The sequence below is a fragment of the Lissotriton vulgaris genome, chromosome 5 (assembly GCF_964263255.1).
Source record: "Lissotriton vulgaris chromosome 5, aLisVul1.2, whole genome shotgun sequence".
Lineage (NCBI taxonomy): Eukaryota > Metazoa > Chordata > Amphibia > Caudata > Salamandridae > Lissotriton > Lissotriton vulgaris.
Genome location: NC_141693.1, coordinates 1,699,983,389 through 1,701,136,821, shown reverse-complemented (window position 1 = coordinate 1,701,136,821; position 1,153,433 = coordinate 1,699,983,389). Strand labels below are relative to the sequence as shown.

Below are 1,153,433 nucleotides of genomic sequence, written 5' to 3'. Positions count from 1 at the left end.
CATAAAAACAGCCCTCCGCCTATCAGAAACTCTGCAGGTTGAAATCCAACAAACAGAAGCCCAGTTCAAAGCCACGATAACTGGGTATAAGAAAAAGTTGGACGAAATTAATAGAGACCTCGTAGAGTACAAAGACAATCTGATGCAGGCCAAACTGACGAAATTTCAGAAAGATCTAAAAAAATTTAAATTTGAAAATGTTTACCCCTACTCTGATCCTAATTATAGTGCACCGAAAAAGGACACTAACAAATCTGATGACTCAGATAGCCACTCTTCGAGTGGGAGCACTACGAGCAATCAAAGCCCCAAACAAAAAGGACGTAGAGGAGGGAGGGGCAGATTTAATTATCCAACACAACAACCAAGATGGCAGAATTATGGTCATCCAAACAACGGTCCCCCACCTCTATTCTACCAACAACCCCAGTTCCCGATGATGAACTGGAACCCTTACATGCAACCTCTTTTTCCCCAAAATCACCCACCTATGCCTTTTTTAGGGAGAGGCGGGCGGGGACGGGGACGGAGCAGAGGCAACACACAAGTGACCTGGGAGGACGAAGACGCAGTGGGGAAACACACTCGCAGCCGAACAGCAACAGCCAGCACAAGCGCGGTTTAAGTCTTGTGACAAACCTTTCAAAGAAAATTCTAACGTCAGAAGAGACTAAAGTCCTTGAGAAGGGTTTGGGTTTTGTCCCTACCTCACATCCGGACAAATTTTGACTCCATTGCGAGCTCGCCCAATTTTTTAGAAAACTCAAACTTAAGGCGTTTTTTGAGTCAAAAGAACAGTCTGAAACTAATGAACAAGAGTTTGACACTAAATTCAGACCTAAATCTACTTTCATGCCACCACCGCATACAATACCCGCAGCAATCACTACTTTTGAACAGGCTGTCACTAAAGATCTGGAAACCTTTGAAAATCCTAAACGGTTCAACAATTTCTCAGCAGCAGAACATAAAGCCCTTGAGAACTTAAAGAATGACAAAGATATTTCTATAAAACCAGCCGACAAGGGCGGCGGGATTGTCATCCAGGACATTGCAGATTATGATAAAGTATGCCTGACACTTCTGAATGACAGAACCAACTACACTCCTCTTACTACAGACCCAACTGCTGAAATGAAAGCACGAATAGCAACGTTTGTACGAGAGGCAGAGCTAAACGAGCATATTTCTCCTCACGAGGGGGCATACCTTATGGCAGGGGGTCCAACTATCCCGTATTTTTATACACTGCCAAAAACACACAAGAATGTATTGCCGCCAACAGGTCGCCCCATCGTATCTGGTATTGGCTCCGTGCTGGAACCCCTATCCACTTTCTGCGACCATTACCTAAAACCTATAGTGCAGAAATCTAGCACTTATTTGAAGGACACAAAAAGCCTTCTCAGGCTATTGAATGACATCTCTTTCGCACCAGACTCTGTCATCTTGGTCACTATGGACATAGAGAGTCTGTACACCAGTATCCCCCAGGAAGAAACACTACGGGTACTGGCACAAGCACTTGACACAATTAGCTGGGAATATACCACACCAAAGGCTTTCATTCTACAATGTGCTAGGATGGCGCTCAGAGAAAACTACTTTGAATACAAGGGACAACTGTACCTCCAATGCACAGGGACCTCAATGGGCAGCACCTTCGCTCCCAGCGTAGCGGGGTTGTACGTCTATGATTTTGAAACCAAGCACATCCTGCCTGCATCCAACCCCTTTGCCTCCTCCATAGGTTTATGGAGGAGGTACATTGATGACATTCTCATACTTTGGACCGGTACTGAAAATAGTCTCATTGAGTTCCTGAGCTGGGTCAATACCCTTGACCCCTATTTAAAATTCACTCACAACCACAGTAAAGAATCAATTGTCTTCTTGGATGTAGTGATAAGGATTGAGGGAACATCTCTCACTACTGTGACCCATCATAAACCCACGGCAAGGAACAATCTTCTGCAATTCAGCAGCTTCCACCCTAGGCCACTGCGTGAAAACCTGCCCTACTGTTGGACTCCTGCCCAACCCACACACTGCAGGAACGAGGAATAGTCCAGTCCACTTCCCCAGCTCACCAACCACTCACTGAATGACACATATGAGTAAGCTGCTGACCCAGAAAAGAGGGTGGAAATCAAAAGGTAACCAAACCTTCCACCCTTGTAACGTGCTTTAAAAGGAACACCCTTCTCCTTCTTCTGCACCTGCATAAAAGGGAAACACAATGTACACCCTACTGTAATTATTCAGTCCCCAATCCTACCTCTGATACATAAGACCATTATCCAATAATAACCATTGCACATACACTTACCAGAAGCGTGAGCAGGATTAGCTTCAAGGAGTTGTCAGTCATAAGAAACTGTTAACCTAAGATAACCTCTCTTAGGCGTCTTACACATTAGACTGAACGTTTTAGTCTGGGTGTGTGGTTTGGTCAAATTAGGGAAATACAGGGTAAAAAAACACACCAACCTTTTCAGGCATGTAAAAAACCCCTGTCTACTTGTTCTTTGGAATGGGGCTAGATAACTGCGAGGACGCGTTGTCTCATCCGCTCTGTCTTACTCGGGAGAGAAAACAAACCCAGCCGGGTTTCTCTCGCGGAATGGACGAAAACGTCACTTCCGCGTATAACGATGCGGACGGCTTGCGCTCTAGCAACAAAGTATCGCGTCTCCGCGCTCGTACAACCGTGAAATTCCCCGCGTCTCCGACACAGGAGAGCAGCGAAACTGGCAACCAACCAACAGGAGCCCCTGAATGGTGGCGTAAGTCGCACCAAACGGTCAAAGAATACAAAAAGGGGGGGGGGGGCGGGAACTACACCTAAAGGACACTAACTGACTTCTAACTAAAAGGGGAACTACCAAAGGAGAGGGGCGGGCAGGTAAGGGAGATACTACAAACAAGGCACTAAGACAAGGAATTAAGCAAGGATAGGGGAATAAGTTGAAATAAACTGGGAAATCTCCAAGTCTTTACACGAGCCCGTGAAAAGACAGCATCAGTCAACAGGAAACACAGGAGCCAGGATGCAGGAACCCACAGGTAGCAATAACAAGCATTGACATAAGGGTAGGACTCCTTTTTATACTACCGGTGTGTCATGTGATGGTTTTTGGACATGGTCAGCAAAAGAGGACTGGGGACCAGATCCTAACAGTACCCCCCCCGATAATCCTCCCCACAGGTCGTGGTTTCCGGGGATGCTGTCTATGGAATAATCTCACCAGCCGAGGCGCATGTACACCTCCAGCTGGCTCCCACGTCCTATCCTCCGGAGCATACCCCTTCCAATCTACCAGGTAATACAACCTACCCCTTCTCCGCCTTGAATCAAGAATGGCCTGTACCTCAAACTCCTCTTCGCCATCCACTAATAAGGGGGCAGGAGGGGGCAGGACCTGATCTGAGGGAACAAAGGGCTTCAGCAATGAGGTGTGAAACACAGGATGGATCTTATAGTCCGAGGGCAGTAACAGCTTCATCGCCACAGGGTTGACTACCTGACTCACGGGGAAGGGGCCTACATACCGGGGCTGTAATTTACGTGATCCCGGTAGCTTCAGATTACGTGAAGCCAACCATACTTGATCGCCCACCTTAAAATCAGGGGCCGGAACTCTATGGCGGTCTGCCTGAACCTTCATTGCCGCCTTGGCTTCCTGTAAGCTGCCCCTAGCCACCTCCCAGATGTCCCCCAAACGTTTACATACTTCATCAATGGCTGGCATATGCCCAGTGGGTTGGATGGCTAGGGCTTTAGGATGGTATCCCATAGAGCAATAGAATGGTGTCATGCCCAAGGCCGAGTGTATACTGTTATTATAAGCGAATTCCGCTATAGGCAATGCCATCACCCAATCACACGAGAGGGACGTAGTCAAGCACCTCAAAAACTGTTCCATGGTCTGGTTGGTGCGTTCTGTCTGCCCATCTGACTGGGGATGGTACGCAGATGACAAACGTATGTCCATCTTAAGCACCAGACAGAGCTCCTTCCAGAAATGAGACACAAACTGCGCCCCCCTGTCTGAGATGACTGCTGTGGGTAACCCATGCAACCTCACTATCGAAACCATGAACTCCCATGCCATCTCCTTCGCTGTGGGAATGTTTCGGAGTGGTATAAAGTGAGCCATTTTGGTAAACAAGTCTACGACCACAAAGATAACAGTGAAGCCGGAAACCAAGGGAAGGTCCGTAACAAAATCCATGCTGATAGTATGCCATGGGGAAGGGGGTACTGCCAACGGCTGCAAAAGGCCCGAGGGCTTACTATGTGAGGGCTTATTGATGGCACAAACAGGGCAGGCTGTCACATAATTCTGGATATCCTGTGCCACCGTATCCCACCAAAACCACCTCAGGCACAACTCCTTTGTCTTCCCAATTCCTGGGTGCGCAACTAAAGAGGACGAATGACACCATTCTACCACCTTATGTCTCAACTCGGGTGGAACAAACAACCTATCCCCCTGATATAACAACCCCTCTCTGACCACCACCTGAGACAGTTGTAACCACGGGGCCAAATCCATATTGCGCAACAGTTCTTTTATCCTAGAAGCAAATTCTTCCACCGAAGCTACTCCCACAACCCTTCTACCATCAAGCATAGGTCTATTTTCCTTCCCTGCTTTCACTTCCTCCGGGTCGACATGAATCCGGGACAAGGCGTCTGATTTAATCTGCTGAGCGGCAGGTCTGTAGGTGATAATGAAATCATATTCGTTAAAAAACAAGACCCATCGCATTTGTCTTGGTGTCAAGGCCCGGGCTGATCTAAAAAACTCCAGATTCTTGTGATCTGTATAGATGGTGATGGTGTGACGGGCCCCCCACAGATAGTGACGCCATTCCTCAAAAGACAATTTCACTGCCAAAAGTTCGCGCTCTGCTACTGTATAATTACGTTCGGCCGGCAACAATGTTTTTGAGAAATAAGCGATAGGGTGCATATCTCCTGTGCCCCCCTCCTTCTGGGACAAAACTCCACCGACTGCACTCGCGGAAGCATCCGTTTCTACAAAGAAGGGAAACGCAGGATCAGGATGAGCCAGTACTGGAGCGGTCGTAAAGGTCTCCAACAGTAGGGCGTGGCTTGGTAAGCCACGATGGTGGCGGTGTTCTGCTGAGGCTCCGCGATCGGGCTCGCATCCTGCCCATTTCCAGGGATCGCCGTGAGCCTCAGCCAAAGCAACGGCAACTGACAGACGCGGCAGCACCGGGGGCTTCACCCGAAGGAGTCGTGACCGCTGCTGAAGTGCGGTATCGACAGGAAGAAGCTTTGTCTGTCGGGGCGAGGAGCCGGACCGCAAGATGGCGGCCGCGCCCCCGGCCACCTAGACCCTGAGTGTCCGCACCCCCGCAGCCGGTCCGGAGACCCCGGGGACCGCGCACACATCGAGGCGGCGGAACTCCTACCAGGTCGGCGTCCCTGATTTTTGAAGGCTTGTGCGACACGGGACTCGCCGAGACGACTGCGCATCGGTGCACAAGATGGTGGACGCCAGCCCGGAGCCTCGCCCCACCTACACCTCTGCCCGACTGGTTGCCGGTCTGGCCGCTGGGCACTGAAGGACGCCAGCCAGCGCTCCACCGTCGCGGCGCCCGGATCCTACTGCAGCGGAGCAGCTCCTGACGAGCGGTGAGTGCCGGCTCCCCCCCTCCCCCCCGGGGGCCCCCACCACTACCTCCACAGCGACCTCCGGACCCTCCCTGAGACCCCCAGCGGTCATCCCACATCCACGCCATGGGCCGGGGACCGAGGCTGCATTGACCCCCCTGGCGCAGCGGACAGCACTACCACTCGAGCTGCCTGACCTCGGCATGGCGCCCGGAGAGGCCTAGGAGCCTCGCCCCACCTGCATCTCTGCCCGACTGGTTGCCGGTCCGGCCGCTGGACACTGAGGGACGCCAGCCAGCGCACCACCGTCGCGGCGCCCGGATCCCTCTGCAACGGAGCGGCGCCTGTCGAGCGGTGAGTGCCGGCTTCCCCCCCTCCCCCCTGGGGACCTCCACCACTGCCTCCACAGCGACCTCCGGGGCCCCCCCTGAGACCCCCAGCGGTCATCCCACATCCACGCCACGGGCTGCATTGACCCCCCTGGCGCAGCGGACAGCACTGCTACTCGAGTTGCCTGACCTTGGCATGGCGCCCGGAGAGGCCTAGGCGCCGAGCCTGGCCCGGGCTTCCCTACAGCAGCGACGGTGGTAACCCGCCCTCCGGGACACGGCGGAGTCACACCGCAACAGGAGCAGCACCTCACCACCACGGTCCCACGGGAACACACTTTACCTCGACCCCCGCCACGGACTGTTCACGGCTTTGGGGGAAGGGGTGTGCAGCTGGCCCCATACCACGTCCATAGCCTGCTGCCTTGGACCCGCGCAGGCCCTGCCACCGAACCGGGGGACCCCGAGCGAACCCCGGGGGCTCTGACTGCCACAAGAGCCTGCTTGCTCGACCCCCATAGGAGTGACCCTCGACCCAACTACCCGTGGCCCCCGGACCCCGAGACGCCGCGGTGCCCTCTCCTACAGCCCAATGGGGAAACCAAGGGGCACGCAGGTGACCGCCGTCCCTGAAACGGCCATCGAGAACATGCCGCACACAAGGACATGGACTCAGGCGAACACGCCGACCGCGGATCCCACGCTATCAGCGAAACTGGATCAGGTGCTGGCGGCTATCGAAATGTCCCGGCTCTCTATGGAGGAACGTCTAGGCACCCTGACGACGGACATCAACCTAATACGCGACGATCACCGCAAACTGGTGGACAGAGTGAAGGAAGGAGAGCGGAACGTGGCGGCGCTTCAGCCCACGGTGAAGACGCAAGAAGCAGACATGAAGGAAGTCTTGCGCCGAGTGGCGGCCCTCGAGGAGCGCACCGTTGATTTGGAAGGGCGCTCAAGACGTTGCAACATCCGCGTCCTGGGTCTGCCGGAGGGTATTGAGAACTCGGACCCGCTGACCTATATGGAATCATGGACCAGGTCGTTTACCCCCGAATCGGAGCGGTCAGCGTTCTTCTCCATCGAAAGGGCACATAGGGTCCCAGCCCGGAAACCCAAACCGGGCCTGCCCCCACGCCCTATGCTGGCCAAGTTCCTGCATTTCCGAGACCGAGATGCGGTGCTCCGCGCGGCCCGGATGGCGGGCCCCTTGCAAGTGGAAGACCAGCAGGTCATGGTGTTCCCAGACTACGCCCGCGAGATACAACAGCAACGCTCGACCTATCTGGAAGTTAAGAGGCGTCTCCGTGAAAATGGTCTTCAGTACTCCCTTCTGTTCCCGGCCCGCCTCAAGGTGCTTCATAACGGGAAATCCATATTTTTCACCACGGCGGAGGAAGCGCAGGACTGGGCGGAATTCCACTGTCCGCTGATCCCTAAGCCCGGTCCCCAGCGGAGACAAAACAATGACTCACGACGTACTAGAAGGCGAGGCATGAACCGCACCCGAACAGACAACTCCAAGAGTCAAGCGTCCTCACCCTCGGGCTCACCCGATCTCACGCAAATTATGCAGGAGCGACGGGATGCCCTACGGGCAGTGACTGAACTACACACTTCTCCTCCAGCGTCGGACCTGGAACACCAACCACACCTGTTCACCCCCGAGAAGGACCGGGACAGTGATGGCACAATGTCAGGATTTGGTCCGATTTCATCTCCCCTCCTTGCGGTGCACACCACGGACGCCACCCATGCAGGTCAACCAGGCACCTCTTCAGGATGAACAATCGGACGATTGCTGTATCCTCTTTTCCTATTGGCTGTTGATCACGCTATGCGTAGACTGCGCGCCGAAGAGGCATAGTTAGTTGGCTGTACATACACACGCGCGAATGCCATTTCTCCTACAACAGCCCGATTTGCGAACAGCCCAGCAGTAACGCACGCTACCACCCCCACAGACTTTTGTTATATTTCTCCCCTAGTGGGACACTAGTTTGGATATGCCACCTCCGGTGATATATCCCCGGCATTGGGACTGTTCCCCATTTTTGGTTCTACACGTTGTAGCCCCCGTTAGACCCTCCCCCACACATATGGCAGCATGGCGCGCAGGAGCACATACGAGACACAGGCCCACACGGTCCTTGGGAGGTACAAGGGTTCCCCACTCGCAAGCACGAAACCACAGCAATGGCGACTCCACAGTCAGATGTTAACGTTCTCACGCTGAACGTACGGGGCCTCCACACACCCAGCAAACGCTATTCTGTCTACTCTTACATTAAACGCATGTCAGCTTGCATAGCACTGTTACAAGAGACACACACCAACGCTACCGAACTGGCCCGATTACAGGCCAAATGGCGGGGGACCTTTTGCGCCACGACTTACTCAGCATTCGCTCGTGGCGCCTTAGTGTGGGTTAGGCCAGGCACCCCTTTTCGGACACTTAGACGGGTGGTTGACAGGGAGGGCAGATACGCATTGTTGGAGGGAATCTTAGACGGGCAAGGGGTCCTCCTGGGCAGCATTTACGCCCCTAACACCGAACAAGATAAATTCTGGGATCACCTCACAGTCGTCCTGGCCCAATTCACTGCCATCCCATGGATTTTGGGAGGTGATTACAATTGCACGCTGAACCCCGCTCTAGACAGATCACACCCCCCTCCCACAGGCTCCCCAACCCCCCGACAGGCGGAACTCTTCAGGGCCTGGACCACACACTGGGCACTCACCGACGCATGGCGACACTTACACCCGCTGGCCCGTGTCTATTCGTTCCACTCGATTCCACACAACCTTCGGGTCCGTTTGGACAGGTTCTTATGCTCCGCACTTATCCTCCCAAGGGTCACGTCCTCGGACTATCTGGGTCGGATCCTCTCGGACCACGATGCTCACATCTTACGCCTGACCTGGCGCCCCCCACGCCCGCCGGTCCCCACCTGGCGCCTCCCTAAGGACTGCTTGTCAGACCAAGTCTTCAGGGACACGCACAAAACCAGTATCCAGGATTACTTCCTACACAACGCGGGTACGGCATCATCGGCGTTAATGGAGTGGGATGCATTCAAAGTGGTGGCGCGGGGGGAATGCATACAACAAATCGCGGGGGTTCGTCGCACACTAGAACAGACACTCCTCACGTCGGAACGGCGTCTGGCTACGCTTACAAAACAAACCGATGACTCGGAAGAGAGCGTCGCGCTCACGGCCGAGGCGAAATCGATATACCAGGCTGCTTGCGCCGATCTCCGGAAGTATAATTTTCGCGCCTATGCCTCCAGAGTACACAAAGAACGGGACAAAACGGGGGCACTGCTTGCCTGGATGGCACGACAGGACACCGAGACCAAGCCGATTACGGATATTATCAATCCGGACGGCATATTGGTGCGATCCCAGGCCGAGATTCTCCTAGCGTTCCAACGCCATTACGCACAGGTATACGAGGCCCCAACCCGCTACGCTCCATCGTGCGTGGATTGCTTCCTCGATTCGCTGACGCTGCCCACGATATCGGACGCTGACAAGCGCACGCTTGACGCCAAAATAACACCCTCGGATGTCACTCAGGCATTACGGGCCCTTTCCCGGAATAAAGCCCCGGGACTCGACGGCTTCCCACTGGAGTACTATTCGGCGTTCTCTACCCTGTTGGCTCCCCGAATGGCTCGGATGTTCGCAGCGGCTCTCCATCTGGGAGTGCTTCCTCAGTCACTACGGGAATCCGTTATCGTGACCTTCCCCAAACCTCACAGGGACCCGCTCCAGCTGGGGTCATATCGTCCTATCACGCTCCTCTCGGCGGACTGCAAGGTCCTCGGGAAGATCCTGGCCGACAGGTACACCCAGGTCATACGCCCACTGGTCCACCCTGACCAATGTGGGTTCGTACCGGGCAGGAACACCTCACAGAACATCCGCCGGGTCTTCCATGTACAGGATCAGGTTCGGGACAGATTCCCGCGCGCCGCTTGCCTGATCATGGACTTGGAAAAGGCGTTTGACACTCTCACCTGGCCGTACCTATTCGCGATCCTGAGTCGTCTCAACGTCGGCCCGACACTCATGGCATACACTCGCCTCCTATACACCGACCTAACCTCGCGAGTGCGGATTGGGAAACACATATCCTCTGCATTCGAGGTTCGCCGAGGCACGCGACAGGGATGCCCCCTATCACCCCTTTTATTCGCCCTGGCCGTCGAACCGCTGGCGGTTAGACTGCGTCAGGAGGGAACCCACTGGGGCATCCCGCTTGCGGACGATACGCATTGCGTCTCCCTGTACGCAGATGACCTCCTGATATATGTCCGAGATATAGAGGCAGATCTAACCCCCATAGGGATGGCGCTGACAGAGTTTGCGGACGCCTCAGGACTCCAGGTGAACTGGGACAAGTCCACGGTCTACCCATTCCACCCGCACTTACCGCCCCGAGACGTCGAGCTGGGAACCCGCAAGCTCTCGTGGTCCGCGGAGGCCCCTCGGTACCTCGGTGTCCGCCTGTACCACTCACCGGTGGACATCTTTGACGGCAACCACCGAAAGGTGCTTGCTAACCTACGCCCGACTGTAGCCTTCTGGAACAAGCTCCCGTTAGCCCCGATAGGACGGATAGCCCTGGCAAAAATGGTGATGCTCCCCCGACTTCTTTATCACTTCACAAACCTGCCGGTGGTACCGCCCAGATCTTTCTTTCGGGACCTCAACTCTCTGCTAGGCACCCTTATCTGGGGCACGAATCGACACAGAGTGGCCTTGAAAACCCTCCAACTCCCCACAACACAAGGCGGACTTGGAGCTCCTTCCTTCGAGTCCTACTTCCTGGCGGCACAGCTCCAATGGTTATCATATTGGACAGCGGACCGCTACACCCTGGAGACCACTACCCCGACCGGCAGAGTACCGACCCCGGAGCTCATCCGTCTCCTTCTCCCGGGCACCAAACCCAGACGGACATACCCCCGACAAGTCACGATAGCGCGCCAATGTATGATGCGGATCCACCGGATGGCCCCTAGTAGGACCCCATATTCCCCACTGCTGCCGCTGGTGGGCTGCCCCAGACAAGACTCCTATTTCTCGGCGCCAATGTTAGCTGAGTGGACCCGTTGCACTATCATGGATATGGAGTCGCTCTTCGAGGAAGGACAACTGAAGCCAATCACTCAGCTAGCTGCAGAATACGACCTCCCCCCAGGTCAATTCCTCAGGCACCGACAGCTGCTTGAGGGATTCCGTCCCCACCATAATCTTAGAGCAGGGGAACCAGAAGCGCACCCAGTAGTGCACACCATCCTACACATGGGAGTGGGTCGCCACCTGATCACCTGGTTGTATAAATCAATCCAGGAACTCTCACACGCCCCCCTGGCGGCCCTGCGGGCCACATGGGAGGAGGACATCGGTCGCGCACTACATGACTCGGAGTGGACCAAGGCGCTCGAGGCCCCGAAACGCGTCTCCAGAAATGCCAGATTTAAAAACATCCAATACTACATACTACACAGGGCATACCTCACGCCGGCGCGCCTACAACGGTTTTACCCATCCACACAATTCCTATGCCCCAGATGTCGATCCCCCGATGCAGATTTCCGTCACATGTTCTGGGACTGCCCCGGCCTACACTCCCTATGGAAAACTGTGCACGACACACTGGCGGATCTCACAGGCCTCACAACACTAGCTTCCTGGGAATCCAGCTCACTGGGCATCCTACACATCCCTAAACAGGAACCTGTACACAGGCGGTTCGTGTCCCTGGCGCTGCTGCTGGCAAACAGATGCATAGCTATGCATTGGCGATCCCCGGAAGGTCCCCCTATAGCAGCCTGGACAGGAGCAGTTTGTAAGTGGGCGGCAGCGGAGGAAGACGCCCTTAGGGAGGAAGAGGCCAAGGGCGCGCGTAAACATCCCATTTCCATGGAATGGGCCATGCTCCTACACAGCTTCCGGCAGTCCCTGCGCACAGACGACCCACCTACGCCCCCCCCCTCACCCCCACTCCCTCTCCCGAATGAACATATAGCTCCTGTCCAAAGCCCTGTCCCCACACTGTAATCCCATTGGGCTCTAACATGGAATGCCCCCGCTCTCTGACTACACTGCCCTGATATAGACGTTCTTTGAGGGAACCCTTCGTCTCCCGACATCCGACACCTGCTCCTCTTCTACCGTGCACCCGCTAACGCCCATATGCTCCCCTCCCCAGTTGTGTTTCCCCAGTTATCAGCAATATAATCATAAGAACTGTACAGACACTGACACTACGCCACCAAGGCGGGCATTCATGTATCCTCTAGTATCCACCCTTCTCCCCTATGGAGCACGATAATAGGATCCCAGCCTGAGACTGTATCAAGCCGATCTGTACTGTTTCACAGAAGAAATGTCATAAATTCATAAGTTTGCTCACAGAAAAGTTGCGCGCATGGCTGACCGTGGCTGAATGTTGAAGCCGCGCCAGCAGTTGATTCTCTATGTACCCAAGTATTATGATGCAACAATAAAAACACATTTAAAAAAAAAAAAAAAAAAAAGGTCTCCAACAGTAACCGAAAAGCACCCTGTGCCTCCGGGGACCACTCAAAGAAAACCCCCTTTCTCAACAGGCGGGTCATTGATGCCACAATATCCGTAAAAGTGAGTGATGAAACGCCGGTAGAAATTGGCGAACCCCAAAAGTACCAGTATGTGCTTCACCGTAGTTGGCACTGGCCAAGATAAAATAGCCTGTATCTTTTTGGGGTCCATTCGTATCCCTTCAGCGGATATGAGGAATCCCAAAAACTCTACCTCCTTCGCATCAAACTGACATTTTTCAAGTTTGGCATATAGCCGATGTTCCCGCAGCTTCTGCAACACTTGTTGCACGTGAGTGTGATGGTCTACTCCGGTCTCTGAGAAGATAAGGATGTCATCCAAGTAAACTATCACTGTCTTATCCAGATGTTCGCTCAAGACCTCATTAATGAAATACTGGAACGCCGCCGGCGCGTTACACAAGCCGAACGGCATCACACAGTATTCAAACAACCCATGTTTAGTTTTAAAAGCCGTCTTCCACTCATCACCGGGCCGCACCCTGATCAGATGGTACGCTCCACGCAAGTCCAATTTAGTGAACACCGGTGCCTTGCGGAGCTGATCCTGCAACACGGGGATGAGAGCAAGAGGGTACCTGTTCTTAATAGTGGCCTTATTCAATGTCCGGTAGTCCACACACACCCTCCGAGTGCCTTCCTTCTTAGGAATAAAAAAGATTGCTGAAGAGACAGGAGATGAAGAGGGACGGATAAAACCTAGTTCCAACATCTCATCCAGATATTCTTTGAGATGTTTTTCCTCGGGTTCAGACAGAGCATAAACTCTACTACAAGGCAAAGGAACCCCTTCCACTAGGTCTATCCTACAGTCAAAAGACCGGTGTGGTGGCAAACTCTGAGCACAACCCTTATCAAACACATCGGCGTATTCCACATACTGTCTTGGAACTCCGTTCTCTTCCATGGCTGCACAATACAATGGAGGGACCTTCCCACTGGCCTCGCTATAGCAATGCTTCAGGCAATAATGCGAATCAAGAGTGACAAGCCGTCGCACCCAATCAATCCTAGGATTGTGTTCTTGGAGCCAAGGCACCCCTAGCACCAAGCCAAAGGAAGGCGCGTCTATCAGATCGAATACCACGCACTCTGAATGACCATTATCACATAACAAGCGGAGCGGCATGGTTTGTCTAGTGATACACCCTGATGACAACTCAGTTCCGTCTATGGCTCTGACCGGCTCTGGCTGTTTCTTATACTGACAAGGCACACCTAGTTTCTCTGCTAGGGAGATGTCAATAAAATTGCCAGTGGCCCCCGAATACCAATAACACAGAAACAGGCACCCTTTGATAATCTGCCAATAGAAGCTGTGCCGAAATCACAAAATGTCTGGGCGCCATGTCCACTGCCCCCAACACCTCATATTGACCTCTGCTATGCACAGATAGGAGTGGTCTTTCCACCTGTACATATGCCACCTTTTTGTCATAACCTGCCCTAGATGGTTTAACGGGACACTCTCTTGCAAAATGTAAATGTAAATGTAAATGTAAATGTAAATGTAAATGTAAGGTGTTTTGTAGCGCGCTCAATTACTACCGGAGTATCCTGGCGCGAATGACCGCTGGGGAACCCGTCCTGGCTTTCCCTGTGAGATGATCCCATGCTGGGTATCTCCAAGGTGAAGCCAGGCATCCCCGGCGTCTGTGGGGGGCCGTTGTAGAGATGAGGCAAGCTTAATGCCCAGAGTTACCGAGTGTGATCACTGCCCAAAGTGGGCACCGAGGCGAGAATTATCAGTCCGCTGACCCTGGTCCTCAACCCTGCCGCGTCGGGAATCGAACCCTGGTCCCGGGCCGTTCTCAGCCTTCGGGTCTGCCGCCTCTAACCAGTGAGCCACACCTCTCTACGTGACCTCCCTGTCCGCAATAGAGACATAAGTTCTGATCTCTACGTCTCTTTCTTTCTTCAGGGGTAAGGGGCCCCCTGACCCCTCCTATTTCCATTGGTTCAGGTTTGGCTTCACCGGGTTGCTGTTTCACTTCGGTCTTTATGAAGTTCCCTCGGGACACCTGGAAACGACCACGATCACCACGTCGCTCTGATAGCCTATGGTTCAATTTAACCACTAAGTCTATAAAAGCGGCGCACTCTTCCGGGGGATCCACTACTTGTGACACCACGTCCTTCAGATCATCATTAAGACCCTGATAGAATAAGGAGGTCCGCTTATCGGCTGGCCAATGTGTCTCTGCAATCAATCGATTAAAAGACGCTATATAGGTCAGAAGATCCTGTCGACCCTGTCGCAGCTTCAGTAATTCCGAGTCACTAGCTTGCATGAACGCATGTTTGGCAAACAACCCCCTCATCAATTCTTTGAAAGCATTGTAATCCCTCAAAACCTGGTCGTTCCCTTCCACTAATGGGATAGCCCACTGGGCAGCAGTACCAGCCAGATATGAAAGAGTAAAGGCTACCTTCGCAGCATCATCGGGAAACGCACCAGGCCTACACATAAAGTGTAACTGACACTGGTTCATAAACATCCCGTATTTCCCACTGTCCCCATAGAACCGTTCAGGTGGAGCCAGAGGAACAGGAACAGGGGAGTTGACGGTAATAGCCACAGGTGTACTTCATCCAGGATTACTCTGTCCTGCCCCCCCATACTGGAAAGTAGCCGGATGTATAACGGGATTTTGAGCTCTGGGTTGTGCCTGTGCCTGCGCCCTTACCGCAACCAGCTCTTGTCTCAACCCTACGTTCTCCTGTCTCAATTCCTGTACTTGCGCCTGTAACGCAGCAAGGGCCCCCATTATATCATTCATGGAGGGTGCTTCCGCGCCCGCCATGGCCCCTCCTCCTTCTACGTCCATCCAAGTTCGGGCAGTGTATTATAACGTGGGCTTGTTATTCTGTTGGACTCCTGCCCAACCCACACACTGCAGGAACGAGGAATAGTCCAGTCCACTTCCCCGGCTCACCAACCACTCACTGAATGACACATATGAGTAAGCTGCTGACCCAGAAAAGAGGGTGGAAATCAAAAGGTAACCAAACCTTCCACCCTTGTAACGTGCTTTAAAAGGAACACCCTTCTCCTTCTTCTGCACCTGCATAAAAGGGAAACACAATGTACACCCTACTGTAATTATTCAGTCCCCAATCCTACCTCTGATACATAAGACCATTATCCAATAATAACCATTGCACATACACTTACCAGAAGCGTGAGCAGGATTAGCTTCAAGGAGTTGTCAGTCATAAGAAACTGTTAACCTAAGATAACCTCTCCTAGGCGTCTTACACATTAGACTGAACGTTTTAGTCTGGGTGTGTGGTTTGGTCAAATTAGGGAAATACAGGGTAAAAAAACACACCAACCTTTTCAGGCATGTAAAAAACCCCTGTCTACTTGTTCTTTGGAATGGGGCTAGATAACTGCGAGGACGCGTTGACTCATCCGCTCTGTCTTACTCGGGAGAGAAAACAAACCCAGCCGGGTTTCTCTCGCGGAATGGACGAAAACGTCACTTCCGCGTATAACGATGCGGACGGCTTGCGCTCTAGCAACAAAGTATCGCGTCTCCGCGCTCGTACAACCGTGAAATTCCCCGCGTCTCCGACACAGGAGAGCAGCGAAACTGGCAACCAACCAACAGGAGCCCCTGAATGGTGGCGTAAGTCGCACCAAACGGTCAAAGAATACAAAAAGGGGGGGGGGGCGGGAACTACACCTAAAGGACACTAACTGACTTCTAACTAAAAGGGGAACTAGCAAAGGAGAGGGGCGGGCAGGTAAGGGAGATACTACAAACAAGGCACTAAGACAAGGAATTAAGCAAGGATAGGGGAATAAGTTGAAATAAACTGGGAAATCTCCAAGTCTTTACACGAGCCTGTGAAAAGACAGCAGCAGTCAACAGGAAACACAGGAGCCAGGATGCAGGAACCCACAGGTAGCAATAACAAGCATTGACATAAGGGTAGGACTCCTTTTTATACTACCGGTGTGTCATGTGATGGTTTTTGGACATGGTCAGCAAAAGAGGACTGGGGACCAGATCCTAACACCTACGGGCAGTACTTGCGCTTGAGAAGAAACTGCAGCAGCACTACTGACTACAAAACACAGGCAAAGGACCTAACGGTCAAATTGAGGCAAAGAGGCTACCCTCAAGGAATTCTCAACAAAGGCCAGACCAGGGCCCGGAATCAACCTCGGGATGCCCTTCTCGAAGAAAATGTGAAAACAGACACTGATGCACCATTAACATGTGTGACCACCTATAGCACGCTCTCAGACAATGTCAAAAAATCTATAAATAAGAACTGGAGAATCATCACCAGTAGTCTGGGCAATTGGGAAAAAACGCTTTTTTTCCTTTAAAAAGGGCAGGAGTCTTAAGGATGCCCTGGTTCATACAAGACCTTTATCATACTCGTCACCACTCACCAGATCTGTCACTGAACCATGGCACCTACCCCCTATCACTGGACATTTTCCATGTACTGATTGCAGTGTCTGTCATCTGACCACCCACACCAAACAGTTAAATCTGGAACCGGGCAAAGTATGGATCCAAAAATCACATACTAATTGCAACTCCACCAATGTAATATATCTGATTACCTGCCCGTGCGCTAAGAGATATGTGGGCATGACAACCCGGAAAGTCAAGACACGCATTGGTGAACATCGCAGCAATGTTCGCTGCAAAAAAGTAACCACTAAACTCAGTGAACATTTTCTGCAGGCACATCATACCCCCAATGACATGGCCTGGACAGTGATCGAACAGGTCAATAATCCCAGGAACAGAGAGAACATCCTGTTTGAAAAAGAGCAGGGCTGGGTCTGTAGACTCAATACACCCATCCTGGGTTTAAATGACCAAATGCCTTGGGCCAGTGTTCTGAAACATTAATAATGATCAATGAAAGGTGTTTATGACCAGAAGCACCTTAAAGCTGCTTACCTATGTGAAAATAGTATGCCTCATCTCTACTACGATAGAGATTATTAATCTTTGAATCTGAAAATATTCCTGGTATAATACTATCATATTGATCCTGACAAAATTGTTAACTTCTATATTGTTTAAATTATCCACCAGACATGGCTTTTGATTGCCAAATAAGACCTGTCTTGCAATTCAAAAACGGACTCCGTTTTAAACCCGTTTTCTTATGTGCAGTCTTTCAGGCTTGCTTGTCAAGCCTCGCTCTCAATATGCATTAAACAAACCCTGCCTCAAGCTTTGCGCGCGCATGCGCGCGGAGCTTGTATTCCAAGCCTCGCTTTCGATTCACCACATCGAGCCTACCGCTCGGGTGAATACAGAGCTTGCTGTTCAAGCCTCACTACAAATCCAGCGTCTCCGATTGGCGGACGCCCAGCGCCTCCCCCTCTTAGCGCTCGGCTTGCCCCTCGTTCAGGATCCACGAGATCCAGCGGGGGACAGCTAGGTGCCGAGTGGGTGCTGAGCGTTGCGGGCGTAAGACGACCTTTTTGGACATCTCCTTAAGATAAGTTTGTGTGTGTGAGACCCTGCCAGGTCCCTAATACTCTCCGTTCTGTTGTTTGTTTTTCCCTTACCTCAATAGGGTGTGCCATTGTCGCTCCCACCCCCCCTGAATCTATGGGGCGTGGTTCACTTGAAGTACAAGTGAGAATTGTTTAACTTGTATATTTGATTACTTTGCGTGCTTAACTAGTACTCAATATCCACGGCCAGCAGGGCTACGAGTATTTCCTACGTAGCTCTGTTTTTTGCGCTACACCTCGGGGAGTAATTCTCCGCCGCCCTACTATAGGTAGTGTTATTATTACGGGCAGCCGCCTGGCTTCCCACACGGATGGACTTAGCACTGCAAGCCTCCATTTAAATCGCCTCACCAATTGTGCAACGCCCTGTGCCAGATTACACTTTTTTGGCTCTAGTTGAGGCCCATCACTCTGGTTTATGGGCACAACTACTCTTCTGCATCGCCATCCATCTCGGCCACGGCCATTGATAGGTTTGTCAGCACGTATCACGATACAATATGAGTTGAATGGCCATATAACTTGATCAATAATGATTGATTTTTCTGTTTATATGTTTTGTGTGTTTTTGTCTGTCTGTTTATTATTTGTTTACAGACTTCTAGGCTCCTCGCAACAGAGGTAAATCCCCTAGCCTTTTGGTTTGTATATTTAACGCACCATTTTTACACATAGTGCTATTTTTAACTTTCACAGCTTTTGGCAGGGTGGGCCTTAGCGCGCCCACACCTGTTGAGGCAACACTCGCATACTGGTCCTGATGAAAGCCCTGTAAATTCATACACTTAAGGGGCAGAAACATGTTGACCTTCCCCTAACAGGGAAACAACTGTATTTCTTTTGGTTAGTTTCCCTGCACATAGTCAATTCAATTTTAATATGTCGGGTTGACCAGCTAATAAATGATTTTTTGGAACAACCTTAGACATTTTTAATCACACTTAACTTTTTTCACCCTTCACTCTCACAAAACCTGCTCCGCAGTCTCCTGGCGTCGCAGCACACTGGGGAGGTACTCGATCTCCCTAGTGGACCCGATGATGAAGCATGTCACCACTAGGGTGAGTGAGGGTTTCCTGAAAAAATCAAGTATTTTTTCTTGAAAATTGGTCCAGTCCTTTGACCAAGTACATCTGGCCTCATACTTCACGTGTTATACTCACCTCTTTAACGCCACACAGACGGACACTCTTCTTTTGTTTATTTACCTATTGACTGGGGACTAAGAGTGCCCTTGAACCCTTTCTCTCCCTTTGTTGATCGATATCTAGCTGCACACAGCAGTGAGATTTTTTTATTCCCTTTTCAATATATATTCCTCATAGATACAGCATCTTGTATCTATTGAAAGAAACTAAAAATGGCAACAGCAAACCTGGGACTAACATACACTACGGAGGAAATAGACGAATTACTGGCAGATCCAAACATATTTGCAGACCCAGCCATAGCCCAAGCAGTGTCACACACAGCTGAATGGGAACAACTGACAGAACTCAAGCGGGACAGAATAAGAACCATACTCCATGGCAAAATACTTAAACAATACCTCACATCTAACTCAGCCCCAAAAGGGTTGTTGGTCACTAATGCTCCAAGGATATTTTTAAATGACGCCACATTCAGAAAGGATTGGGCCATGATTGCATGGCATTGCACAAGAGATTGGCTAGTGCTGATCATAAAAACAGCCCTCCGCCTATCAGAAACTCTGCAGGTTGAAATCCAACAAACAGAAGCCCAGTTCAAAGCCACGATAACTGGGTATAAGAAAAAGTTGGACGAAATTAATAGAGACCTCATAGAGTACAAAGACAATCTGATGCAGGCCAAACTGACGAAATTTCAGAAAGATCTAAAAAAATTTACATTTGAAAATGTTTACCCCTACTCTGATCCTAATTATAGTGCACCGAAAAAGGACACTAACAAATCTGATGACTCAGATAGCCACTCTTCGAGTGGGAGCACTACGAGCAATCAAAGCCCCAAATAAAAAGGACGTAGAGGAGGGAGGGGCAGATTTAATTATCCAACACAACAACCAAGATGGCAGAATTATGGTCATCCAAACAACGGTCCCCCACCTCTATTCTACCAACAACCCCAGTTCCAGATGATGAACTGGAACCCTTACATGCAACCTCTTTTTCCCCAAAATTACCCACCTATGCCTTTTTTAGGGAGAGGCGGGCGGGGACGGGGACGGAGCAGAGGCAACACACAAGTGACCTGGGAGGACGAAGACGCAGTGGGGAAACACACTCGCAGCCGAACAGCAACAGCCAGCACGAGCGCGGTTTAAGTCTTGTGACAAACCTTTCAAAGAAAATTCTAACGTCAGAAGAGACTAAAGTCCTTGAGAAGGGTTTGGGTTTTGTCCCTACCTCACGTCCGGACAAATTTCGACTCCATTGCGAGCTCGCCCAATTTTTTAGAAAACTCAAACTTAAGGCGTTTTTTGAGTCAAAAGAACAGTCTGAAACTAATGAACAAGAGTTTGACACTAAATTCAGACCTAAATCTACTTTCATGCCACCACCGCATACAATACCCGCAGCAATCACTACTTTTGAACAGGCTGTCACTAAAGATCTGGAAACCTTTGAAAATCCTAAACGGTTCAACAATTTCTCAGCAGCAGAACATAAAGCCCTTGAGAACTTAAAGAATGACAAAGATATTACTATAAAACCAGCCGACAAGGGCGGCGGGATTGTCATCCAGGACACTGCGGATTATGATAAAGTATGCCTGACACTTCTGAATGACAGAACCAACTACACTCCTCTTACTACAGACCCAACTGCTGAAATGAAAGCACAAATAGCCACGTTTGTATGAGAAAAGGGGGTGGTGATGAACAGAGTGTCTGAGTTAAACAGACCACTCTTACCCAGTCCAAAGATCAGGGCTTGATCCATCACCGTTATTTATCTCACTGCCCCATCCCAGCTCAGAACCTGGCTATATGCAAATCAGTCTGTCCCTGGCCCAGTGCATCATGGGAACAGGGCAGACTAAACTACCAAGCCAATTCTTCACCAGAAAGGAGACAAGCTACCGGGGACCGGTTTCTGGCATTTCAGCCTTCTTCGGCCCGGCTTGCTTGAATCCTGATGGAGCAGTGAGAAAGGGACTCATGTCTGAGTATACCCTGCCACACCTATAGTGGCCAAAAACGATTTAGAAAAGGGGGTGGTGATGAACAGAGTGTCTGAGTTAAACAGACCACTCTTACCCAGTCCAAAGATCAGGGCTTGATCCATCACCGTTATTTATCTCACTGCCCCATCCCAGCTCAGAACCTGGCTATATGCAAATCAGTCTGTCCCTGGCCCAGTGCATCATGGGAACAGGGCAGACTAAACTGGCTTTTGTAGTTTGGTTTGCCCTGTTCCCGTCATGCACTGGGACAGGAACAGACTAATTTGCATACAGCCAGGTTCTGAAACTGGGATGGTGCAGTGAGCTAAAAAACGGTGTTGGATCTAGCCCTGATCTCTTGACTGGGTGAGAGCTTTCTGCTTAATTCAGAGACTCTGTCCCTCACCACCCCTTGTTGTAAATACGTTTGTATGAGAGGCAGAGCTAAACGAGCATATTTCTCCTCACGAGGCGGCATACCTTATGGCAGGGGGTCCAACTATCCCGTATTTTTATACACTGCCAAAAACACACAAGAATGTATTGCCGCCACCAGGTCGCCCCATCGTATCTGGTATTGGCTCCATGCTGGAACCCCTATCCACTTTCTGCGACCATTACCTAAAACCTATAGTGCAGAAATCTAGCACTTATTTGAAGGACACAAAAAGCCTTCTCTGGCTATTGAATGACATCTCTTTCGCACCAGACTCTGTCATCTTGGTCACTATGGACATAGAGAGTCTGTACACCAGTATCCCCCAGGAAGAAACACTACGGGTACTGGCACAAGCACTTGACACAATTAGCTGGGAATATACCACACCAAAGGCTTTCATTCTACAATGTGCTAGGATGGCGCTCAGAGAAAACTACTTTGAATACAAGGGACAACTGTACCTCCAATGCACAGGGACCTCAATGGGCAGCACCTTCGCTCCCAGCGTAGCGGGGTTGTACGTCTATGATTTTGAAACCAAGCACATCCTGCCTGCATCCAACCCCTTTGCCTCCTCCATAGGTTTATGGAGGAGGTACATTGATGACATTCTCATACTTTGGACCGGTACTGAAAATAGTCTCAGTGAGTTCCTGAGCTGGGTCAATACCCTTGACCCCTATTTAAAATTCACTCACAACCACAGTAAAGAATCAATTGTCTTCTTGGATGTAGTGATAAGGATTGAGGGAACATCTCTCACTACTGTGACCCATCATAAACCCACGGCAAGGAACAATCTTCTGCAATTCAGCAGCTTCCACCCTAGGCCACTGCGTGAAAACCTGCCCTACGGGCAGTACTTGCGCTTGAGAAGAAACTGCAGCAGCACTACTGACTACAAAAGACAGGCAAAGGACCTAACGGTCAAATTGAGGCAAAGAGGCTACCCTCAAGGAATTCTCAACAAAGGCCAGACCAGGGCCCGGAATCAACCTCGGGATGCCCTTCTCGAAGAAAATGTGAAAACAGACACTGATGCACCATTAACATGTGTGACCACCTATAGCACGCTCTCAGACAATGTCAAAAAATCTATAAATAAGAACTGGAGAATCATCACCAGTAGTATGGGCAATTGGGAAAAACCGCTTTTTTTCCTTTAAAAAGGGCAGGAGTCTTAAGGATGCCCTGGTTCATACAAGACCTTTATCATACTCGTCACCACTCACCAGATCTGTCACTGAACCATGGCACCTACCCCCTATCACTGGACATTTTCCATGTACTGATTGCAGTGTCTGTCATCTGACCACCCACACCAAACAGTTAAATCTGGAACCGGGCAAAGTATGGATCCAAAAATCTCATACTAATTGCAACTCCACCAATGTAATATATCTGATTACCTGCCCGTGCGCTAAGAGATATGCGGGCATGACAACCCGGAAAGTCAAGACACGCATTGGTGAACATCGTAGCAATGTTTGCTGCAAAAAAGTAACCACTAAACTCAGTGAACATTTTCTGCAGGCACATCATACCCCCAATGACATGGCCTGGACAGTGATCGAACAGGTCAATAATCCCAGGAACAGAGAGAACATCCTGTTTGAAAAAGAGCAGCGCTGGGTCTATAGACTCAATACACACATCCTGGGTTTAAATGACCAAATACCTTGGGCCAGTGTTCTGAAACAGTAATAATGATCAATGAAAGGTGTTTATGACCAGAAGCACCTAAAGCTGCTTACCTATGTGAAAATAGTATGCCTCATCTCTACTACGATAGAGATTATTAATCTTTGAATCTGAAAATATTCCTGGTATAATACTATCATATTGATCCTGACAAAATTGTTAACTTCTATATTGTTTAAATTATCCACCAGACATGGGTTTTGATTGCCAAATAAGACCTGTCTTGCAATTCAAAAACGGACTCCGTTTTAAACCCGTTTTCTTATGTGCAGTCTTTCAGGCTTGCTTGTCAAGCCTCGCTCTCAATATGCATTAAACAAACCCTCCCTCGAGCTTTGCGCGCGCATGCGCGCGGAGCTTGTATTCCAAGCCTCGCTTTCGATTCACCACATCGAACCTACCGCTCGGGTGAATACAGAGCTTGCTGTTCAAGCCTCACTACAAATCCAGCGTCTCCGATTGGCGGATGCCCAGCGCCTCCCCCTCTTAGCGCCCGGCTTGCCCCTCGCTCAGGATCCACGAGATCCAGCGGGGGACAGCTAGGTGCCGAGTGGGTGCTGAGCGTTGCGGGCGTAAGACGACCTTTTTGGACATCTCCTTAAGATAAGTTTGTGTGTGTGAGACCCTGCCAGGTCCCTAATACTCTCCGTTCTGTTGTTTGTTTTTCCCTTACCTCAATAGGGTGTGCCATTGTCGCTCCCACCCCCCCCTGAATCTATGGGGCGTGGTTCACTTTAAGTACAAGTGAGAATTGTTTAACTTGTATATTTGATTACTTTGCGTGCTTAACTAGTACTCAATATCCACGGCCAGCAGGGCTACGAGTATTTCCTACGTAACTCTGTTTTTTGCGCTACACCTCGGGGAGTAATTCTCCGCCGCCCTACTATAGGTAGTGTTATTATTACGGGCAGCCGCCTGGCTTCCCACACGGATGGACTTAGCACTGCAAGCCTCCATTTAAATCGCCTCACCAATTGTGCAACGCCCTGTGCCAGATTACACTTATTTGGCTCTAGTTGAGGCCCATCACTCTGGTTTTTGGGCACAACTACTCTTCTGCATCGTCATCCATCTCGGCCACGGCCATTGATAGGTTTGTCAGCACGTATCACGCCACAATATGAGTTGAATGGCCATATAACTTGATCAATAATGATTGATTTTTCTGTTTACATGTTTTGTGTGTTTTTGTCTGTCTGTTTATTATTTGTTTACAGACTTCTAGGCTCCTCGCAACAGAGGTAAATCCCCTAGCCTTTTGGTTTGTATTTTTAACGCACCATTTTTACACATAGTGCTATTTTTAACTTTCACAGCCTTTGGCAGGGTGGGCCTTAGCGCGCCCACACCTGTTGAGGCAACACTCGCATACTGGTCCTAATGAAAGCCCTGTAAATTCATACACTTAAAGGGCAGAAACATGTTGACCTTCCCCTAACAGGGAAACACCTGTATTTCTTTTGGTTAGTTCCCCTGCACATAGTCAATTCAATTTTAATATGTCGGGTTGACCAGCTAATAAATGATTTTTTGGAACAACCTTAGACATTTTTAATCACACTTAACTTTTTTCACCCTTCACTCTCACAAAACCTGCTCTGCAGTCTCCTGGCGTCGCAGCACACTGGGGAGGTACTCGATCTCCCTAGTGGACCCGATGATGAAGCATGTCACCACTAGGGTGAGTGAGGGTTTCCTGAAAAAATCAAGTATTTTTTCTTGAAAATTGGTCCAGTCCTTTGACCAAGTACATCTGGCCTCATACTTCACGTGCTATACTCACCTCTTTAACGCCACACAGACGGACACTCTTCTTTTGTTTATTTACCTATTGACTGGGGACTAAGAGTGCCCTTGAACCCTTTCTCTCCCTTTGTTGATCGATTCGTAGTGAGCACAACTGGTCTTCTCTAACATTTAGAAGTATATTTACTAAGATTTTACACGACACTGACACAAATCGATACAAAATCTCTTTTTCCTAATTTCCTTTCCAGCGCAATACTTGTTTTGCACCGGAAATTCACTTAAAAGTAACACAAAGCAGCGCATTGCACTGCTTTGCATAACCTAGCACCAACTAGGCATTCCATGGATGGTGCATGAGTGTTCCCATACAACCACCCATTGATTTTGACTCAAACCCCTATCTACTCCAAAACATTGGCCACGATTTGCATAAAAGATAACACCCATTTCAAATAGGCGCTATAAAGGAGAAATGCTTTTATGTTTCCTTTCTCTTCTGACTTTGCCTGTGTGCGTCACTGTTCAGCATAAACATAAGGTGGGTAAAGTTTTAAGATTAGTCTGAGCATTGTATTTTATACTGGAAGGGCATCCTTCCGGTACAAAGCCTTTGCTAGACTCACGCAGACACCCTAACACAATGGCGCACAGGTGTGTGTGTGTGGCACTTAGCAGCACATTTCTGTGCCAGCGCTAGGAAGAGGGGAGGAGAGAGGCATATCTCTGTAAATATGGCCCCTCCTGCTCACTCATACTCATGCAATTCAGCACAGCATTTTTGGCTACTGCCCTGCTTTGCATGAGAACTACGAACCTCTGGGTTATTAATTTGCTTCTACTGTTTTAAGTATAGACTTAAAATGATGTGGGTCCAAAATGCTGCTGATTTAAATTTCAAAACATGGGAAAGTCTCACAGATCACACAGGGTCTTATGTAGCAATTCAGGGATTCATATGTGCCGGGATGTGACTTGTGCATACATGCGTGTGCCCCTGTTTATTGTCTGTGTACATGAATGCTCATCTAAAGCATGACATTTTGAAAATTATGTCTATCCTCCAATAGCCTTCTGTCACTCAAACGCCATGATGAGAAAGGCTCATTTGTCCTACGAAATATCAAGTGTAAGTTACTTATTCAGGCCCAATATTTTTACTTTCATTCTGTTACTTGCAGTCTGTAATCACAATGGGAAAACATATTTGAAGTGCCAGAATGCAAAGGAACATAATAAGACATGATGAGTTGCTCACGCTGACATGGGGCAGCTGCATACCTGTCTGACATCCCCCTTTGTCGATCTGCTACACTTTGAAGTGTGACGGTGCCTCACCAGGTGCTCCCATTATATATCCTAATGTGCGCTATGCTGCACATCACACGGTTGCCCCATAGTGCAATGGATTATCAACCCCATGCACAGTGCCTCAAGCAGTGTTTCAGTGATGTTTATCACCCAGAGTGCCCTGAGGAGCATCACTAAGTCTCGTCGTAAGGATTTTGGGGCCCGAGCCAAGACTCATTTTGAGAACCTCTGTTTTTAACAACTTTGAATTGTATTACCCATTTTCTGCTAAATGAAGCCTCCATGATGCAAACCCAAGTATCAGAAATGGAGTTCACACACAAACAGTTCAAATATGTTTTTTCAGGGCCTCCAAAAACCCTTAAGATGCCACTCGGAAAAGAGAGAAAAAGTCAGAGGTAGAGGTAGGCAGAGAGGAGAGAGGTTGAGATAAGGAAATAGAAGTTTGTTAGCCCGAGAAAATGCAATTTCCTAGGGGCCATTGGAAGGTGGGAGACATGAGCAATTACCCACTCTGCCCATGCTTTAAAACGACTCTAGCATCAACCAGTGTACTCCAATGATGCACATCACCCGATGTTTCACCAACGCTCCCTGCTCCACCTCAGCCACCCTGATGCATACCATCCTGTGCTCCACCTATGTAAATTGTCCTGTGGTCCCCTGAAGCACATCTTTATTGTGACCATTGTTCTGTGGATGTTCCATTTTGTGAAAAAGGGTGTCTATAAGTGTGTTTTGTGCACAATCTGTGTGTGAAACTATTGACTTTGGCAATGCCTAATATTCTCATGGAACAGGGCTCAGTGTATTAGGCATGAGAACGCATCATGTTCCACCCCATATTAAATGCACCTGTACCGTTCCAATAACCATGTCAGGGCGGACACATCTAGTGTACTTGGGTTCAGTTTCAACCAGTTGCGTGTTTCTTCTGTTCATGTGTTTCATCTGTTCATTGATGGCTTGCATACAGAAAACAAGCTTGATTTATTTATAGATCATAAATTAATTTAGCTGCAGATTAATTTCAGTTCCGCCTGTGTGAGTGAAATAGGTCAATGCCAAGGGCTGGCTGAGCCTAATGAAGGAACGCGGGATAACAATAAGAGGAAGCAGTAACTAGGCCGAACCCCATGTGATTCCCACTCTTGGCATAGTTAATTATATATTTGTCTCTGAGCGGGGGATGCTGTACCGATTTAGAGTTTGGACAGTGGATTTCCTGCTCTAACAAAGTGGCAGAGGAAAACCCTTCAAATTGAAATTACTCCACCATTGTAGCCCACCATAATGGCAGGATCTGCCTGCCATGGAAAGAGTGCTTTGTTGAAGAACAATGGTTAAAAATTCAACAAATATGGGGACGATGACAGTGTACCCCTGGTGCTGGGAAATATTGTAAGTGCCTATCTAATTGGCTACCTAAAATGCTAGGGGGGGTTTCCCAGCATGTCAATGACACTGTAATAACCATTCTTTGAACGTCTGCCACAGTTTGGTTGACATGATTTTCACTGAGGTAACTCCACCGGACGTCGAGGCGGCTCAGCCACCGTAGATCTGGTGGTTGATCGAGCACCATTTCTGGAAGGCTTCTCTCTGCAGAAGATGGCAGCGAGAGAGGGAGGATTCCTCGGGGGCGATGTCTGCCTGTGAGTTGACCTACCCTAAATTGTGGGCATCTGCTTCTGGAGGAGTGAAGGGATATTCTACCTTTTTTTTTAGAGAATTTTTCATTACCGTCATCCTCTTTAAATGGCTGTTTGTTTGAGGAAATATTTTATTTAAATGAATCCTGCGCCCGTCATACAAATGTGGTAGGCCCCACGACTCTCTCTCTGATGTAGTGAGGCAGAGACTCTAAACTACTGCATCTTACAGTTTTTTGCATGGATGCAGCCTTTCGAATTTAAGAACCCCAATCTTCTGCCCAGTAATTTAATATTACACAAAGGCAAACAGAAAAATAAACAGTTTTTGAGGGCATGGCCTATGCGAGTTATGAAGGATACGTGTCTACCTGACGCACCCGTCGTACACGTGGTCATTGCGTCAGGCAGACGGCAGACGTGACGTGCAGCGTCACCTGCCCCTGCGCAGGTCACTGACGCTGTCAGTCTCTGTTTTGAGGCCATGCGTGGGCTGCAGTGCAGCACCAGCACACGCATGTGACTTCTCTTCGGTAGGAGGTATCCCTGAGAGATGCCCGCAGTGAACCCACGTCTGCCTATCCGACCGCCTTCCTCCGGCTCCCTTCCTCCCAGCCCTCATGGGAGCCTGGCTTTGTAGGCCACAGAGAGCAGCAGGACAGAGAGCGGATGGAGAGAGTGATAGGAAGAGAGAGGCAGGGACAGAGTGGTACAGAGGGGTTGACTATAGAGACACATGAATCGGAGTATACAGGTGTAGGGTGAGATGAAAAGAAATAGAAGGGAAAGAGAGCGGAAGAGCTGCAGTTGTAGTACTATAAAGAAGGGTAAAAACAGACAGAACAGAGAGGTGAAGCAAAAGAGTGATAAATATAGGCAGAGGCACAGATAAGAAAGGATAAAGCGAAGTGGTGCAAGAGGAGGTGAGTAGGTGGATAGGCTAAAGAGAGAGCGAGAGAAAATGAAATGGAAATATGGGGAGAGGTAAGGAGCAAAGCGAAAAAGAAGTGGGCGATATGAATAGTCAGTGGCGCATGAACAATTTTCAGAGTGGGGGAGATCTCATCAGTGTTAAGTCACTGAAGTCAAAGGGTTAGTGAATAATCTAAGCCTCACTTAAAGAACAAGTGTAGCAAACGAGACACGCCTATTCGGCAGGAGTAGTAAGGGTATAGTATGTGTCCGGTGGTGCATTTTTGGAGCACACTGTTGCAAATATTTAGCTAAAGCTGGTGTGGTAGTGCATTGTCATTTACAGAAAGCATATTTTCAATGGAAATGGCTGCTAAATCTACACTGACAGTTTCACTCAAAAAAACTATAAAGCTCTCAAATGACAATGTATGACAAGCATTTGCAATGTAATAGGTCTCGCATTGACACCAGTTTGTTCTATTGACATTGTAAATAACAATGCCTTATAGTTTTGTTTTAATTTTTAAAACAAATAAATGGCATTGTTATTCATAATGCCAATAGCTTAAACTCTCGTAAATATGCATTGCATTTATGATAAAAGGCATTGTCATTTACATTGCCAATTGCTTAAACTTGGGTAAATGCCAGACCTATTGCATTGCAAATTGGCTTGGCAGAGGCTTTGTATAATAAACTACATCTCCTTTAGTAAGCATAATGAACATGGGAATGGCAGTTTAGTGGGAGAGTGTGGAAAGGAGAGTGATAATAACAGAGAGACAAAAATGAGCAGATAAAGAGTGTGAAGGGTAGAAAAAAATGAATTGTAATCCAAATCTGGATCGACGATATCAAAGCTCTAAATTGCTCCCTCTCGACCTCTAATTCTGTTAAATCCCTAGGCATCAGCATCGACCAGAATCTCAATCTGATCCCCCACATTAAAAACACAGCCAAATGTGCTCTTTTCACCCTTCACCACCTCAAGAAAATCAAACCTTTCATTCCAGCCGATGATTTCAAAATTGTTGTCCAATCGCTTGTCCTCTCCAGGATTGACTATGGTAACGCCACGCTTACCGGCACTTCTAAAACCCATCTTGCACCGATTAAATCTGTTCTCAATCTAGCTGCACGACTTATCTCTGACTGCAAAAGATTTGACCACATATCCCCCGTCCTCAAAAATCTTAACTGGCTCCCAATTGAAGGAAGATCCGCTTACAAAACCGCTTGTATCACCCACAAAGCTTTTCACCAAAACACCCCCTCCTACCTTGCAACCAAACTAAAAAAAGCAGGTTGCTCCAGGTCCCTGAGAAGCACCAACTCCCTCCTCTTGATCCCACCCAGACTAAAATGTCAAAAAACCCAATCACGCGCATTCTCTGGCAATGCTCTTACCATTTGGAACTCTCTCCCCAAGGACCTTCGCTGCATCCCCTCTTACTCCCTTTTCAAAAGTGAACTCAAAGCACTTCTCCACAACAAATATTGGGGCATATAACAATACTGTCTCTGAGCTTGTCCACTCTTCTCTCCTCTCTTATCCCCCCTTCCATTCTGAATGCAACTTCATATCCCTTTTTAACTGTTTTCGCCTCTGTGTAACTTTACCTTCCTTTTATTCCCCCCTTTTTAAAAGATGTATTGCAATACTGTATCACGTTGCTAATTTTGCACCTATTGTTATCCTGTATTTTGTTGTTCTACATCTGTTGTAAAGCGCTCTGATACTCCAGGGTCCAGCAGCGCTATATAAAACCCTTGAAATAAATAAATAAATAAATAAATAAGAGAGAGCGAAAGTGGGAGGTACAGATGAGAGAGATAAGAGGTGAAGGAAGATTAAGGTGAAGGTATGAGAGAAAAGCGGGTGGTAGAACGGACCGCTGTGAGAAACGGGTGTGGGGGCAGAGAGGGTAAATATGGGTATAAGAGAGAGAGAAAAATGGACGTGATGCTACTCTGCATGCTGGTACATATGCTTTCCGTTTGGCACTGTCCAAGGTAAAGGGCAGCCGTGGGCAGATTTAGTGCAATACCTTGCGACAGGGACCATGATCCGAGGATTCGGCAAGCGTGTGCACGTTCCACGGGCGCGGGTGCTTGCAGAACAGGCCGTCAGGTGCCGCAGCGGGAAGACGTGCATGGCCGCCTCTGCACCGCGAACAATGCAGCTTGTGTGGGGGACCGAAGGCAGCCGCCGTGTTACATCACATGCTGTGCTCGATTCTCGGTACAGTGGTGCATTTGTATGGGAGCCCTGCCACTCTAAGCTACGCCTTCAAGGGAAGAAACACCATGAAGTCGTTGGTTGCTTTAGAGCCACAAACGTTGTTTTGTGTCAATGGTAAAATAAAAGTGTCACTACATATATCTTTAGGAGTAACTTGTATCAGTTAGAAGTCCGATGGGCGCATTATGAGTAAAGTGGATACAATTCTTACAGTAAGGTGCGAATATCTGAAAACTGAAGCCATATTTGGCCTGGCAACTTCAAGTTAATTTCACAATGAAAACTGAACACAGTCACACACGCGTTGCTCAAGCATATAAGGCCTAAAAATTAATAGATGCCGCGAGAGATTAAAAAAACACCCGACAGGTATATTTATGAAAATATAGCATGGTCTTTCTTCAACTGTGAAGAGACAGGCGTGTGCAGGGGATGATTTCAAATTCCGAATATTTGTCGATTCCACAGAAATACCAGCCTTCGATTGAAGGTAAGTTTAGGACCATAGTACGAAGGCGGCTGTGGAGGAAGGGGGCACGGTGCCTATCGAGGTGCACCCGAGCAGCGGCCGATGCCACCCCATGAGTGATCTCCGACAGCACGGGCAGAGTCCCTTTGTGCTCCTTTGCCCGGCTGGCCGGGCCCGAGAGGTGCTGCTGGCAGTGGCAGAGGGAGCTTACTGTCGGGGAATGTATGCCAGAGGGGCTGGAGTGAAGAAAAATAAGTTCAATAGTTCAATTCAAGGTCTCTGCACCCGAAGAGGGCAGGTTCAATGTAAAATGATGTCCGCCCAGCAGACTGTGGTGAGGAGCCCTTGAGTCTCCCAGATCTTACAGATATTAAACTTCAGAGATGGCACCTTGGCAGCACAGTGTTGTCAGGAAGGAAAGCACACTTTTACATTTACAGATTATAGTAGCGCCTCCTGCATTTACTATGGCACCACAGCACTTGCCTGGATCTGGGAATTGTTTGGTTATATCATTTAAAGAGTCTAGTTTAGTGATCGATTTTATAGTGCTGCACGGTGCCTTAAATGGAGCTGCGCTAGTCTGGGTGGAGGGAAGCACTGGGAAGAGTCTTTATGGGCGGGGCGTGAAGTGCAGCGGGATGCAAAGTGTGGCCTACACCTGGCACACCATGCCCACTACTCCCTACTCCCGGTTTTAATCAGAAGCCAGTCTGTACAAGTGAGTTCACAAGAGTTTCACATGAGGTTGCGTGTATCCAACCCTCCAGGCCCCTTCTTTTTGTATAAGTTGCAATGAGAAACAATTCTTTTTCAAGCAACAGTGGTCCACTGTTGCTTGAAAAATAATTGACTCCCAAGGTCCCTTGCTGACTTGTTTGGATGCCCTTGTTGTTTTCAGATGCAATGAGAAACAAAGCAATGCCTACCGCCTAGGCACGCTGCCATAAAAGAAACTACTCGTAAAAGAATACACAAAAATTGTACAATGCTCTATAATCCGGGGCATTTGTAAAGCCGGACTGGAAACCGAAACCAGTGCAGGCAAAAATTTTCAACCTGGCCCCACGCTCTAAGGGTCTAGAGCTACACCAGGGCCATGGGGAGGGGCTTGGTAGTGGGATGGCCTTGGAACCAGCCTCTTAACCCGCAGGTCACCGGGGACAATGCAGAGTGGCATGTCCCGCCCGACCCTTTACATACCACAAACTCCTCGAAGTGTGTACATGCTCTTGTTAATAGGTCTGTTGTGTTATACTCTGACATCACCAGGAGACCCCTCTGACATCACAGGCCCTCCGGCAGATGCAGCGCCTTAAGCATCTTCTGGAGTACAATGTCGCTTGACTCCTCTATACGTCAAGAAGGGTGCGTGGGCTCTGCTTACTACTGTGAAGTCTCTTGTGTTTCTGCCAGGACACTTCACAGCCATTAGCTGATAAGGAAGTGTTTAATGAGACATTTGCTTTGTTTTTCTAGAGCTCTGCGCCTGGGTTCCAGGGAAGAGGCCTCCTCCTGCCCCCCACCATAAGTCACTCCTGGCAACTGTGTTTTAAGGTTCGAGTACATGCTTTGTGTTGACATTACTGCTTTGGTTTGTTGTTCGTTATTTTTGCTGTCCAAGCTCCCTGAGAATCTCTTTGTGTGAGCGGTTCAGGTCCATCCTTCAGACACTTAACAGCTCGTTGTTTCCTGCAATTTCTGAAGCAAGAATTGTGTCCTATTCTTGGAATTCCCCTTTCATCTTAAATATTAGCTCCGAGTTTGGCACGTGGTGCATCTGCTCTGTTCAAATTTAAAGTGCTCCAACACTACTGTTAGTGCAGCACAGTTATATAACTAGCGATGAACTAATTAGAAACAGATCTTAAGATAAGAAATTGCTTCACGACAGCCGTGAAGCAGACAATCCAGTCCGGATGGCCCGGACAAAAAGGGGAAAGGGCAGCAACCAAAAAGGCTTGTTTCTAATTGGAGGCCAGCGTTTTACATAAACAATGACGTCAGCCAATGAAATTGAGGGATGGTGCTTCAAGTCCCCTTCTGAAATCGCCTTGATCACAAGAGGTCTCGCAGAGCGAGCAGCGCGTTGCGCTGTAACGATACGCGAGATCTAAAAAACAGGTTTCAACAAATAGTCATTTGCCCATCACAAAGCGAAGTGTATCGATTGATCCTGTTAAAATCTTTGTTTCCATCACACTTCAGAATCAAAAATGTGCCTCGTTTGTGCTTTCCTTGGTGCTGATATATTTTGAAATATTTGTACAGTTTATTTACAGGTATTTGAAAGCCTGAGAGTTGATCTGTGCCTATACAACTTTGCAAATGTGACAAAAATGAAACTGTAAGGGCATCTTTATTGGTCATTCACTTTCTGAACTCTGGCATGGTTATTTTGGGGATACAACGCCAGTGGCAGCTGCTATGGAACATACGTGTTGAAGCAGCAGGGAGGGAGAGAAAAAAAGAAAAAAATCACTTACCTGCCGGCCGCTCCTTTGTCCTCTTCTATTCCTTTCGACTCCCGGCAGAAAATCGGCTCCCAGACTCCCCTAAGCTCAATCACAACGCTGCTGTCATGCAGGTAATAGTTTTACCAGTATGACAGCAACGCCGTGATAGGTCTGAGCAGCCTGGTGTGCCACTCAGACAGTGCCTGGGACTGTTCTTCACCCGGCTGTGCAACACAGCCGGGTGGAGAAATGCTAAATGTGCATGGCGGTTTGGCCTAAGAAGGTGCCCGTCACTCCTCCTCCTTGTTCCGTGACGACAGCCCAGCCCCGCACCTGCGCTAAACTGGATCGGTATTGAAAAATAAAATGATAATAACCTTGTGTTATTATAATTTTCTTTACTTTTTTACTTTTTGCACTGCAAGGATGTAAAAATAAAGGGTGTAAAAAGGGAATGAATGAACGGAAAGGAAGAAAGCCAGAGACAGCAAGAAGTGCAAGATACGTTCCATTCTGTTCTCAGGTCTGATTCACAATACAAAGCCCTTTGCCCAGTGTACACAGTATTGGTGTGTATGTGGGTTTATGTATGCTATGCATCTGTGTATGTGAGTGAGGGTTCCTACAATGCAAAATGAAAAGTGACTGACTTCCCAAACTTTGGGAGAATGAATGAGAGAGGGCTATTTCTACTATCAGGTCTTTTTTCCAGCAGACACCATTTAATACCAATAAAGGTGAAACTAGGCCTCCTAAGCCTATTGACTAAGTTTGGGGTGTCTGGATCAAAACCAGAATTTCAGGGTAACCACAGACTAAGTAAATGATGAGGGATGTGACTTGAAGGTTCAGTTAAGTTACAGTGTAAATGCAACACAAAAAGAAACACAAAGAGATGATGGACAAAATGTTGAACATTGTCAAACATTCACCACCAGCCACAGACCTGGGTATAATCTATTGTTATTTTCTCCCCACGCAATTCCAGTTTGGACCCAGCCATATGCAAAACCGCCTTGACTCTGGTCTATGTAGAAACAGTCTAGCCCGAACTGCCAGGCCAGGTCCTCCCTGGAGAGGGAAACAAGCATCCTCGGACCGGTTTTGGGGATCACCATTCATCAGCCAGGCTAGCTGATACTGAAGGGACTCAGACAGGAATCTGATGGTCAGGGGCACTGAGGTTAGGAGCTCACTAAGGAAAAGAGCACATGCAAGGAGCAAGTGGGAACTTGTTTGACTTCTAGGTTTGGCACACTGCGAGGAAGCCCCAATTGTTGTTCGGGGCACCTCCAGCACTACCAAGGCCATTAAGGTTGGTGTGTGTTCAATTCCAGCTAGTGGCTAGTGAGCACTGGGAAAGACCACTGTGTGGGGAGTGCACAAAGGTTGACCAAAGAAACTTGGGCACGGGTAGGGAATGTGCTCAAAATGAATAATCACCATTCAACTCACCTGCAGGTTGATTTTGGGCAGCCCTCATGAAAAGCATAGGGGGTTCTTAGAAGAGGGGTCCCTCAAAAATATACAGGGGAACATCAAGGAAATATGATACAGTGGTGGGTATAGGACATCTTCACACTTGTGAAATAAAGATCATTTTTGTGCATTCCCATTTTTGTACACCATGCTGCGGTGTACAATTATATACGCGGTATACTGAATTTTTTTCTCCCAAATTGCTACTTAACAATAAATGAAATGGTTTACTCTAGGCTTTATGCACAAATAATATTCCATGTAAAGCGCAGGTTACATATATTCTTCGCAGTTTTACAAAAGTGCACATTCTAAATGCTTTCGTGAATTTAAAAGTAGAAACACACCCAAACCAACATTAAGTTCCCCCTAAAATAATGCCAAGGGTCACCACCAAAACTGAAAATGGGATCCCACCATTGGCTGCCTCTGAACATGTTGAAAAGTCCTCACACCCATGTGTACACTATCAGAACTGATGCACCCGACACTGGAACGGTGGTCCAGAGTGTACCTGGGATCATTCAACTGAGAAAAAGAAGAGTGTTTTTTCTCACAACAGCAGGGAACGACGATGGCATTGCTATTGTTGTCTCCAGATGAAATCGCTGGGAAACAAGGTTAGAGGTTCTCAGGCCAAGGTTCACCTTTGGTGAGCAGCCAAGCCTGGAATAGAAAATCAAAGCTCTTTGTAGAAAGAGTACCACAGCCATCAACACACAGATTGTTTTAATGTGGTTGCCGCAGAGAGTAGCCATCTTGAACCAGTACCTGAGCCTTTGGTTTTCCCCGTTGTGATATACTCCATCTTGCGGGCAGCCCGAATGATGATACTTTAATCATACCCTATAATCCCATAGCCTCATAGACATTCTTGTAGCGTGCCTATTCATCAAGAGGAGCCCCTTGGTGTTTTGCTCTAAAACCAGATCTATACTCTCCGCAAATCTATAGAACTGTGTTTGAGACTCTTGACAGCTTTCACTATGAGAGCTTCGAGTATCAGGCCCATGAGTATCATGTGTGTAAATACCTGGAATGTGATAGCCTTACGTGTGAGAGCCTTGATGTGAGCACTTTTAAGTGTGAGAGAGCTGAGTGTGAGAGTGTTGAGTCTGAAAGCCTTGAGTGTAAGCGCCTTAAGCAGGAGAGCCTTGTTTGTGTGTGAGCCTGGAGTATAAGAGTATTGAACCTAAGAGCATTGTATAGGAGAGCCTCAAGAATAATATCCTAGGGCAGGGGTCTCCAAAGTCGGTCCTGGAGGGCCGGATCCATGCCAGATTTTGAACATATCCCCATTAGCATAAATGTAGTTATCTTAAAAATCTGGCATGGATCCGGCCCTCCAGGACCGACTTTAGAGAACCCTGTCCTAGGGCCTCATTTACACACTGCACTTTGTAGTAGGTTTTGTACTTGTATGTATATGCGTGGAGTTCTCCATCCCGACTGCTGAGTCTCTGCACATGTAAATATAGTATGTAGGAAGTCATAAATGTAGGATGGGCACAGTGGAGTGGGTGGGGAAAGAGCCAGACTTACTACTTAAGCGGGTTGGATTAGGGAGGAGTAAGAGGGGTTTGGGGAAAGCCAGCAAGATGTTTAGGGAGGGACATCATCCACCCACACAAGAGTAAACCAACTGCATTATTTGGAGGCAGGGACATGTAACTTATACGTTTGTAATTCTTTTACACTCAGGGTTTGTGAATATCAAAAGTAGCAATCTTACTAAAAAGTGTAAGCTTTCTTAGTCACAGAGCATCGAGTCAGAAAGCTTTGAGTCAGAAATCCTTAAGTGTGAAAGCCTTGAGAGTGAAAGCCTTGAGAGTGAGAGCCTTGTGTATGAGAGCCATGATGAGAGTTAGAGCCATCGGCATGAAAATCATGAGAACCTCATGCATGAGACCATCAAGGATGAGCACTTTCAGAGCATGAGCTTTGCACCATTCTCATAGATACTGTGGATGTTGTGTCAGATAGTTTTGTCTGTATGAGCTTTGAGTTTTAGAGATATGTGTGTGAGAGAGATATTGTGGGAACCAACACTATTTCTAAATATGTTGCATGATCCAGTATCATTTCTATAGGAATTTTTTTCAATCAACATCCCTAAGTGTAATGGAAAGTCTATTCTGCAGAATGGCTCAGTGAGTTCAAAGTTCTCTGTTGGAAAAGGTGGTAAACTATAGGTCACCAATTAATTTCCCACAAGTCGGTAACATCAGCATCATAAATAAAGTAATCATACCATATCTTGTTCACATGGCATTGGTGCATTACCAGACCTCTATGAGTAAAGGAATCCCTGCATTACCAGGTGAGTGTCAGTAAGGACTCACCTGCATTACTACCTCAGTGCCAATAAGGATACTTCTCTTCTGCATTGTCAGACCCCTATCAGTAGGGAAACTCATGAAATACAAGGTCAAGGCCAGTAAGGACACTCGTGCAATACCACACTGCTGTCAGTAGAGTACTCCTTTTATTAACAGGTCGGGGTGAGTAAGGACACTTTTGCATTAACAGGCCAGTGACATCAGTGGAGCCCCTACATTACCAGATGAATCAACTGAGTGATATGTCTCGGTACCCAGACCATGCTATCACACCAGCCTGAGTCCCCTGAGTGATGTCTTCATGAACCAAACCATAGAATTAATCCTCAGTTTAAATGTACATTTAGAAATTCGTGATCCCTTGTACAGTCATTAATTTTTTATATGCTGAAAGAAGTAATTTTAACTAATGTAAATTAATTAATCTGCAAGCTCTTTTTTCTTGTTAATTTTTCCCAAAGAACTATGTTAACTACAAAAATAATTGTTATAAATTGTATCAAAATGCACGCTAATGTTGATAGCTGCTCGATGACGTCATGGCTTTCTGCGTGGTTTCACCATGGCCTTGTGCACACCATTATAACAAAAAATAAAAACGGATAAATATGTGGATACCTGCGTAAACTTAGAGTAAGTGCAGGGCCCTTTAGTCTTAGGCTAGTGGGATGTTAGAGATAGGATACTCTAGAAAGATTGCTGTGTTAGCTCAAGTTGAGGATACTGCTTAGTCAGGTTACTCTAGAGAGATTGTTATGTCAGCTCAAGCTGGGGAAATTGTTTCTTCTGGTTACTCTCGATTAGACACTAAGTGGACTCATACCAGGGATATTGCTTGGATCATGTTACTCTAGCTAGTTCACTTAGTTGGCTCAGGTTGAGAATATTGCTTGGCCAAGTTACCCTAGATAAATCACTGAGTTGACTCAGACCCGGGATATTGCTTGGCCAGGTTATTCTCGATAGATCACTGAGTTGGCTCGGGTTGGGGACATTACTTGGCCTGGTTATCCTAGATAAATCGCAGAGTTGCTCAGACCTGGGATATTGCTTTGCCAGGTTATTCTAGATAGATCACTGAGTTGGGTCAAACTGGAGATATTGCTTGGTCCTGTTACTCTAGATAGTCCACTGAGTTGGATCAAGTTGCTGATATGACTTGGTCTGGCTACTTTGGATATATCGCCGAGCTGCTCAGACCAGGTTTTTTGTTTGGTTACGTTATTCTTGATAGACCACTGAGTTGGCTCGGGCAAAGGATATTGCTTGGTCTGGTTACTCTACTGCGGATATATTAAAAAATAACATATTTGTATAGGTCATTTGCTACTATTTAACATTGTGTGTTAGAAGACGTTGGACATCCTGCAGCCTTTCCTTACGCACTCCCTGCACCCGGTAAGATTGTCACTTGGCTCACATTCCAGACTTCTCTCACCTAGCAGTTAGAGAGAGGAGAAGTAAACAGCAAGCTCCGGTTTAAAAGCATAACCAGCAATTTGTCAATAGACTTTGCCTGACATTTGCTCTCTGTTTTTGAAGAAACAGCAACTACAAGTTCATAAAAACAAAGTTGCTAATTCTCCTCTTTTAATTTTCATTCTCCTCGTGGCCTCCTCCAATGTTATTTTGGGGTGCTGCAGCACCTCCCTCACTCCTAGGACCGGCAGCGGAGGCCCATGCACTTCGTCATCGGTCCTCTCTGATGTCAAAGGTCACCTACCTTCAGCCGATTGGCTCTATTTTGGCATCCTCTTGCTCCTGGTGGCGTGCTTTAGCCACTGGCAGCACTTTCTTTCACCTTCCTGGTCTCAAGGAGGGGGTATTCAGCAGAGAGCTGTCTTCACTGGCTCCTGCGCCAGCCTCTCGCCTGGCTCTCCTCCTGGGCCTCTCCTTTCCTTGCGCAGAGGCCGAGGCTTGGGCTCCCTGGTCCTGGTCTCCCCTCCTGGTGCAATTCAGGGATCTGGGACAGTCAGGGGGTTCTTCCTTCCAATGCCCATGGCGCCAGGCTCCAGCACCAGTCTTCCTCAGCAGACCACACTCCAGAGAGCTCTTCTTCCTGTGCAAGACCTTTTAAAAGAATTTGGAGACGGCTGGCAGGGGGCTCCGCTGACCTATCCTGCAGTGACACCTCACCTCTCTGCCCCTGCTCCCTCCTTTCTGCCTAGGCCACTGGGATTGTTCAAAATGGCATCATCCAGGGGTCTCATGCCACATGGTCTCTGAGAAGCCCCCTTCCCCCCTTGCTGCCTTCTCTCCAGAGCTGCTTGGTTCCTGGTACCAGGTGACAGCTGCTGATGGATAACCTGCAGCTCCACCCACCTTCTCTCTCTTTTGGAGAGGAGACCTTCGCCCTTGGAATGCTTGCCGTGAAGGGCTAGGCCTCTGATGCTTCAGTTTGGGGAGGAAGGTCATTAATCCAGCCCGGCAGGGCCAGACCCAGCCATGCCCCGGTTATGAACTGAGTCAGAGGAATATGACATTTCTGGATGACCCATAAGCAGAACATATATGGTTTTGGACTCAGCAGAATACTTATCTTCACAAAAGTTACAGTGTCCTTTAGTGCATGTCTGGAATTTGTAGGCCTTAGGGAAGTGAAACTACCCTATGTGATCCCCATCTTCATAGGAGAATAATGGAGTGGTCCTTCAGTGAAAACTGTCAAGCACACTGACCAGGGCCGGACTGGGAACTGAAAGCAGCCCTGGCAAATTTTTCCAGACCAGCCCCCGTCCGGTGCGTAGCGAGCCAGCCCCCGTCCGGCGCGTAGCAAGAGAGCGAGCTCAGCGAGCGAGCCCGACGGCCACTAGGGAGGTTTCAAAAACAACAGACCAAAATGGTGAATTTTACAGCACATTTTTCATTACATATTCAAATTGTATCAACTTTCAAAGCACAGTGAACAGTAGATGATGACCTTAAGGAACATCAGGTTACCCACCCAGTCATATGTATCCATAGGCATTCTTTCAGAGAGCACCAAAAATAGACACAAGTAGTGAATCAGAGAGAACAAAGTAAAAGTGAGACAAACCCCCACATGTTGTGTAGCTAGCAAGCGCCGTGAGCAACCACTAGGAGGGGGTTGGGGGGTTGAACTTCTCTTCTGAAAGAGAAGAGTTTCTGGGACAGCCAGCGGACTGTGTGAGAATTTAACCAATGCTGGCTGAAAAAGTCTCTTGCTCCAATTTACAGACTAAAGATGAATCGAATGAGTGTACAAGATCCACACGCGGGCAAAACTGACCTCTCCTTTGCTAACCTGTCTAAAAAGATGCATAGTCAGCTAATGAACTCTCAGTGGTATGAGGTACCTCCAGTGCCTGTGTGGGGATGGGCAAGAATGTCGTGTATACAGGCTGGGGAGAGAGGGTCGGAAACACACATTCAATCTAGGGGTCTATAAGGAAGCAACGTGAAATAATGGCCCGATTGGCAATGTCAATTACTGGAGACACATAACCATTGGGGTCTGTATGAGCAACGGCCCTGTCTTAAAGTAATGCAGGAGCCCTATTGACTTGTACAATTAAAATAGAAATAACTGCTGAAAATGTCACAATCCTGGGCAGTTTCCACGCCCTTGCATTTTATGAACTCCTCTTATGTTAGCAAAGGTGATCTGGGCTATGACATCACATGGGCCACTGGAATTATTCATGTGGAGAGGGTAAAATTATGCAGCCGTAATGTCATGGCTGGTGATGGTGTGCAGACTCTTGCCTAGCCAGCAGCAGAGGTAAATCTTCCTGTTGCTGTAGTGAGTGTCTCCAAGTTCAAATTGTAACAACTGAACATTGATTGGACGAATTCCAACGTACCCTGTCTCTTAGCCCAGGATGGCTAGTCAAGTCGGAAACAGACCTCGGATTACAATATTGATTACATGGCCCTTCTCAAGGAAATCCCTATCATAACAGATGCCATTTCGCAGTTAAGATAACAGTGAAAAAGAGAGAGGGGAGTAACTTTCCCAAGCTCACACGGTTTGTAAAGGATAGATAGGGATTTTAACTTCTGCTGCTGTCTCTGGGTTTATTCCCTTAATCGACAGACTTCACCTCCCATTTTTAAAAATCAGTTTAAGACTGAGCACAAAATTGCGTGATTCCTGTCTCTCACTGAATCAGTAACATTTTTTGCTACTCTGTTTTTTATTGTATATCTATATGGCACATACATGCATAAGTACATTTCCATGTCAATAATATAAAACTTTGTTACTGGAGTGCTTCTGATTACAGTAGGTAAAGGCAGCGTGGCGCTTTGATGATATTCAGAGAACACTCTGTTTCTGTTTTACCCTTTTAAATTAAACTGATGGATGATCAGATCATCATGTGTTGTTTCTTTTTACAATATCACCCTGATTACAATCAACACATTTTCCAACCCCTGCCACACTCTCAATGAATCCTGCGGAAGACATGGGAGTGGCGTTTTTACCATGCGCCAGTGATTACTGAATAGAAGTCTGGGCGAGTGAGTGAGAGCAGGGAGCCATCTTTACTTCAACCACTCACCTGCAGCCTGCAAAACTCCAAAATAAGACTCCACCTTCCCTTGTAAATACCACTTCTGATCTAAGATGCTGTCTTCAGAGTGTCATACTAGGGTCTACCGCCAGAGGCCGCTCTTTCCCCCAGTGTTAACTACTTGTCACCTTCCACCTCTAAGATGGGGCTCACTAAAATAACTCACTTGAAGGGACCATTCTGCCTCTCGGGTACCTCCAGTGTTCCAGAGCGGATGGAGTCCTCCATGGCCATCACTTCCGGGAATGTAGACCCAGGAGCAGGGATAGGAGCGTCTCAGGATGAACCCTCAGGCGTCCAGGTAACAGCGCACCAGCAAATCACCACTTCCAAGTAGAATTACCTTCATTCAAGTGCCCGTTTTCCATGTTCACTACTCCAAATTTAGTGTTTAGAACTCAGACAGGCAGCAGCTGTGTAACGCTGGAGGGGACGTTTTTAGTGATGCATGGTCCAGAGGAATGCTGGGACTTGTAGTCTTTTCTACCATCGATTGTAGCTCCACAGGGGACTTATGTCAATGTCCTGCATCAGGGTGGCTTTCTGGCTCAGCAGCTCTGCTCAGTCATTCTCTGCCACTCATGATTGTGTCCAAGGAGGGAAGTCCAAAGCCGCCCTATTGTTGTACCACAGCTCCCAAGTTTTCCAGATCCGTGCATGACTAATTAGTGCAGTCGAGTTTTTCCATCAATCTCTGGCAACTGCAGTCTTATTAAACCTAATATAAAAACAAGACTACAAGTCCCAGAATTCTATGACAAATGTGGGGCTGGACGAACTAGTTCACCCATGACCTTTGAAACTTCTAATCTACGATCTAGATTTCTTAATTTGTAGCCCGCAGCACTCTGCAGGCTGTGACCCCAAAACCCAGACATTAACTCGCCCTACAAGCCAGCCTGTAATTTGCTGTGCTATTTGACTAGTATGGTTCCAAGTTCTCAGGCAGAGGCTGGGGTCAAGGTGGTGATGGAGGAAAAATGTGCAATCAAGATTTCTGAATTAATATACAAATATCAGCAGATGCAAATTATTACTGAGTGTTGTTATAAATCTGAAAGAAAATGTACAAGGATATTGCTGTTTTCGGGGGAATTGAGTCAGCGTGTCATTTGCCGGAGCCGCTCCAGGCACTTGGCACATTATTAACAATACTTGGACTCGGAGGCGCTTTGTGAAGCGGGGTATTCTCAATAATCCCCGGCGTGGCGCGCGGGCTTCTGTAAGATCTTAAGAGTTTACTTTTTTGTTGCTCAAATGGGTGCAATACTAATTTCGGATATTTATATGTTGCTGTCGTCAAGCGAAAAAAACGTCAGTCACTCATAATTACTGATCTTATGAAAATGTCACGCACATAGCAATCTGAAACCTTGGCAGCTATGGGCAGGCTCTAGCTGACGCTCCGAGAGGCCTCATGTGACATACAGAGCTATGCTGTGCATATACGGTCAGTGGTAGGTAACTTAACACTGACCATATATGCACAGCACAGCTCTGTATGTTACACACTGTGTGGTAACGCGGTCGGATTGGAATCACTCAGGCCTGGTCCCTCGGTCCAGATCACCACCACCTCTGCGCGACGCCCAGCCCGCCAACTTCAGTGTTTGTGATAGTGAATACATTAAAAAAAGTCAATGAGTGATTAATAATGAATCTAATGATGATTAAAAGTGATTGTCGGTACGGGGGCCAGGGCGGAAGAAATACACTTACTCAGTCTCACTCACGGACCACGGTCACGGGTCGGGCCGGCTCCTGCTGTTGGTGGCACTGGCAGACACAGGAGGACAGGAGGGCTACTTCCAGGGGCGGGCGGGCAGCGGCCTAGCCACCACAGTACAATAATTAAATTATGGTGGCCGCTCCGTTCCTCTCCTGGCTGGCTCTCGTCACTCGTTTTGCTGATGATGGCTGCAACCTGTAGGGCACACTGACTGTGCGCAGGTTTCATTGCCCACTATGCAATGCGCATGCGCATGCGGGAACATCAGTTGCACCCTAGGCGGCGGCACGCAGAAGCACCGGAGGAGGCAGGGCTTGACTGCGCGCTGCGCATAGGCACCTCCCTCCTCCCTCCTGAAACGCTTCCACCTTTTTTTACGTTGCACTTCAGTGTGCAAACACACCGCCGGTCAATCAGGTATGTTGTTGCTGCTGTAGTATGGGCGGCGCGGCAGGCCTGCTGAACTTGGAGATGGAGTCTAAGACTGAGTGAATAGTAGACTAGAGTCTCCCTCAATCTCAGACAAGACGACACACACGCACGTGTGTGACACTGACACAGACACACACTGACGCTGTGACGGTCAGGTCGGACCGAAAATCGGCCCCTCACTCAAAACCGGCCCCCTGATCCAAAACCAGCCCCACCCCCCTCCAGCCTACCGGGGGATTGCCCGGTGCCCAAAAGCACCAGTCCGGCCCTGACACTGACTTTCCCTTACATGTTTCCTCCCATTGTATAAAGCCTATTCCAGGTCACCACCCAGCTCTGCATAATTCCTGCCACACCATTCTATCTGTACCTGCTCCTGGGCTTCGCACGCCAGGAATCTCCCCAGCGCAGCCCCTACACTCGTGCACACGGATGTACACATGTGTCTGCAAGTAACCATACCAATGCCCCTAACTCCGGCTGCAACGCAGCGGCCTACTCTCACCAGGGGGACACCGGTAAAATCCACATGCAGTCTCTTTCATCATGAGTTCACTGTGAGTGAGTCCCAACTTATGAGGCTCGCCAACAGTAAAAGCTCAACAATCAGGTGTTCAAAAAGCAAAAAATCAGAGCAGCTCAGATGGTCAGAACCACCTTCTAACAAAGATAGATCTCTGAGTTGGCTCAGGCTAGGATATTGCTAGGCCAGTTATTCAAGATAGATCACTGAGTTGGCTCAAGCATAGATATTGCCTGACCAGATATTCAAGATAGATCACTGAGTTGGCTCAGGCTAGGATATTGCTAGGCCAGTTATTCAAGATAGATCACTGAGTTGGCTCAGGCTAGGATATTGCTAGGCCAGTTATTCAAGATAGATCACTGAGTTGGCTCAAGCATAGATATTGCCTGACCAGATATTCATGATAGATCACTGAGTTGGCTCAGGCTAGGGACCTTGCTTGGTCAGGTTACTCTTGGTGGACCACTAGTTGGCACAGACTGGGCATTGTGCGTGTTCGGATTACTCGAGATAGATCCCCAAGTTGGCTCAAACTAGAGATGTTGCTTAGCCAGGTTACTCTAGATAGTTCACTCAAGAGACTTCATGGTTTATTTAGGCTGAATTAATTGTAAGTAGGGCTTCTGTGAGAGAGCACTGGCTTACGATGGATTACTGGCTCGGTGGGGTTAATAGCCTTGATTTTTTTATGTTTAAATAGTTTTGTATGTTACTCTGGACTGCTACTACTTTAGAATTAAAATAGAAAAAATCTCAGATGCCCCATTTGTTATTGATGGTTCGTTTGTTCATACTCTGTAACATCTAGATCAGCACACAGCCTTGTGGTTGACACCTTTGTCTAGATAACGGTTTACTTACACCTGGTGCCGGAACAGTTTCATTGATTAATTTCAGCCCCTTCATATTAGTCACATGTGAGAAACGGTTGAATCTTTGAAGTATCTTTCTTCTGACAATAACTCTCAGAATTTGTCAACGGAGCTATATTCACTACAGCGACACACTATGCTTGTAATATTGGTCATGTGTCTAGACATGGTTACCAAGAGCAATGAACCTTCTATTGAGTGTGGTAATATGTGCATTGAATGTTGAACTGACTTTTTTGCCATATGAGTATTGTAGAGGATGTTTTGACTGTGGAGCAAAGTTTATACCATGTGATTGTCTTTTTTTCCCAACATGGGCACACTGATAAAATGACACATGACAGAGGGCAACAGGAACAGAAGAGGCAAGGCTCGAACCCCTACTAGCCACATCTCAGCGGCAGCGGCACAACGGCAGAGCTGCTGGGGGAGAGAGCAGGTCCCTGACCAGAGGTCAGAGGTTGTGCTTCTCTACTCTACACTACTCTACTCTCTAATCTAATTTGCCTTTCTGCTCTACGGCACTGCACTTTAAGCCACTCTAAACCACTGCAGTCTATGCCACGTTACTCTACTTTGCAACACTGCACTTTATACCACTGCACTCTGTGCTACTGTACTGTACGCCACGGCACTCTACCCCACTGCACTCTGACCCACTCTACTCTGCACCACTCTACTCTACGCCGCTGCACTTTATGTCAAACCACTTTATGCCGCTCCACACAGTGCCACCCTATGCCCCTCCACCCCACTTCACTCCACAGAATGTCACTTTACTCTATGTGGCATCACTCTACACCACTTGACTCTACGCTACTCCAAGCCAATCCACTCCAGGCAACTGGACGCAACTTACTCTGTTTCAGTCTAAGCCATGCCACTCCACTCTACTCTACTCAATGCTACTCCACTCAACGCCACTCTACGACAGTCCACTCTACTCTATGCAGTCCATTCTACTCCATGCCACTCCACTATATTCCACATTATGCCACTCCATTCTACTTCACTCCACTCTATGCTACTCTACTCCACTCTGCCACTCCACTATACTCCACTTAACTGGATATCCCTGTGTATGTAGACATTTGTAATTTGATTATATGTATGTATCTAGATATGTGTATTTCTTTGTACAAATATGTATGATATCCATGGTTTTTAAAATATATAGATATTCTTTAGGTCTGCTTAAGAAATGTATATATTGCTTATGGATATATATATATATAATTACATGCTTAACATGTTTATAGGTCACTGCATAGCTTTTATGTAAGTTATTTTATTAGATGCTATGGATCTCTGTCTTTATCTAGCACAATATGTTCATTTTGTCATAACTATTTTATCTACAAGTGCTTCACTATAAAAATATTGAGGGAGAGATAAATTTTTTTTTAAAAATGAGTTATAAAAATACACAAATAAATTAGCTTCAAGTACAGTCACACTTGAAATTCTGGGTTTATACAACAAAACTTTAAATCTCAACATATTATCTTCCTTTTACATGTATACCCTTTCTATGCAGTCATGTATCTATATATTTATTACTTTACTCCTACTATCGAAAGATAACAAAACGAAAAACATTGACTCTCTTCAATGCACTACTCTGTCTCACCCTATACTTACATATCCTCAACCTCCACTCTCTGACTCATCCCAAACCCCATTATGCTACTATGATCACCAAAATAACTCTTTATAGACTCTTACCTTTTCTATCCCTTCTTTGCTCACCCCAAACCTCAGTTTACTACTAGGATCTCCAAAACAACTATTTCAAAATTTGCCCCTCATGTATCCCTCCTTTAACTCAACCTAAACCTCTTTTTACTTCTATGATCTCCCTAATCCCTTTCTAGAGACTTTTCCCTCCTCCGTCTCTCCTTTTAGTTATCCCAAACCTCTTCTTACTACTATGATCTTCCAAATAACACTTTCTAGACTCTTCCCTCTTCCATCCCTCTAGACTCCCATGTCCACCACTCAAATGAACTCATAGTTCCCTATACTAATCCACCACTAATCCTTTTGGGTTCCAGATTAGCGTGCTACTCGGCGAAAAGTGCTTTGACGCCTTGTCAGGGGTAGTAAGCACTATATAAATATAATTACAATTACTCCACTTCACAACACTCTACAACCCTCCACTTCACTCTACGTATTGCTACAACACTCTCCTCTACCACACGCTACTCTCTGCCACTAATAGCCACTCAACTGCACTTTACTCCACTCTACAGCTCTACACTCCACGCCACTCCCCTCTACGCCCATCTACTCCACTCCACTCTATGCCACTCCACTCTACAGTACTCTACTCCACTCTGTACCCTTCTACACTACTCAATGGCAAGACACTCTATCCCCTCTATGTCCCTCCACACTACGCCCCTCCACTCTGAGCCACACTATGTCATACCACTTTACACCATCCCACTCCAAGACACTCCACTCCACGATACCCTATGCAACTCTACGCCACTCCACTCCTCTCCAGTTTACGCCACGCCACACCACGCCACGCCACTCTGCACTATGCCACAAACTGCTGTTGGGCAACATTGCTTGTTATTACTTGGCAAATGGAGACTGTCACAGAGAATTGAGTAGGTTTATAATGTGTTACAGGTAGGCGGGCATACCTCTCGTTACAAATAAAAGATGACACTTTTCTAATCCGGAAGAAACTTTAATGACTGTGGAAATCTTTATTCAAATTCCTAAAAATACAAAAGGAACATTGCTATTCTTACTAAACATTGAACTAGGAGTACATTTTCCAAATGAATCACAAGCCAGATTTAAAATACATATGAAGGGTCCTAACCCTGTAGCACTGTGATTTAAACCTCTGTTAATCTTGTAGGAAGAAAGCGAAGAGGTAAGTAATGAGAGAAAAGAGGTAAGTAAGTCATTTTTAACAAAACATATACCTCCAACTGTGAATTTGACAGTCACTTTTTTAAATTCATTGAATGTGTAGCTAGGATGAAAGGTCCCAAACCTATTTATGAACCAAAAGCTAAGGGACATGCATCAGAGAAGTTACCGGTAATATACGCAACTGTTAATACTCACACATATTTTGCATGCACTTGTTATTACCTTAGTTGTCGAGTAGCAGCACACCTGAAGCCTTAATTAGGGCAATGAGTCTACTTTGTGGTGATTAATGAATTTTATGAGTTCCATCTAACACAAAAGTGTAATAACAGAACCTAATATAACCACCCGAGGTCAAGAAGAGTATTACTAGTAAGGCTTGTTATTTATAACTGACTAATTAAAAACAAACTGCATGAAAACAGCTTATTACCATGATCAGTAATAGTTCTGGCCACAATTTGAAGCACAAGGATGGTACCATTGGACTGGAGAAAGTTAGGAGAGTGATTGGTGGTTTGAAGTCAGAAAAGTATTAGGGCAGTTTGGCACACAGGAGAACTGACAAAAAAATTGACTTATAGACTGCTTTCTTTTTGGCAAGATATGAGATAACCTTAATTCACAGGCTCAGTGAACCAGTCAATTATGAGTTTAAGTCATAACAGATCTAGAAAGACCACAACCGTGCACCTGCCAGTCTCCAAAGTCCTTCATGTTTAGGCCTCTCTTACAGACTATTGTCAAAAGACTTCTTGTGAATGATACCAATACTTACAGTGGGCTTCAGGTCAGTTAGTTGCTTATGGTTGGTTGGCTTTCTCACCTATCTCATTTGCTTGCTTCTTATTCAATGTATTTCCTCCCTTTTCTTGAGTTTGCTCCTCGCCTGAAGTATAGCGGTTTAACAGTGTTTCTGATTGGGTGAGTAGAATACTTCCAATACTTTCAGTCAGGAAGCTGCTTTTTTCTTTATCTTTTAGCACTCCATGTGAGTGGAGCTGATTTACAAGTTTTCTTGCTTTCGCCCTGTGTGCTGCTTCCTCCTCATATCCCCACCCGGTACAGTTCTTGTGTTTCTCCTCCTGGCTCGTCGCTGCTTTTTCTGACCCTACCCGTCCCACGTTGCTTTTTGTTTTTGCCTTTTTAGGTCTCGCCTATGCAGCGCATACGCTGCATAGGCAAATAGACCTTTTCCGATCGCCATGGCTTTTCAGCCAAACGCGTGCACGCGTTCCATTGCCTTCAATGGCAATTCGTGCATGTGAGGCGATTTACTTGCTGGAGCGAGCGCCGCTATATGGTAGCAATTATCGCTCCCGCAAGTAAATCGCGCAGGCCCCCCCACCTCCTCCCTGCTTCTAGCGCAAGTGCACACACAACTACAGGGCTTGTTTATTTATTTTTTACTTTATGAGCAAGGCGCGAGTGCGGCCAATGCTTGTTGAAACTGGCCCGACGTCTGAGTACTTCTTGTTGAAGGAATGATGCTTTCCAGATTTCTCCACTTTGCTTTCATATTTTTTCCTCTGGGCAACTTTCAGTTAAGCAGCTGACGAAATTAGTTTCACAGCGCCATGTGAAATTCATCAACGGATGAGAGCTTGGCACTGTCTCTGCTGCAGGAGCGGGCGCTGTGTCTGCAGGGCACAGCCGAATTTTGTGTGCTCGTTTTGCTGTGCGTGAGCTCAGTATCTGGCATCACCTCATAGCAGGGACGCTGGATCTCTGGACGACAAGATGACAAGGTGAGTGAGACTCGTTTTTGCGAAAAGAGAGCCTTGCTTATGGCACACTTTATTTTAAGATCTTTTGCCACAACTGCTCACTATCCCTTTTACTTACGAAAGGAAATAATTTCCAATTGCATTGTGACATATTCTTTTTTGCATTAGGGTCCGCAGGGCAGAACGTCACTTCATTGACACCACTGTCGCAGATGCACTGGGTGACGATGCGTCATGGTTTCTGTTTCACGGAGTAGGGGTGCTTCATGTGCTGCAGCCCCCACAGATCACCTGGAGAGAAACCAGAAGAAGGGGAAACACAGAGGCCTTTGAAACTGAGGTCTCCTGCAGACTTTGGTGTGTGTACAAAAAAAAATCAAAAGAAAGGCGACTTTTAAAAATCACTTCTTAGGACGTAGGTATCAATGGGCCCGCAGGTGCAGGGACACCAAAGCCCAGGGTTGTAAATGGGCCACTGCACCCCAATTATGGATATTGTTTACTATCCGACGAGAATAGCCGGTCCCATATTACATAAAACATATTCACAATATTATTTCAAAAAGGAGCGAGACTTTCATTAGCTTTTCTAAGCATGAATTTGTATTTTGGTGACCCCCAAAAAGAAAAAAGTAAGAGAAAATGTAACGTTCCATCATTCAACCATTTTCATCTTGCATTCCTCTCATACATACCAACTATCACACTACACATAGAAATTCACAGAAAGACCACATCTGAACAAGTGTCCTACTGCACTATTCCTGTTTGTCTTGTATCGGTGCATTCCATAGTTTTAACACAAACATAAGTCCATCACTTTGGTTTTAAATAATCATTTTCTTGGCTTGGTTCTTAGGTAGAGCTCACAGATGTGTGTCGCTGGCCTACGCATGTTTAGGTAAAAACAGGATGTTATCACCTTCTTCAGGGCTAATAACGTATTATTCCATCTTTAAAATTGTCGGGGGGTTTCTATATGTCTTGCAAAAAGCAGACGGCTTTTCTTGGTCTTCCAGAATACGGAGATGTCCACGCCACAGTGAACTGAGATTTGGAAAGCAGCTTTGGCTTAGATGACCTTTCACTCTTAGTTCACCAAGGAAATGTTCGCATTGCATTTAGTACTCTTGGCCAAATTATTTATAAAAGCCAAAAATGAAGGAATGTTAAACTAGTGTGAGGGACCTGGCAGAAGCGTTCTCCGCCGCCTCTTCCCACCATGATTACTATTCAGTAAGGGACCTGGGGTTATAAAGAACGCTGACCCCTTCCTTAAACTTTAGTTATGAGTAGTACAAAAAGCCACAATGTTCCAAAAGAAACTACTCAAAAGAACCCTATGGTAATAAACCCAGATAGCCATGCAGTGGTAGGAGCACAGGTCGACTCCTGACTCGACTACAACAATACACTGATTGCTAGTTTCCCTTACACCGGCTCACGGGGTTATAAAAAGCTCCAAGTGCTACTAACCCTCTATTATTTGGGCTAATACACCAATCTGTGGCAGCCAAGCTAAACAATCTACACTGGACTTCGTGCATGAGAGGAAAAAATTCAACATGCTCTGCCAGATCATCATGTCCCTGGATGGTTCTGTCCCCAAATATCTCTGGGGCAAGATAAAACTTGCACTGGTATAGACAGAGGTCTGGAGTTTGTATAAAATGGCATACAAACATAGGGGTGGGCTCACGTGTGTTTGCATGCATTTAGCCTATTAAAGCATGAACTATTTTTGAGAAAAGAACACAATTAAAAATCTCAATCTAGGCAGCAAGTGTAGTGTGAAGTAAAGCCCCTGTATAGGAGTATGTTGTCCTACGTGCTTAATGGTTGGCGTCTGCCACCTTGAAACAGTACTGTAAAATAAGAACAAAATAGCGGCAGTGTTAACATGAATGTGCGCGCATGCGAGGTAAGGAATCAAGTTGAGGCGACCTTGGTATTTTTGGCAATGCTTGTGTTCTGCATTTCCATATGACCTAGGCATACCTGAGGTGATGGAACCAATCCTTGTGCAAAAATGTCTTGACCGATGGGCGTGTGTCCTACTTGCGCTCAACCCAGCCCATTCATCCTGTCACAAGCGTGCACAAAAAATGCCCACTAATAATTTCCACAAAGTCATTTCGACCTGTAACAATTTTCCGTAGGCTATAATTTTGTCTCTTTCATTTCAAAGTGTATTAAAAAAAATGGAGAAAAAAATTGATCACAAGTGCATGGAAGTTTTTGACAGCATTTTACTCCAAAACTTCAATGACTGGCATTCATTGCCTCCTCGTAAGTATTCCCTGACACCAGTTACGAAGTGAGCCAGAGTAACTGTGGGGGCAAGGAAGACAATACTTGGAGTAACAAAGATTACCGATAAGTAACCGGGGCATTACACAGATACTCATATTTCTAATTTGAGACACTATCAGCCATATTCATGAACCTGAATTGCGCTCGCAAATAGCCAGATTCTGAGAATCTGGCCGTTTGCGAGTGCGTTTTTTGCATTTGGGATTCATCATCCCAAATGCAAAAATCGCTATTACCGAAATCGCATATTTGCGAGGAATTGGATTTAAGGAATCTCTAATAGAGATTCCTTAAATCCAATTCATCACCCATTTTGAAATTGCGAATTCGCAATATTTGCTCGCAATTTACCACAAAATCTGACTTTGTGGTAAATTGCGAAAAAAGAGTAAAAAGCACTTTAGTGCATTTTTTTCTTTTGCATGTTACACACACACATGTCCTCTGGACATGTGTGTGCGCAACACCTGTTCAAATGTGCGTTTGAGGGGTGCTACAGGGTGTCCTTTGGACACCCCTGGCACCCTTCAAATCGCAATCTTATTTGCGATTAGCAAATTGCTAATCGCAAATAAGGAATACTCCCCATTCATTCCTATGGGCCTTTTGGCCCATAGGAATGAATGGGGAGTTTTTCCTTATTTGCGATTAGCAATTTGCTAATCGCAAATAAGGAATCAGTAGGAATCGCAATAATTTTTGCTAATCCTACATGAATCCCGTTTTGCGAGTCCTTAATAGCGAATCGCTATAATTCGCTATTAGGGCCTCGCAAAACGGGAGATTGATGAATATGGCTGTATCTTCTGCCAGGCATAAGAAAGTAATAGTTATGTTTGTGTCTAATACTGTTGCATTTGCATTAGCTGCAGTCCAATCCAGCAGCAGTGTTGTTATAACATCACTGTATCCAACGTTGGATGGAAGATTGGCTAGGAGCTCAGGTAGCTCTCAATCAGGTTGAAGGTACAAATATATCATTTTGATTCAGTGAATTATGCATTACAAAGCAAGTATGGCTTCCAACAAACAACCCCAACTAAGGATACGGTGTACAGAAACAGACTCCGGTAGAAAAAGGATGGCTAATTTACTCCCTATAAAGATGATTTTAACTCCTAACACCGAAATAAGGGCGGAAACAGCTACCACTTCAAGGCATTTGTGGACAACTGATGTATGTGTGTATTTTTTCTATCATTCGACCCTAGTCAAAAGGCTGCAGAGCGCTGTACAATGTTAAAGGCGAGCATACAGTCAATGAGTAATTAGAGACCTAGCTGGGTTCTGCGAGCAGCAGTGTCCTTACTGAATCATGATTTAGCGTTCTTTAAATAGATACATCTTCAATCTTTCCCACCTCCATGCTACTTCAAGTCTCACGCATCACATATGAAAATAACAAACTCGCCTGAGAATAATCTGTCGCACCAAATCAGCTGATTCACCTGCAGTGTTGTCATTCTTTGAATCTCAGCCATGCTTACTGACGGAAGCACCAAAATGAAGCTACATATCACTTCAGAACTAATGTTTAAGCCCTCATAGTCTTGCATATGGTTGGATGGACCACCTACATTCCGCACCTGACCACCCCTCCATAAAGGCATCCTACATGCAGTAGCACGTCTCATCCAGGGCTGGAAGATGGATGACTACAACACCTTAATCCTGATGGAACTCCACTGGCTCCCTTTGCTGGCTCCCACCATCTTCAAAACCGACTGCATCATTTACAAGCCATCATGGCCACTTTCCATGCATATCTGCTAATAAGCCCCTCATCTCTAGTGGCTCTCAACACTTCTATTCCTAGATCTATCTTATTTATCCTGTATGAAATCATTGGACTACACTGTTCCTAAAAGGTATCTTAAAAGTCATACTAACACACAGCCAAGGTACCATCAGACTGTAGGCAAAGAAGATTTAAAATGATGGCAACAAGCCTTCTCATCTACACACCCAGAATGTGGAACAACAAACCTGAATCCCTCAGGGCTGCCCCAATCCCTTTTCCAATTTCCCAGGGATGCATTTCATGCTAAGAAAATAGCGCTATATGTAAAAGACCACGAAGAGCAGCAGACATCTATTCTTGATACATTGGTTATCCCTGTGCTCCTGCATTGGGATTGTGTTCCTCGTTATTCAAAATTATGCAAACAGGTGTAATTGCATAATTTTCAGTAATTCCACATCAAAAGAAAAAATGGAAAGTTACTGAAACCATCACTCTGAGTACTCAGGCCTAATTAAAATTTCACCCAGGAGATATATATATATATATATATATATATATATATATATATATATATATATATATATATATACATATATACATATATATATATATATATATATATATATATATATATATATATATATATATATATATATATATATATATATATACAGCATACCAGAAAGTTCCCACAAACGGGACGTTTTGAACTACGGGAAGCACGACGACTCACAAGAGTATCACTGAAGCACTTCCGATACCAGGGGGCCTTGCGAGTGGCCACGCCCACTGGGGCAGGTATCAGTGAAGTAAGACAGGTGCTTTAAAAACAGTCTACGCATACCTGCAGTTACCAAGCCCACGATTAAGTGCAGCAAGCGCGAAATGCGTCGGGCAAACTTTTGAATTTTGCTGTGGCCTTCCTGTTATTGACTCTTGCGGCAATTTCCAGAATGAATTGAAAAGCCATACTTGCCTGAGTGGACCCTTCCGTTTGTGGGAACTTTGTGGTATGAGATATATATATATAAATACATATGGGTACTTGTTACCCGAAACGCGTCCGAAACGCGTCTGACGGTGGTGGCAATTGAAATAAAGACCTGCTGAACCACATACTACTACGGAGTCCGTTTCCTGTTTTTTCCGTGACGAGCCCAGCTGGGAGCGCTGAAAGGAGGGCGGGAGATTTTAAAAAGGATATATATATATATATATATATATATATATATATATATATATATATATATATATATATATATATATATATATATATATATATATATATAAAGTGTTGTCTTTTAAATTCTTCAAAACAACACAACGTGGCCACAAAAACCCTTCAGCTTGATTTCTTTAATGCAAAGTAATTCTACACATTTAGGAGCGTCCGCTCCTTGTTCATATATATATTTCTCTAAAAAGGTGCGTGGTCTGCACCTGGTGGATTTTGGATGGATCAGGCAAGGAAAGGATATATATATCTGCCAGATCGCAGCGATTGACCACCAAGAGCAAACAACAGCATCTTCTTCCCTAGGAACAAAGAGGAAGCCCCATGAACATCATGACAGACAATGCACACTACCTTGAATGAAATACATTGTTACTTAGCTACCAAAGATGTTGTGAAATAGAATCAAACTTTTTGAGGTTAAGTGCTAATCTGGTGTCGGTATTTTGAATCAACTAGAGTTAATTTAGAAGGTATTCAGAAGAACCAAGGAGTGAATTCCCATTGTAACGGCAGGATACAGTCAAACTTGTCACATCTGTCAACCTGCTCTCATGCACTAGGGCCAGGAGAGTTTTCTGTAGGATCCAAAGGTTGAAAAAACATGAGGATAATACATTGTGTCCTTGGTTATAAGTAGAAGCATATCATCAGATTCAAATCCCAGGTTCTGTACATAGTTTGCAAAAAGAGGGAAGAGGCCCAGAGTCAAAGCCTTTGTCAAAGGGCCTGGGGAGAGAAATTTTTCAAATAGCTTAAAAGTATGGTCTATATTCTACCAGAGGTTAATTTAAATGTGTCTGGGCCATCCATCTTGGCAAAAACCTCAACAGCGTGATCACTGCACCACACCTTCACTCCCCTCAAGCGCAACACAAAAGCAAGAGCCTGACCACAGGCCAGCTGATACACAGATGAACGCAGGCTGACAAAATGCCCCTGCGAGCAACTAGAGTACAAATGGGGAACAAGTCAAGATACTGCAGATAAAGATATCTTCAAATCAGCCCTAAGATGCTACAACCAGCAGATATGGAACACCAAGCGCACAGCTCGTGTAGATCGCCTCGATGCCACCACTAATAGCAGCAAGGAAATCTTTGCCATCATCTTAGATTTCACCACGCCTCCTGCCGCCTCCAACAACATCACCTCCTCACAAGACCTTTGCAACAAGCTCTCAGTATTCCTCTTAAATAAATCAACTACATATAGCCCAATCTCAACAATTAATCTGACACAATTATCACTGCAACTCAACTTACCATGACAGCCGATGAATGAATCCTGACCTCGTTGCCTGCCATCACCACTGTCAAAACAGCTGCTACCATGAAGACCATTCACTTACAGGCTACATCTGACCCCTGCCCCCATCTCTCCTTCACCAAAGGACTCCTACCAATTAGTGAAGTAAGAATACCCATCCTCAATGCCTTCATCACCTCAGCCACATTCCCGGACACCTGGAACCATGCCACTGTCATGCTCCTGTTCAAGAAACCATCAGCTGACCCAGCCACACTTTCTATTTACAGACCCATTTCCATCCAACCATACCCGGTAACAGTGTTAGAGAAACTAATCAACTGATGCCTCATCAACCACCTCAGTAACCACCAGCTCCTTGATGCCATGCAGCCTAAATTCAGGCCCAACCACATTACAGAAACGGCACACATTGCCACCTCAGATGATAACCGCATGATGCTTGCTAGAGGAGACATGGCAACCCTCATTCTCCAGGACCTCTCTGCAGCATTTGACATGGTCTCACACCCCATCCTCATCAGGCACTTGTATGAGATTGGCAGCCAAGGACCTGATCTCCGCTGGAACTGCTCTTTCTTAATAGATAGAACACAAGCTCAGCCTGACTCTATACTCCCTGGAAGCCCGCAAACTCAGCTGCGTAGTTCCTCAAGGTTCATAGTTCAGCCCCACCCTCGTCAACATATATATAATCCCTCCAGTCAATGTCATCCACACACATGACATCAGCATCCTCTCCTACGCAAACGATTCAGCTCATACTCTCCCTCTCAGACAAGACCCGAAACACAAGAAACAACTTTACTGTCTGCATGACCAAAGTCACTAACTGGGTGAAAGCCAACTGTTTCAGGCTCAATCCTGACAAGACAGAAGTAGGGATCGTCTGCAAAAACATGTCACCATGGGACTCCAACTGGTGGCTGGCCGAACTCGAATCCACACCCAGAATTCACGCCAGGAGCCTCGGAATAACTGCAAACTGGACAAGTCAATGCCGTCACTACATCCTGCTTACACACCCTGAAGATGCTGTGGAAGACCTTCAAATGGCTCCCAAGCAAACAGTCACTCATGTTGGGCTATGGGAACTCCCTCTATGATGGGATAATTAAGCAACTTACAAGAAGACTACAGACCATCCAGAACTTGGCAGCCAGATTCACCCTCAACCACCTCCCAAACGGAACTCACATTGCACCACACCCCAGGGTACTACACTGGCTCCCAATACACACAGGTGCTCAAGTCAAACTCCTCCCACACACATTCAGGGTACTACACAACTCAGGCTCCACCTCCCTGAAACGTTGCATCTCCCTCCACCAACATCCACACGCCTCCACTCCACAGGATTCCTACTTGCAACTATCCCTGCATACACAGAACCCGATCAGGAAGACGAGTGTCCTCTTACATCGCTCCTAAAGCATGTCATGACCTCCCTCTCTACATCAGAACCTCCTCCTCTCTTCTTGAACTCCACAAGAAGCTGAAGACTTGGCTTTTCAATTAACCAGCGTACCATAGATAGGGCTAGGCGCACACACCTACTAAGCATCAGGACACCCTCGCGGGTGATAGTGAAATACATATAACCAGTAGCAGATGGTGTTTGTGACAAGTGGTGGGGGGTGAGATACGGCATAGGGGCCGCGAAGGGAGGAAGGTAAACTAAAAAAATAACACTAATAAACAAAACCTTACCTTCAGCTGGCCACGTCTTACGTCGCACTCCTCTGCTCGTCTTCTTCAGGCGCAGGCTCTAAACCTGCCCTGCGGCCAATCCTGAAGCAGCTCATGTGCATAAGAGCAGCTTTAGGATTGGCTTGAGCACCCTTGATCAGCTCTCCAGGACAGACTGGGAGTCTGTGCCTGCTCTCTGTAAAACCAGCAAGGCAGCTGGGGTTAAAGAGAGCTTCACTGCGCATGAAGGTTTGGCCGTCCTGAGACGGCAGGACAAACCGCCACGCGTAGTGAAGGGAGTGCAGTACCATGCCCCTCAGTGCTGTCACCCCCAGGCCCCAGACTAAGTCATCCCATGACGTGTATGGGTGCCTAGGCTGTAGCCTCAGTGCGTCACATGTGACGCAGTCACAGTGGCACGAAAACGCGTGTGTTGGCTGCCAGGACACTATTTGATTTGGTGAGCAGAGTTAAGCTCGGGATTTATTGTGGCAGTGTGTGTGCGGCGGCCGGTTCGGGTCAGCTCATTCGGGCACTTTCAGCTGCCACCTGACTGCCCAACTTCATCCTGATGAATGTATGTGAATGGCAGTTGGGCTGCTATGGAAGCCAAGATGCTCAGTGGAATGTAAAAAATACCAACATGCTACGGTGCCTCCCCGGACTGCACATCATGGTTATGTGCAGGGCCCCAGCAGTGGCAGGTGCACACACGTGGCAGTAGGTGATAGGTTAAAGAGTAGGCCCTCCAGTGCTCCAGCGGCCAGGGCCTGCCCAAAATCATCTTTTAAACTGGTGTTTCACTTTAGTACATATTGTAACTGCATTGGATCTGCGAACAAGTCTACATTTTGACAATAATACATTTTCCAAATCAACACCTGCGCTTTTTATCTCTAGGGATTTTGATGTTATGAGCATTCTTACCATTTACTGGCGTGCCTTCCTGTGATGTCATCAATGCCATCACTTCCTATGATGTCATCAATATGCAAATTAGTTCTCATGCATAGGAATGTTGACACCTTGAGCGCTCTGCTGCTGGTTGTTTTTGTACTGAGCTGCTTTGTCTCAGCCCCCCTCCCCCAAAAGGCATTTCCCAAGTTTGTTCAGTACAAGAAGTACATTTGTAAGCAATAACTGTATGCAGGAGTAGCCGGACTAGAGCAATGACGTCATCTCCTGCGTGGTGAAACCCACCAGGCTCCACTGCATTGAACAACTGGGTGTGCCTCGTCTCTGCAGAGCACGTGACCCGGAATTCGGGAAGGAATAGGGGAACTGTCAGCTAGAATGTGTCACAATCTATAGCATTTGCCGCCAGCCTCTTGCCACCATGGCAAGGCCTCGTTTCCAGGAGGAGGGGTCTTGTGACACTAACTGTGGAGCGGCTGGGAAGTCATGTGGCGCAATCCGGCAATGACGTCATGGTTTCAGTGTCTCATACGTCACTGCCCGTCCTTCACTTTCGCAGATATGAAGGTTCTATGTACTGTTTTATTCGACGATGCCTGTGTTGGCGTCTTATATAAACTTCGGTCGAGCTCATCTTACTCCTTCTGTACCTGCAGCTTTCTATATCACACCCATCGGTACAGACCCTCGCTCTAGAACAGGGAGAGAACCTTCCTCCTGCTTGTACCTGCGCATCACGGATATGACGCGTAGGACAAGGACACCCCCACCTTCTATACCTGAATATCAGTTATCACCCCGTGAACAGGGGGCACTCAAATCGTGTGTAGCTGCGCAATTCAGTTCGGGTAAATGTATTCATGATTAATAACAATCTTTATAAAATAAAAAACGTGCTAAAATTAAAAGTAATAAAACACCGACGTTTTAGTAACTTGTTAAGATGTGGTTCACTGTTGACCACCTAGAGTCAGGTACACTCTATCCATCAATCATGAATCACAACCTATTGAATTCTGATGTATTAATGCCTTTACCTCTAACAAGACCCAAGCAAACAACTCCCAGAATGCATTGGTGTTTAGTGCTACAAGAATGAGCACCTGGGGTTTGGATGCCACTGCCAAGAACCCTTTGTGTGGAAAGCAGTGAGGGCTGGAGGCTCTGGTGCGAGTCTAGGCCCAGGCCCCTGTACCTGGGACTAGCGGTAAACAAGAGTAAAGAGTGTTGCTTAAAGCCAAACCCTACTTTGAACTACACAAACACTGCAAAAACAGCAGCGTTCTGGCTGCCCCACCTCTGAAAATCTGAAAAAAATCCCCCCACGACAGTGATGAACTGGAAGGTAAACTAAAGTATGTAAAACATTGAAGGAAGGAATGCTTGACTTAATCTCAGCCAACGGAAATTACTCCAGGCCACACCCCAATCCGTTGTTATTTTGCCACCCATGCCACCTCAGTTTTGCCCTGCTTCAATGGGAACAGTCCAGCCTGAACTGAAAGACCAGGTCTCCTCCCTGAACCGGAACACAAGCAACCCAGAAGTGGTTTTGCGATAGCTAGGGTCCATCAGCCAGGTATAGATTGGTTCCAGTGAGTCAGAGTGCATGGGTCCCACGTCTGGGCATAGCCATCTCATTTAGGCAACACGCTAAAGTTTGCAAAAAAGGGATGGATGGTATGCGTGAATTAAACTCGGCCACTGGCAGAACTGGGAGGTAAAAGCAGCCCTGGAAAATGGGTTCACACCAGCCACCTAGTGTACCAGTTGCATGTAGGGGCACTGACCTTCTTCAAGAGTACTGTGGAGGGGTCCATTTATACAATCATACTATGGAATATCGAGCATAGAAATATTGTGGTATCAGAATATCACGGACTGAATAGTGAGAGACAAAATATTGAAATATAAGTGCTAACAGAAGAAGTATAGGTTTGCTATTCTTAAATCGACATCTATGCACCTTTTCCAATGAACCCACATCACTCCGCACCTCTGGAAGCTCCGCTGGCCCTCTGTACAGAGAGATGCCAATTTAAGCCTCAGACTCATGCACACAAGGCTCTGCAAGCCAAGGACCCGCCTACATTAACCAGCTCCTGAACTTCAACCAACCAATGAGAAGACCATGCTCTGGCTCCCTTTCACTTGCCCATACTCCCCGCATCTCAAGAAGCAGAAGTGGAGAAAGTTCCTTCTCCCACATCTCAGCAAAGACCTGGAACAGCCTCCCCACGCACCTCTGGACGATCATCTCACTTCTGAAATTACAAAATTACGAATGGCCCTTAAGACCTGGCTGTTCGAATAAGCCTTCGAAGCCTGCAAGCACCTGGATACCATATAAGGTGATTAGTCATCCTCTATAAATCCTGATTGATGCACCTTGAAGATATATATGGGGAGTTAGGTATAGAAAATCTAGACTTACCTTTCAATATTTCGACGATGATGTTCAGCATAGGGTTTTTTTCCATTCTGCTGTGGTGGGGATGCATTTCAGCACTGATTACTTTGTCTTCACTTTTGGAAGAAAAGATTTTGCTGCAACACAAGCTCTTATTAACCTGTTAACCGCAGCGTAAATTCCGCCGCAGTGCGGGTGATTTCTTGGGCGGGCGGGGCCGCGTCGGCCAAAGGACGTGCGCAGCTCTACGGAGGTAGTGCTCAAGACGGGCGTTGGCTGACGGCAGCAGTAAACGGGTTAAAGGTGATATTGTTTACAGCATGGCTTGGTGATGGTTTTGTGCATCAAATCTTAATGAAATGTTTATTATACATTGTTTAAATGTTTTTTTTTACTATTTTGTCACTGCACGTAGTTTTGCTGATGGGCTTTCTTCTAAATTAATAGTTACCCCTGATGAAGAGCTATTTGCCTGAAATGCATTGGGTGTACATTATTATGGCTACTTAGGATGAAAACATGCATTTCGGCATGCTGGAAAAAAGAATGGATGGACATTTCTTATGCACGTTAAAATTGGAAGCATGCTGCCTCTGTAGAACTTTGTAACCACTCATGAAACTGGAATACATTTTGATGACTTTATATTACTTGGTTTAATTTCCACTTATATTCAATTCAACTGATGTTACAGGATGTGCGTCTGAAAATGTGGGGTGCTCATTGTGCACCAGGGGCCGTATTATAGAAAGTGCCCCGGGGGCACAATGAGCATTTGCGCCAGCTTTGTGCACCTCTGGGGAACTCTGGTATTACAGAAGGGGCACCTGTGCAGACCTTTCTATAGTACCGATAGCGCTGGTGCACTTAAAGCGCCAGCACAATCGGTGTGACCCATGCAAATGAGTGAATCCCTTTGCCTCTGCACCAGCGCCCTATTACAGACGCGGGCACAGAGGCAAAGAAGCCCTCAGGAGACGCACTGACGGTGCGCCACCTAAAAGGTGGTGAACTGTCAGTATGCACCCTGATGGTAGCCCTCTGGCGGGGGAACGGGGATCCCATGGGCCACACCAAACGTCCCCTTGCAGGATCTCTAATACCCTTCAAGAGTGCAGGCAGGTTGCCTCCTACACTGTGAATACACAGAGTGGCTTTAAATCTGCTGTTCCATTTTTCACCTGAATGCACTGCGCTGCCCCGCGGAAGCGCGAGTTTGTGACTGCCCTGGGGGCAGCATATTCATCGTAATAGGGCACATTTTCATTGTTCACGCCGAGCACATCTTTTAAAAGGTGCACCTGGCGTAAACAATGAAGATGCACTTATGATTCTGAAAGGAAATCCCACGACAGGAGAAGGTGTGTCCTGGGTACATAGAGTCTGTTTGTGACCCAATGCATTACAAATGACTTCCTGGTATACTGTGGCCACATGGATCCCTGTCACCGGGACACCTTGGCGTTAGATACTTAAGCTTTGCACTGGTGCTCCCAAGGTGCAATACATTCAAAGAACTGCATCGGGCGACCTAGCAATATAAAAGCCCAGAGGTGCAGCACATACCTGAGCAGTGTGACATGAGTGTCAGTGCAACCTTTAGTAAGCCTTGGACCTTGTTTCCAGATCTGCGCCATGCTGTTAGAAATCTTTGTCTTCAGATTTGTTAATCCAACTGGGACAAGTGGAGCAGCCCCAGACTATCAACCTTAAAATGTGTTAGGCTGGCAAATGAATGCCTAGGACTGGCAACCAGATGTTCTGGCAACGTGGAGTGAGGAGGCAAACCGATTTCGTTCTGAAACAATGTGGTATGGTGTACACATGGCTCATGCATAAGCATGGGCGGAAAATCAGTTCCGCTCGCGGATTTTGCGGATTTTCTGTAAATTCGCAATCCGCGAACTCTCGCGAATTTACCGAAAATCCGCAAATTCGCACGCAGCAGATTTTTTTTCTTGGTGATACAATATTGCTGCGTGCGGCGTTCACTTACCGTCATTCAGCGTTTGCCGAGTTGTTTTTCTCGATATTTTGCGAGTGCTGCACCATTTTGGATCTTGCTGCGGGATCCCGCTGGATTTGGCGACGCATCGCGAGAGTTCGCAATTAAGAACATATAGGTGCGGCGGGCAGCAACAATCTCGCACTCGCGAAATTACAAAATTTGCAATTCTGCACAAGAAATCCACTAGCAAGCAGCATAGACCTTCTGAAAATGATGATTTTTATCAGAATAACTCCTCAGGTTGACATTTGCCTGCACTTTTTTGAATTTGAGGCCTTTTGACTTTCTTTGGATCACTTTTGTATTAGAAATCTACTTTCACAAGTAAGTTTGTTCGGGGCATTACAGTTGCTGTTCTGCAGAAAAACGAGTTTTGCAAAACTGAAAGCACTCAGCAGGTGCAAAAGTTCACTCATCATTAGTAGCCATTCCCTGTAATACTTCCTGAGGGGCCCCTCCAGAGTTCAGTTGCCTATGTTTGTTTTGGGGCATTACAGTTGCTGTTCTGCAGAAAAACGAGTTTTGCAAAACTGAAAGCACTCAGCAGGTGCAAAAGTTCAAACTCATCATTAGTAACCATTCCCTGTAGTGCTTCCTGACTGGGGCCCCTCCAGAGTTCAGTTGCTAGTTGCAACAATTCTATGACCCTGCTTTGAACCTCTCAGCAGGCTCATAGAATCGCTACAAGTAGGCCACAAAGGTCCTGGAAAAAAAATTGTGCTGCAACAGAAAGCAAATTACAGATAAGGAAGCAGGTGCCAGACTGGAATTTTAAAACAGTGACACATTAATAAATCAACCCCAAATTAATTCATGTCAGTTGAAGCAGGGCAGGTGTGCTTGCTTTACCCCCCCATAATCTAATGAACCAGAGGGTGGCATTGATGTACCAGAGGGTAGCATGGGTGAAACAGGGTGGCAGTGGTGAAACAGAGGGTGCTGTGAACCTGTGATGATGAACCAGACGTAGAAACAACATAGTCGCGACCGTTGCAAGCCGACAAGTTCACAATTGCGAACTGGTACAAAACCCTCGCAAACTGGCAGAAACCCTTGCGAACACAAAAAAAAAATTCGCGAGAATTCGCGGATTTTGCGGATTGCTCGTTCGCAAATACGCAAATTGGCGAACGCCAGATTCGCAATATTCGCCCATGCTTACTCATGCACTGCAGCTTATTCATGCTAAATAGAAGTAAGTAATGTGTGTTCCAGGATTTTCTCCCATGGGCTTCTGTCCCAACAAGTATATGCCCATTGTGCTCCATGATGGTATCTCCCGCGTGTGCTGCTCTCTTGCATGTGTGCTTCACCTCACTAGACTTACCTGTCCACTGTGTTGCTCTCTCTCTCATGTGCTTCTTTCCAAACCTGCTTTCTTGAGCTATCCCCAGGTGCGGCCTTTACACTCCTTCCTCAAGAGGTTTTTTTTTTTAATTCTATCCTTCTGCCTACTGCTGGTTGCTTCCCCCAACCCGATTCTCCACTGCCCATCCACCTCCAAATATTGTATATATTTGTTCTCCGGGTCAGGAAGCACATTGGTGCTTGCCCGTCAACCTTAAAAAAACGCTTTTGCGCAAGTTCAATTACTTTCCATTTTGGACCGGTGAATTATAAAAAAAAAGACACCAGGGTCATTTTGTAGGCACATGCATGCATAGTGATGCATACATATATGCCAGGCACATGCATACGTCATAACGCAGTAGTGTATACTTTATCACGCAAGCGTGTGTATACAGTATCACACATGAGTAGTGTGATTAAGAAATAATGTAGCCATATCATTGCACAATGTTTTCTTATATTTTGTTTGCTGCTGCACAGCATCGCCAAAGAGCATTAGCAAAATCAATAGGTCCAAAAGGCAAGACCTACTGGCTTTGACAAATCTTATCACAGATTTTTAACACCGTCTGGCAATTATGTTATCTTTTTAATATCAGTTTAACACATAAAATCCGCACTACGCAACTGAAAGGTGGCAGTTACCTTTTGCTAAGGATATTCTGCGGCAACATTTGTGGTAGCGTTTTAGTAACTTTTGATCTGTTTGAACTAGAAACAATGTGTTTTGTTAAAATCTGCAAATCATGAAGCAGGTGTTGGATTATTATTGTATAATTCTGGTGCTCCTAGCTAAAGGTCAGGACTACACAAGGGGACTCCTGATGACAACAGGATTTCATACTTCTTGCTCTTCAAAGCTGCCCAGCTGCCTTACGGAGGGGTCACTCTTGTGGGAAGTTGCTGCATACAGTGGGTGTTTGTGCGTTGTCATAGTGGCGTAGCAAGCAAGCTATGGGCCAGCATGGAGCAAGGTAAACAAGTCCCAACCACACCTGGTATGGAATGACAGCCGTACTCTGCACCACAATGGAAAAGTCAACATAATGGCCAGTGGTTTCCCCAAAAAGGAGGTTCAGTAGTGTAGTTAATTTGGGCAGGTGGTCAAGGCGGGTCCCACCAGCACTAATTGTTTGAGGACCCGCACTTATTTTTCCTCATCAGACTTTGACCCAGAGCAACAGAAAAAACTCAGAAAAAGAGTAAAGAGGAGAATGTGAAAGATGAAAAACGGTGACAAAAAAGCATGGTTGAAAAAAAACCTGCAAGACTGAGATAAAGGGGCATGGAGTCTCTGGTGGTCGCTCAAAGAGGTGTGAGGTGAAAACAAGACTATGCTGCCTTGGTGTTTAATACACCTGACATTCGAGCAAAACTTTGGGCCCCGGCATTTATTGTTTTTTACAAACTAAGTACTGTAGCAGCATGCTACATTTACATATAGTTATCGAGGGTATCCCACTCAAGGTTATGTACATGAACGTCCCTGCGATGTTTCGGAATATGCCCAAAGTGCCCACTAGTTTAGAAATGCTTGTTGATTTGTGGAAAAGTTGATCTTGTATCGGATTACGCTCTTATTATGAAAAGCCATTTTAAACAAATATCTTCTAAGAGCAGCGTGTATCTCTGAGACCTGATGCCACTGCACCAGTTTCACCATTTATAGCTAGTTCTGAGGTGACATCATTACTTTGGCCTGTAGGCCCTTCCTTGCACCAAGATATCAAGTGGCAGGAATTGTTCCTGTATTTTAGCCTCTCTGTCACCCTAGGTGTTGGGAATCTGTCTCCTGGAAGATGGTCCAGCTGGCAGTATCCTGGTATGCATTTTCGAACTTATGCCACTTGATTGTGAAGGGGAATTTCAATGTATTTGTTTACTGATGGGTTTACGTTTTTACTGTTTTGTAGGCTGCCACAAGAGGTTGCCTTGTGCACAGCTGTTAAAATTAAGCAGTTCACAGGCTTATTGAGACAGACAGAGAGAGGTGAGCCCTTAAATTATACATGTATATCACCTAATACCATTTTCTGCATATATGTGAGCACTCCAGATGTTAGCAGGTAAGAGAAACGAGCCTCATAAAAACAAAGTAATTTACATAGGATGGCAGGCGGGAAACTGTCTGGAGCGCTCACGGTACACCTGACAAAGGTAATTTTTAGGGGTATTTATACTAATTGTGTGCTGCCACCAGGTGGCTCCAAAAGGCTCCTGACTTGTCCATGTTCATGAAACTGCCATTTCGAGCTGGCAAAATAAATCTTCTGACAAGTCTAAACCTCCCTTTTCATACATATAAATCACCCCTATGGTAGATGATAAACAGCCAATAGGGCAGAGAACATTGTATTTAAAAAGTTGGACATGTACTTTTAGGTTTTACATGTCTTGATAGTGAAAAACTCCTAAATTTGATTTTCACTACTGTGAGGCCTACCTTGCCCATAGGATAATATTTGGTTACCTTATTACATTTAATAAATGATAACTTGTGATTGGGAAAAGGTATAAATAGCCTATTTCAACTCAAATGAATTGTAATTTAAAAACCTCGTCAATGGTAAAGTCCGATTTTAGATTACAATTTTGAAACACACCACTTTTAGTAAGTTGCCATTTTCCTGCCCTAAACTTTCTGCGGCCTTCTAGAAGTTTTCAGCTACCTGGGCCTGTTAATTACTCCCCCATTAGGAATGTGTATTTAGCCTGGACAGTGAATAATAGGACCTGGGTGTAGCTGGGAGAGGACCATCCTGCCAGAATGGGAGAGGTGGAGCTGTTCCCTGCCCCACTTCCATTTCAAAGGAGCTGCCTCAGCACACTCGCAATGAAATTGACACACTGCATTGAAAAATCAGGTTGCTGTTGTGTGGGAAGGAACACCTTCCTTCACAAAAACAACCCTTATGCCAACCTTGGGTAGGCGTAAGCTTTTGAGGCATTCCCAGGTTTGCAGCATGTTGTAAATCTGGCAATGTGTCAAGTTCATGGGTGTTACGTGGGAATACACACTGTAACGCCCATGGTGCGCTTCCCCATCACAGTGTAGGGCAACACAGCCACTTGCTCTGTGTTGTCTCGCATCATATCTACAAGGCCATGAAAAGCCATGCATGGTGGCTTTATGTGGCTTCTTCGATATGGGTAAGCGCAGCGCGCTGCTGGGACAACATAAATGTGACGTTCGCATAGCACACTGGGTTTGTAAATAGGCCCCCTTGGGATCTGGACAGGGAGGAAGGAAATTCCAGAACCATTGGTTTTGGGAAACTCCAGAAGTTTCTTTGACTTCAAAGCTGGCAGCAGGAATAAATAGTGTACCCTCAGACCAACTCTTCAGTACACTCCTGGACCTGTGGAAGACTACAGAAGGTCTGCCTTGTACTCCAGAGTGCTGTCCTGCTGCGTGAGGCCTGCACTGCTGCTTGAAGTACCATCTCCTTGAGCCCAGGACTACCAGAGTATTTCCAAGGGTCAGTTGACTGACCTCCTATTCTGAGCTACAGGGACACTACAAGCTCCACAGGCCTCCCTGCAACAGCCTTCTGACCTGCTACAACTGGCCCTGCATGTACCTGTAACTGTACCTGCCTGAGCCCTGCTAGCCTCTGCTGTAATGAGTTCCTGATCCCCAAGAGTTGCCTACCCGGATCTTGGACCATTGGCTGACATCAGTTGAGCTCCTTTTGTGAATTCTTGAACTTTTAAACTCTGCGCACCAGACTTTGAGAGGGTAATATTTTCAGGGGAACTGACCTGGTCTCTGTATCTGGCCTGCTCTCCATTGCAGTCGGCTTGAACTTGTGACTTTGTCCTGGTCTAGCACGGTTAAACCTTTACAATTGTATATCTATGGTTCTACTGATTGGAGTTTTGTCATGTTAGTCGCATTATATTTATTAAATTGTACTCTATTTTTCTAAGTTGGTTTAGGATTTTTCTTGTGTTGTTTATTGTGCTTTGTTACTGTTTGTGTGCTGCAGAAATATTTAACACAGCACCTGCCTCTAAGTTAAGCCTAACTGCTTTTATGCCTAACTACCAGTGGGTTGAGCACAGGTTAATTTTATGACTTTGTGGTTTACCCTACCAAGGATTGTGGCTGTTGTTTGGTAAGGGGTTTCACCCTTACTAGTACGATCATCAGTAATGCAAGCAATAATATTTAGGATGCTTCAATAGTAATGATGTTGTAACAGTAGTCGCATTACTAATAGTCACACTGTTCTACCAGTAAAAGTGATAATCGTAGTACTGCTATAAGTAATAATAGTAGTGGTGATGATACTGTTCGTACCATGAATACTTTAAGCAATAGTAGTCCTTACATTAAATAATACAATTATAAGTACTTGCATTACTAATAACACCTATCACTAGTAAAAATAATAGTACTATATATGAATGATAAGCTGTTTGTTTCATTGATAGTTTAAAGCCAAAAAACACCCAAATGTTTTTGAATGCATCTTTTTGTAAGTCATCTGATACCATCTAAACAGGACTGTAAGCATGTGATTGGGATGTTTATGTCTTTTTTGCAGAAAGTGTGAAGAGTTGTTACCCACCCTGTGTCTGAGTTGGAGCAGGGATGTCTCCTGCGTGATAAATAGGCATTCAACCCTGCCCTGAGTGCCCGACTGCATGTCAAAGTGGTATCCTCATTATTTGTTGGTCCTGCACCTTGCTATTTTAGTGTGTGTGTGTGTGTGTGCAGAGGTCTAGGCCTGTCCCTGGTAATGCATGGTACTGTGATCTGGAGGGGTGTGCAAAGTGTGCCCTCCTACAGGCATGTGCTACTGTCCATGCCCTAGATAAGTCATATATGCCCACATGCATCATGGAGAAATGCATTCGCAAAAACGGTGCGAATCGCAATTTTCGGCCGTTTGCGAATGCAATTCTCAAATTTGGGATGCATCATGCTTTTCGCAATTTTAGGCATCGCAACCATGTGGTGATTTCTAAAATTGCATTCAATGCCTTTTTAAAGAGGTTGGTACATGTGTGTCTGTCTAGAGCACAGTTACTTAAGCTGTAGTGAATCTGCTCCCAAAAACAATGACCTATTAGGTTATGGAAATTTCGCAATAGATGGAAAACTAAAGAACCAGTACAGGTGCTGATATGGAATGTCACCTAAGTGACAATGGTGTCAGAACTTGCATATTCACTCACTCATCTTTCTACACATTCCTTTCTGTGAGTTAATCCCCCACTCTGGAGATCTGTCTTATACCTATATTACACTCACGTCAAGTGTACATAATCCTTGAGTTGTGAAAGTTCGTTCTACCCTGTCCCGCTGGATCTGGGGTGCTGGAAATTGAAGACTGCACTTACACTTTGGTGAGAGAGCGAAGCTTGCTTTGCCACTGCCATGCTGTCCCTAGTCTTAGAGGCAGCAAAGCTTGCATTGCAATTATGAAAAGGCAGTAACCATTGCCATTGAGCATATAGCTCCTTTGAAAATCTTTAAGACCCGCCCGACGAAAAATCAGGAGGTGTGGTTCTCAGAGGATTTAAGGTCCATGAAACGGAGTACTAGGAAATTAGAGAAAATCTGGCGTACATCCCATCTGGAGTCAGATAAAGGGAAGTATCAGACGGCGCTAAATTCATATCATAAAGCTATCCGAACTGCCCGCAAACAACATATTTCCTCACAATTAGAGGCGGTAGGAAATGCGCCAAGGACACTCTACCAGATACTGAACTCCTTCTTGAAGCCGGCAGCATGTGAGAGTGTTGACACTTCATCTCAACAACTTTGTGACGATACTGCCAGCTTCCTCACGAATAAGATCGATACCATCTATGAAAAGATTCATGCCTCAATAGCATCCACTGGACATGTTATCTTTCCCACTGTGGTCCCAGCTAGTAAAAAGGTCCTCGCCCCCACCTTCACTAATTTTCCTAACATCACTGTGGATGAAGTGGAGGGACTTATTACAACTATAAAAAGTGGGAGTCCCATGGATCAGCTTCCATCGAGAGTGATGATCTCAGTGAGGAGCATATTGGCACCAGAAATCCAAAGTTTGGTCAACCTCTCTTTGGACACAGGCTGTGTCCCTTTAGAGTGGAAGAGAGCTCAAGTGCGACCCATCCGCAAGAATACCGCCACTGCGTGGGCTGACATGACCAATTTGAGACCCATTTCCCTCTTGCCATTCTTGGGAAAGCTCATAGAAAAGCATGTCAACAAGCACTTGTCCAATCACCTGGAACACACTGGTGCACTTGATCCATCTCAGTCGGGCTTTAGACCAAAATACAGTACGGAAACAGCATTGCTGTCAATTACCGATGATCTACGCATGCTCCAGGACAAAGGAACATCAGCTGTCCTGGTGCTGCTAGATCTATCGGCAGCTTTTGATACCATCTCTCATGAAATTTTGGTTGAGCGCCTGACTGAGACTGGACTAGGGGGCACGGCACTGGCTTGGCTAAAGAGCTTTCTTCTGGATCGAACCCAATGTGTCACCATGGGAGACTTTCGATCCAAGGAGACCAGGATTACTAAGGGGGTGCCACAGGGCTCTTGTTTGAGCCCCACATTATTCAACATCTATGTGGCGCCCCTGGCGAACATCCTGAGAGCCTTTGGCTTTTGCCCAGTGTCATATGCTGACGATACTCAGCTGCTCTTTCCCTTTGACCATCTAACTCCAGAGGTATTACACTCTTTCTCTGAGGGGATGAGAGCAGTTTCCCAATGGATGTCTTTGAACAAGTTGCAGTGCAACGTCTCAAAGACAGAGGTTATGCTCTTTGGTGAGGCTAAAATCTGCTGGGCGCCTGACTGGTGGCCTTTAGACCTAGGCCCAGTCCCTGAGCCTAAGCAGATAGTTAAGAACTTAGGGGTCCGTCTGGAACAAGAACTCAGCCTGAAGCAGCATGTTACCAACATTGTGGGGTCCTGCTTTCGAACTATAGGGCTACTACGCCGAGTTTTTCCACTGCTTCCAGACACTATTAGAAAGACCCTGGTCCAGGCGCTGGTTATCAGTCGTCTCGACTATTGTAATGGCCTCCTGTTGTCAGCTAATGAGGAGGATCTGGACAGGTTGCAGGTTGTGCAGAACACTGCAGCTAGGCTGGTGGTAAATGCTCCTCCCAGAACACCATCAAAACCTCTTCTTGCCAGGCTTCATTGGCTCTCCATCCGGCAGAGAGTCACCTTTAAGATCTGTTGCACGGTACATAAAGGTCTTCATGGTTTGGGTCCCTCTTATCTCGCAGACAAGTTTGTGCCGTATGTCCCTTCCCGTGCTCTACGGTCCAGTGATCAATTGCTTCTTGTGGTTCCTAGGATCAAGCGGGCAAGGCAAGGGGGTAAGGCTCTGTCGGTAAGGGGACCGAAGATTTGGAATGGCCTCCCCCTCCAGCTTAGGCAGCTTGAAAATCATCTGGCCTTCAGGAAAAAGTTGAAGACGTTTCTGTTTCAGGTCTAGCTTTACAGGTTTCAGAATTGGATTACAGTTATATAACTTGTTCCCTGGTAGGTTTGGCAGTCATAAAGCGCGGAGATACTCCCCTGGGAGTCTATTCAAGCGCTCTATAAACACGCAAAATAAATAAAAATAAAATAAATTGCTGCTGCCTGATGTGTACCTGTCCTGTGATGGGTAAAGATTGTGCTGGTCTACTCTACCTGTACCTATGCTCTGAAGGAGGGTAGCTTGTACTGTTTCTGTCCAGGGTGTATCTATTGTATGAAGCCGAGTGTTTCTTTGCTGTTGCCCCAAACGGGTATTTTGAATACACTTGAATAACATACCCAGGCCAGTCAGAAGCTTTTCTTGAACCCAGGGCAAAACTAGTTGTGGGGCCCTGAATCAGAGACCCTGGTTTTGATTCCAGCTTGAACAAATTGTGTGGCCCTGGGCAATTACTTTTCTACACTCTGTTTCTTTCCGTGATGTTCACATTGAAGAGCACCTTCAAATAATTCAGTTCAAGATGTGCACTGTACTAAAAGCTCTCTTTTATATAGTTTAAAAGTCTGTAACGTTGGCTGTCTATAATGGCCTTTCATAGGAGGCACAAGGCAACTAAGTTGCCTTATGTGTCACAAAAAAATAATTCATCAGGGAAGAAGAGGGAAATAATCTTTTATCCATCCAGGATCCAAATTGCACAATGTGTCATCAGGAAACCTGGTTTAGAACAAGTGTCCAGGTTCGACCAAAGAGTAGTACCTAGGCTTTTACCTTTTTTCACTGTGCCTCCTCTCCATGTTCACCGCATTTGAGAGCACCTTGAAATAGTTCAGGGTGCACTCTGTACAACAATCTCTCTTGTGTATTGTTCAATGGACCATGATGTTGCTATTTCTATAACAAAAACATAAAGGCTTATAAAGAAGAAAAAAGAGTGACTTGCATCTTGAGGCTTTCATAAAATTGGCACTGAAGAGAGGGTGTGGTTGTCTAATTTTAATAAGGCAGCTCAGTGCAGTGATATATAATACAATGCTAACTTGAAAGTACCCAAAATAATGTTTTTTTATATGTAAAAGTTAGAAATGGCAGTCCGTGACACTTGCAGCAGAGCAGGCAGTCCAGGCTGACCTAAAAGCTGTTCTCGTCAGCTTACATGCTGCTGATGCTTTTTCAGCCAGTCTACAACAAAGATGGGGCATAGAGAATTTTTGGACCTGGTTGTCACTGCCTCACTTCCACTGCCCTGTTGGTGCTGCTAGCAAGATAGGAGATGCTTTGGTGTAGGGCACATAGTACGCAGTCTCAAGCCCTATGCACTCTTCTCTGTCCATACTCAGTCAACTGAGAGTGTGCCTTGACATTGTCTGTTTCACAGCGCAGGCTGCAATTACAGTGTCTCGGCCTCTGAAACATGCTGCACATTCTGTCAGCATCACCAACAGCATGTTTCATGACCTTTCCAATGAGTGGGACGTGAGGATATTTTCCCTATTGCCCCCAACTCCATCTGAGGCCGATATCAGGGACTATTTCACATTTGATGTTAGATACCTATATTTCAGGGACAGACGACTAAGCCCAAATGGACAATATTCAAGCACTGCAACATGTTGATAAAAAAGATGAGTAGGAGGGGAGGAGCTACGCTATCAAACAAGATGGCTGCTTAGGCTCCCGGCTCCGCCGACCTCTGTATCCTGCCAGATGATCCTGTCGATAATCCTGATTTTGCGCCCGACCTCCGTGTAGATGAACTGATGCACACTCCGATGGTGCAACCCCTGAAAACTTAATCGGCTTGCTAGACGGAGTTGCGTCGAGTTGAAGTTTGCGGCCTAGTCCAGCAGGAGACCCGGGGCCTCGAGTTTTGACCCAGCCGGGTTGCAGTTGAACAACATCGGCCGTGAGAATCAAGCAGGGTTCGGTCTATCGCAGTGGAGGTCTTTTTTGCCCGAATTTGACAGCGGTCATTCTGATTGACTAACATAGAGGGAGGAGTGACGTGGCACGACAGTGGCTGTGGGTGGAGGTCCCTGTCCCGCGGACCCGGTTTGCCACCGCCGGGATTCAGTGGGTCGGGGTCTTCGCTCGCAGCACCGGAGTGCAGATTGCTGCCGCAGAAACCGATCAGTCACCCTCCGACGCCATCCGTTCCGCTCCTGTCTGTTCCCCCGGAGAAACCGGGCTCTCTGGGGGAAGTGAATATGGTCGGTACTGAGCGATGAGAAATGGACCGGATAGAGCGTGAGCCGTCGCTGAAGACAGTATTGGCAGCCATCGGGGCATTTCATTTACATATGGATGCCCTGGTTCACAAAATGATTACGGGCCTCTTTGAGACGGGGTGTGTGGAACTGGACCCTGCTCCACTGCAGGAAATGCAACCAGCTACGATTTACATGACAACCATTTTGATTTTGGACGAGGACCCCGTGCGACAAGAGGCGCCGAAGCCCTTGGTCAGTACTCTGGAGAATCATGAACCCAGTGTTTCCAACTTATTGCTACGCCTACCATCATTGCTGACTTTGGGAGAATCGATTGGCGTTCCCTTCCCGGAGACTCCATTGTGTGATTGTTTTTGGACTTCAGTTTCATCCTTTCCCTCTTTGGTGACTATACGATTGTGGAGAAAACAACATTGGGACTATCCGTCCATGAGGGAGCGTTTCTGTGCGGATGGGGTTCTTGAGTACTTACTGACTTTGATTTGTTTTGGACTGAATTTTTTCAGACTCTTTTTGCACTTTGATTCTCCTGTAGACGGAGTGGTCCTACCGGGAGGGGTTTGCACGATGGTTCGGAAGGGCCAAGGCTGAGATCGATTGACCGGAGTTGGTACTATGACCTTAACTCCTTCGACGCTCATGACGAGCTCAGCTCGTCATGATGTACACCTCCATACACTCATGACGAGCTGAGCTCGTCATGAACAATGGGAATTATCAAAGATCAGCACAGGAGGAAAATAACACTAGTATGGATGGTGTTAATGGATGTGGGATTTGTAACTGTTGGACTCATGGGAGGCTGGGCGGTGTATCACAGCTCCCCCTAATTAACTTTTTCTGTGATCTCAGATAAAGTTGTATTTTCATCATAGGGGGTGCTTGTCTCTGACGGGGTGGAAGGGGACCGGGAGCCTATACGGAAATGCCCTCCCCCATTTTTTCTCTTTTCTACTTTTAGAACTTAGTTAGGGCGACAGGCACACTGCTAGTTGGGGTTAGGCGATAGCCATATGCAGGGGTACAGGGTGGGGGGATGGGTTTATTGTTTTAGTTCTGTTTTTTGTTCTTATGGTTTTCTTTTTCCTCAATCTTTTCTTTAGTCTCTCCCTTATTAGTAATAATGGTGAAATATCCTGATTTTGTTTCAATTCCAGTGTCTGGTTGCCATGTTTCTTCTACTATTCTGATTTCATGGGTGGCCGGACTCTGAGGGCCTGCACTTAGTTGTTTGTTGATTGTAATGCTGCAAATCCTGCTTTGTACTCACTAGCGCAGGAGTCTCAGCGATTCTTCTGTTGTTCCACGTCTATCCTGTCATTGTACCTGTCCATCCTATTATTATGTATGAATGTATGGCACCGGATATGTCTATTTTTTTTCCTTGTTTTTAAAATAATAAAAAGATTTATAAAAAAAAAAAAAGATGCGTAGGGTCCATTGCTCATCCCTCTTGTTTTCAATTGTGTGGTAGGGAGACACCAGTAAAAATATTTTGGATCACCCACATAAAATTTTAATACAATTCTAACAGTTTAACAAAGGGAGAACATAAATACCGAAATAAGTGACATGACCTCATCCAAACTAGAGAACCCATAACTGGGAAACAGTACAAACAGTGAACAGTAGTACTTGTGAATGCTTCACATTGCAAGATAGGGAATCCACTGATGAAGCATTTTATTCTAGGTAGGATAGCATTAATCATCCCATATGAGTATATTAATGTATAGAAATTCCATTAGAGGTTTGGCTGTTCCTTGCAGGAGTTTTGTACCTCTTCTATGTTTATGTCTGTTTATTGAAATCATACAACAGTCCTTTAATGCCTCTCACTCACTCTTTAGTGTGTTCGCTACCTGTGTTGTACCTGTCCTGTAGGTGTCAGAGGATGGTGTGATGGTCTTTTTGCCACTGCCAACTGATACTTTGTGTTAGGATAGGCTGTGCTGCGGAAAGCCATGTTGTAATTTTGTGTTGCGAGACTCTGTATAAAACTTCCCACTACACACAAGATAAATCAATCTACATTGCTAATGCTTGTGAGTGAAAGAGATAACCCTCACAAAATATGTGAGTAGAGTTTACTTTTGGTTTTACGAGTCAAACAAGCATTTTTATGTCAGCCTAGACAGCACTTGCGATGTCGCTTTGCGACCTGTTGTAAATGCTGTGTGCCGTTCCAACTCCACCCATTGCTTGGTATTGCTTTTCATTTGTCTATGTCAATTTCCTTTAAAAATAATTGCTTGCTAATGGTCAGCCCGGCTTATTAGTCCCTCCTCTTTCTCTTCCATTACTCCCACGCAGCAGGGACTAAGTACTGTCACAAAAAGCTATGGTTCTTTATTTGTTCTTTGGGGACAATTTTTTTTTTAGTTTCCTGCTCTGTTACTGTTTTCCTGTGTTCAGCTTTGGTGCCACAGCTGCTTGGATTTAATTATAGCATTTTTCCCTCCCACCTCCTTCTAATGCCACAGTTATGTTATTGTTGCGTCCTGCACTTTGTCTCCCGCTCCATTGGTTGTATTTTATCAACATTTTTACTGTTTTTGATGTTGATCGTCAGTTGGGCTTTTTGGGTAGCATTTTGGCTTGTTTTGGTCTTCTTTTTAAGGGGATTGGCCTTGTTTTTGTATTTCATGGCTGCTGAAGGCCTTTTGATGCATTCGAAGTGAACACCTCCTCCCTCACCTAACCCAGCCCCCTTTCTGTTACATTTTCTCACGAGCCTCCTATTCCTGTGCTGAGACCTTTCAATCTTATTAGCAAGCCGCACATTTGAGTTTGTCAGCAGCTCGTCACCAGGATACCACGCACACACACCTCTTGGTTTTGTTTGTATTTTTTTGTTTCACGAGGCTACTGTGTCCTGTTTTTGCCTTTCTCCTTCTGCCCGCTGTATTATGGTGGCGGAGCTGTCCTCTCCCCCACCAGTCTCGGCTGAAGAGCAGGAGCCCCCAAAGCTGGCCGAGCTGCTGCAGGTGCAGCCCAGGACTGGCCATTGCGGGCAACGGGCAATCCCCCGGTGCGCCGCAAGGGTGGGGGACGGTTTTGGGTACCTGGGGCCGTTTTTGTTACAGGGGCGTTTTTGCTGAAAAAAACGGCCCTGTAACAAAATCGGCCGAAAACGGGCCCTGGCAAAGAGAGTGGTCGCACCCCCAACCGTGCTGGGGAGGGGGGGGGGGGGGGGTTAGGGGCAGGCCAAGCACTTTGCCAGGGCCGGTTTTGGTTCCCAGTCCAGCCCTGTGCAGGTGATGCGCATGGTCTCGCAGCTCGATTTATGATCGCAAACTGGGCAGCGAAACGGGATTAGTCAGACAAGGCAGGATCAGTCCGTCACGGGTATTTAGTCCTGCTGTGTAGATGGTGTGCATAAATTTGCAAAGTGCGTACCAGGATAAAAAAATACTTAATGGCAACACACTGTTTTTCATTCCAAATAGCATTGCACTTTCCACCTCATTCTCTCCAGCTCTCTCGTTCCTACACTCTTGGTTTAATCTTGCCTTAGACGCTTGACATTTGTGTGACTTTAGGCGCTGACATTTCAGCTGGAGTTTGCTCTCTTGGAGTGGCTGTGTGCACGTACACTCTTGAATGCTGCATCCATGCTTGTGCAGAGGCCCCCTTCCGATGGGGCTACTAAATGTGGGCACAAATTATGCACCCACTTATTTCCATCCAAAACAGGATGTGCGCCCTCCAGTCCCCATGGTGTCTCAGACACTAATCAAGCTTGCAGGCTCTTAAATGACACTTTGAACATTTAGGGCCCATACACTCTTGGAGTGTGAATCGAATGTGCATGTCATCGATACACTAGACACTTTATGTGCTGTGCGCAAACGACTGCCATCATTTATGCCACTTGGGGGAGAGTACATGTCCCTGTGTTGTATTCTGGATTCTGCCACTCCTCGCTGCAACTGATTTGAGAGAATGCTTTTGCAGACTAAGAACCTATTTGAAGGGTGCCCAGATTTTCCTGTGTATAGCCCCCACCCCACTATGCATGTCGCTGGCAGTTGTGTTTGTATATCTGGGTCACCCCGCATGAAATAACAAACAGAAAGACAAAAGGTACAAGGGATGGAGCTCTGGTTGTCTGGTACGGTTGTGGGGGTTGGGTGCTGGCCTCCTGAATACTTGCACCTCATGCACTCGTTGCTGATATCAGGAGGCGCAAGTCCCATTTCCAGATTTCCCTTAGGGCAAATCAGTTTACTTGCACTTGAACTTTCAGTTCAACAGTCAAGCGGCCTCAGAAATGGGATTGCCAAACCTTCAATTCCACACATCATGCCACAAAATTCAACAACACACCACGTAATTAAATGCCCCTATCTACCACGCCACCACAAAAAATACCATTTCACACAATTACACTCTATGTCACACAATCCCACTCAAAACACAAAAGATGATGGACGGAATGTTGCACAATGGCAAAACATTCACCCCAGTCTCAGATCTGGGTTTAATCTATCGTTATTTTGCTCACCAAGCCACCCCAGTTCAGACATGGCCATATGCAAATCAGTCTTGACCCTTTGCCTCATGGGAACAGTCCAACCCGAACTGCCAAGCCATGTCTTTCCTGAACCGGAATCAAGCATCCTAGGACCGGTTTCTGGCTATCAGCCGTCTTCAGCCAGGATAGCTTGACTCCAGTAGCTTAGTGAGCAGGGGACCCACATCTGGGCATACCCTTCCCACATAGGGTGAACAGCAAAACACAAAAGATGATGGACGGAATGTTGCACAATGGCAAAATATTCACCCCCAGTCACAGATCTGGGTTTAATCCATCGGTATTTTGCTCACCAAGCCACCCCAGTTTAGACATGTCCATATGTAAATCAGTCTTGACCCTGTGCCTCATGGGAACAGTCCAGCCTGAACTGCCAAGCCATGTCTTTCCTGAACCGGAATCAAGCATCCTAGGACCAGTTTCTGGCTATCAGCTGTCTTCAGCCAGGATAGCTTGACTCCAGTGGCTTAGTGAGCAAGGGACCGACGTCTGGGCATACCCTTCCCACATAGGGTGAACAGCAAAACACAAAAGATGATGGACGGAATGTTGCACAATGGCAAAAATTCACTCCCAGTCACAGATCTGGGTTTAATCCATCGTTATTTTGCTCACCAAGCCACCCCAGTTCAGACATGGCCATATGCAAATCAGTCTTGACCCTGTGCCTCATGGGAACAGTCCAGCCCGAACTGCCAAGCCATGTCTTTCCTGAACCGGAATTAAGCATCCTAGGACCGGTTTCTGGCTGTCAGCTGTCTTCAGCCAGGATAGCTTGACTCCAGTGGCTTAGTAAGCAAGGGACCCACGTCTGGGCATACCCTTCCCACATAGGGTGAACAGCAAAACACAAAAGATGATGGACTGAATGTTGCACAATGGCAAAACATTCACCCCCAGTCACAGATCTGGGTTTAATCCATCGTTATTTTGCTCACCAAGCCACCCAAGTTCAGACATGGCCATATGCAAATAAGTCATGACCCTGTGACTCATGGAAACAGTCCAGCCCGAACTGCAAGCCATTTCTTTCCTGGACTGGAATCAAGCATCCTAGGACCGGTTTCTGGCTATCAGCCGTGTTCAGCCAGGATAGCTTGACTCCAGTGGCTTAGTGAGCAAGGGACCCACGTCTGGGCATACCCTTTCCACATAGGGTGAACAGCAAAACACAAAAGATGATGGACGGGATGTTGCACAATGGCAATGTCTGAACTGAGGTGGTGTGGAGTGCAAAAAAACGATGGATTTAGGCCCAGATCTCTGTACTGGGGTGAATGTATGACATTGTTCTGCATTCTGTCCATCAACTGTTGTTTTTGCACACAATCCCACTCCACATAATTCCAGTGAACTCAATACCACATAACTACTATCCACATATTTCTACTTCACACCATGCCACATAATTCTACTACACAAATCTACACCACACAATTCCACAACAATTCCAATCCAACTCACATAATTTTACTTCACACCACATACATCCACTCCACTCCAAATAAAGAAAAGGGGTAAAAGACATTATCATTTGCAACTTCAATAGTTCAAACTCTCAAAAATATTAGACTTGTTGCATTGCAAAATCTTGTTATAAGTAGAGTAGGGAAGTTTTTACAATTTTAAAACATAGTGGCTCCTTGTCTTGTACAGCACATCTTACCAACTTCAGCATTTTGGCTAGCAACACTTTGCAAGCTTGAGTTTAGAGTCCAGAATCAAACTGTTAAAAGCAAATCTACAAGCCCCACAGTGCCACAATCAGCTGGCTAAAAAAGTGCATAACGGTAGAATCCAAAATATAATGTTGTGCCTGGATTTCTGCCTTTATTTTGTAAACAGTCAAAGGTTAAATAACCCAGAGGGTGAGAGGGTAGAAATACCTTTCAGATGCAAAATCGAGCAACTCCTGTAAAAGGGGTTACCATTAACTCTTCTTGGAAAACCTGCATTTAAAAAGACTTATTTACCAGACAGAGAGAGCACTAGTAGTTAATCCAGTCTATGACACATGGAAAGGAAAAGTAATGACCTGTCAACCCTCTTCTCGTCCCCATCATTCGGGTTTGTGTGATTTAGGGGTCACTTACACCACCACTGTGATGCGCCCTGCATTAATGACATGCAGCCCATGCTGTAGGTTCTGCCCGCGAGAGCCGCCAGTGGAAGTAATAGAAATGTGACACCATGTGGTGTTGTATAGCCAGGTCCCATCGAGTGGTCTTGTGTCAAATGTTATGATATTGTTATGCTCCTATATTATGTAAATTTGGTATCTTGTAGTATGTTATCTTTTAGGTTAGATTCTTTCAATGTGTGAGTTACAAAGTTGATCATCCATCGGTGCGGCCTTCATGAAGAGACATAGGGCTGTATGACGGAAGTGCCCTGGGGACGCAACATGCGTTAGCTGCTGCTTTGTGTGCCCCTGGACACTTTAGTATTACAGTAGGGGCCACAGATGCTTGTGCAGCCCTTTCTGTACTACAGATAGGGTTGGCGCACATATAGCTCCAGTGCTATCACAAGAGGATGTTCCTTCATTTGCATGATATTGTGGCCCCATGCAAATGAGGGAATCCCTTTGCCTCGACACCCACGCCATAATATAGATGAGGGCGCAGAGGCAAAGAAGGTGTCAGGAGGCAAACGGACAGCGCGCCCCCTGATGGCAGCCCTCTGGAGGGAGGAAATGGGTTCTATGGAACCCCAGACATCCCCTTTTCAGGTAGGTGCAGTCACCCACTACACCTGCCTGCAAGGGGACCTCTCCCCCCTCATAAAGGTTCAGGCAGGTTGCTTCAAAGCTGTTCTGTTTTTCACTTGAATGCACTGCCCTCTGGGCAGTGCAAGTTCACCGCTGTTCCCAGAGCAGTGCATTCGATGTAATAGGGTGCAATTTTTATTTGTATTATTTTTATTTATTTTAGGAGTTTTATATAGCGCTGACCAGACCCAAGGGTATCGGAGCGCTTTACAGCATTGTTTCAAGGTAATTAAGCATATTGGAAAATCGCCAGCAAAAAGAAAAGATCGTTCGATAATGCAAGCGTGCTAAGGCTTATGGAAGCGGTGGACGAGTTCGGAGGAAGCCTTGTTGAATGCTAATTTCGGTTGACCTGGGAGGATCAGCAGACCAGGGGTCCCGGGTCTTCAAGGCGGAGTGGAAGAGTCCTGAGGTAGCCTTGTTGAATGCTGAGTGGAGGTGGACCGAGGATCGTGAGGCCGCTTAATCATGTGCAAGGATTCGCAGAGGCCAGCCCCCATCGGGGGCATCAGAGGCCGGTGCCATAACGGCAGCCGAGCTCCCCTACACCTACACCAAAACAGGTTTCGGTGCGAAAAGCGCGCTGAAAGTAACACCCCGCCCTGTAGCCACGGCGGCGCCTACCCCCCCGGCCAATGGGCCCATGCAATATTCAAATTGCCCAATGGGGGGTTAGCGCGCGAAACACGGCCACCTTCGTTGGGGGGGGATAGAAGCTTGCTGCCCCCGGGACGACTCCTATCTTAGGAGCGGAGAGAGCAGCACGAGGAGAAGAATCGTTGAAGAATCGTCGACCAGGACTAGGACCGAAGTATCGTACCAGGACCATGCTGCAGGAGGAGGGGTCGACGGCCGCGCCGCCAACTGGACCCAGGACCGAGCGTCGCACTAGAGGGGCTTGGAAAGCGGCGTCATCTGGCCGGGAGAGGAGACAAACGGACCCAGGACAGAGCGTCAGGATCACCCAGGTGACTTTGGAGGGGCTCGGAAATCGGCATCATCGGGCCGGTGGTGGAGCCAAGCCGAGTGCAAGGATAGTCTTGAGGCGGACTGAGGAGGAAGAGAGCAGAGTCTAGTCAGATAACACCGGCCTCAGGGGAAGCCTGGCTATCCATTTTGGAGGGCGCGATTCAGCAGGAGGATTTTAAGGTGTTTTTTGAATTTTGTGAAGGAAGGGATAGTTCTAATATCTGCTGGGATGGAGTTCCAAATTTTGGGTGCGGTTCCGGCAAATGATTTTGCAGCTGTTTTGTGTTTGCGTGTTTTCAAGGGAATGAGCTCCAGGAGCAAACAGGGAAACTGCACCCTATTCATAATACTGCCCCATGAAAGCAGGGGAGGAGGGTACAGCAAAATCCTGCAATAAAATGGAAAAGGGATGAACAGAGAACTATTAAAAAATAAAGCACTGAAATGGAGTACTTGAAACAGGGTACATTCTCTCATCTCTCTTCGAATAGACAGCCAGGGCCTACTCAGTACAGGCCGAGTTGCAGTGCAAGTGAGATTTTGCAATCTGGGGCCTCCTTTTCTAGGAACATGACCCACAAGGCGATTTGTGGCAGTTTAGTTGTCTGTGGCAGCCATCTTGTGCAGCCGCCTTTATGTATCTGGGACTTACACGGGGCCATGAAAAAGGCCTACTGTTTGGTGTGCTTTAAGGATTTGCACCTTCCAAAATATGACTTTAAAGCAAAAACATAAATAAAAGTCTAAACTTGTCAGGTACTTTACTAGTGTACTTCTTTGGTCAATACAATTATACAATTAGGCTGAAAATCAAAGTTAAAGGTTAGTTTAATGCTAAAAGAACAATTTGAGAGGTGACTTTTTTAACGTGGCCTTATGGGGCACTGCCCTCATCACTTTTTCAGAGTGAGCAAGGGACCCACGTCTAGCCAACCCTACAGCACTTATGGCATTTCAAATAACAGAAAGCGATGAAGGGAAATGCATGAATTAATCAGAACCATTGGTAGTCACTGTGGGCTCATTCTGGGCCCTTCCCACTGCTTAGGCCATTCTGTGTTGTTACCTCAGGGGCAGAATGGCAGGTTCTGACTATTAAAAAGGACAATAACTTTAACTCAATCGGGCCAGATCAGCCAGTGGCATGAAAGGCCCCGAGGCTGGCTCGTCTCTGGTCTGGGGCCATCTTCACTGCAGGTGATACATTCCTCCTTGCTCCTCATTGGGCTTCTCTAAAGGTGCATGCGTTTTGCTGGATTGTGCAGGACACCTTCTGCCTGCAGCTCCTGCCTCCCAGTCAGGTTGTAAACAAGCACTGGCCCTCAGAGGCCCTTGTTTACAGTGTGCAGGTCTGCACGAGGCACAGCCTATGGACCCCACAGGCTGCTGGGGGCCTCCAATTCTGCACATGTGATGCTCAGACAGGGTGCTGCCTTCGGGGCAGCGGGACTGAGCGCATGGTAAGGGGGGGGGGGGGGGCATTGCTGGCTTTGTCAAGGTAACCCTGTGATCCCATTAAGAGCAGGGGTGTCGCTATCTCTCGTGTAGCATTGCAGTGGAGCCCAGGGGTTCAAGGGCTCACTGCACCCCAATTAGCGTTTGTTTTGCTGCAAAACAAGGGCGGAGGGTCAGTGTTCCTGCTTCCATTAGGATCCATGGAACCCTTGCTTCACTGCTCTGTAAGAGGCCAGCAAATGAAGGGTCACGTGGAGACGACAGCTCTGAACAGTGCTGTTTTTAAATGATTCTTGAAGTGTTCCAGGCAGGTAAGTGAAACGCTCAGCTAAAGTTGGAACATGTTTAAAAGGATACCTCCGTGCATCTCTGGGGCATCCTGCTCAGAGGTTATATTTTACCAGTATCCCTCAGCCAGCCAAGGGTGGCTCTCGGACGCCCTCTTCCAACACACTGGACCCTGGCCTGCTTTTAATCCTGCGCTCGGTCTAGCGCCCTGAGGCTGCTCACGCTGCATGGGAGCGCTCCACACTGAGTCTATGCATATGAATAAATCCATAGCATTGATCGCGAGCCGCCTGCACTGGGGTGTTATGAGCGTCACGGGTTCGCGGCTGGCAGTGTCCCAGTTTTGCAGCTTCTGCCACTGGCAGGCTGAATGACGTGTTCCTCGTGGCACGTGCGCCGGCACGCGCTACAGGGGACGCTCAGGTCGTGCAATTGCAAACCACGCTAGGAGAGCATATGACAATAAAACCTTACGATGACTATGGAGAAAGAGGGCGAGAGGCATCGAGTGCGCTGAGTTTTGTTATGCTTTTTGCGTTGCTCTCTAATTAGGTTTGCGCTCTACTAATATCTATACATCTATGTTACACTACGCCACGTTATGTTCAGATGTGTTAAATTATCCATTGACACGGCTACGACTGGCTTTGTGAGTAAGTCCCATCGAGGCTAGTCTCACACACCTGCAAAGCGCCAGGAGGCCCTGACAGGTGATAACGCGCTATAAAAATACTCATAACATTGCATGTAGTAAGGGATGGATTGCTATAGTATGATGAGGTATGCTATGGTACACTGTGCTGATGGTCAGGAAAGAATATAGCACTTTACATCGCATGCGTTACACAGCGCATGTGATTACAATGCGCTCGTTACAACGACCGTGTTGTTACATCGCAGTACCATTACAATGCAAGTTGTTACAACGACCTGCTCTAGCGGGCGCGCTGGACTTAGGAATAGTATAATTTACTATTCGAACTCCAGTGTGTGCAACAGTAGGGAAGGTGTTAGAATAGTGACTTATACTATTCCTTAGTTTAGAGCGCCCCCTGGAGCAAGTCTTTGTAACGACTTAGGTTGTAATGGTACTGCGATGTAACTATGCGGTCGTTGTTACAACCGCGTTGTAATCGCATGCATTGTAACGCATGCAATGAGATGGCTGTTTTCCGTCAGGAAACGCTGTGTTGAGCTATGTGTGAACAGTATTTTACTTCGTGAGATACCCATTTACGGCACGGTTTGTTATGGAATGTTAAGGTATGATTTGCTATGCTACGGTATACTACATAAAGTATGTTTCCAAATGTTATGTCATAGTGTTTTTATAAACCTCTATGCTAGTTTAGGACACAGTATTTTGTGGTTTGGGATGGAAGGTTATAGAATATCAAATAATGTTATGGTGTGATATACCGTAGTATGATATGGAATGTTGGGCAAAAGGATGGAAGGCGTGTTAGTTTATGGTCTAGTTTTGTATAGGATGGATTGTTATAGAATGGTAAAGTATTTTAAGCTATGGTACTATACTAAATATGTTATGGAATGTTATGTTGTATTCCTGTGATTTATGCTATCCTAAAATAAGGTATGTTGTGATCTATTTTGTACTAGGTTAAGAAATATTATGTTGTGTCATGTATGTGTTGTATACTAATCTGTGGTATGATGTGTAATGTTATGTAACGTTAATGTATGTTATGCTGTAGTATTCTGCAGTAAGTATGTTTTGGAATGTTGAGTTTGGGTGTGTATGTATGGTATTCTAGTTCATGGTATAGTATTTTATGGATGGGATTGTTATGGAATGTTAATAATCTAGTACACCAAAAGGGGGCTTTTGGGTTAGTTCAAATCTTAATTCCCCATATTTTTCTGGCACAGTGCAGACAATGTGCAAGGGATCAGGGTGGGGATCCATCCCTCCCCTTCCTTAAAGTAACCCTATACCTGGTCTTCCTGTGAAGCACGGCTTGGAGGTGAGGCCTCAGTAATCGAGGCCACCTCCTCAGTATGGGGCCATCTAGTGACTCATCACATACATTGCTAGATATATGTACTGATCACCCTATGAAGCCGCTGTGCCCTCTTTCTATTGGTGACGTCATATCGCTGTTCACAGATCCCTTCAATTGGGAGCCACCTCCTGGGCATGGAAAAGGCTCTTGTACAACCCACCTCTAAAAACGTCCTCTTTGGACACTTGGACCCGTGTGGTTGTACACCCATCTCGCTGCTGCCCTTTCAGCTCAAACTAATAAAGCAAGTGGGGATGGGCTGCAGTGAGCACAATACAGAAGAGACCAGTGTGCTGGATGTCTACTGGATAGGGTTTAAGTCAGAAGAGGAACTATACTCATTGTACCCTCTGTTTCAGAGCCCTATTGGACGTTTGTTGTCGTGATACCGCTGTAGCACTGATATTACTGGATTTATCGGCGGCCTTTGATACAGTTGACCACGGCCTCCTTCTCGAAAGACTCCAGAGGGCAGGAGTTAGGGGGAATGTAACGGATGGGTGCAAATTATTCCTTCACAAAGGATTCACCAAGTAACCCGAAGTGATCCTTCGCCGGAAGCGCGCCCAAAATCTGGAACTCAATCCCAGCAGATATCAGAACTATTGCGTCCTTCACAAAATTAAAAAACACCTAAAAGTTTTCTTCCTCAATCGATCCCTCCCGAAGCGATAACCGCCGCCTCAACGTAAATCTCTACTCGTCGTTGCTCCCTGACATAAAACCACAAAGACCTACCTTCTACCTGCTCCCTGACCACCTCCTAATCCTCCCCCCCAAGGGTTTATCCCAAGACAAAGTGCACTAATCGAGGTTTTCTCAGGTCACGCGTACTACCTCAATACTGCACGGCAAACTTGGACTTCCCTATCCTATATCTATAACTCTGCTCTCTAACCTCCTCCAGTTCCTCCGTCTCATCCTTAAAGGTTCACCCCAAGACAAAGTGCACTAATCGAGACTAATCTTAGGACTCACGTACTACCTCAATACTGCACAGCACACTTGGACTTCCTAACCAATATGTATAACAAGATAACAGGCTCTATTATATTACTCCTGCGAATAACTGCTGTAAAGCGCTCCGATGCTCTCGGGTCCGACCAGACCTATATAAACTCTTTAAATAAATAAAATAAATAAACCCTCCATATCGGTGAGATGCTCTAGAATTGTCTGGGGGAGTCTATCAGATCCATTCTTCCCCCATTCTTTTTCAACCGAAACATGCTGTGTATGCTAAAGTTCCCCATTCAGTGTTAGCTTCCTGTTAAATGTATACCAGCAATGGTCAGCTCCTGCTCAAAGTGACGAGCATGCCCATACATGTAGTCAGTAACAGTGGACTGAGGGCGGCATCTCTCACTATCTGCCTCTTGCTACTTCTCTGAAGATTGTCAACAAATAGTCTGACACTGAAACCCTCAAAGACAGAGCATCTACACACCAATCATGATTCACCGCTATCGGGCTCAACTTCATGGCCTAAATCAATGGGACTTAACACCATCCCAGCGAAAACTGTGAAAAACCAACACTCTTCTCAGATACTCAGCTGTCTAACATAGCTTTCTCTTGTTTTGTACTTTGCAAGTTTTGAGGCACATATTACACTTTTTTAAACCATGTCTGCATTATGCAGCCTCAGAAGGGTTATGAATAGAATGCAGCTTGCTCAGAATGCTTCAGAAAAAAATATTTCTGGACCCTATGTAAATTGCACTGCTTTCCAGTGCGGAAACAGGCTCTGTTCAGGTCCATGACTTTTGTCTAGAAGGCCCTGGCGGGAAGAACTCTGAATTTTTTAGCAGTAAAATGATAAACATTACACGGAGATTCAAGCTCCCAGGTCTCATGGAAACTGTTTTGGCAGGCTGATGTCTTAAATAGTCGAAGAGTTGAAGCAGCACTATTTTACCACCATAGACAACAGTAAATAGTTGCTTGTCACAGCAATGCTCCATGAATGTGCTGCTTTTGGCCAGAAATTTAACTGCATTGGTTGACATCTATGAAGTAATTACAAAGTATTACAGAGCAGGACAGCACACAATTATGTATCAAAAGCAAAAGAACAGCACAATAAAAAATAGCAATGTGCAACACAATAAAATTGACCACAACATCCAAAATACAAGACAACTACAAAAAAATGCAATACTGCAGCACAAAACTGCAGCCACTTAAAAAACAACACATCAATACCAAAAAAAATGGTACCTAGCAAATTTACACAAATATTCTTGTAACATGTCACCACCTTCACGACTCTGCTTTATAAGACTATGGGAAAAGGTTTTTGCAGTAAACATTGCCTTATTTTTCACCAAGGCATGTGATAAATAGTGTCATGTAAAAATATTTTGTAATACTGCCCACGATTGGTTAAACCCTTGACTATCCTACCCTTTCGCCAAACATTAAGAAACTGGCCTTCTTGGGTTCCGAAAGCAGTTACAAACCTCTCTTATCAACCAATAGCGGCTGATGGATGCATGTTAGAATGTGATTTCTACCACTAAGAAACCTTTTTGGACTTGCACTCTCGAAACCACATTTCACCTGCCAGCCCTCAAATGGCTTCCCATTGAAGAGCGGGCCAGATGCAAAACCTCCCGCACTACACACATAACACTGCATTCCTCCGATCAGCCAGCCTTGCCCTCGCCTCCGCCCCACGAGTTCGGAAATCCACCGTCGGAGGAAGATCCTCCTCCTACCTGGCAGCCAAGACATGGAACTCCCTCCCCACTCACCTACGGCTGACCCAGGACCATCTCTCCTTCAGGAAACAACTCAAGACCTGTCTGTTCGAACAACAGCGACCCCCCCCCCCACCCAGCGCCTTGAGACCCTCACGGGTGAGTAGCGCGCAATGCAAATTTTGGTGATTGATTGATTTATTGATTGATTCCTCTTCACCCTCTTAGCTAGACAAGAAACTGACAATCTCTCGAGCAAATAGAGGTTCCAGAAATGCCCAATCCCTACTCCTGGACCACTCCCCCCCCTTCAGTCGAGAATGATACATGAGCCAGTCTTTATCTGGAAGTGCCACTAGAATCTGAAAATCTCTGCATCCCTTCGTCTAACCACCTACCTAACAACCTCCAAAAAGTCAAGTCAAGTCAAGTCAGAGAATTTATATAGCGCGCTACATACCCAGAGGGTCTCAAGGCGCTTGAGGAGGGGTGGGGAATTACTTGTCGAATATCCACGTTTTAAGTTGCTTTCTGAATGCTAGGTGGTTCAGGGTAAGGCGAAGGTAAGTGGGAAGCGAGTTCCAGGTTTTAGCTGCCAGGTAGGAGAAGGATCTACCTCCCATGGTGGTTTTGTTGATGCGAGGTACAGTGGCAAGGGCTTGGTTGGATGATCGTAGCTGGCAGGAGGGGGTGTAGAAGGACAGTCGTGTGTTGAGGCATTCTGGTCCGATTTCGTAGAGTGCTTTGTGTGCGTGGGTTAGGAGCCGGAAAGTGATCCTCTTATTGACGGGAAGCCAGTGGAGGTTTTTCAGGTGGCTAGAGATATGTTCTTTACGCGGGATGTCTAATATGAGCCTGGCTGAGGCGTTTTGGATTCGTTGGAGTTTTTTCTGGAGTTTAGCAGTAGTACCGGCGTAGAGGGTGTTTCCATAGTCCAGTCGGCTCGTGACCAGAGCGTGGGTTGTAACTCCTCCCATTTGACAGACATCTTGGTTAATTCACCCTTGACCGGACTTAAGTGCTTTCTACACTGCGCCCTAATCTGACTTCATGCAATTTTAATAATAATAATAATAATAACTGTGTATGTCCTCTGCCCAACTGTTGTAGCTTTCTCTTGTGGTAACATTTGTACGTATCCACTGAACTCCTCCCATTTGACAGACATCTTGGTTAATTCACCCTTGACCGGACTTAAGTGCTTTCTACACTGCGCCCTGATCTGACTTCATGCAATTTTAATACCAATAATAATAATAACTGTGTATGTCCTCTGCCCAACTGTTGTAGCTTTCTCTTGTGGTAACATTTGTACGTATCCACTGATGTAAACGTCCGAGTTTAACTACTATTACTGAAACTCGATGTAACCCTGCATCTTGTGTATTGAAAAGCTCTTTGATGCCTTTAGGCCATGTTCGCACTATATAAAACTGCAAATAAATAATAAAATATAACATAACATATGGCATATTGTGCTATTGTATAGTAAATTAAATATTTTTGGAATGTTATTTTGTAATGTGTTTTGAATGATATTCTAGTTTTGCTATGGTATAGAAAACCAAAGGGCAGATTTACGAGCCCCGTGCGTCGCGGTGGCGTCACTTTTGTGATGCAGCGGTGGAGTAAACCATGCGCCACGTTGCGCCCTATTTACAACGTGACGCATCTAGGGAGATGTGCCACGTAGTAAAGCGCTGCGCCACATGAAACCTGCGTCAGGTTCCATGTGGGCGTTCCGGAGCAGGGTGGGCGTTCCATTGCAGGAACGCCTCGGAAAAGTGCCTGAGTGAAATCTACAAGATTTCACTCAGTCACTTTTCCTACGCTTCTGCATCAAAACCTTGAGCCTGCTTGAAGTAGATGTACGGCTTGACGCACCATGTTGAGGATAGGCCAGGTTGGAACAGTGCTGGAGTTGTGTCGTGGCCACAACACAACTCCAGCACTGCTCCAACCTTACACCGGCAGATGCGACACGCATCTGTTTATCCTTGCACCATGATGCGCCGCATTAAATGCGGCGCATCTGTGGTGGCGCAAGGGTAAACTTGCGTCACGCATCTTTCCTGGTGCATCCCTGCTGATTTGCAGGGATGCGCCAGGAAATGTAAATCTGCCTCCAAGTTTCTTAAGGAAAGTTGTTTTGTGCTATGTATGTATTGGTATGTATATATGGCATTTTAGTTTATCGCATAGCATTTAGTGGTACGGATTTCTATGGAATATAGTGGTATGTTTTGTTATGGTTTACTATTGTATATATGGAATGGAATGTTATTTCAAATGTGTAGGGGATGATATTCTGGCTTATAGTTTAGTAATATAGTATAGTATTGCATGGGAGGAATGTTATGGTAACCGAGTGCTTTACAAAAACAAACTGTGATAAATATTGTAAGGTGTGGGAAGATCATTGTATTATATGTCATGTGATGTCACCTATTCTCCACACAATAAGAATCTACCTTTCTCGAGGTGCGATCAGATCAAGAGAAGAGTAGTGTGTGGGGTGAGGGGGGGTACTTAGTGGCGCAAACAGAAGTATAGGAAGATATTAGTGTGTTGATTTTCTAACGACAAATTTCAAACATATACAGATAAATGAAGTATATTTAAAATGATAACAAGCACATATTTATCCAGAAATGCAGGAATGAGAAGGCTATATTTCAGCGCCTCCTCTAGGCAGCAGAAAATGCACAATGATTACTCCCTACCCTCCCCCCCTTCCCCCCTTCCCGGTCACAGATTGTGGTGAGGGCCCCGCAGGCTTCAATCGCATACAGATATTTATAGCCTCGGGTCTGAATGGGGCCTCTCTAAAGTGTGGCCCCCACTGCAGAACGTGGTCAGAGCCCCCTATGTTTCAGTAGCACGTATATAAAATACAACTTGGGTTGAAAGCTTCCTCTGAAGTGTGACCCCCCGCCCTCCCCCTTACAAATCTTGGTGAGGGTCCCTGGGACTTCAGTAACTTACAGATATTCCAGACTTTGGGCTGAATGGGGCCCCTACAGTGTGGAGGGCTCCCTGCTCCACAAGGGCTGCAGAGGCCAGCGTTACACCCTGCGTCTAGGCGCTACTTGGTCGAGAAAGAAGCAGTATCATGTTTAAAAAAGTGCAATTTAACTTTGTTCATATGATGTGACAAAGAAGAGGGAGGGGGGATAGAATCGGGTGAGAGTGAGGAGTGAAGAAAAGCAGGGTGAAGGGGAGAGAGAGGGTTAGAGGGGAGGCTGTCAGACGGAAGAGAGTAAGAGAAGCAGAGAAAGCGAGTGGTTGAGAGAAAACAAAATTACAGATACTGACAGTGACAGAGGTGAATGAGAGCGACACAGAGAGGCAACGAGTGGTGAGTGAAAGAAATATAGTAAAAGAAGACAAGTTTTTAATGAAAAGTAACAATATGTATCCTTTTATATAATTGTTGAACCATGTCAAAATTAGGTGTATTTATAAAAGTAATGACATTTTTTATACGCTTTAGGGACATTGGGGGGGATTTGTAATGATTTTAATTAATCAAACATAAACTTACTACATATAGTAAAAGATAGAGGTGAAGAGAAAGAAAGTGTAAAAGAGCCACGTGGGAGAGAGAGAGAAAAGAGTAAAGTGACAAAGCAGAGACATGAGAAAAACAGAGAGGGTGAGGGAGAACAGGATACAGTGGAAAAGGTGGAAAAAGAGAGCAAGAGAGAAAGGCAGAAAGAGAAAAAGTGGGGTGTGAGCATAATGAGAGAGAAAGGGTGGGGGAGAGGAAGCGAAAGAAGGAGTGAGAGTAAAGGAGGGAAGAGAGAGGCTTTTTGGAAAGTGTATAGTGCATAGTCTCTAAGGCTATGTAAGCGCTACAAACATGAGCACAGCAGCAAAAACAGATTCAAGATCTATGATCTGGGACACCCTGTGTATTTGTATACCATACTGGGGCGCTGCCATGGGTGACTCCACAGTTAGTGCTACATCAGTGCCATTGGAAGCACACGCCCCTACGAGGCACCCCACACTTGCGCCTCCATTGTCCAGACTGCAGTCAACTCAGTGCAATCTACCTTTGCACCTGGGAGAAGCCATATTTGTGGGTGCAGTGTACCCCAGCCTTGTCACCCAGCCGAGGGCTTCTGGTGGTGTAAAGAACTGTGAGAGTATAATATTAAATTTATATCAATTAATCTATCTATCTATCTATCTATCTATCTATCTATCTATCTATCTATCTATTTATCTATCTACATATACATATATTTAGACAAAAAAAGAGAGAGAGAGAGAGGGATGCTGAAACAAATATGCCTCACTTACCAGTGCTTGGTTGAAGCGCTCCTCCAGCTCACTGGCGGGCGGCACAGGAAGTTTCACCGGGGTGGCCTGCTTTGGGGGCAGTGCAGCCACGGGCTGAGCCTTCACCTCCTTCCCCTGCAAGAGGTCCATCGCACCAGCGGCGTTCCCCATCTTGGATCCTGTGACCCGCTTTAGCGCCCCAAAATCCAGATTTAAACTTTGGTATTTTTTTTACGTGAAAGAAAAAAATTCAGTGTCCAGAGCAGCACAGGGAGGGTTTGAGGATGGTATCCTCAGTGGGCGGGAGAACAAAATGATCACTGAATGGCGCTTTGGTACACCCCAACTTCACCGTCTGTGCTAGGTCGGCACAAAGTGCCACCAGTGTAAGGACGGATGCAGCACTATGTGTCCTTAGGGCTCCATCACCAGTCTGTGCAGGAACTCGTCCGACCGCGCAATCGCACTCCCCTTCGAAAGACGACGTGGGATCTCCTGCTGCACCTGTGCCTGTCCCACCGACGCAGATCCGGAAACAAGGCCCCAGTCGCACAGCACTCTGTATACCACATGCAACTTTTTTTTCTCTCTCTCTTCACTTTTTTTCGGATATGAAGCAAGCCGAGCTGAAGCTGAAACCACAGAAGGGGAAGTTGCAGCAGTTACAGCCGGGCTTGCAACCTCCCTAGCTGGATCGAGTTTGTATACCAGCTGTAACATTTAAGGCAGGCAACCGAAAATATCTATCTATCTATATATATACATATATATATACATATATATATTATTCTAAGGCTTTCATTTCCTTCTGCCATGGGGTGGGACGCTGGAGCTTCCTCTCCCCGCCCTGCGGCTGCACCCAGTGCCTGTCCCTGCTGTGGGGCCAGGGAGCGGTGCCTGGACCCCCTGAGGCGGTGGCCATGGCCCTGGGAGGGCTTGGGTTGCGGCCGTCAGGCACCTGCAGGACACAGCATCTCCCGAGAGCAGCGGCGGCGGCGGCAGGACCAGCAGAGTAGGATGGAGCCAGGGAGGGATGCAGGCGGCAGGCGGCTCCTGGGTCCCTGCGCCTCCAGCTTCCGGCACTGCCCTTCCTCGCTCCAAGGTGCATGGGACAACGGATGCACTAGCGACGGCGCTGCCCGTCCTGATGGGACTGCAGTTCACCAGTGACAAAAGGTGTCAAATAGACTCTGTGGAGCTCCGGGTTTTAACTGAACCGCTATAGATCAGATCCTGTGGCTGCATGTTTGAACTGGTTTCTGGCATCCAGTGTCATCAGTTTGTTTTATTTTTGTTAAACCACAAGGACACCCCATGGTTCTCTTCTACAGGACATAAAACGTCCAAGATCCCACATGTCGCAAAGGAACCCACCAGGAACCATATACAACCGGCCAATGGGGAATTGCATCAGGAGAAAAATCAACATTTAAACAGCTGCCCTCGCAGAGCACACTTTAAAAACGGAATCTGAATTTCCGTGGGCGCTGAGAGGAGAGGTTATTTGGTAAACTTATTTTGTATCTTTAGCAACATCTTTTCGGTAGGTCTGTAAAATAGTATCACTTTCGAATATTTTATTCTCCCTTAAATAAAAATAAAACTCGTCAAAGAGAGTGTATCAATGTATACCTTAGTAACGCTCAGCCGTGGCTTCGGATTGTACCGCCCACTTCAATTTAAAATAAAGCCGGTTGACGAAGGAACTGACAGGATTCGAACCCGCGACCTTCACGTTACCCACCATCTACGCAGCAAGCACTTTAACCTCCCAAGCAGCGATCAGCCGTCTCGTTATTCCAAAACTCCGCATTTCATGAAACCCGGGGTCTTGTTAAGCTGCTCTCAAAAACTGAACACCTGAATTTGCACTTACAGAATATTCTTGGAAATATCACTTTTCAACAGTGTGACGTTTAAACGCACAAACGTGTGCCAAGAACAATAGGCGCACCCTCTCGGCGCTGCGGCTGCACAACAACACTAGACGACCAGGGGGTACGTTCTGTAAGAATAGAGGCCGACAGCTTGTGTGTTTCAGTGGTCACGCCCGACGAGCGGCTACTACTGTCATCAGACGTCACTAGCCCTTGAGGAGAGACGATAGGCGACTGCACGACCTCGAGTTGTGTAAGCGTCTGAACAGACACTGGACAATAACACGATTGGGCACGTATTTTGACATTAACCAATTATTGTATGGAAGATTAATACCCGTTTGGTGCCCGTCTAAAAGGAAATATATATTTGCTGTCAAATGTCTGCTCTCCTAACCCTTTTCAATGGTACTCCTTTTATCTAGTTCGAAAGGCAGAAGCGTTGAGTCGGAGCTGCCGGATTCGAAGTTGTAACAGGCTAAACACAGGTCATCGCATCTGTGGTGCAAACCATACTGGGTGTTGTTTTGGTGTTGAAACAGGTGATCTAACCACTCTTCGTGGTTACTCAGAGGTCTGCACAGAATCTATAGTTGTGTTTCAACCGAAACGTGGTTCTTTTTGAGCTAAAACAGGTGTTCCTACTAGCCAGGGCACAAGTCCTAAAAAACAGAAGTGGGGGCACTAACCTAGTTAGGCAGTATGCAAGTGACATCATGGCGCGCGACATCATGGTGCGTGACATCACACAAGGCATCACAAGAATTGACATCATAGAAAGTGATATCACAAGCCAGGACTTTACAGGAAGTGGCATCAGATCTGAAACCCTCACATATATGTTTAGCAGGTCTATCATGTGTACGTTAGAGCGCATTGAGAGCATAATAGCACAGTGAGCTATGGAAGATGATATGTGACCTCTACACCTTGCAATCCCCATGTTTTATGCAACATATCCTGTACATTCATATTTTATTGCCTTCTCAGGTGTAGTAAGCTCTATATAAATGCAATTTGCTCTGTGTAAATACTGGGAAAGACCAACACACCTGACATTCTTACAGTGAATGCATATCTCCTAACAGGGACTGAACAAAGTGAAAAGCTGCCTCTCTTAAGTGTGAAGTGCTAACAAGGTGTTAGCCTTTATTTCCCCTCTGCTTCATTTGCATCAGGTGTGAGACTCCTGACTGCTCCCAGCCAAGAGACTCGAACAAAAGGAGGCCTGATTATTTTTTTTAAACATATTTTATTGCCTTTTGTACACATCATTACTCATGGAAGCCCAACATTACATTCATATATCCATTAACGTGTACCTTTGCCTTGTATCACATACATTTTGTCTGTATGATTGATCCGTTCGCTTGACAACATATGAAGTGTAATTCTAAGAACACTGGCCATCATGTATTTGTACAAGAACTTCCCTCCTTCCCCAACTTTCCCCAACTACCCCCCACTCTCCACCACACAGCTGTATCCAAGGGTAGGTATTATGCTACATCCTTCTGAGTTTCACTATTAACATATGTCTTATATAGCAGTTGTGCGTGGGCCCTCCCTGTCAATCTTGCGTACCTTAACCATTATGGGCCCCTCTCCCCTGGTGCTTGTTCTTCTCCTCTTCCTGTTTCTGCCTCCCGGGGCTCACTTGCCTAGATGGTCCCGTGGGGTGGTGGATTCAGATCCTTGATCAGTATTTTTCATTTCCTCCATTAACACCTTCGAATCTTGTGCTCTCTCAACCCTGGCAATACCTCTTCTCGCACTTCTGAGCAGGATTCTGCCCTCGCAGCTTGCCCATTTCTCCATCTCTTGCTTCCATCTGTGGATGCTGAGGCCATCCGGTGCTTTCCATTTGCTGTTTATTTCTCGCTCCACTACTATAAATGCTAGGTCTTGAAACTTATCAGTAACTTTAGTCTTAGCTGTGTGAGGGAACATGTTTAGTAAGACGTGTTCTGGCGTGCATGGTACTATCCGCTCTGTAATTTGCAGCGTTTCCCCTGTCACTACCTGCCAGTAACTTGCTAAAGATGGGCAATTCCATATCATGTGCATGAAATTTGCCCTATTTTCTCTGCATCGCGGGCATTCCGCATCTTCCCTGTGGAAGAACCGATTGATTCTACCCGGGGTGATGTATGCCCTGTGTAGCATGTAGAAGCCAACCAGGCTGAATCTCGCTTTACAAGAGACTTTGGTGGCCCTTTGTAGTATGTTTTCCCAATCTTTCTCCTCTAATGGTCTGCCCAGGTCTTCCACCCATTTATTCCGTAGCTCCTCCAGCGGTTCCGTAGAGTTTGCTCTGATGGCCCTGTATGAGCATGTGACAGCCTTTATGGTACCGCTCTGCCAGCCTATGTATTCCCAGGTGGCATGAGTCGGTGGTTCTGTCATCTCCGTCCCCCAATGTCTTCACATTGCCCCCGTAACTGCTCTACAGAGCAAGAAGTGTCCCTGCGGGATATCCCAATCTGTGCTGAATTCCTCAAAAGTGAGTAATGCCCCTTCTCTGTACAGGTCTCCAATTTTGGTAACCCCTGCTTGTTCCCACTCCTCTACCCTCCTCCATTGTCCCCCATGCAGGAGCACCTTGAGCAGTGCAAGCGACAGCTCCGGCGAGTACGGGCGTTTTTGTCTTTTGCAGACACCTACCCCAACAACGCCGGATCACCCTGTGTTCATTGGTGTGGACATGTTGCGGCCTAATTGTTCCCATCAGGGTGCCAAACACGTCTGCCCTCTCCAGGGTAAAGGGAGGCTTCCCTCTCTCTTGTGCCAAGCTTCCCACCACCCACTGTGTGAACCTCTGTAGTTACCCTGCTAGGTAATATGTCTCCTTCTCTGGGACTGCTAGGCCTCCCTCCATCTGCGCCCTTTTTAACCGCATCGCTGCGGCGGTTATTTTTCCGCTGTGCGGCTTTTTTCTAAAAGCCGCGTTACATGACGAGCTCAGCTCGTTATCCGCACATGACCATCGTGGCTGATGACGAGCTGAGCTCGTCATCAGCAGCGAAGGGGTTAATGTGAATAGAGCCACCCTCCTTCTGCTCGAGCCCCATATAAAAGCTGAGATGCACGGATCCAGCTCTCGGAACCTTGCTCCCGGTATCCACACTGGAAGTGTGGTAAAATAGTACAACAGCATGGGGAGAGCCACCATTTTTAGCAAAGGAATCGTTTCGGCCACCGCCAGAGGGAGTCCCCCCCATATTGACCTTTAGTGATTCTAACACTTCTCCCACATTGCCCTCCTATATGTCCAATATGGGGTGGAAGATCTTCACTCCCAGGTATCTGAAGAACTGGGGTTCCCACTGCAGTTCCCCCATCGCTTCAGGAGGCGGAGTGCCCACCGTCACTGGAAACAACCGAGATTTCTGCCAATTGACATCAAGTCCACTCCGGATAGTGTGCCAAACTCTTCCAGTATGGTCCTAGCCCCTCTCAGATCCTACAAAAGGAGGCCTGATGACCCCTTAAATTTGGCCTTTGTTATGGGCCCAGCTGGAGTCTTAAATAGGAAAGCCCCGTCCCGCCTGTAAGTTGTTGCTTGTTGCAGATGGAAAGCAGACAAGGTGCAGGCGCTGCTTAAAGTGTCCCGTGTTTAGAAATTACAGCAGGAAAAGTTCAACACATTATTTAGTGGGGCCCAAAATCTTGGCAGGGAGACCGCCGTCCACCCTGTGAAAATATTGGGTGGACGCCGTCCACCCGTGTGTACTCCAGACTTGTGCCTTGCTATTAGCCTCTCACTCGTACTGCTTTTATCTACATCGAAGGGTGAAGGGCTGAGTCGGCCCTGCTGAGTTTCGAAGCTATGACATATGACCTAATAGTTATTCACAGAGCTCCAAAGCTGTGGTTCGATCAAGCGGAGTCATCTCTCTGTGCTAAAATGCATTCATCACCCCCTGTTCAGTGGTACAACTCCTTGTATCTACCTGGAAAGGAAAAACGAATGAGTAGGCCTTGGCGAGTTTCAAATCTGGTGCCCTACATGCAGGGCACAAGTCCTATAAAAAGAAGTGGGTGGGACTGACCAAGTTAGACACTATGCAAGTGACATCACGATGCGTGCCATCTCAGCGCATGACGTCACGATGTAGCTCTATAAAAGAAATAAAATAGTGCTATTTAAATTATTTGTGTAAATACTATGACAGACCACACATCTGACAGTCTTACAACAGTGTCTGCACTGATATACAGGGACTGAACAAAGGCAAATGCCTCTCATAAGTACCTGTGAAGAGATTGCAAGCTGTGGGCCTTTGTTTCCCTCTGTGGCATTTACCTCTAAGTGTCAGGTTCCAGGCCGCCTCCAGTCAAGTTATTTAAAATAAAAAAAGAAGGCCTTATGGCCCCTTAACTTCGGCCTCACTGGAGGTGAAAAATCCCCTTCGCTCCCTACACGTTGCTGCTGGAAATGGAAAGCAGACAACGCGCAGGCGCTGCTGAACGTGTCCCAGTGTCTTACACTGGGACAGGTTCAACATATTTTTGTGGGGCCCAACTTCTTGGCAGGGGGGATGACATCCACCCTGTGAAAATAGTGAGTGTACCCCTGACTCGTGCCCTGCCTACATGTTACACCCATGGTCTCAGTAACTGAGGTTCAACCCTCTGAGCTATCTCACCGGCTTTACTGCTGGTTTACCAGGCTGACAAGACCAGGCAGCCTCCGTGAATGCTCAGTAAGTAACTCAGATTTGAGAGGAGAGGTCGATAACCCACTTCCGAACCCTCCAATAGGGTGTGCAGGCTAGGGGGGACACCTCAAGCCCCTCCCCTCCCAAGTCTGAAGGGCACAATGAGAAGCCAAGCTGAGCCCCGCCCCCAGTGCAGCAATAATCAATACCTGCCGTAAATGGACACAAATATTCATGACACTAAAGTGCTTTAGAGAGGAAACACTCACAGTAAGTGCAGCCAGCAAACCTCATGACCAGATATGAGATGGGATCTGTTAATTTGTTTGTGGAGGTTGGTATAGTGCTACGTGTAGGCTTGCGGTTACTTCGAGTGGTGTGCGTGGCTGTCCCCATGCTGCACTATGTGGCCTCACTTGGGCCTCAAACCAGGCACTTGTTTGTCCAGGGGAAAGATTTTCAATACATTAGCACATCAATTGTATCAATAATTGGTATGCATTAAGCGTTTACCACAACAATTTAGCTGTTTCGAAGCGCTGTTAAAAAAAGGTGTAATGATCACCCACCTTAATTAAAGTCATCTTATCGACCTTAGAAGAATAACATACCGAGGTATCATTCCAAGGACTCAAGCATGTGTACTCCAGGTTACATCAGATGTTAGAAGTGCCAGCAAATAGCTCGCTGAGCCTTCTTGAAGACTATTTCTGGATCAATCAATCAGGAAATGAAGAAGAATTTTCCAAACTGCAGGCAAGGCATCATTTTTCACTTGAGTGCCTCCCTGACAGCCTATTAAAAAAGTACATTTTAGGTATTTTTTCTAGTGCTACATACTGGTAGCACCATGGGGTAGCGGCCTCCCTTCTTCTCAAGGAAGTGCCAATCCTGGGTGCAATAGTAACGCTTTCTTCTTCTCTAAGCAGTCAAAAGCTGTATTTAGAGCTGTATCTTGCCATATCTGGGATGGCTGCCACAATTCGATACCCTGGCAATGCAGACCATACACCCACTTAAATAACCCAACAAAGGCTTTACAAAATGGCAGCTGAGGCACAAGTGGCCACACAAGTCACTGTCACATGCAGTACTCAATTGTCCTCATATGTCATCAGCGGTGCACAAGATAAACTGGAGATCAGCCATCAAAATCTACTCTTCGAGACAGCACAATGTTGTCTCACACCTGCAACATTCCAAGCACTCTTCTTGGTCACTTCAACGTATGTGGTTGCCTCCAAGCTATATGTAAAGGACACAGCTCCTTCTGACGATTGCGAAAGCAAGAATGCACACTGGTCCGTTGTTATTTTTAACAGTTCCTTTATTGATCATTCCCGTACAGTAAAACTTGCTTGTAGCCAACACGTTTCATTCATTTAGAACTTCTTCAGGGCTACTAATAGACACATCTATGAACAATTTATTACAAATCATATCCATTAAAATCTTTTATATACCACAGTCAACATCTCTATAAAGATGCTTACACAAAAATACAATCTGAATTCACACATCAATTGGAGAATTTACAATCGCCAAAAAAGGATTTCAAAGTTCTTCATATATTATCATATGTATTACACCATATGTTCTTATCACACAATAATTTCTTCAATACACAAAAACGAGTTCTTGTTTTGGTTTTCATATTTTGTTACCACTCAAAAAAAGCCGATGAAGAACCATTTCATAATACTTCAATTTAAAAGCAACCCGTTATTATTAAACCAATGTCTTAGCGCAAAAGAGCAAAAGGGTTAATTGAAAACGCAAGAGAACTAATGTCATAGAATATTAAAAAAATATAACTTAAAAGTACCTTATTAAGTATTCAAAAAAATCCCAGCCTTCCATCATTATTTATGTAGGAGATTTGTTTATACAACGAGCATCAAGAAAAACTATTGTCCAAATATTTCACACCCTCTTAAACCAAAGTCACCAGAACCAACAAAATATATAAATGAATAAATACTGCAAGGACCTAATTGAAACGGTGTGTCGAGAAGATACTCTATTCAAAACCCAAACCTTTATACAGTATACCAAGAGATTCAAAAAAATTAAACTGCATGACAGTTAAGCCAATTAGATTAGATTTTCTTAATCATTCCGAATGTTATGTTATATTTATCAGTAACAGGAGCTATATAAAAATCGAAAATAATATTTTCAGTATTGTTAATGAAGCTATGGTGAACATTGGACACTTTATGATAAAAGCGTCCAACAAGGAAGCAAATAATGTTATACATCGGTGCTATATAACAATACTATATTACGAAGAATTTCCCCTCGTGGTCCATATTGTGCAGAAGTGTATTTTTAACTTGACCGAGCATGCCAGACAAGCTAGATTCAATTGAAATATGACTTTGTCCATGTTTAATGATACGCTTGTCTATGGCGGGATTTATTTAACACAGGAGTTATTTTGATAAACCTAAGAACGGCATAGGACAGTGTATCTCAGAAGAGCACATCGTGATGTCAATGAGCGCCATATTATTATGGGCTTCTTCTTATGGTCCGTGTCTTACCCCACAGACATTGGTCAAGGATATCATTTTTGTAGACAAACTTCTGTAGAGATTTTAACTTTTGTATATTAAAGATTTTAATGGATATGATTAAGATAAAATTTTCATACATATGCATATTTGTAGCCATGAAAAAGTTCTAAATGAATGAAACGCATTAGCCAGAAGCAAGTTTTACTATAAGGAAATGATCAATAAAGGAATTGTTAAAAATAACAAAGGACCATCGTGTATTCGTCAAAGGGAACTGTGTCCTATACATATAATACAGAGTCAACCACTCGTACATTGGAGTGACTAAGAAGAATGCTGAGTTAACTTGGAATTTTCAACTTAAAAACCCGCTTTAAAATGTGTTGTGACACTGGGGCATATGTGTCAAGCCCTTTTCCCGCTTGCAAATGGCAGATTCTTAGAATCGGCCCGTTTGCGAATGGGAAAAGGTCTTTAGGGATGTATCATCCCAAAAGGGCATAGCAAATTAAAGAATCACAAAATTTGTGATTCTCTGTTTTGTGATTGCATTTAAGGAATCGCAAATTGCGATTCCTTAAATGCAATGTATGAAGCACAGAAAAAGTGTGATTTGGCCTTAAGAAATCGCAAATTACCACCAACTTCAGCCAAGGAATTGCAAAATATTAGAATTTTTTTATTACATCACGTTTTGCAATTCTTTAAAAATCGCTATTTGAGAATCGCAATAATGTTATTTGATACATATGCCCCACTGTCTTTTCTGTTCTGTTTCAGTTATCTAATCTATAGTGCCATGGCACTCACAAGCTATTTGCTTTGAGAATGCTTCTAAAGCATTTTTAAAAAGAGGACAATTAAAACATTCAAAGTACTGGAAGAAAACCAAACTCAATATTAAATTCACCTCTCCCAATTTCACACCAGGAACTGAATAGGACGTCAAAAGCCTATTGGTCATAGTACAGTTTAAAAATAACACAGAGCACTAGTTGCAGGTACATAAGAATATGTTGAACATAAGAGCTGACTAGGAAGTGGAACAATTGACCCAGCCATTTGGCGCTTTTAAGTGGCCTGGAAGATGTATGGTCCTCTGGGAGAAGAGACATCTTTCAGTGTCATTCTTTAGCCTTAAACGCTGGTTGAGCGGGTGCAGCAGCCTGGCCCTCACCAAGCACCACAAATGCTGCCTTTGTGTGCCAAGGCCGGGACTATCATGTGGAAGGCAGGAAAAAAAGAAAACCAACCGTATAAAGTCTGTTTATGAGTCAAATCTGGCAACAATATATACTTTGGGAGCAGGAGGGAGGTGTCCTTCTGCTTTGCTGAGAGAGTCAATCAATCAATCAATCAATCACAGCATTTATAGCGCACTACTCACCCGGAGGGTCTCAAGGCGCTAAGGGGGGGGGGTCCGCTACTGATCGAACTGCCAGGTCTTGAGCTGCTTCCTGAAGGCGAGGTGGTCCTGGATCAGGCGGAGGTACATACATGCGTAAGACTCTTCAAAATTCAAAACAGTGTATTTTTTATAATCATTTAAGTTTAGTATTTCAAATGTATACCATTGTATTGAGTTGCATTTGTTAGAAGTGGCAGATACAAGCCATGAACTTGGGATTGTTGGCAGAGTGGTGGTGGGGCAATGATTGTTTCTATTAGTGAACTAAGAGGAAAGATGTCCTTTGTCCCCTACACATGGCCTGAGGTGTTACTATAGATAGACTAACATTATAGTATTTTGCTTTTGCGCCACACAACCCAAAGTGATGTATTTCAAGATGCCCTCGTGTGATGATGAGGGAAAAGGAAGCACTGTGAAAAAAGTAAGTGCATAGGATCACACAATGTGTTGAAGGGGAAGCCGGGCTTTTACAAACGAGCTGGGGGTGGGGTTTAGGAAGCCACAGAGTGCAAGGGGTGGGGAATGTGGAGAGAAGTGGCAAATATAGACGATGACAAGAAAAGCATGCACTTCCAAGGAGTGCTTAATGAAAAATAAATAGTTGTTTAATGTGAGCTGTGGAAGGATGCAAGTCATCCAATCAAGAAGACGATAAAAACAACTATATACCAACGACTGGACAAACACATGAAGAGGATGGAAACCAATCAAATAAGCAGCAAGCAAATGAGATTGACAAGAAAGCTAACAGATTATAAGCAATGGATTTACCCAAGCCCTCTCTAAGCAGGCCCGGACTGGCACTATAGGGCACCGGTCATTTTCCTGTGGGGCTGGCAGGGTGGCGGCCAGTTTCACTACTGGTGGGGGTTGGTTTTCTTGCTGAGGTCCAGCTGAACACATTGCCTTACTGCATCGTTTATAAATAAACAATGCAAAACTAATGGCTTTAAAGCATACTTCAAAACCATTTATTTTTGCATTTCAGCGGTTCCTGTCTCCCGCAGAGTCACCTCCAGCAGCGCTGACAGTCAGGGCTTTGGGGGCATGAAGAGGTCTGCTTCTGCTTTGCTCAGAGGGTCCAGTACATACATGCTCAAAACTCCTCAAAATTCAAAACAGTGTATTTTTTATAACCATTTCAGTTTCGTATATTAAATGGATTCCATTGTATTGAGTTGCAATTGTTAGAAGTGGCAGATTCAAGCCACGAACTTGGTATTGTTGGCAGAGTGGTGTTATGTTATGTTATGTTATACTTTATTTTTATAGCGCACGGCTACTCCAACGGAGTGTCCCGGCGCTTTGTTTGGCAACTCAGAAAAGAGAAACATAGCAGAAGAAAGATTTCCAGACTAACACAATAACATAACTAAAGAGTAAAAAGCCAGGTTTTTAGATTTTTCCTAAAGGACAACAGATTCGAAGTGCTTCGTAGAGCCAGTGGCAAGGTATTCCAAAGCTGGGGCGCCCTCACACTAAAGGAGCGCCCCCCCACACGGGCCTTCCTGACCCGGGGAACCACCGCAAGAGACAGAGACTCCGAACGGAGAGCTCTAGTTGGACGATAAAAGGCAAGTCTGCGCTGAAGGTATTTAGCTCCCGAGCCAAAGAGCGCCTTATGGGCCAGCGTCAGTGCCTTAAAAACTATCTGCTTTCGGATAGGCAGCCAGTGAAGTGACTGTAGCAGGTCGGACACTCTGTCTCGCCTGCGGAGGCCAAAAATGGCACGCGCCGCCGAATTCTGCACAACCTGAAGCCGCTGCACAAGATAATCTGGGAGACCCAAGTAGAGAGCGTTGGCATAGTCTAATCTTGAGCCAATCAGAGCTTGCACCGTGATCTTCCTATGCCCTTCAGTGAACAAAGGGGGGAACATTCGCAGCATCTTTAAGATTCCGAAACATGTGCCCGAGAGGCCCAGAATCTGAGATTTCATTGTCAGATTGTTATCGATCTTAACACCCAGGTTTTTTGCCACCTGGGATGCCTGAGCTGGAGGAAACATATCGTTCGGCCACCATGCCTGCCAATCTGGGTCTAAGGTACAGCCAAAGAACAGCACCTCTGACTTGTCGGAGTTGCATTTAAGGCTGTTCTGCCGAAACCAATTAAAGACCGCACCGAGACAGTCCCGAATGCTCTCTCCATCGAAGTCCTCCCCTTTCCTGCACGTGAAGAGAAGCTGGGTGTCATCGGCGTAGGAAACGATCTGGGCCCCGAAAGACTCCGCCAGTGCCGCCAAAGGGTTAAAAAGATGTTAAAAAGAGTCGGGCTCAGCACAGAGCCCTGCGGAACTCCGACTCCCAAAGACGGCATCTCAGCGGAGCTGGGGGGGACCCAGACCATTTGTCGACGGCCCGCTAGAAAAGATGTAAACCAGCTGAACACCGTCCCCCTCAGACCGGTGTTATAAAGTCTGGCGAGTAGCCCCTCATGGGCGACGGTGTCGAAAGCCGCCGACAGATCGAGCATTACAAGCAACCTCCAGAGTCCAGAACCTCCTTGATGGCCTCAGACACTTCTAAAAGCGCAGTCTCGGTGCTCACATTGGGCCGAAAGCCAGATTGTGAAGGGTGCAGCAAATTATTTGTCTCCAGAAAGGCGGAAAGCACGCTATGTATGTGCTTTTCCGTAATTTTAGCTAACGCTGGAAGAAGCGAGATAGGCCTATAATTAGCCAACACCTCGGAGTCAGAGCCCGGCTTTTTGAGGAGGGGGATCACCATGGTCTGCTTCCATGCCTGTGGGACCAACCCCTCCCTCAAGGAGCGGTTCAAGAGTGGGTTGACCAGCGGGTTAACCACCTCCGCCATCCTTGCCAAAAATTTGGCTGGACAAGGGTCTAAAGGTGACCCAGATTTAAGGTTGGTCAAAAGTGCCAGAGAAGTGGCAGGGGAGATGGGCAGGAAGACATACAAAGCAGGATCCGATAAGGGAGATGCAACTATCCCATCACCACTGCTGAGCTGAACTTCAACTGGCCTCCCCTGAAAGTAATCCTGAATCAGTCTAATCTTGTCTGTGAAAAATTTTGCAAGGTCACAGGCCCATGACTCAGAGGGAGCAGTTTGAGAAGGGTTAGATCTAGGAGTTATGAACTCCCTCACAACAGTGAAAATCTCCTTACAGGAGTTAGAGACTGCCTCAATCCTCCTAGATAAATAATCCTTTTTCTCGCGAAGAATATCACGATGATAGGACTTAATAGCAGTCCTGTACGCAAGTTTAGCCATCAGATCATACTGGAAACGCCAGGCCCTCTCCGCCACCTTACACTGGCGGCGGGAGGCAAGCAATGCTTCCGTAAACCACGGAGCCGAGACCCGCTTAGAGGTGGCCCTAGACGCCAACACAGGGGCAAGGTCATTCAGCCTATCAGTCAACCACAACTGTAAGGAGTCTACATCCTGCTCCAGGTCACCTGAAAGGGGACACGGATGGTCCAGAAAAGCCTGAGCTAACATCTCAGGAGTCACACGATGGAGTGCTCTGGAAACAGGTCCCTGTGTTCTAGGCTCAATGTTGGACAGTTTCTCCCTGCCCCGTATGCAGAACCTGGCCAGCCTGTGGTCGGACCAGAGCACCGGGACTAGCTCTATGTCCTCAAGTGTGGCCGTGGAAAAGACCTGATCCAGTGTGTGACCCTTGTCGTGTGTGGGGCCAGAAAGAAAAGGCACCAGACCAAGGGGGGCCGTGATGTCAAATAGCTTATTCACATCTGGATCCACGTCCTCATCCATATAGAAGTTGAAATCTCCTGCCAACACACAGTGCTCCACCCTCAACGCCAGGCCTGCCACAACTGCATGAAGATCCTCAAAGAAAGATCCCGTCGGACCAGGGGGTCTATATACCAGCAACCCTGTAAGGGCTTGATGGGAAGCCAGAGTGATGGAAAAAGCCAAAGACTCGGAACCAATAATGGTTTCAGTCGGAATGATAGAGCAAGCAGCCTGCTTATTCACAACAAGAGCCACCCCCTCCTCTCCCCTTCAGTCTATCTTTACGAAAGATGTTATAGTCTGGTGGAATAGCTGCCAAGATGTCCGGATTGGATGAGTCACCCAACCACGTTTCTGTTAGCATTAAACATAGTGGTTGTTCCGTAACAAGGAGGTCATAGATCTCCAAGGAGTGTTTGCCGACAGATCTGGTGTTAAGAAGTAGGCAGAGATGTTTTGTTCTAACCTCTTCTTTCTGTAGTGAAAGAACGGGAGCGTAGGTGGGTATCCAGCCACAGCCCGGGCATCGCCTCTTACCTCTACAACGAGCGGGGAAAACACTACGACAGGCGACTGAGACCTTATGCAAGGAGCGAAGTTCCAGTGAAGAGTAGTAAATCATCCTCCAGACAGTTACGGAGGACCCAGAGAGAGCTGACCCGGCCGCCACTCCGTCGCCTCCGGGACACTGACGGCGCAGACGGGCAGGACTCTGGCAAGACTCAGGTGTGGGGGCATGATTTATTCTATGAATGAACTAAGAGGAAAGCTGTCTTGTGTGCCCTATACATGGCCTGGGGGTTTACTATAGATGGGCTAACATGATAGTACTTTGCTTTAGCGCAGCACACACCCCAAAGTGATGTATTTCAAGATGCTCTCCTATGATGATGAAGAAAAAGGAGGCACTGTGAAAAAAGTGATAATACAAAAGCTCACAGGGTATGGGGTAAAGATGACTGCAACTATCCCCTAATTGGGTTACAGTTATATATTCAGGTGCCAGGGACCAGAGACACAATACCCTTACGTCCCCTATGGAACACTCCACAAAAACAATGATTTACACACAATGATCCGGCACTCCACTCAGTAACGAATACATTTATAACAAACAGATTTTCAGAGACAGATCGGCAGGTCGTTGTGTACTTTCTTTATTCAATGTTCTTTTCTTTCTTTAAAAATTATGACATGGAGTAGTCAACGCGTTTCGTCCTTACGGACTTGTTCAGGGCCAAATTATTCTTGTTATATCCTTTTCCAGTCTCTACTTTGCATTTCTATCATACGATAAGTCGTCGTAGAACATACAACGTTTCGAACATTTCCAATAACTCCCTCAATAGGAATGATGTGATGATTAAATCCAGTGCGCTATAGTGGTGAGCTCTAAAGTATCATCCATCAGTAGTATAGGTATAGTATTTATTCCTATCCAGATTTGTGAGGTAACACCATTTCGGTCCTAGGCTAGGAACGTCTCGGCCTAGAGCTCACCACTATAGCACACTGGATTTAATCATCACATCATTCATATTGAGGGAGTCATTAGAAATGTTCAAATCGTTATATATGGATATAACAAGAATAATTTGGCCCTGAAGAAGTCCGTAAGGACGAAATGCGTTGGCTACTCCAGTTCATAATTTTTAAAGAAAGAAAAGAACATTGAATAAAGAAGTTACACAACAACCTGCTGATCTATCTGTTTGTTATAAAAGTATGCATTACTGAGTGTAGTGTCGGATCATTTTGTGTAAATCACTGTGAAAAAAGTAATTGCCTAGGATCACACAATGTGTTGAAGTGGAAGCCGGGCTTGATGCAAGGTCTTTGTTCCAATTATCCACTACATGGTTATGATCTTTCTCTCTCCCATTTTAGATCAAAGGCGAATGCTTTGTGTTAAAATCTTTTAGGTGCTAAATTCCTTCAGGCTAACCATGTTTCACAAGGACTGGTGGTGGTAGTGTTTGGGAGGGTGATATTTCAATGCAGAACCTGCAATGAAACCAGAGCACCCACCCTTGATCAGTACATTGAGATCATTAGACCCATTTCGCTAAGTCTTTATTCATGGTCATCCATTCTTGAATAAATTGATCCATGCACTCATGGCCATCCAACTTTTCATTAATTGAGGCTCCAGCCTTGTCTACAGTCTCTATTCATACACTGAATGATTGAACAATGGTCAATAATCAAAATTGTGTTCTAAAATGCACCATATTTGCAATTCCTTTCAAATATATCTTGTGGATGAACGGACCTCCTCCCCCCAATCCTCTTTGCGTGGTCAGTTTTGTTTGCTGTGCTCGCTCCATATAGTATGAGGGGTTGGTCTGACAAAAATTTCCAGGGCTGCCCTTGGTGCCCAGTCTATTGGATTGCACACAATGGGGCAGATGTACAACCCCTTGCGCCACTTTTGCATCACTTTTAACTGGGGAAAAGTGACTCAAAAGTGGTGCAAGGGGCTTGTAAATCTGCCCCTTTATGTCTTCGACAACAGGTGAACTCTAAAAATGGAAACGTCCTACAGTAGCCAGACCCATACACACAAGATACTACAATGATCTCCCAAAACTGAAAGAAGGCCAAACCAGTTCTGTCACTCTGGCATTTTACGGGGGTCTGCTCATTTAGCCGGATGGGCTGCCGACTGACGTGACCCAACAATGAGAGCCCTCCCAGCACCATTCTAGTTGCGGTCTTCCACAACGTGCTGCCACTTGATAGCATGAAGGCAAGGAGGGAAACAGGAGAGAATAGTGATGTGATGGTCCTTCGGTGGTTCTCAGACACCATTGGAACCTCATGTGATCTGGTGCAAGGCGCTAGTGTGAGGGTCGACCCTTAACATATCAGAGCTGAGGGTGACGGAGAGCCAGCAGGGTTTGAGCAGTCAGCCTTAGCAGTCCCTTCAGCAGCATTATTAAATGTGGTCACCAAAGTATTCAGGCCTGGATGAAGATGGCTTCGTGAACGAGTCAGAGCATCAGTTGATTGCTTTTCTCATCAGCAGCCAATGGAGGGACCTGAGCAGCGCAGAGTTATGGTCAGAGCTCGTTATGCTGAAGACGAGGCAGCTGGGTGTTGGGGAACCTGCTGCGGTTTCTTCAGTCTATGAGTTTGCAGAGCGGTATGCATGTTAATGCAATCGTCCAGTCGTGACATGACCACTACAGGCACGACTGCTATGGCATCAGCAGGAGCGGAGGTGACCCTTCGATAGAGGACAGTTGACGTACCCACGGTGTTGTCTTGTGGTCCAAAGGACAGGTTCAAGTTAAAAGACACCCATGCTGAATACCTCCCTGCTCCTGCGTGATGGGGAGGGTCAAATGGGAGGAGGCATGGCGCACATGGGCCAAGGGACTTAGCCTTGGGGGTGGAGGTCTTTGGGGTGGTACAGTGTATTCTGTAGTAAATAGTTGGGTGCAGGTGCTTTCAGTCGGGTACACTTTCACTCTCTTGTCTCTGCCTTAAAACGTGGTTAGTTTGAAACTATTGTGATTTAAGTACCCCTAACAAGCCTCACTTCTCTCTCTTTCCACTGCCTCTTAAGCCCCCCTCATGTCCTGCTTCTCATGTTATATTTATTGCTGGGAAATCTGAAGCTTAAACCCCTCCTCAAATCTTACTGACCCAGCTCCGCCCCTGGGCCACGTGGGGGGTTCTCCGTGTTCTAACTGTTGGTAGAGCTCAATGGTGTCAGCTAGGCCCAAATCTGAAGAAAGTAGTCCACGGCCAGACGATGCCCCCCCTTTCCTGCATGTGGCTTGAAGTGAAGCTGGGTGTGGTCGGCATACACGTGGCCGCCATAGTTGTAGTTCTGTTATGTGAAGATAATTTTTTTGTAACGTCGCCATTCCTCCTTAAGCAGATGAAAAATAAACACATAAATATAGGAAACAATATATCATATTTCCTAAAATGCTAAAGTTCTAATATTTGAATGATATTAGTTAAGATAAAAAGGCTATTTTGTTCGTCTATGAATTATTGTTCTATAGTTTTTATTCAGTCGTATTTTTTCCAAACGTCTTCTTCTGAGTACATGGTAGGGGTCTCAGGGGGCAGAATAGTCTCCAGGGTAAAGAGGTAGACTATGCGTGGCCTCCAGGCGCTGTAGCACTTGGGTGAGTGTGCAGACTTCTTGGGCCCAGCGCATGCAATCATGCCCTAAGCCACTTCGGACTGAAATGGCTTATGCCATGTGTGAAATACCCAGCCAGTATTTTTTCATTCCTTCTCTCTTCATTTGAGTTCAGTTTAAATCAAAAAGTAAAGTGTTCAGTTTCAAAATGAAAAGTGTTGGGAGTGAAAAAGACTTGGGGGCATATTTACAATAAAAGTGACTCAGCGCATTCCACAAGCCATTTGGCTGCACTGCGTCACTTTCAAAGCACAGGGATGCGACATATTTACAACAATATGTCGCATCTCTGTGCTTTTCCCTGTGCTGGTGCACAAACAGCTGCCATGCGCCGGCGCAGGCACTCTTCTCCCATGGTGCAAGGATGCCTGCGTCGTGGCGAGATTGTTTTTGTGCAGGAAGGGGCACCTTCCTGCAAAAAAACAATCACTACAGGCATCCTCTTTCCATTCCTACTGTAGAATGCAGCACGCATTGAAAGAGGAAAAAACGAGGAGAAATTAAAACATTTCTCCTCGTTGCGCCTCCCTACGCCTCCCCTGGGGAGGCGTAGCATTCACACGCATTTCCAGATTTATGATTTCTTGTAAATCTGGAAATATCTCTCGTTCCATGGGTGTTCCGTGGGAACACCCACAGCAACACCCATGGAAATCCCCTTTCACGCAAACTGTTGTGTGTAAAGTGCCTATATTTACAAGGACAGGAAAAGCCACGCAGGGTGGCTTTTCCTGTCCTTGTAAATATGGAGCAGTAAAATGCGCCACCTTTAGGTCACAAACAGTGACGTACTGGTGGCGCAGGTGGCTTGTAAATCTGCCCCAAAGAGTGTGAGAACTTCTCACTCTGTTTGGAGACAGCCTTTATTGTCGGCTTCCCGGGTGACCCCCGTGGCCCATTGGTGACAGGGTGGTTACTCACTCCACAGACATTGTTCAAAGTCCTGGATTTTTAACGCACAAATCATTGTTGTCAGGATCGTTTGCCCAATTAGTTAGACTGAAGCACAAACAAAGGACTACAACATCCAGAATGCAATAGGGTGTGAACGAAAACTCAGGAGTGTAACAAAGTCTGTACGCTGAAGACGTGGAACGAGGTGGCCATGAGAACTGAGATGTCTAGCTCACTGAAGCCTGGTGCAACGGAGCGATGGCAGGTGTTGTATGGGGTCACGGGTTTACTACTGCGATAGATTAGCGGAAACGACGCAGCGCCATGGAGTCAAGGTCAGGAATCGTTGGCAGCGCTGTGTGCCTGAGAGCGTGCATCATGTACCATGCTTTGACCGACATTTGTGCATTTTATATTCATGAGCTCTTGAATTCAGAACGCTCACCCTATTTTTAGGAGATTCCTTTTCCCTGTAGACCTTCAGAGAGTTTTACGTCCGACTCGTTGCGAGCCAGAGAAATAGAAGCAATATGAGGACAGTATCTGTAGGTTTATGGGTGAGGATATGCTGCCCTCTGCTGGGTTGATTGGGTGAGACATCGTGATGAAAAGCACACATTCTTCACCGGCACAGGCGGTCTTTGTTTGACTAATTTTGGAGCCCCTCACTCGGAGAGTTGACTTCTCAACAAGATGTCTTGTTTTCCATCCCACCAGAACAGATCACCGAAGGTGAACGTGTCCTTGGCAGTGATGATTATTACTGCCCCGGTTACTTACCGGTAATCTTCATTACTCCGAGTCCATGTCTTCCTCGCCACAGTAATTACCCATGAGCCTCCGGCTCCACACAGAACTCCAAGTATAAAAAAATCGCTCTAGTCTCCCTCTCCCTCCTCCAAGGTGGCCCCCAGTGGCTCCAGCCAATCCTATAAAGGGATACAGATACAGCCAATCGACCTGAGAAACCAAGCCGCAGACATGAAGCCACCACCAGGGCCGGGAGGGAAGGGAAACTATACTGTGGCGAGGAAGACATGGACTCGGAGTAATGAAGATTACCGGTAAGTAACCGGGGCATTACCTCCTCGTCCAGTCTTCCTCGCCACAGTAATTACCCATGAGCCGATACCAAAGCAATCAGCTTCATGCAAGGAAAACACTCCACAGAAATCATGTAGAGAACATATTCAAGCACAAGAGGTACAAATATTCCACAGAAATATACACCTCAAGGAATCCCAGCCGACAGTACAGAGGAGGCAAAGGAAACAGAAACCACACCCCAAGCTGAAGGCGACAACGGGACCTGAAAGTATGCGGGAACGACCAATAGGCCGCCCGGCAAACATCCTCCATGGACACCCCCTCAAAAGCGGCCCACGATACAGAAACAGATCCGGTGGACCGACCCTGAACAGTAAGAGGGGGAAGAACAGAAACAGAACCGAAGCCAACCGTATGGCCTCCATAATCCAATGACTGACAGTGGACAGGGAGGGCTTCAGGCCCTGACGAGACAAACCAAAAATTGACAAACAAAAAGTCAACCTTACCTAGGCAATGAGTGCATGAGAAATAAACCAACAATGCACGATGCACATCCAACAGGCGGAGAAGGTAATCCGCAGCCGAGGAAGGATCAGGACAAAGAAATGGAAGAACCACTTCAGCAGAACGGTGAAAATAAGAATCCACCCCAGGAATAAACGTAGGATGAGGGCGCAAGACTGCACGATCAGAAAAATTGACCAAAATGGAGCAGACCGTAGGAAGGCACCCAGCACACCAATACGCCTGGCAGAAGCAATAGCCACAAGAAACACCACATTGAGTGCCAAGAATGTCAGGCCCACCGACACCAAAGGCTCGAAGGAGCCGACAGCAAGGAACGCAATACCAGAGTAAGGTCCCAAGGAGGAGAACACAAGAAAGGACGGGGACGTGGCAAAGAAACGACTGAAAAAGCCGAGCCATCAAAGGAGAAAATCGAACCAAAGGCAGGACATGAAATGCCCGAATGGCGGCCCAATGAGCCCTGAGAGTGAAACGGTCAAGCCCAAAAGGAAACCATGAAGTAAAATTTCAGAATCCGATCAGGTTCCAAGGAAGCCAACGACAGCCTGTGACACACACATCAAGAGGCAAAGAAATCCCAATGCTTAGCGTAGGACTTAAGAGTAGAAGGCCTCCGACATAGCTGAATGACGCCAGCCACAGACATAGAACAACCTCCATGCCTCAGAGAATCCCACACAAGAGCCAGGCCCTCAGACCCATGGAACGTAACACAGGTAGAGGAAGAAGAGGACCCAACAGAGGGTAAGGCACAAATGGTAAGGCCCACCCTGGAGACACAACCAATTCCAACAGTAGGGGATATCAAGTGCGACGGATCCAACCCGGAGCAATCAGAAGCATAAAGTATCCCTTCCTCTTGATCTCTAGCAAGACCGCCGGAAACAGGGGAACAGGGGGAAAGGCATACAACAGGCCCCTTGGCTGAAGGAACGACAGAGCGTCCACCAACCAAGCATCCTCACAAGGCATAATCGTGCAAAAGCAGCGGATGCAGGCAACAGCCCGGGAAGCAAAGAGGACCACAATCGGAGACCCAAACAACCTCCGCCACCCCATGAACCTCAAATGTGTGAGGGACAAAGACTCCATGGAAGGAAACACCATGTCAGAAAATCCGCCACAGTGGTCGCCGGACCCGGCAGGTAAATGGCAGATAGGGACGCCAGGTTCACCTCCGCCCAACAACAAAACAGACGGCTGAGGCAACTGAGGGAACGAACCCTGCATCCCCCTTGACGGTCTACATAAGACCTCACCACCCGACTGTCCGTCTGGACATGCACATGGAGACCCCGAAGAAGATCCTATAATCCAGCAGATCAAAAAGGACGGCCTTCAGCACCACGCAGTTGGAGGAACACAACAACACCGACAGAGGCCAAACCCCCAGAGTCGCCGAATCCCCCAGAGTAGCACCCCAACCCAGCAGGCGGGCATCGGTAGTGACCATGCGGGTGGGAATAATCAGAAAGGGGCGGCCCCCGGACAGATGACCCTCGTCCAACCACCAACTCGGGACCACCCGAACATCCACTGACATAGGAACCAAAACACCCATATCGAGGGAACAGGGGTCCTAATGCGACCCAATGTGGGAACACCACCGGGTACATGTGGAGGCGAGCCCATGGCATCGTCAATAAAGAGGCCGACATCACACCTTGAACCCTCAACCACAGGTGTACAGGACGAGAATGCTCCAACAACAGGGGACTAACAGCCGACAACAGGGACAGGATCCGGGGAGGGGGTAGGAACACCATCCCCAAATGAGTCATGAACAGAACCCCAACGAAAGTCAATCCCCGTGTAGGAACCAGGAAGGTTTCCGGCACAATCACGAGGAAACCGTGATGCCCCAGGACATGGAACACACTCCGGACATGAAACTCTGCCATAGAAAGAGAAGAAGCAGAAATGAAAGTGTCGTCCAGATAAGGAACATACACTAATGCCCTCCCCATGCAAGAGTCCAACAAGAGGAGCCAGAACCATAGCAAAGGTCCCGGGAGAAGAGCAGAAACCAAAAGGCAATACCAGGAACCGGTAATGACGACCCAGGACGCAAACCGGAGAAACAGCTAATAGACGGGATGAAACAGGCACATGCATACAAGCATCTCTCAAGACCAAAGACGCCAGGAAACACCCTGAGACACCAGAGGAAGGATCAACTGTAGTGAAACCATATCGAAATACAGGCGCGGGATGAAAGCCTCGACCCACATCAGGTCCATCACAGGACGAAGATCCCCGGTGCGTTTGGACATAAGAATATAGGATGGAATACACGCCCAACCTCAACAGACCGCCGGGCACAGTAATCACCGCATGACTGGTCATCAGGAACACAAATGCCTTCCAAAGCGCCAACCGCCTTAGAGGGTCTCTGGGACAAGGCGCGGACCTGAAACAGCCTGGGGGAGTCCGGTTAAACCCAAGAAGTACACCCTCTGAAACCACTCGAAGAACCCATTGGACTGACACAGTCTCTTGCCAAGAGCCCATGAATCAAGTGAGGCGACCCCCAACCGGACCAACACCAGGAGCGATCCAGTTATGACTAGTAAGCCCAGCACGGCCCCTCTTAGAACGACCAAAAGCATGCTGGGAATCAAAGGCACGGAAGCAACCAGTACGCTCAGGAGCAATGAGCTTACGGCCCAACTCAGTATTAATCACCATGTCATTCAAAGGAGGACCAAGCAAAATAACACCCGAAAAAGGGATCATCACCTGGAGACACCACTGCGCAGCATCAGCCTTCCAGGAACGAATCTACAACTGACGCCAGGTAGCGACAGAAGACCCAGCTGCCGAAACCGCCCGCCCCCAATGAATCAAAGGAAACATCAGCCATCAGGCGTACATGCCGCTCCAGCAATTCCAGATCAGAAGAAGCAACCTCCCCCTGAACCAACATACAGCCACAGATTGAAAATCCATTAGCAAAGACTGGATCGAGCAAGATGAACAGGCAGCAGCCCTGACAGAAAAATTCACAGCTGCAAAAGTGCGCATCACCGCACTATCCACATTACGGTCAACCGGGACAGCAGAAGAAACCACCGAAACAACAGTCCCCTGAGAAGACATGCAGACCATCAAGGAATCAACGAGGAGGGGCAGTACACAGCAAACTCCAGCAGGGTTTTCCCTTACACAAAAAACACGGAAAGGAACCCTTGTCCACAACCATCCACACAAACTCCAGAACCCCCAAAACTGAAGAATGAAGGGGCAATGATCCAGGCTCAGGGCGCTGATACGGATAGAATAAATCATCAGCAAAAGGTGACACAGAATCAGGAAAACACCAAATGCTTGGTAATGTGCCCAAGGACCAACGCCAGAACGGCCCCTTGTACAAAGCGTCATCAACTCAGGCCCACTCCACAGCAGGAACCGGCCCCTGACACTGTAAAGCAGCAGCTACAGCAAAGTTAAACATGCGCTGCGACAACTTCATAAAGGGAATCGCCATCCCAGAAGTAGAACTCACTGAGAAGGAGCTAGGATCAGGCACGTCAGAAGCATCACGCCCTATGTCCACTCGAACAAACACAGGCATACGTGAAAACTACACGGCCGGTAAAAAAGGACCCTAGGTCGCTAGGCAACCGTCCCAATCACCATAACACACGCCCCCTAATAGAAGAAGAGCGCATGCAAACCAGCGCGCTTCGCCTACAGCCAAAACACACGTCTGAGCACATCACGCCCATCGACAGGCAACAACACACAGACGCGTCATAAAGCAAGCGGAGGGGAAGAGGAGCCACTGGCCCCGAACATCACCGCACCCGGCCGCGCCAAGTTAGCTCAGCATGACGCGCAGCCGGGAAAGAGCAGTCCCGAAAACGGTCCCGCTCAGTAGGACCACAGGAGCCCTTACATAGCTCGAGGTCCAAAGCGACCGAGCACAAACAAACAAACACCCCCAAGGTCCGCTACAGCAGGACACGGAGCGCGGAGGCAAACGAATGGGGAATAAAAGCATGTAAAAACACAAAATGAAACATATTGATGCAAGAAACAATAAAAACGACATCACATCCCCCACCGAAAACCCAATGCCAAAAAGGGGCTGCTCAAGCAAGACCCCAGCCTTCAATAAACAACAACAATCACTCACCTGACCAGCAGGGAACACAGCACTCGGAGAAGTGCAGAAAAAAAGAACAGGTCGATTGGCTGTATCTGTATCCCTTTATAGGATTGGCTGGAGCCACTGGGGGCCATCTTGGAGGAGGGAGAGGGAGACTAGAGCGATTTTTTTATACTTGGAGTTCTGTGTGGAGCCGGAGGCTCATGGGTAATTACTGTGGCGAGGAAGACTGGACGAGGAGGTAATGAATGGTTATGTACTAAACTATAAACATCCGGTTGTTTTGGACGAAAATGTCGTCTACATCCTGATGTGTATTATTAGGAGTTTTTTTTGCCTCAACAGCCAACAAATATGCAGGTGCACTGAATACACTCTGGCATGGAAGGCGACCCAGAGCAAACCTCTGTGGCTTACCATGTGGCCCTCCTTTACTGAGTCTGACCACCATCAGGTCAGCGGGTTTTTGTGGACTGACAGTGGAGGCAGCCAGAGACATTTTAAGGCACGGGCAAAGTGGGCTCTGGCCCAGGGCCCCAGCATTTCAGAGGGGCCCTAATAGAGCCAGCTCTGTTCTGCAGAGAGTTTTGCCCGTATGACCTTTTATAATTCTTAAACAGATTGGGGCAGATTTACAATAACTGGCGCATCCCCAAGGATGCGCCAGTTATTGTGCACCGCAGCTGCGCCACCCATGGTGCGCCGCATTTACAATGCGGCGCACCATGGGGCAAAAATGGCACAGATGCGTGACGCATCTGTGCCGTAAAGGCGGCGCATTGCTGGAGTTGCGTCGCAATCGCGCCGCAGCTCCAGCAAGGCTCTGGGGTGCCCTATCTGTCCAATGCTGTGTCAAGCCTTACGCCTGCTTCAAGCAGGCACAGGGTTTTGATGCAGCATTGGCCTAAACGTGACTGAGTTAAATCTTGTAGATTTCACTCAGCCACTTTTAGGAGGCGTTCCTGCTCAGGAACGCCCCCCCCTGTGCCGGAACGCCTCCTTATGGCGCAGGGCTTTACAACATGACTCATCTCCCAGATGCGTCACGTTGTAAATAGCCCGCACCATGGCGCATCTTTTGCGCCACCTCTGCAACATAAAAGTGACACAACGGCGGCGTAAAAGAGGCGCAAGGGGCTTGTAAATCTGCCCCATTGTTTTTATTGCCATTCTCCTTTATTTTTTAATGTGGATGATGTGTGAGAGTCAGTTACATACATTTTTATAGACAAATGTGTTTATGTTTTAAGAAAAATCAATTAAAAAAGTTTATTTTAGATCAAAACAGGGCCTTACATATGCGAAATGGGAGGGGGTCACAGAGATTATTAGCATTAATATTTGTGAGCTGCTACTGTTACAATATTTGTTTTAAGTTTAAGAGCTTTATTAAAGAGTTTAAAGACATGGGTACAATATATGTCAATGCATCTAAAACAGTAAGCATTAAATAGGCAACTTGAATATATAATTTGGCCGAATATTAATACAATAAAACTAAGATAAGGAAAAGGTATGCCAAAAGGGAAAAGTAGTAAGAAAATATGTACCTGAAAATCAAATAGCATTTTACATTTTTATGTTTAGGGGGGAGGAAGGGATAAAAACAAAATAAAAAAAGGGGAATAAAGAGAAAATAGCAAAAATAGGAAAGATAAAAAGGCAGTGAAGAAGGAAAAGTAAAGAGAGAACATGAAAATGAGAAGAAGAGAAAAGAAATTAGAGATGTATTAATAATTATATCATTCATTATAGTAAAACATAAATCATCAAATAAATATTGATTACCAATGTGAAGTAATGACTGTACAATTAGTATAATATGAGACAATAAATGAAACTAAGAGAAAAGTAGAATACTCATGGTGGTTGAAAAACAAAGGAAGTGTCTTGATTACGCAATGCCAACGCCGATAAGTGATTAGTAAGTGGAGACCAGAAGGCTTCTTTACGAATAAGTTGTTGAGAGGTTTTGGCAGAAGCGCGCTCCAGTCTGTGATGATAACATAGAAGGTTCCACCAGGCAGAAAAGGAAACTTTGGAGGCATCTTTCCAATTAGAAGTAATCACCTGAAAAGCAATCGCTATTAACAAGTCCACAAATATGCCTAGGTTACGTGATCCAAACCACACTACAGTGCTACTTCCCAAAAAAATGGAGAATATATCAAAAGGAAAATCAATGTTACATATAGAGGAAATTGATTCACATACCTTTGTCCAAAATCGAGCAATATTAGGGCAAAGGAAAAAGGAGTGCCAGAAGGAACTGGCGGTAGAAGGGCATACCCAACAATTCCGGAATAGATTGTAATTATTTTTATTTATATTTTATTTATTTATATTTAATTTTATAGAGCGCACAGCTACCCTGAGGTTTCCCGGCGCTAAACCAATAAGGAGAATGTACAGTAGCAGAACTAAAGATCAAAAAGCCACGTTTTGACATCCCCTCTGAATTTTAGATAGTTGGATTCCATCCGAATGGATAGAGGAAGAGAATTCCACAGGGATGGGGCCAGAAAAGCAAAAGATCGACCTCCCATTCTGGCTCTCTTCGTCCTGGGGATCAGGAGTTTATGTTGGCTAGATGAACGAAGAGTGCGGGAAGGAAGGTACGGATGAATAAGAGATTTCAAATACTGGGGGGCTTTGCCAGTGTTAATTTTTTGTACAAAACAAAGAGCCTTGAATTTGCATCGATTGTCAATGTTTAGCCAGTGAAGACTATGACGGTGCAAGGAAGTGGAAGATTTGTAGGGTAGGTTACATAGGAGACGGACTGCCATGTTCTGAACCGTTTGTAGTTTCCGAATGACCTCTTTGCCCGCACCCAGAAAGAGAACATTGCCATAGTCGAGGCGAGATGTTATTAGCGCCTGGACTACGGTTTTCTGGGTTTCAAGAGGAAGCATCCAGGTGATTTTCCTCAACCATTTGAGGATGGTTGTACAAATGGAGGAGACTCTCACGGCATGTTGTCTCATGGACAGCTGATCATCGAATATTATTCCCAGGTTACGAGCAGTTTTCGAAGGGTTGGGAGAAGTGCCCATTTGAACAGGCCAGTGGGAGGGTCCCCATAAGGCAGGATTGTTGCCAAATAGGAGGAGTTCCGTTTTCCCTCCATTCAGTTTTAACTTATTATTGTACATCCAAGAGGCAATATTATTAAGTCCGTGACAGAGGGACGATGTAGTGGAAAGATGACTGGTGGAGAGGGAAAAAATAATCTGTGTGTCATCTGCATATGAGAATATAGAGAGCCCTGCCTGCTCTGCAATATCCGCTAAGGGTCGAACATATAAATTAAAGAGAAGGGGGCTTAGGATGGAGCCTTGTGGGACACCATATGCAGATGTATGAATTTTTGACATCGAGGTAGCCGAATAGACTTGAAATGTCCGATCGGACAAAAAACTAATGAGCCATTCAAGGGCAGAGTGAGAGATGCCAGATGTTTTTAAAGTGTTAATCAGAATGGGATGGGAGACCGTATCAAAGGCGGCACTTAAATCTAATAGAATAAGTGCCAATTATACTTGGAGATTGATTGATAAGGGAGTTAAAAATAATCTATGATAAAAAAAATAAAGGGTCTGAGTGGTACTGGAATTACATGAGGTGTGATGTATGCGTGCCCATATGGAACTGTGTTACAATATTGAAAACTCAAGTTCACCAAACTACAGGCTTTGCTTTCTGCTATAGGCCTGGGAACCTTGTGGGATGTCTCTGATCCTAGTCTCTTGCCTTGCAGAGAAACCATAAAGACTCGTTATTGGAACTGGATCACAAAGTTAACTGCCTCCCAAATCTCTGCTGTCTCTGCTGTCTGCCTAACTTTAGAGTACTTGGAGTTTAAATGGCTAGGCATATATGTACAGTATATGGAGGTAATTTCGATTCCACAATACAGGAATTTCTATATACAATTTAGATTCGGCTGCATCCCTGTGAATTATTTCACAGCATGCTGGCAGCAATCAACTGAGGTCACGCAGCATTATCCGGGATACCCCGGGTCGCTTGAGATGGTTAAACACATGCTCTTTGTGTGCCCTTTATACATTATTCCAAGATCTAATTGGCTAGCACCTGTCTGAAAGCTAATGGGAACCCGCTGCCATCAAGAAGCATTTCATATTTTAAAAAACAGATTCCAGACCATTAATAGTCTGCGCACTGGCAAAATTCCTAGGGAAAATGTGGATGATTAGGTGCCATGCACTAAAGAAGAGATAAAGCACTGATCCTTAGTGCTATCTGTGACTATTTTTAACTTGTTTTTATCAACTCTTGTATTCTGTACATCCTTCTGTTTTTATTGCTTTTAGTTTTGTAGTTACTCAGAGAACGTTATTGGTCTGTCTGCAGTTAAACTAGGAATGAATTGTTGCTACATTTGCTGTACTGTACAATTTGCACTCTTTAGCATTTGCACTTTTTGTGTTATCCCGAAATTATTGTTTTAAACACCCACATTAAGATGCTGTTTTTAATTTAAATTTGATATCCAATCTTGCTCAAAATTGTACTCTTGCTACGTTGGTAATATGTGAACCTTCTGTATTGCTAGCACTTGCACTTGCACTTTTATGGTCGCAATGACCGAATAAAGTATTTCTTTGAAAACTCAAGTCACTATCCCCGAATATTAGCCTCTGCCTGTGCATTTTCAGTGACCTGCCCAGAGAGGGCATGAAAGAGCTGAAATTGGATCATAACTTCAAAGCTTCACACAAAATACGTTTGGCCCAGGGCCCCCAAAATCCTTAAGATGTCCCTGGAGGCAGCAATAGATTACAATGGCAAGACAAGCCTTTTTACCTGTCACGTGCCATGGAAACTTCCCCACTCTCTTAATCTGAGCTGTCGGTGCCCTGCACCTGGGCACTTTCCTCCATCCATGTGTAAGGTGTATGGAGCAGGTTTGATTACAACTGTGCAGTCCTGTATCTGTATAGTGTATGTGCTGTGCATAACTGTGGCACTCCAGCAATCCAGTTTGATTTCCTTTATACCAGCAGTAACTAAGATGGCGGAGGGAGATAACCTGCCAAACACCAATGATAATTGCAGCCCCCCACACCATCACACCCCTAGCATTTTAAGGTCCGTTGAGGTGGACAAGACTCGACTCCAGGGTGCAGAGGACAGAGACAGCGGGTCCCTCTGTAGTGTGAGGGCAGCTGTTGTCCCTTCCTAAGGAATTCTTCCCCAGAGATGCTTCTCCAAACAGGCTGCATGGGCGCTGAGTGAGGGAGCCTCTCCCCTTCTTTACACTGTGGGTTTCCACTGACACTGTATGACAATGGCTGTGGTATGACTAGTCTGGGAGGTGTACACAGACATCATAAATTGCCTGAAGCCAGCCCCTGAGCTGGACCCGCAGTGTGGGCAACGTCTTCAAACTTGGCAAAGCATGGGGCAGAAATCACCAGTCTATGGATCAGCATCTCTCTGCAATCAGCGCCCTGGTGCCACACTAGAAGAGACCAAGAAAGGCCTTTGTGCTGCAGTGTTGAAGTCACTGACTGCCACTGCCAGGTTCAAGAACAGGAACTTGGAAGTTCTACATTCTGCCAAGGACAGCTTTTTGTAAGGTCGCCTTGAAGGGAGGAGCCCACGGACTGCTGAGGATGGGTGCTGGAGGTGCCTTTGCATGAGGAGAAGGATGCCTAGAAGAAGAGGGCTGCTAGTAGCTGCAGAGGGAAAACGAACATTGGACTACTGTAGCACAGGGAAGGAGCTGGACTGCCGGGCGTGATTCCTTCTGGGAATGGCTCTCAAGCTAACTCGTAATCAGGCCCATTTTTTTTTTATTTATTTAACTTATAAGGCGCACAGCTACCCGCAGTGGGTTTCCCGGCGCCAAGGGACAGAATAAAAGAGGGAAGAGAGAGCAACCATAAATCATTGCCAAAAGAGCCAAGTTTTGAGTCCTTTGCGGAAACGAGAAAGATTAGTTTCAGTTTTTAAAACAGCGGGCAGGGCATTCCAGAACTTAGGACCAAAGTGGAAAATGAGCGGCTGCCCATCTTCACCAACCTAAATCTAGGAATCACAAAATCACCTTTACCAGAAGATCTAAGGGAACGAGTAGGATGATAGGTTTGAATAAGTTCTTGTAAGTATATAGGGGCCGTGCCTTATTTAATCTTAAATATGTAGCAGAGAGCCTTAAACTTAATTCGACTGGCAATCCTAAGCCAGTGACTATCATTAAGTGATTGAGAGATGGAGGCTCTCCGTGGAACATGACATAGGAGTTGTGCAGCTGCATTCTGCACAACCTGAAGTTTTTTAAAAGTTTCTTGATCAGCTCCTAAATAAAGGACGTTACCATAGTCCAGGCAGGAAACAACTAACGCCTGGACCACCATCCTCTGTGTAGAGACAGGAAGCATCCAGAGGATTTTGTGGAGCCATCTTAAAATAGCAAAGCAGATAGAAGACACCTTTACAACCTGCTGCCGCATAGTAAGATTCTCATCAATGAGAAATCCGAGGTTGCGAAACTGGGCAACAGGTTTGGGAGTGAAGCCCATTTCTTTAGGCCAGTGTTGAGGGCCCCATAAATCTCTCCCTTTGCCCAGGAGGACAACCTCGGTCTGATCTCCATTAAGTTTTTGAAAATTACTGCGCATCCACTCAGAGACCTTAAGAACTGAGATGTTGCCATCTTCCATATTAGAAAGGGAAAAAATAATTTGCGTATCGTCAGCTGATGCGGGAAGCCCTCAGGCCCTGGTACTCCTGGATCTATCTGCCGCGTTCGACACGGTGGATCACAACATCCTTCTCCACCGTGTCGAACAGGCTGGCATTCAGGGCCTCGCTCTTGGGTGGGTGGAGTCATTTCTTACCGGCAGAACCCAAGCCATTCGTTTGGGATCATTCCCTGCGTCCAAAACCCCCATCACCTGTGGTGTCCCCCAAGGTTCCTCCCTTTCCCCTTTATTATTTAATCTGTACCTCCGCCCCCTCATCCACTCACTTCAAAGTTGGGACGCTACAGTTTTCAACAATGCGGACGATCTGCAGATCGTCCTCCCGCTTCATTCTCCACATGCTGTCAATAACTTTCACTCAATTATGACCCACATTCAGCAGTGGATGAATCACAACCAACTAAAACTTAATCCTGGGAAGACTGAGCTCCTTCTCCCTGGCTCCAGTGCTGCTTACTGGGGTCCGCAGTTCTGGCCCATTGAGCTTGGCCCCCCTCCTGCTCCGGCCAAGACGGTGAAGAGCCTTGGAGTGACAATCGACGCCGAGCTTTCGCTTAAAGCCCAAGTAGGTGCCACGATCTCTTCGTGTATGTTCCAGCTTCGAAAGATCCGGAAGATCAGGTACCTACTACCACATGCGGCACTGGCCCAGGTTGTCATGTCCCTCCCTGGTTCTTTCCCGCCTGGACTTTTCTAACTCCCTTTATCACGGACTCCCATGTTCTCTTGTGGGCCGTCTCCAGGTCATGCAGAACCAGGCAGCCCGCCTTATTTACAAAGTCCCAAAATGGCAGTCTGCGAAGCCCTTGCTTCATAAGCTCCATTGGCTGCCAGTAGAACGGAGGGCGGCCTTTAAGCTGGGCTGTCTTACGTTCAAATTCCTCCACTGCACTAGTCCAGCCTTTCTTAATTCACTGATCACTCCGTATCAACCTGCACGTAACCTCCGGTCAGCTCATCATCACCTACTTGTCACTCCCAAAGTCAAAACCAGCAAGGTTGGGGGCCGTCGCTTTGCCCACCTCGCACCTAAATTCTGGAATTCTCTTCCAATGGCCATTAAATCCAATGGTTCCCTACTCCAATTCAGGAAGCTCTTAAAAACTTTTCTGTTCTCCAGAACCGGTTAGTTTCTGCCTTGGGACTCTGCTTTTGTTCTGTCAGTTAGCGCCAAGAAACCTCTGGTGTTAGTGCGCTTAAAAAGTTTCATTTAACATAACATAACGTACGAGAATGAAGTAAGGCCAGCTTCCTCCACAATAGTGGCCAGGGGTCTAACGTAAATATTAAATAATAAAGGACTCAGGATAGACCCGTGGGGTACACCGTAAGCTGAAGAGCAAATTTTGGAAGAGGCTTTCGCAGAAAAGACCTGGAAAGTGAGGCTACTTAAAAAGGAAGCCACCCAAGCCAAAGCAGGACCCTCAACTCCCAGAAACCGAAGTGATGCGAGAAGGATGGAATGTGACACCGTATTGAAGGCCGCACTCAAATCAAGTAATATGAGTGCAGATGTTTCTCCGTGATCAATACAGTGACGCAATCTCTCGGTAACTCCTAAAAGCGTTGTTTCAGTGGAGTGATTTGCCCTAAAGCCTGATGGAGACGGATGTAAGAAGCCCGATCTTTCCACATAATGGGTAAGCTGTGTGTTAATATGCCTTTCTAAAATCTTGGAAAGAATGGGCAATGGGGAAATAGGCCTGTAATTTGATAAATTGGAAGGGTCAGCTCCGGCCTTCTTTAACACCTTGGCTGCTAAGGGTTTTCCCCTCCTGTGCTGAGCCTCGTCGAACCCCATTGTTCATGACAAGGCACAGCTCCACTGTGCCTCATGACGAGCTGAGCTCGTCATGAGCATGGAAGGGGTTAAGAGAGGAATAATCATTGCATGTTTCCACTCCAGTGGGACCAAAGCCTCTCTCAAAGAAGAGTTAAGAAGCTCCCTCAGAACACAAAGGGAGTCCAGACCAAGTTGTTTCAGAATCTTAATGGGCAGAGGGTCGCGCGGGGAGCCCGATTTAATACTTTCCAGACAGAGAGCAAAGGATGTATCGTCAAAGGGTAACCAAGCAGCAAGTTTAGTTACGGAGCTAGGCATGCTATTATGGGTGGGTTCGGGAAGCAGAGTAGATTCCCCAGGAGGAACAGGTGAACCCAGGGAGTCATAGATAAGCTTGACCTTTGCTATAAAGAATTCCGCAATTGAGTCGCATTGTGCCTCATCTAAAATCGGGGGAGTAGGGATAGTATCAGAGCCTGTCAGCTTTTTTACCACTGAAGCATACAGGAACAATTTTGGGCATGTGTGACAGTGTTGGCGATATAGGTGGCTCTTGCCAATTTACACTGTTTATGGTATTCTCTAAGGGCGCCTTTGTAGTCCACTTTACAGGCAGGCGAATAAGAGCGCCTCCATTTCCTCTCAAGGGCCTTACATTTAGACTTCATAGCCTTTAGGTTTTCTGAAAACCACGGCACTGGGGGACAGTGAGGCAAAGAGTATTTAGGCACTAGAGAAAGAAGAGTATTGACAGCAACATTACGCCAGTTCGAAACAGCCAAATCAAACAAGGGTAATGACAAACTGGTGTCCGGCAAATTCTTAGATAGGAGAGCGTTAAGATCTTCAACGTCGAGTTTACCCCAACGCCGGAAGCTCTCATCTGTGTCTCCACCGCCTTTATTGACAACCTCTAGGGATGTCAAAAGAAATTGGACTGCAAAGTGGTCAGACTACTTCAAGGGAAGAGCAGAAAGACTACAATTAAATGGGAGGTTGGAAAGAATGGGATCTAATAAGTGCCCTGCCGTGTGTGTAGGTCCTGAGTTGCGTAGAAGAATATTAAGGGCTTCTAAGTCAGCTAAAAAAGATTTACTGATATTACACTGCGGGTCGTCTAAATGCAGATTAAGGTCACCAAGAATGGTGAAGCTAGCAGCTTTTAACAGAAGGGGGGCAATGGCATCAGAAAAGGAAAATGGCCCATGAACTAGGATTTCCAGGGGGACGGTATTTCAAGAGGCCAGACAAAGTCATCTGAGGATTAACTGCAAGTTTAAACTGAGCGGCCTCGCTCAGTTGAGGCCCATAAAGGCATCAACAGGCTGCTAAGATAAAGGTACTGATTGTATGTCTACTGTAAAGAGCTACCCGAGTGATGTTACTATGTCTTTTTTACCTTTCACCCGCCATCTTTTTCACCTGCACCAATAACCTGGGTTGGCAGAGTTAATGCTTTGAAAATGTAGGTATATGTAATTCCAGCACATAATTTAAAGCTTTATTTGTAGGAACTGGTGTGCAAAATCAGTATAATTTACTTTAATGAAATTTCCCAGAAATAAGGGGGCAGATTTACAAGAATCCTGCGCCACCAGTACATCACTTTTTCTGACGTACTGGTGGCGTATTTCACTGCTCCATATTTATAAGGGGAGGAAAAACTACCCTTCGTGTCCTTTCCTGGTCTTGTAAATATGGCCCCTTCACACCCAGCACATTGTGTGAAAGGGGCGTTCCATGGGGGTTCCCACACGACACCCATGGAACCAGACACATTTCCATATTTACAAGGAATCGTAAATCTGGAAATGTGTTTGAATGCTACGCCTCCCCACGGGTGGCGTAGGGAGGCGCAACGAGGAGATATGTTTTCATTTCTCCTCGTTTCTTCTTCTTTCAATGCGTGCTGCACTCTACAGCATCCATTTAAAGAGGAAAATGCCTGTAGTGATTGTTTTCGTGCAGGAAGGTGCCCCTTCCTGCACATGAACAATCTCTCCATGACGCAGGCATCCTTGCACCATGGTGCAAGGGTGCCTGCGCCAGCGCATGGCAGCTGTTTGTGCGCCAGCGCAGGGGAGAGCACAGGAATATGACATATCATTGTAAATATGTCACATTCTTGTGCTCTGAAAGTGACTTAGGGGCTCATTAGGATTGTGGTTTTTCCGCATCCTCGGGCCGTCGGAAGCCACCGCTGGCCCAGAGGATGCGGAAAAACCGCAGCGAACTGACCAAAGACCCACCGCCACTTTAGGATGGCTGGTGGGTCCTGGTTTCCGTCCGCAGCTTTTCCGTCGCGGTTGGCTTACAACCGCCGCGGAAAAGCTCTAATCTGGTGACGGTGTCTCTCAGACACCGTCAGGCAGATTAGGATGGGATGTAAAACATGCTTTTCCGCGGCGGCTTTTCCGCCGTGGAAAAGCATGTGTAACTTCACTGCGGGGGCCCGTTGCGTGCCCCCTAGGTGAAGGGGGGTGAGGGGTGCACATGGGGGGTACCTATGGTACCCTCCTGCATTTATATGCAGAAAGCGGCAGGCACCGTGAGGTGCCTGCCTCTTTCTTCATGCAAATGCAATGACTCCATTTTTAACATTGCCGCGGGTGCAGCTTGAAGCCGCACCCGCCGCAATGTTAAAAATAGAGGATGTGACCGCCAGGGTGGCGGTCACATCGTAATCGCACAGGAGGGGACTCCGCAGCCCATGCGGACGTCCCCTCCTCCTCAGTGATCGCGGATGGACGCAAGTCCGTCCGCGATCATAATCGGCCCCTAAGTGCGGTGCAGCCAAATGGCTTGCGGAATGCACTAAGTCACTTTCTCGTAAATCTGCCCCGAAGAGAGAGAGGGAGAGAGAGAGAGAGAGAGAGTGTGTGTGTGTGTGTGTATGTGTGTGTGTGTATATATATACACACACACAGACACATATTCATGCATATAGTTAGTTATATAGGTAATATGTACATACTCACAAATGAATTTGATTATATCTAAAATTACTTTGCCATTTAAAGTTTAGCACTCTAAACAAAATAGCTTTCATCTTCCACATGCCTAAACCTTACGTCCATGTTTCTTTAGACTGTGCAAGTGGGTATTTCTGGTGGTCAAGTGAGACTAGCATGGCATGTCAGGGAGGGTGCCATTAAGGACTCCACACTGGAGGTCTGGCAGTGGAGGTCACGTGAGTCTTCACGTCTTTTACGTGGCTTAACGTCACCTTGTAAATAAGGCCCCCTTTCACACTATGCTTAGCGTGAAAGGGGTGGGCATTGCAGTGGGTGTTTCACCGCAACACCCATTGATTTTGATGCGGACCCTATGTACAAGGGCAGCGTACATAGGAGGCAGCCCCAAAATTAAGAACAGGAAAAGCTTGGTCTTAATTTGGCGAAGTGAGAAATGCATTATTTCTCCTCGTTTTTGATTTTTCCATGTGTGCTGCTTGTGCAGCACACATGGAAAAAGCAAACTGCCATGGATTGTTTATGTGAACTGTTGTTGCAAGATCCCTCTTCCTGTATATAAACAATCTGTAAAAAAAATTAATTGTGAGACTTTTATGTGTGCTGCATGAAGCAGAACCCACAACAGTGCCAAAATGGCATTTTAGGATTGTTTATGTGCAGGAAGGAACACCTTCCTACACATAAACAATCCTCCCCTGCATGCAGACATCCTTGCACTATGGTGCAAGGGTGCCTGCATTGGTGCTACTCTGCTAAGTGTAGCGCCAGCGCAGGGGGAAACGCAAGCCTTCACTAAATTGTTGTAAATATCGTGCAGCCTTGCATTTCAGAAGTGGCGGAGTGTGGATTTAACCCTCCGCTGCTGGTGACGGAACCGCTCCGTCACCAGCCGCGGTCGCGTTGTGCTGATGATGGAGCGGTTCCGTCACGGCCCGCTCGGCACACCTGCGTGGCGCGGATTCCGCGCCTGAGCTGAGCGTTCCATTAAGGAGGCGAAGGGGTTAAGCCATGATGGGTAACGCCTCACTCCGCCACTTCACTTGTGCATATCCCCCACTGTTAGGTCGGAGTCCCATTGTTCCCTATGGGAGCTTGTGTTCCGCCCAACAACCGGCCGTAACACAGGTTCCTATGAGGAAATGGGGAGTTTGCAGAAAACCCTGCACCCTGTTGCAGCCAGGCACCCCACGGTGCCTGCCACACAGTGCAGGGTTTTACAGGGGGGTCACTTAGGTACCACCCCGGCCATCAGCAGTAGGCCGCAGGCCCTATGGGGCCCTGCTAGGGGCCCTCAAATTCACAGGCTGACACGGAAAGGCTGTTAAAAATCAACATTGTAATGCCGGGGGCGGAAATGATGTCCATAGGGATGTACAATGTGGTTCCGACCAACAGGAATACTCTGCGAGTCACTCGGAACTGATTTGGAATAACCGCGCAGTTTGTATTGTTTTGTATTGTAGCAGCATTTATAAAGCACACTGTAACACTACGGGCATCCTGGCGCTAAGATACGAGTAAAATGCTAGCGGGTACACTGTGATACTGAACCGGCTGATTATGCCCTAGGGAAGAGCCAGGTCTTAACTCTCTTCTGAAACAGCAGTAGATCCTGTATTTGCCTCAATTCCAGAGGAAGACTATTCCAGAGGTGGGCAGTTGCCACTCCGAACGCTCTTCCCCCCCATTGTAATCCTCTTAGTCCTCGGGATGACTGCGGACATCGTAATCTGACACTTGTAATGTAAACCGAACGAGTCAGTCGGAAGGGCTCCGATGCGGTTGAGGAGATCTGACTTTCTGGAGGAGGCTTTCCGCCTGACATCGTAATAAGCCCACACGAAGGGTTGAACTTTTTGAGAACAGGGCCCTCACAACTATTTGGACTTTAGAAGAACAGGTTCTGGGAGACCGAGCACGGAAATTGATTGGAATGGGAGCAGTAATTTGAAATGATGCACTTGTGCGTAGCTGTGCAGTGTATTCTTGGTAAAGATCTTTCATTCACTACCAGTCATTGGGTTGACAGTAATGAAGAAATTATCTTATGCCAAGTGTAAGGATGAACCCGTATGGAGTTTGTTCACTGTAACAGCGAGGAGACCCTGGTAGGCTACATTGTAGTAGTCGGTGTCTTAGATTTCCTTTACATCGATGATCATAATTTGGTGGCATGGAAGCAATGGCCCGATGTTGCTATGAACATAGTAAAAACATTCTCAGTCACACTTTTAATTTTCTGGTTAAATGTTAACTCACAGTAGAAGATTATCTGTAGCTTTCGACTAAAGCTTGAGAGTTTCATAACGATGATGGCAGTCAATGAAACAGGACCTCAAACCTAGCAGAGCAGTACTTACTTTTACCCCATTAAGGCACAGCCAAAGATGATCCAATCGCGCCTGAAAGTGAGAGAGTCCATGTAAGTAAAATACCACCATATACCATATCAAGGGCCCCAGAGAGTGTTCAAGCAACATCAAGGGAGCAGGTTCTTCCATAATGTTTAACAGCATGACTTTGCCCCAGAAGGAAGTTTAAAGCCGGACCGGAAGTCAATGGTTGCTTGTTTCAATGTAGCTGCAAGCTGGAAATTGGCCACCATTTCATGAATGTGCACTGTGGCTGAGTGAGGAGGGACAAGTTAGATTCTGGGCGCAAACATACAAATGATGAGAAAGCTACACAATGGAGCGTAGGATTCCTTAAATCCAAATATATAAAAAAAGGAGACTGGGCAAATCGCGAAAAGATTTTGTAAGTCACACAGAAATGTGGATTTCAAGCTCTGCATACAAGAAGTATTTACAATTTTGCAGTTACACAGTGCCACACTCAGTACATAAAACCTCGCGTGGACCCCATTTACTTTAGAAAAATGGCGGATAACAGGAGACGTACAGGCTGTCAATAAAACTGGAAGTGGCCTTGATCAGCTTTTTAGGTCGAGCAGACCTACCCTCAATGCGTGAGCATTGATGGTGTCTGCTTGAGACCTAATGTGGCCCGTATTTGGGAATGTGGACACGAGAGGGTGCACGAGCGCAGATTTGCTCAGATTTGACCTCGTGAGCGCGCACGTCACCGTGCCCCTCTCGTGCCTTACATTCCCGTGCTCACACAGCCAGCCCCCACACCCCTGCACACAGGCACACGTACACGCAGGCACACACACAGGTACAACACACGCAGGCACATACAAGCGCACCCGCCCCCACCGCCCCCCCCCACCCCCCGCCGCCCCTGCCTACATACACACACACTCCCAACACCGCTCACCGGGCACACGCATGGCTTCCATCATTGGGGGGGGCGGGCCCCGGCAATGTGCCCCGAGGCCCCCCCTCACCGGGTCTGCTATACTCTTCCCCGTCCCACAGCCTCACAGCACTCCAAGACTGCAGGCGCCGCCACTGTCACGAGCCACAGGGAACGCCGACGTGCACGCTCACGGCGTCACGCTCTTGCCCTCTCGCGTCTCTTCTGCGCTCCAGGCAGACGTGCGCCAAATACAGGAAAACAACAGAACCTCAACTGCGTGCTCAACAGTTTTATTTATTTCATTTACGTACTTGTTCTTCAAGTGAAAAGCATTGCAATAAACTAGCCCCAGCCGTGGTGGTCACTTCCAGCCAGTCCTGTTTTTCCAGTGAACACTAAACATAACAGTATTTACAATGAGAAACGTGAAAGTAGTAATCCCACGAGCTGAGTGCTCCTGGCTGGTCAAAAAGCACTGACGAAACGATACACTGAAGGGAGTGTTACTGCCCTGGAAAAGCCCTCTGCTGAGCAGAGGTGGAGACGACATGGGTGATGTGGCGTCTCAGGTGCCATTTCGAGCATTTACACCCTCACCCAAGCTTTGCAGCGTAGAAGTTCGGCATGCTTTTTGTAGGATTACCACGCCGCACAAGTTTAACCGTGTAAGGAATTACACCCAGTAAAACAACTGTGTTTTGTTGCTCACCCTCTTCAGCTTTTGCAAAGAGGTGTAAAATGTGACCGGAAAATTACCCGTAATACAAAAAAAAACATGCAGTAAAGTGTTTGGCAATCCCAGCACCCTCGTGTTATTCCACATTCTGGGGCTCACACTCATCCTGACGTTAAAGGGTGTGCTGGTACCTGCCGGAACCGATAATGCTGAACCCGTTATTGCTGCCTCATTTTACCGGCCAACTCGGAATAGGGCCCTTGGTAGTGACACAGCATTATTCTGCAAACAACTCTACTGCACAGGTTTTCAAAGCACCAGGCAAATCATATTCTGCTATTTGTTTGCTCCCTGTCCCCTATCAACAAGGACATTTTTGACCCCCTGTGGCCTCTTGCAGTGCCTTGATTAGGCACCTGCCTACTAATATACACTGAAAACAGTGACTCTTCACACATGCCCCACACTGGGAATCCCCCCTCCCCACCCCCCTTCTTTTTAGCGCCAGAATAGCCCCCTGGACGAGGCACATGCTTTACAAGTCCAGTTAACATAACATACCATAATATAAACAGCATGTGCCTGTGTACATTTGTGGGTGATAAAGTGCACGAACACTGTGGAAACTGGACTGGCGACGGGGGTTCCCCCTCCCGTGGAGCCTGCCACTCTCTTCCCCGGCACTTTGTATGAACTAAGCTTCCTTGAGTGAAGTCCTGTTCCAGCACATATTTCAGTTTCATATCGTGACCCATATTCACTGAAATAATAAACATCTCTATTCAATCTCTCTCTCTCTCTCTCTCTCTCTCTCTCTCTCTCCATCCTGTCCTCAGAGGAGTTTATGTATTTAATGATTTCCTACTCATAGCAGCCAAGTGCATTCTTGCTAGCCAAGAGCACGTTATATTCTTGGACTAGAGGTTTCATTTTTTTTTAACATGTAAGTCACGTAAATACAACACATGTTGCATTACAAATGCTATACGTGTCACATTTGCGAAAGTTATAACTATTGGTATTGTAAATAACAAAGCTATTAATTTCGTTATTTTAAAAAACAAAACATAAATAAAAAATTTGTCATTTACAATACCAATAGCTCAAACTTTCCTAATGCGAGACCTATTGCATTGCAAATGCTTGTTATATTAGGGAACGAAATATATCTCTACATGAAACAAGCCGAAAATATCAAATGATTGCATCGCCAGCTGCAATGCAAATGTGAAATGTTTGACCTGAAAGAAATGACAACAGGCATCCCTCGTGGCCTGGAAAGGCAGGCTCTAGAATGATCTTGGAAGAATACCATCAATTAATAAATCAAGCAGGTATTTTGTTAAACAGGGCACACAAAAAGGAATCAGGGCAGATGTGTTCTATAATTCATGAAAAGATTAAAACCTTATGCTAATGAAAGCAGTTAAAATTCCTACCCTAGACAAAGAGGTCGGGAAGTTAATACATGTAAGGACAAGCAATGAGACTGAAACACATTGCAGAAACAAGCATTGGCACATTGTTTTGGTTTGTAACTGAAAGCACCTTTTCAATCACTGATTAATTTAGGCAGTTTATAAGTCATCGTACATGCACTCTGTCACTCATCCATGCACCTGTTTGTACATTCACCTACACACTGACCCATTCTTGCATTTGCCCACTTATCCATCAGCAACAAAAAGACACACAAACTCCACAAACATATGCAAGCTAAACAAAAAGGATAATGGTAGGAAAAAAAGAAAACATGCTGCTAACTAAACTTAACGAGCATATACTTGCAAGAAGGCAACCACCTTGCAGAGGTACTGTAATGCACCCCCCACTAATCTGCAAAGATGCTCACTGCCTTTTCCATCTATGCATCCAGTATATGGAACAACTTCCCCATATTCATCAGGTCTGCACCCACACTGCCCCAATTTACGAAGGCGTGGGAGACACACTTGGTTAAAGAACACTACACCAAAGTGCAGCAACAGTACACTTCTACTCCAGGTATCCAGCTACCTCTCCTATCTGTTGTTGACAGTGGACTTACCATTAACCCTGTACAGAGCTACGCTACCTTTTAGCTTCACTTGCGCTATACAAATACCACATACATACACACCTACATAGTGTGTTGTTGTTCCAACATACTTGCCATATTTGGAAAGAATGTGTTGGCCATCTTAGAGTAGTAAACACAATGATATATTATGCACATTCCAAAATGGTCACTCAGTAAGCATCAAACTAAGTGGCCATATTCAAATGCTCAGGTGTTTCGAGTCTCATTGTTGTACTTATCCAAGATGGCCAACTTTATGCTTGTAAACATAGTGGCAATCTGGCCATTTTGGAACTATAAACCAATGATACACTATGGAAAATACCATTTTATTATGGATTGCACAGAATGTGGTACACTGCAAATTAAACTAGCAGCAAACAAGCAGCACTGTAGGACAGTCTTGGGAGGTGCAGGATACACTAAAAAAAGAGATGTTGAGGAATGAAAGGGGCCCTGTAAAAGGGAAAAATGGAAAAGTAAATAACTGGCTTATCACCTTAGGGACAAAAGTGCAAAATGTTATCACTTGCAGAGCAATTGAGCGAATGGAAGAAATGAGCAAACCTATTGTCCCCTCAGTATGCTGCTGCCAAAAGAATGTTTATTTTTATGTTTTTATTTTTAAATCTTTTTAGTGATGACAACGTAAACATAATACCAATCTGATCATATTTCTGTAAACAGAGCATAATTTGATTAGGACGCATATCATATTTCCAACCCACCTCTGTCTAACCCATTTCTGGCATAAGGATCTGGGGTGCTCTGCTGAATCTGTGGCAGGGGGCATAAGACGGGTCGATTGCTGTGGTTCACAGAAATTTCCCCTGTATTAGTTCCATTTGTCCCATATTTGTGTCCACTTCTTCAGACAACCTCTTGATTCATATACTGTTCTTTCTACCAACATACACCAGTCTAGGTCTTTCTTCCATGTCATACGTGTTGGCACTTCTTGTGAGCCCCATAGTCTGGCTATATTTCATTTAGCTTATGATTCCTATGCATGGGTCACCTCGATTGAGCACATGGTGCGTACTGTTTTGGGCCATGCCCCCGTGAGCCTATGCCTGCTTCCCCCAAGTGCCCCTAAGCATATGTGCTTGGCGCGTGACCCCCACTCGCTCCGCGACTCAGTGTTTTGTGCCGAGATTCAAACTGTGATAGAGAACTATTTTGAACTTAATGCCGGCTCCGTGGATTCGCCTTCCACACTTTGGGAGGGTTTCACGGTGGTGGTTCGGGGCGAATGTATCTCAAAACAGTCAGGAGTTTGCGATCTATCTGTGGCACACTCGAGAGCCTTGAGGGGGAGATTAGGGCCCTCGACTCTCTGCACTCTTCTGACCCCCTCCCCGACACTCTTGTTCAGCTCCGGGGTAAACTCTCTGAATTCGAACAGGAAGCCGACAGGGAACTCTCCTTTCTGGGTAGAGAGGTAAGGGTGCGCCACTACGGCGAGAGTGACCACCCTGGCAAGACCTTAGCCAATCTACTGCAGCGGCCTTATGCTGCCTTCTACATTACGGTGCTGCAGGATGGTGGTCCTGAGCTCACTACCTCTCCCACCGAGATCATTTCGCGTATCACCGCTTTTTACACTCAACTTTACACCACTGCGATTGCACCGCCACATGATCTCTTGGATCAATACTTCTACACCCTTCAGCTCTTCTGGCTGGGTAATAGTCACTGGGAATACCTTGACTAGCCCTTCTCCAGGGAAGAAATCCTTGCCACCATTAATAGTCTGTCCGGGGATAAGAACCCCAGCTCAGACGGTTTGCCTGCTTCTTTCTATAAAACATTTGCGCCCCTCCTTGTCCCTCATCTTGCCACTATGTATAAAGACTCCTTTGAGTCTGGCCACTTCACTCCGCGAGGCCCTACTGACCCTTCTCTTGAAACCAGACAAATCCCCTGAAGTTCTGGACTCCTATCGCCCTTTATCCCTCATCAATACTGACAATAAGATCTTCACCAAGCTATTGGCCTCCTGCCTCTCATGCCCCTAATCGCTCGCCCGGATCAGTCCGGCTTTATACCTGGGTGCGCAACAGCGCATAATCTCTGCACGATCTTCGCTGTACTTTATCAGATCAACCCCGCCCTACCAGCCTTGGCGGCTCTTTCAGACGCCACCAAGGCCTTCAACACTCTCGAATGGCCCTTCCTTTTTTACCTACTGCCTCGTCTCGGCTTTAGCCTGGTTTTTCTGTACAAAGTCCATCTCCTTTATACCCCCCCGTGGCTCTCCTTTGAATCAAGGGTCAACTTTCAGAACCCATTTGCGTCTCGATGGGAACCAGGCAGGGGTGCCCACTCTCGCCTATTCTTTTTGCTGTGGCCATGGAGCCCCTTGCAGCCCGGCTTCGGCAGCATCACACTCAGAGGGGCCTGGATTTGCGGCCCGTGCTCTTGTCTCCATGTATGCGGATGATGTTACTCTCTATGTCGGTCATCCTCAGGAGAACCTCCGCCCCATGATCTGTGAGGTGGTGCATTTCAGGGGTCTATCCGGCATTCAGGTTAATTGGAGTAAGTCCATTCTCTTCTCCTTGACGGACGCCACGGTCTTCTTCACTCCAGACTACCCTTTCATGTGGACATCAGGACCCATCAGATGTTTGGGCGTTTGGCTCAGTAGGGATGTGGATGAACTTTGGAAAGCCAATTTTGGTTGAGCAGTCGGCTGGCTTGAGACCAAAATACCCTTATGGCGGTGCCTACCTCTGTCCTTGGCAGGGCGCATTGCCATCGCTAAGATGGTAGTGCTCCCGAAATTCTCATATTTATTTCTGAATGCCCCGGTTCCTCTTACAGCTCACTTCTTTTGTACTCTCCTTTCCCTCTTCCTCTCCCTCGTCTGGGCAGGAAGTCATCCTAGGATAGCATATGATATCCTCTTGCTCCCCCTTTTGTGTGGTGGGAAGGGAGCCCCGGATTTTAAACTATACGCCTTTAGTGCCCAAGCCAGCTTCCTCCACTTCTAGGGGCATAAGACGCTTTTTCAGCCTCACGTGGCGGTCGAAGCCGACTTGGCATCTCCCCTGCCCCTACAGACTGCCGTCTTAGCCCCTGCCAAGCCACCACATGGAGAAATTGACACAGTGGAGACAGTCATTGGAAATACTCTGGCTCGAACGTGCTCTCTGCCGGTGCCATGCCCATAGCATATCACCCGGCGTTCCCCTCGCTGCACACGGCTGGAATGGCGAAACGCGCAGCTGACATGGGATTGAACACCTTATCTGACCTCTACTCCAACTGTAGGTTTGTTTTGCTACAGGCCGACTCAGGCCCAATGAATACACTGCTTTTTTTACCAGCTCCGGGCATCTTGTCGGAATTTACACCCTATGCTCCCGCAGCCCCCTTTCCATGTCTGCCCTTGATCTGACATACCCCTCCTCCTCTCCCCGCAAATTGGTCTCTCAGCTATATGCCACCACCCTAGCAGCCTCTTCAATATCTGCTGATCGCGCCAGCTTGGCCTGGAGGGAGGACCTGGGCAATGATCTTCCACAGGAGGACTGGCTGTACTGCTGGAAGCAGACTAAACGCTTATCTCCCAAATACCGCCTGCACCTCATACATTTTAAATATTAGCACCGGCTGTATCGCACCTGTTGGACTTGGCCCTTCTGGCAGGTTCACCCCTAATCTTTTTGCTTTTAATCTGTGATCTGTGTTAATGATTTTCTGGTCCCTGCGCACTTTTTCCCTGTGTCCCAGAGTAAAGTGCGTGCATGTAGTTAGGCTGGCCTGCTCTCCCATAGGAATGCATGGGAATGTCTGTGTCCCTGGTAGTTCCTGATGCGAGGGGAGTGCAGACTCGAATTTGGTATGTGCGAGCTCGTGAGAATGAATGCTTCGCAATGATGTATGTGGCATGAGTGTGTCCTGTGTAGAAATGCCACTTCTAGGACTTGGCATATTAATGTAAAATATGCCTGGCGTGTGATTGGCTGGAGCTGGCTGGTGAGCCTGGCTCCAGGAAGGCTGGATGGGTCTGCCTGGTGGTGAGTGTGAGATTAGCATGTTGATGGCTGGGGAGGAGTGCACCTGGTCCCTGATGGGGCTGGACTTTCCCCACACAATGCTGGCTCCACCCCCTGTAGTGCGACTGATGACCCTAGCCCTGCCAGTGAATGAAAGGGGTGGTTGAGCCATCAAGGGTACACCAAAACCAGCTGCAACTGGTTTCTCCCCCACCCTGCACCTACACACAAAGGATTTTACTGTATAAAAATGGGGCTGTGTCCCCACAGAAGTTGTTCTCTTCCAGGATCTTGCCAGAGGGGGCTGCTACTGTTGCTGGGGCCAGGAGGACCGCCACTTGGCTTGTCTCCGTGCCTGGAGACCCAGTGTGCTGGCTCTGGGCCCAGCCTTGCCCCCCCCCTGCCTGCCTAAAAGACTTTGTGCTGGACTTTGTGCTTGGGGAGCGCTCTCCCTTGTCCCCAGCGCTGGGAGCGCTTTATTTTGTGCCTCTTAGCGCTGTGAGCGCTTTTTTCCTGCCTGCCTAGCGCTGAGAGCTCTTCTCTTTGTCCTCTAGCGCTTGGGAGTGCTCCGATTGTCCAGCCGGTGCCCACCCGGCATTTGCCGAATTTGCTGCGCTCGTTATTTGATTTACGAGTGCCCACATCGATTGATTACTATTTCAAAAGCCGGTGCCCACCCGGCATTGCCCTGTTCTTATATTTTAATTTATCACGAGGGAGCCCACTCCTCGGATAGCGAGACCCTGCCTGCCTGCAACGAGCCGCCGCGCTGCCTGCGGCGACCCAGAAGTGTTGGGCCGACCGGCCACTTGCAGCGCGGCCCCCAGGTGGCCACCCGGAAGTCCCGCCCTCAGCGCCGCAGCAAGACGAAAGGAGAGCGCTGCCCAGGAGAAGCCAGTGAGTGGGGCCGGGAGAGCGAGTGGAGGGAGGAGGGCGTCGGGGCACATTGCCCGCCCCTCCCCTCCGGTTGTGTTAGAGCCCCGAGAGGCTCGCAGGGCGCCTAGTGGTTTCGAGCCCAGAGAGGCTCGTGGGGCTTTGGCCGTTGCCTCTGAGTCCCCCGTGAGGGACTCCAACAAACCCCGCAGGTTTGATTAGGAGCCCCGAGGCTCCTGGGAGCATTTTCAAGGTACCGAGCCTGAGAGGCTCCGTGGCATTTGTTTGAGCCCCGAGGCTCTTGCGGGCATTGTAGCATTTAGAGTTCCCCGAGAGGGACTCCATCGACACCCGCATTGTTAATTAGGTGCCACGAGTTTCCAGGGCCCCAGTTTGCTTAGAGAGACCAGCGAGGCTCGAGTGCCAGTTGATTTATTCGGAGCCCTGAGAGGCTCTTGGGGACACGAGTGGGGTCAGAAGCCCCGAGGCTCCCACACAGTACTTTTCTCACCTGTGTTCTTGAGCCCACGTGGCTCCAAAGTTGCCCATCAGTATTTACAACTGTCCAGCACTTAGTGGGCAGTTGCTACGTTTAGGCTTTGTGTTCTGTGCTGCCTGCGCAGCCTTCCCTGACAATTTGGACTCAGGGCATTTCAGCCCTTGCGAGGCCAGTTGGCCTGAGGGACAAGTTCTAGTGTTGTGCTACATGCACCCTGCGCATTGTGATTTACTTGCTTATTTGATTCCTGCGCAAATGTTCTACCTGCAACTCTGAATGTGTTTTAATGCCTCATGTGCAATGTGTTTATGTTTTATCCCCTTTGCTAAAAGTGACCTGCTTAGAGGATTGTTGATGTCCCATTACCTTTGCTAAAAGTGACCTGCTTAGGTATTTTATGTTCTATCCCCTTTGCTAAAAGTGACCTGCTTAGAGGATTGTTTATGTTATTACCTTTGCTAAAAGTGACCTGCTTAGGTGATTGTTTATGTTTTATCACCTTTGCTAAAAGTGACCTGCTTAGAGGATTGTTTATGTTATTACCTTTGCTAAACGTGACCTGCTTAGGTGATGGTTTTCCTTCTATAGGTCCTGATGATAAGGTCCTAGTTCCCTGCATGATTTTCCTACAGTGTTTAGGGTTGCGTAGGAGGTATTTTCCCTTTACCAGTGATTACTGGTTGTGTGCTACATTTACTATTTTGGTGCTATAGTCATTATATGTTTATGTGCTAAGTGTTATACCTACAAGTATTATTTCTAACAAGTGCCTACCCCTGACAGTGGTCCATGTGGCCCTGTCCTGTACATAATCCCTTGTAAATTCTGCCCGTGCCTGTTGGCACATTGTAAAGTGTGTGTGTTATCTAATGTGTTTTTGCTATAATACAAAGGCTATTTTTATATATAACCTTGTGTGGAGTTTCCTTCGTGGTGGGCCTTGGGTGTTGTTGCTGGGTGCGCGCGAAAACGCTTTACACATCGCCTCTGAGATTAGCCTTGCTGCTCGCGCCACGTTACCTAGAGGGTGAGCAGGGGTTATCTTGGTGTGTAACTCCCTTGCCCTGACCTTAGACCTGGTGGTCCCTGACTGACTTTGGCGTGAGCCTTGGGCAGCCGGGCACCCCTGCTCAGCTATTTAGAATGGGTCTGGTCCCTAGTGACAGATGCCTCCGGTGTTCGTCTCCCGTGGCTGACTTCTGGCATCTTGCTAGGCTGTGCCCTCTGGTTTCTACATATGTGATGTATGCTCTATCATTACAGAGAGCACCCCTTCACCTGTCCTGCCAAATCCCAAGACCTGCCTGCTCGGTCTGGTGAGGCACTGCCCTGACGCCACTGACCGACTCACGGCCATGCTGCCAGTTCTCGTGCGTCGCAGAGTTGCTAAACATTGGGGCCGGAGGCCCGCACCCAAGGCGGATGCCTGGCTCGAGTATGCTGCATGATGTGAGACGCTCCTATCAGAATTCTGGGAACTGACGCCCGTTATAGCTCGGCCAAGCGACATCTGGACCCCCTTTGTTTCATACCTTCTCTCCCGGAGCCCCTCTCCCTTTCAGAGCTCTCCCGCCCTACTCACCGGCACTCCGCCCGCGGAGGGCGCCGGTGCTTGTCCATAGGTCCTCCTCCCCCCTGTCTGCTGCCACCCTCCCACACTCTTTACGCCTATATTCCGCCCCATTTGATATTCCATTTCCTAGCTACCCTCTCCTGCTCCACACCTTGTCATATGGTCCTACATTTCATCTAGTGCCGTTACTGTCTTCCTGACTCTATGATGTTTATGACTAATGTGATGTTTCTAATTGCGCCTGTCATTTGCTGCACTGTTATTTGTTTACTTTGTAACCGGAGGTGCATGATTTTCAATAAAGGTTTTTGAAAAATCAAAAATAAATAAAGAAATATTTCATTTCGTGACTATCATACCCAATGTCGCCCAAGTCTGTTCTTTACTGCTTAGGTCAATGCGTTCCCAGATATTTAGGGGGCACAGCCCTGTCTTTTTCTTAATCCCTGTTTTCAGAACCTCTCCCATGCGCTGTCACTGCTAACCAATAGCGTTGGATGTGGATGCATTCCCAAATGATGTGAATAAAATGTACCCTCCCGTCCACATTTTCTTACACAGCCAGGATCCTGTCTATATCCCATTTTTACAAGCGCCGGACCCGACAAGTACACTCTATGCAGAACCTTGAGAAGTCTTGTCTTGATGAAATCCCTACTTCCTGGAGGGATTCCAGAGCCTCCAGCCAGTCCTCATCCTCCATGCCCTTACCATCTAAGTCCCAATATTCCCGCAATCACAAGATGGGGTCAGGCATGTTGTTAATTAACTTCTGGTAAGACAGTGACATGGCTTTCCTGGGCATGTTTCTGTCGAGGATTCTGTCCTCCAACAGGGTGGATTCTGCGAGGGATTCTTTTGGGATGACTGCCAGTAGTGTGTGTGGTATTTGTAAGTACCTTAAGTATTCCGTATGTGCAAGTTTAAACTCGTTTTGCAGCTGGGTAAAGGGGGCAACTTCTCCCCTTTTCCACAGGTCTCCCACCCTCGAGATTCCAATTAAGTTCAATTTGTCAAAGCCCTTGGTATTTCTCAGAGTGCCGAATCTATCTGAGTTCCACAGCAGGCTCATCTGTGTTATTGTCCCTGTCCCTCCCAAGCTCTTGTTTGCAGTATGCCTTATTCGGAAAGCATGATCAGTAGGGCCTGTCAGTTGTAACTTTTTGGTTTGGTATTTAGCGCTTTCACATAACTGGAAGAAGTCATCGGTCCATGTTGTACCCAGGGTCATTACGGGGACTGTATTTACCCCAGTTAATGGCCACCAGGTGTTCTGCCCAATAATATCTACGCACATCCGGCAGTCCAATGCCACCATCGTACCATCCATTTATTAACGTATGCGATATACGTGGGAGCTTCCCCTCCCACAGCAGCTCTCTCTGTTCCCTCTCAATAGCTTTGAAATAATCAGAGTGAATCGGATTCTGCAAGTTTTGGAGTATATACAGGAAACGCCGCAGGGACATAATTTTAAATAATGCAGCTCATCCCAGTAGGACAGAGGGAGAGACTTCCAATGCTTGATGTCGCTTTTAAGTCGCTGGAGTCGGGGCAAAAGGTTATGTTCGTAATCTTGCGCTGGGGCTTTAGTGACTTAGATCCTTAAGAATTTGAACCCCATCTGTGCCTCCTCGACAGGAAAATTTTGAGGTAGTGAAAGGAAACCCCCCTATGCACATATATGACCAATTTGCCGCAATTTATAGTATATCCGGAATATTTCCCAAAATTGGTAAATATGTGGAGTGGTCTGTTCAGTAGGGCTTTTGGTGAGGCCAGATACAGCAGTACATCATCGGCATATAATGAAATGTGATCTTCCGAGTCCCCCAACCATCATAGCCCTCTGATAATCGGATCCTTCCAAAACCACCATGCCAGCGGCTCAAGCATTAAAGAAAAGAGGAGTGGCGAAAGGGACAACCCTGCCGAGTTCCCCTCTCGCGAGTGATGACCGGTGATTTCTGGTTGTCTACCACTACCTGTGCAAGTGGCTCGGTATATAGAAGCTGAACCCAACTTAAAAACTCGGTGCCAAATCCCAATCTTTTGAGGACCGCGTACATGTAGGGCCATTCAATAGTATCAAACGCCATGGTGGCATCTAAGGACACCACCACTGCATCTGCTCTAAAATTGTCTGTTCTACACAGAACAACTGTGTAGACACCGAAGGTTCAGTGAGGTATTTCTGGCAGGCATGAAGCCCAATTGATCCGGGTGCACAAGTTTGGTGACAACCCGGAGCAGTTGGATGGCCAATAATTTTGCCAACATCTTGATGTTGGCATTAAGTAATGATATTGGCCTAGAGGGGGAACATTTATTTTTCGGCTTCCCTCTCTTGTGGATAACTATGATAGTGGCAGGTCTTTGATCAGCAGGAAGCTTTCCCTGATCGTGAGTTTCAGGGAACATTTTGGTAAGATGAGGCGCTATTTATCCTGGGGCAAGTTTCTACAGTTCGATGGGCAGGCCATTGGGGCCCATTGCCTTCCCTCCTTTTAGGTCTCTTAAGACTCTCTCAACCTCCCTGGCGGTAAGCTCACATTCTAGTGTCTCAAATTCGTCCGGTCATAGCGTTGGTTTTGGTTTTTGCCGATAACAGGGACTTTGACTCTTCCTCTATATAAGTCATGTGGGACCTATAGATATTCTTTTTTTTTTTTTTTTTTAATTTTTGAAAACCTTTATTGTGCATAGTAAGCATACAAATACGGGCCTACAACCATACAGGCCGGCCTCGAAAGCAATCTGTAGCACAAAAAGTAAGGATAGGCCATCTCAGCGGTCCCTAAAAAACCAAACGAGAAGTGTCCAAGGCATGAGAAATAAACAGGACCGCTAGGCTGAGGAGAAGTGAGGTTAATTTTTAAAAGTTTTGTAGATAAGAAGGATCAGATGCATTCGATCCACCGAGAGCAATTGGCAGGCAACGAACCTGCGAGTTAGCAACAAAACGAGGAAGAGACATGATATGCGGCAAAGAATAATAATCGTCAGAATAGTTGCACAATAAACAGTACATATTGGCCATCGCCCGCCCACGGACTCAGTACACCCAAATCCACTAAAACGACAGTATCAACAGCGGATAGAATAGGTATCACTACCCCAAGGCACCTGAGAACCCAGAGGGAAAGGAAGAAAAAGGAAGAAAGAGGAGATAATAAAAATGAGGCCCATAGAAACTGAAACTGAAACAAAATCCCTACCCCCCACCCCCCACCCTGCACGTATGCCGAGGCTACGGCCGACCCCCCCCCTAGCAACGTGCCTGTCGCCCACAAACCGAACCCGAAATTTAGAACAGAGAAGGGAAGAAAAGAAAAGCAAGAAAAAAGAGAAAAGAAACGTGTTACACATAAGACCGGAGGAGGGCCATCGGATATTTCCAAGACTACCATCACATATCACTCCGGCCGCCCGATCCCAAACCCCGCGACCAATACAATACCAATCTTCACTATCTCCGGCAACCCATCAGTGTCCCAGCAGTGCAAGCAAAAAACAGTCCGAGCATATGAAGAGACAACCTCATCCCTGCCCTCTGCGATGCGAAGCAGCGACATAGTCCAGCCTCACGGTAGACACCTTGGGGGAGGCGAGCGAGCGAAGTGACCACATCCGAGCGGGGGGGTGTCCATCAAAGTACATCCAACACACAGCCGTGTTGAGAACCACAGTACAGGAGGATGTAGCGCCCCTTAGTGAACCACCAGGATCGGCAAGCCAAGCCAGTAGAAACCATTCCAGGATAGATGAGCAAGTAGTGTCAATAACCCCGCGAGGAGTCGCCAAACGTGGCACCCGGGCATCGTTCCTCAGCCACATTGCATCTCCAGAAATTTCAAACCTCCTCAAAGGAGTAACAGCTAGCACTTCAGCAGTAGTAGGGTCTCGCACCCCAGGTGTAGCAATAGCAACCGGAGAGGAGGGAAGGAGAGTAGAAGCCGGGTGTGGCATAGTGTCCTGCTCCCAGAGGCGTTCAAGCAAGGATGTAGGCGATAGAATCCCATCCAGCCGATCCCCCAATTCGCGGCCAGCAATATCAAAAGCTGCTCTTAAGTTACATAGGGCTACCAGGATGTCACCAAGCAGTACTGGTTTATCAGGGAGAGAGGACGCAGTATTTCCACTGGGCAAATGGTCGCAGTACTGACCCGGGGTGTAGCCGCCATCCCCCTCCACATTCAGCTGGTCCCTTCGCCGATATATACCATGGCAGCGCCCATCCGAGGGGACAGGGGGGGCAGACTCCATGGTCACTCAGTGCCGATGCAGTGTGGGCAGACGTCCGCGATTTCAGAAGCAGCCCGGGAGCCGCCGTCACGGGAGAGAAAGGCAAGCTGCAAAGATGGCGGTCGGCACCACTCGCCAAGGAACAAAGTAGCAAGGAAGCCGTCCCCGGCTAAGGATTAAATACAATGTTGCCTTCGCGGCGGCGGCGCCCAAAGCCAGCAAAGCGATAGAGCAGGATCCAGGGGGCAAGACGCGCTTGCCACATGTAGTCGGTCGATTCCGATCTGCCAGGAATGGCGGCCGTCGTTGTGGACAGAGCCGGTCAGCGAGAGAACAAAGACTCGGCTCAGCCTCGCAGCGTCAGGAGGAGGCAGAGGCGTCTCAGCACTTTCACAGCCGGGATCGAGCAGAGGAGCACATCGGCAGGTCCGGGTTCGCCTCCCGTTTCCGCTACCGCCACTCGTGTGTAGGATGAAATGCAGGATGAGGCGGAAAACGGGAGGAAGGCGAGAGGGTCGGCGGAGCCGAGAGATCAGGCGGCCATCATGGTTTCGAGCTAGGCTCCTCCTCCCTATAGATATTCTTAAAGTGTCCCGCGAACTCATCTGCAATTCCCTGGGGGTCTCTTTATCTGTCCTCCGGATTCAACGGCCAGTTCGACAACTAGTCTGTTGGCTTGTTCTCTATGATCCAAAGAGGCTAGTAATTTCCCTGCTTTATCCCCAACTTCATAGATTCTACAAAGTGTTGCTATGTGTTGGGCCTGAGCCGCCTCCATGGATAGGCCTTTATACATTTTCCTTTCGATGTTAAGCAAATGCTTGTCATCCTCAGACCTTTCTTTTCCTGTCTTTTTTTCCAACTCCATGATGTCAGTTTCTAACCTGGTTAACTGCGCATTGTTCTCTTTCTGGGTTCCTGCGATCAGAGAAATCGCTTGTTCCCTGGCCAGTGTTTTAAGTGCCTCCTAGACTGTCAATGCGGAGTCCACCAAGCCCTAATTTTCCTGGAAGTACTGTTCTATTGCAAGAATCATTTTAGACCTAAAAGCAGGCGTTTTCAGATGCCAGGGATGTTTAGGAGCAATTCTTCCTGCTTCTGCTTCCCTACCCCTAATTAGGGCCCAGACCGGAGAATGGTCCCAGATGCCCCTTGCCAGGTGGCGCACTTCTTTCACTTGTCCCATCTGGACTGCCGGCACTATGATATAATCAATTCTTGAGAGTGAGTTGTGGGCTCCAGAATGAAAAGTGAATTGTCTCTCGGTAGGGTTCAGTCTGCGTCAGGCATCAGTAAGCCCCATGGCTCCCTAATACCTGTGGACTTGAGTTCGGGAGGGAATGTCTCCCTCTGGAGGATCTATCAAGCTGAGGCTATCGAATTAAAGTTGCCTCCTATCACTAGCCTCCCTACTGGGAAGGCGAGGAGTAGCTCTCCCAGGTCTTTAAGCGCCAAGGCGTGAAGGCTGGTGGGATATATACTATTGCTAATGTGAGTTCATTTCCCTTCCAGTTCCCTGTGGCTGCTACGTATCTACCTTGATTGCCAGTCCAGATCTGGTCTATGTGCATCAGAAATGTCTTCCTTGTAAGGATTCAGACTCCCCGGGAGCTGGAGGTGAATGCTGAATGGGCAACTAGTTTGCATCCCCACCTTGTCAAGGCCCCACAAGTGTTTCCTACTAGGTGTGTCTCCTGCAGGAGGACTACATCTGGCACGTTGTTTTATGTACTGGAGTACTAACCCCCTTTTGAGCTTGTCACTCAAACCATTTACGTTCCAGGACAGCAGTTTAATTCCCTTTTCGTTAGACAGATTTATTATCATCTACTTCTTTGGATCTGGACAACCTATGAGCTCGGGCAGAGACAGCATTTATCTTGCACCGTGCAGGGAAACCCTCTGGGGGGGCGACGTGCACCTGCCGTTGCGTGTCGGTGTGTGAACTCGATGTAACCACTGCTGCTCTGTATTACTGTCATCTATACTACTACTAAAACGAAACAAACTGTCCCTATCCCCAACTATGCAGAGTGCCTGTCTCCCAATTGAACTTAAGATAAAAGTGGTAGGGGGGGCATGCTTCGCGCCCTGGCCATGCGCTACAGTAACATAGTAAATAACATGTTCATGTAATGATTAGTAATCAACATTACAAGACACTTATCCCATGTTAGGATAATCTGGAGGCATAATCCTTCACTGTATCAAATTAAGTACTGTTACTTCGCTTGCATAGTCAGTTATGTGCCATTGTTTGCCTGGGGTTTCTCAATTGAGATCCTTGTTGTCCGTTGGTTGTCCTTGTGACTGCTCTTGTCCAGTGCGCGGTCTGGGGGATTTCTCCCATTTTGATTGCATGCCTTTCTTGTTAGTGGGTCTCTGCCCCTTGATCCAGTCTTGCACCGATTCTGGAGTATCAAAAAAACATATTTTACCTTCCGCCTACAGTTTGGCGGGAAACAACATTGAGTATTTCAGGCCATTTTCTCTGAGTCGGGCTTTGGTGCCTTGGAACGATCATCTTAGCTTCTGCACATTCATGGTGTTGTCCGGGAAAAAGGTCAAAACAGTATTTTCGAATTTAGTCGGTGGAGCCATGTGGGCGGACTGCAGGACCACGTCCCGATCCCTGAAGTTGAAGAGTCTCCCCAGCAGCAGTCTTTGGGGGGCCCCCGGTCTTGGCCTTCCTCCTGGAACTCTGTGGGCCCTTTCCACTGAGAAGAAGCTGGAAAGATTTTTGGGTTGGAGTTTTTTGGAATGAGGTCCTCCACGAAGAGGTCAGGGGTGAGTCCCTCTGCTCATTCTGGTACACCAATAATTGTAATTTTGTTTCGGCGAGACTTGCCTTCATAATCGTCAAGTTTGCTTTCTAGTGCTTTGCTTACTTCCTGCAGTTGTTTGATCTGTTGTTGCATCATTTTGGATTCCCGACTGAAAGTGGTTGTGGTAGTTTCCATTGTTTTGACCCGGTCATTCATTTTATGGAGTTCCACTCGGATGAGCGTGACTTCGGAAGTTATAGTGTCCATTCCATTCTCGAGTGATGTGCCCACTCCATTGATGACTTTCATTGAGGGATCGTCGGTCTCTGGTTGCAGTTCTATTTTTCCCTCTGCTCCAGGCTGTTCCTCCGAGTTCGAGTTTTTGGACATAGCAAAGCAATCAACCTTAGTTTGGTGAGTGTTTTTGTTGCCTCTATTTCCAGACATTGTTGGATGCGGCCCTGAAGAGTGGAAGGCAAAAGAAAGAAGCCTTGTCTTCCGACATGGCACCCCGGTCCCCCCAGGCTACTGCTCATTGTCAGCCTATGGAGCGCAATCGCTGCGCACCCCTTGCAGCTTTTCGGTGGTTCGCCTACGGAGTGGGAGGGACCACTGTTGTCGCGAGGCTGAGGTAAGTTTATTGTCCGTCTATGGTGTCTGCCCACAGGAAGCAGCAGCAAGCAGGTCCCACCGCTAGTTCACTGCGAGGATGGGGGGAGATCGGTTCCCCTGCGGGAGAGGCCCTACAGGCCACCACTCAGCCACCAGGCTTATGGCCGTGGGTGTAGGGCTTTTGGTTGCTCTCCTCAGTGGCCGTTTACTGTATGTTCTTGATACTGGCAAGTCTGGGGATGGCTGTCCATGTGGACACTGGCGTAACGAAAATTGAGGGGGCCTCCCTACAAGGTATGTAGAGGGGCCCCCTCTGGGCTCAATTTGGAGCTCTCCGGACAGAGTGCAGTGCCGAGGGGGCCCCCTGGAGCTTTGGGCCCCCGCACCGCGTGGGCTGCGGGGGCCTGTGTTATGCCTTTGCATGTGGAGTGATGCAAGAGAGCATCCATTCGCCTGATCTGGTTCTGCGTTTGCGTAGGATGTGTACAAGTAAGAGTCCTATGGAGCAGAGGTGTCTGGGTAGTTGGTGGAAGGAGGTGCATCTGTTCAGGTAGGTAAGGCCTTGGTTGTTTAGTGCCTAAGTTGTGTAGCGCCTTGCATGAGTGTGTGAGGAGTCTGAAATAAGCATGTTTGTTTATCGGGAGCTAGTGGAGCTCCCAGAGGTGTGGTGTGATGTGAGTTCTGGGTGGGAGGTTGAGCATGAGTCTAGCTGATGAGTTCTGAATGGTTTGTAGTCTTCTGGTGAGTTGCTTGGTGATCCTGGCATATAGGGTGTTCCTGTAGTCCAATTTGATGGTGACTAGGGCGTGAGTGATGGATTTTCTAATGTTGCACTGGAGCCTTTTGAAGATCTTCCTCAGCATCTTTAGGGTGTGGAGGCAGGATACAGTGATGTGTTGACTTTTCTGGTCATGCCCAGTTTGCTGTTGATTATTCTGAGGTTCCTGACATGGATGCTAGGTATGGGTCTGAGTTTGGCCGGATACTATTTGAAGTCCCAGGGTGAAGTGTTCTTGCTGAAGATCACTACTTTTGCCTGGTCAGTGATGACCATGAGACCTTGTCGGTGATGACCAAGAGACAGTTAGCTTTCATCCAGTTAGCGACTTCAGCATTCAGACAATTAACTTGTTTCTTTTGTTGGTGGTCTTGTCCAAGAGGAAGAGTTGCTTGTTGTGGACATAGGAGAGGATTTTAATGTTGTGTGCGTGGATGCATTGGTGAGAGCGATCATGCATGCGTTGAAGAGTGTGAAGCTGAGTGATACATCTTAAGGAACTCCACAGATAAGTTTGCATGTTTCCGAGAATCAGGGAGCAAGGCTAACAGCGCATGTCCTATCCGTTAAGAATGAGCAGATCTAGCAGAAAATAGATCCTCGGATGCTAACCTCATGCTGGCACTGATGAGGATAGGATGTGAGACTATGTCAAGTGCTGCAGAGAGGTTCAGGTGAATGACGGCTGCTGTGCCTCTTCCATCAATGATCCTGCGGATGTCATCTACAGTGGTGATGAGTTCTATTTCTGTACTGTGGTTGGGCCTGAATCTGGACTGTGTAGGGTCAAAGAGCTGGTGGTTGCTGAGGTGACTGGTGAGGCATCCATTGTTTAGCTCTTCTAAGACTTTTTCCAGATATGGTAGGAGGGAGATAGGTCCGTATAGGGAATGCATGGCTGGGTCAGAGGATGGTTTCTTGAGCAGGCGCTTGACGTGGCATGTTTCCAAGTATCAGAGAAGGTGCCTGAGACAATGGAGGCATTCTGAATGGGTGTTAGTGCTTCGCTGATTGGTAGTAGTCTTTTGGTGAAGGTATGTCAGGGGCAAGGGTCAGATGAGGCCCCTGAGTGGATGCACTTAGTTGTAGCAATTTTGATGGTGGTTACGGTGGGCCACGAGGTCAGAGTTTGTCCTTTAGCCAAGATGGTAAATTGAGTTAGGCAGTGATGGGGTCCGGTTAAAGGTCCACGTTGATGCATAAGTAAGGGACTGTAACCTTTTGGTTATCAAGGAGGGACGAAGCCAAAGCTTAGGGGTTGAAACAAGTCTTTTTATTGGGCAAAATAGGTGAAGGACTGTTTGTTCACAATCACATCTATATGGTCTTCCTTCTTCGAGGGGTTCTTCCTCTTGGCCGTTCGGGTTACTCTTCCACCTCGCCCGTAAGAAAACAAATGTGGCTGTTATTGCACAGCTCAATAACTCCAATTTATATGGGAAGGGGATGTGAGGAGAACTTTAGTGTCTAGGGTAGCTACCACCAGCAATACAGACACAGCGTACTTAAGCCGAAAGGTGCAGTGATGTTGTGCTAAAAGAGTATACGGTGCCCCGACACGTTCCTCCCTCCTACCCGGTTCCTCCCCGCTTAAAAGACAGTAAGGTACGCAAACGTTCCCGTACCTGGCTTAGCCACGCATCTTCCTGCGCGTGGCTGGGCGGTGAGTGGTACCGGTGGCCTCCTGGCTTCTCCTGTTCGGCAGTCTTCAGGATGGTCTCTCGTTCCTCCGGAACACAGCTTCCGACCTCCGATTCTCCTTGCTGCGAGCCTTCGAAGTCTGCTTCCTCCTTCTTCGGATCCTCGCTGTCGAAGACTCCTCTCTCGTTCCCTCCTGTCTCGTCCCCCGGGTTCGGTTCCACTTGGCGTCTTCCTCCTCTCAAAGCCGAGTCGTCTCTGGACATGAACACCCTGGCGTCTTCCGGGTCCGCCTTTCTTTCCGCAGAGACCAGTCCTGATAGGCCCACAAACTGTTGTGTCATAGGGGCGGAGTTGGCCTCGTGTAGTCCAGGCAATCGTTAAAGGGGCCATACCAGTCCTGTTGGCAAGATGGAAAGTCCGTTACGGGGCTTGACAGAGGGGAGGTCTCGACCCGCTGACACATCCCACCCCCCTGGCTTTTCCCATTCGGGGGAAAGAGGGTAACGTGAAAAGTAGTCTGCATTTGTGTGATTGGACTCTTTCCTATGACATACTTCGAAGTCGTAAGGCTGCAGAGAAAGGAACCAGCGCAGTATGCAATCGTTCCGGCCTTTGTTCTGTTGTAGCCATGTCAAGGGGGCATGATCGGTAATCAATGTGAAATGGCGGCCTTCTAAATAATATCGGAGTTTCTCAATGCTCCATTTAACCGCTAGGCATTCCTTTTCTATTGTTGGGTATGCTGCCTCTCGGGGTTACAATTTTCTACTCAAGTACAAGATGGGCCTTTCCCTACCCTCTTTATCTAGCTGGGACAACACTGCGCAAAGTCCCACCCCTGAGGCATTTGTTTGCAAGAAAAGGGGTTTGTTAAAGTCGGGGGTTACCAACACAGGTGCTGAAGAGAGGACGTTCTTAAGGCTTTGGAATGCAGCTTTGGCCTGAGGAGAGGGATTTTTGAAGTGCACTGAGGTAGCGGTCTTCTTCAGAAGGTCAGTTAGGGGGCGTAGACTGATGCAAAGTGTGGAATAAAACGGCGGTAGTAGCCGATAAGACCAAGAAACGCCCGCAGATCTCTTCTGGTTGTTGGGAAAGTTTGGGACTGTATTGCTCTCACTTTTTCTTGTTGTGGGTATAAATGACCACTTCCCAGGATGTACCCTAGATATTTGACCTGGATAAACGCTATTCTCGACTTTTTCCAGTTGATGTGCAGTCCTGCTTTTTCTAACGCTGCTTGGATCAGCTCAAGGTGACGAAATGGGTCTCCCAGTCGGGGCTGTGTATGACTATGTCATCTAAATAAGCGGCCGCGAACTGGGTATAGGGAGCCAGAAGAGTGTCCATGAGGCATTGAAATGTCGCGGGAGCTCCATGTAAACCGAATGGTATTACGGTGAAGTGGAACAACCCGTCTGGTGTTGTGAAAGCGGTTTTTTCCTGATCTTGAGGGGAAAGAGGTACTTGCCAATAACCCTTGGTGAGATCGATAGTTATAATATATACTGAGCCTCACCAAGGCGTTCAATCATTTCATCGACCCTCGGTAACAGGTACCCATCCTGTTTTGACACTTTGTTCACAGCTCGGAAGTTGCTGCAGAACCTCATACTTCCATCAGGTTTTGGCACCAGAACCACTGGGGACGACCAGTTACTTTTAGAGGGTACTATAATACCGGCTTCTAGCATTTTATCCACCTCGGTTTTTAGCAACAACCTTCTTGCCTCTGGGACCCGATATGGTTTTTGTTTTATAACGACTCCTGCAGGGGTGTGAATGTGGTGGAAGGCCAATGTCGTTCTACCTGGCTGATCAGAAAATATGGACTGATGCTTCAAAAGTCCGTCCATTACCTCCTTCTTTTGTGTTTCCAAAAGATCGGGACTCAAAACCACTTGGTCTATGGTATGTGGAGATGCCATGGTTAGGGAAACTGACACAGGGGTTCGGGGAGGGGGACCTAACCATTTCTTCAGTATGTTGATGTGGTATATTTGGGTTCGGGAGGGTGACATTTTCAACGCATAAGTGGTTCTGCCTATCTTTCTCACTACTGGAAAAGGGCCTTGCCACTCCTTACGGAGTTTGTGGGTAGAAGTGGGAAGGAGAACAAGTGCCCAATCGCCGATGTTCAATTCTCCCCATTTTTTCCTTTATCATAAAAGGTTTTCTGTTTTGCCTGTGCTTTCTCAAGGGTATCATAGGACAGCGTCCTTAGTTTATGCAGCCGGTTTTTTAACTCTTGGGAATAGTCCATTAGCTCTTGTTCATCCTGTGCTCCTTCCCTCTCCTAACTGTCTTTAGTGATCTCTAGCAGCATGTGGGGTTTCCTTCCAAACAAAAGCTCGAAGGGGGAAGCTCCTAAACTACTCTGATATTGGCTTCGTAGCACAAAGAGGGCCAATGGTAGTAATTGATACCACTGCTTCCCATCTCCTGTGAATAGTTTTTTTAGAGTGGTCTTTATTAGGCCGTTATAGCGTTCAACCAATCCGTCGGTTTGCGGGTGGTAAACCGACATGCGCAGGTGTTTTACATTCAGAAGGGCGCAGACCTGTTTCATTAGACGGGAAACGAATGGTGTTCCCTGGTCAGTTAGAAGATCTTTGGGAACCCCATTCTGGAAAAGAGTTCTATCAATTTCTGAGAAATGCCGTTGGTCGTGGCCGCCCTCAGGGGAAACGCCTCAGGATAGCGGGTGGCGTAGTCCACGACAACCATTACATATTGGTAACCTCTATGTGACTTGGGTAGGGGTCCTATTATATCTACTTCTATTCTCTAGAAAGGTTTTCCAATGATAGGAAGAGGTACAAGGGGAACCTTTGGTGGTAGGTAGGGGTTGCGTTTTTGACATATTTGACATTCCTGGCAATACTTCTTTACTTGAGCATATACTCCAGGCCAGTAAAAATGTTAAATCATGGAATTAGTTGTCTTTTCCGCCTCAGAGTGACCAGCCAATAAGTGGGCATGGGCATAAAACATGACTTGGTCACGAAACTCTATTGGTACAAGCAACTGAGGAGTAGCTTGGTTATGGCCTAACCTGTACAAGAGTCCATTCTTTTCGACAAAACAGGGATAGGTTAGTTGACCCTGCCCTTCATTTCCCTTGGCATTCTGCCAGGCCGAAGCCAAAGAAGCGTCATTCAACTGGGCAGCCCTAAAATTGGAGTCGGTAGCCCAGGGTTCTTCAGTTAGTAGCCCAGGTGTACTATTCTTTATAGTGCTGCATTTGTGTAAGGCCTCTGACATAAGAGTAGAGAAACACTTATTGTCTGTTCCTATAATAAGGGGTTCAGGTAATTCAGGGAGCACCCCTACTTCACTTGAACTTGGGTCCCTATTTCTGTAAAGATATTCACCCTAGCTAGGGGATATGTCTGTATGTCTCCATGCACACACTTTATCCTAACAGTGCGATTCAACAAGACAGAGGAATCAGACAGGGAACTTTCCTTAACTACAGAATGGCGACATCCTTTTAGGCAGGGGCCCCAATCTTCCAAAACAGACACCCCGAATCCAACAATGCACACATTTTCTGGTTCTCAATGAGGACACTTACATAAAAGGTTGGTCCTGTTTCCTGTGCGTACAGGATGGCTTGTGGAGCATATCCCACCTCCATCGGCTCTTCTTCTTTCTCTTTCTTTTTACGGCAGTTTCTAGCAATATGGCCCCACTCACCACATTCGTAGCATTGAGGACCTGTCAAAACCGGAGGTTCAGGTTTTATTGCTCTGGGTTTGAAGGGCGGGGGGGTCGATTTGGGCCTTTAACTGGTTTCTTATCAGTTCTTGCTGGGATTTCACTACTGTTGGGTTTCTCTGCTTCTCGGAAGGTAGGACGAGTTTGGGCTCGGGCATGTGAGTTGGCCATTTCAATGGCATGCTCCAGTGTTAGCCCTGCATGTTGTCTAAGCCATCTCTGTGTCCGATAGGGTAATGCCTCCAGGAACTGTTCTAAATATATTTTGTTCATTACATCGTCCATGTTGCCATCTTGTGGTTTCAAACACCGGTCAGCTGCATCGTTTAATTTGTAAAAGAGCGTTTTTGGTGAGTCGTTTGGTTGTCCTCTTTCTTGTCTGAACCTTATTCTATGGCTCTCATCGTCGACCCCTAGCCTGTCTAAGACTATTTGTTTCACATGCCCGTAAGCAGCAGTGCCATCCTTATTGGCAAGTTGATAAGCGGCCTGGGCTTCCCCTGTCAAAAGGGGTGCCAAATAGAAAGGCCACCTCTCCCCTGGCCAGGCACTAGCTCTGGCAGCTCTTTCAAAGTTCAAGAAAAACGAGACGGAATCATCACCGGCCACATATTTCTGTAGGGGTACCACTACCGGTGTTGTCCTAGGGTAACGAGGAGTTGGGTTTGACCTTCTGCCAGTTTAGTAATATGATCCCCTTGCTGTTGTATGGCGGCGGTGAACGTAGCCCTATCATTTTCTGCCTGTTCGTTAGATCGTCCAATAGCCCATTCCAGTTTGGCCTGTCCCTCGGTCATCTGGGTTAATAAGGCCTCCATCTTGGCAGATGAATAGCTCCTATCTGGCTCGCCACTTGTAACCTTTTGGTTATCAAGAAGGGACAAAGCCAAAGCTTAGGGGTTGAAACAAGTCTTTTTATTGGGCAAAATAGGTGAAGGACTGTTTGTTCACAATCACATCTATATGGTCTTCCTTATTCGAGGGGTTCTTCCTCTTGGCCGTTCGGGTTACTCCTCCACCTCGCCCGTAAGAAAACAAAGAAAACAAACGTGGCTGTTAGTGCACAGCTCAATAACTCCAATTGATATGGGAAGGGGATGTGAGGAGAACTTTTGTGTCTAGGGTAGCTACCACCAGCAATACAGACACAGCATACTTAAGCCGAAAGGTGCAGTGATGTTGTGCTAAAAGAGTACACGGTGCCCTGACACGTTCCTCCCTCCTACCCGGTTCCTCCCCGCTTAAAAGAAAGTAAGGTACGGAAACGTTCCCGTACCTGGCTTAGCCGCATGTCTTCCTGCGCGTGGCTGGGCGGTGAGTGGTACCGGTGGCCTCCTGGCTTCTCCTGTTCGGCAGTCTTCAGGGTGGTCTCTCGTTCCTCCGGAACACAGCTTCCGACCTCCGATTCTCCTTGCTGCGAGCCTTCGAAGTCTGCTTCCTCCTTCTTCGGATCCTCGCTGTCGAAGACTCCACTCTCGTTCCCTCCTGTCTCGTCCTCCGGGTTCGGTTCCACTTGGCGTCTTCCTCCTCTCCACGCTGAGTCGTCTCTGGCCACGAACACCCTGGCGTCTTCCGGGTCCACCTTTCTTTCCGCAGAGACTGGTCCTGATAGGCCCACAAACTGTTGTGTTATAGGGGCGGAATTGGGCCCGATGTAGTCCAGGCAATCGTTAAAGGGGCCATACCAGTCCTGTTGGCAAGATGGAAAGTCCGTTACGGGGCTTGACAGAGGGGAGATCTCGACCCGCTGAAAGGGACTTTCTTACAGAAGAATTTGGAGAGCTTTTTGCAAAAGTCTTGTGAAGGTGTGATGGTGCTGGAGGCAGCAGGAAGCTCAGTAAAATCTTTTATGATGAAGATTTCCTTGCTGCTGTGAGTGCCGGCATCAATGCAATCTGAAAGAGCTGTGTGTTTGGTGTTCCGTATTTGCTGCTGGTAGCATCTAAGGGCTGACATATTTGGCAAAACAACGAACAACCAAATAACATAACATGAATTCTCAAAGTGTAAATTTCTATCCCAAGAGTTTATCACAAGGACTAACCAACAGTAAAACCTTGTTTACTCAGTAATCCGTTAGATTCTATGCAATAAAATAACTGTCAGCAAGTTTTAACACAGTACAATGGCAAACAACCCTGAAAGGCCTTTGGGCTTTATAAATGTGAGTTTCATGGCACATTAGTCAGGCCTACTGACTTTGAAGCAACTTTTCATAATAAATACACAAGGCATATAGCTGTAATCATTGGCTTGTCACCATAACCAATTCAGTCCTGTAGTAGTCCAGCCGGGTCTGGTGGTTTAGTGGACTAATGCATCCACTTTAGGTACCTGTGTTTTACCTCATGGTCACAGGTTCAAATCCTGGCGGGTCCACTTAGCCTTTCATCCTTCTGAGGTCAATAAAATGAGTACCAGTGAATTGGGTAACATGTTATTCATTGTCAAGATACCCTTCTGGGTGAATGTGTGCTTTACAAATACACATGTAATGTTATTTAGCAGAATATTTCCACAAGTCCAAAGTGCAATAGAGGCGCCCTTTTTCAATGGAAGCACACACTTTCTATTGACTCAGAGTCTGTAACCAAGGAAATCTACTTTTAGGTGGAGCCAAAGCCCCTCTCTTAGTAGGGCTGCTTAAATCTTTTTTTCTGTTGATCCCATAAGCGCTGCCGAAAGTTGCACTGTCAAGCTAGACGTAAAAACAGAATTTGAAAAGCAGCATTAAAGGCTATTGAGGAGAGAAATTTAAAAACATTCTTGGACTGATTCCCAAACTGCATTTTTAAGTAAGTTTACACTTTTAAGTACATTTACTACTTTTCAGTACACACAAACTGCACCTTTGTAGTAAGCGTAGCACTACACATGGCCAACCACAGGTACTACAACATCCTCCCATAGAAAATAATAGAGGTAGGGATTTAAAATAAAACTCTATAGAAAATAACGTTAAATTAAATTATTTAAAATAGGCAAAAATATAATTAAATATAACAATGTTTAAAAAATATATTAAAATAGTAGATACTTAAAATTTCATTTTAAATACTGCACATGGTCAACTACTGGAAATGGCAACAACCTTCTATAGAAATAGGGACTTGAAATAAAACCCCATAGGAAATAATGTTACATCAAATTAAATTATTTATAATAAAACATTAAGATTAAAATAAATTAATGTTTAAAATATATAAAAATAGTACATATTTCTTATTTAAAAATTAAATAATCATAATTACTCCATGGATGTTCTAAGTTTCTGCCTCTCTGCAGGTCAGGTTACAGTCACTGCTGCTCAACTCTCGTTTTAAAGGGAGCCATATATTTCCTGACTCTCCTATGATATTTGCGTCTGCCAATGCGGACGCCTGTCAAGTAGGCCTCTATTTTTTTTTTATATATAAAAACAGTACATATTTATTATTTTAAATTGTACTATTTTTATATATTTTGAAACATTAGTTTATATTTATTTATATTTTTCACTATTTTAAATTAGTTATTTTTTAACTGAACATAATTTCTTATGGGGTTTTATTTTCGGTCCCTACCTCCATTATTGTTTTTGGGAGGCTGTTGCAGTATGGCTAAGTGTAGTGCTGAACTTACACTTCTGTACTAATGTGCACTTTTGTAGTAACTTACTACAAACGTGCAGTTTGTGAATACTAAAAAGTAGTAAACTTTTTTTATAGTTTAAAAAAAAATGTATTTATCACATTTTCAGCAACAGCAAACAAGGACAGCAGAACAATAGGCAGACTGACAGTCTCTCATTGCGACATTAGTAAATCAGAATGAATGAGTACAGGCCATACACATTGACTTACATAGCTCATACATAACTTGTAAATATGCTCTTAACGGTTCCCAAATGTCTTGAGGGCGAGACGTGGATGGCATCAGTCTACACCGTCAGTTGTTCCTGGCAAATTATGAGGTCTCCCAGCCATTCCTTGAACTTGGGTGACCTTCCTCTCCCCCACTTACAGGCCCCCCTGTGTTTAGCTAGGAGTAAGCCTAGTGATATATATTTCCTTAGGGATGCCTTTAGATCTTTGGGTTACCCTAACAGTGTGGTGAGCGCGCGGGGTATTGGTTATGTGTATCCCTGCGATCTGACTGAGAGTCCCAGTCACCTTGGTCCAGTATGCCAGGACCGGGCGCATTCCCACACCAAAGGTAAAAAGTCGATTCCCTCCCTCTCGCATCTATCACAATTGTCATTCTCCCGAATTCTGAATCTACATTATCGTGCCGAGTGCAATAAAGGCGGTGGAGGAACTTGAAATGTATTATCCGCAATCTACTACTGGCCGAAATTCTCCCCATCTGCGGTCAACAATACGTCCATTGATCATCAGTGATAGGATCGCCCAAGTCATTCTCCACGTAGACCCCGCATCGGGGGCGCTGTGTAGGCAATTTATTTGGGTGGTTCGGTACAGCATGGATACTACATGTTTTGGGGAGGTCTGTTGCAGTAAGACATAAAAGTAGTAAACTTACTCAAAAGTGTAAACTTTCTCAAAGGTCTAGGTTACCTTTGAGAGTTGTAGGCAAGGGTTGCAAGCCTGTTACTTAGTACTGTTCCAAACATAACTACAGAAGTGTGGGAAAGGCACTTCACTGGCCTGCAAAAGCACCAACAAGACCTTGAGGTAACACTGAAGCACAGCAGGCAAATATATTCAAAGAAAATGAAAAAGTGGGAAAGCTAGTTCTGTGCAGGTTGTAAAAAATGTTGCTTATATCTAGGGCTCCCGATTTTATGATATTGATTTTTTTAACATTTCCGTCTGTATTTATCCATATTTATTTTTTACTCAACTTATTGGTATTATCCATATTTATTTTGTGTTTTGCGAATACATGAAGTTATAAAATGGTATATTTCCACATTTATTTAACCTATCAACATGCACTCATACTTTGCTGCTTGTCGTTTTTTTGCAAATTAAGCAGCCAAATATAGCAAAACAGTACACCTTCTTGTAAATTTGAGCATTATAATACAAATATATATTACCATAAACCTGCATTTAGGAAAATCTCAACCTATTTTTAACTTCCCATGCTGCCTATCTGCTCAGCTGTTGTCCTAGAAATCACGAAAAACAGCATGGAGAGACACCCACAAAAAGCACACTTTTCTGCTTTAAAAAAATAAATACAAATAGGGAACACTTTGTTTTCTGTCTGTAATTATCTATCCAAATCCGTAAAACCGGGAGCCTTACTTATATCCGATATCTGCGCGTGCCCCAGCTCCTCTCTCCCCCAGTATTTCCAGTTCTGATTAGTCTTTCACCAACGTCGTAATGGTGCCATAGTCACTAGTGCAAGCAAGGGATGGCTAGTAAAATGCAGATATAGGTTAAGAGCCCAAAAGGCTCCTGGCCGCGGTGAAAATGGTCCAGAGAAGCCAAAATGATGGCTCTTTCCACAAAGGAAACAGACACTTATCGGGTCTGTTATGGATGTATCTGCCAATTCAGATCCATCTGAGTTATTTAACGAGATTATACTTAAGTGGCTCGTAGGCAGGGCTTATAAAAAAAGGACCCATTTCATCTGCACATTAGGTTCAGACCCCCCAGGATATAGCGGCATGGATTAGCAAATTTAGCGGCACAAAAATGGAAATTTAGCGGCACAAATATGGAAATTTAGCGTCAATTTTGCGGCATTTTATGTGGCCATTTTTCCTACAACAAACACAGATATCTTAGTTTTTTTAGTTATTTAACAACATGAAGCTATGTATATTTGGTTTCTTTACAATGTAGACACTTTGGGGCAGATTTACAAGCCCCTTGCGCTGCTTTTACGCCGCCGTTGCATCACTTTTGTGAAGCAGCGGCGGCGCAAAAGATGCACCATGGTGCGGGGTATTTACTACGTGACGCATCTCCCAGATGCGTCGCGTTGCAAAGCCCTGCGCCAGAAGAGGTGTACCATTGCAGGTCAGTTTGTGTCTTGCAATAGCCTTAGAGATTGGTGCCACTGTACCTGCTGCACTAATGATGGCTATACCTATCGCCCCTTTTATTAGTAAGCATGTTAAATAGTACAGTGTATTTTGAACACGACCTGATATCCCACCGGATGCCCGTTCTACAGACCTAACCACTAGAGAAAGAGCAGTCAAAACCACCAAGTGGTCATTTGTTAAACAGTAGCGAACTGCATGTTGGTACTTGTAGTTTCGTTGCAAAATGTCAGCCTGCAAATCGTCTCTTAATTTAAGAGTTACAAAGCGTAGGGGATCCCCATTGGTCCCTGCTTTAATTGCGAAGGAGTTCACGTCGAATTCCCAGGCCTGGTCCCTTGTGTGTAATGAGTGACCGCAACCATAGATGAAGTGTATCAGAGACTGTCGTGACTGCGCACTTGGGACGGGCGCTACCGGACTGCTGTATCTCATTTTACACACAGTGAGAGTTGGATTTGCCCTTACATGTACTTTGTTGATAGTCTGCATAGTTTGACGTGGTTGTACATTTACTCCCGTTTTGTTCCGTTTAAATATATGAAATGTGTAAGAGTGCATTGGCATGGAACGTTACATGGATGTCATAACAAGGGAGTAGCCAGAACATTAAAATACCCCCACCCCACTATGAGCTAAACTCTGATGACACAAACAAGCAAAGGAAATGAGGCTGAACTGCCCCAGAAGAGTTCCAATGTCTCTCTTACATCCAAGCATCTATTCATTCATCCTTTCACTCTTCCATACACTCACTGATATCCACCACTTCACTTTTACATTTTGTCATGCATACAATCTTTCATCCATTATTCAGTCCTTCACCATCAATCCATTACCCCATGCACCCTTTTACCCATTTACACACCCATGCATCATTTCACTCGTTCAGCCACATATCCTGTCACCCACCAACACACCCTTTCACATATCCACCCTTTAAGCAATTCTTTCACCTACCCACATCTCCTTTCACCCATCCCTTTCAACACCGAGGCATTTTTTTCACCCATTCATGTATCTTTTCACCCAAGCGCCCTTTCACCCCCACACATCCTTTCACCAATCCACCTTTTCACCCATCCTTTCATCACCCACGCATCCTTTCACCCATCCTAACAAGTAACCATCCTTTCAGCCATCCACCCTTTCAGCCAGTCTGTCACCCTTCTATTTACCTACCCACACATTCCTTCACTCATCCACTTTTTCACCCATCTTTTATGTAGTCCCACATCCATTTAATCCAATGACCCACCCATCCTTTCTCCCACCTTTGCATCCTTTAACTCATCCTTACACCCACCTATGCATCCCTTCATGCAACCACCCATTCACCCATCTCTTCACCCATCCTTTCACCAAACCTTTTATCCACCCAGACATTATTTTACTAATCCAATCATCCATCATTTCATCCACCTTTGCATTGTTTCACCCATTAAAGCAGACATTACCTTTAACCACCTACTAATCCTTTTGCCCATCCATTCATCCTTTCACCCACCAACACATATTATCATCCATCCACCTTTTCACCCATCCTGTCACCACCCACGCATCCTTTAACCCATCCTAACATGCACCCAGTCTTTCACCCATATTTTCACCTACCTATTGCTTGGATCCAGTAACAGAGTGTGCACAGGACCCACATTGGGCTTACCCATCCCACTTCAGGCAACACACTGAAGTATACAAAGAAAGTGATGGATGAAATGCTTGAATTGATCTCAGCCATTGGTAATTACTCTGGGCCACACCCCAATCCATCATTCTGCACACCATGTAACCTCAGTTTGGACCCAGCCATATGCAAACCAGTGAGGACCCTGCTCCAAATGGAAACTTGTTGGTTTGCTTTTAACGCCCTTCTCTTTAGAGATAATCGAAAAATACCCTTCTAATACTATACCTGCTTACTTCACAGGAAGTATCAAAGAATGAATCAACTCAAATGTTGCCTCAATCATGAATGGTCTTCTCTCCTTTCTCTCCACTCTGCTAGTCAGCCTGGATGATGTACGTCCTTTAAAAGAAAAACGCTTCTACCCAAAGTTGAGAAAATATCCCTGGTTCTCCTGCGCTTGTTATTTTAAACTTGAATCTCATCAATCTGTGAAATAATGGAGAAACTCCTACAGTATCAACCTTAACTCTATCTATCTTACCAAATGTACATTGGCCAAAACTCTGTGCTTCAGTTAACGAATTGCACAAGTTTGAAATGTTGTTAATGAACTTTTTCTCACAATTAATGAGGTACTTTCGTCCATTGCTGTCACAAGGGTAATTTCTTCATCTGCAACACTTTGGAACAAGCTTGCTTTGTTCTTTGCCAACAAGATTTCTTCTATCAAGAATTTAATTGTAGTAGATTTCATTTCCACTCCACTTTTGGTTGAGTCCACGGTCCAGCCTGGCTTAAGTATTCTTTAACTTTCCATCTTTTTCTTGTTGATAAAGTCTCTCTTATGGGGTTAATGAGAAATAGTTGTCCCTCAGGTGCTCTAATAGACCTTGTCCAGTGGTGTGGTTGGTGGTCTCAGCATTTTACTCAGTGATGAGCTTTTGACTACTTTCAATGGCTCTCTTGCCTCAGGCATTATTCCAGAAAAGTCGAAAACTACTATCATCAAACCTATATTAAAAAAAGCCATCACTAGATCCAGTGGATCTACATAATTTTAGAACTATATATCTGGTTCCATACTTATCCAAACTGCTGGAACAAATGGTCTTCATTCAATTATAAAAGCACATAGAGACTAATGACTTACTGTAACCCCATCAAACCAGCTTCACTGGGTAGGATCACCGTATTAGTGATATTTACAGTAGTGGATGGCCTCCTTAGACTGGTAGACAAAAGGAGAGCTACAGAACTGGTCTTATTAGACCTAATCGGCTGAATTTGCAACCATTGACATTAACATCTTTGCCGCCAGACTACAAGTATCGAGGTATCTCGGTGACAATTCAACAGTGGCTGATATCATATTTCATTGAGTGCCATCAAATTGTTGCCATCGCCCAAATAGGTCAGAAGTTACCAAAAGTATTGGACGGTGATGTCCCTAAGGGAGTCATTCTATCTTCCTGTTACTGATTATCTATCTATCTTGGCCTCTGACCTAGTTATTGTCTGAGTTGGGCACTGAATAGAGCATATATGCAGATGACACCAAATTATTCTTTGGTTCCTCAAAATTGGTCCACATTGTATTGCTGTAGACAACAGACTCCAAATAGTACATTTGTGTATGTCCTAGAACTGCCTTCAACTCATTCCATCAAAAATGGAGTTATTAATGTGCCCTAAGAATATTTCTTCCAAAGACTGCCTAATCTGAGAAGTGGGCCCACGGCAGACTCCAGATTCCTCAACAACAATAGCGGAATTAGAGGGAAAAAATATTATAAAAGTTGATCACTAACAAATTGGACCCTCTGTTTAAAGCCAGCAAGATAACTTGGAAATGGGCGGAATTTAAGTCTGGCCATACAAGTTTCCTCTCAAAACTTGTGGAGGCTAAGGTTGAAACACTCCTTTGCTTCTGAAGATGGGAAAGCACTAGTGTGAAAAAGACATGTATACATTTAAATAAAATGGATCTGTAACCCAGGTTTCTTGAAGAAAGAGAACTTGAAAATTGCTACTAACGCAATAACGGAATACAAGTTGGAATTTACTATTGTAGACAGACCCCTGCCACGTCCCAGGACAATAACTGCAGACAGATGATGTCCACAAGCAACAGAACTAGTTTCCCGGACTGTTTCTGCATTATTTGACGGGTGTGGTGGGACTCCTGCAGATTTTTGTGTAATATGCATAACGGCAGCAGCCATGCCGCAACCAGTTTTATTCTGTCACTCTAGTTCACTAAAGCCCTCTAAATGTGAGAAAATGTTGCTAGTGGGAACTAAATATTGGTTCGAAATCACCTAACTGTGTCTTCTGTTATCTAGGGTCTTCAAATAGTGGAGATGTTCAGATTTCTAGAAAAGCCCCAGAGGGACCCGATGAATCACAGACTTATCAAACCCGTTATGTTTAAATTGATCAAATAAAGATCCCACCACTTGCTCAGATTTAAAATCTACCACATACATTCCCTATTACAGTCCTTCGACCCATTCCCCATGTAGGAGGCTCTTCACACCATATTAATCACTGAATTAAGAAAAAACTTGCATTCCCTGTACATTCTCCAAAGCAATGGATGATTCAATTTTTCAGCTCACAATAAACCTCCAACTGAGAGTGCCAAATTGGGGGAGAGGGGCATTTTTTTTAGAACAATGAGAAATGGGGAAGGCCTTTGGGGGATAGATGTAAAGTGATAGCGTGCTCGGGAGAGTTAATGAAGTTACTGAAGTTCGAAGATTCAGCTGTAATGGGCGCCGGTCAACACGAGGGAGACTTGTGTGGATAAACCACAGACACTGTACCCTCCACTGCAAATTAGGAGGAGACGAAGAGGGCATGCCCTGCCCGCCAGTCTCGGAGTTTTGTAATATGTTGTCAGTGCAGTGTACATTTTAAGTCACCATCACTTTACGCACCTTTCACGTTTTGTGTGAGCACCAGGACTAGCTCCTTAACGTTGGATAACGCTCTGTTTATGATGTTAATAAATGTGATGTCACCCTTGCTACCTTGTGTCCCTTCATACATTGTTTTTCCAGTTTTGCTGTTTCGCTCGTTCCACTACTAAACCTAGATGTAAGGAATACTTTCAAAAATAGTAGCCCTGCTACACGAGGACCTTTTTGGCCTCACCAAGACTGCAGTTTTTTAAACTATTGCCCGCCAGTCTGAGCATCACTTATCCGTGTAGGTATAAAAGGGATCGTAAGCAAAAATGATGACACAGAAGTAACGGATCCAATAGATAGATATCAGGACAACAGGCCTTCCCAGACATGTTACAGAGTCCGCCAGTTGTGAACGAGATGCCTCCACTTCACCGATCATTGATGAGTGACTCAATGGCTACTCATAGAGATTCTTCCACCGACTTCTGGCAGCTAGCGACAGCGCCTAATAGTGCCTGCTTAACAACATTGAGTTCTCAGGCGGATGCTCCCCCTTTCCAACAAATGCAGTCACTGGAGGCCTTTTCCATGGGGTAATGGCAACTTTTACTTGGGATTATTAGCAACTGGGTTCTTTTTTTAAGCTGGCGGTAAGTCATTTGGGAGAACTTCCTCAGATGGGTCTGAAGTAATGATCAAGTTTTCTGTGAACTCACAAGGCTTAGAGGATAAGCCTATTAAATTAAGATTGCCTTCTTTGAACATTCTCTGAGATTGATGCAATGTATCTCTTAACTAATGTATAATACAATTTTTATGTAATAAGGTTTTAGGCTTCTTTATTTATTGAGCTTGTAAAGCGCGACAGCTACCCACAGGGGTTTCCCGGCGCTAGAAGAGACAGAAAGCAATGAAGCACAGAAAGAGGGAAGGTTAGTGGTTGTAGAGCCAGTTTTGATGGTTTTACGAAAACGACCATAACAGTTCTCGGAGCAAATGTCAGAAGGGAGGGAGTTCCGAAGTCTAGGCCCTAAAAGCGAGAAAGACCTACCCCCCATTCTAGACAGTCTGTACTTGGGCACACAGAATAGGTTTTGCGAGGAGGAACGGAGGGAACGAGAAGGGGAATAGGTTTTGACAAGAGATTGCAAGTAACTGGGAGCATTCCCAGCCTTGATATTGTGCATGAAGCTCAAGGCTTTGAATTTCACTCGGCTCTCAACTTTAAGCCAATGAAGGTCTCGGGAACGTTCTGTGATGTGGTCAGTTTTATGACAGCGACAAAGTAAACGTGCAGCAGCATTTTGTAGATCGTATCTAATGTATTTTGGTTTATCTTCTAAAATGCAATGTATTTTAACTTTGAGTTTATATTTTTGCCAATACGTTGCTTTATGGCTGTAAAGATTCATTCATTGATGGACTGCTTAATCTGGCCATCAATAATGGGCCCTCAGCCTGCTCTGATAACCATGGATCATTACCCTGGAATGTCCCTGGATTCCAAACTATCTTGAGTCCCTTAAGCATCTAAAATTCACAGTATCTGTTTTTTTATTTAAATACTATTAGAAATATTATTTCATTCATAAATTTAAAAAAAATCCGCATTCCAGTAATAAATGCACTTGTACAATCCTGCTTAAACTATGGGACTGCTATTCTCTTAGCTGCCCTGCCCCCTGACATATCTTTAAAACAACTTCAGCTTGTTGAAAATGACGAAGCTTAGCCGAGCCATATGTTCCCAAAATGTCAATACATCTCTCCTCTGCTGAAACAATTACATTGGCTACCAGTGTATGGTCATTGCGCATAAAAACGTTATAGCTCATCACCATACTTTATTGCTAGTTAATTTTGTTGGTATGACAACTTCTTTACATTTTCGATAAAATCATCAAGTCCAATTTGCAGTACCTACAACTAGAATGACCACATTTGTGACCGCACCTTTCTTAGCGCTGTGGAAAGGAAATGGGCCTCCTTGCTTTTATTTCTCACCTCGGAGTCTTTTGCCACTGTTTTCACGAAAGACGTAAACTTTTTTTGTTCCCTAAATAATTCCAGAAGCTTGATCAAGTATAGGGTTCTTTCAGCACCAAGAAACTAATGATGTACGTTGCTACACAAATAACATTGTCACGACTAGCAGTCACTTGCCCTTGTATAATAACCTAAAAGTGTTGCATGGAGACGGTGATGAGGAAAGCATTCAAGTTTACACCTCATGTGATAACAGATCTTTCACATTTTTGAAATGCAATATTGCCCAGAGCACTCCAGAGGTCTTATGGTTCTGTATAGTAAAAGCAGAGCCTTTTATTGTAGAATATTTAAATGGTCAAAGTCAATGGAGATTCCTGGAAAAACAATTCTTTTTTCAGTATTATTACCTCTCGTACATCCAAAAGCTCTTATTAAAAAAATGTCTTACATATGACACCCACACTAAAATGTAACGTTTACACTCTTTTTATTTTGCATTGAAGGTAAAGAGGAATCTTTCCTTGCATCACAGATTAAAAATTCCAGAAAACATTCTGGAAGCGTACCATTTATTTAAAAACATATACAGTATATCACACTAAAAATAAAATTCATTAGTTACGAAAAAGCAAGGAACTTGTTATATAAAACAATTTCTATATATAGACAATTTATTACAGTACATTCAATAATCACAGTATGTTATAAAAACCCAACATTCCCCTTTCTTACAGTAGCATCCAATATTCTAACTACACATTATATTTATCCAATAGCCTTCCAATGTTTATCTACAGGGAACTACAGTATCCAAAACTTTTTTTGTATATCTGTTCTTCCCTGGGGCTTTATTTGGATTCTGTTTTTCAATGCGTCGACGCGTTTCGGTGTTATACCATTGATTTAGTAACACCTTCTTCAGGACAGAACAATTCAAATGGGTCACAGTTTCCAATTTAGGTATCCTTTCTGTGTATATAAAGAAATCAATATCAGTAAAGATAAAGATGTTAGATGTTTTCATCACTGACATTGTTGGTCTAAAAAAAATTTTGGGGTACATCCTAATGCATCTTGTTCTTTTTTTCTTCTTCCTAAGTTGCATATGATCTTTTTTATGCATCCACAAATTCTCTTATGATACATACAACACTTGCAGATTACCTTATTTTTCATTCCTATGTTTAACAAAGCTTACATTTCCCTCTGTTACATTTTAGTGTTGGTCCATTCACCTCACACACCCACTATGTATTACCATCACTCATACTTTTCCACTTACTCGTATTTTTCTGGAAAGAGGGGAATACTATCCCGGCCCGAGATTGACATTTTTCTCCCTATGGCCTTTGTCTCAGATATTCACTTTCTGATTAAAGTATTAACCTGGGTAGACAATTTAACGTATTCAGAGGTTTCCTTATTTCATTTCCAACCATTTATCCAGTTTACATTATCCACATTAGATTTACTTTAGGATTAAATATGTGGGGTCCAGGTTGATATTCCGGTCTCACTTTTTTGTCGATCCAGTAGTTTTTTGTTCAATGGTAAACCTAAGTATATAGGAACACGCATTTAGATGTCTTTCCTAGGTCTTATGTTTTTTACTGTATGTCTCTTGTGTCTCTGTTTTGATTTACCTTAGAGTAAGGCACATACACCAGATTAGATTTCCTATTTTGGTAGTTTTTTCTTCTTTAGATGGAAGCTGTAGCCTTCTTTATATCCGCTACCAGAATCTATTAGGAATTTATTAAAAATATCCCAGTTATTACCACCGTCCTCCCAAGTTATGAGGTTATTAATTTTTAAGTGAATACAATTCTTACCTTTGTATATTAAAAGTCTTATATAACGAGGGATATTGAAGTCAGACGATGTTGCCGATTTCACAGCCCCAGATGATTTGAGCTGGATAAGCCCTGTTGATTAATATTCAATTTAGTCACATCGAAGGTATCATCTTTGTTTCGCATGTTTTATCATATTTCTAGAGAGCGCTGTTTATTCATCGCCCTTACTGTTGTTTATTTAGAAGCGCCTTTCACCCCACTATCATTTCCCCCTTTGCTTAGTGTAAAATTCGACTGCGTGTCGTTACCAGAGCCTATAGCACATTTATGCGTAGAAGTTACTAAGAATTCATTTCTGAGTACCCTTCCCCTTAGAGGCATTCCATTATTCTTCCACTTTACTTTTGATGTATCGTATTTGCTTATATTATAGTTGCTGGCAATACTTATTGTTTATCCCCTCCATCGTAACCATTCTTTTTCCTTCTTTAAATATGATGAGTGCATCAACCATTACACTGCTACCCTATAAATTTGGGTTCAGAAATCGGAGGCATGGGGAAGTCAGGGATATAATAGCTCTTAACCTGCAACCCGTTGATTTAGTTTAAAAATCGGCTGTTTCGGGTAAGCAGTGTAAGCGTAAGCAGTGAAAGAAGCAGTAGCTTTCCCCTCAGCTATTAGGGTTCAAGATTTGGCTCCATAATAAAGCAGTATGCACAAGGAACGTGGGGTTAGCCCTCCCTTATCAAAGTTCCTCAATGCTACGTTGGGTCCACCCACCGGGTACACTAACCTGGTATATCGTGGGTCCGTGCTTCTGCCTTGTTTTTTCTTTCTGCTACAGCTGTCTACTCATTTATATCGGGTAACTGCTAATACTTGATCACTTCAGCTGTTTGGACTTACGAGCATATGCACATGCGCATAGCCTTCCTTAAACTTGTTTCCTAGCGCCGCCATGATGGAATGGGGTCTATGTGCCGATTTTATCGCTGTATTGGATCTAATAGAATTTATCTTGCTGAATATTATGCAGGTTTTTAGGTATCTTGTTTCGTTCAACATATACCTATATATTTATTTGTATCTTATAAGAGGGTCTATGTTTCGTTCTTATCCCACTATCCGATTTGATAACATTTGTCTTGTTAAATATTGTCAAATTCTTTATGTTTTGGGTATCTTATTTCACTCATCGTCTTTCTCTATATTAGTCTATATCCTTTGGAAGGCGGGATATCTACCACTGTTTGAGCTCACGCGCACATCCATAAATGTGTAGCTTTCCTTAGTCGTGTTTCCTAGTTCCGCCATCTTTTAAAGGGGTAGAGTTCGATTTTGTCCCTACATTCAATCTAATGTGATTTCACCCACTCAACATTATAACACTCTTCGTGTTTCAACAATAATAAAACTGGTGAAAAGAATATTTAAATGGTACAACTTTATCTGCATATATCAAAGACGCCCAACGCGTGTTTCGGCTTTCAACAACTTTTTCAAGGCTGAACAATATCCAGGTGAATGAAGTGAATCGGCCCACAAGGTTCCAAAAAACGTTGACAACCTGTCAGAACAACTCTATTTGGTGCATAATACTTTTGCCTACAACTAAGCCTTGGTAAGCCTGTTTCTTTCACCAAATTGTAGCGAGCACAGCTAATATGAAACCGAGTGCACACCACAACAACGGACCTTGATAAGTTCAACTTAGTACCACAAGCGCAGGGTTTGTTTCCAGAACGCATTCGTCCTGAGGCGAGTGCGCGTTTGGGAAACAAAATCTAACCGTGTGGGACTTGGTCTCTTTTACATGTAGTAAAATGTCTGTAGGAGCCACATGGAGCTTCAAGATTGATGGGGGAACATGCGAAGTGGGTCAAAAGCTGTTGCATGTAGATTATTCCTTTGCTTTGGTTCTTCCTCCTAAGAATGGCATCTAAAAAGGATGACCCTAGTCACAAATGTACATTTTATGTTTACATTTTTCACCAGTTTTGAATGCCATAGGTCATGGACTGTTTGACTCATCCTAGACTGTTGCAATGTCAAGTGCAGACTTAGATTCCTGCCCCATGCATTGAGGTTGTTGTGAATATGCAAATTGCCTTTCACCTGCATATATCATCGCTACAAACCTCAACTAGCATTTTCAATGCAATAGGTCTTGCAATTGTGAGATTTTAAGCTATTGGCATTGTAAATGATAATGCCTTTTATTTACGTCTTTTTCAAAGCAACACATATATAAGGCATTGTAATTTCTAATGCTACTAGCTCAAACTTTCGCTGCACCCATTTCTTTAGACGCTGCTCCCATATTCTGGTTACAGTGAGCAGCGTCTAAAGAAAGAGGTGCTGCCAACATTAAAGTGAAAGCGCGTATGGGGCACTTTTACACAAAGGGGCAGATTTACAATAACTGGCGCATCCCTGCATATCAGCAGGGATGCGTCAGTTATTGTGCGCCATGCCTCCGCCACCATGGGTGTGCAGCATTTACAATGCATCGCACATGGGGTAAAAACCGCACAGATGCGTGACACATCTGTACTGTAAACGCGGCGCATTGCTGGAGTTGCGTCACAAGTGCAAAAAGTACAGACGTAATGGGAAGTTACCATCCCTGTGTCGGCGGCAGGGTAGGTCAATTCGGCAGCAACGTGAGACACACTATTAGGACCCAATCGGTGTCCTTCAGTACCGCCTGCTACTGTTGCAAGTAATTCTTGCAGACAGTATAGGTTAATAACCAAAGAACTGGGTATGTAGAATTCACTTACCTTTTTAGTGTAGATAGTGTTTCTTCGATCCTGAGGAAGTGTCCAGATCTTAATGACATTAGAGACACGAAACATGTCGATCACCTAAGAGCAGGGCATACACCACTAGACACATTGCGACTAGTATTTGCCCCACTCCACCTTTTAATTTAGATAGTTTACCTACAGAATAAGTTGTTGGTTAGGACTAACTGACCTATTTTAAACTCACTATCTCCCTACATCTACACACACTAGGGCTCCTTACCCCCATTGCACCCACAGGCAGGAACAAAAGATCCCAGACAAAGAGCCCCGGTTCCGGGTGCCCGTCAGGTATTGCAGCACGACCTGACGAGGGGCAGGCTCAAATGATGAAGCATGACACCTAGCTTGCTAGGTGTGTGAGAGCCCTAGTTCCAACAATGAGAACTCCCTCTCTTAAACATACACAGTAGTGGTCTCCAGTGATCCACTCATCTCTACCGGTTCCAGCCCCCATCGACTGTCCACCATAGAGGAACTCCGTACTCACTTTGTACACAAGTACAATTGCAGACACAGCGTTACCAAGGAGGGACTACTAAGCCTATTCATGAATGAAACGACAGTAACAGGAGCCAATTTAAAGAATGGGCGGGAAATGGGCGGAGATTCTATGCCGTACCTCAATACAGGATGCCTCACAGAGCAGCTTATGCACTGCTCAGGCTCGACCTAAAATGGATATGTATAGAGCTAATGCAGGAAATGTAACGGTTCACTTGCTTGCAAATAACTATGTTCTGGTTGCCTAAACCTAACACTCACTGCTAAAGTGATTAGTGACAATTGATAGAGTCTGCTCTGACCACTTCTTTATTACGAAATGTGGAATAAATAGAAGATAAAGTACACAGGAACTTAGAGATGGTGTGGCTCTACGGTTACCCTAGGCTGCAGATCTCCCTCTCCCTGTTCTAGTGCCAGCAAGGAATCAAGCATTTGTAATGCAATAGGTCTCACATTAATTACATTTTGAGGCATTGGTGTTGCAAATAGCAATGTTTCTTTATGTATGTTTGTAATTAACCACTGGCAGGGATCCCGAGAAAAAATAGGCAAAGCAAAAACATTCCAGACAAAGTAAACGTCTGCATTTTATGGGTTCCTAAGAGGCGAGAGGGAAGGGGGAGGGGAGGGGAGAGTGGAAGGAAACAGAGGAAGAGTGATGGGTCAGGTGGGGAGACCGTGAAGGGGCAGCTAGAAAGAAAAAAGAGAACAAAGAGTGCTAAAAACTGTAGCGATGTGTATTTAAGTTAAGTGTGCTACAGAGTTGTTGTTTTTTTAACAGCATGGATGCCACACAACCCATTAATGTTAAGGTTCAGGCAGGTAGGATGATGATGCAGTCCTGTGATGTTGAAAAGCACACTGACAGCTTATTGTTGTAGATCAGGGGTGGCCTTAGGCATGTGCAAGCTGTGCACCTGCACAGGGCCACCAAACCCTAGGGGCCACCACGCCAATATACATCCTTAATAGAGAGAACAAAGAGTGCTAAAAACTGTAGCGATGTGTATTTAAGTTAAGTGTGCTACAGAGTTTTTTTTTTAACAGCATGGATGCCACACAACCCATTAATGTTAAGGTGCAGGCAGGTAGGATGATGATGCAGTCCTGTGATGTTGAAAAGCATACTGACAGCTTATTGTTGTAGATCAGGGGTGGCCTTAGGCATGTGCAAGCTGTGCACCTGCACAGGGCCACCAAACCCTAGGGGCCACCACGCCAATATACATCCTTAATATAATAATCCTTTGAGGATGGATACATATTTGTGTGGTGGCCCCTGGCAGGGATTTGGCGGCCTCCGGCTCGGTTCCACTTCCAAACACCCTGATCCCCCCTTCCCCTCTTCACTGGCCTCCGCGCTCTGCCCCGCCCGGACCCCCTCTTCCAGGGCCCCCTACCTACGCTCCCTGCCCAGGGCCACCATGAGCCTAGAGCCGCCCCTGTGTAGATGGTATCCCGGTACAGTGGGGGAGTTGGGGGAAGATGAATTTTTAGCTATGCTAGGCGGTAGTGTTTTGGTCTCAATGGAAGTGTGTGAATCTTCAAATGAGATAAAGAAGATATCAATCTCAAAAGCCGTTAACTGCAGGTCACAGCACAGGGAGCCAAGCACCAGTTGAAGGCCACGCTATTTGTCATCGGTGAAAACGGACATTAAAGTTGGTCTAGGCAGAATTGTAAACGGTTTACCTATTTTCAGCCATCATTGAACTCAATTTAGATTTTTCACTAATTCGGTTTATTTCTAAAACACAATGGCACCAGAGATCCATCTTCATTTGAGTTTGATAACTATTTCTCCACTTTCAAAAGCCTTAGCAGCAAAACATTAATCACTATAACAGCCATCAACTTCTAGAATGTTACTGAATCAGGCATGTGCATTGCAGTGGGATATACGAAAGGGATGTGCTGTTAGGATGCATAATCAATTAAACACGTACAGATCTAGGTCCATTTTGTTGTATGTAAAAGAACACACCAGCAAAACAATGAATCTAGCCCTGGTCGAACTACATCCAATTCACAGAGGCCGTTACTTTTTCTACAGTCACAAGACTAATAAAAAAGAAACAATGCCATGAGACTCAGGGCATTAGAGAAAGGCGGGCCGGCATTGGCCCGCCGCAAGTATGGCTGGGCATCGGCTTCCCCCCCCCCACCAGCTCTCCGTGGTGGGGCACGCCCCGTCGCGTCACTATGACGCGGCCGGCGCACCTCATCGTGGATTGGACACAGGGCTCCCCAGTGACCCAGAAGCGGTTGAATCGCTTCCGGGTCACTGGGGAGAAAAGGTGGCTTTCCCCCCCCACCAGCTCTCCGTGGTGGGGCACGCCCAGCCGCGTCACTATGACGCAGCCGGCGCACCTCATCGTGGATTGGACACAGGGCTCCCCAGTGACCCGGAAGCAGTTGAATCGCTTCCGGGTCACTGGGGAGCAAAGGTCAGGCCGGTTAGAACCAGCCTGGCCAGTAGGGGGTTTAAAAGGCCGGAGAGCGTGGGAGTCTGCCTCTTTGACCCCGCGTTCCACGGTCTGGCCCCGCCTCTAGGAGGCTGTAATTCTCTTTCTTTTCTCTTTTGCTTTAGGAGATCGTGTTGCGGCCGGTTTGGATATCATTGGGGCATCGGCCTTGGGAGCGACTCATTTTGGCATTTTTTCCCTACAGCTTTGAATCCCTGTGGTAGCATTAAGAAAATCAATGGTCCCGTAGCTGTATTTCCTTGTTTCCCCTGTAGGTTGTCCAGTGGAGAGAAGAGGAGGTGGAGATTGGGCCCGCATCGGTTGAAGTGGCGTTCAATATCCGGTAGCGAGGATTAGTGGATCGCACATCGGAGGGGCGAGGCAGCGTCAGGCCACCTTTTTTCAGGAGATCGGTTTTTGCGAGTAACGCTCACGCTGCTCGAAGGTACCGCGGGGGTGCTGGAGAAAGTGGAAAGGAATATCGGGACCTTTGTTGGTTAAGGCGGGAGCACCTGGGCACAATTCTTTACCCACAATACTTTTCCAGAGGAGATCGGTTGCGAGTTGCGCTCACTCTGCTTTCAGGTACCGCAGTGGGGGGGGGGGGGGCCCAGAGAAATATCAGGCCTTTGTTTTCGCAAGGGGGGAGCATCTTGCTATTGTTTACCCGCAACTTAATAGAAACATTTAAAACACATCGGGGCGGTGCAGTTGTCCTTAGCCCAAGGTGTTCACTGGAGATTAATAATAGAGCACATTGGGGCTGTTAATTTGTCCTTATTGGTCGGATAATATCAGAAGCACACAGTCTCATGGCAAATATGGGGGCGTAGGGTGGAAAGATTATGACATGAATTTCAGGAAGGCCAAAGCAGATGACCCATCACTTTCCTGGGACCGAGTCAACACACTCTCATGGTTGGACCAGTTTGAGCCAGGGCAGCCGGGTAACACAGTCCAACATTCAAACAGAGATCACACATTTCAAACGTCACAGCCCTTTCAGCCGCCCCAAACCATGGCCACGGGCCCCTAGTCCAGGGTCAGGAGGCGGATGGAAAGGGACATGTTGGGATTTTAATAGACGGACATGCACCAGGGCCCAAGGCACTTGTAAATTCAGACATGCATGTTCTGTCTGCAACAACCCTTCTCACCCAGAAAGCAATTGTCTCAAGAAAGCAGGCTATAGGGAAAAGAAGAAACAAGATTGAGTAGGGGATACAAATGGTAACACATTTACCTGTTGATGTTATGGTTATGACTCCTTGGTTCAATGGGTATCCATATCATTCCACAGCTAGGACTTTACAAGAAGGGTTTCTGTATGGTTTCAGGATTCCTTCATTGGATTACATAGGGACACCCGAGTGTAAAAATCAGCTTTCTTTAAGGACCAATCCTGGGATAGCAGCTTCAATAATTGAAACAGAACTACGCTTGGGCAGAATAGCGGGTCCTTTTGACCACATCCCTGTGCACAATTGTGTTTGCTTGCCCCTTGGAGTGGTCCCAAAGAAGGGGGAGTTCCGGGTGATTCACAATCTGTCAGCCCCCAGAGACAAGTCATTAAATGACGCCATCAATGAGGAAACCTGTAGTGTGAAAAATGCCTCTTTTGACCAGGCAGTGGATATGCTAAGGCTTCTGGCCCCGGGGCCTTGCTAGCCAAATTTGATATTGAGTCTCCTTTCGGCTACTCCCTGTACACCCTCTGGATCACCACCTTCTAGGCTTTATATTTCGTGACAAATTCTACATGGATATGTGCATGCCCATGGGATGCTCTGTTTCCTGCGCTTACTTTGAAAAATTCAGTTCATTTTTGGAATGGGTTTTTAGACAGGCGACAGGGCACCAATATGTCATGCATTATCTGGATGACTTTCTGTTTTTGGGCTCGGCGCGCTCCTGGGAGTGTGCTTGGGCATTGCAGGAAATTTGCGTGCCCATGCATGCCTTCGGGGTTCCTCTGGCACCAGGGAAAACCATGGGTCCAGCGACCACAATAGAATGTTTAGGCATTGAATTGGACTCAGTACAGGGGTGTTTCCGGTTACCCCAGGAAAAATTTGCAAAATTTAGAGCAGCACTGCAGCAATGCTTGGCAAAGGACAAAGTAACCTTACATCAGTTACAACAAACTGTGGGTCAGTTGAATTTTGCACTGAGAGTCATTCTGATGGCACGCCCATTCTCCCGCTCCATCTCACAGGCCATAGCTGGTTTCCAGGAACACCATCACACAAGATTGCCGTCTAAGGTTCACCAGGATATGCATATTTGGGTCGCATTTCTGGAGGGTTTCAACTGCAGGGTAGTGTGGCCCGGTCCTCCCACTACTTCGGCAGAGTTAGGTTAATGGACTGGTGCTGCAGGCAGTTTGGGATTTTGTGCCACACTTGGGAACGAATGGGTGGCACAACATTGGCCGGCTTGGTGGGTGGAGAATGGTGTGACACCCAACATTGGTTTTCTGGAACTCTTCCCCATCTGGGTGGCACTGACTGTTTGGCCTCATCATCTGCTTAATCAATCTCTGATTTTTGGGTCAGACAACATGACGGTAGTAGACTGCATCAACCAACAGGCTGCACAGTGTAAAATGATCCTCCGCTTGTTGAAAGAAATAGTGCTGTTGTGTATGAAACTGAACATACAGTTTAAGGCTAAACATGTCCCAGGGGTATTGAATAATGCTGCTGACACACTCTCTCGCTTCAAGATGCAGGTTTTCAGGGAATACCTACCCTCTGCAGAGGCAACACCAACACTCTTCCTGGAAGTACTCTGGCAGATTGGTACACCCAGGTACAGAACCTCGTGGCAGCTAGCCTAGCTCCCAAGACCAGGAAAGCTTATGATGGGGCGTTTTTCTCTTACTGCATTTTTCTGGGGCAGGATTGGGTTGACAGCTGGCATGAGTCAGGGGCATTCCCCGGTATTTAGACACTTTGAATAAGGAAGGGTTCTCTGCGGCAACTGCCAGGCGACATGCAGCAGCAATTTCTTTCTTCGCACAAATTAAGGGCACCAGGGACCCCACAAATAGTTTCATTGTGAGAAAGGCACTGAAGGGATGGTGGCGCCTCCAGGGAGCTGCTCCTGACACAAGACGCCCGATTGGGATAGAGCTGCTGACATCACTGCTAGCAGCCCTTGGGGGCATTTGCAGCTCAACAAGGGAAGCATTGCCTTTCAGAGCCACTTTTTCACTTGCCTTTTATGGAGAATTTAGGGTAGGGGAGCTGGTGGCGCGCAATAAGCAGGATGTGGAAGGTGGGCTCCAGCTGAAGCATGCAAGGATACAAGGTGACACTTAACTAATAACCATTAAAAAATCCAAAACTAACCAAGAAGTCTGTGGTGAAGAAATAGTACTTCACCGCGCACAGGATAATCCTTGCTGCCCAGTGATGCAGCTAGACTCTTTCCTCCAAAAGAGGAATAGTGCGATGGGGGAGCATTACTAATGCATGCTGACGGTACCCCTCTTACCAGATTCCAATTTTAAATGGTATTGGACATGGCAATAGACATGACAGGCTTGGATCCAAAGTGCTTTGGGACACATTCATTCAGAATAGGGACTGCCACAGAAGCAACAGCTCGAGGTTTGCACAGCGAGAGTGTGAAGAAAATTGGGAGGTGGTCTTCCAATTGTCATAAGCGCTATGTGCGGCTACACATGCTGTGACTGTGGCATTTCATCTGGTACTGATGCCTGTCCTATCTTCTGCTTACATTTCAGTTTCTCAAACCTGTCACGCAGGGGAAAAACTGGCAGCGGTGCACCAACAGCAAGATACTTCACAATGGCGGGCACATCCACAGGACACAGGAGCACATGTCGTTTGGGTCATTGGTCATTCATATGGCGTATGAAATCAGTTTTTCTTTCAGGTAATTACAGACATAGAGCTGAGCAGGATGGTTTCACTGTATCTTTCCATGGTAAACAGGGTCTCTGCCTCAGTCAGTTCAGGGCCTTTGTTACAGATCTATTGAGTAGACACAGTCCTCCACCCAGGATAGTTATCTTACATTTGGGTGGGAACAACTGGGTGAATCTGGGTAGAAGAGGCTTGATGAAGGACATAATCTCGGAAGTGGGCTGGTTAGCTAAGACATGCCAGGGCTGCACCATAGTTTGGTCTCAGATGGTACCCAGATTTAAATGGAGGGGGGGGGGGAGATTCTATGAAAGCGTTGAATCACTCAGTAAGGAGGATCAACAATAAAATAGGGAAATTGTTCAGGTCTCCTCAGCTACAAACAATTGCACAAGGGTGTCAGGGGGGAGCCGTGCTTCTTTAAAGACGGGGTCCACCTGACTAGGTTAGGTAATAAAATCCTGATGGAAAATATAATGGTTTGGCTAGTGAGTTTTAAGGGCAGGGCATGACCTTTCAGTGTAGGAGGGTAGGGGGGGGGCTGTTAACTATGCTGGCCTGTGGCGGTAAGGTCATGATTGGTGATCAGTAAATTTAAGGTCCTTAGAGGGCGGCGCCATTCTTGAATGGGGTCGTCCAAGGGGAGGGACAAGTGGTCTCTCCTAGAACTCCAGGGGTGGTACAGCCAGTTGGCTGGATGGCTGCGGGGGAAGTGGGAGTCATTTATTTTTAGGCAGGTTGGCCACCCCGCACGTGCACAATGATGTCAGTAAACGGCACAGAGATGCAAGGGCCCCCTTTAATGGAGTTAATAGAGCGTACGGGGGATTGGAGGGGGGGTTGTATCCTCACGGTAAACGGGCCTTCTGCGCATGCTCATTCCTACTGAAGGGCGTTGTTAATTGATAAGGACCTGACACCAGTTAGCGACCTTGCTGTAGACCTAAATAGGATACGAAGAAAAGTAATTCATGTATGATTATGGTTCATATGTTAGATTCGGATAGGAAATACTTTGTACTAGAAGTATGTTAAGGTTAGCCATCTGATATCTGTATATATTAATTGTAATCAAATGTCATGCAACGTTTTCTGCCTAAATGTTTAAATATTGTTTACTTCAATTTTATTTGATATTATGTTTTAATAAATACGGCCGGGGTTGTACGACCCCCACTTCCAAAGAAATCTCTCATGTCCATTTTTAACAAATGTTGGTTGAACACAAGGGGGTGGGGGATATTTCCGGTAGTCCCTGGCCATGGAGAAAGGCGGGCCTATGTTGGCCCCGCCGCAAGTATGGCGGGGCACCGCACCCCCCCCCCCCCCGGCTCTCCATGTTGGGGCACGCCCCGTCGTCGCGTCACTATGACATGGCGGGCGCGCCTCATCGTGAATTGGACACAGGGCTCCCCAGTGACCCAGAAGCGATTGAATCGCTTCCGGGTTGCTGGGGAGCAAAGGTCAGGCCGGTTAGAGCCAGCCTGGGCAGTATGGGATTGAAAAGGCCGAGGAACGCAGGAGTCTGCCTCTTTGACCCAGCGCTCCACGGTCTGCCCCCCCCCCAGCCTCTAGGAGGCTGTCATTCTCTTTCCCCACCCACCATGCCCTAAAGCAGATATTGGTATTGGGTTTATGAAGATTGTTTCATATGTTTTTTCCCAATGTATGTGGATGACCGGTGTATCGTACGATTATTTTGTTCCTTAGAACTTTATCCCCATTACAGGTCATCAATCGTCGTATTTATTACTATTCCTTGGTCAGGCGGTAAGGTCATGACTGGTGAGCAGTAAATTTAAGGTCCTTAGAGGGCGGCACCATTCTTGAATGGAGTCGCCCAAGGGGAGGGACAAGTGGTCTCTCCTAGAACTCCAGGGGCGGTACAGCCGGTTGGCTGGATGGGTGCCGGGAGAGTCAGGCTTTCATTAGGCTGGTTGGCCACCCCACACGTGCAAAATGACGCCAGTAAACGGCGCAGAGATGCAAGGGCCCCCTTTAATGGAGTTAATAGAGCTTACCGGGGGGGGGGGGGAATCCCCTCACGGTAAACAGCCCTCTGCACATGCGCACTCCTACTGGGGCGTGGTTAATTGATAACACCAGTTAGCGACCTTGCCGTAGGCCCAAATAGGATACGTAGAAAAGTAATAAGTGTATGATTATGGTTCATATGTTAGATTCTGATAGGAAATACCTTGTACTAGAAGTATGTTAAGGTTAGCCATCTGATATCTGTATATATTAATTGTATTCAAATGTCATGCAACGTTTTCTGTGTAAATATTGTTTATTCTAATTTTATTTGATTTTATGTTTTAATAATACAGCCGGGGGTTGTACGACCCCCACCTCCAAAGAAATCCCTCTCATGCCCATTTTTAATAAATGTTGGTTAAACACAAGGGGGGGGGGGTATTTCCGGTAGTTCCTGGCCAAGATAGATTCACCCTCACCGCAACATCAATTCACGCAATTAACAGCCAGTCAGGGGATTTAGCAAGTACCTATCGCTTGGCTGACTGCATAATCACATAAATAAAAAGAATCCACACAAAGATGTTATTGGGGTGGCCCCTACGATGGTGGTGAGCACACAGTGTTCTTTAAATACCCCTCACACATCAAAAGGACCCTTGGTGTCATGCTTCTTCATTGGGGTCTTCGCACCCCTCTACGGGATGCGGCATGCTACTAACCGACGATTACGTGGGAGCTCTTTTATTTTGAGCTATGTGTGGTGTGTGTAGGGGGTTGTATGATAAGTGAGCAGTTAGAACAGGTGAAAAGGTGAATATTAAAAAGTATCTGGCACATGAGGTCTAATAACTTTAATGGGCCTCTATTTTTGTTTATGTAATTCTGTTCGGGGAGACCGAATCCACTGCATCTCTCCTCTCCCTTTTTGTTATATTGACTGCATAATCAAGCATCCGTCTAGGTTAACAGTTACCAAAAAGTCAGCCAGAGCAGATTCATTGTGCAAAGTACAATCACCTTGGCTTAAATGTTGTTTCATTCAGTCCGCGGCAAACAGGTCTGTCTGCTCCTATAAATCAGAGAGTGCAGAAGAAAGTATGACTTTCAGTTTTGCTGCAGTTACTGTTATTTATGATTTTGTTCCACTGCATTCAATGACTAAAAATAATTTGTTAAGAATCGACTACGAATGAGTGAGTGCTCCAAATTGAATTTAGCACTATTTTAACTCCGGTATGAAATCACAGCGGAAGCCAAGAACACACTCTTCTTACCAAAACAGTACAGTCTAAAGCAAGTTCTCCCCCTAATTGGAGCAGCGTTATTGTGTGTGATGAGTCTGACTGAGTTAATCGGCGCACCGCGCCGGCACCACAGCCAATTGCCATATTCATTGTTTCTTCTAGGCAACACAGCAGGCAGCTGCCGGGCAGAGTGCAGAGACACAGGCAGCAGCACGAACGTCGGAGCAGTACAGAGCCAGTGCAAAGACGCCGATGGGTGACACGGAATGAGGGTGGCAAAATGCGTGACAATGCATTTCAGTGCGGTGATGCGGTACACTGCACTGAAATGCGTGAGCGTCACGGCAGTTGCGTGATACTTGACAGGACTAGTTCTATGGAAACTGTCAGTCCGAAAGAGATTTTAAACCAGCTGAAGTAGTGCACGTCCGGAAAATAAAGGTGCACAGGCGCTATTGTTACCACGAGGTGCGCTGCCAAAATAAAGCAGCTGAAGCAGCGCACGTCGTACTTGCACATAAGGGAACTCATTAAAGAAAGGAGTGCTCAGAGACTTTAAAAAACGTACCGTGTAACAACCAAAGTAATGGGGCCAGTCGCTATGGGAGGTTACATCTGAAGACAAGGCGGTACCAAGGAGGGACTAACAAGCCTACTAAGGAATCAGAAGCCAGCATTTATAAAGGACAATAACACAAGCCAATGACCAATGTGGACAGAGAGGGGGCAGGGCTTCCCCTTCATACTACAGGGCAACAAGTCTCGCAGAGCAGTGCATGCGCACTGACTCACGCTTGACATAAAAATAGAACTAGTTAATGGTGGTTTAATCTTATTCAACAGCTGTATGGGAGGAGCATCATCGAGAGCCCTAATCAAAGCATATGCACTTGCAAATTGATTGCCACTGTCCATATGGGACATAAGTGTGTGACAGTGGAATAGCAGCTAAATCATCCGTCTTTGGAAATTCATTTGTCTTAAAACTCATGGTAGATGGTCAACCTCCTCATCTGAAATGGGTCAAGTGGAGCTGGAAAGTATATTTATGAGCTATAGGATTGTATATGCCTTCCTAATGGAGAAACTTAAAATAAATTGTTTCCATCAATGACAAAAATCCTAGGAGGAAATCTCTCAAAAGGGCACACGCTTAAGAACCCAGTGTAGTCTTTTATCTAAAGAATTGCCATGAACACAATAATAAGTTCTCCAGAACCACCATTAAAAGCAGTTTTGAATTATGTTCCGGATTGTAAGCATAAATCTGGTGCACATGAGCTAGAATTCATAGAGGACTATCCTGTGTTAAAAAGGAGGTTCTGAAAACTTTGCAAAACTAAAAGAAAAGCGAACATTAATACAAGATTGGTATAGTTTGTGGTTATGGACTTCCAATCTTCCAATGTAAAAATGTGATTACAAGAGGCATGGGCTTAAAAGACTGAGGATATTTGGTCCCTTCTATCCAAGTATGATACATGAATGTAGAGCGTTTTAACATGGTGTTTACTACACATTTGATTCTATAATGCAGTATCTTTATGACATTTAATTATATTTACTTAAAGAGAGAAAAATAAAATATTTTGCTTATGAATGTAAATTCAGATTTACATTCACAAGCAAAAATACTGAAAATTAAACTTATTTTTTCAGTTTGAGTATATATAATAGTGATATAATACATGGTATTCTGTAATCTCTGTATAAACACCTGTCTTCAATTTCTTTAGAATTTGCAACTTGTGACACACCTAGTCGCTGCATATAAAGCAACAATGCCACAACTCAACTCTAATAATTTACTGCAGTCGAGCTCTGATGTCACATTCTCTGCTGTCAGAGCCAGCAGCCAGGTGAAGGGCAGGTTAGGCCACAGAGCAGCTATTTAAAGCAATGAAAATGAAATATTGCCTTTGTGTCTTCTGCTTATTTTTTCTAGTTTACAGTGACGTCTTCTGCTTATTTTTTCTAGCTTACAGTGACGTCTTCTGCTTATTTTTTCTAGCTTACAGTGACTAGCAGATTAAACAATTATTTTTCGCATTCCTTCGATCATTATAGAAAAGTTAAAATCTTGTTGCATGTTTCTGCACATTCTCAGCTACTACAGCTTTTTTTTTGTAAAAAGACGTATAGAACAGTTTCTAATAACTTTTTTCAACAAACATTTAACAAGTTTTTGATGCTTTTAATTTTGCACTATAGTTTAGATTTTATTCTTCTTGTTGGAAAACAAGCAATCTCTTTCATATGAAAGAGCTACGCACCAAGGTTTTCAGTGGTTTATGGGCAATGTGATGGCATGACCATGTATTATATGGGATTAAGTACCCCCTACCATACATAAGGATATTGTAAGTCACCTTGGGGTGGCATAACTTTATAAAGGAACCCAGCTTTCTGCCTCATTCCTCAATATGGTTATGGAACTCCTCTGTGACTTGCAATATTCTTATATTGTACAGCAGGGTGTACTTTACTCCTTATATAATTGGTTCAAATACTTAAGGAACCTTAAGGAGAGTTTAGGACTCTAGACCATAGGTCTTAAAACTGTGGGGCATGCCACCGGGGGGGGGGGGGGGGGGGGGGGACAGCATCCCTTCAGGGGGGGGGGGGGGGCACGCACTTCACCCCACCACTTCACCTTCCATTGTTGCTTCCAGGCACGAGTCGTGTGTCTCAGCCCTGGCTGCTGCAGCTCCAGCTGCTGGGGGCTTTGTTGAGAGTGTTTGGAGTTGCAGGTCAGAGGCTAGAGGCGCAACAGTTGGGTGGGGGGGATAATTCTTCCAGCAATAGGAAGAGTAGACATGCAGGGGCTCTAAGAAGGAGTGAAAAAAGAAAGCCTTGTTAACGCGAAATGGTCTTTTAAAGAACTGGTAAGTACTCGGGTGCGGCTGGCAGCTCCAAACCGGTCTGTGTGTGTGCCCGGGAAACTGTCTCATCCCGGGCTGACACACATGACGAAGTCCTTTGAGCCGTATGGGCGTTGAACACCTGATGTGAAGGCATTTGTATCCCCAGGTCTTAGTCAGAAGCTCCTTTATGGGAGGCACCCTTATCTCGTCAAAATACACCACTGGGCCCAGCAGCTACCTCATCCCTCTGGTCTTCACAACTGAAACTTGTCAAAAGAGTATGCCTTTGTTCCAGATTTCTCTTATCTCTGATCCACACTTTGCGGACCTTCCGGCAACCACAGAGGGTGTCCGAACTGCGACCCTTTGTAAGTCGAAACTTGTCAGACAGGATGTCCTGTTTGATTTTTAAGGCCTTTGACATGGCTGCCACCACCGATTCAGATACTGTCAATTCTCACGATGATGATAAAATCTGTGTCTATAACATATCTCACTGTTGTGTCCTGCCTCTAGTACCCATGCTCTTCAACCAGGTCTGCGTGGAGGTGAGTGACAAAGGGGGGACTACAAATTATCAGTGTTTAGCAATGCAATCAGACTCCACGACTCTAGCTGCTGTTGAAACTTGCAGGGAGGGCAGAGATTAAAATGGGACTGCTCACAGGGGAGACTGCCCACTGGAGCTCTCTTCGAGCCATGTGACGTCTAAAACCGGAAGCATGGCAACACCTGGCCGTACTCCACATAATCATGGATTTTTCAATTGTGTCAGAAATCATGTTTTGTGGAACTTCTTTTTCTGATATCTTGTTTAGGGTCAAGAATGTGGCAAAACAGCCAGAGCTGATGACTGTAAACCAGGTTCAATTCTTGATGTCTACTCAACATCCTGTGATTCTGGGCAAATCACTTAATTTCCCTGTGCTTACAAAAATGAATGTGTGCGTGTGTAATGTATAAGATGCTCCTGTAAAGCGCTCCAATACCTTTGGGTCATGTTGGCACTATATAAAACTGCAAAAAAGATATTAGAAAATGTTGTGAGCACTCCCATTTCCAGGCACTGCTCAACACTGGCAGTAGAGCTCAATCTAAGTATGGCAGTAGCAAGAATCCATCCACACATTGTCTCTGTGGAGAAAAACATGCACTCCCACACCTGTGTTTTGGGAGTGTTTTTGCTAATCTATCCAAATGTTGTGTTTTATGTGAAAAATAAAGCATCAATGTAATTTTTTGTGCCAATTTATTTCTTGGAGACTTTTCATTTGAACTTTAGAATAAGCACATGCACTACTAAAACTTCAGTTTACTAAACACTCTGACTTTATTTAATATTATTTGCCCTATACAAAGTGGGCTCTGCAGGAGGGAATAGCCATCAATGATGTAGAGTACCAGCTTCCAGAGAACATTGTTGTCAGGTGGTAGTGGTGGTGGGGCTCGACGTGTAAAAAAGTTTAGATGGGGGGCTCAGCCGACAAAAGTTTGAACAACTCTGCCAAAGAAGGTGAAAAATAGTCAGTCTTAGCCTGTCATGCGTCTGCCTCAATTACCACTAGGGTAGTGAATTTAGACACAACTGTGTTACAACGGAATAGAATTTTGAGCACCAGTCCTAATTGAAAGCTACTTTGGCAAATGGAAGACCAAGCTGATCGATGTGTATGGGATTGCAAAAAGAGCCCACTACAGATACGACTTCACATAATATGTATTGGCCCATAGCATGGAACTATAAAGAAAAATGGATTTTAAATATTTATATAGTCAAAGAAATCCAGAACATTTGGGGCAGTTGACTCCTGCTCTATATACTCCTGCTCTATATATACACATATGAAAAAAGGAAATACCATAATTAATCTATTTCGAATATATTAGGAATTTTTCTTGCAAGGAAAATTAAGGAAATGTCTCTAGTTCCATTCCTAAGTGTATTCTAGAGCCAGAAGGAATGAGGGGGAAAGAAAGGCACAAAAGCACTAAGAAGATTTCTACCAACACCAAAATCTGCATGTACAGATAATGAATGGGAATTTTTGCCCCGTTAAAATTCAGCAGATTAGATTTACTGAAACTATGGGGAGAAAACTGCTGGAATGCATTTTTAGCCAGCAAACTTTTTTTTAAATTTCTTTAATGGCATTTTGAACATTAAAACAATCAACCCCAACATAGTCGCCCGTTACTTCCAGTCTCAGCACAATCTAGCTATTTGTGAATTATGAGAAAATATCTGTACAAGAAAAAATCCTCGCATTTCCAGTGCTATTAAACAAAACATAATATACATTGTACAACCAGTTAACATTTGGCATTAGTTTTAGAGATTAGACACCATTACACCTGGCATTTTTCCAAGGTATGGCCCATTTGGGCTTTCCAGTGTAAACCTGAATCATTTTGCAACAGCGAAACACCTGGGTAAGCTCGTTATTCACCCTTAGGCATGACCACTAGTCGACAGGTGCCCCTAAGGGGTCTGCTTCCTCCTGTTGGCGTGTGCGTGCCCACTCCAAAAAAAGTTCCCATATGTTTATTTATTTATTTATAGTGTTTTGTATAGCGCGGACAAGACCCGTGGGTATCAGAGCGCTTAACATAGAAAGTACATTACAGATTGACATTATAATAGCAATTATAACAACAAACAGATATGAGGTAGAAGGCGATATGTCCCTTGGCCTGGATGCCGATGGGATCAGCTCCCAAAAGTGGACAGTTGTGAGTGGTTCAATTTAACATCCTGAATCCATTTGTTCATGAAGGGAGCCACCCTCCTCCCCCAGAGCATAGCTACCCTCCGCTTCGCAAACAGCAATAACATAGCACATAGCTTTCGGGTCCAGATTGGTGTGTTTTTGACATATGCCAAAAGACCCAATAGGGGATCCGGATCACCAGGAGTGCCAATGATCTGGTGTCTAGTGGTAAAGATTGTAGACCAAAATGTGGCTAACCTAGGACAACTCCATGCCATGTGCAGGAGTGTGGCTGGGGCAAAGCCACATATCCAGCAGCCGTCATCTGCCAGATCCCCATGCGGTGAAGTAGGAGAAGGGGTCCAATAAAATCTATGGAGAAATTTAAAATGAATCAAGAGTAGCTTGTAATTGGGGGACAAGGCTGTTAGTTGATTGCAACAAAATGCCCTCTGTTCCTCAGTTAGCAGAGTTTGCAGTTCTGCATTCCACGCCTGGAAGGCCTTAGGCGACTACAAGGGGGTGGCATTCTGCATTTTATTGTAGATCATCGTGATGAGTCTATGAAGGGAGTCAGTCTTGAGCACGTTTTCAAGGGCAAGCAATGTGAGAGGAGGGTTGGGGAATGTGTCATGTAGTGCTCAACACGTGGCTCCAATTTTGGGGTTGAAAAATAATTCTAAGGAAGATATTTTGTGTTCCTCCACGGGTACGGATGGAGCTCTGAACACCTCTACTGGGTAGAGGTCCGCGAAGGTTCGTATTCCCCTTCTTCTGTGCCAGTGCTCTGCTTGTACCCTCCCCATTGTGGGTAATATAGGGTTGTGTGCCAGGGGAATGGACAGGGCATATAGAATTTTTAACTGCACTCTTTCCTGTAGTTTATCCCATACCCACCTCAATGTTTCAACCGTGTCAATGTCTCCGCAAGGCCGTTGGCAGGTCTGATATAGAGCCACCTGGAGGGTAAACGGAGCCACAACATCCATCTCCACTGCTATGCGCAGCTGAAAAGGGGTTGGGTGGGCCCAAAAATGTAAAAACTCTGCCTGTGCACTGAGAGGTACAGTTGGATGTCCGGGCATCCATACCACCCTGGGACAGTGGTAAGGTAAAAAGTTCCCATGAGATCCTTGCCTATCGGCCAGCCCAGACCATGGAGATTAATAAGGATCATATGGAATTAAAGGTTTGCTTAAGAGGAACCAGGATATTGACAAACAGATACAGCAGTTTCGGCCGTACCACCATCTTAACAATGGCTATTCTCCCAGCCAGAGACAGAAGGAGACCAGCCCATTAGTGACCTTATCTTCCAACCATGACACTGTAAGCCCATCATTCATGTCCCAGATTTTCTTTATGTTTCTGCTGAGCCAAACTCCGAGATATTTTACTGGGCTATCGGCCCACTTTAATGGGTAGTCGAGAGGAAAGGGCGTAGTAGCTTCAGTCAGGGTAAATATGGTGGACTTCGTCTAGTTTATAGAGACTCCAGATAGACCACCAAATTTAATCAATTCACGGAATATAGGATCTGTATTAGTCTCTGGACTGCAAATGTATAGGGTAACATCATCAGCATATAAGGAAATTAGGAGGCCCCTCGAGCTAAATCCTAAGCCGCTAGCGGTGGGATGTTGCCTGATTCGAGCTGCCAGTGGCTCCATTGTGATCGCGAAGAGCAGGGGAGACAACGGGCATCCCTGCCTGGTGCCCCCACGAGATAGTGAACTGTTCCGATTGCATTCCGTTCACTTTGATCCTAGAGGAGGGCCTCGTTTAGAGAAGACACACAAGACTGAGAAAAAGGGGACTGAACCCCATTCTCTCCAGGTCCGCAAAGATATAGAACCACTCAATGTGTCAAACACTTTTGTAGCGTCAAGGAAAATCGTGATGGCCTTCAAGTAGGGATGGAGATAATGCACAACAGAAAAAAATGTGCTAAGGTTGTGAGATGTAGAGCGCCTGGGGATAAAACCTGATTGGTCTGGGCAGGCGATCAGTGGGCAAAGAGGCTGCAGTCGATTGGCAACCAGTTTTGCCAGATTTTAACATCCACATTTATCAGCGAAAGTGGTTGGTAAGAGTCAAGCTCGTCTTTGGGTTTCCACGGTTTAAGCGGGGTAATTATAATAGCCTCCCGCTTTGAGGGCTGTAGGATCCCATTGGTCTGAGCCTCTTCGTAAAGCGTTATGAGGTGTGGGGCCAGTTCCTCGGTATACGCTTTATAAAAAGCCATGGTCAGCCCGTCGGATGCCGGAGCCTTATCCGCTGGAAGGCTCCTAATTACCTGGATCACATCCTCCACTGCAAAGTACTCCCTATGTCCCTGTCCGAGCCAGAGCAGCTCCAGAGAGTGGCTTGAGATTGTCCTGCGCAGAGCCATGGGCTTTCGTGTATAGTGTGGCATAAAACTGAAAACGTATTCAATATTTCTTGCGGGCCTCTGTTCACTTGAGGAGTGTAACCCCTAACCACAGTAATGTAAGCAGTTGAGCGTGGGGCACAAAGCATTGTCACTAGGGTTCTCCCAGGTGGGTCCTCTTCCCCGTACCTCCTGGCTTGTGTGTATTTGCCAAGGAACTTCACTTCACTCTGGGCCTCTTCTTCAAACTCTGACAACTTCTTTAATGTTGCCACAAGAGTGGGATCATTAGTGGTATAAAATTGTGTTTGTCTCCTTATTCCGTTTCTACGAGGACTCCAGAGTGCCCCATATGATCTTCAGCAGCCCCACCTGCTGAGCTATACGTTGACCACTAATTACCACCTTAAACGCCTCCCACAGGGAGGACTGGGTTGATACAGAGCCAGTATTAAGAGCGAAGTAATCCATTATGTCCCCTCTAATCTTTTCCCTAAAGGCCTCATCCAATAGTGCATTAGGGGGGAAGCCGCCAGGTGAACATTTTGGTGGGGGAACCTGGCAGCACAAGGCATAGTAGGCTTGGTGTGTGGTCCGACAAGGAACTTGGGAGGGGAGATACTGCACATGTCCATGTCGCCACATCCCTCGACACCAACCAATAATCCAGCCTTGACCAGGCCTTGTGGACTTTTGCTATGCATGTACCTTCCCATACTCTGTGGTGGCGATGGTGCCATATGTCCACTAAATTGCCATCCAATATGATGGCATTTAGTGCAGGCACGTTTTAGGATGAAGGGATTGGGACTGCCGTTTCCTGTCCAATATGTCATCTAGTATAGCATTAAAATCTCCACCCCCGATTATGGTGTCACACTCAGTCGCCCTCACTCTGGCCCATATACCCTGGAAGAAAGCTGGGCTATCCATATTTGGCCCATAGGCTGCCCAATAGCCATCCGGGTCCCGCCCAGGGTGCCCAGTAATAGAATTTACCTGCCCTCTGGGTCTGCGTGGTATTCACTCTCCTTTTAGTCTAGTCCCGCCTCACCAGCACTGCCACACCACAGGAGTAATTAGAATATATGGATCAGTAGACATGTCACCATCGTCTATGTTGCAGCTTAGTGGATGGTGTGGTGTTCAGGTCAGGCTCTTGCAACAGGCACACATCAATCTGATGCCTTACAAGGTAGGAGTGGACCAGGATTGTCCTTCTATTATCATTTAAACCTCGAATGTTCCAGGTTAGAAAACTGAAGACTCATATCAAATTCGTTTTGAACCTATGCAGTTCCAGGAAATGGGCCCCTAAGCACCATTCCTCCTAAAACAATTTGGTGCAATGGTATAGTGCGTTTTGACTGGATGCCAACCATTTGTATATATTGAGTATTGAAGGAATCTGGACCTATATGCACAAGCAAGGTATTCTAGACTGTGAATCAGTAAGCTGTCTAACAACAAAACATACACCCCCCCCCCCTCCACCCCACACCCACTCCAACCCTCCCAAACAGGTTGTGAGAAATCCTCCCACGCCAACATTTATGAATAATAGTTATACCCCAATTAGAGCCAACCAACAAACGGTAAATCTCCCTGGGGGCGCGGTGTCACCAGCATACACCCCCGCCAAGAGTAAAGCAGAGGGTCAATTCAGTGTAAAATAACAAATCGCACAGTTCCTCTGACAGACCGCTGCAAACATTGCGTTAACTAAATGTCCAACCACAACAGTAAGAACAGTGCTGTACCTGGCTGAATTTAGAAAGGAATGATCACATTTAAAGACCTAGATAGACCCTGCCCAAGCTAATCATTGTCACTCAGCCTGTCACCAGATGTCTCCTTGGCACTCAGACCTTGCACCTGCATTTTCTTCCCCTCAACATGTTTAGCAAACTTTATTGCGGATTTGGGGTCCGTACAAAAATGTGGCGTGCCCTCATGGGACACCTTGAGCTTGACTGGATACAACAGTGAGTAAGGTATCTTGGCCTTTAGCTAAAATCTTTTTGCAGGCAGGAATTCCTGGCGTGCCGCCAGCACTGCCGGCATGAAATCAGGGTGGAAAGAAATTGTTTTTTCTTGATGGGTAATGGTCCCTCTGTCCCCGGCCTCCCATAGAACAAGGTCTAAGTCCTGAAAATTCAGAATTCGGGCCAAGATTGGCCAAGGTGTGGCACCAACCAGAGGTTTGGGACCCAGGGTGCGGTGGGCCCCCTGACCGCGAACACCGCAGACAGGTCAGGATTGATAAGTTCATGAAGCAGGTCAGCAACGTAGCTCTCCATTTTAGATATTGCCAAGGTCTCCAGAATTGCCGTGATCCATAGGTTGTTCCAGCATGAACGTGCCTCCAAATCCTCGTTTTTTGAACAGAACAAACCCATGTACTTTATCCATGTACAGGAGCTGTTCTTTAGTTTCGACCTGAAACTCATGGAAGTCTGAGTTGCCATTTTCCAGCACATCCAGACGGGTCTCATGCGCTCCCACCTGCTTTTTAACGGTGTCTAGTTGAGACGTAAGGACATCCAACTTAGTGTCTATGGTGCGGAGGATGGAAGTCAAAATTGATTAGACCTCTAAATAAGATAGGAAACAGTAGAATATATGTTACTGCACATGTACCCATTGCATTGTACTACTACTACCATCTTGCATAAAAAAACGAATAAATAGAAGCCATATTGAAAGCACCACACAGTTATATGTGTATGTATATGTTATATGTGAAATGTATATGCAACAATATAATTGTGCACAGTTGGTAATGTCTGCATTTAAAGTGAACAAAAACAAATAAAAGCTATTTGGGAAAAGAAAGAGGACTGTAAATAAAAAGTATCGGACAGAGGTATGTGCAATTAGGCAATATTGGAGGTGATAAACTGGGCATGGGTAGTACTTTATAACTGCATGCGTGTGATGAGGATTAGTGTCCCCCCCCCCCCCCCCGAAATTTCGCTCTAGTTGCACCTCTGCTCCTCTGTGCTTATATACAGCAGTGTTAATTATTGAGGCAGGATCAATGTCGCCATGACATTAAATGATACTATATAGGTTGTGCAAGCTTGCCTGAACTAATCTCAGGAAGCTGTTCTTTGCTCCAATATATGCCGGAATTGGCTGCAATAACTTTGAATGTTAGCTCCTTCTCCACCTCCAAATGCTTGCAGGTTATCCAACTGCCTATACTACCCTCAACTTTGCAACGATCTTCAACCATCTTGCACAGTGCTTAGAAGTTCAAAATTGTGTTGCAGTGCAAATCATACATCATGTTACCCCCTTACAGCCTTGCCAGATTACAAAAAACCCCACAAAAAAACGTCTTCTAGGGCTGTAAGGAAATAATTTAAACAGACTTCATGGACAGCAAAATCCACCCATTCTGCAAATGTACCTGCCTAATTTTGAGACCCAGTACTTACATGCTCTCCAGCATTCCCCTTTGCCTTATCAGTTCTACTGATTCTGCATCTGTCACAGGTTGTCTTAATCGAATACACTGCATTAGTGATCAAAACCTCTTGAAGGAGAAGTCATGCGAATTTTGTATGAAAAATCATTCATAATGTTGCTTCGAAGCCATCCCCTCTTGTCTCCTATCATGGCCTTCATCTTTAAGAGTTCTCCCACGCTAAAAAATAATTGGAATTCCCACCCACTCGTCCTCTCTAAACATGTTACACTTATGAAATACTCACAGATATAATAGAATAACTTGTAAAGAAAATATCATCCTAAACTATTTCTCACTATATGACCTGATGTTCCCGGTTTACACATCATAAAGAATATTGCAAGGCATTGAGGAGTTCTGTTAATTCACAGAGCTATGCGGCCACTGGCCAAGTTCGTTTTTAAAATCATGAAACTCCAAGGTGACTTGTAATATCTTTTTAACATACTACAGTGTATTTTATTCCTTAAAATGCATGATCAAACATCACCCTTCCCACAAACCGCTTAAATCCTTGGTTTCTTGCTTCTTCACATGAAAGAAATAGTATGAAGAATAAAAGTGGAATCTGTAGTGCAAAATAAAATACACCTATAAGCAACTAGTAATTTGTTACAAATCAATTTAATCAGATTAAAAAAAAGGAAAAGAAAGCTAATGCTCAAATGAGAATCTGCGTGCAGTGGGTTTCTTTGCCTTAATGCACAGTAAGCAAAAATATACGCCTGCTGCCATAAATCCCTCCTTTCTGCTGATCACTGTTCATTTTGGAAAAACAAACCATGAGATTTGAAAGGTAGTTCCTGTTTTTGTTGTTTAAACTTCAGCTGCAATGATGTTCCCTGACCTGCCTTTTTACTTTGGCTGCTGGCAGCAGTCCTAATGATGTCACAACTCAACCGTCATAACTTATTACAGTTGAACAGCTATGTCATTTTCTTAATGTAAGTGACTAAATAAAATCACGTGACTGTAATAAGGAAATTAGAAACTGGGTTTTATACCGGGAATTAAGCTGCTGGTGTATTGTAACCGCATGGATAGCTAAAGATCAACTTCCAATGTAAGACTTCTAACATGTGCCTCATACCAATGATATGGAAGGGTAAACGTACCTTCAAGGGATTTTGTTTGTACTAGTTTAAAGCTAAAAGCTTAAAATAATGTTTAGTGACCTGTCACAATTTAGGCCAAGGGTACAGAATAAATAACAATGTTACAAGAAGTACATGTCATAGAGATCAATCAGAAAACTTCTTTGAAACATTTGGTTCCGCCTTTTATTTCTTTGTAGGCGCCTTGATGCCTTCGGGCAAAGTTGCGCGTTTATACGTTTTATTTCATTCATTCAAACATTTGTCTACGCTTTAGTGCCAACACCGCCATGCGCTCCCCCCGCTTGTACAATACACACTTACAATTCCCACCCAAAGGAAACTCAGGAGACATTTGTGGGAAAGAACTGCTGCAGGTTTATTTCATACAACACAGGTATGACGTTATGGTGGGTCATCTTACGGGCGATCCAAAGCAGGCAGCCCCTCACTGTCCCACATGCCTAAGGAGCCATCTTGCACTGCGAGTCGATGCTCTGACGGTGCAGCACATTACCATTTCATTATACTCCCGCCCCCCCTGTCAGGGCGGAGCGGTGTGGCACACCCCCGGTCGGTTCAGGCCCCCCGACCGCCCGAAGGACTAACAGGGCACCGTTGCGGTTTCCCGGAACCTCCTTTGGCTCCTGGTCCTTGGCTCAGGCACCCTTACTGTGCCAGGCAGAGGTACCCTTACAGTACCCTTCTGCCGCAGAGGTACCCTTACTGTCCGTCTGCTTCCAGATCGTCCTGTAACTCCGCCTGCAACACAAAACCAGACCATTACACATTCTAAAACTTCGCTCCGCCGCTCTAGCTGCTGGGTCAGGGTTCAGGGTGGGAACAGAGCAGAGCCGCGGGAGAATCCAGGAAGGAGGGAGGGAGAGAGGCAGAGCTATGGCTGCAGCGTTATAAGTACTGGGGGGTGCCCCTCCTCCCCAGGTGAGCCCTCCCCTTTGGCCCGTGAGAGGTGGACGCAGGGAGGGGTGCCGATAGGTAGGCTCGCTAGCCGGGTCGGACTAAAGCGCTGCCCCGCCCAAGCTCCCCTTCGGGTCACGCGGTCAGCGGCATAGTGCCCTCACCGCCATGCGCTCTCCCCGCTTGTACAATACACACTTACAATTCCCACCCAAAGGAAACTCAGGAGACATATTTGTGGGAAAGAACTGCTGCAGGTTTATTGCATACAACACAGGTATGACATTATGGTGGGTCATCTTACGGGCGATCCAAAGCAGGTAGCCCCTCGCTGTCCCGCATGCCTAAGGAGCCATCTTGCACGGCGAGTCGATGCTCTGATGGTGCAGCACATTACCATTTTGTTATACTCCCGCCCCCCCTGTCAGGGCGGAGCGGTGTGGCACACCCCCGGTCAGTTCAGGCCCCCCCGACCGCCCAAAGGACTAACGGGGTGCCGTCGCGGTTTCCCGGAACTTCCTTCGGCTCCTGGTCCCTGGCTCAGGCACCCTTACTGTGCCAGGCAGAGGTACCTTCACTGTACCCGTCTGCCGCAGAGGTACCCTTACTGTCCGTCTGCTTCCAGATCGCCCTGTACTCCGCCACAGCTCTGGAGGAGGCCCCCGTCGATGACAGAGCCCCCCCCCCCCCCCACCCATCATGCTACTTGCAACTTGCCGCTGTCAGAGCCTCTTGTATGTCTAGGAGGAAAACATCCATACCCAACCCGGACAAGTGCACCCAGTCTCTCGTAATACCCTTCGGTTCTGTCTTGTATGAGTGCATGCCTAATGAACCCCAGGCCCCTCTTTTCCATAAACTTCTGCATGGACCCGTTGACCCTCCTGCGGGACTGCTCTATTGCAACCAGCGATCTAGCACCCCTCCACACTTTGCGAGGGACAACGTCTGACCAAAATAGCTCCGTGGCCCCCCAGCTTGTTGGTTACATCCTTCTGCATGGCCTGAATCAGGGCCCTTCTCCCCAGCGTGATCAGATCATTCCCTCCCAGGTGAATAATGAGGATATTAGGAGGACCACCCCTTCCCACCAGGCATTGCTCTAGCTTGTACTTCAGGTGACCCCATTTTATCCCAGGAACACCCAACCACAGAATTTGTGTCCTCGCGAAAACCAAGTTCCATTTCTTGGTTGTTGCCATTGTTCCAACCTGGGAACATAGGAATGGCCCATCACCCAAACGCAACAGTCAGCTGTAAAGAAAAAAAGACAATGTTCAAACAACAACTAAAAAAGGGGGGGGGGGGACTAGACACCGTCATGTTAACACTTGGTTTATTAGTGCACACTGCACACTCCACCTGAAAGACGTGATGACACATATATACAGCGACTCGTTCACCGATAGTCGTAGCATTCAATTACACATGATACAGATTACTAGCCACTTTGTACAACAGAACGCCCCAGCAACTCTCCTAAGGGCGGATGTAGCGCTGGTAGCAAGAGGATGACCACCTTCCTACCCTTTTGACTCCCTCCTCACCCAACCCGGCTCTGAATGCAGTCGTTACTGCCCCAATCCTGAACAAGTGGCTGGAGAATTTTTGCCCTGCCCCTGACAAACCTGCCTTGGCCAAGGCTGTGCCCATTACGCGTTCCAGCTGGAACCTGGTTAGGGGCGTTCCATCGGCATGGATGAGGAAGTGCCCTCCCAAAAGTGGCCTGATCCTCAAGTATTCCCTGACCGTAGCAACCGGGCAATACCTGGGGTCCTCCAACACCTGTAGTACTATTGTCACACCGTTCCCGGCCTGGTCCGTCTTGGATTTCCGAACCCTCAGCACCAGGGAGTCCCTTGCACAGACATCCAGCATATCCAAAGCTCTCCCAGATCGATCTGACTTGGATTTAGCCACTAACTCGCTTGCTCTAAAGGTGCCAATGAACGCCAAGCAGAGGGCTGTTGAAAAAAGCTGGGCTTCAAATGCTGAATTGGTCACTATCGGCAAAGTTTCTATCATGCGCTGCAATGCGGGAAATCCGATCCCTACCCTCGTCGGCGGACCTGACCTCCTCTCGGGCCCACCCCTTGAGTGCTGCCCTAATCCTGAATGCACCTGTGGGGTCCTCGGCCCCGCTAAGCTTGATGTCATGTTTGAAAGCCGCCAGGTGGCCGCACACCCACGAATGCGCCTTGCCCGCCTCTTTGGCCCACACGACAAAAGCCTCAACCTGTTCTATGTGACTTAAAGCAGAAGCTCCCAAGGACAGTATTACTGTTCTGAAAGTGGTCAGCTGGGCCGCATATCTTCTCCGGGTGGCCTGTGCCAAGGAACGTTGGCCCATCATCTTCAAACGCTCCCCCACCGAAAGAGTCACCACAGCTGCGCCGGGAATGGTGTCATCGCTGCCCTTGCCCGCGGCCAGGCCTCTAGGAAACGGAGCCACTGAAAGCGAGAGAGAGCGTCAGCTGCCACATTCTTCACACCTTCAATATGCCTTGCCCTGAACTCAGTGTTACTCTGCAAACCCGCCCTGGCCAACTCCCTGAGCAGACTCAGAACCAGGGGGCAGTTGGCTGACATCCCATTGATGGCCTGGACTACGGCCAGGTTATCCGACCAAAAGACTACTTTCCTGTTGCCCAGTCCACCCGGCCACAGGTGCAGTGCCGCCACTATGGGGAAGAGTTCCAGTACTGTTATGTTTGCGGTCACCCGTTTCTTGCGCCAGGCATTTGGCCATTGCATGGCACACCACTCTTCACCAAAGATCACCCCAAAACCTTCCCTACCAGATGCATCTGAAAACAAGCAAAGTTCCTGGCTGCTCTCCCATGGTGCCCTCCAGATCACAGTGCCATCAAAGTTCATCAAAAATGCATCCCAGATCTGTAGATCTGCTCTCAGCCCAGGACCCAGGCGCACTAGGTGATGCTTCTTTCCAATGTTAGCCGTAGCCTTTGCTAGCCTGCGTGAGAAAACCTTGCCTGCTGGTATGACTCGTGCTGCAAAGTTCAACTTGCCCAAAAGGCTCTGCACAACCTCCAATGTTGCCTTGTCCCTGCCGATAAGTGACCTAATGTCCTGCCTCAATTCGCTAACCTTGTCAGCTGGGAGCCTAGATTCCCCTTTGATGGTATCCAGTTCGATGCCCAGGAAAGTGAGTATTTGTGCCGGCCCCTCTGTCTTGCCCGGAGCCAGGGGCACACCCAAATGGCCTGCCAGTACTTCAAAGGCCCGCAAACCTTCTGCGCACTCCTGAGTACCCTCCCTGCCAAAGAATAGGAAATCATCCAGATAGTGTGTAACTTGGGAAATGCCATGCTTGCTGGTGAAGACCCACTGGAGGAAAGAACTGAACGCCTCGAAATAGGCATATGAGACAGCGCAACCCATTGGCATGCAGTGGTCAAAAAAGAATTCGCCATCCCACTTGAAGCCTAACAAGTGTTGACTAGCTGGATGGACGGGCAGAAGGCGGAACGCCGATTCTATGTCAGCCTTGGCCAGCCACGCCCCCTTGCCCATTCTCCTAATCATATCAATGGCCATATCCAGTGAACAATAAGACACGGAACAAGCCCCCTCCTCCAGCCAATGGTTGACAGAGTTGCCCTCCAGGTAAGATAGGTGGTGAATCAGGCGGTATGCCCCGGGCTGCTATTTTGGCACAACTCCCAGTGGTGACACTAAAGAATTCTCCAGGGGGGGGGGGGAGCAGGAAATGGGCCCGCCACCCTCCCCAGATCAACTTCCTTCTTAATCTTCGCTAACAATCTGAAGTAGGTCCCTGGCTGATTTAAGGTTCAAAGCGTCCCTGCAACCCAGTGGCCCTATGTAAGGTATCCTGAAGCCATCCACAAAACCCTCAGCCAACAACGCTTGCTCCTTCAAAAGCGGGTACAATCTGACTAAAGGAAGAACATTCTGCAACACGATGGGGGAGGGGCCCTTGCCACCCAATGCCCTACTGGCGTGCTCCGTCTGGTCTCTGTGCCCGGGGGGGGGGGGTGGGGGGGAGAGGGGGGGGGGTGTTCTGGCCATTGGTACAAGTGATGGGCACCACATTTGCTACAGTTGTGGGCAAACTTACAAGCTCTGCCCCAGGTGCATGTTCCCCATTGAACAGTCTGCACGTTCCAGAGTTGAAACGTCTCGGTCCGGACCCCTGGCCCCTCCCCCGACCCCACGAAAGGGCTGCTGGAAGGGACGCCCCGGGAACTGTTCCCATTTCTTGGTGTCTAACTCACCCTGCGCCTTGTACGTGTGTCTCTCTGACCGCTACCTGTCCTGCACATGTGTTTGATCCAGAGCTGGATATCTTTATGGTCCCACCCTAAGTCAGGGCAGCTGGCCATCGTTTTCCTAAAATCCTGATCATACCAGAAGCAACCCATCCCCCAGACTCCCTTGCTTCCTGTTGGATGGTGTTGGCGTATTCCATCAATGCCTCACTGAGATGGGTCCTTCTGCACGATCACTGCCGCTAAGATGTTAAAAGCCTCAGTCCAATTCTCGATTGTGTTCTCTGGCCAACGCTGGTACCTAACTTTTTTCTCATCATCTTTCCCCCCCATCCTCCTAGTGTCTGCACCCGCGGTGTCATGCATCAGTGTCAAAATATCAATGTACTCCCTCCTCCAGATCCCTTCCCCCTTCCTATCCAACACCGGCCGGTTGTACCGTTTCCACCTGAGCTGAGGCGCCCCCCCCCCCCGGGCCAGGTCGTGCTAATCCTGCTGAACCACCCGTGCCGCTGGCTGTGCTTGTTGCAGCACCCCCTACCGCACTAGCCGGGGCGGGCGCCGACCCCATGGCAGGCGCCAGGACGACATTCTGAGAGGTGGCCAGGGTGACAGGCGGCGCAGCTGGTGCCGGTACTGCGACTGCAGGAACCTGCAAGCTAGCTACTGCAGGCCCAGGACCGTGTGACCCCGCAGTAGTTCCTTGTTGAGCCCACACTTGCACCACTGGATCAGAGCTTGTAGGAGCGGGAGGGGGTGCCATACCTTTCTGCACTGCCGCCACATCATCTAAACGTCTTTGGAAGAGTGCCATTAATCCCAACATTTCGTCCATGGCCTTACCCACCATTTGGGCCAAGTCTGTTAGGCCCGCGGCCGTCTCATGCACCACGGTAGGTGTCAGTCAATTCGGCGGGCCTCGCCGCAGGGGGCGGCGGAGTCGACCGGTGTTCCTTTCGCGATGGCTCGGCCAGGAATTCCTTGCGTGTGTGCTTTCGCTTCCGAGTGGACCTTCGCGTCGCTTCACCTGAGGGACCCGCCGGGTCCTCTGGGGTGGGGGCACTAGTTCGCCCAGCGTCCTCCTGCCTACGCGCCTCGATGAAGCCCTGGGCCCATGCTGGCCCCTTTGCCTGTGCCACTGCCAAAAATTCTGCCCACAGCCCTTCTTGCGGTAGCGCGGCGCCACGAGTGTCCATCACGGTGGCTTCTACCCTTGCGGGTTCCTACAGGTGAGAAAACACGTGAGGTTGCGCTACTCCTTGCTGAGCCTACTGCTAACCCTAATTTGCTGCATACTCCATTACTTACAACCAACACCCTTCTGCGGAACCCACATCCATGTAATTACCTGCTGATATACTTGTTAATTGTACCGCGGCTGCCAGTCCTTCCAAAGTGTCCCCGGGCGCGACCTGAAAGAACACCGAATTCTTTTTTGTGTTCACTGCATTTGTGCTTTATCTGTTTCTGCAGCTTCTCCATGTGAACAGCATTCGTTTTATGCTGGTTTTGCTGTTGTGAATGATAGTTCGTGTATTTAACTGAATACAAAACACTACATAATGTGGCGCAGATATGCTACAGCCTGCATACCGTACTTTATGCCTCTTGACAAGATCTCCCTTTCTCGCAGGAACATTAACAGTGTCATTGTTCATAAACCTTTAAAATGTGTTGTTAACACTCATGCGTTTCGTGCGAGTGTTCCCGTCGTTTTAATATGCTTGTAATTGCGAGCCACGTGATCTGTAACATAGGAAATAGGTGCACGTTTTTTTAATAAGTTACACCCCATGGCGCTATGAAAAAGGAACTGGACTCAGAAATCAGGGAAGCGGCTCTGGAGCCCTCGCAACCGGCAATAGAAGCCCCTTGTGCCCGCACCATCGTGCACGGCAGGCCCGCGGCCACACCACACCCCAGAAAGCAGGACACAGTGAAGTCGCCCTCAGGTGAGGCGGGGACCGGAAATGCGCCGGCACCCGTGGCCTCTGACGCGGCCACTCTGAAATTGGCACCAACCAGTCCCTTCGGAACAGTCAGCCTTTGTAAGGCTAATTGTACAATTTCACGAAGTCAGCCTTTGCAAAGGTAAATTTATCTTTTATTATTGCCAACGGCCATTGCCTGCGCGTTGTGTAGAGGGTGTGTGGCGAAGATGGGCACAGGGCAAAGACGGCTGTACCAGCGTGTTAAGCAGGCAGCTCGAGACGCACAGTACACGTGTGCGCTTGTTCAAGCCCTATCAGCTGTAGAAAGGTACACGTATGCAAGCCCGACCAGCTATTAAAACGGACGTTGCGTCAGTTCGGCGGCCATCTTTTGGGATCATTCCTATTCAGGATTATTAGCAGCACGCCAATCACTACCAGCACGTCAGGAAGAGAATCTTATAACTGTCACCAATTCCTTCCCACTATTTCAGCGACTGGCACACTTCGTCCTTGGTAAAACCCTGTTCAAAGTCCGTGGGGAGTACTTATATCATTGGACAGACAGCGCACGTTACAACCTACACAGGAGACGGACCGATCTGCTCGAGCCGCGCGCTAACATTGATTGGCACGGATAGTAAGCCTTAGTTCTTTGCAGCTATCGCACCGGTTCCTAAAAAGTCCCTGATAAAATAAATGCCGGGTAGAGGACCGCTGTGCCTTACCAGGAAAGAGAGGGTTTCATTTCAGAAAAGCAGGACACAGACAGCAGATACCCGACTTTCTCCGAGAAAGAAGTCATCGCATTTTACACGGAAAGCCACCGTGATAGATAGATATCTGGTTGCTGAAGAACCGAGCCCCGGGCCTGGTATCCGAAGGGCCTAAAACAAAGGACTGGTGATGGCGGCCGAAATTTGGCGCCAACCCGGTTACCTTGGTGATCGAACGTCGGTAAATTAGGTGCGACCTGTTAGATTGACAAAATCGCGGCGAGATTGCCCAAGGGGGAGTAATTCAACATTTCGTGGCGCCTTCAGTGATGGGAATAAGGTCCTATCCTATACTGGAGGGTGCGCCGCGCTACGGGGCGCTGGAAAGGCCCAGTTCGGGATCCCTCTTGCCGCCAATTTGTCCCTCCCCGCACCAGCGGGACAATAGAACCCGCCTCCCTTGCCGACCGCGGGTAAGTCTCTCCCATCTCCTACGCGACCCGGGCGACCCACTGGGCCCTTCACCCCACTCTCCCGAGCCCGTGCACCACCAATAGCCCACACTGAACCCTGCCGTTTCCCGCGCAGGCCTGAAGGGACTAACCCGATCCCTCACGCAATGGTTTTTAAAGGTTCGCCGCGGCACTGCGAGCTCGCTCCCCCCACACACCCTGCGATTGTCCGCCCTGCACATAGCCCCGCCACCACTAACCCCTCCCGTGGCCGATACCACTGGGCCCCGTACAACCTGGTCATGCCCAGGGACAAGGCCGGGGGGAGGCAAGTTGGAAGCACATACCTCGCGTAGGAACGACGATCAGACGCGAGACGACACTGGAACAGAGCAGAGCCGCGGGAGAATCCAGGAAGGAGAGAGAGCGGCCGAGCTATGGCTGCAGTGTTACAAGTACTGGGGGGGCGCCCCTCCTCCCCAGGTGAGCCCTCCCCTTTGGCCCGTGAGAGGTGGACGCAGGGAGGGGCGCCGATAGGTAGGCTCGCTAGCCGGGTGGGACTAAAGCGCTGCCCCGCCCAAGCTCCCCTGCGGGTCACGCAGTCAGCGGCATTCTTCCTGGTTTGATTTTTTGACCAATTGTAACAAGGAAGAAAAGCGTAGACAAATGTTTCAAAGAAGTGTTCTGATTGATCTCTAGGACATGTACTTCTTGTAACATTGTTATTTATTCCGTACCCTTTTTAAAATTTCTATAAAGTATTAAATACAAATTTTTCATATACACCCGCTCCACTTGTTCCTTTCCATTTTGATCACGTACTGTGACGAATCTATACTGAATGAGTAATTGTTGTTGCACTGTTGCACTATGGACCTAAATTGTGAAAGGTCACTAAACATTATTTTAAGCTTTTAGCTTTAAACTAGTACAAACAAAATCCCTTGAAGGTACGTTTACCCTTCCATATCCTTTCCCCGAACCCTCAAGGGTTGCTCGTATTTCTGCTATCATATCAAGGATAGTAAGGATGTCAGTGGTTATACTGAAAATTAAACCCGGCTATGTCCCTTCTAATGGAAAAACCTAAACTACAGAAATGAATAAGAAATACCTTGTAGCTGACTATAGTGAAACAGTTTTCTCCCTTTTATAGATGTATACCTTTGCAGCAATGAAGGACATACTAGGCTGCCATGTGCCTTCAGGAATTACACCCGTCTTATTAGTCTTGCAGTCCTCATTCCTGGAACTCTATCAAAATTAAACAAATTACCTATGTGGAACTGGATGGGGGCGGAGAAAATAACATTGGCCTCTCAGTGGAAGAAGAGTCATCCACAGATAGTCTCAAGTGCAACTGTTCTACGGAGCATCATGGTCATAGAGAGGCTTTCCCGAGTTCTGGTGGTCTGTCAAGTCCAATGCTGTCCTACTTACCAGATGGTTTTCAAAACCTTTCCGGTCCACACAGCTTCCGAGCACGGAACCAGTTTTGCCTTTCGATTGTCAACATGAATGTAATTTTCAGAGACACTTAAGGTCTTTCCTTTACATTCCTTCCCCAGATGCATTAGAGCAGTGGCCTAGTTCTCAACACTATAGTGCCTTCGAAGGCTGGTGACCTTGAGGAATGCTTGGTTTTATAGAAGGATACTGTGGTTTGCGGGGGGGGGGGGATTTGTTTCAAGGTAGAGATGGGAGAGAGGCTTGGAGCTTGATAACTGGTGGTGATCAGGACTCATTTGTTGAAACCATACTGTCTATGGGAAGCCTAGGTATAGGAATAGTCGTCACCCTACATTGCTGCGTTTGAAAACGCAATAAAAAGGAAACAAAGCACCAGACAATTTCAGGATGTCAGGTCATAGAACAGCTGTAAAGGGTTTTCTTAGAAAGCCCAGGTTTTCAGATGCAATGGTGGCTTCCGTCTGGGAGTTACAAAAACAAAGCGGTGTAAGTGTGCTCCTTTAAATGTGCCCTAAGCAAGACCAGCTACAGAGGAACTCGTTATATCCTGCCTATGTACTAATGTTTCCCCTATGTTACCTAGCTCCTAACTCATTGTGAGTGGAATGTTCGTGCGATGGAGTTGAATGGAATGTTTGGGTGCCTGTGTGGTGAGAGTTGAAGATGGGCTGAGCTGCAGGCAGGCTGCTCTTGGTGGGGCTGCTTTACAAGGATACCAACCTGTAACTAAGATCTAAAAGAAACTACAAAGATAATCCTCAGCTGCGTCTGGTACATCACAACAGAACTGGCAGATAATAAATGAGGAAAGGAAGCAAAATACTTTTGAGTAAAGGAATGAACTGTGAGGCTGGCCTATCGGTAACTGGGCACCGCAGTCCAAGTTCTTAGACTTTAAAAACAGCAAAACCTCTATTCTGCATGCACCACTCTAGGTTTCACGTCAATGCTGCAGAGAGGAGTAGGAGCGGTGCAACTGATATCTGATGCGTTTATAAAGCTGGCTCCATGAGACTATTGCAATAGGCTTCTGTTCACAGGGTATCCCTTTCTCACTTACACTACATCTCTGGGGGAACTGGAGTTAGGTGGGGATGAAGAGACTGGGAGCTAATCAGGCAGACTACAAACACCTGGTGGAACATGCAGGTTGGATGTAGGTTCACAGTTGGGAGGTGGGGGGGCAACTGCATTTAATGATCCAACATTACCGGCAACCCTTTCAAATAAACACCAAACTCGTGCTTAGAAAAGAGATATGTAATGGTCTATTTAGGCACAAAGTAACTATTATTTATTGACAAGCTAAATTTAAATATTTTAAGTGCAGAACAATCCAACCCCCATTTGTTTCCCGTTCCACTTCAAGAGGTGCTCAGAAAGGCAGTGTATCACACAATTGAGCAGAACAGAAAAACCCCCAGCAATCCAACACCCTCCACAGATCTAGAGTGCATTTCCAATCAGGTTCCGCAGGCCTGGATGAGAAGGCAAATGTTCTTGCATCCCACCCTCAAGGTCTCAAAGTGTCAAAGAATTCAATCTGCTGCCGGTGCCAGATGAGAAAGGTCCTTCCTTCACCCAGGATTGATTAATAACCATACTTCACATCCGGCCAGCACGAAGGTAAGAAGTTCCCACAAACAAATCTCTCTTCAAGTGCTAACACATCCAAGATCCGTATCTAGACGCCAACATCTGGTCACATCGCTATTCACTCATCCGCCCACCTTGGTGAATCAAGCTGCCTTTCTCCTACAACACGACTTCTGCAGCCTCTACCTGTGGCGAACTGCGTGCAGGGCAGAGACGGTCAGTTTGGCACAGATCTCAGCCTCCCCCATGTCGTTCAAAGCCTTGCAAGAGTATTGTCCAGAGTCTTCTTGGGCGACATCAGAAATGATCAGGGAGCAGCTGCCAGTCTCATCATACTCTATGCGGTATCGGACACACTCTTGGATGGGGATGCCATTCCGGAACCAGATGACTTCGGGGTCAGGATAACCTGTACACGTACCAACAATTGTGGATGATAAAAGGGCAAAGTTAAAGAAGCAGCACAAGGGAGGGAGGGAACAGGACAGTTAATTCAACAGTTGTTCAGCTCCAAAACATGTAATTTCACATATAATACAGACTTTCAAGCTTTTCTGTTGAAATTGGGGTGAGAAACAGAATTCTTCTAGAATAGAATTCGAGGTGTTATTTAACCGGACTGTTAAGTGATCTTAACAAGGTATAATTAATACCACTTCCTAGTTGGGCTTGAAGCCTCCTCATGGAAATTACCCCTCTCTTTCCCTTGTACCTTGTAAGTAAAAGACGTTCACCGCAGCCTTTGCAGTGCAAATACCACCAGTCTGGATTCAAGCCTGGGAAGCAATTGTTTGTAAACTGTAAGGAAAATGTTATTTACCCTGTAAGCATCTGTTCCTAAAGTGTAATGCTGTAGATCCACATGCTCTCCGTACTGCTGCACTAATGTTGGGCTCAGATGCTCGTACGTTAGTTTTTCTTCGAAAAAGTCTTTCGTGTTACGAGATGTAGTGACTCAGTTCTTAGTTAGCAATACACATCGACTCTATCTTAGATGTTTTCTGTGCAGGTGGAGAGTAGTATGGAGTGTGAGGGAACACTATGACGTACATGTGTATTGCATGACGAGGCTAATAACTTAGGACAGGATGTCCATGCATTCCTGGGAGAGGCCCATGTAACCAAATTTTAAGACCTCAGGAGCCAGATCACAAGATTGAGTTGCTTGCAATCTGGGTGCCTGTCTGACCTTGGTTCCTGGTGAGAAGGTCCAGCCTGATGGGAAGTATCCCATGGGGGCTGACCAACTTCTCTAGTAATGCTGAATATTGGGGCTGCCTGGCCCTGGTGGGGGCTACCAGGATAAGAGTTTGGGAAGTTTTTCACATCTTCAGCTCCTCCAGTGAAAGGAGCGGGAAAGGCAGAAAAGCGTTAGGCAAATATCCCTGACCTGTTGATCCATCCATAGTGCATTGCCCATGGACTGATGGTGTGGATTCTTTGAAGCGATGTTTGGGAATTTTGCGTTTTTGGGGATGACAAACTGGTCTACTTTGAGAGTACCCCCAATGTTGGTGTACGACCTGCAGGGGCAGTTCCCACATGTGGATAGGTTGCTGCGTCCTGTTTATTGGGTCGGCTAGGTAATTTATCACCCCAGAAGGAACTCTGCCATCAAGTAAATGTGATGAATGTAGTGATGAAGAGCCAAATGCCAGATTAAGCCAGCAGAGAAAGGGAGAGCGAGTGAGTAACCCCCCCCCCCCCGCTTCAGAAGGTAAAATATATTGCAGTCATGTTGTCTGTCCTGATCAGGACAATATTGCCTTGAATAAGCAGTAGGGAAGCTCTGAGGGGGAAGGCTGACTGACAGAAGCTAATTATTATTGATGTGGTGACTTGGCTGTTGTGGAGTCCACAGACCCTGCACTGCAAGAGGTCGAGGTGAGCTTCCCACCTCGCTTGGGAGACATCCATGGTAATGTTAACTTGTGGAATGTCGGTTAGGAAAAGCCTGCACCGCATCAGTTTGTTGCTGTTCCATCACTGCAGAGAGCGATGTACGCTGGAAACATGTGTAGCAGGGCTTGCACAAGACCATCATGCCCAACAGGTGCATTAAAGTTCTTACTATGAGGAGATGTTATGGCTGAAAATTAGGTGCAAGCTGGCCAACAGCTGCAACCCTTTAAGGGCTTGGACATCCTTTGACAGTGATGGAATTTAGCCCTGCTCCCAAAAAGGGTTGAAGGTGGGACTTGGCTACGTTTATGGTAAACCGAAGACTATGGTGCAGTGAGCTAGTCACATGTGTGCAGTAGGCTCTGCAGCCTGTTTGCCCTCTTGATCAGCCAATTATCGAGATAAGGAGAAGTGGCATCCATGTTGTCCCCTAAGTGGGCGGCTACTAGTCACTAGGTGAAGACCCTTGGGGCAGTGGTGATACCAAAGGGCAGTACATTGAACTGATAATGCTGACCACTTATCATGAAAAGCAGGCAGCATCAGTGGGCCAGATGGGTGGGAGTGTGGAAGTAGGCATCCTTGAGGTCTAATGCCACCATGTTGTTGCCTTGCTAGAGTAGAACTATCACATCTTGCAGAGTCGCCATATGGAAATGTTCAGAGAACATTATATGTGGTGGGGCTTGAGGTCCAGAATGGGTCTGAGACTGCCATCTTTTTGGGGATAAGGAAATAACGTGAGTAAACCCCTGTACCCTGTTGGTGGGCAGGCACTAGCTTGACGGTGCCCTTCTGAAGGAGCGCTTTGACCTCTTCTTTTAGCAGGCATTGTGTTTTCTGCTGTGAAGGTGCCCGCAGGAGGAGGGGGGAATGTTGGGTGGTGGTGAGATTAATTCTAGGCAATAGCAGTGTTGAACTATGCCCACACCCATGTGTGATTTCCAACCAGCCAAGAAGGAAATCCTGCCTTCTCCATAACATGAGTGGGGTGAACCCTGTGCTAGGGCAGGTGAGTGGTGGGGGTGGAGAAATGGGAAGGGGAGGAGAAGGGGTAGATGTAGGTGTAGGTGGACGAGGGGGCTGGTGTCGCTAAAGTAAAGTCTCTGTTGGCTTTGGAGGCAGTTTGGTAGAGATCTTGCCTGCCTGAGGATAGATGACCAGGTGAGCACCCAGCACTTGGAGGATGGGTTGCTCTGACCCCATGGAGCTTCCTATTGAGTGTGTTTTCAGTGCGGAGTGAATTCTCTGAGCAGACTGCTTGACGTTGATAATGGTTTTAATGCCGAAGCAGGCTTCGGTGCGGGTGTCTAAGGCCCGCTGAGCTTCTACGGTTTACGTAGAATCTTTGGGTTTGAAGGACACAACGGTTCAGCGTATGAACAGGGGCGTAACAAACGCCCCCGCAGCCCCCGCATTGCGGGGGGGCCTCACTCTCTACAGTTAATGAAGGGGGCCCCCAGGGGGCCCGGCCCCCTCAGCTCTTCTGAGGGCTGTGAGAGAGGCCTGCTGAAGCAAGCCTCTCTCCCTCTGTGTCTGAAGCAGGTGCAGCCTGCTCCGTTCCCCTCACCCCCTCCCTCTGACTAAAGAGAAACAAAGTATCAACATTGTTTCTCTTCAGTCAGAGCCGGAGGCAGGCCCGGGACAAGGACGACGGGGCCCCAGAGACAGCAGTCCACTGCTCCTCTGAGGCAGCACAGAGCCGGCCCCCCACTCGATAAGCAAAGCCCACCCCACAAGAGAAAAGACAGGGACACAGAGGGGGTGGCGGCCCCACCCCACAAGAGAAGAGAAGAGACAAGGACAAGGATTGGGAGGGGACCCGGCCCACCCCACAAGAGAAGAGAAGAGACAGGGACAAGATGGGGTGGGTGCCCCATCCCACAAGAGAAGAGACAGGGACAGGCCCCCACCGAGAAGAGACAGGGACAAGGATTGGGTGGGGGCCCCATCCCACAAGAGAAGAGACAGGGACAAGGATGGGGTGGGGGCCCCATCCCACAAGAGAAGAGACAGGGACAGGCCCCCACCGAGAAGAGACAGGGACAAGGATTGGGTGGGGGCCCAACCCCACAAGAGAAGAGAAGAGACAGGGACAAGGATGGGGTGGGTGCCCCATCCCACAAGAGAAGAGACAGGGACAGGCCCCACCCGAGAAGAGACAGGGACAAGGATTGGGTGGGGGCCCCACCCCACAAGAGAAGAGAAAAGACAGGGACAAGGATGGGGTGGGGGCCCCATCCACAAGAGAAGAGACAGGGACAGGCCCCACCCGAGAAGAGACAGGGACAAAGATAGGCTGGGGGCCCCAGAGACAGCACTCTTCACTTCCCCTCCGAGGCAGCTCAGAGCCCGGCCCTAACGCTCTCCTCTCCATAAGCAAAGCCCACCCCACAAGAGAAGAGAAGAGACAGGGACAAGGATGGGGTGGGGGCCTCAGAGAGCAAGAGCAGGAGACAGCACAGAGCAGTGCTCGGGACCCTGACAAGGATGGGAGTGGGGGCCCCCAAAGAGAGCATTCTCCAGGGCAAAGCTCACATGAGAAGGGACGAGGCAGCAAAATGGTGCCCTCAGGTAAGCCCTCTTGTTAGAACACACCATGGGCATGCGCAGGAGGAGAGGAGGGGGGCCGAGAAGGGTGCAAGGCAGAGGGGGAAAAGGGTGCAAGGCAGAGGGGGAGAAGGATGCAAGGTAGAGAAGGGTGCAAGGCGGAGGGGAGAAGGGTGTAAGGCAGAGGGGAGAAGGGTGCAAGGCAGAGGGGAGAAGGGTGCAAGGCAGAGGGGAGAAGGGTGCAAGGTGGAGGGGAGAAGGGTGCAAGGTAGAGAAGGGTGCAAGGCGGAGGGGGAGAAGGGTGCAGGGTAGAGGGGAGAAGGGTGCAAGGCGGAGGGGAGAAGGGTGCAAGGCGGAGGGGAGAAGGGTGCAAGGCGGAGGGGAGAAGGGTGCAAGGCGGAGGGGAGAAGGGTGCAAGGCGGAGGGGAGAAGGGTGCAAGGCGGAGGGGAGAAGGGTGCAAGGAAGAGAGGAGAAGGGTGCAAGGTAGAGAAGGGTGCAAGGCGGAGGGGGAGAAGGGTGCAGGGTAGAGGGGAGAAGGGTGCAAGGCAGAGGGGAGAAGGGTGCAAGGCAGAGGGGAGAAGGGTGCAAGGAAGAGAGGAGAAGGGTGCAAGGTAGAGAAGGGTGCAAGGCGGAGGGGGAGAAGGGTGCAAGGCGGAGGGGGAGAAGGGTGCAAGGCGGAGGGGGAGAAGGGTGCAAGGTGGAGGGGGAGAAGGGTGCAAGGTGGAGGGGGAGAAGGGTGCAAGGCAGAGGGGAGAAGGGTGCAAGGCAGAGGGGAGAAGGGTGCAAGGCAGAGGGGAGAAGGGTGCAAGGTAGAGAAGGGTGCAAGGCGGAGGGGGAGAAGAGTGCATGGCAGAGGGGAGAAGGGTGCAAGGCAGAGGGGAGAAGGGTGCAAGGAAGAGAGGAGAAGGGCGCAAGGTAGAGAAGGGTGCAAGGCGGAGGGGGAGACGGGTGCAAGGCAGAGGGGAGACGGGTGCAAGGCAGAGGGGAGACGGGTGCAAGGAAGAGGGGAGAAGGGTGCAAGGAAGAGGGGAGAAGGGTGCAAGGCAAAGGGGAGAAGGGTGCAAGGCAAAGGGGAGAAGGGTGCAAGGCAAAGGGGAGAAGGGTGCAAGGCAAAGGGGAGAAGGGTGCAAGGCGGAGGGGAGAAGGGTGCAAGGCAGAGGGGAGAAGGGTGCAAGGCAGAGGGGAGAAGGGTGCAAGGCAGAGGGGAGAAGGGTGCAAGGCAGAGGGGAGAAGGGTGCAAGGCAGAGGGGAGAAGGGTGCAAGGCAGAGGGGAGAAGGGTGCAAGGCAGAGGGGAGAAGGGTGCAAGGCAGAGGGGAGAAGGGTGCAAGGCAGAGGGGAGAAGGGTGCAAGGCAGAGAGGAGAAGGGTGCAAGGCAGAGAGGAGAAGGGTGCAAGGAAGAGAAGGGTGCAAGGTAGAGGGGGAGAAGGGTGCATGGCAGAGGGGAGAAGGGTGCAAGGAAGAGAGGAGAAGGGTGCAAGGAAGAGAGGAGAAGGGTGCAAGGCGGAGGGGAAGAAGGGTGCAAGGCAGAGGGGAGAAGGGTGCAAGGCAGAGGGGAGAAGGGTGCAATGCAAAGGGGAGAAGGGTGCAAGGCAAAGGGGAGAAGGGTGCAAGGCAAAGGGGAGAAGGGTGCAAGACAGAGGGGAGAAGGGTGCAAGGCAGAGAGGAGAAGGGTGCAAGGCGGAGGGGGAGAAGGGTGCAAGGCAGAGAGGAGAAGGGTGCAAGGTAGAGAAGGGTGCAAGGCGGAGGGGGAGAAGGGTGCAAGGTGGAGGGGGAGAAGGGTGCAAGGCAGAGGGGAGAAGGGTGCAAGGCAGAGGGAGAATGGTGCAAGGTAGAAAAGGCTTCAAGGTGGAGGTGGACTAGGGTACAAGGGGAGGGGGAGAAGGATACAAGGGGAGGGGGAGAAGGATACAAGGGGAGGGGGGAAAGGTGCAAGAGGGAGGGCAAGAAGGGTGCAAGGCAGAGGAGAGAAGGGTGCAAGGGGGATGGTGATGAAGTTAAAAATGTGCCCCCACTGGAAACATTTCTGCGGACACCCATGGAACGCACACTACTTTGTGAGGGAGAGTGGGAGAGAGTGGAGAGAGAGAGAGAGAGAGTGGAGAGAAACAGTGCAGAGAAACAGTGGAGAGAGAGAGTGGCTAGAGAGAGAGAGAGAGAGACAGTGGAGAGAGAGTAGACAGTGGAGAGAGAGTGGAGATAGACAGTGGAGAGAAAGAGAGTGGAGAGAGTGGAGAGAGCATGGAGAGACTGGAGAGAGTGGAGAAAGAGAGTGGAGAGAGAGAGAGAGTGGAGAGAAAGATAGAGTGGAGAGAAAGATAGAGTGGAGAGAAAGATAGAGTGGAGAGAAAGATAGAGTGGAGAGAGAGACAGTGGAGAGAGAGACAGTGGAGAGAGCGAGTGGAGGGAGCGAGTGGAGAGAGCGAGTGGAGCGAGTGGAGAGAGCGAGTGGAGAGAGTGGAGAGAGCGAGTGGAGAGAGCGAGTGGAGAGAGCGAGTGGAGAGAGCGAGTGGAGAGAGCGAGTGGAGAGAGCGAGTGGAGAGAGCGAGTGGAGAGAGCGAGTGGAGAGAGCGAGTGGAGAGAGCGAGTGGAGAGAGCGAGTGGAGAGAGCGAGTGGAGAGAGCGTGGAGAGAGCGAGAGAGTGGAGAGAGAGTGGAGAGAGAGAGAGTGGAGAGAGAGAGTGGAGAGAGAGAGTGGAGAGAGTGGAGAGTGGAGAGTGGAGAGAGAGAGAGAGTGGAGAGAGAGAGTGGAGAGAGAGAGAGAGAGAGAGAGAGAGAGTGGAGAGTAGAGAGAGACAGTGGAGAGAGAGAGAGACAGTGGAGAGAGAGAGAGACAGTGGAGGGAGAGACAGTGGAGGGAGAGACAGTGGAGGGAGAGACAGTGGAGGGAGAGACAGTGGAGGGAGAGACAGTGGAGGGAGAGACAGTGGAGGGAGAGACAGTGGAGGGAGAGACAGTGGAGGGAGACAGCAGAGAGAGAGTGGGTGGAGAGAGAGTGAGTGGAGAGAGAGTGAGTGGAGAGAGTGAGTGGAGAGAGTGAGTGGAGAGAAAGTAGAGAGAGAGAAGGGGGAGAGGGTGGAGAGAGAGGGAGTAGAGGGAGACAGTGGAAGGAGACAGTGGAGGGAGACAGTGGAGGGAGACAGTGGAGGGAGACAGTGGAGAGAGAGATAGTGAGAGTGGAGAGAGAAAGTGGAGAGAGAGACAGAAGAGAGACCGTGGAGAGAGAGACAGTAGAGATAGAGTGGACAGAGTTGAGAGAGAGAATGGAGAGAGAGTAGAGACTGACTGACTGAGAAACTGACAGAGAGAGAGTGACTGACTGACAGAGAGAGAGAGAGACTGATTGAGAGTGAGACTGACTGACTGACAGAGACTGACTAAGGTAGAGAGAAACTGACTGAGAAAGAGAGACTGAGAGAGAGAGGCAGAGACTGACTGACAGAGAGATAGGCTGATTGACTGTGAGAGAGACTGACTGACAGAGAGACTGACAGAGAGAGAATGACTTGGAGAGAGACTGACTGAGAGACTGACTGAGAGAGAGACTGACTGAGTGAGAGAGTCTGACTGACAGAGACTGACTGACAGAGCGAGAGAGAGACTGACTGACTGGGGTAAAGAGAGAATGACTGACTGAGAGAGACTGACTGACTGGGAGAGAGAGAGAGACTGGCTGACAGAGAGAGACTGGCTGACAGAGAGAGACTGGCTGACAGAGAGAGACTGACTGACTGGGAGAGAGAGAGACTGGCTGACAGAGAGAGATTGACTGACAGAGAGGGAGACTGGCTGACAAAGACTGACAGAGAGAGAAAGAGACTGAGAGACTGACAGAGAAAGAGAGACTGACTAACAGAGAGAGAGAGAGACTGACATAGAGAGAGAAACTGGCTGATTGAGAGAGACTGACAGAGAGAGAGACTGACAGAGAGAGAGACTGACTGACAGAGAGAGAGAGAGACTGACTAAGAGAGACTGACTGAGAGAGACTGACTGAGAGAGACTGACTGAGAGAGACTGACTGAGAGAGACTGACTCCGAGAGACTGACAGAGAGACTGACAGAGAGACTGACAGAGAGACTGACAGAGAGACTGACAGAGAGACTGACAGAGAGACTGACAGAGAGAGACTGACAGAGAGAGACTGACTGACAGACAGATAGAGAGCGAGAGACTGACTGACTGACTGAGAGAGACTGACTGAGAGAGACTGAATGACAGAGAGTGATAGACTGACTGACAGAGAAAGAGACTGACTGACAGAGAGGGACTGACTGACAGACTGACAGAGAGAGACAGAGAGAGAGAGAGAGAGAGAGACTGACTGACTGAGAGTGACTGACTAAGAGGGACTGAATGACAGAGAGAGGTAGACTGACTGACTGAAAGAGAGATACTGACTGACAGAGAGAGAGAGACTGTGATGGAATTGGGGTCAAAGTGTGTATGAAGCTATGCAATGCCTCTTAAGATTGCTATTGTCTAATAAAAATAAAAATGTATTATCAAAATGTGCTCCTTGTAGTTATATCTGCTTTTGAAATACTGCATTGTCGCTTTGTCCAATGTTTTAAAACAGAAACGGGAAGGAGCAGTGAATGCACTTTTGTCAAAACTAAACGATGAGTGGGCCCAATGTTGTATATCATGACAGGAGTCTGCATCAGGAAACCCACCTAAAATTGGGCAAACTTCCCCGGCCTACTGATGGCAGGGACCCTGTAATGAATGGACCACCACCTATGACAGCCTGCTGGCAGACTAAGCCCAACCTTTAACTCCACCATCCAGTGTTACTATTAACGGCTGCATTGGTGACAGTGGCGTAACAATCGCCCGCATCCCCTGCAGTATGGCGGGTCGCTGGCCTGAGAGCTCTAGACAGGCATGGAGGATGGGAGGGGGGCCCCCTCCATCTAGTTTGCAGGGGGGCCCCCTCATGTTTCGTTACGCCACTGCGTATGAAGGGAGCATTGTCAACTCTGCAGGATTGGGTGAATGTTGATCATAGCCCGGGGGCAGTGGTGGTCTGTGTGGCTCAACGCCTGACCCCACCTAGGGCACCTGGGTCCTGCTCTTCTTCCTTGTTGGAGTCAGAGGAAAAGGCCACTTCTGGGCTGGGAGACTAATTCATAAGCTCTGCCTCTGAGGTGCTGGCTTCTTTTACCTTGAAAAAGTGTTCCCCGAAGACATTGGAGTGTCGTCCAACTCCTGCCTCTGCACTCTGATGGGCCCCCTCAGCTCATGTAAGTACAAAAGGGTCTTCTTAGAATGGAAGGTGAGGCAGGTCTGACATGTGGTGTCGTCGTGGTCAGTGGAGAGGCAGAGACTGCAGACCTGGTGGTGGTTGGTCCACAGAAATCTGGAGCTGCACTGAGGCCAGTACTGGAAGGGTGTCCTTTCCATCACTGATGATGCATTCTTGGCTATGAATTCCTCGAGGCAAGGGGCACAAAACCCCTACATAGGTTTGAAGCCCAACGATGAGGCGTTGAAAATGGTTGGTGTCTGCTGAATGTCGCACTGAAGAAAACAGTCAAAGTGAATTTCTAACTGTGTTCCTGGGTTCAAAAAGCAACCAAATGAGCCCAAAGGAAAGCGCTACAAGTGCCATACACGGAGCCCCATCAGTACCCATCCAACCCGATGGCGTGAATAAACAACTTAACATGGGGCCGATGGCCATGCACATTGCCAGCTTAGGAAGGATTGACTACAGCTCATCATTCGAAACAAGTCTTCAAAGGAAAACAACTTGTAAACATCCAAGCCCAACACTAAATAGCAGGAGTATGCAGAGCATGTGTATCTATAGCAACACAATGCTACAAACATGCGTTTAAAAACACCTGCAATTGACGTGGCACAGACATCAAAGGGCAATGCAGTAGACTTTACCAGTAGAAGGACTTCAAGGAAAAACATTTAGCGTAAATTGCAGGTGGAGTTTAGGGTATCTTCTCCCATAAATTAATAAAAGTCACATAAGGTCGTAAGTCTATGTGCCAGTGTGAAGGGACAAACTGCAATAAGGGGACCCAACACAGCATGCCACACAGACCAATGACAAGAACCGCAATATTAAAAAATTAAAAATTAATATAAAGTGCAGTCTTATTAGCACAGGCAAGTGTGCAGCACACACACGCAGAAGAGATCAGCACTTCACCCTTCACTCCAGGTTTGGTGCTTTAATTCCTGCTCCCTTAAGATGGCCAACTTGATCTTTAAGGTAACAAACTTCCCCCAGCCCCAGGGGAGCCTCCATAGTCCCCCTCAAGGACTGGAGTGAGCATGCCCCTATGAAGACACTGGCAGCACAACACCTGCACAGGGATACCCAGGCTAGCATTCAAAGATGGACGTATATGTCTGGAGGAGTGCATGAAGTTGTGGTTTGAGATGTCCCTGAACACGGCAGTTACAGACATTCTTTTGAATCAGCAGCATGGATGTGTCAGAGGTTCTCTCATTTGCATGGCACCACACCCAATCCAAATGAAGATAAGTTATCTTAGGATGCACACTGTCTAGAAGCTGGGACACAATTGGTATTACAGATAGGTCTTCAAGGTACCAAAGGAAGCAACCCTCCAGCCCACCTGTAGAGGGGTTGCAAAGCTAGCAGCCTGGCCCGAACGGGTGCTAATTACGCATGTGGTGCCTGCTCTTTCTGGTTACCACCAGGTCACTGACCTTTCAGACTTTTAGTCGAATCTCCCAATTTCAGTCATGGTTGATCTTGCTCTGCTTGATCTTCCGAGGAGATGACTTACCTTCAATGTGGCACTGCAGGCAGGCACTGCTGCCCTCCACCTCGGCCTGGTCCTTCAGCGGTTTCGAGAAGCTGGGCGGCCGCTGGATCTGCTGGTGAAGGAAGCTGAAGACCTCACTGTCTTGGGGACTCAATCCGAAATCTACTGGGCAGAAGAAGAAGCGGTGAATGTGGAGGAGATTGAAGCAAAGCAAAGGGAGAGAGAACAAGGAGGGAGGAAGGCAGGATGGACATGGGAACAGCGACGTAGGAAGAGGGTGCGGGCAGACCAGAGGGGGGTGACAAAATGGCAAAATGTGTTTTTAAAATGAAAATAGATGGGGGGAGGGGGGGCTCGCAACACTTCCTGAAAAAATATTTAACACAAGTTTAATAACTTCGTCTGACAATTAACCTCAACAATATAACAATACGTATTGAAACTTTTAAGTTCAGTCAACAAACGCAACGAAACGCGGCTGAACTCGACGCTGTGTAGTGGAAAGCATATGGATAAGGAAGGGAAGTGGGTGTTTCTTCACGCCGAAGACCCGAAAATAACACTTGCAACTATAAGTATCTTATTTTTCCTTCTTTTAATAATTTCAATTCGGTGGGGGGAGGTGGGGGCGGGGGCGGCGGGGAACAAGAATTTTTCCGCACCGGGTACCACCCGACCTTGCTTCCCCACTGCACGGGAAAGGCTGCATATGATGCTACAGCGTGCATCTATCCAAATAACTGCAATCTGCACAGAAACTGAAGGTTAAGGAGGACAGCTGGGCCCATGCAGTCTCCCACTTGGTCTTCACTGAGGACCGTACTACGACTCCAGGTCTTTCTTTGAGACAAACAGACCGCCCATTTGCTTAGACTGCCACCAATAAGTTTTTTCTTGAGAGGTGTTTCGTCTGCATTAAAAATATGTGGCTCACTGAAAGGCCTTTACAAAATGAAAGAAAAAATAATTGAATAAACTGGGGTTACTTCTTGAAAACTTGCTAACGTACGCATTCTGAAAACATGAGTTGGAAATTCAACTCAGAGGGCAAACCCTTTAGGTTGCGTTACAATGAGACCTTCGTGAAATTTCAATTACAGTGGCATCATTTTCGGCATCCTGTGTTACACTTTTTATGCAGATCATTTTTGTAAAATTACACCATTACTCTACTTGGCTTAATGCTGCTGGGGTAAAAATGTTACTGTGGGAGCACCACATCAACGCTAAATGGACAGAATGCAATTGGCTGTTTATTCAGCAACTGCGATTTTTGTACCTTTTCTTTTTTAGAATAAAGTGTGTCCTCGCGTCCAAGATGCAGTACGCATTTCACATTAAAATGTAGCTCAAAACGCCAGATTTGGGTTGCGCATAATTTCTTATTATTTTTAGCTTTGTGCTAATAGCTGGAGGTAAAATATAACCAGGTGTGCAAGTGGCTGAGGCGCACTTTGTTATATTGTTTGAAAAACATTTCTGATTTTAAGTATTAACGAAATACAATAGTGCAAGAAGAATATGATGAAGTAAGCTTCGGGGTAGAAAAAATGGGCCAAGTTGTTTTTTCAGGATTTCTGTTAAATAACACTTATGGAAGGTATTCTCTTATTTTGGTGTAAAGAACCCCAGCCATTTGACATTTTGTTAATTTGTTTGATCAGCAGAATGAGAGAATCGCCATCTTTTTTCTTTATGCCAATTTTACTGAAACATGGCAAGATGTATTTTTGCAGGAGAAATTCTACAGAGGCGTAAGCAACCAGACACATGCGATATATAATTTTTTGATTTCTTAGAATCCACAATTATCAATTTCACCCAATTTAAGTTCTGCACACCCATAGTTAAAACTATGTAAAGAGCGCTAGAGAAAGCAAGGAATAAGCTAAATAAGTCTGCGTTATATTTATAGATTAATGGCCATGGGTAATCAAGTTCTGTTTTCTTCCAATTTAGTTTCCAATGGTGGCCGGCAGGGGTGCAAACCTAAGATAGGATAATTGATTAGAACACTGAAGGAGGCAAGCCTATGTACATCAAAGCCCTAAGCGGGCCACCGGGCGCTGATCTTGTGAGACATCGAGAGAATAATATTTTGATGGTATGCGGTGTGGAGTCTGGAAATGATGTCTGCACCTGAAGCCTTGGCAGATAATACAAAGAAGAGGAGAAGGACTTTGTAGAGAAATAAGTATGGGACTTTGCAAAGTGCAAGCCCTTGAGATGGCGTGGACGTAGCTGCTGAACTGCACTTTGGCTTGGCATTTTTTCTTTTTTTGTGCTGCAAGCCTAGCGGACAGTCAGGTGCAACTAAAATCATGGGGAGAACTGGGAACCAAATGGGCAATCAGAAATCTCAGAATCTCATTGGCAATCAGAAATCACAAAATTAACCTAGAACAAGATGGGCAATCAGAAATTTCAGGGGCAATCAGAAATCACAAAATTAGCCTAGCATCACAGTGGCAATAGGGAACCACATGAGCAATTGAAAATCTCAGAATCTCATGGTTATTAAAAACTAAGAAGCGCGGAAATCAAGGTTGATCAGAAATCTCCGACTTCTGTGACTATTATCCACGAGATGTTATTACTACTTGTGAATACAAAGTGTCCAGTCGTAAATTACGTTGGAAAAGTATGTACTCCCCCCCCCCCCCCCTCCCTCCCTGCAAGTCCATGGCTAACAAAACAGAGACCAGTTCCCTGAATGCTTTGCGCGTGGAGTGGTCTACTCTTACACATGATGCGCACACACAAGGAGTATGAGAGGAATTACCATCTGGATGCGGGGAATCAGGGGAGGTAACTTTATTATCTTGCTTGTTGCTCAACAGAGCCATCCTTTTCAGTGCTAAGACAGCTTTGCCAGTCTTCTATAAAGATACAAAAAAAAAAAAAAAAAAAGAGAGGTTAGTGACTTTTACGACAATCATGGGAAGCAGGAGGTAGGAAAGAGGGCCCAGATGCTGATTAATAAGGAGGCAGTTTCTGTGCCAGACAACTAGATGGCAATAAATGTTTTTTTTATTCAGTTCATAGCATATATCACGAAAAAGAAAGTACACAAATCAGACAATATTCAATGTAATGTGAATTGAAAGAATTAAAAGAAAAGTGGGCAGTGCAAATAAGATGGTTAAACAATAATTGAACAACAGACACAATAGCACAGACATTAATCAAAAAACAAGCACTCCATATGCTGCATCATGGGCTGCCAAATCTTAATCCCTAGTTGTTTTTTCTTCAATGATTTAATACGGTAAAGATTAAATTCTAAGTGGAAAACATAAAATTTTGCACGCCACATTTCATACGATGGGGCCTCAGGTTTCAACCACATAGTAGCAATACATAATCGAGCGACTGACATGGCCATAAAAAAAAAGAAAAAAAAAAGTCTATATGGACAGTAAGAGTGGCAAGTGTCTCTCTCTTTACACAACCCAAATAATAACATCTCTCTGGATATCTTAACCTGAACACTGGTTGCTGGAGACAGGAATTGCTCAATAGAGGAAAAAAAAGGTCCAAACACAATACAATCAAAAAATATATGTACAATGTCCGCCTCCGCAGTTTGGAGCCTGAAGCATTGGCCATCGTAATTAGCACCCCACTTCATCATTTTAACTGGTGTGTGGTATAGATTAAACACAGTTTTATAATGTTGGGTCCCTAAGTTAGCAGTCAATATAACTTTGCTAGCCATGTCAATTGATTCTTGAACAAACATGCCAGAACTACCTCACCTAGTACTCCATTTCAAATCTTGAACCTCTATATCATCACCCTGCATGGCCAACAAGATATACAATGTACTAATCTTGACCAGTTTAGTCAATGCTTCAAGAAGGTCATTAGTTACTATAGAAGTAATACTGCGGTGCTTAAAAATAAAATCCCGTAGCTGTAAATATTTTAAAAAATCATTCTGGGAAATTGCATATTTATCAGTTAGCTCTGCAAATGAAACAATAACCCCAGCATTAAAAACATCCTCTAGAGAGCAGATCCCTTTGTCCCCCCATGTCCTCATCTTAGTGTCCCAGAATATTGAAGGAAATAGTTCTATGGAGTCAAAAAGGATAATAGTTAATTAAATAGTTAATTCGATTAGAGGAAATAATTCTTACATCCATCTCCACCCTTTGAATGCAGCGGATACCATTGTAAATCTTGTTCTTTTATAATAACTTAGTTCCAGAAATCTAAGCAAAACTTGGCGAGACTGGGATCCCAATAACATCAAGTAAATATTCAGGGTTTCAAAAAGCAGAGTCTAAATAATAAAAAGCAAAATTCGGCACACCCCATCCTCCTCTTGACAATGGTAACGTCATTTATTTGGAAGCCCGACGGGCCTTCTTCCAGCCTCAAATAAATCTATCCGCAACAGATTGTAACTGCATTAATTGTGCACGTGTCAACTCCAGCGGTACCGTCCGAAAATAATAAAGCACCCTAGGTAATATACACATCTTCAAAACATTTCGTCACCCTACCATCGATAAGTGGAGACATTCCACCTTTTCCAGCTGTCTCTTAACAGATCCTATTATATCCGCCCAGTTTACAGTTACTATCTCCTGAAGAGACATCCTGATTTTAATCCCCAGATATCTAGCCTCATGCGTCACTCGTTGTTCATCTGGGCAGAGTCCTGCGGTACAAACGACCTGTGTTTTAGAAATATTTAATTTATATCCAGAAGATTTCCCGAACTCTTGAGTCAAATACTCTATTTCACGTAATGCTTGTTCAGGATCAGATGTTACCACCGCTATGTCATCAGCATAAGCTAAGACACGCACTGGATGATTATCCACAGCCATTGATTGTATACCCTGTGTAGTTTCAAGCATTCGCATCAATGGTTCAATGTAAATAGAAAATAATAACATTGAGCATGGGCATCCTTGCCTTGTGCCCCGAGTTATGTAAACAAAGGTTGATTCTTGCCCCATCTCACAAATCTTAGCTCTAGGTCGCTTATACATAAGTCTGTAAAGCAAGCAAGAACTGGGACCCAAATCTCATTTTACACATTACAGACCAAAGAAATGCCCATGCTACAAGGTCAAAAGCTTTTTCCGCGTCTAAAAATATTATACCGATGTTTTTATGATATACAGAGGCATAGTCCAGAACCGCTATAACCCTATTATTTTTATTTTATTTTATTGAATTTATATTGCGCTCAGCTACCCGCAATGGGTTTCCCGGCGCCAGGGACAGACTGAAGAAAGAAAAACAAGCAGGTGCAGAAGAAAAGATCATGAGCAGGGAAATCAGAACAGAAAACTCTTCAGCTTTTTACGAAAAGCCAGAAGATTAGTTTCTGTTTTTAAAGCCAGCGGGAGAGCATTCCACATCTTAGGTCCAAGATATGCAAATGAGCGGCCTCCCATTTTTGCCAGTCGGATTCTTGGAATCAAAAGATTGCCATTGTTAGATGACCTTAAAGAACGACCAGGTAGATAAGGCTGGGCAAGGTTATGAAGGTAAGTAGGGGCAGAACCCTGACGGATCTTGAACAGAAAACACAAAGTTTTAAAAGTCACGATCTGGAATTCTCAGCCAGTGCAGGTCACGCAAAGCTTGTGTTGCGGACGTTCTCCGTGGAACATTGCGCAAGAGACGGGCAGCTGAGTTCTGTACCACTTGGAGTTTAATTGTTGCTTTATCCGCTCCAAGATAAAGCACATTGCCATAGTCGATGCGAGACATCACAAGGGCCTGGACGACAGTTCTTCGAGTGGACTCAGGTAGCATCCATAAGATCTTCTGCAGCCAACGTAAGACTGCAGCGACCTTGGTTACCTGCTGCCTCATTGAAAGTTTATCGTCAATCAGGAAACCAAGGTTACGAGCAACAGGCACAGGGGTAGGCAGAGGTCCCATATCACAGGGCCAGTGTCTAGAGCCCCACAGATCTTTGTGCTTGCCTAGTATGATAACCTCGGTCTTATCTCCGTTGAGCTTCAGCAGGTGGTCTTGCATCCAAGCTGCAACGCGAGATAGGCCAACTTTAAGGGCAGAGACTTCCTGAACCCTGCTGCTAGAAAGAGAAAACACAATCTGCGTGTCGTCTGCATAAGAATATATAGACAGACCGGCGTCCTCTACGATGGAAGCAAGAGGTCTGATGTAAATATTAAACAGCAGTGGGCTTAATATAGACCCTTGAGGGCCACCGTAGGCTGAAGAATGAATCGCAGATTCAGCTTTGTTTGAGAAAACCTGAAAGGTGCGCTCATTGAGAAATGAGGCCACCCAGGCAAGCGCAGATCCATCAATACCAAGGGAGCGGAGGGACTCCAAGAGAGTGGAATGAGACACGGTATCGAAAGCAGCGCTTAAATCAAGAAGAATAAGCGCAAAGGTCTCACCGCTATCGATACCGTGTCGGAGTCGCTCGGTCACCCCAAGGAGTGCGGATTCGGTGGAATAATTAGCGCGAAAGCCTGATTGGGATGGATGGAGATATCCTACGTTTTCAACAAACTCATTGAGCTGGCTGTTAACGTGGCGTTCCAATATTTTGGAGCAGGCTGGCAGCAGGGATATAGGCCTAAAGTTGGCAAGATTTGTGATGTCAGCACCAGATTTTTTGAGCAAAGGAACAACCATAGCATGTTTCCATTCCTGTGCCACCCGAGATTCGGTAAGAGAGATGTTTAATAGCCTCATTAGGAATCTCCGTGGTTCAAGGTCTAGTTGTTTTAGTATCTTCATGGGGACTGGGTCCCGAGGGGAACCTGACCTGATACTATTTAGACAAGACAGGAAGGAAGAGTCATCAAATGGTAGCCAGTTGTGGATAAACACAGTGGGAGTGAAAGAAACATTGCAAGAAGAACTAGATTGAAGGAAATCAGTTGGCGGTGTAAATGGTTAACAGTACTTCGACTGGGGAAGGAACCCATGTTGATGAGATACTAATGATGGAATCGGAGCAGCTATAAAAGTGACTAACATATCATCCTTGATAATAGGAAAAAGCATTCGAAAGATCTCAAGAGGAAGTTTATCCGGCCCAGCTGCTTTCCCAAGCGCCAAGTTATCAAGTACTGTCTGTAATTCTAACAGATATTGGGGCCTCTAGTTCCTCTCCCACAGGGAGCCCCACCTTAGGTAGATCAAATTGTAACAAGTATTGCTCAATCTGGTCGTGACATACAGAATCCTGGGTATATAATTCTTTATAATATAACTGGAATATCTCCATTATACATTCTATAGCCTCAACCAAACAGCCCTGATAGTTCTCCAATGCCTCAATTAGTTAGCTTGCTTGCCGACCGCAAAGTCTTTGGGCTAAACATCTACCAGTTGTTTCACCATACTCTCATCTCTGTTTTTTGGATTTTATACTGAATCGCTATTTCCTGGCTCCAAAACCTGTTAATCTTCGCTTTACAACAAGCCACCTTAGTCTGGGCAGTTAGGCTGTCCCGATGTGTTCTGATCGCTAAGATAAGCTCATGTTCAGCCGCTTTCAAATCTAAAAGTAAATTTTCTATTAGAGCTTTCAGTTTCCGCTGTTGAGCCCAGCCGTAGCTACAGGTTTCACCCCTTATCCCAGCCTTAAAACAATCCCAATCCATTGGTTGGGTAGCAGTGCCACTATTATGCAAAAAAAAAAAATGCTTGGCCCATAATTGAATATGGCATATGTATTCCTCATCAGTTATCAGTTTTTACTAAATGTAAATGTGAGTTGTTCCCGCATGATATTAAAAGGAGGCAGGTCAATAACTACAGGGACATGGTCCGACATAATCCCTGGCATTAACTGCATTTTAGCTCCAATAGTTAGGGATCTATGTAAAAAAAAATATAATCTAATCGACAAATTTAGTATGTGGAGAGGAAAAAAACGTATACCCTGGATCACCCTGATTCAACAAAGGCCACCCATCCACAAGGCCATGTTGAAGCAATATTTGACGCAGTGCTCTAAATACTTTCGGCTTACGGCCTCTATAATCAATAAATTGGGGATCCCAAGTACAAGATTCCCCATGTATATTAAAATCCCCTAGCAATAGCAGAGGTGTCCCCCACATTGCGAGCTCTATGTTTAGTAACTCCAAAGTCTCTGCTTCATCTAGAAGAGATCTAGAAACAGTACATACTGTAGTCTTAATGCCGCCTATAATACATTCTGCTATTGCCCACCGTCCAAAGTGTCCGCCCTCACTTTACCAGTACCGATGATCGTTCGTCGCCCCAGAATTGTCACCCCTCAAATCATTGTAGATTGTTTAGATGCCGCTAGCAGTGTATATCCCAACCCAGTCAATATCTTGTGATTTGCCCAGGGTATATGTGTTTCCTGAAGACAAGTAATATCAGAGTTGATTATCCGCAGTTCTTCGATCATGCGCTTCCGCTTAAGTACATTGTTCAACCCACATACATTGAATGAACATATACGAAGAGTATTATTAACCATTACCACCAACAAGCCGCTGGTCATCAATGTACGAAAAAAGAAAAAGTTATTTCTGTATCATTACAGCACATGCTATGAACTGACATTTTGCCCTTTTCACCCTTAACACAGTGACCCCCCCAACCCATTGACCCAGTGTCCCACTACATCCCTCTCCCACCCCAGAGAAGCCCACCCCAAAAGTGTCCCTCCCCCTTGAATAAGGCAGTAGGGCCCATCGCCCTCGTGATGGATTGTGAGAGACTCTGTGCTCGGCTGATCCCGTAGTCACACATTATATACATTAAGAATCAAATCCAGAAAACACAATATAAGTGCATAGTAGTGAAATAATACATATCCTATTAAAAAAACAACAGCAAATGAATCTATGCACTACATCATTAACCCAAAGAATGAAGATTCTCTTTAGCAGAGCCCTCAGAAGTGAAGAAACAAGTTTTCCCCTTATGGACTGTCTTTAAAGTTGCTAGTTGTAGTAAGAAAACCTGTAAGCCCTTGATTTGAAACTGTGCAATTACCTGGCGTAGCTGCCAGCGCTTCTCAACCGTAGAATGGCAGTAGTCAGGGCATACGAAAAATTGAATACCTTTACCAGATCTCTTTTTCTCTGGTCTAGCAAGGTCATAATACCGGTCTCGCAAAAAAAGTTATTCAGAGAAATCAATATGGCTCGAGGGTGTTTCACAGCTTGGCCACTCCTGGCTGGTCATTGGCGAAATGGAAATCGGTGCGCACGTTGAATTTCTCGAGTCCAGTTCAATTCTTTGACCTCAGGAAGTGCTTCCTCGAACAACTCAGCAACAAATCTACAAATGTCTTGCCGCTCGAGCCCTTCTGGGACCCCAAAAATGCGTAAATTGTTGCGCCGCAATCGATTCTCTAAATCAGCAAGCTTGTCATGTACATCTAAACTCATGTGCCTTTATATCTACAATTTCTTCCTTTTGAATTGTCATTTGTCTTCTAATGAGGAAATACGACCCTCAGCTTCCGCCATTCTATCAGTAAAGTCATTGCAAGTTTTGTCTAGGCGTCGAACAGTATTTTGTAATTTCCGGCAAGCTGTATGGGTTTTTAGATGCTCTGCTCGGGCCTCCAACGTATGTTCTGATATAGATCTGTAGATTTCCTCGAGCGATACTGGACTAGAAATCTCCACTTACTTGATCAGATAAGTTCAATCTCTCCAGCTGTGGTTACCCACCTGAAAGGTCCAATCGGATATTTCTGTGGCAGGCACCGCATTTCAACATCTTTCTTCCGAACTGTATCTACTACATCCGATATAGCGCCAGAGATGTTTTCAATTGGATTACAGACCTTCATAATAGGAGTGATATCCCCGGATACTTCTTCATGAAGTGAGAATTCTTCCTCCAAATCGCCATCTGAGTCAGTCTCATCTGAATGTTCAGAGACAGTAAAACTCACTGTCTTCACTGCTCACTGGGTCTGTTAAATCTTCAGAGTTAGCCACATTGGTCGCATTATATTCATCCCCAGCACCAACTGCCTTATCTCCCACCACAGCCTGCGGTGCTTGAGAGGCGTGTATTTGAACTGACAAGCCAGCAGGTACTCTGGCCACAATACTGTCTTCATCATGGGCACCCATGTCAATAGAATACATCCATAGATCTATCCTCAGAAGTCACAGCTTTTTTCCCCAGCGACGGGTTGAAACATTTGCGTAATCTTAGGGGTGCCCTGCCCATTGGTTCCAGAGTCTTTGCTGCCTGAGTCTTGAGATAGTTTAGCAGCAAGGCCAGCTCGCATTCTCACCAGGCGTTCCCCAGTAGCTCTTGTTTTCCCACCACACGCAGTTTTAGGTGCCAAAGCCGCCCATCGCTGCAAAATTATAGAGCTGTAGAAGCCACAATTGATATAATTTATATTCATGTTAGTCGTTAAATTCACACAAGTTCACAGCCCTGCTCAGCTCAGGTGGGGCACAAGAAAGTGAGTGCAAAAAAAAAATAAAAAAAAAAATATTGCTAACCTGTCTCTCTGATGCTTTTAACTAGACACCGCTGGTCAAATCAGTTCCATTTCAGTTCTAGGAAAAAGTCTTTATTTTATATTTTTTGCCTACAGGGGGCTCCTACATATTAATTTAAGGAAACTAATATTTCTCTAGGTCTTACTGTGTTCTCCGGAGAAAAGTTCCAAGCAGCTCCACTGACCTCCAAGTAGCAAAGCAAAGCACGGCGCGGGACACCCAGAAGCTTCTTCTCTTCCCCAGTCTTTTCCTGCAGTCCGTGTAACTATATTACACCCAGTGCAAAGAACACTTCCAGATGCCATCAACGCTGAAATTATGTCTGCAGGCAAGTCGATCAGTTCATAGCAGCCATTACAGATCCAGCGTACAGTGTTCAAAGCTCCCCGCACAGCAGCTACACTCTGAAGCGCCCCGCCGCACAATTTTTCCAGCGATCTTGCCGTTGCTCCCTCCGCACTTAGTCATGGCAACTCCCGGCAGCTCTCAAGACACCCAAAACGAGCACTGGCAGCGGAAAAAAGTTCCAGAGATGACAAACGGAAACCGAAACAGCGCGAATCCCGCTGGTGGTCTCTGCATCCACAAACGCCGGACAGCCGAGAAGAGCCTCTCACACAAACGTCTGCGCTGCAGACGCCATCTTTCCCCAAAGTACTTTTTAAAAAAAATATTTGAACAGGTGCTGCAGATCACATCTGGGCAAAATAGAAGAAGCATCCAGAGGGCCACGCATTAAGTGTTGGCCCCTGGCCTCATACTAACTTCTAACAAGCCTGGGTGTAGGGATTCTTTAAATTAGTGTGTAAAAAAACAGGACAGCAGAGGGGATAAGCAGTGAGGTTAGCAGGATTTCATACAACGATGCAAATGTTCAGTGAGTCACAAGTGGAGGTAGGAAACGGCATCCTACCCAACAGTGGCCCTGAAAATGCAATACTCTAGTTGGGTGGTCCAATGGTGGTTTAGCCACAGGGGTGTTCAAGGGCGCAGCCCTATCAGCCGAGCAGGGAAGGAAATGGAGGAGATAGCAGATAGTTCTTCAGCACTATGTACCACTGCAGTGTCTGCCAGGGTAGGTATGAGAAGCTTTTTCATCCAATGCTCTGACAGCAGTTGAGCAAGTTCCAATACCCCCGCCTCCTTCATCGGATGACTGTCCCTCTCTGCCCAATGGCCTCCCCTCTTCTCTGCTTCTGTTTGCTACTTGTGACCTCAAACAAACCATCTGCAAGAGATAGAGGACTCCCGAACCCTAGGAAAGGATTGCAGCATCTGGTGTGGTCAGGGCTTACAGTCTGCTCTTCATCCCGTGCACCGCCACCCACACCCCACATTATGTACAACAGGGAAGTACAGTGATTGGTGCTGCTGTACGGTTTTTAGGTATGTGATCCTATCTGGGGGAAATAGGGAGCTGGCAGGGGCCCTGAAATAAAACAAACTATGGCTCTTTGATATTAAGGTGGTGTACTCTGGACGTAATGGGGAATATGGCGTATTGCACTGTTCCTGACAAGATGGTGGTTCATTTGGAAAATGATGGCGATACATGTGCATATAATGCAGAAAGTGCCTATAATGGGCATTAGTTCTCGCAAGTACTTGATGCAAAATGATAGGCTAATATTTATGGACTAACCTCATCTATTTACAAAAAATGCAAGCTGCCGTTTGGCAATAAACAATGTACTTGACAAGCTAATAATTTGAGGAACTGAGCGTATTTACCAAAAAAGGCATGCTAGTGTATATATTTCCTGAAAATGACAAACTGGTGTTTGTGGGAAAAAAAGTTTGAGACAAAATAAAAAGCTGAAATTGAAACCAAAATGCAAGCTGAAGATCACTATTTCATAGTGTCACAATATACAACTGAGAATCTACCTGAAAGGGAGCGGGTGGATATATAACAGTAAGTGTTAGGTAGAAGTCGCAAAAGATTCTCTACGTTTTAAGAAACGATGGTAGGTCATCTCGAATTGCATTCCCAGATTATTTAAACTGCCTGGCAAAAAATAGAGTTAAAAAAATACATAATATTGCCTGAGTATTAACCTCTCGAGATCCATGCAGAGGATCAAGCTAGTTTTGCATACAGTGAGTGTGGCCTTCAAACTGCCTGTAAAATTGACGTCTTTTTAGCGAGTTTAACTGAAGATTGTATTACACAATGTAGACCAATTTCAAACAACATTCCTAGTCGAAGAATCCCACGAAACCTCCCATGAGAAACTTAGTCCTGCTCACTTTATTCTCGGTTATTCAGGGTGTCTATGTACAGCCACCACTTTTACAATTCACCATCTGCAAATGGATAACCATGTTGGGCATAGAGTTATGGACAGAGCATCATCTTACGAACGGGGAACCATCAAGAAAAGAAAACAACGACCACCTGGAATCCTAAAATGCAAGCTGCACACTAGAATGTGCCTGAAAACTGTTAATACAACCTCCGCTATGGTCACATGTGCACTCGATTTGAAGAGGCCCGTGTGTCAGATCAATATCGTCCTCAGCACAACTCTACTGAAATAGTGACAGCAAGCTGTAAATCAGAACAACAAGAGGCTCAAGTAAGTTCAAGCCATCATAGAAGGCAAAATATTATAATCCAACCTGAATATTTGGGCTGGGGCTCCCACTGGACTGAGGACTCCCGATTATTAGGAGCAGGTGCTCACAATGGACCAAGTTCCCCTGACTATTAGAGTTGGCACTCCCACTGAACTAAGGTCATCTGACCTCCTACTCAAACAGAACCTTCATAGGGTCCAGCTCAGACATGACCAGTCCAGGGTGCTGCCTGCTTGGGCCCCGAAAGCACCCAGGTCCAGAAAACCTGTCTCTCCACCTCCAAACCTTAAGTCACTCACCACTACAGTTGATACCCGTTACTGGCTCTAGGGGACAATCATGCCAGGGAACACAAGCCCTCTGACACACACACACAGGCTAAGACCAGCTGCTGCTTTGCTCTGTGGAATTAATCACTATTGGGAACAGCATACATGCTGAGCTCGAGGATTTTCACAGCCAACTTACCGGACTCTAGAGTATTATCACTCCTGCGTACAGTACCATATTGGGATTTAAGGGATTACAGCTCCTGTCGGCACACACCTTCAATACAGATCACCAGTAAATCAACTAGGCAGATTCTAGGCCCAGAAACAAGTCCCCTCCAAATCCACAGGAAGAAGACAGTAACCCCTGAGACATTATTTCACTATTCCGATGCCAGCAGCACTCAGATGAACTCACTCCAGGCTCTGCACGATCTGAAGTCTCGCATCTATATCTGATAACCACCTCACCTGAACCTGAAGCCCTCATACCAAAACCCTGGCTGCCAATCAAGCTACATCCACATCAAATCCAATCACCCACAACTAAATCTCTCAACTTACCCAATAAAAACCCAGTGACTGTAAGAGCTCAGTCCAAACTGTAGTCAGCCACAATGTAGCTTAAAAGGAGAAAAATGTAGATTAAGGGTAGGCGCAAGCTCATGCTAGCTAGATTTCTAGATCACCCCACCCCCTCAGCGCCCCACATTCAACCCACTATGATGCTCTACAGCTGAAGCACTGATTTTGCACAAACAGCCTCCACAGCTCTATTCACCTCTCTACCGCAACACGAGCTCCACCCCCAATACTAGCTCACCTAAAGAACCCCCTATGACCCTTCAACCATGTCCCCCATAAACCCACCACCTTCTAGCAGCAGGCTCCACCTCTGGGATACATCATCACAACAACAGGACAGAAAGCCAACAGGGAAAGCTTGTTGCTGTTCAATGCAAGGTTAATGTACAAGAAAGAACTCTTAATATATTTGACCTACTGTCAAAAGCAATACTGGGCCAGACTTTTGTCACAGAAAAGTGACTTCGTAAGGATTGTGCACCCACATGCCATGAGATCATTCCACCGGAATGCAGCATCATTAACAAACTTTATCTGCAAGATTGCAGGAGGCCTAAGAATCATCCATAAAAAAAGTCTAATATCACATCAAAAAGGTCAACCTGAGCGATTGCAAATCCTTGCTGGTAAAAGGTCATCCCACTCGGACTTTCACCTGTTCCTTCCTCTTGATCGATAGACCATCTGCAGCACTTGAAGAACAGACAAAAAGTTCTAAAAAGGGGCTTTTAGCCCACCTATTACTTACCGTTCGTTAGCATCATTATCACTCCTCTATGGTGCCTTCCAATTCACAGGCATCACTTCCTTTTCTTTCAGTGAAGCATGGACCAAGCACAGACTCATTGATCTTAAGAGTCGGTCCGCTACTGATGCTGCGATCGAGGTACTATTTTTCATTCGTTTCTTTACAGGCATTTTTATATAGTGCAAACATGACCCTAAAGTATTGGAGCGCTTTACATGAGCACCAGTTACATTACACAAGTTCATATTTTTTTTTTTTACATGGGAGATCCCTTGTAGGCTTCATATTTTTTTTTTTTACATGGGAGATCCCTTGTAGGCTTCTCTTCTCCACGCTGTGTCTCACCCTGAAGCACCGTGCGCTTCTCTGCACCTCAGTGCTACACGTCCGTGTTTGCTGTTTTTTTTACCCCCCCCACAACCACCTACCTCCCTGAGCCCATACTGCTCGCTACCCTGTGTGCTTTTCTGCACCCATACGCATTCCTGGCTCATCTGTGTGCTTCTCCTTGCTGGCAGCATTGCTTTAATCCCTTACCTGATCCTCCTGCTTTCCAGTAAAAGCATGGTCATAAAAACCCAACAAAGATTTCTGGAAACGTACCCTCACTTCGAGGTTTCTTTGCACTATGCAGCAGATGTTGCTTTTCACTGAAGTAATGATACTAATTTTATCGACTCCAGGAGGGGCCTGGCCAAGCACGCCATTTCCAGCATTTTGCTGTGGGGCACTAAAGGTGGTCTGCCCTACTTCTGTAGTGGCCATGGCTGGACTGGGAACCAAAACCGGCCCACGCAAAGAGCTGAGCCAGCCCTGGGTGGGGTTATAAAGCTTTGTGATGCTTTTTTTGTTAGGGGCAGTTACCATCCCCAGTAACAAAAACACCCCCCAGAGATTTAACACCAGCCCCCACCCTGGCGGCCCACTGAGGAAAATCAGAGGGCCCACTACAGCCAGTCGGCCCTGGTAGTGGCTTCCCTGGGTCAGAAACAGTTGTTACAGATCGTGGCCATCTTTGTCGTAAATACTCCTAGATAATTTCCTCGAGCTAATGCAATAAAAGCATAATACAATTGCCCTGTGCTTTGAGAGGGGCGTTGTGGAACATTCTTGGATTTCCTATCAAGGAATGCATCAAATTCTTGGTGGAGCGGTTTAGTATGTGAACCTGGAGTCCCCGAGAGCAGTCATGGTTTGGTTTCTTTCATGACCCCCCTGCCTTGGGATCTGCGCCACTCTTGCATGCTCCCTCCAGTGTCTGGACCATTGGATAATAGTAAGTAAGTAAAATTTGCTTCATTCGATTTGTTTAAAACCATAAAAGCATACAATTTAAAAATACAATCATAGTTTAACAAACATACATTTTAAAAAGCAACAAATTCTCAGTAGGTTAAACAGAATTAGCTAACCCTGTGATTATAATTGATCTAAATAGATTACAAGGAATGCACCAGCCTAATATTGACAGTTCTTATGTAACGTGAAAGGGTGAAATTGAGGAAAGTTGCTATACTTAAAACTGCTTTGCGGTCGATTAAAGGGAGGGATACTAAGATCATTTGGTGAGCAAAATCTGTAACCCAGCTTACTGTTGTTATCGACGGTTTGTTTCCGGAAGGGGGTATATGATTCACTTGGGTAAAAATCGCTTAAAAAAAAAAATCGGCTTCAAATTGCTTTGCTTGATTCAGCGCATTGTTGTGTGTGATATCCCCCGGCGCCCTGCTCTGCCCTCCCCTCCATTTTGACCCTGTTGTTGTGTTCCCTTGAGCCCGCCACGCCTCCCAGCTGAGCCGCCCTCGCCCCTCCCCCTCCACTATCCATATATGACAGTAGTTCATGCGCGCAGCGTTCACGCGCAGCGACCGCGCCCAATCCGCGCCGAAGGTGCGCCAAAGGTAAGCCCGTCTACGCCCGTCCGCGCCTGGACCGCGCCCAGTGCCAGACCCCCTGCCCCTCGCGCTGCCCAGCCCTCCCGCATCACCTACAATGCCGCCACCCTCCTAGCCCTCAACCCCGGTCGCGCCCCCAACTGCGCCCAAGCAGCTCCTGGACACACCCATGGACCTTTCTCCTGCTACTCCTGCAAATTCAGCGGCACCGACAACATCTCCGCTACGACCACACCACAGATTCCCGACCCCAACCACCTACAATGCATCCTTCTCAACACCCGCTCGGTCCACAGACACGCCATTGACCTATGGAATCTACTAGACACCATCTCTCCAGACGTCGCCTTCCTAACAGAAACTTGGATGAACGCCTCCTCCGCCCCTGACATCACCATTGCCATCCCTGAAGATTATAAGATCACTCGCAAAGACCGTACCGGCCACACAGGAGGAGGAATCGCTATCGTCCATAAGAAATCAATCCGCATCTCAACCAGCTCTGACGCCAACCTCGCCAACTCCGAACACCTTCACTTCCAAATCCACATCGACCCCAAGACCACACTCAGAGGCACTCTCCTCTACAGACCACCAGGACCCCGCGCTAAATTCAGTGAAGACATCACGGACTTCATCACTCCACACGCACTCCCCTCCAAAGATTACATCCTTCTGGGAGACCTCAACTTTCACCTTGAAAAGGACAACGACCGCAACACCACCACCCTCTTGGACAACCTCGGACTTAAACAACTGGTCACTTCCCCCACCCACATAGCAGGTCATACTCTCGACCCTATCTTCACCTCCAGCAACCACGTCTCCTTCAGCCACACCTCGGCTCTCCTTTGGACCGACCACAGCTGCGTCCACTTCACCTACAACAAGCCAAAACCCAACAACCACCCCCAACCAACTCTGCAAAGAAACTGGAACAAAATCACCATCGACCAGATCTCCTCATCGCTCCTTCTAAACACCCCAACCCACTCCTCGGACCCAAACCTAGCTGCCGCCAACTTCACCCTATGGTTATCCAACACCGCCGACACCTTAGCACCACTAAAAAAACGTCAAAGCAAACCCGGCAACAAGGCCTCATGGTTCAACGATGATCTTAAGAAGTCCAAGAAACTCTGCCGCTCCCTTGAAAAGGCCTGGAAAAAAGACCCAACCACCAGCACCAAGGACGCCTTCAAAAACGCCACCCGCACTCACCACCAACTAATCAGAAAGGCCAAGAAAACAGCATTCAAGGATCGACTTGACAACAACGCCCACAACAGCAAGGAACTTTTCAACATCGTCAAGGAATTTTCCAATCCCTCGGCCAACTCCAACGACATCACCCCCTCTCAAGCCCTCTGCGACTCCCTAGCCTCATTCTTCCACAACAAGATTGCTGACATCCACAACAGCTTCGACAACCAAACCGGAAACCAACCATCCCAACCATGTGCTGAACACTCCCCCCCCCGCGAACACCCTTAACGACTGGAAGCCAATCTCCACTGAGGACACCATCCGCCTGATGAACTCCATCCACTCAGGATCCCCCACAGACCCATGTCCTCACCACATCTTCAACAAAGCAGACTCCGTCATAGCACCGCACCTCCGGGACGTCATCAACTGCTCCTTCAATTCCGCCACCTTCCCGGAAGACTGGAAACACGCTGAACTCACCGCCCTTCTGAAAAAACCCACAGCGGACCCCACCGAACTCAAAAATTACCGCCCCATTTCGCTCCTTCCATTCCCGGCCAAAGTAATCGAGAAAGCTGTCAACAACCAGCTCGCCGCTTTCCTCAAAGCCAACAAATCCCTCGACTCCTCACAATCTGGCTTCCGAGCAAAACACAGCACTGAGACCGCCCTCATCGCAGCAACTGACGACATTCGAACTCTAATGGACAATGGAGACACAGTCGCCCTCATCCTCCTCGACCTCTCTGCAGCATTCGACACAGTCTGCCACAGCACCCTTTTACAACGCCTCAGTAACATCGGAATACAAGGAAAAGCACTTGAATGGATCACCTCGTTCCTCACCGGAAGAACCCAGAGAGTCCGCCTTCCACCATTCAAGTCCGAGGCCTCTGAAGTCATCTGTGGCGTACCACAAGGATCTTCACTCAGCCCCACCCTCTTCAACATATACATGAGCCCCCTCGCGACCATCGCCCGCCAACACAACCTCAACATAATCTCTTACGCGGATGACACTCAACTAATCCTTTCTCTCACCAAGGACCCCAGCACCGCCAAAACTAACCTACACGAAGGAATGAAAAAAGTTGCTGAATGGATGAAACACAGCCGTCTGAAACTGAACTCAGATAAAACAGAAGTCCTCATCCTAGGTACATCCCCCTCTGCTTGGGACGACTCTTGGTGGCCGGAAGCCCTTGGAATAGCACCCATCCCGACATACCACGCACGGAACCTAGGCGTCATCCTTGATTCCTCACTTTCGATGAACAGACAAGTCAGCGCCGTATCCTCATCCTGCTTCAACATTCTTCGCATGCTCAAAAAAACATTTCGCTGGATCCCCACCGAAACCAGGAAAACGGTCACCCATGCTTTGGTCACGAGCCGACTGGACTACGGAAACACCCTATACGCAGGTACTACCGCTAAACTCCAGAAGAAACTCCAACGAATCCAAAACGCCTCAGCCAGGATCATATTAGACATCCCGCGCAACGAACACATCTCTGGTCACCTGAAAGACCTCCACTGGCTACCCGTCAACAAGAGAATCACTTTCCGACTTCTGACCCACGCACACAAGGCACTCTACGACATCGGACCAGAATGCCTCAACTCACGACTGTCCTTCTACACCCCCTCCCGCCAACTACGTTCTTCCAGCCAAGCCCTCGCCACCGTACCTCGCATCAACAAGACCACCATGGGAGGCAGATCCTTCTCATACCTGGCTGCTAAAACATGGAACTCACTCCCCACTTACCTTCGCCTTACCCAGAACCACCTAGCATTCAGAAAGCAACTTAAAACGTGGATATTTGACAAGTAATCCTCCTCCCCTTCCTAAGCGCCTTGAGACCCTCTGGGTATGTAGTGCGCTATATAAATTCTTTGACTTGACTTGACTTGTGTAGGTCCCAAGTTGTTATAGGACCATCACCTTCTTGGGGCTGCCATGACTGGAGATAGGGAACAACTTGTCTGCTCCTAAATCTAATTAGAACCAGGTCGCCACAGATATCTTTTCGAAGGGGACCCAACCAACCCACTCTCCCCACGCCGACTATCCTGCCATCAAGGTTATGGGGTAAGGGTCTATTTTTCGATAGCCAAAACTTAACTTTGTTTAGCAGGTCGGTGGTTCTCTCAGGTTTTCCATGTTTCAGTGGAGGAACCCCGGAGAGGATGGACACAAATGGAGCGGCCTCTGGGGAAATATTAATACGAGGAGTCTTAATACATTTTAATCTGGGCTCGACATTGCGATCTATGGCAGGTATGGGTGGTGCCTTAGGGACAAGTGGGAACACAGTAGTAGGGAATGTTACTTGTGTTGGAGGAACTGTGCTTTGCTTAGTTTGTTTGGGCGAATTGAGAAGACCAGCCTGAGGCGAACACTTAGATGTTACAGTGTGGGAAGATTGTGCTAGATTGAGTTTAACAATTTCCTCAATCCCCGTCAGTCTATCCTCCAGGGTGTTAATTTTTTCGATCAGGGGATGGATAATAGTTTTAAGCAGTCGTTCGATCATGGCCAGTAAAGCCAATTGGGACGAGGATGCTGAATCATCTAGTTTATTGCCCACCTCTGGAGTTAACGGAGCAGTGATAACAGGCGGGTTTATACCTGGGGACACATTTAGCAATTTTGATGTTTTTGTTTGGGCCCACTTTCTCCTACCCAGTCATGTTTCCTTTTAACAGATGTGACCTTAACGGGAGTTATACTTTGGGCATTTGCTTTTATGGGTGTAGGTGGAGGCCCCTGTATACTAACACTGCGGGCTAGCGGGCTAGTGTTTGTTACCGGATGGGGTGATGTAACAAAGGTGTACCTGATATTGCACATACTATTTAATTTGTCTAGCCAGGGGGGATTAGGCGCTGTATTAGTTGTTTTGGAAGGGGGTTCCATGCTAGTAGGGGTAAATTTAAGCTAAGCTGTAAAAATAAATAAATAAAAAATAAATAATTGTCAATAGCGTGCCCGTCTTATATCTTAAGGCATAGGTGCAACCAAGGGGATATATTATGTAACTACTCCCTTAGGGGTCTAGATAACTGTTTCTAGCCAGATGTAATAGTCAGTGGGATAGTCAATCAGAGGCTTTACCTCCTCCTTGAAGGACAAGCGGGGTGGCCCGTCCCGACCTCCTCTGGCCTCTGAGGGCCACAGAGGGCCCGCCCTTTGCCCGGGCTTAGCTCCGCGCGCTTCCGCGCAGCTAGTAGCTGTCGCACTTATGGTATCGTCTAAAGGCGGGCAGTGGGCGGGGCTGACAGGGTGCGCGCAGACCAGCTGTCAAAGGTCAGGCAGGGACTCCTGGGAGAGCGAGTCCCTGCGGCGCTACACACCTGTGCTGGATGACAAGCCTCTCCGCCCACACGCTGAGCAGGTCCCACGGCAGTGGCTCCAGGCACCAACCCTGTCCTCGCAGCGGCACCCGCGAAGCGGGTGCGGCAAGTTGTGGCGGAATTCTGGCAAACAAATACGTCCCACGAAGGTCTCCTCCCAAGGGCTCCCACTTGTTGTAGGGTAAGAAGCCGATTTTAAGCAGTGTGCCGGGCAGTGGGCGGGGCTGACAGGGTGCGCGCAGACCAGCTGTCAAAGGTCAGGCAGGGACTCCTGGGAGAGCGAGTCCCTGCGGCGCTACACACCTGTGCTGGATGACAAGCCTCTCCGCCCACACGCTCAGCAGGTCCCACGGCAGTGGCTCCAGGCACCAACCCTGTCCTCGCAGCGGCACCCGCGAAGCGGGTGCGGCAAGTTGTGGCGGAATTCTGGCAAACAAATACGTCCCACGAAGGTCTCCTCCCAAGGGCTCCCACTTGTTGTAGGGTAAGAAGCCGATTTTAAGCAGTGTGCCGGGCAGTGGGCGGGGCTGACAGGGTGGATAATAAAGGGGAGGGGATGAGGTGAAAAGGCAGGCAGGGCCCCTCCAGAGGCTCCAATTTGTACTATAAAGGAGAAGTTTGGGGTTTGTCTGCACTGATGATTATGGATGGGGGGGGGGGGGATGTGAGAGTGCGGAAGGAATGCGTTGTATGGTGTGCTGGGAACACTAAGCGATGGGGCAGCCTGAGAGAGAAGAAGTTAGATCAGAGGAAAAGGCCTTTGTTAAAAAGCATTGGCAAGCCAATACGTCTGGCCAATGCAAGAGCGATTGGCTTGGTCAGTGTTTTATTTAGCCAATTTTTACAGTAGTAACACTACAGTGGAGCATGGCTGATAGTAAAGGAAAACAAGCATTGGCAACGCCAATATCACCATCTATGGAAGGGCTATTGGCTTTGCCAATACGTTTTAGTCATGCTGTATACCAGCATGGCTAAAAGTTAGTGGGGTAAAGGAGAGTGGTGTGGAGTTAAGTGATGTGGCGTAAAAGTGGCATGGAGTGTTGTGGAGTGGGGTAGAGTGGCACAGAATGTCAAGGAGTGGTGTAGAACAGTGTGAAGTGGCGTAGAGGGTGTGGCTCAGAGTGGAGTAGAGTGTTGTAGAGCAGAGTAGAGTTTGTGGAGTAAAGTGCCGTAGAGCAAAGTAGGTTGGCATAGAATGGAGTAGTGTAGGAGAGTACGGTTTTATATAGCGTGAACGCCACCCAAAGGTATAGTAGTGTCAGTTCCATTACACAACTGCACATTCATCATTCTTCAGTCATCATGGATTAAGTGATTTGCCCAGAATCACAGACGTTGAGCTCATGCAGAATTTCGAACCTGGTTTCCCAGTTTCAATGTCTGCAGCTCTGGCCTTAATGCTACATCCTCTCCCCAGGCATATAAAGAGCAAAAGTGACATTGTGTAATGTAACTGACTCATAAAGCACGCCAGTACCTTCAGCTTCAGGTCAAGTTCGCACTCTAAAAAAGTTCATACTCTGCTGAGTGAACATCACAAGGCTCTGTTTTGCCACCTAGCTATAATCCACAAAAGGTATAATTCCTTGGTCTCCCATCACCCTGACAGTGGAACAGCAGCCATTTGATGGCAAAGTACACTGTGCTTTGTGGGTTGGTTCACTATCTATAGCACTGGACACTATCTACAACCACCTCCCCACAGTTGCCTAGCTTGGGTGCTATCTCAGGGTGCTATCGAACAAGTTACTTACCTTCAGTAACACATTATCTGGTAGAGACAATATCTAGCGGCAGATTCCCTACCTTTGATTTTCCCAGGCATCAGACTCGATCCGGAAACTTACCCGCTAGTCAGTTCACTTCGTGGCTCTGTGCTTCTGATGTGGAGAAAATGAAAAGCAACTGATGCCTCGTGCCTGGTGGCACCTACATAGGTGACTGTGACATCACAACAACGACATCACGCAAAGCCAAAAGGAGCCATCCGATGGCGCGCAGGGGTACTGCTCATGCAAAAAGTTTCAAGATATAGTCTGACGCCTGAGAAATTCAAAGATAAGGAATCTGCAGCCAGAAGGCTCTATCGGATTTACGTCACCATGTTTTCAGCCAAATACCTGGACACCTCAAATCCCACATTTGCTTTCTGTACCAAATTAAGGGACAGCCAGTACCTATTATGAAATGCCCATGGGTTTCTTTGTGCACTGAGGCGTTCTCAATGCACGGTCCGTGGATCAGTTGTAACAGGAGTAGGCAGTTTACAACGCATGCCATTACAACACTGTCATTACAACAACCGCACTGGTACATCACATACTATTACAGCGCAAGTCATTACAACGACTTGCTGTGGGGGGGAGGGTGTTGAGTTTTTACAGGGTTACGCCCAAGTAAAAACTACCCGGTCTAGGTCAGTAGTACGGTACGTTTATAGGTGGTCGGAGTAGTTAAAACATTCAAATAAACATCAAACAGGTGAACATAACACAAATAGATAGATCACCATGAGGTCAATTCCAAAATAGAAGTTGTTTAATTCTCTTTCAAGCCGCATTAGATGCAATTGTAAATCAAAGCATTAAATGGCTAATTGTGCCCAGAGGGTGCTATGGATTTCTGGTTATTGTAGATTCCAAGTTAATTGTATTATTTACTTACCTTCTATTAAAGACCTTTTTCTTTTCTTACTGTAAAGTATGGACAGGAAATTCCATTTATTGGCTTTTAAATACTGTAGCTCTCTGCACTCAGACACCTCTCCGCTCCTGGAGTGAGCCTTTGCCACTCAACTCCGCTATCTTGCGAGAGCCAAGTGCTAAAACGGAGCATTGGTCCTTCTCAATTGAAGCGCAACAGCACTGTGCCACTGGGTCACCAGTAACAAACTACATTATTGCACCCTGAACTCCAAATACTGAGGACCCCAACTCACCTGCCACTTCTGCCGAGCTAAGAACTTCTTGATCTTCTCCTTGGATAGAGTTTTCTTGTTTCCCTGTTCAGTCTCCTGCAGCCAGGGGTGATGCAGAGCCTGATCAGCGGTCAGGCGAGACCTGCCGGAAAAAATGACAAATCATAGTTTATCAATGATTTATATTTCTGAAATCACAGGGACCATTTGTACCACAATGCACAGAACCCTATGTTGGGATAAGGCTACAAATTAGCTGACATCCTGGGGAAAAAGTAGCCATTTCCCATCCATCATGTCTGTAATCTTGTATGAATTTCCAATATTTCCAGGGCCTTCGATCATATCCTTTTCGGTGGTCAATCTTTGATGGCTCAGCTTTGTCAACTATTTGTGATACTTTATCTTTTTATTAGAGTTTTCAAAAATAGCATAGAATTCTTCACACGGTCCATGGTTCCCACTTTCTTTCAAATATTGCATCCAATACAGCTCTATGAATACTAATATCATAGATTAAATCATTGGTGATTCCTCCCCTTCATAGCCCGAGAGAAAACGTGGCCACGAATTAAAGAATTTAATGAGTAAGGGGGCATTTTGTTGAATTGTAGGTGTTCTTGAAAGCATTGTATAGTGTACATTGAGGAAACCCAAATGTAGTAGTCACTTTTACAAAACATGCTGTAAACATCTGAATCTACTAAAAGCATGCACTGGGCAATACTTTAAGAGATACAGATTTCTCACTAGAGATCTTATTGCATTCAAGAAGAGAAACCAAGCCTAAATGTTTGGAGTAGTTTGGTCTTCCTTGGGTGACAAGAATCTTGGCATTTATAGAGCATTTATTAATGTTGACCAGGGTAGGTCAGTACTGCTCAAAGTATGTCAATCCCAAGTGCCACTGTGCTCAAGCAGGTAGGGTGTAGTCTTTGATTTCAAATGCCCGGAGATAAAGTTAACAGGGTGGACAATGGGAAACTCAAGCACTGTAACACATCACAAACATCATGAGATAAACGTTCCTATAGCTAACGAGGACACAATCCTTACATAAATGCCGAAACATAAGAATAGATTTGTGACAGAAATGCGTACTCTGGTAAAGATTGCCATTGGAGTGTAGATAAAGAATTATTTCCTCTTCACTGCATAAAGGCCAGGTATGGTCCCACTTATGACAGAGTTGGTGAAGAACACACACATAAACACCGGATTGTTCCGTTCAAGCAGGCAGTAGATTACAGATGGTTGGGCAGAGAGGGCAGACAAGTGATGGGTTTTTAGGCAGAGAAGGCAGATAAATGAAGAACTGAGCTGTGTTCAATATTTTGAGGACCCATTATCTATGGTACACATTTCAAGAAGTGGACTAAAAAAAACTTGTGTATCGACCACCTCATGGAAAAAAGACGGTTAGAGGAGGTGAAAAAAAAGACTGTCTTTGCCCACCAGGCGATCATAACTGGAGAGAAACTGCAGCCATATTTATCTCTATACATGTCCAACCATGAACGTTTCCTTTTAACCCGGTTTAGACTCAACATTGTTTTTAGGTTACTATCTTTCCCTGAGATGAATTGTTGGCTGAAAGACTTGTGTCCCTGTCCATGTGATGATGTGTCCCTGCAATCCGACATTCACATTTTATTTTTTTGTAAATTTTATATTTATTATCGCAGAAAACTTATCATCCCAATTCTTAAAGATTTAAATGTATATAGATGCCGCCTAGCGTTTTTAGAGTTTCAAAAAATGGAAACTGTTTTTATGGTAGCGTCACTCTCCGAAATTTTTAAATTGGTTTTTAACTGTCGTAAAACCCTCCGTATGAATTAATTCTTATGATGTATTTATGTCTTAATATGTCTTTTTGCTGTGATTTTAAATAATGGTCATCCTACCCATTGTAAACTGTATTTTACATGCTACTTTCATGGTTATTCTTTGTTTTTAACCGAATAAAGTACTTTTGAACTTGAACTTTAACTTGAATCACTGCTCCTTAGAGGTGGCAGGCAAATGGCCGATTGGTGGGCAGCGAAGCAGACAAAAGACAGATTGCTGTTTGGAGAAGATACGTAAATACCGGATGGTTGGAGAGATGCTGCTGGGAGAAGGCAAACTAATGTCTGATTGTGGTATAATGAGGTATATAAATAACTGAATGCTTTACTGAGAAGGCAGCCATAACTAAATACTGCATACAAAGAGCAGGTAAATAATGAATTCTGCTTGGAGAAGGCAGACAAATAGTTGATTGGTGGGCTGAGAAGGTAGGAGGTGTACTTTGCTCATCTGTTGTATATGTACGAGCCCTACCTCATGCTCTTCTTCAGGAGTTTGATGATTAAATCCTTAGCTCGGTCGGAGATTTCCTCAAAGGTCTCCTCATCGAACTCCCACTGGGCTGCAGTGACGTTGCTCAGAGTCTCCATGTCGTTGTTCCCCTGGAATGGAGAGTCCCCACTTAACCTGAAATGGGCGAGAAGGTGGTGGGAAAAAATGGACACAGGAATAAACTCAAACAATAAAGTAACTCATCAAGTATTTAGTTAGGTGATGAAACAATATTTATTTTCCGGTACACGAGTGCCTGTGAAAGGCTATGGAATCAGGGGCAGAGTTGCTTCTCAAATATGATCAACTATGTCTAGCACCATCAGCCTTTCAAAGACACCAGAAATATCCCAGTTGCATGTAGGCCAGTCTGTCTCTGCACACAACCTTCACACTTTGGTCAAGTTAGCAAAACGTATTAACAAACTTCATACCATATGACCTACTGGATGCAAAATCATCCAATTTCCTTAGCATAAATTACATTACACATTGGCGGTTAAACTTGCAGAACAGTTTGTAGATGCCATGTTTGATAAGGAGGAGAAGGCTAGGGTGGCACACTTCATTACACCAAGAAACTTTATTCCAAGTCACAGTGACCCTCATGAGACACTGACTGTCTCAGGGGTGGAGGAACAGTTTTAGGAGGAAAAGGACATGCTAAAGTTCAGCATGAGAGAATGCAAGCATGAATGCTGCACAGTTATTTTCGGTTTCTGTTGGGCTGCTCATCTGAAAAAATACAGAATAGGTCGAGATGATTCTTCAATAGGGGCAACCCAGAACAGCATGTCTCAGGGAGCAAAATCCAGGGGTATACAGAGCGCTAAAATTGTGGACTGATATATGGCTGCAGTATATGTGTGGCAAAGATCCATAGATAGGCAGTACACATTACGTTTGAAAATTAGGAGTAGAAGTGAGTTTTGCAGCACTTCTCATAAAGACAAACACAGAAAGTCAGTTTTGCGTTTTTGTAACAAGTCACAGATCACTCCAAACTCCAGAATTTCGAGAAATAACGATTTTTAGACTCTTCTGTTCAATGGTAGGCCATCAAGTATATTCTTGTGGTCATGTAGTAGGAAACCCAATGGCAAATGTTTACTTATGATCAAATCTGGTTTCCAAAGAGGATACATTGGGTATCTTGTGTAATTGTGATTGTGTTACAACCCCCACTGAATCTAAGAACAAAGTTGAACCCTCTGCCTCCAAGCTCTCGGAGGCAAGCCTCGAAGTCTGTTGACTCACCAGGGAAGAGCTCTCAACACAACTACACCAATACGGTCAGAATGGAGAGGAGAGGTTACATCTAACTGAGTTCTGACTTGTACATCAAACCTTGCACTTTAAAACGTTCCATGCTTATTCTAGCCCCACTCTGGAATTGAAACTAACCTTTCAGAATCAGAGTGGTGCATGCGCACAGTCACTTACAAGATGTAGCAGATGACACCGATGCTCCACATGTCTGTTGTGAAGCCAATGGGCTCAAAGGCAATCACTTCCGGGGCTATGAACTCTGGGGTGCCCTGCATCACCTTCACCTGTGTTCCATGGCCTGCGTAGTGGAGAGAAGAGCCCATACTTTAGCAACCAGGAGCAGTTAAACATACACATTGTTACACACTCCTTCAAACAACTGGTACTTCACTGCAAGGCAGGTTCTCGCTGCTACCGGTTGTACGGTGCCAAATAAATTTTATTTTTTCTATTTAATCTTTCTAGTAAGCTGTGGGTTCTGTCTCTTGCTAGTACCAGATCCTTGCATTGCTCATTGCCCTTCCTAAACTAGAGAAGTTTCTGCACCCAAGGGCCCACATGGAATCTTCGGGCCATCCGAGGGCAGATCCTTAGACATGTGGCACCACCTGGACGCCCAATCACAAAGAGCTGTGAAGGTCACTACACACATGGAATTAGACTACAGGCTACAATGAGCGCATCACGGTCGGGTCTGAGACCCGCAAGCCAATCAAACGCTCCCAGGAAAACAACCAATCAGTACTGGCTAACACCCAGGGCCTCTTTATTGCAGAGGGAAAGTTTAAAGCCTTTAGAAGGGCTACGGAGAAACATTAGAAGGTGAATGATTAATGAAAACTATCAAACATTAAAGCATTAAGTGGGTGAATTATTGCAATTGTCAAACACAAGAACAGCCTATTTAAGAGCAGTACTTTTCCTGTTTGCACGTTCCCAAAGAATTGCAGTGACGCAGAGACATCATAACAATGAGAACAGCTCAGTTTTGACCACAATGCAATGGCAGCTTGACTTTTGAAGTATCTGTGTACGTTGAGTTTGTGGACTTTGCCACCCTATCATTACGTCCTAAACCTTCAAATGCCCTCTTTAATTCTCCAAAGTATCTTAAGTTGATTTAATTCTTTAAGGACACTACAAAGCGATTTACAAGTCATGTCTGTTGCATGCAACTATGTGGCAACCCACCCCAGAAGATCAGAAAGAAGGGAAACCTCAGCGATAAGGTGAAAACATTTGCACATACCAGACCAGAGAGTGAAATGAGAGAGGACAGGATAGTATTCCTTTGCAGGAAAACAGCTGCACAGAGTGAAATGAGGTTCCAAAATAGTCCTTGCCGAGCGGCGAGCAGCCATCAGCTGATTATGGAGATGGAGCAGGGGCTTTTGGGAGCCAAGGTTGAGTGTAAATCTATAGGTTTGGCTTTCAGGTCAAAGAGTAGGTTCATTATTAACACCATACCCCTCACAAAAGGATGAAGATCTTTCCCACACCATTTGAAACGTTACCGCTTATAGTAAACAATCACACATTAAAATAACTAATCCAAATTAATTGTAATGTGTAGGCTCTACAGATACACTATAGGCCTCGTTGATGAGACATATCTAAGGACAGTCTAAAGCCGGGCAGTTTTCCTTCTTTTTCGTTTATGCATTCCCTGCATGTGGGCATGGCTTTATTTCTATTATGGAAATTAAATATGCGGCTTTGAACTACGACTACCATTGACAGTAGTAATAGTGTGGGCTTCCAGGTCTACTGAAGCACGCCCAACTTGTTTTCTGAATTAAGTATAACTGTAGCCTCCCTCAGAGATAACAGAACTCTGAGATTACCCAAGCCCTTGAGCCCCCGGTAAACTGTGAAAACACCCCAATGGGCAGCTGTCCCTCGAAATCTCAGGGCAGGTAAGAGTCTCTCACCTGTAAGGCTTTTATCAACTCTTTTCCTGCCTCCCAGTTTAAGGGTTCTTGTCCTATTGGTGAGGTTTCCAGACAGCCCTAATACATGTGTGTGCTTTCACCCAAGCATGCAGTAAATTAGAGATTGAATGTCAGCAGGCACCTTTTCAAAAGGGAATGAACATAGGAGGGCAAACAGAGGTTGGTGTGGGTTACAAGAAATGTGCATAAAAGGACTAAATTAGAGAGGAGAAGAGGAAGTAAACTCACATAGCATGCGCGCCAGTCCGAAGTCGATGATTTTGATCTTGTTGCCAGTGCGGTTCACACAGACTATGTTCTCAGGTTTCAGGTCCAAATGCACAATGTTCTGGCTATGCATGTACTGCACACCTTCCAGGATCTGGCGCATGTACTGCACACATGTTGGCTCTGTGTGCTCAAACGCGTCATCAACAATGCGCTCAAACAGCTCCCCACCTGCAATGCTTTCAGCAAATGGGAAAAGAGACAAGTGGGCGAGTTAGGATGAGCGACACTAGACAGGCAGCATTTCAACTCTCACCTTTAAGGAGGCTTGGGTGGCAGACATGGGTCTTAAGACAGGTCATGGGAAACAGCAGGCATTACTGACCAGCTCTGAAGTCACAAAGGATATGCCAGTACATTGGGACAGAAATATCCCTCAGTGTATCTAGGGCGATCAGTAGCTGCGCACTCAGCCACCTTGAAATCAGGATATGGTAGTGATACGTGGCCTGCTTTGTATTCTCATGAAAAATTACTACCATTATGTTTTTTTTTAAAATACCTGCGTGACGAACACTAAATTTTAAAATGTTCAGAGTCTGGTCTTTGTGCCTGTTTTGTGCAGAGAATTTACTATATCTGCAAAATTGAGGTCAGTCAAGACATTCCGAAACGTACAGCAAGCGAAGCATACTACGGCGTCCATGATACTCAAAGCATCAGGATGGAAAAAGCATTGAAATACGCTAATATGTATAACATTAGAGGAGTTAAATGCTTTGACAATAGTAATGTTGTACGGGATCCAAGGAATACGAGATGAATCAGAAACCGTGTTTGGCCTTAGAATGTAAAGGCCAAGAATATGGATTACAGTCTCAGGATATGGGGTTTAGGAGAAATGGAATCGGAGGGCAGGGCTGAGCTCGACACCAAATCAGGCCTTGCAAAAATATACAATCTACCCCACACCTCAATGCAAGAGGCAGTGACTAAGAGGCATAGAGGCATAGAGGCATTGGTTTGCCATGCTACCCCACCCTGCTCTGTTCCCTAAACTAAAGCCTATCAGCAAAAAGTCAGAGTAGAGAGTTGGCCAGTCCAACCCAGTCAGGGGCTGAAATGTCTATGTTACAGACATTCTGAGGGTATCCGAGGATGAAGCACTCACTATTCCAGCACCATCACCATCTCGGTGCGAGCCTGGTAGGCGGCCACGCACTGGGCCAGCTTGGGGTGATGCAGCTTGTTCATGAGTTCCACCTCCTTGCGGGCGCTCTCCCTCTCCTTGGCCAACCTGGTCTTGTAGAATTTCCCTGCCAGGATCTTGCCCGTCGCCTTCTCCTGGAGCCGGTAAACCTGCCCAAACTTCCCACTGTAAAACGAGAACATGCAGAGGAAAGCTGAAGACATGCATAACTGTTAAAAGACAGTCCTAAAAGAGATGCGAGATAAAGAGAAAGACCAAGTCGACTGCAGGAAAGAGGAGGAGAGACTGAGAAATAGATGAGTGAGAGAAACATAGAAAAGCAATGAACTGCAAGAGAAATCGAGGATCGAGAAAGGATGGTAGGAAATAGAGTTGGAGTGTAAGAGAGACTAGACAATGAATGGTCCAGAGGAAGGACAAATACTAGATAGAAGCAAGGTGCCATGCGGGAAATGGAACCACCAACATGCTATTGTCAATTAAATTTAAGAGGAGTCGCATCAGTCTTTGCCCAATATGGGACTAGCTGTATCACAGTCATAGCAATTGCAACCTAACCAATGTTCATATTGGCCGGTTGGCCTCTGCATTCACTAATCCAAAGGATGTGTGCTCTTATACAGTGCTGGGCTTACACTCCTAGTCTCTCCAGCTGGTCGTAAAGGTCCTTCACCTTCTCAGTGGTGTTGATGACAACTTGCTGATACTCAAAGGTCTCGTCGCTGCTTGCATCTGGAGAAGAAAAAATAAATGTCTCTGCTTTAGAACAGCTGCTACATTTGTCGGAATGGCTCAATGACTTGTCCAACTATCTCTCAGCCCCATTAACACAAACCTTCCGGCCCGTCAAGGCATTTTAAAGTAAGCCTACAGATGCATCTAGATATGCCCACAGACACGTCAGGGGTATGCCCACAGACAAGACCAGAAAATACCTCAGACACATCCAGGCATGCCACGGACCCCATCCAGGCACGCCCTGCGAGCCCCATCTGACCCCATCCAGGCACGCCAATCACAACCATCAAGGCAAGCACCCCATCAAGGCAAGCACCCCAGGCTAATCAAGGCAAGCACCTCAGGCCCATCAGGGCAAGCACCTCAGGCCCATCAAGGCAAGCACCTCAGGCCCATCAAGGCAAGCACCTCAGGCCCATCAAGGCAAGCACCTCAGGCCCATCAAGGCAAGCACCTCAGGCCCATCAAGGCAAGCACCTCAGGCCCATCAAGGCAAGCACCTCAGGCCCATCAAGGCAAGCACCTCAGGCCCATCAAGGCAAGCACCTCCGATAAGGCATGGCATATCAAGCGACTCAGACTTTTCGCATGAGAACTCACATTCATCAGAATAGCCGGATGACTAGTCATAGAAACACTCAGATCTGACAAAACAATGCCCAAAGAGATGCTATTGAATCAGTCAAAAATTCCTTCACTCAGAAGATCAGTTTTAATTAAACCAACACAACTTTAAGAGAACACTTGAATAGATCAGTAAAGCCACGAACTCTTCAGAGAAGTACTGAGGATTACTTATTCACCCGTGTAAAAGTAGGGCATGCTTTCTTGATACGTTATTTGTTTACTATCCAAATTGCAACAACATTTCCTTACTGGCGATGTGCAAAGAGGCACAGTAGTCAGAAACAAAGTCAGTCCAGGGCAAACATATGGAGTGAAAGTAAGCCATGGTGAACTTGTCACACGCAGGCCTCTCAAAGAATAAATAAAAGAAGCAAAATCGAAATTTACCATAGCCAAGTGATGAAGGCTAAAAACTGTGGCCTATAGTACTCCACAAAAGAACATGTAAAAGAAGATACTAGCTGCCCACCCTTAGCCTCCTGCATGGGGACCCAGATAGGAGATCCCGAGTCTTGGCTTCAACTTCAGTTCTCTTCTCCGATCCCCTAGCTTAGTTTCTCGACCTAGACTTGCTCATGGGGTAGTGGTGCCAACTCCCTGCCTGGTGAGGTTCTCATTGCCGAGCAGCTTTCAGATCACACACCGCCCTGAGCCCTCGGTCTCAACAGTCCGTGTAATTGTAAGACTTCTGCTTTGGAATGAGCAGCCTTCGCTCCAGGATACGTCAAATGAAAGGCTTGTTCAAAAGCTCCTGTCATTTCATCCACATGGATCCTTCATTAAACGGGACTCCGTACCGCATCGTGCAACAACTGCCTCTGGTTCGGCCTGTGTACATTGACAATTGCATTAATTGCGTGTTTCACTGCTTTCTGTGATCTGTGACCGAGCTCAGCCGGATGTGCTGCACCGGAGGCTGCTGCACCCATCCTTTCTGCACCAGAAGTAGCCCTGCAGGGGATCTGTGCTTTCATCTTCTTTAAATTGACAACAGTCAATGGGCAGTAGAGGCTCAGGGTCCAGGAGTCTCCAGGGAACAAGACCAACATCTGCTTTCCATGCTGACACTGATTACTGGCTCCCATGCCGACTTCAAATACAAGGTCATATGCACACCAATCACTAACTCCCATGCAGGCACCAACCCACCGAGCCCCCATGCAGGCACCAACCCACCGGGCCCCATGCAGGCACCAACCCACCGGGCCCCATGCAGGCACCAACCCACCGGGCCCCATGCAGGCACCAACCCACCGGGCCCCATGCAGGCACCAACCCACCGGGCCCCATGCAGGCACCAACCCACCGGGCCCCATGCAGGCACCAACCCACCGGGCCCCATGCAGGCACCAAGCACCAGGTCCCATGCAGGCACCAAGCACCAGGTCCCATGCAGGCACCAAGCACCAGGTCCCATGCAGGCACCAAGCACCAGGTCCCATGCAGGCACCAAGCACCAGGTCCCATGCAGGTACCAAGCACCAGGTCCCATGCAGGTACCAAGCACCAGGTCCCATGCAGGTACCAACCACCAGGTCCCATGCAGGTACCAACCACCAGGTCCCATGCAGGTACCAACCACCAGGTCCCATGCAGGTACCAACCACCAGGTCCCATGCAGGTACCAACCACCAGGTCCCATGCAGGTACCAACCACCAGGTCCCATGCAGGTACCAACCACCAGGTCCCATGCAGGTACCAACCACCAGGTCCCATGCAGGTACCAACCACCAGGTCCCATGCAGGTACCAACCACCAGGTCCCATGCAGGTACCAACCACCAGGTCCCATGCAGGTACCAACCACCAGGTCCCATGCAGGTACCAACCACCAGGTCCCATGCAGGTACCAACCACCAGGTCCCATGCAGGTACCAACCACCAGGTCCCATGCAGGTACCAACCACCAGGTCCCATGCAGGTACCAACCACCAGGTCCCATGCAGGTACCAACCACCAGGTCCCATGCAGGTACCAACCACCAGGTCCCATGCAGGTACCAACCACCAGGTCCCATGCAGGTACCAACCACCAGGTCCCATGCAGGTACCAACCACCAGGTCCCATGCAGGTACCAACCACCAGGTCCCATGCAGGTACCAACCACCAGGTCCCATGCAGGTACCAACCACCAGGTCCCATGCAGGTACCAACCACCAGGTCCCATGCAGGCACCCAGCACTAGCTCCTATGCTGGTACCAACCACCAGGTCCCATGTAGACACCAAGCACTGGCTCCTATGCTGGTAACAACCCCCAGGTCCCATACAGACACCAATCACTAGCTCTTATGCTGGTACCACCAACCAGGTCCCATGCAGACACCAAGCACTAGCTATTATGCTGGTACCACCAACCAGGTCCCATGAAGACCCGGATCACTCGCTTCCATGGCGACTTCAAACACAAGGTCATATTGACACCAAGCACTAGGTCCCATGCCGACACCAAGCACTAGTTCCTATGCTGGTACCAACCACCAGGTCCCATCTAGACACCAAGCACTAGGTCCCATGCAGACATCAAGCTTTAGGTCCTATGCCAACACAAAGCATCATATCCTATGCTGGTACCAACCATGCGACACATGCAGACACCAATCACTTAGCCATGTGTAAACATCAAACTGTGGGTTCTGTGCAGACATCGGGCACTTAGTCCCCAATAATGTCCAGTAGGTTCAACTAGGATACCCAGCTGTGTATGCCGAAGCCCAGTACTGCATGTAATCTGAAACAATTCCTTACATGTTTCTTTGCTTACTTACCCAGTATTCCAGGACCTACAAGGAGCTAAGTAAAGAGCCTTCCGCTACCCTTACCATTATGAATACTGTACAGAAAGGATAACAGTCAGCGATGCTATGGAGATCCACTGTGTTAAGAGTGTTCTTTTCGAATCAAAGCACTTTTTTCTCCTCTTTGACCACTCCTTCCCTACCACTCACTCCTCTGCAGACTTAAAACAAGCATTGGAAAAGCCAATAGGTCTCGCCTTTGGGACCTTGTAAGTGTTTAGTTATCCAGAACAATATCTTTGGTGCAACAATATCAAGTGTTGCATGGCTAAACACTTATAAGGTCCCAAAGGCGAGACCTATAGGCTATGCCAATACTTGCTTTGAGTGAGTGGCTCGTGCAGGTATGGCACTGTGAGGTAGAGATGCTGCGAGTGCTTTTACAGGAGCCCCTGTGACATTGCGCCTCTTCAAAAAAAAAAAAAAAAACTTGGGTCTAGTGTAATACTTCTAGCCCCTATTCCCATCTTCTCGCACCCACTGCATCCTTAAATGTCCCATGTACAGTCGGGATTGACACTCCTATTACCCCAGTCCTCCAGTGACACTTTACCCATCACGGGTGGTGCTGGTGGACATGGTGTTGGTGGATGTGGTGGAGGTCGTGGTGCTGATGGTGGACGTGATGGTGCTGGAGGTTGTGGTGCTGGAGGTTGTGATGCTGGTGCTGGAGGTTGTGGTGCTGGAGGTTGTGATGCTGGTGTTGGACGGGATGCTGGTGTTGGACGGGATGCTGGTGTTGGACGGGATGCTGGTGGTGGACGGGATGCTGGTGGTGGACATGATGGTGGTGGTGGACATGATGGTGGTGGTGGACATGATGGTGGTGGTGGACATGATGGTGGTCGACGACTATTGGGTAGGAAGGTGCTGGCAGAATGCGGAAGGAGAGGAGGATCTCAAAGGGGGCGCATGGGAGAGCAAAAAGAAGCCGAATATTTGAAACAAAAACGGCGAGTAGGTAGAACACGAAACAGATTTAACGGGGTGGTCCCTTCATATAGCGCATGTGAATGTTCCTTAGCACCCCGTTTTTAGTAAACAGGGGGACCATGGGGAGATTGATTAATCCTGCATGATGATCGCGTGTGGAAGCTGAAGTTACAACATTTAGTAATCTAAATGTCATCAAATTAGGTACAAGGCTACATCTCACTGGAGGTGAGGGAAGACCACGGCTTTCACTTTTCAAGCACTAGTGCTTGTGACGTCATCCACCTTGCGGGAGCGAGCATCGGCATGGCCACGGTAATTACAAAAAGTGGGCCGCTGCTCGCTCCCGCAAGGTGGATGCCGCCACAAGCACGAGTGAGTGCTTGAAAAGTGAAGACCGATTGCCAAAGGCCCCTTTCCTAGAATCACGCATGGGCGCTGCTTAGGCAAGACCTAAATAGGCCTCCGTTAACTCCTTCAATATAGATCTCAAAATAGGGGTCCAGGCAGACATGGAGTCAGAGACCTGCTGTTTGAAGGGGAGTGTATTCATGGAGTCTGAAGGTTTCACCTCCTCTGGCCTGCATAGCCAACATAAAAGCATCACTGGGAACAGTGCCAGCAGACCGCATATTGCGCTAACACACACTTCTCTCTTTCTATGTGTAGGTGCTGAGGAGCAGACGGGTTCTCCGTGGCACGTTTCACGCTGCGTGCTTGCGTCACTAGTACAGAATTAGTCACTGCCTGGAATGTGTAATTGCTTTTCTGTAGCTAGGCCGCAGAAGTCCTTTCTGAAGGTGTCAAAACTATCAGACAAATATGGCAATAACTGGATAGACAACACATTTGGTTCATGTTTTGCTGATAATTATGTATTTGTTTATAACTCATAAAGTCACTGTTCAGTTTTCTGATATTTGCTTTTATGGCTGGTCTGCAAGATTTAGCCGTACTGTGCCCATACAATTAGGCTTGAGCACAATGGAATTATGCAAGCGACGCACAAAATGCACGACTTTTTAGATAGAATTTCAAAATATGCAATTTCGTTTCACTTTCTTTAATCAAGTGCACACGTTGCGTTAAAAAAAGTGTCACACAATACCAGCGGGAGATTAGTGCGCACAGAAAAGGTGTCGCCCAGAGACATTTGCTTCTCAAAGCCACCCTTTTTCCGACATCCTATAGACTTTTAGTTTAGGTGCTCATGCGTTCAACAAACATGGAATATATATTCATGGCAGTATATTAATAATAATAATAATAATATTTCAGATGATAATTAAAAAATCTTTAGCAAGTAGTTGCTACAGAGTGTTTCTTCAGAAATTAGCAGTGACCCAGTGTTCCAACAAAGTCGATAGGACAATTTTCTTGAACAGCTCTTTGGCTTGATTTTGGCGACCAAGGCAGACATTTTTTATGCAAAAGTTTCTATGTAAATCTGCAAAGTACTTTTACTGTCAAAAATGCAATACTTTGTATGGTCGCCCCCAAAGTTTTGGACAGATGCCGCTAGTTTTCTGACTCCGAGAGTGCAGAGAGGCCTGCTAACCAGACCTCAGTGCCAATGCGCGGACCCTTAAATGTGTCTGTTTAATTTTTTTTATATACAACTGGTACAAGCTAATTTAGTTCCAAGTCCCTTGTATACGGTACTAGGGGTACCCAGGGCATGTAAGCTAGCTTGTCCCCTTGTGGACTGCAGCACTTATTGTGCCTCCCTGAGTGGGATAAGGTAAAATGTGACTCCCAGTTTACCACTGCAGACTGCCAAGGGCAGTTAAAGGCTGCTAACTCGACTTTGCCATTTTAATCAATGCCAAAGTCCAAACTCTCCTTTTCAATATGTGTAAGTTGTCCCCCCTGACCCCCAATGAGCACAGCTGGCCTATCGAGTCCTAAAGCAGGGTGGAGCATATTAAAGAAGTAGTACATGTGTTTAACATGGTTGGCTAGTAAACACCTGCAATTGTTGTTTTCTCTATGAGAGAGGCTGGTAATACCGTTGGTAAGTAAATAGTTACATGCCGACAACTCAACCATGCTAACTTCTGAATAGGGCTACCAAAGTTGGTACTACAAGGCATCAGACTCCTCGTTACATTATTCCGGACTTGATGCCCAATTTGAAATCAAGGTAACTTGTTGCCAAATGCAACTTTTAGAAAGTTGCCACTCTGCTGCCCGGTTTTCCAGTGGCCATTTGCTGAGGCTGACCACAAGACACCTTTCTGCCTACCTGGGAGATGTGTCAATGGCTCCCAGGACAGGTAACAATAGAGGCCTGCCACTGGAGGAGATAACTTCTCCTGGCTGGAAGCTACATAGGGAATCAGACCAAAGGACAAGCTTCAAACATGAACCCACCTTTGAAGGACAAATGGTGATTGCAATAGAGAAGGTCTGCTCTTTTGTTAGGGTAGACCGCTTGGCATCGGGGACGGCGGGGGGAAAAACAGGTAAACTTTTTTCGATGACCGTACAGTCCATAGGTAACCACACCTCTAGGGCATGCTACCAAAGCTCCACACTCCAAGAGCTGTCCTGACATCTTGTGAGTGGGCAGAATAAAGATAGCAAGATGCCACACTTCTAAGAAGGTTGACATCAGGAAGGAGGGAACCAGGTAGCCCATTGGTGAATGGCATGATCTCCCCCGAGAGCACTTACGAGGCATAAAATGGGCACCCCTAGCAACAAGAACTCAGATCTCATTCAACTGGAGAAGAGGACCAAAGAAGGACTGCCCTGCAGACCCTTGAACCAGCAAAGAATAGGCTGCACCAAAGTTGTAATGAACCTGCTGTTCATTGGGCTAGCAAAGGAAAGGACTGTGCCTGCTGCTGGTGAGTTGGTAGCCTAGCTACCAGGATCATCGCTCCTAGTTGCAAGTGCAGCCCAGGAGATCAAAACCGGACATTCAAAAAGTTGTATCTGTATCTTCTGGACCAGGGCGGGTCTTCAGAGTGCACAGAAGGAGAGTTAACAGCAAAAGAATGAAACCGCTGATTCCGCTGTACTGGGTGACCGTACTTCTGCTGACCCAGAGAGGACTTCGAGGGACATGCACCCCTGTAGCCAGAATCACCTCTCCAGGACCATGAACTGAGGAGTAGCCCCAGAAAGACCCCATTGACTGTACAGTATCTTTGATCATCTTCAGCATCCCTTGCACCAGGACCACTCCATTGAAGTCAATTAATTGCAAGGAGCTACTGATGCTGGAACTGGACTGCTTTTCCTGGCAAGATAATGATTTCTTTAGACCAGGTTGGACACCTTGACTGGCTCCCTGCCAGAGTTGGTACACCAAACTAACTAAGTAACTGCTTCCCATCTTAAAGTTATTTTTGAAAAGGTGTTAGTGTCAAATTTGACAATGCTGGTTCACAGTTATAAAACAAGTTCTGAAGTATTGTTTCTGTAAAATTTACAGATCTGGAACCCTCAGGGTTTGCTATCCATAAATTCATAAAAGCATTATATGTTTATAAATTAGTGTCAGATTTCGAGAGTGGAGTTTCTTTCCTCTTCAATAGTTATGATGATGTTTAAGTGCTTTACAGGTGTTTCTTTGTGAAAGCCTGACTACGCAGTGCCAAAAGGTACCCATGGTTGAGCTAAAAGATGCAATAATATTGCGATATTCAGAGTTCTGTATCTTGGAAGTTGTTTTTTTTAACCACTGCAAGGTGCGAAACTCTGAATGGTTTGCTTCTTTCCCTGCACATTTCTACACGTTTACAGGTCAAAAACGGTACAGGGTAAAGCCTTGCATAGTGCAGCAACTATCAAAGATCTTGGAATCCCAATTAAGGCACATTTCTGCTTGCACCTAAATCGGGATTCTGACAGGACTCAAAAAGAGGCCTATTTGCAGGTGTCACATTGGCAGATTTCTTCATTTGGGCTGACGAAAGGGATCTCCTGCCTGAACGCCCGACCACACTCTGGATAGGTTGATCGACCACAGAAGTCTGGAGAGGAGCGAATGGGGGATTTTGTTCTTCGACTTCCACTGGCAGGAATACTACCAGCTCAGGCCTTTGTGACATACGTACTTACACGATATGGCCTGATGCTCGTTAGAGCTCCGACCAACGCTTTAATGTACACGTGCCAGTAAAGCACCGGACAAACTCCATTACACTGAAACGCACACTCAAAGCAATGGCTGGTGGACTGTCGCCGTTCCAAGAGTTCCCTCAGCCACTCAGTCAATGCTCCTTCTCCCTGAAAATGAATCCATCTGGTGAGAAATGAAACTCACAAATCGAGGATTGTGGGTATTGGATTGCCATCTTCTCTAGAAGTATTGGGTGCATGTCGTGGAGCGAACTTGAAGCAAGACACATGATACGACGGGTTGGTACCAGCCTCGTCACAGAGGTCTAGTCAGCCTCACTCATGTAGTAGGGGTAGCCAAGGCATTCCAACAACATTATGTCTCAGATTTGCATGGTGCCGTCCTAGCTGGAACTTGGCGATTGCTTGGATATAAAAGGATCTCCTCTATCTTATAAGTCCTCTGAAGAAATACAACTTCATGGAACAAATCCTCGTCAAAACCGGCCTGCGTGCCCCTTGAAATACAGACATGATATCCAAAAACACAGTGCGACACTTCTCCGTTCACAGCAGCATCGGAAGAATTTATTGTTTAAATCTGGGATACACAAAGGAGAGTGAGAGTTGATGAAAGATTGGGAGGATCTACAGCCATCACAGTATGATGGGGAATATGAAAGGCGGATGAGTGGCATTCTCCTGTATGCATCACTAGGGGGCTACCAAGCATCTCTCCTATAGGGGCTGACGCGGGAGCTCTGTTGACTTTTTACCAATACAGGAATTACTGGAGGATCTGCATAGAATCTGATCCATAGACATGCCAGTGTGTAGTTCCATGTCATTCAATCCAACATGTAACAGAATTTTAACACTTCCAATTCTAAAACTTACCTTTTGCACATTTATTGGCAATTTACTCTAATTCATATACTTTTTACCATTTTCCTTGAAGAAGTAAAAAATGCTCATAAAATGCACATTTTTAGATAACCTATATAAACCCCTATGCCAAGAGACGTTATGGTGGCGTGCATGTAATCAAGTCCACAATCAAAATGTTTTATTTTTATCCTTTACACACACCTATATACAAAATTATAATCTGAAAAATACACATATTATTTACTAGTATGCTAATAGGACATCCACATTATCCTCATGCATACATTCACATCCTGTATATATGACTTTATGTACAGTCCATTATGCATTCATTCAGGCCATTGAAACAATTTAACATAAGTTCAACTTCTAGGTTTAGAAGATATGTATGCCACTACATGCAAGTCATTTCTATTAGAGTTCATTTTCATAGCCAGGTTTTTCTCCAGTCATGACCTCCCATTCTCCCCCTAGCACCTTCATTGACATTGGCCACACAACCACTGTGCTCATTATGGCAATCCCTGCCAAGGGCTCACCTTCTTCTAGAGACATTTTTATGACTGCAGACTCCTCCCCAGGATCACTGGCCCCGTGGGCGTTAACAGCGCGGACCCTGAACTGGTACTCCTGGTTGGGCTTTAGGCCACCCTTAACACGGTAGGAGGTGCTGAGGCAGGAATCAGTCAGCGTGCACCACGTCACCTCACCCACTCCTTTCACCTCCACCACATAACTCTGTATGGCACTTCCTCCGTCGTAACAGGGGCCAGACCACGAGAGTGTGAGAGAGTCCGCAAGCAGGGCAGACGCATAAGGCTTTCCCGCTGGTGGTTGGGGCCGGTCTGCAAAGAATAAAAAAAGAAAAAAAAAATTAGAGATAGAACCTGGTCGTACAACATACATATCTTTCCTTAGACAGATTGCCACTCCATTTCATCAGGAATTAATAACATACAACAACTTCACCCAACATGTCACATGAACAGAACACACCACCCAGCCTTTGTCAACCTAGTGACCTCTACGGCAGTGCACAGACACTGCAAGAAGAGTACATTACACCACAACAAAATCCAAACAGCAGAGATAGACAAGGCCATGTCTGTCCAGCCTGGGTGTACAAAACACCTAGTGCTGAGGGGAAGGTTGCACTACCACTATGCCTATTTCATCTATCGGGAGTACTCCGTCCAGAGTCAACAACTCCAGAAGGATAAAGATAGATTGCGTACAGTAGAGCAACAAGGAACTAAAATGGTCCTTGGCTAAGGAACGCACGTATGTATATGCTATAGAAATGAAGGGATAAAGCGATGATCAAGACACTCCTAACATGAACAAGCATATTCCAACCAACCAGAAAATCTAGCTACCTTGGGAGTTCATTCTACAGCACCAGATGACGAAAGGAATAAACAAATGTATTTGTAAGACAATGGATGTCTGTACGAACCCCCCTAATAAGGGAGGGTAGAGGCAAAAAAAGTAACAAATACAAAAGAAAGCAAGACTCAGCAACTGGTAGAAATTATATGAAAAAGGCAACAATTAAGCATGGGAGAATATAAGGTCAGTGAGGAGACTAAAGAGCTTGACACACATTTTTCTAAGTTGCCATTAGTCACACCATAAAAGGCCACAACACCATGGAGTGTCCAAGATCAGACAAAACTCCTCTAAAAATACCCTATGGAAGCAAAGATTCAGCACCTTTCAAAAAAATAAATTGAAGAAAAAAAAAAAAAAGAAGAAAAAAAAAAAGAGTAGAACTTGGACTTAAAAAAACTCAGAATTTGTTTCCTCTCAACAATCTGCACCTAGTCAATACACAACCCACATTGAATAGATATTAATTTGTATTTATTTCGAAATGTATTACCTCTCCTCAATATTTGCATTGAGTTCACAAAGATTTTGGATCACCATTCACTCTTTCCTGAACCAGTTTTTAATTTTGGCACCATTAGGGCAGTTTTAGGTCAAAATCTAATCGGGGTCACACTGTTTCATTACTAGTTTTACACCAGATCTATGCTTCTTTTTCAGGTGCTTTGTGCTCCAGACCATATTTCTGGGCCATCAGTCGGGATTATCCCACCCCTTCATAGGATCCTCACCAGTCATCAGGATTATCCCACCCCTTCATAGGATCATCACCAGTCATCAGGAGTATCCCACCCCTTCATAGGATTCTCACCAGTCATCAGGATTATCCCACCCCTTCATAGGATCCTCACCAGTGCTCAGGATTATCCCACCCCTTAATAGGATCCTCACCAGTGACGGACAAGCTGATTTGATGCTGGATACTTCCTGTCCGGTCTCGCACATAGAGAGTGTAACAGCCAGAGTCGTCGGCTTGCACTTCCCGAATTACAAGCTTGCTTCCTGTGTCAGTTGTTTCCACTGAGGTTTTGGCACCATCGGAGATCTTTTAGGAAACAAAGTTAATATTTCCTGCGTCAAAGCACTTAACTTCCAGTCAGCAGCAGCATCCCAAAACAAAGGATTCCACCCAGAACCAATCTCTTTCTGTACTAATTCTTGTACACTTGGAACCCTTTCCTCTTTGTATCCAAGTCAATTTTCTGTACCAGTCTATCACAACAAGCACTGGCAGCCTTGGATTTGGAGACCTACAACTCCCTATGACTGCGGCAGGTAGGGTGTAACAATACATCAATAAACATCTTCATTCCAACTAGAGACTTTAAAACTTCCTTATTTGCTATTCAGCCAAATTTAGGACACAATTGTAATCCTTCAGAACATATGCAAATAGAAAAACTAAGGGGTAGGAAATCTGCTGTAGGTTTAGGTTATAAAATTCCAAACTTGGATGATACCTCAATCCCCGCTTATGGTCATTACTGCTAATCTTATGAGCAGATGCTCAAACACTATATGCCTCGTCATTAACCTTTTCGCCGCAGTGGACATTCCGCCGGGGTGCAGCTGAATGCGACGCATGCGCAGTTTAAACGGCCCCTGGCCGTCCGATGCACACGCCCACCGTGACCGTCCGACGCATCGAAAAGGCTAATGATGCTAGTACACCACGGAGATGTAAGCCTTTCTTCAAGCCATTGGGCATCTATGCTACCGAAAGGGCCGCATTCAAGGATATTGATTTGCCAAAATAAAAAAGGAGGCAGAAGCTCAATCACAGCACATGGCTGACACCCCCTCACCCCCACTCCTCCCCAACACAACCTTAGCCCTCAAGAACATTCTGTTTGCTGCTGAGGTGGTCATAGGAACGTCTTAGAGCCGTATTTAATCCCAGTCAAGCCCAGCTTAATGACCGCCAAGGACAAAGGAAGCAAAGACAGTGCCATGGAAACTAAAGGTCAGGCAGGGTGTAGCAGGAGATATCACTACCTATGAATGACTAACATCAATAAACTTCATGTATGCTATGAATATTTACTCAGATATTTACTAGCAAACTTTCTACAAGTCATCAATATCACCTAGAGGAGATACCTCTATCCTATGAGACCTGGACATTAACCCTAGTGGCAAGCGCCCTTAAATCTCTCACTATGGAGAGCTGCGATTAAAACCAGGGTTTGCACCCTGCCATCAGCAACACAAGCACTTGGGATAAACACCAGCAAACTTCATCAAACACCTATACCAGCACATCACATTAGAACTAAAACTGATGAGCCTTCTGTACCATCACTGATATAAAGGCTCAGAACGAGGATCATCTACACAACTGTACATGCACATAATGGATACAAGAAGGCTGCTACAACCCCTGTACCTGTGGCACTGATCATGGAACCATATTCTGAAGAACCGTGCCCTCCGTAGTCTCCTGGACCTGTGAGCACCGGACAGGGCTCAGTTTTTTTTCTAGGAGCAATAGAAAGAAAGAGGCAGCTGCCACTCCCCTGCTGTTCTGGCAATGCCCATGCAAGCCAAGACTCAATGCTTTCAGATGAGGAACATCTTTGGCTTCTAATTATTGTGCTGCACAGACCCTGAAACCTGGGGCAGGGGCAATATTTAGGGTTTGCTTAACATGTTTATATGTCACTGCATAGTATGTATACAAGTTATTTGATCAGGTGCTGTTTTATTCATCCATCACAAAAGGTCAATATTATGGTGCCTATTTTATCGACTGGTGCTTAGATATTGAAATATTCAGGAAAACATCAAATGAATAATACATTTTCTTCACTTATAGCAACACTTGAAAGTCTGAGTTTGTACAAAATATTAAATCTCCATATATTATCTTCCTTATACATGTATACCCTTTCTATGTTGCTATGTATCTATATATTTATTATTTTACTCCTACTGTAGAAGAGGAGAGGAAGAAAAAAACACCTTTGACTCTCTCCAATGCACCACACGGTCACACCCTATACCTCTCTTAATATATCCTCTATCTTCACTCTCCGACACATTCCAAACCTCATTCTGCTACTATGATCCCCAAAATAAACCTTTAGACTCCCACCCCCTGCTCCCCCCACCACCCAACCTTCCCTGGTTCATCCAAAACCAAATATTACTTCTACGATCTCCTAATCAAACCTTTCAAAATGTTTCCCTCATGTATCCCTCCTTTGACCCATCCCAATTTTCATTTTACTACTATGAATCCCCAAATACCGTTCTAGAGACTCTTCCCTCCTTTACCCTATTCCAATCAAACTAACAGACTTGCGCTTCCATGGCTAAAATGAACACATATTTCCCTATACTAATCCACTACTAAACCTTTTTGGTTTAGTAGTAGCGTGCTACTTGCTGAAAAGCATTTGGACATCTCATCAGAGTTAGTAAATGCTATATAACTACAATTACAATTTCTTCCACATGGATGCAATGTATAGGATACAAAAAGTAACCACACAGTTCTAATGGCCACGGTTTTATTTATCAGGAGCTTTTAAGACACCATCAATGCCCCACACCGCACCAGAAGACTTTTATTCCAATTTTCCAATCATTTCTAGCCATAAGTAGTGCACAAATGTCCTGCATAAAAGACGATGACAGTAAAGAGAGTGCTAAAATGGTAAAAGGGCAGAAGAAACATTACAATGCAAATAGATTTAGGTGCCTTACTGAGTAATATAATGCGCACAAATATGTAGTGCTGGCAGGGCCAGAGTTTAGCGCTGGTGGCACAAGGTGCAACAATGTTTGTTGGTGCCCCCAATGACCACCTTCGCTACGGATTCCTTCACTACCACCCTTTAACAGTGCCCTCAAGTCGCTATAACCACTCTTGCAGATGCAATTAATGAGCTTTATAGCATCACACATACCAGTGTAGGGTGTCAGGACACACTATTACACAGAGACAATCAATCATACGTGTGTAAATCAGCATATAGGAAACGTTACAAAAGCCAGAGGACTACAAGGTGTCCTACACACTGGCAGGCAGTATAGTTTAGGAGTGGTTGATCTGGAGGAACAAACTCTGAATTTAAAATGTAACAATGGTTGGGGGTTCTCTTTGATAATAAGAATCGATTTCCACCCAAATGAACCCTTTTTGCAACATTAGGATAATGAAAGACTGAGGGAGTAACCATAACGCTCTGATCTATACCTTGCCGCTTGCATGAGGCTCATGATGACAGTTAATTGCTCAATGTTCTACATTAGGATTTTAACTTATAAACTGCAAGTAACAAAAGGATCTCTCCGACAAAAGCAGCAACCTACTGGCCAATTTAATTATATACACTCTGTGATCTGCATGGTACACATTATTAGCAACAGGCATATCAACCCTCTGCGCTACCTTTGGATGAGTCAAAACTTCCACTAGACAACACTCAGATCTCTCTCCAAGACTAACATTAATCACTGGAGTTATCCTGCCATTTTAATTGTTTCTAGAAAATTGCTGGAGGCAAGGAATGCAGCAGCAGGTGCTTTTAAAACCACAATGTAGGGTGCCCCCACCTGAAGTCAGGGCCTGGTGCGGTGCACCGGTCGCACCACCTAGATTCGGCCCTGAGTGCTGAGGTTAGATTCATGGTTCAGATGGAGGGTTGCACTGACCACAGGCATAGGAGGCCCTGGCTGAAACAGCGTGATGAGCATTCATGGCTGTGTGCCCAATCAGGCGATGAAAAAGGGCCTAACAAGTAGAATAGATTTAACATGGGTTTTTCGAATTGCTTAACCTCCATTACTGTGGTAGTCTAGCACTGGGTTCTTTAATAAAAGATAAAAAAATAAAATAAAAAAGTACTGTTCGGAGCTGCTTCAAAAACCAATAGCTTTTAACAGTTTTGAAAACAAATAGAAAATCAGATCCCCCATGATTTCAGACAAATTACCTCAGACCGCTTTTTGTTGTGGAGGTTGCTGTGTATCTTACTTATCTGTTACCACTAGACCTGGGCGGTAAATTCCGTTCTGCTTGCGAAATGAAGAGAACGCAAAATTGCCCAAAATTCTGCGTTCCGCGACTCCGCAAAATTTTTTGCTTGTTTGCGTTCTCAAAGTGCGTGTTCGCAAGATATTTTCCCCCGATCCCGCAAACAACGATTACAAACAGGAAAAAAGCATTGCGAACAAGCAATTCCGCGTGTTCGCGGAATTGCTGCGTGATTTACCGTTTCGCGGTTATTTGCGTAACGCAATTACGCAAATTCCGCCCACCCCTAGTTACCACATACTAGCCCAGCTCATCAGTAATACGAGTCAGCACGTGTGCACACGTGCTATGTTTCACAGGAAGGGTCCTCGCGGATAGTGTGTTTGCCACGTGCTGACGCAGACTGCCCATTCTGCACTGCCCTCGGTGAAACAAGGTACTTTATATTCCTCGCTTGCATACATTCACAGGGAGCTTGGAGAAGCCGAAGAACTCCTCCCATGGACAACATGGACTAAACCAAGGTTCCCAAATTAGGGAACACACTGCCTATCCATATTGAGAGTTTGAATTCCTATGCAGTGTTCCGTAAGGAACTAACAACCTGGCTCTTATATGAACTGTAATGGAGGTTTGGCCCTCCTATCCTAGAAATTTTTACTGGTGCTAGTGCTTAGATGCCTTTGGCTTAATGCGCTTTATAAATCCAAATACAAAGGCAATCTCTCAATTTGCATATAAGCCAGTAACAGTCGCTGCTTCTCCACCTACAACCCTCTTAAATCGTGCAGAATCCAACAGCGCCAAGGGATGGGCGTCTTATGAAGTGGTAGGTCCAGCCCTTATGACTGCCCTCTCCAGGAGACCAGATGGGTCAGTCGGAACTATGATCTAAAGTTTTAGAGAGGGAAAAATGTCCCCTAACCTGGTTGCTGTACATTGATACATTCTAAAGCATCACCGATATTTCCAGAAATTAGTGGGAGGTGTGACGGTATTACATCACCTCTCTATTTCCAAAACTTTTACTGGGGTCTCTGGCATCCTTATGCAACCAAAAGACACTTTTGGAAAAGTCTGTTTGCCGGATATCATCTAAGCATGACAGAAATTGCTGTCTTGAAAGATAATGCAAGCTCAACCACGACCTCCACATTTAACAGGATATTTTGAATCGTCCCTGAGGCACAGGTCTGGGGCATCATTAGGGCAACTGGACGAATGACCATTGACCAGGTAAAGGAGAAGAACCACGTCTCACCTGCTTTTTCTGCTTCACCCAAGAGGCGGCGATGGGGGGGCTACCAAGAATCTCACAGAACAGCTCAGCCTGGTCTCCGGCTTTCACCTCCACACTGGTTAAGGGATCTAACAACTTCAGACTGTCCCCTGCAAAGACACCAAATAAAATAATTCCATTCTCATTGCTTCTACAATAGAGCAACAGCAACTTCTATGAGAGGCAAACATGGCTGTACCGGGGAGGGATGGATGAGAGAAAGATTGAAATTGAAAAGTATTAGTAAGATGTCAGCACTATGATATTGAAAACTGAACGTGGTAAGGTCATCCTGGCTTTTCAGAGGGAAAGAGCTCACAAAAAAAGTAACGTTTTCAGCATCCAGTGCACCTGGAGATCGAGGATTCATAAAATTCCAGAGAGTGAAGGATTACACTGAAGAACAAGTTACTTACCTTCTGTAAAGATCTTTCTGGTAAAGACTATCTGCCCCGCCTTTTGAATATTTCCAGGCATCATACTGGATCTGAAAACTTTTCAGCATTATCTCTGCATGCGGAAGGTGGCGCTGTGCAGCTCTGTACTGACATTGTTCCTCTCCGGAAGGGATGTGCGGGCCTATATAGGCTCAAAATCCCATGCACTGACGCCAGTTGCTTTCAAGACTGTCCGTTCCTTCAGACGTGGAGCCCCAAAAGCAATCAGTAGATCAGTGTGCATATTCCTAGACTTGGGATCTTTTTAGTAAAGGAGAGAGTCCAATCACAGAGTAGGGAGGATGGAAGCATTGGTGGGGAATCTGCAGCTAGATAGAGTCTCTACCAGACAGATTACTAAGGTAAGTAAAGAATAGTTTCTTACCGGTCGGTGTTTTGCAGCTTGAAGATCTTTCTGGATTCACTATGCTGCGCATTATTCCGCGGTCTAGTGGTTGGGTCAGAATCGTAATATATATATTTTTTTTCGTAGCCCAGGTGGGAGTAGACGTCCCACCATTTGGTGTCCTTCCTGTGACAATGTAATACATTCACCCCAGTACAGAGATCTGGGCCTAAATCAAGCACAAAAAAAAATTATGGATTTAGGCCTAGATCTCTGTACTGGGGTGAATGTATGACATTGTTCTGCATTCTGGCCATCAATAGTTTTTTGCATTTGTCACCCCGAGTGGGACCGGTATGCTCAGACGAGAGTCCCGTGCTCTCCACACCACTGGAGTCAAGCTATCCTGGTTGAAGACGGCTGATAGCCAGAAACCGGTCCTAGGATGCTTGATTCCGGTCCAGGGAAGACATGGCTTGGCAGTTCGGGCTGGACTGTTCCCATGAGGCACAGGGTCAAGGCTGATTTGCATATGGCCATGTCTGAACTGGGGTGGTGTGGTGAGCAAAAAAACATGGATTTAGGCCCAGATCTCTGTACTGGGGTGAATGTATGACATTGTTCTGCATTCTGTCCATCAACTGTTTGTCCATAGTCTTTGTAGCGGTTTGTTATGTTTGTGGCGGCTGGGTGGAAGATAAGCGTTGGTTTTTGAATATATGTTAAAGCACTTTCTGTCCTACTTGTGCTGCCTTGTCCATTTGTATATCCACGCAGTAGTGCTTAGTGAACGTGTGCACTGAAGCCCATGTTGCCGCCAGGCATATGTCTTGAATGGGTGTGTTAGCCAGGAAGGCTATTGTTGCTCCCTTTTTCCTTGTAGAGTGGGCTTGTGCCCCTTCTAGTAGTTCTTGACCTGCCCGCTTGTGGCAGAATTGTTTAGCTTGTGCGATCCATCATGCGATGGTGCCCTTGGTTACTGGTCTTCCCAGGAAACTGCTTGCGAAGGACACAAATAACTGCTTTATTTTCCTGTGCTCCTTAGTTCTTTCCTTGTAATGCATTACGGCCCTTCTAGCGTCCAGAGTGTGCAGTGCTCTCTCCGCCCTTGTGGATGGTTTCTGAAAGAAGCTTGGTATCTGTATTGTTTGGTTCATGTGAAACCTTGACACCACCTTTGGCATAAAGTGTGGATCCGTTCTCATTACCACCCTGTAATTGAGAATTTGAATGTAGGGTTCCTGTATTGTCAGCGCTTGTAGCTCGCTTACCCTGCGTAGCGAGGTGATTGCTACTAGAAAGGCTGTCTTCATTGTGAGCATTTGTAGTGAGGCCTTATGGATGGGTTCAAAAGGCGCTTTCATAAACTCAGAACTAAATTAAGGTTCCATGCCAGTGGCGGCGATCCTTCTAGCCCCTTCCAGGAATCTCTTTACTACTTGGGATGTAAAGAAGCTCTTTCCAGTCTCACCTCTTGTATAGGCTACTATCGCTGCTAGGTGTACTCTCAGCGAGGTAGAGCTTAGGTTTGTTTTTAGCAGGTGTGTTAAATATTTTAGCACAGTTGATTCCTTCGTCCTTTTCTTGTGTAGTCCTTTCCTTATGCACCATTGCGTGAATCTTTTCCATTTCGCCACATAGCACCTCCGTGTGGTAGGTCTCCTTGCCTCCCGTAGGACCCACAGTGTGCTCTCTGGGAGTTTTAGGTGTGCAAACTCCAAGTCTTCAGGAGCCATGCAGCTAGGCAGAGGCTCTCTGGCTCTGAATGAACTACCTCCCCATTTTGCACGGAGAGCAAGTCTTTTCTTTTTGCGAACTTGTGAGGTGGTCCCTGCAAAATTTCCACTATTTGTGAGAACCAGGACTGCCTGGCCCACTGTGGTGCCACCAGAATCAGTGTCATGTTGCTGGTTCTGCATTTGCGCGGGGGGGGTGGGAGCATAGGCAAATGTTTTCGCCCAGCTTATCCATAGGGCATTCCCCTGGGATTGTTCCCCTGGTTGCGAAGTATTGGCATTTTGCATTCTGGTGTGTTGCAAATAGGTCTATTTTTGGTGTCCCCCACTTCTTGAATAGCTTTTGCGTTTCCGGTGCATTGAGCTCCCACTCGTGGGATGCTGATGTCTGTCTGCTGAGCCGGTCTGCCTCCACGTTGTCCTTTCCTGGTAGGTGTATTGCCAGGAGGTCTATTTCTAGTGGGATGGCCCATCTCCAGATCTCCTGCGCTAGGTTGGATAGTGCAACGGATTGTGTTCCTCCCTGTTTGTTGATGTAGAACATTGTTGTTGTGTTGTCAGTTTGTATCACTCTGCGTGTACAGTTGTTTCTAAAAGGCTTTTAGGGCAAGGAACATGATCTTTAGCTCCAGGTAGTTAATGTGCCTGATCGCATCTGTTGGAGTCCACAGACCCCTCACCTTGAGCTGGTTCAGGTGTGCTCCCCATCCCCTCTGGAATGCATCTGTGGTGATGGTCAATGTTGGGTTTGGTGGTGTTAAAGGCCTCCCCCTGGTTATGTTCATCTTGTTCCACCACGCTATCTCCTCTTGCTCTGCGAGCATTACAACCACTAGATCTTCCCAACTCCCTGTAGCTTGTGACCATTGTTGTTGGAGCCATTCCTGGAATGGTCTCATGTGGAGTCGTATGTTGGAGACTAGGTGTATGCAGGACGCCATCATCCCCACGATCTTGCTCGCGGTCAGAGCGCGCCCCTTCTGGTATTGGCGTGTCTCCTTCAGCAGGGCAAGTGTTCTCTTGTCGCTGGGGAACACCTTGCTCTGTATGGCGTTGATCTGTGCGCCTAGGAAGATCTTCACATGTTCCGATTCCATTGAGGATTTCCCCCAGTGTATTGAGAATCTCAGTTCAGTCAGCGTCTGTGTGACCCGCTGTGCATGTAGTGAACATGGTTTGTACGAGCTTGCCTTCATTAACCAGTCGTCGAGGTAGGGGTATACAGGAATCCCTTCCCTTCGTAGGTGCGATGCTACTGCTGCGAGGCATTTGGTGAAGTCCCTTGGTGCACATTTTAGTCCCAAGGCCAGGGCTGTGAACTGGTAGTGCGCTTTGTCGATGGCAAATCTCAGTAGATGTTTGTGTTGTCTGTTCATGGGAGTGTGTAGGTAGGTATCTTTGAGGTCTATGGTGGACATAAAGTCTCGTTCCCTTATCTGAGGAATAACCTCTTGTAGGGATGTCAGCTTGAACTTTTGAGTTTGAATGTATTTGTTTAGGAACCGTGGATCCAGGATGGGTCTTAACGTTTCGTCCACCTTTGGTACGAGGAAGTAGTTTGAGTACACTCCCTTGTTTCTTTCTTTGAATGCTACTGTTTCTATTGCCTCCTTGTGGAGGAGTTCTTGTGCTTCCTGTTGGAGTAGCACAAGTTCTTTTGCTGAGCGCGCCTTTCCTTTTGTTCTCCTGTTTGGAGGCTTCTTTACCAGTTCTATACAGTATCCGCACTGTATGATGTGTAGTATCCATTTGTCTGTTATTTTCTTCCACACCTGGAAGAAGTGTTTTAGTCTGCCTCCTATTGGTGTTACAGGTTTGTTGATCCCTAATTTGAGTGCGTGTAAAACCTTTTTGCTTATTTTGTTGTGCCCCTCCCCTAGAGGTGTTGTGTGGGTGGGCACCTTTGGTGGAGCGGAGTCACTTTGAGGTGGGTTGCTGGCCCCCTCTTTTTGTTTGTCCTCGTCCATTCGGCCTCCAGCGAAAGGACTGGCCCCTGGGCTGGTATGGTCAGGTTTGCTGCTGCTGACCCTGCTGCACTTGGTTGTTGCCCTGGTAGTTCTGCTGGAATGTCTGATGTGACGTTCCCAGCTGGTTTCCCCTTCTTCCGTTTGGTCTCCGTGTCGGGGTGCCCCTTCTCATTCCTCTGAACTTCAATGCCCCCATGGACCTTGCAGTTTCATTTTCCTTCTTGAGCTGCTTCAGTTTCTCATCTACTGGCACTCCGAACAGTGTTTCTCCATTGAAGGGTGTGTTCAGAATATTATTCTGGATTTCTGGCTTGAAACCAGAGATCCTCAGCCAGGCATGCCTTCTTTCTGTTACCCCAATCATCAGGAGTCTGCTGGATGGGTCTGCTGCATCCAGGGCTGATTTGAGGCATGAGTTTGCTATGTTCTTGCCTTCCTCCACCCGGTGTGTTGCTCTCTGTTGGTATGTTCAGGAAGGTGTTTGAGTAGCTGTCCAACCTCCTCCCAATGCTGGTACGTATGCCTGTTGAGTAGGGCATTAGAGTTGGCAATGTGCCAGTGGATTTCTGCATTCCTCTCTACTTTTCCTTTAGTGAGGTCTATCCTCTTACTTTCCTTATCTGGATGTGGGCCTGAGTTTGTGGGAATGTTGGCCCTCTTTCTGGCTGTTGCTGCAATGATGGAGTCAGCCGTGAATGATCCCTGTATATATGGTGGGTCCTTAGAGGAAGGTTTATACTTCTTCTCTGTCCTAGGTGTGACAGACCTGCAGTTTGCAATATTGTGGATGCCAATGTCATCTGGCGGCGAAGGCCTCAAAGGATACGTTTTTACGGCCTCTTACGGGCTTTCAGCATAGAGTTCCTGCCAATCCAGGTCCTGCGCCACCAAGGATGCCGACCCCAAACTTGTTTGCTGGTCTTCCTCACCTTCTCCCTCATAATAGCCTAGGCCCTCTTCCTCTTGGTGTTCCTGGGGCTCCCGAGTTTTTGGCGGCTCTTCAGCGTCAAACTCCTTTGTCCTCGACGATAGTCGTCGGCTTCGACGGGATGGTGAACCTTATCATCAGTTAGTCGAATTCCTTTTTCCTTTGCAGGATACTGTCCATTTCGGCCTCGAGCCTTCCTTTTTTTCTCTCCATCCCGGCGGCCTGTTCGGCGTCAAGGGTTTCAGCCGATCTCTGCGATGTCGAAGTTGCCTTCGGGTCCTTTTCCTTCAGTGTTGATGGCGCCTTTTCGGGGACATGCTTTGGAGACCTAGGCTTGTCTTGGGGTTTCGCCAACTAGGAGTCCTTTTCGAAGGATCCGCTGGGCTGTTTGTCCCTGGATACAGCTGCGTCGGTCAAATGTTTTGGCGCCAGTGCTCCATTCAAGGACTTTGACTCTGTTTTTTGAGATTCTGTTGGGGTCTTAGGGGTCGACGTCTTTTACCTCCTTTGTGTTTCGTATCGGTCTCTACGACCGTGTAGTCATCAGGTCCCTCGGCGATGTTGTCCTCTTCCCCATTGGAGAGACCAAAGTCCCGGAGCGACGGAGGTTGACCATGGCCTTGCATGTTGTAGTTGGCTCTCCTCCGTCTTTCTCTTATCTTGAGTGTCTTCGGGGTAAAAGCTGAGCAGGCGTTGCAATCCTTGCTCTCGTGATCGACCGGCAGGCAGAGGTTGCAGACCGGATGCTGGTCCTTCTGTGCGTATTTGTGGTGGTAATTATGGCAGAATTTAAAGGGTGTTTTGTCCATTCCTGCGCTCAAAGGGCCCCCTGTATGCACATTCTCCGTTGGACGTCGAAGTTTGATATTCTCCTCCTCCTTTGTCATCCCGGTTCAGTGGTCTTGATTGCGAGATGTATTCTCCAACTTTTTCAGTGGTTTTCTGTCTTTTTCTTCTCCTTTTCTCCAAAAACTCTGGAACCTCTCTGTGACGATCCAGACCCAACAGCGGAAAAAAGAATCTGAAGATGGCGCCCAAAGGTGGGAGCTACCGTAGGAAGTGTGCAGACATCACAGGAAGGACACCAACTGGGCCAGGGACAGACTGATTTGCATATAGCCAGGTTCTGAACTGGGATGGTGCAGTGAGATAAATAACGGTGATGGATCAAGCCCTGATCTTTTGACTGGGTAAGAGTGGTCTGCTTAATTCAGACACTCTGTTCATCACCACCCCCTTTTCTGAATCGTTTGTGGCAGGGTATACTCAGACATGAGTCCCTTTCTCACTGCACCATCAGGATTCAAGCAAGCCGGGCTGACGACGGCTGAAATGCCAGAAACCGGTCCCCGGTAGCTTGTCTCCTTTCTGGTGAAGAATTGGCTTGGTAGTTTAGTCTGCCCTGTTCCCATGATGCACTGGGCCAGGGACAGACTGATTTGCATATAGCCAGGTTCTGAACTGGGATGGTGCAGTGAGATAAATAACGGTGATGGATCAAGCCCTGATCTTTGGACTGGGTAAGAGTGGTCTGCTTAATTCAGACACTCTGTTCATCACCACCCCCTTTTCTGAATCATTGATGTATGGTATGACTGGCAACCCTGACCTCGGAAGGTGTGCTGCCACCACCATTACTTCAGTGGCATAACAAAACTTGAGGGGGCCCCCCTGCAAAGTAGATGGGGCCTATGTTACGCCACTGCATCACTTTCATGAACATTCGAGGGGGACTGGGGAGACTATGGGGGAGCAGAGCGAACTGAAAATGTTCCTCTCATATCATGAACCACCGGTAGCGCCAATGGACCAGCAGGGCAGGAATATGGGAAGAAGCGTGCTGCAGGTTCAAAGCACCATCCAGTCTCTGGGGCTGAGAGCATACAAGACCAGGCCCAAGGTGAGAATTTTGAATTTCTCCAATTGGAAGAAGATATTATGCAGGTGCAGATCAGATTCTTAGGTGATCCAGGCATACTGGGAGATGAAAATACATTTTCTTTATCCTTCCACTGAGTCTAACTTCTAAGCATAGGTCAAAAAGTTGCAATTCAAAGGCAAGACAAAATAAACAACATTGGCACAGCTAAGAGGTCACACCATTGCCTAAGCCAGAGGTCTTCAATCTGTGGGGCGCGACCCCCAGGGGGGTCGTGGAGTCCTGGGAAGGGGGTCGCAGATTATGCCAGAGTGCAGTTCCTGGCGTCGGGCTGATCGAGGGTGCTCAAGGCGGAGGCCGCCTAATTCACACCGAGGTGTGAAAAACATCAAAGCCTCGTTAACAAGTAAAGGTCTTTTAAAGACCTGTGATAGTACTCTGATGTGCCTTTGTGTGTGTCCAAGCTGTTTCAGCCAGGCTGACATACAGGAGCTGGGGGGGGGGGGGGGGGAGGGGAGGAGGCTGTAGCCCTTTGAGTTCAATGGACTTAGCTGTGGGTTTATTTTTACTTTTAACGTTTTATATAGCGCTAGTTTAACCCGTAGGTATCGGAGCGCTTTACAAATACACAGTAAACAGCAGAAGGACAGCAGAAGGACATTACAATCATATCATTGGTTCAAGTCCCACGAGCCCTCATACCTGGCGCATGGTGAGATGTTTTCACAGCCGGCTGCCAACCCCCCCCCCCCCCCCAACACCCCCAAGCAGGGAGTCACAGAGATGCCCTCCCATGAGAGAGGAAGACGAAGCAGAGAGATACTGACCCCCCATGAGAGAGGCACAGACAAGGTGGGTGAATGAATGATGGGTGGATGGATGAAAGGGTGGACGGATAAAGGATGTATGGATGGATGAAAGGGTGGATGGCTGTATGGATGGACGGACGGATGAAAGGATGGACGGATGTGTGAAAAGGTGGGTGGATGAATGATGAGTGGATGGATGTAAAGATGAAAGGGTGGATGGATGGATGAAGGATGGCTGGATGGATGTGTGAAAAGGTGGGTGGATGGATGGAAGGATGAAAGGGTAGATGGATGAGGGATGGATGGATAAAAGGTTGCATGGATGAATGATGGATGGATTTGTGAAAAGGTGGGTGGATGAGTGATGGGTGAATGGATGGAGGTACGGGTGGATGGATGAAGGATGGATGGAAGGATGGAAGGATGAAAGTGGATGGAAGGATGGAAGTATGGATGAAAGGGTGGATGGATATATGGATGGAATAAAGAAAGGGTGGATGGATTAATGAAAGGTTGGATGGATGAAGGATGGATGTATGGATGGAAGGATGAAAGGGTGGATGGATGAAGGATGGATGTATGGATGGATGGATAAAAGGTTGCATGGATGAATGATGGATGGATGTGTGAAAAGGTGGGTGGAAGAATGATGGGTGGATGGATGGACGGGTGGATAGGTAAAGGATGGATGTATGGATGGAAGGATGAAAGGGTGGATGGATGAAGGATGGATGGATGTGTGGGTGGATGAATGATGGATGGATGGATGTGATGAGGTCTAACAGGCGCATTTATGGTTGTCGATAGTTGTTTATGATGAGGAGTACCAGTTTCTAGAATCTTTTGTCGGAAGGGGGTCCTTACGCCTAAAAAGGTTTTACAAGGGGGTCTCAACATCAAAAAGTTTGAAGACCTCTGGCCTAAGCTATTAGATTTGTCAATGTCTTTATGCAATATTGTAGATCAGCTTGGCTGTGCAGCACGGCCAGGGTAAAATTAGAAAAAAGTTCTATGACACCATAGTGATTTTCTTCTAACTTTACTTTTAGCCATGTTGCACAACCACGCTGCTGCACAGCAAAGCTAAAAGACATTGGCAAAGCCAATTGTTTTCATATAGGCAAGACCCATTGGCTTTGACGATCCTTGTGGACTGGGTGTTTTTAACCATGCTATTCTTTTGTGCAGTCAATGCCCTCAAAATGATTGCGTGGCCATTGCAACGAGTAGAGCATAAAGAGTTTTTGCATCACACAGTACTTTCAATAAGTCTGCTTTTCTGGCCAGAGAGAGTTACAGTTTTTTTTTCCACAAACAGCAAATCGCCAAAAGTGATACTGCTATGTAAAAAATCATCCATGTGCGATCAAACTATCCTGACACATAAACCTTGCAATTTGTTTTAAAAGTGAATGCCTTGGTGGGAGAGGTACCTTACACCACAAAATTACAATCAGTCCTCATTTTATATTGTCAAAAAAGATGAAAAACTAAAGTATATAGGTCTGTTGGACCTGGCTCTTTTGTAGGGTTCTCCCCTAAATGTTTTACCATCTCCCTGTTTTTCTGACCCTCTTTTTTTGATTTTAGGACTCTGGGCACTTTGAATGGTTAACATCTGTATGGCATATTTAATTTACTTGCAAGTCACTTGTATCCCAAATACCCAGTGCCTGTAAATTAAATGCTACCAGTGGGCCTGCAGCACTGCTTGCGCCACCCACAGAAGTAGCCTTTCAAACTTGTCTCACGCCTGCTACTGCAGGATCTGCATGAACAGTTTACTACCACATTAACTTAGCACTTAGTGTTACTTGCTAATGCTTAAACTACCCTTTTTCTACATATAGGTCACCCGCAAGCCCTAGGTAGCCCTATGGGCAGGGTGCGGTGTACGTAAATGGTTGGACATGTGCCTATATTGTGTAGAATGTCCTAGTAGCGACAAACAGCCTATTTGGTTTCTCACTGCTGCGAGGCCTACTCCTCTCAAAGGCTATAATTGGGAATTCTCTTATGAGTACTTAAGTGGTAATTACTTATCTGAAAGGAGTAGCGTTGCCATGTCTGGTATGTTTGAAATAGTGGTGATAAATTCTGCTTACTGGTGTAGGTGGAGTGTAGGTGGATTTACATTACTATTTTAGAAACGTCACTTTTAGAAAGTGGGCATTTCTCTGTGCTTAGTACTCTGCTTTGCAGCCTCACTCCAATCCACATCTGGGCCTGGTTGAGAACTACGCTTTATGCATACATTCCAGACAGCCATCATACAGGAAGTGTTGGGTGTAACAGGGTTGCATCTGCATTAATCTGCAAACTGATAGTCTGCCTGGGCTGGCAGAGAGGGAGGCAGGGTGCACTTACATTTGTATAGGCGGTGTCCTGTCCTCACACTCCGGGGCGGATTTACCCCATACTGTACGTCTGGAGCCAGGGCTGGGTTGAAAGATGGATTTGTGCACTTCTAGGGGGTTCTTTTGAAGTGGCCTTTAGATCTAAAACATTTCAGATTAATGATTTTAGACATTGCATGTGACTTGTAACCAGACGCTGCTGGCTCTACATTCTGCACATTGCCAGAAGGAACTGCTGTGCTACCAGAAGGGACCAACACTTTACTAACCGCTTTGCTGTGTTGGCCTGCTGCTTGCTGTATGCTGAGCTGCAAGAAGGACTGCTACTTTGCAACCTGTTTCTATGTGCTGGCCTGCTGCCTTGCAGCTTTTGTGCCCCGCAGTGCTCTCCATGGGCTGGTTGACTTGTCTCCTGTTTTGCAATCTCAGGGCCCATCAAAGATTGTACTTCAAGCACCTCTGCCATGAGACTCTGCCCTTTAGTCATGCAGCAGTGTGCTGACGAAGCAGCCGGGATATATTGCTCCTCATACGGCAGGCAGGTGTGAAGCACTGGGATCTCGCTAGCGCGTGTTGAGCACTTTTTTGTGCACTGGAGTTGCATGTGCCCTAGCGCAGATAACATGGCCAGCGCATGTTCAGTGCATTCACCCGTCTCCAGATCAAACCTGGCACAGCTCGAGGATCCGTTCTGCGTGGGTATTTATGCAGCAGCACCAAGGAAAGTCGGCCAGCATGGACTGTTGTAGGAGAGAACATAAGCGTGTCCACAAGCAGCGCTTCACCAGTGATTTCACCGGTGGAGAAGTGTGGCTCACTGGTTAGAGCAGGCAGACCCTGAAGCAGAGGTCAGACCCGGGACCAGGGTTCGATTCCCGACGCGGCAGGGTGTTGAGCTCAAATGTCCACGGACTCGATAATTCTCGCTTCGGTGCCTGACCTAATCATGGGTTCACACTATGCAACTCTGGGCATTAAGCTTGCTTAATCTCCACAACGGCCCCCTGCGGCGGGATGCCTGGCTTTCACCTTGGGGATGCCCTGTAGGGGCTATCTCACAGGGAAAAACCAGGACGGGTTCCCAAGGCAAGCGCGGAGATACCCCTTCGGGGGTCGATTCTGGCGCTATATAAGAAATGCAATAATAATAATAAATAATAATTTGTGCGCCGGCATAGCTGCAGCCTTTTCCAATAGGACTGGCTGTCCTGAGGTATTTCTTTTTGCCGCATGTTGGCAGAGCTGCACAGGCCAGTGAGAAGCTACCCATTGGCGGGGTTCCCGGAGCGTTGAGCACCTGGGGTTGCCCGCAGCCACCCCTTGTGTTGGTGGCAGCTGCAGAGGAGGGTACCGTATAGGGGGCGGCTGCACCACAGGTTCTGGGCAGACCCCTGCTGCTATTTCTGCATGCGAGGGACACAGCGAGGCCTACCTAATGAATTTTTAAGTGTGTATGCCCCACGACCCCCTTATCTTAGACATACCCTGGGTAAACTTGCTGGGATTTTTGATAGCACAACGCGGGGAAGAAGGGTGGGGGGGGGGGGGGGGGGGGGCAGTGACAGAAGTCCCGAATTTGACACCTGTACAGTTACCACATTCCAGGTAGTAGGAGCGCTGATACTTCTGGCCCAACACTTTGTTTTTTGTGCCACATTACCGTATATATATAGTGTATAACAGAAGCAGAGGAGCGCTATGCTCTTTAATGTTATGGTGATATGTATGGCACTGCATGCGTTATGGTCTCGTATTCTACTCCATCTTATGCTCAGATATTGAGGTATGCCATTTTACCTTGCAGTGACAGGATAAAGAGTACTATTTCAGGGACTGCATAATATGCACAGTATCTTTCATGACGCCAGCAAAGTATAATCTTTGTTTCGTTTTCACATATTGCACTCATTGTGATGTTTGACCAATGCCTGTTTGGCAAAGTAATTATTGGTTTATGTAGTTTTGGTCTGGTGTTATACACCATATAGTCTTTTTTTTATATAATACAGTGTGGAGTCTTTTTTGTACAAATGCTTTTCACTCTGCCTCTGGGATAAGCCTGACTGTTCTTGCCAAGCTAGGTGATCATAGGTTATCTTTGGTGTGTAACTTACTTCCCTGACTAAAGTAACAAGTTCTGTCTGGCTTAGGTGCATACCCTAGCCAACCAGAAATCCCATTTCTAACATTGATGATCAGCGGTGAGGATAGGACATGCGTTTGCGCGATACCGGAGTGACTTGTTGAACTACACCTCTGCACTTCGACAATTACTTGTTTTGTGACTTGCTGGCTTCCCTCATATTGGTCATTTTATTTTTAACTCCGGCTGCATCTCTTACACCTGTGACTCTTGTTGTATTACACCATTAATAGCTGGCTAAAATGAAGTCAACCTTTAATCTCGATGAACTGATATGCTACACAGTGGAGGAGTTAAAAGGTTCCTGCAGTGAGTGGAGGTTAGAAGCGGATGAGGAAGCCACATGAACAAACCTTAACCATACCCTGCTTATGTCTTTACAGGCATACTTGGAAAAGGTTATCTTTGGTGTGTAACTTACTTGCCCTAACTAGAGTGGTGGATTCCTCCTGGCTTAGGTGCATGCCATAGTCAACCAGAAATCCCATTTCTAGCAATGTCCACACCACCTTTCATAATTGGCACTCGAAGGACACAAATATAAAACACTGCATTTATGAAACGAACGCACTCTGAAAACAGAGCACAACAGTAACCATCTCTTCTGGTTCGTAAAATGTGTTTGACGGTTCAAAACTGCATAAGATTGTTAAGAAATCCATGCACTCTAATGAAGGGGCCGTATGAAAAATGTACTACCATGCCCACTTAAAGCCCTATAGGGCTGCTCTTACTGTAGTCGGCGTTCTCGGTTCCTAAAAAAAAATTAAGTGGAACCTTTCTTTTGTTGAGTTGATGCCAATGTGTTAATCCTGCAGAACCCAACAAATGGAATAAAAGCTAAACAAATGTCATTGTTTGTAGTGCTAGATCCCCTAATCCTTTACAAGCCAAATACAAACAAGGGTGGGTTGGGTAGCGATGAAACAGGGACCGGGCGGGAATGAGAGGCAAAAGAAGCATCCTGGACCAGCGTCAGGTGGAAGGCAAAAGAAGCAATGTTGATGGGGATATGGGAAGCGGACTGCCTGAAACAAGCACTCATATTTGAACCTATGCTCATGTAAAGGTCTCCAATACCTTTGGGTTGGATTCAGGCTATATTTAAATGCAAAAAAAAAAAATAATGCCTAGTGATGTGATACTACGCTGTGTGGTCTTCCAGCTAAAGCTGTCCCTTTCCAACATTCACTTTTCTACCAAACAGACCACCTTATAGGAGATAAAATACGAGAACAAGGCGCAACCAACAGGATCACGCTAGTGCATTTGTGCCTTCTCATGCGCGTGAGGAGATCTTGCCGTACCGTGATATTTGAACAAAAAACAAGATTTCCAGTTTGAGATTGCATTGAATTCTCCGGGGTCAGCGATAGATGCTAATCAGAAGTGAGAAATTCATCATAGGCATGTTAGTTGCTATAAATTCAAATGTTCGATAAACACTGAAACCATATGGCAGTATCTGCCTCTCCAGATTCCTTTCTGAATGTCACCTCGCTCTGTTAGCCTTCATGTCTCGGTGAACAAAGCCCTAGCTGGCAGCACCAGAGGAACAGTTTACTGCACTCTGGTTATTTCACCCTCTGAGGATCCTCAGTACAGGAGAATGAACATGTTTGCCTAAGGATGCGGTTTAACAGAACTCCATAGCACATCAATTTAATAATTCTTATATTTGGAATCATAAGTTGTATCCATAAAAGCACAGGTCAAATAAATAAATTATAAAAAATACTTTAAAATCTATAAAAAAAAAATATCTATAGCGCTTCATTAGTATGACTAAAAGGATCCAGGGCAACCACCACAAGTAGAAAAAACCCAAAACAAATGCTATTCTTTTCAGCAGTGGAGTTCCTAATCCCTTAACAGAAGTAGAAATCAAACATTAATGAAGATGAATCAGGGATGGGGGTGAGTCGAGGTGTAGAAGAAATGGACAGGGGCAGGGGGCGGGAGTAAAAATGAAGCAACATGGACGGGGTCTGGTGGCAGGTCATTATTGGTTGCATGAGGTTAAAAAAAGCAACATGGACGCCGGCAAGAGGCAGCCTAAAAAACAAGGCCTCATATGAAGTGCTTGGACACAGAAAAGTAGCTCCAAAAACTGGAGCAGTGGATGAACACAAGTAGTTGGTCCCTGCTCCTGGGGAGGGCCAAACACATGAAGAAGACATAACACCCACATGCAGTAACATGAGATTGATGCTGGAGCTAACCAATGGTAAACCATGGGTGGGCTGGAAGCCCACTGAATGTAAACAAAACATCTTGGCTAGATATTTGAGCAGACCTTTAAGGGGGAGGGGGGGGGGGGGGAACTACCTTTCACATGATGTTCCGAAGAAATCTGAACTATGGTGGCCTAAGGGGGAATGGAATGTCATTGTGCTCACAGCCTACTGACTGAAGTGGATAGATGTGCTACTAAAATAGAACTGCTTGATGTCTTTTCTTTGGCAATTCGTTAGTACGACTACTGAAAAACCACCGTAGAGTGAAAACAAGAAAAGATTCGAGCGTAAATCTACAATAGATTCAAAGTTGAAACGCTTTTGGCTCCTGCATTTACTCATAGATAAAGATAAATAAAGCACTGCAAGCAGATATAAGCACATATTTTTCAGAGGAAGTACAACTTTGGAATATCCCTAGTGTGGAAACTACAAAATGTAAATTATGTAAAGGTCTACATCTGCCAGCCCACACCCAGTCCTCCTGTAATGTGGCACCAGGGTTTTGACATCTCAAGGTAGATGGGATTCAAAGATCTGGCAAGCGAGTACATCATACATAATAGGCAAAGTAATTCTAGCTGCTATGCTTACCAGATTTCAGTGCTCGCCGTTTTGGAGTGACAGAATCTACAGTGGAAAAAAAGCATTTAGCGGAAAATTAATTATCATAGTGACTCTATAAAGTGATTACAAAGTCTTGTCACTAAGCAAGCAACCCCTGCCGGTTCCAATTTAATTGTGCATCTCTTCTAAATCTTTATCAGGCCCACTACCTCTGTTACTTTCTTTTCAGGTTGCTACCTTTGGTATTTTTCTGCCTAATAACAGACATTATTATTTACAGTTTTGATATTTACCTTTTTTTTTAGTACATTCTTTAATATTCCTTTTTCCCCCACCCCCAATTTCCATCCCTTTTTTTGTCAAACCTGCGACTCCCAAGACCTGCCCCTTTTGCACTCCCTCACTCTACGAGGGGTAGGAAGGAGAGGGTGAAAGACATCTGTGCAGACTCTTTCCCACTTGCCACTGCCCTCAGACACCCCCCCCCCCCCAGCCAATCATCATGTATTGTTACTGCGGGATGGTATTTACCGAACAGTCTGTAAATACAGATGGTACAATTGCACTACTTACCCGTTACACAGTGTGTGCATGATCCGGATTTTCAAGCTTTTGACTGGGATATATTGCACCAAGTGCATGCATTTTCCCCCAATTACTAGGGCTGCAAACTAAGATTGCTCTTTTTGCTCGTAGGGTTTGCACCAGGTATTAAGTAGGCAAATCGTACAACAAAACACCCACAGTGAAGTTTGCACCCAAATGGAGTTTCACGGTTCACCCCCTGAGATTTCCCCAACCCACTAAAAGTCCACCCTCAAGTAAAAGTGTCTATTTATCATAGATGTGGCCCATTTATTATTTGTAAACCTTTTCTCTCGCCCTCTTCCCACAGTGTTTTGCACAGACTGTAAGGACACCCAGAACGTACAGGTGACTGTTTGCACTTGTTGTGTGTTCGTAGGGTGTTACTGTGTTCACATGGTGCAGTAGCTTTTATTTGTATTAATTGGTCCTGAAGAAAGCAATGACAAAATGAGTCGTTGAATTGCTGAAACTAGTCGACCACACTGTCCTGAGACTGTCCACATAATTGGACAGTCAGCAGGCGCTCTGTTTTTAACATTGGTACGGTAAGCACAATTAGAATAAATCCTTGCTTGGTGCTTATTCTTAACCAATTTTAAACTCACTCCTTTTGGCTTTTTTTTCCCTCACACCTTCTTTTGCACTGCACACCCCAGTCCCATCTTGTCTACCACTCACCTACATCGAGTGGTACACCACACTGTCGTCTCTTCACTCTACAGAGGATACCCCCTACCACCGGGTTGACCTCCTAGGAGAGTACCGAATATCTGACGGGTGGTACGGATAAAATCCCAAATGATGAAGGGCGGATCCGAATGGTGACTGATGGGTATTTGTCCTCGTCCACGGAGAGCTCTCGTTGACATTACCTGGTTGTAAGGGTGAGTTCTGGTCTGGTTTCTTGTATATGGGCACACTTACCTGAGACCCTCTGGTACCTTTGTTGTATATTGGTTCTGTTGGGGATAGTACCCAGAGCTTGGTCTTTAAATCTCCCCTAGGTCCCCCTCCACCGTTTTGTGTTTGTTATTTATCATAGATACCTTAATAACTTTTGATCTCGCAAGTCTGTGTGCAGATGTGATACCAGCAGGAATGGTTGCTAATAGCCGCCCTGTTTCCGCCCCCACCGCCACAAAAAAACATCCTTATACATTCCTATCACAGCAAAAAACTGAGAATTACAATTAATTCCCATAAAAGTGTAATTAAGAGTCAGATAGTGAAGTGACAGAAATAAACTTTAAATGTTCCATTTCCAAGAAAATATGACGTTTCATAAATACAGTTAAAATATATTTTAGTAGTGGGTTGGTTTATTTTCTTACTACTGTGAGGCAACTGCAGCACTAGATTCATGTGTAACTGCAGGACACTGCTTTTAAAACCAGACTAGGCTTCTGATAAAATATGCCTCATTGGCTTGAAAATAGGAAAGCTTGCTATTTACAATGCTACAAAACGGCAAAACGTGTAATATCAAGCTCTAAATAAAAAAATATTTCATATATATTTGTTTAATGAAAAATAACGGTTTCAGTTGAAATTAAAATGATAGTAGATGTAGAGTGCAACAAGTAAACAAGCAATGTCAAAGCCGGTAGGTCTCGACCTTCAATGGCATTACTTGACCTTTTGGCTTGGTCTAGGACTTTTTGCTAATGTAGAAGACAGGGCCGGCTTTAGCGCTGGTGGCGCCCTGTGCGACAGGGTTTGTTGGCGCCCCCCAAAGAACACCTCCGTCAGGGATTCCATCACTACCACCCTACAACAGTGCACCTCAAGTAGTCATTACTACTTTCTCATGGATTCAATAAATTAGTTTTATAGCACCACTCATACCAGTGTAGGGTGTCAGAGCATTTTACAACACACATATTACACAGCGACAATCAACCCAGTGCCATAGCAAGCCTTTTGGCCCCCCCATGGAGGTCACTGCGTTTTCTGCCCAGTGGCAGCCAAGTGTAGAGTGTGTCGGAGGGCGTTGCTACCCCTATGTGGCAGGTAAGAGCAGGAGAGACCGCCGCCACCAAAACTAATGCCACCTGGAGTGGACCACCCCTTGCTATGCCACTGAATCAATGATACATGTGTAAATCAGTATTGTAAACATTACATAAGACAGGGGACTGCAATATAAGCCATGTTATCCATACTTGTAGGCAATATAGTTTAAGACTGCTTGGTCTAGAGAAAGACAAAATTAGAATAAAACACTGAACACCGTGGTTGGGGGTTCTCTTTAATAATAAGAATTTATTTCTGCCCCAATTAACCCATTTTGCAACATTAGGATAATAAAAGACTGGGGATAAAATCGTAACGCTCTAACCTATACCATGCAGTTTTCATGCAGCTCTTTGACGACAGTTAATGGCTCATTTTTCTAAATTAGGATTTTAACTTAAAAACAGCAAGTAAGAGTAGGCTCTCTCGGATAAAAGCAGTAGACGTATTTACAGGATATGCTTTTTTTGATGTGCATGGTGTACGTTCTTTGCAGCAGGCACATTAACCCTCTGTGCTACCTTACGATGAATCAAAACTTCCACAAGTGAAAGCTCCGATCTCTTTCTCCAGAAAAAACATGTATCACTGGAGTTATCGTGACATGTTTATTGTTGCCAGAAAATTGCTTGAAGCAAAGAATGCGGCAGCAAGTGCATTTAAAACTATAATATATGTGGCACTGCCACAGAGCCAGCCCTGCCTACAACTTACTGTGTTTCAATTCACAAAATGAAAGTGAGGTAAGCTATCTCTAGCAATAAAGGCGGCAAGAAGACATACTGGTGGTGCCAGTAGAGAGGAGCTTGGCTATATGTGCCTACATCAATTACATGAAATTTCCAAATGTTAACGCGAAACCTTTTATTTTATTTTTGACTCATAAGCAAAACAAATGTTTACTTTTACAGCAGCTCGTGGGTGCATGAGGGTTAAAGTGTGCCTCCTGGTCTATTTAACACGGTCTTATGTTTCTAGGAAGATAAGCGTCCTGGATAAGAAGGCTCGATGTTCAACAGTGCAAGCTTTTGGGCAATGCGACTGGCGCCGATTTCAGAGCCCAAATGGCGCCCCCTGACCTTGGCCCCGCTCGCACCACCCAAAAGCCGGCACTGGTATGTGCATGGGGAAAAAAGCTAGATTGCAGAAATGGCACCAGGCCCAAACAAACACGAATGGCATAGTGTAAACATGTAAATGTAATGACACGGAAGCCATATTTTCAAATTTATTTTGCCATTCTAGACGGCAGATGCGAACCTTTGAAGAGTAAATGAAAAGAAAAAAAAATATGCATGAAGGTGCAAAGATAGAGGAGTGGCCTAGTACCAAATGGCAGCAACTGAACCCCCCCCCCCCCCCGAAAAACATATACCTTTAAAAAAGAAAATGAACAAATGTGAGGGGTGGAGGAGCGGGTTGGTGGATGGGTGCGAGTCAGCGCCGCGGCAGGGGAATGGGGTCAGAGGCGCAATGGAGGAGTTGGGTTTTAAAAAAACATAGCACTGGGTGGGAAAAGCAATGGACACGTTTGGGATAAAAAGTTAGGAGCTTTACAGAGTGTGGGAGAAAGAAACATGGGACAAAGCTGCACATGGAGAGAGCAGAAATAAAAATAAAACGTGCACTTACACGGAGTGCTGAGAACAAAAGAAACCAGCAATAGCAAAGCCGAAAAGACTCGCCTACAAAAGCGCTGCTGGCTTCGGCAATATATTTTGCAGACCATAAAGCAGAGACACAAATAGCAAAAAAACAACCAACACACTGACCTGTCCGAACAGCCTGTGGGACACTGCCGGATTGCTCTATAGGTCAGCCTACCATGAGGAGCAGTGCGGCAGTGACCAGTGCTATGTGACTCAGTGATGCAGTGTGAACCAAAGAGTCAGGCAGCAAGAACGCTGGGCTAAATGTAGATATCAGCAGTAGTTTCAGCAGCGAGAATCCTCTTCATCGTTCAATGTGCGTTTGTACCAGTTCACTGGTCAATGAATTAACATTCTGTGATTAAAACTTTATTCGACAAGGTTAATTATTTCTCTAGCCACGGCCTGTCTCATTCACAAACACTTCAGTGCAATCGAATATTCTCCCTGTGCGTGACAGGTCACATGAGCTAGAGTGTACCACTGCAGAAATCACCTATAGGATCTATATGAAGAGGGGAAGATGAATGAATGAATGAATGAAAATACATTTGTACAGCGCGATTGCTGCCCTGAGGCGTCCAAGCGCTAGGGAACCAGAAGGGTGTAATGAGGCTGTCAGAGATTAGGAGGAAGATGGGGGGCTGAGATGATTACGGGGATTTGAATAAATGGGTTTTTAGTTGCTTGCGGAAAGAGGCAAGGTTCGGGTTAGATCTCAGGTGAAGGGGAAGGGTGTTCCAGATCTTTGAGGCGTTGAGGGTGAACATTCTTCCACCTGCTCTAGATCTCTTGATTCTGGGGATTGTTGCCATGAAGGCCTGGCTGGAACGTAGTTCACGGCCAGGGTGGTATTGGCTGACTAGGCTGCGCAAGAGTTTTGGGCCCGAGTCCCAGAAGGCCTGATGGGCAATGCACATTGCCTTAAAGGTCACTCTTTTTCGCACTGGTAGCCAATGAAGGCTGGTCAATGCCTCTTTGACTGAGGTTCTACGTGGAATTTGCAGTAGGGTGCGGGCCGCACAGTTCTGCACCAGTTGCAACCTATTTAAAGAGTACTCTGGGGCTCCCAGGTAAAGGACGTTGTTTGAGTCCAGGCGTGATTGTATTAAGCCCTGGATAGCTGTTTGTTTGGCCTCCCTTGGGAGCAGGGGTAGGACCTTCTTCAATGTACGAAGGAGTCCAAAGCAGGTGGCAGAGAGCTTTGTGGCCTGGGTGTTAAAAGTGAGGTTCCTGTCCAGACACACCCCTAGGCTTTTGATGTTATCTTTTGGAGCCGGTGGGGGGCCTAGACAGGTGGGCCATAATGACTTGAAGAGGGTCGGGTCGGCCGGGCCTAGCAACATAAGCTCTGTCTTGTCCCCATTCAACTTCAATGAGGACAGCGTCATCCAGGACTTCACCTCCTCCAGGCATTTGGTTAGACCCCCCGATGGAGAATGTTGGTCTTCCTGCGCTAAGGAGACCACCAGCTGTGTGTCGTCCGCATAGGAAATGATCTTAACTCCATACGGACGAACTACCTCAGCCAGTGGCCTCATATAGATATTAAAAAGCGCAGGGCTTAAAGAGGAGCCCTGGGGGACTCCACACTTCATCGGTATGCTGGAGGAGACGGCTTGTCCGTCAAACACCTGGAATGACCTGTCACTCAGGAAGGATTTTATCCAGAGCCAGGCCTTGTCCACAATGCCGACGTTTGCTATACGGTTCAGTAAGGTGTTATGACTGACCGTATCAAACGCCGCACTGAGATCAAGGAGGACCACTGCCACTGATCCTCCTTGATCGATGATTTTTCTGGACTCCTCGACCACCATAAGGAGGGCGGACTCTGTTCCATGCTTAGGCCTGAATCCTGTCTGTGTAGGGTCTAACAGCAGATTGCTTTCCAGGTAGTTGACCAGTTGGAGATTGATGTGTTTCTCCGCGATTTTACTGACCCAGGGGAGCAGTGAGATCGGGCGGTAGTTGGCAAAGTCCGAGGGGTCCAGATGAGGCTTCTTTATTAATGCTCGGACCATCGCCTTTTTCCAGGCAGGAGGAACCGAGGCAGAGTTAATGGACGCATTCACTAGATTCTTGATGATGGGTAGAATCGTCTGGGATGCGAGTAACATTGTCTCTGGGGGAGCCGGGTCTGTTGGTGAGCCGGATTTCACTTTCCGAGCTATGGATTCGGCTGCTTCTAGGTCCATACAGGTGAAGCGGTCAATCCCAGATGTGCGAAACGTGGGTGGGTCAAGGAAGCAAGTTAGAGCTTGCTGCACCCCAGACCATGGTCACATATTTTAGGCAATACAGTCATGCTGAACATTAACAGTGAATACATCCCACGTGGAGAAGTCGTGGGGGGGGGGGGGAGATGCCTGCTGCTGCCACACGCACCCAATAATTGCATTTTTACCTCGATAGTTCACCTGTTTCTTTTAAAACCGAGTACTCGCCTCCCCGAGACTACCCAAATGTCAGCACGAAGGTGTTAACAGGCAGAGTTGTGGATGCTTCTAGGCGAAGGGGGAGGGGGGGGGGGGCGCCCAAGGGGTGTCCTTTTATTTATTTATTTCATTATTCTGTGGAGATACTTCCCTACCTGGCTAGTGAGTGACTGCCACTTTGAAGGGAGTTTGGCGAGGGGCGTTCATGAATAAATGCTATATTTAAATGTTAATTGTCGTATACTTGTAAAGCGCACAGCTGCCCCAGCAAAGGGGCGTCCCGGCGCTGTATACCGCTGGGGAACCCATCCTGGCTTTCCCTGTGAGATGGTCCCTCCTTGGCATCTCCAAGGTGAAGACAAGCATTCCCGGCGCTGATGGGGCCATTAGTAGAGATTAAGCAAGCTATTGCCCAGAGTTGCTGAGTGGGACCCATGGTTGGAGTAGGCACCGAGGCGAGAATTATCGAGTCCACTGACCATGGCCCAAGACCCTGCCGCGTCAGGAATCGAACCCTGGTCCCGGGTCAACCTCTGCTTCCGGGTCTGCCACCTCTAACCAGTGAGCCACACCACTAACAATAGATAAGTCGTCGCTAGAGGACAGAGTGTACCTTTGACTGAAGACAGATGTAAGGTAGTGCTTGCAGGAGCGTGTATATTTGAATGAAAAATAGTTTTATGTGTAGAAACCCCTCTGAAGCCCGTTATGTAAAACCCTTAAAGATCATTTATAGGAGATGAACTGCAATAACGAATGATAAACGAGTATTCCCCCTGATGAATTTATTTTCAACCAGGTTAACGCAGACCACGAAGCAGACTCCAATGGAGTAGGATCGCCCCACACAAAGTGTAGCATCATTCATAGGTTTATTACATCATAATATGTAAAGCCTGACAAGGGTCATACTTCAGCAACTCAAAGTACCAGAAAATTGGGGTTTTGATTGGATGTTAAATTATTATTTTCTTAATGTTGCTTATAAAGTTATATAGGACAATGGTAATCATACAATAACTAGCAAATCAGTACCCTGAGACACTTGTGAGCAATACACGCTATAGAGTGGTCAGTAGCGGTAGTAAATGTAGCATTGTATAGGGAGAAATTGTCAAATGACAATGATGTGGGGTAAAAAAGTGAGGTCCTAGCAAATACAAAAAACCCAAAGGAAAAGGGGATTGGTTAAACATGATTAACCACTTCCGGATTTCCTCTTCTCAGTACCAATTAATATCCCCAAGGTTCTTCATAACTTGTGTCGGACATCAAAAGTATCCCAGGATAGTGCCATTACATGCTATAAATATAGAATGAAAACAGGTTCATTTTAATTGAAATGCCTGCCTGAACGTGGACCTTTACGGAGTGACATACCCTATGTTGTACTGCATCAGAAACCAACTTTTCACACCAACTCCTCGGATTAAGTTGTCACTTGTCGACCAAAGCTACTACTAAATAGATAAGGGAGGTCTTTGCTAACCTCTGCAAGCAGTAGCACCCAGGCCCAGCATAGTGAAGAGCCCGGACAGAAGAGAGCATGGATACTGGCCACTGCTAGCCACCTGCTCTAGGGCCTGGGGAACTGATGAAGCCCTAAACTAAACCATCTCCTTGTCCTTTAAAAATAAGTGTCATTGACACTATGTGCCTAATTTGTAAAAGAATGAGTGCTGGCGCCCAAAGCTTTGTTTAGTAGCCTGCGGCCAACGCTATTAAATGTCAATGTGCTGAATACCACGGCTATGTAGTCTTGAACCTACCACCAGTCACTCCCTTTCCCTTTTTTTTCATTTCAAAGTATTTTATTAATTTTTTTATAAACAAATACATTAGCATTTCTGTTACGGGGTTTAGAAAAACTTAGCTTGTGTTTCAGTAAAAGAGGTACTTTGGTATACATGTTTATGTAATCCCCTCTACATTAACTTGCTGGGAAATGAGGCAAAGGATGATAGAAAGAGAGAATAGGAAAGAAAGGGTGGAGAGGATATAAGAGGTTCTATAGCAGTGAGCCTAATTATTTCCCTCGTGCAGGTTGCGTTTTTCTCCCTTTGTGGCGTTTTTCCATCTTGTTACTCCTCCTTTCCCCTTTAGGTACCTTTCTCTCTTGCGCTGGGTAAATGTGCGATCAACAAAAATAAATGTTGGTCGCCAAAAACGAGTACTTTGGGCCCCACCTGCTCAAAATTAGCACTGTCGACACTCACGTTACTGAAGTTTGCTATCACTTTTAGAAGAGGACAAACTGCTCACTTCCTATCTGGATTGCAAGCTGTGACTCTGCAGTAGGTCACTCAACCCACTTAGTTAGGATCAGGGCCACTGAATGCATGTGGCATGGGAAGACCAAATTATGCAGCAGGGTCTAAATTAGAATAGAAAATTATACGACCTAATGCTGCACATTTTTGGTATGGTATTTTATAAGTGTCATTTTTTCACATTACCACTGTATGGTCAAAGGTGTCAACTCATTAGTAACAGTTAAACATCCAAATACAGTAATAAGTGACTGAAAGATTCAATCATCCTTTGCAAAGGGTCTTCCACTGCGCAACAACATTGGTCGCCACAATTTGAGTAACTTTTGTTAAGAATCAGCTAGACATTTTTTGCAGATTATGTGACAAATCAGGCAAATCCAGAATTATGCGGAAAAGGCCACGGCCACAGACCACATTGTAGAGACCCTAGCTATGATAACGGTGGTGGTAGCTCTTGTCTACGTCTTGAGTATGCAGCTCCATCATTTTTGGATCTACTGCAAGTTTTATGCCAAGAAGCATTATTCCCAGGGTGCCTTTTATAACAAAGCTTTCAGCCCAGACTCAAGGTACTGGAAAGTGTTAAAGTGTGTACCTTTAAACAAAACCGAAAAAAAAACAGCTCCGTTACGTCAATAGCTAGAAACAAAAGCTCAGGTGAGAGCAGTGATGCGAAGCGGAGTACTGCAAACAGATTCTTTTAAAGAAGCCCTGCAAGACCCTGCCAATGAAAGGTAAATAAACTCGAGGCTCTCGACCCGCCAGGTCTACTGACGTCATTCAGGTGAGAGCGTGGCCTAAGCAGTGCTGAAAATGCCAAGTGCAACTTTTTTTGCAGTTTGTTCTTTATTTTTAGACCTGAACTGCATGTCAGGCTTCCAAGCGCTGCAGTGACTGGTACTATTGCGCAGCTCGGTGTGTTGGCAGTATAATGATGAAGAGTAGAGCCAACCCAGCAACGATCCAAAGCTATGGCTGTGTGCAGATGACTACAGTGGGTGCTTATTTGGCTGAACTACCTTATCTTCCTGTAGGATCAAGAAATACAATAAGAAAAGTGAGGCACCGTCGACGAAATGCCAGGTGTTTACCACACGAAAATAGTACATTTGGTTTGATTAATTCCATCGGGAAAGATTAGGGGAAAAAAAAAAAATAGGTAAAAAGTTATAATCTTAGTAACACCAATTCAGCATTTACGCCTTAAAAGATTAATTAAATGAGTCAGGGACGTCAAGCTCATGCAAATCCTGGGCAGCCTGGGTAGACCCGCATTGTGACATCACAAGGATGTGTGTGTATAATAAACCCTGAGTGCCGCATCTTTGGTGGAAATATATATATATTAGTGTATGAGTTTTAACAAATTAAGGTTGATTTACTTCTCCAGCTTGGTCCGAGCTGGAGGAGTAAATAAACCTTAATTTGTTAAAACTCAAACCCTGAGTGCCGCATCTCTGGTGGAAATATTGTGAATTGGGCCAGGATCCAGCCCTTATGCAGAGCACCCACAGTCGAGCGCACGGAGTTGAAGGGTCACTTTGGTGGGAGAATATATATATATATATATATATATATATATATATATATATATATACATATACACACACACATATATACACACACACACACACACACGCATCATGGCGACAGGGTGGTAGCACAATAAAATCCACTTTTAATCGACTTGGGTCTGCACTTGCGATAGGAGGATCGAGGCAAGCGTGCTGTAATATACACAAATACACACTCTTGTTCCTTTCCTCCAAAAGAGACATTGTAGGGAAGTCAGAAATGATACAAGAAGCTCGTTGTTAGTTGACGAAGTTTATTTGATGCTCACGCCTTAAGATCCCAGCTTGTAATGAGGAAAACAGATGACAGCCATAACTGTCTACATTCTACTTGTTTAAACCATAACAAGGTTCCCACAACACGAGCTTGCCACGAGCAGCCAGACACACCTGAACGCTCGTGACAGCTCGTGTAAGCAAATGTGCGTTCCCAACACACCTTCCCCCCTTAAAAAAAAAAAAAGGAAAGGAAAAAAAAAACAAAAAAAAACCAAGAATCAATTCATAACAAAGTCATTAAACCGAACAGGTAAACGATGAGAGCGAGTAGCTCTGGTATTGTCAGGATTACATTCAGCTTGAGAGCATTTTGCATTGTCACCTTGTCTCCCGACATCATAAAAAACATTACTGTCCGAATCATCCACAAATTGACACGGCCCATTAAACAAAGAAACCCTGCTAAAATTCCATACAGAGCCTCCATCGACCCTGACTGCATTTCTAAAAACTTCAATGACCTTCCTAGGATTTGACCAAACCGGAAAACCCTTACTCACACCCTCTTTTTTTTTTATTCGAACTGAATCACCCACCTTGATAGGACGACTAGACGAAGAACCATTCCTTTTGACCATGTCACGTTTCATTCTATCCTTATACGACTGAACCCTGTGTTGAACAGCATCAAAATCAACATTTGAGCAATTTTCAAAACCAGCTAAATTCTTTTTTAGCCACCAAGGGACTAACTTAGTGCTGGGCTTCCTTCCTCTTAAAAGCTCAAAAGGAGAAACCAGGGTAACGGAATTTGGTGAAGTCCTATAAGCTAAAAGCATAGATTGCAAAGCGTTCCTCCAATTCAGATTACCCTTGATAGAAAGTTGTATGGCTTCTTTGATCACACGGTTGAAGCGTTCAACCTGGCCATTTGCTTCAGGATGGAAAACTGCAATTTTCCTGTGAACAATACCACATTTAACAAAAAAAAGTTCAATCTCCTTACTCACAAACTGCGGACCATTGTCAGTCACAATTTCCTGTGGAATCCCCTCTCTGCAAAAAATCTCATCTAAAAATTCTATCACCTGACACGAAGTAACTTCTCTAACCATTCTGACCTCAGGCCATTTTGAAAAGTAATCTATAAGTACAATTCCATAAGCCTCCTGTTTAGGTAGACAACTGAAAGGCCCAATGATGTCTAACCCCAGTTTCCGCCAGGGGCCTAAAGGTAAATCAATTGGACATGGCTCAGGACGAAGAGCGACCGCAGTTTTATCACTGTTAGAACAATAGGGACAACACCGTACAAAATGGTCTACACACGAGTCAATACCTGGCCACCAGAAAGACTCCTTTAAACGCCTTCTGGTAAAGGATATCCCCAAATGTCCCTCATGAGCGATTTCAAGAAGGGAATTCCTGATCTGAAAGGGTGGGACAATCTTATCACTCCGAAGAATCAAACCATTTTCTACAGCAAGTTCTTCTTGAACTTTAAAAAAACCCATCAAACTTCCGGACAGCTTCCTCTGTTCCGGCCAACCATGCACCAAATACTTCTTGACGCTGCACAACTCCAAATCTTTATCCATCTCATCCATCCAGACATCCTCTTGCAAAGAAAACCGATCACCATAAACAGAATTAACATCTTGAAAAGTGAAAGCGACTTCACACTCCTCTTCATTGATTACTTCCGGAACACTAGTATCAGAAATCAGTCTGGACATACAATCTGCATGAACATTCGCCTTCCCTTGAACATATTCAATAGTGTACTGAAAAGATTGCAACCTAGAAGCTAATCTAGCGAGACGTGCCGACATAGTTCTCCCTCCACCTGGGGCCATGAGATACACCAAGGGCTTGTGGTCAGTCTTTATCAAAAATTTAGTACCCCACAAGAAAGGTCTGAAATGTTCTGCTCCCCAAACACATGCCAGCAACTCTCTTTCTATGACAGAATAATTCTTTTCTGCATCCCGCAAAGCTCTAGATGCATAGGCCACAACCCATTCTTTCTCACAATCTTTCTGCAGCAGTACTCCACCCAAACCGGAAGAACTAGCATCCACCATAATGATGCATTTCACGCCAACCACAAAAGGTTTGAGACACGGAGCATTTACGATAAACCCTTTTAAAGATTGAAAAGCATGTGTCATTTCATCAGTCCAAACAAACTTAGCGTTTTTCTTCAAAAGACACCTGAACGGGTCAACTCTTACTGAAAAATTTGGGATAAACTTAGCGTAAAACTCAATGAGGCCTAAAAAAGCCACGAGTTGCTCTTTTGACGTAGGTACAGGAGCATTCGTGATGCTCTTAACGTGATTCTTCTTTGGTTTGATTCCCATTCCACTAATGGTATGCCCTAGATATTCCACCTCCTTTTGCCTAAATTTGCATTTGTCAAGGCGAAGTGTGAGGCCCTTCTCCGCTAACGCAGCAATCACACACCTTAGGTTATTGTCATGCTCAAAATCATCTTTCCCATGCACTAAAATGTCATCCTGGAATGCTATGGCACCACTCAAACCCTCCAAAGTATCCCTCATTAGTCTCTGGAACACGGAGGCAGCACTTGCCAGTCCAAAAGGCATACGACAAAACCTGTATAAACCTTCAGGTGTGATAAAGGCAGTAATGTTTTTGGACTCCTCAGCAAGTACAACCTGATGGTAAGCACTGGCTAGGTCAACACAGGAGAAAACCTGTGCACCAGCCAGCGTCAAGACCATCTCATGGAGGTTGGGTAGGGGATGCGAATCTACCCAAATTGCGCCATTTACACTGCGGAGGTCAATGCATAATCTAAGTTCTCCATTGGACTTAACCGAAATAACAATCGGAGAAACCCAAGGTGACGACTCAACAGGTTCAATAATGTTTTTCTCACATAGATCTCTTAGCATATCTTTAAGTTTAACTCTATAGGATAAAGGAACATTCCTCACTCTATGTCTTACAGGAATGGCATTCTCACATAATTTGATGACATGTTCAAAACCTTTATACCGACCTAAGGTACCACTGAAAACAGTAGGGAAAGATTTACGTAAATCCTCAACAAGTAGTGAGCTGTCCCCAACAACACTTGACACATTCAATGGTTGCACAACATACACAGGAGGATCAGCCCTAGGATCAATCTTCATCCCCAATTGGTATTGGTGTGGCCAGCTCAACAACGACAACCCAGATCTTGACACATAAACTTTTCCTGAAATGTGTCGGTCAGAAAATTGTATATTTGCTATAAAGTAACCAATAAGGTCAATTTTATGACCAGTGTAACCACCAGGGGATACATCCGAATCGAGTAACTTCTTGTCAGGAAATTTATCTTTGAAAACATTTAAAGAAATTAAGGTGTACCATGCACATGAGTCTACGAATATCTCCAAACTCACTTCATCGATATTTATAATACAAGATGGAAATTTGGTGCAATCACCATCTTCACATACATTGATAACAGTATTAATTTGAAATGTTTCTTCATCACCCGATTGAAATTCTTCACAACACTCATGTACACAATTCATTTTCCCTGGTGGTGATCTACAACATTTTGTGAAGTGACCCTTCTTGTAGCACTTTGAACAAGTTTTCCCTAAAGCAGGACAGTTCTTATGGTCTGCTAAATGTCCGTCACTTCCACATCTAAAACACAATAGTTTTGAGGTTTTCCTTTCATATTTCTGATTCCTAAATTTGTTGTCATTTCTGGAATGAAATTCATTTCTCTGCGAAAAACTTTTCTTAAACTTGTCCACGTCTTTAGACACGCTAAAAACATCACTTTTATCATTGCCCCTGATCTCCTTGACAAATTTCTCTGAGTGTTCTATAGATTTCGCAATATCTATAGCATTATTAAGAGACATATCAGAGGTTGTCCAAAGACGTTCTTGCACTTTTTTGTTATTGGTTCTCATCAAGATTTGATCCCTTAGTACCTGCTCATAAGATATGTGTTCAAAATCACACGTAACAGCCAAGGATCTTAACGCTGATACAAAATCCTCTACAGGTTCATCTGCACGTTGCTTCCGAGAATAGAATATAAACCTCTCCATGACAATATTCTTTTTTTTCCGTATCTTAAGCACAACTGTTGTGAAGCATACTCGTACACGTTGATATTCCCCGGATTTACAAGATCAGGTAATGTTTTAAATTCTTTTAAGGCTATACCACCCAAACAATGTTTTAATAGTGATAGCTTCCTTTCTGGTTCACACTCCCCTTCTTCTAATACATCAACATAGGCCAAGAAAACAGGTTCCCAGATCTCCCAAGCCATTGGTGGTTCACCAGGAGAGGACAGAAAGGAAGGGGGAGGTACAATACCAGACATGGTAATTTAATTATTAAACAAGCTATGTATGAGTCGAAAGAGAAGATAAAACAAAAATAAATAAATAAATATATATTATAACAGTATGTACTTGACAGTCAACTTTAAAATCACTGTAAATATTTAAAGCACACACTAATTGCATGTGACTAAAACCTTCTAATGGCAAACAGAAAGAAGACCAAATGTATCTTCAATTTCCGCAGGTGATTGAAAGATGATCGTAGTTGCGATCTTCACCGTAAATCCAGATTGAAAACGCGGTGAGTAAAGTGTAAATTGCGAAGAAATCGTCTCTATCGCTCTTGCGTTGCGCGATGACAGAGACCGGCAGGATAGTCACTTAGCAACGTTGCGCGATCACTTAGCAACGTTGCGCGATGACGTAGGACGTCGCGTTGATCAGCGCTGTTTAGAAGACATGCGCGAACCCTTGCACACGTAAGCAGGCAGTGCTCGCGAGTAACAAAGACGCCACAGTTAAATAAGTAAGAAAAACCTTAATTCCTTTTTTCTTTTGAAACGAGTCTTCCGCTTCCCTTGAACAGCATAAATCCAAGGTAGACGTGTGAAATCCTGAAAGCGCTAGACAATTTCGGTGAAAATCCAGGATAAGAAGAAAATAGTAATCTTTTTTTTTTTTTAATCCCTCTCTTAGAGTCCTCTTAACGTAGGTAGTGAAGCTCCCGCTCGTCGCCGGTGTAGGGAAGTCAGAAATGATACAAGAAGCTCGTTGTTAGTTGACGAAGTTTATTTGATGCTCACGCCTTAAGATCCCAGCTTGTAATGAGGAAAACAGATGACAGCCATAACTGTCTACATTCTACTTGTTTAAACCATAACAAGGTTCCCACAACACGAGCTTGCCACGAGCAGCCAGACACACCTGAACGCTCGTGACAGCTCGTGTAAGCAAATGTGCGTTCCCAACAGACATTAAGACTTTATTTGGCGCCAAGATCCGTGGTTTGGCACTTACTGCCTTCATCAATCTTGCTCAGTTCTCAAACTCGCCATGTTGAAGGCGCCTTATGAGCTCATCCCCTTCCATAAAAAATGGAGAAAATACTTGTAGTTCCTAGTACCAAACCAGGTCCATTCATAATACACATAATTCATAATAAAATATCCATGATTTCACTGCACGTATTTCGAATGTTTTTTTAAAAATATGACTCTAGCTGCAATCAACAAGGAAAATTCCTAGTGGAGAAATACATTGCGCTGGTCTTTTTCAAAGTGTTCTTTCTGTCCTACTTAATCCTCTGCTGATGCGGAGCCCTGATCCGGTATCCACAGACGCCACAATCCAGAACAGGCTTCACTCAGGAAACTAGCAGAGCACGCTACGAGAGCTCGTCCGCTCTCAGCGACCGCTGCTGCTCCCGCCTCGTCCAGTCCTCCATGAGGTCTTCTGGTCCTGGGGCTTGCCGGCCGTAATTCTTCCAAAACAGCACGGTTTGCCCGCGAACAAATAACCACAAGTGGTGCATAGAGGAGCACTCCTGCAAAGTGCTCATTAAAAAACACTTTCTGCCAAAAAAAAAAAAAAGACGGTGCACTCAGCTGGTAGGACATTCAGGCTTTATTAGGCACTATCAAGAGACGTCCTTCAGCACTTACTGCCTTTATCAATCTTTATATATAAACAATGAAATTAGTTTGTGATGCTGATAGTTGCACACAACTGGTTGTGTTTTATACAGTTTTTACTATTTAACGTAGGGAAGCTACGTTTTTACCTTTGCAATGATTTGGAATATTTATACTTTAAAACATTTTAGATATTTATATGTTTTATTATTATTCTCAATTGCAAAGGTTTTTGTGCTAAATGCTTGTGCAATATTTGGGTGCAATTCCAATGATGAAATTATGGTATTGTATTAATTCCCGAATGCGTCATTTAGACATAAGTAATGGAATTTACATAGTATTTCCTTTATGTCTATGCTTGCGATGGTACTGTGCACTTTAAATTGGGTGGTACGCCTCCATGACGTTGTCATGTGATCAAGGCCTCGTCAGGCCGAAACGCGTCATGGCGGTGTGGTGTTGGGTTAAAAAATAAAAAATACGCAACATCTACCGAGTTTGCCTCGTCTTCTTTACGGTACTAATTGCTGCTGAGACGACAACGTACTGTATATATATATTCACTGAAAAAAAACAAAGGTTGCAGGGAAGTTCTAGTTAGGCTTACATTTACCCGAGCTAACTTACGTCCCCGCAATGCATTGCTTATCACCCCACATATTACATCACTCATAACATGGTCAATAATTATCAGTACATTGTATGGGCGAGAGTTGTAGCCCCTTTAGAGCACGAGTTATAGTGACTTTAGATAACTATAAGTTGGTGAATTTCTGTTTTTTTGGGTTAAAAGCAGTATGTTTTAATGGTCATATTCGCTTAACTTTAACATCCCTAAACCTCTGTTTTTTTGAGCAAATTTCCATGTTTTTTAAATGTAAACTAAGATGTGCATCACCGGTGCAGTGTTTGGATTGGACGCAGGGCCTGACCTCTAGACTAAGCCCCCCTTCTGGTACCAAACCCTCCACTGATGTCCAACCCTACCTCACAGAGCATTTGCCTGTGCACTGCTTGCGGTTGGGCACATGGCGTGGTCTTTGGCCAAGTCATATATCCACCTCCCTTCTGGTGCTCAGCGTCCCATGGCAAAGTGCCAAAGCCAGGCCTTGTGCTCAAAATCCAGTGGGCGCGCACTACTGGCTATGATGTTACAATGTAAAGGTGGTCATTCTACGGAAGGAAGAACTGCTGACTTTGTTGAAGGATCAGAACACCAAAATATATAAAAGTGGGCCTATAGGTTTTATAAAGGGGGTCAACATATTTACATATATAAAACAGACCTATTATGTTTGACAAAAAATGTCACCAGTCAAAAACAATGAACATTGAAAAAACTTCCCCTCACGTTGAACACAAATGGACAAAAAGTGCCCAATTTCAGTAAGCCAGACTAAATGTGGCAATGTGTTATTTTGTTCTAACATACGCAATCTTCCACATTGTGAATGCAAACTCATCTTTTAACTCATAGCTTGGTTTTAGTGGCAGTGCTGATGTCCAGTTGGCAGTAATGGCCTGTACATCAAAAGAAGCTAGGGACTGGCAGGGACACGGTTACACCCTAGGAAACCGAAAAAGCGCAGTAACAGGGAAAGTCATAGGGTAACCAAAGAGCGACAGAGCGGCCAGCAATCTGCAGAGTTGCTGAGTTCTGAGACACGGAGGGCGAGGTGAGGGCTGTTGTCTGGGCAAGTACAGATCTAGGACTTCTCTGAAATACTGGTAGAGAGATACCCCTTTCCAAGCTGGAAATGAGAGCAAACAGGGATGCAAATTCACTGGCATAATGGTAGTGGCTGAGACATGGATACACGCGGTCCTTACTGTCTAAAGGAAGGAAGGGGCATGGGGCTTCTCTGGTGGACAGAAAGAAGGGTTGGGCGTATGGTGTCCTTTCCAATGTACAAATGAGTGCGAACAGGGAGACTGAACTCCCTGAGCTGGACAGGAATGTCAATGGCCTTTTGCAGGCAGCGAAGCGACAGGTCTGTGGGCACCGCAATACAAACATTGAGACAAGGAGTGGACAGAAGCACAAACAGATGTTGTTCACTGTGGGGGCAATGGAGTTTGAGCTTACTTCGAGAAGTGGAAGAGTAAGCCAGGGCTCTTTCCTTGGGAGGAAGATACAGCCTGATTCATCAAGCCGAAATCGGCTCGCAAAGGGCCATATTTTGAGAATCTGGCCCTTTGCGAGCTCTATTTTTGCATTTGGGATTCATCATCCCAAATGCAAAAATCGGTAATAGCGATGTCGCAATTTTGCGAGGAATTACATTTAAGGAATCTCTATTTGAGATTCCTTAAATGCAATTCATCATCCATTAAAAAATTGCGAATTCGCAATTTCGGCCCGCTATTTACCGCGAGGTCAAACCTCGTGGTAAATAGCGAAAACTTTAAAAAATGCTTTTAAAAGCATTTTTCTAAGTTGCATGTTGCGCACACACGTCCTTTGGACATGTGTGTGGACATGTGTGTGCGCAACACCTGTTTCTATTTGCATTTAAGGGGTGCTACAGGGTGTCCTTTGGACACCCCTGGCACCCTTTAAATCGCTATCTTATTTGCGATTAGCAATTTGCTAATCGCAAATAAGGATTGTGTAGGAATCGCAAATCTTTTTGCGATTCCTACATGAATCCAGTTTTGAGAGTCTGTAATAGCGATTCATAAGGAATCGCTATTATAGACTCGCAAAACGGGTCTATGATGAATCAGGCTGATAGTCTGCATAAACTCTAGATAAAATAAACTCACATTTTTTTAGACTAGTAAAGGAAAAATTGAAAATACATCCACTACATTATGCAGTAGAGATATGCATTCCTCCCATGGCTTTCTAAGCAATACAGAGCCTTCCCATAACTCGCTAACAAATTATGTAACCTGGGAACCTTGGAGGCAAGCAAAGGCTGTTGATATCGAAACCTTCAATGTTTCCAGGGACAAGGTTCATTTTTGTTAGCTTTAGGAAATCAGAAGTTAGTGAAAGAAAAGAAACAAGCATTGATACTTACCTGCCCTCCATTCTGAGGACCCGATTGACTACTACATTGTTGTGCAACTGTGAACTCAAGCTTTACCATGCTACTCCCATATATGTAAGGTTTGTTAACGGTTGTCAGAGCACCATTTCGGAAGACTGGTGGCGCTAGAGAGCACAGAACAGAGAGCATCGAGTTGCAGAGTTCAGCGGAGCGGAGTCAAACGGCAGCGGCAGAGGCAGCGGTGGCGCCGGCAAAACGGAATGGGGTAACGGCAAGGCAGCAGAATCAGAATCATAGACCTTTAACCCATCGCTCCTTAGCCCCTACCCCCCCCCCCCCCCCCCCCATCAAGCTGCCCGGTGCTACCCCTCAGGTACGCTCAGTAGACGAAACTGAAACACCGGTGTACCGTAACGCTGGACTGAGATTGTGCTGCAGACCGGCTACTGAGGCTGGGAAACACAGAGGCCCTCTGAGTGACATCTGAGCCGAGCGGACTGTGTGCTACAACGGAATCGGAGCAGGGCCCCAGAGTGCCTAGCATAGGTGGCCCCTGTCCACACAAAGGATTGTACCGGTGAGAGAGGACTCGACTGGAAATTATCGGCAGAGGAGAGCAGAGGCCTGGCGAGAGACGCAGCGAGTGTGCTGATAGCACTGTACTCGCAGTATTTCGAGGCGGCTCCTGCAGAGAATGGACGCCAAATCAGCTACAGATGGGTTGCGGTGTAGAGCTGCGGGGGGAAGAAGCCTCGGAGGCTAGAGTGCGCAGAGGGCTCCTGCACAGTAATTGCGCAGCTATTGTAATTCCTACATTGCTCTAACTACCCGCCCTTGCCCCCGCTACCTCCCTGACGGCAGCTGTCCATCATCTATAGGGCAGACAGGCTTGGGAGGGTGAGCGCAACAAGGGTGAACGGGAAGCAGAGACGTGTAGGAAAGTTGAGCGGCCACCATTGGGAGGTCATACCTCCCCCACATTTTCCCCATGATAAACTTTGATATCGGAGAGGCCAGCCCAGGATTGCTATTGAAAGTCAAAAGAAGAAGATATCGGGGGCTAGAGGGATATCCACTGGTGGAACGCAGGTTGTATGCAGGCGTGAGCTCAGAGATACACGCTGTGAAAACGCCGCTGCAAATCGAAGTACACCGTATCAGACGGGTGGTGGCAGATCGTAAGTGGGTTGAATGCGGGCGTGAGTGCTGCGAAAAAGCGCTGTGATAACAACGCCGCTGCAACTCCCAGGCCTCAAGTTTACAACACCAGGGGGATTGCAAAACAAAGAAAAAAAAAACGGGGTAAAAACAGCTGTAGTTGTGGCGGAGGGTAGGGGTTCAGGTTGAAAGCTTTAACCCCCGGAGCCTTTGAGCCCTCAACCCCTTGAGGTCCTGAAATACCTCTGAGGCACCTCAGAAGCACCCATCAGTCACCATAACGTCATAACAGCCTTTCACCAACCCAACCACCAGTTCGCACACTGCAAACCCTGAAAGCAAATCTAATCCCGACACAGCTTTGGGCACTGAAGGGTATCATAGCACTTTCCAAACCTATTATCAAAGAATTAAATCAAGCGCTTTTTGTCTCCTATTAAACTGCTAGTACTTTTTAAGCATCAGCTCTAAACCTAACTGAATTGAGCACCTTGCCCTCACTAAGGTCTGGGATAAGAAAAAGAAAAAAAGGGCAGTGTTGAAATTGCAGGAAAATATAAAGGAACTACGCGCTCTGGCAAAGTGAGAACGTCTGGATTAACTGTTAGACGTACAAAGAAAATACAGCAACCAAAAGTTGTAAAAAAGGTCAAAGCAAATATTGAAGGAGCAAATCAAACTTTAATTTCCCCAATAGCCAGAATGTTCGCGAAATCAGGAAAAATCCCAGATAAGTTTGAATTCCTGAAAGATCCAGCTGGTGCTCTTATCACTATGCAAAGGGATATGGAAAATGGCAAACTACAAACTCCAATAAAGCCAACGAGTACTGAGAAATACAGTGGGCAAGTTATGCAAAGAACCCCTCAAAACGGAGATTCTAACATACAAAAGAAGGATCACGAATTCCAAATTACAGACCAGGATATGTTAAATGTAACCTTTCCTCCTGATATAAAATAATATGATAAACCAATAGAACTAGAGGATTTAGAAGTATTGGATAAACAAGATATACTAACTAAAAGTAGCATGATTGAATCAAAGTTATCAGTAATTCCTATAGCAATAAATGTGGAAATTATGAAAAAACCTCAGTCATCACTTGATGAAAATAGGACCAAACTAACTAGTACACAAAGTTACAATGCTGGGAATGCTAAAAAAGAAGAAAGTGAAATGCTTAGAATATGTCAAGGTAATAAAACAATTGAAGATGTGCTCCCAAAAGCAAACACCTTCCTTACAACAAATTGTGCACCTCCAACTGAACAACTAAACAGAAGGGCAACCCAATGCAATCTAAAAGGAATAAAAAACGCAGATATTGGAATAAATTGGGATATTTTCTATCAAACATCGACACTAACATTAGAAGCGTTAAAAAATCAATCCAATAAGATGGACATTCAGATTGATCTCCTTACAATGATGGCAAATGCAGTTGCAGGGATAGATAATAAACTTGCACAGCTCAATAGTCTGATAGTCAGAGCCAAAAATGACAAACAAAAAATGGACATTGAATGTATCTGCACCCCACTTATGGATAATCTAGTAGCAATACCAGAGGTTTTGCATACTATAATAGAAGACACTAAAAAGGCTATTAAAAAAAGAAAATGGCCAGGAAGATAACACAAGAAAATATAAATGCGAAAAGACAGACAGCTAAAAAGGAGAAAAAGAGCTCTATGGCAACTGCTGATAATGAAGAAATATCAACATTGATTAAGTCCCAGAAAAAAGCAAATGTACAGGATGATAGAGATGTGGCAATAGAAATACAAGTAATGGATCAAACACATGATGAACCAACTAGTACTGTAACAAGGGTAGAGTATGAATGTAAAGAACAGGAATCAAATGGTTATATTATGTCAAAAACGACAAAGAAAAAAACTACGTAAAGCAAGGAAAAATAAAAAAGCTAACAACTATGCGTATGAAGATTCTACAGAAACTGATGATACAACAAAAAAACATGGATTGCAACGAGAAAATTCAAAAGAAGAAGAAAAAAACCCTCCAAAAACTAAGAATGAGACAAAAAAATTATTCCAAATATTCGTACAAGAACCATTACTGGAACAAGCATCTAATAAAGATGCTCAAATAAGACTAAAAAATGTGGAGAAAAAAAACTGATTGCTATAACCAATTCACCACTGGTTACAGAACAAATAAGGGAAAAAGATGAAGTCCAGGAGGACAATTCGAAATTCTATAATATGAACGGAATAAGTGACAGTATGCCATTAAAAGTAACAATAAAAGCATGCCAGCAACAAAATCAACAACACAATGGGAATACAGAAACGTGTTTTAAAACCAACGTGAATGATGCAGCAAGAAGGATTATACAAAGAACAGTAGAGCCTAAAACCAAATTACCGTACTGGGATCATCTTGTAATTGAAAATCGGGAAGGAGAAAAACGAATTACACATAGAACAAACCACACTCTGGAGGTACCTTGTAAAGAAAACCTATTAACAACGGAGGAAGTACAGCTTATATTTAAACCTGAATATGAATCCAGAGGTAGATCTGACATACTGAATAGAGGGAACATCCTTAGACTATTTAAATCAATTCCAGCATTAGACAACATTAAGAACGACAATATTAATTCCATTGAATTTATTGCAGATAAGGATAGTACTCATGAATTGACATTGATCACATTAAAATATAGGTTAATAGCAGAGAAAATATTAAAAGAGTTTACAACATTTAAATCCTGGGGAATACTCATCACTAAGCAGGCACCGAAAGTCTATCCTACTCCATTTATTAATGAGATAAATCATGTCCAAATAGAAAAAAAAATACCAAACAAAAGGGAACAGTGCTAAGGAATCCATTAACACACCAAGAGTGGCATCACCATCTACCACAATTGAAACCACTTCAGGAATAAATGAAAAATGGATTGCACAGGCTCTTCATAGCAATGTAGATCAAAGGAATAACATTACAATCCCCCAAACAAAAATAACCGAGAGGACAATGTGTTCATGGAACATAAATGGAGTAGGGACAAAGCTCTCCAATGCACATATAAGTTCTATACCCTTCCCATGTCACATTTTATTCCTCCAGGAAACCTGGGAGAAACACCCTTTTATAATGGAGGGTTTTGTAGGATACTATGAAAATGCAAACAAAATTCATAAGTATGGTCGTCCAAGTGGGGGGCTAGCAACCTTTATTTCCAGTAGCATACAGGCTGATCATGAGCAACTTGTATCTAATAGTAAAAAACATTCTTATAGTCAAATTGAATTATAAGACAACTGAGCTAAAGAAGAGGTCATTAAATATGATCAATGTATATATCCATCTAACAAAAACAAGTAGAGCAACTATATGTGCAACTCTAAACAGTATGTTGTTAGAACATATGCTGGAGAATCCATTAGTGGACTATGTGATGACTGGGGATTTTAACCTTAACTTATTAGTACCATTCATAAGGGTTGATGTTTCACAAACACAAGACCTTCAGTGGTTAATCCCTCAACAGCAGCACCTAGGTGTCATGACTAACCAGGCACGAAACAAAATTGCTGTAATATTCATTAAGGATATAGAAGCACTGGGATTGCGAATCCTGAATGGCCGATTTAAAGAGGATACTCCCCCAGCATATACGTATAGCTCACATAATGCAAGCACTAGGATTGATTATACAATGGTATCACTCCATATATTTCAAAATATAAACTCATATAGGTTAGTTAAAGTTGGAGATAGTGACCATTGCCAGCAGATAATAACCACCAATATTAGAAGCAACATTAACCTACCATACTGTGTCGGGGTATACTGGAACGATAAATTATAAAAAACTTATCTGGACCAATCTGAATAAGGATAGGATGAATGAACAAATCTAGAACATTATAGAGAGTTGCTTCAATGAAAATCCAATGGAAACAGCAGTTGAACAGTGGGTGGAATCTATATCTATACTACTATTATAAAGAGAGAGCTGAAACCTTTGAGGTGGATAAACTCAAGAAGTACAGCACCAAGCACAACACCCAATACAGCATTGGAAAGGGGAGTTGCAGCAGATGGACATAGGCAATACAGGTGGCCACCATATACATTAGAAACGTCAAAGAACCTTAGGGGTAAAGTAGTCCCTTGTGGGCGTGGAAATTGGCGTGTTGGGGGCGTGTTCGTGGGCGTGTCAAACTACACACATTTTACTTTGTGGCCGTAACCGTTGTCAGAGGGGCGTGGGCGTGTCAAACCACACACTCAGAGGGCCGCGGGCGTGTCAGGGGGGCATGGTCATAGCCTTGTCAAAGTACACACATACTTTGTGAGAGGGGCCTACCACCACAGCGTTCTCAGAGGGCCGTGCCACAAATTTTATAACAAAAAAATGGCCGCGTCATTCAGTAGTGCGCGTTTCCATTCACGACCTATAATCACTTCTCACACTACCGTATAGAAGACACAAGGTGTGCCGCATTCATGCACATTGCCATTCAGGCGGTGTTAATAACATATGTTGCGAAGAAACCTTTGTGGGCATAAGCAACCGATCTCAACAGGGGATAAACGCAGACGTCTCAAAATGCACACGCCCACACCTCTCAGAATGCACACGCCCACACACAACAACGCTGAACAGCACGCACACTTCACGACGTGCACGAACGCTAATCTCACTGTGATGAGATTAGCGTTCGTGCACGTCGTGAGATGTGTGTGCCCTTCAGTGTTGTGTGTGGGCGTGTGCATTCTAAGACGCCTGCTGCATTGGAAAGCGGTGGGGTAGCGTTCGCTAAGGTTTGCCGTCCTTCAGGTAAATCTTTTTTTTATACCTGGACAACGTCGGGACGGGCTGCTATACTAATATAATAAAGAGAGAGCCCAAACCTTTGAGGCGGGTAATCTCAGGAACCACAGCACCACTCACAACATCCAATACAGCGTTGGAAAGGGCATTTGCAGCAGAAGGACTTAGGCTATGCAGACGCCCACCATATACATTTAAAAGGTAAAAGAACCATGCCAGCAAAGTAGTCCCTTGTGGGAGTGTCTGCGTGTGCTGGGGGCGTGACAAATGCTGGGGGCGTGTGGTACGTGCCACCCTTCATGCCATGTCTCATATCTTGTGCTAATCCCACCCTGCTCCCTTTAAATACACCTGCACCCCATAATCACAACCCACCCTTACTCCTTAAAATACCCCAACACCCTTAAACACTAACCCATCTTAACCCTATAAATATACCCTGTACCCCAAAACCCAAACCTATCCCTAAACCCTAAAAATATCCCTAAACCCTAAAAATACCCCTGTACCCCAAAACCCAAACCTACCCCTGAACCCTATAAATACCCCTGTACCTCAAAACCCAAACCTACCCCATAACCCTAAAAATACCCCTGTGCCCTAAATCCCAAACCTACCCCTGAACCCTAAAAATACCACTGTACCCCAAAAACCAAACCTACCCCTGAACCCTAAAATACTCCTGTACCCCAAAACTCAAACTTAGCCCTGAATCCTTAAAATACCCCTGTACCCCAAAACACAAACCTACCCCTGAACCCTAAAAATACCCCTGTACCCCAAAACCTAGCCCTGAAACTACAAATAACCCTGTACCCCAAAACCCAAACCTACCACCCCTGAACCCTACAATATCCCTGTACCCCATTAGTAAGGCCGAACAAATTGGTAGTTTCAACTTTAACTGAGCAACAATGGGTTACATTTCTAGGAAAACCTCTAAATCGCAATGGAGCAACATCAAACATCACGAAAACACAACTAACTATTATTCCTAGTGATGAAATGCAAGAACAATTTGCAATACAAAAAGACCAACTAGCAAAACTAATAAAGAAGCAGAAAAATGGGGCACCAGGTCCCAACGGGATACCGTTTGCCCTTTATAAAGAAAACCCAGACTTATGGTCGTGCTACTTGGTAAAGGTATTTAAAGAAGTCATAGAGACAGGTAATATCCCCGAGTCCTGGCGAGGATCCTTAATCTCCCAAATATACAAGAAAGGAAATTGGGCGCTTGCAGAAAACTATAGACTGATCACCCTCCAAGACACAGATGCCAAGCTGTTTGCTGGAGTACTACTAATTAAACTAAATGAATGGGTAATAGAAAACAAGATCTTGCCATTGAATCAAACTGGTTTTATTAAGGGGCTTGGAACAATGACAAATATTATAGCGTTATTAATAATTGAAAAGTCACTCAGAGTTAAACAGCCCTTGTATCTATGTTTTGTAGATTTTAAATCTGCTTTTGACTGTTCAAAGAAATTTATTGTGGAAAAAAACTCTTGGAAAAAGATATTCCAATTGAACTATTAAGATTGATTAATTGTTATACAGTCAAACCTGGGTAAGAGTAAGGATGGGGGATGGCCAATCATTAACAAAGGAGATTCCAGCACTAGAAGGGCTAAAACAGGGATGTGTGTTGTCCCCCCTCCTTTTTAATTTATTCTTGGGAGATCTATCAGGAAATCTGGACGAACTGAATGCACATCCCCCGAAACTATGGGGCAAACTGATATCTAACCTACTGTATGCAGATGACGCCATCCTTTTAAGTCATACTAAAATTGGCCTTCAGCGTTTAATTAACCGAACAATCTTGTATGCTAATGAAAATGGAATGGAAATAAATGAAACTAAAACAAAAATCATGGTTGTCACTAGGAACATAAAGCGGAGACAAAAAAATAAATGGTATATGGAAAACACCCAACTGGAACAAGTAGAAGTGTACAGGTATTTGGGTGTATTATTTGACCAGAAGGGAAATGACCATCTGCAAAAACTGGACATACAAAGAAAAGATAAATCTCTAACTGCAGCATTCAAGGTAGCACAGAAATCGCTTGGAAATCTAACCTATCGGCCGCTTTTGAAAATTATAGGGGATAAATTGCTCCCAACCATAACATACGGTAGTGAGGCATTAATGGGGATGGATGCGGAAATAATAAACAAGGTACTTTCCAAAACATATAAATCTTTTATCTTCCAAATAATGCTTCACCAGCACAAATTAGATTGGAATTCGGTCTAAATAATCAATATTTTGCAAGAAAAGGCCAATTTATCAAAACGTGGTATAGGATAAAAAACGACCATGATAATCATATCTCCGCTACTTTGGCAAGAAATAAATAAGAATATGAAGTCATTTGCATGGAAGTATCTTAATGAGGCAATAGAAGAGTTTGCACTCATGCCAACTTGGAATAATATGATAAGCAATGGATCGTTTAAAAAAAAATAGTAAATCGAAAAACAAATCACCTATCACTTGTGAATGACAAAGATACGCTGGCAAAAAGAAAGCATTCATGGTCAGTAATAAATGGATATCAAAAAAAGAAGATACAAGAATACTTGGAGATACCCTGGTCAGAAAAATGTAAACAATGTCTCGTAAGAGCAAGATTTGGAATTCTAGCGGGCCTTAGTCACGTCCCTCCGTGGAAAAAAACTAATAGTAGCACATTGTGTAGACTTTGTAAAAGTGGTGAAGAGAATATTGTCCACCTCTTATGTATCTGTCCTGGACTCAGTTATGAAAGATACACACTACTTAAATTGCAATTTAATATACGTGGAATAAGGACATGCAGGCAGGCACTGAAAAACTGTCTTCATTCAAATGATATAATCATGAACGCTGCCTTTGTAAGGTTCTTAAAGATAGTAATTATAAAACTGGGTGAATAAATAAGAAAAAATGACTTTAATGAAATTTTAACGAACTTTGAAGGATATAATTGCTTTTATTGTATCATTATTAGGCATATGTTTTTGTACTGGAAATATTTTAAGATTTTAAATAATCAAACAATAAAGAATTTTACTTACCATATATGTAAGGAATGCTCTTTTCCTACAATTGTACCCTGCCTACCCTAAATGTGAAGCGCTCGGATACCCTCTATTTTCATGTTTGCGCTATAGAAAACTTTATAAATAAATAAAAATAAATTGATAAATTGGTTTCACCTATGTGATTAATTATAAGCTGTTTCTGTTGTAAGTTGTAGCTTACCGAGTAGTTGTACAATATGAGTTACAGAAAGTCTGTTAAAGTGTTCTGACGTGTTTATATGCAAAAGAGGCAATATATTGGGCTGTTACTAGGTCCATTGAACAGGTAGGTAATGGCAAAATTTTGAGAAATTCAATGAAAGAGGGAAATAGAACTAATTGATGCAATAGCAATATTGGGTTTAGAGGAGTTCTGATAACTTTTGTCCCCAGTGCCACTGCACCTGCTGCCCCACTTAAATTATGATCCCCTTGCCTGAAAGATAATTGCACTTGTGACTTCCCGTTTAGTGGTAAAATATTGCAATATTAGTTGTTTAGTGGAGTGCGTACAGCTTTTGGTCCTGGTGCTACTGCGCCTGCTGCACCATTCAAATCATGACCCTCTTGTCTGCAAGGGAACTCCACTTGTGGTTGCCCGTTTAGGACTAAAATATAGCATATTAGGTGTTTAGTGGGGGGCTGGAGCTGTTGGTTCCAGGGCCACTGCACCGGTTGCACTATTGAAATCATGGCCCTAGCGCTTGCTTGACAACTGCACTTGTGACTGCCTGTTTTGTAGTAAAACATAGAAATTTCAGGTGTTTAGAAAGGTGCCGAGAGCTTTTGCTCCTCGTCACACTACACCTCCTGCACCATTGAAATCTTGACTGTAATCTGCTAGATAACTGCACTGATGTTTAGTTTAAATGTTAGCAATAATTTGGCTTTCGTGGGGTCCCTAGAGCTTTTGGCCCCTGTGCCACTGCACCTGCTGCACTATTCAAATCAAGTCCCTTTTAACTGCAAGGTAGCTGCAATTGTGACTGCTTGTTTAGTAATGAAATATAGCATAGCTTTTATATTAACTTTATTTTTAACATTCAATGTTTATTACAACATTTAGAAATTGACCATAATGACCAAATAGATGAAGTTAAGAAAATGTTTTTAAATAATCAGATAGGGTACTGGTGCAGTAATAGGAAATGCCAAATGTTCTACAGCTAAAGCATCTGCTTCACAGAACTAAGTAATAAAAAGCAAGCATTTCAGCATACCGTAGGAACCTGTCCGCCCTTTCCGTGAATAGATCTTATCTTGACAGTGAATGGGACCTAAACAGTGTGAACAGCTTTGGTAGAAGTATCCTAAATGTGTGCAGCCAAGGGAAGTTAACAAAAAAAGCTCCACACAAAAGTGATTGAACACAGTAATTAGATTACGTGAACTAATAAGATATACTAAATACAAAAGATTTCACAAGCACAGCGCAAGCAAAACCTAAAAACAGACGTTACTGAGAATGGGTCACCAGGTGAAATACTAAGAGTTAAGGGAGAGGAAAAGGGTAAAGAGGCAAGAAAAACTAGGATGAAAGCACATGTAATTAACAGGGCAGTGAAATATTGGACCAGAATGGAGGACAACGAAAGAGAGAGAGAGAGCCAAAGAAACGGCTACACTATGTATGAAATAGTGAAAGAGGAAAATACGGAGTTGGTGTATTCACAAAAAATGAAAAAGTGAAAGAGTCAGAGAAAGGGGATAAGGAGGAAGAAAAAAAACGAAAGAGAGCAAATGAGAAGAAAGATGGAGTGAAAGGGAAAGAGTAAAAGCCAGGTGAGGGGGTAATGAACGAGAGAGAGCTAGATACAACACTGCATCAGGGGTAACAAGTGCGATATAAATACAAGCCTTTTTCCCCCTCTATCCTTCCGCTATCTTTCTGAATCCAAATAACTCACTAACCTATCCACCACTCAAATGACTTTCCTATTGGACTATACTAATTCAACCCTAATCCTTTGGGGGTTCCGGAGTAGCATGCTACCTGCTGAAAAAGCGCTTAGATGCCTCATCAGGTGTAGTAAGAGCTATATAAATGCCATTAAAATACCATACACTATATAGAAAAATCAAAACTGGAAGGAGAGTGAGAAAAGGAAAAAAAATGCTTGAGAAGCAGAGAGAAAGAGGCAACAAAAGGTTGGCTAAGTTAATAGGCAATGTTGTTCTGGCTATGTGGACAGTGAGACTGTGCAGCTTCAAGGACACTCAGTGGTGATGGGAATAACTAGAGGATATGTCCTATGGGCTATCTGGACTAGTGTACCGGCGACATAGCATGTGAAGTGATATAAAGGCCACTCCCCCTGCCTAGATTCCACTGACATGGCTGAATTCAGGGCCCTGTGAAAAGAATCCACTAGGCGTGTTTGAAGTATATCCCCGGTGAGCACCTGCAGCAAGAAGTCGGATACTAGGTGGCAATGAAGACACATCCTAAGCCAAGTGTGTGTTTGACATGGCTATATGATGTGACCAGTCTGTACTGTGAGAAAGGGGTATCCATCAAAGAATATGGAATAAGGTCAAGCAGACTCTAGTTCAGGGTAAGGCTTTAGTACATACCCTGAATTCACTACCTCTTTCCCAATATCTGCGGGGAATAACATTTATGGTTGCATTATACCATGCCCTCCGTCCACTAATTCTCACCTATTGCCTGCTAGGCACACCCTGCACCCACTATGTCTGCCCCAGGTACCTGCTGTTGGCTCCATAGAATTTTCAGTGCTCCGTCCATCTTCTTGTGTTTGCTTTGTTCACCCTAAGTGTGCCGGGTATGCCCAGATGTGGGTTGCTTGCTCACTTTGCCACTGGATTCAAGCTAGCATGGCTGATGAGGGGTGTTACCCTGAAACCGGTCCAGGATGCTTGTTTCTGGTCCAGTGAGGACCTGGCCTGGCAGTTCAGGCTGGACTGTTCCCATGAGGCACAGGGTCAAGACTGATTTGCATATGGCTGGGTCTGAACTGGGGTGGTTAAGTGAGCTAAAGAACGATGATGGATTCAACCCAGATCTGTGACTGGGGGTGAGTGTCTGAAAAGTTTAAGTGCTTCGTCCATCATCCCCTTGTATTTGCCAGGAACATGCTGGACAGGGCTAAAGGCCATGGTGTACGAGTATGAAAAAGCTTTATTTGATTTTAAAAATACATAAAATCATAAAAGCAACAGATTCAATTTAGTACATACAATAGTTCATATAATACATTAAAAATGATTAAAAGGAACAATTAAATTTAGAGAATATTTAAGCTTTTCCGTTTTTTTAATACACTTTTTTAAAAACCTGTCATTACGGCCACAGTGTATACATCATTGAGTGATAAAAGAAACAGTAGGGCCGGCCTGCATTGTCTCCATGTTCCATACTTTTTTTAAGTGGTTTAATCCACCTCAACCTTTCTTCAACATAAAATTTACAAAAACAGGTAGCATGCAAGGTTGACTGAACTGACATATTGTCACACGGACAACTGCATAGCTTCCTGTCCCAGTTATTCATGTTTGGGAAAGTTATTAAACGAAAAAAAGATGTTAAACCTAAATCTTGTCAATAAATATAAATCAAAACCATTTAAGCACCATTTTAAATAAGGTTGAATAGAATATGTCACTAGCGTGACTTGATGATGAGACACAGATTTCTTAACCAGTTCTACTCCTGCCCTTAGAGTTTCCATATGGTTCCAACAAAGCAGCTTCAAGTCCTTCCTGGTAATATTGCACTGCGATTCAGGTGTATGATAAAACTCAGGTCTCCCTAAATCATTAGCAAACTTGCAAATATAGGTCAACCAGGGGATTCTAGTTGCCCAATCTAGGCTCATACAGTCAATAACAATGTCCCTATTCAGGCTAAGATCGGGTGAGGTCCATACTCTGTGCCACAACAATAGCGGTTGCATGCTAATGAGGTCACTAATGTACCGAATGCCCAACTCTGCAGAGGCCATGGTGGTTAACAGAGATGTAACTAAGTAACATTATAATGTAACTCATAATAAATTTTCCTAAAAATCTTCATCCCGATGAAAACCCCGCAGTAAGGTGCGAGCCAGCCTACAATACTGGGGTCGAAACATCAACATACCATTTGTTTGTCCAACCCAAATGCAACAGATCATTTTATGTTGTGTTAAATTTATTGGGATAGGAATGCGTAATTGTGTAGAGATGCTCTGATGGCAATGTGAATATGCCCATGTGATGTCAATTTTCAAATGTATATGTGACCACATGTGATTTCTTTTGAAACGTCCTTTATATCCACACCACCCTCACCAACACTGTACCGCTTTCACCTGTCTCTTTCCCACGCCCTCCCCTACTTGGGCAACTATACAAGTCTGTAATTTTGATAAATGCACATGTAACTAGTCTACAACTAAGGATGTGAATAAAAACATTACTCAAGCTATAGAGTGTTAATAGTTTGATTTTTCCTTTGAATTCCTGTCTCTGTGCTCAAGAGATTTTGCAACTGGGACCCCTTTAAATGCAACACGGACTACCCAGGTCCCAGCGCCGTTGGGTTAACCCTCATTCTGTAACGTCCACAGTTAAGACATGGCCTTTAGCCACCTCCATCTGAATTCTGGAAAATCAGATAGCCCACAATATTCAGGCAGTGAATGTTTCAAATGTTTCAAAGCAATCTAGCCCCCGATTAGAACATTTTTAAATGTACATTGTGGTTCAAGAACCAGTATTTGAGGCTGCTTATCCTGCAACACACATTCAGTAATTTATTTTTCTGACCAGAAGCAGGTCCCCCTCTTTACGATGAGTCTGTGTCACTCAGTCAGGTTTGGATATATGTGCTCGCACAATTACCTTCCTGGATATGGGTTTCCAGTTGTGGGTTTGATTTGATTACATCAGGAGTTGTACTACAAAAAGTGCCCTGGAGGCACAACAGAGGTGTGCGTCCACTTCACCATGTTGGTATTATAGAAGAGGATGTAGAGGTTTTGCGACCCAACTTATAAAAGCCCACGAAGGGGGCGTCCCTTTATTTGCTGGGGATAAGGCCCCATAGAAGTGAGGAAATTTTCCTTTGCACCAGCGCCAAAGACATGGGACAACGGCAAAGGAGCAGGTGGGGGGGGGACCAGCGCTCACAGACTGCGCCACATTCAAGTGGCACCCAGTCAGTCGTCCCTTCCCCAATGCGCCACTTGAGAAGCGGGAAAAGGCAGTCCCAGGGAACCCTAGCATGGTCCTGTACCTTGCTGCAGTCACTCACTGCAGCCGCCTGCAGTGGGGCATCTGACCCTCTCTGAAATACAGGCTGGGTTGCCGTCTGCGCAAAGAAAGGCGGACTGGTGGCTACAGCCAGTCCAACTTTTAGTGATGTCCCCACTTCAGGCGTACATTTGCGGCTGCACCGAGGACAATAAATGTATTGTAATAAGGCGCACCATCTCGAGCTGCACTGGGTGGACTGAGTTAAAGGTGGGCTTTGGTGCAAATTGGGACGATGCGCCCTATGTGTATTATCAGCCCAGATGCACTTCAGTTCGTAAAAGTGTTTTGAAGTAGTGGAAAGACTTCCAAACACTATGAATAACTACCTAGTTTGGGATGCCTAGTCACTGTAGCATGTGGCCTAACCCGCTCACACTGCCCACGACTCCCAGGCTCTTCACACTGCCCAGCAACACACTCCTGTACCCCAAGCTCATTATGCCACCTATAGCTCTGTCCCAAGCTCCTCACACCGCTCCTATACTCAAAGCTCCTCATACTGCCCGGTTTCCCAGCTCCTCGCGCTGTAGCGACATTGTGAGGCCTGGGCAAAGTGGAAAATAGCCCAGGTCCCCTTCCTTCCAAGTGCTCCGTGGAAAAGTAAACTTTCCCTTTATTTAGCTCACTTCTATCTATTTTCATATCTTAACCTGTCTTCTCTGTCTATCTCGACCTCTGAGTTTTTCTCTTTGTCCAGTGGCTTCTTAAGTTGTTTTTGGGGCACTGTAAAGACATATTGCAACTGTTTTTGTGTGATCCCGTTTCTGAAAGTTTGGCATCATGATAACTTCACTTAGAAGACAGGTAATAAAATATAAAGTTCTTACGAACTGGGGGGGGGGGTTAGGTTGCAGAATATGTATTGCCCAGGAATCAAAAATCCTCAAGATGACGCGGTCTATGCCCTCGTTTCTCAAGGTCCCCGCAGTATGGCTTCTTGTAGTCTCATCTCTGCCTAGTCAGTGGGCAGACTCCAGCACACGGGCAGGTCAAGTAAACTCACTTTCCCTACAGTCCCCTCTTCCCCACCCCGAAAACACCCGTACCCTAGACTACTACTCTACACATCTTTCTTCATGGCAGGAAATCCGGTTTCTCTCCATTAGAAAACTGTGTCGCCTCCTCAGTGCCACGGCAGAGGCCTTCATTAACCAAGGCCCACTCCTCTCATTCAACCCGAAAGGAAGCGTCTGTAATGTAAATGTAAATGTTTTTGTACTTGTATAGCGCACAAGCTACCCAACAAGGGTCTCCCGGCGCTTGTACTCATACCGCTGAGGAACCCTTCCTGGTTTCCTTGTGAAGTGTCCACTCCTGGACACCCCCATGGTGAAACCAGGCATCCCCAGCGCTGTTGGGGGCCGTTGTGGACATTAAGCAAGCTATTGCCCAGAGTTGCAGCGTGGGGCCCATGATTAGAATAGGCACCGAGGCGAGAATATCAGGGCAGAGGAATTTATGAGACCGAGACCCGCCGAGGCAGGAATTGAACCCTGGTCCCAGTCCTGAGCTCTGCATCAGGGTCTGCCGCTCTAACCATTTGAGCCACACGGTCACGCAGCCCACCGAGTCTCTCGTATGGTCAGTTTAGTCCAACACTGTCCAAGGTCATGAGGAAGCTTCTGGAGGGACGGCACAAGTCACCGAGTGTCTCCTCAGTGGCCAGAAGCCATGCACAGGCGCTATGCACGACGGACGGAGCCTGCTTTAAGTATCTGGCCCGGTCTCGATGTGACCTGCAGTGGGCCTGGATGGGCCTTCCTCAGAAACGTCAAACAGCCAATTCTAGAATCCACTTCCAGCCCGAGTCTTTTTAACTACCTGTTTTATTAGACAGTTAATTTATACATGCGGCACATATGTCTACAAGAACGTACACACATTTCCAGAAACTCAAAAAAATATGAAGATAATTAAAGTGCACGCGTAACTTCATAAAGGAGTCGGCCCCGATTCACGAGGGGCTTCCGCAGTCGTGGCGGGACCTCCTTAGTGCAGATAGCCTGCCCCTTGGTGCGGTGCAGGGGCCCCTTGTGAGCCGGGCCCTTGGCTTCTGAGGATGCGGGAGCCAGGAGCCCCCAAATGATTCAACAATCACAATTCTTATTTTTCCGTACATAACAAACGGTGCGCTGACCTCGCCGATATATAGCTCTCTGCTTTACAGGAAGTAGTGTATCATTTATAAGGCGCCTACTGTCCTATGCATAACGTTTCTAACCGCCTGTCTTTGTGGCACAGATTACGGCTACGTCAACCATCTGACTGATTTAGCCCCCTCCCCCCCCCCCCCCCTCCCCCCCTCCCCTTCTCCTATTTCTCTTGAATGGAAGGTTCAAGGCCATTTTAGACACAAAGAGAATAGGATTAAATCAGGCTCAATCCAAAGCAGCAGAGAGTTTACAAAGTCAATGCGCCAAAATCACAAGGCTGGTCTGCCCACCTGCTGCATCGGACTCCGGGCGCGGCGCCAGCAGCATCTCTCGACGGCATCTGGGCAGGGAGGGTACACGACCAGAAGAGACTGCTCCGAGCACCGCCTCCCCCGCTGCGCGAGAGGCCTCGGCGAGGTGGGCCTTACCGAGGCGGCACCCCACCTCACTGCACGGATGCCAAGCCTCCTTTACATCCTAGCAGACACCCCTGGACACCTGTGCCCGGTGCCATCAGCCGGGGCCCAAGTCAAGCTCTGCTGCCCCCCACCCGTGGCAGCGCGCGGAGCGCCACCGCGGAACTACGAGTCCAGGGGGAGTTCAGTCTACTATGAGATAGTAAACAAGCGTCGTCCTACTCCCGCCCGGCAGAGCCCTCGGGCCTTCCATGCCACCTGCACTCGGAGGGATCCCCGTGGGCGCGAAGGAGGCCGCTCGCTGCGCTCCCAATTACAGCTTTCGACGATTACCGAGCACGGGAGCCCAAGAGCCGCGGCTGCCTGGGAGGCAGAGTCTGCGCCTCCTCTGGGGACCTCGTTATACGCCAGAGGCAGCAGAGGCCACACCGGTGCGTCTACAATACAATAGAAGACAACACCGGTGCACGCCTATACACAGGCACGCCCCGCCAGCAGGGCAGGCTGCCTCAGCCGCTGCTCCGGTCCACCGAACAATGGGACGACTGGGGCACACCTGCTTGGACAGGTGTGACACTCGCTGCAGCGAGGGAGTGTGCACTCAGCAGCAGCGGCCAAGGACAAGCCGGTGGTAATCGTGGTGTGCACACAGGCAGTAGGGTCATGCTCACCAGTAGAGTGACCACCTCACTCCATGTCATCACTGACAGTTTACAGCCCTCAACTTTCACGGGACAACCAAATGCATTCTGGATGGTGTAGTCCTGGTCTGCATACACTGAACAAATCAGACTAACGCACCAGAAAAAATAGAGCCAGCAAGCGCAATACTGGTGCTCCAGCCATAACTGGCACCGCTCAGGAGGAGGTCATGTAGTCTTAGCCTGTGCCTCGCACTAAAGAAACTACCTGGACACACCTGTGAAATTCACCGCCAGCAAAGAGTGTGAACTCACAGAGACAATGGAAGCATGCTTGCCCAGGGCCAGACTGGGATCCCAAATCGGCCCGGGGTTGTGTGCGGCCGAGCTGTTTGCCAGGGCCGGTTTCGGACGATTTTGTTACAGGGGCCGATATTGCAGCTATGCTGCCAGAGTGGCCATGTAACAAAAATGCCCTCCCAGGGCCCAAAACCGGCCCCACTCTGGCAGACCACCAGGTAAAGGCCTGGTGCCTGCTACGTCCAGTCTGGCCCTGCACCAGCCCTGGCAATTATGTCTGACTGGCTTGGGGGGTGGGGGCGGGAGCAGTGATGCTGGCGGGAAAACTGCTGCTGTGCTTTTGTTACAAGGGGCTGATTTTGCAGCACTGCTGCAAAACCGGTCCCCAGTAACAAGCATTTGCAATGCAATATGTCTCGCATTAGGAAAGTTTGAGCTATTGGTATTGTAAATAACACATGTATTTATGTGTTGGTTTTAAAAATAGCGAAATTAATAGCTTTGTCATGTACAATGCCAATAGTTATAACTTTCGCAAATGTGACACCTATAGCATTTGTAATGCAATATGTGTTGTATTTAAGTGACTTGCATGTATTGCTATTACAAATAACAATGGCTTTTAATTTTTTTAAAATATTTAATACTTAAGTGTTGTAATCTATAATGGCAATAGCTTAAACTTTTATAAATAACGTTTGTGAAGATTATGTTCAGTGTATTTTATTTTGACGAAAATCCAAGAACAGAAGTAAAATATTAACATCTTTTTGTGACATTTGTAATAAAGCTTGAAACATTGAGAGAACATATTTGAACCAGTGATGCTGTGGTGGCGCCGAGTGATCCTGTGGTGGTGGCGCTGAGTGATCCTGTGGTGGTGGCGCTTTTCAAAGATAACCCCTGTCATATACAGCTCAGCAACACTAAATATACATCAGGCTATTTGTCCTGTCTGTACACATTCTTATTCCAAACGTTAGTGATGGTTACTGCTAGCTGGATGACCCCAATGTTTGTACCTCAATTTCTTCTTTTCCAGTTTAAAGGACTGGTCAACTGTGTTGTGTGATATTTTGTGAATTGTTAAGTATTAAGTATTTGCTCCATTTGTCAATTGTCTAAAATGATGTGTTTATTGTGGTTTTGTTTATTCCCAGCACTTATTGTTCTCGTTTGTGACATTAAATGTCTATCTTGTGTGCTTTAAAAATTAATGAATAAAGAGAAGGTGGATTGTATACACCATAACTACTTTAGTTATCGAGGTAGCTACTGTCTTATGAAAAGTAGTAATTGTAAATGTTCGTCCAAACATTTCTCTTGTTCCCATTCTAAATGTGGCCCTGTTTGGGTGTAGATATTGCCCAACCCCATGTTGTTTAAAAAAATATTCGGAGGTCAGACTGAATTTGTGGTAAGGGGAATAGATCATAAACTGTGTGGACAGAGCGAAATCAGTATAATGTAATATATATATATATATATATATATATATATATATATATATATATATAAATAAATAAATAAATAAATAAATAAATAAAAGTACCGAGGTCAGAGATAGAGAATGAAACAGCAAGGTAAGAGTGTCTGTGTAGGGACAAAGAAATAAATATGCGACAAAGACAGAGCTAGTTAGTGTTTGAGGAGAGCAATGGAATAGAAAGAAACCCAGAAGGAGGAGAAATGTTGACAGAGAAGAGAAGATAAAAAAAAAAGGAGAGAAAATAAGAAATGGTGTGCGTTTGTGGTTGAGAGAGAGGGGAAGCGTGAGTGAAGGTAGGTAAGTAAAGTAACTTTACTTAAAAGAAGAGACGGAAAGAAAGATTTTGCACTCGGCCTACAGGGCAGGTGTCAAACAGGCCACATCACAGGACCATTACATACCCAGTCTCCAGCAGCAGAGGAAAAGCATCTGCCTCGACACCGATGCAACCTATCCAATGAACCAAACTCTTCTCTGCAGTAGGGCGGCAGGAGGTCCGTAAGGAACATGAAGTACTCCAGTGACCAGTGAGGCCAACACAGAGGCGCGTCCGCTGTATTCTCTGCCCCATTAGAGTGGGCAACTTTCCTTGAAGGCTAATAAGAAATGTTTGTGGGGATTGGGCAGTAAGACGCAAGTCCCCTGGAACAGTGCTGAGGGGTACGGTAGTGTGGCAGACTTTGCGACTTAGGGCAATGACCTTTGCTATGGAGAGTAACCTCCACTCCAACACCGGCAAGTCCTTAGAATATACAACCCAAGTCAACTGACCCAACTGCTCATGGATGCATGGTGTGGAAAATGGAGTAGGAGAGTCTCAGTGGAGAGCCTGCCCCCTCAATTGTGACCCCAGACTGACCTTCAGATCAGAAAGCAAACAAATTACCTAGCTGCTCGTTGCCGCTTTCATGACCCTTGGGAGGGTCAGAATTAGAGGCACATTGGATGCAAGCCCAATTTCTTGCTTATGTAAGAGTTTGTAAAGTGCATTATATTACCCACAGTGCTTTATACAGAAACATAGAAGTGCAGGTACTCACTATTCAGAATACCTATTTGCTCTTGAAACCTGCACGTACTCTCCCGTTAAACGTATTGTAGCAGTGGTAAGAAGTGTAGATACTCTCCCTTTCAAATTTAATTTAAGAAGAGCAGGTACTCCAAACCTACCAGCTTAAAGCACTGGAAGTACTGTAAATGTAAGCTTTTGGGAATCCTTTCAATAGGTTTAAAAACATTTTTTTTTTAAAAACTCTTTATTCAAGACTGATTAATACAGTGTATCACAATTACAAATTAGCATAAGCAACCATCATTCACTTTTTCCATTTTCATCCCAACCATAAACCTTGTCGGCTGTCCAATTATCATCAGCCCGGCATTTAGCAGGAAAGACATGCTAAATAGACAAGAAAATAAAAGAACAGTGGAATCCAATCATTCCTACGTCGAGGATCTGCGGCAGCATGCCGAGCGGTCCCTACTGTAGATCGGATCAACAGGATCTCTACGTCACCGCCATAGATAACAAGGTAAAGACTTAAATACTCCCCCCCCCCCCCCTCAATCCCTCCCTTTCTCCCTCCCCCCGACTCCTGGTCACAATGAAAATTCCTGTGGGGTGCTTCCAGATATCCAACGTAAGTACCAAGACCATAGTGTTAGTAATATAAGTGGTCCGTTCGCAGCCCTGGGCTTCACCTCATACCACCAACCCTTCTCTGTGCCCTGTGTCGACATTACACCCCATCCCCTTGTGTCAGCATAAGATCCACCCCCTCTAGGTCCATCAGCATAACCTCCCATTCCTGTGCTATAGGATATTTCCGTTGGCCTTTCTCCTCCTCTCCCCTGAAAACTGACCCCTCTGCCAGGCCCCATTTCACAAGGTCCGACTGCCACACGGCCGTTCTGAGTGGGCTGGGGGATTTCCATCTCATTGTCAGTGCTCGAACCGCTAGTAGTAAGGCCAGGTCTAAAAATTTTAACTTGGCTGTTGGGAGTTAGATACGCTCTGTGCAGCACCATTACTTGTATGAATCTAAAATTTACCATTCCTTGATACTAGTCTAGGATGCTCGCTGATGATTTGCCATGCCTTATCTGTCAGTGCTGTGCCTGTGTCCTGTACCCATGTGTCCCTAAGCGCATTAGGTGGAATTGCAGCATGTTCCCTGATCCCTGCATATAAACAGCACACTAGATGCCCCCCTGCTCCCATATAGTATAATAAGTGAACCAATTCGTGTTGCGTGGGTTGGAACCGTTGTGGTGCCCAGGTTCTCCGAATGTAGTGCGATACTGAGGCGTGCAATAAATATAATCTAGAGGGAGCTCCTGTGGCTTGTAGAAAGGCTTCATGATCCAATAGAGTCCCATCTCCAAATAGTGCACCCACCTCCTCTACTCCAGTTTCCGCCCAAGGGCGCAATGTATGCCGTGTTATCCTACCCTGCGGTGTTGGGATGCCCAGTAAGAGGATGTTCGCCGCAAATGGCGCCGCCGGTGAGGTATATGCTAGCGCCCTTCTCCAGCACATCAGGGCCGTGCGTAGGAGCGGATGGCAATCCGGAGGTATCCTACTTTTCGGCAACAGGGAGTGCAGCTCTCCTCGCACCAGTCACTCTGGCATGTAATTAATCTCAGAGATTCCTGCCGGATACCCAGTAAGATAGCCACTGCAGTTGGCTGGCATAATAGGAACTGCGAAAATCAGGACCTCCCAGGCCTCCCTGTCTAGTCCCCAGTTGGAGCTTAAGAAGGCCAATGCGTCTTCGGCCTGCACCTCAGATAAGGCTGATCAATATGGTGTTAAGCGTGTTAAACACCTGTTGGGGTATGAGAACGGGCAGGTTCACGAAATAATATAACAGGCGGGGGAGCATAACCATCTTAGAGATTGCGACTCTGCCCATAACGGACAGGGGTAGGGAGGTCCAGAAACGCACAAAACTCCGAATTCGTGTGATGGGGCTCTTAAGATTACCATCCAGTTGGTCCTCTGGCGATCTATATACTTGTATCTCGAGGTACTTGAAGGTGGTCTGGGCCACCGGTATATGATGCCATCCAAAACGTATGGAGGCCGGATGCAGCGCATCTCTAAAATAGAAGTCATTCGATTTTTCCAGGTTAATGGCCATTCCAGACACCCCTTCAAAACCTCTAAAAATGTCATGGAGGAGAGTGTGGTCTGCCTCCAGGTCGCTAAAGTACAATAAAATATAATCTGCATATATAGATATTAAATTATGTGTGCCTCTAATCAGGATGCCCATCTGATCCTCCTGGGCCTGAAGAGCTATGGTCAGGGGCTCCAAAGCGAGGATGAATAGAAGCGGGGAAAGGGGACAGCCCTGTCTGGTGCCTCTATACACCGGGTAACTGTCTGACACATCTGCCCGTACGCGCCCTAGCCGAGGGGCCAGTGTATAACAGTCTAATCCACTGCAGCAAGGAGTCCGGGAGGCTCCAAAGCGAGGATGAATAGAAGCGGGGAAAGGGGACAGCCCTGTCTGGTGCCTCTATACACCGGGTAACTGTGACACATATCTGCCCGTACGCGCCCTAGCCGAGGGGCCAGTGTATAACAGTCTAATCCACTGCAGCAAGGAGTCCGGGAAGCCAAATCGTTCCAGGACTGCAAACAAAAGTCAATGACAGGGAATCAAATGCCTGTTTCAGATCCAGTGCTATACAGCCTGCCCGGGGTTATTCCCGTGACGTAGTTGTCATAAGGGCATGTAGCCGCCGCGTGTCCAGGGACGTGCTTCGACCCGGGAGGAACCCACATTGGTCTCGATGCACCAGAGTAGTAAGGTGGGGCTGCATACGCAAGGCTATGGCCTTACTAAGAATTTTATACTCCGTGGAGAGCATAGACAGGGGTCTGTAGTTTGTCATGTCCGCGTTGTCCCTGCCAGGCTTGGGTATCTATGTGACCAGGGCTTGCATCGTCGATGTAGGGAGACGGCCTTCCTCAAACGCCACCCTGTACACCTTTTTCAGGACCGGTGCTAGGGTGTCTATGTACACCGAGTAAAACTCCACCGGGAGCCCATCAAGGCCTGGTGTCTTATTGCGGTTGAGAGATCGAATGGCAACACGTATTTCCTGTTGCGTTGTGGGCCCCTCCAGCTCCCTCCGCACGTTGTCAGTCAGCACCAGGAAGGGAAGACCCTGCAGAAACGCAGATATATTGTCCGGGTCCTCAGGATCAAAGGGGGCATACAATGCGCTCAAGTGGTTGTGGAAGGCTTTGCTAATCTCGGATTGTGAACGAACCAGGTTGCCCGACCTATCAAGTATCCTCGTTATCACCGGGGGTCCAGTTGGTCCCGAATCACGCGGGCCAGTAGGGCGCCAGATCTGTCCGCCTCAGCATGCTGACAGCGTAGGTAGTCTTTGTAATCTATGGTCCTCAGAATTTCCAGTGCTAGTCTTTGTAATCTATGGTCCTCAGAGTTTCCAGTGCTTCTGCATGTTCAATGTTACCTAACTGCAACTCCCCTTTCTTCCCAGGGTCCACACTCGCCTCTCTTTCCAGTCTCTTTTAACGATCCTCTACCACAAAGTTTTTGGTGGATTTCCTGTCTGGCTCCTACTAATTGACCTATAGTGGCGCCCGCACTACAGCCTTCATGGTGTCCCATACCACTAAATTGGAAGAAGCAGTGTCACAGTTTTCTACAAAGTATTTAGTCAGTGTCAGATAGCTTTGCCTGGAAGGGGCCATCCTCCAAGAAGAGCGGGTTGAGCCTCCAGGTGGGGACAGGGGTGGGCTCCCTAACCCAGAGGAGGCTGAGCGTCAAAGGTCTGTGGTCTGAGAACGTTTGGGCCAAATACTCTGGGTTATCGATCGTGGAAACTAGGGATCGTGAACACACGAACCGGTCGATTCTAGTATGTAGCTTGTGCAAGGGGGGGAATAATATGGAGTATTCCCTATGGGTCGGGTACAATTCACGCCATGCGCCAGCCAGTCCCCAACCCTCCACCCATGCCATGAACACCTCAGACAGTCAGGAGGCTCCAGCCATTTGGAGGGGAGGCTGTGATCTATTTAAACCCAGGTCCAATACCATATTCAAGTCCCTGCCCAACACCCAGGGCATACCTGCACAATCTGAAAGTGCTAGACCTACGGTATGTAAAAACTTATCTTGATTGAAGTTAGGGGCATAAATACTGCCCAACACTATCAATTTGCCATCCAAGGTTCCCTTTACTAGGATATATCGCCCCTGAACATCTACTTTCCTCAATCTCCTCAAATGGTGTCCCATGTCTGATCCAGATGGTCGCCCCCCCTAGAGAAAGCAGAGTATGTTGTGGAATAAATAGTACCCCTGCACTTTTTCCATAATTCCTGAGCCTCTGAAGTTGTGAGATGGGACTCTTGGAGGAATGCCACCTGTGTATGGTGTCTAAGCAAGAAGGAGTGTACCCGGTGTCGGTTTTTGTATTGCCCCAAGCCCGCGCACATTCCAGGTAGTGAATCCATATGTCCCCGCAGTGTTAGCCATGATCATCTGTGAGAATATGCAGAAGGATCAGTAGATCCATAGCTCGATCCCATGTGTCAAATGACCAGGAGACTTTATATCCCAAACTCCCTTACCAGAACAGAACGAACATGGCGCAGCAAGAGAACATTGCCGGGCCCAACATGGTAACAATAAACAAATAAGTCCAAGCACTAGTGCATACGCCATTGGGGGGTGGCCAAGCACTATTTTGGTCATCTAATCGGTCGCACCGGGTGCCGCTGGCTCAACGGCGTACCGCCCTGGGGGCACAATTGTAGAATCATACCTAAATAGAGCCCTGACTGCAGATGTCTTCACGGGATGAATCAAGGGACCCACTGAATCCACATCCAATCAGGGATCACACACTCCACCCACCAGTCTGTCTCTGCCAGGCAAGGAGGGCATCTGACTCCCACATTATAAACAGATAAGAAACATATATCCCATCACCCCCCCCCCCTCAAACTCCACCTAGCAGGGGGGAGCAGTCAAAGCAATAAACAGTAAACACAATGTAAAGGATACCAGGAATTGCAGTCCAGCCAGTCTGCTCCAAGCGGCGCCTGCTACTTCAATTGTCCAGCATGTCATCCGCCACTCGGGGTGTGACCGTAGGGAACAGGACCACACTGATCAGAGTCTGATTGGCTCGTGCTGTCGTCCGAATCCGTTGCGATCTTTCCCACATCTTCTCGGAACATGCCCACCATCGCCAAGGCACCCTGCTGGTCTTCCCTCTGTTGCTCCCACGATGGGCCACGTCGACCTGCTCTCCTCTCTGACCTCGGAGATCATCCTTCTGCATGTTCCGACCCTCCCCTAGATCTGCCAGCTGCTGTTTCCTGGGTTCCGTCCTGACTCCCAGCTATACCCATCACCTCCAACCATTCCTCGTCGTCGGCGCGGCTCTCAAAGAAGTGAGTTTTACCCGCCATGTACAATCTTTAGTCAGACGGGGAAAAGTAGTGCATATTTCAGCTTGGCCGTTTGTAACCTTTTCTTCACTGCCATTTAAGAGGAGCGCTGTTTTTGAACCACGTTGGTATAGTCCGGGTACAGTGATACTCTGTGGTTCTCGTATTGGCTAGGAGAATTCTCTCTGGCCTTCTGCAGTAAAAAGTCTCTGTCCCGATAGTTAAGTATCCTCACAATCAGAGGGCGGGGTGGGCGGCCTGGCCGCGGCCGACCGGTCGGGATCCAATGCGCTCGTTCTATGCAGAAGTATGGCGATAAACCCTCTGCAGCGACATTGTCCTGGAACAATTGCTCCATGAAATCCGCTGCTCGGGCCCCCCGCAGCGCTCCGGAAGGCCTATGACGCAGACATTTGCTGTGATTACGGCCCACCGCATCCTCCACGCAATCCACGAGGGAGGCCACCTGCCGCTGCAAATGTTGGATAGAGGAGGAGTGGTCGGACACCGTCTGCGTTAGATCGGCGATGGAGTCCCTGGTCTTTAACCTTGTCCACCAGTTTAGCGTGGTCCGCTTTCAATAAGGACAAGTTTGTGGTGAGGGTCCCCCAGCTGCTGTTCCATTGCCATCCTGGACTCTCTTATTTCCTGCAGGATCAAGTCCAGCTTGTCAGGCTGCTGCCCTTCAGTGCAGCTCAGCGCAGATACACCAGGCATAGTTCTTCCACCTGAGAAGGAATTGTAGTAATATTAACGACTACAAGGAACAGGCTAAGGAGCTAACAGACAAACTAACACAAAGAGGGTCTCCCAAAGGAGTACTGAAAAAAGGCCAAATCAGAGCACGAAATCAACCCCGAGAGGCACTACTAGAGGACAATATAAGGACAACCACGGAAACACCACTCACGTGTGTAACCACCTACAGCACCCTTTCAGACACAGTGAAAAAATCCATCAACAAAAATTGGAGAACTATCAGCAGCAATTTCAGTAACTGGGAAAAACCCCTTTTTTCATTTAAGAAAGGCTGGAGTATTAAAGATGCTTTGGTGCATACAAGACCACTCACAGCCCCCAGTGCAAACACAGCAATCAGGTCTATCACTGATGCTTGGCACCTACCCCCAGTTACGGGTCATTTTCCATGCACAGACTGCAGTGTCTGTCATCTGACCACTCATTCCAAAGAACTCAATTTGGAACCGGGAAAAGTGTGGACACAAAAATCCCACACAAACTGCAACTCAACAAACGTGATTTATTTGATCACCTGCCCCTGCGCGAAACGTTACGTGGGGATGACCACCAGAAAAGTTAAGACACGCATCGGGGAACACCGTAGCAACATTCGATGCAAAAAAATCACTACAAAACTCAGCGAGCACTTCCTGCAAGCCAATCATACTCCGAATGACTTGACCTGGACAGTGATCGAACAGGTCAACTGTGTAAAAAACAAAGAAAACATATTGTTTGAAAAAGAACAGCGCTGTGTCTATCGACTCAGCACACATATTAATGGACTAAATGACCAAATTCCGTGGACCAGCGTCCTAAAACATTAAAACTATCCTGAGTTCTCTTATGCCTTCCTACCTTGAATGCAAATACCACAATCATACGTGTTGAGTGATTTATTCACACCAGCGCTGCTATTAAGATTCATTCATTAACATATTCCCATGTTATCATCCTGTATCAGTTATTCTGATCAAGGTTCCCATACTTATGCTGTTCATTTTATGTCTCCATCTATACTGAGTATCATATGCTGGACATAGCGCTTTCCCACATGGTACTAACACCACCCACTCCAAAATCCAGGTTTGCGTCTCATTATAGCTTGAGTTGCAAGCCTCGTTGTCATCAGAGGCTATCTCTCACGTGATCCCGTGAGCACCTAGTCAACATCCCGGGGAGGAGTATACAAAGGCGGACCCCGCCCTTCCCAGGACCGAGGCTTGCGTCTCAATGCAAGCCTCGCTTTCACGACCTCTCGCGAGACCACGCGAGCACCTCTCTTCGTCCCTCATAGGCTTAACGGCTTTGGGTTCCAAGCCTCGCTTTCATCTAAGGCGTCCGATTGGCCCGCGCGCAGCCACCGCCCCATAAACACCTCGTTCGCCCGTCGCAATGGATCCACGAGATCCAGCGAGGGTGCAGCTAGGTGCTGAGCGTTGCGGGCGTAAGAGACCTTACTTTGGAGACATCATTCTAACCAGATAAGTTGTATGAATGGGACTCTGCCAGTTCTAAAAACCTCCTTTGTGTGTATCTGTTTCCCCCTTATTTACAGGGTGTGCCATTGTCGCTCCCACCCCCCTCCTGTGTTCTATGGGGCGTGGATCTATTTCCTTACAAGTGAGGACATTTTTCCTATACCTTGTACCTAGTGTTGTGTGCTTGGGTAATTTATATACCACGGCCAGCAGTGTCACGGCGCTTTGCACCGGAACACTGCTCCAACGTTGTTTTCCTTCGGGGTCCATTCCCTGACACCCCACCATAGGTAGTATGATATTTCTTGTACTTCCTCACAAATAGACTTAGACATGACAAGTCTGCCTGTTTAACCACTGTTGCTACACCACACATATGCAACAGTCCGCGCTGAATAGATTTAATCAGCGTTAGTTGAGGCCCCTCCACTTCGGATTTCGGCATGACCTCAACTACGCAACCCAGGCATACCGGCCACGGCCCTTGATAGGTATGCAAGCACGTGTCATGCCACAAAGTCACTCTTTATGGCCACTGTACATATGCACAAATCATTGATTTGATATCTATGTGTTTATGTTTGTATTTGTCTGTTTGTCATTTTCCTTCCTACAGACTCCTAGGTTCCTCGCAAAAGAGGTAAAACCCCACTACTTATGAGTTTGTTTTTCTTTCTTTTGCACCATTTTTACACATAGTGCTATTTTTAACTTTCACGACCATTGGCAGGGCGGGCCTTAGCGCGCCCCTCCTGTCATTGGCACACTCGCTTACCGGTCCTGATGAAAGCCCAGTAAAGTAACACATAAACGGGCAGAAACATGTTGACCTTCTCCACAGGGTAAACACCAGTATAAAGTAATTGGCTAGTTTCCCTTCACATATCTTGTTTTTAACATGTCAGGTTGACCAGTGAATAAAGTTTTTTTGGTACAACCTCTGACATTTTTAAACCTCAGCATTTTTTCACACTTCATCTTCACACAAAAACCTGCTCCGCAGTCTCCTGGCGTCGCAGCACACCGGGGAGGTACTCGATCTCTCCCGGTGGACCCGATGATGAAGCATGTCACCACTAGGGTGAGTGAGGGTTTCCTGAAAAAACAGTGTATTTTTTCTTGAAATTGGTCTTACCACCGGACCACTTACAACTGGCCTCAGACTTCACGTGCGACACCCACCTCCTTTATATACTTTACCTTTATGGTCACTCTTCCTTTGATTACCTATAGTTCTTCCACCTCCCGCGGTCTTGCCGTTACGCGCATTCGCGGAGTCGGCAATCCACTCCGTTCCCTTCGCGCACCATGATGGTCCGTGGTCGTGGGCAGGCCGCACTCCGCAAGGCACAGGGCTGGGGGGGTGGGGCTCCGCTGGCCGGGGCCCAACACAGGGGGTCGGCTCAGTTCGGGAGGTTAGTCTTCAACCCCCTTCGAGGTAGTGCCTCATCGCAGTATACTTGCGCAATCCTTCCAGGCCTCACCCCTTCACCCTTCAATCGTCACCAGATGGCCCCCCCCAGCCAGCGAGGGGATCCCAGGGTGTAAGCGGGGCAGCCCCACACGCTCTCCACCAGGGCTTTAACAACCCTGCCGCCCTCTCCAGAGTGAGGGGGGGGGGGGGGAGATAGTAAGTGTGGCGATCGGAGGCCTTCGGTTTTCCGCCCTGCAGGGTCTTCAATTCTCAATGGCCCCCGCTGTACAGGAGGGGGGGCCTTCACAGGAACTTCACAAACCCCCCCCTGCGCTCCGACGGCCGGCCTCAATGGGGTCACATGCAGCACCGACTCACCACCGTTCTTGGGCTTTCTCCGGGTCCGGCCAGGCCCAAGCTACTCAGCAGGACCCCCGGCAGGTTCTCTGCCTCTCACCACCAGGCCGGATAGTCACCTGTTGCCAGGCGATGTCCTCCGGTATGCTCCCAAGGTCGTGGCTCTCCGTTCCGGGTTCAAGGGGTGCTGCCCGGGCACTTCCGGCGCCGTGCGTCCCAACCCCTCCGGTCTCCACTCACTCTAGTCCCCGGCTTCGGCCCACCCACGCTGCGGCAGGCCCAGGTCACCTCCGGTAGCCGCGTAGGAGACTCGAGCGGTCTAGTAGCCGGTCACGGGGTCGCCACAGTATTCCGGCGATATTCCCACCGCAGTCCGGGATCGTGCAGGCTCTCCAGGACAGGATCAGGCCCCCAGGCGGACCCGGAGCACTAGCAGCAACCGACCACAATCATGGCTGGCTAGCTCCCCCATTTTCGATATGTTAACTGTTAACTAAATGTTTCATAAATTACGGTTGTTTCTTTTAAATCGAATACTGCCGAATATTCAAACCACATAGTGCACACATGTCCAACGATCTGAATAGCACACGATTGCAGTAAGCACATTATCGGGGGGAGAGAGAAAGCAAATACTACAAATGAGTGGGGGACCACAAAATGGAGAAAGTGGAATGAGGGTTGCATATGACAGAGTATTCATAGAGAAGGAGGCGAAAAGCAACAAAAAGATAGGAGTGAGAAAGCGTTGAGGAATGGGAAAAGATGAACAATTAAGAAGTGTGATAAAGTGGACGCAAGTAGTAAACAAAAATGTGCAAAGAGGCAAAACCTCATACAGAATAAACAGATTAGAGACTGTAGCAACAAGTCTTCTCGGCTCAATGCTGTTTGGGAGGTGGGAGGGGAAGTAGGAGAGGGGGGGAGAGATCGGGATGAAAGTGCTAGCGGCCGCATGCTGACAAATGGTGACCTGCAGAGTGTGTGAATGAGAAGAGCGGTCGTGGGAAGTGGGAGGGGAAGTAGAAGAGTGGTGGTGTCCGATGTGCACGCAGGGGGCGGGGGAGCGGCAGCCTTTGAAGTGTGATACGAGGCACAGGCAAATGGTGGTGTGTGAGCGGCTTCCTTTCAAGTGATGGGGCGTCGGGGCAGCAAATGAGCGTGCGCCTGTCGCACATGCACTGGCGATAAACCGCATTCCAAAGCCCTCTTGGTAGGATTTTCTGTTGCCCCTCTATATCTCTCGCCAACAATGCGCAAGCGCATTGGCAAGTGAGACCTAAAAACGGCCCTGCTGGTCCATAACCTGCCCCCACCCATCTCGACCCCCCGAGTAAACGCCTGGTGCCCGCTGCAGCCCGTCCGGCCCTGTGCTCTCCACAGCTATAATGTGCATGGGCGATTGGCATACAATAGGTTTATGTGTTATATTTAATGGCCATCTAAATAACCATCCAGAGATACGTTACATAACAGTAACTGTGACGTGGGTTGAATTAAATACCAGAGTAATAGTAGTAATAACAACAACAACAACAACAATAATAATAATATTCCTATTTGTAAAGCGCAAACATATCACCCCTTGAGGATCGAAGACGCTGGGGGCGGACAGGAAAATTAAGTGAGCTATTGCCCAGAGTCACATGGTGCTGAGATGCCGATCGAACAGTGAGCCCGTGCTCCAGAGTCTGCAATGCATTAGCTCAGTGCCTCCCAAATGTTCTGGAACCAAGACCCAATTTTTAGAAAAAAAACTTTCAAGATCCACCTAGCTTTAATCAACATAAGAATGGCGATTTTTCAATGTAACTGAAAATGGTTTGGTAGTGCGCTGTCATTTGCAGACAGCACGACATTTTGGGACATAGTTTTACGAGTTAAACTAGATCACACAAATGATAATGTGCACACAAAGATAATGTATGGAAATCTGATTTCAGTGAATATGTATTTGGATCAAAACACTTTACTTGATGAGGCACCGCTATTATAATCTTAGTTTCCGTCACACTTCAGAATTTACAAAAAAAGTGCTTCATTTTTGCTTCCTTAACTGCAGAATGTGTACAGTTCATTTACAGGTATTTACATTTTGTTGTGTGTTACAAAAAAACACAACCTACAGCCTTCCCTTTCTTACCCTCTGTACCCCAGCAAGATGATCACATAATTCACTTAACTTTATCTGACTTTAAAGTGAACCGTCTGTAAACCTAAATTCCCATGATGAAAAACAAAAGAAAAAAAACAGCAATTTGTCAGAATGCATAGCCTGACATTTGACCCCTATCTTTGAAGGTCAGCAAACGTAACAAGCTAAAAACAGAATAAAGGCATCTTTATTCATTGCTTGAAATTTTGCGACCCATCAAAAAGAAAACGGCTGGCTTCCCACCAGTGCGTCACCCATAACCCACAGTTTGGGGAACGCTACAGTAGCTGAAAGCCCAAGAGTAGAATATACTGTTCCACTGGTGAGGAGTCATCTAGTAAATCATAGTTAGTTAAAATGTGTCCAGTTGGTTAGCGTGCATGGCGCGCGTGGTTCACAAGCTGGCTGTTGGGACAGTATTCAGTGACGCTGGAGGTCACTCGGCTCTGATTTAGCAGCTACCAGTAGCTGCCCCCTTTCTTAACAGGTGGTGAGGCGGGGTGAGTATAGTAAATACAATAAAAAAAAAATTTGAAAAAAAATTACCTGCTGCTGCGCTGCCGGCCGTAAATTCGGGGCGCTTCTGCTTGGAGTCCTTGACACTGCGCAGGCTCCTACACGCTAATAAAGACGCTGCTCCTACGATAGCAGCACTGTGATTGGCTTGAGCAGGCTTGTTTAATGCTTGCTCGGGTCATAGGAGCCCATGCCTCTTCTCCACCCAGCTGTACAACTCAGCTCGGTGGAGAGGGATCAAAGTGCATGAGGGGTTGGACGGCCTTAGACAGCAGCCAAACAGTCATGTGCTCTTTGTCTGCAGCCTGGCACTCAGTGGGACATGGGAGGGGGAGTTGGGGGGGGGGGGGGGGGGGGGGGAGGAGAGAGAGAGAAAGGGGTGTGGTGCTCCTCCACCAAAGCAGTGGAGCCGATGAGGCAGCTACAGCAAATCTCTTAAAAATTCTTCAGGTTTGTGTGTGAGGAGCACTTTCAGTCCAGCTTTCCCTTAATTTTTGGAATTTATAGCCCTCATTATCCCATCATAAAAGTAGGGATTATCTATACGATATTGCAAAGTAAAACTCGGGGCTGGGAAGGCTGATCATGCATGGACTGGAGAGCTATGAAAGCAGGGCTAGATTGTCCATTATACAATCAGGCAGTTCCGTCTGGAGCCATTGGGTCAGGCAGAGGGCCACAGCTGGCAGCTCTGTCACTTTCTCGTACTCCCCCAGATGCTTACAGGAGCCAGTGCTTAGTAAGAAAGGTCGTTGAAACAGAGAATGATGAAAGGGGGAAGGGAGTGTGGCTGATTGGAACAGTTTTGCCAGGCTGCTTGTGGTTCCCAGCTGGGCTCTGTCTGAAAGTACAGAGTCTCTGACAACAGACAGATGAACAATTTGATAGACTAACACCGGCAGAAAGGATGGATTTAGGCCCAGATCTCTGTACTGGGGTGAATGTAAGACATTGTTCTGCATTCTGTCCATCAATTGTTTTTTGGCATTGGTCACCCAGAGTGGGACGGGTACACCTAGACATGGATCCCGTGCTCTCCATGCCATTAGAGTCAAGGTATCCTGGCTGATTAGGGGTGAAACCCCAAAAAACGTCCTAGGATTATAGTTTCCAGTCCAGGGATGACCTGGCTTGGCAGTTCAGGCTGGACTGTTCCCATGGGGGATCAGGGTCAAGACTGATTTGCATATGGCTGGGTCCAAACTGGAATGGCATGTGGAGCAAAAAAGGATGGATTTAGGCCCAGATATCTTTACTGTGGTGAATGTATGACATTGGTTGGCATTCTGTCCATCCGTTTTTTTTTTAAATGAAAAAAACAAACAAAAACGCATTAGCAAAGCCAATAGGTCTTCACTTTGAAACGCAGTGGCATATCTTTTCACTTTGGCAATGCTTGATACTCCGCATGATTCGCGATAAGAGAATAGAAAAGCACTGGCAAATTCAATAGGTCTGGATTATTTTAAATGAAGGCCTCCTTTGTTGTTACGGCTGACCGTAGGAAGACAATATAACGTGGGAAGGTATTTGATCCTAGAACTTGCACAAGGCTTTTCATGCTTTTTTCTGTGCTATACCTTTCTGGACAAACCGGAAAGTAAGCTTTTTTGTAACATGTTTACTTTGAAGGCATCGTAGATCATCAATAAGTAGACTAAAACTGCAAAACCAAAATTTCGGTGTTAAAAATAGAATGCAGTTGTAATAAAACCAGGTTATAAAATTAAAGAAGCAAAGGTTGTTTATCCTGAAAACTTCTTTACAATTAAGAGGATACCCGTTCCAATTCTGGACTAAAGCCCTTCTGCTTTAGTTTAAGAATTGTGGGCGTATAATTCTAAGAGACAAGTATTAAAAAATCCGTGCATATCAACTTGTATTGTTATGTAACTCTTCATACCTCATTTCAACCATTTCCTAGTGCTTTAACTAGCAGTATTGGTGTTACACAAATTATGGTTCTTAATGTTGCAAAGGAGTTCATTCGTCAGTAACGTCCTGCCTGCCTGTGCTTTTACCCGACTGATTGCCAGAGACTAGTTCCTTTGGTCAGGGCTTCTTGCTTCCCAGAAACCGCTCATCTGCTCTCTGGGTAAACTGCTGGTTAAGGGACTTTCTTCCAAGTTAAGTGTCAAAGCTACTTTGGTTTCTGATTTCTTTTGCAGACCTCATCAGTGCTTGCGTAAACTTCTTTGAAGTGCTTTAAACTAATTGGCACAATAAACGTACATCTCTGCTGAACACTATGTAATCTGCTTAAGAAGGTAGCATACATATAAAGGGAATTGGGCAGGCAGGTACCTTTTGGAATACAGTGGATAGACCCTTGATGGTTATTTTCGAGTTCAATACTAAAATATTGTTTTAGAGGTTGAAAAACTGCCACTTAAGTGAATACATAAGACTTGAGGAATTCCCAATATGGGTCCATTTTGAAACCGATCTAAGTGTTTTCACTAAGATGGTTCACTTTTCTAAACTTGTTAATTAATTAACGTTTTTGTGTGCTTGTAAAGCAGGTTGAAAAAGCCAATGGCGATACTCATACTTGTTTACGGAAAATGCATAAAATATTCTGGGCTTATGCTAGTGCATCGAGCAAATCAGGTAATAGCAGTTCAACACATGGTTGGTGACAGTGGCAGTCGTTTCTTCCCGAACCTCTTTCTATTCCGCATAATTAGTCGGGACACTGGAGGAGAAACAATGGGAGAGCAGAAAAGTGCTTCCTGTACTGTAAATTATTCTTGCTCTGTGCACTTTATCAGCAAACTAAGAGCAGCTTGAAAAGGGCAGGGTGAAAATTGCCACCAGAAGGCTCGTACAGAATCAATATTTTGCTTTGACCCCTAAATTGATACTTAACAATGGTCCAGAGACACTGAACAAGAGATGGAAAAACACTTCAGAGGCTGCACTTTGTGTGGATAAGAGTGTGTATGATAAACAGCCAGGGTTACAAGGCTGCTAAAAAAATCTGGGAACAAAGGATAGGATGGTACCTAAAAGTGCTGGGATGAGCTGAGGTAGACAGGAGGTGGTGGGAAAAGTTGACAGATGCGGATATGGCTTCAACCAGAGCATAAAAGCTGCCCTCATCGCTGCCACAGATTCCACCCGCATGACTCTGGTCAGAAGAGACACTGTGGCACTCATCCTCCTGGACCTCACCACAGCAGTTGACAGTCTCCCAACCCATTCTCACCCAATGCCTTCACAATATCGCAATCCAAGGATACGTACTCCGATGGATCTGCTTCTTCCTGTCAGTCAGCCAGGCACCGTTCCCCTCGGATGCTTGCAACCTCATCTGCGGAGTTCTGCAAGGATCCTCCCGGAGCCCAAGCCTCTTCAAAACGTACATGATCCCTCTAGCCAGCATCATTCGCTCTCACAATCCTCTGCAACGCCAACGAAATACAATTCATTCTCTCCCTCTTCGAGAAGACGTCCAGTACCAGGATGTGAGTAAAGAGGATTTCTGCAGGTTCCCCTGCCCCCACTTTTTGTCCCTAATTGTACTAATAGATGCCAGTTTTCCAACTCATAGTGCACTGAGTCTTGCTAACCAGATCTCAGTGCCAGGGGTTTTAACTCATTACAAGGTGTATATTGAATTGGCTACCCCAATTGGCTCAAGCGGACTTGCTTATAAGCCCCTAGTATATGGTACCAAGAGTACTCCAGGCACATTAAACAGTGTCTGAACTCTGACCCGGACCCTCAACCGTGGCATCAACCTGGACAGCAAACTCACCATGAAATGCCAGATCAATGCGGTCACCTCGATCTGCTTCCACACCCTTTGCATGCTCCAAAAGATCTTCAGGTGGCTCCCAGTCAACACCAGGAAAACCATCACTCAAACCCTAGTCACTAGCCGGCTCGACTAAGGCAATGCGCACTATACAGGAATCAGCACCCAACCCCTGAAAACACTCCAGACGCTACAGAACTCATCTGCCAGACTCAACCTCGACCTTCTCCAATGGACCCATATCGCCACCCATCTCAGGAACATCCACTGGCTCCCCATCCAGAAAAGGTGCCAATTCAAGATGCTGACACGCCTGCAATGCCCTGCAGGACCAAGGACATGCATTCTTCAACCACCACCTGAACTTCCACCAACCCTCCAGACATCTGCACTCCGCCTCGTTCGCCCTCAATCACACTCCCTGCATCTGTCAAAGGTACAGTGGAGGAAGCTACATTTCCCACCCATTTACCTCTGAACATCATCCTCTCTCCTGGAATTCAAAAAGGGACTCAACATCTACCTTTCCCACTGATTGCAATAAGAACCTAGCACCTGGATCCCCTCGCGGGTGATTAGCTGTGCTCTACAAATCAGACTTGATTGATTGAGTGAACCAACTTAAGGATGCAATATTGATTGCGTTACCCTGTGTGTGACAGAGTACAAAATGGCTTCCAGCCTGCCACTTCAGCCTGGAAGAGCAGTTTAAAAACTGCTAGTTCGATTCTGCCACTTAAACTAATGGCAAAGTCCTCCTTTCTCTTAACAATCTATATAAATCTCCCCCAAGGAACGCCTATGGATCCCTAAGGAAGGAAGAGAGTTGTATATTAAAAAGGAGGACAAATACTTTTAATAATATGTCCTAACAGTAAGGATGTCACTTGATGTGGAAAAGATTAGTAGCCCCACTGGCTAGCACAGAGTTACCAACTGACCTCTCAGCCCGGCTAACTTCTGAGGAGGACTACCAAAATGTTTACTTAAAGGAATCAAATCAATCATGGTATTAAACTAAACAGAAGTCGAATTGAAGGTCACTTTTAAGGAAAGGTAACTTTTAGAAAGTTGCCCCACTGTTGCCCAGTTTATCCAGTGGCTTCCCACAGTTGCTGGCCACAGGACAGCCTTATTCCTTCTGGGGAGTAGCATGAATGACTCACAAGCTCAGGAGCAGTAGTAGCCTGCTACAGAGGGATGTGTTACCTCCCCCTTGCTGGAAGTCACTCAGGGTGCTGGCCCAAAAGGTGAGCTTCAAAGTTAAAGCCCCTTTTGGTGGGAAAATGGCAATCACACTCCTCAGGGGCTGCCCTTTCTTCAGGTAGACAGGATGACGGCAGGAACAGAAAGAGGAGATCTGTGCCTAAACTGGTTTTCCCGTGTGCATGTCGCCCACAGGTAGGCAAACATCTTGGGTGGGCTACCAAGCTTGTATCAAAGGAAGGGTTAAGACATCTTGAGAGTGAGCAGAATAGTGCACTCTGGGATTGCTAGATGCCACATGTAGCAGAAGTCCTCACATGGCAGGAGGGTACTAGTAGCCTATTGGCTAGTGTGTTGGCTAGTGACTGCCTCTTCCCATCAGAGCACTTTCGGAGCTTAAATATAGCACCACTAGCACCCTGAACCTCACCGAAACTAGAGGAAGGACCGAAGGACTGCCCTGCTGACCCCCGGACCTGGTAAGAAAGGTTGCACAGTCTGCTCAACTGCATCTGCCACACCTTTGGCTAGCAAAGAGAGGACTGTGCCTGTGGCTCCTGGAAAAGTCGCTCCGGAGTCCGAAGCCAATGAAGGGTTTCCAAGGGTCAGTCAGCTAACCCCTTGGTACCAACACCAGGGCCATCAAAGCTGATTATGTCCACTATGGCAAGTCAGTAACCACATTCTTCCTATCACCACTGAGAAACCCAAGAGGTTGCTATTCGATGGCCAAAGGTTGCACAGATTCTGTGCTGTACGAGTCCATACTGGTCTCCAAAGACAGGCACCAGTCATCATGAAAGGATACTGCTGGACCTGCTCTGTACAGAGATCAGTAGCCCAGTCACAGCTTGCCTTCTACTGTTTCAAAGAGATTTAGAGGGACACCAATCCCCTGTGGCCAAAGTTGCCCCATATTATCTATGGACCTAGGAATGACTACAAGGACACTTCTGTTTACTGCAGAGCACAGCATCCAAAGCATCTGTTAGCATCCCCAGCATCAGGCCCACTCCTTTGATGTTGATGGTGTTCTTGATGTAAAGTGTGGAACTGGACTTGAGACTGCTTTAGTGACCAGGTAACTGGTCAAATGCTCCTTAGTGGCCCCCCTGACTTTCTTCGCATCAGATTTGGTTGCCTCACTCGGGCAGGATTTCAAACTTTTCAAAAGTTTCTAAACTTTATGGTTAACGGTGCTTTGGACTTAAAATCTGAGAGTTACATTTTATTAAAACAATCTATATCTCCAGAATTGAACAGGGACAAGAACAATAATATCATGTAACAAAAATATTGTCTCCCTATACCAATACTGGGAAATACAAAAATACAATTTTAAAAATATTGTTTAATACTAATATTGCATTAATATGTTAATTGTGTATATATATATATATATATATATATATATATATATATATATATATATATATATATATCCATCCAAACAAAAAAGATCACGCGGCACTCTTCTTGGCAGTAGATTATGATTTATTGCACAGGTCTCTCGCAAAAACTCCTACGCGTTTCGAACAAACGTTCTTGGTCACGGCAATGTTCTACAAAAGTCCTTTTTCAATTTCCACATTTTATATCCTCACCCACGATTTACAGGATGATGCATTATGGGCCTTGCAGTTTTAGTGAATTACTTCATATTTTAGAATTATTTCAAATCATTTCGAATTTGGGCATCAATGTGGGGGAAACCTTTTAACAAAAATGATACCTTACATGATACATATACTCCTTGAGTAGGATGTTAATTACGTGTTTTCCTTTGACAAGGATTTCATTTGTGCTTTTGTTAGGCACAATTGTTTTTATAGGGTATCTTGTTAATAGCTGTTATTTTTGTTATTACTAGGGCTGAGTGCCCTGTACCCCACATTTTTACCCAACTCAAATGAAATCACATTAAATGTGGAAATTGAAAAAGGACTTTTGTAGAACACTGCCGTGACCAAGAACGTTTGTTCGAAACGCGTAGGAGTTTTTGCAAGAGATCTGTGCAATAAATCATAATCTACTGCCAAGAAGAGTGCTGCGTGATCTTTTTTGTTTGGAAATAAACTGAGACACGCTCCCGGTCTTAAACGCGGGCACCGACATAAGAAGTTCCCTCTGCGACGGGAACATTTGAGACGAATATACACACATACACACATACACACATACACACATACACACATACACACATACATACACACATACATACACACCCATAATCATACACACATATACATATACATACACACACACACACACACACACACACACACACACATACCGCAAAGCCCGCTCCTCGCACAATTTCATCTGACTTGAGAGGAAAAACGAGTGTAGACCCAGATTAGACTTGTGTAATATAAGAGAAGGTATAGTATAATTGTTGATCAAGGTCATTGATGGTTTTTAACACTTTGGCTGCTAGAGGTTTTCCCCTCCTGTGCTGGAAAGTAAGATTTATCATTGTTCATGACAAGGTCAGCTCGTCATAAGCACAGCTCCACTGTGCCTCATGACGAGCTGAGCTCGTCATGAGCAGGGAAGGGGTAAATATTTGGAAGTAAACCAATATCGCATGATGAAATGTCGGATGAATAACCACTCAACCGCCAAAATTAGTTTGTTCGAGTGTACAAATAAATCCGTATGAGGATTAAACCCCCCACGAGTGCTGGTCATTTTGCTGGAGCAGCGAGATATATATATCTCACCAGGACTGTCATTGTGGTTGCCAGCGTGCTCCTGAACGCTGACAGTGCTCGTTAAAAGCCCCGTGCAATTTCTTAATCCAGCTCACCTCTTAAAAACTCATTAAGAAAACAGCACAACAACAATGGTTAAGGTGCTAACTATGTTTTTATGGCAGAGGCTATCAACTCGTTTCAGCAAACACCTTGTTCATGATAGCGGCCTACATTTAGTTCATTTGTTTTAAACTAATTACATTCAACATCAAAACAGACATCAACAGACTACTAATTAGTTCATGCTGGATCCTCCATCATGTTAGACCGGACTATAGTGTATGAAATATAGAAAACATTATTAGGTTTTGTAGAATAATACATCACAAGAGGCTATCATGCGTCACATTTCCAATTTAAAAATAAATCAGACTAGAGTTCAGTGGCTGAGAGTGCAGTGATGCAGAGTAGACTGGCAGAGTGTAGTAGAGTGGCACAGAGTGCATTGGAGTGGTGCAGAGTATAGTGTCAGAGCAGTGGCATAGAAAGTGCAGTGGGGTAGAGTGTTGCACAGTAGAGCATAGTGGTTTTGAGTATAGTGGTGTAGAGTGCACTAGCATTGAGTGCAGTGGCGTGGTGCAGAGTAGAGTGCTGCAGAGTAGATTGCAGGTGCATAGAATCCAGTGGTGTAGACTAAAGTGGAATGGCGTTGAGTGGAGTTATGCTGACTGCAGTGGCATACATTGTTTCAAAGTGGAATGCTGCATGGTAGAGTGCAGTGGCTAAGAGTGCATTTACATAGAGTAGAGTGACCGAGTGCAGTGGTGCAGAGTAGATTAGAGTGGCCTAGAGTGGATTGGCATATAGTACACTGTTGCTGGGTAGTACAGAGTAGAGTGCATTGATGTAGAGTGCAGTGGCATAGAGTATAGCAGAGAGGTGCAGAGTGGAGTGATACAGAGTAGAGTTCAGCGACGCAGTGTGAAGTGGCATAGTGTGGAGTGGTGAAGAGTAGAGTAAAGAGGTGTGGTGCAGAGTGGGGGCAGGCAAAGGGGAGTATGCATGATATGTAGCACACTGCCATTACAGACAACACATCGTCTATTGAAATAACCATTACATTTGCAGAAGGAGTTTTACTGATAAACATATACAGCGAGCAAACGACAATGTGTGGAAATGTCTTCACCTGGTGTATTGATTTCTTTTGATTGTATTAAAATATTTGCTTTCAACACATTTCAGAATGCCCAAAAGATAGACTACATTTGTACTTTCCTAAATATGATACATCTGCATAGTTCATTTACAGAGAATTACATTTTGTTGTATGCTAGAAAAAATAATCACATTGCACATTCTTCCTCGAGCACACACACAGTAGCCAACATGACTGTCACATGAATGTTTTCACTTTAAAGTCAGAGAATGATGGGCATTGCCATGTAAGCAGAGTCACAACATATCCTGTCACTCTGGGGATCGCCCACCGCCCCTACCCACACTGGATGGTTGCCTATATTGTGGTTCACGCTAGGCATGGAGCGTATCCAGGCCACACTGACGCACACCACAGACTCCTTTCAGAAGACTTGGCAGCCACTTTTATCCTTACTGTCCAAAGAATTTCATGAAATCACTTGCCCCAAATATCTTCGCATTCTGCGGCTTACAGGGCCCCCGCAGGATCCTCCGTGAGCTCGAACACCCTGCAACACACAGCTCTAACCGTGTCATACCGCAGGTCCCTAGTGGAAGGCATACTGGTCGGGGTGGAGGGAGGGAAAGGACGTTGGGAAGAGGGAGGGGGGTTTGGTTCTTCTTGTTTTGGTCGGTTGACCCCTTCACACGGCACCTCAGTTACAGCACTGGCAATACATGTCTCCGTTGGCATATTGTTTTTACTTCCTTGATGATGTTTAGAGAAGACGTGCCTGTCTGTCTCGCTCGCCATATATGCCTGCTTCTTGATTGCTGTATTGAAATGCCCTTTTTCGCTTTTGAAACCAATAAAACAGATTTGAAATTAAAGTCAGAGAATGAAAAGTAAGCAGCACACTCCCTGGGAGATAGAGCCTTACATTTGACCTCTGTCTTTGAATGCACAGCAAATGGGGGCATGATGAGAACAAGATTTTAAGGCATGTTTACAGAAATTGAACACTGGTGGAAGGATACAGTAAATAGAGTATGGGCCCTGGAATGGACGACCTCAAGCTGGATCGCCTAAAACACAAAGCCAGCAAATAAAATGCAAGCAAATGTGACTTACCAACCACAAAGCCAATGGTAAGAAATTGGCGGAATGCATTCTGAGGGAATCTTCCGAAGTTGCCAAGAAGTTTTTAGCAACTTCCACCTAAAAACAGACATCAACCTACCATCTCAAACTCAACCATACTAAAACTGAATTCCTTTTGTCTCCAAGGAAATTCAATCTTCCTGGCCATGAATGGATGGAACCATGTGCACTTGATTGCAAATTGGCCTTCATAGAGATTGCTAAATCTCTAGGATACGTCCTGGATAGTGGACTTGCGCTTCAGAATTAAATAGCTGCTGCAGCACAGAATGCCTGGATCCAACTAAAGCTTCTTTGAGGCATCAGACATTTCACACCAGAACCGAGTTAAAGGCTGTAGTCCAGTTGTTGGTGCTCACTAGATAGGGGTATGGGGATTCTCTTCTTCTCTTTGGTCTAGCAAAAAGTCTGCTTGGTTCGCCCTCTGAGCATTTCTACACGGTACGGCACGGTTACTCCGAATATTTTATTCCGCGGACTTTCAGACCTCGCATACCATCACTCTGCATTTTTTCACAACGCATGTGCATTTACCACGCATGCCTTTACAACGAATTACGTTGTAAAGGCATGTATGGTAAATGCACATGCGTTGTGAAATAAAATAGACTTCAAGAAGATGGAACCAGGAGGAGTGTGGAACCACAACGACGAGAGAGGTGAGGGGGGTTTGGGTTAATTTTTTTGGGGAGGGGAGTCATGCTGGGGTAGTGATTATGTATGTAGAGTTGTGGTGGTTGTGTAGGGTCGTGCTGGGGGTAGGGTTATAGGGTTTAGGGTAGTCTGGTAGTGTAAGGTCATGCAGCGGTAGTGTTTTAGGGTTTATGGAAGTGTTGTAGTGTTTGTGTAGTGTAGGGTCATGCTGGGGGTAGTGTTTTAGGGTTTAGGAAAGTGTTGTAGTGTTTGTGTACTGTAGGGTCATGCTGGGGATAGTGTTTTAGGGTAGTGTAGGGTCATGCAGGGGTAGTGTGTTTTAGGGTAGTGTCTGTAGTGTAGGGTCATGCAGGGGTAGTGTTTTAGGGTTTAGGGAAGTGTTTTAGTGTTTGTGTACTGTAGGGTCATGCTGGGGCTAGTGTTTTAGGGTAGTGTCATGCAGGGGTAGTGTTTTAGGGTTTAGGGAAGTGTTTTAGTGTTTGTGTACTGTAGGGTCATGCTGGGGATAGTGTTTTAGGGTAGTGTCTATAGTGTAGTGTCATGCAGGGGTAGTGTTTTAGGGTAGTGTTGTAGTGTGTGTAGTGTAGGGTCATGCAGGGGGTAGTGTTTTAGGGTTTAGAGTCGTGTTTGTGTAGTGTAGGGTAGTGTATGTGTAGTGTTTTAGGTTTAGGGTTGTGTAGTGTAGGGTAGTGTTTTAGGGTTAAGGGTCGTGTTAGTGTAGTGTAGGTGTAGTGTAGGGTAGTGTTTTAGGGGTTAGGGTGGTGTGGTGTAGTATAGGGTAGTGTTTTAGGGTGTATGGTAGTGTAGTGTATGTGTAATGTAGGGTAGTGTTTTAGGGTTTAGGGTGGTGTTGGTGTAGTGTTTGTGTAGTGTAGGTAGTGTTTTAGGGTTTAGGGTAGTGTTAGTGTAGGGTAAGGTAGTGTAGGGTAAGGTAGTGTAGGTTAGTGTTTATTACAGGGTACTCACTTTCCTTTAAAACTTTTACAATGAGTATACCTTTAACATGCATGCCTTTGCGTTGTAAAGGCATGCGTGGTAAAGGCATATTTGTTGTAAAAGTTTGCATTGTGTTAATTTGCGGAGTGATAGTATTTGCAAAATCATTTTTGCAGAGTGATGGTATGCGGGGTATTTGTATGCCGAAAAACGTCATTCGTTCTACACGCAGTGGCTCGTTTTATCTCAGACCACAGGATATTTGACCACTTCACTCCCATTGTGCTGGTCCTTCATTGGCTTCCCATTGAAGCCAGAGTGCAATTCAAAACTGCTTGCACCACACACAAAGCCCAAGTAATTCTTCTCAATTATACTGGACCGGAAAACTGAAAACCTCTGGCGTTCACTGTTTGAGAAACGCTGATGCCCTTCTACAGCTTCCCACATTCAAGCAAGAACTCTATATGAGCCAGTCAGTCATTCTGTGGAAGCAGGACAGGGAATTGAAACCCCCGGCCTCCAGCCCTTACCAGGACCCCATGTCATGCCTCCTTTAACAAGCATTTGCAATGAAATAGGTCTCTTATTTCCATGATTTTAAGCTATTAGCATTGTAAATGACAATGCCTTTTATTTAGGTTTTAAAAACCAAAACATGAATAAAAGGCATTGTCATTTACAATGCCAATAGCTCAACCTCGTGTATATGCGAGACCTATTGCATTGCCAATGCTGGTTTTAAGCTTGGTTTACTTTTCCCTCATGCGGTAAGCAGCCTGTTGAGCTCTGACTACAACCTCCATGGCAGAGACAGGTGCCATACCACGGGGCTGGCTCAGCTGTTCATACCTCCAAGGAGGATACTTTGATTGTTACTGAGTTACAATGGTGCCCGGTCTGAGAGGCGAGAAAGCATGCGCTCTGTAAAGTCCCACTGAAAGCCTTTGATGTATAAAATGAGCGTCATCAGCTTTGTACGGACAGCTGTCATTGGTTTAGGATGCTTTCAACATTTTATCTGCAGAGCTAACACAGGGAATGTGGAGGCATCAATGATGTGGAAAAGTCAACAACTATCCCGATGTGGCAGAAAAAAAACAATGCCTACAGACAGATCAGCATATGTACAGCTGGTAGATGAAAAAGAATGCAAGCGTACAACAGCTGGGACACAGACTGTAAAATATATTTATAAACGACCTTTGCAGAACCAGAAGGAGGAACAGATACATACTAGTAATGACAAGATAAGGTACAATTTATATTCTGAATAAATATTTGTCTTTTGTTAGAAATGCAATTAAATACAGTTACAAGAGGAGCAACAACAAAAAACGCAGCCTTAAAAGTGAAAGCAACCGTGAATTGGAAACATGATCCTCCAGAACCAATGGCAGTTCGGGCTAGACTGTTCCCATGAGGCACAGGGTCAAGACTGATTTGCATATGGCTGGGTCTAAACTGTGGTGGCATGGTGAGCAAAAGAATGATGGATTTAACCTAGATCTCTTGACTGGGGGTGAATGTTTTAATTTGGTCTGCATTCCGTCCATCAATTGTGTGTCTTTTGCTTCCTCCACAACCAATGGCACCCTGCGCGCCAATGCTAGCTCCCGCAAGGTAGATGCCTAGCATGCATGAGCTGCTGAAAAGTGCAGACCGATTCCTAAAGGTCTTTTCCTAGCGCAACGCACGCTCGCTGCCTAGGCAAGACCTAAAAAAGTAACTAAAAGTCTGTCTTCTTGAAGGATATTTTGGCTAAAACTGTGCTTGCCCAAACAATTATCTCCTTGGTCTAGATCCCCCTCATTATTATAGTTTTGCATGGTGCCTTTATATAGTTAATCTTGGCGATTGTTCAAGCCTGTTCTATTGTGAAGCACTCTAATGCCCCTGCCCCTTGGGCCATGTTTGCAATATATAAAACAGCAAAATTAACATACCAACAATGGTAGAACACACCAAACAGCGGTTGTAAGGTAGTCAACAGCAACAGTTGTAGTACAGGTTAATTGCAACACGTGTACAGATATACTGGAAAAGACGGGAATATACATCTCGACTCTGGACACTCGGTGGGTCAGAGGGCACACACATCACTCTTTCTTCCAAGCCTACGTAACAGCCACTTGCCAACCACACTTCACCCAACAATTCATTAGAGGTGGAACTTACCAACAACTCTTCTTAACTTTAACTACACTCCAGCACCACTGACAAAGGGTGCCAAAATATCGAATCTCCCATCGGCGACCGTGAGCCCTGCAGCCACACTGGCATGGACTAGATTTAGCTCGGAGGCCCCCAGCCTCCCCCAAAGTGGAACCACAACACCAGTTACTGGCGCAATCATGAATCCGTTTTAAAACACTGAGCCTCACAAGGGAACATGTCCCTAAAAAAGCTTCAATAGATAACCCCACCTGCGCACTGAAATAGTCCTTCAAAAACCGGCCCCACAGCCCTTGACTCACTGCAGCCCAGTCACACACGCGACAGTAGCATTTACTTTTGGAGGGAAACTTAAACTCACCTTTTCGGAATCCCACCTGCACACACTCCCCCCAAACAGAAAGCGCCTTGAGGTAATTTGTTCAGTTCTGGTAGGCACCCTAGGTCCATACATCCATTACCTGGAAGCTCACCTTCGCTTTTTTTTGTGCATATTTTATAAAGCGCGAACTCGACCCGAAGGTATTGGAGCGCTTTACATGAGCACCGATTTGCATTAAACATTCAGGCACGGGGAAATTAAGTGATTTGCCCAAAATCACAGGATGTGGACGCTTGACCCTTGAGGCTCGAACCCTGGTTTCCAGCACCAGCGTCGACCACTTCTGGAGCAACTTCAGAATTCGAGGGGGGGGGGGGGGGGGGCAAATGAGAGTAGGTTTGGGGAAACCCACATGACCCGTTAAGCCTAGAGCAGAGTCAGACCGATACTTAGGACCGAACCGGTCTCCTGTCCGTCAGAAATCCTGGTGTCTCTATGTCCGCCTCTACAGAGACAGACGCTGCAGGCAGCGCTACACGCCGGACCAGGGATTCCATTGTAGAAAATAGTGCCGGTGGTCAAAGCTCTGCTCGGAGGGACTAATACAAATCGGCGCCGGATACCAAGTGTAGAACTTAATTCGTGCCTCTTTAACCCACAACCCATTTATCCGTGCCGGTCACTGCTTTCCTCCTACTAAGTACCCTTTTCCTGCTTTCTCTTTATCCCGGCTTTCCCGTGAGTGTGCCTCTCTCCTTCTCGTGGTGCTTAGCTGAAGGAGAAATACGTTCAGGTGACCCCCACTAGCAACCACCGGCTCAAATTAAGCACTGGAAACCCACCAACTGCCCTCCAGAGTCCCCACCCTACCCGGCCACCCCACAGCTGTACGTCTCACTCCAGTCACAGGTACTCCCTCGCTCGCACTGACCTGCTCCACCCCCTCCTGGGTACCGGCCGGTTCCAGTCTCCACAGCTCACCTCTGCTTTGATGCTTTTTTCATTCGCCGAGGTGCAGCTGATTGGCTCCGCCTGGGGTTGCCCGGTTACCACAGGTAACCCTGGTTTCACCGGTCTCGTGCTCCAAAATCCCCTCCTGGCAGTGCAAGTGCAGCCAGTTGTAAACAACGCAAAGACTTAGCCCATCACTTCCTGTGTCACGCCGGTGGGATAAAGTCCAGCTGGTAAATACTAATCTGACAGACTCGGACACAGCTGTGCCAACATTATCAGCGGCGAGCATAATCCATAAGCACCAGAGAGCAGCAAAACTCCCATCCCTCTTCAGAGCAGCAGAGGGACGAAAAGAACAAACCCCTCTAGAAAAGCACGTCGCACCTTAAACTGTACTGCAAACTTGCTACTGTTTCGTAGCAAACAATATCGGCATACACATCAAATAAAATAAACAAGATGGCAGCAAAATCTGTTTAAGGTGACACTACGAATCGAAAAGAAAGGAATCTAAGCCCCGTATCGTAAAAGAGAAGCTGACAGAACCCTTGTCAAAAGTGAGGAATCCAGCTAGACTCGGCATCTTACCCTCGCGTTGCTTTCTGGTACGTGTAGTTCTGAATTGGTTAATATGTATGCTAGGCCTCGAGTATCGGAAAGCACCTCTACGTTGCTCTTCGGTGTAAAATCATGTACAGTTTGGGCCTCGGACGGATCTATTTTAACCACCATTTAAAAATCCCGGGTGCTGCTAATGGGGATTTGGTTCATAGTACAGGAAGCCCTGTAGCAGGCTGGGTATCTGCTCCGCCGGTGTCACGCCTCAGCCGACACCTGTCGACACCGGCCGCCAGGCTTAAGTAACCTGTACCACAAGGGGCTGCCATGCACGTGTCTGCGCCATCACGCACACAGGGTTAAAGCTCGCAGAGTTTACCCAGCCACACAGCTGTGATTCAATAACGGCCGCTCTCACGGGCGCCCGTGCCCGGAGTCGGCAAACAACGGGCGAGAGAAGGAAATATTTCTTTCACCTCTCGTGTGTCAGGAAACCTACGCTTCTGTAACTACTATAGAGCAAGAGTGCGCGTGTGACACAAGACAGTGCTGCTGCCTGTGTATTATGTGTGTTAGGAACACGTGTTTGTAGGTCTTGCCCCCCAGACAACACAAGCCCTGTCTCTGTTGCAAAGATGTACTTCCAGCTTCCAGTCGGCTTAGAGCCCGCCCATTGGTTAACTCACCATGTGTTGGTTTTTTTGTCACTGTCTTTTCCTTGCTTGTTGCTCATTGGCCTGTGTGGGCCTCACTTCCCAGTTTTGGCTGTCTGTAGGCAGAAGTCTGTTGTGGACCGCCGCCCTTCAAGTGGGATGAAAAGGGGGGGGGGGTCTCTAAAAAGGGCGAGGCCTAAGTAACTAAAGGTGTGGCTTTAAGCAGGTGAACTATACTCTTGTGCTTTACTAACATCCTGCCCGACATTTAGGTCCTTCTGTGAGTTTTCAGTTATTGCATCCAGACATATCACACAACAATAACAACAAACATATGGCTAAAACGAGCCAAACCTCTAGGCTTTGTGAGTGCTTGTTAGCAGTTCACTGGAAATGAGTGACAATGATTTAGTTGTAAATAATTAGTATTGGTATTTATAAATTGTACATACATGACCCTCACTCTCTGAACACTGGAGAGAGGCCAAGGATTGAATGTGAATGTAATCTGAACACTGTCAAGGCCCACCGACTCACACCTGCCTTCAGCCTGAGGTCCAAAGCTCTCAACACTGCCCCACTGTGAACACTCTCCAACAACCAGAACTCACCCGACACCTAAATGTGACTCAGCTCACATGGACCATACAAGCACTGGAAAAGCCAATAGCTCAGCCTTCTAGAGCCAAGACCTCTAGGCTTTGCTAACACGTAGTTAAGTCAATTGCTATCCCAATCTAAAATTCAATTACAGGAAGAATTTTTACAAATGTTAACTAATTTAAAGTCTCCACTTATGCAAAATATGCAATGTATTTCAAGTGGCATATTGATAAAAACATTGGTAAAGCCAATAGGCTCAAAGGAAAGACCTATTGGTTTTGCAAGGCTCGTTTTTCCACTGAAGTACACAATGGCTGAGTACCTTTCAGGTGGACTGGCATACAGGGACTGGAAGACGCCCTATAGAGAGTGAAAGGCAAGCATACAGTCAACAAGTGATAAGAGAGGTAGCTGGATTCTGGGAGCAGAAGTGGACTATCACTGTAAGTACATACTTACCTCACACATAACACCCAACAGAACACGTTCGACAAAGCATCTCACATGCATACAAACACCACAGACATGCCCTTGAGTCGGTTATCACAATGCCACCAACAACACTCAATACCAAGCAATAAAGCCATCAGCCAGACCTTATTTTATTTATTTATTTCGGACAATTGGTATAGCGCACAACTCACTCCCGGAGGAGTATCTCAGTGCCGCGCTGCTCCTGAGAAGGATAGATATTCTAAAACAGCCAAGTTTTTAACATCTTAAAGGTATTGAAATCTCGGCAGGAATGAAAATGAGGAGGAGGTTTATTCCAGTGATATGTGGCTACATAAGAGAAAGATCTGCACACACATCCAACGCATATCAGGTATGACGTGTAGACAGCTGTCACTGAACTTCCAATCGAGTAGGTCACCTTACAATACATATGAGACGAATCAGAAATGCCAATCTAGAGAACAGTGTGCAGTATAATCAGGATAAGCAACGGACGCCAGTGTACAAGCACACTCACATACATGCATGCATGCAACACTACTGCAAGCTTCCCTCACACACAGATCTCTGCAAGCATAAGCAGCAGCATGGTGTGCTTCCCTCACTCACGATGGTGGAGGAGGACGTGTCCTCGGGCGTACAAGCTTCCCTCAAATACACATTGCAGGTATAACCCAGGCTGCAGTAGTGCATGCTTTCCTCACTCTCACAGCACATGTGCAGTACAGGGAGAAGGAGTGCACGTTTCACAAACAAGTGCACCATGGACCGTCACAGGACAAGGTTTCTTCACACACAGCAAAATCAGCCGCAGTGTAATTTCCCTCACATGTCCAACAGAGGCACAGTACGGGTTACTGTATTTAAGCAAAATAGGCACAAAGTTCCCCGAAAGGCTGAGATGGATGTGTGTGATAGTGTAAAAAAAAACGGGTTACTGTATTGCCAGCTTCCCTCATACACAACCCACACTTACCTGAGAGACCACCAGCACAGGGACCGGATAGCGCAGAGGACTAAGTGCCATGATGGTGGGGAGGGGGAACACGCACAGGGGTCCGGGAGATTGAGGTGCAGATTCTCTTAGCATTTGGACTTGCATGGCTGAGCTTAAAATGGAATACATGGCCTGGTGCGATTTGCTCTGTATTAATAAAAATATGTGTGGAATTCCCCTTCAGCACAAGGGACATGCAACAACACATATGCTGCCTTGCAGCACTTGACACATGGAGGCGGGGGCATGTTACGTTTCTGATGTATATGCCTGGGGGCCTATTAAACTATTTGATAATACTCTTGAGTGCTACAGTTAGAATGATTGTGTCATCTTAACTTCAGTCAGCGTTTGCTATCGCCACATAAACCTTTTGAAAAAGAATATGTTTAAACAAGAAATGATCACTGAGTTAATCACTCATGGGCCGCAGAGCAGTCTTTGGGTTTGAACGTATTTTATTTTACTTTATTTTATGTATTGTTCTAATAGAGCCTCCCTCAGGCTTCTTTGGAGGAGGAGTGGGTAGGGAAGGTGAAAAGCGTCAAGGAAGGGAGGACTTGCAAACGTTATGGCTCCTCAGAGTCAAGACATCAGCTGAGGTGAGGTACCTAGGCTTGTTAGAACATGGGGAGGTTTCAGTTCTCTACTGAGCTTTCCTGGTCTTCATCAGGCCGCAGGAGCATGGTGATGAGTTCCACAGGGTAAAGCACAGAGCTTGTAGGTTTCTATCTTCAAAAGGTTCTTATCATACCAACAGGGACAGAGTATGCCTAGAGTCGTCAACCAGAAGTTTCTAGATAGCTGGACCTGAGGACAGAATATGCAACGATAGCCAACCTGAGGCTTCTGGATGGCTGGCACGGCACACTGGATGGGGACAGAGATCCATGGGTAGCCAGCCTGAGGCTTGTGGATGGCTGGCACAGCACACTGGATGGGGACAGAGACACAGGGTAGCCTACCTGAGGCTTCTGGATGGCTGGCAAGGCACACTGATGGAGATAGAGACACAGGATAGCCCATCTGAGACTTCTGGATGGCTGGCACAACACACTGATGGGGACAGAGACACAGGGTAGCCTACCTGAGGCTTCTGGATGGCTGGCACAACACTCTGGATGGGGACATAGTATGCAAGTGATAATGCCTAGTACAGGACAATGAAGACCGTAGTCAGTGACACTGCCAAGCCCTCTTGACCGCCACAGGTAATAGCTTGTACATGTTTATTTTGGTGAGTTCTGCTAGCCAAAATAGAGCTTAAGTATTGGAATATTATTCCACTAATCACACAGGTAGAAGAGAGTTGGGGGGCATTTGATTTTATGATCAGCGGAGCAAATTGCATGCCCAAAGCACATTGTTGTATTTCATCCAAGCAGGGATGTAAACAATTCTTCTCGTACATTCTAATTGTGATCTGCATTGATATCTCTCACCCAATACACCATCAAGCAACATTACAAATGCCGTCTTAAAAGTGAATTGGGCAAAAACAGGGATTCCTGTCCAAATCGTAAACACATGTGGTATTGGTATATATGTTCCAAGATCCAGAACCTCCAGGTCAAACCTGGAAGAATTTGCCCCCCAAAAAGTGCAAGGAATTCGAAAATGCTATGCGGAAATCGGTCTAATAACACTGACTTCAGTTATTCTCTATTAGATAGGGACTCCATTGAGGACAACTGATAATTCCCCAGTAATTCCGCAAGATAGGCACCCTAGTTCTTTATGATTAATCTGAACCTTCAGTTTTGATAGTGCCAAGGGGACTGGCTGCATTGGTCACATTCAGGGAGTTTGCACTTGATCTGTGTCATTAGTGAATTGAGTGTAGGGATGTGCGATCGCTGGCGCTTGAGAAGGATGGTTGTCTTAGATGACCAGGGCAAAAGGAATCCATTGTCATAGAGTGGATTGCACGGTTAAAAAGCTGCCATCGGTGAGTCAGGATTTCCTCGTAGAAACAAATTGACTGGCTTTGAGGAAGCTCAGGCACAGTGCACATCAATAATTTGCCCACTTTGTCCCCATAATTTAACAATCCATTATCTAACAAATAGTACATCAGAACATATTGGATTTTATTCCATTGATGTGAAAAATGTCCTGTAAAATACTTTAGCGCTTTCTTGGGTGCAAACACAACCGTCCTTCCTCCTCCAACCCTTAACCCATGTACTTTAGTTCGATTTATGGCCGACTCAATAATAAGTAATATATAAATAGTTGCCTTTGATGTGAGATGATCTAAATATTAGGGATAAGAGAACAGAAGAGATCAGCTTCTTAAACAATCTTTGTATTCCTTAATTTGTGTTTTATTGTATAGCAGATACGACTGGATGTTTGGAAATGCTTGTGTTATTTTTCAAAAGTAGGCAAAGGTATTGACTCAAATATACATTAGTTTGCAGTGCCATGAACACCAAGAAGCTAGATTTGAACATATGCTTCATATATGTACATGGATATGGTATGTGTATGTTTATAGGCACAATTGGTGCAATAAGCATAGCAACATTTGCACGTCAAGTTCTATTAGAAAATTGCTTTTTTCATGTATGTTCTTTTGTCGTCAAAAGACCTATTGACAGATCATATTGCTTATAAATGGACCACATTGCTCGTACTTCTGATTTCAAGCCATGTGTATAGATGCAAAAGGGAATCCAGCACACCTCAAATGGTGTCTGGTGTACTAGGTACATTAGGATTGACACAAAGCCAATATAAAGCAGGCCTTTACCTGGACTGGTGGATGCACTGACAGGGGAAGGGAGGTACATCGAAGAGTCGTCTTCAGAAACGCCATCGGAGGCATGCTCTGGAGTGTGGATCTCTTCTGGTACAGTCGTGGTGTGCTCTGCTGCTTCAGTACGACAATCTGTACCTGCTGGAGCTATCGTGGTGGTGGCATTGACCATTGATTCTCTTTCTGTCGCTGAAACATAGAAGAAGCATCACATTTAGGCAGTCTTTTAGAGTGGAAAGCGAGTAACCCATAATCCTATGCTGGTAATCCTTGAGATATAGAAATAATTAGCAGACACCTGACATCATCAGCATCTTCACAATGGCACGTTGTATCCACCCAATCGCCTCATTCTAATCTTACCACTTTATTAATGTCTGTGTTGTCAATTTCTTTGGGGGAGAGTTTGTAACAATACCCTGTCGCTGATACTGGCTCTGTGACTCTACCCCTTGCCTCTGGTCTGTTAGCCTGTCACAATATGTGAATTCCTTCTCTTCCATTTGTTGCCCTTCTGTCCAGCCATCAGAAATTGTCTGTCTGGTGAACAGGCATGCATGTCTAACGCAACCTTCAAAGGTGACTCGTGAAGCACTGATGAATCTTACGGAGTGCTGCCACTTCTTATCCATTTAAACTAGGGTTGGTAGCTTCTGTGATTGGTAACGGTCTACAAAACAAGGTTCAGATTTGTTACAGGGTCCACAAATCCCACAAAGCATTTATAAGTTGAGAAGGGTAGGATTTTGTTGACACACACCCCAGAGATTTTTTTATATTTCAGGAGATAAAGGAGCTAATTGGGTTGACTGGACGAAAAATCAACTGCTTTGTTGCAGGAAAACTCAGCAGTGAGGAACAAATTCACATGGTTGTTTTGCCACCAAGGGGGCTATTCACAAACTGAACTGTGTAGTACATTTAGTAGCACTACAGTAGTGCTTCCTACTAAGGCACTACAAAATGGCACTCACAAATATACGTGCGGAGGTCACTGCCTCCACCTCTCCTATCTGTTATGTGCAAAGATCTCCACCCGACTGCGGAGATTTCTGCACACGTACGCATACGTTTCAGTAGTAAATTTTGGAAATTGATAGATAAATATGAGAAAATGAAGAAATATTTTACAATTAAAATAAATTGGAGCAAAGAGAAAAAAAAAGTAAACAATGGGTACATAGATATTCGTTATTAATGATTCCAGAATTATAATAGGGCAGAGTTATGGTTGGGGTATGGGCGGATTCACAGTGGGGGAAAGTTGTTTGAAGGTCTAGAGTTGTCAATATAAGGATAGTAAAAGTTAGAGTTTTCTTTAGTTAAAGGTTAAGGCTCTGATTACGCTTAGATTTGGGAAATGCTTGGCATTACAGCTAATTTTGTTCTTGTGCTTATGTTCTAAGTTAGGGTTATTATGTGTAGGGATATGCCACTGGTTAGCATGAGGTTAGTGTTGTTATAGGTGAGGATACCATGAGTCTTTTGTCAGGCAGTTTGTTTATTCAAGTATTGTTCGTAATAGTTTTATATGCCTGTCAATATAAGGTACAATGTATTTTTCTTTGTAGGCCTTGATTCTGAGTTGATAATTTTTCCTATCCATGCGCAAACTCCTATTTGCATGGGGGTTATAGTTTGATGAAATTAATTGCATCTGGTAATTACCTGGTGCATTAAATACCTCAATCTTTGTTAAATATTGGTAGGTCATACCTGGTAGAAATTGACAAGGAAAAAGTGTACAGTATTTAAATTAGGATTTCCAAAACAGAGACAAACAAGGGCTTTACCCAGAGTTGTGGAAGCACGGAATGGGGAAGAGTGGTAATTTGAGACATCACTTTTCGCAATACTATTATCTGCATCGTCTGGGGAGTGGACCCCTTCCTGCACCGTTGGGGTGTTGCTTGTTGATTCACTGTCTGTCGGTGAAAGAAAGAAGTAGTAACATATTTATGCAGAGCCTTTAGGATTTGAAAGCAAAATCATTAAGGCCCTGATTCTGATGCAGTTAAGAAGGCCTCCTAATGGCATTTGCTCCGTCCAAATCGGATGGGGAACGTGTCTTTCTAACTGAGGGCCTGATTACGATGTGGTTAGGAAAGCATTCCCACCTAGGGCTCGATTATGATGCGGTTAGGAACATAGACTCCCATTGAAGTAAAAGGGAGTCCAACCAAATCATATCTGGATGCATCCAGATGCATCGTACTCGGTCAGTCGGACAATCCCGATCCGATTTGGTTGGAAACCATTCCCAAACCCATTCGGTCGGGAGGCTGTCCAAACCGCATCAGAATAGGGCCTTTAGAGTCCATCACACAGACCTTTTATAGCATATGATAGCAGAAGAATCCAGTCTTATCCACCCAATTCTATCCTTAACACACAGAACAAGATATCTCTTCAGCTTTACCATTGCTTGTTCAATTCAATTATGATAGGATTCCAGAATTTCATTAAAGCAAATAGATTAGCTTATGTTTGACTACAGTAGTATTGAGATGTAGGTCTTGAGTTTTACATCTGTATTGAGTCCTAGCTCTTGAGCCTTTTAGGTATTGAGATTTACATTTCCCTTATCTCAGATTGTAAATATGTCTATGTTCATGTTTTTCATGTTTTCTATCCCTGCCCAAACTCCTGTTTGCAAGGGGTTAGAGTTGGATGGAATGAACTGCACCAGGTAATTATCAGGTGCTTTAAATACCTCAATCTTTGTTAAATATCGGTAGGTCAAACCTGCTAGAAATTAACAGGGAAAAAGTGTACAGAATTTAATTTAAGATTTACAAAAAGAGATAAACAATGGCTTTACCCAGAGTTGTGGAAGCACTGAATGGGGAAGAGCGATAAATTGAGGCATCACTTTTGGCAATACCACCATCTGTATCGTCTGCAGAGTGGACCTCTTCTGGCACTGTTGGGGTGTGTTCTGTTATTTTTTTAGGGTACAATGTACCCGCTGTAGTTTTCTTCAAGACAAAAGCATTGCGTGTTGATCCACTGTCTGTTGCTGAAAGAAGGAAGAAGTAACATTTGTATGCAGGGTCCTTTGCATTGGAAAGCAAAATCATTTGGTGTTCATCAGACAGACCATTTAAAGAATATGATAGAAGAAAAATCCAGTCATATCCACCCAATTTACCCAATTCTATCCTTAACACACAGATCAAGATATCTCTCCAGCTTTACCATTGCACGTACAATACAATTATGATTGGATTCCAGAATGTCATTAAAGCCAAATATATTAGCTTCTGTTTGACTACAGCAGTATTGCGTTTTAGGTCTTGCGTTTTACATTTCTCTTATCTGAAATTGTAAATATGTCTACTGTTCAAGCTTGACTACACAGGTGGGTAATCAGATAAGACAGGATGTTTCAGCGAAGTTGACACTTAGGAGTTTTGGGAATTAGGAGGGAACAAAATGGATCCAGAGGTCAGACATGCATGGAGACTCGCTGAGGATATGAATGAAGACTCAATGAACTGAAGGCTTAATCTGTGCCTGACCTGGTAGCGAGAAGCACTCACAACTGCTTGTGGAGGGTTGACGTCACAGACAGGACAGACAAGAGGATGAAGACTAAAGTGATGCTTGAGTGTGATGGACAGAGACTAAAGACTGTCAGGAGATTGAACACAGCGTGTAGTTGACTATATCATAAAAGTGAGATAGAATGATATCCAAGACATAGCTGCATGCTGCCCTGAGTGTATGAAGTGTTAGTTTTGATCAACAACTCCTAATCACCATAGCAGCATGAACAAAACAATACAAAGGGTAACCAATAATATGCTGGTGATGTCATTAACTACTGCAGATCAACATTTCATATATTTACAACAAGCTCTTGCTTGCCCTTCAGCCCCAATAGGAGACATTTTTCCTGTTTCATTTTTCATGAGATATTTGGAGGTTCACAGATATACAACGTCAAAGTTTCTTTCATGCTGTGGGAAAGTTTGAGCAGGAGAAATAGCAGTGGTCATGAGTGTATTTTGTAGCATTTATTTTATCCTTCTGAAATCAACACATTTTCAACTTTAAACCTGTGGCATTCTAATCCTGACTTTGGCATGTGACTAAAATCCCTTCATTTCCTTTATCTGAAATTGCAAATATGTCTACTTTACAGGTTGCACCATATAAACGTTCAGTATTCTGTTCAGTACTGCCCCAATTATATGTTGCTATCCCCTCTTCACCATGTTCTGCTATTTTATAATCTGCATTTGGCAAGATCCAGAATGCACAGCACTGTCTTACGTATCGCATCACATGCTGACACGACATGGCAGGCTTTGGTGTTAAGTGGCAAAATACAATGCATTTGTAAAGTGGGGACCTGTTTATGACCAGTGACATAATTCAGGACAGCTTTGCGGTGGTCTATCTCTTTGTTTCAAAATGTTGTGGGTGCACTGCTTGCACAAATAATTCATATGCTGTATTACGTCCTAGAGTGACAATGACTGACTCCGACACTCCGGGCGTGGTACCTTGCACTTTGACCTCTCCCCGAGTAAAAGTTCCCTTTTCCAGCCCTGTGGAGGGACTCTACAATGACAGCAGTAAAGGGAACAGCTCTGTCTGTCTAATAATTACTCCAGAAGAGACTAATGAAAATTCGGATTAGAATCCAAGAGTGCTGGCTGGATCTTTCATTTCAGTGGTGCAGGGTCCAAAGCCTTTGGTTTTTGGAATGGTTCCACAAAAGGAGGTTCAGATTTCTTACTGGACCATGAGATGCGATGCCACTAACTTTAGACTTAGATTCTTCTCTGATGTTTGGGTCTTTGATGCTAGAATAGGTTGTTTCTACGCTCTGAAGCTCTGTCATTCTTCAGGAAACAAGGAATGGACTGAGAATGACAAGTTAATATTCTAGTCAACCATCTGTGGAGTCAAAAAGAGATGGCTTGGCCGAAACATTAGTAGCATTTTCTAAGAAAAAACTCAGGAGTGGGGAGCACATTCATGCAGTCATTCTGATACTGGCTGGTAAAACTAGACTGGTGAGTAGTATTTTTATTTCTTTTATTGGGCATATTTACAAAAAATATACTAGCCAATTATCAGGACCCCACAAATGCTGTACATTTCCTGTAAATTGAACCCCTCTACACCCACCTGCAGTTTTCAAAAGCTCGAGAGTATACAGGCGTCCCTGCTCAGATGGAACGATGTCCGTGGTCGCCACAAATGGACAGGCACGGGGTACTTCACCTTAACTTGAGGGCCAGACAGGGTGCTCATCAGAGGTGAATAGAAGGCTGTGACGGGGTGGAAATGCCGGCAGAGGGGGTTTTAGGAACCAGAGCACATTGTAGTGTTCAGAAAGATTGTCTGACCGAGAACGGAGCACACAGATGTCACTGTACAAATGTAAAGAGGGCAAACATAATATCATGAATGCAAGTTTGTATAGATAGGTGTAGGTTTACTATTCCACATTTACGTACCTTGAAGATACATATGTCATTAAGAGACCCATATGTGAAGTTTAGTAGAGTGAATGTCTACTTACCTACATATGCTCTTCTCCTCGTAATACTTGTGTACAACAATATTTTGTACTCTATATGATGGTAGTATATCTTTAGGGTTCAGGAAGATTTGCAGAAGAACTGAGAGTGAAAGAAGGGAATAATATCTCCTCAATACAAGAGAACCTAACTGGGGTGGAAATGTCACAGTCCGGGCACGCTGGAGGCTGCAGACAAGATATAGGCTTGGGTGCAAAGGCTTGGGGTGAAAGTCTGAGTCAGGCTGCTCAGCTTGGAAGGTTGGTCGACAGGAAACGATGGTCACAGAAGAGTGAGACACGAGACCGGCTCTGGATGATGGACGAACCACAGCATGGAGAGGAGAGAGGTGAAGGACTCTGGCAGAAGTTCAGGAGGTTCTTTAGTTATCTCTTTACAGTGTCTCAAGGGCCAGGACATAGCAAAGAGACAACTGATAGGGTGGAAGGTGTGAATGTAAGGCAAGGGGCTGAGGCAAAGATTAGAGTCGACGCAGCGCCGTGATTATAACATCAACGCCTTTCCTCAGTGTGTGCGGTGGTTGATGTGATGCCAGATCCTGTTTGTTCTGAGTATGGTATACAGGCGATGTAAATATGGCATGTAACAGAATGCTTCCATGTCTTTCTCAAACCATTTTCAATTCATTAACACTATTTGTATCTGTGTCTTTGCTAAATATCTTTCCCTTACTTTTCCGCTCCTCTACCCTCCACTGTAGTATTCCTATTCCTCCTCCTCTTCGGCCCTGAAAGATCTTGTGGCTTGGACCATCAACTAATGGCCACCTACTCCCAACCACAATCTGTCTTTATTCTTCTACCGATGGGTTAACCTACCTCACCAGGATACAGCTCAGCTTGGGCCTTATCAATGGTCAATAGAGCCCATTCTGAGCAGGAGGACCCCAGCGTTCAAAGGGTCTCCCGTGCCTCCAGTGCCTTTGCATATCTGTGAAGTGGCCTCACAGCGCCCTCACTAGCTACAGTGATGGGTGTCAGCGAGCCCTACAGACACTTCTCTTCTTTGGCAGCCCAGATAAGCGTTGCTGAATATAAAGTACATACCAATTATTTTCAAAGGTTTGCATAGAAAAACCACCACTTCGGGGTTGCAGAGTCTATTCATAAAACATATAAAAGTACAAAATAAATACAATTCCTCTCTGAAAGTCTGAGTACTCATAGTTTCTGCGATCTGGGTGGATGTCCTCAAAGAAGTACTCAGACACAGCTGTCTGCATGGCGTGTGAAAGGTCGCGGCTAATTTCCCCTTTGAGATAGCAAATTGGAAGAGGAGGACTGGCCTACAAGGGAGTTGGGGGGTTCAAGAGGCCAGTATATCCGAGGGGTATTCCACCAGAATATTGAATCAAAAATGTTATGCGGCCAAAATATTGAGGACTAAAATATCGTGAAGGTAATTATATGTAGGTAAGTAAAGGTTTACTATACTAAACTTCACATAAGTGTACCTTGAGAATGTATGTATATTCGAGATACATAACTGCAGTGGCGGCCACCATAAACAAAGGGTGGTGAGGCGGGTTGGGTCGCTCGGAGGGGAATACAATATTAAAAAATATATAAAACTTACCTTTTGCCGCCGGCCGCCTCAAGCGTCTCATCGCAGCGCCTCTCCTCTTCCTGCCTGCTGGTCCCAACAGTCCCTGGGACAGACTCCCTGCCCAATCCCCCCAATAAAGAGCTGCGAGGGGATTGGTCTGAGCAGGCAGGAAACACACCCTGCTCAGACCAGGGAGTCTGTGGGGTTTCTCCAGCCCGGCTGCTCAATGCAACTGGGCTGGAGAAAAATTAAGTGTGCATGCATGTTTTGGTCAGCCTGAGACGGCTGGCCAAAACACATATGCACACTTAGGGAGTGGAGTGCACGTGGAACTTCTCCCTCCTCCCGTGCTTAAGCCCCGCCCCTCCCAATACCGCTGGCTCAGAGTTGGCAAATATGAAATAAAACAATGCAAGAACATCGTTTTATTTTACAATTGCTGGCTCTGAGCCAGGCAGTGTGCCACGCTTCTCTGCCATTACGGAGGAGTCACCACTGCGTAACTGTAGCATTTAGATTAGTAAACCTATACATGCTTCTATGCAGGACCACTGGAATTAAGTGATTCTGCGGTACAGTGTTTTCCGCTTAATTATGGATTAGCCCGATGTGCCACATACTCCAGTATCTGCAACTTTTAACAAAAAAATTGTATTTATTAATGAAAAAATGACTATAAACACAGCAAAACATTGCTGTGCACTGGAAGGCCCTTCATAAACATTGACTGGTCACATTGCAGTTCCTATAGCAAAATAGTGGCATAATACTATCACAAAATGTGCTGCATTAAGCTGCATAATTTGCCTTTGCTTACTGCATAAACTAGTCTACCCTGCCACATAATTTGGTAATTCCATGCCACATAATTCCAGTGGCCCTGCTTATATGTACTTACCTTCATGATATTTTGTCCACAATTTTTAGGCCTAGATACTTTGGCCTTGCAATATTTTTGTGTTCGATATTCATATTCTAACATACAAACTTTGAGAGGCAGCTAGGACAGAGTTAATCACAAGACAGGCTGCCTCACAAGATAGTTGTTACAGAGCATAGCACTTAAATGATAGTCGTTTTACTCTTCCCCAATCCTAGTAGTCTTTCATTGTGACTGGTATGCATGGAAATCTCCCAGTTTCCCCAGAAGTCAGTTAATCTCTGAGTTTAAAAGGCAAAACATACCCTTAGTGAAGGTGTTCTGTGAAGGGCCATCTTTCTTGGGGACACATGCATGGCTGCCATTTTGAAGATGAATGTCATCAAGTGACGTCGGGGTTCGTGCTTTAATTTCCTGAAGGTCATCCTTGGGTGCTGCAGTGGTTTCTAATAAAAGTACATGCTGTTTCTTTGCTCTACCTAAAGATAATAAAAACAGAAACAAGAACAATACCATCACCCATTTACAGTAAATCATTTAGTCCATTCAGGGCATCTTTAAATGCAGGGGAAGCAACATAAACCAAAATATATGAGACAGAAAGTGAATGATCTCAGTAGATGTATTCTGTATAAGTTTTAGGACTGCCAGCTTTTGAGCCTCATAAGTATTATTAAACTTAAACATATAGATGATCAGTTCCTTTTGCATGAACTTCCACATGCACCTCACTTTACTAGTGACTAGCTGACTGCCATGGGAGTAATCTACTCCTATAGTTTTAGGCATTTACTCATTTAGATCTCAAATAAAGTGAAATAACATCCAACATCGTGGATTGGAATTTTAAGGCATATTCTCTAAAAAGGTTAACTGAAGTTCTGCTCGTTGATTGTTTTTATCTATTAACGGTATTATTTTATTTCCAAAGAACATTAACACAAAAATGGTGTATTGGGTCTGTAACTAGCAATGGTCCGAGCTAACACAACAAATAATCAAGTACCACCATTTGATTGTGTGACAATTATAGTTAGGGCAACTGGAATCATGTGGTTCTACAGCTGTGGTGTCTTCCACATAATTATGGATTTGCCACATAATCTAGCAGCTGCTGCATAATCTGCTGATTCAAAAACAAAATAGTTTTAAGTTCAATCACATAAAAAGTTTACAATAATAATGTGGCGGAATGTGTCCTACCACAGTCAATCGACTACACACACACACGCACACACACATGCACGCACGCACGCACACGCACACACACACACGCACACACACACGTAAAAAGTGTTCCACGACACAACAGTGCCTATGACTATTAATGAAGAACCCCTGAGGGAGATCTACAAGTGCGTTTTTTTATACTTTGTGTTTTTCCCCTCTAACTAGGACCCTTTTAAGGAAACACTTAGCAGGTTTCATATCTATTATTCTCTGCAGAGAGGCACCATGGCTACTCAAGTAATCAAGAAGGGGGCTCAACAGACCATCTCTGCATCCAGGCCCTGACAGTTTCAGGATCGGCCTCCAGCAGCAGTTCTAAAATGCTGCTTAGTCTCAACCTGAGGTTTCAAGCGCTGCTTAAACCAACTTTATTCAGTACAACAGAGGGCGTAGTCTAGTGTTGATGCCCTCCTGTCTGGTTCAAGTCTAGCTCAGTATCAGAAAAGCATGGTTATAGAGCCGAGGAAGCTGCCTATCTGAATATGTTGTTACCGGAATGTCGGATGAAGGGTCGTCAGCGTCGTCTGACGAGCACAGACTGGCTTGCCTTTCGTGCACCACCAATGCACCCAATGTACGCACCTTATGAACAGCTGCATCGCCCCTGTGTGGAAGTACCAGTCTGCGGAATATGGAAGCCGCTAATCCACTCACTCTCCTTGCCCCTAGTAGCACCCGCCCCATGTGACACCCAAAACTAAGACACCAGATAACAGAAAAGAGCTGTAGAAAGAGGTAGGGAAATGAAAGAGGGACTGAGGAATCAGTGGCTAGATGAGGACAAAGACAATTTCAAAGGTCTATAACAATAAAACAACAAAAATCAAACCAATACCAAGGTAACTTCACCAAGGTCCCTTAAAGTCAAAGTAAGGAAGCCAACTTGTACGGCAGATAGCAATGCCAATTTGACAAAAGATTAGTTATCAAAAATAGTAACAGACAAATTAGAAGCCATCACACCTCTGTTATCAGTAGACCAATATTATTCCCATCACTGTATCCCAAATCATCTTAAGAAAATAAGGAACTTATTTGAGAGGGCATGTAAGCAAGGATGTGAGACAAATAACAATTTGGAGGAGCAGAGACAGGCTTGGAATGACTGGACCAAACCAATGCAACTACTGCTGCCCCCACTGCAGCCATCATACAGCACAGAAAAGGCAATGCTGGAGTCAGCTGACAGTGACTGGGTTCCAGTTGCACTAACCAGGCACTGATGGGGGGGGAGCCCCTTACTATTGCAAATCTGCCACAGAAAGAATTGCTACCGAAGGAAGCCCAAACTGATGAAGTCCCAGTGAATAATTGGAGCCGGTGGTTTTAGGTGCTCAGCACCGGCACTTAATCATCAACACCCGTGCTTTCATGAGCACCAGTTAAGGATACATTCATTTATGGGGAGATTAAGTGATTTGCCCAAAAGCACAGGATGTTGAGACAACATTGAAACCTGGTTCCCCAGCTCTGATGTCAGCAGCTCAGGCCATTACACCACATCCTCTCCCCACATTCATGGTTAGTAGTTGGTTGTGTTTTAGGCGGTGCTAACAGGAGATCTGGGCTGGTGCAAGCTGTCTCATGAAGACAGCACCAGCACTTATTTCATTACAAATTAACCACTGTGAGGTCCAATATCACTGGGAAGGCACTTCTTGGGGAAAGTCATGCTGATGGGATTCCTTACACTTGGAAAGGTTGCGAGAGAAAGATCTCGCTGCTGGCACCCTAAAACACCAAGATAAGGCACAGCTGGAGGAAAGTCACACGGCTGGGGTCTCTTTCCATTGAGAAGGCACTGCTAGAGAAAAGTCACACTAATGAGGTGCCTCACCATAAGGACGGCACTGCCAGATAAAGCTCCTACTGCTGAGGCCCCTTTATATTAGGAAAGCAGTGCTGAGGTTCTACAGGAGCAAGAAAGCACTGCTTGAGAAAGGGCGCTTGTATTAAGAAGCCACTACTAGAGGAACGTCAACGTACTGGAGTCCCTGACACCATCAAGACCATGAGCCCAATCCACTCCGGCTCTCCGTCAGACCGATTTCCGCACCACGTATTCAACAAAGCAAGCAGCTCCATCACACCCCACCTACGCAATGTCAGAAAGCTCTCCCTTGTGACCGCGACCTTCCTAGAGAGCTGGAAACACGCCAATTTAATTTTAAATGTGGGCTAATTTAAAACATACAACATCATTATTAAAAACATTTTAAATTAATCTAAGTAAATTGAGACATCACTTTTGGCAATACCACCATCTGTATCATCTGCAGAGTGGACCTCGTCTGGCACTGTTGGGGTGTGCTCTGTTACTTTTTTAGGGTACACTGTACCCGCTGTAGTTTTCTTCGAGACAAAAGCATTGCGTGTTGATCCACTGTCTGTTGCTGAAAGAAGGAAGAAGTAACATTTGTATGCAGGGTCCTTTGCATTGGAAAGCAAAATCATTTGGTGTTCATCAGACAGACCATTTAAAGAATATGATAGAAGAAAAATCCAGTCATATCCACCCAATTTACCCAATTCTATCCTTAACACACAGATCAAGATATCTCTCCAGCTTTACCATTGCATGTACAATACAATTATGATTGGATTCCAGAATGTCATTAAAGCCAAATATATTAGCTTCTGTTTGACTACAGCAGTATTGCATTGTAGGTCTTGAGTTTTACATTTCTCTTATCTGAAATTGTAAATATGTCTACTGTTCAAGCTTGACTACACAGGTGGGTAATCAGATAAGACAGGATGTTTCAGCGAAGTTGACACTTAGGAGTTTTGGGAATTAGGAGGGAACAACATGGAATCCAGAGGTCAGACATGCATGGAGACTCGCTGAGGATATGAATGAAGACTCAATGGACTGAAGGCTTAATCTGTGCGTGACCTGGTAGCGAGAAGCACTCACAACTGCTTGTGGAGGGTTGACGTCACAGACAGGACAGACAAGAGGATGAAGACTAAAGTGATGCTTGAGTGTGATGGACAGAGACTAAAGACTGTCAGGAGATTGAACACAGCGTGTAGGTGACTATATCATAAAAGTGAGATAGAATCAGGGCTTAATTTGAGCCGGGGCTTGCCGGTGCTCAGCACCGGCACTTAATTATGGGGGCCGGGTCTATCACTCGGCATTAAAGTGCACCTGTTCTCTGCCTCATTTTCATTGTCTCTGACTGTTTGCGTGTGCAGTGCACTGACTGGTGCGTGGTGATGACTCTCTGGCAGGCACAGAGAGTGTGGCGCAGCGCTGCTGTGTATTATTACTGCCAGGCAGGCAGTGGCACTGACTGGACTGGAGTTACTTCTAGTTAAAGAAGACAGAAGAAGTCAAGTCAACTCAAATGAATTCGGAATTCCACTTCTCCAGGTGCGGCGCGGATCAGGGCCCCAGTCGGCGCCGCCTGGGCGGGAGAGTCCGGGACTTGCCGAGTTGCCGTTGGAAATTGTAACTTTGTTTCTTTTTGCAGCCTAGTTGCAGGGGCCAGGGGCAGGCACTGGGCAGGGCTTTGCTGCGGGGGTTGGGGCTGTGCGCGCCAGAGGAGGTGACGCGTGCGCAGATGATTGCATGCAAAATGCATTGCACGCGCATTTTCTCTCTGAGTCTGCCCGCCCCTGCATAACCGCACGTCCGCACTCCGCACCTCTTCCCGACCCTCGCCCGCCCAAACTCCAAAGTTGCTGGTGGGGGACTCGCCGAGTCGGTCGGGGGACTGAGACTCACTCGACTCGGAGTTGGGAGCGGCCGGCGACTGCGAGTGCTCACCGACACCGTCACTGCTCAGCAGGTGAGCCGCCCTGAGGGCGACCGGACCTGGGTGCGACTCTGCGAGGCGAGCGAGGCAGGGTCCGCAGGGACAAGATGGCCTGGGGCGGGCGGTGGGCCAGGGCCTGGCCCTGGGGGTACGGTAGGCCGGCGCCGGCCGAATTTTAAATAAGGCAGGCAGGGCAGCAGCTGAGGCGGCACTGCAGGTGAGTGAGGTGGTGAGGTGAGGCGAGGCGAGGCAGGGCCTGGGGGCGGTGGGGGCCACAGGCGCGCGCAGGATTACGTTTTTTTTTTTTTAATTATCATTAATTTACTGGCTGCAAATAATCGAAAAGTAAAATGAGAAAAGGAGGCAGGGTCCGCAGGGACAAGATGGCCTGGGGCGGTGGGCCAGGGCCTGGCCCTGGGGGTACGGTAGGCCGGCGCCGGCCGAATTTGAAATAAGGCAGGCAGGGCAGCAGCTGAGGCGGCACTGCAGGTGAGTGAGGTGGTGAGGTGAGGCGAGGCGAGGCAGGACCTGGGGGCGGTGGGGGCCACAGGCGCGCGCAGGATTACGTTTTTTTTTTTTAAATTATCATTAATTTACTGGCTGCAAATAATCGAAAAGTAAAATGAGAAAAGGAGGCAGGGTCCGCAGGGACAAGATGGCCTGGGGCGGTGGGCCAGGGCCTGGCCCTGGGGGTACGGTAGGCCGGCGCCGGCCGAATTTGAAATAAGGCAGGCAGGGCAGCAGCTGAGGCGGCACTGCAGGTGAGTGAGGTGGTGAGGTGAGGCGAGGCGAGGCAGGGCCTGGGGGCGGTGGGGGCCACAGGCGCGCGCAGGATTACGTTTTTTTTTTTAAATTATCATTAATTTACTGGCTGCAAATAATCGAAAAGTAAAATGAGAAAAGGAGGCAGGGTCCGCAGGGACAAGATGGCCTGGGGCGGTGGGCCAGGGCCTGGCCCTGGGGGTACGGTAGGCCGGCGCCGGCCGAATTTGAAATAAGGCAGGCAGGGCAGCAGCTGAGGCGGCACTGCAGGTGAGTGAGGTGGTGAGGTGAGGCGAGGCGAGGCAGGGCCTGGGGGCGGTGGGGGCCGCAGGCGAGCGCAGGATTACGTTTTTTTTTTTTAATTATCATTAATTTACTGGCTGCAAATAATCGAAAAGTAAAATGAGAAAAGAGTTGGCAGCACACCTATACTGCTTACCAATCTGCATGCTTCTCAGATGCGTTGGATAATGGTATTTTTATGGTGATTTTGAGATGTACTTCTAGATTACAAGGAAAGATAGACATTTGCCCTGAAGGTTTAGCCCTGCGTTTGGATCAAATTTCGGCTTATTTTAAATAAACAAAACATTACAAGAGTACTCCTGTAAATCTGCTACTGTTGCAGCTCTCTAGGAGTACTCACGTGTAAATGTATAGCCATTTGGAAATGTATTGTCTATTGATGTAAATGCCTACGTGTGTGCATCACATATCATTTCACTCAGTAATGGTTTTGGAAATGCGGTGAGAATATGGTTGTAGTCAGCCAACCAACCCAACCCTAAGGCAGCGCCCCCTCCATCACGAGGCGCGTTACCAGCAGCACACATTGTACATCAGTGCCCCGAACAGCCCCACCCCCCCATCCTCCCCCCACCACCCCCAGCAAACCCGCGCCAGAGCAGGGCACTCTCAAGCCATCACACCGGCACCAAACAGGAGTCCACCCTGGCAGCACAGCGCAGCTACACACCCCCGAATCTTGAAGACCGCCCGGCGCCCCCCCTCTCACAGACACCCTTTGCACCTAAGGCTGACCGAATGCATGTCTCACACAGAGGCCATGCACACCCTATCAGATCGCCCCGCAGTTCAGAGCTTCATAGCTCACCTTCCCCAATCCCCACAGAGTGGTTCGGACGTCACGTCACACACTGCTTAAATGTTGTTGTTTCTAATGCCCTGCCTGGCATAGGGTAGTTGTTTAATCATCACGAATCGATGCACGATCAGGTTTGTTGTGTGTGCACTCACTGGCTATTTGTTGCGCAGTTGCGGGCTGCCTGGGTGAAATCAGTACAGGTTACAGGCCCAGGGCAGGATTCGGCTTCCTTTTCAAATATCATAAAATCTGTGGGGGTTCGGCCTTGGGCTGTGCCAGGCAAGCTGCAACATGCGCAAATGTTCTGACTGACTTAAGTTACACTACTACATTAAGGGCTGTTTTTTTTTTTTTAAGCAAATAGCAATGGATAATAAATGCGCAGGTGAGGCCTACAGATTAACTTTTTTTATGTTCGGAAGTCACACTGCTTAAATGTTGTTACTGATGCCCTGGCTTTAGGCTAGTTTGATCATCACGAATCGATGCACAATCATGTTTGTTGTTGCCAGCAGTATGCACTCACTAGCTATTTGTTGCGCAGTTGCAGGCTGCCTGGAAGTGGAATCAGTACAGGATGATTTTGGTGCTAATAACCCCCCATGACCACCTCCAGTCCTGTCAATACAGGTGCCTTTTTACAAGAGAGTTAGTGGACTCAGAGCCAGAATTGCCTGCTAAGGGCAGATGTATCATGTATGAGATTACCTGGATGAGCTGCAAGTCGCATAAGAGCCGCCCTCATCATCAAACATAAGAGAGGAGTTGGTATTAAGGAGGGGAAGTAATAGAGTTTGGGCCCGGGGTTAAATAAGGGGAAGTAATATGTGGTGGTCTTGCTTGCAAAGAAACCAATGGCAATCAGTCACCTGAGCAGGCTCTGCACCAAGAAGTGATGTTGGTATATGAGTTGAGAATGTGCATGATGAGGGTAAGGGAGCCTTTGTCTGACGTTTCCATGATTTCTAGCCAGGGTGCCTTTGTGTAACATTTCCATGATTTCTAGCCTGGGTGCCTTTGTCTGACATTTCCAAGTTGTGAGATTACCATGCTTTCTGGCCTTGGTGGCTATGCACATCCTCATTTAGGTGTACAATTTACTATGCTTTGAAAGTTGATACAGCTAAATATGTTGTGCACCATTTTAGTTTTTTTCTCTTCAAAAAATGTTCTTGAGGGGAGAATGACCCCCATGCAAACATCTCTAGCAGTCATTAAGCTTGCTTGCTATGCACTGTATGGGGGCTGGTCAAACAAAACTTGCCAGGGCTGCTTTGGGTTCCCATTCTGGCCTTGAGTGTCAATTAATGAATACTTTTTGTGAATCACAGTGTGTAACTAACTTTGCACACTTCCACCTTACCCTGCTTTAGTTGTCATGCTACTGCTACAGGAAGCCAAAGCTTAAAAGTGAGGCAAACTTTAAAGACTTTGTGCCTCTTTTCAGTGAGTGCTCATCTGCAAAAGGTCTGAATTTGGGTGGGCAAACCCGGCAAAGTAAGATTATACTTGTAGTCAGTTGTAGACAGTAGATGGTAATATATGTGCAGATGCATAAATTTCTTTGGAGCAAACTGCAAAAAAAAATAATTGTGCATGTATTATTACTTAATTGAATTGACATCACACTTCGCACATGTCTAGCATGTTTTATTTCACTTTGCTTCCCTAGAATGTCGCACAGTGGGCAGAAGAAGATTTCAAGCTACTTCACAAAATTTAAGCCCAAAGACGATGGGGAGCCTACTAATAAAGTAGCTAAAAAAGACCATGTACTTCCGGTGGATGAAGGGAACAACACAGAAGATGAAGTGCAAGAGAAGGCACAAGATGAGAGGGACACCACTACTAGCAGCAGCGTTATCACACCTACAGAAGAAAAGACACAAGATAGTCCTCTCCGACATGACCAGTATCATGCTGTGGAGATTGCTGAGAGTGAGACAGAGGAAACTCCAAGCACTAGCAAACAATTTGACACATTATCGCTGAAACCACATTCAGGCACAGTTTTTAGGAAAGGCATTCTTCCTAAAGGTTGGAAACACGATCAAAAGATATATTTCCAACGCAAGCATCCGTGGTTAATTGTTAAAGGCACTAACCTTGGCTGTTCTGTGTGTCGCCAAGTCCGTGATCTTGGTGCTGAGAAATCCAGGGGAATGAAATTGTCCAAAGAATGGACTGACTCTACTGTGAAGGCATATGGCACAAATCCACGACAACAGCAAAAATCATTGAGAAAAAAGATTGGAGAACATGCACAAAGCAAGGCTCATTTTGCAACTTTAAAAATCTTAGAAAATGCAAAAAAAGATTCTTTATTGCAAGTAACTGCAAAAGCTCAATCTTTACAAATGTCATCAACATCCAGAATATTCCGTGTAGCTTATAAGGAAGCAAAGCGGAACAGGCCAGCGTATGGTTTTGAAACAGAGATAGACTGCCACCAGTTAAATGGACTGGATATGGGTCGAATTTTGCACTCCAATGTAGCTTGCTCAAACATACAACGCCACATATCCTCAGAAATGAAGAGGAAGATATTTGCTCAAATTATTGAACTTTCCCCAAAAATAAGTATTTTACTAGATGAAGGCACTGCGTTAAATAGGAAAAGTTCTTTAATTGTGTACATGCGAATGCAGCTACCTGGCATGGACTCACCAGCTAATATTTTTGTTGACCTCATTGAGCTGAGTGATTTGTCAGCTGACGGCATAGTAAGTAGTTTACTGTCTGCTCTAAAAAAAGATCCTATTAATATAAGTGAGGACTTTCTCTCCAAATGCCTGGTTTCAGTTGCCTGTGATGGCGCTTCAGTGATGTTTGGCCGTCACAGTGGTGTTATAAAGAGGTTGCAAGAAAAAATCTCTCCCAATATTGTAGCCTGGCACTGCTCAGCACATCGCCTGGAACTTGCCGTTCATGATGTCATGAAAGATATTGGCGCTACAAATCACTTCAAAAACTTACTCGACAAGCTATATTCTTTGTTTGCCACATCTGTTAAAAACCGTTTGGAGCTAAAGGAGTGTGCAGAAGTTCTTGACATTCAGCTCTGCAGAATAGGTAGAGTGTTAGATACTCGTTGGGTTGCATCAAGCTTTAGAACAGTAGAAGCTGTTTGGAATGCTTATCCTGCTCTCTACAAGCATTTTACTAGTGCTGCTGTTGATGCTTCCCGTGACAGTTCTAATCGAAATATGTACACCGGCCTAGAAAGGCGATTATCATCTATCCAGTTTGTTGCTAATCTTGGCCTCATGTATGATGCTCTTCAGGAGTTATCAGAGTTATCACTCGAGTTACAGAAACGTGATTCTACAATCATTGATGCCCATCGAGCTATTTGTCGGCAAATAGCAGTGTTTGAGGCAATGGTAGACCGGCAAGGAAAGCATTTCTCACAGTGTAAAAAGGCAATGGAAGAAAATATATTCCAGGGTGTGATGCTGCACAAAGGAAAGACCACTGACAAAATCATTGAACAGGGGCAGTTTTTTCGTAGCCTTGCAGAAAATCTGAGAAATCGTTTGTTGTCTACAGGCGGTACTAATTCTGCTGACAAAAAGGCTGACTATGAGACGCTGATTAACGAAGTGAAAGTTTTATACAAACAGTACTGGCCTGATGAGCTACCTGTTCTTTATGGTGAAAGTGACATTGAGTCTCTGTGTAAAAGATTCAACATTGCCAGCCGAGAAACTATACGTGCGTACAGAGAGTATAAAGAATCTGGAGGAAAAGAAATTAAAAGGCAGTTCAAGGAGCTTTTGATGGCTTTGCACACTATTGCTATCAGTACTGCAGAATGTGAGCGGGGCTTTTCTCAAATGAATCTCATTTGCACATCTACAAGAGCATCATTGCTGACTGAAACAATATCTTCTTTAATGTTTTTAAATCTTGTTGGTCCACCATTTAAGAGATTCAATCCAATCCCCTATGTTCAGTCATGGCTTGCAAAAGGGCGGAGAGCAGCTGATGACACTAGGAGTAAAGCAAGGAAAGAGGAGGATTTGGAATGCACAAGTGATTTAGACTGTGTGTGGGCTTTTCTAGAAAAATAGATGCTAGCCCAGTGTAACTGAAAAATGGGTCATTGCAATATTTTAAAAAAGTTAGGCTTTACTGGACTTTTGGGGAAATTTAATTGTTGTGTACTTTATATAGGTTATTTATTTGCATTGATTGACAGTGTCAATTTATTTAATATTTTCTTATAGCTGTCTCTTGGTTTGGATGTTATATTTATTATAATTTATATAATTTATTTTGTTTCTATAAGATTTACCTTGCTTTTTCATTTTAGAACATATTTATTTGTATTTATATGCTTTATGTTACATTATTTTGTCTTTATAGGTTTACATTTTGTATGGCACTGACAGACTGACTATGGCCATTTTGCACTAATAGCTAGGAGTCTGACTTGCAATACTGTGAAATTCAAACTGCCTCGTCATTATCTATTCCTTTGGCCTAGGTAGCTCTAGGTCCTTTTGGTGGAGATTACATTTTGCTGAGCTTTCTGGTAAGATACAATTCTTGAATTAAAAAGTCATATTTGGAATATATGCCTCTTTTCTAATCTGTTGTGTCTGTGTGATACAGAACTGCATAGTTCCATATTTTATTTAACTAATCTGTGTCTAATAAATGCACATCTATCCCCCAGGGTCTAAGCTATAGTAACAAGCCCACTTGGTAATCCTCTTCTTTTTTCAATTGTTTCTCTAACAAAATACTCTAGTGTACTGAATAATCACATACCCCTTCGGCCACTGGAAGTGCCATGATGACTGACTAATTCAAGTACATTGCATGATGTTGTTCACTTTCTCCGTTTAGAGTGTTTTAACAACATTTTGGTTCATTTTGGCACATAAGCTATGTAAAAGTTGTACCTTAGAATTCATAGACTGTTAAAAATGGCATACATACCCTACCCCAGTATTGTACTCCTTTCTCACCAAATCAGCACATACAGCACTGAAATGGTCCCTTTTCAATGCATTAGTGATTTTAGCTAATTTATTACAACATTGTGCTTTAAATGCACTTTTGAGTTAATCTTTTTCAAAATGTTCACAAGGCAAGGGACCCTCCTATCAAAACCTTACTATGAGGAAGGCTCCCTTGCTGAAATTTCGGATCAGCCAGATATATATATTACCTCTAACTTTTAGCAGAGCCAGTTGAAAATGTGGGTGGAGCCAATATAGTAAGTGGGTGGAGCCAGTGGATGAAGTGGGCGGAGCCAGAGAAAAGTAGGTGTGGCCTCTGACAAACATTTGAGCACCTGCACTTCATTTTTTACAAATTAAGCACTGGATAGAATGATATCCAAGACATAGCCTAATGCTGCCCTGAGTGTATGAAGTGTTAGTTTTGATCAACAACTCCTTCCTCTCCTAAGCACCAAACCAGCATGAACAAGACAATACAAAGGGGAGCGAATAACATGCTGGTGATGTCATTAACTACTGCAGATCAACATTTCAGATATTTACAACAAGCTCTTGCCTGCCCTTCTGCCCCAAGAAGAGACATTTTTCCTGTTTCATTTTTCATGAGATATTTGGAGGTTCACAGATATACAACGTCAAAGTTTCTTTCATGCTGTGGGAAAGTTTGAGCAGGAGAAATACCAGTGGTCATGAGTGTATTTTGTAGCATTTTTTTGATCCTTCTGAAATCAACACATTTTCAACTTTAAACCTGTGGCATTCTAATCCTAACTTTGGCATGTGACTAAAATCCCTTAATTTCCTTTATCTGAAATTGCAAATATGTCTACTTCACAGGTTGTACCATATAAACGTTCAGTATTCTGTTCAGTACTGCCCCAATTATATGTTGCTATCTCCTCCTCACCATGTTCTGCTATTTTATAATCTGCATTTGGCAAGATCCAGAATGCACAGCACTGTCCTACGTATCGCACCACATGCTGACACGACATGGCAGGCTTTGGTGTTAAGTGGCAAAATACAATGCATTTGTAAAGTGGGGACCTTTTTATGACCAGTGGCATAATCCAGGACAGCTTTGCTGTGGTCTATCTCTTTGTTTCAAAATGTTGTGGGTGCACTGCGTGCACAAATAATTCATATGCTGTAGCACGTCCTAGAGTGACAATGACTGACTCCGACACCCCGGACGTGGTACCTTGCACTTTGACCTCTCCCCGAGTAAATGTTTCCTTTTCCAGCCCTGTGGAGGGACTCTACAATGACAGCTCGTCAGGGAACAGCTCTGTCTGTCTAATAATTACTCCAGAAGAGACTAATGAAAATTCGGATTAGAATCCAAGAGTGCTGGCTGGATCTTTCATTTCAGTGGTGCAGGGTCCAAAGCCTTTGGTTTTTGGAATGGTTCCACAAAAGGAGGTTCAGATTTCTTCCTGGACCATGAGATGCGATGCCACTAACTTTAGACTTAAATTCTTCTCTGATGTTTGTGTCTTTGATGCTAGAATGGGTTGTTTCCGCGCTTTTCAGCTCTGTCATTCTTCAGGAAACAAAGAATGGATTGAGAATTACAAGTTAATATTCTAGTCAACCATCGGTGGAGTCAAAAAGAGATGGCTTGGCCGAAACATTAGTAGCAATGTCTAAGAAAAAACTCAGGAGTGGGGAGCACATTCATGCAGTCATTCTGATACTGGATGGTAAAACTGGACTGGTGAGTAGTATTTTTATTTCTTTTATTGGCATATTTACAAAAAATATACTAGCCAATTAGCAGGACCCCATCAATGCTGTAGATTTCCAGTAAATTGAACCCCTCTACACCCACCTGCAGTTTTCAAAAGCTCGAGAGTATACAGGCGTCCCTGCTCAGATGGAACGATGTCCGCGGTCGCCACAAATGGACAGGCACGGGGTACTTCACCTTAATTTGAGGGCCAGACAGAGTGCTCATCAGAGGTGGATAAAAGGCCTATGACGGGGTGGAAATGCCGGCAGAGGGGGTTTAAGAACCAGAGCACATTGTAGTGTTCAGAAAGATTGTCTGACCGAGAACGGAGCACACAGATGTCACTGTACAAATGTAAAGAAGGCAGAGTATTGGCAAACATACTATCATGAATGCAAGTATGTACAGATAGGTGTAGGCTTACTATTCCACATCTACGTACCTTGAAGATACATATGTCATCAAGGGACCCATATGTGAAGTTTAGTAGAGTGAATTTCTACTTACCTACATATGCTCTTCTCCTCGTAATACTATTGTACAACAATATTTTGTACTCTATATGATGGTAGTATATATTTAGGGTTCAGGAAGATTTGCAGAAGAACTGAGAGAGAATGAAGGGAATAATATCTCACAATACAAGACAACCTAACTCGGGTGGAAATGTCACAGTCCGGGCACGCGGAGGCTGCAGACAAGATATAGGCTTGGGTGCAAAGGCTTGGGGTGAAAGTCTGAGTCAGGCTGCTCAGCTTTGAAGGTTTATGGACAGGAAACTATGGTTACAGAAGACTGGGACACGAGACCGGCTCTGGATGATGGACGAACCACAGCATGGAGAGGAGAGAGGTGAAGGACTCTGCCAGAAGTTCAGGAGGTTCTTTAGTTATCTCTTTACAGTGTCTCAAGGGCCAGGACATAGTAAAGAGGCAACCGATAGGGTGGAAGGTGTGAATGTAAGTCAAGCGGCTGAGGCAAAGATTAGAGTCGATGCAGCGCTGCGATTATAACATCAACGCCTTTCCTCAGTGTGTGCGGTGGTTGATGTGATGCCAGATCCTGTTTGTTCTGAGTATGGTATACAGGCGAGGTAAATATGGCATGTAACAGAATGCTTCCATGTTTTGCTCAAACCATTTTCAATTCATTAACGCTATTTGTATCTGTGTCTTTTGCTAAATATCTTTCCCTCACTTTTCCGCTCCTCTACCCTCCACTGTAGTATTCCTATTCCTCCTCCTCTTCCGCCCTGAAAGGTCTTGTGGCTTGGACCATCATTTAATGGCCACCCACTCCCCGACCACAATCTGTCTTTATTCTTCTACCGATGGGTTAACCTACCTCGCCAGGATACAGTTCAGCTTGGGCCTTGTCGATGGTGAATAGAGCCCGTTTCTGAGCAGGAGGACCCCAGCAGAACCCCAGCAGCCTGGACCCCAGCGTTCAAAGCGTCTCCCGTGCCTCCAGTGCCTTTGTATGACTGTGAAGTGGCCTCACAGAGCCCTCACTAGCTACAGTGATGGGTGTCAGCGAGCCCTACAGAAACTTATCTACTTTAGCAGCCCAGATAAGCGTTGCTGAATATAAGGTACATACCAATTATTTTGAAAGGTTTGCACAGAAAAACCACCCCTCCGGGGTTGCAGTCTTTTCATAAAACATATAAAAGTACAGAATAAATACAATTCCTCTCTGAAAGTCTGAGTACTCATAGTTTCTGCGATCTGGGTCGATGTCCTCAAAGAAGTACTCAGACACAGCTGTCTGCATGGCGTGGGAAAGATCGCGGCTAATCTCCCCTTTGAGATAGCAAATTGGAAGAGGAGGACTGGCCTACAAGGGAGTTGGGGGGATCAAGAGGCCAGTATATCCGAGGGGTATTCCATCAGAATATTGAATCAAAAATGTTAAGCGGCCAAAATATTGAGGACTAAAATATCGTGAAGGTAATTATATGTAGGTAAGTAAAGGTTTACTATACTAAACTTCACATAAGTGTACCTTGAGAATGTATGTATATTCGAGATACATAACTGCAGTGGCGGCCACCATAAACAAAGGGTGGTGAGGCGGGTTGGGTTGCGCGGAGGGGAATACAATATTAAAAAATATATAAAACTTACCTTTTGCCTCCGGCCGCCTCCAGCGTCTCATCGCAGCGCCTCTCCTCTTCCTGCCTGCTGGTCCCAACAGTCCCTGGGACAGACTCCCTGCCCAATCCCCCCAATAAAGAGCTGCGAGGGGATTGGTCTGAGCAGACAGGAAACACACCCTGCTCAGACCAGGGAGTCTGTGGGGTTTCTCCAGCCCGGCTGCTCAATGCAACTGGGCTGGAGAAAACCTAAGTGTGCATGCGTGTTTTGGTCAGCCTGAGACGGGTGGCCAAACACATATGCACACTTAGGGAGTGGAGTGCACGTGGAACTTCTCCCTTCTCCCGTGCTTAAGCCCCGCCCCTCCCAACACCATTGGCTCAGAGTCGGCAAATATGAAATAAAACATTGCAAGACCATCGTTTTATTTTACAATTGTTGGCTCTGAGCCAGGCAGTGTGCCACGCTTCTCTGCCATTACGGAGGAGTCACCACTGCGTAACTGTAGCATTTCGATTAGTAAACCTATACATACTTCCATGCAGGACCACTGGAATTAAGTGATTCTGCGGTACAGTGTTTTCCGCTTAATTATGGATTAGCCGGATGTGCTACATAATCCAGTATCTGCAACTTTTAACAAAAAAATTGTATTTCTGACTGAAAAAGTTACTATAAACACAGCAACACATTGCTGTGCATTGGAAGGCCCTTCATAAACACTGACTTGTCGACCTATATTTCTTTACATCTGAGCATTAAAGTCTCTACAAGGTTACAATTACGATGCTACGTAAGAACAAGAGATAATTCATTAAGACATGGAATGTATATTTGATTTCTTTCATTTATTTTATATCTTTTGCATAACAAATTATTTTTTTCTTCATTTTCTAGTGATCATTTTATCAAAGTTACAAAACAGTGACATGGTAACATATGTATATATAATTAAAAAATGCATGGTTGGATCATGTCTAAACACAAACCCCTAAGCAATACACATAAAATAACTTTCACTCATACCTTCATTCATACAAATTCAAACTTTCATACCCATTATTCTAACACTACTGACAATAACACAAAACAGTGAAAAAAAGTGAACATGTATCGTGTCCTTCGATAGACTCCTCAGAATATGGCTAGACCTCGTTATCTTATTTCTTCCTTTTTGTTTGAGGGTTAGCAGTTTTAGTGCTCCTTTCCTTTCCTTCTCCAGATTTTGATTTCTGATTTAAACTGAGGGTGTCTGATGCGTACGGCCTACGTACGTTTCGGTGATGTGCTTAGTTTGCTTCACCTTCTTCAGGGCCAACATGTAAATGGACAACAGACAGGTGCATACATACAGTTAAAACCAGGGGGTTTTCATTATCTGTGTCTGCGTTGACACTATTAGGACCCTTTTAGGAAAATAGATTTTATGGACAGTCGTGTCTCTGTGAGGGTAGCTTCCGAAGAGTTTTGGATCCTCCAGATGTATCTGCGGTTAGGATTAAAGGCTATAATGTGAGTTCTCTGGGCCTATGTTATCGGTCATTATTTCTTTGGGACCTATATGCAGAGAAATCTACTCGCATCCATGGGCGCCTCCGGACGATGTCACTGCCACTGACCAAGTCACTGACCAAGTCAGTGGCCGATGTCACTGCCACTGACCAAGTCAGTGGCAGTGACATCGGCCGGAGGCGCCCATGGATGCGAGTAGATTTCTCTGCATATAGGTCCCAAAGAAATAATGACCGATAACATAGGCCCAGAGAACTCACATTATAGCCTTTAATCCTAACCGCAGATACATCTGGAGGATCCAAAACTCTTCGGAAGCTACCCTCACAGAGACACGACTGTCCATAAAATCTATTTTCCTAAAAGGGTCCTAATAGTGTCAACGCAGACACAGATAATGAAAACCCCCTGGTTTTAACTGTATGTATGCACCTGTCTGTTGTCCATTTACATGTTGGCCCTGAAGAAGGTGAAGCAAACTAAGCACATCACCGAAACGTACGTAGGCCGTACGCATCAGACACCCTCAGTTTAAATCAGAAATCAAAATCTGGAGAAGGAAAGGAAAGGAGCACTAAAAACTGCTAACCCTCAAAACAAAAAGGAAGAAATAAGATAACGAGGTCTAGCCATATTCTGAGGAGTCTATCGAAGGACACGATACATGTTCACTTTTTTTCACTGTTTTGTGTTATTGTCAGTAGTGTTAGAATAATGGGTATGAAAGTTTGAATTTGTATGAATGAAGGAATGAGTGAAAGTTATTTTATGTGTATTGCTTAGGGGTTTGTGTTTAGACATGATCCAACCATGCATTTTTTAATTATATATACATATGTTACCATGTCACTGTTTTGTAACTTTGATAAAATGATCACTAGAAAATGAAGAAAAATAATTTGTTATGCAAAAGATATAAAATAAATGAAAGAAATCAAATATACATTCCACGTCTTAATGAATTATCTCTTGTTCTTATGTAGCATCGTAATTGTAACCTTGTAGAGACTTTAATGCTCAGATGTAAAGAAATATAGGTCAGTATAGAGGTTCCCCTCATTGTTTGTTATAGACTGTCACTCCCTCCTCTAGACCTTAAAGTATCACAGGGAGTCCCCATTCACCTATGTTAAACACTGACTTGTCACATAGCAGTTCCTATAGCAAAATAGTGGCATAATACTATCACAAAATGTGCTGCATCACGCTGCATAATTTGCCTTTGCTTACTGTATAAACTAGTCTATCCTGCCACATAATTTGGTAATTCCATGTCACATAATTCCAGTGGCCCTGCTTATATGTACTTACCTTCATGATATTTTGTCCACAATTTTTAGGCCTAGATACTTTGGCCTTGCAATATTTTTGTGTTCGATATTCATATTCTAACATACAAACTTTGAGAGGCAGCTAGGACAGAGTTAATCACAAGACAGGCTGCCTCACAAGATAGTTGTTACGGAGCATAGCACTTAAATGATAGTCGTTTTACTCTTCCCCAATCCTAGTAGTCTTTCAATGTGACTGGTATGCATGGAAATCTCCCAGTTTCCCCAGAAGTCAGTTCATCTCTGAGTTAAAAAGGCAAAACATACCCTTAGTGAAGGTGTTCTGTGAAGGGCCATCTTTCTTGGGGACACATGCATGGCTGCCATTTTGAAGATGAATGTCATCAAGTGACGTCGGGGTTCGTGCTTTAATTTCCTGAAGGTCATCCTTGGGTGCTGCAGTGGCTTCTAATAAAAGTACATGCTGTTTCTTTGCTCTACCTAAAGATAATAAAAACAGAAACAAGAACAATACCATCACCCATTTACAGTAAATCATTTAGTCCATTCAGCTGATTAAAAAAAAAATAGTTTTAAGTTCAATCACATCAAAAGTTTACAATAATAATGTGGCGGAATGTGTCCTGCCACAGTCGATCGACTACACACACACGCACACGCACCCACACATGCACGCACACACACACACACACACACGCACACACACACACGCGTAAAAAGTGTTCCAGGACACAACAGTGCCTATGACTATTAATGAAGAACCCCTGAGGGAGATCTACAAGTGAGGTTTTATTATACTTTGTGTTTTTCCCCTCTACTAGGACCCTTTTAAGGAAACACTTGGCAGGTTTCATATCTATTATTCTCTGCAGAGAGGCACCATGGCTACTCAAGTAATCAAGAAGGGGGCTCAACAGACCATCTCTGCATCCAGGCCCTGACAGTTTCAGGATCGGCCTCCAGCAGCAGTTCTAAAGTGCTGCTTAGTCTCAACCTGAGGTTTCAAGCGCTGCTTAAACCAACTTTATCAGTACAACAGAGGGCATAGTCTAGCGTTGATGCCCTCCTGCCTGGTTCAAGTCTAGCTCAGTATCAGAAAAGCATGGTTATGGAGCCGAAGAAGCTGCCTATCTGAACATGTTGTTACCGGAATGTCGGATGAAGGCTCGTCAGCGTCTTCTGACGAGCACAGACGGGCTTGCCTTTCGTGCACCACCAATGCACCCAATGTACGCACCTTATGAACAGCTGCATCGCCCCTGTGTGGAAGTACCAGTCTGCGGAATATGGAAGCCGCTAATCCACTCACTCTCCTTGCCCCTAGTAGCACCCGCCCCATGTGACACCCAAAACTAAGACACCAGATAACAGAAAAGAGCTGTAGAAAGAGGTAAGGAAATGAAAGAGGGACTGAGGAATCAGTGGGTGGATGGAGACACAGACAATTTCAAAGGTCTATAACAATAAAACAACAAAAAACAAACCAATAATAAGGTAACTTCACTAAGGTCCCTTAAAGTAAAAGTAAGGAAGCCAACTTGTATGGCAGATAGCAATGCCAATTTTGCAAAAGATTAGTTATCAAATATAGTAACAGACAAATTAGAAGCCATCGCACCTCACTGTATCCCAAATCATCTTAAGAAAATAAGAAACTTATTTGAGAGGGCATGTAAGCAAGGATGTGAGACAAATAACAATTTGGAGGAGCAGAGACAGACTTGGAATTACTGGACCAAACCAATCCAACTACTGCTGCTCCCACTGCAGCCATCATACAGCACAGAGAAGGCAATGCTGGAGTCAGCTGACAGTGACTGGGTTCCAGTTGCACTAACCAGGTACTGCTGGGGGGGAGCCCCACACTATTGCAACTATGCCGCAGAAAGAATTGCTACCGGAGGAAGCCCAAACTGATGAAGTCCCAGTGAATAATTGGAGCCGGTGGTTTCAGGGGCTCAGCACCGGCACTTAATCATCAACACCCGTGCTTTCATGAGCACCAGTTAAGGATACATTCATTTATGGGAAGATTAAGTGATTTGCCCAGAAGCACAGGATGTTGAGACAACATGTAAACCTGGTTCCCTAGCTCTGAAGTCAGCAGCTCAGGTCATTACACCACCTCCTCTCCCCACATTCATGGTTAGTAGTTGGTTATGTTTTAGGCGGTGCTAACAGGAGATATGGGCTGGTGAAAGCTGGCTCATGAAGACAGCACCAGCACTTATTTCATTACAAGTTAACCACTGTGAGGTCCAATATCACTGAGAAGGCACTTCTTGGGGAAAGTCATGCTGATGGGATTCCTTACACTTGGAAAGGTTGCGAGAGAAATATCTCGCAGTTGGCACCCTAAAACACCAAGATAAGGCACAGCTGGAGGAAAGTCACACGACTGGGGTCTCTTTCCATTGAGAAGGCACTGCTAGAGAAAAGTCACACTAATGGGGTGCCTCACCATAAGGACGGCACTGCCAGATAAAGCTCCTACTACTGAGGCCCCTTTCTATTAGGAAAGCAGTGCTGAGGTTCTACAGGAGCAAGAAAGCACGGCTTGAGAAAGGGCGCTTGTATTAAGAAGCCACTACTAGAGGAACATCAACTTACTGGAGTCCCTGACACCATCAAGACCATGAGCACAATCCACTCCGGCGCTTCTTCAGTCCCATTCCCGCACCACGTCTTCAACAAAGCAAGCAGCTCCATCACACCCCACCTACGCAATGTCAGAAAGCTCTCCCTTGAGACCGCGACCTTCCTAGAGAGCTGGAAACACACCGAGATTAACGCCCTACTCAAAAAACCCAAGGCAGACCCAAAGGACCTCAAGACCCATCTCTCTGCTCCCCTTTCCGGCCAAGGTCATCGAGAAAATCATTAACAGACAGCTAACCCGATACCTCGAAGAGAACAGAATCCTGGACCCTTCCCAGTCAGGGTTCCGCAGCAACCACAGCACCGAGACTGCCCTCATCGCCGCCACCGACGACATCAGGACCCTGCTAGACAATGGGGAGACTGCAGCACTCATCCTCTTAGATCTCTCTGCCGCCTTCGACACCGTCTGCCACCGTACACTACACACACGCCTCCACGCCGCAGGGATCCGAGACAAGGCTCTGGAATGGACCACCTCCTTCATCTCTGGCAGAACCCAGAGCGTCCACCTCCCCCCGTTCCATTCCGAAGCCTCCGAGATCATCTGCGGCATACCCCAAGGATCCTCCCTCAGCCCGACACTGTTCAACATTTACATGCCCCGCTTGCACACGTCAACCAACAGCACAACCTCAACATAATCTTCTACGCCGACGACACTCAACTGATCCTCTCCCTCACCAAGGACCCCTCACCGCCAAAGCCAACCTCCATGAAGGAATAAAGGCCGTCGCCGACTGGATGAAGATCAGCCGTCTGAAGCTGAACTTGGACAAGACGGAGGTCCTCATCCTCGGCTACAACCCATCAGCCTGGGACAACTCCTGGTGGCCAACGGCACTGGGGGCAGCCCCGACCCCCACCGACCAAGCACGCAACCTGAGAATCATCCTCGACTCAACGCTCTCAATGACCAAGCAAGTCAATGCTGTCTCCTCCTCCTGCTTTAAAACTCTCTGCATGCTCCGCAAGATCTACTGATGGATCCCGACAGATACAAGAAAGACAGTCACCCAGGCCCTCGTCAGCAGCAGACTCGACTACAGGAACGCCCTCTACATGGGAGCCCCGACCAAGCTCATCAATCGACTACAACGCATCCAAAACGCCTCGGCATGACTGATCCTCGATTTACCACGACACGGCCACATCACCCCCCACCTGAGAAACCCGCACTGGCTCCCCATCAACAAGAGGATATCCTTCAAGCTCCTCATCTACGCACACAAGGCACTCCACAAGACTGGCCCAGCCTACATCAACACGACGGCTCCCCTTCTACACCCTCAACCGCCAGCTACACTCCGCCGACCAATCACTCGCCACCGTGCGGCACATCCGAAGAACAACCACCGGCGAGAGATCCTTCTCCCACCTCGCTGCCAAGACATGGAACACCCTCCCACTGAGCCTACGACAGACCCAAGACCTGCTGACCTTCTGGAGGACACTAAAGACCTGGCTGTTCGATCAGTAGCCCCCCCCCCGCGCCTTGAGACCCTCGCGGGTATGTAGTGCGCTTGACAAATGGCTGATTGATTGATTGACTGGGAAGACACTGCTGAAGCCCATTCGCCTTTCTGTGGTCTCTTACCACTGGCAAAGGACTGCTGGAGAGAGTGAACTCTCTTGCCATTTGGAAGGCACTGCTGGAGAGAGTTCCCACTGTTTCAGCCTCTTACCATTGGGAAGGCACTGCTGGGAAATGTTGCACCACCCAGCTGCATCCCCATTGTGAAAGCTCCCACTGCTGTGTCCTAAAGCACAAGAGCAGCACTACTGTAGACATGGCAGACTGCTGGGTTCCCATAGCAGCAAGCGGGCATTGCTGGAAGAAGCAGTTGCAATAGGGATCTTAAGGCACTGCTGAAAAATAATGCACACTGCTGTGGAGCTATACCACTTGGAAGTCATTGCTAGAAAGTACTCACGCTGATGGGGTCCCTTGCCTTTGGGAGGGCACTACTGCAAGAAAGATCACTCCTGGAAGTCATCATACGTTTGTAAATAGGCAGGAAGTGGGAATAAGAGTAATGTCTCTCTAAACCAGAGCTTAGAAAATATGGTTGGACATATCATGCATAAGGCTTCGTCTTGAACAGACATTAAAATGCCCATTATGCCAAACGCATCATTTCTAGATACTATCACTTCATCCCCTAGGTATGACTCCTATATATTTCTTACTGTCCCCTACACTCTTTCACTAATCCTAACCCTCAAAATATAGATTGCCAGTTATAACTCTCACTCTAATACATCTTACATATTTAATTATGTTAATAGTAATTCAATTGTATTACATTGAAAATAGGGCTTCAGTAGCCTTAGCATGCTATATAGCATATTTATGATAATTACATTACATAATAAATGAGAAGTTTAAATATTTTTTAAATCTTGATTACAGTAATGAAAATAAATTAATTCAGTTAAAGTCAAAATGTTCCCTAATAAATAGTAAACCTTTAATTATATTAACATTACATAATATTAAATTAAATTGAAAAATAAAGCTTCCTAAAACTGAAATAATGTAACTATTAAGACCGTTTCTGTCACTAAGTTTATTAACGTAGATTAAAACCACAACGTTTTTTTTTATCTTGTTAACACGTTTTTTTAACTTCTATTTTTCATTTTCAAATAATAAAACATTTTGCTGCATTACATTACAGTGAGATAGATATGGACATGTAACAGACAGAGGAGGTGTGATTCGCTTTAGTAATCATAATCCCAAATTTCTTCCCAGGAAAGGGTGCTTTAGTGGGCAGTCTCGCCTAATCGATATTACGAGCATATACATTGTCTTCCATACAGATCAGCCCTATTCCTTTGCTCTCATCCCCATCCCCACACAGCCCAGTACTATGATCCTCTGTGGATTCGAGCTTGCAGCCGGCGTAAGGACGACATTACTAAGTTCTCTCCAGACACTCAGATGGTCTATCAGTTTGTCGTCCCTTCTGTTCAATTTCAAATGTGAATCCTACGCCAGGACCCATTCCAGAACATCTCCTCCTGAATAGTCTATTGTGGGGGAATGCTTTCCCATCCTGGTAATGGCCGCCTTTCGTTTAGCTAACACTAAGGACAGTTGTAAGAACTTATAGGCCATTTTACGCTTCTTTGGCTTTTTAACGTATCCAAATCGGCAGGCCAGTGAAGTGTCGCATATGTGGATGTGCGTGATCCTACGCAGTTCCGACACCACTTGCGTCCAGTAGTCCCGGACCACGGGGCACCACCATGCTGAGTGTATAAAGCCTTAAAATCGTGTCAAGGGAGGTTTATTTTAAATATTCGCGATAAACCTGAGACCACTAATTCTGAGGTTTTTGAGCACCTTTCAGTGATTTCAATGTTTGGGTGGTCCAGTCTGGGGAGTATAGGACCCAAGCCTTCCCTGTTTTCACAAGTGTACGAAGCCTGCACTATTGACATTACATGGTGGGCATTTATCAGGTTTGAGGGGAGTTATGTGGTGGAGTGTGTTTTGGAGTCACATAAGTCCTGTGAAGAAAGTTATAATGGATCAATTTAAACAGGGCATTAGAAGACACAGTACGAGTAAGCCCAGCATCAGCTGCCACTTGCTGTCTGTCAATGGGGCTTCGGGATCTGCTTCCCATGCCTCACATGACGTAAGTAGTGGGGTGGTCGCATCCTTTCTCATGGGTCTCTAGAGGTGAATTATCAGGTGTCAGCCTGCCACACATATCAGAAGAATGTCCAGTGTACTTGTGGCTTGCGGAAATGGCGGTATGTGGGCCAAATGTTTTGGGCAATATCTGCCAGTCCTGCATAGTGTAGATACTGCCCCTGTCCCAGTGTGAAAACATCCCAGGTCTGTTCATATGTAAGAAAGTACTCGGCCAGGTAAATGTCTCCCATGGTCTTGCACCCACCCTCTCACCAGGTTTGGAAGGACATGAGCTCCATCATTTGACTGACCAGGTATAATATCCATATTGGGAGCTCCCGATAAAAAGGGGCATGTTTCAGTATCGTTTCGATGTACTCTTGCAATACATGTGCCATGTGGCGCACCATGAATGGATGGTCCATGCTAATTCCTGATCCCTCCACTAGGGCCACAGGCAGAATTTCTGCTGTCACCATTCCCACCAGCAAGCCCTGTTCCCAGGTGCCACCACCGTCAACCCATCGTTGCATGTGTGCAGCATAGTAATACTGGTCAAATTGGGGTATTTCAAGATCTCCCTCCTTGTAATACAGGGAGAGAGTCCATAGAGCCACTCTACTATGTCGACCAACAACGAGGCATGTGCAGACTGCATTTGTTTAAAATATGTCTTGGGTATTTGACAAGGTAATTTCTGCAACATGTATATACATCTGGGTAATATCACTATCTTGGAAACCGCTAGTCTCCCCATTAAAGACAGCGGTAGAGTGTTCCAGAAGCCGACTGAGTTCCACAGCTTAGCGAGTACTCGATCCATATTTAAATAGAGTACCTAAGTGTCTGTGTGTGACACTTGTATGCTCAAGTAACGAAAGTGGGACAGCTCCCAACGCAATCTTAGGCTCAGGAGCCTATTTATTGGTAGAGTGGTTGACTTTGCTAGTGAAAATATTAGAGACTTGGCTTGATTGAGTCGGAGACCTGAGATACCCCCAAAATCATCCAGTAGTTGCAACAGCTTGGGCAGAGTGTCTTGCGGGGAGGCCACATAAAAAAGGGCATCATCCACATATAGTGAGATCCCGTGGGAAGTGCGCCCCAATCTAATTCCACTGCTACCTAACTCCTGCTGCAGCCAGATCGCTAATGGCTCTATAACCAAGGCAAATAACAGAGGCGACAGGGGACAGCCCAGTCGGGTTCCTCACTCCAACAGCCATGTGCCGGAGGGGTTTCCCCTCCACTCATACCCTTGTGCACGTTTTTTCTTAAAGCAACTGAACTCACTATCGGAATTGCGGGCCTACAGCTTTCAGTACTTCCAATAGATAAACCCAGTCAACTCTATCGAACGCTTTCTCCAGATCTATCGATACATTCGCTAATTCTTCATCCCTATGCTTTACTTTGTGGAGTATGTGAATCAGTCTTTGCAGATTCATACCGGTGTGCTGAACAGGAATAAAGCCATATTGATCATAGATCAACTACAGCATGTGGGGCGCTAATCGGTATGCCAGCAGCTTACACAATATCTTGATATCCGAATTAATCATTGTAAGTGGCCTATAGGCAACTGGGTCTGATTTATCGCCTCCGGGCTTCAATAGCATACAAATCTCCCCTTCCCTCATTGATGAGGACAGGATCCTGGTCTGTTGTGCCTCTGTCAGGCCCTGGATAAGAGCCTGCATTACCGTCGCAGAACGCTGGTAGAAACCCGTCCCCCCCTGGCACCTTCACCCTTGTTAGCATCTTCAGTGCCTCCCGAAGCTCCTCCTGTGTTCATTGTACATCCACCTTGGCCACACTCAGAGGTTCCAGTCTCAGTAGGGGCAGGATCTCCAGAAATGGAAGGAAGCGGCCCAGAGTAATAGCGTGGTCAGCCATATAGACCTGCTGCAGGTGCTGCTGGAAAATATTTATAATACCAGACCTAGTGCCAAACCTGGTGCCATCAGTAGATACCAAATAGGTGGTAAGGGGTGGGGGTTGATCTCTCCTCAGTATCCATGCAAGCTACTGGCCTGTTTTATCCCCTTCCCTATGTAGACGTCGTCTATACTGTTTGAGTGGAAATTTATCCAGGCTGTCCCAAGTGTCGCCAATTCGCCTGCACAGTGTTTGTTCCTGGGGGCCGTCCTACCGTTGTGAGAGCCCACCCATCTGCAGTTCCGCCAAGGCCCTCTCCCCGACAGTGAGCTCACTCTGGAGCTGTCTCCGAATGCCACATGTCAGACCCAGACACTTTCCCTTCAATACAGCTTTCATCGCCTCTCACTCATTAGCTCTGCGTGTTGTAGAGCCCTAGTTGATCGTCATATATAATCTGACAGTGCCCATGACAATGCCTCCCTTCCTTCAGGGTCCTCTAGGATTTCCGCGAACATCCTCCAGGAGCGAGACTCTTCTGCCTTTCTACCCCATCCCACAACACAGCTGACTGGTGGATAATCAGATAGAAACCGTGCCATATGTGTCACCATGACATCATCCAATCTTGGGATGTTGGCCATCAATATCCTGTACAGCCTACTATGGGTACAGCTTGTAGCCAAATAGCATGTATAGATCTGCTGCGTTGGGTGGCTCAGCCTCCCAACATCATAAATACCCAGGTCGCACATTACCTCTTGTAGGGCTTTTTTCATTTATTTTTTTCATTTAGGGTTTTTTGCATGCTCTAGGGGGCATCCTTTCTAAGTTAGGGTCCGATATGCAGAGGGATCCAGGGTAAATCCAATTGGATTCCATCTTTGTTGGAGGCTTCAGCTTTTGTATTCCTGGAGCTTAACATGAGGCTAGACAGCTACCCCATGAAGTCCACTCTTCATTCTGGGGTTCAAGTGGGAGCAGGATCTGCTCTTGTGGTCTCTCTCCACGGGTAAAACAGCAGGCTTAGCCCTTCTTCTGAGCTCCAGTCCTTTGGTTCAGCGGGTGCAGTCCTTCTTTTCTTTTCCACCAGTCCAGCAGTGTTCAGAAAAAGGTAGCCAGGGGTGCCACCTATGTGCCTGTCACAAGCTTGTGAGTGAGAGTGACTCCCTAACCAACAAGGAAAGGGTTCCAGGTGGCAATCCTACTCATTTTGACATAATGTCCTGGGGGTTCAACTCTAAACAATCCCACAATCCCCTACTCTGCAAACATCCAACATGGGAGAATCTTTGTTCCCCTTGGTCAAAGCTCATGGTACACCCAGGTGTGTATATGGAAGTGAGGAACTCCCCTACAAAACCAATTCTGGGACAGTACCCTCACCCCCTCCCCCCAACTCACCCTCCTCTCCCTCCCCAGCCCCCACTGGGATTGATGCCACTTGGACAATGGCAAGAGTAGGGCCAAGGTGTGGGTGACATCTTCTGACCTACAAGTATCCCCTCGGGCATTGCATCATACGTGTAAGGAAACAATGGGATCACATGCCAAACCTCAGCACCACTCTAATAAGAGCAGGGATGGGCGACCCCCCTTTTTTTTAATAGAACTGTCACCCACTCTAGATGTGGCATGCTTCATCATTGGGTTCACCACTGGCTCCCAAAAGTTCACGCCCACAGAATCATGCCTACTGACTTTGCCAGGTCATTTACAAATGCAAAAAAGGCTTATTGCTTTTGACAGAACACTTATCACAAATTAATGGCCTACTGCCTTTGTTAATGATCTCCTGGAACATTAATCTGAGATCATCCACTAGAGCATGATACCACACTTTAGGTAGAGCAAATATATCATAAAACATCAACATAAGATTCTCCAAGAAAATGGCTAACATGGGTGCATTAATAGTCTATCCTTTGAGAGATAACTTATAATTACAGCCAGACTCAATTTTATTTCCGAGGGAACCTCCAACCCTTTGCAACTCCTGCATAGTTTTTTGGTTGCCTAGAAACCTTACTGAATCCTATCCCAGATGCAAGTACCCTTTGCCAAAGGGCTTTGACAAAGGTTAGGGCCAGCATGCAGCTCATGTACCTTCTGCTCCTTCGCAAATGCCTTCTACCTCCAGACAAACCCAAAAGGGCTCATTTTCTTTCTGCATTGGGGTCCCCTGAGCCACACCACTGATCCTCTTGTAGCCATCCCGAGTAATTGGCGTGGGTGCCCCATCGCTCCGGAACCCCCATTCTGGTAATTACATTTTCTCCACAAGTGCGCCTGTGTTTTCCACATCATTTGGAGATCTTTGCTTTACAGAGCAGTCCCTCTCTTATAGGCCTCTCCAGATGTTCAAAGTTCTTTGTCTTTACTGCATATCTGTGATAGTCTTGTCTAGATAACATCCTTTGGCAGGCACAGTTCTCGAAACCCTCTCGCAGCACACTGGCGTCTTCCCTAAAGGCAGATGCAGCACCTCGTGTATAGTCATGAAGCATGTCACCTGCACAGCTCCTCAGTCGCCAGACTGGTAGCCTGGCAATTCCACAAGGGAGGCTATGCTCTTGGTGATGTAGTGCAGCAATTCCTTTTCTCCAACAAGTAATTCCCCTTTCTACAGGCAATCTACAGTTCTCCTTTCCAAGGTGTTGTCTAGGCTGTCCCCACTTTCAAAATAAAAGCATCAATCAGGTATTCTGGCTCCGGAGCTCGCATATTTCTCTTCCAGTCTACACTGTGGGTTCTAGCATAAGAACCCTGGCACAATGACATGGACTTCTACCAAGTATGTACCATAGTTGTGCATCCAGAAATAAGGAGGTCAAGGATTCACCTATGGAGCTTTTACTGGCCGTTCCTTACAATTTGATTATTTGCCCCAGGCTGATCAAGCTAACATTTTTGTTATTCAATTTTGGCAGGAAGTGGAGACAGAGCTGGGCGTGTGCTGGAAGGGGAATCTGAGACCAAGGCACAAAAAAAGAGAGAGAAAGGAACCCCTCACTCTATTACTACACAAAACCGTCTATAGTACAGCTTCTGGGCAAGAATGAAGCAAGAATGAGACAGGAATGTCCCTACTCTTCAAGCATTTGTCTCCCATCTTCCTTTCACAGGAGACTCGTCTGCTTTAAAGGACCACAAGAATGTTCCATAATCTACATGCTTTTCTGACACGCTCTCTCCGACATCCAACTTGTGTCTCATTCACACACAGTAGATCCACAATGGACTATTCCCAGTCAGCGAAGCAAAAGAAACACACTCCAATCCGTACATGCAGCATGCACAGTGCACAATGACTCTGTGTACATTTCCGCTGTAACCTACCCAGAGCTCCTTATACTAGCTGAGCACAGGCCACTGAACTTCTACTAAAAGGCAGACATTGTAGGCTATAGCGAACAATTCATTTTCACAAGGCTTCCATTGGGTGATACTCAAAAGGTCATTCAAAAACAGAGATCCAAATGTCCAAGTGGAACTCTGCGAAGTGCACACACTACGCAGAGCTCTGCGAGCGGCGAAGTTCCTTTAGATAGATGCAGTTTGCAGTGATTGCCAGTGCCAGGGGCTTGTCCGCACTGTGCAATCATCGTGAACGGCATCATGCACAGCACAAGTGGGCGCTGCTTCTTTTCTACCGATTAAGTAGAATTTTACTTTCTCAACGCGAGTGGTGGCGAGCATACGCTACCACTCGCAATGAGAAATTCTGACCGCCCTCGATGAGAAATCTCACCGGGAGGTTGATTTTCCACCCTGAAAAGTTAACAGTCCCTAAGTATAAAGAGCAATTATTCTCACTCTAGCACAAGCAAAATACTCGCTACAATAATACCACTGCCATACTGTTCAATACACCACTGTAACCAAGCTATTTTATATGGAATGCGAAATAAACATAAAAATAAAAATAAAACTATTTATTCCTTATATCAAAGCATGTTTGTTCATTTTATTCAAAAGCAATACATAGACAATCAATATTTAGCTCCCAAATATTTTTTGTCGTAGAAATACATGATTAAAATCTCATAATAAAATACATCACAAAAATATCACAACCCTAAATAACAAATTTCATAATACAGGTTACAATGTTCGAGAAAGTAGTTGTCGACGCAACGTTTCGGTATTTTTTACAATTCGTACACCTTCTTCAGGACAATTTCTAGATAACAGAGAACAAATAATTACTTCACTGGTCATTTGTATTTTTAAACAAACATATTGTAACTCGTGATCAGTAGGCAGATATTTAACAAAAAACAACTTTTTTTCATATATACTCTATAATACAATATCATTTCTCCAGGTCACAACTAAAGGAGTACAATGATGTATTCACAGTGAATCTTGACAGAAATGCTATATAGTGTCCTTGCCACTCTATTAATGATATACATTTTATGATTGATAGAGGAAAACATTTTATTTTATAGTTTATCTCTCTATTCTCCATCTCTTGTCGCATATAACGCAGGGCACTTTCTCACATTACTGAATACATAAATTTCAAAGACCCCCATATCTGTGTGAATTCTATTAAATAGATTAGTTTATCCAATATGCATAACCGTCACATACCTCAACCTTTGGTTTTTAGAGAGATGATCTTTTGGATAGACTGCAAAGGTTTTTTTAAAACATGAACCCTTGGTTTAGGTGTGCAGTTAATACTGCTACTCGCATCCGATTGCTTCTGTCCTTAATGGAACAAGAAGGTTACAGCTATTAGAGTGCCAGAACAGACATGATGGTTTCCCTTATATATGGTATGGCTAAAGACTTAAATTACCTCGGAATGTAGTTATGTTTCCCTTAACATCACCCAGAGGGGCCACCGATATTCATGAACGAATTCCGAATAAAATCTAGAGTAATATTTCCCTGTTATACTGGTCAAACAAACGCCCTTATGGAATTTATAACCAAAGGTCTTTGGAAAGTTACTTACCAAATAAACAGGAGGATAGAAATATATATTTATTACTGTTTCTATCGCCGTAGCTTTGGCTGATAATGTGCTTATTTTGACGGCAGATATCCTTTTGGTTTAGGCTTAAAACATGCGATTGGTTTTGCATAATTCAATCTGTAGGCAAGGAAATAGAAAAATATAAATAGAATATTGTATATTCACCGCCATTGTGGGCAAAAATGTTGTTCGCTGATTCATAATTACAACTTATCGAATTCGCTAAATTTTAGGATATTACATGTCTAAAGAAGACGTTGTCCATATTGTTTGATCCGGCCTCGACATCTTATTGGCATGTACGTTCCTTGCACAGTTCACCAACACTCAATAGCTACAGTTAGCGGTCTGGGTATCGATAAATCCATAAGGTTTAAGTTAAGCATGTCAAGCCCTGATGCGGTAATAAACATGAGTAAATATTACTGCATCAGGGCTTGACATGTAACGTTGGTCACACAATATCAAACAGGCACGCATCTTTGTTTTTGAACCTAGAGTAAGGCAACTGACCGTAGGCGAGTGTTCTTAGAAAGAGGGCTGCGCGGTAATATCGGCAACTTGCCAGGAGATGCACAGTGATTAATGGCAACATGCGTGCACCCATCTTCTGAACGCCTAGCGATATAACTGGAAGCAGGCGTGTCTACAGGGAACAGGAGGCTGAGCAGCCATATAGAAAATGCCAAGTGGTTTTTCTTCTGGGGTTCACTCCGGTTTGCCTTCAGACTATAGTGGTACAATATATGGCTAGGGCTGCTTAACTTAAACCTTGTGGATTTATCGATACCCAGACCGCTAACTGTAGCTATTGAGTGTTGGTGAACTGTGCAAGGAATGTACATGCCAATAAGATGTCGAGGCACCCATTAGATGCCGGATCAAACAATATGGACAATGTCTTCTTTAGACATGTAATATCCTAAAATTTAGCGAATTCGATAAGTTGTAATTATGAATCAGCGAACAACATTTTTGCCCACAACGGCGGTAAATATACAATATTTTATGATTATTTTTCTATTTCCTTGCCTACAGATTGAATTATACAAAACCAATCGCATGTTTTAAGCCTAAACCAAAAGGATATCTGCCGTCAAAATAAGCACATTATCAGCCAAAGCTGCGGCGATAGAAACAGTAATAAATATATATTTCTATCCTCCTGTTTATTTGGTAAGTAACTTTCCAAAGACCTTTGGTTATAAATTCCATAAGGGCGTTTGTTTGACCAGTATAACAGGGAAATATTACTCTCTTTAGATTTTATTCAGAATTCGTTCATGAATATCGGTGGCCCCTCTGGATGATGTTTAGGGAAACAGAACTACATTCCGAGGTAATTTAAGTCTTTAGCCATACCATATATAAGGGAAACCATCATGTATGTTCTGGCACTCTAATAGCTGTAACCTTCTTGTTACATTAAGGACAGAAGCAATCGGATGCGAGTAGCAGTATTAACTGCACATCTAAACCAAGGGTTCATGTTTTTTTTAAAAACTTTGCAGTCTATCCAAAAGATTACCTCTCTAAAAACCAACGGTTGAGGTATGTGACGGTTATGCATATTGGATAAACTGATCTATTTATTAGAATTCACATAGATATGGGGGTCTTTGAAATGTATGTATTCGGTAATGTGAGAAAGTGCCCTGCGTTATATGCGACAAGAGATGGAGAATAGAGAGATAAACTATAAAATAATATGTTTTCCTCTATCAATCATAAAATGTATATCATTAATAGAGTGGCAAGGACACTATATAGCATTTCTGTCAAGATTCACTGTGAATACATCATTGTACTCCTTTAGTTGTGACCTGGAGAAATTATATTGTATTATAGGGTATATATGAAAAAAAGTAGTTTTTTGTTAAATATCTGCCTACTGACCACGAGTGACAATATGTTCATTTAAAAATACAAATGACCAGTGAAGCAATTATTTGTTCTCTGTTATCTAGAAATTGTCCTGAAGAAGGTGTACTAGTTTTAAAAAATAACGAAACGCTGCGTCAACAACACTTTCTCGAACATTGTAACCTGTATTATGAAATTTGTTATTTAGGGTTGTGATATTTTTGTGATGTATTTTATTATGAGATTTTAATCATGTATTTCTACGACAAAAACTATTTGGGAGCTAAATATTGATTGTCTATGTATTGCTTTTGAATAAAATGAACAAACATGCTTTGATATAAGAAACAAACAGTTTTATTTTTAGCTTTATTTCGCATTCCATATAAAATAGCTTGGTCACAGTGGTGTATTGAACAGTATGGCAGTGGTATTATTGTAGCGTGTATTTTGCTTGTACTAGAGTGAGAATAATTGCTCTTTATACTTAGGGACTGATAACTTTTCTGCCTACTTACCCCTACTCCAGCATTGGATTAGTCAGGGGACCTCTTCTGTTTTTTGATTTTCCACGCTCGCACTCGCCAACTTGATGTTGTCGCTCGTGAACGAAGAGAAATCTCTCCGCGAGGTGGATTTTCCTAGCTCGCGCTCACCAGCTTGACATAAACGAACGCGAGCGTGGAAAAAAACTCTGCTCCGCAACGCGAAGCAGTTTTTGGGAAATCCGCGAGCTACGCATAACACAGAGTGCGTAAAACTCCGCAAACTCCACGAGGGGAGCGGAATTCACTGCCCATACTTAATATTTACAGGGGATTATCGCCACCAGACCGTCACTTTGTATGGCGGACTGGTGGCGATAAGCCCATCGCCTTAATTAGAAGAAAATAAGGCAGCTTTTCACACAGCACTTAGCATGAAAGGGGCAGGCAATGGGTGTTGCAGTGAGCATTCTGGTGCAACACCCATTGCTTTTGACGCTGCCCCCTATTTACAAGGGTGGTGTAAATATGGGGCAGCGCCAAAAATAAGACTAAGGAAAACCTGATGTGAACCTGGCAAAACGAAGATAAATTATGAATTTCTCCTCATTTTTTTTTCTGAACAAAATGAATTTCTCCTCATTTTTGCTGTTTTCTATGTGTGCTGCATTCTGCAGCACACATAGAAAGAGCAAATTGCCACTAGTGATTGTTCATGTGCAGGATGGTTTCCCTTCCAGCACATAAAGAATCATTGAATAATGACGAGTTGTAAATTCTATGTGTGCCGCACAAAGCAGCACACATAGAAGTTACAAATCACCATTATTACTTGTTTATATGCAGGAAGGGACACCTTCCTGCACATGATCAATCATTCCCTGCAGCACAGGCATTCTTGTGCAAGGGTTCCTGTTTGGCGCTAGGCAGCTAGATTGAGCGCTAGTTGAAACGCTGGGGTGCGCCGCAATCTTGTGAATACGGAGCATCCCTGTGTTTTTAAACTGACGGAGCGTGGCATTAGCAATTTTGGAGCTCCAACGCGCTCCACCAGTTTATTGTAAATACGCCCCAGAATCTCCTCATTCTACTTATGCTCCCATGACTCCACTGTACAGGTCTGCCACTCAGGGGCTGCATATTGATTTATGTACTTATTTTCTTGTTTTTTTTACCGTGCTGGCTTGTGACAATTTGCAATTAAGAAAACTTCAGCAGGACAGCTAGTAACAACCCCAAATCCTAGAATTAGCGAGATTATACACATGTGTAACAGCACTCTGAGGTGAGAATAACGAGCACATGTAAGAAGAGAATGAGAGATGGGAACGCGAGAAGAGAGGCAGAATTAGAAATAACAAGAGAAAGGGAGAAGAAACAAGAGAATGAAAAAACTGAATGAAAGCAAAGAAAAGGACAACATAATATAGACTGCACAGAGAAATAAGGCAAGGGAATAATGGGAGACTGAAGAATAGAAAGAGAGATGTATGAAGTGAAGATCGGGGAGGAAAGAAGAGAGGGGGAACGGGACCGGAGTTAAGCAGAGAAAGAAGTGGACGGGAGCAAAAACGAAGGAAACAAGAGGCGAGAAACAAGAGAATGAGAGCAGAGAAAGGGAGAAAAGAGGTTGCAAGACCAAAAGAGTGGATTACAAATGCTCTAGGAAAGACATGCACAGGCCCCAAAATGTTAAAAAACAAAAAGATCCCAAGGCCTTTGGATTTTAAGTGATTTTTTTCACAAACGGCGCTAGTATCCGTCAGAGGAGAGTTTGTGAGAATGAGGTGATGCTGCTGCCTAGTCCCAGGTGACTTAGTTGAGGTGGGAAAGGTACAGATTGTGAGAGGGTGATGCGGAAGGGACCGGTGTGTGCCTGAGCCCCAGGGTGCAGAAGGCCTCCTTAAACCAGCAGTCACGGCTCCTGAATCCCCTTGCCCCCCCCCACTGTTCGTCGTCGGCTGTTTCCCATTCCCAGCACCGCGGAGGTGTGGAAGGTGAGGTGACACCGCGCCCGTGAGCAGGAGAGTTGTCGACAGATGCTGACATCAGGGGGCGGTTGTGAATTAAGGAGGCGGAACATCACATCACGCACACATAGCGTCAGCGTCACACCGCGTGACAGCAACCAGCTCGCCTCCGGTGAAAGGGTTTTCCGAGCCTCGTGGGAACAGTGCATTCGACTCTTTTCATCGGCCCCCTCCCTTAGAAACCGGGAGATGGAAGCCGATAGCTGCTGAAACCTGGCACCCTCTAGCGGGGAATACCTACTTTCACCTTCCAGCCCTCACTGGAGAGTTTATTATTTAGAGGCACGCACAAGGGCTTGGCGTGAATGCCGCTTTTCATGGGGTCGCTGGTATTTCGTGATCCACTCAAAAGTTTGCCAACGTTTTGGATTTGGTGTTATATGGTAGGGTTACCAGATTTTCAGAATAAAAAATCGGTACGGACACAGACATAGACATGTCCTTTTAGGTCTCAGGGCTTCTTATAGGTCTCAGGGCTTCTTATATACGAATATATATAACATTATATATAGTCTCTTCACCCCTGAGGCGGAAGCCGGGGGCTCTGTATTGTTGCATTTTTAAATGTGTGCCTTATTTTCTTTTTACATGATTTCCAACTTGCATTGATTTTAACTAAGCAGACCCCATTGCTAAGAATTGCCGCTTCAACACGATCTACTCCGCGCAGCAGAATACGTGCTGACGTGGGGAGAACAGCCTGAGCAGGCGCCATATTGGAGGTAGGAAGGGTGGCGGTCCAGTAGCTGGACGCCTCCCGCCCTCCCTGACTACAAAAGCATCGCGATAGCCCATGCGCGCTAACAGCTAGTCTCTTCACCCCTGAGGCGGAAGCCGGGAGCTCTGTATTGTTGCATTTTTAAACGTGTGCCTTATTTTCTTTTTACATGATTTCCAACTTGCATTGATTTTAACTAAGCAGACCCCATTGCTAAGAATTGCCGCTTCAACACGCTGTACTCCGCGCAGCAGAATACGTGCTGACGTGGGGAGAACAGCCTGAGCAGGCGCCATATTGGAGGTAGGAAGGGTGGCGGTCCAGTAGCTGGACGCCTCCCACCCTCCTCAGAACTGGATAAAAACAAACGTCCACCCCGTCCGCGCAGCGAGCGGGCGCAGTGGGCGCGCCGGCGGCGCGCCGGAGGCGCGCCAGAGGCAAGCCCGTCTGCGCCCGTCCGCGCCAGACCCGCGCCTAGCGCCATACCCCCTGTGCCAATTATTACCGAAAGGATTACTTACACCCCTGACGAAATACGTAAATGGAATCCTGGACACCTGAGGACCTGCACTCAGCACAACCCAGAAGATCTCATTGATCAAACTGAAATTGGTTGTTGGGACTGCAAATCTCCTGTTCCTTTAATCAAAAATAAAGTCAACCACCCGACTGATGGCACCGCCAAACATAAAATTATAACTATCTCCCTCATTAATGCTCGCTCCTTGGCTCGGCATAGGCAGGAGATCGCCGATCTAATTGTGGACCACGCAATAGATATCCTTTTTGTAACTGAAACTTGGATGGATGATACATCCGAACCCGATTTACTGGTAGCAGTACCTTATGGCTTTAAGGTGTACAGGTTGGACAGGCAAGGGGGGAAAAAAGGAGGGGGCCTGGCAATTATTGCCCGGGAGATTTTCCCGGTCAGAATTTCTCCCATACCATCGCCAGCGTGTGAGGCGCTACACTTCGCCATCAACCTGAACCCTTCACACAACCTTAAAGGAGTGCTCATCTATAGACCACCAGATCCTCGCGCAGAGTTTCTTTCCTCCTTTACCTCTTGGATGGAACCTCTAGCCATTGAGGATTCCTTTATGGCATTAGGAGACTTAAATTTCCATTTAGACAAGACGGAGGAGTCAGAAACTCAATCTCTAATAGCAGAATGTCACACACTGGGTTTAAACCAGCACATAAAGGCCCCAACTCATGATGCTGGACATACTTTGGATGCCATCTTTTCCAACATAAATGAGTTGGAGGTATCTAATATACTGCCGCTTACATGGACAGATCACCATGCCATTCTGTATCATATTCCGATCAATCGGATCAACCCCCCTAAACAGACCCCTTCTCAGGAAAAATTTAGAGTTTGGAAGGACATCGATTACGATACCTTCAGGACGTCCTTGTCTAATACTCGCCCGAATATTCAGCTAGACCCTAATGAAGCAGTAGGTCAGTTTCTCAATTGGGTAGGCAATGCGGTGGAAACGCATGCTCCACTAAAATCCATCTCAAAAAATAGAAAAGTGCCTTCAGCACCTTGGTACTCAGAGATCCTTAGAAAGCAAAAACAGATTTGCAGGAACCAGGAAAGAATCTGGCGCAAGACCTACGATAAAATAAGTAAAGCCAAGTATAAAGACGAATTAACCATCTACAAAAAAATGATTCAGGAGGAAAAAAAGAACTATTTTGAGCAGCAAATTGAAAAATCTAAAAACTCAAGTCGACAATTGTTTGAGGTAGTTAAGACACTGGCAGGGAAAGCGGTAGACTTGAGCCCTCCCCACTCACAGGAATTCTGCAATAATCTAGCAGGTTTCTTCTTCTCAAAAGTAAACGACATATACTCCGAATTTTCAGTAACTATAACTAACACTAACATGCAACCCAAACAACTAAGAAATAACTCGGAATGCTCATTGTCTAAATTCAGGGAGGTAACGAATGAGGAGATAATAGATCTCATGAGGCAGGTAAAAACAGGCTCATCCTTAGATCCTTGCCCCCCTAAAATTCTCACTCCAGTAATCGACTTGGTTAGTGAAGTTATCACCCAAATTTGCAACGCCATGTTCCAATCTGGGATTTTCCCGGATAAGTTAAAAAGCACACTATTGAAACCCCTCCTGAAAAAGATCGGTCTAGATAAAACAATCCTCAAAAACTATAGACCCATCGCCAGTCTGCCTTTCCTAGCCAAAATAGTGGAGAAAGCTATGAATAGGCAATTAGCTGAATACATCGAACAGAACAACCTCCTGTACGAGTCTCAGTTCGGGTTTCGGAAACTACATGGAACAGAGACTGCTCTTATAAAGGCTGCCGATGACATCAGGACCATCAGGGACCAAGGAGGAACAGCGATACTGGTCCTGCTGGATCCCTCGGCGGCCTTCGACACGGTCAATCATGCAATCCTGATTGACCGTGTCGAAGAAATGGGCATACACTCAAGGGCCAAGGAACTTCTGTCTTCGTTTCTGTCTAACAGAACGCAAGCAGTGACCCTGGGCGCATTCCAATCAACTGAGCTCGCCCTCCCATGTGGCGTTCCGCAAGGCTCATCCCTAAGTCCGACACTTTTTAACATCTATGTGTCGGACTTAGCTAGGGTAATTAAGAACTACCGGATGAGCCTTACCTCATACGCCGACGACACCCAACTGGTGATCGCAATTAAGAACGATGGCGAGGAAGTAGCCGCCAGGTTCCAGGAAGGCATGGTGGCCATCAAGGAATGGATGGCCGAGAACTGTTTACGTCTCAACTCAGATAAAACTGAGGTAATGATTTTTGGAAAATTATTGCCACAGTGGTCCACCACCTGGTGGCCGACTTCACTTGGAGCCCCCCCAGAACCTGTGCAGAAGGTCAGGAATCTAGGAATTATTTTCGACGACAATCTTAACTTTTCTAGCCATGCAAATCAGGTAGCCTCTTCTGCCTTTTACAAGCTTAAGATCATCAGAAAAATCCTGCCCTTTCTTCCTGAGAGTACAAGGAAAACAGTGGTGAGCTCCTTAGTACTCTCATCACTTGATTATTGCAATGGATTATTTGTAAATGCACAGGCACGGGTGGTGGCCAAACTGCAGCTGATTCAAAACGCTGCCGCAAGGCTCCTATCCGGCACTCCCGGATTTCAGTCCATCAAGCTAGCAATCAGGAACTACCACTGGCTAACGGTGAGAAATCGCATCAGATTCAAGACCTTGTGCCTCACCTTTAAAGCTCTTAATGGTCAGGGCCTGGCGTTTCTCAAACAAAAACTTTTCTACTATCGACCGAAAAGATCTCTACGATCTGAACAGAGGCACCTACTGGTAGTGGCGTGAACCAGGACGGTGACATGGGGCGACAGATGCTTCACCAACTCTGCAGCTCGTCTTTGGAACACTCTTCCAAAGGAAATTAAATCTGCACCCTCGCTACCCCAATTCAGGAAACTGGTAAAAACTTGGTTATTTGACCAATAATTGCTCAGGACAACACTTCCTAAGGTAGACATATGCATAATCAGAGATTGTTAGCTGAGTCATAGCGCCAAGACACCCACGGGTAGACGCTGCGCTTTATACATTTTTAAAATAAATAAATAAATATATATATATATATATATACACACATAGGCATGTGTGTGTGTGTGTGTGTTCTTTAAAACATTTTATTTTCACATTCCCTCCTGTTGTGTGAAGAGCTCAAGGGTCTGGCTGCTGGTGTGCCTGGCCTTGCCCTATGGCCTCTGCAGCCTTAATTCACACCTCATTAAACCCTGCTGTGCTGCTTAAATGAGGCGAAGCATCACAGCAGGAGAGTGTAAAGAAGTGAACTTCTGTCCCCATTTCTAAGAGGTCCGGTCGAAATGTGAGCCTGCACAACACTGTGATTAACGTGCAGGTTCAGACGACCCTGCTGAAAAACTGTGAAGTGCAGGATTGTCTCAACCTTATATAAACTTATTTTGACTTGTACTTATTTTGGATGTCTATTTACTTATAAACTATTGTGCGACCTCTTCTGATATGTCTGTAAAACTTATATTTTGTCCCATTATTTTGTCATGAATTTTGACCTTCTGTCCTGAATCTTTGTCGTGAATTTTGACCCGATGTGTTGAATTTTTACACTGACAGTCCTGAATTTGCACCCAAGCCAGTTGGTCGCCCTGCCATTGAGCCCTATGGCCGTTGGACGCCTGAGTTACAGTAAGGGGGCTTTGCGGGGGGTGGCCGACCGGAGGGAGGCTCTCCCCCCGGGGAAGTTTGGGGCCCCGGGAGGAAGGGAGGGGGGAAGAAATGAAACGGGACACAGGAAGGGACTTGGGTTTGGTTGGGCTAGTTAGTAGGGTTGGGCTCCTTTTGGGCTGGAAAGGATAAAACCGGCCATTTTGGGTCACTGTGCACCATTTCGTGGGACAGTGACCCAGCAGCCGGGGGGCGTAGTTGGAGCGTTGTTGTCGGAGTGGTGGCGTCGTTAGGGTCGCTTAAGGCCTGTTAGCGGTAGCGGTTTTGTAGCGGTGGTGAGCGGTGCATCGACGAGGAGGACTGGTGTGTGCAGGGCGGGAGTTTAGAGGGCTTGAATTTGAGGCGGCGGAGTGCAGGCGGAGAGTACCTGGTGAATGATGGCGACGGAGGCGATGGCGGATCCCAGGGTGCGTGAAGCGTTTAGGCGGTGGGAGAACGCGAAGGAGTGCGGCAGGGGGGGAGGGGGAGACAGGGGTGGCGCGTGGGGGCAATGGCGGGGGGGAGTGGGATGCAGGAGAGGGAGTTCGAGGACGCGGTGGGGGAGGGGGGAGCTGAGAGGCAGGGAGAGTCAGGGGGGGGTCGCCGGTCTTGATAGAGGAGTCGGAGGAGGGGGACGGGGAGGGGGGACCGGGCGGTTTGGACTGGGGGTCTTCAGGAGATGAGGACATGGTGGGTCCCAGTAGGACGGGTTCGCCACGGGGCGCAGGGAGGGGCGAAGGGCAGAGAGGGGGGGCGAGGAGTGGCGGCGGGGGGCGGGGCGGGCGGTGGTGATGCCTCGGGGGTCAGGGTTGGACGGGGGAGGGGGGGCGGCGGAGGAGATGTCGGGTTCGGGGGGGCGGCGGGGGGTCGCGGAGGGGGGCCGAGGGGGGGTGGGGATTGTTGGGGGCCAAGGGGGAGCGGGTGGGAGCGACGGGGGGAGGCGGGGGGCTGGGGGTGGGGGGAGTTTCCGGCGCGGCGTGGAGGGCATTCGGCGGTAGGGTGGAGAGGTGGGTGGGGTGGCAACGGTTTTGGTTCTGCCCCGGCATGCTGGACTTCCCCGTTTTTCTCTTGGCAGGAGCAGTTGGTAAGGGGCTCGGGTGAGCAGCATGCGGCTCCAACCCGCCGAGAGGATGGGCCGGCTCTGCCTAGTACGGGTGGTCGCGCTCCAACGAGGGACCATGTGCGTGCGGACAGAGGATGGCAGGGTCATAGGTCTCCAACGCCCCCTCCCGATGGGTCGCTCCGGCCGCCGGGGAACGGGGATGGAGCAGCAATATGGCAGGCAATACTGATTACCAACCTGGGGACAGGAGGATGGAGTGTGTGGATTTGGGGTCGTTGATGGCTGCGTGTAGGGACAAGGCAGGTCTGAGCAGGATGTCCGCAGGAGCGGTCATGGGGGGCGGGGATGAGGAGTTGGAGTCGGAAGAGGAAGGGGAACTTCGGGAGGGAGGGGGGGAAATCTGTAATGTTGTTGGCAGTGTTTTGCAGGTATGCCCCCGGCAATCGGTGCCGCGAGTGACGGCCCCCCCAGCAGACCTGGTTAGGCGGCGGAATCCGGTGAGGACGCAAGCCTTGACGCCAGGTAAGACCAGTACGGGGTCGGGGAGTGGCTTGGGCGGGCCTCATGGAGGCCAGGCGGGTGGTAGTGCGGATGGCGGATGCCAGAGGTCGGTGGGGACAGACGCTGGCGGCGGAGATGACGTGCGATTGGTGAAGGACAGATACGTAGCGGATGCGGGGGTGGGTACGGAGGCGGTAGGGGGCGCGGCGTCGGGGAGTGCGGCGACGGGGGAAGCGGCGAAGGCTGGCGGGTCAGCGGCGTCCGGCGCCGGGGCGAAGGAGAGCTGTGAGGTGCCGGTCAAGAAGCTGCCGTACATGGGAGTGGCGAAGCCGCTGGGGGCTCATTTGTCACTGGCTACTAAGGAAAAGATTTGGAAGGGGGAGTATGTGGAGATCTTGCGGTTGCTTCACAGGGAGTTGGTGGCCAAGGAAGGGTCGAAGGAGGAGGAGCAGGAGCTAGCTAGGCGTCCGAAGGTGCCTGTCACTATTGAGAATTGGTCGGCAGCTTTCCTGATCTATGCCAGTGTGTACTGTGAGAAGTACCCGGATAGAGCGGTCGCGCTGTTCAAGTACATGGACGTGGTGCGACGGGCACAGGTGACATACGGAGGTAATGCTTGGTCGCATTATGACGAGGAGTTTCGGGCGCGCATGGCGTCGGATCTGGAGGCGAAGTGGGGAGAGTTGGATGCCGACCTCTACCAACAGACGATGAGTGGGGCAAAGTTTGGCCGCACCATTTTCACGGCCAGTGGGTTGCCACTGGCTCCGCTCCCCTTTTCGGCCCGCCCCACCCGTGGGGGGGTGGGGGCGGGGGGAGCTGGTAACAGTCAGAGCGTCGGGACCTGCTGGGATTTCAACAGGGGTTCCTGTCTCCAGCAGGTGTGCCGTTTTCGGCACGAGTGCTCCGCATGTGGGAGGCGACACCCGGAGGCGCGATGCTGGGGGCCTGGGGGAGGCCCAGCACAGGCCCATTTCCCGGCTCCCGGGCCCAGCAGGGGGAGGGGAGGAGGTAGGGGGGGGCAGGTACCCTGGGAAAAGGCTCGTACACCGGTTAGGCTGGATCGGATAGAGCCGTTGTTGGAGGTGTATCCGCGGGCGGACGATGCGGCTGTGTTGCGTCGGGGTTTCAGGGAGGGTTTCCGGTTGGGGTACGAGGGTCCGCGGATTGCTCGGTGGGCGGAGAACCTGAAGTCCGTGAACGCACACAAAGGCATCGTCCGGGAGAAGCTCTTTAAGGAAGTGAAGGAGGGGAGGATGGTGGGGCCTTTTGCAGAGGCGCCGTTGCCAGATTTGATCATCTCCCCCATTGGAGTGGTCCCGAAGAAAGAGCAGGGCCAATTCCGGCTGATTCAGCATCTCTCGTGGCCGGAGGTCGCGTCGGTGAACGACTTTATCTCGGCGGAATTGGCGTCCGTGTCGTACTCGTCCGTGGACGTCGCGAGGAGGTTGGTGACGACGGCGGGTCCGGGGGCGCTCATGGCAAAATGCGATGTAAAATCGGCTTTTCGGTTGCTGCCGGTTCACCCGGCAGATCATCAGTTGCTGGGGATTCAGCTTGATGGGCTCATCTTTGTGGATAGAGCGCTTCCCATGGGGTGTTCCGTGTCGTGTGCCTTGTTTGAATGGTTCAGCTCCTTTTTGCAGTGGGCTTTTTCCTGGCGCACAGGCTCTGAGGCGATTAGGCACTACCTGGACGACTTCTTCCTGGTGGGTCGGCCCGGTTCGACGGACTGCCAGCAGAGTCTGGACAGTTTTACGGACCTGATGGGTCACCTGGGGGTTCCGTTGGCACCAGAGAAGACGCAAGGTTCCTCGGGATAGAGCTCGACGCAGCGGCCATGGAAGCACGCCTGCCGGAGGACAAGCGGGCGGTTATGGTGGACTTGGTGAAGAACATGTTGGCCAAGCGGAAGGTGTTGGTGCGCAAGGTGCAGGTGTTGCTGGGACATTTGAATTTTGCTTGCCGCGTGGTGCGTGCGGGGCGGACTTTCTGTCGGAGGCTGGGTTTGGCGTTGTCCGGTTTGACACTGCCGCATCATCATGTGCGGATCTCGGCGGGCGCGAGGGAGGATCTGGCCATGTGGTTGGCGTTTTTAGAGCGTTTCAATGGCGTGCCCATGGCACCTCCGGAAGACTGGGAGTGGGACGTGACGATGTCATCGGATGCGGCAGGAGTCGGAGGCTTTGGACTCTACTGGGCGGGCAGATGGTGCGCGGAGCAATGGCCGGAGCATTGGCAGGCAGGGGGTAGGAGCATTGCATTCTTGGAGCTGTTCCCGTTGGTGGTGGCTGTGACAGTGTGGGCGCAGGAGTTGGCGCACAGGCGGGTTTTGTTCAAGGTGGACAATATGTCAGTGGTGCAGGTAGTGAACCGGCAGTCTGCGAGGGAACCACAGGTGCTGAAGCTGATGCGCGTTTTCGTCTTGAGGTGTTTGGAACACGATATCTTGTTCCAGGCTCAGCATGTGCCGGGAGTGGACAATGACATTGCGGATGCTTTGTCTCGTTCTCAGTGGCGGAGGTTCCATGGGCTAGCCACGGAGGCGGCGGCGGTCAAGACGGAGGTGCCGAAGGAGCTTTGGTTGGTGGGAGAGCGTGGGTCGTTCAGTTGGTGAGGTCGTCCCTGGCAGCGTCCACAAGGAAGAGTTACGAGCAGGCCTGGATGGAATTTCTGCGCTCTGGAGCGGTAAGGCAGCGGGACAAGTGGTGTCGGGAGGAGCAGGTGGTGCGTTTCATGCTGGGGTTAATGGACAAAGGTTTGGCGAGAGTGACCATCGCGGGTAAACTGGCAGGAGTGGCCTTCATGGGCAAGCTGTGGTGGGGGTATGCACCCTCGGCGGGGGAATTGGGGGGGCGACTACTGGAAGGGTGGGAGAGGGAGAGAGGGTCTCGAGCGCGGAAGAGGCGGCCGATTACGGAGGACATGTTGGCAGGTCTGGTGGGCCAGTTACCGCTGGTGTGCAGGGATCAGGCGGAGACGGTGCGGTTTTCCACATTGATGCCGTGGTAGTATTTTGGAGCCTTTCGGGTGTCGGATTTGGTGGGTTTGAGGGGAGGTACGGGGTTGACGTGGGGGGAAGTGGAGTTCGGAGGCCGGGAGGTTGCGGTGCGGCTTCGGCGGTCCAAGACTGATCAGCGGGGGAAGGGTACGTGGGTGTTGTTGGGTCCGGGGGGAACAGAGGCGGTGTGTCCGGCAGAGTGGGGGAGACGGCTGGCGAAAGGAGGAGTACAGGATGGTTCGGAGGTTTTTGGCAGGAGTGGGGGGGGACGTGTGACGGCGGCGCAGTTGTTGTGGGTCCTGCGGCACGCCCTGCGGTCTATGGGTGAGGACCCAGGGGAGTTCGGAACGCATTCATTTTGCATCGGTGCGGCGACGGAGGCAGCGCGGAAGGGCTGGGGGAAGGAGGAGATCAAACGGCTGGGGCGATGGAAATCGGACTGCTATAAGTCATATGTTAGGTTGCGAGGGGTAGTAGTGGATTAGCATGGATGTTTGGGCTCGCTGCTTACATATGTCTCTTTGCAGGTGCGGTGGCGGGGCCTACGGCGGCAGCAGTGTCCATATATGTGGTGGGCCATTCGTTTGTAAAAAGAGCGGAGAGGGCCGAGTGGGAAAAATGCAGGAACCTCAATCTGGAGCTGGACGAGCATTTGTTTAGGTGTCATTGGAGGGGCAAAGGGGGCATGCGTTGGCACGAGTTGGTGCCGGTTTTGAACAATGTTGTGCGGGGTGGGGTCTGCCCAGATGTTGTGGTTATTCACCTGGGGGAAAACGACTTGGTGCAGTGCAAGGGGCTGGCGCTGGTGAAACAAATGAGGAGGGATTTGCTGGAGATCAGGAGGCAGTGGGCGGGGTGCTATGTCATCTGGTCAGAATTCATACCCAGGAGGTGTTGGAAGGGAGCGGGGAGACCAGGTGCTATAGATAGGACTAGGAGGAAGATTAACAGAGAGATGCGGGCATTCTGTGACAAGGAAGGCGTGGGGAGGATGGAGCACCCGGAACTGAAGTATGGGGCGGTCTACTTTTTCATGGAGGATGGTGTACATTTGTCGAGATATGGGATGGAGCTATATATCGTGCAACTGAAGGAGGCGTTAGACCGGGCAATAGGGGTGCGCAGGTATCCAAAGGTGCAGGGGCCCTAAGGGGGGGGTCGAAAGCCGTATGGGGCTTTCGAGTGGCGCTTTTTCCTAGTTAAACGGGGGGGGGTAGGATAGGAGGAAGGAGTTCTACTGGCTGAGGAGAGGGAGTGTACATATGGCTGATGTTGAAACAGTGTGACAAGTTTTGGGTAATTGATAATGATGTTTATGTTGTTGGTGGGGAACTGTTTAGGGGAGGGGGTGGGGGTTTTTTGGTCAGGTACATGTATAATTAGTTAGGCCTAGTTTTGTACGGCAAAGGCCAAGGTTGGGGTATGTTTTTCAGGATGCACCTGTTTCCCAATAAAGCGGCCTTTATCACACCTACATCTGTGTCCGGTCGGTTCTTCCCCTCCCCGTCTCCCGATGGGCCCCAAACAATATAACTTGCCCCTGGATTTGAGAAGAGGAATTTCTTCTAGTTGGTACTAACCCCAGTGTTTTTTGGTTTGTGCAACATGAGGTAGTTCCACGTGAATTTTGTTCACTTGCTCGGAAATGTTTCTGCGATTTGTTTTGCTTCTGGCAGGCTGTGCCAGGGCCATAAATGAAAGCTAAAGATAGAGGCAGAGACTGGGGCATGGAGAGAGGCAGTGGAAGAGAGAGAGAGAGAGAGCTAAGCAGAAAAGAGACAGAGGCACAGACAGGCTGTAAGGACACAGGTTTGTTGCAGGTTTACCCTCACTTTTGCCCCCATTTTGACTACTAGGTGCTATGGCTCTGAAATACCAAGAGCCATGCTATACACCACTCAGTGTATGTGTTCTGACTCTAAAAATGGTGTATGTTTAATTGGCGTGTCCCCAATTGGCATAGTTTAACACCGGGGCGGCTCCCCCGCTAAGGGTGTAGAGCGTCACACCACTGCTTTCAAAACAGTGAAAAAATAAAAAACGAAATTAAAAAACCTTTGTAATTATCATTTTATTTTTGGAAGCTGCGGGGCTGGGTTAGTGCGGGGTCGGTCTGGGGTCACAGGAGGAGGAGTGGTGGGCACACTCTAAGTGTGCATGACTGTTTGGCCATCCATTTTGGGCTGGCCGAACAGTCATGCACACTTTGCAGGTTACCCATCAGGCTGCATTACACAACCTGGTGAGGAACATGTCCAGGATCCCATTTCCCGTCTGATCACTGAACCATGGCACTCAGACCAATCACATCATTGCATTGCAGCATTGTGATTGGCTTAGGGGAGGGAACCTGTGTGTGCTACCAGTTCCTGCTTCCATTCTGGGACATTGGCAGGGAAGCCGAGGAGAGACACGGGCGGCTGAAGAGCTAAGTGTTTTTTTTCTCCCCCTTGTCCGCCAACCCTGTTCCCTGCCAGCCGCCACTGACTCAACGTCCTTGTAAGTCCCTAGTATATGGTATCAGGGGAACCTAGGGCCTGTACGTTGAAGTGTCTCTCATGAACTACAGCACTAGTTTTTACACCACAAGTGCGACAAGGTAAAACACTGCTCCCAGTCTGCCACTGCAGACTGGAAGGGCCGTTTAAAACCGCTAACTTGACTTTGCCATTTAAGGTAATGGCACAGTCCCAAAACATCCTTTTTTAGGTCTTGCATAGACAGCGCATGCCCTGTCTCTGCAAGACCTTTTGTTTACTGTCCCTCCTATTACTTCAAAGCCACTCTCAATTGCCTTCTTCTTGCTGGTCAGTTCTGTGGTCGTCCCTTCACTCTTCTTGCATGTGATCCTCCCCTAGAGCTCGGCCCAAGTACTTGTGTCCTTACACTACTCGCACTTTGGGTGCCTATTTTTTTCTTTTTAGAACCACTCTATAGAGTGCATCTTTTCTAGCTGGCTTGTCATTTGCCTGTTGCTTTAGGCTGTCCAGATTGACATTATCCCTCTCGTGAGCATTCCTTGTTTACCGTATCTTCCCGAGTACTCGCTATCTGTAAACAGGCCTTTAATTCTTGTTCTTCTCTTCTCTCATTTGCTGTGCATTCTAAGACAGAGGTCAAATGTCAGGTTTTGTATTCCGAGGGAACTTGGTGTTTCTTTCGCTGGCTTCAAAGTGAGAACATTTATGGGACAATCCATCCTGCCGAGTACCCACATGAGAAGGTGGGCTGGAGGGTGTTATTTTTATAGCACACAACAAAAATTAACCGTGCTGATATTTCAGAATAAATCAGACTGAGAACAGTAGAAATGAAGCACCTATTTCTTTGTAATTCTGAAGTGTGGTGGAAACAAATATTTTAATATAATCAAAACAAATCAATACACTAAGTGATGACATTTTCACTCATCATCATTTGTGCACAGTAAAACTACAAGTCTGTGCAAATGTAATGGGCATTTTCAATTGGAAATGTGCTGTCTGTAATGGCAGTGTGCTATTACACAATGCATACTCCACACTCCTCCACTCCACTTTACTCTACTCCTCACTAAAAGACTCTACACCACTTCACTCAAACACTCTGCGCCACTCTATTCCCTTCCACTCTATGGCATGCCACTCCACGCCATGATACCGTCACTCCACTGTAAGGCACTCTATGACACGGCTCGCCACTCCAATCCACACCCGTCAACTCTAAGCCACTACACTCTCCACCATTCCACTCCAATGTATCACAACCCAATCTACCCCACTCCAGTCCAATATATCCCACCCCACTTCACTCCAATCTATCCCACTCCACTCCAATCTACCATTCCAAACTACCATACTCTAATCCACCCAATCTACTTCACTCCAATGTACCCCATTTCATCCTAATCCACCCACACTCTACTTCACTATAATATACCCTACTCCATTCTATCTTAATCTACCTCACTCCACTCTAACCTACTCCAATCGACCCACTCTACCCCACTCCAATCTACCCCCCCACACTCTACCCCAATCTACTGTGCTCCACTCTACCTCAATCTGCGCCACTCCACTTCACTTCACTCAAATCTATTCCACTCCAATCTACCACACTGACTCCAATGTAGCTCACACCACCTCAATCTAATCAACTCCAGTCTAGCACAATTTACTCCACTCCAATCTACTCCACTCCACCCCACTCCAACCTCCCCTACTCCACTCTAATCTACCCCACTTCAAACTACCCCACTCCAATCTATCCCACTCCAATCTACAACAGCGTACCCCACTCCACTCTACCCCACTCCATTCCAATCTACCCTACTCTAATCCGCCCAATCTACCCCACTCCAAGCACTCCACTTCACTCCAGTCTGCCCCACTCCACCCCACCCGACTCTTCCCTACTCTGTCATCCCAATCTACCCCAACATACCTCACTCCACCCTACCCCAATCTACCTCGATCTACTACACTCCTATGTATCGCATTCCTCCCAAATCTACTCCTCTCTACCCAATACACCAAAATCTACCCCACTTCAATCCAATCTACTCCACTCCACTCCAAGCAATCACACTATTCTCCACTCAATCTACCCCACTCTACACCCCTACAATCTACCCCAATCTACCCTACTCTAGTCTACCTAACTCTACCCCAATATATACCACTGCAATCTACCCCACTCCACTCTATACCAATCTACCCCTCCACGCTACCTCAATCTTCCCCAGTCTACTCTAAACCAATCTACCCCACGCTACTCCAGTCTACCCCACTGCACGCTACTCTAAACCAACCAACCCCCTCCACGCCACCCGTCTACCCCACTCCAAGCTACTCTAATCTATCCCATTCTACTCTACCCCATCTACCCAACTCCATTCTACCTCCCCCCGTCCCCTCCCACCACCCCACTAAGGTTTAGCCATGCTGGAACAGCGGCCACAATGGTGTACAACATGGCTAAAACATATTGCCAAAGCCTTTCGCAGAGGCAAGAACTATTGGCTTTGCCAATGCTTGTTAATGGTAATGGATGTAAGTCCCCCCAACAAGGTAGGCCTATGGAGCTCCAAGGCAGGGTGCTGTATGTCAAAAAGTGGAGCATGTCCTTTTTATGTTCCAACTGTAATAACTCTAAATTGTCGTTTTTACTGTTGAAAAGCTAGTAGCCCCAATTGCAAGTACAAAGTTACACATTTACATCTAACCCCTCTAACTTCTGAAATGGGTCAACTAAAGTTAGTATTTTAAGGTATCAAAAGAAACATCTGATTGCATTGTTAAATACAATTTAATGTCACTGATGGGCCATTTTAGAAGTTGCCACTTTAGTTGTGCAACAATTTCAGTGCCAGTTTACTGTTATTTATTTATTTATTTTGAAAGTTTTATATAGCGCGAACAAAATCTTTGCAGATATCAGAGCGCTTTACAAAGCAGGGAATACCAACAAGAGAGTGAGTGGCAGGTCATCAGGTATAGTGAGATTACACGTGAGGGAGCAAAGTAGAACAGGTACATCAAAAATGCAAGTATTACAGATAAATGTGTGCATAGATAGTCAGGTAAATCAATAATACAGGTACGTAACACATACTCGTAGAGTTCGAGCAGCACAGTACAGATCGGTGTAGAGTCTTTACAGATCCACGTTAATAGGTCAGGTGCATTTGGCCATGAGAATAGCTTTCACTTCTTTCTTAAAGAGTGTGATGGAGGAGATGCGCCTGGTTTCAGGAGGGAGTGAGTTCCAGATCCTGGGTGCCATTCCTGAGAAAGAGCGTTTATAAGTTTTTTCCTTCCTGAATCTTCGAGGTTTTAGCAGAAGATTGTTTGTGCCTCTAGTGTTTCTAGAGCCGCCAGAGATTGACAGCTTCTGAGTGAGGTATCCGGGAGAGCTCAGGTGTACAGCCTTGTGTGTCATGCAGGCGATTTTCAGATGTATTCTGGTTTCAAAAGGCAGCCAGTTCAAGGATTTCAGGTCAGGGGAGATATGCAAGTGTTTTTTTGACCCAGTGATGAGTCTCGCTGCAGCGTTCAGAGAAGCTCTTAGGGGTGCAGTAGTGGTTAACGGGAGACCGCAGAGGGCGATGCTGCCGTATTCAATTCGCGGGATTACTAATGCTTGTACTGCCGTTTGGAAGTCTTTGGCTGGTAGGAAGGGTTTAAGTTTCCTCAGGGTATTGATTTGGTAGTTCGCTCCCTTAGTAGCCTTGCTGATATGGTGCTGCATGTTGAGATTGGAGTCGAGGGTTATACCTAGAGATTTTGCGGAATCAACTATGGTGGGTTGGACATTGAGTGCAGTTAGCTGTTTAAGCCAGGTTTGAGTGGTAGAGATCTTCGCGGGAGGTGAGATCAGAAGGAATTCTGTTTTCAGAGCATTGAGTTTGAGATGATTATCGGCAAGCCAGGATTGGGTGCTTCTGATCGTTGAGTTCAGGAGTAAAATGTCATTGGGGGATTGTAGTTTGAGATATAGTTGGGTGTCATCTGCGTACATGTGAAAAAGTACATTGGATGCTTGTGGCAAGGTGGTGAGGGGTTCCATAACTAGGTTGAACAAAGTTGGTGATAAGGAGGATCCTTGGGGGACACCTAACGAAACAGGTATTGGCGCGGACATCTGGTTGTTACTCTTGAATTTCTGCAACCTGTTGTGTAAAAAGGAGGTGAACCACTTGAGAACAGTCCCAGATAGACCCATTCTTGTGTTCAAAAGGTCAAGTAAATTTTCATGTTTAACAGTGTCGAATGCTGAGGAGAGATCAAGAAGGATGAGGAGGCAGGTATGATTTTGATCTAGGATTTGAAGGGCGTCGTCAATTATGTGAGTCATAGCAGATTCAGTACAGTGTCCTGCTCGGAAGCCTGATTGATGAGGGTTGAGGAGATCAAACTGATCAATGTGTTTAGTCAGTTGTAGTTGTGCGCATTTTTCCAATAGTTTGGCGAGAGTGGGAATATTGGTAATGAGGCGGTAGTTGTTTAGGTCGGATGGGTCGGCAGTAGGTTTCTTTAGTAAGGGTGTGACTTGTCCAACTTTGAGGGAGTCAGGGATGGTTCCTTCTTGGAGCGAGCTGTTGATAATTTTAGTCCAGAGTGGAAGGAGCAATGGGGTGAAATCTTTGACAGCGGTGGCAGGAAGGGGATCCGTGAGGTGATTGGAAGGTTTCAAGGTGGTGAGCAGTTTGCCTATTTCTTCTTCGGAGTAGGTGTCAAAGGATGACCATGTTGCATTGTTTTTTGGTTCGGTGGGTGTTATGCAGTTGGGTGTGGTGTAGAGGCTTGCATCAGTGCGGAGATCACTCTTTATGTTGTCAGTTTTTTGGGTAAAGAAAGCGGCGAAATCTTCACCGGAGGGTGCTTCGCACACAGTACTGAGAGGTTGGGGTTGATCCTTGGCTTGTGTTCTGATTAGCTCAAACAGTTTTCTTGGACGGTTTTTTGCTTGGTCGAGCTGGAGGCTGAAGAAGTTTGCTTTTGAGCGCTTTATTTTCCTGAAGTAGGCGTTTCTCTTTTTCTTCAGGTTTTTCAGGTGCAGTGCAGAGGGAGCTGTTCTCCAGGTGCGCTCTGCCATACGCATGGCTCGTCTATCTTCATTGAGACTCCCGTCGTACCATGGATTGGAGATTTTAGCGGAGACTCTTTTTAGCTGCATGGGAGCAGCCTCAATAATTATTGAGGTCATGGCGTTGAGATAGTGGTCAGTCAAGGATTGGACATCCGTAGCGCCCGTAGGAGGGAGCAGGAGGTCGCGTTTGTTCGGGGGTAGGGAGTATGGGTTGAGTTTTTTCAGGTCTCTTTTCCAGACTTTAGGAGGATTGAACCGTGTTGAGTTTGACTTTTTTCATTGATGTGGAATGTGACAATATGATGGTCTGACCAGTCACAGGGTTGGATAGACTCAAGTTGAATAGCGTCCTCTTTGGCGATGATGAGGTCGAGGATTGAACCTTTCTCGTGGGTCGGGCTGTTGCATAATTGTGTGAGGTCCAGGGCGTTGAGGAAGCTTTTAAGACTGTTTACCACCGCATCATTGTGATCGTTCCAGTGGAGGTTGAAGTCACCAAGGTATATTTGGGTGAGCTGTCGTCCGGCGTTGGTTGAAATCATGTCCATGATTTGTTGGGCGAAGGTGAGGTTGTCTCTGGGTGGGTGGTAAATGCCGTGAAGAGAGCATATCGGTTTGCCCTCACTGATAATATCGAGGCAGATGTATTCGTAGGAAGTTGGGGAGGGTAGGGAGGGTGCGGAGACTTTCAGAACAGAAAGGCTGTTCCTGTATATGCATGCGATTCCACCACCTATCTTGCCAGACCTGTCAAGCCTAATGATGTGGTAGTTGGGGGGAACCAGAATGTCCATTATAGGTGAAGAAGATTCGGTTAGCCAGGTTTCAGTCAAGATGATTAGGTCAAGGTCCAATGTTAGGATGAGATCAGCGATGGCGTAGGAGTGTCTAGCAGCCGATCTGCAGTTTAGGAGAGTGCATTTGAGACGGGGTGTGTCAGGGGAGGTAGAGGGTACTAGAGAGAGGGGGACCTTTCTAAGGTTATTCGGGACGGAGATTCTGTTGTTTAGTGTGGAGGGTCTACAGGAATTTGAATGTATCGTGGGAATGGGTAGGTGCGAGGCAGTTTTGTGGTTTAGGGGAGTTGGGTCGTGAGAGTGTTGAGATCCGAAAGAGGGTTGCATGTGCGACGGGGGCGGTTGTTGCGATTGTGGGCAGGGATCGTGGTCCAGTGCGGGCGGCGGGTGCGGTTGTTGCGGTTGTGGGCATGGATCGCAGTCCTGTGTGAGGGGTGTAACTTGGGAGCGTCATAAGGACGGGTGGAGAGCAAGTTGAGAGGGAGGGTGGTGGTGGGTGAGGTGTTTCTAGGGTGTGTGATGAGTAGTTCTTTGATGGTGTGAATTTCCTCTTTGATGGTGTGAATGTCTTCTTTGAGTTGGAGGAGGGAGGACATCATCGTGTCCAGCCTGGGATAAGTGTTAGTGCTGGGGGTGGAAGTCATGGGTGAGTGGCTGTCCAGGTAATTATCGTGCGGGTGGGTGGATGGGTTGGTGTTCATGCAGGGCTCTGCAGTGTTGGCGTGCGGGTTGGTGTTAGGGAGGAGAGAGGGTATGGGGGCAATGGGCGTGGATGAAGTACGGAAGAGGTTGGTGGCGTAGAGGAGGGAATTGGTGGCAGGCGGAGAGAGCGGGATGGAAGTGGAGAAGTGTGGCTCAGGGGTTAGAGGCGGCAGACCTGGAAGCTGAGATCGGCCCTGGACCAGGGTTCAATTCCCCGCCTCGGCGGGTCTTGGGCTAAAAATTCTACGGACTCGATAATTCTCACTCCGGTGCCTTCTCGACTCACGGGTTCACACTCTGCGACTCTGGGCAATAGCTTGCTTAATCTCCACAACGGCCCCACGTGGCGGGATGCCTGGCTTTCACCTTGTGGATACCCTGCCGGGGTTATCTCACAGGGGAATATCAGGACGGGTTCCCTAAGCAAGCGCCGGGAAACCCACTGCGGGTAGCTGTGCGCTATATAAGCTCAAATACATTTACATACATTTACATTTACAAGTGGAGTGTATGATGGTGGTGATGGGGGAGCCTGAAGGGTAGTGAGGGCTGAGAGTGGGGGGGAAATGGGGTTGGAAATGGTCCTGTCGTGGGGAGGGGGGGTTATAATAGTAGATGTGGTGCGATCTGCGTGTTTAGTTAGCGGGTGGTAGTGGGGACTGAGAGAGGGGGGACAAAGGTTGGGGGTCCAAGGGTTGGTGTTAGAGGCGCGGCTAGTGTGTGAGGGGGAGAGATTTGTGACCGAGATTGAGGAATGTGGGGTGGTAACAGCAGGTGGGAGATGCACGAGGACTGTCCTGAAGACAGCTTTCTGCCCTCCTGGGGAGACGTGCTAATGACTACTAGGAAAGGAGCTAATATGAGTCTGCATGGGAGAGAGGTGTTATCTCTCTCTCGCAGGAAGCCACATGGGTGTTGGCCCAAAAGGCAAGCTTCAAAGAAGAAGCCGCCTTTGAAGGGAAAAAATGGGAAACACTTGGGAGAGGGTCTGCTTAATTTTTGCAGTACACAGGCTAGTACCAGTGAAGGGAAAGCCAGCTATCAACTGCTTTTCCAGGGGCATGTAGAATTCTTGGTAGACACACCACTGGGTTGATCTATGGAGCACTGGACGCCAAGAGAGGTGTTCTGGCATATTTGGAGTGGACAAAATGGGGCATCCTAAGATAGCCAGATACGACACTTCCTAGGGAGTGGCTATCAGGAAGGAGGGAACCCTGTAGCCCATTGGCTACTAACCGAGTCTACCCAGGGGGCACTTTCTGAGCACAAAAAGGGCACCCCTGGCACTCAGAACTCAGATCTCGCACGAACTGGAAGAAGGACTGAAGAAGGTCTACCTTGCTGCACTGAGGAATCAGCAAGCAAAGGCTGCAGCAGCATGGGCTGCATCTGTTCAATCTGGTGGCTAGCAATGGAGAGGGACTGTGCTTGCTGTGTCATGCTCATAGAGAAGTAATCTCTGGAGCCCAGCCAAAGCAAGAGACTCCAACGGTCAGTTGGCTGACCTCCTGTACACAGCACAAGGCCACAAGAGGTGAAGAAGCCTGCTGGGTGAAGAATCGGGTTTTTAGAACCCAGCGGCGCCAGGGACACGCCCAAAGTCTTCGGGTTCTCCTGTCTTGGCAAACAGAGACACAGAATACTTCTAGGTGGCGTCAGAGATCAAATTTATTAGCTGCAGCTAGTAACAGTAATCCCAGCAATACAACACGGTGTACAACTCAAGAAACTGTTCCATTTTGTAGAGCAAGACATCAGTATTTATACACAATATTCACATTACAAATGGACACCCATTGCAGCAAATTCTGACCAATAGAAGCAAATTTCTATACATTATTACATTCCAAAAGGCTCACTTTACATTGTACCAACCCCACAAGTTAATTATTAGGATGTCCCAAATTCAATTTCCACAAGCCGGACAAACCCATAATTGAAAGCACAATGCATGTAACTAAGGAACATAAAAAGGAAACAATGATAGATAACGAGCAAGATAAGGCATGTGTAGAAAAGCTAAAAGTTGACGATGTCCTGAACTTTGACTTGCAATCTCAGATAGCAATCAACTAAGGAAATTGGCCTCGCAAAGGGTCAGTTTCAGATAAAGAGGTCAGTTCCTTACAATGCACCTTAGAGTCAAGAAAAGGCTTAGTTAATAAGTGCATGAACAACTAAGCCCATGCAACTTTGTTCATCTAGTTACCTCCATAGGCCTACGTGATGGCAACACCAAAATGGAGGCACAAACAAAATGGAACCCATATTCGAGACAAAGTCTCTGAATACGTAATGAACTCGCTAGTTAACATGACGAATTCACTCCATATTAGCCATACTTGCTAAATACGGTACAACATCACCAAGATCGTGACGGAACCATACCATCACAGGACAAGGCAGAATTTTACAGAACCTCAGACCCTCCTTTTGCCATTACGTAGGCAATAACCTAAACTCACGTCAATCTGAATCCAGGTCTATATCTATTCTCATCAGGTCATCAAGGTGTTGCTGTAACATCATCCTATTCTCCTTAACTTCTCTCGAAACGGGTCTCAGACAGATCGTAGCACAGAGACTACAAATGGCGGGACCACATTGGATGCATAAGCAACACGAGAAAAGGATAGCTAACACCATACCAAGGAACATCAGAACCTTCCATCCCCATTTGGACAACAATTCCCAAATCCATCCTGTCAATGACCAGTCCTCTTCGTCTACATGTATAGACTCAGCGGACTTACGTAACCTAAAGATGGCTTGGTACACTGTCGGGGCATTATCTGGTATGAAAACGCAGCAACCAGATCTAATCAATTTGCATACCCCACCTCTGTCTGCAAGTATAATATCTAAAACAAAGCGGTTCTGTAATGTCATAAGGCGATCCGCTTGAAGCTCAGCTGTAATATTGCTAAGGGCACCTGCAGTCTCATTTATAGTGGCCTCAACCACTCTCGTAAGCTGACGAATATTCCTACTATTAGCCATAGGACCCCAAAAGGGCAGGAAACCCTTAAAGAAGTGTCCAGCTTCTTGTGCGACAGTATCTTCCGCATCGATAACACCTCTACCATATCTTGTCTTATGGTAATCGAAAACAGCAGTGTATGTAGGGGGAAGCAGAAATGCCGCATAACATGTGCCAGAAAAATCAGATGGCAACCATGTGTAAGCTCTGTCGTGACAAACAAAATACGTGCCTTTAGCTGGCACGAATGGAGGAGATTTCTGGGACGTATAAACATATGTGTGAACACACACACTCTTACCAAGATGAGCTCTCGGATTCTGACCATTACCTTGCAAACAAAGATGACCTTGGTGGGGTACAATCCAAATAGGAGGAGACCTTCGCTGTCTTTCTTTCTCCGTCAAGCTAACACTACATGTCGTCTTATTCCAACCGACATATGCTCGTACCTCATCTTTAGGGATAGCGTTATACGCATCGATATCTCTAATCATATCAACTATTCCCCTTATCAAGGCATTATTACTCGCATTGTCTTTGACAGAACGTACAGAAGAGGCTTCATTCGCATAGATAAACATTGATTGAAGTGCCCAAACTGACCCATTAGGCGAAAAAGGCAAAACCAAATATGGCATTCCCTTATCTGTAGTATGTGGCATAAGACCACACACCCAACAATTTGTGGTATTTATGACTAGCTGATGCTGATGCAACATCTGTATAAACGAATTGTTCACAAATTTTGATCTTCGTGTCTGCTCATGTTCAGGTAACGTATGAAACTCATGTGGAGAAACAGTAGAAAAAGAAAGAGTAGGTTGGGAGGTAGATGTAAGCAGCAATTGTGTCACATAGAAAATCCAACCCACACAAGCTAACGTAATATTCAAAAGCATTAGAAAACACATTATCAAAAAACATTTGCTACAAACCAATATACATATTCTTACTTTCGAATCAGCTTTTCTAACACTCCTATCAGACCTAAAAGACTCCAACCTCTAACGTGCTGCTCACGGCTAGTACCTTCTTCACTTAAGTGTGCGTCAAGATCGTACTAACGACCATGAACCACAGACCTTTCGTCAATTCGCGGCTCACCCCTTAAGAACTTCCTACCGTGACCCTGCAGCTGAGTCCGGATGGTGACTCGAAAAAGAAAAAGAGTAAACAAAGTCTTTTGATCTGACAAGGTGTAATTCACTATATAAAAAAATCGTTTTTATTTGTCCATAACAACAGTCTTTCTTAGCCTCAAATCGTAACGTTCTTTATCAGGTACAGTTGGATCCTTAAATAAAAGTTCCGGATTGGTGGTGTCAATCTTTAGATGAGGAGGCACAGCAGCTTGCAGAACATCATCATCCTCGCGTTCTGACCGTGTCCATGTCAAATGAGCATTACTAAAAGGCACGAATCTGGGAACTCTCTCGCAATCTGTATCAGCTATACCATCCCTCACCCACTGATCATACGGTAAAGGCAAAGGAACTTTTTTACAATGGGTGGCATGCACCCAGTTCTTTTTGCCAGCTACTCTAACAGCGGTTCTAGTAACCAAAAGAACTAAATAAGGACCAGTCCATCTAGGTTCCAAATTCTTGGTACGCTGGAAGTTCTTGACCAACACGTAGTGACCAGGTAGGATTGAATGTCCTGGATCTGTAGTAGCTGTCGGCAAACTGTCATAGACCTGTTGGTGGAGAACACGTAATTTAGCAGTCAAGTCATGTAAGTAATCCACCAACATAGGGTACTCGATGTCACTGTACTTCTTGGGCCGGGGGACACCCCAAACATTGGCCGGACGACCAAACACAATTTCATAGGGACTAAGTCCCATACGAGAATGTACTGTCATCCTTGTTGACAAAAGAGCCAATGGCAAGGCATCTGGCCATGTAAGACCATTGTTCGCTTGTATCTTAGCCAGTTTAAGCTTTAACGTGCCATTATAACACTCGACAAGACCAGCTGACTGGAGGTGATTCGCAGCGTGGAACTTCTGATGGATACCCAATCCCGCACACACTTTCTTCATGATCTGGCCCACAAATTCACTCCCATTGTCACTCCATACAATTCTCGGCAATCCATACCTAGGGAAGTACTCTTTGAGCAAAACCTTGGCTGTAGACAAGGCAGTATTATCCTTTAGGGGGTAGGCCTCTATCCATCTGGAAAAGGCGCAAACAACCTCAAGGACATACTTCAAATTGTTGCATCTCTCCATGTGAATGCAATCTAACTGTAACACCTCAAACAGATATGTTGGAGGAGCAAAATGACCAGCTGGAGTTGGAGTTCCCTTTCCAGGATTGTACATCAGACAAATCATACAATGCTTCACGACTTTCTCTGCACATTTCGGAATTCCAGCATTCTGCCAAACTGGAGCCAACAACTTGCATATTCCCTTCGAACTGATATGAGCCATTCCATGAGCCATTGTAACCACTGGGAGCACATACGCATCTGGCAACAACCATCACTGGTGTTCTGACAACTCAACCCAACAACCTGTAGGATCCAACATACCCGTAGTCTCTCTCCATGTACTTACTTCCTTCTCAGTCGCTTCAGCCTGAATCATTTTCACACTTTCTATTGTGTCTTCACACATTCCACCAGCCATAACCCAATTAGCTGGGCCTGCAACATACATACGGCTCATCATGTCTTTCGCCGTTTCCTTCGCAACTTCATCCGCAAACGCATTCCCTCGACCAACATCGTCCACAACTTTCTTATGCGCACTACACTTCACAATTGCAATCTGCTTTGGGAGAGCGAGAGATTCCAAAAGCTCATTCACCAACTGCCCATGCTGAATTTTTGTTCCATGGGAAGTAAGGAACCCTCGTTCTCTCCACAAACGTCCAAAATTATGGGCAACACCAAACGCATACTGACTATCGGTGTAAACATTTACTCGCTTTCCTTCTGACAACACGCACGCTCTAGTCAGTGCAATCAACTCTGCTGCTTGCGCAGAATTCTGTGGTATGCCTGCTGTCTCAACAACTGTATGTAAGGTTGTGATAGCATACGCTGCAGTTGTTTCACCATTCGGAAGCTTAAAACACGAACCATCTACCCATAGGGTACCATCAACATCCATAAGGGGAGTATCCCTTAGCTCGACTCTAGCTTTCGTTTCTTCCTCTGTTCGAAGAAAACAATCATGCTTTTCCTGAACATCTGTCTCTACAGAAATCGGCAACAACGTAGCTGGATTCAACACAGTGCATCTTTTGATGTGTACATGGCTAGCCAAAAGCGTCAACTCGTAACCTGACAAACGAGCACTAGTAAGGTGCTGTGTCTTGGTCCTATTCAATAAGGTATCCACTGCATGTGGGACCATCACAATCAATGTATTATCCAATACCAAACCAGCAGACTGTCGGATAGAAACAGCAGCGGCCGCTGTAGCTCTCAGACAACTCGGCAACGCTCTAGCTACCGGATCTAACGCTGATGAAAAATACACACATGGACGCTGTTTGTCCCCGAATTGCTGTGCCAGAACTGACAACGCACAACCTTCTCTCTCGTGAACATACAATGTAAAAGGTTTACTGTAATCCGGAGTACCCAACACCGGAGCAGAACACAATGCGTCACGTAATTCAGAAAAACTTTTCAGACATTCGTCAGACCAAGGAAGAGGATGCGGAGTATCTTTCAGAGTCAATGCTAACAAAGGTTTCGCCAACAGTGAAAAATTGGGAATCCACTGTCTACAATATGATGTAATACCTAAAAAGGCACGCACTTCTCTCTGTGTGGATGGCACACTCATTTGCGCAATTGCTTGAATTCGTTCTGGGGTCAATCTTCTTCCCTCCTTCGACAAGAGATGACCTAAGTAGGTCACTTCTTGGCGACAATATTGCAACTTTGAAGGTGACACTTTATGATGAAGGTCAGACAAATACCGCAACAAAGAAAGAGTAGCCTCTTTACTAACCCTGGGCGAAGCACTACGCTACGCTCGCTGAGTTTGCAAAGTTTGCGCAACTTCGCACTACGCGAGCTGCACGTAGCACAGTGCGAACACGCGTAGTGCAGCGTAGCGTAGTGCAGCGCTCATTTTTTGCTTGTTCGCGGTCCTGAACGTCATGTTCGCGACCACGAGCAAGCAAAATGACATCCCGGCGAGATTCTCAACGCGGGGAGGTAAGGTTTCTCATTGTGAGTGGTTGCGCATGCTCGCGACCGCTCTCAATGAGAAACTACCAGTTCACGTTGAGAAAGCTGCAGCTCGAGTAATAATCTACTCGAGCAGCAGAAAACTACAGCTCGCACTGTGCAAGATGCCGTTTTCAATGATTGCACAGTGCCGGATGCTTGTCCGCACTGTGCAATCATTGAAAACACATCTTGCACAGTGCGAACATGCTACTACGCAGCTCGCGTAGTACTACGTGAAGTTCGCGTAATGCGAAGTGCACTTCGCGTAGCTTCGCGTAGCGCTACTTCGCGAACTACGCCCACCCTTACTCTTTACAAATCTTTTCATTATCAGCAGTAATCAACAAATCATCGACGTACTGAATAAGAGTAGCACCAACAGGTAACACAAAACCGTCAAGCTGAGTTTTCAACACTTGACTATAGATGGAGGGACTTTCACAATAACCTTGGGGAGCTCTCTTAAACCGGAAGCTTCGGCCTCCTAATGAGAAGCCAAAAATATCCCTGCTCTCCTCAGCAATAGGAATACTGAAGGAAGCATTCTTCAAATCGATGACAGAAAACCAAGCTGCCGAAGCAGGAATCAGAGTCAACAAAGCAGTGATATCAGGTACCACAGGAAACTGTGGCACGACAATCTTGTTGACCTCTCGAAGGTCAATCACAAACCGGTACACAGGTGGCTGAGAAGCATCAGTACGTTTAAGGACAGGCAAAACAGGACTGGTACACACATTACCTCTCGTTTCCTCAACTACACCCTTCTCAACCAGATCATAGACAATCGCTAAAAGAGCTCTCTCACCATCGCTCGAAATTTTGTATTGTGGAATACGAGGCAGCCTAGCATTCGATTTAAGGGTAACAACATACGGAGGAATCTGCAAAAGACCAACATCATTTGGACCTGTGGCCCAAAGTGTATCAGGAAGCGAACGCAATTCCAGTGGCAAACAATCCTTAGACAAATACATTGGAGAAATCACTTTCTTACCAAGGGTAAGTTGTACTCCTGAAGGAGAACAATGCAAGGTCGCATACAATCTTTTCAGCAAGTCCAAACCCAACAGATTCTCACCACAACCAGTCGTTAGAATAAGTGGAGCTTCCAATTCACAAGGGCCAATGGAAAGGGACAAAGGACTAGAAACCGGATTACGAACTGGGGTGCCTGAAAATCCTACTGAAACATTGGTCAAGCCAGACAAAGGTGCGCCAGGTAAGCGTGGGCGGAAAATCCGTTCCGCTCGCGGATTTTGCGGATTTTCGGGAAATCCGCAATCCGCGAGATTTGCGGATTTCCCGCAAAATCCGCAAATTCGCACGCAGCGGATTTTTTTGGCGGCGCGCGGCGTTGGTGATACAATTTTTGCGGCGCGCGGCGTTTATCATCGTTTGCCGAGTTGTTTTTTTCGATAGTTTGCGAGTGCTGCGCCATTTTGGATCTTGCTGTGTGATCCCGCGGGAATTGGCGAGCGCGATTACGTCATCGCGGCTTGCCAGCGATAGTTTGTCAACGCGAGTACGACGAGATCACGTCTCGCGGTACTTCGCAATTGCGAGATTTGAGATGCGGCGCGCGAAAATATAAATTTGCAATTCTGCACAAGAAATCCACCAGCAAGCAGCATAAACCTTCTAGAAATGATGATTTTTATGTGAATAACTCCTTAGTTTGACATTTGCCTGCACTTTTTTAGCGAGGAGTCCATTTTGGGGAGGGGGGCAGGGGGGTGGGAGGAAGGAAGTGCCCCATAGTCTTCAACTTCCTGTTCCTGTTCAGCAGGCTCCTCCCAGTGCTTTGTCCATCTCCTGGTCACTTTTCATTCGGATGTGGACCTGGAAGGATTACCTTTTGTGGATGCTGCTGGATCTTTGGATTTGAGGCCTTTTTGACTTTCTTTGGATCACTGTTGGATTAGAAATTTTACAAGTAAGTTTGTTTGGGGCATTACAGTTGCTGCAACTAAAATTTTGGGATTTTCGATTTTTGGGCTGTTTTGGGGCCTTTTCCCAGGGGTACTCAGTGGTGGGTGGACTGATTCTTTCTGTGGGTTGTCTTGAACTTAAACATCATGGAGGCCATAGATGAATTGGGATTGTGCTGATTTTTCTGTGTTTTTCGATTTTTTTTTTTTGTAAAATTTTGTGTTTTTCGATTTTTGACCTGTTGTTGGGGCCTTGACCAGGGGTATTTGAGTCTAGCATGGGCCTAGTCTTTCTGTGGGCTGTCTTGAATTTAAACATCATGGAGGCCATGGATGGAATGGGATTGTGCTGATTTTGCAGTGTTTTTCGATTTTTGGGGGTGTTCATGGGGAGGGACATGCCATGTGGCTGGTGGCCATTTTGAGTGCAGCTACAGGCACTGGCCATGTGCTGGCAGGCAAGTGGCCATTTTGAATGCAGGCTTTGTTGTTAGGCCTCCAACCATTTTGCCTACTTTTCAACCTTTATTTATGCCAGGGGTAGTGAGTCTTGCATGGGCCTAGTATTTCTGTGGGTTGTCTTGAATTTAAACATCATGGAGGCCATGGATTGAATGGGATTGTGATGATTTTGCAGTGTTTTTCGATTTTTGGGCCTGTACTTGTGGCCTTTTCACCAGGGGTATTTGAGTCTAGCATGGGCCTAGTCTTTCTGTGGGCTGTCTTGAATTTAAACATCATGGAGAGGCCATGGATGGAATGGGATTGTGCTGATTTTGCAGTGTTTTTCGATTTTTGGGCCTGCACTTGTGGCCTTTTCACCAGGGGTATTTGAGTCTAGCATGGGCCTAGTCTTTCTGTGGGCTGTCTTGAATTTAAACATCATGGAGGCCATGGATGGAATGGGATTGTGCTGATTTTGCAGTGTTTTTCGATTTTTGGGCCTGTACTTGTGGCCTTTTCACCAGGGGTATTTGAGTCTAGCATGGGCCTAGTCTTTCTGTGGGCTGTCTTGAATTTAAACATCATGGAGAGGCCATGGATGGAATGGGATTGTGCTGATTTTGCAGTGTTTTTCGATTTTTGGGCCTGTACTTGTGGCCTTTTCACCAGGGGTATTTGAGTCTAGCATGGGCCTAGTCTTTCTGTGGGCTGTCTTGAATTTAAACATCATGGAGGCCATGGATGGAATGGGATTGTGCTGATTTTGCAGTGTTTTTCGATTTTTGGGGGTGTTCATGGGGAGGGACATGCCATGTGGCTGGTGGCCATTTTGAGTGCAGCTACAGGCACTGGCCATGTGCTGGCAGGCAAGTGGCCATTTTGAATGCAGGCTTTGTTGTTAGGCCTCCAACCATTTTGCCTACTTTTCAACCTTTATTTATGCCAGGGGTAGTGAGTCTTGCATGGGCCTAGTATTTCTGTGGGTTGTCTTGAATTTAAACATCATGGAGGCCATGGATTGAATGGGATTGTGATGATTTTGCAGTGTTTTTCGATTTTTGGGCCTGTACTTGTGGCCTTTTCACCAGGGGTATTTGAGTCTAGCATGGGCCTAGTCTTTCTGTGGGCTGTCTTGAATTTAAACATCATGGAGAGGCCATGGATGGAATGGGATTGTGCTGATTTTGCAGTGTTTTTCGATTTTTGGGCCTGTACTTGTGGCCTTTTCACCAGGGGTATTTGAGTCTAGCATGGGCCTAGTCTTTCTGTGGGCTGTCTTGAATTTAAACATCATGGAGGCCATGGATGGAATGGGATTGTGCTGATTTTGCAGTGTTTTTCGATTTTTGGGGGTGTTCATGGGGAGGGACATGCCATGTGGCTGGTGGCCATTTTGAGTGCAGCTACAGGCACTGGCCATGTGCTGGCAGGCAAGTGGCCATTTTGAATGCAGGCTTTGTTGTTAGGCCTCCAACCATTTTGCCTACTTTTCAACCTTTATTTATGCCAGGGGTAGTGAGTCTTGCATGGGCCTAGTATTTCTGTGGGTTGTCTTGAATTTAAACATCATGGAGGCCATGGATTGAATGGGATTGTGATGATTTTGCAGTGTTTTTCGATTTTTGGGCCTGTACTTGTGGCCTTTTCACCAGGGGTATTTGAGTCTAGCATGGGCCTAGTCTTTCTGTGGGCTGTCTTGAATTTAAACATCATGGAGAGGCCATGGATGGAATGGGATTGTGCTGATTTTGCAGTGTTTTTCGATTTTTGGGCCTGTACTTGTGGCCTTTTCACCAGGGGTATTTGAGTCTAGCATGGGCCTAGTCTTTCTGTGGGCTGTCTTGAATTTAAACATCATGGAGGCCATGGATGGAATGGGATTGTGCTGATTTTGCAGTGTTTTTCGATTTTTGGGCCTGTACTTGTGGCCTTTTCACCAGGGGTATTTGAGTCTAGCATGGGCCTAGTCTTTCTGTGGGCTGTCTTGAATTTAAACATCATGGAGAGGCCATGGATGGAATGGGATTGTGCTGATTTTGCAGTGTTTTTCGATTTTTGGGCCTGTACTTGTGGCCTTTTCACCAGGGGTATTTGAGTCTAGCATGGGCCTAGTCTTTCTGTGGGCTGTCTTGAATTTAAACATCATGGAGGCCATGGATGGAATGGGATTGTGCTGATTTTGCAGTGTTTTTCGATTTTTGGGGGTGTTCATGGGGAGGGACATGCCATGTGGCTGGTGGCCATTTTGAGTGCAGCTACAGGCACTGGCCATGTGCTGGCAGGCAAGTGGCCATTTTGAATGCAGGCTTTGTTGTTAGGCCTCCAACCATTTTGCCTACTTTTCAACCTTTATTTATGCCAGGGGTAGTGAGTCTTGCATGGGCCTAGTATTTCTGTGGGTTGTCTTGAATTTAAACATCATGGAGGCCATGGATTGAATGGGATTGTGATGATTTTGCAGTGTTTTTCGATTTTTGGGCCTGTACTTGTGGCCTTTTCACCAGGGGTATTTGAGTCTAGCATGGGCCTAGTCTTTCTGTGGGCTGTCTTGAATTTAAACATCATGGAGAGGCCATGGATGGAATGGGATTGTGCTGATTTTGCAGTGTTTTTCGATTTTTGGGCCTGTACTTGTGGCCTTTTCACCAGGGGTATTTGAGTCTAGCATGGGCCTAGTCTTTCTGTGGGCTGTCTTGAATTTAAACATCATGGAGGCCATGGATGGAATGGCATTGTGCTGATTTTGCAGTGTTTTTCGATTTTTGGGCCTGTACTTGTGGCCTTTTCACCAGGGGTATTTGAGTCTAGCATGGGCCTAGTCTTTCTGTGGGCTGTCTTGAATCTAAACATCATGGAGGCCATGGATGGAATGGGATTGTGCTGATTTTGCAGTGTTTTTCGATTTTTGGGGTTGTTCATGGGGAGGGACATGCCATGTGGCCGGTGGCCATTTTGAGTGCAGCTACAGGCACTGGCCATGTGCTGGCAGGCAAGTGGCCATTTTAAATGCAGGCTTTGTTGTTAGGCCTCCAACCATTTTGCCTACTTTTCAACCTTTATTTATGCCCAGGGGTAGTGAGTCTTGCATGGGCCTAGTCTTTCTGTGGGTTGTCTTGAATTTAAACATTATGGAGGGCATGGATGGATTGGGATTGTGCTGATTTTGCAGTGTTTTTCGATTTTTTTGTGCTCTATAACTGAACTGATGTTCCTCTGTCTTCCATTTTTTTTAGGTGCACAAGACTCAAGAGAACCACCAGTGCCAGGAAGAAGTCCTGCAGCGGTGTGTGTGTGCAGCATAACGTCACGCGACGTCACGTCTGGCCTCAGACAACTCTAAAATTCGTGCAACTGCGGCCTGCTGTCTGACCTGCTCTGAAGAAGATGGCCCCAAAGAAAGTTCTCCGTAGCTCCTCTAGCAAGAAAGTTGCTAGTAAGGAGCAGAAGAAGCAAGTTACCAAGGAGGCTGGTGTGCCACCCGCCACTTTTTTTGGGAGCAAAAAAAAAAGTACGCCTGCAGCAGCAGGATCTGCTGGGGACCAAGCTGAGAGCAGCACCCCTGCTCCATTGGGTTCAGTGCCTCCACCACCACGCCAACTTAAGTCAAAGCCCTTGAGTGCTTCAGAGGCAGTCAGTGTACTTCTCCAATCACCATCGACCAGTGATGTTGGCTCATCGCAAGAAAGTAGCAGCAATGTCCCTGAATCAACACAGGTTGTTGTAACTCATCTGACAAGTGTTGAACAACCACAGCCGCAACAACACCATGTGCAAGTACACGCCCAAGTACATGTGGAAGGAGAGGCAGCAAAAGGAGATGCGCAAGCAAAGGTGCATGGAGGTTCACAAGTGCCCACAATAGTTGTTCCTCCCGAAGTAGGGGCACATTTGGAAATCGACATTGAAGCTGAGGTATCATTGGAAGCCACTCCTCCTGATGATCATTCATTGTCTTCCACATCCCTAGCAAGGAAAAGATCAAGGGGGGTGTCTACATCTTCTTCAAGCCCACCTCGTTCTGGTGCAAGTGATCTGTCTTGGGAACCACAACTGCGGTCTGACAGTGAGGCAGAGGCACACCATGATCTGACACCGGCACCTAAGCGTAAAAGGAAGGTCGTCCAAAAACTCAAACCTATGGAGTGTGATGAGGCTCAACAAGAAGTGACAGATACTGCTGGTGATGAAGCCTCTCACGATGACGACGAGCCAGTCATCACAAAGGTCACTGCAGCCCCACCGGGCATGCAGCAAAGAGACATTTTGACCCTATCCCGAGAAGCTGCTGAGCGTGATGATGATGTCGGCGAGGAGGCAATGGAAATGGAATCATTAGATTTGGAGTTAAGTAGTACACCAAAACCTACCGCTTCCATATTTCTTCGCAAGAAGGTACCCACCTCGTCCTCGACCTCAATTCGTGGTGGTGAAAGTGCAAAACGTACTGAAGTTCGGCAATCCACATCCTCCACTTCATCTGTCATTAGCAGCAGGACCACCACCACCAGTATCGCCGCCTCCTCCGGCCCCCGAAGACATTTCAAGTCTCCAGTTTGGGACTTCTTTAGTGTTTGCCCAAAAAAGGAAAACGTAGCCATTTGTAGCCTTTGTAAGCTTCGATTTAGTCGTGGTAAGCTTGGTTCTAACTATGGTACCGGAGGCCAGAGAGGTCATCTTGAGAGAAGGCACCCTGTCCAATGGTTTCCGCACCTAGAGGCGATCAAGAAAGCCGGAATTGCACGTAATGAAAACGTTGATTTGTCATCTGCTGATGACGAGGAGGTAGAAGAAGACGATTCAAACACTTCACTTACACCCAGTTCCCATGTCAGCAGCACACCCCATGGGAGCCACACTAAGAGTGTGGGAGAGAGTGAGACATCAATGCGGAAAAGTTCATCAGCGAGCGTAACTGGGTCGAAGAGATCATCATCATCCCGTAAATCATTGGTCCAGGGCAACATTAAAAAGATGTTGTTTACAGAAGCGCAATATGAACGCAACCACCCAATGACCCGTCTGTATAACACTAAGCTGGCTAAAATGCTAGCTCTGGACCTTCTCCCTTTTTCTTTTGTAGAAGGGGTTGGTTTTCTAGAATTAGTGACAGCGCTCTGCCCTAAATGGAAGGTTCCTAGCCGGTTCTATTTTGCCCGAGTTGCGGTTCCAGCACTACATGAAGATGTTCTGAAGGTGATTGGGGCAGCTTTGCAGAAGAGTGCTGTTCACACTATACATCTGACAACAGACATGTGGACCAGTGGCGCAGGCGCTGATTACATGTGCATCACTGCACACTGGGTCTCTTTTTCAGGGGCTAAAGCAAAGCTAAACTCAGGTGTTGACACTAACATTGTTTTTAAAGGTGCTCGGAAACATGCAACACTAGCCATGTTTGGTTTGGAGAAACGTCACACAGCAGAAAACATTTTGGATGTCTTTAACACAAAGGTCCTTAACTGTCTGTCCCCACTAAAACGCAAGGTTGGTTATGTTTCCACGGACAATGGCTCCAATATAGTTAAGGCCATGAGGGACGGTTACTATTTCAGAGTGCCGTGTTTGGCGCACTGTATAAACCTGGTTGTCCAAAAATTCTTGGGTAATAAAAGCAGTGCAGCGTACAGTGTATTGGAGAACTGCCGAAAAATTTGCAAGCATTTCAGGCATTCTTTTAAGGCCCGGAAGCAGCTGAGGAGCATGCTATATCAATGTCAAATGCCAGTGAAAGCACTCATCCAGGAGGTGGTAACACGTTGGAACTCAACCTTCTACATGCTTGAGCGTCTGTATGAGCAGTATACGCAACTCGATCAATATTTCTTGAAAGAGGGTATAGAGGAGCTGAGGATGGGTGGGCCGCAATGGAACATAGTTGAAAGCCTAACACGCATGCTTCGTCCTTTTGAGGTCTTCACGCGTGCAGTCAGCAAGGAGGACTCTAATTTGGGAAAAGCTATCCCATTGTTGTACATGCTGGAGGACCAACTGAAGGAGGTGTGTTCTGTGTTTCGAAAAGATGACAAAAAGAAAGACTCTTTGCTTCTGGCTGAGCAATTATTAGAGCTCCTACAAGGTGATGAACGTCTTCAAAAGATCCACTCAGAACAGCATTACATTTGTGCTACTATTCTGGATCCACGCTACAAAAAGGCGCTGGCAGGCAGAGCATTCTTTCCTTTTGGTGATGAAGATGTTACAAAGTACAAACGTTGGCTAGCCTTGTCAGCCAAGAAGTTTGAAACAGAACGGCTGGAAATTGAAGGAAATGGCAGTACATCAGCAGGCCATCCCCAGTCAAAACAATCCACTTCTGCACCTGTGGCTGTGGCACAAGTGACCTCTCAGCCGTTAAAGACACCGGCAACCGGATCATCTGCACGAAAGACAACAGAAACATTGGAGGCTGAAGAGGATTGGCTAGCTCTGCGTGGGTTTGGTTCTCAAAAGGTCAGAGGCACAGCAAGAGCTACGCAAAGTGGAGGAACCTTGGAGGAGGACCTTGAGTCGATGGTGAAGGACTATCTGAATGACTCCACAGAGGTCTATGTTAATTCTGACCCATTGGCGTATTGGCATGGGAAAAAAGAATTGTGGCCACAGCTCACCAACCTGGCTATAAACTACTTGTCTTGCCCACTCGCAAGTGTGTCTTCTGAACGGGTTTTCAGTGCGGCTGGTGGGATTGTAACTCCCAAACGGAGCCGCCTCTCGCCCAAAAATGTGGAGAGGTTAACAATGATCAAGATGAATCAGCACCTCATACCACCAGATATAAGAGTACGAGAGAGCGTGCCGGATGAAGAGGAGGTGGCCAGCACCATAGATGAGGGAATTTCTACTCTGTCAGGTGGCACTGACCTCACCCGGGCTGAATTCGCAGAGTATGATGACAAAGCCTTATTCTTATTCCTGGACCGTGATACCGACTTCGAGCCCTGAAAATGAGACAACGAATCAATAACTTTCTTTTTCATCCTTATTCACTTTTATTCCTGTGTGTCTGTCTTTCTTTGTTGTGCACAGTTAATATAATTCAAACTTTAATCAGATAATCACAAAGACAAGCCCATCAGCAGAACTGTCTTCACTTGTTTGCTAATTTATTTGAAGGTGCCGCAGTCTGCATTCCTCAGGTTCACAAGTTCAGAAGAACATGCTCCTCTATCCTCCTCCTCCAGACTCCTATTTCCATCAAAGCAGAGGGCTGGTTTACGCCCAATGAAGAAAGACTCAGCACTTGTGGGGGTGTTGTTCTACCTCTTTGCAAGTGAGTTGACGGGTCTGGGGCCATTGCTGGGAAGCACTAAAAGTGGTTTGTGCCAAATCCGAGGCGGAAAATTTTTTGTGTTTTTGATGACTTGCTTGCCTTTGAGGTGCTCTTAGGGGAGGTTCCGTCTGTTTGTGGGTGAGTTTCGTGGTCTGAGAGCATTGCTGGGACACTCTAATCTTGATTGCATTTGCTTTTCAGGAAATCCGTCGTGCCAACCCCGACTTATGGCCTAGCTACGCAGCGCGTTTGGACCGAAGGCCCAGAAATATTGCAAGTATGAGATTTTGCTTTTGGCCTGTTTGGGGGTGTTATGCTTCTTGGCGGGTGGGTTGCCGGGTCTTGGGGCATTCCTGGGAAGGTCTAATACCGGGTAGAAGTGGTTGGGACAAAATCCAGGCCGATTTTTTTTTGGGCTATTTCAGACATTTTGCTCTATGTAGCGTTTTCGGGGGCCTGTTTGGGGGGCTTCCTGGTGTTTGTGGGTGAGTTTCGTGGTCTGGGAGCACTGCTGGGACACTCTAATCTTGATTGCATTTGCTTTTCAGGAAATCCGTCTTGCCAACCCCGACTTATGGCCTAGCTACGCAGCGCGTTTGGACCGAAGGCCCAGAAATATTGCAAGTATGAGATTTTGCTTTTGGCCTGTTTGGGGGTGTTATGCTTCTTGGCGGGTGGGTTGCCGGGTCTTGGGGCATTCCTGGGAAGGTCTAATACCGGGTAGAAGTGGTTGGGACAAAATCCAGGCCGATTTTTTTTTGGGCTATTTCAGACATTTTGCTCTATGTAGCGTTTTCGGGGGCCTGTTTGGGGGGCTTCCTGGTGTTTGTGGGTGAGTTTCGTGGTCTGGGAGCACTGCTGGGACACTCTAATCTTGATTGCATTTGCTTTTCAGGAAATCCGTCGTGCCAACCCCGACTTATGGCCTAGCTACGCAGCGCGTTTGGACCGAAGGCCCAGAAATATTGCAAGTATGAGATTTTGCTTTTGGCCTGTTTGGGGGTGTTATGCTTCTTGGCGGGTGGGTTGCCGGGTCTTGGGGCATTCCTGGGAAGGTCTAATACCGGGTAGAAGTGGTTGGGACAAAATCCAGGCTGATTTTTTTTTGGGCTATTTCAGACATTTTGCTCTATGTAGCGTTTTCGGGGGCCTGTTTGGGGGGCTTCCTGGTGTTTGTGGGTGAGTTTCGTGGTCTGGGAGCACTGCTGGGACACTCTAATCTTGATTGCATTTGCTTTTCAGGAAATCCGTCGTGCCAACCCCGACTTATGGCCTAGCTACGCAGCGCGTTTGGACCGAAGGCCCAGAAATATTGCAAGTATGAGATTTTGCTTTTGGCCTGTTTGGGGGTGTTATGCTTCTTGGCGGGTGGGTTGCCGGGTCTTGGGGCATTCCTGGGAAGGTCTAATACCGGGTAGAAGTGGTTGGGACAAAATCCAGGCCGATTTTTTTTTGGGCTATTTCAGACATTTTGCTCTATGTAGCGTTTTCGGGGGCCTGTTTGGGGGGCTTCCTGGTGTTTGTGGGTGAGTTTCGTGGTCTGGGAGCACTGCTGGGACACTCTAATCTTGATTGCATTTGCTTTTCAGGAAATCCGTCGTGCCAACCCCGACTTATGGCCTAGCTACGCAGCGCGTTTGGACCGAAGGCCCAGAAATATTGCAAGTATGAGATTTTGCTTTTGGCCTGTTTGGGGGTGTTACGCTTCTTGGCGGGTGGGTTGCCGGGTCTTGGGGCATTCCTGGGAAGGTCTAATACCGGGTAGAAGTGGTTGGGACAAAATCCGCGTGGAAAAGCCTTTAGTTTTGGCACTTTTTGTAACTTAGGGTTCGTTAGGGTTAGCCCTAGCAGCAGGATTGCATGTGTTTCGGGGTGTTCTAGATTTTTCAAACTGAGTTCTGGGGTCTTAGAGCACTCGTGAGAATGTGTAATTTTGGTTGCAAGTCATTTGAAGAAAATCCATGGTGGGAAAGGGGGGATTTGGCATAGTTAAAGAAAGCCTTTGCCACTATTCTTAACTTAGGGTTCGTTAGGGTTAGCAGTATTTCTATTGCATGTGTTTGAGTGGGGGGGATTTCGAGTCTTGGAGCGATGCTGGCTATGGCTACTTTTGCTTGGTTGCTTGCAAGTGGTTTGAATGCAATCCACGGTGGGTAATGGGTAATTAGGGTACTTCGGCCTACTTTTACTTTCAAAGTAAGTTTTGTCACCAGTTTTCTGCTAGGCCTCGTTTTTTGAGATTTGATTGGGGGTCTTCTACATTTTTGCGACTGGCTTTAGTAAGGGTCTGGGTGGGAGCACTGCTAGGAAGATCTAATTTTGTTCTAAAACACAGTTTACAGTACACCTAGCTTGAGGGGCAAGATCCGATACATTAATTTGCCCATACATCCTTCAAAAGGTGACTCAGAGTACGCACTTTCAAAAACATTGTACTGTCTACTAGGAAAAACAAATTGTGACTTTTTGCACTCCACAGCCTACATGCCTTATATTTATTTATCAGTGGTGTTGTAATATTATATCACTTCCTGTTTTTCGTTGAATAATTACAGGCCGGGTTTCAGTCTCTGCAATGGGGAAAAAAGGATGGAGTCAGGCTTCACAGTAGCGAGCCACAATTCAGCATCAGGCAGGCAGTGGACAGGGTGTCTTCTGGTGACCAACATCGATGGACGAAGCGTCGGCTGCAATGGAGGAGTGCCGCTAATAGGAGGATTTTTTTTCTGCGGGCAACTTACTTACCACTTCCAACAGGACCACTACAACCACATAGATACAGTATCCCTTGCCTTTTTCTCTGACTGTGACTGCATTTCTTGGCTCTCTCTCTGCTTCTACATTGATCCCTTAACACATCACTTAGTCCACTCCACTATCACATCTGCACCACACATAGTCATTTGTAAGTGCTCCTACGTAATTCGCAAGTCGCAGCACGCCCCAGGCCGTAGAGGACTGGGATGGCCCCAATGATGAAGCATGTCACCAAGGGGCAACCCTGGTGAGTGAGGGGACACCTAGAAAAAAAGCAATTTCTCCTTTTCTATCTACTATACCTTCTTCTTGTATGTTAGGACAGCACTTCACTGATGCCTGTCTTGTCTTCTGTTACAGGTATCCTTTCCCTGCTGACCCTACCTTTACCCATCCCACATTTTTTATTTTAGTTTGTTATTTTTCTCCCCCGCCTAATGCCTCGAACACCCTGTGTTTACACTTCTGGGTGTTGGTGACATTTGGAAGTGGAACCATATTTGCATCGACTGGATCACGGGGAGTAAACCGGACACCTTCCAGACCAACCCCATTGAGTGTTGTTGTGAATGGATTTATAGTGACCAGCAAGGCTCTCGGGTATCTGGCTACAGAGACCTTATGTTGAATATCGTTATCAATAATTCCACACAGGCCCTGTACTGTCGCATTCTTTCTTTCCACAGTTGTCGATGATATATTCTTACTCAGCTTGACAAAGAACCATTGCTAATGTGAAAGAACTTCAACCGAATTAGTAGTTATACTTTACCATTTGTTAGGCTACAATGTGGCACTGCTCTACTGTACTTCTGTCACATGCTATATTCTCAGTTGTACCGTTGAATTGCTCAGGAGGACAAACCAGATTTCATTTTCTTTTTTTTCATAGGCATGCAACTGCCACTGTGTCACAACAATAGTACCACCGCTATGAGGAAATTTTATCCGACCAAGATTGCCAACGTTATTCGGTGTTTCCCGTGGAGCCAGCCCTGGGTCTAGCCCTACTTTCAAACACAAATTACAGGTAAGATAAGCGTTTGGTGGTTTGGGGGTATAATGGAGTATTAGTACGAGAGACGAGAGACTGAAGGTAGTACTACTAAAGTCCTAGGACTCTTGGATTCACTTCACTGAGTCTGTGAGAGGCACTTAGTGTTGAAAACATTTGGGCATTTACACTTAAAGGAAGAAAATGGAACTAAACTTTCAGGAAAACAGTCAACGTTAAACCCCCACCCACCAGGCAAGCAGTAAAAAACAGGTATGCTCAGATAAAGTTTGAAAAAGTATATTTATATCCCTAACAAAATAATCTCCCGCAAGACCCTCCCTAACCCCAACGATTGTCCTTCAAAAGTCCCCAAAAACCCAACTCCCAATTCCCACCCCCCAAAAGTCTCTAAAAAAGGGGCAAGGGACACTATGGGTGGATGCTGTTCACTTTTTGGGCCAGGGCATCATGCTCCTCGCGGAGCAAGGCGAGCTCCTGCTGAAGGCGGGACACCATCAGGGTGGTGCGGCGCAGGCGTGCCTTCACTGCCTTGCAGGTGCAATGCCTGTGAGAGGCAGCTGTTGGCCTTGCTGCTCGGTGGTGGCGTTTGCCTTTGGCAGCCCGGCTCAGTCTGGGTGGACCACTGTGCTGGGTGGCAGCCCGTGGGGCCACGGAGGCCGATGCAGACGACGTTGTTGTAGTTGTCGACTGCACACTTTCCACGTCCTCCAGGGCCACCAGCCGCCGATATTCCGCAACAGTGGCCTCGATCCTCCGTTGCCGGGCCGCTCTAGCCAGCTCCTTCCTCCTTGTCCGTTTGGAAGGAGAACCTATATGAAGAAAGAAAGACATAGTCTGTAACCAATGCTCTTTTAGATTAACTCAATCATTCAGCAGAAATTTGTGTTGCAGTACAACTAGCAACTTGCAAGCGCATTACATAACTATTGAGGCCAGTATCTATCTAACCTCACACTTCTTCATCCTTGCTCTAACATTAGTGGGAGTTTAAGGAACAAAGTCTACGAGCACTGTGGACTTCCATTGGAGTCGACTATGAAAGTACACCAGTCTTATTCTTCTTCTTATCTCTTGTTTTGGAAAATTGGTACGTTATTTTCTGCAAGCCGGCATAATGCCAGCGCGGTAAACTTGCACCCGAGAAAAAGAGACGCACGCCATGAGGAGTGACCTAGACTTGCGTTGCCGTTGCGTTACTGTACCCGTCCAGTACATGCAGGTGGTGAATCTCTTACTTTTCTAGTACGGGTGGCACTGAGAATACTCTGTTACAACTCAAGGGCTACTGCTTAATTAATTTAACTTTCACCCTACAGTGGAAATGAGTACTAGAAATGGAAAATTGAAGAAGATAAATAATCTGATTATCTATCACTTCACATGGGATGTTTTTGCTTATATATGGGATGACTTTAGGTGCTTTGCTTTTTATTGAGTGACCAGTGATACATCCACACATGAATGACTGAGTACTACTAAACTTATTAAGAGAGGTAGGGAGTGGCCACCATAATAACCGGATCTATGCAGTGCTTGCAATACAAACTACTGCTACTATTTATGGTAGTATTTGGACAAAATTAAAGTTTTCCTTGCCTTTCCTACACTGGAACGGACGTGCGGGTGCAGTGTTAGTGTTACATGCTCTTCAAAGTTACACTTAGTTCATCCACTGACCGTCTACTCTCTCTAGATCATGGGTACTCACAAACTTTCTCTCAGGGGCTACATTTACAGTGTAGTTTGGGGCCGAGGGCCGCACTGGTGGGGGCGGAGTCAGAGGGGGCGGGGCTAAAGCAAAACGATAACTTGTGACCATGAGGTTGCACACAGGTCCCTGCAGCAGATGCCCTCATCCACTGAGCCACCAGACCCAGCATTTACATACATCTCTCTCCCTCCTGCTCTCCCTCCTGCCCTCCCTCCATCTCTCTCTCCCTCCTGCCCTCCCTCTCCCTCCCCCTCTGTCATCTCACTGTGTGTGTGTCTATCTGTGTCAGCCTTCAGCCCGGGTTGAGACCGCTTCCTCAACGCGCACACACAGACAACAACACCAAAGTACTTAACAGGTCTTTAAAAGACCATTAACATATTATTGAGGCTTTGTTTGTTTTAGCGCCCCTGCTTCTCCACCCTGACAATCACTGCTTGCCCGGCCCCACAGAGCAGAGGCTTAGTTCTATTTCACCTCTTTGTGGCCTTGCATCTCCACTCTGCTCTGTGGGGGCCGGGGGAGCAGTGATTGTCAGAGTGGAGATGCAGGGGCGCTAACAGGTGAAATACAAAAAAGCCTCTGCTCTGTGGGGGCCGGGGGAGCAGTGATTGTCTGCAAGGTCAGCGCACCGCCAACGAAGGCTTGCCGGGCCACCACCGGCCCGCGGGCCGTACTAGGAGTACCCCTGCTCTAGATACACATATGCTATCTAAGAGTCAGATAGTAGCATGATCCAGGTATATGGACACATACAGTTTCTGTGTCACCCACCCAGGCTGTTGTCCTTCCACCCATCATTGCTTCATCATTCACCCAGCCATGCATCTCATATTCTTGCCTTCCCAGCTAGTCTTCAATCTCAATAAGTAAGGAATATATAAGAGCTTACCTCTGGCCGCCACCACCACCGTCTCAACTCTCACAGCTGCCGCCGCCGCCTCCTCCCCTGAAGCATCGCCCGATTCGCCCTCCGCCTCGGTGTCGAGCACCACCACCTCCACACTGGCCCCGCCACCAGATGTTCCACCTACAAAGTACATTTAAGAATGTTAGAATAAAGCAGTCACTAGTATTTGGTCTAGGAATGAAGACATGTGAAAACAATGTAATTTGTGACTGTCGTTAAAGTTAAAAAAAAATGTCCCTTTTTCCAGGGAAGGTTGTCTTGCTGCACTTTTTGGCACAACTGATGAAGGCTGTTTTTTTAACACGCACCATTTTTCTCCACACAGACAGAAGATGGACTTCTAACAACAAGATCAAGTTGAAACCAGGTGAGAGCTCGGCTCGACCACAAGAAATGTCTTCAATTAATCGTCAGCACTAACCACTTTTCCATTATCAGTTAAACGTTTAGTTTTATTATGACTTCATTTTAATAAATGTGTTTACTTTTAATAAAGCTTTTAAACTTAAATACAATCTGTGTTTTTTGGTCCAGACTAGAGTGACTGAGCGAAAGGTTTTGCAATTTTTGCAAGCATGAGTCCAGATAGAACACTTCAAAAGACATTATGGACAATCCCAGAGGACTGCACTAAGTTGATAGAGCTATTGCTGACTAGAATCATGGGAGTTTCGCCAACCGTGCAATCTTAGTTAGCTACACAGACAGACTAATAAGAATAATCTAGTAATACCACAGGGAGTCATAGTAGAGGCAGGATAAGAATTTAGATACAGTCTACAAGAAGAGCAAAGACAATTTTGAAAAAAGTCAAATGAGGAACGCTAGGAAAAATAGGTACTAGTCTAAAATGAAAACTTACTGGGGCCAGCAGAGGAGCCCTCGCCTGCCCGATCCTGGCCCTGTTGATGAACAGCATCCGCCGCCTGCTGCTCCTGTGTCCTCCTCTCGCCCCTGGGGGGAGCTGACGTACAACATGAAAGAAAGAACAGAAAACATGGATGATTGTTGCTTGTCAATGTCAACCAAATCAAACATTTCAAAAGAACAATAACAAAATATTTCTGCGAAATTATATTGATTATGGTTACTTTTCATTTATATGCGGACCTGTGACTTCGAAAGTCACATAACTCACTAAACAAAGTACTGAAACGTTCACCTAGGACTGGCAGGCAGCAGTCCGCAGGCAAGACGCAAAGTGACAGACAAACTCCATTGTGATTTCAGTCAGATCAGTGACAACACTAACAGTTGCCTGCTACATTACCAGTCATTTAAATAGTCAAACTATCAATCCACCGCCACTATTTTTCTTATTGTCAGGGTTACAAAGGAAGGGGCAGATTTAAGCCCTTGCGGCTCTTTTGCGCCGTTCTTGCGTGACTTTTGTGACGCAGCAGCTAAACAAAAAAGGGCGCCATGGTGCGGCGTATAATATTATAACAACGTGACGCATTTGGGAGATGCATCCCGTTATAAAGCCCTGCGCCATCAGGGGGCGTTCCGGCGCAAGGGAGGGCATTCCTGCGCTGGAACACATCCTAATAGTGGCTGAGGGAAATCTACAAAATATCAATCAGTCACCTTTAGGACAATGATGCGTCACACAAACCCTGCACCTGCTTGAAGCAGACGTACGGCTTGACCCAGCATTGGGGAGATAGGGTACCCCAGAGCATTGATGGAGCTGCGCCATCGTTGCGACGCAACTCCAGCAGTAAAGCTTCGGTGACGTTTTGGGCCCATGGGGCGCCGCATTGCAAATACGGCGCACCATGTTTGGTGGTGGTAGCGGGCCGCACAATTAATGGCGCATCCCTGCTACTTTGCAGGGATGCGACGGTAATTGCAATTCTGCCCCTTAGGGGCATACTTACTTACGCGTTCTGGCGCATCTCCAGAGATGCGCCAGATCAAATGCGTCACGCAAAACTACCCTTGCGACACGGCAGATGTGCCTCATTTACAATGCGGCGCGCCCTGGCGCAAGGGTAGGCACTTGCGTGACGCATCTCGTCACGTAAGAGCGGCGCATCGCTGGAGTCACGTCGCCAACGCAATGCAACTCCAGTAATGCTCAGGGCCACCCAATACTTTACATGCTGTGTCAGTCCTTTCGCCTGCTTCGAGCAGACATAAGGAATTGAATTGACGTAGCAGCGTCGCAGAAGTGCCTGCGTTAAATCTTGTAGATTTCACGCAGGCAATTTTGCGAGGCGCACAGCCGCTGGACCGCCCACCCTGCGTACTAGGAACGCACCCATTGTGGTGCAGGCCCATGGCTTTATAACGTGACGCATCTCCCTAGATGCGTCATGCTGTAAATGACTTGCAGGGATGCGGCACGTTTACGCCGCTGTTGCGTCACGCAAGGCAACGTAAACGTGGCGCAAGGGGCTTGTAAATGTAATCTGCCCCCTAGTGTCTAGCATTACGCAGTTCTGTTAAGTACACTCATACATAATAGTTACTCAGGCCAATGAGACCACGAAATAGAAAACAAATAAGCATAGTAGCAACCCCACTGAGAAGGAGAGCAGTGCACCTGAAATGCACAGAAGATTTTGAAATATAATTTAACTACAATGTAATCGTCATCAGCGGCATTATTGGCTTGCTCCATGTAAAAAACAAATATTTGCAATACAACAACACAGAGCAGGAGAAAACATCATAGTAGTGAGTGATTAAATGCCAATGGCTACTACTACTCACCAAGCCCGGGGATCTCCAAGCCGAGCTGGTCCAGCAGGTCGCGCTCGCGGTCCAGGAGGTCCGTCCAGCGATGGGTGACCTGGCTGTAGGTGCGCTGGACCCCGTAGAGGTGGGATATGGCCCAGCACACCTTCTCCCACCGCTTCCGGCGCTCCCGCATGTTGTAGCCGCCGGCCGCGATCCTGCCGCCTCCCGCGATGGTCCTGGGCAGGCGGCGCTGGACGAAGTAGACCAGCGCGCCCACTTCCTCCGGGCTGAATATCTCCCGGCGCGTCACCTGCTCCCCCCTCGATCTCACGCCTGCTGTCCTGCCACTGGGTCCAGCACTACTCCCCGCCGCCGCTGCGGCCCTCAAGTGCCTGGGCAGCTTCACGGCGCCTGGCTTGACCATGGTCTGGGCAGGTAAGGTAGGAAGAAGTAGAAAATTAAGAAAGAATAGGATAGGGAAGAAGAAAAGAAAAGAGTTTACAAAAGTAGTTTAAAAGTAAAGAAAAATAGCAGAAAAGACAAAAATATACAGCTAGGAAAAGAGAGGGATAGATAAGAAGCAAAATCGTAAAAAAAAAACTGAAAACAAGCAAAGGATGGGAAAGATATCAAGAGGATTAAACACCATGCCCAGACACAGGAAATGAATGAAAAACAAGATGGCCGGCGCCCGTTTCCGAGCGCGAAAGTCAGTTCGCGCGAGATTTTCCTCGCGATCTCGTGCGAACCTCTAGATTTCCCGCGCGATCTCGTGCGAACCTCTACTCGCAATGCGCTTACTGTGCGAGATTATACATAGCGGGCGGAAACGGAAATACGTCACGCAAACAAAATGGCCGCGCCCGTACTCGACCTTGGGGTAAATTCGCGTGTTGCGCTGCAAGCGGCTCGCGAATACTGCAAAAAAACTCGCGAAACAACAAACCGCAAAAAAATAAAATGCTCATTCGCACGAATTGGCGGCTTCCGCGGTCGGTTTCGCACGACGCCGCGCCCCGCGAATAGCGCGAAAAAAACCGCAAAACGATTTCAGCAAAAGCAAAAGCAATGAGCAGGTGCAAAAGGTCAACCTCATGATTTGTAACGATTCTTTGTATTGCTTCCTGAGGGGGCCCTCCAGAATTCGGTTGCCTGCTTGCAACTATTGTGTGACCCTGCTCTGACCTTAACTGTATGCCACAAAGGTCCTGATTTACAGCTAAAGGAGCAGACAAGCAGGTGCCAGGCTGGAACTTTAAATTCTTTCAGTGACACATTAATTAGCCCCTAATTCATTATTGTCAGTTGGGGCAGGGCAGGTGTTGTAACTAATTTTGCAACAATGAAAGCACTTAGCAAGTGCAAAAGATCACTAATCAGGGCGCACTAAGGAAGCAGGTGCCAGCTAAAAAAATATTCTGTGACACATTAATCAGCCCCAAATTAATTCAGGTCACTTGAGGCAGGGAAGGTGTGCTTTGCTTTGCCGAAAATAATGTACACTGGACAACCAGAGGGTGTGGTGATGAAACAGAGGGTGGCATGGGTGGGCCAGAGGGTGGCATGAGTAGTCAGAGAGTGGCAGTGGTGACAGAGAGTGGCAGTGATGAAGAAGAGTGTCCCAAACAGGCTGGACATGTAGAAACAACAAGTTCGCAAAACTTGCGACCCGACAGGTAAGTTCGCAAATTGCGAAATTGTAAAAACCCTCGCGAACTGGCAGAAACACGGGCGAACACAAAAAAAAAAAAAAATCCGCAAATTCGCGGGAATTCGCGGATTTTGCGGATTGCGAATCCGCAAATCCGCAAAATTCGCGAACGCGAGATCCGCAAAATTCGCCCATGCTTAGCGCCAGGAAGTTTAGAGTGCATAATAGAACTCTTCGTCGCACCAGTATCCAAAAGAAAAGGTTCTACCACACCTGATGTAATCACTTCAACATAAGGTCCACTCTGGTCTACTGGAACTGACACTCCTCCCTCAGTTTGTCCTTGGCTGTCCTAGTTATCAATATAACCAGAACTCTCACCTTCGACATAGTAATCCTCAACATAATACTGGGCAGACTGACCACTCGGAACATTCTGTCTGTCAAAATAATTTGCAGAATTCTGTAGGGAAGAGGAACGCTCATTTTGGGGGATCACACCACGTCCCCTACCCCTAGGAGCTTGCTGAAAACTACAACGACCTCTCTGATTAGGTACACCATTCGCACGCTGTAACAAAGCCGGGCAACTATTCTTGTAATGACCTTCCTGTCCGCAATAAGCACACTGATTAGGGCCAGGAAAGAATCGCGGAGCATAGGGCTCAGGCTTCTGTAACAATCTCTGAAATTGTGGTGGTTGCTGAAACTGAGGCTGATTCTGACGAGGTGGATAAGCTTGCTGCAAAAGAACTTTCGTCTTTAATTCTTTCGTTTTCTTCTCCACTTTATCCTTCTCATCTTTATCCCTATTCTCGTAATATTGTGCAGTAGCCAATATCTGGGCCGGCGAAGAAACAGCCCATGAACTCTCAGAATCCTTCAACTTATTAGAAAGTTCAGGAAGGAAATTAAAAACAAATTTGTCCACGAACAACCTTTGACCACCTTCAGTGCTCATATCCTGACCACTATGATCGATAAATGTTTCTTCAAACCTAGTGAAGAAATCAGACACACTCTAGTCTTTCTTCTGCTTACATGCTGCTAACTTATCCCAATTCACTCGTAAAGCGGGCATCATCGTTTTCATCAAATTAATAATTCTACCTGGTAATTCTGAAACTAAAGGTTCAGGTTTAGTACCTCCCTCCTGTCTACCATCTGCAGCAACAATATTCGCCCAGGTATCACCTAATTCAGCAGCATGATTCTCATGACGAATCTTCGCCCACAAAGGTTGAGGGACTACATTACCCGTCAACATATCGATGTCAGCTAAATTCATAATACACGCTTCAACTGTCTGGGACAACTCCTTGTATTAACCAGCAGGATTCTTACGAGGGTCAGGTAAGGTCTGCTTAAGATCCAAGACCTCTGCTCTCTTCCAAGGGACATGTACCCATACTCGCTGAAAATGAGCCGGAGCGGCAACAATACCCTGATTTACATTAGCCTGAACTGCTTCTTTCCATACAGGAGGAACTTCTCTCATAGGGTACTGTTTCACTTTCCTCCTAACAGAGGAATCAGGTTCATACAATGTCTGAAGCGAAAGCCTAGATCTGAAAGCAAGTATCGTCTCTACGGCATCTGTAACATCAGATTCCACTATCATCCCTTTAGCAAACTCTGACTGAACATCAAGCACATCCAGCGGAATCGGACCCAACTCATTATCTTCCCATTCCTGACACAGAAAAGTACACATTACATCAAAAACATACCTTTGCTTAGGCGGTTCCCACTGAAAGAAAACATCCATAACCGCTGGCAAATCATACCTCGGAGCATTTAAAATCCACCTACGAGCCAACAAATCCAACACTGTCCGTTCTTCGAAACTAGGAAGTTGACTACGACTCTGCTTACGTTCCGAAACAGGGGTCATATTCAGTGACCCAAACAATGGTGACAACAGATTAACAACAGTCTCGGTCATTTTACGAGCAGAAGGAGAAGAAGTAGACATAAGAACAGGAGAATAAGTATTCTGAGGCAAAGAAGGTGTAGGGACAAGAACAGTAGAAGTCAAAGATGCAGAAGCAGAAGGCAAAGGAGTTTGAGGCAAAGCTGGTAGCAAAGCTGGCGACCCTAGAGTGGGTTGCGCATGAGGAGGCAAAACCATCTGTGGATCACCGGTTGGCTGAACAACAGCAGGAGGTTGAACAACAAAGGGTGGAACAACCGGGGGTAATGGAGGCGCAGTAGCACCCTGCACATAGGGAGGTGGCAATCTCAGTAAATGAGAGATAAAAGGATCTTTTTCAGGGTCTTCATTCACTTTTGGAAGGGAAGGCAGCAAGGCCGGATAACATTTATCGATAGCCATGCAACGCTGTCTATCTAAGACTTCACTCACACGTTTTTCTCCATCTTCCTTAAACTGCCTAGCAGCTTGTAATACTGACATATTTTTATCTTTCCTATCTCTTTTTGCTTGTTTAATTTCTCTCTGTTTGGCTTCCTTTCGGAAAGAGTCAAACATTGCCGGCCGGGCTTTCTTCCTAAATAGCGCGATTTCTAGGTTATCTAAAACCTCTGATTCAAAACTACCATGTTGGGGCCATCGTAAGACACCATCTTTCCTAGTATAGCGGATCCATACCCCATTATAGGTGATGGGACCCACTCCATGTTTTGAATAGAGCTCATGAGTTGGAGTTTCAACCGGAGGTATCGGACACGAGTCCTCCAATCGGGAATCCTTGTTGCAACCACAACTAAACCATTTTCTAATTTTGCTAAGACCAGGCATCTTAGCTTCAAACTTCAAGGGGTTATCAACTATCGATACTCTCGTAAACACACGAGCCCCTCGGCTTCGATTGCTGCAGTAACCGAATCAAACCAAACCAAGAACAAAACCAAGAACAAAACAAAGTCGTGGGAGCGACCCACCTATACTTAACCAAAATATCTGTCACGCCACTAGAAGACCATCTATTGTCTCCCTCTACAAAGCATCTATTGAGGGTCCAAGACAGGGCGACAGTCAGGGCAGCAGTCCTTCGTAGCCGTCGGAAAGCGGGAAGCCTCGCAGCAAAAACCTTCGGACCACGACGACATACAGGGGTCGATGAAGTTGTTGGCCTTCCTCCAGAATTTTCTCACGTGGCTCCTCATGATCCTCGGGCTAGGTCCTGTACCGCTGAAGTCGCCCCACCGCTGGGCGCCAACTGAAGAACCGGGTTTTTAGAATCCAGCGGCGCCAGGGACAAGCCCAAAGTCTTCGGGTTCTCCTGTCTTGGCAAACAGAGACACGAAATACTTCTAGGTGGCGTCAGAGACCAAATTTATTAGCTGCAGCTAATAACAGTAATCCCAGGAATACAACACGGTGTACAACTCAAGAAACTGGTCAATTTTGTAGAGTAAGACATCAGTATTTATACACAATATTCACATTACAAATGGAAACCCACTGCAGCAAATTCTGACCAATAGAAGCACATTTCTATACATTATCACATTCCAAAAGGCTCACTTTACATTGTACCAACCCCACAAGTTAATTATTAGGATGTCCCAAATTCAATTTCCACAAGCCGGACAACCCCATAATTGAAAGCACAATGCATGTAACGAAGGAACATAAAAAGGAAACAATGATAGATAACGAGCAAGATAAGGCATGTGTAGAAAAGCTAAAAGTTGACGATGTCCTGAACTTTGACTTGCAATCTCAGATAGCAATCAACTAAGGAAATTGGCCTCGCAAAGGTTCAGTTTCAGATAAAGAGGTCAGTTCCTTACAATGCATCTTAGAGTCAAGAAAAGGCTTAGTTAATAAATGCATGAACAATTAAGCCCATGCAACTTCGTTCATCTAGTTACCTCCATAGGCCTACGTGATGGCAACACCAAAATGGAGGCACAAACAAAATGGAACCCATATTCGAGACAAACAGGCACATGCATCAAGCGATTTAGGATTCGCAAACGGTGCGAATCGCTAAAATCGGCCGTTTGCGAATCCCAAATCGCTATTTGGTATGCATCATCATAAAAGTGATGAAATCGCTATTTTAGCGAATTTTGAAAGTGCGATTGCTTTTAAGGAATCGCAATATAGCGATTCCTTAAAAGCAATGCATGAAACTTAAAAAAATTGCGAATTCGCAATTAGAGAGTAAAAATTACCATGAGGTTGGACCTCATGGTAATTTAGCGAAATGTTAAAAATATGCAGTTTTGTGCATTTTTGTAAGTTTCATGTTGTGCACACACATGCCCCTAGGGCATGTGTGTACACAACATATGTGCATTGTTTGATTTCAGGGGTGCAACAGGGTGTCCTTTGGACACCTCTGCACCCTTGAAATCGCAATCTCAATTTGCGATTAGCTAATTGCGAATCGCTAATTGAGATTGTCTTCCCATTCATTCCTATGGGCCTCTAGGCCCATAGGAATGAATGGGAAGGGATTCCTTAATTGCGATTCGCAAATTGCTAATCGCAATTAAGGAATTCTAAGGATTCACAATTTATTTAGCGAATTCTTGATGCATAGGCATTTGCGATTCCTTAATTGTGATTCCTTAAAAATCGCTATTAAGGAATCGCAAATGCCGAGTTTGATGCATGTACCTGAAAGTCTCTGAATACGTAATGAACTCGCTAGTTAACATGACGAATTCACTCCATATTAGCCATACTTGCTAAATACGGTACAACATCACCAAGATCGTGACGGAACCATGACATCACAGGACAAGGCAGAATTTTACAGAACCTCATGGGGGAAGTTGGTATATATACAAAGCAAAGGGATAATCCAGTATCCCTCAGAACCGGGGAATGTATAGTACAAACAACAATTTGTTCTGTCGGGTGGTGCAATTTCTTTGTAATTTTAAGCATTTAGGTAAAGTAATGAATCTGAGGACGGCCCTAGAGCACAAATACAATAGTAAAGTCATTCATGATTTAAAAAAAAAGGGGGGGGAGTATTTTACTTAAACTTTCAAAGATTCAAAAGAGGTTTTTTTTGGTTCACAATAGAAAATTACCAGGAGAGCAGGCTGTCTGGTAATTCAGTTAATGGAGCGGCACACATGACAATGATTTACAGTGACATGGTGAATAAAGTGACTAATTGACATCAGACTAAGTGAAATCAGTGTATTGTACATGTAAGTGACAACATAAGCAATGGACATATATTTACAAGTGAAAATGTTTTGAAAACAGGTCCAATTTCATAATATAACACAAGTGTCTCAGGCTCAGGAATTATTCCACATTGATTTGTAAGCTAGGAGACCTATTGAAGTATGGACAGATAAAACCGTCGATATTCCGACCCTGACAGGAGCACTAATGGGGGATTGTCATAACAGGTCTTTTTCAGGACAAGGAGCTAAATGGACAGCCTACAGGAAGAGAATTCTGGTTAAGTATGTGTTCAATGCACTAGTTAAAAAACATACCTAGGCATATGATGGCCAGAATTAACTCACTGGTTCTTCAAATTAATCAAAGGACACGTGTTGAGTGTTGAGGTGGGCATGGAATTTCTAATGGCTTGGGATAAGGAGAAGACCTAATTAGTATGTTTTAGTGTGTTATACTACTAAGGTCGGCATTGAATGCACAGGAATAAACGTGATCCATACCTTAAGTTGGTAGCCCACATTCTCCACACTGTTACCAACTGCCACCATGGAGCACCAGAGACTGAGACGTGGTGCTCAAAGTTGCACCTGAGCCCACTGGATCCAGAAGAGTCATTGGAGTGGAGTTTGGTCACCCAAAAGACAAGTTATCACGCAGGGAAGGATTTGACTGCTACTGCGATACAGGGAGAGTGGTAGTCCGGTGGTGACTGTACTCCTGCCAGGACCAAGCGAACTTCAAGGCACATCGACCCAATTGCCAGGACCAGCTCACCCCGTCCGTGGACCAAGTGGTAGCCGCAGGAAGACCCCTGTCGACCGCATCTCATTCACAGCATCCTTGAGCATCTTCAGCATCCTGTATCACTTGCATCAGGACCACTTCCAATGCCTTCTGAGGTAACTGTTTCTGTGGACTTTACTGGTCCCCCTGACTGGCTCTCCATCAGAGTTGGTCAACAAAAGTAACTCTAACCGACTGCAATAAAACTAGCCAAAAGCTTTTGCTCAAAACGTTTCTAAGTGTCAAATTCATCGAATTTGCCATTGCTTGTTCTCACTTGGATAAAAAGTGCATATTTACTGTACCTTGTAAAACCTATACCTCCAGAACCCTCTAGTGGAGCATTTTCATTGTGGTGTCTAAAAATACATAAAAATACATTTGTAGAAATTGGTGTTGGATTCCTTCAGTGTCTTTTGTATTTCGTCTTCAGTTGTTTTTGTGCTGTTTAAATGCTTTGCACTTGTTCCTTTGTGTTCGCCTTGCTGCTCAGAGCCACAGATACCCAGGGTTGAGCTGAAGGTTTGACAAACAAAACTTAAGAGTCCTAAAGGGGTTGGTAAGTGTATTACAAGGTGAGGTTGCACTACCACGCCATGTGATACACCCCATTTCCCCACACAGGCACAGTAAAAACACAGAGATGCTGAACCACAGACAGATTTGAAAGAACAAAGTGCCAACCCCACCACCAGAAGTAATATGTCTGAGAAAGACACTCAACAAAGTGTCTTTCTCAGACATATTACTTCTGGTTTTAAATGTTGAAAATTTCTAAGTAAAGGGTATAAATAAAAGATACCGAACAAATCTAGAATCTGGTTCGATTTGTTGGCTCGGATTTATGAGCATTTAAAAAGTGGTGGGGTTGGCACTTTGTTCTTTCAAAACTATTATATGGTCCAGCTGACCCTACGTCCCGGGACCTACCTCCTTAACTATCCGAACCACAGACAGAGGCATAGACAAGTTGTAGAAAAGATTGAGACAAATAGAGACAGACAGTGGAAAAGACAAACATAGGCAGAGAAAGAAAGATGCAGTGGAAAACAGAGTGAGACAGAGACTGAGGCATGTGGAGAAACCGATGGACATTTGAAAACGGTAGAGGAAAGCATAGTGGAAGACACAGAGGCAGAGACTGAAAGTAGAAAAGACATTAAGACGGGGAAAGAGGGACAAAGATAGTCACACAATGGAAAGGAGGGCATAAGAGAGGGTGAGAGGTAGACCTAGTTGAGGGGAAAGAGTGGCGATAGAGAGGGAAAACTATAGGCGAAGATGTCTATGAGCGGAATGGGGTAGGAAGGTGGCCGGCCTTCGAGTAGGTAGTAGCGATTGTAGTTCCGGACCAGCTGTGCTAAGCGTGGAGCAGAAGGTCTTGCCAGTTCCCAAGGGATTTTCAATCCATAATTTTGACTTCTCAAGCACAATAACAGTAGATGGTTGAATTACACATGGAATCCATGAGACCAGAAAAAGATTGGCAATATACCGGAATTAGATGTACAGTTTTATGATTCCAGTGTAAGGAGCACACAAAGCCTGACCCTAGTAGGTGTTTCATCTGACAATAGACGGATAACATTCAGAATGGAACAATAAAGCCTGGTCATCTTTCGATAACAGCTCTAATTAATTTGCAGTTTTTAGCACTAAGTCAAGGAACGCGAACAGAAATTCAGGAGAGACCTAAGTATCCATAAGAAATGCTAAGTCAAACTCACTGCCCATTATGTAATCAACGATTTTCGGTATGTGTTAATCAGAAAGCTGCCTGGGTTACGACCCTGACACACCCTATGGACACCTTTTCCCTCACGACCACCTTTTCAGTGATTTCACTGATTCTGCATCTTTTTGAGTTGTCTGAAAGTGTGGAGCAGGGACATTAATATGACAGTAACAATGGACATATTTGTATAAGGACGTCTTAATTGTTCATATGTTAATGGCCATTAATGGTTTCTAATTGCTCCCCCCTCTCCTTTGAACCAAAGTAATTTGAAACATTGTTGTGTAAGCAACAAAATGATACTCCCCATGAGTAGACCTGGAAACTCCACCATTTGTTTCAGAAATGCCTGTATTGGTGCTCTCTGGGGTTTGCCTAGAAGCCGGAGGAGATGTGGTTTCACCTTCCTTAACTGTAGTTCGGTGCTACCTGGCCGGCATTGTAACGATGTGGGAGGCGGTGGGAGTCTCTACCTTTCTGGCAACTGAAAGTCAAACAGGGTAAGAGAATGAATGCATGGCTGTAAATGACATTTACAGTTGAAAAGGTATATTCCACATCCCTGATTGCTTATATTAATTTACTTTATTTAATTGGTGGCTTCCTCCATTTTTTATTTACTCCTCCACTTAAAGCAGCAGGAGTGGCGATAAAACCCCAAAATGGAAGGTACGAGGGTGGTTCCTGGGAGTACTTTGACAAGGAGTTGTGCTAGTGGTAATAGAGTAGTATTGGCCATGGTGCCTGCCTCCAATGTGAAATTAGGTCGTATAATACAGAGACAGGGTCATTCCCTTCCCATACAGTAGTTTCCAACATTGCACACATCACCAAGGCCAAGAAAGGCAGTCAAATGCCCAAGTTAACCTGCAGGACAAGCATAATGATGCTTTTGATCATGCAGACGTGTTATATTAACTGACATAAGTATGAAGGATGGAGCAACGCCTTTAGAGGCATTTGTTGGTCATTGGTTGTGTAAACACACGAGCATTTGATGAGGAAGACTGATGATAGGCAGGGCATATGCAATGTTGATTGTAGGAGGATAGGCAATTGATTATTCTGTTGATAGTATTAAGTTGCCAGTTAGTTGCCAATTGGTGCTGTGGTTGCTGCAAACAAAACAAGATGGGGCATGAGATTGTTTGCACAAGCACACTCTAGTGGGACCCGAGGAGGTATGTATGTTATGCATAGTTTCATAACCTATATGGTCTGAACTATTTGCCTAGTAGGTGGGCTTTGCATCTGTGTTTAGTTCTTTTGGGGAATGTCACATTGCTAACTGTGTGGGTCTTGGACCTGTGTTGGTTGAAGGAGAGGATGCTATTGGTTCATTCATTGATTTTGTCGAATTGGCTATGCTATGAGTGGATGTAAGTTCTGGTTGTGTTCAATGCTGGATGTATGGTATGCAGAGTTTTGCTGTGCAGGTTGAAGCAACTTTGGATATGTTTAGCATCTTTGAGGGGCAATATATCATCCGAATGGTATTTGATTATGTGTTTCTTGCATGAATGTATGGGTACAAAATCATAGTATGCAGATAAATTCTTTATGGAGCACCACTGCGCTTCCCTTTCTGGGAATGATCTGGAGAGGGGAAGAACAACATTGACAGCTCAACAGGACTCTTAGCCATGTAGGTAATGTAATCACATCAACAGTGACTGGATGTATGACGTTACAACGCATACTTTTACAACGCCTACCTTTACAACGCATTTTTTACACTGCAACATCCATTACAACGCATACCATTACAACGCATGCCACTACAACGAATTCTTTGAAACTACCTTTACAACGCATTCCACTACAACGCATACTACATTTACAACGCATACCATTACAACGCATAACATTACATTGCATGTAAGGTAAGTATTGGATAGTGTAGGGGTAAAAACTTACTATTCTAACTCCAGGGGGTGCAACAGTAGACAGTAGGGTAAGTTTCGGATAGTGTTGGGGTAAAAATTACTATTGTAACTCCAGGGGGTTCAACAGTAGGGTAAGTGTTGGATAGTGTAGGGGTTAAAATTACTATTCTAACTCCAGGGGGTGCAACAGTAGGGTAAGTGTTCGATAGTGTAAGGGTACTATAGTTCAAGTTCAAGTTCAAGTTCAGAATTTATATAGCGCACTACTCACCCAGAGGGTCTCAAGGCGCAAGGTAATGCCTGCGTTGTAATGGCATGCGTTGTAGTGGTGTGCGTTGTAGTGTCATGCGTTGTAATGGTTGCGTTGTAAATGCATGCGTTGTAATGGATGTTGCGTTGTAAAAGTTTTTTTGTAATGGTAGTGCGTTGTAAAAGTTGCGTTGTAAAGGTTGTTTCCCGCCAACATCTAATGCCTGTCCCAAAGCACAGATGAGTGTTCTCACCTTCAAAGAGACTTGTGCAACTGGCTCAGTTACCCAAACTGCAAGTGGCAGGGTCGTCACTAATTGGGAGTGGATGCAAGAAGAGGTTCAATTCAGGCGGATCTCGAGGCAGGGGCCAAAAGTCAGCCTGGTGAGCTCATATATGTGAAGAGGAACTTCATAGATGGCCCTCACACAGGGCACTAGCAGCATAAATAAATCCTGTATCCTTCGGGATTACCTGCTGGCATGATCTCATTTGCACAGAAGCATCTTTCACTTATAGCACTCGCAGCTTAAAGCCAATAGTAGCTGAACTGGGCTCTGCAATCTTCCTAGCCTTACAGTGAGATAATATAAGGAAGAAATGTACACAGTACACAGTATAACAGAGACAGCATAGGATCTTTACCTCGAATGGCACTGTCTGAGGAAGGGATTATAACTGTAGCCTCCTTTTCAGCGATGCCTGCATTGCTTGTAACCCGCGGGTGTGTGGAAGCCTGTTGAGTCAGGATGCACTCACTCTTTGGAGTGACCCGAATGTTGGCTGCCAGCGTTCTCTCGGAGTGAAGGCCATTGTGGTTGCTCTCCTTCTCTGTAAAAGCAAGAAACGTGTGCATTATAGTTAATCACAAATTAGTGGCTATTCAATTTGGGCTAGCAAAATGTTTTGCACCCACACTCAGCAGGAATGCAAGGATTCGAACAGTAACAGTGGCTAAATATGTGCATGCACACTGATCCTGCCATAATGCGCATATTTACTATATATAAAATGTGAGCAGACACTCAGGGACTCATTTACAAGCCCTGTGTGCTGGCGAAAAGTCACTTTTTGTGATGTTCCTGTGTTGCACAGGGTGTAGCCATATCTACAAGGCCACGCAAAACCACCATGTGTGGCTTTTCATGGGTGTGTAGATAAAGAGTTAGGCAGCACAGCACAAGTCGCTGTGTTGCCTCACACTACAATAGGGAGGCATGCAATAAGCGTTACGGTGGGTGTTCCCACGTAACAACCATGGCATTTAACACATTACCAGATTTACGACAAGGCATAGGGGAGGCGCTTCACGGAAAAATAACATTGTTTCTCCTTGCTTTTCTGTCTTTCTATGTTTGCTGCATTTGGCAGCACACATAAAAACAGGAAATTGCCTCCATTGAGTGTTTTTGTGCAAGGTGTCCCTTCCTGTACAAAAACAATCATCCCTGCACCGCAGACCATGGTGCAAGAGTGCCCGTGTTGTCGCGTGGCAGCCGATTGAGCACCAGTACAAATGAAAGAGGACAGGAATGTACTGTATCTGATAGATACAGTGTATTCCTGCCCTTTTCTTTTGCCGTAGGGCTGTACAGCAGGAAGACTTGCGGTGCTGACCTACGGTAAAGTATTGTAAATGAGCCCGCAGTTTATGGGGGTTTCTGTTGTGTAATAAGAGCTTGAGCTCAGCTTGTGTGCTTTTGTTGTGAAAAACCTCCTGCTGTAGTATAGAGATTTGTCTGTGATTGTAGGGTAGGTACGGATCTCCTACCGGGATCTAGTTCCTGCTGTAGTGAATGGACTCTGAATCTGCTATAGTGCAAGTACTCATCATCTTTAGGACAGCAACAAATGTGCTATCTCTGTGTCTCCTCTCATTAGTGTAGGGTGTGTGTATTGCCAGAAGGAATATTTCAGCTCCAAACTCAGGCAGACATCCACAATGCGGTGCAGCATAGTCTTGTGATGATTCTCTACCATATGGTAAGGATTTTGGGCGAGTAACGCTTTAGCAACAGCAAGCGTTTGTTTTTGTGAGTGCGCGTCCAACTCAAAGGTGCATACTCAATAATCCAGGTTAAATAACTTTCTGGCAAGTAGTAATGCAGCCAATCAATGGCCCACTTACAGACTAGTACTTGCTTCTCCACCACTGAGGTGTAAAATCAGCTGTATTCTACTCAGCATGTAAGGCAATGGCACAGCAGGCAATTCTTGGAGTCATTGATTTGTAGAATAAAAGGTGCCATTACTATGGGTCCCAGCGAAAGCCCTGCTATAAGTCTCAAAGAGTGTTTGCCACATCGATGAATCCTTGTATCTTTGCCATGTGTCCCTTTAGTAGCAAGATAGTCGAAGTGGCCACTCTGCTAAATCAAACAATCAACTGCGGATAATAGACCATAAGGCAAAGAATGGCTTCCTCTTCTTCATTGGTGGTTAGTTGGAGGATTTCCTGAATGGTTTGAACTTTATGCAGCTGTGGTCACATTGTTCCTTATTGAATGAGGTATCCAGACATTCTGGCCAGCATTTATTTAGCGGAGTTAGCTGAGATTTTTGTAAGGTGGCCTAAACCTGTGTACATGGTGTTACCATAGAGGGCTGGAAAATATGTCACATAAATATGACATGGCATATTCTCTGTGCAGTTGTGGGAGGATATTTCTGAAGTGCTGGTACAGTCCTCCTGGTGTGCAAAAACAGTTTTCATTTGGTCTGAAGGGTGCAAAATGATAAAAATAAAAGTTTGCAAGTTGGAAACCATGGAGCTACAAGACTTGGGGCCATATGTATCAAAAAAGAGTTTTGCAATTCTCAAATTACGATTGTTAGCGAATCGCAATTAGAGAATCGCAAATAACAATGTATGTAGGATTTGCTAAAATTTTTTTGAGAATCCTACATATTCCTTATTTGCGAATCGCAAATTGAGATTTGCAATTAAGGAATACGTTCCCTTTCATTCCTATGCGCTAGGAGGCCCATAGGAATGAATTGGAAGACATTCTCAATTTGCGATTACCAATTAGAGAATAGCAAATTGAGAATGCAATTTCAAGGTTGCAAGGGTTCCAAAAGGACACCCTGTTGCACCCCTGAAATATGCATGTGTGCACATTTGGTGCAGTCGCTTCACTGGCTGCCCATCCGGAAGCGGATTATGTTTAAAGCGTTGACCCTGGCTCACAAATCGCTTTTTGGCTCGGGAGCAAGGTACTTACAGCGCAGGCTCGCCTTTTATCGCCCGGTGCGATCTCTGCGGTCGGAATCTTTGTTTTTGGCCGTGGTCCCCCGAGTGAGGAAGGCCCGTACCGGGGGTCGCTCCTTTGGTTTAAGGGCCCCTCAGTTGTGGAACACCTTGCCTCTGGCCTTGCGGTGCACACCTAATCTGCTCCTGTTTAGGAAGAGCCTTAAGACCTGGCTTTTTAACCTTTAGGTTGTCTTTCTTTTCCTTGTCTGTCTCTGTCTTATGGTGTTATGTTGTTACACTGAGCTGCCTAAATAAAGCGCCGGGACACTCTTACTGAGTAGCCATGCGCTATAGAAATAAAATATAACATAACATAACATAACACATTTTGTGCACATACATGTATGTGCAACATATGGCACTTTAAAAAAATCAAAAAAGTGCTTTTTTTAAGAGAATTTCAAATTAATACCAACAAAGTCCATGCAGCACAATAGCAGCCTTCTTTGAGGAAAAAATTCACACCCTCATCAAAGACTTTCCCCCTCCATTGGAACATAGAGAAGTAGGGGACAGTAGAACTGATATCACTACGGCCTGCATGTCAGTTTTCAAGCCCATTAGTCTAGAAGAATCCCGGGCAGGAATTTTGGCGATTAAATCAGGGTCCCCTTATGACCCCTGCCCGCCTCTGGTCCTTCACACACTGGTGGATATCGTAAACCTCACCATAAACAGTATCATGAACTCCTCATTACTTTCTGGTATAGTTCCGGCGGAATGGAAACTAGTAGCGGTAAAACGAACTACAGAAAAAACAGCTTCCTGATCCAACAACATTGGCAAATCTACGACCTATCTCCCTGCTACCGGCTCTCTGCAAACTAACAGAAAAAGCTGTGAACAAACAACTCACAGCTTTTCTGGGGGTCAATAACATCTGGCACCCAAATCAAGCAGGCTTTAGGAGTCAACATTCGACGGAGTCAGCCCTCGTTTTCACCTCCGAAATCCTCCGAGCAGCAATGGAAAAGGGAAAGAAGGCTGTCCTGGTCCTCCTTGATCTATCTGCGGCCTTCGATACGGTCTCACATTCCATCTTGGTGGACTGTTTAGCAGCTTCCGGGATAGCGGTAAATGTACTGGACTGGATAAAAAGTTTTTTAGTAGATAGGCGTCAAGTAATCACCTTAGGCCACTTCAGTTCAGGAGAAAAACGACTCAGCTCAGGGGTACCGCAGGGCTCATGCTTGAGCCCGACACTCTTCAATGCATATATGGCCCCCCTGATTACACTTATATCATCCTTCAATATAAATACCATCTCGTATGCGGATGATACACAGCTCATCCTAGTACTAGACGACGACACTGGAGAGGCGGAAAGAAACCATATTCACCTCAGCACGGGGGCGGACCACAGGGGCAAACAAGGCCCTAGACAGTGGCCAGGGGGAGGCAATGTCCAGTTCAACCGCGACGTGAGGCTGGTAGGGGGTGGGATGCAGCCAAAAATGGAGAAAACTTGCCTGAGCGCAAAGTGCGTAAAATCGAAAGTCCGGCGCACCCAGCCCGCCAGCCGACATGGGCAAGGTCAGGAAGTCATAAGCAATCCTGGGTTGCCACCCCGCCCAGACCAGGGACACGACTAAAGAAAGTAGCCTTCGAAAGAAATAAGCGGTGAGAGGAATGGGTATGTTAGAGAAAAGATTGAGAAATTTAGGGAGGATAACCATTTTGGCTATTGCAATGCGGCCAGCCAGGGACAATGGTAATCTGCTCCATAGAGGTATCTTAGACTCAAACCAGTCCACCGCACGGCCAAAATTGGACCTCCAAAGCTCGTCCGGGTCCCTACTTAGCCGAATGCCCAGATAACGCGTAGGGCCGGATGCCCACTCAAAAGGAAAATCTGGTATGAATGGGAGGGTGGCGTCAGTCAATGGGAAGAGTACGGACTTACTCCAATTTACCTGAATACCCGAAAGCCCGCCCAAACGAATAACCTCCTGTACCAGGGGACTGAGATTATCTTGGGGGTGGCGAACATAGAGGGTTGACGTCGTCGGCATACATGGACACCAGGAGGGAGCGAGACGAAAAGCCAATGCCTCTATATGTATGATGTTGTCGCAGCCGGCAGCCGGGGTTCCATGGCGATCGCAAAAAGCATGGGTGACAGTGGGCACCCCTGCCTAGTACCCAGAGCAATGCTAATGGGGTCCGAAACTTGGCCATTTATGCGAAGCCAAGCAGTGGGACTGGTATAGAGGAGCTTGATATTTCGCAAACAATGGGCACTGAAGCCCATGCACGACAGGATATTAAAAAGGAAGGTCCACTCCAGCGTGTCAAACGCCTTCGTGGCATCGAGCAAGGCGGCCACAGCAGGAAGCTCAGGGTTGATTTAATGCAAAATGGAAAAAATAGTGCGAAGGTTATGGGAGGTTGCCCTACCGGGGATGAAGCCAGATTGGTCCGGGAGGGCAATAGTGGGCATCAATATTAGAAAGCGAGAAGCGATCAGTTTGGCGAAAATTTTACAATCAATGGTAATGAGGGAGAGGGGGCGGTAGCAGTCACACCGGTCAGCAGGCTTGTCTGGTTTAAAAGCAGGGTCAACGAGGCTTCGCGAAGGGATGGTGGAAACTCGCCTGTGTCAAACGATTCGTTGAACATGGCTGCTAGATGTGGAACAAGGGTGGAGGCGAAATTTTTATAAAAAGAGGCCGGCAGAAAGTCAAGACCCGGCGCCTTGTCACTCGGCAGGCTGCTTATTGTCGCTACTATTTAAAGTTTATAAAGATTGCTATTGTGTTTAATGATTATAAAGATTGCTATTGTGATATGTAATCGTCGCGTTGCTATATCGACTGTATTTAAGATAAGATCTTGCTTACATCCTGCCTTGTGTTGCGCATAATTGGGACTTACCGTTGGTATTTGCATACGTGCCCGAGAATTGCCGCCCGACGCTGTGTGCCACTTAGTGCCCGCATTAGATGTCCGTTTTGGTAAGGCATACGGCCCGTCTCTTAGGAGCGTTATCGCAGCCGATCGGGTGCCACGGAGTGGAGCTGGAGGTGTCGGGGAGTGGGGACGCGCGTCTCTCTTGACTCACAGTCCTCTCTTTATTTTCAGCGAGCGGCCAGTTCCTCACATGCGCGGCGGCCATATTTGCCCTGAATCCATTATTAGGGCTTAAGTGAACGCAGGAGCAGCGTTTTTCGTGCTCCTGACCCCGAGTTTTATAGCGTTTTCTGCTAAAATCAGCATGTTGTGCTCCCAGACGCCCTGCACTTACATCACAGTGTTTGGGGCTGTATAATATTGCAAAGGCTCTGCCTAGAGTGGCTTTTGGGCAAGCTTTCCTCCCTCTACATCTTACAATATTTACTTACATCCTTTTAGGATTGCAATGAGCTTGCGTGGGGTTCTTGCCACTCCCCCTAACTTCTGTAACTATATATATCTCTGCCACATGGGTTTCTCCCCGAGCATTTCACAGACAGTCCTCCTGGGGTCTTCGAAGCTACACTTCTTGTGTGTCGATATGGCTGAATACTATTATCAAGAGGACTATTACTACAAAGAAGAACCCTCAAGGTCTATGGAGCAAGACCTCGTTGAGGCCCTGGACGAAGGAGTCCAACATTCTGTTAACAGAGCTTTGGTGAAAACCATAGAACCCCTCAAATGTCATCTGTGCTCATATGCCAAGCAACAAGGCTGGCTCCCCACCTCCGGCAATCGCCCTAGGTCTGGGGGAATGGGGGTTAAGAACCTGCAAACTGCGGATTTCACCAGACTTGCAAAGTCTATGGAACAGCAGGAGTACTCCCCCCCTCCAGTAAGGAGATTATTACAGAAATCCCACAGGATGATGACCAAGATACCTCCTACGACCCCTTCACCAATCAGGAAGAAGCTCCTAGACCTGCCAAAAAAGCAAGGAAGGAGAGACATACAACAGAGTCTTCGGCTCCTAAGGTACTCAGTTTTGAACCCACCGAAATTGTTCACCACAATTCTTCTGCCTGGCTACCCCCCAGGAGGTGGCTGATTATGCCCAGTATCATCTGCGCCAATCCTTCGACAAGGATGTACGGGCATGACTTCGGTCGGAATGCCCTAGACCTGATTTAGCTGGCAAGATGGCTGAAACTCCTGAGGGTGACCCCTCCTTGCTTACCTACCTCAAGAAGTATTGGAAGGATCCCAAGAAGGATCTTGATAGATCTTGGTGGTCATGTCAAGATAAGGCTTTAGAGCCAAGGAGTCCAGGCTGGTGATTGACCCGGAAAAACTCATCGGTTGGGCCCAGAGGACTGTTTGCCAGCTTGGAAATTCCAACTGTACACTGTCTTCAGAACGTTGATGCTCTATTTTGTTAAAGTTGGACCCCAAATTGGCATAACTCTCATCGTCTGAATCGGGCCCACTGGCCCAGGGCTTGCTTTTCGGACAGCTGTTCCTCAAGGAATTGAGCAAATTTGTGGCCACGTTCAGCGGTCTAGACAAAGCCCAAGGCTCCCTCAGACGGGCGTTCCACCCGGTTTTTGGCAGGGCCGGACAATTTCGGGATAGCTCGTTCGGCCGGGGTTATAATCAAGGTGCCCCTCTCGGTCGGCAACGAAGAGGTTATCAGAAACCCAACACATATACCAACTTAACTAACAACTCCTCCTTCTACCACACATGACGCTCCAAGAATAGATTCAGCAGAGGCAGATTTGGAGGCAATTCAGGCGGACAACAAGATTCCAGATCTACAGGTGAGACTGATTCCCTGCTCGGAGGTAATCTTGGGGGGCAGAGTGATGTTTTTCCTAAACAACTAGCGCAGGATCTCTCAAGATGCATGGATCTTGGAAACCGTGCAGGAGTACAAGTTATAACTGTACGATCACCCTTCCCAAGACAGACACCCTCTACAGATGTCTTTTTCCCAAAGCGATCAGATTTCTATCTCCGCAGAAATAGACTCCCTACTTCAGAAAGGGACCATTGTAGTTTTGACTCTCTACCCTCGGGGATTTTGAAGCAATGTTTTCCTAGGGGACAAGAAAGGGGGTGGATCCAGACTAGTGTTAAACTGTAAACATTTCAATGCATGGATAGTCTACTGTCACTTCAAGATGGAGGGCATCCATCTGATGTGCGACCTCCTCTGAGAGGGGGACTGGATGGTCCGTCTGGACCTGAAGGACGCATATTTATCCATTCCTATCTTCACTCCTCATCGACAGTTACTGCAGTTTCTTTGGCAGATGATCTGCTACGAGTTCAGGGTTCTCCCGTTCGGCCTATCGTCGGCACCGTGGTGCTTCACGAAATTCCTCCGTCTGGTAGTAGAATCTCTGAGGGCGTGAGGGGTGCGGCTGATCGTCTATTTAGACGACATCACCATAATAGCGAACTGTCCCCAACTAGTCATCTTACATCTCGAATGGACAATCAATCTCTTACAGAGTCTTGGGTTCATTGTGAATCAATGGAAGTCAATGCTGACAATGTCTCAATCAATCGAGTTCCAGGGTTTTCTTGTGAATTTCTAGACTTGCCAACTCCTGTTACAGATGCAAAAGACCAGATCCATCAAGAGGGAATTGAGGTCGGCACTTCATAAGCAAATGGTGTCTTTGAGATCAGTGGCCCGTATAGTGGGCTTACTAGCTTCCTCAATCCAAGTGATTTATCTGGGCCCCCTTCACTACCGGGCCCTTCAACGGCTGAAAATACGACATCTCCAAAAAGGCCTCAGTTACTCGGAATTGATTCCCCTCACAGAGGAGGCTCGGCTCGAGATGTTATAGTGGATACACCACATGGAGGCTTGGAACGGCCGAGCCCTCTTCGGATCGAACCGGGATATAGTAATCGAATCCGATGCCAGCCGGTGGGGTTGGGGAGCCCATTGCGTCAGTTATCTACGGGTGGCCGTTGGTCACCAGAAGAGCTTATATTACGTTTCAACTGCCTGCAACTCTTGGGTTGGTTCATTTGCGATCACTGTTTGCAGCCACAGAAAACAGATTGTTGTATCCTTCTCCGGATGGACAACATCTCAGCGGTACGGTACGTGAACAAATTGGGCGGCACAAAGTCCCGGATGCTGGCAGAGATTTCCAAGGACTTCTGGCACTTTTGCCTCCAGAACAGAATTTCAATAGTGGCGGAGTATCTTTCGGGCCACAGCAACGAGGTGGCAGATTGGCAATCCCGTCACTCACGGGACATCAGCGATTGGATACTACATCCCCAAGTGTTCCAGAACTTGAACGATCTTTGGGGTCCCTGCCACATAGACCTGTTTGCATCTCGTCTCAACAGGCAAATCCCCAGCTTTTACAGCTGGCGTCCAGACCCGGAAGCTCTGGCCACAGATGCGTTCCTTCAGGAGTGGCCGACAGACCTGTGTTATGCCTTCCCTACGTTCATGATGATACCCAGAGTGCTGGCGCAAGCCAGACGTCATCTAGCGGAGCTGATTCTCATCACTCCACTCTGGAGAGCACAGGCATGGTTGCCGGTAGTCCTGGAAATGCTCTGTGCAATCCCAATCCTTCTACCACGCTTACAGAATCTGTTGCTGGACCCTCTAAGGCAGGGGTCTCCAAACCGGTCCTGGAGGGTCGGATCCATGCCAGATTTTTGGATATCCCCATTGAGATACATGTCGTTATTTTAAAAAATCTGGCATGGATCCGGCCCTCCAGGACCGGTTTGGAGACCCCTGCTCTAAGGAACCCTCATCCATTAGTAGTGTCGGGCCAATTCCCTCTAGTAACTTGGTGGGTTTCAGGGACAGATGGAAAGTCCCAGGCCTTTCAAAAGAAACTGATAAATTCATCAACAAGGCCTGGTCGGCCAACACTCACAAACGGTATGCTTTCTCTTGGAGAAGATGGTGTGATGGATGCTCTCAACGGGATGTGGATACCGCTACAGCACATGTCTCTCTAGCAGCTAAATTCCTGGCTTCAAGGTCAACCTCTTGCTTAGCCTACAGGACAGTGAAAAACGTTCGATCGGCCATCTCAGCAGGGCATGTACCCTTGGATGGCAAATCACTTGGTGAGAATCCGTTGGTGTGTAAACTGCTAAGAGGCGTTCGGATGGTTAAACCCCTGTACCCAAAGTACTCGCAGTTATGGGATGTGTCTGTTGTCCTAAAATCTTTGAAAGCCTGGCCCTCTAACAAATACCTTTCTCAAAAACAGTTATCTGCTAAGTTGACTATGTTAATTTGTTTGGTCTCTTGCAAGAGGGTTTCAGATGTTAGAGCTCTAGACCTCGCGGGGCATAGATTTTCCCCTGAAGGGGTGTCATTCAACATCTCACGGAGGACTAAATGTAATACCTCATCAGTCTCTTATCCAGCTTTTCCTAATAATCTGAAGTTGCGTGTTGTACAATGTGTCAAGGATTATGAAGTAAGTACTGCTGAATTTCGTACAGATATGCAAGGTCAATTGTTGATTGCTCTTCAGAAACCCTTTCGCCCCATGACTCCATCCACCTTGTCATGATGGATGCGCTGGCTCATGAGTGAAGCGGGTATTGATGTTTCTAGGTTTGGAGCCTATTCAGCTCGAGGAGCGATGCCGTCCAAAGCTTTTTCAGCTGGTGTCAGTTTGACAGACATTATGAGTGTGGCCGATTGGTCTACCGAGAGTATATTTAAAGTATTTCATTATAAGCCAATTATTGATGTTGCTTCTGTAGTGGTGACTAAGCTTTGAACAAGCATAATCGGAGAGTCCAGTCCTGACATAGAACTAAAAATTTGCAAACATTCCTGACAGGAATTTTCAATTCTATTAAGGACACGGAGGTGAGGATTATCCCACTCAGAATGTTGAAAGTCATGTTTTTACATGATGTGTTGGTGTATTCTGTATTGTGTTGCATTCATATTTTCGTGTTCCCGTCCGTTCTACTGTTGATATATATATGTATTCAGTTCTGGGATGGTGTTACGGGTTCTTTTTCTCTATTCCTTTCAGGAGCGGATTCCAAATAGAGCTTGAGATTCTCTGATGAAGACTGTTCTTCGTGCATACGAGGGTTTGTCAATGTTCTTCGGGCCGAGTTAGGCCCTGTTGGGCCGCAGAAGATCGAGTGAGAGGAGTTCTTACGATGATATGTTCATTGAAGCAAGTGGTTCAGAGACTTATCTGATTTTGGTTTACGAAAGAAAGAGGACACTGTTCCGGTGGATGGACCTTTTATGGGCAGAGACTCTATGGTTGTGCATGTGACCCTTACAGTGTTCATGGGTATTGTAGTTTTATTACTAAGTTTTCATTGGCTGCTGAGTATTTCAGTAAAGAAATATAGAAGCATAATCCTCGCCTCCGTGTCCGTAATAGAATTGAAAATTATTGTCCTGAATCATTTGTCCTTCTTTCATTTCTACAACAAAGAAAGCAATAAAGGACTGTAATATCGACTCCTTTTCCAAATGACCTTAATTTCAAATGGAAAGAGAATCAGGTCTGTAATGAGGGCAAGGGACCCTTTGATATCGACTCACTTTCGTTTCTGAGCACTGATAAATAGCAACTAGGAGGGATTGGCAGGAGAAAGGAGGAGTAACAAGAAGGGTAACGAGAGAAAGCAGGAAGGAAGAACTAGAGGGAGATAAGGAAAAGACTAACACAGCGACACAGAGGGTGAAGAGGGGCAGTAGTGCATCCATGAGAAATGGAGAGCAGTGATCTTCGCATTTTTGTTTGGACATCTGGAGCGCCTGCCCTAAAGATCTTGCCAAAGTCACATGAAATATGGATGGCTAACGTGGGTCAGAGGTCACGATTTGTCAACAAGAAAAGCTAATGGAATGGCCATGATAGGGTAATACTCAAAACTCGAGACCTAACAGAAGCCACGAAAAATGCTGCTGCTTTTAAAAACGAGTAACTAAAATTTTTATATAAACGGCAGCTTTAACATAAACAATTCAATTTAAAAAACAGTGATTTATTGAGGGTAATTTTGAAAAGTAAATTGCAAATCAAGCACTCGATTGGAGACTGAAAGATAAACCCAATCAGCCAATAGCGTTAGCGTCACTCAGAGAGAAATACTGGGCTGAGGCAAGACACGTGAAGTTAAAGTCTCAAGCCACACATTCTACCCTCTCACATACTAGCCTCTCTCTGACATTGATGTCCTGGGGCCCGAAAACAGAAAAATGTCCCTGAAATGTGGGAAGAAAACTCCCTGCACTTCTGGGACATTTGTCTTTTTCAGATAGAAATCCCCACTTTGGTGGTGGCTTGGATCTGAAAAAGAAAAAAGAATGGTTAGGCGTACCAAAGCAACATGGCAGCCTACGCGTATTTAAAGTTACCAAAAGTGCATCTGATGCACTGGTGACGAGGTTTGATTATATCACTGGCAACTGGAAATGTGCAGCTCTAGTGTGAGAGAGACCGAGCCACACCTGAACCAAGCACCAGAAGAGACCAACATATCCTCGGGACTATGACCACTGAGAACAGAATAGCCACCCACATAAGCCCATACGGTGCATGGACTGCTTCCATGAGCATTCGGTCATGGGAGATCATCATTCACACATGGCGAGCTCAGAGCCAAGCTGGGAAGGCACCATAGATGCGGATTCTCTGTGTAGAGCGGGCTGTAGGAGGGAAGCATAGAATGAGACAAGCTGCATACATGGAAACCCCATATATTAACCTGGGATGAGTTTGACTGAAGACACAAGGTTACCAGGGGCCTCCTTTTCAGAGTCACCAGCTGTGCTGTAGTCTTTGGGACGCTCTTCAGCTAACTGTGACAGGACTTTCACAGGCTTTTCCATTGGACAGTGGTTGGCCGCCATGGTAATCTCTGAGCGGGTGGTTTTAAAACTCTTCCCAATCCCTGTGAAAGACAAATGAAAAACCACTGAGTCCCATACCAGCAAGCCTTCTTTTTATGAGAGGTTTATAATCACAGGGCTCTGTCAATCTTTAAGCTTCAAGGTTAACATCTCATGGACTTTGTCTTCTGATTAGTAGCTCAGCCATGCTCCTAGACACGCCTAACCTATGTTGATGCGTAATTTCTTTGATATCAATGCTTTTACTGTGTGTGTGGGTGTGTGGGTGTCTATCGTAAGCAGAGTGAATAAGTCTGACCTTGAGTAGGGTTTGAGCTGGAGACTGAAGGGCTTGGAGTAGAAACACTGTTGCCGTAGACGTCGTGGTAGCCGGATGTGGCCCGTGCATTTACTGCCTCCGTCGCATGCAGTGCCTCTGGAGGAGTCCTTCTGGAAGTGTGGCTATTGCTTGTCTTTTCTCTGTCTGTGACTGAAACATAACAACAGGAAAGAGTCACAACATAAAAATAGTAAAGGGTTAAATCAAGAGAGTTAGGGCACCATAGAATTTAGGCTTTACCAATGCAAGAAACCCTGTTGTGTAATAATAACAGGTACTCTGATCCTGGGAATTCCTTCTGTAAAACTAACACAAAGCAATGACTTTTATTGAAGGCAATCAAGCAGTTAATGACCAGGCTCAGCTATAGGGCATCAAGGTTTATAAAGAAGGAAGTTACATAAACCATGATGGGTTGATAATTGACAAAGTACAAGGTGATAGACTTGCATAGGTGTCCACATGCACTGCTAGTGATGCTGAACACGATGGTTAGTATTTTCCTAGTGCATCTTCTATAAAGAGGTGGCTCTTGAGGGCTGTTTTCAATCTGGCAATCTCTATTCCAGTGGAATAACGTTCGGTAGTACACAATTATATGGAGACGTGGAACAATTGAGCAGGCACTGCCCTTTATAATTCAAATGAGCACCAGATTGAAGGGCAGTCCCAGTAGCCCTTCAGTTAGAATACCTCCAGGGTACTACGAGGGCACAGGAATGTATTTATTCTTCATCTAAACTCCATAACTTCCTGTTCTCTTAGTGAAGATACAGGCAGCTCTAGACAACAAGACCTTGTAGGGATATTCCTTACCAGCTGCAGGCACAGTATGTTTTGGAAGCCGACATCAAGTGCAGTACAGGGTCAGAGGGTAGCAGAGAGTACACTGAGTTAGTGAAGACATGTATTACCCAGACAGAGTGACCTTCTTGACAAAGCACTCCTTCATGACGTCTTGGGGGATCTAGAGGTATGCTTTTGATACATTTTCTTTGTTCCTAGGCTGGGATATCTTCCACGAAAAGTGGTATACCCAAGGTCCCCTTCCCTCTCTTCATCACAAAGATGCAAGGAACCCAGACAAGTGTTAAAGAGAAGCTCCAAGGTGCTGTACCCCAATCATTTCTACAGCACCTCTCTGTGAGTAAACAGCAATCAAGGGATCAGGATGCACCACCTCACCCTAAAGGTAGCTGCTTGAACACCCAGCATGCTATAGAGCCAGTCTGTTAAGCTGGCGATGGTACGATGTGGAAATATGGTAAGTAAACCACCTTCATTGTTGGTGCTGTGAGTGAAAGTTATTGTTTTGACACTTTTTACGTACTGTATTTTTTAGTTTCAAAAGTTAGGTTTTGAATACTACTCAGGTTTCTTATTTACCTTTTCTTTCTTCTAATAATTTGAGGGCAGTGTTAGGGTCGCTAGGTTACCGGAGATGTAAAGCTTTCTAAGCAATGCATGAACTTGAATTTAATCACAGCTTCCAGCAATAGCTAATGAAAATCTCTAAGCACCGGAGGATTGTAATAATATTTTCCTTAACCACATATCCACCTGGCCACAGAATAAAGAACAGCTTTAATAGGGGGTGAGTTATGAGGATGAAGTATTTCCATAGTAAAAACCACTGGATTGGCTCTGCACCTTATTTGTCAACAGAAAAGTCCAATGTAGAAAATGTACATAACTTTTGAAGAAATATAATTTAATACAAAAAATCACTGCTAATGCAAAGTCGTCTTGTCTTATTCTTCTTTTTATTCCATTTTAACCAAAAGTCATCAGCCAACGCGTTTCGTCCTCTTGAAATAAGACTTCTTCAGGGCAAAGTAAGAGACCAGCCACAGACCAATCAAATCTGTTGTTGTCCAGTTGCAACCAATGCTGTCTCATGCGGAAGGCTATAACAACCAAATAATTTCTGTTCACAATATTGTACAGGTAATCCGAGAGAAAGCAAAATATAGCTATGCAGATGTCAATATCCGGATATATGCATAACAAGGTGTCCGAAAGTGGATGGCATGATAACCTTAACAATAGAATAATGTAAAGCCAGTGGGTTCAATTAAGAACTCATAGCAAATGGTGGATAATATCCAGTGCAACCGTAGTCATTTAGAAGAAGAAAAGACTTGACTTTCTTGGCAGAGTGCAGTTCAGATGTATCTTTGGAATCAACCTTTTCAGTAGATAATACACCCAAAGCCTAAAAGATTTGACCCCTTTGGATAAAGATGGGGGTGAAGCCCACACTATCAAGATCTGATAAGCTTTCTAATTTGTAATTTAATTCTTGAGGGTAATGGAATAAGATAAACTCTGTTTTATCAGGATTAAGCTCTAGAAGATTTACTGACATCTTGCTCAGGAGCATAGTTAATGAGTTTTGTAATGTAAAAGTGTCTTTGGTGGATGAGATCTTCAAATACATTTGGGTGTCATCCACATACACAATTTCCACACCTGCTTCTTATATCAAAACCGTTCTATATATAGGTTAAACAATAGAGATGGCAATATTGAACCTGGAGGTATACCACAGGCTACTTTTTTTTCATCTATGGCCCACATCTGCCCAAAGCTACCTAATCGCACCAAATGTTTAAGATTGGTAAGGAGCCATGTCCACATTACACCATTTATATGCCTATGCCAGTGTCAACAAGCCTATCATGATCAACTGTGTCATAGACTGAAGACAAGCCTAGTAAGGTGAGAAGACAGGCAGCTAGTTCTGTCTTGCCAGTATTAAGTCTTAGAAAGTTGTAATTTATCCACTGTTTTAGTGTGGTCAAACTTTCATACCAAAGCACCTAACAAGCTGGGAGAGAGGTCAAACATAGATGTAATAGTAAAGGGGTTCATGAGGAACCATGAGGGACTTGACAGTGAATGACCACTTTGTCAGTAGTAAAAGTGGGTAATGACAAAAGTTGAACCCAGTTAGGCAACATAATTTTGAAGCAGGCATGAACTTTACTTTGGATTCCAACCTGAGCCATATAGTTAATCATAATGTTACGTTCCACCATATCAAATGTAGGCAATAGGTCTAATAGCATCAAGGCTACAGTATCTTGTTCGTCCTGTATGTGATGAATTTCTTCCATTGGGTGAAAGCTCAGCTGCCAATAATGCAAGATGTTGGACTATTCCAGAAACTTTGAGAGCTCGACCACCACAGTTTTTGCAGGATTTTAGTGAAGAGTTGGCAGTAATATAATTGTACAGTTGCTGGCAGCACTGCCAGTGCTGAGATTTACTTTTTTGAAATATGAATCCATCACACCCATTTTGTTAGCCCGGAATTTAACAGATTATTGATTGCTTGGTAAAGTCAGGTGCTAGTTGTGTAAACCCTCCATGGTGGAGGGGTCCAAAGAAGATCAAGACTTTGCATGGAAGGTGAGCTCTAGGATTTCATTCAGCTGTTACATCTGAAAGTCCTTTGAGAATGGACCCTTTGAGGCCGCCAGACCAGTGCTATTCTTAGAAAAAGTGTGACTTAATACTATCATAGATGGACTCAATTTTAGTGATGAAATACTAGGCTAATGTGCTACAGAAATCTTGTGGAAATAACTTACCATAGCTATTACTGGCAGTACCAGATACCCAAGGCCCTTTTATGCAGACTTCTTTGGTGATGCCATGTTGTGGAAGGACCTCAAACAACATAGTCACAGCTCCTTTCTCCAATTCAGGAGTGCTGTTGGGGCCGACAGTGATCCTGGACACCATAGAGGAAGAGGAGACTGATGTCACTCTGGAGGACACCATGGGTAGTGAGGAAACAGATGTCACCTTGGAGGAAACCATGACGCGGGACACATGGCAATCCTTGCTTTTAGGGAATTTACACATGTCTGAAAGAAACAAGAAAATACTGGCTGTTCATATCTATGCTGTGTATATATCAAAATGTTTTCTTATTAGTAGATCAAAGTCAGAAAGTATTGGCAAAACTAACATGAGCCCTATTAAAGAAAGAGTGATCCCAGTAGAAACACAAGCATGGGAGATGGGAAAAACTGGAAACAGCCCTGGTAAGATCAAGTGACTTTGGGCTGAGACAGAAAGAGTTCACGCTGAGAAAGAATGAAAGATTCTGGGAATGGAAAGCTTTCTTATTTATAATTCACCCGCTGATGAAGTTTGCAATTAGAATCTCAGAGAATGTATAAAAAACAGTCATGGCTTAAGAGAACCGAAAGACAGAATACAACTGAGACAAGCATTGGCAAATCTGATACTTCTTGATTTTGAGACCTACTGGCTTTGCCAATGGTCTTTAGCCTTGCTATACAGCATATCGGATGCTGTGCAGCATGGCTAAAAAACAAAGTAAAAAAATGGCCCTATGATGCAGCGGTCATATCATTTTGTAGGCACCATGCATGCAAGCAGCGACGGCTCGTGGAGGGAGTTACGGTGGGGCAGGAGGGCGGGGAGGGGGAGGGGCAGGGCGGAGGTTGCTAAAAACCGGCATATGGATAATTGCAGGTAAGTAAACAATTTAATTAATAAAACGAATTTCGTAGTGCGCCTTGCATCGCAAAATGCAATGCAGTGCGAGCTACGAAATTCGTTTTATTAATTAAATTGTTTACTTACCTGCAATTATCCATATGCCGGTTTTTAGCAACCTCCGCCCTGCCCCTCCCCCTCCCCCTCCCCGCCCTCCTGCCCCACCGTAACTCCCTCCACGAGCCGTCGCTGCATGCAAGCACCTTCAAAATCATGCAAGGAATTTTGTTTCATTTATTTATCAATTTGGACCCGCAAATACATTTTTTTTAAAAGCTCACGAAGATGTTTTTGAAGTGCATGGTGAAACACAGGGGGTGGCAGGAAGCAACACGCAGAGCCAGTGTGCAGGGAAGCAACACAGAGGACGTGGGTGGGGAAAGCAATGTGGGGGGGGGGGACAGAAGAAACAGGTAGGGCGGGATGTGCAGAAGAAGCTATGAGCAAAAAGCAAGAGGGCACGGATGGGGGAAGCAACACAGAGGGTGTGAGACAACAGAAAAGGGCAGAGAGTGGGGAGAAGCAGTGGGTGAGTGAGTGACGTGGAGTGGGCAGGGGAGAAGCACATGGGTGAGAAAGCAACGTGGAAAGTATACGAGGCCGAGAGCACACAAGAATCGGGTCGGGGAGAAGCATACAGGCAACAAACAGGAACATGGAGTGCAGGAGAAGTAAAATGCTCGAGGGAAACAGCTGAAAAACACGTGCAGTCTATGGAGTGCTTAAAAAAAATAAAAAATAGCGATTGAAAAGCAAGGAATGGAATCACAGAAGCCAGCCAATCAAAGTGATGGTATGGAGGCTATGCACCAAGGGGACGACAAACAGAAGATTGACAAGCTGGCACACAAATAAGAAGCAGGCAAATAAAAGTGACAGGAAAGCCAACCAATGGTAAGCGGTGGGCTCGTTCCAAGCACCTGTATGTTTTTGGTAAGCCTGCAATATGTGTTGCAACAGAGAGCACATGTCTAGAAGTCTCAACCTAAAAAAGGGGCCTTATCAGAAAGGTGAGACTGCGAAAGAATAATGAATAACAATTAACTGGCATCCCGTCCACCTTGTTAGAAGTGCCTTATATCCTATTGCACTTGTACTAAGGCGGACAGGATATCCGCTACATTTGTGATTGAGTACTAGCCCGCCGCACACTAACCAGCCCCGTTATTGTTGGGAGAGCTGCCGGGCCCTCATCAATCTGAAAAGAAATCGACTAAAAGCAAAAATATTTTCACTGGCACTTAAGGAAACTACTTTGTATGCATATGTGCGCCCAGTCGGAGAGCAAAATGCTGGTACACACAGTGAAGTTAGCCAGTGGCTGAAGTCGGCAGACCCATTGTCCCATGCTGTATGCTGCAGTGGGCAGAAGAAAAAGGTGAGTAACACAATTAACAGAACAGTGAATGAAGTTGGCTGGCTGATAGTCCCAACAATTAAGTATTTTACACATATAATTTTAGTAAAATCAATAGGTCTTGGCTAATGCCACATCTAAAAAGGATGGTCCAATTCAATGAGTGAAATAGTGGAAATAGGCATCCTGTTCTATGTTTTACTTCAAGGGGGCGGAAGGCAGGCAAGGAGAGCTAGTTACCATACCTCTAGGTTGCACCCCTCACCCAAATATAGACTCCCCTCCATCCTCTGAACCTGTCTCCATTAACCCACCCACCCCTGGATCGAATCTGCTGCACTCAGACATGTCTCTGGTAGCTCATACCCTGCCCCAGGCATTAAAAGGTGGATTATTTATGGACCCTGCATGTACATTCTAAGCTGCCCCGCTCATGGCCTCAATGACTGACCTGGAAATGTTTACATTCATCCTGGGAAAATGCTATTGTTTCACATGTCGGCATTATTTAACAGTTTCATAGTGCTCGTCGTACCTCGGAAAATGTGATGATGTGTGGAGATAATAAAAAACACAACACATGTCTGTTCCTTCACGGGATGAAATGTAGTTTTCTCACAAAAATCCTATGCACACTTTTTTGGGGAGTTTAGTATTTCAACTCTTTATCCTGCAATGGCTCAGCCAGAGACAGAAGTCTGGGATCACTGTTTCAATCTGTTTCCAAATGTCTGGGAACAGCCTGTTGATGCTAGAAACACATTTCTTAAAGACTGAAAGGTCAACACATGGCCCCAATTGTATGCAAATTCCCAGCAAAAGTCCAACACAACTTTGGGAGTGCCAACCCAGCACGTGCACGTGTATCTTCATCATCAGGACTGGGGTTATCACAGACACCATTGAACCAAGTACACAACAAGCACTGCCATGACCAAGACATTATGACTATGAAAGTCCAGAGAAACTATGAGCAACCAAAGAGGACCAGGACGTAAAAGGCCCTCAAAAGACCAAGAGCCAGCAAAGGCTAAACTTCACATAATATGGCCATAAAAGGCCCCGGGGCAGCACATGCAGCAGATACTTCCTTCACTCTGGAGCTTGGCAAACTACAACACTCAAGTGTGCAATGACATCCAGGTTAGTGTGGAGAATTCAGGTGAGTAGTGAAAGCACCTCAGTGAGCAAAGCTACCATGACACGGCAGACACCCAAAAGAGTATGGCAGAGACCAATACGAGTATGGACGATTTTCATGATTATGGAGAATATCAAAGTGAATATGAAAGAAAAGATAACAACGGAAGACAAGAAGAATATGGAAGACTGCAAGAGGAGTATGAAAAACACCAAGATGAATATGAAAGACTTCAAGATACAGATGCGCATGGAACACACTCATGTGAACATGATCCGGATGAGTACGGATGGAGCCCAGAGGAGCAAGGCTGGCACCAGATACAGCAAGTGTGGAGAACACACAGGCACGTATGAAAAACATCCATATTATTGTGGAAGAAACTCGCGTGAGTATGGTAGACCCCAAGATGAATGCAAAAGACACCAGGATGAGAGATGAAGACACCCAGGGTGGTGTAAAATGAGAGGCAAGCGCAGGAGAAACAGGAGATAGCCGAGTTGAAAAACAAGGAACTTTTTGCAGTATATAAGAACAGCCCAGAAATTAGAAGGAAACAAGTCTATCATAAAACGACACAATTTGGGCTGTTTTTCTTCCAGATTAACAGCTCAAACACTTAAAATGGAAACATCTCTTCAAGAGCACTGGAAGAATCTCACCCTTCACCATCACCGCTGCTGTACTTGACGTTTTCCCAGCACAATTTGCCAACATACAGGTGTAAACTCCAGCGTCCTCAGGCAAGCACTCATCAACAACCAAGCGTGCAACTCCATCATGGAAAGAAGATTTGCCGAAGCGCAAGGGCTCACCTGAAAATGTCAGATTTCTCAAAATCAATCACGCTGTTTGGCACATACCGGCCCTGAATCGCTCATAGCTGAGTTACCACTGAGAAATGGCATTCCCTGAAATAAGTCACAAATGCAATTCAGGATACACAACTGAAGTGTTTTTCCAAGGACAAAACAGAAAATAAATAACACCTTCTTCTGACTGTAACCAGTGGCATCATTGTTGGGTCAAATATTTGTAATAATCACTACTTTGCAATACAAGTGATTTAATAAATTAAGCTAATGAATTTTGAAACTTAATATCCTTTAACGTCTTTTGGTTATAGTAACATATAGTTTGCTGCTGTTCTTGGATGTGCGTTACTACCTTGACCTACTGCTACATCGAAGAAGCTATATTCACTACAGCTACATGAACAAGGTAAGTCTTAAATGAATTTCATTACAACTTTAACACCTTACACCAACCCTGCATCTAAATCGACCATTAATTTAATAAGATTATATTTTATTACAAAATTTACCCTTAACTCAACCCTAATTTAACCATATCCCTCTATCAAAATAATTCGAGACAGTTACTGACCTTAACATAACCAAATGCTAATCCTACTCCTATTCTTCTATTACTTAATTAAATGAAATAACAGCTTTACAGCTTTGACTTAACCTAACCATAAAACCATTCATGACTCTATGCAAAGCGCTCTGATACCCGATGCTGGTCAAGTTCGTGCTATATAAAACTCTGCAATAACTAAATAAATAAATAAATAAGCATTCTTTACATACTCATAATGATATTGTTATTATAATAATATTATTATACCTAAATCAAAGTATGAAGCACGCACACCTTGATGTCCATATGGGTATTGTTGGTAGGCAGAGTCATGTGTAACAATCCAGAAAACTCACAGCAGCCGCCTACTCCAGAGATAATAGATGCTCATACGTCAACAGTAGTAAAGACACAGTCATTCACTAGTCAATATTAAATGCAATGCCTAGTGTTTCTCAAAATAATATATTTATTGATATATTTCAGAGTATCGACTCATATATGTCTCAGTATGCAAATACATTTAATTCCGATTCATATAATTAGAACAAACCAAAAGAACATATAAGTGGACTCATACCCACCCGCAACAGTTATACATATCTCGCTAAAAGATCGTCCACCATGCTCTCACATTCATACGTTCACTCATACACTAATAAAACCTTAAAATTCCAGATCATCATCTTCCCAGTATCTCCTGAAACCCAAGGATTAATCGTGTGAAATAAAATCCAATTTTTCATACTGTACTTGAATTACAAATCTTTGTTTGGCACACAAATAATATATAAAACAGTGTATCTTTCATAAATCAACACAAAAACTTTTGACCAATATCTTATGATCAAAAGCTTGTACTGTGCCCAATATCTTGCATTCAATGTCTTTTGATTATACCAGAGTGGTGTGGAAGATCCTTTGCACTGTGACATGAAATACAACAATATGATATGAAGGGGTAACTTATATATAACGCATGTAATTATAAATGAGATTAGTGTTTGAATTTTTAATGTGGATTTACTCTGTAACCACAATTGGATTGCACTTGATGACAATCGTGAGAGTTCAGAAATAAGGGTTTGCAAAAGAGATAACTTTGCCAAAACACAGTAGCACTGTTTTTAGGTTTCGCCTGCACACTGCTTGCGTGGTGCTTGAGAAATCCATTGTTTTTTTAAAACAAACTTAAAATGGATTTTACATCCCGCCTCCTCATTTTCATGGCTTCTCACTGGTTCTTGAACTTGCCACTTACCTTTCCTACATTTCTTCTGGCTGTGGCATATTTTCCAGCATTTACCAATGCTTGTTCCTCATCTGCTTCTGTTATCAGTTTCCTGCTGCCAAAGTACTGTTACCATCCACTTTGATGGAACTATATTTTAATAAAGTTTTGCCTTTTACTCTTGCAACATATTTATACAACAATTTATCACCCAGAGAGATTAAATGATTTGCATAGAATCACAGGATGTTGGGATCCCAGCTTTCGAATCAGCAGCTCTCGCTGCTGCGCCACATTCTCTCCACTCCCATGTTGTCTGTCAGGAAGCTCTTTCCTCCTGCCAGACGATGATTGATGAAAACAGCTCTTTATTCATTACATTAGCAAAACCGATGCCTTACCAATGCTTGTTTAGAACTGTCTTACCATTAAGCATTTTACTATCAAGTTCCTTGATTTCAATAAAATTGTATGAATATGTTAGAATTATGGAATTAGGGAGACTATTGATGGACATAGAGAATGAATGTAAGTGTGTGAGAGTGACTGAATGACGTAGATAAAATGAAACAATCTATTTTTTAAAGATTCTTTTTGGACATGTACAATCAATTGCTTAATGCGGTTTTCAAGAAAAAGTAATAAACATTTGATATCATTTTTGTAATCATGTTAAACTATGGTTGATTTTAGGCACAGCACGCAGGTAGTTTAATCTGCAAACTATAAAATAATTATGGGTCCATAGGAAAACAGGCAGCATAGCTAATTTCATGTGACGTCTTTGCAACAAACTTTTACAATCACTTCATTTGCAAATTGGAAATTAATTTTTGAAAATTGTCTATGATATCTTGACTTTTTGAGGATAAAGCAGCTGAAAAGGCGTGCATTAAAAAAATAGGTAAAGGGTGGTGGCCTGGTGCACAACATTGGGATTAGCAGAGGGCCAGTTAGATGCGCTTAGTTAATAGACTGATTTCCTAATAGACGGATGCAGCTGAAACGCCAGTAAGATCGTAGAAATGTAACCTATTGTCAATAAAGAAATGTCACATGGTACCATGTTTGTTATAAAAAAATATATTAATGCGAAGCATTTCTCAAGACAATATGTATGTCGTTCTAGTTGTTTGTGCTACAAAAGGGCGGCTCTAGGCCCATGGCGGCCCTGGGCAGGGAGCGTAGGTAGGGGGCCCCGGAAGAGGGGGTCCAGGCGGGGCGGAGTTCGGAGGCCAGTGAAGAGGGGGAGGGGGGGCCAGGGTGTTTAGAAGTGGAACAGAGCCGGAGGTCGCCAAATCCCTGCCAGGGGCCGCCACGCAAATATGTATGCATCCTCAGAGGATTATTATATTAAGGATATATATTGGCGTGGTGGCCCCTGGGGTTTGGTGGCCCTGTACAGGTGCACAGCTTGCACATGCCTAAGGCCGCCCTGGCTACAAACAGGCAAGTCCTGAACATGTGTACGGTGTGAGTGTTACAGCTCTACGTCACTCCCCTTCAATCAATGCCTTAGTCACTCCCAGAACTTCGCTTACCATTGTGTTGCCAAGAGACGCTGATTGGTGGTGTGCCAGTGACATGGCCCTCTAGTGTGAAGTCACTTCCTTCCTGTACCGAACAGTCCCTCAGAGGCCGGGAGAAGGTAGGAGGCTCTAAATGGAATAGCAGGCCAGAGGCACATTTAGAATCATTAACACTATCAAGGTATGTTACATGAAAGCCAACAAAACTTAGTGTAAACCAGAAGGACGCGCTCTACAAAAAGGCTGCATTTTGATTGTCTCCGATTAAATTGATATCAATTACAGAGCAGGAGCCATGTTATGGAATCCAAAACAATTTTATTCTTTAAACATCACACTGCAGCCACGCCTAGCTGGACTCAATGGACTCAAAGAAGAATTCACTTGTTTGATGGACAATAACGAATTTAACTTTTTCAGTAAACTTTTTGGAGTTTTTATGCGCTCCCTTATGAGTGTTGTTTTTATTTTAGAATCTAACTCAGGGTTGAAAGTCAATTTATTTGATAAAGTAGGCGTAGGGCACTCTGATCTCATACAAGTTCTTACATCCTTTGTCACCTCTCTCCTAATACAATACTCAACATATTGAGTCACATATAAAGTCTGGGGCGAAAGAGGATGCAGTACATACAATGGATCACACTTAAATTCACCATATGGATCCAATAGAGCTTGAATCTACTCCTTTGCTCCTTTCTCTAGTCTATATATCTTAAGACTGCTCTCATCCTTATCTGGAATAAAATCTAACCTGAGGAACAATTAAGTCCCACATCTCCACTGCTTGTAGACTCGTCACATGTTATTGCTTTGTAGCTCCTGTACTTGGCTTTCATAGTACTTCTCCCCCCTGCTCCATTTTAAACAACTTTCTCCTCCTTACATTAGGGCCATTATGTCCTTTCATAAAGATAATCTTTCATAAATGTGCTTCCTCATTTGAACCAGTTTTCTCCCTTCCGTGACTCCTTTCCTTACTTTTTACTGTATTTTGACTAATGACCAAACTTTCTCTTCCTCACAATCTAATTCGGACCTCAACCTTTATTGCCAGCATAATCTCCCCACACACACATCTGTTTGCTTACCCAAATGTGCAGGCCATGAAACAAAACCCTTATCCACCAGCCCTTGTACTTTCTGCTCCATTCCATTATCACGTTCAAAATCAGACAACTAGGGGTCAGATGTAGGTGCCCGAAAATAGCCATTTACCGATCGGTAACGGCCGAATTCGGCCGTTACCGACAGGTAAATGGCCATTGACATGTAGGGGCCCTTAAATGTTGCATTTTCGGTAATTTTACCGATTCGGTAATTTTACCGAAAATGCAAGATTGAAATGGTGGGTAGCCAATTTTCCATTGGCACATGGCTTTCAGAATCGGTATTTTACCATGGAATACAAATCCATGGTAAAATACCGATTCCTGTGTACATGCACAGATGTGCATGTACACATGTGCCATGTGACAGACAGACGTGCCCTTAGGGCATGTCTGTGTGCCACATTGCACACATGCCCGTTTTGGGGGTGCTAGAGGGTTGTCAAAGTGACACCCCCTGCACCCTTGACAAATTCGGTATTTACTGATTCGGTAAATACCGAATCGGTATTTGAATTGAATCCTATGGGCTTCAAGGCCCATAGGATTCAATAGCAAATACCGATTCGGTATTTACCGAATCGGTAAATACCGAATTTTTAAGGAATCGGTAATAAATCCAGATGTTGGTACCTACATCCCATTTACCGATTTTGAAATACCGAATCGGTAAAATTCGGTAATATTCTGTATTTCAAAATCGGTAAATGTGATTTACCTACATCTGGCCCTAGGTCTGTTCTGTTTATCAGTCAAAACACCAGAAAGGAACACCATTTCTTAACAAGCATTTGCAAAATAATAGGTCTCACATTCACACAAGTTTGAGCTATTGACATTGTAAATGAAAATGCCTTTTATTTATGTTTTGGGTTTTAAAACGTAAATAAAAGGCATTGTCATTTACAATACTAATAGCTTAAACTATCACAAATGCGAGACCTATTGCATTGCAATAAAGGGCCTTCTCGGTCACTTGTTAGATTGTAAATATCAGAAGAAGAGACTGACCTGCGACGTCTTTATAGTAGTGATAATTAGTGCCATGAAGATGATGTGTAAGTGATGTAAATTACACAGACACAAAGTGTGAAGTGAGAGTTACATATGGTCCAAGCTATAAACACTAACTAAATGCTCCAACACCTTTAGCTCTATGATTACACTGTCACGGCTCAGGAGGAAGAGTGGTGGGGTGGGGGGCTATTTCCTGCCCTCTCCGTGATTTGAGTGGCAGTGTGGCATTGCATAATGTCATTACTATCTTTGGCCTGACAAAAAACACTCCAGCTATAGTAGGGCCCTGCCTTCACCTCCTGGTGCAGGGTGGGCTGTGCTTTATGGCAGACATGGATGGATGGTCTTGGCTGCAGCTTCGGCCTCGTACAGTGCCCCTGCTATTACTAGTGAGCGTGAGGCGCTGAGGTGGTGGTACTGGTATTGGTGGTATTAGTATTGGTGGTGGTGGTATTGGTATTGGTGGTGGTGGTTTTGGTGGTACTGGTGGTGGTGGTGGTATTGGTGGTGCTGGGATCTGTGGTATTGGTGGTATTGATGGTATTGGTGGTGGTGGTATTGGTGGTGGTGGTATTGGTATTGGTGGTGGTGGTGGTATTGGTGGTGGTGGTATTGGTATTGGTGGCAGTGGTATTGGTGGTGGTGGTGGTATTGGTGGTGGTGGTGGTATTGGTGGTGGTGATTTTGATGGCAATGTTATTGGTGGTGGTGATATTGGTGGTATTAGTGGTGGTATTGGTGATGGCTGTGGTATTGGTGGTGGTGGTATTGGTGGTGATATTGGTGGTGGTGGTGATATTGGTGGAGGTGGGTGTATTGGTGGTGGTGTTGGTGGTGGTGGAGGTGGTGGTGTTGATGGTGGTGGTGGTATTGGAGGTGGTATTGGTGGTGGTATTGGTGGTGGTGGTGGTATTGGTGGTGGTGGTTCTATTGGTGTCAGTGGTATTGGTGGTGGTGGTATTAGTGGTGGTATTAGTGGTGGTATTTGTGGTGGTATTTGGGGTGGTGGTAATGGTGTTGATGGTATTGTACTGGTAGTGGTGGTATAGATGGTGGTGGTGGTATTGGTGGTGGTATTGGTGGTGGTATTGATGGTGGTATTAGTGGTGGTGGTGGTATTGGTGGTGGTGGTATTGGCATTGGTGGAGGTGGTATTGGTGGCTGTGGTATTGGTGGTAGTATTAGTGGTGATGGTGGTATTGGTGGTGATGGTATTGGTGGTGTTGGAGGAGGCGGTATTGATATTTATGGCTATATTAGTGGTGGTATTGGTGGTGGTGTGGTATTGGTGGAGGCGGTGGTATTGGTGGTGGTGGCGGTATTGGTGGTGGTGTTAGTGGTATTGGTGGTGGTATTGTGGTGTTGATTGTTGTGGTATTGATGGTGGTGGTGGTATTGGCAGTGGTATTGGAGGTGGTATTGGCAGTGGTAGTGGTGGCATTGGTGGTAGTGGTGTTGTTGTTATTATTAATAGAACAGGCTTTTGAAAACAACCCATCAGGTGGCTTTAGTACAGATGGCATGTAACACATATGTGCGGTTGTCAGCTTCACTCCATTAGCAAAGGATTATGTGCTACCTGGAATTCCCATGACAATTCGCGAATAATTTCTAAATCCATTTTACTTGGGGGGAGTTTAAACAGACACAAGATAATGCCAGGTTAAAGTGATTGAAAGCAGGCGCCCGTGTTACGAGGGTGGCCCTGATGCTTAAAAAAACACAAGCGGGTCCAACTGAAGCAGCACATGTCCGGCCTGCAGTAACAGAAACTCAATAAAGTAAATAGGGCTCACAGACTTAATAACAGGTCCCATGTAACAACTGAAGTGAAAGAAGGTGCAAATGAAGACCAGGTCGCACTTAGGAGGGACTAACAAGCCTATTAACGAATCCGAAGGCAGCATTAATGTCCGCCCATTATTAAATTTTCTTTAATGCATGTTTGGCCAATGAACCAAAATGGCTGGTGTGCGTTCCAGAACACCTATGTGCACGCTGGCCAAAAGATTCTCTGCGCATCAGTGCACCAACTCACACACACACAAGCACCAACAGCATCAGATGTGGCACTGAACTATCTTGCGCCGTTGCTCCAAGTAAGGAGAAAACAGCACCACGAGTAGGGAGCTCGAAAGCCTGACTCAAATACCCAAACACTAACCAATGGTAATAAAACCATCTTAAATTTAGTGTGGCGCCTTTACAACAAAAAAAACAGCCCGCAATTCAGATTCCAAATAAACAAACATGTCTAGATGTCAAATAAATATTCTATAATAATGAGTGTTAAAAATATGTGGTGCCGTTTCAGGAGGAAAACAAACATTGGCAAAGCCAATAGGTCTCTCCTATGTGAGAGCAATTGGATTTGCCAATGTCTTTCACCCATGCTGTACACCTGTATGGCTATTTTGGCAGATGGGGGAAGGCATCACAGACAATGGGAGGTTGTGGGTGGGGGGGATGAAGCAATGCATAGACTGAGGGGAGGGGTCAAGAGGGAAGGACCAAAAGGAAAAAAGAAACAGGATCACTGGGGTAGCAGGGTAAGAAGCAACAGGAGTATGGTATAGAAGGGGAAGAAGTAACATGTAGCGAGAGGGGTGGAAGGGGAAGAAGCAACATGGAGCTGGGGTTGGGAAGGTAAAAAGCAACACAGAGCAGGGAGTTGGGAGGGGAAGAAGCAATATGAAGTGGCAGAAGAAGCAACATGGATAATAGGTGGGGGTGGGAGGGGAAGAAGCAAATAAAGAAAACAGTACCTGAATCACAGTGCGAGCAGTGGATGGGTAGTGAAAGGACACTAATCAAGCTAAATCAGTCAGTAGTTGGTTTATGCTACACACAAAAGAAGTGGGAGTACAGCCGGCATGTGCTGGCCAATGAGGAAGCAGCAAAGAAGAATGACAATGAAGCCAACGAATGATAAGCAATGATTGAGCTCCAAGCCCCTTATAGAAAACAGTATCCCTTGTATTATATTGCATTGTATTGTAATTGCATTTATATAGTGCTTACTACCTCTGAAGGGGAGTTGAAGCGCTTTTTTGGCAAGTAGCATGCTACTCCATAACCCAGAAAGGATTAGTGGTGAATTAGTGTAGTAAAAATATGAAAGTCATTTGAGTGGTGGATATGTTGGTCAGTTATTTGGATTGAGCAAATAGCGGAGGGATAGAAGAGGGGAAAAGGTTTGCATTTATACAGTTCTTGCTACCCATGATAGGGTGTTGAAGCGCTTTTTTGATGAGTAGCAAGCTACTTCGGAACCCAGAAAGGATTTGTGGTGAATTAGTATAATGAAAATATGAAAGTAATTTGAGTGGTGTATATGTTAGTCAGTTATTTGGATTCAGAAGGATAGTGGAGGGATAGAGAAGGGAAAATGGTAAGCATTTATATAGCGCTTGCTACCCCTGATGGGGTGTTGAAGCGCTTTATCTGTGTGTAGCACGCTACTTCGGAACCCGTGTAGCGACACTGCATGGGCTATCAGCAGGTGAGGCCTAAACACTCTTGTCCAAAACGAAATCCATCCACCAAGCATGAAGAAGGACTCAAATCAAATCCACATTCCGGAACATAAATGAAACCACAGAACCATCTGGCATAGAATATAGCAGTGCATGAGCAGCAGCAAACGAAGGGCTACTGCTGTGGGTTCTGAGTATTTCTTCATGTTCTAAACTGTTTAGTTGTTTTACATACAAGCCGCAGTGGCATGCTTCATCATCAGGCCCCTTCTCACGCAAAATACACGTGGGTTTTGGTGTGGGCTTCAACCCTCCAAAGAGAGAAGCTCCTGAGGAATAGGTGAGGGTGAGTAAAAAAATTAAGATGCGTGCGGAGGAGAAAGAAAATGGTAAGACTACCTCCTGGTGGACCAATACATATTTTATTCTATTCACCAGTGGGTCGGGGCAGGATACATAATGGAGGCTTTGTTTACTACAAGGCATTTTTGTGTGTTTGTGGGGCCTGTTTTTATGAGGTGGGTGAAATTAGAATGTGTTCTGAGCATGGCTGAGCAGAGCAATACACGTTTTGGAAGTAGGGAACAGATATCTACAAGAGCAAAACAAAAACTATAAAAATGCAAAGAAGGAAAACGTACTGACAAGTTAATCATGTGTGTGTGACACATGTAACCTGTACTGTTTAAGGCCAACATCACTTTTATGTTTGCTGTTCAGCCCATGTTTGTAATGGGAATCCTCAAAACTACACGTAGTGGTATTTCTTAAAATGGCAGGTGTGAATGGTGGCATTATACGTGCAATGATTAGTGTTTTTTTTCAGATATTTCTGACATGGCAGTAAAATTGATGTTTAATTTTTTGCATATGTAATGTAAGATTGGTTTCTTTTTAACAGCTTTAACGTGCACAGCAGGCACGTTTGTGCAAATAAATGCTTTTGAAGATCAAGTTTCTTTTTGTACTTCCTGCAAAGTCAGCCATCACATGCTAAGTTGCTCCCTGTAAACGGTGTTAAACTGTTAGCATGAAATCCGACTTCTCAGTAAAGTAAAACCGAACATTCTTCCAATGGACAGGAGGGTAATCACCCAAGCATGCTGATGGAAGAAGATGCCACTAAACAGCGGGGCTAATGCATGTGCTTTAACAGGGCATCTTCCGACATCAAAGCAATGCTACAGATCCAAGCATCACACAGCAGAGGTGTCACACAGGCTACACAGACACTATAGGTGTCCAAGTTAGCGCTATACTACTACACGTTGCACAGCTTGTACAAAGTTAACTTTTAGGCAGCAGAACTGCACCCAAGGTTTCACTGAACACACGGTCTCATGATCCACACAGCAGAGCTATACTTCAGGTGACGTAGAAATAGTAGGTTTCGGTAAAGACAGCAGAGCTATCGCTGGGGTTATAGAGCTCCAGCAGGTTTTTGCTTTAGACAGCTGAGCCATCCCTTAGGTGACAAACAACTTAAAGACTTTTCCAGCCTTCAGCATTTGTAGGTTCAGACCTCAGCTAGCAGAGCTGTCTCTCAGCTGATACATAACGTGTAAACACAGGCCTCAGGATGAAGGGCTATCTCACAAGCCTGAGTCTCCGGCAGCAGGATTCGAGGACCTAACTGCTGGAGGCCTGAGATCATAAAGAGGTAATGGGTAACCCAATTGACCCTTGTAGGTATGGGCAATGAGCAATTAAAAGTAAGGGAATGCTACAAGGGATTTAGTTTGTTTACTTAGTTGAATTGATTTACTGGCATCAGTCAATGAAGTTAGTTCTCAGGAATCTAACTAGAATGTATCCATAGGATAACGGCACAATTTCTTTCAATAAGGGAAACATTCAATGACAAAAGCAAAAGGATAAAAGAAACACACAGAAGAATAATTATATCTTAACAGGTATTTATATTGAGTTAATCAAAAAAAGTGTTGCACTGGGAAATCAAAAACAGATAAATGTGAGCAAAACAATTATGGACAGATGTATGCATAAATCAACAGATCAGTATATAACAGTTCATCAACTCTTTTCTTTAGTACAATGTAACCGAGTCCATTCATGAACAAAGGTATACTCTTGAAGCGATGTTTTACTTTGGAGATGATGATTTGGTCGATGTTTCGGTCTTGAGTGCTGTTGTCTATAAGACCATCATCAGGACTAAAATTTTGGCGCAAAAGTTGCCCCTTAGCAGTGCGGCCAAGATTGATCGGGCCAAAAGAACAATAAGGAGACTTGGATACCGCAAGTATGTTTGCTGATATGGGTATCTTCCATGGAAGACTTAGGCGCCTCTGGATTTTAATATTGCAAAGAAGAGCAGTATAAGATAGAAATCCAAATCAACCCTTGTATACGGACTTCAAGGGCAATTATATTGACCCCAAAACCTCGACAGAAACTAAATCGTGTCTTGATAAAGGTGGACAAAACTTTGGAAAACCACCGAAACGCGTCGACGTTTCACCCAGTATAATTCATGATCTCGACATCTCTGCTGATATACTGTATTATAGTGTACAGAGCTTAGGTGTTCATAATAGAGTCCGAATATACAACCAGTATTGTACAAATTCCATGTCTTACAGTCCTTTCTGTCTTTGTGAATCAATCTTGCTGGCCAATATTGAATGTCAAAAAACCTTTTATTATTTTACCTATGTAGAGTGGGTTCTATTTGGACCACTCTTCTTTTAACATTTGTATTTTCAATAAATTGTAAGAATTCTTTATATTCACTTGTAATTGTGTTTTTCTCTTGACCCTCCGGCTTTTCCTATTCAATTACGTTCAAGGGAACTCTCTGTTTTATCTTCTATTAGAATGTCTAGATTGTGAATGGTAGGTCCAATATATGGAAACCAAAGTTCACGAAGTGGTTGCTTATATGTAAATTTCTGCACACAGCGTTTTGGGTAAATGAATAGTCAGCATCAGCAAAGGCCTGAGCCATACCTTAGGGTACGGTGGCCGACAAGCCGTAGCTTTAGAGAGGAGGAGCTTTCCAACAGGAGACACTGAAGACGAGATACACCTCAGGTTACAAAGCTGTCAGCTTGGGACAGCATAGCTAAGGCACAGGTCAGCCTGGGACAACATATCGACAAACCTTCTAAGGCATAGACCTCACAAAGCAGAGCTATTCCTCAAATAACATAAAGCGAATCCTTGTTTGGCGATAGACATCAAAGCTATACCTGAGGTTTGATTTTGGATGCTGTGACGAATACAAGAAATCAGACCAGCAGTCCTCAGGGTGTGATCAATGGCTTAAAAGTATTTTTTGATCGTTTAGCAGATGCAGATGGTGGATTTAGCTGATTTTCAACATGCAATACTATAATAGCCATCCGCTTTGGCAAACGTTCCCTGCCACAGTTCAGCAAGATACTGACACACACCTACAAAGCCCTACACAACAAAGGACCAGCATACCTCAACAAATACCTGAACTTCCACAACTGACCAAACACCTCCGATGTACCTCCATCTTCCTCGCAGACTTCCCCCGGATCAGCCGAACCATAGCAGAGGGCATTCTTTTTCGCACCTAGTGGCCAGGACATCGAGCAAGCTTCCCCTCATCTCAGGACCGCACCACCACTACAGCGATTCAGGAAAGAACTCAAGAGCTGGATGTTTGATTGAAGACCACCATGCAGCAGTCTAACTCTACAGCACCTTGACACCCTCACAGGTGATTTTCCGCACTTTATAAATGACTGATTGATAATAATAATAATAATAATAATAATAATAATAATAATAATAATAATAAAAGCATCTTATATAGCGCCTGGATACACTAGAAACAGTGAGTCCCCGCGCTCTGTGAACAAATGACTGGACTGTTACCGGGAGAGAAGAGGATTAGACGGATAGGAAGCAAAGAAGGGGGCTCATAGCTTCGGAAACAGATAGGTTTTTAGTTTTTGACGGAAGATTTTCTCTGATGGCTCCAGCCTGAGTTCAATGGGTAATGAGTTCCATTGTTTACTGGCCAAGTATTTGAAAGACCAGCCGCCCATACGTGCCCGGTAGATTCTGGGCACTTGAAAAAGCATACAGCCTTGAGATCTTAAATGCCGTTTGGGTTGATACTTGGTCAGTAATTTTTGGAGGTATATTGGTCCTTTTTCTTGGGCAATGCGGTGAGTCAGGCACATTGTTTTGAATACAATGCGCTCTCGTATGGGCAGCCAGTGAAGGGTGGCTAAGGCACGTTTCCCTGAGGACTTTCTAGATAAGTTAAGTGCCAATCTAGCAGCTGTGTTTTGCACGCATTGCAGACGCTGAAGAAATATTTTGCTCAGACCCATGTACAGTGAGTTACTGTAATCAAGATGGGGTGTTACCAGAGCATGGATCAGAGTTTTCCTACTAGTTGCAGAGAGGAAGTCCAGGGTCTTACGTAGAGTCTTAAGGATCCCGTAACATTTGCCTGCAATCACTCTGGTGTGGTGTTCGAAGGACAGAGTTGAGTCTAATCTGACCCCTAAGTTTTTCACCTGCTCTGAGGGCTTTGGAATGTCACTGAGTTCTAATGGCCACCATGCAGACGACCAGATGGACGGAGTCTTCCCAAACACGAGAAGCTTTTTTTTATTTGCGTTAAGGCACAGACAGTTGGTATTCATCCATCTAGCTAGATCACCGAGGCATGCCGAGAAACTAGTCGAGGCTTCCTCGGGCAGTCGAGAGAGTGTCACTACCAGCTGAGTGTCATCCGTGTATGACACTTTCTCGACCCCATACGCCTCGACTATCTCGGCCAGGGGTGCCATATAACGATTGAATAGTGTAGGGCTCAAGATTGAGTGCTCGTACTTCCAATTTGAAAGGAGGGCAGTGGACTTGGAAATGCCTATTTGCTAGGAATGCATGCATCCATTCGTGAGCTAGGCCTACAATTCCAACCTCGCTAAGACGCGAGAGTAGTAGGGGATGAGAGACGGTATCAAATGCCGCGCTCAGATCTAATAGGAGGAGCGCAGCTGTCATCCCCTCATCTACTCTACCTCTTAATAGCTCCGTGGAAAAGAGAAGAGCTGATTCGGTAGAATGATACGCTCTGAATCCTGACTGCGAGGAGTGGAGATGATGACCCTCTTCTAAGTGCTTTATCAGCTGGGCATTGACTATCTTTTCCACCACCTTAGCGCAGAAGGGTAGGAGCGATATAGGACGATAGTTGTCCAGTTGAGTTATACTGAGATTGGCCTTTTTCTTGACAGGGATAACCTGCGCTGTTTTCCAGTCTTGTGGTACGTGGCTCGTCTGGAAAGATAATTTAGCCATATGGCTTATATGATTTACAAGAAGTTCAGCCTGGTTTCTGAAGATCTTGGGGAGAGCTACGTCTTTGGGGGAGCCTGATTGGATACTATGAATGATTCTCAGCAACTCAGTATTATCTGGCACTGTAAAATGGTTTAGGTGACAAGTATTTGTCGGTTCAGTATTAGTGGCATGGTTAGTAATCGGACCATCCGTGACCTTCGGAAAGGTTTTGTAGATATTCTCAACTTTTTGAACGAAGAAGTCAGCAATCGCTTCGCAAGTTGCTGTAGAGTGTGTATCTGGGGCTATAGTCCTATCAGATTAAGTGAGTTCTCTGTAGATAACAAAGAGTTCCTTGGTAGAATTATCAGCTGATTCAATTCTTTTGTTTAGAAAGTTTCTTTTGGCTATTCTATTCCTCCTATGATAGTTCTTTATACTATTTTTGTAGTTAAGTTTGGCTGTTTCATCATATTTACTGCGCCAGATGCGCTCTAGCTTTTTGCACTTTGATTTGATAGCTTTTAAGTCAGCGTCAAACCATTGTGCCAATTTAGAACCTCTTACAGGCGACTTGGTTGTCCATGGTGCAGCTGCGTCCAACGCTCTTGTTAGCCAATTCTGGTAATCCGTCCAGGCTTCCTCTACACTTTCTTTCAATGGGGGGCTACCTGCCTTAAGGGCGAGTTCTAAATCATCTTGTTTAAGTTTCCCCCATTGTCTGCACTTAGATGTCATCTGCTTGGTTTGTTGGGGTTGTTTGGGCCCTCCTGGGATTGTAAATTTAATCAAAAAGTGGTCTGACCATAGTACCTGGATAGGAGGTTGGACCACCAATCCCTCCCAGTTAGCAAAGATCGGATCAAGGCGGTGACCCGCCTTATGGGTAGATTTTAGGGATTGTAATTAAGATTAAACATTTCTAAGGATGCAAGTAATCCTAGGGCATCCTTATTATTTTCATCTTCAAGATGGAGGTTTAGATCCCCTAGGATAAGAAGTTTATTGTAACGCAGAGCAGATTGTGCAATTACCTCTGTCAGGCTGCCTATAAAATTTGTGGACCCTCCCGGCGGCCGGTAGATTAGGTAGCCATTGAAGGTTATATTAGGCCTGTATTTAATCGCAAAGAAAGCTGCTTCACTATCCTTAATCGTAACCGCTTCCAGGGTGCATGTCAGTTCGAGTTTATGGATAATAGCAATACCCCCTCCCCTTTGTTTATCTCGGTCCAATTTTAGTATGCCATAATCTTGGGGTAGACCCTCTAGAATATCTGGGGTGGACTCCTCATCTAGCCACGTCTCTGTCGTAAAAAGAACTTCCGGTTGTTGTTCTGTTATAAGGTCAAATATTTCGAATTTGTGTTTTCTAAGCGAACAACAGTTGATCTGGAACATAGTCAGAGACTTCATCTTATGTTCGAAATCATTTCTGTTCTTGGGATTTTGAGAGCAGGTCCTACAGCTTAGGGGCATCATTTCAGCTTTCAGTGAGTACCTGCATGTTATCCTGGTAGGTGGACAGAGGCTTTCTAGCTGCTCTTTAGAGTATGTGATCACTCTTGGGGAGTCTGAAGGAATTCGAGCAGGGGTTAGTGCCCCTGGCCCCGGCCACCCACGGACGGGCACAGACAGGCCTGCCTCTGGCGCACCCGCTGCGCCCGCCCGCTGCGCGTACGGGAAGGGGTGTTCATTTTATAGTGTCTAGGCCCAAATCGCCCAAACACTAGAGCGCTGTCCTCGTCCTCCTCCAAGATGGCACCCGAAGTCTGCGCCTGGAGGGAATGAGGCCGATGATCAACAAGAGCCCGAAATCTGCTCCCTGAGGTCACAGGAGACTCTGGGGTAAGATGCGGCAAGATGAGGCAAGGGGGGGTTGATTAAAACAGCACAAATACAATTGTGTGAAATCAGGAGGTAATCGGCGCTAAATAAAATAAACAGTGATCATTTTTAAAATGAGAGCCCTAAACTCCCGGCTTCCGCCTCCGGAGTCCTAGTTCAAGTAATGGACAGGTATTTGCGTGCTCTTTTTATAGTGTCTAGGCCCAAATCGCCCAGACACTAGAGCGCTGTCCTCGTCCTCCCCCAAGATGGCGCCCGTAGTCTGCGCCTGGAGGGAATGAGGCCGATGATCAACAGGAGCCCGAAATCTGCTCCCTGAGGTCACAGGAGACTCTGGAGGTAAGATGCGGCAAGATGAGGCAAGGGGGGGTTGATTAAAACAGCACAAATACAATTGTGTGAAATCAGGAGGTAATCGGCGCTAAATAAAATAAACAGTGATAATTTTTAAAATGAGAGCCCTAAACTCCCGGCTTCCGCCTCAGGAGTCCTAGTTCAAGTAATGGACAGGTATTTGCGTGCTCTTTTTATAGTGTCTAGGCCCAAATCGCCCAAACACTAGAGCGCTGTTCTCGTCCTCCCCCAAGATGGCGCCCGAAGTCTGCGCCGGGAGGGAATGAGGCCGATGATCAACAGGAGCCCGAAATCTGCTCCCTGAGGTCACAGGAGACTCTGGAGGTAAGATGCGGCAAGGGGGGGGGGGGGGTGATTAAAACAGCACAAATACAATTGTGTGAAATCAGGAGGAAATCTGCGCTAAATAAAATAAACAGTGATAATTTTTAAAATGAGAGCCCTAAACTCCCGGCTTCCGCCTCAGGGGTCCTAGTTCAAGATTGATTGAGCATTACTTAATGATTGTGCACTATTTTAGTGCCAAACTGTGACAACAAATGCCATGCCAGAACTCCTCTGTAAGTAGGGAATTTTGTAGGTCCAACTTCCAACAGCATGACCTTTATGGCCTTTATGAACTGCTACTATTTAAAAACATGTTTTCTCCCCGTGAAGGGGCGATAATGTCGTAGGGGGTTGTGGGAGGGGGTCATGTTTATGGGCTTCCTTGTATACCTCTATGGGTATGACATGATGAAAGGTTGCCTTATTGATCTAATGTGATAGCAGCCAGTAATGAATCTTTGATGAATGTAATTTTGCCCTGATTTCAAATCAATAAAAATATTATTTAAAAAAACAACAAAAAACGTGTTTTCTAAATATGGGAAATAGTAACCTGCTGCTCATACGCCAGGAATTGACCAAAAAGGTAATTTAATGCACACTGGGGTTACCTCATGAAAATGTCTGTGCGCGATAAATCCTTGGTAGCATTCCGTAAACCAATCAACTGCTTATTCTAGGCACACCCAATGTTGTAAACATCCCAAGGAAGAAACTACTGTTTTGTATACTGGGCTTTGTTGTAGCTAAAAGAGATGTGTCCAGGCTGTGGGGAAGGGAATGCACTCCCACTAGAGATAAATGGTAAGAGGGAATGAATAGATGTATGAACTCGAAAGAGTGGTGTACGAAAGCTGTCCCAGGAAATTTGAAAAAAAGTTTGAGGGCAATGGAGAGCTTACCACAGACTGACGGACAGCTCCGATGACCCTTTGGGTGGAGAGACCTCGCCATAGAGCCATCTCCCATCGAGGGAGCACCAAGATGGACCGTGCTGGCAGAGGTGCTAAGAGCATCCAAGATTGATGATATGCGCCACTTGGGCAGGAAGGGGTTCAGGTGAGAAAGGAGACAGGCATGTGTATGTCCTTAAGTGTTTACTGCATATACATTAGCCATTGTTTGTGTAAAATCAATAAAAAGTTTTTTTTAAACTCCTCAGTAGCCACAATATTTATACTGAAGGTATGTCATCAGTAACAATAAACTGTGTCCTGTGGTTTATGCCATCAGTAGTGAGACAGTGTGTACTGTAGTGGGGTTAGCTTTCTAGACAGTGCTTACTAGGCATAAGTCACCATAGCGAGACAGCGTGTACTGGTGTTTTGTCGTTGGGACTGACATGTTATTTCATGAGGTTAAGTCAGTAGAAAAAAAACGTGCACTGCTGTGTATGTCATCAGTATTGAGAAAGCATGGACCAGAGTTTAAACAATCAATAGTGATACAGTGTGTAGTAATATTATACATTAGTAGTGAGACAGCGTGCACTTGGGCCTAAGTCACCCGCACTGTGACAGTGTGTGACTGGGTCAGGCAGTAAAACATTGCCTAGTGGAGTTATGTCAACAACAAGACAACGTGAACTGAGGCTTATATCATCAGTAGTGCAATAATATGAGACAGTGGATAATGGAGTCAAATCATAAAGAGGGAGGCAGTTTCTAACATGGCCCATGACCTCAGCAGTGCAACAGTGTGTACTGTGAATAGGTGTTGCATCAATCCTTACTAAGGTTATCAGTAGTGGGAGAGCATGCACTGGGGGGTTTACTTCATCAATATGCTCTGGGATTCAGTCAGTATTGAAAAAGTGCAATCTGTCTGTCAGTCGGAGTGAGACTCCGTTTACTGGATTTGACCCGTTTGCTGCTTTGAACTTTCCGCGCCGGTGCGGAACGTTCTATTAAGCGGGCGGGCCACTTCGGCCATCGGACCTGCACAGCACTACTGAGGTAGTGCTTGCGACGGCCGTTGGCCGACAGAAGCAGCAGGCCTGATTTAAGGTTTAACAGATGGGCATCACCTCCACCACCGGACAGACTACCGACGTCCATGAAATTTTGAGATGACTGCTGGGACAGTAGTCATCTCTGTACATGGAAAGGAACTTCCATCACAGCAGTTCCTGTCAATGTACAAAGGTTGGGGGACCTCCTCCGACACATTCTATGGCTGTTCACCAAACTTTCCAAGCTTTTTATTTTTCACAAACAAACTTCCAGAATAGAAGTCTGGTTCTGAACAACAACAAAAGTAAGTTATTTATTTATTATTTATTTATATGTTTTATATAGCGCTAGCTAGACCCCGGGATATCAGAGCGCTTTACAAACATAGGGGACAAAAGTTGCATTGCGTAGCAGAACATGGAGATGCAAAACGAAATAAGCCAAACATTATAATTAGGCAAACATTACATAGTAGGGCATAAGGGTGCATGCGGGTATAAGCAACGCATTAGGATTAGGCACAGTGGTGAGGGGAAGGGAGTAATGACCTACCACACCATGGAAGGGAGCTGTTCTCAATTTGTGGGGGTCATTATTGTGTCTTATGGTCCCTTACCGCCAGGTTATTCCCAGTGGTGACAGACAGAAACAAAATTAAATGACACCATCCACCCTAAACAGGGTGGGTGGTGTAATGTTCTTCCTCCAACGACTCCCACTCCATCGGGGCTTGGAGGAAGACTTAAGGAACTCTGTCGACAGAAAACTTAAGTTCCACCAATCTCTAAAAGAGGCAGGCGGACCAAGCAATTGGCGGACAGGATGCTCTGTTGCCTTGATGACAGAGTACCCTGTCCGCCGACAGGGGCGGCTCCAGGCTCATGGGCCCTGGGCAGGGAGCGAAGGTAGGGGGCCCCGGAAGAGAGGGCTCGGACGGGGTGGAGCGTGGAGGCCAGTGAAGGGGCGGGGGGGGGGGAATGGTGTTTGGAAGTGGAACAGAGCTGGAGGCCACAAGATCCCTGCCAGGGGCCGCCACGCAAATATGTATCCATCCTCAGAGAATTATTACATTAAGGATATATATTGGCGTGGTGGCCCCTGGGGTTTGGTGGCCCTGTGCAGGTTCACAGCTTGCACATGCCTAAGGCCGCCCCTGCTGCCGAACTCTTAAAGAGGCCCTTCTTGATCATCCTGATATTTGCGCTGACCTTACAGCTAAAGGGAACTAAGGCGGAAAGGAAGGGATAGGAGAGTGAGATGGAGGGGACGAGATAAATAAGAAATCATTATGCCATGTTCGTGCACGCAGAGCCCTCAACGCCGCCATTAGACTGCCTCAAAGTGCCTCTTCTACATAACCTTTCAGCTGGGCATATTTTTATTAATTATACTCGGCTCCCAAAAATATTTAGCAGCACTACTTTACCAAGAAGGGAAGAGGCAGCTCAGGAATGAGCACGGCGAATACATTTGAGAAATACCTGCGACATCTCATGTAAAGCTGACTGATACTTTCGTTGGTGGTCGTGAAATATAAAGAAAACAGAAAGAATAAACAAAATATATTGGCAGAAGCATAACTCAGCAACAGAATATAAGCGTGGTAGGTGTACACATTGACCACCAGATGGCAGCATTGCGTAGTTCTGACGACTTTGTGTCTTTTCGGGTTCTTGCTAAATATAACTAAAAAAAAGTATATATTTGTTTGTTTATAAAGTTTTATGTAGCGCAAATAAAATCCCGAAGATATCAGAGCGCTTTACAATAAGCAGGAAGAAAGGACAAAAGGGTAGTATTAACATCAATTGGGAAACCAAAAAAACCGAAAAGGAAGATAATACAGTAAACAGGTGTACGCATGTGGAATACAAATAAATAAATAAACGCTAACGAGAAGATTCATTATAGATGGAGGTACCATGATGATAAGAGAACTGATGGGGCTGAGATTTTGATCAATACCTTATCACTATCGATCTAAACCCCCGATCTGGTCGACTGAATCTTTATTGCCTGTCATTGAGAAATAAAGTGGATCTTTATCAAGTTAGTTCCCCCAGTAAAGGACTCTGCTTCAAAGGATCACGAACAACTTCTAGCTTTCAAAGGTTTATTATAAGTTGTAAGTACAAGCATCTCAAGATGAGATTCACCAAATACACGGGCCCAACTACATACACGTGTTCTCTGAAAGCCCTCAGACGAACAACGGAAACTATCAATACCAGTTCTAAAAACAATAGTGCCGTTAGCATAGACACGTATTGAAATCTATCGCTCATTACAGGCGGAAGGAAAATACAGGTTAGGCTTTCCCTACCCTGCACTAGATGGTATCCCTACTTAACCAAGTCTCAACCTATCAAAGGTGTCAGCAGTGAATGACTCCCAAAGGAAGTCACCCACTCTCGAACTCTGGGTGAAAACCTATAGTTCTCCAGTCATGACCCCTCTCTGCCTACCCATCCGCTCTCTAAAGGGTCCTCAGGCGTCTGCTCTAACTCCACCCAGGGGTGCTGTCCCTAATACAAAAACACATCAACATTTCGGACGCCCCTCGTGAGACGCCCCTCACGTGGTGTAGCTTCTGGCTGTTTCCATGATGAGGCCCTGCGGTTAGAGTCGACCTTGCTTCTCAGACTCGTCTCCGGCCCGCTGATACCCCTTAAACATTCCGGAACCCTCCTACATGTCTGGTCCATTTCAAGAACAAGTTTCTATTCATTATTTTAATACTTGAATACCCCCTTTTCTCTTCCAGACCGACACTTGGAGCCAAGTCCCAAATCTTATGGTTTTCCACCTGCGTCACAACATTCCCCTTTCCAGACTAATACGTGTAAATCAACATTTAAAGCTTGCCAGCCCTACAACAGTTTTATAATATTCGACTTCTTCTTTAATTGTCAGCATGTTAATACTCTTACTCTACTGATTAAGTAAACACATCTGTAAATCAAAAACCTACTCATTAATTCTAAACATTAGTGCAATCCACATTGTATATTTCAGTCGCCTTCCCTCTCCCGCCTTGCTCAGGCCCTGAGGCCTACCACGTTCTACGTTTCTGTATGCCATCTTACATTTTGACAACTGCACAACATAGATTCAAGAATATTCACGTTGAATAAAATCACATAGTATCACATATTGTGAATTAATAAAAGAACTCACATCTATATAATATAGTCCTTCTAAATAATATAATGTAATCATAACATGAGTGCGGTCCAAGAAATGAAAAGGTATACCAATCTGATTCCTTCTGTCATGGCCATGCATGAGGCCTGTCTCTTTCTGTGCTCATAGCACGCCATCTTCCTATTAGCAGCTACATTTAACATGGACCATGATTAATCACATCTAATAAAGTTATACATTGCACTCATGTCTTCATTAGTTCCACTTCTATATGCATTCTCTAAGTTAACTACATAATTTCAGAATATAGATGTAGTTACTATCAGCACTCATGGCATTTCTCTTCATGAATTGTGCTTACTACGTGTAAGTGTGATGCATTTCTACATTTTGGTCAGTTTGCGCTCTCTCAGTTCCCCCCTTTGATGACCTCTCGGGGTCATCATTAACATTTAAACTGCAGTGATTGCTAGCATAACTCGCTTCTGTGTTTCCAAAGCCCTCAGACTTCGGTATTGACTATCTTGTATGGCAGCCAATCTCTGCAGCTGTTTATTCCGAGCTCTCTCTGACCTTTTTGATCTGTACCATTTGAATACCCTCACCAATCCCCATAACACAATCCCACAGATCAATATTATGATGATAGGTTTCAGTATTTTCCACACAAAGCTTTTGCCTAAGGTGGTGAGCCAACCTCCTGCGTCACTTATCCCCTGGCCCACCTTTTCCCAGACATTTTCTCTGCTCAAGTCTTCGATCTCCTTGTGAATATCAGTTATGTTTCTAATAACTTTTTCAAGGGGTTTTGAATTGTCTGGAATGTAGGTGCAACATTCCTGGACCTTCAAAGCCTTACAGACTCCGCCCTCCTTTGCTAATAGGACATCTAAGGCAAGACGGTTCTGAAGAACCATAGCCCTTATCGATTGCATCTCTCCTTCTACCAGCGTTAAGGACTGAGCAGTACTGGCAGACAACCTGTCGACGACTGTTGCGAGCCGTCTAATTTTAACATCATTAAGGGCTAATCCCAGCAGTGGGAACACAGCTCCAAAGACATCTCCAACCATTTCTGCACTCACATCCCTCCTACCTCTCGATGATGTCTTGCCCTCAATGATCTCTAAGTCTTGGGCATGATATATTTTAGGGAAGATAATTGCCAAGTAACATGAGCCATACCAATTATCAGGTAGCTTCACGTAGGCATTTCTTCCACATACGAAATATACATTTGGAATTGCTTGCATTCCCTTCAGGAAGTCCTTTGTGTAGTACTCCAAATTGAAAGCATGTTCACAGCTAACCTCTCCCACGTATACATTTTCATAATACGTTTTGGCTCTATGGAGACATAACTTTCCTCTCTGCGTTCTATCTAAAGCTATTGGACCACTACTACCCTTTCTCTTGTGTGCCTTTTCTTCTTCGGTCCAATCCGTTTTCCATTGCCCTGATTTTTTCAAAATCTTTTGTCTCCTATTCCGATCATCCACCTGCCCTATGAACTTCTTCTCGACCTCTGATACCTTACATGTCAGGTTATTTCTGCGGGCATGTGAAGTGTCTAATGTAATCCAAGGAATGAAGAACTTGGCCAATCTGTCTTCACTCTTCCAGTAGTCCCATTTGTTCATTTGCTTATAATTTGGGACTTCTGGTAACACTGAGTCATAATTGGAGAAATAGTATTCAAAACTATCTCTCCCATAAAATATACTAAGCAGTAAGCTACATGTAATGCCATATGTCAGCGGGAGGTGATGATAACGAATGCCTTCATCCACAGATGCCGGCAACTGCATGCAGACATAGCAGTCCTTGACCTCCATGGCATCTACATATTCATACAGTAATTTGGCGTAAGCATTAGACCTAAAGTCACCTTGGGACTCATCTACATGTAATCTACGGGCTTCTGCAGCCAATAACGCTTTCTCGTGTGTGCTTTCCCCTTTCTCACCAGTAATGGTGGGTGTAAGCGCTTCTGCAGATGCCACATCAGTTACCTTTGCCTCTTCCTCCCGTCCCTTTACATAGGAGACTGTCACTACTAGAGCTATTAGTATTATCACTCCTACTATTAGTGTACCTATTATGCATTTCGCTCTGCGGTTCTGAGTACCGGCCTCCATTTTGTCAGATAGTGTAGTTCTCTCTTATCCTTAGCACAAAGTTCTTTTCTTTTTCTCTCCTTTACAGTCTCTTTTACTCCTTTTCCTTAGAACCACACAACTGGAAGCTGACAACCTTCTCCGCAAAGTTCTTTATAGTTCAATATAGACAACCCTAGCCCTTCTCCACCAACTCAGGGAAAGTCCCTAAGATTCTCTGCTTCCTGGGCGCTAGGTAATCTTCTTTTCTTCTCGCTTATTTACAAAGTCTTTTAAGCATCCACTATCAGGCGCTCGCCCGCAGCTTCGACAGCAAAGTTCAGTATTTCCAAACGAAGATTGTGCTCTTCTGCGGCTGATATCTTTGAACCAAAATCAGGGAATTGCAATTCTGTGAGAAACATGTCCTTTATCTTGCTGAGGCGGGGAGGACGGGGGAGCATAAATGTCAGTGACCCTTCTTGTTCGACACCGGGCACTAACAATCTTATCTCCACTGTTACGATGGGCTCAGAACTGGACACCACCACCGCTCTGATCCTCCCTGTCACTGGTTTCGAAGCCATCTGTCGCCAGGTATGTCCACTCAGGGGTGGAGTATCTCCTGTTAGGCACACGCACTCTTCTTGACCTCCTCAACTCCGGTGCTTCGGCGCCCTGAGCACCTTCTTCGGGGTCTGAGTCTTCTGATATCGGAGGAAGGGTTCTCTCCGGAGTTGACCTTAGGCTAGAGCTCCTTCTTTGCGGCCAATCAGCTTCTCCACGTACCCTTCTACTCCGTCTTCTTCTTATTCTTTCACGCTCCCTGCCAGACCTGTCAGCGTCTGACTCGTACTCCCAGCTACCTTCTCCTTCAGTAGCGTCGTCTGTCTCGCTGTTGTACTGACCGTCCTCTGCTCGGTCAGATTCGTTCCCTGCTTCCGCTGGCACCTCTACAGCTTGGCTAGCCCCCTCTGTGGCTTCTCGGTCCGCGGCTGGACGTCTATCCGAGAGAGGAGCTGTTTCTTCCAGAGGTGCTGGAACTCTCCGCGTGTGCGACGCGTGGATCCAGTTGGGCAGGCCTCCCACTTTCACGGCTGTGTTTGTGGTCAGGATGATCTGGAAGGGCCCACGCCAACGAACATCCAAGCAGCTGCTTCTCACGTGTTTCTTCACCAGGACCCAGTCCCCAGGAAGCAGGTCATGACAAGGGTCCTGGCACGATGGTACCTCGGCAGCCTGCACCTGAAGGGACACAGAATGAATGGCGTCAGACAGCCCCTTACAATAGTCCAGGATCATATCATCTGTGATGCTAATCAATGCAGCAGTTGGGACAGAAGGTAACCTCATTGCTCTTCCCATCAGTACCTCATGAGGAGACAAACCAGTTCTCCTATCCGGGGTACTACGGAGGCTCATAAGGACCAATGGCAACGCATCAGGCCAACTCAAGGATGTTGATGAACACACCTTCGCAATCCTAGCCTTGATGGTACCATTTATTTGCTCCACAATTCCTGAAGCCTCTGGTCGATAGCTGCAATGCAGCTTTTGATCAATATTTAAAGCTGCGCAAATCATTTTCACAAGCGAGCTGTTGAAATGCGTTCCCCTATCTGATTCCAAAGAGGCCGGCACCCCGAAGCGCGGGATAAGCTCCCTGAGCAATATCTTAGCTACTGTGAGGGTGTCGCACCTGCGTGTAGGATATGCCTCAACCCATCTAGAGAAAACGCAAACAACCACCAGGATATAACGGAGGCGGCTGCACCTTGGCATTTCGATGAAATCTATCTGCATTCGATTAAATGGACCTCCTGCCCTCCCTATGTGGCTCAGTGCAACTGGTGTCTTTTTCCCTACATTCAACTGCTGGCACGTCACACATCGCTGGCACACTGCTTCGGCTGCTACTCTAAACTTGGGGTTGTACCAGGTCTGTCTAAACACTCTCAGCATAGCATCTCTTCCTAAGTGGACAGGACCATGTAATTGTCGGGCCATTGGGCTCACCATCTCATTGGGCAACACTGCTCTGCCATCTGCTGAAACCCAGAAATGGGCCTCACCCACCACACATCCTGCCTTATGCCATGATTCTTTTTCACAGTCAGGAGCATTTTCTTGCATTTCCTTCAGTTCGTCCCAAGTATCAACAGTTTCCAATATCATAGCTAATTCAGTCCTTACATTTATTCCACCCACCTCCACCTCTGTGAAAGAGTATCCTGTCTCCGCGCAATACCGTGCGACTTCGTCGGCATATCTATTGCCTTGTGACACGAAGTCCATGTTCCTGGTATGCGCGGTGCATTTCACAACTGCAATACCTGCTGGACACTGCAATGCCTCTAACAATAGGCGTACAAACTCTCCATTGCGAATGGGAGAGCCTGAAGAGGTCATGAAACCTCTTTGAGACCACAACTGCCCGTAATCATGAACTACCCCGTAACCATATTGACTGTCAGTGTATATGGTAACTCGGATTTGACTGCTTGCCAGGCAAGCACGCGTTAGGGCAATAATCTCGGCTACCTGAGCGGAGTGTACTCCTTCCAGGCATCCAGCTTCCACTACTCCAGAAATTGTACAAACAGCGTAAGCTGCTCTTAACTGCCCAACTTCGTCTCTTACACATGAGCCATCGACAAAGAAAATTTCATCTGGGTCAGTCAGTGGCTCATCTACGATGTCGGGTCTTGGTTTGGTGCATAGTTCAGTCACATCGAGGCAGTCATGGTCTGTACATTCTTCATCATCCTCGATATCATTTGGAAGTGGCATTAAGGTAGCAGGATTTAAAACAGAGCATCTCCTGAGGGTCACGTTCTCTGCAGCAAGAATGACTTGCTCATAGCGCGTGAGCCTGCTATTCGTCAGATGCTGAGTTTTAGTCCTGGTCATCAACAATTCAACAGAGTGGGGCACATGCACCTCTAACGGGTGCCCCATCACTATATTTTCACACCTCTCAATGCTGACACCTGTTGCAGCAACGGATTTGAGACATCCGGGCAACGCTGCGGCTACTGGGTCTAAAGTAGCCGAGAAGTAAGCGACTGGTCTACGGGCATTCCCATGGATTTGGACTAACACAGACAGCGCGCATCCCTCTCTCTCACAGCAGTAGAGCAAGAATGGTTTATCGTAATCTGGCATTCCCAGAGCCGGAGCACGACACAAGTCCTCTCTCAGCTGCAGGAACGCCATCAAACAGTCTTTGTCCCATGGTACCGGATCACTCACCTCCTTGTGCGTCAGTTTTTGTAAGGGCTTTGCTTTCAGTGAAAAGTTTGCGATCCACTGACGACAGTATCCCACCATTCCTAGAAACATCCTGACTTCTCTCTGCGTTTTAGGCGCACTCATCTTCATGATGGCCTCTATCCTGTCTGGTGACACCTTCCGTTTCCCTTTCTCAATTCTGTGTCCCAAATACTGTACCTCTGTCAGGCAGTACTGCAATTTTCCCGGGGACACCTTATGCCCATTTTCGGCTAGATGATTTAACAAGGCAATAGAGTCTACCCTGCAAGCTTCCTCTGTCTCTGACGCCACAAGGAGGTCGTCTATGTACTGGACCAGAACTGACCTCTGGGGCAGCACTAGACTTTCAAGATTTTTCTTCAGGAGCTGGTTGAAGATCGATGGGCTCTCTGTATACCCCTGAGGAATACGACACCATGTTAGGACGCGACCTTCTATTTTAAATGCGAAAAGAAAATGGCTCTCTTCGTCCAAAGGGATCGAAAAGAAAGCCTGGCAAAGATCAATTACAGTGAACCATTCCGCTTGGAACGGTATCTGAAACAGTATCACTGATGGATTCGGTACCACTGGACAACATGAAACGACTATGTTATTAATCTTTCTGAGGTCCTGCACTATCCGAAATTTCCCATTAGGTTTCTGCAGACCCATAATCGGGGAGTTACATGGACTACCCACGATTTCCTTCAGTATTCCCTGTTTAATCATGGACTCGATCACGGGTTGTATACCTGCAATCGTTTCTGGTGTCAATTTATACTGAGGTGTTCTTGGGAACTCAGCATGAGGTTTCACTACAATTTTCACTGGGTCTACTCCTTTCACCAACCCAATCTCTTCCCCAGTGAAATCCCAGACTTCCGGAGCAACTGTCTCTCTCAGATCCCAGGGTAGCTCGTCTACTGTCAAAGTGGGGTATAGTTCCACACATATTCTGGAATTGGCGACTTTAAAGTCGGCATCATCATCATTAGTCAATACTTCCACGCCCTGTGGTGTGCAATATATGGTGCAATTTAACTTGCACAAAAGGTCTCTTCCTAGCAGACATACAGGACTAGAATCGCAAACCACAAACTGGTGCTCCTCACTGTACTTCCCTATTTTCACCTGTACGGGCTCAGTCAAAGGACTGGTCATTCTCTTATTAGCGACCCCCACCACTTGTATGGTCTCCCCAGACATGGGTAGTCCTGGAACTGCGGCTGATCTGATCGTGGATCGAGTGGCTCCTGTGTCCACTAGGAATGTCGTGGGGAACCCTGCCACTTCGGCCTCAACATAGGGTCCTCTTTGGTCTACCTCCAGAGCTGCCCCGAGGATGCAGTCATCTCTTTCCACTCTCTGTCCAGTTAGTGGGTCCACATAATAGCATTCCTCACCTCCTACAAACAGAGGCATCTGTCTGTATGTCTTACCCATAGTCCCTACTCTGGGTGCTTGCGGGAACTGGGCTCGGGGAGGAGGCCCCCCTCTGAGCACCTTCCCCTGGTATTGCGTTATCCCCTTTGTAGGTGCACTCTGGGTCTCTTCCTCTTCTACCTCTTGGTCTCCTATCTCAACATTATAGGGACACTCGCGTTTCCAATGTCCCACCTCGTTACACTGGTGGCACCTAGTTGTTTTCTTTAAGGTAGTTATATCTATCCTTGGTCTAAAGGTGGAGTTCTCCTCATTGGCCTTGTTCTGGCTGTACTGTTTCTTTCCTCCAGTACCTGTTCCCGGTTGCTGTTGCTGCTGTCCCCCCTTCCCTGCTGCCTGCATCTGTACCACCATCAGTTTCTCCTTTAACTTCTTAGCCTTGGAGTCTATTTCATCACAGCAGTACCTAGCATACCTCAGTATTTCGTCTAGGGGTTTGTTTTGCCAACAAATCAGGTGTTGCTGGATCATTAAACTGATATCCGGTCTCAGGCCTAGGACAAATTTGGACACGAACTGCCCTATGTCCCTCGGGTCCATTACATCCAGACCGCTATACTGTTTAAACGCCTTCAGCAATCTCTCATAGTATTCATGTACTGTCTCTTTGGGTTCCTGTCTGGTTCGGTCAATTTTTACCCAATCTATGTCTTGCATTGGCACTTTCTCTTTCAGCCACGTCATTACTCTTTCGAATTTTGCCATCACACTTTCGGCCGGCCCATTAGTCCTAGCGTCTCTGTCTGGCTCTATGATGGGCCACTCAGCACTAACTTTACATGCGGTCCACAAATCTCCTGGTACTACTATGTCAAACAGCGTGTTTAAATCTATCCATAGGACCTTTGAGATTTTCACAAATCTCTCAACTTGCTTGTACCACTCCACTGGGTTCTCCCGCAATTTGGGGAAAGAGGTGGTAAAAGCAGCTAAATCCCCCCTACTCCAAGGGACGTGGACGTAGGTCCCATTTGCGACTTCCCTCAAAGGGTATGTCTCTACTCCCTGCTGTCCTCCTGGTGTCATCATAAGTGTGCTTCTCCTGACGGTCCCTCTCTTGGACCACCTCTCTTCCCACTTATCTAGGGCCCTCCATGTCCTTATTCCAGTGATCAGTTCCTTTATGTGTGTTTTCAACCCGATGGTTCGCCTCTCATCTAGGTCTCGGTCTGTGTAATGTAGCCTGTGGTTGCCTTGTAAGGCTTTGGTTCTTGACAGGTCTACCATGTACTTGCCTGCTAATTCCACTAATTTCTCATGGGTTGCTCTCGCCTTTCGAGTCACGTCCTTTGCTATGAACAGAATTTCATCCTGCTCATACATGTCTATTCTTTCTAAGGGCAGAGTACCATCTACCATGTCATCCAGATCTGACTTTAAGCTGGAGACATCGAGCCTTTTGGCTTTTATTTCTGCTCGCAATAATTCCTTCGAGGGAGGTTGACAGGTATCTCTCCCATCCCAACTCCGGGCCCTACGTTTGGGTTCTGGAGAGTTGGGGAGTGCTCTCTCTTGTTCCCATCTCTCCAGATCCCATGCTCGGCCATCCGATCTTGGGAGGTGATGGAACACGGGCCTGTTACCCCCCTTCTCACCTTCTCCATTCTCTCCTCTCTTCTCACAGTATGTCTCTCTGCTGCTCTCCCTTCGGTCCCCATTCTCCCGCGGCCTCGTATCACTCAGTATCTGATACGATCCTTCCTGGTTTCCCGTATTCCCTGGGCTGCGCTCATGTCCGTCTTCACAAGGACTATGGTGTGGTCCCACGCAACCCCCACTCTGTTCTCTCCTGCCGGGCACACAGTGGATACACTTAAAGCTGTCCCTGTACTCCCGAGCCCTCCTGTCTTCTTCATTATGTGTCGGGCGAGACACCCCCCCGTTCTCTGGGCCCCTATTTTCCAGGTCGGCTCCACTCCGGACCCAATGGGTGAATCCCCTACTGTCCTTCTCCCTCCCGTCCCACTCCGGACTGCTCTCTTCAGCCCCGCAGTGAGTCCGGGCCCTGCTATCCTGACTTTCCCTTTCAGCTTCTGCTGCTATGATGTTCTTTTGAGCCTCGACTGCCTCATCCCATTTCTTCATGTACTCGTTGAACTCTTGAAAGGATTTCCGTCCTGGCCCCCTCATATCCTCTGGCCATCTAATATCCCCCAGGTCTCCTGTTGTGTGTGCTGGGGTACTCCAATCTCTTGGTATCGGCAACTGATTTGGGGAATTGATCGTATGTTTCCTTCTTACCATCTCTGCTCTTTCTCTGTCCCTTCGTACCCGTTCTTCCCCTCTAACCCTGTCTGGGTCATATACCGACACTATAGGACCTATGGTAACAGGTACCTGTAGTGCATCAGGTAATGCGTAGGATGTGGCACACGCTGTTTCCGGCGCTCTTTGTACCACAAACCTCCCGACCACCTGTTGCACTTGGCTAGGCTGGGACAGTTCTTTCTTTGCAGCGGGATCCCAATCGGAACCGGGAAGCGGCCCATGCTCTCCCTCATTGCCCCCCCCTTTCCCGGCATCCCCTTCTGCTCTGTTATACGGAGGCGGCCTGTCTGTCAATAATCTGTTTATCAGGCTATCCTCTGTCTCGCTCTCGTCATCCTCTTCTAGGGGGCTTCTATTTCCGGGCATCTCTAACACTGGATACAATTTATTTACTTCCATGTTATGCGCCCTCCATCTTTTAGCATCCTCATCCCACTTAGCATCCTGTACTGCTCTTACCGAGCGTTTCACTCTTTCCTGGCGTCTGTTCATGTTCTTTTCATGCGCTGCCCTAATCCATGCATTAAGGGCTTCAAACTGTGTTGGTCTAGGCAAGGGTCTCGTAGCGGTCATAACTGCTTTTAATCTGTGTAGCACCTCTAATCTATACGTCCCGTACTTCGGGAACGTGAGTTCCTCATTTCCATCTGTCATCTTACTCCACTCTGAGATCCACAGAATCGTGTGCAGCCCAACATTTACCCCCATGTAATGAGCTGGCGTACCCTCCGGCGGGGCTTCTTCCCCTTCATACGATCCCCTACGTTCTCTTTTAAACAGCGCTTTTAACCATTTAAAACACTTCATAATTATGCGCAAGATTTCCAGCTTGAATACACTGTTTACTTCCTGATGACAATTCACCAATCCTAGCGCGACTTCACTAGCTGGCCTATCGCAGCGCGGTCTTTCACCGGCCGACCAATCCCAGCGCGGCACCTTCTGACGTCACTAGTCTCCGCTTCGCAGCAGCACCCCTCCTTTCTCAGCTCTCCTCGCGGTCATGCATGCGTCCCATTCATACACCGAAAAATGACTACTTCCGACCAAGCGGTCACTTCCCTCGACTGTACGTCCACAGTCTATCTGTAATTATTAACGCAACTGACGAGATGTCTGTCGTCACTCTGATAGGTTCTTTACGCACACAGTAACTTCCGACCAGCGTCTGTTACTCGCGCACTCACTCCCCCTATCTGGTCCTTCGAGTGGTCACTGGTACCTCATGACCCCCTTCACCCTGGTTAACAATTACTTCTGGGTGTCCGATACACCCGAACCACTTAAGCTCTCCTTGAGCCTAAGATTTCCACCGGTTGCGCGCGCTCACAACCTGTTCCACAGTCTCTCTACAGTCATTCAACTCCGCCAAACATTACAACATAGATATAATACAAAACACCGCAATCTTAACACGCATGACCCTTTATACTCACTCTCGACCGATACTGCTGCTTCTCTGCTCTCTCACGTCATCCGGTCCTTCTTCCACGGGCGGTTCTTCCGATCATCGGTCTCTAGGGGGCTTGGGGTAATCTAACCTGGCCTAGATCACCTTCCTCAAGAAGGCAACCATCCTCTGCTACCAACTGATGGGGCTGAGATTTTGATCAATACCTTATCACTATCGATCTAAACCCCCGATCTGGTCGACTGAATCTTTATTGCCTGTCATTGAGAAATAAAGTGGATCTTTATCAAGTTAGTTCCCCCAGTAAAGGACTCTGCTTCAAAGGATCACGAACAACTTCTAGCTTTCAAAGGTTTATTATAAGTTGTAAGTACAAGCATCTCAAGATGAGATTCACCAAATACACGGGCCCAACTACATACACGTGTTCTCTGAAAGCCCTCAGACGAACAACGGAAACTATCAATACCAGTTCTAAAAACAATAGTGCCGTTAGCATAGACACGTATTGAAATCTATCGCTCATTACAGGCGGAAGGAAAATACAGGTTAGGCTTTCCCTACCCTGCACTAGATGGTATCCCTACTTAACCAAGTCTCAACCTATCAAAGGTGTCAGCAGTGAATGACTCCCAAAGGAAGTCACCCACTCTCGAACTCTGGGTGAAAACCTATAGTTCTCCAGTCATGACCCCTCTCTGCCTACCCATCCGCTCTCTAAAGGGTCCTCAGGCGTCTGCTCTAACTCCACCCAGGGGTGCTGTCCCTAATACAAAAACACATCAACATTTCGGACGCCCCTCGTGAGACGCCCCTCACGTGGTGTAGCTTCTGGCTGTTTCCATGATGAGGCCCTGCGGTTAGAGTCGACCTTGCTTCTCAGACTCGTCTCCGGCCCGCTGATACCCCTTAAACATTCCGGAACCCTCCTACATGTCTGGTCCATTTCAAGAACAAGTTTCTATTCATTATTTTAATACTTGAATACCCCCTTTTCTCTTCCAGACCGACACTTGGAGCCAAGTCCCAAATCTTATGGTTTTCCACCTGCGTCACAACATTCCCCTTTCCAGACTAATACGTGTAAATCAACATTTAAAGCTTGCCAGCCCTACAACAGTTTTATAATATTCGACTTCTTCTTTAATTGTCAGCATGTTAATACTCTTACTCTACTGATTAAGTAAACACATCTGTAAATCAAAAACCTACTCATTAATTCTAAACATTAGTGCAATCCACATTGTATATTTCAGTCGCCTTCCCTCTCCCGCCTTGCTCAGGCCCTGAGGCCTACCACGTTCTACGTTTCTGTATGCCATCTTACATTTTGACAACTGCACAACATAGATTCAAGAATATTCACGTTGAATAAAATCACATAGTATCACATATTGTGAATTAATAAAAGAACTCACATCTATATAATATAGTCCTTCTAAATAATATAATGTAATCATAACATGAGTGCGGTCCAAGAAATGAAAAGGTATACCAATCTGATTCCTTCTGTCATGGCCATGCATGAGGCCTGTCTCTTTCTGTGCTCATAGCACGCCATCTTCCTATTAGCAGCTACATTTAACATGGACCATGATTAATCACATCTAATAAAGTTATACATTGCACTCATGTCTTCATTAGTTCCACTTCTATATGCATTCTCTAAGTTAACTACATAATTTCAGAATATAGATGTAGTTACTATCAGCACTCATGGCATTTCTCTTCATGAATTGTGCTTACTACGTGTAAGTGTGATGCATTTCTACATTTTGGTCAGTTTGCGCTCTCTCAGAACAAAGTCAGACGAATTAGGTGTGCCTCCTCCATGCCATCAGAATCATAACATAGCAACAGCAGTGTGTACACCTAGTAGGTGTACACTCTGAACACCAGGTGGCACCATTGCACACAGGACACAATTCTTAGGGAAAAATAGTGTGGGGGGGGGGGGGACTAATTATCATATACAATTCACAAATGGAAGTGACGTTGCAAGACGTGATGCCTTGCCCTTATAACCATCCTCACTTAAAAGATCAATGGCCTATTTTACAAAAACAACAAATTAGCATAATCCCAAAGAACATTTTAGGTTTACTTTTTACAGATCAGATATATTTTTTTCACATATTCCTGTGTAAATACATTTTAAAAAATGACTAGAAGTGGCAATTTATTTAAATAGACGTGTAGCTTGGTACATTTTATGTCTGCTTTTAGTAAGTAAGCAAAATGTGCTGGGAGTATTTTTAAACATTAAACTTGCTGTGAATGCTTGTTTAGTTTCCTGCTGGTTTTCTTTAGCCAGCTCCAGAGCACAGAAGCGCTTCACAGTTGCAGTTTAATAAGCATCAGAAGGGTTGGTGGTGTGAAATGCTCTGTTCCTCAAATAAGAGATGAAAACATAATCCTTTCCAGGGCTATTCTCACAAATAAAGGGGATGCTGCCACTGGGGTGGAGTTTACAAGCTTTCTGAGGTTAGCAGGGGTAAAGTAACCACAGGTGCAGCAGGTGCAGTAGCACCGAGACCCAGAGCCCTGAGGGGCCCATTCAACCCTGAAAATTGCTGTATTTTGCTACCCTACCAGCAGGTAAAGAGGCCATTCCCTTTGCTTGCACGTGGACCCATGACATCCTTGCCACCCTGCTGGAGCCCAGGTTACACGCATACAGACCTAAGAAACAGAAGCTGCTGCAGTGCTGGGCACAAGATGGCACCTTTCAGCCACATGTAGAGGGGAACGGAAGATAGTGGGGGGGGGGGGGCTGTCTGCCGCCCCCCCCCCCCCCATGCCCTGATTGCATGGTTCTGATGGATTTGTGTCCACGCTTCGGTTCCTGTTCACGCTAAAGAAATCCATGTAAAACATAGGGGCATATTATCAAGACGGCGATAATGGGCTTGATAATATGCTCTATGGAATTCCAATTGAAGCCCATGTTAAATGTGAAGGACATCTAACATGGGCTTCAATTGGAATTCCATAGAACATATTATCAAGCCCATTACGAGATGCAATTAAATGTTGCCCCTGGGTATGTTCTGGATAAAGGACAGCATCTCCACGACCAGCTAAAAGAAATATGGGTCAAGAAGATGCCGCAAAGTATATTGTTTCAATATACCCTTTTTGGCAAACGAAGAAAATAATATCTGCATTGCTTTATGGTCATGAAGAGTTTTCCTTAGTTTATGGCATGGCCTAGACAGATCCGTGCTTGGATGTTGTTAGGCAATGGGCAGATGTACGTCAGTAGCTGTGCAGGCCACTTAAAGACGAGGTGAAACTCTTGATGTAATAAACTGGGGCAGCTGACTTAGGCCACCGCCTCAACTGTAGGTCCCAGAAGTGATCCATACCCTGGGCTTTGTTGATTTCTGTCTCCTGTTCAGAGGTCTTTTCTTACATGAAGTCACTTCCGTTTCCTACGAGTAAGCTGGTCTTCTAGGGATCCTGGCCCGGAGTGCGGCTCCTATGAGTCTTCAGTTGGCTCTATCCATACATAGAACACACATCAACACATAGATGCCCCAACAACTTCCTGCTTGTGTGTTTCTCTTTTATCACTGCCTGGCCATACCGCCAAATTCACCCTCGGTCCAGTCTTCACCCTTGACGCTCCGCCTATTTTCTGCAGATGATTTTTTCACTTGGTTGTTTTTTTCGGTCTTCTTCCTTTAGCTGAAGCATTAACATTTTATTAAGTTCCCTCTGCAAAGTCATTAATCCCGAGTCCTTCTATTTTATGTGACCACGGGCTCTCACCAGTGATGGCAACACACCTTCACAAAGTCCAAACACATTGGGAAGCTGGCGCTGCCACTGGCCTCAGAGACCAAGCTCGACCATGATCGATGGAGCTGCAAAGACGCTCATCGGAATCCTTGCTTGTGTGAGAATGGCTTGGAAATCTGAAGAGCTGTTTAGAAGAGGTGGTGGTATAATTCCCGGGTTTATTGCACACATTTAGCCCCTTCGCTGCGGGGGTTATTTTCCCACTGTGCTGGGGGGTAGGGGGGGCGTGCACGGTGCCCGCATGCTCATGACGAGTTGAGCTCGTCATGAGGCACGGCACTCCTGTGCTCATGACGAGCTCAGCTCGTCATGACCACACCCGTTCCCGTGGAACGCTCAGCACAGCAGGGGAATTATCCCCGCATGCGAGTGTTCCACAGCTCATGACGAGCTGAGCTCGTCATGAGCATGGAAGGAGTTAATGGCCTTGGAAAGGTGACAGCCCGAGTGGAGTAGCCTCGAATAAAACCTGCGACTTAACGCAGCAATGCAAACACAAGGAGATGATGGACGGATGCTGAAACTTTTCAGACACTCACCACCAGTCAACTGATCAGGGTTTAATCCATCCTCATTTTTCACTTCGCCACCCCAGTTCAGACACAGCTATATGCAAATCAGTCTTGTCCCTGTTGCTCATGGGAACAGTCCAGCCCGAACTGGCAAGCCATGTCTTCTCTTGACCGGAAACAAGCATCCTGGGACCGGTTTCGGGCTAACAACCCTCATCAGCCAGGCTAGCTTGAATCCAGTGAGCAAGGGACCCAAGTCTGGGCATACCCTGCCAACGTAGGCCAACAAAGCAAAAAAAAGGAGATCCAGCAACCCCAGCAGCGATGTGGTCACCTCAGAGTAACCTTGAGAGGGTGAATCTAAGGCAAAGGCCACATACGGCAACATCCAAAGAAAGCATCCCTGCTCGGGAGGCTGGTGTCACAGAAAGAGGCACTGACAGTTATTGAGAACCACAGAAAAGCTGACAAGACTGGCCTCATGATGAGTGTCACACAAACATAAAGTGGGACATTTATACACAGTGCCTATTACGAGTATCGCCCAAATTGCTCTTACATCCAGGTTTTGTGCACAGACCGTTTCATCCAGATGTTACTAGGGGGGTCTAGCATGTGAAAACCAGTGCACTGCAGACCAATGCCGTACAGGAATACAACTTCGAAGACCTTTGGAGCAGGTTAGTCACTATTGCACACGGTAGAACAAGTGACTGCGTAAACACCAATGCGAGAATGTGCCCTAACAGTGTTTGCCCAGGTGTGTTTTGCTCCAGGCTGTAGGAGTATTAATTTAAAAATCGTGTGCATGTGTTTTACAATCACTAAACTCGTCACATTTTGGGGTTCTGATATATTTATATATTCTAACTCGTTAAATAATAGTGAGCAGGAATGTGGTGCATTTGGAAGTGCCGTGTATGGGTGTCGGATCTGCAATGACAGAGGTGTCTGCAGACTGCAGGACAGGGACAACGGGTAGGGGCAGAGAGCTGCCACTGAGTGGCAGGCTGCTTTCCAGACACAGCTTTACGGTAGCAAATTACCGAATTGCAGGGTAGTTGCCAACTCTCAGCACTAAAACCTGAGGCACACATAGGTGCAGGGTTTCTGCATTTGACGCTCATCAACTCAATGAAAGTGTGATGAAATAAGACAAAATGCTGGGCCTTTCCTAATTGTCTGGACCTGCAACTTCCAGCCACTGGAATGCATTCACATACTTCAACTGTCTTGGGCAGCTCTCTTCACCCTCCTTGTGTGGAGTCAAACTAGAGGCATTCAAAATGGATCCTACCTTGCTTTGTAATTAATACTGGGATCCAAACTTGAAGATGGTCATGAGAAGACATGTGCTCCAGCATTTACAGAATCTCCTTTTCAATTGTGAAATTATTTACCCACATATTCTTTCGCTTTGATCTGATCTTGAGGTTACTGCTTCCTTTGAGCACAGCCTGATGCTCTCATTTCCCCCCACATATGCCTCCAACCATTAGCTGGTTGTAGTAAATTACTTCTCTACGGTTCTCCAATGAATAGAATGTCCATGACATGACATGACATCATAGAATGCTTGGGTGACTCTCTGGCTCACAGTGTCAGTTGGTCAACTCTGGCTGAGCTGCTTGGAGCTTGCTCCTGGTGGGGTTACATCTGTACTTCCTATATTCTCCTACTCATGTATCCTAGAAGAGAGCTACAATAAAGGGTTATCTAACCATACAGCTGGACTGTGTATCTTCCTTTACTACAATTTGGTGACGATTGTCAACAGGATGAACCTACGCGTGAACTAAGGAGAAAGGACAACTAAGGAACCAAGGAACTAAAAGACAAGTAACTAAGGACTTTAAAAACGTCAATTGAAACTCAAAGGTAACACCCAGCTAGCCCCACCAGTGTCCTCTACTATCTGGACAGCCTGCACCCTGGGTGTTTGTCATTTTAAGGTGTCTGTCATCATCTGACGCTTTCCCTCCAGCAACAGTATTTCCTGAGACCTGCGGTCTTTACCTACTTTATTTGACCCTCAATCTGGTAGGGAAGCTTTGTGGCTTGACAGCTTTTGTCTACATCTACCCTGAACGAAGTGTGAGTCTCCCACCGTCCGGACAGTGTGGCATGTTGGGGGAGTTTCTCCAGCTGTCTCCGATCTGCTTGAGGCTGCCCTGTGTGTGCAGGTTAGGGCCCTCTCGAGAGAGGCCTGGAGCCTCTGTGAGGAGCCAGACGTGTGGATCAAATTTGCCTGCGTAGACTCTCAACGCATTGCCGCTGCACCTTGAAGGAAAGCGTCTAATTTGGTGAAAAGTGCGACATATGCTCAGGTCTGTGGGGGCAGAGACTGTTCATTGTGCGGTGAGTTATCTTGTGGTGGACACACTCCTTTTTTTTGTTTTGCTCATTTGGTGCTAAGAAGGGGTCGCGTTACACTCTGACTATTGAACTGCTACTATTCAAATACCCCCTTCCACGCGCATACATTAATGCACGCAGTCTTACCTTCGCGTCTTGCCCCCAACTCGTATGAAGTTCCCATCTTCTTCAAGCTGCTTATTGTGGTGTACGCTTTGGTGCACGCCTTTGCCGCTAACCATCCGGCGCGCCGTCAAGAAACGTGCCGCCATCTTGTGCTTGGCATTAGCACGTCATTTTGTAGCATTGCTTACATTTACAGTTCCTGTCTGCCAGCCACGTTTTGTGTTCACGCTGAGTTTTGCTGTGGTAGACGCGAATCGCACAATATTCCAAGATGTTGCCAGCTTACTGCCGGAGATGTCCACATGGAGTAATGCCTTCCAGCTTACCAGCGTTATTGTACGGGCTAGTGCATTACATGACCAGCACTAAGAGCATAACTTCATATTCGCTGAGGTGCTTAGTCTGGCCTTCCTGGTCTTGCAGGCTGCTGTTCACCATGCTCCTGACGAAGTTCACAAGGAGTTGCCTATCTAAGTAGAGTCAAGAACATTGCTCCAGGAGCTGTGATGGCTGTGCGGACAGCAGTACCAACAATGCAGTGACCCGCAAGTTGTTTCACCGGGCCACAGCAAGGTCACATAATGCATGTCCTGTTTGGTATATGGTATGTGTGTAAGGATCCCGGGTGAGAAACCGCTCACCGGTGCTTAACCCCTTAAGCGCTGCCGTCGGCCGTTGGACGACGGCAACGCTACCTCCCCAGTGCTGCCGTCGGCCATTGGCCGACGTCATTCCACCCGCGCACGGAAACGCCCGCACCGCGGCGGAATTACCGCCGCGGGTAATGGGTTAACTAGTGCTTTGTGATTACAACGTTTGTTCTCATCATTCATGTCCTGATTACCACTGTACTTTAATTTGGTGGGGTGTGTTCAGTGTATAACATAGTGTCTTGAGCGGACAATTAATTTCCTAGTTTTGTTGTATATCCAGTGTAGGTTTACCCTATCTAAGGGAGGTTGTGTGCTTGTGTGTAGTCAATGCCCATTTCTGTTTCTAGGGTGATGTTGAACCTTATGGTGTACCCTATGTAGGGGATGTTGTAGTCTTCGTCCCAGTGTTAATTTACTGTAGTGTACCCTACTTTGGAGAGCTGGTAGTGTTTGTGGGTAGTCAATGCCCATATCAGTTCCCAGTGTAAATTTCCTGTGGTGTACCCTACTTTGGGGAGGTGGTAGTGTTTGTGGGTAGTCAATGCCCATATCAGTTCCCAGTGTACATTTCCTGGGGTGTACCCTACTTTGGGGAGGTGGTAGTGTTTGTGGGTAGTCAATGCCCATATCATTTCTCAGTGTAAATTTCCTGTGGTGTACCCTACTTTGGGGAGGTGGTAGTGTTTGCGGGTAGTCAATGCCCATATCAGTTCCCAGTGTAAATTTCCTGTGGTGTACCCTACTTTGGGGAGGTGGTGGTGTTTGTGGGTAGCCAATGCCCATTTCAGTTCCCAGGGTGACTATCCTGCGGTGTACCCTATTTAGGGGAGGTTGTGTTTTTTCTACAGGGTTAGTTTCCTGTGCGGTTCCCAATTCTTGATATTTCAGATTTACAGGGTCAGTATCCTGGGTGTGCCCTATTTTGGGGAGGTTGTGTTTTTCTACATGGTTAGTACCCTGCGCTGTTCCCAATTCTTGGTGGTTCAGTTTCACAGGGTCAGTATCCTGGGTGTACCCTATTTAGGGGAGGTTGTGTTATTTTACAAGGTCAGTACCCTGTGTTTTTCTCTATTTTTCGTGGAGATTATTTGGGCACTATGCTCCGGTTGAAGTTTACCTGCTTGAAATTCGTGGCCAAGGGTTCCATGTTGGCAGGACTTTGAGTTAGGAGCTTTATCATATCTTTAGTGTCAGCATAAACACATCAGGGGAACTTTTGGTTTCTTTCCAGAGCGTTTTTATCAGGGGAATTTCTGTTATAGGACGTACACTCTTCCAGTTATCTAGAGTGAATTTTACCTCTTTTTCTCTCCCAAGGGTCTGTGTCTACGTTCATCTTTATTTACCAGGGTGTCTACCCTGTGGTGTACCCATGTATGGGGAGGTTGTGAGTGTGACCACCTTTCTTTGCTGCAATGGTTCTTATTCATCTAAACCATGCTGTTTCCCTAAGGGAGGGGGATGAGGCATATAGTAGTAAAATGTAGTTGTTTTTTGTTCATCTAAAATTTAGCATCTTATTGTATTTCTGCTCATGCTAATGATACCTCATGCCGTACATGTCATACATTATTAGATTTGTGTATCTCATTTTGTACATTCGTGCTAATGTTATATTTGAGGTAGCTTGCCTATATTTCTCTCTTTTCTGTTGTCATTCCCTAAGGAAGGAGGATGTGTAGTAAATTACTGTTCTCCAATGAATAGAATGTCCATGACATGACATCATAGAATGCTTGGGTGACTCTCTGGCTCAGTGTCAGTTAGGCAACTCAGGCTGAGCTGCTTGGAGCTTGCTCCTGGTGGGGTTACATCTGTACTTCCTATCTTCTCCTACTCATCTATCCTAGAAGAGAGCTACAATAAAGTATTATCTAACTATACAGCTGGATTGTGCATCTTCCTTTACTACACTGATCAGCAGTCTTTGCTGAAGCGGGGGTCTAGTGGTAACCCAGCAATGTACAGACTGTTCGTCTGATTCTAGTGCCTATAAAAAGTCCCTAATATAGCACTATCTCCAAATGAAAGTCATGTTTCTTTCTATAGTCTTGCATTGTCAAATTGCATGCTATCTTAAAAAGCATACTCCATATTTATAAAACGCAGCATGAGAACTAACCATTACTTAAAACTTCTGATTAGTGCCTTTTCTTTCTTTCTCTGAAATTGCCCTACCCTTCCACCCTTTGCATGTCTCCTTTCCTTGACCAAAACCTTCCCTAAATCACAAACTTGAATGCTTTAGTCTCTCTTTGTGTAATTCTGCAAACTACCCAGTATTCTATTCAACGATCACAGCCTCTCCTTCTTTGAAAGCTGTACCCCTGCAAATCAACAATACCTAACAATACCTAATCTCCTCTCCCTCACCTATTACACACAGCCAACTGCATAAACTATTGATCACACCTAACTCCTATTTAAACAACAACAAAGAAACTGGAGTGAGCACATAGAATGTTTTTTCTTGAGCACACAAGACTAATCCTAATAATCAACAATACTCAATAACACTGGACTAACCACTAAACCTTGGCTCTGGGGCAGCGTACTGTCTGGTGTAAAGCACTTCAGTGTTTCGTCAGGGTTCGTAGTAAGCGCTATATAAATGCAATTACAATACAATACAATTACAATATCATCCCATTGGGCGTCGATTTTCCTATCATTAACTCCCATTGGGTGATATTTTCAAAGACGATATTCTAAGAACGCTAATGCACCTAGCAAAGGGGTTTGTGTGTTTCAGTATTGAAACTGCAGTAGCTGCAGGTGGGCAGGATTGATTTGCATCAGCAGAATTACGTGTGGCTCCCAGTGGGGGAATATCGGAAGGGGTCACTGTGGGAAGGGGCTGGCTGGAGGTGTTTGAGTTGGGAGCCAAGGACAGGCAGCAAATGTCTGTGATAGCCTCTCAGACATGGACTTTCATACCGTCAGAATTAAGCATGGGCGCAAAATCTGTTCCGCTCGCGGATTTTGCAGATTTTTGGAAAATTCGCAATCCGCGAATTCCCGCGATTTTGCTGAAAATCCGCGAATCCGCGAGCGGAACGATCCGGGGGGCAAAAGTTCAAGCTTCAAGCTTGTAACTATTTTAGAATGGCGCCGGCAAGCTGCCAGCGCCATTCTAAAATAGTTACTAAGTTAGCTTCAACAGGAAGCACTAATAGACGCAGGTGCTCGAGTTTAACTGAATTCGAGCACCTGCTTTATTTTATCTAAGTGCTTCCTGATGAAGCTAACTTAGTAACTATTTTAGAATGGAGCTGGCAGCTTCCCGGCCCCTTTTTAAATTAAAACAGGAGAGGGGCAGAGGGCAGAAGGGCACAACAACGAGTGTGGCAGAGGGCAGAAGGGCACAACAACGAGTGGGGCAGAGGGCAGAAGGGCACAACAATAAGTGGGGCAGAGGGCAGAAGGGCACATCAACGAGTGGGGCAGAGGGCAGAATGGCACAACAACGAGTGGGGCAGAGGGCAGAATGGCACAAAAGCGAGTGGGGCAGAGGGCAGAATGGCACAAAAACGAGTGGGGCAGAGGGCAGAAGGGCACAACAACGAGCGGTCTCGCACAAAAAAAACCCGCGAACACGCAAAGCGCCCCGCGAACACGCAAATCGCCCCACGAACACGCAAAAAAATCCGCAAATTCGCACAAATTCGCGAATTTTGCGGATCGCGAATTCGCAAATCTGCTAATTTGTGAATCGCGAATTCGCAAAATTCGCCCATACTTAGTCAGAATCATTCAAAAGATACTGCCATATTCATGGGTGCAGAGCTTAAATGGTTATATTTTCCTTATTGCTTCATATCTAGTTGCACATCTTTCATTTCCGGTGCCACATGAAGGAAGTGACGATATTCCTATCGCTATAGGGAAGGCTTCCTAAACTATTCGCTCATGAACTACTGGTAGCTCTGCATCTACCTGCAACTGGCTCTCCTGTGTGCAGCTAAGTGAACTAACTAAGGAGCTTTTGTTTGTTCAAATTAATATATCTATACTAAAATCATGAAAAGCGTGTATTCAGACGAAAATGTGTATATGTTCAGAATTCATAAGCTGATAGTTGGATAAAAATGGTTGATTTTCCAAAATATATTTAAAGCTGATATTTGAGTGATAACAATCAAACAGTGTTTGGAAGGTTATTACTAATGTAATTAATATGGCGCTAAGGGCCGTGAGCTATGGCTGTTATATATTACCCTGCAGATGCATTGCACATTGACACATTACCGCTGGCAACTGTGCCTAATGCAATGAGGTGTTCACTGCTGGTAATCTTACATTTGATTGACACTTATGTAATCTTGTCTTATGTGGTTTTTATTACTTTCGTCATAATATTAGTTGCGCAGGAGGATTTTCATTGAACACATTTACCTCTTATTACAGAAAAGGGCGGAGACCCCGGCTATAGGGCGATGAAAGATGGTCATAGAACACAATCCCCAAACAGCAATCCGTCTGAATCATTCCAAACAGATCCCTAACAAAGAAAATCCAAGCTGGAGAAGGGATTTCCTAGGGACTTAGAACAAAATCCCAGAGGAAGCACTATACAGTGTCCTGGGAGACACACTCAGGGCAACATAAAAAGATAGACTATTACAGATCGAGTGAAAGAAACGTTTAATTTTGTTAAGACCAAAACGGAGCCATGCCCTCACCAAATACAGACTGAGTGACCATGCAGTGCAAATAAAGAATGGCCTACACAGATCAAATCAAAAACCCCAAATCTACAAGCAGACTGCATTAACTATGTGGAAACAGAAACAAATTTACCTTGCACTGCCCTATATAAAATGGGGCTTTGCGGGGGGTGGCCGACCGGAGGGAGGCTCGCCCCCGGGGAATTTTGGGGCCCCGGGAGGAAAGGGGGGAGGACAGAACAGACAGGGGACAGGAAGCTAGGATTGGGCTGGTTGGGCTCCTTGGGGGTATTTTGGGCTGGCTTGGGCTACCTTTGGGCTGGGGAGTACAAGAACGGCCATCTTGGGTCACTGTACACCATTTTGTGGACAGTGACCCAGCAGCCGAGTTAGGCAGGAGAGTTGTTGTCAGTGGTGGAGTTTTGTGGCAGGGTAGGGAGTAGGAGGTTTTTAGGGGTGGAGGTTAGCGAGCATTCATTGGATTTAGTTGGACTTTGTGGTTGTGAGGTTTGACAAGCGGCAGGGTAGCGGGTCTTAGTTGGACTTTGTGGTTGTGAGGTTTGACAAGCGGCAGGGTAGCGGGTCTTGTGGTCGGCGACGCGGATGGCTGGAGCGGCGTTACCTGGTGCGGCATGGCGGCGAAGTCGCTGTCGGATCCCCGAGTGCGGGAGGCTCTGCGCCTCTTAGGGGAAGAGAGCAGGATGGACCTGCTGTGTGGAGATGTCCGGGTAATGCCTCCGCGGCTCGCTGCAGATGGCGCCGCCGCGACGGTGGCGGCCTGCGAGCCGCCGAGGTCGCGGGCGAGGAGGGAGGCGGGGACGGGGATGGAGCGCGACTGTGTCAGGCTACACGGATTACCAAGCAGAGAGTGGGAGGAGGGAGAGCGTGGAATTGGGGGCGTTGATGAAGGCGTGCAGGGACAAGGCAGGTTTGAGCAGGGTGAGCACAGGAGGTAGCCAGGCGAGGCAGTGGGGGGATGGAGAAGGATGCGGGGAGATGGAGTCAGAGGAGGAAGGGAAGCTTCGAGAGTGGGATGGGGAAACGAGTAATGCTGTTGGAAGTATTTTGCAGATACGCCCCCGGCAGACGGTGCCACGAGTGACGGCCCCCCCAGCGGAACTGGTTAGGTGGCGAGATCCGGTGCGGACACCAGCCTTGACGCCAGGTAAGGCCGGTGCACGGTTGGGGAGTGGCTCTGGCTGGCCTCAAGAAGGCCGGGTGTCTGGGGTGCGGATGCCGGAGGAGGCTAGGTGTCTGTGGGTATGGATGCTGAGGGAGGGGATTTGGTGAGATTGGTGAAGGGCAGGTATGTGATGGATGCCGGGGTGTGTAGGGAGGTGAAGGAGGCAGCGGGAGATGTGGCGTCGGTGAGCACTGGGATGGGAGATGCGGCAAAGTCCGGAGGGTCGGCGGCGTCTGGCGTCGGGGCGAAGGAGAGTTGTGATGTGCCGGTCAGGAAGCTGCCTTATATGGGGGTAGCGAAACCACTGGGGGCGCAATTATCACTGGCAACGAAGGAGAAGATCTGGAAAGGGGAGGATGTGGAGATTTTGAAGTTGCTTCACAGGGAATTGATGGCCAAGGAGGGTTCGAAGGAAGAGGAACAGGAGTTAGCTAGGCGCCCCAAGGTGCCAGTGACCATTGAGAATTGGTCGGCTGCCTTCCTGATATACGCCAGTGTGTACTGCGAAAAGTATCCGGACAGGTCGGTCGCGTTGTTCAAATATATGGATGTGGTGCGGCGGGCACGAGTGACGTACAGAGGTTACGCCTGGTCGCATTACCACGAGGAGTTTCGAGCGCGCATGGCGTCGGATCCAGAGGCGAGGTGGGGAGAGTTGGATGCGGACTTGTATCAGCAGACGATGAGTGGGGCGAAGTTTGGCCGAACCATCTACACGGCCAGTGGGCTTCCGCTGGCGCCGCCCCCCTTTACCGCCCGCCCCACCCGTGGGGGGGTGGGATCGGGTGACACCGGGAGTACAAACAGCGTCGGGGCTTGCTGGGACTTCAACAAGGGGTCCTGTCTCAGGCAAGTGTTCTAAGTGCGGGAGGAGACACCCAGTGGTGCGCTGCTGGGGGCTCGGGGGAGGTCCCACACAGGGGCAGCAGCCGGCGACAGCTCCTGGTGGGGGAGAGGGGGCGGCGGGGGGGGTGCCATGGGAAAAGGCTCATACACCGGTTAGGCTGGACAGGCTCGAACCTCTCTTGGCGGCTTATCCACGGGCGGACGATGCAGCCCACGGATCGCTCGGTGGGCGGAGAATCTGAAGTCCGTGAACGCGCACAGAGGTATCGTCCGGGAGAAGCTTTTCAAGGAGGTGAAGGAAGGGAGGATGGTGGGTCCTTTTCAGGAGCCGCCCCTGCCGGACTTGATCATTTCACCGATTGGAGTGGGTCCAAAAAAGGAGCCGGGTCAGTTTTGACTGATTCAGCATCTATCATGGCCGGAGGGCACGTCAGTGAATGATTATATCTCGGCAGATTTGGCGTCTGTGTCGTACTCGTCCGTGAACGTGGCGAGGAGGCTAGTGATGGCGGCGGGTCGGGGTGCACTCATGACAAAATGTGATGTGAAATCTGCGTTTAGGTTGTTGCCGGTGCATCCGGCGGATCATCAATTGCTGGGGATCCAGTTTGACGGCCTCATTTTCGTGGATAGAGCGCTTTCCATGGGGTGCTCCGTGCCATGTGCATTGTTTCAGAGGTTCAGCTCCTTCTTGCAGTGGGCTTTTTCCTGGCGCACAGGCTCTGAGGCGGTGACGCACTACCTGGACGACTTCTTCCTGGTGGGTCGGCCCGGTTCGACGGACTGCCAGCAGCAGCTGGACAGTTTTATGGACTTAATAAGTTACCTGGGGTTCCCCTTGTCGCCGGAGAAGACTCAGGGTCCCAGCACGGTGCTGTCCTTCCTCGGTATAGAGCTCGACTCAGCGGCCATGGAAGCACGCCTACCGGAGGACAAGCGGGTGGTGATGATGGACTTGGTGAGTGGCATGTTGGCCAGGCGGAAGGTGAAGGTGCGGGAGGTGCAGGTGTTGCTGGGACATTTGAACTTTGCGTGCCGTGTTGTGGGGGCGGACGTTTTGCCGTCGGCTTGGGCTGGCATTGTCCGGTCTGACGTTGCCACACCATCACGTACGCCTGTCGGCGGGTTCGAGAGAGGACTTGAGCATGTGGCTGGCTTTTCTGAGGCGTTTTAATGGAGTGCCCATGGTGCCCCCGGAGGACTGGGAGTGGGACGTCACAATGTCATCGGACGCGGCGGAAGTCGGCGGCTTCGGTCTTTACTGGGCGGGGAGATGGTGTGCGGAGCAGTGGCCGGCTCATTGGCAGGCGGGGGTAAGGAGTATCGCGTTCCTGGAGCTTTTTCCATTGGTGGTTGTGACACTTTGGGCGCAGGATCTGGCGCACAAGCGTGTCTTGTTCAGGGTGGACAACATGTCGGTGGTTCAGGTGGTGAATCGGCAGACCGCGAGGGAGTCACAGGTGCTGAAGTTGATGCGCGTTTTCGTCTTGAAGTGCTTGGAGCATGACATTTTGTTTCAAGCTCAGCATGTACCGGGGGTAGACAATGACATTGCGGATGCTTTGTCTCGTTCACAGTGGCAGAGGTTCCATGGGCTAGCCACGGAGGCAGCCGCACTCAAGACGCAGGTGACGGAGGAGCTTTGGTTGGTGGGAGAGCGCGGGTCGTTTAGTTGGTGAAGGCGTCTCTGGCGGTGTCCACGTGGAAGACTTATGAGCAGGCTTGGCTGGAGTTTCTACGTTTTGGAGCGGTAAGGCAACGTGGCAAGTGGCATCTTGAGGAGCAGGTGGTGCGGTTCATGCTCGGTTTGATGGACAAGGGGCTGGCGAGGGTGACGATTGCGGGGAAGTTGGCAGGGGTGGCGTTCATGGGGAAGCTCTGGTGGGGTTATGCGCCTTCGGCAGGAGAGTTGGGGGGGCGTCTTCTGGAGGGTTGGGAGAGAGAGAAGGAGGCGCGGGTGCGGCAGCGACGTCCTATTACGGAAGTGATGCTGGAATGCTTGGTGTGCCGCCTACCGGGGGTGTGCAGGGATCAAGCGGAGACGGTTTTGTTTTCCACGCTGATGTCGTGGATGTTTTTTGGAAAGTTCCGGGTGTAGGAGTTGGTGGGGTTGCAAGGACGGCCGGGTGTGAAGTGGGGGGAGGTAGAGTTGCATGGCCGGGAGGTGGCGGTGCGTCTGCGACGGTCCAAGACGGATCAGAGTGGAGAGGGTACTTGGGTGGTGCTGGGTCCTGGGGGGTCGGAGGCGGTGTGTCCGGCGGAGTGGGGAAGACGACGGGCAGGTGCTGGATGTTGCGGAGGTTTTTGGCCGGGGGGAGGCTGGTCGGGTGACGGCGGCCCAGCTGCTGTGGGTCCTGCGGCTCGCCCTACAGTCTATGGGTGAGGACCCGAAGGAATTCGGGACGCATTCCTTCCACATTGGGGCAGCGACGGAGGCGGCGCAAAAGGGTTGGGGTAAGGAGGAGATCAAAAGACTGGGACGGTGGAAATCGGACTGTTATAGGACGTACGTCAGGATGCGGGGGTAGGAGTGGAGTGAGGTTTACATGCTTGGCCCATTGCTTACATATGTATCTTTGCAGGTGCGGTGGCGGGGCCTACTGCGACAGAGATGAGCATTTACGTGGTGGGCCATTCTTTTGTTAAGAGAGTGGAGAGGGCCGAATGGGAGAAACACAGGAACCTCAATTTGGAGTTGGACTAACAGTTGTTTAGATGTCATTGAAGGGGAAAAGGGGGCATGCGTTGGCACGAGTTGGTGCCGGCTTTAAACAATGTTGTGCGGGGGTGGGTCTGTCCGGATGTGGTAGTCATCCACTTGGGTGAAAATGACTTGGTGCAGTGTAAGGGACTGGCACTTGTGAAACAAATGAAGAGGGATTTGCTGGAAATTCGGAGGCAGTGGGCGGGGTGTTATGTCATTTGGTCGGAATTCATTCCCAGACGATGCCGGAACGGGGCAGAGAGGCCAGCGGCTATTGACAGGACACGGAGGAAAATTAACAGGGAGATGAGGGCTTTCTGTGAGAAAGAAGGTTTGGGTAAGATGGAGCACCCGGAGCTGAGATATGGGGCGGTGTATTTTTTCAGGGAGGATGGCGTGCATTTGTCACAATATGGGATGGAGCTCTATATTGTGCAGCTAAAGGAGGCAGTAGATCGGGCCGTTGGGGTGCGCAGGTATCCAAAGGTGTAGGGGACCTAGGGGGGGGGGTCGAAAGCAGTATGGGGGCTTTCGAGTGGCGCTCTTTCCTAGTTAAAGGGGGGGTAGGATAGGAGGAATGAGGTTTCCTGGACAGAGGGGGAGGGAGTGTACATATGGCAAGTGTCTAAACAGTTGAGGCAGGTGTTTGGGTAGTTGGTACTTATGTTTATGTTGTTTGCGGGGGAACTTTTTAGGGGTGGGGGTTTGGTCAGGTATGTGTATATTTAGTTAGGTCTAGTTTTGTACGGCAAAGGCCAAGGATGTGGTATTGTGTTAAGATGCACCTGTTCCCAATAAAGCGGCCTTTATCACACCTTATATTGTCTCCGGTAGGTCTTTCCCCTCCCCGTCTCCCAATGGGCCCCAATGGGGCTTTGCGGGGGGGTGGCTGACCGGAGGGAGGCTCGCCCCCCCCCCAGGGAATTTTGGGGCCCCGGGAGGAAAGGGTGGGGACAGAACAGACAGGGGACAGGAAGCTAGGATTGGGCTGGTTGGGCTCCTTGGGGGTATTTTGGGCTGGCTTGGGCTACCTTTGGGCTGTTGGGTATAAGAACGGCCATCTTGGGTCACTGTACACCATTTTGTGGACAGTGACTCAGCAGCCGAGTTAGGCAGGAGAGTTGTTGTCTCACCCGCCCGCCCTATGAGGCATGGTTTCGGGTGGGTTTGAGCGGGGGCTGTTTCCTGGGCCTGGGGGTTGTTTCTGGAGGGGTTTTGTTGGGAGCAGGTGCGCTCTTTTGGTTAGGTCGGCTGGGATCTGCTGTCGCTGGGGGCAGGTGCTGGTAAATTGTTGTTGTTGGGGTGGCGGTTTTTCCTAGTTAGAGGGGGGGTAAGATAGGAGGAATGAGGTTTCCTGGAAGGGGGGGCGGAAGTGTACATATGGCAAGTGTTTAAACAGTTGAGGCAGGCGTTTGGGTAGTTGTTACTTATGTTTATGTTGTTTGCGGGGGAACATTTTAGGGGTGGGGGTGGGGGTTTGGTCAGGTATGTGTATATTTAGTTAGGTCTAGTTTGTACGGCAAAGGCCAAGGATGTGGTATTGTGTTAAGATGCACCTGTTCCCAATAAAGCGGCCTTTATCACACCTTATATTGTCTCTGGTCGGTCTTTCCCTTCCCCGTCTCCCGATGGGCCCCAAAGTTCATTTTGGTCGACAAACAAATAGAAGAAAGCCTGCATCAGCATCTGAAATCTGTCATACACAGTGAAAACAGCAGCAACATATATCTATGCATGTGACCAAAGGAGATAATGGGATGGTGCAGTGAGCTAAAAAACGGTGTTGGATCTAGCCCTGATCTCTTGACTGGGTGAGAGTATTCTGCTTAATTCAGAAACTCTGTCCATCACCACCCCTTGTTGTTAAATATTTTGTCCACCCTAAGTGTGGAAGGGTATACTCAGATGTGAGTCCCTTGCTCATTGCACCATCAGGATTCAAGCAAGCCGGGCCGACGACGGCTGAAATGCCAGAAACCGGTCCCCGGAAGCTTGTTTCCTTCCCAGTGTAAGAATTGGCTTGGTAGTTTGGTTTGCCCTGTTCCCATCATGCACTGGGACAGGAACAGACTAATTTGCATATAGCCAGGTTCTGAGCTGGGATGGTGCAGTGAGCTAAAAAACGGTGTTGGATCTAGCCCTGATCTCTTGACTGGGTGAGAGTATTCTGCTTAATTCAGAAACTCTGTCCATCACCACCCCTTGTTGTTAAATACAAAGGAGATAATGGAATGTGCATAAAAACATCGACTATAACAACAACCACAGAAGAGACTCTTGTATCTTTCAAGATCATATTTTGCTGTTGATAACACATCTGACTTATAATGCTCATAAGTTACAATGTGTTATAATTGTAGTAGGTTCCAGCCCATATCTGAAAACCATCACTTACATGCTACGATACAGAGCAGATGACTTACTACCAGTCACTGCTGGGAAGCAATGTTGAAAAAAATATTGAAATGTTGAAAAATGAAGAATGAGAAATTGCTTTCACTTAACATTCATTTTCACAACCCCAAAATAAATAACTGAACTATCAAGATATGGGTTGAGCTTGAAAGGAATACATTGTCCATTTAGACCTTGATTTGCTATTAAACCTGTCTGTGCTGCATACCATGAAAACATCTCCCATCAGTATTAAAATAACTATTGGAATCGACAGAGAAGATCACGCAGTGCATACACCTACGCTCTCAACTCCACCAGGTGTTTTTGAAAGAATCACCCTACTATTCTGCATTTATTATATATCTATTGTACTTGACGTAATTCCGCATTTTATTTGCTTAATCGTATTGTGACTTACCTTTAAGTTGCTACAATGCTACCGAAAAAGTTTTAGAAATGATTGAATTGAAAGAATCACCCTCTTAGAGGGAGGTCCCAAAGAGTGCCCAAGACAATGCTTTTTTGTAGCAAACAATGTTTAGCATTTTCATTAACATCCTAGAAGCATAGATAGTTAACTGTGACCTAGTTCCGGGTTTACGCGATTCAGGTGATGCAGAATTAATAGATGGAACTGAGAATGCATAGCACAAACTACTTGCAGAGTTCCAGTCTCATTGTAAACTAAGATGCCTAGAATCAAAATAAGAAGTGAGAGGATATAGTAATGGAGAGATGTATGGCTAGAAGGTGTGAGTCCTGAATATTGCGTAGGGAATATTGCTATACCTTAATATGCTAGCCTTTTTTATTGAGGACAGCAATCTATTTATTTATTTATTTATTACTGGCATTTGTAGAGCGCAACCAATTACCCTTGGGTGTCTCGGCGCTAGACTGCAGTAATGTCTCTCCTTAGAAGTAGGTACAGTGGCTGAATGTCTGTGTTACTGGTCAAATAACCACGTTTTCAGTTTTTTCCTAAACTGTAGGAGTGAAGGGCTGGATTTAACGTAGTAAGGTAGGGTGTTCCAGATCTTGGAAGCTGCAGCAAGGAAGCGACGGTCGCCCCATGTGACTGTTCTACTACGTGGAGTAATTAGGTGATTAAGTGTAGAGGAGCGGAGTGTTCTGACTGGATTGTAAGGTTTTAATTGCTCTTTAAGGAAGCGAGGCCCCTGGTCCTGCATAACCTTGTAGACTATACACATGGCTTTAAACTTTATCCTGTTTTGGATAGAAAGCCAGTGATAGGTTTTCAGAGTGTCTGAGATGGGGGCGAATTTGGGTTTTTTGGATAGCAGGCGTGCGGCCGCGTTTTGTACCGTCTGAAGCTTTTTTGTGACTCTTTTTTGTGCATTCAGAAGGAGTCCGTTGCAATAATCTAGGGAGGTAAGAACCAGTGATGTGACCAGGGTCTTAGCGGCCGTGTCAGGTAGAAAAGACAGGATTTTCCTAATCATCCTAAGTTTAAAATGGGCCGTGGAAGCTACCTTGTTGGCATGGGCCATAAAGTTGAGTTGGTCATCAAACATAACTCCCAGATTTCTGACCTTGGAGGTGGGACAAGGTGGGGTGCCAAAAGTTAATGGCCACCAAGATGTCGGCCAGGATGGCGAGAGATTGCCGAAGATGACCACCTCCGTTTTGTCGGAGTTTAGCTTCAGGCAGTTACCTGCCATCCACTCACCTATAGCTGTCATGCCTGATTGGAACCGTTCGGCCACCTCCTGACCGTCACCCTTAATGGCCAGCACCAGCTGCGTGTCGTCAGCGTATGAGGTTAGGCTCATCCCATGTGCATCTATTGCTATCTTTTCTATACCTAACTCCACAAACATCTACCATGACTAAATATATATCTTCAAGGTACGTAGATATGGAGCTAAGAATAGTAAATATATACTCTTTCCAATATGCACTTACCTTTCGACATTTTTGTCCTCGGCATTTTGGCTATGATATTAAAGTATGATGATATTCTCTACTCGACATTCCAGACAACAAGCTGGCTAGAAGACACCTTTCATTATTAATGAGGTGTGATGACACGAGGATGATGATTTTGAGTACTTTAGGTTTGATAGACGGGGGCACTTGGACTGCTCGATAGTAAAGATAGCTTTAAGTTAACAAACACTGCAATCATCTCTTACTATATAAAACAGCAGGTCACAGAGGGCTTGCCAACTATCAGCACCCACATTTTTCAAGCATGCATTAAGTGAAATCCTGCAGATTTTTGTCTGCAAAAACAAAAAACAATTCTCCTGACATGTTGGGAGTGTTCTACACCCTGTCTGTTTTGTTTGAAACTGCTATGGTTTGCATGATGGTTGTCAGCAGGAAAAAAGAAATTCAGAAGACCAATCCTAAATAGGTTGGGTCTCCCAACACTCCAAAGCCAATAGCCCTATGATGAATGGGTCATGGCTAATGGTTTCCAATAGTGGAGCCAGTGGAAGCTCTGGTTTCAGAAACCAGATAGCACCAGTGGGGAACAGGACTTTCACCATGTTTTCAGCTGATGAACTACATCTGCCACACTCCACATGAGACCTTAACTCTATAAGGAGACTAATACAAAGTAGACTTTAGGTGCTGAATAATATTGAAGGATCAAAGGAAAAAACATCATAATAACTCATTATGAGATATTTACCTGCCACATCAAGCACTGTGGAGAAGGGAGCTCTCTGCGGATTGGCTCAGGCAACCCTTTCATTGGCGTGTTTACATCAAGTTTAGGTTTAGTATTCTCTCTTGTAAGCAAGCATGCTTCTTGCAAGTTGACCCCCCTTTTGCCCACAATTTGACAGACAGGCACTGGTGTAATAACTCTGAAATGCCCTGAGACCTGCTAATCAGGACTCTCGCTGCTCTGACAGGCTCTGACTTTAAAAATTTGCTTGTTTAAATGGGATAGCTTGACTTACTTATAAGATCCTAATATATGTCACTAGGGGCTAGGACATGTAAGTTATGTTATGCTATATGCATTTATATCGCGGGCAGCTACTCGGGAGTGTCCCGGCGAGGCACCTTGCGAGCAGATCGGAGTCAGTCAACGGAGTTCTATACAAAGAGCAGTGCTTTCAACCGCTTCCTAAACAGTTTGGCATCTTGGATGCAACATAGTTCCAGAGGAAGTGCGTTCCAAGCCACAGCAGCCCCATAAGCCCGAGAGCTACTGCCCATTCTCACCCAGCGAAAACGTGGGATCACTGCGAGAAGCTGTGCCATAGAACGTAGGTTGGGGGTACATAGAATTTAAAACGCTTCCTAAGGTAGCCAGGGCCCGACTGATACAGGGCTGCGTCTACTGTGGTAAAGCCTTTAAATCTCACTCTTTCCGCAACCGGCAGCCAGTGGAGATCACGCAGATGTTGTCGTATGCTTGACCTTCGAGGGATATTCAATAAAACCCTGGCTGCGGCATTCTGGATAGACTGGAGTTTTTTCAACTGGTAACCAGGAACGCCCACATAAAAAGCATTCGCATAATCAATGTGTGATAGTATTAGGGCGCAAATTACCATCTCTTTAGCCAGCTGTGGTAGAAGTGGCAGAAATTTCCTAAGAGAACTTAGGACACCAAAACATTGTCCAGCTAATATTTTTTTCTGAGTGCTAAACCTGAGATCCTCATTGAACCAGACCCCCAGATTTTTTACAGGTTGGCCCTCTGAATAAGGAATAGGATATTCGGCCGACCAGAGCAATTCCTTGAAATACGAAGGAAAGGAATCGTACAAGAGGATTTCAGACTTATCCTTGTTGCACTTAAGCTCCACAGCACAAAGCCATTTAAAAACAGCCAACAGGCAGGCTCTTGCCTGAGCAGGAGAAGAGTTATTTTATTCCAGGTAAAGAGGAGCTGGGTGTCATCAGCGTAATCGATGACCTTGGCCCCCAGCTCCTCAGCCAGATAGATCAGTGGGGTCATATAAATATTGAAGAGAAGAGGGCTAAGCGTAGAGCCCTGAGGGACTCCAGTGGACAGAGCTTGCGGCGAAGAAATGAACGGGGGCAGACAGACTTACTGTGAGCGTTGGTCCCCAAAAGAACTGACCCAATGCAGCGCAGACCCTGTCACCCTAATGTCAGCCAGCCTGTCCAGCAGCAGCGAGTGAGGGACAGTATTGACTGCCAGAGGTCTAATGAAATCAGAGCCGCTCTGCCGCCAACATCCAAACACTCTCTGATGGCCTCAGTCACTTCAACCAAGGCCAACTTCATACTATGTTTGGCCCTAAATCCAGATTGAGCTGGATGAAACAAGCCTTTGTCTTCCACGAAGGCAGTAAGTTGTCTTTACCGCCTTTTCACAGACTTTAGCCACTGCAGGCAGAAGCGAGAATGGCCGGTAACTTGTGGGAATCAAAGGATCAAGCAATGGCTTTTTAAGCAAAGGTACGAGTTTGGCTTGCTTCCACGTCAGAGGGACAGTGGCTGATTTCAGGGATAGATTAATCAGAGGGTTAACCTCTAGGTTAATTGTTTCAGCCACTGAATCCAGCAGCCTGGCCGTGCAGGGTTCTGACGGAGAACCAGATTTAAGAGCTTTTACAATTAATGTGTCTCTCAGTGACTGCAGCATAGTTATGCCACCACAAGTGTGGCAAGGCAAAGGCATGACTCCCAGCCTGCCATTGCTGGGTGGCAGAGCAGTTTTAAACTGCTAACTCAACTTTGCCATTTCAAGGAACAACAAAGCCCAGGACTCCTTTTTTATGTTTCGCCTACAGTGCACATATACTGTTTGCAAAAACTATTGTTACGAACATAACCAGGTCCACATATCGTAGAAGGTAATTCATCCAAGCATAGTTGTTGAAAATAGCTCCTTATGTTATACAATCACTGTAAATGTCAAAGTTTTATACATTAACATATGTGTATTATAGATACCAGTTTTTGTTTACCTCTCTATAAACACATTTATAGCATCTATATTATTAGGTACCTCTGTTCCTCAAGAATCTAAAAATCTATATCATACAAAACTGCTATACAGGACATAATGCCTAATTTAATTATATGGAATTTATAGGGGTCGATTCCGCTTCGGGAAACGAATCCGTACGACAATTCGTATTTGTAGCCGTTTCCGTACGAATCGTACGGATCCATACGAATCGCGTAGTACGATCCGTTGCGAGAAAATACGTCCGAATCATTGCGAACCGTACGAAAATGAAGTGTAAATCCGTACGACAACCCGCACAGTGAACAGTACGATTCCTAAAAATGCCGTATGACCCGCCAAGTACGATCCGGACCGGGGAATCAGTACGCGATTCGTATGGTAAACGTTATGTATGAGCAATTCGTACGGAGGACAACACTATCATATACGCACCGTACCCCTAAAAATAAGGGGTGTACGCACGGGGTGTATGCTCCATACACCTACGACCTTGGGGTGTACGAACCGGATCCCTACGGTCCATACACCTACAATCATGAGGTGTACACACTGGGACATACGCACCGTACCCCTGAAATCCAGGGGTGTACGCACCGTATCCTGATGCACCGTACCCCTGCAATCATGGGGTGTACGCACCGTACCCGGGGGGGTGGTCCGTTTCATACGCATTTCAAAGCGAAATCTGCTTTTACGGATGTTTTAAGCTCCAATAGAAAAAGAGTCATACGGAGTGTTGTCGATACGATTCGTACTTGCTGGGTCGGAAAATGCAGCTTCGATCCGTATGGACACCGCGTACTGCGTGTTCCGACTGCGATTCGTACGGATTTGTGAGTTGTACGGTCTTCGTTACGATTCGTACAGAGAACTGCTGTGGGTACACATCATACTACATCGTATGTACGGGTACGGTTCTACATACGATTCGTACGGGAAAAAAACTCCATACGGCTATTCGGAGGGCATTTTACCGAATCGGAATCGGCCCCATAGTGCATTTTATAAATAGCTTTCACACATCTTGGATTGTACTATGGATACAGTTTTTCGTTTTTATAAACATATTTCCGGTTCATTTATTTATTTTTAGGGTTTTCTATAGCGCAGACCAGACCCAGGGTAGGGTATCAGAGCGCTTTACAATGAGTACACAGAACGAGTAAAACAAATATCAAAATAAAGCAGTAAAGTGCACAGTGCAATTTATAAATAACCTTCACAATTCTTGAACTGGATATATATATATCTTCGTTTTGGAAAAACAAATATGTATATATATCATGTTATCAAGACTCCTCGGAGCTGAAACGTTATGGCGACAAGATAGCACGCAAATAAAAAACTTTGCACCAAAAAAGCGGGTTTGCATCTGTGTAGGCTGAAGCTGGCGTTAGGACTTGACTGCTGCAGCGATATCACGGAGTTGAGTATATATATATATATATATATATATATATATATATATATATATATATATATATATATATATATATATATATATATATATATATATATTTTTTTTTTTTTTGAGAGAATAAACTGATTCCTCTTTGTTAAGAATCCCACGGTGTCAGCGCCTTTTTTCACATCAAGAAACAAAGGATTGGTTGACATATATATATAGATATATATATATATATATTTTCAAACAAATTGCCCTCAAGCAGCGAGAAGACACACAACAGTATTGCGCCCTCTGGCATTAACAATGCAATCCGCCCCTCACTTGCAATTCAAATTGACTTCGCCGACGCGTTTCAAGGCCACAGGCCTCTTCTTCATGGGCTGCCAAAACCACACAGCTGACACTCGCATTGATTAATTTGCAGACCTATTCACTCTCATGCCTGCCCCCAGTGGGCGTATGCTAAGTGCAAGATGCGCGGTGTGAGTATAATTAATAACTTGAAGTAAGTTGAGTTGTGCAGTTCGTTTCAGGCTTCTTATTTACCTTAGTAGGTGATGAAAGTGATGGCATATTAATTTACGCATATGGAATGCTGTGCTTTCACTGTCCCACACAGTTTGGAACATCAGCCTCTCTCTGCTGGCAATTGTAATCCTCACCAGCCGATGATGGTGCTCCTCTCCACGGCAGGGCGGCCTCATTTAGAATTTTCAAACAAATTGCGCTCAAGCTGCGAGAAGGCACACAACAGCATTCCGCCCTCTGGCATTTACAATGCAATCCGCCCCTCACTTGCAATTCAAATTGACTTCGCCGACGCATTTCAAGGTCACAGGCCTCTTCTTCATGGGCTGCCAAAACCACACAGCTGACACTCGCATTGATTAATTTGCAGACTTTATTCACACCCATGCCTGCCCCCAGTGGGCGTATGCTAAGTGCAAGATGCGTGGTGCATATTGGGACATGCAGTTCAACAATGTGAGTTAATGCCAGAGGGCTGAATGCTGTTGTGTGCCTTCTCGCTGCTTGAGGGCAATTTGTTTGGAAACAAAAAATAATAATATTATTATATATATATATATATATATACGGGGTGTAGCCATGAGGGCCAGTTTCTCCCCGAGCTACGCCTGTCTCCATATGGGATGGTGGGAGGAACTGGTCCTCCATAGAAAATTTGGAGACATACTCAAAGAACATGTAAAATGTTGGTGGAGATATATTGACGATTTATTTATTGTTTGGAAGGGTACAAAAAGAGAGGCTGAAATATTTATTGAGAATTTGAACCAGAACGAAATTAACTTGCACTTTACTTCAGAAATAAGTCCAACAAATGCAATATTCCTGGATGTGGAGCTATACATAGAGAGTGGGAAATTAGAAACTAGAATCCATAGAAAACCCACTGCAGTAAATTCCATACTGCATGCCATTAGTCATCACCCCAGACACCTGGTACAAAGCATCCCCTACTGGGAAATGCTAAGACTAAAGCGCATATGCAGCACACCCCAGGAACTAAAAATTGCACAAGAAGCCAGTAAACTCAGTTTTCTGCAACGAGGGTACACAGCACTATGCATAGACACAGCCATTAAGAAAAGTAATGCAATAACTAGATCAACACTCTTACACTCAGCCCTAGCACAATCACCAATGACCAATGAGATACCGGAGCCCCCTATACAATCTGATAAAAACTTCAGGATGATTGTAAGATACAACAAACAGCATAGAGAGATTAAACAAATAATTCAGAGGAATTGGTCTCTAGTGAAAAATGATCCGATACTAGAAAACCATCTCCCCAGTAAACCCACGGTCACCAGTAGGAGGGCACCAAATATGAAAGACAGATTGGTGGTTAATAATCCTATAGAACTCCCTAAAAAGAATTGGTTTAACCAAAGGAAGGGCTTCTATAAATGTCAGGTATGCAAGGCTTGTCTAAATGGTGTAAATACTAAGAGTGTTGAACTGGCATTTGGCAAAGGAGATTACCAAATAAAACATATGCTAACATGCAAAACAGAATATGTAATTTATGTTCTAGAATGCCCCTGCAAGTTAAAATATGTGGGAAGCACAAAGCTTCAGGGGCATAAAAGAATATTACAACATATCCGGGCCATAAAGAATAAAGATCCCATGTACCCAGTTGCTCGACATTTTAACGAAAAACATCAAGGCGATGAAAAATTACTAAAGTATTTTTGACTTGATACAATACCCCCAAGTAAGAGAGGAGGAGACAGGGATGAAAAATTACGAAGACTAGAGACCAAATATATCTTGGATCTAGATTCGAAACATCCACATGGTCTGAACGCCACCGAAGACCTGTATACCTGTCTCTAGATCTGCATAAGTATTTAGATAAGATGTGGGGATAAATAAGCATACTCCCTAAACTGAAAATGTCAATCAGAAAATGGAGGGGAAACATTCAAAACCCGAGAAACAGAGTCGACATAAACAAAAACCTCATGCATTGGAAAAAGCAGGAATAAATAAGAATTAGAAAACTTTCTTTAACATTGTCTTTTAAATAAAAGACAAAAGAAAGTTTATTCCTAGCCTATCACCAATGATCCTTGTACAAATGTTTTTAACGTAACTTCACTTTTTTTAATCACTTCTTTTTCACATAAGTTTTAGAGGGCACAATACACTACCAACAGAGGCTTCCAGTTGGTAAAACAGGTAGCTAAAAAGAAGATAACAAAGGTATTAAGATAAGAGTGACAGTGGAAAGAAAGTATAGACCATTGTGAAACCAATATAAGAAAAACATGCATATTGATGATTTTAAATATAAAGTTTTGTATTTTAATTTATATGAAATTTTTATGTACAAGAAACATGTGTAGAATACAGTGTTATATTAGATCGGAGGGATAAAAAAGATTGGTTGTACATATGGTATTTAAACCGTGATAAAGTTGACAGGAATTGGCACAGAACAGCATAAATGTGGCACAAGGTATTTATACCATGATTTTAATGCTAAAATTTGCACATTCGCATAAATTTGCACATATAATTGTTTTACAAGAGAGGCACAATTTGCACTTTGTAAATGGCAGCTATATGCAGAGATTTGCACATGAAAATATGTACTGTATTGCGATATTTGCACAAGCGTTATTTGCACATGTGTCTATGTCAAGGGTACAACCATTATGAAAAGTATCTGTGAAGACTCACTGTAAAGGAACCAAAAAAACTACTAAAAAATGAACTAGTATGGCACTAGACCGATACTGTCACTTTTAAGGAATTACCAAGTAGCACTGTTTTAATTCACAAATTAGCACTGTCACTTTAACACAGCATCACAAGCAAAATGAAAAGAAAAAAAGTGGTTAGTTTGGCATTTAAGGGGTCAGGTGACGTTATTTCGTGTCATGTGATCAAGGTACGTTGTGTACCGAAACGCGTAATGGCCGACATCTGCACAGCTAAATAAAGAAGATTCTGAGCACTTATTTGGGTCTGTGCTCCACGTTCTTTTCAAGGAGAAAAGCGCAGGCGACTGCTCGTGTGAGTGGAGTAGTGCGATATATATATATATATATGTCATGTGAACAAGGCTCCCCGGAGCCGAAACGTCATGCGATGTGCTTGCTCGAAATAAACTGATTTGCACATCCTTGGACCGTGTCTGCGTCTTTCTGAGGTGTGGGAAGACGCCTCACCTTGTGGAAATCGTGCGTGGATTTCTTGGATATATATATATATATCCATACACGTAAAACAACTCCTTCTGGATCTTCACGACCCGTGAAAGGTGGCGTGCACGCCGGCGGAGTAGAGCCGACAATCTTTACTCGCTCACTCAAAAGTCATAGAAGCACGCTCTCAGGACAAAAACGAGGTAAACACCGACATCAAAGAAGTGCTGTTTATTCCACAACGCGTTTCGCCGAGAAGACGGCTTGATCACGTGGAAGTACGTTTGAAAGGCATTGGTTTAAATCAATTTGAGTGCATAGACATAAACAAAGGACTCACAAAAGCTGTAAGTTGTATTCACCCGAATGCGATGTATATATGCATTTAGAACTGTAAACGTATAAATATATAAAGTCCCATGATCACGGTGCATAAAGTATATGAAACACAGCAAAATTTATGAATAAGATTACATAAATCAAATTGCACAATTCAAAATTAAGCATTGCGATAATTGCACAGAATTAACAGAATTAAAACGGAACCACGCATATGTGTGCACAGACTCAAAATAACCCTCAAAATTAGTCAGGCTAATGTCTCCTGCTGAAAACAAATTGTAACCCAACATGTCCACCAAATTTGAACATGTGGTCACGGGGTGAGTCATAACTCCACCCCTACTAATGCAAAATGCGTGTAAATTGGGCAAGTTGTCCCGGGCTGTCAAAAAATGAATAAAGATTGCCCATAAAGATCCCCACAGATGGGAACTGGAAAGAAGTAATGGTGAGTGCCCAAGGGATCCAGGAAAGTCCATAATGGCAGGGACGAGAAAGCAATACAAGTGCTTAAAACATCATTGCATTGTATCACCGTCTATGAGATCAGATACACACGAAGTGTGGTATTCGCAAGTGCTCAAATACATAATTGCATTATATTACCGTCCTTCGAACTATCAGTCTTTCAAACATGCGAGTGCCCATGTGATAAGGAGATAGAGAAGGGGAGAGATCCCGTGAAGTGAAGTGCTGGTGAAGTGGGCCCCCTCTCTTGCTCCTGAAACATAAACAAATACATAAAAGATTAAAAACATGTCAACGATGGCATAATATTTCCATCCCTGTTACTGTTGAACATAAGACTCAAACATTCATAAGGTATGGAAGAAAACGAAAAATACAAGATTTACATTTACTTTTACATCATATCGATATAACTAGTCCTTCAAATGTACTGCTAACTCCTCATCCTGGTTGAGGCCTCCCGGATCCTTGCTCTGGAAATCTATGATTAATTTAGACTCCCTCTGGCGCAGTTTAAGAACCCTGTTGCCCCCTCTTGGGTTCTTCGGTATCTGTTCCAAAATGAGAAAACGTAGGTACTTGACATTAGAGAAATGTTTTTCTCTAAAATGTCGTGCCACCGGATATTTGGGGTCAAAATTGGTGATGGCCCTGGTGTGTTCCAGAATTGTTTTTTTAGCCATACATGTCGTGCTGCCTATATACCATTTGTTGCATGTGCAAACAATTGCATAGACAACAAACGTAGAACTGCATGTTAGAAAAGACAAGATTTTTTTGTTTATTCCATTGTAGGTGACTTCTTTACATGATTTGCTATTGGCACAGGCCTTGCAGTGTCCACAAGGAAAGAAACCATCTAAGCCCTGTACATTCGCAGGAGGGTATGTTGTGATATCACTGCGGACTAACATGTCCCTAATGCTTTTCCCTCGTCTGTATGTGATACTGGGTCTTTTGGGTAATTCCTTACCAATAACATTGTCTGTCTTGAGTACGTCCCAATTCTTGGTTATTATTTTTCTAATGGCTTGGGAGTCCGTACTGTATGTGAGAATGAGTCAGGTGACATTCTCCTCTTCCTCAACTGTGTTGGGTTTGTCACAGATCGTATCGGCCCTTTTAATGGTGTTCGCTCTCTCCCTGGCTTTCTTGAGCGCCCAATTAGGGTAACCTCTGGTTTTAAATCTGCTCAATATGATTGCACTTTCTTCCATATACGCTTTGTCATTGTTACAATTGCGTTTGGCCCGCAGCAGTTCCCCAAACGGAATACTCCATTTGAGATTTTCAGGATGACTGCTGAGGGCGTGCAATATGCTGTTGCCAGCAGTTGCTTTGCGAAAAAGTTTGGTGTGCACCTTATTGTTAGTGATCTCAATTTTGACATCAAGATATTCTATGTCTGTCCTGCTCTTGGTGCCACTAAGAACAATGTTCAAGGTATTCTGGTTAAGTTCATCAATGAACATGTCCGCCTCCTCCATGGTGCCTCTCCAAACAATGAAGAGGTCATCAATGTACCTCAGCCACATTGAAACCTTTTCAAAATCTTGTTTGAAAGTGGGATCAGAGCGAATGTCTTTTTCCCACTTGCCAAGGAACATATTAGCAAAACTAGGTGAGAAACATGAGCCCATTGCTGACCCACTGGCCTGTCTATATAATTCACCATTGAACAGAAAGATGTTATTTTTTAGGCAGTATTTGACCATGTCTAGAAGCATGTGTGTATGTTCCCTATATTCTATGGGCCTCTCCTTGAGGAACTGCTCACATGCCTCCAAACCTTGGTCGTGGTCAATTATGGTGTAGAGGCTCTGAACATCCAGGGTTATCTTTCTGTTCAATGGCACATGCAACAAATGCTATATAGGCAGCACGACATGTATGGCTAAAAAACGAATTCTGGAACACACCAGGGCCATCACCAATTTTGACCCCAAATATCCGGTGGCACGACATTTTAGAGAACAACATTTCTCTAATGTCAAGTACCTAAGTTTTATCATTTTGGAACAGATACTGAAGAACCCAAGAGGGGGCAACAGGGTTCTTAAACTGCACCAGAGGGAGTCTAAATTAATCATAGATTTCCAGAGCAAGGTTCCGGGAGGCCTCAACCAGGATGAGGAGTTAGCCGTACATTTGAAGGACTAGTTATATCGATATGATGTAAAAGAAAATGTAAATCTTGTATTTTTCGTTTTCTTCCATACCTTATGAATGTTTGAGTCTTATGTTCAACAGTAACAGGGATGGAAATATTATGCCATCGTTGACATGTTTTTAATCTTTTATGTATTTGTTTATGTTTCAGGAACAAGAGAGGGGGCCCACTTCACCAGCACTTCACTTAATGGGATCTCTCCCCTTCTCTATCTCCTTATCACATGGGCACTCGCATGTTTGAAAGACTGATAGTTCGAAGGACGGTAATATAATGCAATTATGTATTTGAGCACTTGCGAATACCACACTTCGTGTGTATCTGATCTCATAGACGGTGATACAATGCAATGATGTTTTAAGCACTTGTATATACCACACTTCGTGTGTTTTCTCGTCCCTGCCATTATGGACTTTCCTGGATCCCTTGGGCACTCGCCATTACTTCTTTCCAGTTCCCATCTGTGGGGATCTTTATGGGCAATCTTTATTCATTTTTTGACAGCCCGGGACAACTTGCCCAATTTACACGCATTTTGCGTTAGTAGGGGTGGAGTTATGGCCCCGTGACCACATGTTCAAATTTGGCGGACATGTTGGGTTACAATTTGTTTTCAGCAGGAGACATTTGCCTGACTAATTTTGAGGGTTATTTTGAGTCTGTGCACACGTATGCGTGGTTCCGTTTTAATTCTGTGCAATTATCGCAATGCTTAATTTTGACTTGTGCAATTTGATTTATGTAATCTTATTCATAAATTTTGCTGTGTTTCATATAATTTATGCACCGTGATCATGGGACTTTAAATATTTATACGTTTACAGTTCTAAATGCATATATCCATCGCATTCGGGTGAATACAACTTACAGCTTTTGTGAGTCCTTTGTTTATGTCTATGCACTCAAATTGATTTAAACCAATGCCTTTCAAACGTACTTCCACGTGATCAAGCCGTCTTCTCGGCGAAACGCATTGTGGAATAAACAGCACTTCTTTGATGTCGGTGTTTACCTCGTTTTTGCCCTGAGAGCGTGCTTCTATGACTTTTGAGTGAGAGAATATATATATATATATATATCTATACTACTATTATAAAGAGAGAACAGAAACCTTTTGGCAAGGTAAACTCGGGAACCACAGCGCCAATCCACACACCCAATACATTGTTGTAAACCACAGGGTGTGTAGATGGACATAGGCTGCATAAAATAAAAAATAAACGTAAATTAAAAAAATAAAGTTTTAAAAAAAAGTAGTCCCCTAAAACAAGCGCCAGCCGCGACGTAGCGCTGACCGCGACCTACACCTGCGTGATGACGCGCGGGGAGGAGCGGTGACGAGGGCCGACGTGCGGCGAGGAGTGACGAGTGGTGCGGCGGCTCAGGTAAGGCGAGAGGCGGGAGGCGGTCCCGGCAATGTCGGGGCGGGCGGGCGGGGGCCGGGAGTAGGGGCTAAATCCAGAGTTTTGCTGATGTAAGGCATGAGGCGGGAGGCGGGATGCCGGGAGGAGGGAGGAGGGAGGGCGGAGGGCGGGAGGCGGGAGGCCCGGCCGGGACTAAAGAAATCCTCAAAATGCAGCCCCTAGCCCCCTTCTGCCCCCAGGCAACGCCGGGGCGGGCTGGAGGCGGCCGGGAGGCAGGCGGGCGGGCAGCGGTACAACCAATGTCGGGGCGGGCGGGGGGCCCGGCCGGGACTACACAAACACTCAAAATGCAGCCCCCAACCCCCTTCTGCGCCCGGGCAACGCCGGGGCGGGCTGCTAGTATATATATATAATTATTTACCCTGTAAGCATTTGTCAATGTACTGTTCTAAATTCACATGTGCTGTATACTCCTGCCGTTTAGTGTTAGACTCGGACTTTTGGAAGTTGTTTTTCTTTGAACAAGTCTTTCAAGTCATGAGATTTGCTGGGATTCCTCCCTTTTGTTCACAATGTACATGGGCACCTACTCCATCATACATTGTTCTTCACACAGTGAGTGAGTGTGGACTGTTGAGTGAGCATAGCCTGGGGCACCATGCACATTGTGTAGTGTGATATAGGTAATAAAAGGAGGAGGAAGGTAGGTGCATGTCAAACTATAGCACTACAGGCTACTGTATTGACTGTAAAGCAGTGCCATCCAATAGTAGTGGCTATTAGATGATACAGATGTCTGCAATATGGTTCTTACAACAATCTGGTCAACAATAGCCTGCTGGCAGGCTAAGGTGTCCATGCAGTAGTGCTTGGTAAAATTGTGTTGTGTTCACCAAATGGCCTCTTTGCAGATGCCATCTAGCAGGATAATACCTAAGAAAGCCATGGCTGTCCATTTCCTATGGGTGAATTGTACCCTGAGCATAACAGGTAGGACACTCTTAGATTTGTGGTAGCATGTTTATATACACTTGACTAGCCATCTCGCTATAGCTACCTTAACGATGAGATGACAAATGTGAGGTTTTGCAAGGACTACAAAGAGCTGGTAAGACTTGTCAAAGGGCTTTATCCTTTGGATGTAATAAAAAAAGAGCTCTTTTAACATCTAACATGTGTAGACCTCTTTCTGCTACTGAATATGGCTGCAGAAAGAAGGCTGGTACCTCTCCATCAGGAAGGCGAAGATGGTTTCTGCTGAGGACATGTCTGCGGGGTGGGATGCTGGGAGTGGTTGTGAGAAATTGTAGGCAGTAGCCATGGTGAACCACTACTAACACCCACTGGTATGAGGTGATTTCCTCCAACAAGAGAGGTATTCACTCCTCGACAAGTGAATTTTGATCGAGGGAGGTAGGGTGGGTCACAACTTAGAAGGTGGAAGCTCCTTTACCGCAGCCACCCTTCCCTATGTTATTTCCCCCATATGCACCCCTAGTGTAACCGCTGCCTGCCTGCTGATGTAAGATGTGCCGCTTTCACTGATAAGACTGTAGCTGGTTTGGTGAAGTGGCCTTTGCTCATTACCTGCGCTGTTCTTTGATAAAGGAACGTCTAGCAGTTGGAATTTGCAGGCCACCCATAAATTTGGCAAGGTTCCTGTCCTTTTTTATTTTTTCTTGCATCTCAATACCTAAAGGCCAAAGCGATGCTCCCTGTCAAACAGTAGGTTGAGGAGATGCAGCTGGACTTTGGGTTCAAACAAAGAGATGCGTAGCCAGGCATGTCATCTGAGGAGGAAGCTGAGGTTAATGAACCTGCAGACAGGAGGGGCCTGCTCTTAATGTAGATGGGATCAGCAGGTGAGGGTTTATATATGTTTTCAATCCTAGGTGCTACTATCCCAACTTCACTGGCTCCTTGACATTTTCTGAGATAGAGTGGAGCATGCCTTTATTCATTGTCAACTATGAAGTCCTCTTCCTCCTGAACAAAATGCATGCCCACATTAAGGTGTAGAGCAGCCCTGTGGCATCATCTGGTGAGGTTGCCCTAGCCGGGTAGTAGTCCACATTAAGATAGTCCTTGGAGTCGACATTATAGTAATCCCATGGGTCATCAGTGGGATATAGGTCTAAGGGCTGGTCATGGAGTTTCGATGGGATCACATTGACTCCCTGGACCAGAAAAGGTGCATGGTGACCCATCAGGTGACTGGCAGATTCAGAGGAGGTAGTATGTATGAGTGTGGTGGTGGAGATGGTAGGGTTAGTAGCAGAGGTGGGGAGGTGGAGGAGGTGGAACTTATGGAAAAGGGTTTGTGCCCCTGTCCCTGTGAGGTGGTTTTGCCAAGATCTTCCTGGTGATGGGGTGAGGAGACTTTTTTACCTGGCCTTGAGCTCCTATTGGAGGTGCTGCAGATTAGTGCCTCCAATTCCTCAGATCCAGCTTTCATTTAACCTCATAAGTGCTGCGCCCAGTCCAACGGCTGACGGCACCACTACCTCAGGAGTGCTGCCGTCGGCCGTTGGACGTTCCAGCTGCACCTGCGCAATGGAACGTTCAGCACTGGAGCTGGACGTTCCATAGCAGCTAAGGTGCTAAGACTTTGGCATCAACAGGATGTTCAGCGTTGATGGAATCTTTGGCACCAAATGTGGTGGAGCCCTCTGTACTGGCTTCAAATGTGAGCAGGGGGGCTCGATGACCTTTGGCAGAGCCTTATCTGACTTCAAAGCCTTCTCTTAGTGCTGAGAGGACCAACATATGGCAGAGGCTCTGGAGACCTGGGGCTTCAAGCCAGATTCCCACGTAAATGGCATGGAACTTTTTATACGTTTCACAGCTTGGTCGCATGACAGAAGTAGTGCTTACGACCCTAGGAGTTACCTTGGTTTGAAAGCCAGTGGTCCTCAGTGTCATCTCAACATGCACCTCTTCCCTGTGCTCTGACTTGCTCAAAGGTACTGCCTGACTGGACTTTGGCTTGGTAGCTGGGTTCTGGATGGACCATTGTCTTTGCACACTTTGGGAGTGCACAGCACTCCTCCCCTGCGCTGGCCAGCCCCACCCCACACAGGTCTCTGACTGGTTGCAATAGGAAAAATAAAATGACAATATCGATACGTTATTGTCATTTCTTTAGGGCGCAGTGGGGCAACGCTTCTCTTAGCGGAGGAGCCGCCACTGTCCAAAGGTGTCAGTTGGAGATGGGTGAAGGGTGAGATGCGAACTGTTGTTCCGAAACATCAGAGTCAAAATACAACTGTGTAAGCCCATACAAATGAATAAAGGAGTGCAGCGAACTTGGAGCCATGTCAGTGTATGTCCAAACCCGATGGCAGGAAAAAAATCTAAGATAAAGTCTGTATCCAGGCACTTTGTGCACCAAGGTAGGTGTCACAGATCATCTTGTGATTCGAAAGACAACTTTGAAGAAAAACAACTTGCAAGCATCCGACCCCAACACTATATGGCAGGAGTATGCACAGCATGTGTATCTACAGCCAAACATACCACGAACATATTTACATGTAAGTATATATTTAATATTCTACACTTACATAGATGTAGAGATAAATAAAAATAGTAATTGTAGATTTACTGATATATGCTTACTGTGAACACAATAATATTGCAGGTCAGTAGTAAAAAGTAGATACAGTTTTAGAACTCCGACTCTAACAACATCAATTGATCTTGAAGGAATAAATTATCCTTCTTGTCTTTCATTTGCTATGAAACCTGAATCAGCTACGTGCCATGGAATCAAGTATTTCACCTGTTAATTTGTACATCACTATCACAGTTGATTTAAAAGGACCAAGTAATATCTGTAACTGTCATGGCTCCCAAACGTGTTGCTTCTTCTGCTCCAGAAGCCATCCCTCTAAGCTACAAAGAGCCACTTCAGATTTTAAAACATTTACCAGCAGAGCTCCCGGTTTTTGCCTCTATTCTCATCTTCATCAAATCCCAGCAGCATCTTCTGTAGTTTAGTGTCGGCGTTTAAATCTCAAGGTCAGTGGAAACTCTATCTGTGATTCCATCACATCAAAAATAATCTTTGACAGAATCAGCTGCTAGATAAAGCCAAACTGGTTCGGGTCACAGTGTTTCCGAGACAGAACTCGAGGTGTTCGCTGTGGATATTCTGTCTCAATAATAAAACTTGTTTAGTAAACTCTAAAATATGCAGGCACTTTTAAGAAGAGTGAGAACAAAGTGAAGAAATTCGACCGTGTCTCAAAATTACATAAGTAAACCATTGACTGGAAACCAGTTTCCTTACTTTATCAACTGCACATATTTATAGAACCAGTTCTAGAGAAAGAGCGCGTGACAGCCAGTGTCATGACACGCTGAAGATGGCGATGCTTGGCATTATTATTATTAACAACTTACAATGCGCACAGCTACCCCGAGGGGTTTCCCGGCGAAGGACCTTAACAGATGACTATTCCAATCATATAGACTCAGAATAGCCATTTTTCAGCATCTTACTGGAAGGTGAGCAATGATTGACAGTTTCTTAAGTCAACCGGTAATGATAGAGAGCGCACCACAGCAAGAAGAGTCACCAAACTCAACACACCTGATTGCATACAGTTTCAGAAAGCTATCCTTAGTTTCAGTAGAAGAAAAATATATGATGTTTAATCCAGTTCACATGGAGATTAATGGGCGAATTCTATTCAGCGTGAATAAAATAATTCATGTTGGTCCACTGCAGCATGACCTGTATAAAAAAATGAGGCGTCATCTATAACAACCCCAACTCTAATGTTTGTTGTAAGAACACCCTATGACTGGAAATTTCTAAATTCAGACAACAGCAAACACTACAGTGCCCTCCAAGGGGCCCACTTAAAAGGAACTCTGACGGCATGTTTGGCCGGTGTTAAAAATTGGTAAAAATGCTCGAATTTTCGCGATAATAATCCCTTTTCTCCTACAGGACACTGTAGGGCTGACCCCCGACCCTTTATCGAAAAACCAAATAAAATATGTTGTTAAAAAAAAAGTAATTTTGACAGCCGCTTTATGCCAACCAAGCCTCTGACCTCAGGGACTTTGGGACAAATATCATTGTTTCGGCTACTACCTAACCAAACAAGAGGAATACAAATCATTCACACTGTCCTGTCAATCTAATAAACTAAGATATTGAAGGTCAATCAAGTTACATTACTTAAGGCCAGTCTACTTGAACATAACAACATTCTGGACTTGTGCAATGTCTTCTCTCTTAATGGTAACTGTATTGTTTAATTGACACACATTATTTTCCGAATGATAATCTTCTTGTTTAATTATGTCAATCCTGCTTATTTTGCTCTAATGTTTAATTGGCACAAATTATTTTCTTAATGATAACCATCTGGTTTAATTGTGTAAGTCCCTCTTTTTTTATGATACTCGTGTTGTCTTTTTTTAACCATTCATTTGTATTTTTTCATTCTTCATGTGTTTAAGGAGTGTTTGCCTGGTGATACCTGTGATGTCTCATTGATAGAACTGTTTGATTAATGATAGCCATATTGTTTAATATTCTTGTCTAATATTAAGCATCTTGTTTAATTATGCAAGAACTATTTGCCTGACAATAACCAAGTAATTAAGTTTGTAAGGCCTGTTTGACGTGATGATGTTATCACTGAAGTGTGTGAAGCCGGTCATCTGATAACCACATTATTTATTTGTGTATGGCCTTTGCCTTAACATACAATAGGTGGGTCATTCCAATGCCAAAACGTGCCTGCTGCACAAGCAATAAAACTCTATAAAATTAAATATTGATCAAGGAAAATGTCTTCTCAAACCTGCTAAGTAATGGCAGTTTCACAAATCAAGTGTAGTGTAGAAGTCAGACTTTTGCCTATGAAAACATTATTAGATTGGAATAAAAAACAAACTGATATTTGAAGTGAAAAACTGAATGAGATAGTTTTTTAAAAATGCAGGAAAGGCTGTCAAAGGAAAAAGCTTTACTGCAACCCACGGGTACGCCCCTCCTCCTACTGCTACTAATGTACAGGCTACTAGGTAAAGCTTAAATAGCACAATTTATACCTGTATTGCCTCTAGGTGCTGATTATAAATATTGTGTAACTGGGTGGTCCCAGTAGGAGAGAGGGAATTTAAAGATTGCTTACTTTTTAGAAATAGAAGAAGGAGTCACCTTGCTTACTTCATTTGAGTGACCTTCCAGTGTGTCTATACAGCAAATATTTGGCAACCTTCAGAAGAAAACTTGAAGGAAGAGGTGACCAAAAGGTGATGGTTTATGTTTTCAAGAATCTAGGAAAGAGAGGATTGTTGCATAAGAGATGACAGGAAAAGAGGGACATACATGGAACATGGTTGTTAGTTCTCCAAAATGGCGGGTCAAAATGACATCACACGCTGTTTATCATCAACACATCCTTCGACACCGCCATCTTCCCCGAAAGCTGGAAACACGCCGAACTCAGCGCTCTACTCAAGAAACCAACAGCGGACCCCACCGACCTCAAGAACTACCGCCCCATCTCGCTTCTCCCGTTTCCAGCCAAAGTCATCGAGAAGACCGTCAACAAGCAGATGGCCGCCTTCCTCGAGACGAACGGATCCCTCGACCCCTCACAGTCCGGCTTCCGAGCCAACCACAGCACCGAGACCGCCCTCATCGCCGCCACCGATGACATTCGAGCCCTGATGGACAAAGGAGAAACAGCGGCCCTCATCCTCCTAGACCTCTCCGCGGCATTCGACACGGTCTGCCACCGCACCCTAATACGGCGCCTCAGCAACGTCGGAATCCAGGACAAGGCGCTGGAATGGATCATCTCCTTCCTCGACGGAAGAACACAGCGAGTCCGCCTACCACCGTACAAGTCAGAGGCCTCCGAAGTCATCTGCGGCGTCCCCCAAGGATCATCACTGAGCCCCACCCTCTTCAACGTCTACATGAGCCCCCTCGCGGCCATCGTACGCAAACACCACCTCAACATCATCTCATACGCCGACGACACCCAGCTGATCCTCTCCCTGACCAACAACCCCGCCGCCGCCAGAGCCAACCTGCACGAAGGGATGAAAGAGGTAGCCGAGTGGATGACGACCAGCCGCCTGAAACTGAACTCGGACAAGACGGAGGTCCTCATCCTGGGCTCTTCACCCTCCGCCTGGGACGACTCCTGGTGGCCTCCCGCCCTGGGCACCGCACCCAAACCGACAGACCATGCACGAAACCTGGGCTTCATCCTGGACTCCTCCCTCTCCATGACCAGGCAAGTCAACAGCGTCTCCTCGGCGTGCTTCAACATTCTACGCATGCTACGGAAGATCTTCTGGTGGATCCCCTCAGAGACCAGGAAGACCGTCACCCAGGCCCTCGTCACCAGCCGGCTGGACTACGGCAACGCCCTCTACGCCGGGACCACCGCCAAGCTCCAGAAGAGACTCCAGCGGATCCAAAACGCCTCAGCCAGACTCATCCTCGACATCCCACGATCCAGCCACATCTCCGGACATCTGAGAGACCTTCACTGGCTTCCCATCAACAAGAGAATCACCTTCCGCCTCCTCACCCACGCACACAAAGCCCTACACGACCAAGGCCCGAGCTACCTCAACAGCCGAGTCAACTTCTACGCTCCCAAACGCCACCTCCGATCTGCCAACCACGCCCTCGCCGCCGTCCCCCGCATCCGAAGAGCGACTACAGGAGGAAGGTCCTTCTCCTACCTGGCCGCCAAGACCTGGAACTCCCTCCCGTCCGACCTGCGCCTGACCCAAGACCACCTCTCCTTCAGGAAGAAGCTGAAGACCTGGCTGTTCGAGCAGTAGCGGCACCCCCCCTCCCCAGCGCCTTGAGACCCTACGGGTATGTAGCGCGCTTTATAAGTGTCACTGATTGATTGATTGATTGATTGACACAAATGACTACACAGTTAACCCAATTGTACCCACCAAGTATCTTTCTATTTGCTGCTTATGGGATAGGAGAAGGGTAAGAACTGGAAACATCTGACGGTAAACATAGCCCTTAGAGCATTTTTATCTTCTGTTCCTGGAACCACCCCGTGGACGCCCAAAATTAAGATTAGCAATGGAAGTGCTAGGGGTACCAAAAGGAATCCTAATGGACGTCCATGCCATGGAAACATTAGAAGGGTATTAGTTGAGTGTTTTAATGTCGGCCAATCAACAAAGGTATCACCGGCCTTAAAGGCAGGGTCACCACTTATGAATCATAGTGTAATTTTCTACAGTTGCTGTAGTGTCAGAATGAACACTACAGATACGTGGACACCGCAAAAATCTATGTGGGTCTTCATTGCTGACCCTGTTTTATACTGAAAATGTTGTGGTTTGTAACTACTGAGTAGTGTGTGACTAAAACTGGAAAACACTCTCATTCGGTACTAAAAGGAGGAGAAAACTCTCAGCAAACGTTCTTGATGTTTGCAAATTAAATTCCAGCAAGTGGTGTTTAAGGATGAGATAGTCAAAGGAAGTTTAAAACACCCCAATGCGGTTAGGTGATTGATAAAGCAGAGTAAATTAGCTAAGAGATAGACCTGAAAATAACTGCAATACCCAATCCTAGTGAGCCTGATATCTCTTCCGTAAAATCCCAAAGTCACGAGATACGGAAGTAATGGAGCATGCTGAGAACCCACCCGCGTGACAGGCACAGAATGACTACATTTTCATTGTTTTTGACACATCTTGGAGTGGTCTGGGCTGAAGCGAAACTGCCCCAGTGCAAAATGTATTTGTACATATTGAACACGGGACAGAGTTTAGGAGGGTAAGGGTGACCCTACTGAATTGTCAGCACATTGGGAGCACATGGGGTGCTGGTCACATAATAACCCATGGTGTGTGCACTCACAAATAAAAATGGGTGGGTGATTGGACAGAATATAATACATGACTGGCAGCAGCATTGTGCAAAAACTTCAACTAACAGGAACATAGGCCTGGCTGCCATCTTCACAATGCAACAGGCACTGCACGTCTGAAATCTGACTATCCTGTGAGAAAGAGCTGTAGCCCTGGTTCCAGAAATGATGCTGGGTCACCCGGACAGGCTTCCTCAGCAATAGGGGGGGGATGAAGTTGGTGGGAGTTGTAGTTCACCACAAGATGTCAGATGATGTACACCACTTCCTGGGAACTAAACAGAGAGTGTCCAAAGCTAGCGGAGCTAAAAGATGCAGACAGAGAGTTGGGAAGCCTTGAAAGTAAGGCTGGGTTCAAGACTCAATGTGTCTGAAGAGCCCACTGAGGCTGCCTAAACAAGCGATTCCATCCAAGAGACAAAACCTATTCAGAGCTCTGTCGACGTTTATCTAAAGGACTCCTATACTAAACTTCAGAGATGCAGGCACAACCTCACAATAAAGATACTGGTCTTATGAAAGTGTCACTCTATTACATTCTTCTAAGCGTAAGGTTTGAATCAAGAAACCCAAGTTAATCCTGTAGCAGTGAGAATTTAGATAGAAATTGTCTTGCGACAAGTTCCATCTTCTTAAGTAAATAGCGGCGACCACTCATAGTGGCTGTCAGCTCCACCACCTGCTCACGTGACACGTGCAGCACGTGGTGGATACTCTCCAGTTTAGAGCCAGGTAAAAAAATGTATAGCACCTAATCATACACACATTCCACACAGCAAATGCAATGCAGTCACCTCTAGGCACCTGGCAGGGTTCCAACAAGCAGTTTCACGGACAGAGTTCAAACACACAGTGAAGGCAGCGGGTGGAGCTGTGGTGGGGAGTGGCAGGTATGTGCATGTTGGGACAGGTTTCATTTCTGCTGCAATTTACTAGCAACTCCCTCCAAAAAATCAGACCGGGAGAAATGGAGCAATGAACGAAAGGGTAAGATAGGTCCTTAGCAAGAAAACAATGCGCTCTGGTTTTCCAATTCCATGAGTGAAAACCCGATCCAGTCCAGTTTTATATTTTTTCTTACATTCTGGCATGTGCAGTTCAGATTTGATAAATGCAATAAAGAGGACTATTAAAAAAACAGGACTGAATAATTGATTCACGGATACAGTTGAGTGACTTGTGAGTTCTCATCTCACTTCCTGCTGTCCTCCATTTAAACCTCTTTCGAAGTCTTAGATCCTGTTCAGAAGCAGTGAGGAAGAAGATACAGGATTTATTGATTACTGTTGATCTTTATAAGCAAAGGAAGTACCAGGAATGGACATCTTAGAACCGGAGGAAGGCCATGTAACCAATGCCTGAAACAGTGCTCAATATTCCAGAACTGGAAGTGGAGAGTGCATGAATTAAATTTATGAGGTTAGAAATCCTTCAAATGTAATGGGGCCTTCTATGCAAATAAGTGATTGGGATTGGGTATGGAATGACATAATCGGGAGTTCATATCCTATAACTGGAGGAGGACAGTGAATGCAATGAAATATTCAGGATTGAGCATTTTATAACTGAAGATGGACCCTGGTTGCAATGACTGGATTGGGATTGGATATCCTATGACTGGAGGAGGAGAGTGTAAAATGGGCTAGTAGCAAGACCACAATCCTGAATTTGGAAGAAAGGAATGAAGTGAGAAAGCCAGGGGTTGGCCAGACACTGGATGCGAAAGTAAATTATTTGACAGATATAGGGGAGGACGGACCCCAGAATTAAAATCTAACTCATTAAGGGGGACAGAAGACTGTAAATTAAAAATGGCCATCCATATTGAGGTAGTCTATAAAAATGCCAGGGTGGGGTCTGAGAGGAACATAGTTCCTAGAGATATAAGGTTGAATAAAGTTTATCAACCGAGGCAATATAGATTACAGATCTTGAACATCAGCACACTGCTGCTTGTTCACCTAGCGTTACTGAATCTATGTACTGCATTCAGTAACATACAGCATACAACATACAACATACATATTAAAAACCTAGCAATATCCGATAATTTTCAATAGTTGCAGGGAGTTAGCATTAGGTTGGTAGAGCATATGAATGATTTATTAGTTCAACATACCGTATATGTAACTTCTCTATATATTTTGCAAAAATCTATAAAATACATAAAAAACAGACAGAGGTGCATTGTTCATGCCATGATAGAGTGACGATTAGATATCCAATAACCAGAGGTAGACCATGTGTGCAGTAACAGACTTGGGTAAAGAAAATCCTAAAATAGATTGCCAGGCACATATGCAATAGCAGCAGCACCATTGCATATCCTTAAAATGGAGGCAGCATTTTGATGTAATGACAGCATTGAGATTGGATAGCCAATATAGGAGGTGGATCATGCAGCCAATGAAAGAATTAAGGCTGGACATCTGACCAATAGCTGGTGGACTGCAGATGCAATGACAAAATTAGGATTAGACATCTATTAACATCCAATCACCTACCTACCTTCCTACACTCAGCCACAACAATAGAGGCGCCATCTTAATAACATCAGAAATTTAATCCAAATGGAGCACAGAATGCAGGATATAATTGGAACTAGAGGGTGGTAAATTCATAAGCCACCTACAGATCCTGTTTTCCTCCGTCTGTATGGCGGAGGAATTATGGTAACTCCTGCTCCATAGGTAGCTGTGTGCGCACATTGCAAACGGTAAATATTAGAAAAGGTAATATTGTACTCCTTCCCCCTCTCCAAACAAGATTCGATAAGGAACCAGCTGCCCTACCTAATTTTACTCATGCAGTATTCACCTGCGGTTGCCGGGAATTACCAGCATAAAATATAATGCCTAAATACCAAAAATTACGCACAGTCTAAACATTGATCGTGCACTACCAGAGAAGGCAAACTTTTCCGCCCGGGGCCAGAGGCCATTATATGGGCTTTCCCAAAGTTCGATTTCAGCTAAAATGCAATGAGACACACCCCACTAACTAAAGGAAAAACATCCGATAATTCTCCAGACTGTCCATAAGGCACCATGGCGCTCAAATGTTCAAGCAAAAAATGCATAAAAGTAACAAGGGAGACATTAACCCCTCTTTGCTTCTGTTCACGCAATCAAAGGCTGATCACAAACTCATGAAGGCCAGGTACAGTGGGCAGCGCTTTGCAACAGTGAACTTACTATCAGATGTAAATTCAGACACTGCTCCACTGTACCTAGTCGAGCCCAGAAGCCATACTGATTGGTCGACAGAATGTTATGATCATTGGCCCCCTCCTCAAGCCGGTTAAATATAACCCTCTCCAGAATCTGCAAGGAGCTATCAATAAGTGATATAGGTCTATAACATGACGGGGAACCTCTATCTCCTTTCTTAAGAATTGGCATTATTGTGGAAGCGGCCCATGACTCCAGCATCTTGTCACACAAAGAGTTATTGAAAACATTTACCAACAAAGGAGCTCATAAATCAACATTACTTTTAAATAAATCTAGAGGGATGACGTCAGGACCCGGGTTTGCCATTTAAAATGGATTTAATGGCAACTTCAGCTTCCCGGAGACTAACCTGAAAAGTCGGAAAACCTACTAAGAGTTCCTATAGCCTCTGCCGGCATGCATGGAGCTTTGAATACTTTGTGATGGGGTTTAGTAAAAGCCTGACTCTCTGGATACTCTGATAGGGGATTAGTAAAAGCCTGACTTCTTGCAGCCTCTATAATGTGGTTTTGTAAAAATCTGAACAGCTGCACACTCTGTAATGGGGTTTAGTAAAAACGTGACTTGTTGCAGGCTCTGTAAAGGGGTTTAGTAAACAAAATTTGACTTGCTTCATGCTCATTTTCTTTTTACACATAATTCCGGAATTTTGGCTGCCAACACTACAGAATGCAAAACATGGTGCTGCTAAACAATAAGAGAACCCCCTACCAAGGTTCTCCTTCATACTTGCTTCTGGTTACAGAACGAAACGATTTAACCTCATGTACTGTATCCAAAATAGAAGCAAAAATGTCGTTGGGCAGGTACAAGGTTCCTGGTAAGGAACATGACCTCGATCTGATGTCAAGTTTTGATTGGAAGGAAGCTTGAGTGCAACTGACCAATACTCTCACTTCCTGTAACACAAAACGAACCTGTCACCAGCCCTTCGCTGGCTTACGGTGGGATTTCAAAACTGTAGACCATTCAATGCTCCAACACAAATGAACTGAGCAGGGGATGGAGATTCAGGGAAGGGACCCAGCTGGAAAATGGCCCTTTCTGAATGTTCACCCCAAACGTTTTTCCTTTTTCCTCCACATTTTCTGGCCTGATTGTTGTTGGGCATAGGCTTCTGAGCACTTTACCACTACTGACCAGTGCTAAAATGCATGTGCTTCCCCTTAAAAATGCTAACATTGGGGTACTAAATTGACATATTAAGTTTGCCTGTAAGCCCCTTGTAAAGTGGTATCCATCTACTAAGGGCCTGTAAATTAAATGCCGCCAGTGGGCCTGCAACACCGATTGTGCCACTCAAAAAAAGTAGCCTTTCAAACCTGTATCAGGGCTGCCATTGCAGGGCCTGTGTGTGCAGTGTACTGCTACTTTGACTTGACATTTAAAATTACTTGCCAAACCTTAAACTCCCCTTTTATTAAACATGTCACCGCTAAGATATGCCATAGGTTGCCCTAATGGCAGGGTTCTGTGTAAGTAAAAGGTAGAACATGTACTGGTAAGTTTTGCATGTCCTGGTAGTGACAAATGGCTTAATTCGTGTTTTACTACTGTAAGGCCTACTCCTCTCATAGGCTAGCATTGGTAATCCCTTAACCACATGCGTGCAGCGGTTATTTTTGCGCTGTGCGGCTTTTTTCTAAAAGTCGCGTTACATGACGAGCTCAGCTCGTCATCCACACACAACCACCGTGGCTGATGACGAGCTGAGCTCGTCATCAGCAGCGAAGGGGTTAAAACACGTTTAATCTGTAATTCCTGATTAGAAAAGAACAGCTGCATCATGTTTTATATCTTTGGAATGGTAATGATAAATCCTCTTTAATGGTAAAAGTGGATTTAACGTTACTATTTTAGAAATGGCACTTTTAGAATGTGCTACACAAACAAATGATGGATGGAATGTTGAATAAATCATACATTCACCCCCAGTCAAGAGATCTGTGTTAAATCCATCATTCTTTTGCTCACCACACCACCCCAGTTTGGACACAGCCATATGCAAATCAGTCTTGACCCTGTTCCTAGTGGGAACAGTCCAGCCCGAACTGCCAAGCCAGGTCCTCCCTGGGACCGGTTTCAGGGCATCACCCTTCATCAGCCACGCTAGCCCAGATCCTTGTGAATGGGGGTGAATGTTTGCATTGTCCAGCATTACGTTCAACAATTGTGTCTGTTGCACTTTTAGAAAGTGGGCATTTCTCTGCTCTTTCTGCACTGTGTGCCTTGTAGCCTGTCTCCAATACATGTCTGGGGTAGGTGACAGATACACTTTGTGCATTCCCTCTAGACATTCACAAACACAGGAAGGGTGGGTGTGACAGAGAACTCTTCTGCATTCATAGGCATTCTGATAACTCTTCCTAGGCAGGAACAGAGAGGGGAGCTGACACCTACACCTGGATAGGCAGTGTCCTGTTTCCCACACATGGGGCTGATTACCCCCCACTCATAGTCTGGAGTCAGGGTTGGGATGAAAGGTGGACCTGTGCATTTCAAGGGCCTGCTTTGAAGTCATCCCCACTTCAAAGACACAACTGGGTATAAGTAGTGGGGCCCTGTCCCTGCTAAGACAGTATACTACTGGACCTGTGAAGAACTCTGCTAGGAGTAAAGACTACTGTGCCACTGTGCTTGACTGCAGCTCTGGAAAGACTGTGTTTCTGCTTTGCTGTGCTGCCCTGCTGCCTGCTGATCTCTGCCATGCTGAGGACAAGGATTGAACCCATCTCACTTGATCCCAGAGTGACTCAGAGGGCTTGCTGGCTTGCCCCCTGTACTGAAGTCTCAGGGCCATCAAAGACTTTGTACAGCCCTGCAACGGCACCTCTGCCATATGTGAGTCCTGCCCTTCTAAGTGGTGGCAATCCAGTCCTGTCCCTTGAAAATACGCTTTTGCTGTGCAGAACCATCAGAATCGATGAAGTGACGACTTTGCACCAATCGGAATTGACGCATTGCCCTTTGACGCCAAAATAGGATCTGATCACTGACATTGATTCAATGGACTGTGCAGCTCGATGATGACAGACAGTGTGGTAAGAAGACAACGCAGTACCTGCATAGTAAAGGAGTTCGTTGACAAAGTCTTCATCGTCTGTGCAGATCGGAATCGACGCATAGTCTTCGACGTTGATGCTTCCTCCATCCAAGGTAGTTTTTCAGCGGGACCTTAATGAGTCTTGTAGCCAGCCAGCCCTCTATCGCGGCCGGCCTGAACTTTGGATTTTCTCCCGTCCAGCGCAACCTCAAGTAACACCTTAGTTCTATTGGCTTCTAAGCACCATATTTTGATTTCATCTTTAAAAATTCGTAACTCTGGTCCTACTAATTGGATTTTCGCTGTTTTGGTCTTGTTTTAGTCATATAAATATCATCTATTTGTCTAACCCTGTGTGGTGTATTCTTTGTGTTTTTTTCAATGTGTTAGTGTGTGCATGTGTTGCACAAATACTTTATGCATTGCCTGTTTACATAAGCCTGACTGCTCTGTCCCAAACTACCAGTGGGTGAGCACAGGTTATCTTTTTCAGTGTGTCTAGCTTACCTTGACTAGAGTGGTGGTTCCTCCTTGTACAGGGTGCATAGTCTGACAACCAGAAACCCCATTTCTAGCAGACACTCGCCTGTAGCAGTAATACTGTTCAAAAGCTGTGGTGGGGTGGGAGCAGAATGTGATTTCACTAATGTTTGAGAAGAGATGAGTGTTGGTTTTAACAAATTTCCTTTTAAATCTTTACCTCTTAAGCTATTTTCCAAGATATCACTTCGCCAAACACTCTGTATGATGTGAACAGCTGTTGCGCTAACCGCCTATACAGGATTGCTGAAAGGATTTTTGATGCACTTGGTAAAGAAATGTTTTGTCATTTCTCCTCAAGGGAAACCTTTGCTGTTGGAGCAACTGGCATCCATGGTGGTGGCTATCTAGGTAAACACCTAGCCTTGTTATGCCTTAGGACCTGCCATGGAAATTAATTGAGATTTAAAGGGGCCTTCCGATGAATGATGTCACAATATACCTCAAAAGATCAGCTAACATCATTAGGCAAAGTAACATTCTAGAACACCTAATGTTGGTGATTGTTATAAGTGCTGTAATGGTATAAGAGCACTGTTTTTTTTTTCTCTGCAATGGATTGCCCCTTTCTGTGCTCCGTGCTAATGTGGAGAAGTCCCAAGGCATATCTATTGGCTTCAAAAGAGTATGAGTCTGATTTATATCTTGGCTGAGGGGTTACTCCGTCACAACGGCGATGGATATCCCATTCGCCGAAATATAATTCTTATTATGTCCTGTGGGATTTATATTTCGGCAGATGGAATATCCGTCACAATTGTGAAGAAGGAACCAGTCCACCAAAATCTAAATCAGGCTCTAAGTTGCTTAAATTTTTAAGGTGGAATCTAAAGGACACATTATTCCAACATCTCTATAAGTATCCCTAGGCTTTAGACCATCAAAATGGACCTAGAAACATTTCATTCATACTGTCTGGACAGTAGCTGGTAACACTGTAAGGCCATATTTGAAAACAAACAAAGTGTCCAGGAAGACTATTGACCATACATTCGATGGGCACCTTAGACCAACAATTCTAAAGTGCACAAGCTTTTTTCAGCTTAATTTGTAGTGTTTTCATACAAAAGACAATCAAACTGAACTATACATGTCTTAGAATGGACAACACTTTATTGAAATGCGCAATATTAAAAAACATGACAAGAAACATTTAGGCACAAAAATAATACAACAACAATACATGTATGAACATAAGACACTTAACCAGTCCTGAATTTGGAATAGGACAGTAGGCAAACACCCTTCTCTTAACCATGTTAAAGCCTGTTGTCCTGCCTATGAGTGAGACTTGGGGTTACATACACTGCCTTGGTGTTGCCTAAAATGGGGAAATCCAATTCAACTAATTCCCTCATGGCACACCCCATCAAAAAAAAAACATACTCAGAAGTCAACGTGTTTTGAACCCCTAATGGGGTTCGAGGTTCTCCTCAGGACTCGGAACTGGTCGTGGACTCTGAATGCAGCGTTCAAAGGATCCGCTGATGCTGGAGGACTGTGTTCCTATTCCTCAAATGGCATGGACTTGCAGGCTCTAATTCGAGCTAGCTTTCTGTCTGTTTTTTGTAAATATGGCCCCTCAATAGCTCAGGTTGTTTGTTTGACCTGTGCACCCCTGTATTCTGTGGGTGGGGCCTCGCCAGACTTGATGAAAAACGCTAAGTTTGTCGCCCATGTAATTAATTGCGGGGCGGGAGGGCACGTGTGAATCCATCGCGCTGAACCTCGTTCCTACTAGTGGTCCATTACAGGGAGGTAAGGACCCAAGCCTTGCTTGTTTATACTGACAGTAATGCCATAGGCATGCTTGTGCACGTAACATCATTTCCTCCTTGATGATCAATGGCACAAAGGCAAATGAGAGAGATGATCCAACAAAAAGGCATTCCCAACTATATGTGCAGAATAGGAACATTGAGAGGATGGTGAATAATCAGTAGAATCTCAGACTATCCATAAGATACAGTGATGTGAATAGTAAGTAGCATGTTTACCACTTCTTTCCATAAAATCCTCATATATTATTATTATTTAGGAATTTTATATAGCGCTAGCTGGACCCATGGGTATCAGAGCGCTTTACAACATGTATCAAAGAGGCAATCAAACAAAGAAGTGACCGTAGTAGAACATAATGAATGATTCGTGACGAGTAGAGTTCAAACATAAAGAGAAGCAAATATAACAAAGATACGCGGCGAGAACAGTCCACACACAACGAGTAGCCGATATGCTCCTCTTTCCGGGAGGAGGGAACTAGGTAGGGATCCGGGAGGTGTAGGAAGTCGAGGTCATAGGACAAAGAGTCAGGGTCATGCGGTGTGCCGGCTAAAGCACTTTGGCAGATCCTATTGGTTCGCTAGGGAACGCTCGAGGAAAAGTTCTTTGAGCAGTCTTTTGAATTTTACAAAAGAGGGGATAGTTCTGATGTGGGGGGGGGAATAAAGTTCCAGATTTTGGGTGCCTTACCAGCAAAGGGCCTGGCCGCGGTTTTTATATATGGAAAGAACTCATAGCAGTATTCCTGGAGGTGGGTCTAAGGTCATGCGCATCCTTTTCTCGTGAGAAGAAAAAGATTAAGTACAGCTTGGCCAGACCTCGCATGGTTCCAAACCTCCATATCGATCGATTAGTGCCTTCATAAATGTTTGAACGAAAGCTCATGTTAGAAGGTAGGTGTCCCTCCTAAGAGGGCAGTGGACGATATTTTCTCTCCTGTCAAATGGCTTTGTGTTCCTTCAGGCGTCTCGAAGTTGTATTTATTTAGTTGTTTCGTAGAGTACTGGTTTGTAATAGTTAGCCACTTCATTTTGCTGATATATCGTGAACAGGCAGATTTTGCTATCACGACCCCTTCTCAGGTCACTGATGATCCGTGAACTGAGCATGTGGATCTGTCAATCACTATGAGTTCTGGTTTTATCCTTGATTGATATCAAACTGAGCTCAGTGGGCCTTCTTGCTTTCCAAGAGGTAGGGGGCACGGTCATGATGTTTATGGGCGTGAACGTCTTGATGAACATGCACTTGTTGAGCTTTTCAATGAAAGCTGCTAGACTTGAGGGATTTATTAGATGTGGCCAGAGTTTCATAGTTGAACACCTAAAACTTACATCAATCTCTGCATGAATCTGGCGTGTGTAGATCATACGTTGATTAATATATAGTTAGAAAGTAAGTCCTCTCGGGCTTTAAAGACACTGCAGAGAAGTTTGAATTTTATTCCCAGACCTACTAGATACATGGAGGTTTTTGACGGCTGGATCCAAGTTTTTCAGACTGAGGCAGAGCCTGATGTCTTGTTTTTGCAGCCTCTGTAGCTTCCAAATCACGTACTTTGGGGCTTAGTAGAGTCTTAACAGCACCACCTCTAGAGGTCCATAGAGTCTAAAGGACAAGGTGATAAAACGTTTCTGGATTTCAGCATACAGAGTGGCCCAAAGGTAGATTATATGCCAACTAAAAACAAAAAAACTCAAAGAGGAATGGATACAGATCTTTACCATCCTACAAGAGAAAAATCATTCTAATTTCCGGAAGCATATATACAGCCTCAGTAATTTCACCAAGACTAAAGAGAATGGTGGGGTGGAAAGGGAGTAGATCACTTACGCCAAGCTCCTATATACGGATGACCAGGTGAAAGAAACAACACTCACCCATCCAATCCTAGCTTCAGATAGCTATGCTCAACCATCCTCCCCTCTCACCGAAGCCTCAATCATCGCCACAATACATAAAATAAGGAGAGATTCGCCCCTCAGACCTAATGGCCTCCCCACTTCAGTCTTCAAAACCGCAGAAGACTTCTGGGCATAGATACTCACTCCCTCTTCAAATATGCCTTTGCCACTGCAACAACTCTGATTTCATCAATAGAGTCTGTTCTATTGCCGATTTACAAAAAGGGAGACCGTTCAAACCCAGTAAACTACCGGCTAATCACCCGTCTAGACTTGGAAGCAAAAGCTTACTCATGCATCCTATTAAAAGATAGAAAAAAGCTTCCTTCCAAAATTAAAATCCGACTTTAGGCTTTGAAAGTTCCACAATGGACAATGTTATAGCATTAGCGTACCTGTCACATTGAGCCACACGGGTGGCTGTGAAATTACAATCCTGGGGCCCCATCCGTTCCTCAAAGCTATAGTACCTCTATATCAGGGGACTTGGGTACAGATAACAAACAGGCCCCACTACAGCAACTGCAAAAGTCCTTACCAACAATGGACTCAAACAGGGCTCCATGTTGGCCCCCCTCCTTTTCAATCTTTACATGGCCAACCTGGGCAAAGTAATGGAAGGCGCCTCACAATTCTGCAGTACGCAGATGATATTGTGGTCATGGATCACACGAAAACAGATCTACACAAAGCCCTTGGTTACACTTCACAGGTTCAACAAAGCCAACAAACTTCAGGTAAACCAATGGAAATTCCAAAAATTATCATTGTTGGAAAATATCCCCACAATAAACAAGCACACTGGTGGCTTGGGGACCTACAAATAACAACATAGCAATGCAGGGGTCCTGTTCACCAAAGGGGCCAAGCCTACAGCACATCTAAAGCATCTCAAAACCAAGGGCCCTCAGCAGGTCACACATAGTCTGAGATGCCTGAACAGCGGCCTGCAAAACCTAACCGCTGAACCAATGTTAAAAATCCTGAGAGTGAAACTGATTCCAGCAGTAAACTACGGCCACTGGAACACTGGAAACACAATTAAAGAACACCCAAATTTCAACATACGAAAAAATCTTTTAAAGCGCCTCAGCAAATTTGAAGAGAGAGGGTGAGACTGGAGCCAAGCCTCTGAGAATTAATGAATCCGGTATTTGTAAAGTGCGAACTACTCACCCCTAAGGGTCTCAAGACGCTGGGGGCCTTTGGGTCAGGGAGATTAAGTGAGCTACTGCCCAGAGTCACATGGTGCTGGGCTAAACTGAGCTGCCGTCGGGGAACGAACCGTGAGCCCTGTGCTCCAGAGTCAGCTGCCCTGGCTGCTGCCCCACACCTCTCCCAATGGACCTCAAATGCCAAGGGGACCTATTCACATACTACATCAGGAACCCGCGGGCCCCCGAGAACGCAGTCCAAGCACAACTCAAAATATTCTATGAGGCAGGGGGCTCCCCATGGCAAGCGTATCTAGCCGAGGTCCTCAACAACTTGAAAATCGAGGCCACCAATCTACACTGCCTGAACCTACCTTTCTCGGCCTAGACAAGGAAGTGAATGTGCAGGTCAAGAAAATCTCTTTCAAACTGGACACTAAAAGTCTACGTCACTGCCCCACTTTCTGAGGCAATTGATGCCTCCTACATGCTGGGGAAAGCCCAGCCCTACTTTCACCTGGCCCTCACAGCCCATACCTGCAGGAAAATCATATTCATGCGGCTTCTTGCTCTGCCAATCATGGATTTCAACGACTCTTGAGCAAGGCAGGATGAGGCAATATCCTGCAGACTTTGCAACTACAGCAGAGAATCCTGGCTCCACTTACTGTGCTGTTGCCCCAAACTCGCCAGTGACCATCACCGCCTGTTAGCCCTCTTATTCGTGCCAATGGAATAAGAATCTGTAGAAAAGCCTAGACCTGTGTTTCTTCAATAACACTCCAATGACCTTAGCAAGGCTGGGGAAATTCACTGACGTCGTTCGATCTACTCTCCTATTGACACACATGGGTGACATTGGTCCACGTTCAACATTTCTTCCTTTTCCTGGGGTCAACAGTCTACCCTCTTGCCACCATTTCCCTGGCACTTTACGAAAAAACGAATACATCCTGCATGCCTAAAAGGACATATGCAAAGATAATTTGGCCCTCGCTGCAGGTCAAGTTGCACAATGAGCATTCTGCACTTTCTTGGCTTCTGCTTCAACTCTTTGAGCATTTTTATCTAATAATTTTTTATCATAAAAAATAATCTGGGTCTAGTTGTATGTCAAGAAGAGTTAATATGCATGCTGCTCGATTACGATGCTATTTCTTCCAATAATTTTAATATCAATTGTGATGCCATTTCTTTAAAGAAGTAATGCTGGCCGTCTTTTAATATGGTTTTAACATCTTTTATATTTGAACCCAGGAAACACTGTGTTTCAAAATGTGCACGTCTCGCTGGCTGTCTCAATGCAGACAGCCAAAGCGACATGCGCACTTTCAAAAGTGCAGTTACAGCCCACCATCCTCCCTGCTGCTGTCATTCAGCAGCGGCCCCGCCGCCGTCCTGACGCTCAATTCATGATGGGACGATAAAAATAAAATGGTAATGAATTACGATTTTATCTTTCATCTCAGGGGCATTTAAGTGGGGCGCCACTCCTCCACTCCAACGGAAGAGCCGCCTTTGGAACGATACTTGATAATACGATACAACCTGAGCCAGTGGTCTCAAGTAAATATTCAAAATTATCTATGTAAGGTTCTGCCATAAAATCTATCATTTTTGCTCCTAAAAAATATACAAGCAACAAAATGTTCTAAAGTGCTTGGCATGAAAGAAAGAAACCTTGTCATGGGATCCAGACGATGAAGATAGTTTTGCACTGTTGTTGGACGAAGGAGGGGGAAAGAAAACCGGTAACTGGATTTTCTGGCTGATATGAATGTTTTGGAAAGAAACAAAGGTTTGACCTGTCAGGCAACTTTGTCAATCATCAGTTAAATGGGTAACAAATGGGGGGTTGTGCATTATACTTGTAGTTCTCTCGCCTTAGAGGCAGAGGAAATAGCGACCAAAAAGAATGTCTTCAATTTCAGGTGTTTCAATTTACGAGAATAAAGGGTTATAACGACAACCTACATCAAGAAAGCCAAAAACAGATAGAGGTGCCAGTGAATGTTAACAAGATTTCAGCAGCAAAGGTTCACTGTACCTGTGAAAACCAGGTCACCGGATAAACCTTGCACAGTAATCCTTGATTGAACTAATGGACAAAATTCAGAAAAGCAGCAAAATAATCTGTAAGTGTTAACATTGTAGTCTTCCATGGCCAGTGACAGACTGAAGTTTAGAATCTATGATAGGACAAGAAATGTTACAGAACTCTCACTGAACTCAATTCTGGAAACATAAAACCACCAGCACAGAAAAAACCACTTAGTCCCTCATTACCAGTTAGGAGCTAAATCCCAATGCCTGCGTAAACCTTTCTTTCTACTGGAAATGGAATGACAAGTTACGTGATAATTATAACATCCTCACAGTTTTCCCCTGATAGTTTCTGGCAGGTCAAACCTGCCAAAAGTTATGAAAAGGCCTATAAAAAGCCAAAACATGTGGAATTCTATTTATAAAATACTGATTCTGTGTGTTAGTCCAAATTTCGTTGCGCACGCTGCACCGCCAAATGCGATGCAGCGCACACAACGAAATTCGGATTATTTATTTATATGTTTACTTACCTCTATTTGGCAGTATTCCATAGTTTACTACCCCCCGCTCTGCCCCTCCCCAGCCGCACGTCACTGCCCGGCAGCACTGCCACCACGGGCCGCTACTGATCCCAGGGTAATGGTATTTACCATGTGTGGTAAATACCCTAATTCACACAAAAGAGGAGGGGTGAGAGTAACGGGCTCTCCTACTCCAGACCCCCAGACAATACTTTTATACATCTGAAGGAGTAGAGAGTGGGAAAAGTCTCTCTATCTATGTGGTGTTGCGAGTTGTGTGTCCTAATACTGCCCTCACTCAGACAGTTGTGTGACATGCTTCATCATAGGGCTGCTACAAAACACCCCTGCGCAGCCAACGCCTGGGGTGGAGCAATAGGGTAGGGGAAGACAAACACAACACAAAAGAGAAACAAATAATGTCTAAAGTGACTGGGATCACCGGAAGTGAAAGTGCAGTATAGATTAAAAGTAGCTTGGAGGTGTCGCTGTGCTTATAGTTTATTCCTGGACCCTCTGGCCAGGATTAAAAACATGAAGGGTTGTGGTGATTGGGAGATGTTATGTGCTCCTTACATCCTTCCTTACTGTCAAATCCTCAACACTTGCAGCTTATCTGAGAACTTAAGATGTAAGGAAATCTTTGTCACTAGTCAATAGATTTTAGGGTCCTATATTGTCAAAGTAGACTTTTTACAACAGGGTACACCCAATTCTTGCTCCTTGGGTATTTACCCGGTCAATGAAAGCTTCACCATGTGAACTATCATTGGACACGGCCCACAATTATCTCCTTCTCAAGCTTCTGGGGACAAGAGTCAACCGGGCAAGCCATGGGAACAACAAGTTTTATAATTTTGACAATATCATACCGAGGGCAGTCTGAAACTCATAATTGTTGCAGGAATCAATGGGTATTGGGCGGTGCCGTCTTTCACCTTCACAAGCCAGTTGTCTAGGAATGTGAATATGTGTATTTCCCTTCCTTTTAATGCCTATAATCATAGCAGCAAGAATATTTGTGAAGACTTTGGTGCAACTGTATGAACGAGCAGCAAGACTTAAGAATGCCTTGGTTCTCAGACACCCCAGGGTGATAAGTTCTTGTGGCATATTCCGGTGGGAAGATAGAAACACGTGTTCTGAAGATGCAGTATCACAGTGAGGTTATCCGGGTATAAGGCCTGGATTATCTTTGCTGCGGTGATCAACTGGAATGCCTCATTATTCAGGCATTTCATTGAACACTGCAGATCCAAGATGGGCTGCAAGCCTCCACCTCATTGGAAACCAGGTAATAACTGGTAAAGCACACTTCCTTTGGTTGGGATCTTGCTGATGGCTTCTGTACACTGTTTTACAGATACTGTCACTCTGCCCTGACAGTGAGGCATGATGGCATTAAAAGGACATTGTGCGTTTGCTGAAGTAGAGGCCAGGTTTAGGTGGATTGGCACCTCCCCCCTCCCCACTCTCCCCCTCCTATAAGAGGGAATGTACTGTAGAGGATATTTAAGCTTTGTTGGCAGTCAGTGTTGCTGGTATTGTGGCCTAGCAAAATACATTACATTGTGAGCTGCTGCATGAAGGGTTAAGACGATTAATACAATTGTGTTATTCTCCTTGACCTTTTCAACAGCTTCTTGATATCGAAAGATGCCCCCCCCCCCCATCAAATGCATTATTGAGCAGCTGGGTTTACACATCGGAGCTCCTCGAGGTATTCCTGACCAGGGCCATTCCAGAGCCCACTGAGTGCCACCACATGTAATGTAACCACATGTGCAAGTAAGTACTTAGAAGTTTGTAGATCATCTAGAGCAACTTATATGAAATATGGTATATATGTTTCTGTAGTAATATGGTTATTTACCTGGACATATGCCACAATGAGTGGTTGTGTTGGGCAGGTAAGCATATAGTGTTGGTACATCTCAGGCCAACAATAGTTAGGGCAAATACCTTCTGGTCCTGATAATCTCAACTCGTGCTTGTATTATTTAGTGGTAATGAAAGGGAAGCACTAAGGGCCAGATGTACGACCATTTTTGCATGCGCAAATGGGTTTACGAACTCGTTTGCGCATGCAAAAACAGCATGGGGAATGTTCAAACCCTATTTTGCGAGTCACAATTTTTTGGGTCCCGCAAAATAGAGTTTTGCGACTGGCTATTTGGAAGGGGCTTTCCCTTCCTAATAGCGAGCGCAATCCTATTTAAGAATGATTGCGGGCGTAAAACACTCGCAAATTACCACCCTCTTGAATAGGGTGGTAATGCACTCGCAAGAGGGAAGGGTCCCCGGGGGACCCCTTCCCCTTTGTAAATGCAGGGGAAAATATTTTTTATGTGCAGGCAGTGGTCCCAGGGACAGTCGTACATCTAGTCCCAAATGACTTTACCTGAGGCAGTTCAACGAGTATTTCAGGCAAGGAAAGGCACTTTAAAAGCTCAGAATGCTAGATGTCCGGAAATTCTTTTGTCACTCTATTTGCTACAATCGTAAGGAAAGATGTGCTCTGCCAAATTACACTATGTCAGGGTTTTACTGAACGGAAGTAGAACATATTTTACCTGGAAACCTCAAAGGCCTAATTGATTCTCACTACCATAGGCATTGAAAATAAGTCGTCTGAGAACACAGAACATGGGAACTAAAAGAACATTTCAGGAGAAATGATGAGCCCACTCATCAATTTCAACTATATAAAGATTCCCACATATTTGTTCAGAGGTGTACAGCTTGTCCTCAGGGTCACAGAAGGAAGGACACTCTGGTACAAACTCAAAAGTAGAACTGAAAGTAGGAAGAAATGTAACCGTGGCTCCTCGTCAAACAGAATATGACCAACATTTTTGGGGCTGCTGAGTATAAGAGAAATTTGACCAGTGGTTGTGCTGGAAACACTGTATGGCATGAAGTCGGGCAATGGCTCTGAAGATGGAAAAAGTGCCATTAGAGGTGGGGCATAGGGTGGTGCCGACTCTGGAAGCAGAGGTGTGAAACTAATGTTGTGAAATCCAATGTGATCTCTCCAGAGTCCTTGGCCTGTGGAGTTGGGAAGGACTGGCAAAAGGAGCAAAGCTTATCTTAACTTTAATGAAGTGGCACTGGTTCCTCAGATGAGTAAGAAGAGTATTTATGCTAGTAGAAAATAACTTCTCTGATTGCCAATTTGACCCTCTCCCAAGATGGCACTTGGAAGATGAAGAAAACTTTGAACTGGACCTCTTTTCAGTAGTGTCATAAGGAGAACCATCCTGGATAGGGGCTACAGTTGGCTCAGTATACAAGAGATCAAGAGATTGGGCTTGGGACCTAGATTCTCAGGTCAATGTGGGGCCATATGGACTTTCTTTCCTTGAAGTCCGTGGGGTTCATGCTGTTAGAGCGTATGCAAGCTCCACAGTTGGGATCAGGGCCCAAGCACCACATTAAATGATGATAATGTTAGGAAAACCAAATGTTTGTACCCCCAATCCTCACAGAGTTTAGCTTATCCTTAAACATGAAAAACTGGGCCTAAAGACAAGAGAAAAATTAACAGAGAAAACAGAGCTCTTCCCAAACATTCAGACGCATCTGTGGTGTTGAGACATAATGAAATCATTTAGTCATGGCCACTTCCTTTATGGCGCTAGAGAGAAACATCTGGTAGCGATGCCCATACGGCTCCACCTTGGCATCATCTGGTGCCCAGAAAGCAGAGCCTTAAAGTTTATGATTATTCCAAAGTTTGAGGGTATCTCTATAGATAAGGCATCAGTAGATGTATCTATCACAAATAATATAAAAATAAAATTCCCTTCTGAATCACAATATACTTCTAATCAAAATATCTCTATTAGTTTACACTGAACCTGCACTTAGTCATTAATTGTCATAACACATCGTAATTCGATAAAACAATTCTTTACTTTATTTACCACATTATAGGCCCAATACCAGCCTTAGCTGACATTTAATTTAAAATACATTTATTAAAAAATCTTATCGGATATAGTCTATACCCAAGGTCTGTATTCACAATTTGTCAAAACACTTGACAGATTTCAGAACAAGATACATATTAATTAGAAATTATTACTAGAATCACAAAAAGTTCTTTTCATAACTTCAAGCACAAGAGAATCCTTAGAATCTATAGAATTAGTGACTCTATTTAAAGGAATAAAAGTGAAAAGTGGAAAATATAATGTTAAAATTATCTTTTATTCTAAAAACTGCAATGCGAGTTGCGATTCGAATGTGTATAGCAATTCAAAAGTAGTCCGGAAATAAGGGGTGAACGCAATGATTAGCTATGTGGATAAGGAATTAAAAAATCCCACGGTTAAGGGGTGTGTGATAAAACTTAGTGAATTTAATGAACAAAACACAGCGAAGATCACAATGAAGGATAATCCACTAATAATATGGTATTGTCAGTTAGGATTCCACACCAAATAGAACTGGGATAACATAGACTGTCCCCTTTTTTCTTTGTTTTGTTTCAAACTTAGGAACACAAACCAGATCCAATTGTAAAAAGGCGGTATTATCCTTCTAACAAGAACATTAGAAAATATTTTTACTACTTCTAAGGGAAAAAGTCCTGAAAGGAACACAGGGACCGTCAATAAAGAATGACCAATAAATGGTAAGTGGTTCCATACTGTATAACAGACTCATAAATTGAAACAACATAAAACAGTACATTAATCAAACACAACATCTTATGAATAGGTATATGGAATTGCACAAGAATTTTGGAACTACCAAGATTTAGTGAAATCAATCGATTTCTGACCTTGTAAGTAAGCATGGGCGAATTTTGCGAACCTCGCGTTCGCGAATTTTGCGGATTTGCGAACTCGCAATCCGCAAAATCCGCGAATTCTCACGAATTTGCGGATTTTTCTTTTTTTTCTGTTCGCGCGGGTTTCTGCCAGGTCGCGAGGGTTTTTGTACAATTTCGCAAACGCGAACTTACCTGTCGGGTCGCAAGTTTTGCGAACTTGTTGTTTCTACGTGTCCAGCCTGTTTGGGACACTCTTCTTCATCACTGCCACCCTCTGTCACCATAGCTACTCTCTGGTTCACCCATGCCACCCTCTGGCTCACCCATGCCACCCTCTGTTTCATCACAGCACCCTCTGGTTGTCCAGTGTACATTATTGTGGCAAAGCAAAGCACACCTTCCCTGCCTCAAGTGACCTGAATTAATTTGGGGCTGATTAATGTGTCACACAATATTTTTTTAGCTGGCACCTGCCTCCTTAGTGCTTCCTGATTAGTGATCTTTTGCACTTGCTAAGTGCTTTCATTGTTGCAAAATTAGTTACAACACCTGCCCTGCCCCAACTGACAATAATGAATTAGGGGCTGATTAATGTGTCACTGGATTTGAACTTCCAGCCTGGCTCCTGCTTGTCTCCCTTAGCTGTAATTCAGGACCTTTGTGGCATATGTGTAACTATTCTGAGGGTCAGAGCAGGGTCACATAATAGTTGCAAGTAGGCAACTGAACTCTGGAGGGGCCCCTCAGGAAGCACTACAGGAAATGGCTACTAATGATAAGCTTGAACTTTTGAACCTGGTAAGTAGTTTCAGTTTTGCTAAGATCTTATTTCTGCAATTTAGCGCTTATTCGCGGGGCGCGAAGTTGAACTGGGAAGCCGCGAACTCACGCGAACAGTGCGAGCAAGCCATAAAATCCGCTGCTCGCGGATTTGCGGATTTTGCGGGAAATTCGCGAATCTCGCGGATTGCGAATTTACTGAAAATCCGCAAAATCCGCGAGCGGAACGGATTTTCCGCCCATACTTGATTGTAAGTGCATGGGTAAAAATTGCCATCTATGATCAATGTATGACCAATGAGGAATTATTTAAATAATAAAAATATATATTACTCATAGGTGGTGTATCTTCAGGAAATTAGAAGTAACATAAATGGAATAATTGATTCAAATCCATCAATTTTATCGCGATTCCCTTGCAAAGATATATCTGGGTGAGACATTAAAATAACCATTGCTTTTTAAATCTGATAAGACTCTGGTTGAAGGGTAACTAATTAAGAGGTTACTATTGGTGTTCCCTAAGCAAAAATACATGTTATTGTTGTCTATAATCAGTATAGGTTTATGATTATCAATAACTTTGGATGCACTGAACCGAAATAATGAGACTAGGCCAACACACATAATGTTTGCATTTAATTGTATTTATCATTTATTTTTAGATATTTGGTCTGTTTTTGCGGAAAACGCTATGGTTTTAATCTGAGTCCTGAGGAAGGTGTTAAAGAATTTCATGTGGACAAAATAATGGATTGTTTTTAAAGGGTTGTATGTATTATACATACTGGAAATCTATATACCATGCGAATAAGTGTTTAAAAAAATAAAGTGATTGTGTTAAGCATCTTTTTGAAACTATAGCACTATAGAAACTACATTTTTTATGATAAGGATTCTCTTGTGCTTGTAGTTTATGAAAATAATTTATTGTGTTTCAAGTAAGAATGTCTAATTAACATGTATCTTGTTCTGAAATCTGTCAAGTGTTTTGACAAATTGTGATTACAGACCTTGGGTATGGACTATATCAAATAAGATTTTTTAATAAATGTATTTTAAATTAAATGTCAGCTAAGGCTGGTATTGGGCCTGTAATGTGGTAAATAAAGTAAAGAATTGTTTTATCGAATTATGATGTGTTATCACAATTAATGATTAAGGGCAATATTTTGGTTCAGTGTAAACTAATAGAGATATTTTGATTAGAAGTATATTGTTATACAGAAGAGAATTTCATTTTTATATTAGGGTGATACTACCCGGTCCCTTTTGGTCCAACTTGGGTAACCCTCTCATTTTTCTGGTTCTATTACAAATAAGACATTAGACTCATTGCCCTGCACAGGCTTGTTCTAAAGCAAGCTAAGTAAAGCCTGTCAAATTAATAAACGGATTTACACTAAATTACAAGAAGCACACTTTCTGGACCATCATCCTTCTGCCAAATTTGGTGTAATTCCGTTCAGCGGTTCAGGATGTAGTCATGTTCAAAAAATGAAAAATCCCCATTGCATAACATGTGGAAAATGCGATTTGGGACCCCCCTTTTTTCGGCCCACGCTTGATGGATTACACCAAAACTTTCAACTCAAAAAGAGGAATTTTTGTGGAAATTTCGTGAAGATTCGTAATGTAGCGCCAAAGTTATTGGTAAAACAAAAAAAGTTTTTCCTATGGAAACTTTGGTCCTAACTATAACTACCTACTGGAAACCGCCAGTAGGTCATATATATATGTGTATATATATATATATATATATATATATATATATATATATATATATATATATATATATTACCTACTGGCGGTCGCCAGTAGGTATATATAGTTAGGATTTTTTCTCTATGGGACTTTTGAAAATTCTATGCCTAATAACTTTGGCGTTTGTGGACGGAATTGGCTGAAATTTTCAGGAAAATGGCACATTTTGTTTCTGAGCAGCACCTGGAAATTTGGGGGGGGTTCGTCAAGGGGGGGCCGAGAAAAAAGGGGGGTCCCAAAACGCGTTTTTCCCATGTTATTTTCCATAGGGCGGTTGGACTCACTTTTAGCCCGAACGGCTGAATGGATTTTCACGAAATTTGGCAAAATTGTAGGGACTGTTAGCCCGATGTGCCTTTGCTAGGTCTCAATATATGTGCTTCAATGGATTTTGAGAAATTAACGTTTAAATCAAGATATATATCTGTAACAGCGCTCCGGGCAGCTATCTGGTTAGCGAACCTTTCGCGTAACGGAACTTTGCGATGAGAAGCTGATTGGCCCTCCGGTGTCTGTCAACATTCTAAACAGTCCGGAGCGGCCGCCATCTTGTCTCTCGGTAGGATCGAGAGACAAGAGGAGGCCAAAACAAAGGGGGAAATTACCATAAGGGGGCATAGTAGATCCTCGTTGACCCCCTAGGTTTTATGTGGAGGTTTTAAAAGGGCCTAGAGGGTCCAAAAAAAAAAATTTTTTTTTGCGTGGTAAGCGCCAAGTTCGCGAACCGGATAGCTTTCTGGGCAGCGAACTTTATGGATAAAAGAATGAAAGACTTTTCTAATACTGTATGTTAATTGTTTGTTGTTTTTCTTGTTTTTTTTTGTTTTCTTTGTTTATTTTTTTTTTATTATGATTGTGTTTCATATTTTATTAAATTTTCTAACATTTCATTGTCAGAAATGTCATAATTTATTATAGGGTGTAATTGTTTTTCATTTTGAAGCAAGTTGTCTACTGCTTCAACACATTGTAGAAGTTCGTGGTCTCTACTGTCATCCATAAAGTCATCAAGTTTGTCTTGGCTGTTCTCCTTCAGTTCAATCGAAAATGAAACTTGTTGTTCGCCTTCCATTTTGCCTGAAATTTTGAATAAGAAAATATATATTAGTAGAGATAGGGCACTGTTGGGATTAATTTTAGATAGGCAGTTTTTATCAGTGAATTTATCTTTTGGCAGTGTATAGTATGAGAGTGGAAATAGGACTATAAAAAAGTGTATGTGATTTAACCAAGACAAGCCTTACTCCATTGATAACTATAACAGAGAAGTCTATCTAAATACATTACTACTACAGAGGGATAGTGTATATCTAGCAGAAAAAGTCTACTATATTAAGTCATAGTGCACAATATATTAAATTATAACTTACCTTCACAAAGAAGTTGAAGTTTTTTGAAGCTTTTGAAATAGGAGGTACAACAAGAAGTAGTAGTCAAAATGGCTGTGTTTCCTTCTCTCCCTTTATATATATACAGGTATATAACCAATCAAATGTCAGGTAATAAAAGTAGAAAATGAAAGTAACATTTTCATTGGTTGTCAATTCCAACAATTCAGATGTGTTTTGTGAAGTAATTTACCTCACGGTACTTGGAGAGGTCTACAGGCTAAATGGCTAAATGGAATTTCAATGAAATTTGTGAGAATGGAAGGGATTGTTATGTAGTATGAGCTAATCTATATTTGGTGAGAGTGTCTCTAGTCGTTTTTCTGTAAATTACTTTCCCGCCTTTTTTTAGGACCGCTTTCCGGGAAGCTGCCCGGTTAGCGAACCTTAAGCGTCACGGGAGTCCACCATTTTGTGTTTCGTTCGCATTAAGATACAAGATGGAGGGCAAATAATGTTTAGAATGGGTAGAAGGGGTCATGGTAGACTTATCTTGACCCCCTAGGTTTTCTGAGCGTGGCTGAGGAGGCTTATATGTGCGGGAAAAAAAATGTTTTTTAAAAAAATTCCGCGAGGTTAGCTTTCGGTTAGCGAACCGGGTAGCGCTCCGGGGAGCGAATTTTGTGGAAAATTAGTGAAAAAAGTTAGAGAAAAATAATAATTGTGAGTGATCAGATGTAGGGTAGCTCTGAGAAGAGCTTTTGGGTTTATGGTACATTTAGATACTTATAAGTAGGTACCAATGCACAGTCTTAAATTCAGAATGAAAATTCTGTTGCCCTCATCTGAGAAGTGAACTCCATCTCCTCTGTAGATATCTTGCATGTAGTAACGCAAGTTGTTGTTGTACAGAGAGCCCATTCCATGGTCTCTCATGTAAGCTGAAACAGATTTGTTTACATGCTTCCTCGCTTTCTCAATTTGTGGACAAAATTGGTTGGACCACCTCCATTTCTGTCTTTGGCATATATTGGAATATACCAAGGCAGTTTGAGGAAAAAGTGCCATTAATTGCGCCAAGGTGTCCTTTAAAAGCATTTCCAGACCTACCCCTGTCAAAGTGCCCAAATCATTACCTCCACAGTGCACTATTAACAGGTCAGGTTTTGGCAAATGCATAAAGGTTTTCACCAATGGAATCAATTGGTGACATTTTAATCCTCTTTGGCCCAACCAGTTAATTTCCACATCTTGTAAATTGAGGTTGTGTAAATTTCTGCTCTCAGCATACCTTTGAGCCCAGTGGATGTAACTATGTCCAACAATCCAGACGTTAAACATGGTGGAAGAAGGTTGTTCTGCAGTCAGATGAAGTGTGGTAATGAAAGGGCAGTTGAAACAGTAGGAGTTTCTAAAGAAAAAAAACTGTGGTTTTACTATGCTAATGATTCATTAGCAGTGATTGGTGCATTTCCATTTCGGAAAACAGAAAGTTAGGGTGCATGGATGTGTTCTTTGAAAGATGTAATTTGAATGGTCAAGGAAGAAACAATTAATGAAAGATTGCACTGGATACGCAGGTGCACTGAGAGTTCAGAGTTCAATTGAAACATTGTTTTGTGAATTTGCAAACATGAGAGGTCTTCCAGGAGGTGGTTGCTATGGAAACAAGGCAGACAGGGCAGAGGGGGGAAGGGTTTTGATTTGAAAAAAGTGAGGGAAGAGGTATGATTGGCTAATATGAGAGATATGTGAAAAGAATATCTGTATTTCTGTGCTTTCAATAGCTGCAGCCTTTGGAGTGCATCCTTTTTCTTCTGCTGAAGACAATTTGGTGTATTTCTGAGACTGTTTTCAAAACTCAAAAAATATTTGCTAAGGTGAGAAAAGATTTATTTAATTTAGATAGAGAATAGTATGATTTAAGGAGAAAATGATGAAGAAAGCTGTGTTTTTAAAATGTGGTTTTGTCTCTAGTGATATACTAATAGAATTAGTTTCATAGAGAAATTATAATTGCATATTTGGTGTAACATTCTGGCATGCAGTAACACAAGATATTGTAATACATGGAGGCCATTTCATGGTCTGTTATGTAAGCTGAAACAGATATGTTGCTTTTAAAAACGATTTAAGAAATCAATTACATTTCTGGATATGTACTGCTAGAGCTTTATAGGTTGTTTTGGGCCATATTTATAAGGTATTTGAGTGTCTAAGATGTTGTGTTCGCCTTTTAAAATGTAAAGTGTTCCTCATGGGGCAAGTGTCTTGTAAATACGCTCCCACTTGTGCTTGGCAAATTTAGATTTTGATTATGGGAGTTACCTAGCCATGTTAATAGTGTCCCAAAAATGGTGCTAGGGCATTCCAGAAAACACTTTCATGTGTCTCAAGGACATTTTTAGTTATTTCTTCATGAATGCAGGTATACAATTGATTTATATGCTGTGTTTAAAAACGAATTTTGAAATGAATTAAATTTCAGGATATGTACTGTTAGAGCTTCATAGGTTGTTTGGGGTCATATTTAGAAGGCATTTTAGTGTCTTTGAAGTTATTTTTCCCTTTTTAAATGGAAAGCATTCCTCATGGGGCCCTGAGCAGTTCTTAGCCATGTTATTTAATAGGAAGTGGATAACATGGCTAATAGCATTTGCTGGAAAATGCATGAATATCGCTGATTTTTCTGCTATATTCTTGCATTGTGGCCGTTTTTTTTCACATTGCTTCATAGGTTGTTTGGGTTCATATTTAGAAGGCATTTTAGTGTCTTTGATGTTATTTTTCCCTTTTTAAATGGAAAGCGTTCCTCATGGGGCCCTGAGCAGTTCTTAGCCATGTTATTTAATAGGAAGTGGATAACATGGCTAAGAGCATTTGCTGGAAAATGCATGAATATCGCTGATTTTTTTGCTATATTCATGCATTGTGGCCGTTTTTTTTCACATTGCTTCATAGGTTGTTTGGGTTCATATTTAGGAGGCATTTTAGTGTCTTTGATGTTATTTTTCCCTTTTTAAATGGAAAGCGTTCCTCATGGTGCCCTGAGCAGTTCTTAGCCATGTTATTTAATAGGAAGTGGATAACATGGCTAAGAGCATTTGCTGGAAAATGCATGAATGTCGCTGATTTTTCTGCTATATTCATGCATTGCGGCAGTTTTTTCCACATTGCTTCATAGGTTGTTTGGGTTCATATTTAGAAGGCATTTTAGTGTCTTTGATGTTATTTTTCCCTTTTTAAATGGAAAGCGTTCCTCATGGTGCCCTGAGCAGTTCTTAGCCATGTTATTTAATAGGAAGTGGATAACATGGCTAAGAGCATTTGCTGGAAAATGCATGAATATCGCTGATTTTTCTGCGATATTCATGCATTGCAGGCCTTTTTTTATCACATTTGCAAGCACTTCTTAGCCATGTTATCCAATGGGAGGTGGATAACATGGCTAAGAGCATTTGCTACAAAGGTTGTTTGGGGTTATATACCATTTTTGGGAAATTATTAACATGCCTATCTAACTCCCATAATCAAAATCTAAATTTGCCACCCGCAGGTGGGAGCGTATTTACAATAAATTTGCACCATGAAGAATGTAAAATAGCATACTAGATACTCAAATAACTTATAAATATGACCCAAAACATCTTATGAAGCACTAGTAGTGCATATTCCCAGAAATGTATTGGTTTTCATTTAATGATTTACTTCATTGGTAGGCCTTCACATGTTTTTTTACCTTGGTTTTTTTCAGTGAAAATCTTATCTGCAACCATGTGTTGGCCTCACCTCAAATAAACAAAACAGGTGATGGACTGAATGTGGATCAATGACACACATTCACCCCAGTCCAAAGATCTGGGCCTAAACAAACCTTTAGATAGGCTACATCTTATCGTCATCCTGAATTAATGATTTAAAATATTAGGGAGTGATTTATGAGTGTTGTATGCCTGTTTTGTACCATTGAGTGTCATTTTTGTGATGCAGTGCTGGTGGAAAATATTTGCTATGTTAAATAATTAGTACGGCATTAAGTTTTAGATGACTGTTATTTATTTACTGTTTGGTAATAGTGGTTAATAACATTTTATATTATATTTTTTCACAGATTCAACTGCAGATTCTTTCATAGTTTGGAAAATGCCTTCCAGAAGTCGAATACGAAAGGCTAGAAAACGTCAAAGACAGCAGGATGATGTTTTATTGCAGCAGTCCTCTTCCCCAAATACTTGTCAAAACACCAAGAAAGGGCCGGGTAAGAGCACGAAATCATTCTTAAGAAATATTTGTAGTAAAAAAAATTTTGCACAAAAAAATGTGTCTGTTCACCAAAAAAAAAGTAATTTAAATGGAAAGGAGAGACACATCACAAATGTTACTGGTAGAGGAAGAGATAACTCTGTGCATGATAGTAGAAGGAAACAACAGTTTAGGGACATTCGACAACGAATGTTCCGTAATAGGATATTAGTTAATTTATTGAAAAATATTAAAAAGAAAGGCCAACAGAAAGCGGCATTTTATAGGAAGAAGAAAAATGTAGAGAAAATTATTGATCATGCTTTTGAAATCAAGCGAAAGTTGTTTATTTTGGTAATTAATAGAATTAGGAAACTAAGCAAGGTAATTTCTGATTTCAAAACAAAAAGTAGATGGAAGAGAGTAGTAAATCGTACTAACTTTTGTGAAGTTTTTTCTGGAGAATGGATGCATAGTTCAAGTTCTGAGGCATTTTTTAATGAAGAGACTTATTTTCAGGATAATGATTTGGTGCATGCAGTTGACATCAATGGTCGAGCTTATGAAGTGAAGGATGGTTGTCCAGTTGAAAAAGAACAACTTGTGACAACAGAGACAGAAGAGGCGCTAAGTGATGAGGTTTTAGGAAGACGTCCTAAGGGTCCTGTGTACATTTGGAAGTGTAGTTCTATTTGCAGTGTGCGACAGGTTTCCATCAATTTGCTTTGTGATTTTATACGGACATTTAATAAGAAAAGTTTGAAGCAGAAAATGAAGTTGTTGCAAAATTTAGATCCTTGCAGAGTGAGACAAATGACAGGTTTGCGTGGTCATTCACTGGCTTGTCTTTCCAGGAGAGTATGCCAGAGTGTTTTTCATCATTTCAGGATGCTAGCAGTGCATCATAATAAAGTGAGAAATTTAGTGAGAATGTTGTATTATGCTAAGAGTCCAGCAATTATGCTTAAACAGTTATGTGCTGCTCTTTTGCATGGTTCTGAAATAGATGTGAAGAATCTTTGTGAAGAAATTGAGTTTTGTTACTTTGGTAGTAAAGATGAGAATGTTCAAATTGACCCTGAAGTAGAGGGTAATGTGGAAGATAATGTACAGGTTTCCAGTACAGATAATTTTCAGAAGGAAATTGCCACGTTTCAGATGAAATCAAGTGAGAGGCCTAATTTCACTTGTGTATGTTGTCGACGCACTTATTATAAGAATCAGACTAAGGTAGTGGATTTATATGCAAAAAGTGAAAGGGAAAATAATAGTGAATGGAAGGATTTAGCCACATACTTGATGGTAGAAAATTATTTTGATTTGGGATCGGATCAACGTGTGTGTACTTATTGTTGTAATAAATTAAACCAAAACCAGATGCCTGCTAGGGCAGTTCATAATAATCTGGAATTGGTTGAGATTCCTTCTGAATTGAAGGATTTAAATACTTATGAATCTATTTTGATTCAAAGTATCCATCCCTTTCAGGCTATTGTAAGAATGGAGCCAAAGACAGGGAAGTTGCCTCCAGCAGATTTACAGAGAGGATTAAAGGGAAGAGTTGTTTATTTGCCTCTAGATTTGAACAAAAACATTAACACAATTGGAATAGAAAAAGTGGAAGAGGAACCTCTGGTTATCTTGGTTAATGGGGTTCCGACAAAGAATAAGAAAATATGGCAAGATTTAGTGGATGTTAGGAAAGTCAAAAAGGCAACAGTGTATTTGAAGAAAAATAATAAGTACTATAAGAATGTATATGTTGCAGAAGAGGAAGTAAGTGATGAAGAGGATAGCGATTTGTGTGCTGGCCAAATTGAGAAACTAGAGGCCTCTAAAAGTGAAGAAATATATGAACATTATAGTGTTCATCCTTTGCATTCCAAGGAAGTCATGGGGAATGCTATTGAGTTGTTTCAAATGAAACAAGCCAAAGGGAGTCCCATTAGTGTTTGGGAGGAAAGTTTGGAAGCTCGGTGTTTCCCACAGCTATTTCCCACAGGTCAAGGAGGAAGATATGATGAGCGACCTCGTGAAATTCCTGCGTCTGAATACCGGACTTTACGATTGTATGCAGAAGATCCTAGGTTTCGGCAATGCATTCCCTATTTGTTTCATCTCCTGTTTGAAAGCGATCTGTCTGGACTTTCATATGCAGTGAACCATATCTTAAAAAGTGGTATACAGATGCGAAACATCTCGGCAAGTGACTTTATGCATAAAGTCAATGTCCAAGACAGTATTTTGGATTCTCACTTAATTAATCTCATGGCGTGTCAGCGTGGTACTAATGAGTACTGGTACCGTCGTCATGGTGATTTAAAATGTATGCTGAGGAACTTAGGAACTCCGACATGGTTCCTCACTCTGAGCTGTGCTGAGTATGGCTGGGATGACTTACTTGAATTTCTACGAGAGGCAAATGGAAATATTGAAAACATTGAATTCAAGACACCTGGAGAACTGTGTTCTTTGGATCCTGTGAATGTATGCAGGTACTTCAATCATAGATTTGAAGCTATGATGTCTTTCATCACAAATAAAAAGAATCCACCTCTTGGAGAGGTGTTGGATTTCTTCTGGAGAAAGGAGTATCAAGCAAGAGGTGCCCCTCATATACATATGTTGCTGTGGATCAAGGATGCACCTAAATTTGGAACAGATCCGGATGACTTAGTGATGAATTTCATCGAACAGTATTCTACATGTGCTGTTCCAAACGCAACGGAGAAGAAAAGTCTAAGAGAACAAGTTCTACGTTTCCAAAGCCATCGTTGTGGGAAGTACTGTCGTCGTAAATTCAGAAACAAGGACAAGTTCTACACCAAATGTCGTTTCAACTTTCCACGACCGGTGATTTCTAAAGGAAGAGTGAACAGTTTGATGTCTTCGCTGCGACATAATGTGACGAGGAAATCACCCAAGAATACATACAATTTGAAAAGGAACGAAGAGTCCAAGTACATCAATGACTACAACCCAGTGATTTTGTCCATGTGGAATGCGAACATGGATATACAGTTTGTGGCTGACAACTGTATGGCAGTGGCTCGGTATGTGACATCTTACATCACCAAAAAAGAAAAGACCGAACTGAAGGATATGTGGGAGGACATTTCCCATGAAAAGAGCCTCAGCAAGAAGTTGTACAGTTTCAGTCTGAAGATGTTGTCGCATCGAGAAATCGGAGCTTACGAATGTTCTGATCGATTGTCTTCAGCAAGTCTCTATGCCAAATCCAGGAGTCTCGTTTGGGCGAGTCTTGGTCTTGCTGCAACGCGAAATCGAGTTCTAAAACCTGTTCGGGAAATTGAGTATTTGGCAGTAAAGGAACCAAACAGTACCGACATTTTGAAGACCAACATGTTGGATACATATTATCCAAATCGAAGCAGTCACCTTGAGAATGTTTGTCTATATGAGGTTCTCCAAAATTATATATTCAAGAGGAACATCAAAGAAGATATTGAGAAAGGAGTGTATGCTGTAATTGGAAGTGAGGGATGCCTGGTCAAGCAAAGAAAATGCCAATTAGTAAACCATCGAAAATTAAGTGGCGAATCTCCAGAAAAAAAGGAGTTTTTCTATTTAGCACTTTTGCAACTTTTCAAGCCTTGGCGTGCAGAAGAGGAACTGCTTGGAGATTTCCTCTGTTACGAAGACTCTTTCAATGCAGCCAAGGAGTCCATAGAATGTCCTGCTTTTTCTAAATATCAAGAAATGCTAACTTTGGAAATTGAGCAGGAAGCAACGATTGCAGCCGAGATTGCCAGAGACAGTTCTCAGGACAGTCAGAGTTCTGTTTCATTGAGTCAAGATCCACTTGGAGGACCTATTATCGAAAATGAAGCTGCCACTGCTATGAATGAAGTAGAAAGAGCCATGGCACATGCTCAGGAGGATTCAGTTAACTTACAAGACTTGGAAAAACAACTCAACGTTGAGCAGAGGAAAATATATGATGAAGTTACCAAGGAAATTGAGCACGGATTAAGTCATGAGAAGAAAGAGTGCTCGTGTACGTCGTTGAAGCCTGTCCGACTGTACGTGAGTGGAGAAGCGGGAACTGGAAAAAGTTTCCTCATTAAAGCAATCTCTTGTTATTTGCAGGAAAGGACTGAGTCATCGCTGTCTTGTGTTGTCACCGCTCCTACTGGACTGGCAGCACATAATATTAAAGGTATTACTTTGCATCGTCTATTGATGCTGCCGGTGGAGCATGACAACAAATTACAATACAACAAGTTATCTGGAGATGCTTGCTGTGAAGTTTCAAGAGTCTTGAGGAAAATGAAACTACTTATCATTGACGAAGTAAGCATGGTTTCCAATGTCATGCTTGCCTTTGTGCATTTGAGAATGCAAGAAGTACTTAAAACTGAATATGATGTCTTATTTGGTGGGAAACACATTATTGTTTTCGGAGATCTTCTACAGCTGACACCAGTAAAAGGTCAACCTGTGTTCAAAATACTCACGCATGAAGATACTAGGAAGTGCCTAGGGAGCATTGGCAACGTCAATATATGGTTAAACTTCAATTATGCAGAACTGCATCAAAATATGCGTCAGGCAAAGGATGAAGATTACAAGAATATTCTACAAGATATTAGAATTGGAAAAGTGACCGAGTATGGGAAAGAAGCTTTAAATGCACGGTTACTGTCAAATTTGTATCCCAAACAAGAGATTGTGCCTGAGAATATTTTTCAGAAAATTACTGAGAAGAAATCCGGGATATGTCTCATGCCAACTCTTGCAGAATGTGCCATCTTCAACAACAAAATGTTGAATTTAGAAAAGCAAGAGATTGTGAAACTTGAAGCTATCGACAAATTAGAGCATATGGGATCAACAATTATTTTGTCAGATAATTTGAAATCAAAATTGGATTCATTAGAGAAGACTATATCTAAGACAGCGGGTTTTGAAAAGACTCTGAATGTGTGTTTAAATTGCCGAATCATTTTGAGACGGAATTTACATGTAGAAAGAGGTCTGGTAAATGGATCAATGGGTAATGTTGTTGATTTTGAGAAATACAGAAATAGAGATGGAATAGAATTTTTACGAATTAAATTTGATGGCATTGAGGAAGTACAGAAAATTGCTCGTTGTTCTGCTAGGTTTTTGCTTGTTAAAGACTTATATGTTCGCCGTAAACAGTTTCCTGTTTGCTTGGCATATGCGGTGACAATCCATAAATCGCAAGGTTTAAGTGTAGACTGTGCATTGGTGAATATTGGCAGTTCAGTGTTCAAGGAGGGTATGGCATATGTGGCATTGTCGCGAGTTAGAACTTTATCGGGATTGTACTTGATTGACTGTGATGTCACAAACATTTGTGCGGATCTAGATTGTGTTAAGGAATACAATAGGTTAAGAAGAGAGTATGCGCCACATTTGCCTCAATATCCTTTGTTTGAGAAACGTGTGGTAGGCCGGAAACGTAGAAATAGTAGTAATAGTAGGGAGGTTGTTGCAAAAAGACTAAAAGTCAATGAACCGAAAGTTGTTAGCAGAAAGAAAGTGGATTCTGTTGAAGATGTTGTCGGTTTTCAATTTGAAAACAGTTCTGGTGTCAACTGCTATGCAAATGTAGTGGTTAATGTTCTCTTTTCACTAGAGAGTTTAAAAGAACAGATTCTGTTGAATTCTGAACAAATTTTATGCTGTTTGTTGAATTCTGTTTTCGAGAAATGTAGCACTGATCGAACAAAAGTAGAAAGTGTGTCTGAAGTTCGTTATCTGTTAGATGAATGTTCAGGTCAAACAGACTTCTCTGAAAATAATCAGCAAGATTGTCAGGAGTTTTTAATGTATATGCTTGATATATTGCAAGATGAGGGTGTAGATGTAGATCAACTGTTTGGGCTTTCTTATCAATGGCAGCATGACTGCGAGAATTGTAGGGTATCAAGTACTACTAGTGTAGACTCAGAAAGATTTATATATTTAACTTTGCCAGACAGTAAATCAGTCTCCTTTAATAAGCTAGTAAATGCAGCTGATCACAACATGGAGTGTAGCCAATGTAAATCTGAAATGATGTCAACATTACTTATACGTAGATATGGCCAGTATGTCATTTTAATGATGCAACGATGTAGGCCTGATGGAACAAAATTGTCAACTTTAATAAAAAATTTTGTGGCTTCTCAGCTGTCAATATCAGGGAGGACTTTTGTTACTGTAGCAATTATCTATCACGATGGTTCATCAACTACATCAGGACATTATACAGCTTACTTAAAGTCTGGAAACGGCTGGTCATTCTGTAATGATTCTGTTGTAACGTTCAAAAAAAAATTGCCGTTTGACCTTAAAAATTCTTACCTGGTGTTTTTAAAACCAAAATTTTAAGTAGAGGGAATGTAAGTCTGCAATGCTGTCTCGATTAAAAATTCAACTATATAAACCTGATGCAAGTAAGTCTGCTTCATAGTAAGCAGTATCAGTGTCATAGGAAAAGGAGAACATGAGTGACAAAGAAGAGTAAGATATTAGTAGTCCAGGATTGTGAAAATAATCTCAAATATTTTATTTTTGAAAGTTGCGAAAATAGAAAATGTCGGGATTTGATTGGAAGAATTACAAGATTTGCGAATCGCGGCAACATGATTTGGCCTAGTGGAAACATGTGATATAATGAGAGAAGTTTTTTTTCTATGTAACATATTTCACGTATCGATGGAGGTTTTCTTTCAGAAAGTGGCGGGCTGAAAATATTTAAAGCACAACAGAGTGGATGCTGTTTATAGAAGATCCTTCGACGTCATTGAAAGTAAGTTAATTTTAAGAAGTTTTGAAATCAGATTTCTTAGGTTGTATGGGTTTTTTAAACACAGTCATTTTGATTGTGTTTTTTTTTCCCCGCTGTTACATGATGAATACCTTCAAGTCACTGATTTAAGTGAAATTTGATACATTCTGAGAACAGCAAAAATAAACCATTTAACATGTATAATTAATGTTATGCTTTTTGTCCTTATGATATACATTTAGAAATGTGTGGTACATATGGGTAAGCTGAGTTCTGTAAATATCAATTTTAATGCTTAGAGTGCTGTACTTCTGGGTAGTGTTTTTTTTTTTATAAAAAAAAGAGGCCTCACCTCAAAGAAAGCTCTTGAAAGCACACATCTTATTTGCATCCTAAAACAATCATTTACAATGTTAGACACAATTTTTTTATGGCTTTACATCTTTTTTGCGCTGCTATTGCATCACTATTGTGAGACATTAGCAGTGCAAGAAAAACATCATGTTCCAAAATAGGCCTCAGTTCAGCAACATCAAGATACAGTTTCTTTCGAATATATATCTTTAGGATTGTGTAGTGAACGTAGAGAAGGAGAGACTTCTGTAAATGTCAAAGTTGTTGAAAAACTGTTTGTTTTTGAACCTTTTCCCTTGTCTTTTCTAATTTTTAAATACATGTTTTAATATTTTTTGAAATGTTTGTTCTTTGTTTTACAGATTGAAAGTATGAAAAAATATTTAAAAAAGGTAACAAGAATTATAAGGTAAATGTTTTCCACTCTTTTTACCCGCAATGCACTGCTGATGATGTCATTGACACTATCTCTCATTTACTCTCTCTAGCTGTCTTTCTTTTTACATTATTCTCTGATTACTTCCCTTATACTAACTCTTCTTTTTTTTAAAAAAATATTTTTTTAGTTCGCTTAAAGTTCGCGAACCGGTCAGCGAACTTGAAGCGAACCAAAAGAAATAGAGCTTGCTAGAGTGATAAACATTCTAGCAATTTTGTTTGAAAGGGGAGGTAGTTCTGAAAAGAACTGTTTTTTTTTGTTTTTGGTGTTTTATATTTTTTTTTTTATTTTTTGAACATTTTTTGATTTTTTTGTATTTTTAGAACTGTTTTATGTTTTTTTTGTTTTTTTTATGGAGGGGAGACAACAAAAAACAGGCTTTCAAAACGGCTCAACTGGAGCAAAAAAAAGAAAATTACTTTTTGGGTGCATTAGGGCATTTATGATTTTCATATGTAATGTTCATGAGGTTGACACTCATGTTGCCATATGACAGCATTTCACCACAGTAAACACAAGATAACTTTATGTGCTGGAAGTTAGGTTGGATGTTTGGCACAGTCTCTTGTGCCTCTCTTCCCGTCAAAGACAATGTGGATGTAGATCTTGCCACAGGAGTTGCCGTCGGATTGTCTACAAGATCCCTTAACTCAGCCCGGCTGTAGTTCAAGGGATGCCACCTGCTCATGTGACGATGCATTGTATAGTTCCCCATACTGTACTTCTTTTCTGTGCCTCTCGACAATCTGTGATCACAGATGAGGCAGGTGGCATATTTTGCATTCACTTTCTTTGTTCCAGGAGGGATGGTGAAAAACTGCCATATGAAACTGGATTTTCGTTTGGAAATCCGGGGCAACTCATCAACAAATTGTTGTTCCTCTGTCTCCTCTTCTTCTTCTTCCTCATCTTCCTCCTCTCTGTTAGTCATAATTTGTGTAGGTGGTCCTCTCTTCTTATGAGGAGGTGGAGGTGGTGGTGGGGGTGCACCAGCTGCAGCAAGAATGGAAGCCATTGTGGATCTTCAGATAAATGGTCTTTCTCTCACCAAGATGAAAGTCAGAGTGAGGAAATAAGGAGGGGTTTACATGATTTGGGGAAAACAAAAGTTCTGAGCCAATGAAAAGTGTTATTTTTAGGTCACATGACCTAGTCATACATCATTTGGAAACCAAAAGTGAAATGAACCAATGAGAAGTTTGATAAACAAGTCACATGACCTGTTCCGCTTACGTTACGCGGCGCGCGCCGCGTCCCAGATCGCTTCTGGACCGCGGTCCGGAGCACTTCCGGGAGCGCTAACGCGACGCGTCATTAGACGCATTACGCGATAACGTGATATGTCGCGCTTCCGCGACGCGTCACTGTTCCGCTAACGTAACGTTGACCGGTTCGCGGACTAGATCGCGGCATCAAGATGAGCTAACGGAAAGCTTCCCGGTTCGCGAACTAGAAGCGAAGAAAAAAATATTTTAAAAAAATTATCAATAAATATCTATATATATTTTGGGATTTAAAGAATAATACATTTTACAGCTACAGATGTTAGCTTTTAAAAAACCAATGAAATTCACTGAAAAAACCATAGGTTATAGACCATATATAGTTAGAAATTTACATTTAAAAAACCATTGAAATTCAATGAAAAAACCATAGGTTATAGACCATATATAGTTAGGAATTCGCATTTACAAAACCTTATTTTACTCGCACAAAACCATTGAAATTCCATATATAGTTAGTTGCACTAACTATATATCGCGCACCCGCAATCCACTGCTGATGATGTCACATATTACATCATTCATGACATGGTCAGTGACATCACTGATGACATCACTGATGACATCTCAAATGACATGACTGATGACAACATCCAGTGACTGTATGTTTCTGTAAAGTTAAAATATCTCTTACATATTGAAGAATGAGTGGATGTATAAGTGTCTGGATGAAGGATTTAGTAGGTGCATGACTGACTGTATGAGTGAGCTATTAAATGTGTCTCACTGAGTGCATGGGTTAGTGACTAAACTGTCTTAATTTGTGCATCATTATGTCTGTTGTTCTGTAAACTGTTGCATGTGTTGATAAGTAGCTATATGAGTAACTATATGGGTTATTGATTGGTTGCCCAAGTATTTGTATGGGAGACTGTGTGTGTTTGTGGGTGGCTGGGAGGTGTATGACTCTGTGCATAGATGTGTGAGCAGTTGATTCACTAGATGTATGGTTTCAAAAGTGCATGTGGAAACAACTGTATGGGCGGTTGACTGTGTGCATGAGTGTATTGGTGAGTGAATGGATATCTCAGTGCTACATGTCAAAGTAAGTACATATGTAAAGCACAGTACATGTGAGAGTTGACATATATAAATAACTGTGCATAAGAGCCAGTGAATGTGTGAGTGGCTGTATGGATCATTGTGAACTTGTATCAGGGATTGTATAAGAGAGTAAATATGTGTTAGTATATGTTTGAATAAGTAAAGTTTGTCTAACTGTATAGTTGAGGAAATGGAGGTGTGATTGATTCTTTGCATGACTGACTAGGTGTGTGAGTAACTCCATGGATGAGTGACAGTCTGTGAGTGTCTGTTTACACTGATTGTATCTAAGGTTATATTAGAGTCTGAAGAGGTTCATCGTATTATCACATGAATGATATCATCAGTGATATGATCAGTAATGTCAAATGAGATGTCATCAGTGATGTTATCAGTGATATCATTTGAGATGTCATCAGTGATGTCATCAGTGATGTCACTGACCATGTCATGAATGATGTAATATGTGACATCATCAGCAGTGGATTGCGGGTGCGCGATATATAGTTAGTGCAACTAACTATATATGGAATTTCAATGGTTTTGTGCGAGTAAAATAAGGTTTTGTAAATGCGAATTCCTAACTATATATGGTCTATAACCTATGGTTTTTTCATTGAATATATATATGTATATATATATATATATATATATATATATATATATATATATATATATATATATATATATATATATATATATATATATATCGCAGCTCCTCCTGCACCTTCTCATGCACCACACACGGGTGCTGTATGCGGGGGGTGCTCCCGCTAACATCATGCTTCTCGTCTCCTTATTTATCAAGAAAGACACAGCACTCACGGGGGAGAGTCATAGATTTATTAAGACTCTCAAACGCACCAGACGCGTTTCGGCGTTTGCCTTCCTCGGTGGTACGAGGGGACGCCTTAAAGGGCCATTTTTTATTATTATTACAACGTGATCACTTGCTTTCTAAGCACTGACATAAAAATAGGACAAATGTATTTACACAAATTCAGGCGCCATCTTAGAACAGTGTAAGATAACGAAAGCATATACATGCATATTACATATATACATATTTGTACATCAGTCCCTTCTCGTGCTAATAATATATTTGTGATTTATCGGTTCACTCCATACATTTGGATTCACCAGCATCGAGAAGTAGTAGAAGTAGTAGTGAGGGATGTGTAATTGAACACTAGGCTGTATCGCAAACCAACAGCAGGGAATTCGATCTTACATTCATCCAGCAGCCATCCTCCCAAACTAATCCAGAGTATCCCCTATGGGGAACTACTCAGTATTAAAAGAAATTGCACTACAGAGGGAGACTTTAAGATGCATGCAGAAGTAAGCATTGTAAGATTTAAAGCAAGGGGCTATGACAGTAACTCTCGCAGTGAGTCTTTCTGTAGAGTACAAGATAAATCAACAGGAGACCTTCTCAAATAGAAGTTGAAGTCAGGAAAAGATAATCCATTCAGAATGATAACGACTGATTTGAGTGGGGCAGGGATGTTGCGCACTGTCCTTAAAAAGAACTGGAATTTGTTAAGGACGGATCCCATTATTGGGATGGATTTACCTACACGTCCGATGGTTACCTTCAGACGAGCTAGAGCCCTTCGGGACACGCTCACGAGAAGCCATTCTCTACGACCGGTACCTAAACCGTTTGGCGAGCCACTCAATGGATTTTATCCTTGTGGGAGGTGTAAAGCCTGTAAAAATAGTAAGAAAACTTTATCGTACAGATTGGGGGACACAAATAGATGGATTAGGAAGTTACTGACATGTACCACTCCATATACCGTATATTGTTTAACTTGTCCTTGTGGACTACGGTATATCGGAAGCACGATCCACCAAACTAAAATCCATATTCTATAACATTTACGGGCCATTAATAAATGTGATAGTACATACCCAGTGCACTGACCCCTGGCACCTTCCTCAACTACGCCGAGCAGCAGATTTAAACGCTGTTTTCCGGCCAAAACCCTCGCTTCTGCCGCCATTGCCTGCTCGAGGGAGACACGAGACACGCCCACCTCTGTTGGCCATGCCCACCCTCACAGGTACAAATAGTGCGCGCTGAACACTAGCGCTGCATTATTGATTTGAGAAACTCCTGAGGCAGAAAGCCGGGAACTGTGACATTTAAATCCTTCGTTTTTTAACAAACTGTATACTGTGTTTTTATACTTATTGCACATTTGCACTGACCCCTGGCACCTACCTCAACTACGCTGAGCAGCAGATTTAAACGCTGTTTTCCGGCCAAAACGCTCGCTTCTGCCGCCATTGCCTGCTCGAGGGCGCCACGAGACACGCCCACCTCTGTTGGCCACGCCACCCTCACAGGTACAAATAGTGCGCGCTGAACACTAGCGCTGCATTATTGATTTGAGAAACTCCTGAGGCGGAAAGCCGGGAGCTGTGACATTTAAATCCTTCGTTTTTTAACAAACTGTATACTGTGTTTTTATACTTATTGCACATTTGCACTGACCCCTGGCACCTACCTCAACTACGCCGAGCAGCAGATTTAAACGCTGTTTTCCGGCCAAAACGCTCGCTTCTGCCGCCATTGCCTGCTCGAGGGAGCCACGAGACACGCCCACCTCTGTTGGCCACGCCCACCCTCCGACGCCCAGAGCACCTACCATAAATCATGAGTCTAGGCCGGAAGCGCAGCGGGCACGACGATGGCGCGACGATGGCGCGCCGAAGGCGCGCTTAAGGCAAGCTTGTCTGCGCTCGTCCGCGACGAGGACGCGACTAGCGCAGACCACACTGCTCAGATTCTCAGGCGGCCCCCGCTTTACACCCGTGAAACCTTGCTTAATCTGAGAGAGTACGCACACGAAGGTCAGCCCATCTTTGCTGACACTGCCTTTCCACTGCATGACGTCGCCAGTACGGGTCTGCCCCTGGGAGGCCTTCTGAATGTCAGATCATTACCAAAACACGCTAACGAAATTCATTTACTTATCGACACCCATCACTTAGATGTCTTCTTTCTAACCGAAACGTGGACCCACGCTGATTGTGACATCGAATTAGACTGGGCATGTCCTCAAGACTTTAAAATTTTGCACCTTCCTAGACCCAAAGGCCGCGGTGGTGGAGTAGGTATTATCTACAGAGCCTTCTGGCTCATTAACATCATAGACATGGACTCAGTTGCCGGGACCGAGATCCTCGGCCTCTCCATAAACTGCCATACTGGAGCCACTTTTACGGCAATTATCTGTTACCGCCCCCGGGGACCTTCACCTCCCAACAACAACAATCGCTACTCACCACCTTCACGAACATGGCAACCTCCCATAATAAATTGATCACCTTAGGGGATTTCAACCTCTGGCCGAACGGTAGTCTAGATACTGGTCTACAAAATCTTTTGCTCTCTTGCGAAAGCGTGGGACTCTACCAACTGGTTAAGCAACCCACTCATTCAGCAGGTCATCGACTTGACCTCATTTTCTCCACTCCTCAGCTAGTACATGTGAACGACATCCTGCCTATGGGCTGGACCGATCACGCTCTTCTCAAATTTTACATTACCAGTATAGAAGCTAGAACGCCGAAACACAGCGCCTCACCAGAATTCATGTACAGAGACTGGAAAGCTCTGGAAAAACTGAGTTCTACCAGTGCCGTGTTTAACGTGGAAGATAGCTTCTCCCCTGCTAACTCGGTTGAGGACAATTACAATGCCTTTTGCACGAGGATATCCTCTACTACGGACTCCCTGGTTCCATTAAAAAGATGCAAACCTAAGGGCAGAGCATCAGCCCCATGGTTTAACGACTCCTTGAAAATCCTCAAATTAGCCTGTAAACAGGCTGAGTGGAAATGGAGGCAAGGCTATTGCGACACAAATAAAATACTCTGGAAAAATAAGCTCCTGGAATATAAATCTGCAATTGCTGAGAGCAAATCCACCTACTACTGCTCCACCATAGTCAATGCCGCTAATAGCTGCAAAAGCATCTTCCAGATTTTTAACAACCTTATTCATCCCGACTATGCCAAAAAAACTATCCCTCCTACACAAACACTCTGCGATAATCTCGCACTGTTTTTTAAGGATAAAATTGAGACCATCATCCACAACCTTAATACCTCCCCCTCACTAGATAGTCTCAATGCCCCCGGGGCCGCCACTACCAACCTCGATCCGGTGAGCCCAGGACACCTACCCAGGGAATGTCTGCGGGTTTTTCCCCCTATCTTGGAAGCCGACTTTGAGAGAATGGCACACGGAATCACCTCTGGTTCCCCCCTCGACCCTCTGCCCCCAAAAACCTGGAAAGCGTGTGGAACAGAACTCTTCCGCACCCTCTGCAGGATTTGCAACCAATCCCTGTGTTGTGGATCTGTCCCGACTCTCTGGAAGCAAGCTCTCATCACCCCGCTGCTGAAGAAACCTTCATTGAACCCTGAGTGTTTATCAAACTTCCGACCTATATCTCTCCTACCCTTCCCGGCGAAAGTTGTTGAACGCTGGGTTAGCTCCTGTCTATCGACACATCTGGAGCAGAATCACATTCTGGACGACTTCCAATTTGGTTTCCGCCCAGCCCATGGCACCGAAACAGCGGTGCTTACAGCCATGGAGGAACTTTGTATGCGTGCAGACAGGGGCCATGCAGTGGCCTTGATCTTATTGGACCTGTCTGCCGCATTCGATACGGTCTACCATGTGACTCTGCTAAAGAGACTCAGAGAGGCAGGGGTTGACGGCACCGCCCTGCTTTGGTTCCACTCATACCTGCGAGATAGGAAGCAGGCTGTGTCCCTTCCCCCTTTTCAATCCGCCTTCTCCCCAGTACCTCACGGGGTGCCCCAGGGCTCGTCCATCAGCCCCATCCTTTTTAACGTTTATCTCAAACCGTAAGTCACTCTGATCAAATCCCACAGGCTAAAAGCTATAAACTACGCGGATGACACCCAGCTTATCCTCTCTTGGGAGGCGGAAGACTCAATCCCCCTGGAATCGTTCCACGACTGCCTGAGAGACACAGCTGGCTGGCTGCACAAAAATTCCCTGCAATTCAATTCCTCCAAAACCGAGGTTCTGTTCTGCGCTGGAAGCCGGATTCCTCGCCTGTTTCCTGCGGAATTCTGGCCCCCGGAAGCCCCAGAAAAACCTCAGCCGGTCACCACTGTCCGCAACCTTGGTGTCATGATGGACAACAAGCTTAGCATGGAAACGCAGGTCGCAAAAACAGTATCCACCTGCTCGGCCCTACTGCGTTCACTACGCAAGATCATGCCACTTCTTCCCGCACAGGCTCGAGCACTAATAGTCAGGTGTACTATCCTTAGTCGCCTTGACTATTGCAATGCACTTCTGCTCGAGTCCCCAGCTGTTCTGCTGGACAGACTCCAAAGAGTCCAGACGGCCGCCGCCAAACTAGCCCTCGGCTGGACCAGGAGATCCTCGGCCACAGCAGCTTTAGCCGAGTTACATTGGCTCCCTTTGAAGCAACGCGTAGCTTTCAAAGCACTCTGCCTTGTTTTCAAAGCACTGCACAGAGCTGGACCCAGATCCCTGCAAAAAATGTTTACCTGGTACACCCCTATCAGAACTCTCCGATCCGCCTCAGCCTGCCTTGTCATGGTACCAAGATTCAACAAGGTCATAACGGGGGGAAGATCCTTCAGAGTGGAATAGTTTGCCTGTCGACATCCGCCAAACATCGCAACTCCTTCGATTCAGAAAGCGGATTAAAACCTGGCCTTTTCCTTAAATTCCCTCTCCGATAACCCGCTCTCAGTCTCCCGATACTTACCTTCCTAGGAGTAATCTCTCAGCGCCAGGATACCTGCCAGGTGACAGCTGCGCTATACAAGTGTTTTAAATAAATAAATAAATAAATAAACAGGCACTTTCAAAAACATCATAATAGCAAAAGTGACCTTATATCATTCTTTGCCATAGATCATGTCCCTATGAATGTAAGAGGAGGAGACAGAACTATGAGATTGAGAAGATTAGAGTTGAGGTACATTATTGACCTCTGTACCAAAGCACGTGGGGGTTTGAACAGCAATGAAGAAATGGCAGTACATTTGGGGTAAAGGGCTCTTTATTCCTAGCAAGGTGGTTGCTTATGTAGTGGATATACTAACAGAGAAAAAAGAGAGAAAATAAAGGGAGTTGTAGTCGTGGTTCTTGGACATAAGGTGGCATGTTCAGGATATTAACAGAGATTATGAGAAAGAGAACCTTACCTGTAATATCATGGTAGATACTCATTGTTTATGCGAGCATTAACTCCATGAAAGTGATGAATTGAATTTAATGAGATTTATGTCATATAATTTTGTTTAGTTTATGGTTTGGGTGATGGTGCACATACACTTTTTTCTAATTAGGACTTTTGTACTATTAGGCCCATCCAGGGCATGATGTGTTAGAAGGGCGCGGGACTATGAATTGCTAAGAAGGTTGAGGCCCATACAGGGCATAATAGCAATGCTGGTGAATCCAAATGTATGGAGTGAACTGATAAATCACTAAGAGAAGGGACTGATGTACAAATATGTATATATGTAATGTGCATGTATATACTTTCGTTATCTTACACTGTTCTAAGATGGCGCCTGAATTTGTGTAAATACATTTGTCCTATTTTTATGTCAGTGCTTAGAAAGCATATATGTATGTATATATATATATATATATATATATATATATATACATACATACATACATACATATATATGAGTGGGGTGTTTGTTTCATATCGCATCACCAGGCGGTGGGAAGGACTTCAGGCATACGCGAGGGTACTTTAGGCTTAAATCGCACTATTTGCCTTTTGTACACCGAGCGTTTAATTTTCTATTCACAAATATCCGGGCATGATGGCAGAAACGGGAATGTCGGAAGAGACAATGAGGGGGCGTGAGGCGGCGTCATTAGAGCTTTTTACCAACTTGCCGAAAATCACTCGGAAGGGAGCAACAGCGGAGGCAGGCACATCTGCATCTGCACAAAGCAACAGCCCATCGATAGAAATGCAGATAAGGGCTCTCATGAAACGCTTAGAAAAAACTATGAGAAACGAAGTCACAAAGTGGTGGGAGCATAAATCCCTTTCAATGTATTTTGCGGAAGGAAGAATCCCAAGGGGTTTAAGAATTTTACTTGCTCCCAGTTACGATAAGCCACACCCGGAAATGTTGAAGGAGTGGGGTCATAGTAATTTGGATGCCTCCCGGAATTTGGTCCAAATCCTTATAAAATATGCGGAAATTGACCGCATGGAACTGCTTAAAGAATTACAAGAAATCAATGGAAAGCTGTCAAAACTAGAACCTCATGACCTCATTGCAACAATGAGAAAAGAAATTCAAGATAAAGTGAATAAACACGAGGAAAAAATAAAAGCGCGCAAAGCGTGGAAATTTGCGCGTGATAAAGATGACTACGAGCACGGGAAGATTTACACTTTTGCTCGTAAATTTGAAAATGCAAAACGCCTAAAAATGAGCCAAAAGTCAGCCCCTGCGAAATCATCAACGAGGGTAGAAGTGACCGCTGATGGCTCACGCACGGATGTGCAGGCAGATGCACAAACAAATAGCGACTCCAACTCTACAAGCAGTAACAGAAGTAGCATTTATTCGGATGATGAGGCCTTAACAACGGGTTATGAAGAAGGAGAACCCCCCATGGTTTTGGATCTAGGTGAGGAGGTGGATTTTTTAGTGAACGCGCGGTTACAAACGCTGCGCCCACGAAATCAGCAAAGTCAACAGAAAAAAGGGCCAGAATCAACCGCCGTCGCAAAGAGCGCCGCAAAAAACACAAGCGTCAACAACAACAACAACAAGAAAAAGCAATGGCGCAAGAACAGAAATTAAATGACAAGACCGTTATAAACTTGTCCTCGACTACCCTCACCACTGCTGAAAACCAATTATTAAGTCTAGGCCTCACTTTTTGCCCAGTAACAGATTTCAATTACACAGCCACCAGAGTGGACGTGTTTCGTTTCATTCGAAAATTGAAGCTTCGCAAATTCTTCAATATTAAGGAGGGCCCAAATATTACTGAAACAGTGGACTTAAATCCAACTACACCTGTGTTACAAGCCCGTGATATCAGAGGCATGCTTACACTTCATCACCTGAGTGATGATAACAATGAGCCAAATACCAGCACATCCACGCAAGAGGAACTCAGGGAAGCCAACATCTCCCAAATCGGAGCGGGCTCCAGTCCATTTAAACCAGCGTCGACCTTCACACCCACCATGCCCAAAGATGCAATAGATGCATTCCATGATGTGGTAACAGCAGATTTGAAAAAACTTTACCATCAGGTCAAACATCGAAGAAGAGCCAAGCGAGAGCATGAAAACCAATATTGGCAACTCATGAACAAGTTAAAACAGGATCATCGTAATATAGTCTGTGGTTCAGATAAAGGAGGAAATGTTGTTATATGGCCACAAGAACAGTATATAACAGAAGCCAACAGACAATTATCAGATCTGACTTGTTACATGAAGACTAATTTGAAAGATTATGATCTGGCTAGAGAGAAGTTACGCAAAATGCTCTTCAAATATAGAAGGGAGGGCCTAATCTCTATGCAAGAATTCAAATTTCTACACACCGAGCTACCTATTATGCCCAGATTTTATTTAATCCCCAAGGTGCATAAGGGGATATCCCCAGTCCCAGGACGGCCCATTATCTCGGCTATAGACAGCATTGGTGAACATCTCGCTCAATATGTAGATTATTTTCTACAACCTTTGGTATCTAGTCTGCCCACATATATCAAGGATACGGGACATTTCCTACAGCAGATTAAAAACACCACATGGACAGAAAACTCCCTACTAATAACATTGGACATAGAAGCTCTTTATACGAGCATTGAGCACTCCACTGGTCTAAAAGCTCTGGAATATTTTCTAAGTACCAGACCAGCAAACTGCTACAACCACAACAAAATGTTGGTGGACTTGGTCGAGTGGAGTCTCTATCACAACTTTTTTATGTTCGGGAGGGATGTTTATTTGCAACGGAGGGGGGTGGCCATGGGGGCCTGCTTCTCCCCTAGCTATGCGTGCTTGCACGTAGGCTATTGGGAGAAGCGGGTCCTCATGGGGGAACATCAGGCCATCTTTTCTAAATGTGTGGAACAATGGGTCAGATTTATTGACGATGTGTTTTTAATCTGGAGGGGTGATGAAGCCAGTGCGTTGGATTTTATAACAATGTTAAACACCAATGAATACAATCTAAAATTCACGCACCATATCAGTAAAACATCAGTTAATTTTTTGGATGTAAAGTTTACCCCAAAAACAACCGGTTGGCAACCACCCTGTACAGAAAAGAAACAGCGGGCAACTCCACATTGCACGCCAGTAGTGCCCATCCGAAACATACCATAGATAACATTCCATATGGTGAGCTACTCAGGATTAAGAGAATCTGTAGTGTGGCAGAAGAAAGGGACAAATGTATAGAAGAATCCATCAGCAGATTTAAGGCCAGGGGATACCAAGACAAAACCCTTAAAACAGCAGTTACAAAAATCCAACAAGTAACCAGGGAATCCCTTCTGCCCCAAAATAAAAAGATTCTGAATGAAAAGGAACACTTTGAAAGTTCTGATATTAGGTTCCTTACAGCTTTCAGTTATCAGGACAGAAAAATAAGATCTATCCTCACGAGAAATTGGCCAATTCTGCAAACAGATGGAGTTCTAGCCGGAGATCTTCCAGCCAATCCAATCATTACGTTTAGGAGGGGACCCTCCTTACGTAGCCATGTCTCCAACCCTTTCCCAGAACTTACTACACAACCTACCCGATTACCACCCAGAAATGGGTTTTTCAAGTGTAACAGCTGTCGGGCATGTAAGTTCGGGATAAATACATGTTCATATTCTACTCCATTCAGTCCAACTCCCCTACAAATCAAGGGGAATTATAACTGTAGGACCGAATATGCGGTCTATGTCCTGACCTGTACTTGCGGCCTGAGGTACATTGGAAGTACCCGACCAGCAGTACATGGCAGGATATTACAACACTTGCGTGCAATTGTTAACAACGACAATGCTTATCCTGTCGCCAGGCATTTCAGACAAGTTCATAACAACAACTTGGAATGCTTGAATTATTTTGTGTTAACATCAGTCGCACAACCAAGAAGAGGGGGAGACAGAGACAAACTTCTGCGCCAGATGGAATCTAGAATGATATTAGAGCTTGACACTAAGGTTCCTAATGGACTTAACACCACGGAGGATCTCTATCATTTTCTTTAATTGATTTGTGAGTTTTTCCATTTGTCAAATTTCACACCCATTACTGACCCTTGTGTAGTCTCTTACTTTACGGTTGTGCTGTTATAGTTCCTTGTCCTTCTCCCTTCCCTGTGGCCCTCACTCTTTCCCTCGTTGTCGATTCCAGTCTATCTTTCTTTCCTTCCCTTTTCTATATATATTTTGCACTGGGGTTCACTCAAATTGAAATGGATTAGTTTATGTTCCATCTTGAGTTTAACACATGGCACTATGGTGTTATCAGCACATTTAGAACATTTGACATAGAGATCTACCAGACGGGGTGTTAATCAAGGAGAGTAATAGGGCTGCCATCGCTTTCTGATGTCCCTTACAATTTATTTAGGATAAACAGGGTTGCCATCATTTTAAGATGTCCCTGCAGGATTGACAACAGTATTTTTTGGTCTGTACGGTTCTTGTATTTATATTGCGATTTTGCACAGAGTATATATGTTTACAGATCTTGTTTCTTTTAATGTGTATATAGGATATAACATTTTTATGATATAACAATTAATTTTGTATTGAAAGTTTTTAAGTATTTATACTTTTATAACTAAAAATGCCTATTTTGCACAAGATGTAAAGATCTACAATTTGCACAATATAGCACCTTGCACTTTGCACTTTATATGAGAGACTGTTTTAGACCATAATCATGCATTTATGCAGATACAATCCTGTGTTAAATTATCTATATTGTAAATGAATTACCAAATTGATTTTTGGGTATTCAAAACAAGAGGACCTTTCAATATAGCAGCCATACTCCAGAAGATGTATAACCCAAACCGTAATAGTAACTCTTCTATGTTTTTTACTATCACATGGTGTGCACTAGCAATTTAAAAAACCAGGCATGTAGGGTAATCTGTGACTGTGAACAAGGGCAACTGCCCGAAACGCGTCAGTCTCGTATGCTGCCTTTGCCTTAAGAAAATAAAAAGAACTTGCCTTGATTTTGGGACTCGTGTCGTTTTCTGGGTCTGGGGCTCCAGATTTCAGTCTTCGTGCTTTGCCTGTATATATATATATATATATATATATATATATATATATATATATATATATATATATATATATATATATATATATATATATATATATATATATATATCCAACAAACACAGGTAAGCCCAAAACGAAGGGAAGCCACGAGACGTTAATTGGCATTCTTCTTTATTCATTTCACAACTTGCCAGCAGACAATCAAACCCGTGCAGTCTTCAACAAATAAAAGTCAGCCTGACGCGTTTCACGATATCTTAATTCTTTCATCAGAGGCATAGTTCACAAAGGTTATGAAGCAGTTTTTGGGCGTGCACACTTATAAATTATCAGCACCTGCCACAGTGGGCGTGGCCTTCCGCTAGGCCTTCTGGGCCTTGTAGTGCGCCTTCCCTCCACTCGGGGGAGAGGCTGACTTTTATTTGTTGAAGACTGCACTGGTTTGATTGTCTGCAAGTAAGTTGTGAAATGAATAAATAAGAATGCCAATGAACTTCTTGAGGCTTCCCTTTGTTTTGGGCTTACCTGTGTTTGTTGGATTTAATTACGGCTGTTGCCAGGCCGTGAAGAAAAGCCCACCGCTTGGAGGCGGGTTCATGCAGGCTGTGAGGTTCTGCTTGCATCAATGGAAAGAAGTCAAGTACGGCGCCAGTACAGGTGGTGCTGTCTTGGGCATGATTTCACTTTTAAAAAGCAGGGCAGACGGCATCCAGTGCAGAGCTTCTTCCACTTGGATTAAATTTGATTACATTGGGAGGAATTGGAAGCTGCCCCTCGGGGAAGAGGGAAGGCGCACTACAAGGCCCAGAAGGCCTAGCGGAAGGCCACGCCCACTGTGGCAGGTGCTGATAATTTATAAGTGTGCACACCCAAAAACTGCTCCATAACCTTTGGGGCTTAAATAATGTTAATTTGCCTCTGGTGTGCCATTAATTCAGAGTGTTTACTTCGTGGTTCACGCTGGTCTTTGCAGTTCAATTTACATATTCTTTTCCCTCCGGTGGGTTCGATGGCTTGCATTTAATTTTGGATGATTGTAGCAGCCCTCCATTGAGCCTCAGGATGCGATAATGTCCGCTTTAATATGATGACCTGCTGCACCAGTCACAAGGAGCCATTTCCCCTCGAGGGAAATTAAATGCAAGCCAACGAACCCACCGGAGGGAAAAGAATATGCAAATTGAATTGCAAAGACCAGCGTGCACCGCGAAGTAAACACTCTGAATTAATGGCACACCAGAGGCCAATTAACATTATATAAAGAGCACGCAGGGGACTGGAGCAGAATGCACTAAATATCGGCAGCTTGCATGGCCTCTGAGGAAGGAGTAAAATAGTCTCTGAAACGCGTCAGGACGAACGGAATTAAAACAGGATGTGAGGCTGCCTGCTCGATCAAAGTAAAGGATGTTCCTTACCTGTCTGTGGTGTGCGGCCTCATCTGCTGGGCAATTCTTGGGAATATATATATATACATATATATATTTTTGCCACAAAGTGATCCTGCAGATAGCGAGTGCGCTCACCAGCGTGTGCTCGGCTCAGGGGTCGGATCCTGACCCAAATTAAAGTTTATGTCACAAAAGGAGCGGCACAACCAATTCCTTATTGAAGCCTTTTAATCAGAGCTTCACCCCACCAACGCGTTTCAGCCTCACAGGGCTTTGTTCACGGTCAGGAGATTGGAAAACAATGAGATTCTATGGTTTGAAAATGCTTACCAAAATGAAAATTGTTCGTAAATTGCAACAAATTGAATCTCGCCTAATCTTCCGACTACGAACTAAAATACCAAGAGGCATGAACTTTGGGGAAGACCTCCACATACATTTAGAGTGAACTTGATAGTACCAGCTGAAATATTTTTACTTTAATTGGGTACTATACCCTACAACTAAAAGTAATAATAACTGGAACTACTCCAATTATGAACTACAAAGAATTATTCTACCCATGTGATTTAACATGTTAAAAAATGCATTAGCAATATAATGACACACCAGTCTTTCTTTTAATGTGTGACTTGTTTGTAAATACTGTTTCCATACTACAACTCCCATAATGCCACCTAAGGCTAGTATGGGCTAGTATAAAAAGGAAAATGGTAGAAGGACTTACTGACCGTGAACAAAGCCCTGTGAGGCTGAAACGCGTTGGTGGGGTGAAGCTCTGATTAAAAGGCTTCAATAAGGAATTGGTTGTGCCGCTCCTTTTGTGACATATATATATATATAATGGTAGTTTAGTATGTTCCCGCAACTTTTGCACTTTATTACATCTTTATCACTTATGCACTTTTTTTATCTATGCACTTTAAATTTTCGCTGCTATATAAATAATTTGCATATTTGCACAGAATTGGTATACATGTCATTTGTATTTGACAATGGAGAAATGTGTCTTAATGCCTATATAACTGAATAATTTTATTGAATTGGACTAATTCCTGGATTTAACCAGTCATAATTCCTGTATACAAGCCAGCAAATGCAATAATGTATCAGCGATAGTGTTTTTTCACTGTTTACTATATGTCACGTGATCATGGTGGACGCCACCAGGGGGCGGCGTCAACATCACTGCATACACTTATAAAATAGCATAATGATCCAAAACATGTTGCAGCGTGACCAAGGGCTTTCCGCCCGAAACGCGTCGCTGGTTCTGTTTTTGTTTTAATAAAATTCCATCTTGCTGACTCTGCTGGTCCGGTCCTCATTCTTTGCTGGCGTGGAGGCGGTGTCTGCGAGCGCAGAGCAAGCTGAGGAGGAACTCCCTTCTTCATATATATATATATATATATATATATATATATATATATATATATATATATATATATATATATATATATATATATATATATATATATATATATATATATATATATATATATATATATATATATATATTACCTACTGGCGGTCGCCAGTAGGTAGTTATAGTTAGGATTTTTTTCAATGCAAAATCTCAAAATTCTATTTGGAATAACTTTGGTGCCGGTTGACAAATCTGCTTGAAAACTTCCTCAAATTGGCCTCGCGGAGCTCCGGTCCTTCCTTGAAAGTTTCGAGGGGATTCGTCAAGCAGGGGCCGAGATAAAAGGGGGGGTCCCAAAACGTGTTTTCCCCATGTTAATTTCCGTAGGGCAGTCGAACTCACTTTTAGCCCGAACGGCTGAATGGATTACCACCAAACTTGGCAAAATTGTAGGGACTGGTAGCCCGATGTGCCTTTGCTATGTCTCAAGATATGTGCTCCAGTGGATTTTGAGTAATTTAGGCTCAAAAAAATATATATATCTTTGGCAACGCCCCGGTACGCGCACCGGGGAGCGTACCGGGCGCGCCACGCGACTTGCGCGCAGAAAGCTGATTGGCTCTCGGGTGTCTGTAAACATTCGAAACAGTCCGGAGCGGCCGCCATCTTGTGTCTCGGTAGGATCGAGACACAAGAGGTGGCCAAAACAAAGGGGGAAATGACCATAAGGGGGCAGGGTAGACCCACCCTGATCCCCTAGGTTTGATGTGGGGGCTATAAAATGGCCTCGCGGGGAAAAAAAACATTTTTTTTCGATTGTCGCGGAGGGTACGCGCACCGGGGAGCACACCGGGAAGCGCACAAAAGAGAAAAAAGAATGCCAGAGTTTAAAATTTTTGGCAATATTTTATAAATGGGAGGTAGTTCTGAACAGAACTTTTTTTTATTCTTTTTGTTGTTTTATATTTTTTTTATTATTTTTCTGAACATTTTTTTTGTATTTTTGAACAATTTTATATTTTTGGGGTTTTTTTTAAGGGAACAAACAAAAAACAGGGAATTGGAAATGGCTCAACAGGAGCAAAAAAAAAGAAAAGAATTACTGCTTCCTTTTCTTGCTGCATTGGTGGTTGGCTACAGCATTATTTATTAAGGTGACACTAAGTTCACCATAACATAATGTTTTGCCACAGAAAATGCAAACAAATTTGAGGTTTGCAAATTTTTGCTGAATATTTGGCACCATTTGGCGTTCTTCAGGACCAGAAAGTGAGGGTACAGTAGAGGAAGTGCTGGCCACAGGGGGTGGGTTGTTTCGAAGTTCCTGTACTGCAGCCTGGGCTAAGTTATTGGGATGCCACCTCTCCATGTGGCGGATCATGGTAAAATTACCAAAAGAATATTTCTTTGTGGGATTACCCCTGGAGAGAACTTTGTCACAAATAAGACAGGTGACTTTGGGGGCTTTCACCTTTTTCTGGTCATCAGGAAAAGAAAAGAATTGCCAAATAAAGTGCACTTCAACGTGCCTTTGTCTTGGTTCTTCAGGCAGGAAGCGCCTTGGTTGTTGATCCTCCTCCTCTTCTTCCTCCTCTTCTTCTTGTCCTCCAAGAAACTGTGGTGGTGGACCTTCTTTTCTTGGTGGTGGGGGTGGTGGGGGGGGGTGCACCAGCTGCAGCAACAAGTGATGCCATTGTTTGCTCAAAAATAGCTCTTGCTCTCTCAATGAAGAAAGTAAGAATGAGGAAAAAAGGAGGGGGCTTTCATTATTTGGAGAAAAAAAATGATGAGAACCAATGAAAAGTGTTATTTTCAAGTCACATGACCCGATGCGCTTACGTTACGCGCTCCGGCGCGCTTACGTTACGCGCTCCGGGCCGCGCCGCAGAGCGCTTTCGGGTGCGTTTACGCAGTGCGTCATAAGACACATCGCACGGCTACGCGATACGTCACGCTTACGCGATGCGTCACGATGTTGTTTTCGATCGCGACATTGGCGTTAACGGGACGCTTCCCGCTTCGCACACCGGGGCACTTCAAAATACTACGCTTTCCGGGGCGCTCACTTTGTCACAAGGATGGTGTCATCAGTGATGTCATGAGTGATGTCACTGACCATGTCATGAGTGATGTAATATGTGACGTCATCAGCAGTGCATTGCAGGCGCTCAAGTTATAGTGAGTCCAACTAACTATAACGTGGAATTTCATTGGTTTTATGTCAGCAAAATTTCCCGCTAACTATAACTGGTGTGAAACCTATGGTTTTTTCAGTGAATATATATATATATATATATATATATATATATATATATATATATATATATATATATATATATATAGATAGATATAGATAGATAGATAGATATATATATATATCTATATCTATATATATATATATATATATATATTCCAGCTACTCGTCTCCTCTCATCTGTAGAAAATACACAGCACTCACGGGGGAGAGTTCACAAGGTTTATTCAGACTCTCTTCGCACCAGAGAAGAGAGTCTGAATAAACCTTGTGGCTTCTCTCCCACCATGAGTGTTGTGTCTTTTCTACGGGTGAGAGGAGAGGAGTAGCTGGAATATTGGCTGGTGCACCCCCCGCCGTAACAGCACCTGTTCAGGAGTGCGTGAGCATGGTGCAAGTGGAGCGGTATTGTTCCGTTTATTGCATGGTTACATTAAACACAAAAAAACACAGGTGTTTTCTTGTGTTTAATGTAACCATGCAATAAACGGAAGAATACCTGTGATCATGTGTGCCAGGTCTTCAATCATAGAAGATTGGGGAATTGTTTGATATATATCTACCCATTCATTCTTCCATCAACCTTTAGATATACATATATAAAAAATATTTATTTTTCAGAAAGACACACATTCACTGGATGATGTCATCAGTGATGTCATTTGAGATGTCATCAGTGATGTCATGAGTGATGTCACTGACCATGTCATGAGTGATGTAATATGTGACATCATCAGCAGTGCATTGCGGGCGCGTGAGTTATAGTTAGCTGAACTAACTATGACGGGGGAATTTCAATGGTTTTGTATGAGTGAAATGTCCAGCTAACTGTAACATGTGTGAAACCTATGGTTTTTTCAGTGAATTTGCAAGGTTTTTTAAATGCTAATTCCTAACTATAACGTGGCTGAAACATTTGGTTTTTTCAGTGAATTTCAAAGGTTTTTTAAATGGTAATTCCTAACTATAACGTGGCTGAAACCTATGGTTTTTTCAGTGAATTTCAAAAGTTTTGTAAATGATAATTTTTAAATGTATTAATTGTTTTATTTTTTATACTAATTTACTACATTGTTTTAAAGTATTTATTTTTAGATATTTTATTTTTTAAATTACATTACATATTTTTAATATAAATTGAAAAAAAATGTTAGCTTATTGAAGGAAATTCAAGTTACTGTAAGTATGGTTAGAATTACTTTTCAGGATCAGTAGTGCGCTCAAAGATGCAGCACTGACGTTTCTTGTGATAACAAGTGAGTAATTCGGAATTCGTAGTTCGGCTGATTTTACAGGAATATTTTGCTCAATAGTGAAGGAAGGGGGCGGGGCCTGAGGTAACATGTGTGCAAACACGCCCTGTGGAGCGTTTTAGATTGGGGAATTAATTCCTCTTCAATCCTGAGGTCCCCTGTGAGCCAACTAGCCCACCAGGTACCTCCAGTATGCGCCAGGCAGCTGTGTTGCAGAGAGGTGTTCAGAGGGCACGCCCCCTTTTTACAACACTCTGCAACACAGCTCCGTGGCGCATACTGGAGATACCTGTTTGACTAGTTGCCCCCTAGGGGACCTCTGGATTGAAGAGGAATTAATTCCCCAACTTAAAACGCGCCACAGGGCATGTTTGCACTCACATCACCTCAAACCCCGCCCCCTACCTTCACCACTGTGCAAACGCACCCTGTAGCGTGTTCTAAGTTGGGCGATTAAGTCCCCTTGCATACTGGAGGTCCCTGGGGGCCAACTAGCCCACCAGGAACCTCCAGTATGCGCCAGGGGGCTGCCTTGCAGAGAGGTGTAATGAGGCCACGCCCCTTTTTACACCTCTCTGCAACGCAGCTCCCTGGCGCGTTTGTAGCGGGGGAACTAATTCCGCTTGAATCTGTAGTGATGCGCTTGGGTGTTTGGATCTCGTCTGAGTAACTTTGAAGCACTTGTGGATAGTGTGCGAGTGTTGTTTTTAACAAACCAACTAGGGGTATAACTTTGGGGATGGAATCAGGGGTGGGGTGAAGGGCTGTTGCTTTGAGTGTTCTACAGCAGTCTGGGCCTCACCAGGGGTCACTCCCTCATCATAGCGCATGTGGGCTGTGAGCAGGGGAGGGTGGATGGGTTCCCCTTGAGCATTTGTGCATGGGATGCGGGGGTTGTGGGCCGTTTCAGCATTTTGGTGGTTGTTGGGAATTCCGTGGGTGTCCTATGTGTCTGCTTGAACTCGTGCAGGAGAGCAGTCCATTCCATGGAGTTGTGGTTACAGCGTGTTCCCTGCGTCTCCTCTAGTCTGAGTGCTTCTTTTTCTGCTGCACCTCATTTTATGACTGCTCCCCTCCACGCTTCTATCGGGGGACCCATAGGAGAGCGCCAGTCCATTATGATGCTTTATTTTGCTAAGAGCAGGGCTAGCACTGCGAATTGTGTTTCTATCTTTTTATTTTTCTGGCGTTTAAATATTCCCAGGGCACATGCCTCCCATGTGTTGAGTCTTGTCAGGCGGGTGATTGTGTGTATTGTGATGTACATTTTTGACCATTACAGCTGCAGTTCGGGGCATGTCCAGAGCATACGCACAAATTTATCACTGGGCTGGTGACAGCGGGGGCATTCGAATTGCGCTGTAGGATTAAAACGCTGGGAAGAGATATGCGTAGTATATTAAATTGAATATTTTTGAAGCGCTGTTTACACAATATTTTCTTATGGTGCTCTAGAGCTGTGAGCCATTCTTTGTCATGAAGTGCTTGGCTGAATTAATCTTCCCCTTTTTCTTGGAGCCATGTTAGCCGTGTGGCTGTGAGTGTTATGATGGATATATGTATATCCATGTGATGAGGTGGCGCCCTTTGCACATGTTTAATATCGCATGCAGGGTGGGGTGTCTCCATGGTTCTCTGTCTGTCAGGTTCCATGTTTTCCTACAGTCAGAAATGAGCTGCCATTGCAGGAGGAACTGCCCAGGGGAGCCCGCTCCCCTCCATCAGACTCTCAAAGGTGGATAGTTGACCCTCCGTGAACAGTGATTCTACTTCTGTGAGCGCATATTCTGTCCAGACCTGAACGTCCCGGGAGGTGTAATGGCTGTGCCCTCGTGGACACCTGCCAATGGTAGTAGTGGAGAATACAGCAGTGTGATGTGGGAGAGGCGGTTGAGTCTAAGCATGCAGGACCTCACTACTTTAACCAGGATGGGATGGGCCAGATTCGGTTTAGTGCCCGGAAATAGAAGTCTATGTATCGTAGAGATTGTCAGGGGTCCCGATTGCATGTCCGTCTCTTCTATTTGATGCCCTGCTGTCCAGCATGATAGCCATTGTAGTTGCGCTCCGAGGAAGTAGGCTTCAAAGGATGGGGAGTCTAATACGCCCTGGTCGCATGGAAGTTGTAGTGCCGCCTAGGCTACCCTGTGGGGCCCTCTCCCCCAAATCAGTGATACCAATGAGGAGTTTAACTTCTTGAAAAATGCTTGTAGAGGGATCACTGGACATTTGCAAAGTAATAGAGGAGGCGAGGTACCATCACCATCTTTGATAGGGCTACTTTCCCAATGGGGGCTAGGGGGAGTGTGCACCAGAAGTCAATCTGGGCTTTAATGCCTGTTAGGGCTCTATATTGGATACCCTCGAGAAGATTCCTCGGGTGTGGTACAGCCTGATAACCAGGTATCTTTGGTAGTCCCTGTTCCACGCAAGCCTGACATCCCCTGCCCGTATTTCCTTTTGAGGAGCGTCCGGGTGGAGGAGGTAGAGAGTCAACCTATCCCAGTTCACGTTCAGTCCCACTGTCCTTCTGAACTCATCCAGTGTGGCCCAGAGCAGAGAGAGAGGTAAATTGTAATGTCCCTGATATAGATAAGGAGGCTGTCCACTAACAGTGATACACTGTGAGTACGGCCCTGCAGTGTTCGCCTCCCTCCCTAAGTCTGATTGCCAGTGGTTCCATTGCACGAGCGAATAGGTGGTGGGCGATAATGGAAATCCCTGACACGTCCCGTGGGTCACCTGGAGAGGGGACGATGTGTGCCGGCCTATGCGAACCCGAGTCACAAAGTCAGTGTGCAGCAGTTTGATATGTGCCACAAGGTTGGAGCCGATTCCCACCCGACGCAAGACCGCAAATAGGTACTGCCATGCTAGGGTGTCAAAGGCCTTCTCGAGGTCCAGCGCAAGGCACGCGGCATGTGGGAAGCGGCCCGGTACCCTGTCCTGGACATGGAAGAGCCTACGGATATTCAGGGAAGTGTTTTTCCGGGGCACAAACCCACACTGGTCAGGTTGCACCAGGTTGGGAAGCACATCCGTGAGTCTGTCTGCCAGAATCTTGCCTAATATTTTACAGTCCTCCGTGAACAGGGTGATTGGTCTGAATGATGATCTGAATAAGGGGTCACGGTACGCAGAGCCACACATAGTGGCCATGCAATCCTTTGTAAATATGTCTTAATTCCATTGCCCAAGGCGACACCATGAGTGACGCAAGGGTATCACAATCCAATGGTATAGCTAGGCCTTAGTTATAGTTTGGGCCATGGTATAGCATGATAACTTTGCAGAACTTTGGCACGTGGTGATGACAAGCCATAATATAATTGGGTAATGGAAAAGGCAGCCGTATTGTTTTTACTATACTTTGGCCATGTTCGGTGTTGGAGCCTTAAATATGGGCAAGTAGTAAGTCCTTACCTATTACCACTTTATTAAAGTTGTAATAGGTAGGTAAATTTATTTATATATTTTTTAATAAGTTTACGGTTATGTACTGTGGTACTGACACAAACATTTGTGAAAATTCTGACAAAGTACAGAGGTGACAGATATCACTAAGTTTAAATGACTTATAACTTAAACAATACTTACTCTACTTAACTGCAATACCCAAAAAGCATCATCTCTGCACCATAATATATAACCTTGCCAAAACCTTGCACCATTTTCGTGCTATGTTAAATACAAGAGTCAATGGAAAACTAATTGGTGGAAAAATACTTTTTGGGTCCCCTTTTATCTCTGCACCCCCTTTACAAATTATCACAAAAGTGTACATCATCTCAAAATGTGGAAAAGGCTGTAGGTCTGGAAAGTGTTGTGGTGATTCGTCAAATGGGTTGAAAGTTATTAGGGAGCTAATATCAGAGGAATTCCTATCTTTGGGAATACTAACTATAACTATAGACTGGCAATTAGATGTAATGTGATTTCTTTCTTTTTAACTATTGTATTTGTTATGTATTTTGTTTATTGGTTTACATAATCAGGTGAACAAAAATGTGTCTTTTAGTTGTTCATGTAGTAATTCTGAAACTTTACTTATGCAGTTTAGTTCATGTTTTGGTCTTCCTTGCTACTTTTATTAGTATTATGTTACATATGAAGGCCAAAGTCAATGAAAGCCAATCATTGCTGTTATAAAAGTAAGATTTTTTTCTCCTAATGGCCAATTACCATATCTTCCATAGAGTTGTTTTTGTAGCTCACTGCTAGGTCACTTTTCCAATTTGTTGCACAGGGCTACGTAAGGAAGATGTTTTTGGTGTAGCTTGTTTGGCACAGTTTTATGTTGTGAGCCAGAGAGTATGCAAAGAAAACTTATGCAGATTAGGATGTATTCTATTTCTTACATATTTGTCTATAAGTTTCCAGTCGCTTGTGACCATAAATTTCAGTTAATGTAGCAAATCTAAAACTTTACATAAGCAGTCTAGTTTATTTGTTGGGCTTCCTTGCTACTTTTAATAGTATTGTGCTACAAGATAAGTTGAAAAATGTTATAACTTGAAAAATACTTACTCTACTTACCTGCCATACCCAGATAAATCATCTGTGCACCCTAATAATCAATGCTGCCAAATGTCAACAGAATACGGTTGACCGTTTCGACGCTATGCTAAATTCAAAATTCTACATAAAATGCATTGGATTGCAAGACTGTTTTGTGACACCCCTTTTTATTTTGCACTCCCTTGACCAAATGCTGCAGAACCTCCAGTCCTTCGACAATTAAATGGGTACAACAGGTCTGCAAAGTCTTGTAGATATTCGTCGAATGGGTGCAAAGTTATTATTCCTTGGCACACTACCTACATCACGGTAACGATGGATGTCCATTCATTTTATACATCAATCAAGCATGAGTTTGGCCTCCACGCCTGTGAATACTTTCTCAGCGTTCATCCAATCAAAATATGTCCAGCATGCTGAAATGCTGATGACAATGCTAAAATTCTGTCTCATTCACAATGCTTTCTTGTTTGACAATACAAAACTACTTCCCGAAGCAAGGGACTGCTATGGGGGCTTCCTTTGCGTCAACATAGCCCAATCTATATATGGGCTGGTGTAAGAAGGATGTTGCATGGTCTGACATTCACACTGAATACATGGAGAAAGCGGTTCTTTGAGTGCGTTTCATCGATGATATGTTCCTGATATGGGATAGAGAGGAGAGTTTGCTACAGGAATATGTACAGAAACTGAATGACAACAAGTTGAATATCCAACTAACACCACCATAAAGTAAGAGCAACATCGAGTTTTTTGATGTATCATTGAAAGATAGTGTTGGAATGTTGGATACCCATGTTTTCTGTAAAACAACAGCTTGTAACTCGATCTTACATGGAAACAGTGGATACCCCAAAGCTCTTTAGTGGAGCATTCTGTTTAATCAACTTGCAGAATATGCTAAATGGAGGCACTATTTGAAGAAGAAGCTACAGACACAATTTGAAGATTTCTTGAAAGAGGATGCTCGCATAAAATTCATAATGAAGAGTACTGTAGAGTCAAAGTTAAGAACAGAGAAGATCTGCTATATGCACATTCCAAAAACACTCATGGTCCTGATACTAAGTAACAAGAGGTAATGGACTCCTCTCCTATTAGATTCTTCTTATAATACAATCAGGAACAACACTATAAAGGATCCAGACTCACATGTAATTGGAATGTCTTGCAACATGATGAGCATATCAAAATGAAAATTGACCCACCCCTTCAAATTACTTTCCGTTAGGCCAAATCACTGGAAGATGTTTTGACAAGGAGTATAATCATTGACAATGATAAATCAAACTGGCTTTCTAAAAAAGACGTTTGGTTTTTGGAGATGTGAAGCTTGCAAGCCCTGCAACTATGGCACTTATAAATATACATATGAGACATTGTAGGGGAAGTCTTGTGCCATTAAAGAAAGTATAACATGTGAGACAGAATTTTTTGTGTATGCTCCCCAATGTGGCTGTCATATGAAATAGGTTGAAAGCGCTATTCACAAACTAAAGATCCGTTTTCGACACCATCTTTGGGCCATCAAACACCAAGATAGAAGTTATTCGATGGCCAAATATTTCTGGGAGGTCCATGGTGGGGACCCTAGCAGTCTATTTTCTATGGCATTAAATGTTAGGCGTCAAGCCTCTTGCACGATCCATTGGGATACAGGGGAAACGTCAGTGCTTGCTCTATAGAAAGAATCACACACTTCATCAGTAATCCCTCACCGCGCTGCCAGAGGTGGAGTTTGCTAGCGCTCCCTTGCTTTATAAATCACGAGTGACCGAAGCGTTATTGCTTGGCTTTGGATCTCATTCTGTAACAACGTCCCTTCCTGTGTTCCAGAGTCCAGATTGCTCATTAGAGAAGACCCTCAGCGTCCTTTTCCCTTTACATCGTATTCCCTGTATTGGACCCTTCTGAACCTCCCCCCTCAGCCAGGACCTTCCCTCCTGTCGAGCGACAGCTGTGGGTTAAGAAATTCTTCTCAGTGGGGAGGAGCTTCGCGCGTATCCAAGATGGAAGCGTGAGCACAGGGCTCCCGAGACCCTTTCCGCCTCCCGCATCTATCCTGCAATGTATCCTGATTTGGACAACGGGTACTTTTAGCTGATGCCCTGCTGATACCAAAACTTTTTTCAAAAATCGATTTGGCCGCCGGGACCCGGACTTATTGCACTTTGAAATTCGCGGCCTACACCGAAGACCATCCACGGGCTTGAGTCCCCGAGGTACCCAGGTGGCAATTAAACAACAACGGCTGGTGTGACACGTCCACTGCCCCTGTGGTACTTTCGGTTTCGCTCTTGGTCATTGTTGACAGCGACTTGCTGCCGATCGACACGGCTGACCTGATTCCTGCTGCCAGTCCTACGCTTGCTTTCTGTCCTTGCCCTCTCGCCTTTACAGGTTTGCCGCGAGGGGAAGCATTCGGACTAGATCCCAAAGGTTCCGTCAGAGCACGTCGCCCATCATGGCGGGCAAGGCGGATACCGAGAAGCGTGCAACCAGAGGCTCATACCGAGGAGGGGTTGCTCAATCCCAGACCATAGGTCGCTTTACCCGCCCGAAAGGATCCCCTGGCGGAGTGAGTAAGGTCTTCGAGGAGACTGGTGATGGTCCTCCTGCAACTGAGGAGCCGATTTTAAAGGACGTTATGGGCGCCATTGCAAGTGTTCGGACAACTATGGGCCAGCAGTATGAAACCCTGGCAGCTAAGATAGCAGACACGGTGGCGATCGAAGTCAATCTTATCAGGACGGACTTGGGGAAAACCAATGAGCGGGTCAAGTCCCTGGACATAAAGACTGCGAGCCTGATCACGGATCTCTCGGATCTCCAGACCGAAGTCCGCAATCTCCGAACTTCCAATGACTTGTTTGCCTGTCGGCTGGATGATTTCGAGAGCCGGGCCAGACGCAACAACGTCCGCATTGTAGGTGTTCCGGAGAACTCTGCAGACTTATCTACAGACTTTCTGGTGGAGGACCTTGTTCTAAACCACTTGGCACCAAAGGGCCTCAGTAACCTTTTCACGGTGGAGCGTGCTCATAGAGTCCCCGGTGGGAAGCCCAAACTGGGGACCGCTCGAGGCCTATAATAGCCAGGATTTTTAATTTCCGGGACAGAGACGCAATCCTTCAAGCATCACGCACCAATGGTCCCACTAAATCTGAAAATGCTTCAATCAGCTTTTATCTGGACTTTACACAGGCGGTGCAGAAACAACGCATGGGCTTTAAGGGGGTGAAAAGGCGACTCAGGGACATGGGACTGAAGTACGCCATACTTTTTCCGGCCCGCCTGAGGATTGAATATGAAGAACGTGGGCTCTTTTTTGACCGCTGGAGGTGGCCAGTGACTGGCTAGACACTATGCCGACACACCGTACCAGCCCAGAAAGTGCGAGGGGCGCTGAAGGCGGCCTGGAAGAGCAGGAGTAGTGAGTCTGGGCCGGCGAGCCAACTTTATGGACTTATGGCAGTGGCTCTGTGATTGTTATGTCTATATAGTGTGGATACCCGGGGGTGGGGGGAATCAGGACTCTTCCTCCTCTGGAGACTTTTTTCTCTCTTCTTGTAGGTTAGTTTAATGGGGCGACAGGCACACTGCAAGTTGGGGTGGCTTTTTGGTCTACCGCAGGGGTGCAGGGTGGGAGGGGGGTGTTTTGAGGGTTCTTTTGGGGGTGGTGGGGGGTCTTTTCTTTCTTGTTTGTATCGAGGCTGCTCTTTGTTGCATATTTTATCCTATGTGCCTGTTTCGTGGCGGGGGGGCAATGTGCTCATTTCTGGGATGGGGGGTAGGGGGCTGAGGGTGCTGTGCTGGAACGTCAATGGTCTGAGTGATTGGAGAAAACGGGGGATAGATTTGCAATACTTGAAGCGCTGCTCCCCAGATATAGTTTTACTCCAGGAGACACACCTAGTAGGAAACACGTGCCATGCACTGAATAGACGAGGCTACTGCCTGGCGGCCCATTCTGGATTCACCACTGGGTCGAGGGGGGCGGGCGTCCTGGTCAGGAACTCCCTCCCCCTGGAGATAGATGACACAGTGCTGGATGATAGAGGCCGATATGCGGCTATTACTGGTCGGTGGGAGGGGAAGACGATCTCCATTTTGTCTGTGTATGTTCCGCCCGGTCTACAGTCCACTACATTTTCCGATTTGGGTAGGGTGGTCCTGGGGTTCCCTGAAGGCATGTTGGTGGTGGGTGGCGGTTGTCAGTGGAGATAAAGATCGTAGCCCCCCCCAGACTCCTCCCCACATCGCAATTATGGCTGGGCAATTTTTTGGACATGTCGGGTCTAGCGAATTGTTGGAGGCAACTGCACCCTGGATAGCTCCAGTATACCTTCTACTCAGGAGCTCATGGAAGTCTCTCGAGACTCGACTATATCCTCATACCAGTGGCGCAGATGGTCTCTGTAAGGGAAATCAGGCATTTAGCTAGGGCGATCTCGGACCACTCCCCACTCTGGCTCACTATTGATGTACAGCTGGAGGCCGGGGGTCGGATTGCCCCAATCTATCCCTGGAACCTTTGTAACCCCAAAATTAGAACAGAGGTGGTTAAGTGTATGGATTACTACTTTGCCGAGAATGAGGGATTGGTGTCCTTCCCTGTCTCCTTGTGGGAGGCTTATAAAACTGTGATCCGTGGTCAGACTCTCTCCTTGATTGCTAGCGAGAAGAAGCGCAAGAATGCGGAAGTGGTGGGTTTGGAAAATGAAATTACTGGGTTGGAGGAAAAGATGGAGTCTGGGGCTACACCTGAGAGAATACATTCTTTGGCCCTTAAACAGTCTGATTATAGAGCTCTGGTTACTGAGGCGGCCAAGGCAATGAATCGTGAGCAACAGGGGCGTTTGTATGATGTTGGTGATAAAGCCGGAAAGTTGATTGCCTGGTTGGACAAAAGAGATAGATTGAATCGGGTGGTGCCTGTTGCTGAAAAAGTGGATGGTGCGCGAGGGGTGGACCCGGTTGAGATAGTTGAGGTCTTTGCCCAGCATTTTCAGAAGGTTTATACACCGGTCTCAGAAAGGCCGGAGGAAGACTCGCACTTGTTGCTTCGGGACATCGCATTGCCTAGCCTGTCGGAATCGGACAAGGAGCTTATGGAGGCGGAATTTTCCACCGATGAAGTAGCGCTCGCTATCCGCTCACTTCGCTCGGGGAAGGCCACAGGCCCGAATGGCATTCCAGTCGAGCTGTAAAAGCTGTGCCCTGATAAAATGGCGCCCCATCTTCGTCGGATGTTTTTGGCATCGCAAGATCTCGGAACCCTTCCCCGGGATCAGAGACTAGCGTCCATTGTGGCCATCCTTAAAGATGGCAAGCCCCGTGAACACTGTTCATCGTACCGGCCGATCTCGCTTTTGAATGTAGAACCCAAGATCCTGGCGAAGCTCTTGGTGAACCGGCTGATTACGGTGATCAGTGACTTGATACACCCGGACCAATCTGGATTCATCCCCCATCGAAACACTGCGCTTAATCTTCGCCGTCTTCATGGGGTCTGAGCAAGATCGGGGTCTCTTGATGAACCGGCCATCTTGGTTTCACTTGATGCCTCGATGCCCTTCGACACGGTGGAATGGCCATATCTGTGGGCGGGCCTTGCTAAATTTGGCTTTGGCCCTAAGTTCATCGGGTGGGTCAGGCTTCTGTATGAACAACCGCTGGCTCAGGTGGTAGTCAATGACAGGGCCTCGGAACCCTTTGTTCTCGGACACGGCAGGCGGCAGGGGTGCCCTTTGTCGCCACTTCTCTTTGCGCTTGCCCATGAACCCCTTGCCGCGTGGCTCCGCTGGGAACCTTCGCTCAAGGGCATTCGATGGTCCCCTGACTTCGAGGATCGTATCTCGCTATACGCGGACGACATATTGTTGTACCTTACCTCTCCCCGTAAGTCATTGGGAGTCCTGTTTGACGTCTTGAGTTCCTTTGGGAAAAACTCTGGCTTAGTTATCAATTGGGGAGGGGCACAACTTCGGGGGACTCAGACGGTCTTATTCCATATATCTGTGGATCAACATAAGTTCATTCCAAAAAGTTCATTCCAAAAGTACCATGTAGTTCATCCAACGTGTGAAATTTATTAAACTTATTGCAAATTCATAGTTTAAGTAGCATCACGATGTTCAAAAGATTCTGGATGAATAATGCGATGTGACACATATTAGTAAATCCCGATGCATTTCGGGCACCGCCCTTCCTCAGGGGATTACTCTACAAGCAAACACAAAAATCTACGTATCAGTTACATAACCTCATCTTCACATTAAAACAAAAGCGATTAACAGGTCTCCAATCAATCGAAAAGTAATCAGACAGATAAGGTAAAGAAAAAGACGGTGCTATAACCGTAAAGAAGTGAATCGAAGATAGGAAAAGTGTTGACTAGCCCGTGAAATAACAAGAGATCTGAGTTGATAACTGAGTTGATAACTGACGCCGATGAATCCCAAGCTGACGAGAGGTCACCCAGTGAAAATAACCCCCCAGTGTCTAAAAACATTATAGCGTGTTGGCAGTGTGAAACATACAACAGACCCACACCCAATCGTGAAATGTGACGATTCAAACTATGAAGTCCCGGAAGGGTACTTACAGTGTCAGAACTTCGTTAGAACTCCGTGCAGTTCCGCATCAGAAAGGTGAACCGAGCCCACAACTACGCGGGCGTGTAAGGGTGTACAGGGTGATCAACACCGAAGAGGGACTAACAAAGTATAGCCTGTAGGTGGTCGCCATCTTGTAACGGGCAAGATAATGGAAAACGGAACATGAAAAGAAGGGAAAGAGAACCAAATAAACCAAAAGATAGAACACATATCAGAAATAATCATGTAATCAACAAATAATAATAACAAGAAATGATGGGAGCATGTTACAGGTAACAAAAAAATTCCATGCGGTCATTCAACCCATGGGGCACCATTGTGGACATAAATCGGATCCAAAAGTTCTCTCTTTTAAGTAAAGTGTTCTTGTTGTTCTGGGTAACCTTCACTTGTTCCAATACTTGGAATTTCAACTGAGCAGCATTGTGTCGGTTCTCATGAAAATGTGTCGCCACTGTGGACTTAAAGTTCAAGGTTCGAATGTTACTTTTATGTTCTAGGATCCTCACACGGATCTTTCTTTCGGTGTGACCTATGTAACATTTCCCGCAGGGACATTTCAGTAGGTAAATGACATTACTGCTGTTACAGGTGGTATTGACTCGGAGTTTGATCGGGTAGCCTTTCATCGGGTGGTTGGTAGTGTTCCCCTGGATACAGTTATTACAATTGCTACAATTGTAACAAGGTCTTAGACCCTTGTATGTGATTTGTGTGTCTGAGATGTTGGGTTTGGTCAGGATTTCTTTGATATTTCTACCTCTAGTGAAAGCAAACATAGGGGGTTGGCTGAACAGTCCATTAAAATCAGGTTCCATCGTCAAGATGGGCCAGTATTTACGGATGATGCATTGAAACTGATTCGAAATCACTGAATATTTGGAGACTATCACCACACGATCTGTGTGTTTTTTCGGTTTAGTTTGAAGGAGGTCTCTCCTATTCATTTTCTCACTTCTGTCTGCAGCCAAATCAAGGATCTGTGGAGGATATCCACGTGCCCGTAGTCTCTCGAACATGATTTTCATCTCTTTTTTGCTCTCCTGTTCATTGGACACAATGCGTTTAACTCTCAACAGTTGTGCATAGGGTAAGTTGTTCTTGAGGCCTAAACGATGAAAGCTTTCATAGTGTAAGGTAGAATTCCTATCTGTGGATTTACGGAAAATGGTGGTAGACCACTTGTCTATTTCTCTATGTATCTCCACATCCAGATAATGAACACAGTTTTCATTGTAATCCCAAGTGAATTGTACTCTCTCATTGAAGGTATTCCATGTTCTGAGAAAGTCAACCAGAGTCTCAATGGGTCCACTCCATAACAAAAAGATATCATCAATATATCGTAGGTAAAGTTTTCCATGTTCCAACCAGCTACTGTGATTCAAGATGTGCGTCTCCTCAAATTGCTTCATAAAGATATTAGCGTAGCAAGGAGCTGCGCAATTGCCCATGGCCGTACCATTGAGTTGATGTATCCACTTATCCTGTACAGTGAAATAACTGTGGTATAGGGTGAATATAGTCAATTGCATCAAGAATACTTGAAAGTCCTGATCTAAATCAGATGAAGTTAAGACTTGTTCAATGGCTTCAATACCTCTGTCGTGGGGATTAGAGGTATACAGTGAACAGACGTCCACTGTGCACATGATAAGTTCTGTGTTTCTCAACTTGTCTAAAACAGGTTCAAACTTCAAGATGAAGTCCGTGGTATCACGTACGTGAGACCCGGTTTTCACGACAAATGGTTGCAGATATTTGTTTGTGTATGTTTCACGCTGCCAACACGCTATAATATTTTTAGACACTGGGGGGTTATTTTCACTGGGTGACCTCTCGTCAGCTTGGGATTCATCGGCGTCAGTTATCAACTCAGTTATCAACTCAGATCTCTTGTTATTTCACGGGCTAGTCAACACTTTTCCTATCTTCGATTCACTTCTTTACGGTTATAGCACCGTCTTTTTCTTTACCTTATCTGTCTGATTACTTTTCGTTTGATTGGAGACCTGTTAATCGCTTTTGTTTTAATGTGAAGATGAGGTTATGTAACTGATACGTAGATTTTTGTGTTTGCTTGTAGAGTAATCCCCTGAGGAAGGGCGGTTCCCGAAATGCATCGGGATTTACTAATATGTGTCACATCGCATTATTCATCCAGAATCTTTTAAACATCGTGATGCTACTTAAACTATGAATTTGCAATAAGTTTAATAAATTTCACACGTTGGATGAACTACATGGTACTTTTGGAATTAACTTTTTGGAATGAACTTATGTTGATCCACAGATATATGGAATAAGACCGTCTGAGTCCCCCGAAGTTGTGCTCAGAGGTGCCCCTCCCCAAGTGGAGGAGCCTTGTATTAGTTCTCACAGATTCTTTCACTGTTTGGCCAGACAGTGTTACCTTTTTTTTTTTTTTTGGAAAACCTTTATTGTACATTAGCAGATAACAAATACGGGCCCACAACCATCCGGCCGGCCTCGACATCATTATAAAGCGTAGTAGCAAACAATACGGCAACTCGGTATCGTCATAGAGTGGAATGCAAGCATGTTAAGTTACACTGGAAATACATACTTTAGCGAGAAGAAGGAGAATTGAAGGTTTAATTTTACAGTTTTCATTAAGCGTAGTAAATATCAAACGTTAGAAAGGATCAGAGTTCAATCGATCCGTCTGAATACTGACATGGGTGACGTCCTGCAAGGAAGAGCAAGCAATAATACAGAACCAAAATGGCAGCACCAGGACCTAGCATAAGGAGCATGTGACGTGCTAGAAGCCACCCATCCCAACTTGACACAGTCCATTGACCCAGAGAAAAAGGTGAAGAAAAGGAGTCGGAGAAAAAGAGAAAAAATTAAGGCCCATAGAAACTGAAACTGACCAAAAAAAGATATCCCCCCACCCAACACGCATGCAGAGGCTACGGCCTACCCCTAGCAGTGTGTCTGTCGCCCACAAAAAGAATACCCGAAATAAAGAAGAAAAGAAAAGGAGGAAAAAGATGTACCTGTGACGCGGGAGGAGGGCCAAACTATTGTGTCCAAGGACATGCAAACTGTGTAACCGCGCCACTCCACCTCTGACCCCAAGTGAAAACAAACCCAACGTCTGGCTCTCCCGTCTACCAATCACAGTTCCGGCAAATCAGTCCACTAGTAGAGAACAAAAAAGGGAAAGAAACGTCCTCAGCCCTGTCCCCTTCGATCCATCGCGCCAGTAAGATATAGGGCCAAAGCAGCAGTCAGGCGCAGAGAAGGCGATCTCAGGAACCACCATGGAATAAGGCGCTTACCAACAATGTCCAACCAGACCAGTATCAGGCGCTCCACAAACTTGCAGAGAGAAGCAGTGCAATGCGACTATTCACCAATGGCGACCCATCGAGGCGTCTGCAGCATGTCCAATCTACAATAGTTAGTGCCACCAGCAGCTCCCAAAGCAGGTCCAGAACATGGCGCCCATCGGCAACTCCCCAGCCGATATGGTATTACAGAAGCCCCATGGTGTTCCTCAGTCAATACAGACGGGGCCGTAGAGGTCTCCAGTTCCAGTACCAACGGCGCCCTCATGGAACTCCGACCAGGCAGGTCATCGCCGGCGAGTTCAAGGTGTGGCGAAGCGCCACGCAGAAGGAAGCTGGCTCGGTCAGTCGGGAGCAGCTCAGGCACAATGGCATCTAGTCGGTTCCCCAGGTTAACGGCTTGAGCGCACATGTCATCCCGCAAATCAGCCAGGGCTCCGAGAATGTCTCCAATGCACAGGGGCGGCTCAGGAGAAGAGAGCGTCGCTTCCCATTGCAGATGGGTCCCACAGCTGTGTGACGATACTCGAGCCCCTCTGCCCAGATCCCTGTCCAGTGGCCCATCAATCCTCCGGCGCCCCGACATGCGCGACCAGATCGCAGGGACAGGGGCAGCACTGTCCATGTTGGCCGTACACTCTGTAGCAGTAAGGGGGTGGCAGTCTCTAGGACACTCGGCAGAAGGACGGGTCCGCAACAGCAAGCACGGAGCGCTCGGCTCAAAATGGCCCCCAAGTGATCAGAGAGTGAAAGCTGATGAATGTATCCAGGGAAGAGATACAAAAGTATCGCCGACCTGCCGCCCTCGGCCGCTGTTAACCCCACCGGGGCCGGCCTCCCAGAAGAACAAAGACCTAGCTGCAGTTCCGATCGCCGGGAAGAAGACTGGGACGCCTCTCCACCATTACCGCGTGGAACACGACGGGGAGCACACCATCGGATGCAGCATCGCCTGCTGAGTCCGAGACCGCTGAAGAAAATCAGGAAAAATTGCAGGATAGTTAGCGGCTCGGAAGAAACGCAGATGGACCAGCGGAGCCGAGGGTTTAGGCGGCCATCACGGTCGCAGGCTAGGCTCCTCCTCCCCAGTGTTACCTTTTTGAGCACACTACAGAACATTACAAATCTTCAACTTTTTAGATTTACCTGCTGTGCAAGTTCCATTCTCTTCGTGTTTTAGTTATCAATTGGGCCAAGTCCTGTATCTACCCCCTGACAGGAGAATTGCCTTCTCTGCCCCGCATTTGCCCGATACCCGTCTCGAGAGTCGGCTTTAAGTACTTGGGGATCTACATATCGTTGGACCCCACAGTACGCTACGAGCGAAATTTGCTACCTCCGCTTGCCTGGCTTAGGGCGGATGTCGCGGCGTGGTGTGGCTTGCCGCTATCCCCTTTGGGAAGAGCGGCCCTGTTCAAGATGATGTCCCTCCCCCGATTCTTGTATGCCATCCAAAATACACTTGATTTGGTGCCAGCTAGCTATTTCCGTGAAATTGAGGGCCTCCAGAGGAAGCTGGTATGGGGCCATGAACAGCCGGTCAGGTGTAAACATGCCGTAAGATGGCAAGTAGACTCATGATTATCTAGGCCGGACCAGTATGATTTAAAATGTAGTTACTTGCACTTTAACTGAATGTATCATCTGTTCATGTAAGACTTTAGTAGTTAAAACATATTTTTACAATTAAACTTTCACGTTTTGCAACTATGTTCATGGTTTGTTTTAGTACGTTAAGTACAGTGAGAACATTAAGGGAACAGGTAGTACAAAAGTAAGCACTGATTTCTAAAGAAGTGTCAGTACAATGTGTCCCCGAGCTTTGTGGATTTAGTTTTTTTCTCTGCAACCTTGACAGCAGAAATTCCTTGTGAGTACACTACCCCTCTACTCTTCTACCACTCTTCTACAGCTCAACTATTCTACCACCCTTCCACACCTCTACCACCCGCTAACACTCTATTACACCTCTGCTACCCCTCTACCCCTCTTCTACCACTCTATCCCTATTCTAACCCTCTTCTAACCCTCTTCTACCCCTCTTCTAACCCTCTTCTACCCCTCTACCAACCCTCTTCTACCCCTCTTCTACTTTTATACTCTTATACCACCCTTCTACCACTATACTAACCCTCTACTACACCCTTCTACCCCTCTACCCCTCTTCTACCCTTCTACACCTCTTCAACACCTCTTCTACCTGCCCCACTACAGCTTTTCTACACCAAATTAACCCTTTTCTATACCTCTACCCTTCCTCTAGCCCTCTACTACCTTTCTACCCTGCTACCCCTCTATAGTTCACTGTACCCCTCTTCTAACACTTTTTTACACCTATACTTCCCCTCACAACCTCTTCTACCACTATAACCCTCTTCTACACCTCTATCCTTCTTCTATCATTCTTCTACCCCTATACTACCCTTCTACTATTCTACTACTCTTCTACAGCTCAACTCTTCTACCACCATTCCACACCTCTACCACCGCTCTAAAACTCTATTACACCTCTACTACCCCTCTACCCCTCTTCTACCTCTCTACCCCTCTACTCCTCTTCTACCCCTCCACTTAATCTCCCCGTACCTGACAAAACCAAACATTTGCTATGCAATAGGTCATGCATTTACGCACATTTAATCAAATAACATTATCAATACCAATCCCTTTTATGTATGTTTTAAAAACAAAATCATAAATAAAATAAAAATCATTTGCAATGCCAATAGCTCAAACTTAGTAATTGCGAAACCTATTGCATTGCAAATGCTTGTTATATATTTGTTTATCTTGTGTCTCCCTGTAGGTTAGCCCCTCCTGTTATGTGTTTATCTAGGTTCCTGATCGATACTGTGACCTTATGCCCCTATTCGGCTATAAATCCATTTATTCCCTATATTGGCATAACCGTTCAAGTGCGATTTTCAGAAATGTCATCTCTGGCCTCACACGAACAGAGCCACATTCCAGCATAGCTCTCTGCCACTTCCTTTGCGACCAATTAGTGCAATGACAGAGCAGAAGTCACTATCTGATATTCCTAGATTAACACTCCGAGTTCTTCAACAAGATAAAAACTCAGCAAACCTGGAAATCCCCGCTTGCTTTGTTTTGATTAGTAATGGAACTCTAATGAGCAACTGATAACTATCACTTCCTAGTGACATCTTTAATTGACGTCTTATGTCCAGCAAACTTGAGTCAAACCCGGCACCTGTCAGGTATAAATATTACCAACGTTGCCTTAAGCAATGAGCTACTGTTGCTGATACTAGCTGTCTGCAAGACCCCGTGTTGGTGAAGCTAGCACTCTGTCGCTGCAGCCTGCTGTCCCCTTGGTGGTGAAGCTACTGATACCATTATCGCTGCTAAAGCGCGAACGATGGTGCAGTACGCTTAGGAGCTGAACAGCCGTCCCTCTGCGAAGACATCCAGCAGATTCCAGCTGCCCGCGGACGCTGTCCCCCCTCCTTCCTCGACGCGCTGAAGAGAGCCGCTGCCTTTCTCCTGCAGAGAAATCCAGCTCCGGCGTTTCCGGTCTGCCCTCGCGGGTGACTGGGATATCGAGAGTGACCCCTGAAGGAGATACCAATCCTCCATCATTCTATTCAGAGGTATGGTGTTGACTAAACCCTTAGACGAGAATTCTTGAAACAAACCTTGGCAAAACCAACTTAACTTAAAGCTACTTACTTACTCCCCCTTCCACGTGTTAGGCTTAGGTCAGGCACACTGGGGTAGGCTTAGTTAGAAGCACCAGTTGAGTATGTTAGCCTAATGTATATATGACTGTAAATATGTTTTATTACTTTTAAACCATTGTATGGCTAAGAAACCATATCAATGCTTTTACAGTTCTATTTCGCAATACTTATCTTACTGTACGTACTTTTTATCATAACAAGTCTTGCAATTGTGGCAATACATTTCTCTTGTACGAGAAGAAAGACTGTTCAATAAATGTTAACCCTTTATTGACAAACGCCCGTCTCTCTATTCTCTACATCTCGTGAAAGTAAACTGCACTAGACTGACTGAGTGAAATACATGTCTATTGTTTCACACAACCCTAGAGATTGACTCTTGATCTGAGGAGCAAAGTTGTCATGTTGCACGGTTGTTGGAAAGCTGAATCCCTTCTTGTCTGTGCCAAGGAAGCTGATCACTTCCTATGCAGAGAAGAAAGTTTCCAGTGACCTCTGAGCTAGTTGGTAACACACCCAATTAAGTTTAGCATAGTCAGTGGAGGCCTGGAATATCCGCAGTTCCACGTCGATACTACTGTTTATGTTATTCCAATGCGCAGGGCCTAGTGGGAAACTAGGAACTACACTACATGGCGCCCAAACGTTTGGTAAGGCGATAAACTATAGCAAGACAGTTAGAGTAACTCAGTCGTGCATATTTCACACAGACCCCTTTCTCCCGTAAATACTCCAATAGACGTCTGGAGTGGGTGAAAGGTTAAAATCCGCCCGAACTCAGTAGGAAGAGACTCCTATGTAAAGCTCTGGTTTATTCAACGTTGAAGGATACAGTGTTCCAAAATATTGTGCACCTAATCTTTGTCTCCTTGGAGACCTACTCTGCAAACCTTGCATTTTTACAATGCCAGAAAATAACGGAACCTCTGGGGCCGCAGTAGATGCGACTCAGCAAGGTCCCGAACACACAGACCCGGATGCAATTATCATCCCGGTCCACTTAAGAAAATCTATAACTTTAAAACTTATAGAAAACGGACTGACACCTCAAGGTGGTACAGTAATTTTCGTGATAGAGGCTCACGAATATCGGCAGACAGAGGTATTCTATTCATGGATAAATTTTCCAGCGGTAAACGCTAGAACAAAAGAGTTTCACTATTACAAAATAGAGAAACCTCCGGAAGAGTACGCTCCTTTCGAGGAGATTGAAATTCCACTTAAATTTCCTGCTCTGGTTTAATGGCGCCCTAAAACACAATGATCACATTACCAGGCTCGGTCCACTAGGTAGACCAGGAGCCACGTGGCCGGTTCTAGCCAGCTACACACCACATCCTGACATTGTAAAAATGTCTAAGGAAGAGCTGTTAGTACAGCTCAAAACACTAATTAAAATACATAGGCAATTAGTCCAATATGTAATGCGGACTGCAACAGTCCAACCAGCTGTTAATGTACCACAGCTGACCCCTCATCAGGGGAACACAAATAAAATTACACCACAGAACATACAGTCATGTCTTGGTAAAACACCCGTAAAACGGGAACAAATTCCTTTCTGGTTAGCACAGAAAATCACTCAAATAGAGGCAGTATTTCCTGATACTACCCCTATTGAGAAACACAGAATCTTGACCATCTGCCTTCCTATGGGAATCGCACCACATGTGGAGGACTGTGACACTTGGGGTACAGTCTTTGCTTCCATTTACACAAAAACACACGGTGTTCCGTCTATGGCGGTAATACCAGAAGTGCTAAAACAGATTCAAAATGAATTCGGTCCAGAGCCAGCTTTAAATCTAGGTATGAAATTACTGAAAGACTTCAAGCAGGTCTCGGCTATATTATTAGCCAACATAAAAAGAGAAGCAGCATCTGTGGCGATCCGCCAGAAGTTGAAGGAAACAGATATAAAAGATCCTGTTGAGCTTGCAAAAATCATAGAAAAGTGCTATGAAGAATTAGGAAGAGACAGCTTGGGTGGGAAACCAGTTAAGCCCCAACTGCTCGAAAATCCTGAAAAATTATTTATTAAAAATAATTTAAACACTCCTAAAAAGAGCTGGGATGGAAATAAACAATCCACTCCCAAGGAAAAAGTTTTCCAGTCCAGAGGAAGGTCTCCTCGACGGAGGGAAAGAACTCCGACTCGAGAACGCCAGTCTCCCCAGAGGGAGCCCTCTGAGAAAAGATATAACCTTAGAAATAGGGATAATCTGAAAAAACCTGATAGATATCAAAGTATTGATACACGTCCCTCTCGATCTCTTCCACAGAATTCGGAAAGAAGAGGACGGTCAGACCGAGGAGAGCACACCAAGTCCAAAGACAAGGAACCTGCTCAGAGTAAAAAATCTCAATTTCAGAAAAAGAAGGTAGCCAGTATTAGAGTAATCAACCATGCCGAGAATACTGAGGACACAGTTGAAAAACGGGGAGTGGGCATTGACAATGTTGGACAGTGCAGCAGAAATCAGTATAGCGCGCAAGATCTTGATGAGTCATCTGGAGACAGTGGACACGAATGAATACATTCAGGTTGAAACTGCCGACGCCAGACTTAGCGAGCCCCATAAAATATACGAAATAACATTGCATATAGAGGGTGACAAGACTAGGAAAATTAAGGGTCTATTTTGGGATAAGCTCTCAAAAGGCTATGATATTCTGTTAGCTGAAAAAGATTGGCCCCCAGAGTTTGTCAGGGAGTGCCCTCGTGGCGAAGAAGTGATTATGCCTGCCTTCTCGAATCACATTCCGATTCATAAAAAATATACATATGCAAGGAAATGGGCAGTAGCCCAGGCTCCGGCATTGTATAAAAATCATGTAGGATGGGATGAGGATTCTCCTCCTCACAAAATCCAATTAAAAAGTGAACCAACTGCCCAACGGCAGTATCCCATAAAGCAAGAAGCTAAAAAACAAGTCAGGGAGATCTTAGATCAACTTGAGTACCAGGGGGTGATTGAAACATGCACCTCTCAAATGAACAATCCTTTGTTTCCTGTCTCCAAGCCAGACAATTCATATAGTCTAGTTTTGGACTACAGACATCTTAATACATGTTGCAAAACTTTTGCAGTACAAAACTCGCATAGTGCAGCCCTAATGAATAACTTAGTTAGGAAAAAATATAAAACGACATTAGACATATCTAATGGTTTCTTTTGTCAAAACATTGCACCGGAAAGCAGATATTTGACCGCTTTCTCTGCATTTGGGTCGCAGAAAAAATTCTGTCGACTCCCACAGGGGTTCAAGAACAGCCCAGGACTATTCTCAGCTAGGGTAACAGAGTTACTACAAATCTATGATGATGAGGCATTATCTTACGTAGATGATATCTATCTCACAGACGATGACTTGGATACTCACTTGAAAAGAGTGAACACCATTGTACTTGGGTTTGCAGCAGAGGGTTACAAATTCAACTTTAAAAAGTCTCGAATTGCCCATCTGACAGTACTATTTTTAGGGTACGAATTATCAAGTGAAGGGAAAAGCCTAGCGGACAACTTCTTAGAGAAGTGCGCTGTACTCCAAGCTCCAAAAACGCTGAAGAATTTACAATCCATTCTAGGTTTTCTGAATTTCGGAAGAACTTACATTCTAAAATTCGCAGAGAGGGTTAAACCTCTCTACGAACTAATTAAACCTGATTTTAAACAAATCAATTGGACTCAAAAACACACAGAAATTTTGAGATCACTGCAAACAGACATGTTAGCAAAAACAAAATTAGATACACGTGACAACACACGTGATCTTGTAATCCGAGTCATCCCAGGAAGATGCGGATTTACATACCTAACCTCTAATGAGGGAGAAAAGGTACCAATTTCAATTAAATCTCACTTGTACACACAAGCAGAAAAAACATTCAGTCACACAGAAAGAACTGTGAACGCAGTACAAATCGCATTAGCAAATGAACGAGAACTAGCACACGGCAAACGGATTAATATCCTTACAGCGGAATCCGCCTTCGAAGCGCTATTCAGTCCAGTAAACCTGCCTACAGTGTCACTGGATCCGAAATGGATACAGTGTATAGATTCTCTGGGAGCGGAAGATGTGAAATACTATTTCGCCCCGCAATTTGAAGAACTGAATGATTTAGAATATGAAGAAGAATATCCTCTGCCAATCGAAATTCTGCCTCTCCCACAATACGCCTGTATAATCTATACAGATAGTTTTATACAGCATTTTAATGTAGAGAGCAAATCCTACAATGCAGCATGTACGATTATTAAAGGTCGTTGGCTGTGCGGTAAATTCAGACCGAAAGTAACAAAAACTGAATCTGTAAGAAACTGTTCGGTTCAGAGAACTGAAATCAGATCTTTAAAGATGGCGCTCGAAAATGCAGAACGTGAATTCCCGACACTTATAGTGTGCGATTCTCATTTTTGCGTCAACTCTTACAATAACAAACTGCAGAGTTGGATCGAAAACGACTACAAAGATGACACAGGTGCCACAATAAAGCATAAAATGCTCTGGAAACAAGTAGCTCTTTTACACAAAGAACTACAAAAGACTCACGTGATTCACGCACAGAGTCTTCGACGTGATGGCGTTCACGTTGCAGGGAATTCATTGGCTAATACAGCCACAGCGGAAGCAACTAACCCGGCTTCCGTAGCCACAAAAAAGCGTACAGATAAATACATAGACGGGAAAACCATGCTGGCAGTAAAAACGACCGTAAAAGGCGACTGTGCAGCACTACCCGTGAACTATCCACTCAATTATGCATACATAATCGATGCAAACTCCGTTCCTTTTGCTCGAATCCCTGGAGTGGGGGACAGAGTAATTCCAAACACGAACAGGAGAATATTTTTAATAGCAGACGCACATATGGGTTTGGGTCCTAGGCACAGAGAGATCAAGGAATCACTGACTGAATTACAATCAGTATTCTGGTGGCCGGGAATGAGTGTAGAACACCAAATATATGCAAACAACTGTGAAAACTGTAATAGGGATCGCAGTAGCGAACCTTGCTACCGGCTACCAATCAGAAAGAGCGTAACGCTGCCTACACCCCATCCTGCGTCCTATTAATAGTTAAGGCTAAAAGCACTTAAAAAATGAGGCCTCCAGCACTCGGTTGACGCTAGAACGGTTATAAAAGATTTGCGAGTCCATATCGGCACATACGCAATTACCACGTTCCATTCTGACCAGGGTCCTGCTTTCAGCTCTCGAGCTTATAAGGAGGCCATGGCTAGCATGGGAATTGGGTTGCGGTATTCTTATCCGTCGCACAAGTGTGGTAGAAAGAAAAAACCGGGACATAAAGCAATCTATAACAGCGAAGGTATTAGGTTCAGGCGCTGGGTGGGTCAAACATTTAATAAGTGTCCAGACTAGTCTTAACAACATGCCAAGAAATTCTCTAAAAGGTTTCAGCCCATACGAACTATTGTTCGGAATTAGAATGCGTATTCAGGACCTCGATAGTCAGATGATAGTGGTACAAGAAGAAACAACAAACTTTGATATAAAGGATCGTTTGGCTGTTTTACAGGAACTGAACGAAACAAGAAAATCCTTAAGCAACATAAAGTTAAAGCAACAGCCAAGTACCACTGACGAGGCACCACCAGCAACAGCCCCAGCAAGGCCTGTCTGGATTCCAAAGATTGGGGATCTAGTCAGAGAAAAGATCGCGGTGAAGAAGGAATTTGGGCCTTCTTACAGAAAAGCAGTACCTGTCTTGGCAGTCAGCGGAACAAGATCAGTTGTGCTACCGCCCCTTGCTGGTAAAAAGGAGAACAGAGTTGTGTGCATCGACCTGGTAAAACCACAAGCATGTGGCCTATAATCAACAGTAGGCCCAGTGGACTCCCAAGAAACAACAGAATACCCAAACTTGCAACAATCCAAGAGGTTCAAACTGAAAGACTAATCACATTCGATCAGCCTGCAGTGCACAATGAAGGACTATGCAATAATGCCATGGAACTCGTGCCTCTTGAAACACAGATTGAAACAGTTCGTCAAGAAACAACACCAGTCTACAATGATGTGGCATCAGAAAGTGCTACCGATAGACAGATTGAAAGAACAATCCCATCAATTGACAGAACTGCCTCTGGTTATTTCATCAACTTCGACAACTTCTCTGAAGATCAAAACGACCCCGAAGTGATGCCAGAAACAAAAAAGACTTTTAAAGAAAAAGCAACAGAACTCTTTCATCAACTAAAAGAAATCTACCTTGTTTCCCCTTGGCTAGAGTTCTGGTTCGGTCTAGGTGTATTTTTCCTCCTGCTTTGGCTCATCATGGTACTGTGTTTGGGAAGATTCATTGAGGGAAAATATATTACAATGGACACAGCAAGTCAGAACATCAACCTAGTCCTGAAACCACACAGATCATCCCACGTGAAGAAAAGAGAACTGTCTATAGTAAATGTCACAGCAATTCCAATACCTGGTGGGGTAGTATGGGAGAAAACAGACTATGAGATATATGGTCCGGTCGAAATCCTGAAGTATCCTCATCAACTAAAGGTTTCCTTAAGTGACTTTGTGACACCAAGTACATTCTCTGATGATTGGGACTTTAACAGTATTAATGACATGATGTCTGATTTAGTAATGTCAGCTAGATTCACAGATCATGATTATTTACAAGGTTCATCTAGTTATGAGCAGCTATTCTGTTACACCCACTATGGGGATCATTACTTGCATAAATCTGCACAGCCTAGAAATGTTTTTATGTATAATCAATGGGAACATTGTTCTACACCACCTAAAAGCAGTTCTAAAGCATTTTTTGAGAAATTCAAATACTTCTCAGGGTTTAACACCAGTGATGCAGAAACGTTTTATTACAAACTGTTAGATAAAACAGGAATGAAAACAAATGCTGACAAATTCTAAATTGATATATTCAGAAGCATTTTATGACAAAATGATGACATTTGGTTTTGATTATTGGAAAAATAATATTGAAACGAAAACAATTTGGGGTACAAAAGATTGGCAGGTGCAAGGCATTGAAGCACAATTTAGGACCTGCATGATACCAGAACAAATGTTGTTTTTAAATGACACAATACACCAAACATCTTGTCTTGGCCTAGCTAAGATCAAAGACCTTAAAACACCGTCTATACCAAAGCCAATACCTGAGAATGCAACCGCAGATATTGAGTTAGACGTGTCACAAATTTTACATTTCAACAGAACACATCCTGATTGGAAAAAATGGTTAATCTGGCCTACAGACACAAACAGCTGTCAAGATAGATTCCTGAATAAAACACAGGGGTTAAAAATGATCAGATTAGACTCAAGATACTCCCAGAGACAACATCCAGGGATTATAACAACATACAGTGTAGGGAAACTCTGCCTTGAATGGCTAACTTCATCCACACTGGCTGAAATTAAGCAACACTTGTCTTTACTAAAAGATGGTGCTGATTTGCGCGATTTCATTCTTGGACCACGCAAACAGCGTCAAAAGCGTTTCATAGCGACCAGTATCTATGCTGATTACAACGAGGCTTGGAAAGTAAAGCAAATTGAAACTGCTGAGAAAATACGAGAAATTGATCGTATTAATTTGGAGAAATCACTTTCTGTAGTAGACAATGGGTTAATGACTCTGTCTTCCAGAATATATTCGTTGGACAATATTGTATCCTCTGCCTTTGATGTGATAGACAGAGATTTGCTAATGTTAAAACATGGCCAGTCTCAATTACGTTCTATTATAGAATTAGGCTGGACGCTGCAAAATCTTCGTTCAGGCTATGTGCCTTGGCGTTTAATCAACACAATGTCATTATTTTCCAGTTTTAACCTTACTGATAAACAGATCAGTTTGGCACAGAAAGGAGCAGACTATACAATCCTGAGCATCGAAAAACTTGAGAGATTACCATTGACAATGTCAGAGAGTCCTGTCATTGAATGGATAATACACGGAATTATCACAATTCCGATAACAACTTTCCGATTTAAAAAGTGCCTTGAATACATACCTACTGGCCAGTATGAACAATTGGGTAAAGGATATGTAAAATCTGAATGGAAATTACCATACACTCATTCTTGCTATAGTGACAGCGACAAAAATGTATTTCTTAGTGGTGACAACTGTAAACATTCACTAAGCGGTATACTTTTGTGTCAGGGTATTAATTTACACGGAGCATGTGATGGAAATTCTAACAACCTTTCATGCCACCAGCTAGTCACACCTGCAACTCAGATAGAGCCCTTCTTCTTTATGCAACTTTCGAACGGGAGTTACATTCTTAGAACGGATCACAGATGTTGTGGCCTCGTGCCAGGGAATAGTTATCTAGTAAGAGTAACATCCATGGTCAAATGCTGTATGCAAGCATTGTTTCCGAGTGGGCCTGCAGACACAGTGACTCCCATCTGGCCTCGTCTGAATCTCTATTCTATACGAATTGATACTTTAAGCAAAATGAAATCTGTACTTTTACAGACAACAGTGCCTATAACGTCATCAAAAGAGACGTATGATCTTCTAGTTGCAAGGACAGCTACTGAAGTTCATGACCTTTTATCAACAAATTGCCCCGTGCATTTCATAGAGATGTTGAGCCAACTCCTTAACATGTCTAGTGCAACAAGCATCCCAGGCATATTTAAGACAGTCTTTACAGGACTTCTAACACCCTTCCAGGCAATTTTGGGAATCGTTCCTAATTTTGTGCACTCTGTTTTTGGCGGCATACCATTATTTTTGGGACTCGTCGCAGGGATTTTATTTTTGACCCTCCTGCTTCGTTATGGCAAGCCGAAACTCAGACATAGCTCCCATGGGAATGGAAGAGACAATCCTAGCAATGCGCTACCGGGACAGGATAACTAACGTCCTTGGATTGGCCAGGCTGAGAGATCTAAACATGACCTGGTTCCTTTCATTCAGACCTATATGGCAGAACTGTATCTTACCGGTACTAAGATGTATGCTTTGCGGAGATGAATGCGTGTTGGACATCTGTCTTTCACTTCCATCAGCAGTACCAATGGACGTCGATACTTTGCTCAGTCCAATAACGGCTCACGCATTGTGTTGTCCCCAGCGGCTACCAATCCTGATGACAGCATTCGTGGAGACTCCTGTACTACGACTAGGTGGTAACAGTGGAGCGAGTGACAAAAGCAGCATCACCCAGGTACGGCCTTCTGTGAGCATTGCTGAACCCGACTATGATGACAGCAATCATTCTCACACCTGCCAAGTTACAGCGCTATCTAATTTGGTTGAACTGTCACCTGATTTTGTAGACCAATTCTTTGAGAGCCTGTCTGATACGATGTTCTCACCCGTACAGAAAAAATAACTTTTGAGAAGCTTTCCGACTCACAGCGTTCTCATGAACTCTGAATTCGGCCTTCAGTTTTGATCAACAAAAACTGCAGAAAGTGTTGGAACTCTATTTTTCCCCGTTCAAGCAATAATTCTTTTTGAATTGGATATTTTTAATATTGACCTTTTTTTTGGCACAAACAATTCTTTGCTTAACGTAAAAACTATTCTTAGAGAACAGAAGCTTCAAAACTTCTATTTTTAAACACATCTAGAGACATAACAACATTACATCAGCCTCTAGCACATGTTATTGCAATGCATTTATATGTGATGATTTATCTCGCCCTTCTTCTGTCAGAGATACTTCATGTGTAATTCTTTTTGCATAATCGTTCATTGATTTCATATGCAATAATTTTTTGAATGATTTCTATGCTTCAAAAAACGTACAGTACCTAAATTTCATGTATTACAAGTACGCCTATTTCGAATGCATTTATGTATTTTGGGGTGGGCAATGTTACACATGCATCTAATTGCTTTAGTTTTAGTAATTTTGATGGACATGAATACGTGGAGTGGGTGTTATGTGTTTATCTAGGTTCCTGATCGATACTGTGACCTTATGCCCCTATTCGGCTATAAATCCATTTATTCCCTATATTGGCATAACCGTTCAAGTGCGATTTTCAGAAATGTCATCTCTGGCCTCACACGAACAGAGCCACATTCCAGCATAGCTCTCTGCCACTTCCTTTGCGACCAATTAGTGCAATGACAGAGCAGAAGTCACTATCTGATATTCCTAGATTAACACTCCGAGTTCTTCAACAAGATAAAAACTCAGCAAACCTGGAAATCCCCGCTTGCTTTGTTTTGATTAGTAATGGAACTCTAATGAGCAACTGATAACTATCACTTCCTAGTGACATCTTTAATTGACGTCTTATGTCCAGCAAACTTGCGTCAAACCCGGCACCTGTCAGGTATAAATATTACCAACGTTGCCTTAAGCAATGAGCTACTGTTGCTGATACTAGCTGTCTGCAAGGTGTTGGTGAAGCTAGCACTCTGTTGCTGCAGCCTGCTGTCCCCTTGGTGGTGAAGCTACTGATACCATTATCGCTGCTAAAGCGCGAACGATGGTGCAGTACGCTTAGGAGCTGAACAGCCGTCCCTCTGCGAAGACATCCAGCAGATTCCAGCTGCCCGCGGACGCTGTCCCCCCTCCTTCCTCGACGCGCTGAAGAGAGCTGCTGCCTTTCTCCTGCAGAGAAATCCAGCTCCGGCGTTTCCGGTCTGCCCTCGCGGGTGACTGGGATATCGAGAGTGACACCTGAAGGAGATACCAATCCTCCATCATTCTATTCAGAGGTATGGTGTTGACTAAACCCTTAGACGAGAATTCTTGAAACAAACCTTGGCAAAACCAACTTAACTTAAAGCTACTTACTTACTCCCCTTTCCATGTGTTAGGCTTAGGTCAGGCACACTGGGGTAGGCTTAGTTAGAAGCACCAGTTGAGTATGTTAGCCTAATGTATATATGACTGTAAATATGTTTTATTACTTTTAAACCATTGTATGGCTAAGAAACCATATCAATGCTTTTACAGTTCTATTTCGCAATACTTATCTTACTGTACGTACTTTTTATCATAACAAGTCTTGCAATTGTGGCAATACATTTCTCTTGTACGAGAAGAAAGACTGTTCAATAAATGTTAACCCTTTATTGACAAACGCCCGTCTCTCTATTCTCTACATCTTGTGAAAGTAAACTGCACTAGACTGACTGAGTGAAATACATGTCTATTGTTTCACACGACCCTAGAGATTGACTCTTGATCTGAGGAGCAAAGTTGTCATGTTGCACGGTTGTTGGAAAGCTGAATCCCTTCTTGTCTGTGCCAAGGAAGCTGATCACTTCCTATGCAGAGAAGAAAGTTTCCAGTGACCTCTGAGCTAGTTGGCAACACACCCAATTAAGTTTAGCATAGTCAGTGGAGGCCTGGAATATCCGCAGTTCCACGTCGATACTACTGTTTATGTTATTCCAATGCGCAGGGCCTAGTGGGAAACTAGGAACTACACTACACTCCTGCTCTCTGGTCCGTCTTGAGGGAAACCGGCTGGGGGATAAGAAGACTTTACACCTTGACTTCTAATCCCCACATCTCCCTGGGACAGTATATGGGTGTGAGTGTATTTTTTGTTCTCATACTTGGACTGTTCAAAGGAGTGTGGGAGAGTTCTCGTTGCTCCCGTGAATTGATCCTTGAGTCTAACAACAGGTTAGTGGCATGGGCAACATTAAACACATAAAGGCCCACCCACGTAAAGGAGATTGTGAACTTGCATTGCGCAGAGCTGAATCCAGAATGATTATATTACTGGGGACAGAAAAACCATGGGACCATAATCTGGATGCAGAACTTCATGTTCATATATAGACTCAAATGTGATATATTCATCAACTGTAGTTCACATAATTGCCTAATTGGTGTGCTTCTTCTCTGTGATTAGAATTTTTTTCAATTAGCCTTTATGACAAAGAAGAAACCAAATTTGGGTTGGTTAGATAATATCGTTTTTTTGTGTTTTTTCGCCTGATTGTGTTTTAATTGTGAGATTATTCTCTTGATATTGCACAGATAAGCCGGACAGATATGTGATATCCCTTCAAAGATTGTCAATATCCTGTTGTGAAAATTCACTCCAGTATGCTGAGCACTTTATATTTTGAACCTTAAGGAGCCACTGTGAAATTATTTGTACTTTCTGCACAAGCACTTTAAGGATAGGTACTACTTGTGTAGCTCCTTGTGAAATTGTGAGGTACTTTGGAGCAGTTTGATAGGGTATATATACTGCAGCATTGTAGATAGCAGGTGAAATAACCTTCATAGTTAAACATGAAGGTCAGCTCTGAATGTATAGAAATGTCCCATATTCCAACTTGTGATCACCGCATTGTGGCATTTTAATGTCTGTTCTACAGAATCTGATGAATGCATAGATATCGATAACATGTTGGCAAATGTCACCATACAATCTATATACTATAGGTATTTTGATACTTCTCTGGGCAATCCATATATGAGCACTGAGCCACTTTAATTTGGTGGTTGCCCTAAGTATGATTTTTGAAGTGTATTATACATGCACTTTAGAGAAATGGACCAATGAGGTTACAATGTCAGTTGACAATTTGCCTAATAGCATTGGAATGGCCCCATTTTTGCAGAATTAAGAGAAGTAACAGTCGCTGAGATAATGATTCTTACCTCTAAAATAAGATCAGGCTCCCCTTACCATCCACTCCCACCCATGATATTTAAAAAAGCCCCGAAGGTAGTTGGATCAAGTTCAACTCCCATTTTTAACTCTATGTTTACAGAAGGTGCTTTTCCTTCTATATAGAAGAGAGGCTCGATTTTACTTCTTCTAAAAAAGTTAATCTTCATGCTCTATATCCAGGGAACTATAGGCCCATCTCGCGCCTCCCAGTGCCAGCCAAACTGTCCGAAAAGGTTATGAATAATCAGCTGACTACATATCGACAAGAGCATGATCTTCTGGATGAGGCTCAATTTGGATACAGATCAGAGCACAGCACCGAAACGGCGCTGATTAAGGCCACTGAAGAAATTAGAACAGTCATGGACACAGAGGGTGCTGCAGCCTGGCGTTGCTTGACTTGCCGGAGGCCTTCGATAGGTTGATCATAAAACTTTGCTAAACATTTCAAATTCTCTTGGCATCTCTGCAAAGGCATTGACTTTGTTATCTTCCTTTCTTGAGGATATGGTACAATCGGTGGCCTTGGGGAATCTGACCTCTTCATCCTTCACACTTCCCTATGGAGTTCCATAGGGTTCCTCCTTAAGTCCCACTCTTTTTAATGTTTATGTCTTGGAACTGGCATCCCTTATCAGATCTTTTGGGATGACATTAACATCAGATGCAGATGATACCCAAATTGTGGTAACCATTACCAAAAATACATCACCACCAGTAAACAGGTTTAGGGACTACATGACAGCATTCAGCTCCTGGATGAGCTTGCACTGTCTTAAATTAAATTCCGGGAAAACTGAGGTGATTCTATTTGGCAAATTCTCCCCTTCATGGTCACAGATTTGGTGGCCAAATGATTTAGGATCAGCGCCTATCCGGGTTCCCAAAGTAAAAAACATGGGTGTCATTAGAGACCAGAGGCTTGACTTTGAAGCTCCCCTTCGGTGGGGGCCACGGAGCTTGGTAATTGCTGAGCTACAGTGGAGCATCAGTAAATGGATTGAGGAGGAAGGAGTTCACTGGGGCCCATCCAGTATAATGCTGCCTGTCTCATTGTTATGGTGTATATCATTTTTTAAACATAACAGATATTTAACTTATTATTTTATCTTCGTGTATATCTAGTTAGTGCTCCTTATAGAAAGGGGACCGACCAGGAACTAGTCAATCCCGGTGTGGATGACTTTTGCGTATTTTGCACAAATAAGATGTGATGATAAATTTTTACCCACTGTTGCTATTTACTATGTATTATAATGATGTACTATGATTTTAATGTATTGTATCTTACAAGGTTTTTTAAACCGAATAAAGATTGAAATGATGATGAATGAATGATGATGATATATATATATATATATATATATATATATACACACACACACAAACATATACACATGCACACACACACACACACATATATAGATATAAATATATATATATATATATATATATATATATATATATATATATATATATACATATATATATATATATATATATATATATATATATATATACATATATATATATATATATATATATATATATATATATATATATATATATATATATATATATATATATATATATATATATCCCTGGTTTCCTGTAAGTCTACAGCCGCATCCACCAAGAGAGACAGGTGCAGGGCAACGGGGTACAGAATACCCGTATGTATCAAAGCAACAATCTGGGGTGAGGATGTAGCCTTACAGCTAGAGCGCTTGACCACAAAGCTGGGGAACCAGGTTCGAGTCTTGCCTGGAACGCTCAGCGTCCTGTGATTCTGGGCAAATCACTCAATCTCCCTGTGCCTAACAAAAATGAATTTGTCAATCTGTAACATAACTGGTGCTTTTGAAAAGTGCCCTGATATCATTGGGTCGAATTTGTGCTATATAAAACAAATAAATAAATAAATAAACACCCACGCAGCAGCATAAGTAAACACCAGCACTCTGGATTGATTTTCCAAGCAATTTTATTTGGCTAACGCGTTACGACCTGCTTCGTCTTCTTCAAAGCCCTAAGTGACAGTAGTGCTCTATCCCCTATAAACACATACTTTCAACATAAAACATAAAACATAAAAGAAAGACTTGCGAGTACAAGCACTTGGTTCATAATGGAAAAAAGACTAGTGTCAGAAAAATATTATATAAATGATATTGATTTCATCTAAAGCTCATATATCAGCAACAATTACATACAAGTGTGTTTACCCATGCAGGTATTAAACAAGGATACTTTTTATACCTTTTAAGTCTGTGGGCTGCAACATAAGTCAAGATAAATCATGTTCAAACAGATTACTTTTTACAAATCATGCTATGTTATAATCCATGCAAGCTTATTAATATAGATATCTGCAAATTATACATGTAGATGGGGGGCGCTAGAGGGCACACAATAAGAAGGCCGCTCTGTAGAGCAGCTCCGTCGGCCGAGCTATTAATCCGTACAATATCCTTGCCTGAGCTGCTTCCTCCACGATCAGGAAACCAAGAAAGGAGCTCGTGACACATCGGGCCTGCGACATCAGCATGGCGACCCGGGACGGGTTCTAAATGCAGAGTTGCTGTAAGCTCTGTGCTGGCCGCGGCTGGGGACCGGCGGAGAGGGATCTCACTACCCAGCTAGTGAATGGTGGGCTGTGCAGGTTGGACCGGGAGTGGCAGGCACCCTGGTGCGGGACTCCGTTCCGCTTGGAGTGCGGACCTGCTTCTGATTCCGCCTGTGTGGTGCACCGGTTGTGGGCTGTGGGGGGTGGTGTCGATCTCCAGCTGCCTGGGGCTGCTGGCCTGGCCCCTGGTGGAGATGCTGCGGTCTACTGGGGTGACTGAGCCAGACTACCGGGTCAGAGCTGTGGTGCACACCTAACTCTCCTGCGGCCTAGCTCGCTGCTACGCTTTGCAAGGCCTCTCTTGCCCGTACTTGATGGGCCTCCTCTGACATCTGCTCTTCATCCTGTGAACAAATCCCCTGGTGCTGAGGTTGCTGAGCGCCATGCGCGCTATTGACTGGTGCCGCCTGCGATCCTAGACGACTGGTCGGCATGGTGTGTCCCACCTGGAGGTTGATCGGCACTGGCCTACCCCGACGATAGCCTTGGGGCCCTCCACTCATCTCTACTGTTTTAGCAGCCAGAGGCGGTGCCCCCCCCCTGAGGTGCCTGTGATTGCAGCTGCCTGATGAACCACCCCCTCCTCTGCTTACCCGCTCCTTCACTGCCCGCAGCAGCCTCTGTTGTTACCATCGCTTCACTTGCGGCATGCAGCCAGGGGGTGAGGTGCGGCCTGGGTCTGGCCAAGCTACACATTTTCTTCTCCTCTCTCCGATGTTGACGCTGATGTGTTGGGGCACAGAGCATGCTCCTTTCTGCCCTTCGCGCTCCTGGGCCTGGACCACTTTGAAACCTAGGTGTTGGACCTGAGGGAGACGTGCTATTGTTGAGCCATCAATGCTATTAGCGGTGGTGGCTGGTTGTTGTGGGGGGCACACTGCAGATCACGGGGCGCTGAGGTGGCCTGCTGACAGCTCTGTACGTTCCATTCTTGCTTGACCCTTTGCCATACCCCTGCTGTCTTGCCCCCTCATCCGGTGCTCACCTCACCACCATACTGGATCATGGCGCTACGGCTGTGCATGCCTCAGTGCTCCTCATGCTGTGCCATTCTCCTGATCTTCTGCTCTTTCTCAGGAAAAGTAGTCGCTGTGTGGCGGGCGGCCTCTTGATTGTGATGCTCCCACCCCTCTGCTGCATGTTGGCCTAGTGACATTGACATGGGGAAGTCTGAACAAAGATAAAGAGCCTGCTATACCGAACAATGACACAAATACAGGACTGAAAGTAAAATCTAACTTCATGCCTCTACTCCAACAAGTTCCATCCAAGGTTGGCACTTTTGAGGCAGCAGTGTTGCAAGATTTGAATTCTATAAACTTCTCCAAAGAAGGTAACTACCAGAACCTTTCAAAGAAAGACAGAGCCGCCCTTAATTCGCTTTCCAAAGACACCACGATAGTGATCAAACCGGCGGACAAGGGGGGAGCCATTGTCGTTCAAGACATCACTACATATCGTAATGAATGTCTCAGACAATTAGGCAATACACAATTCTACACCCTCCTTGCTGATAATCCCACTGCCAGACTTTCCAATGAGATTAAGTGTCTAGTGGTAGAAGCAAGCACTGAGGGATGGATTACCCCACAAGAGGCCAACTTTCTAGTCACGAAATGCCCCATCATTCCGTATTTCTATACCCTTCCAAAGATTCATAAACCGGCCAGACCACCGCCTGGCCGGCCAATTATCTCTGGAATTGGATCTTTGTTAGAGCCTCTATCAAGCTTTGTTGATGTTTTTCTCAGTCCGATTGTGAAAACCATGCCAACATATCTCCAAGATACCAAGGACATCTTACGGAAACTACCCGATGTCCCTTTCGACATCAATACTGACATTCTAGCAAGTTTTGATGTCGAGTCACTCTACACGTGTTTACCACAGACTGAGACACTGGAGACGGTTAAAACACTTCTTGAAGATTTTTCGGCAGATATTGGAACTCCCATCCATTTTATAATGGAGCTGGCAAGGATTGCCATGACCGAAAACTTTTTCGCCTTCGAGGACTCTCTGTATTTACAGATCTCGGGGACATCTATGGGCAGCAAATTCGCACCCAGCTTAGCGAATCTTTATGTCCATCATTTTGAGACCCAACAGGTACTGAACAACATCAATCCACATCTTCATCATTTGAAGATGTGGAAACGGTACATTGATGACATCATAGTGGTCTGGCAAGGAGATACACAATCCCTTTTGCTTTTTCAAGACTGGTTGAACGGACAAAACCCTTACCTTCGGTTCACATTAGAGCATAGTAAAACTGAACTACCCTTTCTTGATTTGACAATCTTTCCACAAGAAGGGCATTTGGCCAGTTCTCTATATCGAAAACCTATGGCACGGAACTCATTGCTCAGATTCGACAGCCATCATCCCCGCTCCCTGAGGGAAAATCTTCCTTTTGGCCAGTTCCTCAGGGTCCGGAGGAGCTGCTCTGACACTGCTGACTTCCGTGCAAAAGCAAAGGATCTCACTAGCAAACTGAGAATGCGACGATATCCTAAATCTCTGGTTCACAAGTCTTTCAAACGTGCTGCCAACAATCATCGTGAGGCCCTACTTGAACCACCAGTTGCTAAACCACCCCTCGACAGAATAGTGTGTGTGACCACATACAACACCTCTTCGTCTAAAATACAGAAAATAATTAGACAGAAATGGCGCATTCTAAATAGCTCTGGTGAACACATTTCTCTACCACTGTTCTCTTTTAAGAGAGGGGCTAATCTTAGAGATGCTCTTGTACACACAAGACCTCGTGATGACATTGCAGAATCCACTCCTAACCTATGGAATCTTCCTCCAGTGCAGGGCCATTATCCCTGTGGCAACTGCTCAGTGTGTGCCCAAACCAGCAAAATCCTAGAAGTGGATATTGGCACCACTACACCCTGGAAACTAAAACGTCACACAAATTGTAATAGTGACAAAGTCATCTATCAGATCACCTGTCCTTGTGGCTTAAGGTACATAGGGATGACAGCAAGAAAAATCAAACTGCGCATCCAAGAGCACAAAAGTACAATTAGACGCACAAAACAGGCTACCCGCCTTACCTCACATTTTCTGGAGAAAAAACATCATCCTGATGAACTGAGGTGGTTAATCCTGGAACAACCACACATACCCAGTCACATCACAGACATTTCATTGTTCCTTCTAAGAAAAGAGCAAAGGTGGGTCTACAAACTGCGAAGCGACACACAAGGGCTAAACGATGATATACCCTGGATGCAACTGTGAGCATCCATCTAAAACATCATTAGATTTACAGTTCACCTTGGCTTTTGGGCACCTGGGGCTAATATTTCAAACATGGGTGCACACCATCTCCACCTCATTGGTCCCACATGGGAGGTTGTCAGCGTCTAGGCCCGCTCTCTTTGGTCCATTGAATTGACTTCCCATTTGGTATTGACACCACGTTAATTTAATCTCGCCCAACATTACTGTCACACGCAGCCGTAACCTAGGGATTGCACATAATATTGGACAAGCCTCCGACATACTGCCTTCCCTTTGGTATACACGACTTGGTTGCAATTTACCGGTCGATCTGTCTATTTATTTGTTTACACTCGGATACGACCTGTTAGACATGATAACTTCTTTTGTTACACACCACCTGATGTAAACACGGAGTGCAGATCAACATTAACTTGCTTTCTATCACTTCTCTGCAACCGCGGAGCTCTTATTGAAAGCGGACCTGTTCTGTAACATATTACATTGGCATTACGAAAAGTAAACAAAACAAACCCTTTTTTTACTAAACAGTGCGTGATTGGTTGCAAGCTCACCAATCACGCACCTTGTGCCAAAGCCTATTTAGACATTTCCCTGACATTCTCAGAGTCATTGGGCGACATACGTTTTCCATGCTAAATGCTCTGCATGCAGTCCTCAGATGAGGTCGTTCGCCTAAACAGATTTATGATCACCATGAATGACTGATAAAAGACCAGCGGTACGCATTTTACACAGTTCCGCACAATAGCCTCCATCCGCTGTCATTGGTTTAAGTCTTAACCAATGAGAACGCGCCAAGAGGTCTGTGCCTTTGCAGGCTTAACTTGCATCGCCACTATTGGTCGATTTCTCACAACCTATAACAACGCATATACTGAGAGTTCTCTCTCAGGTCCGCCACCGGCTGTTATCAACAGCCATTCTCAGTGAGCCAGTCACCTCCCCCTCGGCTCAGGATTCTACCCGAGGTAACGACGGAGAGGTGAGTTCTTTAGCGCTCCATGCTGCGCTTCTTTCTGAGAGGGCTCTGAATAGGAAGACTCCAACTCCCTTTGATCTAACTTAACGCTAACAACATAGCATGGCGGTTTTTGGCCCCCTTTGAATAACTCTACTGGTAGTACAATCTTGAAATATTAAGGGGTTTGATACAATTTTTAGAGATGAATTTCACATCAGCTTCTCAATCCAGCCGCCTCCTTATGCCTTTTGGTGTCACTGTTTGTAAAAGTCTACAACAAAATGCAGGACTTATTTAGTTACTGCATTATTAATTCCTATTCTCGCACTTATCTTTTTAGTGCGTGGCCTCCTTCCAACCTGAGCTGTTGCCAGGCGAGGTGAGGTTTTTTCTCCCTACAATTGGGGTGAGTGAAGCCTATGTTTTCTTTGCATTTCAAGAGGTTGAGGTAAACACTACATAGTTTGTATATATTTAACACTGTGTTTTTTTTGTTTCCCACACTTTTATGCACAGGAGGAGATACACCTTCAATTGTTGGAGATTGTTCATGTTCAAGTTCCAACTCACGATAAGTATATGTTGCAGTAGCTTATCATAGGTCCTGAAGAAAGCCGGTATAGGCTGAAACATGTCGACCGATTAACACACGTGATAGATAGCAATTCCTTACATGCTATCAGCTTACTGTTTTTAACGATACCACTTTGATGGTCACATCGAATAAAAGTCTTCTTATGTCATCAAAGTAGGTATTTTTAATCACTAGGATTAGTTTCCTTTTTCTTTTCTGAGCACTGCAAATTTATTTGCCCCTTCCACTCACACACTATCCTCTGCTGGTTGGATGTGGTTCTTAAGGGTCCAACATCTGGCTACCTCAGACTCTCCCTGAGGAGAAGCCCATAGGACACCTTTCTTTTCACCAACCCAGATGACGAAATTCCACTGATTAGTGGGCGGATGGGTACTATGTTCTTACTTTCTAAACCCTGTATCTTCCTTTCCTCACCTCTATGACATAATAGTGTCATGTGCTCAAGATCAACGGTTTGATCTGAACACTCATACTGGACACAACCTGGTCCTGTCAGTTCTTCATTTCATAGACTCTTAGTACCTCTCTTGTTTTTTGTTTTTGAAGTCTGAACGCAGCCAGCTGGGCCTCACCTTCGAGCCACGCAGATCAACTAAAACGTCTCAGTAAAGCAGTTTTGGAAGCTGATGAGCCCAGTGATCAATTAACCAAATTGATAAAACTCTCCTCGCAGTCCAAGCCAGTCTGCAGTCCATTGACTGTAAAATTGATCATCTGAACTTGCGCATGGACCACATGTCACAGAAACTGGATAAAGATGTGCTGTGCCTGGGGGAGGCAGAAACGCGCATATCGGATGCTGAGGATGGTTTGGAACAGGTGACCACAAGAGCGACATCTATGGAGAAGGTGCTGGCTGTTATACAAGCTCGTAATGAGGATTTGGAGGCCAGATCAAGACACAACAACATGTGCATCACTGGCCTGCCAATATCCACGAACATGGGCCATCTTGAGACTTATGTGGAGAAACCTTTCCGTGAAATTTTTGGTTCAGAACACCTGTCTCAGGTTTTATTAGTGGAGCAGGCCCATCGCTCTCTGACTACTCGTCTCCCTCCGGGTGCGCCGCTGTGCCCCATCATTGTCCGTCTATTAAATTACTGGGACCATGACGCCGCCCTGATTAGGCCTGAGAGAAAGGTACTATAACTCACGAGGGCAACACCCTTGTCTTCTATCCCGATTTCACTGCAGCTGTGCAGGAGTCCCGAATGGAATACCAGCCGGTAAAAAAACTTCTCATCTTGGCACAGATATCCTACGCTCTATCCTGCGCATCGACTACAATGGAAAATCAGCAATGGGTTTTTGCACAGTCGCAAGTATGCGCAGCCGCACCCCCCCGCCGCCACTGAGGCTGACGGCGCTGGCGGGCCCCCGGTGAGATGACAGATGATGAACAATGAATCAGGTCACATGAGTTGTGGATGGTGTCCACCCCCGGTTTTGTTCTGTGTTTGGGGTGCCCTTGTTACTTGCTGCAGTGGGACTTGGCAAATGGAACGTGAAATTAGGCAAAGACCTGAACGGTGCTGTTGTTGGCTCCTCTTTAGCTAAGACTTGTATTGATTATTATGTGGGTAGTCCCTGTTTCACTCTTTGACACTGCACAACAATGGCTAGGAACCACTACCACCCTTGCTCGGCCACCTCCCACCACATCGGGAGGGGTATTGTGCTATGGCGCTCACTCATGGGTGTTCCCCATAGCTGTTTACCCTCCTGGTGCTGCACTCTGGACTGTTTTGGGAGGTTTGGATGGCTTTGGCCTGTTGGGGTCGCTAAAGTGGGAGGGGGACCCTAAAGGGGTTGTTTACGTGGCTGATTACATTATTATTGCTGTGAGAATTGCAGATGTACTGTAGTTGTATCATGCTCAATGTATAACATATTCTTGCTCTGCATCCTGGTCACACCTTAATTACCTGTTTAACATGGAATGTGTGGGGGCTCAATTCATCTAAAAAGATCCGTCAGGTCTTAGCATATTTGGATCGCCATGAGTTTACAATTGGCCTATTGCAGGAGACGCACCTGGCACAACAGTCTGATATGCAGGTTGTGGCACGGTGGTCTGGTAATCATTTGGCCTCCTCCTACTCCTTCTACTCACAAGGAGTGATTATGCTTGTCAAAATAAATCTTCCCTTTACCATGATCAAAACCTGTGTTGATGATGCCGGATGATATGCCATTGTACATGGGAAGCTAGCGGGCAGTTTAATCGCCATAGTGAACACAGATGGTCCAATTATAGACGACCCTGCCCTTTTTGATCGCATCATTTCCACACTACGAGATTGGCCTGATGCCGTGATATTATAGGGGGGTTGACATCAATAAACATTTAGACCCCAGCAGAGGTGGAAAATCCCCTGGAGCGTACCAAGTCTGAATGGGACTGATAGACATCTGGCGTCAGCAAAATTCAGAAAAGGGGGAAGGCACACATGTTTCCACTGCCCATGGTAGCTGGTCTCAGCTAGATTACTGGCTGCTGAGCTAGGCGGCAGGAGGCTGGGTGTCCCAGATAGAGGGGTTACCTCACACAATGTCTTATCATAACCCAGTCCGCATTAACCTGCACTTTCAAAGCACCGCGCGCCGATTGTTCACTTGGCGCCTGAGGCCCTGCTAGATCCCCTCTATGTCACGACTATTCGCGAAGCCATCATGCAATATTTTACCCACAATAAGGGTTCAGTTCACAATGCGCTAACCCTTTGGGAGGCATTTAAAGCCACCATTTGGGGCACTTACATTGGCACGTCAGCTGGCATATTACATGATGTGCGTGAACAGCTTGCCAAACTTGAAACCACTTTGCATGGACTTGAGCGTGAATATGAGACCTCACCCTGTGCTCAGACGCTGGCGTCGATTAAAGAGTTCACGTTGGAATATAATGAGCTAGCGGAAAGGGAGGTTAAATATATCTCTAGGTGCCATGTAGCCCTCGCTTACGGGGAGGGTGGGCGACCGGGGCGACACCTGGCTCACAAGGTTAAAGCTCGCATGGACCAGCACACTATTCCTAAAATCACTGACGCAACTGGCCAGGACCACTACACCACTCCGGACATTTTTATACAATTCAGAACTACATATGCAGAGCTATACACTACACAATGGGCATCAGACTGTAATGACTTAGATGCATACTTTGTAGATATCGCCATTGCCTGGTTATCGGATGGGCAGAGAGAGTTTCTCAGCCAACCGATTATGGAAGAGGATGTTCGTGCGGCGATCAACGCTCTCCAGAACAAAAAAGCCCCCAGCCCTGATGGCTTCCCTAGCGAATTTAAAAAAGAATACGCAGAAGAACTAACTCCTCACCTCCTGAAAATGTACTCCGAGGCTTACGACACTGGCAGATTGCCTCCAACCCTTCGGGAAGCTCAGATCATTACGCTACATAACGAAGATAATCCGCTCTCTCACTGCGTGCTCTGTCGCTCATCAACACAGATGCCAAGATACTGGCCAAAATCCTGGCCACCAGTCTGCAGCCGCTCATGCAGGGCCTGGTCCTTTGGGCCAGGCTGGTTTTATTCCCACTAGATCTACCTCATAACTTACGTACTCTTTTTGCTATGTTTAACTTTCTCGACCCTGGGCTACAGGCAGCAGCTGTCATGCTAGAAGCCGCCAAAGCCTTTGATTCTATAGAATGGGGTTATCTGTTTTACATTCTGTGACGAATGGGCTTCCCACTTATCTTTGTTAACTGGATACGCTTGCAGTATACCGACCCTGAGGCAGGTATCCGAGTGGAGGGTATCACACCGGATCCTTTATGCATCACTAGAGGGACGCATCAGGGTTGCCCCCTATCACCCCTTCTTTTTGCATTAACACTCGAGCCCCTTGCCTGCATTATTAGGCAGCGACAGCGAGCCTCGGCCCTCCGCTTTGCTCACCGCCCTGTCAGCATTTCATTATATGCAGATGACATGCTGCTTTTCATACAGGAACTTATGAGCAACACATCCACTCGGATTAGATATGTTCGGTATGTTTATTTATACCATGAATTCAACCATCAATTCAGGAAATTCTGTACATTTCATGTCAGACAAAGAACACCAAATAATTAACTCAAGATTTGAAACATACAAAAAGAAAAAATCACAAGTACATCTACTGTACACAACAAAGCATGACATTAATTTTAGAAAAATTCACAAAAAGTCAAAAAATGAGAACTTCTTTTTACAGTAATAAACAAAGTCACAAATGAAAGGGGATATCACGATACATCAATTCATCAATTGTTGCACAACACTCGTTTTTCTAGGGTCGTGTTTGTTATATGTAATGGATGCCTGTTATTTCTATCCCCTTTCTTGCCGACGCGTTTCGAACTTCGTACATCAGTTACGAGTTCTCTTCAGGGCCTTGTTATTACTATATGCCTGTGTGTAGAAAGGAAACGCTATTTAAAATCCAATCTTGGGTCTCATCTCCTAAGATCACTTAGGATCTACTGCAATATTTAAAAAAAGGACGATTTACCTGGACAGTGGACGGGTTTAACATATGTCTTGTTCTGGGTCATTGAAATTTCAGTCTGGAAAACGTTAAAAAACCAGTTTTAGAGTCAAATACCAGTATTCACCCTGCAGTCACATCGCATAGACGTTACAAGACATACCTTTAAAGTGGTTTTTGGTACGGCGGGGCATCTCCCTAAGGCTCGGGGAAGCTTCAGTCACCTGGGGGAGGGGCGAGGACGGAGTCAGTACAAACAGAGTGAATCTATACAGAAGCCAAAGCAAGTAGTTCTGGGGCTTCTCTTACCTCGTAAGGTGCCCCCTGGGCTTCGGGAGTATTTCACTTTGGGCCTTAGTGGATCGGTGGAATTTCCGTCACTGATCAACCGTGCCGCGTAATGACTCACAATTATTCTCCGGTCACATAAGCTATTGGAAAAAGGGAGGATTGGTTTTACATATAGTTCCCTCTACAAAGCAGTTGGGCGTAGTTTGATTTCGCTCACCTCTCGCTCAGCGGTTCGCTTTCCAAATGACTCAATGTCGAGGGCGGCGGTGAGACTGCCCCGAGACTAAATGTGGTCACATGACCTTGGGTATTCTGGGAGTTGTAGTTCTAGTTACTCGCATGCATCATCCTGTAGTCCCCATTCCTCAAGGTGGGACCGTAAGGTGGGACCGTATGGCCTCACGGAGTCCTACTCAATTTGTGCTTCATAATCTGGACACCTCGGACAGAGTGTTCAATCCGTTTTGAGCGCTATTGAATTTTAAGATCAGATACGCCTCTTTCCTTAACAGGGTCTCCTCTATATCAATCGGGCCTTGGTTGCCTGATGGCGCTATTGTACAAAGTACGGTCCATTTGAAATCCGTTTCACTGTGCTCTAGGTCGAGAAAGTGTTGGACCATGGGGGCGCTTAACACCTTCTTTTTTATGCGTGACCTGTGTTGGGTAATGCGACTGTTGATCTGTTGTGTCGTCTTCCCTATATAGAGTTTCTGGCATGCGCAGGTGATAGCATATATCACGTTGCGGAGGAAAACCAATCCTCCCTTTTTCCAATAGCTTATGTGACCGGAGAATAATTGTGAGTCATTACGCGGCACGGTTGATCAGTGACGGAAATTCCACCGATCCACTAAGGCCCAAAGTGAAATACTCCCGAAGCCCAGGGGGCACCTTACGAGGTAAGAGAAGCCCCAGAACTACTTGCTTTGGCTTCTGTATAGATTCACTCTGTTTGTACTGACTCCGTCCTCGCCCCTCCCCCAGGTGACTGAAGCTTCCCCGAGCCTTAGGGAGATGCCCCGCCGTACCAAAAACCACTTTAAAGGTATGTCTTGTAACGTCTATGCGATGTGACTGCAGGGTGAATACTGGTATTTGACTCTAAAACTGGTTTTTTAACGTTTTCCAGACTGAAATTTCAATGACCCAGAACAAGACATATGTTAAACCCGGCCACTGTCCAGGTAAATCGTCCTTTTTTTAAATATTGCAGTAGATCCTAAGTGATCTTAGGAGATGAGACCCAAGATTGGATTTTAAATAGCGTTTCCTTTCTACACACAGGCATATAGTAATAACAAGGCCCTGAAGAGAACTCGTAACTGATGTACGAAGTTCGAAACGCGTCGGCAAGAAAGGGGATAGAAATAACAGGCATCCATTACATATAACAAACACGACCCTAGAAAAACGAGTGTTGTGCAACAATTGATGAATTGATGTATCGTGATATCCCCTTTCATTTGTGACTTTGTTTATTACTGTAAAAAGAAGTTCTCATTTTTTGACTTTTTGTGAATTTTTCTAAAATTAATGTCATGCTTTGTTGTGTACAGTAGATGTACTTGTGATTTTTTCTTTTTGTATGTTTCAAATCTTGAGTTAATTATTTGGTGTTCTTTGTCTGACATGAAATGTACAGAATTTCCTGAATTGATGGTTGAATTCATGGTATAAATAAACATACCGAACATATCTAATCCGAGTGGATGTGTTGCTCATAAGTAAGAGCTTTTTGAAACATAAGTGGGAGGCATTTTCTTTTCAAATCAACCACTATAGCTAAGGTCCAGCCTCTCCACTTGCTAAGGACCTAACTCCTTCACTCTAACAATTTCATACAGGAACCGCACACTTTCATGGCACCAGTGCTGTGGGAGTATATTCAGTTTGGTTTGCTCTCAGGCCTGCATATTAACTGGGCTAAATCGGTGGTAGTACCGCTGACAGAAGGCATCTTACTTCACAAACTTGAATTCCCGCTAGTGCGGTCCGCAGACCACGTGAAGTATTTAGGGGTGTGGGTACACAAAGACCCTGGCACGGTTATTTGTGAGAATTACGGCCCGCTTGTATGAAGTTGGAGCGGCAGGTGGACAGATGGGTGAAGCTCCCACTATCGCTGGCCGACCGTATTGCCCTTATTAATATGGTTGTGCTGCCCCAGTTTTTATATATTTTTAGTAACATTTTTTTAAATGTGTGCTCTCTGCTCCTCAAGCTTGTTTGGGGGGTAGACAAGCCCATGTGAACTGGGAGACACTTGTTCTGGATTTCAAACATGGGGGTTTTAGTGTGCCTGACCACTATTTGGATTAATTATGCACTCATGCACAATATGCACATGCGGGACTTCATCCCACACATGGCGGTGGAGGATGAAGACGCCCACGCTGTTCCACTGTGCTCCATACTGACTCACTCTAAGCACCAGACACTCCGCTCTGAGATAAACACTGTTGATACCACTTTTGTGGCCTGTCAGGCACTAGTTCGCTTGGCAGGGAAGTTACTGTTGTATTCCCCTCTACTACCTCTCACATTTTCTTCGACCCTGTCAGTGGCACATGAGGTGGGATCTATGCGCACTCTGCAATTAGTAGGAATAGTCAAAATACGGGATCTATTTCCCAATGGCGTCTTTTTAACTGGCGATAATCTAAGTCTCATACAGAATAAGACGCCATTATTTACATTCCTCTTCCACAGGTTAAAGACAGCGATACAGGCCTACTACCACACTTTCCCTGTGGAACCTCCAACATTACAAACTCTACAAACTCTGCTTGTCAGTCCAACACGACGTACACTCCTTACCAAACTATATCGATACGCTAGAGTGGAGAAGCCTCTATTAAGCAACAAAAGTTTGGAGAAATGGAATGCACATTTAACTCCGCCACTGACATTGCTGTACTGGGAATATTGTCGCCATCTTACTGGGATCCTAACTTACAATGGTAACCTCCGTATAATCCTTTTCAAGTACATACACCAAGCGTACTATACTTCACATAATTTATTCAAGTATGGGCTTAGAGACACTGATAAATGCAAGAGATGCAGAGTTGTGGATGCTGACTTTTGGCACTTTGCTAGGAGTGCCGTAAGGTAGTGTTGTTCTGGAATGGTGTGATTCGCACACTGTCTAAAATGGTCGGTCTGGAATTGCAGTGTTCTCCACACGTAGGTCTGCTGGGCTTGGTTTCCGTCCCTGAAGGGGGCTACCGGTAGATTAGTGAGGGTGGCTTTGCTCATGGCCAAGAGACGTGTGGCAATGTCATGGGAGGGCACAGCTGGGCCTTCGACTGCATGGTGGCTTCAAGATATCCAATCCAATCCAATCCAATCCTGGCATTTATATGGCGCACTACTCACCCGGAAGGGTCTCAAGGCGCGTGGGGAGGGGGGTCTGTTACTGCTCGAACAGCCAGGTCTTGAGCTGTTTCCTGAAGGCGAGGTGGTCCTGGGTCAGCCGCAGGTGGACGGGTAGGGAGTTCCATGTCTTAGCCGCTAGGTAGGAGAAGGATCTTCCTCCGGCGGTGGCTCTCTGGATGCGAGGCACGACGGCGGGGGCGAGGTTCGCCGATCGCAGCTGGCGGGTGGGCATGTAGAAAGTCAGGCGGTCGTTGAGGTACCTAGGGCCCAGGTCGTGGAGGGATTTGTGTGCGTGGGTGAGGAGTCTGAACGTGATCCTCTTGTTGACAGGGAGCCAGTGTAGGTCTCTCGGGTGGCTCAAGATGTGGCTGCGTCGGGGGACGTCCAGGATGAGTCGGGCGGAGGAGTTCTGGATGCGCTGGAGTCTCTTCTGAAGCTTGGCTGTTGTTCCGGCGTAGAGGGTGTTTCCATAGTCCAGTCTGCTGGTGATGAGGGCCTGGGTGACCGTCTTCCTTGTCTCGGTGGGAATCCATTGGAAGATCTTGTGGGGCATGCGGAGTGTGTGGAAGCAAGATGAGGAGACGGCGTTGACTTGCCTGGTCATCGATAGGGAGGAGTCCAGGATGATGCCCAAGTTGCGTGCGTGGTCTGTTGGCTTGGGTGCGGTGCCTAGGGCTGGGGGCCACCAGGAGTCGTCCCATGCGGAGGGCGATGTTCCAAGGATGAGGACTTCTGTCTTGTCCGTGTTCAACTTTAGGCGGCTGCTGTTCATCCATTCGGCGACGTCTTTCATCCCTTCGTGAAGGTTCGCTTTGGCGGTGTCGGGGTCTTTGGTGAGGGAGAGGATCAGCTGGGTGTCATCGGCGTAGGAAATGATGTTCAGGTTTTGGTTGCGAGCGATGGCAGCTAGTGGTTTCATGTAGATGTTGAAGAGGGTGGGGCTGAGCGATGATCCTTGCGGGACGCCGCAGATGACTTCGGTGGCCTTTTGCGTTTTGGCGTTTTGCCGGGATAATTTATGGAAGAAGTCCCCATGACCTCTATACCTAAAGACATATGGGAGCCGCTGCTACAGTATCTGTCATCTGTCGAGCAGGCTGAGTACCCAGTAAATGCAGAATGCTGAATGTACTAATCTTTTATATATATGCATGATACTTTGTTATGCTACGTAGATCATTGTTAGACTGTAAATGCTGGATGTATGTACCGTTGCCACGGGTTGTTATGTTTGTTCCTCAATTACATGTGATCACTGATGATCTCTGTAAACTGCATATGTTTTAATAAAAAAGCTTTAATAAAAAATAAAAATAAAGTATACATGTAGATAGATTTTCAGGTTCAAACACTTGATACATAATAGAAGAAAAACTAGTGTCAGAAAATATATACACTGCAAAGCATCTTTGATGAAAACATAAATCACTCAAAAGCACCAGAGGTGGCAGGAACAGGCGAAACTGACGGCAATAGAAACCTGAAACAAACTCTATTCCACTATAAGAAGTTGTGCAAAAAGGAAATAAATAGGAGCTGGGAGGGGATCTCACTGGAAAATTATATTGAAGTGGGGATAGTACCAAGAGGACTTCACATCCTCATAAACCCCACCTACCAGAATCCCCATCCCAAATTAATATAGGAATGGTCATCTCTCATGGCTGGAACTTGCAAGAATATGCTTGTACTACTATCAAAGTGTGCAGCTATAGAGTGAGCTGAAGTGGAAGAGGAGTTGAAGAAACTGAGGGAAACACTTGATCAGCATACCGCAAAAGAAGAAGCACAGAGATTCATGAAGGAGCTAGAGGTGAAATTGACAAAATTGATTATGCTACAATTACGGGACATTCTTGTAAATAATCCGGACAACCCCCTCGAACATTCTGTCCATTTGTGACATTGAGGGACTGGCTACTCTGAGGGAGTTTAAATTAGAGGGGAGGGACTGGGAAGCAGAGAGAGAATTACTCTGCAACTTGGGTATTGAGATTGACAGAAGAAGTCGGAATTACTTCAAACTCAAATCCAGGTATACCACAGTAACTCCCGGTGACAATATCGATTTATACCATGAGGTTATTCTCCGTGATCTCCTGAGACTATGGCAGAAGAGTGATAGCTAATATACTAACTGGCAGATGCATCAACGAAAATGCCTCCCGGTAAAACACCGAATCGGTAAAACGGGCCGATACCGAACGCAAAACCAGAAAATGGTATGCATCAAACAAGAAATCGGTAAAAAATAAAGAATCGCTAAAAACCCCCCCGCGGTAAATTACCGAATCGCAAACCAGACAATCGGATTTACCGAACCCCAAAGCTGACTTCGGAAATACCGACTCGCTATTAACGAATCGCAATGGTATGCATGAAAAGTCGCTGTTACCGAAAATCCCTAAAATCGCTATTTAGCATGAGCAAAATAAGGGGAATCACAATCAGGAGGTAAAGTAAACTGAAGGACAGAAAAAAAATTAAAACCCCATCAGCAGGTGCTGACAATCAGTAACCCTTCATAAATGCCCTGGGAAACCCCACATGTCTATCAAAATGGCTGCCCTCTACGTGCTTGCTAGGAGGAGGAGCATCAACGCCCAGGCCCAGCGCAGGAGGATGATCCAGGACAGGATCTTCAGGGTGCGCATCACTTTGCTGGGGCAGATGGAGGAACATGTGTAAGACAAGTATAGACTCAACCGTGCCATGATAATGCGCCTAATAGCAGACCTGGAACCATTACTGCAGCACGAGACCCGTAGGACCAACGCCATACCAGCCCATGTGCAGGTCCTATGCTGCCTGCACCTGCTTGCGTCTGGAAGCTTCCAGGGGGTAATAGCTGAGACTGGAGGCGTGTCGCAAAGTGCTTTATCGCGCTTCTTCCACCGGTTCCTAGAGGCCATGCTGACATTAATTAATCTCCACATCACCTTCCCCACAACCCCCCAGCAGCTGACCCGCACCAAACGGGAATTCTACCAGGTGGCACAATTCACCCATGTCATAGGTTGTGTTGACTGCACGCATGTCCCCATCTGTCCTCCATCAGCCACCGCATACATATACCGCAACCGGAAGTCATATCACTCTATTAATGTGCAGGTGGTGTGCAATGCCAAGTACATAATTACGGACCTTGTAGCCCAATTGCCCGGGAGCACACACGACGCCTACATATTCCGTCACTGTGGCCTCCACAGGCGCCTGATCAACGGAGAATTTGGAGAGGGACATCTACTAGGTACATATATATGCATCATCGTACTTTCCATCCACTCCATCCCCTCATGTATATTTTCATTCATTCTGATTACCATTCTCTCCCCATCCTGCAGGTGACAGCGCATACGCATTGCGTGAATATCTCCTCACTCCCTATCTCAACCCAGCCACACCGCAAGAGCAGCGCTACAACAGGGCACACATCAGCACAAGGAATGTGGTTGCGCGTATATTCGGCATCCTCAAGAGCCGCTTCAGAATACTGCACAAGACTGGAGGTGCCTTGCAGTACGACCCAGTGACCTGCTGCCAGATCATTGCTGTGTGTGCCATCCTGCACAACATTGCCACATGCAGGGGGATACCCATAGAGGTGGACGGAGAGGATGAACTACGTGCACAGCAACCACCCCCCCAACACCGACAGGCGCATGTGCCCAACAAAGCTGAAGGGCAACGGAGGCGGACATACATCACACGGAATCATTTCTGAGACAGGTAAGAGAGTGACTGGACAACAGGATCAGATTTGCAAGGGTTTAATGGGCATGGACACCTGACTGGTGCAGATATACGTAACACAAACATGCTGCTGCTGCAGTTAAAGTCAAACTTAAATTGTCCCTTCTCATAACGGGTGATGCATGCAGCACTTTAGTCTGGCCATGGTTACGTTACCAAGGACAGTGTGACTTTGCCACATGTTCACTTCCGTTTGCCGCGTACCCCCAGTCTCTTGTCCTGTGACTCCTCGGCTTCTACACGATGGGAGTCTGTGGCAGTTGAATTGCGCCCACTGCGCCTCCTCCCGCTGGTCTCCGACAGGGAGACGCTGCTGACACTGGAGGCTGCCTCACTCCCCTCTTCCGCTCCCAGACTGCTGACACTGGCTGACCCAGGCTGCAGTTGCTCCACTACAGTGGTCACCCTCTCAAGGGCCGTTGCCACATCCCCACAATAATGACGTAGGTCCACTTGCAGGGACACGGACCTGCGGGACAGCACAGCCGTGCTGTTGCACAGCTTATTGATGGCCTTGTTAGTTGATGTCACTGCCAGCATGATCTGCCTGTGACGCCGGCGCTCACTTTGTTGGCCTGCGACTACGGCACGTGTCAGTTCTTGCAGGCAAACCTTGATTTCATTGTTGCCGGCAGCTACGGCAGTGGTGTGCTCACGCACAGCGTCAGTCATGTTGCCTAGTTTGTTGCAAGGTTTGGTCATGGAGAGTTTCATGGCACCCATGTGTCTCCCCTGCAGGCGCTGGACACGCAGCATCCGGGTCTCTACAACTCCGTACCCTTCGGACAGATCGACTGGTCTTGCAGCAGCCCGACCCGGGGGCACAGTCCTCTGCCTGATGCACTGTTGTGCTGCAGTTTGGCTGGTTGGAGTGGCAACAGCCTGGCGTGAAACATTTTGGGGTGCTGAACTGTGATCCGACTCCATCACGGGCAGGGAGGGAACATCTGCTCTGCGGCTCTGCGGAGTGGCCTGCACTGGTGGTGGTGGTGGTGTCTTGGACCACGAGGATGGAGGTGGTGGTGGTGTTGTCTTGGACCGCGAGGATGGTGGTGGTGGTGTCTTGGACCGCAGGGATGGTGGAGGTGTTGTCCGCCGTGGTGGTGAAGGGGAGGACATGGCTTCAGCTCCATTTGAGCACTCCGCATCTGACAACACTGGCGTCTCAGAGATGACGAGGCGGGCACTGTCATCAGAATCGATGGGGGATGCATCTGTGTGTGAAACAGAGCATAGTCATTATCATGGTATAGTATGTGAAAATAGCTGTGGCATCTCACAATAAATTACTTTTTCTGAATGACATTTGGCCCTTTGCTACTATATTCATCTCTGGGCTCTGGCATGCACCCATTCATATATTAACTACAACTCCCATGGTGCAACACAGTGGTGAGGGTATGTGTGTAGGGCAACGCTACATGTGCACTGGGTCTGGCATGGGGGATTGGGCAGGGACTTAGTACACGCTGCATTGTTACGCTGCCATGCTTCTTACCTTGTCCTCCTTCCGCAGCACCAGAGGTGTGCAGACGTGTGACCCCCACAACAGCTTCCGGTTCTATGGTGGACTCCACTAGATCCTCCAGGGCTGTGTTAGGCCTCACATTGGCTGAGCCCCCTCCTGTGCCAGCAGCATCCTTGACCCTCTGCGCAATCTTCTCCTTGGCCCTCTTACGCAGGTCATACCAGCGTTTTTTTAAGTCGTTGATGCTGCGGTGGGTGACTCCGCAGGCATTTATCTTGTCCTTGATGCGCAGCCACAACTTTCGTTTTTCTGCCTCTGGCACCTTCAGCGACAACTTCCCAAACAGCCGGTCATTGTTGCTGGTCACACTCTCTATTAGGATTTCCAGCTCCTTATCAGAAAACTTGCGTTTTCGCTTTCGGTATGTGTCCTTTCCCTGCTGGGGGGCCTCCTTCTCCATCTTGTCCTGCTTGCCTAGTCCTGGTTGCTACTGGTTCTGTCTGGGTCCTCAGCTCCTGTGCTCTACCTCCTCCTCTGTGCTACTCCGACCACTGAATGCAGCGTGGCTGTCCTACTTCCTGGTTGTGATGTCATCGGCCTGCTTCCGAAGCGTCGCGTAATTTTCTCGTCTTCGTTAATACCGAAATTGCAAATACCGGATTCACTAATACCGATTCGGTATTTGCTAACTCGGTATTTGCTACTCTCGCTGACGTACTTTCGCAATTTAATAGCGATTTTTAGCGAATCGGTAATTTTTACCGAATAGTTTGATGCATCGCGGTTTGCATGTCCTTAATAGCGATTCCTTATTTTTCGCTATTACCGACATGTATTACCGATTGTTGATGCATATGCCCCTAAGAACTTAACCTGAGGAGAACAAGCGGCCTTGGTTTCTCTAAAAGAATCGAACAATTTTATAATTAAGCCCTCAGAAAAGGGGGGTAATGTGGTATTGTGGGACATCAACAAGTGCAGGAGAGAGGCCAAAAGACAATTGGACTTTTCTAACAGTTATGTGAAAAACAATGGCGCTATGTATGTCCATGTTATGATATTGTACCCCAGTATGCTTTCGATCTGGCATGAGAGGGGACTGTTAAGCTCTGATGAGATGCAATTTTTGTTTGTCAAGAATCCCATGGTTCCATCTTTTTATATGTTGGCCAAAATACATAAACGTGACACGGGCCCACCTGGAAGGCCCATTGTCTCGGTCAACAACTGCCTCTTGGAGAATACATCTATTTATTTAGATTACTTTTTGGGTCCTTATGTTCTGAACATACCTTTCTATTGCACTGACAGTATGGATTTTATCTCAAAAATACAAAACAATCCATGGAAGTGAGATTACGTTCTTGCCACCATTAATGTTGTATCACTATATACTTGCATACAGCACGAGCATGGATTGAATGCATGTAAATTCTTCTTCAGGGACAACCCCTTAATCATGTACGACAACACCTTACTACAACTAGAGATGCTACATTTTTGCTTGGAGCACAACATCTTCCTCTACAAAGAACAGTGGTATAGACAGATAACTGGGACTGTGATGGAAAGTTGCTTTGCTCCCAGCTATGCCTGTTTGTTTATGAGGTGGTGGGAATAAGAGTATTTTTGATCAGAGGCTAATGAGGAGTGGCCCAAATGCCTGATATTGTGGACCCGATATGTAGACTACATTTTTGTTTGCTGGGATGGCCCGTAGGCAACTCTGACTGCTTTCCTTGATAGGCTATCAGATAATAATATGAATCTCAAATTCACTAGTAGAATAGAAACCAAAAATATTGATTTCTTGGATGTTAAAGTAGAAATAGTGGACGAAAACTTTAACACTAGCCTATTTAGAAAAGCAACGTGGACAATAGCATTTTACATGCTCAAAGCCACCATCCCACCAGATTGAAATGGAGTATCCCGTAAGGGGAATTTCTGAGGGCCAAAAGAAATTGCAGTACAGAAGAAGCCTTTCGGGCTGAAGCTGACAGAATGGAGGGCCGATTTGAATTAAGGGGTTACCCAGGAAAGGTTACCAGGACAGCTAGAGAAAAATCAATTGGTATTAAAATGGGACAGTCTGCTAAGACCCAAGAAGAGGAAAGGCAGTAAGAATTAAGTCAGATTTATTACCACTTTCAACTGTGAATCCAATGCAGGGAGTAAAATCGTGAGTGAACATTGGCATTTGATCAGGTCTGATTTGGTGATCGGTAAACTGGTGAGCCCTCAACCACCTATAACACACAGCGAGAGCAATTCTCTTAATGATTTGCTGGTACATAGCTACCCTAGGAGACAACAGGATTCAGCAGGTACCTAGGCGAGGGAGTTACCAGGTTTCTACAGATGTGGGAAATGAAAGACCTGTGCCCACAGTCCCAATGTCAAGACATGCATTTTGACTACAGGTAGAAAGATCAAGATTAAGAGTTTTATAAACTGCAACAGCGATTTTGTGGTATACATGTTGGTCTGTGTGTGTGGCCTATGCTATGTGGAGAGCACCATCTTCCCAGTAAAGAAAAGGATTTAATAACATTTTCGTGCCATTACGAATTGTGACAGCAGTTTTCCAGTGGCACGGCCTTGTAATCAGATGCCTGGGCCTAACAGTGACCAAATATCATTCTTTGGTGTTGACGGGGTTCCAGTGAATCCGCAAGGAGGTGACTGGGAACGGGCACTGAGGAAACTGGAATCTGAGTACATAATCCGACTGAACAGCAAACACCCCAATGGTCTTAATCAGGATGAGGGACTGCATGTTTGTGTAGACCGTCATATGCTTTTCTCCTCCTTCCTGATTCAATGTGGATAGATGGTCAAATTGAAATGTATTCCATCTACTGTTGGACACTATTAATTTCAACGCATGTCTAGACAACACTAGGCCCCTCACCACTATAACGAACATTGAAGAGGAAGCAGTCATCCATAGTTGGCTTAGCTCCGCTGTCAATGTATGCCTCCCCCAGAGAAAGAAAAAGTATAATTCGCACCACCCACCTGCCCTGTGGTTTACTGAATCACTTAAATCGGAAAAAACCATATGCAAAAACTTAGAGCGGCGGTGGCGCACTCACTATGATCCCTGCACTAAGCTATTGTATAGATCAGCCCTAACTAAATATCATGCACTCTGTAACACGGCCAGGGCAGAATATGTCAATTTAACCATTTTGAATGCACATAATCGCCCCAGAGCACTTTTTAAAGCCATGCAAGAACTTTCTGGGGCTACTTGCCAACCAAAAGCCCCATGTTTGGATTCCGCACAATGCAATGCTCTGGCTGAATTCTTCATCAACAAAATTGATAACATCTATGCTGGTTTCGATGACCCGACTCCGTCCCGCACAGCATCTGCACTCCCCAAACTGGCTATCCGCACTGAACATGTTTTACAGGACCAAACTCCCAGCAACACCAGTCAGCATTTAGCAACATGGGACCCTCTCAATATTTCCACATTACGCGATATCATCAGTAACATCAAATCAGGTTCTCCTATGGATCCTTTTCCCCCACAAGTTCTACAAACCTTGGATACACCCACCCTCAATCTCATTTTAGAGCTTCTTAATACATCCCTAAGGGTAGCCAAGGTTCCTAATGCATGGAAACATGCTATGATAGTACCTTTGCTGAAAAAGGCTAATGCAGATCCAGAAAATCCTTCCAATTTCCGCCCGATCTCGCTTCTCCCGGTCTTTTCTAAAATTTTAGGAAAACACATCAATATACAACTCACTAAATATACTGTATCAAGGAACCTCCTCCACAAATCTCAGTCTGGCTTTAGGGCAGGATTCTCGACAGAATCAGCACTTCTAGGTGTCACCGAGATTATACGCAGTCAGGTTGACAATGGGGAAACCGTGGCACTCATTTTGCTCTACCTAAGTGCCACATTTGACACGGTTTCCCATACCATCCTTCTCAACACCATTCAATCCTGCAGTATTACTGGACCTGCTCTTGAGTGGCTCGCGAACTTTCTCTATGATAGAACTTTTCAAGTCTTCTCCCCCACATCTGTTTCTAAAATACATAACTCACAGTACGGTGTCCCTCAAAGCTCCATCCTGAGCCCCCTACTTTTCAACCTGTACATCAGTCCCTTAGCCACCATTGCGGAACAAGCTGGGCTTACTATTTACTCATACGCTGATGATACCCAGCTTATCTATTCACTTTCCGCCAACGCACACTCTAACCCATCTTCCCTTTGCTCTGGACTCAATGATATTGCCAAATGGATGCATGAAAACAAGCTTAAACTTAACGAGGGAAAGACCGAACTCCTCCTTTTTGGTAACAATGCAGCTCTGTGGGGCCCACAACACTGGCCATCCCAGATGGGTCCTCTTCCTTCCCCCTCTAAAACTGCCCGCAACCTTGGCATCATTTTTGATGGCCAAATGTCCATGAAGCAACAAGTGGTCAGAGTTGCTACGACCTGTTTCACTATCCTAAAGTGGCTCAGGAAGATCATATGGATGCTTCCTCAGGACACACCAAAAACCGTAGTCCAGGCTCTTATAACATCTAGACTGGACTACGGCAACATCCTGTACCTAGGTGCCAGCAAGGAAGTAACAAGGAAACTTCAGATGGTACAAAACGCAGCGGTTAGGTTACTTTGCAAACTGCCTAACAAATCCTGCACATCAACCCCCTTACGAAACCTTCACTGGCTCCGAATTGAAAGTCGCACAAAGTTCAAAGCCATGTGCTATATGCACAGAATCAACTCAGGCAGGGCACCACCCTATCTTAGAACTCTAGTTCACCAATACTGCCCTTCACGTGTCCTCCGTTCCTCAAACCAGCACAAGTTTCAGGTACCTAGGATAAAGCGAGCTAGAATGGGCGGACGTTCCTTTTCGTACCTAGCGCCCTCCCTCTGGAATTCTCTCCCCCATCACCTTTGCACAGAACCCAGCTACCTCAAATTTCGCAGGGATCTAAAAACATGGTTGTTTAACCAATAGGCTATTCTCTACTCCAGGCCCTGAGTCTCACTTTGCTAGGTCTTTTTTCATCCTGTCCATAGCGCCGGGAAACCTCCGGGTAGCTGCGCGCTCTATAGATATAAATATAATAATAATAATAATAATAATAATAATAATGTTTCTCCTGTTCTCTGAGCGGTGGATCACCCACGACTTTTATGTCTGTCAAACGCCTAGAAATTTCCAATAATTTCCATCTTATTCTCCCCCCTTTCTCTTTTTTTTCTCCCTCTGTCACTGAAGTTTTCCATCTATATATGTCAGTCTTCATGGCAATATTGCACTAAGCTCTTTTAGACAGAAATAGGACTCTTATGGAATACGGAGGTGGTAACTTTGTGATCTTTTATGACTCTCAACCTGTTAGCTGGTCCAATACGAATATAGTATAGACTTGGTTCCTTGTTTTTCTTTTTGTATTGAGCCTTAGCTTCAGTGAAAAAAATCTTTTGCACGAAAATAACACGGAACCAATTTTTATTTTTATTGGCTGTGAGAATATTATTTGTATACCTTGTGGATTAGCATGCCAAATAGCACTGACAGAGTTCATGATTGTTTATAACTTATGGGATATAAAGTCTCATCATAACTACTTGCTCATTAATATAGCACGTATGACAAATTGAATTTGATTGAATATGATTTGTTTTGAATTGATATTGAAATCTACCTAATCAGAATGCATCATTTTATTATTATTATTATTATTATTAATATTATTATTACATTTGTACAGCGCACAGATACCCAAAGGTTTCCCATCGCTAGAGAACACAGAAGGATAAAAGGCTATGGCACAAGAGTGGTAGGGGGACTACTAATTGAAAAGCCAGGTTTTTAAGTCTTTGCGGAATTTGAGTTAGTGTTGTTCAGTGCGTAAGTGATTGGGAAGATAGTTCCAGAGTGAGGGAGCCAGATAGGAAAAGGAGCGTCCACCCATTCTGGCTCGTCTGATCCTAGGTACTTGGAACTTGTGTTGACTGGAGGATCGAAGAAGGCGGGAGGCGATAATGGTGCACTAAGGTCTTTAGATAGTGGGGTGCTGTACCGGAGTTGATTTTATTTTTGTGAAGTAACAAGGGCCCCCTGGTAAGGATAAAGATCCTGGGTCAGGGAAAAACGTACAATTTGAAGGTATCAACCCAGGCTGTCTTGTGAGCAAAACACTAGCTATGCCAAAACATTATAATATACCAAAAAACAGTCAGACTATAACACAACAATAAATTTGATATCAAAAATAATTGGTTTTAATTAAAAAAGATTAGTTTCACAAATGAGTTTTGTATACATGATGAATTAATGCAATAAAACAGATATTCTTTATAAATAAAACATATAAGTTAAAACCAGAAGGCGAAACCAAAGGCCCAATCAGAAACAAGTTTCAGGAGACAGCTTAAGTCGTGGCTGTTCTCGGAGCATCTATAAGTTGCAGACTCCCAGCTAGCTTTCTTGTCGAGCCCTCACAGCGCCGGGACGCCTCCTAGTTGAGGCAGCTGTTCGCGCTTTATAAATACTAGTATTATTATTATTATTATTGATGTTTATCCTATCTAATATTGGTGAGGCTGTGGTCTGTCAGTCAACGCGTTTCGACACGTCGTGGTGTCTTCATCAGGACAAAATTATGTGCAACCAAATTTTTCTAGAGAGAACAGAACATTTTTAGTTCTTATTCACATTTACAAGAGTGTTATAGTTCTTATATATACACTTGATTATTAATGTCATACAGAAAATTCACGATTAAATTATTCATGTTCATTTAAGATTAAGACAAAAACACATCTTTTATGTACATAGCATTAGTGTAGAGAAATCATTTTTTCATGGAGGTACTATGTTGAGGAGATATTATCAATCTGGTTAAAGATTAATAATTAACATCACATTAGCGTCAGTGTCACTCTTATTGGAACTTGACTGTTTAAAAACGGTATATCCATTGTTTTTGATAAATCATAATACAGTACCATATTTCAGTCTGATCTTATTCACTAGATAGCATATGATTCTCTTATTATTGTTATGCATTTACTTCCGTCTCTTAAGTCTAATGTGCATCAACATTTTTTTCTCTCTCAAAAGTGCCCTTCTCCCAAAGCGGCAAAAGTGGATAAAAGAAATATAGAAAAGATAGGAAAAAGCTTTTCTAAAGATAAGAAAATACAGTCCTATTTTCAGTTTACCTATTTTCCCAAAATGTGCCCTCTTTTTATAATGTCCTATAAGGCCTGTCTACCTATGCAGTTGTCTATTGCGTCATAACCATTACCAGCGTTATGAAGGATCTATACATTACATGCCTAGAGATCAAAATTAGGTTATACGTTTACCAATGTTAGGGTTACCTGATGGAACTTAGTTTTATCGCTCTTTAAATCTCCAAATCCGTCCACAAAGAGTGAGGCACCTCTTATAATTCTATATTTTGCGGCATGTGAAATCTGAAAAAGATCCAGTCAACATGTCCAAATCTTTCAGAATCCTTTATTATTTCATATGAAAACATTCTCTGCCTAAGTAGCATAATCACAATATATTTGTCAGCATAATTTTGTGTACCTGTATCACTAGATTTCACTGCTCCCTTCTCACTTCCTGTGGACCAAATATTCTTTTTAATGCTTTTCACTTTAAGGTCACGTGTCTCCTGTCGAGAAAATATAATATCTCTCTAAAAATTGCCATCTAGCATGTTATTTTTACAAATGAATATTCATTGGTTTACAAACAAAATGTTTCTCACCGCTAAAATAATTTCAGGGTTTTGCAGTGGAACACGTTGTGCCAGTAGCTAAGGTTGATGAGGAGTCGCGGGCTCAAACAGAGTTTATATTCATTCTTTTGAAAAAGAAGAAATAGAGAGCGCTAATTAGTGTCTACCGTTTTACAAAAGATTGATTACCACGCTGTGCCTGCTGTCTAAAGGTCGCACAGATTCCTACCTTTTAGTGTTTATTTTCCTTTTTTCTTTTAACGGCTCGTTTGCAAGGAGCCCTGTTGTTATAGCGCGTGACAGCCGAAGGTCTGTCTCGGCTGGATTCGGCAGTAACGTTAAAAGGGCATACACTGTTGCCGCGATTCAGAGTTCTACTCCCCTTAATACGAGTCTCTGGAGATAAAACAAAATTAGAAAAAGGGAGGTATATTAATTTACCATATGCGGGTGAAATTACTTCAGGATTAGTGGGCCAGCGGGGAAGTTCTTACCTGCAAGGCGTTCGCTCTCGTCTAAAATCAATCAGGTACCGGCTGGTTCGTGAAGAAGTAGGAATTTGTCAGCCGCCCTGTGATTGGTATTTATGCGATGTGCACATGACATCATCTATGCATAGGAACGCCCCTATTTAAAGTTATAGTGATAGTCCAAAGGACTTTCAGGAGACTTTCTTTTATATCTATACATAGCAAAGCCCCTGAATAAAGCTGTAGTTATAGTACAAGAGACTTTCAGGAGACTTTCTTTTATATCAGACCAATTAAGGTGTATAGTGGGACTTTCTTAGCTTCTATATATTATTCTTGTTAGGGGCAACAAAAAACGCTAATTATAATGGAGTTAATAATTTGATTCATTTTAAGAAAATGTCTTAAATACTGGTACATGTATGTCAATCATAAAGGAAGTAGAGCCAGTTTCTTATTTCTTTGAGTGAGCTCAGTCTTTCCCTGATTGTCGCGTTTTACCAGAAGAGTGTCTATAAATTGATTTTTACAATTTTTAATTTTCTTACAATTATCTAGGATGAACAAAACAAGAGGTTTTATCATACCTAAAATAGAGGGCAATTACTTATATTATAGCGTTTTCCCAGGAACATTCCTGGTATAGCCCATTTTCAAATGTGTTGAGCGTAAAAATCCAGTATATTTCTCGTTTTTTTCTTATTTTGTCACCTCCTAAGTTATTTGGTGTGTGTATCTTCTCTAGAATCCGCCATTTTATTTCCTCAGGGGAATGTCTAAAATCTAAGAAGTGATTCACTAATGGTGCTGTAATCTTCTTTGTTTTAATCGCCGATCTATGCTCAGTTAATCTGGTCTTTATGGCTCTTGCTGTTTCCCCAACATATCCTAAATTACAAGGACATGTAATTAGGTAAACTACGTTTTGCGTATTGCATGTCCATAGGTCCTTTGCTTGTATCTTGACATTATTAAGGGTCATAGTTTCTCCTTTATGAATGCTATTACAAGATTTACATGAACCGCAACCCGAGGTACCTTTTATTGGGTTCTTATTATCAACAGATCTTTGCACAAAAGGTGAAACCCCTGTCGTTTTATGGAATCTAGAGCGGACAATTTGATCCTTAAGATTTTTATTACGCCGATGTGCATACATAGGTTTCGCCATTTTTGGTTGGGTCTTATCGAGATTTAGCAAATGCCAGTTGGAGTTGATTACCTGCCTGATAGTAGCGTCAAGAGTTGAATGTTCAGTTATACAGACCAATTTTGGATCTGTTCTTGACTTTTGTGAATTTAAAAGGGCGTCTCGATCATAGAACCTGGCTCTTTTATACGCCTCTCTGACCAGGCGATGAGGATAACCTCTTTGGATAAATCTCCTCTTCATGCTCTCTGATTGTAGATCAAAATCTCTTAGGTTGGTGCAATTGCGCCGGACTCTAAGGAATTGGGAGAAGGGGATACTGTTTTTCTGACATTGCGGATGGAAACTCTTGAAATGTAACAAGGTGTTCCTGGCGGTCGGCTTCGTGTATAGATCCACTCCCAGTACACCTTCATTGTTCTTAATATAGATGTCAAGGAATTCCACCTTGTTTTTGTTGGTATGGGCAGTAAATCGCAAATTTTCATCTGCTGCGTTCAGCCACAAGAGGAATTCCTCTAGAGTCTGTTCCCCATTGGTCCACACAAAGAAAATGTCATCTATGTAGCGAAACCAATGGGAAACAGACTCGAAAAAAGGGGCCATCTCATTGAAGATGTGTTTAGCTTTGAATGCAGTCATATATATATTGGCTATGGAAGGAGCCATAGAGGCTCCCATGCTGACTCCCTTCGTTTGGAGGAAACGATGTTCTCCAAATTCAAAGAAATTCTCTTTTAATACCAGGGTTAGACATTCCTTTATAAAACTACTAGAGCATGGAATCTGGTACTTCTCAATGAACCACATTGTTGTTTCTATAGCTCCTGTTTGAGGAATGTTACTATATAAGGACTCAATATCAAGAGTTACTAAGATGTCATTCTGTGGGTTAAATTGTAGGTTTTCAACTTTTTTTAAAATCTCACCCGTATCTTTGATGTAGGAGGGTGACAGGGAGATGTATGGACGTAGTATGTTATCTAGGTATTTAGAGATCGCTTCCAAAGGGGTTCCTATTGTTGATACGATAGGGCGATAAGGTGGATCTTCCTGATTTTTATGGACTTTAGGTAGTCCATATATACACGATATCTTTCTATCTGATTTGTTTAAAAATTCAAATTCTTTTTTATTAATGATTCCTGCAATAAGAGCTTTGCTAGTTATTTTGTTAATGGTTCTCACTATCCTTTCTGTGGGGTCCAACTTGATTTTTTTATAAAACGTCTGGTCATTTAACATCTCCAGCATTTTTGTTTCATATATTGCCGTGTCAATTAGGACTATTCCTCCCCCTTTATTACTACTCTTAACCGTAATGGTTTCATCATTCTTTAAACTATTTATAGAGTCATGTTCTTCTCTTGAAATGTTGTATTTCGGTTTAGGGATAAACCTTAAAGTTTGGTCAAGTTTGTTCAATACTGCTTTTTCAAAAATCGCTATTTCAGGACCTACCTGTTCTAAAGTTGGTGTGAATGTGGATGGTAGATATACTATGTTTGGAGATATGTTTTCTAATGATAGAGGGTCATTGTCTGTAAAGAATCTTTTTAGCCTAATCTTACGAAAGAAAGCATGAATGTCTCGATATAATTCGAAGACATTAACCTGGGCATGGGGGACAAATGACAGACCTTTGGACAGAATTGAGAGGTCTGAAGGAGCTAGATTGTGTGAGGATAGATTAAATATCGGGATTACATCCCGTTCCTCCAATACTGCTTGCTCCTTGTTTCCAGATATTGCTGAGGCTCCTGAGCATACTGATGGGTCTGATAATTGCCTCTTGTGGGGTTCTGGAATTTTACTCTTCTCCGGCCTCCTCTCCCCCCTCTGTTCCCTAAAAAAGGTTGGCGATTGCCTCTTTGGTTATTTCTTGGGTCAAAAGGTCTTTCATCATGATAACCCATACTACTTTCTTCCTCTGATTCTGGGTCTGATGAATCAGAGAATGTATTGATCCTATGTTGGGTATCTTATCTTGGTGTACCCTGTTGATATTCTGATTTGAAAAAACCTTCTACAATGTATGGGTATGTGCGTTCCAGACTGTAGAACCTTTTATCTTTGGCGAACTTCTCCTCTTTTCTTTTTTTAAGATAGTCTGAAAAAGAAGCCATATCTTTTTTTATGATGTCAAGTTGTTTATTTGCCTCTTCCATTGTGGTTGATTTTTTAATCTTGTCTTCTAGTTCTTCGATTTCCTTTCTTATTTCTGTTGCTAATTCCTTAGATGTAGATATTATCAGGATCATTAAATCTCTGGAGCAGCGAGTAGCTATCATACTCCATTTATTGAGGAAAGTTTTAATATCAACAAACAAACCTGGAATGTTTCTGACTCTAAGTCCTAGTGGAATTATGCCATGCTTTAAATAATTCAACATAAATTCCCCATGGGCTTCTATCCTTATCAATTTCTTTTGTAGATTTAATAATTTATTTGTATCACTATTATTCAGAGGATTACTTGTGGAGCCATTCCCAAATGCTGCACTAGTACCTACCAGAGTAGCGAAATCGTCATCTGAGAACCCAAAGGTCTGGAATTGGGCCATCAGTTTTGTTTGAAAATATACAAGTTCTGTAATTGATTTATAGGTAAGAAAAATAGTAAAAAGGGAGAAAATGGGAGAAGAGAACAGGCGGTAAAAAGATGAAAGATAGTACAAACTTTTATACTTTAGTAAACCTCCATTGCAAAAGGTCCAAATAGAAACAAAAAGTTAAAGCCCCATACGGAATTACCGTGGGTAGAAATTTTTGTGAAGTAACAAGGGCCCCCTGGTAAGGATAAAGATCCTGGGTCAGGGAAAAACGTACAATTTGAAGGTATCAACCCAGGCTGTCTTGTGAGAAAAACACTAGCTATGTCAAAACATTATAATATACCAAAAAACAGTCAGACTATAACACAACAATAAATTTGATATCAAAAATAATTGGTTTTAATTAAAAAAGATTAGTTTCACAAATGAGTTTTGTATACATGATGAATTAATGCAATAAAACAGATATTCTTTATAAATAAAACATATAAGTTAAAACCAGAAGGCGAAACATTGATGTTTATCCTATCTAATATTGGTGAGGCTGTGGTCTGTCAGTCAACGCGTTTCGACACGTCGCGGTGTCTTCATCAGGACAAATTATGTGCAGCCAAATTTTTCTAGAGAGAACAGAACATTTTTAGTTCTTATTCACATTTACAAGAGTGTTATAGTTCTTATATATACACTTAATTATTAATGTCATACAGAAAATTCACGATTAAATTATTCATGTTCATTTAAGATTAAGACAAAAAACATCTTTTATGTACATAGCATTAGTGTAGAGAAATCATTTTTTCATGGAGGTACTATGATGAGGAGATATTATCAATCTGGTTAAAGATTAATAATTAACATCACATTAGCGTCAGTGTCACTCTTATTGGAACTTGACTGTTTATAAACGGTATACCCATTGTTTTTGATAAATCATAATACAGTACCATATTTCAGTCTGATCTTATTCACTAGATAGCATATGATTCTCTTATTATTGTTATGCATTTACTTCCGTCTCTTAAGTCTAATGTGCATCAACATTTTTTTCTCTCTCAAAAGTGCCCTTCTCCCAAAGCGGCAAAAGTGGATAAAAGAAATATAGAAAAGATAGGAAAAAGCTTTTCTAAAGATAAGAAAATACAGTCCTATTTTCAGTTTACCTATTTTCCCAAAATTTGTCCTTTTTTTATAATGTCCTATAAGGCCTGTCTACCTATGCAGTTGTCTATTGCGTCATAACCATTACCAGCGTTATGAAGGATCTATACATTACATGCCTAGAGATCAAAATTAGGTTATACGTTTACCAATGTTAGGGTTACCTGATGGAACTTAGTTTTATCGCTCTTTAAATCTCCAAATCCGTCCACAAAGAGTGAGGCACCTCTTATAATTCTATATTTTGCGGCATGTGAAATCTGAAAAAGATCCAGTCAACATGTCCAAATCTTTCAGAATCCTTTATTATTTCCTCTGAAAACATTCTCTGCCTAAGTAGCATAATCACGATATATTTGTCAGCATAATTTTGTGTACCTGTATCACTAGATTTCACTGCTCCCTTCTCACTTCCTGTGGACCAAACATTCGTTTTAATGCTTTTCACTTTAAGGTCACGTGTCTCCTGTCGAGAAAATATAATATCTCTCTAAAAATTGCCATCTAGCATGTTATTTTTACAAATGAATATTCATTGGTTTACAAACAAAATGTTTCTCACCGCTAAAATAATTTCAGGGTTTTGCAGTGGAACACGTTGTGCCAGTAGCTAAGGTTGATGAGGAGTCGCAGGCTCAGACAGAGTTTATATTCATTCTTTTGAAAAAGAAGAAATAGAGAGCGCTAATTAGTGTCTACCGTTTTACAAAAGATTGATTACCACGCTGTGCCTGCTGTCTAAAGGTCGCACAGATTCCTACCGTTTAGTGTTTATTTTCCTTTTTTCTTTTAACGGCTCGTTTGCAAGGAGCCCTGTTGTTATAGCGTGTGACAGCCGAAGGTCTGTCTCGGCTGGATTCGGCAGTAACGTTAAAAGGCCATACACTGTTGCCGCGATTCAGAGTTCTACTCCCCTTAATACGAGTCTCTGGAGATAAAACAAAATTAGAAAAAGGGAGGTATATTAATTTACCATATGCGGGTGAAATTACTTCAGGATTAGTGGGCCAGCGGGGAAGTTCTTACCTGCAAGGCGTTCGCTCTCGTCTAAAATCAATCAGGTACCGGCTGGTTCGTGAAGAAGTAGGAATTTGTCAGCCTCCCTGTGATTGGTATTTATGCGATGTGCACATGACATCATCTATGCATAGGAACGCCCCTATTTAAAGCTGTAGTGATAGTCCAAAGGACTTTCAGGAGACTTTCTTTTATATCTATACATAGCAAAGCCCCTGAATAAAGCTGTAGTTATAGTACAAGAGACTTTCAGGAGACTCAAAGAAATAAGAAACTGGCTCTACTTCCTTTATGATTGACATACATGTACCAGTATTTAAGACATTTTCTTAAAATGAATCAAATTATTAACTCCATTATAATTAGCGTTTTTCGTTGCCCCTAACAAGAATATTATATAGAAGCTAAGAAAGTCCCACTATACACCTTAATTGGTCTGATATAAAAGAAAGTCTCCTGAAAGTCTCTTGTACTATAACTACAGCTTTATTCAGGGGCTTTGCTATGTATAGATATAAAAGAAAGTTTCCTGAAAGTCCTTTGGACTATCACTATAGCTTTAAATAGGGGCGTTCCTATGCATAGATGATGTCATGTGCACATCGCATAAATACCAATCACAGGGCGGCTGACAAATTCCTACTTCTTCACGAACCAGCCGGTACCTGATTGATTTTAGACGAGAGCGAACGCCTTGCAGGTAAGAACTTCCCCGCTGGCCCACTAATCCTGAAGTAATTTCACCCGCATATGGTAAATTAATATACCTCCCTTTTTCTAATTTTGTTTTATCTCCAGAGACTCGTATTAAGGGGAGTAGAACTCTGAATCGCGGCAACAGTGTATGCCCTTTTAACGTTACTGCCGAATCCAGCCGAGACAGACCTTCGGCTGTCACGCGCTATAACAACAGGGCTCCTTGCAAACGAGCCGTTAAAAGAAAAAAGGAAAATAAACACTAAAAGGTAGGAATCTGTGCGACCTTTAGACAGCAGGCACAGCGTGGTAATCAATCTTTTGTAAAACGGTAGACACTAATTAGCGCTCTCTATTTCTTCTTTTTCAAAAGAATGAATATAAACTCTGTTTGAGCCCGCGACTCCTCATCAACCTTAGCTACTGGCACAACGTGTTCCACTGCAAAACCCTGAAATTATTTTAGCGGTGAGAAACATTTTGTTTGTAAACCAATGAATATTCATTTGTAAAAATAACATGCTAGATGGCAATTTTTAGAGAGATATTATATTTTCTCGACAGGAGACACGTGACCTTAAAGTGAAAAGCATTAAAAAGAATATTTGGTCCACAGGAAGTGAGAAGGGAGCAGTGAAATCTAGTGATACAGGTACACAAAATTATGCTGACAAATATATTGTGATTATGCTACTTAGGCAGAGAATGTTTTCAGAGGAAATAATAAAGGATTCTGAAAGATTTGGACATGTTGACTGGATCTTTTTCAGATTTCACATGCCGCAAAATATAGAATTATAAGAGGTGCCTCACTCTTTGTGGACGGATTTGGAGATTTAAAGAGCGATAAAACTAAGTTCCATCAGGTAACCCTAACATTGGTAAATGTATAACCTAATTTTGATCTCTAGGCATGTAATGTATAGATCCTTCATAACGCTGGTAATGGTTATGACGCAATAGACAACTGCATAGGTAGACAGGCCTTATAGGACATTATAAAAAGAGGACAAATTTTGGGAAAATAGGTAAACTGAAAATAGGACTGTATTTTCTTATCTTTAGAAAAGCTTTTTCCTATCTTTTCTATATTTCTTTTATCCACTTTTGCCGCTTTGGGAGAAGGGCACTTTTGAGAGAGAAAAAAATGTTGATGCACATTAGACTTAAGAGACGGAAGTAAATGCATAACAATAATAAGAGAATCATATGCTATCTAGTGAATAAGATCAGACTGAAATATGGTACTGTATTATGATTTATCAAAAACAATGGATATACCGTTTTTAAACAGTCAAGTTCCAATAAGAGTGACACTGACGCTAATGTGATGTTAATTATTAATCTTTAACCAGATTGATAATATCTCCTCAACATAGTACCTCCATGAAAAAATTATTTCTCTACACTAATGCTATGTACATAAAAGATGTGTTTTTGTCTTAATCTTAAATGAACATGAATAATTTAATCGTGAATTTTCTGTATGACATTAATAATCAAGTGTATATATAAGAACTATAACACTCTTGTAAATGTGAATAAGAACTAAAAATGTTCTGTTCTCTCTAGAAAAATTTGGCTGCACATAATTTTGTCCTGATGAAGACACCACGACGTGTCGAAACGCGTTGACTGACAGACCACAGCCTCACCAATATTAGATAGGATAAACATCAATGTTTCGCCTTCTGGTTTTAACTTATATGTTTTATTTATAAAGAATATCTGTTTTATTGCATTAATTCATCATGTATACAAAACTCATTTGTGAAACTAATCTTTTTTAATTAAAACCAATTATTTTTGATATCAAATTTATTGTTGTGTTATAGTCTGACTGTTTTTTGGTATATTATAATGTTTTGACATAGCTAGTGTTTTGCTCACAAGACAGCCTGGGTTGATACCTTCAAATTGTACGTTTTTCCCTGACCCAGGATCTTTATCCTTACCAGGGGGCCCTTGTTACTTCACAAAAATTTCTACCCACGGTAATTCCGTGTGGGGCTTTAACTTTTTGTTTCTATTTGGACCTTTTGCAATGGAGGTTTACTAAAGTATAAAAGTTTGTACTATCTTTCATCTTTTTACCGCCTGTTCTCTTCTCCCATTTTCTCCCTTTTTACTATTTTTCTTACCTATAAATCAATTACAGAACTTGTATATTTTCAAACAAAACTGATGGCCCAATTCCAGACCTTTGGGTTCTCAGATGACGATTTCGCTACTCTGGTAGGTACTAGTGCAGCATTTGGGAATGGCTCCACAAGTAATCCTCTGAATAATAGTGATACAAATAAATTATTAAATCTACAAAAGAAATTGATAAGGATAGAAGCCCATGGGAAATTTATGTTGAATTATTTAAAGCATGGCATAATTCCACTAGGACTTAGAGTCAGAAACATTCCAGGTTTGTTCGTTGATATTAAAACTTTCCTCAATAAATGGAGTATGATAGCTACTCACTGCTCCAGAGATTTAATGATCCTGATAATATCTGCATCTAAGGAATTAGCAACAGAAATAAGAAAGGAAATCGAAGAACTAGAAGACAAGATTAAAAAATCAACCACAATGGAAGAGGCAAATAAACAACTTGACATCATAAAAAAAGATATGGCTTCTTTTTCAGACTATCTTAAAAAAAGAAAAGAGGAGAAGTTTGCCTAAGATAAAAGGTTCTACAGTCTGGAACGCACATTCCCATACATTGTAGACGGTTTTTTCAATCAGAATATCAACAGGGTACACCAAGATACGATACCCAACATAGGATCAATACATTCTCTGATTCATCAGACCCAGAATCAGAGGAAGAAAGTAGTATGGGTTATCATGATGAAAGACCTTTTGACCCAAGAAATAACCAAAGAGGCAATCGCCAACCTTTTTTAGGGAACAGAGGGGGGAGAGGAGGCCGGAGAAGAGTAAGATTCCAGAACCCCACAAGAGGCAATTATCAGACCCATCAGTATGCTCAGGAGCCTCAGCAATATCTGGAAACAAGGAGCAAGCAGTATTGGAGGAACGGGATGTAATCCCGATATTTAATCTATCCTCACACAATCTAGCTCCTTCAGACCTCTCAATTCTGTCCAAAGGTCTGTCATTTGTCCCCATGCCCAGGTTAATGTCTTAGAATTATATCGAGACATTCATGCTTTCTTTCGTAAGATTAGGCTAAAAAGATTCTTTACAGACAATGACCCTCTATCATTAGAAAACATATCTCCAAACATAGTATCTCTACCATCCACATTCACACCAACTTTAGAACAGGTAGGTCCTGAAATAGCGATTTTTGAAAAAGCAGTATTGAACAAACTTGACCAAACTTTAAGGTTTATCCCTAAACCGAAATACAACATTTCAAGAGAAGAACATGACTCTATAAATAGTTTAAAGAATGATGAAACCATTACGGTTAAGAGTAGTGATAAAGGGGGAGGAATAGCCCTAATTGACACGGCAATATATGAAACAAAAATGCTGGAGATGTTAAATGACCAGACGTTTTATAAAAAAATCAAGTTGGACCCCACAGAAAGGATAGTGAGAACCATTAACAAAATAACCAGCAAAGCTCTTATTGCAGGAATCATTAATAAAAAAGAATTTGAATTTTTAAACAAATCAGATAGAAAGATATCGTGTATATATGGACTACCTAAAGTCCATAAAAATCAGGAAGATCCACCTTATCGCCCTATCGTATCAACAATAGGAACCCCTTTGGAAGCGATCTCTAAATACCTAAATAACATACTACGTCCATACATCTCCCTGTCACCCTCCTACATCAAAGATACGAGTGAGATTATAAAAAAAGTTGAAAACCTACAATTTAACCCACAGAATGACATCTTAGTAATTCTTGAAATTGAGTCCTTATATAGTAACATTCCTCAAACAGGAGCTATAGAAACAACAATGTGGTTCATTGAGAAGTACCAGATTCCATGCTCTAGTAGTTTTATAAAGGAATGTCTAACCCTGGTATTAAAAGAGAATTTCTTTGAATTTGGAGAACATTGTTTCCTCCAAACGAAGGGAGTCAGCATGGGAGCCTCTATGGCTCCTTCCATAGCCAATATATATATGACTGCATTCAAAGCTAAACACATCTTCAATGAGATGGCCCCTTTTTTCGAGTCTGTTTCCCATTGGTTTCGCTACATAGATGACATTTTCTTTGTGTGGACCAATGGGGAACAGACTCTAGAGGAATTCCTCTTGTGGCTGAACGCAGCAGATGAAAATTTGCGATTTACTGCCCATACCAACAAAAACAAGGTGGAATTCCTTGACATCTATATTAAGAACAATGAAGGTGTACTGGGAGTGGATCTATACACGAAGCCGACCGCCAGGAACACCTTGTTACATTTCAAGAGTTTCCATCCGCAATGTCAGAAAAACAGTATCCCCTTCTCCCAATTCCTTAGAGTCCGGCGCAATTGCACCGACCTAAGAGATTTTGATCTACAATCTGAGAGCATGAAGAGGAGATTTATCCAAAGAGGTTATCCTCATCGCCTGGTCAGAGAGGCGTATAAAAGAGCCAGGTTCTATGATAGAGACGCCCTTTTAAATTCACAAAAGTCAAGAACAGATCCAAAATTGGTCTGTATAACTAAACATTCAACTCTTGACGCTACTATCAGGCAGGTAATCAACTCCAACTGGCATTTGCTAAATCTTGATAAGACCCAACCAAAAATGGCGAAACCTATGTATGCACATCGGCGTAATAAAAATCTTAAGGATCAAATTGTCCGCTCTAGATTCCATAAAACGACAGGGGTTTCACCTTTTGTGCAAAGATCTATTGATAATAAGAACCCAATAAAAGGTACCTCGGGTTGCGGTTCATGTAAATCTTGTAATAGCATTCATAAAGGAGAAACTATGACCCTTAATAATGTCAAGATACAAGCAAAGGACCTATGGACATGCAATACGCAAAACGTAGTTTACCTAATTACATGTCCTTGTAATTTAGGATATGTTGGGGAAACAGCAAGAGCCATAAAGACCAGATTAACTGAGCATAGATCGGCGATTAAAACAAAGAAGATTACAGCACCATTAGTGAATCACTTCTCAGATTTTAGACATTCCCCAGAGGAAATAAAATGGCGGATTCTAGAGAAGATACACACACCAAATAACTTAGGAGGTGACAAAATAAGAAAAAAACGAGAAATATACTGGATTTTTACGCTCAACACATTGGAAAATGGGCTAAACCAGGAATGTTCCTGGGAAAACGCTATAATATAAGTAATTGCCCTCTATTTTAGGTATGATAAAACCTCTTGTTTTGTTCATCCTAAATAATTTTAAGAAAATTAAAAATTGTAAAAATCAATTTATAGACACTCTTCTGGTAAAACGCGACAATCAGGGAAAGACTGAGCTCACTCAAAGAAATAAGAAACTGTCTCTACTTCCTTTATGATTGACATACATGTACCAGTATTTAAGACATTTTCTTAAAATAAATCAAATTATTAACTCCATTATAATTAGCGTTTTTTGTTGCCCCTAACAAGAATAATGGAAAGGGGCGACCATTCGGTCCCCCCGAACGTATGGCGGAGTACCACGATCCCCCCGGGAAGCCATCTTGGGCGGGAGGCGAGTCTCGGCTGGTATGCCCGAAGCGGCGTAGCCGGGGCGCTCCTTTTCCCGCCCTGGAGTGGGCTGGCCTAGACACTGACGCGGCCGGCCACGCCCTTCGGGGCAGGCAGGGGCGGGTTTACTCCCGCCCTGAAGACGGATAAAAGGAGCAACAAGCCAAGAGAGCATCCTCTTGTTCCTGTGCTCTGAAGCTGCACCTCCTCGCTGCACGTGAGCTCGAGACGGAACGAAGAGCCAATTTTGAGCGTGGTAATCTTTCTTTTTTGTCTTACAGATACTCTGTCGGAGAATGCCTAAGAAAGGTATGTATTTGGAGGATGGTGTTCATTTGTCCCGGGTGGGGAACGAGTTACTCATAGGAGACCTGATAGCTTGGCTAAGGACTTTATGACATGACCTTTAGGCAGGAGTGTTGTGGGGGGTCCGGATAGCCGGTCAACTATCCGGCCTGTGGCGGTAAGGTCATGATCGGTGAGCAGTAATTGGAAGATCCCTAGGGGTGGGCGTCACCCATTACGGATGGGAGCGCTCGAGGGAGGTGGCCATTGGCCCCTCAACGGGGAGGCGGTCCCTTCTAAGGATGGGCCGCCGAAAGGAAAGGAAAGGCGGTCAAGGCCCCTTCCTGGGTAGGAGGGGCTACAGCCCCCTCCTGGGGAATTTCCTGGGGCCAGGACATCTGCGACGGCAGATGTGGTAAGTTGTGTGGGGTTTGGGAGGGGGTCTACGCTACCTTCTAGATACCTCACACGAGTCCTCGGACGACCTTTAAATGGCGTCAAGTTTATTGGGGCCCCCGTCAAGTCAAGGGAAATTGGTAAATGCACTTGAGGTATGCCTCTGTGCGGTCGCCCCTCACAAGTGAGGGGGATATGTCTGGTTTAGGGATCTTGACACCGGTTATGACCTTGCCGTTGGCCCTTAAACGTTAGGATGTACAATTTCAATTTAAAGTTTTGTAGGATGTTAGATCGGCTAGGAGAACCTTTGTATTAGAGAATATGTTAAGGTTAGCCAAACATCGCAAATGTGGAAATGAAATTGTACATTAATATGAAACTGTTATTTTAACGTTTTAATTTTGTTTCATATTTTAATAAATACGGCCGGGAGGGTCACTCCCTCCCGTCTTCCAAAAAGTCCAGAACGTTTCCGGTTTCCCATCATTGGGGATTGTGTTGAGAGGGGGTGGCGGGTATCTCAGCCATATGGAAAGGGGCGACCATTCGGTCCCCCCGAACGTATGGCGGAGTACCACGATCCCCCCGGGAAGCCATCTTGGGCGGGAGGCGAGTCTCGGCTGGTATGCCCGAAGCGGCTTAGCCGGGGCGCGCCTTTTCCCGCCCTGGAGTGGGCTGGCCTAGACATTGACGCGGCCGGCCACGCCCTTCGGGGCAGGCAGGGGCGGGTTTACTCCCGCCCTGAAGACGGATAAAAGGAGCAACAAGCCAAGAGAGCATCCTCTTGTTCCTGTGCTCTGAAGCTGCACCTCCTCGCTGCACGTGAGCTCGAGACGGAACGAAGAGCCAATTTTGACCCACCCACCAGCCCCTGAGGACAGCAAGTGGTTTTGAATAAAAGTTGATGTGATAACACTATTTTTTGCAGGTTGTAATGATTATCGTGATACCTTTGAATATGCAATAAAAAATGGATAAATTGTAGTATGTTTTTTTGCAAATAAAATAATGATGCACTGTTGTTGACCAGTAATCATGCCTTTTATAAGTCGTAATTGTTACTGCTTTAGTAATTTAGTAATTTAGTAATTTAGTTAGAATTGTCGTATTTATTTTGGTCGGGCGGTAAGGTCATGATCGGTGAGCAGTAATTGGAAGATCCCTAGGGGTGGGCATCACCCATTACGGATGGGAGCGCTCGAGGGAGGTGGCCATTGGCCCCTCAACGGGGAGGCGGTCCCTTCTAAGGATGGGCCGCCGAAAGGAAAGGAAAGGCGGTCAAGGCCCCTTCCTGGGTAGGAGGGGCTACAGCCCCCTCCTGGGGAATTTCCTGGGGCCAGGACATCTGCGACGGCAGATGTGGTAAGTTGTGTGGGGTTTGGGAGGGGGTCTACGCTACCTTCTAGATACCTCACACGAGTCCTCGGACGACCTTTAAATGGCGTCGAGTTTATTGGGGCCCCCGTCAAGTCAAGGGAAATTGGTAAATGCACTTGAGGTACGCCTCTGTGCGGTCGCCCCTCACAAGTGAGGGGGATATGTCTGGTTTAGGGATCTTGACACCGGTTATGACCTTGCCGTTGGCCCTTAAACGTTAGGATGTACAATTTCAATTTAAAGTTTTGTAGGATGTTAGATCGGCTTGGAGAACCTTTGTATTAGAGAATATGTTAAGGTTAGCCAAACATCGCAAATGTGGAAATGAAATTGTACATTAATATGAAACTGTTATTTTAACGTTTTAATTTTGTTTCATATTTTAATAAATACGGCCGGGAGGGTCACTCCCTCCCGTCTTCCAAAAAGTCCAGAACGTTTCCGGTTTCCCATCATTGGGGATTGTGTTGAGAGGGGGTGGCGGGTATCTCAGCCATATATATAGAAGCTAAGAAAGTCCCACTATACACCTTAATTGGTCTGATATAAAAGAAAGTCTCCTGAAAGTCTCTTGTACTATAACTACAGCTTTATTCAGGGGCTTTGCTATGTATAGATATAAAAGAAAGTCTCCTGAAAGTCTTTTGGACTATCACTATAGCTTTAAATAGGGGCGTTCCTATGCATAGATGATGTCATGTGCACATCGCATAAATACCAATCACAGGGCGGCTGACAAATTCCTACTTCTTCACGAACCAGCCGGTACCTGATTGATTTTAGACGAGAGCGAACGCCTTGCAGGTAAGAACTTCCCCGCTGGCCCACTAATCCTGAAGTAATTTCACCCGCATATGGTAAATTAATATACCTCCCTTTTTCTAATTTTGTTTTATCTCCAGAGACTCGTATTAAGGGGAGTAGAACTCTGAATCGCGGCAACAGTGTATGCCCTTTTAACGTTACTGCCGAATCCAGCCGAGACAGACCTTTGGCTGTCACGCGCTATAACAACAGGGCTCCTTGCAAACAAGCCGTTACAAGAAAAAAGGAAAATAAACACTAAACGGTAGGAATCTGTGCGACCTTTAGACAGCAGGCACAGCGTGGTAATCAATCTTTTGTAAAACGGTAGACACTAATTAGCGCTCTCTATTTCTTCTTTTTCAAAAGAATGAATATAAACTCTGTTTGAGCCCGCGACTCCTCATCAACCTTAGCTACTGGCACAACGTGTTCCACTGCAAAACCCTGAAATTATTTTAGCGGTGAAAAACATTTTGTTTGTAAACCAATGAATATTCATTTGTAAAAATAACATGCTAGATGGCAATTTTTAGAGAGATATTATATTTTCTCGACAGGAGACACGTGACCTTAAAGTGAAAAGCATTAAAAAGAATATTTGGTCCACAGGAAGTGAGAAGGGAGCAGTGAAATCTAGTGATACAGGTACACAAAATTATGCTGACAAATATATCGTGATTATGCTACTTAGGCAGAGAATGTTTTCAGAGGAAATAATAAAGGATTCTTAAAGATTTGGACATGTTGACTGGATCTTTTTCAGATTTCACATGCCGCAAAATATAGAATTATAAGAGGTGCCTCACTCTTTGTGGACGGATTTGGAGATTTAAAGAGCGATAAAACTAAGTTCCATCAGGTAACCCTAACATTGGTAAACGTATAACCTAATTTTGATCTCTAGGCATGTAATGTATAGATCCTTCATAACGCTGGTAATGGTTATGACGCAATAGACAACTGCATAGGTAGACAGGCCTTATAGGACATTATAAAAAAGAGGACAAATTTTGGGAAAATAGGTAAACTGAAAATAGGACTGTATTTTCTTATCTTTAGAAAAGCTTTTTCCTATCTTTTCTATATTTCTTTTATCCACTTTTGCCGCTTTGGGAGAAGGGCACTTTTGAGAGAGAAAAAAATGTTGATGCACATTAGACTTAAGAGACGGAAGTAAATGCATAACAATAATAAGAGAATCATATGCTATCTAGTGAATAAGATCAGACTGAAATATGGTACTGTATTATGATTTATCAAAAACAATGGATATACCGTTTTTAAACAGTCAAGTTCCAATAAGAGTGACACTGACGCTAATGTGATGTTAATTATTAATCTTTAACCAGATTGATAATATCTCCTCAACATAGTACCTCCATGAAAAAATGATTTCTCTACACTAATGCTATGTACATAAAAGATGTGTTTTTGTCTTAATCTTAAATGAACATGAATAATTTAATTGTGAATTTTCTGTATGACATTAATAATCAAGTGTATATATAAGAACTATAACACTCTTGTAAATGTGAATAAGAACTAAAAATGTTCTGTTCTCTCTAGAAAAATTTGGCTGCACATAATTTTGTCCTGATGAAGACACCACGACGTGTCGAAACGCGTTGACTGACAGACCACAGCCTCACCAATATTAGATAGGATAAACATCAATGTTTCGCCTTCTGGTTTTAACTTATATGTTTTATTTATAAAGAATATCTGTTTTATTGCATTAATTCATCATGTATACAAAACTCATTTGTGAAACTAATCTTTTTTAATTAAAACCAATTATTTTTGATATCAAATTTATTGTTGTGTTATAGTCTGACTGTTTTTTGGTATATTATAATGTTTTGACATAGCTAGTGTTTTACTCACAAGACAGCCTGGGTTGATACCTTCAAATTGTCCGGAGTTGATTTTATGCATGTAGCATAGGGCTTTAAATTTGACACGACTGTCAATTCGGAGCCAGTGAAGGTAACGTAGTGAGGCTGAGATAGCAGTTTTTTTGGGAAGTTTGCAAAGTAATCTAGCAGCAGTGTTCTGTACAACCAGTAGCTTGCGTAGCACTTCCTTGCTTGCGCCCAAGTACAGAACATTACTGTAGTCCAATCTGGATGCTATCAGGGCTTGGACTACAGTTTTTGGATGGACATAGGGAGCATCCAGAGGATTTTCCTAAGCCATTTGAGAATGGCAAAGCAAGTGGAAGCTACTTTGACCACTTGTTGCTTCATTGTCAGTTGTTCATTGACAATGACACCCAGATTGCGGGCAGATTGGGAAGGGGGCGGGGATGAGCCCATCTGTGACGGCCAATGGTGGGGGCCCCAGAGGATTTTATTGTTACCGAAAAGGAGAAGTTCGGTTTTCCACCATTAAGTTTTAATTTGTTGGCCGGCATCCATTCAGCAATGTCTGTTAGTCCAGATCGAAGCGCTGATGTGTTGGAATTTGTGTTAGAAGAGAGCGAGAAGATGAGCTGAGTGTCATCTGCGTAGAAGTATATAGTGAGCCCAGCTTGTTCAGCTATTGTAGCCAGAGGGCTGACGTATATATTTGAAGAGCAAGGGGCTCAGTATGGAGCCTTGGGGGACTCCATACTGTGATACATGAGTTTTGGAATTGGCTGTGGAGGAAAAAACTTGGAAGGTCCTGTTTGATAGGAAGCTGGATAGCCACTTGAGTGCCAGGCCAGTGATAGCACAGGAATGGAGAGTGTTGAGAAGGATAGAATGGGAAACAGTGTTGAACGCATGCCTGGGCAAACACACTTGTGTTCAACTATGCTCGTATGAGCCATATATCAATTCTATGCAGTGTATATATTTTCTGACACTAGTCTTTCTTCTATTATGCATTAAGTGTTTGTACCCGCAAATCTATCTACATGTATACTTTGCGGATAACTATATAATCAAGCTTGTATCCATCGTAACATAGCATGATTTGTAAAAAGTAATCTGTTAGAACATGATTTTTCTTGACTTATGTTGCAGCCCACAGACTTAAAATGTATAAAAAGTATCCTTGTTTAATACCTGCATGGGTAAACACACTTGTGTCTAATTGTTGCTGATATATGAGCTTTATATGGAATCAACATCATTTATATATAGTTTTCTGACACTAGTCTTTTTCCCATTATGAACCAAGTGCTTGTACCCGCAAATCTTTCTTTTATGTTTTATCTTGAAAGTATGTGTTTGTAGGAGATAGAGCACTACAATCACTTATGGCTTCGAAGAAGACCGAGCAGGTTGAAATGGGTTAGCCATATAAAATTGTTTGGAAAATCTATCCAGAGTGCGGGCGTATAACTTTGTCATTGTGTATATTTCTCAAAAAAAGGTTGCACACTCACAGAGAATCACTCAATTATTAAAGTTATTGGAAAAAAACAACACAAAAGAAACTTTGACAGACGCGTTTCGGCACATGCCTTGTCAAGGTCAAGATGGCCAGAGTCTTATCGTCATTTAAATACGGAAATCATAATGAATGGCTAGCAGTCTGCAGTCATTGGCAGAGTATACGTACTACCAAAAGTGAATTTTACTCGTACATTGCGGGTAGACTAGTGGCCATCTTACTGTGTTATAATTAATCCGCAAACATAAATGAATTAATTCTTCAATCATTCGTGCAATGCCACATTGCATAATTATACATGATAGCCAACAATTTCAATTGTAAAAATACGTAGCGACACAATGTATACTTTCTGCCATATCGTATCACATGAACTCAATCCTTGGCTGGCAGCCCACAGTTATGAACAGCGTGGACATACTTTCAGAAGTTAATTCCGCTCGTCTATTGTGGGTAGAATGGCGGCCATCTTGTTATTTCATAATTAATCAGCAAACCATAATTTTGTGGGATTTTAGAGGTAGTAATTTATTTTTTACATTTGTTCCTATGTTATTAATGGCATTTAAAAATATATATATAATGGTAATAGTGCAAAGACTGTTTATTTTGGGGAGGTATAATTGGGCTACACTTGTGTAGCGTAATATATTGTGTGTATATATTTGTTTAAAAACATTTGTAATTACTGTTGTGTTTGTTATTTAACAAAAGAAAGTTGTTCTTCTGAGAACAGAGGAGGGATGTGTAGTATGACGGTGCACTATATTTGGTTATTGCCGCTACCGCAGTACTATCTTGGAAGTCCCGCGTTACTTCGCAATACTAAGAAAGCGTCTGATAGGCTGGAAACATTCCTTGTTAAACCAATAGAAAGCTGCTTTTTATTTCTGCTCATTCTTGTGCTTTTGGCCATCTCTCAACTGTAACAGTTCGTTTGCTGCTACTACTGTTGCCGCGTTAGGGTCCAGGTTTTCACCATGGCTCAAGGGAGAGAACCCAGTGGCGTTGCTCATGCTGCACCCGAAGAGAAAGAGGAGGGCAATGCTGTCAAGGAGCAAGAACCAAAGCAGCAGCAAAAACACCAGAAAGAGTCGGTGGTGTGGGAGTTCTTCACTTTTGCTGCAGGTGAGAAAAAAGTTAATGCCCGGAAGGTGACATGCTCAGAGTGTTATAAAGTGCTGTCCCGTGGTAGCGGAGAGCGGTACTCATTGGGGACGTCAGGAATGCATAAACACCTCTACGCCGAGCATAAATCCAAATTGGATGAGGCAAAAAAGAGAAGAAAGCTGGAGATGGCGCAACTCAAGGAGGGAACATCTGCTGGAGCTGGAGATATTCCAACTGATGGACTGTCCCTTTTAGCCATGGCCGCACAATTACTTGCACCATCTAGTACGTCTGCACCACCCGGCATTCAACCACCTGGCTTGGTAGTTGATGTGGACCTCCCTGGGCAGCAGCACAACATTACTGAGCAGTATGCGGGGACAGAGACCTCCTGTTTATTTTGCAAAACAGTCATCGTCTCAGGGGAGAGCAACCTGAATAACCACCGGGAGCTTGTAATATCTCACCGCTGCCCTTCCCAAAACCTTTAGGGTTATTTTTGGCTTTTGTTTCAGTAGGTTTTCTTGTGCCCTGGTGGGTGTGTGATTTTTAAGTTGGTCCTACTGACCTATAGTTTGAAGAAAAAAAAAAGTAAAAGGCGCACAAAACAAAAAGAAGAAAAAAAAAAGTTGTTTTCAGAACTATTTTCCATTTCATTATAATAGAGAACTGCATATGTTTTTCACATGTAAGATGGCGTAACTGCTCTGGACTAAGATACAGTCACTGGTTCATGATATGACAGTAGAAGCCTTTAAGATTGATTTCTTGACGGTTACACAGGGCCTGCAAACCACCATTCAGTTGGTTTCACGGAACAGCCCTCAATGTTGATTGACCTTCTACTGTCTCTGGGCACTAAGATGATACTTTCAGACTGGAAACTAACCTCAGTGAACTCCTTTGAAAAATGGTTGAATTTGCTTTGGTCTGTTAGAGGTGTGGATAATGTCATGTATGCAAAATTGGACAGTACCTCTGGATCAAGATGCCTTTGGGACTCCTTTCATAAATATCTACAGAAAGTCAAACCATCATAGGTTCCTAAATATAGGGTGTGATTGTTGCTTACTGAAATCGACTGCTCTGCCACAGTCATCGAACAAGGCTGCTGGTGGCCCTGTCGGATTACTACAGTGTAGCTTCTTCTTTTCTTTTGCTCTTTTCCCTTATCTTCTTCTGCTCAACATGGGGCTCTTTGTCTCTCTTTCCGTTATTTCTCTTTTTCCCAGGCTATGATTTGTAGATACCCTTGTACAGGGCACAAATCCTATAAAAAGAAGTGGGTGGACTGACAATATGCAAATGACCTCATGACGTCACGTGCTGAACGTGTTCTGGTGTCTGAAAATTACACCGGGACACGTTCAGCTTATTTCTGTGGGGTCCATCTTCTTGGCAGGGGGGACGGCGTCCACCCTGTGAAAAGAGTGGGGGGACGTAGTCCACCCGCGTGTACCCCCGACTCGAGCCCTGCCTTGTATGCTTTTGTTATGTATCACTGGTAACTTCAGAGCTGCAGAGATCTATATCTTGGTCGGTAGACTGACCCTTTACAACATTGTCTTCTTAAGCTAAATTAAATCTGGTCCCATTGTTATTTGATTGTCTGATCTCTTTAGGCGGTATGTAATCGTGGTCTCTATAAACATTCTCACCAAACTGTGTAATGTAACAGAAGTGTAATGTGGATTCTTTATCATGACTTTGTTTTATGAAAAACAATAAAATGTCTGAAAACAAAAATAAAGAGCTGGCTATTATCGCAACTTTTTCACTTACAGGAGCAGGTAGTAACATATACAAAAGAATAGTAAAGGAGAAGTTAAGTGAGGGTAGGTTACATTGTATAGGCATGTATAATAAAGAAATAGTACTTTACATTCTATGTTTTAATTTTCAATTTGTTACTTGATTTAAAACACTAAATTATAAAACATGTCATCCACATTTCTTCACATACACACATAATTAAATGCAATTTTTTATTAACTTTTGTTTGTGTGGTAGTAAAAAAATAAGGTACTAATCTATGCTATCATTCATCACCTTAAACACACAAAAGGTGATGGGAAGCTGTTTGCAATAGGTTTACCCACTGGCAATAGCTCGGGGTAACACTCCAAACCATTGTTGTTTTGCTCACTATGCTACCTCAGTTTGGACGCAGCCATATGCAAATCAATCTTGACCAGGCTCCTCATGGAAACAGTCCAGCCGGAACTGCCCAGCCAGGTCCTCCCTGAACCGGAACACAAGCAACCCAGTGCTGGTTTCGGACTAGTTATGGGCTCATCAGCTGGGTATACCTTGGTTCTAGTGATACGGGGCGCATGGGAGCCATGTCTAGGCACACCCATCCCACTTAGTGCGGTACATGAGACCAGAAAAGGTGATGAGAGGCTGCTTACAGTAAGTGTAACCACTGGCAATTGATTGAGGTAGCACTCCAACCCATCGTTCTTTTGCTCACCATGCCACCTCAGTTTGGACCCAGCCACATACAAATCAGTTTTCACTGTGCTCCTCGTTTATAGCCCAGCAAGGTGCAGATAAACCTAAACTGTATTTTTTACCTACAATCCTGCTGTTGGTCTTGCAATATGGTTTGGTTCCTTAATATTGTGAAATTTCCCAGTAACAAATTCAATGTCATTATTAGTTTTATATTTTACAAACTGTAGTATATCCCCATTTGCTCCATTTACAAGTGCACTTTCTACATTCAAAATACATTGTGTAAAAAATGGCACAGCATGTTTGCAGCTAACGTAAAATACTCTTTGCATAAGTGTAGTAGTATTGGTCTACGTCTGTAGCCTAATGGAAATAATAATCCAATAGCAAAGTGTGTTACAGATTAATTGTGCTTGTTAGGTTACATGATTTTGATTTATTGTGTCATATAATTAAAGTTTGTCTGTCTTTCACGTGTGGTTTCACCAAATAGCCCAATACATAACATATAAATGGTCACTTTCCCTTCTAATCCTATAGTCTATTGGTTTACATGGTCATATGACCTAAAATATTCCTGAAATAGTTGTAGGTAAACGATAATATTCTCACATCTACGGTCTAGTCTATTTTTTCGATAATGTGCATCTTTACTATTGTTTGGGCTATGTTACTAGCCCAGTTTTGCATATAACTAATCAGACTTTCATTTATACAAGTAATAACTTTAAAAGTATCTGATTGGACAGTGTTCAATGCAGTATATACATGTTTCCCTCTCCTACATTCAATCAGTGTTTCTTGAAGGTTTGGGGTACTGTTCAAAGAAGATGGTTTATGTGTAGATCATTGGACACAGTTATATCTTTTGGGCTGGAGAGTATGCCAAGAAGCGTGTAACTGAGCGTAATTTAGTGTTTAAGGTGGAATAACATCCTACCTCTCATTTCCTCTCTTAGTTCTTGTGAGTATCCCCAATTCATAATTATTCATTGTAGAGGCAATGATATTGGTTAACTTACTGGTATTGGAATTGAAATAGAGATGAAAGGGAAGTTTACATACTTAATTACTCTAGTTCCTCACTGCCATTTTGTGTTTTTCAAATATTTGCCTAGGGACAACATTCAGGAAAATCCCTATCTCTTGTCACCCTAACTACAACTACAGAGTTATATATGTAGTCAGAGAAAGGAGTAACATTGATATTGAGGTAGAAAGAGAGACAAGGGGACAGAGAGACAAAGAGAGATACTGATAGAGAGACAGGAAGAGGGACACGAACAGAGAGAGAAGCAGAAATAAACAAAGACATTAAAAAATATAGGCAATTGGAGGAGACCCTACAGATGCATACCTGGGTGCAGATGGATAGAGGCAGTTGGTGCATGAATAAAATAGATATAGGAATGGGGAGAACACAAAAAAGGGAAAAACACAAAATGCCAAATGCATACACATGTTCATACAGAAATAGATGAGGGGAAAGTCAACATTTGTGATAAGATACACATAAAATGAGGCGTGCATGGAGGTGCTCGCATAATCACTAAATACATGTAGATTGCACAATTACCACATACATGCAAAATAGAGTGTGTATAAAGAGACACTTGCTTTAAAAAAATGTATACAAAAGAAATACAGGCATAAGATGCATGCACAGAGGTGTATGCGTATTCACCAGATACAAGCATAGATGTGAAAGCATAACCACAAGATCCATGCCTAGAGGTCTATGAAAGCCCAACATGTGTCCATGCATTGAGGTGCATGCATGTCCACCAAATCCCTGCAGAGGACATGTATACCTAACACATTATTGAAATGAAGTGCATACATTACCACCAGATACATGCATGCAGGCACATGCATACGTGCAGGCCTATGTCTATAGGTACACACATACATGTGCATGTAGAAGTACCAAAGGCCTGCATGGAGACACATGTATACAAATAAACATATAAAATAGAGTTAAACACAGGCACTTATGAGTCTGGTGGAGAGGTATCCCATGGTGGCATACAGCTCAGTCAGATTACAAGTGGACTGGTGGTCCAACTCTGAAATTTACCAGGTGCTGGAATACAGGGCCCATTTTACCAGGTGTTGATCCATATCTGGTAAAATTGCAAGGGAGCTCTAAGCTCCTGATGGAATGCAAAACTAGTGCGCTTCACCCAATCCCTACGCTGCTCTCATGGTGAGAGCAGCGTCTGGATTGGCCGCAGGGGAAGCTGGGAGCTTCAGCCTGTGCCAAGAGGAGAAGCCCGGGGAGCAGTGCGGCGTGGGGAACACCGGCAGGAAAGTTTTATTTTTTTAATTATTTTATCCTCTTAAGCTGCCACCTCACCCCGCGCTCCCCCAATGCACCCCCCTCTGCGCTGCCCCCCCTGCGCCATAACATTTATCTTACATCAGCCGCTACTGCACTTATTGCTGCAGAGAGGCTAGGGAAAGAACAAATGGGCAATATCGAACTAAAGGAGGTCTCTTAAAACGTCAGTTTACGCTTTTTTCTGCTCAAATGTGAATTAGGATTCCAGGGGTAACAAAGATGTACCAACCATACCCACTGGTGCAGGGTCCTAACAATCACCAACACTTTCCACGGACACCAGGTCTCCCTTTTTTAGGCAGAGGCAGAGACAGCGGAAAGCAAAGAGGAACACTGGTGGTCCAGTGGAAGGATCTCAACTAGGGGTGGCCAGGAGCATGGCACAGGATCCCTCACCGGGCACCAGCCAGGAGGGAATCTAGTGAATAACCTCCCGGATATCCAACTGACAACTCCCCAAGAGACATTGCTCAATAAGGGACTGGGGTTTCTTCCGACTAACACCTTGGACAACTTCAGACTGTATCAGGAGCTCTCAGTCTTCTCTAGGTCTGTGAGACTGAAGTTTTTTTTTTTAAGGGCCAGGAAGACAGATTTGAGAATAGGGGTGACACCAACTTTCACCCAAAATCTAACTTGACCCCAATGGGCTCCACACTCCCATTAGAAGTTATCACGTCCAAGAGAGCAGTGGTCCATGACATTGAAGAGAGGGTAAAAACACAGACTCACCCCTTTAGGTACATCACTAGAGCAGAAAAAGAGGCCCTTGAGGAACTCACAAATAAACAAGAGCTGGTCATCAAGCCCGCTGATAAGGGTGGGGCAGTAGTTATCCAAACTAAGGCAGCATATGATTAAGAATGCCGGAGACTATTTGAGGACGAAAGGAACTATAAGGTCCTCCTGAGAGATCCCACACCTGATTTAAGAATAGAAATTTCTACAGTTATAGAGGAAGCCCTGACCAATGACTGGATCTCGGAGCATGAGGCCAGCTTTTTGCAGCAAAAAGATCGCATCACACCTGCATTTTACACATTACCTAAAGTCCATAAGACAACGAGACCACTTCGAGGCAGACCAATCGTTGCTGGCATTGGTTCTATTCTTAAACCTTTGTCACTATTTTGTGACTTCTTTTTTAAACCATTGGTCCAAAGTAGAACAGCTTACCTCAAAGACACCACTGAGGTTCTCAACCTTCTCAGTGATATGGACTTCAACACTGATGAGGAGGATTTGGTGGGATTAGACATAGAATCCTTGTACACCAATATTCCTCAACTAGACACCCCTTGCGGGTGGTGGAAGAGCTACTCTTTGAACAGGACTGGCAATATCAGACACCCAGGCTCGACCTCGGACCTGGGGAACTGGGTTCGAGTCTCTGTAACAGCGCCAAACATCCTGTGATTCTGGGCAAATCACTTAATCTCCCCATGCCTAACAAAAATGAATGTGTGTCCTCATGTAACATAACTGGTGCTATGTAAAGCGCTCTGATACCCGATTCGGATTCGGGTCTAGTTCGCGCTTTATAAAACTCTGCAAAAAAATAAACTTCTTTGAGTACATGGGGACCCACTACTTTCAAACCCATGGTACTTCAATGGAAAGTGCATACGTGCCGAGCCTGGCGGGGCTGTATGTAGCTGCCCTCGAGCAGAAACATATCTTTGATGTAGGTCACCCATGGACACACATCATCCTTGTCTAGAAACGTTCTATAGATGATGTCCTCCTCATATAGAAAGGCAATCAGGAGTCTATAACAGACTTTATGCAATGGCTCAATAGTCGGAACCCTTTCCTGCATTTCACCACCACTATTACAAAGGAGAACCTCCCTTTTCTGGACTTAGTGATTTTTCCGCATGAAGGGAAACTGTCCTCAAGAGTCCACCACAAACCCACAGACAAAAATGGTTTGCTTCAGTTTGGGAGTTTTCACCCCAAATCCCTTAGAGAAAATCTTCTGATGGGGCAGTTGCTGCAACTTCGCAGAAACTGCTCTGAACCAGAGAACTTCAGGGAAGAAGCGCCCCTTCTCTCTGAAAAACTGAACAACAGAGGTTACCCTAGGCAAGTGGTTCGTAGGGCACAGAGGAGGGCATGGAACTGCCAGAGGGATACCCTGTTAGAAAAAGTGGAAAGGCCTGAAAAGAAGAACACCATCTGTGTTACACCATTTAAAACTTCCTCTAATGCAATAAAGCGTATCCTCTTAAAACACTGGCGGATACTGAATTCCAGTGGCCTCCGTCTTGAGAAATCATTGTTCTGTTTCAGAAGAGGACCGATTGGTTCATTCTAGAATGCAAAACAATCCTCGGGGGACCCTCGGGGGACCTGGGACCTTCCGCCTGTCACAGACAACACGCGGTGTGGCTCATGTGACATGTGTAGATTGACCACCAACAGCGAGAACGTTGATGTGGGTCTTAATAATCCGTGGGAACAGAGAGAGCACACTAATTGTAACTCCTCTAATGTCATCTACATAATCAAGTGTCTTTGTGGCCTGATTTATGTTGATATGACATGTAGAAATGTCAAAGTGAGAATAATGGAGCACAGAAGCAACATTTGCGGTGCCAGGACAACCATGTGCCTCACATCACACTATGCGGAGACGGGCCACACTGTGGAGGGCATCTATTGGACCGTGTTGGACAAACCTTTTATTTCACAGAATGCGAGGGGCCCTCACATACTCGGTTCATACGTGAACAAAAGTGGGTCTACAGGATTCGCAGTCATGAGACAGGGCTTAATGATGATATCCCATGGACATCCCTGGGGAGACTATAGATCATATATCATTATAGTACATCTGTTTCCTTACTAGTGCTCCGCCTCTAACTTTCCCGGAGGACTCAGGGACCCACCCTCCACAATCTAGTGTAAGGCTCCCTATATGTGTACTTAACAGTCTAATGTTTCTGTATTAACGCTGGACTTGGATTTCTAACATCACAGCGTAACTTTATCACAACCCATACTCATATTGGGGCTCCCTACCATCTTGCGATGTGACACTGATATTGGATAGCTCTGCCTCTCAGTAGTTATTTACTTGGATGAATAATAATGGAATACCATTTATTATTTGGCCCATTTTGCCATAATATTGGAATTACTTTCATTCCCTTGGGAATCTAGGAATAAAACTATTATGAAGATATCTCACAGTCTGTTTTAAAATCAATGTCTGCACCTTTGTAGGATCCTTTTCTGTTCCTTCTTCTAATAGTCTGTATTGTCTACCTCTCCCTATTGCTCCGCCTCTAGCATTGGTTTGCGCAGAGGCGTTCAGTAGCAGCCCTATGATGAAGCATGCCACAACTTGCTGTGGGTGAGGGCAGTTGTAATAAAGTGTTTGTGCTCCCTTTGCAACCACATATTATACTCCTAAAAAAAATTGCGACGGATATTCCGCCTTATCTTCTTTTGTGTATATCTATCGGGTTTGAGGAGGATCAGATAGGGCTGAATCCGTCTCCCGCCTTTTTTCTGTGTGTACTGTAACAAAGATAGCGCCAGGAGTAGCAGAGTAGCAAAATCCAGCCGGTGCGTAGCAGCTTTTACCCCTTGCGACCGATAGTAAAGTCCATTGGGCTGGGGAGTGAGGATAAACAGATAAACAGCCTACAACAGCGAACGTGCAGGACGACTGTAGAGACAACGGGATACAGGTCTAGAGAGAGACCCAGAGAAAGAAAGAGATAGGTAGCCATAAAGAGAGAGAGAGAAGGAAAGAGGCAGCAGGACAAGACACAAACGGCCAGAAAGTGAAAGATATACGAAGCCAGAAAGAGAGACAGGACCAGAGAAAGGGACAGACTACGAGAGAGAGAAACAGGCACCCAGTGAGAGAAAGAGACAGATAGTTACTCAGACACAGACACATCTACCCAGCCATGGATAGAAAGGAAGAGATGCACAGCCAGAAAGAGAAATACAAAGAAGTTGAGAGAAATAGATAAGAAAGCACGAGACATAGGTAGACAGAGAGAGATACAAAAAGAGGCATAGATAAGCATCCAGAGAGAGAGAGAGGGAGGTAGACAGCCAGATAGAGAAATAAGAAATAGGGAGAGCATAAGAAATAGACAGCCAGAGAAAGCAAAAGAGATTAAGAAAGAAAACATAGGAAGCCAGACCAAGAAATTATTTGAAAAAAAGGAAGCACAAGCTAGAAAGACAGCAAGAGAGAAGAGATAGCCAGTCATAACGAGAAAGAGACCGAGAAATCGAGAGCCAGTGAGGGTGTTAAAGGTATCAACAGCTTGTGACAGCAAGAGCCAGACAACAACAGAACAGATAGAGAGCCACAGCTAAGACAGCCACAGCAAGAGAGGCAGAGAGATCAAAGGGACGCAACGAGAGAGAGAAATAGACAGCTGGAGCAAAAAAGAGGGAAGAAAGGTAGAGGGGAGACAAAGAGACAGACAGAAAAAAAGAAAGAGATAGACAACAAATAAACAACAAAATGGAGACAGCTAGAGTGACAGCGATAGCAAAATGAAGCAAGACCGGTGAGACTGAGGAGGATGCGGACTGAGGGGAGAAGATAAGAAGCGTTAGGGAGCGAAAGAGACCAAAGAGAGTATTTGAAAGAAAGAGAGAATGTGCCAGACGGGGCACGACATAAACAGGTAGAGAGAGGGAGAGAATTACACAGGGGTATGATGTGAACTCAGATCCCTTATCCGCAGAAGCTCCCTAGTCTCAAACTAATTCAAATATTATGTGCGGGAGGCTGAGGGGCAGTCACATCCTGGCCCCCTCAGTTCTCTCCAAAGTACAGTGCATGGATGTGGCCTACCTGTGCGCTGCTGCTGGGGCTCACGGGCTCCATTTGTGGCCACTGCTGTCAGTCCATCCTTCGTCCCTTGGTTTAGAGCTGCGGTATCTGCCCTGGAGGGCTTCTGCAGGTTGATCCTGAATGTAGACACGTAACTCATTTTGGAGTGCTGGCTGGCAAAGTCATTCATTCCTTGGATAAATCATCTTGGGGTAGCCGCCGAGGGTAGGTGGTTCTCCTTCAGGCCTAAGGACCAGATGGATGCCAGGACATCCCAAGCCAAGGACTCAGTGGTCCAGGTGCCTCTTCAAATCCAAAAGTCAGATGTCATCCTTGCCTCGCATAAACCTAGGACCAGTGGTTTCACTTCTCTTCACCCTCACGGACAGAGTGGCTGAGCTACAAGTCCAAGTAACTTGTATCTAGCCGCATAGATGCTCCTCTCACTTTTGACACCAAGGACCAGCTTCACAGCTCCAATCAGACCCCAGCAACTGGATGGTCACCCCTTCTTCAAGCCTAATTACCAGATGTCACCTCTGTTCTCCCCAAACCCATGGACCAGATGCTCAACCTCCTCCAACCTTTTGAAAATGGCCAGGTTGGATAACTTCCAAGCCAAAGTCGAGATGGTCACCTCAACCCTAAAGTGATGATACGATTCCCTCCAAATCTTAGAAACAGATTGTCACCTCTCCTTCGACATCAAAGACATTTTGAGTCCAAGGACGAGACTGCTTCCTTCTCAACATGTGATGTTCTCACTTCCAAACCCACGGTGCAGAGGGTCAGCTCCTCTTCCAAGCTTGAGGACTGGAAGGCCAGCTCCTGGTTGAAACTGAAGCAATGGGTGCTCAGCCCACTCCGAACCCAAGAAATGTGTACTTACCGGAGGCCAGCTCCTCTCCGAACCTCGGGTCCGGAGGAGCCTCTCTCCCAAGCCTTAAGAGCAGGTGGCCAGCTTCTTTTCAGGCCAGAGGACTGGGTGGACAGACCCCACTTGAAGCCCAAGGAATGGGTGGTCAATGTCTTCCGAACTCATGCAAAACATAGTTAAGAGCCACATAAACTCGAGACTCAGATGCCAGCGTGTCCCTGGAACTGTACGGCTCACCTTAAATCCGAGGAAGGGGTGGTCGGGTCCTTAAAAAAGTTCTATTCCGATAGTGCGATAGGACAGTTTACCGCGCCGCGCTGTGCAAGTCAATTCACCTCTTCGTCCATTCGGAATATGCGCGGCTGGTCCAGTACACAGCTTGCTCGCTCTGTTGCAGGGCACAGAAGAAGACGGACCCCAGCCTGGCCGAGGGATGTGGGGAGGGGTGGGGGCTCGCTGCAGGGCCGCCTGTGGCCCGGGCTGGAGGTCTGTCTGTCTGCTCGCTGCTGCGCTCAAGGAAGCAGCCTTATCTCAGCGCGCAGCTCGTTGCGTTAGCCACCAGCGCCTTCTGCGAGCTGCCCGGGGCAGGAAATGCTACACATTTATAAACCGCGACTCTCCCCCGGCTGCCGGAGGCTGCGGGAGGCTACCCAGACACGGGAGGGACCCGAACGAACCGGTTTAAAAGGGCCCTCCCCTTAAAAACTTCAAAGGGTAAATAGAGTCATACAAAGAAAAACAAACAAAACATATAAACAAACAGCCCGGTGTTCTCCGCCAATAGGAATCACGCTGGGAATGGGCACCCGCATGGTAGGGTCTTGTCCCCGGCTCTCCTGACAGGGCGAGGGCAGGGCACTGCTTCCCAGGGGTCGGCCACTGTGCCAGAGCCTTCTGGCCGGAGTGGGCGGTCCTGTGATTTGAAGACCCCTTTGAGCACCTAGGGGGAGGCTAGGCTGTGTGTGTGCCCATCCCATGTGTACCCAGTGTCGGCTGGGCATGGGGTGGGCGTGGAGGGATACAAACTCCTCTCACCACTTCAAGGGAAGCCGTGCCAATTCAAGGTGTACCCTGCGCTCGTACTCGACTCAGTTCTGGGAGGGAATGAGTGAGAAGCACTGACGCCTCCAGCCATCCCGCGACCGTCCAAGTGTTCGATCTGAGGATGGGAGGTCGCGGCCACACCCAAGTCACACCCGAGGATGCCGAACCCATCCCACGCAAATCCCTGCAGTCCCAGCGCTCACCAGACCCCACAACGCGAACACCTGCGCCGCGGCCCAGCCCATGTGAGTTCCCTGTACAGTGGCTTCTCATTTCAGCCAACACAAGCACTGCAGAGCATCCCACGGGTCGGGAGGTACTAGGGTTTGATGCCTGAACACGGCTCAGGCGCGGCCCCGCCCACGCGCAAGGCGCGCAGTGCGCACACCGGAGCAGGGATGCTGCTGTTCATTGTTTAACCCCCGGTGCGAAGCATCCATGCAGAATAAAGCTATGAAGAGGAGGGCGGGGCCGGGGAAGGGCCTCAGACAGAGGGGCATCAGAGGCTCATAACAAGCACTGGCAACACCAATAATTCTCACCTACCTGAGTGCAATTGGCTTTCTCAATGTCTTTTAGCCAAGTTGTACAACAGCAGTTGTATTACTAAAAGTGGCATGGGATAGTAGAGAGTGGAGGGATAGAAGAGAGTGGAGGGATAGAAGAGAGTGGAGTGGCGTAGAGTGATGTAGAATAGAGTAGCTTAGTGTAGAGTACGGTGCCACAGAGTGGATGGAGTGGCTTTGAGTAGAGTGGCATAGAGTAGAGTAAACTGACCTGGCCCCCCATTACCTTAAGTCCATTGTTCACACTCATGTACCTTCCCGGAATTTGAGATCTGCCCACATGGCCTATTTTTTTGTGCCTAGAATTAGACTAACCAGAATGGGGGGTAGATCTTTTGCTCAGTTAGGCCCCATCTTGTGGAACTCCTTGCCATTGCACATTCGAACTGAAACTAATTATATGCAGTTCCGCAGAGCCACTAAAACCTGGCTCTTCAACCAATAACTCTTTTGTAGTTGAAATGGAGATTTAATGGAACTTGCCTGTCCAGCGCCGGGAAACCCTTTTTGGGTAGCTGCCACGCTTAACAAATTCAAATAATAAATATACAGAAGAGTGGCATAGAGAGGAGTGGTGTAGAGTACAGTGGTGTAGAGTGACATAGAGTTGAAGGGAGTGGTGTAGAGTAGAGTGGCATGAAGTGGCATTGAGTGGAGTGGTATGGAGTCGCATAGAGTCGAGGGACAAAGAGTAGAGTGGAATAAACTGAAGTGGTGCATTTTGACGCAGAGTAGTGTGGTGTAGAGTGGAGTATATTAGGTTGGTATAGAGTGGAGTGGGTTAAAGTGGCATTGAGTAGAGTGGTATAAAGTAGAATGGCGTAGATTGTCATAAAGTGGCGTACAGTTGAGATGCACAGAAAAGGGTGGAGTGATGTGGAATAGAGTAGAGTGGCGTAGAGAGGAGTGGTGTACATTGGCATAGAGTAGAGTGCTGTAGAATAGAGTGCTGTACAGTGGAGAAAGTAGAGTGGCATAGAGTGGCATGGAGTGGTGTAGAGGGGTATGGAGTGCCACATAGTGAACAGGCATAGAATGGCACATAGTGGCATTGTGGGGATAGGAAAGGAGTGGAGGTGCATAAAGTGGTGTACAGTGAAGTGGAGTGGCATGAAGTGGAGTGACACAGAGTGATATAGAGTAGAGTGGCGTGGATAAGATTGGCATAGAGTAGAGTGGTGTGGAATAGAGTGGCGCAGAATGAGTTGGCTTAAAGTAGAGTGGGGTAGAGTAGAGTGGGATGGCATAGATTAGATTGGAGAACCATAGAGTAGAGTGGCATAAAATAGGGTGGAGTGGAGTAGAGTGCCATGGAGTATAGTGGAGTGGTGTGGAGTAGAGTGATGCAGAGTAGAGTGGTGCAGAGTAGGTTGGCCTAAAGTAGAGTGGCATAGAGTGGAGTGGAGTACAGTGGCATTGTGTAAAGTGGTAGGGGAAGTGGCGCAGAGTGGCATAGACTGGAGTGGCATAGAGTGGATTGGCATAGAGCAGAGTGGCATAACGTCGAGTGGGAAAGAGTAGAGTGGTCTAGAGTGACTAAGAGTAGAGTGGCATAGAGTAGCATAGCATAGGATGGCGTAGGATAGAGTGGCATAGAATAGGGTGGAGTCATGTGGTGTGAAGGATAGTGGAGTGACATAGAGTAGAGTGTCATTGAGTGGAGTGATGTAGAGTGGCACAAAGTAGTTTGGCATACAACAGAGAAAGAAGAGGGGTCTGGAGTGGCGTAGAGTGGAAAGGCATAGAATGACACAGGGTGGCATGGAGTGGTGTAGAGTAGACTGACGTGCAGTGCGTGGAGTGGCATAGAGAGGTACAGAATTTAGTGGAGTGGAACAGCATGGCATAAAGTAAAATGGCATGGAATAGAGTGGTGTGGAGTGGCATAGAATAGAGTGGCATAGAATAGAGTGGCATAGAGTAGAGTGGCACAGAGTAGAGTGGCACAGAGTAGAGTGGAGTGGCATAAAGTGGTGTGGAGTGGCATAGATTAGAGTGGCGTGGAGTGGTATACATTGAGAGAGAGTGGCAAAGAATGGAGTGACGTAGTATAGAGTGGTGTAAAGTATAGTGGTGTGGAGTAGAGTGCCTTGGAGTGAAGTGGAGTAGCATAGAGTGGAGTGGCACAGAGAAGAATAGCATAGTGTGGAGTGTCATAGAGTGGGGTGAAGTGACGTAGAGTGGCGTATAGTGAAGTGGAGTAGAGAGGCGTAGAGTGGAGTGGAGTGGCATAGGGTAGAGTGGCAAGAGTGGAGTGGGATACAGTGGCATTGAATGAAGTGGAGTGGAATAGAGTTGAATGGGGTAGAGTAGAGTGGTGTAGAGTTGCATAGAGTATGGTGGAGTGGAGTAGAGTGATGTGGAATAGAGCAGCATGTAGTACAGTAGAGTCGCATGAAGTAGAGTGGAGCAGCCATGAGTAGAGAGGCATAGAGTGGCCTAGAGCAGCGTTGCATAGAATAGAGAGGTATAGAGTAGAGTTGCACAGTGTGGGGTGGAGTGGAGTGGCATGGGGTGGCGTAGAGTGGAGTGGCACAGAGTGGAGTCACCTTGAGTAGAGTGGAGGGGCAAAGAGTAGAGTGGAGTGGTGTAGAGTACAATGGAGTAGAATAGAGTAGCATAAAGTGGCAATGTATGAAGTGGTGTGGAGTAGCATGGCGTAGAGTGGCATGACGTAGAATGGCGTATCATAGAGTGGTCTGGAGTAGAGTGGCATGCAGTAGAGAGGCATAGAGTGGACTGGCTGTAAGTAGAGTGGAGTAGAGTAGAGTGGCATAGAGTAGAGTGGCATAGAGTGGCGTAGAGGAGAGCAGTGTGGACTACATCGGCATAGAGTGGAATGACGTAGAGTGGTGTGGAGTAGAGTGGTGTGGAGTAGAGTGGCATGCAGTAGAGAGACGTAGAGTGGACTGGCTTAAAGTAGAGTGGTGTAGAGTAGAGTGTCATAGAGTGGCATAGAGCAGAGCAGTGTGGTCTACAGAGGCATAGAATGGAATGACATAGAGTGTCATAGAGTGGTGTGGAGTAGAGTGGCATGCAGTAGAAAGGCGTAGAGTGGACTGGCTTAAAGTAGAGTGGCATAGAGTGGCATAGAGGAGAGCAGCGAGGACTACAGCGCCATAGAGTGGACTGACTTAGAGTGCTGTAGAGTGTTATTTGGAGTGGGGTGGTGCAGAAAAGAGTTGAGTGGCACAGAGTAGAATGAAGTAAAGTGGAGTGGCTTAGAGTGAAGTGGAGTAGCGTAGAGTGATCTAGAGTACAGTGGAGTAGCACAGAGTAGTCTGGCGTAGAGTGGAGTGGAGCGGCGTGGCCTGGAGCGGTATAAAGTGGAGTGGGGTACAGTGGAGTAGCGCAGAATAGAGTGGAGTAGAGTAGTACAGTGTGCGTGTAAGTAACTAAACCTTTGTTAGAGATCAGGACCAGACTGGCTACTCAAAGAAGCCTAGGCACTTTAGCCGGACCAGCACCCGGGAGAAAATGGAGCATGTGTGAAGCACTGCTGCTTTTGTTACTGGGGGCCGATTTTGCAGCACTGCTGCAGAACTGGTCCCCGATAACAAAACCGGCCCTAACCCTTTCAAAACCGGCTCCACCCTTCTAGCCTCCTGGGGAAATGCCCAATTCCCGGTTCGGGCAGTCCGTCCTTGCTAGAGATGCCAGATAGGGCAAAAGCAACATAAGAAGCCATATGCCTGTGTTAAAAGTGGGAACGCAAATTGAATGTCCAAAAGAAAACCCAGAGCGCTTATAAAAATGAAAACTGTAAAAAGGCAAGGGAGAACAAAGACGGTAAAGAACACATGCACTCGGTCCATGCTCCAAGGAGGAGCTAACACAAGAAAGGAAGGGAATCCAATGGGTGCTAAGCAATCGAAAGATTGAAAAAGTGATAATGATAACAAGCAATGGAATGCTGTGGGAGGGTTATAAGCCCACTGAATTACAAACAATATGTCTAGCAGCTCAGCCCATGCACGGTATAGGGGAGACCTTAAAAGGAATGGCTACCTTCGATGTGTCTAACAACCATATTTATAAAGATACGGAACGTTGGAGATAAAACCATTAAAAAAAAAAAGCGTCTGTGATGCTGCCTGTATATTGTGAAATTATTCTGGAAGCTCTGAAGGCAAGAAGAGGCAGTAGGAGGAACCCCACTCAAAGGACTACATTATCGACTGGGGAACAAGGAGATTTCCACATTCTAATCCCATTTCACTCATTGAGCACACTGTGTGAACCTCGGCATCTCATGTTTTTTCATTCTACCTCGGCTCTTTTCTCTGGCAAAAATGTAACCATTTGCATTTGAAAATGTGTTGAGGCATATGTTCTGCTTGACCCTGGCGTCGGGGGTGGAACCTCATACAGATGTTTGAGACAGAGAACTACAGGGTGTGTAGATGTCTTCGGGGAATCATGTCTAAAGCTGGTTTCCGCCTGCTTTTGCTGTTTGGTTCCAACCCCACAGTATTTCTGGGACGTAATACAACCCAAATCCATTAGAATAGAATCACAGTATGTTATGTGCTAAAAACAACACAGCAAATATTTAGCCAATACTGCAGCAGTGGAAAGTAGGCCAATGATGTGAACTGTGTGAGGTAAATTAGCCACACCCACTGACTTTAAAGCTGAAGCATCCTCTCCCTTACAGTGACAAATGACGCTTGCAGCACAACTCTGGTCTCTTCCACAACACCAAAAACGCTACCATTATAAGCCATATGACAGACATGCTCCTCCAGCTACAGCACTCCAGCAGAATAGCAGGTTATCACAATGGAGGGCAAGGGGAAGCCGGGTCTGTTTTCCCACGGCCCATACTTCCAGGTGCTCACAAGAAGGAAGCCATATTTATCAAAACAAAAGACACAGGGCCACATGTATCATTATTACAAGTAGCGATTACCTAATTACGATTTTCTCCGACTCGCAATTAGGTAATTGCTTTTCCTAATGTATGTAATTTTTTTGAGTTTCATTAGCGATTCCTAATGGGTCGCAAATAGACCTCCCTCATGCATATTAGGGCCATATGTATCATCAAACTATTTTGCATTTCCTAAATAGCGAATTTTAAGGAATCGCTATTTAGGAAATGCAAAATGGTATGTATGAACAAAATCGCATTTAATTTGCGATTCCTTAAGCTTCCTTAATTGCGAATTCGCATTTTGCGAATTCGCAATTAAGGAATATTTTTCAATGCATTCCTATGGGCCAGGAGGCCCGTAGGAATAAATGCAAAATAATTCTCAAATTGCAAATTCGCAATTTGCTAATCGCAATTTGAGAATTATTGCAAGGGTGCAGGGAAGTCTCAAAGACACTCTGCTGCACCCCTGAAAAGAACATGTGTGTGCATATGGCACACATACATGCCCTATGGGCATGTGTGTGCATCATATGCCACCTTTAAAAATGCCAATTTGTGCATTTCTGGAAGAATTCGCAAGTTACCATCAACTGAAAGTTGGTGGTAATTTGCGAATTCCTAAACAAAATTTGCAAGCAAAAATTGCTATATACATAGCATTTAAGGAATCGCAAATTTGCGATTCCCTAAATGCTATGGAAAAATAAGGAATCGCACAAGTTTTTAATTTCTTATTTTGGGAATGTTTCATACATTCCAAAACGTGCAAAGCCATTTGTGAGTCGCAAAGGCCGGAATTCAGCGAATTTCTGATCCTTTCCCTCACCAATGACCCCAACACCGCCAAAACCAATCTTCACGAAGGCATGAAAGAAGTAGCCGTATGGATGAAAAACAGCCGCCTAAAACTTAACTCAGACAAAACGGAAGTGCTCATCCTAGGATCATCCCCCTCTGCCTGGGACGACTCATGGTGGCCTTCGGATCTGGGCTCAGCACCCACACCCACAGACCACGCACGTAACCTTGGCTTCATCTTAGACTCCTCACTCTCGATGACCCGACAAGTCAACGCCGTCTCATCCTCCTGCTTCAGCGTACTTCGTATGCTCAAAAAAATCTTCCATTGGATCCCCGCCGAAACAAGAAAGACTGTCACCCACGCACTGGTTACGAGTCGACTAGACTACGGAAACACCCTCTACGCCGGAATTACAGCCAAATTACAGAAAAAACTCCAACGCATCCAAAACGCATCAGCGAGACTCATTTTGGACATCCCTCGCCAAGAGCACATTACCGGCCACCGGAAAGACCTCCACTGGCTTCCCGTCAACAAGAGAATAACATTCCGTCTCCTCACCCACGCACACAAGGCCCTCTACAAAATAGGGCCCGAATGCCTCAACACTCGACTATCCTTCTACACACCCACCCGCCAACTAAGATCCTCCAATCAAGGCCTCGCCGCTGTTCCGCGCATCCAAAGATCCACGATGGGAGGTAGATCCTTCTCCTACTTGACGGCCAAGACCTGGAACTCACTCCCCACTCACCTCCGCCTTACACAGAACCACATCTCCTTCAGAAAAGAACTTAAAACCTGGCTATTCGATAAATAATAATCCGCCTCCCCAAGCGCCTTGAGACCCTCTGGGTGAGTAGTGCGCTATATAAATTCTTGAACTTGATTTGTAGAGGAGACCCTGCTGCGCAGGCACTGAGTACCATTCCCCCACAACAGACTCCAGAGTTGTAGGAATCATGTACTTACCGGAGTAGGACCGCAGCCTCCCACAAGTACATTAATCTCACTTATCGGACTGAAACTTGCCCGAAGCGCGTGAGCCTCGCTCTCAAAGAAAATAGTGGTGTATTCTAGCACTAGGCTGCAGCTGCTGCCTTACACTTAAACTAAAAGCACGACAGTTTGCTGCATAGCTAAATACTTAAGTCTGTAAAGACCTTACAACTCCTACAACTCTTACTTACAACTCTTTCTTCTAAATACTTAAGTCCCAAAGGTGAAACCGATCGTACTGCATTGCAAATGCTCTTCGATTTAATCTTTGGGATTTTTTGTGCACCTTTCAGTAGCTGTAAATTTGCAATGTATTTGTAACGCTTGGCTGACTAAATTATTGTGTGCCTTTAAATAGCGTTAATGGCCTCAGTGAATTGTTATATCAATTAAATAGCGATATTTAGCCCTTGTGCACTCCCAGTGTATGTTTATACAAATATTTTGCTGTATTCTCAATCTGTATATGTCCTACGGGATTAAAATGAAAATATGTGCAAGCACAACCCTTAATATACTTGTGCTTTTTTATTGAAGATTATTAGAGAGGATGAAGTAAAGAATAAAAAAACAACCCTCAAATATGGTGTTCTTTTACTGCTTGGGGCCCAGAGTACGTTAGTTTTTGTCTTGTGAATAATGGGTCATTTAGAATAGGGTGGGATCGGCAAATCTGTTAAAAAGTGACATAAGTGACGGAATTGATAGCAGGTTTGTGATAACTTCCTTGCAGACTTGTACAGATACGAGAGTGATAGTGGGGTGGGGCCAAATTGCACATATCAAGTCACGTTAATCTCTGCCTTGTTTATTTTGCTTCACAAGTCACCTGCAATTTGGAAAACACACTATTTTGTGTACAGTTTATATTTATTTTTTTAATAAGTGTATACAAGTTGGGCTTGATATAGCCTAACACATATTCAGAAATTAAGCTATAATTGAACTACCCAGGGTAATGTTCTGCACGGCTAAACACTTATAAGTTCACAAAGGCGAGACCAATTGGCTATGCTAATGCTTGTCCTTAGGACAACTGCCTGCTCTTAAATAATATTTGTTTTCCATTCTCAAAGAGTAAGGGGCCACCTTGGGACTCCTTCCCATTTGTAAATGGGTTACCCCCTCCTTCAAGGAGTCAGTAAAATATGAATGTTTTGCGACCGTAGTCCGTCGCAAAACATTCTTACATCCCATTCAGATTCAGTATTTGGAAGGGACGCCCTAAACACACCCCTTTCAAATACCAAATCGCAAACACAAATTGCGATTTGGTAACGTGTGACTGAATTACAATTTGGGTTTCATACATATGTAAAAACATTTTTGAGGTTGCAACGGACTGATCGGTCATTTCCAACTGCAAAACGGCTTAATACATGTGGCCCACAACTCCCTGTGAGTACGAGCAAAGCTTTGGCAAGTGCAGGGGCTGCACTCACCAATCCCAGCACACGAAGAACCACTATTTAAAAATAAATTACATTTACAGGGCATATGTTTACATTTAAAAAGCAAGTCATGAACTCATAGGAACGCATGCACTTATAGCAACGGATGTCCTTAAGATCTCTGTGTGAAATTGTGAATGTACCTGCATTTCAAGGGTAAATGCATGAAGTTTTTATTTATTTTTATTTTATTTCATTTAATGCGATTTTCTATAGCGCAAACTTTACCCAAAGGTGTCAGAGCACTTTACATAAGAACCAGTTGCAAAACATAAGGACTTAGGATTACATGCGTTACATAAAAGATATAAACAGAAAAAATTGCAAATGTACAAGATGTAAATTCACACAAGGAAGAGATACAAACAGAAAGAAAAATTGCAAATGTACAAATAGTAAAGTCACTCAAGGAAGAGATACAAATGGATATACTCTAAGAGTTACATAGGAATGGTAGAGAGTACCAAGGTCTACTGCGTATACTAGTGATTAGTTATCTCTATATACGTATATATACACATAGTAGATTTTTTCAGGTCAAGATCCCCCCAAAAAAACCAATAAGAGCAGAGTTCCATTAAGAGTGGTCGGAGGGGGGACGCGGTCACAGCACCAAGGGAGGGTGGGAGAGATACTAGGGTATGGAGAAAAGGCAAATCAGAAAAGGGAAGAAACATTTGAGGATCCTCAAGGGGTAAACAAGGGAAAAGGGTAAAGGACGAGGGAATGGACAAGATGGCGGGTCGGGTTCCAGAGAAAAGCGGCTGAGAACAGCAGCAAAATGGCGGACAGGACAAAAGAAAAAGTAAAGAAGTCCATGAGAGTCCGTGGTGGGACAGGCCGCTCCGATGAAGAGTGTTCTCTGGGGGCCTGGGGTGGGTATGTTCCGGAAGGGGCTGCGGAGTGCCAAGCAATATAGGTCGGGACTGGAGGGTAGGCATGTCCAGGGTTAAATCACAGGACCGCCATCACTCACTGCAGGCTCCGGTTTCCACAGGCTCCAGTTTCCAGCCATGGATTACACTGGAGTGGTTCCTCGCAGGCTACTCGCCGCAATCACCCCTCCTCCCGGTCGGAGGGCCAAGAGCTGCCAGCTCAGACTCCACAGCAGCGAAGCATCTCTGCCGAACCAGCAGCCATGTTGGTAAAGGCTCCGTGGGCACTCCCTCCAGAAACTCGGAGGGTGCAAGCAGGCCATCCGGATCATTCCTGGGGTCCGCAATGCGTGGATAAATGGGCGAAATCCTTGAGTAGGGTGGCGGTTGGATGGGGAGAGCCGCCAGCTCAAACTTTACAGCAGTGAGGCATCTCCGCCGAGCCAGTGGCCATGATGGTAGAGGCTCCGTGGGTGCTCCCTCGAGAAACTCTGCAGGTGGGTTGCAGGCTAACTGGATAGGTCCATGAGGAAAGCATGGCACCGGAGTGCAGGCACAAGATCCACCGTTGGTTAGGAGGCAGAAGGGGAGGGAGACCCGAGGCAAGTGCCAGAGTCCGTTCCCTTTCGGAGGAGCTCTTGGCTGGAGCTCCTCACCCGACGGCCATCTTGAGGTGCTTGCTTTCTTTGTGATCAGCGAGTCAGCTACTAGGAGAGCAGAGCACGCGCAGCCCTCCCAGAGGGGTGCAAAGCGCATATAAAGTGTAATGTGCACATCTAGTTTGACAATGCAGCTGCCTGAAGACTGTTGTTTACAATATACATAAGGGGAGGTTTGGGTCAGTCCCTTTCAACCACTGGCTTGTTTGGTCAGTCCTCTTCTGCCCTCAGTTTCAGACAGAATAAATGACATCTTTGATCAGCCCAGAGCGCATGCATCTCTAACCTCACTCAACTGGCTGTTGGGTGTATCATTCTACATACTAGGAACGGGGTAGCCCTCCAATGCACGAGGGACTATTTCACACCTAAAAAGTATACTCAATTATCGCACTAATATTCAAATTCAGTTATTTATCTCATACCTGCGTTCTATATTAAAAACAACCATGTTGTTGTTTTTCTCACTTCAAGATGCTTTAGCCCACGTTACAGCAAAACAAATGAATTGTTGGTGATCCAAAAGGTAATTCCTCTACCGATTTCCATTGGAGGCACCATATTTTGGCACCCCTAGAATCTGCATTCTGCCGCTGGGCAGCTGATAATATTCAGCACACATGGCACCTCCCTACTTGATTGCCTAAATACAAACTCTGTGTCCAGTGGTTCTGGCAAAGACAATGGATCTAGCTTAAAACTGAAAATGCAAGTAGGACCAATAGGCTTTGACAATGGCAGTTTCAAAATATTGTTACATTTTAGTGGCTGGCGCTTCCATGGTGCACACTGTCGGGGTCCTCCTTGCCTCTGTGCTTGGGCACAACGCACGGGCTGCAGGCAGGGCCTGCCAGTCCAAGAGGCAGCTCTGCCAGGTCAATGAGAGTGTTCGTAGCCTGCCACCTTCCGCAGGCCAATCGGTGTCCTCGTGGTGTTCGACTGGGTCGTGCCTGTGAATGGGTCTGGGGAAGTGTGGGGGTGGTGTTTGGTGGGAGAGGGAGAGAAGGTTTCTGATCACCACCTTGGGAGAAGGATCAACAATCACCGGTTCTCTAAAGTCTCCCAGATTTACACATTGATCCAGTCCATGATTTCACTGTGCATTCCAGCGATTTATATATTAGAACCATTGACACACATATGAAAATGAACTTTAAAAAACCTGTACTGGATCAGCTCCTCACCCATCGTAGAGCAGGACACTTGAGAGCGGTGTGACTGCTGCCTGTAGGCCAGCAGCCGCTCACTCGCTGGACCGTGCCATGCAGTAGTGTGCAGTACTCTTCCACTGTGGACCCACCCTGCCTCAGCAACCTGGACCCAGGCTTGTGACTCCACTTGCATTTCATTCTACAGAGCAGGAGCTTTGCACATGTGTCACTGTGTGTCCAGCCCTGATGGGTAGGGACATTGTAGCGCACACCAAGACAGGATTGCTGCAGTTATGCTAGCTGGGTGGCATGTAGGGGCTTTAGCAGCACATAGCTTTAGCAGCTCGACTCAGGAGAGCACCACACTAGCCGCATCCTCTCCCATCAGTAGCTAGCTCCTACTTGCCCAGCCAGCCAGTCTCCGCACCAGGACCCCTCAGGAAACACTCACAGTTGGCATTTGATGACCGACTCCAAATACTCCTGAGCCCACTTGACGCCTGAGTCTGCCTGGAATTATCAGAAAGTGAGACTGGTTCAGCCTGGTGTGGTTGTCTATGGTGGATGTTGGCATAGGGCTGGCCTGGCAATGAGCGAGCCAGGACAGTTAGCAGAGGCAAAGGCTAATCACCCAATTGGTGACTTGAAGGATAATCAAGACAATGAGTGGGTCCAGACAGAGGTGGCATGGTGTGCAAAATAATAGTGGACTGGAAGGTGACCCAGAGTAATTACCAGTAGCTGAGATTAATGAAAGCTTTCCACCCATCACTCTTTTGCTTAATTCAATGTGATGCCCCAAAGGAGACAGGTATGCTCAGACGTGGGTCAGATGCACACTGTGCCACTGAAACACAGCTGTATCCATCTGATGAACCCTAATGAGGGTGAAAACAGTCTTAGGTTGCTTGTGTTCCGGTTCAGGGAGGACCTGGCCTGACAATTCGGACTGGAGTATTCCTATTGGAACATAGTCTGACTTATTTGCATAGGATTGGTCCAAAAGAGGCAATACACACTGTGTTTGGGGAATGAAACCTGGCACTGTGGTGCATGCTGCCCAGTAATAGAAAAACATTGTGCAGTATCTCCTGCATGGCATTCTGTGCTTGAGGCATTACATTATTGTAGTTTACAAACACTGGGGGTAGTTTGAACTTACAAATATGTTTAAATATTGCTAAAATGAAAGTCAGCTCCTCCAAGTGAAGGTCACTTGAGATCATAATATGGCATGTACGTGAACATAAGGGGCCTCATTTTGATATCGGTCATGACGACATCTTCGGTTTCATTTTCGACCGCCGTATTACAATGACGGTGGTTGGAAGTTAAACCGACCGGTCATTCCAGCTGGCTTACAACAGGCTCAAGGAGCCCATCCTGTGATATTATGACTACTTTAATAAATGCCGCAGAAACTCCATCAACATCCATGGAGAGTTTATACATTCTGTGAAAGTGCTAGGCTGTTGGTTGAATGATTTTCAAAATTAGGTCTGCTGGTATCCCTCAGCAATAATTACAATCAGTTGTCTAATGTGTTTGACAGCATTTTTCTAAATAATCATGTCACAGAATTACGCCATAAGAGCCACTGTTTTGTTATTATTTTGAGTGCGCCTGGTTTTGTCTTAGCTTGAGTTTGCCTATGTGATTAAGGAAGTGGACTAGTGAGCAAACCTGACCATAACAAAGTAGAGATTAGGCAGCCTTACCACTGTGATGTGCTATAGCTGGCCATCAGAAGATGAAATGGAAAAAATAAATCTGAATGCTGTTGCTGTTTGTGTATGCATGTATGCATGTTTGCATGTGTGTACGTACTTGTGTATATATGTTAGTGTATAAATGTACATACAGCAGGCATTGTTGGTTCAGTCATAATGTTAGTATTTTTTTTACATATTGTGGGGATGCTGGTAACCTCCATTTGTATTAAGCTGATTTTGGGACAGAAAAAAGTCCCCTGCATTGTGACAGATGTGCACTCCTGACCTGAGTGACCCTGCTGCATGGGTATCTGGATCTTGGTTCTGATTTTTGGTCATGGGCAAACACAGATCAAGCATGTGCGCCACGACTTAGACCTGTCTCATAGCAATGCAGTCTTGTTAGACCAGGAGGGGCACACCAAGCACTATCATCGTAGTTATAGAGGGCTACTACACCCCTTGCCAAGAGTTAAGTGGCACGAGCATGGTGGTGGCAGCATACCCGTTTTGTGTTTTGTTGTAATCAGTAGGGTGAACAGACCTTTTTACCTGTGTCACTTGAGTGGTGCCTACAAGTCCACTCATGTAAAGTTGTGCTGCTGTGCACTTAGCTCACCCTTGGACTACAAGATGACTTTATGTAGTGTGGGACAACGCGTTTTGTTGGGTTTTATGTGTGCCTCTGCATGGTACATAACAAGGAGGTCTGTGTGTTCCATTATGGAAGCTCGGGGGCCTAGAAAGACTAGTTAGAAGTGAGAACTGTAACCCTGAGACATGAGATGTGGATTGCTGACATACCTGATGGCTGGGGAGAGAGCACACTCATAGTGGAGGAAGAGGAGCAGGTTGTCCTTGGTGCACATCCATTGCTGCAAGGAAGAGTTACAGGTGAATGGTTAGGCAAGGTGGTGGGTCGGACCAGGTTGGCACTGTAGGACCATGGAATCAGATAGAGGGGAGGGCTTAGACTTTTGAACTCTGTGAGGCATATTTCAGTGGTGTCTGATAGCCAGGTCTGATCCCTGGTTATTCCCTAAGTCTCTCTTGTGGGTAAGTTAGAACTGCAGATGCTCCTGCTGTGGCAGACTGTCCCTTTGACAAAGGACAGAACAACAGAGAGTGCACTTCAAAGGAGTCGACTCCTGCAACATGAATGAGGCCCACACACAAAATTGCATCCATGTCTGAATATAGACTATGAAAGTAGGGGTATGAGTACCACAAGTAGTTCAACAGTGCTGTTCACCAGTGTGGAAAAGAATTCAGCAAAGCCTAAAGCTGCTGTAACCAGAATTGGGGACCAAAGTCTGCTAGTCTCCCTGCTGGCTGAGGGGCCATCACCCAATATGTCAAGACCATTTGTCCTGAGTCTGGAGCACCAGCTGTCTGCCTGCCTTCCAAGACCAGTGGATTATATGAGGAGGAGGAAAGTGACTAAAGGGAGCGAGGCCAAGCGGGGATCCTGTGGATCTGGTGAGCGAAGTGTGAGATGTTCGGTTCAGTCGGGACTTTTATGGGAGTGTGAGTCCTCTGCCCCTTCTTGTAGAAGTCAGCGGGCTCTATATGCCATTTGGGGGCCACGTTGATGTTAGGGGTTTTGCCATTTCTCTGGTGAGTTGGTGACTCCTGTAATCCAGGTGGGGGCCACCTTGAAGTTAGGTCATTTACCCTTGCTGTATGAAGTCAGCGACTCCCGGATGCCAGGTGGGGGGTCACTGTGAAGTAAGGGTCATCACCCTTGCTGTGTGAAGTCAGCACCCCAAAAGCCAGGTGGGGGCCACAATGAAGTATACGATCATTGCCCTGGAACATCATGCCAAAAAGATCCTTGCCAGCAGGTCAACCATGATTCCTATCCTAGAGCCCTCTGCCCGTGGGTAGACTTACCAACAGCCGAGGAAACCATGGAGAAGACGTCAGACATTGATGCACGCTTTTTGGAGATGGTGGCAGACCTAATAAGTCATCGGGAAAAGAACGCACGAGGTTGGGGTCCTCTGGTCCACCAGTCCTCCTGTACCCACCATTTACAATAGGGTCTGTTAAGACTGAACCATGTTACTTGCATGAACTTTGTGTGTATCACTGCTGAAGGTGACCCATTAGGACAGAACACTTTGCTGCTTGGTGACAAACGTGTGTCTCATCTGAATGTCACCTTCATTATCGAGTGAGTAATAACCAGCCCCACTAGAAGGGAAGGGGTGACTGAGGGACACTGTCCAGGATGACACTAGGGTGCTGCTGACATTGAGAGACTGTGAAGATTATTTAGTGTTCTCTTTCCATACATTGTGTGCCTAAATAAAATACTATTTTTTTTATCACAAAAGCAAATATTTGACTTGACAATCAGCTTATTGTGGTACTGTTTGCATTTTTTGTCTTGTGCCTGTGTACACCTGGCATCTACCTCTCCCCAATAAGCCTTGGACTCGTCGACCTACACTCCCACTAGGAGTTAAGTGCTGAAGGAGAAGTGCTTGGCCAAGTTGCCCAGGATCCATATTAGGTCGGGCCTGAGACAGCAGGATTAAAAGGCCAAAACCTCCAAGGATGGGCCTATTAACTCTTTGCCCTTTGGCCCTCTGAAAGGTGCTCTGACAGCTGACCCTGGCACAATGGTAGGTAGGTATCTGGCACTAGCGTTTTCTTTGAGTCCTCCTTGAAGCCTTGTGGAAAGAGTCAAGGTCACTTGATTGCTTTGTTCAACTAAAAGCAAGCATTTAAGCTCATTCACATTCAGTGATCATCAGCTGCCACAGGAGGTTTGGCACACTAATGTCTGAGGAAAGTGATGAATATATGTCTTCACACATGCTGTCAGTTAGCCTGGCCTTAAAGCAGTGTCCTTCCTGCACCCTCAAAGTGCTGATAAATGAAACTAATTCCAGCTAATATAGCCACAGAGAATAATAAAAGACTGTTTAGAGCGTATTCCAAGTCTGGGCATTCTGAACTTTGTTCTGTTGACTTCTTAATGTCTATTGAGCTACGGATTGCTGCTGTCTTGTAACAAAAAACTGTATTCCTTTGTAATATCGTATTTTACTTCCTTTTGGAAGATAACACATGATGAAAATGTATGTTAAATGTCGAGTCAAAGAGGTGAAGCAACATCCAGGATATCTAAATAAAATTAGGACACCAAAAAACATGTCAACAATTCTAGTCTCTGCTCAAGCAGGGACAAGATACATATAAACAACCTCCGTCGAACAGAGAACAGAGAACAGAGAACAGAGGCTTCTGTAATGTAGTGAAGCAATCATGCTAATTTGTTCAAACTGGCACATGTTTTATGAGTTGTTGGGGTAATGTTCAAGGAGAGACTGTACCTAAATTGCCAGACATGTCTATTGTTTTTGTTTGTGTGCATACATAGGTGTTGATTTGGTTTGATTTTTAGTTTCATAGAGCGTGTCAATACTCAAAAGTGTCCTGGCGCTGTATTCTGTAAGGCTTCAAGAATGCGGCTATTGTGGATCAAGGTGTGGTGGGTATTCAGGAGTTTGCGAAATCTGAACAGATAGACTCAGAGCGAAAGACAAGGGGGGGGGGGGGGTATCATTCCAGGCCTGGGCAGTGATAACCGAAAAAGAGAGCCCTCCCGGTCTCGATCTGCGGAAACTTGGGATGGTGACAACAAGGCGAGAGGCTAAAGACCGGTGCGTATCCGCAAAACATCCGGGGCATGCAGCGGGTAGGGGAAGACGTGTGGAGAGCTTATGACAAAAACAAAGGGCTCTGAAAACTCATTTCGCATGGACAGGAAGCCGATGAAAGCTTTTAAGGTGAGCTGTGATTCTAGGGTGTTTAGATATGCAGCGTACAGGTCTTCCTGCTGTGTTCTGGGTGAGTTGTAATTTATGGAGCAGGTAAGAGGGAAGTACCACACACAGAGCATTACAACAACCCAGTCCGCTTATGATAAGGGTTTGGATCAACAGTTGCTTGGCAGCCTTACGGATGAGTGGCCAGACTTTTTATGGAACCTTCCTCATAAAAACACATGGAGGTGAGTTTACAAATATGAACGTAGAGCGAGTTTATTACATATTTGGTGCAGCATGCAAAGTACAAATGAATTATAAATGGTGTTTATTGCCTAAGAGGTGGACTATCTTGTACTAAAATAATGATTTTGAAAGGTAGAAAAGAACCCCTCCAACCCAAACATCCTCGAAAAATCAGTGGCATAATGATATCAGAGATGTGACATCATCAAACTTAAGTTATTATGCTAGCATTTATGAAGGAGATGAAATTGATAAATATATGACGAGGAATATAATTAACACTAATTTATATAATACAAATACATGAGTGTGAGTAAATGCCTCTTTTTGCACGACCACGCCCAAACATTTGGACTGTTGCTGCTGGTTTTCAGCTCTGAGTGCACTGAGTCCTTCCAAACAGGCCTCAGTGCCTGTTAAAAGACAATTAGACATATACCTTAAAATGTATGTGTCTAATTGGTCTACCCAGAATTGGGGTAATTTAATGTACTTACATTTACCTAGTTTATGGTGCAAGGGGCACCCAGGGAATGTAAGTTTAGTATCCCATGTGGACTGCAGCAACTATTGTGCTACCAAGAGTGTGGCAAAGCATGGCTCCCAGTCTGCTGCTGCAGACTGGCAGGGCAGCTTAAAACTGCTAACCTGACTTTACCATTTAAACCAATGTCAAAGCCCAGACCTTACTTTTTGATATTTATAAGTTACCCCCTCAGGAAGGCCTACTGAATCCTAAAGGCAGGGTGCATTGTATTAAAAAGAAGGACATGTTTTGTTAACTTTACATCTCCTGACAGTAAAAACCCAGGGTTGTCATTTTTAGGTTTTGCCTCGCCGAAGATGCGCTCTGCGCATCTTTTCGGCGCAGGCGAAAACCTGATGTTAACTGTAGTGTGGCTTGGTTCGGCCCTCGTCCTTGATTGGCTGGCTCCGTAAACGGAGCCTTGCCATTGGACGAGGGGCCTGTCCGTCAATGCCGGACCAGACACGGGGGCGTTCCCGACATTCTTTGGCTTTTGCCGACGTCACGGGACGCCGGGAACGCCCCCGTGTCTGGTCCGGCATTGCCGGCACTACTGCGTCTCTTCTCCTCCGTCGCCGGCCTCCAGTCTCCTCCTCCCCGATTGCATTGCCCCGTGACTGCCCGGCCGGCCAATCCTAGCGCGGCCGGCCGGAAGTGCCCGCCCCCCGCAGCCCGGGGAAGAAGGAGAGCAAGACGGCAAGACGGCAAGCACTATGGCGGCGCACGCGGGGCTCCCGTGGCCTGGAGGGAACCCCGGGAGATACAGGTAAGTGTTTTATTTCCTTATTTGTAATGCTGATAAAAAATGTTAACATATTTAGAGGCACTGTATATACCATGTGTAACTACTACCTAACACATCTGAAAGCTAAAAGGCTGAATCTACCGGGCCTGGCATCAAAACTGCAACATGCAGGCTTCACACAAATTCCAGCAGAGAGTATGACGTACATACCAAGATGTCTTCCCAATTGGTATGTTTCATAGATTTGGTACCAGAAAACTGCCAGAGTGAAATCATGGTTCTAGCCCTGGGCTTTCATTTAACACAGTGCATTCTGGCAGATGTAGTCCCATCGGCCCGAAATAACGTGATATTCATGGGGACATGGCGGCTCCAGGCAAGCACGACCATGGATGGTTGGGCACCGGTAATATTGTGGGGGGAAAATAAAGTAATTTACCATATGTACCCAAAAGCATGGACATTCTTACCGACTTCAGAGAACATCAGCGTTCAGCACTTCCACCCAACCCCCTGCCACGCCCCCTCACTCTTTGACTGGATTAGTAAGGGTTAATGGAAGGCACATGGTTTAGTCCAGATGCGGCTTGTACGCCCTGGTCTGCATGCTAACTTCGATCATATTATCAAAACGCGTTTCAGTTTTTCTACAGCGTCTGCATGTCGCTGAACTGCAGCTTCAATACCCAAAGTCCTCGAATGCGCCTGGAAGCTCACGTGTGGCTGGCTGATAGGAGCACCGATTGTAAGGCAAACAGCGTGGAACCGAATATACACAGTAAGCTCTCATGTTAAAAATTAAAATGTTCCCGCCTCGAATAAAGCAAGCTCATTGGGCACAAAAAGATTGGCGCAGGTTTTGTGTGTGAGCATAGAAGGGAGCGCTTATACATCACAGAACTTCAGGGCGCTAGAAGACCACAATAGTAGACACGGATATGTGGGAAGGTAATAGACGCAACCTCGCCGGGTCAGAGATCGCAACATCTCGGCGCACGGTCTGTGGTCAGCATAGCCCATTGTGTGCCTACGGACGCATCTCACTGCTGGACTTAACCCCCTCCCTCCCGTTAGTCAGCAGTCTACAACACAACGCACAGAGGGAGAGACGGTGGTAGAGTCCAGGGTATGACAGATTTAGCAATCCTCGTCCTCTTCATCACTCGATATAGCTGCCACCATGCTGCTTTAGTTTTCCCCTACACGTGTCACATAGGTCTTATGAGGGAGAATCCGATTTTGCTCATCTCACTGACGTGCCGTTACTCTGGAACAGCAGGTCTTTCAAATTCAACTTGGTTACGCCCCTTCCCTTTTTGTCCAGCCCTCCACATGTATCACCAGTAGGTGATCAGACATTGGTAGAGCATGCCAGCATTCTAATCAGAAACGTTTGGGTGCTGTTTGCCAGTTGTGCGATCAAATTTGACCCAAGGCAGCACGGGGCGCAAGATGCTACTATCAATACTTCTTTAGGGGCCAGGTGGGAGAAGTGAGCTGTGAGGAGTGAAGCCAATACTGGTTCTCAAGACTAGTTCAAATCCTTTCTGCCATGGATTCTCAAGATCAAATGGTGTCCTTGACCTTGCAGGACATGCACTTTAACGTGTTGATTCTGCAGTCCCATTCTCCCTCCAGTTTGTTGTGGGGTTGGAGTACTTAAGTTTACTGTCTTACCCTTCTGTCCTCCCAGGTATTTACAAAAGTGCAATTAGTTGTTGTGGGTCAATTTTTCCATACCTCGTTAACTGGCTGTTAAAGGCTGTCCTATGCCACTTGAAAGCAACAGTTTCATTGCTGTCCACCCTAGGATCTGCTGTCTTCAACCTGTATGGAGGAGTACCTTTATAGGGACCATCCTGGACATGGTGCCTTTGAAGGCTTTTCCATCTTCGCAATAAGTCGGGGAACATTTCTAGCTCATGCCTTGCTTCCGACTCAGATTGTCCTGAGGCTTCTTGGTCTTGTGCATAATCCTGGAGCATCGTACTCGCTGGCACATGTGGGCTCCGCAGTGGAACCTTCAACTTCAATGAACCCAACACTGTGGATGCCTCTTGGACAACAACCACATATCAGACATTGCAGCCCTTCTATTGTGGGTGACAGATGCTAGCCTGACCTGCGGCATACCATTCTTCCTGTCCTATCCAGAGCTCACGTATTGATGAACACATCTTCTGAGGGCCGGTGAAGTAACCTGGATGGCGTGGAGAACAGAGATTTCTTATGTAGCACCATCAACATACAACACCCTGCCTGTATGTAAAGGCTCTGAGGCTGTGTTTTGTGGCTGCTCAGCGGCATATACCACTGTTATCCATGACAAATTGGTGCTTCAGACTTGAGCGTCATTTCTCGCATTCTTCTCTCCCCCACATCTCATTATGGAAGAGGAGAGGCTTCACCATTTGGAGCCTAAATGAGGCCTTAGTTATAACAAAGACACGACTGAGAAGCACCTAGAGGACAATCAACTTTCTGTGCAGGATGCCTGCTGGAAACAAAGGTTCCACACCATTATTTCCCGCCCCCCGCCCTGCTCTGCTGGGCCCTGCTGCTGCTCTGCGCCCGAAGAGCTCCGCGCTGGTGGACTTCTCAGGTAAGACCCTCTCTGCTTCCCAGCCTGTCGTCACCCAGCCTGCCCTCTCCCAGCCTGCCCTCTCCCGGCCTGCCCTCTCCCGGCCTGCCCTCTCCCGGCCTGCCCTCTCCCGGCCTGCCCTCTCCCGGCCTGCCCTCTCCCGGCCTTCCCACTCCCGGCCTGCCCTCTCCCAGCCTGCCCTGTCCCAGCCTGTCCCCGCGCTGGCAGACTTCTCAGGTAACACCCTCTCTGCTTCCCAGCCTGTCCTCACCCAGCCTGCCCTCTCCCAGCCTGCCCTCTCCCAGCCTGCCCACTCCCAGCCTGCCCACTCCCAGCCTGCCCACTCCCAGCCTGCCCACTCCCAGCCTGCCCACTCCCAGCCTGCCCACTCGCAGCCTGCCCTCTCGCAGCCTGCCCTCTCGCAGCCTGCCCTCTCGCAGCCTGCCCTCTCGCAGCCTGCCCTCTCGCAGCCTGCCCTCTCGCAGCCTGCCCTCTCGCAGCCTGTCCTCTCGCAGCCTGTCCTCTCGCAGCCTGTCCCCTCCCTGCCCTCTCCCAGCCTGTCCCCTCCCTGCCCTCTCCCAGCCTGTCCTCTCCCTGCCTGTTGTCGTGTCCCGGTGGCAGCAGGCAGCAGGCAAGAGCGTGCACTGCGTCCCCGAAGTAACAGCCCTAAAGCAAGCAAGAAGTACGCCCCCCCTCCCACCAATCCCTGTTAGGTAGTGGAAACTGTCCAAACTGGGGTGCAGACAGCCCCTCTCACCTTTCGGCCTGGTACCACTGCACCAGCCGCACTACTTCCCTACTGACCGTTCTCCACTTCAGCCCCGTCTAAATTACAATTCCTGCTTGTGACCCTTTTGCCTGCTTGTGCTTGTTTTCGTGACCCTGTTGCCTGCTTGTGCCTCCGTGTGCCCCTGTTGCCTGCTTGTGCCTCCGTGTGCCCCTGCTGCCTGCTTGTGCCTCCGTGTGCCCCTGTTGCCTGCTTGTGCCTCCATTTTCGTGCCCCTGTTGCCTGCTTGTGCCTCCGTGTGCCCCTGTTGCCTGCTTGTGCCTCCGTGTGCCCCTGTTGCCTGCTTGTGCCTCAGTTTTCGTGCCCCTCTTGCCTGCTTGTGCCTCAGTTTTCGTGCCCCTGTTGCCTGCTTGTGCCTCAGTTTTCGTGCCCCTGTTGCCTGCTTGTGCCTCCGTGTGCCCCTGTTGCCTGCTTGTGCCTCCGTGTGCTCCTGTTGCCTGCTTGTGCCTCCGTGTGCTCCTGTTGCCTGCTTGTGCCCCTGTTGCCTGCTTGTACCTCTGTGTGCCCCTGTTGCCTGCTTGTGCCTCCGTGTTCCCCTGTTGCCTGCTTGTGCCTCCGTTTTCGTGCCCCTGTTGCCTGCTTGTGCTTCCGTGTGCCCCTGTTGCCTGCTTGTGCCTCCGTGTGCCCCTGTTGCCTGCTTGTGCCTCCGTGTGCCCCTGTTGCCTGCTTGTGCTGTGTGGGTGTGTGTGGAAGGCTCTGTGTGGGTGTGTGGGGGGCTTTGTGTGGCTGTGTGTGTGGGGGGCTCTGTGTGGCTGTGTGTGTGGGGGGCTCTGTGTGGCTGTGTGTGTGGGGGGCTATGTGTGGCTGTGTGTGTGGGGGGCTCTGTGTGGGTGTGTGTGGGGGGGCTCTGTGTGGGTGTGTGTGGGGGGGCTCTGTGTGTGTTTGTGTGTGTCATTTGCGAGAGATAAAGCTAGTGGCATTGTAAATTACAATGCCATTTATTTATGTTAAAAAAAACATAAATAAAAATAATGTCAAGAGCAATGCCAATAGCTCTAACTTTAACAAAGGCAAAACCATTGCATTGTAAATGCTTGTTTTTACTGTAGCAAGCCTATTAGCTTCATCAGCGAGTATGGAGTTACACTTTGACAACTCAGCAGTGCTAACTTCCAAATGGTACTACTAAATGTGGTACTTCAAGGGACCAAAATAGAAAGTTGTCACTTTGTTCCCCAAAGTTTAAAGTTTTCAGTAGCCATTTACAGCTGCACAGAAGCTGTTGTCCTTAAGACAACACTTCTGCCCTCCTGGGGAGAGATGAGAACGACTATCAGAGAGAAGCAGAGGAAAGAGGTGTGACCTCCTCTTAGCAGGATGGCCAGAGTGGGTGTGAGTCCAAATAATGAGTGTCAAAGAGGAAACACCTTTGAAGGGCACATGGCAGTCACAAGTGAAAGGGCTGCTGTTCTGGTTTAGCAGACATGTTTGCATCTTGAGCAGAGAAGGAAAATCCTCTGTCAAACCAGGTTTTCAAGGGGAGTGTGCCTTTATGATGTGCTAGGGAGCTCCACACACCGGGAGAAGTGTTCTGCCATGTTGGCAGTGGGCAAAATCGTGCATTCTGGCCTAGCTATATGCCACACTTCACAGGAAGTCATAAGGTGGGGGGACCCTGTAGCCCATTGGCTACTTAGTTGCCCTCCCCTGAGGCTCATAATAGGCATAAAAGTGGTACCTCTGTCACCAAGACCTCAGATCACATATGTACAGGAGAGAAGACCTAAGAAGGACTGCCCTGCTGTTCCCTGGACCCAGCAAAGACAGGCTGCAGGAAATAAACAACTGCATCGGCTGCACTTTGGACTAACAGAGAAAGGGCTGTGCTGGTGGTGCTTGTGGTGGCCCCACTTGTGGAAAAGGTGCCCATGAGCCCCACACAGAGTAGGTGACTCCAAGAGGCAGTTAACTGACTCCTTTTTAAAGTAAAAGGGCCATAAAAGCTGAGAAGCCTGCGAAACCTCAGAACCCAGTGCCAAGAACCTGACTGCCGCCGGATGTCATGATGCAGCCTGGGAGACCGAGTCCTAACGCTCAAAAGTTGTACCCAAGTCTGCTGGACCTGGTTGAGTAGTAAGAATCATCGGAATGCAGCTTGGTCTCCCAGCACGCAAGTTACTGCAAGTAATAAGGGAACCTCTGGTTTTGCTGTAACCGGAGACCAGTAGACCAGTGGCAACTGGTTTTCTGATGGATTTCATCCGGACTTCGGGGCACATCAATGCCTGAGGCCAAATTTTCCCCTCACCCCATGCTTAAGGACCAAGGGGTGGCCACAGAAAGATCCCCGGCACCCGCATAAGCATCCTTGAGCATCTCCAGCATCAGGATCACTCCATTAACTTCAATGGTGGTCCCTGTGGCTGACTCCGTATGGGAGCCGGCACACCCATGAGTGTCCACATAGCTGTTTTCAAGTTGCTTGTTGTGGCTAACCCTAACCCATAAGTCGCTGTATATTACAGAGATCTATTGCATCTATTGAACTACAGGGATTTATTGTTTTTTTTGAAAATTCATATCTACAGAACCCTACAGCGGATTTTTGTAATTGAGGAGTCTATTTAAAGATAAAAATACAACCTGATGTAATCCACAGCTACCCAGGACTGAGCTAAGGTTTTACAAACAAACCTGACTTGACCTGATACAGAACTGTGCCATTATTACATGGTGAGGTTGCACAACCACACCATATAATAATTCACATTTCCTCACACAATGCCAATCCATTCTTTAAATATAACTTCAGTACACAACAAATAAATCATTGGAAATGGAAGTCAGTAACTGAATCATTTGTGGATGTGAGTGGAAAAAGACTGTCCACTGTCAAGCAAGAAACAGATCTTTGGAGCCCTAATCTTAAGCATGTATGAAGGTTGTGAGTGAGTATGTATGGTGAGGCGTCAAATTTAGGTGACTAGCTGACTGATGAAATGATTAGCAGTGTATATTTGTATATATAATGCACTATATTTGAGATTATCTGCATTGTATACATTTATACAATATACGTATACATTTATAAAATTTACCAGGTTTTGATCAATTACATTTCTTTCACACATTCTTGTTTGCTCACTCACTTCTGATTATGTCACAGCTCTGATATCAAGATACTATTTATGAATAGAGATTTCTGGAGTTAGCAAGGGGTTCTTTTGTTTGTTACCTTTTCCATCCTCGCAGTCCTCAATAGGGGCATCCTTATATTTGTGAGTGCTGCTTCTAAAAGGCTCTTAGGGATGTGTCACAATAAGTCTTTTAGCAACCATGTGTGACAGTGAATCTCACATATACATTTTTTTTAAACAATGTTTTTCAAACTTCATTTTAAAGTTTATATTTATTGTCCTGACACGAAAGGCCATTGGCCAAAAGTGATTTTATTAAATGAAACTGAATATCTCATCTAGTAGAGTTTTCAGAGGCAGTGCTCTGTAGTGAAAAACACAATTTCCAGAAGTGTCGTTTAAAATCCATATCCTCTGTAATAGCCAGACATCCCTCTAAATGAACAGCCCTGTTCCAAAACAGGCCATGCCAGTGAAATGATGCTCTGATGCTGGGAGGCTCTGGTACACTTACCATGGCAACCAGCACTGGCAGTGGAAGGCTCTGGGGAAAGCATTCGGCCTATGCACTGAATATGAACCCCAAAGTGGAGAACTTATACTGCAACTGCAGTGTGCCGCTTACCAACAGCACTTAGGTTTGAAATTTAGCTTAACAATTTTTTCGAGCATATAACGTTTCTATTGATGAACGTTTCCAAATGTGCTTTAAGAACCCAACATGAGTCAATAATATGAAATGGTCTTGATGTACTGTCAATTTCTAACTAATGTGCAGTTCCAGTATTCTCAGAAACGCACTTGTATTGCCAGGATAAACTGGGGAAAACAAAATTCCCCAGAAAATCAAATGACGTTTTTACCATTGGTTCAATGTTCTGTAAAATGTACAATTTCCCACAAGTTAAAATATAGTTATTAAAAACTAGGGCAACGGCCACACAAGCCGATTTTGAACTTCTGATCTGCCAGTAAAAGTATTTGACTTGGAAGTACAGAACAATGCACATTTAGTCCTTTGTATGCTGAAGACAGTGTAAATAAAATGGGACAAGCAGCAAACAGCAAGGCACAATGGAGGAAAGCCTTCACTGGTTTTGGGCACCAGAGGAAGAGGATGTCCCGCAAGCAAAGAAGATGATACATAGGGAGGGGAGGAGAAGGGCTACAGGGGAGGACATAGGGGCACCTGTGCCATCCTACTTCTTCAGTCAGCCTTCCGGCTCACCAGGGATCTTGTAGCATACTGAGTGGTGTATAGTGTTACTGTGTGGGTTGGCTGCTCACTCAGGACACATAGAACATAGCAAAAGATGCAGGGTTCCCTTCATGTTGCTCTGTGGACATAACATTGCCCTTGTAGCTTTCACTTGCAGATCTCTGGAGAGTCTGCCTAGGACGCCTAAGTAACCCACGTGCAGCCATGGCCTGGTCTGAGCCCTGCTTGACAACAAGTACTGAGCCATAGTCCACACCTAGAGTCGATTGAACTGGGATACCCAAGGGTATTTGTGCGCTCTACAAATTGCTTAAATAATAAATACATTGAGTTGTACCTTGTCTCCCTCTGAATTGTGTCTCATTCCCTAGTCGCCTACCATTGGAGCCCCAGTGGACAATGACTTTGGAAACCAGCCCTTTGTCCCCCCCCCCAAAACTATATTTTTCTACAATACACTTGGCAGCCGTAGGGTCTTGAGTGTTACACAATCACTCGGTGGTGATGATGATGTGAAGCTTGGTTTGAAGGTGAGCATCTCCAGCTACACACTCTCAAGAGATGCTGAAGACATTAAGTCCCGATGGCTTGGTGAAGTAGTGGCAAACTACAATCATGGTGGGTCCCATGGCCTTGCAGGGCTTACAAGGACAGAGCAAGATGCGAAATGAACAGCATGACTGAAGCAAGAGAGGCCCGCTGGGCGTGTGTTGAGCCCCGGGCCTGCATGCAGATGATGAGGTGACCAGGAGCCCACCCCGCACCTCCTGAGCCCGCTGTAAGCCACCCTGCCGTGGGAGTGCCCCGGAGCGAGGAGGGAACCGACCGGAGCCCACCTGCGTCGGCCGCAAGACAGTGACCCCACCGCGAGGAATGCGAACCGATCGGAACCCACCTGCATCGGCCGCGACAACTTGCTAGGCAGGCAGTGAGCCCGGTGAGTGTGGTGAGTCCGTGGTGGAGGCGAAGTGACCCCGTTCCTCAAGTGACTGCACCCCCCCAGCGACCAAGCGCCGGACACGCCACACTGTCGGAGGGCGTGAGGGGTGTGGAGGAAGCCGAGCAGGAACCCACCCTGCGTCGGCAGGCCAAAGGCGGAAGAAGCGGCTACTCCTCGTGTGTGTGCGGCCCAGAGGACAGCGCCGACACCCCTTCCCCACCGCGCAGCGTGAGAAAGGTGAAGCTGCAGCGGTGTGGGCACAAGAGTGCAAAACTGGCATCTGCAGGTTGCCCGTGGTCCCTGCAGGGGACCCCATAGGAGGGCAGACCCCGTAGTAGGTCCTTGGGTAGCCGGCCAGCCCATTCCTGGGGGTGGGGTGGGTAGGTGGGGATTTGCTGGCTAAGGGGGGCGGGAGATAGGGGTGGGCCAAGAGAAGGGATATAAGGGTGGCCCCTCCTACCACGCGCCCTCTTTGCTGCTGCCCCCTCACTAGCTAGTCGCACCCCTGGCTGCTCCTCGCCAGCAGTAGGGTCGTAGGCTGCCCCGCCCCCTCCCTTCCCGTCGAACGCGAGACCCGCGCTTTCCAGCTCGTACAAGGTAAGCGGACCACCATTGCCACCCCCTGGGCCCCGTCCTTGGGCAAAACCCAAGTCGACAGGGCTCCGTGGCTATGTCCACGGGGGGGCACGAGATCCGTGTTCATGTCGGTTATGTCGTGTGGGGCTTGGGGCTTGCCATTGAGGTTGGGGGTAGCAGCACGGGCTTGAAGCTTGCAGTGCAGTCTGTGTAAAGCATTCCGGTATGGGGCTATGTGGCCTGGTTAGCGTCGCGAGGGCTGGCACCAACCGACAGCACAGGGGGTTAATAATGAATGGCTCCACCCCCGCGGCACGGAGTTTTCTTGTGTTAATGTTCCTTGCTGCATTTGTCGTGTGGTCGGGTTCCTGGTGCTGCCGTGACGGCATCGGAGCGTCGCCCCTAAGATGGCCGCGCTATATGTCCGAAATGCCTTTCCCCCTGCAAATGGCAGTCTGTTACTCGCCAGCCGCCCGACATGCTTCAGTAGTCCGGGCGTAATTTTCCCTTGCTGCGGGGTGGGACGCTCGGCACGTACCAGGGATGCGGGGGGGGGGCCCGTGCCGCGGAGCGTTACGTTACTGTGTTGTGCTCCGATGCTCAGGGTGTCGTGGGGCCAGACGGTACAACTTTTGCCGGGGGTGAGGCCTACGGGCTGAGACCTACGTGCTCCCCCCCCCCCCCCACCTCCGCCTACTCACTCCATTCGGAGGTCGAACGGGGCCGGGCGGCACGCATGGCGAGAAGGCCGCCATGGAGGTGGTGGGATCTGGCCATTTATCAGAACGTATCAGCCGTGGGTTCGGTGGTGTTTATCACCACCCCACTTTTGGTACCGTTGTGGGGACGCGCCGACCGTTGAAAGGGGGGCCGCTGCTGGAGCCACGTTTGGGTGGTGTGGGGCACCGGTGCTCCTCCGTAACACCCCCCCCCCTTTTGGGTGGTGTGGGACGCCGGCGCTCCCCCGTAACATCACCCCCGGGTTTCCATCATGTCTCTTGTAATGCTTTGAGGCATATGAAGGAGTCCATAGGTCAGCGGTTTGGCCATTCACCCCTCCCCCCCTCCTGTCGGGTGGTGCCTGGGGGGTGAACGTGGGGCCGGCCGTGTGGGCTTCACCGTGTACCTCCACCCTGGCCGCTCAATGCCTTCCGTGAGCCCTGCGGCCTTTGATGGGTTGCGCCTGTGTGGCCTCTGGGCGGCGCTTGGGGCTGATACGCGGGGCCGGGCGAGCAGGCTTGTGCGGGTTTTGCTGCGCTGCCCTGGCCTCGAGCGGTTTTGAAAGGGGGTCTTTGTCGAGGTCCCTCAATGCCCTGTGGCGCCCCCCTCTTCTACCGGCCTCCAGTGCGGCCACAGCAGTTGGGTCGCCTGGGGATCCCTTGGCACGACTCCATGGTCCGCTCAAGGGAAGAATAGGCAGCACGCATAAAGATAGGCTCTACCCGGAATCCAGATTCGCTCGGCGGCTTCATTATCATGGGCACGCACTCGAATTAAAGATTGGCTCTTCATTATCTTAGGCACACACTCGCATTAAAGCTAGGCCCTACCGGGCAGCCAGATTTGCTTGGTCACCTAGGTTTAATAGTTAGACGGTGCGGTGTGTTGCACAATATATTAGTAGGCGAAATGTGGCGTTCTTTTGCAGGATCTGCGCGGGAAAGGTACACCCTATCCGGTCAACAGACAGTATTTTGGCGCATTAATTTATAGTCAGCCAAATGGCATTCGGACGTTATTATCATAGGCACGTGACCTTGAAGAGTGTAGTTGTAAACTATGTATGTGAGTTACGCATTTCGTTTTAAGTCATGATGCGCCGCCCCCAGTGCCTGTATAATGCGTGTTCCTTATTACAGGCAATAGCGGGGATAGGCAAGCCTCTTCAGGACAGCGAGAGCACGGTGCCAAGGCACATTCACAAGGTAAGAACGAAGAAAGGCTGAGGTGGGCGTCATGCCGCTTTATAGGGGGACACAGGCAGCGATCCCGGGGGATCGGTGTTCATGGTCCGGTCTCCCTGGGTTCTCCTTAGGATCTCTGACACAGGGTGGGGCAAATGTTAAATTATGTTTCTATTACAATCGATACAGGAGCGAGCACCACAGTCGGATTAACGGTCACATCGCAGTCGAAGGCTAGTCGACGCCCCTAAAACTCCGTCAGCGCGTGAGTGCACGAAGTAAGTACACAAAGGTCAGAGGAGCACCAACAGCAAGAAGGGAGGGAGCGGGTCGACCATCCACAACAGGATATTAGCTTGGATGGTCACAGTTAATTTTTCTTGCAGGGGTGTAAAGGCCACGCAGGATGTCCGAACAGAGAACAGCATCAGGATCAGGGTCGGCTTCGGACGCTCAAGCGGCGATCTTCTTGCAACTCGTTAAGACTAATGGCCTGACGTGGGCCACGGATCTGCTCAATGCCAGCACTCCGGAACCCTGTGGTCACAATGACATTATAGCTTTGGATGAAGATGACACAGGCGGGCCAGGACACTCTAGGGCGTCAAAAAGGTTACGGGTTGCCACGAGCAAAGAATTCCCACCCCGCCAAAAAAGAAGTGCGGAGCAAAAACGGCAGTCGCATTGGTGCATGAGGTGCCTGGCCCATCAGGCATGCGCGATCTTGCGCAACCCCCGGTGGAATACGCCACAAAGAGCGATCTTGGTAAGATCATGTCCACCCTACAATTGTTTATGATGGAAATGAAGGAAAGTGTGGCAAATATTGGTGGGGGAGGGGCAAGCCCCACGAATGTTTGGGGCACTGGGGGATCAGCCCCTAGCCCGCTTGCACCGGCCGGCTCACCGCCAGGGACCCGCCCGGCGGGGGCCCCGTTGGTGCCGGTGGGGCCACTACCAGAACAGGTTGTCAACCCGGACCAAGAGGCAACTGCCCCAGCCCCACCGTCACCCCCTCCGCCAGTGCCTCTGGCAACAGTGGCACCGTTATCTGTAGCATCACCCATATCCCTGGAGCTACCGGCGCACCCAGCACCATCGGCGCCAAACACACCGAGCACGGTGCCCCCCCCCTGTCAGCACAGATTCCTCCCGTAACGCCAGCACCAGCATCCTCATCCGCATTGCCACCTAGTGAGGAGGAGGTGGTGCTGGACGCCCCCTTGTTGTCAGGGCGTTCTTCCCTGTCCTAGGAGGTCCCACTGGCGGCAAAAGAACTAATATGGAAGAGGGAGTTCATCGGGATTTTCTCACTGCTCATGTTAGGGCAACAAGGTACAGACGTGCGTAGGGCAGGGATAAAAGAAGACGAGAAAAAAGTGAGGTTTCAGCCCTGGCCCGAAAAATCGATTGACACCTGGTTGGAAGCGTTTGCTATATTGTCTTCTGTTATTATGTAAAAAATTTCAGATCAAGGACCAGCCCTGGTCCAGTACGGCAGATTAATTCCTAACGAGGCAAAGAAATGGGGGGGCGTAGGTTGGCTGAATTACGACAGGGAGTTCAGAAAGAAGATGTCCAGATCGCCTAACATGCGCTGGGATCATAAGGAAGTGCAACTTTGGATGGACCATATGGGGTCCAGGGCGCTGCAAGGGGTTGCGACAAACAGCAAAGGGCAGGACACGCAAATAGCGACACCTGAACAGAGTAACACAACGCAACCCGCCGAGCATAGCTCCCCGCCCTTTCGGGGTGGCCAATGGGGGAGAGGTCAAAAAAGGGGAGGTGGGAAGTCTCTTGCAGGGTCATGCAGATTGTTCAACAGCGGGCATTGCCACTGGGGGAAATCCTGTAAGTTCACACACACTTGCAGCAACTGCAAAGGGCAACAGCAGGCAGGAACATGTATGACATCCAAAAGGCATAAGCAAGGTGGACATTATGGAGGGAGGGGGGGATCTTGGCAGAATAAGTAGCACAGGCGCGATTGGGGTCCCCCCCCCCGCCGCCTATAAAGCCTTCCCCAGCTCTGAGCTGCCCCAGTACTGCTTCTCCCAGCCAGCCAGCCGCACAGATCAGTGTAGTGAAGGGGCTCTCACCAATAAGACTGGATCGATTGATCACCCTGCTGAATAAATACCCGAACAGAATGGACGGGAGACTGCTCCTGGGAGGTTTTGCTGAAGGTTTTGTCATACCTTACATAGGGGCACCGCTGGCACGAGATGCCGAAAACTTGAAATCAGCTAAGGACAATCCTGAGGTGGTGAGAGCAAAAGTTTCCAAAGAACTTGAGTTGGGGAGAGTAGCGGGTCCTTTCTTGCAGCCACCGCTCGCCAATTTCATAGTCTCCCCCTTGGGGATAGTTCCCAAAAAAGAGCCTGGGGCCTTCAGACTGATACACCACCTGTCCTACCCTGAAGGCGAGTCTGTCAACCACAACTTGGAGGAAGGGGTGTGCTCAGTTTCGTACTGCTCATTTGATGTGGCCATGGACCTAGTAGGAAGGGCTGGCAAAGGGGCCTGGCTAGCTAAAGCTGACATAGAGTCGGCTTTCCGTCTCTTGCCGGTACATCCCAGCAGCCAGCATCTACTGGGTTTCAGGTTGGGTGACGAATACTATTATGACAGGTGTATGCCCATGGACTGCTCCATCTCATGTGCATTTTTTGAGGCCTTTAGCACCTTCCTCCAGTGGGTACTGCAGGCAAAAGAAGGGGTTGAAAGCTTGACCCATTACCTAGATGACTTCCTGTTTGTAGGTAGAGCAGAGACGCAAGATTGCGCAGAGGCATTAGCAAAATTCCAGAAAGTGACTGAACACCTGGGGGTGCCATTGGCCCCGGGGAAGACAGTAGGGCCAGCGCAGGTACTAGTCTTCCTAGGCGTAGAGATCGACACCAAGGCAGGGGAAGCCAGGCTTCCAGCAGATAAAGTCAACGAGCTGGCAGCGCAGATCCGGACAGTATTGCGTCAAGAAAAGGTATCACTGGAAGACATACAAAGCTTGCATGGCAGATTAAACTTTGCTACCAAAGTGATCCCCGCGGGTAGAGCCTTTGCGCGCAGGTTAGCCAGGACAGCTGCCAAAATAAAATGCAGACACCATGAGGTGAGGCTGAGCATGGGGGTTAAGGAGGACCGTAAGATGTGGGGGAAATTCCTGGAGCAGTTCAATGGCTCTGTAATATGGAGGGACCCCTGGACTAGCAGCCAGGAGCTGACGCTGTTTACGGACGCGTCAGGCAGGGAGGGATTTGGCGCAATCCTGGACAGGGAGTGGTGCGCAGAGAAATGGCCCAACGCATCGAGGAAGAAAAGGATGACAGCTAACATAACTGTCTTAGAACTGTTCCCGATTGTAGTGGCTTTCCACCTCTGGCCAGCCTTATTATCTGCAAAAAGGGTTGTCTTGTGGTCCGACAACATGGCTGTGGTTCAAGCTATCAACACACAGTCTGCCAGCTGCGCGCTTGTATTATGCTTACTCAGGGAATTAGTGAAGGTATGCCTGTACAACAACATGGAATGTAGAGCTAGACACATCCCAGGGGTACAGAACACTGCTGCTGACGCTCTTTCACGTTTTCATTGGCAGCGGTTTCGAGAGGCATGGCCGAGAGCGAGGGAGGAGATGACACCTTTCCCGGCTCGGCTCTGGCATCTGCTGCGGTGGCGCAGTGCATTAGAGAGCTAGGCTAGCTGTCCCTGGCACCCCGGACCATGAGAAGATATCAGGCATGTGTGGAAAAATTCAGTGAAATCATGGGCCCATGGAAGCAGGAGGCTGCCACAAAGGTTGACAGGGTGCAAGCATTCATGATTTGGGCCAAAGATGGGGGGAAGAGCCACTCTTGGATGGCCGGACACCTGTCGGCCATCGGGCACCATGCCAGGCTGCTGGGTCAGAAGGACCCCACCGCATTATTTACGACCAGGGCAGCGCTCAAGGGTTGGGCAAGAGTGGTGCCTAAGTCAGTAGACCATAGGGCCCCCATTGATTATGAGACATTAAAAAAGATGCTGGACGCCCTCCCCGCGGTCACCCACTCCGCTTACGAAGCATCACTCTTCGCAGCGACATTCAGCTTAGCGTTTTTTGAAGCCTTTAGAATAGGAGAGCTGGTGGCTCGCTCCAAGAAGGAGAAGAACTCTAGGGCCCTGCAGATGAGGGATGTGCGCCTTACAGCTGAATCAGTTGAGATATGCCTACCATTCTCAAAAATGGACCAGTCAGGCAGGGGTAGGGGCATCTCCTTGCACCGCCTGGGTAATGACAGCTACTGCCTGGGGGCCCTGCTAGCCGCCTTCTTGTCTTGCCGCCCACGTACGGATGGGCTACTACTGATACACCTGGACGGCTCCCTGGTCACGAAATACCACGTAGAGCATGTGATGCAAGGGTGCCTGTTCTTGGTGGGTTACATGAAAGGGGGGGCCAAATACAGCTCCCACTCATTCCGGATAGGGGCAGCCACAACAGCTTTCAAGGAAGGCCTGTCGGCTGAGGCAATAAAGAGGGTAGGGCGGTGGGACTCCAATTGCGCCAAAACTTATGTGAGGCTGGTAAGTGCAATACGTCCTTCTATCAGAAATGAGGCAGGGAACAATTAGGCAATGAGAGAGGAATATGTTTGCATATGCCACGGTTTTAAGTGGCCTTGTTTGGTTTTGTTGTACAGTTTGAAGTGTAGAATTACATGTGCCACGTTTTGGTGGCTGCTTGACCTTGCAGTGGTTTGAAGTGTTCAATAAACTATAAACTTGTAAACCATTGTGTTTTATTGCAGGAACAGAGGTGTGGGTGATGGGGCACTCTTATGTCGCAAGACTGGCAAGATGGGTGAATGCAGTCACTTGGAAGCATGGCTTCACCAACACTATTATATCCTGGTTTGGCCTCCCCAGAATGCATTGGCCTGAACTCTTAGGAACGGCAGCCAAACATCATAGTGGTGCACCTAGGGGGGAATGACCTGGTAGCAGTAGGCAAGAGGCGTCTGCTGGATGCAATGAGGAAGGACCTGAGCATCCTGAGCAGTGAGCTGGGATCATGCAGCTTATGGTGGTCAGAAATAACTCCCAGACCCATATGGCATGGGGCGTATTCGCAGGAGGCGCTGGAAATTACCCGCAGGGGCGTAAATGCAGCCATGCGTAGATTTACGGAAATGCGGGCGGTGGGTTTCATCAGGCACAGCTTGCTGCACGCAAAATCTATTGGCTGCTGGGAATCTGACGGGGTGCATTTGTCCAAGGTAGGCATGGCGATATTCCTACTAGATTTAGGGGAAGCTCTGGAAACAGCAGGATACAAATAGAGGAGAATAGGGAGCGAGGTAGTGGGGGCCCTGGGCGCAGCGGTTGCCACGCCCAGGGCTGTGGAAGAAGTACAGGGCGATCCCCATACAAGACAGGCGCAGGAACAGGACCTGAAGCCCCATTGCAAAACGCACCGTGCAGAGTCATACATACTCCAAGGGGCCCTTCTTGGGGACTTGGGGTTCGACGGCGCCCCGTTAGTCCTTAGGGCGATTGTAAGCCTGAGCAACCAGGGGCTTGCCGATAGCAGCCGCCTGGCTGGGGAAGGTGAGTTAACTCTACCTTGTCCAGAGGGCGGGGTGGGTGGACGATAGGTCCACCGGTGGGAGGAGGTATCATCCCAGGTACCACACCGGGCTATGGCCGCTGGTGTTTCTTTGGCTCAACTTCAGGCTCCCTGCAACAAAGGGTTGCGGGGCGGAGGAGGTTGCCTGTCAGTTAACCCACCCTTTTATTTGTACAACAAATAAACCTGCAACTTCTTCATCCCAATATACTTGTCTGTGTGTTGTTTGGGTTCTGGGGAGGCTGTGGGCAGCGGCGTACCGATGGAACTACTACCGCCTATGGCTGAATGAAGTGAGCCGTCCCCAGCACCTGCCCATGCCTCAGCACAGCGGGCAGCTGGCGGCTGATCAGAGCCGCATTGCAGGCGAAGACACACACCATGAGGGCAGAAAATAGAAATAAGCCGCCCGCGGCTGATCGGAGCGGCGCCAGCCCTCCCCCTGCGCAGCCCGAGAGAAATGAGGTCTGCTGTGAGGGGCGGGAAACCATAGTGTGAACAGCTAGCCGCCACAGCATGTCCCCAAGCACTGAACGTGCACTTTACCCTCCTGTCCGGCCCAGATTATGAATGCAGTAAAAACTCACTCACCGGCTGTAACGTTCATGCACCCAAGAGACACAGGATTGTTGGGAGGCGGCTAGAGTGGCAGCGAGAAGCACAGAGACAGTGGAGTACGGCCCGCAGCGCGAGTGATGCTGCTGGGGCCCATCCAGGCACAGCGGGGACCATCTCAGCCCAAGCCACCCTCACAAGAGTGAAAGCCCAGAACCGGCAATACGGATAAAAAGACAATACTGCCACCTAGTACCAAGCAAGCGCTATCGTGCCTTACAGCCTGAATAAGCAGTACAATAGCTGCAACAATGTGAGAGACACTAAGGCACAAACGTAGTGCACACAAATGGAAAACACAAATGTTTAAACCAACAAGCCTGCAACAGACTAGGAAAACAGCAACAGCACAAGACCGGCTGTTTTGCAGCACAGGACGGAAGGACACTGAGGTACAAATCGAGGTAGATCCAGGCGGCTTAAGAGAAGGAAACACAGCAACTAGAGCATAGCTGCCACACTGGAAACGTGTGACTATAGAGCACAGGCGTTGCTCAGCCACTAACAGAGAGCCACCTGCTCGCAGGTGGCTACTCCCAAGGAAAAGGGAACTGAATAATGCACACACGTCTGCAGAGACAGGGACACGTGCTCACGCCTGCCTGAGACTAATACCACAGCTGGTCAGGAGAAGCAGCCAAGCGTCACCCAGATGGCAGATGAAAAATAACACTGGACAGCGAGTACTAGCAATGAATGCGCAAGTGACCTGCCATGCCAGTGTGGCACCAACCCACTGCAAAGGGACGGCGCAGGAATGCGTCATGAGGGCAGGAACTCCACACAGAGACAGTTGTGCCCATGCTACCCAAAGCGGATGCGGCCAACAAACTGGGACCCCCAGAAGAAACGAAGAGTGCAGCCATCAGCGCGCAAAAAGGGAGTGACCAGGAGAAAGTCGACGGAGCGGTAGCGCAACCCTCCAGAAGCATCCATGCCATGCCGGGAGAGAGTGCAGCGATTCCTCGTGGCCACAGGCTATCGCTGCAGCAGTATGGCAAAGACAGGAGCACCACTACACGAACCGACGGTGATTCCGGAACTCTGCAACAGGAAAGTGCGTTGGCGCATGAAGCAAATGCGCAGCAGTGCAGACGACAGTGAAGCACTACACAGACACTGGGCAGAAGCCAAGGCAGTAGCCCAAAGCGGCAAGTCACGGAAGCGAACAAAGAGGGCATCCAAAAGCCGACCACCCAGTATGGTCGCAAGGGAGAAGAAGCCCACCACCCGGTTTGGTCGCAAAGGAGGAAGAAGCCGACCACCCAAACTGGTCGCAAAGGAGAAGAAGCCGACCACCCAATCCAGTCGCACGGAGGAAGAAGTCGACCACCCCGTTGGTCACAAGGAAAATTCTGACCACCCAGTTGGTCGCAACAAGGAAGCCGACCTGTCAAACGGTCGCAATGGAGGATGCTGACCCACCAAGAGGTCAGAGCAAACGTGAAGAAGAAGATCGTAGGGACATCGACAAAAGAAGACCCCGAGAGAGGTCCGCGAGGAGGACCAGAAGGTGATGGACGCCAAGTCCCACAACATCACTTTGACATCAGAAGTATCATGTGACAGAAGGTTGCGACGACAGGTCCAGTCATGGAGCGAAGTAAAGACAGTGTCCTAGTGCCGGGACAAGACCGAAGGGAAACGAGCAGAGGGCCCGCTGCTCGGAGAAGCCTGGTCAGTAGGAGAAGGAAAGCAAGGAGACTGGACAGCGTCATAATAGGGAAGGAGAGAAACAATGGCGAATGAGTGGCACGACGCCATGAAGGAAAGAGAAGTGTAAGAAAGGATGAGAAGACCAATCCTGAGTGGCACGACGCCACGACGAAGGAAGAAGAGAGGAAAGGTGAAGAGCAAAGAGGTGTGTGTGACAGAACACCAAAACACACACCAGATGGGGAACACCCGATGGGGAAAGTGAAGAGATGCATGGACATCTGGACACAGCACCTGGAAAACATCAGCACCACTGGGAGCCCACGTCTACGTGCAACCCGAAGATCACCCGGGAACGACAGAGGCGAGCAGGCCGGTCCGTTGGGAACAACCCCCTCTGGGATGGAACGGACACAGAGCCGTGGATATCTAAGGGGCAGAGGCCTCAGGGACACCAGTGGCAGCGGATCCCAAAACGAGAGATGGACTGTTGAAGCTTGCTCTGGAGATCCAGGGAGAACAAAGATAGCACACAACAGAACGAGTGCCAACAACACCCTTTTCAGGCGGAGCTTCGGACACGGAGAGGGGACCTGTAGCGACTCCTCCCGCGCACTTGGAGCGACAAGGCGGCAGCCCACCGGCCCAGTGGAAGCCTGGCAGCAAAGGGCCTCTGGGTCATCCAGTGAGAGGGGACACCCACGAGAGAGGGGTATCAATGAGAGTGATATCCTGCAACTGCAGATCCTGTCAGAGACAGCCACCCGTTGGAGGAAACACCTCAACCAGGAGTATACAGTGGACAGCAGAACATCAATGATCCACCATCATTACATCTGCACTTTTCACTGACTGCGGTGTCGGAAGAAAGGATCTGGAAAGCACACTTCCACGGCGCAAGTACCCAAAGGAGCACCTCTACAGTGCACCAGAACATTGTGCCAAGGAGAACTAATGGTCCCGGTTGCAAGGACACCCTCGCCGGCAGATGACCAGCAGTGAAGAGACCATGTGGAAGTTGTCCACATCGAGTTATGTTTGTTTTGCAATTTTGTATTTCTCTCCTGCAGGTTCGGACTTCATTTTGTTTGGACCTTGATTAAAGTTTGGAAGGGATGTAGTATCGCAGAGATACGTTCTATTGTTCCAGTATGTTTGTCACACACTGAACACCCACCCACCACAGGCATCATCAGTCAGATGACCATGCTAAATAAAAGGGGCTGAGCGCACGTGCTCATGGCCAGTTAACCCAGTACCCCACTGTGTCTGTGTCATATCATTTACCAGCATGTGGGCCTAGCACCACCACATCATCACACATAGGTAACCATGTTAATTGACTTCCAGTGCCTTAACGAAAAAGCATTTGCAAAGGGTCTCGCATTTGTGAGATTTACAGATATTGGGGTTGTAAATATGAAAGCGAGAGCCATGATGAAATCTAAAGTCGGCACCCGTGGAGACAAAAATTATGTGCATGGCAGTCCGTGAAGCGGACGCCATGCTAATAAAAAAAAAGACTCATAAAAGTGTGCGCCGTGTTAAAATATTAAGGGGCAGATTTATGTTAACTGGCGCATCCCCAGGGATGCGCCAGTTAACGTGCGCCACAGTGCGCCACAGCTCCGCCACCCATGGTGCGCGGCATTTATAATGCAGCGCACCATGGTGCAAAAACGGCACAGATGCGTGACGCATCTGTGCCGGAAATGTGGCGCATTGCTGTAGTTGCGTCGCAAGCGCGACGCAGCTCCAGCAAGGCTTGGGGGAGCCCCATCTACACAATGCTGCATCAAGACCTACGCCTGCTTCATGCAGGCGCAGGGTTTTGACGCAGCATTGCCCTGAAAGTGACTGAGTGAAATCTCATAGATTTCACTCAGCCACTTTCAGGAGGAGGTCCTGCGCAGGAACGCCCCCCCTGCGCAGGAACGCCTCCTTATGGCGCAGGGCTCTACAACGTGACGCATCTCCTAGATGCGTCACGTTGTAAATAGGGCGCATTGTTTGCGCCGCAGTTGCGTCAAATAATGTGACGCAATTGCGGTGCAAGGGCATCATAAATCTGCCCCTAAGTGTTGCGCCGGTGTTGTTAATATGAAAGCCGTCACTGTGCTGATACCTAAAGCCCAGCGTCCAGGCCAGGGGTGGGGCGGGGATGAGGAGCAATCAGTGAAGGAGAGAGTTAAAAAGCGTGTGCCGCGCTTCAACATAAAGTGCTGCGCGTGTTGTTAATATGAAAGCTGGTGCCGTGCTGAAACCTAAAGCATGGTGCCCTTGGGTACGAAGGGGATGCGGGGCTATGTGCGACCTGGGAGTGTTTAAATAAGCTGCATGGGCGCCATTGTTGAATGTGTGTTTTGCGAGTTTGTTGATTGGTATGGGCAAGTCACTCATAACAAATGAAATGCAAAGCCACCATTTTTAAACTGCAGCGTGCTGCGGTGCTAAACAAAACATCAGAAAAGCGAGTTTTCAAACCATGGTGATTTAAAAAAGATACATTATAGCATGAGCAGCATTAATGGCACGGCTGTCATTGTTGAAGCAAAAAACATGAATAACATAAAATACGATAAAGAGCAGCGCGCTAAAAAAACAAGCATTGGAAATGCAATAGGTCTCGCATTTGCTTGAGTTAGAGCTATTGGCGCTGTAAATGATAATATCTTTAACTCTTGTGTTATGGAGTGTACGTATGTAGTGTGTAGTGGACTTATGGGGGTTGGATAGGAATTGGTAGTTGTGGAATTGTGTGGCATAGAGTGGCTTTGTGTAGTGGAATTATGTGGCATGGTGTGCAGTGGAAATTGAGTGTACTGGAATTATGTGGAGAGCCCCCTGGGCTGAGTGGTCGCTCCCAAGTGTCCTCCTGTGTCACTCGGTATCGTTGCTGCACTGCTTTGTTGCTAAATCTGCCTAATCATTGCTGCCTGCTGTGTGCCTGGTTGCCGCTCTGATAATTTTGCACTTTTGATTTAAAAATCGCCGCTTTTTCTGTATTTGCGCGTTTCCGCTGTGCTCCCCCCTCCGCCTCCATTTTGTGTGTGTTGTTGTTGTGGTCATCTGTAGCCCGCCCCGCCTCCCAGCTGAGACGCCCTCCCACTGACCAGAACAGCGCTCCACCACCGGAAAGCGCCGTGACTCGCTCCTCTCCCCTGGGCTGAGTGGTCGCTCCCAAGTGTCCTCCTGTGTCACTCGGTATCGTTGCTGCACTGCTTTGTTGCTAAATCTGCCTAATCATTGCTGCCTGCTGTGTGCCTGGTTGCCGCTCTGATAATTTTGCACTTTTGATTTAAAAATCGCCGCTTTTTCTGTATTTGCGCGTTTTCGCTGTGCTCCCCCCTCCGCCTCCATTTTGTGTGTGTTGTTGTTGTGGTCATCTGTAGCCCGCCCCGCCTCCCAGCTGAGACGCCCTCCCACTGACCAGAACAGCGCTCCACCACCGGAAAGCGCCGTGACTCGCTCCTCTCCCCTGGGCTGAGTGGTCGCTCCCAAGTGTCCTCCTGTGTCACTCAGTATCGTTGCTGCACTGCTTTGTTGCTAAATCTGCCTAATCATTGCTGCCTGCTGTGTGCCTGGTTGCCGCTCTGATAATTTTGCACTTTTGATTTAAAAATCGCCGCTTTTTCTGTATTTGCGCGTTTCCGCTGTGCTCCCCCCTCCGCCTCCATTTTGTGTGTGTTGTTGTTGTGGTCATCTGTAGCCCGCCCCGCCTCCCAGCTGAGACGCCCTCGCCCCTCCCCCTCCACCATCCATATATGACAGGAGTTCCCGCGTGCAGCGTTCACGCGCAGCGACCGCGCCCAATCCGCGCCGAAGTGCGTCAAAGGTAAGCCCCTCTACGCCCGTCCGCGCCTGGACCGCGCCCAGCGCCAGACCCCCTGCCCCTCGCGCTGCCCAGCCCTCCCGCATTACCTACGATGCCGCCACCCTCCTAGCCCTTAACCCCGGTCGCGCCCCCAACTGCGTCCAAGCCGCTCCTGGACACACCCATGGACCTTTCTCTTGCTACTCCTGCAAATTCATCGGCACCGACAACATCTCCGCTGCGACCACACCACAGATTCCCGACCCCAACCACCTACAATGCATCTTGCTCAACACCCGGTCGGTCCACAGGCACGCCATTGACCTATGGAATCTACTAGACACCACCTCTCCGGACGTCGCCTTCCTAACGGAAACATGGATGAACGCTTCCTCCGCCCCAGACATCACCATTGCCATCCCTGAAGACTATAAGATCATTCGGAAGGACCGTACCGGCCACACAGGAGGAGGAATCGCTATCGTCCATAAAAAATCAATCCACATCTCAACCAGCTCTGACGCCAATCTCGCCAACTCTGAACACCTTCACTTCCAGATCCACATCGACCCCAAGACCACACTCAGAGGCACCCTCCTCTACAGACCACCAGGACCCCGCGCAAAATTCAGTGAAGACATCACGGACTTCATCACTCCACACGCGCTCCCCTCCAAAGATTACATCCTTCTGGGAGACCTCAACTTTCACCTTGAAAAGAACAACGACCGCAACACCACCACCCTCCTGGACAACCTCGCCAACCTCGGACTTAAACAACTGGTCACTTCCCCCACCCACATAGCAGGTCATACTCTCGACCCTATCTTCACCTCCAGCAACCACGTCTCCTTCAGCCACACCACGGCTCTCCTTTGGACTGACCACAGCTGCGTCCACTTTACCTACAACAAGCCTAAACTCATCAACCACCCCCAACCAACTTTGCAAAGAAACTGGAACAAAATCACCATCGACCAGATCTCCTCATCGCTCCTTCTAAACACCCCAGCCCACTCTTCTAACCCAGACCAAGCCGCCGCCAACCTCACCCTATGGTTATCCAACAGCGCCGACATCCTAGCACCACTGAAAAAACGTCAAAGCAAACCTGGCAACAAGAAGGCATCATGGTTCAACGATGATCTTAAGAAGTCCAAGAAACTCTGCCGCTCCCTTGAGAAGGCCTGGAAAAAAGACCCAACCACCAACACCAAGGAAGCCTTCAAAAACGCCACCCGCATACACCACCAACTAATCCGAAAGGCCAAAAAAACAGCATTCAAGGATCGACTAGACAACAACGCCCACAACAGCAAGGAACTTTTCAACATCGTCAAGGAATTTACCAACCCCTCAGCCAACTCCAACGACATCACCCCCTCTCAAGCCCTCTGCGACTCCCTGGCTTTATTCTTCCACAACAAAATTGCAGACATCCACAACAGCTTCGACAACCAACCCAGAGACCAACCCACCCAACCATATGCTGAACATCCTCCCCCCTTGAACACCCTTAACGACTGGAACCCAATCTCCACTGAGGACACCATCCGCCTGATGAACTCCATCCACTCAGGATCCCCCACAGACCCATGTCCTCACCACATCTTCAACAAAGCAAACTCCGTCATAGCACCGCACCTCCGAGACGTCATCAACTGCTCCTTCAACTCCGCCACCTTCCCGGAAAGCTGGAAACACGCTGAACTCACCGCCCTTCTGAAAAAACCCACAGCGGACTCCACCGAACTCAAAAATTACCGCCCCATCTCGCTCCTTCCTTTCCCGGCCAAAGTCATCGAGAAAGCTGTCAACAACCAGCTCGCCGCCTTCCTTGAAGCCAACAAATCCCTCGACTCCTCACAGTCCGGCTTCCGAGCAAAACACAGCACTGAGACCGCCCTCATCGCAGCAACAGACGACATTCGAACTCTACTGGACAATGGAGACATAGTTGCCCTCATCCTCCTCGACCTCTCTGCAGCCTTCGACACAGTCTGCCACAGCACCCTTTTACAACGCCTCAGAAACATCGGAATACAAGGAAAAGCTCTTGAATGGATCACCTCGTTCCTCACCGGAAGAACCCAGAGAGTCCGCCTCCCACCATTCAAGTCCGAGGCCACTGAAGTCATCTGTGGCGTACCACAAGGATCCTCACTCAGTCCCACCCTCTTCAACGTATACATGAGCCCCCTCGCGGCCATCGCCCGCCAACACAACCTCAACATCATCTCTTACGCGGATGACACTCAACTGATCCTTTCTCTCACCAATGACCCCAGCACCGCCAAAACTAACCTACACGAAGGAATGAAAGAAGTTGCCGAATGGATGAAACACAGCCGTCTGAAACTGAACTCAGATAAAACAGAAGTCCTCATCTTAGGTACATCCCCCTCCGCATGGGACGACTCTTGGTGGCCGGAAGCCCTTGGAAAAGCACCCATCCCGACAGACCACGCACGGAACCTAGGCGTTATCCTGGATTCTTCACTTTCAATGAACAGACAAGTCAGCGCCGTCTCCTCATCCTGCTTCAACATTCTTCGCATGCTCAAAAAAACATTTCGCTGGATCCCCACCGAAACCAGAAAAACAGTCACCCATGCTCTGGTCACGAGCCGACTGGACTACGGAAACACCCTCTACGCAGGTACTACCGCTAAACTCCAGAAAAAACTCCAACGAATCCAAAACGCCTCAGCCAGGATCATATTGGACATCCCGCGTAACGAACACATCTCTGGTCACCTGAAAAACCTCCACTGGCTACCCGTCAATAAGAGGATCACTTTCCGACTCCTGACCCACGCACACAAGGCACTCTACGAAATCGGACCAGAATGCCTCAACTCACGACTGTCCTTCTACACCCCCCCCCGCCAACTACGATCCTCCAGCCAAGCCCTCGCCACTGTACCTCGCATCAACAAGACCACCATGGGAGGTCGATCCTTCTCATACCTGGCGGCTAAAACATGGAACTCACTTCCCACTTACCTTCGCCTTACCCAGAACCACCTAGCATTCAGAAAGCAACTTAAAACGTGGATATTTGACAAGTAATCCTCCCCCCCTCCCTAAGCGCCTTGAGACCCTCTGGGTATGTAGTGCGCTATATAAATTTTATGACTTGACTTGACTTGACATGGAGGGTAGTTATGTGGAATGCAATTTTGTGTTGTGGACTGGTATGTAGTGGATATTAATTAAGTGGTGTGCTGTTGAATTTAGTGGCATGGTGTGTATTGGATGTATGTGGTGTAGTGTCAGTCTACCGCATGTTGACTGTTGGATTAAAGATATGGTGGAATGGGCGACTGCGAAATAAACTCAAATGAAGTGGGTTAGTAGGATGAAAAATTAGCTTAAGATCTGATGGTGTGGGCAGAAATTATCTAGTAATTAACTAGCCCCCAAGTTACCAGACCACCATAATCGTTTGTGACTGGGAATAAACTCAAGAATGCAGATTGTCATTAGTGAGATTCAAGAGGGCTAATGCCATGGTACAGTGATGAATGGGGGAGCTGGCAGGATACAGTTGGTTACAAATAGCACAGAGCAAGAGGGTACTTGGAGGCAGAGGTAGGGTTAAAGGTGATCAAAACGTTGCAATAAACCCAGGGGTTCAACTCAGAAGCTTTAGTTAGGAGTTTCTAGTGGAGAAGTGTGGCTCACTGGTTAGAGGAGGCAGACCTGGAAGCAGAGGTCAGCCCGGGACCAGGGTTCAATTCCTGGCTCAGCGGGGTCTTGAGTCCTAAAATGTCCATAGACTCGACAATTCTCGCTCCGGTGCCTACTCAATTCACGGGTTCACACTCTGGGCAATAGCTTGCTTAATCTCCACAACGGCCCTTCGTGGCGGGATGCCTGGCTTTCACCTTGCGGATACCCTGCCGGGGTTATTTTACAGGGGAATACCAGGACGGGTTCCCTAAGCAAGCGCTTAGAAACCGCTCGGTGATTTGTGCTATATAAATTCCTGTACATTTACATGTTATTTTTACTTTCATCTGAAGGTATTTCAGTGGGAAGGGAGTATGGTACATGGAGGTAAGTGGGCAGAAGTGTTGTATTTCCCATGTGAATTGGTTTAGGTTGTTAATTTTGTTGTTACTTGCCATTGCAATTCTGTTCAATATGATATGTGAATTAGCTATATTATTTCTTGTTGCCATAATATGATAGGCATGAAAATTGCATAAAATGTATGTGTTCAAAACAAATAAAGACACATTTAAAAAACGACTTTATTATTCATGTTGAGTTACATGCAATACAAATACAGTTGGAAATAAACAACCACAACTCCACCAACAGCTACAAATCAGCTCAGCTCAGTCATCTACTAAGATCCTGCCAAGTCAACAACGGAACACCCGGGATATGGAATCACCTTAGCCTAACACTCCATGAATACAGCAATACTAAAACATCCCTAAACATCATACTGCTATACAAATGCAGTTCGTAGAGGTGACACTCACATTTTTCCACAAGGAAAGCCAACAAAAAAAGTTGCACTATAAGATGCTATTGTCATACATACCCACACAAACCAGCCAACCCAATGACCCACAAGAGACACAATTCTAGGGAACCTTAATGAAGACCTCATTACAGCCACAGAAAATCCAATAATATTAGAATAAACACTGTACAAAGCAGAAAACACGATTATAGAAACATTAAAGATTAAGAATAGTTCTTTGAAAATTTAAATGACATCCTCCCCTGGGTGTGATTGCAGGGTGTAAGAGTTAAATTTCACAAAACGCATATACAAACAACGCAATCTATATCTAACCATTATATATAGACAATATATAAGATCTTAGAAACTGATAATTATTCAGGAACCAGCTACTCCTCGATAAAAGAACACTAGTACAAAGCAATGTTGTCTGCCAACAGCCAACAAATCAGAACAAGCATAAAGAAACATAAAACACATTTATTTTCGGAACTGACCCCTTAATGTAGCTCTGGTCTGCAAGGAAACTATCAGCAGGGGATTTTAGCTCTCTGAAGCGTATAGTGAAGAAATCCAACAGCCAAGCAGCTCTACTGCAGAGAAAACAGCCTGGGCAAGGGTCCATGGACCCTACGTAGTTGGTGGTGGGCGCTGGGCTTTGGATGAGCAAAGGAGGGTTCAATTCCATGCCTGGGTGGCGGCCGGAGGAACGCTGGAGGAACTACTGCAGCTTTATGTCTAGGAGCAGCAGGCAAGGGAACTGCCCTCTAGCAGGGGCCTCCATGCCAGTGCCGGGTGCGGCTGGCTGAGCAGTGGAGAAAGTTGATTTGGGTGAGCCCCGCAGAACCAAATAAAGGTGCATGGCTGCCATGGTAAAAGTTAAAACCTGGCATGGCACTGGGAGGTAGCGGGTCACATGATGTTTTTGCCTCTCGGCGACTGTTGATACCGCTTGGTGTAGTGTGTGCGTGCGCAGTGTTTCTGGCTCTACCCGCCAAAGACACAGGCTCAGAGGTGGTGAGGGGAGGTGAAGCGAGGAGAGGCACTCAGAGTTGCCATCACAAGTGTGCAACAGTTATAAAGAGCATCTAACGGACAAATCCTAAACATGATGGTGGAGAAAGTTGATTTGGCGAGCCGCGAAAAAAGGCACACAGCCGTCATTGTAAAAGTTAAAACCCGGCATGGTGCTGAGAGGTCACGGGTCACATGATGTTTTCACCGCACTGCAACTGTTAATGATGTTGGGGGCAAAACAGCAGTGGCCTAGGAAGAGTGGCTCACATGATATTTTTGTCACATGGCAACTGTTAATTATGTCGGCATAAAACAGCAGTGGCCTCGGTGAGGTGGTGGGGCCCTAGAGTAGTGTTGTGGGAGGGTTGGGGGGGAGGCACGGGCAGATTAAGGGAGGGACAGCAAGCAAATGAAGCGATAGGACCACAAGCAAATGAGCCACGGAGTTTCATTGCACAAGTAAATTGAACACTTAAGGAGCAAGACGCAGCCCAACAAAAAAAGAGTTCCCTCAAAGTATAAATAACCTGAACATAAGAACACATGTAAGAGGGCCAGTCCTCATGGGAGGATACAAAATTCCAAAAGAATGGACTACGAAGTGTATATGAAAAGCCAGCATTTCTAAAGGACAGCAACAGGCGCCAATGAAAAAGATGGGTGTTTTTTCAAGCCCATATCCAAGATACAGCATGTCTCAAAGAGGCAGCGCAATCACTGTCTGGGTGAGACTTCACAAGCAGTTCCATGTTGCACATGCAATAGAAGAAAGTCATTTAACAAAATAGGCTTACAGACTGTAAATAAAATGTACTGAGTAACAACACATGTTACAGGGGCAGCCCTCATGGGAGGGTACAAAAGGAGAAAAAGAGATACTAAGGAGGGACTAATAAGCCTACTTATGAATCAAAAGCCACCATTTACAAAGGACAGTAAGAGGAGCCAATTGAAAAGATGGGTGGAAAATGGGTGTAGCTTCAAGTTCGTACCTGAATACAGCATGTCTTGAAGAGACAACGCAAGCATTGCCTATGTGAGACCTAAAAAGTATTATAACAATTTCAATGGTTGAAGCTGAGCTCCAGATTGTGTGGGAATCTTTTGTTGATCTTTTTAAGCACCATACATTTTGTATGTGTAAATAATGATCTTATCTTTTTAAAAGCAAACGTTCTTTTAATACGTAATGAGCCCGAATCATCACAAAATTTCAATCTTACCTGCTGGTTTTCATCCACATTTGAAGTAGATGTCCGATTTTTTTTACATTTTCAAAACATTCTTAAGCAAACCCAAATCTGCATCAGTCACAGGTTTGCAGAAGTATACACACAAATACACATTTACACAGACATAAATGTACACAGTACACATGTACACATGTGTGAGTGCTTAGCTAAAGTGCAGTTAGTTGAAAGTATTATGTTTCCTTTCCTCCACAATAAAAATATTTTTCCATCGGAGATAATAATTTCTCCATATCCCTCCTTCCCCCACAATTGTGAGCTTGTCTCCTCCTCCCCCCCTTCTCATCCTGAGCAGTGCAACCCTCCAGTGGTATCCAGGGTCTGTAAGTGCCTTGCAAACGTTTGTGTCAATCTGCATCATTATAACAAACGAAAGAAGGAGTATCCCCAGGACACAGAGTCCTAGTGATCAAAGTAAAGAAAATGAGATGCAAATAAAGAAAAGCATTATTTTCTTTATAAACCCCTCACTCACCAACCTGTTTGGTGACATGCTTCATCATCGGGGTCCACCTGAGTGACTGAGTGTCACTCAGGTGTGCTGCGACACCTGCAACTGCAGGGGAGATGGTGATTTTGTGAGTTTTGTGAAGAGTGATAGTGAATTAAAATATGTACTGCATGTACTCCCTAAATGTCTTTATTCTGGAGGCACGTGTCACAATTAAAATCAAGTTAGGTACTTGTACTGGTATGTATTGACCGGAGGGAACCAAAGTTAAAATGTGAATGTGGTCAACATGTTCCAACCTGTCTGTTCTTTGTTAGGTTTTCGTCAGGACCAAAGTGAAAAAGAGTCGGGGGGTATACACACGATAAGGTGCACCCGTCCCTGGCACAAATCTGTGCTAAACCGTGTACCTACGGTTTAGTATGTTTACATCCTTCAGTGTAAGGGAATTTGGTTGCTAATTATAGCTGGACCCCAAGGAGACCATGCGGGGCCTGTAAGAGAGCGTTTTGTCACTTATTGGAGGCCCGCCATAAACCTGTCTCAAGACCCAGCCGCGTAGCTAGGGGGGAAGGCGGGGGGGGGGGGCAGTCCGCCCCAGGCGGCGCTATTGTGCAGGCGGCAGCCGCGTGGCACTGGTGGCCCGTGGCGGTGCCCTTTATCATTTATTTGGAGACTTAGTCCACAGTAGTGTCTGTGTCCCCAAATAAATGATAAAGGCCGCCAGTGCCGCGCAGCCCCCATGTGAACAGCAAGCACTCGGCCACTCGCACTGCTTGTTATTGTTAAACAGCGACCTACCCAGTTTGTGGTTCAAGTCCCAGGGCCGTCAATCATGTAGCGCGCGAAAGCGCTACCAATGACGGCCCTGGGTTTGGCCAGCCCTCGCGCTAAAACGTAGCGCAGCACCACGGCAGGAGTGACGCATCACACGTGACGCTCGCCTCTCCTGATCGGCCGCCAGCATGACCATCAGTAAGTAGGTGGTGTTATTATATAATGCAAAACCAGTTCATTTTAAATTGTATTCTCCGTTTCGTTAGAGTCTTTCATCCCTATAGTATAAGTCGATTTTTTTTTATGGTGTGTCTCATGTCCGCCTGAAAAACTCTGACCGATCACCGATTCTTATTGGCAGCGGAAAGCCTGGCAGATTATAGTCCAGCTCAAAATAATAATGCAGACTCCTCCGATACTTTCAGTGACGCCCTATCCAAACTCCCCTGAAGCTGCAGCTCTTTGTCACACTGGGGCAACCTTGGACAGACTGCGTTTTAGTTCTAGAACAACTGGTGATTAAATCACCATCTGAAATAACGACCTTATGGACAGCTACCTAACTGTGTACGAGACTGTGTTTTTGGGGGTATGGTACGCTAGGAAAGAAAATGGATTAGCTAATTGCCAATAAGCAGTCGGGATGACGTCACTGCAGATTCTGGGTGAAGGAGGGCTTCACGCTAATCCTTTTTTTTCCTTTCTCTATGGACGCCTGTTTTTTTCTATCCTAATGTCTTTAAAGATTTTGCTTAAAACATTCCAGGATCCCTTGAGCTGAAAGGGACACACTGCTTTTTTCAGTTTCAACATAACATGACGTAACTGCGACCCACACACATAGGGACCTATAAATGGACACCAGCAGTTTGTGGCATTACTCGCCAGATTTTCCGATGCCAGCACGAGCTCAGCTAGGACATTGGGACTTGGTCGTCCTTCTCTGAATCTTGCACAAGAGAGCAGATTGTAGCAATCTACTTAGTTCTTTTACAGGTAAGTATTGTAGGTTTGACCCAACCTCTCTGTGCAGCTTCATCTTATTTTGTTACTGACAAATGAAGGTCTACTTACCAATGCTGTAATACTATTGTCTCTTGGGTCCATGCAGGCTGTTCTCTGCCCCAACACCTGCACAAACGTGACTGCAGTTCTCTTTGGTCAGTGACATATTCTTTGGTTTCGCTTCATACCTGTTGAAAGTAGTTGGCAGACTCTACTGCTCCCTGCGGTGTACTATGTGCCATTTATATGTTTGCCTGCTACATGCTAGTGAATGCATACTTTTGATATAGCCGTTACTGATTCTCTCCTCTTGTTGAGCACATCCTCTTTGAATCTTTGCCTAAGATTGGTTTGGGGAAACTGACTCAAAGTTGCTTAATCAGTGCGGAGTCAGGCTTGTACTTTTTCCTGTCAGAATTTGGTAGTACATGTAATTGGGATTGTGCTGCATTATGATTTGCCTAATCAGCTGCAGGACTAATTCTTTTTTGGTAAGCCTATTAATTGGCTTGGTAAACTGCTCAGAGTTATTTTTTACTGGAGTTAATTTAGTAATCATATATTCAGTTAATTAAAACCTTTACATGATGAGAGAAAATGCAAGTAACAAATATAAAAAAGCATGTACTCTATGAAAGAGCTTTTATAAAAACATGTTTTAAAAAATGCTGTATGCTGTGCCACCTTTCCGAGCGTACACATGAGTGCCAATGATCATTTCAACGTTGTCCTTAATAGAACATGAACGTGCAAGTTAAAGTTATTTTTTCTTGTGTTTTCTTTAATTCTTTTTTATTAATTGTTTCAAAAACAACTAAGCACCCACCATTGTGCTGCAGTTGTGTTCCAGATACTATCAAGCGATGACTTCAGGTTTGAAAGGGTAACCAGGATGTCTTCCACATACAATGATACTTCGTGTATCCCACCCTGCGTCACTATGCCATGAAAGTTGTGGGAATTACGGATAGCAATTGCCAAGGGTTCTAAAGCTATGATAAATGGCAATGAGAAGAAGGGGCACCATGTCATGTGCCCCTATGGACAGTGAAGGGTGGAGATATGTGACCATTACACGTCACCCTCGCTGTCGACTGAATATAGCACTTCCGCACCCATGCTAGAAAAGTGAACCCTATGTCTGCATGTTGTAATACTTTGTTGAATGGCTCCCCCCTTATAACTTCCCTGACCTTGTCCTCAGTCATGGGAAGATCGAGTTGTGACCGCTGCGTTGGGGAAAGATTAGGTAGGACATGTTATGTCAAAAAGTGTTCGATGACAGTAGTAGGACTAACGGTTTCCGAGGTGTAGAGAGCTGCATAGTAAGAGCGGAAAGCCTCCAAGATGTCCAGTGGTGCGTTCAGGGTGTTCTGTCTGTGTGGAGGATAGCCAGTATAGCACAGGATACTTCCTGTTGGTGAGCCTGCAAGGCCAGAAGGCGTCCAGGCTTCTTCCCTCACTCATAATGCCATTGTTTAGGGTGTAAAAATGTTTTTTCTGCTCTTGTGGTGTACAGGGTGGATGTAGAGTGTGACCTATGTGGGAGTTGTTTTGGTGTTGTGCTTGATGTCTAGCGGGTGGTTTTACTGCTGTGGTCTTGTAGCAGCAGTTAAGTATGGAGTGATGTAAAGAGGAGGTAGGGATACATTTTACTTATGCGTTAAGCTACCATTTTAGTGCTGGTGGGCCTTCATCAACTGAGACTTGACCTTTGAGGTTTGCTCTATGCTTACGTAGCAGTTTCACACCCTTTCTTAATGCAGTGGAGTAGAGAGTGGCGTCGTAACATAAACCCTGCCAATCCACCCCTGCTGCTCGCGGTCATTTTTACCCAGACCCTCTCCCCCCTCCCCGCCACTACCTGCCATGGGCGGCAATCTGGGGGGTAGCCCCGGGCCCCAGAAGCTCTAGCTACGCCCCTGTCAAGACCACACGGAGTCCCGTCGACGGGACTCCGTGTGGTCTTCAGACAGGATACTCCTTCTGTTTGTTTGTTATATTCGAAACCCTAGGGGACTAGGAGTAAAACCCCCCAAAAAACTTACTCTCCCTTTGTTTAATTACGAATCTGCATCCTTATACTTTTGGGGGTGTTCAGCACCATTACAAGGCATTTCCATGCATGTCGATAGTCTTGCTTTTAAGAGAGAGAAAACGAAAACATTAGAAGTCTTCAGAATAAATAAGGATTGTCTGCATGAATGCTTTCCTAACATGAAGACACGCTCTTCTCCCCACAGTTCAAAATAACTCTCAAGTAAGATTACACCACATTGATATAAATTGATATATGAATTTAACATCATATTCTATGAGATATAAACGTGAATTTGTTTTGGAACACCCTGCCATTTGTAAACCTATGTTTAAATAGGGTGTTTATATGGCTTTCTGAATCTGGCTCTAAATTTAAATGGGCAGCTACTGTAATTTACTTATTATAGGTACTTCTTCAAGTTGAATGTTAAAGAGCAAGCACTGCTCAGGAATGCAATACATTTAATGTGAGAATAAGAACACTATTCGTTAGCAAAAGGACCCGTGGAATAGTGAGTAGCTGCACTTTTATCACGATTTTGAGCAATGAATGTCTATAGCATACTGTATCTGGCCAACAAATTACTTCAAAGACTCCTTTAGCCAACATTATCAAATGTCTCTTTACCTGTTTGAACAATCCTATTGCCAGATGATTGATCCTTTGCTTTAATGATGAGTCTCTTTCAATTCACTAAAACTGGCCAAATAACTAAGCATGGGCGGAAAATCCGTTTCGCTCGCGGATTTTGCGGATTTTCGGTAAATTCGCAATCCGCGAGATTTGCGAATCTCCCGCAAAATCCGCAAATCCGCGAGCAGCGGATTTTGCTCGCACTGCTCGCACTGTTCGCGTGAGTTCGCGGCTTCCCAGTACAACTTCGCGCCCCGCGAATAAGTGCAAAATTGCAGAAATACGATCTTAGCAAAACTGAAACTACTTACCAGGTTCAAAAGTTCAGGCTCATCATTAGTAGCCATTTCCTGTAGTGCTTCCTGAGGGGCCCCTCCAGAGTTCAGTTGCCAGTTGCAACTATTATGTGACCCTGCTCTGAACCTCAGAATAGTTACACATATGCCACAAAGGTCCTGAATTACAGCTAAGGGAGACAAGCAGGAGCCAGGCTGGAAGTTCAAATCCATTAATCAGCCCCTAATTCATTATTGTCAGTTGGGGCAGGGCAGGTGTTGTAACTAATTTTGCAACAATGAAAGCACTTAGCAAGTGCGAAAGATCACTAATCAGGAAGCACTAAGGAAGCAGGTGCCAGCTAAAAAAATATTCTGTGACACATTAATCAGCCCCAAATTAATTCAGGTCACTTGAGGCAGGGAAGGTGTGCTTGCGTTGCCACAATAATGTACACTGCCTGGACAACCAGAGGGTGCTGTGATGAAACAGAGGGTGGCATGGGTGGGCCAGAGGGTGGCATGAGTAGTCAGAGAGTGGCAGTGGTGACAGAGAGTGGCAGTGATGAAGAAGAGTGTCCCAAACAGGCTGGAAACGTAGAAACAACAAGTTCGCGAAACTTGCGACCCGACAGGTAAGTTCGCAATTTGCGACATTGTACAAAACCCTCGCGAACTGGCAGAAACCCGCGCAAACACAAAAAAAAAAATCCGCAAATTCGCGAGAATTCGCGGATTTTGCGGATTGCGAGTTCGCAAATCCGCAAAATTCGCGAACGCGAGATTCGCAAAATTCGCCCATGCTTACAAATAACAAACAATGTAAAGAAACCCAGTTTGAATCCAACTACAGTCTCTAGGCTGCCATCAATGGAAAACACAATGGAATGTTTGCGTTTTACTGGACAGAGCTCGAGCGGAGTTGTACATCACGGAATTCCGCGGAGTTGCGGAAAACCGTCTTGGACTTCCGTGGAGTTCCGCAAGCGGGCAGAGTTGCTCCACTCGCCCAACCTAGCAGACGAGCAATTACCGTTGTGGGTGGCAAACCATTACGGCATGATCTGCAGGGGCACCAAAATCCATCAGGGTGCCCTGGCCACCTCTAGGAGTCCAGACCCCTCCCTGGTCACTCGCCCACCGTACAGTTGAAGGGCCCAGCAGCTTCAACGGCCAGAGTGACCTGCACCTGCCACGGAGCCAGCCGAGTGGCTGCGCAGCCCCATGGTGGCCCCCTGCCCGCCAGTACCTTCTCAGGGCCAGCAGGCCAGCCTCCATGCTTACTGTCTGGCGCCTAAAGGCCGGGGCAGAAAAAAACCATGTCTCTTAGCTGAAACACATTGTGCGGTATAAGCCTCGTTTTCAGTTGGTTTCTGTCGCAAACTGAAAATGAAGCTTGAACCCACAATGGGTTGCAGCTAAGAAAAGCTGCAGGCCCCAGTCTCTCGTCACGTCACTCAGAGTCGTGACTCGCTGAAGGCTCCTGGCACAGACAGGGCAAACTCCGCTACGCAGCAGAGTCTGAGGGGCATATTACCAAGGGCCTTATCGCCGCTTTAGCGGGAATTTTTCCCGCTAAAGCAGCGATCATTTTATCGCACTATTACCTAGCTGTCGCTAACACCAGTTAGCGACAGCTTCAAGGAGATAGCGATCATCTTGGGGCCCACTTTGCATGTCAGCGATAATTATCGCTAATGACATGCAAAGTGGGCATGCCAAGATGTTAGCGACTGGAAACAGTCGCTAACATCGCTATCTCCTATTACCTACTTTTGGAAATATTTGCGCTAAGCGCGAATATCTCCAAAAGCTAACGCCTGCCAAAAGCAGTTCTTAGCCATGTTATCCAATGGAAGGTGGATAACATGGCTAAGAGCATTGTCACAATAGTGCATGAATATCGCTGATTTTTCAGCGCTATTCATGCATTTTGCAGGATTTTTACCGCTTTTGAGATAAACCTTGATAATATCAAGGTATCTCAGCTGTAAAAATCCTCGGTGCTCGGCGATATCATTTTACGCGCTAACCATGCATAGCGATAATTATCGCTATTGCTTGGTAATATGCCCCTGAGTTTCTTGTTGAATTCCGAGCGGAGCGCGGAGTTGCAAAATTCTGAAAACTCCCTCAATGGAGTGGAATTAACCACTCAGACTCCGAGAATCAGTGACCTTAAAATATTTCAGAATATATCAGAATTAGAAAAGCAAAATGAAGTACATTTTTGGGTAATTCTGAAGTGCAGTGAAAACAAATATTTTAATACGATCAAAACAAATCAATACACTAAATGAAGACATTTCCACACAGTATAGTTTGTGCACTATACTTTTATCAGTAATACTGTATGTCTGTGCAAATATAATGGTAATTTCAATTGAAAATGTATTGTCTGTAATGGCAGTATGTTGCCACACCATACATACTTCACTTTACCCCACTCCACTCTACTCTACACCACTTCACACCACTGCAGTCTACTTTGCACTACTTCAGACTCAGGCACCTCATTCCATGCCACTCCCCACTACATCATTGCACTCTACTCTGCACCATTCCACTCTACGCCACTGCACTCTACGCTTCTCTACTGTACATCACTCTAATCTATGCTAATGCACTTCAAGACACACTACTCTACTATGCATCATTGCACTCTTCACCACTGCACTTTACACCACTCCTCTCTGTGCCACCCTACTCTGCAACACTGCATTGAATGCCAATGCACTCTACTCTGTATCTCTCTCCTCTACGCCAGTGCACTCTATGTCAGCCCACTGTGCCAAACACTAATTTACTCAGCACTATATGCCACTCTACTCTACGCTACTGTAGTCTACTGTGCACCACTCCACTTTACTCTGAAACAATCGACTTATGCCACTGCACTCGTTGCAACTCTACTCTACTCTGTGCCACTGTACTCTACTCTGCACCACTTCACTCTATGCCAATGCACTCTACAGCACTTTACTCAAAACCAATGCACTCTATGCCACTATACTCTACTCAGCAACACTTTATGCCACTACACTAAACACCACTGCACAGTACGGCATTGCACTCTGCATCACTGCATTCTACACCACTCTATTCTACTCTGCGACACTGTACTCTACACTACTGCTCTCTAGGCCAATGTACTCTGCGCCACTCCACACCACTGCACTCCTCGCCAATGCAGTCTTCAACAGTCTTCTCTGCAACACTGCACTCTCAGTCACTGAACCCTATGCCACTCTACACCACAACACTCAATGCCACTGCACTCTATGCCACTGTAATCTAGTCTGCACCGCCCTAGGCAACTCTACGCCAATGCACTCTACATCATGACAATTTATGCCACTACACTCTGCATCTCTCCACTCTGCACCACTGCACTCTACACCCTGTGTCACTCCATTCTACTCTACACCACTCCACTCTATGCACTTCACTCTATGCCACTGTACTTTGCAACACTGCACTCTCCACCACTGAACTCCAATCCACTCTTCTGTGCACCACTGCACTCTATGTCACTGCATTCGACACTGCACCACTCTCCTCTATACCACTCTACTGCACTTTATGCCAATGCACTGCACACCACTACACTTTACACACTCTACTCTGCATTGCTCCACTCTATGCTTCAGCACTCTATGCCAATCCACTCTAAACACTATAATCTACACTGCACTCAACAACACTGCACTCTACGCCACTGAACTCTTCGCTGAACTTGATACAATCTACTCTATGTAAACGTGATGAAGACTGGTGCACAGCTTCTGTTTATGTCGTTGTAAATTGGTTTGATTTTTAAAGTTTCAGGTGCCACCTGGGTGACGTCTCTTGTCCTGGACACCTGTATAAATGAATCACAAGTGAGTGCTTCTAATATGTCATTAGTTGCATCCCCTGGTGCACATTTTTATCTCCAAGATGTTTAGTCAAGGATTCCTTTCGAAAAAGGAAAAAGGAAAAAGGAAACTAAAGACATATTAGAAGCACTCACTTGTGATACAATCTACTCTATGCCACTGCACCATTGACGTAACAAAGGTCCCCGCAACCCCAGTGGTGCGGGGGGCTTCGAGCTGCAGAGGGCCCCCCCTCAGCATAGAACTCTGGCCTAACAGCTCCGAATGAAATCCGGAGCGAGGGCCCCTCCATGTACCTTGCAAGGGGGACCCCTTAAGTTTCATTATGCAATTGCATTGCACTCTACGCCACCCTATTCCACTCTGCGTCATTCCTCTCTATGCCACTCAACTCTACGCCACTGTAATCTACCCTGTGCTACTCTACTCCATGCCACTCTATTCTATGCAGCGGCACTGTTCACCACTGCATGCAATGCTGATGCACTCTACACCACTTTTACTCAAAACAAACACACTCTATACTCTTGCACTCTATCCCCCTCTATTCTACACCATTGCAGTCTACATCTACACCACCCTATGCCACTGCATTCTACGCCACTCTTTTCTATACCACTGCACACTACAACACTGCACTCTCCGCCATTGACCTCTCCGCCATTCTACTCTGCACCACTCTACTCTGCACCTCAGCACTCTATGCCACACACTCTACTCTACACCACTCTACTGCACTCAGCGCAATGCACTCTATGCCATACACTCTACACCACTACACTCTATGCCACTCTAATCTGCGGTGCACCTCTCCACTCTATGACACTGCACTCTACATCTCTTCACTCTACACCTCTCTACTCTACTCTGCACCACTGTACTCTATGCCAGTGCACTCTACCTCACTCTACTATGCACCATTGCACTCTTCACCACTACACTCTCCACCTCTCCAGTTTAGACGAATTCACTCTACTCTGTAACAGTCAACTCTATGTCAATCCACTCTACAGCACTGCACAATATGCCACTGCACTCTACACCAATGCACTCTATGCCACTGCACTCTACCCTGCACTGCTCCACTTTACCCTGCACCACTCCACTCTACGCAACTTCACTCTACTCTGAAACAATCTACTCTATGCCACTGCAGTCTACGCCACTCCGCTCTGCGCCACTCTACTCTATGGCACAATACGTTATGCCACTACTCTATGCCACTACACTCAACCCTGATGATTCAGAAAAGGGGGGTGGTGATGAACAGAGTGTCTGAATTAAGCAGACCACTCTTACCCAGTCCAAAGATCAGGGCTTGATCCATCACTGTTTTTTAGCTCACTGCACCATCCCCTTTTCTGAATCGTTTTTGGCCACTATAGGTGTGGCAGGGTATACTCAGACATGAGTCCCCTGCTCACTGCACCATCAGGATTCAAGCAAGCCGGGCCGACGGCGGCTGAAATGCCAGAAACCGGTCCCCGGAAGCTTGTCTCCTTTCCGGTGAAGAATTGGCTTGGTAGTTTGGTCTGCCCTGTTCCCATGATGCACTGGGCCAGGGACAGACTGATTTGCATATAGCCAGGTTCTGAGCTGGGATGGTGCAGTGAGCTAAATAACGGTAATGGATCAAGCCCTGATCTTTGGACTGGGTAAGAGTGGTCTGCTTAATTCAGACACTCTGTTCATCACCACCCCCTTTTCTGAACTGCACTCAACCCTGCACCACACCACTCTACTCTGCACCACTCCACTCTCTGTCACTTCACTCTACTCTGAAACAATCTACTCTACAACACCGCACTCTATGCCACTGCATCTATGCCAATCTACTTCACTTCACTCCACTCCATGCCACTGCCCTCTACGCTCCATCACTCAATGCCAGTCTATTCTACTCTGCACCACTGCTCTCTACGCTACTCTAAACTACTGCACTCTATGGCAATGCACTCAATGCCACTTTACTCAAAACCTACACACTACACACTCTTTGCCACTGCCCTCTACGCCACTCTACTCTGCATCACTGCACTCTACTGCACTATACTCTACTCAGCACGGTATTCCACTCTACACCATTGCACTCTGCATCTCTGCACTCTATGCCACTCTATTCTACTCTGCACCACTCTACTCTATGCCACTGCTCTCTACACCACTCTACTCTGAACCACTCTATGACAGCCTACTCCCTCTATGCCACCCCACTCTACAACACTCTACTCCACTCCATGCTACTCCACAAAACCACTCCACTCTATAACACTTTAAGCAATTCCCTCCATGCGACTTTACTCCACTCTATTCTGTGACACACTACTCGACTCTACTCCACCACACTACTCCACACCATGCCACTCCACTCTATGCCACTCCACTCTATGACACTCTATGCCACTCCACTCTACAATACTTTATGCCACTCTACTACATTACTCCAATCCATGCAACTTCCACTATGCCACTTCACTTACCTCCACTCTATTCTATGACACACTACTCCACTCTACTTCACTCTACTACTCAGCTCTATGACATTCCACTCTGACACTCTGAGCCATTTCCCTCTACTCTGTGCTATGCGACTGTAAACCCCTCTACTTCACTCTATGCTATTCCACTCTCTTACTCTACTCCACTCACACTGGTATACACCATGGCTAAAACATTTTTGCATCATCAATAGCACTTAACTAGGCAAGGCTTATTGGTGTTGCCAATGTGTGTTTAATTTTGTGTGAGACATGTTAATCAGACATTATAACGTTAATTCATAGCACACCTGCCCTAATACAATTATAACAGTACAATATTAAAATCCTCCAGTGGCTATCAAAAAATCCCCAAATTTGTTTACATTTATAGAATTGAACATAGAGCTAACATCAGGAATGAGAGAAAGAAGAGTAGGATAAGGAGCCAGGATTACGGTCGTACTAGGAAAGAATGTAAAAATATCCCCTATAAAAATACCATCTGACATAAATACTGTGCCCTCAAAATCATGTACAAAAATACTTTCCTGTTGGGTGTAGATTCTGTATTATGAACTCATGTAGAGCAATTTGTTTGGAAGCTATATTTAGGACACTCTATTTAAGTCAGACGATATTCTAACAATATTCTGCTACCACACCTCCACAAAGAGTAGGCTGAGACAGACATAGAATAAAGATCAGGAGAGGGCCGAAGGGGATGCTGAGATACTGAGCCAGGACAGGGATGAGAGTGGTCAATGTAGGTTCAGGAGTAAGGGCCTTACATTGAGGTTGGCAAACCGGATAATCCATCAGAAATGTAGCGGATGTCTCATCTGTCGTATTACAAGTGCATTAGAGCATACACTGCTTCTAATACGTTAGACAGGATATAGATTGCATTTTTCCAGACTATCCACCAGACTATAAATAAGACACGAAGGGCCAGATTTACTAAGAAGTCACACAATGGACGAGTTACGCTTGGCATGAAAGGGCGAGAGCAGAACAGCCCTGTGTCTACTAAAATGTGGTGCTGTTCTGCTCTCGCCCTTCACAGGCACACTTTTGAGAGTCATGCTCCAACGCAGACACACTTGTGTCATAGTTGAAGGGGGTCTGCATTCTCCAAAACATAGGTTTTGTACTGGAAGGGGTCCCCATCTGTCCAAAAGGCTTTTCCCACTTTGTATGTGTGATGTACAATGCAGCACATAGGCAAAGTAGGGAACAAATGGGACAAAAGTAAAACATTTCTCCTCCTTCTGCCTGCATAAAGGAGACATACGATTTTGGAAACGGCCATGCACCACCCATGGAACGCCGCTTTGACGGAAAGTAAGTCAGGGCAACACATTGCAGAACTTAGTGTTACAATGCAATGGAAGTCCACCTTTTCATTGGATAGTAAATCCCACCTCAACACTTTGCCGTGGGTTTATGGTACAAAAGTAACACAAACCCAATGGGAAGCGTTAGTAAATCTGGGCCGAAGGTCTACAATGTGTTCCTGATAGCTAGTATTTCTGTAAGTGGGAAACAGAGCTCAAGTGGCCTGCACACCGTCTGCTTTGAGTGTGGTTAATTATTATTGTGTGCCACACGTACAGAAATAATTGCTAAACCAAACAGCCTGGGGACGGCAGCTATGAATAGAAACACTGACCTATTTCCCCTTGAAAGCCATTCAGTCTTAGGCCCTTTGCTGGACACCAAGAGCCCTAATGGTTACCCTAATGAATTTAGACAGGTAAAAATTAGCAAATTGCGTGTTTGAAAAATGCAGATTGCTCACAGAAATGCATTTCTTGTATTTGCACACTGCTGATAATAATTATTATGACGGAAATTGAGTATGAATAATTATATTAAAATAAACATATTTGTGAGGATGAAAATGTGTCCCAGTCTGTTGCATGCATTTCACTTGCCTGTCATGAACACACCGGCACATTTGCAGTTGAGTTACAGCAGAAGTGATGAGGGCCTCTAAAAGAACACCTTCTGCATGGGCATGTTTGTAGTCACCAACCTGCTTCTGTGCTCCTAGATTCAATGCCTCTTCCATGGGGTATGTGTGCGTTTAGAGCAAACAAGGGAACCCAATGAGTGACTAAAGACCCTGGGTGTCAATTATATCTTGTAGGAATGGTCCTTCGAGAGACAAATGCATAACATGAAATAAAACATAGACCACAATGGGCACTATAATACACAGTTTCCAGCCGGACACAGAATTTAATCAGTTAGATAAATTTACAATTTTACAAAATTTGCAAAAGCAACAATAGAGTGGGACGCAATCCTGCATCCAATACAAAAAACAAAGGACAGGTACAAACAAACATTAAGGATTTCAGGCAAGAAGCAAGAGAAGCTTTGATTTGATTAGGAATTGAAACAAGCTATCCATAATAGTAACCACACTGATTTTACACAGTGGTTAAGCGTGGAACTATTAAATAGGTCGACGACGTTTTGATCCCTTGCAAAAGGATAGTGGGATCATCATCAGGACGATTAGAATAATTGCCTGAGTTTAAAGACACTGCCTTCAGGGAGTATGGTGCTCACGTATTCCAGTCGGGTGATGAAGGAAACGAGACACAGGTGTCTGCTTAGCTCGGCGGAAGGCCGAGAGTAGAGATGGCTCGGCAGCGTCTGAGTGCTGCTGTCGGTGAAACAGGGCCGGGAATGAGTGTGGCCAATAAATTGTTTGTGGCAGGTAACATTACCAATGTCGTGCCGTGAAAGCAGCCTGATATCAATTGAGCGGATGTCGGTGATCAAGCCAGAGGTTCCGAGTGCGCGATGGAGGGAATCTTCCATGGGTTATGCATGCCGTCTTGCCCATGGACAAGGTCATTATGGTAGATTCACCAGGCACAAATTATGCTTGGAGCACGCACATTTTATATACATGAGATTGCGTATCAGTGCATGTTGTGCTTTGCATGTCATGGCAGGGAAGTAGCCAGAACATTAAAATACCCCTCACTTGATCCCTATCTCTAATGCCCAGGGGTGAGGGAAGCGAGTAATCCTTACTCGCACTATATGTAGTCCATTCATCCCACCTTCCGTTTATCATGATTCCTTCCTTCCTTTATCATTTGGTCTTTCCATCCTTTCATCATCCCTCTTCCACCCATCCACCATCCACCCATCCACCCTTCCACTCATTCGTCCAGCCATTAATTCATCATTTTCCCATCTATTCCTTTGTGTCAGTCTGTTCACACCCTGATTGCCTGGACAGAAAATCGAGCTGAACATGAGGGTGACCAGATTCTAAGATTTTTTTGGCAGAACATGGTAATTCCCTCAGTCTCCCTGGTACATGCACATATCACTGCCAAGGCTCGACCCACAACTTTATTCTGAGCCTCAGACGTGTATGGGGTTTCTATGGGTTTGAATGGCAATAATCTGGGTAAGGGCATGTTGTGTCGTTATTTATTTATTTATTTTGCAAACTAAAACCCGAAGGTGTCAAGGCGCCTAACAAAAAGATCAGAAAGCGGGCAGTCCTGCACTTACATGTACGCTTGGATAAAGAGGCGTGTTTTTAGGGCTGCTCTGAAAGTTTGGAGGGAAGGGAGGGACCTAAGTTCTAGTGGAAGATCATTCCACCATTTAGGGGCCAGGAGGGAGAAAGCCTTACCGCCCCATCTGGCTTTCCGAATACGTGGGATGTGGAGAAAAGAGTGATTGGAGGAGCGGAGGCTCCTACCAGTGTTGTAGTATGTCAGGATGGCTCTGATCCCTGTGGGGCTGCTTTTGGCCAAGGCTTTATAGACCATACACATGGACTTGAAAACAATCCGCTCCTTGATCGGAAGCCAATGCAGCTGCTTCCTGGCCAGCGTGGCCGAAGTGCGACGGGGAAGATCGAGGACAAATCTAGCTGCCGCATTCTGGACTACCTGCAAGCGCTGCATCTGATTCTTATTCAGTCCAGCATACAGCGCATTGCAGTAGTCCAGACGCTATCCCAGAAGGGCGACAGCAAGTTGTCTTCTTGCCGGCTGGGAAAGGTAGTTCCTTATTTTCCTGAGAACATGAATTATGCCCCAGCAGGTCGATACCGTCCTGTTGACTTGCTGGCGCATGTCCAGAGTAGGGTCAATCATTACCCCAAGATTTTTGGCTAAAGAAGTAGGTTTGGGACACAGACCAAGCGAGTCAGGCCACCACTCCGTGGACCAGATATCTTCCCTTCCGCCGAACACCATCACCTCGGTCTTCTCCCCATTCAATTTGAGTGAGTTGTATATCATCCACTGGCCGACGGCCTCCATACAGGATCTAAATCTGGAGGCGGTCAGCTCAATTGACTGGGAGAGAGACACGAGGATCTGCGTGTCGTCAGCGTAGGAGACTACCTCCATCCCAAAAGATCTGATAAGTCTGGCAAGGGGGGTCACATAGATGTTAAAAAGGGTGGGACTAAGCGCCGACCCTTGAGGGACCCCACATTGCACAGACAGGGATGGAGATAGAAATTTTCCCAACATTACCCTCTGCTCCCTATGGTCGAGAAAGGAAGAGAGCAGACCCAGGGCTGCCCCCCGGACCCCAATCTCACCCAGTCGAGATGTTAAGACCTGGGGAGATAGGGTATCGAAGGCAGCTGTGAGATCCAGGAGGATCAGGAGGGATGTCCGGCCCTCATCCACATTCATACGGATGGAATCGAGAACCAGGGTGAGGGCGGACTCGGTGCTATGTTCCCTCCTGAAACCATGCTGGGAAGGGTCAAGACAGCCTGAATTCTCCACAAAGGCAGCTAGATGCTCGTTAAGATGGGATTCGAGCATCTTTGCAGGGGCCGGAAGCAGTGAGATGGGGCGGAAGTTTTTTAGGACCCCAGGATCAAGGGAGGGTTTCTTAAGCAGGGGCTTGACCACAGCATTTTTCCACTGCTGTGGGAAGACACCATCCCTCATGGCCCCATTCATGATCTCAAGTAAAGGGGGTAGAAGAGATCCCCTGCACTGCTTCAAGATCTTAAGAGGGCAAGCATCTAGTGGAGACCCTGACTTGGTTTTATCAAGCCGCTTGTCGAGATCTTGTAGGGAAAGTGGAGGGAAGGATTCAAGATAACCGGCCAAGGGAGGCTCTGCCGATGGAACATCCGGGGCTGCAGTAACTGGTGGCTCCGCCGTAGAAGGCCTCTGAGACTCCAGAGCAGTGTAAATGTCCGCTATTTTGGACTGGAAGAACCGAGCGATGTCATTGCAGAGCTCCTGAGATGGAACAACTGGATCGGGGACCTGAAGAGATGAAAGGGAGTCCACGATCCTGAAGAGCTCTTTGGGAGATGAAAGAGAGGAAGTCAGGGCCACAAAGTGGTCTTGCTTGGTCCTGATAACTTCCGATTTATATCTCTTGAGCAGGGTTTTGTGAGCTTCCCTTTCTTTGAGATCCCAACTGGCATGCCATCGACGCTTCGTTCTTGATCGTAGTGGACACACCAAGCGCCAGACACAGGTTAGTGGGTGCAATCTTTCTTTATTGATTATTACAGGAGTGGTCATCTGCACGTCTGTCCTCTGGTCAGTCCTGGTTCTGTGTGTCGTCCTTCCTGTCCCCTAACCGGATGTGGTGTCCGGTGACCTGGTCACCTCCCTCATGACCTACAGGGTCCTAACGATCTCCTGTCTTGTTGTCCTGTCTGTCGTCTATTTGTCAGGTCACGACATCTCCCCCATTGTTACAAACAATAGTTCGTGGTACAGTTTTAATGATCAATTCTGCGCCACCACCCTTTACATCGTTTACTCCTTGTTGCAGTGATAGAGAGAGAGAGAGAGAGAGAGAGAGAGAGAGAGAGAGAGAGAGAGAGATCGAGATGTCATCCTTGACTCGTCTCTCTACTTTCTGACTCCTATGTTTTTCCGCTTAGTCTCTTTGTCTCCTTGCATTCCTTTTCGGTCGCTGTTCTCTGCCATCGTCTTTTTCTTTTGTTTGGTTGTTGTCCTCCTGCTGCTCTCCGCAGGCCAGCTTCTATTTTTTTTTCTGACTCCTTGTCGTGCGCCCACTGTCCTAGGCCAGCTGGCGCTACCTCTATTGGCTCCTCTCTTTCTACGGCCGCCCTTTGATTTTCCTGGTCTTTCAGTTATTCTTTTTCGTGCTCTTCCTTTTTCTCTGGTCCCTGTTTCTTCTCTTGGCTTGTTTTCAGCATGTTGTTCAGTTTCCTTTTTGTTGTATGTCATAGTTATGAGACCCATTGTTTGGGCAGCGTTGTTGCTTAGCAAGCATGGTCCTGGTACGTCGCCTTTCAGCACATGTATGTCTTCTTTGTTCTTTTTGTCTTTATATGTCAGTTCCCTTGTGAACTTTCCCAAGTTTGTTACCTCTTTCCTTGACCCCCAGGTGAAGATCTTCACTTTGGACGCTCTCAGTGTCGGCTTTGACTCCATTTTCTCGTATTCTGATGCACACATGACATTGCATGTTGCACCACTGTCCAGTATAAATTCTGCTTCATGTTCTCCGACTCCTATCTTTGCCAGGTCCATCTTTTCCTGGGTGCTACTGCCTGTGCGAGTTATTGTCTCTCTTTTTCAGTTTTCCCCTCTCAGTTTTATGTGGACCTCCGACATGTGGTATAGTCTTTCCACTTTCTCTTCTTCCTCATCTTCGCCTGATCCTCGCGATGAGCTTCTTCTTTCTCTGTCGACATATCTGACGTGTCTTGTTGTCGACTCTTGTTGTCTTCCTGTTGTTTTCCTGTCATCTCTGAGTTGTGCGCTTTGGCACATACTGGCATAATGATTCCTCCCATTACATCTCCTGCAGGTCTGGCCAAACGCGGGGCACGGACCTCTGTGTGGAAATTCCATTCCACATTTTTTAGCATGTTCCTTCGTGTTGTCTCTTCTCTGTTTGTTCTCCCCGGTCATTCCTCCACCGGCCTGTGCGATATTTGTTCGTCACGTAGTGTACAGTTTCTATTTCGACGTTCTTCCCTCTTTCAATTTCTTTAGCATGTGCCGTTGTTCTCGCCTCTGCTCTTGCCAGAGACAGGATGTTCTCCAATGAAATCGGTTCTTTGAGGATTCTTGCCCTGAATCCTTTGTCGCGACAGCCTTCAATGATCCGTAGTCTTATTGCTTGTTCGTTGTCGAACTTGTCAAACTCACAATGTGTCACTAATTTCCTCAGCCTTGTTGCAAAGTCATCCAGCATCTCATCCACTTGTTGACATGCAATAGTGAATGTGTATCGTTCAAAATCAATATTCCGTTGTGGGTCGAATTTGGCCGTTAGGCATTTCTTTAGTGTCTCATATGTCTTTATTTCTTCGGCTGGTAGGGTCACTAGAAGTTCTTCGATGTCATCCCCTGCTAGGTTCAGCAGTAACCCTAGTCTCTTTCCTTCTGTTACGTCTGTTGCTTCCATATATCTTTCGAACCGTCTGATCCACTTCTCCCACCTTATTCCTGTTTGTGGCTCCGACAGGTTGAACGGCAGTGGCCTCCTGCAATGTGCGCTGGGCTTCGGGTCTGCCATCCTTGCCTTTATCTGTTTTTCTTTCTGCTTTCTCTTTGTCTTCTTTTCTCTTTTCTTCTTCTTTTCTCTATATCACTTTCTTTTCTTTACTCTTTTGCTTCTTTTTCTCTTTGTTTCGCTTTGTCCAGCCTTTGTTTGCTGTCTTTGGCTTTGCCTGTGCTTTATTTCTTTTCTTCCTCTTCTAAATCGGCACTTTTCTTTCTCTTCTTTTCTCTTTATTTTCTTTCCTCTTTTCTTCTTCTTTTCTCTGTATCACTTTGTTGTCTTAGCTCTTTTGCTTCTTTGTCTCTTTCTTTCTCCTTCTCCAGCCTTTGTTTTCTGTCTTTGACTTTGCCTGTGCTTTATTGCTTTTATATCTCTTCAAAATCGGCACTTTCCTTTTGTTTACGATCTTTTCTGACTTTAAAATGGCCGCCTCGTCGTCCTTGCTTCCTATTGGCTCGTTTGCCTGCCTGATCCTAAAATGGCCGCCGATAGTCTTGCGATACTTCGCAGCCAATCGCGCTATCGCCTGACTTCAAAATGGCCGCCCGCGCGATGCTGCTTGCTGATTGGCTCTCCCGCCTGACCTCAAAATGGCCGCCGAGACTCTCGCGAGAGCTCGGGCCAGTCCTTTGAACTTCGCGCTGCTTTGCACGGCGCTTACCGGTACAGTCTGTTCTTCTCTCGCGGCGGTTGGGGTGGGCTCCCACGTCGCTGGTCTTCTTTCTTGATCCTTTGGACAATCTTCTGGGCCACTCTCCTTCTTCTGGGCACGAGGCGATCCAGGGTGGGCTCCTGGTCTAAAATCGCCGTTTTTTTCTGCCGATGAGCACGCAGATGGGTGCGTCGCTTCGCCAGTTGTCGTGTCGTTCTTGATCGTAGTGGACACACCAAGCGCCAGACACAGGTTAGTGGGTGCAATCTTTCTTTATTGATTATTACAGGAGCGGTCATCTGCACGTCTGTCCTCTGGTCAGTCCTGGTTCTGTGTGTCGTCCTTCCTGTCCCCTAACCGGATGTGGTGTCCGGTGACCTGGTCACCTCCCTCATGACCCACAGGGTCCTAACGTCCTCCTGTCTTGTTGTTCTGTCTGTCGTCTATTTGTCAGGTCACGACAGGGCATTTAAAACATTTGGAAAACATCTGCTTCTGATTTAGGCTATTTGTCTTTTGGTCACAGGTTTCAAGAATGCTCTGTATGAAACTACCACAACCATATATTTTTAACATCAACAGATTGTAAAGTTTCTACTGCTGTGTATCAAATCTTTCCCATCCTGATTGGTTGGCTGGTAGTTCACGCTCAACATGATATTTGTTCGATATTAAGCTTTTTTTTTTTTAAACTTGGTCATTCTCTTCGAACCTCCTTGTCCAGGAACAAAGCCCTGCCAAGGCTTGATCCTTAAGTTTGTTCCTTTGGGTCTTTTCAGCATGGGGCGTCCCAGACATGTATGTTTTTCTGTAGGTAATAATTGTCACAGGCAATAAACTGGGTTGCAGTGTATTTTGGAAATTTGGAAAGCAACTGTTAGCATAATGCCGTGTAGGCTACCTGCCTTTTGGTCTCAGGTATCACCCTGGGTGTGAGGTGAGACTGCTTTTGCCTTGTTTTGCTGGCCAGGAAAATGCGTTGTACAAGAAGGCTGTTTTATTCTTTCACAGGATTTTCCACAGAACATGGTAGTTTCCCTCAGCCTTCATCATAAAGGAATGTATCTCTACCAAGGATTGATCCAAATCTGTGCTTCCTTGGGCCCTGTGAGTGCGGGGTCATCAGACATGTGTGGTCTTTCTATTGGTTTGAGTAGGGAGCCACATACTAGACACTCAGGAAGGTTTCTGATGGGCAGAGGCTCCCTAGGGTACATCTGCTGCATTTGGCCCTGGGGCAGTTGCCAACTAGGGGAACTTCCAGCTCCATACAATAACACCTTCGCCGCGGGGCTAATTCCCCAGCGGCGCTGGGGGGGGAGAAGGGTGCGAGAAGCGCCACGGTGCTCGTGACGAACTCAGCTCGTCACGCTGCACGGTGATGCTGTGCTCATGACGAGCTCAGCTCGTCATGACCACGCCGTTTGTTAGAACGCTCAGCACCGCGGGTAATTAGCCCCACGTTTGAGCACCGCGCTTGTCATGACGAGCTCAGCTCGTCATGAGCAAACGGCCACCGTGCCTCATGACGAGCTGAGCTCGTCATGAGCACGCAAGGAGGTAATGAAAACTAGAGACACCGATGGGGGAGATTGTGTGTTCTCCAGAATACCTTACAAATAGCAAAGTATGGATAAAAAATGTCTTCTCTTTTCTTGATAGAAAACTACAGAAACGGAGGCAAATGGCAAAAATCCTACAATGTAATGGTTCTACACATCTTCTGATAAAAAAGGGTACACAGTTTGTGTGGGAGGGTCTATTTCACAGGACAGGGAGAAGAAATGCGTTGCTTACCTGTAACTGCAGTTATCCAGTATTGGTATCTTTCATAGATTCACATGCCTGAATCATTCCCCGTCGTCGGGGTGGGAGTCCCCGGTATATATAAAGAGTAATGTCATAAAAGACATATACATAGCAATAGGCCAGAGGCCTCTCATTAGTAACATATCCATGTCCTTTTGTAAAAAGGACCAAACTTTGGCCAAGAGCCAATCAGATCTCACCACCCTCTAGAACCTTCCTGGAAGGAGCCCTAGTCCCTCAGATTTTCGTAAGCACAGTGCTAAATAGTACCTACTGAGAGAGCTAAGGTGAGCCCTTCCAGGGGAGGTGGGTGGGTAGCATGTGAATCTATGAAAGATACCAATACTGGATAACTGCAGTTACAGGTAAGTAACGCATTTCTTATCCAGTATTATGGGTATCTTTCATAGATTCACATGCCTGAATCAGAGTAACAAGCAATATCCAGCACATTTCGTAAGGTACAACCTGTTAAAATCACACAATATAAGAATACCATCTGTGAAATAGAACAAGTACCCCACAAAAAACAATGTAATAAAGAAATGTGCAAGTATGCAGTAGGAAGGTGGGAGGAAAGAGAAGGCTCACTTCTAGTGAAATAGATGACGGAGTACTGCTTGAACCACAGCTGCATCCTTCATAAGTTCAGAATCCAAGCAGTAGTGAGTGCCTGGTGAACGTATGCGGTGTCTTCCACGTCGCTGCTCTGCATATGTCGATAATGGGCACTCCTGCAAAGAGCGCCATTGAAGTAGAGACAGCTCTGGTAGAATGAGCTCTCACTTTAGAATGCAGAGGATGCCCTGCCTGTTGATGGCAGAAAGTTATTGCTGCAGAGATCCAGCGTGAAATGCTCTGCTTAGTCAAAGGAAGGCCCTTTCTAGACCTACTGAAAGCGACAAAAAGTTGGTTGGATTTTCGAAACTGTTCTGTTCGATGAATGTAGAATTTCAGACAACGTTTGAGGTCTAAAGAGTGGAGAGACCTCTCAGCTGCAGAGAGAGGATTTGGGAAGAAAGTCCGTAAGACTATAGGTTCATTCAAGTGAAAATTAGATGGAACCTTTGGAATGAATTTAGGGTTGGTTCGTAGGACAACTCTGTCCTGTTTAAATTGCAAGAAAGGGTCCTGAATAGAGAAAGCTTGCAGCTCACTTACACGCCTTGCTGATGTGAGCGCTAACAAGAGAGCGGTTTTCCAGGACAGGTATTTGATGTCAGCTTTGTGTATTGGCTCAAAGGGATGTTTCATGAGTTGAGCAAGGACGATGTTCAATTGCCAGGTGGGTGCTAAAGTTCTCACCGGAGGGAATGTCCTGAAAAGACCTTTTAAAAACTGCTTAACTAGTCTCTCGGACCAGAGGGAAGAGCCAGAAGATGAACGCCTGAAGCGAGAAATTGCAGCCAGGTGGACCTTAATAGATGCATGCGCCAGTCCTGAGTGCGCCAAATGGAGCAGGTAAGGTAGAATTTGTGCAGGTGTGGAAGAAAAGGGGTGTATCTTATTTGCTGTACACCATACACAGAACCGTTTCCACTTAAGAGAATACGTCCTGTTGGTACTGTCCGCCCGGGCTAAGACTGTCCTGCATGCTTGAGAAATGTCTAGGTGTTGAAACTCTCTGAACTAAGGAGCCAAGCCAACAATCTGAGAGATGCTGGATCCAGATGCTGGACTTGACCTTGGTTCATTGTAAGGAGAGTCGGGCAAGGCTTGAATAGAATTGGCGGTTCCAGCGATAGGAGATGAAGCTCTGTGAACCAGTGTTGGCGCGGCCAAGCTGGAGCTATTAGGATCAGGGTGCAATGCTCTGCCTTCAGTTTCCGGAGAACCCTGGGAATCAGGGCAAATGGTGGAAATGCGTACGCAAAGATGTTGCACCATCCGATCGAAAATGCATTCCCCAGAGATCCTTTCTGGGGATGCCAGCTTGCGTAATGTTGGCATTTTGCGTTGTGTTGCGTTGCAAACAGATCCAGATGTGGTGTGCCTCATCGGGCGAATACCGAGCTGAGAAGATGATGATCCAGCTCCCACTCGTGGCATATAGAGCGTTGCCTGCTCAGAGAGTCCGCCAGGACATTGTCCGCCCCAGGGACGTACTCCGCCCGAAGGGAAATGTTGTGCTGTAGAAGCCAATTCCAAATTTTTTGAGATTCTTGAGACAATGATAGAGAGCGTGTTCCCCCTTGTTTGTTCAGATAGTGCATTGTCGTGGTGTTGTCTGTTCTCACAAGCACTGGGGAATTCCTGATCCTGGGCAGAAACGCCTTTAGTGCCAGGTAAACTGCTCTCAACTCGGGGAGGTTTATGTGTAGTTGTTTCTCTGCCGGAGACCACTGTTCATTGATTTGGAGGTCCTGAAGGAACGCCCCCCAACCTTCCAAGGACGCATCCGTAGTTATTACATGTAGCGAGATTGGAAGTATGAAGGATAGGCCCTGCCGAAGATTTTGAGAATGAAGCCACCAGTTCAGAGCCTGGACCATGGCAGGAGTTATCCAGATGACGTCGTCGAAGGATCCCCTGCATTGAATCCACTGAGCAGAAAGTGCCTCCTGTAGTGGGCGCATGCGAAGGCGGCAGTGTGGGACCAACAGGATGTTCGAGGACATCATTCTTAACAAGGACTTGAATAGGTGCACGGTGATAGACTTTTTGGACTGAATCCGGGCGGCCAAGGTCCTCAGTTTCACTTGTCGTTCCAGTGAAGGGAAAGCCTTCCGTTGAGCAGTATCTAGGACAGCTCAGAGGAAAGTGAGACTCTGGGACGGTTGAAGGACAGATTTTTCTTCTTTGAGTGTAAGACCCAGAGCATTGAAGAGCTGAAGACAGGCGTTGGAGGATTGGTCACGCCTGCGTAAGTAGGTGCTTTGATGAGCCAGTCGTCTAAGTACGGGAAGACCTGGTGATGTTGTTGGCGAAGGTATGCTGCTACTGGAGATAGACACTTGGTGAAAATGCATGGTTCCGACTTTAGGCCGAAGGGCAACACTCGAAACTGGTAGTGTTTGCCCGCCACTTCGAACCTGAGAAATTGCTTGTGGTTCTTGTGGATAGATATATGAAAATAAGCGTCTTGAAGGTCTAAGGACACCATAAAGTCGTTTGCATTGAGGAGTTGTAACACCTCCTGGATGGACACCATGCGGAATGACTGTTTTTTGAGGTATTGGTTGAGGTCTCTCAAGTCCAATATAGGTCTCCATTTTTTCTCCTTCTTTCGTATTAAGAAGAATCGGGAATAGAATCCCTTGTTTTCCTGATTCCGGGGGACTCTTTCTATCACTCCTTTTCTGAGCATGAGGGAGAGTTCCAATTGTAGTAGTTTTAGATTTTTGTGCCGCATTGGGATTGGAGGCTTTTGAGGAGGAGTTTCTACAAACTCCAGAGAGTGTCCGAATTGAACAAGTTGGAGGACCCACTGATCCGTCGTAATTTGTTGCCAATTGTGAAGGAAGGATGAAATTCTCCCGCCAACTTTGCAAGGTGGAGAGAAACTGGAGACCTGTGGCAGAGAGAAGTCATTGCCTTCTGCCTGCGTCCTTCTTTCCCCCTCGTCCGTGAAAGGAAGACTTGTTGTAGGACGACTGGTTTTGCTGCTGCCTTTGCTGGTACTGGGGTTTGTATTGTTGGCCCGAGCTGTACGTGGATTTGTACCCCTGATAGGTGCCTCTAGAGGACTGACCTCTTCCTCTTGAGCCTCGAAAGGAAGGATTCTTGTATTGAAGAGTACCTAGAGCTCTTGCGGTATCGGTATCTTTTTTGATACCCTGAAGCATGTCATCGATGTGTTGTCCAAACAGAAGCTTACCGTCATTCGGCATGTCTAATACCTTGGCTTGAATTTCAGGCCGGAAAGCTGTAGCCTTAAGCCAACCCTGGCGTCTCAGGACTGCAGCTTCTGCTAGCTGCCGGAACCCCTTGGATGCAATATCCATTGCCAAATCAATCATCTCCGAGGCGGAGCGCTCGCCTTCGAGGAGTATCTTCCTCACCTCTTCTTTCTGCTCCTCTTGAAGCGAATCCAAGTATGGAGCTATGTCTGCCCACATTTGACGGTTATAACGTCCCAGTAAAGCTAAAGAGTTTGCTGCACGCACTTGTAAAGCTGACATAGAGGAAAACCTTTTCCCTATGTTGTCTAGCTTTCGGCCCTCCTTATCTGGCGGCGCAGTCAATGCAGCCGAAGGATTTTTTGACTTGCATTGTGCTGCCTGGGTTATCACAGAGTATGGCTTTGGATGGCCAGTAAGGCAAGCTGGGGCTGTGTCCGGAGCTTTATATTTTTTATCCAGTCTGGGCAGCACTGTAACCAGAGATGAAGGGTTTTGCATTATTTTTTCTCCTTGATCCCAGACGTGATCAATGATGGGAATAGATCGTACCGTCTTCTGGAATGGCTCTTTAAAATCATAAAGGAAGCAATCCTGAGGTGTTGCCGTAACTTTGAGGCTGAAGCGCAACGCCGCTCTCTCTACGATGTTGTGGAAGCCCCCAATGTCTTCCGGGGGAGAATCCGTTTGTGCCTGCACAAGGGATGCTGGACCTGAAATTACATACTCATCCCATTCGTCTTCCTGGAGCTCTCCTTCCTCACGTTGTTGCTCCTCTTCTTCTTCTTCTTCCTCATCAGAGGATGATAGAGGACGTGAGGTAGTCGGATCTGGACGGAGGACTAAAGGAGCAGGCAGCGGTCTAGGTGGCGGTGTGACGACTGTAGGTGTCACCACTGTCTGTGTCACCACTGGCGGAGGTGGAGCAGTGGACGGGAACCTCTGCTTGTAGTCTGCAATAAGAAACTGCAATAAGAAGCTGGGAGACACACCATAGGCTGTTGTTAAGGCGGTGGAGGTTGGAATTCCTCCTGGTACTCCAAACTTTCTTGTCCTTGTTCTTCATAGTCTGAGCTTTCGTGAAGCTTTACATGCAGTTCAGATGGGCTTGTCGCTTGCTGAAACATAGAGCCCTCATCTGAGTCCTCAGTATCCAGGAGACGAGCCGGGGGAAATGGTTGAACCCTGCTCGGCGAGGTTAACTCTGGCGTAAGTGTACGCGTAGTCATCCTGAAGTGTGAATAGGTTCACTTCAATGGAGGTGATCCTGTCGTCGATGGAATGGTCGTCGACGGGGGATCGTTGGCAGTCAAATCGGACTGTGTCGTCTACGGTGTCTTCTTCAACGACGACGTCGTCGACGGCAACGTCGTCGACGACGTTTGCTTCGTCGACGGCTTCGTCGACGCTGGTGTTGTCGTCGACGGCTTCATCGACGCTGGTGTCGTCGTCGGTGGGATCGCCGTTGACGGCCTCGTCGACGCTGGAATCGACGACGATTAACCTGTCGTCGACGATGGGGCTATCAACTCTGGTGATGATTTTGTCACTCGTCGACGGTAGCGCCGTCGAGGTCTTTTTTATAATAATCAGAGATGGAACGGACCTACCCGTCAACGACGAGGATGTAGTAGTTGTCGGCGTTGATGATAAAGATGACGCCACCGACATGGAGATCGTGGCTGTCGACCCTGTCACAGGCAGGGCTGAAGAGGTCACCAAAGGTTTCTTGGAGGCAGGATCTTGTAGAGAAACCTTTACAGCAGTAGCCTTAGAACGATCCTCTGAAGACTTGGGCGTCTTCTTTTGAGGAGGCTGTACAGATGGTCCTGGGGATGAAGTTCTAGGCCTTTTAGGAGTAGAGTGTACACTCCCGATGGAACACTCACTCTCACCTGAAGAGACTGGTTGATCTTTGTCCTTAAGTCTCTGGAGCCATATCAGCAGTCGGCCCTCTCTATCCTTGAGAGTTTTGGTCGAAAAAGTCCGGCAGACTTTACAATCCTTTGCTGAATGGTCAGGATATAGACAGTAAAGGCAGTCTTCATGCCTGTCATCCACATGAAGCCTCTTTTTGCCACAAGAGGCACAAGGTCTGAAAAGTCCCTTCTTTGGTGTATCAGCCATGGCTAAACAGAAGAGTCCTCACAGAAAGAAATGCTGAGACAAAAATGTGGAAATAAATCCAGAAATACAAAGAAACTGAGCAGAGCTCAGAGAAGACTCCCTTAGCACGACGTGTGGTAGAAAATCTGAGGGACTAGGGCTACTTCCAGGAAGGTTCTAGAGGGTGGTGAGATCTGATTGGCTCTTGGCCAAAGTTTGGTCCTTTTTACAAAAGGACATGGATATGTTACTAATGAGAGGCCTCTGGCCTATTGCTATGTATATGTCTTTTATGACATTACTCTTTATATATACCGGGGACTCCCACCCCGACGACGGGGAATGATTCAGGCATGTGAATCTATGAAAGATACCCATGATACTGGATAAGCCTCAATTATGACCAAGTGTACACAAGATGGATGGTATTGTAGTGTGTTAAAATGTTGTGAAAATAAACAGTAAGAGTAGAGAATATATAATACTCGCCTACATTGTTTTAATAAAAATTGGACTCTCCTTCAAACTGGCTAGGAGAATCTGCAATTGTCTATCAATGTTTGGCCAAAAGTTGTGGTTCATACTTGGATACACACAACCCATATAATTGAGTTGTGGGAGAATTAATTATTTTCTCATTTTGAGACAGTTTTGAAGTCTTAATGTATTGTGAATGGATCAGTTACTGTTTAATTTCACTTTGTAAATGCAGTGTAGTGCAATATGGGCTATCATCTAGTTTTACACACTATCGTTATAACCTTGTAAGAACGTTATGCAATGCCAGTGAAACGGACTCTAATGTATCGGGGCTGGGTGCTTTCTCCTCCTATGAATACCAATAAGGTATGATCTTCCTCTGGCCGCCTAGCCACGATTTGCCTAATTTGTGATGTTTCTGTTTCTATACTATGGATATTATGATGCTTACAATGTGGCATTATACTGCATTTCACGTATCGAAAATTGCAACATCAAAAAATGGGCAAAAGGGGCTACATTAAACTAATCGTCCCGAGAGAGTCCGATTCATGGCTACAGGTTCTTCTGAAAACTTGCTGAATAAACGGAAACTAGTTATTTAGATGCTAGAATCCTGTAAATGACTTGCTGAGATTCCTAGTAGGTGCTTTAAGACATGACTACACGACAAAGTGCAGCAGCGCCCTATAGTTTCTGCTAGGACAAGGCATACAAAATGTTACAGCCATGACTTGAAACCCAAGGACACTTAAGTGAATCCATGAACAAGAATAGATTTCTCTAAATACCCTTCAGGTCAAAGTTTCTGTGTTCTTTCTTTTGATCTGTTTCCTTATCAATGGCAGAGAATTCCCTCTATTTGCTAGAGGCCAGATGTTTTCAGTTAATGAATGAATGAATGAAGACTACTTATAAACTGCAAAGCATTTCCCAAAAACTGTGCCCATGCTCTAAGTAAGAAGACAACATTGTGAACTTGGGTAAAGCAATCATCCTTACAACATTTATGAAGATTAACTTCTGAGCGAACATAGAGAGGGAAGGAGTGCTATCATTTTGGCAAAAGATAAAGAAAAGTCCCCCCCCCCCCCCCCACAACGTCTAAAGCGGGTGATGAGAGGAACCAATAGCCGACTGATCGTAGCTAGACGTCGGTGACTGGACGTCCATCTTTCAAATTTTTATCAGACTCTCTTTACCTAGCAGGATTCGCTTACAATAAATCTATTTCACGCCATGATATTCCAATAGTGCTTTATAATTCCAATAAATGGTTATAACCAACATTGTAGTGTCTTTATATTTATTTATACATTTTTGAGATTTATAAAGCGCTCAAATACCCGATTGTTTACTTCAACTATTAGGGCGCAGTATATAACAGATACATGCAGTATTTGTACTGGGGCGCTTTAACCCCTGATATTTCAGCAAAACTCAGAATAAGGGCTTTATTGTTTTATTTTCAAAGCATATCTTTTGCAGAACCATTTTATAGCCGTTTAACGTGACATGATTTTCATGTGCTGTGGAACAGTGAAGAGCTTGCATACTACACAGAGCTTTGCGATGGTTAAAATAAACAGATCACATTCGCTCATCCCTAATTAACACCACACTTGATAATGATGCTCAAGGCATGTTCATCTACAGCACACAACGCGAACTTGTTTGAGTTTTTGTAAAATACATGTCATGCCTTAATATAATTATTGTTTATTATTTTCATTTTTGTTTGGGGTCTTGTAAAGCGCTACTAAATATCTGTGGTGAGCGTATGGGGATGGGTATATATAAAGAAGAGTGGCAAGTTGCAAAGTAGTACATTGCTAGGAATGGTGTTGGAAAAAACGAGTTGATGATATACATCCCGAACTAAAGGGTAAAGGCTTGAGAAAGCCGGCGTTCTGACAACATGGGTGAAGAGGAAAAGCAAAAAATAAAGTTTGGAGGTGTAAATATTAAAATTTTCAAATGCACTGCACAGAAAACTGGGCAGTTATTATGGGAAAAAACCCTGGATTCTGAAACCCTGCAAAATGTCACAGTTCCCAAGGATTATTTACAGGCCAGATTTTAAGATCTCCCAGGCACTCCATCCAAATCTAATGAAACATAAAAGATCTGAGGCTTCCCGGACCGCCCTCTTCCAGCTCTTTATGACCCCTGCAGAGTTCAGAGCTGTGCATGTGGTGATGACAGCACACAGATTCCTATCTCTACTGGAATGCTGCAATCAGAGAAAAGACTGATTTGTTTTCAACTCTCCAGTGAAGCTTAATTCTTTGAAGTTAATGCAGTTTCAACCTTTACTCTGAGTTTAATCGTTTTTCGAGTTTTCTTGTTGCATTTTAACACTAATTTGGGATTAGTTCCAACAGTCTAGTACACTGTTTATTGCTTTTCTGTTACAGTTTATTGCTTAGCTCTCGTCGATTAACACTGTTTATGAATAGATTAACACTATTTATGAATCGCCTCTCGGATTTTAACACTATTTAGGGAAAGTCTCTCAGATATTAACACTGTTTAGAACTGACTCTCAGAGTTTATCACTGTTCGGGTCGTTCTTATTACAGCTAATCACTAGGGCAGGGCTCTCAGAAGTTAACAGAGTTTCCCGCTTGTCCCTCTGAGATTAAACTCTTTAGGGCTTGGTTTGCAGAATATAAAACTGTTTATATGATCTCGGAGTTTGACGCTGCTTAGCATTTGGCCTTCAGAGTTCAGGGCTGAACACTGGATCTTTGCTCCCAGAGTTTAACAACATTGAGGTTGTGCCTCTGAGTGTTTTTACTTCGTGTTAGTTGGTCTTATTTTTGCAGTTCCTCTGCTCTAAAAATGTCCTTGAATACTTTTTGCAAGGCCCGCTATGTTGCGGATGTGTACTTTCACCTCTTTATATCCCCACACACCATTAATTTGTTGAGAATTAAGTGACATATTAACAATATGTAAATGCTGAGCTACAAACAGAATTCCTTTCTGTGTAAAACATGGTATGCATTACACAGGACGTATACAAGTACATCGCTATAAGTAATAATGCACAAAAATATTGCATTGGGTTACATAACTGTATATATATATATATATATATATATATATATATATATATATGTGCACACAGACACACACACACATACATGCGCACATACATAAAACTCAGTGAAAAAAACACAGGTTAAAGTGACTTTATAGTTAAAAGTTGTAATCATATGCGTATTTAGCAGTGCATGGTGAGGGCTCGCGTTTTGGTTACTTTAGGGCGCGAGTTATAGTGGGTGCCAGCTGCAGTGGTTTGCTCCTGTCTGTTCTCTGCTCCCGCTGGACAGGTGCAAACCACTGTAGCAAGCTGCCACTGCACAGTGATGGCTGCAGGCAGAGGAGCTGGCAGGGGTCTGTAGGTGCCCTTGTGCCCATTTCTTCCCCACAGCTCCATGGGCTGCTATTGCTGTGGGTGTTCCTGGTGGCCAATTTGTGAATGTGTTGTAGCTCGAATGGATGGGGCACGGTAGTCTTGTAATGGACTGGGAGGGGGAACCACCCACGCTACTCCTTATAAAACTATAATGCAGACCAGGGGATTGGTCCCCTGGCCTGATAATGGCTTGGGGAGGGGGCAGCATGTTTCTCTACCTTAACAATTAATTAAAATAGCCCCCTGGCCCTTGTCCACAGTGGAGTATGGAGGGTGAACCCAGAAAGGGGCTGAAGTCTGACTTTTCGTCTTTTTTAAAAACATTTTTTTGCACTGGGTGGGAAAGGGTTCCTAGGGGGACAGGGTATCCCTAACCTGACACACAGGCAGTGCCTATTGTGCTCTACATGCATTTTTCTTTTGGGTGTTATACCAATCAGTTTTTTTTAATTCCCTACTAAAATAGTCAGAGAAGTATATCTGCATAGCAATTGAGTATTCAGACTGCTCACTTGGACTGCTCAGTTGCAACTGAGCTCAAAATCTGATTGTCTACTGGAAGTTTTGCTTCAGCAGCCATTACGGGGATCTTAACACAGGTTTGTGGCTCTTATTCTAAAAAATATCTTTGCTGTGACAATGTGGTATTAGGGGGGATCAGGGAGAACACCCAACAACATGGCAGTCAGAGCATACCTTGATAGGAGGCACATTATCTTTGTTTATAAAAAGATTTTTTAAAGTAACCTTTGGGCTACAGTGTCACTAATATAAATTGAAAAATAATATATGGTTATGGTTTAAGAAAACCATGGCCAGAGGCAATTCCTGTGGGCACAGGACTAATGCCATTCTATGTCTTGTGTCACATATGGCAGCAAACAAGTCCCAATAACTGATTTACAGGATGTGTGTCCAACTACAGTTTCAACCTCTCACTCACTCAGTGGTACCGCGCAAACTAAAACAATCGAGAACAATCCAGTCAACATCTTGGTTCAACTTACATCTTAACAACGAGTGGAGACAATTTAGACAGGCAGGAAAGGATATAGAGACAAAACCCCCTCAACAATGCACTAGCACTACTAAAAACTGCACGGATTTCCTACAAGAAGCACATTTTTAGAGAAAAAGCCTCTTTCTTTCACAACCAACTTGACCATGCTAAGAATAGACCCAGGGAACACTTTAACATCATTAAACATCAAACTACTCCCATCTCCCATCACAAAATAACAGACACCAAAGAACGCTATGAAGAAATTGCCAGATTCTTCACTGATAAAGTCGCAATAATTGAGCAATCCTTCATCCAAGGCACAAATATGCCATCCCTCCCAACCTTCCCCACTGACTCACTTCCCTCCATAGTAGCCACACCACAAGAGCTAACTAATGACAAAATGGCTCCAAAAAAACCAATGTCAAACAGGATCTCACTCCACTGAAAAATCATGTTAAGTGGTCTGACTTCAAACCCATTACTTAAAATGAAGTCTTCGCTATCATCGCAAACTTAAAGTCCACCTCCCACACTAAGGATCTCTTCCATCTATAATAGTTCAAAATCTCAACCACATCATTGCAAGGTTCTAGACAAAAAACATTAATACATCTCTCACCTCAGGCTGTGCACCTGACTCCCTCCAACTAGGATAAATCACACCCATACTCAAAAAACTAGGGGCAGACCCCAATGATCGCAACAACCTGAGACCTATCTCCAACCTATTGTTCATAGCAAAAACTACGGAGAAGTGCATCCTACAACAATTTAACCAACATTTAGATGAATTCAACCTCCATGACACCTTACAATCAGGATTCAGGTAAGTCTGTAGCACAGAAACTGCCACACTCAATATCTCAGATGACCAGTGGCGTAACACAGGCCATAACACAGGCCCCCGCATCCACTCCTAAGACGAAGGTGAGGCATGCCTATTTGTCCTACTTGACTTATCATCCGATTTTGATACCATAAATCCCCCAGAATTAGTTGAGATACTTAAGATCCGCTATGGTATCAGTGGCACAGTTCAGAGATGGTTCACATTTTACCTGCAGCACCGCCTGCAACATATTAAAATCAACACCAGTCTCTCTAAACTAGACGTCTTCAAACTTTTTGATGTTGAGACCCCTTTGTCAAACTTTTTTAGGCGTAAGGACCATCTTCTCACAAAAAAATCTAGAACCTGGTACTCCTCATCATCGGCAACCATAAAAGCTTCCAATTCCCACAGCAGATAATTTTTATGGAGGGGAAATAATATTACACAGTCTTTAGCAAACCAAAGGTCAGTGAGCGTGGGGGTGTAGTAAAAGGTGTAACTAAAAACAAAGGGCCTCGTTTATAAAGAATTGGCGTAGGGCAGTGCCACAAGTCTTCTTGCTGCGCTGCCCTATGCTAATGTGAAAGGGCAGGAATGCACCATATTTATAAAATACGGTGCATTCTTATCCTTTTCCCTTGCATTGGCGGTCAAATTGCTGCCTAGCACCAACATAGGAAGGGTTATGTCTGTACAGGAAGGGGCACCTTTCTTCACAAAAACAATCCCGAGAGACGTTTTCCTATTTCGATGCGGGCTGCAGAATGCAGCGCACATGGAAAGAGGAAAAACGAGAAGGAAAGAAAACATTTCTCCTCGTTAAGCCTCCATTGGGAAGTCATCCGTTTTTTGGAGCTGCCCCAGGTTTATGTGATTTTGTAACTATGGGGCAGCCTCAAAATCCATGGGTGTTACGTGGGAACACCACGCAAAGCCCAAGGAACACCTCCTTGATGCAGAATAAGGCAACACAGTGGCTTGCGCTGCTATGTCTTACTCCATCTATCAGGCCATGCAGGGTGACTTTGCACCGCCTCATAGGGATGGTTGAGCTACTTGTGCCACCAGAGCATCAAAAAAAGTGATGTTCTGGCGATGCAAGCCTCTAATAAATAAGCACATAAAAATTCTGTAGGTTTTTTTAAGTCTTTCACCATCAGCTATCTACATATAAAATAATGGGCAGTGTAAATTAAAAATAAATAAAACATGTATTACTCAGTGGGAAAAGCAGTGCAGTACACCATGAAACTTCTATTAGTTAATGCATTGCAGAGGTCTGTGGGTAACAAATAAATCTTGATTGGTGCAGTGGAGAATAGTGATGTGTATTTTTAGTGCAACGAGGTTCCAGTCTGTGACAGAAAGCTCTGTAAATATGCAAGTCATTATTTTATGCACACAGTGTAAGATAGAATGCTGCAAAACGTGCACATAGTTTTACTATAAAATGGTGCTTCCAAAATGTGGATTTTAGTAATACTAGAGTGTATTTAATGCAATTTTTTTTCTTTACATAACGGTCCCTACAACACCTCTTTAGGGGTTCTAAGGGCTATGTAAATGCAGTTAAAATTAAAAGCAAGCACTTACCAGCCCAATTATTAACTCTGTGCACTTCCACTCAAAGATTTGATTTTTTGTCATCATAAACCTTGGAGTTATTTGATCGATTAAAGCCAGAACTGCTCATCCTTTACACTTGCAGAATAACTGATTTACATGTCATTCAGGCAAGCAGCTGATAACGATCTAAATTAGCAGTTCCAGGATGGTGATCTTTTTTCCAGAAGGAAAGCAAAGCTTTTGGATTGCAGGGACAAGTAAAGCTGGGGAATGATCGACCCCCTTTCTAGGACTCCAGCGCCCCCCTGGGGGTAGCCCCCCACAGATTGAGGACCTCTGCTTTAAAGCGACATTACTTACTCTTGATGTAACCCAAGGCTCAATTCTTTCCCCTTCACTTTTCAATTTCTTCATGGAACCCCTTACAATCAACATGAAGCAAGCAGGGGTCAAATATGTCCTCTATGCTAACCACACTCAACTCTACTACAAAATAAAATCACCCAGTGATATCCTACATCTCAACACCACACTAATCAAGATATAAACCTGTGCTTAGTTCCAACCACTTAAAGTTGAACCCCAACAAAACTGAACTACTACTGTTCTCTCCTAAAAATAACCCTTTACCAATCCAAGACTGGCTCAAGAACCTGGATGCTCTAAATTGCTCTCTCACTCTGTCCAACTCTGTAAAGTCCTCAGGCATCATGCTGGACAAAAACATGTCAAGGATCACTTCAAAAATTCAGATCACTTCAAAAACTTACCCAAAGGAGTGCTCTACACACTAAACACCTCAAGAAAATCAGACCATACATTTCCCCAGATGATTTTAAGATGGTAGTACAATATCTAGTCCTCTCTAAACTGGACTGTAGGACCGCCATCTTCACAGGGATGCAGGAAATTCACCTCAACCCCCCCCCCCTAGGATCAGTTCTCAACATTGCGGTCCGGCTCATAACAGGTTTAAATGATTTGAACACATCACACCGGCCCTAAAAATCCTCAACTGGCTTCCCATTGAAGAAAGATGTATTTACAAGACTTCTTACAGCACCCACAATGCCCTTCACACACACATACCCCCAACTATCTAGACAATAAACTTAATAAAGCAGGAAGAACCAGAACTCTGAGAAGCTCTAACTCACTTCTTCTCATACCTCCCAAACTAAAAAGGAAATCCACTCAGACTCGCTCTTTTTCTGGTAATGCACCCATGATATGGAACTCACTCCCTAGATATCTCCGGTGCAACCCCTCCTTCTCCTGCTTGAAAATGGACCTGAAACTCTTTCTTCTCAACAAATACTTTAATGCTGATGCTTACTGAACTGTGTTCCAATAGCTCACTCTCTCTCTGACTAGACCCTTTGCGACAGTCGGTTATTTGATTGTTTCATCTGTCTGATATTTCATTTACTCCCTTAACTCAAGCTGTTATAAGTGTCTGCTTATTGTACCCACCCTAACTGCCTAATGATTTTCTTTGTCTCTATTTATGCATGTACTTGAATCTAAGGGTCTTGCATTATATGTAAAGCTAGTTTATGTAAAGCACTCTGATACCTTCGGGTCTAGCTGGCGCTATATAAAATCTCTAAATAAATAAATAAAGACCCTAAAAGTTTTTTTCACTCTGGGAGGTATAGTTGTCCGAATTAGAAAACCAGAGTACAGATTAAAATACTGATACTCCATCTCTGGAATAGCAGCAGCTGTAAAAGTAAATAAACAACTATTTTACATAGTTAATACAAATTCAATTCAATGGTGCAGTCAGTTTATTTTATCAATATTAATAAAAAGGTGTTTTTACAAAGTTACCTTTTCCATCCCTAAAGTTCCTGGAGGCTAATTTGTATTGGCTCTTCAACTTCTCCTATGAGGTGATTAGCCTTGAATTGGTGTGAAATACCTCCTGGAACCAAACAACAGGCTAACCTGAATGGGCAAAGATGACTTGTCTGTTCTCCAAAGAATATTCAGGATGAGGATTCAGACATAATTTTTAACACTACGGTTTCAAATCATGCGTGGATGTTAAATCCTGTTTGACGGGTCAGCTGGGTTCACATATAATACTTGGAGCGCACTTGAAGGATTTCAAGATAATTCTTATGTATCCACTGTTTGATTGCTCAATGACCTTGCTTTGGTCCTACTAGACTTCTGTCTCTGGGTTTATTGTGGGTACAGTACCTGCTCCAAACTGGGTTTTAGTATCAGATGAGGGAGGACAAAGATTACCATTGTGCACCCCCCATACACACATATCTCCAACCCTCAAAGCCCTAGTTGAGAGTCAGACTTTCACCGTCTTGCAAATGCCGTGACACATTTCATTTTAGGCCTCTTTGCAGGAAGGCAAACGGGAACTACCGAAAAAGTCAATAGGATTTTTCCCTGGGAACTTTTTCTGCGTTGGTTAGGAAAGGGCCCGAGTCACCACATCCTCTAGCACTTATCAGGCATAAATGTGACATCTCTAGGCACCCACATTTGGAAACTTTTTGTACCTGTGGAAAATCTGAAGAGGACTTAACCTGCTGTCTGTGAACTGAGAGGAGCCCCAAATAACTAGCCCTGCTCCCTTTTGAAGCCAGGACAAAGAGGTGGACTGCAAGGGTCAGCTGACTGACCTCCTGTGTGGCTACATGAGCACAACAAGATGCAAGTGGACTTTTCTTACGAAAACCCGTCCAAGCAGTGGTTACTGGACCTGGAATGGTGTCTGCTGTTTGCCTCTGCCTGGCACCCTGTGAGTCTCTAAGTACTTCTTCTGAGGTCCTGGAGTGCTTTAGAAGTGTACTCTTGTGGCGGATTAGGACTTACAACTATTAGGGGCCGATTGCGATGTCGGACGGACCTGAGTCTGTCCGACATTGATCTGGAATTGGGACCGACCGACCACCTGCCGGCGGGCCCAAACCAGCAAGTGGGATGCAACGAACATTGTTCAGTCGCAATCCTATTCTTTACAATGGGAGCAAGCGTTCCGAATGGAATGCATGCTCTCAGTGCATTCTCTCATTGTAAAGAGCAGAGGTGTACTTCAACCCTGCACCCCATGGCAGGGCCCTCAACGTGCCTGCCATTGGGTTCAGGGATCGACAATGGGCACCGGAGGCCTTGCACCCATAGGAGCCCAGCTGGGGGCCACCAAAGTCGGATTCCCACAGCCTTCCTGTATCGGAAAGGCTGCACAGAAAGGCTGTGGGAATCTGCCATCGTAATCCCTCGGGCAGAAAAAACCAACCTTCAGATTACAGGCCCCTTTCCGAATGGCAGACGGGCTCTCGGAGCCCATCGTAAGCCATTCGGAAATCCTGTTTGGATTCATTTCCGACCGACTCCATCAAAATGGGTCGGTCGGAAATGAATCAAAACAGGAGATTATGATGACGTAGGAACGAATCCGACCAATGGTCTGAGCCGTTTCCTAAGGTATCTTAAACAGCCCCTAAGTTAGGAGGTAAAATCTTTGACCAGGATAAGCCTGGTTGGTGCATCCAAGTCGAATTCTATCGCAGCCTCAAATTTCACCCAGGTCCCCGTCTACCACAACCATAGACTATCATTTGGACGTTGTGCTTTTATGCACTATTTTTCCTTAAATATTTACAAAACTCCTATCTCTGGGTGCCCTTTTTGGATTTTTTTCATTTTGGTGTCATTTCACTTATTACATTTTACCATTTTACTCTATTTGCCTAATTCAGTTTGTATTGCTTTGCATGTTATCTTTATTACTGTTTTGGCACTGCATAAATATGTTACACATTGCCCTAAGTTAAAACTATCTGCTCCATGCCATAGCTACCAGGGGGTTGGACTCATGTTAATATGGCGACTTTGAGGGTTGACGTTGATATGGGTTGTGATTGTTTGTTGAGGTGGGTAATCATCCAAACCAAATAATAATCCAATTTATTACAATTCATATTTACGCCTACGTTACTCTGACAGTCAACCCTCTCGGGATGTGGACTGGAGAATTGATGAGCTAGACATTCCAAGTTTCACTCAGTGCTTGTTCCCAGACTGGGCTCTGGTATGTCCAGGGCTGAATGTCGAATACCTGCAGCCTTTATAGATGGGCTATATGCAAAGGAAAGCTAAATGGCAAATGTAGATTACAAATGTAGTTTACATGCTGCATTAACAACGCAGTATGGAGGGGGCCCTTCCTTGTGCTGTATTTGCTTTGTCCTCTGGGAGGAAATGAGTTGCAAAGCACATAAATACAACAATACAACACCCAGTAAGTACTGAGTGCCAAATGTCAGAAAACTCCAAATTAATCAAGGGGAAGTGAAGGCCCCCAGAATCAGGGATGTAATTACATCTTTACACTAATAGGGTCAATAGACTAATATCCTGGGGTATGTACACACATGCCTATGCCCTTTACTGGGCTCTTAGATGCAACTGATCAACAATCTCCTCAAGGCATAGTAAGGGGAGACAGAAACCACCCTCAACTAATAGAGGTGATTCACATTGGATATACCCTCACTCAGCATACTCTACTGGGATAACGTTAAAAAATAACGGAGCACCCACAATCTACTTTCAGACTACAAAACGATCGGAAGCAAACAGAACAATGTTGGTCTGGAAAAGTCGAATACATGCAGGATTCTAATAATTTCACCCCTACAGAGCTCAACGAGCTCAGTGGGCCAGTCTCTTCCAGAGAACGCAGCAATAGAGAAATCTTCTATAAAGTCCACTTTATCCTGATGGCGCCATTAACCTAATCAATCTCACCAAAGCAGGTTGCACTAGAGGCAATATATATGCTCTGTAGAGGTATCCATGTAGCAGCCAAAGAAAGAGATGCTTGCCAACACTAATTCACGTTCTACAGAGGGTCTGTGTAGAGGCTAATTTATTGCTATGCCCAGTATATCTCTAGCAGAGTAAATCATGTAACTCACCCATCATGGTGTATGTTATGACATCAGAGAGGCTGTTTTCATCCAGACAGATGTCTAGCAGAAGGTGTCCAAGCAGTAAACATGGCTGTTGGCGGCAAGGTGTCTACCTCACTCCAGGTCATTATGGACACGCTCTCCAGGCCTGAAATTTTCACCTGCAAATCATTATTTTCAGATGTGTTAGTTGAACTAAATCAGTGGTAGTATTACAAGGCCAAAACACCCAGATAGCATCAGATGATCATGTAAAAGTTCAGGACTAAAAAAGCAGACCCTGATTTAGAAGTCTGTGGAGGAAATACTCCATCACAAACATGAAGGATATCCCGTCCGCCGTATTAAGATTCCCATAGGACAGATTGTGATCGTAATACAACGGATGGGATATCCATCACATTTGTAATGTAGCGTTTCCCTCTGCCAACTTCTAAATCTGGCCCACAGTCTGTAATGACCTGGAAGGAAAGGGTTATCCTAGTTAGAGGACATTCTTTTTTAACCTCGCTTTTGGAGTAGAAAGGTTCTCCCATAAAATAATACAGATGTAATGGGAAGAGAACATATAAGTGGGGGTGAAGGGGCTTCGACTTTAAAGTATCTTGAGTGGGAGTACTTTTAGTGGTTTATGGTGTCGTTTTACTTTGAGTTTGGTCTAAGACAGCCTCTTCTGTGTTGCACTTTGGACAGTGTGGGATGCCAGTACGCATCATTGCCATTCCTAGAGCTGCCAAACAGCCCAGTTCAGAGCACTGAGGCCCATTTGAGAAAGTACTTTGTCTGTCTTGGGGCCAGGCGTGTATAGGGGCTTCTAGTAGCCTCTCTTGGATATTGCCACACCCTTCACACTAGACATGAGGCTCACAAAGTTAGGTCATTTGCTACCTTCACAAGCACTAATGCCCAAGTGCCTTATGGATATCAGCACTATGCTTAACATAGTGTATACCAAGTTGTCTCTGTAAACTTATCTGAATACAATATGAGCAACATAAGTTATCATTACCTTCCAAAAACAAAGGAAATCAACAAACTGCTACTATAACTAGGGGACACAAAAAAGATTTTCCTAGTCAGAATACTCCCAGCTTAGTACAAATCCTCTGACTGCACATCAAAGTACAAGTTACTTACCTTCAGTAACAATGTATCTGGTAGAGACGATTCAAGCCGCAGATTCATTAGCGTAGAATTATCCCCAGGCGTGAGACTGGATCCGGAAAATGTTCTTTGCCACAGCATCTTTGCGCGCCGGGGGGCGGTACCACGTGACTCCGCCCTGACGTAGTCTGCGGGCATGACGTCAGCAAGGTCACATAAGCCCCACCCCGGCCCGCCGGCATCAGTTTGCTTCTGAGAACTTTTCCGCGCCACAATGTGGAGCCATTACAAACAAAAACTGTGAGAATATGGGAACAGTGTGCGAAAAAATAAGATAAACAGAAAGGGAAGAAACGAATGGTGAGGAACAGCATCATTCGGGAGAGTGCCAGGCACTGTGGCACCGAAAGTCATAGAAGGTAAGAGCGGGGCACAGCTACTGCGAAGCAACCCTGCAAGCAAATACAACATCCTCCCTGGGGGCAGAAAAGCATGTGAAAAATGTCACAGCAGATGAAAGAGGCCTGCAACCATAGTCTATAAACAGTGAAGAACAACAAAGCCAGAACAGAAGAGTAACAACAATTTACCCCCAAGACAACACCAGCAAGGAGAGGCGCATCCCCTGTAAAGAGCTAAGAGCCGAGGCCCAGCCAAAAGACCACAACTCAGAAGACTGCAGAGGAGTCAGAAATGTCAAGCAATGAAAGAGGGAGAAGAGCATGAGTAGGCCCCACACTAGAAGACCAGGGGGTAGGGACGCAGAAGTACCCATGAACCCACCAACCAATCACCAGAAAGGAAATAGTGGATCAAACAAACAGAACGAAGCATCCCACTAGGGAGGAAGTGAAAGAGGGCACTAGCAAAAGACAAAACCACCCGGAGACAGGCTAATGCAGAAGACCAAGTTGAAGGTCCTCGCAGAACAGGGAGGAAGGATGGGTCGTGAAGGAATCTGCGGCTAGAATCGTCTCTACCAGATACATCATTACCGAAGGTATGTAACTTGTACATCTGATAGAGACTACTAGCAGCAGATTCCTTAACGTAGAATAGATACCCTAGCCATACCCAGAAGGGAGGAGGGCCTGCGAGAGAGCCTCCCTGTAGGAAGAAACACAGGGCCCCAGCAGGGGATGTGTATTGGGGACAAGAAGGACGGCCCAGCCCCCACCAGGCAGAAGTAAGCAAGAACGAGGCAAAGGGTGGCCAGGATACCCCAAGCCCATCCAAGGTACCAGGGACATCCGCCAGAAAGCCCCGGAGTGACAGACAACGCCTGAGGAGTACTGAGGAAAAAAAGAATCACCCCAAACTCTAAGGAGAAGAGGTAGAAATTGAGGCAGAGCCACCACAAGAGAACACACACAGTGAAGGGGACATCTGTACCAGCATCAGCCTTGAGTCAGCGGACAAGGCAGGCACCGCTCCACAGCCAAGAAGGGCAGGCGTGAGAAGAAGGACGCAGTCTCCCAAAACTCCAGCAGAACAAGAGGCAGGAGCACAAGGGCGCACGCCGAGGCCCCCGGCTGTGGACCAGAAGGAGCAGGCGTGCGCAGTCAGCAGCTGGCAAGTACCATAAAGCCGAGCGCTCAGACCAATGCGAGCGCAAGACGAAGGCAAAGGCTAAAGAAATCCAGAACAACCCCCAAAGGAAGACCATTCCAGACATAAACAGACCCACGAAAAGAAGTGGGACCAGCCAGAAGAAAAGAACCAGGCCAAAACGCAGGACAAAAAAGGGCGGAAACACCACAGCACAACACCGTAGACGGTATGCCAAAGCTGGTCCAGCGAGGCAGCGGATGCTAAAAATGACAGAACCTATAGCAGCGCATGCTGCGCCCAGACAAAGATCAAAGAGACCACACCAGCGGTCTACAGCGACGCCAGGAAAGGCGAGGAACCCGGAAAAGGGAGTCCACACCCTCCCAGCATAGGACAGAGCTATACAATAGCTATAAGTACCCCACTTACGGTATGACATGGTTCAAAGAAAATATAGGAACCACTCTTAGGGAAAAATCCTGCATCAGAGGACAAGAACATAAAGGACCTGTGGTTAGAACGACAGAAGGCTCATCAATCAGCCAAAAAATACACAATCGCCAGAGGGGCTGTACCAGCAGCCAACAGTAGAGAGGGGCCAACCTAAGGACCCCTAAGGCACGCCAAACCACACAGAACACACAGACGGGCCAATCAAAACACTAGACTCTAGAAAAAATGTGGGATAACACCACCCATCAAGCCCTGGAGGATCAACAAGCCAAGCTTACGGAGGGGGAGGAGGACAGAGCCCCGCAAGGAGACGTTGAATGGGGAGTCCGAGTGGGTGTTAAACAAGAGAACCCCATCAAAGGGCAGGTCATCCAGACGCTCCCTAATATACTCAGGAAAAACACCATCCTGCAACCAAGCATGGTGACGGACAGCCACAGAGCTGGTCATAGCACGGCCCAGAGCATCAGTAACGTCCAAGGCTGCACGGAGAATAAACGCGGTCACCTCCCAACCATCCAACACATGGTACCGGAGATCAGTGCGAGCACCTTCGTGGGAGATGCAAGACAGAAGGGACTCCACAGAATCCCATAGGCTGGAGGTAGCCCTGGCCAACACACAAAGTGTGTTGAGAGCTCGCAAAGCAGCACTGGAGGAAGCGAAGCTGGTACGCCCCCATGAATCCAACCACCAGGCATCCCGCGACGGGGGGAACAACACTGAAGGCAATGAGGGAAAGGCAGTCTGCAGAAGAGGGCCCTGGGTAGAAGGGTGAAAAGAAAGGCAGACTGGATTGTGCGGAGCAGGACGGTGGCGGTATAGAAGCGGCTGAGGCACCGGGACACCCATGGCAGGACGCCCCCAGGCCCCTAGAAAAGAATTGTGGAGCGAAGCTTCAAATGGAAGAAGCAGCTCCCGTCCACCAGAGCCCTGGTGGAGAACTTCCAAAAGATGATCCGTAGGGAATGGGGTGACGGGGTTACCCATTCTCAAAATTCCAGCGGCCTTAGAAATAGCCTGAACAAAGGCTACACTCACCTCCGTAGGGCGTCGTGGGGAAGAAAGTAATTCCTCCCTGGGTGACGAGTGTAAACTAAGCCATCGTCCCCAAGTACAGCTAGAGCAATAAACGTCCAGCCCCTAAACAGTGGAGGATCCACAGATGACTGGGGGGCCTCAAGGGCCTCCGGGGAAGGCGGAGAAGCCGGCGGAGCAACCAACCGCGAGCTGCGGAAGAGAGGGTCCGAGGGTTGAGACCGCGGGGATGGCGAGGAGCCCTCCCTGCAAGACGCCGGTGAAAAAGCAACGACGCGGTGTCTCGTCTCCGGAGAAGAAGAATCCAGGCGATGACAAACCTGCGGAAAGGAAGGAACCTCTGGAGAGTAGTCAAAGACCCGACGCCGGCACGGCGCCGTGGAGTCCGCCACAGGCGTCGTTGCGACGTCAATCAGCGCCTGAATGGCCATCGGAGGCACAGAGTCGACCTTCACCACCATGTGCTCCCTAGGAGAATGGGGTGGGGTCAGAGCCGGTTAGGCTAAGGAACGGCACCAAAAAGGCGCCTGCTCGACCTCACACGAGGCATCCGCCTTCGTAGAGGACCAAGAGGGACTCAGGAAAGTGCCCCAGGCCCCGGCTTCCACCCGCGGCAGTGCCAGGGCCAGGAGGAAAGCCTTCGGCGCCGGAAAGGCATCAGCCCAGCCTCTGGCAAGGCAGCCGCCTGCCCAGGGGGCCGAGGAGGACCCAGGGACGAGCTCGATGTTCCAGCAATCTCCTGCGATTCCACAAGGAGCCCCGTAGGGATTTGCAGCAAGACAGGGACACCGTGGGTCAAAGAGGGGAGCCCCGCAGGGCCACACCTCGATGACACCACACCCCACAACCTGAAGTCGAACTCGTCGGCAGCAGGGTCGAAGCCGCCAGCGACTCCGTGGAAGGCCCAGCGCAAGGCAAGGTATCCGCAGACATCTCAGGAGGAGGAGGAGGAGGGGGGGCCAAAGCAGCCTTCTGAGCTATAGCATAGGCTTTCATTTGGGCCCTAGTCACCCCAATGCTGGGAAACGGCGGGTAGGGTGGCGAAGGGCAAGGGCGCACATCCCGAAGGGAACCCGCACCCTCTGCCGAACGAGGACAAGGCCTCGGAGACAAGCTGCAGGACCTCCGGCGGGCGAGCGACGCCCTTGGGGCCATGGCGAAGGGCGATGCCACAGGAGGAATCAGCAGCTCCTGGCCTCCGAGGTAGGGGACGGACGCTGTGACGAGACCGACCTGGACAAGTGGGCCGACAGCAATTTCATCCGGCGCTCCCTCCGGGACTTCGGTTTGAGGTGCTGACAAGCATCGCAGTCTGTGGAGTCATGGTGCTCGCCCAAACACCACATACAGATATGGTAAGGGTCCGTCGCCGGCATCTGACGTGCACAAGAAGTACACGTCTTGAAGCCCGAAGGCATTCATACACTGTTCTTCAACACAAAAGCGTGGAAAGAAGGCCTGAAACCAGGTCAGGACACGATCCGGATCGACGTTGCACGCGGAAAAGAGAAAAAACTGACGTCGGCGCGCCAGGGTGGGGCTTATGTGACCTTGCTGACGGCACGCCCGCGGATGACGTCAGAGCGGAGTCACATGGCACTACCCCCCGGCACGCAGGGATGCTGTGGCAAAGAAAAATTTCCGGATCCAGTCTCACACCTGGGGATTATTCTATGTTAAGGAATCTGCGGCTAGTAGTCTCTGTCAGATACCTTTAGCAATGAGTAGACATCACACTTTTATACATCAAAGAGTTTTAACTTAATGGCCTTGTTTGTAGAAAATATACCACAATGTGTTTAAAACGGTAAACATCCATTAGTACGCGACTGTTACACCGCGTACCATTACTTCGCAAGCGTTACAACGCATGCGATGTTACAATGCGAAGCTTTTACTATGCAAGTTGATACATCGCATGCGTTGTAACGCTTGTGAAGTAAAGACTATCCACATCGTTGTGTGGAAACGGACGCGTTTCCGTTTCATCACAACGACGTGCAACCCTGACGACACAGGAAGCCAGAGAAGACACGAACCGAGAAACTGAGGAGAGAGAGGTAAGAGGGGCTGTGTACTATTTAAGGGTTTAGGATAAGGGGAGGGTTGTGCAGGCGGTAGTCTTGGTTAGTGTTTGGGAGTAGGGACAGGAACGGTGGTAGGAGCAGTTTCGTGCTGGGGGTAGTGTTTTAGGGTTTAGGGTAGTGTTGTCGTGTTAGTGTAGTGTAGGGTAGTGTTTTAGGGTTTAGGGTAGTGTCGGGGTTCGTGCAGGGTAGTGTTTCAGTGTAGAGACCGTCTTGGGGGTAGGGGCAGGTTCGTGATTGGGTAGTGTTTTAGGGTTTAGGGTAGTGTTGTGGTGTCAGTGTAGGGTAGTGTTTTAGGGTTTAGGGTAGTGTTGTGGTGTTAGTGTAGTGTAGAGTTGTGTTCTAGGGTTTAGGGTAGTGTCCGGTGGTCGTACAGGGTAGGCTTTAAGTGTAGGGACAGTCTTGGGGGTAAGGGCAGGGTCATGATGGGGGTAGTTTTTTAGGGTTTAGGGTAGTGTTGTGGTGTTGGTGTAGTGTTGGGTAGTGCTTTAGGGTTTAGGGTAGTGTTGTGAGGTCGTGCAGGGTAGTGTGTCAGTGTAGGGACCATCTTGGGGGTAGGAGCAGGGTTGTGCTGGGGTAGTGTTTTAGGGTTTAGGGTAGTGTTGTGGTGTTTGTGTAGTGTCGGGTAGTATTTAAGGGTTTAGGGTAGTGTCTGGGATGCGTGCAGGTTAGTGTTTGGGAGTAGGGACAGGAATGGGGCAGGGGCAATGTCGTGCTGGGGGTAGTGTTTTGGGGTTTAGGGTAGTGTTGGGGTGCATGCAGGGTAGTGTTTGAGTGTAGGGAGCGGGCTGGAGGAATGGGGAGGGCCATCCAGGGGGTAGTGATTTAGGGTAGTGTGGTGGTGTTTGAGTAGTAGAGGGTAGTGTAGTGTTTGAGGGTTTGGTAGTTTTTTAGAGTTTGTGATGTGTAGGGTAGTGTATTTGTATTTAGTATTTAGTGTAGTGTTGTGTTTTTTTTACATATAAAAAGGGATTAGGAAAAATAAGCGGGATAAATGTCTGTTTTTATTACTAGGCAAGTTTTTAGTTCGCATAAATTAACACTTGCAATGTAAAGGTATGCAAACTAAAGACTTGCGTAGTAACGGTATTTGCTAAGTAAAAACGTTGAAGTAAAAAGCTGCATAGTAATGGTATGCGAAATAACGAGTCATATTTGTTTCAAACACTATGGCTGTATTCTCCTGCTAAGCAATTGCAAAGTTGGCTTACAACCAGGATTAAAACACACTGGTTCCCCCACTCTGCACTAAACTAACAAGCTTTGAGGGTTCTCTATTGATGTGGTCCAGAGATGTTGATCTACCAAACACTGGAGTTGTTTGGGCAGTCGTTTGTTTAAAAGATACACATGGTGGAACTTCATTCAATAACAATATGTACATTCTCAATGATATGTTGGAATAAATTGGACTAACTAACACAACTTTACATGAAACGAATACCCTGCCTTGATTGTTGTACTACTAGAGTCTATAGGCGTTGACACACCTTGTACTTTTGTCTAATAGCCAAGATCACTGGTTCCTCATTCCTGTCGAGTGACTATCCTGCAGTCTGATGGAACATACACGGGCACCGATGAGAAATCGCACATTTACTGCTCAGCTCCTGGTTGAGACCAGGTGTCCAAAAAAGAAATTGGGTGAAGGACCAGATTCACTAAATTTTTTGAAAGTTTGCGATAAGACGAACAAGAGTGGTCTTATCATAGAGAAGGCTTCCCAATACCTGTACTTTGTATTGAGATGCCTTCACTATGATAAGACCACGCTTGGTCTTAAAAGGAAGGACTCTTTTCTTGTGATGGCGGTGTCAGCTATGGATAAATGTTACTTCCCACGTTGTGTTCAGTAAAGTTGTTGGCTTTATTAGCACATAAAGGCTGGAGACGCGAGTGTGTTCATACTTCAACCACGCGTTAACAATGATGCAGTCCATCTAGGCTTGATAGACGATGCCAGGGCAAGCGTTGTAATACCCTTTGAAAAGTAATGTGCCAGAAAAGACGGAACACAATAAGGGCAAAGTCAAGGTCGCGACCCAGTATTGGTGCAAGTCACCCAGGGAGATCTTCAAGATTCATCCTACCAGTAGGTCCCTGGCTGGAGGTACATTTTATTCGATTGATTACTTGTAAGAATTGTCCTGATTTCATGCAGTCAAGGAGCTGGTAAGGCACTCATCCACAGCTGCGATGCAACATAAGCGTCTTCACTGCTTACTATTTTTCTTATGCACAGACCAGACCATTTCCACTGCGTAATCATATACAATTTGCAGAGGCTGGAGTGAGCCAGTTGGAAAGAGGGGCAGGGCTCCCGAGGGAGCGCTGGGGTTTTGAGCGAGTATTACCCATGAGCCAACCCCTCTCAAAGCACAAGACAAAGCATCTGGCGAGCCTCCTAGGCCTTGAGGAGGTTGCAAAACTAAAAATGCATCCACTCGGCACCGATTCTACTCAGAGAATGCTGACATCCAACTGAGTGAAAGGATTTACATTCCAGCTGAACACTTACTTTGTTAGTAGACTGCGCCTTCACTGACCGCGCCCTCCCGCTCCCGAGCGATATACGTATATATATATATATCAACTGGTCTGTAAGGTGTAAAGCTTTTGCTTAGCAACATAACACAGGAGGAACCGACGCCGATAACCTACCTGTCTTCAAACAAGTTACACATTTTAGACAATGTTTAAATAATTAATTTGGAAACTCCTTTCAAAAGCTGCCATATAAACATGTGATACCGCTTTCGTATTTAATGAGAATTTTTTTTAAGACACATTTTTATTAGCATTTCTCAAATACAACATCGTAAAAAAAGCCTTCTCCAACCATGTGCCAAAAAATGTAGGTGAGCACAAGATGAAATTTAAAAAAAAACATTACATAATCATAGCTGAATCAGCCAGATTACAAACATTTGATGAGAATTAAATCGGGTGAAAGTAACTTCTGATATTTAAATCGTTTTGAAACAGCAATACTATGCCATTAAAATAAATGCTATATAAAAACAAGTAGCTTCTATTTCTGCTGAAATTAGTTGCTACATTTTAAGCACGGTTTGCGCACGGGTGCACCTTCAAGAGTTGTGACATTAAAATCAGACACTACTCGTGCTGCTGGGGGGAAGGGGACACCCTGTTGCTATTCCACAGCCAAAGTATTTTGAAGTCAACTGTATGTAACATGATTATCTAAAATAAGAGATACTCGACAAATGATGTTGGAATATGAATTTATTTCAGGTTTATTGAAGACAGGTTTAGCTACGTACAGGCTTTTAACCCGCGTTGATACCCTCTGCCAGGTATTCCTTAACATCTGTTGTCTTCTTCTAGGTCACTTTTGAAGAATCTGTTACCATGGATGCTTTGAGCCTCACAAGTCTTCCGTCTTTTGACATGTTAGGCGTCCCCTTCCTTGAGGAACCGAGCTCAAAACATCTGCAAATGAGGATTTGCTTGCCAAGACATGGCTCTCTGTATAAGGGAAGGATAGGTCAAGCTAGGTGGACTATGAAGAACTGGAAGATGGCGGCTACCAGTGACTGACCACAACTGACCACAGCAGACCTCCAGGGCTGTGGGCAGGATCTTTTCTGCACTTTAGACAGTCATAGCACAAATAGGGAATCCACCTACAGGTCCATGCATGGCACTATTTGTGATGTACATTGGTTCCTAGCTGATGCTACCAGTTTGCATCCAGCCTGTGCCGGCATGAATCAAAAGAGTTTGCATGCATCACACATGCCAACTGCATATTCACAGTGAAAGAGGGAAGATATTCCCACACTGAGAAGGAGGCCAGAGCCATACCATTGGTTGTCGCACATCTGGCTTTACATATATGAGCACTATTTTCATGCTGCCAACTAACATTAAACTAACCCTGGGCGTAGTTTGCGTAGTTGCGCTACGCGTGGCTACGCAAAGTGCACTTCGCACTACTCGTAGCTACGCGAACTGCGTAGTGCACTATGCAAAATGCTGTTCGCACTGATTGCACAGTGCTGGATGCTTGTCCGCACTGTGCAATCAGTGCAAACCGCATCTTCCACAGTGCAAGTGGTCGTTTTCTCCTGCTCGAGTAGATTTCTACTCGAGCTGCAACTTTCTCTTTTTTTTTACAATTCTTTTTATTGAAACAAAGCATTGGTGAAAAATACAGTACAGAAGAATCATGTCGCATTCAGCATCTTTCCCACAGGGTGTATGGGACACAAAAGTACATACATGGCAGTGATTTATGGGGATGGGGGTACTTCAAAAACAGCGTTCCTGGGTGGCACACAGATTTCTCCTCTATAATTATTCCAAGGTCCCCATATTGAAGCCCACTTTCGAGGGAGACCTCTTGCCATAAAAACAGTTTTTTCCCGGGACATGTTCCAATCTAAGTTACTCTTCCAGGTCTCAAGGGTGGGAGGCCGTTCTGATCGCCACTGTTGTGCGATGTTTCCTTTAGCTATCATATAACTCAATGTGACCCATTGTGTCTGTGCGGAGTTAAGGTCGGTTGGCTCCCATATATTAAGGAGGCACCTCCTTGCCTCAGGTAGCAAGGAGACCCCCAAGACCTCATGAATAGTGTTGTGAATATTACTCCAGTACTCAGTCACATAGTGACATTCCCTGATGACATGGAGGAACGTCCCCGTGAGACCACATTTACGTCTACACAATCCAGAATTACACAAACCCATCTGCACTAGGCGGGCCCCCGTAACTTAAATCATATGTAATATTTTTATTTGAACGAGCCGTAACTGCGCAGGAATGGCAACCAGTTTAGGAGATGAAACAGCTGATTGCCAGTCCTCATCATCGAGTTCTATTCCGTCCCGGACCCATTTATCCCTCAATTCGCCAAGTAAGTCGGCCCTATGGTTGATTAGTTTCTTGTAGACCAGGGAGATAGTTCGGGGAGGTGGCTATCTAAAATTCTATCCTCTAGGGGGGAAGCCTCCGGGAGGTCAGCGTCCGCAGGCAAGGCAGCCTATAGAGCGTGTCGGATTTGCGCGTAGAGAAAGTATTCTGAGCTCGCCAACTGGAATTCGTTCTGCATGTTCTCAAATGACTTAATCCTCCCCTTGCTCCAGATGTCTTTAACAAGAGCTGCAGCTTTCTCAACGCAGACTGGTAGTTTCTCATCGCAAGCGGTCGCGAGCATACCCGACCACTCGCAATGAGAAACCTGCCCTACCCGCGTTGAGAATCTCGCCGGGAGCTTTATTTTCCACGCTCGCCATCGGCAACTTGATGTTGCTGATCGCGACCGAGGAAAAAGTCTTGCCGGGACGGTATTTTGCTCGCTCGCGGTCGCCAAATTGACGTTGAGGACCGCGAGCGAGCAAAAAATGACCCCTACGCGTGTTTGCACTGTGCTACGTGCATTCGTGTAGTGTGAAGTAGCACAAACTCCGCAAACTACGCGAGCGTAGCGTAGTACTTCGCCCAGGGTTACATAAAACCTTGGCCCTCCTTTTCCAAGGAATGTGCTAAAAACTTCCATAGCTTATTGAGAAATAGATCATACTGCAGCAGGAGTACGGATTTTCAGTGGTCTACAAACCAAGTGGCAACGATCTGACACTGCCAAGAAGAGGAGACATGCATATGCAAAGCTTATCACTGAAACATCCAGGTCTAAGCAAATATATATTGATCAAGTGAGGTATGCCCCCTTTTTTGATAAATGCCTTGAACTGGTTCTCTGAGTGCGGGAGATATGTGATCATATGTTTTGACTCCGGTGACCATTCTGGCAGCAGCATTGAGAGTTATTTTGAGTGGCGCTAAGTGGGAGAGAGCTGTACCGAAGAGGACTGCATTCCCATATTCCAGTCTAGACAACACCAGTGATTGGGTGGCTTGTTTGAGGTTCATGGGAGGTATGTAGGGTTTGATTTTATTGAGAAACTTCAGATTGAGGAAGGCACTCTTTGCGGAGTTCTTAATTGGTTGGTCATGGTTAGTTTTTGGTCATGGGTGATTCCAAGTGATTTTACCGAGTTTGCCAGGGTGAGATTACCGTTGAGAGCATTGATTGCTTTCAGCCACTCTACGATTTGCGGGTTTTCTTCTTTATTGGAGATTAGGAGGAATTTGTTTTTTTCCTGATTGAGTTTAAGGTGGTTAGTTGATAACCAACTCCAAATCAGATCATTGCTAACCATCTCCTGCACAACTACCAGTCTGGCTTCAGATCACGCTGCAGCACAGAGACTGCTACCTTACACATTGTAAACAATGCCTTCTTGACCACAGATGAAAATTACCACGTCTCCTGGTACTGCTGGACCTCTGAGCTCCCTTCAACAGAGTTGAACATCTCTCCCTTGTACACACACTGGAGTTCTCGGATGGGATTTCCCAGCAATGTCTTTCACTAATTCTACTCCTACCTTCCTCACCAACACCAGTTTGCACACATGAACAACTGCCAAAATACCTCTGTCACATTTGGAATCCCCCAGCGTTCCAGTCTGTCTCCTGTCATCTTCAACCGTTACATGGAGCTGCATGGTGCTCCACTCACATATAAGAGCATCAAGATTCACCAATATGCCGATGATACACAACTCTATTTGAAAGTCTCTTCTGCCCCAAAGCCGTCCCACATCATCTGGAGCCACATGGAGGAGCCGGAGCAGCGGCGAAGCTGGATGGGCACAGGAGGAGGGTAAGCTCCGAGTGCGTCAGAAGAGTCCGAATGAGAGGCATCAGCCGTGCGGGAATCCATGCCCCGATGTCTGGCTGGGTAGGAGACGGCCTCGGAGGAAACCCAGGGCAGACTCCACAATAGTCGATCCAAGTGGCTCCACCGGGCATCGGCTATGTCTTTTCCGTGTCCACTGTCCGGGTACAGGAGGAGAAGGTGTAAAAAGGGGTTATTAGGGGTTAAAAGGTCCGGCGCAGCAAACACAGACCGGGAGCTCCCGGCCTCAGAACGACCACTGCCAGAAAGAACACCATCAGACTACAGACTAAGAAGTGTAAAAAAGCAAAAGAAAGAAAGCAGGTCTTTTATCCATCCATACAACCAGGACCTGGAACAACATCTTCCTATCCATCAGGGCCACTCAATTCTGCTCCAGTTTTGGAAAGAGTTGAATACTCACCTCCTGAAAGATGACTACATCATAATGCATTAGCGCTACAATAAAAACAAAGTGTCCTCTTAAGACGTAAGACGTACGGGCATATACTTGGCAAGTTATCGAAAGCCCCTATTGTCCACTTATGCCAACTTATTTTAGGCACACCAAGGCTCTCTGGGGCCAGCTTGCCGGTAAATTCAACATCCGGCTCATATTTTAAGTACATGCTTGGGAACAACGGGACGATTAACCCCTTAAGTGCTGATGACAGAACCGCTCCGTCATCAGCTGCGGCGGCGCTGTGCTGATGACGGAGCGGTTCAGTCATGGCCCGCCCGCCGCTCATACGCGGTGCGAATTCCGCGCCTGCGCTGAGCGTTCTATTGAGCGGGCGGGGCCATGACGGAACCGCTCCGTCATAAGCACAGCGCAACCGACGCTGGTGACGGAGCGGTTCCGTCACCAGCATGCGCCCGCCGCTCTTCCGCCCCGCCCCCTTAGCACTGCGGCGGAATAGCCGCTGCAGTGAAGGGGTTAAAGACTCATTTGCTATGCTTATGTGTGCCGTACTCCTGAAAACGGAGTCACAAGCCATTAGTAAGTAAGGAGTGAGAGCCAACTATGGTTTGTGAATCAAGTCTTTGGACTGGAGGCCTGCCCTCGAGCTTTCCTGGCAGGGGGGAGGGGGTCTCATGCCTCCTTGCCTGCCTTCCCTTCCAGGCTCCTGCCTTGGTTATTTGTTTTTCATACAAACGACGGCGAGCGGAGGAGGACAATTGGGGGAAAGGCCTGGACCGAGCGATCGCATTCCTCGCCGCTTAATTGTGGGTGTTTATTATTGCACCGTGGTGCTTGGGGGGTGAAGTGCTCCAGGGGGTGCAGCAGCGCAGGCAGGCTCTTGTTAGCAGCCGCGTTCGGATCTCTGCTACGAAGGCGTCCCACGCCCAGCCAAGCAGCAGCTGCAGACACTGCCTGTCCCTTCCACTGGCTGTGAGTGTAGGCAGCAGCCTCCCTCTAATGCTACTGCTCTCAGAGACCGAGCAAATAAAAAGATGGCTCGTGTTCAGCCGTATCCGGGGTGATATTTCTAAACCACATTAGACAGCAATTGGCATTTTGGCTGACCAAGCTAAAATTAGACGCTGTTAGGGGTCACTTTCGAGAAATGGTTCAAGCTGAGAATAGTTTGTTGGTAAAAGTTCAGCATGCAGTCGGCCCCCTAAACAACAGTTACTGTGTGCGGACCGAGGTCGAATGGCAAAGCGAATATATCTAGCTTTAAATGCTTGTTATGTCCCAAAATGCAAGGCATTTAAATAAGCTAAAGAAGGAGAATTTTCTGTAATGCAATATTTATTTATGAAACTGGAACTATGTGGTTAACTGCACTCACCTATATGTATTATATATTTACATAACCTCATTAGAAGATAATTGAAGCAAATATGTGTTCTGTACCTGTTCGGTGTCAGTGTAGCTACCACTAGCAGTACTTGTAGGGGGCCAGCTGTATGTGAAACTGTATCTATTGTGTGTGAGGAAAGTTTTCTCTGTGGATGGTTGTGCAGTACTTGGCTTGTGTGAGGGAAGCTTGCACTACCAATGCCTGTATTATACCGTGTCGCTGTGAGTGAAACCTGCACTTCTGTGTACAGTGTATGTATAAGTGGAACATGTATTGTCCACTTATACATACACATAGCCTGGGCAATATACATTGCCCAGGCTATGCATTATTAGTGTGTGAACGGGGCGCGGCTTACATTGAAATGTGTGTACTGAACCTGCTCGACAAGCTTGCATTGCACTTGCACCCATCACAGACCCTGAAACTTGACCTGTATCTTATCATGTTCCTGGAGGGTGTATGGATTCATGTTTGTGGGAACATGTGTGAAGATTGATGTTGTACCTATTATGTGAGAGGAAAGCTTTCACTGCTGATTGTACTGTACCATGCATGTTTATGAGGGGCGTTTCAACCGCACATGCCTGTACTGTATCTTCTGTGTGTGAAGGAATCTTGCACAGCAAATGTCTGTTCCTTTCCTGCTCTTTGGTTGAGGAAAGTTTTCACTAAAGATTCTTGTATCGTAAATGTTCTCTGTGAGCGAAACTTACCTTTCTGATTCAGTGCTCTCCCTGTCTGTGTACTGGGAACCTATATTGAGGCTCTTGTTGTGCAGGTTGTGTGTGTGTGAACTGAGGTAAGCATGCACTCTAATTGTTTGAATGTATTTGTATTGACAGTGGTAAACAAAGCCTGATAACAGGAATTAAGCTCTACCATACCTGTTCTTTGTGTGCGGGAAAGTGATAATGCTCATGCTTGGCCTATGGCCAAGCATCCATGTCCTGTATCAATTGTGTGCATGACTGTTCTGTGTGTTAGGGAAGCTTGCCCAGATTACTGGTTATTTCTGATATTTGTGTTAGGTAGACCTGGACTGTGGATCTTTGCACTACACTTGTTTGTGAGGAAAGATGGAACTAAAAATGCCTGCACTGGACCTACCTTTTATGACAGAAGTTTGCTTTAGAACTTTATATTGTACCTCTTGTATGCTTGAAAAAACGTTGTTCTGTAATTTTTCAGACAACTAAAAGCTTATACTAGTGTACCTGTTCTGTGTGTGAGGTGAGGGGATCTTGAAGGGCAGCTTTTTATCCTGAGGACAAGTATTCATATCCTTATCTATTGAGTCTGAAAGAGAAGCTTGCCAGTGTGCCTGCTTTGTGTGTTAGAGCGAACAGAGCAAACACAAGGAGATGATGGATGGAGAGCTGAAACCTTTCAATCAATCAATCAAGAAATTTGTATAGCGCGCTACTCACCCGGAGGGTCTCACGGCGCTTGGGGGGAGGGGGGTCCGCTACTGCTCGAACAGCCATGTCTTGAGTTGCTTCCTGAAGGAGAGGTGGTCTTGGGTATGACGGAGGTGGATGGGGAGGGAGTTCCAAGTCTTGGCTGCCAGGTAGGAGAAGGATCTTCCTCCCAAGGTGGCTCTTCGGATGTGTGGGACCGCGGTGAGGGCGTGGCTTGTCAATCGCAGTTGACGGGTGGGAGTATAGAAGGTCAGGCGGTTGTTGAGGTACCTGGGGCCCAGGTCGTGGAGGGCCTTGTGAGCGTGGGTGAGGAGACGTAACGTGATTCTCTTGCTGACGGGGAGCCATTGCAGGTCTCTCAGGTGTCCGGAGATGTGGCTGTGTCGGGGGATGTCCAGGATGAGTCGTGCGGAGGCGTTCTGGATGCGTTGGAGTCTTTTCTGCAGTTTGGCTGTGGTTCCGGTGGAGAGGGTGTTTCCGTAGTCCAATCAGCTGGTGATGAGTGCTTGGGTGACTGTCTTCCTGGTTTCGGTGGGGATCCATCAGAAGATCTTTCGGAGCATGCGTAGGATGTTGAAACACGATGATGAGATGGCGTTGACTTGTCTGGTCATCGCGAGGGAGGAGTCCAGGATGAAGCCCAGGTTGCGTGCATGGTCCGTTGGTTTGGGTGCGCTGCCTAGGGCCAGGGGCCACCGGGAGTCGTCCCAGGCAGAGGGTGATGAGCCAAGGATGAGGACTTCCGTCTTGTCTGAGTTCAGTTTCAGGCGGCTGTTCTTCATCCATTCGGCTACTTCTCTCTTCGTGTAGGTTGGTTCTGGCGGTGGCAGGGTCGTTGGTGAGGGAGAGGATCAGCTGGGTGTCGTCGGCATAAGAGATGATGTTGAGGTTGTGTTGGCGTGCGATGGCTGCGAGGGGGCTCATGTAGACGTTGAAGAGGGTGGGGCTGAGTGATGATCCTTGTGGTACGCTGCAGATGACTTTGGTGGCCTCGGATCTGAACGGGGGGAGGCGGACTATCTGGGTTCTTCCAGCAAGGAACGAGATGATCCACTACAGTGCCTTCTCTTGGATACCAACGTTGCTGAGGCGTTGTACAAGGGTGCGGTGGCAGACAGTGTCGAACGCTGCGGAGAGGTCCAGGAGGATGAGGGCCGCGTTTTCCCCGTTGTCGAGCAGGGCTCGGATGTCGTCAGTGGCTGCGATGAGGGCGGTCTCGGTGCTCTGGTTGGCTCAGAAGCCGGACTGTGAGTGGTCGAGGGATCCGTTCGTCTCGAGGAAGGCGGCAAGCTGTCTGTTGACGGTCTTCTCGATGACTTTGGCAGGAAACGGGAGGAACGAGTTGGGGCGGTAGTTCTTGAGGTCAGTGGGGTCTGCTGATGGTTTCTTCGGTTTCAGACACTCCCCCCAGTCACAGATCTGGGTTGGATCTGGGTTGGATCCATCATCATTCTTTAGATCACTTCGCCACCTCAGTTCAGACCCAGCCATATGCATATCAGTCTTGACCCTGTTCCTTATGGGAACAGTCCAGCTTGAAATGCCAAGCCAGGTTTTGCTTGGACCATAAAGAAGCATCCTAGGACTGGTTTCGCGGTAGCACCCCTCATCAGCCAGGCTAGCTTGAATCCAATGGCAAAGTGAGCAAGGGACCCACGTCTGGGCATACTCTACCAACTTTGGGCAAACAAAGCAAACACAAGGTGATGATGAACGGAACCCTGAAACTTTTCAGACACTCACCCCCATTCACAGATCTGTGTTGAATCAATCATCGTTCTTTAGCTCACTTCGCCACCCCAAACATGCAATGTGGATAACATAATTGTACCTGCTCTTTTTGCTTGAGGGATGCTGGAAAAGCAGGTGCCTGTGTTGTTCCTGTGGTGTGTGCAAGAAAAGCTTTCACTGTAGATGATTGTACTACACCTCCTCTGGGTTTGAGTAAAGTTGAAATGGCTGTTCTGAGTATGATGTAAGTTTGTAGTATGGATGTTTGCTGTATCTATTTATGTGTAAGGGACGTTTGCTAGTGTAACAGCTCTGAATGTTAAGGAAGCTTGCACTGTACATGTCTGACTGTACCTGCTCTGTGTGAGGGAAGTTTGCTAGTTTAGCGGCTCTGTATGTTAGAGAAGCTTGCACTGTACGTGCTTGAACTATACATGCTCTGTGTGAAGGAAGTTTGCTAGTGTAGGAGCTCTGTATGTTAGGGAAGCTTGCACTGAACATTCTTGAACTGTACCTGCTTTGTGTGTGGGAAGTTTGCTAGTGTAGCAGCTCTCTATGTTAAAGAAGCATACACTGTAAATGCATTAACTGTACCTGCTCTGTGGAGGGACATCTGACCAGCAGATGTATTTGCTGTTCCTGTTCTTTGCGTTAGGCAACCTGAACTGTGGATAATTGTACTGAAGCATAAAAGCTTGAACTACAGCACCTGTACTGTACCTGCTCGGGTGTGAAGGAATCTTGCTCGCAGGCAGGTCGCTCCCCATGCTGCTGCATGGCTCTGCCTGCATTGTTTTTACCTAATCTTGTATTTTTCCCCTGTGCCTAACTTGCTTTCTTGCCAAAACTTGTTTTTTTCCCCTGTGCTTAACTTGCTTTCTTGCTCAGGCTTGTTTTTATTCCAAGGTGCCTGTACTTGCTTTCTTGCCCAGACTTGTTTTTATTCCCCTGTGCCTGTACTTGCTTTCTTGCTCAGACTTGTTTTTATTCCTCTGTGCCTGTACTTGTTTTCTTGCCTAAACTTGTTTTTCCTTCCTGTGCCCATTGCCCGGTTTTCCCCCGCCGCGTCCCTGCGGCCCGCCCCCCTGCAATCCCATTTGAAGCCCGCTCCCGCCTCCCAGCTGCTCCTCCCTCCCACATCCCATCATATGGAGGCCACGCAGCGGGTGCACTGCTGGCATGCCGAAGGCACGCCTAAGGCAAGCCCGTCTGCGCCCATCCGCGCCTTGACTGCGCCCAGCGCCAGGACCCCTGGACCAAGCGAACGCCACGACGCCCGACACCGCTACGATGCCAGAACCCTCCATGCACTCAAAACCGGACGAGCACACACCTGCTTCCTCGCCGCCCTGAAGCGTACCCACAGAGCTTTCACCTGCCGGAACTGCAGCTTCACAAGCATCCGCTCCACCATACTGCCAACCAGGAAAGAACCCAACCACCTCAAATGCATCCTTCTCAACACCTGCTCCACCCGCAAACACACTGTTGAACTCTGGGACCTACTCGACTCAACCTCCCCAGATGTCGCCTTCCTGACGGACACCTGGCTGAACCCCGCCTCGGTACCCGACATAGCCATAGCCGCCCCGGAAGGCTACCAGTTCACCCGCAGGGGCCGCACCAATGGAGCAGGAGGAGGAATCGCCATCATCCACAGGAACACTCTCAGAGTCTCGACCAACACCGACGACACCCTCAGCACCGCCGAACACCTGCACTTCCGGATCCACACCAACCCCAACACCACTCTCAGAGGAACCCTCATCTACCAACCCCAACCACAGTTCAGCAACTCCATCGCCGACTTTGTCAGCACACACGCCCTCGCCTCCACGTACTACATCCTCCTCAGGGACTTGAACGTCCACTTCGAGAACAACAACAACACCAACTCCACCACCCTGACCGACAACCTAGCCAACCTCGGACTCAGACAGCTCATCACAACACCCACCCACTCCGCCGGTCACACGCTTGACCCCATCTTCTCCGCAAGCTCCCACGTCTCCTTCAACCACACCACCGAACTCCACTGGACCGACCATCGCTGCATCCACTTCACCTTCAAGAAACCCAGAACGCACCACCGCACCCAACAGATGCCTCGCCGCTGCTGGGGTAAAGTCACCGAAGACCAGCTAACCACCACCCTCGCCCAGAGCCCACCCGCTGACTCCACCGACCCCGACACCGCTGCCTGCAACCTCAGACAGTGGATCAACGACTGCGCCAACACCCTCGCCCCGATCAAGAAACCCTCCAACTGTCACACCAACAAGAAAGCCAGCTGGTTCACTGAAAACCTCCGGGCCTCCAAGCAAACCTGCCGAAACCTGGAGAAGATCTGGCTTCGTGAACGTACAACGGACAGCCACGCAGCCCACAAGAACGCCACCCACAGACACCATCACCTCATCAGATCCGCCAAAAGGGCCTCCTTCAAAAACCGCCTAGGCAACAAGGCTCTTCAACATTGTGAAGGAACTCTCCAACCCCAGCTCCAACACCAATGATGTCCCACCCTCGCAAGACCTGTGCAACTCGCTGGCCAACTTCTTCCACCGCAAGATCGCAGACATCCATGACAGCTTCAACGCCACGACCGCCCTGACAACCACTGAGACATCCGCCCCCACGACCACCATCCGCACCAACCACCTGCTCTCCTGGACCAACATCAATGACGACGACACCATCAGGATCATGAACACTATCCACTTCTGATCTCTGTCAGACCCATGCACACACCACATCTTCAACAAAGCCAGGACCTCCATGGCACCCCATCTCCAGAAAGTCAACAACATCTCCTTCGAGACAGCAACCTTCCCGGAGAGCTGAAAGCACGCTGAGATCAACGCCTTACTCAAGAAACCCAAGTCGAACCCCAAGGAACTCAAGAACATCCGGTCCCTCGCCTTGCTCCCGTTCCCATCAAGAAGACCGTCAACAAACAACTGACCCTCTACCTCGAGGAGAACAACATCCTGGACCCTTCCCAGTGCGGGTTCCGCAGCAACCATAGCACCGAGACTGCCCTCATAACCACCACCGATGACATCAAGTCCCTGCTGGACAACGAAGAAATGGCGGCCCTCATCCTCCTGGACCTGTGAGCTGCCTTCAACACGGTCTGCCACCCCACACTACGAACACGCCTCTACAACGCCGGGAACCAGGAGAAGGCCCTGGACTGGACCACCTCCTTCCTCTCTGGCAGAACACAGAGCATCCGCCTTCCCTCTCTCTGCTCTGCAGCCACCGAGATAATCTGCGGCGTACCCCAGGGCTCATCCCTCAGCCCAACTCTGTTTAATATCTACATGGCACAGCTCACCCACGGCGCCCGTCGGCACGACCTCAACATCATCTCCTACTCCGAAGACACCCAGCTGATCATCTCCCTCACCAAGGACCCCCACACTGCCAAAACCAATCTTCACGAAGGAAGGAAGGCTGTCGCTGAATGGGTGAGGAACAGCCGACTGAAGCTGAACTCGGACAAGACGGAGGTCCTCATCCTCTGCACCACCCCTTCGGCCTGGGACGACTCCTGGTGGCTGACCGCATTGGGAACCGCTCCAACACCCATCGACCACGCACGCAACCTAGGGGTCATCCTCAACTCCACCCTCTCCATGATTAAACAGGTCAACGCTGTCTCCTCCTCCTGCTTCAACACCCTCCTCCTGCTCCGCAGGATCTACAAGTGGATTCCCACTAAAACCAGAGGAACGGTCAACCAGGCCCTCGTCAGCAGCAGGTTGGACTACGCAAATGCTCTCTACGCAGGAGCCTCTGCCAAACTCCTGAGATGGCTCCAACGCATCCAGAACGCCTCTGCATGCCTGATCCTTGACATCCCTCGCCGCAGCCACATCACACCCCACTCCACTTTAGAGAACTGCACTGGCTCCCGGTCAACAATAGGATAATCTTCAAGCTCCTCACCCACGCACACAAGGCACTCCACAACACCGGACCAACATACCTCAACAGACGACTCAGCTTCTACACCCCACCCGCCAGCTCCGCTCCGCCGACCTCGCCCTCGCCACAGTCCCCGGCTTCCGAAGAACGACCTCTGGCAGCAGATCGTTCTCCCACCTCGCCGCCAAGACCTAGAACACCCTCCCCATCTGTTTGTTCTAAGAGCAATCTTTTATTTCCTGCATCTATTGTATGTGTGCGTTAAGCTAGCTAGTGCACCTGCTGTGTGTCTAAGGGAAGAATCTACTGTGTATATCTATACTGTAGCTGTTCTGCATGTGTGGTGAATTGTACTGAACTTAGAGTTTAGAATTATTCTTATCTATGCATTATTTGTCTGGAACCTATTCTGCATGTGAAGAAGATTTGCTCTGTAGGTGCCCATACTATACCTGCTCTGTGTATGAGGGAATCTTGCACATAGAAAGCCTGTATTGCAGCCAGTACATGGGTTACAGAAATGTCTACTGTGGATGATGTTACTGAACCTTTTTGTGAGGGAAGCTTGCACTGATGATGCCTCCACTATACCATCTAAGGCATCCCTAACAAACTGTGGACAATGGTACAGAGGAGATGAGGTATCACTGTAATGTGAGAAACAAAGATGTTTTATGCACGTTGTGCATTTGTTAAAATCGTAGACCAAACTCCTCTGACAGAAAAAACTTTAATAGATTAACTGCAGAGAATTTTTTGTAGCCCTCAATAGGGTATTACGTAGCGAGTTTTCCAGATGCTTTCAGCGTGATAGTTTGCCAACTTTTTAGATTACATTTCCACAACATTTCACAAAGTGTGACAGTTTATGCATATATTGTATACATATACATTGAAATTGTAATGTGTTTTCATCATTCTGAGTCTGTGTAGTGTAACTGTCTTCTTCTTATGACGATTTTAAGTAAAGAAAGTGGTTCTTCAAAATGTTATTGTCTTGGATTGTGAAACAAATGGTTGTGTTGTGATTTTTTGACAAGAGTGTTTATGTGTGTTTGAAGGATATACAGCCTGATTCATCATAGACCCGTTTTGCGAGTCTATAATAGCGATTCATGAGGAATCGCTATTACAGACTCGCAAAACGGGATTCATGTAGGATTCGCAAAAAGATTTGCGATTCCTACACAATCCTTATTTGTGATTAGCAAATTGCTAATCGCAAATAAGGAATAACTCCCCATTCATTCCTATGGGCCAAAAGGCCCATAGGAATGAATGGGGAGTATTCCTTATTTGCGATTAGCAATTAGCTAATCGCAAATAAGATAGCGATTTAAAGGGTGCCAGGGGTGTCCAAAGGACACCCTGTAGCACCCCTTAAATGCAAATTGAAACAGGTGTTGCGCACACACATGTCCAAAGGACATGTGTGTGTGCAACATGCAACTTAGAAAAATGCTTTTAAAAGCATTTTTCTAAGTTTTCGCTATTTACCACGAGGTTTGACCTCGCGGTAAATAGCGGGCCGAAATCGCGAATTCGCAATTTTTTAATGGATGATGAATTGCATTTAAGGAATCTCAAATAGAGATTCCTTAAATGTAATTCCTCGCAAAATTGCGACATCGCTATTACCGATTTTTGCATTTGGGATGATGAATCCCAAATGCAAAAATAGAGCTCGCAAAGGGCCAGATTCTCAGAATCTGGCCCTTTGCGAGCCGATTTCGGCTTGATGAATCAGGCTGATAGTGCATGCCATGAAGAAATCTGTAAATTTATAGCAAGGCTGGCATTTTTTTCCTCACAGCATAACACTAAGAAATTAATATAATACGAATATATGGCTTGAATTGTGGATCACACCTGGAACCAAAACTGTAACGGTTCTAAGCACTCAAAAAGTACTTGAAAATCAAGTGCTCTGACCCACCTGAAGAAAGTAACACAACATATGGAGACCCTACAAATGAGGCATTAAAAATAAATTGACAGTGGCATCATATAGCTACTGGCCACCACACAGCTTTCCACCCTCCTGGGGAGTAGTGTGAACAACTCCCAGGCTTAGGTACAATAGCAGCCTGCTACAGGGCAAGGGGTCACTTCTCCTTTGCAGGAAACGTCTCAGGGTGTTAGCACACAAGATGAGCTTAAATGGCGAAGCTGTCTTTGGTGGGCAAATGGCTATCACACTCCTGGGAGGCTGCCTTTTGTTAAGGTAGACAGGCTGGCGGTAGAGCAGAGAGGGCCCAAGCCAGTTTTCCTGTGGGTGTGTAGTCAACAGGTAGCAACACCTCTAGGGTGGGCTACCAAGCTCCTAACAGTCTCAGGAAGGCTTCAGATATCTTGAGAGTGGGCAGAATAGTGCACTGTTGGATCTATAAATGCCACACATAGCCAGAAAGTCTTTACCAAGAGAGAGGGGACCTGGTAGTCCATTGGCTATTAACCACACCATACCGCCGGGCACTTTCTGGGTAAAAATATGGCACCCCTGGCATCCTGAACTTCACACTGGCAATGGCTTTGAGAAAAGTTGTTCCCAAGCCCCAGACCAAATAAATGACTCCAGGGGTCAGTTGGCTAATCCCCAGGAACCAGCACCAGAGCCATCAAATCTAAAGTAGCCCACTCTAGCAAGCCAGTAGCCACTCCAGAAGAATCGTCGCTGACTGCCACTGGGTGCCCCAAGAGACTGATTTTCAACAGCCAAAGGTTGCGCCTGAGTCAACTGGACCCAGGAGTGTTGTCTGAGTTCAGATTGGTCACCCAAGAGGAACTCCAACCTCCATCTAGGGTTATCACTGAGACTGATGTGGATGGAAATCAGTAATCCAGTCGTAGCTAGACTTCTACTGTCTCAAAGAGGATTTCGAGAGACCCGACCTCTGCAGCCAAAGTTGGCCCACCTGACCTGGACCGAGGAATAACCGCAAAGGCACCCCTGTCGACAACACAGCACCCAGATCATCCTTGAACATCTTCTATCTCCTGCATCTGCAGCATCAGTACCACTACATTGAAGTTTATGGCAGTTGTGCTGTAAAGTTTGGAACTGGACTGAAAAATGCTTTGGTGGCCAGGTAACTGTCAAAATGCTCCTTATTGGCCTCTAGACCTCCATCCTCTTGGAATTCGTCTCCCAAGTTGGGCCGGAGTAACCAAAAACAACTCTTACAAACTTTTCAAAAGTTTACTAACTGGAGAATGGACTACTGCCCCTTATTAAAAAAGTCCTATTTATTTTTGCTGAATGACTATAAAAAAGCTATATTGAGTGCCAAAACAGCTCATTTCTCAGCGAAAATATTGGCAGCAGAGAACAAGTCCAGGGAGATCTTCTCCATTGTCCAGGACCTGGCATATTCAGACAGAGCTTCCCCCAAACCTCCCCCTTCCCAGTCCCTCTGCGATTCATTGAACATCTATTTTTTGGAAAAAATTGTCAATATCAGAGCTAACATCCCACCTCCTTCCCACGCTTTTGTGGAGCCTACTCCTCCGACTGTTCATTGCTTTCTTTCCTCCTTCCCTCCGCTCACTGAGGAGGCATTCCTTGCAACACTCCCCAAAATAAAATCCGGTTCCCCGGCGGATACTTGCCCTGCCTATACCCTCCAACAAATCTACTCGGTCTGCCCCAAACCACCTCTATCCCTTCTTAACAGCTCGCTGGCTCAGGGTGTAGTAATTCCAGCCTTGAAATCTGCCACCGTAGTCCCTATTCTTAAGAAGCCTGGGCTGGACCCTTCTATCCCAGCCAACTACCGCCCCATTTCCCTCCTGCCCTATCTGGGCAAGGTACTAGAGCGACACGTTACATCAGTCCTCAGTGCCCATGTGGAAGCAAATGGTGGCCTTGCGTCCAGCCAGGCGGGCTTTCGGCCTAGGCACTCCACCGAGTCCGTCGTGGTGTCGGTCCTGAACCATCTCAGGGAGGGCATGGACCATGACAACAACCAGGCCTTGGTGCTCCTCGACCTCTCCGCCGCCTTCGACACGGTTGACCATACCATCCTACTGTCCCGTGTCGGAGCGGCGGGGGTCGAGGGCCCAGCCCTGGTGTGGTTAGCGTCCTTCCTGAGGGACCGTACCCAGGCGGTTCGGCTGGGGGATTTCTCGGCCACTCAACTCCAACTCACTTGTGGTGTCCCTCAGGGCTCTTCTCTTTCTCCCCTCCTATTCAATCTCTATATCTATCCTTTGATTTTTGCCCTTCAACAGCTGGAGGTCACTGTGTTTAACTACGCAGATGACCTCCAGCTTATCTTCAACCTTTCCTCTTCTCCTCATTCTATCTCTAACTTTCAGTCTATTATGATTTTTATCAGGGACTGGATGAACCACAATCATCTGAAGTTGAATCCTGATAAAACAGAGTTGGTCCTTACAGGTGGTTCATCCAGTCCCTGGAACTCCCTCTTCTGGCCCTCCTCTTTGGGACCCCCTCCCACACCCTCTTCCTCAGTTAAAACCCTGGGTATCAAACTCAATAACCATCTCAACCTCCACTCACAAATCAGTTCTGTTGTATCTTCTTGCTTTCTTGTTCTTCGCACCATCCGCTCTGTCTCCCGTTTCTTTTCTCCTTCTGCCCTCAGGTTAATCATGTCCGCCCTGGTTGTTTCCCGGCTGGACTACGCCAATGCCCTCTACAACGGCATCCCGGCTTACAGTCTCCAGAAGCTCCAGCTGGTTCAAAACCAGGCGGCCAGATTGATCCACGGACTTTCTCGTTTCCATCATTCCACCCCCCTGCTGAAAGCACTGCACTGGCTGCCTGTAAAGGAGCGAACCTTATTTAAGACTGGCTGCATGGTCTTCCAGGCACGCCAAGGGACTGCTCCGGCCTTCATTTCTTCTTTACTCAAAGAATACACCCCTGTTCGCGAGTTGCGGTCATCTACCCAATCACTCCTACAAGTCCCCAGATACAGACGTAAGAAATGGGGTGGATCCAATTTTTCTGTTTTGGCACCCTCCTTTTGGAACTCCCTTCCTGACCATTTACGTTCGGCTACTCACTACCCTGCCTTCCGAAAAGAGCTCAAGACTTTTCTTTTTATCCAAGCTTTCCCAATGTAATTCCTTCCCCTCCCTGTCATCTCTAGTCTTGTTTGTGTCACTGCTAAAAGTTTGCCTCCATAGCGCCAAGAAACCGCATGGTGAACGTTGCGCTCAACAAATACTTTTTAAATTAAAATTAAATTAAATTAAATTAAATTAAATTTTAAATTAAATTAAATTAACTTTACGGTTACCAGTGCTTGTTTGTGGTTAAACTGTGATTTAAGTTTTCAAATCGGTATCTTTGGAACCTTCCAGAGGATTTTGCTCATCTTAATTGTAAAAATAATCATACAAATATAATCTATGTTTATAAATTGGTGTTGGATTTCTTTAGAGTGGCTTACTTATTTCATTGTTTGGAACAGTTAAATGGTTTGATCTAGTTCCTTTGTTTAAGCCTTGCTGCTTGAAGTCATAGCTACCCAGGGTTGAGTTTAAGGTTTTGCAAGCAAAGCTGACCCAAGACAGTTTTTGCAAGTGTATTATACAGTAAGGCCACCAAGCCATACCATATAATACACACAAATCTTCACAGTATGCAATTCTGGATTCTTTTTAGGTTTCGCCTGGCGTCCGCTGATCAGCAGCGTTCGCGCAGGCAAAATCTTTTGAGAAGCAGTACGGGGGCTTTGTCCCGCCTGCTCTTCCATTGGCTAGCTCCATAAATGGAGGCTAGCCATTGGAAGAAAGATCTGTCCGTCATTGCCGGAGCAGATTCGTGGGCGTTCCGGTGATTTTTTCGCTCTCCTCCCCTTTGTAAACGTCATTCTGGCGGTGGGCGGATGTTTTTCTTTTTTGGGACGGCATGTTTTGGTCATTTGTTTGTGGCTGACGTGCAGGCAGGAGCCGGGCCTCGGGGGTCTGCTGGTCTCGGTTTCCTGTAGTCTCGGATATTCTGAGTATACTGTAGATTCCATAACATAACCATGAACTCCAGTGTTTATGCTAGAAGTCTGCATTTCCTAACGCTGCGCACTGACCTTGGCAGCAGATATAATTGTACCAGATTCTCGAAGACTGAGACAGGCGGCTCGCTCTTGCCCCTCAGCTATCGGTCCAAGGTGAAATGCTGTGTGCACATGCGCAGATTCAGTCTCCGCCCTATATAAAGGCTGCTATGGTAGTCTTTCTTTCTGTTTTGGGTTTGTTAAGAAACGGTGAGTACCAGTTTATTTTGCTTTGTTGATAAGGTGTTAGGAGAAAAATAGTAGGTGTTTGTAGCATGCGTTTAACGAACGTCACTAATTTACTTAAATAATTATGTCTATAATGTGTGGTTGCTGGTATTGAAGTCGTGGCTGGCAGGTGTGTATTTTACGTGTGTGGGTGAACTGTTATTTAATTGACTAGACACATGGGGCACTTTAGGATTTTCGCGGAAGATGGGGCATTGCTTGCTAGAAGCATTGTGGGTTTTTATGAGCAGTAGTTTATGTACTGCGTAAATCGCCCGCAATGAGCTTGCCACTCTTCCCTCCTATTCACGCGCCTGCCAAAGCCCACTCCTAGACTTGCGAGCGCACCTGCTTATAAACTTAATTTAAAAAAGGTGCATTTTCTCTTTACCTCAATCGGATCATTATCGCCGGAATGTAACCCTCGTGTTTTAGTATAGCCTGACCGGTGCACAGGGGGACTATATCGCTAAAGTTAGAATCATCCGGAAGCGGGCGGGTCAATACCACGTGGAATATAAAATGCATCCTTGTCGTGTATTCTGATGCTTCAAATCACCATTTTCAAAACTTGAGTCAGTTTCTCAATGGACGGTGCGTTTATGCACATAACAGAACGCCTTTAATTAGGTTATTTCCCAAATTGGATTCACTTTCCTGAAACCTTTACCAAGCCATCGTAGAGATGAGTTAGACCCCTTTTTCGGAGACTGATATTTTCTTAGTTAATTAATGTTTTTGGGTGACAAGCGCATTGTGCTTTGTATGGGGAAAAGTAGCGCCTCGACTGAGCTCAGCTTTATTTTTCTTTGCTCCTCGGATTTAGCCGCACTACCCGCGGCTAACTGCAGATCACACAAGTATTGAATACAGCGGCAGGTTTGAATCCTCCAACCCCATTCTGATCCACCCATATTACCTACAGGAGTAACTACATTTCTCAGTCCAAATATTTTGCCCTAGGGCTGACAAAATAAAATGTACTGAACTTCTGGAGACTAATGTTAAGGTCGCCCAGGCATGCCACTGGAGGTATTTTCAGGTTGCTTGTTTTTAAATGTCCTAAATGTTTGAGGTAAAGATTGAAAAGAGCAGCAGCTAATACAGAGCCTGGTGGGACGTCGTGAGAGATGATTGACAGTAGTTGATGTTGTTTACCAGAAAAGGTAGACCAGTGATTTGGCAGAAGTTGTTCACATCATCATGATTGGCTGTGGGCTTTTTAGGAAGGGGACACTCCTGCCTAACCCTGAGGCCAGGTGGAAAGATACAGGTTAATGATTACGCCAACTGTGGAACTAGGTGATAACAATCACACAAAAAGGGATAGGAGAAATACTTACATATATTCTAAACATTGGCAAACACTCTGGGTAGCATTCCAACCCAGAAAGTTTTCCCCACTGTGCCACCCAAGACAGAGGCCCACACTATGCACAAGACCTGCGCTGTTTTTGGATAACATATACTGTGGGTCTGGTGGCAGACTGACTCTGTACAACCCCAATGAGTATGCTAGCCTCTTTTTGCATTAGCTTCTTCACAGTGCCACTAGAATCTCCTTTTATCAGAGAGATTAGTTTTTGGCAATGTCAGAAAACAACAAATCCCGATTTTCCTCAGACTCGTGAAAACAATATACTACATTTCACCCAGTCACTCGTGCGTGCTCATTTTCTCTCAGAGAGATACACGGAAGAAACAGTAGAGCGTGTTTACAATAAGGATTTATTGTACCATTGTTCTTCTCGTGTAAAATATATGCGCTACTACAACTGTTACACAGTAGCAGAGATATAGGATCAGAAGTACAGTAAATAAAAAGGAATAGTACAGTTCTAACATTTCGCAATAGTCATGAACAGATACATGAATATAAAATGCATTTATAAAAGATAGTGCTTACTCCTACGATGCCTGTCTTGATGTACCTAAGTGTACCTAGCATGTGAGTAGGTTGAAAGAGCATAAGCCTAACAGCCAAGAATCCCACTAGGATTTAGTCAAACCGCATTACCTGAAATAGTGAGAGTGTGGGACCTTGTCATGGACTCGAATTTGACCCCCCCCCGCAAGGGATAGTCAGACCACTGTCAGCTGGAGCGACTGCATGTCGGAGTCGCAATGTCTCTGGTCAGTGTGTCGGCCTGAAGTCTCGGTCCCTCCTCCTTACTGATAGGAAGAGGTGCAGTATTTATATACTCCATGTTCGTGTGTTAGCTATTCTTTAGTATGAGGATGACGTTGGGGATTAAACCTTTTGCGTGGCAAGGAGAGGTGAAGAATACCCCCTGGTATCGTTTTCATAAATTATTCGTATGCGCTAAGGATGACATCTTAGCAATATCATTTAGGAAGAACCCTCCCTCAGCATGGAAGTAGGTGAAAGGTTTAGTCCATAAAAGGCGTAAGTCCTTATAAGGTGTTCAGTTCCTATTAGGTAGTATGTCCTTATTAGGAGTTATGACCTTATAAGGCTCGTTCATATGAAATGAAGGGGAGATGATGTAGGGAAGGTGTACGATGTTCCCTAGACGTATATTAGGGTACCGTTATGAAATATAACAATAGGAAACGTTCTTACCTAACAGCCAGGTGAGCTCCCTTCCAGAAGGGAACACAAGCAACACCAGACCCGTTATGGCCTAGTTATTTTTGTCATTGGTGAGGTGAAAGTCGTTGACTACTTGAAGGATAGCTATCGCTGTGCTGCAGCCTAGTCTAAAGCCATATTGATAGTCTTGGTGAAGTTTATTCAAGTTGATCAGGTGTTGTAGTTCAATGGAGACTACTTTTTAAATGATCCTTCTGATGGGTGATCGGGAAGTAGTTTGTAGAAATGTTTGGGTTCAGGTGGGGATTGTTTAGCAGGGGAAGGGTCTGTCCTATTTTGAGGTTGCTTGGGAAGGTTTGTTGAGTAAGGGAGGAGTGGAATATGTTGAATTGAGGTGGTATTGCAGATCTATTGAGAAATGTTATGGCACATAGAGGCAGAAGTTTGTCTTTATATCCGGTGTATTTGACAGAATTGAGGATGTTAGTGAGTTTAATGTGCAAGAGAAGGGTGAAAGTTATTCACTTGGGAGTGGCGTAGTGGATGAAGGAATGTAAGGTGGAACAAGTCCCCTTGAAAGCTGACTCTCCAAGTATCGAACAACATGTTTACCCGATATACTAAGCTAATGAGCCACCACTGGCAGCCCTTTCTCAAGGATCTCAGGAACACACAAGGCAACATTGAAAGGTGGTCAAGTGAGAAAATTCCACTCCAATGACAAACATGTGTGGTTGACGTAGCCTCATCAGCACTTGGTTATGCATCCCAGAGGCTCATGGAATCCATCCATTCCTCTTCTAACATAGTATGGGAAGTCATCCTCATCTTAAACCTTTAAGATTTTAAAAACTTTTTTCCCAAAGGTCATTTGCATGTCACTTCTTGTGGGTCATGAACTACTTTATGTACAAGCTGTTCCCTTCTGATGGAGCCTCTTCTATCAGCCATTGTGAAAATGTGTGATCATATTCTTTATTAAAATGTTTTCTTGAGGGTTAGGTCCAGGAATTTAGATTTGGAGTTTGGTTGTATAAAAGATTTTTAAAAGTTGTGCAGCTGGTGGATTGGAAAGCAGTATGCTTGACTTTTTACTTTCTCTCCTGAGTGCCCAAAAATATGCTGCTAGGCCCCTGGCTGGGATTTATTTTTAAAACATTTGAAGCAAAAAAATCACCTCAGTCCAAATTGGAGCTCAACATTACATTGCATGACTAGAGGGCTGGGTCAAGACATTCCCAACAAGCATTGGCAAAGCCAATAGGTCTTGCAGACGGAAGATCTATTGTCTTTGTCAATTGTTTTTAGCCATGTTGTACAGCAGCTGAAAGTATCAAATATTAAAATGAAACTAGGCTTCATGAACACATTTACATCTTGATTAGAGCGGGTGCGCCTGCCACGTATTAGACACTATCCCAAGCCACAAGTGAAGTGATTGCTAAATTATTATTAATGTACTGGTAATTGCTATAGCCTCCCCTCGAGGCCCTGGTAAGCAACTTGTTCTTCTGGTCAGTAGCGATTCTTTGGAAACCCTACAACCATAGGAATACTGCGCCATCAGTGCAATCATGAAGGTAAACCCCACACTTAAACCCCATGCTCTATAACAAGCTTAGACTTGATCCATGGGAGTCTAGGAAAGGGGAGTGCTGTTCCAGGGTGTTTCAGTGTGAAGGAGCGTGATATCTGCATAGGCTGTGTTCCAGAGACCCCCAGGGCACACAGCCTGCTTCTCTCTGCCTTTTAGGAATATCTAATAACTAGTTGCTCCCCTTGTTTAAGCAACCCCTCACTTGCAACTTAGGGCTTCCATTAAAAACAATTACTGTTTTGTGTGTCAAGCCCAGTACTTAAGCTGTGCCCGTAGGACTACAGCTCCCGGAATACATCAGTTTGAGCAGCCATGTGCTCACTAAGTCACCCCCTCCTGATCAGGGACCGGAAAGTTTTGCTTTCCTGTCAGAGGGTGGGGCCCAGAGCTGGAAACAGGGCACATGAGAGGGAGGGCGAGGGTGAGACAGGCAGGGGAGAGATAGTAGAGAAACAGAGGAGTAAGAGAGGCAGAGCACAGAGACTGCGGCAACCGAGGAAAGGGAGCGCTGAGAGCACAGGAGCCAAACCGGGGAGAGGTGAAAAGAAACAAAACGAAAAGTGGGCGAGCGACCAGGCAAACCGGATAAGGGACAAAGGCAGAAAAGCACTAGTGTGGAAAGGGGGGAATGGAGGAACGCAGACCAAAGAAAAGAGGGGGGACACCCTGGTGACTGGAGACAGAGAGGCCCGCGAAGGAGGGGGAAAGGAAAGCAAAGGCCGGAAGACAGCGAGCGAGCCGACCAGAAACGAAAGAATAAATAAAAGTGCTTCACCCTGCTGTTGGCAGGACTGGAACGGATCAGTAATGTATTTAACCACCTACTGATCACCTCATTAAAACGAAACTGAGGTTTACCTAACATTTGTACACAGAATAATATGCGGAGGGCATTGCTAAACGGTAAAAGTGACGTATTGAAACAAGCACAAAATAAGCGCGGCCGCGAAAGTGAAAACGACCGCGCTTTGTTAAATTAGTAACCTGATCCACGACCAGCTGTTAAAATCTAGTTTGTGACATCAACATTATCGGCGCCATCTTGTCCCTTTTCAGGCTCATATGTGCGCGTAACTAGCAGCCATTTTGAAGGCCATGGTTTCTCTACTGGCTACTGATAGCCAGCGCGTCTCTCTCTCTCCCCCTCTAACCTCGCAAGCATCTCCTGCACGCTGACAGCCCCCGCTCTCACATGCTTGGGCCATAAACCTCCCCTTCAGCGCAACCCTGCCTCAGAGCCACATCCCGTTCCCAGCTAAACACCTCCCTCCATCCCTTTCATGATCTTATATCCTTTGATACACCCCACTTTCCTCTGCGCCCGATTGTCCTGCTCGTTCCCAGGCCGCCACCTGGCCCTGCGGATGCAGTTTATTGCCCCCCCCATACAGTAGGAAGCTTCTCTCATCAAAGGATCCACAACCGATCAAAGCCCCCACCCTATGAGATCCGATCAGCCGCACACATTCCGGGAATCGGCGGAATGTCCAGCTGCGCGACAGTCATCACCTGTTGAGACCGGGGTGGGGACTTCTACTGTAAATGTGTGTGGGAACGAGCATGAAGGGGGGATTCAGAGGATGTCTTTCCGTACATCAAAGTGTTGGCAAGGATGTAATTCATGTAATAAAGCCATAAACCTGTGTATAAGAGGCCAGGTCTCAGAGATGCAGTTAGAGCACCTCGAGAAGATACCCTGTTGTCTGATTTGATGTGTTCTGCTCCGTCGGAATAAACTCCTGTTTCCTGCCTTCCAGTCTCCAGCGCCTGCCTCTTTGTTTGATAGATTTGAGTGGTATGAGAGGCGGTTAGCGCCGGGCAATACTTAAAAGGTTCTTGGTCGACATCGGCCCTACCCTTTTTCTACACAGCTGCCAGCCTGCACGCCGCTGCTCGCTCCAAGACCCAAAGGTCATGGGAGTGAACGTTTAGAGGAAAGGCCGGACATGCACCCGTCTTTGGCCATTTGCGTGCTTTCATTATTAAAAGCCACAAGCAAAGGCCAATGGAATTTGAGGGAGGAGTCTCTGCATCCATAACAAAGTATGGAGTGCTGCATCCAGGCCTTTAGGTACCATTTACCAATATCTGATTCTCCTTTCAGTAGGCAGGAATGTACCTTTCTCTTTTGCATTTGGAGCTAAATCACAAAGGCTACATGAAGTGAATTAATTTCAAGCCTGGAGAGCCCAACAGTATTATCTGTCAAGCAGGAGGCTTGACAAAACAGTGGGCAATATCAGAGCACCAGATGACTGAACCACCAAGTTATCAGGGAAGGGAAGAAAGGGAAATGTGGCCTCATGGGGATGGTGTTGCTTCTTAGCCTTGCTTACTGATGGCCAGACAGGTTCAGATGAGGCCTTTGGAAACAACAGCAGAATGTTGATGAGCCCTAACTAGAGTTAAACTGGCCTTGGGTTGCTTCTGTTCTCGTTCAGGGAGGACCTGGCCTGGCAGTTCGGACTGGACTGTTTGCATTGGAGCATGGTCAATAGTGATTTGCATATGGCTGGGTCCAAACTGAGGTAGCATGGTGCGCAAAGTAATGATGGATTGGGATGCTGACCAGAATAATTATCAGTCCCTGAGATTAATTCAAGCATTCTATCCTTCACTTGTTTGTAATTTTAAAATTGTGTTTTCTCTTTCATTGGCACAGTTATTATAATGTCTGTAGCCTTGGGCAAGCTGACTTAAAGTCAGGTGGCATGACACAAAATGATGGGGTTACCCTGCAGAATGTGATGAGGGCCTTCCAGACTCCCATTCTCACAGATGTCAATAAGATTTAGAATACTTGGGTGATCGCAGAGGGCGGAGGGGCTGCAGGGTCGTATGTTGCGGCCCTGCTTAAAGTTTCTTAAATCAATTGGTTAAATTGTAATGTCAAGCTCTGGATAGTGGAGCATCTATAAGCCCTTTGAGGATCCCAAACGTGTTCCTAAAGGAACAGAGACTAATACAACCAGCTCAGTATCTCTTCTTCTTACCCTCAGAGTCTCCAAAACCCCTGGGATGTGGGCCACATCCTTTGAGTCTATATTGAAAATGTTATTGAGCCTCATTTAATTACATCCTTTTTATCAGGTGGACCACTTGGTTGCACAGACAGCAAACTTTTTGACCTCTGTATCACAATGAACAATGCTGCTTGCAGCAGAAGAGGTGCCTGTGTCACAGGGCCTTTACGTCTAGCAGGCGTAGAACCAAAGTCATGGGGGCAGATTTACAATAACTGGCGCATCCCTGCATATCAGCAGGGATGCACCAGTTATTGTGCGTCAGGGCTCCGCTACCATGGATGTGCCACATTTACAATGCGGTGCACCATGGGGCAAAAACGGACAGATGCGTGACGCATCTGTGCCGTAAAGGTGGTGCATTGCTGGAGTTGCATCGCAAGCGTGACGCAGCTTCAGAAAGGCTCCGGGGTGCCCTATCTTTTAAATGCTGCATCAATCATTATGCCTGCACAAGCTGGCACAGGGTTTTGACGCCGCATGGGCTTAAAAGTGACTGAGTGAAATTTTGTAGATTTCACTCAGCCACTTTTAGGAGGCTGGAACGCCCTCCCATCCCCCCCCCCGCGCCTGAACGCCTACTTCTGGCGCAGTGCCTCTTTTGTGCCACCGCTGCTTCATAAGAGTGACGCAACGGCGGCGTAAAAGAGGCGCAAGGGGCTTGTAAATCTGTCCCATTGGTTTCTGACCAAAAAGCACCAGCACCAGTGCACCAGCAGAAACTACGGGTGAAAAAGTTCGAAAGACCTGTCTCAAAACTCCAAAGTTTATTGATTAGCAAAAATAACTGTTCCCCATGCAATGCTTTTCAAGAATGAGAGCAGATCATGTTATCGAATTCAGATTTTACATGTGTCCGAATTATGTGTAAGAGGGAGCAAGGAAAAATGTTTGAGAGCCTATTGTAAACAAGCTTAAGAAAAGATGACTTTGGATAAGAAGAGGTGTGATTTAGCTTAAAACACAGTATAAACAAGGCTGAGATACATCTTGAATAGGAATTGAGAATATTAGCTTCTACCAAAACTATGAACATCAATGGGTTATTTGTGTTTCCTGGTAGATGCCGAATGACAAAACATTTATAAATATATCACACTGCATGCTTTAGGGAACTCAATGTCAAATCCCATAATATATCAAATAGGACCCAAATTGATTATCAACATCATCATTCCAAAATCTGATGATTACATTTTAAAATGTTCCTCAAATACTGAAATTGAAATTAGAACCAAAGACCTAAAGCAATAATCACTTCCCACAGGGTGTCTTCAATTGGACCATATACAATAAAGTAAGAGGATCTAGAAAAGCTGCTTGTCCTTACCCTTGGCCTTTGTTCTGGACCACTTTCCCTAAGATATAAAGCACTGGTGAGGTGACTTTATATGAGTACACCCTAGTTATCCTGGTCCTCTGTGAATTAATTGTAATTAGTGTACAATTATATCTGTACCACTAAGGGTGCTTATCTTGGCTATAGTATAACTACAGTTTAAACAATGAGGTGTTGACTTGAAGTATTAAAGTAGCTGTACAGCCATCTCTAATATAATTTGAGTTTGGCGGATTCATGAAATTAGAGTTTGGCGGATGGGTATGCTGTCACAAATGTAATGTATTTCCCGTCCGCCTTACTACAAGCGCATTAATATCTAATTCTCTTGTAATTGGGTTTATAGGATATCCATCAGGTTTGTGATGGAGCACCCATCTGCCAAACACTAAATCAGAATATTATTAACTTGCACCTCTGAACCAGGCCCTTTGCTTTTCTTCTGAAATGAAATACACCTACGGTTCAATATAGTAAGTGTATCAATTAGCATTACAATGAGCTTGGCTGCTATTGAGAGCTAACAATCAAACAAGTGTGGAGGGTCGGGGGGAATATTTAACGACCTGTCTGCTCACTCCCCAATGATCAGAACAACACACAAGAGAGCAGAACAGGTCTAAAAGTGGTGTGTGACCATAGCAGTGTCTCAGGGGCAGTAGGCTACATATGTGAACCAATGTTGCTAGTGGTTATGGGAAACACTAGGCTAGTACAAAACCCATCAGACCACCCATGTGGTGGAGTTTACGTCACGTGGGAATTTGCAGATCAATCCATACCAAAGAGCGGCCATATAGTGCCAGTATAGAGATGGATGTCGGAAAACTAGCAACGTGTTTAAACGTTGAAACGTGTTTAAACGTGTTTAAACTTGCTGAAGCCTAAATCAGGCTCTTTATTTCCTCTTCCTCTTTGTGGAATGGCAATGTCTAGAAGATCCGGATTGACAATGGATCTGTCTCTTGCTTGAATGAGGAGGACTCACAGTGGAACATGGAGCGGGATAATTTTTGTTCCTATTCTTCTTTTCTGCTGCAGACAAAATGACAATTAAAAGACTATAAGATCACTCGCAAAGACCGTACCAGCCACACAGGAGGAGGAATCGCTATCGTCCATAAGAAATCAATCCGCATCTCAACCAGCTCTGACGCCAACCTCGCCAACCTCGCCAACTCCGAACACCTTCACTTCCAGATCCACATCGACCCCAAAACCACACTCAGAGGCACCCTCCTCTACAGACCACCAGGACCCCGCGCAAAATTCAGTGAAGACATCACGGACTTCATCACCCCACACGCGCTCCCCTCCAAAGACTACATCCTTCTGGGAGACCTCAACTTTCACCTTGAAAAGATCAACGACCGCAACACCGCCACCCTCGTGGACAACCTCGCCAACCTCGGACTTAAACAACTAGTCACTTCCCCCACCCACATCGCAGGTCACACACTCGACCCCATCTTCACCTCCAGCAACCACGTCTCCTTCAGCCACACCACGGACCTCCTCTGGACTGACCACAGCTGCGTTCACTTCACCTACAACAAACCAAAACCCAACATCCACCTCCAACCCACCCTGCAAAGGAACTGGAACAAAATCACCACGGACCAAATCTCCGCATCGCTCCTTCTAAACACCCCAGCCCTCTCTTCTAACGCTAACAAAGCCGCCGCCAACCTCACCCTATGGCTATCCAACACCGCTGACACCTTGGCACCACTGAAAAAACGTCAAAACAAACCTGGCAGCAAGAAGGCCTCATGGTTCAACGATGATCTCAAGAAGTCCAAGAAACTCTGCCGCTCCCTTGAAAAGGCCTGGAAAAAAGACCCAACCACCAGCACCAAGGACGCCTTCAAAAACGCCACCCGCACTCACCACCAACTAATCCGAAAAGCCAAGAAAACAGCATTCAAGGATCGACTTGACGACAACGCTCACAACAGCAAGGAACTTTTCAACATCGTCAAGGAATTTTCCAATCCCTCGGCCAACTCCAACGACATCACCCCCTCTCAAACCCTCTGCGACTCCCTAGCCTCATTTTTCCACAACAAGATTGCCGACATCCACAACAGCTTTGACAACCAACCCGGAAACCAACCCACCCAACCACTTGCTGATCATCTTCCCCCCGTGAACACCCTTAACGACTGGAACCCAATCTCCACTGAGGACACCATCCGCTTGATGAATTCCATCCACTCAGGATCCCCCACAGACCCATGTCCTCACTACATCTTCAACAAAGCAGACTCCGTCATAGCACCGCACCTCCGAGACGTCATCAACTGCTCCTTCAACTCCGCCACCTTCCCGGAAGACTGGAAACACGCTGAACTCACCGCCCTTCTGAAAAAACCCACAGCGGACCCCACCGAACTCAAAAATTACCGCCCCATCTCGCTTCTTCCATTCACGGCCAAAGTCATCGAGAAAGCTGTCAACAACCAGCTCGCCGCCTTCCTCGAAACCAACAAATCCCTCGACCCCTCACAATCTGGCTTCCGAGCAAAACACAGCACTGAGACCGCCCTCATCGCAGCAACGGACGACATTCGAACTCTACTGGACAACGGAGACACAGTCGCCCTCATCCTCCTCGACCTCTCTGCAGCATTCGACACAGTCTGCCACAGCACCCTTTTACAACGCCTCAATAACATCGGAATCCAAGGAAAAGCACTTGAATGGATCACCTCGTTCCTCACCGGAAGAACCCAGAGAGTCCGCCTTCCACCATTCAAGTCCGAGGCCTCTGAAGTCATCTGCGGCGTACCACAAGGATCCTCACTCAGTCCCACCCTCTTCAACGTATACATGAGCCCCCTCGCGGCCATAGCACGCCAACACAACCTCAACATCATCTCGTACGCGGATGACACTCAACTGATCCTTTCCCTCACCAATGACCCCAGCACCGCCAAAACTAACCTACACGAAGGAATGAAAGAAGTTGCCGAATGGATGAAACAAAGCCGTCTGAAACTGAACTCAGACAAAACAGAAGTCCTCATCTTAGGTACATCCCCCTCTGCATGGGACGACTCCTGGTGGCCGGAAGCCCTCGGAAAAGCACCCATCCCGACAGACCACGCACGGAACCTAGGCGTCATCCTGGATTCTTCACTCTCAATGAACAGACAAGTCAGCGCCGTATCCTCCTCCTGCTTCAACATTCTTCGCATGCTCAGAAAAACATTTCGCTGGATCCCCACCGAAACTAGGAAAACAGTCACCCACGCTCTGGTCACGAGCCGACTCGACTACGGAAACACCCTCTACGCAGGTACCACCGCAAAACTCCAGAAGAAACTCCAACGAATCCAAAACGCCTCAGCAAGACTCATATTAGACATCCCACGCAACGAACACATCTCTGGTCACCTTAAAGACCTCCACTGGCTACCCGTCAATAAGAGGATCACTTTCCGACTGCTTACCCACGCACACAAATCACTCTACGACATCGGTCCAGAATGCCTCAACTCACGACTGTCCTTCTACACCCCCTCCCGCCAACTACGTTCTTCCAGCCAAGCCCTCGCCACTGTACCTCGCATCAACAAGACCACCATGGGAGGCAGATCCTTTTCATACCTGGCTGCTAAAACATGGAACTCACTCCCCGCTAACCTTCGCCTTACCCAGAACCACCTAGCATTCAGAAAGCAACTTAAAACGTGGATATTTGACAAGTAATCCTCCTCCCCCTTCCTAAGCGCCTTGAAACCCTCCGGGTACGTAGTGCGCTATATAAATTCTTTGACTTGACTTGACTTGACTTGACTTGACAATTGAAACCATATCTCTTTCAAAGACTACAAGTTTCCATTGATACTTTGATCTCCTTTACCAGATTGCAATGTGGTGCCTTGACTGGCAGGCTGGAGAAGTACTGCTTTCCACAGAACGTTCCTAAACGAGCCAAAAAAGGGCCAGAGTTGCCACTGTCATTTGTGTTTAGAAGACAGATATAAGGGGACCCTTAAGGAACTCCAGTGGCACAATTACCAGCTCGCACCATGTTTAAAACCATCTGCATTATCTATAAATGTATTAAGACCAGCGCCCCTGTCCATTTGACCCACAAGTGCATCACCCAGGTGACTCATTGCACACCTGCAGCGAGGACACTATCAAACTGGAGAATTCATCATTGAAGGTTTATTGTGGCTTGTTGGAAAAGCAGGGATTATACTTGGTACGGAGTCATTTTTACTTCTCAAAGACATTCAATACTTTTTAATGGGCTTCCCAGGGTCAAAAGACTCTGCTAGCCCGCGAACACTGTTAAATTGGGCCCAGGTGTCTGCTGCAGGGTATGCTCTCCACACAGGGCCTTCATTTAAGCTGCACACAAATGTCCTCCGTATAGAAATACAGATCTGTACGTTTAACATTTAATTTGTTGCAAGTGTTAAATCCAACAATGGATGATGCCTGTTCTTTGTAAATATAGGAAAAGTTTGATGCTTTGTTATTAACTCCATCGCAATGCCTGTCAGAGCAAAGGTACACGCCCACTGACAAAAACCTGATCCTTTTTCTGCGCACAATTAAGGATAGTGCAAGTAGCTTCAAGTGATCCAATACTTTCCCCACAAGTTGTAGGGCCAGGATTGTAGCATCACTTACTATCACCACCCACAATGTGAAAAAATGACTGCATTTTTGACTTGCTTCCATTCCCTACCCAAAATATCTGTATTTCCTTTTCAGAGAACTACATTTCACATAAACATGTGTAGAAACTACACATAGAAAGAGATCTGAAAAGAAAAGTGCTCCCTAAGAGAAAGTGAAGGCATTTCTACAACTTCTTGCAAATTCAGAATGCCAAAGATTTAGACCTCCACAAAACACTAAAGGGGTAGAGGTGTATTTATAGACCAGAGAGTATTAATTTGCAATACCATATCAAAACCCCACAAAGTCCCCCATTTGTACCCTGTCATGACACTTGTTGCCACTCTGTGAAGAAGGGTGCTGTCTCTAAAAAACTGATTTTTTTTTTGTAGGAAGAAAACCGTCATCCACCCTTGGGTGGCATTCTTCATCGTAGGGTTCCTCCTCACAACACAAGAGGGGTTTTCATTAAGTGATAATACGTGTCATGACAGTGTACAGACCTGGGTATTTTTTGTGGTTTAGAAAGAATAAAAACTATCCATTTGTATACAATCTCTGTGTGTCAGCACCACAAAAGGACATCCTATTTAAAAATGACACTTCAATACTATGGGCCTGATTTAGATATCGAAGTACAGATTTTACTCCGTCAAGGCGAGGGAGTAAAACACTCAGAAGTGACAGATGCCCGCTGGCCCAGTGGACATATCTTACATTGGCAAGAACCACAGTCATGGTATTTCCTGTCAATGTATTAAAAGTTTGACAGATGGCTCCATCAGCATGACAGTGCCGCCAGTCAAACGTTGAAATTTTTTTTTACTTTCAAAAACAAAATCCCAAAGCGGATTTTCTTTTTGATGATTAAAAAACAAATTACTCCCTCACTAAGGGAGTTTTCTTCCATGATGTGGGGGTCATTTCAAAGTCAACCCTCCGACGGCCTTTACTCCATCAGGAGGAGTTTGTCAGCGAAGGAGATGGAGTAGTCTCCATCACTGACATACTGAAGGTCGGCCCAACTCTAAATGGGGGGGTGGGGAGGGGTTGGGGGGGGGTGGGCTTCAGTTGGGATGGAACACCCTCTGCGCCAAACTCTAAATCGGGCCTTATGTCTACGATAGGTTTTTAGGTCGAGGACCGAAGGTTGCGCTTGCGCAGTCTCCGGGAGGAGATTTAATGATTTGGAGTATGGGGGCTTGAACCCGCCTCTCTCCTCCTCTCTCTTCCATTGGCTGGCTTCCTAAACGGAGGCCAGCATTGGAGGAGCAGGCGTCACTCCAATAAAGCCCCGTCTCTTTCGGATTCGGGGCGTGTGGCCCGCAGCCAAAAGCAGCCGCGCAGCGCCCCCTAGGCACGGATGTGCGCGTGTGTTGGACCCCTTGGTGTGTGTTTAAGCCCATAAACCAGGTCCCTGTATTGTCAGCATGCATGACTGAAGAGCATGAAACAGGGAATGTCTATGTCGCGATACTCTTGCAGGTAGGTGCCCTGTCGTGGCCGCTGTATGATGAATGCATATCGTGACTTGTTGGGAAGTAATACTTGAGTGCTTTAACCTTTGACTGGAATTCCATTCCCACGTCTTTGTTGTTGTTGGCATCTCGGATTGTGGCATCATCTGTGAACTGGGTGCAACAAGTACCTTACAGTTGGAGTGGGCTCGATGTTCTCTTCGGAAGTGTTCTGTGGGGAAGTGTAGTTGCGTAATTGTAATAACTGAAATGGCGACGTTCGTATTACCCTGGAGTTAGCATGCCCCTGGTTGTCTGCGTTCGCGTCCCACCCCCCTTCCTATGTCGTCTTGTCGTGTTTTATTTCACACTGTGCTCGGGAGTCTGTCATTGGTGCTATGGGGGGTGACTGAGTCTGGAGCACAAGTAGGCGCGTAGCTGCCATTGGTGCAGCTGGTGCAGTAGCACCGGGCCCCAAAGGCTCCCCTGAAACGTGATAATATATGTATATAATCATTGAAACAGCAGCCAGGGAGTCCATTTCCCTCCTTGCACCAGGGCCGACACTGGCTACGCCACTGGGCCCATGTGGGAATTATCTCTAAAGACCCACTTACAATGCAATTCACTCTCCCGTAACAATCTGGTGCGAAGAGGACTCCTCAGTGGAGGCAGGAAGAGGGCAGCCTTGCTGAGGAGGGTGGACGTTCACTTGTGTTCGCCAATCTCCGTCCTTTCCATGTCCTCACTGCATTTTTCAGGTTTTCACCTCTGTATCTATGATAAATTAAACACGTACTGTGAGTGCCGATTGCCACAAGGTTAGCCACCATGCCCTTGCCAATTAGTTCGTATTTAATCTAGTCTGTGTCTATACCGTACGCGATGACGCCATCTAACTCTTTAAGGTGAGGTTCCGTGGGAATCGTAATGACGTCTTGGACTTGTTCAAATATGGACGGGTTTGGTATCTATGAACCGCAAATGACGAGTTTAGTGGGTGTACGCGTTTTCGCTACTCTACTTTGCAACGTCCGTCCTATTCGTGGGTTTCTCCATCTGAACCCACGGGTTCCATTTTAGATACGGCATCCATTTTGTTTCTTGCCCTCACATAGCCGGCGAACGGACAGTGTCCGCTTCGTGACCCTGGGATTCCCAAGCTCTGCCGAAGACGCATGTTCCTTTGAGTGTGTCTTTATGACTAGGGGGATGATACGGAAAAGGCAGATGGCTCTGCTCGAGGCTCATCTTGCCGTGCCGGTCTATTGTTTCAGCCGTGCATGCGTTAGGCATGAATCCTTTGATCCTGCGATCACGCTTCCGCTATTGCCCCTACACTCTTTTCAATCTGTTGTCTGTCTTTGTCTTCCTTGCACCTGTTTCTGTCTCTTCTCTTAGCTCGTTTACAACCAGAATGGAATGCTTAATGGTGGGATAACGTTCTTTTACAGTTGGGAACCGGTGATGTTACTGTAATTATGTTCCGGGCTCCTGAAAACATGAATGCAACCCTTTTGAAGTTTACTGTGGGAACTGAGTTGTAACCTTTTGTTCGCCATTGTGCAATGACAAAAATATGTATAAAAGGAGCGATCCACTTTTGCAATTCGAAGCAGACTCTCAGAACCTACACTTTGCTGTACTTCTTGCGATCTCTTTATCCCTGCAGTAAATAAACGCTGATCTTTGACGCCGAAGGAAGTGTCCCGTGTCTCTGTGATATGTACGCCGGAACAGGTAACCCACGAAGGTTTCAGGTGTTGTCCCCTGGCACCGCTGGGCCTTAGAATAGCCCGGTCCTTCAAAGGGCAGCGTTCCTGGAGCAGTCCTGTTCCATTGGGTGTACAGCCAGCATCGGGTAGATTTGTTTTCACCTTTATGTAGCTGCCAAACGTGTATCCTTGTGACAGTGTAGTGTTTGTTATAACTCTCCTCATCCTTTTGCCAATCAATGCTGTTGTTTACTCTAATTTCATGGGTATGTTTCAGTTTTGTATCTTAAGTGACATCAAGGCACAGATGCCAGCTCGTAGGTCTTGCATGCAGCAGCCGAACTAGTCCTTCAGGAATCATGATTAATATCTGTGCAGTTCTCTAGTCCCCATAATACTCAGGGGAAACAAGATTCTAGTTAGTTGCTAGCTAGGGGTGGGAGAAATTTGCATTACTTGATTTCGCATACTTGCACGAAATTATACGTAATTACATGAAATGCAAAAGTGGCAATTGGCGATGTATTTTAGTACGAAATGCATTTGGACGTGAGGATACATTTCACTCTACAAAACCGTGAAAAAACAGAACCAACACCACAAACAACAGCAGCTTCTGTTCCGTTGTTCGCGTAGTTCCTGTGTGTTGACAGAATACAGAGCATAATTTTGCCGTGTGGCATAATGCTATAATTTCAGGAATTTTGTGAAACAAGAGTAACTCAAAATTATGCTAATGGAGGTTTTGTCTGGCTGATTGGGTCACTGTGCCACAGGTCAGCTGCAACTTGTATCTGAGTGTGGCCTTCCTTAGACGGAATACCAGTAGAAGGCAGGGCATTAGTACAGTGCCCAACAGTAGAAGAGTTATCATAGAAAGCCGGGTCTACCATGGTATCAGAAACAACACTGGTGCTTTAATGCACACAGCATCATATCAGTAGGAAAACAGCAACACTATGTGCATGGGAAAGTATTCTGACACAAGTGAACTAGGCTGGAACAGCTCTGTGCCTGCTTAGATATAAACCATTAGGGCAGCATGCATTAAGGACTTAGATCATGAGCCCCTGCTTCAGAAAAAAGTGCATAAGTAAGTCTCATCTGTGGGTTGGGGAAGACGCCCCGGCCTCCAGAAGAGTTTACCCTTCAGTAAACTGAGACTGGAATCAATGTACATGGCGTAGTTTCATACCTCCTTGGCAGAGTCTGCCTTTTGAATGATCTCGTGGCGCAATAGTCCGGCTAACCTCAAGCAAGAAAACATAGCACTTAGGATAAGTGTTAGGGGTTTTAGAATCACTTGTTCTAGAGTAGAATGGGAGAGAGGGGTTTTTCTTGCCTCTGCTCCCCTGATTGTGCCATTTTTCTTGCCTCTGCTCCCCTGATTATGCCATTTTTCTTGCCCCTGCTCCCCTGGTTGTGCCATTTTTCTTGCCTCTGCTCCCATTAATTGTGCCATTTTTCTTGGCTCTGCCCCCTGATTGTGCTCGTTTTCTTGCCTTCTGCCCCCTGATTGCACTCGCTTTTCTTGCCTTCTGACCCCTGATTGCACTCGTTTTTCTTGCCTCTGCTCCCCTGATTGTGCCATTTGTCTTGCCTCTGCCCCCCCGGATTGTGCAATTTTTCTTGCCTCTGCCCCCCCGGATTGTGCCATTTTTCTTGCCTCTGCCCCCCTGATTGTGCCATCCCTGCCCCATGACATGCAAGTATTGAATAGTTAAGTGTGTTAGGGGCTCTCTTGACATGTCACCCCAATGTTAGTTCAATGCTGATATTATAGTGTGGTGTATGAGGAATGTCCTGGCTGAAGTCCATTACTCTCTGCTAGGGATGCAAACAACATAAGACTGCCTTCATGGTATAAATCACCTGTGTCATGAATCCCGGGCTCCTTCAAGTGTCTCAGTTCATGGTTCGCGATAGTCGTGGGTCCTCTGGATATACCCAGCAATGGTAGTGCAGGGGCATATGGTTTTGTATCTTGTGTAATCAACACGCTTCTGCTATAGCATCTGTATGCTACATTAAGCAGTAATTGCGCTGGAGCTCTTTGCCTGGTACATGGGTGGAATAATGTGAGAAGAGCTTGATGAGATGAGGGTGGTGAGTATGTTGCCGTGTCCAATAGGTAGCGCTCGGAGAACCACAGAGCCACCCATTGCAGTTGTGCTGTGTGTGTGGCTTTGTGTGTGTGGCTCTGTGTGGGTGTAAATGCAATAGGTCATGCATTTGCGAGCGATTATGCTATTGGCATTGTAAATGACAATGCCATTTATTTAACGATTAAGCTATTGGCAATGTAAATGACAATACCATTTATTTATGATTTTTAAAAAAAAATGTCATGAGCAATGCCAATAGCTCTACCTTTAATAATGCAGAGTCCATTGCATTGTAAAAGCTTGTTTCTGTTTACAATCAGATTTTCTGCCCTATGCTGGCATACATGGATATGTTATTGTGATTCGCAAATACCAGCAGAACCACAGAGACAAAGCTGTAATAGGAATAGAAACAACTTTATTAATGTAAATGATAGGAAAATATTATAATTTTAATAATTTATAAGACCATATATAGTGATGCATATGTCTCACAGCAAAGTAACTCATCAGAAATATTACACGTGATTTCTAATACCCAAGAGTCGGTGCATTCAGAACTAGTCCCTGTTTTTTCCAGAACAGGCTAACTGATTATCAAATAATGCCGCTAATTCACTTGTGGTATAAGGCGTGGTCACAAGAATAGATGTCTTAGATGTAACAGAAAGGTCTGAGGTAATTGTTTTCAAGATGCTGTGGTTACATGATTACTTTAAGATCTGTTTGTAACAAGACGTTATTGTGCTGTAAATGTTATCGCCCCTGCCAACTGCGCCATTTGAAGACACGTAGGACATAAGTAACAGTAGTGGTTAGATTGTTCTTCCTAATCACTGAAAGATCCTCTATATTTAGCTTGCATCACAAAACAATACAGAAAATATCACGTAAGATCTTGCCACACCTTTTCTTTTATGAGACAAAAACCAGGTGATACTTGAGAACATGTCATTATCTACTGGATCAAAAAAATCTAGTTCCGGGCAAGAGGCCATAACCATCTCAAAGACTAATTCTCCCTTAGAAGAAAATGTGAAAGCTGATCTTTTTGTCATTATATCAGACAATAGGTTAATCCAAGAGAGAAACATGTGCAGTAATGTTTATATACGCAGGACTCAGGAAAAGCAAACACCAGCATTGTGCATTTAGAACGTCCTCAGGGGTGTGTTCAGTGAAAAGAGGCAACACTCTAACATGTTATTTTATGTTATGTTATGCCGTTTTATATAGCGCACAGCTGCCCCGGCAAAGAGACGTCCCAGCGCTGATAGCAGAAACTGCTGAGCCATAGACAATAGAAGTACCCTACAACGGAGGAAAGAGGTGAGTCTTGATTGGCTTACGGAAAGCTAAATAGTTTTTCAGGCTGCGAATGTCGATGGGAAGCGTGTTCCAAAGTTTGGCTGCCAATACACAGAAGAAACGTCCACCAGCACGGACCTTCCTTGCCCGTGGAACAGCCGCCAAATGGTGCCCTATTGAACGAAGTTGGCGAGAGGGAGTATAGAGAGTAAGCATATTGGCCAAAATGCCTGGAGAGGAGAGATTTACAATTTTGAACGCCGTGCACAGGACTTTAAACTCAATACGTTTAACAACAGGCAGCCAATGTAGCCGACGAACTGCCCTAGTGGTCGAGCATGTCCTGGGCAAACCCAATAAAGTTTGCGCCGCAGCATTTTGGACCCTTTGCAATATTGCCATTTCCACCTTATTTGATCCTAGATAGAGCATAGTCCAGTCTGAACAAAACAGAAGCCTGGACGATAACCTGCCTGATAGATGGGTCGAAGAAACCTAGCAATGGTTTGAGCCCCCGTAGGGTGCCAAAGCATGTTCCCGCTACCTTCTTTGTTTGTGTCTGAAAGCTAAGGGCAGAGACCACCCACACACCCAGATTCTTCACCACATGTTTGGGGGCGGGTGCACCACCCATGGGGGCAGGCCACCAGTGCTCGCTCCACAGCTCAGAGTCCTTCCCGACCAGCAGTACCTGAGAATTTTTGGCATTAAGCTGGAGACAGTTGGCAGTCATCCACTCATAGATGGCTTCAAGATCACTCGGGAATTTAGATGCATCCTCTCCGGAGTCATCCGAGAGTGCCACTGCTAACTGTTGTCGTCTTCATAGGACACTGCTGTGAGCCCTCTGCTGCTGTGAGCCCTCTGCTCTTGGCCAGTACTGCTAACGGTTGAACATATAAGTTAAACAGTGTTGGACTCAAGGCTGAGCTCTGCGGTACCCCATGTTTGATGGTATGGAACAGGAGGCATAGGGGGGACTGCACCCTGGAAGGTCCTATCTGCCAAAAAAGAGGCGAACCACTCCAAGGCAGAATCCACGATACTCACCTCCTCCAATCGCTGCAGCAGAATCTGGTTGGAGACCATGTCCAACGCGACACTGAGATCTAACAAAATCAGTGCCGATGTGCGACTTTCATCTAGCGCGCCCCTCAAATGCTCTGACTCCGTACTGTGACCCAGCTGAAATCATTCCGAGAGGAGTCCAGTATATTATTTTCCTCCAGATAACCTGTCAGCAAGGAGTTGATATATGCCTCTAGGATCTTGAAGACCCAGGGCAAGGGAGAGATGCAACAAAAATTCTCAGATTTCGCAGTGTCCAGATTTAAGCAAAGGGACCACCCTAGCTTGCTTCCAAGATCTGGGATGACAGATTTAGACATGGACAGATTAATCATCTTGCACAGGGGAGGTAGAAGCACGGGCAGAGCTTTCAGAAATTGCTCCGGCTTAAGGGGGTCGACAGGAGAGCCTGATTTAATCTTTTGACAAAGCACACCAAGCGCATCTTGAGAGATTGGAAGAAAAGCAGCCAAAGTATGCAAGGAGGAGGGTCTGGACACAGAACCTGGACATGATGCTTGTTAAGGGAAAGATTTGTGTATTGTTTCCACCTTCTCCACAAAAAAGAGGCAAGGGCCTCACACTGCAGATCAGACGATACTGAAGGTGTTGTAGCATGTGCCGTGGTTTTAAGGGCTTTCACTATTGAGAAAATACTTTTGGAAGGGTTGCTACTATTCCTGATCTTGTCTGAATGATAAGCTGCCCACTCGGATGTAATTGACCTATTAGAATCCTTCATGGCCACCTGGTAACATCCCTTTAGAATAGGGTAATAATCTCTTCTCCATGCACGTTCCAGCTTTTTGCAGCCTTTGCACAGGGAGGCTAACCTCTCATTGTACCGCACGCTTGATTTGGTACTACGACCGTAAGACCATCTTGCAGGGACTAGGAAGTCCAGAGAGTGGAGGATCCAGCCTGAGAAGGCTCTGTCTGCCACCTCTGGGTCGTCTGGCATCTCAAACGTGGAAGTGGAGAGGAGATCATGGAATTGATCAATGTTGAGTTTATGCCAAGGGCGCCTAAGAAGGAACTTCTCAGGTGCCCTCTTGACCGGCAGAAACTCTGTCAGGGTCACAGCATAGGTTTAAGTGTTACACAACCCGGAAATGCTGATAGCGCGAGGTTGGGGGAAACTGACACGTCCACCGCCCACCACAGGCTGAGAGGGACTGACACCCCCAAGCTCAATCGGCACAGCAGCCGTGGCGGTACAGGGTGGATGCGAGATAGAATACTAGAGGACCCCCAACTGTGGAAATTAAGCAAGTACGTAATCCGAATCTGGGAATAACTGCTCCATTTTGCTAAAAAAATGTAATCAGTAGGCCGCAATAAGCACATACTCACATCTAAATGGCTATGTGTCCATAACACTCACTCTGCTAAACAATACATCATACATTTTAAGATCTTTAAGTTGTCTTTAGATAACATATATCTAATTTACATGTGGTTAATAAGGGAATGCATACTCCTCAGATGATCAAATTTAGAAACACATAAGAAAATAAAAATGGAATATACACGTTTCAGAATCTTCATTGAAACGTGGAATTTACAAACAATTTAAATTGATTCTGTATGAACAATGTATCTTTGCACCACTAATTCTTTTTACAAACTTTGTTCTTCAGTGAAGCTTCTATCTTTACTAAGCAAGATCTGGCAATACTCATCACTATCTTCTTTTCACTGCATGAATAAGTGGCTCCTGGGGGTTGTGTCACTAATGTTCCAGGGCATTTGAAGATCTCTGGATCAGTCTGTCGGGCTAAATTGACAAGCACATAAGAGCCTCCATGTGGCGCTTTCTCAACCAGGCAGGTAAACGTGTATATTTTGCCATGTCATAAACCACCCTTTCGCCATCAGTGGACTGGAAATTCCCCTATCAATTGTCCGGTGAACAACTTACTTACATTTGGCTTCTGATGGATACCTCATCCTTTGAATTTCCTCAGTTGCCAGACTGGTTCCAAAACATTTCCAGCAATTGCTCCTGCACACTGAAAGGTGGCACCACTGGACTCTGCTGCAGCATCTCACTGTCTCCAGAGGTGATGGCAACAAACCGTATATAGACGTCACCCCTGCATGCTGACTTCAGTTTTCCTATTGAACTCTTTTATGGCCTCAGACGTGGCTATATCCTTATAGATTGCAAAGTTGAAACCGTGCCAAACCTAATTTAGGACCTGTCCAGAACCCCAAACGTTTTCCTCTGCATATCTGGGAGGAGAGAGGGTGGCGAGGAATCTGTGGATAGAGAAAGTATCCACCAGAAGGTGCATTACCAAAGGTAAGTAACTTGTTCTTCTGAAGGATACTTCTAACTGCAGAGTTCTCACCTTTTAAAAGGATAACATAGTAGTACCACCTAAAAGGCAGAGTGCCTGAGGCCTTTACAACAGAAAGTCCTGCAGAACTAAGCTGGTGAAACTGCTCTCTCTTCAGACTTGGCAATTTAGACAGTAATGCCTGGAGAAGGTAGGAAAAGATGCTCATGTGGCCTCCCAGCAGATATATAACATCAAAACACCCATCAACAGTGCTTTGGTGGCAGCTCTGTCTCTGGTAGAATAGACCAGAAGTCCCCCAGGAGATTCCTTTCAGGCCAAAGTATAACATGCTTTATCCACAGGATGATCCCTCTTGGAGAGGTCTCCATTTGAACTGGCCTTCCATTTTTAGCAATGCACTGGCAAAACCAATGAATAGTTAGTCATCGACCCCAAGAGTCTCAATGCACAAATGTAAAAAATATCTGCGCTTTTTGGGTCCAACCGGTAGAGCCTCTCATTCCCCTCTTTAGTGGGATGTGGTTGGCAAACAAAAATAGAGAGAGTGATGGCATTTCTGACATAGAAGGATGACACAACCTTTGGTAGAAAGGAAACACTGGCCCGTAGCACCAGTTTGTCAAGGAAGAATGTGGTATTCTGATAATGGACTGATGTGAATGCAGCTCACTTATTGCATTGAGGAATACATCTTTAATGGTCAGCAATCTCAATGAATAACTGTGCATTGGTCTGAAGGGCGGGCACATCAAGAATTGAAGGATCAAGGTCCTATTGAGACATAATAAAGAGTGCAGGTGGGAACCTAAGAGTAATACCTTTTACAACTTCAATAACGAAGGTTGGTCAGGCTAAAAAGGCTGACAAATAACCTTTAATGCTGCCTACAGCAACGCCTTGCTGGACTGGTGACAAAACAAACATCAGAACATCAAGAAGCATTGCCTGGTGCAGATTAACCAGGTGTTCTCCTAACCAGGCCACAAACTTCACTTAACAACTACAATAAAGGGGTTTGGTACCAAGCAGAAAGAATGACATCAAACCTGCTCAGCTATTTTTGCTCAATCTCTACTCAGGGGTTGTAGGTTGTGGATATTCAGGTTGTTGGGAAAGAAGGTCCTCTTAAGAGGTAGATGCAGTACAGACCAAAAATTCAGACTGCCATGGTCTGAGTACCACACTGTCCTGGGTCAAACCAGGAGTACCAGAATGAGTTGGGATTAGTACCTCCTGACCTTCTTGAGGAGTTGGAGCAGAAGAGACAGAGGTGGGGAGGCATATAAAAGACTTGAGTCTCACTACAGACCGAATACCCATCCCAGGAAGCCTTGAGGAAGAGAGTCCAGTTTGCAGTATGTCCGACACTTTGCATTCTTGGTGTAGCGAAAATATATATCCAAGGCATGCCTCACTGGTTGAAGATGCCTTGAATCAAGTCCGGGTGCAGGCCATATTAATGGTCCACCAAATACCATCTGCAGAGACATTGACATCTGACATTGAAAGAGCTTGCACAATGATTGTCAGAAAGATCTCCTGAAAGTCATGTCACCAGCAAAGAATCAACACCTCCTTGCACAGTACTCTCTACGCCATACCACCACGTGTGTTGTAGTACCATACGGATTATGTGTTGTCTGACTTCTCTTGATGGATGGCATCAAAGCTCCAAAATATTAGTATGCTTCTGCTCCAGTAGCGACCAAAGGCCTCTGACTTCCACCTCCCTAAGGTGACCACCCCAATCCAGGAGTAATGCCTCTATCACTACTGTAAATCCTGGTTTGGGGTAGAGAGAACGCCTGCTGCAGACCAAGATGACTTTTTCAACCTCAACTGAATGTTCTGGCCTGCCTCTTCCAAAATCCAGATGATATTCAAGAGGCAACCACAGTGCTGAGCTCACTATAGGTAGTCCACTGTGGAGACCACATGTTCCAACAGGCACAAGGACCAGCTGGATGCTTGAGTCCAAGGGACCAAGATGTATCAAAACTGCTTGTGACAGAACACCCGAGCAAGCCTGAAACATTGCAATCATAACTAAAGAACCTGGCTCCTGTGTCCAGGATGCCCCCGTGTAATGAATCCCCTGCATCAGCTAAAATAGGAATTCAGCTTAATGAAGGAGAATGCAGGGGATGACAACAGAATGACAGTGGCTGTAGGTGATTGATTGACTGTAGCAAGTTTACCTTCAATAGTCGCTGGTGTACGGGAATACTTGTATCACCAACCTGGGCTGTAAACACCACCCTTACCTTCGTAAACACCGTGGGGTGGGGGATGGAGTGGCTGAGAGGAAGCCGGACAAAGGTTTTTGTATACCCATTTATTGGGGATGTGCTCTGTCAGTTGCACCTAATATCTAACTTTTTGGCAGTGCTGACGCTGAATGCATGCGGTTGGTCGGGTATAAAATAAACAAATACACAAATATTGAAATCTTGTATTTAATTCACAATAAAATGTCGAAAAATCTAAATTTTAATTCTGATGGTAAGGTTGAGTATTTAGAAATCTCATTATTAATTCTTAACATGAAGAAATAAGCTGAACTCTGGCATTTGTCTTCGTCTTTTTTGCTGATAATGCATGCACTTTTTTGTTGACACTTTAATTGAGTCCACACATCGTCTGTACTATATCCTGTTTGCTGTACATGCACTGCTCCAACGAATCAAGCTAAGGATACCAACTTAATGTTTACCATCCAGTTTTGAATACCTCCACATTTAGAGAATGTTTTACATTTTTTTATTTTGCTTCTTTATTTATATATATTTTATATTATTCTTAGTGGTATTTCATTTTCTAAACAGTTGAGGGCTCTCTGAGTAGGCGTTGCAGACTCCCAGGGGGTCTGTGGACCACAGGTCCAGATCTACTGCAATAAACATTTAGAGAGTAAAAGAAATATAAAAAAAATTAAATGCTGCCATCTAAAGGTGACATGCATATGTAAGTAAGTATGTAAAAAATGGCATGGCAAATATAAATAAAAAACATGAAATAAAATTATAGCAGAAATGAGTAAGTAATAGATGACAAAGCAAAAATAAATAAAAACATGAAATGTTAGCAGAAATAAAAGTAGAGAATGGCCTTCCAGCCCTAGAACTGAAATGTGCATATGTGCAAGATCAAAATGCAACTGCTCGCACTAAACAGAGCCAATGGCTGGGCTGAAGTGGGCTTATCTATTGCCCCATGCTGGAGGCTGTGGTCGTGGAAGCAAAATGTGAATAATACTTGAACTGACCAATGGATGAAAAGGACTGATTCAAAGCCCCTATATTGTATGTACTTCTAAAATGATTTTTGGGGGAAAACATGAGCCTGGTGACAAATATAAAGCTGTCTTTATGCCAGACCTAAAAACGGGCTTCGAATAGCAGCGATTCCCTGTAGTTAGCCTGGTATACCAATTCTAGCCATTACCTGTTTGCTATATAAAAACCATCACCTTCTAACAGGCCTTCTTCACTGACTTCCAAGCCTAAAAGCCTTGATCTACAGCCCACTGGGTACCCAAACTACCTGCACACACACTTCTCCCCACCATCAAATGGTAGTATTGAATATAGAGTTAGTGCCAGCTACAGCATTATAGGCCAAAGCCGAAGGCGAGGGCCTTTAACAAGGGAGCGGGCCTTTAATGGCCGGTTGAGCCCGCAACAGAGTTCTGCACCAAGACTATTAGAACATTCCATCCCTAGAGGGCAGATTGTTCTAATTTGTACAACAAAGGCCTCACGGAGCCTGAGAAGGTTGAAATCCCCTTGGGCTCTGTAAGGCCTTTGTTCACAGCAACAGCTGTTAACAAAAATTGGAATGTTGATGCACTGGCTCCTACCGGCCATTAGAAGCTCGGAGCACTCCACTGTCTTCAACGGAGCACTCAACATTCTTATGTTCTAATGTCACTCAGTATTTTTCAATTCTTGTAAATCATGTGAACAGCTCTGCCACTAACAAACACATCTGTATTATGACATATACCACGAAATAATGAAACTGAATTTTACCACTCACAGCACCCAAGGCTCCATCTCTATTATTTGTCCCCCTCATACTCTCTGACGTTTAATGGACAGGCTTTATTACCCACTGCTGAGGTACAGGATCAGGGCCAAAGGACAGGACCCCTAACGAGAATGCATGACAAAGACCTTTATGGTAATGAGCGTCGCCCAAGTCATTAATAGTATGAAAATATGCTTATGGAAGTCTTCAACAACCTTGCTTTGATTTTCTCACTCTCTCGTGGCTACTTTGGCCCAGAATGGCAGCTTGAGAAGAACATGACAAAGACCTTTATGGTAATGAGCGTCGCCCAAGTCATTAATAGTATGAAAATATGCTTATGGAAGTCTTCAACAACCTTGCTTTGATTTTCTCACTCTCTCATGGCTACTTTGGCCCAGAATGGCAGCTTGAGAAGAACAGTTGCTTCTTTTCAAAAGTTGTGTTAGAGTAGGTTAATAATGATCAAAACAGATAAAAAACTGCCACTGAGGTGTTCGAATTTATCGGATGCCATGTTTATCGCATCTAACACATTTTCATGGAATAACTCATGAGTATTTCTGTGCTTTCCACACCAAAAACTACATGACCTAGTAAATACTGGGCCTTCTCCCCTTGTTAAATGCCGGTAGGTTTCACTTCCCAAAATTTAACAACAGATGCATTCGTTACCATACCTGGGGCCGTATTAAGGAAGTTCTCTGGGGACACAACGGGCATTTGCACTCGCTTTCCTGACCTGGCCCAGTAGTGCCTACTGCTCTGTCCCCCGGGTTCCTGAGGAAGGAGGGCCCCCCTAGGTCCCTGGAGGTGCAGGTACCTTGCACCACGCCAGCGCTGCGCAAAGAGGCGCCGAGAAGGGAAGGAGCATCTTGGACCCCACCACCCAGGAGGTGAGGAGTGTTACCCTGGGGTTTGCTGCTGGGACTGTCCGCCCCCCTTTCGCTGTGTGCCTGAAAGTGTTGGACCTGGAGGAGGCGCTGCATGCCGAAGTGCTATAATCCTGGAAGTGCTGTGCTGCAGAAGCCCTGGGTAGTCCTAAATTGCCTGAACTGTACTGCCTGCTGTGTGTGCCTGCAAAGCGCAGCTTTAATCTAGCGCTGGACTGTTAGAAGGGCTGCCTGGCCCTGGATAAGTGCTGCCTGCTAAGGGCTGTGATCTAGAAGCACTGTATGAGGAGCTGGGCTGAGGAGAAGCGCTGTGTGGTGGCTAGCGCTGCGCAGCTGGATGAGGCTGCTTTTGTGTTCCAAAGCGCTACCGAGCCAGATCCTGCCGCCTCTCAGCCTTGTAAATAGGGCAGGAGCCTACCCCACCTCCGCTTGGGGAGCAGTGTCTGTGTCTGTCTGGTGAGGCCTCGAGGCACATTGTCGGTGCCTGCCTCCCACCCTACTGCCCAGGAAGCCCGGAGCGAGGAGCAGAAGCGTGGAGACATTGCCAAGAGCCCGGTGAGTGTGGGGCTCAAACAGACTGTGTAGGGGGGGCATACTGTCGGTACCCAACCCCCGGTGCCAGCATTCCGTGGTGAACTGCCGCCCCCGGGATTTGTACTTTGCTGTAACGGAGGCCGCCCTGCCCCTGCTGAGAACTGCTGTTGGGCCCTGTTAGCCCCCGTTAAGCTGAGGAGGCCCTGGCCGAGGGGAGGTAGTGACTGAGGTTCGCCCTGAACTGGTCCAGTGCCCAAATTAAGTGCTGGTTGGCTGTGTTAGGAGACCAGGTTGACCCATGCCTAGTGAGGGTTTTAAGCCAATAGTGGCTTCCTGTTACCTTTTTATGCCTGGGGTGCAAGTCAGGCTATGAAATTTATTTGCAGGTGTTCCTGCCTCATGATGCATGCCTAGGCTTGATATCAAAGTTGTTGCCTATGCAAATGCTATGCTAAAGTGATGCTCTTGTGCCTAAGGTTAATAGTATGCTGAATATCTTGCTAAAGGTTTCATGCCCCATGTTTTAGGCCTGCTCTGCCCTATGCCAGGTGCTGAAGCTAGGTGCGTGAGGTTCTTTTTGCAGGAGGTGCTAACGCAAGTCCGGTTGTGTTCCTGCCTAATGTCTTATTTCACCCTTACAGCTTGCTTCTAGGTGATGCCAAGGATGAAGGCCTGAGTTTGCCCTGCAATATTGATTCTATGTTTTATGCATTTCCTGATATTCCTTTTTTAATATCAGCGGGACACTAATGGGCTACTTACCTTTTCTGACCTTTCCCAATTTTCCTTGTACATAATCCCCCTGATATACTTTGCTCTGGCGCCAGTTGGTGCCCCGTTGTGATTACTGCTATTGTTGTGTTTTACCTTTGCAGGTTGGAGGTAATACAATACTTATTCTTTTTCCAACCAGAAGCAGTGTCATGTCTCTTTTGTGGTGTTCCTGGTGTGTCGTCTGTGGGTACTGCGTGGATGTTTTGCACATGTCCTCTGAAGTTTGGCCTACCCGCTCTGCTCCATGCTACCCCCTGTAGAATTGGTAACCCCATTTCTAACACAGTGGCACACATAAAACGTCAGCGCTATCATCAGAGGGTATTCCTTCATGTGCATGTGCGTTTGCCCCATGCAAATGAGAAAATCCTTTAGCCTCTGTGCCCACGCTGTATTATAAACGCGGACGCAGAGGCAAAAAAGCTGTACGGAGGCGCACTGAAGGTGTGCCACCTTTTGCAACCCCTTATGGCAGCTTTCTGGAGGGGGAACGTGATCCCATGGACCCCCACACATCCCCTTGCAGGCGGGTGCAGTCACTCACCACACCAGCCTGCAAGGGGATCTCTAATCTCCTTCAAAGTGTAGGCAGGATCCGGCCTGCACTGTGAAACACAGAGTGGCTTCAAATCAGACGCTCCGTTTTTCACATGAATGTGCTCTCTCCAGGGCAGCGCAAGTTTGCAGCTACCCTGGGGGAAAAGTATTCATCCTAATACAGCGCATTTTCCTTGTTTGAGTCAAGCGCACCTTTTAAAAGGTGTGCTCTATGCAAACAAGGAAAATGCACTGTATCTATGTACGGCCCTGGAAATTAAGGGGCGCAATAAACACCTTACCGATTCTAATTGCGATTCCTGTGAAACAGGTGTTTGTGCAGGGATTGAAACTTAACGGGCCACTTGTAATCAGGTCCTTCGATGTCAATGGGGCGGGGCGGTATTCAGCCCGGTCATCAATGGTAGTCTCAAGCTATTGCTCATCTTGGTGGACCCCCATGATGATATGCTGAGCTCACATCCCCGGTAGCCTCAGCTGGCATAAGAGTTTGGCTCCCGCTGTCACAGCAGGGGTAGATTGTGGGAGGGAGAAATCACCCACTACAGTCATGGGGAGCCACTAAGGGACATTAAAAGCAGTGTCTCCTTTACAACCCACCCATTTCTCAGTGGCAATTCACTGAAGTTAATAGGAAGAACATGTGAATGTTCAGGCAGAAGACCTCTAGCATCATTAACAGTGCTCTGCAGCTCCATTGCTTTCAATGGGCAGCTGAACAGGTATATGCTCATTACATATATCAAATATACATAATAAACACCCTCAGTTGAAGGCCGAATGTTAAAAACATGATCTATTGCTTCATAAGCTATTACTTACCGGAACTCAGAACTTTGGCCCTTCATATCACCCGTCCTTGAATGCTTATCTGCAGGCAAAATGAAAGAGAACACAGCCTTAGTGTTTGACATAATATCTTCACTGTGAAAAGATCATAATTTAGTTTTATTACATGCATAACAACTTCCTGAAGCACATTGTCTGAAACTTATTGCTACCACTAAACCTTCTGGCTCCCTGGACATCCGGCTGCTTGTTATCTTATGTCCGTTGGTGCTTATATTACTGGTGATATAAACCAGATTATTAACACCTCTTTCAGCTATTTCTATCATAATTCAGACAAGCATTGGCATAGCCAATCAGTCTCTGCAATAGAGTGCCACATTTACAGACACAACAAAAGGGGCGTTGCAACGGGGAATCAGGTTGTGGACAAAGGCTAGCAAGTATGTTACAATAATTTAAAGAACTTTGCATGCCGCAATGGATGAGTGCTTTTTTTTTTTACTTGGAAAGCGTAAGTAGCGGGAGGATCAACTATAAGGGAAGAGAAGGCATGTTTTCACAGAAATATTACAAATACAGAAGTACAAATGGGAAGAAAGCACAGTAGCACAGGGCAGATATGTCATGGTTACAGAAAAGGTAAGCATGTCCATATAAAAAAAAAACACAATGAGGGGAAACAAGGAACAAATACAGTGAGGAAGGCTTAATTAAGGCATAAGAGAGCACTACTAAATGCAGCGCAACTGGGAGTAAAGCCATGCGCATATGTGTATGAACGGCGAAGACTACACACACCCACATGTGCACGAGGAAGGCCCATGTTTGCAGGAGGAAGAGCCTGCAAACAAGAGGGATAGAATGCAGGCGCCCATCCATCCAACGGGGAGCATACATGCTAATGCAAAGTGTAACGCACACCACATACATCAGGACGCGAATACCATCTCCAAAACACATAATAGGGACAGGCAGAGAGTGCACTCCACATACAATAGGAAGCACCCTTCACTGTAAAGGGTGAGCACTACTGTCTACAAGGAAAAAATGGATGTATGAGAGATGACGTTAGAGGTGACTCCAGGGGAGGGAGTGGCTGCATCGGACTCAACTCGAAGCTGCGTCCCGGGATCCTGTCCCCTGCCACGAACATGATGAGCAGACACAGAGAGAGACAGGGGCTTGGGGAGAATCTCACACTGCACACCCTGTTTTGTGTGGTTTTTTTTTTGAGCGATGAAACAATAAGCGTGTGCCGCCAGCACAAAGATGTTGTAATTGTGTGACACACTTGAAAATTAAAACCACGCTGCCGCTGTGCCAGATTGCTCCCGCTCTTCCCCATGCGCAGTCAATGATGGACAGAGGGAATAAAAAGCAGGACAGGATAAGAAATAAAACGACATTCAGGGTAAATGAAAACACCTGTGCTCCTGAGGACGACTTGTAAACCAAGAAATAATAAGTTCCTAAAATGGTCATAAAATGAGGTATAGTGGAGGGATAGTGTACTGGGTCCCTGCTCTCAGGGAAGGGTGAACACAGGAAGAGGCATGACAAATGCAGACCATAGACAAATGGGGAGAAAGAATAGGAGAGTGGCAATAGAGCCAGCAAATAGGAATCCTATAGGCGTGCTGAAGCCCACAAAGTAGATACAGCATGTCTCTTCGAGATAGTATATGTGCTGTCTACAGCTGAGACCTAAATAGGCTAACTTGAACCTGAAACAACCCACTAATGTTAGGCATATATCCTTGCTGCCTTATCTCTCCAAATTGATTGAGAAAGTGGCAACCAATCAGCTTCGGCATTATGTAGAGGAAAACAATGACGTTGACTCTGGCCAGGCTGGTTTCCATCAGGTTATGGCACTGACTATGTGAATACCTCAGCCATGGACAATCTCACATATATCATGTACAGTGGAGGATCATGAGTAATAATACTCCTTGATCTCTCCAATGCCTTTGACACAATAGATAACTCCATTCTTCCTCAGCGGCTCTCGGAATGTGGAATCACCTTGCAAAAGAAGACAACAAATTCTGTTCGGCCCCTTCCTTTTAGCTGCTAGTTCATTGCAGTGGGGAGTCCAACAGGGTTCTTTCCTGTGCCCATTACTGTTTAATGTATATGTCCAACCTCTGACTAAATTGTTAAATAACCTGAACATCACAACTTACCTTTATGCTGAGGACACAAAGATTCTCCTCAACCTCACTAAGGATGAAATAACTTCAAAGACTGCTCTGCCTACAATTATTTTAAAACTCAATCTGACTAAAATGCAAATACTCCCTGTTGACAATCATATCAACAAATGAGACAATACCTTATAGCCTCCCCACTTATGGGGCTGTCCCAAATGTGTCGCATTGGCACGCAACCTTGTCTTCCCTTTAGACATGGATATTGACCTAGATCTTCACATTTCCAAGGTCACCCAGTCCTGTCTATATCAAATACCCCTCTTGAAACAGATTGTTTCCTTAGGTACTCTCATAAAATCCAACTGGCCAATGCATTTGTTCAATTGCACCTGACTACACCAACTCTGCTTATTTGGGGTCACCGCTTAAAGCAATCAATAAACTGCAAAAGATCCAGAATGACCTAGCCAGGGGCACCTATGGGCTTATAAAATGTGATTCAGTGAATACCCACCATAGCAACTTCATTGGCTGCCTGTAAGGAAGGGTATAATCTTTAACAAGTCCTGCATCATGCACAAGATCAATAATGGAATTCCTGCCCTCTTCACCCAAAAAATTACAATTACATTCCTTCTGGTAATTTAAGATCAGCTTATGCAGCATTCCTCATGGTTCTCCTTTCAGATTCTGGGAGCGAGCACTTGGAATTCTATTTCCATTGATATCTACTCTCTACTGTCGCTGTTGAATTTTAGAAAAACCTAAACAACCTTGCTGTACAATAGCAGATAATAAACTCTCAATTCCACTTTGGTCAGCAGTATTTCCCAGCACCAAGAGACTCCACTTCCGGTGTTAGTATGCTATACAAAAAAAATCAAAAATAATAACATCCATTTGTGGGTGAGGGTGGCTCACCAAACATGTGTACCCATGTCCCACTAAAACTTGTGATTGCGCTGGCTCACTGCCATGGTTACACTTTAAAAGTTAATGTCTCCACGAGCAGCAGCAGTTTGTGAACCTTGGTATTTTCAATGTATTATATTACGTGAGAATAAAGATCTTTAAATCATTTTTCTCTACATCACATCTCTCTTACCAGAGTACAAAATGTTGGAATACCTTCTGTTTTCGTTGAGCAACAGGCTGTCAGAACACTTTCCCATAGAAACCACCACGCAGAAGTATAACCTCTTTACTCCAATCTGAACGGTTAATTATCAATTCAAAGTTTTATTGCAAATGCCTTTTTTCTATGAAACATTCATTAATTTTCTTTCAATGCATTGTGTGCCAACCTCCATTTTGTAAATCTGAATAAGGAAAATAAGCAAAACTAATGTGCATTTAAGTTCCTATATTCAGGGCCTCATTACGAGTATAAGTGCTATTTATTGCGCCCAATAAAGAACAATACCGCGGGGTATGATATTTATCGGGAGTGATATATAGCACCCATTATGAGTTTCTAGGGAATAAAATGCAGTATTTGGTATTTGACGCACCAAAGTCCACATTGTATGGTAAATACGGTACAGATTTCCGCAGGTTTGACCAGCCGAAATGTAAAGGTTGAGGTACTAAACACGTCCAAAAATGATTGGATACATTACATACTTTCCAACTCGTGATGAAGCTACAGTGTTTTTCATTATTCGTGTGGTACTCAACTACGTCAGTTCGTGTCAAAGCTTATTGTTACTCTCAGGCACGCCAGTTCTGAATGGACTCCATTTGCTTCAGAGTATGCTTCTTCCACCCATAAGTCCATAGGGGTTCTGTGATCAGCTGACCTTCTTGCTACGAAGTAACTATTTTCTTATAGAGATCAGTGATCGGATGACTATGCATTTGCAAATTAACTCTTCTCTTTCTGTAGTATGTCAAGATAGAAAAACTGCAATGCACCCAATGTGAAACATTGGGGACTTATCTCAAATCCAAGTTTTCTGTTTTGGCCTTTAAAAGCTAATACATCGAATTTTTCATCCAAAAGATTTTTCTTATTATTCCATTTGAGCTTGCGACACTTCCCACCGTTGGGTAACATAATTGCGAGTATCTAAATACTTGACTTATATTGAGTCTGGCCTCCTTGAAAAGTATTGCAACTTGTGATCCTGCTTGTCCGGTTTTAATGTTATTCTTATGTTCATTAACCCACTTAGCTTTCTGTACATACACTTTAACTTATGGGTATTTAAGCAAGTTAACACAACAATCAATCACTGGTGATAATGCGGGAAGATCAGAATGGTATTTGCACTGTGCAAACTAGGAACAGTCTCCAGTTCACGATGCACTTACTCAGATGGTCTGTGATGTCGAACTGAGGTTAACAGTCATGCACTGGAACCTTTCAACAAGCATTTGCAATGCAATAAGAGTTTAAGCTATTCGCACAAGTTACTACTTGTGTAACGATATATCTGTAAGAGACATTAGTTAGTGATAGATTCCTTACCTTAGAATATCCCCAGGCGTCAGACTGGATCCGGAAACTTTTGCGTAGCAGTACCCTTGCGCGTCGGTAGGCGTCGTCTGGAGCTCCGCGTCCGTCGGCAGCGTCGTGGGCGCCGTGATGACGTCGTCGGAGTACTTAGACGCCGCCTCCGCATGCTGACGTCAGTTCTTAGACACAGCTTTTCCGCGCCAGAAGCACAGAGCCATGCCAAAAACCAACACTGGTGCCATGAAACTAGGGCCCTGAAAGGGGATGACCTTAACCCTAGATATCGGTTCGCAGAACGGGTAGGATGGGTGGGTCGGTAAGGAATCTATCACTAACTAATGTCTCTTATCGTTACACAAGTAGTAACTTGTGCATCTGAAAGAGACACGTTAGTGATAGATTCCTTACCTTAGAATAGATACCCCAGCAATACCATCCCCGTGGTGGTGGGTCTGCGAACCAATAATCACACCAGAAAGTCCTGGAGGACGGAACGGTCAAAGTAGCCGTCCCTCCGGACTTGACTGTCCAGGCAATAGTGTCTTGCAAACGTGTGCAGCAAGGCCCACGTAGCCGCCTGGCAAATGTCCTGCAAGGGCACACCTCGGCCCAAGGCAGTTGTGGTGGCCGTGGCTCGAGTGGAATGAGCCCTCAGCCCAACAAGGGGTTCCTTCTTAGCCAAGGAGTAACACGCCTGGATACACAAGATAATCCACCGGGAGATGGTCCGCTTGTGCACCGCTTTCCCTTTCTTAGCGCCCGCGTATCCCATAAAGAGTTGATCATCCACCCGGAACTGTTGTGTGCGATTCAGATAAAATGAGAGCGCACGTTTTGGGTCCAGACGGTGGAGCCTCTCCTCCTATCTCGAGGGGTAAGGAGGCGGAAAGAAGGTGGGCAACGTGATGGATTGCCCAATGTGGAAGGCCGTGACTACCTTGGGTAGGATGGAGGGCCTTGTCCGTAACACAACCTTGTCCGGATGGACTGAAAGGAAAGGAGGCTTACAAGATAGAGCCTGGAGCTCACTCACTCTCATGGCAGAGGTGATGGCTACCAGGAAGGCAGTCTTCAAAGAAAGAAGGCGAAGAGGACAGTTGTGAAGTGGCTCAAAGGGAGCGCACATCAGAAACGTAAGAACCAGGTTCAAGTCCCACTGAGGCATCACGAAGGAAACCGGAGGAAAGGTATGAGTGATGCCCTTCAGGAATCGATTAACGATGGGGGACTTGAACAAAGAAGGTTGGTCAGGCAGCCTCAGAAAGGCTGAAAGAGCTGAAAGATAGCCCTTGACAGTGCCCAGAGCAGAGCCCTGCTGGGCAAGAGAGAGAAGAAAGAGGAGAACCTCAGAAAGAGGGGCATTGAGGGGATCCACAGCCTTTGCTGTGCACCATGCCACAAATTTGTTCCACCTGCAGGCGTATACCGACTTTGTGGAGGGACGCCTGGCTGCCAGAATGATGTTACACACTTCAGGAGGCAAGTCAGATGGCCTCAACTGTCGCCGCTCAATCTCCAAGCATGGAGGTGGAGACTGAGCAGGTTCGGGTGGAGGACCGTCCCCATCTGTTGCAACAGAAGGTCCTCCTGAAGAGGCAGACGAACCGGGGGATCGACTGACATACTGAGTAGCTCGGGATACCAGTACCTTCGTGCCCAGTCCGGAGCCACAAGGATGACTTGTGTCCGGTCGCGCTTGATCTTCTTCAGCACTCTGGGCAGAAGTGGTGTAGGCGAAAAGGCGTACAACAGACCGCAGCTCCACTCGCGACGAAAAGCGTCTCCGAGCGAGTGCCGCCTTGGAAATTCCAACGCACAGAATTGATGACATTGCGCGTTCTCTTCGGTGGCGAATAGATCTAACCAAGGCTCTCCCCATCTCAGAAAAAGGCCTTGCGCCACGTCCGAGTTCAGACGCCATTCGTGATCCATCGAGCACCGTCGGCTGAGTTCGTCCGCCCTGGCGTTCAGAGAACCTGCCAGGTGTTGAACCATCAGAGTCACGCCCTGATGTTCCAGCCATTGCCAGAGGCGCAGAGCCTCCTGGCAGAGGGTCCACGACCCCACCCCGCCCTGTTTGTTGCAGTACCACATGGCGGTGTTGATGACCGTGAACACTTGCACTACACTCCCTCGGACAGACGGGAGGAATGCCTTCAGTGCCAGACGAATCGCCCGCAGCTCCAACAGATTGGGATGGAGCCGGGACTCCGCCAGAAACCAGAGGCCTCTGATCTCTGCCTCTCCCAAGTGGCCTCCCCAGCCATGGAGGGACGTGTCCGTCACAACTACGTGCTCCGGTTGGGGAAGGGAGAGGGATCTGCCGTTGACCCAATCGCGGTCCATGAGCCACCACTGCAGCTGTCTCGCAGTGCCCTCCGAGATCAGGACATGGTCGGACAGGTTGCCCTGATGCTGGGCCCACTGAAACTTCAGGTCCCACTGCAGAGCCCGCATCCGCCACCATGCGTGATACACCAGAAAGATGCAGGAGGCCATCAGCCCCAGAAGCCGCAGCGTCAACCTGACCGAAACTCGGGATAAAGGCCAGAAGATCAGAATCAGAGCCTGTATATCCCGAACCTGCTGTTCCGGCGGGTAAACCCGAAACTGCGCAGAGTCGAGAACCGCTCCGTTGAAAAGGAGCTTCTGAGAGGGGCACAGGTGTGACTTCGGCACATTGATGGAAAATCCCAGCTGGTGCAGGAGATCCGCCGTAGTCTGGAGGTGGCTGACGACTGTCTGGGGCGAGCCCGCCTTCAACAACCAGTCGTCTAGGTAGGGGAAGACTGACACCCTTAACCTGCGCAGATGAGCTGCGACCACCGCCATCACCTTCGTGAACACCCGTGGGGCGCTGGTAAGGCCGAAAGGGAGCACGGTAAACTGAAAGTGCTCGGGGCCTACCGTGAACCGCAGGTAACTCCGGTGGGCCGGCTGGACGGGGATGTGGAAATTCGCGTCCTTCAAGTCCAACGCTACCATCCAGTCTCCTGGGTCTAGGGCAGCTAAGACCTGAGCCAGAGTCAGCATTTTGAACTTCTCCTTCCGGAGGAAGCCGTTGACGTTCCTCAGATCCAAGATAGGGCGTAGGCCCCCTTTGCCCTTCTTGGGTACCAGAAAGTAGTGGGAGTAGCAACCACGTCCTACTTCTGGCCCAGGAACGCGCTCGATGGCCCCCTTGGCCAAGAGGGCCAAAACTTCCTCCTGCAGGAGCCGCAAGTGATCCCCCGTTACGCGGTGGTGTTGCGGTGGCATGGCTTGAGGAGTCGTCTCGAAGGGGAGGGAGTAGCCCCTCCGGACGATCTGCAGCACCCACCTGTCCGAAGTGACAGTGCACCAGTGAAAGTGGTGATGGCGAACCCTGACTCCCACTGGCGTCACATGGGCGGAAAGCACGGACTAGGAGGGTTTAGAGGTGGATGCCACGGGGGCAGGTGTGGACTTACTCCGCCTGGTTCCCCGACCGCCTCCGCGGCGGTTTCCACGGCCGCCGCCGCGCTGGACGATAGTCTGCGGCGAGTGGCTGGCGGCACGTGTGGGGACGCCCCTTCCTTGGCCACGAAAGGAGCGAAAGGCACCCGTTTGCTGGCGCGGGCCGAGAGGCCCAAGGACTTGGCCGTAGCCCTGGAGTCCTTAAAGCGCTCAAGCGCGTGGTCCGCCTTGTCGCCAAAGAGGCGACGGCCATCGAACGGCATGTCCATCAGAGTGTTCTGGACGTCTGCCGAAAAATTGGCGGATCTCAGCCAGGCGTGGCGTCTGACCGCCACTGTCGTAGCCATCGCTCTGCCTAGCGAGTCAGTAGTATCCAGCCCACACCTGATGGAATACTTGGCTGCGTCCCGGCCCTCCACAAGGGCTTGGCCGAGTTTGGCCCGTACCTCCACGGGCACTCTGGCAGCACTTCCGCCACCGTCTCCCACAGAGAGTGGGTGTAGCGGCCCAAGAGGCATTCGGTGTTGGAAGACCGCAGTCCCAAACTAAGGGATGAGAATATCTTCTTTCCATAATTCTCGTATCTCTTGGATTTCCTGTCCGGCGGGGCCGTCGGGAATGCGGTCTGGGAATTAGAGGCCTGGATGACCAGACTCTCGGGGGTGGGGTGGGAGGACAGGAAACATGGGTCGCCCGGAGCCGGGCGGTGGCGTCTGGCCACGTTCCTATCTACGGGCGAACCCGTAGCGGGCCTGAACCAAGTGCCCAAAAGAACGTCGGTCAAGGCCTCATTAAATGGCAGCAGAGGCTCCATTGAGCATGACTGTGGCTTAAGAACCTATGTGAGGAGGTTAGTCCTCACGGCCGCGACGGGGAGCTTAAGGCCCAAGGCCTTGGCAGCCCTCGTCAACACCACACCATAGGTAGCTCCCTCCTCCGAAGCCACGGTAGGAGGAGAGACAAATCCAGTGTCTGGAGAGGTGTCCAGGCCACTGGCCTCCCCAAGGTCTCCTGCCCAGTCCATATCAGACTGACAATCCTTGGTCAGAGGGTCCTCAGACCCCTCCCAATCCTCCTCATCACCCATCTCCTGAGACTCAGGGTTGTAATTGTATGAGGTCGGTTCATAGAAGTAAAAATCTCCAAACGGCGTCAGGTGCGGCGCCGATAGGCGCCTTCCCGACGCCGGAACCGAAGCAAAGGAGGTATCGGGGACGGCGCCACCCGAGGACAGCGCCAGAGGTGACACCACACGGACCGACGCCGGGGGGGTCGTAAGGTCCACTGGTGACGATCCATAGCCCGAGGAAGGCCCAGCGGCGTCCTGCGGCGCCGGGCCCATTAGGCCAACTCCTCTTGTCACTGCATCATAGTAACGTTACGTGCTATACTCACTAGCTGTGGTGCAGTTTGAGGCGGCAGGTCACTCATGTACTAGGGGCACTTCGTGTTTAACTCTAAGATATCTTGCTCTCGCACAAACTGACCCCTCGCACACATTGGCCCTACCCCAAAACTCTGCCCACCACCAGAGAGGTTGTACATGTATTATGCGGTTTAACGATGAAGACGCCCCTCAGGATCAACTCTCATTCACTCTTGCCTGCCCCGAGGGATGTACTTATCCCAGATACCCATTGTGGCAGGATTTTTTCTTTTTCCTCTACAAAAACTATGCTTCCAGTTCCAGTGCTTTCCCTCCCTCCCTCCACTACTTACTACTTTAGCAAATCATACTGGGTTTTAGCCGCACTTTCCCCCACGCCTCCCCACCCCAAAAGAGCTCAAATACTCACAGTTTGCACAGCTGTGATTTGCTAAAAGCACCTCCTTCAGATCCTCTTGTGCTATCCCTCTGCCTCTTTCTGACACTTGGAGCTTGTCTCCTTTCCACCCTGCTTACTCCTGGGTTGTTCCATCAGCCTGGGTTTACCTCTCGCTGCTCTCTCTCTGCTCGTGCTCAGCCTCTGGGGTGTCTCACTGAGGGAAGCACACAAGCTCTGGCTATTTAATAGTCCATGCCTGTGGAAGGGGTTTTGCTCCCATGGATTTGGAAGGAGCCTGCCTGGTGTACGGCAGGTCAGAGACCATCCAATTGTTCCTTGCTTGAGCCCCGTCATCCTCAGGGATCAGCGCTCTGTCAACCTCATAGTGCCAATATCGGCCCGCACACCATCCCCCCAATAATCATGTTGTACCACAATAAATAAGCAGACAAGACAACTTGTTGTTGGGAAAAAGTAGCTGCAGGTTTATTAGCATACGTATGCCAAAACATGGTGGGTTACAGATGATCCAAAGGCAAGCCGCCCCTCGCAGCTTGCCACCCGATAGGCCAAGTAGCCCGCGGCCTTGGCCAGACGGTGCTTAGCGGTTGTGGTGGATAGCCCCTCCCCTCTCCGGTGAACCATCGGTCCACCCTCTAGCTCACCCCCCCCTACGAGGGGCGGAGCGTTCAAGTGACCCCCGGTTGTCCAGGTAACCAACCGCCCGTAGGATAACGGGGCGCCGTCGCACGCCCAGGGTCCACCGCACAGAACTGTGGTAAATAAAATTACCGTATCATTTTTCCATACAATTATAAGTTAAAAGGATAGCTCAATTAATGAGAGGCAGAGTCCGTGGAATCTGAGTCATACAGGCTTTAATGAAATAATACCTCGAGGTATGGACATAGAGTTCCATCACCACTAAGGCTCAGGAAGGGATATTCAACATTTTATTAACATCACACATTATATATAGTAAAACAGTATACTTGAATCGAATACAGTAGGCGTAACAGGTGAAAAGAGAGAGATAAGAACACATGTGCGTAACAGGAGGCGTGTAAGAAGGCGTACACATGGGCGTGCACTTGACATGTCAGAGAAACGTCACATGAAACGTCACAAGTGGGTGGATGCTTAGTGAAAGTTTGCAGAGTCAGCAGAAACTCTTGACCTAGATGCGCGCGCAACTGAGCATGACGTGTAACTGGGGAGAGCTGGGGGCTTTGACTTTTGCACGAGTAGAGGAGACTAATGTCTGGGGTGTCAGAACGACCTGCACCTATAGCATATCTGGTATCTCATGTTTGGAGGATGTAGTGTCTGAAGTAAAAGGTCTCTCGGGCAGAGGCCGTTCATCACTGAATACTAGTGCGTGCATATGAATCTTCATGTAGAGTGCGGGGGCCATGGGCCTACCATGGAAACAGGAGCAGTAAATTACTTGCATGGAGACAGGAAGGCAGGGCCCTTTGCCTTGCAGCCGGGAATATGTTTACCTATTTCACTAGACTGGAATGTGTTTTCGAGGAGGCTGAACAGATAACTGTAGGCAAAATAACGTTTTGGCAGGCAAGCAGGCCGAGCCGGGCACCGCTCGTCTGTGCAGGATGTAAGGTAGAGGTCAGGGATGCATACCTAAACTGCAGCTTTCAGAGGCAGAAAAGAACTCGGAGCCTCGTTAAGGGATTGGCTCGACTGGGCCGGGAAACATGGAGAAAACGTGTGCTTTACTCAAAAGGGTACCATGTAAAGACGTTGGCACCATAGGCCTAGAAGCCTAATTAACATGATTTTCTTGGGGAACTGTATAACTGACATGTTAACGTTGGACGCAAATGCATATGCGACTTTCTAGCATGCACGGAAAAGAAGTTACACAACATACAAGGAACATGTGTGTTTGAATGGGGTGCGAGTGGGGGACACTTGAGCTACCTGAAAATTTCTATTACCTCATTCCCTCCTTGGCCCCTACTACACCCTTTAGGATATATCTATATTCATGAGACCATCTATCTGTTCATATAACATCATTTGTTCATCTCTCTTCATTCGAGAACGGGAACGTGAACTTGGACGGGGAATACAAGCTGTGGCGCACAAGCCGCAAATCGCTGGCCCACATTGCAGACAGAGACAACAACTGAATAGGATAAGCAGTATTATTCCAAGGAATGATAGCAATTTCCATCCCCAGGCGGACATCACACTCCAGAGCCAACCGGACCAAGTCCAGGTGCCTGGATTCTGGTGAATCAGGTGAGCTATTTCGTGAAGCCTTGTTATGGCCTTATACACGGATGGCGCATTATTAGGAATGAAAACACAACAACTGGATCCGATCACTCTACAAGCCCCGCCCCTATCGGCCAGGATGACGTCAAGGACAAGGCGATTTTGAAGAACAACAATCCTCATAGCAGATTGCTCTTCAGTCAGGTTACCTAAAGCAAAAGTAGTTTCGTTCACTACCACTTCAAGTGTTCTCGTTAACCTGCGTATTATTTTACTGTTCTGGACAGGACCTATGAACCAGAAGTATCCTTTAACATAATCCTTATACTGATCCCATGCTGATTCGGAATAATCAATAACAGGAGGAAGGTCTCTTCTGTGTCTGATATTCACAAGGCGTGAATTTCGATGATAATCAGGCGGGGCTAGAAAAACAGGTGGCAATAGGAACGCAATATAACACATCCCATCCCAATCAGGGGGCAGATGTACATAAGCTGTCTGACCACAAATAAAATAAGAATGGCGTGAGGCTTTGAAAGTAGACTTTCCTTTATCACTGAATTTGACCACAGTATCACAATCACTGTGTCCTAGATGTACTGAACCATTCTTTCTAACGCATAATTCACCTTTCACTGGTAAAACTGTTATAAACGGCAAGTTCGAATTAGTCTCGGACTGGACGTTCAAGATCATGAGATTGAGGGAAAAGTTACCTAATTCATACACTTCATTTTCTAGATCAGTCCCTCTCCTTTGAGGGAGACCGTCTGCGTCTGGGAAACATGCTTTATTCATAACTGTATTCAAGTTACCCCATATCCAATTGCCTTGGGAAACTTGGGACTTACTATCTAAGGAAGACATTAAAGCAAACCATGCTCCACATGAACCATTATGTGTAAACGGGTAAGGAAAGAGGGGCAGAGCTCCCTTGTATTTCTGATAAGGTGGGAGTCGGCCGCATGCCCAGCAATTCGTGGCATTGCTGGTCTGGTGAGTATGGTGTAACATACGAATGAATGTATTGTTGCGCATTGCTAGTCGATAAGATAATTCGTGAGGGGGCAGGTCGCTGAAAATGTGTTCTGCAGAATCATTAGAGAAAGTATGTACATGTGAATTGAAAGGAGGAAAGAAATCATGTAACAAGAAGCTTACACATATGATCGAAATGCTCAGAATAAACATGAAAATTAATGTTATAATGCATCGACTATGCAAGTTCTTACAGTATTGTTCTCTCTTTTTGATACGCCTATCTCTCTGACTACTTGGGTCTATCTTATTCATGTCAGAAACCTGTCTAACCGCTTCACCCGAGGGGGACTTAAACAATTAAACGCTGTCTGACTTACTAGACCTCAACTTGGCACGATACTCCTGTTGGGGAGTTTTTTCTATCAGGGGAAGTTTAGAGTCAGTGTCCGAAAGGGGGCAGTCCTTAATCGAAGTCTCTGGACACAGTCCGTGAAATTTTTTAATATGGCTGGAGTGTAACCACCCCTTGCGTCCTTCCAGCTTTACCGCGGTCTTCGTTGTCATCAACACCAGCTTGGGCTGCTCCCATCTGGGTTCCAGCGGATTTCTGATATAAACAAGCTCTCCCGGAACGACTTCATGCGGTTTCACTTGGGTGTTGTCCGGGAAGGCAGCCGCAACCTGTGAACGACAAGATTGTAGTGCAGACATCAAGGAAGCTAGGTAATCTGTCAACATATTACTATCGACATCAGTAATCTTTTTGGGCATAGGCGTACCCCACATATTGGGAGGCCGCCCGAAAACCACCTCATAGGGAGATAGTCCGGTTCTGGAATGAGCTACCATGCGCATATAGAAGAGGGCAACTGGCAGTGCTACGATCCAATCTACACCTTTTTCTGCACAAACTTTAGCTAATCGTGTTTTCAGGGTCTGGTTGTGTCTTTCGACCAAACCAGCTGCTTCGGGATGTCGTACACAGTGAAATTTCCACTGGTAACCTAACAGGAGCGATACCTGTTTCATAAGTTCGGACGAGAATGGCTGTCCATTATCTGAGTACACGACACGGGGCAAGCCGTATCGTGGGAAAAATTCACGAACCAGCTGCTTGGCAGTGGTCGCGGCAGTGTAATCTGGGACTGGATATGCTTCTGTCCATCTGGAAAGGACGCATACAACTACGAGGACATATTTGAATCCTCTACATCGGTTCATCTGGATATAATCCATCTGGAGGACTTAAAAAGGATGGTCAGGAGGATGGAATCCACCTTGTTCCACGGGAACACCTTTGCCTGGATTGAACTGACAACAGATCATGCAGGTACGCACTTTCTGTTTTGCTGCTGCTCGTAAATGCTTGTTGAACCATAAATTCTGAATGCTGTCTAACATGGCTTTTTCTCCTAAGTGTGCTGGACTATGTGCTGTGTTAATGATTACTTGAACCATAGAGTCGGGGAGGAACCATGTGGCTCTTCCCTTCGTCATCCATCCCTGATCTGTTTGGATCCCTCCTTGTTCAGTCCATTTCTTGATTTCGTCTGGTGTGGCATGTGTCTGTATGTCGAGTACATCTAGTGTGGGATCCTTCACTGTCATACAATGTGTCTGTGTTGGTACTTCAGTCTTTGTCGGATCTGTCTGAATCTGAGCTGTGAGTTTAGCTGTTCGATCTGCCAGGTCGTTACCCTGGGAAATAGTATCAGTAACTTTCGTATGTGCCTTGCATTTCATGATAGCAATGGATGCAGGTAAGTGTATAGCTTCTAATAGAGCTTGAATAAGGGGACCATGTTGTATCTTGGCTCCATGAGAAGTTAAAAAACCTCTTTCTTGCCAAAGGATGCCGAAGTCGTGAACAACTCCGAATGCGTACTGTGAATCTGTATATATGTTTACTTTCAGGTTCTTGGCTCGGACGCAGGCTTGGGTCAGAGCAATGAGCTCTGCTGCTTGGGCAGACAGTGTGTCAATTCGATGTGTTTCTATGACTTCAGTTTCAGTGGTCACTGCATAGGCGGCCACTAACTCTCCTGTGCTTGTTCTCATACATGAACCATCCACGTAAAGTGTCAGGTCTGGATCGGGCAATGCAATGTCTGTTAAGTCTTGTCTGGGCTTTGTTACAGAATTGATGACTTCTACGCAGTCATGTGGTGTCGGGTCAATTGTACTCGAGGGTAACAATGTGGCAGGATTTAATGTATTGCAACGTCTGATCTCTATGTGTGGCTGAAATAATGTCAATTCGTATCCAGTCAGTCTTGCTATGGTCAAGTGTTGAGTCTGGGTTCGGTTCAAAAGAACTTCCACAGAGTGTGGAACTTGTACTGTCAGGGGATGTCCTAACACTATTGAGTCGCTTTGTCTGATTGCTAGAGCTGTTGCTGCAACTGATTTGAGGCACGCAGGCAGAGCCTGGGCCACCGGATCCAATGTACTAGAAAAATAAGCACAAGGCTTGTGTTTTCCTGCTTGATCTTGTGTGAGCACAGATAATGCTGTGCCGTCGCGTTCAGTAACAAAAAGTGTAAAAGGCTTGCTATAACATGGTGTCGCTAAAACAGGTGCTTGACATAAGGCTTTCTTTAACTCGTCAAAAGCTTGTGTGTGTTCTTGAGTCCAAGGGAGGACAGTCGAAGTCGCTGGCGCCTGTGTTGTCAACTGTATGAGTGGTTTGGCTAGATATGCATACTGAGGGATCCATTGTCTGCAGTACGAGGTGAGGCCAATAAAGGCCCGTACCTCCTTTTGTGTCTTGGGTTGTGGCAGATGTGCAATTAACTGGATGCGTTCTGGTGTCAGTTGTCTCCCCCATTTGGACAGCAAGTGCCCAAGGTAAACCACTTGCTGGCAACAGAATTGTAGCTTCGAAGGGGACACTTTATGCCCCTTTTCGGCCAAGAAACATAGGACAGTCAGTGACGCGTGCTCGCAGTCACGTTCGGTCCGTGCAGTAATTAACAGGTCATCAACATATTGGAGCAGAGCAGTGTCAGCAGGCATGTGAATACTGTCTAATTGTCTTTTCAGGGCTTGACTGTAAATACTGGGACTTTCCGTGAACCCTTGAGGTGCACGTGCAAATTTGAAGCTTCGGCCATTTAAAGAGAATCCGAATAAATATTGGCTTTCCGGATGAATGGGAACACTAAAGAAAGCGTTCTTGAGGTCAATTACAGTAAAGAACGCAGCTTCGGAATCAATAACAGTCAATAAGGAGGATATGTCTGGCACTACTGGGTACTGGGGAACGATGCATTTATTCAGTTCTCGAAGATCGATCACCAATCTGTAGACTGGTGGTGCATTTGGGTCAGTTCGTTTAAGAATCGGAATGATTGGAGAATTACATACATTGGAATCAGTTTCTATAACTACTCCTTGGGCAATCAGTTCGTCAATAATTTTCAATAAGGCTGCTACAGCCTCGGGGGGCAATTTGTATTGTCGGATTCGGGGTAGTACAACTCCTTGCTTGAGAGTGACACGATAAGGTGTAATGTGCATACAACCTACATCAGTTGGACCTTGTGCCCATAAATGCGCTGGTACATTTTGCAATCTTGGATCAAAATCTCGTAACACATAATGTCCTTTGAAGTCACGTAACAATAATCTCACTCCTTCCGGAGAACAACATATTACAGCTCCTAATGCTTTCAACGTTCTAATACCAAGCAGATTTTCAGGACATGCTTTCGTAAGTAACAAGTCTGTAGTACGGGACAATGGACCAACTTCAAGGGAAACTGGCTTTGACACTTCGTTAACAATAGGCTTTCCCGAAAAACCCAGGGAAACATTCTGTGAGCCTGAGAGGGGTGCCCCTGGAACCTCGTCATGACTGATGGTAGTTCTGCTCGCCCCTGTGTCAATCAAAAATTTTCTGTCTTTCCCTAATACCTGACTATGTTCATGAGTACTGCTGGTAATCGGGGTAATCTGACTGTGCGTACTGGTACATTTGTTGCGTGACATGTTGCGTGGCAGCAATAGGCTGGGGTTGAGGTTGGGGGTACAGCTACTGTCTGTTGTGCTTGCTGTGGTGGTTGCGTATTCTGTGGAATATGCTGCGGGACATGTTCTTGTCTAGGAGGACGCGGTCTTTCTTTCGTCCTGCCGGTAGCAATATTGTGTTTCAAAACCAAACATTCATTTATATAGTGACCTGGCTGTTTACAGTAGTTGCAATTCCCTTTAACGGGAGCTGCAGAATGACCTGGAGGTGCTGTACCCTTTCTCTGACCGTCTGCTGGAACAGACTGAGCTACTAGTACTTTCATTTTCGTATCTTTCATACGTCTCTGTTCATGATCATGTTCCTCTCTAATTCGGTTCTGGTGGTACTGTAACATTTGGGAAGGAGTATTTGCTTGCCAGGTGCTCTCGACTTTCAGGACTCTATTCTTAACTTTGGGTAAGGAATTCTCGACTAATTTGGTCACAAAAAGATGTGGATATGATTCACTACTTGTTTTCAGGCCGCTATTGATAATAAAACATTTCTCAAATCTGGAATAAAAATCACTAGTGTCTTCATCCTGTTTCTGTTTGCAGGCTGAGATTGCATCCCAGTCTTCCTTTTTAACAGCTAATAACCTCGACAAAACCTGTACTAACAATCCTGGTAATGCTTTAGTTTTGGTCCCAAGACCAGTACCTGGAATTCGTGTATTTTCTTCGTCTTCTAATTCAGTCCAGACAATCTTTTTATCTCCCACCTCCCATTCTTTTTCTTTAAGTTTTTCGTAAATACCGGCTGGCAACAGTACTTTTAACATTTTAAGAATATCGGGATATGTGTAATCTCCCATGAGTAACATGTCTTTTAATTCACGGTGAAACCCTGCTGGATCTTTATCATGACAAGGCACTATTTTCTTCATTTTCAATAGTTCCATTTTACTTAAGGGTGTGTATACGAATACGCATTGAAGCGCACCCCTGGAGTCTGGACGGGATGAACTTCTCGTAAGGGATTCTGTCGGTCTATGTAAAAGGGTTTCCTTACTGGGGGTGGGACAGGAACAAAATGTGGAGTCAGAAATGTTCTGTATTTATGACGTTGTTCTAGAATCACATTAATTAAATCGGTACCTAGGCCTCTCCATCTTTTCAGGAGTAATTCTTCCAGTATATTATATAGGGGACCTGGATCAGAATGCTGACTCTCATATAGCATAATGAGATGCTGGATCATATACATACCAGCTAAACGCTGCTCAGTTGGAGAAAGACGCAAAAATGTTTGCGCTACTGAATCATCTTTATATACGCTGTTATTATCAGCCCACTGTACTGCGGACCGTGCTAGTTCCTGTTCACACATGGTGCTAAGTTCACTGTAACCAATTCGTTGTTTCAGTACTTTATCAGTGGCTTGGAATAAATGCTCAAGAGAACATTGTTCTGGCATGGGAGAAAGAAAACGTTTCTTGTTTTCTGGGCGTATGGGTCTGTCAAAAGGTCTTGCTCTACCTACGTACGCTATCATCTCTTGGCATTCTTCTGTCTCTTCTAACTCGTCCTCTTCCCCGGTTTCATTCTCTTTCTCGGTTTCCTTAGCGTGAAACAATACTATTTCTTTACGTATTTTTCTGTACATGGAATCTATGCAATTTTGTTTATCATGTTTACCATCAGCTATTTTGTTACTCCAATTAATCAAAACATCCATGACTGATGGTAGTTCTGCTCGCCCCTGTGTCAATCAAAAATTTTCTGTCTTTCCCTAATACCTGACTATGTTCATGAGTACTGCTGGTAATCGGGGTAATCTGACTGTGCGTACTGGTACATTTGTTGCGTGACATGTTGCGTGGCAGCAATAGGCTGGGGTTGAGGTTGGGGGTACAGCTACTGTCTGTTGTGCTTGCTGTGGTGGTTGGGTATTCTGTGGAATATGCTGCGGGACATGTTCTTGTCTAGGAGGACGCGGTCTTTCTTTCGTCCTGCCGGTAGCAATATTGTGTTTCAAAACCAAACATTCATTTATATAGTGACCTGGCTGTTTACAGTAGTTGCAATTCCCTTTAACGGGAGCTGCAGAATGACCTGGAGGTGCTGTACCCTTTCTCTGACCGTCTGCTGGAACAGACTGAGCTACTAGTACTTTCATTTTCGTATCTTTCATACGTCTCTGTTCATGATCATGTTCCTCTCTAATTCGGTTCTGGTGGTACTGTAACATTTGGGAAGGAGTATTTGCTTGCCAGGTGCTCTCGACTTTCAGGACTCTATTCTTAACTTTGGGTAAGGAATTCTCGACTAATTTGGTCACAAAAAGATGTGGATATGATTCACTACTTGTTTTCAGGCCGCTATTGATAATAAAACATTTCTCAAATCTGGAATAAAAATCACTAGTGTCTTCATCCTGTTTCTGTTTGCAGGCTGAGATTGCATCCCAGTCTTCCTTTTTAACAGCTAATAACCTCGGCAAAACCTGTACTAACAATCCTGGTAATGCTTTAGTTTTGGTCCCAAGACCAGTACCTGGAATTCGTGTATTTTCTTCGTCTTCTAATTCAGTCCAGACAATCTTTTTATCTCCCACCTCCCATTCTTTTTCTTTAAGTTTTTCGTAAATACCGGCTGGCAACAGTACTTTTAACATTTTAAGAATATCGGGATATGTGTAATCTCCCATGAGTAACATGTCTTTTAATTCACGGTGAAACCCTGCTGGATCTTTATCATGACAAGGCACTATTTTCTTCATTTTCAATAGTTCCATTTTACTTAAGGGTGTGTATACAAATACGCATTGAAGCGCACCCCTGGAGTCTGGACGGGATGAACTTCTCGTAAGGGATTCTGTCGGTCTATGTAAAAGGGTTTCCTTACTGGGGGTGGGACAGGAACAAAATGTGGAGTCAGAAATGTTCTGTATTTATGACGTTGTTCTAGAATCACATTAATTAAATCGGTACCTAGGCCTCTCCATCTTTTCAGGAGTAATTCTTCCAGTATATTATATAGGGGACCTGGATCAGAATGCTGACTCTCATATAGCATAATGAGATGCTGGATCATATACATACCAGCTAAACGCTGCTCAGTTGGAGAAAGACTCAAAAATGTTTGCGCTACTGAATCATCTTTATATACGCTGTTATTATCAGCCCACTGTACTGCGGACCGTGCTAGTTCCTGTTCACACATGGTGCTAAGTTCACTGTAACCAATTCGTTGTTTCAGTACTTTATCAGTGGCTTGGAATAAATGCTCAAGAGAACATTGTTCTGGCATGGGAGAAAGAAAACGTTTCTTGTTTTCTGGGCGTATGGGTCTGTCAAAAGGTCTTGCTCTACCTACGTACGCTATCATCTCTTGGCATTCTTCTGTCTCTTCTAACTCGTCCTCTTCCCCGGTTTCATTCTCTTTCTCGGTTTCCTTAGCGTGAAACAATACTATTTCTTTACGTATTTTTCTGTACATGGAATCTATGCAATTTTGTTTATCATGTTTACCATCAGCTATGTTGTTACTCCAATTAATCAAAACATCCATTTCTTCTTTGCTTGTACCTGGCCGATCTCGTTCCCTTATCAAACAATTTATCAGAAACTGTAAGATCATTTTCTGTGTCTCAACCTTATGGTGTGCCATGGCCTCGTGAATGCATTCTGGTCTCTCCCCTGTTCTAATAAAATGATATGTTATCTAGATGTTCTTCCATCTGTGGTAGAAGAACCAAATAATTTACGACTCGTCGTAAACGTGATGAGAATAATAGCATGTCGTCTTCGCCTGGTACTGGATCATATCTACAATCTGTAATGAACTCTTTAAGTTTGTCGTACGTCGCTGCTCTAGGTGTGCATTGTAAAGCTAACTCTCTAAACGTCATTCGTTTTGTTTGAGGCGGGGTGTGAAGATGACCTCCTGCTGCGCCTCCTGAAGCGGAAGCGAGGGCGTGAACTGACTGGGCAGTAGCTGCTGGTGTCATAGCGGGTAAAGGTGGCATATGTAATGGAGGTGGACTCTGGGTTACAGCTGTCGCGAAAGGATTAAGTGGACCAGTAGTAGGTGGGACAGTAACAGTAGCGGTAGCAGAAGGGGAAGTGATAACAGGCACGGGAAGCGTGACTTGGGAACGTGGAGGGGTCGTGGCTTGAACAGGCTGAGTAGACTGCTGTACATTGTTAACGGGTGGTACGGGTACATTAGTATATGCTGGAGCAACATCATCTAAATAGGAAGAAAGGAAAATGTCTGCTGCGGTTTGTTTATGACAGAGTTTAGTCGGAACCAATGGTGGTGGCAAGTTACGTGATACTTCCGGGGTCGCCTTGGGCAGGCCCTCGGCTAGAACTGGATACAGTCCTGTAATAAGGGCATTTCTTTGTCTGTCTTGTTGTTCTATTCTGGCTCGTTCTCCTTCTTCTAGTAACTCTTTTTCTCTAGCTTTTTCGGATTCTTCTCTACTTCTCTCTGCTTTTCTGATTTCTTTTTCTGTTCTTCTATGGGCTTCTTTACGCCATAATTCTATGGCATCTTTCTGGGATTGTCTGGCTTTCTTTTTCCATAATGCTTCTTCTACTCTCATGATGCAATCAGCATCCCATGTCCCTGAGACAGGCCATCTATACTTCTCTTCCAGACCCTTGGTGTAGTCCACCCACAAATCTAGATACAGTATGGCATCTAAGCCATGCTTATTATACATAAAATGTCCAGGAGTGTCCCTAGGCGGGACGGGAACTGCTTCTTCGAGTATCCCTTTCCTAGTTCCTATCTGACATAATTTCGAGAACAGTGGCATATTGAGACTGATTTGAACGTGAACACAATAAACACAGTAATGAATTGCAAACAATCATTCATACCACAACATGAAACACATTAAAACATTTTCGAACAGTTACTACCTGGTACATGAAAACACAATACTAGAAAATTCTCGAGATTCTAGAATACTGGATTTACTAGATGCACTGAATTACTAGATGCACTGCTAGAACAGTACAGACATACCGGTCCCATAAAGAGACACGTGTTACCGTATTTACCGAAGTAAACACGTCCGGACCAGGTCTGTGTACCCAGACCTGTCTTGACCGGGCACAAATTAATGAACCCGTCTAGATGCGTTCCCAATAACGGTACTCACCGGGAAGCAGAAACTGAAGGCCTCGGAAACTGGACTGGACTGGACTGCGTCAGGTGACGATTACTCCTACGCATGCGCTTCGGAACAGGTGGGCCTCTGGATACCTCGGACCTTGCTCTCTAGACTCGGGGCTCTGGTCGGGATCCTCCGCATTCCTCACCGCCTCGTCTGGATGCCGGGTCGCAGTCACCGTCTCCTCCGTAGGCCTGAGGGAGATAAGCAGGAAAACCCGCAGGAGTGCACTGGTTCCGTCACAGCTGTAGAAGGGGTCAAGGCCTGCGGTACATCGCCGGCGAGTGGGGAAGGGGGGGAGTCCCTATTCGGGCGCCAAATTATGTGGTAAATAAAATTACCGTATCATTTTTCCATACAATTATAAGTTAAAAGGATAGCTCAATTAATGAGAGGCAGAGTCCGTGGAATCTGAGTCATACGGGCTTTAATGAAATAATACCTCGAGGTATGGACATCGAGTTCCATCACCACTAAGGCTCAGGAAGGGATATTCAACATTTTATTAACATCACACATTATATATAGTAAAACAGTATACTTGAATCGAATACAGTAGGCGTAACAGGTGAAAAGAGAGAGATAAGAACACATGTGCGTAACAGGAGGCGTGTAAGAAGGCGTACACATGGGCGTGCACTTGACATGTCAGAGAAACGTCACATGAAACGTCACAAGTGGGTGGATGCTTAGGGAAAGTTTGCAGAGTCAGCAGAACCTCTTGACCTAGATGCGCGCGCAACTGAGCATGACGTGTAACTGGGGAGAGCTGGGGGCTTTGACTTTTGCACGAGTAGAGGAGACTAATGTCTGGGGTGTCAGAACGACCTGCACCTATAGCATATCTGGTATCTCATGTTTGGAGGATGTAGTGTCTGAAGTAAAAGGTCTCTCGGGCAGAGGCCGTTCATCACTGAATACTAGTGCGTGCATATGAATCTTCATGTAGAGTGCGGGGGCCATGGGCCTACCAGGGAAACAGGAGCAGTAAATTACTTGCATGGAGACAGGAAGGCAGGGCCCTTTGCCTTGCAGCCGGGAATATGTTTACCTATTTCACTAGACTGGAATGTGTTTTCGAGGAGGCTGAACAGATAACTGTAGGCAAAATAACGTTTTGGCAGGCAAGCAGGCCGAGCCGGGCACCGCTCGTCTGTGCAGGATGTAAGGTAGAGGTCAGGGATGCATACCTAAACTGCAGCTTTCAGAGGCAGAAAAGAACTCGGAGCCTCGTTAAGGGCTTGGCTCGACTGGGCCGGGAAACATGGAGAAAACGTGTGCTTTACTCAAAAGTGTACCATGTAAAGACGTTGGCACCATAGGCCTAGAAGCCTAATTAACATGATTTTCTTGGGGAACTGTATAACTGACATGTTAACGTTGGACGCAAATGCATATGCGACTTTCTAGCATGCACGGAAAAGAAGTTACACGACATACAAGGAACATGTGTGTTTGAATGGGGTGCGAGTGGGGGACACTTGAGCTACCTGAAAATTTCTATTACCTCAGAACTCCCGGGGATTTTGGGCCTGAGCACCCTTTGTGCTTCTGCATGGGGTACTCCTGAGTACCTTTCACCTCTGGATCATCCTGTAACTCCTCCTGCAACACAAATAACAAATATTAAAAGCATAGCGCCCTCCCGCCCCCTGAGATGTAGGGTAAGTGGCAGGGAGGGCAACATCGAGGGCAGTAGAAGCGACAAAGAGGGCGCTCAGAGGGAGGGGGAAGCCTAAACACCCCGACCCCCCCCCCCCCCCATACCGGAAGTGACGTGACCACAGCGGCAACAGCCGCTGACCACCTGAAGGCTGGTGCGCTTGCCATCTTGTGGCACTATGGTGTCCGCCCTCTCATGAGGGTCACCTGCGGCGACGAGTCGGGCGGCCTGCATAGTACCAATATCGGCCCGCACACCATCCCCCCCAATAATCATGTTGTACCACAATAAATAAGCAGACAAGACAACTTGTTGTTGGGAAAAAGTAGCTGCAGGTTTATTAGCATACTAATGCCAAAACATGGTGGGTTAACTTACAGATGATCCAAAGGCAAGCCGCCCCTCGCAGCTTGCCACCCGATAGGCCAAGTAGCCCGCGGCCTTGGCCAGATGGTGCTTAGCGGTTGTGGTGAGAGGATAGCCCCTCCCCTGTCCAGTGAACCATCGGTCCACCCTCTAGCTCACCCCCCCCTTTGAGGGGCGGAGCGTTCAAGCGACCCCCGGTTGTCCAGGTAACCAACCGCCCATAGGATAACAGGGCGCCGTCGCACCCCCAGGGTCCACCGCACAGAACTCCCGGGGATTTTGGGCCTGAGCACCCTTTCTGCTTCTGCATGGGGTACTCCTGAGTACCTTTCGCCTCTAGATCATCCTGTAACTCCTCCACAGCCCTGGATGAGGCAACCGTCGCAGACAGGATCCCCCACCTGAGCTAACCTTCCTAGACGCAGCCTGCTGAAAGAAGGGCTTCCTGAATGTCCAACAGAAATAAATCCATGCCTACATTGGAAAGATGGACTCCTTCCTCTTCAAGGCAGCCAGTGGCTTTATCGTGAAGTTCCCCATGTCGAATGAAGCCGAAGCCCATCAGTTCTGCGAACTTACGCATTGCGCAGTTTACCTTCCTTCGCGCCACTTCTATAGCTTGCCCAGAGCGAGCACCTAGCCAAACCCGGCGTGGTGTGATCTCAGACCACCATAGTTCGCAAGGACCTAATAAATTGCTGATCTTGGTAATGTTCACTTTCATGTTCCTCAAGAGAAACCTTTTACCTAGGATAGGCAAGTCATTCCCTCCCAGGTGCAGGATAGGCACGTCTGGGGGTTCCCTTGTAAGTCTTGTGTTAGTAGGCCCAGCACCCCGCTCCAACGCAAGCCAGCAACTCCTCGCCACACAAATTGAGTTTTGTTAAACCCATGATTCCACTTTCTGCTTTCCGCCCACTGGGCCACCCTGGAAACCCCCTCGTGGCCCAGCACCCAGACCATGGTTCCTGGTAAATAAAGAGAAGTGTTGTATGTAACTATTTTATTAAAACATGCAATAAAACACACTGGCAAGAAACACCACACTGCAAAACATTTCCAGCAAAACACAGTTCGTGGGACAGGGCCGGGGGCGCCCAACATTCACAGTTGCTGCCTATAGTCCCAGTACAAAACTTAACAAATATCCAGTGCTCTCTGAGCACTACATGCAGCTGTCTGGTCTGATGTACCTTTTGTAACAGTCAGATGTACATCTCCCTAATTGTTTGATGCCCTCTACTTGTACCCCTTCAGAGGATGCAGTTGTCACTGCACCTATGCGGAAAGAGTGAGTGCTGAACTTTTTGCCTAGCGTAGAGACACCTGCCGAAGACAAGCAAGCGTGCATGGCATGTTCCACTTGGTATTTGGTGAGCGGCGTGCCATCTGAATGCAAGAGGAGATATCCCTCACTAACAGGGCGGATGGCAAGGTAAGCAGTCAGGAGGCTCACTGGGCAAAAATTGGGCGAGCCTAGGCTTTGTAGCCAGAATTCTATCCCCCTTCCCCGCTGGTTAGTTTTGGATTGGCGCAGGGTGATCTTGAGCGTATCACCCAATACCAAAACGTCCTGCAGTGACAATGCTACACCTGACGTGTCATTCTTGGATTTGGCGACCAGCTCTGAGATCCTGAAAGCGCCAAAGAAAGCTAAACTGAAGGCAGATGCAAACAAGGCAGTCTCGAAAACAGAGGAAGTAACATGGGGCAAAATTAAGATAATTCTCTGGAGTGTTAAGAAATCAATAGGTGATCTGTTGTCAGGCACTTTGGGTTCACCTCTAGCCCACCCTTTCAAAGCTGCCCTAATGACAAAGGTCGTGGTAGGGTGCGCCTGCCCTTTCAACTTGGCCTTGTGGCTGATGGCTGCTAGGTGGCCTGAAATCCAAGAATGGCTCTTTTTGTTATCTTTGGCCCACAGGATGAAGGCCTGGACTTTCAATTCTGCGGCTGCCCCAGAGTCTTCCCAAGGCCCCACAGTGGCACAACATTTTTTTACACATGCTTTGTATCTATTGTTAGTGTTCGGCGCCAGAGACATTTCCCCCAGGGCCCTCATTCTGTTCACCACTTCAGAAGGTACCAGAGGTGTGCTGGAAAGGGGGTGGCTTCCTCTCTCGCTCTTGGCCAAGCTTCTCGGAACCGTTGCCACTGAAAACGAGAGAGAGCGTCAGCAGCTATGTTCTTGATACCCTGAATGTGTCACGCCCTGCATTCAACATTGTTGTAAAGGCAAGATCGCAATAGTTCGCGCAGCAGGCAAAGAAACAGGGAGCAACTAGCAGAGTGAGAGTTGATGGCCTGTACTACTGCTAAGTTGTCTGACCACAGTAGTACCCTTTTGGCAGACAGAATGGCAGGCCATAAGTGGAAGGCCACCACGATGGGGAAGAGCTCGAGGACAGTGATCTTAGTTGTAACCTTTTTCTTAATCCAGGCGTTGGGCCATTTCTCAGCGCACCATTCTCTGTCTAATATGGCCCCAAACCCGTGCCTGCCTGAGGTGTCTGTGTAAAGGGCAAGGTCAGAGCTGCCCGCCCAGTGAGCCCTCCAAATAACTGCCCCATTGAAGTTGCGCAGAAACTCAGCCCACATGGCCAAATCGTGTTGAATACCTTTGCTCAGTTTCACCATGTGGTGCTTTTTGGCTATGTTAGCTGTGGCCCTGGCTAGTCTCCTTGCGAAGACCCTACCTGCAGGTATGATTCTGGCAGCAAAATTGAGCAGACCTAGGACGCCCTGGATGCAGCCCAGGGAAGCTTTGTCCAGTCCTACCAGCGCCTGAATCTTGATAGTCAGGTCGCGCACCTTATCCTCTGGTAATCTGGACTCATCTGCAATCGTGTCGATCTCTATTCCCAGGAATGTCAGGGTTTGTGCTGGCCCCACTGTCCTACCAAGAGCAAGGGGAACCCCCAGGTGGTCTGTAAGAATAACAAAATCTGCCAAGGCCTGTGAGCACAGCTGTGTCCCGTCACTCCCGATGAACAAAAAGTCGTCCAAGTAATGAGTCCCCCCTTCTACACCGTATGTGTCTTGGAGTGCCCATTGCAGGAAACAACTGAAAGCTTCGAAGTACGCACAGGACACAGCGCAACCCATGGGAATGCATTTGTCGTGGTAAAATATGCAGTCTAGCTTGAAACCTAGCAGGTGATAGCTGCTCGGGTGGACTGGTAGTAACCTAAAAGCTGATTTAATGTCTGCTTTCGCTAACCAGGCCCCTCTGCCCGCCCTCCTGACTAGATCCAATGCTACGTCCAGCGTGGAATAAGACACCGAGCATGCTCCCTCCTCTAGCCCATCATTGACTGAAGTCCCTTTAGGGTAGGAAAGGTGGTGGATGAGTCTAAAGGCACCTTGTTCTTTTTTGGGCACGACCCCCAGGGGACATACAACAAAATTCTCTAGAGGTGGGTGTTGGAATGGACCTCCTATTCTGTTCAAAGATCTCTCTTTTTCAACCTTAGCCCTCACCACTTCTGGTTGTTCCTTGGCAGATCTAAGATTGTCAGCATCCTTGCTCCCCAGAGCACCTGTGAAAGGTATCCTAAAGCCTTCATGGAAGCCGAACAATAGCAGGCGGCTGTCTGCCTCTAAGGGATAGCGCCTCCGCAAAGGAGTGATGTTGTCAAGGATCACAGGTGACCCTCCAAGTGACGCTGGCCGGTGCAAAATTGGTGGAGGAGAGAGTGAAACTGGAGAAAGAGAGCGCCTAGAAAGCATGTTAGTCTGCAACGGGGGAGGGTCTGAAAGCGTGTAAGGAATAGCCAGACCCGGTGACCTGCTGCCTGTCCCCAAATTACTGTCCCCCTTTACTTGCTGGCTGGGAGTTCTGTTTGAAGTGGCAAGAGGCTGAAGTTGCGGGGTGGGGACCCCCACAAGTGTTACAGTCATGTACGAATGTGCATGTCTTCCCCCAGGAGCAAGATCCATTGTTGAAGAGACGACAAGTGCCCGGGTGGGATCGCCTGAAGCCACCTCTGGACCCACCCCCTCTGCGGCCTCCACGAAAGGAATCTTTACCCTTACCCCGAACATAGGAGGATCCCCCTGTAGAAGACTGTCCACTGGGAAGACTACCTGTTGCACCAATTGCAGTCTGACCCCGTGCTCCCATGTGCTCCATCCAGAGCCGCACCTCCTTTTGATCCCAGTTCATCTCTGGGCCTTGAGACATTTTCCTTCTGAATTCCCTATCGTAATTGATCCATCCATTGCCACCCCATTTCAAGGCCTCGTTGTGGATAATCCTAGAATATTGTACCAAGCCTGGGCCCTGTTCAGGAAAATGTTCCATGGTGACAGACGCTATGATGGAGAAAGCTTCTAGCCAATTAGCAATGTTCTTTTCAGGCCATGGCTGATACTTTACCTTTTTGTCATCTTCCTTTGCCCCAAACTTTCTAGCGTCCATGCCTTCCTGACCCAACATAAGTAGTGTAAAGATGCCTCCCCACCCCAAAAGAGCTCAAATACTAACAGTTTGCACAGCTGTGATTTGCTAAAAGCACCTCCTTCAGATCCTCTTGTGCTATCCCTCTGCCTCTTTCTGACACTTGGAGCTTATCTCCTTTGCGCCCTGCTTACTCCTGGGTTGTTCCATCAGCCTGGGTTTACCTCTCGCTGCTCTCTCTCTGCTCAAGCTCAGCCTCTGGGGTGTCTCACAGAGGGAAGCACACAAGCTCTGGCTATTTAACAGTCCATGCCTGTGGAAGGGGTTTTGTTCCCCTGGATTTGGAAGGAGCCTGCCTGGTGTACGGCAGGCCAGAGACCATCCGCTCGTTCCTTGCTTGAGCCCCGTCATCCTCAGGGATCAGCGCTCTGTCAACCCCATAGGGCAGCTCTGCGCCTCACAGGGTCACTGGGTTTCTGCTCAGACTAGCAGAGAGGCACAGCCATCCTCCATCCCTTGCCTGAATCTGCCAGGGCTTGGGGAGGAATCCCATCATCCCTCACCCAATGCAGGTTAGGGGACAGATGCAGTCTCTCGTTACCAATGGAGTAATTTGCATTGTTCCTGTTTGCAAGCAAGTGACATTCCGCAGTGCATGCATCCAAGTGTGATCTAGAATGGGGTGCCTGCTTACAACGCTTATGTCTTGAGCTAGTAATCCCGCGTTCAGTCCTCTGGATGTCTTAGGGGTGAGCGTGCAGGTAAAATTCAGCTCTGCCAGTTGTTGGCAGGGGTTTTTCTGAACTCCGCACTCCCAATGGAATGTTGATTGGCAGAACTACGCAAACACTGCCAGCATAGTAAAGTTTACTGCGCATCCCAAAACAAAAGTAGAACCATATGAAGGTTCCAGTCAAAAAAAGAAGTTTACTTGTTCTAGAAAGTAAGTCTATGAGTAGAAATATAAGGAGGATTGGGTGTCAAGTGAGAGAAAGAGATGCCTGCCTACAAAGGTGAACAGGGCAAATCTCCTGGCTAACTAAAAAGCTTCACATAGTTAAAACATGAAATTAAGCCAAAGAGAAACATTCTACAGTATCCCCACGAGTAAGAACTAATCAAAAGTCAGTGTATCTGCTGTATTTGGCAGTGCCGGCTCTAGGGCGGTGCGATCAGTGCCACCGCACCGGGCGCTAGCTTTGTGGGGGGGAGGGGGGGCTGTTTTTAAGTACAATATGGTTTTAATGGCACCTGCTGCCGCGTTCCTTGCCTCCAGCAATATTAAGGAAACAATAAAAGGGTCAAGATAACTCTGGTGATTAATGGGCCTGCTGCAGAGAGGTCATAGTGATGTCTAGTGGAAGTTTTAACTCATCATAAAGTAGGGAAGGAGGTTAGAATGCCTGATGCAAAGCACATGTACCATGCAGATCACAAAGCACATACAATGTAAATAGGTCAGTGAGTTACTGTTTCTGTCAGAGAGCCCTTTTTGTCACTTGCAGTTTATAAATGTAAATCCTAATCTAGAACAGTGAGCTATTAACTGTCAAATCAAACCAAGTATACTTTATTCGGTTTTAGAATTTAGAACCATAAAAGTTACATAGGTCCATAAAACGGGTAAAACATACAATGAATAACAATAAAAGTAAATAGAAATTCCATAAAAAACAGCAATTTATACGTCTGATACAAAATACTGATCGGACAGGGAAAGTACACAAAGGGGAGTGCCTACCAATGATAGGGGTTTACTAGCTCTCCGTACAAATCCTGGATCGCAATGACGATTTCAGAAAACCTATTATAAAAGATACACATTCTGGTTTCAGCAATTGAAGATAAAAAAGGGCTGGTCGGACCTGGATAAAATTCAACTTCTTTAAAAGAGGTGTTAAAAAATATCTGCGAGGTACTTTATAAAATTTACAAAAAAACATGAAGTGTAGCAAATCCTGAGGAGACACTTCGTCGCAGCCACAGGATGCTAACAACTGACCTCTGCAGCTCCCTTTAGGGACAGCTAGCATCAAATGAAAAGAGTCTAAGCGAAACCTGATCAGGAAAAATCGCTCATGAGATGAAAGTGGCCACAAAAGGTAGGGCTTAATGGATGGCAATGTTTTGAGCATCATATGTTTGCGGACACTGGTCTTTCCAAGTTCAAAGTCATCCCTACCAATTTTTTTTAAGGTAGTGAAAGTTTTCTTTACAAATTCCACATGCTTCAAGGTAATCGAATCCGGCTTTAAAAACAGGTCCGGCCGTCCCAGCTCTTCACAACAACTCTTAATACAGTTTAACCATGGAATGCATGTCATGTGATCAAGGCTCATGTTCTCTCTTAAAATCTGATGGTTAAGAGCTAGATCTTTATTTAACCAACAATTAAGCCAGAACAACAAGGGGTGCATTGCCAGAGTATCCCCTATATAAGGCTCCCCCAGTTCCTCATGAAGTACCAGATTTGATGTTCCGCTGGACACTCCTAAGATGCATTTTAAAAAAACATTCTCCACCACATGCAGGGCATCGGTTGCTACATAGCCCCAAATTTCGCTCCCATAGCTAGCAATGGCAACACTTTTGACCTGGCATATCTTCAACATTGCTGCGACTGGGCGCTTACCCACCTTTGCGGCAAAGTTGAAGATTGAGGCATTTGCCCTTATAACCTCCCATTTTTCCTCTTAATCAGGGCCCCTCAGTTTAGCCGATCATCTACCAAGACACCCAGGTAAGAGAATATCGTGGTCACCGGAACATTCTCGTTACCCACTTTAAAAGGGTACTGTTTCTTCGGGCGAATCCCGACCTGCATGATATAAAATTTAGAGTTGTTAATTGCAAGGTCACGGTCTTCCATAAAGCTTCGGAATGTGTCAAGCAGGGTCTGGGGTCCCCTTGCCGTCCTGGCAACGAGGACCGCGTTGTCCGCATATAGCAGGACAGGCAGACCCCGTTGCCCCACATAAGGGAAATCGACCCCTGTATTTACCAGGGTATTTTCCAGGCCGTTGATATATAGATTGAATAAGAAGGGGGCCAGGATATATCCCTGCCTAACCCCCCTCTCTATTTTGAAATCCCTGGAAACACGAAGATCCTTAGCAAATCTAATATTGGCCTTGGTGTCCCTATGTAGATCCACCAGGAGGTTAACCAAATTGTCCTCCACCCCCATGGCCCTCATGGATTGCCACAGTTTCCCCCAATTGACGCAGTCAAAAGCGGAGGAAAGATCCACGAAGGCCATGTAGATTGTACCTTGGCGGGCGATTGTGTACTTCCCCAGGATCATGTACAGGTTAAGGCATTGGGCCAGGGTAGACCGCCCTGGGCGGAACCCGTATTGTATGTTAGAGATGATCTTATTCTCTGCCACCCAGGAGGATAATCTTCCCAATAACCCCCCCCCCCCCCCCCCACAACCTTAACCACAGAATCAAGAAGGGAGATCGGCCGATAACACAAGGTGCTATCGCGATCGCCCTTCTTGAAGACCGGCACAATGGTCGAGGTGCTTCGGGAGGCCGGGCAACCGATCCTGGCCGCCGCATTAAGCATCGCCATCGGGACCGGAGCCCATAGGAGTGGATTTGATTTGAAAAGATCCGGGGAATACCATCCAGGCATGGGGCCTTGTTGCATGTCAGCCCTAAGATACCCTTCTCCACCTTTTGCTGTTCAAACATTACTGGGACGTTGGTGTTGGCGCTATCAAGAAGTTGGTGGTAAGCCATAGGGCAGGGGAAGATGGATTGAAAGTGAGATACCCATTCGTCCTCAGTTATGTTAGTGCCTACTTCTCCGTCCCCCGCCCATTCAAATAGAGGTCGGTTGATAATGCCCCAAAACCTTGCACTATTCCCCAAGTTGCTAGCCTCCAGGAGGTCTCTCCACCTTTCCTCCTTCAATTCAATTCAATGCTCATTTGTATTCAAGACGACGGGCACAAATCAAAGGTCGGTTTCTCAGAGTGGCTTTTAGGTCATCTTTTAATTGTCTAACTGCCTTAGAGCATGATGGGTTGAACCATCTGGGCTCCGATGACACCGTTCTGTTTGAAGGAACGCGTAATAGGGACCCTACCTTGGTGATAATGCCATCAAAAGCCTTGAGGACTTCCCCAGATGGGAATCAGGTGACACACAATAAGCCAGTTCTGATGCACAAGACCCTTGAACTTTGCCGTAAAATGAGTCTGGAGATATCTGCGACCATTTTAAGCGGCGACTTCCCTCCACGGGTCCCAATGTGCCTGGAGCTGTCACCCTGGCCGCACCCTTACTTCCAGGTGGATACAAACGGGGTTATGATCACTAAAAATGCTATCCATAATTGTAACCCGCGAAAGCTGGACTGAAGACCAGTGGAGATCAGGATATGATCTATAAAAGACCCGCTACTACATCCTTTAAAAGAGAGGCGGGCTGTTTGCTAAGGGGAGCAGATAAAGACATTGATGAAAGCAGATCAAATTCATTAAACAAGTTGTTTAATACCTCCCCCTGGACAGAATGCTCAAAGTGGAAACCCAGCATCATGGCACATCCCAACTCAGCCATGCTTCTGGATTTAGGATCTTCACAGGGGTGAATAATAAAGTCCCCCGCTACCATAAACTTATGTGCAACAGAGCCACAGGACTGTCTTATAAGACAACCCAACTGGGCAATCTTGCACTCCCCCTGCACGCTTATTGTATTATAAAAATTAATAATGACCATACTGTTGTTTCCTCTCCTTAGGGCAATTACTTGAAAATCTTTGTTATCAGTAGAGAGTTGCTGTATCCTACAGGGCACAGCCAACAATATATAGATCACCAGCCCACCCCTCGCTCTACCACATGGGGACGGGGACGGGGGAACAAAGAAGGCCTTGTAGCCCTCCAAGATCAGGTTACAGTTCACGAGCCAGGTCTCCTGGAAACAAATCACAGGTAATTGTCTGATGAACTGCATCCAAATCGGATCCTGAAATTTTCCCGTCAGTCCTGCTATGTTCCATGACAGAACATCATACAGATCTGCACTGGCAATCTTCCCTTGGTCTAAAACTGGTAAAAGCAGCAGCTTTGGTGAGCCTCCTGAAAAATTCTATCCACAAAGGAAGGGCTATTAAAGTTCACAATGATACAGTCTCCCCTTCTGGATTTCCTTAAACTCCCTATCCACCCCACCCGACGCACCATGATGATGTTATGTTCCTCCATTGGGCCTACATAGGTGTTATTCGACAGCCAGTAGGTAACCTTGTTTTTTAGTTGAGTGAAATCCTCATTGGTCCTTGGTGACAGTGGAGGAACATTACCCAAAATTATCACAAGGGGAGTAGATTAGGGTGGGAGATTAATAACCTCTAGATTATGTGCAGCATTTGTTAGATGACCCTGACCCTCTACCAGTAGGAAGCCAGACCCTAGGTATGAATAGATGTGGGACCATTAGGGACCTGTCTTTCTCTTGAAACATCAACCAGCCCAACCCCTGGGACTTCAGAGGCCGCGTTTTTGCCACCGGGCTCACCTCCACTGGACGGCCAGAGTGATAGAACAGGCCCAGGCATAAGCGCGGTTCCAGGGGCCGTAGACATCTCTTGAACTAAGGATTGAGGAATTTGAGTGGGTGGTGCAGACCTTTTATGTTCTGCCAGAGCTTTCACTATAGAGTTTAGACTAGTCAAGACGGGACTCAGCTTTGTATTCAAAATGCAACTCCTATTTGCTATAAAATCTTCCATCATGGCCGGTTGGACTGTATTTGCTACTGGTGAAGCAGATACCAGAATCTTAGGGACTGGCTTGGAGGATATGCTTGTTTTTTTTTTTTAGCTTGACTTCCCAGGGGCTTTGATTTTCTTTTTGTACTCAGAGTTGACCTTTGGGCCACCCTAGATTGTTGTGGGGGGCCAACATTGGTATGAACTTCCTGGGACTTATGATTATTAATGCCACCAGTCCCTATCGTATGTATAGAAGCACCATTCTCCTTATCAGCAATGGTGATAACAGGGGAAAGTGGCCTATGTGGCATCACCCCCGAAGTTCCTTGCAAGGGAGATGAAGCTTCATTAGGCTGTGAGCCAGCACCCAACACAAAAGGCAAGGGTAAACTAGGAATTTCAGTAACAGCTTCCCTGAGAGGGCTGATAGAACCAACCATACGGGAAGTTAGACCAAGAAAAGGAGATCTAGAGAGACGCCTGTTCACTAGTTCGATCTCTTTATCTATAACTGAGGCAGCTCTCGTTAAGAAAGCATCCAGAGTTGAAACGTTAGCCCTAGTTACAGGTTTTGGCCCTTCTTGGCTTACTTCGGTCTTCCTCCTCCCCATTTTGCAATACCCAAATGAACCCCCAAAAATAGAGGCAGAAGTATCAACACAGTGCCTCGTTCACTAATTTGAAGGATGGAAACAGTAAAATAAAAAGAGAAAACCATTACAAAGCCATTTCATGCAACAGAGAGAGCATATGGAAGCCTGTTTAAATGATACTGCCCCCACAATGGAATACTACGCCTTGAAACTTCTCCAAGAGGGCCAACACGGGGAGGTCAAAGTCCCAGGCCGATACTACAGTTAAGTCTCACAGCTGCAAGAAAGAAAAACAGAAAACCAAAGGGGGTGGCCCAGCCCGGCCTCCTCCGGCCCCTGACGGGCACAGACGGGCCCGCCCGTGGTCCGGGCTTCGTCCGGGCTATGTCCCGCGCGCGTGCCGCGGGTAGAGAGGCAACGCTTTAAGTGCAATCATCACGCCTCCCCTTCACTCGCGGCAGCTGCACTTCAGGTGGTGCACTCTGGGTGATGTAGGCTTCCTCCTGGGCGTCGTGACGGCTTTGGGTCGGAGCGGCAGAGATGTGGCAGCCCGCACAGCCCCTCTCTAGCAGGGCGCAGAATCCGGTGAGGAAAAGAGTGTTTCAGCAAAAGTACAGGCAAGGCACCAGGTTTGATAGAGTATTAACTATCATCAAAGAGCTGCTTGCAAACTGCAAGGAATAAATTAGAGGTTATGATTTGTTGCACCAGTCTTTCATTATTGTAATGTTGCAAAAAGGGTTCACTTGGGTAGAAATCAAATCTTATTAGTAAAGCCAACCCCCAGCCATGGTGTTACGTTTTTAATTCTGAGTTTGTGCTTCTGCAGACCAAACACTCTTAAACTATACAGTCTACCCATAGAGACGACTTGTGACTCCTATACCTTGTAGTCCTCTGGCCGATGTAACATTTCCTATAAACTGATTTTTCCACTTATGGTTCATTGTCTATGAGTAATGTGTATGTCATGTAAAGTGCTCTGATACCTTACACTGGTATGAGTGGTGCTATAAAACAAAAGAAATGCATGAGAGAGAGAGTGGTTAAGGAGACTTGAGGGGCACTGGTGGAGTGTAATAGTTCAGGAATTAGTGGAGAAGGAGGTTATTGGGGGGGCGCCAACAAACATTGTAGCACCGGGCGCCACCAGCACTAAAACCTGCCCTGGTACTTGGTGTCAGACTCCTTCTCTCAGAATCTTCCATCATCGTGGCCTTCACAAAATCTCACAAAGGAGCAATCACCTCTTCTGTCTCCCATCTTGTGCAGGTGCTGAGAATCATCATACAAAGCAGTTAATTGCTGCACTGCTACACTACAACCTTTAAACTGTATGATAACAAGGAATAACAAGGCCATAGTGTTTCAGGTGCCTGAAACAGAAAGACAGTATACACACCAAGCAAAAATACAAGTTGACTTCAATATAGCGATGGGCTCATTTACTAAATCTAAGTATGAAATAACATATACACACACATATAAGTAATGATTAAACATGTTGCAAGTTAATGTATGATTAAGCACAAATAAATGATAGTGACACTGTGTCCTGTGGTCTTCAACTGTGCTTTAAAACCTAGGACATTTTATCAGCATACATCTAAAAATGTGTTGGAAAATTCAACTGCTTTGCCTCAACTTTCTAGAGACTTGCTTGGAGGGAGTACTCCCTCACTGCACTTGATGCACTACGGGGCAGGTTTGAAAAGCAGTTTCCTAGACTGAATTGTATCCCATTTCCAGTACGGAGTTAAGTAGAGTCAGGAGATCGAAGTGGTCATGGGACTGAGGGAGAAAAATAGCCAGGCAAGGAGAAGTGGTTGCACATCAAATGTTTAAAGTTACTGTCAGATTCTTATGAAAGCAGGACTTTTGTGGCGGGAAAGAAACTGTATTACTGAAGTTTAACAAAGTAAAGGCAGGTCAATATGTAGATTGGTTGGAAGGTTCTAGATCAAGAAATTGGTGAAGACTGAAAGAGAGTTTTGGCATTATTGTCTGAATCACTGGGTTTCAGTCAAGGTGGAGTATGTTCCAGGGTGGATGAAAGAGGTACCAGGTTGGAATTTGTGGTATCTGAGGGTTGCCAGTGAGTGGAGGTTGGCTCTATGGGGAATGCAGATATTAATTTGCAGACTACATCTTTTAGTGTTGGATATGTTTGCCTCTTGTAGAATCTGGTTAGCCAGGCTTTAGGGGTAGTGTGGCCGAGGACGTTTATGCATGTTATTAGTTCCACGCTGCATCAAATACATTAACTTAAATTATGATTAAATGCTACTAAAGCATATTCTCAGAAAAGCAAACACATCTCAAACAGTAAAGTACTATAGTCTCTGATGATAGAGGAGTAATAGGGGATGTTTAAAAAGAATATAGTGCAAATGGAACACACTTCAGATGCTATTAATGCTGCCACCAGTGTTAATTCAGCAGTGGGTTTGAGGAGATTCAAGCATAATGGTTCATTTATTTAATAATCTATAATACTTCCTCTTTGAATGTTTGTGGAGAAATGCCATTTGCCAAGTGAAGCTTGAAGAACATCACCTGAATTTCCATCAGGAAGTCTTAACCTGTTAAAAAGAGCCAGAAATCCCCTGAAAAAGGATTACAACATTCACAAGGTGGAATGTAAAGCCCTCAATGAAGTATTTTGGCTCAATATAAATCGCAAATAAGGATACAAGGTGGGAGTCATCGCAAGTAAACATGAAGACTCTAGTGTCTAAGAGGATACTATTAGGAGATTGATTTTCAGCAAAGAAGATAAGATTACACCGTGGTCTAAGCCCCGATGATAATCCCCTGAGGCAGAGGGGGATTGGAAACACGTTGGCACGCTAATATTTTGCCTGCGAGGGATCCACATTAATTGAAGCTCTAGAGAGGGTGCCACTACATGAAATATACCCCGAGAGCAAATCACTTCCAGAGAAAGTTGTCCCCGCAGTATACCTGTTTGAAGCGCTTAACGAACAGAACAATACTCAATGTCATAGCGCCTACAGGCATTGTTTGAATCACCGACTGGTGTAATTGTTTGAATTAATCGTTATATTTGAATTTATTGTCGTTATGTTTAAGTTTTTGAATTGTCCAGTTTTGTATGTGTTTATTAACATTTATTCATGAGGAATGTATAAATGAATGAAATGTGTATTCTTTTCATGCTTCAAAAAAAGGAAAGGATGTTTGAAATTAAGTTGAATTAATACAACTGTGAAAGTAAAATGCAATGACGTGATGCGTTGTATTTCCAAATCTGCATGAGTAACTAGCAGTTCCAAAACTGGTGGCCAGGTAATTATTTTTGAAAAAATATTGCACGTCCTACCGGGCCCCCGAAACGGACGTAACCCCTATAGTTTAAAGAAACCAGTGTTAATTCAGCAGTGGGTTTGAGGAGATTCAAGCATAATGGTTCATTTATTTAATAATCTGTAATACTTCCTCTTTCTAAATGTTCCCACTAATGAGAAATACGGTAAGTATAGAAGGAGGAAATTAAGATATTATGCAGATTGACCAAACTGGTCAATGAGGGAAGCTTAATTAGAATCGAGTTTCCTTGTTGCACAATCAGCAATACAGACAAAAAACATCTCCCAAGAAAATATCTACCCTGGAATGACTTAAGTCTTAATTCTCCTCATAGTACTTGAAACTAAAAAGGAAAATTGCATCAGTTAGTGAAACCTCGGAAAGATCACACAGCAAAGGCAAAACTTAAAGCAATATTAAATTATGCCATTAAACATTATCATTGTGAGGTCGAGAATGTCTATCATGAGCAGGAAGTTACCTTAAAGAAAGCTATGATTGATGTATTGAAAAACATAAATGCACATGTATGTACAAAATCCTTCAACAATCTGTTCCCTATCTAATTTATCTATCAATACAGGTAAAATTCCATTGGAATGGAAGGTGGCTCAGGTCAGACCGATTAAAAAAAAGGCCATCTTAGCACTGACCAATCTTGCCAACTATCGACCCATCTCGCTACTCCCTTTATTGGAGAAGCTATTAGAGAAACAAATAAATAAGCAACTTATAGAATAACTGGAGGCTAATAGGATCTTAGATTCATCACAGTCCGGCTTCAGACCATCACACAGCACAGAGACATCTCTGGTAGCGGTCCCTGACCTCATCAGATTTTCTCTCAATGCTAACAAAACATCAATGCTGTTGTTGCTGGACTTGTCCACTCAAAGAAAAACACCCTGTCTTAGTTGTTTTAGGTAAGATATCCTACCGTATGAATACAGAAACATAAATGCTTTGGAGACCTATAGAACAGGAAATTCCAAAAATAAAAACTAAAGCAGGGCAGTGCTAAGTGGACAAGTAGACATAATGAATAAAACAAGATAATAACACCAAGTGAGAAAATATGTCAGAATATGAACAATAAAATTTATTACCTCCCGAACGGGTTACAATCTAAAAAATAATTAAAACCACTATAGGCCACCAAAAGGTGGACAGTTCATAAAACAATCATATACAAGCAAGTGAACACAGTCGACGCAGCGTTTCGGTGCTTAAATTAATCTTCACACCTTCCTCAGGACGTTCACAACAATTTGATATCTAAAGCAATCAAAGAAAAAATATTTTTTAACAATCAGGCAAAAAAATTTAACAAAACATTATACCATATGTCTACACTTTCGAATAGTTCTAGCTCCTGCTTTTCTTTCCTGCATAAGTTTATTCTCCATTTCAACATGTATAATTACCAACATAACATGACCCCATGGTCATGAGTTTATAGTTCCTTTATGACCTGTTATTCTAATCTTATGACTGGTCAGAATACGCACATGGCCACTCTTTTATAGGTTATGCACAACTCAAACCCTTTGTACCTGGGGTGTTATATTAAGCCTTAATATTCTATCTGGGGCTTAAAAGTTTTATACATCAATGGTTTGTAAATACCTGTTGAAATTGTAGGATGAATATATCAATTCTTTTCATCCAGCAAACAAATTTTTTTTTTCTCTTTAGCGGATTTATTCTCGCTCAAGCTGTGTAGTAAGGAGGCATAGAGAATATTCAGTAATTTTTAATTCTATTCTTATGGCAATTTAATTAAAGGCTATAAAGTCATAGATTACCTTCTATAAAGATGCACGTATGTTCAAAGTGCACGGAGGGGCCACCGAAGAATAACGTAAAAACCTAAACACATAAGGATCACCACATGTTTTAGTTTTAAAATTTCAGGAAGACCATTTGTTGTTATACGTATCGTCGCCGTATTTGTACTGACCTGATGTTTATTCAGGCTCTCATTGACAATTTCACGACTCTTGTAAATTATCGCTTCTGAGAATTCTTCCTCAGGGATATCCCTACTTAAAACAGTGCCAACGTCATACAAGTGTGTTAGCAATCAGTTCCGGAAAAGAACCCGGTGATTAAAACAATGTCTTCTCTCGACATGTTTTCTCCTAGAGCCAAAAAATTGGGTCTTCTATTTAGAGGAAGAATTCTCAGAAGCGACAATTTACAAGAGTCGTGAAATTGTCAATGAGAGCCTGAATAAACATCAGGTCAGTACAAATACGGCGACGATACGTATAACAACAAATGGTCTTCCTGAAATTTTAAAACTAAAACATGTGGTGATCCTTATGTGTTTAGGTTTTTACGTTATTCTTCGGTGGCCCCTCCGTGCACTTTGAACATACGTGCATCTTTATAGAAGGTAATCTATGACTTTATAGTCTTTAATTAAATTGCCATAAGAATAGAATTAAAAATTACTGAATATTCTCTATGCCTCCTTACTACACAGCTTGAGCGAGAATAAATCCGCTAAAGAGAAAAAAAAAATTGTTTGCTGGATGAAAAGAATTGATATATTCATCCTACAATTTCAACAGGTATTTACAAACCATTGATGTATAAAACTTTTAAGCCCCAGATAGAATATTAAGGCTTAATATAACACCCCAGGTACAAAGGGTTTGAGTTGTGCATAACCTATAAAAGAGTGGCCATGTGCGTATTCTGACCAGTCATAAGATTAGAATAACAGGTCATAAAGGAACTATAAACTCATGACCATGGGGTCATGTTATGTTAGTAATTATACATGTTGAAATGGAGAATAAACTTATGCAGGAAAGAAAAGCAGGAGCTAGAACTATTTGAAAGTGTAGACATATGGTATAATGTTTTGTTACATTTTTTTGCCTGATTGTTAAAAAATATTTTTTCTTTGATTGCTTTAGATATCAAATTGTTGTGAACGTCCTGAGGAAGGTGTGAAGATTAATTTAAGCACCGAAACGCTGCGTCGACTGTGTTTACTTGCTTGTATATGATTGTTTTATGAACTGTCCACCTTTTGGTGGCCTATAGTGGTTTTAATTATTTTTTAGATTGTAACCCGTTCGGGAGGTAATACATTTTATTGTTCATATTCTGACATATTTTCTCACTTGGTGTTACTATCTTGTTTTATTCATTATGTCTACTTGTCCACTTAGCACTGCCCTGCTTTAGTTTTTATTTTTGGAATTTCCTGTTCTATAGGTCTCCAAAGCATTTATGTTTCTGTATTCATACGGTAGGATATCTTACCTAAAACAACTAAGACAGGGTGTTTTTCTTTGAGTGCTCAAGTTCCCCCACCTTGTCGTATGTAACAGGGGTACCTCCAATTTTTTGTTGCTGGACTTGTCCACAGCATTTGATGCTGTATCCCATCCAAGGTTACTTGGTAGGCTGCACGAGATTGGTATCCACAGAAATAGCATTACAATGGCTTTCTGATTTCCTTTCCAACAGGACCCAAAGGGTTATTCTGCATCCCGAAAAGTCTCGTACCATAATTCTCGACAAAGGGGCACCACAAGCTCATGCCTTAGCCCTACACGTTTTACCATTTATGTTGCCCCCTTGCCAAAATTGGCATAGCCTTTGTCTTTGATATTATATCATATGAGGACAAAACACAGATACTAAACTCCTTAGACAAAAACAACTAAAAAATCTTTTTCTGCCGGGATGAAGGCAATTGCTACCTGGATGACTGAAACTTGTCTCCAGTTAAATGAAGCAAAAATGGAGGTTATGCTGTTTGTGAAGGCCCAACAGCTCTGGAAGCCTGGTTGGTGGCCCCTAGAACGTGGTACTTTACAAGTCCAGCACATTTACATTTACATTATGGCCCGTTCACCTAAACTACTAGTTAAACATGTAGGAGGTCGGATGGATCAATCTCTTACCATGAGAGAACACGTTTTGGCCATTGTAGGCTCAGGCTTCCACATGATGTGTTTGTTGAGAAGAACTTTTCCTTTATTTACCACTTTAAATATTTATTTACTTTATTTATTTATTCATTTATTTACCACTTACAGTCAGGAAAACGTTAGTCCAGGCATTGGTTATCAGCTATCCGGACTCCTGAAAAAACCCACAGCGAACCCCACGGACCTCAAGAACTTCCGACCCATCTCGCTCCGCCCTTTTCCTGCCAAAGTCATTGAGAAGACGGTCAACAAACAACTCTCCGCCTTCCTCGAGACAAACGGATCCCTCGATCCCTCATAGTCCGGTTTCCGAGCAAACCACAGCACCGAGACCGCCCTCATCGCAGCTACCGACGACATCAGGTCAATGCTCGACAACGGGGAAACCACCGTCCTCATCCTCCTGGACCTCTCAGCAGCCTTCGACACGGTATGCCATCACACCCTGATACACTGCCTCAGCGACACCGGAATCCAAGGTGCGGCCTTGGAGTGGATCATCCTGTTCCTCGCCGGAAGAACCCAGAGAGTCCGCCTCTCCCCGTTCCGGTCCGCGGCTACCAAAGTCATCTGCGGCGTCCCACAAGGTTCCTTGCACAGACCAACACTCTTCAACATTTACATGAGCCCCCGCGCAGCCATCGCACGCAAACACAACCTCAACATCATTTCCAACGCCGACGACACACAGCTGATCCTCTCCCTCACCAACGAAACGGACAACGCCAGAGCCAGTCTGCAGGAAGGGATGAGAGACGTCGCGGAATGGATGAAGCTCAGCCGTCTAAAACTTAACTCAGACAAGACGGAAGTTCTTATCCTGGGACCATCCCCCTCTGCCTGGGACGACTCCTGGCCACTCCTGCTTCAACACCCTGCGCATGCTCCGAAAAATCTTCCGATGGATCCCCACCGCAACCAGGAAGACGGTCACCCAATCCCTCGCCACCAGCCGCCTGAACTACGGAAACACCCTCTACGCCGGAACCACAGCCAAGCTCCAGAAAAGACTACAGCGCATACAGAATGCCTCGGCAAGACTCATCTTGGACATCCCCCGCCACAGCCACATCTCTGCCCATCTGAAAGATCTGCACTGGCTCCCCGTCAGCAAGAGAATCACATTCCGACTCCTCACCCACGCACACAAGGCTCTCCACAACGCGGGCCCCAGCTACCTCAACAACCGCCTCGCACTCTACACACCAACCCGCCAGCTACGCTCGTCAGCCTCGCTCTCGCCACCATCCCATGAATTCGCAAAGCCACCGCCGGAGGAAGATCCTTCTCCTACCTGCAGCCAAGACATGGAACTCCCTCCCCACCCACCTCCGGCTGACCCAGGACCATCTCGCCTTCAGGAAACAACTCAGGACCTGGCTGTTCGAGCAGTAGCGACCTCCCCACCCCAGCGCCTTGAGACCCTTACGGGTGAGTAGCGAGCTCTACAAATTCCTTGATTGATTGATTGATTGATGGTAATGCACTCTTGGCCTCAGCTCACAAGACGTTGCTATCTAAACTTCAGGTGGTAAAGCCAGAGTTGCACGTCTCATTTGTAACATCCCTTCTGGAGATGCATAGTCCCCTCTCTTACATGCTTTAAATTGGCTACCGGTGAGAAACAGAAATATCTTTAGGATCTGCTGTTTAACTCACAAAAGTCTATTTGGTAAAAGGTCCTTTACACTGCTGGGTGTAATACTGTAGTTGAAGCATAAACAATTCCTGAATTGTTATTGTAAGTGCTAACAACACAATTTATGTGCCCCTTTTAAGATATTGTGTGGATTGTGATCTAATTCAGAACGTACCTAAATGTAAGATCATTATCTTGGGACACCTTACCATCAAGAAGATTGATTAATAATGAAGTGCTGAAAGTTGTAGACTGTTATGTTTATCTTATTCTTTCCAACTTATTGGCATTGTTGCTTTTTTAAAACAAAGAGCCATGGAAGAGCAATCAGTCCTGCCAGCACCTGTATAAATCAAAAAGTCTGTGCCAAAGCAAAGTATGAATATCAGTAAATGGATATGCCCCTTAATGGCAAATAACATCTTAAAATGACTTCCAAGGGTTCAGATCTCATCCTGTAATAAGCTTGTTGACCTTGAGTGTGTGGCTGCATGTTAGACCTACCAGCCTTAGGGTGATCTTCCCCCAAACAATTTTGCCTTACTACCCCCTATTTTTCTGACCATCATTTTTATTTGACTTGGAACTCTATGCACTTTACCACTGCTGAACAGTGCTACAGGGTGTGTGCTCAGTTCTTCCCCCAATTGCCATATTTAATTTATGCTTACGTCCCTAGTGAAGTAGTACTACCTGTATCTCGGGCCAGTAAATTAAATGCTACTAGTGGACCTGCAGCACTGATTGTGCCACATATCAATGAAGCCCTGCAAACATGCTTTAGGCCTGCCATTGCAGCCTGTGTGTGCAGTTTTAAACAATAATTTCGGCCTGGCAAGATAAACCTTTTGCTAGACCCAAACCTACAGTTTTAATTCATATATATCACCCCTATGGCAGGCCCCAAACATTGCACCAGACAAGATGCAATGATTTGAAAAGTAGGACATGTATTTTTAAGGTTTACACATCCTAGTTGTAAAAAACGTTTTTATTAATTTTTCAGTTTTGCAAGGAGTACTTCTTCCATAAGATAACATTGGAGTTACCTTATTACACTGAATAAGGATATCTTCCAAATGAGAGCAGGTAAATCGATAATGTTTGGTATCTTTGGAATTGTAATGGAAAATCCTTTTTTTAGGTGAAGTCAGATATTCAATTACAATTTTGAAAATGCCATTTTTAGAAAGGTGGCATTTTCCTGCCTTAGCCATTTAGTGCTTGCAGCCTGTCTTTGGTACACATGAATGGATGTAGTTGGTAGTTGGTGTTTGAGTATTCCACCTAGACAGCGCCAAACACAATAGAGAGCTTAGATGTGCCTTGATGAGCCATCATTGGCAGGATGGGATGGCTGAGTTTGGAACACCCCTACTTAAACCTGAATACCTGAATAGTCTGTGTCCTGCCTTCACACACATGATTGCATACCCCCTTTAGTTAGGCTACAGCCAGGGCAGCAGAGGCAGGAAACCTGAGTACTTCAAAAAGAATCCTCTAGATGTTTCTCCCATTTCAAAGAAAGCACCATATATTGGACCTCAGACATTAACTCGTAAGTATATGTCTAGACCTGTGGAAGACTCTGCCAGAAAGAAGGACTTGTGTGCTACTGAAAGGACTGCCACTCTGCTGGACTGATGCCTATTGTGCTGACCTGCTGCCTTCTTGCCTGGGTGAGATGGACAATACCTGCAACCTGTACCCGGGACCACCAGAGTGACTCTAAGAGCTAGTCTCTTGAAACAGCAGCTGGACTCTTCAACTGTGAGTCTTACCCTGCCAAGCAGTGCCTTCCCAGTCCAGGACCCTTGGAAGTGGGCCTGAAGGTCCTCTGCCAACCCATCTGTGGATTCAGCAGAACCAACGCATCTCCTCTGCTGTGCGGAGCAACCCCGAGCAGAACCAACTCATCGCCTCTGCTGCGAGGATTCTCCCAGTGCAAGGTCTCTGCAACAATCTTGCAGCCTCATCAGCACTGCAGCTGCGCAACTGATGCCCAATGCAGGTCCTAGCTTCGGAAGCCTCTCATCGATGGCAGTCTCAACGATGATGCAGGATTTTGCATCGAAAGACCCACAGTCTCTTCAGAACCAGCCAGTGTGCGACACATCATCGATGCAGGACTTTGCATTACAAGCTTCCCTCATCAACGGCTTCTTCGACAGCAATGCAAGACCTTGTGCTGCAGCCTCGCAGGTGCCTGGAACTGCTGCTGTGCGACACACCTCCAACCCGGACCTCTCATCGCAAACAGGATTTAAGGTACTCTTGTTCATCAGACCTAACTAGGTCCTTGTAGCAGGCCTGCGATCCATCGCGGTTGACCTGAACTTGTGACTTTGTCCCGGTCCGGAGCAATCAGATATCCACAGTTGGAGCTTTGTGCTTTTGGGCACTACTTTCATTGAAATATTTAAACCCCATATCTCAGGTTCTACTGATTGGATTTTTGATGTTTTGGTCTTTTTTATTTATTAACATTTGCTTTATATTTCTGATTTTAGTGTGGGATCCTTCTTGTGTTGTGTTTTCACTTTATTACTGTTTGAAGTGCTTCATAAATACTTTACACATTGCCTCCAAGTTAAGCCTGACTGCTCTGTGCCAAGCTACCGGAGGGTTAAATGCAGGTTAATGGAGGTTATTTTCTGCCATATGATTAATTCGGGTATGCTTACAAAAAAGAACAAATGTCCCTATTTTTTTCTAGTGCAGGTAAAATTTGTAATAAACGTACACTAGTTCTGGAACTTTATTTGTGTTGAGTTAAATTAAATATTTTGTGTAATGCATACTAAAAGAAAGTTTAATACGTTTCTCTTGGCTGACAACAAGCAAAGATGTTTTCGGATTGTTTGGGATAATTGGTATTCTTAAAGAAGTTTCTATTTTTCTAACTTTGTTATTCTATGAAAAAACATAATTAACTATCAGGCCCGTCTGTACGTTCTGTTACAGTAGGTAACAACTTTAAATAACCACATTAATAGGCTCTAGCGGTATGAATTGTGTAATTATAATTTCCTCGAGTTGTGCAATTTTCATTTGGCACCCACAGGTTTGCATTCTAGTGCACATTGATCTGGATATGTGTTTATAACTCTGTGCCCGCAAGAGTGGATCGTAAAGATGGAGCGTAAGACATGCCTGTAAAACATCATCCCCACCCCGTATGAAGTGGAGAACGGAGTTAATTTTTTTTAAAAACATAAATGCAGGTTAACGTTGTGGGAGCCCGCTGCCGGTGCTGCCAAATGCCAAGGTTGAATGTTGGTTAGTTTTGCGCCCACCTTATTCCTCTTTCTTCCACCACCTTCCACTTCCTGACTTTTTGATCTCACCGTTGCAGGTTGTTTTTTACCCCTCCTTTTGCCCTTTGTCACTGTTGTACTATGTTTCACTTCCTCCTTCTTTCGCTATTTTCTGTCTTTCTCCCTCTTACTCTGAGTCAAAATTTGATGGGTGAAAATAAGTTCTGGTCACCACGCTGCATGGAACTGAACAGATGTCAGGTTGGGTGAATGATCAAGGGTGAGAAGGTGTTAGAGAGTCACTGAAAACCCACACTATCGGTTTATCAACGTAGTCATTCATATCTCCTCCTAAGGTGATGTTCAGTGCATTGAGAAGGCAATTAGTTGTAGCTTGTGAGATCCCTAGTAGGTGTAAGGCGTCTACACTGTGAGTCATATTTGCAACGGTAAGATGGACCTGGTTCATATATCCAACATAAAATATAGTGCCCGACATTCTTATGTAACGTTATCGATGTACCTTGGTAATTTATTTACAAGAACTTATTAGTAAGAGGCAGGGCTGGTCCTTTCGAGGTTCAATTGGATTTCCATTCACATGCTGGATGCGAACTGGAGATCCCGTGCTCTGTAATTCACAAACGGCTGCCTACATCTCTTTAGTGTTAGACTTGGTTGGGTGTGACATAGGAATTTATTTTATATACTGTGGTCTGCACAGAATATTTCTTCACTTTTCCCAGCACTGTTCCTATTTATTCAGTGGCCAGAGTAGTGTTCATGCAGAAGTGGATGGGTTCCTTGCCACTAATCAACCTGGTGCTATCTTCATCACTATAGTTGTCCGGATGCCTTCCTCTATGATGTAACACACCTTAACACTCTCAGATCATCTAACGCCCATCTTTTTTTGGTCAGGGCTTTGCCAGTGCACTTGTCAAACAGACCTGTTCCTTACAATATACATGGAGAGTGTTTGGGCCAATCTCTTTCAACCACTGGCTTTGTTTGACCAGCCTCTTTCAGCATCTTGAAGCACACACGTTTGGGTGTATGCTGCCTTCTCCTCACTAGAGCCTTGCACTGACCTGCATAATGAAATACTTCACAATAATAGTCTCCTCTCTACGCTCTTCCTGGCTCACTCCTTTGTGTCTCACTCTAATGTCCTGATGCTGCAAGCATTAGCACATTAAACCCAGACCTACTGGTTTTTATCAATGCTGTTTATTATCTCCAGCAACCATGTGCTCTTTATTGGTCATTTGTGCAAAACAACAGTGAAAACAATATCCATGTCTCAATGGCCTTTAAGAACAGGAAAGCAATAACGTAAACATGACTATGAAATTTGCATTCAGTTAAAGTACAATTTTGCATAATACAAAAGCTGCTTAATATTTGACATAAGGATGTTTGGGTTTCTACTTTTATAGTAGGGCATACACCCCGCTATAGTGCAGACATTATTGCATGACAATTATTCTACATCCACTACATCAATGTAACTACTACATCACAAGCTTAGAATAGTTAAGTATGGTAGATGAATACAATAGCTAATAGGGTGAAGTAGATGATATAAAATTTACATTAATAATATACCAAACAATATTAATGTAGTTGGTGGCAATATATTGAATGTAATATAATTGAAGATCAATATATGTATGTTGTTATACAACCTATAGTAAAAGGTACCAAAAGGACTGAACTAGGGAGGAAAGGAGAAGAGTAGCCAGAGTGTTAGAAATGGGATCTCTAGTTGGCTGTAGTTTGCACTCACTCTAGTCAGGGTAAGGGAGTCACACAGCTAAGATAACCCATGCTCTCCCCCGTGGCCACATGGCACGAGCAGTCAGGCTTATCTCAGAGGACATGTGTAAAGCACTTGTTCCTAAACACAGTAGCACAGTGAAAACCCTACAAAAGGAGTCCACACTGGTTTAGAAAAAAAGGCAATATTTGTGTGAGTAAAACAAAAACAAAACGCCAACAAACCAACATACACAAGTCAAGATATCTTTTTTAAAAGATTAAGCAAGTGTTTAGTCCATAGTAATCAATGGATGCGTTCGTTTTAGCGTTAGATGTGTCAAAATCGAAGACAGTGCTAGGCGCAAGGGAGGTGTGGTGCCTTTAAAGCAATGCAATGAGCCGTTCCTTATTACACAGGGGAAGTGATGCATCGTTTCCAGGGGCAGCTGGTGACATTTGAAAGTGGTAGGGCGTAAAAGTTCGGGATCAGTAACCTGTTGCGAGAAAGCTCGACTGTCATAATGGGGGTCTAAGGGAATTATCCCCCGCAAAAAGATGAAAAAAGCTTGGGCAAATGGTGCATTTTATAGCACATTTGAGCAAGCAAGAAAGTTAATAAAGCAATTGTGAAAGTGTAGTTCTGACATCAGTAAAGAGATTTCATATGGTGACGTACATAGCTGCTTATTCAGTATAACCCAAGCCTACTTTTGATCACAATACATTCCTGTAGTGACTGGTTATAGAAAAGTGTGTGTGGAAGCATTGGGAATGCTTTTTTGTACAGTGCACACCGTCTGTTATGTTTGTGGGACGGTCGGTCTTCGTATAAGGTTGCTGCCTGACCCAATTCTAGCGCCTTGAAACCAGTGGAGCGCTATGAAAATCATGCTTTAACTGATAGTGTTCTCGGCCCGGTTTAATCACCTCATTAGCAAAATATAAGGGCCCATGGTATTCTCTAAACACCACGTGGAGAAAGTGCCTTTCTGTTACACATGGCTGCTTCATCATTGCGGAACAGCAATCCTTCAGGGCAGCTTCGGAACAATGTGCCAACAGACTACTGCCAATCTTATTAAACAAAACAATACCAAAGGAGATGATGGAAGAAGTGCTTGAGCAAATCAAACACTCCCCCAGTCAACGGATCTGGGTTTAATCCATCATCATTCTTTAGCTCACTCCACCACCCCAGTTCAGACATGGCCATATGCAAATCAGTCTGACCCTGTGCCTCATGGGAACAGTCCAGCCCGCCAAGCCGTGTCTTCCCTGGACCGGAAAGAAGCATCCTGGGACCGGTTTCAGATTCATAACCCATCATCAGCCAGGCTATCTTGAATCCAGTGGTAGAGTGAGCAAGGGACCCACGTCTGGGCATACCCTGCCAACTCAGGGCGGACAAAGCGATACCAAAGGGTATGATGGAAGGAGTGCTTGAGCAAATCAAACACTCCCCCCAGTCAACGGATCTGGGTTTAATCCATCATCATTCTTTAGCTCACTCCACCACCCCAGTTCAGACACTGATATATGCAAATCAGTCTGACCCTGTGCCTCATGGGAACAGTCCAGCCCGAAGTGCCAAATCTTATTAAACAAGGCACAGTCTCTCTCTCTGGTTGTCTCTCTTTCCCTCTACACTCTCTCTCTCTGCCCCCATCTCTTTCCTCTCTCCCTCTCGTGCCTCAACAATCTCTCTTGCTCCCTCTCTCTCTGTCTCTCTCCCCAACTCTCCCAGTCTGTCTACCTCTCTAGTGCACTGTACTCTCTGTCTCTTCTGTATCTCTCTCCCTCTCTCTACCCCTCTCTCTCTCTCTCGCTCTCGCTCTCTCTCTCTCTTTCTCTCTCTCTCAATGTTTTTCCCTGGCTCCCTCACTCCTGCCCTTTAGTCTCTCACCCACCTATCTCTCTTTCTCTCAATCATTCACCCTCCTCACTCTGCCGCCTCACACACACAAGCATACAAGCACGTGCTACTCGCTGAAAAAGCGCTTTGACGCCTCGTCAGGGGTAGTAAGCGCTATATAAATGCAATTACAATACAATACAATACAAGCGTGCTCTCCCATCCATTTTATCGCAGTCCATCCCCACATTCACTGCCTCTAGATGGTGAGGCCCTCCCTTCCTGTTCTATGGGGTAGGCCTCTCTGTATACAAATTCCCCCTGCTGGGTTGCAGCAGTGGGGTACACACACAATTATTCACGCACACATCTTGTGCACTACTGAACCCTCGTGCTGCTGCGGCTTGAGACGAGCCCAAGTTCCTGATGGTGTTCAGATCCCAAAAGCCCTGGGTGCACTTAGAACCCATATACAGTGTACACCCATGCACGGTGCATCGCCCAATTAGAGGTCGCACATCAGATGGCTCACATGTTTATACAAACATGAACATGATTCAATTAACTTTCATTTAGTTAATCTATGCGCACACTCCTTTATTTAAACAAATATGTAGCACAATAAATTGAATAAATGTAACTGTAATAAAACCTAACCTTAATTTGCGGGATGATTTGGAGGGGTCGGCTAGAGGTGCGCTTTAGCTGCACTGGCTCCTGTTGTTTGAATTCGGAAGGTCCGTTACTCTCTAATCTGTGGTAGCTCTTGTGGCAGAGCAGCTCAGGCCGGCACTTCAGTTCGAGGCTGGCAAGACAGAGAGCTTGGAAGGCCTGGGCAGTAATCCAAAACGCTCCGTTCAGGGTGAGCCAACTAGCGTCCTGTTCTGGGACATCAATTTAGTAAAATCTGCTGCTTGGTTCTTTTCAACGATTCCTAACATACGTAAAAGAACAGTACATGCTGCTGCAACGTGGTTGTTCATTCAGCAGGCCCTAACTCGCCAATCAAAGTGAGCAACAGCAGTTTCAGAGGCCAGTGACACACCCAGCCTTTCGTTCTCTCCAAGGACCTACCCCGCCCCTTGCCATTTACTTTAATGGCACTGCTCCAGACACACCCTGGGCAATTGCAAAGTACGCCCAAATGGGTTTTTGCATCTCGCAATGAACAATCACCACTCCCATCACTATTGACGTCACATTTAAAGCTTATGCTTGGAGGTCGAGGAAGACCTCACCCTGGCCCCTGACAAAGTGCAGGATTGTCTGGTCACAGGCCATTCGTTCGGACCCTCACCCCGCCCTCAGAAAAACAAACAATCAAATAAAATTAAATGCAAACTTATTTATTTTTTATCCTCTTTTTCTTTCTCCTAAAAGTTGGGAGGGCAGCGCCCATTTCGACCATTAATACCAGCCGCCCCTGATCGATTCCTTACTGCCATGGGAGGTGATGCGTTGGTTCCTTACTGGAAGGGGATGTGATGCATTGATTTCCAGATGCGGCGTCAATAAACTATCGGCGTTGAGGGACGATGCGTCGAAAATCCAGACATGCTGCATTGATGCAAAAGCAGAAAAGCAGGTGCTGTGTCGATTTTTCAGCTGCAAAGCAGGCGCTGCTAGATTCCACGGCCCCCAACCAGGTGCTGAGTAGGAGCGGGTGTCAAGGACGTTGGGGACACGGTGCTCGGGACTCATGCTGCAGTGATTTTTCTGATGCGCTGCAACAGCGAGCTATGGCCTGCGTTGAAAGCCCTGATCAATGCACCGATTGGGAACCATGATTCAGGGCAGGCAGTAGTAATACGTCGATCTTTTGCAGTGATGCATTGAGAAAACAGGCTCTGGTAGTTGATGTGTGGATTTTCTCTTTAGATCAGTAGGGTACACTTCTAAGGGACCACACACAGAATTTGGCACCACTTGGTAAGTCAGGACTCTGAGCAGAAGAGCCCAGGCACTAGGTGAAGTAGGTGAAGTTTTTGATTGTCCAAGACTTCTTAAAAGGAGGCAAGCAAGCACAAGCCCTTAGAGAATCTTAGAAGCAGGATACAGAAAGCAAAGTCCAGTCCTTTAACTCCCAGGATAGAAGCAGCAGGCATCACAACAAAGGAACAGGCAGAGTGGCAGTCACTCCTACAGCATCCAGCTCTTCTTTCTGGCAGAATGACTTCAGTCCAGAAGTGATCTGATTTTGGGGTGTCAGAGGTCCAATACATATACCCCTTTCTGCCTTTCAAGTAGGCAAAGCTCAAAGGAACGTCCTTGTAGTGCACAAAACCCTGCCTTTCCTTGGCCTGGCTCCAGACACACTGCAGAGGGGTGGAAGCAGGTTTGTGTGAGGGCAGGCACAGCCCTATTCAGGTGTCAGTGACAACTCCTCCCATCTCAGGAAGGCCCATCAGCCTGGTGATGGCCTATCAGCATATGAAAACCACATCAGTTCCCTTTGTGTGACTGTCTAGAGTGAATGTGCATAGTCCAACTGTCAGCCAACCCAGACATGCAGACAAAGGCACAGAATGGTTAAGCAAGAACATTCCCACTTTATAAAGTGTCATTTTCAAACACGCAATTTAAAAACCAACTTCACCAAAAGATGCATTTTTAAATTGTGATTTCAGAGACCCCAAAATTCCGAAATCTCTATCTGCTCCCAATGGGAAATTACATGTAAAAGATATTTCAAGACAATACCCATGTTACCCTGTGGAAGAGAAAAGCCTTGCAATAATGAAAAACAAAATTAGCAGTATTTCACTATTAGGACATGTAAAACACACCAGTACATGCCCTACCTTTTAAATACACTGCACCCTGCCCATGGGGCTGCCTTGGGCCTACCTTAAGGGGTGCCTTACATGTACTAAAAGGGAAAGTTTGGGGAGATGGCAGTTTAAAACTGCACACACAGACACTGCAGTGGCAGGTCTGAGACATGTTTACAGTGCTACTAGTGTGTGTGGCACAATCAGTGCTACAGGCCCACTAGTAGCGTTTGATTTACAGGCCCTGGGCACACATGGTGCACTTTACTAGGGACTTGTTAGTACATCAAATATGCCAATCATGTATGAACCAATCAACATGACAATTTACACAGACAGCATATGAACTTTAGCACTGGTTAGCAGTGGTAAAGTGCCCAGAGTCCTAAAGCAAAAAAAAAATAAACAGGTCAGAAAAAAAATGAGGAAGAAGGCAAAATGTTTGGGGATAACCCTGCAAAAAGGGCCAGGTCCAACACAGAGATAAAAGAATAATTATGCCATACACCATGTCAGTCTAATTTTGTGATACAGTTCTCCTACTATAGTCTTCTTAGTCAAGTATCGTCTACGGAAATAAGTTACCCTCTGGGTGGAGAAAAATCTGTACACACTATTCCCAATCCGTTATGTCCTCTAACAATTTAGTGTAGACGCAAGCCTGTTTCATATGTGTTTCTCATGATAGTGTTCACTTTTTCATATCTCTTGGCAAGTGGTCCAATCGATTGCTATCCTACGCTTTGCCACTAACAGCATTAAAATTGCAGCTCTTTAATGGTTAGTCCAAAATGGGGAGATAGCTCATAGACATGCCTTTGAGGTCAGTCATATAGAAGCAAGATTTGTGGTGTTAGCATATTTGCTTCCTGTATCTGATCAGTGATGTGCTGGTCTAACTCAAGTGGAGAAATGTTTCCCCACTGGAGATTATGTGTAAACTAATGGGCATGATGTAAGTATGGTGCAATCTGATATTTGTGGATGGTTTCTGTTAAATCTGGTGTATTCTAGTTGGCAATGGTATGCACCTTTGTCCAAATAGGGACCCTTACTTCTAAGTCAGGATAAGGGGATTACACTCCTAAATAACCCCTGCTCACCCCCTTGGTAGCTTGGCAGGAGCAGACAGGCTTATCTCAGAGGCAATGTAAAATAATTCTAGATTAGGGGTAATAAGAAAGGATGTATGTAAAGGAATGGTGATTATCAATGGTAAGTATCAATGGGTACTTACCATTGATAATCGCCATTCCTTTACATACATCCTTTCTTATTACCCCTAATCTAGAATTGTTTTATAAATCAAATCCTACTGCTACGTTCGAATCAATGATTGAAGCATCATCAGATATTGAAGCATCGTCTAATACAGTAAGAATCATAGCGTTTAGCTATTAGTAAGTGTTGTTTTGGTATATAATTTCTACACCATCTTATAATATCATAGAAATCTTTTAATTCCATGCTAACTTGTAATACTGAATCAGACATATGTGAATATATTTTTTATGTAATTTTTCCCCTTTATCTTGTTCGCACTAAAACTCCTAAGTAAATAGGAGGTTTATCGTATTACAACTGCTCATATGGTATTTAGATTTGTGACTTGTTTAGCAATACAATTATTGCTGATACATGTTAGGAGGGTTTTGTTACATGAGGAATTCTTTTTGTAGTATTTTAAAGACAATGATTGTAGAGTTTTTGTACATGAGATACAGGTATTACTATTGCTATACAATGTACAAAATAAATGCATTTTAATGTATTCTTAAGTTCTGCATTTATGTTTTGCAGATATAGATTGTGGCTCCTGAAGAAGGCGTTTGTCAGTACGCCGAAACGCGCGTCGAAATTATTGATTTGCCACGTTTTTTGCTAATTTTTAGATGTCTGTGTTGAATATTAATGCTTATGTTTTTTAGGTATTGTTTTATTGTAAAATTTTGATGTTGTCTTATATTAATTTCTGATTGAATATTAATGTATTGTCAGATTTGTTTTTATATTTGAATGACTATTAAAATGATATATGAACCTTTTTTAATTTGATTGTTAAGAATTCCTTTATTGTAACTACCCCTATTTTAAATGTTTTGATTTTATGCACATATTGCTTTTTCCCTGAACCAAAAACTATCAAACTCTTCAGGGGGTCCTTGTTACTTGCATTATACAGTGAAAACACTACAGATGGACACCACACAGGTTTTTTAAAAATAAGTATTCTTTATATAGACTTAACACAAGACCACAAACGACAAAAATCCACATTACTGTACTTAAGATTGACTTAAAGATGGTAAAAGTTACTTAGTTCAAGTTGGTGATAAATCAATCAATCAATCAATCAAGGCATTTATATAGCGCACTACTCACCCGGAGGGTCTCAAGGCGCTACAGGAGGGGGGTCCGCTACTGCTCGAACAGCCAGGTCTTGAGTTGCTTCCTGAAGGCGAGGTGGTCCTGGGTCAGGCGGAGGTGGGTCGGGAGGGAGTTCCAAGTCTTGGCGGCGAGGTAGGAGAAGGACCTTCCCCCTGTGGTGGCTCTTCGGATGCGGGGGACGGCGGCGAGGGCATGGCCGGTCGATCGAAGCTGGCGTGTGGGAGCATAGAAGTTGAGGCGGCTGTTGAGGTATCCTGGGCCTTGGTTGTGTAGGGCTTTGTGTGCGTGGGTGAGGAGACGGAAGGTGATTCTCTTGTTGACCGGGAGCCAGTGCAAGTGTCTCAGGTGTCCAGAGATGTGGTTGCGAAGGGGGATGTCCAGGATGATACGTGCTGAGGCGTTCTGGATCCGCTGGAGCCTCTTCTGGAGTTTGGCGGTGGTTCTGGCGTAGAGGGAGTTGCCGTAGTCCAGGAGGCTGGTGACGAGGGCCTGGGTGACCGTCTTCCTGGTCTCGGTGGGGATCCACCGGAAGATCTTTCGTAGCATGCGCAGGATGTTGAAGCACGTCGAGGAGACGGCGTTGACTTGTCTGGTCATGGAGAGGGAGGAGTCCAGGATGACGCCCAGGTTGCGTGCGTGGTCTGTCGGTTTGGGTGCGCTATCTAGGGCGGGGGGCCACCAGGAGTCGTCCCAGGCGGAGGGTGAAGATCCCAGAATGAGGACTTCCAAAGTTTGCAACAAAGTACCTGGATTCGTAACGCAAAATAAACAAAAGGCTCGCAAACAGGGAGATGCGCCGGTTCCGTGATCCGGGGGAGATAATGCGCCGCGCCTCAATGCTTGCGCAGAGTAGGGGATGCGTTGTGATCCTTACCGGTACGGGGATGATGCATAGGTTCTCGGCTTGCGGTCCAGTTGTGATGTGCAAGATGGCGCCTCGATGCGATGCGATGCGACAATCCTGGTGCGATGTGGGAAGATGGCACCCTTGATGCGGCGATGTTACGATGAAGAGTAGACGCCCTGGCTGCCTTGTGACGATTCTGTACTTTGGAGCCGCGACAGGCCCTGCGACACGCTTCTTGGGTGATGCAACAGCGACTCTCTCGATGGCGTCACGTTTCTCCGGTGATGCGACAGCAGGCACTTTTGACACGCTTTCTGGGAGATGCAACAGCGGCACGCTTCTCCGGCGGGCAATGATTTCAGCTTCTTCTCGTTGCATCGCGCTTCCAGCTCCCAGCAACACGCAGGCTTCTGAAGTTAGAATTCCCAGCAAGGAAATCCAGAGTGGAGCTAGAGAAGAAGTCTTTTGTCCCTGAGACTTCAGAAGGAGGCAATCACAAATACAAGCCCTTGGAGAATATTCTGTAAGATGATGAAAGTCCTTAAAAAGTTTCTTCTCCTTTTCCTTGGCAGTAAAGAAACCACTGCAGGCCAACCCAGCAAACAGCACACTGGCAGAGGGGCAGTCTAAAACTTCTGCAGCTTCCTTGGTTCTTCTCCTTGGCGAAAGGTTAGTCTTGTTCCCAGAAGTGATCTAAAGTTCTTGGGTCTGAGACCCAATATTTATACCCCAAAATCCTTTGTTCTCTGAAGGCAGAGAGGCCTCTGCCTAGTCCAAACCAGTTCTTGAGCACTCTGTTTACAGGACTCCTTCTTTCCTTTCACAGTGCAGGGCAGAAACATCAGACGTCCCACAGGAGGTGCAGCCATTGTGGAGGGAAAGCATTGCCCTGGAGCACTTTGTTGACATGATTCCTTCTCTTCTTTCACAGTGCAGGGCAATGACATCAGCCGTACCCCAGGGGGTGGAGCCAGCATTGTGGAGGGAAGGCTCAGCCCAATTCAGGTCCCAGATGCAACTCCTCCCTCCCACCTAGATGATCTCCCTATTCACCACTGGGCTAACTCATTATGTCTCCTGGAATCCCCTAGCCCTATCACTCAAACTCCAGACAAGGAATACACAAACTAGCAGAGGCAGGCCTGGATAGTTAGACAAGAAAATACCTACTTTCTAAAAAGTGGCATTTTCTAACACAGAATGTCAAAACCAACTTTACTAAAAGATGTATGTTATCATTCTGAGTTCAGTCATAATAAATTCGAATTTATTCCATGTTCCCTGAGTCAGTTAGGATTATATGATGTAATAATCTAACTGCCCATTCTGGCCTATAGAGAACAGGTAGCCTTGCAATAGTGAAAAACGAAAATGGCTGTAATTCACTATTAGGACATGCTACACACACCAGGGCATGTCCTACCTTATACTTACAATGCACCCTGTCCTTGGGCCTACCATATGGGTGTCTGATATGAAGCAAAGGGAAGGTTTAGGGATTGGCAAGTGGGTGCACTTGCCAAGTCGACATGGCAGTCACAGACTGCACACAGGCCTTGCAATGGCAAGCCTGAGACACACTTTACAAACTGTTTCTGTGGATGGCACAACCAGTGCTGCAAGTCCACCAGCAGCATTTGATTAAAAGCCCTGGGCACTCATGGTGCACTGTACTAGGGTCTGACAAGTAAATCAAATAACCCAATCATGGAATCACTAATTAGTACATCAATTTAACATAGGAAGCACTTGCACTGTGGCACTGAATAGCAGTGGTACAGTACCCAAGCATATAACCAGCAAAAACATATCTAAAACAGAGGAGGCAATCAGACAAAAAAGGAAGGGAGACTCACGCCAATGATGCCAGGTCTAACATGTGTCCCCTCCAGCTGAAATGTGGGGAGAACTACCCTTCCCAGTGCGAGGTCTCTTAACTAAGGCGGAAAAATCTGGACAGACCATCAGCATTGGCGTGTTCTGTACCAGGGTGGTGTTCCACTGTAAAGTCCATACTTTGTATGGAAATGGACCACCTCAACAACTTTGGGATCTCACCCCTCATCTGCATTAACCATCTGAGGGGCCTGTGGTCGGTCTGAACCAGGAAGTGAGTCACAAACAAGTATGGTCTCAACTTCTTCAGTGCCCAGACCACAGCAAATGCCTCACGCTCAATTGCACTCCACCTCTATTCCCATGGAAGTAACCTCCTACTGATGAAGGCTCTAAAGCGTCTGTTTGAACAATGAATTCCTTTGAGAAGTTGGGTGCCTGAAGCATGGGTGCTGTGCACATGGCAGTCTTCTGGGCGTCAAAAGCCTTCTGACAGGTGTCAGTCCAGTTCACTTTCTTGGGCTGCTTCCTGGAAGTCAGTTCAGTTAAGGGTGCAACAATGTTGCCATACCCTTTGACAAACCTCCTTAGTACCACGTGAGTCCTAAAAAGGTTCTCACCTGTGTCTGAGTCTTTAGGGGTTCCCATGCCAGGATGTTATCAATCTTAGGTTGTAGGGGCGCCACCTGGCCGCTCCCTGCCTGGTGACCAAAGTACACCACAGTACCCTGCCCAATCTGGCACTTACTCACCTTGATTGTGAGGCCTCCCTTTCGCAGTGCCATCAACACTTCCCAGAGGTGGCACAGATGTTCTTCCCAACTGGCGCTGAACACTGCAATGTCATCCAGGTAGGCAGCACTGAAATCCTCCAGTCCAGCCAACACCTGGTTGACCAACCTCTGAAAGGTGGCAGGGGCATTCTTCAACCCAAAGGGCATAACCCAGAATTGGTAGTGCCCATCCGGTGTGGAGAATGCTGACCTTTCTTTGGCCCCATCAGTCAAGGCGATCTGCCAGTACCCAGATGTCAAATTAATCGTGATGAGGTACCGTGCAGCCCCTAACCGATTAATGAGCTCATCAGCACTGGGGATGGGGTGCTCGTCAGTCCTGGTGATTGAATTGAGTCCTCGGTAGTCCACACAGAACCGGAGTTCGCGTGTGGCACCAGGTGCTGCAGGCTTTGGGACCAAAACCACTGGGCTGGCCCAAGGACTGTTTGAGGCCTCAATCACCCCTAAAGCAAACATCTTGGAGACTTCCTCCTTGATGTAAGCCCTGACCTTGTCAGTCACTCTGTAAGCCTTGTGCTTCACAGGAGGACTTTCCCCAGTGTCCACATCATGTACGCACCACTCAGTGACACCAGGAACCAAGGAAAACAAATCAGAGAATTGTCCCAGCAGTTGGCGACAATCTTGCTGCTGATCAGAGGTCAGTGTGGCAGAGAGGCTGACACCATCCACTGACACATCTTGCTCTGTTGCAGACAGGAAGTCAGGAAGAGTCTCGGTCTCCTCCTCCATTCCATCATCCGTCGCTAGGAGCATGCCCACTTCGGACCTTTCTAAGTGGGGCTTCAGGTGGTTAACATGTAGGACCTGCAAAGGGTTCCTTGGAGACTGCACGTTCACCAAATAGGTAACAGCACTCTTGCGCTCCACCATCTCAAATAGACTGGTCCGCCTGTCCTGGAGCGCACAAGGCTCTACAGGGCCCATGACCCAAACTTTCTGTCCAGGCTGAAGCTCAATCAGAGTGGCATTCTGATCATACCACCGCCCCATTTCCTCCTGGCTGGCTTCCAGGTTCGCCTGAGCGAGATATCTGAATCGCCGAGTCTGGTTCCTGAAGGCCAGCATGTAACTGTATACATCCTGGGGAGGTTTCCTGGGAGATTGATCCCAGCCTTCCTTGACCAGACTGAAAGGTCCTCTTACCAGGTGTCCATACAACAGCTCAAAGGGGCTGAACCCTACAGACTTTTGTGGCACCTCACGGTACGCAAACAGAAGGCATGGCAAAAGGACGTCCCATTTATGTCTCATTAGTTCCTAAAGACCCATGGTCATGCCTTTAAGGGTCCACTTGAATCTCTCAACCAACCCATTACCTTGTGGGTGGTAAGGAGTGTTGAACTTATAGGTAACACCACACTCCTTCCACAGAGACTTCATATAACTGGAAATGAAGATTGTACCTCGGCCAGACACCACCTCTCTGGGGAACCCCACACGGGAGAAAATCCCCATCAGTGCCGTCCCACCATGGGGGCCGTCACTGTCCTGAGCGGGATGGCTTCCGAGTACCGGGTAGCATGGTCCACCAAGACCAGGATAAACCTGTTGCCCATGGCTGTCTTGGGGTTCAGTGGCCCCACAATGTCAATGCCCACCCATTCAAATGGGGTACTGACTACAGGGAAAGGGTGGAGAGGAGCCTTGCGCTTCCTTCCACTTTTCCCACTTGCCTGGCAAGTTTGAAAAGTTCTACAGTGAGTATCTGAACTCTTCCCCATCTGGGGCAAATAAAAGTGGGAGACAAGCCTTTCAAAGGTCTTGTTCTGCCTCAGATGTCCAGCTAAAGGTACGTCATGAGCCAACCCCAGTAGGAATGCTCTGAAGCACTGGGGTACCACCAGCACACGGGCTGACCCAGGCTCAGCAAATTTAGGCTCGCTATATAGGATGCTGTTCTCCCAGTAGAGCCAATGGGATCCGGACTGATCACCTGCTGCCTGGTTTGTGGCCTGTTGCCTCAAACCCTCAAGAGAAGGGCACTTCTTCTACTCTGAACAAAATTCCTCCATAGAGGGCCCCCCTTCTTGCTGCCAATGGGTCAGACCAGGTAGGTTCCACAGTACAGAAACTTGCTCCCCTGTAGGTTCCAGAGCATCCCCCTCAAGGTCTGACTCCTCCTGGACTGTGGGAACAGTGGGAGCTGGTTTCCCGCGCCCCCTAACTCTTCTCTTTAAGGCAGAATCCTGGGCCATACTTTCAGGCTCCAGGATCTCTTGAACACCCATGGCTGCCATAGACCGAGTGGTCACACACACCCACTCAGGCAGTCCCAACATCTCTAAATGAGCCTTCTTTTCCACCTTAGCCCAAGGGGAGCTTTCCAAATCATTGCCTAGCAAACAATCAACAGGCATGGCTGGCCTCACAGCTACTTGAAGAGTACCAGAGACCCTCCCCACTCGAAGGGAACTTGAGCCACTTTGCAATGGCTCACTGTGTTGTCAGCGGCAACAACTGGGAAGAATGCATTGGGAACCACCTGCTCTTCAGACACCAAGTGACACTTGACAGCTGTCACACTGGCTCCGGTGTCTTTAAGAGCCTCCACTCTATGGCCATTGATGGTCAACCACTGCCTTTACTTTTTAGTGCTATCAGGCAGCTGAGTTTTTGGGACCATCTCAAAGTCTCCTAATGAGACAAGGGACATTTCTGCAGGACCCCACCCACCTTGGGCACCCATCTCCTCCCCACCCAGGGCTACACTGGCCATCTGACGGGGTGGTGCACGGGGTGGCACATCCTGACCCTTTTGGGGACACTGGGTATCATACCAACGGTGTCCAGCCTGCTTACACTGAAAGCAGGTAACAGGCCCCCTATGAACAGGTTTACCTGCTGGGGTTCTGACTTCTTCTCAGGGGAGACTGGGAACCCTTACCTTGGTTCCCTTGGGAATTACTTTTGGGTCCTTCCTGGAACTCCCTCTGTTTACCCTTGCCCCTCCCACTCTTCTGCTGGGGACCATGCCAACCTTTGGCGGAGTCTCCCACATGACCCAATGGGACCCTGGAACTGACCCAGGGGTCCGCCTCCTCAGCAAGCTTCCTAGGATTAGTCAACTTGCTATCAATAAGGTGCTGGCGTAGCTCTGGAAAACAATTAGCAGGCATGTGCTCCCTTGCAACCAAATCATAGAGCGCTTGAAAATTATCCACTTTGCTACCCCTCACCCAACCATCCATAGCTCTGCAAAAGTAAGATACATATTCTACTCAAGTGGTTCCCTCCAGCTTCTTACAATTCCTGAACCTCTGTCTATAGAGTTCTGGGTCAAACCCTACCTTGTCATCAGCGCTTCCTTCATGTGGGCATAAGACATCCTATTCTCATTGGGCAGGTCTAACAAAGTATCCCTCCACTCAATCACAAAGCGGCCCCACAACCCCGCTCCCCAATCATTCTCAGGGACCCGGTAGGCCAACATTGCTATTTCTTAGGCTGCAAATCACTGCCCAATATCTTTATTTTTATGGAAATCTTTGATGATATCCTTGGAAATATATACCCTCCCTTCTGAAGGTACAGATGGTGCGCTGCCACCAGAGGGATTGATCTCTAAGCCCTTCGCCTTGATCTCTAACTCCCTCAACATCCTCTCATGTTCCGTTCTCATTCTCTCTCTCTCTCCAAGGACAATCTGTTATTTTCTGCTTCCCTCTGACCTCCATCTTAAGCTTAGCCATCTCCAGCTAGTGTGCCCTATTTCTCTCATTGTCTTGCAACTTTCTGGGGGACAGGTCTTTGGAAGAGATACTACTGCCAGGGTGGGACGGTACCTCTCCCCTGGCTGGAAACACTGGCCTATCCAGTTGCCCATCTGCATCCTCAGCGGGCTCCACCACAAGATCAGGGGCATTTCTTGCTTCTACCCAGGCCCTCAGCGCGTTTTGGTAGTCATCATTTTTAGAAATGCCTGGTGTAGCAACTTTCAATTTCTTGCCGAGATACTTGAGCTGTTTCAAAGTGTAGGTTTCCAACTTCTCTTCCTCAAAATCAAGATCCATAGATGCAACAGATTCTGGTCTACTCATGGTAGTAAGAATTGGGAGTTTTCAGAAAAAAATAACAGTCCAAGGAAAAGATTCTACCAAAAAAAATGACATGGTTGCGTTTGGTCTGCACTAACTAGTAGTGTACATCAATTACTGTATATGAGTCACAAATGCAGGTCCAAATCCTCACCGGTGCCCACCAATGTTAGATCTGGGGGTCTCTAGTTGGCAATGGTATTCACCTTTGTCCAGATATGACCCTTACTTCTAAGTCAGGATAAGGGGATTACACACCTAAATAGCCCCTGCTCACCCCCTTGGTAGCTTGGCACAAGCAGACAGGATTATCTCAGAGGTAGTGTGTTAAGCATTTGTGAATATACACAGTAATACAGTGAAAACACTACAGATGGACACAACACAGGTTTTATAAAAAAGAAGTATTCTTTAAATAGACTTAACACAAGACCACAAACAACAAAAAACCACAATACTGTACTTAAGATTGACTTAAAGATGGTAAAAGTTACTTAGTTCAAGTTGATAATAAATGCGACAAAGTTCTCAACAAAGTACCTGGATGCGTAACGCAAAATGAACAAAAAGCTTGCAAACGTGAAGATGCGTTGGTTCCGTGATCCGGGGGAGATAATGCATCGCGCCTCAATGCTTGCGCAGAGTAGGGGATGCGTCGTGATCTCTTTTTTTTAAACTTTATTTAGCATTTTGTTAAAGACAAAGTAGAGCACTGAGTCCAGTTGAACGATACATAGGGTACAATCTCAACGTATTGGTTATGACATTTCCTTTACAGCACACCAGGTTGATCAATTGTGTATAACAATGCATACGATATATATCAGAACCCTTTTGAGTCCCCCCTCCAGTCATCATTTAATTGGTACACTGCTATTCTCCCTTCCATGCAACACATACAAGAAGAGCAAAGGGACTACCCTCTATGAGGGGGCAGAGCATGTTAAAGACCATTGATGGGTACAGTGCGCCCCATTAGCCCACCCCAGTCGGCACTATACCCCGCTCCTGCCGAGTGGGGTGGTCTAACTGTTGTTGCGAAAGGAAAGATCTGAAGGGATCCCAGATGTCCATTGGCCTGGAGGAAGGAGGGATGGTACTAGCATACAGGTCGCTTCTCATAGAGCAGGTTGCTAAGCTTTGTATCCAGCTGCGTACCGTCGGAGTCCTCGTGCCGCCCCAGTTAAGTGCTACTTCTCTTTTAGCCAGGAGTAGAGAGATGGCAGCAAATCTGCTAGTTTTAGGGGGGAGCTGAACCACATATCCCAAGAGGGCAATCTCAGGCAAGGGTTCAATCGGAGCCTGTATCATTTGACATAAAGTTTTGTGTACTTCAATCCAAAAGGCTTGGATGCATGGGCACTTCCAGGCAAGGTTTGCGAAGTCTGCCAAAGGGGATTGGCACAGCTGACAGCAATGCGGTCTACTGGGATCTATCTTGTGTGCTAGGGATGTTGTAACATAAATGCTGCGTAAAAACCTGAAGTGGATCAATTTATGTCTGCTATTAAGAGATACCATAATAGTAACCTTGCAGCAGGCCATCCATTGCTCATCAGCGATAGGGTTGCCTAAGTCTGATTCCCAAGCGTTACGCAGTCGTTCATCATCCACTGATGAGGAAGGGTGGTGGTCTAGGGGGTTTCGGGAGGGTTTGATTGTTTCTGAAGCCGGTGATTACCTGAATTGTAGAGTTCTTGTCGCTAGGGGTGGTGTATAAGGTAGGTGGTCTAGAGGGTTTCGGGCAGAATTGATCGCTTCTGAAGCCGGTGATTACCTGGATTGTAGATTGTTCGGCGCTAGGGTTGGTGCACGAGGAAGCCAGCTCGAGCGCTTCCTCTGGGGACATGGCGTCAGTGGTTCTACTTGGTCTTGTTATATTTATAACAACAAGGGGCCCCAATTAAGTCAACAGGGGACCTCGGGGAACTAATATCTTTCAAACAACAGTGGTCCCATGCATTCAAATATAAAGAAACAAGTAATGAATATAGAGAGAATCCGTTCTATATTTTGAAGGACATGTCCAGCCGGACAGAGGTCTATAATTACTGAGTATACATTTCAAATCCAGCAAAATACCTTCTACTGATCACCTGTGTGGTACACAAGCCTGTGCCCAACACTAACAGGTCTTAATACAGAAGGTAGAAATACAAACAAGGAAAAAGGCTTTTTAAGGCAAACAAACGTTTTCTGTATAGTCAATGCAGTTGTACAGAGAAATCACAAGAACACCATTACAGTGCATAGTAATCACGTTTTGCATATGGTGTCACAGAGGTCGACGGCGTTTCGGTCCCCCCAATTAGTTATGGGGACCATCATCAGGACTTAGAATAATGCCTTAACTTTGTTAGCTTCTAATTACCTAGGAAGGAGCTAAGAGAAGGAATAACATTTATTTAAGGTAGGGCTTACATATTTAATGGCGGGTGACTAAGTGAAAATGTGCCACTTATTGTGAGTAACGCAAGGCTTCTCCCTTCCTTCCACTGTTCATTGGTGGTTACTCGCCTCCCTACCCGGGCACAAGCGGGTTTTTTAATTTCTCCCCTTACCTATTCTCTCAGTCCTTCCCTCTACGTAAGATCAGAAACGGTTATGTCTGATACGGCCCCCTTATATTCACTTGAATACATTCAAAAGATCTGTGCAGGCCCCTCTTTATTTACTGACCAAGAAGACTCCACCACAACCGGGAGTTCCAGCCTCTCTGAGGATTTAGAAAAGCAAAAGAAAAAATATGTACGACTAGAACTTATGTCCCTTATGCTCACCCAATACTTGAAATGAAACACTATCCCGCTTGGCTTACAAGTTAGAAATATTCCCGGGGTATTCACCGATAACCCCAAATACATCACCAGTTTTAGTGGTATAGGTACCACTTGCTCACGACATTGGCTAGTCCTGGGAATAGAAACTGCTGGTGAGGAACTTAAAAAACTTGAAGCTATTATTAAAGATTTGGAAAAACAAATAACAGATGATAAAACAATTACTGACACTAAAGCCCTCCTTGAGAAAATTGATAAAACTGTCTCAGAATTTCATCGCATTGAACAGAACAAAAAATCCAATAAGGTAAAGAAAGACATTAAAACCATTACCATTGAGCGCACTTACCCTTAACTACAATTTTTTTTTTACGCAAACCGCAATTTTAACTCCCATCAACAAACCCCAAGACCTTGGGGACGTTTCAATATAGGAACACTGTTGTTGGTTTCACAGACTCCTCTGCTGAATCGTCTGATAGTTCAGACCCTGGCGAGGGACATAGTAGCTCCACACACAATCAGACCCATTTTTTAGGCAGAGCCAATTCCGAACCCCCAAAGAGGGGCAGAGTGAAACAACAACGAAGATGGCACAATCCACCAGGAGAACGTCAGACCAGACAGAAATGTTATCAATGGTAGGGAACAATTCCCCATTGGATACTATCCCCATTTTTAATATATCCAATCACACCCTTTCAAGTCAGGAGTCTTCCATTTTAAGCAAGGGCTTATCCTTTGTCCTCACCACCTACCCTGATTTTCTGAATCTACAATCAGAGCTAATGGGCTTCTTTCGTAAATTACGATTGAAGGCATTCTTTGAACTCAACCCTTCAGAACCTAAGCCTACGATTACCCCATTTAGGCCTCCTTCCACTTTCTTTCCCAGTGCTAATATGATCCCCAAAGAGATTGTGACATTCGAGAAAGTCATTCTAAAAGAAGTATCCAAACTGGAGAAAACACACTTAGTTATACCTTACAACATATCACTAGAAGAAAAAACTGCCATTTCTAATCTAAAAAACAATACTAACATGATTATCAAGCCAGTGGACAAGGGCGGTGGCATAGTTCTACAAGACATTGAGAATTACAAAAATGAACTCTTACGCCAGGTCTCCAATACGGACCACTATTGCAAACTTCCCAACAATCCTACCAAGGACATACAAACCTTGGTACATCAACTAACCTCAGAAGCTATGGATAAGGGTTTCTTAAGCAAACATGAATATGATTTCCTTAATTTGACTAACCCCAGAACTCCTGTTATTTACACATTGCCCAAAATCCATAAAAGACTGGTTGACCCACCGGGGAGACCAATCGTGTCTGGATGCGGCTCCGTTCTTGAGCCATTGGGCCATTATGTTAACTTCTTCCTGCGAGACTTTGTGCCTAATACCACATGCTACATCAGGGATAGTATGCACATGATCAATCTCTTTGAAAATCATCCCTACCACCCTGAAAATGAGACACTATGCACATTAGACGTCGAGTCTCTTTATACTAACATTCCCCAGAGAGACTCACTTCTCGTGATGGAAGGTATACTAGAGAAAAGAGTACGTCCCCATAGGGTCCCTACTCTATTCATAGTACAACTCTTAGAGATCTGCCTGACACAGAATTTCTCTATGTATGACTCACAATACTACCAGCAGGTACGCGGAACACCCATGGGAGCAATTTTTGCTCCTACCCTGGCAATCCTCTACATGGATTGGCTGGAATGTAACACCATCCTTTCTGACAGCAATCCATTCCATCAAGGGTTGATTACATGGAAACGTTATATAGATGACATCTTTCTCATTTGGGGTGGATCTACCGACGACTTCCTAGGACTTCTACATTGGCTCAACAATAATTGCAATGGCCTCACTTTTACCTTGACACACAGTAAGATCAGTATCCCCTTTCTTGACCTCATAATTCAACATCATGAAGGTCTGCTATATACATCCCTCTTCCGTAAACCAACTGAAAGGAACACTCTGCTGAGCTATGATAGCTGTCACCCTAGGGCCCTAAGGGACAGTTTACCGTACTCGCAATTCCTCAGACTTAGAAGGAATTGCTTTAGAAAAGAGGACTATTTTAGTGAAGCTAATATACTGCTCGACAAACTCAAAACCAGGGGCTACTCAAGGCGTCTCATTAAAAACGCAATGAAAAGGGCCTGGTACTGCCCGCGAGAGACACTTCTTGAGCCCAAGAATAAACAAACCTCGGAAGCAACAGTGTGTGTCACCACCTTTTCCACTGTCTCTAACCGTGTTAAAAAGAGCATTAAAAAAAACTGGCACATTGTAAACTCTGGCCCCTTTGAATGGAAATCCCCCCTATTTGCTTTTAAGAAAAATAAAAATCTGAGAAATCATCTAGTCAGAGCTGCGTTACCAACTAAGGACTTAAAGAAGACCACTCTTCACGATCTTTGGTCACTGCCCCCTCTCACTGGTCATTCCAGATGTGGTTCATGTGTGGTATGTGATTTCTCGATTGACTCCAAAGAATTTGTATATAAGGATGTGAAACATGAATTGCGTACGTTTACTAACTGTAATAGCTGCAATATCATTTATGCAATTTTTTGTCCATATAACCTAATTTATGTTGGCCAGACCAAGCAGAAAATAAAGCTTCGAATTTCCCAACATCGAAGCCGGATAAGGTGTAAAACACCCAATGCCCCCTTAGTGGAACATTTTGTGAACAAAGGACACACGGAAAATGACATACGTTGGACTGTAATTACACAAGTGATCATTCCATCCAGGGGTGGAGACCTCTCCAGAATGCTTGACAGAGAGGAACTACGTTGGATACTTAAAACAGACAGTTTGAACTCTTGCCTGAACGTCCAAGAGGAATGGACTGCGCTTATCTGAACCCCTAATTTTCTGCTCTCATTTACTTCTGTACTAATTTTGAATGCTCTGTTTTTAATTGTTTCCTATATTTAGCTGTTTTGCACCGTATTGGCTGTTTCATGGATGTATTCCCCAAGCGCACCGCTGCACTTTCCTGGTTCTCTCACTGCTACAATCACTGCCCTGCACATTCCAACATGGCCCCTGTGTCTCTTGTCCTTCTCTTATTTTTAATGGAGCACTGTGACACGCCCCCAACCAATCAGCATCACTTTTATTGCTGCAAGTCTCATTGCCGAGCACGCCAGGCAGACCCAATACTCCGATCCTACCGGTAAGCATTGCACGGCCCGATCTTCCTTTTAATCCAACAACTTTGAGCCCTTAATTCTTATGGTTCATATTTTTCGACAGGCAGATCCCTGGCGTCGTCGGATTTGGTATTTACCACGACCCGCCTAGCACCCCATCCCGGTAAGAGCTGGCTCATTCTATGGCCCCTTCACAGGTTACGTCTGCACCCCCTCCTAACCACCCTTGTTCTCCCCTAGGGTTGCGGCATTTATTTCCGGTTGCCTCCTCCTCTCGCGGGCATTATTACATTGCCTTGGTAAGACCTTATGCTAATCGCGCCACCGGCAATTGCTCACCGGCATGCCCTGAATCCGCGGCGCCTCATAATTTTTTCATTAATTGTTCGCACTAGCCACAGACGATTACATGCACTTGCTAGGCACTCGGGGATTGTATCAGATACTCCCTTGATTTTGGCATGCCTCATTGCTTCGCGCACCCCGTCGGTCACCTCGGCCAGCAGCCCCCACGAGCCCGAATTAATAACGTGCACTAGATAGGCACTGGCACAATACCCTACGCATGGCCAGGATTATGATGCTGCACAGGAACGACTGGTTCGTCCTCACAGTATGATTGCCTTTTAAAAGTCGCCTCATGCACTCGATAGGCACTCGCTACGACTTCACCTAATTCTGGCTTGTTAGGCACCATCGGATTACGGCCTCCACATTTACTCTCACCTGATCATCCCTTCCTACCAGCTCACAGATGCCTGTTAGCCTTGTACTAGCAAGCCCACAATCAGTCCATCACCAGCCCCACTACTTGTATCACCACTATCTTCACGCCAGTTACAGTCACGACCATGACTGTTGAAATCCTTGCGTTACTCACAATAAGTGGCACATTTTCACTTAGTCACCCACCATTAAATATGTAAGCCCTACCTTAAATAAATGTTATTCCTTCTCTTATCTCCTTCCTAGGTAATTAGAGGCTAACAAAGTTAAGGCATTATTCTAAGTCCTGATGATGGTTCCCATAACTAATTGGGGGGACCGAAACGCCGTAGACCTCTGTGACACCATATGCAAAATGTGATTACTATGTACTGTAATGGTGTTCTTGTGATTTCTCTGTACAACTGCATTGACTATACAGAAAACGTTTGTTTGCCTTAAAAAGCCGTTTTCCTTGTTTGTATATCTACCGTCTGTATTAAGACCTGTTAGTGTTGGGCACAGGCTTGTGTACCAGACAGGTGATCAGTAGAAGGTATTTTGCTGGATTTGAAATGTATACTCAGTAATTATAGACCTCTGTCCGGCTGGACATGTCCTTCAAAATATAGAACGGATTCTCTCTATATTCATTACTTGTTTCTTTATTTTTGAATGCATGGGACCACTGTTGTTTGAAAGCTACTTGGTCTTGTGGCATGGTGCGGGGAGGGGCAGTGTGCCTGGCTAGGGGGCAGGGTTTTGTGTGGCTAGGGCGTGTGGGGTGAAGAGCGGTGGGAGAGGGGTGGGAGTTTAGGGGGTGTTGTGAAGCGTCAAGAGGTTGGATAGGATGAGATTCAGTCCCTGTATTATAAAGGCGATTTGATTTCCGATACGGACGAGACGACAGTCCGTCGCATCTTGAGTGGGGGGGTTGCCTCAGGATGGGATCACTGCGGCCTGTTGGCGCGTTGGTGGAGGAGTGTTGTCTTTTGGTGTTTATTATGTTACCGGATAGGGTACTAGAGTGGGTCGTATGGTGTGGAGGGTCTGTATGTGGCGGTCGTTTGGAGTTGGAGAAGGGTTGAGACTGGGGGTTGGGAGCCATGGAGGAAGTATTGCGCTCGTCTGGAGTAGGCAGGGGCATGTTAGGGTTTGTATGGTGTGGGGGAACCGGGTGAGGTGGTCATTTGGTCTTGAAGAAGGGTCGAGGCTGAGGGTTGGGAGCCACGGGGGTAGTATTGCGATCGTCTGGGGGAGATCGAGGGATGTTAAGCCTAAGGGGAAGATCTGACGGAAGGTCTATACTAGGGGGCGTGGCTGAGACCTTGGAGCTGCAGGGAGAGGGTAGGGTTTGGAGTTGAGCATAGGAGGCTGAGGATGTCGGGGTGAACTGGAACTGCAAGGATGGGGGAGGGTTTGGAGGGTGTGGGGTTGGGCGTAGGTGCCTGAAGATGCGGGGCTGAACTGGGCATGGGGGGCTGGTTGCCCGGTTGTGAGAGGGGTGTGGGGGAGGGGGGTGATGTGAGGGGGGGGTAGGAATGAAGAGAGGGGAAGAGGAGATCAAAGGCTTCAAGATCGTCATTGTTGGCTTGTATCAGGACGGTGTCGTTTGAGTATATGGTCACCGAAGTGGTTCCGTGGTGTGGCAGGTGATTAGGGGGGTGGAATTAGAGTTTACAGCTCTGGGTTGTGTTGGTGGTTTTGATGATTTGGCGTTTTGCTCTTAAGTTGGAGATCCAAAACCGGGTCGGCTGTATGAAAGATGAGGTCCATTTTCACTTGACCTTTCATGGCAGAGTGATAGATGTCAAGGGATTCTGGGAAGTGCCTGATCAGTTTATCTTTAAGGAATTTTTTTGATTTAGGTGCGAGGTTAGAGGGGATGGACAACAAGAAGGAGTTTGGACCATGTCGCCTAATGTGGGGTGAGGAGAGGGGGTTGGGGGGATGTCATGAGTGGAGGCATTATGGTTGAGGATGATATACTTTATGGGGGGTTCTGCTACTAACCTAGTGGTCGAGGCGGGGGAGCTTCCCAATGGGTTTAAGGGAGACCGATCTTTCTGTAACTGTAGTGTGTTGGAGGGAGTAGAGAGGAGGTTGAGGAGAGCAGGGGAGATAGGGAGAGGGTGGGGTGAAGGTCCAGTTAGAGTCTGAAGGGGAGACGCGTTTCTTTTCTTTTTTTTCAGGGAGTGACTCACCTGCGCCTCCTTCAGTTCAGCAGCCGATGCTCCCTTGCGTAGGTTTCAGGGTGCACACCGAGTGCTGGTCCCCTAGAGTTTCATGGGGAGTTGTCACGGTTGACCACCATTAAGAGATCAGGGAGAACAGGGGGTGTTTGAGCAGAGTGCTCATAGACTGCCAGTATGAAATTTGAAGAGATGTTCGGGGCAGGAGGCTGTCTGGGTTCTTGTTCCAGGCAAGCTCCCATGAGCTAATGTTCAGAATGCCCCTCTTGATCGTTCGGAACAGAGTGACTTGTCAAGTTGTCTCTAGCTTTCCGCCATTTTGAGGTCAGGCGGGACAGGGTGATCCGGGCAGGGGCTCCTATTTAGAAATTGTGACCTTTCCAGTAGGAGGCCAGAAGGCGGGAGAGAGAACCCAGGTTTGTGTCGGGGCGTTGCTCCCCCTCACGATCACTTCAGGCTCCTCCCGAGTCAGGTTGTCAGTAGAATTCCGCAATTTTGAGGCCAGGCGGGATGAGGTAATCCGGGCAGGGGCTCCAGTTTCAGTTGTGGCTTATCCAGCGGGAGGCCAGAAGGATTGAGAGAGAGCCCGGGTTCGTGTCAGGGGGATTGCACCCCCCCACTCTCAGATCAGGCTGCACTCAAGTCTATATGTCAAGAGAATTCCGCCACTTTGAAGCCAGGCGGGACAGGGGGGCCTGTGTAGGCGCTCCGGTTTTGGTCCTGGCCATTTAGAGTGAGGTTGAAGCTAGAGGCAGAGCCCAGGTTCGAGCCAGGGCAATTTCCACCCCGCGCTCACTTCCAGTAGCCACCGAGTGCTTCGGGGCAATACACTCCCGGCCGGCTGTAATGTTTAGACCGCCATTGCTGAGCCAGGCGGGGTGGGGAGAGGGGGTGAAAGCTCCGTTTTTTTGCAGATGGATTCGGTCCAGCGAGAGGTCAGGGTAGGGAACCGGTCCCCTAGTTTGTGGACAGGCACCTAAACTTCTAGGCAGCTTCGGTATGGCCCAAGTGATCTTACGGTCGTGGGAAACCGCCGAACTGCCCGGACTGGGCCGCCATGTTAGGGTCAGGCGATGCGGGATTCGATCGCGCCCTACAATTACCTCAACTCTGCGATCTCGTTGCAGTTCCGCCGGTGGGTCTGGTTGAGTTGCCGCCTGTGTCCGGTGTCGGCTCGGAAGCTCCAGCGGTTCTGGAAGAGGTGGCCTTTGTTCGATGGAGGACAGGGAGGTGCCGTTCTACATGGAGGCAGCAGTTGGCTGCCAGCGAGAGAGGCGGCGATGCTCCACATCGACCAGGCTCGATTCAGGCTGGCTTCGTGCCCCGTGATAAGGAAAAGGGAGCTGACAGAGTACTATTTAGCCGGAACCTAGCTGTAGGTTGCTTGTATAAAAGAGCTGTGGTGGCGATGAACCCCTGTGGCATCCCAATGCGCTGCATTATGGAAAGGGAAAGGAAAAAGGGCCATTCCAGGGAGTCAAAGGCCTTCTCGGTGTCTAGAAGGACTGCTGCTGCGGGAATCTCTGGATTTATTCTGTGCAATGTGTTAAATAGAGTGCGGAAGTTGAAGGCAGAGGACCGGTGTGGAACAAAACCTGATTGGGCTTTAGCAAGGATTTTGTAGTATAGATTCAGTAGTGACAGGGGGCGATACGAGCCACACATTAGGGGGTCCTTGTCTGGTTTGGGAAGGAGGATGATGACTGCTTCGCAGAGAGTGGTGGGAGTAGCTGTTTCTCTAGAGCTTCAGCATAGACGTCTAATAATTGGGGAATCAAGAGGTCCTTGTAGGCTTTGTAAAACTCGCCTGTGAACCCATCCAGCCCGGGGGCACTGGACGAGTTCAGGGCTGTGATGGCCTCATTTATACTATCTTCCATAATGGGTTCTGCCAAGAAGTCCTGCATGAATCTCTCTAAGTATACTAATGCTATCACGGAAAGGTAAGCATCCTGACCAGTGTGATCAGGAGCCAGTTTAGTAGTGTACAGTGTTTTGAAGTATGATAAAAACTCTGTCTGGATTTCCCGTGGATCAATGATTCGGTGCCCTGACTCTGATGTAACTCTGTGATGTATGCTTTAGTGTAAGGGGGTCTGATCATCTGCGCTAATACTCGTCCAGGGCGGTCTCCTTCCCCATAAACCTTTGCGTTTTGGTACTTCCCCATATAAAGTATTTCCATATTGGCCACCTCTCGTACTCCAAGAGCAGAGCTGCCCTCCTTGTATCATAGCTTGGGTCTGCAGCCACCCTTTGTCTAGTATCTAAGGTTCGAAGCTCCTTTTCCAGCCTGGTTAGTGTACCACGTAGGTCATGAAGTATTCTAGAGCTCTTTGAGATGCATACTCCCCTCATGAAGGCTTTAAATCCCTCCCACAACATCGCTTCGGAGTCTACAGACCATGTGTTTATTTCAAAGTGATCTTCTATAGCATCCTGAATTTCCCGTCTGAACACTTCATCGTCCAGTGCTCGGCTTGGGAACCTCCACTGCCTTTCAAACCCTTCAGGGCGAGGGACCTTCAGCGATAATAGAACCGGGGACTGATCAGAATATGACCTGGACAGTGTTTGTAGCTCGTGGAACCAGCTAGATAGTTCTGGGGAAGTTAACCAATAATCAAGTCGTGACCAAGTGTCATGAGTGCCGGTGTAGTGTGTAAATGTAGTGTGATCTGGGTCACGGACACGGCCCAAGTCTAGCAGAGAGAAGTGGTCCGGGGCAGTTGAAGTACTATCGGAGGTAGAATTGAACGCAATGTTAAAATCGCCCCCTAGTAGTAGGGTCATGGAGTCAAGCTGTAGCAACTTTGAGAAAAGTGTATGGTAGAAATCAGGAGAGTCAGAATTGGGACTGTATATGCATACCATCGCTACCGTATAACTAAGTAGCATGCCTATCACAATTACAAATCTACCTTCATCATCACAAGTTGCAGAGTGGCATTTGAAGGGAAGTCGTTTGTGGACAAGTATGGCTGTGCTCCTGGCATAGCAGCTATAGTTTGCAAAAAATCTGTTTGGGCCCCATGAGGATGCAAATCTGGCCTGATCGCTGGAAGGGAGAAGGCAATGCCAACCCTATGCCGGAGCAAATAGTGGATCACCTGTCTCCTTTTGCGGGTATCATTTAAACCCCGAACATTCCATGTAGCTAGAGCAACACTTGAAGGGCCAGGGTTGTGACCTAACTGTGCCATAACAATGTTGTGTCTAAAAGAGTGAAGAATAACCAATGTTCGTCCCTATCAAATGCTGCTGTGATCAAACATACCACAAACGCAGTGCTAAGCAATAACAACAATTCCCCTCCCACCACCCCCCACCCAGCCTTCCCGCCCAGTCGGAGAGGCAATACCAATTTTCCAGAAATGGTGCATGGTACCAGTGGATTTCTTAGTATGAGAACCATACACTTGGGGTACATTTTTTATTGCCGTCAAAACTATCTCTAGGTTTACAAAAAGGGGGGACGTACACTATCCAACGGTCTAGTAACCTGTTATAATATGTTAAGCTTTATAAAACAAATCCCAGTATTTACTGCAATCAAACAAATGTGCGGCAACAGTAAAAATTCAGCCAGTGCCAGAGCTTGAGAACAATTCTGCACTGGTGTCCGATCCACTATGTGGGGGAGAGGCGACATTAGAGTCTGCGGGCGTTTGTTGTTAAGTTTGTATGTGTGGCAGAATTCTTGCACCTCTGTTGGGTATTCAAATATTCGGGAGCCTCCGTTGACTTCTACCCGCAGCCTAGCAGGATACAGCATACCATTCTTTAATCCCTGGTTTTTGAGAATAGCCTTGACCCCAAGATACTTTCTTCTAGCGTCTTACACCATGGCAGTGAAGTCAGGATAGAGAGATAACTTGGAGCCCTGCCAGGATAGTTCAACCTGCTCTCGAGCCGGGCGCAGTGCTGTGTCCCTATCTCTGCAGTTCATTATTCTTGCAATAATAGGCCTGGGAGGGCAGCCCGGGCAAGGCCTTGGACCAAGTGACCTGTGGGCGCGTTCCACCACAAAGCCAGGAGTGAGCGCCTCTTTGCCGAATAAGGCAGTCAGGATCGTTTCCACCATAAGGTCCATGTGTCCAGCGGCTGTGGACTCTGGTATGCCCACGAGGCGAATGTTGTTACAGCGACTCCTCGCTTCTAAATCCTCATTTTTTAACGCAACATCTTTCAGGATGCGTTCCATGCGGTCAATTCTTTTCAGAGATTGCATCATCCCGTCTTCGAGATCCGACGTGCGGGATTCTACCACATCCAGGCGCCAATCGTGCACCTCGATCTTTGCCCCTAAGTCTGCCATGTGTTTGTCTAAGGTGTCAAAGTGAACATCCAGTGCCTTGAATCCTGCCCTCATTTCTAACAGTAGCGGAATCAACTGGCTGGTATCGTCCGTGGGTGCAGTGGGTGGATGCCGACCCGTCACCATGTCGCCAGGCTGGTCCCGAGTTGGTTCCACTAGTTTTTCAAAGGGAAGTAGGCATTGTTTAGGGTCTCTGCGGCCCATGCCATGCTAGTATTAGAGGGGGCAACAATGAAGTACAGAAACAGCATTTATTGTAGGCCACTATTGAGATCTGTGCAGCGGGCCCCTTAAAGGAAGTCAACTTGTAGGCTGATTTATAACAGATTAGCTGAGTACTCCACCACTGTGTGTTCTGGACTGTGTCCTCAGTACCAGTTCATGAGGACACAGTATGGTCAGAGGCTTATCCAGTGCGTGACCAAGACCTACGGCATTGGCAGTCCTTAATGGTATCAGGATAGGCCATGTGCGCACTGAGGAGTTCCCTTAATAATGCTGGTATTGTGCCTGTGAGGCTGAACTGGTGCCACTAGGCGGGAGGGAGGGCGGCCGTGCAGTATGCAGATAGTCCTAGGCCAAGGGAGCAGGGGGGGGGGACGCCCCTGTGTGTACATGGCCACCGGACCGCAGCAGCACTTACGCCCCCAGGAGCGCTGGATGAACTGACTGCGAGAGGCCGTGGTTTGGGCCTACACAAGAGCCAGGGCCCAGGCACCTCCCACTCCGTCACTGCTATTTGCGGCTCCCGGGGCTATACGCGTACTCCGCCCCCCCCGAATCGTGGCACGCTAGTTGCTGGTCTGGTTGTGGTCCGGGCACCGCAAAGCTAAGGCCGCCACTCATCGCACCTCCCCCGCTCGGGCCTTCGCTCGTCCTGTTACTCCGCTGCCCGGTTCACAGTCGGATGTTCCCATCGGGCCGCCGTTCTGCTGAACACGGTGCCGTTCTCCTTCAGATCTCCTTCTCCAAGCTCTCACTCCAGCCCCCAACGTCACCAGGATGTCTCTTGCTGCTCCGCTGGCTGTCACTGCATTATGGGCCACATTAGGGTCTGGGAAATGCACAGATGGCTACTCTGACCGGGAGAGCTTAAGCTCAGTGCGGCCATTACGATCGACGGCTAAGCCACACCCCATGTGTCATGAGCCTTACCGGTGCGGGGATGATGCATAGGTTCTCGGCTGGCGGTCCGGTTGCGATGCGCAAGATGGCGCCTCGATGCGATGCGACAATCCTGCTGCGATGCGGGAAGCTGGCAGCCTTGATGAGACGATGATACGTAGACGCCCTGTTAGCCTTGTGACAACTCTGTACTTTGGAGCTGCGACAGGCCCTGCGACACGCTGCTCCGGTGATGCAACAGCGACTCTCTCGATGGCGTCACGCTTCTCCGGTGATGCGACAGCAGGCAGCTTTGACGAAGACACGCTTTCTGGGAGATGCGATGGTGGCAGGCTTCTCCGACGGGGAGACGATTTCAGCTGCAGCGGCGTCACGCTTCTTCTCATTGCATCGCGCTCCCAGCTCCCAGCGACACGCAGGCTTCTGCAGTTAGAATTCCCAGCAAGGAAATCCAAGGGGGAGCTGGAGATGAAGTCTTTTCTCCCTGAGACATCCTCAGGAGGCAAGCACACATTCAAGCCCTAGAAGAATATTCTGTAAGATGATAAAAGTCCTTAAAAAGTTCCTTCTCCTTTTCCTTGGCAGTAAAGAAACCACTGCAGGCCAACCCAGCAAACAGCACACTGGCAGAGGGGCAGTCCAATACCTCCTTGGTTCTTCTTTTTGGCAAAAGGTTAGTCTTGTTCCCAGAAGTGATCTAAAGTTCTTGGGTCAGAGTCCCAATATTATACCCCAAAATACTTTGTTCTCTGAAGGCAGAGAGGCCTCTGCCTTGTCCAAACTAGTTCTTGAGCACTCTGTTTACAGGACTCCTTCTTTCCTTTCACAGTGCAGGGCAGAAACATCAGCGGCACCCCAGGGGGGGGAGCCAGCATTGTGGAGGGAAGGCTCAGCCCAATTCAGGTCCCAGGTGCAACTCCTCCCTCCCATCTAGATGCAGATCTCCCAATTCACCACTGGGCTTATTCATTCTGTCTCCTGGAATCCCCCAACCTTGTCACTCAAACTCCAGACAAGGAATACACAACCTAGTAGAGGCAGGCCTGGATAGTTAGACAAAGAAATACCTACTTTCTAAAAAGTGGTATTTTTAAACACAGAATGTTAAAACCAACTTTACTAAAAGATGTATTTTATCATTCTGAGTTCAGCCGTAGTAAATTATTATTTCTACCATGTTCCCTGAGTCAGTTAGGATTATAAAATGTAATAATCGAACTGCCCATTCTGGCCTATGGAGAACAGGTAGCCTTGCAATAGTGAAAAACGGAAATGGCTGTTATTCATTATTAGGACATGCTACACACACCAGGGCATGTCCTACCTTATACTTACAATGCACCCTGCCCTTGGGCCTACCATAGGGGTGTGTGATATGAAGCAAAGGGAAGGTTTAGGGACTGGCAAGTGGGGGCACTTGCCAAGTTGACATGGCAGTCACAGACTGCACACAGGCCTTGCAATTGCAAGCCTGAGACACACTTTACAAGCTGCATCTGTGGGTGGCACAACCAGTGCTGCAAACCCACCAGCAGCATTTGATTTACAAGTCCTGGGCACACATGGTGCACTGTACTAGGGTCTGACAAGCAAATCAAATAACCCATTCATGGAATCACTAATTAGTACATCAATTTAACATAGGAAGCACTTGCACTGTGGCACTGAATAGCAGTCGCACTATAGTGTAGTTCCTATATTCCCAATAGGCTCTGCGCATTGTAATAATATATCCTATAGATGTGCCGTAGAACTTATGTCTACTAGGTCTCTATTGAAATATATTAGACTTAATTGTGAGTGCCAGCTAGCTCAGAGGTCACTAGAAACTTTCTTGAGTTCACAAGGAGGGATTTAGTTTCTCATAACCGCATAAACATGACAACTTTATTTCCCAAGATAAAACTGATCTTCAGAGTCGTGGAAACAATAGATAGATATTTTACCAAGTCAATCGTGCATGCTTCGTTTCACCAGAGGTGCAGAGAAATAGATAGACTGGCGTTTTCAATAAAAGGATTTATTGAACAGTCTTCTTTCTCAAGCATAAGAAATGAACTGCTACAATCGTAAAACTGGTTGTAAAATATAATGCATACAGTAAAAAGAGTAAAATAAAATAATACTGTAAGAGCATTGTATGGTTCTAAACCATAGATAAATACATACATAAATACCAGAGGCTAAAAAGTACTCAACTGGTGCTTCTAAAATACGCCTACCCCGATGTACCTAACCTAAGCTTAGTACGAGGGAAGAAGTAAGTGAGGTGTAGCATAAATTTAGTATCTTTTGCCAAGAATCTATCCAAGATTTCTCTAAGGGTCTAATCAGCTCCGTACCTTGGTTTTAGAATGAAGAAGGTCAATCTCAGGACTCAATTTCCCAACAACCCGCAAGGGTAGTTTGGTAACACTGGAGCTGGATTTCTCAGCAGGAGAAAAGACAGCGTCTCTCTCAGTGCGTCTGCTGGAGGGTCGGCTTCCTTCGGCACTTGCTGTAGCAGGATGCGTCGGGCAAGAAGAGAGTAGAACTGCTCCAAACCACGGTGTGTTTGCTATGGCAAGTGTGGGCATATTTATACCTTGAAGGTGCCGAGTTTGACGTAAAGGTGGACGTAAAAACGTCATCAAAGAGTCTCAGTTCTTTGAAAACTCCATGAGTTCTTGGACAAGTCAGTATTCGAACAAGGGGAAGTCCCTAGCTGCTGAAGCCGAGTTTTCTAAGAAATCGCTGTGGATTTTCGGAACTAGTGGAATTAGCCCTGCCGTATTTGGACTGTATGAGCTATGTCTAAATATGGTTATGATTTCTATTCCTATATAAGGATATGGTGATTTATACCTATATAAGGGCATGAATCGGGAAAATTACAGTAGGGTCCTAAAATACTATACAACAGCACAGTGCCCAAAGCATATAACCAGCAAAAACATATCAAAAACAGAGGAGGCAATCCGACAAAAATGGAAGGGAGGCTCACACCAATGATGCCAGGTCTAACAGTTTCCTTGTGTGAAAGACTTTCTGCCCCTCTCTTTCATCAAAATCTATCTCGCAGGCTACTTCACACACTGACCTCACCTGCAATATCCTTATTTGTAGGTTATGTCTAATGACCCTGTGTAATCTTGTTATCTCCTGTCCTTTATAATCTGACTATCTCCTTGTCACCCATACCAACTCTCATTAAATGTGGACAGGACATGGGAAGCTGGAGGTTTAATCCTCTCTCTCTGCTACACCTAGGCTATTCCATCAGCAACAGATGGCATGCATGTTCTCTGACTGTGCCAACCTTCAAAGTTCGGTCACGTCAGATCATTCCCATGTGTATGTTCTCTTACTGTATATGGTAATACAACATAAAGAATACTTGCATTTAGTTCTTTTTCATGAAAGTCTATAATAAGAGACAGACAGGAAGGAAGGACCAGCTGTCCTAAATTTTCTAAATTGAAATCACTAGAGGTATCTGATTTTCTAGCCCACTCAATGAATATTAGCAATTATTTATGTACATTACTTTTAAAAACCCAGCGATAAAATCCATCTTTAGGCGTGTACTAACCATGTTTGAGATATCTAGGGGATTTCTGGTATTATAAAAAGCAGATTTCTTAAACATTTGTGTCCTCCATGGGTGTATTGGACATTGCAATTTAATATATATATTCTGATTGCATTATTTGACTATATGAGGGGGTATACATTGCTTTTGTTAGAAAAGTATGAATAAAGACTTGAAATGTACTGTTGAGTTCTGTTTGATGCTTCTTGAGTAGTACGGCTATGTAGACAAGATGGCGCAACTGCGAAAATGCAGAGCCACCATAGAGAGGTCTACTTCATCATGTGACTCTTGGCCAAACTACACCCTCATGACATGGTGTGCCCCGTGCAGGACAATTCTGGAATCTGTGTCTTGCTACACCTACCTAGAGGTCCTACTGCTCCTAGTATCAAGTCAGCATTGAGAAATGTGAATCGAACTGATACTCTTAAACCCCAATATTCTAATAAAAGAATAGAAGGAGGCGAAGACCCTCATTCCTCCACAAGCATATTCAACCATAAGCATTTTATAAACATTTTGAGTAAATGGAAGTACATATTTGAAAATCTTTTTATTTAACTTTTCTGTCAAGAAATTATCAAACAAAACATAAAGATTAAATAAAGAGTCGCGATGAGTTGATAAGTATCCCAGAAACATCATTGCTTAAGTTGAAATTGAGTTGTGAAAATGTACACACATTCAGTACATTGCAATAAGAGTACATGCAACACAAAACAGCATATCCCGCTTCCTTTCAACCCCACCAAATAAACATCAAAGCAACAGCAAATAACCATCCTACCCACTACCCCAGAGCCCATTAAGGTCTGCCACAACTGCAGATGGGTCTCCATTGTTCCCTATCTTTTATAACATCTAGGGCCAGATGTACGACCCCGAATTGCATGAGCAAGCAGGTTTGCAACCCGTTTGCACATGCAAAATGACCCTGTGCCATGTACAATTCCTAAATAGCGAGTCGCAATTTATTTGCGACTCATATTTAGAAGTTGCGAGTGGATATTTGGAAGTGGCGTTCCCTTCCTAATAGCATCTGCAATCCAATGTATGAATGTTTTGTGACCGCAACTGTGGTCGCAAAACACTTGCAAATTACCACCCTCCTCAAGAGGGTGGTAATGCAGTCGCAATTTGGATTGGGTCCTCACGAGTCCCCTTTTACTTTGTGACTGTCTCTGAAAATATTTTTTAAAGGCAAGTAGTGGTCCCAGGGACCACTACCTGCCCTTTCGTTTCATTTGTTTTTTTTTTTTTTAATGCATCCCGTTTTCCTTTAGGGAAAACGGGCTGCATTTAAAAACAAGCATTTACAATGCAATGGTCTCGGCATTATTAAAGGTAGAGCTATTAGCATTGCTCATGACATTTTTCTTTTAAATCATAAATAAATGGCATTGTCATTTACAATGCCAATAGCTTAATCGTTAAATCACGACGGAACAGGGGGCAGCAAGCACGACGGAACAGGGGGCAGCAAGCACGACGGAACAGGGGGCAGCAAGCACGACAGAACAGGGGGCAGCAAGCACGACGGAACAGGGAGCAGCAAGCACGACGGAACAGGGGGCAGCAAGCACGACGGAACAGGGGGCAGCAAGCACGACGGAACAGGGAGCAGCAAGCACGACGGAACAGGGAGCAGCAAGCACGACGGAACAGGGGGCAGCAAGCACGACGGAACAGGGGCCGCAAGCACGACGGAACAGGGGGCAGCAAGCACAACGGAACAGGAGGCAGCAAGCACAACGGAACAGGGGGCAGCAAGCATAACGTAACAGGGTGCAGCAAGCGCAACGTAACAGGGGGCAGCAAGCACAAGCAAGCACAACGTAACAGGGGACAGCAAGCACAACGTAACAGGGGGCAGCAAGCACAAGCAAGTACAATGTAACAGGGGACAGCAAGCACAACGTAACAGGGGGCAGCAAGCACACTGTAACAGGGGGCAGCAAGCACAAGCAAGTACAACGTAACGGGACAGCAAGCACAACGTAACAGAGGACAGCAAGCACAACGTAACAGGGGGCAGCAAGCACGACGGAACAGGGGGCAGCAAGCACAAAGGAACAGGGGGCAGCAAGCACAAAGGAACAGGAGGCAGCAAGCACAACGGAACAGGGGGCAGCAAGCACGACGGAACAGGGGGCAGCAAGCACGACGGAACAGGGGGTAGCAAGCACAACGGAACAGGAGGCAGCAAGCACGACGGGACAGGGGGTAGCAAGCACGACAGGACAGGGGGCAGCAAGCACAAAGGAACAGGGGGCAGCAAGCACAAAGGAACAGGGGACAGCAAGCACGACGAATCATGACACTACTATCATGCTAATGATAGCAGGGTTGCTATTGGCTCAGGTTAGTCTGCTTCCTGCATCGCCCGAAGAGGACGGGGAGAAGCAGCAGCCGGCTGTTGAGTGAAATTCTCTCTTTTTTTTTTTTAAATACTCCTTTTCCTTAATGGCCTAAGAGAATCACTGTTTACTAAACTGTTAATTTCCCCAGGGTCTCTAAAATGGCGGGGTTCCCTTCTTCTGTAATGTATGTGGGGGTGTTGTGGCACATTAGCTCTGTTGTGAGACGCTTTCCAAATCTATCAGTACACACATTAGGAAGCCGCGTCGTCCACATTTTTCCATGCTGTGCTGAAGGGTGACGCCAGGGGCGGGCGAAAGCACTAAACATAAAATACATAATTAAATAACTGAAATCCTTCAAAGTGCAGAATTCCCCGTGGCTCGTGAGCCGGCAGACTCTGCAACGCACATCCGAGGCCAACCACCGGAGCTTCCCGTCTGCTTAAAAGTGAAACCATAAAGTGGTTGTAGGCGGCAAGACTGCTGAGTGGGTTAATGCGCTTGCTGAAGAGGATTGTGTGTAAGCAGCAAGTCCCCGGTGGGCCTGGTCTGTCTGCACTTCGAGCCCTGACAGAACCGGCTCATCCTTTCAGCCTCTGCACCTCGAGGTAGAGAAAACGAGCACCTTTGAAAAGGTTACGTGACTTGTGGTGTGTGCAAAGTATTGCAGCACACAGGCACAGCCTCCAACCCAGCGCATACATGTATAAAATGTGTAAATATATATTTCCACTAAATGACGCATTTTGTAAGCCAAAGGTTGATACCTAACACTGTGAAAAAGAAAGCCATTGTAAAATGAAGGGGAGCACAGGTGGGATCAGACTTTTATGTGGGTGTCATAAGAAAGCGCTATTTTGTAATCCAACGCTTTTTTCAGATCAGATCATATTATAGTGTTTCATCCCATATCTATCACATCATACGATATAGGGTACGGAGGCATAGCGGGTTGTGGTCCTGCTGATGACAGGTTCCCGCTCAGCCTCTCATTCTCTGTGGTTGATAAAATAAGTGTCCGTGAGCAGGGCAGGTGCACTGATTGATAGAAGTACTTTGAGCCTTCAGTGAGTTGCTGTGGGATAACATTTACTACATGCACTTCCAGGAAGGACTATTGCTATCATTAACAGGGATTCTGCACCAAAATGGCTGCTGCCGACACCGCTGCCACTGAGACCTGCTCGTGTATGGAGTAGGACACAGGAAGACAGTGGTATCTCCGCGCCTCAGAGCACAGTGGTGCCGTTGTACTCATTGCCTTCTGCCACTGCCGAATCCCACTGCGATCTCTCACACGGTATGCGGCCTCCCCCCACCCACTTCACGACCCCAGTCACTACATTCCCGACACACAGTACTCACCTTGTAATTGTTCCTCACCCTCGCTGAAATGGCGGCGCTGCAGTGCTAGTGCTTCTCGCCGTGCATGCTCTCGGGAGGGAGGGTACACTCGAGCCGCAGCGGTAAGGGCAGAAGGGAACTTGGAAGGGGGATCGCAGGGAACCGACGTGAGCCAGGGGCATGGATGTACTCATTGCCTTCTGCCACTGCCGAATCCCACTGCGATCTCTCACACGGTATGCGGCCTCCCCCCACCCACTTCACGACCCCAGTCACTACATTCCCGACACACTCAGTGCTCATGGAAATTGTTGAGCATACACTATGCACAGTTTCACTAACCACGAGGTGATTGTACGCCCCGGGGCACCCGAGGTGCATGCAGCTGCACTTTTCTCCATTGGCTGCTCGCCCCATAGTCTCCTTAACATCGGCCAGTCAGGAGTGGGGGTCGCGTTCCTAACACACGTGTGTCTTCGGAAATACACGGATAGCAAAGTGCGTGCAGCAGCGCTGTTCATTCATCCTCAGCAGCCCCCGAGATTCCTACTGAAACAGCAGAGCCAACCATGACAAGAACTCACCTTGTAATAGTTCCTCACCCTCGCTGAAATGGCGGCGCTGCAGTACTTGTGCTTCTCTCCGTGCATGCTCTCGGGTTGGGCAGAAGGGAACTTGGAAGGGGGATCGCAGGGAACCGAAGTGAGCCAGGGGCATGCTCTCGGGTTGGGCAGAAGGGAACTTGGAAGGGGGATCGCAGGGAACCGAAGTGAGCCAGGGGCATGGAAATATGACCCCGAACTACACCGGATTGACTGGGGAGGGAAGGAAAGAAGAGATGCGGACTCCTCAACCGGTGAACCAAAATGGCGGCAGCAACTCCGAAATTTTTTCGGATTTGGGGGCGTGGTTTTGATGTTCTGAGTGACGGACAACGTCACTGTCTAAAGAACATCAAAAATTACGCCCCCAAATCCGAAAAGGACGGGGCTACAACGGAGTGACTGATCTCTCCTCCAATGGCTGGCCTCCGTTTAGGAAGCCAGCCAATGAAGGAGAGAGAGGGCAGGGAGGCGGGACCTACAGCGCACTAAGAGTCATTAAATCTCCAGCCTAAGTCTGCGCAAGCGCAGCCTTTTAGGCCTCCGACCTAAAAAATACTGCTTTATTTAAAAGCAGTAACGAACATGGTGATCTGCTGAGCACCGCAGGCCACCATACCTGGGAGGGCCTGTCATTCCCAATGGGCTTGCAAATTGCGAGAGGCTCATTAATATTAATGAGCCTCGCGATTTTCGACCCCATTAGGAATCGCAAACAGTTTGTTCCATTCTGCTGTACATGGCATATTGAGCCTTGCAAATTGCGACTCGCAAATGAGCCGCAATTTGCGAGGCACAATTTTGCTCACATACATCTGGCCCATAGCCTCTAAATGGGCCCCAAATATCTCTGGGCCTTGCATTAGGAGGCTGCAAAGATGCGTAGTTCTCAGCCCTTTCACTGCCGAATAGAACTTCTAGTAGCCATTTTCGAAGGTTAAGGATAGGTCCCTTCAACGACATGCGTGCCACTCGGTGCTGAGCAAATACTAACAACATTGTTACCAGTTTCCTCAGAGAGTGAGATATATTTACAATATAACCCAGAAGCAATGGTAGTGGCGATCAACTCAAGTGAGTAGGAGCTATTGTATTAATTGTGTAAACTGCTTTTGACCAGAAATCGTATGTAGCGGGACATTGCCATCCCAAATGCATAATATCTGCAGGATATGTGGATCATTTTGGGCAGTTGGATGGGTGCACAGAGTCCATTAGTGTAGTATATCATGTTTAGGAAATTAAAGTGGATAAATCCATGCCAGGAGTTTATAGACACGAGTTTAGTTGCTCACACCAGTATCCCCATGTTCTATTAGAGAGTGTCAACCCTTGATCCGCCTCCGATCGTGCTTTTGTAGTGTAGGAGAAAGGGAACAGTCCAATTATCAGCTGGCACATGCTCAGGACCCAGCCCCTGTTATTTGCAGAAGATCTCTGTCGGTGGGGGAAAGTCTGCAGCTCCAGGGGTAAGTCTTTCCATTGGGCCGAGGCCGCTTGTTGTGCATTTATTTTCCCAAGAGTCTGTAAATGCTCTAGTGTGAAGAATCAACCATCCTGGAACAACTGTTCTAGTTTAGTGAGACTGAGTCATGTAACAGTCACTTGTACTGACTTATCTATAGATGGAGATAGAGATGTGTTATCAGCAATAGGCACTGCAGAGGAATAAACAAGAGAAAAGCCAGCCCATAAGGCCCGGTCTGAGCACCAAACTGTATCTATGTATTTACTTAGTTTAGGTGCCTTCACAGCCAGTGAAGTAATAAGTGTCCCTGTGTCAAGCCGATCGATTGGGATTGGGAAGTGTGGTACAGAGCTCCATGGGATAACCCCATAAATAGAGTAGAGTGCCTACGCTGCTAAAAATATATTTCAAGGCCAGGAAGAGTGAACCCGCCCAGCCTACATGATCGTATGACCCGTATGTGTTAGTCCCTAAGACCAGACTCCATTTTGAGCAGGCCAAGACTCCATTTTCTACCTATAAATGAGCATGTTTATCTTTGACGTAGATGACGTCTGTCCTTATCTTTCTAAGAACCTGTGAAAGTGTCAAGTCATCGAGACAATGACATTGCAACATCAGTCTGAGACAAGTGTCTTGTTATCTATATTTCAAGGTCAGATAACAATAATAATGTATACAATGTAGTCTGGCTTGACGTATGTTACCATATTCGTTTATTCTAATGAATCCAAGACAAGTATATTGATGCCCACAGGTTATGTAAGAAATTCCTCAAACTTGCCCCATGTAAGGTAAAGTCAGTGATTAACAGTATAAAAGGCTCATCAAGTGGACACTTACACAAAGAGGTCCTTCACCTAGATTATCGCACAAGATCCTGCCAGATTATCCTGACAAATATTTCTAAATTGCTGACAGCTGCATCATTCAGTCCTATGCTGAAAGCCGATACTGAGCAAAATCCAAAAGGAAAGGAGCTGAATCCAGCTGATGTTTGTTTTCTTTTTGAAGGAACACTATCTTCCGGCTACTGATAACTAAAGTTCTTGCTGTAAACAGGTATGCAGCACACTGAATCCTAAGAAACTCTGGGCCTCATTTATGAGAAATGACGCATTGCTGCATGGAAGCAGCGATGCGTCACTTCTCAGTGCGAACTCCTTGCAACATACCTGATGCGTCATATTTAACGTACGACGCATCATGTCGCAAGGAGTTACAGATACGTCAGTATTTCTGACGTATCTGTATGCGCAAAAGTGACGCATTGCTGGAGTGTGTCACAAAAGTGACGCAACTCCAGCAATGCGTCCTTTCACATGGGGCAAGCCCCATGTGAAAGGGGCTGCGTCAATCTTACGCCTGCTGAGAGGCAGGCGCAAGATTTTGACGCAACAGCGTCGCAGTGATATCTCATAGATTTCACTGCGTCACTTCTACGAGGCTTTTTGCGGGGGAACGCCCCCCCCCGCATACATTATACCTGACGCAGGTATAATGTAGCGCAGGGGTTTACAAAGTGACGAATCTGTTTAGATCCGTCACTTTGTAAATAGTGCGCAACAGGAGGCATTTTTTATGCTGCCGATGCGTCACAAAAAAATTGCTGCATTGGAAGCGCAAAACTGACGCAAGGCCTCATAAATGAGGCCCTCTAGATGCAAGTTAAACTACTCCATGCTCATAGTATAGCAGAAAGAAGTAGGCTTTAGGGTGTTAGATTGCCAGATGATATTTCCACAATAGGAGAAATGCTCATATTATTCTTCTTGTTTGCAACATGCGTTTGTGCTGTTTTAATAATATTCTGTGAGGTCATTTCACATGTGCTAAACAACAGGATGATACTGCTGGAATAAACCACTTTCAAGCTTAATGAGTTTTTCTCTTAGTACAGTCTTGTTATTATAAAGAACGAAATTGGGTTTTTACCACTGTGTTCCTGACCCCTTCTTAGGGACTGTTAGTAACACAGAAAGCACAGACACCACATCAACTATGTATTGAGTGGGGTTGTTTGGGACTACAACAACCTATACTTTCACATTCATGCGTTGCTGCACTGAACTAAGTTCAGGTAAACGTAGGTGGGAAAGCATACCGTATAGAACTAAGCCAAAGTCTTTGTTTATGCAACATATTGCTCAACATGGGGCATTCAGGTTTTATGGACCTTTCAGTAGTCTTTTAATATGTACACACAAGAGAACCATCATTACAGGTATGGGGAGATGTCTGTAGTAATGATGGTTACCTCCTATAGAGATTAAGGGAGTACCTATTGTTATAGGTTTGTAAAAGCTTGACTTTTAAAAGGCTATTCCCCATCTGTGGGTTTTATGTGTCTTTTGAATCTAATGTTATATTTTTTTTAAACAGATTTTATTTGTCAGAGTAGTACATACAATGCAGATCTCTGAGTCCCAGAGACAACGGCCGCATATAAGATACAAAAATTGGACTTTGACGATTTTACAGATTTATGCAAAGGAGAATATGAAAGGCAATACAAATAAAATCAATCCCTGCAAAACAACCAACATCCCCCCTCCCTCCCCACCCCCCAGCGCACCGTCGCCTTATTCCGGAACAATATATCACTGACCCAGACTGCCATTGATCTACACAAGAGCTCAACGGCCACAATACCATTTCCCGTTGAGGACCTGCAAGCAACACATGAGAAAACCGTAAGGTACGGGAGAGGCCAACAGGTTACTTTGGGTCTCGGCCTCGGCCCCTTCGCGGCGCCTCCAGCTCCAGACCCAGATACTTCGCTCTGCAGCTCCAGATCTTGTAGTGTTTCCGGGGGCACCTTCTAGCTTCAAAGATGGGGACTTCGAGGCCCATACAGAAGTCCAGCCCATTTTTCTAAATCGAAACTGAAGGGGCAACCACCACCACGGCCCTAGCTATATCCCTCTTCACTAAAGTAAAACCTAGGAGCATGAGATGTTTCTTATAAATATTGCCCCCGATCCCTTCCATCACATGAAAGAGGACAAGCTTCTGTGAACTAGGGAGCTCCCACCCAAGTCCTTCAGAGAGACAAGCCAGAACCCCCCTCCAGAATATTGCTAGCGCTGTGCAGTGCCATATAGTGTGCAACAGAGTCCCCTCCTCATGCCCACAACGGTGACACACCGGGGAAGCCATCAGGCCCGCCCTCCAGAGCCTAACCCTGGTAAAATAGACCCGGTGGAGGTATTTGAATTGAATCAACCGCAACCACATTGCAATAGCCGCCCCTCGCGGGGAAGCCAAGACTTCTGTCCAGTCCTCTTCCTCCATCTGACCTACATCTCCCTCCCAGGCCTCCCTCAAACGCTGCAATGAGGGGAAACGCTGCGTGACCAGGGACTGATAGATTTTAGAGATCTTATGGTCTAGGAGGTCCCCCATAATTACCATAGAGACTTCTGGGCTGAGCTCTGGTAGCGTGTCCAGGCCCACCAAGGTGGGGGAGATAGCATGCCTAAATTGCAAATATTTAAAGAATTGTCTTTGGCATCTGGAAATCCTTCTGGACGTCTTGAAGGGATTTTAATCGCGAAACACGGAGAGGCTCAGCAATTGCGGAAATCGGCCACTGTGCCATAATGGGGACTCCCGAGTCAATCTGTTCCACCAGCCCATCCTCCCCAACGCTGGCCTCCAAAGCTGAAAAACAATCCGCGTGCAGACATAAGGGAACGCCTCAACGGAGCAGAATAAAGAAGAGTATGTATGGACCCGTCACCCATGAAGCGTCGCTCCACGGCATATGCCGGGTCTGCTCTGTTCTCATACCACCACTCGTTTAAGACAAGTAGATGTGATGCTACATAATAAGACCAAATATCGGAGGTTGCCAGCCCCCCACAATATGTGGATAGAAAGCACGTCCGGATTGCCACCCTCACTGTGCCGACATCCCAAAGAAACTGTACCAGGCCAGAATTCACCTGCCGGAACCAGGGGATTCGGGTAGAGATGATTCTGTAATTGATACAGATGTCGCAGGAGAGCTACCATCTTAAAAATGGCTGACCGGCCATCGATGGACAGGGGCATGTGGGGCCAGGTCTTAATATGATCACGCACACGCTTCCATACCGTTGCAAGGTTCCGCTCCCAAGCGTGGTGGGGGAGTCGGACAAATACACCCCCAAATATTTCATGCCCCCATATACCACCTGTACCGCCGATGCCCAAGAACTGAGCTCGCCCCGACCTCCCAATACCCATAGGGTTGATTTCCGAGGGTTCTTATAATACCTGATATTTCTCCCAAAATCTGCATGATACGCAACAACCTGGGGCCCTTTCATTCTGGGTTGGTTAGAAAAAACAAAACATCAACTGCATCAGGGCGAAGCGATCAGAGAGTCCGTACGCCCATTCAAAACCGTCCATTGTTAGAGTGAAAAGATATGGGGACAGCGGTCACCCCAGCCTGGCGCCCCGTCCAATTGAGAATGCAGAAGAGACGAAGCCCCGACTCGCACCGATGCCGTCAAATCAGTGTATAACAGGATCAGGTAGGACAAGAAATGCGGTCCGAGGTTCAGCTGCCGCAGGAGCATGAATAGATAGACCCAACTCAAGGAATCGAACGCCCTATCCATATGCGCCAGCATGAACGCTTCCCATTCCCCCAATTCCTGTACCGTTGCAACAGCCAAATGTGCCCCCCTAATATTGTGACGGGTTGCACACTGGGGCCTGAACCCAGCCTGGGCTGGATGTACAAGTAGAGCTATATGGCGGCGGAGGCGGTTCGCCAATGCCTTAGCTAATATCTTAGCCTCCACGTTCATGAGGGAGATAGGGCGATACGATGCGTGATGTTCCGGCGGTCTACCGGGCTTATGAAAACCCCTATTTCCACATGTCTCCAATCACTGGGTAGACACTCCCGGTCCCTGGCCTCCTCCACCACCCTGCGGTAGTGGGGCCCCAGCTGCAGAAAATATATTTTTTTTAATTCGCATGGAAAGCCATTAGGGCCTGGTGCCTTGCCCGTGTTCAGATCTCCCAGGGCCGCCCTCAATTCCTCTTCGGTAAGTGGGCCGTCCAGTTCTTCCCTGACTTTATCTGGCAGCGCCCTCGGCGGGAGATCGGCCAAGAAACTATCAATGACTTCCGGTGAGAGGCATTCCATGGGGCATATAGTTGGGCATAATACTCTCCAAACTCCGTGCGATAGCCGACGCGGCAGACAAAGGGAGCCCATCTAACACCACAACGCCCGGGAGGGCCTGGGGGCGAAGCGAACCCTGACACAATCAATGTAACATTTTACCAGATGTGTCGCCCCACTGATAGATCCTACTATGAGTAGCCAGCCAAGCCAGGCAAGCCTCGTCTAAGAGGATATGTGAGTATTCCTGTTGCGCTAACAATAACTGGTGCTGAGCCAGTCCCTCCCCCTTCACCGCCGTGCGTCGGCCACTCAAGAATAGTAGCTTCTGCACGTACCAGGGCCTCTCTACGCAGTCGCCGGGCAGCAGCACAAAATGAAATGTCCACCCCCGAATGGTGGGCTTCAAGGCCTCCCAAAGAGTCCCCGCCCGAGACCGAACCCAAATTAACAGCCAGATATTGATCAAAGGCGTAATGTTATTTTTAACTGTTTGGTTAAAGTGATGGCTACTGTTGCAATAGAAGTAAATTACAGAGAGGCAGTCACAAAACATCTCAATAATAGAGATATCCCCGATGCAGGGGTGGAGGTTAGGTGCAGTTACAATTGCAATAACTGCACACACAGTATATACCTTTGGGACATTTTACTCATGGGTGTAGTTCGAGGCTATAGATGTTGACTCAGGGCAGTTTCTGGCTAACATAGCTCGATGAGATATCCACGCTGCAAATATCAGAGCATATCCTGTGTCCGAGAGCATACTATTGGGAAAAGGTTCTTCATCATATTGTCCTACATTGAGACATTACAATTGCCATATGTGTTGAAAATTTCAATCAATGATGTGATTATTTCTAGTTCTATTTCAGATAACTGGAATACTGAAAATGTTAAACACATGATGTGTGATTTGCAGGCGTATATCACTTTGAAAAGTGAAGATCCTTATTTGTATGCATTGAATCATAAAGAAATGTATTTTTCTAATATCATGCCCACTATCCCTTACAGACAATCAGTTGTCCTACAGAGATATACAATTACACACAATGGGAGCATTGTGAAGATCCACCCCGAATAGTCATCCACATTTCTTAAGGAAATGTCCCTATTTTCAGAGTGAGGACAGGTCAAATCCCTCAATTTTCTATTTTTCACAAAGTGCACAACAATTTAAGAAAAATGAAGTCACTACCAATAGTTATTCAGAGGAATGTAATCAGAATTTAGCCATGCAGGGATATAAGTATTGGAAATATTGAAGCGGGCGCTGCGCTCAGTGATAAAGTTAAGAAATATATAAATAAAGCGAGCACAGTGTCTGTGAAGCGGCGCCGAGCTCAGTTTCAAAGTTAAACAAACGAGCGAGACTCCCAGAGCGTTTCCCTTGCGGGAGCGAGCCAAGGGCACCATCTGTTTGCAAGTTAATTACAAACAGATGGTTTCAAGCTCGCTACCGCAAGGGAATCGCCAAACGTGCACGCGTTGCCATTGAAAGAAATTCAACGCGTGCACGTTTTTTGGACAAAAAAGCGAGTTGATTACAAGAGGTCCCCTGCCAGCCAGTGCACGCTTCGTAGGCAAGACCGAAAAAGGGAGGTGTAAGCCTAGCAAAAGGATTATTTTGCTAGGTCGAAATGGAATTTGAAAACTGCACACACAGGCTGCAATGGCAGGCCTGAGACAAGTTCTTAATAGGCTACTTATGTGGGTGGCACAATAAGTGCTGCAGGCCCAGATCAGTTGACTCGATGTGGATGTTTGATTGGTTCAGATGCTCCGTCCATCACCACCCCCTTTTGTACTGCTTTGTTCGCCATACGTTGGCAGGGTATGCTCAGACGTGAGTCCCTTGCTCACTTTGCCACTGGATTCAAGCAAGCCGGGCTGAAGACGGCTGAAATGCCAGAAACGGGTCCTCGGAAGCTTGTTTCCGGTCCAGGGAAGCCATGGCTTGGCAGTTTGGGCTGGACTGTTCCCATGAGGCACGGGGTCAGACTGATTTGCATATGGCCTTGTCTGAACTGGGGTGGCAGAGTGGGCTAAAGAACGGTGATGGATTCAACCCAGATCTGTTGACTGGGTGTGGATGTTTGATTGGTTCAGATGCTCCGTCCATCACCACCCCCTTTTGTACCGATGGCCCACTAGTAACATTTAATTTACAGGCTCAGGGTACATGTATTATCGCTTTACTAGGGATAAATGTACCAATTAGCTGTAAGCCAATTTTCCCATGTTTAAAGGAGAGAGTGCAAGCACTTTAGCACTGGTTAGAGGTGTTTAAAGTGCACAGAGTCCTAAAAGCCAGCAAAAACGGATTTAGAAAACAGAACAGGTGAATGCAAAAAGTTTGGGGGTTACCCTGCAGAGAGTGCCAGGTCAAACAAGAGGTATAACAGCTTAGCGAGCACCAGTATCTTTAGTAATGCCACCTTACCAATCATAGAGAAGGAAATCTCTCAGTCTCAATCTCTGTTCTATCCAGGCAAGCGTGATATCATCCAGGTATGCTTCAATCTGTTTCAAATGAGGTGTAGTTTGGAAGTATAAAAAACCAAATAAAAGCTTTGGAAGCACCGGAGGATCGATTTTTTTCCAACTATAGGTTCTCTTTGTGTGACCAAGAGAGAGTTTTGCTGGGTCTCTCACCCTCTCGGTAGATACATATTTTCCTGTGCGTGCCCAGGTATGAGACCTCAAGGTGCGCTGCCTCTTTAAAGTGAGCCATCAGTTTGTCCAGCTCAGCCAGGGCAGCCCAACCTTGTGTCGCTTCGTATCTATCTTGCAGCACAGCCAGTTCCATTACATATGCAGTTGGGTCTAGATAGATTTGAGGACGCCGGCTTCTTTTGAAATTGATATGCTCCTTGTATATACCTTAAAGGTTTCCCAAAACTTTTAGGGAAGAGAGGACCGACACAACGTTTTTATTTACCAATGACCACCTTTAACTGTTCAGTGGGGTTATCGTTTGGTGCTAATCATGCTGTTTAAATATGGTAATAAAGTTGTTTTAATTAGAATTGAAGCACATTCACCAATCCCTAGAGAAGAGGTGGTATACCCTCACTATATCGTATGCATTATATCACATGACAGTAATAATGTATCCACCCCATCATCATAACTCACTATATTGTATGTATTATATCACATGGAAGTAATATTGTATCCAACACATCATAATAACTCACTATATCATATACATTTTATCACATGGCAATAATATTGTATCCAACACATCATCATAACTCCTTACATTGTATGCATTTTATCACATGGCAATAATATTGTATCCACCCCATCATCATAACTCACTATATTGTATGTATTATATCACATGGAAGTAACATTGTATCCAACACATCATAATAACTCACTGTATCATATACATTTTATCACATGGCAATAATATTGTATCCAACACATCATCATAACTCCTTACATTGTATGCATTATATCACGTGGCAGTAATATTGTATCCAACACATCATCATAACTCACTATATCATATGCATTCCACAACAAGATCGCGGACATACACAACAGCTTCAGCACTCAACCGACGAACACCACGACCGAACCACCGCCCCCCACCACCACCCTCCGCGCCTGGACTCCGATCACCACCGAAGACACCGTCCGCACGATGAACTCCATCCACTCCGGATCTCCGACCGACCCCTGCCCTCACCACGTCTTCAACAAGGCCGACGCTATCATCGCACCCCACCTACGGGACATCATCAACACTTCCTTCGACACAGCTACCTTCCCGGAGAGCTGGAAGCACGCCAAACTCAGCGCTCTACTCAAGAAGCCATCGGCTGACCCCACCGACCTCAAAAACTACCGCCCCATCTCGCTCTTCCCGTTTCCTGCAAAAGTCATCGAGAAGACCGTCAACAAGCAGCTGGCCGCCTTCCTCGAGACGAACGGATCCCTCGACCCCTCGCAGTCTGGCTTCCGGGCCAACCACAGCACCGAGACCGCCCTGATCGCAGTCACCGATGACATCCGAGCGCTGCTCGACAACGGAGAAACAGCGGCCCTCATCCTCCTCGACCTCTCCGCGGCCTTCGACACTGTCTGCCATCGTACCCTAGTACAACGCCTCAGCAACGTCGGAGTCCAGGAGAAGGCACTGAAGTGGATCATCTCCTTTCTCGCCGGAAGGACACAGAGAGTCCGCCTCCCTCCGTTCAGATCTGAAGCCACCGAAGTCATCTGCGGCGTCCCTCAAGGCTCCTCGCTCAGTCCAACCCTCTTCAACATCTACATGAGCCCCCTTGCAGACATCGCACGCCAGCACAACCTCAACATCATCTCCTACGCCGACGACACCCAGCTGATCCTCTCCCTTACCAACGACCCCGCCACCGCCAGAGCCAATCTTCACGAAGGGATGAAAGAGGTAGCCGAATGGATGAAGAACAGCCGCCTGAAACTGAACTCAGATAAGACGGAAGTCCTCATCCTGGGATCCTCAAACGCCGCTTGGGACGACTCCTGGTGGCCCCCCGCCCTAGGCAGCGCACCCAAACCAACAGACCACGCACGCAACCTGGGCTTCATCCTGGACTCCTCCCTCTCCATGACCAGACAAGTCAACGCCGTCTCCTCGTCGTGCTTCAACATCCTGCGCATGCTACGTAAGATCTTCCGGTGGATCCCCACCGAGACCAGGAAGACGGTCACCCAGGCCCTCGTCACCAGCCGGCTGGACTACGGCAACACCCTCTACGCCGGAACCACCGCCAAACTCCAGAAGAGACTCCAGCGGATCCAGAACGCCTCAGCACGACTCATCCTGGACATCCCCCGTCGCAGCCACATCTCCGGACACCTGAGAGATCTGCATTGGCTCCCGGTCAACAAGAGAATCACCTTCCGTCTCCTCACCCACGCACACAAAGCCCTACACAGCCAAGGCCCAGGATACCTCAACAGCCGCCTCAACTTCTACGCTCCCAAACGCCAGCTTCGATCGACCAACCACGCCCTCGCCGCCGTCCCCCGCATCCGTAGAGCCACCACAGGGGGACGGTCCTTCTCCTACCTCGCCGCCAAGACATGGAACTCCCTCCCCACCCACCTCCGCCTGACCCAAGACCACCTCGCCTTCAGGAAGCAACTCAAGACCTGGTTGTTCGAGCAGTAGCAGATCCCCCCCCCCCCCCCCCCCCCCCCCCCCCAGCGCCTTGAGACCCTCTGGGTAAGTAGTGCGCTATATAAATGCAATGATTGATTGATTGAATGCATTATATCACGTGACCGTAATATTGCATCCACTACATTGCAAAGTGAGTGCAGGTAAACCTAATAGAGGGAAATAATAGTTTAATAAGGTTAGACAGACGTTGGAAAGGTAAAAATATGAAGGCACTTATCATGATGATGTAGCGATCGGTGATGTACTGGATGCGAGATAATTGTAGGTAATTATAACTGAAATAGATTTCGTGTCATACAAAGACTAACGTCATAGTGCTGGAGTATCAGGTGTAATATCTGACTGAAGCTCATCCGCGCCGTGATAGTAATACCTGAAGCCAGGACTGAGATGAAGTGTATCGACATGAAGGTGTTGCAATGAGAAGCAGTAAAGTCGGCTGTGCATCGGGCCGGGGTAGAGGTGTGCACAGGCCTGCTGCTGAACCAACAGAGCGCTATGGAGATGGACTGAAATAACTGGAGGTGATGATGGTCGGGACTAGGATGCACAGATGTTGCTGCAGGTTGAATGTTGTACCTCATACACCTTCAGCTGGACATGCTGCGGCCCGCCTGGTTAGCAGCACGAAAAACAGCAGCATGGCCAACCCAAACAGATCGATCAAACCAAGCCCGCGCTGCTTTGCTTGGCTGTGTGTCTGTGTTTGCTGCAACCAACGCGCATTACAACACAAGAGCCCAGGGCGCGCGCACCGGGAGGCTCAGGGACACATTTTGCTTGGCACGAGCCCCCACCAATACAATATACATTGGCTCGGAAACAAATGAAACACGCAGCCGGTGCCAAGCGTGGCTTATCTGTAATGTCCTTCATACCTGTGGCTGGGGAGTCACTCCCTGCTGGCGTGCTGGCGAGGTGTTCCCAAGCCCAGGCGTGTACTACAAAGAACAGACCCAGATCTGTTTATGTCTCTTCTCGACGCCCTGCCTCGCCCCCTGTCAATCTGTGACCTCGGGCACAACCACAGCATGCAGGCGGGTCCTTTCCCAGACTGCTGGGGTCGTGTGAATACTGCCTGACACACCCGAACGCCCACTATCTGTAGGAGGGGGTGCAATACTGCGGACTGACCACTAAGGCACTTATCATGGGTTACACTGGTTCTGATCGATACTGCCTTCCCTCCACATATCCCCAGTCATTAAGATGTTACTCTGAAAATCATTTTATGTCCTCATGCCCAGGGAACACCATATGCCCTTCAAGTTGGGATGTGCTTTCCTCCTGGAAGTGATGTCACTGGCGGGCATATGAGGAACCCTGGAAACTCACCGAGCTCATTAGACAGTTCCTGCTACAGAGAGAAGTGTAACCTTCAGAGTAGCTGAGTGGTAGTCGTATTTGATAAAGAATGTATGTATTTATTGGTGTGAGGGTTTTAAATAGAGTACCAGCTTGTCATCCTAGAGCCGCCTGCAGTAACTGACAGACGTAGAGTTTACTAGTGGGTGGGTTGCATAAAGACTGGAAGTCAAAAACCAGAAAAGTATAAGACTCACCTCTAGACTGGTGGGTCATATGTAGGAGTGTAATCATCGAGTTGACTTGATGTCCAGACAATACTCCCTTGAAGGGTCATGCTGTCGGAGCTTCCCTGAAGGCTGTGAAACCCAGTTGGGGCTCAAGAATGGGTTCAAGGTGCTCCAGCGTGGTGGGCCCAGTCCTCCAGTGGTTCCACCTCTGTGCTTCTTTCAGACAGATCTGTCTTGGGAGATCAGCTTTGCATTTCCTGGCAGCGGGTTGCAAACGGAGGTGAGGGGGGATTACAAGTTTCTGCAATATTTTGAGCCTTTCCTTCGTATGTGTTATTTTCGTACACAGCATTTTGAGTGAAATCCACTGTCGGCTAAAACCCACCTTTCTTAGTTTGGGAAACAGGATTTGATTTGTTTAATGTTCAACACTAGTCTCACTGCTTGATTCTGAAAACTTTGAAGCTTCTGTATGTTTTCTGTGTTGACTAAAGATTTTGTACTAATCCTGCCACGGCAGTACCAATGCACTCACACAATGTGTGTGTTGGCTCATCTTGAGGAGAGGAACTACTCTTCGATCACTAAAGTCCTACTTTAAGTGTACCAGGAAGTATTTGTGGCCATGAGGAATGATATACGTGTGTTCAAACTGAATTCTAAAATTACCAAGAGCAGCGGTTCTTAACCTGTGTTCCAGGGAACTCTCTGGGCGTCTACTGCTTAGAAAAAGTCAATAATAAACTGCATATAAATAACGAACCAAAGTGTAAAATTGAAATGGTAAAACGTTCTATAAATGTGATGCCATTTGAAACTGGAGACTAACATTTAAGTTGGTCCGTGTAAGCAGTGAAAGTGCATCAAGCAAAATATAGTATGGATAATTAGTGGCCTCCATTGAAATTAGAAAAGCTACAACATTCCCATTAACATTTATAAAAATGATTTCTTATATCTCTTTGTGAATTAAATACAATATCTAATCATTTGTGTATTTGTCTGATTAATGCTTGTTTCTGTATTTTTGTGCATTGTTTTGCATAAGACCCTTATAATGGCAGCCAAGCTACAATGCCTACAGTACAATTGCTCTTACAGCCAATGTAATAAGCATTAGTCAAGCTACCAAGTGTCAAAATTAAGAGTCAGATGTACAAAGTGATTTGAGTTCACTTCATCTGGCCCTTAACCACTTTGAGTTTCGGCCCAGGGCTCCAGACTGGTCCTATTGCCTAAGACTTTTAGGACTTGAGAAAAATGCCCCTTCACTTAAGGAAGAGAAGCAGCAACATAACTACAACTAATTAAAACCAAAAGTTTAGTTTAGCCAGCACAGATGGAAATCAAAATTGGTCAAATACAAGAATGGGTCAATACCTTTCAAATCATATCAGCAACAAAACAAACTCTACTAGTTGTCATATAGAGGAAAGAAAATGAGAAGATAAAGGGGAGCAAAGAGAGGGACATAACAGAAGTGTATAGGGAGGGTAGGAAGTGAAAGAGAAGAAGAGAGCTGGATGGAGATAGGGAACAGATGGGAAAGGCAAGTTGAATGAGGAATTTAGGGGACATAGTTATCATCACTGCAGCAGCTGCAGTGGCACTAGTGCTCAGAGATACAACAAGCATGATGCACCCAAGATATGACTAGCTTTTAATACAGACCCAAAGGATATGTAGGTTCATATTCCATATTTGAATAAGGGCCCATGGCATCAATTCTTTGCAAATATGTTAGGGGGTCTTGGTATTGAAGTTCAGTTTTCTAGGATCCATAGTAGTTGGTAAACCACATTCTTTTTCATATGAGAAGGCATACTCAATTTCAAAACCTTCAATGAACCCAGATACCAAGAGGAGCCAAGAAGAAAACAGGAGGAATAGGGAATCAAAGGGACTCCTATACCCTTCCTACAATTAATAACAGCTTGTTTTATTTCCGTCTCTCCACAGCATACAGGTAGGGAGAAGGATGTTCTATCCATGTGGATGGGTGTTGGCATCTGGCAGGGTTGGCAACACCCTTGACTCTTCAATGTCTTCAAACATTCTCTTAAGTGCTCTGAACTGTACCACGTTCTTCATAAAAAAAATATTTTGCTTATGCAGAAGCAGGCGATAGAGCTATGCCACCATCTTGAGGGTGTGGAATTATGCTAAGAACTCAAATCAATTTCGAGAAGAAAATAAAACTGGAGATGGTTATCCTTCAAAGTTTTGGCCCATTGACTCAGAAAAATAACTTAGGGGGGATTCATTTCTCAGACCAGACCGAAAAGCTAAGGAGACAGCTATATGTTATTTCAGGAGACCAGCACCTGTAATTCCAAGCACTTTCATTAGCTTCTAAATTTGCGTTTGAGAGTTCGAATACCAGGTAGTAGTAGCAACTCATTAGATGTCAATAGTAATTGACACCTGCCCATACATAGGCACCAAGCAGTTCAGAGCCACATCAGTGGCATTTGATTTCAAAGACACAGACCATACTATTTAGCTGTTATGTGCTATTGTTCCGCTCTCTTGAGGTCTCCTTATTTAAAGCAGAACCCTCTGAGAAGGTTTGGCATAAGAGGTCTACGCAGGCTAACCAACACGCTGCTTTGAAATTAAGGCAAACAACCACCCAAGATGTGAGCCTGGTTAAAAGACATGAGAAATGGTAAGAAATCTAAGGTTGACAAGCTGTGTGGCAGGTGGCAATACATTGACAATGGCCTCGGACAGTAGATATTCTACATTACACCTATGAATGATGTCCTGAGACCTTCATTGTTGATCATCGATCATTATGTAGAATTGGTTTACAATTAATTGATTCTTCCTGGTATGTTAATTTGAGTTTCAGCAAAAGAAACTAGATTACAGCCTCCGTCAAAGAGGAAAGATTTCAGTTATTTCCTGAAAAGAAAATGTTTTTCTGTCTTTTTGATAGGGAATGGGAGGTCATTCTAATGCTTGGTGGGGATTTGAATAAAGCCTCAGGAGGTGCCCCTAGTTTTTTTAAAAGATGGTACTTGTTGGACCTGGTCCTTGTTTAAGGGTTATGCCCAAACTTTTAGCCTTCCTCTGCCTATTTTTCTGACCTTTCTGTTGGCATTAGTACTCTTGCCACTTTAATCAATGCTAAAGTACATATGCTCTCTCCTCTAAAACAAGGTATGATTGGTTTCTCTATGATTGGCGTATTTGAGTTTCTAGTAAGTCCCTAGTACAGTGCACCATGTGTGCCCAGGGTCTGTGACTTGAATGTTACCAGTGGCCCTCCAGCACTGATTGTGGCACCCACAAGAGTAGCCTCGCAAACCTGTCTTAGGCCTGCCACTGCTGTGTAAGGCACCCTTAAGGTGGGCCCCTGGTAGCCCCATGGGCAGGGTGCAGTGTATTTAAGAGGTACGGCATGTACTTGTGTGATTTACATGTCCTGGTAGTGAAAAACTGGTAAATTCAGTTTTCAATATAGCAAGGTCTATCCGAGTTTGAGTTTGAGTTTGAGTTTAAAACATTTATAGAGCGCACGTTCACCTGGCGGTTTCATGGCGCTATGGTGTACTGAACCTCAGAGAACAGGAAGGTCGGGAGAGAATGGAGTGGTATATAGTGGGAAGGCTTGTAGAAAGAGATAGGTTTTTAACGCCTTTCGGAAGTGAGAGTATTGAGTGGCAGATCTGAGGTGGGCCGTTAGAGAGTTCCAGAAGGTAGGGGCGAGTGTGGAGAATTTCGAGCCCCCCCACTTTTTGCACTTAAAGCGGGGAACTGTCAGGAGATGTTGGGAAGATGAGCGCAGTTCCCGGGAGGGGGCATAGGCTTTAATTTCCGAGGAGATAAAGGCGGGGGTGGATCCAACCCGAGCCTGAAAAGTGATACATCCCATCTTGAACTGGGATCGTTCTCGGATGGGGAGCCAGTGCAAAGACTTGAGGAGCGGGGTAACATAATGGAATTTGGCCAGGTTGTAGACAAGGCGAGCAGCCTGGTTTTGGACCAGCTGTAGTCGCCGCATACTGTATGCGGGCATGCCACAGTATAGGGCGTTGCCGTAGTCTAAGCGAGAAATAACCATTGCCAGGACAATAAGCTTTAGGGCAGAGAAAGAGAAGAAACAGGAGACCCTACGGATGGTGCGAAGTGAAAGGAAGGAAGAGGACACCGCTGAACTAACCTGGGAATGCAGGGTGAGTTGATCGTTCAGCTTGATCCCAAGCGTTTTCACAGAGGAAGATGGAGAGGGAGGGGGACTTAGGGAGGGAGGTCAAAAAAGGGAGGTCCAGGGACTGGAGCAACCACCTGTCAAACCCAGCTCGGTTTTGTCTGGATTTAATTTCAGGTGGTTGTAGTTCATCCAGTCCCGGATGAAGATCATAATAGATTGGAACTTAGCCATGGACTCAGGGGATGGTGACAAAGAAAAGATGAGCTGGAGGTCATCCGCATAGTTATAGACGGAGACCTCCATTTGCTGAAGGGCAAAAATGAGGGGGGCAATGTACAGATTAAATAGAAGTGGGCAAGGGGAGGAGCCCTGAGGAACCCCGCATTGTACCTTCCGTGGATCCGCCGAGAAGTCGCCCAGGCGCACTGCTTGGGTGCGGTCCCTGAGGAAGGAGGACAGTCAGACCAGGGCTGAGCCTCCAACCCCGGCCGCCCTGACACGGGAGAGTAAGATGGAATGATCAATCGTGTCAAAGGCGGCGGAGAGGTCGAGGAGGACCAGGGCCTGGGGAAGGTTGGTGTCCATGCCCATGTACTTGTGTGATTTACATGTCCTGGTAGTGAAAAACTGGTAAATTCAGTTTTCAATATAGCAAGGTCTATCTCTCACATAGGTTAGCACTGGAGCTGCCTGGTAACATCATACCAGGGTATCTTCCAATTGGGAGTAGATAGAAAATTGGACTTTGGTGTCTCTGGACTCACAATTTGAAAAACACATCTTTTAGGAAAGTTAGTTTTTAGATTGTCGGGCTGAAAATGCCACTTTTAGAAAGTCTGCATTTTCTTAGTTGACCATTGTGTGCCTCTGCCTGTCCCTGCAATACACATCTGGGTTGGGTGACAGTTGGGCTGTGTGAATTCACTTTAGACAGTCACATACAAAGGGAGCTCATAGTGTGTCTGGAGCCAGGGCCAAGAAGGTCAGGGTCTAGTGCTATACAAAAACATTTCTTTGAAGTCTGCCCACTTTAAATGCTAGAATGTGTATAAGTACTGGACCTCTGAAACCATATACTCAGAACACTTCTGGACTGCGGCCATTCTGCCAAGAAGAAGAGCTGTTAGGCTGCAGGAGGGACTGCCCCTTTGCTCTTTGCTTTGCTGTGTTGGTCTGCTGCTTCTCTCCTGGGAGTGAGAGGATTGGACTTTGCTCTCACCATCCTGCTTTCTAAAAGTCCTCCAAGGGCTTGACTTGAGATTGCCATTAGTTGAATATCTCAGGGTCATCAAAGATTTCAGCTGTAGTACCTGGGTTCATCTGCTTAGAGCCCTGCTTGACAATTGGTGCCAATTCCTGGTGCTGGGCCCTCGGAAATGAGATCTGTGCTACAAGAAGAAACCGTTGAGCAACTTCGGAACCAGCACCTGTCTGCAATTCTGATGCTGTGCTGCTGCCTGCACCGAAGCCGCCGTCTCCGCTTGATGCAATGACCGTGACTTACAATGCAGGCTTTGATGACAACGCAGTGCCTCCAAAGAGTCGCTACTATGGGAGTTTTGAGCACAGTGCCACCGGCGTCTCTGTGACCCTCCGCCTCTATAGTTGTGGCCCAGTGGGTCGACTTCGGCGCTTAGAAAATGGGGTCTCAAGACTTTACTGCCAACTTCATCACCGATTCTGCACACCAGTAAGGAACTGAGGTACCGCACCTGCAACCGACACATCACCTCCCCTGCACCTCGCATTGTCCCCAGACGTAGCACCTCAACGACCATGCACCGCCTCCAGGAACCGAAGCCTCACTTTCTATAGTGATGCCTCACCTCCTTTGCGCAATGTCCCAGAGTGCCAACGTGCCAATGACCCTGCACAGCAGTAAGGAACTTACACATTACCTGCTTTCCCTACACCTCACCTCCCTTGCGCCTAGCACCATTGTTTATTTTGGGATATATCCAAGGTACTGTGCTGGGGTCTTTCTGACTCGTATATCCTGCCCAGTGGCGTAATGAAAATTGAAGAGGCCCCCTGCAAGGTACACAGAGGGGCAACCGCTCCGGATTTAATCCGGAGCTCTCCGGCCTGAGTACATTGTTGAGGGGACCCCCTGTAGCTGCGGGCCCCCCGCACTGCGGGGGCTGCGGGGGCCTGTGGTATGCCCCTGATCTTGCCCGCATTCCCTTGCGGATGGATGGAACTTGTGGATTAGTCCTAGTCAAGGGCGACTCGATAGCCCCAGTTGGAGCTATTATTTCCTAAGAAATAGAACTTTGCTTAATATTGAACGCTTCATACCTTGATTTGCGCAAGTTAGATTTTTACTGTTTTGATCTTGTTCTACTCAGATAAATATTGGCTATTTTTCTAAACTAATGTGGATTACTTTTGTGGTGTTTTCACTGTGTTACTGTGTGTACATGTACACATATTTTACATATTATTTCTGGGGATAAGCCTGACTGATCTTGCCAAGCTACCAAGTCGGTGAGCATGGGTTATTCTTAGGGTGTACCTTACTTACCTTGACTAGTGCGAGGGACCCTACTTGGACAGGGTGCAACCACTGCCAAATAGATACCCCGGTTCTAACAGTAATGAAATATGTTCCGCCATGGAGCGAACAATATGAGAGAAACCTTACAGGTGGAATTGATCCCGGAGATAGCTTGGTCCGAGTTTACTTATGGCTCGCTTTACCAAGCAGAGCAACTTGAAGTGGATCCATTTTTTTCTACTGGGAGACACTAGATTGCACGTTTGTAAGTAATATTAACTTTTCTCTCAAGTCTATATATAAAACGACCAGCCAGATTCTGAACAAACTGCATCTTTTTCACCACTTTCTTGAGGAGCCCACAGAAAGACACAATTACAATAATCAACAATTGATAAAATAGCAGGTTAGGCAACCATTTTACGATGATCCATAGGCAGGTAGGGGAAGATTTACGTAACTTTTGATATGTCTTGTTTTTAAAATAATTGTACAATCCCTTGTTCTCTACTGAGGAGACCTTGAATAAATAGGCCTAAATTTGTGAGGGGCGTTATGCTAGATATTTAAGTCTGCCTCGACAGCAGAGCTTGCTGCAAGACCTATTGTTATCCATTCCTTTAAATATGTACAAACTGCGCCTTGAATCAGAGTGAGAGTAGGAGTCAGCGTGGAGCTGTGGAGCTATGGAGCTGTGGAGCTGTGGGATGTCACCTGCTGGCTCATGGGATCAATGGGGTTTTGAATCTTCCAGGTCTGATTTCCCAACTGGGAATATTCTGGAGGTGAGGAATCTGCAGTTGAATTGAGTATCCACCAAAAAGGGTATTACTGAAGGTAAGTAACTTGTTATTTTCTACTTTTTGTAAAACGTATTTGGTTCCGAAACATTTAAATTGTTAAGAGGCCAATGAAATATTTACATTGCAAACTTTATTGGAATTGGAACCCAGCATAAGCTTCTCTTTCTTTAAAAACTCCATATAATTTGATTTGTAACATCAATCAATACAATCATTACTGATGAGACATTTGCAAACAAAAACCACATGGGAGATATCTTTATTAAAATGCATGCACGTCCCTGTACACTGGGTTTCCAGCATATTACATATGTCAGTAGATGCAAAAGAGATCTTTGATAGCATACTTGCAGAGATAAACCAGAAGGTGGCAACTCCACACATTTGATTATTTTCCTCAGACATATATACCTCTCTATGTAGTTATGTATCTATGGGCCAGATGTAGGTAAATACCATTTACAGATTCTAAAATACCGAATTTTACCGATTCGGTATTTTAGAATGGGTAAATGGTATGTAGGTATTAATTCGGTAATTTTTACCGAATCTGTAAAAATTCGGTAAATACCAATTCGGTATTTACTGAATCAGTATTTCCCATTCATTCCTATGGGCCTCCAGGCCCATAGGAATGAATGTGGAATACCGATTCGGTAAATACCGAATCGGTAAGGGGAAAGACCTACAAGGGTGGCAGGATGTCACATTGACACCCTGTTGCGCCACTGAATAGTGCATGGGTGCACTTGTGGCACACATACATGCCCTAAGGACATGTATGTCTGCCACATGGTATTGTTAAAAAAGCACAAAATTGCTTTTTAAACGGTTTTCGTTATCTACCACCAACTTGTAGTGTGTGGTAAGTAATGAATCCTTACAGGTGAAAAGCACTCACTTGTGTGCTTCCTACATTTCAGATTCGGTAATTTACCGAATCGGTATTTAAGAATTCGGTAATTTACCAAATTCTTAAATACCGATTTGGTAAATTACCAAATCTGAAATGAAGCCACCTACATCCCAAATGCCTAATACCGGTCAATAACGGCTGAAATTCGGTAATTTCGGCCGTTACCGACCGGTATTAGGGTTCCTACATCTGGCCCTATATATTTATTTCTTTACTCCTACTGTAGGTGGAAACTTCGACTCTCTCCAATGCAATGCTGTATGTCTCATGCTATACCTCTCTCAATCTCGCAGTATATCCTCCAACTCCACTCTGTGACTCATCCCAAACCTCATTGTACTTCTGTGATCTTCCAAATAACCCTTTCTAGACGTTTCCCTCATTGGCACACACAAAACCTTATTTTACTACTATGACCTCCCAAATAACACTTTCTAGACTCTTCCCTCATGTGTCCCTCATTTGACCAATCCTAATCCTCATTTTGCTATTATGATCTCCCTAATCCCTTTCTATACTCCCCTCTTCTATCCTATTCAATCAAACTAACAGACTAACATATCCACTGCTCAAATTAACAACTTTTGTTTCCCTATACTAATCCACCGCTAATCCTTTGTGTGTTCCGGAGTAGTGTGGTAAATAAATATTTACCGTCTGAATTTCTATGCAGTAAAGTTCAATAAAATAACTCAATCGAAAATAAGAGTCAAAGTCCGTGGCATCTGAGTTATAAGGGTTTTATTCCATAAAATGGAATGGTTCGAACCAGGGTATCATGTTCCTTTCACCATAAAGGATCAGGAAGGGATAGAGCATACTTTATTGACAGAATACATCTTTTATAGTTAATGCACATAATGGTGATGAATACAGAAGGCGTAACAGCTGAGAGAAACGAGATAAGAACACATGTGCGTAGCAATACGTAATCAGAAGGCGTGCACTGGGGCGTACACAGAGGTGTGTGCTAGAAACGTCACATGAAAGTGTCACAAGTGGGTGGATACACAGTGGAATCTTGCAGTGTCAGCAGAAGTCTGTAGCAAGGATGCGCGCGCAGCAGCATGACGTGTGACTGACGTGAGGCTGGAGGGTGCAGGGGACTTGACATTTAGCACAAGAGGAAAGAGACAGAAGTCTGGCATGTCAGATCGACTCGTTCCTAAATCATATCTAATATCTTGTGTTTGGGGAACTATATTATCTTGGAGGAAAAGGTCTCTTGGGCAGAGGCTACTCTTTACTGGCTATTAATTACTGCATATGTGACTACGTGTCTGCGTGTAATGCGAGGGGCCATGGGCCTACCATGGTAACAGGAGCAATGAATTACTTGCATGGAGACAGAGAGGCCGGGCCCTTTGCTCTGCAGCTGGGGAAATGTTTATCTATTCTGCTAGACTGGAATGTGTTTTCGAGGAGCTGAGCTCGGCTATACTGATAACTTGAAGGCAAAATACTGTCTTTGGCAGGCAAGCAGGCCGAGCCGGGCACCGCTCGCCGCGCAGGGAGTAGGACAGAGGTCAGGGAGGCATTCCACGTTGCAGCTTTCAGGAGGCAGAGAACAGAAAGGGCTCGATGGCAGAAATCAGGGCCTAGCTCTGCAGGACTAGAAAAAACGTGAAAGTGCACCATGAAAAGACGTTGGCAAGGCATACTTAGGAACTGAATTATCGATCCATTCATGGTGGATCTGAAAGAGGACATGTTAACGTTGGACGCAAATGTATTTGCGTCTTCATAGCAGGTCGAGGAGGGAAGTTACATGCACTTTAAGCTCGTACATGGAGACGGTGGGGTTCACGTTAGGGGACACAATTGACTATAAAAATTTATATTACCTCATTCCCTCCTTGTCCCCTACGGAACCTTCATGAGATATCAATCCTCATTAGTCCATCTATTTGTTCATATAACATCATTTGCTCTTCCTTTTTCAGACGGGATTTAGAACGTGGACTTGAATGAGGAAAACAGGATGTGGCGCACAAGCCGCAAATCGCCGGCCCACATTGTATACATAGGCAACAACTGAATACTATGAGAAGGGCTATTCCGAGGAAGGATTGGACTTTCCAACCCCAGGCTGACAACACGCTCCAGAACCAACCGGACCAAGTCCAGGTACCTGGATTCTGATGTATCTGACTTGCAATCTTATGGAGACGTGTTATGGCTTTATATACTGACGGTGCATTATTTGGAATGAAAACACAGCAGCTCGATCCGAGGACTTTACAGGCCCCGCCCCTATCGGCCAGGATGACGTCAAGGATGAGACGATTTTGAAGAACGACAAGTCTCATAGCAGACTGTTCCTCGGTCAAGTTACCTAGGGCGGAAGTAGTTTCATTCACTACTGCTTCGAGGGTTCTGGTTAAGTGACGTATAGATTTACTATTAAAGACAGCACCTAAATAGGGAAAGAAACCTTTGTTGAAATCTGTGTATCGTTCCCATGCCGTTTCAGTATAGTCGACAATCGGGAGATCTCTTTTGGGTCTATGAACTAGATGGGAGTTTCTATGATAATCAGGTGGAGCTAGAAAAACAGGTGGCAGAAGGAATGCAATGTAACATGTCCCATCCCAATCTAGTGGCAAACGTATATAGGCTGTATGACCACAAATGAAATAGGAATGGCGGGTAGCTTTGAATGTAGACTTGCCTTTATCACTGAATTCGATTACAGTAGTACATTTACTATGACCTAGAGGTACTGAACCATTCTTTCTGACACATAATTCGCCTTTTACGGGTAATACTGACATAGAGGGTAAGTCTGGTCCTGTATCAGACTGGACATTTAGAATCATGAGGTTAAGTGTATAATTACCTAATCCATATACTTCGTTTTCTAGATCGGTCCCTGTCCTTTGTGGAAGACCCTCCTTGTTAGGGTAACATGCTTTATGCAGAACTGTGTTCAGATTTCCCCATATCCAACTGCCTTTGTAGACTATGGACGCAGAGTCTAAAGAATTTATTAAACTAAACCAGGCACCACAGGAACCATTATGTGTGAACGGATACGGGAAGAGGGGCAAGACTCCCTTGTATTTCTGATAGGGAGGAAGTCGGCCACATATCCAACAATTGGTAGCATTGCTGGTCTGATGAGAATGATGTAACATACTGATAAAAGTATTGTTGCGCAGCGCAAGTCGGTAAGCTAACTCATGCGGGGGTAATTCGCTGAAAGTATGCTCGACAGTGCTATTTGGAAAGAGATGTGCATGTATGGAAATAGGGAAATACATGTGTAGCAGAAAACTTGCAGCAATAATCGTAAGACTCAGAAAAAACATAATCAATAATGTCACAATACAGTTACTATGAAGGGATTTACAATATTCTCGTTTCTTGAGCTGTTTCTGTCTATCTCTCTCTCTATTGGGGTCTAACGGGTACATGTCAGAAACTGTCTAACCGATTCACCTAGGGGAGGACTTAAACAATTAAACTGTCTGACTTGCTAGACCTCAGCTTTGAACGATACTCCTGTTGAGGAGTTTTCTCTACCAGGGGGAGTTTAGAGTCATTGGAATCTGGGCAGTCCTTAGAGGGGGAGGAAGAGTCAGTCTCTGGCGGCGATCCGTAAAGTTTTTTAACATGACTCATGTGGACCCATCCCTTGCGGCCCTCCAACTTCACTGCCGTCCTCGTGGTCAATAAGATGAGCTTCGGCTCCTGCCAGCGGGGCTCCAGCGGACTTCTCCTGTCGAAATTTCTTACAAAAACGAGGTCCCCCGGTGTAATCTCGTGCGGCTTCACCTCGGTATTGTCGGGAAAGGCTGCAGCTACCTGTGAACGACAAGATTGTAGTGCAGACATCAAGGAGGCAAGGTAATCTGTCAACATGTTACTATCAACATCTGTAATTTTTCGTGGCAGAGGCGTCCCCCACATATTCGGTGGCCTACCAAAGACCACCTCATACGGGGATAGCCCTGTTCTAGAGTGTGCAACCATTCTCATGTAAAACAATGCAACTGGCAAGGCGACTATCCAGTCTACCCCTTTCTCGGCACAGATCTTGGCAAGGCGTGTTTTCAGTGTCTGATTGTGGCGTTCCACGAGACCTGCTGCCTCGGGATGTCGGACGCAGTGGAATTTCCACTGATATCCTAGCAGGAGTGAAACCTGCTTCATTAATTTGGACGAGAATGGTTGGCCGTTATCTGAATACACGACACGAGGCAAACCATACCGTGGGAAGAATTCACGAACCAACTGTTTGGCAGTGGTCGGAGCAGTGTAATCTGGGACTGGATATGCTTCTGTCCAACGGGAAAGTGCGCATACAACTACGAGGACATATTTGAATCCTCGACATCGTTCCATCTGGATATAATCCATCTGGAGGACTTCAAAAGGGTAATCGGGAGGATTGAATCCACCTTGCTCTACAGGAATGCTTTTACCTGGATTGAACTGACAACAGATCATGCAAGTACGCACTTTCTGTTTTGCTGCTGCTCGTAAATGTTTATTGTACCAGAGATTCTGTAAACTGTCTAACATGGCTTTTTCTCCCAGGTGTGCTGGGCTGTGTGCAGTGTTGATCATAACTTGAACCATAGAGTCGGGGAGAAACCATGTGGCTTTTCCCTTCATCATCCATCCCTGATCTGTCTGGATCCCTCCTAGTTCAGTCCATTTCTTTATTTCGTCTGGAGTAGCATGTGTCTGTATGTCAATTACATCTAGTGCGGGATCCTTAACTGTCATGCAATGTGACGTGTCGGAACTATTGTCTTTGTCATGTCAGCTGCATGTGTATGAGTCAGAGCTGTGTGTTTCGCGGTTTGATCGGCCAGATCGTTACCCTGGGAAATGGTATCTGTAACTTTAGTATGTGCCTTGCACTTCATGATAGCTGTTAGAACTGGCTATTTCTGGTAGGCTAAGGCTGACGCCAAAGCCAGGCAGAAACCACCATTCTAGTCAGGGCAAGGAAGTCACACGCCAAGATAACCTCTGCTCACCCCCTTGGTAGCTTGGCTCAAGCAGTAAGGCTAAACTCGGAGGCAATGTGTAAAGCATTTGCGCCAGCGCACAACAGCAACAACATACTAGGCACACCACAAAAGAGACTCCACACAAGGTTATTATAAAAATAACTTTTGTATTGTAAAAACACATCAGATAAAATCACACATATACATTGTGCCAACTGGCACAGGCAATATTCACAGGGATTATGTACACAAGACAGGGCCACAAGGGCCACTGTCATATTCGGATATAGCACTTCTAGATAAAATGTAGAATATAAAATCACTTCTAGAATGAAATAGTAAAACATAAAATGGTAATCACAAAGATAACAACCAGTAACCACTGGTAACAGGAACCAGGACCTTACTAGGACCACCTGTACTAAGAAAGAAGAACCACCTAAGTATCACACAGCATTAGGGGTCTAAGAAAGAATACATTACTCATGATGCAATAAACCTACATTCAGAGGAGTAGAAAAGACAACCACCTAAGTATCACTCAGCATTTAGGGGTCTAGGAAAAGGACACATTACCCATGATGCAATAACCTACATTCAGAGGAGTAAGAATAGAGCACATGATGCAATAAACTACATTCAGGGGTGCAGCGCAAGAAGACACATGATGACTAACCATTCAGAGGTGCAGCGCATGGAAAGGAAGACACATGATGCAGTAACACATTCAGAGGTGTTAAGAATAGGGCACATGATGCAATAAAATACATTCAGGGGTGCTGCGCAAGAAGACACATGATGACTAACCATTCAGAGGTGCAGCGCATGGAAAGGAAGACACATAATGCATAAACATTCAGAGGTGCCTAATAAATCAATAGCGCAAAAACACACAGTAGGCAATTACTATTTAAAAACATAGAAATCACATTGCGCCAACACTACCTAAGCCACTACCTGTGGCAGTCCCTAGGCCAACTGGCCTTGTTGGGGCAAGGATGCCCTGGGTCCAAAGTCAGGGCGCGCTGCCAGGCAGCGCCAGTCCAAAGTACAAAAGCCTAAACGTGGCAGTTGCCCACAAAGTGCTGGGCAACTGTGTACATCACAGAAAGGCCTAAACGTGGCAGGTGCCCACAAAGTGCTGGGCACCTGAAGAATCAACAAAACGGCGCCAGCTAAGCCACACAGGCTCTGAAGCCAACACTGCGCACGTTGGAGCCACACAGGCTCTGGCCAACACGGGTCAAACGTTGGAGCCACACAGGCTCTTAAAAACATATATGGCCCCTCTGAGCCACACAGGCTCTCTCAAAGCGTTGGGGCGACCCACTGCCAAACGGGGCCGCCCTGACTCTCCATTCACTTCATGGAATGCCCCCAGCGCCTCTCAGGGCGCGAAATACACACAAATGGGGCGGGGAGCCTCTCCGGGCTCCGTGCACGTTGGGGCGACCCACTGCCAACCGGGGCCGCCCATGAAGCCTTCATGGCTTCCTGCTGGCACTCTTCGTAACGTTGGGGCGGCCCACTGCCATCTGGGGCCGCCCTTGAAGCCTTCGTGGCTTCTCTCTCGAGCGCGAGCTCGCGCTACTGCGGGGGAGGGGCGGACACCGACATCGCGTCCCGGCGCCCCTCCCCTGCTCTGCTCCACTCACCGGCCGTCTCCACGCAACGGGGAGCCTCGCGCCCCCTCCGCTTCCATCCTCAGGCCGCTCCTCTCGTGGCAGGGCTCCCTCCGCTCACGGGAGCCCTGTCAGCCGGCCGCCATCACTCTTCTCCTCTCTCCCGGGCCCGGCGGTGATCACGGCCATCTTGCAAACACGCCCGGGAGCCAGCCAATGACAGCGCGGCTCCCTGGACCAGCCCCTGGGAGATGCCGAGCCGCCAGCCAATCAGAGCGCGGCCTCGGCGATGACGCGGCGGCGCTGGGCCAATCCCAGCGCGGCGTTACTGGAGGGGCTCGTCTCGCTGGGCCAATAGGAGCGCGGCGGCTTCGATCTTCGCTACCGCAGCTCCTGGTCCTCGTCCTGGCCCCGGGCAGCGGTAATCACGGCGTGGGCAGCCAAAGTCGGACAAAATTAACAATAAGCGAGGTGGGCACTCGCCAGGGCGGCCAAAGCGCTCCTCAGCGCTATAATCCCAATAAAGCTCTCTACAGCGCCAGAAAACAGGCAGAGCGCTCCCAGGCACTCCGGGGGAAGCACAGCGCTTCTTGCAGGCAAATGCAGCTCCTCCATGCTGCAACAAGGTCCCAGAGATTCCAAGGGGGCAAGCAAAGTCCCCCCCTCAGCCCAGCAAGGCAGAGGGGTCCCCCAGGAGTCCAGGAAAGTCCATCAGAGGTCCAGGAGCTGGGCAGGACCCAGGGATCCCCCTGAGCCCCAGCAGCAGCATGCTCCTGGCAGATTCAAGTTGAAAACAAGAACATTTTGGAAGGGGATACAACCCCTTTTTATATAGTGCAAAACCTTTGAAGTTCTTTGAAGTCCTTTGAAGCAGGCAGTGTGAGAACCAGCTGGACTGGTTTAGAGGGAAGTCCCCTTCAGTATCAGGGACAGAGGTGTCAGTCGCCCAGCGGGAGGTGGAGCCAGCTTTGTAGTTACACAGGAACAGCCCTTCACTATCAGGTGCCATCTCCTCCCACTTCCCTGGCAGCAGATGCTGCCTTTCATCCATGGGCTGACTCAGACAACCTCCTGGGCTCTCCAGCCCCTGTCATCCTCAAACCAGACAGTCAATCCACAAGCAGGCCCATGCACTCTGGGCCAGGCTCACCAGCCAATCACACGCTAGCACCAACTTGCACAAATATGCCAACTTCCAAAAGTAGGACTTCTAGACTAGACACAGCCATGTCGCATACATCATTTTGCGGCATTCATTCTCACGAGTTCTCTCATACCAAACTCGCCCCTGCACTCCCCACGCATCAGGAACTACCATGGGCATACATACTCCCCATTCATTCCTATGGGAGGGCAGGTCACTCATCATTCATCCACAGGGAGCTCAAGCACTTTACACTGTACCACAGTGAAAAAGTGCGCAGAGGCCTAAAATCACCAATACCAGGTTCCATAAATAGGCTAGGAAAACGCAAAAAGTCTAGGGGTGAACCTGCCTAATGGGCCGGGTCCAACACAACCCCCTTCCAGCCAAAACGCAGGGTAGACCAATCACACCACTGATGGGCTTCACTGCTTTGGGCGACAAAACCACGGACACGGCCTCGCACAGCAGGGACACCGTCCAGTTTTTCGCCACTCTGAACCTACATGGTTTCCTCCAAATAATAACTCTCTGACTCAACTAGGGTACCCCACTGGTACACACTAGTCATCCACAGCCAAGACCAGGCCATAGGCCATCCAAATCACAGGTCCTAACTAATCCACAGAGTGGGGGGTAGTAACCCCTGGCACACAATAGCCATTCTCCACTCTCTCTCTCAGTGTAGCTACAACTACCACTGATCCAACAACCTAGGGACCATACCCTCAGGCTGACCAGAGGTCACGAGCAAGAATGCCCCACCCTACCTCTACTTCTGGGTTTCCGCACCCTCACAGAAAAGCACTTCACCAGAACACAATTCTCCTACCAGATCAGGACCTCACTCCATCACTGGTCTACCACCTGGAAACTATTTCACTTCTGAGGTACAAAGCACACAGCACAGTTCCTCTTCAAGCAGGTGGGGGGACACAGCACACAGCAAAGCCCCCTTTCCTCTACCTTGGTGGAAACAACAAACTGCAGGTGAGCCCCAGAACACACAGCAAGGGCAGCCCCCTCAGTCTCTTCAGCTGATCCACTTTGGTAGAGATTCCTCTTGACCTAGAAGTTTCCTAATCTCCCAACCTAAGATCTAAACCCTCAGGTTACACCGGGGTCAGAAGTAAGGACACCGTCCCTCTGCACCCCCTTCCAGTATCAGTATGTCTCAGGCTAGACAGAGCACACGCCAGCGGCGTATCAGCGACACACTCTCCTCCAGTACTCCTCACAGGTTAGGCCACACCCCAACCTGGCTTTCCCCCCTCCTCGGGGAACGACCTCCAGAGGCCCCACAAATGGTCAAGCACTCTAGACGGTCAAAATGCTCAGCGAGCCAGGACTTCTGCACCCTCCACTTAGGAGCGGTACTGCCCAACACTAGGACCGCCGGAGTTCTGGTTACAGACACTCCCCGTCCTCTAGACACAGGAAGATCCTCCTCAAATGACCTATGTACAGCTTAGGCCCCTGACCTGGCGCTCCCTTAAGGAACCCTCCAGGCCCTGAGATAGGGTTTCAGGCCAACGTGGGACACACCGTCCCACACTCACTCCGCCTCCACTGAGACAGGGCGTGAGCCCCTACACCCCTACCATACTACTGGGACCAAGCTGGGTTACACATGAACCTCTTTCCCATTACAGGATCATCAGATACACAAGCCACTCCTTTTGGAACCACTCCCTAATGCCTCTGCAAGACATCTAGCACACCGCCAGACATCCCCCTTACTGTCCAGTTCCTCTGCAGGACCTCCTGCACACCACCAGAGGTACACCTCTCATGCAAGCTCTTTAACAAAAAGAGAACTCACACCAACTCCTCCAGTTAAGCACATCATTCATTCGCACACTCCCCCCCCTCGGACTGGTAAGGCAGTTACTACCACCCCTGATCACTCAACCTGACCACACGTGACACAGGTACCAAACTCTGGGAGCGGGGAATGGGAATTAACACACTGGACACATTAAAGCTGCCACCACTGGATCCTACCACACTGGGGAATCCAGACACACACACTACACTCAGGGAACAACCACCCTCCTGAGCTAGTCATTTCTCCTCCCACTCCCTCTCTTCCATCTACCCACACAGGGACAGGATTTGGGATTGGACACGGGACCCAGCAAGGGATTCCTAATCTATGGGAACCTCCCCCCTCTAATGGCGTCCCGCCCTGTCACTTTCTCTCATCTGCCACTAAACATAAAGTGCAGAAACACATTTGAAAATGACACTCTTGAGGAAAAAAAAATCAAAAACAATAATCCCAAACATGTGACTATCTGAAAAAAACAATTGCAGAGTTTTGTAATGTAGCCAGTTGTCGCTATGGCACTGCGCAAACACAAGTCCAAAATCCGCACCGCTGACCAACAATGTTAGAACTGGCTATTTCTGGTAGGCTAAGGCTGACGCCAAAGCCAGGCAGAAACCACCATTCTAGTCAGGGCAAGGAAGTCACACGCCAAGATAACCTCTGCTCACCCCCTTGGTAGCTTGGCTCAAGCAGTAAGGCTAAACTCGGAGGCAATGTGTAAAGCATTTGCGCCAGCGCACAACAGCAACAACATACTAGGCACACCACAAAAGAGACTCCACACAAGGTTATTATAAAAATAACTTTTGTATTGTAAAAACACATCAGATAAAATCACACATATACATTGTGCCAACTGGCACAGGCAATATTCACAGGGATTATGTACACAAGACAGGGCCACAAGGGCCACTGTCATATTCGGATATAGCACTTCTAGATAAAATGTAGAATATAAAATCACTTCTAGAATGAAATAGTAAAACATAAAATGGTAATCACAAAGATAACAACCAGTAACCACTGGTAACAGGAACCAGGACCTTACTAGGACCACCTGTACTAAGAAAGAAGAACCACCTAAGTATCACACAGCATTAGGGGTCTAAGAAAGAATACATTACTCATGATGCAATAAACCTACATTCAGAGGAGTAGAAAAGACAACCACCTAAGTATCACTCAGCATTTAGGGGTCTAGGAAAAGGACACATTACCCATGATGCAATAACCTACATTCAGAGGAGTAAGAATAGAGCACATGATGCAATAAACTACATTCAGGGGTGCAGCGCAAGAAGACACATGATGACTAACCATTCAGAGGTGCAGCGCATGGAAAGGAAGACACATGATGCAGTAACACATTCAGAGGTGTTAAGAATAGGGCACATGATGCAATAAAATACATTCAGGGGTGCTGCGCAAGAAGACACATGATGACTAACCATTCAGAGGTGCAGCGCATGGAAAGGAAGACACATAATGCATAAACATTCAGAGGTGCCTAATAAATCAATAGCGCAAAAACACACAGTAGGCAATTACTATTTAAAAACATAGAAATCACATTGCGCCAACACTACCTAAGCCACTACCTGTGGCAGTCCCTAGGCCAACTGGCCTTGTTGGGGCAAGGATGCCCTGGGTCCAAAGTCAGGGCGCGCTGCCAGGCAGCGCCAGTCCAAAGTACAAAAGCCTAAACGTGGCAGTTGCCCACAAAGTGCTGGGCAACTGTGTACATCACAGAAAGGCCTAAACGTGGCAGGTGCCCACAAAGTGCTGGGCACCTGAAGAATCAACAAAACGGCGCCAGCTAAGCCACACAGGCTCTGAAGCCAACACTGCGCACGTTGGAGCCACACAGGCTCTGGCCAACACGGGTCAAACGTTGGAGCCACACAGGCTCTTAAAAACATATATGGCCCCTCTGAGCCACACAGGCTCTCTCAAAGCGTTGGGGCGACCCACTGCCAAACGGGGCCGCCCTGACTCTCCATTCACTTCATGGAATGCCCCCAGCGCCTCTCAGGGCGCGAAATACACACAAATGGGGCGGGGAGCCTCTCCGGGCTCCGTGCACGTTGGGGCGACCCACTGCCAACCGGGGCCGCCCATGAAGCCTTCATGGCTTCCTGCTGGCACTCTTCGTAACGTTGGGGCGGCCCACTGCCATCTGGGGCCGCCCTTGAAGCCTTCGTGGCTTCTCTCTCGAGCGCGAGCTCGCGCTACTGCGGGGGAGGGGCGGACACCGACATCGCGTCCCGGCGCCCCTCCCCTGCTCTGCTCCACTCACCGGCCGTCTCCACGCAACGGGGAGCCTCGCGCCCCCTCCGCTTCCATCCTCAGGCCGCTCCTCTCGTGGCAGGGCTCCCTCCGCTCACGGGAGCCCTGTCAGCCGGCCGCCATCACTCTTCTCCTCTCTCCCGGGCCCGGCGGTGATCACGGCCATCTTGCAAACACGCCCGGGAGCCAGCCAATGACAGCGCGGCTCCCGGGACCAGCCCCTGGGAGATGCCGAGCCGCCAGCCAATCAGAGCGCGGCCTCGGCGATGACGCGGCGGCGCTGGGCCAATCCCAGCGCGGCGTTACTGGAGGGGCTCGTCTCGCTGGGCCAATAGGAGCGCGGCGGCTTCGATCTTCGCTACCGCAGCTCCTGGTCCTCGTCCTGGCCCCGGGCAGCGGTAATCACGGCGTGGGCAGCCAAAGTCGGACAAAATTAACAATAAGCGAGGTGGGCACTCGCCAGGGCGGCCAAAGCGCTCCTCAGCGCTATAATCCCAATAAAGCTCTCTACAGCGCCAGAAAACAGGCAGAGCGCTCCCAGGCACTCCGGGGGAAGCACAGCGCTTCTTGCAGGCAAATGCAGCTCCTCCATGCTGCAACAAGGTCCCAGAGATTCCAAGGGGGCAAGCAAAGTCCCCCCCTCAGCCCAGCAAGGCAGAGGGGTCCCCCAGGAGTCCAGGAAAGTCCATCAGAGGTCCAGGAGCTGGGCAGGACCCAGGGATCCCCCTGAGCCCCAGCAGCAGCATGCTCCTGGCAGATTCAAGTTGAAAACAAGAACATTTTGGAAGGGGATACAACCCCTTTTTATATAGTGCAAAACCTTTGAAGTTCTTTGAAGTCCTTTGAAGCAGGCAGTGTGAGAACCAGCTGGACTGGTTTAGAGGGAAGTCCCCTTCAGTATCAGGGACAGAGGTGTCAGTCGCCCAGCGGGAGGTGGAGCCAGCTTTGTAGTTACACAGGAACAGCCCTTCACTATCAGGTGCCATCTCCTCCCACTTCCCTGGCAGCAGATGCTGCCTTTCATCCATGGGCTGACTCAGACAACCTCCTGGGCTCTCCAGCCCCTGTCATCCTCAAACCAGACAGTCAATCCACAAGCAGGCCCATGCACTCTGGGCCAGGCTCACCAGCCAATCACACGCTAGCACCAACTTGCACAAATATGCCAACTTCCAAAAGTAGGACTTCTAGACTAGACACAGCCATGTCGCATACATCATTTTGCGGCATTCATTCTCACGAGTTCTCTCATACCAAACTCGCCCCTGCACTCCCCACGCATCAGGAACTACCATGGGCATACATACTCCCCATTCATTCCTATGGGAGGGCAGGTCACTCATCATTCATCCACAGAGAGCTCAAGCACTTTACACTGTACCACAGTGAAAAAGTGCGCAGAGGCCTAAAATCACCAATACCAGGTTCCATAAATAGGCTAGGAAAACGCAAAAAGTCTAGGGGTGAACCTGCCTAATGGGCCGGGTCCAACAATAGCTATGGCTGATGGCAAATGTATTGCTTCCAATAATTCCTGAATGAGGGGACCATGTTGGATTTTGGCTCCGTGAGAGGTCAAGAAACCTCTTTCCTGCCAGAGTACACCGAAATCGTGTACAACTCCAAATGCATAACGTGAATCTGTGTATATGTTAACATTCCTGTTTTTGGCTATTATACAGGCTCGGGTCAGAGCAATAAGCTCTGCAGCTTGAGCAGACAGTGTATCAATGCGGTGTGTTTCTTTGACTTCAGTTTCAGTGGTCACTGCATATGCGGCCACTAATTCGCCTGTGCTTGTTCTCATGCATGAACCATCCACGTAAAGTGTCAGGTCTGGGTTAGTCAGTGCAACATCTGTCAAGTCTCGTCGGGGCTTTGTTACTGCATTAATGATCTCTATACAGTCATGTGGAGCTGGATCTGTAATGTTCGAAGGTAACAATGTGGCAGGATTGAGTATGTTACAGCGTCTGATTTCTATGTGTGGCTGGAACAATGTCAATTCATAACCTGTCAGTCGTGCTATAGTCAAGTGTTGGGTCTGTGTTCTGTTTAAAAGAACTTCCACAGAGTGTGGAACTTGTACTGTCAGGGGATGTCCTAACACTATGGAATCACTTTGTCGGATTGCTAATGCTGTTGCTGCAACTGATTTTAAGCACGCAGGCAGAGCCTGGGCTACTGGGTCTAATGTACTCGAAAAATAAGCACACGGCTTATGGGAACCTGCTTGGTCTTGTGTGAGGACAGATAAAGCTGTGCCATCACGTTCTGTAACAAAGAGTGTAAAAGGTTTGCTGTAACATGGTGTTGCTAAAACTGGTGCTTGACATAATGCTTTCTTTAATTCGTCAAAAACCTGTGTGTGTTCCTGAGTCCAAGGGAGGACAGTCGAAGTCGCTGCCTCCTGTGTTGTCAACTGTATAAGTGGCTTGGCTAGAAATGCATACTGGGGAATCCATTGCCGGCAGTAAGAGGTGAGGCCAATGAAGGCCCGCACTTCCTTTTGTGTCGTAGGTTGCGGTAAGTGTGCAATTAACTCGATGTGGTCAGGTGTTAGCTGTCTCCCCCTCTTGGACAGCAAGTGCCCAAGGTACACCACTTGCTGAACACAGAATTGTAACTTTGAAGGGGACACCTTGTGTCCCTTGTCAGCTAAGAAATGCAAAACCGTCAGTGATGCATGTTCACATTCAGGTTCGCTACGAGCGGTGATCAACAGATCATCGACGTACTGCAGCAGGGCAGTGTTAACTGGCATTTGAATACTGTCAAGTTGTCTTTTCAATGCTTGGCTGTAGATGCTGGGGCTTTCTGTGAATCCTTGAGGTGCACGTGCAAATTTGAAGCTTCGGCCATTTAAACAGAATCCGAAAAGATATTGGCTCTCCGGATCAATGGGGACACTGAAGAAGGCGTTCTTGAGGTCAATTACAGTAAAGAACGTCGCCTCTGAATCAATAGCAGTCAATAAGGATGAGATGTCGGGGACCACAGGGTACTGTGGCACAATGCATTTATTTAATTCTCGCAGATCAATCACCAACCGATAAACTGGTGGTGCATTTGGGTCAGTACGTTTAAGAATCGGAATGATAGGGGAATTACATAGATTGGAGTCGGTTTCTACAACCACTCCCTGTGCAATGAGCTCTTCAATGATTTCCAGTAAAGCCACTACAGCATCGGGTGGTAACTTGTATTGTCGGATTCGGGGCAGTACAACTCCTGGCTTGAGTGTAACACGGTATGGTGTAATGTGCATACAACCTACATCAGTTGGGCCTTTCGCCCACAAATGTTCTGGTACATTTTTCAATCTGTCATCAAAATCTCGTAACACATAGTGACCCTTGAAGTCACGTAAAAACAGTCTAACTCCTTCCGGAGAACAACATATTACAGCTCCTAGAGCCTTCAGTGTCTTGATACCTAACAAGTTTTCTGGACATGACTTCGTGAGTAGTAAGTCTGTAGTGCGTGACAATGGACCAACTGCTAGGGGAACAGGTTTCGATACTTCATTAACAATAGGCTGTCCTGAAAAACCAAGGGAAACATTCTGTGAGCCTGAGAGGGGTGCCCCTGGAACCTCATCGTGACTTATTGGTGTTCGACTTGCCCCTGTGTCAATCAGAAACTTTCTATCCTTTCCTAATACTTGACTATGTACATTAGGACCCTCTTGATCTACAGGGATTTCAATAAGAGGCAAGCCAACCTCCCTCTCTAGGCTGTTTCATGTGTATCGCTGATAATCGGGATAATCAGATTGTGCATACTGGTACATCTGTTGTGAAACTTGCTGTGTCGCGGCAATGGGCTGTGGACGTGGTACCGCTACTGTCTGTCCTGTCTGTTGTGGAGCAGGCATTGGCTGAACGTTCTGTGTCTGCTGAACTTGGTGTTGGACCTGGTCCTGTCTAGGCTGACGGGGTCTCTCTTTAGTTTTACCTGTGGCTATGTTGTGTTTCAGGACTGTACATTCATTTACATAGTGACCTGGCTGTTTACAGTAGTTGCATGTCCCTCTAACGGGAGCCGCCGAATTATTAGACTGTGTCATACCCCTTTTCTGACCGTCAGCTGGGACTGACTGAGCGACTAACATTTTCATTTTCGTATCTTTCATACGTCTTTGTTTGTGATCTTGTTCTTCTCTAATTCTATTCTGGTGGTACTGTAACATTTGTAACATTTGGGATGGCGTATTTGCTTGCCATGTGCTTTCGACCTTATATACACGGTTCTTAACCTGTGGCAGGATATTCTCGACTAATTTGGTTACAAAAAGGTGCGGGTATGACTCGCTACTTGGTTTCAGGCCACTATTAATAATAAAACATTTCTCGAATCTAGAATAAAAATCACTAGTGTCTTCATCGTGTTTCTGTTTACAGGCTGAGATTGCGTCCCAGTCTTCCTTTTTCGTTGTCAATAATCTTGGCAAAACCTGTACAATTAATCCTGGTAATGCTTTAGCTTTTTCCCCAAGGCCTAACCCTGGAGTACGACCATTTTCCTCGTCTTCTATTTCGGTCCAATTAATCTTTTTATCTCCCACCTCCCATTCTTTCTCTTTGAGTTTCTCGTAAATGCCAGCAGGCAACAGTACTTTTAACATTTTCATAATATCTGAGTACGTGTAGTCACCCATGAGTAGCATGTCTTTAATTTCTCGGTGAAAACCTGCAGGGTCTTTATCGTGACAGGGTACTAGTTTCTTCATTTCTAGCAATTCTATTTTAGTGAGGGGTGTATATACAAATACACGTTCTAGTGTGTCATCATCTTTTCTTACTGGATGTACTTCTCGTAAGGGATTCTGTCTATCAAAGTAAAACATTTTTCTTTCTGGGGGTGGTGGAGCTGACATAAACTGTGGTTTCAGAAAAGTACTATACTTGTGTCTATGTTCTAGAATTTCTTTAATTAAATCAGTACCTAGGCCTCTCCATCTATTAGAGAGCAGTTCTATTAATATATCCGGTAAGGGACCTGGATCAGAATGTTGGCTCTCAAACAACGTAATGAGATGCTGAATCATGTATACACTAGCTAATTTTTGTTCATCAGGGGAAAGGTTCAAAAACGTCTGAGCTACTGCATCATCATTATACGTACTAGAATTGTCAGCCCATTGTACGGCGGACCGGGCTAGTTCTTGTTCATCCATGGAATTGAGCACATGGTACCCCATTCGTTCTTGAAGTATTTTGTCGGTAGCCTGAAACAAATGTTCAGGAGTCCTCGGATTTGACATGGCAGCGTGAAAAAGTCTCTTGCTTTCTGGGCATATCGGACGTACTGTATTATTAAAGGGTCTTCCCTTACCTACATATGCTATCATTTCTCTAGCTGGTAATTGCAATGTTTCTGCTGTGGTCTCTGGTTGTTCGTCCTCCTCCGAGGATTCATTCTTGTCTGTATCTATTTCTCTTTCAGGCTTTCTTCTTTCATGTATTTGTACTACTGCTTTTCGGATCCTTCTGTACATGTTCTCTATACAACTCTGTTTATCATGCTTTCCGTCTGCTATATTCTGACCCCATTTGTTAAGTGCATTCATCTCTTCCTTGTCTACACCAGGCCTATCTTGATCTCTTATCAAGCAGTTTATGAAGAAGCGTAATATCATACCTTGAGTGTCAACTTTCTGGTATGCCATGGCCTCGACAATACTTTCAGGACCTTCCCCCGTTTGGACAAAATGATATATTCTGTCTAGATGATCAATCATTCCTGGTAGTAACATTAAATAGTTTGCAACTCGTCGTAGACGTACTGATGCTAGCATCATTCTGTCGTCTTTACCGGGTACTGGATCATATCTACAGTCTGTGAGAGGCTCTTTAAGTATGTCGTAACTCGCTGTTTGAGGTGTACGTTGTTTTGCTAAATCCCTATAAGTCAGTCGATGTGTTGGTGGCGGTGTTCGAAAACCTCCTGTCGCACCTCCTGAGGTGCCAGGTCCAAAAGGATTTAGTGGATGAATGCCAGGAATAACGAGAGGGGAAGTGATAATAGGTGCGGGAAGTGCTGGGGGAACAGGCGCAGGAGCGGGAGGAGGTGGAGTTTGTTGTTGCGGAAGTGGGTGTAGATTATCTTGGGGTGGGTTGCCGTCAGCAGGTGGTGCATGGACACGTGCATTTGTATATGCGGGAGCTACGTCGTCTAAATAGGAAGAAAGGAATATGTCCTTTGCGGTCTTGTGGCGTAATTTAGTCGGAACTAATGGAGGGGGCAGATCTTTTGGTACTTCCGGGGTGGCCTTAGGTAAACCCTCGGCCAAAAGAGGATACATACCATTCGCAAGAGTATTTCGCTGTCGGTCTACTTGTTCTGCTTTGACTCGTATACCTTCCTCAACTAATTCATTTTCTCTGGCTTTTTCTGAATCTTCCCTATGTTTTTCTGCTTTTCTGAATTCTTTTTCTGTTCTTTTATGCGATTCTTTACGCCACAATTCTATAGCGTCTTTCTGAGATTGTCTGGCTTTCTTTTTCCATAGCGCTTCTTCTATTCTCATGATGCAATCTGCATCCCATGTCCCTGTAACGGGCTATCTGTATTTCTCTTCTAGGTTCTTAGTATAATCGGCCCATAAATCTAGATATAAGATGGCATCTAAGCCATGCTTATGGTACATCAAATTTCCAGGAGTGTCCCTAGGTGGGACAGGAATTGCTTCCTCTAGTATCCCTTTCCTAGTTCCTAGCTGTTTTAATTTGGGGAATAGTGGCATCTTGATATTCGGTACTTGATACTTACTTGAACCTGAACACACTTTTGACACAGAAACACGATAATGTATATCAAACAGTCACTCATACCACGACATTAATCACATAGAAACATTTTGAACACATTTTGACTAAGCTTGAATTCTATAACGAAAAACAAAAATCGAACTGTTGCAAAACACTAATTACTTGATTACTTGATATACTGCTAAACAGTACAGATACACCGCTAAAACAGTGCAGACCGGGTCTGTGTACCCAAACCCGTCTTGACCGGATGCATAGTAATGCACCCGTCTAGATGCGTCCCCAGCAACGGTACTCACCGGGAAGCACGGAACGGAAGGCCTCGGAAACTCGACTGGACTGGACCGGACTGGACTGGACTCGACACGTGACGTCACCGGGATGTCGGAACTGGTGGGCCTCTAGACACCTCGGACCTTGCTCTCTTAGCTGGGCTCTGGTCGGGATCCTCCGCACTCCTCACCGCCTCGTCTGGGTGCTGATCGCAGTCTCCGTCACCTCCGTAGGCCTGAGGGAGATACAGGAAATCCTGCGGGTACGCGTAATTGTCCGTCTTGGCCGGGGCAGGGGGCAAGGCCTGCAACGCACCTACCGGCGCGTGGGGTGGGGGAGGGGTCCCTATTCGGGCGCCAAATTAATGTGGTAAATAAATATTTACCGTCTGAATTTCTATGCAGTAAAGTTCAATAAAATAACTCAATCGAAAATAAGAGTCAAAGTCCGTGGCATCTGAGTTATAAGGGTTTTATTCCATAAAATGGAATGGTTCGAACCAGGGTATCATGTTCCTTTCACCATAAAGGATCAGGAAGGGATAGAGCATACTTTATTGACAGAATACATCTTTTATAGTTAATGCACATAATGGTGATGAATACAGAAGGCGTAACAGCTGAGAGAAACGAGATAAGAACACATGTGCGTAGCAATACGTAATCAGAAGGCGTGCACTGGGGCGTACACAGAGGTGTGTGCTAGAAACGTCACATGAAAGTGTCACAAGTGGGTGGATACACAGTGGAATCTTGCAGTGTCAGCAGAAGTCTGTAGCAAGGATGCGCGCGCAGCAGCATGACGTGTGACTGACGTGAGGCTGGAGGGTGCAGGGGACTTGACATTTAGCACTAGAGGAAAGAGACAGAAGTCGGGCATGTCAGATCGACTCGTTCCTAAATCATATCTAATATCTTGTGTTTGGGGAACTATATTATCTCGGAGGAAAAGGTCTCTTGGGCAGAGGCTACTCTTTACTGGCTATTAATTACTGCATATGTGACTACGTGTCTGCGTGTAATGCGAGGGGCCATGGGCCTACCATGGTAACAGGAGCAATGAATTACTTGCATGGAGACAGAGAGGCCGGGCCCTTTGCTCTGCAGCCGGGGAAATGTTTATCTATTCTGCTAGACTGGAATGTGTTTTCGAGGAGCTGAGCTCGGCTATACTGATAACTTGAAGGCAAAATACTGTCTTTGGCAGGCAAGCAGGCCGAGCCGGGTACCGCTCGCCGCGCAGGGAGTAGGACAGAGGTCAGGGAGGCATCCCACGTTGCAGCTTTCAGGAGGCAGAGAACAGAAAGGGCTCGATGGCAGAAATCAGGGCCTAGCTCTGCAGGACTAGGAAAAACGTGAAAGTGCACCATGAAAAGACGCTGGCAAGGCATACTTAGGAACTGAATTATCGATCCATTCATGGTGGAGCTGAAAGAGGACATGTTAACGTTGGACGCAAATGTATTTGCGTCTTCATAGCAGGTCGAGGAGGGAAGTTACATGCACTTTAAGCTCGTACATGGAGACGGTGGGGTTCACGTTAGGGGACACAATTGACTATAAAAATTTATATTACCTCAGTAGCATGCTACTTGCTGAAAGGTGCTTCAACACTTCATCAGGAATAGTAAGCACTATAAACACAACTACAATTTAAATTTCTTTTTCACCTCATGCTATTGGCTATTTGGTGTATTGTTCCATCTTCCAGGGTATGCTTTTATTGGAATGCATTAGGACTATTTTACTACTGGTATGTACACTCAATCATCACAATGTTTGTCAAATTCCAATCTTTATGTCCTAAATGCATTTATAGATAAAACAATCCTTTTGCTACATTTTTGCAGCAGAGGCAAAACCAATAGTGGATTCATTACTGTGATAAACAGCATTTGTGCATGTAACACATGTACACAGCATTTGTGAATGCCTGTGTCTATATGGTTTGCCAAATTAAAGCCAAACCCTTTTGTTTTGCCAATAATTGTTTAAGAGCTATGAGTTGTAATTGGAGGACTGTATTTGCACAACACTCCAGGTGTCTTCTGGAGCAATGTCTTATGCTTACCAGTGAAAAGTAGAAATCGCAGAGGAGTAAACTACATAGGGCGTCCAACCGAATAATGACTCCAAAAGCACACGCCTGAGAAATTCCATCAGAGGGAAACAAGTAGGGAGACCTTTAAATAATGAGAGAAAGAGCGCTGAGCTATGGTGATGGACTCAGAGATGCAAAGGGCATAATTGCTTTTGCATCTTGGCTTCTTGAGCGCACTCCATGAGCAAAGACACCTGGCTTTTAAATTGACACATCACCCAGACTGTGGTGTCAGGAGGAAACAAGCAACAGAATGCTATAATATCAGAAACCATGCCACCCCTGCCTGGATGTAGTATTTCTAGGATGCCTGGTACAGTAGTGAACATGTAAACATGTAAAGCTCTTAGATTAGTTAAGAGTACAATATATATGTTTTAAAAAAAAATGTTGATTGGCTTGTCTGCCTGTGTGTTATATTTACATGTATGTGCCTGTGCACAGATAAAAAAGGTGTAACCTAGCATTCTTAGGCATTATCACCTAAGGCAGACAATTCCTTGGGCTGACCCTGCATCTCGATCCAGAGATGCTCGACATTGGAGAGGCACTCCCAATCTCTGGAGCTGCTACTGTGCTTGTACTTGCCCATTCCCTGACTCCACCCTTTGACTTTTAGGGTCTTCCTCATGCTTATGAAGGAATTCCAGGCCACACACAACACATGGTTGCTGGAGGCTCAGCGCCGGTGAAGAGGAGCAAGGGCCACCTCCACCCAAACCTCATTATCAGACACAGTGCAAGATTGTAAGATGAAGGTACAAGTTGTTGAGTAGTGGGGTGGAACCAAAGCAATCTGAGCTGATGCGGAGTGCCTAAATCTGTCTGCCTAGGAAAATTCCAGATCTTGAGTCTGGTGGCCCATCCATGTCGCTTGCTAATATTTATACACCTCACATTCTTCGATCCACTTCCCAAATGTATTCACTTCACCTTGTCGTCCACCTACTGAATTTTATGTTTCCTATTTTGCCATTCTTGTTTCTAAACTGTGGAGCACCTTTGCTTTCTCATGTCAGTTTCGATCATATTCTGTCCTCCACCCACACCCTTCTGCAGCACCATACACTTGCTTGCTCCTCATTAGCTGACTGCAATTTATTTGGATGTAAACTCATTAAAGTAAAGCGATCACAACCAGTATCCACCCCACCCCCCCGTCCCCCTTATCTTGCAGACAAGGTCACTATTTATGGTGGCTCTCGGCACACCCACAGCCTGGACACCATCAGCCTGCAGATGCAGAAGCAAATGCAGAAGTGTAACAATATATGCACCAAGGATCTGGAACAACATCCGATTTCCATTAGGACCACTTCAATGCTGCTCCAATTTAGGAAAATTATGAAGATGCACCTATTTAAACAACACTGCACCACAATGTATTAACCATCCACAAACAATACCTCATTGCTTGACAGCAAGGGTCAGACAGTATTTGAGCCATCAGCCTGAGGATTGCCTCTGTTTATTCTCTTTAAGTGGCTGTGAAATGGTGAACCATTTCTTTTTAAGTCTATCTACAAAGTTATCAATTCTTCAGAACAGTGCAATAAGAAAAAGTACAGGAAGAATGCGGTGCCCGAATATAATTTTCATTATGTCTTAAACTAGATTTAAAAAATATTACCCTATTGAGTTGAATAAAACAAGATATTATGTTAGACAGTATATCTACATTAAAGAACGAGTGAGCTTTAAATCAGCTCCTTTAGCTTTCACGTGTTTTTTCATGGTTTGCCATTGCATGGATGGTCTTTCCATCAAGGATATGGCACTCGGGTGATGGTTATATTGTCTCATTTGTGTTTCCATTATATTTTAGTGATAAGGCCACAAGTAGACCTATTGTTAAATTGAGGCTTGCAGTAATTGATGCATAGTGTGTGATGTTAGATGTGCTTACTTTGTTGACACAGTTACATTTGGATTTCTGATTTATGTATTTGCTTAGGAAGTGCTCATTGTTTGAATATCAATCTGTCATATAGACACAGTCCTATTCACTAATCACCTTTGAGCTCTACTTTGTTTCACTTTGCTGTCATGATAACGTGTTACATTTACGGCTTTTATAGTTCAAAGTGCACTAGCTATATTACCAAGCATTATCAAAGCCAATAGGTTTTGCCTATGGGCAGGGCTTTAAGTGGGGGGCTCTGGGGTGCTGAGCCCCCACAGTTTTTTTGGGTGGGCCTCGAAAGGGGGATCTAGAGGGCTCTATTTTCGGGCCTCAAAGGTCAATGGTAGGGTGAGCAGACGTCCCGGTTTTTGTTTGGTGTTACTAGTGTAGGTAAAATGTCTTGATAGTGAAATACTGCCAATTTCGTTTTTCACTATTGGAAGGCTATCTTGCCCATAGGATAACATGGGGAATGCTGTGTGACATGTTTACCTGCATATCTTCTATTAGCAATGCTTCTACTTTAATCATCTACCTCTGTGGCTTTTTTTGGAAATGAAAGTACCCCAGTGACCATCTATTTCGGCCTGCTGGAGCTGGCAGAAACAAATGCTCTTGGCGTAAAGACAGCTCTCCTAAACTACTTTGAAAAAGTTGGACTCACAAAAAGTCTGCTACATGATATCTTGATTGCAGTATGTTCAGATGGAGAAGCAGTAATGTTTGGTAAAAAAGGAGGAGCAGTAGCATTGCTGAAATCAGAATTTCCAAATCTTGTACTGACATGGCACTGTTTGGCTCACAGACTAGAACTTGCTGTGGCAGATACAGTTAATGAGGTTGCAGGTGTCAATCACTTCAAGATTTTCATGGACTCATTGTATGCCACGTACAGCATGTCACCAAAAAAAACAGAGAGAGCTAAATCTGGCCGCCAGCGAGCTATGTGTACAGCTTCAGAAGATAGGGAAAATGCTTGATACTAGATGGGTAGCATCCAGTTACAGATCTGTGAAAGCTGTTTGGAACTGCTTCCCTGCCTTGTGCAAACATTTTGAGAATGCTTCTAAAGACCCATCCAGACCCATAAGAGACTGGAGTAAGTAAGAAGGCCTCTTGAAGAAGCTTACATCCTATTCTCTTATCAGAGACTTGGGGGTAATGTGTGATGCACTTCAAGAGCTCAAAGACTTATCACTCTCCTTACAGAGGAGGGACATTACAATTGTTAATGCCCACAGACTTTTGGTTAGTCAAGTACGTATATTTAGAGCAATGAAGGACTCACCAGGGGAGTTTGCTTCTGCCGCTGAGAGAGCAGTTGACGAGGGCAAATTCAAGAATGTTCCTCTTTTCCATGGTAGAAGTAACTCTGTTGCCCTTAATCCATATCAGTTTTACCAAAGTCTGTCTGTAAATATCAATAAACGATGTGCCCCGGATTCTGAGAAAGAACCTATAGCCAGCTTCAGTGTGCTAGATTCAGGCAACTTGGCTTCTGGTGGTGAATGCATTCTTTGTGGTGAAACAGAGATCCAGAAACTGTGTTCAGAGTTTCAGCTGCCAGCAAGAGATACTATCCAAGCTTTTAGACTTTTCAAAGATTTAGGTGGAAAGAAAACCCCTGAAGCATTAAAAAAGGTAGTAGTTTGTATGGAAACCCTGCCAGCAAGTAATGCGGATTGTGAGGGAGGTTTCAGTGCAATGAACTTAATTGCTAGTCCAACAAGGGCCTCTCTTCTTGTGGAGACCATTTCTTCATGCTTATGGGTAAAACTCAATGGTCCTCTATTTGAAACATTTGACGCAAATCTGTATGAAACGAGTTGGCTGGCAAAAGGTAGAAGGTCTGCTGAAGAAAATTGTTGAGAGAAACCCCAGCATAATAGACACAGTGAATATCTTCAAGGATTTGGGGAAATCCTGCAATAGATTTCAAAGTAATGTAAATCATTTTTACATGTTTTTTTTAAGTGTTTGGTATTTTATGGCTTATACTTAATAAATATACTTTTTTGCCTATTTTATTATCCTTTGCTGGATGCGACTTCATGATTTTCTTAAGCACACAATGCTAGTTATCTTGATATAGACCACGCCCCTACTCGGATAGGCCACACCCCTTTAAGATATGCCACGCCCCTGTAGAGCACCCCCAGTTTTTTTCCCACTTAAAGCTCTGCCTATGGGTGATCTATTGGCTTTCTCAGTTGGCTGGGCATTGTTAAATGGGAGGTTGGGTGTGCAGAGAACTGCAGAACAGGTGGGGGTGGAGAGCAGGATGGTAAATAAAAATGCTTTGAAGCGACAAGCGCTGACCACGTCAAAGGACTTTTTTTCCCTTCTATCTGTTGGGAGGAGAGAGGAGAAATTAATTGGGATAGGAGGGGGGAAAAGAAACAGTGACATTTTACCTGAAACAGGGACAGGGCCAATGGGGGGGGGAGGGTGAGGAAACAGGGATGGGGTGGTGGGGAAAGATAAAATAGAGATGGGGCGAGTGAGTGTAGAAGAAACGGACGGGAGCATGAGGGTAGGAGGGAATAGCTAAATTAATGTGGCAGGTGGGAGGGAAAAGATGCAGCATGGATGGAGGCCGTAGGTATGGAAAAGAAGCAACAATGATGGGGGGCTGGGAAGGCAAAAGAAGAAACATCAAAGAATCACATGCTGTGGTGTTTGAGAAGCAGATATGAGAGGCAGCCTGAAAACACAAGTACTCATTTGGAGAGCTAGAACACAAAAAACATGGCCCCAAAGGGGCAGCAGTGGAAGGACAGAAGTACGTGGTCCATGCTCCAGGAGAGGGCCAAACAGACGAAGAGGGCATGACACAGGCTTGCCGTCACAGACTGGAGCAAAGCAAATGAGAGCAAAGCGGAAGCTAACTAATGGTAAGTAGAAAGACAATTGTATGTAAACAAAATGCCTCACAGAGACAGAGCATTCACTGCCTAAGTGAGACCTAAAAAGGCAAGGAAAACAGTGGCCCTTTGTCAAAAGTATCTACTGTGCATTATTTTAGCTGTGAATATCTTCTAGGTTTACTTCTTAAAATTCACATATCATCTTTTGACTCTTTCGCATGGCACCCTTCGTTGACAGTACAGGTTAATGTCCTGATTGAGATCTTAGTGGACAGTTTACTCCGTCACCACTCCGGCGGATATCCCGTCCTCCAAAATATAAATCCCATAGGATATAATGTGATTGTTATTTCGGGGGACGTGATATATGTCACTGTTGTAATGGAGTAACCCATCCGCCAAGATCTAAATCAGACCCTAACTCTGAAGAATGCAGTGCATTTAGCGGCAAGACAGTATTCCCAGCTTGTGCATAGTTGTATCCCAGGATTTTGCTTCATTATGAGAATTCTAGGACAGCTGGTGACACCGCAGAGCCTCGTCACTATTTCCACAGACTTCCCCTAGCAAACAGCCAGACCTAATGGTGGTGCCATTGCTTGTCATTTGTTCTTCTCTTCTTCAAAGTTAAAGAAAACGGTGTCAGTTCCATTTCCCACCACTAGGCGCTGACCTATTAGGTGTGGGAAATAGTGAACCTAGTTAATGCAATGAAAGAGCAGGCACAGCACGCCCCGTGTTTGCAGCTGTGATGTGCTGCTGCCATAGACAGGCACTTGAAACATTCGAGTGGGTGGGACTGCTCACCTCCTGTACTGTGACGGGTTATGATGGGCTGCATAACTCCGAATCAAAGTTTAGTCTGACCTTATCCCAAGGGATGTTAGCGCGCTTTGCAATACAATGGGGCACTATGCAAAGCTTCATTTATTTACACAGAATAAAAAATTTAAAAATGCGCTATAGAGATACGAGCTTTGTTGACAAAGCACTGTTTGAATAAAGTGGCGTCAGATAAGAACTATGCTTTAAATGTGTGCTGTGTCCTCATCAGTTCACTTGGTGTCATCGCGGTCACATATCGTGAAAGCTGGGAAACCAGTGGAAATGCAGACATGACTATTATGCAGACAGTGGGAATCCAGCAACCCAGGAAGCCAGCTGAGACAGCCTCCTTTATGTGCGTGTACAACCATTCTTTACTAATTGTAATTACTGTACTGTGCAAGCAAGACAACAGGCAAAAACAACAGGAAGCCTCATTAGCAAGGGGAAGGAAGGGAAGGGAGGGTGAGAAAGGACAAAAAGGAACATCACAGCAGTTTACCAGCAATTCCTAAGTATGGACGTATGCCCGGGCCAAATCTGAAATCTCCCTGCGTTCCTGGATCTAACTGAGACCTCTGGGGCACGTCTGATAAATCCATCAGCGGCAAATGCATTTCTATGAGACGTGCCCCTGAGAAGTCTCAGTTACATTCCTGGCAGTGATACCAAGTAAACAAAAAAACATATAAAGTAACCTATAATGTATTAATGTATTATATATATATATATATATATATATATATATATATATATATATATATATATATATATATATATATATATATATATATTACCTACTGGCGGTCGCCAGTAGGTATATATAGTTAGGATTTTTTCTCTATGGGATTTTTGAAAATTCTATGTCTAATAACTTTGGCGTTTGTGGACGGAATTGGCTGAAATTTTCAGGAAAATGGAACATTTTGTTTCTGAGCAGCCCCTGGCAATTTGGGGGGGTTTCCTCAAGGGGGGGCCGAGAAAAAAGGGGGGTCCCAAAACGCTTTTTTCCCATGTTAATTTCCATAGGGCGGTTGGCCTCACTTTTAGCTCGAACGGCTGAATGGATTTGCACGAAACTTGGCAAAATTGTAGGGACTGTTAGCCCGATGTGCCTTTGCTAGGTCTCAATATATGTGCTCCAGTGGATTTTGAGTAATTTAGGTTCAAAAAAAGATATATATCTGGGCGGAGCCTAACCACACATCTGATCTGATTGGCTGTCAGCACTTCATCCAAGAAGTGTTGGCAGCCATCTTGGGACCAATATACATGATAGCACCTCATTAAAAAGCATTGTAGTTAATAGAGGGTTTTAGGACTTTAGTTACATTATAAATCATTTGTTGATGGTACCATACTCGTTTTAGGAATTGTGGTGGGTTCTAAGGTGATTTTACCATGTGAAAAAACCTTCTGCTGTGATATCATGAATATTGTTTGAAAGAAAACTAATATCTCATGATTTTCCCACAGTGGTTTGGAAGGGGATCTATAAGCTAAACTGAAAGCATATTTTCTGTAAATTCACATTATCTTTCTCAGTCATGTGAAAATGAAGTCTGACATTCTCAGTAAAACATGTACATCCAACAAGGACAGAGACTGTCAGTTGATTCCTTTGTGTTCTACTGCAGCCTCCTAGAGTGTTCTAAAGAACAACTAGAGCGCTAACAGTCCTACTTATTACAAAGGTATGGCACACCTGAAGCCATCTTGATTGGAATAAAGTGGTAACTCTTAAAACATTTAATTTAAAAAGAAACAACATGAGGGGGTATATTTTGCCATAGAAAGTATGATTAGTGCTGCAGAATGAAAAATTAGGGCACATTTTGAGTGACTTCTCAAATCCTTTTCTATTTCATTAAAACATTCTGACATGCAGTCTCCCAAAATGGCCACCAGAGACAAAAGAGCCCAAATGTAGCCCAAATATCACCCAGATGTAGCCCAAGTATAGCCCAATGACAGAATGTCCCAGAGTGTTCTAAAGAACAACTAGAGCGCTAACAGTCCTACTTATTACAAAGGTATGGCACACCTGAAGCCATCTTGATTGGAATAAAGTGGTAACTCTTAAAACATTTAATTTAAAAAGAAACAACATGAGGCGGTATATTTTGCCATAGAAAGTATGATTAGTGCTGCAGAATGAAAAAGTAGGGCACATTTTGAGTGACTTCTCAAATCCTTTTCTATTTCATTAAAACATTCTAACATGCAGTCTCCCAAAATGGCCACCAGAGACAAAAGAGCCCAAATGTAGCCCAAATATCACCCAGATGTAGCCCAATTATAGCCCAATGACAGAATGTCTCAGAGTGTTCTAAAGAACAACTAGAACGCTAACAGTCCTACTTATTACAAAGGTATAGCACACCTGGAGCCATCGTGATGGGAATAAAGTGGTAACTCTTAAAACATTTCATTTAAAAAGGAACAAAATGAGGGGGTATATTATGCAATAGAAGGTAATATTAGTGCTGCAGAAAGAAAAATTAGGGCACATTTTGAGTGACTTTTCAAATCCTCTTCTATTTCATTAAAAAATTCTGACATGCAGTCTCCCAAAATGGCCACCAGAGACAAAAGAGCCCAAATGTAGCCCAAATATCACCCAGATGTAGCCCAAGTATAGCCCAATGACAGAATGTCCCAGAGTGTTCTAAAGAACAACTAGAGCGCTAACAGTCCTACTTATTACAAAGGTATGGCACACCTGAAGCCATCTTGATTGGAATAAAGTGGTAACTCTTAAAACATTTAATTTAAAAAGGAACAAAATGAGGTGGTATATTTTGCCATATGAATTATGATTAGTGCTGCAGAAAGAAAAATTAGGGCACATTTTGAGTGACTTCTCAAACCCTCTTCAATTTCATTAAACAATTCTGGCATACAGTCTCCCAAGATGGCCACCAGAGACAAAAGAGCCTAAATGTAGCCCAAATATCACCCAGATGTACCCCAAGTATAGCCCAATGACAGAATGTCCCAGAGTGTTCTAAAGAACAACTAGAGCGCTAACAGTCTTACTTATGACAAAAGTATGGCACACCAGAAGCCATCTTGATTGGAATGAAGTGGTAAGTCTGAAAACACTCAATTTAAAAAGGAACAACATGAGGGGGTTAATTTTGCCAAAGAAAGTATGATTAGTGCTTCAGAAAGAAAAATTAGGGATCATTTTGAGTGACTTCTCAAATCCTCTTCTATTTCATTAAAAAAATTCTGACATGCAGACTGAAACATGCACTTTGAATACCAGCAGCAGACGTCCCTGGTGAGCAGTAGCTTTACTACAGTGATATAATGTGCAACTAGAGTGCTAACATTCAGAATTTATGGCAAATGTGTGACACATCTGAATGCCTTCTTGATGGAACCAAAGTAAACAAGCATTGAAAATGCAATAGATCTCGCCCTCGTTTAAGTTAAAGCCATTCTGTTTGTAATGAGGTGGCTTTTTAGCTTTGCTTTTATTAGTGTTTTTTCAACTTTCATGTAAATAACATGCATCTGTATGCATATAAGTATATGTATGCATGCATTTATGTTTGTATTTATATAGATATACAGATGATATATGTTTATATATGTATGTATATATATATATTCACTGAAAAAACCATAGGCTATAGATCATATATAGTTAGGAATTAGCATTTACAAAACCTTGAAAATTCACTGAAAAAACCATAGGTTATAGACCATATATAGTTAGGAATTAGCATTTACAAAACCTTGAAAATTCACTGAAAAAAACATAGGTTATAGACCATATATAGTTAGGAATTCGCATTTACAAAACCTTATTTTACTCACACAAAACCATTGAAATTCCATATATAGTTAGTTGCACTAACTATATATCGCGCACCCGCAATCCACTGCTGATGATGTCACATATTACATCATTCATGACATGGTCAGTGACATCACAGATGACATCACTGATGACAACATCCAGTGACTGTATGTTTCTGTAAAGTTAAAATATGTCTTACATATTGAAGAATGAGTGGATGTATAAGTGTCTGTATGAAGGATTTAGTAGGTGCATGACTGACTGTATGAGTGAGTGATTAAATGTGTCTCACTGAGTGCATGGGTTAGTGACTAAACTGTCTTAATTTGTGCATCATTATGTCTGTTGTTCTGTAAACTGTTGCATGTGTTGATAAGTAGCTATATGAGTAACTATATGGGTTATTGATTGGTTGCCCAAGTATTTGTATGGGAGACTGAGTGTGTGTGTGGGTGGCTGGGAGGTGTATGACTTTGTGCATAGATGTGTGAGCAGTTGATTCACTAGATGTATGGTTTCAAAAGTGCATGTGGAAACAGCTGTATGGGCGGTTGACTGTGTGCATGAGTGTATTGGTGAGTGAATTGATATCTCAGTGCTACATGTCAAAGTAAGTACATATGTAAAACACAGTACATGTGAGAGTTGACATATATAAATAACTGTGCATAAGAGCCAGTGAATGTGTGAGTGGCTGTATGGATCATTGTGAACTTGTATCAGGGATTGTATAAGAGAGTAAATATGTGTTAGTATATGTTTGAATAAGTAAAGTTTGTATAACTGTATAGTTGAGGAAATGGAGGTGTGATTGATTCTTTGCATGACTGACTAGGTGTGTGAGTAACTCCATGGATGAGTGACAGTCTGTGAGTGTCTGTTTACACTGATTGTATCTAAGGTTATATTAGAGTCTGAAGAGGTTCATCGTATTATCACATGAATGATATCATCAGTGATGTGATCAGTAATGTCAAATGAGATGTCATCAGTGATGTCATCAGTGATGTCATTTGAGATGTCATCAGTGATGTCATTTGAGATGTCATCAGTGATGTCATCAGTGATGTCACTGACCATGTCATGAATGATGTAATATGTGACATCATCAGCAGTGGATTGCGGGTGCGCGATATATAGTTAGTGCAACTAACTATATATGGAATTTCAATGGTTTTGTGTGAGTAAAATAAGGTTTTGTAAATGCGAATTCCTAACTATATATGGTCTATAACCTATGTTTTTTTCAGTGAATATATATATATATATATATATATATATATATATATATATATATATATATATATATATATATTCATACATATACATTTATTGCATATATTGGCAAGCTTGCCCACCCAGGGGCTCAATCTGTGAGCATGCATTGGAGACCGCTAGATAGTGTCTCTGTTCTTCGTCCATGCTCAGAGGATATGGGCTTGGGCAAGAGAAACTGGTGTGCCACTTGGCAGTAAATGGGGCCCATTTAAGGTCAGAGTTCACTTTTTGCCCTTGTGACACCTTGTACAATGGATGCCAAAAAATGCCATGAATAGCCACCGTTTGGCTTGGACTAGCATTATGCCAGAGTGGGCACTTTCATGGCATGCATTGCCAGAATGTGTCATGTATTACCACCATAATGCAGGGGGTAAGAGTTACAGCAGGGGTTGACACCATGGCGCCATGGAAGCCCACACCTTTCAAGTATTACCAACATTATGTAATGGACGCCACAAACAATATGGTTAAAATTGCCACCATAATGCCATAACCACCATTAAGCCACGGATGCCCACAATATGCAAAGAAAAAAACCACCATGTACCAAGGTCAACAGTATGACAGGTTTGTGCACCACTGAGCAACGGATGTCCACAATATTCCGAGAATGACCACCATACTACCGGGACTGCTCTTGCGCCAGAGTGGACACCATTATGCCATGGAATGCCATAATAAGTCAGGAATGCAATCGGCTTTACGTCAGAGATAGGCACCATTTGTCCACGAATGCCCACAATATGCCAGGAATTGCTGTCATCAGGGCTAGCTTTATAACAGCGACTGGCGAAATCATATCACGAATATGCAAAGAGTTGCCCACATTCTTCTCCGTAATTAAGTTCCTTCGACACGCGTTTCGACGCAAGCGGCGTCTTTGTCGGGAAAAGCCACACATATACTAAAATAGTCAGACGTAGTATCGGATATAAGGTCCAATGTCTTCTTAACTTATCGTCTTGGTCAGTGAATATCCTCCTAGATTCTCTCTTGCGAGGCTCTGATGTATCCTTAATTTAAAAAAATCACGTATTTGTAGTGAGGTCAAGTATTCTTTTAAAATCTGAAGGGAATGTAGTTTCTTGTTTCAGGTATGTTCATGCAGATCGAATGAGGTTTATTCAATTCGAGAATGCTAAACACGAAGGTTGCGGTAGGTCGTCCCTTCTTTTGTAAGTTCAGATAAGGCTGATGGCGGCTCCGTCCCCTTCAGATTTTACATGTGTATTTGACCTCACTATAAATACGTGAACCAGACAGCTAAAAAATGTGCCCACATTTATAAATCAGGGCAATTTTGAACCTGTAAAGACAAGAAGTATAAGGCACGGAAGTTTGCATGGATTTGAGTTTGCAGCAGCCAGTGTTTGTTTTAATATCAAGGAAATCAACAATAAAATAAAAAGAAAACGGACCACTAACAGCCCAATCCAATCCTGTTTGGCAATCAAGAGGAGGGCAAGAATGAGCTGTTTTGCCTCAGAGTCCCACGATAAAGAGCGAGTGAGGCAAAGCCTAGAACGGGGGTGTGCACATTTTATTGAGGGCTGGCCACTACATGCGCAGTTGCATAACTGTCCTCGTATTGCATATGTGAGAACCAGGTGCACCTTGTTGACAGCATATTCGATGGCTTCTGTTCCACTATATAATATAGACATGGTGCCCTGCTGTTGACATGATGCTCCATCTTCACGGTGGATGCAGAAATCCTCAGATCCATTCTGATGAATTGAGTATTTGTAAAATACATTGTGGCACCTTTTTTTAAAGGGCAAAGCATGCATTTTTGTTCCTTTCTCCATATCTGTTCCTCCCACAGGACACGTCCCCCATCCACACATGGGACAGTACGGTTAACTGTGCATTGCCCTTTCACCAACCTGGATCTGGTGCAAAATTAACTGGATTCGCCACACATCTTTATCTTTTTGAAATGCACACATTTAACAGTTGCATACTCATGAAAATGAATCTCACTATGTGTATCGCTGATGTTTTTCTGTGAACGGTATCTGGATGTAGCTTCTTTTGTGACACAGATGTACATGGGTAACCTCTTAAGCACATTGACAACTATACTCTCTGCCAAACATCCACGCCAGGCCTGGCTTTCATCAATTGTCAAGAACAGCACAGCGCTACACTACAAACAACAAACTCTCTCGTAAATGAAACAAGCTTTCAATATATCACTCAGGTGTTTGCTACGCCAACTACTCACCCGTAAGGGTCTCAAGGCACTGGGGAGGGTGGGGGGGGGGGGGGTCACAGGTTCCGGTCCATCAAGGAAGAGGTCTGTCGAAGAGCCAGGTTTTGAGGTTTCTTGAGAAGATGGGAAGCGATGTTGTCTGTCAGAGGTGTGGAGAAGGAGCGGCCTCCTGATCTGGTCTTTCTGGCATGGGGGATCAGGCGTAGGAGAGCTGAGCTTATCGTAGGCCCTTTGGGGTACATCAAATTTGTGTCGGCTGTTCAGGTATGCTGGTCCGGTGTCGTGGAGGGCCTTGTGAGCGTGGGTTAGCATCTTGAAGGTGATTCTAGCTTCGATGGGGAGTCAGTGGAGTGTGTGCAGGTGCTGGGAGATGTAGCAGTGTCTTGGTAGGTTGAGGTTCAGTCTTGCGGTGGCGTTTTGGATGTTCTGTAGCTTACGGTGAGGTTTTTGTTGATTCCGGCATAGAGTGCGTTGCTGTAGTCGAGTCTGCTGGTGACCAGGGCATGAGTAAAGGTCTTTCTGTGTTCGAGAGGGATCCATTTGAAGGTCTTTGCGCAGGAGGCAGAGGTTGTGGAAGCAGGAGGACGAGACAGAGTTGATCTGGCGGTCATTTTGAGCTATGAGTCCAGGATGATTCCCAGATTGTGTGCGTGGTCCGTGGGGGTGGGCGGACTTCCAGGGGCGGGAGGCCACCAAGTGTAGTTCCAGGCGTCGGGTTTGGGCACATGATGAGTACTTCCGTTTTGTTGGTGTTTAGTTGTAGGCAGCTTTTTTGCATCCATTTGGCGAAGGCTTCCAAGCCTTCTCGAAAGTTGTGTCTGGCGGTGTTGGGTTCATTGGATAGGGAGAGGATGAGTTGGGAGTTTTCTGCGTATGACACAATGTTGAGTCCGTAGGTTTTGAGAATGGGGGTGAGTGGAGCCATTTAGACGTTGAAGAGTGTCAGGCTGAGGGAGGAGCCCTGGGGGACGCCACAGGTGGTAGGTTTAGGGTCAAAGAGGAAAAGGGGGAGTCTGACCCGCTGCGTTCTGCCCGAGAGGATGGAGCGGTTCCAGTCGAGGGCCTTGTCTTGGATCCCTGCGTTGTGAAGTCTGCGTACTAGGGTGCGTTGAGAGACTGTGTCAAATGCCACAGAGAGGTCGAGGAGGATGAGGGCTGATGTTTCTCATTTGGCCAGTAGGGTGTGGATGTCGTCTGTTGCGGCGAGGAGTGCGGTTTCCGTACTGTGGGTTTTTCTGAAGCCGGATGGAGAGGAGTCGAGGACCTTGTGCTCTTCGATGAATGTGGTGAGTTGGTTGTTGATGGCTTTCTCCCTGACTTTCGCTGGGAACGGGAGCAGGAAGATGGGTCTGTAGTTTTTGAGGTCGATGGGATCCGCCGAGGATTTCTTCAGGAGGGGGTTGACCTCTGCGTGTTTCCAGTCATCGGGGAAGGAGGCGGTTGCCAGCGAGTGGTTAATGGTGTGGCAGAACATGGGTGCGATGGTGTCGGCGGCTCTGTTGAAGATGTGGTAGGTGCAGGGGTACGTGCGGGCTCCGGAGTGGATTGACTTCATCGTCTTCAAAATGTTTTCGGTGGTGAGGGCTGTCCAGTTGTCGATCGTTAGCTTCAGGGTGTCGGGTGTGGTCGGTGAGGGTTCAGTGTGTTGGTTGTCTTCGTCAAAGTTGTCGTAAATGCTCTTGATTTTGTTGTGGATAAAGGTGCTGAGTTTGTCGTAGCTGTCTTGTGAGGGGGGATGTCGGTGGACTCGCTGGTGGGTTGGGCGTACTCCTTAATGATGTTGAAGAGTTCGTTGCTGTTGTATGCATGAGTGGAGATTCTGTATTCAATCGCTGTTTTTCTCATTTCTCGGATGAGTCGGTGGTGGGCGTTGGAGGCGGCTCTGAAGTAGTTGTGGGCTTCTGTGGATTTGGTTTTCCTCCAGGCTTTTGTCGAGGTGGCGGCAAAGTTCGGTGGTAAACCAACTGGCTTTCTTGGTGAGGGTGTTGTTGTTTTTCTTGAGGGGGTAATGGTGTTCCATCTGTGCAGGGTTCGCGCTGCGGTGTTGGACTCGTCGTGTTCCGTGGTGGATGGGGTGGAATTGCTGAGTGAAGAGGTTAGCTGGTCGTCAGTGATTCTGGTCCAGTTTCTTCATTGGAGCAGGTGTTGGTGTCTGTGGATGGTGGGTGTTCTGAAGGTGAAGTGGATGCATCGATGGTCAGACCTTGGGAGTTCGGTGGTGTGGCTGAAGGTGATGGAGTTTCCTGTTGTGAAGAGAGGGTCATGGGTGTATCCTGCTGAGTGTGTGGGTTTGGTCACGATCTGGTGGAGTCTGATTTTGTGGAGGTTGTCTAGGAGGAATGCAGTGCTGGGGTCCAGGTGGTTGTCGAGGTGGAAGTGTAGGTCTCCCAGCAGGGTGTAGTTGATGGACGTGTGGCATGCGGGGAGATGATATCCATGATGGAGTTGGCGAAAGGCCTGCGGTGTCCAGGGAGTCGGTAGATGAGGGTTCCTCGGAGGGTGGAGGTAGGGGCGGTCAATATCTTGAAGTGAAGGTGTCCCATAAGGTCTGTGCACTAGTCGTGGAGTGTGCTCAGGTGGAGGGTAGAATTGTGGACAATGGCGATTCCTCCTCCCGGACGGGTGGGTCAGTTCTTCCTGGAGTTCTGGTATCTTTGGAGAATGGTGATGGCGACATACGGCCCAAGGTGGCGTCGGTCCAGATTTCGGTGAAGAATGCTACATCCGGGGTGGTTCTGTCTAGGAGGTTCCAGATTTCAGTGGCGTGTTAGTGGAGGGATCGGTCGTTGAAAAATATACATTGCAGGGTCTTCGGTTTGGTTGTGTTCTTACGGGTAGGTTGTGCTGGGTCTGTGGTCATGGCGGTGCGAAGGTGTGTCAGCAGCGGAGACAGCTGAAGGGTCTGTAGGTGTCGGCTGGTGAAGCTAGTTTGCAGTTGTTGTTGTGGCTGGGTTGAGGGCATGGAGTGCAGCTGTGTCGTAGTGTTGGCGGTGCAGAGATCCAGGGTTCCTGGCGCTGGTCCCTGTCAGGTCGTGGACGGATGCAGACGGGCTTGCCTTTGGCACTCCTGTGGCGCGCCAGCGGCGCAGCTGCGTCACAACTGGCATTATATGGGGTAGGTGGGAGGGAGGCACAGCTGGGAGGCGGGTGCAAGGACTTCGAAGGGTAGGGGCCTGTGGGAACAGCAGCGGTGGAAGGGGGAAGCGTGAAAAAACAAGCGGGAAAAGTCAGGCAAAAACAGCACGAATGAGCAGTGGACAAGAAAACATCACAGTACAAACAGATGGGCACAGTAATTACAATAAGAATAAAACAGTGGGGTACAGTGACTACAATAAAAGAAAAGCGGTGCAACCAGCGATAAAAGGTGCTGCAAAAGGGGGCAACAAGCAGGGCTGGGCTCGAACCCCTACCAGCCTGGCAGAGGCCCAGCACAGGCAGACGGCAGACCAGAGCTACGGGGTGTGAGAGCAGGTCCCTGGCCGAGGTCAGAGGGCCTGCTCACGCTTACCACATAGCGGTCAGCATTGTATGAGGGAGGTGGGAGGGAGGCACAGCGAGGAGGCGGAAGAGAGAACGGCGGAGAGTAAGGGCCTGCTGGGGCAGCACGCGGGAGTGAGGAGCGTGGAAAAATGAGCGGGAAAAGAGGGCAAAAACAGCACGAATGAGCAGTGGACCACAAAACATCACAGTACAAACAGTGGGGCTCAGTAATTACAATAAGAATAAAACAGTGGGGCACAGTGACTACAATAAAATACAAGCATTTGCAATGCAATAGGTCTTGCATTTACGCGAGTTTGAGCTATTGACATTGTAAATGACAATGCCTTTTATTTTTGTTTTTAAAACATAAATAAAAGGCATTGTCATTTACAATGCTATTAGCTTAAACTTGCGTATATGCGAGACCTATTGCATTGCAAATGCTTTTTTTTTAATACACGTTTTTGCCCCAGTGTGTTATCGGCTCCAGTAACAGTATTGGATACATTATAGTGACCTATATCTGATATTGTGCGGTTAAATACGTTGACATCTGCAGTCTATACGTACGGCTAAATGTACCTGTTTAAATATATTTATTGTCTTATTACTGTTAAATTAATTGGTAGAAGTAAGCTCACGTGTATAATGTGGTATTTTTTAACTAATTGATTAATTTTGGACTAAAATAAAGGCCACATATTACAATATACAGTATTTCGGATTCAGCCAGTGACGCACACAGCGTCAGAAGGTAACTCAGGTGGTTCATGTCAACGCCCCACCCGCCTGCCAGGAGTTGTTACTGAGAGCCCCTAGAATCGCGGAGGTACAGAGCCTTTACACCCAAGCACACAGCGCTTTATGTCTGCATTAACCCCGGCGCAACTCTTGTCTTTGAGGGCGAAATAGATCAGCGGGTTACTGCGCCTACTGCAGCAGCCTGGAAGCAGTTGCTTCGGCAGACCTTGCCACCATACAATTTATGGAGATCACCGTTTTCATTTATTTAAATGTTATCACACTTAGGGAGAGCTTTGGCCTGAAGGGGGAACCAGCGAGAGCTTTATAGCCACAACACATTAACACATTCTGTGCCCGGCAGACAGCGAGTGAAGGGCCAGCTGCTGAAACAGGGGCTCCCACTATGCACTTGATGTCATGGAACGTTACGGGAACTGTGGGCGTGCGGCCTGCTCTTTCAAGACTCAGTGTTGAGGCGCTGAACCGGCAGTAGAGACATGCAACATAGGTTTCCATGATTCCGGTTCTACTGGTTTTGAGATCTAAATTCAGACAACCGTCTATTTATCTGTCTCTCTTTTTCTAAAAGAAACAAAATAAACTCGTGCTTCCTTTGAGCGATTCGGATGACTTATCGTGACTGCCCGGCCAACAGCTGTGCTCTGTTAAAGCATAGGGTGTGCAAAAAAACAATGTTTCCTTAAGAAGTTTAAATAGCCAGTGACGCTCCGAGCTTGCACTACAATGCTATTTTCACAGGGGCGAGTAGTTGTATTTTAAGTAACCCCAAAACCCACCATGATCCAGTGTGCATTTGTCGGTAAATACATGCGGACATGTACTGCCTTCAGTATTGTTTCACAAAACAGCTAAATATTTACACATGCACATGAAAAGAAATTTGAAAACAAGTAAAAGACACATGGGCATTAATTTCCTGCCGTGGGGAACAGTTGTGGCAACATCAGGCATGACTTATCAGTCAGTACTGTCCGCCCAAAGAAAGTGTTTTCTGTTCCCGCATGCGCACTATGCAAAAGTAAGGGCATGCGCATTAGAAACATCTAAAGGCATGGGTAGTCAGCGCTGATCGTTGCCCCTAACCACGAGGCAGGCACCTACGGAATGACTTACCTTTTCGTAAGGGTAACACTAGGTACAAATCCCCAACGTGCTGCACAAATACAGGACGACAGAGCTGGTAAAATTCGAAGGGCGGATCTGCGTCGTCTCCCGTATACTGTGCGCGCGGACCAGCCAATAAGGGTCACCAGTAGACGTAGACGACGGACTTTTCAGTAGAAATGGAAAAGAGAACGAGGACTAGCAGTGAGGGAAGTCGCTGGAGACGCCTGTACGAGCCAGACGAGCCAGTTCCTTTGGGCGGGACTTCCGTCTTCGGAAGTCCCACGCACGCGCCCTCGGAGTGCCTGAGAGCGGGGCTCCCATGCCCGAGGGAGAGCCCCGGCTACAGTAGTCCCAAATGGCGGTAAGTGGGGCTTAGTTCTAGGGGGGAGGGGGGTGCGCTTGTGTGTGTGTGTGTGTATGTGTGCGATGGCGGCGGCAGCGGGCGGGGGGGGGGTCTCTGTATGTGTGCGTGTGTGTGTGTAGGTGCGCTGGTGTGTGTGTGGGGGGGTCTCTGTGTGTGCGTGTAGGTGCGCTAGTGTGTGTGTAGGTGTGGCGGTGACGGGGGGCCTGTGTGTGTGTGTGCCTGTGTAAGCGTGTGGCTGTGTATGTGCGCATGCGTGAGTGTGGCTGTGTGAGTGTCTTTGCGCACGGGAATGAGGGGCACGGCAAGCGTGCACGTTCACGAGGTCAAATCTCCGGCAGGAGAAGCGCGTGACAGTCTGCTGTCCACATTCCCCCAAAAGTGATAACATAAGTTGTCTCGCCATAGACAGCAAAAGCTTCGCTTTTGCTTTCGTCTAGGCGAGACCTAAAAAGCGGTGCAACCAGCGATAAAAGGTGCTGCAAAAGGGGGCAACAAGCAGGGCTGGGCTCGAACCCCTACCAGCCTGGCAGAGGTACAGCACAGGCAGGCGGCAGACACGAGCTACAGGGTGTAAGAGCAGGTCTCTGGCCGAGGTCAGAGGTCCTGCTTTGGCAAATCCAATAGTCTGGTTTATGAGAGAGCTATTGGGTTTGGCAATGTCTTTTAGCCATGTTGTACAGCAGCATGGCTGCTGTTCAGCATGGCTAAAAGTTAGTGTCATAGTGTAGAGTAGATTGGATTAGAGGAGAATGGAGTAGAGTGGCGTAGAGAAGGCACAGCCTGGTGTGGAGTGAAGTCGTAAAGTAGTATAGAGTGGAGTGGGGTACAGTAGAGGGCCCTAGAAAAGAGTGGAGTGGTGTGGAGTTCAGATGAATGGTGCAGGGTAGAGTGGCATGAATTTGAGTGGCATATAGTGGAATGACATATGGTAGAAGTGAAGTACAGTAGAGATGTGTAGAGTGAAGTGGTGTAGAGTAGAGTGGCATAGAATGAAGTGACAGAGTTGAGTGAGGTAGAGTGGTGTAGAGTGGCATAGAGTAAAGTGGATAGGAGTGGAGTGGCATAAAATGGCATAGAGTAGAGTGGCATAGAGCAGAGGGGCATAGACCAGAGTGGCATACAGTAGGCTGGAGTCACGTGGAGTAGAGTGAGGAGGAGTGGAGTAGCATAGAATGGTGCAGGGTACATTAAAGTGGCATAGAGCAAAATGGAGTGGTGTAAAGTAGAGTGGCATAGAGCAGAATGGTGTAGAGTGACGTGGAGTGGAGTGGTGTAGAGTGGCATAGAGTAGAGTGGAGTGGAACAGTGTGGAGTTGAGTAGAGTGGCATAGCGTGGCATGGAAGGTGTAGAGTAGAATTGAGTTGTGTAGAGTAGAGCGGCATAGAAGGGCACAGTGTAGACTTGCATAGTGTGGAGTGGTGTAGATAGCATAGAGTGGAGTAGAGAACCATAGAGTGGTATTGTGTGGAGAGGTGTGGAGTAGAGTGGAATGGCATAGAGTGGTGTGGCTTGGAGTGGTGTAGAGTGGTGTGGACTGGAGTGGTGTAGAGCAGAGTGGCATAGAGTGGCATGGAGCAGACTGGGGTAGAGTGGCGTAGAGTGACATGAAGTAGAGTGGCACAGAGTGGAATGGCATAGAGTGAAGTGGCATAGACTAGAGTTAAGTACAGTGTGTAGAGTGCAGTGGATTGACATACACTTAATTTAAACAGCCTTCAAACCAGCCGCTTACATCCACTGTTCTATTGCTGTGTCATTTACATTTTTTCCATGCACTACAACACAGCATGGGTCAGCCCAATGTAGCCATTGTGAGTGACAGCATTCTGCTCTTTCATAAGGTGCACTTTCACACACAAAGCAGTTCCTTCAGTGTCAGAGACAACTATAGCAATGTGTGCTATTTTTGTCTGACATCGTAGGTCAGACAATACAAAAATAAGCATTTTCAATGCAATAGGTCTTGCATTTGCGAAAGTTTAAGCCATTGGCATTGTAAATGACAATGTTTTTATTTATGTGTTTTTAAAAGCAACACATATATAAAAGGCATTGTCATTTCTAATGCTGATAGCTAAAACTCTCGCAAATGTGAGACCACTTTCATAGTGGCTGCGCCCTTTTCTTTAGTTCTTTAGGCGCTGCTCACCTTATTCAGGTTAAAGTGAGAAACGGGTGTGTCCAACATTAAAGTGAAAGTGCTGTATGGGGCACTTCATTTAAAAAAAAAGAAAGAAAGCAAGTTTCTGTAGTAAGGCCGCTAAAGAGAAAGCAGAATGCGCTTTAAGTTAAATAAATAAATATGCATGGCCGCTAAAGTGAAAGCAGACTGCACTACAAATTAAAGAAAGAAAGAAGTGCAGCCGCTGAAGTGAAAGTGGACTGCGCTGCAAATGAAAAAATAAATACATTAATCATAACTATGTAAAAGCGGGGGCATGTTGCAACACTGTGGGTGGAAGAGGGGAAGACCATTAAAAAAAAAATAGTGCTCACCGGCTAGATAAAGCAGACCGTGTAACACCATAAGTAAAAAGTCCAGTTGTTACAAATGCATACAAGGCGGTACCAAGGAGGGACTAGTAAGCCTATTCACGAGTGAAAAGCAACAATTTTGAAAGGACTGTAACAGGAGCCAATTAAGAAGATGGGCGGGAAATGGGCAGAGCTTTTATTCAATACCTCAATACAGCATGCCCCGCAGCGCATGCACTACCCAGGCTCAACCTAAAAGGAAAATGATGCCTATCGTGTTCTATAGGTGAACACATGCATGGTGATACATTTGATCGCCTATAGAATAACATGCGGCTGCATTATGGAGCCTTCGCTTATGCTGCAATAGATCCAAAGGCAAGACCTATTGGCTTTACCAGTGCTCGTTTTTAGGTTGAGCCTACCTGAAAGCACAAGCTGTCTGGTTGCAAAAGACCTATGGTAAAACCCGCCTATATCTTATCATTGGTTGATTTTATTGACAATCTCATTAGCTTTCTTTTTTTTAATGCCTTTCCTTGTCCATCTGTTATTTTTGGCCAGGCCCCTGCTGTCTCCCCTTTGAAGGATAGCTTTTCTGCCATCCTTTTGAATGGCTGATTTGTGTCCCTCCACCGCTCCCTTTAAAGAAACAACTTTTTTCTTTTAGGTTTAGCACTCCTTCCGAGTGCATGTAGTTTCCGTCTCTGTCCTCATGTACCCCACACCAAGAAAATCTGCTTCACATTCTATATGTTCGTTCTCTCTCTCTCTCTCTCTCTTATGGTTTTGCATTCTCTATCCTATATAGTTCCTCCCCCATCCTATCCGAGCTCGAGGTTGCTGCCTTTCTTGTGTGCTTCTCCTACTGCCCCTATGTTGCTGTCATCCTACTATGCTCCTCCCCTACACCCTCTGTTGATCAGTCCCTCGTGCCCCCGCCCATTTCCATTTGCCTTCCCCAGTCAGTCTCATCACACTTGCTCCTCTGTTGTCCCCCATCTCTGCCATTCACTTTTAGGTCTAGCTAGACAGCTCTTTCTCATCAAGACCTTTTGTTTTATATCAGTGGGCTTAGAGACCACCCATTGGTTGTCTTAATTTCTCTCTCACTTGCTTATTGGTCAGCTGCCATAGGCTTCCTTCTTCTTTGTGCGTTTGCCCCTCCCCTGGAGAATGACCGTATTACTTGCGTCCTTCCACTGCTCATTTTTGTAGGTACTACTTCTACTTTGTGCTTAATCACTCTACCAGAGTGCATCTTTTTCAGCTGACTCCCTATGATGTCTGTCTTCTTAACCCACCGGCACTCCCACCCAGTGTTGTTGTCTGTGTTGCTTGCCCCCCACCGGCTTCCCTCACTATGTTGTTGTCAGTGTTGATTGCCCCAATTGCCATTTCTTCCTCCATTGTACCCATGTTGCTTGGTCCCATCAGTCCCACCTTCTGCCAGTGTTGTTACTGTTGCTTGCCCTTCGTTGTCTGTGTTGCCCCCCACCCGCCAAAAGCACTGTGATGCAGGAATTACTGGACACGCCATCGCACTTTTTTCCTACACCTGCCTTCCGTGCTGCATTCGCCTTCACTCTGTATTGGCCTGAGTCCAGTCATCCCTCCCATCAGCAATAAAAAAAGTGCCATGACACCGCCAGCGCTGCCCGCATCATACTGCTTTTTTAAAAACTTTCAGCCAGGCTAAAACATTAAGAATGTCAATACCTCACTTAGACAAGACCTATTGGCTGTACCAATTCTTGTTCAAATATATAGTTTTTAAATATTCCCTTCAGCCCTCTGCAAAACAGCTTCTGCGCACTTGCAATTTTTTTAATTGACAGTATAAGTGATGCCCGCCATGGGGGGACCTGGGAGACGTGGGGGAGCGTCGCTCCTTCTCAGAAAGGCACCAGACCTGTCGCTATCAGAACTTTGGACATTTCTTAAAAGTTGCACTTGAGTGCATAGTTTGGATGGGGGAGAGAATCTCACTTGTCCTGGGGAGGGGATGTTGGGGATGTTTCCGAGTTTTCTGCTGGGGGCACTGAAGGCCATTAGAAATGGGGCTAGTGAACAGTTACACAGGGCAGACGAATCGACACCGACTGTTGGGGGACCTAGGCACTGAGGCCAGGAGGAGAACGAGATGAATAACTACAGATGGGGGATAGAGTAACGTATCATTTGCTACCCTGGAATATAAGAGGCATGTACTCTATGCAGAGGCGCCATAAAATGATGCGGAGGTCTGGCCCGGGACCAGCGTTCAATTCCCGCCTCGGCGGCTCTTGGACTCAATCTCCCCGGACCTCATAATTCCCGCCTTGGTGCCTAGTCTAATCATGGGTCTCACTCTGTGACTCTGGGCAATAGCTTGGTTAATCTCCACAACGGCCCCAGCAGCGCTTGGAAGCCTGGCTTCACCTTGAGGGTGCCCAGGAGTGGACATCTCACAGGAAAGCAAGGAAGGGTTCCACAGCGGTATGAATTACAGCGCTCCGAGACCTCTGGGTAGAAGGTGCTATATAAATACAAACACATTTACATTTACATGGAGGCCGAGCAGAGACACCAGCAAACTGTCAACGTTCGGAAGGGTCGTAGAAATAAAAAAAAAAAAAAGGATTACGCGGAGTTTCCATGAAATTCCCAATGCTTGCTACCCCATTCCTTCGTCAGGGGAGTTACCATACGCGTTATCTGACTGTCCCTGTATTGGGAAACTCCGACCCGCCTGGCAAGCAACCCTTTTACACTACTGAAAAGTACTGTAAAAATACCAGATCCTAATAACGCCAATAATAAGAATGCCTAAAGAGCTAGCTACCTATCAGGCCTCCTAGAGGTACCTATCAGGCCTCCCAGGGGTACCTATCAGGACTCCTAGAGGTACCCACCGGTCTGGTGTGCACACCCCGCACAGGCCGCGGCTCTGCTCTATTTCTGTTAGTGATTCCTGTGTATTAACCGCAGCATTGGGTACAGGAGCACAGGTGTCATCCGAGCAACTCTTAACACAACATCATTTTCAATCACAGTGATTGTTGCTATGGGATGTATGACCATAGCTTTGCTAATTATAGCCAGGGAGTTTCATAAAAGAGTGAGGCTGCAATCATGGACCCGCCGTGGCCTTTGATTGTCCCCGAACCACGTTCAATTCGTAATTAGTTCAGCCGGTTGTATAACACGTTCTTCTGCTTCCCTCTGTGTTTTGAGCCACAACAAACGCATTGGAATGTGCCCCCCGTTAGCACTGACTGCTTCCTGTTGGCATTGTTTACTCCTGGGCCCTTTCGCCCCGAGGGCAGCACTGAAATAGAAATTGCTTGTTGTGAGGTAAAGTGCATCACATTCGCATCCTCACTAAAGACAATTCACGCGTAGGGTGACCAACTGGCATTGGTGCAAATTCAGGACGGTGAGTGTAAAAATTCAGGACACAGGGTCAAAATTCAGGACACAAATTCAGGACAGGAGGTCAAAATTCAGGACAATTGGATACGTTTTACAGACACATCAGAGGTCGCGCAATAGTAATTAAGTAAGCCCAGCCATATCCAAACATATTCAACCATTCGCAAACCTATCCATCATGTATCCTTCCATCTATCATTTCACTCATCCATCCCTTCATTCATCCTTTCACTCATCCATCCATTATCCATCCATCCACCCTTTCACCCTATCCATCTGTACACTCATCCATCCACTCTTCTACCCATCCATCCATTCACTCATCCATCCAGCCATGTACCCTTTCACCCATCCAGGCATCCTTTCACTTACTCATCTATCCACCCAGTCACTCATCCTTCCACCCATCCACCCTTTCATTCATCCATCCATTCACCCTTTCTCTCTCCATCGACCCTTTCACTTAGCAATCCTTCTTTCCATCCATCCACCCACCCATCCATCTACTCATCCACTCATGAATCCATCCATTGACCCTATCACTTATTCATCCTTTCTCTCATCCATTTATCCTTTCACTCCTTCACTCATCTATTCATCCTTTTTTCCATCTACCCTCTCTGTGACTCACTCATCCATCTTTACATCCATCTTTTCACTCATCGGTCCATCCATTCACCCTTGCACTTATCAATTCATCAAGCCATCCACCTTTTCACTCATCCATCCTTTCACTCATCTATCCACCCTTTCACCCATCCAGCAACCCTTCCACCCATACATCCAGATATTTACCTTTTCTCTCTTCCATCCTTCTACTCACTCATCAATTCATCCATCCTCTCTCATTATCCATCTATTCAATTGTTCATTCATCCATTCACCCTTTCACGAATTCATCCAGCCATCCACACATCCCCTTCACTTACTCACTCACCCACCTTTTCATGTTAATTTTGAGCTGAGCCTTTTTGAGAAGAGGCCCATCAAGAACTTCACCCTCGCTGCAGGGGCCGTTCCACGACTGGGACAGAAGCCACTCAGGGCAGAGACAGGATCCACCACAGGAGGGGGACAGGAGCCTTCACAGGCGGGGTGTGGGGGGTGTGGGGGGGGGCAGGAGTCATCACTGGGGGGGGGGGGCAGGAGCCACCACATGGGGGGACTGGAGCCATCACGGGGGTGAGGGGGGGGGGGGCAGGAGCCATCACACGAGGGGGAACAGGATCCACCAGGGTGGGAACAGGGGTGGGCATGCAGTATTCTAGTATCATCTTGGTCTCTTCCAGACCCTCACCCCCTCCTGGACAAGACAACGAGAAGACAGGCTCTCTTTCCAAAATGTTAGTTGTGCCATCCCCAACTGTGATGTATAGTACTTAAAGGAGATACTCCACGAGAACTGATTTAACATTGTCCTCCATACTTTGTTAATCAGTGTGGGTGTGATTATGCCATTTCTTTATTTTATTACATTATAGACTGCATGTTTGAAGAACTGAGGTTTGTTTATAATTTAGTGACAATAATTAAGCTCTCAGTGGCGGCTCCTCTATGGGGGCGTTTGGGCGCCACCCCCCTGGTTTCTCGCCATGCGAGAAGGCAGAAACAAATGGTAGTTATTACCATAATAACTACCATTTGTTTCTGCCTTCTCGCACGGCGAGAAAGCAGAAGTTCCTGGTTGGGGGTGGGCGGTGTTATTCGAGGGCAGGGGGGAGTGGCTTGCCCACTGTTGTTAATACTGTCTGTTTGGGCACCCTGAGGCCGCCCAAACAGACAGTATTAACAACAGTGGGCAAGTCACTCCCCCTGCCCTCGAGTAACACTGCCCACTCTCCCTGTTCTCTCTGTATGGGGCAGCAGCCGCACCAATCAACAACGAGGCGGTGGAGCGGAGAGAGGCTGCCTGCCACCTTCCTGATGACGACGAGCCCAGAGGAATTCAAATGAAGCGACGGCGGGAGTCTGGAGTCTGGAGCCTCGGGACTTAAGAAAAGCGGGAAGGCAAGGTAAGTTATTTATCCCACCAAGCCCCCCCATCCCCTCCTTGGCGACAACCCTATTTCCACCACCCGCCCGTAATGCCGGCCGCGACTGCAAAGCACAGTTCCCATAATAGCAAATCCAGACTGAGATTCCATATGCAGGTCACATTTAGAGTTTATAGCTGCATAACTAACAACAGATAGTCAGGGTTGTATGTGGCCTAACCCGAATCATCTTTAGCTGCCACCCTGCCAAGAAAAGACCAGCGTATGTCAGGTATAGAAAATAAAACACAGTGCTCACGGTTAAAGTTTGGCCACGTTGTGAAGTACTGCTCTAGAGAGATGTGGTGGATTGTTGCCTGCTCTGTTATGTGTCACACTGTGCAATTGAATGTTATTTGTGAAATGGTGATATTGTTTAATTAATGCACAGCTGACAAGAGTACCATTGTTTCACGGTGCTCAGGTGAAAAAAATCGGGTGTGGCAGGGGAGGAGCGAAAGAGCCGAAAAAGGCAGTATGGCTTAGTAGAAGTGAATGCAGGCCAGTCTCGTTCTTTTATAGGAGAAGACATTAATTCTGCAGGGTTATTTAACTGCTTAGCGGCAAAGAATTGAAACAGCAAGCAAAGATACATGATACTAACCTGGCACCAGTATGGGTTATCTGTCAAATAGAAAACAATGCTATGTCTGTGATAAATTGCAGGCCAGGCCACATAGTAATGACAAGCAGGTCAAGTGGAGGTGCGCAGGAGGGGCCGATATTGGTACTAATAATTTAGCAACATTATACTTCCATCATGTGCATTGTCACAGAAACACACTAGAATACGTGATCATTGCTCTGTGCCTCTGCAGAGAGGCCAACAATTGGATGACCATGCATTCTGCACACCTTTTTGACTCAGTGACAGGCATCGCCCTCAGCCTCAACTCCAGGGCTTAGCTCTCAATTGTGGCGATTCGGTTTAAAGCATTCACTGTACAAGAGTAATATGCTAAACAAACAGCGAGCAAACAACCAACGTTCTATGAGTTTTCCTTTAAAAATGAATATAAGAACAATATTTTTGGATAATTTATCAAAGAAATAGTCCTGAAACTTGAATCTACATATGACAATTTTTAAAAACCTTCTGGGAGGATCGTATGAAATATCGCTCTCTCTTACGCATAAATGACTTGGTCTTAGCATCACCACATTCAAATTCCACCAGCCACCACTGTAGGCTCTGTGAAGAGAACTACGTTCTGCCTCGGTGTAATCAGGGCCGGTTCTAGGATGTGTAAGGCCCCTCTAAATTGCAGAGACGCATTCAGGGCTGTTTGCATCTGAATAGATGCCCCTGAAGCTGCAGCCCCCTCCTCTCAGTCACCTTCAAGCACCTCTTAAATGCTCATCAAGGGCTGGGGGTGTGAGGGTTGCCATCCCGCTGTGCCTCTCGAATGCTGCGGGGTATCTGAGCTCTGCATCAGTGTCAAGAAGGGAGGTGTTTGGAAGCTGAGCCGGCTTCGGCTTAAAGGTAGTGCGACCAGTCCCCGAGGGTAAAATTACGGACAAAAGACGTCCGTTAATGAGTGCTTCACTGACAACGGGCAGACGGCCGAAATTACGGACTGTCCGTGAAATTTACGGACGGTTGGTCACCCTATTCACGCGTACACACAGCCTGCTATAACACCCAGGCTGCGAAACACAGACTGCCCAAAATGCCAATGGGAGGGATGGCAAGTACCTCTGCAACTGCCGCATGGGTGGAAGTCTTTGTAAAGTGGCTGTAATGCTTGGCACAGCTGGGCACTCAAGAGATGCCACATGGTGTTTGGCACTGGGTCTCTGCATACGGTCTATGGAACGATCTACCACCGCAATCCCCTGCTTTGTCTCTTGAAGAAACAGAGGCAGCCACGGTAGTTTATAGCAAGTACCGAACTGTTACTCCACGGCGAGGGATTATTAGAGGTGGCGAGCCTTCAAAGGAAGGCAGCGCGCTCATGGCACACTTAGGGAGCATGGGCCAGGACACCCGAATCAACAAGCGAGCAGCGAGGCTTTCTTACGGTTACGGCCAAGCCCGTCAGGCATCTCTGTAGCATAACTCCCAACTCACACGATGCCACCGTGTGTCACACGATTTCGGCTTCCTTCATCCGGTCACCCCGTGAGGAGACGAAATCACACAGTGGCAGAGAAAACAAGGTGAAAACAGAGACATCTTAAGGATGTTGAGGGCCCAGGTCCAAGCGTATTTTGGGGCCCCCTGTTTGGAACTGCTTTAAATGTAAGATCCAATGTCAGCTCTTTCATTCCCTCTTTGGCCTAGTCCCTGACAGGCACACTCCTCCAGATTCAAAATTAATTTGCACCTAATATTCTAGGATAGTGATGTGTGTTTTCAATATTGTAATACAGCAGCATCTCACTAATATCACTGCAAATAATCTGTGACCCCCTTCCATTTCTAATATGTGAGGTCCTGTTTCTATCTAAAAGAAACTTTTTTTATGGATGTTGCATGAAACATTAACGCAACATTTCTCTGCAAAATGTCTGTAATGCTCTCAAACATAACTGACATTACAAATAAATGAAAGGAAAACGATATTTAAAACAATCTGTAGAACAGAGCTGGCTCTAGGGGGGGGGGGGGGGGGGGGGCTTTGAAAGGCCGAGGCCCTGGGCCAGAGCCCACTTTGCCCATGCCGTAAAACGTCTCTGGCTGAAAACCAATATAAATAATGGATTTCCACCTTACTCTCTGAGGCTGTAAGCAGCCGATGTCCATTAAAAGGTGTGAGTTTATCCCTGGACATCGGCGACAGCCTTGATGACCCTTTGTTTTTGTTTTTCATAGGAGGGGTGGGGGGGCTTTGTGCAAGGCGGCCTGTCTCTTATATAGCTCTCAGCACCAGGCACCGCCTGCTCCAAGACTCGCCCCCTCCTCACGTGCTGAAGTGATTTTATAAGTTGGCAGGTAGGCTGCCGTCACTTGCATGGTTAGGTGGGAAGGGTGGTAGTGGCCTTACAGAGTTCTGCATCCATAGTAGATGTCAATCTTTGGCTTTTTTTCGCATGCTTAGTCAACACCATTTATTGGAAGAGAGAGGTGTGGCCAAGCCTATGGCCACTCCAGGGATTTCAGCCTGATGCTCTCAATTAAAGATAATGTTGAGTCTTTTCTTGTGATGTCAGTTCCAGTTTAAATAGTTCATAGAGGGGGCATTAACGAGTAAATGATGTATCACAATGCAGACGCTTTCTTATTTGTCGTTACTTTTTCTTATTTGTCGTTACGTCTATCACTTGCTCTGTTTTTGTCCCTGATGTTCGCTTCTTGTAGCATGACTTCCCTTGGATCTCCTAATGGAAGACTTTGTTTGTCTCTTTCATGTTCCTAATGCGAGGGAGAGTTTGGCCTCTTGATTATCTACTTCTGAATAAGTAATTTTGGACATTATGAAGTGCCAGAAGAGGGTATTAACTGCACAGCACCTGTCTGGGCCGTTGTTGCTTTGCAGGTTAAGTAGATTGGTTCATTGGGCAAGGCATGGTTTACTCCACCAGGGACTAGTTCAATCTATATAACCTCTACTTATAGATTCTAAAGAGTCTTGGAGACATGCACAAGAGTAATGCTAAAGTGAAAGCAAAGACAAGGGGAGAGTCGGGCTAGCGACCAGAGCAGTAATTGGGAAGGTTAAATGGGTTGGACGGTCATTAAGGCCTTCAGCTGCTTTGGTGTATGCATAGGTGAGAATGCATAGCAACGTAAATCTTTACACCAAGTTGTTCACCCTCTTGTCTGAACACCCAACCTGAGACAACCAAGCACTCCCCATATAAAAGAAAGCTAAAGGAATGCCTGGCTATCTCTATATAAACGCAAGATACATGCAGATAGCCTCAAAAGTGTTGAGCCTACCTACTGAAGGTAATTATTGATAAAACGCTACCTTTTAAAACCGAACACCCTTATGTGACACAGACATGCTTATTTTACAGCACAAAGGATGCAGTAAGAAGACTGGTGCAGTCGTCTGGTCCCACACCTGATGCTTCCCAAATAGGTCTCACTATAAACTAACGCCACTGGAATTATACGGCAGAGTCGGACCAAATTATGTGACCTGGTTGACTAAATTATGTGGCACTAAAGCCAATTTATATGGCATAATGCAGCACAATTTTTGCCAGCATAACTTAATCTTTTGTAATTTTTACACCTAGTAACAGTGTTTGAGAAAAGAGTTCACCTTAATTACTATCAATTTAACACCCAAATTCAGCAATTAGCAACTGAAAGTTAACCAATCAACCTTTGTGAAAAGCCTTAGCGTGCACATAAACCCAAGTCGCCATATTTTTTGTAACTTTTGCTCCGTTTGAGTTAGAAACACATTTTTTGTAAAATCTGCTTTTTATGTGGCAGATGATGGATTATATGGCAAATGAGGCAAATCCATAAATATGCAAAAACAGTCGCGGGCGCAGAATCACATAACACTTAGTGGCCTGCTATAGACACACAAAGACAATCCTGTGTTACTAATGTTTGTACATTTAGTCCATAGCTTCCACATTGAAACAAAAAACAGTTCTTCTGAATCCTACACAATAACTAAATATTCTCTATTTTTAAACATTAATGGAGCTTCGGAGAGAGCAATACTGCCAACCCAGAAACTGGAGGGTAAGAGAGGTGGGGAAGAGTGTGGCGCACGAAACCAGGCTGATAACTTTGGGGTTAAAGCATGTTTGCAGGCCAGATGGGATAAGGGAAAAGAAGGCTGAATGATGAAATTGTACTCTGGAGGGCTGTGCTCCTCTCCTATGGGGTAAAAGATTTTTCCGAAATGGTGTGCACAACAACCGGAATGATTGATTTTTACCCCGACGAAACAGTGAATATTTCATCACATTTGCTCAGACTGGGGGCAAAGACCAGGGAAGCATCTGGTGTAGAGAGACTATATATTATAATGCGGAATTTGTACCCATGAAGTTTTCACGTAGAGCAGGGGTGTCGACCTTAGGTCCAGGTGTAGCTGATCACTGTTGAGCTGTTGCTATCTAATTGATTGTTATTTAGCATTTATTTTATCTGTTTATACTAAACGTTTGGTATGTATCTGACTGTTTTGGGACTATCTTCAACATGCATGTTGTAAAGGTAAACCATAACCACTTTGAAGACCAGGAGTACCAAGTTGAGGCCTAAGAGGAGCAAAGAGAAAGATAATTGAATCCCCTGACCACAAGTCTCAGATATTTTTGTACTATGTTCGTTGTAGGTTTAGGATGCATGTTTTTCCCAGGTCTATGGTGAAGACCCAGCCCTGCAACTGAACAGAGAATAACATCTAAGCATGGTAATCAACGTTTACCATGAAACTATCTCCCTGCATGGAATCACAACGGGGTCGTTACCACGACTGCGTTGTGGTTCCGCATACCATTACCCCGCAAGTCGGGAACAATGACTTGCGGAGGGGGGGGGGGGGGGGGTGTTGGATTTAAAATCCAACACTTTCCCTAGTGTCCGCACTGACTAGAGTTGGAATAGTAAATTATACTACTCCAACATCCAGCGCCCCCCTCCGCAAGTCATTGTTCAGACTTGCGGAGTAATGGTATGCGGAATCACAACGCGCTCATGGTAACGACCGCGTTGTGATTCACTGCGGGAAGAAAGACTGCGGGGTAAAGAGACATATTCCTAAACATGGGTCGCAATGCATAAGAGCGCCTTCAGGAAGAACAGGCTGAAAAAGTAGACATCTAGGGTGGAGGAAAGATGTATTGTTCCCATGGGTCTGGTGAGTTATATCCTGCAAAAGGTCTAGACAGACTGTCTTAGGGGCAGTCGAAATGTATATGTACTTTTCGCACTTTAACTTGTAAGGTTATATTTTAACAGAAAATAATTTTAAATATTTTTTATAAACCTATAAATAACACAAAAAAGTTACAGCACTTACTTTGATTGTGTATTCTCAAAAAATAATGTTGATATCTTTAATTAATATGTAACTATTTAATAAAAGATTTTTTTAAATTACAGTAAGTTATGTATAGAATTAATGGTAATATTTTTTTTACAAAAAAGACGTTACATATATTTTATCATTTTAGAAAGTTTATTGGAAATGTATAATAAAATATTTATTTTTGATTACATATAATTTTATCGTTAATTAAAATGTACATATTTTGTTAAAAGTCTAAATAAATAAATACCGTTTTTTTACCCAAATCTCTTTTATTGTATTTTCAAAGTTGAGGGACAACCATGTGGCAGAGCCACCATACATACATACTGTTATAACACAGGATCATAACATAGACCGTGCAGAGGTCAATCACTCAAGATACAGCTAATCAAAATTATACAAAAGGTAGTGGCCCAAGTGACTCATTACACAAGCATTCATAGTACATTATGTCGCAGTATAGAAGAAAGGGAACAAAAAACAGATAAAAGAACAAAAACATCAGCTCCAGGTTAATATCAGTGACAAAGGTAACTACAGGGTCCATGTTGTGACTTGGTGTAAGGTATGCACTCCCCTTGATCAAGTAACAGTGAATGAAACGGCGAGGCAAAGCTTTGATGGTAGAATGGTAAATGGTCAAAATATCGATTCGAAAATATAGACTAACCTAAATATCGACTCCAAAATATATGGACAAAATATCGAATGGACAGAATATAGACATCAAAAATATCGTTTTGAAGGTAAATAATGTATTATCGATTTTAAAAATATAGACAGTAAAAATATCGAAGTACATAATATAGTTTATTAAAAATGTCAATTTTTTTAAAGTGTTTTGTATGTTAGTATATGTGTGAAAAGTGTATATATTTTTGTAATTTATTTTAAATAATTAATTTTATGTTATTTAATTTTTGCGTAATTTAATTATGTAGCGGGTTGTGGGTTTATAGGGGAATAGAGTGGGAAATAATTTAATTATAATTAATTAAATATGTTAATTAATTAATTTGTATTTATTTAGAATAAATTGTTAATTCATTTTAATTGGTAATTAATTAATTCTTATTGATAATTTTTTATTAATTGATTAATTGATAATCATGTGAATTTAATTAATTTATTTTCTGTAGCGGGTTGTGAGTTTATAGGGGAATAGGGTGGGAAGTAATTTAATTATAAAAAAATTAAATATGTTAATTAATTAATTGGTATTTATTTAGAATAAATTGGTAATTAATTTTAATTGGAAATTAATTAATTATTAATTGATAATTTATTTTTATTAATTGATTAATTGATAGTTATGTGAATTAACTTAATTTATTTTCTGTAGCGGGTTGTGGGTTTATAGGGGAATAGAATGGGAAGTAATTTAATTATAATTAATTAAATATGTTAATTAATTTATTGGTATTGATTTAGAATAAATTGTTAATTAATTTTTAGTTGATAATTAATTACTTCTTAATTGATAATAAATTTTTATTAATTGATTAATTGATATTTATGTGAATTATATTAATGTATTTTCACTGTGTGGGAATAGTAAAATTTACCCCTATGCTATCCTACGCTTTCCCTACTGTTGCACTCTCTGGAGTGGGAATAGTAATTTTTACCCCTACGCTAGCCAACGCCTTCCCTACTGTTGCACTCTCTGGAGTGGGAATAGTAATTTTTACCCCTACGCTATCCAATGCTTTCCCTACTGTTGCACTCTCTGAAGTGGGAATAGTAATTTTTACCCCTATGCTATCCAACGCTTTCCCTACTGTGTCCCCCTCTGGAGTGGGAATAGTAATTTTTACCCCTACGCTATCCAATGTTTTCCCTACTGTTGCACTTACTGGAGTGGAAATAGTCATTTTTACCCCAACGTTATCCAACGTTTTCCCTACTGTTGCACTCCCTGGAGTGGGAATATTAATTTTTACCCCTACGCTATCCAACGCTTTCCTTACTGTTGCACTCTCTGGAGTGGGAGTAGTAATTTTTACCCCTACGCTATCCAACGCTTTCCCTACTGTTGCACTTTCTGGAGTGAGAATAGTAATTTTTACCCCAACGCTATCCAACGCTTTCCCTACTGTTGCCCCCTCTGGAGTTGGAATAGTAATTTTTACCCCTACGCTTTCCCTACTGTTGCACTCTCTGGAGTGGGAATAGTAATTTTTACCCCTACGCTCTTCAACGCTTTCCCTACTGTTGCACTCTCTGGAGTGGGAATAGTAATTTTTACCCCTCCGCTATCCAAGGCTTTCCCTACTGTTGCACTCTTTGGAGTGGGAATAGTAATTTTTACCCCTACGCTATCCAACGCTTTTCCTACTGTTGCACTCTCTGGAGTGGGAATAATTTTTTTTACCCCTATGCTATCCTACGGTAATAATATTGTGTATTTTTTATTAATATTATGCTAATTTATATATATGTTTTAATAGATATGATTGTATATATTTTTTATAAGTTAAATTAGTTATTTAATAATTGTAAGGTAATTTAAGTATTTTTAAGTATATTTTAGCTATTTATTTTTTATATTTTTTTAATTTTACATTATTTTTAAGAAATTCGATATTTTTGCAAAGTATATATATATAAATGATATTTTGGGTTCGATATTTTGGTACTTACCTGTTTGTAGATAAGAATTCGATATTTTGTCTGGCGATATTTTGGAATCTATATTTTGGGTAGTCTATATTTTGTCCCTCGATATTTAGTCAGTGATCCGGTAGAATTAGTCAAAGAGCTGTAGCGCATTTTGCTTAGGTGTGTTAAAATGTGTAAATTCTATATGAGTAAGATAATAGATCAGCGGGTGCCACACTAATAGGAACCATTGGGGGGGTGTCACTTTTTTCCATGCTAATGCCATAAGCTGCCATGCTGCTAGAAGCATGTAGCTAATAAGCTTCCAGTCAGCATGGGTCATCGCCTTAAAGGTTGATGGACATATACAAGGTATATACGGGAGGTAGGACGAAGGTAGAGGGTATCCCACAGTGGCTCTGATGTGATCCAGGGCCTCCTTCCAGTACATGGTGAAGTGGCTGCATCTCCAGCAGAGTGGGGGCAGTATTAGGGTAGATGACAGAGAGAAGGGTTGGTGTATATAACCATTGAAACATCAGTTTATATGCTGTTTCCATAAGAGATAAACTACAATAGGTTTTGGGTATATCTCGTCACAATGTCTCCCATTGTTCAGGTGAAATGTCTTCCTGGGTGGTGGTGTGCCAGGCAGGCTGATAGGTGTGGGTGCAAGCGAGTGTGGAGCATGCAATTAGTGTTGTATATAAGGCCTCCCGAGATATCATAAGCGCATAAGAGCTTCTCAAAAGGAGTGTAGGCGTGGATAACCTCCGGATAGACAGAGGGGTGAAACGTCCAATGCAGCAATTGGCACTTCCGGGAGTTGGTAGTCCAACTTGCACTGGTGAAAGGACGTAATTGTGTCTCTAACAAAGTTATCCCGGCGTGCCCTACCGTCACCGTCGGTACAGCTGCAGAAGGAGAGGGGCAACAGCTCCGGGACAAGTCTGGATTATGAGCATTTGGTGTGTTGGAGGAAGGAAAGATAGCAAGCCCTCTTTTAAGTGCAAATTTATCCCATATATATATATATATCAAGTACCGTCTTGGTGGGGGTAGCGTGGCTGAGCATGTTTGTGTAACTAGGCAAAGTCCCACAGAGGCCAACAAGCTTCTGCTCGGTCCATGTTGAACCAGTGCTTCTCACTTTACCATACTACCCATTCAGAGATGTAGTGAAAGTGGGCAGCCCAGTAATGTTCGAGAAGATTGGGGTATGCTAGACAGACGAGAATAGCTATGGGTTTACTTTGTAGTGGATAGATGTATGCCCCTCCCTAAAACCTTTTCTTATTCCTCCCTAAACCCATTCCACAGTTACTATAAAAACGTAGCCTTACATGTGAGGAGATCTTAGTAATCAGGGCGAAGATCATATTAAAGATAGGCGAGGCAGGGGTGGATGTCTCCGCACGTAGATTTGTGAATCACATTTTGTAGTATGTGAGTAGCATCAATACTACTAAAAAAATACTACAAATGCAATTAGTTTGGGAGCAGGTCCCACAGTTAGAATCTGGTTGACTGAGGGGCTGCACTGGATGGAGGCAGCATTTCTGTATGAACACCAACATTTGACAAAAATGCCTGGACCCAGCAGAGATAGAGGTTTCGGAGCTGAGGGTGATGTCCTTCTAGGTCTGGATCTCCAGTCTGCTGGATGCACGTGGAGGTGGAGATCTACTTACTACGCGTATAAGGTGAAAACTAAATACAACAGAGTCAATCACGAACTTGAAGGGCTGAGGGTCACTCTTTAACACTTTTGAGACCCATTCACACTCTGGTGACAGGAAATTAAAAAGCGTTTTTACCAAAAACGTTTATAAATGTTTTTTTAAAGACAGGCTACTTTCCTCGTAGTCACCGAATGCACAAGAAAAAACAAGAATATTTTGTTGAGAAGAGAAGATCATGTGATAAATGAAAACAAAGGGAAGGCAGTGGTTAATAGTTTGAAGTGTTTATTGTTCCTCCACGACTACAATTAAATGTAAGTGCCAACATTAAGTTTTTCAAGATATGATGCCGTTTGCTCTTTATAATTATTGTGTACCTCCAATAAAACTACTTAAGATGAAGAGAGTTGTAGAAATAAATTACACGGTGCCCCACATTGAGGTCATATACTTTGTTGTGGTCTAGTGTTTTACTTAAGGCTAGGTGAGAAAGCAAAGTTCAGAAACAGTTTCATGAAATTCACAATGTGTAAGAGAGAACATTACACATAATGAATTTCAGAGATTATTAGCGTATTTGGTAATCATCAGAACCTATCTATATTTTAGTATGTGGTTAGCCAACATGCCAAGTCCTAATATCACTTTGCTGATGAAAGCCATAAAATGAACAGGCAACAAGTATTTTCAAAGCAAACGCATCTGGTTTGCCTGTAATAGACACAGTAAGGATAGGATGGGGCCTTTATGGCATGTATGTGAAATTACAAACTAAAAAATTATAGTACCGTTTTCACCTACTACATAATATTTAAACCCGGGGGGAGACCTCCGCTCCGCCCGCGGAATGTACTGAGATTTGACTCCTCCGCGTTCTGCGGAGAAGGCAAATCTCCGCACACTCACTGGCAGAGCGGAGTTGGCTAGCCCCCGCCCCCACCCCCCTATTAACCAATAATTATAAATGACATTAAAAAAAAGAAAAACAACTACCCTGGACTGCGACGTCCCCGGGCTGCCCTCCTGCTCTGCCTTGCCATTGCTGCAAAAACTGCACATGCGCACGCGCATTTTTTGCAAGTCTGGAGGTTGGGAGTATACATTTTTGCTGTATTCCTTTGATGACGAGACTGAATTAGCAGAATTAAGCAGTACCCTCAAAGAAAAGTATTGTGAAAGGGAATCAGAAGATGAAGTTTGCATTGTAATTAGTGATACTAAAAAACATACCCAAAAGGGAATGGTCGTGAGATCACTGTGTGCCATGTACGACATCGTACATGCCACACCATGCACAAATGGGCTATAGACGCTGTCATGGCGGTGGTATGCTGCTTAAGCTCTCCTATGAACCTAACGTGCCCGCCGCTGTGACACCGCAGCCTCAGCACCCACCCGCCCTGGATCCAACTCAAAATCCGGCTGGCAGGTTCATCACAGGCTTGGCGGTCTTCCAGGGACCTCCGCGGTGGCAGTCCTACGGGGAGACTGCCAAACTCATACTAAGGCCCTTTGTCTGGGCCAGCCTGCGTGGAATAAGTAAAAGGGCAGAACTGACCAGAACCAGTCCCAGAGCTAACCGATGAGATACACAACTACTGTCAACAACCATCATAAGCCATGGTCCCACTACTAATGGTAAAAACAGTTTTGTGCTCTAGAGTTGGGGTAGCCAACATCAGCCCCCTTGCCTGGTTCAGGACTAAAACCTAAGGAAGTTTGACAGCCAGCCAGGAGAAGCTGCCTTGGAGCCTGATTTAAAGGGAGGATCTGACCAACTGCCGAGGAGGGGCACTGGAGGTGTGTTTGTATGAGAAAGACATTCCCTAGAATAGGGACACCAGCAAAGAACCCGAAAAGGTGGAGCAATGCAAAGGCTCCTGCATGCCAGGGACGGCCTGCACTGTTCACGACAAGGGTGCTGTGTGGGTGCTTTGAGTGCAATACCGAGGCAATACCTGAGATTGAATGAACTTCCTGAAGACCCGAAAGGTGCTTAGTGGATGAAACCTAGCACCTAGATGTGTGAGGCACTCATTATCCTATGGGCACAATCATCGGTTACACTTGACTGAACTGTGCTGAGGAGGAGTTTATCAGACTCTGCATCATTGTAAGCGGTCATCAGACTTTTCACCACTGTAAGCGGGATTGGCTCCTAACTTGTTTGGTGGGATCTTGTGCCTTGGCCTGAGGTAGAAGCCAAGAGACAAGACTCACCTAACTACAAGCAGCATGACTCCCATGCGGTGGTATGACGTTACAACGCATGCCTTTACAACGCATTTTTTACATCGCAACATCCTTTACAACGCATTCGATAACATTGCATGACACGACATCGCATTTTAAGAAACTACCTTTACAACACATTCCATTACATCGCTTACGACATTTACAACGCATTTACGTAGTGACATTGCAACCCCAGAAGAGAGGGAGAAAAGCCCTTCAACGTATGGGCTAAAAGCTGATTCTTGGTTTAACTGAGCCCTTCGTGATAACTCCACTGAGACGTCCCTCCAGAGCTAAGGAGCAATGGACAGTACGGCGAAGACTGTCCTCGAGATCGCGGTGGGTACTGGTTCCCATTTATACAACTCATGAAACCCCTCCAATGATCATCGGTAGTGCTAAAGGACAAGGGCAGCCCAATATGCAGACACGAACCTGGGTAATTATATTCATGCAAAACAGTGGTTCACATCAGTCTCATTTCTTCAACATTCACAGAGCATTGCAAGCAAGTAAAGTACTCAATACAATCAGTGTGAATGTGTAATGGCTAGAGACATTCTTACAGCTTCACAGTGTCGAACACATTTTCACCCATGACTTATTTACGAGGTCATCATCAGGACAGATAATAACAAGGGAGATTTGGTAATTAAAAATATAAGCACTAAATAAATAGGTGCCCCAAAAATGATATTACAGGCTAGTGAAGACGTTTTTAAGAGATTTACATAATAACTTGGGAATTAATGTACTGAAAGATAAAAATGGTGTGCCTATGTGAGAAATGTTATGAAAAGCTCAGTTCTAGGAGGGGTCAAAGCGTCATCAATACAGTAACGCAGAAACGTGGTCTGGGCCCATTAATTGCAGCGAAGAAGCTGTGTAATCACTGAATTGTGTACTTAGCCTGAATCCCAGTTGCCTTTGCCCACTCTTGCACTGTGTGATCACTTGGAACGCTGCGCACCTCTCCAGATTTGTAATGTTAATTATCATTGTCTATTATATTTAATAAGTGTACATGTAGGCTGGTCTCAAGTCATTACAAAATTACAATAAAAATGTAAAACAATCAAGGCTATGGATGGGTAAAGGCCCTAGTACCACGTAACAGGCTGTTGGTTTCAGGGCAATTGTATAAACTCTGTTGCACATGGCTGAAGATCCAGCCGCGGCCGGCTCAGGTAAGTGCGGTGGGGCGGTGCGGGAAATGGCAGGGTGGGAGGGGGGGAAAGTCGAAAGACGACAGAAAAGGTACGTTTATATAAATAAATAAATTCTATTCCATCGTCTGTCGGCTTCCCCCCTGTCATGCCCTGCCCGACTCACCTTGATTACCTGAGCTGGCCGTCGTTGTGAAGATCATGTGAAGCGGATTTGTCCGTCCACAGAGACTGGGAACAGGGTTTCGACCGGAAACCAGGTCCGGATTGGTCTCCCCGTTCAATGGTGTAACTTTTAAAAGGAGCTGAAAATCTGCCATCAATTTACAAATTAGAGGATCCATAAATTAATGGTCGAGACATCTAAAAAATTTAACCTCTTCATGTTCAACACAAGCAAGTAAATCCAAGCAGAGGCACTTCCTTGAATGAAGTTCTACCTTCATGCCAAATTTGGTGTAATTCCATTCAACTGTTTTTTTCTGCATCGAAAAGCAAAGAGTTATATATGAATTTGTATGGGAAACAACACTTTTGTGAAAACTCTTTCTCTTGGTCCTTGCTTAAAGGGTATGCACAAAATTTGGTATGAACAATCCAAAGTGGATGTACTTTTTTTGAAAGGTTTGTTCAGATTTGCAAAACAGCACCAAAGTTATTAAGAAACAAAAGAGACTGGCGCTATCATTACTAGCATAATAGCCACCCTGTAGTTATATAGCTACAATTCCCAAAGATAGGAATGCCTCATATTTTTGTTGCTAATAACTTTGCCACCATTTGATGAATTTCCAAGAAACTTGGAAGACCTATTGCTTTTCCTACATTGGAGGATGATGTAAAGTTTTCTGGTGATTTGTTAAGAGGGTGCGAAGAAAAAATGAGGGTCTTAAAATACATTTTTCCACCAATGCATTATACATAGACTTACTCAGGCATAGTGAGAAAATGAGCAGTCGCATTTCCATTAGATTTGGCAAGCATAATAGTTTATGTGTAGATGATCCTTTTGGTAGTGGAGGTAAATAGGGTGAGTATTTTAAACTTATAAGGGACTAAAACATATTGATATCTCAGGCCGCTGTATACCGCAGTAATTTTGGAGAATACCATGGCACTTGCTAATGACAAGGCTGTATAATATTGGCTAATGACTGGCTTTACAAAAGTTTAAAGGCAGGCATTTTGTGTAGACCATATTTTGGATGTGTTCTGGGTTGGGGCCTTAGCTATAGATAAGTAGTAGGTGTTGCTGTTGTTCCCTACCTATGACCACTTTATTAATGTGGTCATAGGTAGGGAAAACTATTTATATTTTTCTATATATTTTTTTTTAAAGTAACGGAGTACCATGGTATGTAAAAAATAAATGTTTTAAAATTAAATATGCATAAAAATGACTTCATTATATGTAAGAGGAAATATAGTGGAGTGGTGTTTTGTTCAATATTTACATATTCTAATATGTTTTATTTATACTTAGTTTGCATTCTGCATTTTAATGGGAAATATAATGTAGTACAGTGTATACAAGAAATGTAAAAAAAAGCAAATTAAAAAATTGAAAAAAACCTCTATTAATCCACATTTCCCCTTAAGACCCAGAAGTCGACTAAGGTCCTGATTAAGAGTTTGGTCGTGTGGAAGAGGGCCGCCATGCCAGTGCTCTGCTCCTGCACCTCCAAACCTGTGGTCGCATCACCTGCTATATTACAAGTTTCCTTCTGTCTGGCAGGCTGTTTTTGGTGATCCCACAGCGGTGCCTATGAAAATGGAGACCGCAATGGAATGCCATAAACAGTTCCTGTACAGCATGGACTTTAACCAGCACCACCAGCATATTACTGAGGCCCTAACCGAAACGCCACGCCAACACCAAGTAACTGCGATTACCTGGTGGCGGTGCAATGGCGGTCCGACCGCCCAACTTATAATGGGATGGTCAGACAGCTGGTGTGGCGGTGACTGGACTGCCACACCCTGTGAGTCCGGCGGTCCTTGGACTGCCAGACTTGTATTTAAATCCAAAGTATGGTCTAAATTATAAGAATGAAATAATGTTTAGACTACACTTAGAGCATCATTACGATGCTGGATGATCAGACCGCCGCCCGCCAACACAGTGGTCCAAGGACCTGTCAGACAGGCAGGTGGCAATCCAACTGCCCACTTCCAATTTGACTGCCTTGGTGGCGGGTGGAAAAGTGCTCTCTAACATGCAGCTTGTGCTACCAGCCAGGAAAAGGGCTGCAGCACAAGCCACAGTGTTAGAGAGCACTGTGTGTACATCCATGCACCTTGTGACCTGTTCTCAGGACACCCCCGCACCGCACGGCCACCAGCTGTGTGTGTGCCCCTTGCCTCGCTGCTGCCCGTAGCCTCGCTGTGTCTGCCTCCGTGCTCCCCGCCCCCACGCCGCATTTTGCGAGCGTGTGTTTCTGCCTTCTGTATTTAACCTTGTTTTTGTCTTTTTAACTGTTTCATTCCTCGTGTGTGTATCACTGCCTTCTGTTTTTATCCTAGATTAGTTTTTAACCTGTTTCCTTCCTCGTGCGCGTGTTTTTCGCCTCATTGTTGCTCAGCCCCCTGTGCCCGCCCCGCTCCCCGCTTCCCGCCGCCGTCCAACAGCCACGCCCCCTTTCTGTTCTGTGCCCTCCCCGCTCCCGCCTCTCAGCTGCTCCTCCCTCCCGCCCACTTGGCATTAAATGGCGACCGCGCGGCGCAGGTGAGTGTGACCTGTTCTCAGGACACCCCCGCGCCGCACGGCCACCAGCTGTGTGTGTGCCCCTTGCCTCGCTGCTGCCCGTAGCCTCGCTGTGACTGCCTCCGTGCTCCACGCCCCCACGCCGCATTTTGCGAGCGTGTGTTTCTGCCTTCTGTATTTAACCTTGTTTTTGCCTTTTTAACTGCTTCCTTCCTCGTGTGTGTTTCACTGCCTTCTGTATTTATCCTAGATTAGTTTTTAACCTGTTTCCTTCCTCGTGCGTGTGTTTTTCGCCTCATTGTTGCTCAGCCCCCTGTGCCCGCCCTGCTCCCCGCAGCCGTCCAACGTCCACGCCCCCTTTCTGTTCTGTGCCCTCCCTGCTCCCGCCTCCCAGCTGCTCCTCCCTCCCTCCCACTTCGCTTTATGGCGACCGCGCGCACGCACAGCGGTCACTCACAGCGGGCGCGCCGATTGTGCGCCGAAGGCGCGCCAAAGGTAAGCCCGTCTGCGCCCATCCGCGCCTGGACCGCGCCCAGCGCCAGGACCCCTGGCCCCCATCAACACAAGACGAACCGAAGGACCTTAGACGCCGCCGCCCTTAACGTACTCAACACCGGTCGGAACCCCGCCTGCTGCCGAGCCGCCCCCAAACGCTTCCACGGACCCTTCACCTGCACTACCTGCAAGTTCACCTGCCTCCGAACCTGCACCGCACCCGCCAAGCCAAGCACCAGCAACAATCACCTCAAGTGCATCCTGCTCAACACCCACTCCGTCCACAGACACGCCGTCGAACTCTGGAACCTGCTCGACACAACATCACCAGACGTCACCTTCCTCACTGAAACATGGATGAACGCCTCCTCAGCCCCCGACATCGCCATCGCCATCCTGGATGGATACAAGATCATCAGGAGGGACCGCGTCAACCAGACCGGAGGAGGCATCCCCATCGTCCACAAGAACACCATCCGCATCACGACCGACGCCGACGGCACCTTCACCGACGCCGAACACCTCCACTTCCAGATCCACACCGACCCAAAGACGACCCTCAGAGGCACCCTCATCTACAGACCCCCGGGACCACGCACACAACTCAGCGAAGACATCACGGACTTCATCAGCCCACACGCCCTCCCCTCCGCCGATTACATCCTCCTAGGGGACCTCAACTTCCACCTGGAGAACAACAAGGACCGCAACACCGTCGCCCTGCTGGACAACCTCGCCAACCTCGGACTCAAGCAACTCGTCAACACCCCCACCCACTACGCCGGCCACACGCTTGACCCCATCTTCTCATCCAGCCAGCACATCGCCTTCAACCACTCCACCGGACTTCACTGGACCGACCACAGGTGCGTCCACTTCAGCTTCAGGAAAACCACTACCCACCACCACCCGCAACAGGTTCCCCACAGAAGCTGGAGCAAGATCACCGCCGACCAGCTCACCACCTCCCTCAGCTAGAACCCACCTGCCAGCACACCGGACCCCAACGAAGCTGCCCGCAACTTCACGCAATGGCTGACAGCCTGCGCCGACGACCTCGCACCACTGAAGAACCTTCCCAGCAACCCCAGAGGCAAGAAGGCCCCCTGGTTCACCGACGAACTCAAGGACTCCAAAAAGACCTGCTGCACCCTCGAGAAAGCCTGGCTACTCGACCGGACCACTGACAACATGACCGCCCTCAAACACGCGACTCGCAAGCACCACCAGCTCATCCACACCACCAAGAAGAAATCACTGAAGGAGCGACTGGACAACAACGTCCACGACAGCAAGGAACTCTTCAGCATCGTCAAGGAGTTCTCCAACCCCAGCACCGGCAACAACGACATCACTCCCTCACAAGACCTCTGCGACTCCCTCGCCTCGTTCTTCCACCGCAAGATTGCCGATATCCACAACAGCTTCGGCACACCATCCTCGCACCCAACCGTCGAACCAACGCACCCCACCACGACCCTCCGCACCTGGACCGCAGTGACCACCGAAGACACAGCCCGCACGATGAATACCATCCACTCCGGTTCTCCGTCTGACCCCTGCCCCTACCACGTCTACAACAAGGCCGACTCCACCATCGCACCCCAACTCCGAGACGTCATCAACACCTCCTTCGACACCGCCACCTTCCCGGAGAGCTGGAAGCATGCCGAGCTCAGCGCCCTGCTGAAGAAACCCACAGCGGACCACACCGACCTCAAAAACTTCCGCCACATCTCGCTCCTTCCTTTTCCTGCCAAAGTCATCGAGAAGATCGCCAACAGACAGCTTGCCGCCTTCCTCGAGACGAATGGATGCCTCGACCCCTCGCAGTCCTGTTTCCGAGCCAACCACAGCACCGAGACCGCCCTTATCGCAGCCACCGACGACATCCGAGCCCTTCTCGACAACGGGGAAATAGCGGCACTCATCCTCCTGGACCTCTCCGCCGCGTTCGACACTGTCTGCCACCGCACCCTAGTCCAACGCCTCAGCAACACAGGCATCCAAGAGAAGGCATTGAAGTGGATCATCTTGTTCCTCGCTGGAAGAACATGGAGAGTCCGCCTCCCCCCGTTTCGTTCCGAAGCCACCGAAGTCATCTGCGGCGTCCCGCAAGGATCATCACTCAGCCCCACCCTCTTCAACGTCTACATGAGACCTGTCGCAGCCATCGCACGCCAACACAACCTCAACATCATCTCCTACGCCGACGACACCCAGCTGATCCTCTCCCTCACCAGAGACCCCGACACCGCCAGAACCAGCCTCCACGAAGGGATGAAAGACGTCGCCGAATGGATGAAGAACAGCCTCTTTAAACTGAACTCAGACAAGACGGAAGTCCTCATCCTTGGACCATCACCCTCCACCTGGGACGACTCCTGGTGGCCCCCAGCCCTGGGCACCGCCCCCAAGCCGACAGACCACACACGCAACCTGGGCTTCATCCTGGACTCCTCCCTCTCGATGACCAGACAAGTCAACGCCGTCTCCTCTTCATGCTTTCATACCCTCCGCATGCTCTGCAAGATCTTCAGATGGATCCCGATCGAAACCAGGAAGACGGTCACCAAGGCCCTCGTCACCAGCCGGCTGGACTACGGAAACACCCTCTACGCCGGAACCACAGCCAAGCTACAGAAAAGACTACAACGAATCCAGAACGCCTCCGCCCGACTCATCCTGGACATCCCTCGACGCAGCCACATCTCCAGCCACCTGAGGAACCTGCACTGGCTCTCCGTCAACAAGAGGATCACGTTCAGACTCCTCACCCACGCACACAAGTCTCTCCACAACCTGGGCCCCAAGTACCTCAACGACCGCCTGACCTTCCACACGCCCACCCGCCAGCTACGATCCGCTAGCCTCGCCCTCACCGCCATACCATGCATCCGAAGAGCCACCGCCGGAGGCAGATCCTTCTCCTACCTGGCGGCCAAGACATGGAACTCCCTCCCTATCCACCTACGGCTGACCCAGGACCACCTCGCCTTCAGGAGACAACTCAAGACCTGGCTGTTCGAGCAGTAGCGGCCCCCCTCCACCAAGCGCCTTGAGACCCTTTCGGGTGAGTAGCGCGCTATACAAGTGTTTTGCTTGATTGATTGATTGATTGTGCTGTGCACCATGGGATGAATGGCACACGGTGCATGGATGTGTGTGGGTGCACTACATGTGCCCCCTGGGCGACTTTGCAGTGGCCCACAAAGTACAAAGCCCTGTCTGGGGCCTCCTAAGTCTCTTTATGACAGCATGTTCATGGTGATGAGAACGCCATGAAAAGGCTGTGGGAAATGGACATCGGAATCCCGACATCATAATCAGCCCCTTAGTCTACGTTCTGTGTTTTAATGGGAAATATATTTAGTATAAGCTACTTTAAAAAATAATAATAAGTTACATTTGTAAAAAGAAAAATTGAAAAAAACTTTACTACAATATTTTCCCCCTTAAAACCCAGAAAGCCGATTAAAAGTTGTTTAAACTATATTTCACAATTTCAATTTTGTAAGGACAATTTTTTTTAGACCACACTTAGTTTGTGTTGCAGGTTTTACGGGGAAATATAATCTAGTACAGAGAGCATAAAAATAAATTTCATATGTAAACATTAAAAAAAATCAAATGCTCTATATTTACCAATAAAACCCAGAATGCATACTAAGGAGCTGATTCCAATCTCACTGGGAGAAGACTCCATCTGACTCTGATCCGGAGGGCTTTCTGACCGACACGTACTCTGGGGATCTGAGCGCCCATGTCCGATGCGAACAAGCGCTGACAGACAAGGGTCGCTCGGAGCCCTATTGAAGTCAATGGGAACCTGTTGTAAGGCGTGTACATAGGCTCCCATTGACGAAAAAGGTATGTTGCACACAAGGGCGCCCCCTGTAGTGGGGACACGTCTGTGCCACACGCACCGTACATGCATGTGGTCCCCCCTTACGATCGACTTGTACGACTACGGGTCAAGGGGGGTCAGGCGCGGACCCCTAAAGTCCGCTTCCCGGAGCGTTTATGTGTCGGAGGCTCTGACTTGATCCGGCTGTCCGATTCATGCATCGTACTGGCTCGGTCAGAAATCATCTCCATTGCACGGCACGCTTTGCTTACAGACAAAACCTACGGAGCGGTTCGGGCCCGGAAACCATTCGGTCGGCAATTTCGCGTTTCTCGCATCGTACTTGCTCGCTCGTACAGCTGTACGAGTGTGTCGTAAAACACGAGTACGGCTCGTTCTTTTTGCGGCCGGATCGCGTTCGGAGCCCTTCCGAGTGAGATTAGAATCTGCCCCTAAGTGCACTCTAAACAATATTGTAGCACCGCCGTATTCTGCAAACTTTTTCTAAAGTATATAAGTAATAAAATGACTTTTACTTAACAATAGACACTTATATAAACTGCTCATTCCTTCCTATACCCTTAAAAGCAGTAGAACACTATATTTACACTTAAAACCCAAAACACAGCCAAAATCTCATCAAACAATATGGCTGCCTTTTACTTCTGTAAAGGAAATCATTAGCTGATCATATACTGTTTTGTCATCAGTACATCCCGCGGTATACCGCAAAACCACCGCAGTATACCGCGGCCCAATATGTCACTAAGTTCTTGTGCCTTGTTGGCCTGATTCACAATGGAAACGTACACTTTTATGTAAGTTTATGATTGTTTTCTATTCAAAAAGACATTTTATTAATACTGTCTCTAGGACTGCGGAGTCTCTGCACATACAACAATAGAATTGCCCTATTTTTTTACGTGCAGAGGCTCCGCAGTCATAAAGATAGTACTCGTTACATACCTCTCTGAATAGCAAACAATCGTAAATTTGCACAAACAAAAGATTACCTTTGTAAATCAGGCCATATAACTTCAAAACTATTGAAACATTTGAGATCTATTACCAAAAATTACCCTTTACACCCCATAATATATATTTCAGACATATTTCATCTAAATCTGTTCAGCCATTTTCACGCTGTATCTGTTTAAACAATACTCTAAAACAAAACACACCACTCGGCTCTATGGCATGCCACTCCACTCTACAACACCCCACTTCACTCTGCAACAATCCACTCTACTCTTTGACACTCCACACCACTCCACCTTATGACATGCCGCTCAACTCTATGACATGCTTATGGGCCTGATTCACAATCGAAAAGGTACACTTTTGAGTATGTTTATGATTCTTTGCTATTCTCAAAGGCATTTTAAGATTCACCATCAAATTAGATACCACCAATACAATCATGGGATTACTAATATACAGACCTCCTGGAGCAGCACTATCCTTCTGTAGCCAACTTATTGAACTGGCTACTCAGCTAGCCATCAGACACAAAAATATTATCATACTTGGCGATCTTAACATCCATCTAGAGGATAGCCACTCCAAGGAAGCGCAACTCCTTCTGAATGCTTTCAACGCGATCGATCTCAAGCTTCTATCCACTTTGCCCACGCATCAACAAGGGCATTTACTAGATCCGATATTTACGAACTGGGAAGGCGTTAATACTTCGCCACCTATTCCACTAATATGGTCTGACCATAGTATTGTGCCATTCAGAATAGCCAAAAACAGTATCACCAAGTTACATGCGAAAAACCCTCCTTACAGACGTCGCAACTTTAAAAAGTGCACCCCTGAATTGCTGCTGCAGGAACTTACCGAACATCCCCCGGCAACAGGCGATTCCCTACAGGAGGTATGGGATAATTTTGAATCATGGCCAACTAAAGCGTTAGACAAGATTGCTCCTTGGACGACCAAACCCCCAGCTCGACAAACTAAAAATGCCCCCTGGTTCTCTGAAAAATTGAAAATAGCTAAAGCCCTATGCAAATCCATTGAACGAAAGTGGAGGAAAAACTACACTCCAGAACTCAAAGAAAACTATAGAACCGAGCTGAAAAAATACCAAAAATTGGTACGATTGGAGAAGAGTCTCTATTACAAAAGCAGAATTGTGGAAGCTAAAAACCCTACTAAAGAATTATTCGGTATCTACAGAGAAATCACCATACCCTCTCGCCTGGATACTAAAGACACCTACTCCACAGAGATATGCGACCAGATAGCCGACTTCTTTGTGGAGAAGGTAGAAAAAATTCATGCTACGTTTTCCAGCAGTACCAAGTCAGATAAAGATAAGGTAGAGATCCTAGATTCTGGCCCCCACAAACCCCAGTTTACCAACTTCAGGACCCCCAATAAACAGGAACTAATGAAAATTATAAACACTATTTGTTCAGGCTCCCCCTTGGATGCCTGCCCACCGGAACAGTACAAAGCGGTCATGGAAAGCTTATTACTGGATCATATAAGCAACATGATCACAACTTCATTCCGGGAAGGCAATGTCCTGAGAAATTGGAAATCTGCCCAGGTAATACCACTAAAAAAGAAACAGAACATTCCAATCACTCAGCTTCAAAATCTGCGGGCAATTTCCCTTCTCCCTTTCTGTGCTAAGATCATAGAAAAGGTGGCCAATCTCCAACTCATGGAGTTTTTGGAGAAAGAATCACTCCTCCACCCTTCCCAATCAGGGTTTAGATCAGGCCACTCAACGGAATCAGTCGTTCTGTATTCCACTGAACAGATTCGGAAATTGGTGGATGAGGGAGAGACAGCAGCGCTGGTCCTATTGGACCTAAGTGCAGCATTTGATACCGTGCTGCACTCAACGCTGCTGTCTCGGCTCTCAGACATGGGAGTATAAGATTCTGCTCTCACCTGGTTCCAGTCATACCTCACTGACAGAACTTTCCAACTTCATTGCCCACCCTTTAAGTCATCTCCTCGCAGTGTTAGCCATGGGGTTCCACAGGGCTCTAGTCTGAGCCCCACCTTATTTAACATCTACATGGAACCCTGGCATACATTGCGGAGGAATTCGGGGTGGGCATTGTCAGCTATGCTGACGACACCCAGTTGGTGTTCAAAATAACGCCAGACAGTAGAGACTTAGCCTCCAACTTCTCTAACTGTATGTTAAGGATAGCGACGTGGATGAACGCCAACTGCCTCCGTTTAAACGGAGATAAAACAGAGGTACTGATAGTAGGGAAGGATACTTCTGTCTGGTCACATGCATGGTGGCCTAGTGAGTTGGGAGAACTACCTGTGCCTGTAGAGAAGGTGAAGAATCTCGGAGTCATGCTTGACGCCGATCTCTCAGGCAGAGCCCAGGTAAACAAAGTGACAAGCAAATGCTACAGCACCCTAAAAGTACTGCGTAAAGTATTAGACCTTCTTCCGACCGAAGCGAGAAAGACCATAGTCCATGCCCTAATATCCCCCCATTTGGACTATGGCAATGCTCTCCTACTTGGTCTTAACCAAAAGAGTCTGCACCAGTTACAATGCATACAGAATTCTGCAGCACGACTGGTGCTCGGTCTCCCTCGGAGAGCATCCACTAAAAATGCGCTTGCCAAGCTTCACTGGCTCCCTGTTAAAGAGAGAATTATGTTTAAAACTCTCTGCTATGCACATCGCATTGCCCAAAACAAAGGCCCTAGCTATCTGAGAGGCCTCATCACCATCCATAGGCCGATCAAAGATCTTAGATCAGCGGGCATGATGCTATTTAAAATCCCCCGCATCACGAAAGTTAAAATGGGAGGAAAATCCTTCCGCTATTTGGCCACCAAGCTCTGGAATGCCTTGCCAATCCAGCTGCGGATGGAGCCTTCTGAAACAAGGTTTAGAGCCAGACTTAAAACTCACCTATTTCCCAAAAATTAACTCCGCTCGCCCGACTCATGGTCTTTCTTGATGGGTTGCATTTGCAGTCAGCGCGGGGACACACAGTTCTGTGCAGCCAGGCGCTTAATAAATGCTTATTATTATTATTATTATTATTATTATTATTTTACTAGAACTATCTTTATGACTGCAGTCTGCACAAATCAAAAGATGAGCCTGTTTTATTTTATACTACTCCACTCTACACTACTCTACTAAATGCCACTCCACTCTACGCGACTCCAGTCTATGTCACTCCACTGTACGCTATTACATTCTACTCTACACAACTCCACATAAATCTATTCCATTCCACACTATGCCATACCACCCTACACCACTACACTCTAAGCCAATCCACTCCAGGCTATTCAACCCTACGTCACTCAACTCCATGATAATTCACTCTACGCCACTTCACTTTAAGCTGTTTGACTCTATGCCACTCCACTGTATGCCACTCTACTGTTTGCCACTCCACTATATGCCACTCCACTCTACGACACTCTACTCAACTGTATACCACTCTGCGCTACTCCACGCTATTTGACTCTACACCACTCTATTCTTTGCCACTCTACTGTACGCCAATCTGCCCTACGTCAGTTCACTTTATGCTGCTCCACTTTACTCTTTTCCACTCTATGCCACTCCACTATATATGCCTCTATGCCATTCCATTCTATGGTATTCCAATCTACACCACTCCACTCTATGCTACTCACGTCACGGAACGTCTACGATCTCTCATGGACAAAGGTCAAAGTGCGGTGCTGGTCTTGTTAGATCTCAGCGCCGCCTTTGATACGGTGTCCCATGAGATTCTACTCCACAGGCTTGAGGAGGCAGGGATAGAGGGCTTAGCCTTGGACTGGCTTCGCTCATTTCTGGCTAATAGATCTTTTCGAGTCTCGGTTCCCCCTTTCTCCTCCCAGATCCACGCCATCGATCAAGGGGTGCCTCAGGGCTCGGCCCTGAGCCCACTACTCTTCAACTTATACGTCCAGCCTCTGGCTGCGGTCACCAAGCTATGGGACCTTACGATAGTTTCCTATGCTGACGACACGCAGCTGGTGGTTATCTTGGCGGACGGTTCTTCCCCCTCTGCCTCCAGATTCAAAGACTGCAAAAAACACAGTTGATGGACAGAATGGAGAACAATGTCATGCATTCACCCCAGTACAAGGATCTGGGCCTAAATCCATCGTTTTTTTGCACTCCACACCACCCTGGGTTAGACACTGGCTAAATGCAAATCAGCTCTGACCCTGTGCCTCATGGGAACAGTCCAGTCCGAACTACCAAGCCATGTCTTTCCCAGACCGGAATCAAGCATCCAAGGACCGGTTTCTGGCTATCAGCCTTCATCAGCCTGGATAGCTTGACTCCAGTGGTGTGGAGAGCCTGGGACTCACGTCTGAGTATACCCAGCAAACTCGGGGTGAAAACTGCAAAAATACACAGTTGATGGACAGAATGTAGAACAATGTCATACATTCACAGCTTGACTCCAGTGGTGTGGAGAGCCTGGGACTCACGTCTGAGTATACCCAACATACTCAGGGTGAAAAGTGCAAAAAACACAGTTGATGGACAGAATGTAGAACAATGTCATACATTCAACCCAGTACAAGGATCTGGGCCTAAATCCATCGTTTTTTTGCACTACACACCACCCTGGGTTAGACACTGGCTATATGCAAATCAGCTCTGACCCTGTGCCTCATGGGAACAGTCCAGTCCGAACTACCAAGCCATGTCTTTCCCATACCGGAATCAAGCATCCAAGGACCGGTTTCTGGCTATCAGCCTTCATCAGCCTGGATAGCTTGACTCCAGTGGTGTGGAGAGCCTGGGACTCACGTCTGAGTATACCCAGCACACTCGGGTGAAAATTGCAAAAAACACAGTTGATGGACAGAATGTAGAACAATGTCATACATTCACCCCAGTACAAGGATCTGGGCCTAAATCCATCGTTTTTTTGCACTCCACACCACCCTGGGTTAGACACTGGCTATATGCAAATCAGCTCTGACCCTGTGCCTAATGGGAACAGTCCAGTTCGAACTACCAAGCCATGTCTTTCCCAGACCGGAATCAAGCATTCAAGGACCGGTTTCTGGCTATCATCCTTCATCAGCCTGGATAGCTTGACTCCAGTGGTGTGGAGAGCCTGGGACTCACGTCTGAGTATACCCAGCACACTCGGGGTGAAAATTGCAAAAAACACAGTTGATGGACAGAATGTAGAACAATGTCATACATTCACCCCAGTACAAGGATCTGGGCCTAAATCCATCTTTTTTTGCACTCCACACCACCCTGGGTTAGACACTGGCTATATGCAAATCAGCTCTGACCCTGTGCCTCATGGGAACAGTCCAGTCCGAACTACCAAGCAATGCCTTTCCCAGACCGGAATCAAGCATCCAAGGACCGGTTTCTGGCTATCAGCCTTCATCAGCCTGGATAGCTTGACTCCAGTGGTGTGGAGAGCCTGGGAATTACGTCTGAGTATACCCAGCACACTCGGGGTGAAAATTGCAAAAACACAGTTGATGGACAGAATGTAGAACAATGTCATACATTCACCCCAGTACAAGGATCTGGGCCTAAATCCATCGTTTTTTTGCACTCCACACCACCCTGGGTTAGACACTGGCTATATGCAAATCAGCTCTGACCCTGTGCCTCATGGGAACAGTCCAGTCCGAACTAACAAGCCATGTCTTTCCCAGACCGGAATCAAGCATCCAAGGACCGGTTTCTGGCTATCAGCCTTCATCAGCCTGGATAGCTTGACTCCAGTGGTGTGGAGAGCCTGGGACTCACATCTGAGTATACCCAGCACACTCGGGGTGAAAATTGCAAAAACGACACAGTTGATGGACAGAATGTAGAACAATGTCATACATTCACCCCAGTACAAGGATCTGAGTCTAAATCCATCGTTTTTTTGCACTCCATACCACCCTGGGTTAGACACTGGCTATATGCAAATCAGCTCTGACCCTGTGCCTCATGGGAACAGTCCAGCCCGAACTACCAAGCCATGTCTTTTCTAGACCGGAACCAAGCATCCAAGGACCGGTTTCTGGCTATCAGCCTTCATCAGCCTGGATAGCTTGACTCCAGTGGTGTGGAGAGCCTGGGACTCACGTCTGAGTATACCCAGCACACTCGGGGTGAAAATTGCAAAAAACACAGTTGATGGACAGAATGTAGAACAATGTCATACATTCACCCCATTACAAGGATCTGGGCCTAAATCCATCGTTTTTTTGCACTCCACACCACCCTGGGTTAGACACTGGCTATATGCAAATCAGCTCTGACCCTGTGCCTCATGGGAACAGTCCAGTTCGAACTACCAAGCTATGTCTTTCCGAGACCGGAATCAAGCATCCAAGGACCGGTTTCTGGCTATCAGCCTTCATCAGCCTGGATAGCTTGACTCCAGTGGTGTGGAGAGCCTGGGACTCACGTCTGAGTATACCCAGCACACTCGGGGTGAAAATTGCAAAAAACACAGTTGATGGACAGAATGTAGAACAATGTCATACATTCACCCCAGTACAAGGATCTGGGTCTAAATCCATCGTTTTTTTGCACTCCACACCACCCTAGGTTAGACACTGGCTATATGCAAATCAGCTTTGACCCTGTGCCTCGTGGGAATAGTCCAGTCCGAACTACCAAGCCATGTCTTTTCCAGACCGGAATCAAGCATCCAAGGACCGGTTTCTGGCTATCAGCCTTCATCAGCCTGGATAGCTTGACTCCATTGGTGTGGAGAGCCTGGGACTCACGTCTGAGTATACCTAGCACACTCGGGGTGAAAATTGCAAAAAACACAGATGATGGACAGAATGTAGAACAATGTCATGCATTCACCCCAGTACAAGGATCTGGGCCTAAATCCATCGTTTTTTTGCACTCCACACCACCCTGGGTTAGACACTGGCTATATGCAAATCAGCTCTGACCCTGTGCCTCGTGGGAATAGTCCAGTCCGAACTACCAAGCCATGTCTTTTCCAGACCGGAATCAAGCATCCAAAGACCGGTTTCTGGCTATCAGCCTTCATCAGCCTGGATAGCTTGACTCCAGTGGTGTGGAGAGCCTGGGACTCACGTCTGAGTATACCCAGCAAACTCGGGGTGAAAACTGCAAAAATACACAGTTGATGGACAGAATGTAGAACAATGTCATACATTCACAGCTTGACTCCAGTGGTGTGGAGAGCCTGGGACTCACGTCTGAGTATACCCAACACACTCAGGGTGAAAATTGCAAAAAACACAGTTGATGGACAGAATGTAGAACAATGTCATACATTCAACCCAGTACAAGGATCTGGGCCTAAATCCATCGTTTTTTTGCACTCCACACCACCCTGGGTTAGACACTGGCTATACGCAAATCAGCTCTGACCCTGTGCCTCATGGGAACAGTCCAGTCCGAACTACCAAGCCATGTCTTTCCCATACCGGAATCAAGCATTCAAGGACCGGTTTCTGGCTATCAGCCTTCATCAGCCTGGATAGCTTGACTCCAGTGGTGTGGAGAGCCTGGGACTCACGTCCGAGTATACCCAGCACACTCGGGGTGAAAATTCCCAAAACACAGTTGATGGACAGAATGTAGAACAATGTCATACATTCACCCCAGTACAAGGATCTGGGCCTAAATCCATCTTTTTTTGCACTCCACACCACCCTGGGTTAGACACTGGCTATATGCAAATCAGCTCTGACCCTGTGCCTCATGGGAACAGTCCAGTCCGAACTACCAAGCAATGCCTTTCCCAGACCGGAATCAAGCATCCAAGGACCGGTTTCTGGCTATCAGCCTTCATCAGCCTGGATAGCTTGACTCCAGTGGTGTGGAGAGCCTGGGACTCACGTCTGAGTATACCCAGCACACTCGGGGTGAAAATTGCAAAAAACACAGTTGGTGGACAGAATGTAGAACAATGTCATACATTCACCCCAGTACAAGGATCTGGGCCTAAATCCATCTTTTTTTGCACTCCACACCACCCTGGGTTAGACACTGGCTATATGCAAATCAGCTCTGACCCTGTGCCTCATGGGAACAGTCCAGTCCGAACTACCAAGCAATGCCTTTCCCAGACCGGAATCAAGCATCCAAGGACCGGTTTCTGGCTATCAGCCTTCATCAGCCTGGATAGCTTGACTCCAGTGGTGTGGAGAGCCTGGGAATTACGTCTGAGTATACCCAGCACACTCGGGGTGAAAATTGCAAAAAACACAGTTGATGGACAGAATGTAGAACAATGTCATACATTCACCCCAGTACAAGGATCTGGGCCTAAATCCATCGTTTTTTTGCACTCCACACCACCCTGGGTTAGACACTGGCTATATGCAAATCAGCTCTGACCCTGTGCCTCATGGGAACAGTCCAGTCCGAACTAACAAGCCATGTCTTTCCCAGACCGGAATCAAGCATCCAAGGACCGGTTTCTGGCTATCAGCCTTCATCAGCCTGGATAGCTTGACTCCAGTGGTGTGGAGAGCCTGGGACTCACATCTGAGTATACCCAGCACACTCGGGGTGAAAATTGCAAAAACGACACAGTTGATGGACAGAATGTAGAACAATGTCATACATTCACCCCAGTACAAGGATCTGAGTCTAAATCCATCGTTTTTTTGCACTCCATACCACCCTGGGTTAGACACTGGCTATATGCAAATCAGCTCTGACCCTGTGCCTCATGGGAACAGTCCAGCCCGAACCACCAAGCCATGTCTTTTCTAGACCGGAACCAAGCATCCAAGGACCGGTTTCTGGCTATCAGCCTTCATCAGCCTGGATAGCTTGACTACAGTGGTGTGGAGAGCCTGGGACTCACGTCTGAGTATACCCAGCACACTCGGGGTGAAAATTGCAAAAAACACAGTTGATGGACAGAATGTAGAACAATGTCATACATTCACCCCATTACAAGGATCTGGGCCTAAATCCATCGTTTTTTTGCACTCCACACCACCCTGGGTTAGACACTGGCTATATGCAAATCAGCTCTGACCCTGTGCCTCATGGGAACAGTCCAGTTCGAACTACCAAGCTATGTCTTTCCGAGACCGGAATCAAGCATCCAAGGACCGGTTTCTGGCTATCAGCCTTCATCAGCCTGGATAGCTTGACTCCAGTGGTGTGGAGAGCCTGGGACTCACGTCTGAGTATACCCAGCACACTCGGGGTGAAAATTGCAAAAAACACAGTTGATGGACAGAATGTAGAACAATGTCATACATTCACCCCAGTACAAGGATCTGGGCCTAAATCCATCGTTTTTTTGCACTCCACACAACCCTGGGTTAGACACTGGCTATATGCAAATCAGCTCTGACCCTGTGCCTCATGGGAACAGTCCAGTCCGAACTACCAAGCCATGTCTTTCCCAGACCGGAATCAAACATCCAAGGACCGGTTTCTGGATATCAACCTTCATCAGCTCGGATAGCTTGACTCCAGTGGTGTGGAGAGCCTGGGACACACGTCTGAGTATACCCAGCACACTCGGGGTGAAAATTGCAAAAAACACAGTTGATGGACAGAATGTAGAACAATGTCATACATTCACCCCAGTACAAGGATCTGGGTCTAAATCCATCGTTTTTTTGCACTCCACACCACCCTAGGTTAGACACTGGCTATATGCAAATCAGCTCTGACCCTGTGCCTCGTGGGAATAGTCCAGTCCGAACTACCAAGCCATGTCTTTTCCAGACCGGAATCAAGCATCCAAGGACCGGTTTCTGGCTATCAGCCTTCATCAGCCTGGATAGCTTGACTCCATTGGTGTGGAGAGCCTGGGACTCACGTCTGAGTATACCTAGCACACTCGGGGTGAAAATTGCAAAAAACACAGTTGATGGACAGAATGTAGAACAATGTCATGCATTCACCCCAGTACAAGGATCTGGGCCTAAATCCATCGTTTTTTTGCACTCCACACCACCCTGGGTTAGACACTGGCTATATGCAAATCAGCTCTGACCCTGTGCCTCGTGGGAATAGTCCAGTCCGAACTACCAAGCCATGTCTTTTCCAGACCGAATCAAGCATCCAAGGACCGGTTTCTGGCTATCAGCCTTCATCAGCCTGGATAGCTTGACTCCAGTGGTGTGGAGAGCCTGGGACTCACGTCTGAGTATACCCAACACACTCAGGGTGAAAATTGCAAAAAACACAGTTGATGGACAGAATGTAGAACAATGTCATACATTCAACCCAGTAAAAGGATCTGGGCCTAAATCCATCGTTTTTTTGCACTCCACACCACCCTGGGTTAGACACTGGCTATATGCAAATCAGCTCTGACCCTGTGCCTCATGGGAACAGTCCAGTCCGAACTACCAAGCCATGTCTTTCCCATACCGGAATCAAGCATCCAAGGACCGGTTTCTGGCTATCAGCCTTCATCAGCCTGGATAGCTTGACTCCAGTGGTGTGGAGAGCCTGGGACTCACGTCTGAGTATACCCAGCACACTCGGGGTGAAAATTCCAAAAACACAGTTGATGGACAGAATGTAGAACAATGTCATACATTCACCCCAGTACAAGGATCTGGGCCTAAATCCATCGTTTTTTTGCACTCCACACCACCCTGGGTTAGACACTGGCTATATGCAAATCAGTTCTGACCCTGTGCCTCATGGGAACAGTCCAGCCCGAACTACCAAGCCATGTCTTTTCTAGACCGGAACCAAGCATCCAAGGACCGGTTTCTGGCTATCAGCCTTCATCAGCCTGGATAGCTTGACTCCAGTGGTGTGGAGAGCCTGGGACTCACGTCTGAGTATACCCAGCACACTTGGGGTGAAAATTGCAAAAAACACAGTTGATGGACAGAATGTAGAACAATGTCATACATTCACCCCATTACAAGGATCTGGGCCTAAATCTATAGTTTTTTTGCACTCCACACCACCCTGGGTTAGACACTGGCTATATGCAAATCAGCTCTGACCCTGTGCCTCATGGGAACAGTCCAGTTCGAACTACCAAGCTATGTCTTTCCGAGACCGGAATCAAGCATCCAAGGACCGGTTTCTGGCTATCAGCCTTCATCAGCCTGGATAGCTTGACTCCAGTGGTGTGGAGAGCCTGGGACTCACGTCTGAGTATACCCAGCACACTCGCGGTGAAAATTGCAAAAAACACAGTTGATGGACAGAATGTAGAACAATGTCATACATTCACCCCAGTACAAGGATCTGGGCCTAAATCCATCGTTTTTTTGCACTCCACACAACCCTGGGTTAGACACTGGCTATATGCAAATCAGCTCTGACCCTGTGCCTCATGGGAACAGTCCAGTTCGAACTACCAAGCCATGTCTTTCTCAGACCGGAATCAAGCATCCAAGGACCGGTTTCTGGCTATCAGCCTTCATCAGCCTGGATAGCTTGACTCCAGTGGTGTGGAGAGCCTGGGACTCACGTCTGAGTATACCCAGCACACTCGGGGTGAAAATTGCAAAAAGCACAGTTGATGGACAGAATGTAGAACAATGTCATACATTCACCCCAGTACAAGGATCTGGGCCTAAATCCATCGTTTTTTTGCACTCCACACCACCCTAGGTTAGACACTGGCTATATGCAAATCAGCTCTGACCCTATGCCTCATGGGAACAGTCCAGTCTGAACTACCAAGCCATGTCTTTCCCAGACCGGTATCAAGCATCCAAGGACCGGTTTCTGGCTATCAGCCTTCATCAGTCTGGATAGCTTGACTCCAGTGGTGTGGAGAGCCTGGGACTCACATCTGAGTATACCCAGCACACTCTGGGTGAAAATTGCAAAAAACACAGTTGATGGACAGAATGTAGAACAATGTCATACATTCACCCCAGTACAAGGATCTGGGCCTAAATCCATCGTTTTTGTTGCACTCCACACCAACCTGGGTTAGACACTGGCTATATGCAAATCAGCTCTGACCCTGTGCCTAATGGGAAAAGTGCAGTCCGAACTACCAAGCCATGTCTTTTCCAGACCGGAATCAAGCATCCAAGGACCGGTTTCTAGCTATCAGCCTTCATCAGCCTGGATAGCTTGACTTCAGTGGTGTGGAGAGCCTGGGACTCACTTCTGAGTATACCCAGCACACTCGGGGTGAAAATTGCAAAAAACACAGTTGATGGACAGAATATGGAACAATGTCATACATTCACCCCAGTACAAGGATCTGGGCCTAAATCCATCGTTTTTTGCACTCCACACCACCCTGGGTTAGACACTGGCTATATGCAAATCAGCTCTGACCCTGTGCCTCATGGGAAAAGTCCAGTCCAAACTACCAAGCCATGTCTTTCCCAGAAGGGAATCAAGCATCCAAGGACCGGTTTCTGGCTATCAGCCTTCATCAGCCTGGATAGCTTGACTCCAGTGGTGTGGAGAGCCTGGGACTCACGTCTGAGTATACCCAGCACACTCGGGGTGAAAAGTGCAAAAAACACAGTTGATGGACAGCATGACGGCATGACGGCAGTTGCAGATTGGATGGCAGCCAACTGTCTACAGCTCAATGCCGGGAAAACTGAGGTTTTGTTGGTGGGTTAGAATGTCAATCTGTGGAATGAGCAGTGGTGGCCGTCAGCCCTAGGATCAATACCATCTCCTAAAAATGTAGTAAAGAACCTTGGTGTCCTGATGGACTCTTCCCTTTCTTTCCAGGCCCACACTAAGCAGCTAGCCGCCTCCTTTTTTGGTACCCTACGAGGCCTTAGATCCATCCTAAAATACTTCGACCCTTTGGTATGCCAACTCATTATACAAGCCTCTATCCTCTCCCGCCTTGATTATGCGAGCTCCCTCCTTTTGGGGGCGAACAAGGCTGAAATACAGAGAATGCAGCGCATTCAAAATGCTGCTGCTAGAGCTTTGGTGGGCCTGCCGCGCTTCTGCTCTGTCTCCAGCACTATTCGAAAGGTGCACTGGCTTCCTATTGAAAGACGTATCCATTTCAAGACACTCTGGGCCAGATGTAGGTAAAATAGATTTACCGATTCTGAATTACCGAAAATTACCAAATTTTACCGATTCGGTAATTGAGAATCGGTAAATCTGAGGGGTGGATATGTAGGTATTCCAGATGTGCCGGAATAACGAATCGGAAAAATTCGGTATTTACCGATTCGGTAAATACCGAATCGGTAATGCCCATTCATTCCTATGGGCTTTGAAGTCCATAGGAATGAATGGGCATTACCGATTCGGTATTTACCGAATCGGTAAATACCGAATTTCACAAGGGTGCAGGGGGTGTCACTTTGACACTCTCTGGCACCCCCAAAACAGGCTCGGTGCCATGTGGCAGGCATACATGCCCTAAGGGCAGGTCTGCCTGTCACATGGCATAGGTGTGCATGCACACATGTGCATGCACACCGGAATCGGTATTTTACCATCAAATTGGATTTGATGGTAAAATACCGATTCGGTAAGGCCTTTGGGACTCAGAAGAGTTCCACCTACATGTGGGTGCCTCAGAATCGGTAAATTTACCGAATTTTTATTTCACCGATGCGGTAAAATGACCAAATCGGTAATTTTACCGAATCGGTAAAAAAATGCCCCCTACATACCTGTCACCCATTTACCGATCGGTAACGGCCAAAATCGGCCGTTACCGGTTGGTAAATGGCCTTAAACGGCCGCCTACATCTGGCCCTCTGTCTTTCTTTTTAAATCCTGTAATGCGCGAGCCCTGCCATGTTGGGCAACCTGATTACCCACTATGTTCCTTCTCGCCCTCTTCACTCGGCAGAACTTCACTTGACAGTTGTGCCCAAAATTTGGCTCTCCAGGACGGGTGGGCGTGCTTTCAGGTACCTTGCTCCCAAGCTGTGGAACTCCCTTCCCGTACATATCCGTGCCATTGACTGTCTGTCTGATTTCAAGAAGGCCATCAAGACCTTCCTGCTCCCTTCACTTTAGTCTCTACTAGTTTCGTTTTCCTCTCAGGCTGGTATATTCTTGTTGTGTCCTCTCGTGGGCAGTGCCGGGACGCCCCTTCGCTGGGGCAGCTGTGCGCTCTACAAAACGGCTAACATAACATAACATACTCCACTGCATGCTTTTCCAACGTACGCCCCTTTACTCAATGCCACTGCACTCTATGCCACTCCACTCTAATCCATTCTACAACACTACACTCTACAACACTCTACTCTACTGTACTCTATGACAGTCCACTTAACGACACTCCACTCTACCATATGAAACACTGTTTGTTAAAAAAGTAAAAACAATGACATTCAATGAAAAAAACAAAGGCTAAAGATTAGTTATTTTTAGGGAACCTTTATTTATTCTTCTATACAAACCAAACTTAAACAGCACAAACATTAGAAATTCAAAAGTTATGGTTGTACATTTATAATTTATGAACCACCTTCAAATTACTGTAACTCACACTCCACACGCTATCCAGAGTACATTCACTATAACTCACACCTTCTCCATACACTGCTTATAACATTTCATATTATCACCACTTATACGTGTACACTCAAAACAAAGGCCACACACTTCCAACTACACGCCCTACACGGTGTAGTCTTCTACCCAAGTGGGTAAGTGCCACACATAGTGGTAGTACGGCTATATAAATGCTACAATACAACAAGTGCACCTTATAAATCCTCAAAATGGAGCTCCCCAGTAAGCTCCCCTAATATGAGCTGGTTTATGTCCCAATGATGCTGCCTGCCCACCGCTGCATAGCATGGACCCATTCCTTGGTTTGTCCGACGTTAAATCAACGTATGCTACATCATGCGAAAGACTACATAGTACATACAGGCCATCTAGACACTTGTGATATTCCTTCCTTCACACTATATAGTAGGCCGCAAATAAAAGACAGCGTTAGAACAGACACACATTCATTTTTCCGAAATGTAAACACATGCTTGCTCAGATGCACATTTGCAGGAAATCAACTAAAAGCCACAGCAGTTTGTCTCCTACCCATGCCTTACACCATTTCCTGTGTCTTATCAGACAATATTTACCCAGGGAAATGTAGTAACATGCAGGGTAAGAAGCATGACCCTTCCCACACTTTATCGCCCAGAGGCAGTCTGGCTTATAGGGGAACCAGAAAAACATCCCTACAGGATTGTGAAAGTCCAGCGGCGTTGGAACAGAGTCAGCCATAGAAGCCATACCAGTCGATGCCTGACATGGGCAGATCCTAAGAGACCAGTCAAGCAATCTGTTTTTCAAAACAAAGCAGGCCACCTTCCCTCCGCCCTCTCTTCACAGACTAACAGCCATTACTCCCAGTCAAAACATTGAATTATTTACAAATAAAGTTTCGCTGTTTACCCAATTAAGAGCGCCGTTTCCTTTATGCTCTCTGCAGCCAGCTTAGACGACGAAGACTTCAAACTACCGAGAAAGTTCCAAGTTTGTTTTCCCCTTTCTGCGCACGACAGGCTCCTTGGATGCAAAGGTCAGGGGTACAGAAGTCGTAACCAATAGATAACCAGGGGACACGCCTTGGGCTGCCATTCCTTTACAGGACCACTCCCTCTCGCGCCTGGGGCGGGTGGCACGTGTAATCCCACAAGCAAGAACCAGGGCGTTCTAAACCTGAGTTTATAGATTTATACATTTTCAACTCACTAAATAATAAAGAAATGGCATGAAAGAAATTTAATATTTATTTTTACACAAGGCGATTGCCAATTAGAGGTGTGCCTGTGTATTACTATAAAACAAAGATATACGGAATAACAATATCGTGCATTCTGTGCGATGAAATGTTTCTAGGCGCTGGGCTTTAGCTATCATTAAGGAGACAGCTTGCACTTAAGTTGTGTTAGATAATGTCCTCAGGGTCCCCTATGACACTGCAAGCTCCCTGCACTGTCTGTTCATTACTTGCATAAGTGCTTCCTTTGAGCAGGTGGTTTCAAGGTGCTCGGCACAGGCACTTAATGGTCAACACCGGCGCTTGTGACAGTCTGCCCTAAGGTGGCGCTGTCTGAGATGACCCCCACAAAAATTAATTATTAATTCAATATACATTAAAAATGACTATTACTTGCCTTACAAGCCACTGAAAATGCTTTGGGGGCCTAGAATAGCCCACAATTGTGCCACCTTTAGGAGTGTGATGGTTAGTAGACGTGTTGTTACTGTCAAGGGTTGCATGGAAGGAGAAATGTGTGGTGCAAGCTGCTATGGCCTCCTGATGAGAGCCCTGGCATTAATATTTTTTGTTTTACAAATGAAGCACTGCAGGTTGCATGGTTAGGTGTGAGTGAATTATTGTGCTGCGGGGCATTCCCAAAACCGATTTGGTAGGGGGCAATTGGTCATTGCCCAAGGGGCATGAGACAAAAACAATAAAAAAAAATAACGCAAACAACCACAATGAGCAGATTTTTTTCTTCTTTTTTTCAAACATTACTGTGAAAAACGTTAATTTTGGACAAAATTGACAAAAGGAAGGGGGAATAGAACTTGCAGGACAGTAGCAAAATGAATTGAGAGAGGACAGCAATGTGGAGAGAGACAAAAGAAGAGGTGAGACAGCAGAGTGGAGAAGAATGACAAAAATATACGCATACGAAAAGGAAATCAAGTGAAGAAGCAAGGAAAGGTAGAGGAGAGAGGATACGAGTGCTAGAGATGCAGACAGATGGAGGGAGTGAGGTTAGGAAAAAGTATGGGAAGCCAGTGTAGCGAAGGGTTAGAAATTGTTGAAGATAGAGAGAAAGCCGGAAAGCCGGAAAGTGGAGAAGAGGGAGACAGGAAAGTGGGAGAGGATGTGGCACAATGACCAGAGATGCCAACCTCAGAACTTGGGAACCAGTTTTGAGTCTCAGCGTTGGCTCAACATCCTGTGATTCTAGGCAAATTACATAATCTCCCAGTGTCTTAAAAAAATGACTATGTCCATGTAAAATGCTGCAATACCTTTGGGTAGAGTTTGAGCTATATAAAACTACAAAAAAAAGAATACCGAGTGAAATGATAAAGAGGAGAGGAAGTCAGAAGAGGGTCTCAAAACTTTCCTGGTCTATGAGAAAAAAGGAAGGGTGGTTGCTACCTCACATGCTCTATCCAAATTCTCTCCCTCAATCTAGGGCTTAGTTTAAAGGTTGTTGGCATTCCAGGAGGTAGTGCTAAATGTAGATTACAATCCACCAGTCGAATTTCCTTCATCAGAGGGATGGAATGGTAAAGGAACTTCCACCAGTGGATTCTACTTTGGTTTAAATGCGGACTTTACGTTACTGACTACAGCAAAGCAATAAAGGGGACACATAAGAAAATAACATTAGGTATAGTACAAAGAAATTAAAAGGGCAGAGGGATGTAACCGAGGCTGACAGGCAAGTACAAGACAGGGGAAAAAGGGAAGGTTTGCAAGACAGAGAAATTAAATAAAACTTCAAGGAGAGATACAAAATGACAGGAGGAATAAGAGCATGAAAGAATTACAAACAACTGAAAAATAGCCCACAGGGGAGACAGGAGTGGGAAAGAGAGGGGGATTTGTTGACACAGAGAAAGATAGGAAAAGAGAGAGGGGAAATCTGAGTGAATGAGTAAAGCACCTAGGTAGAAGGAGAGACACCAAGGAAAGGAAAAGGAGTAGAGTACGAGAGAAAAAGGAAGAACTAGAGAGGGGCAAAAACTAATAGAGACACAAGATAGGCGCCCACAGCAAGTAAGAGTGGGATATAGAGACCGAGAGAAAGAAGGATATTTGGAATTAATTCCTGCAACTTTTCCAGATTCTCATCAAGCCTCTACCCACAATACAAAAGACATCAAGCGCGAAGTTACATGTAATCCTCAAAGACATCGCTTGCAGAGAGGCTCCTGAGTGACAAACCAAAAGAGGAAGACCCTTGGTTCCTTCAGAGTGTACCAGAGCCTCCAGGCACGAAGGATATACTTGGTTCCCTGACTCATTGCTTGATATAATACAGGATATTCATGGATCTTTGGGGGCATGGGGGAGCGCACAAATTAAGGGACCAATTGGTGACTAAGACAATCAGGCACTCAAAGTAGAGATATGTATAGGCCTGAAGATCAGGTGAGGAGACCTGTTGGTGAGTTGCAGTGATACAACAGTATGTCTAGCGGTGCGTTTAGCCTTAGCCAATGCTACTGACCCCACGAGTTTAGAACACTTAATTTATCAGATATTTCTCTCAAAATTACTCCAGATCTAAGCAACGTTTCATGAAAGTTCATTATCCACAAAGGTAGGCACCTTTTATTTTTATGCCCAATCCTAACTTTGGGGCTCTTTACGATGGCGGAACGATCGCCACCGCCGGGCCAGCTGTGGCGATTGTTCCGCCATCACAATGGATTTTACCCACCGCCATATTAGGATGGCGGTGGGTAATGTGGCGGATGCAAAGTCCGCCCGCCGCTTTTCTGACGGTGGCAATCGTAACGATTGCCTGGCGGGTGGAGCAGGGCCCCTAATATGGTGGCAGTGCCTAGCAGGCACCGACCACCATATTAGGATGTGGGTATTGGAGGGGCCTTTCCATGGCAGAGATGTCGCCATGAAAAGACTGGCATGGATTGGGTTTGGGGGCCCGTTGCGGGCCCCCCTTGTTTGGGGGGGTGTTGCTGCACTGGGGGGTACCCCTGCATTTCCATGCACCAAGTGGCAGGCACTGAATGGTGCCTGCCACTTGGCGGGGGCATCCTAATTGGGCTTGTGGACCGCCTCAGGTCTGGCGGGTGGACCCATCACCGTTTTGATGGCGGAAGGACTGATGTCCGCCCGCCATCATAATGAGCCCCTTTGTTCCCAATCGGACCTCGGGCATTTCACCTGCATATTGCTATTTTTTAAGATTTGCTGTGCACAGTTTCAAAACGACTGGAAATTCTGCCTTGTTGTGCTCCTGCCTGCCAAGATCTAAAAAAAACATGGCGGAATCCTGGTGGAATATCCTGCAGCACAAGAGTTCATTGTTCTACACAGAGTAATGCACAGAACGAGGAATACTTGTGCTTCCATCATTGTCTGGGGGTAGACAATGTAAAAACCTTATTGAAAATTACACTACTTACACCGCCCTGCTCCTAGCAATACATGAGAGCAAGTTCCTTAGCAGTGGACTGTGTGTAACACTTGCCTGCTAGAGTGCCATGAGAACAATGGATACAGGCTGGACACATGCTTCCCTACTGATGGAAGTTGACAAGCAACTGTTTTGGTCTTTGAGCTGCTTTATTTTCTGCCTGTGAATCAACCCTGGTTTCAATGTGCCAGCTAAAAAACAAGCAAAGGCAAAGCCAATAGGTCTCGCCTACGTGCGTGAGATCTATTAGCTTGGTCAACATTTTTCTAAGCCATATTGTACAACAGTGTGGCTTCTGTGCAGCAGGGCTGAAAGTAAAACAAATGATTAGATTGTATGGTATGGCTTGTCATTGTACAGTATGGTATAGCAGGTCATTTTATGGTATGGCCTGTCTTTGTCCCGGTATGGTATGGTATGGCTTGCCATGTATATGATGATATGAAATGGTCTGCCATTGTATAGTATGGTATGCTATAACACAGCCTGTCATTGTACAGTATGGTATGGTATACCTGTCATTGTGTAGTATGTCCACATTAAGGAACTGGAGGAAACTCTATATAAAGAAGCAAAAAAGCATTTTACAAAATAATTATCATTTCACACTAGAATGTTCTATCTACCCGTAAAATCCTGTTGTTTGTATAAAACATTTTAATCAAGCCTAAGCCATCCTATAAATCATGAACCATGACTCAAAAAGAACTTCGTTACAAACTAGACAAATGATTATGTAATAGTGATAGTACAAAGCTTTTAATGTATTTTGAAATTATTGTTAAAAGAGACATTAACAACCTGTAGCCATTTTGGTGTTGTTTTTCTGCACCAAAGGATAGAAGGCAGAAGGATGAAAAGTAATAAAAAAGGAATAAGTACGAAGATAGGAAACAAGTAGGTGAAAGAAACAACAAGCAAAACCAGGAGGAAGACAATCTAAAACACATTGTAGCAATCGTAGTATGCTGCTCTACATTTCACATATATAGAGTCATAGAAAAGCAATATGCTGGCAACAAGCTTCAAACTTTGTTCCAATGTACGCATTAAACTACGGTAGAAAGCCCAATCGGAACAGCCAAACAAGCAAAAAAATCCCTTTACAATATAATGTTATGTTCACACTATAATGTTTTATCCAACCAGTAATCATGCAAACATAAACAATTTTATAACCCACACTTTCTTTTACATAAAACGTTTTGAACATGCCCAAGACATCTAATAAATCATGGACACATATCAAAAAAACAATTTGTTACAAACTAAATGAGTGAATACAGATACCTCAGAACTCACCTTGCCAGACTAATCCATAGTCCACTTCACCCTCACTGGACCTCGCCGCATTGCCCCCAACCACCATAGGGCCCCCTACCGCAGCTGGACTAAGGTCCCTCAGCAACAATGGACCAACGCCCTTGGCATCACACAGCCCAACGTTACCTTGGACAAGATAGTAGAGAACTTTAACACCTGTATCGCCAACGCTTCTGAACGAGTCTCTCCCACCAAACCAGCCAAAACATACTGACCAACCAAACTGGCCAGCTGGTGCATGCCACAACTAAGTACATCTAAGCACAAGTGCAAACAACTGGAAAAAAGATGGTGCACCAGCAGGAACCACACTGACTGTGCCACCTTCAAAGCAGCCCTCTTACGATTACCACCGCCAACTCAAAGCTGCAAAAAAACAGGCCCTGACCCACCGGATCGAGACCAGCGCCAACCGAACCAAGTAACTCTTCACCATCGTCAGAGAATTCACCTGCCCGTCAGCCACTGAAAACTCGATCACTTCCTCTCTGGAACTCTGCAATGCCCTCGCCAACCACTTACTCAACAAAGATAGCAACCATCAACAGAAACTTCGATCCCCAACCCTCTGACCTCCTCAGCTTCCCATCAACTACCATTTCCGACCACCCATTCACACCTGGGAACAACTCAGCACACTGAACACAACAACCCTCATGAACTCCATCTACTCAGAAGCAACCACCGACCCTTACCAGACCGACACTTCAACCTCAGAGGAGACGAGATCAGCTGCCCACTCACCACCATCCTCAACACCTCCATAACCACAGCTACCTTTCCCAATGCCTGGAAACACGCAGAGGTCAGACCCCGCCTCAAGAAACTGTTGGTAGATACCTGCGAGCTCCAAAACTACAATCCCATCTCCCTGCTTTCATTCCCCACCAAAATCCTGGAGAAGGCCATCAACCTCCAACTCACTGAACACCTGGACAGAAACAATCTACTGAACTTCTACAAATAAAGCTTCAGAGCCAACCACAGCACAGAGATAGCCTTGATCGCTGCAACTGACGACATCCGCACCTTACTCGACAGAGGAGAATCAGCTGCCCTGATCCTCCTAGACCTCTCCTCAGCATTCAACACCATCTACCACCTCACACTCATCGAATGACTATACCAGATTGGAATCACAAACACTTCGCTACGATGGATGGCATCCATCCTCACTGTAAGCACCCAGAGAGTCTGCGTCCCTCCCTTCAACTCACAATCCAAATACGCCATCTGCGGCGTACCCCAAGGCTCATCATTCAGTACAACCCTCTTCAATATATACATGAAACCACTCGCCGACATCATCAGATCACACGTCATCAACATCATCTCCTATGCCGACGATACCCAGCTTGTCTTCTGACTCTCAGTGAACCCCATCATGACAAAAACCAACTTCCATAACTGCATGAAGAACGTCTCAGCCTGGATGAAGGATAACTGCGTGAAGCTAACCATGTACAAAACTGAAGTTCTGATCTTTGGCAGACACACCACCCTATGGTATGACTCCTGGTGGCCGTCAGAGCTCAGACCCACTCTCACGCCAAAAGACCATGCACGCAACCTCAGCATCATCCTGGACAGCGAACTCTCCATGAAACTTCAGGCCAATGGGTTTCCTTGAGCCTGCTTCCACATGCTTTGCATGCTCCAAAAAGTCTTCAAGGAGCTGCCCACCAGCACCAGGAAAACGGAGGCGCAGGGACGCATCACCAGCCGACCAGACTACGGCAATGCTCTCTATGCAGGCACCAGACTAGTGCAAAGATTCCAGGCGATCTAGAGCACGGCTGCCAGACTAATCCTCAACCTGCCCAAGAGAATGCACATCACCCAGCGCCTGAAGGACCTCTAATGACTAAGCATCCAGGAGAGGTGTTATTTCAAGTTTCTGACCCATGCCTATGAAGACCTCCACGACCAAGGACCCGCTAACCTAACCACCACCTGCTTTTCCCTGACCTACCAGGAATCTCCACTCCGCACACCTCGCCCTCTCACAGATACCATGTATCAGCCGCTGCCACTTCGGAGGACGATCCTTCTCCCACCTCGCCGCCAAAGCCTGGAAAACCCTCCCCCTTAACCTCCGCACCAACCCCTCGCTGACCCACTTCAGTAAGGGACTCAAGATCAGGCTTTTTGGCCGATTAGACTGATACCTGCAGCACAGCACCTGGAAATGCTCCTGGGTAATAACCTGCGCAATACAAATACGACCTGATTGATTGACAGACATCTTTATTGTACTTTGAAATCATCGTTAAAAGCTACACTAGTAACCTGTGGCCCATTGGTGTTGTTATGCTGCACCTAAGGATAGAAAGAGAGAGGATGAAAAGCAAAAGGGACAAACACAGGAAAGAAAAAGGTGAAATCAACAGCATGAAGCAAAAGCAGGAGCAATACAACCTATAAACACTTACAAAGTGCTACAAGTAGAAAAAATGACAGGCAGAGACAGAAAGTTTAAGCAGCAAAAAGGTGTTCCCAAAAAAGGAAGCAGTACTTGGTCCATGTTTCAGGGACGAGGAAGCATACAAACAGAAAGTGAAGCTAGCACATGCTGACCAAACAGAAGCCAGCTAAAAAGACTGCCAATTAAGCCAACCAATGGTAAGCACTTGGTAGGCTCTAATCTCCCTTCTAAATAAACACAATGTCTCAAAAGCAATAGAGCTGGTGCTGACTCAGGCACATTTTCAGGCTTTCTGAAATACACCTGAGAATTTCACCTACTTCTACTGTCAATGTGTTCAAGATCCCTCCACTGTTTATGTCACCAAACTCCTCATACTGTCCATGTCTCCAAGTGATTCAATATATATGACTCCAAGCTCCTAACAAAGTCTGTCTATGTCTACAAGCTAATACTCTCTGCCCTTACCTACCATGTCCCTACATTTGAACATTGCTTTACATTGTCCGTCCAGGTCCCACAAGTTACATCACCAAATGTTCAAGTATGAAGCTGTATAAATATGCACTCTTTCAAAACAATGCAAAAAATGAAATCCAATATGAAATGATTCCGCAACCACCACACAGGCTTGTTGTACCAGCCTTTTTCCCGAATGCCCAACTCGGTGTCACAAAACAGTCCTTAGCTATCACATTCTTGGAGTTTGGCCAGATCTAATAGGTACCTTCATTGAAACACTGGAATGTCTCTGTCTATGTGCGGTTTTAAAATACATGTCATTTTATATTCTTGTTTTTATATATTCTGCTTTTGTATTGCATTGGTTTTAATTAACTGTGCTAATAAGTACTTACTTACTTACTGTCTATGTGCGGGACCATGGAACGCAAGACTCTTAAGCAAAAACTTTACAGTATTTATCAAAGTATAATATAGCTATTTTTTTTATAACACATTACTTATCAACGACTGTAGTTTTGGTTAAGTTGCACTTTTAGCTAAAAGGGTCCTTTTGGTTTGCTGAGAACTTTGGTGCTCTTTGACGTATTTGCATGACATCTGCCTATCATTTGGCTCATATAGATAACTTGCTAAATGGTTATCTTCATGCAGATTCCTCTTATGAAAAAAAAGTTAAGAAGAGGGAGGCAGGTAAAAAAAATGGATTTTGCATTTTAAATCCTATAGGAATTTTAGCTCTCTGCTGCTGCAAAAACTACTGGATAGATTTACACCAAGCCTATCATGAAGCTGCACCAATACTCAGAATAAGGCATTTTTTGGTTTGGTGTATCTTGTTCAGTCGATTTTGAGATATTTGTGCTACAATCTGGTGAGTTGGGTCAACCAAATTTTGATTGTTTTGAAAGATGTGATAGGTTGGTGAGAAGTTTAATGTATTTTCCACCACCATTCAGAAATTTGCATGAATTTGCTAATTCAACACAGAGGGAATATATTTGTAGGGGAATAGGGAGGCATGATGAAAGCCAGTTGCTCGGGTCTGTACCATTGCCTCACTGCAAGTGAGCTGTCCATGGGTGTGGGTGGAAGTTCGGCAGGTCAGTGGAAAATGGATGTTGATCCAAAGCTCCTCCCTCTCTCTCAATATATATATATGAGGCATACCACGTCCAAACTGCAATCCTGCAAAGACGAGACGAACCCTTAACTGGTGCAAAATTTTCTTTAATAAAGCCCAAACACCAAGTCGACCATGACCCATTTCAGCCCGCGAAGGGCCTTGATCACATGACAAACGCTAAGAGGGTAAGGTGACCTTTTTAAAGTGCAAGCGTGCTGATTGTAAAGCATGAACATAGAGGACAGACTGTTGTCTCTCTCTTTGCGATCAAAAAAACCATCCACTCTAAAAATGCCGCAATGACTGTAAATATACATGTAAAATACAAGAATTTGGTGGAGTTAAAAAGTGCATGATTATAAAGCAGTGCAATATGGCAAAACATGTAAAAAGCAGTTATTGATTGAATTCTTAAAATCCTATACACATGTTCAATCCAATCGCAACTTTGATACAGTTAATCATACAAAAAACTCCATTAGGACATTTGGAAGAAACCGGGGACCAATTTTTAAATAAAAGGGAACCCATTTTAGTCTTTCTACCAAAACGCATTTTTCATGTCCCAAACGTCCATAATGCTGCAAATAGTAGGATAATACAGCCCAAGTGGGCTATAATCAATGTGCAAATAACAATCGAATTCAATTGAATGTGCAAACTCCACAAATAAATACATACCCACACGCTATATTAATTCAAGTGTAAAAACAGTGTCAAAATTCTTAATGCCTAAATATATGCAAAAATTTAAAAAACATTCAATTGGTTGGAAGAGCAGCAATAAACAGATGTGATGCAAATAACAGGAGTCCTACAAACAGGTAAAAAAATCTTCACTAAAATTCATACCGTTCGGAATTTTGCAATCGAACAGTATTATATGTCTGGTCTCCAGTTTCCGTAGGAGTGCCTCACGGTCACCCCCTCTCCTAAGTGGAGGAACTGTATCGATTACAAAATATTTAAGGCCCTTCGGATTCTGGTTGTGCACCTCCCCAAAATGTCTCGCTACTGGGTACGCGGTGTCGCCGTTAGTAATGGCTCTAAGGTGCTGGAGTATCCTTCTATGTACTGGTAACTTTGTGCTGCCCACATACCGCAGGCCACACGGACACTCCAGCACGTACACCGCGTACTCAGTTTTACAAGTCAACTTGGATTGGATGCGGACAGGTGTATCGCTGAAGGGGATAAGTACTCACTTTTGTTGATACCATTTTTGCACGCCTTGCAAACCGAGCACTTGAAGAACCCTTTACTGCCAGATAGCCAGTTGCCTGACACTCTGACTTCAGGACTGCTGGAAACTAAACTGTCGCTCATGGACCTAGCTTTTCTATTGGTGATGCTAGGAGGCTTACATAGCTGTGCACCTAAAACTTGATCACTGGAGATCAAAGACCAGTTCCTATGTATAATCTTACGGATAGCTAGGTGTTGTTTGCTGTACGTAAGTATTAATCTAGTCTCATCTGGAGCTGTGGAAGATACTTGCTCAGGCGAGACTTCAACTCGCCCTCTTCCGATAGTAGTATTGGCTCTACACATAGCTTTGTCAAATATTTCCGACCGATACCCCCTCCTCAAGAATCTAGCCCTGCACTCATTCTGAGCTAGTCTGCAGTCCAAATCCGAACTATATATCCTTCTGATACGCAGCATCTCACCATATGGAATGCTACGTATGAGATGGGCTGGGTGGTGGCTAGATTCATGCAGCACGGCATTGCCGGCTGTATGTTTTCTAAAGAGTCTAGTTTCCAGTTTAGAGTCATGAATGTACATTTCCACATCCCAAAAACATATTGAGATGCAACTCATTTGGCTAGTGAATCCCAAATTCAAGGTATTGCAATTCAAATCATTAATGAAGCTAGATGCTTCATACTCAGAACCTTTCCAAATTATCAGGAGGTCGTCAATATAGAGAAGCCATTTGACGACCGTATCAGAGAATGTTGTAGAGAAGGATGGCAAGAGGACCTGCTCCTCCCAGTAACCCATATGCAGACAGGCATAACTGGGAGAAAAACAGGCCCCCATTGCCACCCCCCTTACCTGTTGGAATACCTAGTTTGAAAAAAGGAAAAAATTGCTATACAGGCACAAATAAATCATGTCCAACAGCATTCTGCTGTGATCATTGAGGCAAGCTGGTCTGCCATTGAGGTAAAACTGTACCGCTTTAAGTCCATCCCTATGATGGATAGATGTATAGAGGGAGGAAACGTCCAGTGATATCAATAGGTAGTCCGGTTGCCATTGAACATCCCTCAACTTATTGAGTAAATCACCAGTGTCAAGCACAAAAGATGGTAAGTTCCTGACATGTTCCTGGAGAAAATGATCCACATATTTTTGTCACATTCTCCAGGATACTCTTGCGCGCTGATATTATCGGGTGTCCTGGAGGCTTGATGTTATCTTTATGTATTTTCGGGATGAAATACGCAACCGTATTTTTTTTTCCTGGATAAAACCATAGGTTTCAGGGGTGTTATAGTTAGCTGGACATTTCACTCGTACAAAACTATAGAAATTCCTCCCTTATAGTTAGTTCTGCTAACTATAACTTGCGCGCCCGCAATGCACTGCTGATGATGTCACATATTACATCATTCATGACATGGTCAGTGACATCACTGATGACATCACTGATGACATCTCAAATGAGAATGAGCGCAAAAAGAAGCAAGAGAAATGCAGAAGGATGCAACAGATGTCCAGAAAGAGGAAGGAAGGTGCAGAAAAAAGCAAGAGATGTGCAGAAAGAACCAACAGAGGTGCAGAGAGAGGCAAGAGGGGTACAGAAAGAGGTAGGAGAGGTGCACAAAGAGGCAAGAGGGGTACAGAAAGAGGCAAGAAGGGTGCAGAAGGAGGTAGGAAATGTGCACAAAGAGGCTTGAAGGGTGCAGAAAGAGGCAAGAGAAGTACAGAAAGAAGCAACAGTGGTACAGAAAGAGGTAAGAGAGACGCAGAAACAGGCAGGAAAGGTGCAGAAAGAGGGAGCGGGGTGCAGAAAGAGGCAAGAGAGATGCAGAAAGAAGAGGGGTACAGAAAAAACCATCAGAGGTACAGAAAAAAGCAATAGGGACGCAGAAAGAAGGGAGAAAAGTAAAGAAAAAAATCAAAAGAGGTACAGAAAGAGGCAAGAGGGGTACAGAATGAGGCAAGAGCAGTGCAGAAATAGCAAAGAGAGCAAAGAGATGTGCAGAAAGAGGCAAAAGAAGTACAGAAAGAGGTGTATGCAGAAAGAGGCAAGAGAGGTGTAGAAAGATACAAGAGAAGTGCAGAAAGAAGCAAGAGGGTGCATAAAGAAGCAAGAGCCGTGCAGAAAGAACCACCATAGGTGCAGAAAGAGGCAAGAGGGGGGAAGAAAGAGGCAACAGAAGTGCAATGAGAAGCAAAAGAGGCACAGAAAGAGTCACAAGGGGTGCAGAAAGAGGCAAGAGCAATGCAGAAAGAACCAAAAGACGTGCAGAAATAGGGAAGAAGGGTGCAGAAAGAAGTAAGAGAAGTACAGAAAGAGGCAAGTGAGGTGTAGAAGGAGGCAAGAGAATGGCAGAAAGAAGCATGCGAGTTGCAGAAACAGACAAAAGGGGTGCAGAAAAAGGGAACAGGTGTGCAGACAGAGGCAAGAGAGGTGCAGAAAGAGTGAAGAGGGATACAGAAAGAGGCAAGAGGGATACAGAAATGTGCAACAGAGGTGCAGAAAGAAGCAGGAGCAGTGCAAAAGAACCAACTGAAGTGCAGAAAGAGGCAAAAGGGGTGCAGAAAGAGGCAAGAGAAGTACAGAAAGAAGGAACAGAGGTGTACAAAGAGGCTAGAGGAGGTGTAGAAAGAGGCAATAGAGTTGCACAAGAAGGAAAGAAGGGTGCAGAAAGAAGCAAGGGGGTATAGAAAGAAGCAACAGAGGTGCAGAAAGAGGAAAGAGGGGTGAAGACAAAGGCAAGAGAGTCGCAGAACGAGGGAACAGCGGTACAGAAAGAGGCAAAAGAGGTTCAAAAAGAGGAAAGGGTGCAGAAAGAGGCAAGAGGGGTCCAGAAAGAAGCAAGTGATGTGCAGAAAGTGGCAAGAGAGGTGCAGAAACAAGCAAGAGAAGTGCTGAAAGATGCAAGAGAATTGCTGAAAGAAGCAACTTAGGTGTAGAACGGAAGCAGAAGAAGTGCAGAAATAGGGAAGAGGGGTGCAGAAAGAGGCAAAACGAATGCAGACATTTGGAAAAGAGGGGCAGAAAGAAGTAAGAACAGTGCAGAAAGAACCAACAGTGGTGCAGAAAGAGGCAAGGGGGTGCAGAAAGAGGCAGTAGGGGTGCAGAAAGAAGCAACAGGTGCTGAAAGAGGCCTGAAGGGTGCAGAAAGAGGCAAGAGAAGTGCAAAAAGAAGCAACAGTGGTACAGAAAGAGGCAAGAGGGGTCCAGAAAGAAGCAAGTGATGTGCAGAAAGTGGCAAGAGAGGTGCAGAAACAAGCAAGAGAAGTGCTGAAAGATGCAAGAGAATTGCTGAAAGAAGCAACTTAGGTGTAGAACGGAAGCAGAAGAAGTGCAGAAATAGGAAGGACAGGTGCAGAAAGAGGCAAGAAAGGTGCAGAAAGTGGGAAGAGGGGTTCAGAAAGAAGCAAGAGAGGTACAGAAAGAAGCAAGTGAGGTGCGAAAAGAGGCAACAGAGGTGTAGAAACAAGCATGAGAAGTGCAGAAGGATGCAAGAGAATTGCTAAAAGAAGCAACTTAGGTGTAGAACGGAAGCAGAAGAAGTGCAGAAATAGGGAAGAGGGGTGCAGAAAGAGGCAAAACGGATGCAGACATTTGGAAAAGAGGGGCAGAAAGAAGTAAGAACAGTGCAGAAAGAACCAACAGTGGTGCAGAAAGAGGCAAGGGGGTGCAGAAAGAGGCAGTAGGGGTGCAGAAAGAAGCAACAGGTGCTGAAAGAGGCCTGAAGGGTGCAGAAAGAGGCAAGAGGTGTGCAGAAAGAAGCAACAGTGGTACAGAAAGAGGCAAGAGAGATGCAGAAATAGGAAGGACAGGTGCAGAAAGAGGCAAGAAAGGTGCAGAAAGTGGGAAGAGGGGTTCAGAAAGAAGCAAGAGAGGTACAGAAAGAAGCAAGTGAGGTGCGAAAAGAGGCAACAGAGGTGCAGAAACAAGCATGAGAAGTGCAGAAGGATGCAAGAGAATTGCTAAAAGAAGCAACTTAGGTGTAGAATGAAGCAAGAGAAGTTCAGAAATAGGCAAGTGAGGTGAGGAAAGAGGCAAGAGAACTGCAGAAAGAGGCAAGATGGAGGCAAAAAAACGGAAGAAGGGTGCAAAAAGAAGCAAGAGAGGTACCGAAATAAGCAAGAGAAGTGCAGAAAAAAACAAGAGAGGTGCAGAAAGAGGGAAAACAAGTGCATAAAGAGACAACTGGGGTGCAGAACGAAGCAAGAGAGATGACGAAAGAGGCAAAAGAAGTGCCGAAAGAAGCAACAGAGGTGTAGAAGGAGGCAAGAGAACTGCAGAAAGATATTTGTGATATTTTGTGATATTTTGTGGGGTATTTCTAGAGCGCGACGTTCGCTCCGGAGGGAGCATCTTGGCGCTGGGGGGAGCATCTTGGCGCTGGGGAAAGAGGCACAGAAGTTGCAGAAACAGGCAAAAGAGGTGCAGAAAGATAGAACAGGGGTGCAGCCAGAGGCAAGAGATGTGCAGAAAATGGCAAGGGAAGTACAGAAAGAAGTAACAGAGGTGCACAAAGAGGCAAGAGGAGTACAGAAGCGGGAAAAGAGATGTAGAAAGAGGCAAGAGAGGTGCACAAAGCGGGTAGAAGGGTGGCGAAAGAAGCAAGAGGGGTGCAGAAAGAAGCAACAGAGGTGCAGAAACAGGCTATGTAGGAGCACTATTTGTGATGGACTATGTGTGGTGTAGGGAGTGAAAAGTGAATGCGGAGTGGTAAATGATTAGTGGTTTAAAAATACCTGCCTAGTGACATGTTTCGAGATATCTCGAAACATGTTGGCTAAGTAAATAGGCATACCTCACTCATTATTAGTAGGACCCTCTTTCTCAACCTAATTTTTAATATACCACCAAGGAGCCAGAATAAATTATTTACAGCTCACTAGGCAGGTATTTTTAAACCACTAATCATATACCACTCCGCTTTCACTTTTCACTTCCTACACCGCACATAGTCCATCACAAATAGTGCTCCTACGTAGTTCGCAAGTCGCAGCACGCCTCAGCCCGCAGCGGACTGGGATGGCCCCAATGATGAAGCATGTCACCGTGGGGAAACCCTGGTGAGTGAGGGGACACTAAAAAGAAATATCATTTTCTTTTTTCTTCCTTTTTTTTACTTTACAGTTATTCCAACCCCAATGAGCGTTGTGAATACGACCTAAGCCAGGTTTTAGACTTTTGTCTCCACAAAGGTTTTTGTTCTTTACTACACATCATACCACATAATTCCACTACACACAACCTGCATCCACTCCACTCCAAGAAACATTAATAAAACACTTTTACATTTACAACGCCTATAGCTCTAACTCTTGCAAATGTGAAACTTATTACATTGCAAATGCTTCTTTAACTAGTAGTCGCGTATGCAGAGAGGTGGAGAAAGGGGGCTGGGCCTCCGACCAGCTCTCAGGAATTCCACTGCGTACGACTTATATTAGGTACCAGGAGGGCTTCTTGGCCCTCAAAGTCCCTCAGGAGCAAAGTGGACTTCATCCCCCAACCTGTAGTGTGTCAGGAGGCGAGTTTGCAGAGGGGTGGAGAAAGGGAGGCGGGGCCTCAGAAGACATCTTACCAATACCACTGTGTGAGACTTATCAAAGGTAACAGGAGGGGTAGTTGGCCTCAAGGACAACCTTGGGGACCAACTACCCCTCCTATTACCTCCAGTAAGTCCCACACAACAGAATTTCTAAGTTCTCATTGCAGGACACGCCCCCTTTACCCACCACTCTGCAAACGCACTCCCTGGTGCGCTCTTGGATGGGGATTAAAGTCCACTTCACTGCTGGGGGTCATTAGGGGCCAACTAGCTTACCTGATACCTCCAGTGTGCCCCAGGAAGTGGGATAGCTGACAGGTGGACACAGGCCACGCCTATTTGCCCCAATGCCCCCAATGCCTGCGAGGTGAGAGGGGACCCGGGGAGGAATGGCGGGACTCCCATACTGCTCCCACACTCCCCGCAGAGGCAGTGGGGACCCCTAAAGATCTGAGAGGAGCAGTCGCAGGTGGCCCCCCCGAACCGCACCCTGTGTGACACCCAGAAGGACTTGTGGTGGGTGGAAGGCTGGACCCTGCGGCAGGAAATCATCCCAGGGCAGTGGGCTGGCGTTAGCACTCAGACACTGTACCCTGCCTCCCTCTGACCCACTGTTGACTGTGTTCCGCCCTGCGCCCTACGTCTGGCCCTGATTGCCGAGGGTCCCTTGACCTCTAGAGTGGGGCCTGCGGCAGAGACATCGTGGTGAGGCCCATAGGGCCACGCAAAGCAAGCGGAACACACGTGAGACGTGTCCCGCTGCAATGTTACCGGTGAAGATGGCATCCCTCGCTGGTGAACTGTTCCTGATGAGATCTACTCTCCAGATGAGTGCAGGTGAGCCCTGAGGCCATGAGGTGGGCGCCCCCACCCTGGACCCGGCCTCCTCCTGACTCCCTGCTTGCTGAGAGAAAATTGATCAACGACGGTGGGGGCATCATCGCGAGGCATCGTCGCCTAGCCCGAGCCTCATTGGACAAGGGGGCATGACCGTGGATTTCAGCCTTCAATCGGCAGGACAGCTGCAGGCCACGACACTTGGACGAACTGACCTCTGTGGGGGGGAGCATGTAAAGCAGCTGGAGACCCACGCTGGGCCTTATGACGACGAGACTGGACTCCATCCAGACCAGGCAGAGGGAGTAAGGGCAATTCGACCCGCAACCGGCGGGAGCTCTCATCCGTCCACGGGAGGGTCCTACTCTCTCCCCTCTCTCACTCCCTCAAAGTCCAGCATAAGGGGAGTTCCAGGGTCAAAACCACGCCAGGTCCACTAACACCGGCATTGATGGAGGGAGGACACCACAACCCAACGGAGACCTCTTTCAGGAATCAGCCATTGCTAAGACGCAGAGGCCACATCGGGTCCCCAGAGACGGAAGAAGAAAGGGGGGCCCGGCACTCCCCAACCGGTAAGCGACCAGCCAAAGCCCAAGGCCCAACGCAGATGAGGTCAGCATTATTAAGCCACTAACAGATACCAACAATCTTGACAACAATTGAGGGGTGCTGACGCTCCGAATGGACCTGTGAGGCCTTTTTGGACACCTAGTCCCCTCCCCAGCACTTCTGAAACTCCTCAAGCCCTAACAACAGTTGCATGGCGAAAGACCTGTGCGTGTTGACACAGTGACCCAGGAGCCCCGGTCTCACCATCCTGCCGGGACCCTGCTGAGACTGCAGGGTCCCCTAACATAGTGAACCAGGTCACCGTCATTGAAGACTAAATGGCCAAGGACGGAGGTGACTGGGTTACCCCTGGGCCAAGATCAACCAAATATGGGGACAGGGGTACTAAACCCTTTATCAACTCAGACCTGAATGGAGCAATATGCAGTAAATGGCTCCGGACATGGAGAGCTGGCACCCCCGATGGCGGCGCATTCGGATGGTGACCTGGTCACCATCCTGCAGGCCATCAAGACCTGCCAAGAGTCGATGGAGAAAACTGAGTCCCAAATTTCTGAGGTTGAAGATGACGTCTCCACCTTGAAGACGCAAGTGAAGCAGCTCCTATCCCACACAGGAGACCTCCACAGGCGAGCCAAAGATGACAAAAATAGATCGCGGGCAGCAATCTGCATCTGGTGGGCCTTCCCGAAGGGACAGAACCTCTGCAAATGAACACATTCATTGAAAACTGGATTAAACCCTGGATGCCCCGCATGCCCCGTCAAAGTGGTTTGTGGTGGAGAGGGCCCACTAAACCGCCGCTGGGAGCTCTGCACCGGCCAATAATAGCAAGTATCTTGAATTTTAGGGATCGCAATGCTTTTCACTAGGTTGCTTGCTCCCAATCTGAACTGTTCCACAATGGTACTAAGATTATGATCTTCCCTGATTGCAAAAGGGAAGTGCAAGCCCACAGGAGATAACACACCCAGGTCAATCAGAAACTGGGGGCCCTCAACCTGCAGTATAGACTCCTCTTTCCGGCTCACCTCAAGGTAATATTCCAGAATAGGACACACTTCTTTGACATGCCGGGGGCAGCATGGACCTTGGTGATAGAGGAACACCTGGCCCGCCCAATGCCGGGCAGCCCACCATCCGAACCCCGGAGGGAGACACGGGGAAGGGGGCAAACACCCGTGTGAGGCGCACTGGCTCTCGCAGAAGGCACAAACACCCGCAACACAAACTCTGCCTCAACGGTGAGGCCCCCTTGTAAACAAAACGGATCGTTGCGATCCCAAGAGCCGGGGAAACTCTGGGGGAGCACTGAGGGACCCGACCTGACACATGAACTGCACTCAATGGATTCCCCTGGAACAAGCTCTGAGGAAATCGATCTATTATGCCAACACCATATATGAACTTAAGTCTTACTCACCTGACTTACACTGGAGGATTTTAAATCCTTAATCTCAGAGGGATACAATGAATGGACTTACACCAGACTACCGTAGCTACTCACTGTACACTCTTAGTTCCTGTTTATTGGGCGACAGATACTTCAATTGGGTTAGTATGGGGAGGAGGGTAGGACGGATTTGGGACAGGGAATGTTCTTCCTGCTATTGATTTGGTTTATGTCCATCTGTTTCTCAGCGACATTGTGTACATTATCTATGACCCTTGCTCGGGCAACCCGAACAATACTTCTGAGTGCCCTAAGCTGTCCGTTGGGCTTACCCCTCGGAGGCAGCTGAGTATCCCAGACCTCTGACCACACATGTCACAACCCCACCATAATGTCACAACCCTGTAGAGAGGGTGAACCCCTTAGACTCCTCTCATGGAACGTCAACGGAGTATTAGATAAAATTAAAAGGACGGCTATCTTAAAGTGCGCACGGAGGGTTCACCCAGATGTCCTGTTGCTGCAGGAGACGCACCTGCTGGGTAATCACTGCCCCTTTTTAGCGCCTCAGTGATTCAACAGGGTATGGCACTCAGGGTTCACTAGAGGGGTTTGGAGCACGGCGATTTTGTTGAGGCCCTCCCTCCCCTTCACACCGGCCGGCACAGCAACTACTTTGTCATTCTTGCAGGTACCCTCGGGAGTACACCCATAAATCTGGTGTCCATTTATGCTCCACCGGGAAACCTAGACTCCACCCTTCACACAGAGATGGAGGCGATATCCTTCCTCCTCCAAGACTAGACAGTGATTGGCAGAGATTTCAATACTGTCACCGAACCACACAAGGATGCCACTGGCCCACCATCCTCCCATAGGAAAACAGGGTCTAGATGCCTTGGAGGTTGGTCCTCCAAGCTGACCCTCTGCGACGTCTGGTGAACATGGCACCCCACAATACTACATTATACTCATACTTCAGCTGCCCACCATATAAATTCCTGTATCGACTTCATCTTCATGCCGGCCCCAGACTGTAGGATAGTTACAGAGATCCAAATCTTGGCACGAGGCGTCTCGTACCACTCCCTGCTCCTTCTTCAGACAGGGGGACCCTCGTGTGCTCTCTGCCCAAATGGAAGTTAAATGCTTGGTTCCTCCAAGACCAAGAATATAAGCAGGCGATTGAGAGGGAACTGGAACACTACTAACGAGGGAACAGTCCTAGTCCAGGGTACACTCTGGGAGACGGGGAAGGCCACAACCCGCGGGAACACCAAAGGGTTTCTCAAGAACAGACGTCAGGTCCAGGACCGTCATCTCCCCTAACTGGAGGCCAGAGCCTTCTGCCTGGAAAGGACGCTGGCTCTGATGAATGTAGAGGCAGATCGCCGACAACTTCACTTAGTACAACAAGGAATACAGACTATCTCTCTTGAATCTGCTAAAATAATCTGGGGATCATCTGTGACTCAGGTGTATGGTTGGGGAGACAAAAATGGCAATATACTCCACTGGCTTGCTACTCATCCCCTCGCCAACCAGATAGTCCCAGAGATTTATAACTCTCAAGGACAGGTCCTCCAGATCCCTGCTGACATTGCATAATCCTTTGCAAAGTACTATGTGAGGCTTTACACAGCAGCCCACCCATGTATAACAACCAACAGCTCCTGTTTTCTGCAAAACGCCCCCCTCTCTGGAGGAGCCCATTACCCCAGAGGAAATCGGAGAAGCCGTATCAGCACTGACTTCCAGCAAGACTCCTGGGCCAGACGGGCTTCGGGCGGAATACTACGTGGTGTTCAGGAAAACCCTGATCCCACAGCTCTGATGAGGTGATGGAGAGGGGCACTTTTCCCACTGACACGGACACGCAACTATTGTGGCGATACCCAAAATTGACCCCCTCCAGACTCATGCTCCAATTACCGCCAAATTTCATTGATTAATACTGAGATTAAAATCTATGCTACAATCCTGGCCACCCGGCTGAAACGGGTGATACACACCCTCATACACCCTGATCAATGCAGCTTCAAACCAGGCTGCAGCAAGCTGCATTGCTTGAGACGTCTCCACATGGCCCTTGCTCACCGCCTTCTCCTCACTCCATACTTAGACTTAGTGTTCCTTGACTTTGAGAAGGCGTTTGATACGGTCGACTGGAGCTACTTGGGGAATGTCATGAACAGAATGTGCCTCGGCTCTCATTATCGTAAATTGGTGGGGGACCCGTAGCTCCAACCCGGCAGCCCGGGTCCTTGTAAATGGGGCATTGTCAAATGCCTTTCCTATTAGAAAGGGTACCCATCCCTTGTCCCCTCCCCTATTTGCCCTAGCAATAGAGCCCCTGGCCTGTGTCATACGTGCAGATAGCAGATACAAGGGTGGAGCTGGCACACCTCCCATGAGGACTGAATCGCCCTGTATGCGGACGATATCCTTCTCTTACTGGCAGATCCGGCCCAATCTGGGCCGAAGTGCCTTCAGATCTTCCGGTCCTTCGGCGAGGCATCTGACCTGCGCCTTTATGCTGGCCAAGTCTAATCTAGTGCCCCTTCATGTCTCACATGAGTGTGTGGACTGGCAAACAAGCATTCCCTTGCGGAGGCATTCCATTAAGTACCACGGCATATGGTGGCCCTTCTCCCTGAGCTCTCCTGGACCCTTAATGTTGACCTGCCACTTAAGCGCATGGAGGACGACCTCTGACATTGGCAAATCCTCATGCTCAACCCTCTTGGTAGAATTGCTCTCTTTGAAATGATGGTTCTTCCTCGCCTCCTATATGTACTTCAGAACTTCCCACTTCACATTCCCCGCAGCTGGGTCTGTTGACTAGATGGGATAACTGCATCCTTTCTTTAGGTTCGCGCAGGATCATGCATGGCTCTTACTCATTGTCAGCGACCTCCAAAGGATGGGACAATGGGAATGGCAAACCCCTTTTTATACTACTTGGTTACCCATCTCCTGGTGATCCATGATTGGTTCAATGGTGGGTTGTCAGATCCAACCTATCGGCTGGAACTAGAAAGGCTTAGATTCCCACGGGTCCAAGCCATGCTATATGGGGCACCATCCCACACACTCTGCCAGCAGTCATCGGACGACCCTCCTGGCATGGCGGTCTGCACTGTAACACACTAAATGGGACAGCAAACTCACCCTGCAGACACCCCTCTGGCACAGCACCTGGCTGCAGGACGTTGGAACATTGTCAGGATTTCATAAGTGGGTTCTGATTGGGATAACTCGCTCAGGAGACGTATGGAAGGGTGAGCACGTGTCCTCCTTCCAAGAGCTGCAGCAAGCATATTCCCTGCAGCACAACCAGTTTTACAAGTACCTCCAATTGTGACTCGCCCTTGCCCTTCACACGGAAATCCCGAAATTCAGTACAATGGAAGCTAAACTCCTCATGGGTAATCTGGGAGGGGAGGAATATCCCAAATCTACTGCTCACTGATAAACAACACTCCACCCACACTAGATTTCCTTAGGTCCCGAAGGGAGCAATGAGTCGGCCCCTTAGAAGAGGACGCACTAGGACGCGGTCACGTAACCAACATTCGTTCCGTGACCGCGTCCTAGTGCAACTGCGTCATAAAAAACTGACGAGCACAGCCGCAAGACATGGGACGAGACGCGGAGCTCGCCGAGACCCATACTGATTGACACCACGATTATAGGGTCAGTCAGAAAAAAAGGGCTCACGTAAGAAGCTTGGATGACCAAAGCATTCCCTCTTAGGCTGGTATGAGAGACAAAGGCTTAATGAGGTCTTTCTAGAATGAAGTGTCCAACTATGGTGCTGTGACGAGCTGTCTAGCCCTGAAGAATTTGCTGAAGACCGTAGGCAATGAAACATGTTGGCATGTGATATGGATATGCATGATTATTTATTTATTTATTTATTTCGAGTTTTATATAGCGCGTAGTTACCCTAGAGCATCCCAGCGCTTATTCCAGAGCAACAAAAAAAGACAGTTAAGCGTGATCAAAGGCATTAGTTGGGGAAGAGGTGCGTTTTAAGGAGTTTACAAAACCGGAGAAGACAAGTCTCCGAACGTAGACCCAGGGGGCGTGAGTTCCAAAGAATGGCTATATTCACTGAGAATCTCCCCCCCCCCCGTTTGAGCCTTTTTGACTTTGGGAGTTCTAAGCAGATGTTTCTGATCTGAACGCAAGGCTCTGTTTACTTTGTAGGGTACAACTAAGTTCTTCAGGATGGGAGGTCCCTTATCCTGAAGAAGTTTATGCGCAATACTGAGGGACTTAAATTTGACCCTTTCGCTCATTGGGAGCCAATGCAGCGCCTTCAACGCAGGTTTAGCTGACCGCATCATTGGGGTGCTCTTGAGGAGCCGTGCGGCAACATTTTGAATCTGCTGGAGTTTATTAAGCGTTGCTTCAGGCGCACCAAGAAAAATAGCATTGCTATAATCTAGTCTTGATATGATCAACCCCTGAATAAGCAGCTTTCTAGATTGCGGTGGAAGGAGGGGCAGAACTTTCCGAGCTGCGCGGAGGAGACCGAAACAAACTCCCGCCGTTTTTTTTGCCTGGGTCCTGAAAGAGAGATCTTGCTCCAGCCAGACCCCAAGACTCTTAATCTCCTCCTTTGGATTCGGGAGCTCGCCCAAACAACTGGGCCAGCTAGTCGGAGGAAATGAGGCTCCTTTATGCCCTAAGAGCATTATTTCGGTCTTTGAGCCATTAAGCTTCAAAGCCGATTGACACATCCAGGTATAGACTTTGGACATGCAGGAGTGCAGCGTGTCCGGACTTTTAGCAAGCTGGGATAAGGCGACCACCAGCTGAGTATCATCAGCGTAACTCACGATTTTGATACCAAATGGGGCAACCACATCCTCCAAGGGGGCCATATACACATTAAACAATGTGGGGCTTAGGGATGAGCCTTGTGGCACACCACAGTGGAGGGTGATGGACGATGATCGTGTGCTGCCTTCCCAAACTTGGTAGGTCTGGTCGTTAAGAAATGACTTACGTCATTTCAGGGCCATTCCTGTTAACCCTGCATCTGACAGCCGTTGAATTAACACTTGATGGTTGACAGTGTCGAAAGCCGCACTGAGATCCAGGAGGATCACTGCCTCTGATCCTCCAGAATCCAGAATGCTTCTAGCTTCCTCAACGACTGCCAGAAGAGCAGTGTCAGTGCCCTGACCAGGCCGAAAGCCTGTTTGCGAATTTCTCAGCAAGCCATTGGACTCAAGAAAGTGTGAAAGATGTAAATTCACCAGCCTTTCCGCGATTTTACTGAGTCCCGGCAGCAGAGAAATAGGCCTGTAATTCGCTAGATCCAATGGATCTAGGTGAGGCTTTTTCTAGAGGGCTTTCACAACTGCTCCCTTCCAGCTCGGTGGCACCAGACCACAAGCAAAGGATGCGTTGATTAAGTCGGTGACAGGGTTGGCAATGGTAGCTCCTACCTGTTTCAGTATCCATATAGGTACTGGATCACTGGGGGAGCCACTTTTAATAGTGACCAGCACTTTAAGGACCTCTTCCACTGTTGTTGGTCCAAAGGCTTCCAGGTGTGCGGAGGCTCCGACTGAATCACTGCTAGCCTCTGCTATCTGGTCAATATGGGGCAGGGCACTTAGAATGTTCTCTATTTTAGTATAAAAATAGTTCGCCAGGTCTTTACATTTCTCTCCTGGGTTGTCATGGGCTAAGGAAGGCTCGGGAACTCTCAATAGTTCCTTAACCACTAAGAAAGTTTCTCTCGAGGAATTCGAGGAGTTTTTAATTCTTTCCTCAAAGAATTGTGCTTTAGTGCAACGAAGAGCACATTTATATGCCCTTATCGCAGAGCGATATCCAATTCTATTGGATTCGCCCCAATCCTTCCTCCATGTGCGCTCCAGCTTCTTGCAGCCCTTCCTAAGGATTCTCAACTCGGGCGTATACCAAGGAGCAGAGCCTATTCTCTTCTCCCTTTTTGGGACTGTTCTTTTAGGGAGGATAGAGTCAAGTGAGCTGGTCAGCCAGTTGCCGAGATTTGCATCTGCCAGTACCGGGTCAGGGACTAGAGAGGGACGCAAGCCTTCGAGTTTGAGGACCCAATTCTCGACCGACAATCTGGACCAAGCTCTTTCCAGCGTGCAAACACTAGGAGGAGGGGATATAGTCATGGCCTCCATTTGCCAAGTAAAAGGAACCAAGAAATGGTCTGACCACGGGAGAGGGTAGGGAAGCATAGCCTCACAAAGGGGCACATTAGAGAAAATCGGGTAAAGCAAATGGCCCCTATTGTGTGTTGCTTCAGAATTGATCAGGCCTACCTCATAGGCCTTAAGATCACATTGTAGGTCTGTCGCTAACACATCCGCTGGATCGTTAAAGTGGAGATTAAGATCTCCCAGCATCATAAAGTTGGTAGCAGTAGATGCCAAAACCGTAATGGTTTCCATTAGGGAGCTGGCAAAACTTCCAATGCACCCTGGTGGACGATACACCAGTAGACCTGACACGGAGACCGTGGGTGAAATCTGCAAAGAGAACTGACAGCTCTCACAGTCCAGCACCCCACTATTCAGTGCCCTTCTTACGAATGAATCCCTATATAGTATGGCGATGCCACCTCCTCGACCTACTGGCCTGTTCTGAGAATATATTAGAAAGCCAGAGGAAAGGGCTCGTACAATGTCCACCCCTGAGCTCGAAGTGAGCCACGTTTCCGTTAAAAACAGGATATCTAAATTATGATCCTGTATAAGAAAATTAATCTCTAAAGAGTGCCTCGGGAGGGATCTTTAATTCAACAAGGCCATTTGCAGGGAGCTCTTTCCTATGGGTGGCTGGGGCGAGCAGCATACCTCACAATGGGTAAAAGGTTTTACTCCCCTATAAATATAGTTGCATGTCGTCTTTTTAGCGGGACGTAGTGCTAGCAGATGATCGCGGGTGTAGATGATCCTGGGCCCTAATGATTTGGTCATAGATCCTGGCCCTGAGCCCGCCTGGGCCCGGACGGGCACAGACGGGCTGGACTCTGGCGCGACTCCGGCGCCATTCCGGCGTACCCGCTGCGCGTGACCGCTCCGGGTTTCCATTGCTGGTTTATGTAGCGGTTTGTGAGTCTGCCTGGGACGCTGAAGCGCTAACCAAAATGGCGCCCGTGGAGTGTCCCAGCCTCCCCCAAGATGGCTGCGAAATCGGCGGAATGCAGCAACTAAGGACCCGCTCAAACGGCTGTGTACATACAATTACAGTGCAGGTAAGCGCTAAAGATTTAAAAACAGGGGCTAAGAAATGAGGTTGTAAAATAATGAGAGAACAAACAGGAATATTTAAAAATGAAGCGCTCGCTTCCAGAACTGTCGCGCTATGCACCTGAACACATTTTTAATTTGACAGTTCACTCCAAGTGAATAATAAAGTTATCGAGTCAAAGGAGTGTACTTACCTGTCACTCCTTTGCACCTACACACATTTTGTTGTTGTTGTTTGAACACTTTTTGTTTTGGACAAAGTGACTACCAATGATGAGAGCAGTGGGCTTATCTGGTGAGTAACCCCAGTTACCCCTTTGGTGGTACGCCCGTGAGGGGTCACTTCGTCTTCCTCACTTTTTTCACTGAAAATTGGTATGTACTGCTCATTTAGAAGCGGGTTGGGAGATTGAAAAGATATTGTCACCTTTCATCTGTCAATGGAAAGGGGTTTTTATAAAACGTTTGAGGCATGGAAGTGTGGCAATTAACCATAAGTAAGAAATAGGTTCATTGCAGGAAATTGAAAGTCTTGTGATACATACACATTGTAGAGTAGAAAACCAAAGCGATCTACACACGATTTCCTTGGCCTTGGAGAACAGGTTTTATTGAATAATGTGATTTATGAGTGGAGGGCAACCCGGCTTTCTCCTTCGTACCCTCTGGGCTCCTTTTTGTAGATATAGACATTTAAGGGAGTAAAAAATCCCATTTCCTAATAACGTTATAACTGGATGTGTACCAGAGTTGAAATTCCAGATTTGAGCTTTACTTGCTAAGGATCTGTACAGCAGCAGCTTTGCCACATGGGAGGTTGAGAGTTTGGTCTAACATCAGGCCAGGATATGTGGTCAAATTCACACTACAAAAATCTCACCTCTGTTAGCACCTGGAGATGACAGATGAAGTGGATGCACAACCACAAGTAAGAACCAACAGTCAACCCTCGCTACACAAATGAGCAGCTTAAATGAGCCAAATTAAACTTCCCACTTTAACAAGTTTTTTTCTGGAAATATCTTCATTTTATTTAAGCATACATTGATGTCTTATGCTCACTTTGCCACTGTGTTCAAGCTAGCCTGGCTGATGAGGGGTGTTACCCCCAAACCGGTCCCAGGATGCTTGTTTCAGGTCAAGGGAAGACCTGGCTTGGCAGTTCGTGCTGGACTGTTCTCATAAGGAACAGGGAGAAGACTGACTTGCCTATGGCTGGGTCTGAACTGGGGTGGCGAAGTGAGCTAAAGAATGATGATGGATTCTACCCAGATTTGTGCCTGGGGGAGAGTGTCTGAAAAGTTTCAGCGCTCCGTCCATCATCTCCTTGTATTTGCTTTGTGCTCAAAAGAAACCATAACTTACCTTTAATAATTTTTTCCATTTAAATAAGTTAATTCATCAAACGTTTTATTTTGGTAAAAATATCATAAAAGACACAAACATCAATGTGAGCAGGAGTGAATAGATCTACCCTGCACAGGTTGCAGGTTGTCCAAAATGCTGCTGCACGCCTGGTGCTCAATCTTCCAAGGAGATCTTCTGCTTCTGCTGCCTTAAAGCAGTTACACTGGCTCCCCATACACAAGTGAGTGCTCTTTAAGATACTGGTAATTACTTTTAGAGCATACCACAAAAAAGGGCCTAAATATCTGCTCCCACGGTTCAAGCCGTACATACCAAGTCGGAACTTGAGGTCATCAGACATGTGTCTCCTAACAGTCCCCAGATTTAGACTAGCCACCAAAGGAGGAAGATCTCTTGCCGTCCTTGGTACTAAAGCCTGGAATAAACTCCCACAAAGCCTACGGCAAATCCCCACTGAAATCGAATTCAGGAAAGCCCTGAAAACCTGGATTTTTAATCTACCAGACACGGCTAGTAAACAGTTAGTAACCTAATAAACCTTCAGGTACTTTGAAAGTGATGTGAGTAGTATTTCCTGCCCACCATTCTAGGCTACGCTTTTTACAGCGCCAAGATGCTCCGTGGAGCGATAGCATGCGCTCTATAAAAACTATTTTACAATTACAATTACAATTACAAATTCATTCCACTTGGGAAATAACATACAAATAAGTGTTCGTAATAATGCAAAAGGATGTAACAGAGAATGTAAAAACTGTTGCAGCGAGCAAAGGATACCTGGGCACCACAATCGTCATACAAGTCGTAGCTTCGATGTCACAAGTGAGCAAAGCTTACTGTGCAGTGTGGCAAAATCCCGATATAAAGTGCAAATGTGTTCATTTAAAATTTGTCCGAATGTCTGACCCTAACATTTACATTAATAGACATTACACAACATAATTAAAATGCTTATTTAAAATACGCCAGTGTTCACGATAAAACAGAATAGATAGGTGGACTAGTTACATTTAAAATTATTACCTTACCATTATTGCAATTGATAGATTGGGGATCGGTTGTCACATCTATGGTTCTCATGAGTGGGGCTAGGGGTTAGCAGTGCCCTCCTTCTAATCGCCCAGGTGTGGCCCAAATACTTGGCAGTTGCACACACGAATAGAGGTCTTGCATCTGATTTCAATATGCGCAGGGCCACTCTAAAATCTTGGGTCCCAAATTGCCTTCAAATTGAGATTATCCATTTGCCCCAGGGTTTTACATACGCTGTACATGCAAAACAAAAAGGACCTTTCGATTTGTGCGGACAGGGGCAGCAGGGGCAGCCCTTTGGTCAGCCAGATGTTCGAAAATGCATTAATTGGCAGGCATTGTGCCTGAATTGGATGTAGAGCTTCCTGTCGGCCGGCACCTTGATAATGTCAAGGTAGCTTTCTAGGGAGCAACAGGATTTAATGCTTCTAAATTCTTCGGTTAGTCTGCCCTAATTACTGTTGGGGTATGCATTTTGCTCGACCCAGTCCCAGTATAGTAATTTAATCTGACTTCTGCTAAGGGCTGGTGGACTGGTAATGTTGTGTCCTAATAGGCCAATGCTGGACATGAGGCCTTTGACATGTTGATCCAGCCTATTTTATTCGTAGTATCTAGGGCACAAACCTCTTTGAAGGCTGTGACATAGGGTGTCAATTTTGGAGTGGTAACCAGTCTCTGCCAGAAAAGCAAGGGGCGAAGCTTCACTAGATCATTACTAGGCTTGATGCCCATACCAGGCTTTAATGGGCAAAGTGGAATACTTTGTGGGAGGGTTACCAGATTTCTCATGGTTCTCCATGGCTGTGAGGTCACTTACTCTCACAATGCCCCAGACCTCGGCCCCATAAAGGGCACTACTCACAGCCTTGCAGCTATATAGTTTCACCGCAGGTGCCATTGGCTTGGTGTTAGAGAGACAGTGCTCCTTCCTCAGAACCCTGGACACCTGTGAGAATTTGAGGAAGGCCTTATTGAGATGGCGTTTCCAGGCCAAACCCTCCGATAGTCTGCTTCCCAGGTAATCAAAGGCGCTGACTCTCTCTAGGGGAGTATCGTTTAGGAGCAGATTACCTCTAAAGAACTTGTGGGGTTCAGAAGATCTTGAATTGATTCAACAGTTTTTGTAGGCCCATCTAGTTTTTTGAAACCAGACGGCTGTTGTCTGCGAAAAGGAGCGTGGGAAATTTTTTGATTTGCTAACGGGGGAGTGTCTGCTGTGATGGCAGATAGGAACTCAACCACTTAATTAATGTAAAGTGAGAACAGGGTTGGAGCCAGAACGAAGCCCTATCGAACCCCCTGCTGTATTTTAACGGGATCTGTGACCTGTTCCTGGATACCCAATCTTACCTTGGCAAAGTACTCTTCATGCAGCTTGATTAGAAGTGTCAGGATTTCCAGGGGCAAACCCATGTCCATAAGCACCCTCCATAGTTTGTCCCTAGGGACAAGGTCAAACGCTGATTTTAAATCAATAAACGCAATGTATAGTCTACCCTTGCTCGGCAGTACCACCTTTCAGTACAGCAGAAAAGGACAGAAAACTTGATCGATTGTGCCAGTTTTTCATCGAAAGCCCATTGGAACAGAGAGAGGATGTGATTCTCATCCATCCAGTCCTGTACCTTTGCTGAAAGCGAGCGGAAAAAGTCCTTTTGGACACAATTGATCAAGCTAATTGCCCAATAGCTGAAGGGCTTGGTCCTATCACCCTTTTTAAAAATAGGTACCTCTTTGGCCCCGTTCCATGATTCTGGGATCCTCCCCCGCCGGCTATATCGGTGGATAGTGTCAAAATGTAAGTTGCCCAATTCTCCCTATCGGAGTGGAAGTGATCTACGGGGATGCCATCCAGGCCAAGGGCTTTAGCCAGTACAATTGCCTCCAGAGAATCCAAAATTTCCTCTCTGGTGAACAAGAGGCCATGTGTTGGTTGATATAAATCAGGCAGCATCGGATCCTTGGTTTGGCTGCGGAAGATGGAGTAAAGGGCGCCGAAATGTTCTTGCCACACGTTTGCAGGGATGTGATTAGCCAAAGGGGGGGACCTTTCGAAGTTGCCCTTGCTCACAAGTTCCGAAAATGTTCTAGTGTCTGGGTGCAAAATGGACTCCCCGAGTTCTTCCCATCTCTTGTGGTTTACGAAGGAATGTAGAATCCTAAGAAAGCGGCTGTCCATAGCCATAAGACATAGGAACATTCCCTTGACACGTGACCTAAAGAGACAATACAAACAAGTTAATTCGTTTTGGTAAAGCTCTTTTTGGTGGATACTCTACCTGATCTCAGATTCCTCACCATAGCATATCCCCAGACACCAGACTGTATCCAGAGACTTCTGTAGTCAGCTCCCGCACAATGCTAGGTAGCATGGTGTGGCCGTGTGATAGCTCCAGACCCTCCTGAAAGTGTCATAGTGGAGCTGAATATGGGCATCACTCCTGCATGCTGTCATTAGTTTCTTATCTTTCTCTTTCCACGTCTTCACATGTAGAGCATGAACAATGTTTAGTTACAGCATGCTGAATACTAATCTGGGACCTCATTAGATGTTGGAAAGTGGCCACTCAAAAGAACAGGGAAGTGAAAGGACAGTAAAGATCTGCAATTAGATAAAGAACCCACCCAGAATAGTGTCACTGAAAACAATTACCTTATTCCTCTGATGGATACTTTTAACAGAAGATTCCTTGCCTTAGAATAGATATGAAAACAGTACCTCCCCGAAGTGGAGGATCTGTGGAGTGTGCTCAGACCAAAAAGTCTTGCATAACTGACTAGGCAAAGTAGCCTTCCCAGTGGACCTGGCTGTCGAGGCAGTAGTGCTTTGAGAATGTATGCACCGATGCTCATGATGCAACCTGACAGATATCATATTGAAGAAAAAAATCACTTACCTGGTTACAGCTGCCACCTCTCCTCTGTCCTCTTCTTTTCAGCCGTCCTGGTATTGACCCTGCCTGCATCCTGCGCCGATACCGGACTGACACTGCCTGAATCCTGTGCTGGTATCTGGTATCGCATTGACACTGCCTGCACCGTGTGGTAGCTCGCCTGCATCGCGACCCTGCTTTAATTTAAGTATTTGTGCCAGACTGTAGCGCCTGCATCGTGACCCTGGATTAATTAAGTAACTGTGCCCCCGATCTCGCCTTGTTGTTGTTTGGTGCATTTTGTTGTCCCAGCCCGTCTCTCCACCCCGCTCCCCGCTCCCTGCCGCTGCTCCCCCGCGGCCCCACCCCCGTTCCCTACAGCATCGCCGACCAATCCCCTCCCCACTCGCCACCCCACTCCCGCCTCCCAGCTCCTCCTCCCTCCCACTGGAACTTAAGGATTGACCCGAGGGGTGTAGTGCTGTGACAGTCCTGACCTGGTCAGAACCGGTCGCTCCACCCGCCCCAAGCCGTCCTGGTATTGACCCTGCCTGCATCCTGCGCCGATACCGGACTGGCACTGCCTGAATCTTGTGCTGGTATCTGGTATCGTATTGACACTGCCTGCAGCGTGTGGTAGCTCGCCTGCATCATGACCCTGCTTTAATTTAAGTATTTTTGCCAGACTGTAGCGCCTGCATCGTGACCCTGGTTGAATTAAGTAACTGTGCCCCCGATCTTGCCTTGTTGTTGTTTGGTGCCATTTTGTTGTCCCAGCCCGTCTCTCCACCCCGCTCCCCGCCCCCTGCCGCTGCTCCCCCGCGGCCCCACCAACATTCCCTACAGCATCGCCGACCGATCCCCTCCCCACTTGCCACCCCGCTCCCGTCTCCCAGCTGCTCCTCCCTCGTGCCGCCCCCTCCACTATCCACTTATGACAGAGACTCTTACGCGCAGCGTCCACGCGCAGCGAACGCGCCCTAAGCGCGATCTAAGCGCGCCAAAGTTGCGCCAAAGGTAAGCCTGTCTACGCCCTCCACGCCAGGACCGCGCCCAGCGCCAGACCCCCTGGGCCCCGCAAAGGTCATCCCTCTCGCCGAACTTACGACTTCGCAACCCTCACTGCTCTCAGCACCGGCCGCCACCACGATTGCCACCGAGCCGCCCCAGGACGTACCCATGGACCCTTCACCTGCGCCCCAGGACGTACCCATGGACCCGTCACCTGCCAATCCTGCAAGTTCTGCTGCATCAAGACCCACTCTACAACCACAAACGCCAAACTGAGCTCCAATAACAACCACCTGAAGTGCTTCCTGCTCAACACCCGCTCGGTCCACAGGCACGCCATTGAACTATGGAACCCACTCGACACCACTTTGCCAGACGGCACCTTTCTCACGGAAACCTGGATGAACGCCTCATCAGCGCCCGACATCGCTATAGCCATCCCAGACGGATACAAGATTATCCGAAGGGACCGTATCAACCAGACTGGAGGAGGCATCGCCATCGTCCACAAGAACCCCATCCGCATCACGACCAGCTCCGACGACACCCTCAAATCCGCGAACACCTTCACATCCAGATACACACGGACCCCAAGACCACACTCAGAGGCACCCTCATTTACAGAGTCCCAGGACCCCGCGCACAATTCAGCGATGACATCGCTGACTTTGTCAGCCCACACACCCTCCCCTCCGATGACTATATCCTCCTAGGGGACCTCAACTTCCATCTGGAGAATAACAACGACAACACCACCACCACCCTGCTGGATAACCTCGCTAATCTCGGTCTCAAACAGCTGGTGAACACCCCCACCCACTACGCTGGACACACGCTCGACCCAATCTTCTCCTCCAGTAAGCACATCTCCCTCAATCACATCATGGGACTCCACTGGACAGACCACAGTTGTGTCCACTTCAGCTTCAGAAAGACCACGAACCACCACCACCCGCAAAAAGTTCCCCGCAGAAGCTGAAACAAAATTACCACCGACCAGCTCACCACATCCCTGAACCAAAACCCTCCCACCCCATCAAAGGACCCAAATCAAGCAGCCATCAATCTCGCACAATGGATAACCCACTGCGCTAACGAACTAGCACCCTTGAAAAACCAGCCCAACAAGCCAGGAAGCAAGAAAGCCTCCTGGTTCAACGACGACCTCAAGAACTCCAAAAAGAACTGCCGCACCCTCGAGAAAGCCTGGCGAAGAAACCCAACCACAGACAACATGACCGCCCTCAAGAACGCCACCCGCAAACACCACCAGCTGATCCGCTCCACCAAGAAATCAGCATTCAAGGATCGGCCAGACAACAACCCCCACAACAGCAAGGAACTCTTCAGCATCGTCAAAGAACTCACCAATCCCAGCGCCGGCAACAACGACATCACTCCCTCTCAGGAGCTCTGCGACTCTCTAGCCTCGTTCTTCCACAGCAAGATCGCAGACATACACAACAGCTTCGGCGACCATCCCACTCACCTCTCCACGGAACCAAAAACCCCCCCACCACCACCCTTCGCGCCTGGAGCCCGATCAGCACCGATGACACCATCCGCTTGATAAACTCCATCCATTCCGGATCGCCAACCGACCCATGCCCCCATCACATCTTCAACAAGGTCAACTCCGTCATAGCACCCCAACTCCGGGACATCATCAACTGCTCCTTCAACACCGCTACCTTCCCGGAAAGCTGGAAACATGCCGAACTCAGTGCCCTCCTGAAGAAACCCACAGCTGACCCCACCCAACTTAAGAACTACCGCCCCATCTCGCTCCTCCCGTTCCCCGACAAAGTCATAGAGAAGACCATCAACAGTCAGCTCGCCGCCTTCCTCGAGTCCAACGGTTCCCTCGACCCATCACAATCCGGCTTCCGAGCCAATCACAGCACCGAGACCGCCCTCATCGCAGCCACAGACGACATCCGTTCACTGCTCGACAACGGGGAAACAGTGGCCCTCATCCTCCTGGACCTCTCCGCAGCGTTCGACACGGTCTGCCACCGCACACTTGTACAACGCCTCAGGAACGTCGAGATACAAGACAAAGCACTAGATTGGATCATCTCGTTCCTCGCCGGAAGAACCCAGAGAGTCCGTCTCCCCCCTTTCAGATCAGAGGCCACCGAAGTCATATGCGGCATCCCACAAGGATCATCGCTCAGCCCCACCCTCTTCAACGTCTACATGAGTCCCCTCGCATCCATAGCACGCCAACACAACCTAAACATCATCTCCTACGCAGACGACACCCAGCTGATCCTCTCCCTCACCAAAGACGCAACCACCGCCAAAACCAACCTACACGAAGGGATGAAGGACGTAGCCGAGTGGATGAAGAACAGCCGCCTGAAACTGAACTCTGACAAGACGGAAGTCCTCATCCTAGGATCATCCCCCTCTACCTGGGATGACTCATGGTGGCCCCCGGCCCTAGGCAACGCACCCAAGCCAACGGACCATGCTCGCAACTTGGGATTCATCGTTGACTCCTCCCTCTCAATGACCAGACAAATCAATGCAGTCTCATCATCATGTTTTAACATCCTACGCATGCTCCGAAAGATCTTCCGTTGGATCCCCACCGAAACAAGGAAGACGGTCACCCAAGCACTCGTCACTAGCCGTCTGGACTACGGAAACACCCTCTATGCCGGAACAACTACCAAACTGCAGAAAAGACTTCAACGCATTCAAAACGCCTACGCTCGACTCATCCTAGACTTACCTCGCCACAACCACATATCTGGTCACCCAAGAGACCTGCACTGGCTCCCCGTCAACAAGAGAATCACGTTCCGCCTCCTCACCCACGCACACAAAGCCCTCCACGACCTAGGACCCAAATACCTCAACACTCGCCTGACCTTTTACACTCCCTCCCGCCAATTGCGATCGTCCAACCAAGCCCTCGCTGCGATTCCACGCATCCGAAGAGCCACCATGGGAGGAAGATCCTTCTCCTACTTGGCGGTCAAGACCTGGAACTCCCTCCCCACCCACCTCCGTCTTACACAGAACCACCTCTCCTTCAGAAAACAACTCAAAACCTGGTTGTTCGATCAGTAATGAACCCATCTCCCTTAAGCGCCTTGAGACCCTCTGGGTGAGTTGCGCGCTATATAAATTCCTAACTTAACTTAACTTAACTTAACTTAACTCCTGACTCCCAGAAGCAGGAAGCGCCCAGGCTCCCCTAAGCGAATCACAATGCTGCTGTCACAAGCATGACGGCAGTGCTGTGATTGGTCTGATTGGTATGAGTGCTCAGGCAGTGCTTGGGAGACTTGGGACAGTTCTCCAACCAGCTGTGCAACACAACCAGGTGGATTAATGCTAAGTGCGCCCAACAGTTTGGCTGGCTCAGGACGGCTGGCGAAATCGTCATGCACACTTACTAGTGCCGATGCCAGTCCTCCTCCTGTGAACTAGCCCAGCCCCGTCCCAACCTGGCTTTGTGCCAAAATATAAAATAATAATAAGTTATTATCATTCTATTTTTCCTTGTTGCGCTGCTCTGTGAGCAGTTGGGTGACGCTGCTCCGGCTTAGCGGAGCCGCCGCTGTAAACAGGCTTGATGTAAGAAAAACCGGAAACAAATATGACGACACTGAAAGACAATATGTGAGAGGATGTCTATAAAAAGAAGGAAAATGTGGTGTAAACTGAAATGTTGATTTAGAGAAGAATGTCGGGTTGCCCATGGTTTATTGATTAAATGCTCATTCCAAGGAGTCACCTCCCCAGTAGGAGTGTGTCACAATCACTACTTATGTTTGAAATGCTTTTCCATGCTTTTGGGGGTTAGTTAATATTAGAGCTTCATGGAGCTACTGCTATATTCACTGCAGATGACATAGATTACCAACAAATTGGTGACATCCAGCTCAACTGGAAATAGTGCCTGTATACCCTCTCGGGTGATTAGTGTGCTATACAAAGCAACATACCAATACTTAACATTTGGAACTGAGCCTATGATAACAGAAAAATACAAGAGTTTAAAATCATAAGCATGAACGCAATTAAATTCCCTTCAACGAGGCAGCCAGTTTACACAATGGAATGTTTATATAGGACACCCAATCCTCAGGAGGACAAGCCGTTCCAATCACTGAGTTTAGACTTGACTGGCAAACTAGAGCTTCCAAAAAGGCACCAATGAAGATGAGCCCTAATTTGCCGTGAACCCAGCACATCATGGAGATTATCGTAAAACAGACGCTGTTCTGCAAGGTCGGTGGTTTCACTCTTTATAAGCCAAACATATTCTTACCAGGTTAGTACTGATGAGACTGAATAATCCCCTTAATGGGAGGAACCAGCAAGCAGTATACCTTTAAATAACAACAATTGTATTGATTATGTTACAATCACCCACAATACAACTACATTTTAGGAAAATAGTATTTAAAACAGTTTGTTTAGGAATTATTCAAGGTCATCAGAGAACTATTCTCTGGAGAACAGAACTAGCTCTATCAGGGGGCCCCTGAAAAGTTGGGTCCCAGGGCTAGAGCCCCCTTTGCCCATGACTTCAAACATTTCTGCACACAGCAAAGGTTCAGCGCCATATTAGTCATTGAGTGACTCGAAAGAGATAGACTAGAAGCAACAGAATAATCCCCGAGTATGAATATATTGAAGGTGCGGACTGATACAGCAATGCATGTGCCTACAGGGGGTCGACTGTCATCTTTAATAAATTGTGTAAAGGAAAAAAGTAATTTGTTCTGTAAGTCTGCAATGGGTCGTTTCCGCGGGCCTCCAGCCTCCTCCTGTCTTCATGAACAGCTTCAACCCAGCGTAAACCAGTAGAGTGCAGTGCGATAGACTGGGGCTGTTGAGACCTTCCACTTCATTGTGGTTGAGCATCTAGCCAATAAGAAAGCCTCGTCCAGGAATCTATTCACAACTCTACCAGACTTGGGACATCATGAAAAATTCCAAACACACAGCAGTCTAAGCGATAGAGCTGTTGGGGGCCACTAGCATTGGACAATCTAGCATTGATTGTTCCCCAATACTCATGGGCATTGACAAAACATATACTTAATATCTGCTCCTCTGGAGGGTTAGCGGGAGCAACTGGAGCAAGCAGTCACGTAATTCCTACTAAATCTTGCTGGTGTTAGGTAGGTGCGATGCAAAAAGTTTATATTATATATACTAAAATTTAGCATTCCTGGAAATTTAGTGGGAATACTCTAATCATTTCTCCCACTCCTTCTGCTTAAAATGTACAAACAATGTCATTTTCCCACTCTCTTCATGGTTTGGCTAGTGGGTCCTCGAGCCACCTGGGTATAGATTTTAACAAGCGATGATATCACTCATCGTCAAAAATCTATACTAAATATTGTCTGAACAATCGGGTGAGTGGGGGGGGTCAGAATCAGTTATGTCCCAAATGGAAGCGAGTTCTAGAGTAAACCGTTTATGAATTGCCCTGGTGAAAGATCAAACTGTTCTGATAATTTCTCAGATGAGATCAAGGCCCCAACTTGAAACAAATTCCCTAAGCAGGTAAGTCCAGAGTTCTCCCAGGTTTCAGATATATTAATAGAGCCACTATTTCTAAGGCATTGAAAGCTACTCCGCAGAATCCCCAGGGCATACATTATAACATGTGGACTGACATGTAGTGCCCCTTGGTAACTAACATAATTTGTACGCACAAGTCTGTTAAAATTATTCAGTAAATTAGATATTGGTGCTAAAAGTTCTTGAGTCCTACTTCTAACACTACATCAGTATGGGATATTCACCTCATACAAGTGACGGTAAGCCAACCAGCAGGCATGCCATTGTAGCAGTGCTGCAAATAGCAGTGTTCAACATCTAGAGCGCCCAGGCCTCCACCGTCTGTGGGGAGTTTCAGTTAACCCTGATACACCCTCTGTCTACCCCCACTCAAAATGTGATTGATCCTCTATCATGCTGGCCAACTTACAGAACAGACTCTTAGGGACAGAGATAGGTAAATTAGAACAATAATAAAGCAGTTTTAGTAACATTATAATTTTGTTACTGTTAAAGGCAATGTTCTCCAAAATTAAATCTGGGCCTTAAGCGAGGCCACTGTTTTCACTGGGTTACAGTCTGGTAGGTCTTTGTCAGTGTGGTATATAATGATATCCAGATAAAGGAAGGTGATAAGCTCCCATTTGACTTAGTGACCATCTACTTTGATATTATGACTAAGGCATTCCAAACTCAAAGGGAAGCGGAAAGACTTTGTTCTGTCAATTCCAAATCCCGAGGCTGGTTAAAAGGAGCTCAGCAAGTAAGGTACTAGCGGCACGCCGCTATGTATATCCTTAACACAAATCAGGGCATCATCCGCATAGAGTGATACCATGTGTCCCTCCATCAAGGGGGATGCTGAAGTCTCCTCCCAACTGACACAGACAAGTTGGCAATGGCTCTATCACTAGCGTGAATAGGAGGGGAGAGAGTGGGTATCCCTGATATGTGCCTCTCTCAAAATAAAGGGCTTCAGACCACCCTGACTCTGGCTGGTGGACAAGAGTATAGAAACATGATGATCCCGAGTAGCCTAGGGTCCAAACCTACCCTCCACATCCCTGCAAACATATACTCCCAATCTAGCATGCCAAAGGCTTTCTCCAAATCCAGTACCAAGCAGGCAGCAATGAGCCAATGTGAAGGAGCAGCTTCCAATAAACAGTGTAGATGCTGTATGTTGAGCGATATATCTACATGGGGTAAAACTATTCTGGTCACCATGGACCAAATCAAGAAGAAGTGCCAAAAAGAGTGATGCAATTATCTTACTCAAGATTTTGTGAACATTGTTAAGGATAGGCAGGGGCCTTTGTGAAATAACTTCAAGAGGGTCATGTCTCAGCTTCAGAATGGACACAAGAAGGGCCTTCCACTTCATAGGGGTTAAGGACCCTGTTTCAATCACTGTACTATATAATTCTGCCAGTCTGGGAACTAGAGGATCAGTATAAGTTCCATAATACTCAATAGGTAGTCCATCAGGCCGGGAACATTGCATGTCACAAAAAGTCCTGTATCGAGCTTCATATCTCCTGCTCAGTAATTGGGCCCTCAAATGACTCTGTGCATTAATTTGGTACCCTCAGTATAATTAATCTGTCCAGGAACCTCAAAGTTTGAGCCGGCCGGGTACTGTGGAAAATTAGAAAAATTGATGTACATAAGCAGCGTTCATTTGCCTTTTCCCACTCCCCTCCCTGTAAGCACCATGAATACCGTGAAATATTGACCGCATCACTCCGCCAGTAAAAGCCCGTGCCCATATGTACATGACAGCCATTTTAGGCACCATGGCCTTTTTGCCCGTTCATTGGAATCACCGGCTTCCCTTCTACACTATTTTGAACCCCCCCCTCTCACATGCATAGACCACGAAACCCTCTCCCTCTGCGCGACCCTGCCCTGAAAGGCAACCCTCCTGCTTGACCCACGCAAAACCCCCCCATTTCCTCTTGAAGAGGCATCCTTCGCCTCAGCTGACATAACCCCCCCCCAGCTGTATCTGACAGCCCCCGTTCTCTCATGTACGGGTCATAAGACCTCTCTCTCTGTGCGACTCTGTCCCTGTGCGCACCCTGGCTTCCCCCTCCTCCCTCACATGGGCAAGTCATAAACCTTCTTCTTCTGCAAAACTCTGTCCTTGGGAGTCACGGCCGCGCCTGACCAACACCTCCCTTCCTTTCATGAATAACCCCTCTGTTGGTAAACCCTCCCTCCGCGATTGACTGTCCACACATGTCCGAGGTCATCGCCTAAGCCAGAAGATACTGTTTACTGCCCCTTATTGTATGGAGTCACTCCTCTTCAAAGGACCCACTATTGATCCTGGCCACCCCACCCCCTGGGCTACGATCAGGTGCACACATCCTAAAAATTGGCGGAACACTCAGCTGCGTGATTACCCTCCCCTCTTATCAGCAGGTCAAGGGTCTCTATTGTGAACATATGTGGGGTAGGATTGACACAAGGATTATGGGGATGTCTTTTCCTTGTTTCACAATGTCGTGATTGTAATGCCAAGTGTTTTGTAAGGTATAAAAGACGATGTCTCAGCTCACTTGGGAGAGCACCTCCTGATGACACCTTGTTTCGTGTCGGAAATGACAGGCTCTCCTCATGAGTAATAAATCCTGTTCTTGTGATTCCTGCTCCCAGCGCCCGTCTCTTTATTGGGTAACTATTTAGAATGGGAACTAAGAGGCGCACAGCGCCAGCAGCCTGGGCATCGATGGTAATATGGGCTCCTGTTCCACAATTGGCGTCCCAACGCGGGGTCCATCAGTGACATAAGGTCCAGTAAGAGAGATCCAGACGATGAGGTGAACATCTAAATGATCGGAGTATACCTGCCTTGAGAGGGCCCTCGTCCGGCTGCCGATTGAATGAACTTCACCGATTCTGAACGGACCTCTCTCGAGTGACCCATTGTCCTGACTAGGATCCCACAGGACTGCTGCGGTAAAATCATGGAGTAAGAGAACGATCGGGCGCTGGAAGGAGGAAGGCGAAGAACTGCCCACACGGTCCGGTCCGGGTAAGGTCGCGTAAATGCGACAAATTGTGAAATGATTGTTTGATTTGGATAATACTAGTATTACTCTTTTGTTGGTACCTCTGGAGATTCACCGCCTGCAAACGGAGAAACAACAGGCTCTCCCTTTGCAAGCAGTGAAGGATAGGTAACGCAGACTTTTGTCCCCGTTGTAATCCGTCGTGCCTATCTTCCTCCCCCACTGTTTCCCGAACTGTTGTTCGTGGATTATTGTCTGGAGATTCTCTGTCTACAAACAGGGAAGAACAAGGTCTCTCTTTGTAGGTAGCGAAAAGGTAGGTAACGCAAACCTTTAACACGTCGTACCTACTTATTCTCCCCACTGATTGTTTGATTGACCGTACATTAAGTGTTCGGTATTGGTTCTTTTGAGGTATTCACCGCCTGCAAACAACGGAGAATAGAAATATTCTGTCTAGTCTTTGCCCGCCGTGATAAGATAGGTAGTGCAGACTTTTGTCCCCGTTGTAATCCGTCATGCCTATCTTCTCCCCACTGATTGGTAGCCTGTTTAGCCCGGACCGCTTATTAGAGATGAACCATCCAGCTCCACTGGAGGGCACACCTAATAAGGACATGCTCATTAAGTGTGGACTAGTCGCTATAGCTTATAATAGGTTATGGCATAAAAATACAAGAAAAAGAGTCGAGCGAAATCAGTAGGCCACTGATGAGTTATCAACTTCGCTAAAAATAAAATAAGAAACGTTAGAAATAGTTTGTAATAAGGAATATAAAATGGCGAAAGCTTGACGGCAAGACAGCCACGAGGTAGCTAGGTTCCGCTGCCTATTCCTGCTTCAAACATGTCTGCCTCATTGCCCACCACGCCCAAATAACGGTCACATGAAATAGACACAAATCAATGGGTACCTACCCCCATTCCGGAAGCTCCCGAAGTGCAACAGGTCCGCGGTTACGCCCATCCGGAAGGCGAGGCCTCGATGTGTGCAGGGCTCGGCTGGCCACAGTCGGAAGGGGAGGATGTGGGGCGGACGGCCCAAAAATCGTAATGACCTCTCCTTTTCCCCTCTTCTGCTGCCCTGCAGGCCACGGGGGGGGGGATGTCTTGCCTCAGCCACCGACCCCCCCCCTCTCTCGCCTGATCCGGCTCTCATCGAAGGCCGAAGCCAAGGCGAGGACGGCGGCGCTTCTTTGCGCAATAATGGCTGCAACTGCACTCGGCCCGGGATAATTGCAGGTAGCCCCGCCACATGGCAACGCCTGAGAGTGACAGGTAGTCCAGCCACACGACAACCCCTGGATAGTTGCAGGTAGTCCCGCCACATGACAAGGGGGGGATGTCTTGCCTCAGCCACCGACCCCCCCCCCATCTTCATTGCCTGGCATGGCTGTACCAAAGCGCTGGAGCCGAGGAACGGCGCGGGATCACTGGAAGGGGGAGGCGGCGCGAACGAGCCTCCCCCACCTCCCTCCAGGTGGAGGCTTACAGCGACACCCCAACGCTCCTGCTTGAAGAAAGGGTCCATATCAAAAAGCGGGTTTCCTTGCCCGGGACGGGCACACGCCCTGTACTCCTCGACCTTGAAGATTCTAAAAGAGCCGGGGGGGCCGACCTCTCCACGAGGCGCCCCCCCGCCCCGTCCTCCGATGGAGCCACGAGACGTCGGCGCACTCCTGCCGGCGCCAGCCTCAGTTTGGAAATGACTAAAATCCTGCAAAGATACAGAATTGTTCAGTTCCGGTGGAACACCAGAATGACCCGGTAGGAAAAGATTGTTGCCTCCCTCCCCACTATTTTGACTGATGATTCATATTGTTAGTCTGTCACCCCACTACGAAAACTTTTTGAACTGCCAAAAGAGGTTCTGGTCCGACCACGAGTCATTGGAGACATTCTGACTATACTGGGACCTGCCTGACCTCGCCCAAAATGGCGCCGATACACAAAACGAAACTTTCAAACTCCTTGTTCACCCGGATTGCTCAAACCTTGATGCCCCGAGATATGTGTGCATTTTTTGGACAATGAAAGTCGATAAGATGGATAGTGATTATGTGCTTAGAGAAGAAAGCGATGTAAGACAGATATTGATTATGTGTTGGGACAATGAACTGATTTAGGGTGGGTACTAATTATGATTGGGAGCAATGAATTGGTGTAATGTAGGCACTGAGTGAGCATTTGGATAATGAATTAATGAATTAATTGAAAACTCGAATTCTTGACATGCATCATGCTTGCCCTGTAGGAAAGTTCGATACGATTTTATTGCACTGCTGCACTTTATGCAATGAACGGCCACCAACTTCGTTCCTCTTATGAACAGTTCCAGTCCGCTCCGTGGCCGGTCCACTGGGTTGTAGGCCTGTATTTGTACACCAACACTTTTTATTAAAGGTATTTTTGAAAAAGAAAGTATAATTGTAGCGGTTGCATTAATGAGTTTTGAATGTATTACTACTGTGAGCGAAGAATAAGTATGATTAAGGCTGAAGGTTAAAAAGGGCCCGATATTTAGCAGCTACATTATGTGTCACAGGCAGCCGGAAAAGTGTTTTAGACGCCCTTAAACGACACCACAGAAATGCCACCTGACCGCCACCCTTGCACGCAACCTAAAGGGGTCGCGACCAAGTGACTCATGTAGATACGCAGATCATCAATGATTGTCTATCTGACACTACGGGTCCCACTGGGCTTAAACGCCGAGATGGTAGAGAAATGCACTATGTGGAGATAGGTCGAGTATGTGGTAGGTAAAAAACATTTTCGGACTACTGCATGCTGATGTGGTTTGAATGCTGCCCCCACCCCCTTCTTTCTCCTCCCTTCTGCAGGTCGCGTCGGAACGTCGGCTGAAGTATGGAAGAGCGATGATCGAACGACCGACGAAAAGGGAAGGAGGGAATATGAGCATAGTCCTTATGTTGCTGAGTTTTCAAAAGACGTACACTTAGACATGACTGTTCCTCCTTAGAACGTAGCGACTGGGAGGATGGACTGACATAGAAACTTGACGGGTACTGTATGACGAAAATTGACTCGAAATAGCACGTTAGATAATGTAACTAGACGTTTTACTAGATAGGGAAAGGACAAGGAAAAGTTCCGGGGTAAGGTTTACCTAGGCACCACCCGTCTGGAAAAGTAGGAATGATGTTGATGTTCAAAAATGTACCACCTCCTCCTTGCACTTTTATAGATATAGCTAAGCTGTCCGGCTGTTCTCCCGATTAATGCCCTCCGTTGCCTCAGCCTGGAGAACCCTTCCGCCAAAGGGAGAAAAGGAAAAATGACTCAAAGATCCCACCGTGAGTAGTAGCACAACCAGGTTAATTCCTGACCAACTGGCCAAGGTGTAAGTATTAGCAACCGAGAACATTCGCAAAGATAGTAAACAAGAGGAAAAGGAGGAAAGGTAAAAAGAGCTCAGTACGTAGGTAAATAGGATATTAAAGATACGCAGGATGTAAAGATAGATCTTTTTGGCCAATAATTATTTTATGTTTTGTCGTGAATGTCTTATATATGTAATACATGTACTGTCTTCCTTCGTCTGAGTTTGTGTGTGTGTACTGAAGGGGTTTATGTCCTCCCTCTGTTTGCGTCTCTCCGTTACCTGACCCCCTGCTGTTCTGTGTTGTGAGCGCACTAAATGACCTATTTTCGTACACGTCTCTCTCTCTCTCTCTCTCTCCCCCCCCCCTTATCTATCTCTCTCTCTATCTCTCTCTCTACATGTCATACGTGTACCGAATGGCTCGTTTAGATTGCGGACGACTCTCACTCTCTATGAGAGTATCCCTATTCCCTCTTCCTTTTTGTGGTAAAATTGTGCCCCGCCGGCACCAGTCTGATTGGGTACCTATTGAACGCGAAGGTGTTCAGCGAAATTGACCGAAACTAAAATGATCGTATCTCGCCATATTACTACCTCTCCTTTCTGCAAAATGAATGAACTCGAATTGGCTGAGAAGGAAAGGACAGGTAAGACGACTAAGGTCCCCTAATCTGGCCTTTCATAGGGGAACTATATGTCAATGGCACCCTATTTTTCAGTTCATCAGAGACAAGCGCCAACGTCTAGATTGACCCCCCCAATGCCCAGGTTGCCCCACCCCTTTGCACCCAAGCGCGAATGCCCGAAGCGTCCCCGCCCCACTTGATTGACCCCAGCTGCTGTCCCCGATATATACATGATGACCATGAGTAACTGTCGTCCCTCGAGAAAAACCTGCTTTACCCTGACTCTCGATGATAGCACCCCCGCCCTGTTTGAGAGGGTTGACCAGCTTTTGGAGGGAAATGTTAGACTGTTAAGGCCCGGGTTTGAAAGACAAGTCTCCGCTGGAGGTTCCGAAATGTTGAATTTGATGAAATGCGCAGTTGATAGGAGTCTGATTTCTCTCCATTTGTGTCATGAATAGACGATGAATAAACTTGGCATGAACTCAGTAGGAATGCCGACATATGCACTGCTTGGTAATAAACTTCTGACTGTAACCGATGAACGTATCTCCCAAGTGCGTAGGATTAAGGGAGGAATTCACATGCATAAATGTCTTCTCCTGCCAGTTCTCTAAAAGCTTGTTTTGTACCTATTCAAAGATATACGATCACCGGAGGAGAAGGGTCGGACGTGACGTACAGCCTGGCTGCAGATCTTGAGACACATGTGACCTCGACCAAAGGTGGAGCTGCAAAACAACAAGATGCGGGACGAGACAGCAATTTCAAACGTGGAAAATGAAAAATGACGGGCTGCCCTGAAGTCCTCCGTCTGCTAACCCACGTGTGCCTGGAGTCTCCGTCCCCCTTTTTTGGGCCCGATTGATGGGCCTGCCTGCTCGTTATCCTTTGCTCCCTTGGTCCCATTGGTGTGTCCCAGGAAATCTGACCCCACTCCGCCCTCTCTCCTATCGACTATTTGAACCACGCACCCTCTTTTCCATGTGACTTCTTGCCAAAAGGAAGATCAGCATTCAGGTGGGAATAAGGTGTTGCCACGGAAATATAGGTGCCGAGCATAAGGCTCCACTAAAAGGATTGGTTAGGGAACAGGACTGTGGTCTAACAGCAGAGGACTGACCGCACCCTGCAACGCGGATAGATCCGAGCTGGACCTATAGCTCCACCGCCGGTGCTCAACAGCGCCAACTAAAGGACACGGACTAGAGCCTACCAGTGATGGCTCACTGCTAAAAAGACACTGTGACGAAGAGATCTTGTGTATTGAACTGAATTCCGCCCTCAACTACTTGATCAAAATGTTCATTGGTCACGTTCTTTGAGAAAGTCAGAAGCATTTATGCTATGTAGTGCGTTTGAAATGTCAGGAACTCAACAAATGCAATTTCCTATGTGCTGCATTCTGCCAATCCCACCAACTGTCCATTATTACATGCCAAATGTTAGTATTGACAAATGCTAATTCTTCGACGGCGCCTGTTTATATGTACCCCCATCAATTAGAAAAATGAACTCTGTTATGTAAAAAGCGGCGACTGTGGAAAATTAGAAAAATTGATGTACATAAGCAGCGTTCATTTGCCTTTTCCCACTCCCCTCCCTGTAAGCACCATGAATACCGTGAAATATTGACCGCATCACTCCGCCAGTAAAAGCCCGTGCCCATATGTACATGACAGCCATTTTAGGCACCATGGCCTTTTTGCCCGTTCATTGGAATCACCGGCTTCCCTTCTATGCTATTTTGAACCCCCCCTCTCACATGCATAGACCACGAAACCCTCTCCCTCTGCGCGACCCTGCCCTGAAAGGCAACCCTCCTGCTTGACCCACGCAAAACCCCCCCATTTCCTCTTGAAGAGGCATCCTTCGCCTCAGCTGACATAACCCCCCCCCCCCAGCTGTATCTGACAGCCCCCGTTCTCTCATGTACGGGTCATAAGACCTCTCTCTCTGTGCGACTCTGTCCCTGTGCGCACCCTGGCTTCCCCCTCCTCCCTCACATGGGCAAGTCATAAACCTTCTTCTTCTGCAAAACTCTGTCCTTGGGAGTCACGGCCGCGCCTGACCAACACCTCCCTTCCTTTCATGAATAACCCCTCTGTTGGTAAACCCTCCCTCCGCGATTGACTGTCCACACATGTCCGAGGTCATCGCCTAAGCCAGAAGATACTGTTTACTGCCCCTTATTGTATGGAGTCACTCCTCTTCAAAGGACCCACTATTGATCCTGGCCACCCCACCCCCTGGGCTACGATCAGGCGCACACATCCTAAAAATTGGCGGAACACTCAGCTGCGTGATTACCCTCCCCTCTTATCAGCAGGTCAAGGGTCTCTATTGTGAACATATGTGGGGTAGGATTGACACGAGGATTATGGGGATGTCTTTTCCTTGTTTCACAATGTCGTGATTGTAATGCCAAGTGTTTTGTAAGGTATAAAAGACGATGTCTCAGCTCACTTGGGAGAGCACCTCCCGATGACACCTTGTTTCGTGTCGGAAATGACAGGCTCTCCTCATGAGTAATAAATCCTGTTCTTGTGATTCCTGCTCCCAGCGCCCGTCTCTTTATTTGGTAACTATTCAGAATGGGAACTAAGAGGCGCACAGCGCCAGCAGCCTGGGCATCGATGGTAATATGGGCTCCTGTTCCACAGTGAGGGGTCATTTTAGGACTGCAAAGCATGTAATAATAAGCATAGAAGGCAGAGTGAATAACCTCCACCGAGTGAGCATAATCAGATAGTGGGAATAGGGGAATTAAATGTGTCTTATTTTAACAAGCAGGCTAACAGTTTCCCATATTTATCAACTTCTGTATGTGTTTTCCCTATGTATGCTCTATATTTGATGCATCATAATGCTTCTATTGATTGTGCATGTTCGTCCCTACAAGTAAGAAGGACTGCTTAAAATACTGCATCAGATTGAGAATTGTCTGCTCTAGTTCACCCAATCTATGTTCCAATGATCCACCCGCCCCCGCTCTTGGACTATTGTCATGTTGACTTCAACAGTTAATCTTATGCATTGTCCCCTCAATACTGCCTTAAAGGCATCCCATTCAATATATCGTGAGGTGGCAGTATCATTATTTTCATCAAAGATAGTGTGAAGCCTCTCTGACTTGCTCACGAAATGCAGCATCCTCTAGCGTGTATGGTAGGAGCCTCCAAGTCGGGACTGGGGGTACACAGCCACCCCAAGTCAGTTGTAATAATAAAGAGTTAAGCTCAGAAACAGTTTTGCCAATATATTCAATATTATGTGTCAGGAGTTGAATGGATGTGGGTTGCAGCAAACAATCAAGACGTACGATCAAGATCATGAGGGGGAGAATAAAATGAGTGTACTCTTGAGTGTGGATTAAGGATTCTCCAGACACCCATAAAAGACCAGTGGGAAACCCACTGTGATAACTGCTCAGCATTGCCCAGTGTGAGTGTACAAGGTAGTGGGGGTATGATCTATCCAAGTATGCTAATAAAATCTTACTCAATGATCCATGGTAAAGGAGACCATCACACAAGGAGGGAAGATAGTGTTATAGAAATTCTATTTGACCCACATATGTCAGGTAAATGCTGCTGAGCAATTCAGAGAAGCCAACCAGTTTTCCACCAACACCACCCACAATAGACGCAATGTATTTAAAAAGAACCATAGGCTTGATCCACGCAAGCATACCAGTGGTAAATTTGAAGTAATCAGTGCAGTAGCAGAGGACTTATTTATTTATTTCAAAAGTTTTGTATAGCGTGAACATGACCCAAGCGGGTATCAGAGCACTTTACAGAAGCGGTGCGACAGACACACGAGGAGACAATAGTGGCAAAGCAAGAGTAATATACAGTAACAGTAGTATACAACAGTAATGACAGGAACTTAAGGACAAAATAATTGAGGATATCGGGGCCATGACATTGCAAAATACCATAGGTAGGCAGCGGTGCCAACAAGGACGGCCGGGACGGAGCTTTTAGCCCAGAGAAGTACTCATAAGTAAAGCTTTCCCTTCCATTTTGAAGATTCTGTTAATGGAATCAATCTAATTTCCGTAGGTAGAGAGTTCCAGATTCTCGGGGCGACACCTGAGAAGGCTCGATTGTAGGGTTTCAATTTTTTTTTATTTGTTTGGTTTCAACAACAACAAGGCACTGAAACTCCTGGAGGAATGGGTACCTCCAGACAGGACTAGCTTATTTGCAAAGTACAGAGGAGTCTTGGAATGAATTGCTTTGCCCACAAAGCAATTCATACAGGCAAGTTTTAGTTGGATCCTTGCCTCGAATGGTAGCCAATTTAGAGATTTCAAAATTGCCATCACATATATAGAAAGAGTCTCTCCATTGCTAAGTGCATTTCCTGCAAGCAAGCTATGTAGGTACGCCCATCCTTGAAAAAAGAATGAATATTGTATCAGTTTTTTGGAGAACTCATGCCGCAGACATTCCATGCTTAAAATGTTTGTTTATCCATTGTATGGAGGATGAGAAAGGAATATGAAGAATCATCAAATCTGAGGGCAAAAACCGTCAACAAATGGTCTCCCACTCACTATCCCAGACCCCTCCAATAACAACAACCAGATCTATTCATGGGAATTCCCCAACTCTTCGTCTCAGGGCAGCACAGCAACACCTACCCGCCCAAAGAAATAAACATTTACCATTGTGCGCAACTGTAGTCCCAAAAAGTCCAAATCGTCCGAAAGGGAAATACATAGTAACAGAATGGCTATAAAAGGCCCATCATATCTTGAATAGACTCCTTGAAGGAAGACCGATTTGTAACCCCACACCCCCTACTTAACACAGTAGACACAACACGTAACACAGCCCCAAGACTGGGCAAATATGTCCCAAAGCCCTCCAGAAGTACAACACATGTAATCTTGTGTTCCAAAGGATCACTTGTGTATCATCAGCAGTATGGAGAAATACTATAAAATTAATTTGAGGGTGAACTTCTACAGAGGAAGAAAATGGTAATAATTTCTGATAAAAACAGGAAAGTAGGTATTCACTATCGTAGAAAGTCAAGGCCGCCGTGAGTGTGGTATAATGAAGATACATCAAAACTGGGGTATTGCCATATTGGCATGGAGATAGATAATACCACTTGCAGTTTGCTGTGTGATAACTGGTAGGAAATCAGAAACAGTGGTTAGCCAGGAACAATGTGACCCCATGTCTGATGGATTCGAGTTCGGATCCTCAGATGATATGGCATCATACAGGTGGGATGCCATTGAGTGTGCCAAGATGCTTTTCTCTTGTGCCTGCTCCGGCGTGGGTGCTCTAGAAGTACTGTGTTGTGAAGGGGGAGACGACACCTATGCCTGCCAGAACATGTTTTGCTCTTCGTTGCCGGGCAGTAGAGTTATTTTAAGGGTAGAGAGCAAGCCGTGCGTGCTCTGCCAGACTTAGTTTTCCTTTGGTTCTGTTATAAAATATGTGTTCTGGTTTGCCATAATCTTCAACTTCGCTGGGAAAAACAAAGAATACTTGAGGCGCACTGCTCTGAGTTTGTGTTTGACTCCCAGAAATGAGGCACAACAGTGTTGTACTACAAGTGGCTAGTCTGGAAATATAAAACATGAAGCTATGGGCCCGACCATATTCATGGTCTGACTATCTTGCTATTTGCAAAAGCACATTCTTTTCCTGGAAATTCAATATTCTGGCAACCATTGGCCTAAAAGGAACTCCCATTTAAGGTCAGCATTCAGGAACTGTGTGGTCACACTCAACCAGTCATGTATAAGAATAGTAGGGTTCTTGCGGAGACTCCACAGGATTTTGGGTGGTTCCTCGAACATACTGGAACCAGCTGCTTTAGTATTCCTGGATGCCACCATGGCATTTGATCGGGTTGAGTGGGCCTATCTATTTGCGGTTTTAACTAAATTGGGCTTTGGAGTGGAATTTATTGGGTGGATTCGATTGTTGTATGCGGCCCCTTTGGCCAGAGTGATAGTGAACAATTGCAAATCAGTTGATTTTGCCCTTGGGAGAGTCATGAGACAGGGATGCCCCTTGTCCCCACTTCTTTTTGCACTGGTGTTGGAGCCGCTTGCGGCATGGGTCCGATGGGACCGTTCAATACGCGGCTTGCGGTGGACGCCAGAATGGGAGGATAAAATTTTGCTCTATGCAGATGATGTCCTGTTATATCTTATGGACCCTAGTGTATCTTTGAGTAATTTCTTAGATGGCCTGGCGATTTTTGGGAGATACTCCGGGTTTGCAATAAACTGGACAAAGTCAGTGTTGTTTGTCATATTGAGTAACACGCCTAAGATCCCAAGGTCGTGTCCTATCAGGGTGGAATTAGTGGGATTTAAATATCTTGGCATATTTGTGACACTCGATCCAAAGGTGAGATACATTAAAAACCTGGAACCCCCCCTTGTGTCGGCTTAGAAGAGATGTGGAGCGTTGAAAGGCCCTCCCCCTGTCATTGATTGGCAGGGCGGTGTCGTTCAAGATGATGGCCTTGCCCCGGTTCCTGTATATTCTTCAAAATACTATGGACCCAGTGCCTATCGCTTATTTTAGGGAGATTGAGACGCTTCAGCGTCGACTCCTTTGGGTTGGCAGGGCGCGTATTTCTTTTGTCAAGCTTACTCTTCAGTGGTATGACGGAGGCATTGGTCTTCCAGACCTGAAGAAATATTATTGGGCCGCTCATCTTGTGGCTGTAAATCATGTAGTCTATGGTCTTCCAGAAGACCCAGGATATACCATGGACCGTGGACAAGCCCCGGGTGGCGATATAGCCAGAGCCTTGTACGCAAAGCCGGGAAGGTTTCCGTTATCAGGCACGACGGCAGTGCACGTCTGGCATGCTGCTACAAAAAGTCTGGGATGGGATGGGAAACTGACAATGGCCACCCCCCTGTTTTGCTCAGAAAGGCTAGGCAGTCTATGGAGGACTAAAGGATTTGACAAGTGGGATCTTATTGGCATTAGTCGGATTAAGGATCTGTGGAGTGGGGGCGGAGTGCATACTTTCGCGTCACTCCAGAAGCAATATCATCTGCATGACAATGAACACTTTCGGTATCGTCAGATTAGACACGCCCTTATTGCCCACATACCTCCTGGCATCGTGCCACCAGAGGCCTCCACCCTTGAAGACTAGGTGCTAGATGGTTATCTCCCAGAAAAAAAGTTTCTTTGATCTATAAGAAACTGATTAATATTATGGTGGATCCACTGGGGAGTATCCGAGCCGCGTGGGGAGAAGATGGACTGGAGTTAGATGACGAGGATTGGGTGGAGGCAGTCTCCTCTCCCAAAGTAGTCGTGGTATAGATGAGGCTTAGGCTGGTGCAACTTAAGATTTTGCATAGGTCTTACATTACAGGGCCTAGACTGGTGCGGATGGGGAAAGCGGCGAATGGAGACTTTAGCAAGGGTTGTGGGGAATTGGGCACCTTCATACATATCCTATGGCACTGCAATGACATACAGGATTATTGGAAGGAAATACATGATGTTATTAAAGATGTGCTGGGGATGGAGGTACGCCTGGAGGCCCGTAGATGTATATTGAATGTATGGAACCCATGGACCTGAAGGGATACCAGAAACAGTGGGTGACGTTGGCGTGTATGGTGGCAAAGTGTAACATCGCTCAGTTATGGGGAGCCAACCAGCCGCCCCACCATACTAAATGTGCCCAAGACCTAGACTGGTGTATGTTTAGGGAGAGGGCTGTGTATGTGGCCAGGGGTTGTCCGGAGAAGTGGGGGAAGATCTGGGGAGCCTGGAAAAGTCATTGTGGCGATATAGGCACTCTACCAACGAGACCTATCCCAGCCGAAGTGCTGGAATCCCCTTGATTCCCAAAATTCTTTATATTTAATTCATGATTTTGTACGATTGATGGTTCTACCCCTGTAAAATGTCATATGCCATTCACCTGATGCTTGTTTGATATTGTTTATGTGTTTTCATTTAATTAAAAGATTTATTAAAAAAAAAAAGAATAGTAGGGTTGGAATACCTCAGTGGCTTCTGGGAGGCCAACAATACCGCTATTATTGCAGCGGGAGGGACCTCTGCATTGTCTGCTCAACCCACAAAAAAAGGATCCTATTCATGAGTTATCATTTGTTGGTGAAGATTTGTTGTTTGTGGATTTAATTAGTAAGGAGGCTTCATTTTTTGTGTTGTGGTCTGCAAGCTTACAATGATCATCTCTTAGCAGTCCACATTCTATCACCACTGTATCCAGTGGATCCAATGTATTCTCAATCTCTGTCCTGGCTTCTGTGATAGCTTTAAGGATCAAGTCAAGAAATTGCCCCTAAATCAAACAGGCTTCATACACGGCTTAGGAACAACAACAAACACTCTGGTTCTCGTCTTACTTATGGATAAGTCAATTAGACGGAAGCAACCTCTGTATCTATGTTTTATAGACTTCAAATCTGCATTTGATTGTGTCAATAGAAACTTACTTTGGAAAAAACTTGAGAAAATGAAAATTCCACCTCCCCTTCTTAAACTGATTTGCCTTTTGTATACAGACACATGGGTGAGTGTGAGGATGGGGGATGGCAGAACACTATCTAAGGAGATTGCAGCAAATGAAGGCCTGAAACAAGGCTGTGTTTTAGCCCCCCCTTCTCTTTAATTTGTTTCTTGCTGACCTAACTGTAATACTGGACGAGGAAAACGCGCACCCCCGAAATTAGCTGATAAGCGTCTCACGAACTGGTTGTATGCGGACAATGTCATACTTTTGAGCCACACTAAAGTGGGACTACAGCGTCTAATTAGGCGGACTCACATGTACTCAAAGGGTAATGGGATGGTCATAAACGAGACAAAGACTAAGATCATGGTAGTTACCAAAAATAATATGATAAGACTCAAGAGTAAATGGTTCATGGACAAGACGGAGCTAGAACAAGTAGAGGTATATAAATACCTGGGTGTGTTATTTGATGCAAAGGGCAACTTCCAACTACAAAAAAAGGACATCCAAAGAAAAGCGAATGCATTAACTGCCGCATTTAGAATTGTCCAGAAGTCACTTTCCAGTCTAACCTACGGCCCTCTTCTGAGTATTATTGGTGCAAGACTCCTACCGACTATCACATATGGTAGTGAAGCTGTAATGGGTAAGGATACTGAAACTCTGAACAAAATCATAACCAGAGCATATTGGGCCCTATTTCGTCTTCCCGCGAACGCATCCCCAGCCCAAGTAAGGTTGGAGTTTGGACTAATTAATCAACACTATGGAAGGCAAGACCATTTTATAAAAGTTTGGATTCAAATAAAAACTGACCACCAAAATGAAATATCGCACCTGTTATGGAGAGAACTAAATAACGACACTAACTCCACTGCAGGGCTCTATCTTAGGGAAGCAATAAAGGATTTTGCGGTCATGCCCATATGGGAAAATAATATAACCAAAACATCGTTTAAGAAAATAAATAATAAAACTGCAAACCACCTATCGATTCTAAACGATAAAGCGATTCTTACTAAGAGAAAACACGCTTGGGCGATAATTAACGCTTATAAAAAGAAGGAAATTCAACAATATCTGGTAACACCCTGGACGGAAAAAAACAAACAGTTGCTCCAGATTTGGAATAATGCCAGGCCTGTCTCACCTTCCACTGTGGGAGAGATCGTTAACCCAAACGCAATGTAGACTGTGCAATAGTGGTGAGGAGGATATTCTCCATCTTCTGTGTAGTTGCCCTGAACTCTTGCAGGAGAGAAAAACATTGCTTAAGTTTCCTTTCAAGGCACGAGGCATAAGGACATGCAGGCAGGCCCTGATTAAGTGCCTGCACTCGAATGATATTATTTTAAATGCTACATTTGTAAAGTTCCTAATGATAGTTAAAAGGAAACAAGGAGTTGTAACTATTTTAAATATTTAACTGACTACAAAGCCAATGCAATGATATTTTAAGTGTTTTTATACATGTTATGTTATGTTATTTATTATTTGTTAAGCGCGCATACATAAACATAGCTTTTACTGTTTTTCTTCTAGATGTGCAATATTGTAAGATTTTAAATAATCAACACAATAAACTACTTTGTACCTTTAAAGTCAAGTTTGCCTTCCACTGGAGTAGCATTTGTCTAATTATACATAGCTGGTTCAGTAGGCTTTTCAGCAGTGCCCTCGGCATGGTCACTCATCTTGTTAGAAGCTGTGAGCGACATGAAGGGTTTAAATGTTTCAAGACTCCCCATCTAATTAATCAGTGTGATGGCAAGTTTCCATTACTCTGCATATGCAGGTCACTGCAGCAGTGGGGACACAGACATATGGAGGAGCAACAAAAGCAGGGGCATTCAAATGTAATCCTACAGGTGATCAGTCTAGGATAGACAGCGCACTAGGGAGGCACTCATTTAGAATTAAGAGATCTGCCCATTAGGACCGAGCAGCTTTAATTCAGGGCAGTAGATGAGAAGTAAACTTTGGAGAATAGGAGGAAGGGTGGTGAAAGTTAGGTGTTTGCCCCAATAACAATATTTAATACCAGGAAACAATGACCAATAATCTCAGGGTACACTCAAATGCTGTGTCTGTGACTTCAACTGTCAGCACCAAAGTTTAGTCTTCAGTTTAAGAAAGGCATGATATAGAGCAGGAATATTCTACCAGGATTATTACAATATGTCTTAAGAGGAACCCTCTCCCTGCCTCTGATGGGTTCTTTCAGGCATGGGTGAGGTCAGTCTTAGGGCCCAAAATTAACAGACACTCTTGAACCGGGAGTCTCTGTGGGGCAGCTCCAGTAGAACTGCAGGTCTAAGAGTGAGCACTGCAGGCCCAGTTTGTACAGGTGACACCAGGTGTGTTAATAACCCACTCGGCCAGTTGCCCTGTGTTTGTTACTTAGGCTGCTTGTGGGTGTATGCAGATGTAGACACAGTCAATCCTGGGCCCGAGGGTTATCATCCATGAATTACTATTGCCTCCCGAGGTTTTAAGTCTTTATGCGGCATCTCCAATAGCAGTGCAGGTTAGCAAACAGGTACTGAACGTCTGGGCCTCTCAGGCACTGCAAGGTGCTGCATCCGTCTACAGGTGGAAGTAGGCCATAGACAACATGAAAGAGCTACCCACCTGGAGACCATAGCCATTATACACATTAACACACAAGTGAGATTGATCTCGGCACTCATGGCCCGGAGTAAATCTGCAGAAGCAAATCAGCAAATATTGGGGTCTAGTATCTGGATCTGCGAGAATGCTGTGAGCTCTTTTAGTCTAGAGATCTTGGGAACAAAAAGTACTTACTTATGAACTTTGTGTCCACTCTTCATACTTCACGCACTACGAATACCAGAGTGCATAGGGGCGATCCGGAGGAGGGGCTAGCGGTGTGCGATCCATCGTTGTTTTCTACTTAAGGGCTCCCATGAGCCTCCAAGCTGATGAGCTTTTGGAGACGCACCTGCGCGCCGGAAAAAGCAACGAGGCCTGTGACGGTTACTTGGCGGCCTTCTCATCCACCCCAAATTCTTTCTTTACTGATTGGGGAAACTATCCCGAAACCCGGGCCATGCCCCGGGTCTAGAGATCTTGGGAACAATAAGTACTTACTTACACCAACCTTGGTGTACCACTTATGAACTTTGTGTCAACTCTTCATACTTCACGCACTACGAATACCAGAGTGCATAGGGGCGATCCGGAGGAGGGGCTAGCGGTGTGCGATCCATCGTTGTTTTCTACTTAAGGGCTCCCATGCGCATCCAAGCTGACGAGCTTTTGGAGACGCACCTGCGCGCCGGAAAAGGCAACGAGGCCTGTGACGGTTACTTGGCGGCCTTCTCATCCTACCCAAATTCTTTCTCTACTGATTGGGGAAACAATCCCGAAACCCGGGCCATGCCCCGGGTCTAGAGATCTTGGGAACAATAAGTCCTTACTTACACCAACCTTGGTGTACCACTTATGAACTTTGTGTCAACTCTTCATACTTCACGCACTACGAATACCAGAGTGCATAGGGGCGATCCGGAGGAGGGGCTAGCGGTGTGCGATCCATCGTTGTTTTCTACTTAAGGGCTCCCATGCGCATCCAAGCTGACGAGCTTTTGGAGACGCACCTGCGCGCCGGAAAAGGCAACGAGGCCTGTGACGGTTACTTGGCGGCCTTCTCATCCACCCCAAATACTTTCTCTACTGATGAGGGAAACTATCCCCAAACCCGGGCCATGCCTCGGGTCTAGAGATCTTGGGAACAATAAGTACTTACTTACACCAACCTTGGTGTACCACTTATGAACTTTGTGTCAACTCTTCATACTTCACGCACTACGAATACCAGAGTGCATAGGGGCGATCCGGAGGAGGGGCTAGCGGTGTGCGATCCATCGTTGTTTTCTCTTTTAGAAAGCAGCCCCATGTTGCAGCATCAAGCCACACCCTCAGGAAGTAGCCTATCTTGGACTTAGTTTGGGTCAATAGAGTCTGAGTCATGTACTTTTGCAAGAGACTTTGGTTTGTTGAGGGTAGAGTGCCGGCTTCAAACTGGATTTTAATGTTAGATGTGGGAGGACATTAGGATAACTATTGTACACTCCCCACATGACCCCTCACCTCCTAGCCCTCAGAGCCAAAGTTCTTTGGGACCAAAAGCTCTCACCATCTTGCAAATACCCTGGCACATGGCATTTTGGGCATACAGGAACTACTGCAAAAGAAGGTGGGAGAGGGCCTGTGAACCCTTACTTCAGTCAGAGAGGAACTAAAAGTGTCTTAGGTTGTCCCTACCCACAGGCTGGTGAACTCTACAAAGATGGACCCTCACCCAGAATTCCTCAGGACACTTTCTGGACCTGTGGAAGATCAGAAGAGGACGGGGTCTGCTGTCTGTGACCTGGTAGGAGCCTTCAAGGAGTGGACATGCTCCCAATTGGCTCCATGGGTCAGCTGGCTGACCTTATGGGTGTCTACAGGGAGACAATAAGCTGCAGCAGACCTATTCCTGGAAGTTCCCAGCTGACCAATGGCAACTGGACCTAGACTGGAACCTCTAATTGGCCTATGCCTGAAACATTGGGAATCTCCAAGTGCCTCCTGTTAGGACCTGGGGGGCCAAGAAGTGTACTCCTGTGATTCCTTGAAACCTAAAAGACTAAGGGCTTGATTACGAGCCTTGAGGTCCACAGACCTCCAGACTTGTAGAAGCAGCGTTACTGCAAACCAACAAACCATCTGACCTACAAGTATTTCTCATGTAACTAGTCCAATTCACCCTGTTGCACAGTTATTTCAAATATCTGGACAAATTCTACATTCAACTCTCTGGCGTAGCGATGGGCAATTCCGCTGCACCATCATACGCTAATTTGTTCAAGCAAGATTTTGAAACCCAGCACATACTCACCGTTCCACATTGGCAAAATCATCTCAAAACTTACCATTGTTACATCAATGACGTTTTTTTAATTTGGACAGGCACAGATCAACAACTCATTTCAGCAATCAATCATTTCACTACCATCAATAACAGGATTCAATTCACTCACAATATTAAATCTTCGAGAATTTCTTTCCTGGATGTCAACATCAGAATCAATAACAACAAACTTGAAACATCCATTTACACTAAGTCAACCGACCGCAACAACTATCTCCATTACTCCAGTTTTCACCAACCCAGTCTAAAGAAACACCTTCTGTACTCTCAATTACTACAAGCGAAGAGAATTGCATCCACAGATGAAGCCTACACTCATGACAGTTCAATCATAATCAGAAAATTCCTCAACAGAGGTTACCCGGATCAAGTAGTCAATACAGCTTGTAACAGAGTGAAGACTATTGATCGATCCACCTTACTCAAACCCAAAGGCACCACACGCACAGCTGAACAACGAAACGTATTTGTATCCACATTTTCCACAAAAAGCAGTCTGATCAAAAGATGTATTACCAAACATTGGCAAGTTCTGCAACTTGAACCTGATTTTATCATGATCTTTGACCAAAAACCAATCTTCGCGTACCAATGCTCAAGGAACCTACAAACCATGTTGAAACCTCGTACCATTTCTCCGACAATATTTAAAGGAACTATCCTTGTACTAATTGCCACAGTATAATTCCCGGGAACATCATAACACATCCTGCAAAAGGCACTCCATCCAGTTACGAGTTAATGCTACATGTGACACTATGAATGTAGTATATCTATTGAAGTGCCCTTGCAGGTTACCCTATGTTGGAAAAACTGAACGTAAGATCAAAACTAGATTAATTGAACATCGCAGTAACATAAGAAACTAAAATTTGAAATTCTGTGTTGCAGCTCATTTTGTACAACAAAACCATAACATCAGTCAAATACGGTTTCTTATACTGGAGGTGGTAAATAAACCAGAAGGTATAGACCCAAGAAAATTCCTTCTACAAAGAGAACTATACTGGATCTACATATTGGGTTCTGCCCACCCGAAGGGACTCAATGAAAGACTGGAGTTCAGCAGTTTTCTATGATATATCTTGTTACAACATCTATTGTGTGTACTTGTTGGCTCTCTCTTGACAGCCTTTTCTTCTTCTTCTTTCTTCTCTCTTATGTTTCTTTAGCTCTCATGATCTATTTTCTGCTTTTTCTCCTTTTATTGTTCATGAATCTTCATTGCTCACCTTTTTCATACCGGATTCTCTTTTCTCACTTCCAGTTTACCTCACACGCTTGTTTTTTACCACATCACATTCACTGTCCCTTAATCCTTTTTCATCTGTATCTTCACTTATTCTTCCCTTGTGTATTCTTATCCTTGTTTCTTTTTTACCCTTGTATTTTCACTTATTCTCCCCTTTCGTATTCTTATTCTTGTTTCCTTTTTATCCGCTTTTCTTCCATAATTTGCCTCTTGGAAGTATCGCATTCCAATGTTCCGTTCTAAACCATTGCATTTTATTTTACCTTCTTATACCATTGCCTTCACTATTACATTTGCTTCCCTTGATACTCTATTCACGGTCCCTAATCATTTATTTGTATTCTCACTCACTCTTCCTATTTCGCAATCTCATCTGTGTTTTCATTTGCCTGCCCTCTTCCATAATTTTCCTTTTGACAGTAATACATTCTATTATTTTGTCTTTGATGCAATGTTTTCTTTGGTACCTTTTGACAGTATCGTTCTCCCTTTCACCTAATATCCCACAGCCACACTCTACCCTCACTCCCTCGTCCTCCACACTACTTTCCTTTTACTCCATTCGCGTATCCTGCCTTTCATTTCTTAATTCTAGCGCCTGCACCCTTTCGACTCATCCCCCGCCCCGGGACCTAACTTTCCTTCCTCCTGTCCTCTTTTCATGGCTAATATCCACTGCTTAATACGCATGTGCACAACCATTCCTCACTTCCGCATTTCCAAGCCGGCGTCCCGTCGCCCTGGCACACCGTGTTTCTTGGTTTCAGATGTCGTGCTTCCATACTAACGGTAAGCGTTTGTCCACTCCACCATTTGCTACAGGTGACGGTGGTCCCTCGTTTCGCTCGCACCATAGATTATCTTTCGCTGTTCATTTTCCCGTTTTTTTCTGCTGGGTTTGTTCCACCACGATCATTCCCCCACTAACCCTTGAGTTTCTTTTCATCCGTTTGTTTTACCACTTCGGCATACGTTTTTCTTCTTGCTTCCCACTTGTTTCACGCTTAACACACCAGTTATTAATCTATTCAGTCACTATTTTTCACCATTAACCAGTATCTGTCTCCCATCACTGATCCTGAAGTTTGTCTCACGCCTCGCATTTATTCTAAATACTCATATTATCTCGGGCCCTGTTATTAGCTAAAATACAGAATTTTGCATTATTCCTTTAGATTACATGGACCCCCTGAGGAAGAGCCCTTGAGCTCGAAATGCATCGGGGATATTTTGACCTGTTTCTCAAAAAATACAGTGATGTTGTTTTGAATCCACGCCTTGGAATTCTTCGAAACCAAGATACTTGATCTATTCTCAGTTTCAAATAATTTGATATTGCTGATGAATATACCCAAAGTGAATAAAACTTTGTAACACTGATTACCAACGTATAATTTCCAGTATGTTGTTTAGCACGTAGGTGTGCTCAGGTGTCTCAACTTACACCTGTAAGGTTTCCTTGACATACATGTAGTTTTTGCTACGCAGATCTTAAAAATTAAAAAAAACCCAGTTGGGTCTCTCTCTTTTAATGTTAAGCTTACAGACCTTATGATATGTTGCAGTGATAATGTGATATGCATGGTAAAGCCAAAACTTAATTTTCAAATGATAGTGTGTAGCCTTTGCATTAATATATTTACTTTTCCTATGATATCAAAACTGCTTGTTTGTCTGTTGAAACTTAGATGCAGGACAATACAGTGGTATATTTTGAAAGGCAAATAAGAATTTAAGGAGACTCATTATTTTTAAATGTATCTTGTAGGGAAGTGGCCCTTTTCGACATGGTCATCCCCACGTTTTGACGGGTACATGACGTGTTTGCAGCTGCAAGGGCACTGGGTTCCTGCTAACCAGGTCCCCAGTGCCAGATCTCTTTCCCAAAAATGTGCACTGTTTACCCCATTGGCAATACCTTTGGTGCCCTCTGTGAGTCTCTACTAAATATTACACCTGGTACCTAGGGCCGAGGTACTGGCCCTAGGGGCTGCAGCATGATTTGAGCTATCCTAAGGGACCCCTCACCAAACTCATACAAGACTGCCATTCCAGGCCGAGTGTTTTGGTGAGGACAAAAGTGAAAACACGACATGACACACATCCCTGTGTGCCCTGTCCCCTAACACTGCATGTAGTTTGTAAGTCACCTGTACAGCAGGTCTTATCGCCTTAAGGCAGGGTGCGTTAAATTTCACATGAGGACATATCTGCATGAGCCGATATGCCCCTGTGCTGGTCAGTTCCATTACTGTTAGTATCAGTGAGCAGGGCAGCCATTTTTACAAGCATCTGCTGGATGCCGGTGAAAACGGCTTCCCCAACCACATGATGGCTTGACTGAAGATAGGGATGTTTGGTATCAAACATCTCATATTAATAAACCTCAGCTGATTCCAGTGTTGGATTTATTAATACATACACACAGAGGGCACCTTAGTGGTGCCCCCTGATAACCTACCAGTTACTGGGGTGCTGACCGACTGGTTTTTACCAGCCTGCCACCAGAGACAAGTTTCTGACCCCAAGGTAGAGGACCTTTGCTCCCAGGAGGCCAAAAACCAAACCTGCTTGAGCAGAGGATCTTTTACACCCTGCCCAAAGGATGATCTGCAGATTAGCATTCCAAGACAGGCGAGCTTCGAAGAGCCCACTGCCCTTGGTATGCAAATCTGGCTTCTCTCACAGGAGAGGAAGCCTACTCCCTTTGTCCAGAACATTTTGGCACCTGGACAGGTGGGAAAATTAGCTAGTCAAGATAGGTGTGTCCACCCTCAGGCTAGTACCCCTAAGGTGGACTACCTAAAGTGGAGGCAACTTTTTAGACTTAGCCAGCTTGGTGATTGGAAACTTAGGATCTCTGGTACAGGGTCATGTCCACTTCCCACTAGAAGTAGTCATCTTGGGGGCATATGACCCCGGGGGTAAGTATCCCATTGGCTACTACTCTATGCTCCCCTAACCCCTTTAACTTCAGTATTTAGGGAAGCCCGTGGCACCAGAAAATCAGATCCTGATGGCCTAGGAAGCAAAAAGGACACTGAAGAGCCATAAACAAAAAAAACGAAGAAGAGTAACTATCTGGGCACCAGTCCTGCTGGCCTGTCTGCTGTTCCCCATCGAATTCTGTCAAATTCGACTCACTGTGCAAGATGGTTAGCCTCCAAAGCCTGAGAGGACTGCCTGCTTTAAAAAAAGACTCAAGGACTCTAGTGGAGTGGCAGAGCTGCTCTCCTGCATCCAGCAGGCACCCCAAGAAGAGCAGTGAGGAATTCAGACCCGCAAAAACCTGATGCTGTCAGTCTCCACTGCACCTGAGCCCCAAGCCCGAGTCAAAGTGGGCCAATGGTGTCAGCGTGGTCCCCAAGCCCTCAAGAGACAGAGTGCACCTCAGCTTCACCCCTTGTGAACTCTTCAACCTTGCCCTTGTGTGCAGGCCTCCTTAACTGCAAGTGCTCCCGGACAAAGGAACCCGACACCTCAAAGACCCTCTGCACCCGGTCGCCCCGGCCCGAGAAGAGGACCACCGATGTCATCACCCCCCTTAGCAGCGCAAGACTCAACCCCACTTGTGGGTTCAACCCGACTGCCTTGCCAGTCCAAACCTGCAACCTCTATTTGCGAAGAAGGATCTCCATTGACTTGTATAGGGCACCAATGCAATTTTGCAGCACGGCACCCGGCCGCCCTAGTGCTGCTGGAAGAGACCTGCTGGTGCTGCCTTGGACTTTGCCCCATACCCACCTTTGAGATTGGGCTCATAAGTCGCTATACTGTTCCTGAATGCCGTACTTGTTTCTCCTCCCATACGATAAAATTGCAACTTCTGAAAAATGCACTGCCGACTTTTTAAAACGTAGAGCATTTCTCTTGCAAAATGTATTTACCTGATTGTATTGATTCTGATGCTTAAAAAGATATGTGGTATTTTTATTAATTGGTGTGGATCTCCATATTGTGTTGTCTGTATCATTTATTGACTATTGTGTGTATTTTCGGATGTCTAACACTCCTGTCTTATAAGCCTAAGGCTGCTCGACCACAATACCCCCTAGAAGAGCACCTTGGGATTGCAAGAGCAAGCCTCTATCCACTCTAGTTACTACTTTGTCTAATGAAATTAATGCAAGCATGTTAAAATGAGGCTTTATTGCTGTACATATCTCGGTCCACAAGCACAGTTCAATCAATCAATCAGAACATTTGTAAAGCGCACTACTCACCCGTGAGGGTCTCAAGGCGCTGGGGGGGGGGCAGGGGGGGAGAATGCTGCTATTGCTCGAACAGCCAGGTCTTGAGTAGTTTTCTGAAGGTTAGCAGGTCCTGGGTCTGCCATAGGAGGATGGGGAGGGTGTTCCAGTTCTTGGCGGCGAGGTGGGAGAACGATCTGCCGCCGGAGGTCGCATTTCGGATGTGGGGGACGGTGCCGAGGGCGAGGTTGGTGGAGCAGAGCTGGCGGTTGGGGGTGTAGAAGTTGAGTCGTCTGTTGAGGTATTCTGGTCTGGTGTTGTGGAGTGCCTTGTGTGAGTGGGTGAGGAGCTTGAAGGTGATCATCCTGTTGACAGGTAGCCAGTGCAGGTCTCTCAGGTGGGGTGTGATGTGGCTGCGGCGAGGGATGTTGAGGATCAAGCATGCAGAGGCGTTCTGTATGCATTGTCGTTGTTTCAGGAGTTTGGCCGAGGCTCCTTCGTAGAGGGCGTTTCCATAGTCCAACCTGCTGCTGACGAGGGCCTGAGGGACCGTTATTCTTGTTTCGATGGGGATCCACCTCTAGATCTTGTGGAGCATGCAGAGAGTGTTGATGCAGGACGAGACGACGTTGACCTGCTTTGTCATGGAGAGAGTAGAGTCGAGGATGAACCCCAGGTTGCGTGCATGGTCGGTGGGTGTTGGTGCTGTTCCCAGTGCGATCGGCCACCAGGAGTTGTCCCAGGCCGAGGGGGTGGAGCTGGGGAAGACTTCTGTCTTGTCTGAGTTCAGCTTGAAACGGCTGTTCTTCTCCTACTCGGCGACGGTTTTCATTCCTTCGTGGAGGTTGGTTTTGGCGGAGGGTCCTTGGTGAGGGAGAGGATCAGCTGGGTATCGGTGGCGTAGGAGATGATGATGAGGTCGTGCAGTCGGGCGACGTGGGCGAGCGGGGTCATGTAGATGTTGAACAATGTCGGGCTGAGGGGTGAGCCCTAGGGTACGCAGCAGATGATCTTGGAGACTTCGAAGCGGAAAGGGGGGAGGCAGACGCTCTGGGTTCTGCCGGAGAGGAAGGAGGTGGTCCAATCCAGAGCCTTGTCTCGGATCCAGTGTCGTGGAGGCGTGTGCGTAGAGTGCGGTGGCAGACAGTGTCGAAGGTGGCTGACAGGTCCGGGAGGATGAGGGCCGTGGTTTCGCCGTTGTCCAGCAGGGCCCTGATGTCATCGGTAACAGCGATGAGGGCAATTTCGGTGCTGTGATTGCTGCGGAACCAGGACTGGGATGGGTCCAGGATGCTGTTCTCCTCGACGTAGCGGGTCAGTTGTCTGTTGACAGTCTTCTCGATGACCTTCGCTGGGAACGGGAGCAGGGAGATGGGTAGAAAGTTCTTGAGGTCCTTAGGGTCGGCCTTGGGTTTTTTGAGTAAGGCGTTGATCTCGGCGTGCTTCCAGCTCTCCGGGAAGGTCGCTGTCTCGAAGTAGATGTTGATGGCTTTGTGAAGATGGGGTGCGATGGTGGCGCTGGCTATCTTGAAAATGTGGTGTGGGCATCGGTCTGACGAAGAGCCGGAGTGGGTGGTGTTCATGATTTTGATGGTGTCGTAGTCGTTTATGTTGGTCCAGGAGAGCGGGGGATCAGTGCGGATGGTGGCCGTGGGGTAGGAGGTCTCAGTGGCTGTCGAGGTGGTCGTGACGTTGAAGCTGTCGTGGATGTCTGCGATCTTGCAATGGAAGAAGGTGGCAAGGGACTCGCATGGGTCATGCGAAGGTGGGATGTCGTTGGTGTTGGAGCTGGGGTTAGAGAGTTCCTTCACGATTTTGAAGAGCTCTTTGCTGTTGTGTGCGTTGTTGTCCAGGCGGTCTTTGAAGGAGTCCCTTTTGGCGGATCTGATGAGGTGATGGTGTCTGCGGGTGGCGTTCTTGTGGGCTGCGTAACTGTCCGGTGTTTGTTCACGGTGCCATTTCTTCTCTAGTTTTCAGCAGGTTTGCTTGGAGGCCTGGAGGTCCTCGTGAACCAGCTGGCTTTCTTGTTGGTGTATCTGTTGGAGGGTTTCTTGATCGGGCGAGAGTGTTGGCGCAGTCGTCGATCCTCTGTCTGAGGTTGCGGGCGTCGGCGTCTGTGGGGTCGGCGGGTGGTCTCCGGGCGAGTGGTGGCTAGCTGGTCTTTTGTGACTTTCCTCCAGCAGCGGCGAGGGATCTGTTGGATGCGGTGGTGCGTGGTGGGTTTCTGGAAGGTGAAGTGTATGCAGAGATGGTCAGTCCAATGGTGTTCGGTGGTGTGGCTGAAGGAGACGTGGGAGCTTGCGGAGAAGATAGAGTCAATCGTGTGGCCGGCAGAGTGGGTGGGTGTTGTGACGAGCTGTCTGGTCCGAGGTTGGCGAGGTTGTCAATCAGGGTGGTGGAGTTGCTGTAGTTGTTGTTCTCGAGGTGGAAGTTCAGGCCCCAGAGGATGTAGTCTGTGCAGGCGATCTTGGGTAAGTATCAGGGACCCCCTGTTAAGGATCGACTCCTGGGTCAGGGAAACAATAATTTTTTGAAAAGGTATACACCCAGGCAGACTTTAGCTACAAGGAACTGGCTAATTCGCAACACATCTTATGAACAACATATGATAGACACACAAGTAGTAAAAAACAAGTAGTACAACAGACTGTTATGATATCAAAAATATATTTTTAATCTCGATTTCTTTTAAAAATTATAAAAAAGAAGGGTTAGTAAATATCACTGTGTATATATGATGTATATAGTCAAGAATTTGATACATTGATTATGAATGGCAATTCCATGATACATTATTAAAACCAAAACAGAAAAGAAAACAATTAAAAGTTAGTTTCAGAATTATTTCTCCAAATTTTGTTAGACTTGGGCTGTGTCAACGCGTTTCGACAAATCTTTTGTCTTCATCAGGACTTTAGAATATGCAGCCACTTTTTTCTAGATAGAATGAAACAGGTTTTAGATAAATGTATGGTCAACACTTTCTAGGTTACATTCAGCAACTTTTGTTTTGACTAACCGAAGGTGACCAACAATTCACAACAGTTTATAACAGTCCATTGACAATTTTTATATTCAATAAAAACATGTTATGCGTTAGCTCCAAAAGCAACGTCAAATAGGTTTCATTTTCTTAGCCAGGCTTGTGTATTGCATATGAATGATAATACAGAATCGTAGAAACCACAGAGTGCATTCATTTTGGTAATAGTAACATTCCTATATATCTATATTCCAGCGGAGCCAGATAAGTAAACATTTTCTTAAGATAGGAGAGGAAAAGGTACCTTCCCATCTACAAGGGTTACGTAACATTTAAAGGCTTATTCTTATTGGACAAGTTTAGACATCATTAAGGAGTTTATCAAACTAATTCCTTATCTAATCATTAATATATTAAAAAGTATCTGCTGATTCAAAACAACCATTCTTTAGTGGACTATTTTAGTGGCTGCTAACTGTGTATATATCCATGTCATCCCTCAGTTCCTCATCTCCAAACGAGTGGGAACAGCCAAACCGCAATATACATTCACCATGGTTTATTGCAGCTAATCAGCGTGATACCTAATCCCTATTCACTTTCACTTTCAGGGTCATTCTAACCATTCTCTTATTATCTCGAATGATATCTTACCCACAAAGAGAAATTGGTAGTAACCTTCCACTGTAACCTTTTTTGGAAGACTGCACAAAAATGATGTTGGGAGTGAGGCACCTTCTTTATATTAGATGTGGGCGGTATGTGATATCTGTTTAGTAGAAGAGACAAAACATATTGGTATTTCAGTTTCTTACTACACATTTATTATTGGGGGCAAAACGAATTAGCAACTCTGGCCCCTATTGTTTACTCATTGGAGGTTTTACCTGAGAAAGCAGTGTTCACTGCGTACTTCTCACTTCTACCTCCGTTTCCTTCTTGTCAGTCTTCAACATAAAATATGGCCAAGGGTCGATTTCTTTAGCCGTCGGCAAAAGAAAGGTCCACTTAATCGTTTTTAGCGGGTAAGTTCCTATGTAAATAAATTATAAATAGACTCAAATCTACTTGTATTTGTTCTGATGTTATTTAATCATCTTCAAGTAGTATTTAATGTTACTGATTTTTATTTTTTTCTCATAATTTACCTCATCTAGTAAACACAGTTGTCCCAAACCAAACGGTGCGTGATGAAAACCCGGGATCTGTGAGGAGCCGCGGTCTTTAAGGGCGTTTTTCAATTCTAACCGCTCCCTGCGTTTTACGATTAATGGTGGTGAGACATAGGAATGCTAATGATTTTGTAATCCCCAAAACATCCTGAAAATAAAAAGAACAACAATCATGACCCTTGGCCATATTTTATGTTGAAGACTGACAAGAAGGAAACGGAGGTAGAAGTGAGAAGTACGCAGTGAACACTGCTTTCTCAGGTAAAACCTCCAATGAGTAAACAATAGGGGCCAGAGTTGCTAATTCGTTTTGCCCCCAATAATAAATGTGTAGTAAGAAACTGAAATACCAATATGTTTTGTCTCTTCTACTAAACAGATATCACATACCGCCCACATCTAATATAAAGAAGGTGCCTCACTCCCAACATCATTTTTGTGCAGTCTTCCAAAAAAGGTTACAGTGGAAGGTTACTACCAATTTCTCTTTGTGGGTAAGATATCATTCGAGATAATAAGAGAATGGTTAGAATGACCCTGAAAGTGAAAGTGAATAGGGATTAGGTATCACGCTGATTAGCTGCAATAAACCATGGTGAATGTATATTGCGGTTTGGCTGTTCCCACTCGTTTGGAGATGAGGAACTGAGGGATGACATGGATATATACACAGTTAGCAGCCACTAAAATAGTCCACTAAAGAATGGTTGTTTTGAATCAGCAGATACTTTTTAATATATTAATGATTAGATAAGGAATTAGTTTGATAAACTCATAATGATGTCTAAACTTGTCCAATAAGAATAAGCCTTTAAATGTTACGTAACCCTTGTAGATGGGAAGGTACCTTTTCCTCTCCTATCTTAAGAAAATGTTTACTTATCTGGCTCCGCTGGAATATAGATATATAGGAATGTTACTATTACCAAAATGAATGCACTCTGTGGTTTCTACGATTCTGTATTATCATTCATATGCAATACACAAGCCTGGTTAAGAAAATGAATCCTATTTGACGTTGCTTTTGGAGCTAACGCATAACATGTTTTTATTGAATATAAAAATTGTCAATGGACTGTTATAAACTGTTGTGAATTGTTGGTCACCTTCGGTTAGTCAAAACAAAAGTTGCTGAATGTAACCTAGAAAGTGTTGACCATACATTTATCTAAAACCTGTTTCATTCTATCTAGAAAAAAGTGGCTGCATATTCTAAAGTCCTGATGAAGACAAAAGATTTGTCGAAACGCGTTGACACAGCCCAAGTCTAACAAAATTTGGAGAAATAATTCTGAAACTAACTTTTAATTGTTTTCTTTTCTGTTTTGGTTTTAATAATGTATCATGGAATTGCCATTCATAATCAATGTATCAAATTCTTGACTATATACATCATATATACACAGTGATATTTACTAACCCTTCTTTTTATAATTTTTAAAAGAAATCGAGATTAAAAATATATTTTTGATATCATAACAGTCTGTTGTACTACTTGTTTTTTACTACTTGTGTGTCTATCATATGTTGTTCATAAGATGTGTTGCGAATTAGCCAGTTCCTTGTAGCTAAAGTCTGCCTGGGTGTATACCTTTTCAAAAAATTATTGTCTGTGCAGGCGATGGCATGTGTGCTGACGAAGTAGGCGTTGGAGTCGCTGAACTGTGGCCGGTGTCTGGGAGGGTCTGTAGATGAGTGTTTCTCCGAGGGTGGTGTTGGGATCAGTGTGGATTTAAAAGTGCAGGTGTTCGGTGGTGCTGAGGGTGTCATCGGTGCTGGTCGAGACTCTGAGAGTATCCCTGTGGACGATGGCGATTCCTCCTCCTGTTCCGTTGGTGCGGTCCCTGCGGGTGACCTTGAAGCCGTCAGGGATAGCTATGGCGATGTCGGGTGCCGAGGAGGGGTTCAACCAGGTCTCCGTCAGGAAGGTGACAGATGTGATCACATTGTACCAAGGGACCCAATCAAAGGGTGAAAACGCAAAATATTGTGTGGTCACTAATGGAACTCGGGGCAAACAATATGAAATTGAATTTGTTGCATCTCACATTGGAGAAGTGAACTACAAAAAATTGCTAAATATTTAACTCCTTGCGTGCTGATGACGGCCCCCGTCCGTCATGCATGACAGTGCTCGTGTGCTGATGACGGCTGGGGGCCGTCATGAACCCACCCACTCTTCGAAACGGCTGCACAGGCGCAGAATCGCGGCCGCGCCCGAGGGGTTAACTAATGAAACAGTGTGATGTCTCGATGAGCCAATAAAATTTAGCCTTTCAGTTCAGACTGATTACAATTATTGACAGGAAGCAGCCAAGTCATTGTTGCTGCATTGTGTATTTGTCATTTTGGATTAATTTGCCTCTGTCTCTAACTATGTCCTCTAAAGAAAGCAGTAGGAAGTTTTTCGCTGGGTATGGAAGCTATACTTTCTAATTCACAAATCCTGCGTAACAACATTTATGTACACCTGTTGCTAGCAGTAATAGTGACAGTAATAAACTGCACAATAACCTTGAAAAAACAATGTTAGTACAGGCAAGATATCTGTACTTGCCCTACGCAGTCTGATTACTTTTAAATATTGGTGCCTATTCACAAGAGTAAATGTACATTTGCTCATGTGTATATTTACTACTAATTCTAGGTGAAAATCTAAAGCCACTGCTATTGGCTGCCTGGGGCTTTCGGGGGTCACCTAGGCATTTGACGGGGGCAGGCAGAGGGACTTAAATGCGGGGTAACTTTCCCTATCACCTCGCTGCCTGGATGCCTCGGACAGACACCAACACACCCACCTTGCCAGCAGCAGCCAGGTCGCCTGTATTTTCCCACCCAACATCCCCTAGTTCACCGCAAGAGGGGGGAGTGCGGGGGGGGGGGGGACAAGGGCATAAAAAGAGTCGTGCTTGGTTACAAAACAGGTGGACAACCTTGGCATCAGTTATAAGTGCAGGCAAATCCAGGAGGGAGTTGGCCTTCAGCCGATGTCACCACTATCCCAGTAAGGATACACAAACTTCAGAGAAAAGATAGTGGCATCTGCTACCGTAAGTGTCCATAGTCTTACCTTACGCTGCCCCATGGGTGTTCGAAGGGTTGGGAGGTCCAGGTATGGTCGAGCCCATCCTCGAATGGTGGCCACGGGGATACCTTTTTGGATGACCCTGGCATGGTGAATTATGCTTCTGGGGTCCAGCTTGATGCTGGCCCAGGTTTCCTCTATACTGAGGGGACATGTGGATCCACCTTGTATGGACAACGAATGGAACTCAAAAGGGGTATTTCCCCTTGGTTCAGGACAATGGGATACAGGTGATGCCACAAGGAATGGGGCCTGAGGGGTAGTCAAGCATGACTCTTCTGATGTGAAGTAGGCTTCAATGTATTGGTTTCTTGCAATGCTATTGCAGTCTAAATACTATAATTATTTTCACCTTCGTTGCTCTTTTAATGCTATGTTGAGAAGTTCAACTTTGTGTTTAAAATGAGTAATAAACAACGGCCTGGGAATATGATTTCTTTAACGCCACAGAACATGGTGTACTTGGTTTTGTTTTCAGAGACGGAACGTCAATGCTTGGGTTGACCTGACCGGTCTGGATGCGGTCCCTCACCTCTACAAAATGGGGTTTGATAATAAGTCCCGTTTTATTTAAATAGGCAACTTCTTACAAGGTTTTATAGTGAAGCAAGCCTGCCATCTACTGGATAAAAGAGTGAATAGTGCCTATAACGAACCAACTGGAAAGAAGGTCAACAAAAGGCATTCCTTTGTAATCATTCTGTGATTCTCTATGTCAGTAATATTATTGGCTCTTTTGGGAGGAGCAGCAGGGAAAACGTTTCCTGGCTGAAGATCTTACTTGGTCACTCCTGCTGATCCACGTGGAATAATTTGATATAGAGCCATAATATGTTGTATTCCTTTTTTTGGTTTTCGGGCACAAAAGAGAAACATGTTTACAAGAGGCAGAAGTCCTTATTCATAAAGGTACTTTTGGCTGTAAACATATTTTTATGGACTCAGATACCTCAATTTACATCTGCCAAGAATTCACTAAGGGATCCCTGACAGTCGGAAATGGATTTCTTAGAATTTGTCCATCACAAGTACTTCCCACACTGGATATGGTCGAAAAGTTACTGGAGGCACTTGATGGAGTAACGTTTTTTCCAGGATATGAAGGAAAACGGAGCACCCATCACAGATTTACAGGTGCTAAATTGCAAAAAGTGATAAATCTGCCAGTGCATGTACGTGTATCTATACAGGTGTAAATCTACATTCTGAAGGGCATATTTATTAAAGACTTGCACCATGCAATGGGCGCAAGAGGGACGCAGCTCTTAGATTTATCAAGCTACCCAAAGACGCTTTGTGTGGCTTGATAATCGAGACTAGCACAATGCAGCGCAAATCACTGCACTGCCTTACTCTGTTCCAAGGAGGCGTTCCATGGGTTGAGCGTGGGTGTCCCATGCATCCACCCATGGATTTTGGCGCATTTCCAGATTTACCATAACTGGTAGACGCCACGCCTCGCCTCGCCTCGCCTCCTCAGTATTCCTACCAATATTTGCACAACAGTACGAGGAGAACACTAGCAGCAGACAACGATTGTTATGGCTCCTGTCAAAGATGGCCTTGTGAAGGCTCTATACAGTAGAAGAATTCCTTGGATGCTTACAACATCTTTAGTACATATAGTCGGGGTGACTTTAATCCGTATATATCAGAGGACATATAGCCATAAATCACAACTCTCGCATAGTGCCTGATTGATGGAGTAAAACTAGTGAAGGCCACAGGATTGAATGGTTTGTCAGTGGTGACCTTTAAACGCTCGTCTTTGAGCAAATATTCTGTCTGACTACTTCTAAAAGGTAGGAAGTGCACAACTTGAATCAGTGCTTAATAAAGTGATCACAGTTTCATGCAAAAGCACTTCTGAATATAACTTCTAATAACTTAATTCAAGAGGTCAAGTCAAGATTTCATGCAGATGTCTCAACCACAGGCATATTATAGATCTCTTTCTATTGAAGCAAAATGCTACAAATCGATGTGTTAAAATGATTATTGATCTGTATTTTATAGAAACGCCCACAGGGGCGGCTCTGGTCTCATGGCGGCCCTGGGCAGGGAGCGTAGGTGGGGAGCCCCGGAAGAGGGGGTCCGGGCGGGGCGGAGTGCAGAGGCCAATGAAGATGGGGGGGTCAGGGTGTTTGGAAGGGGAACAGAGCCAGAGGCCGCTACGCAAATATGTATCCATCCTCAGATGATTATTATATTAAGGATATATATTGACGTGGTGGCCCCTGGGGTTTGGTGGCCCTGTGCAGGTACACAGCTTGCACATGCCTAAGGCCGCCCCTGACGCTAAACACTCAAAGGAAAAGTCATTCAGCTGGATATTACTTCCAGCTTCCTAATATTAGTTAATATCTAGATTAGGATGGAGGGTTTGAGATCACACAGACTGTCACTGAGAATGGATTGAAGGATGGCTGAGGGTAGCATTCCACTCTCCAACTTTCATATCACTGACCTGCAACTGCACCTAAAGCAAGTGTCAGCTGCCATCTGAAGATGAATGGTTCCTTATTAGCGGCAATAATACTCCTTAATGATTTATTAATTTTAGATCTGACACCAATAAAGGTGCAAAGGATTTCTGTAGCTCCTCAAGTTTAATAGAGGTCGACACACGGGACACCTAGACCCATACGTCCTAACACGTTTTTCCATAGGCACAGGAAAGGTAAAATCCTACATCAGGCTCTTAGTCCTCTGAGCAGCTGCTGTCTGCCTGGCTTCCTGGAAGTTTTTTCAGAGGTGCTTTCGTGCAGCAGACTCGGCGTGACCAGCTTGATCGGGGGTGTCACTGGACAGATTACATTGTATGTATGGCTCTCATTTACTTTAAGGTGCAAGTCAGAAGCCGAAGGTAATACATCATAATCAAAGAACAGAAGATACGATGGCAGAGTTGTCTGGTGGGGACTAAGGGTTACACAGAAACTCAACATGATTACAGTGAGAAACAACATCTTGGAGACAGGCAAATGGACCGACCGCACAAAAGAAGGAAGGAAAGAATGCAAAGAAACAAAGAAGATGGAAGGAAAAGAAAGCAAGAGACAAAGAGGGTTAGAAGGATCAAAAGAAACATTGAAAGAAGGAAAGAAAAGTAGAACGGAGCAAGGAGAAGGAAGGAAACTTTCCTTGGGGGAACAGGAACAATTCCTGCATCCCTTCTTTGAAATGGCCAGTATCAGATGATTCGCCACATACCCAGCGGCACCCATATCGTCTCAAGTGGGGAGTATTTTTCATTTCTCAATTTCAAAACCTCTGGTGATGTATGCGAATCTGGAGAGAGCAGCCTCGAAATGTTGGATCAATGGAGCCGGTCTGGCTGTGCTGCTTGTGGGGAAGGGAAGCTGTAAAAGGACCTGTGCCCATCCTAGGGCTGCGTTGTCATGGGACAGTGAGGCAGCATTCCTGGGTGGACCGGCTGGATAGCCTTTGGCTATGGCACCGTGTTTGTAGTGGGCTGAGAACCCATCTCAGAGTGAGAAGTGGATGGTGATGTCTGAGCCATTTCCAGAGTAAAGGCACACAACGCCATTGGCCATGAGGCCAGTATTTTCCTGAGATCTGAGAAAAAATGGTGTGGGCCCGAAGGCCCTGCTGATGCTGCTCACTCCTGGACCATGCTGAATGAGGAAGGAAACTCCTGCCATGACAGCCAGTTCTTCAGGGAGCCCGCTGGATCCCTTAACCTACCAGCAACCTTGAAGAAGAAGAAAGGCTCCAAAAGCCAGAGAAGCGGATGAGTCACACTTCACTGTCTGACACTCAAAGTATCCAAAACCAGAGATGTCTGACCCCGCACTGAGAGGAGACCTGGCAGAGGGGACCCGCCCAAGAGGGATGACAAGGGCCCATGCTAGTGCACAACTCCAGCAATGAGCACCTCTTCCTCTCTCCCCCCTCCCACATCTGTCTAGAAAATTACATTACAAATGTTATATAAACTGCAATGGTTAGCTGCCTCTTGACGAGTTATATTGTTAACCTAGTACGTATCTTATCACCTGTGTCACCTACTTCCTAATGTTGAAGGATGTGCGTCTTAGTACAGTAGGGGAGATGCAGAGACTGCTTTCAAGACTCTCGAAAGAATGAAAGCCGCATTTCAAACAAAAACCGAGTGCACTGACAACTTTTCAGACAGATGTCGATCAGATAGGAAGCTGGGTGGTGGTAGAGGGGAAGAAAGCTGTTGGAAATCAACAATAAAGCAGGAGTGGGTAAGAATACATCGCACTTTAATTTGGCAAAAACTGGACTGAAGGAAGGTGAAACACTGGAGTGCAAAGGTTAGGTCCGAGGAGATTAACGCAGACAATTATTCCCGAGTCATTAATCCCAAAGCCTTGAAGTTGAGCCTGGCCACTTTTCAAAGTGACAAAAGACTCAATGCAGGACCTGGCTTATTCCACTCTAGCTGCAATGACAGCTTATTATTTTTTTCAAAACACTACTGAATTTCTGTCATATTTAGGTGGCCAGCGGCTCGATATAGTTGATGGCCACATACTAAATTTCAGACGTCAGGGTCTTTATACAGGACTTTTATGTTGCTATATACATTATTTTGGGTTGTGTAGTTAAGGGTAGTTCTATCTTGCTGGTGTTTTAGTGTTGTACATTATTAGTACACCTGGTGGAGGTGTATGCCATATCCGTGAGTCTATATACTTACTGTGAATGGGCTGAACTTCACAGTAAATTAGTAAAGAGGTTTACATGACATTCCTGGAAGGAATTGGAGAAAGCTGAAATAGGAATACTTCTAGAGACAGACTGGGGGAAGAAACAGATGGAGAGATATACCGCTTGCCAGTATAGAGGCCTGACACTCAAAAGCCATGATCAAGACATGTTTAGCTATATTGCAAATGAGTGAAATGAATGCAAAAAAGTTGTATGACACAGCCAGCATTGTCCGCCTTATAGGGCTTTTAAAATTATTTTCAGTTCTGCTGCATGAAGCTAGAGCTTCTGTATAATATGGCTAAACAAATTGACAAAGCCAACATATCTCCCATAAGCAAGACCTATTGGCTTTGCCAATGCTTGGTATGGAATGCAATATAAGTTATAAATGTTTATATAGTGTTTACAACAGCTGAAGTGCTATTGTTACAGAATAAGAATGCCCTTGCCAAGACAAAAGTATGTCTAGGTTCAGAAGTATTTAAGGACCATAAAAAAACTGTGAAAATGTCCTATATAAATGCACTCAATGTAACATAAGTTGTAGGTAGACAGAAAAGTTAAATAGGTTACAGCTTTTATTACAGAGATCATTTAGGCTATGCGTTACTTTGGGTGCAATGTTACAAAAGAACCAAAAAAGCATTCCTGACTGGTTGTTTAGTAGTAAAAGTTAGCGATAATCAGTGTTCAGTGGGTTTCCTAAAGCTCTTGCCCCCTGTGTCACTGCACCTGCTGCATCATTCAAATCATGGCCCTAGTGCCTGCAAGGTAACTACACTTGTGACTGCCTGTTTAGTAGTAACACATAACAATAGTCAGTGTTAACTAACGGATGAGTGATAAGGTTCACTGCCCACATGTAATGTCTTGATTCTGTTTATTGCTTTATTGCTAAGCTAAATTGTCGTCCATTAACCGCACTGCCACAATGGCCTTTAACATCAGTGTTGTTGATAAGTGACATGTACTTTTACAATGTTATAACTGATGTTTGGTGGAAATATTTGCTCTGCACTGATAGTTCTGTTTATTGCTAGGTGATGTAACAGTAAGAGAGCAGGTGTTATAATTATGGCTTGGCCACCTCCTGTTTCCACTGGGAGGGTTACAGTGCTCAGGCGCCTCCCTTATGGGTGATCCCAGCAAATGGTTTCCCCCTTGGTATTACGCTTGGAAATTGTTCCTGGGAGTTTGGGAAGACTTTGGCATGGTAGGGCCGCTAAAGTGGGTGGGGGGGATATCTTAGGGATTGTTAATGTCACTGACTTTGTTTTTAAATTCTCTGACAGTGGTGTTGGACTTGGCCCTTTTTGCAGGATTATCCCTGAACTTTTTGCCTTCCTCCTGTTTTTTGTCTGACCTGTTCTTGTTGGTTTTATGACTGGGCACTTTTCCACTGCTGATCAGTGCTAAAGTGCATATGCTCTCCCTATTGTAAATTGATGTATGGATTAATGACTCCATGGTTGGCTGATTTGGTTTACCTTTCAGACCCTAGTACAGTGCACCAGGAGTTCCAAGGGCTGGTAAATCCTAATGCTGCTGGTGGGCTTGCAGCTAAGCATGGGCGCAAAATCCGTTCCGCTCACGGATTTTGCAGATTTTCGGCAAATTCGCAATTCCCGAACTCCCACGAATTTGCCGAAAATCCGCGAATCTGCGAGCGGAACGGATCCGGGGGGCAAAAGTTCAAGCTTCAAGCTTGTAACTATTATAGAATGGCGCCGGCAAGCTGCCAGCGCCATTCTAAAATAGTTACTAAGTTAGCTTCAACAGGAAGCACTAATAGAAGTAGGTGCTCGAGTTTAACTGAATTCGAGCACCTACTTTATTTTATCTATTAGTGCTTCCTGATGAAGCTAACTTAGTAACTATTTTAGAATGGCGCTGGCAGCTTGCCGGCGCCATTCTAAAATAAAACAGAAGAGGGGCAGAGGGCAGAAGGGCACAAAGACGAGTGTGGCAGAGGGCAGAAGGGCACAAAAACGAGTGGGGCAGAGGGCAGAATGGCACAAAAACGAGTGGGGCAGAGGGCAGAAGGGCACAAAAACGCGTGGGGTAGAGGGCAGAATGGCACAAAAACGAGTGGGGCGGAGGGCAGAAGGGCACACCAACGAGCGATCTCGCAAAAAAAAACCCGCGAACACGCAAAGCGCCCGCGAACACGCAAAGTGCCCCGCGAACACGCAAATTGCCCCGCGAACATGCCCCCCAAAAAAATCCGCAAATTAGCGAATTTTGTGGATCGCAAATCCGCAAATCCGCAAATTTGTGAATTCGCAAAATTCGCCCATGCTTACTTGCCGCACTGGTTGTTCCACCCACAGAAGCAGCCTGTAAAAGTGTGTCTAAGGTTTGCCATTGCAGAGCCTGTGTGCAGTCTGGTGTTGTCATGTTGACTGGGCAAGTACACCCACTTGCCAGTCCCTAAACCTTCCCTTTTCTGCATATTAGTCACCCCTATGGTAGGGCTAAGGGCAGTGTGCATTGTAGGTAAAAGGTAGGACAAGCCCTGATGTGTGTGGCATGTCCTAATAGTGAATTACAGCCATTTTCGTTTTTCACTATTGCAAGGCTACCTTTTACCCTAGGCCAGAATGGGCAGTTTGATTATGACATCTTATAATCCTAACTGACTCAGGGAACCAGGTAGAAATTCGAGTTTAGTATGCCTGAACTCAGAATGATAAAATACATCTTTTAGTGAAGTTTGTTTTAACATTCTGTGTTTGAAAATACCACTTTTAGAAAGTAGGTATTTTCTTGTCTACCCATCCAAGCCTGCCTCTGCTATGTTGTGTATTCCGTGTCTGGAGTTTGAGTGATAGGGGTTGGGGGATTCCAGGAGACAGGGTGATTCAGCACAGGGATGAATAGAGAGATCTGCATGTAGGTGGGTGGAAGGAGTTGCACCTGGGACCTAGGGCTGTGCCTTCCCGCCACAATGCTGGCTCCACATCCTGTGGTGATTCTGATGTCTCTGCCCTGCACTGTGAAAGGAAAGGAGGAGACATGTAAACAGAGTGCTCCAGGACTGACCAGAACTGGTTTGGACTAGGCAAAGGCCTCTCTGCCTTCAGAGAACAAAGAGAAACTGTGTATAAAAAGGGGGACCCAGACCCCAGAGAATTAGATCACTTTGAAAAACAAGAAGAAACCTTTGCTGAGAAGAGGAACCAGAGAGACTGAGGAGAGACTAACCCTAAGCTGAAGTGCTGCTTGGGGGATTGGCCTGCAGTGGTTGCCTAACTGCCAAAGAAAGGAGATAGGAACTTTGTGTGTACTTTCATCAACTTGGAATCGTGACTCACGAAGAAGAAGCATGTTGCTGCCGCAGCCGCTGTCATCGCATCACCGGAAAAGAGGATCGACGTCGCGTCAGATGCGCCGCATCACTGCCTCTGAGATAAGGCTGTCTGCTCGTGCCAAGCTACCAAGCTACCTAGGGGGTGAGCAGGGGTTATTTTAGGAGTGTACTCCCTTACCCTGACTAGATGCAATGGTCCCTATTTGTCAAATGTATCTACCTCTGCCAACTAGAGACCCCCACATCTAACAAGCGCCATGTATGCACTTTTAAACAACCACAGCAGTACTTGCTTCCGTGTGAGGATAGGCTTTTTGATACATTGGGCTGTCTGTTTGATATAATTTGCTGTGATTGTCCATAGTAATGTGATGTCCTTTTTCTGTTTAACATGAAATGTACGGGGGCAAAATTCACCAAAAAAGACTTGTCAAGTTGTGGCGCACTTGGATTGCCATGGTATTGGCATTGCCCTTATACAGGAAATACATCTGACACAAACCACGGATAGGCTAGTGGGGTGTCGCTGGGCTGGATATCGTCTTGCTTCTTCATATTCATCCTACAGTTGTGGCGTCCTCACCCTTGTCAAAAAAAGTCTCCCATTCAATGCCATCCAAACTCATGCCAATACTGATGGGCACGCTTGTTACTATTGTCAATACCTATGGTCCTAACATTGATGAACCTATACTGTATGAGCGCATTTTTGCTGTTCTCCGTGCACTCCCAGATGCTATCATTCTCTGGGAAGGGGACCTTAATACACACTTGGATCCCACTAAGAATAAATCTAGCGGCAGGGAGGGTCACTCTCCTGGGGCAGTGCGAGCGATCAAGGATGGAATGGCAGACTTGGGATTGCTAGAAATATGTCGCCATAGACATCCTGACACTCTGGAGGGCACACACATTTCCACCATACATGGCAGCGGGTCCCGTCTCGATTCCTGGTTAATGAGTGAGAAGGCAGCGGGCTGGGTTTTGGACGTAGTCGGGCTACCATGTACACTCTCAGATCACTGTTCTGTCCGCCTCGTTCTTTCTGTCCCTCAAGCTGTCCCTATGGCCTTCACCTGGCGCTTTAGGCCTGATGCGCTGTTGGACTCGGTTTCCATTGAGATGATCCGAGAGGCCATAACACAATACTTTGAACAGAACAAGGTGTCTGTGGAAAGAGCTGGGGTGCTTTGGGAGGGGTTTAAAGCCACTATTTGGGGCACCTGTATCAGCACGACATCCGGTATATTGAAGGATCTGAGAGGAGAGTTGTCTAAACTCGAGACTACTCTAAAAAAAACTAGCTTCACTCAAATAGGTTGTTCTTAAACATGCGGCCTTGACGGAGGAAGAGATGAGGTATATTTCTGAACGACATAGAGCACGCACCTATGGAGAAGGTGGCAGGCTGGGAAATCGTTTAGCAAATGAGATTAAACACCGCCTGGAAAGAGAGATAATTACTAAAGTCACAGATGAGGCGGGCCAAGATCATTACAGTATTACAGACATAGCAAATCAATTTTGGCAATTTCTTGCGAAATTGTACACCTCTCAAGGTGAGACTGACATTGCCGATCTTGATGAATATCTCTCACAGATAGCCATCACATGGCTGACAGATGGTCAGAGGGAATACCTCAATCAACCGATCACGGTGGAAAATATTTGAATGGTGATAAAAGCATCACCTAATAAGAAAGCGTCAGTCCCTGACGGCTTCCCATGTGAATTTTACAAGGCTTATGCTGAAGAACTCACCCCTTATTTATTACAAATGTATGCTGAAGCGTATGATTTAGGCAGACTACCGCCGTTTGCTCCGCGAGGCACTAATCAAGAAAGATAAATCCTCCACTAGTTGTGAATCTTACAGGCCTCTGTCACTCATTAATATAGATGTAAAAATCTTGGCAAAGATTCTGGCTACTCGCCTTCAGCCGCTCATGCCACAGTTGGTCTTGCATGACCAATTTGGCTTTATAACAGAGCTCTCTACCTTCCATAATTTACATACGTTGTTCGCTATGCTCCACACTCTCAATCCTGAATTGCCGGCGGTGGCGATCATGCTCGACACAGCAAAGGCATTTGATTCTATAGAATGGGGCTATCTTTTTTATGTATTGCAGCGGATTGGTTTTTTACCTCTCTTTATTAACTGGGTGTGCCTTCTGTATGCTGGGCCAACAACGCATATGCAGGTGGAGGGCTACACATCTGACCTGATACAAATCACCAGGGGCACTCGGCAGGGTTGCCCGCTATCACCGATGTTATTTGCCCTGACACTGGAACCTCTAGCCTGCCTTATTAGACAATCTCATAAGTTTGCAACTCTCAATTTTTTACATCGGCCTGTCATTATCTCTCTTTACGCAGGTGCTTTGCTGCTTTTATAAGAGATCCTCGCCCTTACTTAGCACCAGTTCTGCGGGAGTATTTCCACTTCACCAATTTTTCTGACTTCCACCTTAACTGGTCCAAGTCCGTGGTGATGCCGTTGACGTAGCGCACCGTCCCTCATAAACTTGAATTTCCCCTCATGTGGACCACGGATTTGGTCAAATATTTGGGTGTATGGATCCACTGTAATCCGGAGGTTGTTATCAGCGAGAATTATGGGACTGCCACTGCGATGCTGGTACAACAAGTAGATAGATGGGTAAAACTCACCCTTTCGCTTGCAGACTGTATTGCATTGCTCAAAATGGTGGTGTTACCCAAATTTTTATATTTTTCAGTAACATACCGCTTCAACTCATGCAACAATTTTTTTTAAATCTGCGCACTCTGCTGCTTCGCCTCGTCTGGGGGGGCCGACAGGCGCGGGTGAGGTGGAGTACTCTCACACTGGATTACAAACACGGAGGTTTCAATGTACCTAGTTTTTATCTTTATTATCTTTGTGCAAATGCACAATATGCACACTTCTGGTTCGGCCCACATGCATTTTTCCCTCATGTGGCTGTGGAACACTGGGATGCACACCCCATCCCATTGAGCTTCTTATTAACACATAATCATAGGCCTACACCTCGCAATACATTCAACACTATTAACTCTATGATTGACGCTTGTCAGGCGTTGGGTCGAGTGGCAGGAAAATTACCATTATATTCCCTGCTACTACCGGTGTCTTACCATTCAAGCATATCCGTTACACATGAGCAGGGAGCCCTAAATACTCTCACGCAAGTAGGCATAAATAAGCAGCAAGATCTATTTATGGTTGTTACTTTTATGACTACCACTGACATGGACTATATTCAGAATAAGACACCGCTCTTTATGTTTTACATGCATAGACTAAAAAAGGCGTTGCAGTTTCACTACCCCACATTCCCGACAGAGCACACTTATCATGGCCCCTACCCAACACAAGCTAATTACTAAACTGTATCGCGCTGCTCAGGAAGACAAGCCCCTCTCATGCAGCAGGAAAGAGCCTTAGCACCTGGAATGAGTATCTCGACCCACCACTCACGTAGAAAGACTGGGAAGTCTGCTGCCAACTTACTAGGGCCCTCACCTCTAATGGAAATTTGCGTATTATACACTTTAAATATTTGCACCAGGGTTACTACACTCTGTATAAACTTTTTGAATATGGGCTTTGGGACACAGATGCGTGTAAGCAATGCGGGGTTTTGGGGGAGATTTCTGGCATCTAGCTTGGACCTGTATGCGGGTGTCGGAATACTGGGCCGCTGTGATTACCACTCTATCAAAGATCATTGGGATTGCGTTGTAATGCTCCCCACAGATATGCTTACTGTGAATACCGAAATTCTTAAAGTTAGGATTTTTCTCAGTGTAGGAGTAGTAACGTTAGGACTCCTAACTTTAGGACTCCTAAATGCCTTCTGTGAATACCGAAAGTCTGAAAGGTAGGATTTTTCGCAGTTTAGGAGTCCTAAAGTTAGGAGTCCTAACTTTACTACTCCTAAACTGAGAAAAATCCTAACTTTAAGGCTTTCAGTATTCACAGAAGGCATTTAGGAGTCCTAAAGTTAGGACTCCTAACTTCTGTGAATACTGAAACGAGTAAGTGCCTTCTGTGAATACCAAAATGAGTAAGTGCCTTCTATGAATGCCAAAATGGTAGTAAGTTTAGGATTTTGTCTTAACTTGGTTCTGTGAATAGGGCTAAATGCTTTGAACTATACCATTTCATTCTGAAAGGCAATATTTCTCTCCATATGTTCCCATACCGGGCATGTCATGTAGTTTGGTGCTTACATTCCCTCCATGTTAAAGAGCAGTAGATATTTCAGCACCCAGGCTAATGTGCTGCATAGCTCAATACATATAAGGTCCCAAAGGCAGGACCGATTGCATTACAAATGCTTATCTGAAATGTAGCTGCCAGAGAACACCTTATTGGCCAACATCACTTTAAATAATAGAATGCCAACCAAGAATCATTACAGATGACCTTACAAAGTAATCAGGGATATGGGGAACCATGAATGTGGGTAAATCATATAATACCATGCACCCAAATGGCTTCTTTAGGGAATTTTACAAAGTATTTATTTACCAAGATAGCCCCTCTCTTGATTTCCACACATTTGTGGATGCAACAGGAGCAAAGCCCTCAATGACAGTAGCTGACATCCTGATCATACTTAAACCAGAGAAAGGTCTCTCCAGGGAGAATTTGTAGAGGCCTATTATCCTACTTAAATTGAATTGTAACATTTACTAGAACGTTTATGCCAACAGACTTCATATGTACTGCCAGATCTTAGACACGAGAATCAGACAGGTTTTGACATTGGATGTCAATATTCAATGATATCTGCAGACTACTCACCTCGGAGAGAAGTCAAATAGGAAAAAAGACCAAGTTGATGTTGATAGGATAGATGAGGAGAATCCTCATTATAGGGTGAGTTGGTTATTATGCCTGAACTAATGATCTTGTTGAGGACATTTTTGGGTGGATGGCCATGGAAAATTATGGAGCTGCTAGTGCTAGAGATTTGGTCAACAGCATGCTTGGTCACTCTCTACAAGGGTCCCAAGCTATGATGTCCACTGTTCTCCTCTTTTTTACTGTCCTATCAGTTGAGCTGAGGAACTCTACTTTTTTTCTCAGTCTGCGGGTATCCTGAAAACACAGTGACCCTTCATTTCATCTTTGGTCCCACTCATGACACAGAGGCTCCATTGTTAACATCATTTTCAGATTCATAGGAGAAGTGTCCCAGTTAGTTTGATCAGTGAAGGTGAGCTCTCTAAGGTTCCATGCCAGTTATTGTGTCACAAAAAAATAACATCAATGGGCTTCTTACTTAACCCTATTTTGTAGTCTATAACAGAAACCAATATTCCCAAGCACATTAAAGATTTTCACACAACAATTTAATTACACTGTCTGCAAATATGTATATAGCCATTTTCAGTGTATTTATTGGAATAGGGTGGATGATCTTTAACTTACAGTCATGAGGACGACCTAAGATTTTCAGTACCCACCCCAAAATTTGTAATGCACCCTGTAAACATCAATTACGGAGTAGTACTTTAAAAAAGAAGTGTGGACATTCATACTCCATGGGATATAGAGCCCTCCGTAGGGAGGGCTTAACAAACAAGGTAAAACATGACAAAAGGTCCCATACCCTCAGTAAGATAGCATAAGGACATTGCCACCTAAGTCTTAAACACAAAACAAAAATGGGATCCTCTGAGCTGTGCGTTATATTTAGCTTTAGTCATTTAGTACACAATAAATATGGTGTGACAACGTTTTTACATGCTTTTAACTGAAATTCACAAAATGCATTGGTGCCCAGGCAGGTGCGGGACCTACGTTGTGGTGGAGCATCACCCCACTGCTCAGAACCAGGAGATACAAAGTAAAATGCTAATAAAACTATTTATCAATTAATTTTGTCCTGGCTGAGCCGAGTGGCCGAAGTCTAGGGCTGGGTAATAGCATGAGAGCAGCATCTGGACTGGATGGGGAGTCTGGTGGTCTGTGCAGTGCGCACAATCCTGGAAGAATCTGGACTCTGGCGGCAGCAGCGGCAGGTAAGTCTTTTTTTTAATATATTATCCCCCACAAACTGCTCCACCACTTTGTTTTGTTAGCAGCTGTCACTGCACACAGGGGATGTTAATTTGCAGAATTTAAAAGTATTTAATTAAAAGTATTGCAGAAAAGAATGACTGTATCTCCTTTTGCCGTTCTGGTTACTCAGTTAGGTATAAGTATAATAATTTGGTGGTCTGTGTGCACGTGGCGGGCTACGATGGGTACTGATTTGATAAATGGCATCTATTCTCTGATTGCTGTAGACTATTGCTGATAACCGTTTTTATTGATGCCTTAATGTTTTGCTGTTTGATTCGTGGCCGCTATGGGCACTCAGATGATTAAACTGCAACTGATCCTGCTATAATTTCTATTATAAAAATTAACCTTCTTTGATCCTACGTCCGGCGGTCACACTCAGCTCCTCTACGATTGAACTACTAGTCCGCAATATACTGGAGGACTGCTGTGAAACTTCTTTATTGATTTACGTGCTTTTCAGATTGCTTCGTGGCCGGCCTAATTGGTTGTAGGCCCGTATTTGTATGCTACTATCTGCACAATAAAGGTTTAAAAAAAAATATTGTAGAAGTGTTGTGGTCAACTACTGAAGATAATATTAATTGATTTTTCATTGCATCAGAATGAAGTCCACATGCTATGTTCATATGGGATAAATATGAATGTATAGCTGACTGAAGGGCTTGTTGGGGAGGTTTGTGTATTTAGCCCCACCTTCAGCAGACCTTGTAATTGCACCATTTGAAACCACAGACCTCTGATCTTCACCTCAACCAGCTGAAATCCCCAGCTCAGAGATGATGCATTTATCACTAATGGAGAGTCCGAGTGGACAGACTAGCTGTACCAGCCCACATTCAGCAGCAAGTCAGCGGCTATGGGAATACATGTACCTCTGACCTGTGGAGAATTGCTACAACCACAGCCATGCCCTTCTTAATGACTCAAGGGGCTGACCCAACCACAAACCCACCCACAAAACAGAGAGGGGCTGCAAAACAGTCACATGAAAGTATGTATCATGTAGGTCCAGGAACACAATCCATTCCTCTGCCTCCAAGGCCTGAAAACCTTAGCAAGTGCCTTTATTTCGTAGTTCTCTTTTTGAGCAAGGAGTCTGGGGTCTAGAATCAGGATAGTACCCTGCGCATCAAGGGAACCAGAATGTACGGGCAGTAACACCCCAGATACTTCAGAGCCTTGAGTACTAGTCTGATTGCTACTCTGGCAAAACACATCGTCTCTTTCTTTGACAAATTTATAAGGCATGATTCTCAGACACCTGATAGTAAACTGGGGGGATGCTGGAAGGCACATCCAATTATGGAGGGCGTAACCAACTTGAATAATTTAACAGTTCCACGCATATGGTGTGATGAAACAACAGTGGGCCGGTTAGGATGGATTCTGCCATTCACTAGTCTCAACATTAGACTGGAGGGCAAACTAAAAAGGATTGGCAACAGTGCCTAGTGAAGAAGAGTACAAGGAGTGCTGCTGGTATAGTGGGCCTCTTCCTTTTGAAACTACTCTAGCCCGGCTACCATAAAAAGTCTTACTGGGTTACTATTTAGGCTGTCAGGAATGTCACTGGTCATACATGAGTATCCTTTGAACTCCTGTATTTCCGAAGGGACTACAGGTCATTTTACTGCATTCTTTACATTTCTCTAAGGCTGCATCCGCCTTCTCACCAAACAGGATAGCTCAATCAAATGACATATCCATTAGGGAAGCCTGGCCTTTCCTTAAGAATCTAGTAGAATGCATCAATGCATGCCACCTAATAGTGACACTGGACCTCATTTAACAGCTGATAGCAGTGTCCAGTCCAGAATGTAGGTCATGCTAAGCAGCATCCTGACCTTCATGTAAGATCTGAGCAAAGGTGCCGCACATGCCCTATGGCAAAGCCTGCAGCACCTTGCGTGCGATGTCCCAAAGGAAGTGTGTTTAATGGCACAAGAGCCAAACGGCATTGGGAGAGTGCAAGACCAAACTAGCAGAGCTTGCCCACACCATTGAGTCTTTTTAACTTTGACAGGTGGAGAGGTAGGAAAAGAAGTGGGTTTTGATTTATCCCATGGAGGCGTGTAGTACAAGGCTTTCCAGTGCTAGATGCTGAGTCAAGCTTTTTTTTTATCACATAGCACTGTCCTCTAGCACCTTGCAATGCAGTAACTCACAGCCAGAGTTAAAAATGATTTTGTCCAAACAGCCTATGCTGAGTCTGTCAGGGCACTGTTGAAAGACTGCTGCCGGTATAGATCTTGGGTAGGTATGACCAGCTGTAAGTACAGATACCAGCTGCATATAACATACACATAACAACTGAAGCAGGGCTTGCCAGTTCCAGCAGCGGATGATGCAATGATGGATTCAGAGCCGACCAGTAATCCAGATGAAGCTCCAGGGGCACCGCTGGACACATACGAATAAGACTCTACAAGAAAGGGGGTTAACAGACAGACAGCCAAGAGGGCAATGTTAAGGAGGGTACTAAAGAAGGAACGCAGAAATCTAAAGGGAGAAAACAGCATCGTGGGGCACAAAACAGGCATGAACGGCAACAAGGATGGGAAAGGCCAATGAAGACGCACAGCTCACTGCCAGGCTCACTTTGAGTTGAGATCATGTATGCATGCATTCCCAGGAAGTTCATGGTCTAGTGTTCCCCTGCAGGGGAGCTCCCAAAATTGCACAAGAGCTGCCGTGGCTTTGTACTAGGTATCACTGATTCAGCTTATGCCAGGGGGGTCCTCCTGTGAGTTGTTCCGGGAGTTCCGTTTGTGCCGGACCATACCACAATTGACCCTGAAGGTAGATATGTGATTGCAGAGGGCACATTGGATGGAGAACTCGACCCTGGTGGTGCTTTATGCCCCTAATGAGGATCAGTCCATTTTTCTGGCCACTGTCACCAGCACTCCTCCATTCAGTGCATTGCCCCACGTTCTGGTACGGGAACTTTAACTGTGTCCCAGATGTGCAACTTGATAGGTCCACTCCTCCTCTTCCGGGTGCACAGATCCATACCATTTCCAAACACCTGCAGCAATGGTCCCAGAATGCACAGGGTTTAGATGTAGGATGCACATTATACCCTCTTAAACGGATATATTTCCATTGCTCTGTGTTTTATGCTCTTCATACTAGAATAGATCTGATTTATGGAAGGTGTAAGCGCGTCTATTATTAGTGTCCTTTCAGTGGGACAGACCACATCTGTCCATTCCGACATGGCGCCTGCAACCCCAGGCCCTAGATCATAACACATTTCAGACTGCCATTGGGGTACAAATTGAAAGGTACTTTACAGAAAAAGAGGGATCTGCTTCTAATGAGTGGTAAGCTTTCAAGGCAGTGTTCAGGGGTGCATTCATGATGACACAATTTGTTATAAAGCTGACCCTTCAGGGGTAAATGCTGGATCTGGAGGGTAGATTGAGATCAGCGGAAATAGATATAGCATCTGACCTGGCCACATACTCAACACAAGCGGACATTAGAATGGATTATAGGGCTCTATCTGGAAGATTGGCCACCTTTGATTTTAAAGAGCGCATTAAGCGACATCATGAATTAAGGGCCAAAGCCAGTGGTCCGAATTGTCCTTGTACCACGGTGGGAGGGATTTACTCATATGCTGGCTACACAGTGAATTCCCAGTTAGCTATCAATAAAGACTTCTAGCTTTATTACATGGGGGCTATATAGGCCCCTACTGATGTGACTGTTGAGGCGGGTCTTTCCTATTTACAGCACCTGGGGATTCCTCTCCTCAATCCCCTACTGATACGGGAGTTGGATGCTCCATTAACACTAGAGGAAATCTCGTTAGCCAATAAACAGGTAGAGCACCAGGCACTGATGGACTACCCATTGAATTTTATGCTTTTCGATCACGCCCTTTTGGTGCTGTGGTTGCCGAGGTAGCCTTCCATACAGCATACGTGTAGCCCTGATCACAATAATCCCAAAGCCTGGGAGGGACCATCTTATTGTCCACTATCCCTTCTCAATCTTGATTAAAAAGTTTTGGGGAAATTCTTGGCAAATACACTGATCTGATGGGGCATTCGGTGATCCTTCCTGACCAAAAAGGATTTATTCCAGGCCAGATCACACATTTGGGCACTAAGGGTTGGGTGGCTTCTTTAGATATAGAGAAGATGTTTACCACCCTGGGTTGGACCTATTTACAGGGCATTCTGTGGAAACTGGGTTTCGGCCCAGAGTTCTGCACATGGATATGGGTTTTATATGCTACCTCCCTGGTCAGAGTGTGCACTGGTGATATAACTTCGGACTGTTTCCCTATTGAAAGCCTGACCAGACAGGGGTGCCCCTGTCTCCTTTGCTATTCGCCCTGGCCATGAGGCCTTTAGTGTGTTTGCTCCGGGAACATGTGACTGCAAGGGGATACCAGACAGCCAACCATACTCAAATTGTTTCTATGTATGCCGATGATACCTTGATTTATTTGAAGGAAGATCCATTGCTTTTACCAGTAGCTATGTCGGTACTAGAGTATTTTGGTCGGGTATCAGGGCTTCAGATTAACTGGGGGAAGTCGCGCCTTTTCCCACTGTTGCAGACACCGGCACACATGCGTAATCTGGAGGTACACTCACTCTGCTACAGGCTTATGATACCTTTAAATATCTAGGGTTCCAAATCTACCATTTGGGGACAGACCTGTTAGATGTAAGGCGCTCACATCGATTCATGAATTGCTAGCCTTATGGATGCAATTACCGCTCTCACCCATGGGTCGGATATCCATAGCAAAGTTGTTATTACTCTTTTGTTTTGCGGCATTGCCCGTGATATTGAAGAAACCTTTTTTCCAGGACCTGAGACAATTGCTTGCCTCGCTAATCTGGGGCCCTCAAAGACATAGGGTTAAGCTTGAAATGCTTTTGAGAGGATTGGACGCTCCCAATTATGAGTTTTATTATGCTGGTGCCCAGGTCCAATAGCCACTATGATTGCTCCATGTGGTTTCTTGCCCAGAAAGGCCAACTCTGGGTCTGGATCTAGGGGACGCTCTTTACTTGGGTGATTTTTGGCATTTCCTTACCATTGCGTGCTCCCCAATATCTAGGTAAACGTAGCAGCATAGTACTGGAGGAAGTATTTAAATAATGGAAGCAGAGGATTAAAGTATGCACCAAGTTTACCCCTATGGGAACCACCACTCTGCAGGTCTTAACAAGCTCTTTACTCAGTGGATGAACGGATGGCAGCAGGCTATATGAAATGGTGTGATGTGATGGTGGAGGGTAAACTATGTACATTTGAGGATTTAATGGAGAGTGGCAGTCTAAGCCCGGGGCAGTTTCTTTAATGTTCAGCTTTCCACAAGGAATAATGTGGGACAAGGAGAGCTTTAACACAGACGGATGGTCCACTAGAACTGATATTGACTACCATAAACTCGCTGTGAGCGATCTCAGCTTTATATTAAACACTGAATCAAGATTCTTTTGATTTTTGCTCCTAAGCCCTCAGAGATTGGTGGGTAGACAAGTTGGCCATAGAGTTGACTGATTCTGCTTGGCAGAAGTCTTGGCTCCCTTAATTTAATTTTGTGGAACGCTCAGATCCGCTTCACGCAATGTAATCATCTGCATCATAAGTATCTTACCCCGGATATAATAGGCAAGATGAATCCTGGCGCCAACGCACAATGGCACAGGTGTCGTCAAGCTAGGACATATCACCTTCATATGACCTCTTGTATCTCTGCTTTTGCGCATTCCATCCTAACATGTGACCCAACTCGCTGTCTCATTAATACGGGGGTGAAAACCAACAATACAACGCAATTGATGTGCTTTTAGGGTTTGGTATTTGTCCTTGCAAAACGGCATATAGCCATATTGTGGAAGGTGACATCCGTCTCTTAATTTTCCGCCTGGCAGAAGAATGTGGTCCGTTGGGCTCCGGCAGAGCTCTCCGCTACATGTACCTTTTCCTTCTCTGTCATGGGATTGTCTCTGATATCCATAAACAGTAGAATAAAGGAGTGAGTTAAATAACACTCTGACCTACAGGACGGATACAAAGGCTCTGGCATAAAATTCCAAATACAGAACAAGTTACTCAGGAAAGCTTCATCTACTTGGATATCTTTTTTTGAGTCAGAATCAATAACATATGTGCCAAATGTATGCACAGGGTCCTCATCCTGTAAATGCCTGGTATGGGGACATTTCTCATGAACTACGTGGTTTCCTCTGAGTAGAATGGGTATTACACTTTCTAGGCAATGGTCTTTTAGCCTTTTGATATAAAGCAAACATTCAAGATACAATTAATTTAGCTGTGGCTTGTCTACTGGAACAAAGCCAGTATGATCAGCTCCATAGTTTATAAATACCTGCTTAGTCTGCCACTCTAGAACTGCTCAATGGACTCCCACACATCTGTATGAGTTGAAGAGGTTCTTGTGTTTAACTTTTATGTTGGGATTGCCGATGTCTTCGTATTAGTCTACAGGACTAGTATTTGCTTCTACTTTGGATGCTGCATTTGGTGAAAATGGTTTAGAATTGCCACAAGATCACCCTGATTGTGACTGTCTTTTTAAGATTCAGTCTGTCCTTGATCACTTTGTAAATTGGTTTTCAAAGATATATGCGCCAGGAAAAGAAATAGCTGTGGATGAGCCTTTGGTCTTGTTCAAAGGCCATTAGTATTTTGGGCAGGACATTCCTAGCAAGGGGGTACTTTATGGAATTAAGATGTATATGCTGTCGAGAGCAAGACTAGATACGTCTATAATTCAAGGGTGTATTCCGGTAGGGATTCCTGGATTGACCCCCCCTGGTTGTCTGTCCACTTTTGAAGTTAGTGAGAAAATTGTGTGGGAACTTGGTAGAGGACTGTTTAACAAAGGTCACTGTTTATATGTAGATAAGTTCTACAGTGGTGTGCAAGGGATCAAGGGATTTGGTTGAGCACAATCCGCTCTAACTGTAAAGGTTACCAAAAAGGACGTGTTTGTCAAAATGTGAGCAGGGACAGTGCAGTGCTTTGCGATCAACTTCTAGCTATGAAGTTTGCAGACAGGAGAGACTTCTACATGCTGACTGCCATCCATGATGACAGTACTTCACCTGTGACTGTTTGAGGTCAGATTGCTGAAGTGCACAAACTTGTGTGCATTTCAGCCTATAATAGGCACATGGGTGGTGTTGATAGAGTAGACCAGAGATTAAAACATTACACTGCTCTTCATAAGGCTTACATTTGGTTAAAGAAGTTGGCTATCCATCTTTCCACTTAGTAACCTTTAATGCTTTTTTTAGTATTTAAGGTTTGTTCTCCAGAAACAAAGATGACATTTGTTAAGTTGCAGGAGTCTGTGATAGACAGCCTTATTGTAGTGGAACAGGCAAGTTTTCCTAGAGTTGGAGGGTTGGAGGATGTGGCTGGATTTAAAGATCACCACTTTGCAGATCATATTACTCCCATGCCCAAAAAGACTTTCCCAATAGGAGACGTAGAGTCTGTATGCAAAGAGGTGCACGGAAGAAGACTCTTATGTACTGCCAGAGTGTCCTTCTAAACCTCTGCTGTGTGTGCCTGCTTGTTTTAGAATATACCACACACAAAAGAGCTTTTGGGAGCAACCGTGTCTTTATTGTTTTATATTTTTTATTCAGTTTCAAGGTTGGCATTAGTGCGATGTATATAGTTAGAGCTTTTGTGTTTGTAGTTTTGAATCTACTTACAATTGATCTGTGTTTTCTTGTTTGTAAAACAAATATGTGAGGGTGGTGTGCGTGGACTGGTGCTTGGCTGTTGGTGTGCGTGGACTGGCGCTTGGCTAGCGGTGTGCGAGGCCTTGGGCCTGGCTGGAGGTGTGCATGAACCTGGAATTGGTTGGCAATGGGTGTGGACTGGTGCTTGGCTGGCAGTGTGTGTGGACTGGGGCATAGCTGGCGGTGTGCTTGGACTGGTGCTTAGCTAGCGGTTGGCGTGGCCTGGGGCTTGGCTGGCAGTGGGCATGGAACCGCACTTGGTTGGCGATGTCTGTCTGTGTGTGTGGGCTGGCACTTGGTCGGCGGTGTGTGTAGACTGGGGCTTGGCTGGCGGTGTGCGTGAACTGGTGCTTGGGTTCCGGTATGCGTGAACTGGTGCTTGGGTGGCGGTATGCATGACTGGTGCTTGACTGGCAGTGTGGCTTGAACGACTTGCTGCTGGTCACCACACACACTGCTAACCAAATACCAGTCCACCCACTCTGTCAGCCAGTGTGGTTACAGTGTCAGGCATGTGGTTGTATGAAAGTGATGGTCCCTTGAATGGCGCTGTCTGTTGATGCGAGTGTTGTAATGTGCTGGGCCCGCAGATGGCGGCGTCAATGGTCTTGTGTGTGTCACGTATCAATGGCGTGTAAATGGACTGTAAAGCGATTGGGACCTTAAAGGGTCACTTGTTCAGTGTTTGACCTTTCAATTATTAACAGTGCATTTCATTTTTGTGAAATCTCTCATTAATACAATTTTATATTTTGAGCCATCACTCACCCTCCTGCCAAATTCAACCAGTATGTGTGTGTACTTGAGGAGTAGATAGTTGTGAAGTAATATTTGTCTTTCTCTGTCAAGGTGTACATTGTCTCTAGGGAAAATCTACCAACTCTAGATATTTTCATAATCTAAGCACCAGAGGAGTACACAGTAGTGTCTGTCTCGTGGATCCCAACACATGTTTTACCCACAATATCCTGCACACTTTAAAATGGGACTAAAGTCACACATTTTCCTTGCATTCCTGTGCCATAATCTTTCAGAATCAGAAAGAAACCACAAATTTCCTACCATCCAGTGGTCACCCAGGTCTAATTGATAATGCTGCCTCACTTATGTGGATGGACCAAGTACCTGCGACAGGAAAGAGCCCAAAACGTATTGTGGAGACAACAAAATGATATATCACAAAACGACCTGGTTTTGCAAGAGGGTCAACAGCATTTTTGGTCCCGGGGGCGGTGGCCATCTATGGAAACCTACCGAACCGAGACAGTTCTGGAAACTATACACCCAAGGGAGTTCAGATAGGTGTGGCTTGCATGAATCCGGAATGTTTTCCTACTCACAATCCCTTGCAAACCTCAAATTTAGTTAAACAAATCACATTTTCCTCACATTTCTGTGTGGCACAGTTGTGGGATAACTGGGCCAACTCACATTTCTTAGCACCAAGCGTTCCCCCAGGTCTCCCAATAAAAATGCTACCTCACTTGTGTGGGTGGGCCAAGTATCTGTGACAGGGAAGGGCCCAAAACGTTTTGTGGAAACAGAAAAATAATCACAAATATTCAAATAATCACAAAACAACATGGTTTTGCTAGGGGGTCACCTGCGTTTTTGGTGGCTGGCTCGGCGGCTATCTAGAGAAACCTACCGAACCCAGACAGTTCTGAAAACTAGGACGTTCAAGGAAATGTGGCTTGAGTGGATCCGATAACGTTTTCCTCTCCAGAATTCACTGCAAATCTCAAATTTAGCTTAGAAAATCAAATTTTCCTCACATTTCTGTTTGGGAAAGTTGTGAGATCACCTGGCCGACACGAATATCCTACCACCCCAGGCCTCTGGATAAAAATGCTATCTCAGTCAAGTACCCATGACAGGGAGGGTCCCAAAACGTATTGTGGAGGCATCAAATTTATCTATCACAATACGATCTAGTTTTGCAAGGAGGGAACCTGCGTTTTCGGTACCGGGATCGGCGGCCTTTTGGGTAAACCTACCAAACTCAGACATTTCTGAAAACTAGGCACGCAGGGGAGTCCAGGGAGGTGTGGCTTCTGTGGAGCCTCCAACGTTTTCTTACCAGAATCCCATTAGAGCCACAGAGGGCACCCCATCCTAGATGTTCCTAATCCTTTAGTTTACAAAAATGTATAGGTTTGCTAGGTTTCCCTAGGTGCAAAATCCACAGCTAGGCACATTGCAAAAAAAGGGTCAGTTTTCACTGGAAAAATATGATGTATCCAGGTTACATTTTGGGCCCTTTCCTGTTGCGGGCACTAGGCCTCCCCACACAAGTGAGGTACCATTTTTATCAGAAGACTTAGGGGAATAAAGAATAGTAGAACAATTGTTATTACCAATTGACTTCCTATGCATTTCTGCCTTCCAAATGTAAGACAGTGTGCAAAAAAAACATAATTTTGAAAAGTGTCCTCTAATTCACATGCTAGTATGTGTACCCACAAATTCGCAGATGTGCAAATAACCACTGCTTCAAAACTCCATATGTTGTTCCCATTTCAGAAAAATAAATAGGTTTCCTTGATACTTATTTTACCACATGAATTGCTGTATATCCGGTGCACAATGAAAAACTATTTCAAGGCAAATCTCAGTTATTGGCTCTGGGTACCTCGGGTTCTGGGTGAACCTACAAGTTCTATATATCCCCACATCACAAGGGTCCAGCGGATGTAACGGTATATTGCTTTAAAAAATCTGCCATAGTTAGAGAAAGTTAAAGGTGAACACGTAGGCACAAATGGCTGATTTTTTCAACTCAATTTCAAAATGTTTTACATTTCAACTGTTGCTTTCTATGGGGCAACCCTAAAGGTTCTACACAAATGACTGCCTGCTGAATTTAGAATTTTTTTCTACTTTTCAGAAATGTATAGGTATTGGTTTCATGCCCATTTCTACCACTAACTGGAAAGAGGTTAAAAGCACACAAAAAATAGGAAAAATAAGCTAGCAGCGAAGTGAAATAAGTTGAAATAAGAGTCTATCACTTTGGGCAGGACAATGTTTAATATTTTTATTTTTGGTAAAATAAATATAAATAAAATTGATTGCTTAAAATATACATATACCTAACAAATAAATATTCTTTGATGATGAAATATTTTAATAACCTTTTTAATCTAAGAATAAATGTAACAATTTTTTAGGAAAAAAATTGCATTTAATTTAATGCTCTACATCATGCTTTGTAATTTTAATACATATGATTTAATACAGGCATTTTACCTTGGGTGGGATTGTTTAAAATAAATCTTAAAACATACTTTTTACTCAATTTAATATATTGAAATTACTTTTATGAATATGTAAACTATTTTAACAGTTTAAAGTTAACACTAGTGTCAGATCCTGAGAAAACTCTTTAGTTCTAGACTGCACAGGAACAGAGATGCTTATTCCCCAATCACCCCTGAACAACAACCAGACCTCGATTTCAAACGAGTGTCTAAATCGTTATCCTGGAGTGAAGGGGGATGTGGATAAAATAACAAATGAGAGAGAAGAGAAGAGACTGTTCCTGTTGGTTCCTTCTCTGTGTCCGACCTGCAGACCGTATTATACTGGAACCTGAAGGGAATAAATATGATTAGTATCCACCTACTCTATTCTACTCTATCTCTACTCTTACTACTACTTATGCTCACTGACCCACCTATAACTCTTCAGGAACTCGCTTCTCCTCTGCGTAGTTGGCTTTGGGATTTTATATATGCTGCTACTCCTTCTCTCCGCTTTTAGTTTATTCTTGCTAATTAAATAAAGACCGTTATTGTCTGTATTATTTCCTAACTCCTTAACACCTTCGCTGCTAATGGAATTCCCCTCCTGTGCTGCCCCTCATTGAAATGGGTGTGGTCGTGACGGAACCATTCCGTCATCAGCACAGCCCAACCGTGACTGATGACGGAATGGTTCCGTCACAAGCATAGAAGGGGTTAATATTGTTTGAGTGTGTTGTACTTACTTATTATTTATCTTTTGGAATCTTAATATTGATACCCAATTATGCCTTTATGAATGTGTCTTCCGTTTTCACTCAGAACTAATTATCTCTTTCTCTTTCTTTTAGCTCTATCGACATCGCACTTGACTTTAAGGTAAGTTCAATTCTCTTAACATTACTCAGACCTTAAATTGTTATTGTGTCTACAATTAGTCACTTATATTATTTTCTCGTCTTCGGTTTTCTATGTCACACAAACGAAGACAGCTGCTCAAGCTTCCTACTTCGGCATTGTCTGGAACTGAGCGGAATTCTTGTCTTCTCCTCAGGTAAGGAATTCAATATAAATTTGCAACTGAGAAGCGAACTTAATAGACTTAGGTTTGTATTACTTTGGCTCGGAACTAAAATGTTTCTAGGGAATAATTTCTTCTTAGAATTCGGTTCTCAAGATTTGCACATCCGTTCGGGTTGATATCCTCGGTGAAGTGCGCAGCTTGTTGTCTGAGCGCGCTTCACCTGAGCTACGGTAGCGATTTTCTTGAAACACTAGACCGCTAACACCATGCAACCTCGGCGGACATCTTGGAGTGCCGAAGTCGCGTTAAAGTGGACCAAGAGACCTTTTCTAGTTGTGAGCCTCCCTTTTCAGACTTGTAATGCGTGATTGTAGATAAGCGAGGAGTTAGGGTTCTGACAACTAGAAACATTTAACGTGTAGGTGGAGGTCTACACCAGTGGGATAGAGATCTACATTTAAAGTCAAGTATAAGAAAAAGTGTAAAATTTATTCAACTTTAAACAATAAATAGAAAAATACTAATTCAAAATATTAAGGTGAAAAACTATTATAAATGTATTTTAATTTTAGAATATAAAAAATGTTACAGCATAATATTAAATCAAATTAAAATTCTTGTTTTGAAGTTGAAATTATGTATCAATCAAGCCTAAAAAAAAATATGTATTAAAAATGATAAAACGTGAGGCACAGAATTAAGTAAAAAATCATGTAATTGTATATGAATAAAAGTATTTTAACAATTTTTTTATTTTTGGTTAAATATTTTTAACGTTAAATAACATTTCTTTATATTTTAAATAATTTAATTTAACATTACTTCCAATGGGTTTTATTTTAAGTCCCCACAGTCATTATTTTCTATTGGAGGGTTTTGTAGTAGCAGTGGTTGGCAATCTGTGGCACTGGACGTACTCCAGCTCGGACTTGGAGTATATTTGCAACTGTTTTGGGTCTTTTTTAGGCTGTAGTACATTCACTAGTGCAGTTTGTTATTAGGAATGGGTGTATTCCTTTCGTGGGTGGGTGTACATCCTCCTTAAACCACTCCTTATTCCTCCCTTAACCCCTCCCATTTTGTAGTATGTATCCCCATTTTCCAGCCACTCCCTTCTGTCCCTCCCATGTTTACTACTAAAACACATACTTAAGTGCCCAGAGTCTTCACAATCAGAGTGGAAATCTCTGCACAGAAATAGATAGGAGAGGCTGAACTTCCAAATTAAGATTTTTTAATAGCATTTTGTAGTATGTTAGTAGTAGTACTAACACACTACAAAATGCAGTTTGTGAATAGTGCCAATAGAACAAGTTCTGAGATACATGGAACCTATCACTACCCAAATTCTAATTTTCTGAGCTACATCTTCCTGCTCACAGCATATCCAGTTTACCACCTACGTTACATTTTAAAAGTTTATGTACAATATTGTAGGTAACAAATGTAAACAGTTATTGTGTGTGCTTTGTGGATACATGGTACTGGACCAAACAACAGCCGCATAAATGCACCTCAATCCTGAAGTGCAGTTTCCACTTTTCCCTATATGATATTCCTGCAATTGAGGCACACATTCTCACCAAGCTCCATTTGATGCACTTAAATCCTGACCTGAGGTGGACCAAGAAGTCTAAAGGCTAGATTACGAGTTTGGTGGTGCCACAGCACTATCATCCCCTGCAGCACTACCAAACCCATGTGCCAACTGCCCGCCAGATGACGAGTTTTCTCATGACTGGCAGGTGGTTCTTTGGCGTTCCCAGGGTGCTGCCTATTAAGTAGGCAGCACAATGGGAACTTCAAAGTCAGTACTTTGCGGCATGGACTGCTGTAGTCCATGCTGTGCAGGTACCAGGGAGCATGCACACAGGGGAGGCACACCATGTACTCCCCTACATGCACCCCATGGCCCGGAGGCAACAGGGGGGTCTGTACGGGCCCCTTTGTTTCCTCCCTGCCACAGTTTTCATGGAGGAGGAACCCCATGAAAACCGTGGCGGAGAGGGAACTCGTAATATGCTAGGCAAGATCACGGCAAGCATATCGCGGCCTGAAGACTGCCGCACCACCGCAGGCATCTCTGATCCCTGGCCGCAGTGGCGGTCTGAAAGCGGTAAAACCACTGAATCATAATATTGCAGTCGAAGACTGCCATCACTGCGTCCATGGTCTGCCAGACTCGTATTCAGCTCCTAAGACAGCAGTGTTTGGTCACCTCGATAATTACCTGCAGCTACCTCTAGGATTGACACAGCTGTGATCTTTATGGGGCCTTTCTCACAACTCAATATTGTTCTGCAGCTCTCCCAGAACCCCAGGACTCAGGTGTGAAAGTGTTCTAGGTGTTCTATCTTAATATGGACTCAAGAATATTGTTTGGTGATAATATTGCGTACAATCTATTTTGATGTCAAGAACAGTGCTGGCTTTTTTAACTTTTAAAGCAAAACATTTTGATTGTCTTACTAGAGCTGAATATAATATAACTTGTCTTTTGTTAGTGTTCACCTATTTTATCTATTTTTTGTTTGTTTTGAATTTGAAGCACTTTTTAAATGTAATAATATGTTCATGGTATGATTATAAAACGTTTTAGTATTGTAGTTTCTATTTTTTCCAGGTTGTTGGGTTTGTATGGGAGTAAGGTGGGAGGTTCATTAAGCATATTTTTTGACTTTTTTCTAATTTCTAATTGGTTAATTTATTAATTATGTACATTTGTTAAATACTTATTTATATATGTTTAATTCATATTTATTTTTAAAGGAAATTATTCATTTTAATGTTATTCATAATATTTTGTATTAATAGAAAGTGCTTTTAAATATACACATTATGAATTATATAAATTAGTAAATTATGTATTCATAGGGCTTCTGCTTTCATGGATTTCTGTTTGGAACATTTCAGTCTGTATTTATCCAAGTTTCTTTTTTTACCATCTTTTCTGTAATTTGACATGTTTATTTTGTGTTTTGTGAATAAATAAAGTGCTTACTCACGTATTCCCACATTTAGTTAACCAATAAATGTGCACTCATACTTTGATTCCTGTTGGGTATTGGCACATTAAGCAGGCAAATATTATAAAACAATAAACCCACATGAAAATATTAGTATTACAAGACAAACATTTGTTGAGATATGTAATCAAAATGTAATTACTTTGTGAACTAAAAATGGGTTTCTGTATAAGGAGTACTTTTAGTTGTAATTATGTTCGTTTTTAATTATAATTACATTTATTTACACTTCCAATTCATAACTTTTTTTGGGATGGATTGTTGGTTTTGTAGGGGATTAGGATGGGGGAATGTTTTTAATGATATATTTTAGCAATTTTTAGTTTTTTGGCTAGTAGTTTAATTTGAATGTTAATTAGTTAATTCATCTTATTATTAATATATTGTAACTACTTGAGTCTAAATGTAATATTTATATTTTTTATTATCAATATTGTTTGATATGAAAGAATATTATTAAATTTCAATAATATTGAATACTATTGTTCTACTATTGTTTTAAATAGAGTTAGTTATGAGAGTGCAGTAGGCCTTAATGTGTAGAGCTTTTGTTTATGCGTAAATTGGAATCAGTAATAGTCATAGAAATGCACAGTTGTGGTCCTGGCTCAAACATATAAATCCACTGAAATCTGCCAGTTATGGGTCTGATGCAAACCATTACTTAACCCTTACATTTGCATTTTGAATCATGGTGATACTATAAAAAACAACATTCATTACATCATTTATACTGTCACCAGGGTCCACATTTTTATGTGTTTTGGGCAAGGTTGAAGCACTAAACAAAGAGACTTGGGATTACACTACCCCTAAAGAATTTATCTTGAAATGTGCACGGATGGCACTCAAGGAAAATTACTTTGAGTACAAAGGCCAACTGTATTTACAATGTACAGGGACATCTATGGGGAGTACCTTCGCTCCTAGCGTAGCGGGGCTGTATGTTTATGACTACGAAACTAAACATATCTTACCACCCACCAACCCCTATGCCTCCTCCATTGGATTATGGAGGAGGTATATTGATGATATCCTCCTACTATGGACAGGAACAGAAGCCAGTCTTATACAGTTCCTGGAATGGGTCAATACTTTAGACCCCTTCCTAAAGTTCACCAGCAACTTCAGCAGGGAATCGATTGTCTTCCTTGATGTGGTAATCAAAATAGAGGGCACTACTTTTACAACTTTAACTCACCACAAACCAACGGCAAAAAACAATCTCCTTGATTTTAGGAGTTTCCATCCAAGACCTCTAAGGGAAAACTTGCCCTATGGCCAATTCCTACGATTAAGAAGGAATTGTAGTAAAATAACCGACTACAAAGAACAGGCCAAGGAACTAACAGATAAACTAACACAAAGAGGGTATCCCAGAGGAATATTGAAAAAAAGCCAAACTAGAGCACGAAACCAACCTCGTGATGGATTACTAGAGGATAACGTAAGGACAACCACGGAAACGCCACTTACATGTGTAACCACATACAGCATCCTCTCAGACTCAGTGAAAAAATCAATCAACAAAAATTGGAGAACTGTCAGCAGTAATTTCAGTAACTGGGAGAAACCACTCTTTTCTTTTAAAAAAGGCAGGAGTATTAAAGATGCTGTAGTGCATACAAGACCGTTAGCAGCCCCCAGTACAAACACGACAACCAGGTCTGTCACTGACGCTTGGCACCTTCCCCCAATCACAGGCCATTTCCCATGTACAGACTGCAGTGTCTGTCACCTGACCAGTCATTCTAAGCAACTCAACTTGGAACCAGGAAAAGTGTGGACGCAAAAATCCCACACAAACTGTAATTCGACAAACGTAATTTATTTGATCACATGTCCCTGCGGGAAACGTTACGTAGGGATGACCACCAGGAAAGTCAAGACACGCATCGGGGAACACCGCAGCAACATCAGGTGCAAAAAAGTCACCACTAAACTTAGTGAGCACTTTCTGCTAACCAACCACACTCCAAATGACATGACCTGGACAGTGATCGAACAAGTCAACTGTGCAAAAAACAGAGAGAATATATTATTCGAGAAAGAGCAGCGCTGGGTCTATCGACTCAGCACCCATATAAATGGGCTTAATGACCAAATTCCGTGGACCAGCGTCCTCAAATATTAAAACTATTTCCTCTTTCCATGAATCCAGATACCTAGACCACGCATGTCATGTGGTTTATATACATCAGCGCTGATTAGTTCGTCTTTGAACCCATCCCCCTGTTAATACCCATGTTACCTACAACATGCAGCTTAAACTATTTGACCATTCCAGTCCAAGTCAACCTTCATCACACACTTGGGAACTTTTGCTGGGCATGTGACTTTTATTACTTTTATCCTTGCCATGCAGAAACTCAGATTTGCGTTTCTCCACAGCTTGATTTTCAAGCCCCTTTGTGGCCCCAGCTAACCCAGACGCGAACCACCAATCGCGCTGGTAACACCCCGGTGTAAACAAGGCGGACTCCGCCCTCCCCTGACTCGAGGCTTGCGTTCCAGTGCAAGCCTCGCTTTCGTATGCTCTCGCGACCCAGACGCGAACCACCAATCGCGTTGGTAACAGCCCGATGCAATCAAAGCGGACCCCGCCCTCCCCTGACTCGAGGCTTGCGTTCCAGTGCAAGCCTCTCTTTCGTATGTTCTCGCGAGACTACGCGAGCACCTACCTTCTCCCACATTGGCTCAAACGACTTTGAGCTCCAAGCCTCTCTTCCAACCCAGGCTCCTGATTGGTCCGTTCGCGGCCAACGCCCTTCAAACGCCGCGCTCGCCCCTCGCAATGGATCCACGAGATCCAGCGAGGGTGAAGCTAGGTGCCGAGCGGGTGCTGAGCGTTGCGGGCGTAAGAGACCTTACTTTGAGGACACCTTTTGAACCAGATAAGTTGTATGAATGGAACCCTGCCAGTTCTAAAATCTTCCTCTGTGTGTATTTGTTTCCCTTTTTCCCTTAATTATAGGGTGTGCCATTGTCGCTCCCACCCCCCTCCTGAGTTCTATGGGGCGTGGATCTATTTCTTTACAAGTGAGGACATTTATCCTTAACTTAGTATTGAATGTTGTGTGCTTGGGTAATATACATACCACGGCCAGCAGTGTCACGGCGCTTTGCACCAGGACGCTGTTTTAACGCATTTTTCCTTCGGGGTTCACTCCCGGACACCCCACTTTAGGTAGTAAGTTATTGTTTTACTTCCTCACGAACAGACTTATATTGGTCTAGTCTACCCACTCAGCCACTGCTGCTATACCACACATATGCAACAGTCTGCGCTGAACATATCTAATCAGCGTTAGTTGAGGCCCCTCCACTTCGGATTTTGGCATGATTACAACTACGCAACTCAGGCATACCGGCCACGGCCCTTGATATGTATGCTAGCACGTGTCAAGCCACAAAGTCACTCTTTATGGCCACTATACATATGCACAATCTAATGATTCGATATCCTTGTGTTTATGTTTGTACTTGTCTGTTTGTCAAATTTCTTTCCACAGACTCTTAGGTTCCTCACAAAAGAGGTAAAACCCCACTACTTATGAGTTTGTTTTCTTTTCTTTTCTGCACAAATTTTACACATAGTGCTATTTTTAACTTTCACGACCATTGGCAGGGCGGGCCTTAGCGTGCCCCTCCTGTCATTGGCACACTCGCTTACCGGTCCTGATGAAAGCCCAGTAAAATTACACACATAAACGGGCAGAAACATGTTGACCTCTTTTACAGGGTAAACACCAGTATAAAGTATTTGGCTAGTTTCCCTCACATATCTTACTTTTAATTTGTCTGGTTGACCAGTGAATAAAGTTTTTTTTGGTACAACCTTTGACATTTTTAAACTTTAAAACTTTTTTTCACACTTCATCTTCACAAAAAACCTGCTCCGCAGTCTCCTGGCGTCGCAGCACACCGGGGAGGTACTCGATCTCTCCCGGTGGACCCGATGATGAAGCATGTCACCACTAGGGTGAGTGAGGGTTTCCTGAAAAAACAGTGCATTTTTTCTTGAAATTTGGTCCTACCATCGGATCATTACCAACTGGCCTCAGTCTTCACGTGCGACATCCACCTTCTCTACACACCTTACCTGTATGGTCACTCTTCTTTTGATTACTTGTATACGTGTGCATAACCTGGACCTGTTGGACACTAATCGTTTCACTGTACCCTTGCCTCTGTTGAAGAGTTCATATCACTGAGTGTAGTTATGATAGCATATTCAAGTGAGAGTCAGTGTACATTACAATGGACCTGCTCCAGACACCCGCCTCACTGTCCCCTTTGCTCCACTAAAGTTATATATCCCTGCATGTAGCCCTGAGTGTGTATCTGAGTGAGTGTTGGTATCTGTAAAGCTGGGCCTGCGTTGGATGCCAACCACTTCACTGTACCTTTGATTTCATGATCAGAGCGTTTATATCCCTGAATGCAGCCATGTCCGAATATCTGAACCAGTGGCTGTGTGCATAAACCTGGCCTGTGCTAGACATAGGTAGTGGTAGTGGTCCCTACAATGGTGGGGAGCACACAGTGTTGTTTTGAATACCCCTCACACACCAACAGGCCCCTTGGTGTCATGCTTCATCATTGGGGTCTTTGCACCCCTCTACGGGATGCAAATCCATGATTGATTGGCCGTCACCTTCCCAGATGACCAAGACGTCGTCTATGTAACGTCGCCAGGTGCGGATTTTGCCTCTGAATGGATTGTTGGGATGGAGGATCTTGGTGGACTCCAGGTGGTGCACATACAATCCCGCCAGGCTCGGCGCGAAAGTACTCCCCATGCTGGTTCCATGTTGTTGCAAGTACAGGGTGCCTTCATATTCAAAAACGTTTTTTGTCAGTGCTGTTGAAATGCACTCCATCACCACCCCCGTGGGGTCTGATATTTCCATGGGTTGGAATGTAGAACCTCCTCGATGATCAGGAGGGATTCATCATGGGGAAGGCTGGTGTAGAGGCTCTCTATGTCCAGGCTCAACAGCATCTGTGAGTCCTGGTCAAATGGGTAGTCTTGTAGTAATTGTAGTACTGCTTTTGTGTCTCTTAAATACGTGTCTGTCGCACTTTCTGAGGTTGATGTACCTTAATATACAGTAACAAGCTCACTCTGCACCCTTTTTAACAATAAAAAGCCGAGGGCTTAATAAATTTTATTTTCCATCCTACGAGGCAGGTATCTTTTAACCATCACATTTCACCACTCACACTTATTTTCCCTACACACACCAACACATAGTACACTTCAAGTGCTCCTACGTAGTCGTGAGTCGTAGCACGCCGCATCCCGTAGAGGGGTGCGAAGACCCCAATGATGAAGCATGACACCAAGGGGCCTGTTGGTGTGTGAGGGGTATTCAAAACAACACTGTGTGCTCCCCACCATTGTAGGGACCACTACCACTACCCGATTGGATTCCATTTTGTTCATGTAAATTTTCAGGGGAGACCGAATCCACTTTCCCTCTCCCTCCCTCCTTTGTTAGACATCTGTGCTAGACATACACACGTTGCAGTTCACTTGTTTTCATCAAAGTATTGATATCCCTGAGAGTAGCGCAGAGTGTGTAAGTGAGTATGTGGTGGTCTAAGTACACATGTTTATGTTGGAGGCCTTCCACCTCACAGTAACTTTGCCTGCACCAGATGTTCATATCCCTGGGTAGAGCCCTGAGGGTATATCTGAGTGAGTGGTGGTGTGTGTGTCAAACTTAGATCTGCGTTGGACGCCTGCCACATCACTCTACTTTTGCTTACAGTGGAGCATTCATACCCCTATGTGTAGTCCTGAGTGCATATTTGAATGAGTGCCAGGTTGCGTAGACTTGGGCTTATGTTGGATGCCCACAGTCTCACTGTTTCTGTATCTTTGCATAATTATGGCGACACAATAAGTACACAAAACTGTGATTGATGGAATTCTTGAATTAGTCTCAGCCACTGGTAATCACTTGGGCCTGCATCGCAATCCATCGTTATTTTGCACCCCATGCAACTTCAGTTTGGACCCATCTATATGTAAATTAGTCTTGACCGTGCTCCATTCGGAACAATCCAGTGCGAATTGCCAAACCAGGTCCTCCCTGAACCGGAACACAAGCAACCCACGACTGGTTTTGCCCTAGTTATAGGCTCACAAGCCAAGGACAGCTTAGTTCCCGTGATATAGCGTGCGCGTGTCCCACATCTGGGAATACCCGCCTCACTTATTGGCTCACTTAAACAGTGTTCATATACCTGAATGTAACCCAAAGTGTGCCTATGAGTGAGTGCTGTGCATGTAAACTTATGCATGGATCTCCTCCATCTCAATGTACCTTTGTCTGCATCGAAGCGTTCCTATCCCTAAATGTAGCAAAGAGTAAGTATCTGTGTGTGTACTGGTGCAGGTAAACCTGGACCTTTGTTGGACACCCCTGCCTCACACTGTCTGTGCCTTCATAGAAGCCCAGAGAGCGTATGTGAGCTGTGGTGTACATAGATCTGGACTGCATTGGATACACAATACCTTTGCCTCCATAGGAGCATTTATATCCCAAAGTTACATCTAAATGCGAATCTGAGAAAGTGTTGGCCTGAGTAAACCTGGACCTATTTTGGAAGCCCACCACCTCCATATGGGCCTGATTCATAATGGGACTTATGGCTCCTAAAAGTGCAGAGTCTCAACAATTGGGGCGGAATCACCGCACTGAGAACTGCAGTGCAGAGATTCTGACCTGAGTGCATAGACTCCTCACGCTTAACTTTATGAGTTGTAAGTCCCTTTCCAATGAATACTGCCCTGATTGTTTATCTGAGCAATGGTGTACAAAAATCTAGACCCATGTTGGAAACCCACCTTTGCCTCCAACAGAGCATATGCCCAAGTATAGCCCCAGTGAGTATAAGTGTATCCGAGTGAGTGACAGTGTGTGTAAAACTGAACCTGCATTGGACACCAGTTCATCTAACTCTACCTTTGCATCCTTCAAAGCATTCATATCACAGAGTATACCCTTGAGTGGATATCTTAGTGAGTGCATTCAGCGAAAAAATGGACCTGCATTGGGAGCATCATTGTACCTTTGCTTCCACCAGCGAGTTCATATCCCTGAACAAGAGAGAGAGTGCATGAACCTGGCCCTGGACACCCATGGTCTTACTGTCCCTTTGGATGCATCTGATTGTTCATAGTTCTAAATGTAACCCTCAGAGAATATTTGAGTGAGTGATGTATTTGTAAACTTGGACTTGCATTGTATGCTGCCCACCTCTCTGTACCTTGGCTCCATCAAAGCATTCATACCTCAGAGGGTATCTTTGAGTGAGTATCTTGAAGAGTGGCGGTACGCGTAAACCTATACTTGTGCTGCACACCCATCGCCTGACTGTAACTTTGCCTCTTTCGAAGCATTCATATCACTGAGTGTGGGCCTGTGTGTGAACCTGAATAAATGGAGGCCTGTGTAAACCTAGGCCTGTGTTGTACATCCATTGCCTGCCTGTACCTTTGTCTCCATCCGAGTGTTCGTATTTTTCTAAGTGTAACTCAGATGGCGTATCTGAGTGGCAGTGAACCTGTCTTGGACATACTAACTGTACTTTGGCTCCATTGAAGCACCAATATTCTTGGGTGAAGCCATAAGTGCATATCTGAGTGAGTGGCGGTTTGCATAAATGTGGACCTGAATTAAACATCCATCAGCTATACATTGGGCTCCATGGGTGTTCATATCACGAGTGTAGCCCAGAGTGCACAACTGAGTGTGTGGTGGTATAAGTAAACCTGGACCTGCATTAAACACCCACCAGCTCACAGTGTCTTTGCCACCATTGGACCATTCAGATCTATGGGGGACATGCATCAAGCATTTTACCGGTCGCAAACGGGCCGATTATAGGAATCTGCCCGTTTGAGAAGGGTAAAATGCAATTTGCGATGCATCAAACAAAATGCATTTGCAAATTAGGTAATCGCAATTTTTTGTGATTACCTAAATTACAAAAGCATTTAGGGAAACCCAAATTGTGATTCCCTAAATGCGATGCATTATGCATTCGCAAATTGCGTTTTTGAAATTTTGAATCGCAAATTACCATCAACTTCAAGTTGATGGTAATTTGCAATTCCTTTGAAAACTGCAAATAAATGCATTTTTCAAAGTGCATTGTGGTGCACACACATGCCCTCAGGCCCACAAGTGCATACTCACATTTTTTTTTGGGAGGTGCATCAGGGTCGCCCTTTGGCCCCCTTGCACCCTTCAAATTGCATTCGAAATTTGCGAGTACCTATTTGGTACTCCCAAATTGCGCATGCAATCCCATTCATTCCTATAGGCCTAGAGAATTAATGGGAAGCCATTCCTTAATTGCGAATCTTGTGTAGGAATTGCTAAAATTTTAGCGAAACCTACATGCATAGGCAATTGTGATTCCTTAATAGAGATTCCTTAATAATCGCTATTAAGGAATCACAATTGCCGAGCTTGATGCATGTGCCCCTCCGTGTTTAGCTCTGAGTGTGAATCTGAGTGACTGACTGTGTGTGCAGCCCTGGACCTGCGTTGGCATGAGTAAAAAATTATTAGTTATGTCTACATCAGAACCCTTTCCCAAATGAAAGCTTTTTCTGCCTATAGAATGGCTGCTTTTCTGTACAGTCACTCATATTTGAGCAAAACTTCAAATGTGAGTGACAGAATATCAAACTAGCAGAGGTCTAAAAAATAGTTAACCCTGTCAAATCTACCTGGAAACTAATTCTAACGCTAAGATCTCAAAACTTACTGAAAAGATTTACACCAAACTAAACAAAGTACACACACTGTACAATAAACTGGACATGTAGAATTCTACATGTCCAGTTTATTGTAAATACATTCAGATGTTCAGACTACAGATGAGAGTAAAATTCTTCATGAAGGTTAAGATGAGGAAATCTTTTTTACTGCTCTTAATGGTTTAAGGCCGGTGGGAGAGGGGCACTACTGTGTAATATGTTTCTATGACTGTTTTACAGATTTGTTTTATTTTGTGATATGGGTTTTATGTGGTTTGTGTGTGGGTACGTACATTTTCTTTTTATACATGTTATCTATGATCCTGGACAGATGATTGTGGGAGTCCAGATTACTTTTTCTTTTAGGACATGGCAAATACTTCGATTTTTTTATTTTCAATGTTTGAAAAATAATTGCCTTCATCATTGCTGTTTTCCTGGAGTGTTTACTTCACTTCGTTATCAAATTACATGCTATAAGACTTATTTTGTTATGGATTGTTGTATTTCTGGGATTCATTTTATTCTACATTCTTTTTTGTGAATTGTTTTAAAATATGGATAGTGGATTACTAGTCCAGGAATTCTGCTACTGAATCATATTCATTTCATTCCAATGGATTTAAATATATGCTAGGACATATGTTTTTTATGTATTAATGTTTCATAATTATAGTTATATTTTTCTAATAATTTGCACAGTGTATTTTACTATTACATAGAGTTGTAATGTATATTTAAAATCTGTTTACTAAATTTTATGGTAAATTTATTTAATGTTATGCTATGTATGCACCAAAAATGTTAATTATTTAGGTCTTTTTTTAAATAATACTTTTTATTGTGTTCTACATTTTCATTTTTAAGAAATATTAACATTAAGTTATTTTGATGGCATCCTGTTTTTTTGTTTTGTTTTCAGAATAATCACAAATAAATTCATATTTTATTATTTCATAACATTATTTAACTGAAGTTTAGGTATTACGTGCAGGTGTTAGGTTTTGTTTTGTGGTGTAGTAGATCGGTTTATATGTTGTGCATCTTTTAAAATAATTTACATGTAATTGGTTCAAGATAATGTAATCCTTGACTGTTTGAGAATAGGAGTACTTCATAAGGTGGCATATCCTGCATTTGTTAGGTTTGTTGAAATCCTTTGGCTTTTAGGTATGTTCCTGATTGTGTTATGTGTAGCACTTGGTAACATTGTTCCTTATATTATTTTTTCCATCAATTGGTAGCGAGTTGGATGGCCACTTCCAAGAGATTTTTGTGAGAAACTGAGCCACTGTTCGACTGTATCGTTTGCGTTTGCTTCCTGGGAAAAATCCTATTATACACAGTCCACCAGGGAATTTGGAACTTGGGTTGGTGTCTGTAATCTGGGTATTGCAGGCATCCAACCCATGTGTACTTTAAATAGTCTATTGTTGTTCTTTTGCCTAGTAAATTGGTGACTCTATTGGGAGTACCTAGTGTTTGGTGGCTTCTATAAGTGGCATATATGCAAAGGCATTTTTTTTTTCATTTGCAAACTGGTCATTTAAAAAAAAAATCAATGCTGATTTATGCTCTGTTGTGTAGTTTCTACAATCTATAAAGGATCTGCGCATTTAGACACCATAAACTAAGGGATTGATGCCCAGACTGATTCCAGACACCCCCGAAGGATGTTAGTCTGTAGACCAGCTATCTCACAGTGCCACTATGAGCCCCTCTTACAAAGGAGCAAATCGTTTCTGCCACCTATCGAACATGACAAGCGTGACCCCTCAGGAATTGTGGAAACCCTACAGTGACTCGTGCTTACTTAGTTTCAGAGAGATTCACAGAATAAACGGTGGGGGCGTTTTCAATAAGCATTTATTGAACCAGTGCCATTCTAGTACAAAATACGTGTGCTGCAACAAGCATTAGACAGAAACATTTGTATGCGGTTATAAGCACCAACAGAGTAAAGAAAAGGTAGAATTCTACCATAATGCTAAAACAATGAATACATGCAGGCATGTCAATGTTATGCTAATGTTATAAGGAACTTGTCAAGTGCAGGTACACCAAGAGGTTTCATGGGACTGGTCAGAACCGGGGAGAGAGTATTAGTCGTGTGCTTGCTCAAATAGCAATGATTTGAGCAGCTTTCTAAATCTCAGTAGTTCCGTACAAGACCGGATCTCCAGGGGGAACGAGTTCCACAGTTGTGGGGCCAAGTATGCAAATCAGCACCCTCCGTGCCGTTTCCGTTTGAAAGCAAGAATAGTTGAAAGCTGGAGATGCTTCGAGCGGAGATTAAGGGAAGGGATATACTTAGATAGCATGTTATTGATGAATTTGGGGCTTAGGCCATGTAATGACTTAAAGACTAGGCGCCTGTCTTAAAGGCAGTCCTTTGAGGAAGCGGAAGCCAGTGTAATCTTTTTAAAAGAGGTCTACCGGATTGCCAACTGGGTTGCAGGTGGTTCAGTCTTGCTGCCTGGTTCTGCACCATCTGGAGCCATTTGGTCAAGAAGAGTGGCATCCCCAGGTAAATCGAGTTGGCGTAGTCCAGATGTGATAGTACCATAGCTATCACCACTTGTATCAGCACTTCATGAGTGAGCATATAGCTGATCTTTCGAATCTTACGTAATTGAAAGAAACAAGTTGATACTACTGCGCCTACCTGTGATTTCAGTGATAGATCGCTATCTATGGTCCCCCTGAGGCTTTTTTTACGGAAGTGGAGGGCTTAGGAGGAGGGCCGAGTTCCGCTGGCCAGTAGTGAGGGCGCCAGAAAATCTGGCTCCCCCTGTTAGCTTTGTCTTACCTGGGTTGAGTTTCAGGTGATTACGATTTATCCAGTGGTGGATGTAGAGCATAGTTTCCTGAAAGTTGGTAACTGAATTATGGGAGTTATCAATGGTGACTCTAAGCTGAAGGTCGTCGACATAGTTGAATGTAGTTACATTCCTTTCCTTCAGAGACTGAATCAGAGGGAGGAGGTACAGGTTAAACAGATGGGGGGATAACGAGGAGCCCTGCGGTACCCCCACATGTTGTAGTTAGCTTGGGTGCTGTGAAGGTTGCCAAGCGTACTGCTTGAGTGCGGCCCTCTAGGAAGGATTCAATCCAATTAAAGGCTGGGCCCTGGAGGCCAGCCTGCTCGACACGGTCATTCAGTATCCTGTGATCGACCGTGTCAAACGCAGCAGAGAGGTCCAGGAGCACCAGGGCCTGTGGGATACCTATGTCTGCTTTGCCACGCAGATCGCCCAGAACTGCCAGTATCACTGACTCCTTGGAGTGGGCGGGACGGAATCCTGCCTAATGTGGGTCGAGGTAGCCGGATTGTTCCATAAAATTAGACAAGCATTTAGCCACGTGGGCTTCTGAGATTTTGGCTAAATAAGGGAGCAGGGATATAGGGCATTAATTTGAAGAGTTTAGTGAGTCTGCTCTGGGTTTTTTTAGGAGAGGAACCACAATAGCATCTTTAAATACTTTAGGGACGTGGCCCTGTAGCAGCGACTCATTCAGAAGGGTCACAGCAGATGGAGAACATTTCTTTTAAAATGTGCGGTGGGCAGCAGTCTCGAGGAGAACCGGATTTTACTTTAGACAATAAGTCCAGAAGAGTCTGAGTGTTGATGGCTGGAAAGTGTTTCAGTGATAGGGCATTTGTCGTCGTGACAGATAATGACTTGTTGGGATTAGAGTGCGGAATGCTGCCTTTGATCGTTGAGATTTTCTCCAAAAAGAGGTTATTCAGAGTATCGCAAAGATCCTGAGTAGGGATAGGTTTAGGTGAAACTCTGTCGGCGATAGATAGCTCATTCACAATTGAGAACATTTCTTTCGATTTATTACGGGAATTTAATATTCTAGTAGAAAAGTGGGAAGCTTTTGCTGCAATAATAGCTTTTTAATATTCTTTCTGTGCCTCTGAATAGAGGAGATTGGCTTCAGAAGGGTAATTTAGTCTCCATCTCCTTTCTTTTTGTTGTAATTGCTAGCTTCTGTTCTCTTAGTTTTCCAGAGAAACTTTTGTGTGCATCAGAGCGACGGTCTTGTTTAAGTTTTTTGGACGGGGCATGCATGTCACTGGCTGTTAGGAGCCATGCTGAGATATTTGCTTCATGGAGAGCGACATCCGTATCGAAAGTAGGGGTTGAGCTAGCTAATGAGTTGAAGAATTCCTGTTTGTTGAGGGAGCCCCAATTCCTAATCACGTCCCCCTCAGCCAAGAGAGTCTTATTGCTGATAGGTACTGTTCCTGAAACTTTTATAAGGTGATGGTCAGACCATAAGCTAGGCAGAATCGTAGGAGCAGACACTGTAAGGTTTGTGGTCCAGACTTGGTTGTGTATGTGACCTTTTCTATGTGTAGCTGAGGATACATGCTGAGTAAAATTGGGCATAAGGATACATGACAGAAATAATGTATACTCCTACGATGCAATCCTAACTAGCTGTACCTAAGTGTAACATGCATGTATGTAGGTGTAGAGCCAAGAATCCCCCTAGGCAAGAGCCAACCCAATTACCTGATGCAAGAGAACGAAGGACCCCGTCTTGGTCTAGAGTTGGACACCTCGCAAGGGATGTCAGACCACTGTGTACTGGAGTGTTTGCGTGCAGGGACCTCAGCGCCTTGTGTCAGCATGGAAGTTGTTTTCTCCCCCAGCAAACCCAGCAAAGATATGGTACTTATATACCCAAAAGGTACCATCAGGGGTCTTAACCTAGATATGTGATGGTACTGTGGGCATGTCGGTCAAGGATGACGATAGTGGTGACCCATATACAGAGTTATTATGCAGAAGCTGGTAATCCTGCTGTGACATTGAGAATCCTCATGCATAATAAATGAATCACTAACAGAATACCGAGGAGCTAAATATCGACCTACGAAAATATCGATGACAAAATATCGACTACCAGAATATCGAATTCCTATCTACAAACAGGTAAGTACAAAAATATCAAATCCAAAATATTGTTGTAAATAATATAGTTTGTTAAAAAATCGAATTTTTTGATTTGTCTTAAAAGTAATGTAACATTAATGAAATAATAAATATAATTAAGTAAAATATTCTTAAAAATAGTTAAATAACCTTAAAATAATAAATAATGAACGTAATTTAAAAAAAGAAACATACATTTTTATTTTTTAATACATAAATATATTAACTTGATATTGTATTGTATTGTATTGTATTGTGATTTGTAGAGCGCGATTGCTGCCCAATGGGCGTCCAAGCGCTAAGGCATAAAAAATTAAAACATATTCAATATTTTTAGCTTAGGATAGCGGAAGGGTAAACTGTACTATTCCCACTCCACTGAGTGCAACAGTAGGGTAAGCGTTGGATAGCGAGAGGGTAAAAAGTACTATTCCCACTCCAGTGAGTGCAACAGTAGGGAAAGCGTTGGATAGCGGGAGGGTAAGAAATACTATTCCCACTCCAGTGAGTGCAACAGTAGGGAAAACGTTGGAGAGCGGGAGGGTAAAAATTACTATTCCCACTCCAGTGAGTGCAATAGTAGAGTAAGCGTTGGATAGCGGGAGGGTAAAAATTACTATTCCCACTCCAGTGAGTGCAACAGTAGGGATAGTGTTGAATAGCGGGAGGGTAAAAACTACTATTCCCACTCTAGAGAGTGCAACAGTAGGGAAAGTGTTGGATAGCGTAGGAGGAAAAAGTACCATTCCCACTCCAGAGAGTGCAACAGTAGGGAAAGTGTTGGATAGTGTAGGGGTAAAAATTACTATTACCCCTCCAGAGAGTACAACAGTAAGGAAAGTGTTGGATAGCGTAGGGGTAAAAATTACTATTCCCACTCCAGTGAGCGCAACAGTAGGGAAAGTGTTGGATAGCGTAGGGGTAAAAATTACTATTCACACTCCAGAGAGTGCAACAGTAGGGAAAGTGTTGGATAGCATAGGGGTAAAAATTACTATTCCCACTCCAGTGAGTGCAACAGTATGGAAAGTAATGATTTAATATTGAAAAAAAATTGATTAATTATCAATACCAATAAAAAATAAAATAAAATGAATTACTAATGACAAAATATGTAATAATTAATTATAAATACAAATAAATATAATTTGTTAAAAATTAATTACCTATTAATAATAATTACAACAAATTAATTTCCAATACCATAAATTAATAAGTAATAAACAAAATACCAATTAATATATAATTTACAGTAAATTAATTATCAATACACAGTAAAAATTTCAATAATTACTTCATTGCAATTAAATTACTTCCCACCCTATTCCCCTATAAACACACAACCGTCTCAGAATAATAAATTAATACAATTAATATAATTATCAATTAATCAATTAATAAAAAATTAATTACAATTAATACAAATTAATTACCAATTAATAATTGATTCACAATACATTAATTATTAATACCAATAAATAAAAATAAAGAATTACTTAATTGAATTAAATTTCTTCCCACCCTATACCCCTAAAAACCCAATAGCTACAGAACTAAAATGCAAAATTCAATTAAAAATAATTAATAATTCCTAAAAATTCATATTTAATTTACTATATTTAAATTACTTCCCACCCTATTCCCCTATAGACTCTCAACCCACTACGGAATTAAGTTACGCAAAAATTAAATAACATTAAATTCATTGCTTAAAAAAAAATTCAAACATACATTACAAAAATATTACATACTTTTAACACATATACTAACACTTAAAACACTATAAACAAAATCGATATTTTTAACAACTATAGGCCCGATTAGGATCGCGGACAGACTTGAGTCCGTCCGCGACCCCTGAGGAGGAGGGAACGTCCGCAGAGGCTGCGGCGTTCCCTCCAAGCAGATTAGGATGTGACCGCCAGGGTGGCAGTCACATCCACTATCTGTAACATTGTGGCCGGTGCAGCTTCAAGCTGCACCCGCCGCAAGGTGAAAAATGCATGCATTGCATTTGCATGCACAAAGCGGCAGGCACCGCGCAGTGCCTGCTGCTTTGTGCACGCCAATGCAGGGGGGTACCATAAGTACCCCCCATGTGCACCCCTCACCCCTCCTTATTTTGCTATTGCAAATTGCGATTCCTTAAATGCAATGTAGGAAGCACCCAAGTTGTGCGACTTTTGGCTTAAGGAATCGCAAAATACCACCAACTTCAGGTCGGTGGTATTTTGCGATTTCTTTGAAAAATGCACTTTTTGGCATTTTTCAAAGTGCCATGTGGGTCACATACATGCCCTTAGGGCATGTATGTGGGCCACATGTGCACACATGTCAATTTAGTGGGTGCAAAAGGGTGTCCTATTGACACCCTTACAACCCTGAAATTGCATTCTCAATTTGCTATTCTCTAATTGAGAATCGCAAATTGAGAATGTCTTCCCACTCATTCCCATGGGCCTTCTAGCCCATAGGAATGAATGAGAAGGTATTCCTTATTTGCGAATCGCAATTTGCAATTCGCAAATAAGGAATAAGTGGTATTTGCAATACAAATTGCTAATCTTACCTACATTTTGTTTTGTGATTCTCTAATTGCGATTCCCTAAAAATCGCAATTTGCGAATCGCAAAATGAAAATTACTTACATATGCCCCAAAGTGTATTAGTCGTGTCCCTTTCTGAATATATTATCGGAATTTACATTTTGAAAGGAATGACTTTGTGTTGAGATGGCAGGTACTATCAGTTTGGAACAAAACGTTACATATCAGCTAACGCAGTGAGAGTAGGTCGTTTGAAAATTCCTCCTGTGAAGGTGCCTCAGGCGACCAAGGTGATTTCTATGAAACAGTACAGAATTCCTGGTGGGCATGATGAAATCAGTGCCACAATTCAAGATTTAATGGATGCAGCAGTGGTTCCAATTACTACTGCTTGGAACAATCCCGTATGGCC

The 1,153,433-nt window shown here is 45.8% G+C and overlaps 4 protein-coding genes across 17 annotated transcripts in view; 1 reads left to right on the top strand and 3 right to left on the bottom strand.

The window, feature by feature from the left end:
- The window catches only part of FMNL1 (formin like 1), a 419,565-nt gene extending 324,176 nt beyond the window's left edge, over positions 1–95,389 (bottom strand). For both annotated transcript variants that reach the window (XM_086923863.1, XM_086923862.1), the window contains exon 1: positions 94,394–95,389. In XM_086923863.1, coding sequence (XP_086779989.1) covers positions 94,394–94,543 — 150 coding nt within the window. In that variant the 5' untranslated portion in view covers positions 94,544–95,389. The remainder of the gene's footprint in view (positions 1–94,393) is intronic.
- A 112,866-nt stretch (positions 95,390–208,255) lies between these two features.
- Positions 208,256–1,036,998, bottom strand: LOC147716990 (myosin light chain kinase, smooth muscle-like). 13 transcript variants are annotated; one of them, XM_086923858.1, is made up of 28 exons: positions 1,036,791–1,036,998; positions 845,019–845,067; positions 786,219–786,373; positions 481,547–481,663; positions 478,228–478,323; positions 473,975–474,253; positions 470,358–470,528; positions 469,915–470,100; positions 457,659–457,844; positions 383,834–384,007; positions 368,538–368,684; positions 365,367–365,540; positions 359,900–360,097; positions 358,872–359,003; positions 357,073–357,267; positions 283,939–283,974; positions 268,488–268,615; positions 263,137–263,290; positions 261,396–261,701; positions 251,438–251,534; positions 250,764–250,967; positions 249,614–249,831; positions 247,608–247,731; positions 246,147–246,299; positions 243,843–243,963; positions 222,569–222,665; positions 219,808–219,948; positions 208,256–208,989 (listed from the first exon to the last, which is right to left on the bottom strand). In XM_086923858.1, exons 6-28 carry the CDS (start codon positions 474,249–474,251, stop codon positions 208,763–208,765), a joined length of 3,846 nt encoding a protein of 1,281 aa, XP_086779984.1. In that variant the 5' UTR covers positions 474,252–474,253; positions 478,228–478,323; positions 481,547–481,663; positions 786,219–786,373; positions 845,019–845,067; positions 1,036,791–1,036,998; the 3' UTR covers positions 208,256–208,762. The 13 variants fall into 13 exon arrangements, with proteins under 13 accessions (XP_086779984.1, XP_086779975.1, XP_086779977.1 ...); XM_086923849.1 differs by lacking the exon at positions 478,228–478,323 and adding an exon at positions 478,075–478,227; XM_086923851.1 differs by lacking the exon at positions 478,228–478,323 and adding an exon at positions 478,075–478,227 and having other exon boundaries at positions 368,550–368,684.
- Positions 373,596–375,995, top strand: LOC147716992 (E3 SUMO-protein ligase KIAA1586-like). The gene has a single exon (XM_086919287.1). The coding sequence runs from the start codon at positions 373,596–373,598 to the stop codon at positions 375,993–375,995; it is 2,400 nt and encodes a 799-aa protein (XP_086775413.1).
- On the bottom strand, positions 657,971–658,906 carry LOC147716991 (uncharacterized). The gene has a single exon (XM_086920468.1). The coding sequence runs from the start codon at positions 658,904–658,906 to the stop codon at positions 657,971–657,973; it is 936 nt and encodes a 311-aa protein (XP_086776594.1).
- Positions 1,036,999–1,153,433: the final 116,435 nt, after the last annotated feature.

Coding starts and splice junctions, on each gene's coding strand:
- LOC147716992 (XM_086919287.1), top strand. CDS start 373,596: ATGTCGCACAGTGGGCAGAAGAAGATTTCAAGCTACTTCACAAAATTT.
- LOC147716991 (XM_086920468.1), bottom strand. CDS start 658,906: ATGTCCTCCCCTTCACCACCACGGCGGACAACACCTCCACCATCCCTG.
- LOC147716990 (XM_086923848.1), bottom strand. CDS start 696,858: ATGAATGACTTTGCCAGCCAGCACTCCAAAATGAGTTACGTGTCTACA. Junction 470,529..473,974: donor TACTGCCAGTAATAGCTATG/GTAAGTTATTTC, acceptor GTTATGTTTCAG/TCACAGACAGAGAAAAGACA. Junction 263,291..268,487: donor GGGTGAAGCAGAAAAAGCAG/GTGAGACGTGGT, acceptor GTTTCCTAAAAG/ATCTCCGATGGTGCCAAAAC.